Source organism: Dasypus novemcinctus, chromosome 10 (genome assembly GCF_030445035.2).
Source record: "Dasypus novemcinctus isolate mDasNov1 chromosome 10, mDasNov1.1.hap2, whole genome shotgun sequence".
In the NCBI taxonomy this organism is placed as follows: domain Eukaryota; kingdom Metazoa; phylum Chordata; class Mammalia; order Cingulata; family Dasypodidae; genus Dasypus; species Dasypus novemcinctus.
This window is the reverse complement of record NC_080682.1, coordinates 3790601-4848984: the sequence shown is the minus strand read 5'-3', so window position 1 is coordinate 4848984 and position 1058384 is coordinate 3790601. Positions and strand designations below refer to the sequence as shown.

The window sequence follows — 1058384 nt, the reverse complement described above, 5'->3', positions numbered from 1 at the left end:
GCCCACGCCCTGCCCATCCCTGACAGGAGGGTGACCGAGTCGGGGGACCCAGGCCCCCAGCTGGTGGACCTCGTCTAGAGCGAGCCCCGGTGTGCCTGCTTCTGTGGGGCGCTCTCAATGCCGTGAAGCGATTTCTGGACCCCCGGAGCCAGGCTCTGTCCCCCGCAAAGAGCACGTTGTGTCTCGTTTCTCCTGCAATTACGAGTGCTGCCTGCCCTGTAGGACTGTTCCCAGGGGACGCGGGCTGTGGCGCGGAGGTGAAGAAAGCAAGCCTCTGAAGTTATAATTATTGTGTTTCCGTCTTCAAGCACCAGGGTAATAAGAGCTCTTGCTTAAGGAGGCCTGGCGGCTCCACTGGCGCCGGGTTCCTTCTGCAGGTTCCTTCTTGAAAGTACTCGTGCATCACCCCTTGCGCCTTGCCTGCCGGCTGTGGGAACGGCTGCAGGCCACGTCTTGGGGCGTGGAACCCGCAGACCCAGCCTGTCACGCCAGGGGTTTCCCCTCGGACGTCCTTCCCCGAGGCTCGCTCTGGAGCGGATGCAGGTCGCCCCTGTGCCTGAGAAGAGCGGGGCCTGTGCACTCCCCAGCAGTCTGGGGACAGAGCCCCAGGAGGGCCGCTCCCACGGCCAGCCCCCCACGTGGCGGTCTGGGCAGTGGCCCTGGATGCCTGCAGCCTGGGAGCAATGGGATGATGGAAAGTACTGGAGCCAGGTGTCCCACGCCGCCTCCCGGTGGCTCCCGCTCCTTCCACGGCGCCCAGCTCTGTGTCACCTTTCCCACGTGCCCGAGCAAAGGGTCTGGGCCTAAAACAAAGTTTAGAAACCAGTGGCCTCCCAAACTGGGCTCCACCCGCCCTGCTGTGTCTCCCACCAGACGGGATGGGGATGAGGTGAGGACACAGAGGGGTGCTCAGTGTCGGGCCCCCACCCACACTTGCCCGACCCTGGGGGCGAGTGTCCATCCTGCCCACAGACAGGCGCCCCGCTCCTCGCACCCCAGCCCTGATTTAGACCGACGTGAGTGCTTCGACATCCGGGGTTCTGCGTGGCTGGTTCGGGGAAGGTGGAAGCTCACTGTGGAGTTTGGAACCACAGCCAGAGCCCACCTGCGCACTCTTCACACGTGAGGACGCCGGAGAGGGCGGGAGAAGGGACGTCCACCTATCTCACTTGTCCCTGCAAGTCGGCGTTGCCTCTTACGTCTCGGCGAAACTGGAGCCCTGGTGGCTGCCTTCGGACGCGCGGTGGACGGTCAGCTGAGGGTGGTTTATTAGACTCCACTGTTAGGGGTTCTGGACAGAGGAGGGGGGTGAAAGCTGCCCTCGCGTTGTGGGGACTCCGGTCAGGGTGGGGGACAGACGGGTGCAGACCTGGCTCGGTCGTGCAGGTGCTTCTCGAGCTGGGGCAGGGTAGTCCCTTGTCCAGGCGAGGCCCGGAGAGAGGCCGGTCAGCCGGATGAGGGCCTCCCACCGTCAGTGCAGCACAGGGCAGGTGTTGAGTGCCCCGTTCCGGGAAGCATTCAAACTGAGGTTGGAGGGCTCCTTGCTGGGGTGACTGCAGAGTTTAGGGGCCTGTGGGTGCAAGGCCACGAGGCTCGGGGGAAGGTTCCCAGGGCCACACCCTCGCCCTGGTTATTGGTTTCAGGATCAATCTCACCGTCACCGTAGCCGTCGGTCACCAGGCTGGGTGCCCCTTGCCGCTTGCCCTGCCGCACCCCATGGCAGGGGTGTCGCCATTTACAGGAGAGGAGCGAAGGCCTCCACCGGCGGGGCCGGGAACCGAGCCCACGTCTCCCTGAGCTTGCGCCCTTCCCTGCCCTCCCCGCCTCTCGGGACCCCGGGCCCATCTCCCAGACCATCCCCTGTCCCCCGCCCCCCTCCTCCCTGCCCTGGTCCCAGCCCTGCCCCCTTCGGCCTGAGCCTGGCTGCTTCGGGACCCCGCTGCGTCCTGGCTCGAGGTCCAGCGGGGCCGATGCCCTCCCCAGGCTCCGGTGGCGGAGCTCAGCTTGCACGGCTGCCGGCTCCGAGGTTCGGTCCAATTCAGTTCCCTAGCCGGGTCGGCCGTGTGGCAGGACAGTTAGATACAGTCTGAGGACGGACCCCAGAGCTGGTGCCCGAGCCACTCGTCCAAGGCCCAGCGCGGTCACTGGCCAGCCAGACGACCTCAGGAGCATCACTCCCTGCCCTGGCCTCGGTTCCCCATGTGGCAGATGAAGAGAGTAACGGAGCCTGGCCGGGCGGCTGGGAGTGTGGAAGGAGTCCCCACGCGGGCGGCTCGTAGGGCTGGCCCGGCACGTCGGTGCCTGGGGCCAGCGCTCGCAGTGTGCTGGCTGTTACGTCGCGCTAGCGGTTATGTCGTCCTAGCAGTTACGTTGTACTAGTGGTTACCTCGTCCTAGCAGTTAGGTTGTGCTAGCAATTACATCGTCCTAGCACTTAAGGTCGCGCTAGCGATTACATCGTACTAGTGGTTATGCAGTCCTAGCTGTTACATCGCGCTAGCAGTTATGTTGCCCTAGCGATTATGTCGTACTGGTGGTGATGTCGTGCTCGCAGTTACGTCGTGCTGGTGGTTACATTCTGCTAGCTGTTACATCATGCCAACAGTTATGCCACGCTAGAGGGTGCATTGTGGTAGCAGTTAGTCGTGCTAGCAGTTATGTCCTCCTAACCATTACGTTGCACTAGTGGTTACGTCATGCCAGCTGTTACATTGTGCTAACAGTTGTGCTGAGCTAGCTGTTACATTGTGCTAATGCTGTTGTTGTGCTAGCTGTTACATCTGTTCGTTGAGTACTCGCTTTTCCAAATTGTGAAAACACAGCCTAGACTGCAGGTGTGGGGGTGTCAAATGTAACCTCTCACCTTGGGCTTTGGGGGTCTCGGTCACTCATGTTACTTTATCTCCTTCAGAAAAGAATAACGGCTTAAATTGGTTGAGCCCTACTGTGTGCCAAGCACTGTTCTAAGAACCTTCTGTGTAGTAGCTCATCAGTTCCCCCAAGCACTGCCAGGGGTAAGTAATGTTAGTGTCATCCCATGCGGCAGATGAGCAAATCGAGGCAACGTTCCCAAGCTTACACCAGCTGACAGGGCTCGCACCCCAGGACTCTGGCGCCTGAGCCCCAACACCGGCTGTTCTCCTGCCCTCCTGGCTGACCTTGGCCTCCGTCTGTGCTCACCCTGCCTGGATTTCCGTGCCTCTCTTCTCTCCCCCGAAATAGCTTCCCCATTGGTCCCCCAAGACTACATCTCCCTCCCGCAGGTTATCTCAGAAATCCCTGCAGCAGCCCCAGAGGAGGCTCTGCTACCATCCCCACTTTCCTGATGAGGAAACTGAGGCAGACCCAGGAGCTCACAGCTACCCACCCGGCCTGGCTGCACCCTAGGTCCCAGCTGGGGCCACGGCCACGCCTCTCCACCCAAACGGCCCCCAAGCCCCTTCTGTGTGCCCCTGGGCGGGGCAGAAATTTACCCCCCGTCGGTAGGGAGGAGCGAGCCGGCCCCCGCCAGCGCCCACCAGGGACACGGTTCCCTCGGTTCAATTCGGTGCAGCCCGCTCCGGGCAGCAGCTGAGACCGGAGCACCTACTATGCGCACAGCCAGCAGCTGCCTTCACCTCTGGGGGGACAGGGGGAGGGAGGTCCGAGACTGCGGGATGTTTCCACCGTATGTGTGCCCTCCCCACCCCGAAATACAGAGCCAAGTGCAAGTTCCATGTGGAGGGCCAAGCACCTTCCTCCGGAGCACTGCCTGGAAAGAGAAGGAGCTCGTTCTCGATCCCGGCGGAGAAAGCAGCACCTGCCCCGCTGGGCCTGGAGGCTGCAGCCCCCCATCCTGCCCACGGGGTGAGGGAGGAGGCGGGGGAAGCCCCTTTCCACTCTCGCTGTCAGGCATCAGCCGCAGAGGTTTCCCCCCTGAGAGTTTTTTTAATCCCCTATTCAGTTATTTGTTCATCTCGGGCTAAGGGATCATTTTCCCGCCGGTCTTCTCCTGTGGCGCCCTTTCTTGCTCGGGGCTCCAGCTGTGAGCCCTTCTGCCCGCAGTTACGGAGCGCAGCCGCGAGCCTGTTTACTGCCCGGCAGCCGCTGCGCCCGCCAGCGCTGCTCCCAGGGGCCCCCGCCGGTGGGGACACCCCCCTTCCCAGGGGCGGCCGATTTCAGCTCGCTGCCGCCAGCGGTCGGGACATTTCCAAGCCTCGAGTGAGGTGTCGCGTTAAGCCACCCTGAGCACCACTCAGCTCTTTGTTCGGATCAATTTTCTGAAATTAGAGCCTAATAATGGGGTTGCGCAGCTTGTCGGGCTCCCGTGGAACAAAGGAGGTGGTTTGATTTGATCCCAGGTGCAGGAAGCGAGAGGGGGAGGGTCCTGGCTTGGGTGAAATGATCTCGGGGAGGCGAGCGACGCCCCCCTTCGGTGGCTGTGCCGAGACCCCGCCACCGGCCGAGCCACCCAGAGCTAGGCTGGGGTGGACGGAGAGTTAGACACTTGCCCTCCGCGGTCACAGGAAGGCCGGCGGCAGGTTCCCGAGCCAGCGGGCTGCCGCGGCGTGACTCAGTGGGCAAAGGCAGGTGGGAAGCCTCTGCGCCTCGCCCCGTCCCCGGCTTGTGCTCACCTGCAGGCCCGCGGGCCGGGGTGGGGCAGGTGCGAAGGGTTTCCTGGTATCTGGCAGGTTTTGGGGTGTTCTTCGTTTTTTTAATTCAGGTGGCTGTGTCCCCATCCCTTCTCTTGGCGTATTAATCTTTATTGAGATCGTTTGGCATTGTCTTTCTGGGTCATTTAAGTTCAGAAGAGCAGAGCCCTAGAATGAAGTTCAAGTCCATGCCTGCAATTGTCTGTTCTCAGCCTGAACTCGTGAGAAAATCGAGCGGCAGTGAGAGTTTATCCTTCACAGACTCCCTCTCCTCTGCTTGACCCACTCACACCAAGGTCCTTTTTGTTTGTTTGTTTTTCTTTATTTCCTTTTAAATGTTACATTAACAAAATATGAGGACCCCATATACCCCCCACCCCACCCAGGCCACCCCTCCCCCATCAACAAACTCTTCCGTCATTGTGACACATCCACTGCACCCGGCGAATACATTCTGGATACCCACTGCAGCACATGGACAGTGGTCCACATTGTAGTCCACACTCTCCCCCAGTCCAGCCAGTGGGCCACAGCAGGACACACAACGTCCAGCATTTGTCCCTGCAGCACCACCCAGGACAACTCCAGTCCTGAAAATGCCCCCACACCACATCTCTTCTTCCCTCTCCCTACCATCAGCAGCCACTGTGGCCACCCTCTCCACATCACTACTACAATTTCTTCCCTTACTAGTCACAGTAGCTCCCCAGCAGAACACCAGTAAGTCCACTCTAATCCATACTCTATTCCTCCATCCTGTGGACCCTGAGATGGCTATGTCCAGTCCCCCTCTACATCAAGAGGGGCCTTAGATTCCACATGGGTGATGGATGCAATCCTCCTGCTTGCAGCTGTAGGCACTCTCGGCTCCCTGGTGTGGTGGTTGACCCTCTTCACCTCCCTGTCAGCTGGCCGGGGTAAGTCCAAGAAACAAGAGGGTAGAAGCTGCAAGTCTGCTGAGGCCCAAGGCCTGGCCGTCACATGGACAGTTCAGAGATCCAGGTCTCCTGAGCATACACCAACCCAAATGCCAACCACAGGTCCTGTAAAAGTGACAGAAGAGACATGTATAGAAAGGTTATATCTGAGTCCAACTCCATCACACTCAGAAACACAAACTCCAAAGTAGGGCCAACTGACATGGCCCTAAACTCCAGAGCCATCTGCCTTGACCATAGACCCTGTAGGTCGCTGCAGCCCTCAGAACAACCAGCACCTGGGTTTCCATCTACCTTGGCTGTCTCTGGTACCCTGCTGAGGCATGCATAAGCATCACCCTCTGATGACCACCTGACTGTTTTTTGGAGACTCTTAGCCATATAAACTCACTTGTCCTTTCCATTTCCCCCTTTTTATCCAAAGTCAAAATGCATTTTTTAACACCTGCTATTACATGTAGGCTGAGATATTCTGCTGGTCTAAGTTAACCTCTTTGTTCATGGTCTTTTTGTGGTTACATCATCAGCTGGTACTTGGTAGTAATCCCTCGGTGCCAGGGAGGCTCATCCCTGGGAATCATATCCCACGCTGGGGGGAAGGCAATGAATCTATATGGTGAGTTTGGCTTAGAGAGTGGCCACATTTGAGCAACATGGAGGTTCTCAGGAGGTAACTCTTAGGCACCCCACAGCTATAGGCCTAGTTCATATTTCAGGCACACAGACTCAATATCTGGGCCATCAGTATCAAGGGCTCATCATTGGACCATCCATCTTTATTGGTCTTTGCCATTGCACTTGGGGGATTGTTGTTGTTCCATTGGGGAATGTGATAGAGCTCCCCTGGTCAGGAATTCAGCACTGTCTCATCTGTCGTTTCCAACTGAAACCACTATGAAAATATCCAAACCTTTCTATGTACCCTGTATACATGCCCTAGAGAACTCCCTCCCAACTGTGTGCATCCCACCAGTGACACCCCACACAAGTGCTCCTCCCCCGCCATAGTTGAACCTCTCTGTAGTCCAAAACTTCTTCAAAAAGGAAGCCCAATATATTGGCAGGTTCCCTTAATAGAAAAATGGAATATAGTGATGGGTTTAAAGGTTAGATATAGGATACCTAGAAATTTAGAAAAATTAAATAAAGGAAAAATAAATTGGGGTATCAAAGAAATGAAAAAATGAAAAAGCTTTGTTTTTGGCATTTTGCCTTTCATCACTGCTACAGGTGTTGCCCTGTATGTACAGTGGCAAGGCAATTTTTTCCATTTCTTCCTCAGTGTCCACCTCCTTTCTTTTTTTGTCCTGATTATTAAGTATCTCTTTACATAAGTTTTAGGTCACAGTAACTCACATATACAATATTTGGTACTTCCACGTATCCAACATCAAACTCTGTCCCTCCAACAGTGATCTTTTTACATGTTCATATTATATTTGCTACAGCTAATGTACAGATATTGAAACAATAGCTTTCAAACATGGTTCCATTTGGGTTTGCATTATGGTTTATATTTTAGACTATACAATTTTCTAAAATTTTAGTTATCTTATGTTGTATGTTATGGTTTGCATTTTTGGTGTAATTAACATGACCTGTATCCATCATGGCATGATCCTGTGGAACACTTCCATTGCCCCACAGTTACCCTGATTCCATGTATTCAACACCTCTTTCCCCCTCCCCTCAGGGCCTACCATGACAATCAGTCTTCATTATTTGAGGGACCATATTCAGAGATATTGGAAAAATGTTGAGGGCTTCACATACTTGACTTCCCTAACCCATCGGGAGCCACCCATTCAAGAGATACAATTCCCTTTGTTGAGAACATCAGTCCTCCCCAGGATGTGGGTATACCTTCCCTCTCATCGTATGGGTCTCCACCCAATGATATAATCCACTATGGCAAAATGAGCACTCACACACTCCCCAGAAGCTTGCCCTGTGTCAGATGCCCCCACTCCCCCCAAGTATCCCAAACATGCAACCTTCCATATTACATTCTCTAAAGAGTTTTCTCTGCACCACAATTTCAACCACATACCTGACAATCTCCCATGTTCAAATGTTCCCCTCACCCTCTCCCCAATTTCTTGGGCAATCTGACCCATCCTCCCATCCCTAGCACCCCTCAAACCCACACAGCCCCACCCTAAGTTATCCCTATGCTCCCATTTTATCCCTTCCCTGTACAAATACTTACCTCCCTCTTATCATAGATTTCACCCATGTAGCTGTCAGCTCACAACCTTCCTCTACCCTCCAACTACCTTAAAATTTATTATCCACTCTCTAGCTCTCTGAGACAGCTTGGTTTACTTATTTCATATCATTGAGGTCATGTAGTATTTGTCCTTCAATGCCTGGGTTGCTTCACTCAACATAAGGTTCTCAAGATTCATCCATGTTATCAGATGTGTTTGTACTGTATTTGTTCTTACAGCCGAGTAGTATTCCGTTGTATATATATACCACATTTTATTGATCCATTCATCTGTTGATGGGCATTTAGGTTGATTCCAACTTCTGGCAATAGTGAATAGTGCTGCTATGAACATTGGTGTGCATATATCAGTTTGGGTCCTTGTTTTCAGATCTTCTGGGTATATACCCAGCAGTGGAATTGCTGGGTCATATGGCAAATATATAGCTAGTTTTTTGAGAAACCGCCAAACTGTCCTCCAGAATGGCTGGATCCTTCTGCATTCCCACCAGCAGTGGATGAGTGTTCCCATTCCGCCACGTCCTCTCCAGCACTTGCAGTCTTCTGATTTTTTGATAGCTGCCAGTCTTAAGGTCCGTTCTTGTGTCTCCCTTTCTTGTGAGTTTGAAAAGTAATTGACTATGAGCTGGTGAAACTAAAGCTTTAAGTTTTATTTTAAAAAGGGGCTGCCTGTTGGATTTCCTTGACTGTCTCTGCACCTCCCAAGGAAATCCATCGCTGATCTCCAATTTGTGAAAATGTAGCCTGCACAGGGCACATTTCTACCCTGTGGGGAGCCGGTCTGTGTTCTCAGGGTCTCGTTTTAAGGAGGGGGTGCATGGGGACCCCACTTGCATCTTCTAGAGGCATTGTCACCCTGCTGGGATGGACGTGCCAGCGAGGAGCTCAGATGTGGCAGAGGTTTGGGAGACGGGACCCCGTCCGCAGGAGTTTGGCCCCCGCGGTGGGGGATGGGCTGTCCCTGCGCCGCTGCCGAGCAGCGTCTCCGAGACTGACGTGCAGGCGGGAGGTCTGTGACTTTTCAACGTGCGCACGAGGGGAAGGCCACGCCCGAGGAGCCGCTAACGAGGCGTCCAAGACGGTGGTCTCCACGCCCACGTTTCAGGACAGGGAGGGCGCTGAAGGGAACTCAGCAGGTGGTGGGCGAAGCACCCCTGACTTACAGAAATTAGAGTTAGGTCTGAGGAGTAAAGCTCATTTTGATTAAGTCAAGATACAAACCGAGGGAGGTAGGGTCAGATGCAGCCAAGGAGAAGAACAAAGGAAGACATGGGTGGTGGGGAGGGGCAGTGGAGGGGGAGAAGGAAGGAAGGATGGAACAATGGATGGACAGATAGATGGTCCAACAGGCAGAGGGAGGGAGGGGAGATGGGCTATGGATGGATGGATGGATGGGCGGGTGGGTGGATGGATGGGCAATGGTGGATGAGTGGATAGATGGGTGGGTGGATGAGTGGATGGATGGATGGATGGGTCAATGGAAAGGAGTGAAGAAAGAAGAAAGAAAGAGTTGGAAGGAAGGGTGGAAGAGAAGATGGATGAATGGATTTCCTCCACCTGCCTTATCTCCCGCTCTGGGCTGGGCGATGCCTTTGTGACTGGCCCGTGGTCCTCTTGTGCAGAGCTTCCTGCCTTCCAGGAGAGGTCCGCCCGTGCAGGAGCATGCGCTGCCTGGGCCTGCGTCTGTGGCTAAATAAACTGTGAAGCTAGGCGGCGGCCGGGGGCAGCAGGCCAGGCTTGGGAAGTGGGGAGAAGCCTGCTGTTGTGTGTCTAGAAGAGACAAGCTCGGAGACAGGCGAGAGGTGGCCAGGGGCATTTACTGCTTGAAGGTTAAAACTTTTCTGTTTGGGTCGGGGAACATTTTGGTGATGGTGGCGATGGTTGCACATCACTGAGAATGGACTTAACGCCCCAGAATGGTGCACTTAAAGATGGTGAAAACGGGAAATTCTAAGTTATATATATTTTACTAGACTAAATAAGGAGGAAAAGACTAGGCCGTGCCCCGCTGGGAAGGGCTCTCATGCCGGGCAGCAAGCTTGGCCTCAGCCTCAGCCCCTGACTCCAGCCTTCTCCGAGCTTCGTCTCGACACTCCCGGCTTGTGCCTCCCTGCACCTGGGGAGATGGGGTGAAGCCCTGGCTCAGGGGCATGTGGGGGTGAGTCTGTGCGAGGTGCCAGCTCGTCTCCATGGACGTGACCCCAGGCTAGGAAGGCAGGTGTGCACACCTGCAGGTGGGGCCCGCGCAGAGGCCTGCAGGGGAGTGACGGACGGTCCAGCAGGGAGGGCATGCAGGCAAGGACTGGGGTGGGTTGGTTTGAAGACCCCAGTGCCACCCCAGGGGAGAGAGCATGGCTTTCTGGGCAGGCTGAAAAGAGTGGGCACCCTGGATGGGGGATGCCCAGGGCAAGCTTCCTCTAGTGCCCCCTTTACCAGAGGTGCTCGGCCAGCAGGGGGACAGGGGTGACCGGCAGGCTGGAGGTCAGGACAGGGTAACTCCAGCAAGCCAGAGACAGCGCGAGGAGCCAGCGCTTGCAGACTCCTGCTGCGGGCTCGAGAGCGACCTGTGGGCTTGTTCAGAATGCAGATTCCGGGGCCCTGGGTGCCGACTCGGGGCCCTGGAATCTGCATTTGAACCAGCCCCCCAGGGATCCGGAGGCAGCGGCTGCATATCCAGGCCCAGACTCTGAGGCGGGCTGGAGGGAAATGGACAGGTCGTGCCCACCAGAGGCCGCGCCCGGCACGCGGCGGGTGAACGGAAACGCGCGGTGCGGTCTCCCCCCACGCTGGGAGGAGCTTGGCTTCCCGGTGCGGTGAATTTCACGCCACGGGAATCAGCCGATTTTCAGTGACCGTCCTGGGCATTTAGGACATGTGTGGCCGCCACCGCCACCCGGTTCCAAAACCTTTTCATCACCCCAAAGAAAACCCTAAACCCGCTGCCCATCACGCCTCGCTTCCTCCCAGCCCGGACCCCGGCCCTGGCAGCTGCCCCCTCTCTCCGTCCCCGTGGATTTGCGCCTTCTGGATGTTTCTGCGCGGAGGCTGGGGGAGGGCAGACCCCAGGCGGTGGGCTCCGGGGCCGGTGGGAGAAAGGAAGTCTTGGGGCCGCCTGTCTTCCCGCCGCCTCTCACCCCCTCTCACTGCCCACCGGCTGTCCTCGTGGCTCTCGGCGCCGTGATCGCCGCGGTCAAGGCTGTCCCTTCACTTCCTTTGCGCCCTCGTGCTCACGTGGACGGGCACCCACCCCCGGCCAGTCCCGGCGCCGAGGGCCTGGGCAGGCCCGTCCTCCTGCGTCTGCCCACCAGCTGCCTCGCGTCGCCTGTCCGTAAGTGCCGCGCGGTCCCTGCGACAGCGGGGTCGGGGACGGGATGAAAGGAGAGCGGCGGGCGAGCCCCACCTCCGCCCGGGCGGGAGGTGACGCTCCTCATCCCGAAGCGTCTGTGTGGTGTGAGCGACGTGCGGGCACCGAGCACCGCCATCGGGAGCCTCGAGGGCACGGGCTCAGCCCCGCAGGCGCTGCCCAGACTCAGCTGGGGTGGGAAGGGGGCGGGAGAGGACTCCGCTCAGCCCACCAAGCCCGCGTGGGCCGACGCTGCGGGTGGACGCCCCTCCTGAGCCTTCACGTCCTTCTCCTGCTGGACGCGCTAAGCCCCTCCCTTCCGCCCGATTGCACCAAAGCAGGTGTGGCCAGCCCCAGGCCCCAGAGTCCAGGCAACAGGGCATGGTGGGGTCTGTGGCCAAGTGAAGAAGGTGTGCCTGAATTTGGACAAAGCTCCCGCCTCCTGGGGGCAACACTTGTGTGTGTGTTTTCAAGGAGAAGCAAGAAAGTCATTATCTTCATGTAAAATGTCTTTCTTTGTAAGTGTGGCTGAGCCAAACAAGCTACGTCTGTGTGTTATCTCCCCGTCAGCCACCAAGTTGCAGCCTCAGCTCTAGTCTTGATCCTTGTGAACCCACAGATCCCTCTGGGAGAAGGTCCTTTTTATGTACTTGAGGACTTTTTTTTTTTACACTTTTAAAATTCAAGTTAGTAGATCACAAAAAACGTTACATTAAAAAACATTTAAAAACCGTAAGAGGTTCCCATATACCCCACTCCCCATCCCCCATCCCATCATTTTTGTAAATTGTATTTTTTTGAAGATACATACATCAGGAAAAAAAAGGTACGTTAAAAAATATGAGATTCCTGTATACTCCCCAACCCCAACCCCACTCCTCCCACCCCAACAACCTCCTCCATCATTGTAGCACAAATTCTGGAACAAGAATGCCTGGGTTCAAATACCAGCTTTTCTGCTCCCTTGCTGTGTGACCTTGGGCATGTTACTTAACCTCTCTGTTCCTTTGTTTCCTCATGCATAAAAAGGGGATATAAGTTTTGCTATGATAATTAGACTTATTATTATGACTGCTATTATTATTTCCTTCATGAGGATAACTATCTGGGCAGAGAGTGAGTCCCCTGTAGTACTTTAGTGAGACCCTGGAGTCAAGAAGAATTAGGCTCAAACCCCACTTGGGCTGTTAACCTGCAGCTGGCCTTGGGCTTAGCATTCATGCGTCCGGAGCCCCAGTGTCATCGTTTGTGAACGTGTGGCTGAAAACAGCTGCTCCCCCACAGGGTGCTGTGAGGGTGGGGAGGGGGCGTCGAAATGGGGAGCCCGAGTCTGAGAAGCGGCGGGGCCGGGGGAGGCGGGGACAGGGACGGCAGACGAGCAGCTCCACAGACTCATCGCCGCCGCCGCGTGCCGCCCAATGACCGGTCCATGGCAGAAGCGGCGGGGACGCCGCGCATCTCCTTGGGAAGCGCCCCCGCGGCGCTGCCCGGTGGCAGGTGCTGCTTGTTACAGCGGCGCTCCACGAGAACCGGCCGGCGGCCAGCTCTCGAGCAGGTTTGGGGTGTCGTCCGTTCCCTTCCCAGCTCTGGGAACCGGAGCTGCGATTCCCGCGCCCCCCTCTACACCGGGTGCCGGGAACTATGTTTCCCAGAATCCTTCGCTCTCTGGTCGGCTCAGCCGGTGGGAGGCCCTGGTGGGAGAGGGAAGGGTGGGGGCGGGGAAAAGCCAGGGTGTCGCCCCCCATCCCCATGATCCCAGCTTCCTGCTGTTGACGACCCCGGGCTCCGCAGCTCCCGTCGCCTGTGTCAAGCCCCCGTGTTAAAGTTCTCCAGTTGGAAGGCTGGCGAGGTGCGTTTCCTGCTGGGCTGGCACCGCAGCCGCTGCTGCTGGAAGTGCGCGCGTGGTGGGCGCAGAGCCGGGCGCCTCCTCCCCGCCCCTCGGTGGGCGCAGGCCGACGCCCTCTGAGCCAGGAGACGCGGCACGTCCGGACCCGGGGCTCGCCGATCCCTAAGGCCGCACCTTCCCGGAGTCCCCAGCTCCACGTCTCCTCGTGTCGTATTTACGTCTCGGTCCCCCCACTTCCAGATGTGTCGTTTCATCCTCTAGCCTGTTTCCTCCCCCACGAAAGGGAGAGAACGCACTGCCCTCGTAGGACCCCAGGGAGAGTAAATAAGATGAATGTGCCACAGCCCCTAGGACAGCAGGGGGCACTCGCTGCTCGAATCCTCGGCTCGGGGTCGCCTGATGCCCGGCCTCTGTCCCGCGGCCTCTGCGGGTTTCCCTGCTGGGGGGCGTTAGTGAGAAGCGATGGGCCTGGCTGCAGCTCCGTTCTCGGCCGCGGGCGCGTAAAACTCATTCATCCATTCGGGGAGCGCCTCCGGGCGCTTGTCTCTTCTGGGACCGGGCTGTGTGCCGGCGACACCCAAGGGCCTCGAGACGGGACGGGGTCGACTGGGCCACGGTGTGGACGCTGTGACCAGGACAGCCTATTTGGGGCGGGGGTCCCAAAAGGAGCTGGTACGCCCCTGTCGCGGTGGGGGGTGGCCCACGGCTTCTGGAAGGAGCCAGTGTCCGAACGGTCGGAGCGGAGCCGTTCTGAGTGTGGGGCAGGAGGCGGCGGCCGAGAGCGCGGCTCAGGTCAGGCCACATCCTCGGCCGGGGTCGTGAGGGAGTGGCCTGGGCCCGTCCCCGTCCTCTCTGACCTCGGGACCCCCGCCCTGTGACGCAGGGTCCGCCAGGGCCGTGGGGCCCGGCGGTGAGGAGCTCGGGCTCTGAGGCCGACTGCCCGGGGCCACATCCCCATCCCCTCGATGCCTCGACCTCCCTGTGCCTCGGTTTCCTCCTCTCGGGGTGGTTGGAGGCCGAGGGGGTTAGATCCCGGCATGTGCCAGCACGTGGCCTGGGCTGCCCTGCTGCCCTTTGACCTCGCCCCTCTGGGCGTGACCCTCCGGCTTTCCCCCCCCTGCAGCCGCCACCTTCATGGAGCACTGGAAGCGGAAGCAGATGCGGCTCAACTACCGCTGGGACCTCACGGGCTTCGAGGAGGAGGAGGTCAGTGGGTCCAGCGCTGCGCCCCGTGTACCCGCCGGCCCCCCCGCCCTGCTTGCGGGCCGTAGCGTTGGCGGTCCAAAGCCACGGCCAGGCCCATCCCTTCCCGGCCCGCTGCCCCCAGGTGGGGGAGGGGCGCCCTCGGTTGCCAGGGCGACCACGAGGTCGGCCGAGACGCTTTTGAGCTCGGCGCCGACCTCACCCGGGCGGCCTGGCGGGGCCGTCAGGAGGGCGAGTCCCAGACGTGGCCGTGCGCCTTGGCCCTGCGGTGCCAGGACCGCGCTCCCCGGAGCCGGCCGCCGGGCGTGGCAGGAAGTGGGAAACCAGGCGCTGGGCACCCACGCCTTCCAGAGGGGCGAGTCACCAGGGGGCGGCCGCGGCACCTCCCTGACGGCCGGGTCCTCCCCGGGCTCCCCCTCGGAGGAGGGGAAGGGAAAGGGACAGCGGTCGCCAGGAACAGCCACGGGCGGGGCGGGTGTGCGCCCGGATTTGACGAGCCAGCGCGCGGCTTTTCACCTCCACGCTGTACTCTGTACTCGCAGTGTGGGGGTCTCGCCCGCCTTTGTTTTTTTAAACACACCTACTGTATTTTGCCGCAGGACCTGGCCCCTCCCGGGGCGGTGGGTGGGCCGCTTTTCAGCCCAGCGCGTGGCTGAATCGGGACTCCAAGCTGCCGGCTTCCGGCTAGTGACGGTGATAGGACACGAGGGAGCTGGGGGACTCGGGCGGGTGGACGATCCGCTCGGGGCTGACCGCCTGAGTCTGCCCTGGCGCAGTCCTCGCCCGAGAGGGTGTCGGGAGGTGGCTCGGTGGGTTGGTAGCTGCGGGGCGCTTGGCGCTGCACCGGGCACGGCGGTGCCGTGTGGTGGTGTCCGCCCTGCCACAGCAGCTCCTGTCCCCATTTTACAAATGAGGACGCCGCGGCGGATGCCACGTGCCCGCGGACCCTGGCTCTCACAGACTGGGGTGTCCCCTGGCAGGGTCCAGGCTGGCCACCGGCCCGCACGAGTTCTGTCATTGTCAGAAGGGGCTTGAACAGAACGGAACGCACTGTCGTTTGATTTCTTTCAAGGCTGATTTAGAATGTCCCTTCCATACCGAGCAGTTGACGGAAATCGGGGTGGGGCTGGTATCCCTTTGTTCAGCCCCTCGGGGACCTCTCCTGGACCCTGACTCAGGTGCTGGATTTGAGGGTTCACCAATGAGCCTCCCCACCCCACCCACCCTCAGCCCACCGGGGCCTCCCTTTGGGGGTGAGAGCGTAAGATGCCAGGGGCTGCGTCCCCACGTAGTCGGAACCCACGAACTGAGGCAGCAGGAAGCGCCCGTCGTCGGGCCCCCTGTGTGCTCCCCGCCAAGTCGGGGAAATGCCCGTCCCACACTCCCTTGGGAATTCCCAAAATCCTTGGGCTGCAGGAGCGCCGGCCCGGGCTGAGGCCCCCCTGGTTTCCACTGACCCTCGTCCCGGTCCTCGAGAAGTCACCGTTAGAGGACGTAGCCTAGTTCTCAAAAAGCAATGTCAGTAACGGAATCTTTCTGTTTTTGTTTTTACTTTTCTGGTTTGCTGAAGGAGGCTGTCAAGGTTTGGCATTTTTTATGACTATCTCTCCGTAGCCCGTCTCCCCAGGAGAGGGACCTGCTCTGGCACCTACTCCGTCTCTTTTCACTGCGGGGACCTCTGCTTTCTCCCCCACCTCCGGGTCTCTCTCTGACCGCCGCTCTTCTGTTCCAGCGCCCTCCGCTGACCTGCCCTGGGCTCCCGGAGGCCTGGCGCCTCCGGCCTGCCTGCGCTTGCTGACACCCACTGCTGTCTCTTCTGACCCCCTGCGGCATCTCGAGAGAATGTTCTGGTGGCCAGTTCGTGGCTGGGTGTTCGGATGAGGAAGAGGCTGCAGGGGCGGGCGGCGGCTGTCGCCTGGCTCAGGCTATCCACCTCCAGGACTGGAGCCGGGGTTCTGTGTCCTTGGCAGCGGGCTGGGTGCCCGGCCACCGCCCGGAACTGAGCACGGGCGTCCTAAATTGCACAGCCTCCGAGCAGCCAGCTAGGAACTGGCCCCGGCTTCCTGCCACCCAGCGGGCACTTGGGGCAGAGGTCTGGCCTGATTTGAAGATCTGAAACCCTCCTCACGAGGCCTCCGCCCTGACTCGGTTTCTTTTGCAGGACCATCCCCGAGCCGAGTACGAAGCCAGGGTTTTGGAGAAGTCTCTTAGGAAGGAATCAAAAAACAAAGAGGTAAGGTGGCCGTGGGCCCTCTGCTTCCCCGGCGGTGAGCCCCGGGATGCCCCATCGACAGCCGCGGGCCTGGGGGCGGCGCGCTTTGCCTGTTGGGGCCAGGGAATACATGTTGTAGTCGTTGTGAGTCTCCGTCGCAGCTGTCCGACTCTGCTGGGGTAGGGAAAGCAGGCACGGGCGATACGTGACGAGATGGGCGTGGCCGTGTGCCCATCAAGCCGCATTCAGGCCCGTGGGCCATGTGGTCTGGGGAATGCCAGTATAGATTAATCTTCCTGATGTGTCCTGAGCGTGACCTCAAACTGCAGCAAACCGTGTCGCTTGAAGCTTTTTCTCAGGGCACTTGACACCGGTTGTGTCCTCCCCTGAATGATGAGATGGAAGGATTTGCCAAACCAGGGTCCCTGAGCAGTCAGCCCGTATTCACTCGCGAGATGACAAGAATGAGAGAGGCGTGTTGCTTTGGGGACGCCCTCAAGGCTCCCGTCGTTTTATAAGGAATTCCCTTCCTTCTCCAGCGCCTCTCCTTCTTCCGCGCGCCTGACCTCCGTGCTCGCAGACCCCTGGAGGTGCCTGGCTATTTGTTAGTTTCCCGGGATAAGCCCCCCATGTCCCGGTCAGCCTCTTCCAGGGGCCGCGGAAGTTTAGCGCTTCCTTGGAGGGATTCGGGGTGCTTGGAGGAGGCCGGTCCGTGCCCCACCCCTGCCGCTTCAGCCCCGGGCCTGGGCGAGCCCCGCCCTTAGTCTTTCCCGGGTCATCGCGTCACCGCGTCACGCGGCTAGGGTCTGCCCGGTCAGCACTGCCAGGGGTCGCCATCCCGGCCTCCCCGCTGGGGGGTGGCACGGCGCTCCAGGAAACGCGCTCAGGCCCCAGCTCCCGTAGCGCGGGTTAACGGGTGCGCTCGGTCCTTCCTGAGCCCACTCTTAGCACCCGCGCGGGGCTCGAGGATGCGACGGGAGCAACCGCAAAGGCGTGCGCTGTCCCCGCGAAGCAGAGAGTGTCACTTCAACCGAGCCCATCAGAACGTGTTCTGCGCGGTCACCACGGGACCTTGAGCCGGCCGGGTAGCCGGTGTCCTCCCCGGGCGCCGTCGTCTCCGAGGCCGCCCTGGGCGCCCGGGAGACCCATTCTCAGCGCGGCGTCCTCGGCCCCGGGTCCGTATCAGGATGGCTCAGGAATCGACACGTGGCCGCCACGACCGTCGCCGCCTGGCCCTGGGGCTTCCCCCACCCGGAAAGTGAGCGTGCAAGCATAGTCGGAGCCTTCCTGAGCAACGCGGGGCTCCGGCTCGGCCCCCGAAGGCCAGGGCCTTGCCCCGGGCGGGGACGGGGCTAGCAGTTCCCCGCAGAGGCGGCTCTCGGGCTCTCGGCCCTCCGCCTCGTGCTGACCCCAGCAACAGGTCACATCGGGCTGTGATTTCTGCAGGACTGTGACGGTGACACCCTGCCTCATCTCCACCACCACGCCCTTTCACCTGCGCCTCCGTGTCGTTTGGCCCATAGCCCTTGCCCTGGGGTTTTAATTTCGCCCCCGGTGCTGGCACGAAATTAGCCTATTAAAAATAAGGATCCTCCACTTCTCTGGCATGTCCATTTGTGCTTCCAGGTGTATCTTCCTCGATGTCGCCATAAACTGCTTAGGAGCAGACAGGGCTGTGTGATCTGGTTCGTTGAGGCTGCAGCCACTGTCTCAGGAGCTGGGGCCTTTGGGCTCGAATCTCTGTTTCGAAAGCCCCCGTCTTCCATCTCTGTTTTGCCTGCGTGGCAGCTGTTCTAGGTCCAGGGCCCGGCCATCCCTTATCTGTTTAAAATGCCCAGAGTTTGACTCCCGTGGTGGGGGGCCCAGCCCCTTGGGGGGCTCGCCGCCCGGGGACCCTCACCGCACGGTTCTCTCTTGTTCCCTCCACCTGCGTCAGACGCAGCGCCACGCCCCGGAGGAGACGGCAAGCAAGTGGAGGCGGCGGGTTAAGACGGCGATGGCGGGGGTGAAGTTGGTACATGTCCACCTCGGGGCGACTCGCGTCCTGACTGGGTTGCAGGCAAAGGCAACTGCGTTTTGCCTCGTTGTTCTCGGTTTGCTCGTTGTAACACTCACGTGCGCGTTTCTCTGCCTCCCGCGCCTGCGCCCAGGACGCGGGTCGCACCTGCCACGGCTTGGCTACACGGGGCGGGGGGCGGCTCCGGCTTCCCATGGCGCTGGGGAGACACGCCTGTCACCGGTGCCTGCAGGGATTGCTCGGCTCCTCGATAACACGCATGCAACCACCCTGGGACCAGCGCGTCATTCGTCATCAGTGTTCTGTGACCTAAAAGACACGATCTTCCCCTTTCAAAGTCCACCCCGTTCTAGAATCATGCCCGGCTAGCCATCGCTTCTCCCTGACATTTCTCTGGACCAGGCGGTCTTGCGCGAGCCCCACACGCCGCACGGTCCGACGTGGCTGTGCGAAGCGACGTCTTGCCTTGGGGTGCGGGTCGCTCGTTTCCGCTAGCTCTGGGAAGGAAGAACGGCTGACGACCCCGCGGGCGCAGCGGGACGCGCGGCACGTCCAGCCCGGGAGCGAGGCGTGTAGAGCAAATGCTGTCCCGAGAGAGCCCCTCCAAAGGCAGGGTCTTCAGAGGAGGCTTGAGAAGAGCGCGTGGCGCTGTCGGCCCCGGGCACGGGGGTCCCCGTTTCAAACACTTGCTTTGACAGCCGTCACCTAAAAGAAGGCCCCGCCGCGTCTTCGGGCGCTGGGCGTGCGCGGGCCCCCGTCGCCTGCGGTTTTTTCCCCGTGTTTCCGTTTCTGTCGTCCACGCCGTTCACGCACGCCTCTGTCCCATGGTCCCCGTGCGTGACCGGACGTCGTTTTGTGTTGCAGACGGACAAGGTGAAGCTGACCTGGAAGGACCGGTTCCCGGCCTACTTCACCAACCTGGTGTCCATCCTCTTCATGGTAAGGCCCAGAACGAGGCCCCGGGGAGGCCTGCGGGCCCCCGCGCCCAGGCCGGCTGCCAAGATGGCAGCACACGCCCCCATGGGGCGCCGCGGTGACGGGGTGGGGGAGACGGGGGGGGCAGATTTCTCTGCACCCCTCAATCATACAAGGGAGGAGGTCAGGGGTCCAGGGCGTCCCCCCCCCAAGGAGCGCCACACGCCCCGGGGGACGTGAGATGATTCCGGAAGATTCCATGCCTGGAGCGTCACCCATTTCGGTAGGCAGGGGTCCCAGAGGCCGGGCCTTCAGCTGCCGTTGTTTCGAGGTCACTGATGAGAGTAACTCAGACCCGAGGGCCGGGGCTGCCCCTCGGGCTGACGGCGGGTACCTGGGCTCCGCCAGGCGTGGCCCGGCTGACGCCCCACTGCCTTTCCTGGGGGGATTCGATCCCCGAAGGCTCCAGCCGGGCGGTGCCCCCGCGGCGAGGGCGCAGGGCGGGCCGAGCAGGCTCGAAAGCCTCTGGCGAGAGTCTGGTCCCGTCCTTGTGGTTGCCTGTCCTGACACCAGCCCTTCCTGCAGCTGGGGAAACCGAGGCCGCCAGCCAGGGGCGGTGTGCCCGCAGGGCCCGCCGTGGGGGCCGGGAGCTGCCGGGTGGTCCTGGCTCGGCGGGACCTGAGCGGTTGGAAGTGGTGAGGGAGTGGGTCCCACCCATGCCGGCAGGGGGCTCTGGCTGGTGCAGAGGAGCCCAGAGCAGGGCGGTGCCCTCGGTGGGGCCCCCACGTCCCCCGCATCCTGGGGAAGGGGGACGCTCAGCGGGGGCCGGGGCGCTGCCCCGTGTCCGAGCGAGGCGGCGTGTCGGTGGGTCTGGCCTCGTCTTGAGCCTGGCCCCCGCCCCCCAGTGCAGGGGAGGGACCTGTCCCCTCCGTAGGCTCTGGGCCTGGAGCCGGGGGACAAGCTGAGCTCGAGGCCCGCTGGCCTTGGAGGCTCCTCGGCCTCATCCCAAGGACAGACTGCATGGAAGCAGGGGTCGCGGGGGCACGACTTGCGGGGAAGGAGGAGCCGAGAGAAGGACCAGCGGGTGGGGGTGACGCCTGTGCCCTCCTGCGCTGTGGTGAGGGTTTAGATAAGAGGCCTCGGGGAGTTTTACGCTGCTCCTGTAATGAGACGGGGGAGGCTAGGGCTGGTCTGGCGGTTCTGTGATACCGTCAGAGACACAGGCTCCTTCTGAGCTCCTGCTCACCTGCCTGTCCATGGGTCCCCCTCTTGGTCACAACATGGCTGCTGCACCTCCTACATCACACCAGCTTTCCAGGCAAGAGGAAGGAGAAGGGCCTAGGGGAAGGAGATGGGTGCCGATACCTGTTTTTTGTGTTTTTTTTTAAGATTTATTTCATTTCTCTCCCCTTCCTTCCCGTTGTCTGCTCTCTGTGTCCATTTGCTATGTGTTCTGTGTCTGCTTGAATTCTTGTCATGTGGCACTGGGAAACTGTCACTTTTTTTGTTGTGTCATCTGGCTGCATCAGCTCTCCGTGTGTGTGGTGCCACTCCTGGGTGGGCTGTGCTTTTTTTTTTGCATGGGGTGGCTCTCCTCGAGGGGCGCACTCCTTGCACGTGGGGCACTTAGGGGAGACCCCTGCGTGGCATGGCACTCCTTGCACGTGGCAGCACTGTGCGTGGGCCAGCTCACCACACGGGGCAGGAGGCCCTGGTGTCGAACCCCGGGCCCTCCATATGGTAGGCGGACACTCGAGTATCAGTTGAGCCACACCGCTTCCCCCAATATCTCTTGATCACGTCGTGGCTGCTGTACCTCCAACATCACCTCAGCTTTCCAAGCAGGAGGGAGGGGAGGAAGGGCCGAGGAAGGAGATGATGGCAGATGGAGGCAGCCCCTCTTTGAAGGAGCTGTTCTGGAAGCTTCTGCTCGCGTCTAGGATCGCGTGGCCCCTGTCTGCGGGGAGGCTGGGAAATGGGCACGTTGTCCCTCCCGCGAAGGCGGGAGCCTGGGAGTGAGGATGGAGGGACCTGGGTGGGGACAGCAGCCCTCGGCGGCCCAGGCCGGCCCTCGTCTCCCTGCCCTCGAGTCCTGGTGAGCGCTCGTGGGGCGGATGACCCACCCCGGAGCGTCCACTGGACAGACGGCGCCCAAGCGCCCGCGGCTCCTGTTGCTGAAGGTGCTGGCGCGAGCGAGAGGCCAGTGGCGCCCGGGGAGGCAGGGGAGGCCGCCTGGGGGTGCTGGCGTGGGGGCCTCCCCGCTGACCGCAGCCGCACCCCTGCACGCCGGCCCAAGGCCAAGGCAGGGCTGGCCGGGAGGAGGCCGCTTGGCAGGAGCAGGGGATTTTCCAGGACAGCCCTTGTCCTGGGGCGGTTCCCAGGAAGGGCGCCCTGCCCTCGCCCGGCTGCCCTCACCCGGCCCTCACCCTGCCCTCGCCCGGCTGCCCTGTCCTAGGGCCGGCCTGGCCGAGGCCCTCCTTTCGGGCTGGGCTCCCAGGTCTCGGCACAAAGCTCAAATTAAATTTTCCTGGGAGACTCCCAAGGCCGCCGCGGCCGCCCCCTGAGGGTCTCGGGGTTCCCCGCCCTCCCCCGGGGCTGCCTGGGGAGCCAGGCGGGCGATGCCGGTGGGGTCAGGGCCCCCCTCTGCCGCCCTCCACGCACGGAGGGTTACTGCAGAGACCCGTCCCAGGGAGCCACGGCGCCTGCCCAGGGCGGGCGTGGGCCCCGGCTCTGCCAGCGCGGCCTGCGTGGCCGCCTCCCTCCCTCCTTGGTGAGTCCCAGGAGCGGGCGCTGGCAGGCGTTTGGCATCCCGGGTGGGGGCCGGGCGTGAGTGGACTTTCCCAGTCTCGGGCCTTTTACAGACTGTTCCACCTGGAAGAAACTGGTCCTGGCACCGGCCCCCAGCCCAGGTAGCCCCTAGCCTGAGCTGGATGGAAGGTTCCGGGCCACGATAGGACCGGCAAGGTGAGGGGCTCACTCTGAGGACCCCAGGGTAGGTCGGGAGAAGGGACACCCACCGTCCTTCTCTCCCAGCCAGGCCAGCGGCACTGCCCCCCGCCCCCCGGGGTCGGGTCACCCCCTGCCCGCCCTGGACCTCAGCAGGGAGCTGTCCCAAGAGGGGGGTCGCCTCAGCCCCGCCCTCCATCTGGGAGTTTGCTTCCACTCAGGGTCGCCCCAAGGTTGGGGTGAGTCCCCCCTGCCTGGGACAAGCCAGGACAGGCGCTGGGTCGAGGCTCTCCCTGCCCTGTGCTCTGCTCGGGGGTGGACACAGGCGGGCAGAGAGGGTGCGGGTCTGGTTCCCGCCGCGGGCAGCGTAGAAAGGCCCAGAAACTTGGGTGGGCCCATCCCGTAATGCCGGCTCATCAGCTGGGTGACCGAGGCCTGGTTGCCTGCCCTCTCGGAACCTCAGTCTCTTCTGTACAAGAGAAATCAGCACCTAATCTGTCCGTTCTCCACGAGTTAACGTGTTAAAGGACCCGGCCTCTGTGCGTACGCAAGAAAGTCGCGCCTTTGCTCTGGGGGCTTCTGCCCCTGGGGAGGACTGGGCGAGGGCGCAGAAAGGGAAGGCCCCGGGGGGGGGCCCGGCGGCCCGGGTGCTGTTAACGCCCCGCCCCCGCAGGTGGCGGTGACCTTCGCCATTGTCCTGGGCGTCATCATCTACAGAATCTCCACGGCCGCCGCCCTGGCCATGAACTCCAACCCCTCCGTGCGGTCCAACATCCGGGTCACGGTCACAGCCACGGCGGTCATCATCAACCTCGTGGTCATCATCCTGCTGGACGAGGTGTACGGCTGCATCGCGCGCTGGCTCACCAAGATCGGTGGGTGCCGCGGCCCGGGCAGGCGGGCCTGGGGGGCCGTGGGCCTGGGGGAGGGGTCCGCCAGCCATCGAGGGCGCTGATGCAGGACACCAGAAACTGGTGGGTTCTCATAAAGGGTGTTTATTTGGGGTAGGAGCTTACAGATACCAGGTCCTAAAGCATAAGTTCCTTCCCTCACCAAAGTCTCTTTGGAGCAAGGTGGCTGCCGACGTCCGCGAGGCTCAGGCTTCCTGGGCTCCTCCCTTCCAGGGTCTTGCTTTTCTCTGACTTCAAGGTTCCTCTCTTCCTGGGCTGGCTTCTCTTTCCTCTGGGAGCTTACTTCCCAGGCCTCCAGCTTAAAGCTTCAGCATCAAACTCCAACATCAAAACTCCAACATCAGAAACCCTCAACTCTGTCCTCTGCCTTTTATCTGGGAGTCCCCACCCACCAAGGGGCGGGGACTCAACGCCCTACTCACGTGGCCCAATCAAAGCCCCAGTCGTAACTCAGTCACGCCCAGGGACAGACCAGATCGCAGGCATAATCCAATATTTATTTTTGAAATTCATCGCTTATATCAAACTGCCAAAGGGTCTCGGATGGGGCAGTGGTCCCAGGGGTCAGCGGGCCCTGGGTGGAGGGGGTCCCAGCGAGGTGGTGGTCCTGGGGGGAGGGGTCCCACGGGGGAGCAGTGGTCCTGGAGAGGGGAGGGCTCCCAGGAAGAGCAGTGGGCCCAGGGGCTGGTGGTCCTGGGGGGAGGGGTCCCAGTGGCAGTGGCCCCGGGGGGGTTGTCCTGAGGGAGGGGTGGTCCCAGGGGCAGTGGTCCGGGGGTGGGTTGGTCTTCAGAGGAGGGTGGCTCAGGGGTGGGCAGTGGGCCCAGGGGGCTGTGGAGCCAGGGGACAGTGGTCCCCAGAGGGGATCTCGGAGTCAAGGGCCGAGCTCCAGAGCCCGTGGCCCACCGCCGGCGGCCCCGAGCACCCACGTCGCTTGACCTGCCCGAGGACGAGGGCCGTGAGCACCGGCCCCGGCAGCCCTGGGCTGCGCGCGACGCCAGGCGCGGGGTCGCCGGCAGGGCCCGGGGCACCCTCGCGGCCGTGCAGCCGCGTCGGCATCCTCCGTCGCTCGTCTCGCCCCTTCTAGAGGTTCCAAAGACCGAGAAGAGCTTCGAGGAGCGGCTCATCTTCAAGGCCTTCCTGCTCAAGTTCGTCAACTCCTACACGCCCATCTTCTACGTGGCCTTCTTCAAAGGCCGGTAGGCGCCGGCGCGGCCCCGGGGCCAGGGAGGGCGCCTGCCTGCTCTCCCCGGGCTGGGGGCTCCCCCGGGGGGCCAGCTGGGGCCAGAGGGGAGGGCCGCGGGGGCGGAAGCAGCACAGCCGCCGGCCAGCTGGAAGCCGTGGTCAGGGCTCGAGGGGCAGGGCCTGGGGCGCAGAACCCACGGGGCGGTGTTTGCTCGCGCCCCCTCCCCTGCCCCTGCCCGCCCCTCGCCTCGCGATTTCCCTCTGGGGAAGTTACATTTCCTGGGGGTCTGGGAATCCAATGGACCTTCGGCCCTTTGAAAACCACCGACTGGTATTTAGCAGATTAAATCCAGTGGAGAGGAAGGCCCGTGGGCAGGCGCCCCGCGTTCCCGGCTCAGCCCCGGGGGCCTCTCCCAGGCCACAGGCTGGGCCCCCCCGTGACTCCCTGCCTTCCCCTTGATGCAGGTTTGTCGGGCGCCCTGGAGACTACGTGTACATCTTTCGTTCTTTCCGGATGGAAGAGGTAACTGAGCCCCCACCCGTTTCCAGCAGCCCCGTGCGTGGGGCCTCCCCGTTCCGTCCGCACGTGAACTTGGGAGAAGCAGCATGGCGTATCCGTTACGCGCGCGGCGGCCGCTTCTCTCCCCCCTGCATTGGGTCCTGCCCTTAGGCTGGTGCCTGGGACACCCCTTGTCCGTAGTCGCCCTCCAGGGATAAAGCTTCTTAGCGCTAAAGAAAAAAGTTACGCCCAGTTTTGTATTTATTTCCTGCAAGACCCTGGTTCTGCCTTTGGGTGAGATAAATTAGTGAGGAAAAGCAGAAATTGGCCACCCGTTTTTAATCTATTTAGTATGGAAAGGCCGCCTCCTGCCCTCGCAGGCAGCACCGGGTGCGGTCTCCGAGGCGGGAAGGGACGCTGGCTCCGGCTCGGCAGCTCCGGCGTGGACGGGCTGGGTTATCGAGCCAGCCTGCCCCTGCCACTGAGTCGGGCACGTGGACTCGCTCGGCTCTGTCCGCCGCGATCGGCGGCTCCACCAGACCAGGCAGGCGTGTTTTGGAGCGTCGGGGCAGCCGGCGGCTCGGGTCTCAGGGTTTCGGACACACAAGCAGTTCGGCGCATCAGCACCCACGGAGTGGGGCGGGTCTTCCTGACGGGGATCTCGTGAAACGGGTGAGAGGGTCGGGGCGGGCTTCAGGTACAGGGCGCTCTGGCTGCCGGGGTACAGCCTAAGAAGTTCCGCCGCCCGAGCGCGGGCCCCCGGTCATCCCAAGGCAGGGGCCCCCTCCACGGACACAGGTGTCTGCCAAACGCCCGCCAGGCGCCCGTCCATTATGTGGCGCGGTCCTTCGGCAAGGCCGCTGTCACCTCTCGTGCGCTGGAGAACTTGGGGACACGCCTCTGCAGCGCAGGACGCAGCGGAGGGCGGCAGTGCCTCCTGGGGCAGGGCGGCCCGCCGGGGCTGAGTTTCTTGGCCCTTTCCCAAAGGCTTTGCTCGGGCCTCGAGTCTTGGGTCAGCTGGGCCCTGGGGGTCACCCCTGCCCTTGAGCTCCCTTCGCGCAGACGGGTCAAGCTTCTTGGCCTCAAAGGTCTGGACCCACCGCCTGCCTGCCCGGCCCCGGCCTGGGGGGGGCCCAAGCCGTGGGAACGGGGGGGGCATTCGGCCTCGGGGAGGCCCACATGGCCTGTTGCGGGGGCACCGAGGACGCCCCGGGTTCCAGGCCCGTGGCCGCCGGGCCCCTCCCAAGCTGTGCTCCCGCTCCGCGCGCCGGGGAGGGGGCCCGGGCCTGGCGGGGCACGCTGTACCGCGAGGGTGGCCTCCTGACGGCGCCGTCCCCTGCAGTGCGCGCCCGGCGGCTGCCTGATGGAGCTCTGCATCCAGCTCAGCATCATCATGCTGGGCAAACAGCTCATCCAGAACAACCTGTTCGAGATCGGCATCCCGTGAGTGCGGGGCTGGGGGGCCGGGGAACTGGGGGGGCCGGCGGGGGAGCCGGGGTCAGGGGACTGGGGGAGCCGGGGGCGGGGGCATTGGTGGCCAGGGGAACTGGAGGTGAGGGGGGTCGGGGACTGAGGGGAGCTGGGGGGAGGAGGGGAGCCGGGGCGAGGGGGCTGGGGAGCCAGGGTTGGGGGACTGGGGGAGCTGGGGCGAGGGAGTCAGGGGGAGCGGGAGGCGAGGGGGCCGGGGCAGGGAGTGGGGCAGAAGCCACCCCACGCTGGACGAGGGAGACCCCTGGCAGGGATGCCTCCCTCTCTCCACGCTGGCCGACACACAGAGACCCACAGGCGTCCCCCCAAACCCACAAGCCTAGCGCCCCAGGCCTGGCAGCCCTCGGGGGGAGGGGGACGAAGAATTGGGGCTCAGCTTCCTGACCCTGTGCCCTTTGGAAATCGGAGTCCAGTCCCCTCCCCCCCAAAAGGCCCTCTGGAGTCTGGGACATGCTGGCCATTTGGGGCGACCACCCCCACCCCAAGAGCAGAGCTGCCCCCCAGCACCCCGTGCCCGCCCTCCGCTGGGCCCTCTCCGTGGCTTGGAGCGGTCGTGTGCCCTCCTGTGCCTCAGTTTCCTTATGTAGCGCCCAAAGCAACGACCCCGGGCCCCTGCCTCGGGGCCGGGCAGCGCGAGGCTGGACGGAGAACCGCGCGGGCGGGTTCGTTCCCGGTGTAGGAGGCGCCAGGCCGCCGCGGGGGGCGCTGCGCGGAAAGCTGGACACGCGGCTCAGGACTGACCCCCGCGCCCCCCAACCCGCCTGGCGGGTGTCGCGCCGCCCTCAGGAAGATGAAGAAGCTGCTGCGGTACCTGCGGCTGAAGCGGCAGAGCCCCGGCGACGGCGAGGAGCACGTGAAGCGGAAGCAGCGCTACGAGGTGGATTTCAACCTGGAGCCCTTCGCCGGCCTCACCCCCGAGTACATGGAGATGAGTGAGTGGCGGCCCGGGAAGCCAGCGGGGGCGCCCGGGCTCTGCGCCCCGGGCCCCGGGGTCCCCCCGTGTCCCTCCCCTGGACGGAGGCCTCGGCCGCAGGAGGCCGCGGGGCAGCAGCCCGAGCTGACACCTGCTTCTTCTCGCTGTCTTGGTTACGTGTTCGGGGTGAAGCTGCAAACTCGCCAGCACCCCGCAGACGGCTGTGAGCCCCTTGCGTGGCTGGTGCGAGGCTGGGGTCTTCTCAGTAGGCTTCGCTTTTGGTACAGTTTTGGGTCTCCAGGACAATGGCTCAGAAAGTGCAGGGAGCTCCCCTGTGCAGTGTCTCCCCAGCTCCCAGAGACCCCAAACTAAGCCCTGGCACCCGTTCCCACGGTGAACCAGTATCAACACTTGTCCTCAACCAAAGTCTGCAGTTTTCACCCGGTGCCTCTTGGAGTTTGGGGTTCTGACAAACACCTAAGTCGTGTACCTGCCACGTAAGCGTCCTACGGCGCAGTCCCTGACCCCGAAATGCCCAGGACTGCCCCCACCCGCTCCCTTCCCGGAGCCTGGCCCCCGCTGCTGTTTTCACTCGCCACGGTTTTGCCTCTTCCGGAGGCCGTGTGGCTGGACTTCCCGGCCCGGCCCTTTCCGTGCACCTGAGGCTCCCGCTGGCCTTTCTGTAGCCTGAGAGCTCGTTTCCACCGGACAGCGCTCCGCAGTGCACCTGGGCCAGTACCTGTCCCCTCGCCCGTTGCGGGGCGTCGTGGCCGCCTCCAGGTCCAGGAGGCTGTGAACAGGCGGCCGTGGGGCTCTGTGTGCAGCGCCGGCTTCCTGACTCTTCCTTCTTCACCTCCTCCTCACTCCCCCCGCCGGCCAGAGGCCTGGCCCACGAAGCCGCAGGCGCCTCCTCTGACCCCAAGCCAGGCCCCTTGGGGAGCCTCCTTCACGCCCCTGCCTTTTCTCCCTCCCAGGCAGTGGCCCCGACTTCGCCTCCACCTCCCTGTCTCCGGCAGTCCGGAGAAGGCAGCACAGGCTGCACCCGCAGCCCCCGGACCTCCGCGGGCCTCTCAGAGCTTACCCAGGGCTGGTGCCCGCCAAAGCACCCTAGGGTGCCCGCCCATAGCTCCAGGGCCGGCGATTCTCGGGGAGCCCCAGGCCCACCCCACACGCTCCCCAGGCCCCCACTCAGCCCTCCGGGCCCGCGGGGACAGTGCCCGCTTCCTTGCTGACGGCTTGGCTCCGGGCGCCTTTGGCCGGACTCCCGCCTGCAGTTCCTGAACCAGCCTCTGCTGATCCCTGTCGGCCACCTTGTCCCGAGCCCCTGCTCAGAGCCTGGTCCTGGCCGGCCGCAGGGCACGAGGCCGCGGGAGCTGCACCGGGCAGAGGGACAGGTCACCCCAGCCAGGGGGCTCCTGCCCCGCTCCCGGCCGATGGAAGGAAGGGCAGGCCGCCGCCAGCCCCGTACCCACCCCAGGCGCAGGGCAGGCTGCAGGCGGCGCCTCTGAGCTCGTGGGGCTCTCGCCTTCCTATTATGGATCTTTTTTTTAATCTGACATTTGATAAATGCGTACATTCTCGTTATACAAAAGTCAAAGAAGAAAGAGGTGCAGGACAAAGTTCAGAGCTCTCTCTTCACCCCTCCTGGCCTGGGGGCACAGTGGGTCCTCCCCAAGCCCGTTTCTGGGCCCCTGCAGGTGCGCCTGTGCAGGTAGACACACCGAGGCAGGGCGCTGGGGTCGTGGGAAGGCGGGGCGGGGCCGGCGCCTGCCAGCGGCCCTCGCTGTCTCCGCAGTCATCCAGTTCGGCTTCGTCACCCTGTTCGTCGCGTCCTTCCCCCTGGCGCCGCTCTTTGCGCTGCTGAACAACATCATCGAGATCCGCCTGGACGCCAAGAAGTTTGTCACCGAGCTCCGGAGACCGGTGGCCGTGAGAGCCAAGGACATCGGTGAGTGCGGCCCGCGGGGCTGGGCCCGGCACGCGCCGGCTTTGGGAAGGGGCTCCTGCTCTCCGGAAGCTCCAGGCAGAGCGCCGAGGGGTCAGTGCAGGGCTCCCCCAGCGCCGCTCAGCGCCGTCCTTTCCTGGTGGGAGACCCAGGGCCTCTGCAGTCCAGAGGTGGCTTTGGCGCTGCAGAACCCCCCGGAAAGAGGCAGCCTCTGGCGTCTGCAGGTCCCAGCAATCCGCTGCGGTCGGAGGGCCAAGACATACCTTGCCTTGCCGGGGGTCTCAACCCATCTCCCCCACAGCAGCCCTCGGTGCACCCCACAGCACCAGGCTCGACGAATGCAGGAAAGAACGTTAACCGCTCTAACTCTTAGCACTTGCCTTTGAACATACCGTGTCATTTCTTCATTTAATGGTCATTGAAAAAAAAAGGCAGAAAGCAGCCACATTGTACCAAGGAAGGAAAAGCAGCCGAGTCCCCGCGTGGCTAGCCTGTGAGGGTCAGATCCAAAACACAGCCCCGGCTGTTAAACTCCAGAGCCCTGAAGCTGGCGCCGTCCATGTGGGGAGGGGCGTGGGGCCGCGTGTTTAAGGTCTGAGTCAAGAATGGCCTTCCAGTCGTCCCAGGTGTCAAGCACAGAACAGACTTCCTCGGGGGGTAGTGAGCTCCCTGGCCCCAGAGGCATTTAAGCAGAAGGATGACCACCACCAGGAGTGGCCAGGGATGTGGGCAGGCAGGGCTCCAGGCCCCGGCCCGGAGCCGGCCCCCGCGGGCAAGGGCCGCACCCAGGCCTCGCCCGGGATCCACTCTAAACCCTGACCCAGATGTCAGGGCGAGAAACAGAAATAGCTTTTATTGGAACTTCATCCTGAAATGAGACGGGAAATTACCAAATTACGTCCACGACATCTCATACTGGACACAATCCTAGTTAGAGAGCACCCCGTGCTCTTAGAATAAGCCAAGGTTGAATTGCACGTTCAGATCGTCGTGTCCTTTCCCCAAAATAAAGGCTGCAGGCCGTGGGCCAGGGCGCCTTGGGGTGTGACTTCCAAAGCGGCCCAAACACAACATCGCAGCCGTGTCGGGAGCTGCATCAGTCTTTCCAGGGACGGACTCCCTGGCCCCTGGCCTGGCCCCTGCCTGGGGCCAGTCCACCACCGTCGGGCTTCGAGCCCCCGTGGAGCTGAGATGCCTCTTGGAGGTGCCGTGTCCACAGGCGGGCACATGGCGTCGTTTCGTCCGGTCGCCGCCAGCCTCCTCGTCCTCAGTGGTGCGCTGCAGGACGCTGGCTGAGGGGCCAGGAAACCTTGGCACTCCGAAGGGACGACGTCCCAGCAGGGCTCGCTGGTTTCGACAGTTTTCCCCTCCTACCAGCCTGTGCGCCAGGTTTCCTTGGCACACTTGAAAAGTCTTAAAAGCCCCTGAGCTGCAGGACGCTCCGCAGTTCCTTCTAGCCCCGGCGTCCTGGTTCTGCCTCAGCCGTGGCCGCGGGGTGAGCCCCTCGGCCGGCCGCGTGCACCCCCACGTCCCCCGGAAAGCCGGTGGCTGCAGGCCGGGGCGGCTCCGGGTCGTGCCCGCGCCAGGCCCGAGCGTTTCACCCACCGACGCGCTGATCCGCAGGCGATCTCCGCAGAGGGCCAGAGAGTATTTTAGACTTTGTGGAGCAGGAGGCACCGGCCTCAGCTCACAGAGCACCGAGAGACTTACTGTCTTTCATTCATTTTTTTTTCCATTTGGTTTTTTATTAATAGGTCACAAAGAACATTACATTAAAAAACACAAAAACATAGGAGGTTCCCATATACCCCACTCCCCACTCCCCCACCCCATCATTTTTGTAAATTGTATTTTTTTGAAGATACATACATCACACACAAAAAAAGTTACATTAAAAAATATAAGAGGTTCCCGTATGCCCCCCACCCCCTCACTCCTCCCACACCAACAACCTCCCCCATCAGTGCAGCACACTCATCACACTCCATCAATACATTTTGGAGCGCTGCTGTACCACGTGGATAATAGTTTACCCTGTAGTTCAACTCTCTCCCAGTCCATTCAGTGGTTATGGCAGGACATATAATTGTCCAGCATCTGTCCCTGCAATATCATTTAGGACAACTCCAAGTCCTGAAAACACCCCCACGTCACATCTCTTCTTCCCTCTCCCTGCCCTCAGCAACTACTGTGGCCACTTTCTCCGCATCAGTGCTACAGCTTCTTCTATTACTAGTCACAGTAGTTTCATAGTAGAACACCAGCAAGTCCACTCCTGTCCATATTTTATTCCTCCGTCCTGTGGACCCTGGGATGGTGATGTCCACTCCACCTCTAGATCAAGAGGGGGCTTAGATCCCACATGGCCGATGGATGCAGTCCTCCTGCTTGCAGCTGTAGGCCCTCTCGGTTCCCTGGTGTGGTGGTTGACCATCCTCACCTCCCTGTTAGCTGACCTGGGTGAAAGAAGCTATGGTCTTTCATTCATTTTTTAAACTTTTACCCTTAGAAATGTGAAAGCCGCCCTTCGCTCACAGGCCATCCAAGGTCAGGACCGAGCTGGGCTGGCCCCTCCAGGTTCTCGTCCCCGGGGTACCTGCTCAGAAGGCCGCTCCCTGCCAGCTCCGCCTGGCCAATTCCCGGGACGGTCAGCCTGCCGGGCCCCCTCTCCCCCCGTTTCCAGGTGCCCACAGAGCTGGGCCTGAGCCTAGAGCACGTGAGCCCACCGGCCCCTGACCCGCGCCCACCGCCTCGCCCCCGAGGCCCTCCACTGCTCGATAAAGACCCCCAAAGGGGGGGGACAGACAGGGGCAGCTGGCCGGGCGCACCTGGGAAACGCCGGGGCCGTCGGCCACGTGGCAGGAAGGAGGGCGTGTGGCTTCCCGCCCCTCGCGTTGCTCACAAAGGCCCGATTCTCGGGAGGGCTGGGCCCGCGCTGCACCCGCGCCGACCTGGGTGTTTGCTTTGGCATCCTTTGCCTGGCCCGGCTCCGGCTTCCCCGAAGGCAGCCTCCTGTGAGCCCACCAGGGCAAGAAGAGAGCAACAAGGTCGCAGCAGGCGGCTTTGGGCAGGCCTGCGTGGGATCCCCACCCTCCCACCGCCCCGCGAGCGGGGTTTGTCGGGGTGCTTGGGTACCTTGCCCCCTGGCTCCGCGCTTCTCCCAGTTTTTACGGATCAGCTCTTGGCTTCCTGGTTCCTGCCTGGTGTGTCGTAGGCATAATCTGCCCTTTTTCATGGGTTTGTTTATGAACTCCTTAACCATAACCTTTCGCTGAAGAGGCTTTTGTGTTCCACCTGTGATCTGTGCAAGGGCCCCTGAGCGGGCACCCTGAGGAGACAGAGGGCCTCAGTGGCCCCACGACCGGTGCTGCCAGGTCGGCTCTGCCACAGAGCACAGTTGCCTCGATGCCCCAGAGAGGGAGGCGCATGGCGTGTCACTTCAGGGACCCAGCCCCATGTGTGGGAATGCAGCTCCGGCCCGGCTCTGGCTCCCTGCCCTGATCTTTGCCATCAGACAGGCTTGCTTCCCGCCGGTACCCTCGCTCTCCCGGGCAGGCACGTTCGTGGGGAACCGGCTTTTCTTTTTTCTGCTACGCTCTTAGAAATGGGATTTGGAGTCCCCTAGAGTAGTAAAAGCCTTGACTCAGAAGGTAAAAACGAGCCAGTTCCCCCTGTGTGATTTTCAGAAAAGGAGCCCAGTGATTTTTCCCAAAGAGCCTCCTACCCTCTCACTTGGGGCTCTTCCGGGGGGCGAGGCTCACCCTTGAGGGGGCTTCAGGACAACCCTAGGAAGTGTAGGTTCCTGGGCCCCGCCCCGAGAAATGCAGGTTCCCGGGCCGGGGTGGGCTCCAGGGTGGCCTTGCTTTCTAGCAAATCCCCTTGATTCTGTGGGCATGGCAGACCCTTCTCGCCGGCCTGCTTCATCTCCCCCTGCCGCCCCCATTTCCTCGCTTACCCAGCTCCTGCGTTTCCGTCGTGCCAAGCCCAGGCAGGGGCACCCCCGAGCACCCAGCACCCCCACCCAGAGGTCTCAGATCAGGCGCCACGGGGGCCAGGCGGGCGACGAGCACAGAGGAAACCCTGAGCAACGCTGGTTCCTGCTTTTCTTGAAATGTGCGGCCCCCTCTGAATTTTCCGTCTTCCCACTTCAGTTGAGACCTGGGTTTGGACAAGTATTTCTCTCCTCTGAAAGAAGCACAGGGGAAGCGGACGTGGCTCGAGTGGCAAGGCCTCGTCCACCTACCACATGTGAGCACCCCGTTGGCCCCTGGGACCCCCTGGTAGAAAAGAAGAGGAAGTGTGTCTGCGCGGTGGGCCAGTGCCCCTGCAAGTGAGTCACGCAGCAAGGTGATACACAACGAAAGAGACAAGGGGAGAGTCAAGGTGAAGGGCAGCAGAGACCAGGAACTGAGGCGGCACAGCTAACAGGGAACCTCTCTCCACATCAGAGGTCCCCAGGATCAAATCCCGGTGAGTTCTAGAGGAGAAAGACAAGAAGACACAAAGAGAAAGAGATACAGAAGACCACACCGTGAATGGACAGAGCAAAAACAGGAGAGCGGGGGGAGGGGGAAAAAATAAATGAAAATCTTTAATTAAAAAGAAAAGAAAAGAAACAGACGAGCGCCAGGATACGCGGCGCCCCCACCCGCGGTGCAGGGAACAGCTGCAGTGCACGGCACGGCCTGGAGGGGGCGCACTGTCAGCCACAGTCAGCTATTGTCATGGAGACGGGCCCGCCCCCATGTCACCAGAGCTGAGACTCTTTCAGAAGCTACAAGTCAGGATTTCTTTTCCATAAATCAACCGGATTCTCAGGCTTTGGTCACGCCTTTTCAGCTGACTCTCCAGGCAGCCTGCATGTGGCCCGCGGGCCGCCATTTTGCTTGAAGAGCCTGCAGCTCACAGCGTGGCCTCTGGCTGCAAAGGGCTTTCTACACTCATTCAGTCACTCAACAAACGTGTACCCAGTGGCGCCGAGTGCCAGGCACCGTGCTGCACCCAGAAGACGCCAGGCCACGGGGCGCTCAGAGTCTCCAGGCCCAGAGAAGCTGGGCGCGGCATTTGCCTCCCTCGTGGTGACTTAGGCATGTGTGCAAATGTTCTCCTCAGGGAATCGTCCTGAGCGGCGCAGCTCGGCTCGCCTTGCACTGTGCGTTCTCCCGGGCCCAGGCGGGGCGTGTGCGGGGCCCGCGGGGCTGTCCCCTGGCCCGGTCCAGCTGGTAAAGGGACAATGTTGGCTCACGGGGAAGTGCCAGGTCAGCTTCTCGTCCTGGACGGCATGATGGCCCCACCGCACCCCGGGCGCAGGCTGTGGCCCTCACGCAGCGCCCAGCAGAAGCGGGTCAGCCGCTGAGGTGGAGACCGCAGGCTGCGCGCCCCTCCATGCACCCCCGCGGCTGCGATTGAGCCGTGGTTTCTAGTTTGCGGGCCGCAGGGGTTGCCCCTCCTGCTGTCTGTGCAGACCACCAGCTTGCACCCCAAAACAACAAGAGTGAGGGGGCAGTGTTCCTGGGCTGCTGGTGCCGGCGTGGAAGCCCCAGCTTGACTCCCTGGCCTGGCAGCACCCGCTATCTTCTCTAAGAGTAAGGGTCCAGGGCTCGTCCGCCCCCGCCCTGCTGAGAACGGCTGGTTCTGGCTGTCTCAGAGCTGGCCCGGGGGCGAGACAGAGCGAGCCGCAGCCCGCTGTGCAGGTCCTGCTCCTGCTGGCCGGATGGGACGGGCAGGGCACCCTGCACGCCCTCCCAGGAATTCCGGCACGGAGCCCCAACAGGCAGTGCCCGCTGCAGGCCCACAGGCAAGGAGCCCCCTTCCTGCACCTGCCGGCCTGCCCTTGTGGGGAGGTGAACGGCGGCCCTGTGCTCCCCCCAGTGCTGTGCCCTGACCCCCCGTTCATCTGCGCCTCGGGGCCCAGCGGGGTAACAGAAACGAGCAGCCGCAGCCGGAAGTGGTGCCCGCCGGCTGCACGACCGGCCACTGCCACTGCGATGTGCCGCGGGGGCCTGCCACAGCCCTGCCCCCAGCACGATGCCCAGCCTGTCCAGGACCAGTGATTCTAGCGCTGGGACCATTGCAAAGGTCTGGGGCCCCAGGCGCTCGGGGACGTGGCCTCCAGCTTTGCTCGGGCTCTCTAGGGTGGGACCTGTCTGTGCGTAAGCGGGCCACGCAGCCAGTGGCCTGGACCGTGAGGGACGCAGGCTCCAGGTGTCATCTGGACGCTGCAGCTTGCTTGCAAGCAGCCGATGAGTGGGTATGAGCCAGCAGCTCCAGGCCCGGCGCCCCAGGCCACCGCTCCCTGCAGACCCCGCAGCCCAGAGCAAAGCCAGGCCCCCCCCTCCCCCCGCCCCGGCTGGAGGGAGACCCCGGGCCCGGGCAGAACAGGGGCCTTGACGCCTGTGCTTCCCCCCAGGAATCTGGTACAACATCCTGCGGGGCGTCGGGAAGCTGGCGGTCATCATCAACGTAAGTGACGTTGGGGCGCGCCGCTGGGTGGGCGTGCTGGCGCCGCTAAGGAGGGGGCCGGGCCTGGGTCTCCTGCCCCAGCCCAGCGGGACCGTCCCCTCTAGAAGAAACAAGTCCCCGCGACCTCCTCTGCAGCCCCCGCGTCCACTCTCCTGAGTCCTGGGTCCTCGCCGGCCGTCTGTCCTTTCTCAGCCTAACTCCCCCCGTTGCAAAATGCAAGCCTGCGCTTTAGGGCAACGCCGGCCCGGGAGGGGGCGCAGCCTGTCAGGGCCCCGTGGCTCAGCCATGATGCTTCCTTGGGCCTCAGCCTCCCGCCCGGCGCCCTCCACCCCCGCCATACTCGGGCTGCCCCTCCTGCCTCCTCCCTCCCTGCCGTCCAGGTTGGCCCCCCTCATGGCCGGTGGCCTGGAGCCCCCAGACCAGCACGTGCTTCAGAGCCCAGTGCAGCCCCCGCACAGCTCTGGAGCATCTGTGACGCCACAGCCCCAGACCTTGGCACCCTCCACCCGCTGGTCCAAGTGGACCCCTGCACACGGGCAGACAGCATGGGGGGCTCCCTGGAGCAGGTGGTCCCGGGTCTGCATGACCCGGATGCCTGGTCAAGGCCGGGGACGCGGCCCCTGCCCCCACGGTTCAGGGAGGGGTGCTCTGCCCAGGAGAGACCCCCAGGAGCTCCCAAATTAGGGTGCGAATCCCCGGCTTGGAGGGAAGGCAGGGCGTGCACCGGGCCAGCAGGGGCCCTGAGGCAGGAGGGCGCGTTCTGGGGGGGGGTGAGCGCTCACCAAAGGCCTCTGGAGCAAGCTGGGGGCGGACCGGCAGCGGCCGCCCCAACCATAATAGCAGCTGGCCTTTACCGAGCCTCTAGAATGCTCCAGGGCGTTCCAGGCCTTTCCACACTCGGCCCCATGGGACAGGTGAGCCAAGTGAGCACAGAGAGGTTAAGCGACTTGCCCCAGGACACACAACCACAGACAGGGCTTTGTCCCAGCCGTGAGGCCCCACAGCGCCTGCCCTTCCATCTGAGCCACTCAGGGCCGTCCCAGACTCAACGCTGTCGGGGGGAGCTGGGTCGGAACTTCACAGGGTACAAAGTGCCCCCCACTCCCCTGCCTCAGTCTCTCAAGTGAAGCAGCAGCAGCCTCGGTTACAGGAGGAGCACTGAGGCACAGAGAGGTTAGGCGACTCGTCCTCAGCTGCACAGAGTTCGTCCCTGGCCTCCCCGCCCGCCTGGCCCAGGTGCCGTCAGGCCCCCAGGCCCCCTCCTCGGGCTTCCGGGGGGGGGGGGCTGACAGGACCCCCAGGCCTCCGTCGGCTCCGGGAGCCGAGGCCGCGCGGGCCGGGGCTGGCTCGGGAGGGTGGCGGCCGGTCCCCCGCCGGCGCGGCCCTCACCCCGCCGTCCCCGCCAGGCCTTCGTGATCTCCTTCACGTCCGACTTCATCCCGCGCCTGGTGTACCTCTACATGTACAGCCGCAACGGCACCATGCACGGCTTCGTCAGCCACACGCTGTCCTCCTTCAACGTCAGCGACTTCCAGGCGGGCACGGCCCCCAGCGACCCGCTGGAGCTGGGCTACGAGGTGCAGATCTGCAGGTACCGCGCCCGGACCCCCGGGGAGCCCGCGCCTGGGCGGCTCGGGGGAGCCCCGGGCCGGGCGGGGGTCCTTCGGGGCAGGACCGCGGGGGGCGGCGCCCCGGCTCCTCTAACTCAAGCCCCGGGACCGCGTCCCGCTGGCCCGGCTTGGGTCCCAGCCCCGTCCTTGAGCCCGTCGCAGTCACCAGCCGGGGATGGGTGGAGGACGCTCACTGGTTGGTCTGGGTGAGGGGTCGTGCTCAGAGAATGGGGGGTCGGGGGTGTCCGAGGAAACTGGGGCGCTAAGACGCGAAGGAGGGATTGTGGGTGCAGGGCGGGCGAGAGCAGGGAGGGCCGTGCTGCCCGGGCCTGGGCCCCTGGCCTTTCCGGGGCAGCCACTCTTGCCTGGCCGGAGGCTCGGGGGTCCCTGCCCTTCAGGGGGCATCCCGCGAAGGACAGGGACCGGGATTGGCTCAGAGGTGCCGCTGGGGTCGGCCCCTGCAGGTCCGTCCCTGCCATCCAGGGCGCCCCGTGCAGGGGACGGCGGCACACGGTGAAGAGCGGGTGGCCGCGGGAAGCCAGTGGAGGGGGCAGCGGGGGCGGGAGAGGAGGGGGAGGGTGGAGCCCGCGGTGGGCGGCTGCAGCGGGTCCCTCTTCCTGGGGCGCGGGCAGGGCTGGCTGGGGTCAGGAGAAGAGGGGCAGCGTGCGATCGGGCGCCGGCTCTGAGGTGAGGCTGGAGGCAGGGAGGCGACGTGGAGACCAACGGCAGCCCAGTGGGAGGCCCGCCTAGTGACAGGGACACGCCGCAGAGTCCAGTGACAAGGAGCTTCTTAGGGCCTCTGCCCACCTTCCCGCGTGGCCCACGCTCTTGCCGTCCTGGTCACCCCCAGACGCGCAGGAGGGGTGAGGGGACATCAGGCAGGCCCCGCGCCAGGACACCGCCACGTCACGGCCGAGAGCGGGTGTTCCAGCCACCCGAGGGGGCCGAGGCACATGGCACGGTGTCCGGGCGGCCCCTGCCCTGGCTCCCTGTATGGCCAGAGCCACATCCCACGACTCAGATGCACAGGTCGCCGGACATGGTGCCCCTGCGTCCTGTCGCAGCTCCCGCCACCCGGCCCCCGCCCGTTCCCACGGCACCGTTTGTGGGCCCAGAAACGAGAGGGGCGCCCCAGCTGGTCGGCCCCAAACCGCTGCCGCCTCGGGGCAGGGCCGGGGGGGGGGGCTGAAAGCCGCAAGGAGGGGGCTGCGACCCCCCCACACCCCGGCACCTCCCTCCCCGGCTCCCTGTTTCTAACTAAAAATGAACTTCAGGGGAATGATTTTAGGGGAATGATTTTATAAAGAAGGCAGGAAGAGGTTTTATTAAAAACACCCTAAGCATTTCAGCGTTGGCGTCCAGAGGGTCAGCACAGGCGGCCTCGGTCTCCTGATGCCACAAACCGGGCGGCTTAAAGCACCAGAAAGGCCACGTGTCACCCGCCAGAGGCCAGGAGCCCCGAGTCGGGGTGTCGGCAGGCCCCCTCACCTCTAGCGGGGCCCTCCTCGCCTCTCCTGGCTTCAGGTCACCCCGAGAGCCCCTCAACTAGCTGCATCACCCCGTCCCCGCCTCCGGCCCCACATGCCCTTCTCCTGGGCCCGACTGGGCCTGTCCCCCTGCCCCTCCTTCCGAGGACCCCGCGGTCCTGGAGCAGCGCCGCCCCGGCCCAGCACGGCCTCACCTCCCCTAACCGCATCTGCGAACACCCCATTTCCAGATGGGGCGCGTCCCGAGGCTCCAGGCGGGCGTGAGCGTGGGGGGTGCCGTCCCACCCGCACGCAGGCCCCGGCTGTCCCTTCTCCCCTGAGCGTGTCGCGCCGCCGGACCCGGGGCCCCGCAGGCTCGCGCCCCACCGCCGCCGCTGCCCATTGCAGGTACAAAGACTACCGCGAGCCGCCGTGGTCGGAGCACAAGTATGACATCTCCAAGGACTTCTGGGCCGTCCTGGCCGCCCGCCTGGCCTTTGTCATCGTCTTCCAGGTGCGGCATGGCCCCTGCTTGTCCCTGGAAGGTTTGGCGAGTTGGGGCAGGCAGGAAGGGTTCTGCCCGGCACACAGCCGGGAGGGCAGGGGCTGGTCCTTGCCGGGGGGCTAGAGACCCCCTCGGGAGTCACGGGGAGCCCCGGGCCGACCCCAGGCTCTGAACAACGTCGGGTCCCAAAGAACCTCCTGAAGTGAAGCAAGGGCCGAGGAAGGGGCCGGGGGCCCTGGCCGGCGATGTGGACTCATGCCGTCGGGTCGTGGAGGGAGGGGACCCCCGCCTGACCGCCCACTCGCTCCCCCCGTCCCCGCGGGCAGAGCCAGGACAGGCGGGGTGCAGTGGACCCCAACAAGAAAGCCCTCTCTCTGGGAGCAGCTTGGGGTATCCCTGAGGCCAGAGGGGGCGCCGCTGGGGCTGGGGGAGGGGGCGGCTTGCCCCACGGGCGGGCACGCCCCGATGCATCGGCCGTGGGCGCCGCTCCGTTCACAGGGCCTCCAGCCCCTAGTGAGCCCACTCGGGCTCTGCCCTGGGGGTCCCCAGCCCTGGCGCAGATCGTCTCTGCCCCTGACTTCTCCAGGGCCCGGCCTTCTCGTGTGCTGGCCCCTCCTGACGCTTCGCTGTCAGCAAGCGGGTGCCGCGGGGGCTCCCCAGGGCGGGGCTGTGGGGCAGGGGAGGACAGGGCGGGGAGCTCAAAGAGGGGCGGTCCCTGGGGAGCTCAGGGGCACCCCTGCAGGCAGAGGGCGGCCTTCCTGCACCCGCATGGCTTGGTCGTTGGCTGCTGCTGCCCTGGCCAGGGAAAGGGAGGCAGGAGGGGCGGGGCCCTGGAGGAGGGGTGGGGCCTGTGGAAGGGAGGAGCCTAGAGGGGTGGGGCCCTTGGGGGAGGGGCCTGGGGAGGGGAGGAGCAGGGGGGCTGGTGGGTGGGGCCCCTGGGGGAGGGGCCTGTAGGAGGGGCGGGGCCTAGAGAGGTGGGACCTGGGGCAGGGGTGGGGCCTGGATGGGGGAGGAGCCTTGGGGGAGGGGCCTGGACAAGGGGCGGGGCCCTGGGGCAGGGGCAGCTCTGAGCCCTTAGCCAGCACTGGCCACAGCTGGGGTTGGGGCCCCCGCAGTGCCGCTGGCAGAAGACAGCTAACTCAGCAGGAGAGGTCCCTAAATGCGCAGGAGACACAAGTTTAAAAACAACATAGAAAGATTTGGTTTCTTGGTCAAAGCCAACTTATCTCGCGTGTTGTCCACCAGAATTTCTCCAGCCAGGTGGCAAACGTGTCAGGTGGTCCCAGGCGGCCTAGCAGACCCCAGAAGGGGCCGCCAGTCACCAGCGAGCGTTTATGCGCATCGCCTCTGTGCAATTTCTATTCGAGGCTCATCGAATCCCTCGAGCCTCGCAGCCAAGGAATTGAGAATTACCCAGAGGCTTTTCCTCTTACAGAGTTCAGAGTCTTCCCAGAAAGGCCCCGAGCCTCCCAGGTGCTCCCACGCCATGCGTGTGCCTCCTGGGAAGCCCAGGCCCGGAGTGGCAGGGGGGTGACTCATCGGGGGAGTGGCAGGTGGGGCGGCGCCGGCAGGTGGGGCACAGGAGAGGGGAGGGCCGTCCCCACGCCCTGGGCTCTCTCCTTCCAGAATCTGGTGATGTTCATGAGCGACTTTGTGGACTGGGTCATCCCGGACATCCCCAAGGACATCAGCCAGCAGATCCACAAGGAGAAGGTTCTCATGGTGGAGCTCTTCATGCGAGAGGAGCAGGGCAAGCAGCAGCTGCTGGACACGTGGATGGAGAAGGAGCAGCAGGGGGACGAGCCCTGCAACAACCACAGCCCCAGAGCCGGCCCCGACGGCCCCCGGGGCTCGGCCCGCCGCAGCCACGCGCACCCCGGGGGCGCCCTGTAGCGGCCGCCGGGCGGGCTGGGCCGGCCAGCCGGGCGCCCCGAAGGACCGACGGGCGGGCACGCCTCTCCCGGGGCAGGCGGCCCGCGTCCCCGGCCCGGGCCTCGCGGGTCCCGGGTTTTCTGCAGACGTGCGGGCCACTTTCGATAGGACAGCATTCTTCTTTCTTTTTTCTTTGTTTTTGCACAAAGCTGTTATACAGGGAATTGTTCATTAGTGTTGAAGGGTAATCAAAACGAGCGCTGGTGGTGTGGGGATAACGGGGCGAACGCAGATGCTTTGCAGATAAATTCTTGGAAAACTTGAGTCTCCTTTGCATTGAGAGGGCAGAGTCTCTAGAAATCACCCTTGGGAATCCTCCCTAGACCTTAAAATACATGCAAAACGGCGTGCCAAAGCCTCAGGTGCGATTTTCGAGGGAGAATGGAGAAACCGATAAGGAGTAAGTGATGTCGGCACAGGTCCCCGGAAGCGGCTCCTGCCGGGGGTCAGCAGAGTGACGTGCCTTTTTCCTTCCTTGAGGTCAGGTGCTCTGGTGCTCTGGGCAGAGAGGGGGGCCTCGCCCTGTCCACGCTGGGGGGCTTGTGGATGTCAGTGTCTTGTGGATGTCAGCACCCCGGGGTCCCCAGCAGGCCACCCCCTCCCCATCATGCTGAGCAGACGCAGGCTTGTTCATCTTCCTCGTGGGACGAGACCAGCCCGACAGGGACACCGGCCGCCAGGGAGTCCCTCGGAGGCGCTTCTAGAGGTGACTTCAGAGTTGCAGGAAGTCTCGAGGCCTCTAGAGGTGCAGCCGCAGCTTTCGAATCCTTACCGAGGTTTTTTAATCAATTGCCCTGGGGTTTTGAGGGACTTTCTTCCTGTAGCTCAAAGGGTGGAAGGAATTTATTTTATTAGTTAACCAAATACCATTGAAAGGAATTTAAGATACTGTTATTACCAAAGATTTTTATTAATAAAAGCTTCTATTTTGGTAACACTTCTATATTTTTACTCACAAGAATGTCACTGTTGGATAAGTATCATTTCAAAAACTTGTAAAAACAAGTCTCGTAAAGGATGTGAGGGATTTACGTGTGCTGTAGTTATAATAACCAATTATCTGAGTTTCTCAAGCACCAAGAGAAGCATAAAAGGAAAACTTTCACCGAATGGGGGGGAGCGCCACTGGTGTGGGGTCGGCGTTCCCAGACGCCGCCGGCTGTGGCCTCAGTGCAGAGCTGTCGTAGATTTTCATGATTTGCTAAAAGTATGCGATCTGATGCTTCTATTTTCTCTTGTACAGTGAGTAGTTTGAAATGGGGGTTTTGTACATAAATTATTGTATTAAAAATTAGGTGATTACCAAAAACCCTTTTATGGAAACCATTTTTTTTTTAATGCAAATGTACCCAAATCCACGGAGTACTGTGGCTGAACGTTCATCTAAATAAATTTGAATACACGATGCTTTCCTCCCTGGATCACTGTCCGTGCCCTTTGCCCGAAGAAACCCAAGAGGCCGTCCCCAAGGTCCTGGGGTCAGTGCTGCCAGTTCAGGGGTGTCTTGTAAGCGCCTGTGTCTTTTGGTGCCAGACACGTGACTTGCTCTAGAGTCTAGACCTTCATCTCCCTGCAAGTGTGTGTGCCCGAGTGCATCTGTGTTGAGTGGCTTGTGTGTGCACGCACGTGTGTGCATGTGTTCATGTGTGTTTAAAACTGCTTGTGTGCACATACGTGAGTGCACGTGTGTTTGTGCATTGGAATGTGCTTATGTGGGTCTGTGTTTGGGTGAGCTTGTGTGTGCATGCATGTGAATGTGTGTGCACACACCTGTGCATGTGTGTGTGTGTTGGGGCTGGGGATTGTGGTCACTCGTTTTCTTCACAGCCTCCTCCGAGGTCCCCAAACCCACCCCCTGATCCCACCACCCATGCCCGCTGGTGTTGGGGGTTTCACAAACTAAAATTTCCAAAAACCAGTGTTTTCATTCGGGCAGGCAGGGACACGCTTGCTCAACCACTGAACTCGCCCTCGTCTCATCAAAGGGTCTCGAGCACCGAGATGTCAGCAGAGCGGTGGAGTCCTCTGGGCTGTGCGTCCCAGCCAGCCCCAGCCTGGGGTCCCCCCCCACCAGGGCTCCTCCGTCCCCAGGAAGGAGCCGCCGCAGGCGCACGGTGGAGCCCGCTGCTCTGAGCCCCCGGCTACCCCGTGGCGAGAACGTTGTTCTAAAGCTTTGGACCCACTTCCGAGGCCTGTGAGGGACAACGAGGAGACGGTGGCTCCAGGGTCAGCATCACGCATCCCCACCCCTTTACCCTCCTGACTCTGGAACCTTCCAGAAGCTGTAAGAGCACAGCATGAGGGTCTTTAGTCCCAGCTCATCGGTGAGGAATGAGGAAACAGCTTCAGGGCGGGGAAATGACTTTCCCGAGATCTCGGAGCTCAGTGGCATCTAAATCAAGACTGAACCCCAAGCTTCAAAACCTCCTTCATGCGGCATTCGAGAAGCATTTGTTGAGCAAGTATTACATGCCAGGCTCTCAGGAAAGTGGGAACCCGGTGCACACAGCCCCTCCTGGGGGAATGACCTCGTGAGGGAACCCGAGCACTAGATAATCCCAGAGCAGGGAAGGGGCACTGATGAAAACACAGCAGGGGGCCTGGCAGCAGTGACAGGGGTCATCAGGGAGGCCCCTTGAGACCTGGACGAGGAGACAAACACGAAACCCAGGAGGGAGGGGGGCAGGAGGCCCAAGCAGAGGGGGCAGCAGGTGCAAAGGTCCTGGGGCAGCAAAGCACAGGGCAAGTTCTAGGAGCAGCAAGTATGGCTTGGCTGGAGGAGAGGGGTGGGGACAGGAACTGGAGCCAATTGCTCAGCACCTCACAGGCCGCCTGAGGACTTGGGGTTTAGGGAGAAGTGTCCCCGGGGTGGGGGTGGGGGGGGAAGGGGGTGGTGCTGGGTGGTTTTAATTAGGACCTTGCCGGGATCTGAGTTCTGATTTACATTTCAAGAGCACTTCAGCCTCTGGCAGACGCTGTGGGGTGGGAAGCCAGAGCACTGTGTTGCCGAGCCCAGCTCGCTGACGGTAGCTGCAGCAGCCCAGGGCAATTCGGTGTTCTAGAGACTGAGTTAATGTCGTAGATGAAAGTCAGGGAGATTCACCTAGAAGCCCAGCTTCGCCTCTTCTCTTGAGGGACCCCACGACTGCCGGCGCCAGCCCCAACCCCACGTGGCACAGAGGCCCGGTGGGAGCCCGCCGCATCTTCCAGCTCAGCACAGCCCCCACCCCGCCCTCCCAGCGGTGCCCACTGGCCGCTGGGGGCAGCTGAGCCCGCGGCCCCTGCAGGCGCTGGCCTTCACAGACAAGCCTCGGGCCATGGTCCCCGGCGTGGGACCCAGGACCAGCCAGGGGTCTCCCCATCAGGAGCGGCCGGTCCCCACCCCAGGGCCGCCCCCGGGCACCACGGCTCCCGTGCCACACACAAAGGCATCCCTGCAAATGACCCTCCACCGCGGGCGGCATGTGACCCCTGTTTGGTTATTAATAGTTACATGAAAGAACTGATAACACTTGCCCAAGAAAAGGCCAGGAAGGGCCACCTGGCACAGCATCAGGCACAGAGAACACACTGGTAAGTGCTGAGTGAATGAGTAAATGGGCGAGTGATGGGTGCGTGGGTGGATGAGTGGACAGATGGATGGATGTATGAACAGATGGGTGAATGGACAAATGGATGGGTGTTTAGACAGATGTTTGGATGGATGGATGGATGGATGGATGGATGGACGGATGGACAGACATTTAGACAGACATTTGGGTGGGTGGGTGGACAGATGTTTGGATGGATGGATGGATGGACGGATGGACGGGCACATGGATGGATGGATGGACGGGCACATGGATGGATGGATAGATGGACAGGAAGTGTGGACAGATGGACAGACGGATAGATGGATGGACGGGCACATGGATGGATAGATGGGCAGATGGATGGACGAATGGACAGGCAGATGGATAGGTGGACAGATGGATGGATGGATGGATGGATGGATGGATGGATGGGTAGGTGTTGGATGGATGGATGGATGGATGGGTGGGTGGGTGGACGGATGGACGGGCACATGGATGGATGGATGGACGGGCACATGGATGGATGGATAGATGGACAGGAAGTGTGGACAGATGGACAGACGGATAGATGGATGGACGGATGGACGGGCACATGGATGGATAGATGGGCAGATGGATGGACGAATGGACAGGCAGATGGATAGGTGGACAGATGGATGGATGGATGGATGGATGGATGGATGGATGGGTAGGTGTTGGATGGATGGATGGATGGATGGGTGGGTGGGTGGACGGATGGACGGGCACATGGATGGATGGATGGACGGGCACATGGATGGATGGATAGATGGACAGGAAGTGTGGACAGATGGACAGACGGATAGATGGATGGACGGATGGACGGGCACATGGATGGATAGATGGGCAGATGGATGGACGAATGGACAGGCAGATGGATAGGTGGACAGATGGATGGATGGATGGATGGATGGATGGATGGATGGGTAGGTGTTGGATGGATGGATGGATGGATGGGTGGGTGGGTGGATGGACATGGGTAGATAAGTAAGCTAACAACGGGGCCTTTCTGCCTGTGAGTTGAGTGACCTCAGAGTCAAGCTGGCACGGGTGTGGGAGCGGGAGGTTAGGGGGGATGGGAAGGAAGCTCTGATGTCTTCTGGCCCACAGGTGTGCCACAGCAGCAGTCCACCCACTGCTCTCCCACGCAGCATCTGGCAAAGGTACAGCTTATGCCTGGAAACACTAACTTGGGATCAGTGCAAGCATTTTAGCCGCCCCTGAACAAATGGGTAAATGGGCGAGTGATGGATGGGCCCGCAGGGACACACCATGGGAAACGGCGCAGCAACCTGGGGGACGTTCAGTCTGATCTCAGCTCCACCCAGGAATTGTTTACTGCTCCTCCAAGACAACATCTCTCTCTCTCTCTCCACATTTTAATTAAAGTAAACTGCAATATCCTAAGTCTACAAATCGCTACAAAGAAGTCCTCCTGCCTCAGGTGCCCCCTTCCCGCTCCTTCTGACCCACCCCCTTCACCCAAGTACAGCCACTCCCAGACCCACTCCCAGCTTCCAGCAACAGAAATTAGTCTGGGTTTATTGTTTTTTTCTTGTTGGTGGCTGCTGCCCTCTGCTGGCTGCTTCCTGGGGCTGCACCCAGGGAAGGAAAAGACGGCACCCGAAGGCTATAAATTTACACTCAAGTCCCAGCTAAAAAAAAACAGAGGACCAACTCCTGAAAACGCACAAACTACAAAAACTCAGCCAAGGCCAAACAGATCATCTCATTAGACCTAAAACCATTTTTAAAAAGTTTGATTTCATAATTAAATAGCACAAAAAGAAATTTCTAGGCCTAAATAGTTTCCCTGGAGAATTTTACAGACATCTAAAGAATTAACACCAATGTTACACAATCTCTTTCAAAACAGGAAAACATCCCAACATTTTTTTAAGGATGTTTTCGGCTATTCAGGACCTCTTTCCCGTCCAAATAAGTTTGATAACTGACTTTTCTATTTCTGTAAAATAGGCCGTTGGAATTTTTTTTAAATCAGATTTATTTTATTTACCCCCCCCCCCCCATTGTTTTCACTCGCTGTCTGTTCTCTGTCTTCTTTTCAGGAGGCATTGGGAACCAAACCCAGGACCTCCCATGTGCGAGGGAGGTGCCCAGTCACTCGAGCCACATCCGCTCCCTGCTTTTTGTGCTTATTGTGTTTCCTCGCTGTCTCTTCGCTGCGTCATCTTGTTGCATCAGCGCGCCGTCTTGCTGATCTTTAGGAGGCACGGGAACCAATGCCAGGACCTCCCACGTGGTCAGTACGGGCCCAGCTGCCTGAGCCACACCCGCTTCCCCTGCCCCATTTAGGGGGTCAGTGTGAACCTGGAAGCAAAGCAGGCAAAGATGAGACAGAAGAGGGAAACCCCAGGCCCATAAAGCTCATGAGGGTAGACGCAGAAACCGTCAGCAAAATATTAGCAAACCAAACCCAGCGTGTGAAGAGAACCACACCCATAGCCAAGCGGGATTTACTCGGGCGTGTGTGAAGGTAGCGCAACAGTCAGTAACTCAGTGTACTCCACCGTATTAACAAGCTAACGAAGAACAGTGGCATCGCCATGTCGATCCACACAGCAAAGTCCCTTGACAAAATCCAGCACTCATTCCTGATTTTACAGAAACTGTCAGCGAGTTAGGAAGAGAGGGGAATGACAACACACAGCTCAAGGACCCGGCAGGCAGGACAGGCCCATCAGATGGCATGAGAGGGGAGCGGAGGTGGCTCGAGTAGTTAGGCACCCGCCTCCCACATTGGAGGTCCCGGGTTCGGCTCCCCATGCCTCCTAAAGAAGACAAGCAGACGCCACAATGAGCAGATGCTGCAACAAGCAGACGCTGCAACAGGCAGGCAGTGGAAGTGGCTCAAGCAGTTGGGCACTCGCCTCCCACACGGGAGGTCCCAGGTTCGGTTCCCAATGCCTCCTGAGGAAGATGAGCAGACAGACAAGGGCACCCTCTCAGGGAAGGAGGGGGAAGGAATAAAAATAAAAGTTAAAAATTAAAAAAAAGAGATGGAGTGAGAGGCTCCAGGGCTGCCAGCCCCGGCAGATGCTTTGACCAGCAAGAGCTGGCGGAAACATCTTTCTCAGGGCTCCAGAAAGCAGTGAAGGGGCTGCAGTCAGAGGGCAAGCACCAGAGAAGGCACAGGCCACCTGAAGCGCTGGGATCTTGTGGCACCCTGGCTGGCCCCCGCCCCTCACCAGCTGTGCGGAGCCGGCCGTGCCCCCAGTGCAGTCCCTGAGCCGGGCCCTGGAGGGAGCAGAGCCATCCTCAGGGCACGTGCGTCTGGGCCCATCTGCCTGGTGGTGCCTGGGGGGCTCCCTGTCCCAGAGGCTTGGGGGGGGCAGTTGTGCTGCCTGGGGAAGGGGCTGGTGGCTGGACCATGCGGAGACTGTTTCCTAGGGAGGAGGGGCACTCATAGCCCCGTGAGTGGGGGTTCCTGCGGCCACCCCCGCATGCTCAAGACAAGGCGCAGGCACAGAAAGAACAGGGCGAGCCCAGCGCTTTGGCCTGGAGCCATTTTGCAAACTCACTTTATGAGGCGCCCTGACCGCCACTCACACAGGGCGGTCTGCAGCAGGGACTGGGAGAGGCGTGTTTTAAAATTTCGTTGTGGATATTAGCTCCCAGCATTCGAGGAAAGCTCTGCCACAACATTAACCAGAAACAAGCTTAAGGCAGAGATGACTCAGCGTCCAATTCCAGCAAGAGACAACTCAGAGTCCAATTCCAGCAATCAGCTGATCAAAATATCAAAATGTCCAGGTTTCAACCAAAAGGACAAAACGTACCCAGAAGCAGGAAGCAATGGCCCAGGCAAAGGAAAAGGCTAAAGCAGCAGCCACCATCAATTAGGAGAACCAGACCTGGCACACACCAAACACCTTTTATAACGGACCCAGATATGCTCAAAGAGCTGAAGAAAAACACAAACAAAGAACGAAAGGAAATCAGGAAAATGAGAGAGGACCACAAAGAGAATATCAAAAGAGACCGAAATTATGGGAAGAATCAAACAGAGCTCAAGATCATAGTAACAAATTAAAATCTCCCTAGAGGGGCTCAACAGCTGATTGGAGCTGGCCAAAGAAAGAATCCGTGAACTTGAAAATAAGACAAAATTGTACAGTCTGAGGAGCAGAAAGAAGAAAGAATGAAAAGAAGTGAACAGAGCCTGAGGATCCTATGGGACACCATCAGGTGCACAGCTAACAAACTGGAGGAGTCCCAGAAGGAGAAGAGAGAAAGGGGCAGAGGGACTATTGAAAGAAACACTGGCTGAAAACATACCCAATTTAACAAAAGGCATGAATGAACACATCCAAGAGGCTGAAAGGAAAGTTTACTTAGACAACAGGTCGAAGCCACATGAACGTAAGTAAAATTTACCGATGGGTAAATACAGATCCAGTGCTATTGTACTTTCAATTTGTAATTCCACCTTTTACTTCCTTTGTGATGTAAACGGCAAATTCATAAAATACAGTGATAAACAATGGTTTGGGACTCATCATGTATAAACGTACTTTTTTCCCCCACTCTAATCCATATTTTATTCCTCCATCCTGTGGACCCTGGGATGGTGATGTCCACTCCACCTCTAGATCAAGGGGGGTAAATGTATTTTTTATACAATATGACGAGAACAATATAAAGGAGGGGACTGGAGGAGTATAGGAACATAGTTTCCATATGCTATTGAAGTTAATCTGGAATCAAACCAAACAAGATGGTTGTCGATTTAGGACCTTACATTTAAACCCATCGTAACTACAATGAAAATATCGGAGAATATGCAAACCTGTAGGGACGGGAAGGAGAGCACAGGTCCCCGGGGGGGGGGGGGCAGGGGGCAGGGGGAGCTAATGCATAACGGGTGCAGGCTTTCTGTTTGGGGGTGGAAAAGCTGTACTGATGGAAGGTGTTGAAGGGACCACAATACTGTGAACGTGATTAATCCTCCTGAAAGGAATTTTTACAATGAGCAATAAAGAGACAATGACAATTAAATGCAACACATGATTCTGGATGGAATCAAATAACAGAGAAAAGGCTCAAAAGGACATTCTCGGTACATACGGGAAACTTGGATTAAAGACTGGAGCTTGACATCAGTGCTAAATTTCTTGAGTTTGATAACTGCATTTAAGGTTGTTACAGAAGAGAGTATCTTCGTTCGTGGGAAATGTACATGGAAGTCTTATGTGCCCAAGGAACACGACGTCTAAACCTACTATCCAGTGTTCAGTAAATAAGTAAGTAGACGGATGGATAGAACGATACAGCGAAGACGGCAAAACGGTAGGGTCTGGGTATCTGGGGTGGGGGCACGTAGGAGTTCAAATATGGGGTTTGTATTATCTTTACTACCACCCATTACGTTTGAAATTATTTCAAAGTAAAAGGCCTAAAGAAAGAACGGCGTTGACAGTGTCAAGTAAGGGGTGGAAGGAGGCGCTGGAGCCCACAAGGGAGGAGGGCAGGCCTCTGAAGGTTCTAGAAGTGGTCCAGAGCCCCAGGCGCCAGGCGTGACCTCTCAGGTGGCAGCGGAGGGGGGAGCCTTTGCTCCTGGACAGAGGACCCACCACCCTGCAGAGGGCAGGGCAAGGGCAGGGAGAGCTGGCTGCGGGGTGGTTGGGGATTTGGGGTCCAGGCAAGGCCAGCTTCGCGGCGCGTGACATATACGGCCACACGGGGCCCCGCGCCAGAGGACACGCGCTGGTCTCCTGCTCGGCTGTCGCGGTCTTGGAATTCCTGATCGTTTTTAACGAGGGGCCGGCGGTTTCCCTGAGCACGGGGCTCCACTGGCTCTGCAGCCGGCCCTGGTCCCGGCTCATCCAAGCAAGCGAGAGGCGGCCAGGCACGGGCAGGTGGGCCCTGGGGAGGATGCTGCTGGCGTGCGTCGTGGGAGCGAGAGACGCTGCGGCCCGCATCCGCGGTGGCCGCACGGCAGGCCAGGAGTGCCCGGGCAGATCCCCGAGGCCCGCGCTAGGCCGGCACCAGCTGCAGAGTGGGCACGGGAGCCCACGGCCCCGAGGGCAAGGGCCGGCGCTGGGCAGCACCCGGGCTGTGAGCCTGGGCGCGAGGGGAGTGCAGCGTTGGATAATACATATGAATTCCAGACACAGATCCTGCATTTCGTTTGTAAACTGGTCTGCTCCTCTGGGCGTATTAGAGTGTATTCAATTCAGAGGTTTCACTTTTACTTGATTAAATAATGATTAAGGCTTTGATTGGGCCACAACAGGACGTTGAGTGGGCGGGGACTCAGAAAAACACACCGAGGAGGAGTGAGGGGGAGTTTTGATGCTGAAGTCCAGGAAGTGAACACGGAGGAGAAGAAAACACAGAGAAACAGAGACAGCTCCACAGACGCAAGAGAGGCCCGGGAAGACAGCCTGAGAGTCTACACTGCCTTTGTGGAGAGACCAGAGCAGCGGAGCCTGGAGAGAGACAAGATTATCCCAGCCTGACGCTGACAGGGAGGAAGCCGGGACCGCGGAGCCTGCAGAGGAAGAGGAGGCCTGGGCCCTGCGGCCGTCGGCGCCGTCTTGCTCCAACCCCGTGGCAGCAGACTTTGGGGAGGGAAGTAATTTACGCTTTTATGTCTTGGTAACTGTAAGCCTCTACCCCCAATAAATAGCCTTTATAAAAGCCAACAGAGTTCTGGTACTTGGCCTCAGCGCCCCTTTGGCTGACTGGTGTAAGGAGAGGGTGGGGGAAGGCAGTCCGTACCCCAAGACGAGGACACCCCAGGACGCCTGCGGCGGCCCACATGGCCCGGGGCCTCCCCGTGGGGACGCTGACCCTCCAGCAGCTCGGCTCATCCAAGGGCTCCCCAGGGCGGGAGCCGACCGAGCCTGGGTGGGCTCCAGGGTGCAGCTCTGTCCACAGACCTCTAGCCAAGCCTTCCCCCCCGAGGATCGTGGCAACAAAGGGAAACCGAGGCAGGTCCCGACGCTCCCACAAGGCCAGGCAGGAGCAGAATCAGGCCCAGGACACAGGCCTCCCGGCGCACGGGCCCACCTGTCGGTCACCTCTCGGTCACATCACCTGTCCAAGCCTCGCTCATTTCACTCCTACGGTCATGAGCCTGGCCACATCACGTCCTCCTCCAGACCTTTGCCCTCTGTTCCTGGGAGGAAATCAGCCTCCGCCGCCCGGCCTGGCTGCTCTGGCCTCCTCTCGGTCCACAGACACGAACTCGTTCCCTGCCTTTGCACCTCCACCCTCCTTTTCTGGTGTGAACTCCGACTTGGGTCCCAGGTTGGGATTTAATGCCACTTCCTTCAGGAAGCCTTCCCCGACTCACAGTTTCAGCAGCGGGGGGTTGTCTGCTCTCCACCCTCCTGTCCTCCTGTCCCCAGAGGCCTTCTCCGGGCACCCTAGTCACCCAGCCTGGCTCTCCCATCCCTCCTCTGCTTCGATTTCCTCCAAAGCACCCACCACTCCCTAATACCGCAAGTTGGCTCGGTGTTTGTTCATTTATAGTCCACCTGTTCCCCAAGTATAGAGGAAGCCGCTGGTTTTTTTTTTTCCTTTTTTTTGGAGGAACTGGGGAGCCAGGTTTTGAACCTGGGACCTTGTATGTGGGAGGCAGGTGCTCAACTGCTTGAGCCACATCCGCTCCCTAAAGGAAGCTTCTTGAGGACAGGAATTTTTTTTTTTTTGGCCTTGCCACCTGCCATGCCCCCACTGCCTGCAATGCACCCAGAGAGCATGCGCTCAGCAAATACTTGTGAACAGATGGCTTGTGTTTGTTGTCGGCAGAATGACCTGAAAAACCATGGGCAAGGAGTCAGGCTTAGGCACGTCAGAGGTCCAGAGTCCGTCAGATGTCGCAGGACACCGTAGCGTCCTGCTGTGCCATCAAAGAGAACGCAGGTCCAAGGGCTTTGAGCGGGCAGGCCACCAGGCTCCAGGCCAGCAAACCAAGGAGGGAAGGAGGGAGGGAGGGGAGCGAGGAGAGCTCGGTGGGAGTCTGGAAGGGTGGCTCTTCCCTAAATCAAGCCCGTGGGGTAGAGAGTGAGACATGTGGGGTAGGAAGAGTGCCCGGAGCCCACGCCCAGCAGAAGCCCGAGATGCCTCAACCACCTCGGGAGGAAACTGCCTGCGTGGCGAGTGCCTCCTCACCCCAGGGAAGATGGACTATTAAATGTAGTTTAAGAGAATCAAGATAGAGTATTCCTATTTCGCAAACTAAGGGATCAGGGCAACTTGGTTTTTTGGTTCTCGTAACGCTAAGAGGACTTAGCCGGCTGAAGGGCCAGCCTTGGGACGCCCGTGTGAACCATGTCACTGAGTCGTGAGCTAACCTTCCGATTTAGACATTTTACTAGGTTCAAAATAGTATTGACATTTAACAAAAATGCTTTCAGGTTTACCGGGTCAATAAAGTGAGTTTGGGGAAACGGACTTGGCCCAGTGGTTAGGGCGTCCGTCTACCACATGTGAGGTCCGCGGTTCAAGCCCCGGGCCTCCTTGACCCGTGTGCAGCTGGCCCATGCACAGTGCTGATGCGCGCAAGGAGTGCCGTGCCACGCAGGGGTGTCCCCGCGTAGGGGAGCCCCACGCGCAAGGAGTGCGCCCCGTAAGGAGAGCCGCCCAGCGCAAAAAGAAAGTGCAGCCTGCCCAGGAATGGCGCCGCCCACACTTCCCGCGCCGCCGCTGACGACAACAGAAGCGGACAAAGAAACAAGACGCAGCAAATAGACACAGAGAACAGACAACCGGGGGGGGGGGGGGGGGGGATTAAATAAATAAATCTTTTTTAAAAAATAAATAAATAAAATAAAGTGAGTTTGTTAGATTCATAAGAATTGTTGAGTATTAGTATTGGAGAAGGAATCATTTCTTAAGAGACACAATGGAAGGACTCAGGGATAAAATGGCCGAGGTATGTCGTTTACCAACTCTGTCGACGGAATAGAACGTTTTTCAAAGGCTCTTTACCAGGAGCAAGGTGTAACTGCGCCGAGAGGGATACAAATTAACATGCCTTCCGCAAGACTCTTGCATCCCAAAAACGTTCTTGCGTGAAGCTCCAGGCAGGATGCTGGGCTCCTGGGCTCCCTGTCTTCAGAGCTGGGCCAGGGAGACAGACAGCCTGGAGGGAAGAAGCCAAGCCTGCGGGAAGCCAGGCGTCCCACGCAAGGGACAGAAGGAACAGTGCCTGGGACGAGGCTTGGAACCTGGCCCTACCTCCTGGGGCGCCTTCCGGGTCCCCTCCGCAGGCTTCTCCCCCCCCCTTTGCTCTTCTGTTTTCGCTCCCTCCGTGGTGACCCCATTCTAGAGGCGCTTTCAACATCATCCTCTGCAGGGGACCCCCCCATTTCCCACCCAGATCCATTGCCGACAGATTGACGGGCACCCCACCCCCTCGTGTCCCAAATGGGCTCCTGGTCCTCCCCCAACCCCCCCCCCACGCCATCCCAGGACACTGGATGCCCAAGACTCTCCCTCACTCACACCCCTAAGTTTAAAGGAGGGTGCCCCCGCTCATCGCCTCCGCCACCCCTGCTTGTTGGCCCGAGCACCCTCCTCCTGGTCTGGGTTACTGCAGAGCCTCCGGCTTCCACTCAGCACCAGAGGGCTTCCCCAAAACCGCAGCTCAGTGCGCACAGCAGCGCCACTGGTGAAGCCGGGGGGCGGGGGAAACGAGGCGAACGTCCATCGGCCGGGGAATGGGTGAAGAGCAGCCCATCCGAGCCATGGAGCATCCCTGGGCCACAAAAAGGAGTGAGGACCTGGTCTGTGCCACAAGGCACACGGTGTAAGCCAAAGAGGCGAGTCGGAAGACGTCACCTGCTGCAGGAGTCTGTTGATACGAAATGTCCAGAACAGGGAAATCCAGACACAAATGATCAGTGGTGCCAGGGGCGGCCGAGTGACTGCTGGGGGGTTTCTTTCTGGGTGATGAACATGTTCTAAAGTTACACTGAGGTGATGGCTGCAGAACCCCGAACGCACGGAAACCCCTGGATTGTGCACTTTAGGGGGTGGCCCGCGTGCTCTGTGAACTATCTCAAGGCATCCCCACTTGTAGGTACATAAAGTTACAGTAGCAGAGAAGGCGGGTGGACGCGGTATCCAAGGCCAGGACACGAGAACTCTGAGAAGGAAGTGGGTTTTATTTCGACCGGCGGACACCTTTTCTAATAAAAACCAAGCCCCAAATAGAATTTTTGGGTCCCTTTTATACAGAGGAAATAAGCGTGGGGAGACAAATGGTGCTTATATGCAAAAAGACTTTGTTAGTTTCTTCAAGTGTTTTTCCTGAGTACTGGATAGGTTATTCCCCCAGGTGAGCCTGAATTAACGCATAGCCCCCACATTCCAGGTCAGCCTTCAGCATGAGCCCCCACACTCCAGCGTGCATCCTCCCCGAATATCCAAAGCCTATGGAGTTTATATTTCTCAGTTGGCTTTCTAGGCATATTTGGATATAAAATAAGTGTGGATTTGTGCACAGCTATATTAAAGTATTTAAATGTAACTCTCTTCACGCCGCTCCTCTGCAACAGTCTCTCTCCCAGCAAAGCTGGGTCCTCGCCTGGCCCTGAGCCCCTCCTAACCTGCCTCCCCCCCTCCCTCCAGGCACAGCCGCCACCTTGCTGCACAAGACAGCAGCTCTCACCTGGATCACGGCTCTTGCTGTTCCCTGCCCCCCCACCCCCACCCACACATCTGACCCTTTCCCCTTCACCTTTGCACCAAGACCTATTCTTACCTCCCCTTTAAATACACAACCTGCTGCCCCACGCCCCACGCTCCCCACTGCCCCCAACACCTCCTACCTCCTGGGACACTAGGGGATTTTTTTTTATTTGTAGGGTGTAAGCTCCAGGTGGGCAGGGGACCTTCGTTTGCTTTGTCCACTCATTTGTCCCCAGCCCCTGCTGCCTGGCACACAATAGGTGCTCAGTAAATTTTTTAAAATAATTGTAACTTCAAAAATACACGACTACTTAAATTAAACTCTATGCCCAAAATAAGCCTCTGAATAATATTTTCTGCAGAGAAAATATCCATAAGGGCCGTCAAGGGGGCGTTTTTCACATTCGTGCGACGGCAGGTCGTGAGTCCCACGGGGGCTGGGGCCCCCGGCGCAGAAGGGCTCGAGGCCAGGCCGTGGATGGTGCGCACGGACCCAGGGCCCCGCGGGGCACGCGCTGTGCAAACGGGCAAGCTCCGCAGAGATGGGGGCCGCCATCGCCCCCCGGCGCCCCGGCTGGCCAAGAGCTAAGCCCGCGCCCGGGTGTCTCGGGACCCCCAAGGTCGCAGACCCCGAAGGAGGAGGGGGACGGTCCCGGAAGGGTCGGCGCGGGGGCCCCCGGCTCCGGCCGCGCGCTTAGGGGTACCCCGGACGGCCACCGCGGGCCTCCCAGGCGGAGGCGCCTCGGGGCGCATGCGCGAGGCCCGCAGCTCTCGCGGGAAGTGGGGCGAGGGGCCGCTTCCGGCGGCGGCCCGGGGTTACCTGGGACGGGTCGGGGCGCCGGGCGCGGGCGCGGGCGCCGCCATGGACCCGTTCCTGGTGCTGCTGCACTCGATGTCGGCGGGGCTGGCGAGCGCCGAGGTGACCGAGCTCAAGTTCCTGTGCCGCGGGCTGGTGAGCAAGAAGAGGCTGGAGCGCGTGCAGAGCGGCCTCGACCTCTTCTCGGCGCTGCTCGAGCTCAACGAGCTGGACGGCGGGCGCACGGCGCTGCTGCGCGAGCTGCTCACCTCCCTGCGCCGCCACGACCTGCTGCGGCGCCTCGACGACTTCGAGGCGGGCGCCGCGGCGCGCGCCGGGCCCGAGGAGGAAGGTGGGCCCGGGCGGCCGGGGCCGGGGCCGGGGCGGGAGGGCCACCGCCGGGCGCCCGGCCTCTGCGAGGGTGCGTGGGCGTGGGCTCCGTCGGAACCGCCTTGGCAGACGGTGGCACGCCCGCTCGACGGATGGGACAACCCAGAGCAGCAAAGCTAGCTTGCGCGAGCCCACCCCTCGAACCTCAGTTTTCCTTGCCCCACCCACCCCCCTGCTCCCAGGTAAATCCTGGAAGAAACGGGTGCTGCCAGCCTCTGGGTAGGAATAGCCAACCGAGAGGCGGAGCAGACGTCGGCCGAACCTGGCTGCTCTGTTATCTAACTTCTGCCTCTCGGGTCGGCCAGCTAATGCCCCTCCACGTAATAACTCACACCCCGGGCTCCCAGGAAGCCGGTTCCTGTGCTCAGCACCCCTCTTAGGCCCGCCGTGTGCAGGCGAGGACTCGGGTTCCGAGATGGGAGACCGCCTGCCCAAGGCGCTCACCTCCCAACTATCGATTTAAACCGAGGCAGTCTGGCCCCAGGGCCTCTCCGGTCAAGTTCGTTCTAGTTTCTTACCCTGCCACGACCCACTCCCACCTGCAGTCTCCCCGGGGCTTCCGGGAATACAGGGTTTCAGCGCCTTAGCTTTATATTCTGTCATCCGGGCACTGAACATCCTGTCCAGGGCACACTGATGCCTCTGGGACCAGGCATGTCATAAAGCTGTGGACAGAGCTCCTTAGTGACTGGTGCTTATCATGGCAGCTGGACAGCACACCTCTGCTGGGAAGCAGTCACTCAGATTGAAAATAGATCTGTATGGTGCTGGAAAGAGCAAAACAGAACTGTAGAAAAGTTGTGTTTTCAAGGGTATGTAATGATGGGGGAGAAAAACTCTGATCAACTTAAAAAGCAGTCCATGCAGTATATTTATGTATATTATTAGGTAAGTTGTGGGTTTATGAAACAATCATGCATAAGATAAAAGATTCTCATGTACTACCCTACTATTAACACCATCTATTGGTGTGGTACTTTTGTTGTAATTGGATGAAATTGCACTATTGTAATTTTTTATAATTGTACTATTTACTATAGTCCATGGTTTAACTTAGAGTTCACTGTTTGCATTGTGCAGTTCCATGGATTCTTTTTTTCTAACTTTCATTTTGTAATATATATGCAACCTAAAATGTCCCCTTTTAGCCAGTCAAATATATAATCCAGTGCTGCTAATTGCATTCAGTGTTGTGCTAGTGTCACCACCATCTATTACCAAAACTTTTCCATTTTCCCAAATAAAAACTGTACCTTTTAAGCCTTAACTCCCTATTCCCTATCCTGACCCTGACCCCTGATAGCCTCTATACTACGAGTTTGCTTGTTCTCATTATTTCCTGTCAGTGAAATCATGATGGTATTTGTCCTTTTATGTCCAGCTCATTTCACTCAGCATGATGTCTCAAGGTTCACCCATGTTGCCGCATGTATCAGGGCTTCATTTCTTTTTACAGCTGCAGAATACTTCCTTGTGTGTACATACCACATGTTGTTTATTCATGGGTTGATGGACACTTGGGTTCCTTCCGTCCTTGGCCATTTCTGAATATTGCTTTGAACATTGGTGTGCAGGTATCTGTTTGAGTCCCTGCTTTGAATTCTTTGGGGTGTATACTGAGACAATGGATTGCCTGGTCATATGGTAGTTCTTCACTTAGCTTTCTGAGGAACTGCCTGTCTTCCACAGCAGCTGCACCATTTTGCATTCCCACCAGCAGTGGATGAGTGTGCCTGTTTCTCCATGTCCTCTCCCACACTTGTGATTTTCTATTTTTTTTTAAATAGTAGCCATTCTGGCAAATATGAAATGGTAACTTACTGTGGTTTTGATTTGCATTTCCCTGACAGCTAATGACGCTGAGCATCTTTTCCTGTCCCTTTTTGGCCATTTGTGTATCTTCTTTGGAGAAATGTCTATTTGGGTCTTTCATCTGTTTTTTAATTGGGCTGTTTGACTTTTAATTGTTGAGTTGAAGGATTTCTTTATATATTCTGAATATTAAACCTTTCTTGGACATGTGGTTTCAAATATTTTCTCCCATTGTGTAGGATATCATTTTACTTTCATAAAGTCCTCTGAGGCCCAAAAGTTTTTAATTTTGATGAGGTCCCAATTTATGTATTTTTTTTCTTTTGTTTCTTGTGCCTTGGGTGTAGTCTAAGAAACCATTGCCTAACACAAAGACCTGAAGATGCTTCTCTGCCTTTTCTTGTAGGAGGTTTATAGTTCTGGGTCTTATATTTAGGTCTTTGATCCATTTTGAGTTGATTTTTGTGTATGGTGTGAGTTAGGGTCCACCTTCATTCTTTTGCAAATGGATACCCAGTTCTTCGAGCACCATTTATTGAAGAGACTATTCTTTTCCAATTGAGTGGTTTTTGCCCCCTTATCAAAAATTAGTTGGCCATCAGTGTGAGGGTTGATTTCTGAGCTCTCAGTTCAATTCCACCAGTCTGTATGTATATCCTTGCACCACTATCATGCTGTTTAGATTGCTGTGGCTTTGTAATAAGCCTAGGATCAGGAAGTGTAGGTCCTCCAACTTCATTCTTTTTCGATATGGCTTTGGCTATTCTGGTCTCCTTATCCTTCCACATAAAGGGATTGGCTTTTCTATTTTTGCAAAGAAGTTTGGAATTTTGATTGGGATTACATTGAATCTATAAATCACTTTGAGTAGAATTGGCATCTTAACAATATTTAGTCTTCCAATTTATGAACAGTTAATATCTTTCCATTTATTTGGGACTTCTTTTAGCCATGTCTTGTAGTTTTCTGCATGTAAGTCCTTTACATCCTTGGTGAGGTTTATTCCTAGCTATTTGATTCTTTTAGTTGCTATTGTAAATGGTATTTTCTCCTTGGTTTTTTAAGGTACCAGGGCCAGGGATTGAGCTTAGGGCCTCGTGTGTGGAAAGCGGCACTCACCCGCTGTGCCACATTGCTCCCCTCCGTTGGTTTTCCCCTTGATTTGCTGTTTGTTTGTTTGTTTGTTTGTTTGTTTGTTTGTTTGTTTGTTTGTTTTAGAAGGCACTGGGAACCGAACTGGGATCTCCCCTGTGGGAAGCATGCACTTTCAGCTGCTTAAGCCACAACCGCTTCCTCCTTGGTTTCTTCTTATGGATGTTCATTATCAGTGTATAGAAGCTCTACTGATTTGGGGGTGTTGATCTTATACCCCACCACTTGGCTGAATTTATTTATTAGTTCTGAATTCATTTAGGAGCTTTGTTACAGATTTTCCAGGATTTTCCATGTGTAAAGAGTGTGTCACCTGCAACTAAGGAAAGTTTTATCTCTTCCTTTCCCATTTGGATGCTTTTATATCTTTTCTTCCCTAATTCCTCTGGCTAGAACTTCCAGTACAATGTTGAATAACAGTCATAACAGTGGGCATACTTGTCTCGTTCCTGATCTTAGAGGGAAAGCTCTCAGCCTTTCACCATTAAGCACTGCCTTTGCTACATCTCTAACTTTTGGTATGTTGTATTTTCATTTGCATCAAAATATTTCCTGCTTACCCTTGTGAGTTCCTCTTTAACCCAGTGGTGGTTTGGAGTGTGTTGTTTAATTTCCACACACTTGTGGATTTTCCATTTCTCCCTCTGTTATTCATTTCTAGCTTCATCCCATTGTGGCTGGAGAAGAGACATTTCATGATTTCAGTACTTGTGAATTTATTGAGACTTGTTGGTGACGTAAGATAATATCTGTCCTGGAGGATGATCCATGTGCACTTGAGTACAGCGTGTGTTCTGCTGCTGTCAGGTGGAGTGTTCTCTGTCTGGTTGGTTTATAGTCATTCAAGTTTTGTATTTCCTTATTGGTCTTCTCTTTAGATGTTCTATCCCTTACAGAAAGTGCTGTATTAAAATCTTTTACCGTTAATGTCGAGCCATCAATTTCTCCCTTCCAGTCCTTCATATATTTTGGGACTCTACTATTGTGTGCATATATATTTATAATTGTTAGTATCATCTTGTTGAATTGACCCCTTTAACAGTAGACAATGACCATTTTTGTCCCTCATAACCGATTTTGACTTAAAGTCTGTTTTATCTGATATAAAGTCTGATTTTATCTGATAGCTACCCCACCTCTCTTTTGGCTACTACTTACATGGTATGTTTTGTTTTCTACACTTTCACTTTCAGCTACTTATGTCTTTGAATTTAAGGTGAGTCTTTTCTGACAGCTTAATACTGACAAGGGGGAGACGGACTTGGCCCAGTGGATAGGGCGTCCGTCTACCACATGGGAGGTCCACAGTTCAAACCCCGGGCCTCCTCGACCTGTGTGGAGCTGGCCCATGCAGTGTTGATGTGCACAAGAAGTGCCCTGCCACGCAGGGGTGTCCCCGCATAGGGGAGCCCCACGCACAAGGAGTGCACCCCGTAAGGAGAGCCGCCCAGCACGAAAGAAAGTGCAGCCTGCTCAGGAATGGCGCCGCCCACACTTCCTTTGCCGCTGAGGACAACAGAAGCGGACAAAGAAACAAGACGCAGCAAATAGACACAGAGAACAGACAACCGGGGCGGGGGGGGCGATTAAATAAATAAATCTTTAAAAAAAAATGCTGACAAGGCAGGACTTTCTTCTGCTGTTTTGCTATTTATATACTCTTTGTAAGTCTTTTACTATTTTTGTTCCTCAATTCTTCCGTTAATGCCTATTTCCATATTTGATCTTTTTTTTTTTTGTACCATATTGTGTCCCTACTCATTTCTGTCTGGATATTTTTTTTCATATATTTTCCTTATGGTTACCATGGGGTTAAAATTTAATATCAAATATATAATGGTCATATTTGATTTGACACCAGGTTGACCTCAAGACACACACATACACTGTTCCCATATTCGTCCAGCCCCACCACAATTTTTGAAATTATTACAAATTACAGCTTTGTATATTGTATGTCCAAAACCATAAATTATCATTACTTTCTATACATTTGTATTTTACCACCTACAGAAAGTAAGAAGTGGAGTTATGTACTGAAAAATACAGTTCAGTAGGACTGGCATTTATCATTACCCAAATGTTCACCTTTACCAAAGGTAGACTTTCCTTCTTCATGCTGCTCTGAGCCCCTGTCATCTTGCGTCCTTTCCTATCTGTCTGAAGAACTCCCGTTAGCATTGCTTGTAGGGCAGGTCTAGTGGGGAACTCCTCAGCTTTTATCCATCTGAGATTGTCTTAATCCAGCCCTCATTTTTTGAAAGAAAGTCTTACCAGATATAAAATTCCTGGTTGGTAATTGTTTTCTTTCAACATTGTAGTATTTCAACCCACTGCCTTCTTGCCGCCATGGTTTCTGGTAGAGATTGGGACTCCCTTGTACTAACTCATGATTTTCTCTTACAGCTTTCAGAACTGTCTCCTTGTCCTTTGCGTTTGACAGTTTGATCAATATGTGATGGGGTGTGTTCTTCAGGTGTAGCCTGTGGTGTTCTCTGGGCTTCTTGGATGTGCATATTCACATCTCTTTTGCAAAGTTTGGGGAGTTTTGTACCCTTTTCTCTCTTCTCCTTCTGGGACCCTCATAATGTGTATATTGATACAATTAATGATTTCCCAGATATCTCTTAGGCTATCTTTACTTTTTATAATTCTTCCTGCTCCTCAAACTTACTCGTTTCAATTGACTTGTCTTCAAGTTTGCTGATTTCCACCAGCTCCAATCTGCTGTTCAAACACTCCTGGGAATTTTTCATTTCTCTTATGATAGTCTTTTTTTTTTTTTTTTTTTTTTTTTTAGATTTATTTATTTATTTCTCTCCCCTTCCCCCCACCCCCACCCCGGTTGTCTGTTCTCTGTGTCTATTTGCTGCGTCGTCTTCTTTGTCTACTTCCGTTGTTGTCAGCGGCATGGGAATCCGTGTTTCTTTTTGTTGCATCATCTTGCTGCATCAGCTCTCCGTGTGGGCGGCGCCATTCCTGGGCAAGCTGCACTTTTCTTTTGCGCTGGGTGGCTCTCCTTACGGGGGCGCGCTCCTTGCGCATGGGGCTCCCCTACGCGGGGGACACCCCTGCGTGGCACGGCACTCCTTGTGCGCACAAGCACTGCGCATTGGCCAGCTCCACACGGGTCAAGGAGGCCCGGGGTTTGAACCGCAGACCTCCCATGTGGTAGACGGACGCCCTAACCACTGGACCAAGTCTGCCGTCTCTTATGGTGGTCTTGAGTTCCAGTAGTTCTATCTGGTTCTTTTATTTTTTTAGGTATGAGGGCCAGAGATTGAACCCGGGACCTCGTATGTGAGAAGCTGGCACTCAACCACTGAGCCACATCAGCTCCCTTGAATTGTGTTTTTCATCTGTGTGCTTGTTGTCTTTTTATGTTTTGTTTTTTGTTTTCTTTTTAGGAGGCACTGGGAATCAAACCCTGGACCTCTTATGTGGGAGGCAAGTGCTCAACTGCTCAAGCCATATCTGCTCCAGTTCTTTTTTCTTTTTTCTTTTTTTTAATTTTTTTATCCCCCCCACCCTGTGGCTTTTTGCTTGCTGTCTGCTCTCTGTGTCCATTCCCTGCACATTCCTCTGTGTTTTTGCTTGTCTCCCTTTTGTTTGTTTGTTTGTTTTTGTCTCCCATTTTTGTTGTGTCACCTTGCTGAGTCGGCTCTCCAAGGTGCCTGCAGGCAGGCGGCGCTCTGTGGCGCCTCTGGGCCAGGCCCGCGAGTCTGGTTTCACAAGGAGGCCCCAGGATGCGAACCCAGGGCCTCCCACATGGTAGACGGGAGCCCAGCTGATTGAGCCACAGCCGCTTCCCTCCGGTTCCTTTTTAAAATTTCTCTTTATTGAGATTCTCATATTATTCATCCATTATTTTCCTGATACCCAGTAATTCTTTCTCTGTATTTTCCTTCATCTCTTTGAACATATTTTGGAGATTTTTTCTTTTTAAAGTCTTTGTCTGGTATGTCTACAGTTTGGTCTTCTTTGTTGATACTTTCTAGATTTTTATCCTCTTCATTTGGATGAAGAGCACCCCGGTTGCTCTGTCCTAACCAGCTGGACAGGGCCATCGTTTCCTGTTTCTTTGTCTTGTAATCTTTTTTTTGCACACTGTGCATTTTAATATTTCAAATGTTAACTCTGGGATTTATTCCCTGAAATGTCGATTTCTTGAGTTTGTAACCAGCTGGTTATGTATGAGATTTTCTTGAGTATCAACTCTCGTATCAGAAAGGCCTGCGGGGGGAATGCAGAGCACAGGGTCCTCCCGGTCTTCCGTAGCGTGTGGCTTGGCCTGCTCTTAGTCTGGCTGGTGGCCCTCGGAGTCCCCTGTTCACAGGAGTCTGAAGCGCCCTCTGCTTCCCGGGGGTCCCACTGCTGGACTTGAAGCGGGTAAACCTCTGCGCCAGCTCCTCCGCCTCAGTTGTTTCTTACTCTGCTTCCCATTGTCTTCAGCTGCTTGTGCCTGGAGGGCAAATTCTGGGTGTTGGGGCGATTCTGGGGAGGGGTTTTCCAAATCCTTCTTTTCCAGCCCAAACGAGGCCTGGGTCCCACAAAGGGAGCTCCAGCTGGTCCACAGTGCCCTGGAGAGGGGTGGCAGAGGGGCCAGGCAGGGAGCGTCTTCCAGGGCTCCCCAGAGCCGCGCTTCCGTGGCCTGCCCAGCCAGTGCGGCCCTGCAGCTCTGTCCTCTGTGCTGAGGAAGGGCCACGTCTTTAGCCTCCATCGTGATCAGCCATCAGCCTGTGCTCTCCCCGGATTTTAGGGAAGTGGATTTTTATGTTCCTTTCTGGCGCCAGCAAGGTGCACCAGGGGCCAGATGCCGCAGCTGCCTGCCGTGAGGGTGGGGTAGGGCGCCAGTAGCCACCGCACGGGAGAGCAATTTGTTGGTCTTCCCGTCATTTCCCCGCCCCTCCCTGGGTGCTGCACAGTGCCCTGCTGGACTCTGGAGTTTGGAAGGAGCTGATTCCGACGTGCCGCCTGTTGCGCAGTCGTTCTGGTTGGAACTTCCTTGTCCACCATCTTCCCGCCCTCCTCCTCCTCTAAGTAGCCTTTGGAGGTTTGCACGTGTCTGCGAGCATCTGTGTTACGTAGTTGCTGGATGGAAATACACAAGCAGGTTAGCTACGGGTGGGCAGGTTGGTAGGAGTGGTCCTGGATTCTGAATTTCTCTCGACAAAAGGCACTCAGCATAATGGTTAAGAGTGGGCTTCCAGGCTTTCAAATCCCTGCCCTGCTCTTTTCTAGCTGTGTGGCTTCAGGCAGGTCAGCTTCCTGGGCCTCCTGTTTCCCTGTCTGTACAGCTGGTGACAGCAGCAGGGCCTGCCTCAGGGGCCTGCCTTGGGCCTGCCTCGGGCTGGCGTAAGCTGGTGTGTCTGCTGCTGGGCCTCGGGGTTTGGTAAGCAGAGACCCCAACTCCCAGGAGCCATCCAGGCCGCACCTTGTTGTGCCCCTCGTCTCCCCTCCCCCCTCCCAGAAGCAGCCTTTCCGGCCTGCCGTGGCCGCGCCGCTGACCTCGGCAGGACAGTCGAGCATGCAGTTGAGCACCATGCCACCGAGCAGCCTGGCGGCCAGGGGCCAAAGGGGCAGGTGGCAGGCAGCGTCCACGGCGCCCCCAGGACTGCCCTAGCAAAGGGCCACCGGGAGCAGCAGCTGTTCTCACGGCTCCAGAGGTCAGGGTCCTACGTCAGGGTGGCCGGGAGGACCTTCCTCCACCTCTTGCAGGTGCTCCTCGGCTGCGTCACCCCGGGCTGTCACCCCATCTCCGCCCCCGCTCCATGCCCCGCCCCTGCTCTGTGGGGCTCCTACGACCCTTGTCACTGAACTTAGGGCCACCTGGATAGCCCACCGTGAGCTCCTCGTGTCCTTAACTCAATCACATCTGCCAAGACCCTTGTTCTAAATAAGGTCAGTCGCAGGTTCTGGGGCTTCGATGTGGACAGATCTTTTCGGGGCCACCATTCAAGCCACCAGAGTGGAGTGTAGCCCCACCTTCTCCCCTCTGAGGACTCTCCAGCCACCACCCCCCTACCCCACCCCGGTTGCTCTGTCCTGACCAGCTGGACAGGACCACTCGGCACGCAGGTGCTCGGTGGGCTGTCGGTGGGGTGGAACGGAAGCGAGCTTGGCCTTCTCAGCTCCTCTGCAGGAGCCACCGTATGGGCTGCGCGGTGGCTCACCCGCCTACCGGGACGCGCGTGCGCAGAGAAGCCCTCGAGAGGCACCGGGGCGCCTGCCTCCTAAAGAGCGTGCCAAGCCCTCCTAAGTCGTGTGTTGTTTTCTCCCCCAGGTCTTCATGTCGCATTTAACATCATATGTGACAACATGGGCAGAGACTGGAGAAGGCTGGCGCGTCATCTTAGAGTTTCGGACGCCAAGATCGATGTTATCGAGGAGAAATATCCCCGGAACCTGACGGAGCAGGTGAGGGAGTCACTGCGAACCTGGAAGAACATGCGTGGGGAGGAGGCCACCGTGGCGCACCTGGTGGGCGCGCTCAGGGCCTGCAATCTGAACCTGGTGGCCGACCTCGTCACGGAGGCGCAGCAGGCCCTCAAACTCCAGAACGGGGCCGGAGCCGTGGCCTCAATGGAGTGTGACACCGGCGTGGCCACCCCTGGAGCCCCCTGACAAGCACGGCCCCTCTTCCCGAGGGAGGCTGAAGACACCTGCCCCATCTACACCGGGATTCTCTCTACCAAGATGTAGCAAGTGCCTTCTTTGCCCCCGTTGCCAGGCCTGAGCAGTGGCCAGGCAGGCGGGCAAATAAACGCTGTCATTTAAAGCGCTTCCTCTGCCATGTGGGATTGCAAGCACTGTCCACATTTTCATTGCTCTTGACAATCATCCTTTTAAGAGATTCTGTCGTCCCATGAAATGAGTGAATAAAGAGAAAGTTTTGGAACAATCAGGAACATGGAAGGACTCTGTGAAAGCTATCACTAGTATGCTGTAGGCAAGGAACCGAGCTCAGAGGTTCAGAAACTGGAGGGAAGTCACAGAGCAGCAATCTGAGAGCTGGGATTTGGATTCCAGAACCCCGCCTCTGCAAGCACTGCCGTCCTGCCAGCCCCGCAGGAGGCAGAGGGGATGGTCTGAAAGGTTTCCTTAGAAGGCCTCAATCTGGACTTGACTGCCAGGGCCAGGTGGGGGACAGAGCAGGACACACCCTGACCTGGAGCCGGGGGGCTTGGCCTGTCGTCACCCAGCTTCGCCTCCGAGGCTCACAAAAGAGGCAGTGATGGCTGGGGGGTTTCCTGAGACCCTGTCCAACAGTGACTGGACAAATGGCCACTCTGATGACATTCCAGTGATTCTACATTTTACTATTTTGTATCAAAATGAGTCTTTCTGGTAACAGAATTGGCAAGGGAGGTGCATCCTATAATTGAAAATTAAGAATTCCCATTCCCCAGGGATATCCTATTGAAGGAGACACCTTTACCATGGAAATCTCTTTCCAAAGGGTTCTCTGGTTCTGTTGAGAATTCCTTCATTTTAGATCCTACCTCAGAAGTCCCTGTACAGCTCGTTTCCATTATCATCCCTTGCACCTTATTCTGGGCTCCAGCTGTGAGAAGCCGGGGCTCAGGAGGGTTCGCCCTAAGCGAGCCGTGGCAGCCTGCACCAGCCGTGGGACCTGCCTGCCTCCAGGAGGCGGCCCTGCGCCCAGGGGCTCTTTCCCACCCAGGCTCCTGAGCTGCGACCTTGAAGCCACCTCAGGATGCCCGCCGTGCGGCTGTGACCTTGGGCTGCTGAGACATTAGCCAAGGTCCTGGGGAGCCCTCTCCTCGATAAGCCACGGCTCCCGCCTCTCAGCCCCTTCGCGCCTTCGCAGGTGTTTGCCGATGCCAGGCGCTGGGCTGGGGGCTGGGCCCGGCGGTGACAGGAGATGAGGCCCCATCCTGGGAGCCCTGAGAGCCCGCAGGGAGCGCCGCAGGCAGGAGCCCTTGCCCACAGGTTTTGGGGTGCTGCACAGGAGCGAGGCCACTCGCTCTGCAGCCCCGTGCCAGGGGCGGCCCGACCCCCCGTTACTGCCCCCCACCCCGCAGGAGCACCCACCTTTTCAAGCAGCTCAGAGCTAGTTCTGTGTAGCAGACAGCCTGCCGATGAGAGGAGCAGCTCCCGAGCCCGTGCGCTCTGAGTGGAGGCAGGTGTCACCGGGTCTCCATCCCCGTAAGACGACGGCGGGAGCTGTGAGAGGTGGACGTGGCGAGTGACCGACTGCCTCATGCCCGGAAGGCGGGCCAGACCTCCCGTCGCTCGGGGCTTCTGATGGGCGCTGAGTGACAACTGTGCCAGCCCTTGCGTTCCTGGAGCGGATGATGGGACTCGGGCGGGCGCCTCCCCAGCCCTGCAGCCGGCCCCCACCGCTCGGCTTCTGCTTCCCCTGCGCCCGCTCGCCCTGCAAGGACATGTCGCGGAGAGCTGCTCCTCCCAGCCTCCCATGGCTCTTTGTGCACCTTAGGCCTGGTCCTCACCCACAGCGACACGTGGGCTGAGACCCAGGACTCAGAAGGGGATGGGTGCGTCCAGGTGAGAGCCTGCACCCGGCATCCCCGTCCTGCAGCCCCTGGAGGGGCCAGCCATGGACCTGCCCTGGAGAAGCGGGGCTGGGGCGAGCAGGAACGCCCGGGCCCCCCCCACCTCTCAAGAAGGGGTCCTGGAGCGTGGCGGGCTTGGCGGGGTGGTGGCTGGTCGGATCTGTGCCCTTGACCCGTGCAGTTGGCCCTTGCCCAGCGTGCACACTGAAGGGCGAGCTGCTGCGGTCCTGGGACGGAGTCTCCTAGCAGCTGCAGCAAATCCGTGTTCCTTCCTGTGCAATCCCCTAGAATTTCCATTCTGACAAAGGTGCCCATAAATCAGGGGTTGACTAGAAAGCGAGGGCCTCTGGAGGGGCACACGCCCCCTCTTTGGGCCCCCCTCTGAGGCTTTGCCTCAAAGGCGGCGCTGCTCCAGCTCCCCTGTTTGTGCCCTATTCGCCAACCTCCTTGCCAAGCTCATCTCGCCACCTGTCCTCCCCAGCGCCCCCAAGGCCATGCTGCAGTCCCTGCCCGAGCCATCGTCCTTGTCTCTGTCTTGCTCGCCTTCTAGGGCCCTCTTGACCCTTCTCTCCCTGAGCTGCTCCCCTCCCCCCTGGCTCTCCTTCCTCTGGCCCCCCCATGCCCATCTCTGCCCGCTTTCCTGCCAGCCGGCAGCCCCTCTGCCCTCCACCATCCTTAGCCTGGTCCCACCCTCCCGGTATCGCCCCCTGCTGACTGCGCGGCCTGACCGGCCATCGTGAGGCACCCCACGCCCCCCAGCCTGCCCCCAGCGCCCTGCTGCTCACTTCTGTAACTGAGCCCCAAGGCTTGTAGATTCCACCCCACAAACATCCCGCCCCTGCCGCCGCACTCTGCACAGCTGCAGGGACCTCCTAGCGCGTCTCCGCGCCACTGCTCTTGCCCTTCCCCCACCAGCGCCAGGAACCGTCCTGCCACGGGCCCTCCCGCTGCGCCTTGAGGACCCCCAGGCTCTCCACTCGTGATCTCGGGGGGGGTGTATCTCTGTGCCCATGGCAACTCTGCCAGTCAGCTTGCTGACGCGCTTAGCCTAAGCAGTGCCTGTCACCCCGCATCGCCCGTGTGCACATGTGCACGTGACCAGCTCGCTGCCAGAGCGACCCTCTTGAAAGCCTTTTTCACCAAAGCCTTAATTCCTTATTTACTAGGTCGAGACATTGTGAAAGTCAGGGGCCCAGCGGCCAAGGAGCACAGGTGGCCTCCCGGCATGGATGGGCTCTCAGCCACTGAACCAGGGGACGGGACGGCGCACGTCATGGCCCGTGGTCTCATAAGCCAACCAAGCTGCGCCGGGCAGGGCTGGGTGCAATCCTCCCAGACCCCTCGCTCGCCCAGGCGGTCTCAAGCCTGGAGGCTGCACCTGCTACTCTGTGCCAGCAAAATATCATCATACCTCACATTAAATTAACCAGCACTTAATTACCCTCGTCTGATTGTATTTGTTTTGTGGGCTTCTCCCTACAAAAGTAGTTTACAAGGGCTAAGTGAAATGCTCAGGCTTCTCTCTGTTATGTCTGTGTATTAAGTAACGTCATGAGTAAGTTGTTGTCGCTGGGAGTTGGGCCACGGACTCCTCTGACTGGGGTTGGAGACACCCGGCCGCAAAGGGCTCCCTGCCCCTGGGGTGGAACCCTGGCCTGCTGCGCTGTCGAGCACAGCACGCTGCGTCGTGCACAGGCCCTGCCTCTGCGGCCTGTCCCTGTGCTGGCGGTGCTCGCTGCCCCTACCCGCCCACCTTCGCGCACACACTCCCAGCAGCCCCCCACCCCACCTCCTTTCTCGCCTTCCATCCCCAATTCTTGTTCCTGCTGGCCCACCGCTCCCAGCGGTGGGCACCTCTGACCCCCTGCCTCCCCGCCTCCTCCCTAAGGGCAGCTTCGGGATCCCCTTGGCATACGCTTTCCCAGGGCACGTTCGTTAGATGGTTGCAGAAGGAACGAATGAGTGAATGAACTAATGGATGAACCACAGTGTAAAAAGTCAGGCCCACGCGTCTCGGGTTCAGGTTCGGGCTGGGGGGTGGCACATCCCTGGCCAGAGGGCGTTCTCATGGGGGCCAGACGTGCCCTTGGGTTCAGCCCCCGACACTGGAGCCCCTCGCCATTGCTTCCCAGGTGCACCCCAGCCAGGCAGGAGTAGGACAAAGGCTCTGCCCTTTGTTCCGTCCACTCCCAGTGAGGTCTGTCCAGGGACCCCAAGGATGGCAGCCGGCCACCCCGGGAATCCCAGCCCAGACCTGGTAGATGCCCCCCACACACCTCCGGGCTCCTGGCACCTCATCTAGTCATCCATTCGCTCCGTACATTGTTGGCAGCGGGTTGCCCCCAGCCGGGACCTGACCCCACCTCCCCTCCCCTCACCAGGCCAGCCTGCAGGAGAGCTGAGCCCCACAGCTCTGTCCTCCGCGCTGGAAGACCCCCGGAACTTGCATGGGGCTTAATGAGAAGAGGTGTGGCAGCGCCTGGGGGTGGCTGAGTGCCATTACATCTACACAGGCCTGGCCTTCTCCCCGTTTGGCTCGGAATGAAACTCTAGGGTCCCTTTTCCTTCCCCAGGTCTTGGGGAAGCGGGGGCCAGCCGTGCTTGCTGGGGAGCGTGTGGCCCAGGCCTGGCCAGCCCTCGGGTGAGGGCAGCGGGAAGGGCCTCTGTCACCCGGCGCTGCTGAGCCTGTTGGCATCGTCTGCCACCCGCCCCACAAACCAAAGACATCAACGCCACTGCTGGACGAGGCCTGAACTCGCCCTCCCAGCCCAGGTCAAGCTCAAGTGGCAAAAAAAGAGGGAAGAGAGCGCGACCCTGCAGTGGCCAGGAGTAATGAAGAGTGACTGTTAAGGCAGGTGGGGCTGTCTAGGCAGGCGGAGCTGATAGAAGAGGAAGCGTGTCCTGGGAGGCGCCAGCAGCCCCTGGCCGGCCTCCGGACCCGCCTGCACGTCCACGTCCCAGCGCCCACTCAGGATCCGCCGGGGCCTGAATGAACCCGCCCTGCCTCTGGCGCCCTGGCACATGAGCTGCTGCCACCTTTTTTTTTTTAACATCAGTTTTATCGATGCGTATTAATAAAGCATACAATTCATCCAAAGTGTACAAACAGTGGTGTTTGGTGTAATCACGTGGTTGTGCATGGTGCCTGTGCTTTAAGCAGTGAGTGAGTTTTCTGATATTTGCGGTGAAAGGCCAGTACATGTGGGAATTAGGACTTGATAAAGACAGCATTACAGATTAGCGAGGAAAAGCATTCCATAAATGGGGCTGGGACAACTGGGAGAAAATTTTGCACCCTTTCCTCCTTATAGCAAGAAAGATTCCAGATGCCTTAAAATTTGAATGGGGAAAAAAAGTACATGAAGCAAACATGGGAGAATGTCTATTATCTTGAGATTAAAAGACTGAGCAGTTTGACGACTTAAAAAACTCAAAGTAAATACTTGTCAAGAGAAAGTCCTATATGCGAGTTTAAAAGACATCCCGTTTGGGAAATGTTTGTCTCTCCACTTACAGGTGAGAGCCGTGAACTTCAGGCTCAGTCCTGCCCAGAGTCGCTCCAGCAAACCCTGAAGGCCGCGAGGCAGACTCCAGCAGGACTGGGGTGCAGCGCGGGCAAGCCGTGCAGGGCGTAAAGAGCCCCCCGCAAGTGGGTGGCTTAGGATGGGGGGACACAGCGCCATCCTGGAGACGGCTGAGGCTGGAAGAGACAGCTCCACCGAGGAAAAACCCTGGACCTCGGGCCAGGCGGCGGGGCGGGAAAGCCCTTTGCAGAGACCCTGAGGGCAGGCCTCGCTCGAGGAACTCCAGGGCTGTCTGCGGGGGTCCCCGCGCCCCTCACGGGTCTGACTTCACGGCGCGGGGCGAGCAGGGCTGTGCTGGGTGATGGACACGCCTTCCCTCCCGGGGCTGGTACATGCTGCGGGCACAGGCAGGCTGCGGGGACAGCTCCGCAGCGCACCCCCGCTCTGCTCAGAGGCTCGGCGTGCGGGGCCCTGCGGCCGAGGGCAGGGCTGGGTGTGCACGCAGCGTGCAGGACAGCGGTCATGCGACGAGCGTGGGCAGGTGCAGGGGGTCGCCTGGCCTCTGTCCCTAAACTCCCCACGGGAGGGCCAAGGCTGCTGTCCGGCCGCCCCCAGCCCCGGCTCGGCACCTGGCCCAGGACCTGGGCTGGCACCGAGTTGGGAGCTGGTGCCCAGCAGCCGGGGCGAGTGCAGGGCGCAGGCTCGTGGTGGCACCTGGTGACCCTGGAGCCGCCTGCTCCTTCACAAGGACTCGGAGCTCGGCCCAGCAGGCCACCTGCCGCTTCTGCGCGGGGTTTGCAGGCAGAGCCCGCCCGAGTTCACTCGGCACCCCGAGACAGGCCCTGCAGGTGGCAGGAGGCAGTGATGCGAGCTGCCGTGTTCACAGGCCGCTGCGGGTGCAGACTAGGCTGGAGGGAGCAGGAGGGAGCCCAGGCATGGCCCAGGTGGGGCACGGGCCGGGGCCCGGGGCCAGCGGTGGCCGGGCGGGAGGGGGCAGGTGGCCGCAGGGTCCTTTGGGGCTTGGCACGGGTGCGGGCGTGGGAGAGGGCGGTGCCCGGGGCAGGAGGCTGGCTTGTGCCTCAGAGGGTGATGCCAGTCCTGACCAGAGGCTGGATGTGGGGCGGGGACCCACAGGGCGTCCCGCGGAGGTGACCTACGGCCTGGAGATGCATCCCTGCAGCTCCCCAGGGCAGGTGGTGCGGGCGGGGCCAGGCCTCGGCCAGGACAGGAGGCTGAGCCTCCAGGGGGGGGACAGCTGTGGCTGAGGGCAGTGCGGGCCAGTGACAGCCTGCGCCCAGGCCCACGCACATTCCTTTTGAACGTGTGTAAGAATCTTCTGGAAGTTTGTTCAAGCTTCGATATCCAAGCTCCACGCCCAGAGGCTGATGCATTCCGGGGGGGACCCAGAAAATTTCACCACCGCCACCCAGGGCAGCGTGAGCATGCCGTCATCTACCCTGAAGCAATGCCGCTTGTCCTCCGCTCCCAGCCAAGCGCGGCGAGGGCAGCGACTGTCAGGCTCGGACCCCGGTCAGGCCTGGGCACGAGCGGGTCACAGCACAGGCCACCCAGCAGCCGGGCCAGCTGAGGCTGTGCCTCCCGAGGGATCCGGACCCCCGCGGGGCCAGGGCGGCTGCGCGTCCCCAGCGCCCGGGGCCACCTGCTCCCCTCCCCGCCCGGTGGCAGCGCAGGTGGGAGCAGTGGTGGTTTTGGGGGGCAGGGGGGCTAAGATAAACTTGTGAGGCTCTGGCATGCAATTTAAAAATAAGTAAACGTTAAATATTGGGGCCTGTTTCACGGCAACTTTTCCCTGTCCCCGCCGGGACCACGGGCACAGCGTTCGGCCGGTAGGAAAGCTGCTCTTGGGGGGGCGGCGCCTCTCCCCACCTGAGGCGCACCCGGGCTCCCGCCGTACCCGGGCTGCGGCTCCTCGGGACCTGGCCCGGTGCGGGATCTGCGCACGGTCCTGGCCAGTGCGGCAGGAAGGTTCCACACCTCCGCTCCGGGGGCGCTTCTGAGCCCCAGGCCTCAGGCTCCGGTGAGGCTGCAGGGCCGAGGGGCATCTGGCCGGGCGGGGCCGCGGTGGCCGCAGCGCCATCCAGGCTTGTTGCTGATCCGAGTTACTCTCACAGGACAGTCGCCGCTTCACTGCCGCGAGGAAGCAGAGGGCTCGGGTGGATAAAACTTGATCGTCGACTTGGGGCCTTTCAGACCTAAGGGGAGAAACGAACGGGGAAGCTGTTACCAGCAAAGACACTCGAGTCCTGGGAAGGAAATGACCTGTCGGGCCACACCGTGAAGCTGGGACTTACACCCAAGGCTTCCGGCTCCAAGGCCCATACAGTTTCTGTGACTCCAAGGTGCCTTTTTGGGGAAGGGGCCATTTGAAATGGGTTTCATAGGATTAATAAGAGTTCACCAGCAGGAGGGCAATTCAGGCACATGAAATAGCAAGTGCAAAGGTCAGGAGGCATGAAATTGGAGGGAGTTTTCAGGAGACAGCAAGCAGTTGGGTAGAGCTGGTTCTGGGCAGGTTCCTGAGAGAGTTTGGAGCCAGAACGTAAAGAAACATAAAGAATGGGCCTGTATTTTACCTTCTAGACAAAAAAAAAAAGGCAAAAGACTAAGCAGGACAGACATGAGTGAACGTGTGGCTCGTTTTATCAGAGATCAGTGCATGTGTTCATCTGAAAATGCAAAAGACAAAACAACTAGATTCCTAAGGTGGTACGTCAGCTTTCGGGCTGAGTTATGGGAGAAAATTAGGAAGTAAAGCATCTTGTCACGGCGAAAGAACCTGGGGCAGGAAGGTCCTGGAGTACCTCTGATTTTTCTTGAAGAGCTTCGGGGGCTGGAGTCCCCTTTAAGTCTCAAAGGGAAGTGAAATGCGGCCAAGGCAGGTTCTGCTTTTCCCATTTGGTGGGCGAGGAGACGGACCTCCAGAGGAGCTTGGTGATTAGCTCGGGGACCGCCCGGGACCGGGTGGAAGAGAGGCCACCCGTCCCTCTGCCCGGGACCCGGCCTGCCCTGCCGAGCCTCAAAGCCGCCCGGCTCCCCCCAGTCCGGAGCCGCCGCCCGCGGGCCCCCCTCCCCAGCTGCCCCCGCCCGGCCACCCCATCTCCCTGCCTGGCTGCCCACATTCCCCTGCCCGGCCACCCGCGGTCCCCATCTCACCGCAGCCACCGACGAGGAGCGCGTGAGCCCCCCGCAGCTCTGCCCAGCGCATGAGCCACCCAAACTCTAAAATGAGGTTCGCGCGCTCCAAAAATACCCTGCGGAGAGCCTGGGCCTGTGCTGGAAATAAATCTTCTGTTGGCTTCCCGCCCAGAGGAGAGGGTGGAGCGGGAGAGCCGCATTTCCTTTCCCCACACCCTTTTATTTTGGGAAAATCAAACCGTTCCCACCATGAGCCACCTGCCTGAGCGAGGGCAGCCCAGGTCCTCTAGGCTTGAGCTAGAGAAGCAGAAAAGCGGGAGAAGGGCTCCTCCCAACCCCACCCACCCCCAGCACGAGTGCTCTGGGCTGCCAGGCACGGCAGGGTGCGGCTGCGGAAGGCTCTGGCACAGTCTGCAGCTTGAATCCCCTGCTGTGCTGTGGACAAGCCCTGAGGCCTCAGGCAACTTCCTCTCCCTGTGACAGGGCCCCTGTGCAGCGGGTTTATCCTGCGGGGTGAGGCCCTCAGGGGAGGCAGGTCCAGGAAACGCCGCCCTCACCGGTGACCTCAGCCCTCACTGCACCCTTTCCCTGTGGGCTCCGGAGCTCGTGGTCCCCTTGGGTTCGCGTCCCGGGGCCTCCTTGTGAAGGCAGGCTAGCTGGCGCCCGCAGAGAGCTGGCACAGCAAGGTGATGAACAAAGGGAGACGAGCAGACACAGAGGATTGCGCAGCGAATGGACACAAGAGCAGACAGCAAGCAAGCGGCAAGGGGGGAGATAAACCTTTAAAAGAAAAAAAGAATGCAGTGTAAAAGCAGTATTATGGAATGCTTGCTAAATTCTTCTGCCCTTCAAGGCTGTTCATCTGAGGGCTGTCTCGTTGTTTAAAAAGAGAGCTGGGATGCAGATGAGGCCCAAGCCTGTGGGCGCCCGCCTACCGCACCCGAGGTCCCTGGTTCGGTTCCCAGTGCCTCCTAAAGAAGATGAGCAGACAGTGAGCTGAAGTGAGGGGCTGGCGTGGTGAGCGGACACAGCAAGACGACGACGCAACAAGATGACGACGCAACAAGGAAACACAGTGAGAGACAGAGAAAGCAGGGAGCAGAAGTGGCTCAAATGATTGTGTACCTCCTTGCCACATGGGAGGTCCCGGGTTCGGTTCCCGGCGCCTCCTAAAAAAACGAAAAAAATGAAGATGAGCGGACAGTGAGCGCAAAAACGGTGAGGTGGGGAGACGGAAGGAAGGAAGGGGGAAAGGAGGAAGGAAGGAAAGTCTGTTTTAAAAAAAATAGAGCTGAGTCATCCTTAGCCCCACAGGGAATCATCTCGACTTCTTCAGGAGTGACCAGTCATTGAGCAGGGAAGGCCCTTCTCGTGTTCGCGCGTGATTCACCTCGATCTGAAACCAGCTGGCTGCACATACCCCGTGTGTTGAAAGCTCAGCCCTTTGGGGTAAGGTCGGACTCTCTGGTCCTGCCGAGCCTCTCCGTCACCCGCCTCTGCCTCGTCCCCACCCAGGAATGAACCTTCCGGCACGGAGCAGCACGCGGGGTCGTCACCCCTCCCAGCCTTGCGAAACGCGTTCCGCTCTCTGCCTCCTGCTTCCCTCCCCTGCCACCCCCCCTCACCCAGCTTCCGCTCAGACGTGGCATCAGTTCCCCCTGGAGGAGGGGCTCCCCGGCCTCGCTCTTGTGCTGAGAGTGCGGGACCTGCAGCCCGGCCCCCACTGGCCCCCAGGACATGCACCCGTTCCTGCTGCAGGCCAAGCGTGGGGCCACAGCCGGGGTCAGGCAAGAATTCTGCCCGTCTGTAACCGGCCTGTCTTCCTCCTTAGATGGGGGCCCCCAATGGCAGGGGACCCCGTACCCCAGTCGCTTTTTTTTTTTTTAAGATTTATTTTATTTGTTTATTCCGCCCCAACCCTTGTTGTTCGCGCTCGCTGTGTGCTCTCTGAGTCTTCTCTTTAGGAGACACTGGGAACCCAATCTGGGAGCCCCCACGTGGAAGAGAGCACTCAATCACTTGAGTCACCTCCGCTCCCTGCCTTGTTGTGTCTCTCTTTGTGTCCCCTGGGCCCATTTGCGGAGAAGTTTGGGGCAGAGGAAATGCTGGCAGTGTGGCACCCGGACCTTGAAGGCCACAAGCTGGGTTTGGATCCAAATTCCCTGATTTATTTGCAGCAGAATCTTGAACAAATTGACTTCACCTCTCTAAGACTCATTTTCCTCACCTGAGAAATGGGCAGATGTCCTAGTTCTCTATTGCTGCGTAACAAATCACCCCCAAACTCAATGCTTCCAACACCCATTGTGCCCTCTCTCCCGGGGGTTCTGTGGCGCAGAGGTCCTGGGGGGGCTCAGCTGGGTGGCTGTGGCTCAGGGCTGGGGGGCTCTGGCCCAGGGCTGGGCAGTAGCCATCAGATGGGCCATGGCTGGAGTGCCAGGGGTGGGCTGGGCATCTCTTGGCAGATCTCCAAGCAATGCCTGGGCATGGGCTAAACAGGCTTCCTGCAGGGATGGCAGCCCTGGAGCAGCCCGACTGCCTACATGGGGGCTCTGGACGTAAGGAGAGGGGGCTGACGAGCCTGGCCTGCTCCACGGGGAGGGACCCAGGCTCCACTGCCTGGTGGGGGAGGCGCCGGAATCCCGAAGCGCCCTGGGCAGGAGGTGGGTGTTGCAACCCCTTCTTGGAAAATACATTCTGCCCCAGGTGATAACACTGTAGCCAGCTTCGGAGGACTCCTGACAGACTTGATGTGTGCAGAACACAGTAAGCACCTAATAAATGATCGCCTAATGACAGTAGCATTAACGGTGACTCTAGTAACTCTACCCCATAGCTGCCCCTCCTCCTGCCTCCCAGTCCTGTGCAAGGCGCATGGTGTCCACTGCCCACTGGAGTGGACACAGGAGACCGCTAGAAATCTCCAGGTGGTCATAAAGAGGACAGGCCTTCTGAGCCATGGGACAACATGGATCGACCTCGAGTACATCACATGAGGCAAATAAGCCGGGCACAGAAGGACCAACACTGTATGATCCCACCAAATACGAAGTACCCGGAATAGGCCGATTCACAGAGCCAGAGAGGAGAGTCGAGGCTTCAGGGGCTCAGGGGAGGGGGCATGGGGAGTGCCTGCGTGATGGGTGCAGAGCTGCTCTTCAGGGAAAAGCATTGGCAGCTGATGGTGATGGTGATGGCGGTAGCACCATGTGAGTGTGATGAATGCCACTGGACAGTAGACAGGAGAGCGGTCGGCACAGGAAAGCAGGGTCTTACATGCGTTAGCACCATAAGCACCTTGTGTAGTACGTAAAAAATCTAAGGATGGGGAAGTGGACTTGGCCCAGTGGTTAGGGCGTCCGCCTACCACATGGGAGGTCCGTGGTTCAAACCTCAGGCCTCCTTGACCCATGTGGAGCTGGCCCACGTGCAGTGCTGATGCGCACAAGGAGTGCCCTGCCACGCAGGGGTGTCCCCCGCATAGAGGAGCCCCATGCTCAAGGAGTGCGCCCCCTAAGGAGAGCCGCCCAGCAGGAAAGAAAGTGCAGCCTGCCCAGGAATGGCGCTGCACACATGGAGAGCTGACACAACAAGATGATGCAACGAGGGGAGACACAGATTCCTAGTGCTGCTGATAGGGATGGGAGTGGTCACAGAGGAACATGCAGCAAATGGACACAGAGAGCAGACAACTGGGGGGGGAAGGGAGAGAAATTTTTTTTAAAAGTCTAAGGGTGATGGCCACGGCCAGCCACTGGGTGAAGAGCAGGCACCGGTCAGCAGGTGGGACCCAGCTCAGGCTGGTGTTTGTCAGGGTTCTCTAGGGAAACAGAATCAAGAGGAGATACCTGTCAATACTATAAGATTGTATGAAATTCTCCCATGTGACCTTGGGAGATTCCAGATTCCGCAGGCAGCTACAGACCAGGGGCTCCAATGAGGGTCCTTGAGGAGCTCCCAGGAGACGTTGGCTGTCCAAAGACGAGCCGGGAAATTCTCTCTGAAGGCTGCAATCACTTCCCCTTTGAAGGTGTTCCACCGCTTGGCTAAAGCAGCCCTCGTGGCTGACGACAAGCTCCCTGGTTGACTGAGGATGTGCTCGGCCATCCATGCACTAAAGGCCCCGATGACTGAAGTCTATGGATGTCTTTTATTATAATTAGCCCCGGTGCTTGCCTGACCAAATACTGGGCACAATGGCCTGGCCGAGCTGACACATCAGCCTGACCATCACACCCAGTCAGCGGGCAGAGGCAGCGGGGACCAGCAGAGGCTGCCCCAGGGCTGGGCATTCGGGGGGGGTGTCTCCATGAGGCTGGGCGAGCCCACGCGCTGCCACGCTCCCCCAGGTGTGTCGTGTTCGGTGTCCGGCCTCAGCACGGCTCCTCGGGACCCCCGCGGCCTCCCCTCTAGACCCCAACGCGGCCTTGCCGCGTGCCTCCACCCCCACCTCCGGCATCCGCGGCACTTAGCGAAGAATCCTGCTCCAGGGAGGCTGCGGGGCCAGGAGGCGCCGAGAACACATTTACTGGATGGCATTCCAGGCGTCCGGCCGCGAGCGTCACAGGCCACAGGAGCCCGGGCCTCGGCTCTGTGGTCGTAGCCACTAGTGGAGTGGGGGCGCGGGGGCTGAGGCCCAGAAACCACTCCTGCGGGTCAGCGCCCCCTGCGGCGGGCGCCCCGGCGGCACCCCCTGCCCACGGGGCCAGCTGCGCAGGCAGGACGGCATGTTCCCTCCAGGAGCCGGGGTGACTCACGGGCCCTCGTGGGGACAGGCAGGTGGAGCCAGGTCCCGACGTCCCCGCCGAGGCTGAAGGAGCACGTCTGACTGGTTTCTCCCCACGTGGCCTTCGCCCGCTCTGCAGCACGAGCTGCCCAGGGGCTCGCCTGTGCCTTGTGCCTTCTGAGCCCCGAAAGCTCGCGTGTGCCCTCTGCCTGGCCGTGCCCCCGCTTTCAGCTCCGCCCTCCGAGAGCCCGCGGCACCCGCTCCCCAGCCCAGGGGCAAGGCCGCCCGTCAGCTCCTGCGTCATCCCCACGTCCTGACCCCAACCCCCCTCCCAGAAGGCACCTCTTTCCTGCCACCGAGCCTTTTGCCGAGCACCCCTGGCCCAGCAGGCTTGTGGTGCTCCCCCCACTTCACCTCCTGGGTTAGGAGGGCAGGGGTGGAGTCAGAGCAACCTGACTTCATACCTGACTTCTGGAACATTGGGCAAGTCCCAGACCCCTCTCTGAGCTTCAGTTTCTCCACCTGTAAAATGCCGTTCTGTTCAATGAGCCTCTGTTGCGCTCCTGTCGACAACAGTCCGGGACCCAGCAGCGGGGAAATCTCACCTTGACTGTGTGTGTAAGTCATGGTTATCTAGGGAGACAGAATCAACAGGAGCTATCTGTAAGGAGTACGACGCTTTACAAAATTCGCTCGCGTGACCGTGGGGACGCACAGGTTCAGATTCCACTAGCAGGCTGCACACCAAGGGCTCCGATGAAGGTCCAGGGAAGGTCCTTGATGAGTTGCCAGGAGAAGTTGGCTGTCCAAAGAGGAGCTGGGAAATTCTGAAGGCTGAAATCACTTCCCCTTTTAAGGCATTCACTCATCGCTGGATAAAGCATCACTCATCGCTGATGGCAAGCTCCCTGGTTGATCCTAGATGTAATCGGCCATCTGCAGTAAACTCACTGATGACTAATGTCCATAAATGTCCTTGTGTTACAGTAAGCCCAGTGCTTGACTAAACAGCTGGGCTCGATTACCTGGCCGGGTTGACACATCAGCCTAACCATCACAGTCCACCCCTTGTCAACTCGGAAACCATGCACGTCACCTTAAACCATACTTAGTCTCTAAATAAAAACAACAGATGTATGTACTTCCACCTAATAATATTCAACTCTCCTGCATACAACCAGAAACACATTAATTCCCTACAGAATAGGGTGCAAGTCCTTGGATAATATTCACTCTTAAACTTGACATCCTTAAATATTATGACATGACACTAATACAACTTGTTATATGATAAGGGTTTAAGGAAGAAAACAAAAATATTCATTTTATGTACTTACACCATCTTACTCATAACAAAACAAGGAAGAAAGATTCACAACAATTACAGTCCTCGTTTCTGTAACTGGCCACGTGGTCAAAGTTCGTATTTATCGGTACCTTCTTCCACTACCCATTCCATGTTCCCTTTACCCTCAGCAAGCACCTCAGCTGACCGTGGTTCTTTGCCTGGTGGGGTGACCCAAACTTTCATTCCTGATGATTCTGGGCCATTGTTAGTCCTGCTTGGATTGGGTTGTTGCAATTTCCCACTGACTTTAATCACAGCACTAGGAGATGCCATAGAGGATCTCCTGTATTCTGGGCAAACTCTTCTTTATCCCCATTATGTAGGGGCCGTCCTATTTCCCCTTGATAGTCAGGATCAATCACCCCAGCCAGTACAGTAATTCCCTTCTTTGCCTGTTGATTCAGTGACCAGGTGACAGTCTTAACTTCCAGCTCAATGGAATTGTTTTGTGTTCATTGGTGAAATCACTCCTCCTGTTAGAACTAAGACCTGTAGACCAGCAGAGCTTAAAAGGTTGCAGGACAGGAAGCAAACATTTTCCTAGTGGGTCACTAAGGGTAATAGTGAGTGGTGCCACTCCCATTTCCACCCCTTTATTCCTGGACCCATGAATCCTGGCTATGGGAGAAACAGCACCATAGAGTAGACGCTGATTTAGAGCGTACACAGCCTCCTGGAGAACATTGCCCCAGCACTGCAAGGCATTGGCACCTCGTTGGAGCTGTAATTGAGTCTTCAAATTGCCATTTCACCATTCTGTCAATCTAGTTGCTTCAGAATGGTGGGGAACGTGGTAAGACCAGGGAATTCCATGAGCATGTGCCCATTCCCACACAAAATTGTCTGAAATGGATTCTTGGATCAGAAGCAATGCTGGGGAAACGGACTTTGGCCCAGTGGTTAGGGCGTCTGTCTACCACATGGGAGGTCGGCGGTTCAAACCCCGGCCTCCTTGACTCGTGTGGAGCTGGCCATGCGCAGTGCTGATGCGCGCAAGGAGTGCCTTGCCACGCAGGGGTGTCCCCCGCGTGGGGGAGCCCCACGCGCAAGGAGTGCGCCCGTGAGGAGAGCCGCCCAGCGTGAAAGAAAGTGCAGCCTGCCCAGGAATGGCGCCGCCCACACTTCCCGTGCCGCTGACGACAACAGAAGCGGACAAAGAAACAAGACGCAGCAAACAGACACCAAGAACAGACAAACGGGGGGGGGGGGGGGCGCGCGGGGGAAGGAATTAAATAAATAAATAAATCTTTAAAAAAAAAAAAAAAAAAAAAAGAAGCAATGCTGTGTGGAATGCCATGGCAGTGGATAAAACATTCAGTAAGCCCAGAGGGTAGTATTGAAAGAAGCACTGTGTGCAGGGAACACAAATCCATATCCAGAGTATGTGTCTATTCCAGTTAAAAACAAATCACTACCCCTTCCATGGTGGAAGTGGTCCAGTGTAATCAACCTGCCACCAGGTAGCAGGTTGATCACCTTGGGGAACGGTGCCATATCGGGGGCTAAGTGTGGGTCTCTGCTGCTGGCAGATTGGGCACTCAGCAGTGGCTGAGCCAAGCCATTCAGCCTTGGTAAGGGGAAGCCCGTGTTGCTGAGCCCATGCATAACCTCCATCCCCACCTCCATGGCCACTTTGTTCATGAGCCCACTGGGCAATGGCAGGAGTGGCTGGGGAGAGAGGCTGAGCCTTAGCCACAGGGCAGGTCCTCTTATCCACTTGATTATTAAAATCTTCCTCTGCTGAAGTCACCCTCTGGTGAGCATTCACATGGGACACAAATATTTTTGTGTTTTTTGCCCACTCAGAAAGATCTCTCCACATAGCTCTTCCCCAGACCTCTGTATCACCAATTTTCCAATCATGTTCCTTCCAAGTCCCTGGCCATCCAGCCAAACCATTGGCAGCAGCCCATGAATCAGTGTACAAACGCCTCCAGCCATTTCTCCTTCCAAGCTAAACGAACAACCAGGTGCACTGCTCGAAGTTCTGCCCACTGGGAGGATTTGCACTCACCACTGTCCTTCAGGGATGTCCCAGAAAGGGGCTGCAGTGCCACAGCTGTCCACATTCGGGTGGTACCTGAATATCATGCAGAACCATCTGTAAACCAGGCCCGAGTTTTCTCTTCCTCAGTCAACTGATTGTAAGGGATTCCCCAAGAGGCCAAAGCTGCGGGCTGGGAAAGAGAAGGTAACATGGCAGGGTGGTGACCACGGGCATTTCGGCTACTTCCTCATGTCACTTACTCGTGCCTCAGGACCCATTTGAGCCCTATCCTGCTTATACCACTTCCGCTTTATGATGGAGTGCTGCTGTGCACACCCTACTTTATGGTTTTGTGGGTCAGACAATACCCAGCTCATGACAGGCAACTCAGGTCTCAGGGTAACTTGATGGCCCATGTTAAGCACTCAGTCTCCACTAAGGCCCAGGAGCAGGCCAAATGCTGTTTCTCAAGAAGAGAGTAGTTATCTGCAGAGGATGGCAGGGCTTTGCTACAAAATCCTAAGGGTCTGCATTGTGATTCTCCTACAGGGGCCTGCCAAGGGCTCCAGATGGCATCTTTGTTTGCCATTGAAACTTCCAGCACCATTGGATCTGCTGGATCATATGGTGTAAGTGGTAGTGCAGCTTGCACAGCAGCCTGGACCTGTTGCAGAGCCTCCTCTTGTTCTGGTCCCCAATCAAAACTAGCAGCTTTTCTGGTCACCCAGTAAATGGGCTGGAGTAGCACCCAAATGAGGAGTGTGTTGTCTCCAAAATCCAAGGAGACCAACTAAGCATTGTGCCTCTTTTTCAGTCATAGGAGGGGTCAGATGCAACAGCTTATCCTTCACTTTAGAAGGGTATGTCCCATACCACTGGACACCTAGACAAGGCAGAAGGCCCCTGTATTTTTGTTAGATTTATCTCCCATCCTTATGCAAATGCTTTACCAATATGTCTAGAGTAGGTGCTACTTTTTGCTCATTAGCTCCAATCAATATGATTCCATCAATATAATGGACCAATGTCTTGTGGGAGGGAGAGACTATCAAGGTCCCTGCAGACAATATTATGAATAGGGCTGGAGAGTTGATATTCCCCTGAGGCAGGACAGTGAAGGTATGCTGCTGGCCTTGCCCGCTGAAAGCAAACTGTTTCTGGTCCTTACTAATGGCAACTGAGAAAAAAGCATTTGCCAGATCAACAGTTGCATAACAGGTACCAGATTTTGCTCAAATAATACCACTTCGGGGACAACAGCTGCAATTGGAGTCACCACCTGGTTAGGTTTATGATAATCTACTGTCATGCTCCAAAATCCATCTGTTTCTGCACTGGCCAAGTAGGAGAGTGGAATGGGGATGGGGTGGGAATCACCACCCCTGCATCCTTCAAATCCTTGATGGTGGCGCTATCTCTGCAGTCCCTCCAGGAATCCAGTACTGCTTTTGGTTTACTATTTTGCTAGGTAGGGGCAGTTCTAGTGGCTTCCACTTGGCCTTTCCAACCATAATGGCCCTCACTCCACAAGTCAGGGATCCAGTGTGGGGATTCTGCCTGTTACTGAGTGTGTCTATTCCAATTATGCATTCTGGACCTGGGGAAATAACCACAGAATGTGTCTGGGGACCCACTGGACCCACTGTGAGATGGACCTGAGCTAAAACTCCATCAATCACCTGACCTCCATAAGCCCCTACCCTGACTGGTGGACCACAGTGATGTTTTGGGTCTCCTGGAATTAATGTCACTTCTGAATCAGTGTCTAATAATCCCTGAAATGTCTGATCATTTCCTTTTCCCCTGTGCACAGTTACTCTGGTAAAAGGCCGTAGGTCTCCTTGGGGAAAGGTGGGAGGAAGATAACAGAGTGAGTGTTTGGCAGTTAATAGGATCCTTCCCCGAGGAGACCTGGCCTTCTCCTCATTCAAGGGGCTCTGGTCTGTAAACTGTCGCAAGTCTGGGAATTGAATAAGGGGCCATGATTCTCCGTGTCTGTATATAGAGTTATGGTTTTATTCACTTGACCTAGAACTCTTCTGCTTATACAGATCCAGAAGAAATTAGTAGCCTGCCCTTCTATTTCACTTCTATATACCCCGTGATGTGTTAGCCAACACCACAATTCTATGAACTCAGACTGTTTTGAGTGCTGCTTTGAATCTGCCTTTCATTATGATAGACACGCCCACCTCGTCTTTGGTGATTAACTGCCGATACTTGCCTTTTACCAGACGGACATCCAATCATCCCCATAATGTTTAAGGATTCTAATTCCATCACAGCCCTCCCCACAGTAATATCTGGACTAGAGAGAAGAGCAACCACAGAGCTCTTCAGGGAAGATGGAGTTAGTCTTACAAATTTATTCCTCACAGTCCTGGTTAAAGGTGTGTCCTCTGGACATTCCTGGGGTGGGTGGGTCTCAAATGGTAAATCCAATCTAGCATTCCAATCTCCCTAGGACTTTGAATTCTCTCTTCTGCTGTGTACCAGGGCAAATCCGGCCTCTCAACCTCAGACAAGCTGGGCCATCTTTTGGCCCATATTTCAATCAGCCATCTGACCAAACTGTTAGAGCCCTTTCTAACCCCTCAAGCTACAGCATTGAATCCAGAATTTCTGCTTAGTGGGCCCATATCAATAAATTCAGCATGATCCAATGTTATATTCCTTCCACCATTATCCCATACCCTTAGTATCCATTTCCACACATATTCCCCTGATTTCTGTCTATATAAGTTGGAAAACTCATGCAGTTCTTTCTGAGTATACCTTACTTCCTCATGGGTCACACTTCGTATTTCACCTTTGGGGGATTGTTGTGATTTCAGTCTAGTATTGAAGACGAGAAGACAAGAGGGGTGGTGGGTGGGTAAGGAGGAGGATTAGAAATGCCTTGTGAGCTACTGACCTCAGGCATTCCTTTGCATCTTCTTCTGGTGAGACAGGATTAATCTCTTCAGGCAGGGATTGGAAGGTAGATTCCTCAGGGCAGGCTGGAGGCTTGGTAACGCTTGCTGGAGTTTGGCTGGTACCAGCCTCAGGGCTGGGAGGAGGTCTGGACTCGCTGGGGCAGGCCAGAGGCTGGGCGATACAAGGTTGACAAGGTTTCCACAGGCAAGGCCATCAGCAGGTGTATCTGGCAAAGTCCAGCAGAATTTATGGTTCCAGTGTCCCCACCGATATCATCATCATCCCATATGTCTCCATCCCAATTCTCTGGGTTCCACACCTTTCCAAACAATGCCTTCATTTAACAGCAGACGCCCTGCGAGGTTGAGATTTCCTTTGTATTAATAACTCTGCTACTCACACAGTAAGAATCTGAGTCTAGTTTTCAGACATCTCAATTCTGTGGCTACATGAAAAAAGGTTTTCTTTCAGAGCACACACAGAAACTTTTGCAGCATTCATGTGGCATTTAAATTTCAAATTTGAAGCCTTTAGCTTATCCCTTTCTTTTGTAACTGTATCCAGAGTATCGAGGAGGAGCCAGCCATCATCATTATACCTCTTAACTCCACAAAACTGTTAAGGTGTTAAAAACACTCTCACCCAGATCCTTGCTTCTTATAAGCGTGGAAGTAGGGGGATCCAGTGGTGATATTTTGCGTATCTCCATTGCCAGCTCGCGCCATGGACTCTTAGCAACCTCTTCATTATTGTAAAGGGAGTCATTAGTACCATTGAGTCCAAATTGAGTAGAAAGCCAGTTGCAGAACTCCCAGAGCCATCTCTGACATCCCATGTTTGAGACTATGTTCCTCAAGAATCACCCCTGTTCCAAGTTGTATTAGTCAGGGTTCTCTAGGGAAACAGAATCAACAGGAGGTGTCTGTCAATAGTGTGCAATTTTATCAGTCTCTCAAATAACCATGGGGATGCACGAGTCCAGGTTCTGCAGGCAGGCTGCAAACCAGGGGCTCCAATGAAGGTCCAATGAAGGTACTACTGCATTCTATCCAGGTTCTTGGCTATGCTGCAGAAATGAATTTCAAGAGCACACCGGGTGAGTTACGCCAGTCATTTATTCAGGAAGGGAGGGAAGAGAAATGGGAGAAAATAACAGAAAATAACAGAGTAGGGGTCCCAGGTAGTGAGGAAGGGGATGAAAAGGGATGAAGAGGGCTAATTTATAAGCTACAATTGCCCATTATAGATTATAAGTCCCCAGAGTTACTTGCGTGGCCACATGGTAGAGGAAAAATGGCGACAGCGGTGCACAGAGGACAGGACAGGTCCGCAGGCAAAAGAGTAAGGCAAGGGAAAGCCCTTAAGTCTCACGGTTGGCTTTTAAATTGCTAATTATTCCACCCCTTGGCTAATGGAAGGGGAGGGGGTTCCAGCTGTTTGCTGTTGGATTGATTACCCCACCCATCAATCCCTTAGTGAGGACCCAGTGATAAAGTCCCTAGAGAACATCAAGGCTTTTCCTTGTTCCCAGGGAGGAGTCTTTGTTCTGGGTAGCAGAATCCGGGGGGTTGGGGTCCTCCAGCAGCCGTCTTGGAGGTTTCTGATGTCCACATGAACTCCTTGTCAGGTTCCAGATCCGTCTATTAATTCCCTATCTTATTAGCCTCCTTCTTTCCCCCTTCAGAGAGTTCTACACCTTCCATCTTAAAGGGGTGCTGAAGGAAGATGATCTTTCTTCTGTAGCTGCTTCCTGCTGGCTAGGGGCTTGCAGGCCCTGCCTGACAAGGTGTAGAACTCCCTTGCTACTCTATCTTGACTGAAGAAGATGGTCTGGCATCCTGTATGAAGCTGGATGAAGTCCCCATATGATATTGGAAGAAATAAATTCAATTATAATTTTGAGCATACATGGCTCCACTAAGAGGACACTGGCCCACAGGAGTAGAAAAGGCCAGGTGTCTATAAAGGCTGCATTTCCTTAACATCGGTGGGTTCTATTTTGCAGGTTTTGAATACTGTTTAGGACTGTTTTAGAGTAATTTCCATAGAAGACATTTTTCCTTAAGGAAAGGACATACCCTTCCCTGTGCTGCAGTTAGCATGTCAGGTGCCCTGCGATTTTGCAGGACCACAGCAGCAAGAGTCTGCTTGCTGTTTCAGAGCTTCTAAGGCACGGCTGGTTTCATCTATGCTCTTAGTTATTTCTAGGGAGCGATTGAAACAGATAAGGGGCATTAGTATAGATTACCAACCCCAGTTTTTGATGGTGCTGATTATGCTTAAAGCAGCTAAGAGGGGGATGAGAAGGGACATTGCCTTTTTAAAAGAAAACAGGCAAGGGTTTTTCCAAGGGATGTCTGGTTTGCCCTTCCCCTAGCATTAGGCATTTGGGCTAGAGTTAGAGGCAGTCACTGATTTTGACATTACTTAGCCTTGTTTCTTGAAGAGGTATTTCAGGACATTCGATGACTGGCATTTGTACATCCCATCAAGTGCTTTGGTGAGCTGGCACTTTCTTGGGCAGCTGGCTTCATTCAGGATTAGTGCATGAAGTTGGAAATTCCTTTAACTTTAATCAGGGCTAAAAGGGAGACCTGGGCTAAGCACATTCATTAATTACTTAGAAAATGAAGTTTAATGTTTTTTTGTACATGATCTAATAGGAAAGATAATACTATAATCATCAAGCATATATCTAAAATAGGATAAATGTATAGCACTTAATACTAATTAATGTACTACTCAGTGTGTAAGTTTCTTTGAGCTGCAATTAATAGATTCAAGTTTCAGGTTTGCGATATCTTACATGTTTTCTCTCCAAGGGAGCAGGCCATAATGCCAATTTGTATTTAAGTTCCACTTACAGTACTTGGTGATCATGGCTCCAGTTGGTATGTTCTTCACACAGTGAGCAAGCCACAGCATTGTTGATCCTAGAGAGAAGCTAAGAATTTCCAGTATTCCACTGGTCTGGTGCATAGTGCTCTCTGGCACTATGGAACAGTGCCAGTCTGGAGGCGATATCCATTTGGCTGCTGCAGGAGTTTGAAACTGCAACATAGTTTCCATTGACTTCAGGAGCACAACCAGAGACGTGAGGTAGAAATCTTTATTGTTTGAGGGGTCAAACTGGCCAATAACTCACATGGAGAGGCAACCTGTAATGTATTCAAGGCCTGGTTTGAAGGCACAAGAGAGTTTGACCTTTTACCATTATCCAATTTGTTACAGGTGACCCCCAAGTCTGATTTCCTAGGACAAGCAAACTGACACGTTAAACACAGATTTCAAAGCTGAACACAACTTGCAGAGGCCTGGACCCTGTGGGAGGGCAAGCTCTCGGCTCTCCTTTACTGCTGCATTCCAGTTTCCTCTGGAGAGGGCGGGAGAAGGCGGTGGTCGCCAGAGGGTGAAGCCTCCGACTAAACCGCTTGAAGATCAGTGGTGTAGTTAACCCCCATGCCATGCCCCAGCCTTCCGCACTGGGGTTAGAGCCAACAAGGCGGAACGTGCGGCGCAGACACAAAGAATTCCGGAGCCCCTTTCCCCCTGGGATTACAACCTTTGGGGGCTCATACGCAAACCCATTTAAAATAGAGAATCGAAAGAAGGCACTAAGCAGGCTGTAGGCCATAGTTTCACTACCAATAAACTCCTGGCTGGCTCGCCAAATATGCTACCGGATTTCATCTAGGTTCTTGGAGATGCTGCAGAAATGAATTTCAAGAGCACGCCAGGTGAGTTACGCCAGTCATTTATTCAGGTAGGGAGGGAAGAGAAATGGGAGAAAATAACAGAAAATAACGGAATAGGGGTCCCAGGTAGTGAGGAAGGGGATGAAAAGGGTTGAAGAGGGCTAATTTATAAGCTACAATTCCCCATTATAGATTATAAGTCCCCAGAGTTACTTGCATGGCCACATGGCAGAGGAAAAATGGCGACAGCGGTGCACAGAGGACAGGACAGGTCCGCAGGCAAAAGAGTAAGGCAAGGGAAAGCCCTTAAGGTCTCATGGTTGGCTTTTAAATTGCTAATTATTCCACCCCTTGGCTAATGGAAGGGGAGGGGGTTCCAGCTGTTTGCTGTTGGATTGATTACCCCACCCATCAATCCCTTAGTGAGGACCCAGTGATAAAGTCCCTAGAGAACATCAAGGCTTTTCCTTGTTCCCAGGGAGGAGTCTTTGTTCTGGGTAGCAGAATCCGGGGGGTGGGGATCCTCCAGCAGCCATCTTGGGGGTTTCTGATGTCCACATGGACACCCTGTCAGTTTCCAGATCCATTGATTAATTCCCTGCCTTATTAGCCTGCTTCCAAGATTCTTGATGAGTTCCCAGGAGACTTGGGCTGTCCAAAGATGAGCTGGGAAATTCTCTCTGAATGCTGACATCACTTCCCTTTTAAGGCATTCACCTGAGTAGATAAAACATCACTCATTTTGATAGCAATCTCCCTGGTTGATCCTAGATGTAATCAGCCATCTATGCAGTAGACTCACTGATGACTAACGTCCATAAATGTCTTTATATTACAATAAACCCAGTGCTTGCTTGACTAAACAGCTGAGCACAATTACCTGGCCAATGGTTAGCCTAACTATTACACTGTCTATCCTTTTAAATGCTGTACCACATGCAAGTATTACTTATTTAAATTTTTATTAAATAATAATTACTAATGCAATGAGAGTGATGAAAGAGGAAGATATCTAGCTCTAAAGGCTGCCGTTAGGATGAATGGAGATGACACAGGTCAAGTGCCAGGTCTGGTGCCCACCAAAGAGAAAATGCTCACTAAATCACAGCTGTCACCAAAATCCTGCCCTCCTGCCTCCTCTAATAGGGGTCCTCTGGTTAAGCCTGACTCTTTCTTCTCTGGAGTCTCAAAGCACCTCCCTCCCCCCCACCCTGTTTTGCTGTCTGTGTCCATTCTCTGTGTGATCATTTCTGTCTGTTTCTTTTTGTCTTCTCTTCTCATCTTCTCCTCTAGGCTTACCCAGATTCCATCCCAGGGACTTCCAATGTGGGCAAGAGGTTCCCTGTCATACTACCTCAGTTCCTGGATTCTGTAGCATCTCACCTTGCCTCTCCCCTGCATCTCTCTTTTGTCACATCATCATCTTGCTGCATTGCTTACCACACGGGCACACCTTTACCAGGAGGCCCTGGGGATTGAACCCAGGTCCTCCCATATGGTAGACAGAAGCCCAATCACTTGAGCCACATCTGGTTCCTTCACAGAACTTTTTGTACTATTTCATCCAACCAGTCAGCCATTCACCCATCCATCCATCCATTCATTCATCCCTCCACCCATCCATCTCTCCATCCCCCCATCCATTCATCCCTCCACCCAACCATCCATCCTTCCACTCATCTATCCATCCACTTATCCATCCACCCATCCCTCCACCCACCCACCCATCCATCCATCCATCCTTCCACTTATCCATCCAACCATCCCTCCACCCATCCATCCATCCCTCCACCTATCCATCCATCCACCCATCCACCCATCCATCCATCCTTCCACTCATCTGTCCATCCACTTATCCATCCACCCATCCATCCATCTGTCCATCCACCCATTCCATGCACTCATCAATTGTCTGTTGCACACCCACAGTGTGTCAGGACCTCTGCCAGCTGTTGAGGAGATAATGACACTCCTTCCATCATGGAAATCACTGTTATGCAGCAGAGAGACATCATCAGACAGTATTTTCTATGTACGGTACAGGCTTTGGTCGAGTGTATGTGTCCCATAGAGCACATGGTGCAGCTCATGCCTTGGGTTCCATAAGGGGTATCTAACTTGAGACCTGAGGATAGAAAGGCCAGTGAAATTAGGGAAAAGGGCACTCCATGTGAGGCACAGGAGGTCAGAAGGCAAGGGGGGAGAGTGGCTGGAACGTTGTGCTTCAGTTGGAGAGTGAAGGGCTGGAGGAGCAAGGAGGAGTTGGAAGTCAGGTGAAGGAATCCAATCTTTGTCCCAAGAGCTGACTTCAAGCAAAGGAGGGACCTGATAAGATTCTGGTTTGGGAAAGATAACTCTGGCCAAGGTGTGGAGACCAGTGGACAGTAATGGCATGGAAGCCAGCTGGAGCAAGGGTGGCCCAGGCAAGGTGGACCATGGGTGGCAGGGGCATGAGAACGTGAGGACATCATGAGATTTTCCTTCCAACTCTTTATGACAAGAATTGCCACTCTACCAAACGATGGAAAGACGAGCACCAGGGTCACTGTATCTCTCTCTCCATCCAGCAATCATTAACTGTTTCCTTTTGGGCTTTATCTCAATAGATAGTAAGATAGCATTTGTTTTTTCTGAACCATTTGAATGTAAGTCTCAGCCACCATCAGGCATCTCCCCTGAGGACATCAGCTGCTGTCTGAGAAGGACATTCTTCTCCGTGGTCACAAGGAATTTAACAAGAATGCTACCTGAAGTCCAGTCTGTGTTCAAGTGTTCCTGGTTGTCCCAGGAATGTCTCTCCTAATCATGGATTTTTGTTTTAAAAACACATTTCCGATACTGCACATGGTGTTCTCTCTTCTCCAGGAAGGGATGGGGCTGGTTGACTCACAGGGTGCTGGAGAACAAGGCGAGGCCCATGGTGGCCTGGCTCCTGGCAGGGCAGCCTGTGCTGCAGTCCCCCAGGTGAGCTGTTCTGGAGGTGGAGCAGGTCTGTGGGACTCAGAGTTGTTCTGGAAGCACCAAGTGTGAGGAGCTTCTGGCAGGCAGGTGGGGGTGCAGGTGTGAAGTTCAGGAGATGGGTCGAGGTGGGAGCCACAGATTGGGGGCCACCAGCCTCTAGATGGTACCTGACACCATCACCAGGTGAGATTGCCCCGGACTCAGCTGGCGAGTGGAGGAGGGCTTGGGATGGCGCCCAAGGAAACCCAGTCTTGAGGGGCCACCAGACACGAGGGGAAGCCCTAAAAAGAACCAGCCGGGAGGGTACGGAGAGCCCTTGAGGAAGGAGGCCTTGGGGCAGCAGCGTCAAGGGACATCGAGTCAGAGGAGCGCCGAGCCGCTTCCTGGACTTGGGATAAGCTGTCCGGGGACCCGAAACCATGTGAAGTTTTCTTGGAAATTGCAGGCGCCGGCCTCTTAGGCTTCTCAAGGGCAGGAGGAGGAAGTGGCTACTTGTACGTCTTAGTCTTGCCGACGGTATCGGGTCTTCCTGGGGGGCTGGAAGGCTGGCTCTGGGGCCGGCACCTGCGCTCGCTCGCCCTGGCCCGCCCCGCCCAGCACGGCGCCCGCATGTTCAGCGGACGCCTGGGGAGAGAGGCGACGGCTGAGCCGGGCACCGCATCTGCCCTACGTGCCCGCCCGGGGAGCGCACTCTGCCCGCTGTCCCCCCTAGCCAACGACAAGGCCACGTGCGGGAGGGAAAACCTCTTCCTCCACCAACAACCCCTCCTCAGGTGTGTGCAAAGGATGATAGATTCTCTCTTGCTGTATGTATAATAATTATTTTTAATGGCGGGCTTGCTGGGCTCCCAGAAAGCAGGATCCTGGTGCAGAGCAGGGACGGGCTGTGTGATGGCCCCACGTGGGGAGGCCACCCTCTGGGCCTACTGCTGTCACTTGGCTCTTCCGCCTCTGCCTTCGCTTGTCCCCAAAGGCTCTTTTTCATCTTAGTCACCATTGCTGGGCCCAGCTGCCCCCTGACGGCCATCACCCTGCTCAGAGAAAGGAGCCCCTGCTGGGTGGGAAGGGGCCTGCAGGTGTCGTCGAAACCCTACAGCAACCCCTGGGGCTTTGGGGTGCTAATGGTCCTGCAGGGGTGCTCCTGTGACTCCTACGTTACAGATGAGGAGTTCACAGCACAGAGTGGGGATGCTGCCAACCCAAGGTCACACAGCAGGAGGTGGCAGGGACAGGACCCAGGCCTTGGGGGTCCAGCCCGGAGACCTGGTCTTGGCTGGGCCTGAAGATCTGCTTCTGGAGCTCCTCGGCAGCCGTCCCTGGCCCAGCCACGTGCCCAGCTTTGTGCTCTCCGGGACCAAGAGAGGCTGGGGGGACTGAGCGCCAGGGTCGGGACAGCAGGTGCAGCCCTGAGGCGGGGGCTTCGGAGCTCCCCTGGGGGCTCTCGCTCTTGTGTGAAGAAGCGCTCGGTTCCTACCACAGGGCCTTTGCGCTGGTCGCCCTCGCGGGACCGCCCTGGTCCACGGTCAGCGGCTGCCCTGCCCTTCTCTCCCTTTGGCTTCTCAGCCTGGCTTTGCTCACCTGGGAGGCCTGGAGGGGTCACGCCCAGCTCTTCCTGGCCCACCTGCTGCCCACCTGCCGTCCAGGTGGTGAGGTCGGCTGCTGGGTATTTTTGTTTTGATTTTATTAGAGGCCTTTGTTCTCTTTCCCAGGCGAGTCCCTGCCTGGTGGGTGGGTGGGAGAAGCAGGCCTGCGGGCCGTGGGGAGGGGCCAGGGAAGGAGGGGAGCACCCCTCGACCACGCTGAGGGGGCCCACTGTGGGGCCAGCCTGGCTGACCAGGGCCGCCTGCTTGGCTGACCTTGGGTGCCTCAGGGGCCATTGCCAAATTCCTCTCCCCTCAATAGGGCAAATCGGGGCCCCCCGGATCTTGGGGAAGAGGGCAAGAGAAGCAGGAGGGCTCACCATGTGGCCTGCACCTCCTGGCTTTGCGTGCGCTTGTCCCTCTGCCCCGGGCCCCCTCCCCACTCACATGGCTGATTCTCACCTGGCCTTCAATGCTGCTTCTTCCAGGAAGACCGCCCTGCTCTCCTGGCCTGGAGGCGCTGCCTCCCCACTCCCACCATCATTACGGGTGGAACTCAGGTTCCACAAGGGCCGTGCGTCCAGCCTGTGACGGTGGCACCTGCGTCATGTGCCCTTGGGTGGCAGTGAGACACGTGGCCTGGGCTTGTGGAGTGAGACAGGAGCTGGCTGGGGCTCTTTCTCTCCTTCCCCTCCCAGGGCCAAGCTCACTGCTTAACTGCCCGAGGCTCCCAGCTTCGCCTCTTCCCTCTGGGACCCAGGCCAGCCAGGGGGCGGGCAATGAGCACAAGGGGATCCTTCTGTGCGAGAGGAAGAGCCGAGCAAGGAAAGGGACTCCTTGGCAAGGCGGCTTCTCTATGGCCTGAGAAGTCGTGATGGGGAGATGACAGCCAGGCGGAGGGCCAGGCCGGAGGAGCGGCGAGTGCAAAGGCCCTGGGGCAGGAGCCAGCTGGGCCTGTCTGAGGCCATAGAGAGCACCCGTCACGGTGGAGCTGAGCGAGCAATGGGGCAGGGGAGAGCTACGCGGGCAAGGAGTGGGCTTTAGCCCGCCTGTCGGATGCCGGGGAGGAACAGGCCCTGCCTGGGCCAGCGTGGCTGGAGGGCCGGGCGGGCTCGTTGCTGCTCCCAGCTGCCCTTGCTGCTTCACAGAGCTTGGTCACGATTTGGAAACAGTCACGGAAAGTACGACCAGAAAAGCGCCCCGAGTCCAGGGATGGTGGGTCACGTCTCACCTTCTGGTTCTTAGGGTTGATATTAGACCATGAGAAATAGGCCAGTGGCAAAGAGAACCTGTTTTTCAGCCACCGACAGGGATTGCGTCAGTGACACAAGGGGCATTCTAGCCTTTAAGAGCAGAGTGAGGCGGGATTCTCTCTGGGTTAAGGTCTTTACACAAAGGTAGAAATTATATCGTAAAAAGGTACTAAGTGGGCGGGGGAATGTGACTCAACAGTTGAGCATCCGCCTCCCACACGGGAGGTCCCAGGTTTGTTTCCCAGGATCTCCTAAAGAAGACAAACAAACAGCAAGCGGACATCGAACAAAAACAAAGAGCAAGGAGCAAAAAAGCAACCAGCAAACAATAAGCAAAAAAATAGCAATGAGCAAACAATGAACAGACAATGAGCAAACACAAACGAGCAGGGAGTGGATGTGGCTCAAGCACTTGAGCGCCCACTTCCCACAGGGGAGGGCCTGCGTCCAGTTCTTAGTGCCTGCTAAAGGAAAAACGAGCAGACAACGAGCAAAAAGAATGACCAAAAACAGATAAGGGAGACATCCTGGGGGCCGCAGAGGTACCGATACGTTGCTAAAAGAACCGTTCTTTTTCTCTCTTATTGGAGGGAACCCAAAGTGCTCCAGGGACCAGCTGGGTGCCTGGCTGCTGCCCTCCCCACTGGGTCCCACCCCAGGGTCCTTGGGGATTGATAAAGCAGGCCCACCTCCTGCAAGGAGGCACCGTTACTGCCCCCGTGGCCAAGGAGGAAACTGAGGCTCAGAGCGCTTTGGAGAGCTTCCCTAAGGCACAGGCGAGAACGCGCTGGAAAGGAGCTCAGCCCCGCCCCCAGATCCTGTGCCTCTCCCCACCTTTTCTTTTTCTTAAAGGAGGTAGCTGAGGTGCAATTCACATGACATTCAGTTAATCGTTTTGAAGTGCACAAACCAGTAGCATTTCGAACATCCAGAATTTGTGCCACCGCCACCTCCAGCTAGTTCCAAAGCACTGCCATGCGCCACAGCAAGCACCCGCCACCCTTGGCTCGCTCTCTGAGCAGTCACCGATTCTGGGTACTTTATGGACGTGGAGTCACGCACGACGTAGCCTCTTGCGTCCGCTTCCTTCACAGCTAAGGCACTAGAGGCCCCCCCCCGGGCGGTGGCACACACCGGCGCTGCACCCTCCTCTTTGCCGCTCACGGCCCATTGCGTGGGTCGAGCACTCCTTGCTTCTCCACTCCTGGCGGTGGACCAGGCTGCTTCCACCTTCGGGGGATGGTGGCTAGTGCCGCTGGGAGCACGGCTGTGCCAGCTGCTCTTGGTGCTGCGGGGCACGTCCCAGGTGCGGGACCCCGGCCCCAGGGCCCTCCCCCATCAGCCTAGTCAGCTGCTGGCACCCAGCGCTTGTGCTTTGGGGCACGACGCTTGCTGTAATGAAAGCCATCGCGGGATAATGGCTTGCCCAAGGCGCCTCCCCGTCCCGCTGGGCACGGCTTCCCCAGCACCTGGCCCGCACTCGGCCCTGGAGAACCCGGGGCTGAGTGAGCGGGGCCCACGGCAGGCGGCACGGGCACTCCTGGGCCTGGGCAAAGGGGACTGCAGGGTGGGCCGGGCCCTGGCAGGCGTCCAGCCAGCCTGGGAGGACGGAACAGCACGTGGCTTGGTGGCTGGATCTGTCCTACTGTGGCCGAGAGCCCCAGAGGGGGCGGTCACTGCCCCTGGCCTCGTCACCATGGGAGGCGCCGGCGCTAGGGAGGCCGTGCTGAACAGGCCAGGCAGGCAGACGGACGGACGGATGGCTGCCCTGGCGCTGCGGGCCATGAGGGGGGGTGAGCCGGCGAGGCTCCTGCCTCTGGCCCCAGCACAGAGACCCTCCAGCGCCGGGAAGCCGCGAGGACGGTCCCCACCCCACTGTAAGGTTGTGCTGCCAGGAGGGCAAGTGGCTGAGGGCTGGGCAGGCCTGGAACCCGGGCTGGGGGGCGGGTGCCCCTCGGGCGCTGGTTCTTGGAAACGGGGGCGGCAGCACCCACAGCTCACCGTGTCCCTGCTGTGGTCCCCGCCGTGGTCCCCGCCGTGGTCCCTGCCGTGCTGCTTGGCCACGGCGGGGCCTCACTGCTCCAGGCGCAGCTGGGTCCCTCCCCTGCACGGCTCTGCCGCTCGCAGCCGCCACCAACGCCCTTCTCGTTCTCCGGGGCCCTCACGGCCTCGTGGGTGCACAGGCACCGGCTGCCTGCCCTGGCTTAAGAGAAGCATTCCTCAGAACTACGTATTTCCAGCCGAATGTTCAAAAAGGATAATTCCTTCTCCCCTCCCCGGGAAAGAGGCCTTTGCGCTTCTCTTGCCCGCACCGCAGGCGTGGGGTGGGCAGCCTTCTCCACCCGGCCTGGGCACGCCGAGCGCCACCGGCCCGTCACCCCGGGGCAGGAGCAGGTGCCGGCGCGCGGGCCCCCTGGCCAAGGCTTCGGAGGGCTTCCAAGGTGGGGGGTGTGCAGGACAGTAGAGGGGTGCAGGCGTGACACGAGCAGGCCGAGGGGGCTCCGTTCGTGGGAGATCAATTCCCTGGGTGTGTGGGCAGAGTTTGCTTCTCACGTTTGCTCAGAGCCACCCAACGATTCTTAATGTTATGAAGTACATATACTGTCATATTCGCCGTTTGGACCACCTTCAGTGCGCCGTTCAGTGGCATTATGTTGTGCTGCCATCACCACCGGCGGGTGCCAGAGCACTTTCGTCACCCGCCCCCCAGCCCCGGCTAACCTTGGATCGACCTTGTCTCTAGGAGCTTGCCTATTCTAGGTGAGTCATAGAAGTGGAATCATACGATATTTGCCCTTGGGTGTCAGGCTCATTTTGCGCAACCCGACGTCTTCAAGACTTACGCATGCTGCCCCTGTAGCAGAACCCGTTCCTTTTTTTTTAAAGATTTATTTTTTATTTATTTCTCTCCCCTTCCCCCCCCCCCCCGCCCCCCTGCCCCTGTTGTCTGTTCTCTGTGTCCATTTGCTGCGTGTTCTTCTTTGTCCGCTTCTGTTGTTGTCAGCGGCACGGAAATCTGTTTCTTTTTGTTGCATCATCTTGCTGCATCAGCTCTCCGTGTGTGCGGCACCATTCCTGGGCAGGCTGCACTTTCCTTCGCGCTGGGCGACTCTCCTTACGGGGCGCAATCCTTGCGCGTGGGGCTCCCCTATGTGGGGACACCCCTGCGTGGCAGGGCACTCCTTGCGCGCATCAGCACTGCGCGTGGGCCAGCTCCACGCGGGTCAAGGAGGCCAGGGGTTTGAACCGGGAACCTCCCATGTGGTAGACGGACGCCCTGTCCACTGGGTCAAGTCTGCTGCCCCCGTTCCTTTTTATGGCCGACTGATATTCCACTGCTCACCTACTCATCCACAGATGAACCCACCCAACTCCTTCAGCCTTGACTTTCCATTTTCACATGGAAAGTTCTTCCTTCTTTCCCAGGAGATGCTCAGCCTCCCATTCCACTTGAACGTGGTGTGAGCGGGCCAGCTCAAGAAACTGACCCTCTGAGAGCAAGACCCAGAATGTGACAAGGGGGTTGTCAGTTCCTCTGCCCTGAGCTGAGCCCGTCCCCTTCTCTGGGGCCCCGCCCCAGGGGCTCATTTCCTTTCACCTGCGAGGGAGGCACAGCAGGTTAGGGTCCCTCTAGGAAGAATGAGCCGAGACTTGGGGCAACCTCCACTCAGCCGCAGCCTAGCGGGGCCAGGGAACCAGAGCCTGTCGGAGGAGCCGTCCTTGGCCGCAGCACTTTCTATTTTCAAACCGGGTGCAAGGTTTTTGCTTATTCAACTGTTTCTCCACCTAGAAGAGGAATCCTGATGTCTTGATTTATGGGTGTATTTCCAGCACCTGGCCGGGTGCCGGCATAAAGTGGCTCAGCATTGTAATGTTTGTTGAACGAATGAATGAGGACATCTAACGGTGGCCGTAACCTCACCTGTCAAAGTTAGGGACACTCTAAAGAAGTGTCAAGCAGAAGGGAAGAGGCTTTCTGGTTGTACCACGGTCACCTGCTGAAGGTGCCTTAACGACATGCACGTTCTGTGTCCAGGCAGAGGATCGGGTGGAGGCTGGTTCCCCAAACGCAGCCCCTCAGTGGCACCCTCTTTTGTCTGCGTCAGCAATCACTGCTTCCAAATTCCCAACAGATGGTCGTCTTTGAGATTTGGAAACAAGAAATCCCAGAACTTCCAGAACAATCAATTATTCTGTAATTTTCATAACACTGTGTTTACGTGCTTTTAAATAATTATGTGTGACCGTGGTGAGTAGTTTCAGAGGTCTGCTCTTAAAAATCATAGACACTCAGTTTATTATTATAAGCCAATACACTGTGAAAATATCGTATATTTTATTTATTTTAAAAATATTTATTCTAGTCTTATTGTTTTTGGAAATGGTTCTCTCTGACCCCCCACAACATGGTCCCACACACATTTCCTCCTTTCCTGGTATGATTAACGGATTCTTGTTGGCACTGTGGGGTTAATGTTTTTTCATTTCTCCCCCGGCTTTGTTGTCGGTGCTCACTGTCTGCTGTGTCTGCTCACTGTGTGCTATGTCTGCTGGTCGTCTTTTTTTTTTTCAGGAGGCACCGGGAACTGAACCTGGGACCTCCCATGGGGAGGCAGGTGCCAATTGCTTCAGCCACCTCTGCACCCTGCTTTTCTGGTCTCTCATTGTTTTTCCTCATACTGTCACCTCACTGCATCATCTCATTGTGCCCAGCCCATCACGTCAGCGCACTGCCATGCTTGTCTTCCTCAGGAGGCACCAGGAACCGAACCCAGGACCTCCCATGTGGTAGGTGGGTGCCCAAGTGCTTGAGCCACATCCGCTTCCCAATAGCATATATTTTAATGACGTATAAAAATTATCTCTATTGGATATAGGCCTTTGATCACAGAAAACATTAAAAGGCAGGATCAGGGGAGCAGATGTAGCTCAAGTGGTTGAGCGCCTGTTTAACATGTACGAGGTCCTGGGTTCTATCCCTTGTACCTCCTAAAAACAAACAAGTAAAAAAACCAGCTCTCTTGGGGAGCAGATGAAGTTCAGTGGTTGAGCATCTGCTTCCCACGTGTGAGGTCCTAGGTTCAATCCCCAGTTCCTCCAAAAAAAAAAGACAGGATCATTAAGGCTAAATAAAGGCCAAATAAAATTATTTTCAAATTTAAAGGTAATTCCACAAATATTTTTTATTTGATTTTTATGAAAGCAATAGTTGCAGGTTTTCAGAAAAACCATGCAGAAAGTACAGTTCCCATATACATCCTCCCCCCAGTTTTCCCTATTAACATTTTGTGTTAGTGAGGAAACTTTGTTATAACTGAAGAAAAATTATGATTGTAATTACATTATTTACTATAGTCCATAGTTTACATTAGGGTTCACTCATTGTGTTGTACAGTTCTATGCTTGTTTGTTTTTAACTTCTTATTCTAATAACACAAACACAATGTAAAATAAATCCCCATTCTAACTACTTTTGTGTGCGTAATTCAGTGGTGCTAATTACATTCATAGTGTCGTGCTACCATCACCATCATCCATCACCAAAACTCTTCCGACACCCCAAACAGAACCTCTGTACCCACTGAGCATGAACTCCCAGTCCCCACCCCAGCCCCTTGTTGCCTGTATTCTAGTTTCTGACTTTATGAATATGGATATTCTAACTATTTCATATCAGTGAGCTTGACACTGTTCATCCTTTCGTGTCTGGCTTATTTCACTAAACACAATGTCTTCAAGGTTCATCCACATCGTCACGTGCATCAGGGCTTCATTCTTTCTAAATATTGTTTAATATTCCATTTTACCAATAGACCACATTTTGTTTCTCTATTCATCCATTGTTGGATACTTTGACCCCCAAACATTTAATATTTAGAACATTAATTGCTGTATCCAGTTGTTCTGATCTTTGTTTCATGACAAATATTCCAGTCGTAGAAAAAACTTTTTTCATTTGACATTGATGTTGCTCAACGTTTTATTTATTTTTTAATTTTTAAATTTCTCTCTCCTTCCCCGCCCCCCATTGTCTGCTCTCTGTGTCCATTTGCTGTGTGTTCTTCTGTGTCCACCTGCATTCCTGTCAGCGGCACCAGGAATCTGTGTCTCTTTTTGTTGTGTCATCTTGCTGCATCAGCTCTCCGTGTGTGCGGCGCCACTCCTGGTAGGTGGTGCTTTTTTCACCCTGGGCGGCTCTCCTTGCGGGGCGCACTCCTTGCGTGTGGGGCTCCCCTACACAGGGGACACCCCTGCGTGGCAGGGCACTCCTTGCATGCATCAGCACTGCACGTGAGCCAGCTCCACACAGGTCAGGAGGCCCAGGGTTTGAACCCTGGACCTCCTATATGGTAGGTGGATGCTCTATCAGTTGAGCCACATTCGCTTCGCTTGGTCAACGTTTTAGAAGTGTCTCTGAAAGCGTCTTCAACTTTGGCAATAGGGAGGGTACGAGTTACTTTTTTTTTTTTAATGGGTAAAGTGTTCTGGCTGCTTTATTAAAAAATCAAAGCATGTAGTGAACATTCAGATACTGGAATACTCCAGCAAATGTTATGGGTGGTATCTAAATAATGTAACATTGCGCTATCTTAGCAGAGTTCATGGCACCACATAGAACCCCTTGCTGAAACAGCTGATCTGAGGATTTTCTATCAGGGTTTGCATAAAGTATACTATGTGTATAAATGCATGAGAGCGATTTTCTTTCCAAGTGTGACTTGATGTTAGCAGAGACAGGGCTGAGGCCACAGGGCTGGGAGCAGGGCTGAGGCTGCAGGAGGGGCTGCCCGATGAGAGCGCAGCTCTTATCTCCCAGGTGCCCCCGGCCTGGTTGGGGAAATGTTGACCTTAACCTTGGACTCCAGCATTTTCTGCCCCTGCTTTGACTCAGCGTCCGTGGATTCTGTTGAGCCAGTAGTTTCTCTGTGTTGACTGCCAGGTTTAATTCTCACGAGAGAATTAAAACACTTTCCCCCTTTTTTTCCATTTCTGGACTAATTTTTCTCCCTTTACAGGCTTCGGAAAACATGAATTTTCTGAGACATAGCAGGAAGGAATTCCCATGTGGAAATACTAGGGGAGCATTGTGCCTTGTGGGCTCAGCTCTGTTCCTCCCGCTGACGGCAGAGGCCACTGGCTGTCCCCACCCCGTGAGGGCCCTGCCCACCTCCCCTTCCGTCCATTGGTCAGAGCGGGGCCCCGGGCCCACTCCTAGCCCATTGGTGGCCAAGGTGGAGGTGATGCCAGAGTCTGGCTTAGACCAAGCCTGATTCACTTGGGGCAGGAAGGGAGAGGACGGACACACGGCCCCAAATCAAAGGGAGTTCTGCTGGTGACAGCAGGGATGGCTTGCGTAGTGCTCCCGGCTCCCTAACCCTCACAGCAGTCCTAGCAGGTGGTATCATCTTTGCTTTACAAACGGGGGAGTGGAGGTCCAGAGAGGGCAAGCATCTTATCTAAGAGTGCACAGCACTAGCCAAAAGGAGTAGAGTCAAGGTTTGAAACAGGCCACCCAGCTCCAGGGTCCACTTTACAGCCTCTGCGAGGAAGGGACCTTTGAAGAGGGAAGAAGGGAAGAGGGGCCTGGCTGGGAGCGAGCTGGCTCTTATTTTCCAGCCCCGGGAGCCTCACAACATCCCAGTGTGGTGGCTTGTGTGGGCGTTACTAACCCCATGCGACAGATGGGGAGGTGGAGGCTTGGCCTAGGCCAGGGACGTTGCCCGAGGTCAAGGCCGACGTGGGCCCCCTTTGTCTGGCGCTGTGATGAGATGAGCGCAGCGAGGCTGTCAGGAGAGGCAAGCCGCAGGGGCGTAGGAGGGGCCTTGGCACCGTAATTAAGTGGGTGAACGCGGCAAAACCTGTATGCCCGGGCAGGGCAGGGCCCTGAGCGCCCAGGCTGGCACCCTGCCGGGGTAATCCGTACACCCCCTGCCACTGACCCAGGCGCTCCCGCCCTGGCTCTGGGTCCTGGAGGTGGCAGTGTCCTGGGTGCCACCCCACCTCCACCAAGCTAGGAGCTGTGGGTGCTGGACACATGGCCCGTGGCTCTGCGCTCTGGGTTCCCACCCGCAGTGGGCCGCCCTCCCGAGGACCAGGAGAGGCTACGCAGGGAGAGGGGATTTTATGAACCGCGCACTAAGGTGATTTCCTCACCAGTTCACCCGGAGGTGTCCACGCTCCCGGGGACTGATGCGCACTAACCACGCTTATGACGGGCTTGTGGGTGAGACAAAAATTCAATGAGTTGGCTTCTGACGATACATGGACCTGCCAAGGGCACAGAGCACGAGGTCGATGGTCTCCCCTGCCTGGAGGCCGCTGAGAACTTACCTTCCTCTTCTGCGAAACGTTAAGAAGAGAGGAACTGCGGGCAACGGTTTTAAGACTTGGGTGAGGGAAGCGGCCGTGGCTCAGTCAGTTGGGCTCCCGTCTACCACATGGGAGGCCCTGGGTTTGTGTCCCGGGCCCTCTGTGTGAACAAAGCTGGCCCGCGTGCCCCGGAGAGCTGATGGCCCGTGCGCTGCAGGGAGCTGGCAGAGCAAGATGACGCGACAAAGGGAGACAAGCAGATACAGAAAAAATGCGTAGTGAATGGACACAGAGAAGAGACAGCAAAGAGAGGAACAAGCCGCAAGGCGGGGCGTAAATAAATAAATACATCTTAAAAAAAAATTTTAAGAATTGAATGAGATGAGTAGGTAAAATGTTGGGGCTCATTTGTTCCCCTTCTCCTCATTTGGGGCTCTCTGCCTTAGGAGAACACGTGTGGGAAACCCCGACAAGGCTGACGCTAAGAGCTGCCGTGGCCAAGCCGAGGAGGCTCGGGGCGCCCGCCTCCTGCCCTGGAGCCGTGGGCTGCCCTGGGGCCCACTGATCAATGCTTGCTCTTTGGCCATCCTTTTGAGAGACCACTCCGTGGCCATGACAACTTGGCGCCTGGCCTGGATGGGAGCCCAGGTTCTGGTGGCTCCAGCCCCACCTTTGCCCCCAGACTAGTACAGTGCCTGTGGGCAAGTCAGTTTTGCAAACCTGGGCCTAGTTTCCTCATCTTTGAGGGAAGGACGCATCATCCAACAGCTCCCAAACGGGCCTGTCCCAGCTCAGACCTTCCTGCCGCACACTCATCAAACCGTGCTTGAGTATGTCTTCCTGACCTCAGCAGGAGGCTCCTCCTGGCAGCCAGCTCGCTCACTTTTCGAGGAGGGAGAAGGGCTCTGGCTGTGCTCCTGGTCGACAACTAACCACGCTCTCTTGACTGTCATCACCGCTGAGGCATGTTCAGGTTTCCAGGCTGGCGACTGGGCAGCAGAAGCTGAAGCCAAGCAAGCAACTCTGACAAAAATGTCCTCTCCACATTTTTTCAAGCCTTGTATAGAAGAATTGGGGTGAAAACATCATTTTCCATCTTCATGGTTTTGCTGAGCCTTATAAGGATGCTGTGTAATCTCTGAAAGGTTTTCCAGCTAAATAATTCTGGGATATAATTTAGCTGGGTGGGATAGAAATAACTTCATTGAAAAGTCATTTAGCTTCCTAAAAGCGATTCTCCATGTTTCTTTCTGTATTCGGCAGGGTTCTCTAGGGAAACAGAATCAACAAGAGATATCTGTCAACGCATGCAATTCTGTAAGAGTCTCTCATGCAGCTGTGGGGGTGCACAAGTCCAGGTTCGCAGGCAGGCTACAACCAGGGGGTGCAATGAAAGTCCAGTTAAAGTTCTTGACAAGTTCTGGGAGATGTTGGCTGTCCAAAGACGAGCTGGGAAATTCTCTCTCAATGCTGGAATCACTTTCCCTTTTAAGGCATTCAGCTGATTGGGTTAAGGGTCATTCCTTGCTGATGGCAATCTCCCTGAAGGATGTAATTATGACCAGCTATCTATGATTTACCACTGCAGTAAAGTCAATGGTGACTAAAATCCATAAATGCCCTTGTATTACAGTTAGCCCAGTGCTTGCTTGACCAAATAACTGGGTACAATTATCTGATCGAGTTGACACACTTTTTCACCAAGGCTTTATTAAAGTAACATTCATTTTTCCCCTCCTTATGATAAAAATAATGCACATTCATGATAAAATATCTGGAAAATACAGACTATCACAAAGAAAGAAATAAAAACTACCCACAGTAACAAGTGTTACACACCAAGGCAAGGTATTGGTAGTGAGGTGGTGTATGGGAATATTGTATTTTATGTGTGATTGTTCTATAAAACCAAAACTTCTATAATAAAATTTTTTTTTAAAACTACCCATAGTTCCACTCAAAGATAACCACTGCCAACATTCTGATGTATCTATCTCCAGGAAAAAAAATTTTGAATACAATAAAATATGTTCATATGTAGACATATATTTTTCTTTTAGAAATTTGAGACGTTTTAATTTAGCTTTTCTAAACTATTTCATTTAATAAAATAAATTCATTTTATTAACACTTACCACTTATTTAATAACATTCTAGACTTTCAATATACAAAAAATTTTACATAATATATGTTCCACTTACATACTCTCTTTTTCAAATTTGGGATCACACTGCAATTTGCTTAAAATTTTTTCCCATTTAAAATAATTAAAGTAGCATTTACATATTAGTGTATGTCCATTATGTACACAGACACTTATGGTTGTTTAACTTCCACCCCAACCAGGGGATAAATTTTTTGCCTGCCTTACCTTTCTATATTGTTAATGTTACAAAGTACTGTGTCATTTGCAAGTACAGTGGTTTAACCACTCTTTTTTTTTAAGATTTATTTATTCCCCCACTCCCCGCCCCTTTGTCTGCTCTCTGTGTCTGTTCACTGTGCATTCTTCTGTGCCTGCTTGTCTTCTCTTTAGGGGGCACTGGGAACTGATCCTGGGACCTTCCAGAGTGGGAGAGAGGTGCTCAATCTCTTATGCCACCTTAGCTCCCTGGTCTGCTGTGTCTCTTATTCTCTCCTCTCTTTTTTGTTGCATCGTCTTGCTGTGCCAGTTCTCTGCTGGGGCCAGCTTGCCTTCACCAGGAAGCCCCGGGAATTGAACCCTGGACCCCCTATATGGTAGATGGAGCCCAATTGCTTGAGCCACATCTGCTTCCCTAACCAGTCTTTTTCTTGGCCATTTTTCCTCTTCCTGATTTTGTGATTTGGGGACATAAAATGGATGAAAGTGAATGAAAATGGGGATTCTCATTTTCCTGGAGCTAGACCAAGTGAGCTGCTTCCTTCTCTGCTTGAAAAACTCACCCTTCAAGCTCCAGCTCATATGCTCCTCCCTGCAAAGCCTCTGAGATGCTGGCTGGAGGGTTGGTTCCTCCCTTCTCCGTGGCCTCACACCACCAGGTCATACGTAGTTTATAGGACAGGCATTCTCATGGCCCGTGCCGTCAACTTCCCTCCAAGCTGTGGACTTCTTGGGGTGGAGAGGAGTCTTAGGCAGAATTGAGTTCCTAGAGCCTAAGCCACTGCCTGTTTCACTTGTGTTCTATAAACACTCATTGAATGAACGGATGGGCTACCCTGCTGAATCAAAATCTGGTATTGTGCCTCTTTCTTAGGAGACAGGTATTTTATGAGCAAGGGTGTAAATATGGGCTGGATGAATTACGCAGGTACACCTGAGGAGAGCTAGAAAGTGCTCTCTGTTCCAGACCTGGATAGGCGAACTGACCCTGAATTGTAGGTGTGTGGAGGTGGAAATGGTACCTGTAGAACACCTGTGCTGGTTTGGAGTTGTGTGTAGCCCAGAAAAATGTTTTTAAATCTAATTAAGTCCTGTGGTGTAAACTCATTGTAAGTAGGATCTTTTGATGAGACTACTTCAGTAAAGGTATGAGCCACCTCATTCAGGACGGGGCTTAATCCTACTGCTGGTATCCTTTATAAAGAGAATGCCTAGGGAGTGGAGTGGCTCAAGCAATTAGGCACCTCCCTCACACGTGGGAGGCCCCAGGTTTGGTTCTTTTTTTTTTTAAGGTTTATTTTTAAAAAAATTTATTTCTCTCCCCTTCCCCCCCACCCAGTTGTCTGCTCTCTGTGCCCATTCACTGTATGTTCTTCTGTGACCGCTTCTATCCTTATCAAGGGCACCAGGAATCTGTGTTTCTTTTTGTTGCATCATCTTGTTGCATCAGTTCTCCTCGTGTGCAGCGCCATTCTTAGGCAGGCTGCACTTTCTTTTGAGCTGGGTGGCTCTCCTTATGGGGTACACTCCTTGCGCGTGGGACTCTCCTATGTGGGGACACCCCTGCGTGGCAGGGCACTCCTGGCCCACATTAGCGCTGCGCATGGGCCAGCTCCACACGGGTCAAGGAGGGCCCGGGGTTTGAACCGCAGACCTCCTGTGTGGTAGACGGATGCCCTAACCACTGGGCCAAGTTCGCTTCTCCCCAGGTTTGGTTCTGGTGCCTCCTAAAAAAAAAGGGGGAAAAAAAAAGACAAGCAGACAGGAAGTGCAAACAATGAGTGGGGGTGGGGAGTAGTAAATAAGTACATGCATCTTTTAAAAAAGAAAATAAAGACAATGAATATATAGAGAAAAAGAAAACCCAAAGAAGCTGAAAGCAAGGAAACCTGGAAGAGAAAGTAGAGACCAGCAGACACTCCCATGTGCATTGCCATGTGGCAGAGGAGCCAAGAATCACTGGCAGCCGGTCTTCAGGAAGTACTGCCTTGATGATACATTAATTTGCACATTTGCACGGCCTCAAAACGTCAGCTAATAAATACTCATTGTTTAAACTGACTCATTTCACAGTTTCTGCTTTAAACAGCCCAGGAAACTAAAATGACACCCTATAGACTTGTGGTTGTCCTTATCATTACAAAACAGTAAAAAGCGGAGGGCCAGAGGTGAAAATTCACATTCATGTGTAGTTACTCAATAATTGTTTATTGAAAGAAAGAAAAGATGGAGGCAAGGTGTGATACTGGACTCGGAGAAGTTAAGAAAGCCAAAGGGAGCACCTGCTCCTGGTGAGCTCACAGCTGGGAATCACAAGGGACGGGTTCCCTCGCTCCCCTTCCCCCCTTCCCGTGCAGCCTTTCCTCAGAGCTGGATAGTTCAGGGGCTGCCTTCCTCCAGCCTGACAAGTGGTGAGCGGCAATGATGTCCTGACACTTGGTTTGCAAAGCCTGTAATCTGGGGGTCAAATCCTGAGGGGGCAGCATCTGCTTTATTAAAGGTGTACTTATTAATCTCTGAATCCGCAACACCTAGCACTGGCCCTGGCCCCGAGGAGGCCCTTAAAGACGTCTGCAGGAGGAAGGGTGAAAAGGACCACCAGTGACAAGCGCCTCGCGGGTAGGGCCGACTCATTTCCCCACAGGACAGATGGGGGCTGAGTCCCGGGGGGCTGCCCGCAGGGCCGGCGTTGACCCAGTTGTGGCCGGCCCCACCACCCGCTCTCTCCCCGCGGCGCCTCCCCAGGTACAACAGGCAGAGTCAATCAACGGAGTGTTGCGTGGAAACCGCGTCCCTCCGAGCCCGGTAAGGACTAGGTCAGAGGAGGCAATACTCCAGGCCCCGAGCCCGGGTTCGCGCCTCTCCAAAGCGGGAATTAACCGCCTCTCGCTAGAGAGAGGCGAACTCAGAAGTGACGCCCGGAGAACACGGATACGCCGCGGCTGCTCACTGAAGTCCCCCGCTGTCGGGGAGGCTGGGGAGCGAGACCGGGGACAGGCCGAGGCGTCGAGACGCGTTCCCGGCTGAGGAGCTGCGCTCGGAGCGGCGTCCGCACCGCGACCGCTGAGGGGCGGGGCCTGAGGCGGGGCTTCTGTCGCGCCCAGCCAATCAGCGCTCGGAAGGCGCCCGCCCGCCCCCAACCCGAGGAGGCGGCGCTTGCGCACTGGGCCGCGCGTGCCACGAGCCCGCCCCCGGCGCCGACGCTCGCGCCGGCGCGCCCGACGTCGGGCACGTTGACGCCGGTGACGCGCAGGCCGGGCCCGCTCCTCCTCCGCTCCTCCAGTGTCCGGCCGCCGGCCGGCCTTAGTGACTGGGGGCGGCGGGCCCGGGGCTGCGGGCGTCGGCGGGCGGGCGCCGGGCGCGGGCTGCCTTCGTCGGCCCCTGAGCTCGCCCGGAGCGAGCAGCCGCCCGCAGCCGCCGCGGAGCCTCCTCGCCCGCTCCCGCCGGCGCCAAGGTAAGGGAACCGGGAGCCTGAGGCGGCGGGGGGCGCCGCGGGCCGGGGTGGTCCCCGCGCGCCGCCGCGAACCCCCGCACCCCGGACCCCGGCGTGGGCAGCTGCCCCTTCCGCGCCGCCGGGCTGCGCGGCCCTTTAAACGGGAGCCCCGGGGGCAGGGTCGGCGTACGGGGCGCGCCTGGGGCCGGGGGCGAGGCCCGCGGCGAGCGCCCGCGGGACCCTCCGGGGGACGCGCCCGCCGGCCCCGAGGGACCGGGCTCTGGGGCTGACGAGCACCCCCCTTCCCTGAACCCGGCGACCCCGGGGGAGGCGACCTGTGGCTGCGCGGAGCCCGACCCGGGAGGGCTCGCGGTGTCAGTGGCCTTCGGCACCCGGGGTCCGGGGCTGCTGCGGCACCTGACGCGGGAAGTGACTTGAGGGCCTGAGCACCGCCAGGTGCGCCGTCTTGGGCAGCTCCCACGGGGGTCCGTGGCGCCCCGAGACGCAGTCCGGAAACTCGGGAGCGGCCGGCTCCCCTCGCCCCGTCTTTATGTTTGCGACACTTAACAGTCTCTCATAATCTCATCTTTCACTTTTCCTTAACCCCAGCCGTCCGGCGCTATATGACCTGCTATATGCCCATTGTGGAATTTTGCGTGTGTGTGTGTGTGTGCACGCGCGCGTGCTGAAAACTTACGTAAGTTAGGTCGACTGACCGACCATCGCAGCCATTGAACACTACCTCTCCCAGCCCTGCACGAGTCCTGTTCTCTTCCCCGCTCACCACATGCAGCCCCAGACTTCTGGGAGCCGCCAGTCCTTCCCAGGAGCTGACTGCACACATTCCTGTGAGATGCCCAGTGGATTTTGTACTTGTCAGTTTTACTGGCTGTATGCTCCTTCTGTGCTTTCCCTGAAAAAAAAAAAAAATGATAGGGTAGCATGTGTTTTGACTTTCTCTCCCCCACCGGGAAATAGAAAACAAAACACAATCGGTTAAGAAGCACAGTTGTTTTCAACAACAATGAAAATAATAGCCTTGCGGACGAAATGCCGCAGCGTTAGTTCTTTACTCTTTCTTTCTCTGTGTCACTGCACTTAGGACTTGTGCCTTTGTGTTTTAACGACTTGTTTGTGCAGGAAGCCTAACGGGCCTGAGAACTACAAGGTGGTCGCTTCTCATTCGTCAGCTACAGATACCTGTAAGGGAGCAGATGTGGGGTACCTTGTGTGTTGCACCTAGTGACTGACTGCCTTCTGGGGCTTTCTTTTCAAGATGATGTGTGAGGTGATGCCGACCATCAGTGAGGCTGAAGGCCCCCCTGGAGGAGGGGGGAGCCATGGATCTGGTTCTCCTTCACAGCCAGACACAGACTCCCATTTCGAACAGTTGATGGTCTCCATGCTGGAAGAGAGGGATCGCCTTCTGGACACACTGAGGGAGACGCAGGAGACGCTGGCTCTAACCCAGGGGAGGCTGCATGAGGTCGGCCACGAGAGAGATTCTTTGCAGAGACAGCTCAATACTGCACTTCCACAGGTAAGGGTGCTTTCAGCTGGAAACTTCCCATTCTAACCACCACATGCTTCTCTTTTTTTATTTTTTTGATGGTGGCCCTGCTAATACTTTAGATTTATATTTTGTCTAACTAACTGAATGGTGGTTTCTGGTGATTATAAATCAGATGTGGATAGAAGGTTTAGACTAGATAGTTTTAAACTTCTCAGGGAGAACAAACTCTACTGTACTTTCAAGTCATGTGAAAATACCCTGTCGTTCTCATCTTATCCTTGACTCAGTAGAAGGAATTACTTAGATTTGGGAAAGTGCTTCAGAGTTTTTGAAAAAGACCATAAAGTAGTCAAGCTCTGTGGTACCTTCAGGTCTCTTGTCATAAACTTGATTTTTTTTGTTGTTCTTTTTTTTTTAAAGATTTATTTATTTTTTTCTTTGTCTTCCCTTTCCCCTCCTCCCTAGTTGTCTGTTCTCTGTGTCCATTCGTTGCATGTTCTTCTGTGACCGCTCCTATCCCTATTGGGGACCGGGGATCTGTATTTTTTTTTATTGAGTCATCTCGTGTGTCAGCTCTCCGTGTGTGCGGCGCCATTCCTGAGCAGGCTGCACTTTGTTTCACGCTGGGCAGCTCTCCTTACGGGGTGCATTCCTTGCGCGTGGGGCTCCCCTACATGGGGGACAACCCTGCGTGGCACTCCTTGTGCGCATCAGCACTGCGCATGGGCCAGCTCCACACGGGTCAAGGAGGCCGAGGTTTGAACTGCGAACCTCCCATGTGGTAGGCGGATGCCCTGTTCATTGGGCCAAGTCCGCTTCCTTGTTTGTTTTTGTCAAAAGTGTATTTCCAATTTCTAATGAAAGTTATAGGAAGATAAGATTAATTTCACAGAAAAGTGTTTCTAAAGCCTGCATTTACCACAACATCTGTGTCCTGTGAATCCAGTTTGTTTTAGAGGGGTGGAATACTGGAGATTGACTTCTTAGGAACTTTTTCCTTGGCAGATGAGAATTATAAAGCTTAAAATCACCCTGAAGTTCTTACTCCTGAAGTTTATTGCCTTTGGACCAGTGTTTCAAAACCTTTCCTAATGGAATTCATTGAGGACTTAATGATAATAAAAGGAGAAAGTGTTAAAACTAGAAAAGTGTAAGCTCTGGCCCAGCGTGTAGTGAGAGATGAGTGGGTTACTTAGGTGTTTCAGAGACATCTAGGTGCTTAGTCAGAGAATGCACCTTTAAGGTGCTTTTGGGTAGACCTGAATAAACATACATTTATACTTTCATGATGGATCTGCCGTGATAAATTAGTAAATTAATAATTATTGGCCTTAATGCATTTGTTGGCTTTAGTCAGTTCTCTTGAAAGATTGATAAGCCAAATATTTGGATTTCCTTTTTAGCAACAAAAATATGATGTTAGTGTTATATATTCCTTTTTTTTGGATTAGATAGTCACTATGTTTTTTTCTCAGATGCTTATAAATTACTGGGTTTATCAGTTTTTATTACCACAAACTTAAAATAATTGACCAAATTATTATGTTTTACTAGGATTTTATCGTATTTGGAAATCTTTTTTTTTTTTATAATGGTCTTTGCTTTCAGGTAATTTGAGCTGCATATAGCAAAGTGTAGTTTTTTGAAAGAACGGACGCAAAGGACATAATATGGAGTGTGTGTATGTTAGGGGTTGGACAGGTGAGTCTCCTGCAGTGGTGGTCCTCATACTAGTTAGGTGAGGCGGTTGCACAGTCATGTGTCTCTAGCTGCTACTTAGTGAAGTAGCCTGGAAATGCCTTAGTCACTGTATAATGTGATGATGTTAGTGGATCATCATCTGAGCACCTGATTCTAGCATTTCAGAAACATGGTAACCATGAAGTAACCTTTTTTTGGACCTGTCCCTTTCCTGGAATTTGTCTCGTTTTTGTTGGCTAATAGTGTGGCCAGATAGCATATGGATAAAGAAAATGCATTTGTATTCCTGGTACATTATGTAGGCAAGTAACAGCATACTTTAAAAAAAAAAAATTGAAGTATGATGTGTATCAGAAAAGTATACAAATTTAAAAAGTACACCTCAGCAAATTTTTTACAAAGTTAACACACTCATGTAGGAGTGTGTTACACCACTCTCTGTGATTCACCCAAATCGAAAAATAGAAATTACCAGCTTCCCAGAAGCCTTCTCCCACCTACTCCCAGTAAATATCCCCCAAAGATAACCACAGTTTTGGCTTTTCATCTTTGATTACTTTCGTATGTTCTTGACTTTATGGCACATGAAATAAAAAATTTGTATCTTGTTTCTTGATTCTTTCAATGAGCATTATGTTTGTGAGACTTGTCCTTATTTTATGTAGCTTTGTTCATTCTTATTTGCTGTCTAGTAATCCGATATATATGGCTATATCTTAATGCATTTATACTGCTTGTGGGCATTTGGTCTGTTTCCTGTTTTCACAAATGCTGCCCCGAACATTCCTGTTTGTTTTCTTTTGGTGCAAATATGTATAGATTTCTGTTGGGAGTATATGAAGGAGTGAGATTGTAGAGTGATAGAAGGGTAAGCATTGTTTCAACCTTTATGGCTATTGCCAGAAGTGTTGGTTGTACCAGTATATACTACCACCAAGAACATAGGAGAAATCCATTGTTCATCTGCCCTTTGACCTGTGGCATCGTCAGTTATTTTCCTCTTAGCAGTTCTGGTGAGTGTTTGGTGGTAGGTTTGCAACAGGGTTTGATTTGCTGCTTCCTCATGACTAGTGCACAGGTAGAGGTAGAGCTGCTCCACATGTGTTTACTGGCCATTCGGTCATCTTTTGTGAAATGACTGGGTAAGCCTTTTGGTCCATTTGCGGTTGGGTTGTTTTGTTTCTTATTGACTCGAAAGAGGTTTTTATATATTCAGAACTCATATAGATATGGTAGTTTTTTTTAGACTCTATTTTCACTCTCTCAGTGGTGTCTTCTGATAACAGAAATGTAGTCCAATTTATCAGTCTTTTCTATAATGTGTAATGCTGTTTGTATCTTAAGAAATCTGTTAGGCCAAGTCTTTTGCATTTAGACTGTGATCCATCTGAAATTGATTTTTATTTGTGGTATGAGATAGGGTCAAGATGCATTTTTAAACATATGGATTTTGTTGACTGAGCATATGTTGCTGTGCATTACAGTATAACATATTGCATCTCTCTCACAAATCAAGTGACTGTATACACGTGGATATGTTTCTGAACTTTCTGCTCAGTTGGTCTTTTTGTCATCCTTGCACAAGTACTGCACTGTCTAAATTAATGTAGATTTCTAGTCAATCTTGATAGTGGTAGTTTAAGTTCTCTACTGTTGTTTGTTTCCAGGATTATCTTGGCTAATTTTAGCCCTGTGCATTTTCACATAAATTTGAAAATCTGTTCGGCAGTCTTTTCTGAAAAAATGTGCTGAGATTTTAATTGGGATTTCATTTAATCTGTAGCCTAGTATGGGGAAAAACAATATCTTTTTTTTTTTTTGAGGTACCAGAGATTGAACCCAGGACTTTGTACGTGGAAAGCAGGCACTCAACCACTGAGTACATCTGCTCCCCATGATATCTTTTAAATATTGATCTTCTCATCCATGAGCTTGATGTAACCCTCCGTTTATTTAGAGCTTCTTTGATTTGTCTTACTATTTTGTAGTTGTCTGTGTATAGGTATTGCACATTTAAATTATAGGTACTTGATATTTTTTGATGCCATTATAAATTATAGTTTTAAAAAATTAAGTTATATAATTGTTATTGGTAGTATATAGAGATAGAATTGATTTTTGTGTATTCACCCTGCTAATTTAATTCATTTTCAATAATGTCTAGATTCTTTTGTTTTTTTCTATATAGACACAGTTATGTCTGCAGGTAATGAAAATTTATTTTCCCCTTTCCAAATACTATAATCAGTTTTCTTTTCCTGTTTTATCACACCACTAGAAACTCTAGTACAGTGTTGAATAAAATCCATGCTAACAGGTATTCTTGTCTTGGTCCCAATATCAGGTGAAAAGTTTTCAGTATTTCATGATGAAGTATTTGTTGTAGTTTTTTGATAGATATTCTTTTTTTTTTTTTTTTTTTAAAAAGATTTATTTATTTATTTAATTTCCCCCCCTCCCCTGGTTGTCTGTTCTTGGTGTCTATTTGCTGCGTCTTGTTTCTTTGTCCGCTTCTGTTGTCGTCAGCGGCACGGAAAGTGTGGGCGGCGCCATTCCTGGGCAGGCTGCTCTTTCTTTCGCGCTGGGCGGCTCTCCTTACGGGGCGCACTCCTTGCGCATGGGGCTCCCCTACGCGGGGACACCCCTGCGTGGCAGGGCACTCCTTGCGCGCATCAGCGCTGCGCATGGCCAGCTGCACATGGGTCAAGGAGGCCCGGGGTTTGAACCGCGGACCTCCCATATGGTAGACGGACGCCCTAACCACTGGGCCAAAGTCCGTTTCCCTTGATAGATATTCTTTATTAGATTTTGAAAGTTCTCTTTTATTCTTCCTTTACTAAGAGTTTTTTAAAAGTCCCAAATGGGTGTAAAATTTTCTTAAATGACTTTTCTTCAACTTTTGAGATATTATTTAATTTTTCTGTGATGTAGTGGTTTAGCTCTTTTTCTTTTTTTTAAATGTCAAACCAGCCTTTCAATTCTAGAATAAACCCAACCTAACCTGATCACAGTATTTTCTCCTTTCACTGGCTTTTATTTGCCAAAATATCATATAGAATTTTTGCAACCGTATTTATGAGCGAGATTGACCTGTAATTTTACTTTCTAGTATTGTCTTTGTTAGCTTTTGGTATCCAAGTCATGCTGATCTCATAAAACAAGTTGGAAAGTGTTCCTTGCTTTTCTGTTTACTGGAAAAGTTCCTGTAAGATTGTTGTTTTCTTCTTTAAATGTTTGGAGGAGTTCATTGGCAAAACTATCCGGTTTGGGGTAAGGCTTTAAATTTCAGGTTCAGTTTTAAAAGTAGATATAGGATTTTTCTCATTTTATATTTCTGCTTGTGCCTGTAAATTTAGATAACGCATTGTACCTAGGAATTTGCTCAGGGCACCCAAGGTTTTCCATTTGTAAATGTAGAGGGGTTTACAATATCTGATCTGTAGCAATGTCCCCTCTTAAAACTTCTTGATGTTTTTAAAAATTTATGCTTTGTCTCTTTCTTAATTTTGTAGGTTTATAAAATCAGTTTTATTAGCCCCTTTGAAGAAATAGCTTTTGGTTGACTTTCTTCTGCTATTTATATGTACTTTAATAGACATTTTTACCATGTCTCACATGTCTCTCATATTCCTTTCTACTTTTGCTGTACCCTTTTTCCCCCTCTATGCTTCTCCCTATTTTTTTATTGACCTTTCTATGCCAATCCTCTCCTCAGCTGTGTCCAGTCTGCTATTAAGTCCATATACTGTGTTCTTAAGTTCAGTTGTAGTTTTCAGTTCTAGAATTTCCGTTTGGTCCTTTTTTTTTCCCCCAAACATATCAATTTTATTGATACATATCAGTACAGTTTATCCAAAGTGTACAATCAGTGGTATTTGGTATAATCACATAGTTTTGTGTTTATTACTTCAGTCATTATTAGAACATTTTCAGTATTTCAATAATAATAAAAAACACAAACAAAATTCTTCACCTCTCAATCTCTGTTTCCCCTGCTGTACATAGCTGCTATTTCTGGCTTTTCCTGTGCGTTTATTTATTTGTTTATTAAGCAGATTTATTGAGATATATGCACATACTATATGATCTATCCAACGTGTATAATCAATGGCTTTTTTTTAGCTGGTAAAAAGTCCTTTATTGTAAAATTGTAAAGTATATAGAAAAATAGATGTAAAGAAATTAAAAATTTTAAAAGAGTGCAAGACCAGGTTAGAGTAATATAATCAATTATAAGAAATAGCATAGCAACAAACATTTATAAATGTAAATAATAATTCAAATATAGAAATCATAATTCTAATTTTTATATCTCAGATCTAACTATTGGATGTAATAATCTCTAAAAATGAAATAAATCACTGGTTTAGTTATTTAATTTCCATTTAGGTCATAGTTCTTTCTAGATAATCAAACTCCTATTTGGGAATTCTTCACATCTTATTGGAATGAATTACAGCAGATAACAGTTTGTCAACTCATAATTTTATGAGGCAGAAAAATTCAAAATCTTGTTCGACTGGAGTCATTCTAAATCATTATTGATCCAAATAGATTATTTTAATAAAAAATATGCATAAGAATGGGTTGAAGAACAGTGAAGTGTCCAAAAATATCTCTTCTGCAGCCCTCCTCAATTAAAAGCGGTTATTTTATGTAAAAAAAAAATTACAGAATACTGATCACAGAAACAATTTGCCAGCTGTACTAATTATTGCTCATATACTGTAATGTTATTTTACATTTGTCTGGTCTACTTTAGCTCTTTTGGTTACTATGTGTACAGAATACCTTTTTCCCAACCTTTGATTTTTAACCTGGTTGTGTCATTATGTCTGAGGTGGGTCTCTTGTAGACAACATATAGCGGCTCATATTTTTTTATCCTTTCTATCAGTCTATGTCTTTTGAGTGGGGAGTTTAGTCCATTAACATTCAGTGTCACTACTATAAAGGCATTACTTCATTTTGTCCTTCGGCTCTCTCTTGTCATATTGTTCTTTTTCTGCTTATCCTTTAGTTTACCCTCCTTAATTATCTTCATTTATAAACTTCTCCAAATCTCTCACCCTTGGTTTTTCCTTTCAGACTGCAGCACCCCTGGTTAGTAACTCTTGCATATCTTTGCATATCTGGTCTTTTGGTAACATATTCTGTCAGTTTTTGTTTGTCCGTGAAGACTTTGAACTCGTGTTTGAAGGACACCTTGCGGGCTATGGAATTCTTGGCTGGCAGTTTTTCTCTTTCAGTACTTAAATACATCATGCCACTTTCTTCTCGCTTCCATGATTTCTGATGAGAAGTTGGTGCTTAATCTTACTGAGTTTCCTTTGTATGTGATGCTTTGCTTTACTCTTGCTGCTTTTAGGATGCTCTCTTTATCTCTGATATTTGAGATTCTGAATAGTAGGTGTCTCAGGGTAGGTCTGTTTGGATTTATTCTGTTTGGGGTGTGTTGTCCTTCTTGGATATTGATATTTATGTCCTTCATAAGGATCAGGAAGTTTTCATTATTTCCTCAGATATTCTTTCTGCCACTTTTCCATTCTTTTCTCCTTTTGGGACACCAGTAATGCAAATGCTTGTGTGTTCCACTTTGTCATTCAATTCCCTGAGACTCTGTTCCATTTTTCCCATTGTCCTCTTTCTGTTCTCATCTTTTCCAGTTCAAATGTTCTATCTTCGAAATCACTAATTCTGTCTTCAAGCAATTCAAATCTGCTCTTATGTGCCTCTAATGTATTTTTTTTTTTTTTTTTTAGTAGCAGGTTTTTATTTTCTGAAGTTAATAGACATTTAGGTACCAAATAAATCAAGTGGGTCCTGAGCACCCAACCAGTATAGGCAAAATAGTAGGCCTCAACAATAAAGTGGCAGCTCCTCTAGGAATCAGTGCCCTAAGGAAGGATGCCTCGGAGTGGAAGCAAAGTTAGGCCTCAGCCCCCTTTCCCGGCCTGAGGTTTAGCAAAAAATGGAGGAATAAAGCGCTGCATGTTGCGTACCACCAGGAAAAGCCGGTCAAGACAGGAGGTAATGGAAGTTCGGAGTTGCTCAGGGTCTTCGGCGCTCAGTCGGACAGCCAGGATGGTGCTGGTCACTGTGAGCTCCTTCTGAACTGGTCCCTGGAGTTGGGCATTTGGGGTCAGGAACCAGCGGGCGATCTCTGCCTCCATGGGAGATGGGAAAGGCATGGTGAGGGTGAGCTGGAGTAGTCGGCCTCCAGCACCTCCGGCTGTTGGTGCTGGGTCTCCACCCGGTCCTGGTGTGTGTGGGACTCTCTCGACTGGGGGAGTGCCGCTGACTGTGGCTGCCCCTTCTCCCCCAATGCCTGGATTATCAGGGCCATCAAGGCCACCAGGACCACGCTGGCCGCTGGGGGCACTGGGACCCCTCTGGCTGCCCTGGACGTCCTGGGCACCTGCGCTACCCACAGCACCGCCTCCGACTTCATCTTCGTCCTGCATGGCTGTGGCTCCCCTTCCTTCTGCTACTCTAATGTATTTTTTTTTGTTGTTACTGTATGTCAAGCATTTATTGAGCTTCAGAAGGAAGTGCATGCCCAGATCCTGATCACCAGCTCCTCAAAAAGGGAGAAATTCATGTTTCAGTCCTTGGGATCCCCAGGAGTGGGAGGGCCTGGTGAGATTCCGCCCGCAGTCTGCCAGAGCACGGTGCCCCCGGGAGGAGTGTGAGGCAGTGCCGCAGGCAGAGTGGCAGCTCACAGACACGTTTATTTGGGCATACAGCTGGCAGAGCTATGCAAGTGGACACAGGTGGCCGTGCTCCTGTCTGAAGCGCACTCCATGCGGGGCTTGAAGCTTTCAAAGCTTTACTTCTTTTGTCAGCACTCCTGATTTTATAAATGACGAGGCTCATCAAGCCCATTCCTACCCAGATCTCCTGGTAGACTTGGGTATAGTAGGGCTTCATGGGGATCCAGACATTTTTAATAATGCTCTGAAGCATCTCGGCGAAGCATGGGCAGCTCAGGCCAGACCAAGACCCCATTGGCTCTAATGTATTTTTAATCTCAGCCATTGTGTCTTTCATTCCCATAAGGTCTGTTACTTTTCTTTGCAATGTTTCAAATCGTACTTTATGCTCTCCCAGTGTCTTCTTAATATCCTTTCTTTATTTAGTCATGTTTTCTTTAAATTCTTTGAAGTGACTTAGGAGAGTTGTGTGATTATTACTGATAATTTGTATTAAATCCTGTATCTCTTCAGGATATTTGATTTGTTCTTTAGGCTGGGCCATGTCTTCCTGTTTCCTAGTATAGCTTATAATTTTATTGCTTATGTCTAGGTATCCGAATATGTTAGTGTATTTACTCTGGTGGCTAATTTCTCTCTCTTGCTTATTGGTTTGTTTGTTTTTTTTCCCCCATTGCTCTTCTTTGATTTGGGTTCAACTTATTCTCAGTCTTTAAAATTAGCCAGCTTAGGAAGCGGCTGTGGCTCAATCATTTGGGGTCCCGTACCATATGGGAGGCCCTGGTTTGCGTCCTACGGCCTCCTTGTGAAGGCAGTCTCGCCTGCATATGTGGAGAGCCGACCCAGCAAGGTGATGCAACAAAAAAGGGAGACAAGCAAAAAAAAAAAAAAAAAGGAAAACACAGAAAAGCGTGCAGTGAACGGACACAGAGAGCAGGCAGCGTGCAAGTTGCAAGGGGGGAGGGGAAATTAAAAAAAAACAAACAAATACAGACACAGAAGAACACACAGCAGATGGACACAGAGAGCAGACAGCACGCAAAAAGCTACAAGGGGCGGGAAATAACAAAAAAATGGCCAGCTTATGATTTCAAAATCAGGCCAGGGACTCCCTAGTGGGGTACAGATTTTCCCTTAGGGGTTGGATAACAGAGAGTGAGAAGTTTTTGTTCATGCAATTTCCACACTGGCCAGTAGATGGTGATAGTTAGGGGCCCTTTCCACAGAGGTGTTTCAGTCTTGCCTGTCCTGTGTTCCTGTATTCAATCTCCAGATTGGGACTCACAGTAGACTTTGCTGGCCAAAGTCATTGAAGAAAAGCACCCCAACTTCCCCTCCCTTTTCCCTTGAAACAGCTGACAGGAAGGAAGATGTCTGTTCCCCTTAGTTGGCTGTAGCGAGTCAGGGGTTTTACCCCAGCTTAGTATCTTGGTGGGGGAGGGGAGCTCTTCCCAGCTGCCATGGGAGCATGGTAACTCATATTTGTCATTTTGGCTTCTTCGTCTCTCTGTCCCTCACCCTCGTTGGATATGTGTAGCTGTCCTGGTCACCTGACCCCCCAAGCAGGTCCCTCAGACAGCTTTTGGCTCTTCATTGTTTTTGTGAGAGCCTTCAGCTCTGCCTGGTTAGTCTGTTGCCATCTCCCACAGCCATCCTGGTTCTTTTTAATAGACTTTTGTTTTCTAGTGAATTTTTTCCTTCTGGCAAGTATATTTTTGACAATTGAAGTTTGCATTTGGTAACTCCCGCATAGGGGTCACTCTGGGTCTATTTCTTTTTCTTTTAATCTTGGTCCTGTTTGTTGATATGCCTGTATTTGTTTCTTTGCTTGCTTTTTAAATTGAGTACTGGACATTATGTATGGAAAACTGCAGAGGTTCTGTGTCCCCAGAGTTGCCTCTTGTCATCTGACACATGCCCAGTGTAGGGGCAGATTATCTCAGTGCAGTCAGGTGCCGAGTGACATTGAGGCTCTGATGCAGGCTTTGTGCACCTCGGCCTAAGCTGGCTTTGCCCTCCTAGGGCGCAGTGCTGCAGGGTTTCCCTCCGAAAGGTTGGAATGTTTCCCTGAGCTCCTCCTCCTTGGCAGGTCCTGAAGCCCAATTTTTGTCTCCTTAACACTGTGAGAGTACTGAGTGCTCAGCCAGTTTTTACAGAGTGCTGAGCTCTTTTTCTATACCTCTGTTTTCTTTGGGACCTCGGCCCTTTAAGTCCTGGCTGTTCTGTTAGGCCTTTAAAACCAATTTTTTTCTCCCCAGCGCCATGAGACTGTCCAGAGCTCTATTAGCCCCTACTTCCTGCTTGGCTTTCTGCTGTTTTCTTCCCAGGTTATTGGTTTATTGCTACAAATCTCTGAGGAAATCATCAGATGCTCTGAGGGAAAGAACTGGCATTTTGAATATTGGGCTCACCTTAGTGAGCTTCCAGTTTTTGTTTGTTTTGTCTTTTTATTTATTTATTTATTTTTCTCCCCATCCCCCCCCACCCTGGTTGTCTGTTCTCTGTGTCCATTTGCTGTGTCTTCTTTGACTGCTTCTGTTGTCAGTGGCACGGGAATCTGTGTTTCTTTTTGCTATGTCATCTTGTTGTGTCAACTCTCCGTGTGTGCGGCGTCATTCCTGGGCAGGCTGCACTTTTTTTGCGCTGGGCGGCTCTCCTTACAGGGCGCACTCCTTGCGTGTGGGGCTCCCCTATGCGGGGACACCCCTGCGTGGCAGGGCACTCCTTGCGTGCATCAGCACTGCGCGTGGGCCAGCTCCACACGGGTCAAGGAGGCCCGGGGTTTGAACCGCGGACCTCCCATGTGGTAGGCGGACACCCTAACCACTGGGCCAAGCCCGCTGCCTGTTTTGTCTTTTAAATCGTGGTCCCTCTAGGTTTTGGGTGCCTCCATATCTCTTTGATACTTTTAAACAGAATTTTTAAAAAATATATTCATCTTTTCTAGAATTTTTGGTTGGTTGACTGGCTGTAAACTACTGATATATAACTGGAGGTGAGGGGGAAAAATCTGGTGTGCAGTTTTAAACGTCATAGTAATATAGTGATTATCCTTGTTTTGATATGGGAGAAAACAAAATCCACTGACTTTGTGCATTACACATTGTTCTTTTTCTAATCAGACTCTCCACATTGCCTGTGCTCACCCACATCCATGTCTTAATAGTTCCCTATTAAGAACAGAGCCAGTGCCCCAACCCAGCAGACACCCAGGAACTCCCTTTCCCAGCTCTTCTGTTGGCCTCGGCAGGGGTTTTCCAGCCCTGCCCTTCCTCTTCCCCTTGCTCGGTGCCAGCCCAGGAAAGGGCTGTGATGGCAAGCCTGGCAGAGGCCAGGCGGGAGAGGTCAAGTGCTGCTTGTTCTGCATATCCATTGCATATGTGTCTCTTGTTCAGTGTTTTTAAGAAAAACGATTGCTTTCAGGCTTCCCTCCAATTTTATTTTAAAGTTGAAAATGCAGGATTTATTCCGAAAGCCTAGAGCAGTGGTTTTATAGTCTTTGAAAGCAGCAAATAAGATTTTTAAAAGACAGCCTTCTCCAAGAACTCCAATATGTAAAACCGAAAAAAGAATCTGTTCAAGTTGTTGAATTGTGGGTGGAGTCCACAATTGTGCATGTACCTCTCCTGGAGCCTTCTTATCCCTGAGGTGGGGATCCAGAACTTAGAAGGCTCTAAGAGATGAAGTCTTAGAATCACAATTTAGTGAAAGATAAGTCTACCTGTGCAAGGTGTGTTCACTGTCAAAGCAAAGGTTTAGGGTCAACAGCAGTATAGAGTGTGTTGGAGGGAGTAGAAGTGGAGGAAAGTGCAAAGCAAAGGCCAGGAGGTTTTTTTATATTCTAGGCATGAGAAGCCCAGTGCCCAGGTTGGAACACTAGAATGCAAAAAGGGGGAGGATATTAGTAAAGCATAAACAGAGATTGAACACGTAGCAGTGGGGGATGAGACAGGGATGGAGGATAGCTAGGGAGACAAAAGGCAATGTCGAGATATTTTTGGTTACTACGTGGGGTGGGGGCAGGCTGCTACTGGTGTTAGTGGGTAGGGGTCAGGAGTGCTGCTAAACATCCTGCAATGCCTAGGACCCCCCCCACACACACACAGCAAAGAGTTATCTGTCCCCAAATGTCAGTAGTAGTGTCGCGGTGGAGATGTTTTGATCTAATAAGCTTTTTTCAAGTATTCCTATAATTCAAAATTGTGTATAGCACTTTATAGTAATTTAAATAAGTTCTGTTAACAAGGTTTGATCCTGCACTTGCCAGGCTTATATAGTGAATAAGTTTGGAAGACTCAGAATTGGATAAAATTAGCTAATTCTTCACAGTGGGTACTTAGTAGTGGCTAACCCTGAGTCTAGATAGTGCCTCTGATTTGCTTTTCTGTCTGCTTTCAGTAGGAGTTGGCAAAACTCCCTGTAAAATACCACACTTATTTGCATTGTTTTTGGTTTATGAAACCATTAATGGTGATCCTTAAAAATAATATTTGACCATTCACAAATTCTCTGTTTTACACTCAATTTTGCCATCCTTCTGAAAACAGTCCTGCCTTCTTGTCTGCTCTGTTCTAAACCTTTGCTCTTCAGCAAAAAGTCAGAGCCATTCGTTCAGTGTCTGTTCTCTGTTGAGCACTTATATGAATATATACCATTACAGGTCCCAGGGAAACAGTGGTGGAGGCAGACAAGGGGCCTGCCTTCAGAGAGCTTGCGTAACATATCATTTGCCAGGAGCAGTACAGGTGAGACACACCCTGACAATTACGTGGCTTAAAGGAAAGATACTGGTTATGTGGGGCCACTGGCCATCCGGGAAATGAAGGCCTGGGGGCATTGTGACCTGGGGAGGGGTGATTGACACGATTTGGTCCAGGGCTTATATAAAGGTCGGGCTCATGGCTATGTGGAGAATGGCTCGGAGGAAGGGGCAAGGGCACAAGAATGGCTGCCAGGTGGAAACCACGGTTAGAGTAGACTCTCATCTAATGCAGGAGTTGAGCTATTTTGTGCTTTAGGCAAAAATTAAAACGCCCCATCCCCTCAGACAGAATTATATGCATGGTTTTTTATATTATAGACCTGAATGCCTGCCTACCGTTTGTACTGCAGAGTCCACGATGGCTGTGTGTGTGTACCGCAGGCACATGCATGTGTTCACGTATCTGTTGAGTGCCTCAGTGCTGAGTGTGCACTGTGTAATGAGGATCACCTAGCCCAGGTATATTTTTTAGTGTGTTTGATTGTATAAAGAGAAATGGGAGAATGAAATAATCCATCTAGATTGAGTAAATTAAGTGCATGGATGATGCCCTTGTTTTTTCGTATGTGGTTGTTTAGGTAGAACTTGAGGAGGCAGTTTTCCTTGGTAGTTCCAGCTCCCCACTGACCTTTCACTCTCAGCTCTAGTTATGTCTAGACATTTTGCCTGTGTGCCATGTTGTATGCTTCCATTTGCGTGGACCTTTGGCTCCTACAATTCAACATTGGCCCAAACCACCTTTTCCCCAAATCAGTCCCTCCTGCTGTGAATGGTATGGTTTTCCACCCACTCGTGTAGGTCAGAAACTAGGACAGCGCTTCCTCTTTTCTCTGCTTCCCCTGCTCCGAGGACCACTGGTGGATGGGATCTGGCCACTTTCATTTTCATTTGTTTCTTCTGGTAGCCTCTGGCCATCCTCAGCTTCCCTCCTTGCTGTTGTCCAGGGCTCCAAGGGGTTCTTTCTGAGATGCAGATCCGATTGCCTTTCCTTTGCCTTCAGGGTTTCTCCATTTCTCCCTCAGGGTGAAGTCCAGACTCAGTAGAGGTCACTTTGCTGGTGGGTCTGTCATCTTCTCCCCCACCTGCCTGCCCGCATAGGCCTTTCTTACCTTGCCTTTGCTTCCTCCTTTAGTGTAGCTACTGCTAAGTAATTTGGTACTACTCTTTTGGAGAACCATTTTTGGCCTTTGTGCAAAGATCCTCTAAAATGTTCTTATTCTGACATAACTATTTTACTTTTGCTAAGGAAATGATTACTTTAAAAAAAAATTTCATTATGACATATATACAACCTAAAATTTCTTACTTCAGGTATACAGTTCAGTGGTATTATGTTCACCATATTCTTCTGCTATCACCACCATCCATTACCAAAACTGTTCCATCACCCTAAACAGAACCACTGTTCCTATTAGTCCCTCATTCCTCTCCATCCCCTTACCAGCCCCCGGTAATCCTCTAATCTACTTTCTGTTTCTGAATTTGCATATTGTAGTTTTTATAAATGAAATCATAAAATATTTGCCCTTTTGTGCCTGGCTTCTTTCACTGGAAAATGAGTCTTACCGGAGGACAATTTTTGCGTGTAGGTATTCACTTAACCACTTACTGTGTTTACATTTTTATTGGTTAAAGCACTATGGAAGCAGTGCATGCCAGTTAGGAACTCTTTTTAAAGTAGATATGTGTGAAGTAAATTCTCATTCCTCTCGGCTTCCCAGCTTTGCACCCTTAGCCTCTGTTCAGGCACATGGTTTCCTGTGCTGCTGTTCTTGGCAGGGCAGAGCACGGCCACTTGGTGGGGTGGTGACTGCTCAGCCCCCGGACTGACTGACTCTGGCAGTTATTTAGTGATCTGTGGAGCCACGCTGTTCCCCGGTGACCTTCCACTGAGTGGTTTTAGCAGCCTTTGGTACTCCCTGCCCCCCTCAGTCCTCACATTGGAAGTTGAAATTGGTGGTTTTTCCAGCTCTTGTTCCGTTTGCATTTATTAACTGATAATCCTCGGTAAAGAAGAGCTCCCTTTCAGTTCCCCCTGTCTCTTGATTGCTGTGGACACTTGTATTGATCCTCATTCCATGTATTTCAGTCGAGTTCCACCATTATTCCTTAGATGCTCAGATTGTCCCTTCACTTTGGCTCCTGTGCCCTTTTGCTAAGACTCCACCAGTTGTTGAGCGCTTCATTGTTCTCTGCCGCAGACATTTGTCCCAGGCCTACTCTCTGCTTTTCCTGCCTCAGAACTGAAGTCATTCCTCTAAGGAGCCCTGATTCCCTTTAGTTACTTAGAACTCAGTATCCGTGTGCTAGGTGTGCTCGTTCTCTGGGCTTCTCATTGCTTTGAGGTACTTTGGGTGGACAGAGCTAGGAAAGAGTATTTAACAGAAAAAAAAAAAAAAGAGAGAGAGAGAAACCCAGAGTTCATATTGATATTTCCATTTCAAGTTTAAAATTACAGTTTTTAAAAAAGTTATTTCAAATTTATATAATTTTTTCTTACACTGACAATCTTGGTGGTTAATGATGTTAACATTAGTTTCTTTATTCTGTCATATATATTAAATGACTTCACCATTTCAATACCTTATTATTATCGTCATCGGCCTATTGAGTAAAGTTTTAGGATTTCTTTGCATTTCTTTGGGGCCTTAGACTAAATATATTCCACTAAGGATATACATGAGGAATAATGAGTCATTTTAAACTTTTAAAAAATTTCGTATTTTATTCATTATCTTTAAAACGATTATTATATTGTTTTCCTATTTAAAAAAAGAATAATGAGTTTCAAAGTTTAAGTAACCACACAGATGAAATTTATCAGTTTGATATTCAGTAGGTTCATTGTTTCTGTTTATTCTCGATTTTAGGGTTTGCATTTTTTAAAAATAATTTTTGGAAATACATAAAGCATTTCCATGGTTCAAAAGCCAAAACTCTATGAAATGGTCTGCTCAGAGGTCTTACCCCTCCCCATGCACCCACCCCTGTAGAGGAGAGGCCTTGAGTCCCTGTTTGCATGGCCTGGTCCCAGTTTGCCCATTATCCTGGAGTCATTAATAGTGCCCCTTTCACCCTCAAAAATGATGCCTAGCTAAAGCCTTGTTGGCACTTGCTAGTGCTAATTTAGCGTTGTGGACAAAATGTTTCCACTTTGTAGATTTTTTTCTCTGTAGCTAAAAGTAGGCTCTTGGCTGAGTTCTGTAGGCGTTTGGATGGCTGTCCCTTGGCAGGGGCACTGTGTAGTTTGTGCTCTTGGCCCTCACTCAGTCTCATTCTTTTTCAGAGAAGAAATTTTCACTTTACTCTGAAAATAAATGTGGGCCTTGAAGTATATTTTGCATTTCCAAGTTCTTTTGTCTTGCAAATGGGCTAGTTATCCCTGTTGCCTGTGTAGATTTAAACCTTTGCCAATACTCATATAAAAATGGACTTCCTGTAGCAGTGATGTGCTGAAGTTGTTGAGCAATGCATGTGCAAATGAAAGGTTTTCCTTTAGTATTGAGTCCAGTGAATATTTCTGAGCAGTATGCTGAGGTGCTGGTAAGAAGCTAGAGTACTCCCATCCCCCACCGTAAAAATAATTTAGGGGAAAAATGTGAATGACAGGTTAGGTCGTGATAGCCTTTGTACCCTAAAAAAGAAAAAGCACTGGGGCAAGATGATCTTATTTTTTTCTTTTTTAGTCCCCCCACACACACACACACCGTTCCCCCCAGTTGTTGGCCCACTATGTCCATTCGTTGTGTATTCTTTTGTGTCTGCTTGTATTCTCATTAGGTGGCTCTGGGAACCAATCCTGGGACCTTCTGAAATGGGAGAGAGGTAATCACTCTCTTGCACCACCTTAGCTCCCCTGTTCTGAACATCTTCTTATTTTCTTATTTTCCCTCCTCTGTGTCTCTTGTTGTGTCATCTTGCTGCATCAGCTCTCGGTGTCAGCCAGCATTCCTGCATGGGATGGCTTTCCTGCGCAGAGTGACATTCCCACACAGGGTGGCACTCCTGTGCAGGGCCACATTCCCGAGTGGGCTGGCACTCTGTGTGGGCCAGCTCACCACGTGGGCCAACTTGCCCTCACCAGGAGGTCCTGGGCATTGAACCCTGAACTTCCCACATGGTAGACAGGAGCCCAACTGGTTGAGCCACATCCGTTTCCCAAGATGATCTTGTTTTGAATAACCTGAGTATTAACCTGGATAGTCTGATACAGTATTTATTTTCATGCAAATTAAAATATAAAGGACTGCACTTGAGACTGTGAAACTCAGTTGATGCAAAGGGGCTTAAAGAAATTCTGTGTAGATTTACTGTGCCCTTTGGTGAGGTGCACAGCTCCTTGACCCACGCCACAGGCACACACGTGTTCACACTGAAGGGAGACTCAGCAAACCGGCATTCCCTTCTTCCTGCCCTGAAAGGCTTTTACATGAAATAAGTACATTTCCCTCCCACCCTTACTTCTTTTCTGTCTTTAAGTTCTTGCTTGCTTGATGGAGACCAGTTGATTTAATTGAATAGTTTGAAAGCAGTTTCTCCACCATGTGCATCACATCTCTCTTCTCTCTGTCTGTCTCCACAGGTACTCCACTCACCTGGCCCGTCGCATACGGCTCTCCATGGTGGTGCGTCCACTTGCAGGGAGGGCCGTCTGCGGCAGAGCGTGGGTTTGGAGTCAGCTGGGCTTGCTCCCTTTCCCTGTGTTCCCTCTCTCAGGTTACCTAATCTCTGAGCCTTAAGTTTTCTCACCAGTAAATTAGGGAGAATAATCATTTGTTTTTATCCAGAAAGTATTTATTGTCTACCAGGTGTTAGACTGGGTGGACGGCTGTTTGTGAGAGTAAATGAGATAATAGCCTGCGTTTGTTGCCGCTGAGTCTCTATGTGAGTTAGAAGCCTCCGACAATCCTTTAAAGAAGGGTGCTGTCACATACACTCAGAGACACTTTAGAGATGGTGACTGAACCCAGAGGGGTTGGGGCATCCCTTGGCATCTTGTGGCTAGTAGGTGGCAGAGTTGGTGCTTGCACCTGGGCAGCCTGGCTCCAGAGTTCTGAAGCTGCATGAAAGGCGGGTACGGCAGCGTGCCGGTAGAAGCCCTCCGGGGTCCTCTGGGAAAGGCAGGGAGACACCGTCCTCCTGAGCAGGTGTCTGTCTTCTGAGGCTGTTGAGTAGCCTTTCCACACTGCCCAGAGCAGGAACCCATGTCTGAGTCGGGGCCCTCCCTCAGTGCCCCCCTAGGTGGTGTCTGCGCGCGCTGTCCCCGCAGTGCCTGCTGGCTGCCTGGAGTGCTCTTCTGAGTGTGGCACGGGCCCAGCACACAGCCGGCACAGGGAGGCCTGGAAGGCATGACCTGGCTTCCTGACATCCTGGGGGGTTTCTGGCTACAAGGCCTCTGTTCTCATGCTCAGTAGGTTTTATAAGTCACCTGATCTTAGGTGTCTAATTCCATTTGTAGCTATTCTTTCAACTCTTTCACATAATTCAAGACATTTAGAGGTTTTTTTCTCCTTCACTGCTTTTCCCAGAAGTTCTCTTTTTCTCAGTGCAGAGCCAGTGGGCTCAAGTGTGCATCCCATTAGCTCGTAGTATACGTGCTTCACTGTGTTGTTCCTGCCACTCAATTCTTGGCCTGTCATAAAATTCAGAGTCACTAACCTGCAGTTGTGTCCACCTTTAAAATAACTGGACAATCACTGAAACAGTGGCTAGGAAAATAAAAGCTACCGCTTTGGAGTGAAACAGATCAGTCACCAGGGCTTTCTTTGTCTGGCGGTGGCTGGGGCGCCTCTCCCCACGTCCTGCCTTTGACGCAGGTGTGCTGCCTGGACAGCAGATGGTGTGGTGTGGAGGGGGTGGCTTCCTTTCTGGCTCTGTTCCTAATAAGCTCTGTGATTAGTGAAGGCCAGTTAACCCCGTGGAGCCTCACGTTACCTTTTTGTGTAGTAAAGGGGTTGAGTTAGATCCTGTAGTTTAAAACTTAAAAAAAAACAAACCACAAAACCTTTCCTGGGGAAGCTCAGTAGGTGAAGAAGGTAATAGCCGAGCTGCCGTGGTAATCTAGACTTAGCTGCCCTGGAGCCCCATTTGCCCAGACTCCCTGAGCCTCCTGCTTTCTCTGTCCCCTGTAGAGGTCCTAGGAGAGCAGTTTGAAAGTCCTAGGACCTAGATGGTTTTGAAAATGCCCTTCAGCGGTATGATTATATAATAATTCCTTCTCTGGTTCCTATATAATTTTTTTCTGTGTATTGTAGAGAAAGGTCAGAATCTGATTCAAGGTCTAACCTGGAGAGGGTCTGGGTGGGTGACTGGAGCAGGCGAGGTGGTGCAAAAGGTCCAGGACCTCTGGGGACGTCTGCCTTGGTCTGTCACCTGGCACCCTTCTGGTGTGGGACCTGTCCACGAGCTCTAGCCCCTCAGCAGCCACCCTGGACTGTAAGAATGGCAGTTTCACGAGAAGAGCAAGGAGGGAAATGACGGGGGGATTTCGAGGATTTTCTTAATTGAATTTGTTTTTGTGATTTATGGAGGTAACTGCTTTTTAATTCAGTATGATTTGGTGCTCGTGCTCTGCCACTCACTGTGAGAGCTGCCTCCCAGGATTGTTGTGAGGATATGGACTGATTTAAAAGAAACTTAAAAACACCTAGTGTTTAATAAGCACTCAGTTAATGTTAACCTTTACTCTGATCTTCATTTCTGAGGTGAGCAGTGAAGTCTGACTGTGGTGATGAGTGTTTTCTAAAGCCTTACTTTCTGATTCCCAAGGTAGCCAGGAGCAGTGGGAAAAAAGGAGAAAAAGTGCAAACACTATGGTGGTGTGTGGTGTGCACAGTGAGGGACAGTGAGTACAGTGAGGGCCATAGGGCAGTGAGGGCCGTGAGGGCCATGAGGGCCAGTGAGGGCCAGTGAGGGCAGTGAGGGCAGTGAGGGCCAGTGAGGGCAGTGAGGGCCAGTGAGGGCCAGTGAGGGCAGTGAGGACCAGTGAGGGCCATGAGGGCCAGTGAGGGCAGTAAGGACCAGTGAGGGCAGTGAGGGCCAGTGATGGTCAGTAACTGCTGACCCATACCTGCGCACACTATAACAGTCTCTCTAACATTGGCCCACCTCTGCCCAGATGCCCACAGTGTGCAGTGGCCTAGTGAGGCTGATAGTGTTTTTACTGTGTCTTCTGACTCTTTCATTGAGAGTATAGATGAAGTTCTTGGCTGTGGAAATACAAGTAATGAGTAAAATAAGCAGAAGTCAGGAGCTTAGTTGCAGTCAGTAAAGCCACAGGAGTATAAGAAGTGTGAACAGCTCATGGCATCTCTGGAGGGCGGGAGCACCAGGCCTGGCGGTCTCCTAGCCAGAATCATTGTGCGTGAGCTGGCGAGGCCGGCCTTGGGATCCTGCCCTCTGCCCTGCCGGCAGCTCTCTGGGCACTGCAGAAGCCACTGCTTCTGAATGCAGGGCTGACCCTGCTCTCTTCTCAGACCCAGAGTTTTGCATCAGTCTCCAGATGCAAAAAGGTTGGGAGAGCAAATTTTCAGCTTTGGGACTGGGCCACATGCTTTACCGCAAAGGTGGACCATTTCCCACCTGTAGAAAGGGGGCTCAGAGGCTGGGGGGCCAAAGGATATCACACATGGCAATGGTATGAAAATGGACCATTATTATGCCTATAAAACGGAAGAGACAGTTTAGTATTTACTTATACAGCCGGAGGTGATGGCACTTCTCTGCTAGGATTATTAGGATTGTCAGGAAAAGCTGCAGATGAATCTCTAGCCCTTGGCTCTGATTTTCCCCTGGAAAGAAAAATGACCACATATGAAATAAAAATCAAAATAAGGTGTTTGAATTTTCTTCCCCCCCCCAGGCGTTCTATCACTCTGCCCTTTTTTTGTTGTTATTTTTATTTCTGTTTTTGATGATCTTTAGTCCGTTTCAGGGAGAAAGAGTATGAGAAAATTCCACAAGCAGATCACCTTGCCTTTGTGGTGTGTATATAGTGGGAGCCAGACAGTCTGCTGAGTAGATAGACTCTGCCAGGATAAAGTGGTGGAGGGTTCGAATCAAGGTTATAAATTGGAAAGAATATCATTCCAAGGTTGTTTTCTTGTGCAAATGCAGGAATCCTCGTTCCAAAAAAAATTAACGGTGAATTAAGAGATTGCTCAAAAGTTCATTCCTGTTGATAGGTTCTTGGTCCTTCTTGCAAACCCATAGATGTCCTCGTCTCCAAACTGTGCCTTTACTGTAGATGCCTGGTGTTAAAAGGGCTGGGTGCTGTCACAGTGAGACGTTTTCTAGAGGACAGCTGAGAGTGTTACTCCAGTAAACTGTTTACAGAGCACCCGTCCAGGCAGTACACTCCATTGTGCCACTTTAAAGCCACAGGCCTAGAGAAGGGAGTAACGCTTGCTCAGTGACAGCTCGCTGTGGTGCAGAAGGCAAGTTCTCCTGCTCTTTAAACAGTCGGGAGGGAAGCAGATGTGGCTCAAGCGATTGAGCTCCCGCCTACCACATAGCAGATCCTGGTTTCGGTTCTGGGGACCTCCTAAAGAAGATGAGCAAGAAAGCGAACTGGTGCAGTGGGCTGGTATTACAAACTGATGCAACAGGATGATTCAACAAGAGACGTAAGGAGGAAAACATAATGAGAAATGCAACAAAGCAGGGAACGGAGGTGTCTCAAATAATTAGATGCCTCCCTCCCACATGGGAGATCCAGGTTCTGTTCCTGGTGCCTCCTAAAAGGAAGGTGAGCACCCCATGAACAGACACAGCAAACGCAAACAACAAGTGTGTGTGTGTAGAAATAAATAAAGTAAATCTTAAAAATAAACAGACACTGTCAGAATTGCTTCCATCATACACTCACCTGGAATAGCCTCTCACTGGAAGTTTTGCAGTAATACTATTTGGAGAGATGTTGACACTCATAAACTAATTTAAAATAACTTTGAAGATAATTTAGAGGGAGAGTGTATAGATACAGTGATTCCTTTTTCTTTAAAGAATTAATTTTACCATTGTCTTTTCATGTAAAGAAACAGCTTCTGGGTTTTGAGTGCTGGCGCTGCCGCCCATCGCTCTTACACTTTGTGAGATTGCTGTCGCCTGGCAGGCTCTGGGCATTTTCTCACTTTGGGAAAACCTCTGGAAAGAACTAAGGGTAAGGAAGCACTTGCTAGCCAAGTCTATTTGGATAATAATTTTTAATTGAACAAAAGTAATGTGCTAGTGGCAAGGCAGTATATTTGCACCCTGTCCTCTCTTTTCTAGAGGCTTTGTTTACTTCTCTGGCATTGTGCTGTCAGCTGCCACCTTTTGGAAGTCTGATGGCCACATTTATATCTTTGTGATGTTCATTTCGAGTTTCAGCCTTGCTTTCTGTAAGGCTTTTAGACCTGACCCTGTGTGTGTCCTTCTGTGCTCCAGAGTGTGTGTGTCCAGAGTTGTGCTCATCTTTCCTCCTAAGTCAGCACTTTCCAAGCTTTAACCCTGATGTCTCTTTTATCCCTGTCTCGTCCTCCACTACAAGGCTTCAATCACAGTTGGCCTGTTGTTATTTTTTTTTCCTTTTTAATGCTCCTCCCTGCCCCCCCCCTCCATTTGCATTCTAGCATCCCAGCCTGGGCTCTGGGCTCCTCCTGCCTTCATTTTGGAGAGAGTCTCCTGACCAGCTTTGCTTGCACTTTCTCTTTCCTTCCAGTCCTCCTAGCATGCTTCATACTGCTACCAGTTGAACCTAAACCTTTGCTTTGAGAACTTTTTTCTCCAGTGAATAACTCTAGCTAATTGGACAGAATCCAAGCTCTTTTAGTCTGGCAATCAGGACCACATATTCCAACTTTAGTCAGCCTTCCCATGCTCTTTCCCTGGGTAAATACTTCTTCCCTCCAGCCTTTCCTCCTCCCTCACACGATGGCCTGCACAATTCCTGTCTCTGGAAATGCCTTTTCCACTCATGTTTTATCACAGTTCCACCCATCTCTCAAGGGCGGGGACAGGTCCTGGGATGTCGCCTCTGACCATCTCAGAGGGACTCTTTTAAATTCCTGCTGGAGTTCAGGGTCTGCCCTATACCTAGGAGAGGATGGGGTTTGGTGCCTGGGGCTCGTTTTATTCTTTATTCATTTTATTTTTACCTCAATTTTTGAAAATGCCACCCAACTTTAAGAAAAACTTGCATGAAATATTAGAATCAAGAGTACATCATGGTCAGCCCTGGGAGGGTGGGGAGCAAAGGAAATCACAAGGTGTTCTGGGGGCCAGGTGGCCAGCATCTTTCAGTGCAAGAGTGGTGGGTTCTTGCTTGGCTGTGTAACAGCCACTCCCTCCTTTTTCACTAACTGCTGGTAGGGTGTTCTGTTCTTTTCCATCCGGGCCACTGTACTGCTGTTTCAAGTCTTGGGTTGCCTACTTACTACCTTCTGACCTTGTCCAACATAGTTTACCCCTGAGATGGTTTTGTCATAAACCGCATGACTGATTGGACTGGGGTTCATTGCCTGCCTTGTGGGCTGGGTTTGGGTACCTGACATTGTCTATTCCCTTGAGGCAAGACGTGTGTTGGGGTCTGAGTCCCTAGCCACTGAGTGACCCAGTGACCTTGGTACACCTCAGACTCCCCGAGGTGTACTCTAATTTGTAAAATAAGGTCATAATGTGTGCCTTACTGGGTTGTCAAGAAGAAAATGTGATAATATATATGAAAAGACTCTTAAAACCACAAAGCATTAAACAGGAAGTTACTGTAATTAATATTTGTATTTTATGAGTACTTAGAATAGTATTTGAATCAATAGAGCTGCTCATTCCTGAATTGGTGTTTCTATTCACTAAGCACAATAGAGCCCCAAAGGGGAATCCCTATTAAAACACCATTTAGTTATATTTTTATAACTAGACTTTTGATGAATTTTGCAGTCTCTTCTTAAGTGGGAGGGTGTAACTGGACGTAAGATAGGGCTGTTGTCAGCTGGGCTGTAACTGCAAGACATAGCTACACAGAATCTTTTTTTGTAATGAATTTTCTTTTTAAAGATTTATTTACATATTTATTTTTCTCCCCTTCCCCACCCCCGCCCCGGTTGTCTGTTCTCTGTGTCTATTCGCTGCGTCGTTGTCTTTGTCCGTGTCTGTTGTCAGCGGCACGGGAATCTGTTTCTTTGTGTTGCATCATCTTGCTGTGTCAGCTCTCCGTGTGTGTGGTGCCATTCCTAGGCAGGCTGCACTTTTTTCGCGCTGGGCAGCTCTCCTTATGGGACGCACTCCTTGCGCGTGGGGCTCCCCTACAAGGGGGACACCCTTGCGTGGCAGGGCACTCCTTGCGCGCATCAGCACTGCATGTGGGCCAGCTCCACACGGGTCAAGGAGGCCCGGGGTTTGAACCGTGGACCTCCCATGTGGTAGATGGACGCCCTAACCACTGGGCCAAGTCCGCTTCCCTTTTTTTTTTTTAAAGGAATTGCTGGGGATTGAACCTGGGACCTTGTACATGGGAAGCAGGTACTCAACCACTTGAGCTACATCTGCTCCCTACACAGAATCTTGAAAGTTTAAGACTGAAGAGCAGTCACATTGGGTGTCAGATGTAGTAAAAGGAGTATGTTATTGATGGATTAATTCCAAACATAGCCATTTTTTAAACACTATGCTACATTCTGTGCCTGGTTCTGGGGCTTCAACAGTGACAGAAACAGTTCCTTTCCTAAGCAGCCCAGGGTCTATGGAGACTCGTGTAACGTAAGTCCCAGGTTGGCGATGCTGTGCCAGAGGGCCAGAAAAACCTGTCCCAGGTAGGTGGGATGGATGAACTCAGCCTGGAAGGGAGCATTCAGGCCTCAGGAGGTGGTGGGAGGGGGGGACTTGAGAGGACAGGGGAGGCCAGCAGGATGGCTGACAGGTGGACAGTCCAGGCCTTGAAGGCCAGGAGCTCTTGGGAGGGTAGTGGCTATGGACTGGAGCCAGTGACCCAAGAAGGCTCCTGGGCAGAGCAGGAGTTCCTGATGGACGAGCAGCATCTCCACAGGCAGGAGGGCAGCACTGCCCACAGAGGGACGTGGAGCTGGGCGGTCTAGGCATATGGAGAAGTCTCCTTTGCTGACAATAAGCCCCTTTTATCATTTCCATCAGTAGGTGATGCCATTCTTGTTAGGAATCCTGCAGGAGAGAGAATTCAAAGCCTTTTTTAAGTTCAGTTATAATACATTCATCCTCATCTATATGATAGCATTTGTGTTTCTTTGAGTTGTCAAGCAGAATATTAGGAAATGCTGTAATGTAGCCATTTGGCTGACTTTGCTTATTCCTAAGCTTGTGTTTCTATTTAAGTAAGCCTAATAGCGCCACAAGAGGGAATCCCCAATAAGCACCTCACTGGTGGTTCTGTACCTAAACCTTGGCTTCCTCCTGAGGTACTTGTCTCTTGTTCAGTTAGAGGACCTTCCCATCTTTGACCTAAAGTATCTGAAAACCAAGTCATGCTAGAAAGAAAGCCCGTCTACTCAATTTCCCTTGGTCTTCTATGTGCTGAGGCTTGAGCTTTCAGTTGTGGTATCCCCATATCTGCTAAAATACTGGCCAGAATTCTCTGTTGTTTCTTGTATTTTTCAGAATTGCATTGTGGCTCTAGACCACAGTCTGATGCAGTGTTTCATGGTCCTCCGTGCATGTTTCAGTGCTGTTGGAAACTGGGTTGAAATGGTTCCCATTTACAGCATTTTCACTGCTGCAGTGACCTCCTCCCGGCCAGTGTGCTTGAGGATAAAAGAGCCTTAGAAGGTGGTGTCAGAGTGTTCTTACACCTGGCGCGTTTCTGATTTAATAAAATGTTGTGGAAATAGTCACTTCACAAATTGCTTGATCACCTGTTAGAAGAGTTGATCATGGCCTTCTTTGCAGAATTGAGGTGCTAATATGAAATGATGGTAAGCCTGAAAAATGCTGAAATTGTAACTACATCATAGTCAATTGCCCTGAGATTTTTTTCAGGTGAATTGCAACCTCTCAGGCTCTGCCTGTGTAATGTTGATATGCCAGTTTACTTGAGGAGTGGAGACATGGCAGGGGAGCTTGTCCTTACCTCCAGGGGGCTTTGAGTCCTTTTTAAAATATAGGGTGCATGGAACACTGCACCCTTTCAGCACTGCAGGTGTTTGTTCCTCATTTTATTTTTGTTTTTGTTTTTTAATTTTTTAAAAAATTAAAGTTAATAGATCACAAGCAATGTTACATTAAAAAACATAAAAAAGCAAAAAACATAAGAGGTTCCCATATAACCCACTCCCCACCCCCACCACATCATTTTTGTAAATTGTATTTTTTTTGAAGATATATACATCACATATTACACTAAAAAATATAAGAGGTTCCTGTGTACCCCCCACTCCTCCCACCCCACTCCTACACCAACAACCTCCCCCATCATTGTGGCACACTCATTGCACTCGGTGAACACATTTTGGGGCACTGCTGCACTACACAGATAGTATTTACCCTGTAGTTCGCATTCTCCCCCAGTACATTCAGTGGGTTATGGCAGGATATATAGTCTGTTCCTCGTTTTGATCGTCCCACTATTGCCAGCAGTGACCACTGTCAGCATCGAGCTGCAGGGTCCACTGTGTGCTCTGAACACAACAGAGTTAGTGGCAAAGGAGCAGGGATGGAGCGCCCTGGTGGAGCGCAGCTAGACTGGCCTGGCTTTGGTGTGCAGTGTAAAGTACAGGAGTGTGCGTATAATGGTACAATGGTGCCCCATGGTTTCCAGATGGCTCACCATGTGGTGAGCTTCTGTTGTCACCAGCAAGGAAAGGAGAAGACTAGTTTAAGAGTTTTTTGGAGATGTTCTAAATCTATGTGATAATGCTGTAGCTAGTGTGCAACTGCAATGAAAAGTTTATATCAATCTGTTTATTTTAATAAGCATGTAAGGCTGAGTCTGGGTTGGCATTGACTATTTCATTCCCAAAAGGAAAATGGCCAGAAAACTTTCCTGGAAGTTTTCTCACCAGGAAAATAAGGGGATTGCTTCTTACTAGTGTTTGCCTTGTATTGGGGTATGTATAGTATGTATGTAATGTTTGAATGTCAATAATCATACTTATAAATATATTTTTTAAAAGCTTTATTTATTTCTCTCCCTTCCCCCTCCACCCCGGTTGTCTGTTCTCTGTGTCTGCTGCATCTTGTTTCTCTGTCCGCTTCTGTTGTTGTCAGCAGCACTATAAATATTTTTACTGTTATGTAATATGCTAATATTTGAATCTGCCCGTTGCCACAGAGTTTAAAAAATTCAAAAAGAAATTGTTGATATTTGAAGAAAATAAATGCATTTTTCCAAATGTTTTATTTATATATATATATATATATTTTTTTGAGGTACTGGGGCTGAACCTGGGACCTTCCATGTGGGAAGCCAGTGCTCAACCACTGAGCCACATCAGCTTCCCTGAGCTGGGTTTTTTGTTTGTTTTGTTTTTTCCAGGAGGCACTGGGAATCCTACCTGGGAGCTCTCGTGGGAGGTGGGTGCTTAACCACTTGAGCCAATCCACTTCTCAAATGTTTTGTTTTTTAAAAGTAACACGGGCAGTCTTTGCTTTGCACAGTAGTATAGGACTAAAAATGACTATGCAAGCTGAAACCATGCAAAGCTATTGTAATAATCTGCAAAATCACGATTGATCCCTGAAATTTGAAATTGTCAAAACATTAAATATTATCTTAAATATAAATGCATAAATGATAAATAGTAAAACTAGTATTTATTAATACACTGTAGTCTGTAACATTAGAAATGTTGAGAGTTAAGTGTTTTATTTCTTTGTAAAACCTTATCAAGAGTAGTTTGTGTGGGAAGTGGATTTGGCTTAACTGATAGAGTGTCTGCCTACCACATGGAAGGGCCAGGGTTCAAACCCAGGGCACACACAGCAAATGGACACAGCAGATAACAGGGGGTGGGGAGGAAGGGGAGAGAAATAAATTAAAAATAAATCTTAGGGAGAAAAAAAGTAGTTTGTGGAAGTGGATGTGGCTGAAGCAATTGAGCGCTTGCCTACTACATGGGAAGTCCCAGGTTCAGTTCCTGGTGTACCATGGAGAAGACAAGCAAGACAGCAAGCTGGCATGTTGGACAGGTACAAGAAGCTGATGCAACAAGATAACACAACAAGGAGTCACAAAGAAAAGACAGTGAGACACAGCAAAGCAGGGAGCAGAGGTGGCTCAAGTGATTGAGCGCTCTTTTCCACATGGGAGGTCCTAGGTTCGGTTCCTGGTGCTTTTTACAGAGAAGACGAGCACATGGCAAAAGGATACAGCAAGTGCATACGAGAGGGTGGGGATTAAAAAAAAAAGTAATTTGACCACTGCTTGTCTGCTTCTTTGTGTCCTATAATTTAGGATTTAGAGAGAGCATCTTTTGTGTTCTTGGAATCTTGTCAGACTCCTTTCTAAGCTTGGATCAGCTTCCAACATTTATCCTTTGTGCTTTCAATGTTGGGAAATATCTCTCATGCTCTTTAATGTGATGTGTTTTTTGCTGATGTCACTTCCTTTAGGGTTTCATCCTTTGAGTTACAACCTCTTTTCCTCATTTATGCCGATAAGTTGCCTTCACTGAGCTCCTGTAACTATGCCTCTAGAATGGCAGCAGTGCCAGCTTGTCCATGGCCAGCTCTTTCTTCTGTAACTTTATTTACATTCTATTTGAATCTCAATTCCAGCTTAACTACTCTTAGTTTATTTGTTATGCTTTCATCTTTGTTGGCCTGTTCCTTCTTTTGATTATCTGTTTTATAATTGGGAGACAAGGAGGGAACACATTACAATTTTTTAATAGAACATTCCTTGATTTCAGTTTATCTGATATTTTGTTATGATTTGATTGGGATTGTCCATCCTCAGCTGGGTTACTAACTGATGTTGTATCCTCAGGATATCTAATCCTGTGGCATCTGCCTGTTAGTTATGTTCATTTTTATCATCCAGTTAAGGTATTGTCCAGTTTCACCACTATAAGCTTACTGTTTTCTTCTTGCATCTAATGAGCAGTCCGTGGGAGACTTTTTTAGTCTATGTAAGTATCTTCCCCCTCATCACATTTTCTTACTTAGGTTTAACATCTATTGATGATTCTTGCTCCATCCTTTTTTTTTTTTTTGAGGTGTCGAGGCTGGGGATTCAGACTCCCACAGGTTGTATGTGGGAACCTGGCACTTAACCACCTGAGTTTGATTTTTTGTTTGTTTGCTTTTTGTTTTGTTTTTAGGAGGCACTGGGGGTCAAACCCAGGACCACCCATGTTGGGAAGCAGGTGCTCAACTGCTTGAGCCATAGCCGCTTCTCTCCATCCATCTTTATTATGCTTGTTGCACAATAGTCATTTCTCCCTCCCTCCCAATTACTTTTAGTAAGAACTCTCCCTTATTTATCTTTCGTCAGTATGGGCTCGTGGATTCTTGTTTTATTCAGTGTATTATAACTGATTATTGAACTTGTTTATTTTGAGACTCAAACAGTCCTAGATTTGGCCAATGGGAGACTCTTCAAGTTCCTATCATTTCTTCAAACACTTTCTGGCACAAGATGGTTCAGATTTATCTTACTCCTCTCCTGCCCAAGACCTGGAGGCAGCCGTTTTCCAAGGAGCCCTTATTCCTTTCATGTTATTTGGAAACAAAGATCTGGATTCTAGATGAGTTCTTACCTACAGGTGTATCGTCACTTCTAGGCCCTTTCAGGAGTCATGCGTTCCTGTGGGGGATACATCCAATTCCAGTCTGTCCCCGCTGGGTTCTTTCCTACCTTCCCCTAATCCCCAGATGAATTTCCAACCACAGGGAAACCTGGTTCTCCCCCAGATCATACATTTATTCACCTGCTCAGTCCTGCTGTACACATAAAGTAGTTTCACAGTTGCTACCCTGAAATCCAAGGCTGTGTAGTCAAAATACAATGTCAAAGGTTATGTGGACTAGTTGATTATGATTATGTTATTCCTTTGAAATGCAGTGAGTTCATTTGTTTCTGTTTGCATTCAATTTTAGTGTTTTTTCCCCTTGTACTCCTTGTGGATTCCATTTCATTTTGTACATATATGTCTACTCTTGAACTTTCTATTCCAGTCCGCTGGTCACTTGGTCTCTTATGTGCCCCACCATGTTCTTTGTTTTTTGTTTTTTGTTTTTTTAAGGTGTTGGAGCTGGGGATTGAACCTAGGACCTCGTATGTGGGAAGGTGGCTCTTGACCACTGAGCCATATTGGCTCCCCTGAGTTGGTTTTTATGTCTGTTTTTGCTTGTTGCTTGTTTCCTTTTGCCTTAGGAGGCACTGGGAACTGAACCAAACCCAGGACATCCCATGTGGGAAGCAGGCGCTCAACTGCTCGAGCTACATCTGCTCCCCTCCCACTGTGCTCTTCCACCCAAATGCTCCTTGTCTGTTTGCTCATTGTTTTTTTTTTTTAAAGATTTATTTATTTTATTTCTAACTCTTCCCTTTGTTGTTTGCACTCGTTGCCTGCTCTGTGTCTGGTCATTGTGTGCTCTCTGTCTGCTCGTATTTCTTTAGGAGGCACCGGAAACCGAATCTGGGACCTCCTGTGTGGGAGGAGGGCACTCAACTGCTTGAGCCACATCCCTTTCCTGCTTATTTTTGTTTTTCCTCATTTTCTGTTCATTGTTTTTTTCTCATCTGTTCATTGTCTGCTGTTGTTTCTTTGTCTTCTTTAGGAGGTACTGGAAACCAAACCCAGGACATCCCATGTGGGAGGTGGGCACTTAAATGCTTCAGCCACATCCGTACCTACCACTGTGCTCTTTTTTTCCCTCACCATGCTTTTTTTTTTTTTAAGCTTTATTTTTTATATATTTCTCTCCCCTCCTCCCCCCTGTTGTCTGCTCTCTGTGTCCATTTGATGTGTGTTCTTCTGTGTCCACTTGTAATCTTGTCAGCAGAACTGGGAATCTGTGTCTCTTTTTTGTGTTATCTTGCTGCTTCAGCTATCTGTGTGTGTGGTGCCACTCCCGGGCAGGCTGCACTTTTTTCATGTGGGGTGGCTCTCCATATGGGGCACACTCCTTGCACATGGGGCTCCCCTATGTGGGGGATGCCCCAGTGTGGCATGGCACTCCTTGTGCTCATCAGCACTTCGCGTGGGCCAGTTCACCACTTGGGTCAGGAGGCCCTGTGTTTGAACCCTGGACCTCCCATGTGGTAGGTGGATGCTCTGTCAGGTGAGCCAGATCCGTTTCCTTCACCATTCTCTTTTAATTACAGTCTTTGTTGTATGCTTTGATAGCCGATCAGACTAGTCTTTACCCTCATAGCTCACTTTATTAATTTTTTTTTAATTAGAAAAGTTCTAATATTAGAGAAAAGCATGCAGAAAGTACAGAATTCACATGACTGCCACCCTCCACCACCACCACCAGACACACGGTTTTCCCTGTTAATGCTCTGTATGCTACAATTAATGAACATTACTATAATTTTACTATTAACCAGAGACTGTAGTTTACCTTAGGGCTCACTTGTTTATATCATACATATCTATTTTTTTAAAATTCTAGTGACATATATACAACCTAAACTGTCCTCTTATTACAATCAAATATATAGTTTAGTGGTATTAATTACATTCACAATATTGTGCTGCCATTAACCAGCCATTACCAAAACTGTTCTGCCATCCCAATCAATTAAGCATTATCTCCAATTAAGCATTAATTCCCCATTCCCTACCCCCACCCCAGCCCCTGGGAACACATATTCTGATTTCTAACTCAGTTTTCTTATTCTGATTATTTCAAATCAGTGAGATCATACAGTAATTGTCCTTTGGGTCAGCCTTACTTCACTCAGCATGATGCCTTCAGTGTTCATCCACGTCATTGCATGTCTCAGAACTTCATTCCTTTTTGTAGCTGAGTAACCCATCGTATGTGCATACCACACTGTGTGTGTGTCCGTTCTTCTGCTGATGGACATTTGGGTTGCTTTCACCTTTTGGCTGTTGTGAATAATGCTCCTATGAACATCCCTGAGTCCCTGCTTTCAGTCCTTTTGAGTATATACTGAGACTGGGATGCTGATCATATGGTAATTCTATACTTAACTTTTCGATGATTTGATAGACTTTTCAACAGCAGCTGTACCTAACATTTTACAGTCCCACCAACAATGAATGAGTGTTCCTATTTGTTCACATCCTCTCCAGCACGTATTTTCTGTTTTGTTTTTTATTTTTAAAATAATTTTAACTAAGACATTCTGGTGAGTGTGAATGGTATCTCATGGTTTGATTTGTATTTCCCTAATGACTAATTGATGTTGAGTACCTTTTCATGTGCTACAGTTCTTGCAGGGTCCTCTCAGTCTTTTTTGAGCCTGTCTTGCCCTGGGTTTGTGCTTTCTCTTGTTATTAGGAATTCCTCCCCCCCCCCCCCCCCATTTATGTCTTCCCTATGAAATAGACTTTCTTCCCCTTCCATGTGCTCTTTTACACAACTTAAGCAGGTAATCATTTGCCCCAGGCTGCTTTGACTTAATTGTTTCTTACACTGCTTCAGCTGTCTGCAAGTTGCTTATTCCTGTAAGGCAAGTTCTGGGAGGGTGAGACCAGGATGAGTTTCCTGGTTCATTCTTTCAGGCTACTACCTGAAAGACTGGCACCAACATACGGGCACCTCTCTCTGTGCGTAGGGATTACTATGCTTCTGCCAGAATAGAATCAGGGACTCAAAATGGGAGCACAGGCTGGGGTTGGCGGGGGGGGGGAGGGGGGGGGCTGACCAGTAAGGGTTTCTTTTTCTTTATTAAAAAAATCCATTTTATTGAAGGATATTATTTATTCATACATGAACATATGTAAACCGTAAACGCATTGTAAAAGTAGTGAATTTACAAAGTAAGCATGCATATCATCTTGGTACATGGCTCCCATATGTCACCCTAATACCAACACCTTGCATTGTTGTGAAACATTTTTTACTAATTATGAAAGAGCATCACCAAATATTACTAATTATAGCCCATATCTTAAATTTAGTGTGTTTTTCCCCCAACCCACCTGATTACTGACACCTTTTATTAGTATTATATATTTGTTATAGTTCATGAAAGACCATTCTCATAATCTGGTAGCCACAGTCCATTTTCCACCACAGGATTCACTGTGTTACACAGTCCCATACTTTATACAACCCATTCAGTATGTACACTCAGTGACTGTCATTTTCGTCACAGAGTTGTGCGTTATCACCTCAGTCAATTTTAGAACGTTTTCATTACTCCAAAAGGAAAAATCCTGTACCCCTTGATACCTCTGCATTTTTGTCCTTTTGAATTGATATATCTTCCTTACCATTGCTGCAGAAATATTACACTATTACTGTTAACTATTGTCCATGAGTTATACTAGTTGTAATTTTCCCATGTATCACAATATCCTTAACACTTTGTAAAAGAGAACATTCTTATATTTATACTATTAACCATAATTTTCCTCCACCCCTGAAATAACAGTTATAACCCTAGATTAACCTCTAGCTTCCTTTCAAGTGATGTTTATGCCCATAAACTGTCCATTTCAGCCACAGTCGCATTTATAAATCAGCAGTTAGTAATACTGTTACCACCAACTTTATTCATTTCCAAACTTTACAATAAGCTTTATTAAAAATTCTACATGCATTAAGCATCAGCTCCCGTGCTTAACCCACATTCTATCTCGTAGTTACCTGTGCTCTAGAGTTTACCTCTGTGAGTTTTCTCATTGTATGTAGTTCATATTAGTTAGATCATATATTATTTGTCCTTTTGTACCTGACATATTTCACTCAACATAACGTCTCCAAGGTTCATCCATGCTGTCATGTGCATCCCGATTTCATTTCTTCCTATAGCTGAATAATATTCCTTTGTATCTGTAGCAGTTGACATGGTTATAAATTCCAAAAATACATATTGGATTATGTTTGTAAACTGGTCTGTACCTGGGTGTGATTAAGTTATAATTAGGGCTTTGATTGGGCCACATTGTTAGGGTGTTGAGTCCCTATGCCTAAGTGGGTGGGGACTCACAGATAAAAGGCATGGCAAAGGACAGAGTTGAGGGTTTTTGTTTGATGCTGAAGTTTGATGCTGAAGCCTTAAGCTGGAGCCCTGGGAAGTAAGCTCACAGGAAACAGAAGCAACCTCCAGAGTAAAGAGGAACCCTGGACCCTAGAAGGGAGGAACCCAGGAAACCTGAACATTCGCAAACATCGGCAGCCATCTTGCTCCAACACGTGAAAATAGACTTTGGTGAGGGAAGTAACTTATGCTTTATGGCCTCGTATCTGTAAGCTCCTACCCCAGATAAATACCCTTTATAAAAACCAACCAATTTCTGGTATTTTGGATCAGCACCCTTTTGGCTGGCTAATACAGAATTTGATACTGAGGAGTGGGGAAGTGCTTTTGCAATTACCGAAATGCTGGAATGGTTTTATAAATGGGTAAGGGGTATTTTTTGGAGGAATTGTGAAATACTTCATGGAAAAGGCCTAGATTGCTTTGAAGAGACTGTTGATAATAACGTGGATGCTAAAGAGACTTTTTATGATGCCTTAGATGTAAATGGTGAAAGTATTATCAGAAATTGGAGGAAAGGCGATCCATGTTTTAAAGCTGCAGAGAACTTCACAAGATTAACTCCTGGTGTTTTATGCAAGGCAGAACTTGAAAATAGCAAGCCTGGGCATTTAGCTAAAGACATTTCCAAAGTAAACCTGGAGAATGTGACTTGGCTTCTGCTTGCAGCTTACAGCAAAATGCTAGATGAGAGAGATACTGAGGAGTGAACTGTCAGGCACAAAGAAAACGGAAGCTAATTCTGGAAATTTCAAGCCTCTGGAAAGCAAGCTCCCAGAAGAAAGTGCCCCATTGGAGGACTTAACTAAACTTGGAACTTGTAAATCAGGATGGAAGATGCAGGTATGTTGGAAAGACTTGTGGAGAGACTTACTGACTGATGGCTTGGACCTCTGTTTCCTGCATCCTAAACCAACAGACTTTTTATGAGAGCTGTATGAACAAAACCACTGTCAGCCTGGATTAAAAGGACATGGAAAGGAGAGATTGTAGGAGAAACAGCGTTAAGAGGAAAACCCTGGAAGCTGAGATCTGGACATAACCTTGGGCCAAGAGGGGAATCCTACCCATGTGTACAGAAAGGGTGAGTTTGCACCAGCAGTTAAAGAGGGTGGATGTTCTCACCCGATGTTCTGAGAGAGTTTTGCCACCCTAGGGTACAGAGGGGATGGAGCACTTTTCCCAAGGATTATAGCGGTTAAGGTCAGCACCCCACAGGTCTGAGAGGGATGGACCTGTCCCCCATGGATGAGGGACGGCCAGGTGGTCAACTCGTTCCTTTGAGAGGGTTGAACCTGCATGCCAAAGGTTAGGGAAGGTCGGGTGCTCAACTCATTGCTCTGAGTTTGCCAAAGGTTAGGGGGAATGTTGTCTTCACATCACTGTTCTAAGGGGGTTAAGACTCTAACCCAAGATTGGGTGAGGTGTGGCAATCATCCCAGCACGCTTGGGGGGCGAGGTCTGGAGCTTGGTCACACCCAGATGCTTGATGAGGGAAGAACCAAGAAAATGGCCATTGGGCAAGCATGTGGAAAGGGTGGGTTCCCATAAGGCACTAAGGAGAAGAAACCGTCATCTTAATAATGACTCTCAGACTGAAATCGAATGGAGGATGCCCTGTAAGTCTACTGAACTGCAGAGAAACTGTGACTCATGTTTCCCTCCCAGTTTCTCCTTATTGTAATGGAAATAATTATCCTCTTCCTATACATTTGTGTATTGGAAACAGATAAATTGTTTTGTAAGTTTCAGAGGTCTATAGCAGATAGGACTTAGTTTGAAGACAAACTGTATGTCTTTAAATTGACTGTGATATGATTTAGTACTTGCATTGTTACTGATTTAATTTTTTTCGAATATTGTAATGTGTTTTTGGAATTCAGAGGGTGAGTGTAGCAGTTTGACATGGTTATGAATTCCAGTAATAGATAGTGGATTATGTTTGTATCCTGGGCGTGATTAAATTATGATTAGGGCTTTGATTGGGCCACATCATTAGGATGTCAAAAAGCATGGCAAAGGACAGAGTTGAGGGTTTTTAATGTTGGAGTTTTGATTTTAAGTTTGATGGTGAAGCCTTAAACTGGAGCCCTGGGAAGTTAACTCACAGAGGAAAGAGAAGCCAGCCCCAGGAAAAAGAGGAACCCTGAATCCAGAGAGAAGCAAGACCCTAGAAGGGAGGAACCCAGGAAGCCTGAACCCTCACAGACGTCAGCAGCCACCTTGCTCCAACACGTGGAAATAGACTTTGGTGAGGGAAGCTAATTTATGCTTTATGGCCTGGTATCTGTAAGCTCCTACCTCAAATAAATACTCTTTACAAAAACCAACCAATTTATATCAACACCCCTTTGGCTGACTAATACAGTATCTTTATACCACATTTTGTTTATTCATTCATCGGTTGATGGACAGTTGTGCTTTTTCCATATTTTGGCAATTTGAAATAATGCTGCTGTGAACACCAGTGTGCAGTTGTTGGTTTACATCCTTGCTTTCAGTTCTTCTGAATATATTCCTAGTAACGGGATTGCTGGATCATGTGGCAGGTCTCTGTATTCAGCTTCTTTTGAGGTACCACCAAATTGTCTTCCACAGAGGCTAAACCATTCTAAATTCCCAGCTACAGTGAAGGAGTGTTCCTATTTCTCCACATCTTTTCCACCACCTGTAGTTTTCTGCTTATTTTTTTTAAGAATGACTGTTCTGTAAGGTGTGAAATAATATCTCATTGTAGTTTTGATCTGCATTTCCCTAATAACTAGTGATGTTGACTATTTCTTCGTGTGCTTTTTATCCATTTATGTTTCCTCATTGAAAAAATATTCAAGTCTTTTGCCTGTTTTTTAATTGGATGGCTTGTCTTTTTTTTTTTTTAAGATTTATTTTCTTTATTTTCTATCCCCCCTTGTTGTTTGCACTTGCTTTCTGATCGCTGTTCGTTTTTTTTTGTTTTGTTTTTTTTTTTAAGGAGGCACAGGGAACTGAGCCTGGAACCACACCCAATCACTTGAGCCACCTCTGCTCCCTGCTTGTTGATGTCTCTCATTTTGTTTCCTCGCTGTGTCTCTTCGCTGCATCATTCTGTTGCATCATCTTGGCATGCCAGCCTGTTGGTTCAGCTTGCTGTCTTGCTCATCTTCTTTAGGAGGCATCAGGAACTGAACCCAGGACTTCCTATGTGGTAGGTGGGTGCCCAACTGCATGAGCTACATCTTCTTCCTGGTTACTTGCCTTTTTATCGTTGAGTTATATGATCTCTTGCTATAACATGGATATCAAACCCTTATCAGATATGTAGTTTCCAAATATTTTCTCCCATTGAGTAGGCTGCCTTTTTACTTTCTTGACAGAATCTTTTGAAGAACAAAAAGTGTTTAATTTTGAGGAGGTCCCGTTTATCTTTTTTTTTTTTTTTATTGCTCATGCTTTGGACATAAAGTTTAAAAACTATCGCTTACCACAAGATATTGAAGATGTTTCCCTACATTTTCTTCTAGGAGTTTTATGGTTATAGCTTTTATATTTAGGTCCTTGATCCACAGTGAGGTAATTTTTGTATAAGGTGTGAGGTATCCTTCTTTCTTCTGGATATGGATATCCAGTTCTCCCAGTATCATTTGTTGAATAGAGTAGACTGTTCCAGGACAGCTGTGTGAGGTTGACAGCCTTGTCAAAAACCACTTGACCATAGATGTGACGTCTATTTCTGACTTCTCGATTTGATTCCATTGGACAATTGTCTTTATGCCAGTACCATGCTGTTCTTACCACTGTAGCTAACTAATATATTTTATTATTTTTTAATACTTTTTAAAGTTAATTTATTTTTAATGTTACATTAAAAAAAATATGAGGTCCCCATACATATATTTTAAAGTCAGAAAGTGAAAGTCTTCCAACTTGGTTCTTTTTTTAAGACATTTCTGGCTATTCAGGGTCCCTTGCCCTTCTAAATAAATTTGATAATTGGCTTTTCCATTTCTGCCAAAAAAATAAATAAAAAGCTCTTGGGATTTTTATTGGGATTGCTTTGAATCAGTAAATCAGTTTGGGTGAATTGACGTCTTAATGATATTTAGTGTTCCCATCCATGAACACAGAACATCCTTCCATGTATTTAGGTCTTCTTTGGTTTCTTTTAGCAGCATTTTGTAGTTTTCTGAATTCAGGTCCCTTATATTCTTCGTTACATTTCTTCCTAAATATTTGATTCCTTTAGTCGCTATTATAAATGGAATTTTTCCCCTCACTTCCTCCTCACATTGCTCCATCAGTAATCTATAGAAACACTACTGATTTTTGCGTATTAATCCTGTAATCTACCACTTGCTGAACTCATCTTTTAGTTCTAGTAACTTTGCTTTGGATTTTTCAGGGTTTTCTAAGTATAGAATCATATCATCAGCAAATAGTGAAAGTTTTACGTCTTTCCTATTTGGTCATCTTTATTTTTTTTAAGGAGGTACTAGGCATTGAACTTAGGACATTTTACATGGGAAGCAGGCTCTCAACCATTGAACTACATCCACTCTCCAATGAGAGTTGGTTTTTTCATTTGTTTGTTTGTTTTTAGGATGTACTGGGAATCAAACCTGGGACCTCATAAATGGGAAGCAGGCACTAAACCACTTGAGCTACATCCGTTCTCCTTCGTTATCTTTTTTTTTTCCAAGATTTATTTATTTCTTTATGCCCCTGGAAACCGATCCAGGGAACTTTCGGAGTGGGAGAGAGGTGCTCACTCTCTTGTCTCACCTCAGCTGCCTGGTCTGCTGTGTCTTCTTATTGTCTCTCCTCTGTGTCCCTTTTTGTTGTGTCTTCTTGCTGCGCCAGCTTGCTGCACAGGCCAGCACTCCTGCATGGTCCATTACCCTGCTTGTGTCAACTCTCTGGGTGGACTAGCTTGTCTTCACCAGGAGGCCCTGGAAATGAACCCTGAGTCTCCCATATGGTAGATGGGAGCCCAGTTACTTGACCCACATCTGCTTGTCCCTTGGTTATCTTTTGTTTCTTTTTCTTGCCTAATTGCACTAGCTAGAACTTCTAATACAATACTGAATAACACTGGTGACAGTGGGTATCCTTGTCTTGTTCCCCATCTCAGTGGGAAAACTTTCATTCTTTCATTGTTGAGTACAGTGTTAGCTGTGGGTTTTTCATATATGCATTTTACCATGTTGGGAAAGCTTTTGTCTATTCTTATCTTTTGAAGTATTTTTATCAAGACAGGATGCTGTATTTTGTCAAATGTCTTATCTGTGTCAATTGACAGGATCATGTGGTTTTTCTTCTTCAATTTATTAATGTGGGTTTATTACAATAAAAGATTTTCTTCCATCAAATGATCCTTGTATTCATGGGATAAAAACCCACTTGATCATGGGGTATAATTCTTTTAATTTGGTTTGCAGGTATTTTGTCGAGGATATTTGCATCTGTATTCATTAGCGAAATTGGTCTGTAAATTTCCTTTTTTTGTAGAATCTTTATCTGATTTTGGTATTAGGGTAATGTTGGCTTCATAGAATGAGTTTGGTAGCATTCCTTCATGTTCACTGTTTTGGAAGAGTTTGAGCAGGATTGATATTAGATCATCTGAATAATTGGTATACTTCACCTGTGAAGCCATCTGATCCTGGACTTTTCATTTTGGGGAAGTCTTTGATGACTGTTTAAATCTCTTTACTTGTGATTGGTTTGTTATGGTCTTAAATTTCTTTCAGGGTCAGTGTAAGTTGTTCGTGTGTTTCTAAGAATTTATCCATTTCTTCTGTGTTTTCTAGTTTGTTGGTGTACAGTTCTTCATAATATTCTCTTTTTTTTTTAAAGATTTATTTTTATTTCTCTACCCTTCCCCTCCCCCCCAGTTGTCTGTTCTCTGTGTCCATTTGCTGTGTGCTCTTCTTTTTGTCTACTTCTGTTGTTGTCAGCAGCATGGGAATCTGTGTTTCTTTTTGTTGCATCATCTTGCTGCATCAGCTCTCCGTGTGTGTGGTGCCACTCTTGGGCAGGCTGCACTTTATTTCACGTGGGGCGGCTCTCCTTACGGGGCACACTCCTTGCGCTTGGGGCTCCCTTACATGGGGGACTCCCCTGCATGGCAGAGCACTCTTCTTGTGTGCATCAGCACTGCACATGGGCCTGTTCCACACGGGTCAAGGAGGCCCGGTGTTTGAACCACAGACCTCCCATGTGGTAGACAAGACGCCCTATCCACTGGGCCAAGTCCACTTCCCCCATAATATTCTCTTATGATCTCTCTTATTTATGTGGGGTCAGTGATAAAGTTGTTCCCCCCCATTTCTGATTTTATTTATTTGCATCTTCTCTCTTCTTTTCTTTGTCAGTCTAGCTAAGGTTTTGTTGATTTTGTTAATCTTAAAGAACAGTTTTTGGTTGATTCTATTGTTTTTTTGTTGTTCTCGATTTCCTTTATTCTGCTAGGATCTTTACTATTTCTTTACTTCAGCTCGTTTGGAGATTAGTTTGCTATTCTTTTTTTTTTTTTTTTTTAAGGTTTATATATTTATCTTTACCCCTTCCTGTCCTCCCACCCTGCGATGTCTTCTCTTCTCATTTTCTCTCCTCTAGGATTCACCAGGATTCTATCCTGGAGACCTCTGATATGGAGGTTCCCGTCAATTGTGCCACCTCAGTTCCTGGCTTGCTATTCTTTTTCTAATTCTTCCTGGTGTGCAATTACATCTTCAGTTTTAGCTCTTTTTTTTTTTAATGTAAGTGTTGAGGGCAATACTTTTCCCTCTCAGCACTGCCTTTACTGTAGCCCATAGGTTTTGATAGGTTGTGCTCTTGCTTTCATTCATCTTGAGATGTTTACTGATTTCTCTTGAAATAATTTAAGAATATGTTGTTTAATCTCCATATATTTTTCAATTTTTATTTTTTCCATCTGTTACTGATTTCCAGCTTCATTCCATTGTGATCAGAGAAAATGCTTTGTATAATTTCAATCTTTTAAAATTTATCGAGATCTGTCTTGTGACCCAACATATGGTCTGTCTTGGAGAAGGATCCATGAGCACTTGTATCCTGCTCTTTTAGGGTATAATGCTCTATAAATATCTGTTAGATCTAGTTCATTTATCATATTATTCAAGCTCTCTTTTTCCTTATTATCCTCTGTCTAGATGTTCTATGCAGTGCTGAGTGGTGTGTTGAAGTCTCTAACTTTTATCGTAGAGACGCCTATTTCTGCCTTCACTTTTGCCAGTGTGTGCCTCATGTATCTTGGGACACCCAGATTAGATGCATAAATATTTATTATAGTTATTTCATCTTGGTTAATTGCCCCTTTCATTAATATATAATGACCTTCATCTCTTAATAACAGTTTTGCATTTAAAATCTATTTTGTATGGTATTAGTATTGCTACTCTAGATCATTTTTAGTTACTATTTGCATGGGCTATCTTTTTCCAACCTTTAACTTTCAACCTGATTGTGTCCTTACATCTGAGGTGAGTCTCTTATAGACAGCGTATAGATGTCTCATGTTTTTTTATCCATTCTGTCAGTCTCTTTTTTTTTAGGGGGTACCAGGGATGGAACCCAGGACCTTGTCCATGGGAAGCAGGCACTCAACCACTGAGTTATATCTGCTCCGCAATGAGAGTTGTTTTTTTCGTTTGTTTTGTTTTAGGAAGTACTAGGAATTGAACCCAGGACCTTGTCTGTAGGAAGCAGGCAGTCCATCACTTGAGCTATATCCTCTCCCCCAGTCTATATCTCGATAGGGGAATTCATTCCATAATGTTCAGTGTTATTACTGTAAAGGCATTACTTTGTCCATTTTATCCTTTGGCTTTCCTTTGTCATATCTTATAATATATTGTCTGTCTTTTTATCCTTTAAGTTACCCTTACTAATAATCTTTATTTCTTCATTCTTCAAGTTTCTCACCCTTGTCTTTCTTTCAGGCTCTAGCACTCCCTTTAGAATCTTTTGTAAATCTGGTCTTTTGGTGACATAAACTCTCTCAGGATTTTTTCATGAAGACTTTAAATTCACCCTCATTTTTGAAGGACAGTGTTGCTCAATAAAGAATTCTTGGCTGGCAGTTTTTCTCTTTCAGTAGCACCTTCAATACATTATACCACCGTTTCGTGCCTTCATGGTTTCTGACGTGAGAGTGGCACTTAGTCTTAAAAAATCTCACACCTTCATTTTGGCTACTTCGTGTCTCTGTCTCTCTCCCTCCTGGATGATGTGCGGCACTCTCCTGGTCTGCAGATCCCAGAACAGCACCCTTGGACACAGCTTTGCCTCTCCTCGGTTGTTTTTGTGAGAGAGTTGAGCTCTGCCTACTCCGATGGCATCTTCCTGAAATTCCTACCATTTCTAAAGATGCATATTCTTGATTCAGCACTTGCCCAATAATTTCACCCCTTTAACTGTTTTCCAGAGTTTTGAGGAAGATGGCTTTTCTAGTTTTTGCTAGTTGTTCAAAGATTCTCTTGGAGAACAGCATCCTGGAATATCTTACACTACCATCTTGGTCCACCGGACCCTCATAGCTCTTTTTTATGTTTCCTTAGCTATTTTTTTTCTTGTGTATTTTTCTGGTGAACTTCAGTAACCCACTTGCCTCACTCCAGAAAGAAAGGCATTTTTTTTTTTCAGGAGGTACTGGGGAATGAATCTGGGACCTTGTACTTGAGAAGCGGATACTCAAACCACTGAGTTTCACCCGCTTCTCAAGTCTATTGTTTTTGTTGGAATCACAGGCTCTATTAGCACTCTCAAACATGTTTTCTTATAAATTAACTTAGAAGAACTGAATTGATATTTTCTCTTCCATTATAACTTGCCAATTGGTTGTTGTTTTTTGTTTCTTAAAGCTGTTGATTTTTGCATGTCAGTTTTATATCCTACTACCGTGATGAGTTCTCCTGTTGTCAGGTTAAGTTTCAGTTGATTCTATAAGATTTTCTAGGTGTGCTCTCATGTTATCTGCAAAAAGTGTTAGCTTTACTTCTCTTCCAGTTGTTTACCCTCTCATTGTTTTATCTTGTCTAATTAGCTAACTGCATTAGTTAATACCTCCAGTGCAAAGTTAAATAGTGGTGCAAAGATATGGGAATCTTTAGAGGCAATCACAATGGCATACTTACGTATTAAGTTCCTGCTATAATAGCTAAGATTTTGCTTACTTGTCTGCCCACCGTACCTTCTCTCCTCCTGTTTCTGACATTGACTATATCTTTGTAAATATAAACAATATACTTCCTTCTCTAATAAATGCAGGAAATGCATGCAGACAGTAGTGTGATTATAATTGTATTATTGTAAAAGGTACAATCAAGAAGCCAAAAAAGAGATGCATGGGGCGGGGTCTGGGAGGGGATAGTGTCATGTGATTGTTCTGTGCCCTTTTCACGCATCACCTTCCTGGTGCAGTGACATTCAGTATCAGTCATAGAAGTTCCTTTCTTTTCTTTTTTCCTAGAACTTTTATGCTTTTGTTGGATGAGGAATAGTCTGTGTTGACTCTGTTTCTCTCTTCTCTATATTCACTATGTTTGTCTTTTGTTCTACTTTATGGAAGATTTCATCAGTTGTGTTCATCTATTTTGTTTTTTGTTTTAATCTGGCAGCCTTGTTTTCTACTTTCCAAGAGCCCTTCCATGTCCTCTATTGGTCCTTTTCCACAGTATCTGTTATTGTGTTGAGTGTGACATATTGAATGAATCTCTTTTTAAACATTCTTCTCTATTCTCTGAGTACTTGCTTGTTTCAGAGTTATTTTTCTGTTTCTCTTGATCTATTATTTATTTCAGGCTTTCCTTGATGTTTGGTGAGACTGGGTATTTGTTTGTATTTAAGAATGAGACAGTAGAAAAATTAATTTATGCATGGGCAAGGCTGGTTGCCTGACCTGGCCCTAGAGCAGGTGGGTGAGTCCTGGGGCTAATGGGGAATAAGCCATTATTTTTAGCGATCTCCAGTGCCACAGTTCGGAGGTGTTTGCTTGGAGGTGCCATTTCCTGTACTGATTTGTTTCCCTGGGTTTGGGAAATTGTGATTCTGCATCAGAGTTCACTTTTGATTGCCTGTCCCCTTGCCCTCTTTCGTTCACCTTCAGCTGACCTCTTACACTGATGACTTTGTCCTGTCCTCCTCTTCATGGGTTTATACCTTCTGAATCCCTTGTGTCCTAGTAATTGGCCTTTAGAAGGAGAGGAGATGCATTTACATACCAGTGTATCATCTGTGATGCTTTTTGACAGTGTGTATCAGAAAATCCAGCTCAAATGAGTGTATTCCTAATGGATTGAAGACCAGAATGTGGAAGACAACTATAACACTTAGATTATATTGTAGCAGAATGCCATAATGACCTTGAAGAAGGATTTCTGAAGACATAAACTATGAGTGAAGTGGTATTAATTAAATTCAGCTATTTATAGAATTTCTGCTTATGAAAAGACACCACAAAACAAAAAGACAAGCTACAAACTGATGATATTAATATTCAGTACATGTAAAGATTACCTTTGAAAACAAGGATTAAAAATCATGACTGGACTTTAAAATGGTTGAAATGGGGAATTTTGAGTTGTATATATATTACTACAATAAAAAAGTTTTTTAAAAAAGCATGACTGGCCATTTAAATGAAGAGGAGATATAAATACTCCATAAACATGGGATAATATGCTCAACCACAGAAATTGCATATTATACCTTCAATGAAATATCATTGCACACCTACCTGATAGCAAGAAGAAAAGAGCCAGGCAAGATCAAGTTTTGGCAGAGAGGTAGAGTAGTGTGAGCTCATGTTCACTGCTGGGTAGAATTGGACCATTTGTATTAAAAGGGAGTTTAGAATTAGCCTGTAATGTTGAGCATGTGCATGACCAGGTCTGTTCCTTGATGGTAGAGCGATTGAAGGTTTCCTTTTTATAAAGGATTCTGAATCTTTGTTATCCTAAAATACTATTTATGAAAAGTAACCTAACTAGGCACTTAATTTTAGAAAATCAATATAACACCCTAACTGTAATGTAAAAGAAGTGAAAGGAAAAGTAATTTATAGTAAAATATGTATTTTTTAATGTAACTATTTGGACATGACTACACTAGAAGCTTTAATTAAGTTGGATGTTTGTACCTTCTGATACTGAATGTTTGAATTTTTAAAAAAAAGATCAAAAGCCATTCCATACAAAAAATATAGGAAAATATAAAGAAGAGATGGCCATTAAATAAAAATATGTCTTACGATAAGTAGAAGCAGGCTAGCTTTCCTGTATATGAGAAGAGAAAAATAAGTAACTTATTGAAATCAGAATAACATGCCATTGGTATTGCAGATTGTCAGGTGGAGAAAGTAGGGAATCTTGCAAATGATCTGGGCCTCCCTAGAATGTGGGATGTCAGAGTCCCTTTGTTGTGATAGGACCTGACAAATAATGAAGTATCACAGAAGAGTCATTGCCTTTTGAAACCCCACCAAACTTCCAGGCATGCATTGAGTCTTTACTATATTTAAGACTCTGGAGATCACTGTTCTTTAGTAGGCAACAGAGAATTGAAAATGGATCTGAAAAAGAAAAATTAACATTAATATTTTAGCAACACACCAGGTTGGCAAGGCTGTAGGGAAACAGATGTTTTCCTATGTTACTAACCCATGGGAAATATTTTAGCATTATCTATTAAAATTACAAATATGTGTGTGAAACCCAGAAATTCTTATTTTAAGATTTTACCTTACAGATATATTTGCTTATGTTCAAAGTGATGTATATACAAAGTTATTCATGGCCACATTATCAGTAATAGCAAAATATTGGAAACACATAAATGTCCATCCATAGGTGAATACTTAAATTATGGCATTGGTATATTGTGGAATGCTATGCAGCTGCAAAAAAGAATGAGGACATTATGAACTAATGTGTAAAGATCTTCAGGTTATGTCATTAATTAAAGAAAAGCAAGGGGAAAATATATGTGTTTATAGGCTTATATATGCATAAAAATTGTGAAACAAGAATCTAGTAACTTAGTTGCATATTGTGTGGAAGATAAAATAGGGTTAGAAAGCATACTTTTATTTTTTTATTTTTTGTTTATTTTTTTTATCCCTCCTACTCTGAGATAGCTCCCTCATCTGTCTGCTCATTGTCTACTTGTCTTCTTAAGGAGGTACTTGGAAACTGAACTTGGGACTTCCCATGTGTGAGGCGAGTGCCCAGCTGCTTGAGCCACTTCTGCTTCTTGCTCATTGTGGAATCTGCTGGTTGTGGCTTCTGCTCGTTACAGTGTCTGCTCATTGCAGCAGTTGTGGCACCTGATGGTTGTGGTATCTGTGACGTCTACTTGTTGTGGCATCTTTCTGGTTGTGGTGTCTGTTCGTTGTGTTATCTTGCTGGTTGCGGCATCTACTTGTCTTCTTTAGGAGGCACGGAACCTGAACCCAGGACCTACCATGTGGGAGGCAGGCGGGCACCCAATTGCTTGAGCCACATCTGCTCCCCTATACTTTTCTATGTATACCTTTCTTACCAGTTCAAAATAATTAATTTTTTAAAAGATTTGTATATTGAAAAAAAAAAACGCTTCGTCCTAAGTCCCCTTTCATTGCTGTAGCTATTTCTGTTTTTTAACCACTTGATGGGGCCAAAACGTAACTGTGGAAATATGGATTATAAATTGTTCCTAATAATGACTTTAGACTGTGACAAGTTTAAACAGGAAGTTTCTGATCTTATAATGTAAAGATGTTTTCTTTATGATTCATTAATTTCTTGGCAGGTGCATCTATGAACTATTTGAAAACAAATATTTTATATTCCTGTAAGCATTAGCAGTGGCCAAAGTACCATATTTGCATTATTGGGATGTTTGAAGGATAGTATGAATGTAAACTGGGCAATAACGTGCTTCATGTTGTGTTCTTATTCTGTTCTTGTCTAGTATGTTAAATTTGTATGAAATTCTTTTAAGCTTATATTGTAATGTGCTTTTTTAAAAATGTTACCATCATGTTAAATGCATTTAGAAGATATCAAAGTCATTCATTACTATTTGAATCAAGGATTCCTGCCTTTGCTTTTTCATTTCATTGCCTTGACTTTTCTTTCTTGTCTCTGTTCTTAATTTCATTGGAATGCTTTGTCTTTGAATTTTTACTAATATTATGCACTTGAATTCTGAACTATATAAAATATATATGCACACTGTTATTTCAAATTGCTTGGACTGATTCTAAAAAATTGTGTTTGAATACTAAAGTACTAATAACAACCATGAAGAGTTTGATTTGTTCTTTACCAAAAAATAAAATTGTTAAAGAAAAATTTATACTTGACTCCCATAAGGAAATCCCAGTTTTACCTAAGAGTAAATGTCTTCCAAAGAAGGAAGGAGTGATACCTACGATACTACATAATTTAAATTGGAAATTAGAAACAGAAATGGAATACTCGACTCATTTATATTGTAAAGAGAACAGTGTGCCTGCTTCTAGATATATGCCCAAGTGAACTGAAAACATAGGTTCACACAAAAACATGTACATAAATACGGCAGCATTATTCATAATAGCCAAAAAATGGAAACAACCCAAATGTCCATCATTTGATGAATGGATAAATAAAATGTGGTGTTAGCCACACAGTGGAATATTATTCAGCCATGAAAAGGAACGCACTATGGATCCATTCTTCAGTATGCATGAACCTTGAAACTTTGGTCATTTTTCCCAGGTGTGCTTTTGGTTCTCTTTTGGCATTGTCAGATTATGATATAAATAGACACACATGATCTCTTTATGTAAGTTTACATGCATACTTTCAGTCAAAACCCTGGGGTTTCAAAACATGATTTTCTCATTCATTTTAATATACACTTCCAGTTTTTCCTTTATTTAAAATTTGACATGCTTTTTGATTTAAGGCAGAAAGTCTAAATCAGTTCTACGGGTACGTTTTTCAGGTGCTCATTTTCTACTTCTTCATTATGCACCTTGTTTCTAGGCTAAGAAGACATAGACTTTTGTGACTCCAGTGAAGTTTTATTTCTGTTTCAGCACTAGTTTAATGCAAATAACAAAAAGTAACTGGAAAAATAAACAGAGCTGTTGATGGCGATTACAGAGAATAAAAGATGTAGAACTGTAACATGTTATAACCAAGTAAAGAAGAAGGAGAGGAAAAAAGGGAAGCGAGAGTGTGATTCAGGGATCCATTTGAGGGGGGCTGCTTTCTTCCAACCTGGAAAACTGCTGCACTTGATTTAAGCTGTTCGAGTGACCCATAAAGAGAGAGGGCTATCACTTTTGGAAATAAATGTTGCATCTTATTCACAAGACTTAATTTCACACTGGCCTGATAGTGGATTTTGATCAGTAACAAATGGTTTATATAATCTGAACCTTTTACCCAGAAATGATAAATGTCGATATTTTCTAACATTCTTGAACTGATTTTAATTGTTAAATGTTATTTTACCCTTTCTCAACCCTAAATAATGCCAAAGAGAAATGCAAATCTGTATTGTTCAAGCTTATCTTTTAAAATGAAATATCCCAGTGATTATCTTACTTAGTTTCAGAAAATATTTGAAGCTTTAATTATAGTAATTAATTGTAAATAAAATGCCCTTGCCTTAAACTAGTAGTATGTTTGACTTATAGTATTTTTTAAATTAACGCTTTTTAATAAGGACAAAAAACTAGGCACTGACAATTAAATTCTTCTTCTGATGGTGTATTAGTAAGAGTTCTCCAGAAAAACAGAACCGACAGGGTGTGTGTGTGTGTAAATAAGAAATTATTGTAAGAAATGGCTCACACGATGGTGGTATTGGCAAGTCCAAATTCTGTAGGGCAGGCTGCAAGTTGGGGCCATCGATTTAGGGTGATGATAAATTCCCCAGGAGAAGCTGAGTGGCTGGAATAGAGATAAAAAGAATTCTTTCTGACTGCTGAAATTCTCAGTTCTTCCCTTAAGGCATCCAACTGATTGCAGTCTCCTTTTTGATTGTAGATGTGATCAGCTCTAGATGCGATCATCTTACTAATGCTTTAGATCCATCCATGAAATACCCTCACAATAACAATCGAGTCAGTGCTTGCTTGACCAAACAACTGGCAACCATAACTGAGCTGTGTTGACACAGGAAGTTAACATCACATATGGTAATAAAATAGATAATTTATTACACATTATTTAGGATTGTTTTTGGCTGTACTTGTTTTTTTCTGCAATAATAACACAAATACTGTGCACATATGAACATGTTTTTGGAATCTTAAACTTTGGAATTTCCTGTCTAATGTTTATCTGAACTCCTGGGTTTAAATTTGCCTTGATAAATTTTCAGAGTTTTAATTCTTTTGAGCTAAAAGAAAGATATATCTTTAAAGTAGTAACAATGATTGTCAAGTTCTATAAATTTGCTTTCTAAAGTAGCCAAAGGAGTATACTATGGAGTGGGTTTGGCTGCTGAGTTTATTATGAGAAATGCATATATTTAATGAACATTTAACCAAAATGAATAGGAATCAGGATATATTCTCTTCGCTTTTGGCAGGAAAATCTAAAAGCAGTAGGTGGATGAAGATAGTTTGGGGCTGTTACTAGGAAAAAACAACTGTATGAAAAGAACATAGACTTGCCTCTGGTAGTGAAAGAGTTAAAGGAAAAATAAGATGATGGTAATATAAAATGAAGGATTTGTGCATGAGTGAAGGTGGGGTTAGACAATGATCCTTTCTATTTTTAAAATACGCAAGTTCATGAAATAAATTCTATTTAGGCAGTATACAATCTGACTTTTTAAAGCACTCTTCCCGGCCGTGTAGAGCTTCCAGTGCCCTTCTTAGTATACTTTGATTAGGTATTTTGTTTAAAGCAGTAGGATTTGTTCATAATAGCCATATTTAGGGAGCTACAGTCCTGTGATCCCATGGCTTTGTCTTTTACTCTTCTCATGCCTTCCCTTTATTCCTTGGTCATTTCCTACCTGAAATTCATTGGTCGGTCCTTATCATTACAGCCTCGCATCCTTCAGCTCCCTCACCTCGTTTGCACATCATTGTTCTCACCGGGCAGAGACCTGCCCCTGCTACATCCTTTCTGTTCATGTTCAGCCATTGCTCTGAAGTGAACCCTGTGCCTATAGCACTCGGATCCCCGGCCTCCCACGCTCCTCTCTTTAGACGACTGCTCCCTCCCTCTCTTCTCCTCGTTTCCAGTCCCCAACATTCCTCGCCCATCTCACGCTTGCCTGACCACTTTGAGATTGTTTCCTCAGTGAAATTAGACGATAGAAGAGACCTTCCATGAACTCCCACCGGACAGTAGCCTGTTTCTCTGGCTCTGTACCCTTACATTCTGCCCTTTCCTGTGACTGGGGGTGAACTGCCGGTGTTGCCTGTAAAGGCCCTGCTCCCCTCGACCCTGTCTTCTCTCAGCTGCTGCTGCTGCTACATCGGTTTCCCTCCCTGTCCTACGTTCTTGTCCTCAGCATTCAGTCATCTGTCTAAGCCCCCGACCCCTTATCCTCTCCAACTACTGTCCTGTTTCCCTTCTCCGCTTTACTGCAGAGTTCTTGAAAGGGTTCTTCCGTGCTCACTGTCTTTCCTTCCTCTCCTCCTGTTCTTGGCTGAGCCTATCCAGTTAGGCTTTTGCTTGTGCCACTGCACCAGAGATGCTCTTGTCACGGCCACTGCCGACCTCCATATCAACAACTCAAATAATCAGTGATTGCCTTTTATCTGACGATCTGTTGGCATCGCTTGATACACTGGATCGTTCCTCCTGGAAACGCTGGACCTCAAAGCCCCCCTCCTTCCTGGTTTTCCTTATGCCTCAGTGACTACATGTCACCTTCCCTGACCTTTCCGGGCTAGTGTGCCAGGACTTGGGCCTCATCTTTCCTCTGTTTGCACTCACTCTCTTGATGGATTCATTCCATTCCATGGAATAAAGTTATCCTCCACTCCCCCACCCCCCTCCAAGAACTCCAGACCGGAGTTGCAGCTCTTTACTTACTTTCATGGCACCCGGAGAGCTGACCATCACGTCAAATTCAGCATGGCCCAAACTGAACATTTAGGTCGTCCCGCAGGCACTTCCACTGCAATAAATGGTGGCTCTATCTTCACTCACTCCTCTCACACCCTTAGTGTCATCCTTGACCCTGTCTTGCTCTCATATGCTATGTCCCCTGTCAGCCAATCCTGTTGGCTCTGCTTATAAAACCTGCCCAGAATCCATCTACGCCTCGTGATGTGGCCTGAGCCATCTTCATCCCTTGCCTCCATTACTGCAGCATCTTCTTAGCTGGTCTTTCCTCTCCCAGCCTTACCTTCTTAGAGGCTTTTCTGAACCCAGTATTCAGGGAGACCCTTCTAAAGTTGATGAAAGGTAAAACGAGCTGTACACATTAGATACCTTTCCTTGGTCTTGAGAAATTTTTCTTAGTCTCCTCTCTCATACTGATCTGAATTTAAACCTTCATCATTTCTCTTCATAGTCTTGTAGCTCCCTTCTCACTCTCAAGCTCTTCCTCTGGCCCAGCCTCAGCACCACCTCTAGGGATCTCTTTTACTTGCCCAGCAAACCCGTTTTGAATGCATCTGTTGTGCTGGGCACTGACTGGGGCTTTCACAGTTCTGCTCAGTCCCTCTTGAAGGCCCTCAGCTCTGTGGGTAGGACAACTCCCTAAGCCTTCAGGGTGAAATTCAGTTCACAGCCTAGCCTCCACCCCCTCCCAGCCTCACCTCGAACTGCTTCAGACATATTGCTCAATGCCCAGCCCTGCTGAAACCCCTCTCTGTTATCAAAAACCTCCATGCTGGACAGATGCTCTCACTGTTGAGATATGCCTCCAGTGCCGCTGCCTTCAGCAAACCTGGTGTGCAGGCTGCCTTCTGTCATAGATACACCCACTCTGCTCCCGCAGCAGCCGGTGTACCTCTTACTCATAGTACGCACTGGGTGGTGGTGTAGCTGGCTTGTCTGTCTGTCCTATCAGAGCACCCGGGGAGGAGGAGCACGGGGTCTACCTTTCTTGTGTTCCAGGGGCTGGCTTGGACTAGGTGTTAAGCTGAAGAACTGTGACATCTCAAGATGGCTGCACCAACTAGTGCTTTGACATACTTCTCCAAACAGCAATGAAAAGGAAAATTTTTTCATGTAGAAACAAACCAAAAAACATAGCCAGGCTGAAAAACACAATCAGTGCTTCCATAGTACCAGAAACAGAAGAGACAGCTGGCATGGTAGGCATGAGCTGGCTGGAGGCGTTCCATGCTAAAAGCTGGCAGTGGCAGTCTGGTTGAAGGGGGGTTTGTAGCAGTTTGATATAATTGATAAGTTCCAAAAAGAAATATTGGATTATGCTTGTAATCTGATCTGTACCTGGACATGATTGAGTTATTGAGATTAGGGTGTTGCGTCCCCACCCTTTGGTGGGTGGGGACTCACAGATAAAAGGCATGATGAAGAACAGTTGGGAATTCTGATGTTAGAGTTTGATGCTGAAGACCTGGGAAGTCAGCACCAGGAAGGAGGAAACCTTGAACCCAGAGAAAAGCAAGCCCCAGGAAAGTAGGAACCCAGGAACCCTGAGCCCTCGCAGACATTGGCAGCCATCTTGCTCCAAATAGACTCTGGTGAGGGAGGTAACTTATGCCTTATGGCCTGGTATCTATAAGCTCCTATCCCGAATAAAGACCCTTTATAAAAACCAACCAATTTCTGGTATTTTGCATCAGCACCCCTTTGGCTGACTAATACAGAATTGATAAGGTTTCCCACCACAGGCCACTGTCTCCCCTATACATAGGGACTGCCTAGGAAGTTGTAGGAGGCTGGAGAACAAGACCTTAGATGAACGCTGCAACTTGGTGGTTCTCCATCAGGTTCTGCACTATCTCTAGTGTATCCGCACAGCAGGAGCCCTGAAACACCAAGGCCAGACCTGTTCCAGACTGAGGTCTTGGAGGGAGCAGGGGCAGCAACCACAGAGGACTGCGCAGAGAGGAGAGCACCAGGAACATCAAGCTGCCTGGTCAAGATGAACCTGAAGCCCAGATCCCGACATGGGATGATACCTAATGCCGGGACAGCCTTGGACAACTATTAAACTGCACATTTACTCCACCTGAGATGTGTGGACAGTTTTGCAAGAACTGTAAAATTAAGCTGTTTAAGATACATAAAAAGATAAATTAGGATCATTGAAAGCCAACTAGAAATTATAAAACAAAAGTGGGCAGGAGCAGAACAAGAGCAGGAGGGTATGACAAAGGCCGATTTGAAATCTCAGAAATGAGAAAGATATTAGTCAGAGTGATGAACTCTGGACTGGATATAGTCAGAGGCAGAATTAGTGAATTGGCATTTTTTCAAAAAAATTGACCCAGATTGCAGCTCAACGAGGACAACGTGATGAAAGAAACATGCAGGATTGTGAATTCAGGAAACCTGTCAGTACTTGACAGCTATGTGAATAATAAATTGCGATTTTGCTCAAGCTTGTTTGAGTTATGTTTTTTTGTTTTTTTAAGATCTATTTATTTATTTCTCTCCCCTTCCCCCCTCCCGCCCCAGTTGTCTGTTCTCTGTGTCTATTTGCTGCGTGTTCTTCTTTGTCCGCTTCTGTTGTTGTCAGCGGCACAGGAATCTATGTTTCTTTTTGTTGTGTCATCTTTCTGTGTCAGCTTTCCATGTGTGCGTCACCATTCCTGGGCAGGCTGCACTTTCTTTCGCGCTGGGCGGCTCTCCTTACGGGGTGCTCTCGTTGCGCGTGGGGCTCCCCTACGCAGGGCGGCACTCCTTGCGTGCATCAGCACTGCACATGGGCCAGCTCCACACGAGTCAAGGAGGCCTGGGGTTTGAACCGCAGACTTCCTATGTGGTAGGCAGATGCCCTAACCACTGGGCCAAGTCCGCTTCCCTGAGTCATGTTTTCTTTCACCTGAAACAAAAGAATGTTTTCTGATATAAGATCCCAATAATTAGATTAAGAATTCTAATTAACATTAGGCATTATATAATCTGACAGTCAACTAAAGTTAATTGGTTTATTGGACTTAACTCCACTCAGCTAACATGGAGTTGAAGAAGGTCAACCACCACACCATGGAGCCAAGACTGCCTGCAACTGAAAGCAGGAGGATTGCATACAGCATCCATGTGGAATCTAAGCCCCCTCTTGACATAGCTGTGGAGTGGACACAACCATTCCAAGGCCCACAGGATGGAAGAATAGAATCTGCATTAGAGTGGACTTACTGATATTCTATTCATGAACTATTGTGATTAGTAATTGAATAAAAATGTGGCATTGGTGTGGAGAAAGTGGCCATGGTGGCTCTTGGGGGTGGGGAATGGGAGAAAAAGATGAAATGTGGAGGCGTTTTTGGGACTTGGAGTTTTCCTGGGTGGTGCTGCAGGGACAGTTACCGGACATTGTATGTCCTCCCATGGCCCACTGGGTGGAACGTGGGAGAGTGTGGGCTATGATGTGGACCATTGGCCATGATGTGCAGTGGTGCTCAGAGATATATTCACCAAATGCGGTGAATGTCTCATGATGATGGAGGAAATTGTTGCTGTGGGGGAGGGGGGAGGTGAGGGGGGTGGGGGGTATATGGGGACCTCATTTTTTTTAATGTAATATTTTAAAAAATAATAAAGACAAAAAAATAAAGTTAATTATGTGAGATGTAATTCAGGGCATTCAGTATAAATAATATTGGCACATACAAAAAACATCTCTGAGACTAAGTAAAGGACATGCACTTGACAGGAGGATGTGAAAGGAGATATCTCCTTGGCTATCTTCTCCTCTTCCCACTTCTTCCCAGCTGAGAAACCCATTTCTGGATGCTTCCTACTGTGTCTCTGAAGATGATTCAACACTTACACAGAATCTTTATCTGATTTTTTACATTTAAGATGCATGTTGATAATTTGTGTTTAGTGTTCTTGGAATTTCTTTGTGTTTATTGGTCTGCATGGAAATACTAACTTGAATAGCTAATTTTATGCTCTCATGGGCAGGCTTGTCTCCAACTTCATATGATATTTTTTAATCATTGGGTTTTGCCTACTTTCTTAGCAGTCTCCCAGTTCATGAAACATGCAGGAACAACTGGTTTCTACACCTAGTGTGATTGCCTCAAATGTGTAAATTGTTTTTTGTTTTTTTTTTAAAGTATGGAACGCTTCACGAATTTGTGTGTCATCTTTGCACAGGGGCCATGCTAATCTTCTCTGTGTCTTTCCAGTTTTGGTATATGTGCTGCCAAAGGGAGCATTGTAAATTGATTTTTTTTTTAAATTTTCTGAGACCATGTTGGTGAAGTCCCATTTATCTCTTTTTTTCTTTTGTTTGTGCTTTTGATTTAAAGTCTAGGAAACCATTGCCTAATAGAAGGTCCTGAAGATGCTTCCCTATGTTTTCTTCTAGGAGTTTTATAGTTTTAGTTTTTATATTTACGCCTTTGATCCACTTTGAGTAAATTTTTATATATGGTGTGAGGTAGTAGTCTACTGTCATTCTTTTGCATGTAGACATCCAGTTTTCCCAGCACCAGTTTTTGAAGAGACTTCTTTCCCCATTGATTGGATTTGTCACTTTTGTCAAAAATTAACCAGCCATAGATGTGAGTGTCCTGACACCTTTTTTTCCTCTTGGGTTGCCAGGACTGGGGATTGAACCCAGGACCTCATATACGGGAGGCTGGTGCTCATCCACTGAGCAACCTTGGCTCCCCTGAGTTGGCTCCCTTTTCTCTTTGCTCATTTTTTTGTTTTTTTGCTTGTTTGCTTGTTTTTTTTCACTCATTGTTTTTGTTCATTGTCTGCTCAGGGTTTTTTTGCTCATTGCTCATTGCTCTTACTGTTGTTTGCTTGTTGTTTGTTTGTTTTTCAGGAGGACCAAACCCAGGACTTCCCATGTGGGAGGTGGGTGCTCAACTGCTTGAGTCACAGCCACTCCCTAATACTTTTTAGAACAGTGAAACTACTGTTTTGTTTCAAAGTATTTAAGAAAAAATCCAGTGTATAAAGAGTATAGAAAATAACAGAGAAGGCACTGCTGGAATTGAGAGCTGAATAAAATAAATTTGTTTTATCCTCTTTGATAATGAAAAGCAGTCAAGCCTCAAAGTGACCGACCCCAGTGTAAAGACTGGGGTTTGAACAAAGGCTTTTTGACTTTTTCTTTGTACATTGTACATTTGATGCAAACAGTAGTTAAGAACTCCTGATATATATTAGTATTTTCACCCCCTATATCTGGTACTACAAGTGCTGTCTGAATCGTGTATAGGCCAGTGTCTCTTGCTTGTCATTTTTTTGTTGCCTTGAGAAACTCTCAGTTGAGAGCACCCCTGGTGGCTAGTGCAGGAAACTCTTGAACCATGCCTCTTTTCTTTCACCCTTTCTCTGCCTTAGCACTATTACTCGAGCAGTTTCTGTCTTGGATTAGCCACTTTGTTGGTTATTGCTCATTACAAATTACCTGAAAATTTAATGGCTTTCAAGAGCAAGCATTTATCATCTTACAGGAATGGGGAGGTGGCTTAGCTGCGGGGCTCCTGCATTCTCTTGAAGTTGCAGTCCAGGTTCTGTCCAGGGCTGCCCTCATCTGAAGGCTGGGCTAGGAATGCAGGGTTCTTCGGTCTTCCTCGGGTGTCCTTAGGCAGGAAGCTTCAGTTCCAAACTGTGTGGACCTTTCCATTGGGCTATTTCCAGCAAGGCAAGAACATAGGAGGACGCTACCAAGGTGGAAGACACCAGTGTCTTTCATGACCTAATTCTGGAAGCATTCTACCAGCATTTCTGCTGCACTATATTCTTGGTCAACCCAGACCACCAGTGATACAGGATGGGAGGGAATTTCAGAAGGGTCCAAGCAGGAGGACCAAGCACAAGGACCAGTCTGAATCCCTGGGGATTGACCACAGCCCTCAGGGCATCCCCAAAGAGAGTTGGCTGAGACTAGACAAAGAGGTTGGGTAGAGATGGTGGTATCCTTCTAGGTCTTTCTGTTACTTTCCCCAGTTGTTCTAGGTTACATGTCTGAGTCACTTAAAAAATGTGTATCCATTTCAAATCAGGATCCATGTTCTCACTTCCTGGATTGTGAGAAGAAAATTTGACCCCTTCTGTCTAATGCCTTTATCACCTGCCAACCATGTGCTGAGGTTTAAGGTAGAGAGAAGTCAGAGGGCATGAGTTATGGCTCTAATTGCTGGGCTATCTGTGTGGCCTTGGACTTGTAAGTTGGTAGAGTCCCTCTTTCCCCGGGAGATCACAGAGGTCCCTTCTGTCCTATGACTGGGTATTGCTTTTGGGTGGAAGATTTTCTTACAAGAATCTTTTTAACCCCCTATTTTCTAGGAGTTTGCAGCACTTACTAAAGAACTCAATGTATGCAGGGAACAGCTTCTTGAGAGGGAAGAAGAAATCGCTGAACTAAAAGCAGAAAGAAACAACACCAGGGTTAGTAGGTGGATTCTCGCTGTGTGCAAAGTGTGTCAGTATCAGGTCACGTATGCTGACTTGGCACTAGAAGATGATCTGCTCCTTCTGGTTTTAAACTCATAATTTTTCCTAATGCTCTGGTCATGATTGATCAGTTCAGTGTTATCCTACCTTGCTAAAATTTATGATGAGAAATAATGATGTCTCTATATACTTGGGGGAAGTTCTCTAACTAGACTGAGTAGAAGAGATTCAAATTTGTTTTAGCTTGAGATTAAAGAAATTATTTGCCCACATTCAAATGTGAAATTAAAAGTACCCCTTAAACTTTGTATTTTCCGGCCTTTTGTTTCAGCTATTATTAGAACATTTGGAATGCCTTGTCTCTAGGCACGAGAGATCTCTCAGGATGACAGTAGTGAAGAGACAGGCACAGTCCCCAGCAGGCGTATCTAGTGAAGTTGAAGTTCTCAAAGCCCTCAAGTCGTTATTTGAGCACCACAAGGCTCTGGATGAAAAGGTACTGTCAGCTGTTTAGCAGCGTCCTCGTCTGTGCATGTGCTGTGTGCTAGGTAGGCAGTATGTGTGTGTATAATGTCAGCCTAACTTTAGAAGCACCTTGAATTCTTGGAAAGTAGCAGATTTTCTTTTTACGAGACAGGGATCTGTATGGTAAAAAGTACTGGTTGATGTCTTAAAATTGATTTGCTATTAAGAATTGGGTAATACAGTATATGTGGGGGAAGATTTTTCTCAAACTTCAAATTTAGTGGGGAGTGACTGTAGCTTAAGTGGTTGAGTGCCTGCTTCCCATGAACGAGGTCCTGGGCTCAATCCCCAGTACCTCCTTTTAAAAAAATTGAGTCAAATTTAAAGCAAGTTTTCTTGACAGTAATACCAATGAAAGACGTTAAAGGTATTCCATTATGTTACACCATAAAAATGTTATATTAGAAAAACCACTCATTAAGAAAAAAACTTAAATAAATATATACAAATTTGCTCAAACTGTACCCCTTTCATTTTCAGGTGAGAGAGCGATTACGAGTAGCACTTGAAAGGTGTAGTTTATTAGAAGAAGAACTAGGTGCCACACATAAAGAGGTAAGCTTGATAAATCATCATGTGACTTGAATTACAAAGGTTTTTCATTTTTAGAGCTTAATTTTAAAAAGTATAGGAGGGCTAAAGTAGGGGATATCAGGTGTTATCTTTCTTTCTGATTGAGCACCAACCTGTTTGGGTCATTTCAATCAACTAGTAAACCAAGCTTTTATTTCATAATCTCTAAAATACCCATTTGTGCAGCAGAGTAATAAGTGCTATGGAATTTCAACTATCTGGGTGCATTCAGAATGGATAACATTGCCATGTGCTTTATTTTCTTAGTGTGTTTAGCAGTTTACAGTTGTGTTTTTACAAAAGGACATTTGCTATTCTTTATTTCTCTTAAATAAGGTACTTTACTCTCATATTCAAATTTTTGGTTTTAGCTAATGATTCTTAAAGAACAGAATAATCAGAAAAAAGCACTAACAGATGGGCTGCTTGACATAAACCATGAACAAGAAAATACGCCGAGCACGAATGGAAAGGCAAGTCCTTTTATGACTCCCTCTCTGTTCATTCTCCAGTGTAATTTGCCATGGTCCGTGTGGAAGACTGTTGGGAAGCTGTCGGTCAGGCTCCTGCTTGAAGCCTTGGTGGTAGTCCTCAGTGCTGTGTAGCCAGTATAGGTTGCATGAGCCAGTTTTGACTTCACCTTTTTCTCTGAAGTATTTTATTTCACAGCTCACCAAACCAAGCTGTTTAAGGATTTTTTTTTTCTTAACAGAGATCTTCTGACGGCTCTTTAAGCCATGAAGAAGACCTTGCTAAAGTAATTGAGCTCCAAGAAATTATAGATAAGCAGTCCAGAGAGCAGGGCCAAATGAAGGAGCGCCTGGCTGCCCTCTCCAGCCACGTGGCAGAACTGGAAGAAGATCTTGACACCGCCAGAAAAGATCTCATCAAATCTGAGGAAATGAACACAAAACTGCAAAGAGATGTCCGTGAAGTGGGTGTTCAGGAACACTTTCAGTGTTGACGTTAGGCTGAATGTTTGGCTGTTGAAGTGAATTGATGTTTTGCTCCTTTTGTCCCCTCCTCTCCTGATTACTTTCCACCCTTGGATTACTGTATAAATAACAGGGAAACAAAACAGCACCATGAGCCTGCATGGCCCCCCATTGTGGCCACGTCTTCTTTCCTAGAGGTCTTTGAAAGGGGAGGGTACTGATCCAGGTGGCTCAGCAGTGGCAGCAGAGTAGACATGAGGTTCCCCTTCCTTCTGCTGCTGGGAAGTGTTTAATGCACTAGTTTTTGTGGGTTCCTTGTTTTTAAGAGATTTCTCATCTTTATAAACTCTAGGCACTCTCATTTATTCTTCGTTATGTTCAGATTTGTTTCTGATGCAAACTTACTCAGCAAGCAGATGAGGATAACGGTTGGGTGGGTTCACTCCACGTGCTGTGCGTGAGTTCTGTTAGCTGTGCTGAGGCAGGTTGTTGGCTGGCTTGAGGTTCCTGACTCTGCTCTGAGGAATATGTGGGCAAACAAGCAGTAAGTGTGGAATTTGCTCTTAACTTAGGAAAATGCGGTCTAAGTGTGTAGAATTCCTGCAAACATCCCTTCCTTTATAATGATTTATGAGAAACTATCTCATCTTCATTTTAATAACAAATGAGGACTGGATACTCTCTCCTGCCGCTCCTCCTGACAACTTTAATCTGTCCTTGGTACCCTGTGAGGCTCTCTCAGCCTGTTGAAAGTATGTGTAAGCAGGTTTACTTCAGTTTGGTAGCTTAGCGTGAGTAATTTTATGTAAGAATTCAGAACAGAGGCATTCTGTATGTATTATGTAATCCATTAAGTTAAATTAGTGTTTGAGAACAGTATGAGATGATTTGTATGGCAGTTAATATGTACAGAATTTTCAAATTCTTTTGAAAACTGTCATTTTTTATTAAGACTTTATTGACAGTCATTTTGTTAGTAGGGAGGGACCTAAAAACTGAATTTGTATGGTGGGGACAGGAATTGCACTATTGAATAGTTCTGGTCCTAGTCTCAGTGTTTGGTATAGTTGTATAATTTTACTGCCTAGTTAAAACTTTCTGCGTAGCTTCCAGTTATATTACACTTTGACTTCCATTTCTGTTTCTTATTATTCTTGAATTTTGTGGTACTAACATGAGATTTCATCCAGCTTTTTGTGAAGGAAATGAGCCTGTGTATGTCTCACTGAAAAGACACTTTCTGTCCTTTGCCAAGCTCCTGTGTAGGGGGAAGCAGACGAAGACTGTGTCTGCCATGAAGCTTCCTTCACCTCCTTGAATTCTTGCACTACTGGGTCCTTTTATCGTACCTATTCTTTTGTAATATATAGAAAAGGACAAGCTGGGTAAGCTGAGTGGCCAAAGTATTAAGACAGACAGTCCTTTGCTAATCAGGGAGGTGAATATTTATGAAACTTGAAGTAGATACATTTTCATTCATACATTTCATTAATTGAGAAAATTGACATTTCTTTTAGTTTAATTTTGAGGATTTAATTTTATGTCAATTTGAAATTTAAGATTTAGTCAGATTTTTCCTTCTTAAGTATATTAGTGTGCTGTATATTAATTTGGTTTTTTTTCCTCTCTCTCTCTCTGTAATACCTAATTTAGGCCATGGCCCAAAAGGAAGACATGGAAGAAAGAATCACTACTCTTGAAAAACGCTACCTCGCCGCACAGCGTGAAGCTACATCTGTGCACGACCTAAACGATAAACTTGAAAATGAAATCGCAAATAAAGACTCTCTGCATCGACAGGTAATGATTTTTTGGCTTTTATTAATTCATTATTAATAAAGTTAAAGACCTTGTCCTATGACTCTTATGTTGGAAATCATATCTAAGTATATACAAAGTATTTATGGTCTTCGAATATGATGGTTAACAAGTGTGGGTTGCCTCTAATTCTGAGTTTTGGTTATTTAGGATCTGATTTTAAATTTATATCCTAATTTTGTAAGTGGAAATTCTTTTAAAGTAGGAAGGTTTTAAAAAGAGTAATGGTATATTTTTAAAAAGTATCTTGACCAGCATTTTATTAGGCACAGTCTCTTGGTTGTTTTTTTTTTTTTTTTTTAATTTAAAGATTCATTTATTTGTTTAATTCCCCCCCCCCCCCCCATTGTCTATTCTCTGTGTCCATTTGCTGTGTCTTGTTTCTTTGTCCGCTTCTGTTGTCGTCAGCGGCACGGGAAGTGTGGGCGGCGCCATTCCTGGGCAGGCTGCACTTTCTTTCGCGCTGGGCGGCTCTCCTCATGGGCACACTCCTTGCGCGTGGGGCTCCCCTACACGGGGGACACCCCTGCGTGGCAGGGCACTCCTTGCGCGCATCAGCACTGCGCATGGGCCAGCTCCACACGGGTCAAGGAGGCCCGGGGTTTGAACCGCGGACCTCCCATGTGGTAGTTGGACGCCTTAACCACTGGGCCAAGTCCGTTTCCCAGGCACACTTTCTTGGAAGAGCTGTATGAAAAGGAGGTGAAAGCAGTATGTTGGCTTAAATGTACATACTCCGCTTGTAAGTCATATTGCCCTCAAGTAATGTATGTGATTTTTTTTTTAAGGTTACACTGAACCTTTTTACGTTAATTTGTCAATAAGAATGACCGAGCATCAGCAGAAAACTAGGCTTCCGTAGCGTATAGGAACTGTTATTTGTAAAAAGAGGTTCTTTTAAGATACTTAGGAAAAGCGAATACTTTGGCAAAGGCGTTTTGTGCATTGAAATTCAGCTCAAGGAGGTTGGTATGTGTTCCTAGCAGAAAGAAAAGCTTTATCCTAAAGCAGCGACCATAACAGTAATGTTTCCATCATTACTAATTTAATATATAGCTGGATTTAAATTTTGTTTTAATTTATTAAAAACATAAATGGCAAGAAGATGTGCTATGCTTTGATGCTTTACTCTCATTTTGTAGACCGAGGATAAAAACCGCCAGTTACAAGAACGCCTGGAATTGGCAGAGCAAAAGTTGCAGCAGACTCTGAGGAAAGCAGAGACCCTCCCCGAGGTGGAAGCAGAGCTGGCCCAGAGGGTTGCAGCCCTGTCTAAGGTGGTACCTGGGATTTGGCTCGGGTCAGCTTAAGGAGTGGATTCTGATTCTGATTTGTCCCCGCACCTTGTATCATGGCTTTTAGGTCAGTGCACCTAAATCCATGAAGTAGCTCAGATTCATTTTTTTGAGATGCACAGCTTTTTACAAGTCAGATGTTTTCCTCTTTTTTTTTTTTTTTTTCGTCATTCCTAAATTAATTTCCCTCCAATTTTATCAGGTATGTGTTGTTTGTCCACAGTGTGCTTGACCTAAGTCAGCAACCCAAAGATAAGGATAGATGTTTTGTGTAAAATACAGAGTTTTTCTTAGAAATTGGAAAATACTGTCCTTGTGTAAAAAAATCAAAATAAGTTTGTAATAAAGAAAATTTTAAGTAATAATCCATCCATTTGTTTGACAAATACTAGCTAGACATGTACAAGACACAACCTTGCCCTCAGTCCACTGGGGGAAGCAAGCAGGCCGCCAGGCAGTTTCCAGATGAAGGAATGGATCCTCCAACGTGTTGTCCGCACAGCATGCTCTGGAAGCACATAATAGGACAGACAGCCCCGCCTTCCTCAGTGTGGGAGCGACTTCTGCTAAGGTGTTGCTGAGGCCTCGCAGTCCCAGGAAGCATCAGCCAGGCAGGCAGAGCGTGTAGAAGTGTGTTCAGGCACAGGGAGCAGTGGCCCCGAGGTGGGAGAGCATGAGGCATCCGAGCTTCTGAGGCAGTTGGTTTCCCCTGGCTAAAGCCTAGGGAGCGCCTGGTGAGGAGTCGGAGCGTAAGAAAAGGGGCTGGAGGGAGAAGTGGGAGCCTGTGGGTGAAGACTGATATTGGATGCTGGCAAGTGCTGCCCAGGCCTCTTCCTAAGAGCAGCTTCATTGCTCACAGCTGTAACAGAACCTTTTTCTCCCTCCGTGACCTGCCTTTAAAGTCTTGGTTTCTTTCCTCCCCATCATCTTTCCTGTCCCTTGTCGGCTTTGTAGTCTGACCTTTTGTCTTCTGGGAACTCTGCCGCTAAGGAAGCTAAACTGTTCGAACTTACTTCCAAGCTTAGGAAGGTAGAATTTGTACCTTGATCCTTATTTGTGCTTGCTGCTTTCTGCTTTTCATGCTTATTAACCAAAAGCAATCTCAAGGATGGGGAAAAAAACGTGAATCCATTGAGATTTGTCATGGGGCGGGGTAAAATGCACATTTTTCCCTCACAAAGGTAGTCACCAGCCCCAGCCATGCCTCTGAGTCACCATTATGAAAGGACGGATTGCTTCACGGTTTAACACATGAATCCACATGGGGAATGTAGATAGACGGAAGTAAATGCTTTCCATTTAACGTGGTTGAAAAATAGTTCACACAGAGCATGTCATGCTTGCTGCTACTGCAGTAGTCTACAGCATGTTGTCAATAAAGTGGAATCAGTGGTCCAAACTTACTTGGCTTTTGCCAACAGGCTGAAGAGAGACATGGCAACATTGAAGAAAGGTTACGGCAGATGGAGGCGCAGCTGGAGGAAAAGAATCAGGAGCTGCAGCGGGTATGTTCTCAACGTGGGTGGCTGAGAGCACCACGCTCACATGCGCCAAGCACAAAGTGGGGCCTCTTTTTGCTCCCTCCCCATCCCACTTCCTGGCACAGATGGTGGCCCTCCACCTCGAGTTCTATCATGTGCACTTATTTTGTGGCCTTATCTGTCAGTTCTTTGCTTAGAATACGCATACTAAGTATAAGTATGGACAATATAATATCAGTATTGGTGACAGCAGCAGAAATTGGTGCCATGGGTGAAAAGGCCAGGGTACACAGGGTCCCCCAGTCCCAGGACAGTTCTTGCTTACCTCACTAGCTTGTCTGGGAACTGCTCCAGGCTCAGCCTGCCCAGGAGTCCCCTGAAAAGAGTCAGACACATCATCCTTATCGACCAGTCAACCTGCTTAGTATATGGCCCTGAAATCCCCAGTTCAGGTCACGGCTTGACCTCTATCCTAAAACAGCTCATTGTTACCTCTAACCCAAAAGGGTTAGAGATCTTCCTGTCGCTAACTGAGCTGCATTTGCAATAAAGAGCATTTAGAGCAGGCGTTCTTAACCTTTTTTGTTCCATAGACACCTTTGCCAGTCAGGTGGAAACCACTGACCCCTTCCCAGAATGTAATAGCAGAGAGTTTTAAGACACTCAACATCGATATGCCTTTAAATTAAGTTTTAGGATTATTCAAAATTACATTTTACAACTTTCCCGTAATTTCAATACCTGATAACCTAACACGGCTCAACATCTGCTCAAATGGTCATTTTTGGCAAACATTTAGAAATTCTAGTTTTCCTGTGGCATCATAAAACCATCTCCACCATCCTTACCAACCTTTTTGCAGGCAATTATCCACTGCACTCAGAACACATGAAATCAAAATAAAAATCATAATAAGTCCACACCATACTGTGTATTACTTAACAAATATTTCACACCTGCACCGACAACATCCCGAGAATAACGTTTTTAAATGCATTAAAAAAATTACAAAGGAAATCAGTTATATATATTGAAATACAATTACTCAAATTAAAAACATTTGATACAATTCTATATATATTTGCCTTTTAACACATTAAATAATAATCTAATACATCAGAAAGTTAAATTTTATTTTTTACAGACATGTCAATGTGAAGACTTCTTGTTTATCTTGAATAAGAACATTAAACTGTGGTGTAGTATTTGGCAAGGCAACATGCATATTGTGTTGGAGATTAATCGAGTTGTTTTTTTCAATTCAAGCTCATGGACCCCTGGTTAAGAACTCCTGATTTAGAGAGTATCGCCATGGAGGTTTGCGTCAGCTTAATCCTAAGAGAGCTTTCCTTGAAACAGTTGAGCAGAGGTCCATAAGGACCATCCAGGAAACAGATTCAGCTAAAGGCAGTCCCAGGGCCAGCTGGCTCCAGGCTTGGTCTTTTGGGGTGGATTTCTCTTCAAGTGGGTGGAGGGAAGAAGCCGGAAGCATCTCATTGCAGAGCCCTTGCCACCCCCACATTAGTCAATCTTATGACATTAATTCTGTTTTCAACAGAAGTCTATGAAATAGAGAGAATCCATCTCAAGCTTCTGAGAAATGATTGTGACTTCTGTGGAGAGCTTGCACATTGGGCAGTCACTCACCATCCAACACACCACTTACTCTTAGGCAGGGATGCCATTTTCACCTGTCATGGGACCATTGGTCATTACTTTCAGGGCTGGTTTGTAGAGTCTTGAAGGACAGGTGTTACGATAGGGAGAATATTTGTAACTAAGTCCATCAAAAGCAAATTGTAAATTGCTCTGCTTCAATTTAGTCAAATCCTGACAGAAAATTAGCACAGCTTTCTAAAGAAGGTGTGTCAAACACCCCCATCATGTTTGTGGGTCCCTTCAGAGGCACACAGCTACTGGACCTCACGGGGCGGGAGGGGTTGTAGCCATGTTTTATACATGAGAACATTGAACACTGTAGAACGAGTTGCCTGGGGTAACAGGGTTGGTCCGTCTACAAGTGGTGTTTCTTTTGAGGCACTGAAACAGCCTGGCTCCTGTCTACATCTCAGTCACCATGCAGCCGCCCCCCTGCAGGCTGTGGGGATATGGGGGTGCAGAGTCAGGTGCTGGGCCACAGGGCCCATTGCTGTGCTCCTGGGACCCCTCCCCGTCCACTCCAGGAGCTGCTTGAGTCCGTTCAGGACGTGGGGTCACAAAGACTGTTTTCAACTGTGAAATTGATTATGGTCCCATCAAGCATAGCCTTATCAACTTTGTCCTGCATTTTAAAATTACTTATTATGTATACATTTTTTCATGTAAATTTTCATTATAAAAAAAAATGACTTGGAAGTCTCATTACTACTGTTTTTTTTTTAACCTTTTGTTTGTCCATTAACTTTTTTCCATGATTCCAGACCTAGGTTTTTATTTACACAAGGGGAAATTCTGCCACTATACAAATAAGCTGATCCTTTTAAAAAGATGCTGGTTTCTGCATGTAAGCCTACCTTCTCAGTCCATTTAACAGTTAATTACTGGTGCCTTCCTCAGGCTTCCTGAGGCTTTGTTTAACAGAAGCAATGGGATCTTCTAATTATGTGATTTCTGGAAGATTCGTCCCTGCATTTCCCTGCATATATGAGTTGGTTCTGGTATTCCTGCGAAAGGCCACAAAAGACGACTGTGGGAAAGAAAAACCCTGGGAATGATGGCACGTTTGTAAATCACATTGTTAGCCCTCGGTACTTTTAAAATAATGATCATACTTTCCTTGAAGTGCATAAGGTTTTTATTCTCCTACTTTAGGCGAGGCAGAGAGAAAAGATGAATGAAGAACATAATAAACGTTTATCAGACACTGTGGATAAACTTCTTTCAGAATCTAATGAGAGGCTTCAGCTTCATCTTAAAGAGAGAATGGCTGCTTTAGAAGATAAGGTAGGAGACTGTGGCCTTCACTGAGGGCTCCCACCCTCCACAGAAGGACATTCATGTTCTGTTCATGGAGGTAATGCGTAACTGTGGTGAGCAACCACTGCAGAAGGTAAGGATTACTCTTTAAAGAAGAAAAACTCCTAGCTTACCCAGTCACGGAATTAGCTTATCATTTGCCCCATTTGTGGTTATGGGAAATGGCTTATCATTTCTTAGTCTCTAGAATAGGACTCCTCTAACATTCTATAGAAGGCCAGATAGTAAATATTTTAGGCTTCTATTAAATTATGACATGGTAGATAAAGTGGCCATAGATAATACATTAATGAATTGGCATGACTATTTTCCAATAAAGCTTTTATTTACAGAAACAGGTAGCCACACGTGCCTGGAAGATCCTAATTTACCAACCCCTGTACTAGAATCTTTATTTTTTAGCCCTGCTCCTACCCCTTCATTGCTCTTATATTGGAAGTTAAATTTCTACCTCCCTTATAAGTAACACTATAGGAATGTGATATAATAGAAAGGATTTAATGAGCTAAAAACAGATATTTACAGATACAAGCTCCCTACCATCCCCTGCTGCTTTATCTTAAGTTCAGTTTGAGAGAAGTCTAAGCTTGGACTCTTAAGTATTCTAATCATGGAAATAACTTTAACTGTAAGTAGAGTTAAGGACTATTCTAGAATCTGTGTCAGAGAAGCTCTGTTGGGCCACACTTGGATTCAGAGTTGGTAAAGTCTGTCTTAACTGCACCAGTATCCCTAGAGACTCAGACACTCTTGAGATTGGCACTTGGGGCTAAGGTTGGGGTCATGCTCATTTGAGAGACCAGTAATTACTACTAATCGCATGGTACGTTACTTGGAGCACAAAATCCATTACTAAATGCTTTTTTTTTTTCCCGCTAATCATCCTGTCGAGAGGAGACCCAAACTAAATGCATTTTTAGACATCACATGAAGTGCTTACTCTTACTTAGCTCCTTGATCAGTGGTCCAACCCTAAAGTTGAAATTTTTTTTTCTTAGATTTGAATTATACATTTAAAACTTAATTTCAGGTTTCTAGGGACCAATGAATTGCAAAACCTATAAGCTAGTGCAAACCAATTTAACTGATTAAAATAGCTTACATCATGAGCTTCATATTCTTATAATTAGAAAATTCAGTCAATAAAGAAGTACATTTTATATTGGGCAAGAAAAATTTTGTTTTGAAATTGTTATTGCCTCGTTAGCATTTCACTCTGGGTGGGAGTGTGACAGTACTCATTAATAAGTTCATTTAATCTATTCCTTTGTGTGTTTAAACAAAAATGTAGCCAACACTATATTTCAGGTGGCATTTTAAAGAATAGACACTAAGGCATTATCTGTATCTTTTTCAGAATTCTCTATTACGGGAAGTTGAAAATGCAAAGAAGCAATTGGAAGAAACGCAACACGATAAGGTACTTAAATCTTCTCTGGTTCATTCAGAAATCTGTTAAAAACTAAATTTGTGTTTGCTTTAATTACTACAGATGTTTGGCAGAAGTTGAGCTACACTTTCTTTATATCTATCACAGGCCACTGACAGTATATATAGTACTCCTAGATGTGTTCATTGGATTAATTTGTGTTTTAGGTAGCTTTTGAGTCTGTGGCAGTATGTATGGTTCAGAACTCTGAGTCCTTTCTGAGTTAATTTGAACTTAAAACTTTTGGTCTAAGCCTTTCATCTCAAACAGTGCTGTCCAATAGAAATATGAACCACATAACGTAATTTTGAATTTTCTAGTAGTCATATTTTAAAAAGTTAAAAAGGTGACATTAAATTTACTTATTCAGTATATCCAAAATGTTACCATTTTATCCATAATTAATATCAGTAACTGATGGGGTAGGGGAGTGAGTGTGGCTCAGGCAGTTGAGTGGGAGGTCATGGGTTCCTGGTGTCTCCTAAAAAGCAAACAACAAAACCCAACAAGCAAACAAATGAATAAACCAACTCAGGGGAGCCAGTGTAGCTCAGTGGTTGGGCACTGGCTTCCCACATACAAAGTCCCAGGTTTAATCCCCAGCCCCTGTACATCCCAAAAAAAAAAAAGGGGGGGTATTTTTACATTTATTTTTTGTTGTTCATGTTAAATCTTTGAAACCCACTGTGTGTTTTGTTTCTGTGGCCCATCTCTCAGTCTGGGCCGGTCCATTTCTACTACTCAGTGGCCACATGTGGTCAGTGGCTGCTATGTTGGACTGCGTAGGTCTTGAAGTTATTGGTTGACTTAAATAAAAAAAATTCTCATAGGTTTATCTTTCTTCTTTCTCCCCTTTCCTCCCCTAGTTTCTGTTGTAGAGAAATGAGATCAGGCATACAAATGATACATACTTGATATCTTGATATAAGACAATTATATACAGAGAAAAGAATGTTGTTCATCTCCCTTACCAGTGGTTTTACTCCTCTCCACAAAATTAAACATTGTTATCCTCCAACAGTTTTTTTGCAACTAAGATGTAACTTTTTATTCATTAGGGTTTACAAAATTAATTTTGTGGTCTCAGCATTTATGTCTCTTACAAGAATCTTGCAGGAAAGTTTCTCTGAATTAAATGTTTAGTGTTATAGCTGCTAATTTAATTTATGGTTATGTTTATCATTTGATGCAAACGATTTTAAAAGCTGAAAGAGGTGGCTGCAATATATGTCATTTGCTGTTTTCTAGGATCAGCTCGTACTAAACATAGAAGCACTGAGGGCTGAAGTAGACCAAATGAGGCTAAGAGGTGCTTCACTTCATCATGGGTATGACACTAACCAATTTCCTTAACAAGTAGGTTTTTAGTCCTTTTAGTAGATCTGTCCTTGGTCCTTTGGCTATTGTGCCTGGGTATAGCTCATGGTTTATCCACAAGGGACCTGTGGCTTAATAGCAGGCATAAGGGAGGAGTAAAATGATCCACAGATTAGCTCCTGTTAACATAGGAGAGTGATAGTGGCATAAAACAGCTCAAAAGCCCAGGAGGATGTGAAGGTGGTTTAGGAGGTGGGGAACAATCAGTTAATATTGGAATGTGTCCACTGGATAGACAGCAGTCCCCACCGATGACATACAGCTTGGAGTACAGAGCCCAAGATAACAGACGCAGCCCTTGTGAGTGTGACACCCGCAAAGGGGGTACGGCTGCCGTGGGAGTGGCTGTGTGACTGGAGCGGGAGGGACCCGTGGATGTTCCTGATCTAGCACACATTTATAGTTTTTGATATTTGTTAAGAGACTCTGAAGGTTAATGACAAGTAGCCATTTCCATGTCTCTGAGACCTTAGTCTGACCTGGCTGACATAGGAGTGGATCTGTTGTCTGTCTTGTGTGAGGGCCGTGCAGACTCCCATCTCTGAGTCCCAACGTCCTTGTTCATACTCCTTATCATGGACCGTCGTTCTCACTGAGCTATTTAAAATAACAGCAATAACAAGAACAAAAACACTTTCTTTGTAGAAAATGGCAAGAGTTCAACCTGAGCGAAAGTTGTCAACAGGATTAGTGAGTACTGTCACAGGAAACAGATTTCTGCTTGAAACCTGATGGAGGTGAAGGCACAGGGCCTCTATCAACATTTCTGCATTTGCAAATTCAGAGTGTCCTGAGGATCCTGTGGCCTGTCCATATAGAACTTACTTCTAAAAAAACAAGAGAAGAAGAAATCAGTGAAGTTGGATAGTTACAAAGAGGGAGAACTGGGCAATGTCACTGTGTCCAAACTGCTAGAATGTAGATTTTCAAGGAGAGGTTTTATGCTTATAAAGAGGGAGAGGTTGAGGAGGATACGGAAGGAGAAGAATCATTTGATTTGGTAATGAAAATCCTCAATGGTGAAAGATGAGTGTCTTTAATATGGTAAGGGAAGAACTGCTCAAGGAAATAGGTAAGGCGTGCGTTTTGACAGCATCGTGAATAAACAGAGGGAAAGGAGGTAGATGCAGAGAGTTTTAGTAAACAAAGGCAAGGAGAAATGTGCAGGAACTTGGAGGAGGGGTCAAGCTGAGGGAAAAACAGTTTTGAGGTGGAGAAGACTGGCCTTTTTGCCTGCCAGAGATGTTGTAAGAGTGAAAGAGGACACAAGACAGGGACTGTTTGCTCAAGCCACACAGAGGAGGCCTGAGGGGATGGCACCTAGGGTGCATGTGGCTGTGTCAGCCTGACCAGGTGGTGTACTTCTTCCCTAAAAAGTTGTTGGCAGGAGAGGAGGCTAAAAAGTAAGCTCGTTACAGCAAGCTGGGAGGACAAGGTGAAGCAGGGCAGAATCTCCAACTGGGAGGTGTGAGATCACTGCAGTCAGGGGCAAGCTCAGCCTGTTGGTATGACTTAATAGTGAAACCTGGCATCTTGGTTTGTGATCTTTCCAGCAAGAAAAGATAGTCTACACTGAGGAGCAGAAAAGGAATAAGATGATAGATGGAGCTTTCACAAATAGATTAAGAACAAGGGCATACAAAAAAGAACGTTGTAAATGATTGGCTATAGGGTAATGGCTGGGTGAGATAAAAATTAGGAGGCATTTGGGACTTCAGGGTACCCTTGCACCATCCAGAATTACATGCAAGTGTTTGGGTATGCCTAGCTTTCATCCGATTCTGAAATGTGTCATGACCCCAAAGCAGTTAAACTAAAAATTGTGCTGGGAACAAATGAACAGTTTCATTAGGAGTGAGGGAATGGGAGACATGAAAGAGAGATACTTGTGATCTAAGCGAGATTCTAGAGTTTGATCTCTTACAAACTAGTAAAATACCTTACTTGAAACTTCAGAAGGCATTTCTTTAAAATATATCAGGGTATGTGTGTCCTACTTGAACCAGAAGTGGGTGGCTTGGCTTGGCATGATATACTGGCCCTGGGTACAGATGGTACAGAGTGACGAGGGATCCCCATTTAACTTAGATTAATCAGATGAATGGCTTCCATCTCCTGAGATCTTTGCCCTTTGAGGATTTCTGAAAATGAAGGCAACTATTCTTCTTTCCCAGAGAACAAGGAGTTATTAGAGTAAACAAAAATGGTAGAGGAATGAGATTAAAGTGATGAAGTGTGTTGTGTTCATGGTTCAGACTGGGCAGCTCTTTGTTTCACCACTGCTACCAATTCCCCTCCAGGGCCTCCTCTGGTGTGGTCAAGCTCAGCGCCCACTTCTGCCTCTCTCTTTCAGGTGCTCAGAACCAAACCACCTGTTTCTTGGTCTTTCTTTAGCCAAGAGTGTCAATTTCCTATTCATCTGATTGTGCAGATGCCTGTGCTTTTTGATTGAGCAGCATCAAAGCCAGTTCCAATAAACTCCAAGCTGTGCTTCAAAAGGGCTTCTGCAGCTGGTTCCTCTAGGGTGCCTTAGAGTCACAGAGAGGGGGTTTTTGTGAATGATTGATCTCATATCGTGGATCCTGGCATAAAGTAGGAAAATAGAAAAATAGAAGGCTAGAAGTGATGTGCAGGTGTGCTTCCTGGTCAGTCATAGAGAAATAGAGCAGAAATGCAGGCTGGAACAGCTTGACCTGGAAGAAGATTCTGAGGCGGAGCTCTGCTCTAGTGCCAGACAGGACACATCTCTCTGTCACCTTTAGGCTGAGAGCATTCTATATTGGTTCTCTTAGATATTGAAGTTGTCCACCTGGAGGGCTAAAAGAATGTGTTGCTTATATGTTGCTTTTGGAGCAAGCCAGAGACATGTCCTCATTGGAGAACATTTTCTGTATGAAATGACTTATTTTATAAATTAATCAGTTCTGGTTCAGCTAGCAAACTTAGTTTACATTTCTTCTAATAGTGACCATCTTTTGTTTTCCCTTTTCAGCCGACCCCACTTGGGCAGCGTCCCCGATTTCCGGTTCCCTGTGGCAGACAGTCACCCCGATTCCTACAACAGCAGCTCAGTGATGCGGCGCACCCAGAAAGGCCGTTTGGCAGCTCTGCGAGATGAGCCTTCCAAGGCAAGAGCGCCACATGTCAAACCTTTTACTTACGTAAAAGTTTCTCCTATGACTTTGAGATGCTTTGAAATAAAGGTGTTGATAGGTCATCTTCTTTGCTCCTCCCCACCACCCCCCCTCGCCCCCCCCCTCTTTTTTTCTGGCCAAAAGTTTACTGTTAGGGCATGCTATTTAAAAATAAAAACAAAAAAAGAAATTGTGAAAAGATAACCTGCTCTTGACCACAGTGCTAATGAGGAAGACTTTGAAGTAATAACTAAGTATCAATTAATACACATATTCATCATCTTTTTTTAAATTGTTTTTTTTTTTATATCAATGTTACAAGTTACTTGATTAATACAAAATAATAACTACCATAACAATATATCTGCTTTAGTCAGTGGTTACAATCCTCCCTTATTTTCATTCATTCTTCAATCTTGAGGGGTTTGGGACGATGTCTACTCTGAATGCTTCAGGTTGAGAAAGGACGTAGAAGAATGAAACTACTTTTCCTGCAGTTGAAGAAACTCCTTCCTTTGGGATGGGGCTGGTCCATCCTCATAATCTTATTAGTTATCCAGGGCAGGCCCAAGGAACTGGTGAGTAGGAGTTGGCCGCACTAACTGTGGGCTTTCAGGGCTCAACCATCATAGTAACGTTCTGAAAGCTTTAAGTCTTGAGAATTACACTTAACAGGTAAATTGGAAATCACAGGTTCCAATAAAAATAGAAGAATCATGATTAGGGGATTTATAAATGCCTATAACTATGTTATATTGGGGAAATAGCTTTTCATGTATTCCCAGATAGAGCCTACCGAGGGGGTGTTGTGGTGTCCAGACATCCCTAGGGCCCTCGGGAACACTTTTGTTTAAGCCTTTGTTTACTGTGGCAGTTTGTGCAGTCTCGCTGAGACTTGCATAAGTCAAACCTCTGGAATGACCTCCAGGGTGACTGAAATCTCTTAGCCTTAAAAACTCTATTTAGTGTTTCCCCCTTTTGATCAAGGTCTTTCTCCAGATGCATCGCTAGTTAAAGCTTGGAAATAATCCCTTGGTGCCAAGGAGGCTCATCCCTGAGTCATGTCTCATATCAGGGAAGATAGTTTATTTGCAGAGTTTGGTTTAGACTCGAGAGAGGCTGCCTTTGAGTAACGAGGTTTTCAGGAAGTAACTCTTAGGCATTCATTATAATTAGGCTTAGTTTCATTATTACAGTAATAAGGTTCATAAGATACAAGTGTTAAGATCAAGGACTTGGCTTATTAGCCTGTTTTCTTTTATTAGACAAGGCTTACATATCCCAGAGCTTTTGGCCATCTTACTTGAGGAAGTAACAGGACTTCCCCAGGAGGGAAGTTTAATATTTTGCTAACTACTGTGTGGGCCTCTTTCTATCTGGAAAACATACCTGTGGCAATAAGGACACATTTATATCCCAAAGAAGTAAGCAGCTATAGAACATTCAAAACGTTCATAAGAAAAGAAAAAAAAAAGATGTTCAGAAGGCCCTATCTGTTAAGATACCTGACCGTGTCCTATGTTTACCTTCCAACCAGGGTCTGTTAATTGACAGCTAGAACATAATCTATATCGGGTTCTTAACAAGGGGTCCATGAGCTTGAATTGAAATTCAATAAAACATTATCCTTGTTGGTGCAGGTGTGATATATGTATTTAATAATATGTAGTATAGTGTGGACTTAGTAAGGGGTCCGTGGTTTTAACCTGACTGGCAAAGGGGTCCGTGGAACAAAAAAGGTTAAGAACCCTTCCTTGATCTATATACTTGTCTTGCTTCTTATTTAAAGTTCTTATTCTTTTCATTCCTGAAGATGAAGCTTTGGCCTGCAGTTGACTGCATGTAATTTCAGAGAAGCCTCAGCATAAAACACTATAACTGACAAGGAAATTTAGTTGTGTCCGTGACATATAACATTTTTCTAAGAATAAAAAAATGCGACATTCACATACCCCCCCATTACTGACCTATAACATTGTCCATTGAATGGCATATATTTTTATATACATCATATATCTTGAGCAGCCATATATATTAAACAACTAATTTGGGCTAGGCACCATTCTGTACTTACGGATACAGCAGTGAATAAAACAGACAGAATTCCTGCCCATACCCTCCCTTGCCAGAGTGCATGTTTTAGAGAGAAGAAACAAGCTGCAAATAGATCAGGTAAAATATAGTATGTGCGGTATTTATCTCTTGCTGTGTAACAAAGTGCCGCAAAACTTAGTGGCTTGAAATGACCATTTAATAGTTCTCAATTTCTGTGGATACAGAAGCAGCTCCACCAGGTAATTCTGGTCCAGGGTCACGTGAGGTTGCAGTTGTCTGAAGGCTTTTGTCTCAGGCCAGAGGATCTGCTGCCATACTCACCCCACTGTTGGTGAGGGTTCAGGTCCTTGCCGTGCGGACCTCGCTGTAGGGCAGCTTGAGTGGCTCCCAGCATGGCTCCCAGATTCCAGCAGAGCTCAGATCCTAGTGAGAGAACATGGAGGAAGCCCAGTGCCTTTTATGTCCTAGGCTTGGAAGTCCCTTCCACTTTATACTTTTCATTAGAAGTGAGATCCTAAGTCCTGCCAGTACTAAAGGGGAGGACGGTTACCTCTGCCTCTCCAAGGAGGAATGTTGAACTGCGGGCAGTATGTCTTGCGGGAGTTGGGCGGGGTAGGGTATCAGGCATGCCCTGGTATTGTGGTACTGTGAGGAGGAAAGAGAGGGAGCCATTTGGATAGCTGGGGAAAGAGTGTGTACCAGGCCACGGGGACAGCAGGTGGAAAGACCCTGAAGCATGTTTGAGGAAGAGCGAGGTGGCCAGCATGGCTGGGGAACCAGGATTGAGGTGGAAAGTCCTAGGAGATGAGGTTGGAACAGTGAATGACCCAGTCATTTATGCAGACCTTGGCTTTTGCTCTGAAGGGAAGGGAATGCCTAATTTGCATTCTAACGGGATCCTTGTGGCTGCTGTATTCAGTATAGACTTACAAGGAGAGGGTGGGAGTGAGACTCCTATTCATGAGACCATCACAGTCCCCTGGGCCAGAAAGAATGGTGATTGGACTGAAGTGTTGCCTGTGGAGATGTGCGAGGTGATGGTGTGCTGGCTGTGCTGTCGAGTAGAGCCAGCAGGACTTGCTGTTGGGTTGGACATGGTGTGCAAAAGGAGAAATCAAGGAGGGTCCGGGTTTAGGCAGGAGCAGCTGGAAGGATGAAGCTGTCTCCTGAGATGAGGAAGCTGAAGCTGACCGGCAGAGCCTGGGAGTTGAGCCTTGGCCATGCGGAGGTTGACATGCCTGTCAGAGTGGAGGAGTCTTGTGGGCAGTCAGATGTTCTAGTCTGGAACTGAAGAGAGCCAGCTAGGCTACGGTAAACATTTGGGAGTTGTGAGCAAATAGATGGCATTTAAAGTCCTGAGACCAGGTGCAGTTACTAAGTAGATGCCTGTTGATAGAGATGAGGCCCAAGGATGGAGATTGGAGAGTTTGAGAAGAAGCCAACAAAAGAGTAAGGAATGACCAGTGAGGTTGGAGGGAAGCCAAGAGTAGATGAGGTCCTGGGCCCAGCGATGGGACTGCCTCAGGGGAGGGGAGAACAGCCATGCCGGTCCTGCTGATAGGCCTGGCGGTAGAAAGAGTGGGGAACGGCAAGCGACTTAGTGACATGGTGCTCATTGGAGATTTCCATAGGGGAGTTCTGCTGGTGAGGAAGTGCCATCTGCCCACAGCAAGTTCAAGAGAGCTGTAGGAAAGGTGGTGGAGACTAGGTGGAGAAGCAGAATGTAGACAGAATTGGGTGGTGGCAGCAAGAAGTTGTGGTTTTTCAAGGTAGGAGATGGGAGCAAATGTCCTTAACCTCATGGGAGTGATCAGTCCAAAATGGAGAATCGGTTATTCCCAAAAAGAGGGAAAAAGTGATGGCAAGGGATGCCTAGTGCCTGGGAGCTGGGCTGGGCCTTAGAGAGGGGTGCATGCACTTATACACTCAGGAGGGCAGCCAGGGCACGTGCGCACAGGTCCAGGATGTTGGGACATCTAGAAATTCACTTCTGGTAGCTTTGATTTTGTGTCAGTAAACAGGGAGCACAGCTATCAGAGTGAGAGTGGAAAAGAGGGGAAGAGGCTGGGGGCGGTGTGAAATAACCATGCAGAAGGAGGGTTACATGTGTGGTGGGGGGGGGTGAGGGGGATGGGGGGGCGGGGACTTGTTCTTTATTTCAAAAAACAACTTGTCAATTTTCAGTATCAAAGCAGTTGCATTATTGGTTTTTCTTTCTCCCACTTCGTCCCCAAAAGAGACCACACCAAAGGAGAGTACATTCTAAGCCAATCGGCTGCAGAATGCACACCCAACAGACCTCAGAAACGTCACCAGAGAGGGGGCATTGGGTGGGGAAAGGGATTGTAGAAGATCAGCGCTGCCACCCAGACCGTAGAGAGCACTCACCTCCAGAAGGGTTGGCCAGTGCTCCCCAACCCCAAAGAACAAAATTTCAAAATAATATAAAATTTTTTTTAAGTTTTGTCCATAAGCTATTCAAGATTTCCCCAGCACTGACATCCAAAGCATGAGATGACACTTTTAGGAACAGCATCTTCAGCCCCAGAAAAGGGTGATGAGATGTTTCACATGGCTGAATTGGTGGCAAAAATTCTCCTTTTAAAAGGAGACAGGAGAATAAATCAGCGGTCACCCCAACATAAGGGGCACATGATCCATTCTGTGAGCCCTTGGGAAGGGGTAGAGAAAGGACAGGATGAAAGATTTGGTCTCAGAGGTTTCACCATATTAATTTGGTCACTTCTGATGAGAAATTTTAAAAAATAATAATAATACATTTGCTCTAAGATACCTTGAAGTGGAAAACGGTAATAGCCCTTTTTTTGGTAGGGGCTAACTCCTGGAATCACTTTCCTGGTTTGGCTGGTGCTTTGTATAGAGCAGTGAGTTCTCTCCTGGGCTGGGTTGGGCTATCAGTGAGGCAGGCCCATCCCTCTTTCTCTCCTTTCTGGAGAGGGCAATATGTATTAATGTGAAAAATTACCTTCCAAAAGTGAGAAAGGGATTAGTGCTGCTTCAGAACTGTGGACTTATTTGGAATGTTTTACAAATGGTTGCTGCAGCAACAACGAAGAGGGGTAATCACAAAATGTGTACATCCCAACGTGCTTTTAAAGCCACTTGCCTTGTGCTCATGTGCCCTTGAATGTTGTTCCCCAAGGTGCTCAGCCCTAGCCCAGCTGCACTCTCTGGGAGAGGCAGAGACAATTTGATGAAAAAGACACGGGCAGGGCTGGGTGGGTGGCAAGGAGAAAACAGCCTACCAGTTCAAAGGTCAGCTTCTGGCAGGCCTCAGGTGGAGCTGGGGTCAAGGGGAGGTGCAGTGACTGGTGGGCCTGGGATGCTTCATCTCGTTCAGGTCAAGTAGAGTCTGGTCCAGCATTCTTTGGGTACAGAGGTTGGCACCTCTTTGGTGCCTTTCAGTTTATCTTCCAAATCATCAGTTGTCTTTCCCAGCTTGGCTACTCACCCTTCAGCAGTCAGCACAGGTCTCTGCCTCAAGTTCATCAGTAAGAATCTTGTTGATCCCTTCTTCACAATTTGTGTTCTTTTTGAGAGTCCTTTCCTTCAGCAGCACTCAGACACTGCAGTTTCTGGTGCATCAGTCTGACCTGCTCAGCCACTCTCAGCAATGGGCCCCCAACTCCGCTTGTTCCTTAGTACTCTCCAAGTCCCCTGCAGCAATCACCCCCTCACAGCTACCTCCTTGTACTTCCTATCTGCCTCTTCTGCTATGTGCTTAACTTCCTTGACTTGGATTTCCTGGAGTGCCATCTTTTCTTCATCTTTTCAAGAACCTTCATACCTTTCTCACTTTCTCTGCCTCCTTCCACGTCTACAGGGCAGTACCAGGGCTCTTGAGTGCAGTCCAGCTCCTCTTCAACCAGCTGGATGCTATGGTTCAAGGAGGCCACCTTGGCCTCAGCCTGTTCCCGGGCCCCGCTTTCTCCCTCCACTTCCCACAGGAGGTACTCGGCTCTTTCTTCCACATCATCATCTGCTGCCGTAGAACTGGATCTTGCACTTCACAGCCTTAACGGTGGTGGTCCTGGCCAGGGGGCCTGCCCAGCCACTGCTGGCACTGGGGTTCCTGCCGCCTGTGCTTGCTTTGCAGCTGCTTCTTGCACACGGTTTTAAAAAATAAATATTCTGATTACAAATGTTAGTCTTTAATTATGCTGAAGAGTTTTTTTTTTTGGCAAGGGGCTCTCAGTAGAGAGGTGCCTTTTCTGCACGAGCTGCATTTCTCTAGAAACCTCAGGATGCTAATTTATTTGTGGGCGGTGAGAAGTAGCTTATTTGAAGGGCTTGTCTCTTATTTTGCTCCCCTCTTGGCCTTTTTCAGTGCTTGTTTAGTACTAGCCTCAGAAAAGAGAGATTTTGAAACACAGATTAGTTATATGTTAATAACATTGGTGACGTGTTTTGACAACTGAAGTGAACCCAGCTAATGTGGGCTTACTTAGTTGTAAAATTTCCCATTAGCACAGCTAATAGTGGTATAGGTACAGTTTCAGTTTTTGTTTCTGACCCAGTCATTTCACTGTGTCCACATAAAAACATTAGTAAGTCAAGGAGGCCAGATAAGTAACAGATTGTATATACTCCCCCCACCATTTCTTAAATGTTGCTCATTTGACAGATGTTAGTAGCTTATAATCATGCCCTGTTTTTCCAAAATCTTGGGCTTTCATTTACAATTTTTAAAGTTTCTGGTGTATTTCTTGTATGTTCCTGTAACTAACATTGTTATTTCCAGTCTTTGCTAAGATGTGGTTTTTCTGTTCATAGGTACAAACTCTTAATGAGCAGGACTGGGAGCGTGCCCAACAAGCTAGCGTCTTAGCAAATGTAGCACAAGCATTTGAGAGTGATGTGGATGTGTCTGACGGCGAAGATGACAGAGACACTCTGCTTAGCTCCGTCGACCTGTTGTCACCCAGCGGGCAGGCCGATGCCCAGACATTAGCCAGGATGCTTCAGGAACAGCTGGATGCGATCAACAAGGAGATCAGGTGTGTGCGACTGTCTGCAGCCCTCCTGTAAATGGTGAATAACTTATCTTGGCTGAATTCCATTCCTCTGAGAAAAGTCTGGAACAAAACTCTATTAACATTTACTAAATTTCCATGTAATTGCATACGTAAATTCTGTTCTAAGAATTTTAAGTTCTGAGGTGGCCCTTGATTGATAGAATTCAAGTCATCAGCATCTGTCCACAGTCCTGGCCCCTCTGCTTGTGGAGGGTATTGTGGAAGGTGCAAGGTATTAAATCCCTTTCTCCAAAAGCTTATGGCAGCGGTGATGAATGCACAGCTCTGTGAATATACTTAGAGCATCGATTGTACACTTTGGATAGATCATATGGTATGTGAATAAAGCTGCTTAAAAAAAAACTTTCGACACAGCTAGAGCTCTGCAGGGGAGCTCAGCGCCCACACGTGATACTTACCAGAGACCAAACTCCACTTCTGGAGACAGCTGGAGCTGTTGACTCCTGCGATGGTGCAGAGTGCTAGGCCTGGCAGGACTGATAATATGACAGTGCACTGGGAGAGTGGGAGAGGGGAATTGGCGTCTTGCCAGGAGGGCTCCCTCTTCCAAAGTGCAGAGGCAAGACCTGCTGAGGACAGGGTGCTGTGGTACAGGGCAAATATGGGAAGAGGGCAACTGACCCACGGCCTGCTTGCGTCATGAAGAAGCAGGTTTCCTTCCATGGGCAGTGCCGTTTAGTGGTATGACTTTCTAGGAGAAACTTAAAGCTCTGTCCATGGGCAAAACGAAAGCTGGAGCCCGTGGTCTGCAGTGAGAGAGAGCACATCGGATCATCCCCTTCCATCCTCTTGCATCCTCGTGATGAAGAGGGCGACCCTCCCCCACGCTTAGGAGAGTCGCACTTACAGGTGTTGGTCACGTCATTGCCTGAGCCTAAAGGCTCAGCCTGGGAGGTTTTTTGTATCTTCCCACTCACACTTGTATTTTACTGTGTTAAATTAATACCACATGTTAACATATTGTGGCGTGTTCTAGGACAGTGACTAGCCAAAGGGTATATGTTGAATCTTCTTAGGCTCATGAGTATTTTAAAGTACTTTCTGTTGTAACTGCTAGCAGTAATCATGGGAGCCTTATAGAACAGTGGACCAGCTGTGGAATTGGAATCCAAAGAATTCCCCATATAACGTAAGCAGCTTTAACTGATTGTCATGCACTTGGCATGGGTTGGGGGTGCACCGAGAGCTGCTGCATGTGATGGATGGGAAGCTCCCACATGCAGCTTCACGCAGGTCCGGCTGCCTGTTTTGGTTCTTACAAAGATAACACAGGTCAGGTAGGAATGCCCATTCCTTCTGGGGAGAGCACGAGGTAGAGAAGAAAAACTTTGCAGAAGCACCATCAAAAAGAGCCCTGGTTTGGAAGTAAAAAAGGAGGTTCTGCTGCCTGTGTGTTTTAACTTCCTTTTTTTTTTTTAAGATTTATTTATTTATTTCTCCCCCCTCCGCTCCCCCACCCCAGTTTTCTGTTCTCTGTGTGTATTTGCTGCATCTTCTTTGTCCGCTTCTGTTGTTGTCAGCGGCACGGGAATCTGTGTTTCTTTTTGTTGCGTCATCTTGTGTCAGCTCTCCATGTATGCAGCGCCATTCCTGGGCAGGCTGCACTTTCTTTCGTGCTGGGTGACTCTCCTTACAGGGCGCACTCTTTGCGCGTGGGGCTCCCCTACGCGGGGGGTACCCCTGCATGGCAGGGCACTCCTTGCACGCATCAGCACTGCGCATGGGCCAGCTCCACACGGGTCAAGGAGGCCCGGGGTTTGAACCGCGGACCTCCCATGTGGTAGACGGATGCCCTAACCACTGGGCCAAGTCCACCTCCTGTTTTAACTTCTTAAGCTAACCTGCTGGTGAAGTTCTTAGAGAGCGGGTCTCTCCCCGTCACTATTGGAAAGCACTGTTTAATTTTTATTTTTTGCAACATATTGTTAGTTGGAAGACATTTTTCTTTTTACATAAGTTGAACTAATTTGGTAAATTCTCAGTACTGAGTTTTAGAGTTTTTTCTCTTCACAACAAATGAACACTTAGAATATATAAAACAGAACTTTAATCGGGAAGGTTCCTACAGAATTCTTGAAACTGCTGTTTAATCTTTTTTTTTTTTTTTAAGATTTATTTATTTCTTGCCCCTTCCCTGCCCTCTCCCCCAGTTGTCTGCTCTCTGTGTCCATTTGCTGTGTGTTCTTCTGTGTCCACTTGTGTCAGTGGCATCTGGAATCTGTGTCATTTTGTTGCGTCGTCTTGCTGCATCAGCTCTCTGTGTGTACAGTGCCATTCCTGGGCTGGCTGCACTTTTTTTGCCCTGGGTGGCTCTCCTTACGGGTGCACTTCTCGCACGTGGGACTCCCCTACGTGGGGGACACCCCTGTGTGGCACGGCACTCCTTGCACACATCAGCACTGTATGTGGGCCTGCTTACCACATGGGTCAGGAGGCCCTGGGTTTGAACTGTGGACCTCCCGTATGGTAGGCGGACACCCTATCCATTGGGCCAAATCCGCTTCCCTGCTGTTTAATCTTTACCACATGGATGAGCAGCAGTGTTGAACTGCAAGTTAATGCAGCTTAGTTGACATCAATCAGGAAGTTCATAGGCTAGTAGAGATTTCTATCAGATAATACTTTTGTTTGAATTTCAACTTTAAAGAACTTAACATTCTCATTCGGTCTAGAGACCTAAGTGTTTAGAAATTCCTAATTGCTTTGTGGACTAGTCAGAGTTCCTGATTGTCAGTTGAGAAAGTTGATATATGAGTATGAAGCTTTTCTGTGAGAACAGGGGAAGTAAGGATTGAAAATTTTAAAAATCTCATGTTTTTGTAAGGAGATTATTAGTTGCAGCCTTAGAAAGAGTGTCAATAAGGAAAATCAGGGAAGAGGACTTGGCCCAGTGGTTAGGGCGTCCGTCTACCACATGGGAGGTCCGCGGTTCAAACCCCGGGCCTCCTTGACCCGTGTGGAGCTGGCCCACGCGCAGTGCTGATGCGCGCAAGGAGTGCCGTGCCACGCAGGGGTGTCCCCCGCGTAGGGGAGCCCCACACACAAGGAGTGCGCCCCGTAAGGAGAGCCGCCCACCACGAAAGAAAGTGCAGCCTGCCCAAAAATGGCGCCACATACATGGAGAGCTGACACAACAAGAAGACACAACAAAAAGAAACACAGATTCCCGGTGCCGCTGATAAGGATAGAAGCGGTCACAGAAGAACACGCAGCGAATGGACACAGAGAGCAGACAGCTGGGGGTGGGTGGAGGGGAAGGGGAGAGAAATAAAAAAAATCTTTAAAAAAAAAAAAAGAAAAATCAGAATGAATTATATTGGAACCAACTTTACAAGACTCAGTTGAAGATTTACTTTTGGTTGTTCTAAAATTCAGGATACAAGAAAGGTAAGAAGTACAACATTTTTTGCTAAACATTAATCTGTTTGCTAATAAAGAAAGCTGACCTGTCTGTTTCATTTTAGGTTGATACAAGAAGAAAAGGAAAACACAGAGCAGCGGGCAGAGGAGATTGAAAGTAGGGTTGGCAGTGGGACCTTGGACAACCTTGGTCGTTTTAGATCACTGAGCTCCATTCCCCCTTACCCTGCTTCGTCGCTCGCTGGCTCCTCCCCGCCAGGCAGCGGGCGCTCCACCCCCAGGAGGATTCCACACAGCCCAGCCAGAGAGGTGGACAGGCTTGGCATCATGACTCTGGTAAGCATTTGCCTCATCTTCCCCTGCTGCTCCTTCTCCCCACACATAAGTATTTTAACTCTTGGGCATCAGGAGTATGCTTTTTTTTTAATCCAGAAGAAAATCAAGTACATTCATTGTTCTAAGAGGTTTGAGATTTTGAAAACTAGCTTGTGTTCAATCATTCATAAAACAGCACTGTGCCAAATTAATTTTATTGTTAGTGAGTCCTCATTGACTCATCAAACACTTTTATTTGTGGCGCTCTAAGCATGGTGACTGTGTAAGGAACAGCAGCCAGAAAGGGAAATACAGACTCCCTGAGGCAGAAAGCAGAGCATATGGACAGATGTTCTTTACCTTCAGTATGTCCTAAAGGGACATGCTGTGCAGTCTGGGGCAAGCTAAGGAGGTCCTCCAGGACCACGTCACTCAAGCCCTGTAGCTTCCTAGAGAGCACGTGGGCTCTTTGCTGGTCTGCTTGGAGTCATCTCCAGGGGCTGGGAATGTGGTGCCCTTGCGGTGTGCAGGGGCACAGTCTGCAGCCCTGAATGCTTTAGAACTTCCTGGGTATGTAGCTGAGGTTTCATGATTACATCACCTGTTACCACATGAATCATTTATAATGTTCTGCTTTTTAACTGCACTTCTATCCATTATAATTTTTTCTGTTACCACTTGTTTTCATTTTTAGTTGCCTTGTTAGCCAACAGGTAACGAAATCAACTCGGGATCATTTTAGTGGCATATTGAGTGGTATCCAGTCTATTTGGCAGTATTTTGACAATACAATTTTTATAATTTACATTAATAGCTAATACTTTAAGCTTTTGACAACTTCGTTTGTGATTTTGTTTTTTTCCTTCAAAAGAATTTGTAGAAACAATTGTGTATATATATACTTTTCCTGTTTCTGTTATGCCATGTGCTGGCTGGCAGTCTCTATGCTTCTGTCATTGGTTTTGATTTCCTATATCCTTTTGTTGGATTATTTTCGCCATCTCTTGGTCCCTGTTTAATCCATACCTCAGGTCCCCATCGGTCTATAGTTTATTCATCCAGCTCCTCTCCAGTTCCACCCCAATTGTTGACGGTATGCTCCGGTGACAGGGTGGCAGCGCATTGGTTGAGAGTATTGGATTCTGTGACAGATTGTGGTTTATCTTCATTCCCATTAGTGTATGACAGATGTGGATATGGGCAGGTAGAAGCAGTTTTCAGAGTGCTTTACTCAAACATGGCTGATCTCTGTAGTTCATAGATGAGATCTTTCCTTTATAAAGACACAGTCCCCTTATGTGTAGAATTAATGGAAGCTTTACATAAACAATGTGCTTTTTGGTTTTATTGCTTGTGTTCAAGACCATAAATCTCATCAGCTTATTGGAAATGCATTGCTAATGTCTTTGATAGATGAGTTATTTTTTCAAATTAAAATATTTTATAGGAACCATAGGATGTAAAGGTTGATCTACCTGCTGTTGTGCTAGCTTTTGTTCTTGTATATCTTCAGTGGATACTACACTTTAAGCATTAAATTTGTTTCTGAGACATTGTCAATTAAATTTTAAGCATTATAGAACATTAATGTCCCAAAGGTGATTAACTGAAAGTAGGCTTGTTCTATTTCATAACAGATATTATTGTTATTTTCTCATTAAAAGAATATTGTAACATATATGTTTTCTTTCATAAAAATGAAATTATAGTCAAATTTGGCTTCGAATAGACAATTATCTGGGCTCTTTGTTGTATAGAGCACCTGATTTTAATAAATGGTATATGTTGTGATAGGATTTTAACTGTGAACAAATAATAAAAATTGTGTTTCTATAGATCCTGTCGTTTTTATTTTAATATATTTGCCTGTACCAATCTCTGCATTTTTAAACTTCAGAGTGTGCAGTAAATCTGATTTCTCTTCATTTCTTTGCATGCATCTATCAGCCTAGTGATTTAAGGAAGCATCGTAGAAAGGTAAATTATTTAGTAATTTGATGTATCTTTATTTGTCCATAATATAATGAAGAGTTCATATATTTTACATCAGCGTAGCTGGGCAGTTATATAATCATGAAAAATTGAAGCTTTAATTAAAATGCTTAAACTTACCCAACACTTCATGTATGATTTGTTCTGTTGGAAATAGATCATTATTGGTCTTTAGAGAAAATTGAGACAAACTTGTCTTTCTTCCACTTTTTTGCCTTCTAGTCATTGCATGTTTATTTCATAATAGACATTTTTTTTTTTTTAATGAGAAAGTTTTGAAGCAGAGCCAAAGATTTTAGAGTTGGGGGAAAACAACTGTAACAATAATAATGATAGGAAGCATTTATTAAGCTCTTACTAAATGTCAGGTGTTGTGCTGAGTGCTTTGCAAATCTTTGATCTCATTTAATCCTTACAAATGTCCCTATGAGATAAAGGCACAATTGTTGCCCCCATTTGACAGATACGGAGACTGAAGTCTAGAGAGGTCACACAGTGTGTCCAAGGCTACACAGTAAGTGGAGCACTGCGGATCTGGGCTCAGAGCTGTCTGATCTCAAAACAGGCATGCTTAGCCCCTTCACCATCTGGCCTTGCTTTCCTACAGCTGCTCTGAGACCTCTTTAACAGCATCCCCGACAGGGAGGGTGAGGCCAGGGCCTCTTCTGCTCAGAGACTTCTTGGAGGAAGTTGGGTGCATTAAGGAACATGCCTGGTTAGGGATTATTCTTTATGTTTCTGTGGGGTCAGTCATAACTTCCCCCCTTTCATTTCTGGTTTTATTTATTTGCATCTTCTCTTTTCTTTTGTTAATTTAGCTCGGGGTTTGTCAATTTCATTGATCTTCTCAAAGAAACAGCTTATTATTTTATTGATTTTCTCTATCGTTTCTTTGTTCTCATTTTCATTTATTTCTGTCTAATCTTTGTTATTTCTTTCCTTCTGCTTGCATTGGGATTGTTTTGCTCTTCTTTTTCAGTTAAATCTTGGAGTTAGCTCTTCTTATTTTTTTTTTAAGATTTATTTATTTCTCTTCCTGTCCCCCCCGTTGTCTGCTCTCTCTGTCCATTCGTGGTGTGTTCTTCTGTGTCCTCTTGGATTCTATTCATGCAGCACCAGGAAACTGTGTCACTTTTTTTGTTGTGTCATCTTGCTGCGTCATCTCTCCCTGCGTGCGGCGCCACTCCTGGGCAGGCTGCACTTTTTCTGTGCTGGGCGGCTCTCCTTGCATGGTGTACTCCTTGCGCATGGGGCACCCCTACGCAGGGGACACCCCTGCATGGCAACTCCTTGCACATGGCAGCACTGCATGTGGGCCAGCTCACTTCACAGGTCAGGAGGCCCTGGGTATCAAACCCTGGATTCTCCATATGGTAGGTGGATGCTGTATCAGTTGGGTCACAACTGCTTCCCTCTTTCTTCTTTTTTAATATATGTGTTTAGGGCTATAAATTTCCCTCTCAACTGTCTTCGCTGTATCCCACGCATTTTGATAAATTTTGTTCTTTCCGTTCATCCAAGTATATTTACTGACTTCACTTGCACTTTCTTCTTTGATCCAATGATTAGTTAGGAATGTGTTGTTCAGCATCCACACATTTGCAGATGTACCTCTTTCCTGACTATTATTGCTCTCCAGTTTCATTTCATCATGATCTGAGATGGTACTTTGTATAATTTAAATATTTTTATATTTATTGTTTGCTGCATTTTTAAAAAAAAGATTTCTCCCCCCTACCTCCCTTGTCTGGTCTCTGTGTCCATTCACTGTGAGCTCTTCTGGTTTTGCTTGTATTCTCATTAGGTGTCTCCAGGAACTGATCCTGGGATCTTCCAGAGTGGGAGAGAGGCGATCATTCTCTTGGGCCACCTCAGCTCCCTGGTCTCCTAAGTCTCCTATTATCTCTCCTCTGTGTCTCTTTTTGTTGCGTCATCTTGCTGCGTCAGCTGTCTTTGTTGGCTGGCACTCCTGTGCAGGGCGGCACTCCGCATGGGCCAATTTGCTGTGCAGGCCAGCTTGCCTTCACCAGGAGGCCCTGGGTATTGAACCCTGAACCTCCTGTATGGTAGACAGGAGCCCAGTTGCTTGAGCCATATCTGCTTCCCTGTTTGATGCATTTTGACCTAATATTTGGTCTAACCTGGAGAAAGATCCTTGGGTACTAGAAGAATGTATAATCCACTGAGTTTGGGTGCAACATTTTGTATATGTCTGTTAGATCTAACTCTTCTATCATATTGTTCAAGTTCTCTGTTTCCTTGTTGATCTTCTGTCTAGGTGTTCTATCTAATGATGTGATAGATAGATCTAAGTGTGTATTGAAGTCTCCAATAATTATTGCCAGAGTTTGTCTCATGTATTTTGAGGCACCCTGGTTAGGTGCATCGATATTTACAACTATTACATCTTATGATAGGTTGTCCCTTTTATTAATATATAATGGCCTTCTGTATCTCTTAGAACTTTTTTTTGCATTTAAAGTCTATTTTGTCCGATATTAGTATAGCTATTTTGATTACTATTGGTGTGGAATATCTTTTTCCAGCCTTTCACTTTCTGCTGGTTTGTTCCCTGGGCAAGTCTCTTAAAAGCAGCATATGGATGACTCATGTTTTTTAATCCATTCTGTCAGCCTGTATCTTTTGACTGGTGAGCTTAGTTAATCCATTCATATTCAATGATATTACTGTAAATGCATTATTTATTTCCACCATTTTATTCATTGATTTTTGTTTATCATATCTCATTTTCATCTGTCTTTTTACTCTTTTGGTTATCCTTTCTGCTATTCTTTATTCTGTACTCCACACCTCTCTCTCCTGGCTTTTTCTTTCAGTCTCTAAGACTTCCTTAATAGTTCTTGCAAAGGTGGATTCTTTTTAACAAACTCTCTTAGTTTCTGTTTGTTTTTGAATATTTTACACTCTTTCATATTTGAAGGACAGTTTTACTGGATAAAGAGTTCTCAGCTGGCAGTTGTTCTCTTTCATTATCCTAATTGTATCATACAACTCTCGTCTTGCCTCCATGGTTTCTGATGAGAAATCTGCGCTCTTACTGGGTGTCCCTTGTATGTGACGGTTTGCTTCTCCCTTGCTGCTCTCAGAATTTTCTCTTTATCTTTGACATTTGACATTCTGAGTAGTATGTGTCTTGGAGTAGGTCTTTTCACAGTTATTCTTTTTGGGGTATGGTGCACTTCTTGTACACATAAGTTAATTTCTTTCATGAGAGTTGGGAAATTTTCAGCAATTATTTCTTCAGATACTCTTTCTGCCCCTTTTTCCTTTTCTTCTTCTGGAATTCTCATGACCTGTATGTTGTTGTGTTTCATGTTGTCATTCCACTCCCTGAGCTCCTGCTCAATTTTTTCCATTCTTTTTTCTCTTCAATTTCAGCTCTTCTTTCTTCTGTATCACTTATTCTTCTGTCATTTCGAGTCTGCTCTTGTGTGCCTCTAATGTGTTTTTTATCTCACGTGTCATTTTTTTCATTCCCATGAGCTCTGTTACTTTTCTGTTCAGGAGATCAAATTCTTCTTTGTGCTCATTCAATGTCTTGATGTTGTTTATCTCTTTAGCCATATTGTCTTTCAACTCATTAATTTGATTTTAGAAATTTGTATGCATCTCTTTAATTCTGTTAAATCTTGGATCTCTTCTGGGGATTTAATAAATGCCTTTTCTTGGGCCATGTCTTCCATTTTCTTAGTATGGCTTCGATGCTGCGTCTAGCTTGTTGTGGCAGGTGCAGCATCTGCTCATCGTCTTTAGGAGGCACTGGCACCCAAACCTGGAACCTCCCATGTGGTAGGCGTGTACCCACCTCTTTGAACCACATCCACTTCTCTTCTCTAGCTATTTTCCTGGAGGGTAAGAGAGTCCCGTGTCTTTCTAGTCTTCCATCTTCCCAGAAGTCCCCAGGTTATTCTTTATGTTGACCCTAAATCTCTGTCTTATAAGACATTCATGCCCTTGACCATAGTCTCTCCCCCCCATCTAACACCTGTCCCCCCCCCAAAAAAAAATAGAAAATAAGTTAAGTTTAAAAATAATAAAAGATAAAATAAAATAAAACCTGCCCCCTGGTGCCTCCCAGGTCAGCCCTACAGATATCAAAAGGTACCTGGACTCAGCAGGAGCCCCTCAAGTGGCCACAGGCCTGTGCCTGCTGCACAGGACCCAGGACCACAGTGAGAGCTGACCCCAGCAACATGCCAGAAGTGCATCCTTCAGTCTAGCTGACTCGTCTTAGTGTTTCTTATTTTTTTGGTAGCCAGATGTTCTCAAGGAAGTAAATGTAAGGCGTTGACTTACCTCCAGGCACGGTGCACTGGTCTTGTTCACTGGTGGCTTCGCCTTGCTGACAGCTCCCGCGCAGCCTTGTCCTAGGGTAGTTGTGAGGATTCAGGTAGAGCTGGATGCAGTGCCGGGCAGCAGCCTTCGATGTGCACCTACCCCCATGTCTGCATTTTCAGTATGGATGACCTCCGTGCTTTCATGGCCTTATTATTCTAGTAGGGTCTGAAAGGGGATTCAGACAAAAGCATGAGGGTCACCGTGCCAGAGGCCCCTCAGGCAGTGCTCGCTGGCCAAGCAGGGCTTTCAGATGTGAGCAGGGCTTTCTTGTGCCCCTGTCACTGCATGGAGGCATGGGGTTGCTCCCCTATCCTGATCTTTTCTTCTACAGGTGATTATTTTAAACTGAATTTAAAATGTATCTGTGTTAAGTTCCATATTGATCATTTCTAGCCATTCTATAACCTTTTGCTATCTTATGGTTGCAGTTAAAATGTGGGGGAGGACGTGTATCCTTGTATCCAGTGACTGGTTAAGATTGCTCGGAGACAAGCTCTGCCCTGTGACACCACAGGCGGAGCTTCTTCTGGTTTCTCCCTGGGCCACTGAGGGACGGCGCTCATGCCAGTACACTGCACACCCCCGTGGAGATGCAGAAGCAGCCCTTGATAGGTCTGCTGTCTAAAGGACTGCTCACTACGCGTATGGCTTCCCGCACTGGAAGCTCAAATTTACGAAGGCGACCAGCCTGGACCGGGAGAGCGCTCATCTGTCCCTACCACGCTCCTTGCCCAGCACTTTCACACGCTTACCTTCCTTTACGAAAAGAAAACATGCGAGTCTGAAAAAGGATTGTTTTTTGATGATAAAGCTAGGATTATTTTATCTTAGCCATATTGAACAAACTGTTTTTAGACTGTGTTAGTACTTAAGTTCACAACATCCAGTCCAAACAGTACTGGAGAAATACAAGCCAGAGTGTGGAAGGGTTAGGAACATTTTCTTGGTTTTTGTTTAGATTCCAATTATTACATCATTATTTAAAAATGAGATTGTTCTGTACAACTACTGTACTTTTTCATATGGAATAAAGACTGTTTATTTTTTAAATTATGCTGGGTCATGGTTCAAGCCATGCCTTTTTTTTTTCTCCCCCAGACACAGAAGTACTAATGTTTTGCCCAAGAGGTTTATATGTTCCCTAGTGTTTCTTTTAAATGACATCCAGAGAGAAACAAAAATACCCACCCTTGGTTCTTTATCCATGGGGGTTAATGCTGTGCAGACCCTGTGGCAATGCCCTTTTCAGGCATGGTGACATCCTGGCCGACCCCGCCGTGATCATCCTCCTGCTGTGCCTGAACTCCTAGAGAGGGCAGTGCTTGTGCAGTGTGGGGGGCTTCTTGCCAGGGCCCAGCACTCCCTCGTGCGGGGGCAGCTTAGGCTCTGACTCTGCCCTGCGCTTTGCTGCCTGGTCCTGCCTCTCATAACCAAGCGCCTTTGAAGTGGCATCAGACTAAGGCCAGGCTCGCCAGGGAGAGGTACCTAGCAGATCGCATTCTAAGAGATTTTCACGCAAGGTTGTGGTTAAGATTGAAGGCCCGTATGTTAACTGATTTTATGCTTACCTCTCTCCCACAGTTGCCAGCTTCCAGAGAAGAGGTACGAGATGACAAGACGACAATAAAATGTGAAATGTCCCCACCCGCCTCCCCGAAGTCCGCCTGCTTGGACAGACTGCATAAAGGAGCTTTGCACACCGTCAGCCACGAGGATATCAGGGACTTAAGAAAGTAAGGCGCGCACTGTCTGCAGGCCAGCGGCCCTGTTTGGAAACACCCTTGCTTCCTAATTTTCAATTTTAAGAAGCAGGCATCGTTTTTCTTAAAAATAACATCGTTAAAAAAGATGTCAGTTAAAGTCAAGTTCACATAAGTGATATACCTGGGATGCCTATGATGATTGGGCCTGCTGTTTGGGCGAAGTTCATGTGGAAAGACATTTAAATCAGTTACATTTAATGTAATTTTAGAAAAACTTGATTTCGTCAGAGTCTACAAATTGCCTAGTTTGAGAAGTGTCTTCCTGCTCCTAAGGGAGAAGGTTCCCCGCGGACGTTCCTGGGTAGCGCTGCTGCTGCTCGTGCTGCTCAGCAGGATGGCAGGGCCGACCAGGGCGACTTGTAAAGACCCGGTCTTCTCAGCCTTCTCTTAAGTGTTACTCTCCAGCAACCAGTGTGCTGTTTTGTTACTAATACATTTCTTTTCCAAATGGCCATTTCTTAGTTTTTGCTGTGTACCAGGCAGTCTCACTGGAGGGCGTGTGGATTAACGTCTCAGAACCTTGTGGGTAGTTAAGGATGCCTTGTTTTCCAGATGAGGAGCACAGCGCTCAGGGCGGTCAGACCTCCCGAGGCTCTGGAGCTGCCGCAGGGCTTGGGAGCTTGGGCGTCTCTTGCTGCCTGCTGCTGTGCTGGCCTGGCCTGGGAGCTTCTTCCCTGAGAGATGAGCCTGAGGCTGGTGTAGCAGTAGCACTGCCTGTGTGAGGCAGTTTTGAGTCAGGCCTTCTTCTGAAGTGCGACTCCAAATCAGACAGCATCTCAGCTTCCCAGAAACGAGTCTCCAGTGTAATATCATCAGGGGCCTACATTTATTCTGCTTGGTGCATTTTATGCAGAGAATACGTGGAACAGAGACTTGAAATGTTTGTTAGGCAGTTTGAAGAACAAGGAGTAAGAATGTGAAGTATTGTAAGTTAACATGAATGAAATGTTTTGTTGTGTTATGGCACGTGTTAAAGATAAAACCTTCTCTCCTCCAGCTCGACAGGCTCACAGGATGGCCACGTGAGCAACCCCAGCAGTAGCAACAGTAGCCAGGACTCGCTCCACAAAGCTCCAAAGAAGAAGGGGATCAAGTCTTCTATTGGCCGCTTGTTTGGCAAGAAAGAAAAGGGTCGACCTGGACAAGCTGGCAAAGAGTCATTAGGACAAGGTTGGTTGATTCTTGGCACACTTCTTACCAGTCTGCTGCAGGCAGGGAGGGGGCTGTTGTTCACGTGCCTGCTCTGCGCGCTTGGTCAGGTTTCCCCCTGTGGGGTCCAATCCCAGCACCCCTCTCTCCCCCCGGCTCTCTGTTCTCAGACAACACCAACCAGGAAGGCATTTATTTTCTTGATTGAGACATTTGTGAATCAAACGTCAAGGGTTAGTATTCACTTGCCCTGAATAATTTAGCTTCTCGTAAATTGAGAAAGTCTACTATCTCTTAAATATTTTTGTATATTGGTTGTCTGGTTAGAAACTTAGCTTCAGAGATCATTTCACTCTGTACCTGGCATATATCATATTTACTACCTGTTTATTGCTTAAGCACATCTTTGCCATGTTGTCTTGCTCTCATCTTTTGCACTGCTCTTCTTCCTCATAGCAGGTGTTTCCGAGACAGACAACGTATCTCAAGATGCCTTGGGACTTAGCAAATTGGGGGGACAGGCTGAGAAACATCGCAAACTTCAAAAAAAGTAAGCTGCTTTTTGTTATTATTTCTCTACCCTACTGACTGCCGTCTCTCACTTTTAACTCGTTTGTATTTATTAAATATCACACCTAGCTATGTAGGTACTTCCCTTCTGAAAGATTAGCCTAAATCCTTTTTATACTGTACTTTCTGAAGCATTTATGAAATTCTGAAAGATCTCACAGCACAGGTGGACCACCACTCTCTGCCTGAGAGATTGGTTAATTAAGAGGTGGGCGGCAGCGAACTTGGCCCAGTGGTTAGGGCGTCCGTCCGTCTACCACATGGGAGAGCTGACACAACAAGATGACCCAACAAAAAGAAACACAGATTCCAGTGCCGCTGACAACACAGACGCGGACAAAGAAGACACAGCAAAATAGACACAGAGAACAGACAACCGGGGTGTGGGGGGAAGGGGAGAGAAATAAATAAATAAATCTTTTTTAAAAATAAAGAAAGAACATAGTTTTTTTAAAAAAAGAGGTGGGCTCAGTCCTCAGGGTTTTTGAGTCGAGTCCCGGCTCCTGCACAGATCTGCTTTGTGAGTTTGGGTGTGTTACGCTGCATGCTTATGCTTCACGGTTTGCATTTGTAAACCACGATTAATGCCATACAGACCTCTTGGGGCTTTTGTGCGGGTCGAATGGGATAGCACAGATAAACGCAGGTAAAGTGCTTCAGACCACACTGGCCGGTCTCCAGCCAGCTGTAGCTGTCGCTCATCAGTATGGGAATTTAAGTTCATGCTCGGGATCGGTCAGGAAACGTGCACCAGTCAGATTGGATTTTTTCTTCTGGAGATTTTGTACTTTTGTCTTAGACTCTAGGTATCATAGTCTGTTTATTAAATTGTAATTCTATGCTAAGTCCTAATTTTTAAAATAAGTAATAACTGTAGGGACATTTTTCCACAAAGGCACTCAGGTATTGTGGAGCCCCGGGAGAAGGCCGATAGGGAATAGTATGTGCACATTTCTGGCTCTCCTCTGAGCAGAACAGCTGTGCTGGCTGACCCGGTCCTAAACCCTGTTCAAGTAGATGAGCTGGATAGGTTGAGACAGTAGCCCAGTGAACTGACGAAGAAAACTAAATCTCCTTCTTTGGCAAATCAGGTGGTTTGTAGTCTAAAGGTAACAGCTGAACTTGAGAATGGGAAAGAAGATTGAAAGCAGTTGTTAGGATGATAACACATGGCTCTGAGAAGACAGGGTAAAACTTGGTGGAGTCTTTGATTGATCTGACTCTGGGAAAACTCACTTGGCCCCTCCTAGAGCCTAGAGAAACCAGCATGGTCTGGAACACTGGGTGAGAAGGCACCGCCGGCCCCCTGGTCTCTACTCAGGTCGACGGGATCATGCGGTGAGAGCCTAATTGGCCTGTGGGCCCTTGAGTTGCTGGTTGGTTTTTCTGCTTCATAAGATTTGTTGTGAAAATATACCTCATTTTATTTCTCTTCTCAGAAATCATTGAAGATATATACTGATTATATTCCAGGTGAAATGCTCTTATGCAGACAGTACTTTAGGAAAGACTGGAGGCTTTTGCTTCTATGTAAATGGAAATTTATAAAACCCACTTAATAGCAAAATCTGATTAGAAAGTTGCTATCTTTGAGCTATATGAAAATGTTTTAAAATAACCTGGGTATCTGCCATTTGATTATGTGAAACTTAATTCACTGGCTCTAAAATTTTGCCTCCTGGAACCAGATTGGGAAATTTTCGTGCCTTGGACTTGGCATATGTATTATATTTCACATCCTAATACTTACTGTATTAAAAACAGTAAGTTTTGTGGCAGTGCAACTTGTTCTTTGCTTCCCAAGTTTGTGTTTCATGTAGGATAAAAAATAGTGTAAATTGACAAAAATGTGTCACTCTTTTTTAAATTTTACTTTGTAGTTCAAAGGAGTTACACTTCAGTACTTGGATGTAGGAGGACGGCCTTTTCTTGAGTTTGCCCCAGTCTGTGATTAAGGCCAGGCTGACTTGTTTGAGTGTGTGTGTGTGGTGGGGATAGGTAGGGTTCTTTGGAGCAGTGGTATCCACATTGATGGAGCCTGCTCTGAGCTTCTAACCCTGACGTGAGACGAGCTGTAGCTGAGCACCTCAGACTGGGTCATTCTCTTTCCATCACAGGGATAATCGGAGTGCAGCTGCAGGTTCTGGAATGTACTAGGCAAGTATTTAGGAAAATTTCATAGGACAAGGGTTGCTTGTCTGCAGTAGGTAATTTCATTTCTGTTAATGTCATTAGCCTGAGGGAAAATTGATTTAGGAAAATTGCTTTATTTATAAGTGTGAAAAAATGTTTGAGTTATTCAGACAAGATTTGCGATTACAGTTTAGTGTTTCTCATTATGTATGGATTTAAGAAGCAAAATGTGTTTCTCAGAAATATTTTATTTTTATTAAAAACTTCCGATTTAACACAAAAATTTGCTTTTCCTTCCTAAATTTGCACAGCCAAACTGATTTACTTTTGGAGAATTCTCGAGAACCTAATGAATTTTGTGGAGAACTGATTTACAGGTCATATGGAGGATGCATGAGAGGGCTCGATGAACACATTAGGTGCTGGCCACTCTTAGGTGCATGCTGTGTGTGGGGCATGGCTGCCTCGGCGTTAGACGTCCTCGATGCCCAGCGGACTGGGCCGTGGCTCTCCAGGAGCTGAACAAGTTCCCTTGTATCGTTTAAACTCAGCCTCTTTAGGTAGCTTTGTTTAAGTCATCTTTTTCCCACATTTCCTTTCTTGGCTTTCATAGCAGTTTCAGGGTGAGTTGACTTGATCAGTTTGCTCCGGGTGGTTTTGTCAAATGTACAGCATTGGTGTCACCAACCAGAGGCTCTAAATTGAGCTTTCCAAGAACATCTTTGTGATTTTGGGGAGAAGCACCAGCTCAGTGCTCAGGCCATCCCCACCTCGGGGTGAAAGCCCACCATGCCTCCGCTCTTGTAGTGCACTCACTCAGGGGTACATCTGAAGTGTTTTGCCTAAATTGCAAAGTCATGTTTATGAAATAAAACTGAATTAACTCCTTGTCCAAGTAGTCATGATATTTAAAAGTTTCAGTCTCGTAAAAACAAAGCATTATAATTTAGTGTGGATGGTAAAGAGAAAGCACCTCCTTATATCCCTTATATAGTATTAGATCAACAAAAGCTTATGCAAACTTCTTGTTATGAAAGACAATTTTACCCTTAGGCTTGTATTCCAGTTATAAAGTGTTTGTCATTAGTTGTAAATTACACGACCTTTCTTTCTTTCTTTTTTTTTTTTAAAGATTTATTTATTTATTTAATCCCCGCCCCCCCCCCCCCGGTTGTTTGGTTGTTTGTTCTCTGTGTCTGTTTGCTGCGTCTTGTTTCTTTTTTTTTTTTTTTAATATTTATTATTATTATTTTTAATTACAATAAAAAAAAATATATGAGGTCCCATTCAACCCCACCGCCCCCGCCCCCCATTCCCCCCACAGCAACACTCTCTCCCATCATCGTGATACATCCATTGCACCTGGTAAGTTCATCTCTGAGCATCACTGCACCCCATAGTCAATGGTCCACATCATAGCCCAGACTCTCTCACGTTCCATCCAGTGGGCCCTGGGGGGATCTACAGTGTCCCATAATTGTCCGTGAAGCACTATCCAGGACAACTCCACGTCCCGAAAACGCCTCCACATCTCATCTCTTCCTCCCGTTCCCCACACCCAGCAGCCCCCATGGCTACCGTTCCCACACCCATTCCACATTTTCTCTGTGGACATTGGATTGGTTGTGTCCATTGCACACCTATGTCAAGTGAGGGCTTAGATTGCACATGGGTACTGGATGCACTCTTCCTGCTTCTAGTTGTAGACACTCTAGGCTCCATGTTGTGGTGGTTGACCTTCTTCAACTCCATGTTAGCTGAGTGGAGTAAGTCCAATAAGTCAAAGTGTAGGAGCTGAAGTCTATTGAGGCTCTGGGCCTGGGTGTCATATTATCAGTCCAGAGATTCAAATCCCCTACATATATCTTAAACCCAGCACCAACTACAATTCCAATAAAGTAGCATGCAAGTCTTGTGAAAAGAGATCCCCTCTGAGTCCATTTCCATCACGCAGAAACACCAGCTCCAAAGAAGGGCCATCTGTCATGGCAGTGAACCCCTTCTGCCATGACCATAGAACCCGTGGGTCTCTTTATCCCTCAAAAGAACCAATACCTGGGGTTGTATCTACCTTATCTGTCTCTTAGACTCTGTTCAGTTGTACATAGGGGTATTCCTTCTGACAACCTCCAGACTCTTTTTTAGAGACTCACAGCCTTATAATCTCATTTCTCCTTTCCATTTCCCCCTTACATTAGGTCAAACCGCTTCCCGAAGTCATGTTATTATATGTAGACAGGTATATTCTGCTGTTCCGCATTGAATCTTTAATTCAAGGTCATTTTCTAGTTGCTTCTTCAGCTGGTATGTGGTAGTGATCCCTCGGTGCCAGGGAGGCTCATCCCCGGGTGTCGTGTCCCACGCTGGGGGGAATGTATCACATCTACACGCTGAGTTTGGCTGTGAGAGTGGCCACATTTGAGTAACATGAAGGCTGTCAGGAGGAAACCCCCAGGCACAATGCTACTCTAGGCCTTGTTCTTATTGCAGGTGCATAGGCTCAAAAGTGTAGCCATTAGTATCAAGAGCCCACTGTTGGGCCCTCCTTCCTTCCTGGTTCTTGCCGTTGCACCTGGAGGATTGCCGCTGCTCTCCCAGGGCCCACAACAGTGACCCCCCGGCCAGGAGCCCAGTACCCCCCTAGCTGTTGTTATTAATTGTTTCCACTATGCGTATATATAGACATTACCATATACCCTGGGCATATGCCCTGTATAACTCCCTGTCAACCATATATATCCTGTCAATAACATCCCATATCAGTATTCCTCCGCTGCCATTGTTGAACCACTCTGTGATCCAAAACTTCCCGTAAAGTGAATCCCAACATAATGTCAGCTTCAGAAGAGTCTTAGATCACCAAAATTCATATATACAATATACAGTATTTCCCCAGATCCACCATAAAACCTTTTCCCTTCCACAGCAATAATCTTTTAACTTATTCATATCATATTTCCTGAAACTGATGTACAGATTCCGAAACTATAGTTTTCAAACAAGGTAACATTTGTGCTTACTATGTGGTCCATACTTTAGGTTGTACAGTTTTCTAAATTTTTTAGTTATCCTATGTTTTGTCTTATGGTTTTCATTATTAGTCTGTCGTCCCCTATATGTTTTTGGTGTAATATTAGCTGTTTTATATTCATCCTCGTGTACTCTCACATAACTCCTCTTTTGCCCCCTTATTTACCTTTGTTCCATCCATTGCACGTCCATTTTCCCCTCCCCTTAGGGCCCACAACGCCTGCCAATCTAATGCCCTGGGAGCCGTCCTTTCTCACGAGAGATACAGTTCTCTCTATTCGACGGCATTAGTCTTCCCCAGGATATGGGTCCACCCCACCCAATGGTAGAACCCACCTTGGCAAAATGAGCCTTCAGCTATTCCCTCCGGAGTCCGTCCCGCATCAGACCATACCCCCTGAGCGTCCTAACCAGGTAACCCTCCTACTTATACTTTGATACGTTTTACTCAACATTTAGTTCTCAATGAACTTCTGGCACTCTCCCATGTTTGTATGTTGCCCCTCCCTCCCACCTATTTCTTGGACCATATTACCCCTCTTCCCATCCCCAGCCCCCCTCAAACCCAGAAAACCCCACCCGAAGGTAACCCCTTGCCCCCATTTTGTCCCTTCTTTGAGCTCATACTTACCCCCAGCTCATCACAGATTCCACCCCTACAGACATTAACTCACAGCCTTCCTCCACCCGCCGATTTCCAGTAAGCCACTTTTCCAGACTCTAGCTCTCTGAGGCAGTTAACTTATTTCATATCATTGAGGTCATATAGTATTTGTCCTTCAATGCCTGGGTTGCTTCACTCAACATAAGATTCTCAAGGTTCATCCATGTTATCACGTGCGATTGTAGTGTATTGGTTCTTACAGCTGAGTAGTATTCCATTGTGTGTATATACCACATTTTATTGATCACTCATCTGTTGATGGACTTTTGGATTGATTCCAACTTTTGGCGATGGTGAACAATGCTGCTATGAACATTGGTGTACATATATCGGTTTGTGTCCTTGTTTTCAGATCTGATGGGTATATACCCAGCAGTGGTATTGCTGGGTCATATGGCAAATCTATGGATAATTTTTTGAGAAACTGCCAAACTGTCCTCCAGAATGGTTGGATCCTTCTGCATTCCCACCAGCAATGGATGAGTGTTCCCCTTTCTTCACATCCTCTCCAGCATTTGTATTCTACTGTTTTTTTCATGGCTGCCAATCTTATGGGAGTAAGATGGTATTTCATTGTAGTTTTGATTTGCATTTCCCTGATAGCTAGGGATTTGGAGCATTTTTTCATGTGCTTTTTAGCCATTTGTATTTCTTCTTTGGAGAAGTGTCTGTTTAAATCTTTTTCCCATTTTTTAAATGGGTTGTTTATCTTTTTGTTTTCGAGATATATGAGTTCTTTATATATGCAAGTTATAAGTCTCTTATCAGATATATGGTTGCCAAATATTTTCTCCCATTGTGTGGGTTCCCTTTTTACTTTCTTGACAAACTCCTTTGAGGTGCAGAAGGCTTTAATTTTGAGGTAGTCCCATTTATCTATTTGTTCTTTTGCTGCTCGTGCTTTTGGTGTGATATTCATGAAGCCATTTCCTATTACAAGGTCCTGTAGATGTTTCCCTACACTGCTTTCTAAGGTCTTTATGGTCTTGGCTCTTATATTTAGGTCTTTGATCCATCTTGAGTTGATCTTTGTATAAGGTGTGAGATGGTAATCCTCTTTCATTCTTCTACATATAGCTATCCAGTTCTCCAGGCACCATTTGTTGAATAGGCCATTCTCTCCCAGTTGTGAGGGTTTGGTGGCTTTATCAAATATTATATGGCTATATACATGAGGTTCTATATCTGAACTTTCAATTCGATTCCATTGGTCTGTGTGTCTCTCCTTATGCCAGTACCATGCTGTTTTCACTACTGTAGCTTTGTAGTATGTTTTGAAGTCAGGAAGTGTGATTCCTCCTATTTCGTTTTTCTTTTTCAATATGTCTTTGGCTATTCGGGGCCTCTTTTTATTCCAAATAAATTTCATAGTTAGTTTTCTAGTTCCTTAAAGAAGGCTGTGTTGATTTTTATTGGGATTGCGTTGAATGTGTAGATCAGTTTTGGTAGGATAGACATCTTAATAATATTCAGTCTTCCTATCCATGAACAGGGAATATTCTTCCATTTATTTAGGTCTTCTTTGATTTCCTTGAACAATCTTGTATAGTTCTCGATGTATAAGTTTTTTACCTCTTTAGTTAAATTTATTCCTAAGTATTTGATTTTTTTATTTACTATTGTGAATGGTATTTGTTTCTTGATTTCCTCCTGATCTTGCTCATTATTGGTGTATAGAAATGCTACTGATTTTTGCGCATTGATCTTATAACCTGCGACTTTGCTAAACTCATTTATGAGTTCTAGGAGCTTTGTTGTAGATCTCTCAGGGTTTTCTATATATAGGATCATGTCATCTGCAAATAATGAAATTTTGACTTCTTCCCTTCCAATTTGAATGCCTTTTATATCTGGTTCTTGTCTCAGTGCTCGAGCCAGTACTTCCAAGACAATGTTAAATAGGAGCGGAGACAATGGGCATCCTTGTCTTGTTCCTGAGTTTAGAGGGAAGGATTTCAGGATTTCGCCATTGTAAACAATGTTGGCTTTAGGTTTTTCATATATACTCTTTATCATGTTCAAAAAGTTTCCTTGTATTCCGATCTTTTGGAGTGTTTTTATCAGGAAGGGGTGCTGTATTTTGTCAAATGCCTTTTCTGCATCTATAGATATAATCATGTGGTTTTTTTCTCTCAATCTGTTTATATGGTGTATTACATTGATTGATTTTCTTATGTTGAACCATCCTTGCATACCTGGAATAAATCCCACTTGGTCATGGTGTATAATTCGTTTAATGTGTTGTTGAATACGATTAGCAAGTATTTTGTTAAGTATTTTTGCGTCTAGGTTCATTAGAGAAATTGGTCTGTAATTTTCCTTTCTTGTGGTGTCTTTGTTTGGCTTTGGTACTAGGGTAATGTTGGCATCATAGAAGGAATTAGGCAGTGTTCCTTCTGTTTCGATTTTTTGGAATAGTTTCAACAGGATTGGTGTTAGTTCTTTCCGGAATGTTTTGTAGAATTCACCTGTGAAGCCGTCTGGCCCTGGGCTCTTCTTAGTTGGGAGATTTTTAATGACTGATTCTATCTCTTTGCTTGTGATTGGTTTGTTAAGATCATCAATTTCTTCTTTTGTCAGTATGGGCTGCTTATGTATTTCTAGGAATTTGTCCATTTCCTCTAAATTGTCATTTTTGTTGGAATATAGTTTTTCAAAGTATCCTCTTATGATCGTCTTTATTTCTGTGGGGTCAGTGGTGATATCACCTTTCTCATTTCTTATTTTGTGTATTTGCATCTTTTCTCTTTTTTTCTTTGTTAGTCTCGCTAAAGGTTTGTCAATTTTGTTGATCTTCTCAAAAAACCAGCTCTTGGTCTTGTTTATTTTTTCAAGTGCTTTCTTATTTTCTATTTCATTTAGTTCTGCTCTTATCTTTGTTATTTCCTTCCTTCTTCTTCCTGTTGGGTTACTTTGTTGTTGTTTTTCTAATTCCTTCAAATGTGCAGTTAATTCTTCAATTTCTGCTCTTTCTTCTTTTTTGATATATGAATTTATGGCTATAAATTTCCCTCTCAGTACCGCTTTTGCTGCATCCCATAAATTTTGGTATGTTGTGTTATCATTATCATTTGTTTCAAGGTAGTCATTGATTTCTTTTGAGATTTCCTCTTTGACCCACTGTTTTTCTAAGAGTGTGCTGTTTAATTTCCAAATTGTCGTGTGAAGTCTGGGTCTCTGTCCCTTGCAAATTTCCAGCTTGACTCCACTGTGGTCAGAGATATTGTTTTGTATGATTTCGATCTTTCTGAATTCATTAAGCCTTTCTTTGTGGCCTAGCATATGGTCAATCTTGGAGAATGTTCCATGTGCGTTTGAGAAAAATGTATATCCTGCTGTGTTTGGGTGTAATGATCTATATATGTCTATTAGATCCAGCTCTTCTAATATACTGTTCAAATGTTTTGTTTCTTTAGTGATTCTCTTTTGAGATTTTCTGTCCAGAGTTGATAGTGGTGTATTAAAATCCCCCACTATAATTGTAGATGCATCTATTCTTTCACTTAGTTTTTCCAGCGTTTGCCTCACATATTTAGAGGCGCCCTTGTTAGGAGCATAAATATTTATGATTGTTCGATCTTCTTGACAAATTGTCCCTTTCACTAAAATATAGTATCCTTCTTTGTCTCTCACAATTGTTTCGCATTTAAAGTCTATTTTGTCTGATATTAATATAGCTACTCCTGCCTTTTTTTGGTTGTTGTTTGCTTGTATGATTGTTTTCCAGCCATTCACTTTCAACCTCCATGAGTCTCTGGGTCTAAGATGTGTCTCTTGTAGGCAGCATATAGATGGGTCATATTTCCTTATCCAGTGTCCCAGTCTGAATCTTTTGATAGGTGAGTTTAATCCGTTGACATTCAGTGTTATTACGTTTAGAGAGTTATTTATGGTAGCCATATTTTGGTTGGATTTGTGTTTGTTATATTTTGTTTGTATTATTTTATTTTCCCCTTCTATTTTTGTCTTTCTTGTTGCTTTTACACTCTCCTCCATCTCTGACTGTCCTGTTTTTTCATTTCTTCCTGCAGAATTCCCTTAAGAATTTCTTGAAGGGTAGGTTTCTTGTTGATATACTCTTTCAGTTTCTGTTTATCTGTGAATATTTTGAACTCTCCATCATTTTTGAATGCTAGTTTAGCTGGATAGAGTATTCTTGGTTGGAAATTTTTTTCCTTTAGTACCTTGACTATATCATACCACTGCCTTCTTGCCTCCATCGTTTCAGATGAGAAATCAGCACTTAATCTTATGGAGTTTCCCTTGTATGTGATGGTTTTCTTTTCTCTTGCTGCTTTTAGAATTTTTTCTTTGTCTTGAGCATTGGATAATTTGACAAGTATATGTCTTGGGGTGGGCCTGTTGGGGTTTATGACCAGTGGAGTGCGCTGTGCTTCTTGGATATGTACATCTGTCTCTTTCAGTAGATTTGGGAAGTTTTCATTCATTATTTCCTGCAACACTCCTTCTGACCCCTTTCCCTTCTCTTCTCCTTCTGGAATGCCTATAATACGTATGTTTGAGCGTTTTGCGTTATCATTCAGGTCCCTAAGTCCTATCTGGATTTTTTCTACCTTTTTATTGACCACTTCTACTATCTGTTTGATTTCCAATGCACTGTCTTCCACATCACTAATTCTCTGCTCTGCCTCTTCTAGTCTGCTGATATTTGCTGCAAGTGTATTTTTGATTTCTTGAATTGTGGTGTTCATTTCCATCATATCTGTTATTTTTTTGCGCATGTCTGCAATTTCCCCTCCAAGTGTTGTCTTCACGCTGTTAACCTCTTTCATTACATCATCAAATTTGTCGGTGATAAATGTTCTGAGATCTTTCATTGCTTGTGCGAAGTCCTGCCCCCCTTCCTGATTTTCAGTTTGTTGATTGGATTCAGCCATGTTTTCCTGATTACTGGTTTGGTTTGTAGATTTTTGTTGCTGTCTTGTCAACATTTTTTCTTGACGGGTTTAATCAGTTCCTTAGCTTCTTTGTCTAGTCTTGGAGATTAATTAGCTGTTGTTTTTGCGTAAGTGTTATATCTTCTCTTTGTCACTTTGTTCTTCTTATTCCAATTTCTTATTGCTAGTTAAGCTCACTTTAAAGGAAAGTATTAGTGCTGGGGAAAGTCAATTGTGTAAGGAAGGAAAAAGTGTGAAGTAGTATTGGTGATATATGTTTACAAAGCAATAATATGAGTTCTGGGAGGATGGAGGTTAGATCATGTAAATTGTGTAGAGTTATAGTAGTAGGAAAGTACCTATAATGAGGTAGACGACTGAATATGGGAGGAATGTGGTACGTACTAAGAGGCTATTGTTTTCATGAGAGAGGGAAAGAGAAAAGAAAGGTAATAGTTTCAGGGACGAATACCAGATGGAAAACTAAACAAAGGTATTAGAAATTAAGAGTTAGACACTTTATGGATCAAAGAAAGGGAGATGGAATATAGGAGAGATAGCAGATGGTGGAGGATATCAAGTTGTAGGGGAAAGGGGATAGTGTAGATAGGCTAAATCTATTCACAGAGAAATGAGGCAGTGGAGGGTGAGGAAACCCAGCAAATGTGAGGTATTTCCTGTAGGACCTATTGTATTGTTAAGGTAAAATAGTATAAGAAGAATATTGGGGACAAGAAAGAGAGGATTGAAAAAAAAAAAAAAGAACAACAACAACAACAAAAAAAAACAAAGAACAGAAACCCCGCCGCCAGGCTCAGCTGGGCTCAGCTGGGCTCCGGTCCCCCGCCCGCCGCCCGCTGCAGCTCGGCTGGGCTCGGCTTTCCCGCCTGCCGCCCGGCGCAGCGCAGCGCGGCTCGGCTCGGCTGGGCTCGGCCGAGCTCAGCTCGGCTCCGCCCCTCCGCCCGCCGCGGCTCAGCCGGGCTCGGCCGGACTCGGCTACCCTGGCCACCGCCCGCCGGGGCTCCGCGCGGTGCTAGCTGCCTCGGCTCCACCTACCCAAGGAGGGAATCCTCCACACGTAGCTGGGATCTCCGTGTATATTTCACAGATGGATCCTCTCTGTTACCTTCCCTCCAAATCGATGTCCAGACACCTCCGGACCAGGAAAAATCCCGAAACAGCCGGTCCCAAAGAGTCTCCGACGCCTCCCAGCCAGTTCCCCCCAGGAGCTAGTAACCGGGAAGTTCACTCAGCCGCCATCTTGCCTCCCCCTCCTGAAAAGTCTCAATTTATATCTTATAGACCAGTCCTTTCTGTTACCTTCCCACCAAATCGATGTCCAGACACTTCCTGCCCTGAAAAAATCCTGAAAAAGCCTGGTCCCGGAGAACCTCCAGCGGTGCCCAGCTGCCTCTTCCCAGGAGAGACGGCAAGGCAAGCTCACTCAGCCACCATCTTGCTGGAAGTCTCCCCTTTCTTTCTTATATGTGCCCACTCCCTGTAAAATTTAGCATATTTCTAACATACTCCCTCAGCATACTGTTAGAGCAGGGATGTTCACAATTGGTCTTGGGACCAGTGTTTACTCTTCAGGGAGAAGACCGAATCCTCAGATGAAGTGGGGTGGACTGTCTGTAGTGAACCACAGCAGGCATAGACCTGTCCATTTTATGCTAAATTTTAGGAAAGGCAGGACCACCCTTGGGCAGGGTCTCCCTGGTAGTTCTTTGTAGACTGAGGTTACAGGTGGTCGGGACGCTGTGACACACAGCGTTGTCCTACAGCAGAGGAAGGAACAACAGAAATCACACTGGCTCTTCTGTTTGCTTCTGGCACAGTGGTTTAGGGCCAGAGCACTGCAGCAAATCATATAAACTTTAAAAAATATATAGTTTTATTAGAGAAGTTGTGAACTCACGAAATAATCATGTAAATGTGTGGAATTCCCATACAGCATCCCTCCACCAACATGCTACATTGTTTTGTTTTGTTTTTTAAGAAATCAATTTTATTAGTACCTATTAATAAAGCATACATTTCATCCAAAGTGTACAATCAGTGGTTTTTTGTATAATCACATAGTTGTGCATTCATCATTTCAGTCATTATTAGAGCATTTTCATTATTTCAATAAAAATTAAAAACAAACAAGAAAATTCTCCTTCATCATATGGTATGTAAATATATCTCAATAAAACCGCTTAATAAATAAATAATTGTGCATGAATAGCCAGAAATAGCAACTTTGTACAGCAGGGGAAACAGATTGAGAGGGGAAGAACATGCTACATTGTTGAACATTTGTTACAAATTATGAGGTAATGTCATCAGACTAATACCCTCGCATTATTAATAATGCGTCTTTGGCATTGATTCAGGATTATTACAATATTGCTGTTGACTGCAGTCCATAGGTTACATTAATTATGTTTTTCCAATGCTTCTCCACATTCTTACCACCTTGCAGTTGTGATGTACATTTGTTCTAGTTCTTAGAAAGACATTCTTGTATTTGTACTGTTAACCACCATTCTCATCCATCTCTGGGTTCCCTATGTTATTCAGACCCTAGGTTATTCTCTAGCTTTCTTTCATTTGACGTTTACTCACCTTTTTCAGCCACAATCCCATTTGTAAACCAGCTGCATTAGTTTTACTCACTGTAATGTGTTACCATCACCTCTATCCATTTCCACAATTTTTACAAATTATTTAAAACTTCTAAATACAGGGAAATGGATGTGGCTCAAGTGATAGGGCTTCCGCCTACCATATGGGAGGACCTGGGTTTGATCCCTGGGGCCTCCTGGTAAAAAAGAAAAAGAGCAAGTGCCGCACGGAGGTCAGTGCCCGCGTGGTGAGCTGAGTGCCCACACAGTCAGCTGAGTGCCCATGCAGTAAGCCAGTGCCTGCAAAAGTGAGTCACACAGCAAAATGATGATGCAACAAAAGAGAGACGAAGGGGACAGTAAAGGTGAAGTGCAGCAGAAATCAGGAACTGAAGTGGCACAAGTGACAGGGAACCTCTCTCCACATCAGAGGTCTCCAGGATCGAATCCCAGTGAATCCTAGTGGAGAAAAAACAAGAAAAGACAAAAACAGAAATAGATACAGAAGATCAAAAACAGCAGGGGGAGGGAGGGGGAGCTGGGGAAACTCCTATATATATTAAGCATCAGTACCCATTCTCAGCCCTCCTCTTATCTCCTAATTACCTATACTTTAGTTTTTAACCCCATGCATTTATTCTTCATATTTAGTTCATATTAGTGGAAAGCGGACGTGGCTCAACTGATAGAGCGTCCGTCTGCCATATGGAGGGTCCAGGGTTCGATCCCCAGGACCTCCTGACCTGTGTGGTAAGCTGGCCCACGCGCAGTGCTGCCGTGCACAAGGAGTGCCGTGCCACACAGGGGTACCCCTGCTTAGGGGAGCCCCACGCGCAAGGAGTGCGCCCCACAAGGAGAGCCACCCTGCGTGATAAAAGCGCAGCCTGCCCAGGAGTGGCGCCACACACATGAAGAGCTGACACAGCAAGATGACACAACAAAAAAAGAGATGCAATTTCCCATGCTGCCTGATAATGCAAAAAAATGCAGAGGAACACACAGCGAATGGACACAGAGCAGACAACGGAGGGGAAGGAGAGAGAAATAAAATAAATCTTTAATTTAAAAAATTAGTTCATATTAGTGAGACCATGCAATATTTGTCCTTTTGTGTCTGGCTTTTTCACTTAGCATAATGTCTTCAAGGTTCATCCATGTACTATATGTGTCCAATTTCATTCTTCTTACAGCAGTATAGTATTCCATCATATGTATATACCATATTTTGTTATCCATTTATCTGTTGATGGACACTTGGGTTGTTTTCATCTTCTGGCTATTGTGAATAACACCGCTAAGAACATCGGTGTGCAAATGTCTGTGTCACAGTTTTCAGTTCTTCTGGATATATTACTAGTAGAGGAATTGCTGGATCATATGGCAGTACTATGTTTAGCTTCCTGAGGAATGGCCAAACTGTCATCCACAGAGTCTGCACCATTTTACAATCCCACCAAAAGCGAAGGAGTGTTCATCTTTCTCCATATCCTTTCCAGCACTTATTGTTTTGTTTTTTTTAATTGCCATTCTGTGCAGTGTGAGATGATAATTCATTGTTTTGATTTGCATTTTCCTTATACCTAGTGATAATAAACATTTTTTCATGTGCTTTTTGGCCATTTGTATTGCTTCATTGGAGAAATGTCTATTTAAGCCTTTTGCCTATTTTTTAATGTGATGGCTTTTTTATTGTTGAGTTGTATGATCGCTTTGTATAGAATGGAAATCAGACCCTTACCAGTTATGTGATTTCCAAATATTTTCACCCATTGAATGGGCTGCCTTTTCACCTTGACAAAAGAAGTCCTTTGAATCTCAAATTTTTAATTTTGAGGAGGTCCCATATATCTATGTTTTCTTTCGTTGCTCATGCCTTTGGTGTAAGGTTTAAGAATCTACCACCAGGTCTTGAAGATGTTTCCCTACGTTTTCTTCTAGGAGCTTTATGGGTCTAGCTTTTTTAGTTAGGTCTTTGATCAATTTGTTTTTAACTAGAACATTTTCATTAGTTGAATAATAATTTAAAAAACAGACAAACAAGAAAATTCTTCACCTCTCAGTCTCTCTCTGTTTCCCCTGCTGTACATAGCTACTATTTCTGGCTATTTTTGCAGAATTATATATTTATTTATTAAGCAAATTTATTGAAATATACTCAATGCACCATATGTCTTTGATCCATTTTGAGTTAATTTTTGTGTAAAGTGTGAGATAGGGGTGTTCTTCCTTTCTTTTGGATAGGGATAGCCAGTTTTCCCAGCATCATTTGTTGAATAGACTGTACTGCCTCAAATGTGTGGGTTTGACAGGCAAAAATCCCTTGACCATAGATGTGAGGGTCTGTTTTTGAACCTTCCGTTCCATTGGTCTATGTGTCTGTCTTTATGCCAGTACCATGCTGTTTTTATCACTGTAGATAGGTAATACGATTTAAAGTCCGGAAGTGAGAGTCCTTCAACTTCATTTTTCCTTTTCAAGATGTTTCTAGCTATTGGGGGCCCCTTACCCTTCCAAATAAATTTGATAATTGTGTTTTCCATTTCTTTAAAAAATGCTGGTGGAAGTTTTATGAGGATTGCATTGAATCTTTATGTCAATTTGGATAGAATTGACATCTTAACAATAGGCAATCTTCCAGTCCATGAACATGGAATGCTCTTCCATTTAGTTAGGTCTTTTAAATTTCTTTTAGCAATGCATTGTAGTTTTCTGAATAGAAGTGCTTTATGTCCTTGGTTAAGTTTATTCCTAAATATTTGATACTTTTAGTCACTATTGTACATGGAATTTTTTTCCTGTTTTCCTCCTCAGATTGTACATTACTAGGGTATAGAACCACTACTGGTTTTTGTGTATTAATCTTGTATCCAGGGAGTGGAGGTGGCTCAAGCCATTGGGCATCTCCCTCCTACATGGGAGGTCCCAGGTTCGGTTCTGGTACCTCCTTAAAAGAAGAGAAGGCAGACTCACAACGAACAGACACAGAGAGTAGACAGCAAGCCCAAACAATGGGGGTGGAGGAGGGAGAAATCAATAAAATAAATCTTAAAAAGAAAAAAAAAAAGTCTTGTATCCTGCCACTCTGCTGAAGTTGTTTATTAGCTCTAACAACTTTGTTGTAGATTTTTCAGGACTTTCTACGTTATAGGATCATATCATCCATGAATAGCAAAAGTTTTAATTCTTCCCTTCTGATTTGGATGCCTTTAATTTCTTTTTCTTGCCTGATTGCTCTAGCTAGAGCCTCTAGCACTATAATTAACAATGGTGACAGTGGGCATCCTTGTTTTATTCCCCATCTCAACGGGAAAGCATTCATCTTTCACCTTTTTTTTTTTTTTTAAAGATTTATTTATTTTATTTAATTTCCCCCCCTCCCCTGGTTGTCTGTTCTTGGTGTCTATTTGCTGCGTCTTGTTTCTTTGTCCGCTTCTGTTGTCGTCAGCGGCACGGGAAGTGTGGGCGGCGCCATTCCTGGGCAGGCTGCTCTTCCTTTTCACGCTGGGTGGTTTTCCTCACGGGCGCACTCCTTGCGCGTGGGGCTGCCCCACGCGGGGGACACCCTTGCGTGGCACGGCACTCCTTGCGCACATCAGCACTGCACATGGCCAGCTCCACACGGGTCAAGGAGGCCCGGGGTTTGAACCACGGACCTCCCATATGGTAGACGGACACCCTAACCACTGGGCCAAAGTCCGTTTCCCTCTTTCACCTTTGAGTACAGTGTTAGCTGTGGGTTTTTCATATATGACCTTTATCATGTTGAAAAAGTTTCCTTCAATTCCTTTTGTAGTATTTTTATCAAAGGATACTGTGTTTTGTCAAATGCCTTTTCTGCATTAATCGATAAGATCACATGATTTTTCTTCTTTGATTTATTAATATGGTGTATTACACAGATTGATTTTCTTGTGTTGAATAACCCTCACATGCTTGGTATAAAACTGTTTGATCATAATGAATAATTATTTTAATGTGTTGTTGGATTCGATTAGCAAGTATTTTGTTGAGGATTTTTACATCCATATTCATTAGGAAAATGGGTCTCTACTTTTCTTTTTTTGTAATCTTTATCTTGCTTTGGTATTTGGGTGATATTGGCTTCATAGAATGAGTTTAGTAGCATTCCTTCTTCAATTTTTTTTGGAAGAGTTCAAGTAAGATTGGTATTAAATCTTGTTTGATAGAACAAGATTTAATAGAACTCACCAGTGAAACCATCTTGTCCTGGGCTTTTTTTTTTTTTTCATTTTAGGGAGCTGTTTGATGACTATTTCACTCTCTTTACTTGTGATCGGTTTGTTGAGGTCTTCTATTTCTTCAAGGGTCAATGTAGGTTGTTTGTGCTTGCCTAGGAATTTTTCCATTTCATCTACCTTGGTTAATTTGTTGGTGTACAATTGTTCATAGTATCTTATGGTCTCTCTTATTTCTGTGGGGTCAGTAGTAATGTCCCCATTTTCATTTTTTATTTTATTTATTTGCATCTTTTTTTCTTGTCAGTCTAGCTAAGGGTTTGTCAGTTTCGTTAACCTTTTTGAAGAGCCAACTTTTGGTTTTTGTTAATTTTCTCTAATGTTTTATTCTTAATTTCATTTATTTCTGCTCTGATCTTTATTTCATTCCTTCTGTTTGCTGTTCTTTTTCTAGTTCTTCCAGCTGTGTAATTAGGTCTTTGATTCTTTTTTAATGTAAGCATTGAGGTCTATACATTTCTCTCTCAGCACTGCCTTCATTGCTTCCCATAGGTTCTGATAATGTAGGTTCTGATAATGTGTTCTCGTTTTCATTCATCTCGAGATACTGATTTCTTTGACAATGTCTTTTCTGATCCACTGATTATTTAAGAGTGTGTTGTTTAATCTCCATATATTTGCAAATTTTCCCTTTTTCTGCCTCTTCTTGATTTTCAACTTTATTCCATTATGATCAGAGAAAGTGCTTCGTATAATTTCAACCTTGTTGAATTTATTGAGATCTGCTTTGTGACCCAATATATGGTTTCTGTCCTAGAGAAAGATCCATGAGCACTTGAGAAGAATGTATATCCTGATGTTTTTGAGTACAATGTTTCTGTTTATGTCTCTTAAGTTTAGTCTGTTTATCATATTATTCATATGTTTCTTTTTTTTTTAGCACACCTTTTATCTTTTTTTTTAAAGGTAGATAGATCACACAAAGTGTTACATTAAAAAATATGAGGTTCCTTTATACCCCACTCCCCAGACCCCCCACTCCTCCCACATGAACAACCTCTTTCATTAGTGTGGTACATTCATTGCACTTGATTAATACCTTTTGGAGCACTGGTACACAGCATGGATTATAGTTTACATTGTAGTTTACACTCTCTCCCAGTCCATTCAGTGGGTTTTGGCAGGATATATAATGTCCTATATCTGCCCATGCACTATCATTCAGAACAACTCCCAAGTGCTGAAAATGCCCCATATCACACCTCTTTTTCCCTCTCCCTGCCCTCAACAACTCCCTTGGTCACTGTCTCCACTTCAGTGATATAATTTCTTCCATTGCTAGAGTCACAATAATTCTATAATAGAATACTAGTAAGTACTTACTAGAATACCAGTAAGAATACTAGTAGAATACTAGTAAGTCCACTCTCCTCCAACCTGAGGACCTTGGGATGGTGATGCCCACTCCACCACTAAATTGAAAAGGGGGCTTAGATACCACATGGCTGATGGATGGGACTCTTCTGCTTGAAGTTGTAGACGCTCTTCGTTCCCTGGTGTGGTGGTTGACCATTCTCACCTCCCTGTTAAGTTTCCTGGCTCGGTCCAACAAACTGGAGATTAGGTGTTACAACTCTGCTGAGGCTCAGGGCCCAGGTGGCACGTGGAAGGTCCAGAGATTAAGGTCTCCTGAGTGTACACCAACCCAGCATCACCCACAAGTTCAGTAAAAGTGACAGAAGAGGCATGTGTAGAGAAATCGCATCTGATTCCAACTCTCACACTCAGGAGCACAAATTCCAAAGTAGAGCCCACTGGCAAGGCACTGAACTCAGAGCCATCTGTCATGATCTTAGGGCCTGGGTGTCTCCATAGCCCTCAGGAACACCACTACCTGGCGTTATATCTACTTTGGCTGTCTCTGAGATCCTGCTGAGACGTGCATAAGCGTGACCCCACTGATGACCTCCTAACTCAGTTTGAAATCTCTTAGTCATGTAAACTCATTTGTCTTTACCATTTCCACCTTTTGTTCAAGGTCTTTTCTAGCTGCATCACCAACTGGTGCTTGGTAGTAATCCCTCAGCACCAGGGAGGCTCCTTTCCAGGAGTCATGTCCCACTCTGGGGGGAGAAGGTAGTACATTTTACGTGCTGAATTTAGCTTAGAGAGTGGCCACATTTGAGCAACATGGAGGCTCTCAAGAGGTAACTCTTAGGCACCCTGCAGCTCTATGTCTAGTTGAAATTTCAGGCACACAGGCTCATAAGCATAGTCATCAGTATCAAGGACCCATCATTGGACCATACTTCTTCACTGGTCTTTGCCCTTGCACTTGGGGAATTGTTGCTACTCCATTGGGGAATGCAACAGAGCTCCCCAGGATGGGAACTCAGCACTCTCAGTTGTCATGTGAAACTCTACCCATTATGTCAGTACACAACAAACATCAGAACATAACTATATACCCTATATGCATGCCCTGGGGCCCTCCCAGCCATTCATCCCCTAATAGTGAGACCCCACACCAGTGCTCCTCCCCTGCCATAGTTGAACCCTTCTGTGATCCAGAACTTCTTCAAAAAATGAAACCACATATATTGCCAAATGCAATTAATAGGAAAATGAAATAGTAATAATAAGTTTAAAGATTAGATATAAAATACTTAAAAATTTAGAAAAACTAAAATAAAGTAAAAAATAATTGTGGTATTAAAAAATAAAAATATTTAAAAAATTTTTTGGCATTTTGCCTTTCATCACTGTAATAGGTGTTGCTAAAGCAATCTCTTCCATTTCTTCCTCAGTGTCTACATCCTTTATTTTTTTATGTCTTCAAAAACAGTTTTAGATCACAGTAAAGTCACATATAGAATATAGGGAACTTCCATATATCCACATCAAACCCTTTTCCCCCTTCCCCAGCAATGCTCTTCTTAGATGTGAATGTTGTTGCAACTGATGTACAGATATTGAAACATAGCTAGTAACCATGGTTACATTATGGTTTACATTTCAGACTATACACTTTTATAGATTTTTGGTGAAATTTAACGTGGCCTGTATCATTGCATAATCATGCAGAACATTTCCATTGCCCCCCAGCTACCCCCTCTTCCACCTTTTCTGTTCCTCTCCCCCCCTCCCCTCAGAGCCCACGGTGACAACCAAGCTTCACTGCTTGAAAGACAAGATTCATAGATACTTGCAACAATGCTGAGGGCTTGACACACTAGTCTGTCCTCCCCCATTAGGAGCCACCCATGCTCTCAAGAGACACCATCCCTTCTGTTTAGAGAACATCAGGCCTCCCCAGGATGGAGGAATAACACCTTCCCGCCCACTGTATGGGTCTCCACCCACTGGTATAGCACCCTATGATAAGATGAGCACACACACACACTCCCTAGAAGCCTGCCCCAGGTGCACCCGCTGCGAGATGCCCCCCTTCAAACACCTGAGACCATTAACCCTTCCTTATTATATTTTCTAAAGAGTTTTCTCAACATTATAATTTCAGCCATGTACCTGACAATCTCCTGTGTTCATCTGCTCCCCCTCAATCCTTCTCCCAATTCCATGGACCATCTGACCCATCCTCCCAACCCAGGCCCCCCTCAAGCCTGCACATCCCAACCCACTAGTATCGCTGTACCCCTTTATTATCCCTTCACTACACAACTACTTACCTCACTTTATCATAGATTTCACCCGTGTGGGCGTTGGCTCACAACCTTCTCCTCCCCCCCCCATTTCCTGTAAGCCTATTTTCCATTCTCTAGCTCTCTAAGACAGCTTGATTTGCTTAATTCATATCAGAGGGGAGCAGACATGGCTCAACTGACAGAGCGTCCATCTACCATGTGGAGGGTCCAGGGTTCGATCCCCAGGGCCTCCTGACCCATGTGGTAAGCTGGCCCACGAGCAGTGCTGCTGCGCACAAGGAGTGCCGTGCCACATAGGGTTCCCTGGTGTAGGGGTACCCCACGCACAAGGTGTGCGCCCTGCAAAAAGAGCTGCCCCATGTGAAAATAAAAAGCACAGCCCACCCAGGAGTGGAGCTGCACACACAGAGAGCTGACACAGCAAGATGATGCAACAAAAAAGAGATGCAGTTTCCCAGTGCCATAGCATAATGCTAGTAGGCACAGAAGAACACAACAGCAAATAGACACAGCAGACAATGGGGGGGGCGGGAAGGGAGAGGAATAAATTTTTAAAAAATTTTGTATCAGAGAGGTCATGTAGTATTTGTCCTTCAATGCCTGACTTGTTACACTCAACATAAGGTCCTCAAGATTCATCTATGTTATCCCATGTGTTAGTACTGTATTACTTCTTATAGTTGAGTAGTATGCCATTGTATGTATATACCACATTTTGTGTATCCATTCATCTTTTGAAGGGCATTTGAGTTGATTCCAACTCTTGGCAATAGTGTATAATGCCACTGTAAACATTGGTCTGTTTCTTTTTTGCCCAGGTGTTCTGTCCAATGCTGATAGTGATATATTGAAGTCTCCAACTATTACTGTAGAGAGCAGATGATATAAATTTCTCTCCCCCAAGGACACTGGCATATAACTCAGTCTTCAAAAATGTGTTCATTGTTTTTGGTTAATTTAGGAAGTAGAGAAATACTTGGGCATTTTAGCAAGAGACCCCATTGCATTTAGTTACCGTGTTTTAAGCTGTCACAGCTAATGGCAAGAGGAGTTCTTGTTACAAAATTAACCTACTATAGAATACCTCATTCTCTTAGGTGTTGTTGAGGATTAAATGCCTGTCATATTCATTGTATGTCTGTAGGAAAGTAGGGGAAAATGATGGGTCTGTTAATTATTAGAAAGTGAGCATATGGGTAAATGCCACAGTTATTAATTTTACACATTACAAATTAAAGAAATTGGCTTCCTATGTTAGTACATTCTCAATAGCAAGCAAAAGAAATGCAATTCCTTGATCAGATGAAAAAGAAGGCATGTGTTTGTTTACTTCAGAGGACTGCCTGGGGCTGAGGAGTGGGCGCTGCTTCAGAGGTCTGCAGGTGCCAGCCCCAGTACCCTTGCCCGTCCCACTCCCCTCCTCTGCACAGCCTCCAGGTTTGCTTCCCTTTCCTTCTTGCCTACACCAGAGGGGCCTTCCCCACGTGACTGGGAGCACTCACCTCCTTGGTGAAGGCATGGGTCAGGTCCCAGGGCATGGCTGGCCCGAATGGGGAGGGAGCCGGGGCAGACAGCCCTGGACCTGCCGCCCGGTCCCCTGTGCACTGATAGGTGGAAGGCCACCCTTCTAATCCCTGCCTCTCTCAGGTGCAGCCTGACCCATTGGAATCCAAGTGCTCCAGAAGTAGATCCTTACTAGAAAAGATTTTTTTTTTTTAGGCTGAAAGTCATTGCCAGAAGAGAATTCAGCTAAGTCCAGAATAGTATATTTCAAAGTGTTGAGTGGTAATGGAATCAAAGGGATATTTTTAACCCCAAATTCCCTGTTTACCGTGAATATATATTACATTTAAAAAAATGAAGTCTCTGGCCAAGTGCTCTTTAGTTCACGTTGGCGTGAACCAGCTCTGAAGGCCCCATCAGGCCTGGCACAGTGGAATCCTCGGCCATGTCCACAGAGCTCGCTTTGCCTACTGGAGTGGGCCTTGCGGAGGACTTACTTGAGCTACTTGAGTATGACCTACACAGGTTTTTCTATCAGACAGTAGATGAGTTTGTCTTAAGGAAGCTGAAAGTGGCATTGCAGGCAGCCAGAGGGCGGTTCCCCTCCACTGCGCCTGCCTCTGGAGGGCGCGTGCCTCCACCTCACCTCAGGGCCACCTGAGCCAGGGGCCTTGGTGTCCTCTTATTTATGAATGTCTTTGCTTATTTAGTTTAGGAACTATTATCATTCTTTTTCATTCTACTTGAGATACTGAAATAGTTGTGCATTCTTTGGTACAGTTAACCATAACTAGATAATTTTTATTATTCCCCAGAAGCCTAAACCTTACTCAAGAAACACCAATTTGAAATTTGTGTAAAATGTTTCCCATAGCAAGGTGAGCTTTAATTGTACATAGATTTCACAGTCCTGAGAAAAAGTCCATTATTATACATTTATTGAAGACTCTATATTTCTCTTTAGAAATGAAAATTTCTGTATTATATTCAATAGAAATTGTTGCAGAAAAAATAACTGACTAAAATTGACCTAAGAACTTAGGGATGTCCATGCATGCTGACTAAGTGCGCCTGTCCTCTTGGTTCTCATCCCATCTTCTTTCCTAAGGCTTTCATTTTTTAAAAACATTCATTCTCCTTTTGAAAGCCTGAAGGGGAAACACTTTAAAGTGAGACGAGACTTTAAAAATGTATATTGTTGTCTTTTAAAAATTTGTTATTCATAGACCAAACCATTTTTAAAGATGTTAATATGGTAAATGGTGGTTTTGGCATTTAAGATTAAGAATATAGTGTATTTCTGATCACACTAAGGAATGTGCAGCCAGGTGTCATCCGTCCTTGCTCCCCGTGTCAGCTGGTTGCATCAGTTTCTTGGGTTTCGTGTCTCCTCTGTGCACTGATAGAAGTTGTTGACGTTTAAGGATCTGGACAGTGAAGGCTCTGGGTCTAATCAAAGAATGACCAATGACTTAACTGAGTCACTGGATGTCTTCACCTAAATAGCAGTGACCAGTAGAAACTGCCAAATCCAGTTAATAACTTGTTTACTACATTAGATCATTATTAGTGTTAAAAATCTGCCTCTCCATCCCTTGCTCTCTTCTTTACTTCCTCTTTCTGTATGTGTGGCATCCATTCATAAAACACTCAGCATGCTTTAAAGGCTCTCATGAAGATAGGCTTCTTTGTTGAGACCCAGACATGGTCCTACTAAGTTGGTTATTTTTTAGATTGGTCATAATTCTTTAATTCTTTAAGGAGATGGTTCTGAAGAGAATCAGAGAGTCGGTGTTGCATCATTCAGGCATTCTTTGTAGCATGCTCAAAACTAGCATTAAATGGATGCTATTGATAATATTAAAAATAGAGACGAATAAAGAAAATTAACATATACTTTTAAAAAATATTTAAGACTATCACTTATACACAAACATGTAAACAATAGGTGTATGGTAATAGTTGTGAACTTACAAAACAAACATATATAACATCATACAGGGCTCTCATACCTCACCCTACCACCAATACCTTGCATTGTTTTGAAACATTTTTAACTAATGATTAAAGAGCATCCTCAAAATATTACTATTAACCAAAGTATTTTCCTCCAACCCACCCTATTATTATTTTTTATATCATTTATACATGAACATTCATGAATAGTACATAGTAAAAGTTGTGCACTTACAAAGTGAGCATGCATAACGTCATACAGGGGTCCCATACATCAATCCTCCACAGCACTGCATTGTTGTGAGACATTTGTTACAAATTATGAAAGAGTATTGTCAAAATCTTACTACTAATTATAGTTCTTATATTACATTTGGTCTATTTGTCCCCCAACCCACCATATTATTTTTTTAATATATTTTTGTGACAAGTTGTAAATTTCAAAACAATCATACATATGTGCAGAATTCCCAAACAACACCCCTCTATCAACACACCACACCATGGTGGAACATTTGTTACAGATTATGAGATAATATCATCTGATTATTACCAGGTCCATAGTTTATATTTGGCACACATTTTCCATACTTCCCCATTATCAACACACTCTACATATTTGGCATAGATGCAAGAATATTACATTATTACTGTTAACCACAGCCCATAGGTCATTCCAGTTGTATTTTTCCTATGCTTCTTCACATTCCCATCACCCTGCATTATAGATGTACATTTGCTCTAGCTCACAAAGGACACTCTTGAATCTGTACCATCAACCACAGTTCTCATCCACCTCTGGGTTTACTGTGCTTTTCAGGACCTAGATTATACTCTAGCATTCTGTCAATTGGCATTTACATCCCTAGACTACAGTTTTCAGCCACATCACCATTTATAAACGAGCAGTTACTCACTATAATTTGTTACCATCATCCCTGTACATTTCCTTTTACAGTAAAGCTAATTAAAATGTATACATACATTAAACACCTGTAGTCCGTCTCAGTCCTCCTCTTACCTCCTTTAAGAATCCACTACCTACCACCAGGACTTGAAGATATTTTCCTACATTTTCTTCTAGAAGTTTTGTTGTTCTTGCTTTTGTATTTAGGTTTTTTATTCATTTTGAGTTAACTCTTGTATAAGGTATGAGATAGAGTCCTTTTTCCTTCTTTTGGCTATGGATATTCCAGTTTTCTCAGCACCATTTGTTGAATGGACTGTTCTGCCCAAGCTGGATGGGTTTGACAAGGTAGTCAAAAATCACTTGGTCATGCATATGAGGGTCTGTTTCTGAACCATCAGTTTGGTTTCTTTGGTCTTTATGTCTGTCTTTATGCCAGTACCGTGCTTTTTTTACCACTGTAGCTAGGTAATGTGCTTATTAAAGTCCAGAAATGAGAGTCTTCCAACTTTGCTTTTCCTTTTTAAGATGTTTCTGGCTGTTCAGGACCCCTTACCCTTTCAAATAAATTTGACAATCATGTTTCCCATTTATTTAAGAAATGCTGGTTAGTGGAATTTTTATCTGAATTGTATTGAATCTGTATATCAGTGTGTTAGAATTGACATCTTAATGATATTTAGTCTTTCAATCCATAAGCATGGAATGTTCTTCCAATTATTTGGGCCTTTTAAAATTTCTTTTAACTATGAGTTGTAGTTTTCTGGTTACAAGTGACTTACATTGTTGGTTAAGGTTATTCTTCAATATTTCAGTTTTATCTCTCATGTTTTATTTTCACCACTTTTTTGACACTTTTAGTTTTACTGATATAATCTTCATTTCTAGACTGTCTTCCAAGCCTCTCTTCGTGTTCTTTTCAAACTGTAGCACACCCTTTAGTATTTCCTGCAGAGCCCATCTCTTGGTTACAAACTCTCTCAGTTTCTGTTTATCTGTGAATATTCTAAACTCACCCTCGTTTTAGAAAGACAGTCTTGCTGGATTTAAGATTCATGACTGCAAGTTTTTCTCTTGTAGTATCTTAAATATTGAGACCACTGTCTTCTTGCCTCCATGGTTTCTGATGAGAAACCAGCACTTAATCTTATTGGGTATTCCTTATATGTTATGCATTGCTTTTCTCTTGCTGTTCTCAGAATTCTCTGTTTGGCTTTGGCCTTTGACATTCTGATGAGTGTGTGTCTTGGAGTTGATCTATTCAGATTTTTTTTGGATGGGAGTACATTGTGCTTCTTGGACAGGGATATCTGTGTCCAAAATGGGGTTGGGAAATTTTCTACCACTATTTCTTTAAATATTCTTTCTGCCCCTTTTTCCTTTTCTTCTTCTTCTGGGACACCCATGACAAATGTTTACATGTCTCTTGCTGTTGTTAATTCCCTGAGACCTTGTTCAATTTTTTCCATTCTTTTCTTCATCTATTCTCTTATATGTTTACTTCCAGAGGCCATTTCTTCAGGCTCACCAATCCTTCCTTCTGCCTTCTCAAATTTGCTATTATATGATTCCAGTGTATTTTTAATTTCATTTATTGCACCTTCCACTCCCATAAGATCTGCTATTTTTCTATGTATGCTTTCAAATTCTTCTTTGTGCTCAATCAACGTCTTCTTAATATCCTTAATCTCTTTAGCCATCTCATTGAATTTATTAAGATTTGTTTTAACATCTATGATTAGTTGTCTCAACTCCTTAATGTCATCTGGAGGCTTATCTTGTTCCTTTAACTGGACCATGTCTTCCTGTTTCTTAGTGTGGATTGTAATTTTTTGTTGGTTTTTGGCATCTGCCTTGCTAGATGTATTTATTCTGGGTGCAGTTTTTCTCTTTAGGGCTTTCTGCCCTTTCTCCCTTGCTGGTTGTGTAGTAGGAGACAAAGATGTAGTTGGTGCTGTAAACTGTGGAGGCTCAAGCTGCCCTCATTGCCCCAGGGACTGATGAAGCTTGTCCCAACTTTCTTCTTTCCCAGGGGTAGGGGCAGAGCCACAGCTGTGGTCTTAATCCAAGTCGTGCAGGCCTAGCCTGTAGTTGCCCAGAGAGATTGATGAAGCTTCACACCTCTTTATTCCCTTCCTGGGGCAGGGGTGGAGCTGCAGGTGTGGGCATCAGTCTATGCAGTGTGGGTCCAAGATGACCGCACTTGCCCCGGGAGACTTCGATTATTCAGTTAGTGCCAGCCAAAGGTACCTGTAGTTACCTGGAGAAGGTGTACAGGACCTGCTAGCCTCCTCCCTGCCAGAGGTGGGGCTGACGTCTAGACTAGGGCTGCAGGTGATCTGGGTTAAAGAAACCAGTTCCTACCATCACTGAGATTTTCTGTCAGCTAGGCTTCCCCTCATACTGGGGGCGGAGTCAAAACGGCAGCTATTGGCCTCTTTCTGACTTGGACAGGTTCAGACTTTAGCTGTTCTTAGGGTTATACTTGAGCCAGCCAGGTTTACTAATCAGTAGCTGAAGTCGGTAGCCAACCGTCTCTTCCTCCCCTGTTTTTGGGTAAATGGAGCTTCCATCTCCAACCACAGAATAGCTCCTGAGGTGGCTTGCACCCCCAGAGTAGGATGATCACCGGCCTCTGTGGCGTGACCTGTACTTTCCCAGAGAGGCTGGTACAGGTCCCCCCAGCTTCCTGCCTGCTGGAGGTGGGGCTGGGGCTTATGCTAGAGCTGCAATATGACATGGATGGAAAGAAGCCAGTCCCTACCAGCACTGTGATTTTCAGTCTGCCCCGCTTCCCCTCATGCTAGGGATGGAGTTACGATGGCGGCTCCCAGCTTCTTTCTGATTTGGACAGGTTCAAACTTTAACTGTTCTTAGGATTATACTTTAGCCCACAGAATTTACTAATCCGTAGCTGCAGTTGATGCCCAACTGTCTTCTTCCTCCTGTTTTTGGGACGTGGAGTTCCAATTCCAGCAGCAGCATAGCTCCCAAGGCGGCTTGTACCTCCAGTGGAGGATGGGCACCAGCCTCCAGGGCATGGAGGGCTCTACTTAGGAATCTTCTCTGCAGATGGGCCGTGTCCTGCTTCCATTCTTTCAAGAATGTTGCAGGATGCTCCTCTGGTCGCCTGGAGCCCCCAAACAGGTACTTCAGATAGCTCTGGGTGATTACTAGCTGCCCTGAAGCAGGAGCTAACCGTAGGAGCTCCTTACTCTCCCGCCATCTTGCCGGTTGTCAACCACACACGTACTTTTTTCTTTACATCTTACTGGAATGAATTACAGCAGATAACAGTTTGCCAACTCATAATTTTTTGAGGCAAAAAATCTTGTTCAACAGTAGTCATGTTAAATCGTTATTGATCCAGATTATTTTTAAATTTAAGAATATGAATAAGAAAGGGTTAAAGAACGGTGAAGTATCCAAATACAAATCTCTTCTGCAGTCCTCCTCAATTAAAAGCAAGTGTTTATTTTATATGAAAAAATTCACAGAATACCGATCATAGGAACAATTTGCCAGTTGCACTAAGTAATTATTGTTTATATACTATAACGTTGTTATTCTATCATTTATCTGGTCTACTCCAGCTCTTTTTTGGTTACTATGTGCATGGAATAGTTTTTTCCCACCCTTTCACTTTTGACCTGGTTGTGTCGTTATGCCTGAGGTGGATCTTTTGTAGACAACATATAGACAGCTTATATTTTTTTGTCCATTCCATCAGTCTGTGTCTTTTAATTGGGGAGTTCAGTCCATTAACAGTGTTGTTACGTAAAGGCATTCCTTCATCTGTCTTGTCCTTTAACTCCCCATTGTCATATCGTTTTGTTGTCTGTTTTCTTATCCTTTAGTTTACCCTTCCCAATAATCTTCACTTCTAAACTCTTCTCCAAATCTCTCACCCTTGTTTTTTCCTTTCAGGCTGCTGGACTCCCTTTAGTAAGTCTTGCATGTCTAGTCTTTTATTAACATATTCTCAGTTTTTTGTTTATCTTTGAAGACTTTGAACTCATCCTCATGTTTGAAGGCCAGCTTTGCGGGATACAGAACTCTTTGCTGGCAGTTTTTCTCCTTTAGTACTTTAAATACATCATGCCACTTTCTTCTCTTCTCCATGGTTTCTGATGAGAGGTCGGCACTTAATCTCATCGAGGTTCCCTTGTATTTGATTCTTTGCTTTTCTCGTGCTGCTTTCAGAATCTTCTCTTTATCTCTGATATTTGTCTTTCTGAATAGTAGGTGTCTTAGGGTAAGCCTATTCAGATTTATTCTGTTTTTAATCTTATCCATTGTGTCTTTCATTCTCATAAGGTCTGTTACTTTTTTTTTTTTTTAAGATTTATTTTATTTATTCCTCCCCCCTTCCCCCCTTTGTCTGCTGTGACAATTCACTGTGTGTTCTTCTGCATCCACTTGCGTTATCTGGTGGCACTGGGAAACTGTGCCTCTTTTTTGTTGCATCATCTTGCTGTGTCAGCTCTCCATATGTACTGCGCCTCTCCTGGGCGGGCTGTGCTTTTTTTACATGCAGCAACTCTTCTTGCAGGGCACACTTCTTGCACATAGGGGGCCCCTATGTGGGGATACCCCTGAGTGGCATGGTACTACTTGTGCGTGGCAGCAGCACTGCGCATGGGCCAGCTCACCACATGGGTCAGGAGGCCCTGGGAATCAAACCCTGGACTTCCTATATGGTAGGTGGGCGCTCTATCAGTTGAGCCACGTCCACTTCCCTGTTACTTTTCTTTGTAGGCTTTCAAGTTGTTCTTTATGCTCTCCCAGTGTCTTCTGAATAACCTTTATTTAGTCATATTTTCTTTAAATTCTTTGAAGTGATTTAGGAGAGTTATGTGAATATCACTGATGAATTGTACTAAATCCTGTATTTCTTCAGGATATTTGGTTTCTTTAGGCTGGGCCATCTCTTCCTGTTTCCTATTATGGCTTGTAATTTTTTGCTGATACCTGGGCATCTGAATGTGTTGGTGAATTTACTCTGATGGCTAATTTCTCTCTTGACTATTGTTTTTTTTTCCCCCCATAGCTCTTCGTTATTTGGCTCAACTTATTCTCAGTTTTTAAAATTGCCCAGTTTAAGTTTTCAAAATCGGGCTGGGACTCACTAGTGGGGCACAGATTTTCTCCCAGAGGTTGGATACAGAGAGTGTGAACAGTTTTTGTACATGTGATTTCCAGACTAGCCAGCACATGGTACTAATCAGTACACCTTTCCATGTGTTTTATTTACTTATTTTAAATTTTTTTTTCCTTTATTTATTCCCTCTCCCCCAGATGGTTCTTTTTGTCTGTCTGCTCATTGTTTGCTCACTTTCTCCAGGAGGCACCGGGAACTGAACCCGGGACCTCCTTCATGGGAGGTGAGTTTCCAACAGTTTGAACTACATCCACTCCCTCCATGGAGGTGTTTTAGTCTCAGCTTTCTTGTGTTCCTGTGTTGAATCTCCAGATCAGAGATTCAAAGAGGGCAGTGCTGGCCGAATTCACTGAAGAAAAGCCCCCCGACCTCCGCTCCCTTTTCCCTTTGGCTGCAGTGAACCAGGTGTTTTACTTGAGGTTGGGGAAGTGGAGCCCTTCCCAGCCGCCACGTGGGCTTGGTAACTCCCATTTTTGTTTCGGCTTCTTGGTCTCTGTGTCCCTCACCCTCCTGAGTTGTGTATCTGTCCTGGTCTGCTGACCCCCAAAGCAGGTCCCTCAGACGGCTTTAGGCTTTGTCTCCATTGTTTTTGTGAGAGCATTCAGCTCTGCCTGTTAGTCTATCACCATCTTTCCACAATTCTTGAACACATATACTTTTGGAAAAGTATTTCAAGAGAATACTTTTTGTTAACTTGTTTTTCATAATCATATGCAAGTGATTTTTAACTTTTGTATATCTTATTATTTACAGGCATGAATTGCTTGAGGAAGCCAGGAGACAAGGTTTACCTTTTGCACAATGGGATGGACCCACTGTTGTTGTGTGGCTGGAGGTATATCCTTGTCATCTTAAGTCGATTTGAATTTAATAATCCACTTTGTAGACTGTGCATAAACTCTGGCCTCTGCCACTTTCCGTCTCTAGCTCTGGGTTGGGATGCCAGCGTGGTACGTGGCAGCCTGCCGAGCAAACGTGAAAAGTGGGGCCATCATGTCAGCATTGTCGGATACCGAGATACAGCGTGAAATTGGAATCAGCAACCCTCTGCACAGGCTGAAGCTGAGGCTGGCAATTCAGGAAATCATGTCGTTGACCAGTCCTTCGGCCCCTCCTACGTCAAGAACGGTACGTTTAAAGATTAGTTTATTCTTCAGGAAAACTTCTTTGAAAGTACCATCTCCCTGTGTATGTCACTTCTCCAGTTCTTTAAGAATATGTCCAGAAGAGTTCATTTAAAATCTTAGCATTCAAAGACATTAGAACTTTTAAATTGTGAGAATTGGATGGTTAACAGTTACTTTTTTACATACTTTTGTAAAAGCTTGGTTAGAATGTCATTGTAATATTAAAATAGGGGTTTTGGTTTTTTCCTTAAGCCAGCTCAATTAATTTGCAAAATCTGAACGGCCTTATATGGCCAACACCCCCATCAAGAAGTGGGACTTTGCAAGGGCCCTGGGGGCCCCCTCCCACTTCTTCTGGCCATTGCGCCTGCCCTCCAGGGGTGACCACCCAACTTTTAGCACCGTAGACTCATATTGTATGTTTTGTGCTTTCTAGAAATGGGAATCTATAGTATTTGCTCTTTCATGCCTGGCTTCTTTCTCTCAACCGTATGTGTGTTGAGTCATCCATGTTTATGAGGGTACAGGTAGAATTTTAAGGGGTAAGACTTTTGTCCGTTGCAGAGAATGTGCTGTTCCAGGCGCCTTAGAAGCATCCATTTTGAGGCAATTGGCATATTAATAAGAGATGGTTGTTACCCATTCATCAAAACTGGTCCTGAAGAATTTTAATTCTCTCCTCCCTGTAATTCCAATTTGTGTATACTTTTTTAGCAAACACTAAAGGGGAAAAAGAGATTATATGGCAGGTCACATTGAATTGGGGTTTTACTATATTTGACTTGTTTGGCCAATTGAAGCTTTCCAGAGCTGTCAAACCCCCAAGAACGCAGAATTTTAAGCAGTTCTGTAAATCTCCAAGTGTACAGCAAGCATTTTCTCCACATGGGAAGTCCTTGAAAGTCCTTTAAAAGGGACCTACTAGTGTAAAATGTTAAAAACTAATCTAATAATAACGTGAATGGTTGTTGGGTTAGGGGTAGGTTTACACGGAGGCAGACCAGCTTCTCATTTCTGAAGGTCAGACTTTGTACAGTGACCTGATTCCTCTTCTCTGCTCATAGTCCACTCTGGGGCAGAAACGAACTCCTGTTGACGGGAAGGCAGAACCTCGCAGACCAGCTCCCTGAATTCAAGGCACGGCTCATGGCTCACAGTTATTCCACACAAAAAGCCTGAATAGTTTTTGTTTGTGCCATCTATTTTTTTTAGTGAAACAATTAGGGTAATGAACTCTAAGCCTTTTCTTACTGTTCAGAGAGCCCCTCTCTAGTAAGGTGATTTATAAACAGTGTCAGATTTCTCTTCCCCTCCCCCCCTGCCCCCCCAGAGGTTTCATGCTAGAGCAGCCTTTCTAGAAATGAAGGTGCTGGTATGGTTTTTCCAAAGTTTTTTTATAAGCTGTCTTCATAAAGGTGGCTTCTTTTGAATTCAATTTAACAAGCAGTGGTGGGAGCAAGTGTAGCTCAGGGGTTGAGCACCTGCTTTACATTTAAGAGGTCCCAGGTGCAAACCCCAGCACCTCCTTAAAAAAAAAGCAGCAAGCAGGGATGGAGAATAGACACACTCTCAGCCATGCACAAGGACGCACATCTCCCTCGAGTTGCTCTCATGGGCCAGCAAGGTGGCTATTTGTCTCATGTCTGGCTTTCATTGTTGAGTGGAGCCGTTATTTTTGCCGTGTTGTTTGGCATTCATTCTAATTCACTCAGCCCAGCTCTCTGCCTCTGTGACTTCCCCTTACTCTGGCCACCGTGGAACATCTGCTCAGGAGCAGTCTTACTGTAACTCAGAGCAGGACTTTGTCCTGTGTTCATTGTCGTTGGACGTTGTTCGCATAAGAACATTTAAAATATATTGAATTAATAGTTACTTGTGAAATACTTGGAATTTCTAAAGTCAAGAATATACTTTTTTCTTCCAATATGTGCCATACCCCAGGTGGCAAGCACGCCATCTCAAGCCTTAGAAAGCGTGTGCCGTTCTGCTGGGTTCTTGGCCCCACTGCGTTGATGAGGGTGGTCTTGAAAAGGGGTGAACTCAGGTTAACGTCCTGTCGTTTTCTATGTGGGCTTCTAAGCTGAATAACGTAAACAGAAGGCCTCGGCCTCCTGCTCCTCTTCTGCACCGGTTGCTCATGCTGTGCTGCCTTCCCTCTTTGTCACTGCTTCCCTTGCCCTGGATGTGCTGGGTGCTCTGGGGTCACCTTAGACCACAGGAAATGTCTGGTTAACACATGAAGAAATGGAGACCCTTGCAGCCACGCCACAAACGGTTAGTCCTGACACTGCGGCCTCTGCTTCTATCGGTCTCCCACCTCAGAGCCTCTGGTTTCTTTGCCTTTTTGTTGGGGAAAAAAAAAAGTTATTTTACATTAAATTTTCATGATAAGTATTTTCTTTAGGTATTGGTTTAATGTAAAATTGATTTTGTGCTTCATCTTATTTTAGATTTTTTTTTTCCATCTTAAATTTCCTAGACTGCTCTATTTAGAATGGACTCTCTTTTAGGGAGGACTCTGTTTAGCACTAGGTTTTGATGATTTGACCCTAGTTTTTTCCTTTTATGGATATGGTTGGCATGGAAAGAGCCTGCTCCCTGCATGAGAAATGGGAATTGTTGGTTTTGCATGAATTTTGCATGATGCTTTGGTTTTTTTGAACCTTTTCACTCAGTTTAGCCACATACTCACTACACAATTAACTTGCTTGCCTTACTCAGCTCACCAATACTAATAGTTATGTTCTTTTGCATTCCTAACCACGTAACCTCAGGAAGATGAGGAGGGAAGCTGGGCCCAGGTTGGAGACTTTCCATAATATGTTCTTCACTGTATGTGCAACAACAGAAAGCTTTTGGAGAATGAAAACTTGTACTTTACTTTTGTGGACATTTTTAGCATCTTAATTTCCAGAGTATTGTTAAGATTTGAAAACATTAGTCAATGCAAAGCATAGTATTAAAGAGAACGTCTCATGGACAATTTTGAATATTTTTCTTATGGACTCATGGTAGTTATTTTTAATAAATAGAGCTTTCTTTTATACAAAGCCCTGCAACTTGGATAGCCCCTGAGCTTACACGTAGGCTCCCTGTTGGTGGCGAGCATAGTTATAAAACCTGTTGATGGAAGTATTGTATTCTAATAAATTTCCAGATATAAAAATTGCATATAGTAACTTTACCTCTTTGTTATTTTGTTGATATTTTACTAAGTACTGTCCTAATACTCAGTTGATTTCAAGGCTTTCTTACTAATGGAATTCTCAAAATTTAAGCTTCTTCTTCCTTAACATGCATTTGAATTTTCAGCTCCCCAAATATTCAACTCAGAGAAAGCTCTGTCGCCACTGTTTTGCAACCTTTACCTTCAGACCACTTGAATAAATAGCAGTGGCGTCTCTACCTGTGAGGCTGCAGACCGGACTATGTGACATGCTTGGCATTTAGTGACAAATTACAGCTGGAAGGAATGGGTGGGCAGTTTTTTTTTGAGGTGCTCATGAATGGCGGGTGTTCAGGGACTGAAAAATAATAATTGTATATCTGAAAAAAATCAAAATAATTTTAAATCAGAATTTTCCTGGTTAAAGGATGATAGTTGAAATATGTTTCTCTTCTATTTGTACTCCTAAAGAATAGCCTCTATTATATCACCTTTAAAAAAATAAGTGGAGAGGTGCTATAGTATGATTCTGTGGACTCTTCCCCTTTGATTTAGGCTTTCTTCACCTCTCCTGTAGGTATATAACCTGATTATTTTAACCGAATCAGATACCTCTTTTCAGGAACATGTGTGAATTAGACAGGGGTGTACATTTAATAATTAATGTTTTTTGGTACTTCTTTGTTGTTTCTTTGTTCTTGTTTATTGTCTTTTTTGTTTTAATAATTAAATTTTTATACTAAGTAGCAAAACTTCATCAACATTTTAAGATGAAATTCCCTGCACTAAGGATACAAAATGTAAATTAAATAAGTTTAACATTTACACTGTGCAATGAAAACTTATCGCACAATGGACTGTTCTCATTGTATTAGTCAGCCGAAGGGGTGCTGTTGCAAAGTACCAGAAATCTGTTGGCTTTTATAAAGGATACTTATTTGGAGTAGATGCTTACAATTACAAGGCCCTAAAGAGTCCAACTCAAGGTACCACGTGTTGACGCAAGATGGCAGGCAATGTCTGTGAGGGTTCAGCCTTCCTTCTTCCTTTTAAGGCTCTGTGGTCCCCGCTTCTTCTGATCTCAGCTGTAGGCTGGCATAAGTCTCTCTTCCCAGGCTGGTTTCTTTCTAGACTCAGTTAGTCTGTTCTTCTCACAAGGTCAGCTGTAAACTCTCAGGCTCATCTCTCTTCCTGGGGCCTCTCCCATGTCTAATGAGCTGTCTCTTCCTCTGTGTTCTTCTTCTCTGTGTATCTGCTTCCATGTCTGAGTCTGTTTTATCAGCCCACCAAGGGGACAGGGGTTCAACCTTGTATGCCCTGATGGCATGGTCAAATCAAAGCCCTAATCTTGATTTAATAAAGTAAAAGGGGAGCCTATGAATTTTTACAATCAAAGAGGTATCATACCCAGAGGAACAGACCAGTGTACAAACATATCTCTTTTTCATTTTGGAATTCATAAATAATAGAAAACTGCCACACTCATGATGCCAGAATTAGCCAACTTTCCATGTTGTATATATGCACTTACCACTTGCCTACCATCCCCTCTTAGATATATGTGAGGAAAATGAAGAGATTTCCAGGTCTTTGAGACTACCACGAGCTACCACTGGCAGAAGTTGTACAGTACACCTTGCCCATGATATTAAATAGTGGCCATCTCTGAAACCAGAGTAAAATTCAGCCTACCCTTGGGCTCTCAGGAAGAAACCACCTGTACTTTCATGTAGCAGATAGCAATGGCTGAGCAGAGAGAGACTGTTCTGCTTTTAGTTCATAGATGGTTACACAAAACTGAACTGTATTCAGGATGACTTTCATGATGGAAATAGAGTGCATTTTCTAGCTCAGATGTTCTCTGACCACGAGATCCCTGTCGCAGGCTTTTTTCAGAAGGCTATTATATTATGGAAGCCCGGCAGAAGAAAACAAAACCAGATACTCATTGCTGTAAATATCAAGCCTGTGAGTGTAAGGCTTGAAAGTGGGAAAAATCATGGTGATGTTAGTAGGTATCTTGATGATTACTCCAAAATATTTTAAGTCACTCATGGTTATTTAGAGAAAGCAGTGAAATGGTTTTTTCTATTAGAATTTGAGCATTCTCAATTGTTGGAGATTGAGTAGAACAGCATGATTAGATTTAATAATAATTAAATTGGATTGGAACCCATAGTTTAAAGATAAAATGTAGTAGTTAACTATTTCCAAGGATGCCATAAAGTCACTGTAGAATTCCTCTCATTGTAGCTTAGTCTTCCTCAACTGAGGCCATCACATGCCTTTCTCTGATATATATGTGTTGTTTTTATTTCTTTTTCATTGTATAGATCTTCACATATTTTGTTAGATTTATCCTTAAGGATTTTGTGGGTTTTGATGCTGTTGTGAATGGTATTTAATCTTACAAATTTGCTGTTGTTCATTGTTTGGATTTAGAAATATAGTTCATTTTTGTTTGTTGGCCTTATATCCTGCAATTTTACTAAACGTTTACTAGTTCTGAGAACTCTTTTGTAGATTCATTTTCTATATAGGTGATCGTGCCTTCTGCAAAAACATTTTTTTCTTTTCCAAGTCATGTGCCTTTTATTCCTTTTCCTTGCCTTATTACAGTGGTTAAAGCCTCAAATATAGTATTGAATAAAAGTGGTGGGAAGGGAGCCTGTGTGGTTCAGTGGTTGAGTACTTTCTTCCCATATATGAGGTCCTGGTTCAGTCCTCTGCGCTGGTACTTAAAAAAAAAAAAAAGGCGATGGGAGCAAACATCCTTCCCTTGTTCCTGGTCTTAGAGGAAAACTTTCATTCTTTACCATAAAGATGATATCTGCAGGGTTTTTGTAGATGCTGTTTTTCAGGTTGAGGCAATTTTCTGCTATTCCTGGCTTGCTCAGAGTTCCTTAAGTGAATGATAAATTTTGTCAAGTGCTTTTTCTGTATCTTTTGAGATGGTCATATGGATTTCCTTTGCTGGTTTGTTGATCTGATGAATTACTGATATTGAAATATTGAACCAACCTTTGTTCCTAGGATAAACCCCACTTGTTATATCCCTTTTTTAATATATATTGTTGATTTGATGTTCTAATATTTTGTTAAGGATTTTTGCTTCTGTGTCCATGAGGAATTTTGGTCTGTAGTTTCCTTTTCTTGTGAAGTCCTGTTTGGTTTTGGTATCAAGGTAATGCCAGTCTCATTAAATAAATTAGGAAGTTTCTTCCTTTTCTTTCTTTTAATAGTTTGTGTAAAACTGGCATTTTTCTTAAATGTTTGGTATAATTCACCAGCAGGACCATCAGCTGAAGAACTTGTATATGTGTGGAGGGAACATTTATAAATTTAAGTTCCAATAGATATAGCCTTATTTTAGGTTGGTTCTTACTGAGCTTGTCTTTCAAGGAGTTTGTCCATCTAAGTTGCTTGAAGTTCACAATATTTCTTTGTTATACTTTAGATCTCTGTAGGATCTGTACTGATGTCTCCTCTTTCATTCTTGATATCAGCAATCTGTATTTTCTCTTTTTTCTTCATCAGTCTAGGTAGGGGTTTATCAATTCTAATGATATTTATAAAAAAAAAACAGATTTTCTTTTTTTTAAATATTAGTATCCCTTTATATTTCTGTTTATTATTATCTTTTTTTAAAAGATACATAGATCACACAAAAGGTTTATTTTCTGTTGTTTTTCTGTCTTCTGTTTATTTGATTTCTGCTTTTATTCCTTCTACTTGCCTTGGATTTCATTTGCTCTCCTTTTTCTAATTTCCAAAGATAAATCACTGATTTGCAACCTTCATTTCCAATATAAGCATTTAATGCTATATATTTCCTCTGTTCCACAAATTTTGGATATATTCTGCTTTTATTTTCATTCAAGTTCAAAATATTTTCTAATCACCTAGTGATTTCTTCTTTGACATATGGATTTGTTATTTAGAAGTATGCTAATTTCCAAATATTTGAGCTTTTCCAGACATCTTTCCAATACTGATTTCTAACTTAATTCCATGGAGATCAAGGAGTAGTCTCTTTAAATATGTTGACATTTGTCTGTCTTGGCAAATATTTCACATGCACTTGAAAAGAACGGTGTATTCTTCTGTCGTTGCATGGAGTGTTCTCTTAGGTCAGGTTGGGGGTAGAGGTGTTGAGGGCTTCTGGCTCCTTACTAACTTTTTTTCTTTTCTCTTTTCTTTTCACTTACTTGCTCAGTCAGTTACTGGGAGAAGAGTTGAAATCTCCCAATTATAATTGTAGATTTGTCTGTTTTTTTTTTTTCTTTTAGCTGTATCAGTGGCAGTTTTGTTTTATCTTTTTTTAAAAAAGATTTATTTATTTCTCTCCCCTCCCCCTGCCCCAGTTGTCTGTTCTCTGTGTCTATTTGCTGCGTGTTCTTCTTTGTCTGCTTCTGTTGTTGTCAGCGGCACAGGAATCTATTTCTTTCTGTTGCGTTATCTTGTTGTGTCAGCTCTCCGTGTGTGTGGCGCCATTCCTGGGCAGGCTGAACTTTTTTTTTGCGCTGGGCGACTCCCCTTACGGGGCGCACTCCTTGCATGTGGGGTTCCCTGCGTGGCAGGGCACTCTTTGCGCACATCAGCACTGCTCATGGGCCAGCTCCACATGGGTCGAGGAGGCCCAGAGTTGAACCGCAGACCTCCCATGTGGTAGACAGATGCCCTAACCACTGGGCCAAGTCCGCTTCCCGTGTTTTATCTTTTTTTTAACAATTTTTTAATTAGCTTTCTTTTGGATTTTGAAATTAGCACATGTTTTATGTAGGGAATGAGGAAAACAGTGTTAAAAATAAAACAAAAACCATCCAGAGAGTTTTTGTTTGTGTATTTTTTGAGAATGATACTTTAGTCATTTTGGCTTACAGCTGAAACTCTGGAAATTCGAAGTTAATATCCTTGTCAGTGAGTTTCTTATACACACCCGAAAATGTTTCAATCTTGTGTTCTACATTGTTCTGCTTTGTCCAAATGAACTTTTATAAGCCAACTGCCATCCAGTTGTACACAGATTCCTTTGCCCACAGTTTCACTTGAGAAAGCCAAGTCTTCAAGGATTGCCTCGTCATAGTAGAGCTCCTGAGACACTTTTGCTTATTTTTTATATGGCTTTTTCGAGTTGGGTTAGGCAGAATTCTCCTCTGAGCAATAACGACAACATGCTTTCCACTGGACTTTTTCTCCAATTATTGTACCAACCAGACTTGGAAAGACTTCAGCTGAGGAACAGGAACAAAGATTACACTAGCTTTCCGACACCACCACCGTCAGTGTCCTTGGCTGCTGGTGTATTGAGCTCCTTCACTGAGCCTTTAGGTCTGAGCTCATCTCCAGCCCAAGAAGAGCCCAAGAAATGCCAGACTCTTCATCTGGCTCTTTGCCATCAGGGTTCACAGTCTTTGCTCTCCAACTTTTTCTGGTGGAGCGCGGCCTAGGAAGAAGAGAGGTGTTTTTAATGAGTAGAATTGGAGCTGATCCTTCAAACTTGTTCATGAGTCGTGATCATTCTTTCTTGTTATGTGTATGAACTATTTCAGAAATCAAATTTCAGTCACAGTTTTGTGATTTTGTAAATAAGTTAAATTTATAAGCATAAATGAGTCATAGATTTTAGTGATAAAATATATTTAATGAAATAATTAAATGTTACTAACATTTAAAAGGTGGTAAATACAAGATCAGATTATGTTGACTTTAAAAAGAGTGATATTGACATTAGTTACTTTATCCTTCCAGCGTATGTAATAGATTTTAAGTCACATTTAAAGATTATTGAAGGTGCTCTTGTGATTACTTGGTGGATTTTGTTCTAAATTAATCTTCTTTGTTTATTAAAAGCAGACACTCGCATATGGAGACATGAACCACGAGTGGATTGGCAATGAGTGGCTCCCCAGCCTGGGCCTTCCGCAGTACCGCAGCTACTTCATGGAGTGCCTCGTCGATGCGAGGATGCTGGATCACCTGACAAAGAAGGACCTTCGAGGGCAGCTAAAAATGGTCGATAGTTTTCATAGGTAATCTAATGCAAATAAGTTCTCACTCAGTGAATGAGAGTTGTTTTATTATTGCCAACTTTAATCTTTCTAAATAATTTATTTATTTGGTAAATAGGAACAGTTTCCAGTGTGGAATCATGTGCCTACGACGGTTAAATTATGACCGGAAAGAACTGGAAAGAAAAAGAGAAGAAAGCCAGAATGAAATAAAAGGCTAGTATATTATCTTTAATGGATTGGGCATATACCTGCCTCTGAGTGCATTAGCAGCCAGGGTGACTTTCTGTTCTTAAAACATCAGGAAAGACTTTTAAGTGGAGAAAACTACTCTGATGTCGTAATACAGGGGAAGGAGGGGTGGAAGTGAGTGTATTTCAGCTGCAGCAGCAAGAGAACTTGTACCTGTTGTGGGTAGCCTATAGGGTCAGTGTCTCAGGTGAGATGTTTCCCTATGCCTTTAGAAATTTCCTTTTGTTAGGCATGTGTCCCCTTTCATTCGGAAGTGCTCGGATGGCCAGGACCCTGCGTTCGCCCACTTTGTTAAGAGCGATCAGTACAGTTCCAGAGGGTACTAGAGGCTGTGGGAGCCTAGAAGAGAACTGCAGGGTACGGCGGAAGCTCTGCAGTTCACATTTCACCTGGTCCTGGAAGAAGCTGTGGAGGCTTCTTCAGGGGGGTGGCGCCCAGGAATGAAGGGCATTTCGGTTAGAAAACAAAGGCAGGGAGCTCCCAGAGGGTTTTGGGTGCTCAACTGGAAGACATGGGGTTCTCTCCTCTGGAGAATTTGTATCCAGCTCTCTGCTGAGGGTGAGCAATTTCCTGAAATAGCAAGCTCAAGTAAATTCTCCTTGAGTTCCTGGACTGTAAGGAAATCACTAATGAGGGAATTAGTGGGAATGTCAGGTAAGGCATGGGGGGCCATTCCTAGGTGCCAGGCCCCATTCCCAGCACCTCCAAGGCTTGATATAGTTCTTCCTCTCCACAGCCCTTGGTACTGTTTTTATTCCCAGTTTTCCCTAATAAGGAAACTAAAGATAAATAGAGGATTTCTAAGGGGGAAATGGTCCATTTGAAGGGTAGTTACTCATGATTGAATGAATGCAAATTATGAGAAAAATGATGTGTAAATATTTATACATACACATATGACCTTTTATCCAGAAAAGGTCCTTGGAAATGAAAAATGCCAACCCACTTCATTTGCTTTCCGAATATGTTTTTTTGTTTTGTTTTGTTTTTTTAATTTCTCCCCCCCTCCCCATTGTATGCTCTATCTGTCCATTTGCTGCGCATTCTTCTATGTCTGTTGTATTCTCATTACTTGGCTCTGGGAACCCATCCTAGGACCTTCCGGAGCAGGAGAGAGGCGATCATTCTCTTACATCACCTCAGCTCCCTAGTTTGTTGTGTCTCATTTTGTCTCTTTTCTTTGTCTGTTTTGGTTGTGTCATCTTGCTGTGTCAGTTCTCTGTGTGGGCAGCACCACTCCTGGGTGGACTGCACTTTCTGCACGGGGCGGCACTCCTTTCATGGGGGGGAACCCCTTGTGTGGGTGGGGCACTCCTGCACAGGGCGGCACTCCTTGTGTGGCAGCACTGCACACGGGCCAGCTCACCACACAGGATAGGAGGCCCTGGGTATTGAACCCTGGACCTCCTACATGGTAGGTGGGCGCTCTATCCGTTGAGCCGCATCTGCTTCCCCTGAATATGTTTTAAATCTTTTTAGACTTGACCAAAGCTGTCTTTGAAAGTGATTGTTGATTGTCTGGATATGGTTTCACAGTGGCTATTTTTAGATCTCTTAAAGAGCAAATTTAATAACTTATTTACTTGTATAAGATCTTTCCCAAAGTGTCTAACATGCCAGAGTACATCTTTGTTTCTCTATTTTTAAAATGGGAAAACATTAACAAGGGTTTCAAGATTGGGAACAAGAAGTTAGTGCTGAATTGAGCAAGGCATCCAGAGATGGTGCCAACTGCTTTTAAGATGTAAGGGAAGTGTTTCCGAAGTTCTCCCATCATAGGCATTCCAAGTTCTTTCTTGTTCTGGTTTCAGGTTCCTGAGTCCTCATCATTTTCTATTCTCTAGAAATAAAATGAACACAGTAGCTTCATCCCTCTTGGGTTCTTTGACAAATCAGTTGTAATGATGAGTCTCCATTAGGTTGGAGAAGGGCCGATGCAGCAGTGTCTGAGGCAGCACGTGGTGCTCTGTGTTTCGCCGTGTCTCCCAGCACTTGCAGGATCATGCCTTTGTCGGGTACTGAAGGACCATTATCCACGTGGGCGTTTTTCTTCTGCATTAGAGGTCTAAGTGATGAAGACGCTTTCTGAAACCACTTTTACCATTGTTTTTATTCTTCCACAGACGTGCTTGTCTGGAGCAATGAGCGAGTGATTCGCTGGGTCCTGTCAATTGGTCTGAAAGAATATGCAAACAATCTTTCAGAGAGCGGTGTGCACGGCGCGCTTGTGGCCTTAGATGAAACCTTTGATTTCGGTGCGCTGGCTTTGTTGCTGCAGATCCCCACGCAGAACGCGCAGGTGAGTGCCACAGCCTGCTCGAGCCCTGAGAGCCCTGACTGAGCCGGGTGCTCAGTGGAGTCTCCTCCCTCGAGGGCGGTGGTTATTTGTTTGCATGGAAAGAAACTTAAAAGGAAACTCTGACAATTAGTAGCCTCTTTCCACACCTAATCTGTAATAGAATAGTTGGAAATCAGCAACACTCCATTGTTCATTATTTGTATCTGTCTTCTTTCTCTGGCAAGCATGGAAGTCTTGAGATAAAGTAAGGAGAAACTGTTCAGAAGAGTGGTATATATTTAGTTCTTACATAGAAAGAGAAACATTTTTAGCTGTGCCATGGAGAAGTTTCATTAATTTTTGCTTCTATGGTAATTGCCTTACATAATTCTTCTTGAATCATGGGCTCATTTGAGAATCAGGAAATATTTTATTCCTCTACAGAACATTGTGTATCTTTTCCTGAGAACCGCCCCTCACCATCCCCCAGCGCCCACCTGTGCAGCAAGCACAGTTTTGTATATAATTTCCAGGAGGTCATGGGCCCCCTGGACCCCCAAGCCCATCCATGAACATCAAAAACCCCTGCTCTAAAATAGTATTGTGGTTCAGCACATCCGTAGTGTGTATTGAGTTCTTTAAAAACTCTTTAGTTTTGGGGAAAAAAATTGTGATGTGCTCTAATGTGTTTCAAAGTAGACTAACGAAAGTTTGGGGATTTTTGTTTTATTTTCTTATGATTTCAGGCTCGTGCTATCTTGGAAAGAGAGTTTAACAACCTTTTGGTCATGGGTACTGACAGAAGGTTTGATGAAGTAAGTTTTTGGCCTAATGTTTTAACTTTAAATGTAAGCTATCGGGAGCAGATGTGGGTCAGTGGTTGAACGCTGGCCTCCCGCATGTGAGGTCCCGGGTTCAATCTCCAGTCCTGGTACCTCAAAAATAAATAAGTAAATGTAAACTATGAACATGTCTTTTATCATATGTAGGAAAGCCATGTAACCAGGCTATCTCTTCTAGATGTGCAGATAATGTGATGAGTTTTGGGTTCTTAAAAATTTATCATCATATGAGCTGTTAAGAAATTAATATTTTAGGGCAGCGGACTTGGCCCAGTGCTTAGGGCATCTGTCTACCACATGGGAGGTCCGCAGTTCAAACCCCAGCCTCCTTGACCCATGTGGAGCTGGCCCACGTGCAGTGCTGATTTGCGCAAGGAGTGCCCTGCCACACAGGGGTGTCCCCTGTAGGGGAGCCCCATGCGCAAGGAGTGCTCTCCATAAGGAGAGCCGCCCGGTGTGAAAGAAAGTGCAGCCTGCCCAGGAATGGTGCTGCACACACGGAGAGCTGACACACCAAGATGACCCAACAAAAAAGAAACACAGCTTCCCGTGCCGCTCACAACAACAGAAGCAGACAAAGAAGACACAGCAAATAGATACACAGAACAGACAACCGGGGTGGGGGCGGGAAGAGGAGAGCTAAATTAATTAATTAATTAATTAATATTTTCTATAGGATAGGTTTTTTTTTTTCCTATTTACTTTTTGACACCTCATAAAAACAGTTTTCCCATCATAAATCAGTGGTTGCAGCACAAGAACAAGGTCCACAGATTGTATGTTGGGAACATCTGGATATCCTACCCCAATCCAGAGCCCTGATGCTTTTGGGATATGTTTCGGAAATATGTTAAAAACATATAAAAGGTTAATTTCCCCTAATACAAAACTCTGATTCACTTATTCCCACTCTATTATTTATTCTTTTCACTGCACCTCAAGAAAACTTGTTTGATAAGGGGTTTAAGTGGGGAGGACAACTTTAAAAATGAAGCACTTGTTCATTGTACCCTGGTGTAAGACAATCATTTAAAGCTTGAAAACTGTCTTTAAGATTACTTTTTTTTTTTCTTTTGTTATTGGGGGCCTGGGATCTCATATGTAGGAAGCTGACGCTCAACTGCTGAGCCACACATTGGTTTCCTTGAATTGGTTTTCTCGTTTGATTGTTGTTTGTTGTTTCGTTTCGTTTTTTCAGGCAGCACCAGGAACCAAACCTGGGACCTCCTATTTGGGAGGCAGGGGTTCAATTGCCTGAGCCACATCCTCTCCCTAAGAACACTTTTTTAAAATGTTACATAGCAAGAAGGTGATTTCTGTAAGACAACAAGTGAAACATGGCCATAGGTAGAGGGATCATGGCCACTCTCTGGCTCAGGACAGTCCCAGCTCCGGCCCAGCCAAGACCCCTACCTGAGAATTACATACCTCTCCTTTCACTTTCAAAAATGTCCAATTTGGACAACCAGTTACATGGGCGTCAAGAAGGGTTTAAGGCGCCGCACATACGGAGAGCTGACATAACAAGATGACACAGCAACGAAAAAGAAACACCAATTCCCATGCCGCCGACAACAACAGAAGCGGACAAAGAAGAATATGCAGCAAATAGACACAGAGAACAGACAACTGGGGCAGGGGAAGGGGAGATAAATAAATAAATCTTTTTTTAAAAAAGGGTTTAAGTACATGTGAACAAAAAAATGCACAAGTGATTTTCAGCAGTCATTTTAAAGAACAGCCTTACTGTATATTAATGTCCTTTGTTTTAAAATCAATTTAATTTTCTATTCTTTCATTTGCCAGGATGATGATAAAAGCTTTAGGAGAGCGCCTTCTTGGAGAAAAAAGTTTAGACCAAAGGACATTCGTGGCTTAGCTGCTGGATCAGCAGAGACTCTCCCTGCAAACTTCAGGGTCACTTCCTCTATGTCTTCACCCTCTGTGCAGCCAAAGAAGATGCAGATGGATGGTATGTGATGGGGCGGGTTAGCCTGCCACCCCGAGGGCCCCCAGCCAATCAGGATATGCCATCTGGCATTTGAATACTATTGCATGGCCAGATTTGATTGTCTTAAAATTAATCCTAACATTTGTTTATAAAATCTGTAATACAGATTTTTTAAAAATTCTTGTCTGGTGGACGCAGCATATTAGTTCTACCAACTAATAGAGCTAAGCATCCCTCTGTTTCCTTAGAGCATGAGAGTGACATCCTACTTGTAAATCTGTTTATGTGTCAGCTGAAACGAGAAAATGCTTTCATGATGTAGTGGACTAGTACTTTCAGAGCACACAACTTATCCCTTGGACTTTTCCTCACACTGGGAAAGTGAGTGACTTAAAACTCAGGATTTCCAGCATTAGTGAGCCCTGCCTTCCTCGATCTCCTGTTCTCTATCCGTTTAGTATGCGGCAACCTGTTAGAGAAAGATGGGGACGTGACCAGGGGTACACACCTGCCCATTAGAGGAGGATGGGGGCATGACCAGGGGGCCTTGGAGAAGCCTCCCGTGGAGCTCACTCAGGCCTACTCCCTGACCCAGAAGGTGGCATCGCAACTTGTGTTTCACATGAAGTCAGAGCTTTTGCCTTGGGCGATCGCTTTGCTCTTAGAGCACAGCTGGTTAAGAGCTGACCGTGATTTGTGATGGATCTCTCAGCTCTGACATGAGGCTCATCTCCTGAAAGGCAGGGTAGAACAATGGCTGTAGCACAGATTGGTGAGCCTGCATGGTCTGAATCCATGCTCTGCTCCTTAGGAGCTGTATGACCTTGAGCCAGTGGCTTAACTGCACTGTGCCTCAGTTTCCCTGTCTGTAAAATGGTTATCAGAATAGTATGTGTGGCGAAGGGTGGGTGTGAAGGTGAAATGAGGGAGTCACAGAAGCTCTTAGACGGTGTCTAGCCCAGCGTGTGCCTGGGTGGGGGCCGCTAGGGCTCCTCGCCACAGGACCCGCATGCCAGGCTTCCTTCTGGGGTGTGGTGCAGAAGCGTGGGCTGTAGCAGTGTAAGTGGCTTTGTGAAAATTGTGCCAAAGGAAGTTTTTACATGTTTCTCTGTTATTTGCCACTCCCTAGGTAGGTTTATAAATTTTGTGCTCACGTATGTAAAAATCAAGGAAAGTACATGTATAAAGCCCTTGTTGAGCTGCAAACTATTAACAAGGATGGCTCAGTGGGACAGCAATTTCTGTAAAAAGCTGTATTTCTTTGCCAGAGCCCAGTAGTATACTTTGGGTGGGTGGGGGGATTCCCGTATGTCTTTTTTACCAGAAACTTTTAAAAAATTAACATTTTTCTTCCAAAGAGGATGCAGGTAATTTTTCTTAACTTTACCTGTAACTTGGCCTTCAACATAACCTCATTATCAGTTTTTTGAGTGGTCTACATAAATGCTTTCTTACTTTCCTCTCACCTCTAATTTCCATTTACCTCTGTATAAAACATATTTCTCGTTAAATGTTAATAGTGATATTAAGATACAGTTTGGATGAGTTAAAAAATCATCCAAGAGAAATGTATAGGAAAAATCTTATCAGAATAAGACTTTTAGCCCCTTTTTACCCCAGTAATGGAGGTATAAACCTAGTTAGTGGTTCCTGTGTGGCTTGTGAAATAGAGGCCTGTACGGCAGTTAGTTCTGCAGGTCTCCTGGCTCCTGGAGAGCGTCATCCCAGGCTGTGAGGGAAGGCGGCGTGTAGTTCTTGAAGGGCATCTGCGTCGGGTTTGCAGGGTTCCCAGGCAGCAGCTGAGACCGCGTCTAGTCTTCTCTGAGGAATCCGCTGGCTACTCCTTCCCGTGGACAGCAGGGCCGGCCCCTCTCCCCACACAGTGCACTTAGTGTGGGGGCAGGAGGCTCCCCTAGACCAGGCACGGGCCCAGTTCCACTGCCCTCGGCCCTTCAGCTGACCTGGGGCACCTCCTGTTGCCGTGGCTCTTTACCACTCGCCCCTTGCCAGGGCGACATTCAGATCAAAAGAAAAGTGAAAATGGCCAATAAATCTATCTAGAGAGGTGGAAAAGAAGCAACGTTCTCACTTTAACTTGGATGTTTATAGTTGTCATTTATGCAAATTGTATACTTTGAAACTCTTGTTATATGTTTGATGCCCCAAAATGGTTGCTGCTTTAGTGACCCCAGGGCTACTTGAAAGCTGGAGAGAACCACCGTTTGGTGAGATTTAGTCTTTCTCTAGCTCACCTCCTCCCACTCTAGAAGAGTCCACCTCCGACCCCTCTGAAGGTGCTAGTGCAGGTGTCAAAACGTGGGTCTGTACTTGTCCCCGGGTGATGTTCTCAGACTAACCGCACGCTGTGTTTTGCACGCTTCGTCTCGTGGTGGCTGGAACAGGCAGTGTATCAGGAGCACAGAGGCTGGACTCTGCCACAGTCAGGACTTACTCCTGCTAAAGCCTCCTGTTGGTGAGTAGCGGGCAGCAGCTGTCCCTGCAGGCGTGAGAGGGCGTGCCTTGGCAGGCTCGGAGCCCTGATGCTGAGAGTGGTGTTGGCTCTGGGCCACGAGAGCCGATAAACGCAGCACACCCAGCTTGCTGTGCCCATTAAGATGATGTGGGTCTTTTTAATATGCTTAGAGTTTATCATAAAGAACTTAATGTGTTCTTGTCTTGAAGGAAAAAATATTTCCACATTTTCCTTAAACCTGGAAATGTTGACCTATTTAAATCGTCTGCTAGTACCTTTTTTTTTTTTTTCGGGGGTGGGGTGGGGGCAGGGGAAGAGGAGCTGAACACGGCTGAAGAGAGCCCTGCCTGGGCTGCCAGGTGCGGCGCGGGCCACGGGGGCCGCCGTCGCAGGTCATAAGTGCACATTCTTGAATGAAACGAGCCCCGAAGCTTTGTGGCTAACCACACATTAGGTTTCGTGAGACCATATCATCCACAGATGCTATTGGAGAGATTGGATTTAAAATAAAGCTGTGCTGTCCTTAGAGGGCTGCGTTTCCTCAGAGCCTCTCCCCGGTCTCTGGGCGTGGTGGTCCCCGGGGGCCCGGCCCAGGAGCTTGCCGAGGGTCCCTGCTCAGCAGGGGCAGGAGGCCTGAGCTGCCTCCACCTCTTCCGGGGCACAGGGGTTTCTGCTCTGCTCAGTTCTGCTCTGACGTGTGCACTCACATGTTTACTTGGCTGATTCTTCATTTTTTAAAGAATTGATCATTTTTAGACAAATACCAGCCTGAAGTTCATCAGGGAATTCTCTCATTGATACTGGGAGTCCTTGACGTTTCACTGAATGATTTCCAGCAGCTGAACCCTCGGCAGCGGGGGAGGCCGCTGGGGGCTCGTGTGGGTGAGAAGTGGCGGCCCCAGCTCTGGAAGCCCCGGTGCTTATTGGTGAGGCTTGTCTTAGCATGTGCTTTTGTTTGTTTTTATTTTTCAGTTTACCCACACTACTTCTACAGATGATTATGCAGCATTTTGAATCCAGCAGACTACATTTTAGAACTCAGTGGGATCTTGAATCTGTTAATACTTGTTATATGGACCCTGAGATATTTTATTACAGAGTTTTTAATTAGTGAAAAATTCATGAATACATAGAGAAAATATTTTAGAATTTAATGTTTCTTATATTTATGTAAACTTATGACTCTTCATATATAGTTACTTACTTTTTCATGTATATCCAGGCTATAAATATCCTTTCAAATCAATTCATGTTCTTATACCTAATTTTAGTCTTTCAAATGAATGTAATGTAATGCTTGTATGTATAAATCCTATGAACAAATATAGGGCTTTTGTAAATTATGCATTTATTGTAATTATCATTGTTTAATTTTTTAATAATAAACCATGACAGAGAAAAGGATTTTACTATGTTTGTAAATTATCATGACACGAGCAGTGTGCATTATCCTTTGCAAACATAAACTAGCTTGTCAACAATCATTTTGGAATAAGCAGGCTTAATTTCAAGCAATTATTGTCGTATTTTAATGACTGACCTTAACTGTACTTTTTCCAGCAAGAAATGCTTTAATCTGCAGCTTGAACAGTTTTCAAATATCTAGGGAATAAATATCAACTTCTAATAAAATTTGGACTAAAAAGAGGATCAGGAGATTGCGGGAATCTCAGGACGGTTAACTCTTTCCTGACCTGGTCCACTTGGGTGACCTGTCTTCAGTGACGGACCAGAAGCCACGAGCTGAGAGAGGGTCTTGGAGGGTCTTGGCGGGGAGAGAACGCCCCGGCGCGGGGTCGCCTGAGGACAGGACAGCCTGGCCTCTCCCTTCTGCGGCAGCTGGGGCGGAGAGGCGCCGATTCACCTGCTTCAGAGACCAGCGGCGAGCGCCGCGTTCTCACTCACAGGCGTGGGCGCGCACTGGGAGGAAGGCGCAGAAGCCTGGAAACAGCGTAGTACAACCTGAATAAAGGCCTTATTTTTCTTATGTAAATCATCTTTTTACGTTTGTTTGTAAACATGTTCAAAGAATGAATGAATCGAGACATATGTTTTTAGATTTCAATGTTATAGCCATTTTGGACTGTATAAGTAGCAAATGTAACTTTTACTTTTTAAACGGCACATTAAAAAAAGCCAGCAAGAAATATGTTCAGATCATGGTGCATTATTTATTATACAACTGGTATATATATAGGTAGATAGGGCATGTCTTTTCTATTTTGGTTTCTGCTTTTAATTTACCTGTAAAATTCATTGTTACTGTTCTGTTTTTCTATTAATCTTTGTGAACTTCCCAATTATGTAACAAAGTATGTACAGTCTACTTTTGAACTATTTTTATCACAGTATTATTTATTGCTTTCTTTCAATAAAATACTGAAGCATTTTCCACTGCCAATAAAAAATACTGAGAATAAGCTGTAATTATATTGAAAATTGACTGCAGCTGTTTTATCTCATGCTCTAGTTAATTGGAGGCAGTGTCACCCTGTGGAAATCATATTACAGAAATCAGTTAATAGACAAAAACCTGGAAGACAGAAGTATAGGCTAAGGGTGTCACCAAGGGATGAGCAGGTGGTTCTGCCCTCTGTCCTCAAGTCCTAGAGATGCCACCTCACCAGCACCCAGGGGAGCGAGGCGCCGGAGGCCTCCCCCTACCAGGAAGCTCAGGGCGCAGTCGAGCGTCTCAGACGAACACGGAGGTGCACACGTTTGCGGAATGGAGCTTGTAGCTGGGGCAGGTCTTCAGAGCTCAGACGTGACAAGGACTCGGGGGGGTGTGTTTTCCTCCTGCCTTGTCCCCTCTCCTCCTCCTCGGTGCTGGCTTTACTCTGCCCCTCCCCACGTGACCACGTTGTCTCCGGAGCTGCGTCCTTCCAGACTGACATCAACCCAGAATGAAAAGCCCTGTCCCCTGATGCTCCATCCAAGTCCTGAGCCACGTGCCAGTCTAGTGTGGGCAGGGGTGGGGACACCAGCTTGACAAGCAGGCAGATCCCAGCCCTGCAGGTGGAAGTGAGCTCACCCAAACCGAAGGGCCAAAGGTTGATTCTGGAAGGAAAGCCTGGCCCCATTGAGTGGCAGGAAGGGATCCTGGGAGACAGCCCACAAACGGGTGCTCCAAGCAGGAGAGGCCCATGGCTCCACCGCCTCCACGCTGCCCCCAGCCTGACGCAGAGGCCTCCTGCCAGCAGGTCAGGGACGCTCCAAACAAGTGACACAGCCGCCCCGCAGACAGGCCTTGGTTTTGCGGCTTCCAGTTCTCTGCTTCCAGGGCTGGCCACTCCTGGTGGACGTGTTTTCTCACTGTGGATCATTACCTGCCCTCTCGTTTCAGCCAGGGCAGGGCTCTCAGGGAACTTGGTCTTTCTCCAGTTGGAACCTGTGCTTGCTGATCTGAAGATTTAACTCAGTGCAGACCCATTTCCTACTTCTTGGGGTTAATTCCAGTATGAGATTAAAAATGTTCATGTCTTGCCTCCCTGCTGCTTCCGTCTACCTTCCTGTTTAGCCAAGCAGTGCTTGGGTATTTTACAACCTCTGAAAACACCACCACGAAAGGGTTCTGACTGAGTTGCTAATGCTTTTCAACATTTGGTTCATCAACTCCACAGAGTTTTTATACGTTAAGAAAAAAAGTCAACTGAGAAACACTGTGGCAGTGAGGAGATGTTTTTGATACGTCGCGTCTCTGAGAACACTCACTGCCGCACCGGCTCCGCTGTGTACGGATCACAGAATGTTGCGGAGCTTGCCCGCAGGCCGGGGGTTCTGCAGCTCAGTTGTCATGCTCAAGGCAGCCTGACTAGTCCCTCTGTTCACATCTCTTTACTAAGGCTTCTTGTCATCATCTTGGCTTAGTTATGCTAAGATTTCTATTAATTTTTTTTTCATTTTCACAGTGTGCATTTTTAAGGTAAATGTGGGGTGCTGGGGAAGCAGACTTGGCCCAGTGGTTAGGGCGTCCGTCTACCACATGGGAGGTCCGCGGTTCAAACCCCGGGCCTCCTTGACCCGTGTGGAGCTGGCCATGTGCAGTGCTGATGCGCGCAAGGAGTGCCCTGCCACGCAGGGGTGTCCCCCGCGCAGGGGAGCCCTGCACGCAAGTAGTGCACCCCATAAGGAGAGTCGCCCTGGAGACTGCACACACGGGGAGCTGACGCAGCAAGATGACGCAACAAAAAAGAGACGCAGGTTCCCAGTGCCGCTGACAAGAATACAAGCGGACACGGAACACAGCAAATGGACACAGAGCAGAGAATGCACGGGGGGTGGGGAGGGGGAGGCATAAATTTAAAAAAATAGATCTTTGAAAAAAAAAGAAATGGGTGCTGTGTCTCTGCTAGGTAAGGCCTGCCTGTTTTCATTGCCGGACGCGCGTGTGGCTGCGGAGAACCAGCGTGTGGCGTGTGGGTGTGCAGGTGCCGCTGTCGCCGCTGAGTCTCCGTGTGCCACTTAATACGTTGCTAAATTAAGTCTCTCTAACACTTTTGTTTCTCCCCTAGTTGAGAAGGATCCAGTAGTTTGGTTTTCCATTTCCTTCACTGAAAACGGGGCGTGGGGTTTTCGGGGCTGGTGTGGCCGGCCCTGCGCGCCGGCGGCGCCCGCGAGCAGTGGGCCCTGGGCTGGGGTGAAGGTGCCAGCCGCCAGCTGCCTGGCGTGCGCATGCTTGTTCTGTGAGCTCACAACTTCTCCTGAACACTTACTATGTATATTTATATGAGTGGTACACTTCAATAAATGTTTTAAATGAAAAAAGAGATCCCCGAGCATTCCTGAGCTGAGCTTCACCACGCGTTCTTCCCTAATGGAGTCTCTCCAGTGCGGATGTGTGAAGGGCCCTTCCGAGCGCCTGCCTCTGGGGAGGACCTCTGCCTCGCAGGTAGAGAGGTGGGTGAGATGAGTCCCTGCCCCCAGGGCACCCCCTCTGGTGGGAACCCTGAAGGGCAGTGAGCAGGGAGGAAGGTGTCAGCCTGGGTGATGCCGAGGAGGAGAGGGACACGTGGAGAGAGCCTAGAGGCTGTGCTGGGACGCGGAGGACCATGTGGGCTCCTTGGCGATGACTTGGGGGTTGGTGGGTGGGCAGAGCCTGAAGAGGGGGGTCAAGAAGGAAGCAGAGGGAAGCGGATGTGGCTCACCTGACAGAGCGTCTGCCCACCACATGGGAGGTCCAGGGTTCAAACCCAGGGTCTCCTGTGTGGAGCTGGCCCACGCACAGTGCTGCCGCGCGGAAGGAGTGCTGTGCCACACGGGTGTCTCCCGCATAGGGGAGCCCCATGCGCAAGGCGTGCGCCCCGTAAGGAGAGCTTCCTGCGTGATAAAAGCGCAGCCTGCCCGGGAGTGGCGCCGCCCACACGGAGAGCTGACGCAGCAAGCTGACACAACAAAAAAGAGAGGCAGTTTCCCAGTTCTGCTGACAAGAACACAAGCAGACACAGAAGAACACACAGCGAATGGACACAGCAGACAACTGGCAGGGGCCGGGGGGAAGGGGAGAGAAATAAAAAATCTTAAAAAAGCAGAAGAGAGACTTTCAGGAACACAGACTAGAAAGACATGGAAATCCCTTATCTCCCAGGAAAATAGCTAGAGGACAGGCAGAAACAGCCTAGAAAAACATCTAGAGTTAAGGACACCACTTGAAGGTTGGACATCTCTTAGAAGAGAGAGGGACACGGTAAGAATCGCGACGGCAAAACCGAGTTAAAAGTGACAGCTGCACACTATAGACACGAATTCTCGGGCCTCAGGGCCTGTGGTTACAGACAAAGGAGGTTCCAGGGATCCACTTCCCCAGGAAAGGGAAAGAAAGGAACACAGCGTAAGGCTGACAGCTGTTGAGCCACGTATTTGGTGTGTCCCGTGAGCACTTGCCGGCCAGATGGGGCTGTGCCGTTGCTTTGGGAGCCGGCAAGGGACTAAAGATGCACGACCTCCTCAATCTCCCTCTCCACTAACCGGAACAGGTTGCTGCGGACACAGAAGGGCGTGGAATTACTTCCTACCTGGGAAAAGTGAGGGGGCTGCCAGCAAAAGTTGGTGAAATGCCTCTCAAAGTTTGGATTACAAGGCTCAGCCTCCAGCAGGATCCCCTGTCACACTGATCTGGTCCACATTGCAGTGAGCACGTTCCAACCAGGCACTGAGCTGAGAGGTGGCCCGGGAGCCCCATCTCCTGGCAGACCAAGGAAGTGCATGTGAGGAAATCAAAAAGAAATGAGCGGCGCGGGGCGGGGGTGCGGGGCGTGGCGGGGGCGCGGGGCGTGGCGGGGCGCGGGGTGCTCGGCCACCGCCGGGCTCCGGATGGCGCCCTGCGGCCGGCGCCTCCAGCACCCCCCCCCCCCCCCGCTCGCGCCGTCCAGTCCTGCCCCCCGTGTGTGAGCGCGGGCAGGCTGGCAATGCCTTCCTCCGGGTTACGTCCGGGGCGAGTCCCTGCAGGTTAGAGGCCCCTCTGGAGCCATCCTGATGGCTTTGGGGGCCTCGCTTCCATTCTCCATTATGTGGATTCCCGGAGCGACAGCGCAGCCCGAGACCTCGCAGGATGTCTTGCCGCAAGCAAGCGAAACCGAGACCCTCAGAGACCCCGACTGTGAACCTGAAGACAAGACTGAAGGCGGAGAGGCCATCGATCGTAAGCCGAGGCCGGGAGATGGAGAGGAGTTGGGGGACGAAGCCGGGCCCCGCTGCGATAGCTCCCGCGGGCGTCGAGTCGCTGAGGGATGTCACAGGATGCAGGGTTAGTCGGTGTCGGCTGCCGGCTGGGGTGGATGTTGAAGCTGAACCCTCGTGCTCGCGGCCGGCTTCCTCGCCTTCCAGCAAGGACCGGGCCTGCCCGAGCCACGGAGAAGGCTGTGATTTTGAAGAGGAAGAGGGTGGCCCTCGGTTCCGTACCCGAGCCAATCCTGTGACAAGTGTTTAGCCGCCTCTGCTACCTAAAGCACCACGAGCAGAGTCACAGTGACGAACTGCCTTTCAAGAGCGCAGCTGCAGCAGGCTGTTTAAGCACGACCGCCACATAGAACTCCACCCCGGGGACAAGAAGTGCCCCTGCAGCGAGGGTGATGCTGCCTTCTCCAGGAGTGACCACCTCAAGAGCCCCTTAAAAACGCACACGTGCAACAAGCCAGGTAAATGTGCCATTTGTCGCCGGGGCTTCCTCTCCTCCAGTTCCCTCCTCGGCCTTGTGCAGGCTCACGAGCGGACGAGGACGGTTCCCGGGCCGGCTGGAGGACGGCGGGCTGAAGATGAAGGCCGCTCAGAAGGGCGGCAGCGCGGGGAAGGCGGTGACTTCCCCGGAGACCTCCAGAAGCACGTTGCCGAGTGCCACCCCGAATGCTCCCCAAACGAGGCCCGGCGGCCTCCGGCGTGTCTGCTGCCGCGAGCTGTTTGTGGAGGAGACCTCGCTGATGAAGCGCACGGAGCAGGTGCACGGCGGGGAGGAGAACTCGTGCAGCGTCTGCCCTGAGAGCTCCCACACCGTGGAGGAGCCGTCCAGCCACACGGGCGGTCGCCAGCCGCCCGAGTCGTGCAACCACAGCGACAGCCCTTCCCTGGCCACCGTGGGCTGCACCTCCGTGTCCAGCACGACTCCAGATTCCAGCCTCTCCGTGGACAGCTCAACCATGGTGGGAGCTGCCCCGCCGATCCCAAAGAGTCGGCAGATGCCTGACGTGCCCGGCCCCTCGAGTAAGCAAGCAAAAGTTACCTACAGCTTCATGTACTGTGACAAACAGCTATTTTCGAGTCTCGCAGTTCTGCAGATTCATCTGAAAACTATGCATCTGGATAAGCCTGAACAGGCCCACATCTGTCAGTACTGCCTGGAGGGATTGCCCTCCCTCTGTTACCTGGACGAACCCCTGCAGCAAGCGCAGGAAGCTCAGGACGCGGGTTTGCGCGTTTCTGCCCTGCCCGCCATCGTCCCCGGTGCAACTTCTGTTCCGAAGTTGTCAACGACCTCAGCGCCCTTCAGGAGCACCTCCGGTGTTCTCGTGGACTTGCGAACCCCATGGCTGAGGATGGCAACACCTTCTTTTGTCCCCATTGCTACTTGGGGTTTCTCACGGACTCCTCCCTTGAAGAGCATATAAGCAGGTCCATTGCGACCTCAGTGGTTCCCGATTTGGGTCCCAGTGCCGGGGACTCCCAAAGGCCAGCAGTAGAAGGCTGTTCTTGTTCCTACTGTACAAATTCGCCAGTCTTCAACAGCGTTTTTAAGCTGAACAAGCATATTAAAGAGAATCATAAAAACATTCCCTTGGCCCTGAATTACATTCACAGTGGGAAGAAACCCAGGGCCTGGAGCCCCCTTTCTCCCATGACCATGGAGCAGACGTCTCTTAAGATGACGCAGGCTGTAGAAGGTGCCCCTGCACGTCCAGCGGGAGAATGTATCTGCAGTCAGTGTGGTGCTAAGTACACGTCCCTAGGTAGCTTTCAGACTCACCAAAAACTCACCTCGACGCTGTGCATCCAAAACTGACCTGTCCTCAGTGCAACAAGGAATTCCCCAGCCGAGTCCTTGCTGAAGTCTGTCACCACGCATTCGATGGTCACCTCCACGTGTGACGTCTGTGAAAGCTGCGGAAGCAGTCCACCTCAGCGGATGACCTTCAGAACACCTGCTGGACACGCACACCTTTGTCTTCCTACACTGCACCCTCTGCCAACAAGTTTTTGACTTCAAGTCTCCATTCAGCTCTGCTTGGCCGTGAAGCACAGTAATGAAAGTGTACAGGTGAAACACAACCACCTGGAGAACCAAGCGAAAGGGCCAAAGTGCATTTTCTGTGGCGAGTCCTTCGGCACCGAGGTGGAGCTCCGGTGCTACGTCACCACTCTCAGTAAAAAGCACACCCGCAAGTGCTGCAGCAAAGCCGTCCACGTCGTCATTTTGCTGGAGGAACACTTGCGGGAAAAGCATTGCGTGTTTGAAACCAAGACTCCCAGCTGCGGGACCAGTGGCGCTCCTGAGCAGGTGCAGAGGGAGGACGTGGCCCTTGCTGAGCAACAGCAGTCACGACGTGAGTGAGGAGGACGTCGACACCACCAATCTCATGTATGGCTGCGACATTTGGGGGGCGGCCTGCACCACGGAGACACTGCTGCAGAATCGCCAGCTCCGAGACCACAATATCAGACCCAGAGAAAGTGCCACTGTGAAGAAAGCCGAGCCCATTAAAGGGAATTACAGGTGTAACGTGCGCTCTCGAACCTTCTTCTCTGAGAACGGCCTCCGCGAACTCGTGCAGACCCACCTGGGGCCTGTCAAACACTCCATGGGCCCTATTTGCGGAGAGCGGTTTCCCTCCCTTTTAACTCTTAGCAACACAAAGTTACCCACAGTAAGAGCCTCGATACCGGAAACTGCCCAATCTGCAAGGTGCCGCTGCAGAGCGAAGAGAAGTTTCTAGAGCGTTGCCAAATGCACCCTGACTTGAGAAATTCCCTTACAGGATTTCGCTGTGTGGTTTGCCTGCAGACAGTGACCCCCACCTTAGAACTCAGAATCCACGGCACATTCCACATACAAAAGACAGGGAACGGGTCAGCGGTGCAGACCACGGGGCGTGGCCAGCACGTCCAAAAACTGTACAAGAGTGCAAGTTGCCTCAAAGAATTCCGCTCGAAGCAAGGTCTGCTGAGACTTGACATCAACAGTCTGCCGTACAGTCTGTGTGCTGCGTGCGTGAACCTCGGCAAGAGCATGCCCAGGCGTCAACGTCCCTCCCGGCTCGAATAGACTGGATTTGGACCCGAATGAGAACGTGAGTGCCGTCGAGGGGAAGGGAAGGCGGGGGGACTGAAGACTCGCTGCTCTAGCTGCACTGTTAAGTTTGAGTCTGAAAATGAACTCCAGAACCACATCCAAACAGTCCACAGAGAGCTCGGGCCAGGCAGCAGCACGGGCCCGGAACGCCACAAGAATCGCCAGTGCCCAGGGGCAGTCCCTCGCGGTCGGACGAGAAGAAGACCTATCAGTGTGTCACGTGTCAGGTGGTTTTCTACGAGTGGGACATCAGGCTCATGTTGCAAATCACATGATTGGCGACGGACTGAACCATGAGTGCCAACCCTGCAGCCAGACCTTCAACTCCCCTGCTAGACTCCAGTGGCACCTGGTAGAGCACAGCTGCGAAGGCATGGGAGGCACCTGCCATGTCCCGTCTGCTTCACAGTGTTTGTTCAAGCAAACAAGTTACGGCAACGTATCTTCTCTGCCCGTGGACAAGAGGAGAAGATCTATGACTGTACACAGTGTCCACAGAAGTTCTTCCAAACGGAGCTGCTGAACCATACGATGACCCAACACAGCAGTCAGTGCACGGACAAACTCTCAAGAAGAATTACTTTTGTGGCACAAAAAGGGAACGTGTTTTACTCTTTGCACAAAACTTTCATTTGTTAATGTATATTATTCAGAAACGCTGTATTGTACCATAAAACTTGTATTATCAAAACTGTTGGACGTTCATATGTTTGAACTTTTGAGCACCGGATAGACCCCTTGTATATAAAGCGTTGCACATGTATTATGTCGTCTGATACTAAAATGGTCTAAAAGACAAGTGGACTTGGACCCTATTCAGGCAAGAAAAAATGAGCAAAAAGGCTTAAGAGAAAGTATTTTCAAGGAAGACAGATAAACAGTGGTACACATTTGACTACGTTCGGACTTCCTTTTATTTATCCTTAAGCCTAGAATTTGTCTTTTGGTATATCAACAGTTAAATCCAAGACTATTTTTTATTGTTGAAGAGTCTTGCAAATCCACAGCTGAATGAGGCCCGCATATATATTTGTAAGCCTTGCGAAGTGACAGGTAGCACCGTCATATATGCAGTAGTTGTTAAGTAGACTGTCAATGACTTTCTTTTCCTGGATACATTTGAAGCTGTGAGTGTTCAGGGTTTTCCTTGATGATTTCACATGGACAAATTCTTGACTCAGTTGAACTAACCCGCATGTTACTGTTATTAATGTTTACTCTGTGGTCTGAACCTAGAGATTAGTGGGATTGTTTTCCAAGAGGAAATAAATTGTTTACCATTAAAAACAAATAAAATTAAATAAATGAGTGAGAGTTTTTTCCAGCCTTTACAAGGCTCCCTGCCCAAGGACCTAGGAAGCTTGTCTGCAGCCCATTTACTGGGTCCAGGGCCCAGATTTGAGCAACAAACAGGGAAAATCCTAAAGACCCAGTACAGGTTGAACCAAGAATCACAGAACATAGAGCCTCCCACCACCAAAATACTGTGAAAGAGAAACTGAGCATCTGAGTCAACGTACCATCCTATTCAGATGGCTAGCAAATAATTACAAGCCATACTAATAAAATGGAAGGCATGGCCCAAGAAAAGGAATATATCAAAGCCCCAGAAGAGACAAGGTTTGAGACAACTAATTAACAAGATGGACACAAATTTCCAAAATCAAATTGAGTTGAAAGATGATATAGCTACGGTAAACAACATCAAGAATAAATTGAGTGAGCACAAAGAAGGATTTGAAAACCTGAATAGAAAAGTAACAGAGATCACGGGAGTGGAAAAGGCAGTAGGTGAGAGCAGATGTAAATCAAGCAGTTGAGCACCTGCTACCCACATGGGATGTCCCAGGTTCAGTTTCCAGTGCCTTTTGGAAAAAAAAACTATGGAAAAAAACCAACTCAGTGGAGCCGATGTGGCTCAGTGGTTGAGTGTGCAAGAGTTCAACCCCTGGCCCTAGTACCTAAAAAAAAAAAAGGACTACAACAGCAGACTTGAAATGCTAGGACAACAGCTGAAACTGAAGAGATAAAAGAACAAAGTAAAGAACGAAAAAAATTGAGCAGGGGCTCGGGGAGTTGAACGACAACATGAAACACAACAACATCCATGTCATGGGAGTTCCATAAGGAGAAGGGAAGGGAAAATGTGCAGAGAAAGTACTTGAGGACATGCCCAAGAAGTGCATCCAATCAGAATAAATGCAAATAGACCTACTCCAAGACACATACTGCTCAGAATATCAAACATCAAAGATAAAGAGAAAAATCCTGAGAGCAGCAAGGGAGAAGCAAAGCATCATATCAAGGGACACTCAGACAAAGTGAGGACTTCTCATCAGAAACCACGGAGGCAAGGAGACAGTGGTATGATAAAATTAGCATACTGAAAGAGAAAAACTGCCAGCCAAGAATTCTTTATCCACCAAATTTTCCTTCAAGTATGAAGGTGAGTATAAAATATTCACAAACAGAAAGTTTGTGAAAAAGAAACCACCTTTGAAGAAAATATTAAAGGAAATCTTAGAGCCTGAAAGAAAAAGCCAGGAGAAAGAGGCTTAGAGGAGAATATAGAAGAAAGAATAGCAGAAAGAAAACCGAAAGAGTAAAAAGACAAAAATAAGATATGCCATTAAAATCAAAGAATAAAATGGTGGAAGTAAATAATGCATTTACAGTAATATCATTGAATGTGAATGGATTAAACTTTACCAATCAAAAGACATAGGCTGACAGAATGGATTAAAAATCATGAACCATCCATATGCTGGAGGATTACCCAACATTTTATAAAGCCAACATCACCCTAAAATCAAAGCCAGATAAAGATGCAACAAGAAAAGAAAATTACAGACCAATCTCTCTAATAAACATCAAAATACTTGCAGATCAAATCCAACAGCATATCAAAAGACTTACACATCATGACCAAGTGGGATTTATTCCTGGTATGCAAGGCTCATTCAGCATAAGGCAATCAATCACCGTAATACACCACATTATCAGACTGAAGGAAATAAAGCACATGATCATCTCAGTTGATGCAGAAAAGGCATAAAAACCCAGCATTCATTCTTTATAAAAGCACTTCAAAAGATAGGAATAGAGAAATGATGTAGCTCAGGCGATTGGGCTCCCATCTACCACATGGAAGGTTCAGGGTTTGATTCCCAGGGCCTTCTGGTGAGGGTAAGCTGGCCCAAGCAGTGAGCTGGCCACTCAGAGTGCTGGCCCATGTGGAGAGCTGGCACAGCAAGATGATGCAACAAAAAGAAGCACAGAAGAGAGACAATAAGATGCAGCAGATGAGGGAACTAAGGTGGCACAAGAAATTGAGCACCTCTCTCCCAATCTGGAGGGTGCTGGGATCAGTTCCCAGTGCCACCTAAAGAGAAGACCAGCATACGCAGAAGAACACACAGCAGATGGATGCAGAGAGCAGACAGTGGGTGCAAAAACAATGGGGGTGGGGTGGGGAATAAATAAATAAATATTTTTTAAAAAGATAGGAATAGAAGGAAAATTTCTCAATATGATAAAAGGTATATATGAAAAATCCGCAGCCAACATCATACTCAATGGGGAAAGGTTGAAAGCTTTCCCTCTAAGATCGGGAACGAGACAAGGATGCCCACGTCACCACTGTTATTCAACATTGTGCTAGAATTTCTAACTAGAGCAATTGGAGAAGGAGAAACATATATCTTTAATATATATGCCTTTAATCATCCATATAGGAAAAGAAGAAGTAAAACTCTATTTGTTGGTGACATGATCCTATACTTAGATTATTCTGAAATGTCTACAACAAAGATACTTGAGCTAATAAATGAGTTCAGCAAAATAGAAGGAAACAAGATCAACATTTAAAAATCAGTAATGTATCTCTACACAAGTATTGAACAATCTAAGGAGGAAGTCAGGGGAAAACTTCCATTTACAATATCAAAAAAAGACTCAAATACCTAGGAATCAATTTAACCAAAAGAAGTACAGGACCTATATGCAGAAAAATACAAAACAATACAAAAAGAAATCAAAACAAATGGAAAGACATTCTGTGTTCATGGATTGGAAGACTAAGTATCTTGAAGATGTCAATCCTACCCAAAATGTCTTATAGATTCAATGCAATACCAATCAAAATTCCAACAACCTACTTCACAGAAATAAAAAAGGCCATTACCAAATTCATTTGGAAGGGAAAATGCACCCAAATAGCCAAAAGCATCCTAAAAAAGAAGAGCAATGTGGGAGGAATTTCACTGCCAGACCTTGAAACATATTACAAAACTACAGTGGTCAAATCAGCATGGTATTGGCATAAAGATAGGCACATCAGTCAGTGGAATAGAATTGAGGGTCCAGAAATAAACACTTACCTCTACAGGCAACTGGTTTTTGACAGACCTACCAAGTCCATGTTAAAATGGGACAAAACAGTCTCCTCATCAAATGGCGCTTGGAGAACTGGTAATCCGTAACCAAAATAATGAAAGAGGACCCCTATCTCACTCCCTATATAAGAATCAACTCAAAATGGATCAAAGACCTAAATATGAAAGCCAGAACCATGAAACTACTAGAAGAAAATGTAGGGAAGCATGTCGAAGACCTTGTGGAAGGTGGCAGTTTCTTAGACCTTACACCCAAAACATGCACAATAAAAGAATACATAAATAAATGGGACCTCCTCCAAATTAAACACTTTTGCACCTCACAGGACTCTGTCAAAATGGTGAAAAGAAAGCTGAGTGGAAGAAAATATTTGAAAACCACAGGTCTGATAAGGGTTTAATATCCATGATATATAAAGAGATGTTACAATTTAACAATAAAAAGACAAAGGAATTGGATGTGCCTCAAGCACTTAGGTGCCCGCCTACCACAGGGTAGGTCCCAGGTTTGGTTCCCAGTGCCTCCGAGGGAAGACAAGCAAGACAGCGAGCTGACACAATGGGCTGGCACGGCAAGCTGACGCAACAAGATGACGCAACAGAGACACAAACAGGAAAGACAATGAGAGACACAACAGCTAGGGAGCTGAGGAGGCCCAAGTCACTGAGCACCTCTCTCCCACATGGGCGGTCTCACGTTCAGTTCCTAGTGCCTCCTAAAGAGAAGATGAGCAGACACAGAGAGCACACAGCAAATGGACCCAGAGAGCAGACAGCAAGTGCAAACAAGGCGAGTGGAGAATTAAAAAAATAAATCTTAAAAAAAAAAATACTTGAATGGACATTTGTCCAAAGAAGAAATATAAATGGCAAAAAAGCACATGAAAAAATGCTTGACATCATTAATGATTAGGAAAATGAAAATCAAAACTACAATAAGATATTATTTCATACTTTTCAGAATGGCCACTATTAACAAGACAGAACTACAAGTGTTGGAGAGGATGTGAAGAGATAGGAACACATATTCCCTGTTGGTGGGAATGCAGAATGGGACAGCCGCTATGGAGGACTGTGTGGCAGTTCCTAAAGAAGCCAAATATAGATTGTCTACATGACCCTGCAGTGCCACTGCTAGGTATATACACAGAACTGAGAGCAGTGACACAGACAGACATCTGCACACCTATGTTCATAGCGGCGTTATTCATGATTGCCAAAAGTTGGCAACAACCCAGGTGTCCATCAACTGATGAGTGGATAAGCTGTGGTGTGTCCGCGTGATGGAATATTATGCAACCTTAAGAACTGAAGTCATAAAGCCTATGACAACATGGATGAGCCTGGAGGACATTACGTTGAGTGAAGCAAGCCAGGCACAAAAGGGCAAATACTGTATCATTGTGTTACTTTGAACTAAATATATTGTGTAACATTGTATAATTCCATTTATATAAAATGTAAATATAAACCAATTTATAAAGATGAAATTTGATTAGTGGTTATGTAGGGCTAAGGAAGGCATGCTAAGAAGTGTGGAGTTTTTCTTTTTAGGAGTAATGAAATCTAAAATTTTTTGCGATGATGAATGCCCTCCATTGTGCTTATACTAAAAGCCATTGATTATATACTTTAGATAGATCATGGGTATGTAAATATATCTCAGTAAAACTGCTTAATAAATAAATAATTATGCAGGAATAGCCAGAAATAGCGATATATACAGCAGGGGAAACATAGATTAAGAGGTGAAGAATTTTCTTGTTTGCCTGTCTTTTGTTTATTATTATTATTAAAATAGTGAAAATGCTCTAATAATGATTGAAGTGATGAGTGCATAACTATGTGATTATACCACATTCCATTGACTGTACACTTTGGATGAACTGTATGCTCTATTAATAGGTATCCATAAAATTGGTTTGTTAAAAAAAATTACAGGACCTATATGCAGAAAACTACAAAACAATGCTAAATCAATGAAGAACTAAACTAAACAAATGGACATTCTGTGTTCATGACTGGAAGACTAAATATCTTGAAGATGTCAATCCCACCCAAAATGATTTATAGATTCAATGCAATACCAATCAATATTCTAACAGCCTACTTTACAGAATTAGAAAAGGCAATTACCAAATTCATTTGGAAGGGCTAGTGCACCCGAATAGCCAAAAGCATTCTAAAAAAGAATGACATAGGAGGAACTTCACTGCCTGACCTTGAAACATACTAAAAAGCTACAGTGGTCAAAACTGCATGGTATTGGCATAAAAGTAGATACATAGATCAATGCAATAGAATTGGGAGTCCAAAAATAAACCCTTACTTCTACGGCCACCTGGTTTTTGACAAACCTATCAATTCCGTGTTGACAAGACAACACTGTCTCTTCTACAAATGGTACTGGATATCCACAACCAAAAGAATGAAAAAGGACCCCTACCTCACTCCCTATACAAGAATCAACTCAAAATGGATCAAAGGCCAAAATATAAAAGCCAGAACCATAAAACTACTAAGAGAAAATGTAGGGAAACATCTTAAAGACCTTGTGGTAGATGGTAGATTCTTGGACCTTACACCCAAGGCATGTGCAACAAAAGAAAAAATAGATAAATGGAACCTCCTCAAAATTAAACACTTTTGCACCTCACAGGATTTTGTTGAAAGGGTAAAAGGTACCCAACTCAATGGGAGAAAATATTTGGAAATCACATGTCCAATAAGGGCTTAATATTTATAATATATAATGAGATGCTACAATTCAACCTAAAAAAGATTAACAATCCAATTTAAAAATGGACAAAAGACTTAAGTAGACATTTGTCCAAAGAAGAAATACAAAATGACCAAAAAACGCATGAAAAAAATGTTCAGCATCATTTATGATTAGAGAAATGCAAATCAAGACTACAGTAAGATATCGTTTCACACCTATCAGAATGGCCAGTATTAAAAAGACAGAGAACGACAAGTGTTGGAGAGGCTGTGGAGAGATAGGAACACTTATTCACTGTTGGTGGGAATGCAGAATGGGACAGCCACTGTGGAGGACTTTTTGTCAGTTCCTACGGAAGTTGCATATAGATTTGGCACGTGATCCTGTGTCTTAGTTAGCCAAAGGAGTGCTGATGCAAAGTACCAGAAATCTGTGGGCTTTTACAAAGGGTATTTATTTGGACTAGAAGCTTATAGCCACAAGGCCCTAAAGAGTCCATCTCAAGGTACCGTAAGAGGTACTTTCTCACCCAAAGTCACTGGCCACGTGTTGGAGCAAGATGGCGGGCGACGTCTGTGGGGGCTCAGGCTTCCTCTTCCTCTTAAGGCTCCGTGGTCCAGCTTCTTCTGATCTCAGCTGTCGGCTGTGATACATCTTGTCTGTTTCCCGTGGCTCATTTCTCTCCAGGCTCAGCTGCCCAGGGCTCTGTTCTCTGTAGCTCTGGACAATGGCTCATCTCTCTTCCTGGGGCCACAGGATCCTGTCTAATGAACTGTCCCTCTTCCTCTGTGTTCTTCTTCTCTGTGCATTTAATACCTGGGGCTCCAGCATCAAAACTCAAATTCCTCTCCTCGGCTGTGTTGTTTTCTCTGTGAGTCCCCACTCACCAAGGCTACTACTGACATGGCTGAATCAAAGCCCTAATTTTAATTTAATTAAGTAAAAGTGAAACTTCGGAACTTATATACAGTCAAAGGTGAACAGGCCCAGCAGAACGCCAGTTTACAAACATAAGCCAACAGCTATTTTTGGAATTCATAAACAATGCCAAATTGCTATGCTCTGCAATTCCACTGCTGGGTATGTACCCAGAACTGAGGGCAGCGACATGAACAGACATTTGCACCCCAGTGTCCCTCGTGGCATGATTCACGATTGCCAAAAGTTGGCAACAATCCAGGCGTCCATCAGCTGATGAATGGATCAACAAACCGTGGTGTATTCTCATGATGGAGTATCACGCAGCTGTGAGAGGAAATGACATCGTGAGGCGTATGGCACCATGGATGAACCTGGAGTATGTTGTGTTGCGAGAAGCAAGCCAGACACGAAAGGACAAATACCGCATGGTTGTGTTACTATGAGCTAAATACATTGTGTAATCTCATGGAGTTACTAACTTGAATATGGGTTACCAGAAAATTGAATGAGTTTAGAGAATGGAAAGCTGAGGGTTAACTTGTGTAGAATTGGTAAAAAGGATGTGTATTAATCTTTGGAAATGAATAGAAAAGGTGAAAGCCCAATGTACAGTTTGTAACTAGCAGTATTATTACATGGCTATGAAAATGTTTTTAAAAGAAGTCTAAGGTCATGTATATTACTAAAAGGAAAGCTATAAAATGTAACACGGAACTGTAAGCATAGTAAAACCACGTGAACTATGAATATGGGTAAAATTGCATATGTAAGACCATTTTTCTTTGAAGTTGAACAAATGTATGCTAATACTACAAAATGTTAATATCAGACAAAAAAAAAAAACATGCTAAGTGAGTGAAACCAGACACAAAGTACTACATATTGTATGATCCCATTTATATAAAATGTAAATAGAAATCAGTATATAAAGATGAAGTTAGAGTAGGGTTACGTAGAGCTGGGGAAGGGCCGCTAAGGTGTGGAGTGTTTCTTTTTGGAGTAATGAATTGTTCTAAATTGTTTTTGTGGTGATGAATGCATGACAACAATACTGTGATTATACCAAAAGCCACTTACTACATACTTTGGACAGATAATATGGCATGTGAATATATTGCAATAAACTGCTTAATAAATAAATAATTGTGCAAGGATAGCCAGAAATAGCAGGTATATACAGCAGGGGGAAAAACAGAGCGATTGAGAGGCTAAGAATTTTCTTTTTGTTTTTTTGTCTGTTTTTTATTATTATTGAAATAATGAAAAGACTCTAGTAATGACTGAAGTGATGAATGCACAACTATGTATTTATACCGAATACCTTTGATTGTACACTTCGGATGAATTGCATGCTTTATTAATATGTACCAATAAAATTAGTTCGTTTAAAATAAAAAGAGGCAGACCATGTTTTCAGCCATCAAGATGGCCCTCAGCATGTGAACGGGTTGACGTCTAGAGCGGTTAATGCCTTACCTAGGGAGTTAGCTATGAACGTAGATTTGCAGGCCATGAGCCATTAAAAAATAATTCATGGGAAACGGACTTGGCCCAGTGGTTAGGGCGTCCGCCTACCACATGGGAGGTCCGCGGTTCAAACCCCGGGCCTCCTTGACCCGTGTGGAGCTGGCCCACGCGCAGTGCTGATGCGCGCAAGGAGTGCCGTGCCACGCAAGGGTGTCCCCCGCGTGGGGGAGCCCCACGCGCAAGGAGTGCGCCCGTGAGGAAAGCCGCCCAGCGTGAAAAGAAAGTGCAGCCTGCCCAGGAATGGCGCCGCCCACACTTCCCGTGCCGCTGACGACAACAGAAGCGGACAAAGAAACAAGACGCAGCAAATAGACACAGAGAACAGACAACCAGGGGAGGGGAGGGGAGGCGGGGATTAAATAAAATAAAATAAATCTTTAAAAAAAATTCATATTTGTTGAGGGTCTACTGTAGGAAAGGGTTAAGTTTAATTTTCACAAAGGGGAAGCCAGAGCCGGCTCTGCCGCTGGAGGAGGGAGGGAAAGGGGTTCTAGCGGCTCTGGCATGCCAAGAATTTGAAAAGTGGCACCAAAACGAGGGGGCCAATGGTGAGAAGTGGGGGCAGGGCAATAGTGAAAGCAGCGCCAAATTTGAAAAGTGCAGGAGTGAAAGGGGAGCCAAGCTGCTCAGCCCCGGAATGTACGGAACGGGGAACGGGGAACGGCGACCCAGAGCGGGGACCGTGGAACTTACATCTCTCGGATAGGCTGTAACCCCTGAAGTACCCAGTCAGTGGGGACAGGGGAGGGACCTGATGTTGGGTTTGGGGTATAAATGTCAGTGTTTCTTGTTGTTTGGTGCACCAGCCATTTTACCCAGGTCCTGCGACTGTTCTTGCAAGATCATTTAGAAGATTCTTTTCTCCTTCACAATAGGGTGAGCTTTCGTTTTCTTACAGGTGCAGCTTTCTTTTAATAATCCTGGGGGCTCATCTGGAGTCCAAAGCTTTGGAAGCCCAGACAGACTCAGAATGGGAAGAAGAGGCAGTCGGTCGACCGGGGAGGGGTATCAGTAAGACCCCCTGGGGACGTTCCTCCAGATAGTCCATTAGGGAGGATGTTGGAACCCTGAACCAATAATGATCAGACCAAGGGAAAGGAAATGACCACCTGATGTATTCTGGCCAAAATACGGAGATGAGGATTGGCTCCATGCCAACCTTGCTTTCATAATTATTTTTGTGTTTTTCTGTTTGTTCAGTATATGTTTTAATACCCCCAGGTGGCAATATTAAATTGACAATGAAAATTCTTAAAAGAGCTCTATTCAAATGGCTAAAAATATAAAAAAAGCACTTATATTAATAAAGTATGGAAATCTTGGAATGCCTAAATTGAGATGAATAGTTTATTCTTTTTCACAGAACAGAATGAGGGATATGAGACTGAAATAGATATAGAAAGGCGTAAAAGGTTTGTGGGAGTGCTGACTAAAATTTGATAAGTTTGTTTAAAAGAATATGTTTTTTCTTAAGATAAGATAGCTGGTTTTCATAAAATCAGGATGGAAGTATGTAGGACAGAACTTGAATGCACATGGCAAGTGTAGAAGTTATTGGAGAAGGTAGCACTGAGTAAGGGAATGTGTTTTGTGAAGTGGAATTTGTCTTGAGATGAAGTAACTATTGTCTATGTGGTTATGGATAGTTGTAAGAAGTTTGTAGAAGCAATGTTTAAACCAAAACATTTGAATGACTAATTCCAGTAAGTCATTATTAAACAGAAACTGAATTGATTTTAATAACAAAAAGTAGCTTCATAACAGGAAACACTGTCAGAGGCCACCTCAATCTGCAAATTAAAATGGTGGTAAAGGAAGATAATCTTGATTCCACTGGGTATCTGTATTGCTGAAGTAAAATACTTGTTACTTAATGTCGTCATGGTGAAGGTGTAGAGGTAAAAATCTCCATGATGCTGAAGGACACTATGTACCAGGCCGGTGGAGTGCTGGAGCCGACCATCCCAGCTTCTCTCTAGGGTCAGCGGTGCAGCAGCGTGCTGGCTGTGGGAAGGACATGCTAGGTGGAGCAGTGATCACCAGGCTGTGAGTAGACCTTAACCATAATTGGCATTGTGGCTGCTCCCACGCAGAGACAGCTTGTATGGTGTTGCAAACCTGGAGCTTAGATCTATTAATTGCAACTCAAAAGTAAACTTAGGCATTCATTAGTGCATTGACTGGTATTAAGTACTGTAACTCTATCTCTCCTATTCTAGATATATGCTTGATGATTATGGTGATACCTTTGCTAGATCATATGCAGAGGGATACTGAACATGTTAAAAGGTCCTGGTAAACCTCGTTTTCTAAGTAGTTAATGAACGTGCTTAATCCAAGTCTCCCTCTTAGCCCCTAGTCTAAACCCTGTCCCACTCCTGTCCTGGGGAGGACTGGCAAACCCACATGCCATCCTGCCAGGGCTAAGCATTTTCCCACCAGGAAGGAAACAGCAAACGAGGTGGCTGGGATCTGCTTCAGCTTAACCCCATCAAGATAGTCTGTGAGTAACCTTTCCTCACCCAGGGCCTGGAAACCAATTTCTGATGAAAAGCTGCAAAATAAAGCCCATCAGCTTTGAGAAGTTGCAGCCTTTAGGTGCCTGGCCTTTTCTATTTTTGTGACCCAGTGTCCTTTCAGTGATTTCCTGTATCCTCAAATTTCTAATTAAGTTTATTTCTTCCATCTTGTTAGCCATACAGGGATTTCAGCCAGCGTGCCAGAGTCATCTTCCTCCAACCATGATAGACTCACAGGAGGGTTTTTCACCTTGTCAGGTAAGTCTACTGCCCCTAACCAGCAGGAAGCAGTAAGAAAAGAGTGACCATCGTCCTTCAGCACCCCTTTAAGAATGAGGGTGTGAGCTCTCAGGGAGAAAGAGGCTTTAGAGGGACTCAGACGGACACTGGTGCAGGCCTCTGTTCTAGCCCTCCCTTCCTTGAGAAACCTTTCCATCTGTTTGTTACAGTAGATAAAAGGACAGCCTTGGGGGTTCTGACCCAAATCTGGGGAGGTCAAAGGAGACCTGTAGCTTCCTTTCCAAGATTTTGGATCCTGTCTCCAGGGGATGGCCTGGATGCGTCCAAGCTGTGGTGGCAACCGCTCTCCTGGTAGAAGAGAGCAGGAAGCTGACTTTCAGGGGGGCCTTAGCTGTTAGCACCCCTCATCAGGCCAGAACTATTCTGTCTCAGCAAGCGGGAAGGTGGCTAACTGATCCCTGAATTCTGAAGTGTGAGATTATCCTAATGGGAAAAATGACTTGGCATTGACAACAGACCGGAAGGGACCTGACCAAAGGGAGGCTCCTGAGCAGGACTGTTTAGACCTGACTGAGTATCAGACCCGAGTCCGATCTGACCTCAGGGACCTTCCCCTGCACTCGGGGGGAAATTATTCAGAGATGGGTCCTCCAGGGTCCTAGAAGAAAGGAGGCACAATGGCTGTGCAATTGTGGATGAACTAACTTAGGAGGTGAAAGAAGCTGACTGATTGCCCAATGACTGGTCAGCTCAAATTTGTGAGTTGTATGCATTAAATTAAGCCCTCAAATTATTAGAGGAAAAGGATGGTACAGTCTACACTGACTCTAAGTATGCCTTTTGGGTAGCCCGCACCATTGGAAAAATTGGGGAAAAGAGGGGATTAACAGTGAAGAAAAAGGCTAGTCCATGGGGAACAAGTATTGGCCAATCTACTTTTACCCAGGAAATATCAGTGTTGCATGTAAATGGACACCAGAAAGGCAATACGCCTGAGGGAAAGGGCAGTAGGTTAGCAGATGAAGAGGCTAGGAAGCCTCCCTTTGAAGTTCCCCTTTGAAGTTGATGGTCCTGATACCTCCATTCCCGGAGAGTTTGGGATTCCCACATTCTCTGAACAGGAGGTGAAAGAGCTGGAGCAGTTAGGAGTGTCCCTGGATGATCAAGGGAGGTGGCTCCTCCTGGATGGCAGGCAAATGTTGAATAAACAAGTGATGAGAGAGGTAGTAGCAGCTTTACACCAAGGGAGTCATTGGGGAGCACAGGCCATGTGTGATCTGGTTCTTAAGTATTTTGGATGCATGGGCCTATATACTGTAGTTAAATAAGTGAATGATGTATAATTTGCCAAAAGGTCAACAGGAAAGTCTTAAGGAAGCAAGAACAAGAGGGATGGGAGCTGGGCCTCGGGCCATTCCAGAGCATACAGGTTGATTACACTGAAATGCCCCCAATGGGTCGGCTAAAGTATGTTTTTGTTACTATAGATCATTTGCCAGGATGGGTGGAGGCATATTCTCTGGACTCAGCTACAGAATCAGGAACTTCTAAAATTATCCTTGAACAAATCATTCCTTATTATAGATTAGTGGAAAATATAGACCCAGACGATGGAAGCCACTTTACCTCCCGTGTACTCCAGAATATTATGCGAAGCCTGGGTGTCACATGGGCTTCCATACACCTTGTCACTCTCCATTGTGGGAAACAAAGGCACGTTGTTTCCATGGAAGCAAGTTACTTTCTGACCACTGGGTCATGCCGTCCCTAGAGATATACGCACAGGTGGCTAATCTCTCTGGAAAACATAACATTCCAGCAGAACCCAGACTTGATATTTCAAGTAACCTGGGCAACAAGATTAATGAGTATATTTGTTTCAATAATATAATAGAACATTATGAGCTTTGGTAACTATCTTATCCACTGTGCACTGTGTTATTTAGAATGAGGTAATGGGAATAGTTAGCTAGAATAGTTGCTGGTTCTCACGATTGCTTGGGGTATATAAAGAAGCCCCTGAGATTAATAAACTTGTCTGATGAGCTTGAGGCTTCAATGCTCGCAGATCCCCTGAACCCAATCTTTCTTTATCTTTCATTCCCGATACCCTCGGGTCCCTTGACTCTGACAAATGGCGCCCAAACGTGGGGCCCGAGGCAATAACTTCAGCAGAGATTCTTCCACAACAGTATCGGGAATGCAGAAACAGAAAAGCCTTCTTTAAGGTAAGAGCGTCAATCAGCAGTAACCCGGGTTTGGCATTGCCGTGTATAAATATATTTTAATATTGTTTCTGCTAGCATCAGGGTATGGGTAATCAGCCAGGACACTTGGAAGAATATTCACAAGTTTTAAAAATGCTTTTACATACAGTTGGTGTCACAGTAAAAACAGCAGATTTACTTGAGCTTTTTGCCTTAGTTCAGAAACATTGTTACTGGTTTCAGCCTCAGGGCATAATGTTTCAAATTTGAAACAGTGGAAATGTGTAATGAAAGCTTTGGGAATGTATATCAAAGAGGGGAATCCATTCCTTTATCTGTGTGGGCTTTGTGCCAGCAAATTGCTGCGGCCTTAGATCCTTTACAGTCTGAAGAAGGAGAGAAAGATGAAATTACTATATTTTCTAAGCCCATAAGTAAATTTAAAATGAAAGTAAATTGGAACAAAAACAGGAGGTTGAGGCGAATGGGGAACCATCAGGTTTTTCCCCTCCTCCTGAAATTAACCCTTTCATCAATAAAAGCTCAGTGAAGTGTCCTAATGAAATATCTTCTGTGTATCCAGTACAACCCTCTGCACCTACTGAATTGCCTTCTGTTACTAAGCCTAAATTAGAAATGTTTTCAGATGTTGCCGATGCTTTGCCTTATGTTAAACAATTATTATTTGCTTTCTCTGTAACATTACATGTGATACCACCAGATACAAAGAATCTGCAAGGGGGTGTCGAGTTTCATCCTGAGCCAATACCTTTTAAACTATTGAAAGATTTAAAACGGGCAAAGATACTAAATAAAGTCCTTGTTAGTGAAATCAGGCTTGTAAGAAAATTCTCTGTTAAAGTGTTAACTAAGATAAGGAAACTGTTCTGGCAGCAACTCTGCAAACCCCCTGCTGTCTACATGACAATGTAGCTGTGGGCTAGTGGGGTTACCAGAGTTAAGCCACTGGAAAAAGAGAAAAACATGGCAACATTGGTGTTCTGTTTTGTTTCCATGCTAATTCTCATTGGGCTTATTTAACCAAGATATTGAAATTAGTACAAAATTTTTATCAAGGTTTAAAAAGGAATTTTCAGTTTTAAATCAATAGTTTACTCCTGAACTTCAAATCTCAGTATAGTCTTACAGAGTAATAATCCAAAAATGTGTGTTAACGGTCTGTCTCAAATTATCTTAACTGATTGCTGATAACTAATAAAAATGTTTCCAAGTACAAGCTTGCATGTTACAGGCAACATGGATTCCAGAAAAAATCTTAAAAAGGTAAAATTTAAAATGTGGTATAACAGAGAACTTAAAAACAGCTATACTAAGAAAGTAAGAATTAAGAATTAATTGTAAACTGTATGTTTCTGTTAATGTGTTGAGATTGTTCTGTGTTTGTCTGTTCGTTCAATGTCAGTGTATATTTTGATACCTCTGGTGGTAATATAAATTAATAAAAATTTTAAAAAGAGCTCTATTCAAATGGCCAAAAATTAAATAAGCACTTATATTAACACATAAGTCTGTATGTTAATAAGATCTCTACAATGATAAAAATTGTAAGTCTTGATTAACAAAATTAAGTCTTTTTATAAAAAGTTGTTCTTGCCTAGATTGAAAGGAATAGCTTATTTTTCTTCACAGGATAATATGAAAGATGTAAAACTTAAATGAATATTAAAAAGGTTAAAAGTTAGTGAGGGGAAACGGACTTTGGCCCAGTGGTTAGGGCGTCCGTCTACCATATGGGAGGTCCGCGGTTCAAACCCCGGGCCTCCTTGACCCGTGTGGAACTGGCCATGTGCAGTGCTGATGCACGCAAGGAGTGCAGTGCCACGCAAGGGTGTCCCCCGCGTGGGGGAGCCCCACGCGCAAGGAGTGCGCCCGTGAGGAAAAGCCGCCCAGCGTGAAATGAAAGAGCAGCCTGCCCAGGAATGGCGCCGCCCACACTTCCCGTGCCACTGACGACAACAGAAGCGGACAAAGAAACAAGACGCAGCAAATAGACACCAAGAACAGACAACCAGGGGAGGGGGGGAAATTAAATAAATAAATAAATCTTTAAAAAAAAAAAAAATTTAGTGAGAATGCTAACTGAAATTTAATAAGTTTTTGCAAAAAGGTGTGTTTTGTCCTAAAGTAGGATGACTAATTTTCATAAACTCTTGGAACTTAAATGCATGTGGCAAGTTATAGAAAGTATTGTGGTAACTTTAAGTAAAGAAATGTGTTCTGTAAAAGTAAAATTTGTCTTAAAATAATATAATTATAATCTATATGGTTACAAATAATTATAAAAAGTCTTATGAAGCATTGTTTAAATAAAGTGTTTAAGTGGTTAATTCCAAAAGGTCATTATTAAACAAACCTGAATTAATAATAATAATAATAATAAAAGGTAATTTTATAACAGGAAAGCTTGGCTGCAGCCAGCCTCCCTTGACAACTTGCTTCTAGGAAACTGTTTCTGATATTGCATGCTACTAAGTATTTAAAGTAAAGAAAAGTTTATTATTTTAACAAGCTTGTTTAGTGTTGACGGTATTATGTTATAAGAAGTTTGCTTGATAACTTCGTATGTGGGCTATATGAAATGTGTTTTTATTATTAAGGAAACAGGAAATGATTTTGTCCTAAGATAAAATGATTGGTTATTAAGAAAGAGTAAAATATGGAACAAAACGTGAGTGAATACTAAAAGTACAGAAGGTTCATGGAAAAAGAATTTTTATGGTTAAAGTTGAATAAGATTTGATGGGTCTATCTATAAAATTTTAAAGGCTTTAGTATCAAATAATATACTAATGCAAAGTTAAAATTTTGTTCTTTCTCAAAGCCTCTCAAATCATTAATCTGTTTTGGTAAAAGTTTTTATCCTCAATAATCAGTATACAAAGAAAGTCTGTTTTATCAAAATAGCTTCTTGTGCTTTAACCTCATCATTTCCTTGGTGTTCTAAGAAAGAAAAGTCTTATCTCTTTTAAAGGAACATAATGTTGAAAATTGCTTTCTCAAAATCAAATCCTGAAAAGTAGCCTTTTATTTCAAACTAATTATAAGAGATTTGTTCTTTTACCTTGAAAGAAAAATTAAAGTAATAATTAAGTTCATTTAATATGTTATAAGTTGAGTAAAAGGTGTTTTAAAGTGTTATAAAATTAACAAGTTTTTTCTTTCCTTTAACCCTCTATTAATTAAAGTTGTATGAGTAAAAGTTTTCTATAAATGCTTAAGAGTATATAAAGTTACCAATATTTCAGCATAATATTAAAGAAAAGTACAATGTGGTTAATTATGGTTTTAATTATTATAAAAGAGTGTGTGTCACAGAAACAACCTCTTATCATAGATTAAAGTAACAACACTGTAGTATGCAGCAATCCCAAACACTGCTAGTATGTTGCAAAAAGTTAATGTCTGGCTGTATTGCTATCACTTTGTTTTAAAACTTGCTAAGACTTTCTTTAGTGTCTTCTTAGACAAATCAAGCCAGCTGCATTCCTCTATCTGTAAAAAATCCAACAATAAACTTTTGCAGTGCTTTTCAGGGCTATGTGCATAGCCCAACCATCTTGAACAGTATTTACTGATAGTAATAGTAATAAAAAAGCAGCATATGTTACTTCTCAAAAAGAACAGGTTTGGCAAACTCCTTATTAATCTGCTCAATGCACAGAGCTTTCAGCCGTCATCAAGGTTTTACAAATGTTCTGAGAGCCCTTGAACATTGTCTCTGACTCTGAATATGTATGTCTTACTGTCAAGCATATTGAAACAGCTCATATCTTTGCTACTGATGAGTTATCTCAACTTTTCGCTGACTTGCAACATCGCATTAGGTTAAGACCTATTTACATTACTCATATACGCTCTCCTACCTCTTTGCCTGGTCCTATGACAGCAAATAAAGCTCAAGCTGATTTATTAGTAGGGTGTTTACAAAGTGCTCATGATTACCATGCTTTAACTCACATTAATGCTAAAGGCCTGCAAAATAAATATCAAAAGTTAACAAGACTACAGGCACAAGAAATTGTTGCACTTGTCCTACTTGTGGACCACTAACAGCAGTGCCTTTTCAGGCTGGAACTAATCCCAGAGGCCTGACTCCTAATCGATTATGGCAGATGGACGTTACTCACATTCCATCCTTTGGTAAACTACAATATGTTCATGTTTATATAGACACTTATTCTCATTTTATGTGGGCTACTGCTCAAAGTGGGGAACGGTTTCATCATGTTCACTCACATCTCTGGTCTGCTTTTGCTGTAATGGGATGCCCTCTGAAAATTAAAACTGATAATGGACCTTCTTACATTAGTAAATCCTTTGAATCTTTCTGTTTAAAATATGTATTGAACATGTTACCAGCATCCCTTATAATCCTACAGGTCAAGCCATAGTTGAATGCAGCCATCATACCCTAAAAACTATGCTTTTCAAACAAAAAGGGGGAGATGATGGTATTATAACACCAAAAGATCAATTGGCAAAAGCTTTATTTACTTTAAATTTTCTTAATGTTTCTAATTCATTGACACCTGCAGAATGTCACTTTGGAAAATGTCAAACATCTACAGTGGATGCAGGAAATGAAGATCAACCAATATTCTGGAAAGATATTTTAAGCAATGAATGGAAAAAAGGCAGGATTAAAATATGGGGGCGAGGCTATGCTCTTGTCATTTCAGAAAATGGAGAACAAATTTGGTTACCTGCAAAAAGGATTAAACCTCGGAATGAAGAGATAGGGTCTCCTGAAACTTCTGATGATGGTGATCGTAAGCAATGAGGAAGCTGCTGGTAATTACACTTATTGGGCCTACATACCTAACCCCCGTTACTTAGAATGTTAACCTGGAAAGATCCATTCTTTCATATTATCTGAATAAGACCCATATATTCCCTGGACCAATTGATGATCGATTGCCAATTAAACCCTATGAGGAAGGACAAAGAATCGATAATCTCATATTACCATTTGATTATCAACCCTTATGCATTGGTAACCGTCCTTCCTGTATGTATGTTAAAAATCGGGCCATAACTATCTTCAAAAATAATAATACTCAGTTTATTGTGACTTTGTTTCCCTCTTACAATTTAATCATGACCAAAAATCCTATTACGATTGTCCACAAAAAGACAGTAGGGATAAAGAAGGATGGCAAGAGTGCCATATAAGAAGAGGATCTGTCATTTTTAATGATTCCTATGGAACAGTGTGGAAAGTGCCCCTATGGGGAGTCCCATTGAATATAATGACAGATTTATTTGGCATGGTCTAAATAGTAAAGGACAACAAAAAATAATTTTTACTAACAATAATAATATTTGGAAACAGAAAGGGAAATGGGTCCCTTCTCCATGGTGTAATATTACATCTATACATAAACAAAAGAATCTGTGGAGAGTTTTTCTAGGAATAGCTCCTACTATAGAATAGATTGGGAATAATAGTAAGAATGGTCAATATCTGCATTTAAATCAAATTCATCATCTTCAGGCATGCGTAAGAGATCCTTACGTGTTTGTGGTTGGAAAATTGACTATAACTGAGAATGCTCTATTTTATAAAAGTAGGGCCTTGCATATCTGTTTGTCTGAGAACATTTTACAGAATGGAGATTTCATTACAATGGTTCGACGGTGGCGGGGAGTGTGGATTCCAGTGCGACTGAACCGTATTTGTCAATCGTCACCTGAGAGTCAACTGCTGTTCCATATGGCTCGAGAAATCCTGAAGCGCTCGAAGAGATTTGTGGGACTGATAATAGCTGGCATATTAGGACTGATTGGTGTCATTGCAGCTGCTACTACAGCTACAGTGGCCTTGCATGAGACGGTGCAGACTCAACAATATGTGCATGATTGGCATAAGAATGCTAGTGACTTATGGCGTAGTCAAGAACATATTGATGGAGAATTAAACAGTAGAGTTAATGATTTAGAATCAGCTGTTTTGCATATTGGAGATCAATTGTATAATTTAAACTTAAGGGGATTGAAATGTGATTGGAATTAAAGTAACTTTTGTATTACTCCACTTGCTTATAATAATTCTATATTTGATTAGGAAAAGATTAAAAATCATTTGATAGGTCATAAAGGTAATATGTCATTAGAAATAGAAGAATTACAGAAAAAGATATTAGAAATGTATCATAATCAGATTTAAGTAGCTGAAGATAAGGATATCTTTAATGATTTAATTTCTCATTTTAATAAGTTTAATCCAGTAGATTGGTGGAAGTCTCAACATTTTTTATCAGCATTAAAAATAGGACTTTATGTATTAATCTTGTTGCTCATTTTTGTCCCTTGCCTGGGACAAGAAGTATGCCGAAGACTGCATCATGTTGATGCGATGGGACAAGCTAATAATTTGGTACTTGCATAAAATCTGATATAGTTCCCCATGGTCAGAGCACTTGGCTGGTAGTCAGTGATGGGTGACTCTCAGAGGAGGGCAACCTAAGACAGGCACAGCCACCCTGACTAAAACAAAAAGGGGAAAATGTGGGAAACAAAGGCATGTTGTTTCCATGGAAGCAAGTTACTTTCTGACCACTGGGTCATGCTGTCCCTAGAGATATACGTGCAGGTGGCTAATCTCTCTGGGAAACATAACATTCCAGCAGAACCCAGACTTGATATTTCAAGTAACCTGGGCAACAAGATTAATGAGTATATTTGTTTCAATAATATAATAGAACATCATGAGTTTTGGTAACTCTCTTATCCACTGTGCACTGTGTTATTTAGAATGAGGTAATGGGAATAGTTAGCTAGAATAGTTGCTGGTTCTCACAATTGCTTGGGGTATATAAAGAAGCCCCTGAGATTAATAAACTTGTCTGATGAGCTTGAGGCTTCAATGCTCGCAGATCCCCTCAACCCAATCTTTCTTTATCTTTCATTCCCGATACCCTCGGGTCCGTTGACTCCGACACTCCATCTTCAGGGAGAAGGGAGAGAATGAATTAGACTTTAAAGGAGCATGTTTCTAAGTTGGTCTTAGAAACAAAGTTACTCTGGATTAAGTGCTTACCCATAGCCCTATTGAGAATTAGAACCGCCCCTAGGAAACACCTGGAAACCTCCCCTTATGAAATGCTTTGGCTTGCCTTTTCCTAGGAGGACTGGAGACCTCCCTTCCTTAGAGTTAAAGGATCTCTTCCTTAAGAATTATATACTGGTTTTGTCCTCTACTTTGTCATCCCTCAGGCATCATGGTTTGCTGGCCTAGACCCTGCCACTTGAATTCACTGTCCATCAACACCAACCCGGCAGCTGGGTCCTAATCAAGTCATGGAAGGAGTCGAAACTTCAGCCTACCTGGGAAGGACCCTATCAAGCTTTGTTGACAATTGAAACTATAGTCCAGACAGTAGAAAATGGCTGGACCCACTGCTCTCAAGTACAAGGACCAGTACCTGAACTAGACGATAAGTACCCAACAACACCGTCCCAGTCCTGGGAAATAACTCCAACTCCAGATCCCTTAAGGATCACTCTGAGAAGCAGTACTTGGGAGGGTAACAGAAGTGGGAGGGACTGCTCAGACTCTCTATCAGTGAATTTCGTGGGAAGATATCCCTCCACTTAGAGGGCACATTGTCTAGTGCCTTAAGAGACTAGCAGATGAAGGATTTAAAGTTTCTGAAAATGAGAATAATTATACTGACTATGATGTTTCAGATTCAGGTCATGAAAAGCCCCATTAAATTGATAGAAAATATAACTGAAGGCCTAGAGTCTCAGACTGTGCAGTTTGACACCTGCCAAGTGATAAGGTGTGGAGACTTAGGACATCAGTGGTGACTGAGTGGGCGAAATAAATATCTATGCCCTGAGTCACTGGGAGGTTATTTCAGCCTCCACCCCTGTCTTGATTGGAGCCTTGTGTGGTGGACTAGAGAGGACAAGGGGTGGACCACTGGGAACAGAGGAGGCTGTACTCACTTGAAACCGTTGGAGGACAAGATAGCCTTTTAGAAAGGTAATACCCACCAGACTGCACAAACCTCCAGTGTAACCCAGTGCTAAATAACCATTACGAAGGCAGACAGATTCAGCAATAACCATTATTCTTCCCCCGACAGATTCTGTGGGATGGGGGTGGACGTTACAGTAAAGATCCTCTGGGGAGGTTCTGTAGTCGAGTCCTTCCTCCCCCTGTGGATATGACATCAACAACGCCCCCTCCAGCTCACCCTTCAGAGACACCAAGGGAAAACCCACCAAAGGCCAGTTCCCCTATGCAGAAGGAGCCCAAAGCAATCAGAATACTTAAGGCAGAGGATTTAAAGCAGACCATAAAAATAGAGACAGGATATGAGGACACAAATGTCTGGGTAGAATGGGTCAAATATACAGTCCAGAGTCTGAATGAAAGCAACTGTTACGCTTGTGCAATAGGCCGGCCCACAGCTCATATTGTGTCTTTTCCATTAGGTATGGAAGAGCATGAAGGGGAGTTTAAGTGCATGATACTCCTCTTCCAGAATGCTACTCCTGGTGAAAATTGTGGTACTTTGTCCTCTTTCTTCCCTCCTGTCAAAAAGGGAAATACCAAAGCCATACCGGCTTCCCGCCTTGGTCCAGGAAGTCCCTCTGCCTGTCTCTCTAGATGGGGAAAAGGGCTCCAGGACCTTGGGACCGTGGCCCTGTGTACACGAGTATGGAACGTGAGCGAGGATAGTACTGGCAAGTTCTCCAGCCTGGCCATACCCCGAGCAGACCTTTGGTGGTACTGAGGAAAGGGCATCCTCCGACCGGTGTCACCTGAGCAGTGGGGAGGACCCTGTGCTCTGGTTCAGTTGGCCATCCCATTCACCCTGGCATTTGAAAAAGAAGAAGAAACACAAAACCAGGGAAAGAGGAAAGAAGTTTACCTGGTTCCTTTGATGACCAAATTTATCTAGATAGTGTAGGAGTTCCCCGGGGAGTCCCAAATATATTTAAAGCTAGAAATGAGGTAGCTGCAGGATTTGAGTCATTCATGTTCTGGTGGGTCACCGTTAACAAAAATGTGGTTTGGATTAACTATATATATTATAATCAACAAATATTTATCAATGACATGAGGATGCAGTTAAGGGAATAGCAGAACAGTTGGATGCTACTAGCCGAATGACATGGGAAAATAGGATAGCCCTAGACATGATGCTAGCAGAAATGAGGCGTCTGTATTATGACTGGAGGGAGTTGCTGTATCTTTATCCCCAGTAATACGGCCCCAGACAGGACTATCACCAAGGCCTTGCAAGGCTTAACAGCCTTATCTGAAGAGTTAGCAGAAAATTCTGGCACTGACAACCCACTCATGGGATGGTTAGAGAGCTGGTCTGGAAATTAGAAAGGAGTGGCACTGTCTGTCCTGACTTTCCCTTATCATCGTGACTGGGGTACCCAAAGCAGTTGGATGTTGCATCATCCCGTGTGCCCGAGAGTTAACTCAGAAACTCACTGAGGGAAGCAGATTTGGCTTAATGGATAGAGCGTCTGCCTACCCCATGGGAGGTCCAAGGTTCAAACCCAGGGCCTCCTGACCTATGTGGTAAGCTGGCCCACTCACAGTGCTGACATGCGCAAGGAGTGCCATGCCATACAGAGGTGTCCCCTGCATAGGGGAGCCCCACATGCAAGGAGTGAGCCCTGTAAAGAGAGTCACCCCACGCAAAAAAAATGCAGCCCACCCAGGAGTGGCGCCACACGCCTGGAAAGCTGATGCAGCAAGATGATGCAACAAAAAGAGACACAGATTTCCGGTGCCGCTGACAAGAATACAAGCGGACGCAGAAGAACACACAGCAAATGGACACAGAGAACAGACAGCTGGCGGGAGGGGTAGGGAAAGTGGAGAGAAATAAATAAAAAATAAATCTTAAAAAAAAAACAAAACTCATTGAAATGGCCCTAACCAAACAGATGCCCATACAGTACAAGCAAAACAACTTGTACCCCTTAAAGAGGAAGATCTCTATGGTGACGAATGTGAGGGGGCTCTTAGCAGATTTGAGAAACTAAATTGTGAAAACTCAAAGAGTTTAAAAGAAAGAGGGGATTTGTAGAAAAGTGTTAAATTTAATTTTCACAAAGGGGAAGCCAGAACCGAGGAGTGAGGGAAAGGGGTTCTACTGCCTATGGCGTCAAGAATTTGAAAAGTGGACGGCGGACTTGGCCCAGTGGTTAGGGCATCTGCCTACCACATGGGAGGTCCACGGTTCAAACCCCGGGCCTCCTTGACCCGTGTGGAGCTGGCCCATGCGCAGTGCTGATGTGTGCAAGGAGTGCCGCACCATGCAGGGGTGTCTCCCCTGTAGGAGAGCCCCACGTGCAAGGAGTGCACCCGTAAGGAGAGCCGCCCAGCGTGAAAGAAAGCGCAGCCTGCCCAGGAGTGGCACCACACACATGGAGAGCTGACACAGCAAGATGACGCAACAAAAAGGAAACACAGATTCCTGTGCCGCTGACAACAACAGAAGCAGACAAAGAAGACACAGCAAATAGACACAGAGAACAGACAACCGGGGTGGGGGGGAAGGGGAGATAAATAAATAAATCTTTAAAAAAAAAAAAAGAATTTGAAAAGTGGTGCCAAAATACGGGGGGGCCAATGGTGAGAAGTGGGGGCGGGGCCAAAGCGAGAAGGGCCAATGGTGAGAAATGGGGGCGGGGCCAAAGCGAGAAGGGCCAATGGTGAGAAGTGAGGGTGTGGCCAATAGTGAAAGGGGCACCAAACTTGAAAAGTGCGCCAGGAGTGAAAGCAGTGCTGAGCCCACCCAACCTGCGGGAATGTAGCGACTGGGGAACAGGAAGAACCACGGAACCTAGTTAGAGCTCTAGGGCAGGCTGTGAAGTGCCCAAGCAATGGGGAGAGGGGAGGGAACGCGTGTTAAGTTTAGGGCATAAATACCAGTTTCTCCTTGTTTTGCATGCCAGCCATTTTATCCAGGTCATGCACCCGTTTTTGCAAGATCGTTAATAAAATTCTTTTCTCCTCCACAATCAGGTGAGTTTTTGTTCTCTTACAGGTGCATCTTTCTTTCTACCACCTACTATCTACTTTTAAGTCTAGGGAATAGAGTGAAAAGACAGAAAATGACCCTATCATTCTTGTAAGAGGAGACATTTCTAATTCTGTAGGATAATGTAAGGAAAGAGTTAAGTTTAGCTTTCACATAAAAGTGACATGGAATTGGGAAAATCGTGTCTCAGATTCAAAACTAGCTCCTACCAACTCTGCAAGGCTGTAACGGATTTGGCACCAAGTTTGAAAATGGTGCCAACTCTGAAACAAAGGGGATTGGGGGTTGTAATTGGGGGGGGAAGGGGGAAGAGCTCTAACATAAGCAGAAAACCTAGCAACGTGTTTGAAATTGTTGCCAAGTACCAAGCCGCTGTATTGTACGGAACAAGAGCTGCAGTGAAGAGCAGGAACCCGTGTAAGTTAATCAGACCCCTCAGATAGTCTGTAACCCCTGAAGTACCCAATCAATGGGGAACAGGGGAGGGACCGTGTGTTAGGCTTAGGGTATAAATGTTGTTGTTTCCTGTTGTTTGGCGTGCTGGCCATTTTTCCTGTTCTTGCAAGATTGTTAAAAAAATTCTTTTCTCCTCCATAATTGGATGAGCTTTCGTTCTCTTAAATGTGCAGCTTTCTTTCTAACAGATAGGTCACAGAAATTTGAGTTTGTCATGAAGTTGGAGTGGAGGCTAGACTGGAAGGAGGGCAGGGGCAAGGTCAATCCTTAGTTAGGTAAGAGATGCTATATGTGTCACACACATAGTAGAAGTACAACCACTATGCTTTAAAGAAGCCCACAAAATTGGAAGCATGTTAACTTGGTCAGTTTTTTTATCACTGACCTTTGAGATGGTTACACAGTAATAGATTATTGGAGCACCCTTCTATATGAAATGCATTCTTGTATTTTCTATTTTACTATTTCTCTTTTTTTTAATGCTGATTTTGTCCCAGTAAGTTGATTTCAAAACTCACTTGAAGATCCATTATGGTTTTCTGTTTGTTTGTTTGTTTGTTTAGTTTTTAGGAGGTAAGGGAGATCAAACCTGGGACCTCACACATGGGAAGCAGGTGCGCAGCCACTTGAGCTACATCCACTCCCCCGTTATGTTTTGTAACCTGTTACTATGTAACCCACAATCCATGGCAAAACTTAGTTGTGATGAGGAACCACGATTTCTTCTCCCTCACGTGCCTTCAGCCACCTAATTGCTCAACTGGTGCTGTCAGCTCCAGGAGGGCAGCCAGCCTGGCTGCTGACTGTGGCGTCTCAGTGGCCCCTCATTCATGGGCGAGACTGGCCCTCCTCGAGACGGCATGCGCTCAGCCCTCCAAGAGGCAGGAACATAAGCTGCAGTATCTCTTGAGCTCTCAACCCTGAACTTGCCCAATGTCATTTCTCTGGCATTCTGTTCATCAAAGCAAGTCACAAGGTTATCCCAGATTCAAGAGGTTGGAGAAACAGGCTCCAGTTCTTGATGGGAGAACAACTATAGCGCACTGCAAAGGGGGGGGACACAAGGAAGCAGGGTTCACTGGCAGCCATTCTTACAGCCATCTACGGCACACTGAAACCCCGTCCACTGTCAGGTTGGCTCAGCACTGTGAAGATACTACTCCTTGTCTTTTTTTATTTTTTATTTATTTATTTTATTCCTTGTCTTTTTCATCTCTTAGGCTGAGGACAAGTCTACAGTAAGGCTTGATGTTATTCTTTTGCAAATAATCTTTTTGCTCTGGAAACTCTAAGAATTTTCCTCTTTATTCTTGAGAGTAAGTACTTTTAAAATAATGTCTCTAGGTATGTTTTTATTTTTATTTAACATCCTGGGGACTGTAGAGCGCTCTGGTTCTGCATACCATCTTTGGCAGTTTGATATGGTTATAAATTCCAAAAATAGATATTGGATATTTGTAATATGGCCTGTACCTGGGTGTGATTAAGTGATGATGAGGGCTTTGATTGGGCCACATCAGTAGGGCATCGAGTCCCCACTCCTTGGTGGGTGAAGACTCACAGATAAAAGGCATGGCAAAGGACAGAATTGAGGGTTTTTGATGTTAAAGTTTGATGCTGAAGCCATAAGCTGGAGGCCCAGGAAGTAAGCTCACAGAGGAAAGAGAAGCAAGCCCCGGAAAGAGAGGAACCCTGAGCCCAGGAAGAAGCAAGCCCTGGAAACAGAGGAACCCTGAATCCAGAGAGAAGCAAGACCCTGGAAGGGAGGAACCCAGGAGGCCTGAACCCTCGCAGATGTCAGCAGCCACCTTGCTCCAACATGTGGAAATAGACTTTGGTGAGGGGAGTAACTTATGCTTTATGGCCTGGTATCTGTAAGCGCCTACCCCAAATAAATACCCTTTATAAAAACCAACCAATTTCTGGTATTTTGTATGAGCACCCCTTTGGCTGACTAATACACCATCCTTCTTCAATTCTACGAAATTCTCATCAATAATTAATTACTTCTCCACCATTCTGTCTGCCTCTGGCTTTTGCTCTCTACTGTAAAATACATATTGGATTTTCTAAACCTGTCTTCCACATCTCTCATATGCTCTTATTTTTCATTGCCTTGAATCTGTTTTTTTCCCGTTATTCCTCAACAACTTCCAAATCACTGATTTTCTCTTTCATTGTATAAATCTAGAGTTTATCTCATCTACTGAGTTTTTATTATTAATAACCACATTTTCATGGCAAGATTTTAAACTTTTTTAACTGCTTGGCTTTTGTTTCTTAATATTTTACCTTATTCTATAATTGCAATTCCTTGTCTCTTTGACTATCTCATCTTTCAATGCTGAAGGCAATCTCCTTTTTGATTGTAGATGTGATCAGCCATAGGTGCAATCAACTGACTTATGATTTAGAGCCATTAACAATATACCCTCTCTGACAATCAGGCCAATGCTTGCCTGACAAACAACTGGACACCACAACCTAGCCAAGCTGACACATGAGCTTAGCCATCACAGCATCTAAAAGAACAAAATATCTGAAAGACTTGTATTCTGGTAACTACAAAACACTGCTGAAATTAAAGAAGACCTAAGAAAATGGAAAGACATCCCACATCCATGGATTGGAAGAGTTAATATGGCTAATACATCAGTGTTACAGAAGGAATCTACAGATTAAAATTCCAGCAGCTGTTTTTTAATTTTATTTTTAGATTTAAAAAATTTTATTTATTCCCCACCCCCTTGCCATTTACTTGCTGTCTGCTCTCTGTGTCCATTCGCTGTGCATTCTTCTGTGTCTGCTTGTCTCCCTTTGTTGCGTCATCTTGCTGCGCCAGCAATCTGCCGGTGTGGGCCGTCAGCTCTCCGTGGATGCGGGCCAGCTTGCCTTCACAAGGAGGCCCTGGGACGTGAACCCAGGGCCTCCCATATGGTAGACAGGAGCCCAACTGATTGAGTCGCATCTGATTCCCCCAGCAGCTATTTTTACAGAAATGGGAACAAACAAAAACTGATCCTCAAATTCATATGGAACTGCAAAGGGCCCCAAATATTCAAAACAATTTTCAAAAAGAACGAAGTTGGAGGACTCATTCTTCCCAATTTCAAATACTATGAAAAAAAATTATACTACAAAGTTACATTAATCAAAACAAGTATGGTGCTGGCATTAAGATAGACAAATAGACTAGGAGAACAGAATAAAAATCCAGAACCACACATCTGTGGCCAACTGATATTTGACAAGGGCCTATGTTACATATGATGGAGAAAGAATAGACTCTTCAACAAATAGTGCCAGGAAAACTGCATAGTCACATATAGAAGAATAGAGGTAGACCCTGACCTCACACCATATATATAAAAATCAACTCAAAATTAGTTTAAAGACCTAAAATAAGAGCTAAAACTATAAAACTTACAAGGTAACAGGAGGAAATCTTCATGCCCTAGCATCTAGCAATGGATTCTTAGATATGACACCAAAGCATGAACAACAAAATAAATTTGTATTGCATCAAAGTTTAAAACTTTTGCACATCAAAGGAAATTATTAACCATGTGAAGCAATGTGAAGACAACCTACAGAATTGGAGAAAAGAAGTGCAAACCATATAATGGATAGGGACTTAATATCCAAGTATATAAAGAACTTTTGCAGAAAATGGATGTGGCTCAAGCGATGGGGCTGCTGTCTACCATATAGGAGGCCCTAGGTGTGATCCCCGTGGCCTCCTGGTGAAAGGCAAGTTGGCCCACACAGCGGAGAGCTCACGGCCTACACCGCAGAGAGCTGGCGCAGAAAGATGATGCAACAAAGGGAAATGCAGAGGAGAGACAGTGAGAGACACAGCAGACCAGGGAGCTGAGGTGGCTCAAGCAACTGAGCACCTCTCTCCTACACTGAAAGGTCCTGGGATTAATTCCCAGTCCCACCTAAAGAGAAAGACAAGAAGAAGAAGAAGAAAAGCAGATGTAGAACACACAGTGAATGGACACAAAGAGCAGACAGGGAGCGCAAAAAAACAACGGGTGGGGGATAAATAATAAAAAAAAACAACTGCAATGCTATGACAAAAAGACTAACAGAACAATTTTAAAATGGGTCAAGGACTTGAATAGACTTTTCTCTGAAGGAGATACGCAAATGGCCAATAAACACATGAAAAGGTGCTTACCATCATTAGCCATTAGGGAGATGCAAATCAACATCAAGGGGTACCACTTCACACCCAAAAAGGATGGCTATTATTCAAAATATGGAAGATACTACTTGAATACTGGAACTCAAGGGCAATGGTGGGAGAGTGAAGTGGTGCAGCCACTGTGTAAAACAATATGGTGGTTCCGCAAAAGTGAAATAATTACCATACGACCCAGTAATTCCAAAAGAGGGTCTCAAACAGGTACTTGAACACCAATGTTTACAGCAGCATTGTTCACAACACCCAAAGGTGGAAACAACCCAAGATTCTAAGAGCAAATGAATGATAAGCAAACTGTAGTACCTACACACAATGGAGGATTATATGGCCATAAGAAAGAATGAAGTCATGTAACATGCTGCAACACGGAAGAACTTCGAAAACATTATGCTCGTCAAATAAGCAAGGCACATAAGGATAATCTCAAGACACTATGTGTCTCATAAGTGACAATCAGATCACTTATGAGGGACCATTAGAAATAGCAAATTTGAAAAGCTAGTCAATTTAGAGGAACTGGGGTTGAGGGTAAGAGGGAGTGAATTTTAAAAATTCAGCTTTAATTAATTCATGTTTTCATTGTTTATTGGGTTTGCTTTTTTTTTTTTTTTTTTTGTCTTGAGGTACCGGGGCAGGGGATTGAACCCAGGACCTCTTATGTGGGAAGCTGGTGCTCAACCACTGAGCCACATTCGCTCCCCTGAGTTGGTTTGTGTGTGTGTGTGTGTGTCTGGATAAATGAATGTCTCTTTAATCACTGAAAAAAAAATTTCTTCACAACGTGAATAACTTCTCAACCCAGCACAAAATCTTACTTAAGAAATCAGTGGAACACAAATGATAAAAGAGGAAAAAGATGAGGTGTGAGCTGGTTTCTTCATTTGTTTGCTTGTTGTTTTTGTTTTTAGGAGGCTCCAGGGACCTAGCCCATTTGGGAAGCTGGTGCTCAACTGTTGAGCCGCATCCACTCCCCACTTTCTTACTTAGTATTAGTTTTTTTAAATTTAATTTTATTTTTTTGCACCTGGGGTGGGGGTTGAACCTGGGCCTCGTATTGGAAGCCAGCGCTCAACCACTGAGCCACGTCGGCTTTCCTGAGATGGTTTTATCGTTCGTTTGGCTTGTTTTTGTTTTCTCAGGAGGCCCTGGGAACCAGACCCAGGACCCCCCATGTGGGAGGGACGCATTCCACTGCTTGAGCCACAGCTGCCCCCAGTGTTAGGTTTTAGAATTTGTTTTGGAACTTACACTTGTAGGCTCAAGTTTAGGGGAAGTGGCTTTTTTTTTTTGTAAGATTTAAAAAAAGATTTATTTATTTATTTATTTCTCTCCCCTCCCCGCCCCACCCTGGCTGTCTGTTCTCTGTGTCTATTTGCTGCATCTTCCTTTTTATCTGCTTCTGTTGTTGTCAGGGGCACGGGGATCTGTTTCTTTTAGTTGCGTCATCTTGTTGTGTCAGCTCTCCGTGTGGGCAGCGCCATTCCTGGGCAGGCTGCGCTTTCTTTCGCGCTGGGCGGCTCTCCTTACGGGGCGCACTCCTTGCGCATGGGGCTCCCCTATGCAGGGACACCCCTGCGTGGCAGGGCACTCCTTGCGCGCATCAGCACTGCGCATAGGCCAGCTCCACACGGGTCAAGGAGGCCCGGGGTTTGAACCGCGGACCTCCCATGTGGTAGACGGACGCCCTAACCACTGGGCCAAGTCCGCCGCCCGGAAGTGGCTTTTTTGTCTCTTCCTCCTTCTGTCCGTCTTCTGTTCTGCAGTTGTCTCCAACCTCTCTGGATTAGGGTAGGCTAAATATCTGTAACAAATTGATCAAAACAGGTTTTTATTTCTCTTCAGGGTGATATGTTTTCGGTCAGATAAAGGAGGGGGATGGGGATGGAAGGAAAAGCACTCTATTTCACAAAGTTGATCAGGGACAAAGAGTGACTGGGCCACGCTATCTCAAATGTGGCGTCCAAGGTTGTACCCATCACCTGTGGCAGGCTGATTAAGGGCCTCCAGATATGTCCACTCCCTAATCTCTGGAACATGTGAACGAGTTACCTTAGACAGCAAAAGGGATTTTGCAGATGTGATAAAGTTAAGGTTCTTGAAGGGCGAGATCATCTTGGATTATCCAGGGATCCTAAAGGTAATCACAAGTGTCAGAGAGAGGCAGAAGGAGATCTTACTACAGACAAGAAAGAGATGTGATGGCAGAAGCAGAGGTTGGAGGGATGAGAGGAAGGGGCCGTGAAGCAAGGATTGCAGGTGGCTCCCATAAGCTAGTAAAGGCCACGAGCTGAGTATCTTCTGGAGTCTCCAGAAGGAAACAGGCCTGCTGATACCTTGAGTTTAGCCCAGAGAAAATAAATTTGGACTTCTAACCTCCAGAACTAGTAAAAGAATAAAGTTTGTGTTGTTTTAAGCCTCTAATTTGGTGGTAGTTTGTTACAGCAGCAATAAGAAATTGATAAACCTACAACGCCATTTCAGCCCACAGTAAGGGCGCAGAGAAAGAGGAATACACGTGTGAGATTTCGTTGGCCGGGCCCCATAGTGGGGCACAACACCACTCCTTTTTGGTCATTGGGCTGCACTTAAATGCAAGGGAAGGTGGGAAATGGAGTGCTGCTGGGCAGCCACCTGCCTGGTCAGGACAGAGGAAGACTAGAGAGGATTCAGTGGACAGCTGTGGTCTCTGCCAAGCACTCTTCAAATCTGAAAGCCCTGCGTAGTGTCCAGGACACCTCGGATCCCCTCCAGACCTCAAGGCTGGGGCTGGCTTGGCTCAGGTCCAGGTCAGAGGCTACACAGGTGTCTCTGATGGTCTGCATTTTTCTTTCAGCCACCTTTCACAAGCTTGGGCAACATGGGACCAGAAACCAGGCAGGCCCATGGCTCCGTCCCCATTCGCCACTGCATTTCTGCTCACTCTTAGTCCACAGGCAGGTTCTTGTTCTTTAGCATACTAGGTCTTTTGGCTTTTCACATTTTAAACTGTACTTGTAATTACTACATGGACAGCTACAGTCCCTGCCCAGTCTCCTGAGTAGAAAAGGTGCATCGAAAGAGAAATTTACCTCACTTTTTTTGCCTGGATATCACTCTGAAGCACATTCTTTTCACCACATTGCATCCAGAGTCAAACCACAAATACTTATGCTGAAAATTCTCCAGTGAACTTCATTTTCTTCTTACCTGTAAAATGGAAGCACTACTACTACTTCATAGGCAGAATGATTGTTTTAGGGCTCGACAAAAAGCAAGAATGGGAATTGACTGCTCATGACTAGGGTTTCTTTTAGGGGAAAGAAAATGTTCTAAAACTAGGTCGTGGTGAAAGTATATCCAATGAATACACTAAATAGTACTGTATACTTTAGATGGGTGACTTGTATGTGAATTATATCTCAATAAAGCTATTTTTAAAAGTACCTACTTCACAAAGCTGTTTTGAGGGAGGAAATGAAATATCCTACATAAAAAAAATTCAGGGTAGTGCCTGGTAAAGACAGGCTCTCTTCCCATGTGAGTTCCTACTTCTAGTTGACCAGGGTTTTTTGCCTACAAAATCCTCATTCTTTCCAGTCTGTCCAGTCAGTCAAGAAATCGACTTTTTGGGAAGCGGACTTGGCCCAGTGGTTAGGGCGTCCACCTACCACATGGGAGGTCCACGGTTCAAACCTGGGCCTCCTTGACCCGTGTGGAGCTGGCCCATGTGCAGTGCTGATGTGCACAAGGAATGCCCTGCCACGCAGGGGTGTCCCCCGCGTAGGGGAGCCCCACGTGCAAGAAGTGCGCCCCGTAGGGAGAACCGCCCAGCATAAAAGAAAGTGCAGCCTGCCCAGGAATGGTGCCACACACACGGAGAGCGGACACAACAAGATGTCGCAACAGAAAGAAACACAGATTTCTGTGCCACTAACAACAGAAGCGGACAAAGAAACAAGATGCAGCCAATAGGGGTGGGGGGGAATGGGAGAGAAATAAATCTTAAAAAAAAAAAAAAGAAAAGAAATCGCCTTTTGGTGCCCTCTGTAGAGCTGTTTCAATCATCTGGCCTTCAGATTTGGTTTCCCTGTAAGTAGGACCAAATTATGATTTTCGCTGGCCCTAGGCACTTCTGCTCTTTCAGGGCCCCTTCCTATATGTAATCAATTAATTAACACATACAGGTTTGCACATGCATTGGTACGAAGGCAAGTACACTCTATATTAAAGCCTTTTCCTCAACCTGAAAGTCCATGGGGGGTGGGGGGGTGTGAATTTAGAAGAAACTGAAATATTTTCCAGGACCCCTGCAGTGAGCTGAGTGGTGCCCCCCAAAAGACCTCCCCACATCCCAGTTCCCAGCCCCTGGGAAGACTACTTTATATGGCAAACAGCGAATGTGTCTTGAGTGGCAAAAAAATGTGATGAAGTTCGGGCTTTTGAGAGGAGGCCTCCTGGATTACCCAGGGGTCGGTCTTTACAAGACACGGAGAGAGTCAGGGGACTGCACCGAGAGAGAAGTGAGAGAAGATGGAGGCAGCGGCGGGAACAAGGCGGCGGCAAGACCAGGCGGCCTGGAGCGCAGCGGCCGGAGAGGGGCAAGGCGGCGCCCCCCGGCGCCTGCAGGCGCCCGCCCGGGACCCCTGGCTTCCCGCTGCGGCCTCAGGAACCGAGAGGCCCGGGGTGCGGGCGATGGGCCTCGGCCCTGTCGGCCTCGCGCGGGCCAAGCTGACACCAGCCCTGCGAGGCCGCTGGGCTTCGGACTGTGCGGCCAGCGGGGTCGGGGACGCGAGGTCCTCTGACTGGGGAGGAGGGCAGGACGCGGGCCTGGGTCTCTCTACCCCGCGGGCTCTGCTCTCTCTCGCGGCTCCGCCTCACGACCCGCTCACTTGTGGGAGAACGCACCCCCCACCCCGCGCGCTCCCAGGGGCCCGCGCGCTCCCAGGGGCCCGCGCGCTCCCAGGGGCCCGCGCGCTCCCAGGGGCCCGCGCGCTCCCAGGGGCCCGCGCGCTCCCAGGGGCCCGCGCGCTCGGCGTTGGGCGGCCTGCTAGCACTAGCACGTGCGCAGCCCCGAGCCAATCACCGCGAGGGGAAGGCTGGGCGCTGATTGGCCGAGGCCTGGGGGAGGGCGGTCCGCCTTGGCAGCCTCCACGTGGGCCGCCCTGAACGATCAGCCCTGTGGTGAGAGGAGGCGCTCGCAGTCCTGCCCGGGCCCCCGGGGGGGGGGGGGGGACTGGGGCTGAGGCTGAGCCCTAGCCCCCTTCCCGTGCGGCGTGAAGCAGGGAGCCCGCCTCTCCGTGTCCTCGCAGCCCCTGTCCTGCCCGCCTCGTGGGGCTTCTCCTTCCCTTCTTGCCATCGGATGGCCGGCGCTCGCCGGGCGCTTTATGCGAGCCAGGGCCTGGGCCCATCCAGTGACACGCTTTTATCTCATTTGGTCCTCCCTGAACAGTGCCAGGATGCAGGTGCTAGGGTTCTCGGCATCTTCGCCGACCCGCAGACCGAGGCTCAGGAAGGCAGCGACCGGCCCGTCACACAGCTATCAGGCGGGGAGCGCACCCCTCCAGAGCCTTTACTGCCCAAGCCCCTGCTACCTGTGCTCAGGAACACGCCGCAGGAAGCGCTGGTACGAGCTGACAGTTTCTTCTGGAACTTCAGAACTTCCATAGCACATGGTGTAATGAAAGCTTTACGCAGTTATCATGTAGACAGCAGGGGCTTTACACATGGAACAACTTGCTTGATCCTTGCTTGCACATACCGTTGCGTTGATTTTATTGTAATGATGGACTTGGAAACACTGGAGTGCTAATGTCTGTCTGATCTCTATGTTTCCCATACAAACTCCACCCTTTCCCACCACTGTGTCATTGCTTGAACCCCTCCCTGTTCTGGGGACCCCCTTCCTACTCTTTACGTCCTTATCCTGCCTACTATTAAAGCCTTGGCTCAAGCTGTTACTGATCAAAATGGGGTTTCTCTACCAGATGTGCTCAGATGACCAGTTCCTGAGACACCAGGGTTTTACAGGGAGAAAGGGTTTATTGCTAAGCAGCAAAGCAAGGAGATCAGATGGCCTAGGGGCCCAAAAGCTGTCTCTGAAGTCTAAGGAGTTTAGGGTTTTTATGGACCCAAACAAGAGGTGTAGTGGTCACCACTACAGTACCAAGTATAAACAAGGAGTAGAAGATAAAGTAGCCATTACAATAAAAAGTAAAAACAACTATAATACCATGAAAAGGGGTGGCACTAAGCTAGAACTAAGCTAAAATAACCACTGCGACAGCAAGTACAAACACTATAGTCAGCGGTTACAAAGCCATCCCTCCACATCTCACCTCCTCGTGCCAAGGGGACCTCCAAGGTACTATGTTTAAAACTGGACCCTGACTCTGCCCCCTCAATCCTCAGCCCTTACTTTATTTTCCTCATATCAACAGCTACACAGGTGCTAGGAGTCATCTCTGTAAGGAAAAAACTTAAGACTTCAGAATGGGCAAAAGCAATTACTGGAGATTTTTTTTCAATGGAATGCTGCAGTCTCCAGTAATGATCTGCTCCTGTGGGCTGTGTGCCTTTATTTCATTTTTTTTTTAAGATTTATTTTTTATTTCTCTCCCCTTCTTCCCTCCCCCCCACCCCCCAGGAGTCTGCTCTGTGTGTTCATTCCTATGTGTTCTTCTGTGACCGCTTCTATCCTTATCAGCAGCACCGGGAATCTGTGTTTCTTCTTTTTTTTTTTAAAGATTTATTTTATTTCTCTCCCCTTCCCCCCCCACCCTGGTTGTCTGTTCTCTGTGTCCATTTGCTGCGTGTTCTTTGTCCTCTTCTGTTGTTGTCAGCAGCACGGGAATCTGTGTTTCTTTTTGTTGCGTCATCTTGCTGCATCAGCTCTCCATGTGTGCGGTGTCATTCCTGGGCAGGCTGGAATTTCTTTCGCGCTGGGCTCCCCTATGCGGGGGGGGGCACCCCTGCATGGCATGGCACTCCTTGAGTTTGAACCGCGGACCTCCCATGTGGTAGACGGATGCCCTAACCACTGGGCCAAGTCCACTTCCCTGTGTTTCTTCTTGTTGTGTCATCTTGTTGTGTCAGCTCTCTGCGTGTGCGGCGCCATTCTTGGGCAGGCTGCACTTTCTTTTGTGCTGGGCAGCTCTCCTTACGGGGCACACTCCTTGCACGTGGGGCTCCCCTATGTGGGGGACACCCCTTTGTGGCATGGCATTCCTTGTGTGAATCAGCACTGCACATGGGCCAGCTCCACACGGGTCAAGGAGGCCCGGGGTTTGAACCACGGACCTCCCATGTGGTAGGCAGACGCCCTATCCATTGGGCCAAGTCCGCTTCCCTGTGTGCCTTTATTTTTGAGTAGGCTACTGCATCCCTTTGTAAAGATAGAACTTACCTTAAAGAAAACAGACAGCAATGCAAATAATTCTTGTCCTTAGAAATGCAAACTGTGTCCAGTGAAACTCAGCTGACTATGGATAGACCAGTTTTTGAAAATTCCTTTCAGCATTCCTCTGGCTTTTGAACAAGTTGTAACACCTCATTGGTTCCTTCATTATTAATGAGTTGAATAAAATCTTTTACATGTGTTCATTTTATATGAGAATCATTTTACTTTCTTTGACACCTGCCATCTCCTTCCCCACTCCACACACCCAATCCACCCTCAAACCTGACAATTTAACTTTTCAGGTGCCTCTTTGTATCTACCCACTTCTCTCCATCTTACTTGCCACCTCCAATTTGCCTGAACGGGCTGCACTAAGTTCCTACTTGGCTCTCTTCCCATCCATTCTCCACTTAGCAGCTAAAGGGATCTTATTACAACGCAGACTTTAGGATGTGTCTCCCCTACTCAGCCTCTTCCAAGAACTTCCCTTCTTATTTTCAGAATAAAGAGCAAACTCCCTGCTGTGCCCTGACAGCCTCTAGGTGACCTGGCTCATCTCACCCCACTGCCTGCGGCGTGGTCACATCTCCACTACGCTGAGCTTCTGAGCTTCCTTCAGCTCCTCTGCCGGGAGACCTTTCTCCTGCCTCAGGCCCTTTGCACATGCTCCTTTCTCTGCCTGGAAAATTCTTTCCTCCTTAACCCTGGGAACTCCTATTAGGCCTTCAGATCTTGGCACAAACATTAATTGCTCGAAGAAACCTTCCCTGATCTTCCAGAATGGGCTCCAGTTCCCACCTTTTCCACAGTTTCCTGACACCTTTCACTTCTCTCCAGCACTTACCTCATTTCCTAATGATATTTCTATGTGATTAAGGCCTGACCCTCTCCCCCCGGCCCCCCCCCCCCCCCCCCCCCGCAGGTTGGTAAGTCCCTGAGGGTAGGTCCATGCCTGTTTGGCTTACCCTTCTGTCTTTGACGCACATTTGGCCTTTTCTGATGGCTGGCTGGGTGTTGAGGCTTGTTCTGACTGGCCACACCTCAGAGCCCAAGGCCTTGTCCGCCGGCGTGCCTCATTTTCCCTCTCTCACCCCGGCAGTGCCCTGGACCCCGGAGGCGCATTTCGGATCGGCTGCATCTCCGCCGCACTCGACGGCGCTCCTTAACTCTACTCTCTAGAAATATTTTATTTTCGGGCACGCTTTGCAGGCTTGCACCGCAGGGCCCAGCCCGGAATCTTCGCGATGGGTGGGCGCTGCCCGTGCCACGTGGGCGAAGGCGGCGTCAGGGCGCGGCGGGCGCCGGGCGGCCTCGGGGTCCCAGCGCTGCTCGGCGGCCTCGGCCTCGGGTGCCCGGGTCCCCGGAGCCCGGGGACCGGAGGGAGGGGAAGGGGCGGGTCCCGGGCGGGGGGCGTGCCGGGCGAGGTGCGGGGCGCGCGGGGCGTGGCCTCGGCGCCGGAAGCGGCCCCGCCCCCGGCCGCGGAGCCGGAAGCGAATCCCGGGCCCGGGAGAGGCGCGGGGACGGCGGGAAGCGGAGCCGGCGCGGCCGAGCCCGGCGGCGGTGAGCGAGCGCGGCGCGCGGCGGGGAGGGCGGGCGCGGCGGCCCGGGCCCCTCCGCTCCGCGCCCGCAGCGCCCGCAGGCCCCGACACGGGAAGGAAGTGGCGGCCGCGGCGGTCTCGCCGCTCTTCCGCTTGCGGTTGAGGCGCGGGGGGGGGGGGCGGGCGAGGCGTTCCCTGCCGGGGGAGGGTCGGGGCCGAGGGGGGCGATTCGGGGGGGGGAGGTCCAAGGGAGAGGGGCGCAAGGGCTCGGGGCTTGGTGGGGGGAGGGCAGGGCGGGGGGTGGGGGCCGCCGCCGGGGGTCGGAGGGGTCAGGCCCGAGCGGCCGGGGGTCCTCGGGTGCGGGGCCGCGGTCGGGGTGTCGCAGCCGCCGCGAGGCCCGGGGTGGGGCACCCCCCGATCCGGCTCCTGCCCGGGAGGTTTGGCAATCAGGTCAGTGGCAGCGCAGCGGCGGGTCGGGGAGGCTCCCCGCGGCCCCTCCTGTGGGGGTGTGGGAAGTGCCCGTAGAGGTGCCTCGGGGCGTCTGTGGCTTCTATTCCAGGGGTCTCCGGTGAAGCGGGGGTTGGGTTCCGTGGACGTGGCCGGGCCTCTCGGGGCGGGGTCGCGTGGCCGCTGAAGGCAGCTCCGCAGGTCTCGCGGGGCGGCCCCGGCCTTCCGCGGCCGCACCCCTGCCCCTGGGGCTCCGCTGTGCCTTGACCCACAGGTCCAGGTCTCGTGACTCCGGCGAGCAGCCCGGCCGTGCGGGGCGGCGGGCTTGGGAGCCGCAGGGCCCCTCGGGCCCCGGCCCTCATCCCGGATTTGACCGCCTGGTGAGTCACTGGCTCCAGTGCACTGACTCAGTCCTGTTTTTCTCTCCCCTGGTTTGAAAAGTATTCGCAGGGTAGTCCAGGAGCAAGGCAGAGTCTTAAAGCGGACTCGGGGTATTGGAGTAAAGAGCTGGTTGGTTGCCGAGTTGTTGTTCCCTGGAAATTTATCCTCCACCAAGGCCACCTTTTACCTGAAGCATTTTGATGGACTCATCTTTAAACACTTCCCTTTAAATTCCAATGATCAGAGTTGGTGATTCAGGGCTTTGGTCGGAGTGACGCTGGTGTCGCCTTGTGTTGCCTCTGAGAGCCGGGAGCTGTGCACGCCCATTGCGGGTCCTGTCTTTTTGTTTGTTTTATTTCCTCTGGTGAAGGTCAGTCTGAGCTTAGTTTCCACCATTGTTGTCATTCTGTGTAACAGGGGTTCTTACCCTTTTTTGTTCACGGACCCCTTTTGCCAGTCATGTGGAAACCATGGACGACTTCTCAGAATGTAGCAGCAATAGTTTTATGGCAGTCAACATCGGCATGTCTTTAAATTAAATTATAGATTTATTCAAAATTATGTTTTACAACTTTCCCATAATTTCAATACTTGATAACCTAACACAGATCAGCATCTGTTCAAACGGTCGTTTTCGGCAAACATTTAGAAATTTGAGTTCTCCCATGGCATCATAAAACCATCTCTGCCATCCTTACCAACCTTTTTGCAGGCAGTTGTCCACTGCTCTCAGAACATGCTACATCAAAATAAAAATCATACTCTAAGTCCATGTTTTACTGTGTAGTATTTAATAAATATATCACATCCACACCAACATGTCCCCCTAAGAATAATGTTTTTTTGAATTTTCAGTTCACTCTCACGGATCCCCTGAAATCTTTCCATGGACCCACTTAGTTTAAAATCCCTGGTGTAGAGCCAGCCCAGTCTGCTCTGCCGCAGTGTTGCCCTGAGTAACTGAGAAAAGGAAGGGTAGATGTGCTGGAGGAGGCCTGTGAGGAAACTGGGGTAGGGAGTGGTCTTGGGATAACCATTTGATTACGCACATGCCTTTTTGAAAAACTTTTATTACCCACCCCTTGCTGCTTCTCGCTGTCTGCTATCTGTGTCCGTTTGCTCTACATTCTTCTGTGTCTGCTTGTCTCCCTTTTTGTTGCATCATCTTGCTGCACCAGCTCTCCACGGGGGTGTGGGTGGTCAGCTCTCTGCGGGCGTGGACCAGCTGGCCTCCACAAGGAAGCCCTGGGACACGAACCCAGGGCCTCCCATATGGTAGGCGGGAGCCCAGTCGATTGAGCCACAGTTGCTTCCCTCACATGCCTTTTTGTTCTTGATGCCACCAAGGGGGTTCATTTGCCTGATGTGCACAGAAGCTGATACCGAGTCACCAGGATTTTGAGAAAAGGACCAGCAAGGAGACCCCAGGCAAGCCCAGATTAGTCTCACGGAACAAAGTGGGTGCTGGTATTTTATACCATCTGGGGAAGGTGGGCTTAAGGGAGTGGCTGAGGATGGGGTGTGGGCCAGTCCCGGTTAGGGAAAGCTGGTTATGGGGCGTAGTTGAAGATGGAGTGAGGTGACATGGGCCTGTCTGGCTTGGGAAGGTGGGGTTCAGTGGCGCATGCTCCCTTGCGAGTTATGCTTGGTCTTCGAGTGGAAGCCCAGCATGCTCAGGGACGAGTGTGGTGGGAGCTGGTCTTAGCAGGTGCTACACGGGGCAGAAGAAACAGTAACTTAGCTCACGAGGCAGCATGCCCCTATGAATAAACGGGGCGGTAGACCTTTGAATGAAAGGGAAGTAGAAACTTCTAGAAAATCCTACAAACCAGTAAGGGAGGGGCTACTCTGAAAGTGGGTTAGTAAATGGTGGTTTCAAGGGGGTTGGTAAGTGGCGGTTTCAGTCTCCCCCTTTTAGTTGGCACATTCCCCAGTCTTGAGGGATTAGGGGCGATGACCACTCTAGCTAATTCAGGGCGTAGTTTGGGATTCAAGGAATCGAACGCCTTAGCATGCAGGTGGAGGTATTCTGGGTCCTGGACTGAGGAGGTGCTCAGGCACAGGCTAGTAGTCCCCCTGTTCTCTGAGTACAGCGGGAGAGTAGAAGAGCCCAGTGGGCTATAGTTTCCAGATATAAATTTGACAACAAGGTTTAGAACTAAAGGTATGAACAAAAGCACTGCTCGTTCTCTTACCAACTTAAAACGGGTAACAGCTCAGGCAGAGTAGCTTCCAGTTGACTCCCACAAGGTTTGTGTGGATGGGTTATTACTTGTACGTAGCCAGGTGGCCTGATTGTACAGCTTTTGCATATTTAACTCAGTCTGGCTGGAGGTGTTTACCCAAGTGCAGCAGGAAGTGTATGCTACAGCACATACTTGTTGATCTGCTAAAAGATAGTCTAAGGCTGTCCGATTACCTGCGTCAACATTTGCCACAGTCCATAGAGACTCGAATGGCCTCAAGAGCAGTAGCAGTGGAATTGGCAAGTTCCTCAACCGTTGCTGTTAAATTGTATAAAGCCACTTCATGGTAAACAGGAGCTAATAGTTGTGTTGTTAATCCTAATTCAGCTACAGTTATGCTTAGTACCTATTCATGTTGGAAACGGTTGGTCGGTCCAGCTTCAGAAACCCTAGAGTACACTAGCCCCTTATCCAAACATTGGAACTTCTGACCTGGGTGTTGAAGATGCTTTCTTTAAAACCTTTAAAAGGTAAATGGCTCATGTGTTTTCCACACATATTCAATGCTCATGACCTTGGAGACAGTTAAGTTTTCTGTGATCAGAGTGAGGTTAAATGTATAATTACTTTAAGATAACTATAATGGTTAGGCTATTGTGTCAACTCGGCGAGGTAATTGTGCCTATTTGTTTGGTCCAGCAAGCACTGGGCTAACTGCAATACAAGGGCATTTGTGGACTTGAGTCACCATTGACTTTACTGCAGTGGTAAGTCATAGATAGCTGGTTACAGTTCCGTCAGTCAGGGAGACTGCCATCAGCAGTGAGTGACGCTTAACTCACTCAGTTGAATCCCTGTAAAGGGGAGGTGATTCCAGCATTGAGAGAGGATTTCCCAGCTCATCTTTGGACAGCCAGTGTCTCCCAGAACTCGCCAAGGACCTTCATTGGATTTTCCTTGCAGCCCCTGGTTGCGGCCTGGCTACGGAACCTGGACTTGTGCATCCCCACAGCTGCATGAGAGACTCTTGTAGAATCGCATACTATTGACAGATATCTCTTGTTGATTCTGTTTCCCTAGAGAACCCTGACTAATAAAATAGGTTAATTTCCCTACTGGGACTGCAAATCCTATGGTAGGAAGTATACTGGCAACAATTAAGCCTAATTCACGCTTTTGTCAGGGCTCAAGAGACTAGGAGTAGAGTAATAGGAGTTAAAACCCAAATATCTGTAGTGGCAGTGCCTGTGCTATATTCTCTGCTTATCCAAACACAGATAAATATGTACCCTAGTGGGGCTCACACTTGGGCCCATTGTTGATTCCGTGGAATCATGTGGCTGGTTTTTGGTACGGATGTCCTTAGGGTTAACGAGCATTGCTGCTCGAGGCTCTGTACACTGTGGCAGCCTGCAGCATCTGGTTAAGACCCTCATAAGAGCAACCTCCAGAATGACCTTCTGAATCCTTTTGAAATCTCTTAGCCCTAGAAACTCTATTTTGTTTGAACATTTCCCCCTTTTTTACCAGGATCCTTCTTCAAAAGCATCGTTGACCAAAATTCAGTATTTTTTTTAAAGATTTACTTATTTTATTTATTTCTCTCCCCTTCCCCCCACCCCAGTTGTCTGTTGTCTGTGTCTCTTTGCTGTGTGTTCTTCTTTGTCTGCTTCTGTTGTTGTCAGTGGCACAGAAATCTGTGTTTCTTTTTTTGTTGCATCATCTTGTTGTGTCACCTCTCTGTGTGTGCGGCGCCCATTCCTGGGCAGGCTGCACTTTCTTTCGCACTGGGCGGCTCTTCTTACAGGGCGCACTCCTTGCACGTGGGGCTCCCATACATGGGGACACCCCCGTGTAGCAGGGCACTCCTTGTGCGCATCAGCACTTTGCGTGGGCCAGCTCCACTCGGGTCAAGGAGGCTCGGGGTTTGAACCGTAGACCTCCCATGTGGTAGACGGACGCCCTAACCACTAGGCCAAGTCCGCTTCCCAAAATTCAGTATTAATCCCTTGGTGCCAAGGAGGCTTATCCCTGGGAGTCATGTCCCATATAGGGGCAAAGGTAGTGAGTTTATTGGCAGAGTTTGGCTTAGAGAGAGGCCATATTTGAGCATCAAGGAGGTTTCTTGGGGGGGGCGGGGGGCTGTGACTCTTAGGCATCAATTATAATTAAGCTTAGTTTTGTCATTCCAGAAATTTCATAAGTGCAGACTTCAGAGTCAAGAACTTGACCTGTTTGCATAGTTTCTTTTATGAGAAAGGCTTATATATTCGAGTTTATTTTCATAGGTTTCCCTGTTATAAGTTTGAGTGAGGATGATTAATGTTTTCCAGAAAGAAATAGATCTCAGATTTAGACCTTGCAAATACTTTTTTTTTTTTCCTGTTTTTGCAAATACTTTTTATATCCCAAAACACACTAAGTAAACTGACCAGATAGGTTAAATCAGACAGTGTGCAATAAAACTGTCCTCTGTTGGTCACAGAAAATTAAAATCCTTAAAAACAGCCAGTATCACCTTTTAATCTGATTCACCTTAGTCCTAACCAGATCAGCCCCATGCACATCTGAAGTCTGCTTCCTTTTCCAGCTTCTTCCACAATTGCTGTATAGAGGAATGCTGCTCCTTCAGTACCTCCAGAGCTGGAAAACTCTAACTCTGAGCCTCAGGTTTTGCACACCCAGGTTCTAGGGAGCTACCAAGTCAGTCACACTTGTCGGAAAGCACCTCAAAAGTTTAGAAATAACAACCAACTGGGAACAAATGTAACTGCTCTAAGAGCCTACAATCTAGGCCCTAATTCTTTGATTCACATTTTCCAAAGGAAGCTATTTCCAGAAATAAAAACATTTGACAATTAACATACATTGAGATCATCAGCCGTAGATCACAGCAGAAGTTTTGTTGTTCCTCACTGTTGTTTTTTGGTTCTGTCTCACGTTTACACTTTTACCATGGTTGTGTTACTTAGCATGTAGAACATAATTTATATATTTGCCTTCTCTTTTAAAGTCCTTCCTAATTGAAAATGAAGCTCTAACCTATAGCTGACTGCGTGTACTTTTAGAGAAGCATCAGAGTAAAACTGTGTCCCTGACAAGATTTGGTTGTTCTAATAACTAAAATTATGACTAGATCAGGACATATCATTGACAGTGAGAACATTGCCAGATCTCTAGTAGTTCTATATAATTTCTAAATTTTCATATGAGTAACATTTACCCATACAAATTCAATCTGCAGAAAGTTAGAAAGTCCCTTTTGATCTTATAGGACATTCTGTGCAACTTGTAACATATCAAAGGAATTTACCTATTTCTGGTGCCTCTTTTTTTACAAGGTGAAAGAACAAATGCCTTGTGATTTTCAGAGGGCCCACTAGAAAATTAAACCAAAACATTCTAAAGCATTTGGCCTTGAGAAGACAGAGTGTCAAAAGTCATCAGGTTTGAACATTGTTTAACAGGAAAGTGGGTCACTGTGAAACAACATTTGGTTCCTTTTTTAACCAAGATTAGAGAAGAGACTTAGTTCTTTTAAAAGTGAGCAGAGAGAAGAGGACTTGGCCCAATGGATAGGGTGTCCACCTACCACATGGGAGGTCCATGGTTCAAACCCCGGGCCTCCTGACCCGTGTGGAGCTGGCCCATGCGCAGTGCTGATGCGTGCAAGGAGTGTCGTGCCACGCAGGGGTGTCCCCCGCGTAGGGGAGGCCCACGCCCAAGGAGTGTGCCCCGTAAGGAGAGCCGCCCAGCACAAAAGAAAGTGCAGCCTGCCCAGGAATGGTGCCGCACACACGGAGAGCTGACACAAGATGATGCAGCAAAAAGAGACACAGATTCCTGTGCCGCTATTAAGAATAGAAGTGGTCACAGAAGAACACACAGCGAATGGGCACAGAGAGCAGACAACGGGGGCGGGGGGGGGGGGAAGAGGGGGAGAGAAATAAAAAAACAAATCTTAAAAAGTGAGCGGATTTGTTTTCTGAAACAGTAAAGGATGATAAAGTCAATATAAGCATCAACAGGAGCGTTATTCTGATATGACAGAGTTTTTGTCTTGGCAGAATACCCTATGAAAAAAAACCTTTTGTAATTTCTCACCAAGAGCAGTCTACTAATCCAGGGAAACCTCATCATTTTAACAGAGAGGAAACCAAGCTTTAGTGTTTGCGTGAATTTACTGTTTGATATGAAAGCTCTTAAAAATTATATAAAAGCCTAACAAATTAGACAAAATTCATTTCCACAGACTTTCTATAACTTACTATATTCACTTAGATTTTGTCTTACACATTCCCGTTTCTTATTTTGGGAAAACCAGTCATTTTACTGTAGGACAAAACTACATCCCTTTTCCTTAACAAAGCTCATCCTGCCTACTTTTTATACCTCATACCTGCATACCTTGTTACCAAAAGGATCTTTGAATCATCTTCAAACACTCTCCATAATGCAATTATTCTTAAAGTCTGTCAAAGTAATAGCTCAATTTTGTTAAGCACAAATCTACATTTTACATCATTTTAAAGATCTAATAGATAATGTTAGCTATAGTTATTTTATTAGTAAATCTACCAAAATTTAGGGAGAACATACTTAAGTAGAATAAAATTCTAGGTTTTTTTTAAAAAAGATTTATTTATTTATTTATTTCTCTCTCCCCCCCCACCCTGGTTGTCTGTTCTCTGTGTCTATTTGCTGCGTCTATTGTTGTCAGCGGCATGGGAATCTGTGTTTCTTTTGGTTGTGTCATCTTGTTGTGTCAGTTCTCTGTGTGTGCGGCACCATTCCTGGGCAGGCTGCACTTTCTTTCACGCTGGGTGGCTCTCCTTTACGGGGCGCACTCCTTGCGCGTGGGGCTCCCCTACGCGGGGGGCACCCCTGTGTGGCAGGGCACTCCTTGCGCACATCAGCACTGCGCATGGGCCATCTCCACACGGGTCAGGGAGGCCCCGGGTTTGAACCGCGGACCTCCCATGTGGTAGACGGACGCCCTAACCACTGGGCCAAGTCCATCGCATCTAGGTTTTTATTATACTTAACATTGATAGCTCAGAAGACATGGCTGTTTTGGGGGATGTTTTTCAGAAATAATTGTTCTTAGTTTACCATTTTGTCAGTATTCCAGTGAGCTATATTATGAATACTTTGCAAAACAGTTTTCTGGAGCCAGGTAGTGAGGTATGGTTTATTATAGCTAAACTATGATTTAACTGCGGAAAAGCAACCAGCATTTTTTTTCCCACTCTTTTTTCCTCTATTGCACATTAAAACCTCTTTGATTTCATTACATTTTAAGATTGTGGACGACCAACGTTAAAAGCATACCAACTATCAGGCTATGGGAAATATACTACAGTTGTTTAATTTGTCATAAGTGTAATCCAGAAAAATTCTTTAACTCTTGAGGACGTTTTTCTTTACTTTCTGACCTTTTGAAATTCTGCAATTGTATTCAGTTACCCTCTTTGTTACTTGACTGCTGTTGCAAAAGTATTATTAGAGGAAAAGAATTTAAAATTGGAGAATTCCCTTGGAGCTCCATAGTAAGTGAGGAACCCATTTTACAGGACAGATTATGCAAAATATGGCTTATTTTGCAACATTTTCATTGGCTTATCACCTTCAGTCTTCAGGACTAGAAAAAAGAGCTCCCAACCAAGCCCATGGCTCCCCCATAACTGGCCTAGCTGTCTTGGTTCCAACACCGAGAGGAGGGTTAACGAGGCAGGGAGTTGAGTGAAGGGGCCCTATTACCCATTAGAGCCTCTCTGCCTCCCTTTTCTACGTGTTTCCAGTTATCAGATCTGTTTCACCTAAATAGGTGACATGGACAATTGGGAAAGCCTTTGCCATTTCCAGGGTAGCCTTAACAGTCACATTAAAAGGCACTTTTTGTTTTCTTAGAGGGCAGAGAGTGTTGAGGGGTGGCTGTGTTTTTAAAGATTTATTTCTCTCCCCTTCCCCCCTGCCCCAGTTATCTGTTCTCTGTGTCCATTTGCTGCGTGTTCTTTTTGTCCGCTTCTGTTGTTGTCAGCGGCACAGGAATCTGTGTTTCTTTTTGTTGCGTCATCTTGCTGCGTTAGCTCTCTGTGTGTTTGCGGCGCCATTCCTGGGCAGGCTGCACTTTCTTTTTTTTTTTTTTTTAAAGATATATTTATTTCTCTTCCCTTCCCACCCCCCACCCCCCCGCCCAGGTTGTCTGTTCTCTGTGTCCGTTTGCTGCATTTTCTTCTTTGTCTGCTTCTGTTGTTGTCAGTGGCACGGGAATCTGTGTTTCTTTTTGTTGCGTCATCTTGTTGTGTCAGCTCTCCGAGTGTGCGTCACCATTCCTGGGCAGGCTGCGCTTTCTTTCGAGCTGGGCGGCTCTCTTTACGGGGTGCACTCCTTGTGCGTGGGGCTCCTCTGTGCGGGGGACACCCCTGCGTGGCAGGGCACTCCTTGCGCGCATCAGCACTGCGCATGGGCCAGCTCCACACGGGTCAAGAAGGCCTGGGGTTTGAACTGCGGACCTCCCATGTGGTAGACGGACGCCCTAACCACTGGGCCAAGTCTGCTTCCCCTGAACGGCTTTTCATATGCTTACTGGCCGTTTGCATATCTTCTCTGGAGAAATGTCCATCCAAGTCTTTTGTCTATTTTTAATGGGGTTGTCTTTTTTCAAAAATTGAATTGTAAGAGCTTTTTATATATTCTAGATATAAGCCCCATGTCAGATATCACTTCCTTTTTTTTTTTTAAGATTTATTTTACTTTATTTTTATTTATCCCCTCCCCCCTGCCCCGGATGGTTCTCTCGTTTCTCTGCTCATTGTTTGCTCACCTTCTCCAGAGCTACCAGGAACTGAACCTGGGACCTCCCTCTTGAGAGGTGAGTGCCCAACGGCCTGAGCCACATCCACTCCTCACGGGCTGCAGGGCCTCCTGGCTTGTGGCCTCTGCTCACTGCAGTGGGAGGCGGCATCTGCTCCTCTTCTTTTGCAAGGCACTGCCACCCGACACCTGGATCTCCCATGTGGAAGGCAGGTGCCCAAGGAGTTGAGTCACATCCACTTCCCACACTTTCTTGGTGGTGTCCTTTCCAGCACAAAGTTTTAATTTTGATGAAGTCTACTATATCAGGATTTTCTTTTTTTGCTTCTACTTTTGGTGTCATATCCAAGAATTCATTGTCAAATTCAAGGTCACGAAGATTTACATCCATGCTTCCTTCTAAGAGTTTAATAGTTTTGGCTCCTACATTTAGTTCTTTGATCCATTTTGAGTTAGTTTTTGTAGGTAAGAGTCAAGAGGTATATGTTTGGATTAAGAGAAATACCCAAATTTTATTTTTCAATCAGTTATTTTCATAATTTTAGAAATTTAAAATATTGAGGGAATAATAAATTACTGTGAATTCGAGACCATCAGCAGCTGCCCTTGGGGTAGATTATTATCGATGTTGGCTGGCTGCGGTACTAACCGCGGTTGCTCAGATATGCTAAGCTGAAATATGCCAAGCTGTCTTTTCAAGTTAGGAGTTGAAAGAGGACTGGGGGAGGGAGGGAGGGAGCGAGCGGTTGGGGCGGGAGCGGGCAGGACGTTGATGCCGGGCCCTCCTGGGCTCTGGAGCACGAGGAGCTGCTTGCAGGTGGGAGCCGCTGGTGCTGGGCGCCTCGTGGCATGCCCGCGGGGAGGCGTGCAGTGAAGGCGGCTGTGGTGGTGGGGAAGGGGTGTGTGGGTGGCTCCGGCCTTGAGCCAGGTGTGGGATGGCGTGGAGCTCGGGTTCCGTGCAGTGACCGGCTGACCTCGGGGACTCAGACCTCAGCCCCCGGCTTGCTGCGTGTCCGTGCGCCTCAGCCTGACTGTCACGGTGCTCATTTTCCCCCGGCCGCATCATGGTCCCTTGAAGGAGGGCTGTTTTTCTAATACTATTCTTTCGAAAGAGTTTTAGTAGTAGAATTTTATTATTTTTAGCATGTAGTAATCCTGAGTGAACAAAAAGCGGGTCCTTACCAGGATTATAGCAAACAAGGAATTTACGCTCCTCATTGAGACTACCATTTGTTAGGAAGGAACTTTGTAAAGGTATAATCAGTCTTTTCTCTTTTTTTTTTTAGGGGCCTTGTCCATGGGAAGTAGGCACTCAACCAAATGAGCTACACCCAGTCCCCTGTAATTAATCTTTTGAAACTTATTTTAGTTTCTCAGTATGTCTGAAAATAGGCCGAGCATCTTGATTAGTAAAACACAAAATCTTCCCGTTCTCCTTTCCAATTTCGTTACAAAATCTTGTTATGTTTGGGAGGATTCCTGGGGGGTTGTTTTTAAGGAGGCGCTGGGGATTGAACCTAGGACGTGGTACATGGGAAGCAGGCACTCAACCGCTGAGCTGCACATGCACCCCTCCAGGCGTTTTGAAAAGATCTCCACATGTGAGGATTGGCCCACAGTGCCTGCTAACAGGCAGCCTTCTGAGCGTTCTACATTTCATCTTTTTAGAGGCAGAATCATTCTCAAATGCCTGGAAGTCCCTCATTGGATTACTGTGTTTCAGAAAGACTTTTGTGAACTGCCATTCATCTTTAACAGGAAAGAAAGGTTTGTGAATGTTCTAATATTCTTTCCCTTTGGGAAATAAAATTCCTTTTAACAAGAAATAGGAAGGGGTGCTTTCTCAGCGAATTTGCCAGGACCACATGGTGGTTTGTTTGTCTGAAGCCCTTAACGCTCAGGCTGTGCCTTCGCGGTTAGAGACTGCTTGTTGGTGCCAGCAGGTACGGGCTTTCCCTGTAATAGACAAAGTTGTACGGTGGCCACGAAGGACCTCGAGGGCTGCCTAATGACCGAGCAGAGCCGATTCCAGAGAGTGCGTGCTCCCCAAAGAGAGGGCAAAGCACCCCTTAACCAGGGCCTTGAAACTTGCTGAATTGTCAGGGCCTGAGTTAAAGTCTTTGTTAGGTTTCCAGCAAGCACTCGAAACCAAAGCAGGGCCTCTCTCCCTGGGAAGCAGTGCTGTCCCCGGGCTTGGCCACGTAGCCACGGAGTCGAGCGGCCGAGGGCGTGTGGGCAGGACCGGGTTTCCTTCAGAAAATGTCTCCCTTGCACGGAAGCCAGAGAGTATTTCTGGTGTTTCCAGTTGACAACAGCGGGGGTGCTACCAGGAAGTTCCTTTTCCTCCTAAAGTGGTCGCCTGCCCCGCCCCCCGGCCTCCCAGCTCCCAGAGCGTCCCTGTGTGGGTGCTGACCACGGCCTTCCCTTGCAGATGTGGAAAGCCTCAGCGGGCCACGCCGTGTCCATCTCCCAGGATGACGGGGGAGCAGACGACTGGGAGACAGACCCTGACTTTGTGGTACGAGTCCCCCGGCCACCTTCGTTTGTGGTTTCCCTTAACGTGGTTTTCCTCGAAGTTTTCGTTTGTTTTACAGTCTAAGCTGTGAGGCTTACTACTTACTTATTTTTCTTTTCAGAACGATGTAAGTGAAAAAGAACAGAGATGGGGGGCCAAGACCGTGCAAGGATCTGGGCACCAGGAGCACATCAAGTAAGAGCCTCGAGTGTCCTTACAGAAGGTGATGTCTGAGTAGAGGAGGAGGGCGCATTCGACCTCTCATCACCCCACGTGGCACCTGACGTTAGAATCGTTTCCTTTTATCCTGTGGGCCTGACATTTACATCGTAGATGCACATCAGACTCGACAGATGTGTGCGTGTTTGAGAGCCTCACGTATGTGTGTGTGCCCATGTAGGGACATACGTGCGTCGGCAAACAGAACTTAAAAGTAGCCCTTGCGGCCGATCTTTTGTGTTCTGGAGTGTCTATTCCTGAAGACTGTGGTTTTTGTCACGGAACACCATAAGCTAAGCCTGTCTTTCTACAAGTGACCGGTTTCTAAAATATGAGCTGTCTTTGACTAGCTTGGATCTCCTTTATTTACTTACTTAATTTTAGAATTTTTTTTTCATTGAAGTATATCACTCATACATGAACATACATAAACAATAAATGTATAATAATTGTGGTGAACTTAGAAAACAAACATATACAACATCATACAGGACTCTCATATCTCACCCTACCAACTTGCACTGTTGTGGAACCTTTTTAACTAATGATTAAAGAGCATTCTCGGAACATTACTAGTAACCAAAGTATTTTCCCCCAACCCACCCTGTTGTTATTATTTTTAAAGATTTTTTAAATTTCTCTCCCTTCCCCCCCCCCCAGTTGTCTGCTCTCTGTGTCCATTCGCTGTGTTTTTTTCTGTGTCTGCTTCTGTCCTTATCAGCAGCACCAGGAATCTGTGTCTCTTTTTGTTGCAACATCTTGCTGTGTCAGCTCTCTGTGTGTGCAGCGTCATTCCTGGGCAGGCTGTACTTTCTTTCACGCTGGATGGCTCTCCTTACAGGGCGCACTCCTTGCGCGTGGGGCTCCCCTACGCTGGGGACACCCCTTCGTGGCAGGGCACTCCTTGCGTGCATCAGCACTGCACATGGGCCAGCTCCGCACGGGTCGAGGCGGCCTGGGATTTGAACCGCGGACCTCCCATGTGGTAGGCAGACGCCCTATCCACTGGGCCAAGTCCACTTCCCTATTATTTTTATATATAATTTTTACATGAACATTCATAAACAACAAGTGTGTGATAACCTCTCCTTTATTTTTACTATTGTCTGGAAATTACTGGGCGTTGGGAATTTAATATTTGAGTTGACTATGAAGCCTAAGCATTATGTTCTTAAGAAAAGCCGAAATAGCAAAATGGAGTGAAACAAGACATTGCTTCTGATTTGGCACAATTGTAGAACAGTTCTTGGGGTAGTTTTTTCTTGCCAGAAGCACAGATAGAGTTATTATTTTTTTTTAAAGGAGGTACCAGGGATTGAACCCAGGCCCTTGTACATGGGAAGCAGATGCTCAATGACTGAGCTACACCTGCTTCCCTAGAGTTAATTTTTAAAATTTGCTCATACTTTATTATTAATTTATTTATTCCCCGTCCACCCCCACGTGTTGTTTGTGCTTGCTGTTTGCTCTCTGTCCATTTGTTGTGTGCTGTCATACTTACCTGAGGCTGTGCTGGGCTCACAGTTTCCACTCTCTCATTGTTCAGGTGCCGTCACTGGCCAGGTGACTTTCTACTTTGGCCACTGGGGAAGAGCTTGTCTTGCTTGGTCCCAATATCACTGTAGTAAAATGAAGCTGCCCTTGGCTGCCAAAGCCTCAGTAAATCATCCAGAGAAGAAGCCAGCTCTGCCCCATGGTCGTTTCACGCCAGTGTCAGTCCCTCCCTAACTGCCTCAGCCGTGCCCTTTCCCAGAAGCAGGGTGCGTCATCGAGGGCCCGGGTGGAGAGCGGGTGGAGAGCAGCTCGAAACGGGAGCAGCCCCCAGAGCCCCCCAGCCGTGGGTCCTTTGCCGGGGGGTTGGGCGAAGCCCCAGAGTCGTCGGGTCCCCTGTGGTGCCTCTTCTCAGTCTTATGTCCTGTGGTTTTGAAACACGTTGGGAAGGAGGGATGGAGAACAAGCGGAACTCTGGTGCAAACGCCGCAGGAGCCTCTGGGTTGTTGGAGCTGAGGGAGCACGGTGGGGGAGGAGCCGGCCCCTGCCGCCCGGCCGCCCCGGGTCTGAGGAGCAGCGTTCCTCCCTCCCCGCTCCTGAGGCCGGGGGCTTTCTGTGCCCGCTGCGTTTTCACTCACACTCCTGGTCGTTCTGTCCATGGTGGTGTGGACGGCGGCCTCTGGTCCCGGGGAGTCCCCTGGGCAGAAGGCCTTCTGTGGAGGTGACCTTTGTACCACGTGGGTTTGTGGTGAGGGTTGTGGTCACTTCCTCTCCTGCAGGGTTTTGACCTCATCTTGTGGTAGGTGTCACTGTACCTTTGATTGACAATAGAAAATGGCTTTAGATAGTAAGTGCAGACATTTCTTATTTTGGCTATGGATCTATAAAAAGCTGGAGCCTGTCAAGTAAAGAGAGCTGGCCTAAATCTCGTCATCGCTGGGTGCTCAAGTATCCCTGGAGTAATTGCCGTAAGGGCTTTTGACTTGGGCCTCCCCTCTGCCTGGGGGGAAGTTCACAGCGCCAGCTCCCATAGCTCAGGAAGATCGTCAGCTCCTCCCTCTCCCGGGGTACACAGGAGGCTGAGCTTTTAGACGGCCCTGTCTGTGGGGGCTGGGGAGAGCTCTCTGCTTGTTCAGGTGAGTGTCCTTTCTCCCCCTGAGCTGTTGTAGGCCCGTGCGAGCTGCTGGAGGGGATGTGCAGCTGGCAGGGGCGGGAGGAAGGCGTAAGGAAGGCATGGCATTTTGGAAGCACCAAGTAGCCAAACCCTTGCAAATATGTGACGCTGATCCAACCTGTCTGTCCTTACCCAGTTAGAAGGCAAGGGTGCACGTATATTTTAGTGACTTCTTAACATTCTTTCTCTCCCTGTCAAGCATACACAAGCTGAGAGAGAATGTTTTCCAAGAACACCAGACCCTCAAGGAGAAGGAACTGGAGACTGGACCCAAAGCATCCCATGGCTATGGAGGGAAGTTTGGCGTGGAGCGAGACAGGATGGATAAAGTAAGTTGGGGGGCGTTGAGCAGGTGGCCCGGGGACCTTAGCCCTCGAGGGGTTTGCAGTGGCATCACCCAGATTCCCTCCTTAGGTTATGAGTTTTCAGTTGATTCATTAAGGCTCAGGCTGAACTGCACGTTGCGTGCCCCAGCACTTCTAAAATCCTGAGGCACCTGAGGGATCTGGAGGGCAGGCTGGAGGAGAGCCTCGTGATATGGGGGGGGAGCCTGGGAAGGTGCCCCCGTGGCAGCGTGCCAGCTGGCAGCCTGGTTGGAGACCAGACCCCCTTTACACCCTGTGTGAAAAGGCAGCAGAGGCCTTGCTCGTGGCCTTTGGAGAGCGGCCTGGCAGCTGGGGGCAGAGTGGCGCCCACAAGGCTGCACGCACCCTGCCACAAGCACACAGCGAGGCTCTCGAGCAGGCGTCGCAGGACGCGCAGGGAAGTCGCCCCCCGCCACGTCAGCATTTGACAGCACCTCGGCCTTCTCTACCCTAAGAGAAGGGAAACGGGTTTTCCTCCTGGAGAACAGACGGGATCGTGGTGTGTGTGTAGCTCTCCAGTAAAGCGCTTCCTCCTGCACACTGCGCGCGCGTGCCTTCAGGCTGAGCTCCCATCTGGGCCCGGGAGGCTGCGCGGCTCGGCGGGTGTTCGCCTTCATTCCACGCGGGAGGCAGGGCCGAGCTGGTGCAGGGTTCCAGGCTGTAATTTCATCCTTTCTCCCAGTGCTCAGACCAGGTGAAAAGGCTGAGCTGGGCAGAGACGTGCTCGCCTGGGCCACAGCCTGCCGTGCCTGCCTCCACTGCTGCAGGCGAGGGTCTGTGGGCCTGTGGGGCCACCCCGGGCTGTACCCCAGAACAGCACCCGGAGTTGGGTGCAGAACCATCTGCAGGAAAGAACCGTGAATGCTGAGTGTCGCTTGTGTCCCTCCCACAGAGACCTCTTGACACCGAAATAGGAAGGTGGTGAGAATAGTGACTTGGGGACTCTAGAAAAAAAGGCTGGTAGCTTGTAGTGGAGCAAGCAGACAACCAGGCACCCTCTGTTCAGGGCTGCGGAAACGTTGGGCAGGTAGAGCCTTTCCCGCCACAGAGTAGCTTGGCACTCTCTGTCTGTGGGGAGTTACTAAAACCCGACCCTGAACTCTGGGTTGGAAATATAAGTTTGGGAAAATCATTACAATTGATCCAGGAAAAGCTCGATTAAAAGGCTGATAATTCTGGGTTCTTGGCTTCTGCTCAGACTGTTCCTTTTGCCTGAATCTCATCTTTGGTCTCCAGCTCCCGGCTTGAGACCCAGAAGCTTCCCTGAGGCGAGGGCCTGGCCACCTCTCCTTCCTGCTGGCTGCCCTCTGCCCTCTGCCCTCTGCCCTCTGCCGTTGCCAGGGCCGCGTATGCCACACCGCCCTTCGTCGAGGCTCCCCCGGGCCTGACGTGCTTTTCTGCGGGCAGGGAATCATCTCCCCTTGCACTCGGCCCGGCGCAGTGGAGGTGCCCAGGGGACGCCCCGTGGGAGCTGGGGCCACGCTGCCCTGGGCTCCCCCCATGCCGGGCGGCGTTCTGCCCCCTCAGCTGGGTGGCGGTCAGTTCTCCACAAACTGCATCCCGGCCAGGGGCTGCGATGGCGCCCGGTTCCTCCCATTGGCCGGCATTCTGCATTGGGCAAGGCGAGCTGCTGCCTGCGTGGGCGCACCTACACCTGTCAGAGCAACTGGGATTCCAGACCCGGGAGAAGTGGCGGAAGCGCGCTGTAACTTCCTCCAGAGATGGAAAAAACAAAATGGAGGGATCCGTGATGGCGAATTTCAGAATCCACCGCTGCTTTGGGCAAGCGCCTCTTTGCGTATTTGTACCTGTGAGTGGTGCGTGGACTGGGAGGGCGCAGGAGCGCCGCGTGCCACTCGCGTGGTTGTCGGAGCGCCCCGCCCTGCTTCGGGGACCCGGCGGGCCCCGCAGTGGCCTCGACCTAGAGGCTGTGCTTTCAGCAGGGCTGGTCTCCACGCCGTGCTCACCGCTCACCCCACACGGGTCCTGTCCGCGTCAGGCCGGAGGCACGTTTTGGAATCTGTTTCAATCAGAGAACCTGCTGAGCGGCCAGGCTGCCACTCTGGCCACATTTTTAGAAGAGCAGTTTTCTCAAAACTCCTTTCCGGTTAACAGTCCAGCTGGAGAGGCCTCTGGCTCAGCTGCCTCCTGCTATTACTTAGCTGGTGTTTTGGTTAAGCCCTGAGTCGCCTGGCTCTGGTGAGCCCCTGGGGCCCACGCAGCCAGAGAGGCCTCCTGAGGCTCGCCATCTGAGGGGCCTCGCTCCGAGGGCCACGGGCCCCCTGAAATCTCCATGGACCCCCAAGGGATCCCCTGATCGCAGCAGACCCGCTCCAAGGCTCACCGTCAGGTGGACTCAGAGTTGGCTGCAGGCATTAGAGCGAGCAGAGAAGGGAAGTGCCACGGCTCTGGTGTTTAAGCGCCAGCTGCTTTTTTCATTAGGATTTGGAAAGAATTGGCACTCTGAGTTGAGCTGAGCACCTCTGTGCTTGCTTCACACTGCTGAACTTAGTTCCTAAGCCCATGTGTTCCTGGCGTTCTCAGCACCAAGGGCGCCAGGGCCGGGGCTGCACCTTGTGCAGGGTGGCTAGGACGGGTGCACGGAGCAGTGCGTGGTGATTTGCTGGAGCCAGGACCGACATTCCCTCCCTTGGGTGGGTCCTGGCCGTGCCCTGCCTGGGTGGCCCAGGCAGAGCTGGTCCCCCAGTCATGTGTCCTCGTGGTCCCTGGAGAAGTCACTTGACTGCTGTCCACTCTGAAGGCATTGCGGAAATGGGAGCCACGTCGGGGGCCACTCGTTGGGACGGGGTGGGTGAGGGCAGAAGGGCGTCCGTTGGGTGGCACTTGGTTGGGGGTCCGAGTGTGCAGCGTGTCGCAGGCGTTCTGGACACTTGTGGACCTAGCGTGGTCACTGCTGTTGCTTAAGCTGAAACAATCCGGCCACGGCTTCCCAGCACACAGGAAGGTCAGGACCTGACTTGCGCCGCTGTGAGAAGGGACGGGGAATCCCTGCAGAAAGCACTCCTTGAACTCCAGGCACAAGTCGGCTCGGGCTGGGGGCTGGGCTGCCGAGGCATCCCCAGGCCACGTGGGAGTGAGCGGGAGTGTGTCCCCCCGAAACCCATTTACAGAGACAGAGCCTGCGGGCCGCCCCCTGCGGTGGAGAGCCTGGGCTCACCTGGCTCTGCCACCTGATGGGTGTGACTTGAGTGGGTGATCCCCGCGCCCTCCCCCAAGAGGGGGCTGGAGGTTGTCGTGAAGATGGGACGAGCTGGTGGGGGGAGGACCCAGCCCCGCGCCCGTGGGCACGTGCCTGGTGGACCCTGAATCGGGCCGTGTTAGGTTTTTGTTCGCCCTGCGCTTCTCCCTGGCTCTCGCGTCTTGTGGTATGGAAGCACCTCATTTCATCACGGAGTAGCTGCACTGCCAGCACCTCCACAAATGGATTCGGGGCCTGTGTCATGGGGGCCGGGCCCTTCCTTCCCACCCAGTCATGAGATGCCCCCGGAGGAGCCGAGAGTGAGGAGCATGGCGAGACCTTGCCCCGGGCCCGTCACCCCTAGAGCAGGGCATGGGGGTTCTCAGACACCGTTCAGGCAAACCTAGACGTTCCTGTGGAGTGCTCCGCAGTTAGGCAGTGCCCAGACGGTGGAGGGGTGGGCTGTCCCACCCCAGAGCTGGTCGGGGAGAAGTGGAATGTGGCGCTGCTGTCGGGTGGGTAGCAGTTTACTTGTGGAATTGTTCTAGTCGGCTGTCGGCCACGAGTACCAGTCGAAGCTGTCCAAGCACTGCTCGCAGGTGGACTCAGTCCGGGGCTTCGGAGGCAAGTTTGGCGTTCAGGTGGACAGAGTTGACCAGGTGAGTGACCCGTCCCGGGGGGCCGGGGATGGGCGAGCAGGGCCTCCCCTCTGGAGCTGGCCCATGCCACGTTGCTGGCCCATGCCATGTTGGCCCTTTTGGCCGCCCGCGGTGGTGTAGGGATGCACTGCCTCTGGGGTGGGAGTCGCTATGGGAGGGTCCCAGGGCCCTGCGCCCAGGGGTGCTCTCATACCGCTCAGTGGGCGCCACAGTGAGGACCCAGGTGCTCTGCAGCCTCTCGGGGTCGGCCATGGGGATTCCCGCGCTGATGCCCTCTTACCAGACGGGCCCTGGCTCCGCTTCCTCGGGGTGCTCTTAGGCTTGTTCTAAGATCATGCCCCCTTGGACCATTCCACCGTTTGGCCCCCCAAGTCTTGTGCCCCGATGATGTTCAGAGCCAGGACGGTGGGGACGCAGCATGGGCACGTCCATTCCCAGGGCCATGGGTTTTGTGTCCACGTGCTCCTTCCGCAGTTCTGAGCAGAGCCTGGCCTCTGGTCTCTTTGGTCAACTCCTTTGTTTGTAGCTGAGCCATTTAGAGCCTGGAATTTGGGTCTGCATTCTGGCTTTGCCACAGACGCGCCATCGTTGTGTGCATCCCCCTGTCGAGTGGGGGTGGCGGTAAACCCCGCTCAGGCCGTGTGTGTGCCGGGTGCACGGCAGGGCCTGGCCTGGGAAGCTGCTGCTGCTGACCTTGTCGTTGCTCTCCGTACCGTTTACCTGAAAAGCAAGCATTTTATTGTCAGTAGGAGTTGTTCCCAGTCAGCGTTTTGGGGCTAAAGCAAAACAGCCGCGCCCGCTCTGCCGCATGGTGCGGGGAGGGCTTCTTGCCGCAAGGGCACGGGTTCTGGGCGGCTCGCTGGGCTTGACCCGGAAATTCAGAACCCCAGGGATTTTGACTTGCGTTTGACCTGCAGTGGCTTATGAAATCAACGGTAAAAAGATGAGAGGGTCTGGGCTTTTAAGAACATCCTCTGTGTTGTGCTGAATGCAGAGCAGGCGTTGATGACGCATTTCCTTCTTTTAATCCCAGTCTGCTGTAGGCTTCGAGTACCAGGGTAAGACGGAGAAGCACGCCTCACAGAAAGGTAAGAGGCGGGAGACTTACCTGGCGAGAGAGGAGCTGCCCAGAGGGGCCTGGCTGCGGCGAGGGGAGGGGTGTGTCTGCAGCTGTGGGCGTTCTGGGAGCGTGGGCTGTCGCCCGGAGGACTCGGCACTCGCCTCTGAGTTTCCGGGTCACTCGGGCGCTGCGCGGTGAGGGCGTTGCCCACCGTGCAGCACACAGGGCCAGGCCGCCCGGGCGGCACCTGGTGCCTTGAGGCGGGCCCTTCTTACGGCAGCAGCCGCCGCCTCAGCCGCAGGGAGGAAACAAACTTCTCCCCGAAGGTAGAAACCAGGGTGCTTTCCATGTCGGGCTTGAACGTCTGCCTTCTCGGGTGGTGTTTGTCTCATAAAGCCCTTTTCTAAGACAAGGCCCTCACCTGCCGCGAGCACCAGGCGTGTCTGTACATGGGCTCGTCTCTGCCTCGCGCGCGGCCGGTCGGTAAGGACCAACGCACAGCGTGGACACGATGGCGTTAGTTACGGCATTGCCAGCTTGGGAGAGCAGGGGCTCTTCCACAGTGTCTCTGGTGGCTTGGCTTGCTTTACCCTTTGAGCAGCGCTTGAACAGTTAGCGGAGAGCAGGGGAGCGCGGCGGCCTTTTCGCCAGCGCAGAACCCCGCGTCACAGTCGGAAGGTGGCCCTGCCGTAGACGCACGTGCTGCCAGGCGAGCCTCTGCCGGCACAGTGGCGGGGGGTCGCCGTCCTGCGTGCTCCGGTTCTGCGTCGTCGAAGCCGGGTGCCGGCCCAGCGTGCTCAGATCCCGCTGCTCCCCTTCTCCTTAGACTACTCCAGCGGCTTCGGCGGCAAGTATGGCGTGCAGGCTGACCGGGTGGACAAGAGCGCCGTGGGCTTCGACTACCAGGGCAAGACGGAGAAGCACGAGTCACAGAAAGGTCCGTGGGCTCTGGGGCTTTCTCCTCACAGACTTCCGGCACGGAGCTGCTGCGCGTGCTTTGTTTAAAGGTCTCTCCCGTCCGTCCTCTCCTCCCCGAGGCACCCCGTCCCTCTCCGGTCTTCCTCAGGCATCTGCAGACTGGCACGAGGGAATTTCTCCTTCTCTAACACATTGGGGTCCTCTTCTGTGGTATTTTTTGTTTTACTTAACAAAATGTGTGGGCGAGCTTTTCATGTTGCTACTGTTAAATTTGCCCTTTTTAATGGCTGCTTAGCTCTGCCGTGGACATAGTAGAGTTTGTTTGGCCGCTCCTCTTGTGAATGTGGACATTGAGGTTGCTTCCAGTGTTCTGGTGTTAAAAATTGGGTGCTCTTGTTCTTGTAACTTACCTACAGGAGTGATTATTCAAAAGAATAAATTCCTAGAAGTGGAATTGCTGGGTCAGAGGATACTGAGTTTAAAATTCTGGTAGGCAAGGTCACGTTGTCTTAGCAGCTTGTAGTTTTTCCTTTCACCAGTACTTAGCCTGCAGATGAACAACTCAGACAAGTCTTTTGTCCAGGGAGAGGTGTTGAGGGAAGTTTCTGAAAGATTCAGGCCTTTCCGCAGAGGTCACGGATTCTGGGTTCCTTTATATTGTTTTACTTAAAGGTTTATGTATTTTATCTCTTAAAATGGTTGCCAGCATTTAAAAAACGAGCTCTCTCAAGGAAAGAAATCTAGATTTCTTTAAAAACAAGCCACATGCAGTGGGGGGGGCTCTGGCTCTGTGCTTCCTGGTGGGAAGGGGCGGTGGTCAGCGCTGGGCTCCCTGCTTTTAGCCAGGCCACCCCTCTGCCTCCCAAGGCAGGCGCTGGAGGCCCAGGCCTGCTCTGCCCTGGACTGAGTGAGATGCTGCTACGCCCTCTTTCCCTGGAGCAGAACTCTCTGCTCTGCCATTGTCCGTATTGTCAGTCAAACTGTGGGTGGTGCCCTCCCAGAAGAATAAACAACACACGCTTCCAGGGAGGCTGGAGGGAGCCCAGGCTTCACCTTAAGGTGTTGGCTTTTGCTTTCTCTTTGTCAGAATGTCCACTAGGTGCGTGCTTTCCTGTAAAAATAACCTCTGACGTGGCCTAGCTTCTGCTGAGGGGTGTGGCTGCAGGGTAGTATGGAGGGGCTGGTGTCTGTCCTCGGAGGGGCTGCCCTCACACTTCTCTCTGTATGCGAGGCAGCTTAGCCTTTGGAGTGCTTCCTGCTGTGGCCTGCCCTGGTCTTAGAACCTGGTCATAAAGAGAGCATTCCTCCCTGGTGTCCTCTGAGGGAAGGTGCATTAGTCAGCCAAAGGGGCACTGATGCAGAATATCAGAAATCTACTGGCCGTTATAAAGGGTATTTATTGGGGGTAGAGCCTACAGATACCAGGCCATAAAGCAGAAGTTACTTCCTTACCAAAGTCTAGTTGGAGCAAGACGACTGCTGACATCTGTGAGGATTCAGGCTTCCTGGGTTCCTTCCTTCCTGGGGCTTGCTTTCTCTGGGTTCAAGTTTCCTTCCTTCCTGGGGCTGGCTTCTCTTTTCTCTGTGAGCTGACTTCCCGGGGCTCCAGCTTAAGTCTTCAGCATCAAACTCCAATGTCAAAACTTCAACATCAGAAAACCCCAATTCTGTCTTTTGCCTTGCCAGTTATCTGTGAGTTCCCACCCACCAAAGGGTGGGGACGCAACGCCCTAATTATAACTCAGTCCTGCCCAGGGACAGATCAGATTACAAGCATAATCCAGTATTTCTTTTTGGAATTCATCAATTATATCGAACTAGGCATCTAGTACAGAAGGGACGGTGCTCCAGCTGCCAGGCCTGCTGTACTGCCTCCACGGTGGCTCCGCTGCTACCTGCAGGAGCCCCTGGAGCCACCTCCCTGTTCCTCCGCTACCTGGTGACCTACAGCGGACCTAAGAGAGGATTTGCTTGTCTTTTTTTTGCAGTGAGTGATGGAAGTTCTTTCTAGAGACAGCTGCGGTCCACAGCATGCTCACTGGTTTCGTTGCCGGTGTTGAATGTTCCTTTTCTTGCTTCTAGATTACTCCAAAGGTTTTGGTGGCAAATATGGGATTGACAAGGACAACGTGGACAAAAGCGCGGTCGGCTTTGAGTATCAAGGCAAAACGGAGAAGCACGAGTCACAGAAAGGTGTCTTCAATTTTATGTTTTTTTCCTTGCCAACCAGCAGTTATTGATACACTTGGTGCTAACCAAAGAAAAGGAAAAAGGCATCACTGCCAGCCACCCTTAGAGCATGTTTCTCTGTAAGTAACCTCTTCCCCTTAAAACAGCAAGTCCAAAACCACAGCTGTCAAATAAAAAACCCCCATCCTTACGCACTTCTCTGGCTCTGAAACCCCACCAACTCGCACGTCTGTGTTTGTAAGTAAACCTTTCTCCCGAGCACTGTTGGGAGCTGTCTGCCTTCGGGCTCCCTGTACAGGTCCACCTGTGCTTGTCTGACCCGGAATGACACTGAGGTTAGAGATTAGGTTGTGTTTGCACCTCTCCCGGGATTCCTTGTAATGAGCGTTACCTGACGCTTGACCCAAGCCCTGGAGAGAAGGCGATGGAGTTAGAGAAACGTGTATACTTACCTGCTGTCAAAGTCTACTTCTCCCCAGGACCCAGGCTGCCCATTAATACTAGATTTCGGCCTTTGGTTGTTCCTGTAGACTACGTGAAAGGGTTTGGTGGCAAGTTTGGTTTGCAGACGGACAGACAGGACAAGTGCGCCCTGGGCTGGGGCCACCAGGAGAAGCTGCAGCTGCACGAATCCCAAAAAGGTATGTTCGTTTTCACACAAGCCCTGGTGGTCGGTGGAGAAAGTCGGGTTTTGTTTTTCGTTCCTTGCTCGTTTCACGTGTTGGGTTTTCTTTTGCTGGATTCCTGTAAGTGCTGTGGTGTTTTGCTGTGGGAGTTGTCCTGTGCCTTCCTCAGATTTTGAGCAAACCCCCTCTCCTGTGCTGGAGCCGCAGCTCCACAGGGAGCCGGGCTGACACCTCTTTGCCCAGAGCATTTCAAGGATGCTGTTTTGTGCTCAAGTTCCAGCAGGAGCGCAACACGGTTTCTTGTCTTTAAAGTGTGCTGCCATTTCTGCAAGGAGCCTTTGCCTTCTAACCCGAAGCGTTTTCTTCCCCAAACGGGAACTCCTTCCCTGGAGAGAGGAGACTGAGGGGAGGGGCGAGACCTTGCAGTAGGAAAGTCTTCAGCTAGCCCCGACGTGCGGTGTTTCCCCTCGAGGAGCTGGCGGTGAGGCTTGTGGGACGGCCGGGGGTGACGTGACGCTCTCTTCACTGACGCGAGTTGACGCGAGTTGCCGTTCCTTGTCCGCAGTGCGGGAGGGGCCTAGACGGCAGCCTCGAAGCGCAGCGTGGCCCTCCCGAGTTCTGTAGAGCGGTGGTAAAACCTGTGTTAACGCCTCGGCTGCTTCAACATCTTGGCTCCAGTGTTCCGCTTTTAACGTGTTTCTTTGAAGTTTTGAGCCGGTCCTGGACTGTTGAAGAGCCTGAGAGCAGAGGTGACCCCTCGGCTGCAGAGCTCGCCCTTAACCGTGTGTCTGATTGGCACGTGCCCACGTGGTGCTGACGTTTCCTCCCCACTGTCGCATGTGGGTTTTCAGGAGGCAGATTTGGTGTTCGGTCCGAGTAGCAGGACTCCTCCGCTGTGGGGTTGGATTCCAGGGAGCAGCCGGCCGAGCCCGAGCCCGAGCCCGGCAGGGCACAGTGGGCACCAGCCGCCCGCCCCGTCGGGCAGCCCCATCCAGCACGGGCTTCAGCGCGGCCCTCGTACCGGCGGCACAGTCATCACGAGTCCCCAGCGGTCAGCTGCTGGGCCCCGCCTGGGCATTTTAAAGCCAGTTTTATGCCAGAGCAGCGTGGACGTGGAACTGTGCCCCCTGCCCCCATTCACTTTTTTTGTTTTGTTTTTTTTTGTAAAATGGGTCCTGGGCTTTTTCATTTTTAACCCGTAACTAGTCTCATTCTGGGATGGGCCCCTCCGGGCTCCCGGCCACAGCGTGCACCAGCTCTTGCCCTGTTGACCACGAGTGGGCGGCCTCTTGTCTTTGAGATGGGGGAGGCGTGCCCTAGACCAGAGGCCTGGCGGCCAAGCGTGAGAGTGCGCTCGGTGCGGCTTCTTCTTGGCCAGGGCGGGAGATGTCTTCTCTTTTCTGTTTTTTTTTTTTGGATGACACCGTCTCTGCATGGCATCGTCACACAAAACCAAAACAGTGTGTACGAAAGCTCAGAGATGTGCCCGGGTACCGCCAGGGAGTTGGCATGGCAGGTACCTTTGACTTGGGCAGTTTTTTAATTAAAAACCAGATGAGACTATTAGAGCCTGGACACAAGATTGGAGAGGCAGTACCGTCCTAAGCTTACAGGGCTCCCCACCCCACAGTGGTAGTGACAGGGCAGGGAGGCCAGGCCTGGGAGGCGACTGTCCTCTGGGCTTCCTGGCAGAGCCGGGAGCCAGCGGGACCACGTGGCAGTGCTCCTGCCCGAGCTGTGGCTTCCCAGCAGATAGGTGTTGCCGTGGCTTTCACATTTGGCCAGCCGAATGTCCGAGTGGTATCTTACTTCCCTTTGTAAAAGTGAAAATTTGCTATGGATCCTCTTCAGTGCTCAGTGGAGCACAAACAGACCACCGGGTGCTGGCGTGGAAGGCTGTGCGGCTGACGTGGTGTGTTGCCAAGGCCTGCTCCGTGATCGCTGTGCTTGGCCCTTCCCTGCCAGCCTGCAGCCTGTCCCCCTCCCTGTCCCCCAGGAGAATGCTCAGGGCCTCCCCCAGCCTCTCCCCTGCCTGTGGTCAGGAATCTGTGGTTAGAGGTCAGTCACCTTGCACGTAAGGGCTTGTTGTCCTGTCTGCCTCTTGACGCCAGTGTGTTTTTCTCGGGCTGCCTCTGGGCCTGTTGGCACGCGTCTGCCACCAGCACGTGCTTTCCTCCACGTACACCGCTGTCGTGTTGTGTCCCGTTGCAGACTACTCCCGAGGATTCGGAGGCAAGTACGGCATCCAGAAGGACCGGATGGATAAGGTAACAGAGGCCGAGTGTCTCCCGCCAGCAGCCTTGGTGATCGCAGCGCTCTTGGCCGGTCAGCTCGCTGCTCAGTGGACATGCCCAGTGGGCCCGTGGCCCACGTTCCGGAAGCACAGCCATTTAAATCCTGCCTCGTTACGATAGTGGCAGTGGCAGCTAGCCCCTAGTGGCGCGTCTTGTGTGCCAGCCTCGTTTAGCACTTCATGCGTGTTCATTGCTCAGCTCCTCGGCACTGCTGAGGGGCCGGTGCTGTTCCAGTCCAGCCACTTGGTGGCTGAGGCTCAGACAGCGGCAAGTACTGGGCCTCGACAGGAACACAGACATTCAGGCTCGGGGCCGCGTGGCAGCCTCTGGGGGCGAGTGGCCCTTGGGATTTGAATTCATTAAAATAAAACCCACCTGAAAATTCAGCTCCTCGGTCCCTAGCCATATTTGAAGAACGCAGTAGCCACATGTGGACTGGTGGGGCCGGTCCTGGGCAGGGTAGAGCTAGGACGCTCTGTGGTTGCTGAGGGCTGTAGGGCTGAGCTGGTCTGGAGCCTGGGGCCAGCCGGAGGGTGTCTCTGGGGGACACTCCAGGGAAGCTCACCCGGCCTCCCCTCAGGCCAGGGAGCTTTCCGTAGGAAAACACCAGCTCTTGGGAAACTGAGCAACTGAGTGGGGTCAGTGGTTTCTCTTGGGACCATCTGGGTTGAGTCAGACTCTGGAGAGTCAGTCTGTTGCTTTAATTTGATGTCACTGGGTCTCCCACAAAACAATCCTGCTGATTGGGGAGCACGGCCCTGAGGCCCCCGGAGGTGCCGAGCTGTCTGCTTCCTGGGCAGAGCCGACGGCCTCCAGGCCCCTGTACGCTCAGGCCTCCCTGACAGCAGGGGAGGGCGGAGGGCTTAGGAGGACACGTCAGCGGCTGGTGACACACAGGGGCGAGAGGTGGTCTTGACCCCACGCTAATGCGTGTGGTCGCCCGCAAACGCGACTGCCCGGAAGCCTTGGGCTCTCCGATCTCGGGCAGGCTCCAGGCGTCCCCGTGAAGTAGAGCGCGTTGCACGGAAAAGCGCCTTCCTGACCTCCCACTTCCTGTCTTGGTAGAACGCGTCAACCTTTGAAGACGTGGCGCAGGGGTCCTCTGCCTACCAGAAGACTGTCCCTGTCGAAGCCGGTAAGTTCTCATAGCCCTGCGAGCGGCGTGCGGCTTTTCCAGGGAAAGCTGCAGCCATAGAGCTCCCCCAGGAAAGCGCAAGGGGCCAGGGCGCCCTCTGGAACGGAGTCGGGAGCAGGCAGCAGCGCTGGGGGGCATGTCGTCGTCCCTGCCTGTTCACACGAGGGCATTTGATGACCCTCTGACAGATGCTGCTTGTTGCTGCGGCGCTGGAGACCACCACCCTCGCGCCGCCGTGCTGCAGTTCTCTGGGCATGGGGTTGGTTTTGAGGGGTGTGTCCCGAAGCAGGCGGGGTTTAGTTCCACACGCGCCAGCACCAGTGCCCAGGTTTCCCGGGAGCCTGTCGGGAGCAGGCCCCTGGCGGTGGCTCCGCCTGGCCCGGCGTTGTCCAGGCGCCATTTGAGTGGGTCAGCACCGCTGCAGTAGAGGAGGGTGCCGCTCACGTTGGCACGCTTGACCAGCTGCCGGACATCGCCTGTGGAGGCGGCAGGCACGAGGACAGCCCTGTAGTCCAGGCGTGCGCTGGGCATGCAGGGCGAGACGCGGCCGGGCTCTGAGAGGTGCTGTTATTTGGAGAGCTAGGATCTGCCCGTCGACGGCTGTTGGCACAGGGGACAGTGGCATGTGACGGCAGGAAGCAGAGGGACGGGGCGCCCAACAGGGGTGCCCCGCAGTGGCAGCACTCAGACCTGGGGCTCTAAAAATAATTGAGGGTCCCTAAGAGCTTTTGCTTATGAGAATTATATCTGTCGATGTTTGCTGTTGTAGAAATTACAGCAACATTTAAACCTTTTGCCAATTCCCTTAAAAGTAGAAAAACCACGTGTTAATGTAATACATATATTTTTAAATAGAAAGTCACTGCCTTTATTCAAAACAGCACCAGCACAGCAGAGGCTCGGGCTGCTCTGCTTTCTTCCCCCTAAGACAGCGATGCTTACCCAGAAAATCGGGCCTCCCCGGGCGTGTGGGATGGGGCAGGCCCTCTCAGAACCTCCTCAGGTAACTGGCATCCTCGCAGCTCCAGCAGCCACGATTGCGTCTTACGGGCTGCGAAGGCGGCCCACTGGAGCTGCCGGCCCGCCGCGCCATGCTGACCTTCCTGGTGCCATTGCATCTGGGACGAGCACCCTCAAATCACACTCATCGATGTTCCCTCCAGGCTCGGCAGCCAGGCTCGGGAAACTGAGACTTTCTCATGGTCACAGTGGTTGATGGCAGGTTTTATACCATCCTGGTTTCTGTTTGAGAGTTTGATTTTCCCACTGCCAACAAATATGCCAAATGTTTTCCTTGACATGACGGCTCACTTCATTCATATTGGAGGAAACGTCCGCCTGGTCCCCCAGTGCAGGGCCGTTGTCGTCTCCGGGCTTAGTCCAGGCAAATGGGTTCCATGAGGAAGGGACAAAACCGCTGTGCAGTCAGGTGGTGGGCAGGTGTTCTCCGATAGCCGCCCTGCTCCTCGCATGCTGCTCGGGTGCTGCGTGCATGCCTCCCAGCTGGTCTCGCGAAGCGGCACAGAGCCACGGTTTATGCAGAAGGCTGCTGGCTGCCTTGTCAAGGCATCCTCGAGCAGGAGCGGCTTTCTGAGTGTGAGTGTGCACATGAGTGTGCAGAGTCTAGTAGAAGCAGTGCTCCTGGTTCTAACACATCCCTCGTCCAAGGCCAATGAGGCCCTGGCAGGTGCCCAGCACCCCGCCGAGGCGGGGGACCAGCCTGCACCTGCGCGTCCGCCTGGGGCGGTGCTGGGGTCAGGCGGGTTCTCTCCTCCTCCGCAGTGAACAGCAATACCAGTCACATCCGAGCCAACTTCGAAAACCTCGCCAAAGAGAGAGAGCAGGAGGACAGGCGGAGGGCGGAGGCGGAGCGGGCCCAGCGGATGGCGCAGGAGAAGCGGGAGCAGGAAGAGGCCCGGAGGAAGCTGGAAGTGAGTGGAGGGAGAGCAGCGCGCAGGGCCCCTGGGTCCAGCTCGCTCTGCCTTGGCGGTCCAGAGGCTTTCAGGGGAAGCTTCTGGCTCACGTTCAGGGCCGTCTCCCTTGACCTTTTAACCCTCAGCCACACGTCACCAAGTCCTGGGTGCTGCCCGTACTGGCAGCTGGCGTGCTCCCCTCAGACCTGCTGCTTCCGTCCCCGGGGGTCCCCAGCGTGTCGCACCCACTCAAGGGCCAGCAGGTGTCCGTCTGGGTTTGCTGGAGGCCTCTTCTATGGGCTCCCTGAGCTGGGTTAGCTCCAGCCTCCCGCTGCCTTCTGGAACCCGGTCTTTTCTTGGGGAGAAGGCGGGAAGGCCTGTGCGGCGCTGGCTTCTGGACCCTGGTCTGCTGGTTCTCCATGTGATTCTCTGCACTGCTTTCCCTGAGAGGAGGTGGGAGCAGGACACGTGGAAGTCGTGGACCTTCCCGAGGCCTCTCTGGGTGGCCCGGCCGTCCTGTCCCGCAAGCGCGCCTCCACCCTGCCTCAGCTGCCAATGGCCACCCCTATCTGCGCCTCAGCGTTCTCGTCTGTAAAGGGAGGTGGAAGCACTTCCTGGGGCTGCCTGGGCAGCTGTGAAGTCAGATCTGAAGCAAACGCACCAGGCTGCTTCCTAAACCACAAAGCTTGGCACACTCCGGCCTGGGACTCCAAAACCCCACGAGGGCGTGTGGACGGGGAGAAAGTCAACTCGCGATAGGCAGATACAGCCCGGGAAACGTTTTTCTAATCCAGTGAAGTAGGAGTTTTGTGCTATTGCCACTTCCCATTCCTTAAGCACAGGTCTCTGTCCTTCACAGGTTTTCATCAGATGCTTCCAAGTTAGTAGTTTTTTTTTTTTTGCAGAACACAAAACACGCATACTGTAAAGCATTTTTTAAATCGTGTGTCTTGTCCACCTGTCAAATAACAAATGCCTTCCTCATCTTTCAACTTAGAATTGTAATCCCTACCTCTGAGTCCCATTAGCACCAGAAGATGCAAAATAACTCGGATGAGTGAGGGAAAAAGCTGGAGGAAGTCGCTGTTCAGCCGCTTCCCTTAGAAGTGTCTCTGCTTTCTTGTCCTTGCCTGTTTCCAGCCCCCACTCCCCCTTTTTCTGCTTCCCCCGACGACTGACCCTAGCCTGGTAGTGCTGGCCCCGGAGCCCTCTGGAGTGTGGAAAACACTGCCGGGGTCAGACAGAGCCCCCTCGGCCCTGTGCTCGGTGCTCCTCTGGCGCGTGGGGAAGGTGGCACCGTGAGCCCTGTGCTCGAGCTCATGGGACTGGGTCACTGGCCACAGGGCAACCACCTGGAGAGGTGTCTGCAGGCAACTCAGAATCAGGGCTGCGGGGTACAGCCCTGCTCGGGAGTCCGCTGAGCCCGGCCCTCCTGCCCTAACCTGTGGTCTCTGCGACAGCGGAAGGGATTGCTGTCGGCCCCGGCGGTCCTGCTGCTTGAGCGTGTCTGACCAACTCCACGACCTCTTCAAACTTGCCCCTAATGCAGGGGTTCTTAACAAGGCCTTGAACTGAAACTCAAAAAAACCGTTCTTGTGGGGATGTGTTGAGCAGATGTGATAAATTTATAAAATAACACACAGTGTAGTGTGGACTTAGTAAGGGGTCTTTGGTTTTCACCTGACTGGCAAAGGGGTCCGTGGGGCAGAAAAGGTTCAGAGCCCCTACGCTGACGTCTCGGGTTCTCGGCGGGGCGGGCTCCTGCGCTGGTCCTCAGCCTGCTCCTCCAGGCGGATCCTCCAGGCGGTGCTCCCACGGCACCAGGGGCCTCACGACTTCTGATCGTTGCTTGCTTTTCAATTATAGGAGCAAGCCAGAGCCAAAAAGCAGACCCCGCCTGCGTCCCCGCCTCCCCAGCCGGCTGAGGAGCAGCAGCCGTCTAGCCCCATCTACGAGGTTGGTATCTGTTCGTTGGTGGGCACGTGCGGCTCAGACTTCTTCCCAGGCCACATTTCCTTCGTGCAGGAAACCCTGCCTGGGCTCTCCGCAGCAAGGGGACTCTGGAGTCCCCAGGCCCCCTGCCCTGGGGGCCGGGGGCCGCTTCAGCCTCCGCTCCTTCCTAGCATGGTCACCTGTTGGCCCAAATGGACAGACGGACACCTTTCTGTCTGAAGCTCACTGCCACGCTGCCACCGGCCACGCCCCTCCTTGCCTTTGTTGGCTGCTCCTCTTGGCTCTTCCCCGCCCTCACTTCCTGCCCTCTGTCCGCTCTTTTTTTTTTCAGTATTAATATATTTGTTATCATTCATGAGAATACGTTCTCAATATTTGTCCTTTTACTCACAGTCCATTGTCCATCACTGGATTCCCTGTTCCACATCCCCGTGCTTGCACAAGCTGTTAAAAGTGAACACTCATTTCATCACAGAGTAGTCCTGTCATCACCTTGGTAAAGTTTAGAATGTTCTCATTACTCCAAAAGGAAAAAGCCCCATACCCCTTTATACAACCTATTGTTGCCCCCTTTTTTGCATGTGTGGTATATTTATTTTTATTTTTTAATTTTTAAGATTTTTCATTATAATTACTATTTTTTTAATGTTACGTTAAAAAAAATGAAGCCCCCCCACCCCCTCACCCCACTTCTCCCATAACAACGATCTCCAGCATCATGGGACATTCATTGCACTTGGTGAATATATATCTCAGCACTGCTGCACCGCATGGTCACTGGTCCAATTATAGTTTACACTCTTCCCCCAGTCCACCCAGTGGGCCATGGGAGGACATACGGTGTCCAGTAACTGTCCCTGCAGCACCACCCAGGACAACTCCAAGTCCTGAAAATGCCCCCACATCACATCTCTTCTTCCCTCTCCCCACCCTCAGCAGCTACTGTGGCCACTTTCTCCATCTCAATGCTACATTTACTTCCATTACTAATCACATTAGTTCCAGAAGAGAGTATCAGTAAGTCCACTCTAATCCATACTCTCTTCCTCCATCCTGTGAACCCTGGGATGGTTATGTCCTCTCCACCTCTGTATTGAGAGGGTGCTTAAATTCCACTTGGATGATGGATGTAGTTCTCTGGTTTGCAGTTGTAGGCACTCTTGGCTCCCTGGTTAGCTGGCTGGGGTAAGTCCAATAAACCGAGTGTAGAAGTTGCAAGTCTGTTGAGGCTCAGGGCCTGGCTATCACATGGTCAGTCCAGAGATTCAGGTCCCCTGAGTATACACTAAACCCCAGCACCAAAACCACAGGTCCGGTAAAAGTGACAGAAGAGGCTTGTGAACAAAGATCATACCTGAGTCCAACTCCTTCATACTCAGGACCACAAACTCCAAAGTAGGGCCAACTAACATGGCATTGAAGTCCAGCTGCCATGACCATAGAACCTGAGGTTCTAGAACCTCTGTAGCCCTCAGAAGAACCAATACCTGGGGTTGTATCTACTTTATCTGTCTCTGAGACTCTGCTGAGGTGTGCGTAAGGGCAACCCCTCTGATGACTTCCTGGCTCTTTTTTGGAGACTCATAGCCATATAAACTCATTTGTGTTTTCCATTTCCCCTTTTTATTCAAGGTCAAAAAGCATTTTTTAACTCCTGATATTATATGTAGGCTGAGATATTCTGCTGGTCTGAGTTGACCCTTTTATTGAAGGTTGTTCTCCAGCCACATCATCAGCTGGTACTTGGTAGTAATCCCTCGGTGCCAGGGAGGCTCATCCCTGGGAGTCATGTCCCCTGCTGGGGTGGGGAGGCACTCTTCCCACTCTTGAACATCCTGTCGTCCAGGAGCTCTGTCCTTGGCTCTCTCCCCAAGGCCTGCCTGCCTGTGCCCGGGGGTCCCCCGAACCTGCCTCCACCCAGAGTTCTCTCCGCACCTCTGCAGTTCCTGCCTTCCCGGCTGGATGCCTCACCTGCCTTGGGGCTCAGCCACCGGCGCAGGGTCCTGTGCCATGAACTGGCCCTCCGAAGTCAGAGGAACCTTGCCAGAGGAGAGCCTGCCCCGTCACCCCCTGCTATTTCACCCTCTGTGGTTTGGGGCACCCCCTCAACGGGGTGCACACACCAGGTGCTGCCTCCACGGGGCTCCTCCCCATCAGGCGGCCACCTCTGGCCTCTGGCGCTCCTGGAGCCACCTGTGTGTGCAGCCCAGAGCTGCCCACCTTAATTTGTCTGCACGTGGAGGGCACCTCCAGGTGGGCCCGTCTGAGACACAGATAACTGCTGCCACTCACAATAAAAGCTCAGGCCCGCCAGGCTCTGGAAGCCACAGTGGCCGTGTACAGTGGCTTTTGTCCCTGCCGAGTCCCTGTGCACTTGGCTCTGTCCCCACAAGGGTGTGGTCAGAGCACGGCCCCCATTGCAGGGGGGTGGGTGACATGCTGCAGCTCCTCAGAGGCTGCTTGGTCTGCCGCACACTTCAGGGGTCTGCGAGATCTGGGGCCTGCAGAGGAAACCGGCTGATTCTCTCATTGGAAAGCCGGACCTTAATCCAAGGAGAGCTGGGTCCCAGGAGGTGGCATGGACCGTGGTGGCCGCTGGAGCTGGGGATGGGGGGAGGGCCGGCCTGGGAGCAGCCTCGGGCCCTCTCGGACGTTGCTCCCCCGTGATCCACTCCGGCCCCTCCAGAGCCCAGCGGCTGGTGCCTTGTCCCCGCTGTTTCCCGCCCCTGGCTGGGGCAGTGCTGTGCCGCTGCTCAGAGGCCGGCACAGCCACGGAAGCCCTCTGGCCCTCCCCAGGATGCAGCTTCCTTCACGGCAGAGCCGAGCCACGGAGGCCCCAGCGGACCTGCAAGCGCGCTGGAGCCCACCTACAGCATGGAGGCTGTGGGCTACCGAGAGTCCAGTGGGCAGGACCCGGGCTACACTGCGGAGGCCATCTACGAAGCCGCCGACGCCCCGGCCCACTACCCGGCAGGTGCGGAGGGGTCCCAGCTCCCGCGCACTCCCGCTCTTCTGCTCCTGCATCCCGGGCAGCCCTCGGCTTCTCGCGCTGTGCCCTGGCTCCTGCTGGACCGAGCCGCCGAGCCTCCATCCCCATGCCGGGAGGGGCGATGGCGCCTGTCAGGGACCCCGGGAGCCTCCCTGGCCAGTGTGCTGGGACGGGCTCTGCTGTGGCTCCTTGGAGGGGATGCCGAGCTTTCCAAAGAGGAGCCCCTAGGACCTCCTCAGGCCACAGCCAGCCCGGCTCCAGGAAGCAGGGATCTTGAATTCTCCAAGGAGGGGATTCCACGGCTCTCTCAGTTACAGGAACAGCGAGACTGCGCTTGCTTTATTTTTACAACCCAGCTTTCCTTGGTGTGCTTAGGTTCAGGCAAGCCCCCTCGCCACTTGCGCAGGCTGAGGAGGTCAGGGTGAGAGGCCCTGGTTCTGGGGGTGGCGTCCAGGCAAGGCCATCCACGCCCTCCCCGGGCTGGCAGGAGGTGTTGGAAGGGCTCCGTCACCCTCGTGCCATCCGCTTACTGTTAAGCGACTTGCCTAAAGAAGGTCCGTCTCGTCTCCCTTAGACTCCTGCTCCCCCGGGGCCGTGCTCCCTGGGCGGTGTCTGAGTTGGGGTCCTGGACTCGGTAAAAGCAGGGCCATCTCTTCGCTGTGCAGGCGCTTGGCGTCTGCGGCCGCCTGCTGGGTTAGCTCTCCACTCTCCCCACCCCAGACCCAGAAAGCTGAAACCCTGTGGGCGCCGACGGGATGCGGGTCACGGCTCACATGTTTCTTGGTCTGTTTTAGAGGAAAATACGTACGCGGAGTATGAAAATGACCTTGGAGTCACCGCACTCGCCCTCTACGACTATCAGGCCGGTAAGGAGCCTGCGGGCGGCTGTGCAGCGGGGCGGGGGCAGGGTCGACGCCCGCCGCTTAAAAACGCAGCCCTTAATCTGACTTGTGGAGGGTTACAGCAGTTCCTAAATGTAAGTTATCTTGAAGTCAAAGTTTTAGAAAAGTTGCAAGTACAGAGCAGACAACTCCCCTTTCTGTCTTGCCCTCCACCTCCACCCCCAAATCGTCTTGGGTCTTTTCTGGACCCTTTGTGAGCCCCCAGCTGGAGACATGCCCGTCACCCCTCAGCACCCTGGTGTGAGTCCCCAGGACAGGGACACCGTCCAGCAGAGCCACCCTCCGTGTCATGGGCGGGCACCGGCGTCCTCGGGGCATGCGGGGCCTCTGGCCTGGCAGCCTCTCCTGCGGGTGCGCAGCCCTCGGTGGCTCCCCGCGTCTGGCCGCCTCTCGGTCTCCCCGCGCCGGAGCAGCTCCTCAAGCCTTTGCCGGCCCCTCGCACCCCGGCTTTGGGGGTGGCCCCTCGCTGAGGTTGCGCTACTGCGGCAGAGAAGCGCTTCGCCGTGGGGCCTGTGGGGCAGCCGTTGCCCCCTCCCCACCCCCGACTGCTGTCAGCCAGGCCCGCCCCCCAAAAGGGCCTGTCACAGCCGGAGAGGCGCCGGGCGCAGCCTGCGGAGCCCACCTCCGCGTTCCCCCACCCTGCTCGGCCGCTGTGGACACGGCCGCCCTGCTGGGGGTCTTCCCGCGCCCCTCTTCCTTCTGAGCTTGGCTGTCGGCATCCGGCTTCTGCTGAGCCACTTCACGTACAGACACGTGGATTCCGTGGCTTTTCTGTGTCCACGAACCGCGGCGCTCGGGGCTCTTCCCAGGCCTCCAGCCAGTCTAGCCAGCCCACCCCCAGCACCTCCGCCCCTGCTCGCGCCAGGCAAGCCCCCAGGACCTCCCCTGCCGGGGCGTCGGAGGCGCAGAGGGTGCACCTCAGGAGAAACGCGTCTGCTTCGGGCGCTGCGCGTCTGTCTCCGAGGACTCTGGGTCCCGGCCCCCCAGCCCATGGGTGGCAAAGCCGGGGGGCAGGAGGCCGCGCCCTCTGTGGAGCTGCTCCGGGTCTTGGGCCCTGCCCACACGTCATCTTCATTGCTCTCCCCGTGCCCTCTCTGCAGCTGGCGACGACGAGATCTCGTTTGACCCCGACGACATCATTACCAACATCGAGATGATTGACGACGGCTGGTGGCGCGGCGTGTGCCGGGGCCGCTACGGGCTCTTCCCCGCCAATTACGTGGAGCTGCGCCAGTAGGCCGCCGCCGCCGCCGCCTCACCGCCCGGCCTGCCCGCTCCGAGGCTCTGGCCATGCCTTTCGCCTGTCAGGGCGGGAGCTGAGCGTGCACTGCCTCCAGAATCAGCCCTCCGCCGACGCTTCTTGCCACAGAATTCGCTAATATATTGTAATCATGGTCCCTAGAGAGATTTTGGTAATCGTTTTATGCATTTAAGGTCTTTTCTTTATTTTTTTGCCCAGTTGACCGTTGCGTGAGCCCTTTCCAGGCCTTTAGCTCCTGGTAAGCAGTGTGCGCTGGCGTGGGGTCTGGTCGCGGCAGTCGGGGTCTCCAGAGCTCTTTTGCAAGCGCCTGCCTCACCAGGAAGGGCTGAGCAGTGTCCGGTCAGTCGCGGCGTTTGGAGCCTGAGCAGGAGAGGGTCTGCTGGAAAGCCAGACTTGGTGACAGCCGGCAAGGCCTGAGCGCGCCTTTCCTCGCCGGAACCCGCTGTGTGTGTCAGGTTTTGGGTTGCTGTCTCCTGCCCCTCGGCTGGGACCCCCGTCGTTCCGGCGCCTGCCTTCTCAGTGAGTCCTTGGCACTCCACCTGCCCCCTGCCTCCGGGGGGGAGGGGTTCCCTTGAGTTCTTTCAGTTCCCACCTCCCCACTTGGCTCCAGACCCGACCCCACAGTTACGGGCGCTGAGGTGTTGGTGACGATGGCGCAGGCAGCTGGGGTTGGCCGGCTTGCCCAGGGTCGCCGTCCCGGCCGTCATGTCCAGAAGAAACATTCCTGTAAGGGAGTAACGCTATCTTTGCCAAAATAGTTAGATGATGATAAATGTGGTTGACGGGCGAGGCTGACGTCGTGAGGGAGACCAAGCTAGCGTTCCTACCAAAGACGCCTGCCGTGGCAGCCCCTCGTGCTGCCTGATGCCCTGGCGCCGCTGAGCCACTCGCAGCTGAGAAGGCCGAGTTCGCCCAGCCCTCTGTGCGTCCTGAGAGGTGACCAGCGGCCACGCAGCCCTGCCTCGGCCACTCTGACGTCCCGTGACGTGATGGGCTCCTTTCCTCTCCCGAAATGCGTTTCTGCATCATCTCTTGCTTTACCAGAATTAGGTTGGGTTTTATATGCCATTTATTGTATCTAAATTTCTGTAGCACATCTCATGGGTATGATTTTTTAAAATTCAACATTCAAAATAAACTCTTTTGATCCACCTGCTGCTTCACTTGCTCCGCTGGTTGGTCACTGCAGCTGAAGGTGGTGCGCTCACGGTCTGCTCCGCGCCCTGAGGGCAGGGCCAGCCAGGCCCGGCCTTCGTCTTCTGCATCGCGCAGCTTCTGTTCCAGCAGCAGCCGACACGAGAGTCCCTTTTCAAGAGACATGTCTCTAAAAGGCGCGTTTTACAAGGTAAAGTATTTACTCTCCAACCATCAAACATTTTGAACCAGAATTCCAATCAAAATAGAAACGTCTGTGCTTGAAAGTCATCTCTGAATTATGATTCTGAAAATAAGTCCTGAGATGGTTGCTTTGTAGCTAAAAATATTACTTTCTTTTGGATAGAACAAGTGGAAAGTCTGCAGGAAGGCGCGGCTGTGAACAGAGGCGCTGGTGGCTGCTTGTGGCCTGCACAGGGTGGCGGAGGGCACAGCCAGTGTTCCGGAAGGGCGGCGGGCGGGCGGGGGTGGGGAGGCAGCAGGGCCGGGCAGACGAGGACAAAGTCCAGTCCAGAGGACACAAGGAGTGGTGCCGGCCGTCCGGGTCCCTGCGGGGAGCCCCTGTGGCGGGTGCAGAGGGGCGGCCAGGGTCTGGGTCTGTCCACACTCGCCATGGTGAGAGGACAGAGCTGTAGACTGGCAGGTTGAGCTCTCAGAGCTTTCTGGAAGAACCTTCCCTGTAAGAAATGGGGAGGTCAGGCCCGTGCCCGAGGGCAGCCTGCATTGGCTTAGAGACGCCACGCCTGGCCCTGGCTGCTGCCCACCTCCTCTCCCGCCGCCTCTGAGCCTGCCCCAGCCTCTGCACGGCGCTCGTGTGCCAGCTGCCCTCCACAGCGCAGGGCTCCTGGGCCAGCTAGCCTCCTGCCCCGGCCCCGCCCCCACCCCCACCAGCTGCCCCTTGGCGAGTCTGGTTTCTGGCCCTCACAGAATGACCTGTTTCCAGACAGTGCAGGCAGGGGCTGGGGTAGCAGGCCGCCTTCCAAAGCGGGGTGAAGGAAGCCGGTGGTGGGGTGCTCTGTGCCCTGGGCCTGCCTGTGCTCTCCCCTGCCCCTGGTGAGCAGGCCGGCTCAGGGCCCCCCGGAGTGAGGGAGGGGTGGCAGCTGGGGTGGGCTCATCTCTGCCGGCCCCTCCCATGGCGCGCGCTCTGCCCCTGATGGCGGGCTTTCCTGGGGGCAACAGACTACCCCAAGGCCCCATTCCCCCGGGCACTGCCGCACCCTCCCTGCACCCTGACTGCACCCTAGCAAGTAGGTCCTTAACCCCCCATGCTCTCCAAATTGGGTGGTGCTGTGTTTCTGCCCCAGAAGTGCTGGCCCCTGACTCATACCTCAGGTGTGGGGGCCTCAGGGCCTCCCCATTGGAAGCCAGGTGTGCCCAGAACACAATTGTCCACCACCAGGGTTACGGGGGCAGCGGGGGAGGCCCACTGGGAGACTGGTCCTGAGAAGGGCAGCAGGGACCTCTGCGCGGGGAGGGAGGGGCAGGTGGGCTGGCCCGGGGCCCTGGCGTACGTTATGCTGGACGGACAGGCTGCGGGGAGAGGCCCAGGCCTGGCCACAGGAGCTGGTCTGCATTGGCTGACAGCCGGCACACCTGTGCGCCCTGCCTCAGGTGTTGTGCAGGCCTCCCCGTGACGTCAGGTACGACCAGACCGTGAGGACGGCAGCGCAGCCGGTTGCTCTCAGCCTGCCGGAGGCCCGGGGGTGGGCTTGGGCTGCCCACAGGGGGCGCACTCGTGGGCAGCGCCCGGCTGGCTGCGGGAGCCCCGCACAGCTCAGGTGTGTTTGCAGGAGGGAGCACGCTTGGCCCCTGACCGCAGGGCCCACCCGCAGATGCTGCCTCAAGCGCGACGTCCAGAGAGGCTGGTTCTTTCCTGTCATTGAGCACTTGTGCCAGGCACTGGCTTAGGGACAGCACGGGCAGAGAGCTGGCACTGCCCCGGGGAGCCTCCATGGTCAAGTGACGCCACCCGATGGGTGGGGCAGGAAGGCCTGCAACTGACGGGGGTGATCCCAGGGCGCTGGGCCGGGGCTCAGGGGTGTCAGGCTCGCGGGGGCGGCTCGGCTGCATGCCAGCACCCCGACTGGCTGGCTTACCCCAGAGCCACCGCTGTCGCGCTGCTTGGGGCCTAGGCGTCCAGAACCAAGGGTGGGCCTGCCACCTTCCGGGGCCCGCAGCCGGCTGCGTTCGGCCCGCGCAGTCCCGGGGCTCCTGCCCTGCCCGGTCAGCCTCCTCCTGGCTCTGCCAGCTTCGGAGTGCCTGCATCCGAGTTTCTGTGGCTGGCGCAGCCTGCTTCCCTGTGACCCTGCTCGCTAGGGCCCTGGAAAGCCACTTGCCTTAGCTGGGGACAACTCGACACCGGCTCTCGCCCCGGAGCACAGTGAAGACTAGGACGTGGCTTCAGCCCCCCAAAAAGGCTTCTCAGAGGAAAAATCCCTGCAGGCGTGCCGGCGGGGGGGTGAGGTTTTTGAGGCCTGCCACTGCCTGGCCCACCCTAACTGTCAAGCTTCATCTGAAAAATGAGGCTAAATAACATCTCCGTCCAGTGAAAGCTTGCAGGAGTCATTCTACACACGTGAGGTTGAAATGTATTGCCAGGGTACCTCTTGTTTTTTTGCCCTTAATTTTGTATTTATTCAATGAAATTAAAAATAAGTAAGTTAATACTGTCATCTCTTGGTGATGAATAGCCAAGCCCATCTGAAAGCAAAACGAAGTTGCAGGACTTATGCTACCAGATAACAAGAGCTGCTCTAAAAAAAGAGAAAAGAGAAAAAACAGCTGCTCTAAAGCTGCGGTATCAAGGGCTGGGGTATTGGCACAAAGATAGAAAACGAGACCACTGGGAGAGCAGCGCAGACATGGACCCACACTACACGTCACCTCTGCATCAGCTGCCACCCAAGTCCAGTGGGCACAGGGTTTTCCCTCATCGTGCCTGGTTAGTTTGACATCCATTTGGAAAGAGAACCTTGATCCCTACCTCACATCGTACACAAAAATTAAATAGATATTAAGCATTGACCTAAATGTGGAAGTTGAAACCATCCAACTTACAGAAAATGTCATAATTAGCTTAAGACTTTTAAAATAGGACATGAAAACCACTAACCATCAAAAATACTTCATAAATTTTACTCTATTAAAATTCTGTTCCCAAAAGATAGCATCATGAGTGCCAGGATACCTCTTAACAGTGTTTTCTACTTATTTTTCCTGAGACATTAGGATTCCCTAATTTTATAACCTCAACCCTATTTGAATTATTTTTTCTCCCACTGTCCCTTTGATTATTTTTTCTGACCTGCTTGTTCCCCCTAAGAAGACCGTCCAGGAAGAGCAGGCTAGTGAGAAGACCCCTCGATCTGGCCCCGCGAGCCCCCGGCCAGCTGCTCACCGTGGGCCCGTGAGCACAGCGCGTGGTTTCAGGCGACAGCACCCGCGGGAAGGTGTTCCAGCCGCCGGAGGCGCAACCACCCTGCGTCCTCCGCTCGGCGTGCACGGGCGTCTCTGCATTCTGAGCGCGGGGCCCACGTGTCCCCCACCCTGTGCGGTCAATACCGGGCGCCGAGAGGGTGCTTGACTGTTCAGTGGACAGAGGAGGCCCCGAGCCAGCTGGCGAGCTTAATGGCGTAAGTGTTTCTTTTCAAATTGAAGTTCTGTGCCCCTTGTTTCAATCTCCTCGGCTGCCGAAGGCGGGTGCCATGAAATGGGCTGGGCTCAGCAATGGGGAGTCTGGCCTTTAGGTTTGGAGGCTGGAAAACGTCCAAATCAAGGCAGCATCAGCGCGATGCTTTCCTCCCTGGCCCGCGGCCCTGGGCTCCTCTGCCGCGTGGCCGGGCACGTGGCGGCGCCCGCTGCCCCTCCGGTTCCGGTGACTGCAGCACCTTGCTTCTGCTCGCTCGCTCTCTAATGGTTTTATCCAGGACTCCAGTAACGGTGGCCCATCCTGGGTGAGATGGGCCACACCCTGGCTGAAGCAGCCTCCTCGGTAGATCCTACTGACACCGGGACCTCACCCACAGGTCAGGGTCCATACCGCTCCGAGCCAGCACACCCCTCAACTGCCATATCCTCAGAGGCGAGCGCCCTGGCTCCCCTCTGCCTCGGGGTGCGTCTTGGTTGCCTGGGTGGCTGTAACAGGTACCACCACCAGCAGAGGTGCCTTCTTGTGCGGTTCTGGCCGTCGGGAGCCTGGAGTCAGGGTTGGTTCCTTCCGGGGGCTTGGGGGGAGCCTACTGACTCGTCCCTGCTGGTGTCTGCCGGCCGCCCTGGGCTGGCAGCAGCCCCCCTCCCGGCCCCTGCTGCCAGATGGCCCTGGCGAGTCACTGACCAGCAGTGAATCCAGGTCGTGTCCAGTTTGGGCGGTGACAAACCATCAGATCACAGCAGCCCTCTCCCTCTGGCCACGCCTTCTTTGGGGCTTGTACATTTTTCTTTCTTGCTTTCATCATTCGTTTTACATTATTCTCTCTGAATTGTTAACTTTGCACCCAGCTGCCTTACTGCGTTTTCTTACTTTTGTCAGTTTTCCAGTTTATTTTCTTACTGAAAGCTTGCAATGTCTGTTGCGTGCAGATAATGACCTCTTCCAAGCTTCTTTCTGAGTTTTGTGTCTCTGACTTCTTCCTCTTACCTGATTTGTACCTGCAGAGTGGCATTCAGCAGTAAGGGCGAGAGTGCCACTCTTGCCTTGTTCCGGAGTGCCGTGTGAATTCTCCAAGGCGTCGCCGTCCCGCCCGGGGGCAGCTTTTGAGTTGAGCTGGGCATATCATGCTAAGGAAGCATCCTCTGTTCCTTCTTTACTGCAAGTTTTCAAACTCAAGAATGGATGCTTTTACCAGCTGTCTTCTTGGCTTTTATGGAAGTGATTGTATGATTTCCCTTTTGCACATTTATATTCACTGATTTCCTTCTGTCGAGTCACGGCCTGGCCTTCCCAGTGGGCTGCCGTGCTTCTCGGCACCAGCTCCCGGCACCTGAACAAGGACCTGAACAAGAACCCAACCAAGGCTTAGCTCTTTCGGAAGCTCCAAGAACTCAGCTGTGCTCTCCGAGCTCCATGCTGGCAGGGGTCTCCTTGCTGCATCTCTTAAGAGTACACAGGGAAGTGGATTGGCTCAAGCAGTTGGGCACCCACCTACCACATGGGAGGTCTCGGGTTTGGTTCCCAGTGCCTCCTAAAGAAGATGAGCAAGACTGCAAGCTGATGTGACAGGCTGGCGTGACGGGCTGGCACCATGAGCTGACACAATGAGATGACGCAGCAAGGAGAAAGAATGAGGAAACAATGAGAGACACAAGCAGGGAGCAGAGGTGGCCCAAGGGATTGGGTGCCACCCTCCCACATGGGAGGTTTGGATCCCAGTCTTCTAAAGATGAGCAGATACAGAAAGCACACAACAAGCAGACAGCACAAATCGGGAGGAGGAGAAATAAATAAAATAGCTCTTTAAAAAAAAAAGTGCACGTGTCATAAATCCACAGCATGATGGAGTTCCACCGTGGGAAATTTTATTTATTTTTTAGTCTTTATTTATTTTAATGTTACATTAAAAAATGTGAGGTCCCCATATATCCCCCCACCCCCCTCACCCCACTCTTCCCATAAGAGCAACCTCCTCCATCATCATGGGACATTCATTGCACTTGGTGAATACATCTCTGAGCACTGCTGCACCTCATGGTCAATGGTCCACATTATAGTTTACACTCTCCCCCAGTCCACCCAGTGGGGATGGGAAGACATACAATGTCCGGTAACTGTCCCTGCAGCACCACCCAGGACAACTCCAAGTCCTGAAAATTCTCCTATATCACATCTCTTCTTCCCACTCCCCGCCCTCAGCAGCTACCGTGGCCACTTTCTCCACATCAATGCTACATTTACTTCCAATACTAACCACATTAGTTCCAGAAGAGAGTATCAGTCCACTCTAATCCATACTCTATTCCTCCATTCTGTGGACCCTGGGAGGGTGATGTCCACTCCACCTCTGTATCAAGAGGGGGCTTAGATTCCACTTGGATGATGGATGCAGTGCTCTTTTCAGTTGTAGGCACTCTCGGCTCCCTGGTGTGGTGGTTGACCATCTTCACCTCCCTGTTAGCTGGCTGGGGTAAGTCCAATAAACCAGAGGGTAGGAGTTGTAAGTCTGTTGAGGCTCAGGGCCTGGCTATCACATGGACAGTCCAGAGATTCAGGTCCCCTGAGTATACACTAAACCCAGCGCCAACCACAGGTCCGGTAAAAGTGACAGGAGAGGCTTGTGGACAAAGATCACATCTGAGTCCAGCTCCATCATACAGAAACACAAACTGCAAAGTAGGACCAACTGACATGGCCCTGAACTCCATCTGCCATGACCATAGAACCTGTGGGTCTCTGTAGCGCTCACAAGAGCCAACACCTGGGGTTGCATCCAGAAACGCGATGTGCTCGGCACCACCAGGCCACCCCCCGTTCCCCCGCTTCCCAGGGGCCCCCTCTGTCTTGCTTTCCAACAGCGTCGACCCCTGCTCGTTTGTATCCCCCACGCAACAGTCCCCCGGCGCACCTGGCTTTTGCCTGACTGCCTTTGCTCACGGCTAGGTTGGGGGGCTCCTCCTCGTGGGATGGCGTTTCAGCCTCTCGTTCTCTCGGGGGACAGCTGCACCGCGAGGCGACTCGGGTGGAGTCTGCTCTCGGGTGACGATGGCACCGCCCGCCTGGGGCTACGGGATCCGCGGTGCACCCCGTGGTCATACCCGGACCCTTGGACGTGCACCTGGGGGTGGGACGCAGCGCGCGGGCGCCTGTGGCTTGGAGGGAGCCGAGGCCCGCCGCCCGCGAAGATGGTCGGGGCGTCCCCCTGCGCCCCTCCCCCGGCGCTCTCCCCCCCCTCCCCCCCGCGCGCCTCCCCTGGCGTTCCTCCCCCTGGGACCCCTTCTCCCCGGCGCCCCTCCCCCTGGGGCCCCTTCCCCGGACTCCCCACCTCCGCACCCCTACCCTGGCGCCATGCCAGCCGGGGGCTGCGGCCTGTGGCGTGGGGCGCGCAGACGGAGAAGGGGCCACCGCTGGGAGGTGGGCGCTGCGGCCCGGCCCGGTCCCCGGGTGTCGCCTTGGTCGCAGGACGGGGCTCCGCGCCTCGGCCCCCAGGAGACCGGTAGGTCCCCGGGCCCTGGCCTGCGCCCCTTCCGCGGGGGAGCACTCTCTTCCCCCTCGGCCATGGCGCTGGCTCACGCGGCAACTCAGCCACAGGGGACCCCGTCCTTGGGCCCCCGGAGCCGCCGGCCGCGGGCGCTCTCGGGTGCGTCGCCGCCGCGCGCCCAGGGGCTCCGTCTCCACTCCGCGGGGTCTCTCCGCGGCCGGGCTGGGGGGCCTGCCTCGGGCCCCCGCCTGGTCCGCCCGCTGCTTGGACGGCCCCTGCCCGGGACCTGGGGGTCTCGTGGGCGGAGGGTGCGGACCAGGGCGCCGGGGTGGCCCCAGGACCGCCCCCGGGCGGCGCCCGCCTCCTCCAGCTCCGGGTTGGGGCGCGGCGGGGGCCCGCAGGCCTGTACCTGCCTCCGCGTCTCCTCGGCAAAGAGGGGGCCCCGAGGCCTCCCCGAGGTAGCCTGGGCGGAGCTGGCCCCGCGTCTTATCGGGGGGCGGAACTTCTCGGGCTTCTTTCCCCGGGAGGAGCCAGCTCCATTTACGGGGCGCCTGGGCCCCGCGGCGTCCGGGGAGCGCTGACGCCGTTTGCGGGCGGAGGCCGTGCCCCCCTTCGGCCCCTCATCGTTTCTCTTCTCGAGCCCTGCCAGGGCGACGGGTCCCCGCGGCACAGAGGGGCCCCCGCGGCTGGGGAGCGGACGTGGCTTCGGGGCCCCGCGCCCCTTCCCCTGCCCGGAGGCGCCGACCTCACACCGGCTGTGGCCGAGCCGCGGAGGCCAGCGGGCCCCGGCGCTGCGGGGACGGCGCGGGCACGGCGCGGGCGGGGATTTGGGGCGCAGGGCCCGGCTGCTGGGGCCAGGGAGCTCCAGGGGCAGGAGGGGCGAGCGGGGCGGGGCCCGAGGGCCTGGGGAGGCGGCTCCGTGCCGGCAGGAGGGCTCGGGAGCTGCAGACACGGTGACGCCCGGGCACCAGAGAGGGTGGCCAGGGGACGCATCACACCCCCGGCCCGGCTCTCCTCCCGCACCCCCTCCGTCCCTCCACTCCAGCCACCCCGGCCTGGCCGCTGCCCCGCCACCGCGCCGCCAAGTTCCTGCAGCAGGACCTTCGCGCTGGTCGTTCTTTCCACTGGGACCCTTGTCCCCAGATGTCCGCAGAATCCTCCCTCACCTCCTTCCAGGCTTTGCTCAAGGTCTCCCCTGACCCCTACTAGGAATTGCAGGATTCCTCCCCTAGCCCAGCGCCGCAGCCCCCCTCTCATTTTTTCCCCGTTGCCTGCTCGACTTGCTATCATATTCTGAGATTTCCCCTATTTAAAGCCTACAATTCAGTGGCCGAGGACATTGTCAGCACAACCAATGCTAGAACGTTTTCATCACCCCCAGAAGAACCCCCCGTACCAACTGCCGTCTCCCCTCAACCTGCCCGCGGCCCAACACCAAGCAACTGCTGTCTGCTGGCTCTGGGGATTTGCCTCCTCTAGAATCTCTGATTTACTTTTTTTTTTTTTAAAGGAGGTACTAGGGATTGAATCCTGGACCTTGTACATGGGAAGCAGGTGCTCAACCACTGAGCTACATCCACTCTCCAATGAGAGATGATTTTTTCATTTTTAAAAAAAACCTTTTAAGAAGATACATAGATCACAGAAAATGGTACATTAAAAAATATAAGAGGTTCCCATAAACCCCCTCCCCACCCCCCACTCCTCCCACATCAACAGCCTCTTTCATTAGTGTTGCACATACATTACATTTGATGATTACATTTTGGAGCACTGCTGCACAGCATAGATTATAGTTTATGTTGGTAGTTGACACTCTCCCAGTCCATTCAGTGGGTGATGGCAGGATATATAATGTCCTGCATCTGTTCCTGCAATATCATTCAGGACAACTCAAAGTCCCGAAAATGCCCCATATCACAGCTCTTTTTCCCTCTCCCTGCCTTCAGCAACTCCTGTGGCCACTGTCTCCACATCAATGATACAGTTTCTTCCATTGCTAGAGTCACAATAATTCTATAGTAGAATACCAGTAAGTCCACTCTAATCCATATTTTATTCCTCCATCCAGTGGACCCTGAGATGGTGAGGTCCGCTCTACCTCTAAATCCAGAGGGGGCTTAGATCCCACATGTCTGATGGATGCGATTCTCCCGCTTGAAATTGTAGGCACTCCCGGTTCCCCGGTGTGGTTGACCATTCTCACCTCCCTTTCAGCTACCTGGGTACATCCAATGAACCAGAGAGTAGGTGTTGCAACTCTGCTGAGGCTCAGGGCCCAGCTGGCATATGGACAGTCCAGAGATTTTAGTCTCTGAGCATACACAAACCCCAGCACCAATCACAAGTTCAGTATAAGTGACAGAAGAGACATGTGTCGAGAGGCCACATCTGAGTCCAACTCTATCACAATCAGGAGTACAAATTCCAAAGTAGGGTCCGCTGGCAAGGTAATGAACTCCAGAGCCATCTCTCATGACCATAGAACCTGTGTGTCTCCATAGCCCTCAGGAGCACCAATAACTGGGGTTATATCTACTTTGGCTGTCTCTGGAATCTTGCTGAGATGTAAGTGCGACCCCTTTGGTGACCTCCTTACTTATTTTGAAATCTCTTAGCCATATAAACTCATTTTGTCTTTACCATTTCCCCCTTTTATTCAAGGTCTTTTTCTAGTTGCATCACCAGCTAGTGATAGTAGTAATCCCTCGGCGCCAGGGAGGTTCATCCCCAGGAGTCATGTCCCATGCTGGGAGGAAGGTAATATATTTACATGCTGAGTTTGGCTTAGAGAGGCCACATTTGAGCAACATGAGGCTCTCAGGAGGCAACACTTAGGCACCCTGCAGCTCTAGGTGTAGTTGAAATTTCAAGCACACAGGCTCATAAGCATAGTCATCAGTATCAAGGACCCATGATTGGACCATCCTTCTTCACTGGTCTTTGTCCTTGCACTTGGGCTCCACAGGATGGGAACTCAGCTCTCCCTCAGTTGTCATGTATAACTCTATCCACTATGACAATACCCAGTGAACATCTGAACTTATCTATATAACCTATATGCATGCCCTGGAGAACTCCCTCCCAGCCATGCATCCCCCAGCAATGAGACCCCACACCAGTGCTCCTCCCCGCCATAGCTGAACCCCTCTGTGATACAAAACTTCTTCAAAAATGAAGCCTAATACATTGCCAAATTCAATTACTAGAAAAATGGAATAGTATTGACAGATTTAAAGATTAAAATAGAATACATAATAATTTAGAAAAAATTAAGTAAAAAATAAATTGGGGTATTAAAAAATGAAAAATATCATAAAACTTTTGACATTTTGCCTTTCATCACACTAATAGGTTTTGCCCTGCATGTACAGTGGCAAGGCAATCTCCTCCATTCCTTCCTCAGTGTTTACATGCTTTTTTAAAATTTTGTTTTCTAAAAAGTTTTATTTTTAAGATTTATTTATTTATTTATTTCTCTCCCCTCCCCCCCACTCTGGTTGTCTGTTCTGTGTCTATTTTGCTGCATCTTGTTTCTTTGTCTGCTTCTGTTGTTGTCAGTGGCACGGGAATCTGTGTCTCTTTTTGTTGCGTCATCTTGTTGTGTCAGCTCTCCGTGTGTGCAGCGCCATTCCTGGGCAGGCTGCGCTTTCTTTCGCGCTGAGCGGCTCTCTTTATGAGGCGTAGTCCTTGTGCGTGGGGCTCCCCTATGCAGGGGACACCCCTGCGTGGCACGGCACTCCTTGTGCGCATCAGCACTGCGCGTGGGCCAGCTCCACAGGGGTCAAGGAGGCCCGGGGTTTGAACCGCGGGCCTCCCATGTGGTAGATGGACGCCCTAACCACTGGGCCAAGTCCGCGTCCCTCTAAAAAGTTTTAGATCATAGTAAAGTCACATATACAATGTAGGGGACTCCCATATACCCAACATCAAACCCTTTTTCCCCTTCCCCAGCAATGACCTTTTTACATGTGGATGCTACATTTGCTACGGCTGATGTACAGATATTGAAACATAGCTACTAACCATGGTTCCATTATGGCTTCCATTATGGTTTATATTTTAGACTGTACACTTTTATGAATTGTTGGTGAAATTTAACATGGCCTGTATCCATCATTGCATGATCTTGCAGAACACTTCCATTGTCCCCCAGTTTATTCCTCTCTCCCCCTCCCTTTAGGGCCCACAGTGACAGCCAAGCTTCACTGCTTAAAGGACAAGGTTCATAATTACCTGCATCGATGCTGAGGGCTTGACACTCTGGTCTGTCCTCCCCCACTGGGAGCCACCCGTGCTGTCGAGAGACACCTTTCCATCTGTTTGAGATCATCAGGCCTCCCCAGGATGGGGGCATAACACCTTTGCACTCATTGTATGGGTCTCGACCCACTGATATGACACACTCTGACAAAATGAGCACTCACACACTCCCTAGAAGCCTGCCCCAGGGGCGCCCTGTGCCAGATGCCCGCCGTCAAACACCTGAAACCAGTAACTCTTCCTTATTATATTTTCTAAAGAGTTTTCTCAACATTATAGTTCTAGCCACATACCTGACAATCTCCCCTGTTCATCTGCTCCCCCCCAGCCGTCCCCCCAGTTCCTTGGACCATCTGACCCATCCTCCCAACCCAGGCCCCCCTCAAGCCTGCACAGCCCATCCTAATAGGATCCTTACGCCCCCGTCTTATCCCTTCACCGCACCACTCCTTACCTCCACTCTATGATAGAAACAGAAGAGGAAGCAAGAATAGAGAACGGGGAAACGGACTTTGGCCCAGTGGTTAGGGCGTCCGTCTACCACATGGGAGGTCCGCGGTTCAAGCCCCGGGCCTCCTTGACCCGTGTGGAGCTGGCCATGTGCAGCGCTGATGCGCGCAAGGAGTGCCGTGCCACGCAAGGGTGTCCCCCGCGTGGGGGAGCCCCACGCGCAAGGAGTGCGCCCATGAGGAAAGCCGCCCAGCGTGAAAAGAAAGTGCAGCCTGCCCAGGAATGGCGCCGCCCACACTTCCCGTGCCGCTGACGACAACAGAAGCGGACAAAGAAACGAGACGCAGCAAATAGACACCAAGAACAGACAACCAGGGGAGGGGGGGAAATTAAATAAATAAATAAATCTTTAAAAAAAAAAAAAAAAGAATAGAGAACAGAAAGCCAGCCCTGAAGCCCTCACGTCAGCTTTCCAAAACCTGGAGCCAGAGCCTTGGGGTTCAACAGACACAAGGGGGCGGGGGGAGGGAGGCGAGACACGGACAGGTGTGGAGCTGGACCAGAGGCCCTGCCCGCGGCGTGGATCCTCGGCGCTCTTCGCTCAGGGCAAGGGTGGGGTGGTGAAAGCCTGCCCATGCTGGCAGGAGATGCTGACCCTGCTGTCTGGTCCTCGGGTCTGGTTGGGGAAAAGGGGTTGTGTGATATTTGATCAAGGTGTTGCCTAAAGGAGACTGATGGCTGTCGAAAGAGAAAGGAAGGTACATGCTGGCCGGGATCTCTAAGGAGGACGGACGGAACAGAGAAGCCCGAGACTCAGGGAGACACTTCCCCAAACCAGCCACTAGATGGTGCCATTCGCTCGGGACAGTTTGGTTGGGGCCTTTCATTGAGGCACATTGAGCTCCTGACGTATTTCCGCCTCTTTGCTAGAAATTGGCGCAAAAGAGACTGTCTCAGTTCTGAAGTTTGTGTGTAGAGGGACAGACAGAAAGTCTCAATACCACGTGAAAGGCACAGGTGGCAGGGGCACCCAGAGCCGGGACGGGGGCTCAGGGGAAGACTGTTGTACCAGTTCATGTCAAGTCTAGACAGCTGACCCTGGAAGACGTCCCTTACCCGCTCCCTTTGGTAATTATCTTGAGTGACTCCTCTCCTACGTTCCTCCAGAAACTGCACAGTGATGTGGTCATAGGCAGCCTCCAAAAGGGACTCCGAGGACTGTGCCTGTTCTCCCACCCTTGTACCCTCCAGCACAGCTCAGGGCTCACCCACGGAACTCACAGGAGGGTGCAGAAGTGGCTTCCAGGTCTGGGTCCCAATGGACCCTGCAGTCTCTGCCTTGCTCTCTTGGGTCTTTTGCTCTGGGGGACACTGTTTCCCTGTCATGACAATACTCGAGCAGCCCTATGGGAAGGTCCAGTGGCCTGACGCCAGCAGCCGTGTGAGGGGCCACCGAGGAAGCCGGCCCTCCATCCAGTCTGGGTAACTGGAACCCCCTCCTGAGAGAGCCAGATCCAGAGCCTCTTCCAGATTCTTGACCCTCAGAAATTGTGAGATAATAAACGTTCACTGCTTCTCTTTTTAGGCCAAGAAGTTCTGCGTGCTTTACGAGGCAGCAGTGGTAACGTCTAGCGATGTCTGAATTTCTTGTTTGAACCCAGCAGGGAATGGGCATGTGTTCACCCGCAGAAAATGCTCCTTATGCCAATTGCATCCATGAGGCTGAGCTTGCACCATATTTATCCCAGTGTGTTAATTGCCCTTTAGCCCCACAGTTCTCCTTCTAGGGACTTATCCTTGGATATGTGTGTGTGTGTGCATCAAGGAAACAGCCTGTCTTAGTTTGCCTGAGCTTCTGTCACAAACACCACACAATGATTTGGCATAACAACAGGAATTCATTGGCTCAGAAGGTAGAAGTACCATCAAGATACTGGCAAGGTGTGCGCTCACCCCCAAATCTGTAGCATTCTTGTGCTGCGTGCTAGGCCATCTTGGGGTTCCTTGGCTTCCCTCCCAGTTTCCCATCTGTATCAGTCAGCCAAAGGGGTGCTGATGCGAAGAACCAGAACTATGCTGGCTTTTCTAAAGGGTATTTATTTGGGGGTAGACGCTTACAGTCACAAGGCCCTAAAGAGTCCAACTCAAGGTACCACAAGAGGTACTTCCTCACCCAAAGCCACCGGCCACGTGTTGGAACAAGATGGCGGGCGATGGCTGCGAGGGTTCAGCCTTCTTTCTTCCTCTTAAGGCTCTGTGGTCCAGCTTCTTCTGATCTCAGCTGTCAGCTGGCATGTGGCTCCTCTCCCTTCCTGGGGCTCATCTCTTTCTGGGCTCAGCTGCTCTGCTTTCTTCACAAGGTCAGCTGTAGACTGTCAGGCTGTCCCTCTGCCCGGGGCCGCAGGATCTTCTGTGTATCTTCTCTGTGTGTCTACTTCCCGGTGAGAGTCTTTTACCAGCCGACCAAGGGGCGGGGACTCAACCCTGCATGCCCTAATGAGGCAATCGAATCAAACCCCTAATCCTAACATAATTTAATCAGACATCTCAGGGGAATCTAATCCAACCAAAGGGTATCATGCCCAGAGGAAGAGACCAGCTTACAAACATGAGCAAATACCTTTTTTGGAACTCCTGTGTATCAAGCTGCCACACCATCCTGTGGGGTGTCCTGTCTTTCCGTCTCCTGCTTGCCCTGACTTCAGCTTCTCCCTGTGGCTTCTCAGGCCTCCGGGGACCCAGGTGAAGAGCCCCTCGTTCTCTTGGGCCCCAGGTTGACTGGGGTCCTATCCACAGTGGGCTCAGACCCGCAGGGACGTGGGTTAAGGCTGGGAACGGGCATTTGTTGGGGTGCCTGGTCTATCCGTAGGGGCTGCCTCTACACATCGTGGGGCGCCTGGGCAGCTCAGGGGAGCAAGCAGTGCCTGGGACCCCTGCCTGGCTCCGGAGCTAACCGAGACGCCCCATGCCCTGGGACAGCAGTCTGGGGGACATCCAGAGCCCTTGCCCACCCGAGTGTACCCCTGAGGGGCTTTCATTTACAGGCACACAGACGCTCACGGCAGCACGGCTTTTGAAAATTAATAAACTCTGTTTTGGAATAATTCGAGGTTCACAGAAATGTTGCTCATTTAACACAGAGAATTCCCACGTACCCCCCACCTGGGCCTCCCTAAAGTTGGCACCTAACAGGTCCATGGCACATCTACCTGTCCGCGGGGATCAACCTCGGAGCAACACTATTAACAAAACGACAGACTTGCTTTGGGTTTCACCAGTTTTCTCTTCCCAGGGTCCAATCCATGACACCAAATGCCATTTGGAAAAGCCAATTTTATTGAGATAAAATTTCCTACAATGTACCCATTTAAAGCGTACAATTCAATGATCTTAGTATATTCACAGCATTGTGCATCCATCCCCACAATCGATGTCAGAATAATTTTACAAACCTCAAAAGAGATCCCGTCCCCCCTAGCAGTCGCTCCTGCTTCCCCTCCCCCAGCTCCAGGCAGCCTCCAGCCTATTTCCTGTCTCCACGGCTTTGCCTGTTCCAGGCATTTCATATAAATGGAATCAGACAATATGTGGCCTTTTGTGGCCGGCTTGTTCACTCAGCACTGTGTTGGAAAGCATTCTTTTTGATAGCAAAAATAATTGAAAATAATCTAATGACACATCAACAGACAAATGAAATATTTTGATATATTCATATAATGAAATACTATTCAATTGTGAAAAATGAATGACCTAGTGCTACATCTGTCACCTTGGATGAATCTCAAAAATAACGTTGAACAAAATGAACAGGATGCAGAAGGAGTCGCGCTCACTAAAGCATCTATTTTTTTTTAACAAATCAATTTTATCGATATATTTTAATAAAGCATACAATTCATCCAAAGTGTACAATCTATGGTATTTGGTATTAACATATAGTTGTGTACTTATAACTTCAATCATTATTACAGCATTATCATTATTTCCATAGTAATGATAAAAAACAGACAAGCAAGAAAATTCCTCACCTCTCAATCTGTCTGTTTCCCCTGCTGTACCTAGCTGCTATTTCTGGCTATTCTTGCATAGATATTTGTTTATTTATTAAGCAGTTTTATTGAGATATATTCACATACCATATGATCTATCTGAAGTGTATAATCAATGGCTTCTAGTATAATCACAATGTTGTGCATTCATCATCACAAAAATTTTAGAATTATTATTCCAAAAAGGAAAACTCCACACCCCTAGCATGCCCTCCCCAGCCCTACATAACCACTAATCTAATTTCATCTTTATAAATTGATTTATATTTACATTTTATATAAATGGAATCAAACACTATGTTACACAATATATTTAGTTCCTATCGCAATCTTACAGTATTTGCCCTTTTATGTCCAACTTGCTTCTTCGCTCAGCATAATGTCCTTCGGGTTCACCCATGCTGTCATGTGCTTCACAACTTCATTTCTTCTTACAGCTGCAAAATATTCCATCGTGTGTATACACCACATTTTGTTTATCCATTCATCAGTTGATGGACACCTGGGTTTTTGCTAACTTTCATTAAATCTTGATTAATGCCACTATGAACATCAGTGTGCAGCTGTCTGTTTGTGTCCCTGCTCTCAGTTCTTCTGGGTATATACCCAGCACGGGTACTGCAGGGTCAATGGCGACTCTATTCAGTTTACTTAGGAACTGCCAAACAGTCCTCACAGTGGCTGCACCTTCTGCTTTCCCACCAGCAGTGAATAAGTGTTCCTGTCTCTCCACATCGTCTCCAATACTTGTAATTCTCTGTCTTTTCTTTAAAAATAATTTATTTTTAAAAAATATTTTTTACCGAAGTGTATCATTCATACATGGACATACATAAACAGTAAGTGTATAGAGAAAGTTGTCAACTTACTAAATAAACATGCATAATATCACACAGGGGTCCCATATAACACCCCTCCATCAACAGCTTGCATTGTTACAAAACATTTGTTACAAATTATTCAAGAGCATCATCAAAATAATACTAAATATAGTCCACATCTTACATTTGGTGTATTTTCCCCCCAACCCAACCTATCTTTTTTAAAGAAATCAATTTTATTGATACATATTAATAAAACATGCAATTTATCCAAAGTATACAATCAATGGTATTCGTATAATCACATAGTTGTGCATTCATCACTTAATCATTATTAGAGCATTTTCATTATTTTATTTTATTTTTTAAAGATTTATTTATTTTATTTATTTCTCTCCCCTTCCCCCCCCCCCCCCCCCCCGCGTGTTCTTCTTTGTCTGCTTCTGTTGTTGTCAGCCGCACGGGAATCTGTGTTTCTTTTTGTTGCACCATCTTGTTGTGTCAGCTCTCTGTGTGTGCAGTGCCATTCCTGGGCAGGCTACACTTTCTTTCGCGCTGGGCGGCTCTCCCCACGGGGCGCGCTCCTTGCACGTGGGGCTCCCCTACGCGGGAGACACCCCTGAGTGGCAGGGCACTCCTTGCGCGAATCAGCACTGCGCATGGGCCAGCTCCACACGGGTCAAGGAGGCCTGGGGTTTGAACCGCGGACCTCCCATGTGGTAGGCAGACGCCCTAACCATTGGGCCAAGTCCGCTTCCCAATTTTCATTATTTTCTTGCTTGAAAATCCCTCACCTCTCAATCTCTGTTTCCCTTGCTGTACATAGCTGCTACTTCTGACTATTCTTGCACAATTATTTATTTGTTTATAAGCAGTTTTATTGCCAATATATTCACATACCATATGACCTATTGAAAATGTAGAATCAATGGCTTTTTTTAAGCTGTTAAAAAGAACTTTATTCTAAAAGTGTAAAATAAATAGAAAAATAGATGGAAAGAAATCACAAATTTTAAAAAAGAGTACAAGTCCAGGTTAGATTTAATAAATCAATGATAAGAAATAGATAGTATAGCAACAAACATTTATAAATGTAAATAATAATTCTAATATAGTAGAAATTAATTATAGCAGTTCTAATTTTTATATTACAGCTCTAACTATTGGACATAATAATCTCTAAGAATGAAATAAATTATTGGTTTAGCTATTTGAAATAAATTATTGGTGTAGGTATTAGTTTCTGTTTAGGCCATAATTCCTTCTGGATAATCAAATTCCTATTTGAGAATTCTTCACATCTTATTTGGAATGAATTACAGCAAATAACAATACGCCAAATCATAATTTTATGAGGCAGGAAAACTCAAAATCTTTTTCAACTGTAGTCATGCTAAATCATTATCGATCCAGATGGATTATTTTAATTAACAAGTATACATAAGAAGGGTTAAAGAAAAATGCAGTATCCAAATATATATCTCTTCTCCTGTCTTCCCCAATTAAAAGCAAGGGTTTATTTATTTATTTATTTCTCCCCTCACCTTGTGGCTTTTTGCTGGCTGTCTGCTCTCTGTGTCCATTCACCCATTCACTTCGCGCTCTTCTGTGTTTTTGTTTGTTTGTTTGTTTTTCTTTTCTCCTTTTTCTGTCGTGTCACCTTGCTGAGTTGGCTCTCCGCGAGGTCTGCAGGCTGGGCAGTGCTCTGCAGTGTGCAGGTGACCCTGCCTTCACAGGGAGGCCCTGGGCCGCAAACCCAGGGCCTCCCATATGGTAGATGGGAGCCCAACTGATTGAGCCACGGCTGCTTCCTGCAAGGGTTTATTTTGTATGAAGACACTTACAGAATACTGATCACAGGAACAATTTGCTAATTGCATTGACTAATTACTGTTCACATATACAACATTGTTATTTTATATTTATCTGGTCTACCCCAGCTCTTTTTTTTTGGTTACTATTTGAACAGAAGAAACCTTTTCCAACTGTATTAGACAGCCAAAGGGGTGCTGATGCAAAATACTGACAATTGGGTGGTTTTTATAAAGGGTATTTATTTGGGGTAGGAGCTTACAGATACCAGGCCATAAAGCATAAGTTACTTCCCTCACCAATTTCTATTTTCACATGTTGCAGCAAGATGGCTGCTGACATCTATGAGGGTTCAGGCTTCCTGGGTTCCTCCTTTCCAGGGTCGTGCTTCTTCCTGGGCTCAGGGTTCCTCTCTTCCTGGGGCTGGCTTCTCTTTCCTCTGTGTGCTTACTTCCTATGGCTACAGCTTAAGTCTTCAGCATCAAACTCCAATATCAACACTCCAACATCAGAAACCCTCAACTCTGTCCTTTGCCAGCCTTTTATCTGTGAGTCTCCACCCACCAATGAGTGTATTATACCAACCTTTCCCTTTTTTTTTTTTATTTTGTATTATCTTTTTTTTTTAAAAAAAAGATAGGTAGATCACACAAAATCAACCTTTCACTTTTAACCTGGTTGTGTCCTTACATCTGAGGTGGGTCTCTTGTAGACAACATATAATTGGCTCATATATATTTTTTAATCCATTTTATCAGTATATGTCTTTTTTTAAAAAAGGATTTTATTTATCCCCCCCATTTTTTGTTTTGTTTTGTTTTGTGCTGATTGTCTGCTCTCTGTGTCCATTCACTGTGTGTTCTTCTGTGTCTGCTTGTCTTCTCTTTAGGTGGCACCAGGAACTGATCCTGGAACCTTCCAGAGTGGGAGAGAGGCGATCATTCTCTTGTGCCACCTCAGCTCCCTGGTCTGCTATGTCTCTTATTGTCTCTCTTTTTGTCTCTTTTTGTTGTGTCATCTTGCTGCACCAGCTCTCTGCTCGGGCCAGCACCCCTGCGTGGGGAAGCACTCTGTGGGGCAGCACTACACATGGGCCAGCTCGCCTTCACCAGGAGGCCCCAGGAATCAAACTCTGGACCTCCTATATGGTAGACGGGAGTCACATCTGCTTCCCAGTCTGTCTTTTCATTGGGGAGTTCAATCCATTAACATTCAGTGTTAGTACTGTAAAGGCATTGCTTACTTCATCCATTTTGTCCTTTGGTTCTCCATTGTCACATTGTTCTATTGTCTGTCTTCTTATTCTTTAGTTTATCTTCCTAATAATCTTCATTCCTAAACTCTTCTCCAAATCTCCCACCCTTTTTTCCTTTCAGACTGTAGCACTCCCTTTAGTATCTCTGGCATATCTGGTCTTTTGGTAACATATTCTATCAGTTTTTGTTTGTCTGTGAAGATTTTGAACTCCCCTCATGTTTGAAGGACAGTTTTGCCAGATACAGAATTCCTGGCTGGCAGTTTTTCTCTTTCAGTGCCTTAAATATATCATGCCACTTTCTTCTCTCCTCCATGGTTTCTGATGAGAGGTCCACACTTAATCTTATTGTGTTTCTCTTGTATGTGATGCTTTGCTTTTCTCTTGCTGCTTTAAAGAAACCTCTCTTTATGCCTCATACTTGTCATTCTGAATAGTAGGTGTCTTGGGGTAGGTCTATTCAGATTTATTCTGTTTGGGGTGTGTTGTCCTTCTTGGGTATTGATATTTATGTCCTTCATAAGGATTGGGAAGTTTTCAGTCATTATTTCTTCAAATATTCTTTCTGCCCCTTTTCCATTCTTTTCTTCTTCTAGGGAAGTAATAATGTGAACGTTTGTACGTTTCACTTTGTCATTCAATTCCCTGAGACTCTGTTCCATTTTTTCCGTTCTCTTCCCTTTCTGTTCTCCTGTCTTTTCCAATTCATTTGTTCTGTCTTTGAAATCACTAATTCTGTCTTTGAGCAATTCACATCTGCTCCTAGGTGCCTCTAATATATCTTTAATCTCATCCATAGTGACTTTCATTTTCATGAGGTCTGCTACTTCTCTTTGCAGGCTTTCAAATTGCCCCATTGCCCCAGTGCCTTCTTAATGTCCTTTACTTTTTTTTTTAAAAAAGATTTATTTATTTGTTTATTTCTTTCCCCTTCCCGCCCCCCCAGGTTGTCTGTTCTCTGTGTCTATTTGCTGCATCTTCTTTGTCCACTTCTGTTGTTGTCAGCAGCATGGGAATCTGTGTTTTTTTTTTGTTGCATCATCTTGTTGTGTCAGCTCTCCGTGTGGGTGGCTCCATTCCTGGGCAGGCTGCACTTTCTTTCATGCTGGGTGGCTCTCCTTATGGGGCGCACTCCTTGTGTGTGGGGCTCCCCTACATGGGGGACCCCTCTGTGTGGCACGGCACTCCTTGCACGCATCAGCACTGCACGTGGGCCAGCTCCACATGGGTCAAGGAGGCCTGGGGTTTGAACCGTGTACCTCCCATGTGGTAGACGGACACCCTGACCACTGGACCAAGTCCGTTTCCCTCCTTTACTTCTTTAGTCATATTTTCTTTAAATTCTTTGAGTGCTTTAGGAGGGTTGTGTGATTATCACTGATTAGTTGCCTTAAATCGTGTATCTCTTCGGGATATTTGGTTTGTTCTTTAGGCTGGGCCATCTCTTCCTGTTTCCTAGTATAGCTTGCAATTTTTGCTGATGTCTATGCATCTGAATATGTTGGTGAATTTACTTGATGGTCAATTTCTCTCTCTTGCCTGCTGCTTTTTTTCTCCACAGCTTTTCTTTGATATTTGGTTCAACTTATTCTCAGTCTTTAAAATTGCCCACCTTAACATTTCAAAATCAGGCCAGGGACTCAATAGTGGGGTACAGAATTTCTCTCAGGGTTGAATAACAGAGAGCGTGAGCTGTTTTTGTCCATGTAATTTCCATACCGGCCAGCAGATGGTGCTAGTAAGTGCACCTTTCCACAGAGGTGTTTCAGTCTCAGGTTTCCTGTGTTTCTGTGTTGAATCTCCAGAGTGGAGATTCAAAGTGGGCTCTGCTGGTCAAGTTCACTGAAGAAAAGCACCCTGACCTCCTCTCCCTTTTCCTTCGAAACAAATGACAGGAAGGAAGATGTCTGTTCTCTAAGTTGGCTGCAGTGAGCCAGGGGTTCCACCCAGGTTAATATCTTGGGGGTGGGAATGGGAGCCCTTCCTGGCTGCCACAGGGGCTTGGTAACTCATGTTTGTCATCTCAGCTTCTTTGTCTTTCTGTCCCTCACCCTCCTGGGATTTGTGTAGCCCTGTACTGATCTGCTGACCCCCAAATGTTAGAAAGAAAGCTTCACCTGTAACACAACAAAAGCTCACCCGATTGTGGAGGAGAAAAGAATTTTATTAACCATCTTGCAAGAACAGGCACATGACCTGGATAACACAGCTGGTTCATCAAACAGCAGGAAACACTGACATTTATACCCTAAACCTAACACACAGGTCCCTGCCCTCTTCCCCATTGATTGAGTACTTCAGCCTGTCTGAATCATCTAAGTTCCCAGGTTTCTGCTCTAAGTTGGCACTCCCACTTCCCCTACACTCTGGCGGGCTGAGTGCACTTTCTTTCCTGGTGTGCTTTTCAAATTTGGGGCCATTTTCACTATTGGCCCCACCCCCAGCACTCACCATTGGCCCTCCCTTGTTTTGGTGCCATTTTCCAAAATATAGGCATGCCAAAGTTGCTAGAACCCCTACCCTACCTGTTTGAACAGCAGAGCCACTCCAGCTGCCCCTTTGTGAAAATTAAACATAACCCTTTCTCACACAAAGAAAGTCCCTAGGACAGCTTTTGCCTCTTCCTCTGTTGTTTTTTGAGAGCACTCAGCTCTGCCTGTTAGTCTGTCACCATCTTACCATTGTCCTTCTCTCTGTCTTCTTAATAATTGGTCATTCTGATAGGTGTGAAATGAGAGCTCATTGTAGTTTTTTTTTTTTTTTAAGATTTATTTATTTATTTTTCTCCCCTCCACCCCACCCCACCCCACCCCACCCCACCCCAGTTGTCTGTTCTCTGTGTCTATTTGCTGCATCTTCTTTGTCTGCTTCTGTTGTTGTCAGCAGCCCGGGAATCTGTGTTTCTTTTTGTTGCGTCATCTTGCTGTGTCAGCTCTCTGTGTGTGCAGCGCCATTCCTGGGCAGGCTGCACTTTCTTTCGTGCTGAGCGGCTCTCCTTACGGGGTGCACTCCTTGCACGTGGGGCTCCCCTACAGGGGACACACTCCTACATGGCACGGCACTCCTTGCGCGCATCAGCACTGCACATGGGCCAGCTGCACATGGGTCAAGGAGGCCCAGGGTTTGAACCGCGGACCTCCCATGTGGTAGACAAACGCCCTAACCACTGGGCCAAGTCTGCCACCTCATTGTAGTTTTGATTTGCATTTCCCTAATCATTAGTGGTGTTGAACATATTTTCATGTTTTTTTTCTCAATTTGTATTTCTTCTTTGGACAAATGTCTATTCAAATCTTTTGCCCATTTTTTATTTGAGTCATTTATCTTTTTATTGTTGAGTTGTAACATTTCTTTCTATATCATGGATATTAAATCTTTATCAGATATGTGATTTCCAAATATTTTCTCCCATTGTTTTGGCTGCCTTTTCACCCTTTGACAAAGTCCTATATGGTGCAAAAGTGTTTGATTTTGGGGAGGTCCCATTTATCTATTTTTCCTTTTGTTGTTCATGCTTTGGGTGTAAGATCCTAGAAACCATCACTTTCCACAAGGTCTTGAAGATGTTTCCCTACATTTTCTTCTAGTAATTTTATGGTCCTGGCTTTTATATTTAGGTCTTTGATCCATTTTGAGTTGATTCTTGTATAGGGAGTGAGATAGGAATCCTCTTTCCCTTTTTTATTTTTAAAATTTTTATTATTTTTTATTTAGTTCTCTCCCCTTCCCCACCCTCTGTTGTCTGCTCTCTGTGTCCATTCACTGTGTGTTCTTTTGTGTCTGCTTATATTCTTGCCAGTGACATTGGGAATCTGTGTCTCTTTTTGTTGCAACATCTTGCTGCGTCAGCTCTCTGTGTGTGCGGGGCCCCTCCTGGGCAGGCTGTAATTTTTTCGCACTGGGCAGCTCTCCTTATGGGGTGTATTCCTTGAGCTTGGGGCTCCACTACGTGGGGGGACACCCCTGCATGGCACAGCACTCGTTGCGAGCAACAACACTGCACCTGGGCCAACTGATGACATGGGTCAGGAGGCTCTGGGTTGGAACTCTGGACCTCCCATGTGGTAGGTGGATGCTCTATCTGTTGACCCAAATCTGCTTCCTGGGATCCTTTTTCATTCTTTTAGTTATAGATATCCAGTTCTCCCAGTACCATTTGTTGAAGACAGTGTTAACATGGACTTGGTAGTTTGTCAAAAAACAGTTGACCATAGAGGTGAAGATTTATTTCTGGACTTTCAATTCAATTCCACTGATTGATGTGTCTATCTTTATGCCAGTACCATGCTGTTTTTTTTTTTTAAGATTTATTTTATTTATTTCTCCCCCTCCCCTCTGTTGTTTTACATTCACTGTCTGCTCTTTGTGTCTGTTTGTTGTGTGCTTATTTTCTTTTTAAGGAGGTACTGAGAACTGAACCCAGGACCTCCTATGTGGGAGGGAGGTGCCCAATGGCTTGAGCCATTTCAAGCCATTTTGACTACTGTTTTGACCACTGTAGCTTTGTAATATGTTTCAAAGTCAGGCAGTGAAATTCCTCCCATGTCACTCTTCTCTTTTAGAAGGCTTTTGGCTGTTCAGGTGCATTTTCCCTTCCAGATGAATTTGATAATTGCCTTTTCTAGTTCTGTAAAATAGGCTGTTGGAAATTTTATTGGTATTGCATTGAATCTATAAATCAGTTTGGGTAGGATTGACATCTTAATGATATTTAGTCTTCCAATCCATGAACATGGAATGTCTTTCCATTTCTTTCAGTCTTCATTGATTTAGTATTGTTTTGTAGTTTTCTGCATATATGTCCTGTATTTCTTTGGTTAAATTGAGTTCTAGGTATTTGAGTCTTTTTGTTGCTATTGTAAATGGAATTTTCCCCCTGATTTCCTCCTCAGATTGTTCAATACTAGTGTATAAAAACATTAGGACTTTTGCATGTTGATCTATCCCTGCCACTTTGCTGAACAAATTTATTAACTCAAGTAGCTTTGTCGTAGATGTTTCAGAATTTTCTAAATATAGGATCATGTCATCTGCAAATAGTGAGAGTTTTACTTCTTCTTTTCCTATTTGGATGCCTTTAATTTTTTTCCTTGTCTAATTGCTCTAGCTAGAACCTCAAGCACAATGTTAAATAACAATGGTGACAGTGGGCGTCCTTGTCTTGTTCCCTATCTTTGAGGAAAGGCTTTCAACCTTTCCCTATTGAGTACAATGTTGGCTGTGGGTTTTTCATGTATGCCTTTTATCATGTTGAGGAATTTTCCTTCTATTTCTATCTTTTGAGGTGTTTTTACCAAGAAAGGATGCTGGATTTTGCCTAATGACTTTTCTGCATTGATTGAGATGATCATGTGGTTTTTATCCTTCAATTTGTTAATGCGGTGTATTATGTTGATTGATTTTCTTATGTTTAAACAACCTTGCATATCAGGAATAGATTTCACTGGTTTGTGATGTATAAGTCTTTTGATATACTGGTGGATTTGATTTGCAAGTATGTGGTTGAGAATTTTCACATCTATGTTCATTAGTGAGATTTGCCTGTAATTTTCTTTTCTTGTAGTGTCTTTTCTTGCTTTGGTATTAGGGTAATTTTGGCTTTATAAAATGTGTTGGGTAATTTCCCCTCCTCTTCAGTTTTTTGGAAGAGTTTAAAGAGGATTGGTATTAATTCTTTTCAAAATGTTTGGTAGAATTCAGCCATGAAGCCATCTGGTCCTGGACTTTTCCTTGTTGGAAAAATTTTTTCCCTCCCCCTCCCTCTGCCCTGCTGTTTTTTGCTGTCTGTGTCCATTCACTATGTGACCTTCTGTATCTATTTCTCTTTTTGTCCTCTCTTCTCATTTTTCTCTAGGATTCACTAGGATTTGATCCTAGGGACCTCTGATGTGGAGAGAGGTTTCCTCTCACTTGCACCACCTCATTTCCTGGTTTCTGTTGTGCTTCGCCTTGACTCTCCCCTTTATCTCTCTTCCGTTGCGTCATCATCTCATTGCATGACTCACTTGTGTGGGCACTGGGCGCGGTCACTTGGCTTTCTGCGCAGGCACTGGCTTGCTGCACAGGCACTTGGTGCACCATGTGGGCACTCAGCGCGCATGTGGGGACACTTTGTTTTTTACCTGGGGCCCCAGGGATTGAACCTGGGTCGCCCTGTGTGGTAGGTGGACGCCCAATCACTTGAGCCACACTGCATCCTGGGTGGGAAATTTTTGATGACAGAGTCAATTTCTTTATATGGGATTGGTTTGGTAAGTTCTTGTATTTCTTATAGTGTCAGTGTAAGTTTTTTGTGCATTTCTAGGAATTTGTCATTTCATCTCAGTTTTCTAGTTTGTAGGCATACAGTTTCTCAAATATTGTCTCAGGATCCTTTTTATTCCTGTGGGGTCAATCTTAACTTCCCTCCTTTCATTTCTTATTGTATTTATTTGCATCTTCTCTCCTGTTTTCTTTGTTAGTCTAGGGGTTTGTCAATTTTACTGATCTTCTCAAAGAACCAGGTTTTGGTTATGTTGATTTTCTGTTTTTTTTTTTTGTTGTTGTTGTTCTCAATTTCATTTATTTTTTAAAGATTTATTTTATTATTATTATTATTATTATTATTTTCTCTCCCCTTCCCCACCCCCGCAGTTGTCTGTTCTCTGTGTCTATTTGCTGTGTGTTCTTCTCTGTCTGCTTCTGTTGTTGTCAGCCACACGGGAATCTGTGTCTCTCTTTCTTGCGTCATCTTGTTGTGTCAGCTCTCCGTGTGTGTGGCACCATTCCTGGGCAGGCTGCACTTTCTTTCATGCTGGGCACCTCTCCTTATGGGGCACTCTTCTTGTGTGTGGCGCTCCCCTACGCGGGGGGCACCCCTGCGTGGCAGGGCACTCCTTGTGCGCATCAGCACTGCGCATGGGCCAGCTCCACACGGGTCAAGGAGGTCTGGGGTTTGAACCGCGGACCTCCCATGGGTAGACGGATGTCCTAACCACTGGGCCAAGTCCTCTCACCCCCTCTAATCTTTATTAGATCTTTCCTTTGGCTTGCTTTGGGATTGGCTTGCTGTTCATTTTCTAGTTTCTTCAGATGTTCAGTTAAATCTTTGAGTTTAGCTTTCTTCCTCTTTAGTCCGCATTTAGGGCTGTAAGTTTCCTTCTCAAACCGCCTCCTCCGTATTGCATAAGTTTGATAAGTTGTTTTCTCACTTTCCTTTGTCGCAATATATTTACTGATTTCACTTGCAATTTCTTCTTTGACCCAATGATTATTTAGGAGTGTGTTGTTCAGCCTCCACACATTTGTGAATTTACCTCTTTCTTGTCTATTGTTGATTTCCTGTTTCATTCCATTATTCTCTGAGAAGGTGCTTTGTATAATTTCAATCTTTTTATATTTATTGAGAGCTGCATTCTGCCCTAAAAAGTGGTCTATCCAGGAGAAAGATCCATGGGCACTTGAAAAGAACGTATAACCCACTGGGTTTGGATGCAATGTTCTGTATATGTCTATTAGGTCTAAATCATTTATCATATTCTTCAAGTTCTCTGTTTCCTTGTTGATATTCAGTCTAGTTGTGCTATCCAATAATTTAAGTGGTGCGTTGAAATCTCAAACAATTATTGTAAAGATGTCTATTTCTCCCTCCTGTTTTTTTTTTTTTTAAGATTTATTTATTTATTTAATTTCCCCCCCTCCCCTGGTTGTCTGTTCTCTGTGTCTATTTGCTGCGTCTTGTTTCTTTTGTCTGCTTCTGTTGTCGTCAGCGGCAGGCATGGGAAGTGTGGGCAGCGCCATTCCTGGGCAGGCTGCACTTTCTTTCGCGCTGGGCGGCTCTCCTTACGGGTGCACTCCTTGTGCGTGGGGCTCCCCTACGCGGGGGACACCCCTGTGTGGGGGGCACTCCTTGCACGCATCAGCGCTGCGCATAGCCAGCTCCACACGGGTCAAGGAGGCCCGGGGTTTGAACCGTGGACCTCCCATGTGGTAGACGGATGCCCTAACCACTGGGCCAAGTCCGCTTCCCTCTCCCTCCTGTTTTGCCAGAGTTTGTACCTTGTATTTTGGGGCACCCTGATTAGGTGCATAGATATTTATGACTGTTATTTCTTCCTGGTGGATTGTCCCTTTTATTAATACATAATGACCTTCTGTATCTTATAACCTTTTTAAAAAAAGATTTTATTTATTTCTCCCCTCTCCCTCCACTGTCGCTCTCTGTGTCCATTTGCTGTGTGTTCTTCTGTGTCTGCTTGTATTCTCATTGGGCAGCTCTGGGAACTGATCCTGGGACCTTCTGGAGTGGAGAGAGGTGATTACTCTCTTGTGCCACCTCAGTTTCCTGGTCTCCTGCATCTCTTATTGTCTCTTCTCTATGTCTCTTTAGGTTGTGTCATCTTGCTGTGCCAGCACTCCTTGTGGGCCAGCACTCTGTGTGGGCCAGCACTCCTTGTGGGCCAGCACTCTGTGTGGGCCAGCTCACCACATGGGCCAGCTTGCCTTCACCAGGAGGCCTTGGGGATCAAACCCTGGACCTCATATATGGTAGACGGGAGCCCAATTGCTTGAGCCACACCTGCTTCCCAGCCTGTATCTTTTAATTGGGGAGTTTAGTCCATTCACATTCAGTGATATTACTGTAAATGCATTATTTACTTCCATCATTTTATTCTTTGGTTTTCATATGTCATATGTCATATTTCATTTTTTTTTTACTCTTTTGGTTATTCTTTCTGCTAGTCTTTCTTCTATACTCTCCTCTAAGCCTTTCTCTCCTGTTTTTTTCTTTCAGGCTCTAAGGCTTCCTTTATTTTTATTTTTTATTTTAATTATAGTCTTTTCCCCCCCAAGATAAATAGATCACACAAAATGTTACATTATAAAACATAAGAGGGGAAGCGGCTGTGGCTCCATCAGCTGGGCTCCCGTCTACTACACGGGAGGCCCTTGGTCCCCGTCTTGGGGCCTCCTTGTGAAGGCGGGCTCGCCCGCACACTGCGGAGCGTCCCCTGGCCCGCAAGCGCTGCCGAGAGCCGACTCAGCAAGGTGACGCAACAAAAAGAAGGGAGACGAGCGAGAACACAGAAGAGCCTGCAGCGAAAGGACACAGAGAGCAGAGAGCACGCAAAAAGCCACAAAGGGTGGGGGGGAGGCGATAAAAAAACAAAACCAAAACCAAAAAAAACCCAAAACGTAAGAGGTTCCCATACACCCCACTCCCCACCCCCGCTCCTTCCATATCATTCATCAGTGAGGCACATTCATTGCATTTGGTGAATGCACCCTGGAGCACTGTCACCACATGGACCATAGTTTACATTTTAGTTCACACTCTCCCCAGTCCATCCAGTGGGTTTAAGGCTTCCTTTAATATTTCCTGCAAAGGTGGATTCTGTTTTATGAACTCTTAGTTTCTGTTTGTCTGTGAATATTTTATACTCCCTTCATATCTGAAGGACAATTTTGCTGGATAAATAATTCTCGGCTGGCAGTTTTTCTCTTTCAGTATCCTAATGTATCAGACCACTGTCCTCTCATCTCCATGGTTTCTAATGAGAAATCCACTCTAAGTCTTACTGGACTTCCCTTGTATGTGTTGGTTTGCTTTTCCCTTGCTGCTCTTAGAATTTTTTCTTTATCTTACCAAAGAATCTTGATGGCAACAAGAGGTGTCACTCACTGACCCAGTGTGAACCAGGCACTGGGCCCTTTGTAAGCCCCTCAGGTTTCTCAGGCATGAAGTCGACTGACCTTTCAATGTGTGTGATAATCCTGTAGACTCTTTATGGAAGCTTGCATCTGCCTTAAGTGTCTAAAGACCTGCAGAGAAACAGACCAAATGCAGGGCAGCGTTTCCATCTGGGGTGGGAGGAAGGGCTTTGAGTCAGGAACGGTGGGCAAGGGACTTCTCTCCTAAGCGTAATGTTTGACATCTTAAGCTGGGTGGCTTTTAATTTTTAAAAAAATTTCCATCCTTTTGATATGCCCAAAATATTTCATAATAGTTAAAAAAAGAGCAAGAATAGTGCAGACCAGTGTGGAACATATGCTGTATTTGGTTTTTAAAAATGATTCAGAAATATGTGCTGGCAAATGCACAGACCAGTCTGGGAAGACTGATAAGGAATCCTCATTGGCACGGCCTTGGGGGCTGCGGAGAGGCGGGAGGGAGATGTGATTTTTACTGATACCTTTTGAATGTTGTACCAAATGCATACTACCTAATAATTAAAAAATAATCCAGCCCATGCCTGTATATTCCCTTTTACTTTGCCAAACATTTTCCCAACTGTTTTAATTTCCTTGTCTGTTCAAGCAAATACCATGCAATAGGTTGGGTAAAACAATGGGAATTTATTCACTCACGGTTTTGAGGCTGGGAAAATGTCTAAAGTAAGGCGTCATCAAGGCGATGCTTTCTTCCCTGAGGCTGGCGTTCTGGAGGTGGCTTCCTGTCACCCTTGCTCCTTGGCTTTTCGGTCACGTGGCAATGCACGTGGCGGCGTCTCACGGCCTCTCCGTTCCCTTCTGGGTCTTTGATGCTCAGCATCTTGCTTCCCCTGGCGTTCTCTCTGTGCCTGAGCTTCATTCTCTTATGAAGGACTCCAGCAACAGGTTGAAGCTCCATCCTGAATGAGGTGGATCACGCCTTACCTGAGCCCACCTCGTCAGAAGGTCCTGCTTGCAGTGGGTTCAAGCCACAGGACTGGATTAGGTTTACAAACATGCTTCCTGGGGCGCATCCAGCCCCACCCCGGACCCCGTTTGCCCTGCAAAGGTCCTGGCAGCCCGGGGCTCCAGCCATCTCCAGCTCTGAGGAGCAGAGGTCCTCGGTTCTCTAAGTGACCCCCGGCAGCTCGTGATGGGGGCTGGTTGGGGGTGGGCTGAGGGTTCCCACGCTGAGCCCCTCCCCCCAGCCAGGCGATGTGTGTGTGGGAGGGGCTGGGTGGGCTGCCCGGCTGGGGGGTCCGCCCTCAGCGCCACGCGTGTGGCCGCAGGGCTTCCACTGTCCCTCGCGCCGCGTGTCGGGATCGGGGTGGTTGTGCTCTGCAGGATGTCGGGCTGGAGAAGGGGGAGCCTCGGGAGGGGCCTGCTGGGCGCCCTCTGAGCACACAGACGCTGCGCCCCGCACCCAGGGCTTCGAGTCCGCGGGGGTTGGGGCAGAGGGAAGGACTCGCATTTCCAACCTCATCGCCCGGAGGCCCGATGCTGGGCCGGGGGCCCAGCCCCGACAAAGCGCCGCCTTCGAGGCCAGTCGGCAGGTGCAGGGCGCTGCCCGCCAGTCGCCGGGCCCCGGGGGCTGCTCTCAGGGCCCTCCCGGGAGCCGGGTCACCTGCCACTCACCCTGGCCTTAAAGTGAGGCTCACCTGGGAGCTGGTTACCAGCAGCGTCCGACAGCCCAGGTGACCGGATGAGCCCAAAGGGCCACCTACGCACAATGGGATGTTAGCCACAAAAAGGGAGGACGTGCTGACCTGGTAACAGCACGGACAGACCTGCGGGACATCAGGCTCGGTGAAAGAAGCAGACAACAAGGATAAACACTGTATCATTCCACTGATAGGAAAGTTCTAGAATGGGCAAAAACGCACAGGGGCAGAAAGTAGATTCGAGGTTAGCATGGGCGGGGGAAGGGGAGTTATTGCCTAACGGATGCAGAGCTCTGATCGGGGGATGGCTGGCCCTGGTGGTCGCACAGCATTGCCAGTGTGATGAATGCCACCGAATTATACGCTTCAAAGTGGTTAAAAAGGCGCAGTTTGTATCTATAGGTCACTGTAGTAAAAAAGCCCGCAAACAACAACAAAATAATAAAACACAGAATCTTGGGATTCCATCCTAACCTGAAGCCCGCCTGGGCAGAGCCTGGGGAGCTGCGTGTTCCACGGAGGCCCCTGTTCTCTGCAGGGACAGGGCACCCTGACACCTGCAGCGCCCGGCGCCTGCTGGAAGTGCCGTCACTACCCCCGAGCTGTCCCCGCCTGCGATCCACATGCAAGTCCAACAGACAGTTCAGTCCCCTCCAAGCCCCAGTTAGCCCCGCCCCCACCAAGAGAGCAGAAACGAAGAGCTCGGGTTGCCAGGATGGAGGGCGCGTGCGTGGCCGGTGGCGGTGCAGGACGGCTGGGTGGTTCCTCAACAAGCTCGACATGCGTTACCATGGGACCCGCATCCCCACTGCCAGGCACATAGCAAAAGAGTTGAACGGGGGAAACGGACATAGCTCAACTGATAGAGCACCCGCCTGCTATATGGAGGGTCCAGGGTTCGATCCCCAGGGCCTCCTGACCCGTGTGATGAGCTGGCCCACACGCAGAGCTGCCGTGTGCAAGGAGTGCTGTGTCACACACGGGTGCCCCCGCATAGGGGAGCTCCACGTGCAAGGTGTGCACCCCGCAAGGAGAGCCGCCTCACGTGAAAAAAGTGTGGCCCACCCAGGAGTGGTGCTGCCGGAGAGCTGGCACAGCAAGATGATGCAACAACAACAAAAGTGACCCAGTTTCCCAGTGCCGCCAGATAATGCAAGTGGATGCAGAAGAACACAGAGTGAATGGACACAGAGAGCAGACAAAGGGGGGAGGAGCGGAGAGAAATAAATAAATCTTAAATAAAAAAAGAGCTGAACACAGGTGCATGCAGAAACTTTTACATAAATGCTCGCAGCAGCATTGTCACAACAGCCAAAGAGAGGAGAAAACGCAAAGGGTCTCCAGCGGATGAGAGCACAGGTGAAATGCGGTGTGTCTCACGCTGGAATTCCAGTCAGCCCTGAAGAGGAGCGAGTCCTGATTCATGCTGCGATGTGGGTGAGGCTTGAAAACATCACACTGAGTGCAAGCAGCCTGCACAGAAGGCCACTGGCCGCACGAGTCCACCTGCCTGAAACGTCCAAGCTGGGAGGGCAGGTCGATGGTGGTGGCCAGGCCTGGGGAGGGCTGATGGGGGCGGCTTTCCTTCTGGGTGATGAAAATGTCCCAGAACTCGAGAGTGCTGGTGGTTGCACAGTGCTGTGACCATGCTCACTGCCACCGGATTGCACGCTATAAAATGGTCAACATGACGTCAGGTCTGTTTTGCCACACACGCACGCAGGGTTTCCTGGAACCAAGGACGGCGGCGAGTGAGGAGCGACTGGCCCTCCCAGCTCCCGCTGTGCCCCAGGTTCTGCCTCTGGACCTGGGCCTCGAGGTGCCGTTTCACAGATGAGGAGCCCGGAGCCTCAGAGCACAGGACTGGCCCAGCGCCCGCGGCAGGCAGGTGGCAGCGCCCTCCGGCTGGTTGCCCGGCTCACGGGGCCACTTCCCTGCCTCCTGCTGCTTAGCACCCAGGGTGATGAGCCTGATGCGGAGGGCACGCTGCCTGCCGGCGCCCCTCACTGCCCCTCCAGAGGGTCAGGCCCATGCTTGCCTGGGCATCATCAGTCAGGGGTCTGCAGAGACACAGGACCGGCAGGCTTGATCCATCGACCCTCCAACCACCGTCAATCACCTATCTATATGTTAAGAGATTTACCAGGAGGAATTTGGGTCGCATGGCCACGGGGATTGGTAAGTCCAAATGCCATAGGCCAGGCTGCAACTAAAGAAATTGAATTCCCCAGGGGAAGCTGGCTGACTGAAGTTGAGGTAGAAATTCTGATTCTGAAATCCTCAAATGGGAATAAACATGGCTGATATGTTCTTCCCCTTTCTTCTGTGTTGAAAGCGAATGTGACATGTGGAGCAGCAGCAGCCATAATTTGCAATGAGGGGATACGGTTCAGGGAAAGGTGGAGACAATCCGACGACATTGTTGAGCTGTCAGAACAAAGCTGGGGAGCCCCCACCCTCAGCATCTCGGCAGGCACTCGCTCCTCCAGCATGTATTAATTGAGGACATTTTGTCTTAGGTGCTGGGGCAGTGAACAAGACGGACAAAATTCCTGCCCTCACGGAGCTGACATTTTAGTGTCGTATGAAAAGAATAAACCAGTGTTTGCTTCAGTCACTTTCTGTTGGGTTTTCTTATTTGCAGCCAGACATAGTACTAACAGATACTACAGTTATTTAACTCATTAAATCTGTTTCCAGGGCTAAGAAGGATAATGCTTTATGGTTGGGTCATGTAGCCCCCAGCCATGGAGCTACCAGGCCCCTGAGTGGGAATCTGGCCACAAACTCCTGACCCTGGACCCTGTTCTCTATTCCCCACTCAAGTCTTCCTTCTGCCTGCCCCAGCTCCGCACAAAACCTGCCAAAGCTGTGCCTGGTTGTTAGGAAGAAAGCTGGACCTGTAAGAACAAAAGCTCACCCAATTGTAGAGGAGAAAAGAATTTTATGAACGATCTTGCAAGAACGGGTGCATGACCTGGATAACACAGCTGGTGCGTCAACCAGCAAGAAGCACTGACATTTATGCCCTAAACCTAACACGCAGGCCCCTCCCCTGTTTCCCATTAATTGGGTCCTTCAGCGGTTACAGCCTATCCGAATCATCTAAGTTCCAGGTTCGGCTCTCAGACACGGCTCTGTGTTCCCTACACGTTGGCGGGTTGGGCCACTTGTCGCTTTCTTTCCTGGCCCTTGTCAAATTTGGTGCCATTTCACTTTTGGCCTCGCCCGCATTTCTCACCATTGGGCCCCCCTGCCCCCCAATTTTGGCACCACTTTTCAAATTCCTGGCATGCCAAAGCCGATAGAACCCCTTCCCCCACCTCCTTGAACGGCAGGGCTGGCTCTGGCTCCCCCTTTGTGAAAATTAAACTTAACCCTTCCCCACATGGTGGGCGGAGCAGGCATGGTGATGTGAGAGCTGGATGCTTACTGCTGTAGTGGAGAAAGTCGAAAATTACCCTAAATGTCCAACTAAAGGGCTGTCAAGGAAAGTAAGGTGTATCCATCTAGTAGGATCTTGAGCCACCGTGATCCTGAAGGGTTCGAGGGCAGGGCGGCAACATGACAAACGTTTCTCAGGTAACGGAGAGCAACGGAAGCTGGAGGCAGAAGTGCCAAGTGCACCACCCAAGCGGGCAAGAAGGATGCAAGTCAAAAGAGTGGGCAGCTCTACGCACAAGGCAGGAAGCACCACTTTTATTATTAAAATAAGTAAGCCCCTAACGTGTCTGCTCCCGTTTGGGAAAGCGGGGTGTCTGCTCAGCCCTTGGGCTGGCCAAGCACTGAGGGTTTGAAGGCCCGGGAGGCCTATGCCCGTGCGGAGAAGCCCCAAACAGGGGCCCGGGCCCAGGAGGCTGTGCCCACGCCGCGCACGGCTGGGCCCCGGGTCCGCCTCTCCGTCCCTAGACGTCCACGGGTCCACGCGGCCACACGCAGCCCCAAGGCTGGCAGGGCTGGGCGGGGCCGCCGCTGCAGCCGCCCCCCGGGGATTGGCTGAGTGCTGGCCCCGCCCCTGGACTCCGGCTGGACGAATCATGGGACCCGCGCTCCCTCGCCCGCCGTGATTGGGCCCGGCAGGGACACGTGACCCGGGCCCCGGCATCCTCTCGGCGTCCCTCAGGGCTCCGCCTGGGCGCGGCGGCCATGTTGAGCGCCGTTGTCCGGTCCTTGTTCCCCGAGAGCCTGGCTGGGGGCGCCGGGGAGCTGCCCCGGGGGCCCCGGGAGGGCGCGTTCCTTGTGGTCCGTGGCGCCTGCCCTGGAGAGGCCGAGGGCAGCAAGGCCGCACTTCTTCTGGAAGCTTCCAAGTGGGGTAAGTTACCGTCAGCTCCCGGCTCGGGCCTCCCCTCGGGGGCGGCTGCACGTGCGTGGCGCCGCGGCCCCCTGACCAGGACCAGGGCGCCTCCGAGGAGCTGTGGGGCTGGCCCCCGTGTGGAAGCAGGGCCCGCCCGCAAGGTGTCCTCCGCAGGGGCGCAGACCTGCTTGGCAGGGGAGGAAATCGAGGCACGCGGTGGGCGAGAGAGGCCAGGAGGCCTTAGAGCCCAGGACGCAGGCACCTTAGCCGGCTGCCTCTGCTGAGCTTGCGCCACGAGCCCCGCTCCCCGCGGCTCCCCGCGGCTCCCCGCGGCTCCCCGCGGCTCCCCGCGGCTCCCCGCGGCTCCCCGCGGCTCCCCGCGGCTCCCCGCTGCTCCCCGCGGCGGGGAATGGCCCTTCTGCGCCGGCAGCCCCGGCCGAGGCCAGAGGGGCGAGACGTCCGGCTCTCGACAGGGGCAGCAGAGGCGCCTGGGCGCGCCAAGAAGCCGGGGCGGCGGATGGTTAGGGAGAGGCGGTGCGTGAGTGGAGGGGCTGCGGCGAGGACTTCTGGTAGCTCCCCTGGCTCGGGGACCAGGAGGTGCAGCGCTGGGATGGCACGTGCTGGGAGGAGTCGCCGAAGGCCCTAGGGAGTTCCGCTTTGCCAGGTACCTGCGCAGCAGGTGAAACGAGGGCCGGCCTGGGGACCTCTCCAGGAAGACTGGGGAGCTGCCGGTCTTGTCTGTGGCTGGCCTGGGCCCCGCTCCTGCCCTCCTGGGGCCTACCTCCTAGAGGCAGGGAGAGGGATAAGCAGTACGCAAACCAATAAGCTGATGTGACCTGGTAAGAAGAGCCCTGGTGCAGGGAAACGGGGGCGTGAGCGGGTGCTGCTGTAAACCCCGGGGTCCAGGAGGCGGCGGCGGCAGAGACCTCTGGGGGAGCAGGGATGGGGCTGGAGCCAGGGGAGCGAGGAGGAGGTAGAGGGCTTGGAGGGCCTCAGGGGCCAGGTGGTGCACAGCCTGGGGCTTGTCAGTGGCAGAGCTGAGACCGGCGTGGCAGATGATGTCGCTGCTGTGAAGGTGCGGTGACCTGCACCCCACTCTACGCGGCCCTCTGTTTTTATGCTTCCCGTCCCTCCTGCTGGAAGGAGCCACCACACAATGTCTGCTTAGCTCTCCCAGCTGCCGGCGGGGAGGGCTGCCTGGTGGTGGGTGGAGAGGCCGTGCCCTGCTTCCCTGATAAAGCTGCGGTCGCCGGAGGTTCCAGGCTGTGCTTTCCCTCAGGGCCTGAAGGCTTTGCGGGTGCGTTGGTAGTGACATTTTGTCAACTCCTGCTGGAAAGTGGGGCCTTTATTTTTAGCTTGCCCAGATGGCAGGCTCCAAGGCCAAGGAAGGACGCTGCCGCTGCTGCCTCTGGTGCCTCGGGCTCCACGTAGAGCTTCGAAGCTCTGTAATTGGTTTTCCAGCTTGTTCTGCAGCTGTGGGTCTCCTCTCAGCCTTCCTCCCTTTGGCCTTCGTCCTCGAGGGAGGAAGGGGTCGTCCTTGCTCTTACTGGCAGGAGGAGGCTTGAGGGTGGGGGGAAAGCAGTCGGGATCTGTGGGGGCAGCAGCAGTGGGCACCAGCTGGTGTAGGCCGCAGAGGAGCGTGCTGGGAATGTTCTGGGGAGCTTTCAGCCCTGAGGGGAGGGGTCCCCAGCAGGGCTCAGTGAGGCTGCTCTCCCCTCCCTCAAGGCATCTCGTTTCGCTGAGCCTCAGTAAAGGGGCCAGTCGCCTTTGTGCTCCTTCCTGGGGCGCTTGTGAGAATGAAGGCAGGTGCCATCTGTCACTTGATCTTTAAGCTGTGGGGTCTTTGATATGTGTCACACCCTCTGTGAAAACCAAGGACTCTTGGGTCTTGGCTCTCCTGATGCCAGTCGAGGGAAAGGCGACCAAATAACCCTTGAGTTAAATCTTGCTGCCCCACACCGTGGAGGTGATTGAGCTGTGAGAAAGCTCCACCTCACCTGGCCCTGCCCAAATGGCTTTCAGGGTGGCATGTCCTTGTCATCATTGACAGATGCTGACACCAGTGACAGTCTCATGGTGCCCTACAGGGGCTGGACCTACATGTAGGTCTAGCCAGGGAAGTAGCACGGCCAATTCTGACTCTTCACTCGCTGCGCACTTCGGCAAGACTTGGTGTCTGTCCTTAGCTGTCACGTGGGGCTGTTGGGCTTGGTCTCGAGGGCTGTTAGACACTCTGGGTGCCTTGAATGGCATCTGGCACAGGGAAAGTACCGGATTATTGTTTCCAGCTGGCCCTGTTTCTTAGGACCACACCCAGATATCTGCTGACCTCTGCCTTGGCCTCAAAGCATCAAGGCCACACATCTCTCCCCCTCTGTAGGTTCTGGGTTTTGGAGAATGAGTTTAAATCCGTGTTTGCTGTTTTTCTGAGCCGTAGGACTTCAGATGGTCAGGGGCAGGACAGGGTGCCTTCTGGGAGCATTGGGGCAGGCGTGCTGGCCCCTGGGTGCTGGTGAGCAAGCAGTTCTCCCCACACCCACGCTTGCTAGCCCGCTGTACCGAAGTCCAGCCAGCCGCTTCCCTGATCCCCGTCTCATCCAGAACCCAGGCTAGGTGCCTGTCTTGCCCAGCAGCCACTCCAGTGCGCTTAGCCTTTGCGCTCATGGCCACACAGCACAGGGGGTGTCCCTCATCTTCAGCTGTGGCTGTAGCAGCAGCGTCTGGGACTGGAATGGAGGCCTTAGGAAGCCCTGGCCGCCTCTCATGTTCACGTTTTTTTGTATGGAACTAAAATTGAAACTAAAACTTGTGGCTATACAATGGACTTCTTCTGGCCTTGTAACAAGCTGGCAGCACTGATGATAGTCTTTGGAGATGACCAGGCTTGGGACAATTCCAGATCTGCGTTAACTCCTTCATCCTTGAGCTGTGTGTCAGGACAGCTCAGAGACATGCCAGGAGGTACACCAGATGGCCTTTGCCTCTTGCTGAGGGGTCCCTGGAGGAGACTGGGCCACAGCAGTGCTGCCCCAAGCTGGCTGAATGTTCCCTCAGACTCTCACTCCTGCTGGGAGTGCTGGCCTCATGGCAGAGGGGGCTCCTGGGGCTAAGTGTGCCCCACACTTCTCTCCTGAGATGCCAGAGGCTGCTAAGGAGAACTTCAGGTATAAACTTTCATTAAAGGAACATGGCAGTGTTGAGAAGAGAATTTGACTGCTCTTGCTTTTTACATAATTTGTCTTTCAAAAGAAAAGCTGACTGTGTATTGCCACTTAACTTGTGAAAATCTGAAATACTTCTTCTGTGATGAGTAATTTCAGTCACTAAAATGAATATTTTGTGTATTTTTAGCAGAATGTGAAATGATTAATAACGCTGACTTTGATAAGCATTACCGACATAGCGCCACCAGGGGCGGCACCACACAGGGCAGTGGGTCTGAAAGCCCAGGTCTCAGGCAGCGTGGTCTTTGCCCTTTTCCTCGGACATTCTCAGAGTCTCAGACACATTTTATATTTTAACTAAATGAAAAATAAGGAAAGTGATTTAGTAGAGAATACTTTTAAGGGAAAATTAACTGATAACACAATATTATTTCAATTTTCTTTTTATTTTATTTTTTTAACTTAAATGACTGTGTATATTTCACAGTCTTAGGATGAAAAGGCTCCAGAATCAGGTCTAGGTCTTCTCAACATTTCATTTCTCGAATTTTTTTTTTTCTTTACGTTGTGCATTGATATGGGCTTTTCAGTTCAGAAAACAAGGCACTATAACTATTGTATCAGCTACATTAATACATCGAAGATATATTACCCTTTCATTGAATATACAGCATTTGAATACATTATGGTTTTATGCAGATCAGGTTCAAAACACCCAAGGCACACACTTTATTTTTTTCCTTTTTTTCTTTTCTGTATTTATTTGAAGGCTCATATTAAAGTTTCAGAATTGCTATAAACAAGGAGTTCCAGAGTAGAAGCAATGGACAGTGATTGCTGTAATTTTAAACATAAAATGTAAAGACTGTGAAATGTGGAAACATGTTACAAGAACAGTAAGGAAACAAAATCACTGATACAGTGTGGCTTAAAAGTTGAAGTGATCAGATCTGCTGCAGGCTGAGAAACAAGCTTAGAAACCCTGATTCCGCAGGAAGCAGGGGCCACTGTGAGCGTGCAGCTGCGGTAGACCCCACCACCACAGAATTGTTTTCTACCCACTTGCACGTATATGTGGATACAATAAATACAGAAGGACCTTCCTGTTCACTGAGTACTTAAACTGCCTCAAATAAAGTTCAGGGGAAAGAAAATGTTTTCCAATAACTTTTTTTTTTTCCTTACAAGATCAACAAATAGATTAATCTAGGAAAAGCGGTCTAGGAGAAACCATTGGACTGTGAGGCCAGGGGGGATTTAAGGTCTGGGAGAAGCCATTGGACAGAGCAGCAGGAGCTCATAAAGGAGAGCAAACTATGAAAGATATGAGGATTAGACTTTTTATTGAACACAAACATAGTGGCTCTGTTTAAGATGGAGAATGTCCCCAAGATAGGAAAAACTGCTCAGGAACTAAAGACAAGTTTTCATTGATGAAGCCTAAGAAGAGGGTCAATGTTTTAAGTTTAAAATATGCTCCCCAAATCAGAAGGGGCAGCCTGTGTTTTCCTGGCTCAGTTCTTTGCTAAAAGACACAAGGTCTCTTCATCCAAACCTAGTGCATTGCTTGCTTGTCAAAGTGTTGCTAGCCTTTCTCAACGGGAGAGCCTCCCAGTTCTGCAGCTCCTGTGGCCCTTGGGGAAGAAGACAGCTGGTAGGGAACATGGGGGAGACCTCTACCCCCAAGGAAAGGTCAGAATAAGGCTCTCTCTCCACACCACCCCTGTGCCCATTCCCAAGACAGATGCAAGAGCCACCCCTCGGCTACACCCCTACGAGTGGTCACAAAAGCTGATTTTGACATTTTAAACAATTCTAAAATCATATATGTTTCAATTTATACATTGAAAATAAGGAAATGGAACCAAGGCAGATTAGCTCAATGAAAGGAGCATTTTTACTCTTTGAGGAAAGATATTATCTGGTCAATTTTAAAGAGGTAAAGCTGGCTGTGACGTTTCAAAGAACCTTGCATTAGATTGCAAGTTTGGCAACTTTTTTGTTTAATTCAGACAGTTTTCACTGTTTGCAATCAGAACCACAACCTTAGTGCAATAGTATATTTATTATTATTATTTTTTTACAGTAATTTTGGTTGCCATACAAGAGATTTAAGGATTGGGAGAAAGTGCAGATTACAGGAGCTTGTTTTTTTTTTTTTTTTGTTTTTTGTTTGTTTTTTTGTTTTTTGTTTGTTTTGTTTTTTTTTTAGTAAAGTCTAAAAAGAATAAAAGCACAAAAGTAACAGCAACATAGGTAATGCCAACACCTGTTGTTACACAAACTATAGTGGGAAACATATTAGTATCTAAAAAACAAAAATTTTAATGGGAAAAATCAATATTTGTGGCCCCCACATAAAGTCATTGCCAGATCAACTGGGTAATGCTTTTTGTCCAAGGACGCAGGAAAAAAAAAATCACCATTTTATTAACTTAAGTACCACAAAGAATCAGCTTTGTGATATGTAAAGTTCAGCAAATCAACAGCCACACTAAGTCGTTTTTATGTTCCATGAATTACCTTAAAATGTGTACAGACACCCCAGAGGAAGTATCTTGGCAGGTGTACATCATCATACATCTTGAGAGATTTTGGTCTTGGATACACAACAGTACAGAAGCTAGGCATAGAAATGCAATTTGCTTAAATTACAGTATATGACAAAAGTTGATCTTAAAACCTGGAATACTATTAACATGGTCTTTATATGAACAGTTTGACATTTGTTCCAAGAGGGTCATGGAATAGGGCCTGGTCCTAATACGTCCCAAAGGGGGAGTAGAGTGGGTGGCGAGTTGCATGAGGAACTATTGCTTTTGGGAGCAAAATCATCAAATAGAGCTAGAGACCAATTCATCTTGGCCGCATTTGTTTATTTTGCCAGTCATTGCAGGTTCTGATAGACCCTGCTACTTCACCTTCACAGGACAGTGTGAAAACCAACGAGTTCATTAGCGGGTCATTCTTTCCGCCTGCTTCCTCCTGGTTAGCTGCAGGTGGCTTCACGCCACCTTCGGGAAGGGAACAACAGCCAGCTCTCACTGAGTGTTTGCCAGGGTTCAGCAGGCCCTGAGCCACCGAGCTGGGGCCGCCTACAACCTGCCTGTGGTTTCTTGCGTTCACATCTTACCTAGCTTCGCCTGGCACTGAGCACAGAGGTAACGCCAGCCATACACGAAGGAAGGGGAGCCGCGATGATGTGGTTTACTTGCCGGATGTTGTAGTATCACCAAATGGAAGACAAGGGCTGGCTGAGCCACCATTCTCTATGTTACCTGAAATATCGGGCAGCTGTGCCAGGCCTCCTGTGGCAACTAGCCTGGACGTTTCCCTAGAGAGGTGTCTGTTCACCTCACGATGGGGAAATGGAAGGTACGCGGAGGGAAAGAGCCTTAGCGGTCGGCTGATTTCAAGTGGATCAAATGGTTCAACTGCAAGACTGGCCTGCAAACCTTTGGAACAGAAGATGGTGCAAAGCCTTGATTCCCAGAGCAGGGGCCTGTGGCTAGGAGAGCAGTGTGTGTGTGTGTGTGTGCGCGCGCGCGTGCGTGTGTACACGCTTGTGTGTTTTGGTTTTATTTTCAGAGAAACCACTGCATTGTGAATTGTAACCACTTTTGAAGAAATAATTGTCCTTCAATGACGAAATTCTAGCAAAGGTAGAAAATATAACACAGCTCTGCTGGTTCAGATGCATCCAAATAAGGTTGATTTAAAAAGGTCATACTTTTATTATTATTCCACAGAAATAGTATTATTAAATCACAAAAGTTTCTTTTTTCTTTAACTTTCTAGCACTGAAGTGGCACAAAGGCTGCCTAGTAGACCAGCCACTTTTTTTTTCTTAAAATATTGTGCTTATAAACTATCTGTACAACTATTTAAACTTGCAGTAAAGAAAGAGATTTTAAATTGCTAAATTTTACATACTCATTCTAGGGCTGTTCCAGACCTAATCACACACACTTGACCGTGAGCATAGAGGAAAAAAACCCCACATTTTATAATTAGAGATGGGCTAGGCTAGTTCTGAAATCATAATAAAACAACCCTGGCATTCGAGTATCTTCCAAACATGGGAGGCTGTGCTGGGAGCCTGGCGGGCGGGTGGGCCGGCCGGCCGTGAGCAGTTGCTAAGGGATGGAGTGGCTCCAGGGAAGAAGGTGGGGTGGGGCTCAAGAGAGCCTCGCCAGAGCGGCCAGCTGGAGGCCCAGGAGGCCTCCCTGCACTTTCCTTTCTTCATGGATTGGCTTTCAGTCCTCCCCTCTTAGCAACCCCGACTCCTGTCTACACGCGAAGCCTCGAGGAACCACTGGGCCATCGAGACAAGGTGCTGGGATTCCTGAACATCCAGAGAGAGGGAAGCAGCCTCGGAGGGAAGGGAAAAGACCCAACTTTCCTGGGCTTGGACAGCAAGAGGCCTGTCTCGGGAGAGGCACCCCCTGGCAGACTCAGAACTGAGGTCACTGTCCCCCCCAGCTCCCAGAGATACCGCCTCGAGGGCAGCAGCAAGGGCCGTCCTCGTCCTCGGGTCTCCTGTGCGTGTTGTAGCGGATGCTCACCTCCTCTGACCTGCAGAGCTTAGGCTCTGCCAGTAAAACAAATGCTGAAAGGCAGAGAACTGCTGTCTCCCCCTCCTGGCAGACAGACAGACTGCTCTCATTCCTGAGGAGATGTGGCACGCTGGCCGGCTCCCACGGCCAGGTCTCCTTTCCCTCCTAGAATCGTGACTTTGTGCTTTGTCCAACTCCATGTGACATCTGTCTGGCCACCTTGGACTTACACTAATAGAGTTGCAGAAATAAAGAAATAAAGCTAAGCAAAGCTGGACACGATCTCGTTCCAACTCCCCACCCCTGTCTGGACCCTCAAGGCCAAGGAGCCGAGGGTGCACGTCACAGAAGACGGGGTAAAGAACCTCTCCAGAAAAAATGGTTCTCTACCTTTCAGGCCCAAGTCGGGGCAGCAGGTGAACACACCTGGGACGTCTCACTGCCTGCAGAGTGCAGGAAAGAGGAGGCAGCGAGTGAGCATCGACGCCCTCCATGAGGCCTCGCGAGTGAGGAAGGGCCTTGGCTGGGGTGTGGGCCAGTGAGGAGGTCTTGGGAGGTACCCAGAGTGCACTGGGGTCTGCCTCTGAGAGGGAGGGCCCTACGTGGCAAGGACGCAGAGCCTCTCGGACCCGGTGAGGTGAGGTCATGGGCCAGCCGGAAGGCAGCCTGTCTCTACAGGTTACGAAAGCTCCCTCCGCTTGTCTCCCGTTGGACAGATACAGCCCAAGAAACCTGCATGGGAGCTGGGGACTTCTGAGGCCGTGGCTCAGTGACAGCACAGATGCACGTGGCCTCTCTTTGGGAACCAGGAGACAGAGCTGTGGAATGGTGGTGCACAGCCCTGGCTCAGCAGCCCTGTGTACCAGCGTCAGCCCATCTCTACTTATAATAGGAGTCTATGAGGCGCGGAGCAGCCGGCCTTATCTGTCCAGCAGCTGCTTCAGAGCCCTTTCTATGTTCATTCTGTGCCCGACTCGAGTCACCCCGAGGTCTATTAGGTCTTCCTTCTGCAGGTTTGGCAAGTGGCTGCCATCGATTTCATTGTCCATGAAGGTCTCTTTATGCTCGCCCAAGTTGAGGCTCTCCAGCCAGTCTGCCACGTCTGGCTTAGTCCACAGGTGGACAGGTTTAGTTGTAAAAGGCTTATTTGAGATTGGCTGTTGCAGGATTGAGGGCGATGGTGACCTACTGCGTCCTGCTGGGTTCAGGCTGAACAGGTCCCCAGAAGGGGGCTGGCTGGGAAGGCTGAAGACATCCGAGAGGGTGGGGGAGGGAGACACGGTGGCAGCAGACAGAGGGCTGGGTGGGACCTCTTTGCTCATCTCCGTGGGCGAGACCACAGGGCTTGGGGCCCGGCCTGCCCCTGGGGTCCTGCTCTCGTGACCCGGGGGCCGGCTCTGCAGGGTGATGGGCTGGGGGGTGCCGGGGCGAACAGTGAAGGTGACCGTCGTGCTCCGTGTCCCTGAGACAGTACTCGTGACCTCTGGGCTTCTGAAACGGCAACAACAGAGAAAACCGTCACGAGGGCGGGTTGCAGAGCCCCTGTTCAGGGAGGAGGAGGGGGACACCCAGAGCACACCGAGCGGCGCCCGGAGATTCGCTGGCGGTGAGCAAGTTACGTGCCATGCTGGGATGGGGGGCGGGGCAGGAAGGAGCAGGAGACACAGCAGCACTGCATACCAGCCACTCACCTGCACCCGAGAGGACCTGGGTGGCTTGGCCCGTGCTGGGAGGGTGGGAGGGAGGCTCGGGTGCAGGGTGGCCAGGGAGGCCCTTTAAGGACTGACTGGTCAGGGAAGGCATGGAGAAGGGGCCCACGTCCAGGCAGAATGTAGTAGTGACATCACTGTAGCCCCACGCCTCTGTTGCACCGAGGAGGCAGCGGCCCTTCAGGAGGGAACTCTTGCAACCGCCTGGCAGGCCACAGGGCTTTAGGCCCTAGAGGACACGTGCAGGGAAGGCCACGTCCCAGGCCAGGCCTGTTCCGTAAGCATTCTGTGTTACTGGAGGCTCCTGGAGGGCGCTTGGTGGGGAGCAAGTGCCCAGAAGCCCAGGGCCCCTGCCTGACGCGTGCTCACTGGTACAGACCCAGCCTAGACGGGCTGTCTTCACGAGTTGCCACTGTCCAGCACTGCCTGGGGGTTTTGTTGCAGAGGAAATCAGGTACACACAGGTGTTTTCTAGTCCCTCACGAAGGCAGAGCGAGAGGCTGACTCAGAGGGTGTTGAATCCTTAACAGAAAGTGGAAAGGACCCTCATTCTCCTGGTGGCAGTTGTGGGAGTCCCCTGGGCCCTTTCCATTCTGGCTGGGCAGGTGGAACCCTGGGGGCACGGGGCTCAGCCCTTCCAGTGCCAGGGCACCCTGGTCCTCAAGCTCACCCGTGGGGAGGGCTTTGTTGTTTTTTTAAATATATATGGCCACTTGCACCCTCACTCGTTTTGGCTGAGGCCCACTGCAGGCGTCATGGTCACACACAGGACGACTCTAGTTCATGTTCTCTGCTGACACCAAGCTGAAGGCTTGTCTATCCTGCTGCCCCAGAGAAGGCCACCACCCCTGAGGGTGGTCAAAGCAGGGGAGCGTTTCTTGCTTCCCAGGCTCCGTCACGTGTGTGGATAAGCCACCCACTTTCCTCTGGAAGGACCCATCCTTTTACGGACCCCGCCTCAAGACCTGCACTTGAGAGGCGTAGGCCGGAGCCTGCCTTTCCAGATCCCACCCACGGTGATGCTCAAGCCTGCCGGGCTCCACGCCTTCCTCGTGGAACGGGTGTGGGCTGCTCTCCCTCCTGAGAGGGGTGCGCTGTGGCAGGAGGGGAAGTGGCTGCTAAGGTCTGTGGCCGGGGGAAGGTCACGGACAAGAGGGAGAAAGCTTTGACCAGTGTGGGAAGACTCAGCTGGAGGCTGGGAGGCTGAAGCCCTCTGCTCTGCCAGCCAATTTTGTTAACTCACGTGTGGCTATCTGAGAGCTACAGCTGACCGATGGGGCAGCCTTGCTCGACCCTGCATAAACCCCCTGGGAAGTCGGACCTGAGGCCTGTGCATATCCCGGGCCTCCTGAATTGGCGTCTCTGGGGGAGGGGTCTGCAGGAACTCGCCGGGACACCTTCTGCTTGGTGAGCTTCAGGGACCGCTGGGCCCTGGGTTCTCCTCGACAGCATGTCTGGCTGGGGGGTTTGCCAGCACGTATGGAGCTAATGGGCTGGACCTCCACATGGGCCAAGCGGAGGGCGTGAGCAGGGTGGGCCCGTCTGCTGCTCACCGCTGTCTTACATCTTTTCCATTTGCTGCCTTTTCTTATTTTCCTCCTTATTTCAGTTGCCTCTGTGCCCTAAGCCTGTGACACTCCCCGCTTGGTGCCAGTGACTGGTGCTTGAAGGGTGGACACTCCAGTGAGGCAGCAGCAGCTCCGAAGGGTGAGCCTGTGGACCCTGCTCAGTCCTTCTGAGAAGTGCTTCCAGGGTTGTCCAGTCCGCTTCCCAGGGTGGGATTTGTTACAAGTAGGGGCCTGTGAGGAACTTCTGGTGCTATACTGGGGACACTGGCAGAGACACGGAAGCTAGGTGCACTCTGAGGGCACCACCACCTCGAGTCGTAGTTACCCGAGAACCAGGAGCCCTGCAGGTGAGAAGCTGGTCCCCGGTGGTGCCTGAGTGCATGTTCCAGCCAAGGAAGGAGCATGCGCAGTCCCTCCCAGGCTCAGGCAGCCCTGCAAGGCACGTCCAGGGCAACACGGGCGGAGGGCTGTGGGGCCCCTTCGTCTACGCCTGTGCCCACTGCAGCCTCAGCACGGGTCTGTTTTGGGGCAGGCTTATCTGTTCTGCTTTGATGTGCCGGTTAAGCTGGAATTGTTGATGTAGTCGTGAACAAGCATGGGAGCACTTCATTAGTCGTGTAGAAGCGTGCAAGCACTTAGTCATGAACAAGCGTGTGAGCATTTTGTTAGTCATGAACAAGCATGTGAGCATTTTGTTAGTCATGAACAAGCGTGTGAGCACTTTGTTAACAAGCGTGTAAGCACTTGATTAGAGCCATGAATGAGTGTGTGAGCACTTCATTCCAAGGTGTGGGGTTAGGTAGGGCTGGAGAGCTTTGGGGAGGAGGGGAGGCTTTTGTCAAGTGTGGAAACGTGTCTGTCACGCCGGTGAGCCTCACGGCTAGTGAGTAGCACTCAGGTGGCTCTTGTGAAGCTGGCTTCCCCTGCAACTGTGTCTGCACCCTGATTGGGTGGTGGGCCTGGGTGCTCATGGGGCTCTGTCCACTCCCCTGAGGGCCTGTGATGCCTGCGCCCTGGACACAGTGGGGACCTCTGGACGCGAGGATGGTGTCGGCGGTGGAAGGTCTGTGGCAGTGCCCCTGCCGTGGCCAGGGAGGTGGGAGGCTTTTGACTGTTAAAGAAAGGCCTTATCAGGAAGCAAAGAGGCTCTCCAAACAAATCTGGACAGTGAAAGCGAGAGTGGGAGAGGAGCACACGGCAGACACAGGCAGCGTTTTGAAGGTGGCACTTACTTCTGCTCAGCACGACCCTCTTCTGTTAACACACCATGGGAGCACATGCAAATGACAAAACGGAATGGGTGAGACAACGCTGCCAGATCAGCTAAAATGAAAACAAAGGTGCCGCTTGGATGGATGGGAGGAAAGCAGTGGTGCCAACTGGCCAAGCCTCTGTCCACGTTGGTCCCTTCCCAGCACGGGGATGGGTGGAGTGGGCAGCCACATGGTGGCCCAGGTGGAGACTCCATGTGGGCTTCACTTGCCGCTGCAAGTGGGAGCATCACGCCTTGCCTCCTCTACATTCAGGAGCAGGATGTGGAGGAAGGGAAGGGTGACCCTGGAATGGCATGAGCCTCTGCTGGAAGCTCACCAAGAGCCATCGCATGCTAATTCCCTAACTTAGGCACCCGAGCTGTCCTTTAACTCCTGCTTATGAAGGAAAAATCACCAACTTAGTGGGGCCACCCACTGGACTGTGCTCTGCTTCTGGTTGCCAATGGGAGATGGCGCCCAGCTGTAACAGCGGGGCATTGGGTCTGGCGTCCTGCTCGGGGCCTGTCAGCACCCCTGCGGAAAAGAGCAGCTAGAGAGTTGGAAGAGGAGGGAGGACTGGCGCTGGCTGGCCCTCCCTGCCCTCGCAGCGGCTTGGTTTACTCTTGGCTGATCGTGTGGATGCTCTTCACTGGACCTCCTGGGTGCAGAGATCATTATGTTGCTAAGCAACCATTGGGTTCCTGGGTGGAATCCGCGGGATTCTGTTACCCTGATTTAGAACACACACACACACACCCTGTGTGATTATCATTCTCTATCCTGTTTTAAACTTGAATGGAAACATGAAACCTTAAAAAAAATCGAGTTGTTGACCCACTTAGAGAAGCACGTTATTTCATCACTATGGCCAGTTCATTGGGGGTGGGGACAGTAACCATTCCAGTGGCTTCTTCACTCCGTGACAAACGACTTGGCAATAACTGGATGTGGCCAGGGGCTAGAGAGAAGCCCCTCAGGACCGCAAGGGGCTTTCCCTCTGCGCCCCCCATGCTCTGTTTGCTGAGGGTGGGCCCAGCCGGGCACTGGGGCTTAGAGCCCTCGTGGCCTGAGAGCCCCTCCAGCACCCAGGCAGCTCTGTCTTCATTTGCTTTGGAGTTTTCGTGGCAGATCCCTTCCCCTCACTGAGCACCTCCGTCTTCCTGGCACCCCCTAGGTTGCTAACAGAGCTGCCCTGTGCCTAGAGCGGCAGGACCAGGGAGCCCCTCCCCTGTGCCCTGCTCGCCAGTTCCCTGAGCCTGCGAGGGCTCCCTGCTTTCTCCACGCACGCCTCGCAGTTGCCCACCGGCTCTGAGCACTGGGAGGCCCAGAAGTGCTCCGTGAATGATGGATGGTTGATATAGTCAATCCCCGTTTCCCAGACCAAGAGGATGTGTTAGAGCCGGAAGTGGAGGTGTCTTGGGTTCAGCGGCCATTCTGCCTGGAACCTGGGCTTGCTGCTAGAACGTTCACCCCTAGGCAGATCCAGAAGTGCCCAGTTTGGAGGGAGAGGTATTCAGCTGGTGGCGGGGTCTTGCCTGATGGGCCTCGCGCCCAGACTGGGGAGTGACCTGCACATGGCCACGCGGCGAGCAAGGCTGAAACACCCTGGTGGGCAGGAGCAGCCTGTGGGCACACTCACTGAAAGCGACTGCACTGTCCCCTCACTGACGTTCACAGGATGACCTCCAGTTTGACTCCGTGGCATTCCCTGAACGGTTCAGTCAGTGCTGCAGTGGCACCATGGTGATGAACATGCCACTAAGTGGGGCCTGTTGTCAAGTGGGTTTTGAAGCCTGTGCTCTGGGACCGTTTGGGCAGGCGTAATTTTTTAACAACCCAAATTGATTTATTTTCAAATCAAGAGGCTCTCAGGATAATTCTGCAGAGCACTGGCTAGAGCTGGAAGCACTGACTAGGTAAGGTCGGGTACTCATCAGCAAGGTGTGGGGAGGGGGAGCCTGTGAGAGAATTTTCTAGAGAACTGGCTGGAGCTCACAGCCCCAGGCAGCCTGGAGCCCCCTCAGGGCCCCCTGGGACAGGGAGGACCTGGCTAAGCCTGGTGCAGCATGGAGTGTCCTCTGCCAGACTCCTTAGTGCTCCTGAGAGGGCAAGGCCAGTCAGAGAGCCGGGTGCTCTACAGGGGCCCTGCATGGACGCCACGGGGCTCCCACAGGCGTCCCCGCACGCCTCTTCCTCCCAGTGCACAGGCCTGAGAGAGAAGCTGACGTCGTCCAGGGGGAAGTTGCTATTTCTTGCTTTCTGCAGGTTGCCGGGTCACAGCCGAGCCTGTGCCTGCCAACGTGGCTGCCCGAGGCCTTTATCTCTTGGGTCTACCCACTTGTCTCTAGAGTGCGGCCCCCTTGTCTCACACCTGGGCCCCCCACGCTGCTTGCTAATGGGCCTCCCTGTGTCACCATGTGTCCTGGCTGACTAGCAGCCTGGGTCATGTTCCTGAAATAAAGCCAGTCCTGCCAAGCCACTCCTTGGACTTTATGTGGCCACTGCAAGTCAGAATGCGCTTGCCTTCACCACAGCCTGCCAAACCTGATGCCCCTGCCCCTCCCAGCACCACGCTCGCTGTCCAGCATGGAGAGTGCTTTCTGACCCTGGCCTTGGCACTTGCCATTCCCATGCCTTGGCTGCAGCTCCTGGTTCTTGGAACTGTCAGCTCTTTTCTGTAGCTTGGGGCATTTGTCACCTCCTTGAGGGCATTGTGCGGTGTCTCTAACCACTTAGCCCTCTCAGTTCCTTTGCGGCACTTGCCATGCGTTGGGTTTGTCGTCTTTACCATTTATTGCCCACTTCCCCCTCAAGAACGTGAGGGCCACAGGGGCGGGACCTTGACTGCTTCCCTTCAGCTCTAAGTCCCGTTAGTGCAGGCCTGACTCTGGCCACCTGGCCTCCTCACTGGGTCCCTCTTGTTCCTCCACATCACCAGGCCTGGACTGGCTTCGGCTAGAGCCGCGGCTCAGCAAACTGACCAGAGAACCCTGGGGCCAGGGGCTGGGCTGCAGTTCCTAGCCCAGAGCCTGAGGGTTCTGCTGGCCCCCCAGCAGCCTGCACCTGGGACACCTGCATCCCTCTATGTGACTTTAAGGGAAACACCAAAGCGTTCTGCTCCCTGGTCCACCAGGTGAGGAGAATACACTTGGGCTCAATGCCTGCAGTGTGGCGCATGTCACACGCATCAGCTGACAGCCAGACACTGAGAGGTAGTACACGCAACGCAAGGGAAGGGCATCCTTGCCGTCACGGATGCTGCTTTCTCGTGCCCATCCTGGAGCGAGGGCTGTGGTGCTGTCCCTGGCACAGTCAACTGTCTCCTCCCAGCCCTGGGCTTCAAGGGCCAGGCCCCTGGGGAGGGCCCTCCAGCATCTGGGATAGCGGCCACCACTTCGGGGTTCTGCTGTGGCGGAGAAGCAGCTGACTTTTCAGAGCCACCCTCCCCTCAAACTAGAGCCTCTTCTTTGATCCAGTTCCAAGATTTTCCAAAGATGAGCTTGCTTCCTGGAGTAATCAAGCAGGGCAGCCACAGGAGCCCTCTTCCCTAACTGCCTGACAGTTGAGGAGATGCTGCTACCGTTCATTTATTTATTAAAGAAAACTGCTGGATTGTCTTTTTCTCATCCACATACTTGTAACCAAGACATTTTCAAATCCATGTCATCCCTGATTTTGGGGAATAGATAGGAGCAGTAGGGTTCCTTCAAGGCTGAAGTTGTTAGGTGTGCTAAGTAAGGAACTAGTCATTACGTTTTCTGCTTCTGTTCCTGATCTTATCCTGGGTTCTAGCAAGAAGTCAAAAGAAAATAGTCGCACTTCAGAGTTAAGAAAGAACAGAAGGATGAAAGTCACTTTCATCAGGGCTGGTTCAGCTGAGGTTTGTGTGTACTTAACAAATGACCAGTTGGTGGAGCAACTCCACAGCGGCCCTTTCCTGGGCGATCAGAACTTGTCTCCATGGAAAAGGGATTTTTGCACCGCTGCTTGTCTCTGGTTTCAAAAGCATGGCCCATTTTCAGTTTTCCCTTGAAAAATTCTTTTTCCTCAGTGGGAATTCCCTTTATCCAGTTTTGTGCCTCGTTTTGCCCAGGGACATGCACAGCTTTTAATTTGTAGGTGCATTTAAAATGGTGGTGAGGGGGGCAGGTGTAGCTCAGTGGTTGAGTGCCTGCTTCCCATGTACAAGGTCCTGGGTTCAGTCCCCGGTGTCCCCTAAAAAAATTCAATAAAGTGGTGGTGAGAGGGCTAGTCACGGGAGCCTGGCTCAGGGTAGTCCCCAACTGGTGAGGGAAACACTCAGGCCTACGAGTGAAGGCAGTGTCCGGTCGAGCAGGCACCCCTGCCTGTGGGGGATGGCCCCAAGTGCATGCGTGTGGACGCTCATCTGTGTGTGAGTGGAGAAAGGGAGCGGAGGGGCTGCCTCTTCCTCCTCTGTGAAGAAAAGTGTCCATGTCCAGGGCACGGGGTGGGGGGGCAGTTACACCCTGGATGACTGCCCAGGCCCACTGGTGCCGCCCCCACTGGTACTCCTTGTCCTTGTCGGAGGGCCTTGGGTTGCGGCCGCGTCCGAGAGTGGCCATCTGCCTGCTGTGCCCCATGCACTTGGCTTGGTGAGGGTGTCACCCTGGGCCCTCCTGTTCTGGTCCATGTCTGGGTGCAGCCTGTGGTCTCTGGGCACTCAACAGTGCTGGTCACCTCCTGGGGGCTGGCCCTGTCTGCTAGCAGCCACTCAGTGGCCAAAGAGCCCCTGGTGCTCAGCTGGGCCCACTGAGTTCCAAAGGTTGGGAGCAGCCCTACCCCTGGTGGCCGTGGCTGTGGCCTCGCAGGTGCTAGACCACAGGCTCCTCCCTGGTGCCGGCCAGAGCCCACCGTCAAAGTGTGGGGGGCTGGTTCTTGCCTTCCTGCTCAGTGCCTTTGGCTGAGCCGCTTCACCTCTGGCCTCAGTGGCCTCATCTGCATGGCGGGAACGAGTGCAGGTCCTGTCGTGGCAGTGCCCATGGAGCGTGAGGCCTGGCGTTGGCTGACTGCCCTCGCAGTGAGGGAACTGGGCCTTGAGTAACAGGATGACCCAGAGGGGCTGCCCAGAGCAGCCGAGCACTGCTGGGAGGTGGACAGCAGCTGCTGTCCTCTAGAAACCCAGCGGGGCTGCCTGCTCTGGTGTGTGCTGAGGTGCACCTGCCCACGGCCCACCTGAGGCAATGCGGGGCCAGACAGGCTCATGTCGGGCCTGGTTGTCCAGCCTGGAAATGGACACAGGTGGCAAGCTATCCACACGCAGTGCAGAGAGGGACCCTGTGGCTGAGGCCCGCACCACTGGGTGGGCGGGTTCAGGGCTGGGCCGGAAGAGGCATTTCTGGAGCCCCACACCCCCAAACCCCATTTTCCCAATGACAGGACGGCAGCTGGTGACGGATGAGGTGTGGCGGCACTGCTGGGCCTGCTGGCCGTGAGCATGAGGAGCTGCCTGGCTTCCGGGGGCTCTGGCTTGCCCAGAAAATGGGATAATTAGTACTTGTTCCCTCTGCGGGGGTGGTTGTGGGAACGTTCACCTGTGTGAAAACGTCTTGGAGAAAGTGGCCTCCAAGAGGTCTCTCACGTAAGGGAACAGTAAAGCAAGAGGGAACAATTAGCAGGTTTTCAGGGGTTCGTGAGACTTTCTATGACATTTGTCCATATGTTTGTCCAGAAGCAGGCATTTTTAGAGAACCGGTCCTCAGCTGGAGGAGCCCACCCTAGTGTGAGGTCACTGATGAATGGACCTCATGGTTTGACTCAAATGCTGGCACGGCGGGGGCGGGGCAAAGCTTTGGTCAAGGTGATGCCACCTGAGACTACACGGCAGGTGGAGGGAAGAACGCTGCTGCACAGGCAGGCAAAATGGTACGCACCCCGGGGAAGGAAGCAGCACACTGCGAGGAATCTGGTTCTCCCGAGGCCTCCAGACCCCACGGACAGGCCTGGAAGGGCAGTGGGGGCGTGTGGCGCAGCTCAGCGCCTTCTGCTGAGGTTTGGCGTTGGCTCCTCATCTCCCAAGGTCCAGCCTCGGTTTCACTGACAAGAACAGAGCCCTGCGTGAAACCTCAGGTGGCCGCCTTGGGAGAATCAGATGTTCTCCCTCGAGGACTGCCTCGAGCTAGGCTGGCCGCAAGGGGACGTGTTTTCCTTTGAACTTGCTGGCACAGCCACCGCCCAGTCCTCCCGCACCCTCCTGGGTGGGCAGTGGGGGCAGGGACCTGTCAGGCGCTTGAACCCAGGCCGACCCTCCACAGACGCGCGCACCACCGACCCCTATCCCGCGGTGCGCGAGGCGCTCCTCCGCCAGCACGGAGCTCGCACCAGGCTGGGGTGAGCCTCTCAAACGGCCGCGCACGAGCTTGGAGGGCACCGAGGGTGAGAGGACAGAGCTGCTCCTTGGAGTTGCGCTCGCAGTGGCGTGGTGCCAACACACGTCACTGCTGGTCTTTGCGGCGCGCACGTCCTTCCTCCCGGGTGTGCTCTTGCTCTGCTCTGCTGGCGCGAGGAGCAGCACGGTGGGCAGAAGGCCCTCGACGCCCTTCCTGGACTCTGCTGTGGCTGCTCGCCCAGGGGCTTCCTGGGCGACACAGAAGCCCACTGGAGTGGCTGGACTGTGCCAGCCGCAGCACTTACCTGGTGGCGGGGCCGATGACCTTGGCTCCGGGCGCCGAGTCCAGCCCTTCCCCTGGCTTTGCTGATTTCTCTCGGTTCATTTGCTGCAGGATTGAGTTCAACTCGCTAATAACGTTTGCCTTGGGGCCTGAGAGGATCGGGCTCTTGGCCTCTGGGATGTCCCCCCACAGTTTGGAGGTCCTTGGCTGTATGACTTTCACTGCCCCGGGCTGGGCGCTGCCCGGTGGGGGAGGTGGGGCAGGCGGGGGGACAGCCAAGCTATCTGCGTCCTCTTCCATCAGCGCATCTTGGTAAAGCGCGTTGCTTTTGTGAATTATGGGCTTCATTTTTGGCTTGGGAGGCACTGGGGGCTTGTCGACCATAAACGCTTGCCCATCTGCATAGACTGTGCAGGTGTCCACACTCTCCCCGCCCTCCGAAGACAAGGTGGAGATGCTGGACACGGTGGAGACGGTGCTGGTCGTCTCCAGGGGGTGCTCGCTGCTGCTGCGGCTGTCCACCTCCTCGATCCCAGAGTCCGTGACGGTGTCAAAGCTCTCCGGGGGCGGCAGGAAGGGGGTGGGCAGACAGTTGGAAAGGCCAGCTGGCCGCTTCGTGTCTGCAGCGCCGGGCGCTTGGCTGGAGTTCAGTGACGGGGACGGAGGGCCTTCATTCTTTTTCTGCTTGATCAAGTCTGCCAGAGCAGGCACAGAAGCAACGCGGTCATCGGGGATATCAAAACTATTTGCAAATTCCAGGGGAGGAGGCAATGGCTCTGTAAAAATAAAGTCCTCGTCCAGATCCACGGATGCCAGTGGGGGAGGGGGGATGCGGAAGGGCAGGATGACGGCCTCTTCCACGGTGCCGGCCGCCACCATGGCTCTGTCGGGGGTGGCGCAGACCTGGAAAGCACCTTCGGTTTCGAAAATGCCCCCTGGCCCCTCGGGGGGCGAGTCGTCGGCCTTGGCCTCTGCCTCCGCGCCCTCATCCTCCTCCTGCAGGGCGCCGCCCGCCCTGGCGACCACAGTGTGCACCATGAGCAGCCCTGCCGGCTTCTGCCGGGCCGTGTCCATGGCGCCGGCCAGCGTGCTCCTCTTGTCGTCCCCCTTCCCGTCTCTGCCCAGCTCTGTTTCATATTTGTTCTCCGTCTCCTGCCGTCGCAGGGGGCCCCGCGTGTTCTGCCTGGTGACGGTGGGGAAGGCCGCGTCCCCACTGGGCCGCATTTTGGTATCAATATAGAGAGGCTTGTTGAGGTCGGCCTTGGGGCCCTCCCCCTTGGGGCCCTGCTGGGCCTCCTGCATGGCGCGGTCCCTTGCCGACAGCGCCAGGGCCAGTGGCGAGCTGGGGTCGAGCAGCCGCCCTGTGAGCGGGTGAACGTAGTTCTCGGGCCCAGCCGTGCTGCTGCCCCTGCCCTCGGGCCCCTTGGCTTTGGGCGCAGTGCTGGGCGGCCTCCCGGCCTCCCCCTGGGTGCCGGCCTCGCCACCATCACCAGAGTGGTTCTCGGGCTCCCTGGGGGCGGCCCCTGGCGTGGGTGGCGATGGCAGCTCTGCGCCATCCTCGCTGCCGAAGCCTTCCTCCTCGGGGAACTTGGAGGGCCGTGCACTGGGTGCCGGGGGACCCAGGCCCACGTCCTCGTCGCCCAGGTCCGTGGAGAGGAAGGCCGGGGAGTTTCTCCTAGCCTCCAGCCGCTTCTCCCGGTCCCGCACGGCGCCCGCGATGGCGGCCGCGAAGGGGCTACTGACTGTCAGGCCGTCGTCGGGCCGCAGCTGGCCCGGCTGCTCGGACGCTTGCGGGTCGACCTCCATGCTGCTGCCCTGGCTGCTCTTGCCGCTGCTGCTGGTCGAGGGCTCCTTGACGATGATGGTGGGCACGGGGATGGAGCACGCCTTCTCAGGGCTGTCCTCCACGTTGGACTGCTTCACCAGCGTCCCTTTGCGCCTGGCGGGCTTGGCGGGCACGTACACGGCCTTGCTGGCTATCTTCCCCACCTCCGAGTATGGGTTCTCGGGCATCTGGCCCCGCCTGCCGCGGAAGGGGGCCTGGGCGGCGGCGTTGCGGCCGTAGAGGTCGTCCGAGTCCAAGGAGTAGCGGTCGAGCTCCCTCCGGTAGTACATGCCCTTCTCCCGGGCCACGGCGGCCACGGTGTCGGACCGCGTGGCCGGGGGCACCTTTGCCACAGGGTTCTGGTGGAAGGCGGGCTTGACCGTCCCGTAGACTCTTGGGGTTGGGGACTTGGGGCAGTTGTAAGCAATGGGGGACGGTGGAGGCGGAGACGGGGGCACGGACTGTGGCGGGGGTGGGATGTCCTCGGAGGTGTCAGGCATGGACAGGCTCCGGGTGAACTTGAGCATCGGCGGGGCCAGGAACTGCCGCTCCTCCTCGGTTATGCCTGGAAACGGGAGACAGCGTCAGCCGGAGCAGCCACAGCACTTGCCATAACCCCGTCTGCCTAGGACTGCGCAAGACGCCGCGTCACTACCAACACGCGTTACCATGACGTACGCTTTCCCACAAAGCACAGAACAAGCCACGATGCCAAGAGGTCACTTCCTGGCCCGTTCTGAGCCAGAAGAAAACAAAGAGCTAAAGAAAAAGAAAGTCGCTGGGGATGCAGTGAGCGTGTGCTGCTGCCATGTCCTGCCGGCCTCCAGGCTTGCTCTGCGCCGTGGCCTCCTGGGGCCCTGTGTGCGAGCGTGTGCGTGAGCGTGCAAATGGTCGCACGTGCTGGAGTGGGCCTGGGCTGTGCTGGGAAGCTCTTCCGTGCCCCTTTCAGACTGGCCAGGTCCCTGGGGCTGGCTTTAGTGTCTCGGTCCCTGGGGCTGTGTTCATGCTGCCCTCTGAAATGACAGCGATGGTGGAAGGGTGGAGAGGCGGGGGCTGCCACGCCACTTATGTGGTCTGGAGGTGCAGAATGCCGAGGACTGGGCTGCTGTTGGGGAGGCTTTGGGGGTGAGCACTGGCGTGACCCTGTGCATGCTGGGCGGAGCAGGCATTGCCATCCTGTACCCTGCCCCCTGGGGTGGCAGCAACGGGCTGGCCTGTGCTGGGGCTGTGGGGCCCTCAGAGGGTGGGATGCGGGCTGGCTCAGAGGAAGGGCGGTCCTGGCCAGGAGCTGTGCCTGGAGGGCAGGGGGCCCAGATCCCCTCTACCCAAAGACACCCCCCGGCCAGGAGCCAGGTCCTGAGCACACTCTGCGTAGGGGCTTGCAAGTTCCTCTGGTTCTTCCCCTCAAGGCTCCTGGGCTGGGGTGCGGTGCAGCAGTTTGCCCCGTGCCACATCAGCCTCCTCATGGCAGAGCCAGGCCCCAGACTCAGCCTGATCCCAGCCCTGGGTGCTGCCTGCCTGAGAGAAGGGGGCCGGCCTCCTAGACCTGCCTGGAGCAGACCTGCTTCCTTGCCTGAGTGTCCCGTGTGTGGGGCCACGTGTGATGGTGCAGACTCTCTTTCCAACAAAGACACGAAACGTCAACAGAGCACTGAAGAAGGTGAGCAGAAACGTGAAGGCACACGACAACACCAAGTGCTAGTCTCTCGTGTCGGAGCATGCAGGTTTGTCAAAGAGGGAGCAAAATGAATTCCTTGCAATCAAAAGGATTCCTGTGACAGACTACAATCAGTGATTCCAATAAAAATCTCCATTTGATAAGGGTATTCCAAATTCAACATACTCCTTGTGGAAGGCTATGTTAGCATCACACAGGTTAGGCTGCTTTGCTGGCCACGCACTCTGCGCTGGTTGGCCGACAGTCTTATTCCCAAGGAGTAATAATTTAAGAATACGCCTTATGGAGTAAACTGGGTTACATTCAAGGTGCAGAGTTCAAGCTGGAAGGAGTCACTAACCTGATAGAAAGAGTCTGCTGTCTGACAGGAGGAAATAATGGTTATTAACCAGTTACAGAGCCGTCACACACCGTGGCTTAGTGCTACGCTGCCAGCGGCCCTCACAGGCCATGGCGGGTTTGGTAACGGCGATGCTGCCTCCACCATATCCTGCTGGCTAGCTCTTGCGCCCTGCGGGCCACCTCACACTAGTCACAAGCCACCCCCCTGGCCAGCAGTGCCAAGTGTCCCCAGCACATGGGAGCAGAGCCCCCTGGGTGGGGGCTGCCCCTCTGCACGGGCTGGCGGTAGCCTGAGCCATGTGTGCACTATGTGGTGAGAGCAGCGCTGGGTCAGCCCAAAGGGGCTGTGTCAAAGGGCGGCGCTTACCTTTGCCTGCAACAGAGTTAACAGGAACAGTTGTGGCGTTAAGAAGGCCATCAATTTTCAAGAAGTCACGGCATGTTGCTCCACGGGAATTCAAGGACCTGGCCCACCCACCCTGAGAAGCACGTCCCGTGGAGCTCATCTTTCAAAATGTGGCCACAGGGCCAGCGGAGCTGCGTAGGGAGCAGTGGGCCCTCCTAGTTCCAACCTGGACTGGCCTGGCCACGTGCCTGCCTTCCTGCCCCTCGGTCCCTTCACCCCTTGCCTGCTTGCAAGATTAGGGAAACTGCCCCGGATTTTGTATGCATTGGGCCAGAAAGGTTTCGCCCGGCCCAGACACGCAGGTGGCTGCCTGCCCTCAGCAGAGGGCCTGGTGGGGAGCTGCAGGGCAGCAGTATCAAGGCAACCAAGCTGGGCCCCAGGGGCAGCCCCCCAAAGGACTCCGTGGGCTCCACGAGAAAGCAACTTGTGCAGGTGGGGCACGCTTCTTACCTATGGATTTCTGCCTTCGCATCGTACCTCGAGGGATGCCCAGGAACGGGCCCTTCGGGCTCCCCGGAATGGTGGGCGTCATCATGGCAATCCCTTGGCGCTCGTACACAGACTGCAACAAAGAGCCCGCGGTGAGGCTGCCGGCCCCGGGCAGCCCCTCCCTGCGTGGCAGCGGGCACAGGCTGGCACACAGGGCCTGGACGGAGCTGGCACCACCACTGTGCCTTCCCCTGGGCTGCTTGGGGGACGATCTAGATGCCCAGCTGAGGCTGCGATGCCAGCGTGGAAGACCTCAGAGGTCCCGCACTGCCTTCCCATTGGCCCCCCGAGGCACTGCCGCGCACTGGAGCCCTTGTCTGCTGTGACGCAGACATCCATGGCCTGGAGGAGTGGTGCCCAGGACAGATGTCCCGCACGCAAGACTGCAGAGCAGGGGGCAGCGGGTGCGGGGTCTCGTCTGCTCCTCCTAAAATGGAGGCTGGTGCCAGGAGGAAACGAGCTGAAGGGTGGTGCGCTGGCAAGGGGCCATACCCATCAGCCAGGGTGGGTGCGCCGTAGGGTTTCTCAGAGCACAGCGGCTGGATTCACGAGATGGGGTCTTTGCGGGGAAAGGGACTGTCCCGGCTTCCTCCTCCCCCACCTTGGGGACGCAGCCCAGGGTGCTCCTGCGCTCTGCCAGATCTCTGTTCCGCCTCCACCCCATTTCACACGGGTGGAAGGGCGACCTGTGCAGTCAGTCCCAGGTGCCAAGGCTTGGTGAGAGCACGTCTGGGCCAGCTCCTGTCCTCTCAAATTCAGGACCCAAATTGCCCTTGTAGGCGCACCATCCCGCCTGTGCTCTGCCTGCCCCCTTCTTCCACGGGCCTGGGCATAGATGCGACCTTGGCTCTCCATCAAGGGGGGCTTAGCTGGCACAGCAGCGCCAGGGCTGGGGGTTCTTGGGGCCAAGGTGGAGGGAGGAGGCTCCAGGAAGACCCTTGTCAGGGTTGTCAGCGCTTGGCCTTATCGGTATCAGATGAAACCACTGTTCCACCTTTAGGGGTTTTTGAGCATTATCGTTTAAGAATAAGCTAGAAGAACGGAGTCAGACTGAAGCTTAGTCAGAGGAGCTCGCTAAGTACAGTACACTGAAGCTGCCGCTCAGCTGTGGGCATTGGGCATGCTGGCCAGGTTGGGAGAGTGGGGAGAGGAGGCCTCTAGCCCAGTGGAGGTGGTGGGTGCGGGCTGTGCGACGGGAAATCCAGGCCAACTTGGTGCAGCCCGAGGGGCGGGCAACGGCCTCTGGGAGACATGCTTGGTGGAGGACCACCATGTTGATGTTGGGTGGTCTCTGCATAGACAAGGAGCAGAACTCCCTTCTATCTGAGGGGTGTCCCTGTGGCATGTGGGACATCACCCGATGCTCGCCTCGGCTTGCAGGGGCGAGGACGAGACCGAGGGACCAGCTGAGGGGCCAGGCCTGGACTGCAGCCCATGCACACACTGTGGAACCTGCACTGGCCTGGTGCCTGTATCTGGGGAGCAGGAGCTTCATCTGTGCACATGCTGAGACCCGCCCCCCCCCTCCACCCCGGGAGCAAGGCGGGGGCCCTAGGCAGCGCCACTCACGTTCATGTCTGAGACAGAGGGGAAGCACCGGCCGGTGGGCCGCTGTTTGATGGTGGCCACCCTCGACTCCACGGCCACGCTCTCGGCAGCTCTGGAGGGCTTGGGTGCCGTGACTCTTTCATCGGGTTTCTCTGCAATGTAAACGCGATTATCGAAACAAGCTGCAGTGATCAGCGGCCCAGAACACAGTTGGGAGCAGGTTCATGGCGGCGACTGCCCCGGCATCTGTGTTGTGCCAGTGACGCCATCGGGCGCACATGCTCCTCCCTGCCTGTATGTGCTCTTTGTTGACGTGGTGTGGACTGGAACATTCTCCAGACCCCTCCCCCAGTGTGCTGGGTGCTGGAACAGGCAGCAGCATAGCCTGCTTGCCCCAGGAGCCCGGCGGCCGGCGCGTCAGCTCTTGGGGAGGCTAGGGCTCCTCAAAAAGCCGTTTCTCCAGAGGAATCATTTTATTATGACCGATAGGGTTTATTCTTGAGGGTGTCAATGAAAACCAATTTTTAGAAAAAAAATTTGAGAGGCTCCCAGACCTGGTTTGTTGGTACCCAGTGTGGCTGCCATGAGGCCAGAGGCCCCTGAGGGCCTAGGGAGCAGGGCCAGGACACAGCCCCTGCCAGCTCGGGGGCCACAGGACGCTGAGCGCTGGGTGGGAGAGGCCCAGTTCTGTGTTCAGTGATGGGACATTCTTATTTCTTTTTTAAAAAAAGCAAACCAGGGATAATGTAGAAGTGATTCTTAGAAATGAAAAAAATTTTGTGTAAAATACTTAGTTTTTTTTAAACCTGAAAAGCAAAGCTCTGTGCTTCTGCTCCTGAGCCCTTCTTTGTCCCTGTGGGAGGTGGACACAGGGTCCCTTTGGGGCCTGCATCCCTACAGGGGTGCAGCTGGCACCCCCACCACGCATGGCCCGATGCACCTGGGTAAGGACAGAGCTGGTGACTCTTGGTGCACCCCGTTCTGGACCCCACAGCAGGCCACCAGACGTCTGTCCCCAAGTGGCCTAGGCCCATTAAGCGCCCACAGTAGAAAGTGCCTGGCCCTTGGGGCCTTGTTATTGGCAGCTTGGGGAGGGCGCGGTGGGGCCCGGGCCCCCAGCAGGACAGCTGGGGCGGGTGCCGGGCACCTGTCTCCTCTCGCGGAGCAGCCAGCCCTGAGGGCCCTGGCCACAGCCTGTTTGCTGGGGCGCTGAGGGGACAGGGGCTCGCACTTCCACGGGCTGCAGCGGGAGGGGCCTGCGGCAGTCCCTGCCTGGCCCTTCCAGAAACTGCCCACCCAGGTGGCCCTTGACGTGGCGCTTCAAGCACGACACCAAGAAGGTGGGCCCTGGCCCCACCCTGTGGCTCTTCCCCCCTAAACCCCATCTACAGCCAGAGGTGTGGGGGTCACTCAGGAGCTCCCCCTGCATTGTACTCCAGACTCCCTAGGCTCCCCTGCCCTGATTTCTGGGACCACACCCTCCCCTGGCGGCTTTTCCTGTCCCCACTGTGGGGGACTGCCTGCCTAAGGGCCAGTAAGAAACACCCACCTCTCTTCGTGCCTCAGGTGGAGCCGCACCCAGCTGCTCCCCCGGCCCCTCCTCACTGCCCGTCCCCGCCTTCACAGCCCTGCAGAGGCGGCCGTTCCCCTGTCACCCCCAGGCTGCCCTTGGTTGCCACCCTCTCCCGTGCCCTCTTGCTTTCCCTTGCGTGAGCCTGGCCTGTCACCCCTTGCTGCAGCCCCAGCAATTTGCAGACCCTTCACCACATGACACCCTCCAGGAGGCCCTCCCTCAGGAATGGGTCCCCTGCACCCCTGGCTTGTTCTGGCTGGCAGTGACGGTATCTTGGTCACCCACATGTGTCCTGGGGCCTCTGTTGACAGGTGCTGCTGGGGCAGGTGTTCTGGGGGTGGAGCCTGGGGAGCGGGGACATGCAGGCATGTCATCCGGGCTGGCCCTGCTGGGGCCTGGGGCAGATGCGGCGTTAGAGGGCCCAGAGGAGCTGGCGGTCTGTCCAGCAGGGGCCCCGGTGGGGTCCTGGGCTGCTACCTACCCCATCTGCTGTGCACACGTGGGGAAAACCACTGGGTGGGCCCAGGGCCAGCTCGGCCGCCGTGTACACGGGGGGGGGGGTGCCTGGCGCTGAGGCCTAGGAAGCTATTAATGGAGCTCTGCAGCCACTGGGCCTGGCCTTGGGGTGATAGGGGGGTGGGGGGCGGGGGGGCTGGAAGGCCCACGGGCTGGAGGGCTGCACTCCTGGGGAAGGCGTCTGCTCCTCTGGGGTGTGTGGGGCCAAGTGGTCAGGGCCCCATGGCACCGGCACGCCTCCATGCAGGAGTTAAACCAGCCAGCTCGAAGAGGCTCCTGCCTCCAGCTCGGCCCTTCCAGAAGCTACAAATATTTTGGTATCGAAATCCTGACCTGAGGGGAATGGTTCACTGCTCCTGCCCCCACACCCACCTGGACCTAAGAGCCTCGTGTGGAAGCGTCTTGGCAGAGGAGCTCAGTGGAGGCTTTTGAGATGAGACCACCCTGGCGCACCCACGGGGAGGGGTCCTTACAGGAGAGGAGAAGATGGAGGAGGGGCTGGTGTGAAGTGACCACATACCAAGGTACCCTGGGAGCCCCAGAAGTGGGGCACAGCTAGGAGGGCCTTCCCCAAAGCCTGTGAGGGAGCAGCCCTGCCCTCCCCTCGACACAGGGCTGCTGGCCTCCAGCTCCGGGACACCCTTAAGGGCACCTGGTTTGTGGCTTCTTGGCCCAGGGCTCCAGGGCGCCTGTGTGATGGAAAGCTGTCATTGTCAGAGGTGCCAGCAACCCCTGGCACTGGCAGAGGCCTAAAGAGCATTCGCCTCTCCTCTCATCCTGACGAGAAGCTGGGTGTCCTCTTGTACAGAAAGCTTGGGTGGGAGGTGTGCACCAGGACGGAGCGCAGGCCTGGTGGCTGTCCACCACTGCCAGGTGAACCCATATGTGGCAGGAATGAGGGTGACCACCAGGATTACCTGCCCAGGGTAGCCACCTTAAGAGGGGGCAGGAGGTCCCAGCACCACGGTGAGACCACCGCTGCGGTGCGGGAGCAATGCCTGCTTGGGCGTGGGCCCCTTCTCTCCAGCCTTGCCCTTCCTGCTCCCTGCCCGAGAGCGCGAGAAAGCACCTTGGCATGCTGTCCTGAGGCCGGGGCGGGGCTGCTCTTGAACGTGGCGTGGCCTTACTGCTGTTTGGGTCTAGTGAAGAGAAGGTGGTCCTTGTGGCTTCCCCGCAACTGTCTGGGGCCCTCCTGGCCTTGCCACTTGGTGCTGCCACCCCAAAGGGACCAGAGGCCCAACTCGCCTTGGCAGCTCCCAGGAACAGGGAGGCTTTGGGGAGCAGCTGGGGGGGCTGCGGGTCTGAGGGTTATGCCTAAGTGACCGAGGCCCAGTAAATCCAGCTCCCTGCCGTTTACTGTGAGGTTCTTGGTGGAAAACAATCCTGCCGGCAGATCTGAAAATCATCAAAGCTTAAAAAACAATCTTGTGATGAGCGGATGAAAACGCACCACAGAAAACCCTGTTTGAAGCTTCTAGGCAAACTGCTGCTGTTTTAAGATGGATGTGGTGCTCATTGTCTGGAAATCACAGCCCTCCATGGGCTGGGGGTGCACCCCACCTGGGGCAGGCGTCGCACTCACAGTCATGTGGTGCCCCGGGGGACACCCTGGGGAAGGGTGAGGGCAGTCGTGCGCCCTGTTGCTGCATGCTAGGAGAAACCCAGCCGCTCTTCACTCATTCAGGGGTGGGAACATTGCTGCCAGGCCCTCAGTGAGGAAGCAGAGGGACCCCTCCAGATGCGGGGTGCCGAGGGAGCCCGGCCAGGCCTCTCCTGCTGCACCCCTTTTCCCAGGTAGAGAAGGGGAACCCTGTCGCAGAACCCAGTGCTGACGTCTGTGACGTCCGTGGCCTGTGGCTCCGCAGTGAGGCTAGGGATGCAGCCAGGCCGGTGCCTGTGCCAGGCCAGGTGTGCCCTGCCATTTCCCTGTCCACACCCCCGGCCCTCTCAGGGCCTCCAGAAGAGTCCGGGAGCAGCTATCACTGAGCTCGGCTTCGAGCTTTTCGAGTAACCAGGTTCGTGAAGTGCTTCTTCATGTCTGGTGCTCCCAGCTAGAGATTACCCAGGAGTCCTGTCCCTCCTTGGTTGCTGTCCCTCTCCCTGAGAACTTGGACCAGTCCTTGGCTAACCCTCCTCCCAGCTTGGGGTCAGAGCCCACTCAGGGTGCTCCCTACACCACGTGCTCCAGATGGGGAACAACCATCGAGAGTGTCAGATGTGATGGGCAAGACAAGGCCTGGACCCCAAGCAGCCAGCAGCAGTAGGGGAGAGAACGACATTCACGAGTCACTTCAGTACAAAACCAACCCTGGCACGTACCAATAAAAAGATGTCTGACGTGTCCTATGTTTGGACAGACGCGGAGGGAGCAGAGCTGCCCTGGGAGAGGCAGGCTGCTGCTGTCTTGCTTTCGCCTTCCGGAGGCAGTGAAGGGGGGGCTGTGCTTTGACCTGGGAGGCCCGCTCTGGCCACGGGCTCCACTGAGCCCAAGGCCACACGCTTTCTGGGGTGGGGGCCTGGGTGCAGCAGAGGGGCTGTTGGGGTTGGAGCCCTTCCCGGCTACCTCTGCCCTGTGGCTGCCCTCTGACCTGAGCGTTCCCCGCTGGAATCTGGCTGCTGGGGCTGGGAGTGGGCTCCTGAGGCCCAGACCTTGGACTTGGGTGGGTCTGCAGTCAGCACGAGGACTACACCAAGGGGTCTCAGTGCCCAGGAAACAGCTCGCAGGCTGGGCTGGCCGGAGCCTGTGTGTCCGCAGAAGTGAACTCTGCTGTCGCCCATGCGCCCTGCCGGACTCGCCTGGGCCTGTGCCCCTGCACGACGGGGAGTGGCGGCCCTGAGCCACAGGGCCTGCCTGGGTCGGGGAGGGCTCTGGCACTGTGCCCCCTCCGTTCCCTGCAGCCTGCTGGCCGGGCCTTCTGGGCTCCTCTGGCCATGGTGGCACCTCTGGGTCTGGCAGGCAACAGGCGATCTCAGAGTCGCATCTACTTTGCTCCACCCCTCATATGGCGCTGCGCTTCTTCTCTCCAGGGCCTCCTGCCACCGCCTGTGTGGATCCTGCTGGGCCTGGGCCTGGCCAGCTCATGGCTGTCCGCAGCACCCAGGGGAGGGCAGGCAGAGCAGCGGAGCGAGGCGTGTGGCCTGGCCCCCAGCTGCTCTTGACAGGGGCCTTCTCTCTGTGGCAGCCAGTCCCCTGGACCATGGAGGAAGTCCTTTAGGCAGGGGCAGCAGGGCTTTGCCCTGCATTGAGAAGCCTCACAGAAACCTAAATTTGCGAAAGAAAGGTTTCTGGGCCCTAGGTGTCCACCGTGTCCTTGACCCACTGACAGGTCCTAGAAATGGCACTGTAACTTCCAGCAGTGGTTACTCAGGATGGCTCCTGAGGCTGCTTGTGGGAACAAACTGGAGACCTGCGGCCAGGTGCTCCTGGACACTCGGGCTGGTTCTGCCCTGACACAGGGCTTTTCTGTACTCTAAGACTGGCCCCCCAATTTTTTTTCTTAGGAGGCACCGGGGATCAAACCTGGGACCTCATACGTGGGAAGCAGGTGCTTGACCACTGAGCTACACCTGCTCAGCTGCAGGCCCTCTAATTTTAATGACCCTTGGGGTCAGTGCGGGGGGCGGTGCTCTTTTAACAGATGGGGTGGCTGTCCCCAGCATAGGGGAGGCACCCTGATACGGATGCTGCTGAGAGCATAGGCGAGGGCGTCCTGGGGCCCTGCTGTGGGAGGGCATGGGTGGGGCCGGGAGCCAGTGCCTCCCTCAGCCACGGCCTGCCCCCCTCACCCCAGCACCAGTGAGGACAGGTGCCTGGCCCCTCCGGCTTGGGCCAGCCTCTTGGGGAGCCAGTGTCCTGGGCAGGAGGAGGCAGCCCCTGCTCACCCCCAAGGGCCGGAGGACCAGGAGCCCAGCCCCTGCCTGCTGTCCTGGATCCTGGGCCTGGGTTTCTGCTTGCCTGCTCCCCTTGACCGGGAGCTGCTGGGGGCTCAGAGCCCAGTGGCCGATGGCCACCCCTTGCCTGTGGGCCCTGTGGACTGCAGCGCAGGGGCTGCCTGCTTGGCCCAGGGCTTTCAGCCCCTGTGACCCAGATCCCTGGGGCGGGGCATCAGGGAGCACGTGGCCCCAGGCCAAGGAGGAAAGACAAATGTGGTGGGAGGGACAGACAAGAAGCCAAGCAGACGGGACAGACTGGGCTGGGCCGCGTGCTCGGGAGCGGGGCGGCGAGGACAGCACAAGGCTCACGGCACATTCTAGGCTGCATGCCGACGGGCACGGCCCCCCTCCCGGCACTGGTGGGGTGGGTGGGGCGGGGGCCGGCAGGCGCGCAGCGGACCTCTTACCCTTTCTCTTCCGCACGGAAGCTTGCAAACAGAAGGGGGCGCCGTGAGTCACTCAGGGCAGGGCCTCCTAGGGGCCTCTGGGAGTGGGTGGGGGGTATGGGCTGGTGCCGGGCGGACACGGGCCCTGGGTGGCTGCTCACTGCCGTCCCACTACCCTGCTTTTCCAGAACTTTCCTTCCCCTGAGCACCCGGCACCCTAACGGGCGAGAGCGCATGCCGCAGCCCTGGACGAGGTGCTACCAACCTGACCATGGGCTGCGGAGGCCTGAGCAGCACCCTTGCCTCCGCTGTGCTCCGTGGCCTTCGCTGCGCTAACAGAAGGGCTGTGCTTGGGGCTAGCTGGGACCACGGAAGGCCCGGGTGGGCCTGTGAGGCGTGGGCTGCATGGTTCAGAGAGGAGCATGGTGGCCCCGATTCCGCTGCCTCTGAGCTGTGGGTGGAGGCTTTCCTCACGTGCTCGGGCCAGAGGAGGGCTCCTTCCTAGAATGGGCCTTGGCACCCTCTGCGGCCTGCAGAGCCCAGGGCCCTGCCTGAAGCTGGAACTTCCTGAGGGGGCAGTCTCTGCGCCCCGTGCTGGGGCAGCTTGCCCTGGACAGTTCACCAGGAAGACCTCCCCGTGCTGGGGCGGGGGCGCCAACCTCCGGGGGGGGGGCTGTAGGCGGGCTCAAGCCTTTGATGCTGACCACCGTGCCACCTGTGGAGTGAGACCCCATGTAAACTCAGAGCCACGGCGGCTGGGGTGGGTGTTGCCATGCCAGGGCCGTGTGCCAGCCCGTGGCAGGGGGCCTGGCGCTGGGCCCTCCTGGGTCTCGCCCGGGCGTCTCTCCTGGCTGCTGCTTACCTGTGTCCTCGTACTGTGAGCTACAAGACAGCGATATCGGGGCGCCCTGGGGTCGTTCTAGCACTGTTGAACCCGAGGCCTGGTGGGAGCCCCAGAGTTTGTAGCCAGCTAGTCAGAGGTGCGGGAGGCCTGGGGTCAGTGTGGGCACCCCTGGGGGTCGTGCCCTTAGGCTGTGGAGTCTGGCTTGGTGCTGGGTAGCTGGTGTTGGCATCGTCGTGGCCAGCAGCCGGGGAGGCCCCTGGCCTGGGGAGGGTTCTGCCCACTCCCAGGGACTGAGTTTTCTGCCCCCCTCCCAGCAGGAGCACTGCCCCAAGTCTAGGACCGGGAGGGAGGGGGCAGGCAAGTGGGCTGGCAATGTCAATCCAAACCCCCGAGAGCAGGCTCGGGCACAGATCACCCCTGGTGCCCCACGCTGCCCAGAGCCACCCACACACGGGGCCCACCCCTCATGCCAGATGGACCCCGAGGTCACGTGCTGAGCTGCGCAGGCATGTCCACCCTTCCCATGGGGCTCAGGTACCCTCTCCAGAGATGCGGGTCCCATGGGGCTCAGGTACCCTCTCCAGAGATGCGGGTCTCACTGGGGGCTCCCCCGCTGGCTCCAAAGCGGCCCAGCCAGTGCTCCCTCCCTGGCCCATGCGGAGCCTCTGCTCCTTGGTGACCTCTGAAGGTGCCATGGGCTCTCAGCCTGGCTTGCAGCCTGCAGACCCCAGGACCACCTGGTTCTAAACCCCCAGGGCTACAGCTTTCAGTTTATAGCCTCGCCCAGATGTGACAGGGCGGTGGGGGGCCCTGGACAGGAGAGGGAGCTGTTTCAGGGACCCCCGTGGGGTTGCTTACCTTTATCCACTAATGAGAAGCCCAAAAATTCAAAACAAAGCAATGTTAGATACACCGAGAAGATGCAGGCAGAGCTCACAGCCCCCAGCTGGCACAATCCCAGGAGACACGTGTGGGCTGCCAGGCATGCGGGGCCCCCAGATGCACCCCGGGTAGCCGGGGGTAGCTGGGGGTTAGGAGAGGGGCTTGAGCATTCCAGGAGACAAGACGGCATGCAGGAGAGGGCATGTGGGGCCTCCTGGGAGGGGCGGCCTCCTGAGAGGGGTGGCCTCCCAGGGCCCCCGGGGTTGGTGGCTGCGTGGCCGGGCAGGGTGTGCGAGTGTGGACTTACCGAGCTCCTCCAGCTCCGATGTCATGGACTTGGAGCGCAGCGTGAGGGCCGTGGTCGGAGCGCGCTTTGGAGGTGGGGGAGCTTGACAGGCAGACAGAGACGAGTGAAGCCCCGGCCCCGCGCCCGGCCTGCATACCCCACCCCGGCCCCCTCTCCCAGAGCTGCAGGCATAGCCTAGAGGTGGGTGTCTGGAGCCCAAGGCTTTCTGCCAAGGAGGTGGACAAGCGGGGGCCATTGTCCAGGGTGGGAAAGCTGGCAAACGCCCCTGCAGGCCTCGGGGGTCCCGCTGCAGAGTGCTTCCTTCAGCATTTCTGGGCTGTGACGGCTTAAGGAAGGTATGGGGTGGGAGGGGCAAGGTGGGGGCAGGTGGGAGGCACAGGATGGGGGCGCACCTTTCCTCCTGGTGGGGTCATCGGGGTCGGGGCTCCTGGTCACGGTAACCACCTTCAGCAGCAGGCGGCTGCCTCCCTGGCGGATCATGGTCACCACCTGCCTGTGGCCGACCTTCACAACATTGTCATTGTTGACCTGCAAGACAGAAGGAGCCGTGGGGTGAGGCTGGCGGCCCCACCCAGGGGTAGGCGGATGCAGTTTGCTAAGAAGGGCCCAGGCAGGCCGCCAAGTGGTGACAGCTGTGTTTCCGGAAGCAAAGGCGCTTTGGGAAAAAGGGAATGAATGCCATTGTGGCGTGTGTGTCACTTAACAGGGCAGAGGGGGTGGGGAGGCCCAGGGGGCAGGAGAGGGGAGGCTGGGGAGGCTGGAAGGGGCCGGGGAGAGAGGAAAAACCGGGGGGGCCGAGGTTGCCAGGGGGGCAGGGTGTCCTGCAGCCTGGGCTCCTCCCCCCAGGTGTCTCACAGGTCCCCATGTGGCACCGTGCAGCTGCCCAAGCAGGTGGGGGTGTGCTCCTCTGCCCTGTGCGTGGCCAGGTGCCCCGTCAGGCAGGCCCAGGAGCCGTGTGGAAGGCCCGGGGAGCGGCACACTCCTGCGTCTCCTCATCTGTCCCAGAGACCTGAGGAGGCATCCATGCTCGGCTCAGCAAGGTGCTGGCAGGGATGGGTGCGGGCCTGCATGCAGGGACGGTGGCAGGCTGCAGGCTCCGAGCAGGTGCTGCCTCCTTGGCCACTGTGTCTCCATCCCAAGCTCTTTGCTCCCTTCAGAGCTGTCTGCCCTCAGATTCATCTGTTCCCAAAGTGAGGGTGATACCCAGGGGCAAAGCGGGGGCTGGGCCTTGAACCTGCAACCCTCAGCCTGCCACTTCACCCACCTTCTCACGCCAAGCTCGGCCGTGGTCCTACTCTCTCGGCTCCCCCACCAGCATGATTCCCCCCAAATCTAAGTGGTTCAGATGGTAACCAGTGGGGAGGGGGTGGGACAAGGGATACGGTGATTGGGGGAAAAGGACCAAGCATGTGCCCCCTCGGACAGCATCCTCTGGCCTCGGCCCCGCTGGCCCTGGCGTGCCCCACACAGCCCCGCTGTGGCCTGTTCTTTGGCAATGCCCTGGCTCCCTCATGCCCATGGACCTGACCGGGCCCCTCGCCAGCTGCCCGAGCATCTGAGCAGCAGCTGAGTGCACCTCAGACCCAAACCCACACAGCCCCCCATTGCGGCGGAGGAAGGAGCTAGGGGGGGCGAGGGAGAGCACCACGATCCTTATGTCAGGTTATCAAGACCGCCCGCCCCGGAGACCTGCCCGGGAGGCCGTCTTGGGAAGCTCTTCTGCTCGGGGTTTCAGAAGTCTTTTAAACACAGTTTGTGGCCCGTCAGGTGACTGCACGCACGGAAGCAGGCCCAGCTGCCAAGCAGGGATGCCCGGGCCCTGTGCTGGGGCGGCACATGTGGCGCCTGCTTGCCCACCCTGGATACGGCTGAAGGGCTCTTCATGGTGGGGAGTGGGAAGCAGGCCCAGGAATGGGGACACTGGGGCGCAGCCCGTCCTTGCAGCAGCTCCTGCGTCCTCCTGCCTTGGTGCCGGCTGGAAGTTCCTGCTCACTCTGCGAGGGTTCCAGGCCCCGGGGACGCCCTTGGTCCTGGCAGATTGAGTCAGTCTCCCTGCCAGATGGGTGGGACCATGAGGTGCCCTCGGAGCCCCTCAGCAAGAGAAAAGAAAAGTGGCGGGCTGCCTCCTGTTCTCCGACTTTCCAAGTGATTAGAAAATAAGGTTAATTTAGGAAGTGAAAATGGAAGAAGCAGTGATGGAGAGGCCCAGCAGGAGTGGGTGGGAAGGTGCGCTGTGGCCCCACACTTCTGGGGGCAGAAGGTCCCAGCTCGCCCTGACCCTGTCTTGTGGGACCCTCATGGCCCGATTAGGCTGTGGTGGCTCGGGGAAGAAAGATGGGTGGGCCACAGGCTGCAAGCCAAGGTTGGTCATGCTGTGTAGTTTTCCCAGAAGCACTCGGAACACCAACTGCTGTTCGTTAGTTCCTTCATCCTTTCACTCACTTGTTCAACTAATAAGGATGTTTAAGTCTTACTGCAGATAAAAACACATAACACGTACCTTTCCATCTCTAACCATCTCAAGTGTATAATTAATTACATGAATAATGCTGTGCTGCCAGCGCCACCTTCCACTGCCAAAGCTTTGCCATCACCCCAGACAGAAACTGTTGGTGAAGCAGGAACTCCCCTGCCCCCGTCCCCAGTAACCCCGGATCTATTTCCTGTCCCTGTGGCTCTCTGCCTGTCCTGGACGTTTTGAGAGACAGAACCATACAGTGTCAGGCTTGGTGCAGGCCGCCTGCATGTGGCCTCATGTCTGCAGGTTCTTCCATACTGTGGCAATGCAGCCCTTCACTCCTTTTCTTGGCCCAGTAATGGTCTGTCACACTGATGGACGCCGTTCCTCTCAGCCACCTGTTGGCAGCTGCGTGGGCTGCTCTGCCTCTGGGCTTTTGTGCCAGAGCTGCGAGGGTCAGTGCAGCTAGCTGTTGATCCCTGCCTCCGGTGCTTGGGCTGTGCACCCAGGAGTGGCATCTCCAAGGCCCAGTCAACCGGCACCTCTGTCCTGAGCGCTCCTGAAAGCTGTGCCTGCCCTCCTGGAGTGCATCTTCTCATGTGGAGTCACCGATATCGAAGAACACAGCTGGGGGAAGAGCCTTCGGGCAGGTGGCCAGGCCAGGGTGCGGCTGAGGGACAAGCTCGGTGTGATGCAGCCCTGCCACAGAGCCCACTCTGTCTGCGGCACGGCTTTCCGTCCTCTTCCCTCCCAACCTCCCTGCAACCACGCTAGACTTGACTTCTTAACCAGCTTGAGGAAGTACGTGAGCTTTGGATGGAGTTCTTCCCAAAGAGCAGGACACATGCCTAGATCAGAGAGGTGGGCTGTGTGGGCCGTCAGGCTTCCTGGAACAGCTGCAGGTGTGCACTTTAACAGAGGGCCTGGTGCGTCAGCTGGCCTGTGCTACAGCTCAGACACATGCATTATGATGGGGCAAGTGGCGCAAAGGCACCAATGGACAGCAGTGCACTGTAGCCTGGCAACAGCGGAACCAGGACTGTGAGGCAGGTGGGAAAACCCAGATGCATTCTCCTTCCTAATGCAGTGGGGACGGAGGAACAAAAAGCAGAGCAGTGCTTTTGGATTTCCCAGGTTTTAAGCCAACCTAAACCACATCCAACCTGCAGTAGGACTTCGGAATTAGCTACAGCCCTTAAGACAGATGCTGCTCACTGCTCACGGGTGGCAGAGATTTGGGAGCTGGGTGGGTGAAATGCTTGCTGGTTCTTCATCTGCCCATGTTGGCATCCTGAAGCCTCAAAAAAACACACCTGAACCTGCAATTCTGGCACTCGGCCACCAGGTGGAGCGGGGGGCCTCCACCTTGCACCTCATTTACAGGTTTAAAAAAGGGTTTGTGCCAAGTACGTGGAGAATGCAGCCTTGGATAGAGAGAAATGATTCACAAAGCACAGATGCAGTTAGCTGTAGGAGTGCCACGCCTCTCCAGGCAGCATTCTTACATTCAAACATGGAGCTCTGTGCAGAGAATCACAGCCACATCTGGGAGGGGCCAAGGGCCCAAGGGTGGCACCTGGCACGCCTGCCTGTACAGATCGTGCACCTTCCTAAACAATCTTCTTCCACTTCCACTGTTACTTTAAAAATCACAGAGTTTGAGACGGAGACTACAAGGTTTTTACAGAAAGCAATAGGACCCCACCCCCAGCTCTGCTTCCCGCTTCCAAAGCTTTCCGTGTAACCTTGTCATATTTATTCCTGCTCCCCTAAACCTGCTTATATTGTTGGAACTTGATTTTTTAAGTTTTAGATGTTTTCTGTTGACTTGCCCCCACGGATTTCTTAACAGCAGCCCTGTTGCCACTTTGGCCTGGATAATTCCTTGTTGAGGTCATGGGGGGTTGTCCTGGGGCACCTAGTGGCATCCCTGGCCTCCACCTGCTGAATGGACATAGCACACATGCCACTCTCTACCTGAGCACGTCTCCAGACACTGCCAGATGCTCTCTAGGGAGCCAGAGTGCGCTGTGGTTGAGAACTACCAACTGAGCCCCTTTACTTCACGCCCCCCACCCACCACTAGCTCACTTGCCCCCCTCCCCATATTGGTTCAGTAGAGTTATACCCTGTTTCTAATTGGTGCACCCTTGAGGCTTTGCATTAGGACCATGTAAAATCTAGTCATACCTAAGCTGCGTAGTACACTGGGACTACTTCCCTGTATATCATTTTGTTTTCTCTGGAATAAAATAATTTTATTTGGTTTATCAGCTTCGTGTTCTATGTACTTAAGAGCAATTTAAATCCAAACACTTCTCCAATTACATAAATGTCTTTTCAAAATCTTGCAGCAAATGAGATATTGTTTGGTTTGTCTTCTTGAAGCAATGGCTCTTGAAGCTGACTGATAAGCTCTGAGCAATTTGAACCCAGTGCTGCTCTAGGCCTGCTGTCCTCTCAGAGTCTTGTATCAGTCACCAAAGGGGTGCTGCTGCAGAGTACCAGAAATCAGCTGGCTTTTATAAAGGATCTTTATTTGGGGTAGGAGCTTACAGATACCAGGCCATATGCATAAGTTATTTCCCTCACCAGAGTCTGTTGCCATGTGTTGGAGCAAAATGGCTCCAACGTCTGCCAGGGTCCAGGCTTCCTGGGTTCCTCTCTTCCTGGGGCTCTTTCTCTCTGGGCTCAGTTGCTCTGCTCTCTCCACGAGGCCAGCTGTAGACTTTCAGGTGAATGGCTCGTCTCTCTTCCCTGGGCCTCTGCCATGTCTAATGGAGACTTCTCTCCTTCCTCACTATCTGCTTCTCTCTGTTTATGTCCTGGCTCCAGCACCAAAACTCCAACATCTCTTCTCTGTGGTGCAGTCCAAGGGGGCGGGGACTCAACGTCCTACTGATGTGGTCCAATCAAAGCCTTAATCATTATTCAATCAAGTAAGAGTGCTACCTCTGAATCCACTATAATGTTATGCCCAGAGGAGCAGACCAGTTTACAAACATAATCCAATATCTACTTGGAATTTATAATATGAAACTGCACAAGTCTTCCTTGGGATGGGGCTTCAGATCTGTGGACGCCCTCCTTTTGACTTCAACACCTTGTTTCTGGAAGAGCACATTCTCTAGCACCTTCCCAGTAAAGAGAGTTTGTAGTGACTTCTATTTTGAGACACTGCCTTTTCTAAAAGGGCTCCATCCTCACACTTAATTGGTGCTTGGCTGGGTATAAAACGCTTGGCTGGAAGGCAGGATAGGCTGAGCCCGGAAGACTGACAGCCCGTCAGCTTGTCAGCTGATGTTCTCAGCAAGAGTCATTATGAAATCAGGGGTACTTTTAAAAAAACATTTGGCATATTTCAATCAATTATTACTGAGATGACTAATTTTAAACTTTTAATTTTAGATTAGTTTTAGATTTAAGGAGAAAATTACTGATAGCATAGAGAGTTCCTATAAACCCTACACCCAGTTTCCTCTAACATCTCCTATAAGTAGAGTACATTTGTAACAATGGACCAACAGTGACAGATTTCTTTTTTTTGGAGGTACCAGGTATTGACCTCATACTCGGGGAACAGGTGCTAAACCACCAAGCCACATCTCCCCCATAAGAGTTGTTTTTTTTCCCAGTTGTTTTTTAGGAAATACCAGCCATCAAACCCAGAATCTTGTACATAGGAAGCAGGCACTCAACCACTTGAGCTATATCCGCTCTCTGACAGTGACAAGTTATTGTTAACTAAAGTCTAGTCTTTATTCAGATTCCCACAGTTTTCCCTAAGGCCCCTTTTCTGTCTTGGGAGCCCACCCAGTACCCACCTGACATTTCATCGCTGTCCCTCAGGCTCTGCTTAGCTGTGGCAGTTTCTCAGGCTTTCCTTTCTTCTGACTATTGGGCAGGTATTTTGTAGACTATCCTCCAACTGGGATTTTTTTCCTCATGATTGGACTGGGATGTTAGGGGAAGAAGATTCTGCATCAGTATGGTTCATCATTGTCAGTGTTGACCCTAAGCCCCTGGCCGAGGTTGTGCTGGGGACTGGAAGCCCTGTCCTCTTTGGAAAGAAGTTGCCACGCACAGCCCACACGGAAGGGGTAGGAGCCATGCTCCACCTCCGTGAGGGTGGTGTGCTACACACATCTTCAGAATTCTTCTGCCCTGGGGATTTGTCTCTCTTCGTTTATTTATATCACTATGGCCTTGTGGATATTTATTTTGTACTTTGGGTTATAATGCAGTATAACCTTAGTTATTAGTTATTAATATTTTAATGCTTGGTTTCTTCTAGCTTTGGCCTTTAGGCACTCTTTTGGTTGTTACCTGTGTCTCTAAGACATGGCCCTAACCTTTTACTTTTTGACCACTTTCTTACTTTCTGGCACTACAAGATGCTCCAGGATACTTTTTTTTTTTTTTTTTTTTAAATTTTCACAATTATCCCCCCCCTGAGATGGCTCCCTTGTCTGCTTGCTCATTGTTTTTCCTCATTTGTGCTCATTTTTTGCTCATTGTAAGTTTTTCTTTAGGAGGCACCAGGAACTGAACCTGGGACCTCCCATGTGGGAGGGGATGCTCAACTGCTTGAGCCACATCTGCTCCCTGCTCATTTGTTTTTGCCCATTGTCTGCTCGTATTTTTCTTGCTGTCTGCTCGTTGTTTTTGCTCAATGTCTGCTTGTTGTTTGTCTTCTTTAGGAGGCAATGGGACCTCCTGTGTGGGAGGTGGATGCTCAGCTGCTTGAGCTACATCTGCTCCCCTCCAGGGTATATTTTGATGCTCGAGTTGTTTCCCATTTCATCAGTGGGGTTTCTCTGAACTGACCCCTAAGCCCTTTCCATGTGCCTTGAGTTCTTCAATCTGTCCTTGCTTTCTGGTGGGACGATATGATCATTTCAGCTGAAATGCAGGCTGGCAGGGTTTATTTTTTTTATTTTATCTGCATCTCTCTCTTAGCAAAAAATCTGGGTTCCTAATGACATTGAGGTCTGTTTATTGATATCTACCATCTCTATAGCTCTCTCAATTTTCTGTATGTAGTTATTTTTTATATACCTATAGCTATCTACTCTATTTTTCTATATCTGTCTAGCATTAGATAATTAAAGAATGGCAATAGCAACATAATCACTAACAATATGATTATTGAAAACAGCTTAAGATTTCTTTGCAGTTTGCAGTGATAAACAAATTTTCACTTGAAATAATTTGTTTGTTAAACCATTTGTTTGATTTACAGTTATATAACTGTTATGCTAAATAATGCCTCCTGAGTTGGTTTTTAAATTTGTTTGCTTGTTGTTTGCTTTTGTTATTAGGAGGCACTGAGGACTGAACCTGTGACCTCCCATGTGGGAAGCAGGTGCTCAAACTCGAGTCACATCTGCTCCCGTATTTCGCTTTTGATTTGTACAGATTGCTTTTTCATTTTTTAAAATATATTTTTTGTTTTTTTTTAAAGACACGTAGATCACACAAAATGTTACATTAAAAAATATGAGGTTCCCATATACCCCACTCCCCACTCCCACACTTCTCCCACATCAACACCCTCTTTTATCAGTGTGGCACATTCATTGCATTTGATGAAAACATGCTGAGCCACTGCTACACAGCATGGATCATAGTTTACATTGTAATTTACACTCTCCCCCAGTCCGTTCAGTGGGTTATGGCAGAATAATGTCCTGCATCTGTCCCTGCAGTATCACTCAGGACAACTCCATGTCCCAAAAATGCCCCCATATCACATCTCTCCTTCCCTCTCCCTGCCCTCAGCAACTCCTATGGCTTTATTTTACAATTATGTTAAATATTCACCTGGTTCCAAAATATCTGTTAAAAAAAGTTCATGAAAGTCTACTTGCTGTTCCATGGGGTTCCAGAAGGAAGCCAATCTAAATGCACGACTTAGCAAGCCTCCATATTTTATTAGATATCTCTAATTAAACTTCCAAAAATTCACTTATTAGGATAGTGGGAAGATGGAAGAGTAGGAAGCTTCAGGAACCAGTCTCTCTATCAAAACAACTGTTGAACTGGCAGGACCCATCTGATCAACTATTTTAGAATGCTGGAGTCTAGTGGCATACTGTGCAGCATCCAGAGACGAGCTGGAGGATGGCACTGGTAAATTGGGATAAATGTCAGTGAATTTTACCTCTGTGCAGTGGCTACCATCCCCCATCCCCCAGCTACATGGCAGGCAGCAGTGGGGGCTCTGGTGCATCTTGCTAGAGCCACAGTGGGCTATAAGTAACTAGTCCTACAAAATCTGGATGTGTGTCATTTCATTGCTGATCACTGCTTTTGATCAGCTCCTTAAGATTGCTGGGGGCTGGCTCTGAGGTTGCCATTGTTCCACCCTCACTCAGGTAAAAGCAACTGAGGATTCTTCAATAGGCAGTTCTTATTTTTTTCTCTCCTTGATACTTTCCAGTCCCTTGATACTTTCCAGTCCCTTGATACTTTCCAGTCCCTGTTTGGGAGTGAAACTAGTTTGGAAAACTAAAAAATGGACAGCTCCAGTCCTCAACAACAAATCCTTGCAATCCCAGAAAAGCAGGGGAACTAGATATCCAGAGTTACAACATAATACTCACAAAGTCCAATTCTCAACAAAAAATTTACCAAAACATACAAAGAAACAGGAAAGTATGGCCCATTCACAGGAAAAAAGTTTTTTTTTTTTGGTTTTTTTTTTGCCAGAAATCATCCTTGAGGAACTTCATACCTTTAAAGTTGAAGACTTTAAATCAACTGTTCTATATATGTTTGATAAATCAACTGTTCTATATATGTTTGATGAGCTAAAGGAATCCATATACAAAGAATTCAACTGGAATAACATTGAAAAAAAAAAGAGATAGAAATTTTAAAAAGGAACCAAATAAAATTTGGAGCTGCGAAGTACAGTAATTGAAATAAAAAACGCAGTAGACGATTCATCAGCAGATCTGGACAGGCAGAAGAAAGGATCAGTGAACTTGAAGATAAGAAAATTGAAATTATCAGGATCAGATGGGAAAAATAATAAAAATGAACAGAGCCTGAAGGACTTGGGGGACACCATCAAGTGTACCAACATATGCATTATTGGAGTTTCAGAAGGACAGAAGAGAAAGGGGCAGAAAAATTATTTGAAGTAGTAATGGTCAGAAACTTCCCCAGCTGGTAAACTCAGAGAACTCCAAGCACTTGAAGAGATCTCCACCAAGACATATCATAGCAGAATTCTCAGAATCCAAAGACAAAGGGAGGATTTTGACTACAGCAAGAGAGAAGTGACTTGTCACATACAGGGGATCCCCAACGAGATTGACAGTGGATTTCTCATCAGAAATGGTGGAGGCTAGAAGACAGTGGGATGGCCTATCCTAGTCCTTAGAGAAAAACATTATTAACCAAGAATTCTACATCTGACAAAATTATCTGTCAAAAAACTGAAGGAGAAATGAAGACATTTACAGATAAACCAGAGCTGAGAGATTCATTATCAAAAGACCAACCCCACAAGGAATGCTGACGGGAGTCCTGGAGGCTGAACCAGAAGGACACTAAGCAGGAGCCTGGACACTAGAATTAACAAAGAACAGGGGGAAGGCACTTCCTTGGGTAAATTGGAAAGCCTGAGTTCTCGTTCTTTTGGTTTGTAACTGCTCCCCCCCTCCATGACTTAACAAGCAAAAGTGTAAAATAACATTATAAACCTATGTAAATGGGCTTGCAATGTATAAAGATGTAATCTGTGACAATAATATAATGGGGGAGGGACAGAGCTATGTAAGAGTAGAGAGTATGCATCACTGAAACTAGAATGCTACTAGTCAAACTTGGTCATTAGGAGTATGTTAACTGTAATTGCAAAGGTAACAACTAAGAAAATAACTAAAAATATATAGAAAAGGAAAGAAGGAAATAAAAATGGAACCATTTAAAAAGCAACAAAATATTAAAAAAGACAGTCATGGAGAAACTGAGGAAGAAAAAACATACAAAACATACCCAAATTCTTCAGCCTTTCAAAGAAGTGCAGGTACATGCTGCACCAGGGATGAAGCTTGATTTCATGCTGAGTGAAATAAGACGTGAAAGGACAAATATTTATGATTTCTCTTATATGAGCTACCTAGAATCAGCAAATTCACTGAGTTAGAAAGCAGAACAGTGGTGGCCAGGGGAGATGGGAGGAGGAATGGGGAGTTACTGCTAAATGGATTTTGGCTGAGGATGATGAAGAGCCTGGAAATAGATTGTGACGAGAGCTATACAGCTTTGTCAATGTAATTTATGTCCAAGAATTGTCCGCTTAAATTGGAAACAACCCAGGTGTCCATCAACTGATGAACAGATAAGCTGTGGTGTATACACATGATGGAATATTAGGCAGCTGTAAGAAGAAATGAAGTCCTAAAGCATGTGACAACATGGATGAACCTGGAGGACATTATGTTGAATGGAGCAAGTCAGACACAAAAGGACAAATACTGTATGATTGTGTTGCTATGAACCAAATATATTGTGTAATGTATAGTTATGATTAAAATTTTTTAAATATGTATGCAGTACAAAAAAAAAGGTAGATTTGGATATAAAATTGTAAATCAAAGAACAAGAACAAAAATGGTTAAATGATTTGTTATGTATATTTTACCATGATTAAAAATAAGTCATAAAAATTCATTTCTTACTTGAAAAGGTGCACATGGTACATGGTTCCAAAGATACAAAATAGGCAGGTTGCTGCCCTTGCCTCCAGGCCTGTGGCCCCTCCCCAAGGGTAGACCCTGTTAGCAGATTTGGGGGTGTATTCCTGGAATCCTGGTGAAGTTAGGTGTGTGTGTTTCAACGAATTCTCAAGTCATTCCCAATCCTGGTCTGTTCAAACCCTGATCTGAGCTCCTCTGTTGATTTTGAAGCTTCTGATCACATGCCTGTGTCACCTGACATCCCTCCCGGGGACCCAGGTCTCTGCACACATGGCTGTGAGAGCTCAGGCCCCTCCCAGCTGCCAGGACCTGGACCAGCTGAGGCTCAGCCTCCTGCTGATGCTCCTTCAGTTCTTTCAAGGGTGCCGCGTGGGCCCTCGCCACCCACTCAGGGCACTGCTCCTCCAGTGGCTCAGCTGTCCTATTACTACTGTGGTGGTGGGGGGCAGGCTAGAGAAGGGCACTGCCCCCTCCCAGGAGCCACAGCTGCTGCAGAACAGAAGCTCCCGTTGGCCAGTGTGGCCCTAAATGCCATGGCCCCTCGGGGCAGCCTCCCCTGTCCCAGCCTGTGGGCCCACTGGGGGTGGGTTCAGCCCCCTGAGCACGGGGCACGTGGGCAGCATGTGCAGGGTGGGTGTCTGGGCCCTCTTAGGCCAGCACCCCCCTGGGTGCCAGAGGGGCTGCCCGGCTCAGCATCCTGGTTGCCTGCTAGGGTGGCAGGTGCCACCTGCTGCATGGCCCTCCTGGGACGGGGTGCAGCCTCGCAGGGTTGGGATGCCTGCACCGAGCCCCGGCACCCCCGTTTCCCAAGCTTGTGACTGTGGGCCAGGGCTTTATGGCTCAGAAGTGCTTGGGGGGCTCGGGAGCCCCCTCGCAGAGCAGGGCCTACAGCTTCGCCTACACGCGTCCTCACCGTGGCCTCAGGGTGAGACTGGAAATGGCTTACTGTTCCCGCACTGTGCAGGCGCACAGGCTGGCCTCTCCAGCGGGGCCGCTTTCCTTTCCCGCTCTGCGTGGTTCTGCGGAGCGCCTCCAGCTCTCCCTTCTGCCAGCGGCTGTTCTGGGGGGGCAGGCATGCGCACTCGCTGGCGGCCAGGCTTGGGGGCTGGGGCTGAGCTGTGAGTTGGGGGCTTGCCTTCAGGTGAACACGCAGTGGGAAAGGGGCCAAAGGGGCCTGTGCCCAAAAGCCCGTTCCCGCCCCAGCCCCCATGGGGGCCAGGGCCCAGAGGCCAGGGTGATTCCTGGGACACTGCGGAGGGCCTGACGGCTGCGCAGGCACTTACTGAGCTGCTAGGCCTCGCAGGCCCCGCGCTAAGCAGCCGCCCGGTGTGCTGCCACCTTGCGCCCACCAAGGGGGGATGAGGGGTGGCAGCCCGACTGCGAGGCCCCAGGCAGCTCCTCCCTCCCCAGGTGGAAAGCCAGAAGCGCGTCCGCAGCGACAGCACAGAAATGAAGGCCGTAAATCACCCTCAAAGACCGAAAGGACTGGGGGTGGGTGTCACTGTCCCGTCGCCATGGAGCTCATGGGCCTGGCCGGCTTGAAGTTGGGTGCCCCGAGGGGGAAGCTCATAAACGTAACAGGCGGTGGCAATGGCTGCAGCCGCCCAGGCCGCGCCCCTGGAGCCAGCTCTGGCCTGGCCACACGGCGGAGACCCCTGCCGCCAGGAGTGGGGCCCACGGGCCACCCACGCCGCCTCGCTCTGGGCCACAGCAGCTCCGCTTCTGCCACATCCTGGTCTAGAGCAACCCTAGCCCTCTCGATACCCACACGGCGCCTTGGGGGTCCCTGTGTTGACAGGATGACATCCCAGCTCCCCCGCGGAACCTCAGGAGCCAGCCGCTTCCGGGACTCTTCCGGGGCTTCCTCGGTTGGAGCCCGTCCAATCTTCCCTGCGAGGGGGAAGAGAAGCTGCCGCACCTCCCACCCCCGACACACACGGCACGGTGCTCGGTGGATCTTTCTGGAATTCGGAGGTAGCAGATGCCACATTTGAGTGGGCTGGAAGGCTGCCAGCTCCGAGCGGGGACGGCGAGGGGAGGCTCTGCGGCCAGCTCCGCTGCAGCCCGAGCCGCCTCTGCCAGGGTGGAGGGCCAGAGACCGCGTTGACCCCAGGGGCCGCGGCACAGGGCGGCGGGAGCGGCGGCGCGGCCCCCACCCTTCTCCTCGCTGTGAGGCGCTCCTGGCTTTGGGGGACTGAGGCTGCAGGGGTGCGCCTGCCCAAGCTCGCCCTGCAAGGTGGTGGCAGCCCTTTCGCCGCCCTGCCCTCCCTGGCCAGGGGCCCAGAACGGCGCGCCTCCCCCCTAAAGCCCCAGGCCAGCCGTTCTGGGGGTGATAGGAGGCTTCCCCGCACCCCACTTCTGCCTGGAGCATGTGACGTACCAAGACGGGGCTAAGAAAACTCATCTGGAAACGAGCCTTAAGGTGCCGAGGAGGGCAGCGGGCGCAAGCGGATGGGCTGCCAGCGTGGGGGTCCTCGTGGGAGGTGGAGGCCCTGACGCCGGGGCGCCCATGCGGGCCTGGAGCGGCTGAGCGGCCACTTGCTCCCAGGTGGCGGCCAGGGCGTTGGGGGGGCCTCCTCTGCCTCCCCCCCATCTGCCTGCCCATCCGTCTGTCCCTCCTCGCCTCCCCGGGTGTTGCTCCGGCGGCTCTGTGGAGGAGCGGGCCGGACCACCTGCTGCGGAGGCCTCTCTCCGCTCCCCGCTCCTGGACGCCGCGTTCTGCCCCCATTCTGGATGCTCATCATCCGGCTGGCGGGCCTCTCCCAGGCCGGGCCACGGGCAGCCTCCTCGGTCCACCAGCCCATGCCATTCTGGAGGGAGTGCTGTCGCGGCCACTGCGGGCCCCGCTGTACAGGGGAGAGGAAGGACGCTTTGTCCCACTGCCGACTCCAGACGAGTCACCGTCCCAGGCCTGGCTGCCTGTGCGGGGGGCCCGGCCTTGGAGGCTGTGCTGGGTCCCCCAGGAGGTGCAGGTGCAGCGGTGTGGGGGCGCCTGTGGGAGGGGAAGCCAGGCACAGCCCGGGAGCAAGGGGAGGCGCTGCAGTCCCCTCAGGGCCCCACTGCCCCCCCCGTGCCCCCATCTCTGTGACCAGCCTCCCATGTGGCCCCCAGCCCCCATCCCATGGCAGCCCGGCCCTCCTCCTCGCTCTGGCCTCCTCCCCTGCCCCACAGCCCCTGCGCCTGTGCCCACCACCCCGCCAGAGAGAGACTGCCCGGTTCCGGGGCCACAGAGCTTCGGGTGGGATCTGGAGTGGGGGCTTCTTTGGGTAGGTCAGGAGGGGTGAGGGGGCGGGGGCGCTGGGGCAGGACCGCAGGGCTGGGGGCTGCGCTCACCCCCTGCCCCCCATGTCGAGCCTCAGGATCCTCGTCTGCCACGCAGGGGGATGGAACCTAGGGGCTGCGGGAGGCGAGGCCTGTCGCCAGAGCCCTAGAAGTGCTCCCACTGCTCCCAAACAAACGATGGCACCGCTCAGACGCAGCAGGTGGCCCGGACGCGGCCTCGCGGGGGCTTCCGCACAGCCTTGTCCCACCCCCTGGCGGGCAGGTGTCCACGGGTGGGATCGGAGGGCCGTGGGGGAGGGCGTGCCTGGCCACGGGGTGCCTCTGGCTCGAGGAGAGCCTGGACCCTCGCCTGAGAGGCCCCCGTGCTCACTGGCGGGGAGGGGGGGAGCGGGGCAGGAACCCAGCACGGGGCCCTGGGTCTCAGAGTCCACAAGCTTGTGGCCCCACTGGGCACTTGGCAGGGCAGGGCAGGGACCTTCCCTGCGTTTACCATGAGTGGCCAGGCCCCCTCCCCTAGTTCCACCAGCCGGGGAGGGGCTCCTGGAGGACCCAGGCTGCCGCAGGGCGCGGAGCTGGCCGGGGGGCGCAGCGGGGAGGAAGCGGCCTGAGCGCAGGGCATTGGCTCCAGCTTGGCGCCCACCAAGGAAGGGGACGCCTTCGCAGCTCCACGGGGCAGGCCCTTCTGGCCAGGCCCCCTCCCCCTCCTCTCTGCCCCCTGCAGGGACTGGCTCAGCCCCTGACCACTCCCCGGGTTCTCTAGCGCATGCCTTTCCCGGGGGCCTGCCCCACCTGCCTGGGGCGCCGAGGTCAGGCCCAGCCTCTGCTGCCCTGGCACAGACGCCCCGGTACTCGCCCTCTCTGGACCGAGGGGGAAGGACGGAGTCCTGAGAGCCAGGAGCACTTGGCTGAGATGGATGAGGCGTGGCTCCGGAGCCTGGCCCCCAGCGGCCCCCCAGGAAGCCCTCCCCAGGCCCGAGGCTCGCCAGGGACCGAGACCCTGGCTCTTTCTAATCTGGTCCTGGTCCGTCCGGGTGGTCTGCCTCCCTGGCTCTCTGCTGTCTGTCCGTCCCTCGGGTGTGTCCTTGCAGCCTTAATCTGCAGGGTGGCCAGGTAGCTGTGGGCTCCCGGGCAGCTGCGGTCCTGCCCTGGCCCTGAGACCCCTTCTGGGGGCCTGCGTGCATTTGAGGTGCCAGGTCCTCGGCTCTTCCCTGAGGATGGGTCTCTTTGAGGGAGGGTGGAGCTCCCAGATTATTGTCGGCACCTGCTCTACAGGCCATGCCTGCAGATCCCACCTGGGCAGGTGTCCTGCGGGCTGGCATGGACGTGGAGCCACTGTGCCCACCAGGGCAGGCACTCTGCCCTTTCTGTGCCTGTTGGCACCGACATGCCTGAGAACTGCCCTGTGCCCATGGGCCCCCAGGGCCAGCACAGCCCACTCTGGAAGGGTCAGGAGAGGTGGGCCCGCAGGCTACCAGTGCCCGTGGGCAGGTGCACCCACTACTTCCCAGCCCAGCCTCTGCCCGTTTTGAAGGCCCTGTCCCTCTGCACCCTGCATCACCCGTCCAGGGTAGCCCAGAGAGCTCCCTGTATGGCCGGACATGGCGGCTCTCTCAGAGCCGGGGGCTGGGCCAGCTGGAGACAGCAGGGTGTGCTGGTTTGTCACGCCTCTTGCTCTGCTAAAGTTCAAGTCTGTTGGACGGCGCTGAGCATGAGGCTAAAATAAAACCGGAGATGCGTCAGTGTGTGGGCTGCTCTGTAGCTGGGGGCTGGCTCCAGGGGGGGCAGGCAGGGGGTGAGGGGTGGCCGACACCTCAAAGCTGGCCGAGCTAGCCCTGTGCAGCCGAGAAGCCAAAGGGGCCGTGATGCCAGCCTGAGTGCCAGAACCCATGGCCCGGGGCGGAGTCTCCCGCTTGGCCCCCCACGAGCTCTTGGCGTGCCCCAGATTGGGCTCCTGCTTCTTGTGCCAGAAAACCGCACGTCGGCCTGGCTGGGCTTACAGCACCCAGTTATCCCTAGGCACTCACCCAGGTTACTGGGAAGGGGTGCTGCAGGTGAGCCTAACACCTGCAGCCAGGGGCCTCGAAAACAGGAGGGGCGCTCGCCCAAGCACAGGCCGCGAGAGCAAGAGCTGAGGTTTCCGGAGAAGGAATTCAGCCTCAAGACGGCAGCGTCAACTCCCGCTTGGTCTCCAGCCTGCCCTGTGGGTGTCAGACCTGCTACCCCTAAGCCATGTGAGCCCCTTCCTCGAAGTCAGTCTTCACACACGCGCGCACACACACGGACTCCGCTCTGGAGAGCGCTGATACTCAAGGGGTCAGACCAGAGCCCAGGAACCTCTTTTAACCCGCGGAACGGGGCAGTGTTTGAGTCCCTCTGCATGCCCAGTGCTGTGCTGCCCACCAGCCGGAAGGGGAGCTGGCTCGGCTGAAGCTGGGGGCCCAAGCCGTCCCCCTCCCTTAGGGCTCCCGGGCCCTGGGCTCCAGGAGCCTGGAGGGCCGGGCATTGCCAGCCACCCCCGCTGCAATCCTCCCCGCCTTCTGACTGCTCCAATGTCGGTGGTGTTTGGGGCAGAAGAGTCCCAGATCCTAGTAATAATAACAACAACAACAATAATTTCCTGGCCTCTTTTGAAACTGTGGAGACATTACACAGTTCTAGCCCATGAGATGCAGGTGTAAATCTGCTGGGAATCTCTAGGCGAGTTTGACTGTCCTGTTTAGGTGCCTGGAATGTATACACAAAGGCTGAACCCCCAGCAGCCATCTTGTGATGATGAGATGATGACCAAGAGAATTTAAGCCAAAAAAATCCTTGAACCACTGAACCAACGCCGGCAACTGTTTGCCTCCAGAGTGCGAGATAAAATAGCTTCTGTTTTTTTCAGAGGGTCTGTTTACTGAGGTTCTCTTTAAAGCTGAAGCCAATCCCTCGTTGGTAAACTTGGTAAGGCACTGACAAGGCCAGAGCGCCACACCCCTTGGAGTTCTGGGGTTCTGCTGACTCAGCACCACCGCCACAGCCCTGGGGACCCTGTCACTGGTACGTCAGCTCACCAGCAAGGCTGGCCCCACCTCCTCCAGGGCAGCTGTGCAGCGGGCACGAGCCAGGGCAGGCCTGGCCATGTCTCTCACCCCTGGAACGTCTCCCTCCCCCTGCGGCCCCCAAGGATGCGGCCGGCACAGCAGGGCTGGGACCCTGCACCCCAAACACGCGTGCTCAGCCAGTGCCAGCTGGTGCCTGCATGCGGCCTGGCCCAGGGGCACGTGATGGGGCCAGGAAAGGTGGTGAGGACACAGGGGGCTCGAGGGCGGCCCGGGGGAGGGGACGGCAGGTCTCAAGGGGTAGGGAGGTGGGGGCGGGAGGCCGGGGAGCAGAGCCAGGTCACGGGGGCTCGGCGCTGGCAGAGGAGGCGGGCAAGCGAGGAGGGATGACCAGGGCCCATGAGGGACAGCTGTGGGTGAAAGAGGGAAAGGGGATTAGCAGGGCTGCAGTGACCAGGCGGGGAAGGGGCGGGGCTTGACCCCAAACTCTCCACCCTCAGCTGCCCAAGGCCCCCGAGAAGGGGGTCTCCCCAGCAGCCTCTGGAATTGAGGCTGGGTGCCCCGCGGGGACAGGGGTCTCCAGGGCTGGCTTCCTAAAGCCGAAAGGAGCCAAGAAAAGGAAGCTGCGGGGGGGCCCGGCCAGCCCCGAGTGTGGCCCTGGGAGGGTGCGTGGGCCGGGGCCACGGCGGTAGCCCTGCGCCCGGGGAGCGGAGGCCGGGGCGGCTTTCCGGGAGCCCTTCTGTGGGGGCCCCTGCCCCAGGCTGGATTTTAAATCGGGAGGACACGTGGAGGGCCCCAGTGTCCCCCGGAAGTGACTCTTAGAGCTGCTGACTCACTTTCCATCAGCGTGAGCAGCCAAGGCCCACTCGGCCGCCCGCAGGGCGAGGGTGGTGGCCAGCGCGAGGGGAGAGGGCAGGGAACACTGGAGACCAGTGAGGTCACCTGCCCAGAGGACGGGCGTGGGGCCTGGGCTGTGCCCCAGGGACATGGCCCACTGGCCACGCGGAGCCCTCCGCCTCCTTCACGCCGTCACCTGGGATGTCCTCTGGGCAGCCTCACTGCCCGGGCGGCTGCCGGTGGCCACGGCCTCTCCGGGGGGCTGACCCGGGAGAGGTCATGGCAGACAATAGTGCCTGGGGAGCTGGGGGTGCTGCCCTGGCTCAGGAGATGCACCCCCTCCTGCCCCTGGCACCGCCCTGCAAGCTGGTGGGTGTCCTGGACCCCCGTCAGAGAGAGGCGGGAACAGAGGCTGGGGTGACCGGGGAGGAGGTGCCACTGCCACCCTGCTTCCTCTCGGGCTCCCCTGCTGCGGATGGAAGTGGGGCGCCTCGGCCCCACCGTCAGTGCCGCCCCCGGGGAAAGCCTGGCTCCACCACAGGAAGGGGTGGCGCCGGAGCGGGTGCGAGGAGAGCCCATGGTGGCAGCACCCGGCCATCTGCGGGTGGGAGCAGCCCCTGGAGGTTCTCAGGGACGCCCACCCAGCTGCGAGTCGCTGCCCCCCAGCCTCGGGTCCAGTGATCACAGCCAGGGGAGGCTGTCGGCCAGGGGGGGCTCCTGAGCCACTCTGTCACAAAGCGCTCCCGCACCTCCCTGCCGAGCGCTGCCTCCCGTTCTGAGCAAGGTCCTAAGGGCCTGCCGCGGGGGTCCCGCAGGGGAGGGGCGGCCAAGGCCAGCACCCGGGCGCCTGGGGTAGAGCCACTGCTCCTGGGTGCAGCCGGCTGGGACGGGGCCTTGGGAGCTGGTCCTGCAGAAGGGGGTCTCCATGTAAAGGCAGCAGAGCACAGAACAGTGTGGACGCTTTCACCCCACGCGCGGGCGCCGATGCACCCGCCCCGGGAAGCAGCAGCTGCAGCGCCGCCTTGAGAGGTTTAGGGCACGCGTACCGCTCATTCGTAAATGAACGTGGCCGAGTAAACGACACTGGCGATCCCAAAAACTGGGGGCAGTGCTGGCCATTTGCCTACCTGGCTCCTCACCGCTCAGGCCGAGTTCAAAGGCGGTGGGGACCAGGCCATAATGTGAACCATGGACGCAGCTGGCCGGGGTTTCCCTGTTCCCCAGGCCACTGTAACCCCAAGTTCAGAGGTTGGGCCTGCGTCTATCTCAGCAAGGAGGAAACCAGTAAGCGGGGGCCCACGTGGATGCGCTCAGGGCCACGGCTTTGGGCCACGGTCCTGCCAGGTGCCCAAGGGCACTGGCCGCAGGCAAGCTGAGGGCACCTGCCCCACTGCTTCAGACCCAGCGCCGACGCCTTCCTCAGCCTGGGGCTCCTGGCGTCAAGTGGGGGGACGTGGACACTGACTGCACTCGTAGCGCCCTTCTGGGTGGGGCGGCCCAGGTGAGGACGCCACGCGGGAGCCACGTGTGAGCACCTTCACAGCCAGTCGGGCGGCGACCCTGGGCACGCTTCAGACGGCCCCCAGGGAGCCCCTGGGCCAGCTCTAGAGGACACCTCCTCCCCGGTGGCCTGACAGCCTCGGGCTCTCCCGTGTCAGCCATGTGTGGAGGGCGGCACTCAACGTCCACTTGCCCCGACCGTCCGGCTTCCTTGAGAAAAGGGCGCGAGGGCTGCTGTCACTGGCGCCCCGGCCCACCCTCCCGATCCTGGCTGTCTCTGCGCGCAGCGGGGTGGGCCCGTTGGTGTGGGCGGGAGAGCGTGGGGTCAGAGGGTGGACTCTCGGCCACCAGCCTCACGGCTGAGCTGGACACAGGTGTTCTGTCTTATTTATTTATTTATTTATTTTAATTTTTTAAAAAAATATTACATTAAAAAAATTAAGAGGTACCATTCAACCCCACCGCCCCCACCCCCCACTCCCCCCACAGCAGCACTCTCTCCCATCATCTTGACACATCCGTTGCACCTGGTAAGTACATCTCTGTTCTGTCTTTCATGGATTGAACTGGGTCCCCCCCAAAAGACAAGTTCAAGTTCCAGCCCCTGGTACCTGTGTGTGGCAGCTCGCTATTATTCATGAATTCCAAAAAGAGACACAGAGGTTGCTTGTGAGCTGGTCTCTTCCTCCGGACATGAGACCCTTTGACTGCACTAGATCAGCTGAGACGTCTGATTAAACTATGTTAAGAGTAGGGCTTCCCTTCAACCACGTCATTAGGGTGCAGCTCAGCGTTGAGCCCCAGCCCCCTTGGTGGCTGATAAAATAGAGTCACACGGAAGTCAACACAGAGAACACAGAGGAAGAGAGACAGCTCGTTAGACACACAGAGGTCCCGGAAGAGAGAGAGCCTGAGAGTCTGCAGCTGACCTAGTGGAGAGCGCAGAGCAGCTGAGCCCAGAAAGAAGGAGCCACAGGAGACAGGAGACTTAGCCGACAGCTGAGATGGGTAGAAGCTGGGACACGGAGCCTTCAGAGGAAGAGGAGGGCTGGACCCTCGCAGACGTCGCCCGCCATCTTGCTCCAATATGGGGCGACACAGTTTGGTGAGAAGTAACCTTGAGTTGGACTCTTTAGAGCCTTGTGACGTAAGCTTCTACCCCAAATAAACACCCTTCATAAAAACCAGCAGGTTCCGGTACTTCCATCAGTACCCCTTAGGCTGACGGATACACCGTGGAAGGGCCTCGTTTAGAAACAGGGTCTTTGAAGTGCAGCCGACATAAGATGTGGGGCCCTAAACCCAATGCCTGGTGTCCTTGTGAGAAGAGAGGGGAGACCCAGAGACAGAGGGGACGGCCGTGTGACACGGCGGCAGATGCTGGAGCGATGGTGCTGCGCGCTGAGGAGCCGAGCACCTCCGGAAGGGGGTGAGGCCCTGCAGATCCCGTGAATCTGGGCTTCTGGCCTTCAGGACCGCGAGAGGACAGACCGCTGTGGGTTTGTGTCCCCCGGTTTGTGGCCGTTCATTCCAGTGGCTGCGGGAGACTCATGCAGACCACACTTGGGCTGGGTTTGGGACCCCCGGTCAGCGGGCCCTGGCACCTGTACTCGCCCCGGCCTCTGCACTTCTCTCCCCAGATCCCGGAACCCTCCCGGGCCCAGGAAACCCCGCAGACGCACCCAACGTCACTGGGCCGCAGTGCCGCCCACCACGCTACTTCCAAATCAACTGTCTCCTAGGCTGGAGCCCGTTCACGCAGCATTTCTGCCCAAAACGCAGGGACGTTTCTGAGGGGCTCCTCGCTAAGCTCCCTTTGCACCCCTCGGCCTCCCCACTGCCAGGGAGAGGCCACTCGGCCAAGCCCAGCATTTCCAAAAGCCAGCCCAAAAGCCAGCCCTGGCCGCCCACCTGCGCCTCGCCCAGGGCGGTGGGGGACAAATGCTCCCCTGCACCGTCAGTTGAGGGGCCACATTCTATCTGTGCCTCGTTTTCCTTATCTGTAAAATGGGGCAATCACAGCACCTGCCTCAAAGAGTGAGGGTAAAGGGAACCCCCAAAGGTGGAGCCCCCAAAGGTGCCTGCCCAGGGAGAGGCACCGAGCCCGGGCAGGAGGGTGTGTGGCTGGAGGCTCTGCTGTGTGTGCTGGGTGGTGACACCTGTGCCACTGCCCCAGGCCCAGGCCAGCAGGGTGGCCAGGGGCAGCCGAGGAGGCGGGCAGCCCAGCAGCAGGTGGGGCAGCCGTGGAGGGGGGCAGCCCAGGAGCAGGTGGGGCAGCCGTGGAGGGGGGCAGCGTGGCCAGGAGGAGGAGAAGGGGTCTGTGGGTCTGCAGCGGGCCCTGGCTTTTCCTCCAGGAGGAAAGCAGCTGGTGTGGGAGGCCCCATCTCCCGTGCTCTAACCAGGATGGCAGAAGGGAGAATGCATCCATCTTTAGCTGTATCTGGTGACCAAGGAGCAAATGGAACAGGCTCCCCTGAACACTCCTGCTTGGCCTCTCAGTCCAGAAGGAGCCCTGGGAGGTGCAGGAGGCGGGGGGCAGCCGTGGTGCACCGTGGATGCAACACCGCCTTAGCCTCATCGCCTGTCGTGGACGTCCTTGCCCAGGAGCCCATCAGGAAATTCACTTTTCTGAACCGACAGGGAAACCCAGAAGAGAAAGTCCCAGGAGCTGGGGCGGGTGTGGGTAGGGGGATGGTGGGATCCGGGGTGGGCCCCTGGCCAGGGTTTGGAGTTGCCGCTGCTCTTGCCTAGGGGAGAGGGTGGTCCCAGGAGGCAGGGAAATGCCCCATGGCCCTGGGAAGCAGCCTCACCCGCACACCACAGAGCACCTGGCAGAGGAACGGCCGTCCCATGGACGGCTGAGCCTGAGGGGCTGGTGCCACCCACGCCCAGATTCAGTGACACCATCTGGCTTTGCGTCTTGGATCAACCACACGGGTGCCGTGGGCTGGCCACCTCTCCCATCTCCTGGAGCCCTTCTGTCCGTCATTGGGTGGAAGTGGCTGTGAAGTCCCCAGGCACACAGTCTGAACTGCTAATCTGGCAGGCCTCGTACACTGTCTCCCGCTAATCTGCTTCCTTGCGTGTGGCTCCTCATTGAACGAGCTTGCTGTTCCCTTGCCCCAGCCCCGCCTGCAGCCTGCGCTGACCCCAGGGCCTTGGCTACGCTGGAGATGGGGAGGGCTGACAGCAGCCTTGCCCCACCCCAGCTGGTGGCCTACACAGATGCCTCTGCGGAGCCTCAAGTGACCATGCTTTCTCCTGTGACACAGTCTGCCTTGAAGTCCAGTGGAGCTGTGTGCCCTAACCTCCCAGCCTCAGTTTCCCCACCTAAACTTGGCTTAGTGATAATGCCACTCAGGGCTGCTGTGGTGTGTGTGACCCCTCAGCACAGGGCCTGGCACTCGGCCTGTGCTCAGTGAACAGGAGCTCTAGTTATTGTTGGTGTTATGGTTGTCATCTTCCTAGCCACCCAGCCGCACTCTGCACACCCTCCTGCTTCCCTGACCCTCCCGTGGCACACTTTGGGGTCCTCACGCTGACGGACCCTGTCCAAGCCCCCTCCACACCCACAGCCCACCCTGCTGGCTGGGCGTTGTGGATGCTTGCCGGACCGTGTCAGAGATGCGACCACTCCCTGATGGCCTAAGCTCGCGGGCCTCCCCAGTGCCCTTTCTGGGAACCAGACTGTGCACTTCCCCTGCCAGCTCTGGGTCTTGCCGGCATGTCAGCCCCCCAGTGGTCCTCCACCTGGCGTCCCTCCTGGGAGGAGTCCTTCCCAGCCAGCCTTGTGCCTGCCTTGTTCTCACACCGGGCCTGGCAAAGTGCTGGTGCCCTGTAACTCTGGCCAGAGAGCACATCTGAGAATTACACATTTGTCAGCCTTGAAAAGGGAAAAAAGAGAACTTCTTGTCTTCTCTAGTCTGAGTAACACTCAAAGTACTGAGCTCTTGTTCTATGTAATTGTCTTCCAAGTGCTAATTATTACTGGCAAAGGCAATCTCATCCCCATAGCTGTAAAAACAGACAATCACACGAAAGCAGAGCATTTGAAAGCACGTCAAGCCCCTGGAGCTCCAAAGCATTAGTCAAGATAAGCTTGCTATCAGCTCACGCTAGGATGAATTCCTAGGACTGTAAGCGTTGCCATCAGGCATCACTTGTCACCTCCCTGACAGCCTGACAGATGCCTGCAAAGATCCAGGAGCTGCCGGCCACTCGCCTGGCTGGACACCCAGTGTGGACATCCTCGGAGCTGCCCTGGCCCAGCCTCCCTGGGAATCTGCACCCAGGACGCACCTGCTCTCCCTGGACAGACGGTGACTTTCCTGGGATCCTTTCCCATCCTCTCTCCCACTCTCCTTCCAGCTGACGGCCAGTGGGGTTCCCTGGGTCCAGTCACTGGCCACCCCTTCTGTTGCAAGCTGTCCTCCCTTTGCTGCTCTCCCCATCTGAAATGGCTACTCTGGGTTTTCTCATATAAGTTCAATTCTCTGGAAAAAACCCGTAGATGCAGACACACACCTGCCGGCCACGCCTGGCCACTGGCTGGGACCAAAACAACGGTCGGGCTTCAGTCATTTCGCCACGCTCGTAAGCCCTTCTGAGACCAGGATTCCTCTTTGGGGGTGCCCACCCCGTGCTGACTCTGTCCTCCACCCACTTCCCTGCACACACCCAGGCTGCTGTTCTCATGTGGTGTGCTAGGAAACTGCTCAGACCCTGGGCAGCGAGCCCAAGCTTCGGCCCCCTGTCCGGGTGACCCCGGGGCTCTGTGCGTACAGGAGCGGCTGCTGCACCGGAGCTGCTGGGGCCCAGGCACAGCTGTGCACCTGGCATGCCGACGACACCTGCAGGCCTTGGGAGCCGCCACCTGACCCACGAAGCTCTGAGAGGACTTGACCACAGGGAGCCCCGGAGCAGCTGCAGCCCTGAGGCCAGCCAGCAAGCAGACAGCCCCGTGCTGACCCAGCCTGAGGCACCCAGGGGGCGAGCATGTCAGCGTATGTTACACCAAGTCCATGTCAGGCTTGTCCCCTTCCCGTGGGTTTTTAAAAAAAATCTGCTCCCCCTTGTGGCTTTTTGTGTGCTGTCTGCTCTCTGTCTATTCACTGTATGTTCTTCTGTGTATTTATTTTATTCCCCCTGCCTTGTGGCTTGCTTTCTGTCTGCTCTCGGTGTCCATTCGCTGTACGTTCTTCTGTGTCTGTATTTATTTTATTCCCACCCCCCCTCCTTGGGCTTGCTTGCTGTCTGCTCTCAGTGTCCATGTGCTGCAGGCTCCTCTTTGCTTTTTGCTTGTCTCCCTTTCTTGTTGTGTCACCTTGCTGAGTCGGCGCTCTGTAGTGCTTGCGGGCCGGCAGCACTCCATGGGCACGGGAGAGCCTGCCTGCACAAGGAGGCCCCAGGACGCGAACCCAGGCCCTCCCATGTGGCAGGCGGGAGCCCAACTGATTGAGCCACGGCTGCTTCCCCTTCCCATGGGGTTTTGAAGATCCTCCTATTTATTTTGGAAAGGGTGGCCATCTGCCTCCTTAGGTGACCTAAGAGCCAACCAACCGGATGGCCTTTACTGACGTTTGCACTATCGGTGGGGGTTTGCACAAGGTCACTGTGACAGGCAGCGCCGGGGCCATTACTCCCCTCTCGACCCGCCAAGGTCACCCTGTCCAGGGAGGGGGTGTGTGGGATGGGTTCCGGACCCCCAGTGCAGGGCTTTCTCCCCAAATGGTGGGGCTGCTTCAGCAGGGCGGCCTTGCGCATCTTTCAGGGGCCCCTGGAGAAGCACGCCGTTTGAAGGTGACACTTTCCCACTGACAGCACCGATGAGTGTGGGTTATGGAAGCAGCGCTGCGTCGCGGCACTGTCATCACTAGCTTTTAATACGCAGGCTTCCCATCAGGGGAGGCCTTGCAGGGACGGAGAGGCCCCAACTGGTCCCTCTGACGATCCTGAGATAATAGCAAAGCCCGCCACCTCCGAATGGCGCTTGCAAATTATATTCCCAGGACTGTATTGGCAATCTGCCCATGGAACTCCAGGCCACGCTCCAGTGGAACTGCGAATGATCTGAGCCGAGGAGACAGCGGCGTATCTGTCGCCACCCGCTGTCGGAGGAACGACGGCCGCCTGCCTGCCCGCTAACCAGGGCCCGGGGCCCGCGCCCTCTAAGTCCTCCCCGCCCTACTCTCGCCCAGGCTCCCTTCCGGAACCCCCAGCTCCCGAAGCGCCCACGCGTCCCCCGGCAGTAGTCGGGGGTGTGTCGGGCAGGGCAGTGAGCCAGGGGTCAGGGGTCAGGGCCCCCGGCGCCCAGGCATTTCCATAGACGGCCTTGTCACCTTTGGCAAGACACGGCCGCCCTCTGGGACAGAGCGGGCTGAATGCTCAGGACGGAGGCTCCTTCTGCGCCCACCACGCCTGGAGTCCACACGACGGCCTGGGTGACACGAGGTTAGAGTCAGTGTTAGGACCGTCGCCATCCTAGTTAACACCGGCTGCTGAAACAAACACCCCATAAGGCTAAAGGCTGCATCACAGCACGGGCTTATTTCCCGTTGGGTTAAGTCCTAGGAAGGGGCGACTCTCTTCTAAGGGGCAGTTGGGGCCCCAGTACTGCCCTTGTCAACACAGAGTTTTGGGGGCCTGTCTGCACCCAGTGATGGAAGGACGGGGTGGGCAGGTGGGAGTCCACCAGGGGCCACACTCCCGTTTCTTGGCCAGAGCTCAGCCATGGGCAAACTGGTCGCGGGCTACGGGCACCTGGGCGTGGCAAGAGGGGCTGCAGGCCCAGGCAGCAGCGAGCCAGGCTTCAGGAATGGGGCGTCGTAACCCCAAAGCAACTGACCCCTGGGGGGGAGCAGAGCAGAGGGGACCAGCAGCCCGTGGCTCTGCCCTGGCTCATGCCAGCGTCTCCCTGGAGCTGTACAAGGGGCAAGACTGTGGCGCTGCAGCCCACCCGGTGAGGCCCCTGAAATCACATGCACCTGCTGCCTTCCGCTGCCGGTGGCCTCGGCTCTGACGGGACCCCCCGGCCTCAAGGCCCGCGACGTGTTCTAATCGTGACCCACTCCGCAGCTCCGCAGGCTCTTCTGGAGCTCTTCTCTGCCGCCTGTCCTTGGGGGACGGGGATCTGAAGAATCCCACTCTCCACCCCAAGTAAGAACCAGACGGACGCAACTGGTCATCTTCTTACAAAGTCCCAACGAGGCACCAAGATCTAACAGCGCCTGCGTTTCGAGGGCTTGCTACCCACGGGGCACTGTGCTGAGAGCATTCCTCATTCATGCAACATTTATCGATGGGGAGTGGATGTGGCTCAAGCGGTTGAGCGCCTGCTTCCCAAATGGGAGGTCCTGGGCTCGGTTCCAGGTGCCTCCTAAAGACAAATGAAAAAACACCAACGCAGGGGAGCTGATGTGGCTCAGGGGTTGAGTGCCGGCTCCCTAATAGAAGTCTCCCTTCTTTTTGTTGTGTCACCATGCGGAGTTGGCTCTCCGTGGAGCTTGCAGGCTGGTGGCACTCCGCAGCGTCACAAGCCTGCCGTCACAAGGTAGACGGGAGCCCAGCTGACTGAGCCACAGCTGCTTCCCTCCTTTTTCCTTTTTTTCCCTGAGGTACCAGGGCTGGGCATTGAACTGGGACCTCATGTGTGGGAAGCCGGCGCTCAACCACTGAGCCCCGGCGGCTCGCCACCCTGCCTGGCCGGGGTCTGCCCCTTGCCCCCACACCTCGCCGGGAGCCCCGGCTCACAGTGCCCGGTGTCCTCGCTATTCCAAGCCTGGGGACAAGCACCACGGCCTCGCACGAGCATCCTGGGGTGGGAGACACCCGCGTGGGCAAGCAGCTTAGTGCGTCCACCTTGGGCCCTGCGGCCGAGCTTCCTGTGGCCAGGGAGGGAGGACAGGCCCCCAGACACCCCGGGGGAGAGGTGCAGGCCGGCAGGTGCGCTCTGAGTCACTGCTGCTACTTGGACGCTCTCTCCCTTCGGAACGGCAGTTTTTGGCAAGAACGTCAAGGCCACTGCGGACGCGGCGACCTTCATCTCTGAAGCCAGCAAGGCCCCTGGAGCGGGGAAACAGGGCGAGGCCACAGGGCAGGCCCGGGGCTCTCGGTGCCGTGGAGCGGCCTCCAGCAGGCCCGGCCTGGGCTCTCGAGGGCGGCATGCTCACCTGCACACCAGGTGTGGAGCGGGAGCTGCAGACCACGGGCTTGGCTCGGGACCAGGGGAGCGTTGGCTCCCCGGGTGGGCGGGGGTGTCCGTGCCTGTCCTCTGGACAGCAGCACAGGGGCTCCGAGCAGGAAGGGCCTCCTGGTGTCCCCTCAAAGCCAGCATCGGCTCGTCCCATGCAGGCAGCTGATGCCTGGTGTCCCGCTGCAGTGGAGCCACCCTCGAAGACGCGTCCCGGGGCCGGGGCTGAGAGCTCGGGCTCCAGCCGGCCTGCCCGGTTCCATTCCCACTGGGCCATGCCCCTGCTGGGCCACCTCAGACAGGTGATCTAACCTCTCTGTGCCCCGGTGTCCCTATCTGTGACGTGGGGACCATACCATGCCTGGCTCACAGGGGTGCTAGATGGTTCCATGAGACCACGTGGCCAAAGGCTTAGCTCGGGGCCCCACAGCATGACCCCTGAAGAGCAGGGGAGCCAGATTCCACGGTGGGCACGGGGGGGGGGGGGCAAGCCGAGCGAGACAGGCTCTCGGGCAGCCTGGCCCTGAGACAAGGACCCCCGTGGACTTCTCCCGCGGCCCCTGCCCTCTCCTCCGCGGCGCCGTAACATTCTGCGTTTTTCTGAGTGGACTCGGCTGGGTCTGTCTGTGGCACACAGAAGTTGGCCAAGAGATATTTGTAGACTCTTTAGGAAGGAATGAGTCCAGGTTCCCGGGCCCCCGCTCGGCTCAGCTGGGCAGACACGGGAGTAAACGCCGCCCCTCCGCGGGTGCCGGGACGGTGGGTGCGATGCGGAAGGGGCACTCTTCCCCAGAGAGCAGGGGCTGTGGCGAAAACGCTCAGCAGATCAGGAACAGCAGGGATTCCTGGGCTGGTAAAGAGCGCCCGTGGAAGGCCTCTTGTGGGTGTCTGCCAGCTTTCCCTCCACGCAGACTCGACAGCGGCCCAGGACCCCAGCTCCCGGTGCTGCCCCGGGACAGCCCCCCTCCCGGGGTGAGGCAGGGCCAGCACTTGCTCCTAGCAGGATGCGGCAAAGCTGCGTGGGTACGTGAGGTCACGTGACGCAGTGCCGGCCGCCCACCTTGCCGGGAGGGAGGGAGCCGCTCAGACGGGAGGGCCACGCGCTCAGGAGCCCGGGGCGGCCACAGGCCCGAGGTCAGCAGGAAATCAGGGGCCCTGGTCTGCCCACCCAGCAAGCACTCAAAGCTGCCAAGAAGCACGAGAGTTTGAAAGCGGGTCCTTCTCTGGAGGACAGCTGCGCCTCCCCTGCTGTACGGAGCTGCTAGTCTCTCTCTCTGGCTGATTTCTGTTTATATTTAAAAAAACCATCTCATATATGCAATATCACCCATATTCGTATTTCCCATGAGGTTTCACTAGATTATACAGCCTGAGGTTACATTTTTTAACAGGGCTTCGTTCCTAACTTACCCGTCTATGATCAAGCGATCTATCGCTTTACGTCGAGCATAAGAACCGTGCAACAGTACGCTTCCGTTCTCCCATCCTGACTTTTATCATACATATTACCTTTCATGTTATAATCCCCAATCACTGCTATTATTTCTGTTTAAAGTAAATGGTAAGAAATTTTTAAAAATGTATTTACCCACATAGTTACCATTTCTTCATTCCTATGTGTTGATCTGGTATTTTCCATCCACCTGCAAGACATCCTGAACGACTTTTCATAGTGTGAGTCTGATGGTGAAAAACTATTTCAGATCTTGTACTTTGAAAAAGTCTTTATTTCACCTTCGTTTTAGAAATAATTCTGCGTTGACAACTTTATTTTTAAAATCTTTCGGTGCTTTAAAGATGTTGTTCCACCGTCTGCTTGCTTGCATAATTTCCAATAATAAATCTGCTTCTTTACCTTTGTCCCTTGGTATGTGTCGTTCTTCTCTGGCTGCTTCTGCCTTTATCCTTGGTTTTGAGCAGTTTGTTAATGATGTGCCTTGGTGCAGTGTTTTTCATGTGTCTTATGCTTGGGGTTTGTTGAGAGTCTTAGATCTGCCTTTGAGATCGTTGGATCTGTGAGGTTATAGTTCACATCAAATTTGGAAAAGTTTCCATAATTATTTCTACAAAACTCTTTTTTTTCTGCCCTCTATCTTCCTTTCAGGGATTCTAATTACATGTATGTTAGGTTACCTGAAGTCATTCCACAGCTCACTGATGTTCTGTTCTTCTTTCAAAAAATAGTATTCTTTCTGTGTTTCATTTTGGATCATTTCTATTGCTATTCTTCTAGTTGTCTATTCTCTCCTTGTGTAACATTTACCCTTCAAATAATCACACCCAGTGCATTTTTCATTTCAGACATTGTAGTTTTCATCTCTGGAATTTCTCTTTGGGTCTTTTATTATATCTTTCATGTCTACATACTTTTTTGCACATGGAATACAGTTATAATAACTTTTATTGCCCTGTCTGTTAATTCTAGCATCTGTAATTTTTGGTCAGTTTTGAGTAACTGATTTTTCTCCTCATTGTTGGTAGCATTTTCCTACTTCTTTGTATGCCTGGGTGTTTCTGAGTGGAGGTCAGATATCGTGAATTTTACCTTCTAGGGTACTATATATTTTTGTACTCCTACAAATGCTCTTGGGCTCTGATCTGGGAGTGCAGGTAAGCTACCTGGAAACAGTTTGGCTCTTCCATGTCTTGCTTTGAGGACTCTTTAGGTGGGACGAGAGCCTTGTTTAACCTAGAACTAACTCTTCGCCATTGCTGAGGTGAGACCCTCTGACTGGCCTGCCCGGTTTGGCTTGGGAACAGGGGCTCTCGCTGGTTCTGTCGGGGCCAGGTACTGTCCCCCACTGCGCTAGGTGACGCTTGCTCCAGCACTGGGCATTTCTCACCCCCACCTGGATCAACACTCTGATATGGGGGGACTCTCTGCAGGTGTCTGAGTTCTCTCTGTGCAGAGATTTCCTCTTTGAACCACCAGCTGCCCCCTGGCTCGCTCGCTCTCCATCCCTTGACAATCACTGGACTTCGTTACCCAAAGTCCAGTCTTAAAATCTGTTGCTTTACGTAGTCCGTCTGATTTTTCGACGGTTTTATGTGGAGAGGTAAATCCAGTGTGTTACTCGCTTGGCTGCAAGCACATGTTGAAGTAGCCATTATCATTATGATGATCATTATTGTTATTATTTTAGGAGCAGGAGAGCTTAATGTAAAGTGAAAGCACGCGCTCCAGATGGGAGTGCAAGCGTGCTCACACGAGCTGTGCGAGGTGTGCCTGCCGGAGCTGGGGGTACTGTTTTACTCAGTTTCTTTTTTTTCTTACTACAGCAACTATTTTTTAATGGGAAACTGCAAACAAAGCAACTCCAAAGGGAAGAACCGTGATAAACCCATGAACGCTTCCTGAAGCTTCCACCAGCATCCATCCAGCAGCACTTTTTTTTTAAAGATTTATTTTTTAATTATTTCTCTCCCCTTCCCCCCTCCCCCCGCCCCATGGTCTGCTCTCTGTGTCCACTGCAGCACTTTTCTTAATAAGACAAAATCAGGCTTCGCTATCTTTAAACCGTCTCATCTCTTTTCTCACCAGTGCTGCTGGTCACTGCAAGCCCCCCCGGGGACCTGCCTGCGCACACACGCCCAAACCCAAGGCCAAGCCCCCCAGGCTTGCTCCCAGGAAGGAGGCTCCCAGAGCCCGCGGGCCAAGACGTACGCAGAAACCATCCAGGCAGGCTTCTCCTGAGGTCAGCAACCACAGCTGACAGACACACGAGATCGCTGATCTTGAAAAGGAATAAATCAGCGCTGTTTCTGAGAGACCGAAACGGCCCCCTGCTCCCCCCAGGCTGGCGCTCCCCTAGCGGCTCTCCGCTTACACAGGCACTGTGGGATCAGACACGGTGGTTAGCAAGCAATCCATTTAGCCACCCTTGTAACCACTTAGCAATCTGTCCTCCCTCTAGTTCCTGTCCAGAGACCTCCGCGTGTGCCAGTCTGAATAATTGATGGGAGCAGGAAAGCCTCAAGCCTTTGAAGTTGCTCATTAATTACGTGGACAGGAAGAAGGAAGGAGCTGGGTGCAGCCACAAATCTGCCAAACACAATCAAAGAAACCCAGCCTGGCTCGGGCGGAACCACTGGTGTGCCCGACATACCATTCTCCTTCACCCAAGTCAGAGATGCTTCTGGAACTCTCTGAGGGGCCCTATGCGGCGGGGTGCCAGCGTCCAGGGGGGTGACACCTTCTACCTGAGTGAAACACACCTGCTACGACTGATGAAAACGGGGTCTGTCGGGCACTTTTTACCGTCTGCAGGAAGCGGCACGGCAGGGAGGATACAGATGCTGGATGTGTTTTCCACATCAGCTTAAAACTCACTGGGCTGGCGCAACCCAAAGGTGGCGATGAGATGAGCCACGGGGAGTTAACGGTGCGAGTGCAAACGACGGTACAGGTACCTCCGGGCTTCCCCGGGGATGGGAGGTGTACGGTGAGGGGCTGTGGGTCCAGGGGGAGGCGGCGGGGGGAGACCTCGACACCCGGCTGGGGGCGCTCCAGGAGGCTCCTTGAACTCAGGTCCCTCAGGCAAACGTGGACGCTGCTTCTCATGCTTCTGGCGCGGAGCCCTCCATCTGGGCGGCTGGAGATGAAGAGGGTCTCCCGGGTGGGCTCGAGAAGAGGTCAGGGGAAGTGCCGCGGGGAAAGAGCTACGAGGCGGAGCCGAGCTCTTCCTCTCTCTCTCAGCATCCTGAATGCAATGCCCCCCGGTTTCATAGCCCAGAGAAAGCCTGGAAAATGATTCCAAAGAACTCGCTGAGTGGATTCCTGGAGGCTACGGCAATCCTCGGAGCCTGTGAAGTTGGGTGGCTTCCAGTCGTGGCAGGATCTTTGGCAGCAGAGAAAGCTTGAATTCCCCTGCAGCCAGTTCCTGCGTCCCTCCCCGGCGCCACGTGGGCAGCGGACTGCAGCAGGCCTGCCCACTTCTTCCTGGCAGAACGCGGCTTGTTCTCTGCGGCGTGGCAGAGCGGAGAGGGCTCGTTTGGCCAAGCGTGGTCCAGCTGGTGGAGAGGCGGGCTGGAGGCAAGGACGCGGGCCAGGCCGCGGTTCCCGGGGCCACCTGCTTGCTCCCGGATGGGGCCCGGGCAGGAGGGCCCTGTCACCCACCCAGCTGGTGACAGATGGTTCCTGGAGCCCGGCACGTGCGGAGCTGGAGGACGAGGGGACCCAGAATCCACCTCCCGGCGATGGCACGACTCCTCTGAGCAGGCTCTTGGCCTGCCGGGGGGCCCTGAGCGGCCTGCAGGGCACAGCTTTGCGACAGGGTGGGGTCCTCACTGGCCCTGTGGGAGCCCGATGCTGCCTGCTCGTGTGGCCGGCAGTGGCGTGGGGACGCCAGGCCGGGCCCTGCCTGCCACCGAGTTAGCCAATGCCAAGCGCCTTCCCGCTTGCCAGAAGGAGCACCGAGGGAGCCCCTCTCTGGACAGGGTTGGGTGCCCTGGGGAGTCCCTGGATGGGGACTGACCACATCTATCCTGGGCTGGGGCTGCCGGAGGCTGAGTCATCCCAGGAGCTGGCGCCCGCTGACCGCCGGGCCCCCCGTGGACGAGGGCCGGCAGAGAAGCGCTTTGGCATTAGTGCGGTCAGTACACAGACCCTGGCACCCAAGGAAGGTGCTTGTCACACGGCCAAAGGCTCAGGCCCCTTGCCTGGGCTTGCTGGGGGAGGCAGGGCTCTGAGCGCCGGCGTAGTCTATAAATCCCAGGGCTGACACAGCGATGTCGTAGTTTGTGGGCCAAAAGCTTTCATTCGTGAATGTTCATGTATCTGGGCATTTCTTCCTTCTGGAATAGTCCAGGAGACTCAAAAAAATTGATGGTGGCCGGGCCCTGCAGGCAACTCTCCTTGGCTTAATCATGGATTTCCGCCCCCACCTCGAGCCCCACCACTCCCGAGGCCACGGGGTGCCCGCCAGGGCTGAGGCCCAGGGCTCCAGCTGCTCGTGCCCACACTGCCCTCTGGGATGCGTCCAGTGACGCCCTGTGGCCCAGCGCCCCCCGCTCTCCTCATCGCAGGCTCCAAGGACCATTCCTCCCTGTCCTTGTTTGGTGGGTAGGAGACGCCCTCCTGGGTGGTGACGGAGAGGCCCGGAAACAGAAGGCCAGGGACGCGAGCCCAGACCGTCAGACTGGCCGGCCCCTCTGCCCTGTCCCTGGAGAAAGGTGGACGGCCATAATTTCCGGACAGAGAGACAGACAGACAACAGGGGGACAAGGAGGATCCCCATCCCCCATTCCTGACGACTTTCTAGTTTGGGCTTCATCAAAGAAGATCTACGAGTGGCCGATGAGCACGTGAAAAGACGCTCAACCTCAGGCATCACAAAGGGAATACAAATTAAGACAGTCCCGAGCTCTCACCGCACACCCATTAGGAAGCTTAAAAGGAAAAAGACCTCATAAAGCGTTAGCAAGGCTGAGGAGGAACGGGAACGCTCCCTCACTGCTGGTGGGAATGTGAAATGGTGTGCGTACTTTGGAAGGCAGCCCCGAAGCGTCTTAAAAAGGTAAATGCGCCTCTACCACGTGATCCAGGCATTCGTGTCCGAACTTACCCCAGAGACTCGAAAGACTAGGACACAGATGTTCACAGTTGCTTTACCTGTACTTGTCCCAAAGTGGAAACAACTCAAATGTCCATCGACAGGGGAATGGTTGGCCAAGTTGTGGTCTAGCCAAACCATGGGCTGTGACTTGGCCATCCAAGGGGATGAGCTATCAATAAATGCAAATCTCAGAATGAAACCAGACCAAAAATCATGCGTTGGTGTGGCAGTTTGGCATTGTTTATGAATTCCAAAAACAGATATTGGATTATGTTTGTAAGCCGGTCTGCTCCTCTGGGCATGATTACATTACGATTAGAGATTTGACTGGGCCACTTCAACAGGACGTGAGCCCCCGCCCCCTTGCTGGGTGGGGACTGCAGGGAAACTGCACGCAGAGCAGGGAGGTTGGAGTTTTGGAACTGGATCCTGGGGAAGTAAACATGCAGGAGGAGAATAAGAGGAGCTTGGTCGTGAGGCAGAGGCCCTGGGAAGAGAGACGAGCCATTCGCTTGAAAGTCTACAGCTGGCCTTGTGGAGAGAGCAGAGCAGCCGAGCCCCAGGAAGAGAGGAGCCCAGGAAGCCTGAACCCGCGCAGACGTCGGCAGCCATCTTGCTCCACATGTGGCAACAGACTTTGGTGAGGGAAGTAGCTTATGCTTTATGGCCTGGTAACTGTAAGCTTCTGCTCCAAATAGATACCCTTTATAAAAACCAACAGATTTCTGGTATTTTGCATCAGCACCCCTTTGGCTGACTAATACAGCCAAATACAGTGATTCCGTTTATATAAAATCCTAAAAAATGCAAACTGATCTATATATACAGAAAGCCAAGCACTAGCTGCTTAGCGATGGGAAGGGAGTGTGTGTGGGGGGGGGGGGCAGTTTTGAGGGGGCCACGGAAACGTTTGGGGTGAGGATCTGCTCATTATGCCGACTATGGTGCTGGCTTCACTTTGCTATACATATGTCAAGACTTCCTAAGTTGTGCACTTCAAATATGTGCAGTTTACTGTATGTCAATCGTATCTCAGTAAAACTGTTAAAAATAAGCCAGCCACCAGAAAGGGTGGCGGAAATGTGGCATTGATATGGAGGAAATCAAAGTAACTGGGATCAAGGAGAGGAAATGCCCCTCTACCTTTCAGCAGCTCAATGTCAAAATTCTGGGAGACAGTGGTGGCGGCTCTGTCCCCTCCCACCCGTGGCTGTTTTGAGGTAAGGAGAGGAAATACCACTTTTGCATTCTGTCCTAGAGTATGAAAGATGCTTTTCACACCAAGGGCTTGAAAAACTCTGTAACAGAAGCCCCGTGGACCCATCAGAGCCAAAAGAGCCCAGTGCCCTATTTCCTCTTTGAACTCCCTCTTGAATTTGCTCTTTATCTTTTGAAAGTTGAAAGCCCTTCTAAGGCGGCTGACCCAGATAGCCAGTCAGACCCCTACTGCATTATCTTTGAGCCCAAAGCCTGCCCTGAGCCCACCCCTGTAAGATGGACAAACCCTTGTTCCATCAATAGGAGTCAAGCTAACTTCCATTTTAGGTCGATAAAAATCATTTGCCAGCCCTAGAAACTTGACGCTTCTCCCCTTTGGCTTTCTTGCTGCAGCAAAACTGATGGTGTCCTGAATAAAATGCTGTAATCTGCAAACTTGACTCTGATTTTTTTTCATCAGGTTTTCAGGGACACCTGCAACACTGGTGACAGCACTGAATGCTGACAGCAATGCCCCTTCCTGAAGATAAAGAATGGAGAACTAGAGTGAACGAAAAAAAAAAAAAAAAAAAATAGAGGGAGCTAGGAGACAGGACAGCTGAAAACTTAAAGGCAGAAGAACAGATAGAGAAAAGAATGGGAAAATTGAGCAGGGTCTCAGAGATTTGAATGAGTGCACAAAGTGCACAAACATGTGTCATGGGTGTTCTAGAAGGAGAAGGGAAGGGAAAATGGGCAGAAAGAATATTTGCAGAAATAATGGCCCCAAATCTCCCACCTCTTAGGAAGGACATAAATATATATATATTCAAGAAGCACAACACACTCCAAACAGAATAAATCCTAACAGACCTACTCCAAGACAAAATACTAATCAGAATGTCAAATGCCAAAGATGAATAGAGAATCTGAAATAGCAATTCATCACATACAAGGGAACCATAATACTCTTAAGTGCCGATTTCTCATCAGAAACCACAGAGGTGAGAAGGCAGTGGTATGATACATTTAAAGTACTTAAAGAGAAAAAGTGCCAGCCCCAAATTCTTTATCTGGCAAAACTATCCTTCAAAATATGAGAGTTTAAAATTTTCACAGATTAACAGAAACTTAGAGAGTTTGTCAACAAGAGACCTGCCTTACCAGAAATACTAAAGGGAGTCCTGTAGGCTAAAAGGAAAAGACAGGAGAGAAAGGCCTGGAGTGGAGTATAGAAATGAAGACTATCAGAAAGGGTAACTAAAAGGGTAAAAAGAGAGAGACACACACAAAATATGATACATAAAAACCAAAAGATTAAATGGCAGAAGTAAGTACTGCCTACAGTAATAACTTTGAATGTTAATGGATTAAACTCCTCAATCGAAAGGACAGAGATTGGCCAGATCGTAGAAGAATATGATCCACCTATATGTTCTTTACAGGAGATTCATTTTAGACCCAAAGACACAAATAAGTTGAAAATGAAAGGTTGGAAAAAGATACTTCATGGAAATAGTAATCAAAAAGGAGCTGGGGTAGCTATATTAATATCAGAGAAAGTAGACTTTAAATGCAAAAATATTATAAGAGACAAAAAGGACATTATATATTAATAAAGTGGCAATCACAAATAACAACCACAAATATTTATGCACCTAACCATGGTGCCACAAAATACATGAAACAAACACTGGCAAAACTGAAGGGAGAAACAGATATCCTTACAATAATGGTTGGAGACTTCAATACACCCCTATCATCCATAATTAGAACACCTAGGCGGAGGATCAATGAGGAAACAGGGAACCTGAACTATGCAGCAAATGACCTAGACCTAAAAGGAACATACAGAACACTGCACCCCTAAACAGCAGGATATACATTCTTTTCAAGTGCTCAGGGATCATTCTTGCATGGTTGCGTGTTGGGTCACAAAAAAGTCTCAATAAATTTAAAAGATGAAATTATACAAGGTACTTTCTCTGGCCATAATGGAATGAAGCTGGAAATCAATAACAGGAAGAGAATTGGAAAATCCACAAATATATGGAGGGTAAACAACACACTTAACCAATGCATCAAAGAAGAAATTACAAGAGAAACCAGTAAATATCTTAAGGCAAATGAAAACGGGAATAACGCAAACTTTTTTTTTTTTTAAAGATTTATTTATTTCTCTCCCCTACCCCCCCCACCCTGGTTATCTGTTCTCTGTGTCTATTTGCTGCATCTTCTTTGTCCGCTTCTGTTGTTGTCAGCGGCACGGGAATCTGTGTTTCTTTTTGCTGCATCATCTTGCTGCGTCAGCTCTCCGTGTGGGTGGCGCTATTCGTGTGGGTGGTGCCATTCTTGGGCAGGCTGCACTTTCTTTCGTGCTGGGCGGCTCTCCTTACGGGGCGCACTCCTTGTGTGTGGGGCTCCCCTACGCGGGGGCACCCCTGTGTGGCAGGGCACTCCTTGCGCACATCAACACTGCGCCATGGGCCAGCTCCACACGGGTCAAGGAGGCCTGGGGTTTGAACTGCGGACCTCCCATGTGGTAGACTGACACCCTAACCACTGGGCCAAGTCCGCCGCCTCCAACTCCAACTTATAGGACATAGCAAAGGCAGTATTGAGAGGAAAATTTATAGTCCTGAATGCCTACATTAACAAAGAAGAAAGAGATAAAATGAAAGACCTAACCGTACACCTGGAGGAACTAAAAAAAGAACAGCAAACTAATCCCAAAGAAAGCAGAAAGAAATAACAAAGATTAGAGCAGAAATAAATGAAATTGAGAATAGAAAAACAATAGAATTAACAAAACCAAAAGTCGTTTTTTTGAGAGGGTCGAGAAAACTGATAAACTATTAGCTAGACTGACAAAGTAAAAAAGAGAAAAGATGCAAATAAATAAAATCAGAAATGAAAATGAGGATATTACTACTGACCTGCAGAAATAAGAGAGATCATAAGAGGATATTATTAACAACTATATGCCAAAAACTAGACAATTTAGATGAGATAGACAAACTCCTAGAAACATACGAACAACCTACACTGAGCCTAGAAGAAGTAGAAGCCCTCAATAAAACAATAACAAACAAAGAAATTGAAACAGTCATCAAAAACCTCTTGTACTCTGGGGGGAAGGTAATGAATTTATATGCTGAGTTTTGCTTAGAGAGAGGCCACCTTTGAGCAACAGGGAGGCTCCCAGGAGGCAATCCTTAGGCACCCTATAATACTAGGCTAAGTTTCAATTTCAAAGTAAAAGTTCATATGCACAGTCATCAATATCAAGCGTGGGACATGACTCCTGGGGATGGGCCTCCCTGGCACTGAAGGATTACTACCAAGCACCGACTAGCAATGCAACTGGAAAAAGACCTTGACCAAAAGGGGGAAAAGATAAAGAAAAGTGAGATTATATGGCTAACAGACTTCAAAGTGAGGGAAGTCATTCCAGAAGTAATGCTTATGCACATCTCAGCAGGATCTCTTTGACTGCCAAAGTAGATACTACCCCAAATAGTGGGGCTCCTGAGGCCTCTGGAGGCATCCAGACACTGTAGTCAGGGCAGAAAGCATGGTACTGGCATAAAGATAGATATATTGACCAATGGAATCAAATGGAGAGTTCAGAAATACAACCTCACATTTATGGCCAATTGATATTTCATAAGGCTGCCAAGTCCACTCAGCTGGGAAAGAACAGTCCATTCAACAAATGGTGCTGAGAGAACTGGCTATCCATACGCAAAAGAATCAAAGAGGACCCTTATCTCACACTATATACAAAAATTAACCCCAAATGGATCAAAGACCTAAATATAAGAACCAGGACTATAATACGCCTAGAAGAAAGCATAGACAAGCATCTTCAAAATCTGTGGTAGGTAATGTATCCTTAGACTTTATACCCAAAGCACAAGCTGTAACAGAAAAAATTCGACAACTGGTAATTCCTCAAAATTAAAAACCTGTGTCCATCAAAGAACTTTGTCAAGAAAGTGAAAAGACAACCTACTCAATGGGAGAAAATATTTGAAAACTACATATATGATAAGGGTTTAATATCCAGCATGCATAAACAAATCCTACAACTTAACAAGGAGACAATCAACCCAATGGGCAAAAGGGTTGAAGACATTTCTCCAAAGAGGAAATACAAATGCCTAAAAAACACATGTGAAGATGCTCAACATCACTGGCTATTAGGGAAATGCAAATCAAAACCACAATGAGATATCATTTCACCCTATTAGAATGGCTGTTATTTAAAAAAGCAAACAGAAAACTACCAGTGCTGGAGAGGACGTGGAGAAAGAGGAGCACTCGCTTCCTGTTGGTGGGAATGTAAAAGGGTGCAGCCGCGTGGAGGAAGTTCAGCAGGTCTCGTCAGGAAGCAAAGTATAGAATTCCCGTACGCCTGGCAATCCACTTAGAGGCGTATACCCAGAGGAACCGACAGCAGGACCTGAACAGCTATTTGCATATCGATGTTCATCAGGCATCATTCACAATTGGAAAGAGATGGAAACAACCCAACTGTACATCAACTGATGAATGGAGAAACAAAATGTGATCTACGCGATACGATGGGATATGATTCAGCTGGGAAAAGGAATGCAATCCTGATTCATGTGACAACATGGAGGAACCTGAGGGCATCATGATGGGTGAAATAAGCCAGGCACAAAAGGACAAAGATTGTAAGACTTTACTGCTATGAACTAATTCTACACTAAGCAAACTCATGAACTTAGACTCTAGGGCACCAGGAGAGAGACTGGGGTTAGAGAGCGGGGACTTGATGCTTGCTTGTAAGATCATCCGTTTGGGCTGATGGTGAAGGGTTGGAAGTGGTGGTGGAGATGGAGCCGTTACTGTGAATGTGATCAGCAGCACTGACCTGTGACGCTGAATGCGGTTAAAAGAGGAAACGTCAGCACGCATTACTAGGATAAAAATGAAAAGGCAGAATACACGACTGTACAGCACAGAGAGTGCCATGGTAGACAAAGGACTACAGTTCTTCAAGTGTAAGAAAGTTCTTTCGTGAATTATAACAAATGCATGACACTAGTACAAGGTGGTAATCATGGGGGCGTTATACGGGAAAATACACCTGGGGTAAATAATGGAACATTTTTTAAAAAGTTTTACTTATTTATTTTATATTTATCTCTCCCCCCCCAGCCATTGTCTGCTCTCTGTGTCCATTCGCTGTGTGTTCTTCTGTGTCCACTTGCATTCTTGTTCGCAGCACCGGGAATTTTGTGTCTCTTTTTGTTGTGTCATCTTGCTGCGTCAGCTCTCTGTGTGTGCAGCGCTACTCCTGGGCAGGTTGTACTTTTTTCATGTGGGGCGCACTCCTTGCGCATGGGGCTCCCCTACGTGGGGGACACCCCCATGTGGCATGGCACTCTGTACGCACATCAGCACTTCACATGGGCCAGCTCACCACATGGGTCAGGAGGCCCTGGGTTTGAACCCTGGACCTCCCATATGGTAGGCGGACACTATCTGTTGAGCCAAATCCGCTTCCCAATAGTGGAACTATTTTAACAATCTTTCATCAATTGTAACAAAGGTAACAACTGTTAAAAAATTGTACGATTGTAAAGGAAGTGCTATCTCAAGTGTAATGAGCGTTCCACCCAGTGCTGGTTGTTGGGGAACCCCGTATTTTACGCCTGATTGTTTTGTAAACTCACAACATCTCTAAAAAAGAAGAAAATACTGAGGACCCCATTTGCCAAGGCCTGGGTGGACCTCGTAGAAGGCCTTGGGGGGCAGCGCCAGGTCTCTACCCCTCCCCTGCAGCTCACCCTGCACGGCTGGCTCTCCCCCCTACCAGATGTGCCTGTTCCTGCCCCAAGCTCTTGGTCATTCTGACCCAAGCCTGGTCTCTGGCCAGGGCTAGGCCCCTCGGCCCCCACAGCGTGGTGCTGGTGGCAGATTCACCGGCTCCCTCCTCTCTAGGAGCAGCAGCTCCCAGCCTCCCCTGCACAAGCCCTGTTAGACCCTGCCTCAGTTTACTGGCTGGTCCATCTCCGGGTTAGCCCAGGCAGCCCATGCCGTTTGGGCCGTGCTCCTGGGCACTGCCCCCCACCTGTCGACTGCCCTGCCTCCTGCGACCACTCAGTGCTTGGCAGGGGCGGAGAGCAACAGCTCCTGCCGGGGTGCTCGTGGCTGCAGGGGGTGGAATGCCCCTGGCCCGCGGTGGGGGGCCGGAGGCAGGAGACCTGGCCGCCCGTTCCTGCTTCTGCCGCAGCCTTGCGCTGCAGCTCCCGATCCGCCCCCCCTCACTCGCTCCCTCACTCGGCGCCTTCCTCGCGCCTGGCGTGGTGGCGGGTGCTGGGCCGCAGACGCTAGTGGACGTGGCACGGGGCCCAGGGTCCCGGTTTACGCATTTGTGAAGAGGTGGGTAAAAGTACCTCCCCCACAGTTCCAGAGGCCTCTTCCCTAGCACCCCGGGCCCAGGGACCCCCGGGAAAGGGGGGCTGCGCCCACAATTACTATGGCCCACACCTTGTAACTCTCCCCCAACCTCAGGACCCAGCTGTCCCCTCCCCTCCCCTCCTCCTTCTGGCTGGAAAGGGCCCAGGGTCTCCCCTGTCCTGCCAGGCCCTGCTCAACAATCGCCCTATAATGGGGTGAACTTGGTCCCCAAAAGACACACGGAAGCCCTGGCCCCCAGGACTCAGAACGCGAGCTTATTTGGAAATAGACAAGAAAGCGGGGCTCTACCGGGGCAGGGGTCCCCACCCAACAGGAGAGAAGACATGGACAGACGGACGCGGGGCACGGGCAGCCACGGGGGTGGGAGGGGCACGCACCCGTCCCCCCCGGGCCTGAGCGGGCGGCCCTGCCCACACCTGGGGTTCAGGCTCCCCGCCACTGGGGCCGGGAAGGAAGTTCCTGCTCCTTCGGGCGCCCGGCTCTGGGTACCGCGTGCGGCGGCCCCGGCCCTGAGAGCCCCGCTGCGGGCGTTCCCGCAGGGCGGCCCCGCTGCCTCGAGGTTTCACCCAGCCCTCCTCCACGGGGCGCCCGCGATTCCCGCGAGTCAACCTCGCAGCCGCCCCGTCCGGGCTCCCCGCGCTGGGCTCGGGCTCCAGCGGCTGCTGGGGGCAAAAGCGGGGGGCGGGCGGGGCGCGGGCCGAGAGCCGGCTCCAAGCAGGGTACGGAAGGCCGCGACGTGCTTTATCTTTACCCCGTTTCGTATTCCCGTGTGTGTGTTTTGTAACGTGCACGTGCCTTTCAGCGAAAGAGTAAATAAATGAACACACAGGTATCGGGGTGCGAGATCTGGATGAGAAAAGCGTGGAGATCCCCGGGCGGCGCGGTGTTTCCTGACGGGCTCCGAGAACCCCAGTCCCTGGGAGGTGGTGGGTGGTGAGCAGTCTGGGGGTGTGGGCTGGGCAGAGTTACGGAAGAGGGGTCCCCACGGGTCTCCCCAAAGCCCGGCTGGGGTGGGCGGTATTCCATCCGGCCACGGGGGCCCTGGCGCTCTGCCTGAACGTGGTACAATTTGTGGATTTGAGAATGAGCCGCTGTTCTGTGCCTCCCAGCTCAGCCGCTGCAGGGTGCACCGTTTGTGGGGTGTCTCCCGGGGTTGGAGCTCTGAAAACACACTGGGGGGATGTGGGAGTCGTGAGTGGCCCCAACAAGCCGTCCTGGAACTCGGCTGTTCGGGGTGGGACGTGGGTGGGGGTGCTGGGGGGGCAGGGCCGGAGCAGAGGCCAGCCCCGGCGGGAAGGGGGGCCGGCCAGGTCGGGACGCTCGCGCCTCTGGGGGAAGCTGAGGAGCACTGGACTTGGAGTCAAGAACCCGCCCCTCCAGCCCCGACTCTGCCCCTCCCAGCTTGAGTGACAGGTGAGGCCCTCTGAGCCTCGGTTTCCCCATTTATAAAACGGGGATGCCCAGGGCTGCCACGAGGCTCAAATGAGGTTCCCCGAAAAGGCCTCTTGCGAGCCGCCCGTCTCCCTAGCCTCACAACGCGGGGCCAAGGCGCCAGCCCCCCACAACGTGGTGCGCCGAGGACAGCCACACAGCGTGCCCAGCCCGCGAGCGCCGGCCCTTGGGAGCCACGACCAGAGTGCAGCCGGGGGGAGAGCGCATCCTCGCACCCAGGCCCGAGAGGCCCTTGAGGACACTGGTCCCCCGGAGGAGCCACTGCTGAGCTTGGCTCGGGGCCCCTGGATGGAGCACGAGCCGGGGGGACGCAGCCAGCTCCGCCCGAACCCTCGCCGGCCCCCAGCCCCGCGTCGCCCGGAACCCGGGGCAGGGCTGGTTCTCCCCTCCACCCAGAAACCACGTTGCGGCCTGTATGTGGCACAGCCAGACCCATCCGAGGGGACCGTACGGGCCCCTTCCTCGGGAGAAGGCCGCCGACTCAACACGAGGCCTTCGGGCGCAGCGGGCGCTCCGCACCGCGAGGGTTCTCTCAGGCCGGGATTCCGCACTTGGGCCGCAGCCGTGACGATGCCGGCAGGCCCCGGGCCCCGAGGAATGACCTAGAGCCCTGCCATGAGTGGGGATAGTCGTGGCTGTGCCCGAGTCAGGGGCAGGGCAGCTCTCTGGGCTGGATCCTTCCAGAAGGGCTGCGGGTGGGCAGCCGGCCTGCAGGCCGTGAGTTGGACAGGCCCGGCTCAGACCCCGGTACTGCCTCGGTGCGGGGCCGGGCCGGGTCACGGCACACAGCCCCTGCTGAGCGACGCAGCCGTGGTCACACGCGCGACGGGCAATGGCTGCCCTCCAGCCGGAGAGAGACCCTCCCTCGACACGTGTGGCGTGGGCACGCCGGGAGATGCGGGGGCTGCTGGCCCCTCCGGGGAGGCCGAGAGCCGAGGCCATGCAAACGCCATCCTGGGCGCTGCCACGCCCGCAGTCCCCGGGCCCCCTGCCCCGCTCTGGCCTGAACTGCCTTGAGCTGGTGCGCCGTGTGGCCCACCGAGGGCAGGGCGTGCCCTGCGTCTGGCTCCCTTGGCGGCCTGTCGGCCTCCGTGTGTCCCTCCCGCATCAGCCGTCTGTCCCACACACTCCATTTCCCACAGTGCTTCACGGCACAAACCCCAAGGCTCTGCGGACTGCGGCTGTTGCACAGCTGTGCCCCCAGGGTCCGCTCCCCGCCAGGGACACCCCGGGCCAGAGGACGAGGCGGGCCGGGCATGGGCTGTGGTGGTTCCCGGGGTGGGCGGCCGCTGCCCCTGCCTGTGGCCGCGGGTGGCTGTGGGTGGCGCTGGGTCTCGGTGACCCTCCCGCGCAGGCCGCTGACATCCACGCCTGCCCTGAGGAAGAAACGCCATGCTCCGTGGCTGCAACGCATTGGGCGATTCTGCGCCTGGCTCGCCAACGAGGCCTGTGATTCCGTGCCCCGACACGGGGCCAGGCCCGCGGGCGACAGGGAGGCGACAGTGCACAGGTCGACCCTGCCCTGGGGCGTGCAGCGTCAGGCTGGGGACACAAGGAAATGTCTGATGTGCTGTGGCCCAGTGGTGGGGACGCCGCGGAGAGGCGGAGACGGGAGGGGCTGGCCCTCGGGCACCCTGATGCGCAGGCGCGTTCTCCCACCAGGCCCTACCTCGGGGGGCTGCGGCGAGGGCCCCACGGGGCGTGACGTGTTCAACGTGCCCCCAGCGGGCGCGGTATCGGGCCAGCTCTTGTAAGGTGCCTTACGGGGTCATGGTGCTGTCATCGGCAAGATGCTCTCGTGTCCCCTCAAAGCCGCGTCCAAGCCCAAGTCCTGCCCCCGTCCCGCGAATGGGACCTGATTTTGAAATCGGGTTTTGAGGATGCGGCCAGTTGGGTGGGGCCGGAGTGGAGCAGGGGGCCCCGATCCCATGTGGCCGGGGTCCTGGTAGGAAGAGGGGAGACCGGCTCAGGGAGGCGCCCACAAGCCGAGGGCGCCCAGGACGGCTGGGACCACGGAAGCCACAAGAGGCCGGAAGGAGCCTGCCCCAGGCTCCGGAGGCAGCGGCCCCCCCACACCTGGATATGGGACCTCGGCCTCTGCAACCGGGAGACCACCCGCTTCTGTGGATTTACCCCTCCGGTTTGTGGGGCTTTTTAGGGCGGCCCCAGTGGACCCAGGCAGGAGGCTTCCCGCTTCAGGGGCGCAGGGCTGCCGGTGCACCTGTCCGAGGCGCCCCGAGCCCCGGCAGGTGGAAGCCGTGAGCCTGACCCCACACGCTCTGCCCCCTGCCTGCAGGATGCGCCCGCGCGTCCCAGGTTGAGGATGGGCCACGCGCAGTGGACACCCTGCCTCGCAGGGAGCGACGATGGCACCCTCTCAACCGGCCCCTCCGAACCTTCAGTCCAGCCGCAGGCAGGGGGCTTCCCGCTAACCCGGGGACGCAACCTGAGCCCGGGCTCTGGGCAGCCCACGCCATCAGGGGACACGCAGCGTGGCCCCCCCACGTGGCCACGATGGCCCGAGGCCGACGTGCTGCCACGTGCACCCAGCGTGTACACGACAGCATCCCCAGCCGTGAGCCCGAGAAGCCGGTCGCTGTCACGCACAGGCGGGCAGGGCCGAGCGGCCACAGTGGTTGTGGGGGGGCTTCCCTTTGGCCACTGCTCACCTGCCGAGGGGGCGGTCCTGCGCGTGCAGGTAAGTGAAGGGTTAAGAGGCTCCACCTGCGAGGAAGGAAAGCTCCCGGCACTCCCAAAGGCCAAGTGCGGGCACCTCTGCCCGGCTCGGAAGAGATCTCCTTCCAGTGGGAAGCACCGTTCTCCACAAAGACGCGACTCCTCTGTGCTGCTTCAGACTCGCGGTGCCCCCTGTGGCCACTCCCGCCCTCTGCTTGCCTGGGCATAGCGTGGGCAGCACGTCAAGAGAAGTCCAGGCGGGCGGCCGTCACGTCACCCACTTCTCTCCAGCTAGAGACCTGCGACGACACAGGTGAGCGGGACACACGGCCGGGGCGCTCCTCGCTGCTGTGCCCTCGTGTTATTATAGGTCTTTCTCGAGCTCCAGCCCCACCCCGGTGTGTGAGGACTCTGGGGGCACATCGTCCCAGCCTGACCCCCTTCCACATCTCACGCGGTGGAGTCGAGCTTTCAAGAACATTCCCGGCCGTGAACGCTCAAGGGGCAGGACTTAGCCTCTGAAGGAGACACTGAGGTCTGCTAGGAGAGATGGAGGTGGCACTCCTTGAAAATGGACCCAGCGGCCTGGGCCAGGAGCCCCCGAGGTGGCCGGCTGGCTGCCGGGACAGTCCCCGGAGGACGTGCCACACCCCTGCGTGCACGGGGCCGCGGCCGGGATTTAAATGTGCGTGGCATGGTTGTGGCACCTGCCGGGCCCTGCCCTGTTCTGACAGCTTCGTGGACCCTGGGAGAAAAGCCTAGAGGCAGAAAAGGGTTTCACAGGGCACCTGTGGTGCGCGGCGCGGCGCTGGGCGCCAGCCTGCACAGCCAGCGCGATTTGGCCCTTCCCCTCGGCCTGATGCCCAGACGTCTCCTGTGCAGTAGACCTCTGTCGCCAGGCCAGCTGGCCTCGGGGAAGCCCGGCCCTCCCTCGGCGCTGCGTGGCCTGGGTGGAAGGCGGCACCCAGGGCGCCCTCCTGCCCACGGCAAAGGCTTGCCCTCCGCACCGTGGCTCCTGGGCCAACCCTGGCCAGCTCCGGCCGTGCCCACTTGGAGATCGCGGGAGCCACCCCTGCGAGGTCAGAGGCTCTCGAGGCAGGCGCGGCGCCCGGGGTCCGGGACCCTCTCCCACGTCAGCCTGCGTTTATTCAGCATCCCGCACGTTTTCTGCAAGCCCCCCAGCCTTGGGCTTGGTGCTGGGATGTGGCGGAGAGAGGGGCGCGGGGCACAGAGCCAGGATGCCTGCCCCGGGCTGTGGGGGTGGTGTCAGGGGAGGCTTCCCTGTGAAAGTGTCTGAGCCACGTGAGCGAGGCCACGGAGGGCCAGGAGCCCTCCAGGCAGAGGGGACAGTGGGGGCAGGGGCCGGGCGAGGCCCTGGGCCTCTCAAGTGCGGGCACTTGCTGGCGCCAGGCTGGGCCAGTGGCTGCTCCACACAGCTCCTTCCCAGGCAGTGGCCCCTCCGTGGCACCCTTCCCCCTCTTCTCCCCAGGAAGGGGGGCTCGCGGGCCCCTCCCCGCAGCTCCACTCCCTGGGAGGGGACGCGCCGCAATGCCCAGGCCCCGACAACGGCGCAGACTTGAGGCGGCGAAGGCTGAGCTGGGCGCCCGCGGCCCCAGGCCTGTCCTCCGCAGGTCAGCAGCCTCCTGAGACGCCCGATCCCAGGAACCCCTGAAAACAGGTGCTTCCGCGGCAAAGGGCAGGTGTGCGGGCGTGACGGACCTGGAGACCGGCTGGGTCAGCCGGTGGGCTGGAATCAGGGGGCAGGGACGAGAGTCCCAGGAGCGGGCCACGGCCGCGGGGCTCAGGCTGGGCAACCGGAGGCCACGGGCCGAGGCAGGTGGCGGACTCTGGAAGCCCAAGAGCTGAAGGGCCCCCGCTGACCCGCTCTGGACTTCCGCCCTCCCGACTGCCTTGTCTTAGGCCACCAAGGTCACGGCCGTGTGTCACAGCAGCGAGCGTTAACACACACACCGGCTTCCACAAAGGCTAAGAGGGAGCGCAAGCTGCGCCGCTCGCGGCAGAGGGCCGACCGGAGGGTGCCCGCGCAGGCAGCCCCGCCCCTCCGGTCAGGAATCAGCGGGGTGGGGGCTCAGGGTGCCGGCCTGGAGCAGGGTGCCGGCTTACGTTTGCACTTGAATCCCTCGAGCGAGGCACGAGGCGCCCCCCCCACCCCCCAGGAGGACCCGGGTGGCCAGGCAGCTCCCAGCAGCCGCCTTCCCGCCCGCACGCATCTTCGCAGGCCCCGCCGGCCTCCAGAACCTTCCGCCACAGACAGGGCCCACCCCCCAAATGAAACTGAGCAGCCGGACACCTGGGCGAGCCGGGGTGAATTCGTGGTGGACAGAAGAGGGAGGAGGGGGCCTGCTCCTGGGCAAGGCTCAGCGGCCACGGAGCCAAAGCCAGGTCCCCAGCCCTGGGGTGGCCGCCGGCCTCGGTCAGCACCAGCGGCGGCCTGGCCTCCCTGACCGAGACAACGCGGCGAGCAGGACCGCCCCGGAGTGGAGGCCTCAACCTCAGGCCAAGCCGAGGCTGCCGGGCGGTGGGGCAGGCCCGGGAGGCGTGTCTGCACCTCCCCCTGTCCCCTCTGGGGGCCCTCCACCCCACCCACGGCCCCACACGGGGCCACCCTCCATCCTGGTTCCTCTGCAATGCTGCAGACCCCCACTACCCGGTCCGGGGGTGCCCTGGCTTCTCCCCCTCCTCCCCGCCATCGACACTTGCCTGTCCCGGGTTACGTCGGCTCAGGGTAAAAAAACGTCCCCCCAGATTCACGTCCACCCGGAACCCAAGGGCGTGACCCGACGTGGAAACAGTGCAGACGTAATGACGAGGAGGCCCCGCTGGGTCAGGCCTTTCGAGAAGGCCATGCGCACGCAGAGACACAGCACGAGCACGGTGCATGGGGACGGAGGAGGCCGGGCCCGGGCGCTGCGGCGCCAAGCCTGGAGCCCCGGGAGAGGGGGCGGGCACGGGAGGGCCCAGCACGCCCCGGGGTCGGATGCCTGGCCTCCGGCGCTGGAGATTTCTGCTGTGCTAAGCGCCCGGTTTGTGGACCTCTGTGGCCGCAGCCATGGCTGACGGATACACCGTCCACGGAAGGGCCCAGAAGGGGTCTGCTGGACCCGATGTGGACGGGGGGTGGCGGGCTTGGAGGCCAGGCTCCACGGATACGTGAGGCTCCTCGGGCCCCTCTTCCCCTAGACGAGCCCCCTGCGGACCTCGCGGGGGACAGTGCAGAAGTCGCTTTCCATGCAGAGGAGGGAGGAGGAGCGTCCGCAGCCACTGGAGCCTCCGACCTCGAGCCACGACCTCAGTGGCCCCTCCTGGCCTAGGGGGACGCCGACTTTCTACCTGGAGGGAAACTCCACATTTCACTCAGGCTCCCTCGTGCCTCCCTCCTCTTTTTTTTTTATTTAATTTTTTAAATGTTACATTAAAAAAAATGAGGTCCCCATATACCCCCCACCCCTCCCCCCAAAGCAACAACCTCCTCCATCATCATGAGACATTCATTGCACTTGGTGAATATGTCTCTGAGCACCGCTGCACCTCATGGCCAGTGGTCCACGTCATAGCCCACACTCTCCCCCAGTCCACCCAGTGGGCCATGGCAGGACATACAATGTCCAGTAACTGTCCCTGCAGCACCACCCAGGACAACTCCAAGTCCCGAAAACGCCTCCACATCTCATCTCTTCTTCCCATTCCCTTCCCCCAGCAGCCACCATGGCCACTTTCTCCACACCAATGCCACGTTTTCTTTGATTACTAATCACAATAGTTCATGAATAGAATATCAGTAAGTCCACTCTAATCCATACTCTATTCCTCCATCCTGTGGACCTTGGAATGGCCGTGTCCACTCCACATCTATATCAAGAGGGGGCTTAGATTCCACACGGATGCTGGACGCAATCCTCCTGCTTTCAGTTGTAGGCACTCTTGGCTCCCTGGTGTGGTGGTTGACCTTCTTCACCTCCATGTCAGCTGAGTGGGGTAAGTCCAATAAACCAGAGTGTAGGAGCTGAAGTCTGTTGAGGCCCAGGGCCAGGCTATCACATGGTCAGTCTAGAGATTTCCCTCATCTTTTAAACCTCCAGCCAATGCGTGACTCGCCATATTTTTGAGTTGACAGAGGATGGAGACCTGCCTTTCCGCCCAAGGACTCCTGCCCTTCCTCGCTGTGGCACCTCCAAGCTGGGTGACCCCGGCAAGCCACGCGCCCTCTCTGGGCTTGCGTTTTGCTGCTCTCAGCATCACGAAGGCGAGGCTGCAGGGTCAGCACCCGCGCTGCCCCAAGGCTGGTGGCCGCAAAGGGAACCGTTGGCCGATGAGCGGGCGGCCCCTTCACCAGCCCAGCGCCCTGTGCCACACAGAGAGCAGAGAGCATCGGCCGTCAAAACCGCCAGTCCCGATACCCGCCCCAACCCGGCCGGAGCCTGGAAACACGCCGTGCGACAGAAGCCAGGCCCGGCGCGCCCCGCGTGTGAGGCCATTAGCACGAAACGTCCGAACAGCAGGTGCAGGCACGGAGGACGCGTAAGGCAGAGGTCGTGCTGGGTTTGTACGCCCCTCGGCAGCCCCCCGGGATGGGCCCGCCCAGGCTGCAGCCACCCCCTCCCCAGCACCCCGCCTGAGCCAGGGGTGGGCAGCCTCGCCTGGGGCGGTGCATTCACTGGCTGCCCAGGGCCCACCCCGAGACCTGATGCAGAGGGCACTGCCCAGCGGGAACCAGAGGATCCGAGGCCACCGACGGAGAGGCGCGGGGGCAGCAGAGCAGGGCAGGGAGGGCGGGCTCAAAGCCACTCGGGGCCCTGACCCCAAGCCTTGCTCCACCACGACGGCCCCTCCCTAACTTCCTAATTTTTAAAAAGCCAGAACCTGCCCTTGCTCTGTGTTCCTAATAAGGACAGCCTTTCTTCCATCTATGTGTGCATGCACCCATCCTTCCATCCATTCACCTGTTTCTCTCTTTTCTTCCTACAATCCATTCATCCATCACTCCCTCCCTTCTTTCCACTCTTCTTCCCATCCATTTACCATCCATTCATCTATCATTCTCCATCTTTCTCTCCTTCTTTCCTTCCTACAATCCATCCATCATCCATCCATCCACCCACCCATCCACCCACCTATCCCTCCCTCCCTCCCTTCTTTCCACCCTTCTTCCCATCATTCATCTATCATTCATCTCTCTATCCTTTCCTTCCTACCATCCATCCATTCATCCCCCCTCCCTCCCATCCCTCCATCCCTCCATCCCTCCATCCCTCCATCCCTCCATCCCTCCACCCCTCCACCCAGCTACTATTCAAACAGTTTACTGAGCACCTGCCCTAGGAAGGCAGTAGTGAGCAGGACAGACTCAAGCCTGGACAGACTCAAGCCTGGCCTGACTTGCTGAGGAAGGCCCCCCCCCGCAGTGCCCAGGAGCCAGCGGGGCAGAGCCCTGAGGCAAGGGAGCTGGGAGAGGACGCCAGGGCAGAGCAGGAAGCTGGGGATGGAGGGGGAGCTCCTCGCCGGTGGGAGCCTCAGTTTCCCAGGCTGGGGCACAATCCTCCTTGAGTCTCATCACGGATCCCTGCGGGGCCCCGGAGGCCCGGGCGGGCAGGGGGCCTGGCGGGAGGCCCCGAGGGGCGTCCCATTAGGCAGCTGCGTTGTGTGACTGGCTTTCCTGTCTTAAGGCTGAGCCGGAGCTGGCCGCAGAGCGTCCGGGACGTGGTGGCGGGAGGCACGGGGGGGGGGGGGGGGGGGGGGGGGACGACGCGGATTCGCCACACTTGGTGGCTGGGCTTGAGCACCGTCTCCGTGGAAACCAACAGGCAGAACCGATAGCAGAAAATCTAAAAATTTAACAGAAAACTTTGCTCCCCCATTTGTTTCTCTTGACCTTTTCCCCAGGAGAGCGACGAGGGAGGGGCAGCTTGCAGACCGCCGGGAGAGGGAAGGTGGTCGGCCCCGGGCTGAAACCTGGGCCAGGTGGAGCGCGCAGGGCCTCACTTCCAAGGGGGCCGGGCTGAGCGCGCGTCACCCCAGAACGCACCGCTGTGGGGAAGCCTGTGGGGAACGGAGGAAGCGGAGGCCCCCGCCCCCAACCCCGCTCCCCCTCCAGGGGCCCCCACCCGCACCAGGGGCTGCGCAGACAAACCGACGCGCTGGTCGGCTTACACCCCGGGAACTCCCCGCCTCCGTTTTTGAGGCTCAAAGTCCCCAGTCAAGGTCTTCACAGCTGTGCTCCCACTTTGGGTGGAGGCTCAATCTCGGCCTCTGTCTCGGGGCTGCCCGTCTCCCCCGTCTCCTGCCCCCTCCCACGCCCGCTCCCTTTGTGTAAAGGACTCCAGGCACACGGGCCAAGGCACGCCCGGCTCCGGTCTGGCCTCATTTCTGTGGGTTCTGCGAAGGTCCAGTTTACAAAGGGCTCATCCCACCAGCTGGGGCTCCCACCTGACGTGTCTTTGTGGGGCCATGATCCAATCCATAACGACTTGTTTGATGGGCATCATTCTAGACGTTTCTCTGGACATTTACAGGCAGATGGATGGGCCGAGAACCTGTAGGCATTCTATTATTTTTTCCCAACGAAACGGGGCCATCTCCCAGTCTGTCTCCTTCCCCAAACTTGTTTCTCTTCCCTTCTGAAGTGCCCTGGCCGTGCCGATGGGAGCACACGGGTTTACTGTGCCATTTTTCACACAGCCTTGTGGAAGGCCGTGCTGCGTTGATGAGAGCTGTTCTCTCTGATGTCCAGGACGCGGATTTCACACAAGTGGGTGGGAAAATGAAACAACATGCTTCCCAGACCCCACTCTGGATCTTTGTCTATGGCAAACCGGCCACTGTGAATCTTCCCAAGGCAACCACGGTTGCCCGGAAACACGTGGCAGAAGGAGAAGGGTAGGAAACAGTGACACAAGGGGAGAGCTGTCAGCACGGCGCCACTGGGGGGACATCCTCCGTCAGAGCGGGGAAACTGCAATCAGCATTATACACGGTTGTTAAGATCACTGATAACTGCTTACAGGGATGCTCCGCACACGTGCAGGTTACACAAGAGGACATGAGAAAGAGACCCGTTTTCAAGGAGAAAAGGTATGTGTGGAAAAGGTATGCAGAACACAAGACGGGTTAATCAGGGCAGGGCGGCCTCTGTGCTTTGAAGGTTGATTCCTCCTGTAATCATGGTACCCACCCCTAATAGATGATATTTTTCTAAAAGTAAAAGGCAAAGAGATGGAAGGAAAGAGAAGGTCGAGAACTTGGAGGAGATGGAAAAGGAGGTAGAAACAATAGGAAAGCAGAGAGCCCAGATGAACCCAAAGTGGTAGGGCAGATTGGCGCAGGCAGATTAGCACAGCTGCTCAGCTCACTGCCTGGGACTCGGTGCTGTCCTTTCAACTTTCGCAGATAAAATACTTTCTGATCTTTTATTAAAAACTAAAAAATATCCGAACATATTTATATACCCTATATGCACGCCCTGGAGATAAAGTTACATACGACAACTGAAGAAGTGCTGAGTTCCCATCCAGGGAGCTCTGTTGCATTCCCTGATGGAACAGCAACAATCCCCCAAGTGCAAGGACAAAGACCAGTGAAGAAGAATGGTCCAATGATGGGCCCTTGACACTGATGACTATGCTTAGGAGCCTGTGTGCTTGAAATTTCCACTAGACCTAGAGCTGCAGGGAGCCTAAGAGTTAGGCTCCTGAGAGCCTCCATGTTGCTCAAATGTGGCCACTCTCTAAGCCAAACTCAACATGTAAATGCACTACCTTCCCCCCAGCGTGGGACATGACTCTGGGGGATTAGCCTCCCTGGTGCTGAGGGATTACCACCCATCACCAGCTGGTGATGCAACTAGAAAAAGACCTTGAATAAAAGGGGGAAATGGTAAAGACAAATGAGTTTATATGGCTAAGAGACTTCAAAATGAGCCGGGAGGTCATCAGCGGGGTCGCGCTTACACACGTCTCAGCAGGACCCCAGAGACAGCCAAAGTAGATACAACCCCAGGTGCTGGTGCTCCTGAGGGCTACAGAGACGCACAGGTTCTACGGTCATGGTAGATGGCTCTGGAGTCCAGGGCCATGTCAGTTGGCCCTCTTTTGGAATTTGTGTTCCTGAGTGTGATGGAGCTGGACTCAGATGTGACCTTTCTACACATGCCTCTTCTGTCACTTTCACTAAACTTGTGATTGATGCTGGGGTTGGTGTATGCTCAGGAGACTTGAATCTCTGGACTGTCCATGTGCCAGCTGGGCCCTGAGCCTCAGCAGAGTTTCAACACCTACTCTCTGGTTCTTTGGATTTACCCAGGTCAGCTACCAGGGAGGTGAGGATAGTCAATCACCACACCAGGGAACTGAGAGTCTAAAACTGCAAGCAGGAGAATTGCATCCATCAGCCATGTGGGATCTAAGCCCCCTCTCAATTTAGAGGTGGAGTGGGCATCGCCATCCCAGGGTCCACAGGTGGGAGGAATAAAATATGGATTAGAGTGGACTTACTGGTATTCTACTATAGAACTATTGTGACTCTAGCAGTGGAAGAAATTGTATCACTGATGTGAAGACAGTGGCCATGAAGTGGCTGAGGGCAGGGAGGGGGAAGAAGAGGTGTGATGTGGGGCATTTTGGGGACTTGGAGCTGTCCCTAACAATACTGCAGAGACAGATGCAGGACGTTACATATCCTGCCATAACTTACTGAATGGACTGGGGGAGAGTGTAGACTACAATGTAAACCACTCTCCATGTGGTGCAGCAGTGTTCCAAAGTGTATTCACCAAGTGCAATGAATGTCCCACGATGATGAAGGAGGTTGTTGATGTGGGAGGAGTGGGGGGTGGGGTGGGGGGTGAGATATATGGGAACCTCCTATATTTTTTAGCGTAACATTTTGTGTGATCTATGTATCTTTTAATAAAAAGGCCAATAAAAAATTTGTTGAAAAACAAACAAAAACAAGAAAAAGTCAGAGCTTCATTTTTATCTTCCCCAAGGAAGAGTTACATTTCAACGGTTCAGAAAAGGACAATGGAGCTCATGTCAAAACTCCCTGAAACGGAGTTTTCTCTTGGGGGCAGACTGGGCAGCGGCGAGCTCTAGAAATGTAAAGAAAGCAGGCGTGGAGACGCCCTTTCGTGGGGTTGCAGGAGGGCCTGCTCCCGTCAGGGCCCCGCCCTTCTCAGCTGCTTCGGCTTTGGATCTTCTTGCTCAGTTTACCCTGAGCTGCCGCTGACCTCGCGCCCCTCTGACCCAGGCGAGGGACGGGAAGCGCCTTCTCGGGACGCGGGGTGCTCACCTGGCCCCGGGGAGCGGCTGGTGAGGCGGGCTCCCGGGTCGTGCCTGGACGCCCGGCACTTCGGGTCCCTTGGCGGGATCGGGGGCCAGGCGGGCCGGCCTCTGATGTGGCCACGGCAGCGCTGCGCCCACGTGCCGGAGAGGCCCTCCCTGCAGGTCGCTCAGCTCCGCCCCCGGACCCCGCCTCTGCCAGAGGAGGCCACGCTTCGCCCCGTCCACCTGCCTGCGCCCCTGGGCAGACCGAGGCGCCGCCTCCTGCGGCTGCAGAGCTCGGCGCCCTGGTCTCTGAGACAGGGTGTGGGGAGAGGCTCACCTCAGAGGGGGCTCGAGCTGTGAGGGCGAGGGGGGGTTCCTCTCAGGCCTCCAGACCTCCTCCTGCAGGGCTGGGCCCCTGTTCTGAGGGGTGGGGGTTGTCTCGGGGCAGAAACCGACGTTGGGTGGTGGAGGCTGGATCCCGAGTTCGAGGTGCCGGCAGCCAGCCCGCGCCCCTGCTTGCAGCTGTACACTCCCACCCCGGCTTTCCCACGGCCACCCCCTGTGTCCTCCTGTGTCCAGGCCCCCTCTTCTTAAAGGGGCCCCGGGCCTCGTTCTAACCGGGCACCCCTGCAAACATCCTGTGTCCACGCAAGGCCCCGTCATGGGGCAGGGGTCAGGGCTTGGATGTGGCCTTTTGGGGGACACTGGTCAGCCCCCGAGAGGCGGGGTGGTGGCACTCAACCTTGGCGGGGGGCAGGCTCGCCCCTTCCCCTCCGAGCTCCAGAAACCAGGGAGGGTCACCTCGTGCCACTGCGCTGAGTGCCACCTCCCAGCAGGGTCTGTGTCCACTGCTCAGAAAAGGGGACTTGGGCACGCAGCTGGAGCCCGGCAGGGCCGGACCTGCCCTGGGCACCTCCCTGCCCGTCCTCCTGCACCCCAGCCGCTCTCCCAACAGGCCCGCACCCCTGGTCTGGCCTCCGTCCCTCTGCTGGAGAGGTGTGCCATCACCAGGCCCCAGCACGGGCACGAGGCCTGCACTGGGGGACACCGGGGCCGATGCGACCCCCTGTGGCCGGCTGCGCAGGCGCCGCCAAGCGGAGCAGGCCTCGGCGGACGGGCCTGGGCTGGCGGCTAAGAGGAGTGCTGCAGCCCGCTCGCCCTCCAGACATGCGCAGGAGGGCGCGGCCCGGTCCTTGGCCACGGGGCGGACGCCCGGGCCGCTGCGGATCGAGCCTCTCCCGTGGAAGCCGTGGGCACTGTGGCCTGGACAGTTAAGCCGTTTCTTTCCGGCCTGTTACCCCCACCTGTTTCCCCTCCCACCCACCTCCCCTCCCACCGCTTCTGCCCACTCCCTAAGCAAGAGGCGCTGGCATCTTCTGGGCACCTACTTTGGGCCCACCTAGCCCGGCACTGGAGGGCACATGTGCCATGGCACCCAGTCCCGGCCAGCACACCCGTCCTAAGTCCCCAGCTGTAGGTCCACAGAACCAGCCCGACGCCTCAGCCCCAGTGTGGTCCCATGCAGGGTTTCCACTGCCTCCCCCAAGCCTGCACACAGTAGGTGCTCAGCAAATACCCACTGAATCTCGCTGAGTAGGTGCTCAGCAAACACCTGCTGAGTCCTTCGTACAGTAGGTGCTCAGCAAACACCTGCCAAGTAGGTGCTCAGCAAACACCTGCTGAGTCCCGTACACAGCAGGTGCTCAGCAAACACCTGCTGAGTCTTGCAGAGTAGGGGCTCAGCAAACACCCACGGAGTCCTGCACACAGTAGGTGCTCAGCAAACACTTGCCGAGTAGGCGCTCAGCAAACACCCGTGGAGTCCCGCACATAGTAGGTGCTCAGCAAACAGCCACTGAGTCCTGCACATAGTAGGTGCTAAGCAAACGCACAGTAGGTGCTGAGTAAACTGAAAGGAAGAATGACTCACATTGGCGCTGGCAGTGTTCTGGGGCGGTGGGATGAGTGCCAGGCTGGGGTTGTCACCCCTCCATCACCAACTGCACCCGGGACCATGTGCGGGGCCGCCTGTCTCGCCCCCGGCCTGGCGCCTGCACGCCGCCTTCTCAGGGAGCCCCTGAGCACATATGCATCCCAGCAAGGCCATCTCTGGGCTGTGAAGTCCTCTGAAGCATTGTAATTTTGCTTCTGTAATTATTTAGCTGGTTGTGGCTCCTTCAACTTGTGACCAGCTAGGCTGTCCCTGGAGCCCCGTGCAGCCCTGAGAATCCTGCAGAGAGGGAAAATCTAACCTACAAATTGTTTGCAAATGAATGCCGTCCAACAGTGAATGAAGCTGGGCTAAAGGAGCGGCATATTCGCCCATTTACACGGCCCCGTTGTCTTTTCTTATTTGGGGAACTTAAAACGGCTCTTCTCCATCTCACCAGCCCTTGGGAAGCTCACGAGATCTTGGCCCCAAGGGGTGGGGGGACAGTGTCACCAACCTGAGCCCCGTTTCCTCCCCTGGCCACTGACGCCGGTGGTGGCTGCCCCACCTGCTGCCTCTTGGGACTTCAGAGGAGGCACACGAGCAAATTCCAGATTGCCTGGAAGAAACCGCTGGCACCTACAAACGGCCATTGATGTTTGTTGCCGGAGCGAAGAAATGAATGTGCGAATGAGTGAACAGATGTTGAGCGTCAGGAAGCCCGGGGTGGTGGCTGTTGCCCTGACCTCATGGCCGGGGGTGTCCAACTCCTCGAGTGACAGAGGGGCCATCCTTGTCCCCTTTGACCATGTCGATGTGCAGGCGATTCAGTGAGCAGCAGGTGGGGACTGCAGGGCCAGCTCGCCACCTCTTGCACCTCCATTTCATCATGGGCCCCCTTCTCTGCTAAAGACACCCACTGGGCCACGACATGAGTGTGCGCGGCTCCCCGGTTCCCGCTGCGTAAGGAAAGGTGCGAGCATTGATATGTGCCAACGGGCCCTGCCCTGCAGCGGCAGCACAGGGCCGCCTTCGGGACGGCTCGTCCTCCTCCTGGGTGCCCACGGCCGCGCAGCCCAAGGCCTGCTTCTCCGTGGGCCACTGCCACGGCTTTCTCGAGAAGGGGGAGAACAGGGGTGCTGTGAGTATGGGCGGCTGAGCCGCTCTCATCCTTCCTGTTCGCTCCCTCCCACCGCTGCCCGCCACTGCGCTGGGCCCGGTGACGCTTCAGAGAGGCGCACACGTGGGGCTGTGAGTGTCGGAACACGGGATGGGGGAGGCAGGCACAGGAGCCGCTCGCAGGGACGGTCCGCAGGGGGACAGGGTGGGGTAGCCCCGGGGTCCTCTGACTATGTGCCTCCAAACCTGCACGCATGTGCCCTGAGCGGCGCCTCCCTGGGACCCTGCTCGGCCAGCCCCTCCCCAGTGTCCCCAGCCCTGGGCTCGCTGTGACCACATTCCCCGGACGACCGCGGTTCAAGGCCACGCGGGGCTCGAACTCACGGAGGAGAGAGTCCTTTGAGATGTGAACCCGAGCGGAGGGTGCAGGCAGGGCCACCAGCCTGGGCTCCTCTCCGCCAGCCCGCGCCTCCGCCGCCCCTCCACCCCGCGACCCCCCTTTGCCGCTGTCCACGCCCTGGGCTGCTGGGACCCCGCGGCAGCTGGGGTGCGACCGGGAGCCGGGAGGCCTTCCCAGGAGGGGTGCCGTGTCTGGAAGGAGAGGCCGAGCGGAGGACGCCGGCAGCCACAGCTACGGCCCTGCAGCACGCGGCGCCTCCCTCCCCCGTCCTCCCACTCTTGCGCCGTGCGCTTTGCCGAGGCCCCCACAGGAAGCCCGGCCCCCGCCAGGGACCCCCCTCTGGGGGGCCGAGCCCCTGCCCGGCCGCCGCCCACCTCCCGGGAGCCCCCGCAGCTTCTGCTCCTTGCTCTCCCCCGCAGTTAAAAACACACGGCACCACCACCTGCGGCGGCAAGTGACTCAATAAACGCAGTTACCGCGGCGAGGCAGCGAGGCTGGCTTCCCGGGGCGCTCACCTCCGAGGCCAGGCCGCCGGGCCCCGGGAGCACCCCGTCACCTCTCACCCCACAAACGCCGCCTGGCCGCGTCCGCTGGCCCCGAAACCAGAGGAGGGAAGGGAGAGGGGCGGGAGCACAGTGGACGGCAGCCCCTTCCCAGGCCAACCCCCCTCCCCCCCCCCCCCCCCCGCCCCCGCACATAGTAGGTGCTCAGTACACACCTGTGAGGCCTGGGGCACTTGGCCAAACCCCAGACATCACGTGGGCCTCCTGCTCACTTAGATGTCCTCTAACGCACCTGGCACCTGGGACAGATGGGGGAAGCGGTGGGGACACCCGGGTGCGGGCTGGGGTGGGGCGGGCAGAGGCCCAGGACGGCCCCCATGGTCCCTGCCCTGAGATGCAGAGACGTGGCCACACCTGAGCCCACACACCTGAGCCCACACACCTGAGGGGAGCCCCTGCCCCCAGGCCGCGCTCCTGGACGCATCCCCGCACGGCGCCACCTGCCGACGATCTGTGCAGCTGGGACCCTGTGGATGCACCTGCGCGGCTCCCGCCACGTGTCGGCTGCGCGCCTGGCTGGGGCCCTGCGGTGGGCGGGCCCCGGGGCCACCCCGCAGAGCTGGGGCGAGCGGGGGGCCGAGGTCTGGGGGACGGCGGGTAGAGAGCCCGGGCCAGCAGGCGGTGACGGGGCAGCAAGGGGTAACGCAAGAACGGAAAATGACTGGCAAACCTCATTCATGAACTTCCATGGGAAAATCTCAACAGAGTATTAGAGAACGGAATCTATGCAGAGAAACATTTACTGCATCACAAGCTGGACTTTTCCTAGGAAGCTGATTGGTCTAGAAAATCAATGACTATAATTAATTATCAAAGGACAAAAACCATCTGATCTCCTCAACCAGATGCAAAAAAGCACATGAAGGGAATATATATTCCTGGTGAAATGAACACTTCTCAGCACACTAGGAATAGAATGAAATACTTCACCAGGATCAACTGCACGTCCCCCAAAAACCAAATCAAATCACCGGTACACACACATGACACATACACTCACATAACCTGGAATAAACAGAAATTTTGAAAGCATTTCTCTTAAGATCTGGAACAAGACAAGTATGCCCATTACCATTACCTCTCTTCAGCATTTTATTGCAGATCCTGGCCAGTGTAGAGAGAAGAGAAAATGAAATAAAAGATAGAATCAAGAGATAAAAGATTAGAATTAATAAGAGAATCCTGCAAGGTGGCTAGATAAGAAAGCCAGTCTACCCAAGTCAGCAGGATTTCCATACTCCAACAACAATCAGCAAATGTGATTTTGAATACTATCATAAAGCAACAAAAATTAAAGTACCTAGGAATAAATGTAAAAATCGCAGCAGCTCTTTCTAAAGATAGTTATAAAACCTGCTTGAAAGACATTAAGGCAAAGCTAAATAAACGGAGAAACAGATCATGCCCTCTGATGGGAAGACAATATTGCGAAGATGTCAATTCTCTCCAAGTTGGCCTGTGCTGAGTCAGTGCTATTCTAAGCAAAATCGCCAAAGAATTTTTTTTTGTAGAACTTGGTAAGTTGATATTAAATTTACATGGAGGCATAAAGAGCCAAGAGTAGTTACATTAGTTAAGAAAACAATTCTATTTCAACAGCATCCCAAACAACAAAATACCCGGGAATACATTGAACCAAGGGGGTGAATGGTTATATCCGGAAAACTATGAAACTTTACTGAGGGAAAGTTAAGAAGAGCTAAATAAATGGCAAGAAAACACGTGTTCGTGGAATGGAAGACAATGTTGCTAAGATACCAAGACTACCCAAAACGATCTAAGATTCCGGCAGCATTTTAAAAATAGAAATGGAAAAGCAGATCCTCAGATTCATTTGGAATCACAAGGGCCCCCAAACAGCCAAATCAACACAGCAAAAGAAGAACGAAACTGGAGGTCTCCCACCTCCAAATCTTACCTCAAACCTACAATAAGCAGAACAGTGTACCTTTGGCCTGAGGACAGATATATATATAGATGTATCTTTCTATATCTATATCCGTATCCATATCTGTATCTATATATCATTGAAATAGCATTGAGAGGCCAGAGATAAGTCCATTTATTTATGGCCAACTGATATTGGATGAGAGTGCCAAGTACATAAATGGGGAAAGAAGAGTCTCTTTAACAAATGGTGCTGGGAAAACATACAAAAAAATATTGAAGATGAACCCTTACCTCATACCATATACAAAAATTAAATCTAAATGGATTAAGGCTCTCAATATAAGAACTAAACCATAAGACCTTTAGAAGAAAGCATAGGGGAAAGCTTGATGACCTGGGATTTGGCAATAGTTTCTTAGCTATATCTGACACCAAAAGCACGAGCAACAAAAATAAAATAAATGGGACTTCATAAAAATTTTTTGAAAAATTTCTGTGCATCAAAGGGCATTACCAAGAAAGTGAAAAAAGAACTTACAGAGTGGGAGAAAATATTTGAAAACCATATATCTGATAAGAGTTTAATATCCAGAATGGAAAAAAAACTGCAACTCTACTACAAAAAAACAACCCAATTAAAAAATGGGAAAAGGACTTGAAAAGACACTTCTCCAAAGACGATACACAAATGGCCAGTAAGTACGTGAGAAGATGCTCAAATTCATGAGTCACTAGGGAAATGCAAATCAAAAGCACAAGAGATACCCACTTCACACTCACCAGGATGGCTATTGCTTTAGAAAATGGGAATAAGTGTTGGCAAAGATGTGGAGAAATTGGAATCCTTGTGCTGCCTTGCTGGTGGGAGTATAAAATGGTGGAAAACAGGGAATTGTCACATGACCTGGCAATCCCACCCCTGGGTAACTGGAAACAGGGACTTGCACACCAGTCAAAGCACCGCTGTTCACAATGAATGGCCCAAAGCTGGAAGCAGCCAAGTGCCCACCAGCAGAGCAACGAGAAGCAAAATGTGGCCTGTCCATACGAAGGAATCTAGTCAGCCATAAAAAGGAACGTCGTTCCGATACGTGCCACGGCATGGATGCGCCTTGGAGTCACCGTGCTGAGGGAAATATGTAGAAAAGGCAAATTCGTAGAGCCACAACATCGATGAGAGGTTCTGAGGGGCTGGGGAGGGAGGAGTGTTTGGGGGTGCACGGTGCTGTGAGGGGGGAGGATTCTGAGGATAGATGGCGGTGATGGCAGCACAACCCTGCAAAGACAACTCGTACCAATGAACCGCACACTTACAAATAGTGAAAATGGGACGTTTAAATAATAAGAATAAACTAAAGGTAAAACAATCCTGGAAGGAACAAGGTGGATGGGGAAGATCTGTTCAGACAAACCCAGACAGTCCTGGGACAGACGAATGAACTGACGGAGCGAGACCAGCCCCAGCAGCCGTGCCCAGGCGGGCGCTTGGCTTATGGCCAAGCTGGCACATTCCACGAAGGGTGCTGGGACAAGGGGCTGTCTACACAGGGAAAGAGCGAAATCTCACCCTACCTGCATCGACACCCACAAAATCAACTCCTGGGTTGAAGATCTGAGTGTGAGGGGCAAGCTTATTAAGCCCTTAGAAAGTAAGATTGGAAAACATCTTTACGACCTCTGTGTGGAAAATAACTTCTTAAATAAGACACAAAGCATCAACCTTAAAGGAAAAGAATGATGAATTCATTTCCCTTAAATTAAGAACTGTTTGTCATAAGAAGAGTGAAAAGGCTAGCTAAGGATTAGTAAACAGTTTATGAAAAGAACACAAATCAGTGAGAAAAAGAGGATCCGTGTCAGAAAACTGGGCAAAGAGAAGGAAGGGCACTTCTCAGAAAAGAAATTGCCAAAGGTTTACAACCATATGAAAAGATGCTCATATCCAACAGCACTCAGGGAAATGCAAATTAAAACGCCATTGAGAAGCGGTTTCATGATCCGAGATTAGCAAAAACAGCATCATCTGGGCAACAGGAAATGCCACTTGGAGGACAGTACTGCCATCTGTCACCAGGTGCCGGGGGACGGCAAATGGGGTGACCCCCACGGAAAGTGCTTTTTCATTTAGCTCCTGGGGCGAGAGATTGAACCCGGGACCTCGTCTGTGGGAAGCGGCTGCTCCACCACTGAGCCGCATGGGCTCCCCGAGTCAGCTCTCTCATTTATTTCATTTGTTGCTTGACCCCATTTCTGCAGGAGGCACCGGAAACCGAACCCAGGACTGTCCGTGTCAGAGGCGGGTGCTCAACTGCCCGAGCCGCTTCTCCCCCTGGAAAGAGCTTTTGGACCACCTGGCCCCCGACGGTCTAGCAGCTGTTCTGACGTCAGCAGAGGGATGTCCGAAGACACAGGGCTTGTTTAGGATCCAGAGGAGGCCACTGGGATGTCCCTCGACGGCAGAAGGGGGGCATGCGTGGGGGAAATGAGTCACAGCTCTAGACCCCAAATCCCCAGTGCCGGAAAGAAAAACACACTTCTTCTTCTTTTGATAATTTAATTGGTGGCAAAACATGGTCTGAAATGACAAGAAACCCTTTATACAGTATCACCTTAAGGTCAGCGGCATTCTGTATCGCTTCGTATGTATGCACGGACATTGTGACGACGAGAAGTTCCTGCCCCCAGCCCTGGGGGGCTTGCACAAAATACAGAGAACACGCACGACTCCGAAACACACCTGCCCCGGGCTCCCGGATACGACTGGCCCCCGGGGGCGGCACACGACGGAGCCTCCACGGCAGCGACAAGGAAGGCCCGAGCCCCCGGCCAGTGAGGCTAAATCTAGAAAGCACAGCCATGAGCCCGAGAAGCAGGTCGTCAGAGAAGAGAGAAGGCAAAACCGGTTCACACGCGGTCGAAAGGGAGGCGAGAGAGCTTTGTCTAGCGAGCCGGGCCCGGGTGACACGGCCAGGACGCGCGGAGAGGGCGCGACCGGGAGGCGCAAGAGGGCATCGCGGCGGCACTGGAAGGTGCGAGCTCGTCGCTCGACGGTGGGTAGTTGGCACGGACTTTAGAGACTCTCATCTGTGAGCGAGTCCACCGGAAGGAGCGCAAAGCGCGCCACGGGCAGCGAAGCCTTTGGGGTGGGCGCCGGGCCCCGCCGCCTGCGCCACTGGCCACGGTCCGAGCCCTGCGGCCCGAACGCCGGGCAAGAGGCAGCGGGCAGGGGCGGCCCGTGGCACAGCACGGGGCCGTAACCGCGCGCCCTCCCGTGCCAGCGGGACCGCCGGCCAGGAGCCCCTTCCCCGCCGGCTCTGCCCACGGCGGCCGGAGCCGGAAGCGAGGCAGCCCGCAGCGCTGTGCACAGACCCCCCAGGCGGGGAGGCCCCCGCGCCGCCCGCAGGCCCCTCAGAGCCGGCCCCCGACTCCCCACCCTCACCCCGCTCCCACCGACACCTGCCCTCTCCCCTGCCCCTGCCTGCTGCTCCTTTCCTGGAGCTGCTTGGGTCCCAGCCTGCTCAACCATCACCACCTCCTCCAGGAAGCCCTCCCAGACCACCCACTCAATTGGCCCAGGTTCCCCAATTACTGCAGCCCGCCCCGCCTCAATCTGCAAAGGATTTTCTTCACTAATCTATATTCTGCCTCCCGTCCTAGATGATCCGCTCAGGAAATATTTGTTTCCCTCTCGGTTATTACCCCGTAGGGAAGGCAGACGCTCCTTGAGCAAATCAACCGCTGATTTCGATAATGACCGGGGTCACTGAGACATTTAATTGGGTGTCGGTGCCAGACAACTGTGCTGGGAAACCTGCCATGGGTGGACTCGTTTAATCTTTTCCAGAACTTGCCAAGGGGGTTCCACCCCTCCCCACCAAGGAACAGAGAGGTTCAGGAACGTGCTAAAGGTCACCCAGCAAGTCGGGTGCAGAGCTGAGGTCCTGGGGAGGGGGTCTCTTCACTGCCTTGTAACCCCCCTTAGGGGAGACGATGGAGTATTCCTGCTCCCCCGTACCCCAAGCTCTGGGACTTCCACGCAAACCCGAGAGGCACCGGGGCCAGCCCGTGGACGGCTTCCTCTGCCGTCCTCCTCCGCGGCCTAACGGGAGGTGGGAGGCGACCAGGGCACCCACTGCTGGTCGGGAGCACCCCCTGCCGGGGGCCACCCAGCGGCCCCCCTGACCCGGTGGCCATGGTGCCAGGCGGGGCCGATGGTGCCCGGGGCCCAAAGGCGGCTCAGGGGGGGAGAAGGCGCCCGTGGGCACGGCGCAGGCCGCGTGAAGCGTGGGTGCTGCAGCCCCCGCGGCCGCAGGGGGAGCGGGCGGCGAGTCAGCCCGGGGCAGGCGGGGAGGCGCCGAGCCAGAAGGGGGGGCCAGGAGGGGTCCAGTCCACCCCCAGTGGACCCCAGCTCGGCTCCCCCCTCCCGGCACCCACGGCCCCCCACCCACGGGGGTGGAGGTTCTGATGCGGGGAAGAGGGGCTCGCGCAGGCACCTGCCCCTGCAACTGGGCGAGCCGGGGGCCCAGGAGGGGAGGCCTGGGGTCCTGAGGGTCCCCAGGGACAAGAGACCAGGGGTCAGGGGTCTCTTCCAAGCCAGGGACAGGAGGGGCGTCACCCGCCGTTTGCACAAGAGTTGACTGGCTCGATGCAGGAAGGGCTTTCCCAGGGGACCCCGGGGGCGGCAGGCCCCGCAGCCCACCCTGGGGTGACCCCACCCTGGGGTGACCCCCCCCGGAGCCCGGGAACCCCTCCTGCCTGCCTGGCCCCGGTCACACCACCTGCCCCGGCCTCTGTGCCGTGACTGGGGACAGCCAACGTGCTCGGCGTCTTGGGGTCCCTCAGGACGCCCCCCTGAATGGCTGGGGTCCGTCTGGACGGTGAGTCCAGGGGCTATGGGGGTAGTGCTGGGGGATACGGGCCGGGGGTACAGGCTACGCCCACTCCACAGCCTCAGGAGGGGGTGGCCGTGAGCCCTCCCGGCGGGGGGTCCTGGCGTGAGGGTGACGCAGCAACATAGACGCGGCGGAGTGAAGGCCCCCGGGTGGCGGCCCCAGCACACCCGCGAGCCCCCAGGCCGTGGCACACCCCGCAACGCGGCGCGGCCTAGGTGCAGTCGCCCCCGGGAGGTCCCGGCCCGCCCCGAGCCTTGTCCGTCTGGTCTGTGGGGTGGTGGGAGGGGGTGGGGGGCGCGTGTGCAAGTCTGCACACTTGGCTGCTCGTGCCCGCGGGGTGCGCAGGTCACGGGGCCAGCTGGCGGCTTCAGGCCACATCGCGCGACCCCCAGCCATCGGCAGGCGGTAGGGCCTCGCGGGGGCCCAGGGCCCGGGGCAGGGCCGGCCTGGGTGGGGGGGGCGGGGAGGGGGGCTAGGAGGGGGGGAGGGAGGTTAGCGGGGGGCTGGGAAGGGCAGGGAGGGGGGTCTGCAGGCTCCTCCCCGGGAGGCCCCCGTTGCCGTCCTCCTTGGGGGCCCCTCCGCGGGCTCCTGTCCTTGCGCCTTGAACTCACCTGGGGCCCGCGTCCCGGCCGGGTGCCGCCCGCAGGCCGGCCAGGTGCACCCCAGCTGGAGAAGCGGCGCCTCGGCTGCCGCCGGGACAGGCCGGGGGGACCGCGGGGCGCGGGCCGGGGCTGCACGGCAGGACGGGGCCCCGCTCCGTCCCCTTAACTGCTGCTCCCAGGGCACTGCTCGGCCGCTGGCCCCTACCCCAGCCCGTCTCCCGCCCTGAGTGGCCAGCACGTGGGGCCGGAGGGCCGAGCCCGTCGCTCCTGCCACTTGCCGACGCCCGGGGTGGCCTTACTTCTAGCAGGTTCTGCTCCACTTCCCGCTTGGCAGCACTCGGGCTAGGGACGCGCCGGCGACGCCTCCACGGCGCCTCCTTCCAAGGGGACAGACCTAGCCACGGTCCCTCTTGTCACTGCCCCTCATCGAGCCATAGGAGTGAACTGTAGCCACTTCCCTGAGTTTCCCCCCAGGGGCCGGAGCGGAGGAGCCGGGGGTTGCGGCAGCTCTCAGCTGCAAGGCGCCAGCGGGCGGACGGGTGCCGGCCTGTGGCCCCCCACGGGAGCCGAGCCGTGAGTCTGGCATCGGACGGCCTCAGGGTACCCCCGGCTGGGGGCACCAACCAGCAGGGGACATGCTGCATTTCCTGCACCCTGGAAACCGTCTTGTTCTCTCCCTGCCCCAAAGAAATGCCACGGGGCCTCATCAGTGATGGGGGTCCTGCAGACGGCGCGTCAGGGCTGCTTCTGTGAGCCCCACTGCCCCCGTGGTCCCTGGGCCTGGGGTCCCTGGACGAGCATTCCAAGCCACCCCCGTGCCCCCAAGACCCATCGGCACCACCCTGTGCCACATCTGGGCAGCTCTCCTCATGCTCCAGTGGGACCGAGGGTTCCTTCGCAGCAGCTGACGGCGTCGCCCACCCCTGCCCCGGTGCCTCGCGGTGCCCGCCGCCACCTCTTCCACCTCGGGGGCGTCGACTCTTTAGAAACCCTAGAGCCGAGCGCCACGTTGGGTGCCAGGGGCCCCCGAGGGTCTTGCTGGAATTTGGTGTCGGAGTCCGCAGCCCCCGGGGGCAGCCGAGCCCAGGATGACCCTCGTCCTTCCCCCGGCCCACAGCTCAGACGCCCGAGGTCACCGTGATGCCTCAGGCGCTCCTTGGACCCCCTGCCCGGGAGGACCGCGTGTCCTCACCGCCTCTGCCCTCCCAGAAACCAGCCCGGGCGTGGCTCAGGGGGGAAGGCCGCTCTGTGTCCCGCAGCAGCAGGAGGGCGGCGCAGCGACTCCACTCTTGGGACGTGGTCGTTCCTGGGCTGGACGCCATCCCCGTGCGGCCCCGGAGGGCGAGCGCCCCTGGAGCGGCTCCTGCCCGGGGCGGGCGAGGCTGGGTGGGCCCGCAGGAAACCCCACGTCCACGCGTGGATCCGAGCCTCAGGGCCACGCCCCCTGGAACGTCCACGTCCTCCCTGGAGACGGGGGTCCACGTGCCCCCTCCGATCGCCTGGTCCCGGCGATCGCAGGGCACGCGCCTGCGGCGAGCTCACGGAGGACCCAGGCTTGGGGTAAATTGAGGGATCTCAAACTCAGGGAGCCGGCGACCCGGCAGCGAAGGACGCGGGGCTGGGTACGCCGATCGCGTGGCCCCACGTAGCCGCATCCCACCCGCAACCCCGTTCCCGCGGGGCCTCCTGAGGATGCCGTTCATACGTAAGGGGCGGCCCAGGCGGGGTGGAGGCCACGCTACCGGAGCCTGATAAAGAGAAGAATCCAGAAGCCCGCGCCGGGGGCCGCAGGAAGTAGCCCGAGCCAGCAGAGGCTGGGAGGGGAGAGGGAGCGCCACGGCGGGGGGAGATGCGCGCCGGGGCCCCCCGGGACGGCACCCATCTGGAGCAGGAACCCACAGCCTTGGGGCTTTGACGCCGAACGCCAGCCAGCAAATTCCTGCTGCTGAGCCGCTGTGTGGCCCTGGTCACGGCAGCGCTGGTGGACAAGGCGCGGCGCTGCCTCCCGCGTGTGCGCGGCCCCTCGGCCCGAGCCCCCCCACGCTGCCCCAGGACCCGCCAAGGCCACCAGCCTAAGGGCTTCTCAGACGCGGTCCACCCCGGCCAAGCAGGGAAGTGGCACCTGCTGGTCAGCTGCCCTGTGGACACCCCACGGGGGCCCTGGAGCAGCATGGGGCCAGGGTGCCACCCTGACACGGGACGAGGGGCTGCGGCCAAGCTGGGTGGCTGGGAACAGGCTTTAGGCACCTGTGCCCCTTGCGCCTCTCCTTACCCCCTTCTGGAAGACCTTTTCCAGCTCTGCCCTGTGGGGTAGGGGGAGCAGCCACCGGACCCCCACTTCACTCTGACCAGAGAGGTTGAGCCACTTGCCTGGGGTTGCCCAGGAAAGGCAGCTCCTCGGCCGCCGCCCTCCTCCCGCCACGCGTAACTCCGGACTCTTTCCTTAGACCCAAAGGGAAATGCCCTGAGAAGCTCTCATGGCCCCGGTGCCCTCAGTGCGGCGGCTGCTCGCCTCTGTGGAAAGAGCTGGTGTCCAGCCGCTGACTGCGCTAGCTGAGGAACTACTCGGCTGGACACGTGGGGCTGTGCCTGCAGGCTCTGGGGACCCCTGGGGCATGGCCGGATTCTCTCTGGTGCCTCTGCTCCGTGGGGGGCTGGCCAGGCTCTGTCACAGCCCTGCACCCACGGGCCGGGGCACCGGGAGCACGTCACCCAACCTTCCCCTGGGCCTCGGTCTCTTCCCTTGGGAGCTGGGCACGACGCGGGGCTCCCGGGGGGTGGGCGCTGCTCCTGCCACCGCCCGCTTCTGGCCACGTCTCTTCCGGTCCACGGGGCACAGCTTCAGCCTGGGGTGGGAGAGCGGGCCGAGGGCTCACGGGAAGCCCTCTCCGAGGACAGCGGGCCCCACCTGGCCACCCGTTTACAGCGGGTGATGGGACGCGGTCAGGCTCCGAGGTCCCAGCGGAAGGCTGTCCACTACGCAAAACTCCCCGGGGCCGCTATAAATAACCCTGGCAGCGCAGCCCCAGGAAGTCTCTGGAAAGATGCTTCCCTGTTTTGAAGAACGACATGATGGAAACAAAACCGGATGCTAATTAATTCCCCGGCTCAGAGAGCTTATTCCTCACCGGCCAAGGTCAGCGGACTCGACCGAGGGCTTCTCGGGGGAAACGAGCGCCCGCGCACCAGGCGCCTGGAGGGCCCGGCCGTGGGCAAGTGCGCGTGGCTGGTGCTTGCTCAGTAACGGCCGGGTGCCCCCGCGAGGGGCTGGCTCGCCTGTCGCTCCGCAGCCCCCTGCCCGGCTGACGCCTACATCACCCAGCCTCAGGGGTGTTCACCGAACAAAAGAAAAAGAAAGGAAAGAATGCCTCGATTACGTTTAAAGGCAGACGTTTCCCTCCTTAGTGAAAGAAGGAATTAGAAATCTGGGGGCTTCTGCTGCCCAGAGAGGCCAAAGGTCCTGGGAGGCTACTTTACCCAAATCAGAACCCCCGAGAGAGGCGCGCGGCCGCCGCACTGAGGGCGCTGGGGCCCCAAGGGCTTCTCGGGGCATTTCCCTTGGGGTCTAAGGAAAGAGTCCAGGAGTTACGCGTGGCAGGAGGAGGGCGGCGGCCGAGGAGCTGCCTTTCCTGGGCAACCCCGGCAGGTGGCTCAACCTCTCTGGTCAGAGTGACTGAGGGTGTGACAACAGCAGGTCTGGGCCGTGGAGGACAGTTGGGGACTGCTCCACAAGCTGCGTGCGGGGTGTCCCGTGGCCCAGCCCTTCCGCGTCTGGAATGACACCAGGAGAACTGAGAACAGGTGTGCGAACCACAGCAGGCCCGGCGTTCACCGCTCAGTCACCAGAAGGTGGAACAGCTCGGCTGGCGACCAGCTCGACAGCACGTGGTCCCTCACCCGAAGGAGCGGCAGCACGCGGTCCTGGGGCCGGCTAAAGGGCGACGCTCGAAACGCGGCCCTGGGCGAAAGCAGCCAGGCACGCGGGGCTGACTATCGTCTGGTTCCGTTTCAGGGAACCGCCCACGGAAGGCAAATCCGAGAAGCCGAGGGGCTGTCGGGCTGGGAGGCCGGGGAGGGGCTGCCGACGGGGCGGGCTTCCTTCCGGGGCGAGGAGAACGCTCTGGAGCTGTAAGAGGCGGTGGCTGGACAAGCATGAATTGCTAAATGCTACCGAGCTGGACACGTTCACACGGCTAAAACGACAAATTTTAGGTTACGGGTATTTTACCGCATTAAAAAAAACAGTTCTGGGGTAAATGGGGGCCTCCGGCGGGGGCTGTGGAGCCCCCGCGTTTCCCTCCGGGCCCGCCCCCTCTTTGATGTGGACGCTGGACAGCTGCAGGTCTTGCGCTCAAGGCCATGTGAACTCGGCCCCAGGCTGCACAGAGAGTCCATCCAAGCCCGGTCTGGTTTGACGTGTCCCCCGTCCACCCCCAGGGGACCTCTCGGGGTGGCGGGGACATGCCCTGTGACCCTGGGCCGGGCCCTGCCCCTCTCTGTGCCCCGTGACCCCGGGCCGGGCCCTGCCCCTCTCTGTGCCCTGTGACCCTGGGCCGGGCCCTGCCCCTCTCTGTGCCCCGTGACCCCGGGCCGGGCCCTGCCCCTCTCCGAGCCTCAGGCTTCTCCAAGGCAGAAGCAGATGCTGGAAACGGGCCTCCCAGCCCCCTTCCCCGCTTCCCTTCCCGATTCCGAGGGTGGAGGCTGTGGTTCCGCAGACAGACCACGCCTGGGAGCGAATCACCACTTCTCCACTTTCTAGCGCTTGCAGACCAGCGCGTCTTGCAGCCAGAGCTGCTCACCGGGGCCGGTGGACGGAAGACGGTCTGGAGAGTTCCACGGAGCTGCCCACGGGACTGCAGCCCAGCAGGAAACGCGGCGCAGCCCGTGGCGTGCGCTGGGGTGCCCAGGCAACCAGTCCCGCTTCCTTGAGGCTCCTGAATATTGGAAGCAGCTCCCGATCCCAGTGACTACATTTGGGGACCGGCGGGGGTCCCCAAGATTCACGTCAAGAATTACATTTTTCTCAACGTAAAACTCCGATGTTAAAAAAGCAAATGGGGGAAGTGGACTTGGCCCAGTGGTTAGGGCGTCCGCCTACCACATGGGAGGTCCGCAGTTCAAACCCCGGGCCTCCTTGACCCGTGTGGAGCTGGCCCACGCGCAGTGCTGATGCGCGCAAGGAGTGCCCTGCCACGCAGGGGTGTCCCCCTTGTAGGGGAGCCCCACGCGCAAGGAGTGCGCCCCGTAAGGAGAGCCGCCCAGCACGAAAGAAAGTGCAGCCTGCCCAGGAATGGTGCCGCACACACGGAGAGCTGCCACAACAAGATGACGCAACAAAAAGAAACACAGATTCCCGTGCCGCTGACAACAACAGAAGCAGAGAAAAAGAGGAACACACAGCAAATGGACAGAGAGCAGACAACTGGGGAGGGGGGACGGGGTAGAAAGAAATAAAATAAATCTTAAAAAAAAAACTAAAAGCAAATGGCCCTTTCAAGTCGAGCGCCGGTTTGAACCGCCTCTTTGGGGTCCTCGGCAGCAGGGCTCGGGCCCCTCCAAAACCAGCCACGGCGGCCACCAGGTGCTTCCGGCAGCCCCGAGAACGCTGACCCCGTAGCCATGGTGATCAGCAGGCAAATTCAGGGCTTCAGCCCTCGACCCCCGTGACGCGCCTTCCCGCACGCTCCAGGCTCCGGAATTCACCAGAAGCAGCAGCCCCAGGGGAAGAGGCCGCCGCCCCGCTCAAACTCCAGCAGAAACGCCGCCTCCCGGGGCTGGGGCGAAGGCGGCGCAGGAGGGGGTCGTTCCCAGAGGCGCTGCCGGAAAGTTCTCGAATGATCCAGAGGCAGGTTCCCAGGCCCCAGCCGGCACCGGCACCCCCACCCCAGCAGGCCCGAGCCGGGCCCGGGACCACGCCCCCACCTGCCCCTCCCCAGCCTGCCCCACCCCGGGCGGCCCACGGCCCTCACGCCAACCAGCCCGTGCCTCGCGGCTGTTCCCGCACTTATCTTTCCAAGCTTCACGCTGACCCTAAATCGAAAGTTCACCGAGTGCGAGGAGTGTGCCACGATGATGGGGAGGTTGTTGGTGTGGGAGGAGTGTATGGGGGGTATACGGGAACCTCATGTTTTTTAATGTAACATTTTTTGTGATGTCTATATCTTAAAAAAATAATTGACAAAAATGGTGGGGAATGGGTTATATGGGAACCTTTTACGTTTTTTAATGTAATGCTCCATGTGAGCTATTAACTTTAATTAAAAAAAAAAGGTGTAAAAAACATATTTTCAAATTAGAAAAAAAAAAGGCAGCCCAAAGCTCACAAGGGAGTGAGCAACCTGGAAGGGCTCCCTGGAGGAGGTGTCCCCCAAGACTCTGCCTCTCCTGGAGCAGGTTGGGGAGAATGTCCAGGCAGCCGGCACCCAGCGTGGGCCCCCCAGGATGAACAGGGCAGGGGGGGCATTGGAAAATGGTCTTCCCTTCTTCGGAAAATGGAGAGGAAAGCGCCTGCCGGCTCTTCTCTGCGGCACCCTGGAGCCTGAGGCCAGGCTGCTGCCACACGGGAACCAAAAGCCCCGTTCCCGGAACGGGCCCGGCCGCCGCAGCCCGCCGGGGACGTCCAGGCCGCGAGCGCGTCACAGGGGTGAGCGTCCTGCTCGCAGCCGGGCAGGAGCCACCAGCCCGGGACCAGAGCGGGAGGCGGCGGGTGAGAGGGACGCTGTTGACGGCTCCCGCCTGGAGCCCCGGAGCCCAGAGCGCCCGACAGCCTTGCGCGGAGGCCTTGCTGGCCGCAGGACTTCCCGGGCTCGGGTGCGAGGACAGCAGAGGTTGATTAGGAGACTGCGAGGGCAGAGGGAGCCCGGCGAGCCCTGCGCCGCGTCACGGGGTGACCGTCACCTCCCCGCAGTCCCGGCTTTCAGGCCTGCGTTCTTGTCCAGCACCAGCCGAGACCCCGGCAAGGAGAGGCCCGTGGGAGCAGGCCAGGCGTGCCGGGCCCCAGAGGCCGCTCCTGCGGGCAGGCAGGGGTCTTCACTCAGAACCCTGCAGGGGCCTTCTGCGGCCACCAGACTCTTCTTTCTTTCTTTTTTTTTTTTAAAGGTTTATTTATTTTATTTATTTCTCTCCCCTTCCCCACACCTGCCCCAGTTGTCTGTTCTCTGTGTCTATTTGCTGTGTCTTCTTTGTCTGCTTCTGTTGTTGTCAGCGGCACAGGAATCTGTGTTTCTTTTTGTTGCGTCATCTTGTTGTGTCAGCTCTCCGTGTGTGCGGTGCCATTCCTGGGCAGGCTGCACTTTCTTTCGTGCTGGGCGGCTCTCCTTCCGGGGTGCACTCCTTGAACGTGGGGCTCCCCTACGCGGAGGACACCCCTGCATGGCACTCCTTGCGCGCATCAGCACTGTGCGTGGGCCAGCTGCACATGGGTCAAGGAGGCCCGGGGTTTGCACCTTGGACCTCCCATGTGGTAGACGGACGCCCTAACCACTGGGCCAAGTCTGCTTCCCTCTTCTTCCTCTACAGACACACACACGTACAACTTCTTGGAGACCTTCCTTCTTTATACAATTATAAATACATTTAGCTGATGGCACACTGGGAAGGAAGCCCCTTCAGGCGGTGTACATGACACACGCTCGAGGCTTGACGAGAACCCCTGAAGAAACTGAGCCCCAGGACGCGGCTGAAGCCCCCGGGGCCTCTCCCCGGCCACAGCCCCTCCCCAGGGCCCCGGGGCACGCTCATGGTGCTTTGGCCTTTTTTCCCCTAGAGTCGCCGCCTGAACACGGCACTGATCTGCTGTGAACGTCACGTGATCAACTCACCCCACGTGTGTTCCTTGGTGGTGTGGATTCTTCACGCCACGCGCTGCTGGGATTGGTCCCTGCGGGTGTGCGTAGCGTACGCATTCCTTCTGCGCAGACGTCCATGCACGCCCACGTCGCCGCCGCCTGACCCGTGCTCTGGCCAATCGACGCGCATCGTTCCGACATCCCTCCACTCTGAGCCAAGCAGCCGGGAGCCGTGTGCGCCCTGACGCACGCGGGCGCGAGCTTGTCGGGGGGCGCTGCGGGTTGGCAGCCGTGCGCCTTTGGCTGCAGTCGATGACGCTGTTTCCCAAAGACGCTGCGCCGTGGGGCCGACGTCGTGTCTTCGGGATGCAGCGTACAAAGCCGAAACGGCGACGCGCGGTGGCATCTGACGTCCGTCCCTGGCCGGGCCTTTGCCTCGGTGACCAAACTCGGCCCATCGCCACGAGGACAAGGTGGCCAGTGCCCGCACATGCCCGGCTGAGCACCTGAGTCCTTCTCAGCCCCGCGCAGCAGGCCGCCCCTGCCCGCGGGCCGGTAGCCGAGCAGGAGGACGGCGCTCGCGGGCCCTGGCCACAGCCTCCCGTGCCCCGGCCTGCCCGCCGCGGGCCCGCTCCCTGACTCTCGGCCCCCATGTCTCGTCGGGCGGAAGCGTGAGGAGGTTTGTAGGGGGCAGGCGTGCTTAGAACGGTTTAACCCAAGGGACCCCTCAGTCCTGACGACCGGAGGGGAGACTAAGGAAGGGAAACGTCATGGCGTTTCCGCCGCGGAAGCTGTGCTGCGTGGACGGACGCCTGCCATCGCAGGCCGTTAGCGACGCTCGAGTAGCACTGGCGTAGCGCGGGGGTGATTTGGCCTCGGCTTGATGCAGAGAGGAGGCAATTTCACAGGCTGTAAAACACCGAGGCTTAACTGGCACGCACAGCCGCAGCGCTCCAGGAAGCAGGCGCTGGCTCCCGGGCCAGGTCTCCTCGATTCCGAGGAAGGGGCACAGGCCTGCCCGGCGGGCTCAGCGGTGAGGCGTGGCCCCCACGCTGCCTGCTCGGGGGAGCGAGCAGGCCTGAGGCTTCTGAGCCCAGGGGCCACGGAGCAGCTCCCCCCCCCACCCCGCGCTGGGGGCCGCCTCGGCACGCCAGGCACACGGTGTGCAGTGAGGACATGCCTGGGCCCCGAGGCCAGGGCAGGGCCACACTGGGTCCAAAGGCCTGAGGCCGGCCAGGAGCATCCGGGCGGATGACAGCACCTGGGACAAGGAGGGGCTCAGAGGCGCCCCCCCCCCCCCCCGTCGCCGCCCTGCAGGGCCCTGTCTCCTGCTCGGCTGCTGGGGTGCAGGGACCCCGCGGGGCGGCGATGGCACAGCCGGGCCTCTGAGCCCCTGCTCGCCACAGGTCCTCTCATCGGCCCGACGCTCCAGTGCAGAGCTTCAGGCGGCCCCCCGAAAGCGTGGAAACGCCCCTCGATCCCCTGGCCCCCAGGGGACAGCGGGGACCCGGGCCCACGGCAGCTGCCAGAGCCAGCCTAGGGCCAGTGCCCCGAAGGCGGCTCCTCCCCTCCCCCTCCTCTCCCTCCTCCTTCCTCTCCTACCTCTTCTCCCTCCTCCCGCTCCGTCTCCTGAAAGGCACAGCCGCACCTCGGTGGGGTGTGGGAGGGCGGGAAGCATGCGCGGGGATTGCGGCGCCCGCGGTGGAGAGGAGATTCACTGCGATTCCATGTACACGGAGGCGAGACCGTCCCACCCGGCGGGTCCCCAGCTCACAGCCCCTGCGCCCCTGCGCCCGACACGAGCGCCAAGCTCCTGGCTTGCATTGAGGAATCCACCCCACCACGCCCCTCCGTCCATATCCCCACTTTACAGCCAGGGAAACTGAGGCAGGGATTGTCAAGGAATTGCCGGAGGCCACAGGGGAAAGGGCAGGATCTGAACCCAGGCCCTCTGGCTCCAACTCCCAGCTCCCACGTGGGCTGGTACCCATCCTGCAGCACGACGTCCCCCGGATGCGCCAGGCCACGACCGTCAGAGACGCGGGAGACTTTCCTGGAGGCTGTGGACGAGGAGGACTGACAAGGGGACGACGACAATGACGAGGACGGCCGTGACTTCCCAGGGACACCCGTCAAACACTGAGAAACACATGCTTCGTGCCTTAGTGGCAGAGCATGATAAAGCACGGCCGACGCGTCCCTGGTGGAAGGCACGCTCACCACCTGGTACACCCAGCACGCGGGGCCCTCCTGCCCCGTGCGGTCACGGCGGGGAGGCTGCAGGCGCCTCGTGGGCCGGGGGTCACGCCCCTCGAGGGAAGGGTCCAAGGAGAAAATCGTCTTCTGAGCTCTGCTTTCTCAGCTAAAACAAACTCTCTGGTCCTGCCTACATCAGCGCTGAGCCTAGTGCCACACAGAGGGACCCTGGCCCACCTCCCTGGGCACCCCTAAAGTGTCTTGGGGTGAAGACGAGTCAGGGGGTGACGGGTGACCCACAAAAGAACAGCTGACTCACAACCACTGCCTGGCACCTTCCAGCACAAACCAGAGCCCCCTGATGTCTAATGGCCATGGCGGACCCTCCACTGCCAACCTGCGCCCCAACCCGGCCGCGCAGGTTCCCAGGCGAGCCTCCCCGCCGCTGGCCTGTGCGAAGAGCCAGGTACCCACGCCAAGCCCCGGCCCCATCTGCGAGATCTCCCCAAAATGGCCCCCAGTCCCGCCTCTTCTTTCCACCCATGTCAGTTGGAAGTTATTTTATGAATCCCCAAAAGAAAAACATTTTTTTCTTTTTTTCTTTTTTTTGGTCTTTATTTTTTTAATATTACATTAAAAAAATATGAGGTCCCCATATACCCCCACCCCCCTCACTCCCCCCCTCCCCCCATAACAACAACCTCCTCCATCATCATGAGACATTCACCGCATTTGGTGAATACATCTCTTAGCATCGCTGCACCTCATGGTCAATGGTCCACACCATAGCCCACACTCTCCCACAGTCCACCCAGTGGGCCATGGCAGGACACACAATGTCTGGTAACTGTCCCTGCAGCACCACCCAGGACAACTCCAAGTCCTGAAAACACCCCCACATCTCATCTCTTCCTCCCGCTCCCCACCCCCAGCAGCCACCATGGCCACTTTCTCCACACCAATGCCACATTTTCTTTGATTACTAATCACAATAGTTCATGAATAGAATATCAGTAAGTACACTCTAATCCATACTCTATTCCTCCATCCTGTGGACCTTGGATTGGTTGTGTCCACTCCACCTCTGTATCAAGAGGGGGCTTAGATTCCACATGGATGCTGGATGCAATTCTCCTGCTTTCAGTTGTGGGCACTCTTGGCTCCCTGGTGTGGTGGTTGACCTTCTTCACCTCCATGTTAGCTGAGTGGGGTAAGCCCAATAAACCAGAGTGTAGGAGTTGCAAGTCTGTTGAGGCTCAGGGCCTGGCTGTCACATGGTCAGTCCAGAGATTCAGGTCCCCTGGGTATACATTAAACCCCAGCACCAACTACAGTTCTGGTAAAAGTAACAGGAGAGACTCTGATCAATGCACAAAAATCAGTAGCATGTCTGTACACCAACAATGAGCAAGCTCAGGAGGAAATCAAGAAACAAATACCATTTACAGTAGTAAATAAAAAAATCAAATACCTAGGAATAAATTTAACCAAAGATGTAAAAGACCTATACAGAGAAAACTACACAAGACTGTTCAAGGAAATCAAAGAAGACCTAAATAAATGGAAGGATATTCCCTGTTCATGGAGAGGAAGACTAAATATTAATAAGATGTCTGTCCTACGAAAACTGACCTACACATTCAATGCAATCCCAATAAAAATCAACACAGTATTCTTTAAGGAACTAGAAAAACTAGCTATGAAATTTATTTGGAAGGAAAAGAGGCCCCGAATAGCCAAAGACATATTGAAAAAGAAAAACGAAATTGGAGGAATCACACTGCCTGACTTCAAAACATACTACAAAGCTACAGTAGTGAAAACAGCATGGTATTGGCATAAGGAGAGGCACACAGAACAATGGAATCGAATTGAAAGTTCTGATATAGAACCTCATATATATAGCCATATAATATTTGATAAAGCCACCAAACCCTCTCAACTGGGAGAGAATGGCCTCTTCAACAAATGGTGCCTGGAGAACTGGATATCCATATGTAGAAGAATGAAGGAGGATTACCATCTCACACCTTATACAAAGATCAACTCAAGATGGATCAAAAACCTAAATATAAGAGCCAAGACCATAAAGACTTTGGAAAGCAGTGTAGGGAAGCATATACAAGACCTTGTGATAGGAAATGGCTTCATGAACTTCACACCAAAAGCACAAGCAGCAAAAGAACAAATAGATAAATGGCACTTCCTCAAAATTAAAGCCTTCTGCACCTCAAAGGAGTTTGTCAAGAAAGTGAAAAGAGAGCCTACACAATGGGAGAAAATATTTGGTAACCATATATCTGAGAGGAAACTTACAGCATTTTGTTCTTAATCTATTCCTCTGGGAGTGGTACTTTTGATTGCGTCCAGGTCACTGGAAGGGCTTTGATTAGGTTACTCGATACGATCGTGCTAGGGCTTTCAACTGGACAACGTCGGTGGGCGTGACTCGGGCCGAGTCTCCCACCCCCTTGCTAGATCTGATCTAAATGGAGACAGACGCAGAGGACAAGGCAGATGTCATCTTGGACACTGCACATGAGAGAACAGACTCCAGTTTCACACAGCTGAGCTCAAGGAGAGAAGCCCCGAGAGGCTGGAAGAGCTGAGGCGGATGCCCGAGCGCTCACAGCTGAACTCAGGAAGAAACCGGAGCCGCCGAGACCGAGAGGCCGGGAGAGAGAAGCCCTGCGCCCGTCGCCCAGCCCTGACTCTGGGAGACGGGGAGGCTGAAGGGGGATGGTGCAGAGGTAGCCACCACCTCGCTTCACCGCGTGGCAGCAGACTTCAGTGAGAAAGTACCCCTGCCGGTGCCTTGATTTTGGACACGTCGCCACCTCGGAACTGTAAGCTTTCACCCCAAGGAATCCCCTTTATAAGAGCGGTGCTCAGAGATGTATTCACCAAATGCAATGAATGTCCCATGATGATGGAGGAGGTTGTGGTTATGGGGGGAGGAGTGGGGGGAGGGGGGGTGGGGGGTATATGGGGACCTCATATTTTTTGAATGTAACATTAAAAAAATAAATAAAAAAAAATAAAAAATGTTACACACTTATGCTTTGTTTTTCCCGCAAATTCTCATCTTTCAAACAGAAAAGGTGAGCCTAGAGTACACACCTGTATTCCTCTACCTAAAGTCACGAATTAGTATTTTGCTTTATCTAGTTTATCTCTATGTATGTATATTTGTATACGTGCCTCTGTGTGTGTATATGTGGAAACACAATGATACAGAGGAGCTGCTTTTCCCCTGCACCTTCGGAGAATAAGCAATAAAGGATGAAGATTTTTCAGAAAAAAAAAAGAGCCAACCCGTTTCTGGTACTTTGCAGCACAGCCCTTTGCAAATGAAAGCACCAGCCACCCCTGCTTTTGCCACGCCCCGGCCCCCTGGGTCTTCCCAGCCCTCCACTCCTCACCCCAAACCCTCCTGTGTGCCTCGTCACCCTGGAAATGAAATCCAAGCACCCACCATGGCCTGTGGGTGGGGGCTCTCGCGCCCCCCTCCCACACTCACTGCAGCCTGGACTTCTGCCCCAAAGCCCCCGGCGCACCTCTGCCTCTGGGCCTCTGTCCAGCTGTTCTCCCCGTCAGGGCAGCCCCTCTGGCCGGCCAAGGGCTGGCTCCTTTCCATCTCGGGTCCGAGCTCACAGGCTGCCCCCTGGCCTCTGGCCCACCAGCGGTCGCTCTGGCTTATCTTCTTCGCAGCACTTGCCGTTTCGGTGAAAGACAATGTTTATTCATTTGCTGTTTACTGGGCCCCCACCGGACACCCAGGGGCTCCGTGAAGGTGGGACCAGGTGTCGCCAGTCCCCACTGCGTCCTGGGGAAACGTGGGCAGACTGACCGGAAGGCCGGGACCAAGAAGGAGCTGGAAACCCTTCTCAGACCTTTCCATTTCTAAGTGGACGGTGCACTTGAGGCAACTGCGGCCAGGAAAGCAGGTTCTCTGAAACTCCTGCCCACTACGGGAGCCCGAGCCCTCGTGACTATTCAAATTTAAACTAATTACAACGGCGTGATACGAACAATGTGGCTCCTCAGCTGTACTGGCTGCGTTTTAAAGCTCAGTAACCACATGTAGCTGGTGGCAACTAGAGTGGGCGGTGCAGAGGGAACATTTCTGGAAAGTACTAATGGACAGTGTGGTTGCAGGCCAGTGAATAGGAACGAATGAGAGAGGGCCAGTGACCTAGGGGTCTTGGGCTCTGATCCCACCCAGGGTGGCGGGAGTGCAGACCATGGCTGTGGTGGGGTCAGCCCAAAGCCTCCTTTCCATGGGGTAAGAGTGCAGCAGGCCTTGCCTCCCAGTATGGGCAAGGCATCCCCGAAGCGACACACCAGGGCATCCACCCTTGCACAGAGGGGGGCGGTCTCGGGCATGGTCATCTTCAAGCAGGGAGTCCTGGTGGGCCTTGGGGGGGGTGGGCTGGGGCTTGCCTGGATCCTTCTCCAGGGGTCTTCAAATTCTCAGGAGGGGCTGAGGTCGGTGGACCACGTCCCTAGCACTTCCTGTGCACCACCTTATTTCACCTGCATGGCAGTCGCGGTGAGGTGGGAGCGTATCCTGTTAACTCGCTCTCATAATGGGGGAATGGAGGCCACACCCCCAGCCTGAGGACGACATGGCCCCTTGGCCATCCCTTGCGCTGCGGCTCTAGGGCCTGAGATTCAGGGATCTGGGGGAGACACGCTCCTCCTCAGAGAGAGAGCAGTGACGGTTTCCTCCTGCCTTCACCAGGAGCTCGCTCCCACAGCCTCTGACCGATCTCTGCCTTTCTCAGGAAACACTTCCAGGCCACCGAGCCTGCCTGAGTCGCCCTCCACCTCTTAAAAGAAAATAAAAACAACAACAAAAACCAAACCTCCTTCCCAGAATTCAGTGGCTTTCAACTGGGGTGGTTTAGCCTCGTGGGGGGCACTTGGAAACGTCTCCGGAGACTTTTTTTATTTTTTGTACTTTGTTAAATGTATTGTGTCCTTGGTTGTTTAAGAAAAACAAGTGTTTTCACATTTCACAGAATATTATGTTCAAACCTAACAACTTTTTAACACTTTGGTGTCTCAAAGGAAAACCCTCAAAGGTATTGTTTTAATTCCAAGCTATTGCAAAGAAAAAATGTTCTTTCACCTAGAAAAGAGTGACAAATATACCCCTCCCTCGGGCAACTAGCGCAGGTGGAGCTGCGTGCTCCCTGTTCCAAACAGAGGGGGAGGGGGCATTCCCTGGGAGGTACACGGGGGGGACAGGGTGCCACTGGACGTCCCTTTAGCAAGGATCGATGGCACCCTCCATCCACAGCTGCGGAGGAGAGCCGCAGCCTCCCCGCCGCCCACTGTCCAGCAGCCATGGCCCCATTTCTCCGTCCTCTTTCCTAAAGAGCTGCTCTTTAGACTGCTCTCTTTTGTCCTGCCCGGGGACGCCTTTGGGTCGTCTCGGTGGCTGTCACCTCGGCTCTCTGGGCTTCCCCCGGCTCTCCTCCCGCCGTGGTGGACGCTGTGCCTTGGCCGCAGCCATCCTCTTCTCTCTGCGCTCGGCCCTGAGCCAGTTCATCCCTTGCCTGGCTCCCGCATCCTCACCTGGACATCAGGTGCCCCCCCCAAACCAGCCATCCTGCAGCAGAGCCCCTGCTCCCCAACCCCCCAGAGCTCAGGCTCTGTATTCACACTGCGGCGCAAGTCCGCTTGGTCGGAGGCTCCGGCCAGCCAAGCTGCTCCCCTCCAAGCTCCGCCTCCAACCTGCCCTTTCCCCCGGTCCCCTCACCTCCCCGAGTCGGGGGGCTTTCCCGCTGGACCCCCATACCCCGCTCCCCACTCTCAGTCAGGTGATCCTTCCAAGACCCATCAGCCCTCTCCTGGCCGGGCGGCGCCCTGCCCCCCGAGGAAGCCGCGGCCCCTTGCCGGGCTCAGGGCCCGGGTCGTGCCCACTGTCACCATGACGCTCCTGCTGTCCCCGTCCTCTCTCCTAGAACACGCCCAGCCCCTGCCCCGGGGCCTTTGCACTCGCTGCCCCCCCAGGCCTCAGCTGCCCTCTCCCCTGCACGGCCCTCCTGCCCATCCAGAGCGTCTCTACTTGCTGGTGGGCCGTGAGGGGAGGGGCGGGGGAAGGAGGGCGGCGTGGGTCCTGGGCGCAGCGCAGGCTGCTCTCCCCGGGGGTGCTGAGGGGGCAGAGTGGGAAATGGAGCCATTTCGGGAAACCGAGCAGTGGGGGAGGTGGGCCCGGCCGCTCTGCTCTCCCCGCCCCGGGGGCCTCACCCCCCTGGCCCCCACCTCTCTCCAGGGGATGTGCGAGCCTGCACGGGGTGAGCTCAGCCAGCTGCTTGCCAGCCACACCGGAAGCGGAATTCAGACGCGCTGGTGTGAAAACGGCAAAGTGCTTCTGTACCACGCACCAAGGAGGGGCCGGGCAGGGGTGGCACAGCCATCCCCACCAGCGAGTCCCGCGGTGCGCCCCCGCCTTGCTCTCGCTCCCCAGCGGCCTCCCGCCCCAGCCTCCCGCCGGCTCAGCTTGGTACCCCCGTGCGCGCGGTTGCTAGGAGACGGTTGCCGGGAGCCACAACTCGGCTGGCAACAGCAAACACCCCCGGCGGTGGGGCCCGAGTAGGGAGCCGTGTCTTGGTGTCCACTCAGTGCCTGGGCCTCTTTGCCACGTTCCAAATGTCCTCTTGTCCAGGGTCTCCAGGCTCACTCTGCTACGTCAAGCCCCCGAGCGGCTCGGAACACAGCGCCGTGCCTGGCAGCAGGCTCGAGAGGCAGAGAGGCGCCGGGGCGCGCGGGGGTGGCGCCTCTTCTCGGCAGGCTGTCTGGAATTCTGGCCCTAGCGGCTCGTGCTCGGGGTGACGCGGTGAGGGTGGGGCTGGTTGTGACAATTCCTGTTCCCCCCTCCCGGGCACCTGGAGGAATGCAACGCCCCACTGTCGGAAAGCCAGGTGTGGCCGATGGAGTGGAAGCAAAAGGGACGTGTGTCACCTCCTGGCAAAGCTTTCAGGGCCAAGGGGCCGCTCACCGTGTCCCCTTCCCCTATTGACAGGGGAATGGCGATGATGAGGCAGGCAGGTGTCCTCCCACCCGGCTCCTAAATGCAGATGACATGGGGCAGAGCCCAGCAGACCCATTAGGGTCGCAAGAGGAGGCGAGAAGCAGAGCTTCGTGGTTTTAAGCCATTGAGATTTTGGGGCTGTTTGTCATTGCAGCATAACCCAGGCTTTCCTGACTGATACAGGTTAAGTAGGAGTATCACAGCTGTTAGAATGCCAGCCTATCTAGGGAGGAGCAAATTTCTCAAAGCTGAAGATCTTTTGGACTAAACTCAGCTTGGTATGGCAGGGGTCACGGGTTCCACAGGGAGGGCCTGGCAGAGTGGACCGTGGGGTGCTAAGCTCGATGGGGACTGGCGGGGATGGAGGCAGACAACGGTGTCCCTGGAAGGAGGAGGCTCAGGGAGCGCGTGCCCATGGAAAGGGATGGTTTACGCAGGACCTGGGGAGGTGGACTGACAGCAGGGGAGGAGACACCTGGGGTGCTGGTCACGTGATGGAGGGCAGGGAGCCGGGGTGCAGACACGTGTCCCTGACTTCTCCCTTCCACCCCGGCCCATCCCCATCGTGCCGCTTTCCTTTCCCGGGCCTCAGTTTTGTTGTCTGCACAGTGGGCCCCGTCATTCCCGCCCTGCGCGGTGCGAGGGGCCCGTGAGGGGCTGGGAGCTCTTTGTGGCTGCGCAGCCCTGTCTGCACATGCTCTGCGAGGGCCTCCATTTGTAAAGAGCACTTTCCACGGAACACCTGCTGGAGCACGTGGCAGCCCCGAGAGGATCGGGCTCCTGACTTTGCAGACGAGGAAACAGAGGTCAGGTGCCTTCCCCAAGGTCAGGGGAGCTGCCCAAGGTCAGATTACTTGTCCAAGGTCGCCCAGCATGCAGGAGCCTCGCCTTGTCAGCAAACCCCACGCTGCGTCCACGTCCGGGGTCACGTGCTGCTGCCGCCCTCCCACTGCCCCAGCCTCCCAGGTCTGTCGTCTTGGCAGCTGCCGGCGTGGCCTACGGGGGGGGGGGGGCTGCAGCACCATCACCCCCACCCTCCTGGGCAAACTGAGCACCTGGGAAGGAGTCACCTGACGCCAGGGGCTCTGGCTGGGGGGACAGACCCAGCACCGGGGCTCGGGGCTCGAGGCAGGGGGTCCTGCATTGCTGGAGACAGGCGCTCGTGGGAAGGGGCTGCGCGGGCCTCGGACGCAGGAGGGAAGTGAGTTTCATCCTGGAGCCGACCCCAGCCTGGGGGCAGATGCCAACACGAGGACGCATGTGCCTTGGCTCACGGGCCCACGGCTGCCCGACTTCCAGGCCAGCGATGGGCCTGCCCGGCACGGACCACCCCTGCCAGCAGCCAGGCCCACCCCCACGTCCCAGCACCGAGGCCCTGGCCCCTGGCCCCCAGCCCCCCGCCGAGCCACCGCCGCGCACTCTGGAGCCTTCTGCCGCCATCCCTGCCCTGAGACCACCCGGGGCCCCTGCAGCCTCCCAGGGCCCCGCAGCAGCGGGGTGGGGGAGGGGGCATGGGCCATGAACGCCAGGGCCAGGCTGTCTGCCCCTGTCGCTCACGCCGTGCTTAGAGAAGAGGACACCGGGTGATGCGGCTGCCTCCTGCAGAGGGGCAGTGCCTGAGCATGTGTTCTGGAAGGTTCCGGCCTGCTGCGGAGGAAGCTGCACAGATCTGGGTGAGCCTGGCGCCCCCGCTCTTTTCCCGGGGGGCCACAGGCACCATCAGCCCTGAGGGACAACCGCGGTGCGGGCGGCAGGGGGCGAGTTGGCCAAGCCCGGGCCTCCCCACCTGTCCTTTGAGTCATGCCTGCAGGGGCTCGGCCTGGACCGAGGAGAGGGTGGAGGGCATGGGCGAGGCTGTGAGCCGGGCTGTGGGCTCTGCCCCGTCCCCGGAGGCTGCCGGGCCCCTCCCCACGGCCCCTCTCAGAAGTCAGGGGGAAGGGGTCGTCTCCAGGACCCAACCTCTGCTCCCCAATTCCCCCAAGACCCCCAGTTACCACCTAGTTTTCCGTCACCAGAGCACAGCTGGACCCCCAGGGGCCTCTCTGCAAGGCTGGATGGCCACCCCGTCACCTCCAGGCCTCCCCCAATCCCACCTGGCTCTGGCAAGCCCCAGCCCATCTCTGGGCCTCAGTTTCCCCAGGTGTATGAGGGGCCTGACCGTCCAGCCCCGTGGCAGTCCACAGTTGCCCAGTCTATCCCCTTCCCTCCCTCACTGAGGGTCCCCGATTGTGCCTGGGGGGCAATGGGCTCGACCAAAAAGCCCCCTCCCCACCTCCACTGCCAGGGGTGGCCACGCGGTACGGTGCCTGCACACGAGACGTGCTGGAAATCACCGGAGGGTTCCTGAGAAAGCCCTCTGGGGGCTGCCCCAGCCCGCACCCTGCGCTCCCTGTCCTCCCTCCTCCCTGCCACCACCCGGGGCCCAGGGGACCCCACCTTGGGCGGCCGGGCAGAGAGCCGCCGGGGGGCCGGGCCTCGGTGGCTTCATGGAGCGGCTAGGGGCCTGGGCTCTCAGGCCGCAAGAGGATCACAGGGTCCGGCTTCGACGAAGCCCCCAAGGTCAACTCCCGTGGGACGTGCCCGAGGAGGGACAGCGGAGCGGCTGGCTCCACGTTCCTTGCCGGGACGGTCGTGGGAATGGGCGGCGGGCCTCGTTTGTGCTTCTGTCCACCAACCAGGCCGTGGAGGACAAGCAGACGGGTCCGTCTGGGGAGGGGCTCGGGAGGCGTCCTGAGGACACAGGGCAGAGCTCGGGGGAAGAGCCAGCCGTGGAGGCGCGAGGCCCGGGCGCCGAACAGGCCTGTCTGCGCAACGTCCAGAGGCCAGCCGAGAGGCGAGGGGCGGCAGCCGGCGTCCAAAGCCACGCATGCACGCGTGCCAGCGGCCTGGTGGACCCGAGCGCCACAAAAACGCGGTTAAAAAAGGTGGTAGCCAGTTGCTGTACGACCTGGGGCCCGGCCTCTCCCCGCCTGGTGCCCTCACGCTGCTGCTGTCCCCGAGTCGGATCCTGTCGGTCCCCGAGGATGGTTTGGAGACGCTTCTCCGGGGAGCTGGGGGCCCCGGGCACTGCCGCATTGCTTCCCACGGCAGGACTGACTGGCAGGGCCGGGCGCCTTCCTGCCGAGGTCCCTTCCTGGGCCCGAAGGCTCCGGAGTCCTCCACGGGCCAGCAGGGCCTCCCCAGGGGCCACCCTGACCTGGACACGTGGCCCCCGCCCAGTTCACCCCATGTCGCCAGCGCCGCGGGCTGCGGGGCGGAGCTCAGGGCAGGAGAGAGGCCGCACACCTGCACAGGTGCCGGGAGGCCCAGGCCCCAGGAGGCTGGCCGGTCCCCGGACGGGCCAAGGTGGAAGGGAAGTGCCCGCGCCTGCGGCTGCCCGGGCTGGAGACCCAGCGGTGGCTCTGCGAGCAGTAACGTGGAAACCGCGCCCCGGACGCCAGATGTGTCAGAGCCGCCTCGGGGTCGGCGTGGGGACACGGGCTGGTCCTTCTTTGGTGCCTCGGATGGGCAGACGTCCAGGGGATGCACAGCAGAGAGGCTGGCAGCACAGGGAGCCGGGGCTGCCTCTGCTCTGCACATGGATCCGTGAAGGGCTCGGGGCCTGGCGGGGAAGCTGCTAAGGGAGCGCACGCAGGGTGGACCCTGAGACGGGCTGGGAGTGGGTGGGCGTGTGCGGCACCTTCAGAAGAGCTGACTCTTCTAGAACGAGTCAGACCCAGCCGCCTGGGGTGGGGGAGGGCGGCCGAGGCTTTCTCAAATGGAGGCCACTTAGGTCTGACCCTGCGGAAGGAGCCTGCTCAGGGCTGCGCATCCAGAAGTTTCCCGCGGGCTCGTGTGCACCCACGCCAACCTCCCTCCCTGCCTTCCTGCCCGAAGGAAGCCGTGCTCCTGTCCGGCTTTTCTCAGCGTCGACCTTCTCCGTCACAGGAACGGGCAGCTCGGCCCTGTGCGGGTTGCAGGCGGGGGGCCAGCTCCGGGGTCCAGCGGTGGGCGGCGGTGCTGACCGGGTGCGCATCAGGTGCCAGGACCGTGGCGCTGCGCCGTGGCCGGAGCGTCGGGACTAGCCAGGGAAGGGGGCAGGGGGACGGTTCCGGGAAGGAGGCTTTAAAACACACAAGCACATTCTGGAAGGAACGTGTCCGCCAAAGCTATGTGGAAGCTCTACACCCTGGTACCTGAGGATGGGACCTCAGCTGGAACCCGTGCAAGGAATTAGGCAAGTTAAATGCAGCCAAACTGGGCTAGGCTGGGCTTAAGCCATCACACCCGGCGTCCTCAGGAGAGGACACTGCACTAGACAGAGGGCAAAGGCCAGGTGACAACGGGGGGAGAACCCGGGGACCGCCGGTAAGCCTGGGAGTCAGACGGGCACTGGACCAGCGCCGCCCCGAGAAGATGCCCCCAGATGCTGGGAGTGTGGCCGCGGCGTCCAGAGGGAGAGGGCGCCCTGCTGCTGGTGTGGCCCCACCTCTCGGTAGGTTTTCACGGCAGCCCTGGAAATGCAGACACACGTGCACGGTGGGCCCGGAAAGGTGTCCCCTGTCCAACCCACGCGCCTGAAACCCCACGTGGTCTGACCACGCGCGTGCGTCCCGACGGGCCCTGCCTGCGGCGGGCATGGGAGACAGGCCGCCAGGCTGAGGCCATGTTTTATACGCCTCTCAGAATCACACGCGGACAGCGATTAATTAGACTCCCCTTATTTCTGAAAGAAGAGATTTACGACTAAAGCCTTCCTGCTCGCTGCATCCGGAGAAGCGCGCCATCTCCACGCGGACGTGGGAAGCCAACTGGGCGGGGCAGACGTGGTCAGAGCAGGGCGGGGGGAGGGCTCGGTCAGCCAAACGGGCCCAGTGCTGGGCCTCGGGGGGCTGGTGCAGAGCAGCTGACCATGAGCCAAGACGGATGATGACAGTGGGGCACATAGGGGAGGGGGCCCCGGGCCCCGGCTCAGGCATCCGAGAGAGCAAGGTGTGCGGCTGGTTTAGAGGCGCTGATGGGTAAAGACCCTCGAGGCCGTGTGATGATGGGGGGAGGGAGGGAGGCAGAGAAGGGGTGAGGGAGGAGGGGGCCCCGCCTCCAACAAAGCCACCAAACCAACTCACTGACACCAGTGGAGGCCACGCCTCCTCGCGGAGAAAACGATCACGGAAAGGAAGAATTAGGCCTTCCTCTTGGCTCCGGTACAAAGAGCATTTTAGCTTAGCCAGAGTTTTTCTCAATGAAGGAAAGTTCTTCCTGACAGAGGAGACCAACCACTGTCCGTGGAAGGGGCGTCAGCGCCGGGAAGTGACACTGGCCCGAAGGAAAGCCCCAGGGCCGGCGGAGACCAGCGCTGGAGGGACACAGGCCTCGGCTCATGTCCTGCCAGGCGCGGCCAGCTCTCGGCACCTCCTGGGGACGTATAAAGGGTGTGGCCCCTCCTGGGAGGGCCGCTGGCCCCCAGAGCTGGACGGGGCTCTCACGAATCCCTTAGCGCGAGTGTCCACACACGAGAGGCGGATGAGCTCACGGGCTGGCTCCCTGACGCCACTGGGGAGCGGGCGACAGGGCCAGGTCCCGGAGCCGGCCAGGGGCGTGAGGGAGGAAGACGGACACGCGTGGATTACAGGGTATTGGCCGGGGCAGCCGACACACCGCCGGGTCCTGAGAGAAGCCACGCTGGGAAAGGACATTTCTGGGACAATCAGGGAATCAAACCCTGGACTGGTTTTCAGAACCTGCCGAGGACGGCGGCTGAAGGGTGAGGGCGGTGGTGGCAGGACATACCATGCAAAAAACCCCATGATTTGAGAAGTGCAGATGGACGTGGGAAAGGCGAAGCCTGGCATTTGCTGAGGAAAAAAGGGACAGATGGAGCAAAGGTGGGCTGGAATTTCTTGAGAGCCAGCTCTCCACGAGGGTCTTCAAAACCGTCCACCACACCCTGCCCTGGCTCTAGAACCCCCTGTGGCTCCCTATTGCCACCTTCCCCGCTAGGCACTGACCACCTCAAAAATCCTACTCATCGTTTCATCCAACCTAAGAGGCCCTGCAGGCCCTGGGACCCCCACCCCTCTGACCCTGCTGCCCACTTCCGCCCTGGTGCCCCCCTGCCCGACATGCCGTTTCCTGAGCCCTCCCCTTGCCGGCTCCTCTGGGTGTCAGCCTGAATCGCTGCCCTGGGGGGCTCTCACCCAACGGAAAGACCCCTGCCCCCCTTATCTGTCATGGCATCTGTGTGAGTGCATGTGTGCACACGTATGCACGTGGGTGCACACTGTGTGTTCGTGTGTGTATACGCGTGTGCTTCCCGCCACAGCCCCAGCACCCTTTGCTGCCAGGCCCGCTGCGCTGCCTGCAGCCCGTCCCCCCGAGAGCACCATCCTGGGGGGCAGGGCTGCTCCCTCCGGCTCCCTGCCCAGGCCCTGCCAGACACGAGCCCACCACTGTGCCCCTTGCCCAGCAGGACGCGGCTGAACAGCCACTTCCCATAAACAAGAACTCCCACCGTCAGCCCAGGAAAGCAGGGGTCTTAGGGGAAGGCCACAGCCCCCCCCACTGGCCCCGCCCCCACCCTGCGCCCCACCCCCCAGCAGGCCCCGCCTGTCTCCTGCCCACAGGCCCCACCCCACCTACGTAGGCCCCACCCCACCCCTGCCTGCAGGCCCCGCCCCCACGCAAGGCTCCACCCCTGCCCACAGGCCCCGCCTCTCCCCATCTACAGGCCCCACCCCACCCACAGGCCCCACCCACCCTGGCCCTGCCCCTGCCTACAGGCCCCGCCCCTCCATCTGGTCCTGCCCCTGCCCACTTTCACAGCAAGTCCCTGACCATCTGGAAAAGGTTCTCTGGTGTGCAGATTCCTGCAGCAAGCAAAGACAACAAGGAAGAGAGCACGCCCTGCACCTGCCGGGGCTGGGGAGAGAAGCCAGGCCCCGCGGCCCTGCACCCCGGGCCCCACGGCCCCGCACCCACGGCCCTGCACCCCACGCCCTGGGTCCCTGCACCCCATGCCCCGCGGCCCTGTACCCCAGGCCCCACACCTCAGGCCTGGCACCCTAGGACCCCCGGCTCTGCACCCTAGGCCCCCCTGCAATCCTGTAACACAGACCCAGACAGTAGGTCCCCACAGCCCTGCACCCCGAGCTCTTGGCGGCCAGGGAAATGCCAAGGGCCGCTGCCTCGACACCAAGCTGGCCGCGAGTGCCCGAGTGTCAGAAGTTCCAGAAGCCGCACGGGCGGGGCCGGTGCTGCACCTGCTGCCTCAGGCCTGCTGAGGGTGCGCTCAGGGGGAGCCCCTGGCCCGCGCGGGTGCGTCCTGTTGCAAATGGAAGCCGGGGGCCCCCTCGGGACAGCCGGCCGACTGCACCAGGCACGACAACTCTGGGCTCATTTTCCCGGGAAGAAGTTGATCCCATACCCTGGCAAATACACTAATCTCCACATTCCCCTGAGCGGGAGGGATGTGCTTGGGGGTCCAGGCATGGACTTGGCTTAGACGCTGCCCCGGCCTCGCCTCCAAGGAAACGAAGCCCCCCGAGCTGGCGAAGGAGCAAAGGCGGCTCCTGATGGCCGAGGCCGCCCACCCCAGGCTCCGTGCTGGACGTGGCGCTTGTTGTCACCGAATCCGACAGTCGCCCTCCTGCTTGGCCTGACTGTTCCCATTTACCAACGGGGAAACCAAGGCACAGGGTTGGGTGGGGTGGGCTGTGTGGCCCTGCCATTTGGCCATGGAGAAGCGGGGGTCCCCCGGCTGCCTCCTTTATGTTGAGGTAAAACCTGAGCCACGGGTGCCCCTGCCTGCTGGCCAGGAGATGCCCCACTGGATCCCGGGGGCCAAGGGAACCTTGCTCTGTCGGGCATGCTCAGAGCCTCTTGTATAAAGTACTAAAAAAGCCTGCATAATGACCAACATTTGCCATGGGTAGCCTTCTAGAAAAATCCCTATTTCTGGCTTCTCATGCAAGACGGGTATCCGGCTGGCTCTGGCCCTGACTTCCTGCAGTGACCACAGCTGGGGCCCCACAGGGGACGGCGCCCCCAGCTCCCCACCACCCGGGCCGGGCCCACCGAATTCCTCAGCAGCACCTACGGGCCTCTGCGTTTGGGCCCCAGTCCCTCTCCAAGCAGTCTTCCTGGCCTCGCGTTGACTGGGTAAAGTGAGAGCCACGTGGATGGGCACTTTCTGGGCAGTGTGGCGGGGGGGGGGGTGCCGTGAGGAGGGTGCCTGGAGACACCCCTCAGCCGGCCCAGGACCCCGGCCGCCCTGCACGCCTCCCCTGTGGGTGCCATGGGACACACCTGGCCTCAAGGGCCCCTCCAGCCCCGTGGCCTCTCTCCCCTGCACCTGATGTCTCAGGTGGGGAGCTTGGAGAGGCCTGAACGGGAGATGGGAGGAGGGTGCGGGACGGGCCAGGGGATGGGGCTTGGGTGGCAGAGGAAGGACGGATCCATGGGCCACGTGGCCCGACCTGTCACGGAGACTGCCTTGGGATGTCAGGGCCACGACGTGGGGCCGAGATCTGCCTCCAAAGAGCAGGCGGCCAGAGGCCACTGGCCCGAGGGCCCTGGGTTGAGCGGTGGCCTCCCACATCCACGGCCACGCCCTCCTCCTGGAGCCCATGGACATGACTCTGGAGAAGGGCTGTTTGCAGGACTAATCTGGCGAGCCCCGGGCGCTCCTTCCAACGCGAGAAGCGGGAGGCAGTGACGGGAGTGGGGCAGCTGCAGCTGAGGAGCTCCTGGAACCCCGCAAGCTGGGGGAGGCGAGGAGGGGTCACCCCCAGGCCCGGCCGACTCCTTGAATTTGAACTCGTGGCCTCCAGAAGTGTGAGGCAGTAAAGTCTGCTGCACGGGCCATCCAGGCGTGGCAATTTGTAACGGCAGCTGCAGGAACTCATAGTCCCGGGCCCCCGCAGGGCTGCAGGTGGAGGCGTGGCGGAGCTGGGGCTGGGTGTGGGCAGGGCGTGGGGGACAGAGGGGCACACGCCCGGGTCCCGGCCCCTCAGCCGCCTCCGTCTCCAGAGCCATCCTCTCAGCCCTCGCTTCGCCCTCCGCCCCTCTTATCTTGCACACGCAGAGCTGCCCCTCCTCAAGGACCTTGGGGTGAGGGGTCTGAGTGGGCCTAGGGCAGGGTCCCTCTCTCAGAGGCGCAAGTCTGGGCTCCCTCCAGCATGGTTCTGGAATCCTCCATAAGCCAAGCAAACGCCGAAAGCCTCTGTGTCCCCACCTATGAAATGGGGACGAGAACGCTCAGCCACCTTCCAGGGTGCTGGAAAGATGATAGGAAATAATTCAGGTCATAACTCAGGTTGTCTGCCTGGCCCAGGGAGCCACAGTGTGTTATTAGCATCTTTACTGGGAGCAGCTGGGAGTCAGGGGCTGGGCAGCGCTGCTTCGCTCAGCTGGGAAATTCTGGCGGCTATGGTCACACACTGGCCATTGCTTGGCTTTCCACCCCTACTGCAGCAGTGTGATATTACTGATGAATTCCAGAAAGAAATACTGGGTTATGTTTGTAAACGGATCTTTTCCTCTGGGCATATTAAATTATACTGGATTCATAGATTTACTTGATTAAGTGATTATGTCAACCTCTTGTGCCTGTAGAGTGTTGAGTCCTTACCCCTTGGTGGATGGGGACTCACAGAAAGAAGACATGGCAAAGGACAGAGCTGGGGGCTTTTAATGTTGGCGTTTGATGCTGAAGCCGGAGCCCCAGGAAGACAGACAGAGCTGTTCACCTTGTAGGCTACAGCTGACCTTGTGGAGAGAGGCAAAGCCTAGAGAGCCTCGTAGTCTACAGCTGACCTTGTGGGGAAAAAAGAGAAGCTGAGCCCAGAGGAACCCGGGAAGCCTGAACCCTCGCAGACTTCAGCAGCCATCTTGCTCCAACACGTGAAAATAGACTTGGGTGAGGGAAGTAACTTATGCTTTATAGCTTGGTATCTGTAAGCTCCTACCCCAAATAAATACCCTTTTAAAAAATCAACCAATTTCTGGTATTTTGCATCAGCACCCCTTTGGCAGACTAATACAACCTCAGTGAAAAATAAGAGAACGAATGGAAATTTAAAAACTGTAAGCTTTTTGATGACATGTTTTTCTTAAAAGCATTTCAGCAGGTCTCCTAGGATCCAGGGCAAGGCGTGTCTAGAGCAAGGCAGGGAGAAACGTTTTCTTTCTTCCCAGGCGGGCACGCAGTGTGGCAGCATGCCGCAGCCCCCCGCAGCAAGGAGAGGCCAGCAGACTCAGGTCCGGTCAGTGGCGTGAGCGTGGAAGCGGCGTGCCCTTCCTTGTGCTTTGCCCTCTGCTGGCGAGATGAGGCGGGCCCAGCACCCCTGGTTTCATGTTGAGGATGGAAGAGCCAGAAGCTGGAAAGTGACCTGGCCTCCCAATGCCAGCTGGGCCACTGAGAACCCTGTTTGGGACTTTAGAGAGACAAGAGATGAACTTCTGGTGTCTCAGCCATTAGTTACTGGGATTGTTTGTTACAGCATCGAGTGTTAACTGTGATTAGCATGAGGCCTAAGCTTGGCCATGGGCAGCTGGGCAGGTGGGAGCCTCTCAGCTGTGGCTTACAACTTCGCTCTCCCAGAAAGACAAATTTCTCTGGACAAGGTGGGCAGCGTGTGGTAGGTTGGACTCTGCCATGCTCTTAATCCTACTCCGTGCCCTGTGGTGTGCGCCCAGTGTAAGCACGGCCTCTTGGGGATGTTGTTTTTAGCCAAGGCGTGGCCCGGGGGGATCGGGACGGTCTCAGTCAGTATCAAGGAGGCTTAGAGAGAGGAGAGAATCGAAGCCAGGGTCAGAGAACACCCCGCAGGGAGGCTGGAAGTCACCGGGAGGAGGGAGCGCAGGGAGAGACGGCCACGTGACGGAAGCAGCAGTGCCAGCCGAGGCACCCCGGGGACGACGGCGAGCCAGCCCAGGACGCTACGGTCTCTGGGGAGAAAGCCTGCTTGCAGACACTTTGATTTTGGACTGCTAGCCCCTGGAACCTGGAGTCACTACATGCCTGTTGTTAAGCCAACCCATGAGTGGTATTTGTCATGCAGCACTGGCTGACTGAGACAGCGGGCGTGACCCTTCGGGAGACTAAGTCCAGAAGGAGGACCTGGACGTGAGCACGGGGGTGCAGGCAGGGTGGGATTTTCCTTGTCCCAGCGCTCTTCGGCTGGATGGGTTCACAAGCATTTGCCATCGGGATGTCTTTCAAAGCAAACCAAACAAAACTCTCCCAATGCTTCCTCCACCACGCCCTGGCCTCAAACCGTTTGAGGAGCAAAGCAGCAATTAGGCTGGCTCCGAGGCAAATGTTCCTGGCAAAAAAAATGCCCATAAGCCTTCTAACTTTGATTTTCCATTTGATTTAAATTCAAATCCGTAACTGCTGTGCCATGGGGCCCTGTCCAGGATGGAAAGAGCAGCCTGACGAGGAAAGCACCAAGCAAGTGACAAAGAGGGCATTTAGCGGCCTCCGCCTTCTGCGTTAAGGGCCGCGCGGCCGCAGCCCCTCTGAGGCGGTGAGAGGTGTTTCCCACCCTCGGAAACGGGGCCAGGGCTGCCAGCTCCAGCTCTTACCACCCCTGGTCCCTCCCAGCACCTTCGGGGAAATAGCAAGTGACGTAAAGGGGACACCTAATTCCTGGAGATTTTCATTTGGCTCAGAAAGCACGTCCACCGAAGTTGGCTCTAAGTTACGCAAGTTCCCGAAATGACAAGAACCACGCAGCGACAGTCCCTTAGGCTGGAGAGCTGTCATCGCGTTAGCCTATTCATTTTTAATTACACAACTAACACACGGATATATTCTTTCCTTAAAACACTACAGTACAGAAAAACCAAGTCCCCCGTCTCCTCTTCTGAGATGACCTTGTTATCACCTTGGCATGGAATCTTCCAGAACGTTGGCCCTGCCTTTACACACGTGTTCATGTTCCCTGGGAAAATGCAGAGAATGGAGGCCAAATACCATCTTTTTGGAGACTTAGAAAATGCATAACTACTATTGTGCTGCAGAGACTGCCCTTCGACTCGCGTCTGTCGTTTCCATGATGTTTTGGGGCCGCCTCTTGCTTTGGCACTCCCCCACAGTTTCCCTCCCGTTGACAAGTATCTCTCGAGCGTCTCCTAGGTGCCAGGTGCTTTCTGTGGTAGGTGATAAGGGAGGGGAGCGAGAAAGACAAAGCCTTGGCTCTCCCAGAGCTTACCTTCCCCCTGGGGAGACAGGTCCACCACAGAGCCCAAACACAAACTTGGCCTCCATGCAGGGACTGGGGCGGGGAGGGCAGGAGCAGGCCGTCCCTGACACAGCGCGTGGAATGGCCTCCGCTCTGGGGCCTGTTGGAAGAGGAAGACGAGCCACCTGGAGGGACGGCAGCCCCGTGGCTGCACCGACCATCAAGCTCTGCAGTCAGTCTCAGCCTCCCAGAGCTGCTACGACAAACACCCCCCGCTGGTTGCCTTAGCAACAGGAACCCGTGCTCTCGGCGTGGGCAGGGCCAGGCTTTCTCCTGGCCTTGTGTCCTGGCCACGGTCCCTGGGGCTCCCCGACTTGCGCCTCTGCCTGCGCCAAGGTCAGGGTGAGGTCCGTGGTCTCCTCCAGGGAAATTCTTTGACGTCCAGCTTCTGTCCTCTGACTGCTTCTGAATTTCCCCTTCTGTGGCCTCCAGCCATGTGGGAGCGAGCACCCCGATTTAACCTGGCCTCGCCTTAACGCACCGTGACGTTTTACAGACGGCCTTGCACCTTCGGGGGCTGGGACTCAAGGTGAAGAACGCGCCCGTGGTGGAGCTTTAATCTCCAGGAGCCTCTTCCCTGTGTTTTCTCCACTTCAAAGGTCACTGCAGGGCACGCGCCTGCAGGGGACGGGCTCCCGCCCACCAGCGCCCGGCGTCTCGGCTGACCCAGGGACCTGTGCGGCGGGCAGGGTTCCTCCACCCGATGTGGCACCTCTGCTTTCTGTGGCTTCCCAGCCGGACGTTTCTGGGGCAGCAGCAAGAGGTGGGCGCGTCCCCCATCCCCAGCCGGGCAGCTGCGGCTCCCGCTCGGTGCCCAAGGCGGCGAGCCACCCGTCCTGCCGCCGCTGAGAGAGGAAGGTCAGTCTCGATGGCCACCTTTCTAAGGTGTCTTCCCAGAGGACAGCAAAGCAGGGCGAGGGGACGGCACTGAAGCCCAGCCCCGACCGCCTGCCCGAACCCCACCCAGGCGCCATTTAGCCAAGCCCCGCCTTCACGCATTTACCCGCCAACAATACCCAACGCCTCGCGCCAGGACTGGCGCCTGAACCTTGGGACGAAGAAAAACGAGCAAGCCGTGGCTTCCCACGCCAGGTGGACAGGGCCTAGCAGGGACGGTGGACAAGGAAGCACGAACAGACGCCGCCGAGGGCACCACGAGCGGCGGCCAGGGGTTTGGGGCCCGCCCCGCTGCCACGGCACTGCCGGTGCCGGGGGTCGCTGCTGGCGGGCTGAGGCAGGGGGCCGCGTGCGGCGGGACCAGCGGTGGGGACAGACTGGCCCCGGGGGCTGCTGGGCGCGCAGCCGGTTCTCGGGGAGGATACACGCGTCAGGCCATCGGACCAGAGGGCTGGGCACTCCCGGAAGGTTAGCCGACAGAAGCGCCGCCTCTGCTGGACGTGAGAAGCCAGGTGGAACGTGGGAACTAGAACAGACCACCCGAGCGCCTGCCCGCGGGGGAGGCTGAATCCCCATGCCTGTTGCCGAGGTGCTGCCAGGCCTCCAGGCTGGACTGCCCGGCGCTGAGAGCCTGCACGGCCCTGCTTCGCCCCGCCCCAGCCACGTGGTTCCCGCCCTCCGGGGAGAAGGGGCAGGGGAGAGCCGGCCAGGCTGGGGCCCCAGCGCCAAGGTGGCTGGATCCCCGGTGAGTCCCCAGGGCCACCTTTCCCCGCTCTGGCAGGAGTAACGCAGCGTCCAGGAGCTGCAGGCTGGGAGCTGGACGTGGGTTCAAGTCCTGCTCGTCGCTCAGCCTCCCTGGTGACGCCTGTCCAGGTCCTTCTGCTGACCAGGCCGTGGCTGCCTAGTCCCCCGGCAGTGCTCAAGCCTCCTCCCCCACACGGCCAGGGGGCCCGGGGGGGACATGCCGGCACTCGACGACCATGGGAAGAGCGAGTTCGTGACCCCAGGCATGGAGGCCGCCCCTTTCGCAGGCCCCCTCTGCTCTCCCCGTGCTCTGGGGGCAGCAGCGTCTGAGCCAGCCACCCGTCACGCTCACCCTCCGGCCCTAACCGTACTTCCCGACGCCTCCGCGCCCTGGAGCCTGCGCCGCCCCCTCCACCCTCTCCAGTCCTGCCCCTCGAGAGCCCTTGGTGTCCAGGGACGGCCAGATCCGCAGCCCCGGCAGAAGGCCGCGCCTGACCTGTCCTGTCTCGACCACCGCGGATCACGTCGTCACTGCCTCCTCCCCCCGTATCCATGTCCCCTGCATCACGAAGTCCAGGCTTGGCCTCGGCACGGGCCGGGGACACCAGTTGTTGGTGGTTTGTCTTCTCTGGCCCTCATCCCCGCGTGCAGACGGGAAGACTGAGCCGTGCCGGGGGAGGGGCGGGCCCGGCGCCACACAGAGGAGGCCACGCGTGGCTCTCGCAGAAAATCCCGGCCCTTCGGGGCATGGCCCTCGCTCTCCCAGACCACGTGGTCCATGCCGCTGCCTGGGGACCCGCTCCTGCGTCTTCCCCTCCCTCACCCCGCCCCCCTGCGGGAGACTTTCTCATCCGAGGACTATTGGGGTAGCTGCCTGTGCCCGCCAGGACACCTCTTCCTGGGTCCCGGACCCTCGAGCCTCGGCCCTCCCCTGTGCCTGGTGCCCTGGCCGCCAAGCCCCCCCCCCACCCTCTCCAGCCCAGCCTCGGGGTGGACTGTGCGCCGCGCCCTGGGCAAGGTGCTGCAGGCACCCTCTTCTCACTGCATGTCAGCCCCCCTCCAGGGCCCTCCCTGACCCCCAAACCCCCCCTGGGCCCCTCGCTCCTCTGCCTGCTTGAGGAGTTGGGAATGTGGTCAGTGAAGTTGGGAATGCGGGCACACGCGTTGCCTCTCTGTGTGAGGGAAGAGCTGATGGAGTGGCTGCTCCGGAGGGCCACGGTGAGTGCTAAAGAGCCTCTGCACACCAACTCCTGCCACAGTGCCGGCGCAGGGAACGTGCCGTAAACGCGAGCACCGTCTTGCAGTGCCCGCTGTCGCCGGCGGCATTTCTGCTATTACTCAGCCTCTGATGCCAGCAGTGGACGTCCCGGTGGGCTTGGGTTCTGCCTCGCGGGCCGGGGCTGGGCTCCCTCCCCCTCTGGCTCCTTCCGCCCAGGCTGGGCCCGTGAGGGCCACTTACCAGGGCTCCGTGAACACCTGTCGATCCAACCCACGACGTGGGCCCTGGCCTCAGGGGGAGCAGTTTAGACCAGCAGAGTTTCCCCACGACCCAGTAATTCCACCCCTAGGGAGACACCTGAAGAATGACAACGGGTGCTCAAGCACATACTTACAGACCAGGGTTCCCAGCAGCATTTTCACGAGAGCCAAAGGCGCACCCCGCCACGTCCATCGGCGGTGGATGGAGACGCAAACGTGGCTGTCCATTCAAGAGAACATTATTCGGCGATTAAAAGGAATGGGGTGCTGAGCCACGCTATGGCACGGAAGAACCGTGGAAATGATGTTGAGTGAAGGAAGACAGGCTCAAAAGGCCGTCGACAGAAAATGTGCACAACAGGCAAATCCACAGAAACAGCAAGTAGACTGGAGGTGGCCCGGGCGGGGGACGGGGACACCGAGTGACTGCTGTCGGGTACGGGGGTCCCTGGGGTGAGGGAAATATTGTAGCATCACTGGTGACAGGTGTGCAACATTGCAAATGTACTGTCCCTGAAATGTGCACTTTCCATGGTTAAAATGGCCAATTTTTTTGTGTTGTGCATTTTACCACAGACTAGATGTAGAGCCACGGCTCTTTTTATTGCACTTTGCTTTACTGCATTATTGTTTTTTTTAACAAAGGGAAGGTTTGCTGCAATCCTGCATCAAGCAAGTCCGTCAGTGCCATTGTTCCAACAGCATGTGTTCAGTTCGTGCCTGTGTGTCATATTTTAGTTAAGGTGTGTGCGTTTTTAGACATAAAGCTTTTGCACGCTTAATAGTCTACAGGACCTTTTATGTGCACTGGTAAACCAAAAAATTCACGAGGCTCACTTTATTGTGAGGAGTGCTTCATTGCGGCGGTCTGGAACCAAATCTGCAGGATTGCCAAGGTGTGCCTGGACTTGATGACATGCACGCGAAACGTGCACGTGGAAAGAAGAAAATCGGAGCCGTGATGAACGTCCTCCATCGCAGGAGACCCTGCCCCTGCCAGCAGCACTGCCGGACTTTTCCTTTTGGCTTCTCTGCACCCCAGTTTTACCTGTGGCAGATGTGATTTACTCAGATGATAAAGACATATGCACATGTAAAACCCATCGCAAGAATAAGCAGAACAAGATGGCGGTGGAGTAAGGAGCTCCTAGAGTCGGCTCCTGCTGCAGGGCAGTTAGTGAAAGCCCAGCGCTCTCTGGAGCTGCTGAAGCACCTGTTTGGGGCCCCAGGAGGCCAGAAGAGCATCCTGCGACATCCTTGAAGGAGTGGAAGGAGGAGACTGCCCATCTGCAGAGACGACTCGTAAGTAGAGGCTCCACACCCCGGAGGCTGGGGCCCATCCTCCACTGGAGACACAAGCCACCTCGGGGGGTTTCGTGGCTGGAATTGAAAGCTTCATTTCCTGAAGCCAGGGAGGAAGAGATGGTTGGGCACCGACTTCAGCTACTGATGAATAAATTCAGCGGGCTAAAGTATAATCCTGAGAACAGCTAAAGTTTGAGCCTGTCCAAGTCAGAAAGAGGCCAACAGCTGCCATCTTAACTCTGTGCCTGGCACAGGGGGGAAGTGAGGCAGAGTGAAAATCCCAGTGCTGGGGGGCCTGGCTTTCCTTCCAGATCAGATTTCAGGTCTAGCCTAGGCCCCAGTCCCACCTCTGGGAGGGAGGAAGCTGGGGGGACCTGCAGCAGCCTCTCTGGGAAATTACTGGCCAAGCCGTGGAGGATGGTGATTGTCCTGCTTTGGGAGTGCAAGCTGCCCCAGGAGCTATTCTGTGGCTGGAATTGGAAGTTCCATTTCCCCAAAACAGAGGAGGAAGAGAGGGTTGGCCAGCGATTTTGGCTACTGGTTAGTAGACTTGGCTGGTTAAGGTATAACCCAGGGAAAAGCTGGGATGTGAATCTGTCTAAGTCGGAAAGAAGCCAGTAACCACCATTTTGACTCTGCCCCCAGTCTGAGAGGAAGTCAGGACCAAAAATCACAGTGACGGTAGGAACCGGTTTCTTTCACCCAGATGGGCCTGCAGCCCTAGCCTAGCCTTCAGCCCTAAGTCTGGAAGGGAAGAGGCTGGCGGGCCCTGCACCAGCCTATCCAGGTAAATGCAGGTACTTTTGGCTGGCACAGACTGAATAATCAGAAGTCTACTGGGGCAACTGGTCACCTTGGACCCACACTGCATAGATTGCTGCTCACACCTGCGGCTCCATCCCTGCCTCAAGCAGGGGAGAAAGGGGCATGAAGCCTCATCAGTCTCTCTGGGCAACTACAGTCTAGGCTTGCACGACTTGGATTATTCCACACAGTTGTGACTCTGTCTTACCCCTGGCAAAGGAGAAAGTTGGGAGAAGCTTCATCAGTCCTGGGGCAATGAGGGCAGCTTGAGCCTCTACAGCTTATAGCACCAACTACATCCTTGGCTCCTACTGCACAACCAGCAAGGGAGAAAGGGCAGGAAGCCCTAAAATTAAGAGAAAAACTGCACCCAGAATAAATACTCTAAGTAAGCCAGATGCCAAGAAATCAACAAAAAAATTACAATCCACACCAAGAAACAGGAAGCTATGGCCCTGTTAAAGGATCAAGGTAAGCCTCCAGATGACATAAAGGAGTTGAGACAACTAACCATAGATGTTCAAACAAATCTCCTTATATTAAGAAGACTCCAAGTACCAGCTGACGATGTAACTAGAAAATGACCTTGAATAAAAGGGTCAACTCGGACCAGCAGAATATCTCAATCTACATATAACACCAGGAGTTAAAAATGCTTTTTTACTTAAATAAAAGGGGGAAATGGAAAGGACAAATGAGTTTATATGGCTATGAGTCTCCAAAAAGAGCTGGGAGGTTATCAGAGGGGTTGCCCTTATGCACATCTGAGCAGAGTCCCAGAGACAGATAAAGTAGATACAACCCCAGGTATTGGTTCTTCTGAGGGCTACAGAGACCCACAGATTCTATGGTCATGGCAGATGGAGTTCAGTGTCATGTCAGTTGGTCCTACTTCGGAGTTTGTGTTCTGTGCAATGGAGCTGGACTTAGATGTGATCTTTGTCTACAAGTCTCTCCTGTTACTTTTACCAGAACTGTAGTTGGTGCTGGGGTTTAATGTATACCCAGGGGACCTGAATCTCTGGACTGACCATGTGATAGCCAGGTCCTGAGCCTCAACACACTTGCAACCCCTATACTCTGGTTTATGGGACTTACCCACTCAGCTAACATGGAGGCGAAGAAGGTCAATCACCACACCAGGGAGCCAAGAGTGCCTACAACTGAAAGCAGGAGAATTGCATCCAGCATCCATGTGGAATCTAAGCCCCCTCTTGATATAGATGTGGAGTGGAGACCACCATTCTAAGGTCCACAAGATGGAGGAATAGAGTATGGATTAGAGTGTACTTACTGATATTCTATTCATGAACTATTGTGATTAGTAATCAAAGAAAACGTGGCATTGGTGTGGAGAAAGTGGCCATGGTGGCTGCTGGGGGTAGGGAGTGGGAGGAAGAGATGTGATGTGGGGTATTTTTGGGGGTTGGAGTTGTCCTGGGTGGTGCTGCAGGGACAGTTACTGGACATTGTATGTCCTCCCATGGACCACTGGATGGACTATTGGAGAGGGTGGGCTATGATGTGGACCATTGACCATGAGGTGCAGCGGTGCTCAGAGATGTATTCACCAAATGCAATGAATGTCTCATGATGATGGAGGAGGTTGTTGTTATGGGGGGAGGAGTAGGGTGAGGGGGGTGGGGGGTATATGGGGACCTCATATTTTTTGAATGTAACATTAAAAAAATAAAGACAAAAAAAGAGAGAAGACACTGAATGAGCACAAAGAAGAATTTGAAAGCATACATAGAAAAATAGCAGACCTTATGGGAATGAAAGGCACAATAAATGAAATTAAAAAAACATTGGAATCATACCATAGCAGATTTGAGGAGACAGAAGAAAGGACTGGTGAGTTTGAAGAAATGGCCTCTGAAAGTGAACATACAATAGAACAGATGAAGAAAAGAATGGAAAAAACTGAACAAGGTCTCAGGGAAATAAATGACAGCAAAAGACATGCAAACATATGTGTCATGGGTTTCCAGAAGGAGAAGAGAAGGGAAAAGGGGCAGAAAAAATAATTTTAGAAGTAATGGTAGAAAATTTCCCAACCCTATTGAAGGACATACATGTCCTTGTCCAAGAAGCACAACATACTCCCATCTGAAAAAATCCAAATAGACCAACTTTGAGACACATACTCATCAGAATGTCAAATGTCAAAGACAGAGAGAATTCTGAAAACAGCAAGAGAAAAGCAATGCATAACATATATGGGATACTCAGTAAGATTAAGTGCTGATTTCCCACCAGAAGCCATGGAGGCAAGAAGACAGTGGTATGACATATTTAAGATACAAGAGAAAAACGTCCAGCCAAGATTGGTTTCCAAAAATAGGGGCGAGATTAGAATACTCATAGATAAGTAGAAACTGAGAGAATTTCTAAGCAATAGACCAGATTTTCAGGAAATGCTAAAGGGTGTGCTAGAGCCTGAAAAGAAAAACAGGAGAGAAAGGCCTGGAAGAGAGTCTGAAAATGAAGATTATATCAAGAAAAGTAACCAAAAATGTCAGAAGAGTGGGGAAAAGAAAGTATGACAGATAAAACTCAAATAGGAATAAACTTAATGATGTAAAGCATTTATATTCAGAAAACTGCAACTCAATGTTAAAAGAAATCAAAAAAGGTCCAAATAACTGGAAGAACATTCTATGCTCATGGACTGGAAGACTAAATATCATTAAGACGTCAATTCTACTCAAATTTTTAAAAAAGATTTTTTATTTATTTCTTTGCCCTTCCCTCACCCTTCCCCCAGTTGTCTTCTCTGTGTCCATTCGCTGTGTTTTCTTCTGTGTTCACTTGAATTCTTGTCAGTGGCACCGGGAATCTGTGTCTCTTTTTTTTGTGCCATCTTTCTGCATTAGCTCTCCATGTGCGCAGTGCCACTCCTGGGCAGGCTGCACTTTTTTCATGTGGGGCGGCTCTATTACAGGGCGCACTCCATGTGCGTGGGGCTCCCCTACGTGGGGGACACCCCTGCGTGGCATGGTACTCCTTGAGTGCATCAGCACTGCACGTGGGCCAGCTCACCACATGAGTCAGGAGGCCCTGGGTTTGAACCCTGGACCTCCCATGTGGTAGGCGGACGCTCTATTAGTTGAGCCAAATCTGCTTCCCCAGTTCTACTCAAATTGACACACAGATTCAATGCAATCTTGATAAAAACTTTCACCAGCATTTTTAAAAAAAATGGAAAACATGATTATCAAATTTATTTGAAAGGATAAGGGATCCTGAATAGCCAGAAACATCTTAAAAAGGAAAAGTGAACTCTCATCTCTAGACTTTAAATCATATTACCTAGCTACAGTGGGAAAAACAGCATGGTACTGGCATAAAGACCAATGGACCAAACTGATGGTTCAGAAACATGTATGGTCAAGTGATTTTTGACTAGCCTGTCAAACCCACACAGCTCAGGCAGAACAATCCATTCAACAAATGGTGCAGAAAGAACTGGACATCCATAGCTGAAAGAAGGAAAGAGGACCCCTATTTCACATCTTATCCAAAAGTTAACTCAAAATGGATCAAAAACCTAAAAATAAAAGCAAGAACCATAAAGCTTCTAGAAGAAATTGTAGGAAACTATCTTCAAGCCCTGGGGGTAGGTGGTGGATTCTTCAAGGAGATAAGAGGAGGACTGAGATGGACCACTGATGTTTAACATATGTAGAAGTTTTAATTAGCTTTACTGCAAAAGTGTGTAAATTCATTGAGTAGATGATAATAAATAGTGAGTAACAGCTAGTTTATAAATCAGGATGTGGCTGAAAATGGTTGTCAAGGGATGTAGATGCCAACTGACAGAATTCTGGAGAATAATCTAGGAACTGAATAGCACAGTAAACCAAGAGGTGGATGAGAATTGGGCTTGATGGTAAAAGATGCAAGAGTGTCCTTTGCGGGCTAGAGCAAATGTCCATCACTACTGCAGGGTGGTGGGAATGTGCAGAAGCATGGGAAAAGCACAACTGGAGTGACCTATGAACTTTGGTTAGCAGTAATAATTTAAATGCTTGCATCTATGCCAAAGATGGGCTGTGTTGATAACGGGGCAGAATGGAGAATGTGTGCCAATGTACACTATGGGTGTGGTAACAATTAGATATTATTTTATCTGTAACAAATGCTCCACCACAGTGTGGTGTGCTGATAGATGAACGTTGTTTAGGAATTCTACACACGTGCATGATTGTTTTATAAGTTTACAACTTCTGTCATAAAAATATATTAAAAAATAATAGTAGGTTGGGTTGGCTGAAAAATACACCAAATGTACGATAAGGACTATAATTAGTAGTAAGATTTTGACAATATTCTTTCATAATCTATAACAAATATCTGATGAAAATGCAAGGTGTTGGTGGAGGGTTGATATACAGTTTCCCTGTATGATGGTATGCATGTTTGCTCTGTAAGTCCACAACTTTTATTATATACTGATTGTTTACGTATGTTTGTACATAAATGATATAAAGATAATAATAATAGGGTGGGTTGGGGGAAAATACATTGGTTAGTAGTAATATTTTGACAATGCTCTTTAATGATTAGTTCATAATGTTTAACTTAACAACAATGCAAGGTATTGGCGGTAGGGTGAGTTATGGGAGTCCTGTATGATGCTATGATGTTTGTTTTGTAAGTTCACAGCTATTATTATACACTTACTGTTTATGTATGCTCATGTAAGAGTGATACACTTCAAAAAATTCAAAAAAAAGGAAAAACAAAAACTGGCTGCTAGGTGTTCGGCTGCAGAGTTTACTCCAAGTCTCCACAGCTTCCCAAGGGGAGGGCACACTCCCATCGCTCAGGGGGCTCGCTCAGGGGGTCTGTGCCTTCTGGCTGTCCCCCGGTGAGCCGGGCGGCCCCCTCCGCCTCTGCGCGCTCTCCAGGCTCTGGCCCCGACAGAGGAGGCGCATCTCTGCGCCGTGGACAGTTCAAGGGGGTCCTTCCTGTGGCTGGCGGCCTCGGCACCTGGTCCGGAGAGCACCTATTGCTCAGGCATTCACCCGAAACGCGCTGGGACGTTCTCCAGAGGCTGGGGAGACACAGGTTGAGAGGCGAAGGCCCTGCATCCTGGCAGGGGAGACCTCGACAAGTCAAGGTGCTCTACAGTCAGGACCAGGTGGCGCTTCAAGGGACTGCCATGCAGCGAGGGGATGTCATCTGGGGAGGTGTCTGCTGTCTGGGGTCAGGGCGGGCTCGTAGGGGAGGTGGCCTTGAGCAGAGACATGGCGGAAGGGAGCGCGACATGCCCCTTGGGGAGCGCGTCCTGGGCGGAGGCCCAAGGTGGGCTCGGCAAGGCCATCGGGCGGAGCCCAGGCACGAGGGGGGCAGCTGGGCGGGGCCCCCAGGCCCTGTGGGCGCAGGTGAGAGCTGGAGTTTTTCTCCTCGTGATTGCCTACCTAGACTGTAACATTCACCTGTTTGTGCATCTTTTGGGGTGCAATTTGGCGGCATAAATGACTTTCACCATGTTGTGCTGCCATCACCCACATCCTTTCCTGGCCCCACAGGAACTCAGCACCCGTCGCCCAACTCCCCACCCCCCACCCCCAGCCCCGACACTTCTAACCTACTTTCTGCTGCTGGATTTGCCAATTTTAGGTATTTCAAACCTCTGTCTGGGAACCTCACTCAGCACGACCCTCCAGGGCTCCTCCGAGGTGCCGCATGCACAGAACCCCGTTCCTTCAACGGCCGCGTCGCACGCCGCCGCGTGTTTCCACACTTGACATTCCTGCTCAGCGGTTGGTGGACACGGGGGTTGCTTCCCTGTTTTTGGCAACTGTGGATAACGCCGCCCTCATCAGAGGCCAACGCCTGTCCACGTCCCTGCTCTCAGCTCTCCCAGGTGTCCACCCAGAAGGGGGACTGCTGGGCCACGGGGCCGCTCCACGCCGAACTCCCTGAGGAGCGGCCACGCCGTCTTCCACGGCAGCCCGCGGTTCGCATCCACCAGCAGCGCACGGTTCTCTTCACCTGCACTTGCGGCTTTCCGTCACCGCTCTTTAACGAGCCACGCCAGGGGCGAGGGCATCGCATCGTGGCTTCAACTGACGCTTTCCTAACAGGCCATTCAAGTCGCAGGTCTTTTCACGTGCTCAGTGGCCGACACAGAGGGACTGGACCTTACGGCAAGAGGGAAGGGCACCCTTGAATGCCCTCAGGGGTGGACGCGGCACAGCCCAGGGGAGCTGGGACAGTCCTCGGGACAGGGGACTTGGGACAGGCGAGACGGGACACGGCTCTGTGTTCTGGGGAGGATGGCATCCGTGAGAGCGCTTGGCGGTCTGTGGTTGCCGTGGGGAGGCCGATGAGCTAAACAGAGTGGAGTGGGGGAGGGGAGGCCACCCAGGCTAACAACCGAGCTTGGGAGAAGTCCGGGAGCCTGAGTCTGTACTGGGCCAGGCCACCTGGCATGGGCCTGTCGCTGCGTCGCCCAGCTCAGGCCTGGCCACGGAGGGTGGCTGGCTTCCCATCAACTCAAGGCAGATCCCCGCTCTCCCCCTTCCCTCTCTCGCCCTCACTGGACGCCTGCTCTTTGCCAGGCACTGAGGAGCTACCGGCAAGTGGACGCAGGCCGGCTGTACCCTCAAGAAGCTTGCAGTCCATGCGGCCAGCGGGGGTGTGTGCGTGTAGTGGCGCTGAGCCCAGCTCGGGAGGCTCTGCCACCCCGACCACAGCGTCACACCCTGGACAGCTGGTCTGCTAACACTTCACCCGTGCGGCTCTTTCTCGATGTGCTTTCCCTGCGCACACGCATCCCGTCCCCCTGAGACCCTGTGGCACACGTGCTGCTCTTGCTCCCACTTTAGGGCTGAGGGAACTAAGGCCCACAGGGTCCCTGCTTCCAGCGGCTGCACCAACCGCCTCTGCCTGGTCCAGCCTGGCGACAGGCAGCGTGCGTGAGCCCCTGCCATGACGCCAGAGCCGCTGAGGGAAGCCCCGTGACTCGGCCTGGCATTCAAGGCCCCCTGGCCTGCTGGGCCCATTCTTGCCATTCTCCCTGGGCCACCTGCTGTCCCCCAAACATACCTACACGTCCCACCTCCCGCCTTGATGCAGGCTGCGCTCTGCGCCTTATGGGGCTCTCCTCGTGTAACATGTCCTTGGTGGGTGCCTGCCACCTGCTCAGCCCTGGGGTGGGCGCTCAGCCGATACAGCTCCCGGGATGTGCAGTGAGGGGCCAGGTGCTGGAGGGGCAGGTACGAGGTGCCAAGAGTGCATCGTGGCACAGCTGTTGGGGGTGCGGCAGTTTTGTATTATTTACAAACTCCAGAAAGAGACAGAGATCGTGTTTGTAAACTGGTCTGTTCTTCTGGGCATGAGACCCTTTGATTGTACTAGATCCAGCTGAGACGTCTGATTAAACGATGCTAAGATTAGGGCTTTGATTCAACCATGTCATTAGAGTGCGGCTCAGCGTTGAGTCCTAGCCCCCTTGGGCTTTTAAAACAGATGCTCGCATAGAAGTAGACCCCAGAGAAGAAGCCAGAGGAAGAGGAACGAACTCTGACTCTGCGGCCCCGGGAGAGAGAGGAACCTGAGGGTTTGCAGCTGGAGAGAAGAGAGCCGCTGAGCAGGCCTGAGAGAGAGCCCTGTGCCAGCCGACAGCTGAGAGCGCAAGAAGCAGGGCCCACAGAGTCTTGAGAGGGGGAGGAAGGCTGGGCCCTCGCAGACGTCGCCCGCCATCTTGCTTCAACACGTGGCAACGGAGTTTGGTGAGAAGTAACCTTGAGTTGGACTCTTTGGGGCCTTGTGACTGTAGCTTCGACCCCAGATAAATGCCCTTTGTGAAAGCCAGCGGAGTTCTGCTCCTCTGTATCGGCAGCCCTTAGGCTAGCCCAGGGGGCCTCCCTGAGGAGGGGCCACGGAGCGGAACTCTGAAAGGAGAGCAGGAGCCCCTCGGTGGAGGAGGAGAGGGGGCTGGACCACGCTGACACCCCCCAGCACGGAGAGTCCCGCTGGAAGTTCCCACCCTCCCTCCCTGCTCCCACTTTGCAGGGATGGCCTGTTCATCTCCAGGCCCCCGGCCCCGCCAGGGCTGGACACACGGGGGTTTGTTCAACGGAACCGAAGGCCCCCGGTAGAGTGAAGTGGAGAATTTGCCAGTGGGTGATTGTTCCCGTGGGAGCAAGGTCGGGAGATCATTTTCAGGAATCCACAGCACCAGATTTCTCCACCCCCTTCCCCGCCCCCTTCTCATTTCACTCAGCTTGCCGGTGACTTACACACACTCCTTCCCAGGCTGACAAACTCAATCAATTAAAAGATCCTACAGGGCAGTTAGCGCGACGCCTCCCTTTAGTTCGTTTGCCAGCCTAAGCGCTCGTATCGTGACACTCCCCACAAAAGGGCATCGTGGACAGAGACAAATCAATGCTAACGAGAGCCCGCCGCACGCTCGCGGGCTGGGTGGGTGGAGGGAGGGCGGGGAGGGGGCCAGGAGGGCTCCTTCCAGGGAACCAGCGGGCACGTCAGAGGACGCCGTGCCAGAGGCTCCCGCTTCCGAGAGCCCAGCTCACTGCCCCGCTGCAGATGTCACCCCACGTAGAGACGGGCTCTGCGAGGACAGAAGCCTTGGGCACAGGAGGCTCGTCATAAAACTCCACGGGGCTGACTTGGGACTTCACCGGGGGCGAAGAACGCAAGCTTTGCAGGCAGGCTGGATCCCCATCTCCCCACAGGGCCCCTTGTGGGCTACTTAATCTCTCCGAGGCTCAGTTTCAGCCCCTGCAAAACCGGCATAAAATACCTACATCTCAGGAGGGACGGGGACTGTAACGCGGACAGCAGGTCAACCAACCAGTAAACGAGAAATTCCAGGGTGAAGGGACACACGGCTTGAGTGTGAGTTAGGGTGGACCGGGGTGGCCGGGGAAGGCCTCTCACAGAGGGGGACGTGGGGCCCAGCCCTCCATGACGAGACCTAGCCGGGCTGGGGAGGGCAGGGGACCGCCTAACGCTCAGCCATGGGGTCCCCCGGCCCCTCCTCACGGGAGGGATTTCTCAACCAGGCAGACGAGGATGTCACAGAATAACGCGTCTCCACCGGGCACGCCAAGGACACAGAGGGCAGGGAACAGAGGAGGGGAATTTCTGATGCCCCCCGCAGACCGCCTTCCCCTGGGGGAGGCTCCCTCAGCTCAGCCTCGGGTCCAGCACCCCGGACAGCTCCAGCCGCTCTGCGTCCCTCCTTCCCCCGCTCCCTGCTGCTGGCCTTGGCAGCCCCGGCCACACCCAGCTCTCCAGCACCTGACCACTTGGGTAGCTCCCCAAGTCCACCCGAAACGTTGCTGACCTGCTAAGCCTTGGCAGGTCCTCAATCCCGCCATAGAGACCCCACTTCCTTCCTCGCTGAAGCTCGTTGCCAACGCTCTCTCTATTCTGAAGTCTTTTTTCCAATTTATCTTCTCCATAGTCTGCCTTCTGTGCTCGCGTCCAGACTGCACATGGTTCCTGTCTTCTCCCCATAGCACAGGCCAGCCGGAACCCGTGGCCACCCCCATCTGCTGCAAAAGCGGATGAACGAAGTTTCCAGAATGACTTTATCACAGCTGCCGTTTGTTGAGAGCGCACTCTGTGCCAGAACTGGGCTTTAGACATATTTTATTTTGCAGTTTAAGAAACCGAGGCTAGGAGACTAGTGGTCTCCCCAAGTACATGCCATGAGGAAGTGGGGGAGCCTGGGTTCAAACCCGGATCTGGTGCACGGTCTGTGCCCTTGACCGCGGCTCAACCCGGGGCCGCTGCCATCTGCCAGCCCCCCTGGAAACCTGAGCACAGCAGCCGTGGTCCCCTGGTGATTCCTAATTCTTTTTTTAGCCTGGAATTGAAGTCACTGATGCCTCAAATTAGAACCCCAAAATGAACAGGCCAAGAGTTCAGATGTGCAATAGCAGAGCCACCTGCACCCTATGCCTGGGCTGCCCCTTGGCCCGAACCACCTGTTTCCCATCGACAGGATAAGAACATGGCGAACGGCACCGCAGGCGCAGAAGGGCCGGGTGAAGGAAAGGGGTTAGGCTGCCTGGATGTCCAGGGGCTCCCCCAAGAGCAGGGGCTGACCCCTTTCCTTAGAGAGGGGGTGGCTGAGCCTCAGGAGGCAGAGTTCCTGGTGAGAGGAGCTCACCCTGGCCACTGGCCCTGTCGAAAGGCGAACACGGAAAAGCAGGGGAACCTCCCTGCGCCGACGTCTCTTGTGCCACCAAAAGGATGTGCTGGAAGTTTAAGATGTCAGCAAAGGCTGTGCAGGGGGCCAGAGAGACCGGCGAAGAAGGCCACAGCCCCCGGCCCGAGCTGACCCAAGGGCAGGCAATGGGAGTAGAAGCTGGAGGGCAAGATGGGTCGGGCCTTGCCCAGAACCAGCACCGAGAGAAGCCGCAGAGCTCCCGGTACAGAAATGCCCCTGGGGACGCTGGGCGGCCGCAGGGCCCTGCCTGCTTTGACGTGACACCCACAGAGCACTGGCCCTGACACTGTCACCCATTGGCTGGCGTTGGGTCGTTAAGTCAGTTATTGAATTAAAGCCCGGCCATAACGGTTTAAATAAGAGGGTAAAAGAATTTTTTGGGGGGTGCGGTGGATAGAATTCCTTGACTGGCCTTTTGGGCCATGGGCAAGCCACGTGATACAGTGTCCCACTGTCCTGAAAGGGAGGAGCAGCTGAACGCCTGCACCCAAGTGGAAGAGCGCCGGCAGCTTCTAAGGTGGAGGCTCGTGGCGTCCGGCCTCGGTCCTGAGGTCTGCTGCCAGAGGCCGAAGGGGCACCATGTCCGGAAGCTCCGTGGTTGTCTAAAGGCAAGCCCGTGAGAAGCAGACTTGGCCCAGTGGTTAGGGCGTCTGTCTACCACATGGGAGGTCCGCGGTTCAAACCCCGGGCCTCCTTGACCCGTGTGGAGCTGGCCCACGCGCAGTGCCGATGTGCACAAGGAGTGCCGTGCCACTGCAGGGGTGTCCCCCGCATAGGGGAGCCCCACACGCAAGGAGTGCGCCCCGTAAGGAGAGCCGCCCAGCGTGAAAGAAAGTGCAGCCTGCCCAAGAATGGCGCCGCACACACGGAGAGCTGACGCAGCAAGAAGATGCAACAAAAAGAAACACAGATTCCTGTGCCGCTGACAACAACACAAGCGGACAAAAACAAGAACATGCAGCAAATGGACACAGAGGACAGACAACTGGGGGGGGGGGCGGGGAAGGGGAGAGAAATAAATAAAAGAAATCTTTAAAAAAATAAAATAAAATAAAGGCGAGCCCGTGTGGCTCCCGGGGCCAGCGGTCACTGCCAGATCGGGAGGGGCACCTGCCAGGGCTGTCAGGGCTGGGGGGGGAGGCAGGGGGGGCCTTAGGCTGACGCCCCCTCCTCGGAGGGGCCACCAGGGAGCCACGCTGGCCCACCTGGCTGCGGCTCCTGTGCCGTGGGAGCCTGGCCCGTGGCAGGCGTGCTCTGTGACTGCTAAACGCTATGTAAGAGCGGTACCCGGCCGGCCGCCTTGCGACTTATTATTGTTGCTTCAGCTCGTACTCATTGGTTCCCTCTTCTGAGCCAGGCCCCGTTGAGGGGGAGAAGGATGGTCAGTGACAAATTGACCAGTGTGAACCCTAGTCCCGGGCCCCCCGACACACCACCTTCTCAAGCAAAGACAAGTTGAGGCTCAGGGGGCCCATCTGAGAGTCAGGGTGCTGCTGGGGAATCTCGGTGAGCGGATCCCCGCGGCCGCCATTTCTACCCGTGGTGATGCCAAGCCCCGGTGATGCCAAGTCCCCGGCTAACAGGGCGCCTTGGACGGAGCAGGAATAACCTGCGTTTCGTTTCCCTCCCCGTGAAGTCCCTGACTTTGAGGCCGGGGTGGGGGACGGGCGCTGAACAACTGCCACGGGCTTGTAGTATTTCAGTGTGGCGGGAAGGAGTGGTTTTGCAAACCTCATGCGTTCCGAGCCCCGGCCTTGAGCGCCGGCCTAGGAAACGTCTCGTGAGATGCTCAGATGGCCTCCGAGGATAAAGAGGGCTCGCTCCCAGCTGTCCTCGCTTACAACAAGAACTGAGATTATTAAACGGCAGGGCCATCTTCCGTGCACGTATTTAATAGGGGAAAAGTAATTAGCAAACTCAAGCGTCATATTTTTTTCATGAAGGATACTGCTGCCTGCTTTAATTGCAAGAAAAAACCTATTTAGGGAAATTAACACAAAAGTGAGAGCAGCCACTTCAGTGCTAAGAAAACAATCACAAAAGCCACAGGAGTCTCCCAAGGTGGCAAGGGGTGATGGCCCCAGGAAATTAATTAAAGCCTGGGAAACAAGCCTGCCCGGTCCACGGAGACCCCCACCCTCCCCTGTGACAGTCTTTCTTCTAGGAAATCTATTTTCCTCTTTAGAGCATACATATTGGCCAAAAAGTTAATAGTCATCGTTGTAGAAAACCTGGGCAACAGAGAAAAGCATAAAAACCAGAAAACAATCACACACAATCCTGTCCCTGTTTTCCTCTCTCCTTTTTTAAAATGCCTATTTTAGGGGGGATGTTAGTTAGATAATATTGTGCAGATAATTTTGATTCTGCTCTTTTCACTTAAAATAACACAACCCTCTGTCCTGGGTATTAGGAACACGTGCAAGAGTAGTTTTTAACGCCTTCGTCCCACGTACCCTCAGCCGTGTCCCATTGTCGTCCTCCCCCCGTCCGCTCCCCTTTTTGTGATTTCTGCCTGTTTCTTAGATGATTCCCTTAGGATGGATTCCTAGATGGAACATTCCTGGCTCAGCTTTTTGGTTTTTGTTACTTACTGTCACGTGGACGTCTACAAAGTTCACGGCAATTTATTCCTTCACGTGGCGACATCCGAATGCTGTCACCAGTGGCGGGTAGAGTAATTAGAGGCAAAAAGCATTTGCGCATCTGAAAATAAAAACCTCCGAGTCTGACGTTACATTCCACTGTGACTGCTCAGCCCTTCCAGCTCCCATTGGTCACTCCAGAACGTTCTTTGTCCGTCTACACACCCAGGCCGTCTTCCGATCTCTTATGAATCTCCAGGTTATGGTGTTCTGGGGTCCGACAGCCTGGGTGGGATCTCAGCCCCCCCACTTTCTAGTGTGTGACTGTAGGGTCAGACTGTTCTGTGCCTCAGTTTCCTCGTCCGTAAAATGCGGGAAAGACCAGGTGCTATTTTATGGGATTATCATGAGGATTCAATGGGATAACACGGTGCCTGGCAGATCCCACTTCACTGACCATAAACAGGGAGACGGGCCTTTTGCGATCTATGTGCCAAGTGTTGTTTTCCCCGTGGACGGTCACCCTTTAGCCGTGTCATGAGTGGTTCTTGAGCGACGGTGTGAAACTAACTCAAGGAATGAAACGGGCCTCGACGCGGGGAGCTTGCAGCAGAACGGTGACCCTGGCCCTGAGACAAGGACAGCGGCCTTGTACCCGCTTCCCGCGGGCCGAGGCACTTCAGTGAGAACAAAGACGAGGTCAGAAACGCCCAGACGGATGAGGACAGAGGGTTCCCGGGCCACCCGCCTGTGGGAATCCTTCCGTGGCATCGTTTTGGCTTTCTAAAAACCCTGGTGCTGCTGCGCTCCCCTCGTGCCTCTGATTCAGCGGGTGTGGGGTGGAACCAGGCCTCTGAATTCCTAGAAAGGTCTGCAGGTGACCGTGACATCCAGCAGGTTTCCCTGGATGAGACCGACGGGCCAAGCGGCGTGGCGAGAGCCCCCGGGCACCAAGGGCCGTCCCACCCCACGTCTTCTCAATGCTCACCTGCCGCCACGGGCCATCTCCATCCTCTTTGTGATTCATCGTAAATTCCTGGCAGGGACCTCTTCTGCCCCGTCATTCGGAGGCCAAACGAAGAAAACCCGAAGAGATGCCCAGCGAAGCCCTCAGCAGGTGCCCGAAGCCGGGGCCGACTCTAAACTCCGTTTCAGCTCCCTGAGAAATGACTACCCTTTTTTTTTTTTCATTTAAAAAATTATTTATTGATGCCTATCATTCATATGTGAACATAAATAAACAATCGGTGTATAGTAAGAGTTGTGAACTGATAAAGCAAAAATGCATAACATCATGCAGGGCTCCTGTACATCACCCACCACAAACACCTCGCGTTGTTGTGAAACATTCGTAACCAATAAGGAAAAGAATATCATCAAAGAATTCCTACTACCTATAAGCCCTGTTTTACATTTGGTGTATTTTCCCCCAAACCACGCTATTATTTTGTTGTTGTTGTTGTTTATAGACTATAAAATTTACCTAATGTGTACAATCAATTGCATTTGGTGTGGTATCATCACGGAGTTGTGCATTCCTCACTTCAATCAATATTAAAGCATTTTCATTACTCCAAAAAAAGACTTTCCTGTCTTACCCAGCAGGGACGGAGATTTGCTCCTCGCCTCGTTCTCAGACAGAATCTGGCTGCCTGATTCTCTCCCTGGGCTCCTGCTGCCCCCGGGGTCCACTCCGTCCCTCCACGCTCCGCCACGGACGCGTTCAGCTCCCGCTGTCCCCAAAGCTCTCCCAGCTGCTTCTCCCCTGCACCGCCTGACCTCTCACTGGGTCAGCGGCCATCTAGGGGGTCCTGGTGGGACCCCACCCCGAGCTATCTAAGAACAGCCGATGGACCCAGTCGGCGGAGCCACCCTGCTTCGACGTCCCCACCCCAGGACACCCACTGATCCTTCTCACCCACCCTGGGGTGAATTTTCTATGAACACCCAACACTGGCACACTTGCACCCCTATCGCCGCAATTTCTGGTTTCAAGAGCCTGTGGTGTGGAACTTTACCAAATCTTTTTTTTTTTAAAGAGAGAGGGGGTGTGGTTAAGAAAGAAATAATAACAATAACGAAAGGACAAATTCTCCCCAAACGCTTCAGCAGGAGAGAAAATTTCTAGAAGGTAAATACTCAAGAAAATCATGCACTGCAGGAAACCCTTCATTACAGAACCCGACTCGGAGCAAGACGACGATGTCAGGGCGTCTGACACAGTGGAAGGAGGAAAAGCGGTCCTGTCGAGGAGGAAGACTCTGCGCAGTGAGCGTTCACTTCAAACGTCGCCCTTTGCCCCCAAAGTTCAAACGAAAACGTGCTTTTTTAAAAGAGAAAATAAAACCTGACCTAGTTCTGAGTTCCTTTCAAATATCGGGGAGCGAAGAAGGGTTGCTAAGCGCCCTGGGGGGGCACGAGGGTGGCATCCACACTGGGAGCAACTTTTTGCCCGAGACCCTGCCCTGCGCCAGGAGCTCACAGACCTGACCAGGGGGACAAACCTTTGCCAAAACAAATGTTCACCTCGGCCATGCGAGTCCGTTCAAAACAATCCCTCCAAAGTTGAAGGTTTTCAAGCAAAATATAAAAAACGGTTGGGAAAAAAAGGCACCTATCACGCTATCAGTGATTTTAATAATTCCAGTGGAGAAACCCAGGAGGTAGGAAAACCACCCAGTGGGGCTCCTCAGCCTTTGAAACCTGAGCACCCAAAGGAGAACGCCAGCCCCACGAGGTGGCCTTGGAAATGGGAAGAGCCGGAGTCGCCAGCGATGGAAACCCTGTAAGACAAGCGTCTCTTGTCCTGGGCATCGTTGGGGGTCCAGGCTCCTCCGAGCCATGAACACCTGTGACAAAATAATGCTGTCAGGTCCAGCCATTCCCAGAGTCCTTCAACTCAGAGGTCACCCAGAACAGCAGACCTTTTACAAAATGGAATACATGTTTGCCTGTCAGAGGTTAGGAGTGGATTCAGAGGAGGTGCTTTGAAGGTAAAGCTGCAGACAGCCTCAGTCCTCAGGTTTCCGTGGAGGGGCCCTCCTGGCCCCTTCTGTGCCAGCACCACTGGCAGAACGCCCGGACCCGCCACACCTTGGCGCACCGGGAAAGCCACGGGCTGGACGCAAGCTCCCCGGCGGCCCCACGGTTCTTTTATTGACTAGTTTATCAAGGAGACCATCCAAGGAGCCTACCAACAGGGGCTTCTCTTGCATCTGCAGCCCTCATTTATTATTTATAACCAATAACCAGCAGCAACCTATTTCAGCCTCCTGGAGTCTCTCTCTCTCACACACACAGGAAGGGGACTTACATCACAACTGCATCCTACAGAAGATGATTCAACTGTGTCTCTGCGCCTCTACGAGGGCTCCGAGTCTGGTTAACCCACGAAGCCACAGTGGGCTCTTGCCACCAGGCTGGATACGCACCCCACAACTCACACGGACAGAGGAGCGCATTTCCGCCTCCAAACCAGGCTCTGGTCGACAGTGACTTAAGCCCATCTTCCAGCAAGTAAGGCGAGACGGAAGCAAGGCACACGAAGACACCAGAACACCGTTTCCATTTTGCTTGACTTTCTCTCCTCAGAGAGAATCTTTCCTTGCAGATATCCAACATTCTTTAAGAGTCTTGAGAAGCTAAGGAGGTCATGAGCAACATCATAGCTCAAAAATTCATCCCTGTGTATTTTGGTATGACGGAGAGAAACGATTCAAGCGGGCTTCTGCCAGGGCCTGGCGTGTCCCCTCCTTCACGGATGGCTAGTGTCTGGCTGGCCCCGTGGTGGTCACCACCGCATGTGCCCATTCCTTCCACCTGCACGTGGCTCTCCGTCTCAACGTGTCAAAAGTCACGATTAACACCGAGGTGACATGAAGTCCCAGCAAGGGCCTTTCGGGCCTCCTGAACATTTAAACATTATTTTTCTAAGGCGCAACCTCTTCTTTCATTCTTCACTATCCCAAAGAATAACACAAGCCACCGAGAAACATGCCTGGGAACAACAACCAGACACACTGAAAAGCAGACCCTCAGACGTGCCAGAGGCTCGAACGCCTCGTGCAGGCCATGGCGTGCCGACTCCAGGTAGGGTTTGCAAAACATGTGCCCTCGCAACCGCGGGATCCTTTGAAAGACGAGAAAGCACCCTCCTTTTAGGTACCATTGAAAGCTGGTTTCCCAAGGGCCTGAATTCGAGTTTCCTTTTTATGTCAGACTTCACCCCTCTCACCCGCGCTCCTTGGTCTTGGATGCCACCATCCAACCAACAGGCCAGTTTCTGAAACTTGCAAAGCAACAAACTCTTAGCCACCAATGTACCTTCCTCAGGCAACAGAGAGCCAAGCAGAGGGCTTTCCAACTTGCCCCGCGACCCAAGGACAGACCGTGGACCCACGTGGCTTCTGCTTAGGACCACGGCCGACCACCCACGGGTCCACGTGTGCTCCCAAAGCCACGGCAACCGCGTTTCCCTTTCCTTCCATATACATTCTCTTCGAGACCAGTGGCCAAATTCCACACGCCCCCCCTCCTCGAAGAGGAGGCACGCACGACCCCTGGAGGTGGCCTCTGCAGCGGGGGAGACGAGCCGACACCACGCGCCCCCAGCGGCCCACGTCAGGGCCACCGACTTCCGCCCCGCGGCCGTGCCACCGAGGCTGTCCAGCCTCTCCAGGTGAGAGTCGGCGCTCTCCACAAGCAGGACAGAAACAGTGGTGCCCTACCTCAATCAGGAAGTCCCCGGTCCTCAGCCCGGCTTGCCACGCCACCCCGCCTTCATCCACGGACTCCAGGTACTGCAGGGCAGGGAACGCAGGCGTCGGCGTGAACTCCTCAATGGGCGTATCAGCTGAGAAAGCAAGGAACACCTGGTGACAAGTCCGCGAGTCGTTTCCCCAGCTGGCCGTCCCGGGCCTCCCTCCAGGACCCCCGGAGAAAGAAGACCCCGTGTCGCCCGGTGGGAATGGGCGGTCCAGCCAGCGCTGGCTCCCGGAAAGGACCCCCCGCCCACGGGTCAATGCCACCTCAAGTCATGAAGCCAGTGGCATCTTGGTGCCATCCTCGTGTCCCTGGAGATGGGGGGTAACGTGTTCCGCCGCACATCCCTGTATGTCTGTCCTTTCTTTAAAAGCACCCGTGACTAAACATTTTCCATTCTAAATATGGAAAAGTTCCTCCCATGCCACACGGAGCCACAGAAACACCACGCCGAACCGCCTGCCAGATTGACATCTACGTAGACGCGCGACCCAGCAGACCCAGCTGGGAGCGTGGACGGAATGCAGCGCCGACCCCGGGGGTGGCTGCGGCTTTGGGACCTGCTGAGGACTCCTCCACATGGGGAGCTCGATTTCCTCCGACCCCTCGAGGGCAGGCGCCCACGGGGCGCTGGCCGCCTGCTCCCGCAGAGCCAGGTGGCTTCCCACACACCTGCCGCCTGCTACCCTTGGGCGAGAGGAAGACTTCTCTTGGCAGGGAAGGGAGGCGGGTGGGCAGATGAAACCGGCCTCTGCGGGGGGGCAGAGCGCACCCCGCGAGCGGGCGTGCGCGCGCACACACACGCCCACCCCCTCCGGTTCCTCCTCTTTCCACCTGGCCGGATGGTCATCGGGGCTGCCCCGGCCCCTGGCAGGTGGCCTTGCTCCCCGAGGGAAGGGGGCCGCCCCTGGCCGGGGCATGGACCCCCGGCACAGGCCCTGAGATGAAACTTCCCCACGCCCTGCCCACACGCGTGGCGGGTGGACGCTTCCTCTCCCGGGGAGGCGATGCCATTTTGTTTTCCTCCCCAGGGCGAGCCTGCGAGGGGCAGGCGGCCGGCCATCGCCCCCCACGCCAGGCCGCGGGACGCGCGTGCCGCCGGCTCGGTCCCAGGCACGCCGCCACGCTGCCTTTGCAAAGTCACCTTAGAGGTGGCACGCGGCGGCGGCTGCACCTGGAGCCGAATCCCACTCACGCCACGGGGCAGTGCCTGGAGACCCGGAACTCAGGAATTCCAGGCATCCGAGCCCAGGAGCCCCCGATGCCGGCCCCCCCCCCACCGGGCAGACTCAAACCACAAAACAGATATTACCCCCAGGATGAGAAAGCGGGGGAGGGACACAGAGCCCCTTCCGAGCAATAGCGTGTATGGGAAATGGCAAATATTCCTCCAGGAAGCCCGGGCGATGTTTCCCCGAGTACGGCAGAACGTTCAAGGACCCAGTTGTCTAGCAACCGAGTGCCCCCAGGAAAAAGGCTGCTTTCCGAGCCGGGGAGCGTTTTCGCCCAGGCGGGCGCACACACACACACACACGCACACACACTCAGCCGGGCGCCGCCGGCACGGGCGCCGCGGCTCTTACCTTTGGCCCCGCGGAGCACAAATCCGAAGCCCTCATTATCCTTTTTCTGCAGGACCACCGTCTTCTCCTCCACCACGCAGTCACTGTAGAGAGAATTCCGGGGATAGCGACCGTTATCGCAGCCCGTGGTCACGACCGTGGCCGCGGCTCCGCCGGGGGTGCTCATCTTCTGGCCAATTAATCACCCCAGCTCGCCGAGCCCGGGCAGCGCGGAGCCGAGCGGCGCGGGGCGGCGGGGGGAGGGCGGGCGGCTGGGGCGCGCGGGCTGGGCGAGCATGGCACAATGGGCGCGGGGAGGGGGCGGCGCGGGCGGGCGGAGGCGCCGCCCGGCGCGGGGGCCGCCCTGCCGGGGGGCGCCGGGCGCGGGGGGCGCGGGGCGAGCCGGGACCCGGGCGCCGGGCTCGCTCCCGCTCAGGCCCGCCGCCGCCGCCGCCGCTGCCGGGGGGCCGAGCGCGATCTGGCGGCGGGGAGGCGAGGCGGCGTCTGCCCCGGGCGGGGGCCGGGGGGAGCGGGCTGGCGCGGCCCGCGCGCCGGCAGGAGGCCCGGGAGCCGCAGAGCCCGGCGGAGGCCCCGCGCCCCCTCCTCCCGCCGCCGGGGTGGCGTGCGCCAGGGCCCCGGCAGCTGCCAGCCCACACTGCGCCCGCGGCCGCGCGTCATCCCGCACGGAGGAGGCAGGGGCTGCGGTGGCGCCCGGGGGCCGGGGGCGCCGGCGAGGGCTCGGCGCTGCCCGGGAGGCGCTGAGGCCGGCGGCCTGGGCTGGGGGGCGAGGGGGCAGGGGGCTCTCGGGCTCCCCCCCTGAGATGACACTTGGGGGCCAAGTCCCTGCCCCTTTCCAAGAAAGGAACCCCCAAGCGCCAACTTGGCTCGGCTGCCAGCCCTCCCTGGCAGGAACGGGGGCCGGGCCCTGGGACCCCTGCCCCACGAGGCGCCAGTGTGTGCTCCCCGGCCGGGAGAGGGGGGTGCGTGAATCCCCCCAGGCTCGTGCCACTGCACCCCCAAAGTAAGTTGGCGAGTGCAGAAGGCAGCTGCGGGGCGAGGAGGGGGTGGAGGGGCCACGTGGAGACTTTCTCCGGGATCCTGGGGGTTGGCGGCGGGGGCCAGCGAGCACCAGGCAGGGCGGGCTGCAGCCCGTGGGCCCCAGAGGACCCCCGCTGCGGGGGGCGTGGGGGCTGCGGCCGCACAGCGCCGCCCGCGGGTTAGAATCGCTGGCGCCTGCCGCTCCATCTGCCCAGTCCCTGGGCAGGCCTGCAGGGAGCCCCCAGCCTCACAGCCCCCCGCTGGGACGGGTGCTACGAGGCCGTGGGGGCCTGGGGGGTAGGGGCGCAGCTGGCGACGGGCCCAGAGCCACCTGGCCAAGGTGAGCCAAAGCTCGTGTGCCGGGAACGGCGCGTGGGGTTTCGAGGGGTCGAGGGACTCTCTGGGGTCACGCAGCCGAATGCCTGCCTGGATCCCTCCCGTGCCCACCCCTGCCCTCCACGCACCCGGTGACGGACCACCCAGGACAAGGTCAGCCCTGGGAACGGGCTCCGGTGGCGGCTGCTGTCTAGGATGGCCTGTCGTCTGTGGTCTAAGAACGTGGGCTGGGGGTCGGCCCCTGGCTCTGGCTGTGCCCCCCCAGCCCTGAGACACCCTGCTGTGGGGGCCTCGGCACGCCCAGGGACCCCCTGCAGCCCACCCTGCAGAAGTGAGGGCCCCGGGCGAGTGGGGAGGTCGCGGGCTGGCCTGGCGTTCGACGCGTCCCGGGTGCTGGACCCTCAGTGTCTCCGCACACCCAAAGGCGGCGAGGCCCCGCCCACTGGTCTTGGGGGTGGGTCACTTGGGGGGCGGGAGGGGCCAGACCCTGGACCGGGCTGTGACGGACGCCCCTGGGGGCCTGGGCACTGTCCCTTGGCCAGAGGGGTTCACGCCGCGAGGAGGAGGAGGGAGTGGGGGCTGGGAGCAGGTGGGGGTCTCCACCGTGGGTTTAGGGCCCTCAAGGGACCTGGGTGGTCCTCTGGCGAGGCCTTGCCCCCTGGGAGCAGTGTCCACACCTGCCCCCGCCGCCCACTCTCTTCACCCCGATGGTCTCCCGTGAAGCCGGCAGGACCACCCAGCCCCCTCCTGCCGCGGCGCCGGAGAAGGCTCCCCGGAGGCCCCGCCCCAGAGCCCCCGGTCCCGTGGCCCCTCCGGACGGTGATGCCCCACCTCGAGGGGTCCCGAACCCTGCCCCGGGGGCCGCCTGAGGCCACTGGCTCGGAGATGACCCATAAGGCACTCCAGGTCCCGTATCCCTGTGCTGCGGCCCCCACCCCGTGGGACCTCAGGCCCCCAGACCTCCCTCGGGCGACCCGCACACGCCCTCCTGGCTGTCCCCACTGGGGATGTCCTTGGGACAGTGGGCAGTGCCCTGCCTGCGCCATCTCCCCAGGGACCACGTGAGGGGTGGCCAGGGCGCAGGCGAAAGCCAGGCTTTGGGGTCAAGAACTCTGCTGAGTCCCAGCTTTGACCCCAAAGTCATGGCGCTTCTTTGTGGAGTCCTGCCCTGAACGTGGGGACAGTGGCTGTCCACCCTCCTGGGACTCACAAAGTAGAGGTGACGGCCCTCCGGGGTCCTTGAGATGCTCCCTGAGCCAGAGCTCGAGCCGAGTGGCAGCACCTGCGACACGCGGGCGCCACACACGGTCACTCTGTGACACATGGGGACTGCACATGCTCATCCTGTGACATGCAGGCACTGCACACAGTCACTCTGTGACACACAGGCACTGCACACGCTCACCCTGCGACACACGGGCACTGCACATGGTCACTCTGTGACACACAGGCACTGTACACGCTCATCCTGTGACATGCGGGCACTGCACACACTCACCCTGACGTGTGGGCAATGCACACATTCACCCTGTGACATGCGGGCAATGCACACATTCACCCTGTGACATGCGGGCACCGCACACGGTCACTCTGTGACACAGAGGCACTGCACATGCTCATCCTGTGACACGTGGGCATCGCACATGGCCACTCAGTGACACACGGGCACTGCACACGCTTACCCTATGACACACGGGCACCGCACATGGTCACTCTGTGACACACAGGCACTGCACACGCTCACCCTGTGACATGCGGGCACCGCACACGGTCGCTGTGTGACACAGAGGCACTACACACACTCATCCTGTGACACGTGGGCACCGCACACGGCCACTCGGTGACACACGGGCACTGCACACGCTTACCCTGTGACACGCGGGCACTGCAAACGGTCACCCTGACGTGTGGGCAATGCACACATTCACCCTGTGACATGTGGGCACTGCATGTGCTCACCTGTGACACTGCACATGCCAACCCTGACACGTGGGCACATGCCCTCCCTGTGACACACGGGCACTGCACACGCTTACCCTGGCACGTAGGCACTGCACACGTTCACGCTGTGACACTGCACACACCCACCCTGTGACATGTGGGTCACTGCACACGCTCACTGTGACACACGTGCACCACACCCACCCACCCTGTGACACAGGTCACTGCATGTGCTCACCCTGTGAGATGTGGGGTCACATCTACCCCATGATACAGCATGCGCTCACCCCGTGACACCCAGGCACTGCACACACTGACCGTGTGATACACGGGCACTGCACATGCTTACCCTGGCATGCGGGCATCACACACGCTTACCCTGGCACATAGGCACTGCACACCCTGTGACACACGGGTCACTGCACACATTCACCCCATGACACGTGGGCCCTGCACCCGCTCACCCTGTGACACACATGCACCACACATGCCCACCCTGTGACACCACACACGCCCACCCTGTGACACCACACACGCCTACCCTGTGACACAGGTCACTGCATGTGCTCACCCTGTGAGATGCGGGGTCACTGCACACGCCTACCCTGTGACACCGCACACGCTCACCCCGTGTCACCCAGGCACTGCACATGCCAAGCCTGACACGTGGGCACCACCTGCACCCACCCTGTGACACAGTCACTGCACACACCCACCCTGTGACACGGTCACTGCTCACACACACCCTGTGACACGTGGGCACCGCCCATGTCCACTTGGTGACAGTCACCGTACACGCTTACCCAGTGACACGCGGGGTCACTGCACATGCCCCCTGTGATGCGTAGGCACTGCACATGCTTACCCTGTGACACGTGGGCACCGCACACCATTCTGTGACACGCAGGCACCAGGCATGCCCGTCCTCTCCTCCTGACACCACCTGCCCATCGCCCACCACTCAGCCTAAGGCAAGCTGGTCTCCAGCCCCTTTTAACCTTCTCAGAGGCCCTACTCCACCAGCTGACCTCATAATCCACACTTGTCACTGTGCTGCCATCTGCCCCGAAACTCTGTCGGTCCCTCCTGGTTACTGAGTTGGCATCCTTGACGTTAGAAAGGACTGCTTCTCACTTCTCTCTTGGTTACTTTAGAATCTAAACATCTACAGGTGGACCTGGGTGTGAATCTCGACTCTGGGACGATCAGCTTAGCCACTCAGAGCCTCAGTTTCCCCGCCTGCAAAGCGGCCCCCAAATTCGTGTGGAGGCCACGCTGTAGAGCCTGTCAAAAGTTTCCATGTCCCCACTCAGCCCACATGCCCCCGCACAACACACTGAAGAGCCTATAAACCCACTGCCGTCCACTAACAGCCTGGAGCCCGGCAGGGAGGGTCATGGGGAGCCAGCGGCTGCAGCAGTGTCCTCTGCCCCCAGCAGGCCTGAGCACGCCTCCAGAGCCGCTTCTAGAAGACCACAAGTGGCCCGGCTTCAACCTGCTTTCAACAGTGGCCCGAGGCTCGTTTCCTCCCAACAGGGCGCCATGATGTGCCTTCAGCGAGGGCTGCCATTTATGTGGGTCCAGGAGGCAGCAGGTGCCAGCGATGACAGTTGGTGTTCAGGATTTGTCAGTCACTGAACAAGCTCCCTTGGCAGTGGCACCTGATCCTGGAGAAGGCGTAAGTTAGCATGGAGCTGCCAGGCCCGGGCCGGCAGAAATGTGTGAGCCTGGGGACCCTGGGGTGCTGTCTGCCCATCACGCATGAGGACCATCCCTGGCATTTTGAACGCAAGGGTGGCTGGGGGTAGACCAGATGGCTTCACCGGGAGCTGCTGGGGACCCTGTTGGGGTGGTGACTCTCAAGCAAAACAGCTCCATTTCTTCCTTGCTAGACTGGGCCTGGGCTTTGGTGGAGGACTGACGTTCAGAAGTATCTGGGTTCAACGGCGAAGCTCCGGTCTACTTAATAAATTAATTAAGCCGTTACTTGCTGGAAGCTTACTCAAGCGTCAGGGAACGGAGAGGGAATTTGGCACTGATGGGGAAGAAGCCAGACCTGCTCTCTCGGCCCTTCTAGGGATGCCGGGTGCCAGGGGTTGACTGTGTCTTCAAAGGAGATACGACCAGGTCCCAACCCCTGGTGTTCGTAACGGGACCGTGTTTGAAAACAGGGTCTTTGCAGATGTGATCAGTTAAGGATCTCGAGCTGAGGTCATCCTGGATTTCGGGTGGGCCTAGACCCGATGGCTGCTGCCATTGTAAGAGAAGGCAGGGGGAGATGGGAGCCATGGAGGGCCACGGACAGACAGAGGCAGACGCTGGAGCGCCACAGCCACGTGCCGAGGGAGGCTGGGGCCGCCGGGCGGGGGGAGGCCAGGGAGGCTCCTAAGCCTCCAGGGGGAGCGCGGCCCCGTGGCATGTGGATTTTGGGGCTCTGGCCTCCAGAACTGGGGGGAGCCCATTTCTGCTGCGTTTAGCGCCCGTTGGTGGCCTTTTGTTCTGGCTTCCCCAGGAAGCCAGCATCTGGGCACTTGGGGAGGACACACGCCACTCTGACTGTCCTGTGCGTTGCACATAAAGCAACACGGAGGGCTCCGAAGGGAAGGAACGCGGTACTGCGCGATGGAAAGGTGGGCCTGGAGGGCTTCCTGCAGGAGGAGGCCAAAACAGGACTCGGAATGAATGGGTGGAGGGGCTCAGGGGGTGTGAGGGAGAGGAGGCCGTTCCAGGTGGAAGGAACCCCAGGCTTTGAGGGACCCCAGGAAAGACCATGCCTGCGGAGCTAGCCACTCCTGGGCAAGCACCTGCTGTGGTGGGCCCTTCCTGCTGACCACTGCTGCGGGGCGTGGCCGGGCGGGTCTCCGTCCTCCTCCTGGGGCCCTTTATAAATGGCAGGGATACGGAGCGAGACAGAGAGAGACGCGGAAGCCTAAGTCGACGAGCCCGGGGACAGGAGCCTGCCGCGCCTTCCCCGCCGGCGAGGAGCCCAGGCCGCCGGGAGCTGGTCTCGGGGCAGAGTGCGCCTGATGCCCTGGTCCCGACACTTCCGTGGCCTCGGGATCGCAGGGCTGCAACCTAGTGAACCCCGCGGCGAGGGACGCCCGCCCGCGGCCCGGCAGCCGGGAGCGTGTGACGCCGCCGCGAGCGAGGGCACTGAGCCCGTCCACGGGGCCCCAGCGTGGCGAGCCGGGACCCCGCCCCATGGGCCGCCCTGAGCCGCGTGGTGTCTGCGCGCCAGGGCGGGGCCTGGGGACACAGCGGGAGGCGAGAGGCTTGACAGCAGGGCCTGCGACGGCTCGCGCCGCGTCGTCCAAGGAGGCGGGTGGGAACGGGGACTTGCTCCACCTCCAGGCCCAGCCTCTCCCTCTGGGCGGCACCCTGCTGCAACGACCCAAGGGCGACTGGACGGACGTGGCGGGGGCTTCTGTCCAACGATCGCTCTTCCACCCGACCACTCGCCCCTAAAACGCCTGCTCCGGCCGGCGGTTCTCCCCGAGCCGTTGGCCTCCACTCTCCCGTGTTCCCACCTGGAGTGGACGGCGTGACCTCTTTGGAGGTGGCCGGGAGGGGTCTGGGAGGCAGACAGCAGAAACCCCCACTGTCATTCTCCGAGGACGGGGTGGGCGGGCGCTCAGTGGGAATCAAAGTGACGGTGCAGGGGGTCCCGCCTGCCCAGCCCCCATGGCGGGCACCGGCCGCCAGGCCAGGCACCGGGCCCGGGAGAACTGGACACGAGCGGGGCAAGAGGGCCCCTCCGAAGCCAGCGCAGCAGGTCCTGCACGCGGTCTGTCGAGCGCACTAGGAGGCCCCCTTCGGGTTGGGGGCAGGTGGCGGGGGGCTACAGGCCCCTCTGCGGCCCCCCGTGGCCTCAGAGTTTGCAGAGACCCACAGACACACTCGCCACCTAGCAGATAAAACGCCCCCAAATCCAAAGCCAACCCCAACGTCCAAGTCGGGACGCTCTCGGTGGACCAGCCAGGCGACCTCACGGCTGGCGGCCTCGCGCCCCATTAAACTCAGTCGCCGAAACACATTCCGCTTGGGGTGGGATGTTCTCACGCTGGAAGATCCTCGCGTGTGCGTGACGACGGCCAAGACGCCGCGGCTGCCGATGTGGAAGCTGTGAGCGACCGAGGGCCCAGCGGGCTCGAAGGCAACCTCATGAAAATCATTTCCGAATTCTCTTTTTACGGCAAGGAAGTACGCGCAGCATGGGCCGTGGGGTGCGGGGCGCAAGGCCCGAGGCTGCCTGAGCGCGGTGGGGGGAGGGCACTGCCCATGGAGAACCGGGGGGGCCCCGAAACCTCCTTCCCCAGCTCCAGGAACATCCGAGCGGTGTTAGAAAGAGGAGCCTCCAGGGACCGGGAACGGCAGCGGCTGCCCTAGAAATTTCCGGGCTCTGCCCATCAGGAAGGGCAAGGCTGGGTGCCGGGGGAACCCCACAGGCGCCCCGGCTTGGCCGTGATGCCAGCGAGGGCCGTTGGCCACGGCGGGGGGCAGCCCCATGGGCGGGGCGCGGCCGGCCTGGCTGAGTGGGGGGCCCCGTCCCGGTCGCCCGCCGTGCCCCCCGCCGCCCGCTCCCTGGTGGGGTAACGCTCTGTGTGCTCCTCACCCCCTGCCCTTCCTCTACTGGCCAAAGGCTGCCGGCGTCCAGGGGGGCGGTCACCCCCGAGCCCGGTGCCCTCTCATGCCCCCGCGAGGCCAGTCCAGGGGAGCGGACGCCGCTTCACGTGGCGCAGGTGACGTGTGTGGGCGTTCCCCCCAGGGCACACGCACTCCGGCCCCGCGTCGCGTCACACCGGTTCAGGGGACGGCGCCGGGCTCCGGCCGCACGGGCTGCCACGTCCGTTCCACGGAGCGCTTACGAGGCCGTCTCCTCCACCGTCAATCACCAAACCGCCCCCCGGTGCCGACAGCCGCGCCCCTCCCCGCTGCTGACGCGAGGAGGGTGGCAAGGCTTTCCTAATGGAGACAATAACGTGCAGAGACCTTGATTGAAATTAAATTGTCTCCCGCCTTGGTAATAAATCACCCCTCAGCACTTCCTAAGCACCATTAGGCACGTTACCTGCTAAGAACGGCGGCGGAGGAGACAAAATAGTGATGGGAGGCTATCGGGGCGCCACGCCGGGACGGGCGGACGTGTGGTCCAAGAGAGGAAACAGCCCCGCTTGGGGCCCGAGGTGGCCGAGCCTGCTCGGAGGCCCTGGCTGTGGAGCTGAGCCCTGCTGAGCATTGTGCCCTCGCCTGGGAAGTCTGCGCGTTGACCGCCGGCCCGAACGGGCGCAGTGGGGTCAGGAAGGATCTGGAGGGCCCGGCACGGGGCCTGGCGACCCCAGGGGTTCTAAGACCTCAGCTGCTAAGATGCCCCTTGGGCGCACAGAATGCGTTTCACTCCCAATCCGTGGGACCTCGATGGCAATGGTATTACACGCTCACCGCAGCAGCAGCTGCTGGCGAAACGGGCCGGGCTCCCCGGGTTTCGTGCCCTTTCCAGCACGAAACCCTCACCTGGGTCTGCTCGAAGCAGGATGGACATTTGAGCTGGGAGGAGGAAGGCGGCCCTGCCGCACTGTCGCCCACCTGGTGGGGTCTCAGCCACTCGGCCGGTGAGCAGCTGGGACAAGGGACGCGGTCGCTGCGTCAGGCCGGACTCCCCGGCGTTCTGCGATGCCGGCGTCATAATCAGCGGCCGAGGCGCTGTCCATCCCGCCCGTGAGGGGCAGCTGGGGCAGAGGGGTCCCCGCAGCACATGCTGGAAGCAGGTACGCTGAGCTCCAGGCACAGAGATGGGGCCTTGGGGCTCCTGCAAATGGATGCAGCGTGCCCAGGCTGGCCAGGCCCGAGGAGCATCTGGAAGCTTCTCCCTCTCCGCTAAGCTGCCTGCCCTCAAGTGCCAATGGCCGGAGCGCTGAGTCAGAGCTGGCCGTCACCTCTGTCCACCACCTACACCGAGTCCCCGTCATCATTCACGTGTAACCACCAGAGCTGCTGACGACTCTCCCCTGAACTCACTCTTCACTGTAAAAACCTCGCACCAGATCACACCACTCCAACTAGAACCCCACCAAAGCCTCCCGTCATCGTCGGGATAAAAGCCCAGTACCTAACCACAGCTAAGACCCTTTGTGATCTGACCTTCGTGCTGACTTGTCCTAACTCCGCCTGCTCCGGCTGCACCAGTTCTCTCTTCCCTGAGCAGGCAGAGCTCATCTCACCCCGGGGCCTTCGCACTGCTGGTGCTCACCCGGAGTGCTGCTCCGGCCTCCAGGAGCCTCAGCTGGGTTCCGTAACGAGGCGTTTAATTCAGCTCAGCCGTAGCTCGGGTCCCTGAGGTGGCCTTCGCCGAAGGACCTCCCCACGGCCCCAGGAGCCCCCCCCCCCCGCGCCCCAGCTCTCCAGGCTTTACCCCGCGTTACGTCCTTCTCGCTGTGCGCTTGTTTGAAATTGCGCTGCGTGTTCACTTGTTTAATGTCCGACTCCCCTGCGGTAGGGAGGTGACTCGGCCGGGGCCCGGGGCCTCGCCCGGCCCACGTCCCCAGCCTCGGACGGCCCCTGCTACCCGTTGCTATTTCCCAAGGGAGGGCAGGGCGTGCTCTGGAAGTAAGAGGCCGCTTCCTAGGCCTGGCTCTGGCAGTGCTCGCTGGGGCCTGGTGAGACGCCCTGCGTCTGGGGATTCCCAGCCGGAGCATCCGAGCAGGTGCGTGGCTGGTGTTTCCGGCCTTGTCCACAGGCCTGTGACGTGGCCCAGGCGCAGAGCTGTCCCCGTTTTCCCAGGACGAAGGGGTCTCCCAGGGCACGGAGCTGTCAACTTTGAAGCTAGATGTCCTGGGAAAACCGGGATGAAGAGAGGGTCCCTTCCGGGCTCCGGCCCTGAAACCCAGGCCTTCCACGCAGAACGGAACGTTCCTGCAACAAAACCCAGCGAGTGGTACGACGGCCTGGCATTTCAGGAAGGGCGCAGGAGGGGCCGTGCGTGACTCTTCTTCCTCCCTTAATTAAAATGACAGGCCAGGCCTCCCCATCTGTCGGTCCTGACGCTCACTTAAAGAGGCCGCGCCGAGCGGGCCGCGGGACAGGCTGCTGGCGGCTCCTCACGAGGCCCGTCCCCATGTCCCTCTGGGGTGGGGGGTGGCAGACGTCCTCCACGGCTATAAAACCCAAAGCCGTCACCTTTCCACGGGAATCGGGGGCGGCCTGGGAGGGAGCCAGAGCCTTCTGCAGGCTGGGCCGAGGTCAGGAGCACCAGGCCCGGGCACGCGCCTGTCCACCTGCAGCCCAAACGCCCTCCAGCGTCCGTCAGAGGCGCCGAGCCGCTGTTGTGCCGCAAGCGCCCTGCTCGGGGAGGTCGGTGCCCTGGAGGGCAGCCCTAAGTGGGGCCCCATGCAGGAAGGAGGCACATTTCCACAGGGCCACGAACGGGGCTCCGAAAACTTATTCTGGAAAGGGCCAGAAGAACTATCTTGAGATCTGCAAGCCCTATAGGGTCTCGGCTGCAACCATTCAACTCTGCCCTGGGAGCCCCCGAGCAGCCGCGGACGGTATGCAAATGAGTGGGCATGGCTGTGTACCAATAAAACTTTATTTACAAAAACAGGCAATGGGCCAGACTTGGCCCGCGGGGGCCGTTGTTTGCAGACCTCCATTCTGAAGACGTCTGAACAGACACGAACGACACAGACAGGCCGGTGTCTCCAAATAAGCCCCACGTGGCTTCGGGTGGTAAAAGCTCAGAGGCTCTATGCTCCTGCACGCGTGGCCCTGACAGAGCACAGAGGAGCCTGGCTTGAAGACAACTGTGCTCAGAACACACTCGGGGACATGGGATTTGAGAAACGGGGTCACTGGGAGGTGCCCTGGAAGGCACTTGCTCTTTCAGCGATCATCCGGAAAAGCAAAGCACCACCCCGTACGCTTTTCAGGCTGGCTCGGCTCCCCGGGAGGGGGGGCGAGCCCTGAACTCTGGCTGAACTGGCACAAACAAGAATGAACGGGTTATCGTGCTCACCGACTGAGCGTGTCCTGCGGACAAATTTGATCCTCACGTCCACCACGTGGTTAATCTTGCCCCTTCAGGTACGAGGCTGAGAAGCTGCTGGGCAGCCACGGCCATCTGGGGTGCAGCCTTGCGCCCCGAGGACCACGAGACGCTGGGCCGCTTGTCCCACGCCCTGGGCCCGAGGGGGTGGTCCCAGCAGCCCCAATCCCACCCTGGGATGTGTCGAGAAGATGCTGCAGGGAGGCCCTGCCCCCGTCGAAAACTCAAAATGGGATGGTTGGTGGGAGGAGGGGGACGGGAGCGTCACTGAGCAGAGGGCAAAGCAGAGCCAGCACCGGGCAAAGGGTGCAGGAACAGCTCCCGGGGAGGTGACTGGCTTTGTTGCGCCACAGGGGCCCTCGCTTCAGGGAACTGGCCACGCAGGGAAGGGCTCCCCCGTGCACGCTCGACAGCCTTCCCGGACGTGAAGGAAGGGTAAGGGGTGTTGTTCCTTGGCTGATAATTTTACTTCTGCCCAGAGCACTCTCCTTATGCTTACTCTCTCTTGCCCAACTCCTATGCACTCTTCAAAGCCCGATGTGAGAGCTGCCACTCTTGGGAGGCCTTGGTTGCATCCCTCACGTGCCTGTGAGCACCTGGAGGGATGGGACCGCCCGAATTCCTCCGAGGCATCCAGTTCTTGGCCTGGTGCCCGGCCCTTCTCTTGCCCTTTTCCCACTACAGATGCTGTGGATGCTACATATTTGCTTTCTCAGCTCACAGGCGAGGGTGCGGTGTCCTCTGGGAAAAGTTGACTACTCGGAGATAAAGAGAGAGACGGTAGGGACAGCTTCCTGTCACGCCTTCTTCCCGAATCCTCCCGCGTGGGGCTCTGCCTCGAGCGCACGATGCTTGGGGCTCTGGCCGCCATCTGGTGACCACGAGGGGAAGGCAAGGGGATGCAGAGGGCCCCCGGCACAGCCCTGGACGCGCCCTTCTGGGGGCCTGCGGAGGCGGTCTCAGCCGCCGTCAGCGGGCGCTTCTTTTCCTGCAGCCAGAGGCTTCCCAGGAGACGCCAGAGCACCTGGAGCTGGTCAGGGATGGGGTGGAGGAGAACTTAGAGATCCGGGCCAACTACAGGGGAGCAGGAGGTGAAGAAGTTCTGATAAATCAAGAACCACCCCCCAGGTTATATTCTGAGCAGAGGACTTGCCCAGACTCCTCTTCCTCTAAGGCCGTGGTGGCCAGGGAAAAGAAAAGACATCCCAGGGCAGAGGAATTTCTAAAAAGCCAACTGATGTCAGGTGTATGGATTTCGAAAGTAATGGGAATTTTGCAACGGTGTGGGCAAGTCGGGGCCCAAGGCTCAGACCTGACCAAGCGCGGCCCCAAGACTGCGCCTGCCGACGCGGTCCCCACTTGACAAAAAGCGTGTCAGCAGCGACCCGAGCCGGTCTGGAGAAGGGACGCCGTGAAAAGTCTCCGCGGTTCAAGGCCTCCAACCACGCGGCCGACTGCCTCCTCCCGAATCCACGCACGGGGCAGGGGCCCGCCGGCGCGCCCAGCGGTCCTCGGAGGCTTGCGTGACCTTGGAAGTCGGCCCCGCTTAAAAGCAGGTCCTGCGTCCCCTCCGCCCTCCGCTGACATCGCGGCCCTCTGCCCAGACCCCTGGCGGCCCCATCCTCCCGCCAGGGGAAGGGGAGGCCAGCTCCTCGAGGAGAGCCTCACCCATCACCACCCGCCATGGCCCTTCGCGGCTCCTGGAAAAGGCCACGTCCACGTGAGCGTGTCCAGGCAGGTGGGGTGGGCGGGCGCGCCCCGACTCCACTCGATTCCCCCGTGGGCTGGGGCTCTTGCCCAGGGGAGCTGCCCCGACTTGAGCCGGTCCCCTCCAACCCCCGACGTCTGCAGGGGCCCCCTCGGACGTGGCGAGGTGCTCGTTCCCACCTGCCCTTCTCTGTCGCTTCCACCGCCTTGAGCTATCGCTGCCATTTCCCAGGAATCCAGATAGACGTGTCGGTGAGCGTGCTGCTAGCCCTCCGAGGACGGCGCCAGCCGGCTGCCAGGCCCTTCCCTGCCGCAGCCCCAGCAGCCTCCTTCTCTGCACTTTTCCCGGACTCTTCAAGATTTCCTAATTTTCCTCGTTCTTCTTCATTAAAGCCAGAGGCCCACCCGGCCCGAGCCCTCTGCCTGGCCCTCCCCCGTCCTCGGGGCTGCTGCGCCCCCGAGAGCGCGTGCTGGGCTCGCTTCCAGCTGCCCTGGCCAGATCCAGCTGTTCAGTTCCAGGCGCCCGTGGACGAGGGCAGGCCCCGTGGACACCCATCCCCTCCTTCCTTCACCAGTCGGAGGAAAGCCAGCCCGCTGCCCTGCCCGCGATCCCCACTTCACCCGCCAAGCCCCAGACGCTCACTCTCGCTACCCACAGCACTGGGCGGTCCGGGTGGGCCAGGACAGGTTCAGCTGGAGCCCACGCTAGAGCCCGCCCTCCTCTCTTCCACTTCCTTCCCTCCCTCCCCCTCCCTCCCCCCTTCCCACTTCCTTCCCTCCCTCCCTGCCCCCTCCTCCCTCCCTCCCCCTCCCTCCCTGCCCCCTCCTCCCTTCTCACTTCCTTCCCTCCCTCCCTCTTTCTCTCCCTTCCTGTCTCTTCCTGTCTCCTCCCCCCTCCCTCCCCCTGCCCCCTCCTCCCTTTCTCCTCCCTCCCTCCACCTTCCCTCTTTCCTTCCCTCCTCCTCCTCCCTCACCCCCGCACCCCCCACCCCATCTTTGAGAACTCCTGCCTCTGTGAGCTCCCGTCCAGGCCCCCGCCCTACCTCCTGCCCTCCCCAGGACCTGCGCCGTGACCTGGGCGCCCGCTGCCAGCCCCCCCCACCCCCGTGTGACCCTCTCCAGGGGCCCCCAGCCCATGCCGTGCCTTGTGCAAATCAGAAACAGGTGCCCCCCCCCCCCCCGCCTGAGGCCTGGGCTGCTCTCCTTCGGGGGGTGCCTGGCTAGTGCAGCCCCCAGGCCCAGGGCACTGCAGGACCCTGAGGGGAGGAGGCTGGAAAAGTGGGGGCCGTGGGGGCGCCGGCGGCCCGAGCGAAGGCGCAGAGCTAGGGACCTGGGCGCCGTGCTTGCACAGGCACCCACTGAGCACCTCCCTGGGTCGGGTGCCAGGGCCGGAGGGGAGCCCGTGGGGCCAGTGCATGGAGAGCCCCCGGCCTCGTGCACGAGGGCCAGCGCCCCGGGGCTGAGGCCGCCCAGCACAGCGAGACGCTCACAGGGGCCCCAGCGAGTGCCGGCCCTCGGAGCTTCCTGGGGTGACCGGCACCCTGCTCAGTGAGGCCCAGGGCCTCTCAGGGCAGTGGCGAGGTCCCAGGCCGGGCACTGACCGGGTGCTGCCCACGGCCAGGTGGCCTTGCTCCCGGCACCGTCTGGGCTGCCCCCTGTGTGGCTCGTGGGTCCGAGGTCCCGAGCAAGGCTGCGGGGTGTCCAACTCACGCCGCTCCAGGAAACGCCGCGTGGCCAAGGTGCAGGGGCGGCGGGACGCCACGGCCGTCCACTCTCGAATGGAGAGCTCGCTGCCTGCCCTGGAGAGGATGCCCTCGGAGCTGACAGCCATCCCTGCACCGGGCCAGTGCTCCCGGCGCAAGTCTCAGCCCGTGCAAGGCTCGTGGCCGCCCTGCGCAGTTCTGTCGTCACGGAAATGAGCTGATGCCAACCAGGTGGCTCAGAACAGCACCCACTGAGTCTCCCGCTGCACTGGAGATGAGACCCCAGCCCCGGCCCCACGGGTCCCAAGGTGCTGGCAGGGCCCGCGCCCCCAGGGAGACCCCGCTGCCTCCCCCACAGCCCCCTCTTCTGTCCTCGTCACCCATCCCTCCAGGCTCTGTTCCGGGGCCTCCCGTCCCTCCTCCGTCCCCGGCCCTCTGGCGTCCTTCCTGCGATCCCACTGGGCCCCGCAGATGACCTGCCTAAAGCCGGCCGAGCCGCCCCTGACCACGTCACCTCCCTCGCACGCCACGGCCCTGGGACCAGGACCTGGACGGTTTAGGGGGCTGTTCTTCAGATGTTCACACCACCCAACCCTCCCTCCCCTGGTGAGACAGACCAGGCTTGTCATCTGGGGCAGGGGGCGCTCCAGCCAACCCTCCTCATTATGGGGTGACAGGTCAGACCCCATTGCCCCGGGCACGGCACCAGCCAAGAAACATGGGGACTGTGGATGCTTTCATGCACCCCTTCCTCCCACTCCACGTTCCCTTGGGCTCAGAAGTGCTAAGACACCGCAATCTCGCCACACGCCAACTGCCCACTCAAGAGGCACCGGCCTAGGCCCGGGCCCTGCCTCACCCGGCAGGGAGAGGTGGCTTCAGGTGCTCATGAGCCACCTGGCCTCTCTGCACCGGGCCCCCAGGCTCCTGGGGTGTGAGCTGGCACCCCGCTTCTGCTCTGCTCCTCCGTGGGTCTCTCCTGGCAGTGTGTGAGCCTGGGAACCACCGAGTCAACGGTTTCTGCACAAAGGCCTCTGTGCTCCAGGGTCATGGAGGATTCAGAGAATTCAAAAGGAACTTCTTCGTAAGGTACAATCCAAACCTAACATGTGACGCGGACACATTTCAGCTGCGGCCCGAAGGCCACCGAATCTTGCAAGGTCAAAGAGGCCACCGGATCCCCAGCCTGGAAACGAATTAGATGAAGACGGAGAGCGTAGCCCCTGGGGTGCCACCAGGGGACAGCCGAGACGGCTACATTTCTCCATGCTCGGCCGGAAGCCTCAGGTACCTCGACCATAAACGTCCCGGGCAGGGTCCCACCGGAGCCCCCCGGCTCCACCCTGGGGGAGGCCCCACCTCGGTTTCCAGGAGGGGCTTGAGGGGATGCCTGGGGCATGCTCGCCTTCCCAGATCACCCCCGAACTTTCCTGCCTGCTCAGTCCTTTTGGCGTTAAGACGCGGTCTGGGGCAGGTTGAGACTGTTTATGAACCCCCAAAAGAGAGAAGGTGCTTGTAAGCTGGCCTGTTCCTCCGGGGGTACCCTTTGAATGCATTCGCTTCAGCTGACACATCTTGACTGAATTCCCTGCTAAGATGAGGGCTTTGATTCCACCAAGCCAGGAGGGCGTGGCTCAGGGCTTAGCCCGCCCCTTGGTGGGCTGATTTAAATGGACACTAGATCAAGAAGACACACAGGGGAAGCGGATTTGGCTCAACGGATAGAGTGTCCACCTACCACATGGGAGGTCCACGGTTCAAACCCCGGGCCTCCTGACCTGCGTAGTGAGCTGACCCATGTGCAGTGCTGATGCGCAAGGAGTGCCCTGCCATGCAGGGGTGTCCCCTGCATAGGGGAGCCCCATGCGCAAGGAGTGAACCCCGTAAGGAGAGCCACCCTGTGCAAAAAAAGTGCAGTCTGCAGAGGATTGGGGCTGCACACACGGAGAGCTGAGCAGCAAGGTGATGCAACAAAAAGAGACACAGATTCCTGGTGCCGCTGACAAGAATACAAGTGGACATAGAAGAACACACAGTGAATGGACACAGAGAGCAGACAATGGGGGGGGTGGGAGAAGGGGAGAGAAATAAATAAAAAAAATAAATATTAAAAAGAAAAAAAAGAAGACACACAGGAAGAAAGAAATCTCCACAGACAGGGAAGAAGAGAGAACTCAGATCCTGCGGCTGGGAAGTTTACAGCTGACCTTGTGAAGACACTGAGCAGGTGGGCAGCTGAGCAGGCCCGGGAGGAAGCCAGCCCCGTGCCAGCCTGCGGCCAAGAGGAAGTCGCGTCCTCGCCAGGATGGGCAACTGACTCACTGCAACACGTGGCAAATGACTTTGGTGAGAGAGCAACCTGGCGCTGGACTCTTCAGGGCCTTGTATCTGTCAGCTTCTACCCAGGGCAATAAATACCCTTTATCACAGCTGTGGTAGTTTGGTATTTTTTTATGAATTCTAAAAAGAGATACTGATCATGTTTCTAAAGTGGTCAGTTCTGTGTGTGTGACACCCTTAATTGATTTAAATTCAAAGGCTTTATGTTTGCTTGATGAAATCAAGACTAGGGCTCTGATCTGACCACGTCATTAGGGTGTACCAGGTTGAGTCCCTGCCTCCTCAGTGGGCTCTATAAACAGACACTCGCTCAAGGAGAACATGGAGCAGATATGTGAGGCAAGAGAGAGCTCTGTAAACACGGAAGAGGACTTGGGTCCTGCAGCCCTGGGAAGAGAGGCGAGCCACTCGCCTGACGGTTTGCAGCCGAAGAGAACAGAGCAGCTGAGTAGCTGAGCCGAGACACCAGGCAGAGACGCCCGCCATCTTGCTTCAACACATGGCCACTGACTTGGGTGAGAAGTACCTCTCACGGTGCCTTGAGCTGGACTCTTTAGGGCCTTATAACTGTAAGCTCTTACCCCAAATAAACACCCTTCGTAAAAGCCAACAGGGTTCTGGTCCTTTGCATCAGCGCCCCTTGGCTGACTAAGACACCGTTCAAGCCCTGCATGCTAACATCATAGCGCAGGCTGGGCGGAAGGAAAGCCCTGCATGCTAACGTCGTAGCGCGAGCTGGGCGGAAGGAAAGCCCTGCATGCTAACGTCGTAGCGCGAGCTGGGCGGAAGGAAAGCCCTGCATGCTAACATCATAGCGCAGGCTGGGCGGAAGGAAAGCCCTGCATGCTAACGTCGTAGCGCGAGCTGGGCGGAAGGAAAGCCCTGCATGCTAACGTCGTAGCGCGAGCTGGGCGGAAGGAAAGCCCTGCATGCTAACGTCGTAGCGCGAGCTGGGCGGAAGGAAAGCCCTGCATGCTAACGTCGTAGCGCGAGCTGGGCGGAAGGAAAGCCCTGCATGCTAACGTCGTAGCGCGAGCTGGGCGGAAGGAAAGCCCTGCATGCTAACGTCGTAGCGCAGGCTGGGCGGAAGGAAAGCCCTGCATGCTAACGTCGTAGCGCGAGCTGGGCGGAAGGAAAGCCCTGCATGCTAACGTCGTAGCGCAGGCTGGGCGGAAGGAAAGCCCTGCATGCTAACGTCGTAGCGCGAGCTGGGCGGAAGGAAAGCCCTGCATGCTAACGTCGTAGCGCAGGCTGGGCGGAAGGAAAGCCCTGCATGCTAACGTCGTAGCGCGAGCTGGGCGGAAGGAAAGCCCTGCATGCTAACGTCGTAGCGCGAGCTGGGCGGAAGGAAAGCCCTGCATGCTAACGTCGTAGCGCAGGCTGGGCGGAAGGAAAGCCCTGCATGCTAACGTCGTAGCGCAGGCTGGGCGGAAGGAAAGCCCTGCATGCTAACGTCGTAGCGCAGGCTGGGCGGAAGGAAAGCCCTGCATGCTAACGTCGTAGCGCAGGCTGGGCGGAAGGAAGCAAGGGGGTCCTCAGGTTCACCTGACCTTCAGAAAAGGGCTGGTTGGATTATAACCTTTCTTTTTGATTTTTAATGAGCTGAAATTCACATAACATGAAACGAGCCCTTTACAAGAGAACTATTGGCGACATTTAGCGCACTCACGATGCTCTACCGCCATCCCCTAGCTAGTTCCAAAACCTTTTCATCAACCCCCAGAGGAAACCCTGCACCCGTGAAGCGGTCACTCCCAGCGGAATTATTTTTGAGGACCCAAAGGAGGACTGAGAGCCCCAATGAACGGAATACAGCAAAAGTGGTCCCAGTACAGCTCTAAGTTAGACTAGTCCTTCGATGGCTCAGACAACGGAGGTGACCACCTCTGCCCAGCTTAAAATCCCGACCCTCCCTTCCACTTCCCTTCTTGGTGCCTCAGTTTCCTCATCTCACACACCCTCCTCGTTGGGCTGTACGGGGTCGGGCCTGAGAAAGTCTCACGGGCAGGAGGGCAGCCAGAGCCCTGGCCTGGGAAACGCCCTCTGCACACAGTAGGTGCTCACATGTTGGCGTTGGTGATAGAAGAGAGACTCAGGGTGCCCACGTGCCAGGGGGGCCGTGGCAAGTCGGAATCGGGGGGCTGGAGAGGGGGCCAACGCCAACCCCTTCTTTTACAGACATGGAAACCGTGGTGGGCGCGGGGGGCATGGAAAGCGCCAGCCGCTCCTGCAGGCTCACTACGCGCAGGGCCCTCCTCGGTGCCCTGCAAGCAGCGATTCCTTCCCCTAAGGCCCTGCGACAAGTGGAGGTGCTACCGCTGTGCCCATTTCACGGGTGAGGAGCTTGAGGTCCAGGAAGGGAGCGGCTGGCTGGGGTCTCAGCTGTGGGGGGACAGCGGCCCTGGAACCAGGGGGGCCTGGGACTGGCCAGTGGCCCAGGAAGGTTCTGGGGCCAGACCCTCCCCTGGGGACACAATGTCTCCAGGGGCTGCCGTGTAACATGCCAGGCCCCAGTGGGTGGGGGGGCCTATAGAGAATGAGGAGGATTGTCAAGGATGGGGGGACGGGGGTGGGGGTGACAGCCCTGGGAACCAGGGGAGGGGGCATTAGGCCTGAGTGGCCCGAGTGCAGGAAGTGGGGGAGAGGTGCCAGGAGGTCGGCCCAGACTGGCCTAAGGCACAAGGGCAAGTGCCAAGTGAAAGGGGGAGCGGGGGTCCTGAGACCAGAAAGAGCGGGGCGCGGTGGCTCTGCAACCACACACAGGCACTGCACTGTAGTCTATGTTAAGTGCAGGTTGTAAGCCATGAGAAAAATGCACATTTCAGAAATATCACTCAAGTGGGTGGATGGGGAGGGAGGAGAGAGCTCCCGGTAGCTGGGAGACGAGTTGGAGGGCTGAGAACTAGTCCAGGTGAGGTGGAGGATGGGGAGCATCTGAGTATGGCTGTGGTTACAGTGATGGGGAGAAGGGGTGCCCAGGAGAAAGGGCAAGTGGAGGTGATGGGCCTTGGGGATGGACTGCCCACCCTGGAGAGGCCAGGGGGTGGCATCCACTACCTGGCTGCATCTGCTCTGGAAATGCCTGTGATCCACATGAGGGGGCTGGAGGCATGGCTTTCCATCCATCCACCCACCCACCCAACCATCATCCATCCATCCATCCATCCATTCATCCTTCCATCCATCCATCCATCCATCATGCATACAGCCATCCATCAATCCACCTATCCATCCATTCATCATCCACACATACATCCAAACATGCTTCCATCTATCCACTCATCCATCGTCCATCCATCCATCCATCCATCCATCCACCCACCCAACCATCATCTATCCATCCATCCATCCATCCACACATCCATGTTTCCATGTATCCAGCCATCATCCATTATCCATGCATCCATCCATCCATACATGCTTCCGTCCACCCATCCACCCATCCTTCATCCATCAACCATCCATCCATCCACTTGCCTCCATGTATCCATCCATCACCCATTTTCCATACAGCCATCCATCAATCCACCTATCCATCTATCCATCATCCACACATACATTCAAACATGCTTCTGTCCATCTATCCACTCATCCATCATCCATCCATCCATCCATGCATCCATCCATCCCTCCATCCACTCACAGCCCACCAGTAGCTCTCCCCTCCCCATTCTCTGAAAGTTGAGCATTTTCCAGGCTCTATGCCAGATGCTGGCAGGAGGAAAAATCTGAGCCAGACCCTGTTCTGTCCTGTAGGAGACAGAGACTGGAAGGAGCAAAGTCAGAACAACTGTCCCTACCGGCCCAGGTAACACTGGTTAGGAAGGTCTGCTCGCTTCGCTCTCTCCCTCCTCCCTGAGTAGACACCAAAGACCCCCCTGGTTCCTGGAGGACGGTCCAGAGATGGTGAGTCAGTGAGCACATTTCTGAGAGCCTGTTTGGGGCCAGGCACCGCCAGGGGCACGTCTTCTCTTCCCAGGACAGGCTCCCTTTGGCCTTGTGCCCTCATTGGCAGTCCATGCACCAACCCGGGCAGGCAGGCACGCCCCTCTCTGACTCAGAACATTCTCAGCTGGTTTGGGCTGCCTCGTAGCCCCCTCTGTCCACTCTGGCCCAGCCTGCCTCAGGGTCTGCAGTTTTGTCCAAAGCATGTCCATTCACTGGTGAACCGTCGTCTAGTCATCATGGCAATTTCAGGCAGAGTGTATATAGATTTTATAACCAGAAGTGACTTTGGAGCTGATCTAGTTATTTCACAGGTGGGGAAACTGAGGCCCAGGCAGCAAGTGGTGTCAGAACTGGAGTCAGGACCGGGGTACTTGAACTCCGAGGTCCGTGCCTTGTCAAGCTTGAAGCTGGCCCCTGAGAACTTCAGGCTGGTACATTTAATGAAATATTTGAGGGCCAGCCCTGGGCCAGGCCGTGAGCGCAGAGCCTCGGGGGCTAGACAAGGGGCGAGTAGAGAGGCGTGGGCTGGAGCTGGCTCTCCCCCGGGCTCGCAGGGGCCAACTGTGGGTGCCCCTCCCCAGCCCCTCTGGGGAACTCCCACTGGGAGCTTGGAATTGGCCGTGGTGGGAGCCTTCACACCGTGAACATCAGGGCTGACGTGAGACGGGCAGGAGAGAGGCCAGCCTGCGTGTGTGCAGAGGGAGCAGGGCAGAGATTCCTGCAGCCGCCGCTGTCCCTGACAGCCTCAGGGACAGGCAACGCAAGGCTCCTCTCCAGCAGTTGCTGGGAGACCAGGAGCTAAGAGCCTCACACACGGCTCGGGGCGCCCCGGGCTTTGGGTGTACCTGCCCCCTCCTGGTAGGGGATAAGGCCGCAGGGGGGCTCCAGTTGGATCCAGGGCCTGGAGATGCGCCTGAAATCCGGCCTCCCCCAGCTTCTCCTCTGCCGTTTCTCCATCCATCCCCACCCATCCGCCCGTGCTCCTCCACCCACACACCCACTCGCCACCTGGGAAATGTGCTAAGTATGGCCTGAAGATGCTCTGAGCCTGTGGTGAGGAACGGGGCTCCCAGCCCCCAAGGAGAGGCCGCCGGCTCCAGAACAAGGGTGCCAGGTCCCCAGCGTCCCTTTTTGGAGTCTGACCTGAAGGAAAGCAGCCAATTCGGGCCTCGTTTGAGAGCAGCTGTGTGCGGAGACCTGCCCATACATTCTGTCTTTGTTTGTTCCCAAAGATATCTAAAAGCCACTTTTCTCGAGCTTTAGGAGATTATCACATCACTGAAAGAAAAAGCGCTTGGAAAATAACATGATTGCCAAAATAAAACCAACATAGACAGGTTGGAAGTTGAGGACATTTTTCAGAATACAGAGCAAAAAGGCAAAGAGACAGAAAACATAAGGGACAAGTGGGATGATATTAAATGGTCCAGTAGGAAATCCAGAAAGACTGAACTGAGAGAGACGAAGAAGGGGAATCGTTAGGAGAATCATAAAAGGATATTCTTAAAGTTGAGTCTGCTTCCGCCTGAAGGAGCCCCAGGTTAGGGAACACCCAGGCCCATCATCGAGACATTTTAGAACATCATGGAAAATAGATACAAAGAGGTTCCGTTGCACCTCTAGTGAGGAAAATGAAGGGTCAGCTTCAGTAGAATGAGAATCACCACCACAGCTTCTCACTAGCAATGAGCAGAGGCAAGATGGCAATGAAGCGATGCCTTAATGGTTTAAAGGGAAAAAAAACTGTTTTGAACCTAGAATTCCACAACCCTGACACATTTGAAAACAACAGGCTTTTCAGACATGGAAGTTTACACTCCAGATACCTTTTCTGATGTTATTACTGGAGGATGTGTTCCAGCAGAACAAGGGTAAAGACCAAGAAATAATGTGCTTGTCCCATAGTGCAATGAAGAGAAATCACACAATGATAGTTTTGTTCTGGGAAATGGGAACTTAGGCCCAAATTGGAGCAGAGTCAGAAGACTCCAGTAAGAATGGGGTGGATTACAGTGATACCAAGAAACAGGCTGATATTTTAGTGGCATGCTAAAGATATAATTCTTCTCCCACAAGAAAAAAAGAAAGGCAATTGGAAACTCCAGGAAAAACTAATGTGCCAAAAGTCTTGATCTTAATATTAAGCTAAACCATGGTGTTACTTTAACAACTGATGGAGTGGAAGAAAAAAGAACCTGTTGGGTTGTAATATTAGCAACATCCTTCTTTGTTGGGGCCTGTAAAGAACTAGACTCCTAGCTCCATTCTTGGTGCTGCCATGAACAATATTTGTATTATATTAACGTCATGCCTCCCACTGGTTTTTAACTCTAGAATTCAACTTATGGAGAGACCCTAGAAGACTTAGGAGAGATAGATGGTACTGTAGAATACTGATTAAACAAGAGAGAGCAGTTGTAAAATATTTCTTGAAGATGACCAGTAGATTGGCAGTAACTATTCATAACTGGGGGTGGGATGGAATATATAAAAGCCTCATCTTTGACAGCAAAGAGTCAATAATGTTTCACATTTTTAACTCAAAATGAAGGACGTAATCATAGACTTAGGGAAGTAACTGTCAGAAGAATGAAGCAAAGTTAAAAAATGAAATAGCTCCTCTGCCAAGCAGGGCTGCGTGGCTGGGGCTGATGAGGTGTGGTAAGTTAATGAGTTCTTCCCATTCCTCGCTTTACCTGTATGGTTTGTATTTATTTACCTATTTGTTTGTTTGATGTAATACTTGGATCCAAATTTGAGGGAGGAGGAAACGTAAATAAATGGACCAGGGCAGACATCCCTGAGTTAGTCAGACGGAGGTGCTGCGGAGACGGTGTGGACAGGAGTCCAGCAGGACAAGCCGGGCAGCAGCATGTGGGTGGTGGGATGAGTGGACTCACTGGACTCTTGTGAGGGATGGAATGAGGGGCAGGAAGGCAGGAAAGAGGGCTGCAGGGGGATCCAGAGCTTGGTAGAGCAGAGCTCCACCTGAAGGGTTAATCTCTTTTCCTTGCTCTCTTTCTTGGTTTTGAAAATTACAAAAGCATTATACACTTGTTAAAAAAGAAAAATACAGATATGCATGAAGGAAGAAGTGAAATCTCCTCCTTCCCTGTCCCAAAGCGTGCCCCAAAAGGAGCTGCCACGAAAGCTTTGTTATCAATCACGAAGGCAAGCTGTCAATTAAGAGGCAAAACTGGAGTGTGTTTCCTTAAGCTTTGAGCCAGTGAACACAACTCAGAGATTGATCCGCCTTTTGCAAGTCTAAGAAATAACAAAAAAAAAAACCCCAGAAAAATATAAACTAATGATGGAGGAAGAATGGAGAAAATCAATGTTTCTTACCATTCAGTCCTCACTACCTACACACAGAGGCAGGCCCCTAGAACACAGAGTTAGGGATTCAAAGAAAAGCCAGCTACCCACACACGCTGTTCACGTTGAGATCCCTCTGGATTGATACAGCACATTCCTCCAGGAGCTGCAAGCGCTAAACACGTATTTTCTCATTCACCCTTACATCAACACCACCGGGGATCTGGCAGGAGTTGAGAGCTGGGGGTCAGGAGCTGGAGGCCCAGACAGAGGAAGCGAGCTGCCCAAGGTCACACAGGGCATCGGTTGAGAAACTAAATTGGAGAACCTAAGATAGAAAATTGGGACTCCTTATTTTCCAGGGGTTTTAAAAGGCAGCAGATTCTACACACTTGGCGCTGCTATTTGGAGGGTCCATCGCAGGAAACCAGTCGCCGGTTCTCGCTAGGGAGGGAGGCTGGGGGGGCTGGAAGACAAGGATGGGATGGAGATATGTTCACTCACCATTAACTGAACATTTTGAAATCTTTAACCATGTGTATATGTGTCCTATTAGCAGTTAAAGACTAATTAATAGGGCCGTGATGTATGAAAGCTGTAATAATAAGTAGCGGTGGACAGCGGTTAGAGTCAGTAGATGAAAAGGCAGGATTTGCCGTCCCTCTAATTCAATCTCTTGGGAGAAAATTGGTCTTGCTAAGAGGCACACAGAGCACGTGCGCACACCTCCCTGGCTCCAGCCCCGTGTGGCGTCTGTGAACGCTCCTTCCCGGAAGCCTGGGGACTGCCTGCAGAGCTTTGGATGCGAGTGCGAGGTCCAGGGAGGCCCTGGCTGCCACGGGGGGGTCTAGATCTGAAGCCCACTCACTTCCCAGAAGGCGGAGGGCCACGCGCTCCTCGCACTCCACCATCCTGTGCCCAGGGCTGCGGCAGGTCCTGCCCGTTCTCCCTTCACTGACCACCTTGACTCCCCCACCTCTCCAGGCCCAGCTCCTCCACTAGCCCAAACGGCCATCACTGCTGGCCTCCCACTGGCTCCATTTGTCCTTCCAGCTGTTCTCCTCCAGCAAAGTTTACCGGAGTGTATCAGTCTTGGATTAAAGCCCCCCAATGTGTCCCACCACGGGTCCTGTAAAATCTAAACTCCTTCCGGGAAGCCCGATGTCTTTTTCTGACCTCGTCCTGTTTTCTCTCCTCTCGTTTGCTGCTAGTCCTGCCGTGTCAGGTTCTTTTGCATCCCGGTGCCTTTGTACTTCTGGACCCTATTCAGAGGGCTGGTTCTTTCTCAGCCTTCACGTTTCAACTCAGGAGCCCCTTCCTCAGAGCAACCTTCCCTTCCTTCCCTATTAATGGTGGCCTGATCCAATCTGCCAAGGGACTACGCCAGATTCATGTGCTTCCTAGCGTTGGCAACAAAGTGAAGTCCTCTGGTTTAGTGATGCTAACTTCATCGTGTATGGTCCTAATTAGACTGAAACCTACATGAGGTCACAGGCTGTGCTTATCCTATCTTGTTTAACTCTGTATCATCAGCTCCTGGAATAGTCAGATTTCAATAAAGACTGGCTAAATGGATGGGTGGGTGGTTGAAGAGATAGGTGGGTAGGTGAATGAGCAGAATGGAGGGATGGATGGGTAGATGGACACGTGGGTGGGAAGATAGGTGGATTGTTGCATGGAAGGGAAGATGGATGGATGGGTGGATGGGTGGGTGAGTGGATGGAAATGGTGGGTGGGTGGATGGATGGGTGGGTGGGTGGGGGTGGGTGAGTGGATTAGAATGGTGGGTGGGTGAGTCGATAGATGGGTGGGTGGGTGGGTGAGTGGATAGAATGGTGGGTGGGTTGATGGATGGGTGGGTGGATGGGTGAGTGGATAGAATGGTGGGTAGGTGAGTTGATAGATAGGTAGGTGGGTGGATGGATGGATAGATGGATGGGTGGGTGGGTGAGTAGATGGAATGGTGGGTGGGTGAGTGGAAGGATGGGTGGGTAGATGGGTGAGTAGATGGATGGATGGGTGGATAGATGGATGGGTGGATGGATGGGTGGATAGATGGATGGGTGGATGGATGGATGGATGGATGGATGGATGGATGGGTGGATAGATGGATGGGTGGATAGATGGATGGGTGGATAGATGGATGGGTGGGTAGAAAAATAAGTCAATCATTTCTCTCTCCCAGCATCGCTTCTGGAGGGCATAATTCTGTCTCGACAGAATATCTCAGCTCTTTCCTCACTGGTTTCACTCAACCCCAGGTCGGCCATGGGGCCGTGGCATCTTCAACTCCAGAGAGAGGGCGGCAAGTGTGAACTATGTCATGTGGTGGCTGGGGCCTCGGTCTTGGGCTTCCTCCCTCTGCTCCAGCGTCCTCCACATCCAGTGGGGTGACACCTGATTTACAGGGCTGCTGTGGGGTCGGCAGTGCTGGGATGGATGTGCAGTGCAGGGCTCGGAGCAGGATAAATACGTAGTGCTGGCATTATGCTTGTCTACTTCCTGGTAACATGGAGTCACCTGGGGCCCATGGCTTGCCCGATTTCTTCACCGTGGGGAAAGAGCCGACAGCTCCCAGCTGAGACTCTGCGCTCTTTGTGTGGAAGCGGCCGGAGCGTGGCCCTGGCTCCTGGCACAGAGCAGGCATGGTCCACACGTGGACAAAACCCTTCAGATGCGGGGTTGGCAGGGATTTTGGAAGTCAGTTAGTCTGACCTTTTAGAACATTCTGGCAAGAGACTATCTGGCCTTGCTTGATTACCTCCAAAGGTGGGGAGATCATTACCTTCTGATGCAACCCACTGCTTATGGACAGAATTGTGTTCCTCAGAAGTCCTGACCTTGGTCCTCTGAATGTGACCTTGTTTGGAAATCGGGTCTTGAACTATGCTGTCGGGTAAGAGAAGCCAAACTGGAGTTGGGTGGGGGTGCCCTGACTCCAATATGACCGGGGTCCTCAGAAGGAGAGGAAACTGGAACACAGTCAAAGAGACGGCGGGCAGAGGGCCACATGCCAGGCAGACACTGAGTCATGCCACCCCACGGAGAGCCACACCCTGCTGGCACCCTCCTGAGGCGGGGAGAGCCTGGAACGAGGCTCACTCCACGGGCACCTTGGTTTCAGACTTCTGGCCTCCAGAACCACAAAAACAACAGAGCTCTGACATTTAGCCACCTCGTCCTTGGTGTTTGTCACGGCAGCCTTGGAAAACGAAGACATCCTGCCTAGCTGGACAGTTCTGGCAGCTCCAAACGTCTTCCACTGGTTGAGCTTCAGCCTGCGTCCCTGGTGCCTTCTGGTCCTGCTGACGGCCCCCTGGCACGCTTCTGCTAGGTGAACCTAGCCAGCCTCACCCTCAGTCTCTTCTTTCCCTGGCCCCATCAGCACTGTCACCCGCTATCCTGTGCCGCAGCACCGCGAGCGTGGAGCTGTCCACTTCAAATGTGGCGTGTGGGCATACACATCACGAGCACGTGCACCAAGGGTGGCCTGTCACTGCCTTCTGCACTCTGCCCTGGTGACAATGGGCCGTGACGGAGATGGCGCTCAAAAGCCCTGGCCTGGGGGTGGGCTGCCACCTGGGCCCTTCCAGCTTTACAAGCACATTCCCCCAGCCCCCTTCCTGCCCGGCCAGCCCCAGGGTGAGGACGGCGCTCCCGGCTGCCTTGCGCTCTGTGGGCCTCTGGCTTTGCCCTCCGCCCACCGCGGCAGTGCTGGGACTGGAGCCAGGTGGAACGGGCGGCTGACGGCGATGGTACGTCCGGGACCCTGCGGCAGCCCGCCGGCGCGCGCCGCCTCAGCCAGCATGCCTCCTGCCCCTCCCCGCCTCCGGCCCCCTTCTGGGCTGCATGTGCAAAGCCCCTGGGCAGGGGGCCCGGCCCTGCCAGAGGGCAGCGTTCCCATGGTACCTCGAGCCCGGAGGGTGAAACGCACACGTCCTGCTGAAGAGGGCGGCGGCTGGCCTAGGTCCGCGGGGTTCAACCAGCAACCCCACTTCCAGGTATGAACCCCAAAGACGTGAAGGCAGGCGCCCACGCAACCGCACGGTCACTGCAGCACGGCCGGCCGTCGCCCAAAGGCGGGGTGGCCTGAGCGTCCTCGACGGGTGCACGGACAAGCGAGCGCGCAGTGGGAGCTTTCAGGCCTGCAACGGAGCAGAGCGCAGGGCCCGCGGCAGCGCGGATGAGCCTGGAGAGCGCGATGCCACGCGAAAGCAGTGGGACGCAAGGGGCCCGATAGTGCACGATTCCGTTTCCACGAGATGCCCGGAAGTGGCCAGTCCGGCAAGCCAGTACGCTGACTGCTGAGAGCTGCTCGATGGCTTTTATTCTGGGGCAATAAAAATGTTTCAGAACTACACAGAGGCGAGGGTTATGCGCTGCTAACACCCAGCACCACCATGTTCATGAAACGGTCAGTTCTACGTTGGTGAATTTCACCCCAAGGAAACAAACCAGCAGGCTGGTTCTGGAAGAGTCACGAGAAGGGGTCTGAGCTTCCATTGCCGACCCCACTGGATTTCCAGACCCTTCCCCAGCCTGGCCCACCTCCGGCGGGGAGTGGGGCGAGGACCCCCGCCCGGCAGGCGAGTCGCCTGCGTCTGCTCGTTCCTGGCGCTCGCTGTCCAGCAAGCCCCCGCCTGGGTGGAGCGGCCCCGCGCAGAAAGCCTCCACACCCCTGCGGTGCCCAGCGTGGCGTCGGTGCCCGCGTGGCAAGACACGAGGCTTGTTACGGACACAAGGGGATAGAGAAGCCTGGCGCTCGGGGATGAGCAGAGCAGAGAAGCTGAACACTGCTCACACCGCCCGCCCGCCTTGGGGGAGGGCGCACGGAGCCGCGTGGCCTCCGCAGGACCCGGTGCGCAGTGGGGTTTCTGCGAGAAAACTCGAGCCTCACGCTCTGCCCACCACGGAAGGTCCACGGCGGGGAGGAACATGGCCCTCGCGGCAGGGGCAGCTGCTGTGCCCCCCAGGCCCTCCCCGCTCCGTGTGGCCACTGCGGGGGAAGGAGTCTTCCTCCAAAGCCGAAGCGGCCGAGGGACGGGGAAGACGCAGGGGAAGGGGGAGCCAGAGCCGAAGCCCCCGAATCTCGCCTCTGGGGGTGCGGCTGCCTCCATCCCGCCTCACACTCGGGGTCCACCCTGGAGGTCGCCTGGCCCCCTAGGCTTTTTCCTGCCCTCCCCCCAGCAAGGGCAGGCTTCCTCCTTCTGGAGAGACGACCCCTCCTCCCAGGAGCTTGCTCCACCCCGACCCGCAGGCCCCCGCCTCTGAGGCCGGTGGTCCCGTCCGACGAGCGTGCGGCCGGGGTCCCCGGGGGCGCCCGGGGCAGGGAAGCGAGGGCTCGGGTGACCCCACCCCACGGCCCAGCACCTCTGCGGCCGCTCCGCGCCGGACACAGAAACGCTCACCTGGAGGCATCGAAGCTGTCGTAGGAGCCCACCGTGTAGTGCCGGAAGAGCTTCTTGCTACGATCAGCACGGGTTTCTGCGGAGAGGAGACAGACACGGCTCAGCGAGGTTACAGACAGGCGTGCAAGCCACTGAGGCAGCCTCGGCCTTACCCGCCACGGAGCTCGAGGCCCCCTCTCCTGGGGAACGATGGGGGTAAACTGAGGCCTGGTCTGGGGGCCCGGATTCACAAAGCTCAGGCAAGGCTGACGAGCCAGGAGGCGGGCGCTCCGCTCCAAGGCCGAGCTCCTGGGCCCGCCGAGGCCACGCTGTGCTGGCCCCGGCCCACTGGGCCCTGGAACCAGGGCGAACAGCGCCCAGAAGTGGTGCCACTCGGCCTCCTAGCAAGGACAGTGGCCGCCTTGGGGAACATAGAATGTTTATTGTTATTTTCCGGATTATAGTTAACTTTCTCCAAAGGAAAAAAACAAAAACTAAACATGATTAACCTTCCTAATCAGGCCCTCTGCCGCTTCCCTTACTCAGCAGATTCATGGGAAATGATATGCGCGATGAATTAGGTTTACTAGAGTGCCAGGGCCGGGGGGACAAGCCCCGCAGCCGCGCAGGCGGAGGAGAGGCAGCGGCTCACGGTTTACCGTTCAGACATTTTTTTCTCCCAAATAAAATTTCCTGCACAGTCTCCTTCCTAAACCCTGCGGAAAATACAGAGAAATTACGCCACTGGCTTCAGGAAACCGGCCTGAAATCTAATTTCCACTCTTGTGTGCCCTTCGGCTGTCTTCCATGCCCACGTTCCAAATGAGCATGGCTTTACTCAAAACACCCATCACGCATTTGCAATTCAGAAGCGAACACGGGCGACGGTTCTGGCAAGGTCAGCGCTACACCTCCCTGCTCCTTTTGAGCCCAGGGTCTCCGCCCCGAGCAGCTAGTTGCTGCCCACACAGCGGGACTTGCCCTGAGCAGGTGCACGGCCCAGGACTACACTTCCCAGCTACCCCTGCGCCTGGGCGTGGCCACGTGACCAGTTCTCACCAATGGAGAGTGAGCACAAGCCATGGGGTCCCTCCAAGCCCAGGCTTCTGAGGCGCCAGCGGGGTCTCCCACCCTCTCCGCGGCCCCAGAGTAACCCTTCTGCCGCGAAGCCTGTCGGACTTACTTGTTACAGCCGCTAGCGTTGCCTTGAGTGGTGGGCAGGGAGGGGAGGCCCTCTGGGGACCCCCTTCCCATCACTCCTTGCAGAACCTGGGGCTCCAGCAACTCCCTGACAACACCGCCGTCGTCACAGCTCCATGAATTGAGCGCTTACTGTGCACAAGCCCTGACCTGAGCGCCATGCGTGCTCTCGCCCATTTTCCCATCAAGAGGCCCCACGGGGGGTGCACCTGCTGCTCTCAGCCTTTCTTGGGTCCAGCCAGGAGGGGCCCCTCTGCCTTTCCACTGTTTCAGGCCACCCCTCTAGTCCCCGCCACGGAGTCAACCCCCCCACGCTCCGCCTGGCAGCACCTTCCGCATCATCCCCGACGTGGTCATCACTGACCTTCACTGTCTCCCGTGCCATCTGGGCACGCCGAGCTTTGCCGCAGCCTTGTGGTGGACCGCGGGTCCCTCCCGTGGGTGATGGCAGTCGGGGCTGGCGCCTGCTCCCACAGTCCACATGCATCGTTGCCACGCTGCCTAACCCCCGTGGGCGGCTCCAAACCCCAGGACCTCTGAGCTGCTCAGGCCGGGAACCTGGCCTCGCTTCTCTCTGCATCGTCCCCTGGTGTCTAAATCCACAACATAAATGCCTGAGCATCCAAACGACAGGACCCACCGCACAACGCACAGATGGCCACTCGCCGCACACTCAGGGTGGCCTGTGTGCGTGGGGCCCTCGCCAGCCGGGCGCTTGTCCAGCCAGGCTGTGCACGCCTCCCTGCGCTGGCCCCTCCGGGCCAATGTGCCCCGATGTCACGCTGCCCCCTTCCCTTCCTCCCGGACATGCTGTTGCTCCCGCATATTTGGTCTCAGTCACCCAGTCTCCGCTGATCAAGCCCACCCGGCTCCAGTCCCTGGGCCCCAAATGCAGGGCTAAGAGGCCTCAGGGCACAGAGAGGAAGGCCCTTCCGTGGGCTGAGCTAAGGGCTCTGGCACCCAGGTGGTGGGGCCGGGCGGCACAGGGCACCTGCTGGACCAGCGCTGGTGAGTCCCCGTGGGGGCAGCACACATGCCCAGGCCTGCAGGGTAAGTGGGACTTGAACCTCTTCGGGGGGTTAAGCAGAGGATCTCACACAGCCGCTGAAGGGCTGCAGGGACCGGCCACTAATTGTTGTTATTACTCTTGATTGCCTCTGTGCTTAAGCCTCCGTGTGGCAGCTGCGTGCTGGTTGTCATGGGAACCGCCTGGCGCCGAGAGCTGATTGGTGCAGGCTCCGGGCTGAGGTCAGAGGCTCCTGGACCCAGGAGCAGAGAAAGAATGTGAACAGGGAGTGCGTGTGCGTGCGCGTGTGCACGTGTTTGTGTTTACCAAAGGAAGAGGGTTCCAGAAAGGGAACTATTTCTAGGCTAGGTCAGTTACCCAGTGATTCCCAGACTTTGGGATTTTGTTTTTGTTTTTTTAATTTTTAATTTTTGTCTTTATTTCTTTCTTTAATATTACATTAAAAAAATACGAGGTCCCCATATACCCCACAGCCCCTCATCTCACTCCTCCCCCCATAACAACAACCTCCTCCATCATCATGAGGCATTCATTGCATTTGGTGAATACATCTCTGAGCACCGCTGCACCTCATGGTCAATGGTCCACATCATAGCCCACACTCTCCCACAGTCCACCCAGTGGGCCATAGGAGGACATACAATGTCCGGTAACTGTCCCTGCAGCGCCACCCAGGACAACTCCGAGTCCCGAAAATGCCCCCACAACTCATCTCTTCCTCCCACTCCCTACCCCCAGCAGCCACCATGGCCACTTTCTCCACATCAATGCCACATTTTCTTCAAATACTAATCACAATAGTTCATGAATAGAATATCAGTAAGTCCACTCTAATCCATACTCTATTACTCCATCCTGTGGACCTCGGAATGGCTGTGTCCACTCCACATCTATATCAAGAGGGGGCTTAGATTCCACATGGATGCTGGACGCAATCCTCCTGCTTTCAGTTGTAGGCACTCTTGGCTCCATGGTGTGGTGGTTGACCTTCCTCACCTCCATGTTAGCTGAGTGGGGTAAGTCCAATAAACCAGAGTGTAGGAATTGCAAGTCTGTTGAGGCTCAGGGCCTGGCTAACACATGGTCAGTCCAGAGATTCAGGTCCCCTGGGTATACATTAAACCCCAGCACCAACTACAGTGTGGCCAGTCTTGAAGCCAAACTCAGCATGTAAATGTGTTGCCTTCCCCCGAGCGTGGGACATGACTCCTGGGGATGAGCCTCCTTGGAGCTGAGGGATTACTACCAAGTACCAGCTGATGATGTAACTAGAAAATCACCTTGAATAAAAGGGTCAATTCGGACCAGCAGAATATCTCAATCTACATATAATACCAGGAGTTAAAAATGCTTTTTGACTTGAATAAAAGGGGAAAATGGAAAGGACAAATGAGTTTATATGGCTATAAGTCTCCAAAAAGAGCCGGGAAGTTATCAGAGGGGTTGCCCTTATGCACACCTGAGCAGAGTCCCAGAGACAGATAAAGTAGATACAACCCCAGGTGTTGGTTCTTCTGAGGGCTACAGAGACCCACAGGTTCTATGGTCATGGCAGATGGAGTTCAGTGCCATCTCAGTTGGCCCTACTTTGGAGTTTGTGTTTCTGTGTGATGGAGCTGGACTCAGATGTGATCTTTATTCACAAGCTTCTCCTGGTACTTTTACCAGACTTTGGGATTTTAATGATCAGTAAAATTTAAACCACAGTGGGATGTGGATATAGACCACCACAAGGTTCAGGAAGTCCCTATGTGGCTCAGTGAGGGCACGAAGAGCTCTCAAAACTCTTAAAGAAGAGAAAAGGAAGCTTTAGAAGGTGCCATCTCCCACCACTGTATGAAAGCCTCCCACTGCCCTCTAGCTCATTCTGCTCTGGAACATGGCCCCTGAGGGGTGGAGAAGTGGACCTGAGGGACTCATTCATCATCTTCACCATTGTCACTGACGTCGTCATCACCACCATCATTTTCTTTGTCATTATCATCATCTTCATCAATTCACCATCTTCTCCGTCATCATCACCCTTCATGATCATCTCCACCTTTGTCACTGACACCATCACCATCATCTTCTTCACTGTTGACACCATCATCTTCACTGACACCATCACCAGCTTCATCATCTTCGCCATCTTCACTTCACCACTGTCACCGACCTCATCATCACCACCACCACCATCATCTTCACAATCATCATTATCGTTGTCACCTTCATGGACCACATCATCACTAGGTTCATCATCTTGACCATCTTCATCAATATCATCATCATCTTAATCACCTAATCATCCTCCTCATCACTGCAGCAGGAGACACACATTTATGGACTGCCTACTAAGTGTGGGAAGCTTTGCTATATTATCTCCTTATTTCACTTAAAAAGCCCTTTGGGGAACCATCCCTCTCCCAATCCAGCCCTGTGGTTCAGCTGAGGCTGCCCAGCTCCCTGTCCATCTCCAGCCTCCTGGCCCCAGGCCCCAGTGGCTGGCACAGGAGCCAGGCTTGACCACAGTGAGTAAGTGGCTCAGGGGATGGGCAGGTGACCCAAACTGGGCCAGTGGACTTGGGGGAACTACTGGGGAACTGAAACTATCCTGTGGCTGAATTCCTACTTAGGAGGCCACCATAGGCAGAAGGCTGCCTGGAATAAAGCCAGCTCAGAGGAAAGCAGAGGAGCTGAGAGGAGGAGAGGAGGGACACACACACACACACACACACACACACATCCTGACCTCAGGACATGGTTGGAATGCCTGGATACAATCACACCTGGCTTTTCACTTACACGAACCAAGTGTGTTTTCCTCTTGGCTCAAGGCTACTTAGCTTCCCATCATTCAACACCCAGAGGGCCCAGAAAGATGCAGTGATACATTCAATTACGTGACTCACTAGCCAGATGGCCAGGGAATGGCCACCCAAGGTATGGCGTGGACGCTGCTTGTGTGCAGGCCCATCTCCTCCCTGGGGGAAAGACCACTTCCTCCCATGCGTGGTGGACCTGGCAGAGCTGTCCAGTGGTCACCACCCCAGCCATCGTGCTGGACCGTCCTGGATACCGACATCATTACTAAATGACCACGACCCAGGCGGGGTCAAGGGGCCTTGTCGTGAGGTTTCCTGAGGTCTGGATATTGAGGAAGATGATACTGGCCTCCCCTTGGAGCATGGTGGAAGGACATGGGCTGGGAACCCACCACATGGAGAGCCAGCCTGAGGATGCAGCAGCATGCAGGGGACACAGCCGGACACAAAGGGCCTTGGTTCCAGTGCCCCTGGCTCTCGACTCAGGGTAGACAGGAGAGCTACCCGTCAAATAGTTCTGGCTTTCCTCCTCGGGTCGTGGCTGGATTCTACCTCCTAGCTCCCTTATGGCTCTGGAAATTCATTTTGGCTCATGGGTTTTGAAAGGAACTGATTCTGATTTACAGCACTTCCTGGCGGAAGCATTTAATTCCCAAATCAAGCAAAAGCCTCCAGAACATTCTTTTTTTTTTGTGCTCTTCAGCATGATGATCAACACTGTTTGGGGTGGCAGCTGCTCCTTCAACCTGGATCCCCGAGTGGGACCCCCGCTGATACATGATGAACATGTGGCATGAATGAGAAATAAACCTGTTGGTTATAAGCCATCGATATTGGGGGATCTTTGTTACTGCAGCCTTACTGAGCCTAAGCTGACTGATACAGAACACATGTGGCCTTCCCAGTCCCGTGAGCCTAATGCCTATTTCTCTCAAGCCACGCAGACCTAGGTTCTGTCACTCACCACCAAAATAGTCCTGGAAAGCAAAGACCAGGCAAAATCAAGGCAAACACTGAGTTTTGGTCCCTTGCCTGGGAAACTGCCCATACTTCTAGGAGAAAGTGGAAGCCACCTAATATACACGTCCACTGCACAGGACCAGAACGTGGCACAGTAGTCTGTGCCGCTAGGCATCTCAGAGGGGGAGGCCCCTCTGCTTACGCTACAAGGTGGAGATGAGCCAGTCACCCAAGAGGGAACCATCTACTTGTGCTGTTTCCTTTATCATGTAGAAGCTTCCTGAAGGGAAGAACCAAGTTGTTCGCCATCAGGCCCTCCTCCCCTGCCAGTGCCAGGCTCGGTGCTCCACATACAGCAGGCGCTAAGCAGTGTCTGCAGTGATGCCAGCCGTCCCCACCACCCTCGCCTGAACCGCCATTATCTCTTGCCTGGACTATTGCAGTAGCCTCCTTGCCTCCCTGCTTCCACTCTCGGGCCTCCCCTCACCAATCTGCTCTCCACAGAGCAAAGAGAATGAGTTTTTGAAAGTGGGAATCGGGTGCCGTCACTGTGAGGTTTCCCAGTGCATTACACTCACATCCGAGCCTCCCCTGGTGATGTCAGGACGTGACCCTCGCTGTCCACCACTCCAGCCGTCCTAGCTTTCTTTGTGTTCCTTGAATGCAATGAGCTCATTCACACCTCGGGGCCTTTGCACCTGCTAGACCTCTTGGCCCTGCTCAGATCCCTGCCCTGCTATGTGTCCAGCACCAACAACGCAGCCTGGCCCAGTGGCTGTGGAGTAAATGCATGAGCCACACGCCCGTGGACCCTTAGCTTCTGTTCAACGTTGCAGTGTCATCTCCATGGGTCAGACGGGGACAAGTTGAAGGTAAAGCACAGAATACACAATTAGTTCCAACTGTGGACTGCTGGAGTGGTGGAAGCAGCCCCATCCTACGAACCAAAAACTGGAGTTCCTGAAATTGGTAGTGACAGCCTTTGCCCGCAGCCTTGCTGGCCTCTCAAGCCCAGAACCAGAAATGGCCCAGAGGCTCTTTTATTTCTCAGCGTGGTGTATCTCCCCAACTGGAGGCTGGTCTCCTTTCCAGGAGTGGGCGACAAGCCTGGGTGTCCCAACAAGCAACAGGTAAAGCTGTTGTGCCCTGAAAGTGTGACTTAAAAAATCTCCAAACACTAAAACCCTAAATTAGCAGCGAAAAAAAAACCCCTAGGCATTGCGTTTCTCGCACCTCTTGCAACTTTTGAAAGGGAAGGCCAGCTTGCACGGCAAGCTTCGGTTTGTCAGCAATTAAAATAGCCCTTTAAGCAGAGAGGCTTGGAAAAGCGTCCCAGACCAAGACGGGGCGGCAGGGAGAGCCTCGTGGCTTCTTTGATCCTGGACTGACTCTTTTTCTAGAAAAGGGATTAGAAGAGGAATTTATTTTCTCACATGAAAATTTTTAAGACTCTGAAAGGCCACAAGATCAATGCCAAGGGTGGGCTGTGGCTCTGGAGCAGGGTGGGCTGTGAGGCTCGGAGGGGCGGGAGGGGGGACGAGGACCCCGTGAGCGGCCACCGCGTCCAGCTGGGACTGTGTGTGCTCGTGAGACGCTGGTGACTCGAGAGAGGCCGGGAAGGAGGCAGGACAGCCCGGCATTCCGACAGGACGACACCCGAGGGCTGAGGTCCCGTGCTGGCAGTACAACCCAGGCAGGACGCGTGCGCTCCCGGCCTCAGTTTCCACTTTTGTAACACGGGGCGTGCTGCGGAATCTGCCTTACCACGGCACGGGAGGATCGAACCAGGTAACACTTGTAAAGAAAAGCCTTTCAGGGGACATTGATGTGGGAGGCGTGGGGGGAAAGAGGGAAGTGGGGTATATGGGAACCTCTCATGTTTTTTAACGTAACATCATTTTGTGTGATCTATTTACCTCTAAAAAAATAGACAATAAAAAAAGTACAAAAAAAAAAAAAGCCTTTCCTAGGGCCCTCCCGGATGATGGCTCAAGGAATGAGGGCTGCGGCCGATCCCCTGGGCCCCGTCCCCCTGCCCTCAGCCCCCTCTGCCAATGCCCGGCCCCTGCCTCAAGGGCAGGGGAAGAGGTCTGGTCACACCCGCCCCGAAACCTCGCACACTGGGAGGCTGCTCGCACCACGAGACGGCCCCGGAGCCAGGCCGCCAGGCCGCCGGGCACTCCTGTCCTGGGAATTTGGAACCGAGGTGGGGCACGGCCTCCATCCCTGCGCGAGGGGAGGGCTGCGTGGCAGTTTACTATTTAGGAAATCCACTGGTCTGTTCCTCTGGGCGCGATACCCTGTGATTGCTGTAGATTCAGCTGAGATGTTTTTGATTAAATTATGTTAAGATTGGGGCTGGTTGGGGGCATTTTTGGGACTTGGACTTGTCCTAAATGACGTTGCAGGGACAGATGCTGAACATTATATATCCTGCCATAACCCACTGAATGCACTGGGGGAGAGTGTGAACTACAATGTAAACTACCATCCACGCGGTGCAGCAGTGCCCCAAGGTGTAGTCACCGAATGCAATGAATGTGCCACGATGATGAGGGAGGTTGTTGATGTGGGGAGACTGGGGGGTGGGGTATGTGAGAACCTCTTATATTTTTTAATGTAACATTTTGTGTGATCTATGCATCTTTAAAAAAAAGACAATTTAATATTAAAAAAAAAAAAGATTGGGGCTGGGATTCCACCGCGTCAGGTTAAGCCCCTGTGCCCTGGGAGAGCCACAGGAGCAGGCCCTCACTCCAGAAGACGCACAGAAGAAGATCCAGGGAAGAAGGAGAGCTCCGGAGACACGGCCGAGGAGAGGACTTGATCCTACCAGCCCGCGGAGGCGAGCCGTGCGCCGAGGGTTTATGGCCAGAGAGAACAGAGCAGCCGAGCAGCTCAGGCCCGAGAGGCCAGCGGCTGCCGCCCGCCACCTTGCGTCAACACGTGGCCAATGCCGGGGCGAGCAAGCACCTCTTAGGGCACCTGAGCTGCTGTTCAGGGCCCGTGACTGTGCACTTCTACCCCAAGTAAACGCCCTTCACAAAGCCGACGGCGCTCCGGCTCTGGGCCTCGGTGCACCCTGGGCTGCCTGACGCGGCTGTGAACTCGGGCGCTGCGCGTTGGGGAGCGGGCGGGCCTGGCACAGGTGGCAGGGACCTCCCAGGCCGCCGAGGCGGGTCCTGCTCCCAGCGCCTCGGGGGCCGGCCGCATGCTCTGTCACGGCTCCAGGGGAGGCCCCTGCGCCCTCGCGGTGGACGGCGTCTCCTCAACCCCATTGGCGGGGGCTCTGCGCTTCCTACGACCCCAGCGGCCCACCACCCTGGGGAGTCTCCAGGGGATGGCAGCGGAGCTTCCGGAGCCCCTCCTGGACCCTGATGTGGGCTGGACTGCCCTCCGGCAGCTGCGCTGGGCGCCGGGGGACTTCTGGGGTCCTGGCCCTCCAACCCCCAAACACTGGTGGAAACCAGGGACAGCCCACTCGGCTCCTAACCCCCTGGGGAGCAGCCTGCCCCCCAGCCAGGCCCACGGGCCCGGCCACCTGTGGCCACGGCTCCTCCAAACCCTTGCAGAGATCACGTGAAATAGCATTCAGAACTCTGAAATTCTTTCCCTAAATGTGACTGTCCCAAATTTCCTTTTATTTTTTTGCAGTAGGCACAGAAAGCATGAAGAGCTGCAGACGGGGCGGAAAACCCTGGCGGGGAGCGGGCAGGGAAGGTTGCCCGACGGCGCCTGGGGTGTCGGTGCTGAACAGAGAGGGTGAGAGGTGAGCCCGCACGACGAGCCCTCCCGTGTCCGCAGCCCCAGCCCTGAAAGTACGCGGAAGGAGGCTCCGCCGTTTCACGGCCCCGGGGTCTCTGCCTGCTCCTGCGCCCCGTGCCGGCCTCAGTGACCGCTGCCGCGGCAGGACACTGCTCACAGGGGGCTGCTTCTGGCCTAAGTCCGGCCGGGAGGCTCAGGTCCAGGGCAGGCTCCTGCCTGGAGGTCAGGGGTGAGCTGGCCCACGCGGGAAGTCACGCAGGCACGCGCGGTGGTGGGGACGGTCACGTGTGATTTGCAATCTGGAGGCCGATGGGTAGGGCGGTGAGGGGGACGCTGGCACCTGGAGGGGTGCGCCAGGAGCTGCTGGCCAGCCACAAACAGCGCACTCCGCGCCGAGAACGGTGGCTCCCTCTCGGGGCGGAGCGAGAGCCCGGCCCTGCCCTAAAGGCAGCTGCGCACGGACGGGCACCTTTGGGCGGCTCCCCCCACACCTGGGGGCTGTGCCGTCCCCCCAACAGCAGGCACGGCTCTGAATTCACAGGACTTTCTGGACCAAGCTCCGAAGGCAAGCGTGAGCCACGCCCGCAGCCGAGTTTGGAATGAGTTACCCCAGAGGACTGCTTCCCGCTGTGTCCCTCTCCGCCACAGAAGGGAATTCCAGGAAGGGCCTGGGAAAGATCCGGGTGGAAGCGGATGCCGCCAGGGGCACAGGAGGCTGGCGTGCTGGCGGACGCTGCGCTGGCCCCGACCTCTCCCCGGGTATTCTCCTGCGATGATGCGGGGCTCGACGGCCAAAGGGGGAGCACTGGTCGGGTGTCCCCGCATCGCAGGCCTTTAAAAGCCAGCAGTTTTCTCTGGCTGGTGGCAGAAGGGGAAGCCGGAGAGGCCCAAAGCCCGGGAAGGACCGGGGCACTGCCGCTGGGCTGAAGACGGGCTGACTGGGCGGGACGTGGGCGGCTGCGCAGGCCCCGGCCGACGCCCCCAAGGAATGGGGCCCACAGACCTACGCCGCAAGGGGCCCGTCCTGCCAGCAATGCAGAAGCACCTGGAAGTGGACACCTGCCGGAGCCTCCGCACACGAGCCCGGCCCGGCCGGCACCTTGAGCCCGGCCTCTGCTGACCCCGAGCGGAGGACCCGGTCCGGCCTGCCAGGCGGGGGGGTTCTGTGGAGCTGGGAGATGCTATGTGAGCGCTGCGTTAAGCAGCTGAGCTGGTGGTGACGTCGACGTGGCGAGAGGAAACTCCAGAGCTGGGGCTGCAGGCTGCGCTGCTCCGGTTTGTCTAAGACGGAGCTGCAGTCCTGCCGGAGGGAGAGCGTGTGCGGGAGGGAGGCCCGAAACAAGCGGCCCCCTCCCCGAGCTCTGAGCCCCGCCTCCTGCCCCAAGAGGCCAAACCACACGGGGGACCCCACCTCTCGGTCACCACGCTGGCGGCACCTGAGCGCCTGTCAGCCGCCATCGGGCCCCTTCCCGGAGGTGCCCTGCCAGGGCGGGCTCACGGCCACTCAACGGACCAGGAAGCCGGGCTCGGGGCCGCCCGCTGAGCAAGGTGGCGGAGCCGGCCGCCTCCAAGCCAGGCCCGCGCCCTGCACCCACGCGCCTTCCCTCCCGCGGGATCTCCGGCGGGTTTTAAATCAGACGCTGCTCCGGCTGCACCCCGGACGGTGAGCCAAGTCGCAGCGCGGAACCTCGAGGAGGAAGCAAACTGCAGAAGGGGGTGAAAGACAGAAATAGCTGCTCTTTAAAAAGCCAAGACGCCGTGCGGCTCTGGCACGGCGGAGAGGCGCTCGGATGAAGATGCCGGAAGAGGCTGCCGGTGGCCTCGGCGCCCGTGCGGGGGGCCCTGTGTGCCGGCCGAGGCCCCTGGGCCCGCCGCCGCCGCTCGCCCGGGCCTGTCCCCAGTCGGCAAAACGCGGGCGCCAGGGTCTGCGGGGGCGCTGGTGCCAGGGCAGGGCGCCGAGGGGGCAGAGCGCGTGAGAGCGTGGGGGCAGCACACCCGCATTCCACGGCCTGCCCGCCGCGGAGCAGGTGGGGGTCTCGGCGCTGGTGAGCTGGCTGCTGCGCCAATGCCCCCCGAGGACGAGCGGGAAGCGGGTGGGCTCACCTCCCAGGCCCCCTCAGCTGAGGGGCCGTGACCGTCACGAGAAGAGAAGGACTTACCCCGCCTTCGACCAGCGTCGCCACCTGGCTCGGGCCACGCCGCTGGCCACGAGTCAGCCACAGTCATGATCGAGCACCTTCTCGGCGCCCAGTACGGACCACGTGGGGGGACACGTGGACCCCGCTCTCAAAACGCGCAGAGGGACGCCCGTGCGTGCCGACCGAGGACGCAGGGTGGTCGCTCCTCCGGCTGCCGGAACACCTGCCCGCGGGCTCGGGGCCCGGAACCGCACATCGGGCTCACGGGTCGGACCTGCGTCTCGCTGGGCCAGAACCGCGGGGTGTGCAGGGCCGCGCCCTTCGGAGGCTCCGGGGGTGCATCCGCTCGCTCCCTCTTCCGGCGTCTAGAGGCTGCCCGCCACGCTGGGCCCGCGGCCCCGGCCCCACCCCCAAAGCCGCCACGGCGGCTCACGTCCATCCGCGTCGCGGCACTTTGACGCTGGGCTCTTCTGCCCCCTCCACGTCGACAGGACCCTGGTCATTGCCCTGGGCCCAGGTAAGCCGGGACCGCCTCTCAGTCCAGCTGACCAGCACCTTCAGCCCGGGCAGCCCCGCACGCCGCAGGCTCCGGGGGTCCTGGGGGGTGGCATGTGCTCTGCCCACCACGGTGGCAAGAGGCTGTGCCTCCAGGCAGCACGGCTGGGCAAGACCCTCTCAGAAAACGGTTTAAAACCATCAGTTAAGGAACTCAGAACCCAGCAATGGAAGAAACGATCACTGATGTGCAGACAGTGGCCCCGGGAGTTGCTGAGGGCAGGGAGTGGGAAGAAGAGGTGTGATGTGGGGGCATTTTCTGGACTTGGAGTTGTTGTAAATGATATTGCAGGGACAGATGCAGGACATCATATATCCTGCCATAACCCACTGAATGGACTGGGGGAGAGTGTAGACTACAATGTAAACTATAGTCCATGTGGTGCAGCAGTGCTCCAAGATGTACTCTTTTTTTTTCCTCTGAATATCACAATTTTAATGTACAATTTTAAGGTCTAATATCATCCCTAATTTCTAAGCATGTTTGAACATGGATAATGATAAATATAAATATATATATATCATCAAATGCAATGAATGTGCTGAATGGTGAAAGAGGGTGTTGATGTGGGAGGAGTGGGGGAGGGGGGTGTGGGAACCTCCTATATTTTTTCACATAATATTTTGTGTGATCTATGTATCTTAAAAAAAAAAAAGATGAAAAAAAAGGACCTCAGAACCTTGCTTTTGGGTCAGAAACTTCCCAGGTGAAAAAGAAACGGTTTTCCAGGAAGAGGGCTGCCCCGTTGGCAGTTCCAAGGCCAAGCCAAGTTCAGATTCCGACTGCGGCTTTCGGCAGGACGCGGGGCGGGTGCTCTGGCCCCTGGGCCCCCTTCCCTCTGCCGTGCTATGGAGGCTAAAGGGTCCTCGCCCCAGACCCGGGCCGAGCCTGAGACGCCGGGTGGCTCCCTGCAGGGGGGCTCCTTTGGCCGGCACAACGGGGCCCTGCCCAGGCTGCAGCCTCTCTCCTGGAGATGTGCAGCCCCAGCGCCCAGGGACGACGACCCCCCTGGGAAGAGGCTGGTTCCCAGCTGCTGACGCTGCCACCACCACGCGCTGGCGCCGGCCTGCACCCGCCCGCGTCCATGCTCCCGCTCCCGGAGCGCGCGCTGTGCTCCCGGCCTGGTGCCCGCTTGCGAGCGTGCGTGCCACGTGCGCTGCTCTTCCTTCTGGCCCTGCGCTGGGGAAACCAGCCGCGGGCCCTCCCAGGTCGGGAAGGGTCCAGCAGCAGGGCAATGGCACGAGGCACGAGGGGTGGGCGTGCGTGGGGGCCGGCGGTCGCCAGCTCCACAGGGCCCTGACGCCCTGGCACGACAGGACCCCAAAATCCAAATGTGCCGGGAGGCTGGGCTGGTGCCCCTTTCCTGATAAAAGGACAGCATTTCGGGGAGCTGGATGCTCCCAGGATGACTGCTTCTTTCCTAGTCATCCCAGTAAATTGTCGGTTGTGTTGTAAGATGGCAGGAAACATCTTAGAAATGAACCCCAGCCGCCTTCCGGAGTGCCCTGAAAGCTGCTCTGCCGCTGTGCCTTCGCGAAGCCCCTTCCTGCCCTGGGTGGTGGGGGCTGGGCGTGCCGCCAGGCAAGCCAGGAACACCAGGTGCAGGAGGCCTCTGGGGAGAGGACGGGGCCGAGACGGCCAGGGGCGTTGGGGGCACGAACGGTGCCTGGCATCTGTCACCACCGCGGCCACCGTCTCGGTCCATGGAGAGCCATCATCTGTGGCCACCACCACCGCAGACAATATTTGCTCAGCACTGAGCACGAGCCATGCGTCGTTCTAAGCGCAAAACGCAGGAGCTCCATGTAGTTCCCCGGCGACCCTATGAGCCGGGGGTGGGCAATGTCCCCATTTGACAGGCAGGGATGGAGCCCCTTCCCGGGCTGCCCCTCCCACCGGGAGTGGAGAACGCAGCCTCTTCCAGGCACGAGGAGCCCTTTCCCTTCTGGCAGGCACCACGTGGACACTCTGCACAGCCATTTCCAAGCCCCATTTCCCCAGCCTTCCTCCAGGAGTGACCACGTGACGCGGTCTCGGCCAACGGGACGCGAGCAAGACCTGCTGGGCGGGGCTCTCCCAGCAGACGCTTTTGAGCACGCACCCCCCCCTCCCCGTTCTTGTTGGAAGTGGCCCACAGCTACGCCACTGTCACCAAGCGTGCTAAGGGTGGCAGGGTGGGAGAGAGGCACGGGCGCCCCAGGTGGCCCTGCTGAGCTGCCGTCTCCACCCTGCCCCGCGTGGCCCCCGACTTCTTGTCGGCTGAGACGCCTTGAACCTGTGTGCTCGGGCACCGGTTTCCAGAGCTCCGTCCCGGCCGCCAAGCACATGCCTGACTGCAAAGCCACACCCTACCTTGTGTCATCGCCACCGGCCCCGGGAGAGATGCCCGGAGCTGTGGCAGCCCCTTCATACCACGGGCCCGCGAGGGGTCCGGTCGTCAGGCTGTCCTTGTCACTGCTCTAACCCCAGGGGACAGCTTGCTTCCATGGGGGACACCGGAGCTGGGAGCCAAGGCCAAGTGTCCCTGGCTCCAGAGCCTAAGACCACCCCGCTGGACTTGGCCGCCGCGTCCCACGGCGTTATTTAAAGGCTAAATCTCAGAGAGGAGCAGCGCTCAGTAGCTCAGGCTTTGGATGAGGCTGCTATGCTGGAAAAATATCAGGACATGTGGGAAAAGCTCGGAATCACGGGCGCCTGGAGGAAGGCCCTGCACAGATGCTCCTTCATCTGTGAAGAAGCCGGAAGCTGCTCAAGGTCACGGCCGGGACCGGCACGTAGCTCTCCTGCCGCTCGAGTCTCGCAGCTGCCGGGGCTCGCGGAGCTTATGGGGGGAGGCGCGGGGTCTGGCTCGGCCCGCCGCCTTGTGGCCGAGCGAGGCTGGGGGCCTCGGGGCCGAGCGCCTCTCGTCGCCAAGCTTCCCCTTCGCCGCCCTTCCCGAGCGCCCGGGCAGGCAAAGAAGGCTGCGGCTGTCAATGGGCTGCTTTCCACGCTGTAGTAATTAGAATGTTTCCTTTAACGAAAACCAGCCCCAGAGGCTCAACGAAAGCATTTATATAAGCACACCGAGCCAGACTCGCGGTGTCAATGGAAATGACGGTGAACGGATGAATCGGTGCCTGATTTGCATTTCGTGGAGGAGCTCGGTCGGGTACGTGCATGCCAAGGCGTGCCCCGGGCCCCAGGACGGCGAGGCCTGCCTCTGCTGCCTCGCCCACAGACCCCCGGGGGGAGCTTCCCCGACCAGGGGGGCTGGGGGACCCCGCCTGGACCTGGTCTTGGCAGCCCAGGGTGGGAGGCGTAAGAGCAGGGCACGGCGTGCGCCTTCGCCTCTCTGCCCAGCTTGCCGCCGCTGCCCCGCGCCTGCGCCCCTGCAGCCTCGACCAAACCCCAAAGAACACCTCGTCCCAGGTCCTCACGGACGGCCTCCCTCTCTCCCTGGCCAATCCGAGCGCAGCGCATAATTAGACCCTAATTCGGGCTCCTGTTGGGTGCCGCTGAAACGCCCTCTCTTTTCATCGGGCGCCGCTCCTCCCAGCCGGTGCTCTTAAGCCCTGAGAGACGAGGCCCACGGAGATGGAGCGAGACCCCCACGTCCGGGGGGAGAGCCCGAATTGAAGCCTCAGAAAGGACCAGGGGGTGGGGGGGGGTGCAGTGGAGGCTTAGGAAAGAGGGGACCCGGAAAAGACCTGTTGTCCGGGAAGCACTGCCCATGGCAGGGGACGGCCGGGGAATCAGGCCTGAGGGGCGTGGGTGACCCCTGATCACAGTAAAGGAAGAACTGGAAGCCCCCATAATGGGGGGGTTGGGGGAGGGGCTGAAACCGCACACAAAGACCCGCCCTGCCCATGACCTTGGCCAGTTCCTCGGGGACTCCCGCCAACCCACCGGCCCCAGGCCCCTGCCGAGAGGCAGCCGCCCCCCAAAGCCGCCCCCCGCTACGGACAGACCCGGGTCAGCGGGTGGGCGCGCCCTGGGCGGGCGGGGGCGGGGCCGATTCTGGGCAATTTCTCTTTGCCTGGCTCCAGCCACGGCTCCCCTCTGCCGCTGCGAGCGGGAGAAGGTGGGCAAAGCAACGCCACCCGGAGACGCCTTCCCCCACAGGCTCCAGCGCCACGCGGTCCCTCTGACCGAACACATGCGCTCGCTGCGCTTTCCCCGGAGCGGGCAGGCTGGACGGGGCGCACGCCACCCCAGCCCGGTGTGTGGGGGCTTTGGGAAGAGATCTCGGGGTTGGGGAGAAGCCACGGCAGCCCCGAGCGCTCCCCGCCCTTGGTCGCAGCGGCTCACGGCGCGGCCAGGCGGAACACCATCGCCTCCGAGGGGAGGACGCGCAGGCTCGTCCTGGAAGCCCGCCGAGACTCTACGGCAACGGAGATGCCCGCGCCCTCCCGGAGAGTTGAGAAATCCATCTCTTTCCATGCTACATCGGAAGCCCGATGGGAACAATAGTCTCTTGGGGCGAGACACGGCGGCCAGAGAGACGGTCGTTCTGGAAGCCACCGCGGGCAGGGCGAGCTCCTCCACGCCACGGCACGCCACCCCGCCGCCCGCAGCCCCGGCGGGACCACCGCAATTCCACGGCCCCGCTGCTCTTGAAAGAACAAAGACACACACCGGCCCGGCAGCGTCGCCCCTACCTCCAAAATGAACTTTCTTCTTGAACCGTGCGCTCTCTGCCATCATCCCCAGCCTGGGTGTCACCATGTCCCTCGGACTGGCCCCCCGTGGGCAGGTCCACGCAGGTCCCGTGCCCCCGGGGCCGCCTCCATCTACTACTGTCTGTTCTTCCAAGGAGAGAAAAGTTGCAGCCCTCCAGAGTCAGAAGGGAAGAGGACAAGGGAAAAAAAAAAAGGAAGGGAAAAAAAAGAGAAAAAAGGAGCCAGAAGAAGAACGGCTCTGGAATGTTTAATCCGCGGGAAGGTCCGCAAATTTGACTTTGGCTCCTGAGAATCTGTGTCAGCTGAAAATTCCGCTCTTTTACACAAGTTGTAGGCTCCAGATTGGAGCTTGCATCCTTGCAGCCGTGGCTGTACCAGGGGCTTTTTTTTCCCAGTGCTGGTTTCCATGGAAATGCATCAGTCACTAGTCTAAATAAGTGCGGGTGAAGGACGCCTGAAAAACCCCTGCAATTACACATGCCATTAGCGAGCAGAGGAAAATGAATCAGCAGGGCCTAACGCGCGGGCCTGAGGGGCGGCCCGGGGCCCGGGGCCGAGCAGGTGCCCGCTCGTCTTACAAGGCTCGGCTCCGCCGCCAGAGCCGTTTGGCCCCCAGCCCCGGCCCCGCTGGGCCAAGGCCAAGGCTGGCACGCTGCACCACCACACGGGCGGCCTGGACAAAGAGCCCCGCCAGCCCCTGGCTGCTCCGCCTGGGGCAAGGGGCTCCATACGGCACAAAGGGGCCTGGGGGGAGATTCATGGGTGTGCTCTCCACTCCGTTCGAGTCTGGCGAGCCTTCTCCCCCAGGCAGGAGCACGTGGCCGTGGTGGGGGTGCGTCTGAGCTGGTGTCCTTGCCCAGCGCGTCCCCCTTGGGCTAGAAAGGGCCGGAGCTGGCACTTAGGGCGGCTGCCCTGTGCGTGCCACGGCTCGCGGGGTGGCCCAGGCATGCCCTCCCCCCCCCCCCGCCGCTGAGCCGCGGGGTCCCTGAACGGTGAAGGAACGGGTCGGGAGGGATGGGCGATTCTCGGAGAAGCTTCCTCCTGCCCCGGGGAGGCTGCCCGGAGCCAGCCCCGGCTCTGCCCCTCGCTAGCCGGGCCCGGGAGCTTCTTTATTTGTGAGACGGGGCGGAAAAGGACTCATCTGTAAAAGGATATTTGGGTTGTGATGAGAACAAAATGAATTAGAGAAGGGCGCCTGGCGCGCAGCAGGCACGCGGACGGGTTAGTTGTGCTGTTATTATTTTAACTGCTCACGCAACGGAAACAAGCAAGGTTGCTGCCAGCACTTTTGGATAAAGCCGACGAGGAGCGTGAGGAGCTCGTCACCTTGCAGCCACGGCCACTCAACTACCCACATCGGAACAGGCGCCCTGCGATGTCGCAAAGACGGGAAAACTGGGCTCAGGGATGTTGAGTGACCTGCCCAAGGCCACACAGCAGATGAGGACGGAGCCGGCCTCCCCACTTGGCTCTGAGTGGGTCCACCTTCTGGTGCCACCTGCTCCGGGCACCGCCAGGGATGAGGTGTGGTACACGGTCAAGGGCACGTGGCTGACTGTTGGGTTGAAGGTCGAGGCAGGCTGCATGTGCCTACGTGGGTCTCTGCCCCAGAAAATAAAACGGGGGGCTCTTGGTGGGTGGACGGGGTCCCCGGTGGCCTGACCCATCTCCACCCGCTCACGTCCTCTCCGCCGAAGTGCCGCCCCTCCGGTCACGGGGGTGTCCTTGGCCCCGGGGGCCCTTGGCACAGAAAGTCGGGTCTCACTCAGGCTTCTTCGTCCCCCCGGCCCGCGGCTGACACAATCGTGGGCAAATCAGAGGGTCACAAAAATAGCCCGTCTCCGGCACCCAGGAGGCCCAGGGGTGCTGCACGGCCCATCACCGGGGCTGCAGTGGGAGGCAGAAGCCAGCGGGGCGGTAAAAATAGCGAGGGCTCCCCCAGCCCCCCGCCAGCCACGGGACGCAGCGGCACCACCGGCCTCCGTCTGTGTGCAGCCCGTGCTCCCTCCGCGCTGGCGTCTTCCAGCTTCATGTCCTAACCCGGGAGAGTGGGGGCCTGGAGGCGGCACGCGAGGGACACCCCGTCCGCCAGATGCCACGCTGACAGAGCTCGCCAAGGGGACGGGGCCGAGCCGAAGCGAGCCGGCTTGCCCTCCCTGACGAGCGGCCCCGGCGGGTTTCTAGCTCTCTCTGAGCTTCGGCGTCGGTCTCAGGCTGCCCGGCTGCTGTGACAAACAGCACGTGCACGTGGCTTAAAGGACAGGCAGTCACGGCCTCCAGTTCTCGAGGCCACAAGTCCCAAGTTGAGGTCTCGGCGGGGCCCGCTGTCCCCCAGAGTCTGGCCCTCTGGTGCCAGCTCGGCTCTGCCCCCGGGGTCCCCGGCCCGTGTCCCTGCCCCCGTCACGTGGCCACCCGGCTCCTGGGCTCCCGAGTGTCCGCATCCAAATGGACCGAGGCCCACCTGACCCCATCTGGCCGCATCCACATAGGCTCTTCGAAGACCCTCTCCCGAAATGAGTCCCCCCCTTAGCCGGAAGAGCCCCTCGGAAAAGCCATTTCCGACGGGCTCACACCTGCAGGATCGCGGGCTCGGACCTGCGCGCGTCTTTCGTGGGGGACGCAATTCGCTCCCCAACCGCTTCCTTATCAGCAGGCATGAACAAGCGCGACCCCCTCCTTACGGCGGCCGGAAGGACAGGGTGAAAGCAACGCCAGCGCCCGGACGCAGCTTCTCGTGGGCAGGGGACCACGGCCCCGGGGCCCGGCAGCAGGGCCTGGCCCCAAGCCCACGCCCAATAACCCCCCCAGAGTGCGGGGCGCACCTTATAAACTGTAAAGTGCTGTACGAGGTTTGGTACCTGCCCCGCTGATTTATCCCAACGGCGCACGTGCGCCGCGGCGTGGCTGTGTGCGTGGGAAGCCGCTTCCCGCTGGGGCCTCCAGAGCCTGCAGGTCCTGCCAGGGTTTTGCGGCTGCGGTGACCTGGGTTTGAATCCCCGGAGCACCCGCTTTGCGCCCAGTGGGCGGTACCACCTCCCGGGGGGCTGAGTGCAGGCTTGGGGGGTGGGACGTGGGCGGCTTCCGAACATCCCGCCCAGCTTGAGGTAGGGCTCGGGCCTTCTCACGACCGTCTGAGCGCGGGCCCTGCACGCTGGCCACTCCAAGCACGAAGCACTTCCGATCGATGGGTCCTGGCCGGATCGCTCAGAAACGCCAGCGCACTGGCCGTCGGGGCGGAACTACTAGTCAACACTTCACAAACGCGCGCCTCCGCGGCAGGTCCCGCGTGGTGTCTGAGCGTGCCCGCGGGCATCTGCGGAGGCTCCGTGCAGGGGCCTCGGCCACCCGCTTTGTCTCCTGGCCTGGCTGCACCCAAGCAGGGGCCCATGGCAGGCATCCCTGGGCCGTCGGGAGGGCCGTCCACCTTGCCCTGCCCTCGAGAGGGGGCGCAGGCCATCTTCTGGGACACTGCCCCACTCTCACCCTCCGAGACCTCCTCCGAATTTCATGGGGTGGAGGGAAGGGAGCGGCGTTGCCTGGACGCCCTGGGCTCCAGCCAGGTGCTGCTCAGGGGTACAGCTGTGCAAGCCTGGGAGGAGGAGGAGGAAGGGGACGCCGTGGCTCTCGCTGGCTCTGGCAGAGGCAGCGGCTGCCATGGGCGGTGCGCTGGACAGTGCTGACAGGGTGCTCCAGCGGCCACTGCGGCCAGCTTGCACTGCAGCCTCTGGGCATACTGCATTGTTCTCTCGCTCCACTGGCCCTGGAGGCGGTGGCTGCTTCTGCTGTCCCCAGCTGCCAGGGACAATGGCTTCCCTTCTCTGCTTCTCCAGCCTTCCCAGTTTGAAAACCAATTCCCTCTGCTCAATTCCCTCTGTTTGAAACACCTACACAGGGATTTTTTTCCCCGACTCATAATCAACTGGTAAAGGGAATGATACTGATGTTTCGAAATTACGTGTGCTGTGGATTTTTTAATGTAAGAATTTAATTTAACAGGAATAAAACAGTTGTTGCACCTGGTTGATTGAAAATGGATGCGCCGTGTCTACTGGAGTTGAGAACGACAAAGCTACAGTGGGAATGTTGCTTAAAGATTTGAGAATGCTGTGCTAGAAATAAAAGCCCAAACCACCGCCTCATATCCTAAAGCGCTTCTAAGGCTAATGGCTTTCTCTTGGAGGACCATTAAAAGAACCTCTTTGTCAAAAAGCAGGACAGAAGGCTTCTGGGAAGAGGCAGCTCGATGCAGTGTGCCCTGGAAAACGGTGGGCCCCTAAGAAGCTGGGAATGACCGGACGCTTCCCACAGCAAGCTGGGCAGTTCCACAAGGATCTCATCACTAACCTGCGCGCGCCTCCGCTCTCGCTTTCCTAGTACCCGACTTCACAGGGCTTCTCCCAAGCATGCTCAGACCCTATATCGGGTTGAAGTATGCCGATGGCATGTCCCCTGGGTCCCGGCGTTCACGCCCCTGTGCGGTCCCTCCCCTCGCGCGTGGGCCGCGGCCGGGACTTGCTTCTAATTCAGGGCATACGGCAAAGGCGTCGGGAGGACGCGGTTCCCCGTACGTGGTGAAATAAGACGGCGGCCCCTGCCTCACGGAGTCTCGGGTGACGGACGGACGAAGCAAGCGGCCGCGCCGGGGAGCCCCACACGTCCAGCAAGCGGCGGGCTCCTGAGCCCTCCGACCACAAGGCAGCAGGTGCCCCTGACCAGTCTCCAAAGTGGGATTCCCAAGCAGCCAGGACAGGCCCGGGCTCCTCGGGTGCTCGACACACCGGGGACGGAACCAAGAGATGGGGCCCCTTCTCAGGGCTCACCCCGGCTGGGCACGACCGAGGAAAAGCAACACACGCGAAAGCCCGGAGTCCTGGTCACGATGTGTGTCCGCAGGCCCGGGAGCTCGTTCTCAGGCTCGTTCAGCGAAGAAAGAATGTTCCTGAAGCGGGTTTGGTCGTGGGAGAGCGCGGAAGCACAGACTCTGAGTAGCGTGAACGGCCACTGGCGGGTGCATCTCCGCGGCCTTCTTCCTCGGAACCCGCTGGCTCTCTCCTGGGCCGCCTCCTTCTGAGCTCATCGCGCGGCACCCTTCTTGAAATATCAAACGACGCTCAGTTCAGGGGAAGTGAGAGGCCCTGAGCGTCTGAGCTGGGAGGCGCCGAGGCTCCTGCTGGCCAGGCGGCTGAGCCAACGTCCTCCGACAGGCTGTGCTGACGGCCGTGACCAGAGGGCGCAGGTCTGGGTGGGTCTGTGTTCAAATCCCGTCCTGCTGGCCTCTGAGATGGCAGCGTCCAGGGTTGCAAACTCCTCTCAAGATCTAACTCGAGGGAAGCGGACGTGGTTCAATGGATAGAGCATCCGCCTACCATGTGGAGGGCCCAGGGTTCAAACCCAGGGCCTCCTGACCTGTGTGGAGCTGGTCCATGTGCAGTGCTGATGCGCGCAAGGAGTGCCCTGCCACATGGGTGTCCCCCGCGTAGGGGAGCCCCATGCATAAGGAGTGCGCCCCGTAAGGAGAGCCGCCTCGCGTGAAAAAAGCGCAGCCGCCCAGCAGTGGCGCCGCACACACGAGAGCTGACACAGCAAGATGATGCAACAACAACAAAAAGGGACGCAGTTTCCCAGTGCTGCGTGACAAGAAAGCAAGCGGGCACAGAAAAACACACAGCGAATGAACACAGAGAGCAGACAATGGGGGTGGGGGAGTGGGGAGAAGGGGAGAGAAATAAATAAAAAAATAAAAAGAGATCTAACTCGTGGTCAGGTGGCTGACCTCGGTCCGAGGGAGACAGGTGGCGAGTTTAGAAGCACCTAACCTGACGAGAGGGACATCTGCATGGGTGAGTTGACAGATAAAGAAGGGGGCGTCCTCAAGGTAGGAAAAAGAAGACAAAGCCACTCCAGTCCAAAAGGAAGGAAACCGACACTGGCTGAGTGCCTACTACGTGCCATGAGCTTTCACAGGGATGAAATTTTAAAAGTAACCAAAAAACTGCTTCAAAGTTTGACTTTCTGGGGAGAAACACTCCAGCGAGGGCCATCTAAGAGTGTCATTAGCCTAATTAACACAGGCAGAAATAAGTACGCCGAGTGTTCAGAAGGGAGTGATGTTTTCTCTAAGTGGTGGAGCTTCAGTGAGTAAACGTTTTCCTACAATATTCATAAATGCCACGAACACCCCAAACCAGCACAATTTAAATTATTTGCAGCTGGTTCTGTGTCATATTTAAAGTGAATCATTTTGCAACATTTGGGGACTCCTAAAAGCTGAGGGTGGCAGGAGGAATTTTCTTGGATGCCAGGAGAGGGATACACACAGAGCTGAGGGCCTGCCAGCGCCGTGGCCCCGAGCGGTCTCTCTCCAGGGCCTGGGGCCTTGTCTGCCAGACCTTGGGCGGCTCCCAGCGGGCTGGGCGCAGGGCTGCCTGGGTCAGAGCCAGGGCCCGACGCCCCAAGGGGCTGGCTAGGGACCTGGTCACCTGGGCCAGTGGGCCCCAACCCAGGCCGCTGTCCCAAGAGGACGTGGGATGGCGCGGCAGTGAAATCGACAGTATCGGCGACACAGAGAGGAGCTGCGGTGCGGCCATGGCATCGGCAGGGCTGGGCACGCTGCTTCGTGCGAGCAGACCTCAGGTACGTCTCAGGGACGGTATGTACAGGTGAGTCTATTTATAGACCAGAACCACCTCGGACAGCGGGACTCACCTGAACGTAGCATCCCCGGATGTACCTGACGTGCCCTCTGCACGTTCCCGGGCAGCTGTGGACGCCCAGCGAGCATGGACTTTGGGGTCGCGGCAACCTTTAGCAAGGGACGGACTTGCAAGTGTGGGAACCAAGAGCGATGGGGCGCCCGCATCGCCCCCCGTCGTCACGGACTCCCCACGTGCCTTTAGAGGAAAGTAAACCAGGATCCACGACGACAGGGAAACCCAGGCCGGGGAGAGCCGCCGACTCCTGACGCGCGTTCTCTGCGGAGGCCCACGAGCCGCCCTGCACGCCGGGCGCGCGGGCCGTCGATAACCCCGCGTCCAATGGCCACACGCCCGCCTGTGAGTGCGCTTACGAGCATGAGCGTATGCTTGTGTGTGAGCAGGTGTGAGCTGCACGTGTGCATGTGCGTGCATACATGTGAGGGTCTGAGTGTGTATAAAGTGTGTAAATGTGCGCGCGAGTGTGTGGAAGTGTGGGCGTGCAGGTGTGAGAATGTGCACATGAGTGTGAACTGAGTGCAACACGTGAGGATCTGAGGATGTATAAAGTGTGTCAATGTGTGTGCACAAGTGTGGGGTGCATGTGTGAAAATGTGTATGAGTGTGAACGGAATGCATACATGTGAGGGTCTGAGTGTGTATAAAGTGTGTGAATGCGTGCACGAGTGTGCATATGTGTGGGTGTGCATCGGTGAGAATGTATGTACACGAGTGTGAATGCATGAGTGCACACGGGAGAACGTGGACGTGTGCGCGCGGGTGTGCGCTGAGTGTGTGCATGTGAGACCGGCCCTCAGCGGCCCACAGCTTTCCCCGCACTGGGCTGCCTCCCCCGAGTGTCCTCTGCTCCCAGCACGGGCCTTCTGAGACCCTTCCCTCTCCCGGCCGTGATGCCTTTGGGGAGGGGTCCTGCTTTGAACCGGGGGTGAAGAGCGCGCTCCTCGGCGGCGCACTGGGAGCCTGCCGTCCAGCTGCAGGGCTCGAGCCTCGGAAGCCGCACTGAGCCCCGGGGGCTCCCACAGGACCCCGCGTGCCTCGTCCTTGCAGCTCCCCATCTGGCGTAGCCTCAGGCTCCCCAGGGTTGAAGCAAAGGTGTGAAAAGCTGGTGGGAACCAGGGGAGAGAGCAAGTGCCTCTGCCCATGGAGACGAGCGAGGATTTCCAGGGACACGAGCCAGCCCCGGGAAGGCAATGGTTGGCAGGGGGCTGCCATGGCGAGAACAGCGGGCCCTTACTGCCATGGTTGGTGCACAAATAGCTGCAGCCAGTCACGCCCTGGCTCGGGCCCGTTTGCCATGGGCCTCTGCAGCTCCTCCCACCTCTGCCCGGCCCTCGAACCGGGCTCGCCTTGTGACGGAGACCAACAGAACATAGTGCAGATGAGGCTATGCCAGGTCTGAGTCTAAACTTCAGAGGCCTGCGTGCTTCCACTCGCTCTCAGGACCCTGCACGGAGCCAGGTCAATACGCCCTCGCTAGCCTGCTGGATGGCGAGACAGCTCGCCAACGGCCATGGGGACTCCAGCGGGAGGCCAGCTGAGAAGAGCACGTCCAGCTGAGCACTACTAATCGGCCGATCTACAGAATCAGGTGCTGGCATAGTTTGTTATGCAGCAACTGCTAACTAATACACTAGCCACGTGACTTTCGGCAAGCCACTTGATTACTTAACAGTAGTTTTACCCTCTGTAAAATGGGATGGCACCTGGAGGCAGAAGTATTACCCTAAGAAGGACAATCTGGAAACCAGGAGGTGGTAGGTTGGTGGCACAAGAGCTGGTGCGTTCAGCATCTTTCCTTGGAGAACAGCAGTGCTCTCTGGGAGTTCCCTGTGGAGACGACGGTTCTCCACTGACTTTGTGATCTCAGGTCTGCTGTGTGAGTAACGTGTGAGAGGAGACGGTGGCTGCTACTGGCCACTCGGCTCTCAGCTTTGGACCAACTGGTCCAACTCCTCCTGGGACTGCTCTTCGCCAGAACACTGCCTGCCCACTCCCAGGGGCCTGTGTAGGTTTCAGGCCTAACCTGCCCCCACAGGCCTAAGTACCGAGCCTGCTGCTTGCTCACCTCCCTTCCCGAGCCGGGTCCTGTGCCTCCCACGGGGGCTTGAGCCTCCCTTGCTTTGCCCATCCTAGTGCTTTCTGGGTAGTACCCTGGCTTGGGCACAGGCCTTCTGCTGGCACTGGTCACCACTGGGCTTGCTCCTAACCCTGGGCAAAAGGGCTGAGCATCTTCTCTTGGTAGCACTGCTGGAATACGTAGGACTACAGATCACGGGCAGGTGGGTAGAACACGGGTTCCATTTACTGGTAGGAAACTACTCATCCATGCATCCATGCACTTATCCAGGCACCCATTCCTCTATGCACCCATCCATCCATCCACCCATGTATCCGTGTAGCCTCCATCTACCTCTTCATCCATCCATCCACCCATCCACGTATCCATCCATCTACCCATCCATCCATCATCCATGTATCCTCCATCAACCTATTCATCCATCTACCCATCCATCCATCCATCCATCCATCCATCCATCCATCCATGTATCCTCCATCCACCTCTTCATCCATCCATCCACCCATCCACGTATCCATCCATCTACCCATCCATCTACCCATCCATCCATCATCCATGTATCCTCCATCAACCTATTCATCCATCTACCCATCCATCCATCCATCTATCCATCCATGTATCCTCCATCCACCTCTTCATCCATCCATCCACCCATCCATGTATCCATCCATCTACCCATCCATCTACCCATCCATCCATCATCCATGTATCCTCCATCAACCTATTCATTCATCTATCCATCCATGCATCCAATGATCCATCCACCCATCTACTCATCTATCCATCCATCCCTCGATCAACCCCTCCATGCACCCAGTGATCCATCCACCCATCCACTCATCCATGCATGCACCCATCTATCCATCCATCCACCCCTCCACTGTCCATCTACCCAATAGACATTTACTGAGGCCCACCATGTACTAAGCGTTGTGCTAGACGCTGCAAATACAAATATGGAATCCGCAAGTACCTGGCCTCACCGAACTCTTAGTCTGGGCTCTAGAACAGGGGTCGGCAAAGTTGTTCCTCTCAAGTGCTATGTGGTAACGATTTTAGGCTTTGTGGGCCACAGGGCCTTGGCCTTGACTACTGCACCCTGCTGCTGTAGCCCTAAAGCAGCCAAAGGAATGTGTAAATGAACGGGCGTGGCGGTGTGCCAGTAAGACTTTGTGGACAAGAACAGGAGGCGGCAGATCCGGTCTGAGGGCTGTGGGCTGCTGTGCCCTGGTCTAGAGGGGACTCTGGTCTCCAAGGCTTGCTGGTTGCTAAGGCAGCGGTGATGCACATTGGCACGTAAGAGGCACGGGTGACAGCAGCGGGGCATGGAGGTGCTAGAGTCCTTGAGGAGGGCTCAAATTCTGGCTCCACCACTTCACAGTTTATGCCCTTGGGCCAGGCTGCTCCCCTCGATGGGCTCATTTCCCTGCTGGACACTGAACGCAGGAAGCGCCCCTACGAGCCGCGGGAGGCAGGTACAGGCAGACAGGAGAGCCTGTGTCACAGCTCGTACGACCGCAAGGTACTGCTCAGGATTATTTTCTCCCAGGGCTCTAGGGAGATGACGCAGGCGCGCAGACATTCAGGCGGGGGCTGGCAGAAACCCCCCCTTTCCCAGCCCAGCCTCTTACGGGGCCGTGGGCTCGTCTCTACCTTTCTACACGCCATCGCTGACATTCAGAGGAAACCTACAAAGAAAGAGGTGCTTGTCCTCCTGCAGGAGAAGAGGGCAGAGCGGTGCAATGCCCGTTTTGTTGTTTCCAGGACTCGGCGCGGGCATGTGGTGTGTGTGCTGTCCTGTGCGTAAAGGTTTAAGGAGAGGAAACAAAAGCACACAAATTCTGTGCGCGAGCAGGACTGGCGGGTGCACATGGAGCCCGCGCCTTCCGTCCCAGGTCCTGTTTACTGTTGCCATGGAGACCGCACCCCAGGATCCAGCCCCCTTGTGGGGAGAGCTGTGCTTGGGTACAAACGCAGGGCAAGAGGCTTCCCGTTTGGTACCCACCAGTGCCCAGGGCCCCCCGCCAGCCGCTCCGGACGCGGAGTGCCACACGCCTCCGTGGACACCCACGGGGCTTGGCCGGGTCGAGAGGCAGCGCGGAGCCTCTGGGGTGAGCGGGAAGGACCGGGGTCCGCTCTCAGGCCGGCCAGCTGGTCCGAGGGAGGGCGCTTTGGAAAGACGGCGCTCGGGTCACTCGATGGACGCTGGCCCCCCGCTGCCAGCCGGCTCAACCACCCCGCTTGCCCGTTTGCCGCGCAGACCTGGGAAGCGCGTCGGCACCAGCGAGGCCAGGCTGCGTGTGCGAGGAACCCGAGATGGAGGCCAGAGCTCGGGGCTCGCTCGCCGGCGGGGCACAGGGTGTCTAACTTTCCAGGAGGCGACGGGCGAGCCCGAAAGCACGCAGGACAGAGGGGAGGCAGAGCCGCTCTCCTTCCGGGGTGCTGTGTTGGGTTCCTATGTCTGGCCCAGAGGCAGGCTTTCTTTAAAGGAAGCTGAAAAACCGAACAGGCGCCACGCCCTTTTAGCCGCCCACGTGACCCCGCCGCCCTCTCCGATCACGGAAGGCGGCCTGTGGCGGGGACCAGCTGCAAGCGGCGCGAGAAGACGCTCCTCCCGGGCTGGGCTGGGCTGGGGTGCCGGCCCCGGGGGCAGGTGCATGAGGAGCGAAGACGGTGGACGCCGCGGCCCTGGCGCAGCCTGGCGCCATCGTGCCGGGGAGGGGGCCTGGGGCCAGGAGGGCAGAGGGGAGGCCGCCGGGCCGGGAGGGGTGGTGGCAGAACGGCGGGGATGGCCGAGGGGGACGGGTTTTCTTTCGGGGTGATGGAAACGTTCTGGAAGTGAACAGCGGCTGCCGATGCACGGTCCTGTGAAAACACCAAAACCCACCGGAGGGCACGCTGCACGAGCACGCTCTCGCGGAGCGGTGGAGCTCAGGGGTTGAGCGCCTGCTTCGTGCGTCCCGGGTTCAATCCCCGGTAATGCCTCAAAAAAAAAAAAGAGACATGTATGGGGGGGGGAAACCCCGAAAAACAAAAAGAAACAGGAAAAAAGTGAAAAGAAAAAGCAAAAAACCAGACGTGTGGCCTGTGAACTGCACGTGAATCAAGCTGTCATACACAGAAGAACAAGGGCTGTGGGGCACGGGCAGCCTGTGTCCTGGAGCGCCAGCCCAGCTCTGCCACTACGGCCGCGCCGCCCTGGGCGAGCTGCTGGGCCCGCCGTGCCTTGGTTTCCCCATCTGTGACAGCACCCCACAGGCGATGCCGTGGGGACAGTGTGGGGAGGCCGCGGAGCCCATGGAGCCCCGGGCCACTCTTCCTTGCGGCTCTCTCGCCGCTCACGGCACGTGTGTCCCGAGGCCCCGACCTGAGCGGGTGGAAGTCGCTCCCCCGTGATGCCCCCACGCCCCCGCAAAGCACACACGCATCCCCAGGAAATTGCCGCCCCATCCCCTGCCCCGGGACCTCGTCCACACAAGGCGCCCAGGTCTCGTCCCCACGGCCCCCATCCTTGCCCCTCCCTGCCCCCTCCCTGCCCTGCACACCCCCTAATCTGACCCGTCTCCTGGCCCCCCGGGCTTTCCAAACGCTCCCACCAGGCCCCGGAGCTGCCGGCAAGGCCGCTGCCCTCGCACCCTGGATGACCGCGTCCACTGCCATTCCCCAGGCCGGGCCCCTCCTGCCCTTCTCAGCCCGGACCGGAAGCAGACTCTCCCTGACGTCGCCCCTCCTCGGGCTCTGCGCGCCCCCCAGCCCCTGCGGACGGACCACCCGGCCTCCCCCCCGGCGGGCGCCAGCTCCCCGCTCACCTCCCGCCCGCTCACCAGGGGGCCGCTCGCCCGAGCCCTCGAAGTCGACCCCCCCGGGCTCCTCACCTCCTCCCCACCCGCACCCCCATTTCGGCAACCGCCCTCCCAAGAGCGGTCGCTGCTCACTGCCCCACGCTCTCTCCTCGGTCTTCCTCATTTTGTTCTTTTTTTAAAAAAATCAGGGTGAAATCCACATAACTGAAAACTAACCGTCTTCAAGCAGACAATCGGTGGCATTCAGCACAAAGCGTGCACCCACCAAAGTGCTTCTGACACCCCCAAAAGCTAACCCCACGCCCATTAGCGGCCGGCCCCTCCCCTGCCTCTGTCTCCGAGGACGTGTCCTGGGGTGAGGCGCAGGCACGGGGCCTCCTGCGCACGGCTTCTCCCACCGGGCGTGTCCCGGGGCCCGCTGGGCGGCGGCTCACCACCTCGAGGGGCTGCCGCGCCCCTCAACAGCTCCCAGAGCCCGGCTGTGCTCCCAGCCAAGCCTCCAGGACGCAGCTCCCGCCACCCTGCCCGTGGCCTCCCCAGCTCCCCACAAAGCTCCCGCCACGCTGCTCCCGAAACGCCAGCCCAGCCCGGCCGCAGGGCCTTTGCACTCGCTGTCGCGCTCTGCCACGTCCGCCACGGCTCAGGCTCCGTTCCCGCCGGGCCTCTGGTCAGCAATCCCCCACCCATCCCGCCACGCAGGCTCCCGGCTCTACTGACCCCGCCCTCGGCCGCGTCCCCAAAGGCGGCGGCCACCTCCCCGCGCACGGTGGATGCGCTGCTTCCGCGAGGGCAGGGGCGGCGCGGCTCAGCTCTAGACGGCGCCTGGCGCACGCGGCTGTGCCCACCCTGAGCCCCCCGCACCCGCCAGCCACTGTGGACGGGGGCCTGAGACGACTGGACGCGTGAGGGCTCAGGCTGGCAGGGAGACGGGGCTGGACGGGTGGGTGGGGGCGGATGGGGAAGGGGCCGGGATGCCTGGGGAGGAGGGGGAAAGGGGGCGACCCGGGGCAGGCCGCGGCCGGCTCATCTGCCATGAGGTGCCGTGGGCGCTGGAGAGGCCTCTGTGGGGGGCAGGAGGCGGCGCCCCTCGGTGCCTTTGTGGGCCTGGGGGGGGGGGGCGGAAACAATGAGAAGCTGCGCCCCGGCGGGCACACAGGCCCCTGAAGCAAGCTGGAGGAGGCAGGGGCAGGGCAGGCCGGGAGAAGGGGCAGGGTGGGTAGGCTCGGAGGGGGCAGGGAAGGAGCTGGGAGGGGGCTGAGAGGGGCGGGGGGGCTGGGAGGGGGCAGGGAGGGGGCTTGGAGGGGCAGGGAGGGGGCTGGGAGGAGGGGCATGCAGGGCAGGGGCAGGGAGGGGCTCCGGGCGGGCACAGCACCCCGGCAGGCCTGGAGCGGGGAGCCCCGGGACCCCGTGTGCGCGGCGCCAAGTGGGGGCTGCACTAGGCCGTGGGGCTTTCCTCACGGCTCCTGAGCAAGATTTGAAGCCCCGTAACTACCGCCTGAGGGACGCCACGCGCGTGGTGGCCCCAGGTGCCCGCGCTCCCTGCCCAAGTGGACGCCCACGCTGGCGGCTCAGGCCGCGCCTCGGCTGGACTGGCACGATTCGGGCCGGCCTTGCCAGCCCCGGCGGAGTTCCAGGAGCCCCTGGAAGTGGGGTCCCCAAGAGTGCAGGGTGTGCGGGGCGGGGCGGGGTCCGGGGCCCCGGGGGGCCGTCGCCCTGGCGCGCTGGAGCGCCCGGCCCTCCGCCGCCAGCCTGTGGCTGTGCCCGGAGCCAGGGGAGCCACCGGCCCTGCAGGCCGGGCCGGGCGGGGGCCGCAGCCGGCCTGGGGAGGAGCCCCCGCCTGGGACGGGGACCCCTGCTGCCCACCCCCGGGGGAGGCGGCTCTGCCAGGAACGGCGCAGGGTCCGCGGAGGGCATCTGCAGCGGCGCCCGGAGCCCCGTGCCCCTCCCCCAGCAGGGGGTCAGCGTCGGGGGGGACGGCCTGCTCTGGGCTGGAGCCCCCTCCCCATGGGTACTGCGGGTCCCTGCGTGGGAGGCGCACAGCTGAGGCAGGGCAGGGCCAGCGCGGGGTCGCATGGGCCCCGCCCCGGAGGCCCCGCCCCGGGAGGCCCCGCCCCCGGCCTCTGGAGATGTGACACCCACGGGGACCGTGGGGCATGGAACCCAGCACCCGCCTCCCAGTGCCCGCTGGCTCCACCGGCGGCTCCGCACGCGCCCGCATACCCCTTGGGACAGCAAGCTCAGCACTGCCCAGAGCCCAGCCCAGATCCAGCTCCTCCCAGGCCGCGTGCTGGCCTGGCTGTGGCCTCTTGGCTCTCCAGCGAGGCCACCCATCAGATACGTGACTGTCCGCAGGTCCCCAAGGTCAGGAGCAGCGGGCCGCCCGCACCGCGCCCCTCACTGTTCCAAGGCCCCTCCCCTCCCTCTCCCTGGCTGCATGCTCCTTGTGATGTGGCCCCAGTCCCTGCTGCTCCACAGAGCCCCCTGCCAGGCCATCTGCCTGCAGCTGCGGGTGCCCCAGCGGAGCCTCCACCTTCATTAAACCGCGGCCACCGCGTCAGCAGGCACTGCCAGGCCAAGGGCCAGCCCGGCTTAGTGCCAGGGGCGGGGACGGGGCTGGTTGTGCTCCTGCCAGGAGGCGGGCACAGGACAGGCGGGCGCTGGGATCACACGCGTGCACGTCGGCGGCCAGCGGGCGTCTCAGGCCCGCATGGCTGCTCCCTCCCCGGCGGCCGACGGCAGGCTGGCGGCCACGGGGACCTCATGCGGCAGGCGTCCTTGCCCCCGGCCCGTTCGACGCAGACACCGCGGCCTGGGCGGGTGAGCTCAGAGGAGACGTGGAGATGGAAGTGGAGCTGGGGGCGGCTCGGGAGCCTCTCGTCCGGCCAGTGCCTCTGGACAAGGCGTGGGCTTGGCCCTGGGGAAGCGGGTGAGGCTCCAGCATGCAGAGGCGCTGTCGGAGGACCGGGCCAGAGGCGGAAGGAGCCGTCGAGGGGCCCTCTGGGGACGTCACCTTCCGGGGAGGCCAAGGATGGCCCCAACAGAGACACGAAGCAGGCCAGTGAGGAGGGGGGAGCAGTCAGGAAAGGGAGTACCGCAGAGGCAAAGGCCCTGGGGCCAGTGGAGGCGGGGAGGACAGGTGGAGCCTGAGCGGGTGGGCGGGGCCAGACAAGGGGCGGGGCGGGCTGTGGGGGAGCCCCGGCTGTCCCCTGTGCTCTGGCCCTGGCCACCGCCTGGGGTCAGCTCCCCCAGCAGCCTGGGGGCCGGCCCTCACTGGGCTGCAGTCACACTCGCCCCCGGGAGCCCCAGGGTGGGGCTGGACCCTGGCAGCTCTCTGCTGCCTCAATGTCCCCATTCGTCCCCCTGGCCCCTCACTTGTGGGTGCACCTCCTTCCTGGTGCATCCTTCCTGCTGGACCCTGCCCAGCACCACAGGGAGCCCAGGCTCGGCCCTGGACAGCTGGCGGGACACTCTTGCCACTCCCTGGACTGCGTCCTCGTCTGTGAAATGGGTGCGGCCACCGTCCCCAGCAGCCCAGCCTCTGCGCCTTCTGTCCTGGGGCCTCTGGTCCACGGCGAGGCCTGTGGGAGGGCACGATGTGTGGGTGCCCTGCCCTCCGAAAGCTGCCAGGCACTGTCTGTGTCCCAAGACAGGCACCGAGGCCGGAGTGGCTGCCACTGACTCTCATGGGGGAGCGGCCTAGGCCGCTGCCCTGCCTGGCCCTCTGGAGCGGACTGCAGGCGCTACTGTCCTCTCTCAGACCTCAACGGCTCTGGCTACAAAACCAGCCTCAGCCTGACCCCAGAGCCTCAGGTGGGTCCATGCCTGCCTCCCCATCCTTCTTATCTGTGTTGCTTCCCAGATATGCCCACGCTGTTCCTGCTGTTCCTGCTCTGGTCCACGCTACTCCTGCTTTGGCCAATGCTGTTCCCATCTTGCCCATTCTGTTCCTGCCTTGCCCATGCTGTTCCCGCCCTGGCCCATGCTGTTCCCATCCTGTTCCATGCTGTTCCCATCTCATCCATTCTGTTCCTGCTGTTCCCGTCCTGATCCACAATGTTCCTGCCCTGGTCCACACTGTTCCCGCCCTGGTCCACGCTGTTCCTGCTTTGGTCCATGCTGTTGCCATCTCGCCCATTCTGTTCCTGCCTCGCCCATGCTGTTCCCGCCCTGGCCCATGCTGTTCCCATCTCACTCATTCTGTGTGTGCTGGTCCCGTCCTGGTCCTCGCTGTTCCCGTCCCGCCCACGCTGTTCCTGTCTCACCCATTCTGTTTCTGTCTTGCCCACGCTGTTCCCAGTCTGGTTCACGCTGTTCCCACCCTCACCCATTCTATTCCTGTCTTGCCCACACTGTTCCCGCTGCCTGGAAATCTGCTTGTACCTCAGGACTCAGCCCGGGGCGAGGTCCTTGGGGCGTGGTCAGCCCTGCAGGCTCTTCCTGGGCGCACACACCTGCAGCCCCCGCCCTCCACGCTGGTGCCAAGCTCTGCGCAGTCCCCAGACACGGTCCCGCCTGACCGGCACCTGGCCACGAGGGCCGTCAGGGTCCAGGGAGGACGCGTCCTGGAGGCACAACGGCACAGGAGCCAATGGCAGCGGGGGCCAGGAGCCCCAAGACGAGGGGGCCACGTGTGTATGGGGCCCTAGGGGGCCCCAAGACAAGCCCAGCCTGAGCCCGGGGGCGACCCTGTGCTCTCAGGGTCCCCGTAAACGCATGGGGCCTCGACCCGGTACGACCCCAGTCCTTAGAGGCGGGGAGAGCGGGACCCTGGAGGCGGCTGGAGAGGGCTGGGGGGGACGAGGCAGAGCTGGAGGCAGGGCCGCGGGGGCCACCGCCAGGACGCGAGGGGAGCCCCGCCCGCGCTCAGCGCTGGCACATCCGGCTGAACCGCGAGGCAGCGACGCCCGGCGCAGGCCCGAGCCGGCGGCGCGGGTTAGACACGCGGCGTGGACGGGACACGGGGCGTCAGCCCACCCCTGGTGCGGCTCTGGGCTCCTGGGTGGTCCAGGGCCTGGGGGCGACCTGAGCCACGGCCCTGAGCGGAGGGGCCCCCCCAGCCCCAGCGCCGCCCAGCGCCCGGCAGAAGCTCCTCCGGGAGGAGCAGCCCGGCAGGACGGGCTCCGGGTGCAGGGCGCACCCCGTCCACGCTGCGTGGCACCTCCTTCCTCAAAGCCGGAAGAGAGAGATGCTGGGGACGCCGGGGCCACCTCCGCCCGCTCGCCACGAAGATGAACGGGCGGGGCCCTGCGCGGACGCCTCCTGCCGGGGCCCTGGCTTTGTGGGGGCCGAGCCCGCCGCACCTGCTACCGCCCCGGGAGCGCCAGCGCCCCGGGAGAACTAGTGCCCTTGGGAGAGCCAGAGCCCTTAGGGAGAGCCAGCGCCCCGGGGAGAGCCAGCATCCCTGGGAGACCCAGGGACCCCGGGGAGAGCCAGGACTCCGGGAGTGCCAGTGCCCCGGGAGAGCCAGCACCCTCGGGAGTGCCCAGGCAGCCGTGAGAAGCACGGCAGGCGCCCACGGGCCTGGGCCGAGGGCCGCGGCCTTCTCCCTGGCCCACCGGCCCAGCGCCTCCCTGGAGGCCCGCGGGCTGCCCCTTCGCTTTGTGTCCAAACCCGGGGTTTCTTCTCCCGGGGGCCCAGCCTCTTGGACCGTCCTGCCAGAAACTGGGGTGCCACTGGCTCAGAGACACAGGGGGGTGGGGGGCGGTCCCACGTGCTCCACCGTCCGCCCAGTGGGGCCTCCCAGCAGCCCCGGGAGGACGTCGTCCTGGACCCCCTTTTCCCGCCCTGGACCCCCACTGGGGCCCGACGCAGATTCCCACCCTGTATCTCGAGGGGGACCCGAGACCCTGCGCGTGGCCAGCCCGAGCGGCGCCGAGGGGTGCTGAGCGGGGGCTGGTTCTGGAGGCAAGACGCTCTCGCGCCCGCCTTCTGAGGAAGGGTGGGGGCGGGCAGAGCCGCGCTCGGGGCAGCCCCGCTCGCTGGGGGGGGGGGCGCGCTGCCCGCCGGAACCGAGGACCCGGCCCCTTGTGCCCGCGACGCTCGACTGCGTGACCACCAGAGGGTCACGGTCTGGACCTTCCACGTCCACGTGCGCGCCCGCGGCTGACCGCGGCGACTCCGAGGGTCGGGCCGGGGCTCCGGCAAGCCGGGAAACCAAGGCCGTGGGGGAGCCCGCGGTGCGCAGGGAGGGAACGGAGGGCGCCTGGGTGCGACGCGGGCCTCTGCGCCCGCAGCCGCCACGACTCCTGGGACCTGGCGAGGGCCACGGGCCGGCGTGGCGGGAGCCCCAGCAGCCGGCCTCCCGATGGGGCCACGGGGAGAGGACGGCAGCCCGGCCGGGTCCCTGCCTCTTGGGCCGGCCTCGCGCACTGGCAGACGCTGCCGCTCCCCGCGGGCAGGACCGCGCAGGGTCAAGGCTCGGGGGCCCCGGCGCAGGCAGCGCCAAAATAGGCTCCGAGTAACGACTCTGGGGGCCTCAGGAGGAAACGGCGGCGCAGAGGAACGGGTCTGTGAGCCAGGGCTTTGGAACTGAGACGAGACGCTGCCCTGGGCCCTGCGCACATGACCTCCGCTGTGTGGCCGCAGGGGGATGGGGCTGGAAAGGGGGCTCCCCTGGAGTTGGTGTAGCATTGCCGTGACAGCACAGGTGAGCAGGGGCTCGGGGTCTCGGGACCTGGATTCGAATCTCGCCCTAACTGGCACAAGCCCCTGGAGCGGCCTGCTGGCTGCGCAGATCAGACACGGGCTGTGGGGGCAGGAGCTGGGTGCCCAGGGGGCTCTCGGCACGCGCCCGCGCACAGCAGCTGCTTGCGCAGGCCAAGGCGGGGGGCGAGAGGGCCCCAGGTGGGGGCGAGGCGGTGTCACTCCGATGTCACGCAGGGCCCGGCTCCGTGTGGCGCGTGTGGACCTGCACCGGCTCGGGGAGCCTCCCCAGCGCGTCAAGGTGCACCTTGGGGTGCAAAGATGCTTATCGCCATCCCTTCTTCTGGACGGTGACGGAGAGACCGCGCCAGGTGCCGAGAGCAGGCTGGCACCGATCGCCCGCGTCGGGAAAGACTCAGGCTTCCGGGGTTTCCTGGAGGTGCACGGACGTTCTCGGGGATTCGAAAGGGCGTTTCTGCTGTAAAAGGGGGGCGGGAGGTGAGCTGGGAAGAGCGGGGGGTGCCAAGGGCCTGGGGCGCGGCGGAGGGCTGGGCATCCCAGTGGCCAAACCCTGGCCTGCTTGAGGCCGGCGGGGGCTGCGGGTGGCGCGGCCGTCACACGGGGGCTTCCCGATGACCCGGACGCCGTCCTTGCCCTCGTGCTGGGCAGGCCAGCCCCAGGGGGCCGAACGCCGCTCAGGCTCTTTTTTATCTCGGGACGTTTGAAGGATAAACGGCTCCGGGACAGAGGCTCTTTGGGGCGGGTTTCCCTGCGCACAGGTGGCGAGGCGGCCTGTCACTGGCTCGCCAGTAGCAGAAGTTGGCACGTAAGTAAGAAAAGCAGCAAAGACCACGATCATTGGCAAGGCCATTGTAAGCACACCTCGCGGACGCAGGCGGACGGGGGCTGACCCTGTGCCCACCTGCAGATGAGAGGGCGAAGCCCAGGTGAGGGGTCCCACCCCCACGAGGCTATCCCCAGCTTCATCTCATGTCAGTGTCGCAGAATCCCGCGAGCCCATCTGCCTGGTGGGGCGGGGGCCCCGGACCAGAGAGGGCGATTAACCTGCCCAAGGATGCACAGCCGGAAGTGGCCAGCAGGGCAGTGGCTGTCCTAGAAGAGTCCCCGCCTGGCTTCCTTCTGCTCCTGGTGGCCAGGTGTCGGGGGCGAGGTGACCTCAGGCAGGTGGGGCTGGCCAGGCCCAAGGGTTCTGGATGGAAGTGTGTCCCCTGGTTCTACACCCTGTCCGTGACCTTGGAGGAGGATATTTAAAGGTGGGATTAGAAGCCGGACTGGAGGAGGGCGGGGTCTCCTCCTTAGAGGACATCGGGACACACAGACAGATGGCAGGGCCGGCGGCCCTGGGTGGAAGCGGCGGGCGCGTCTCGCCGCCGTGAACCCGAAGATGCCATGCAGGCCGGAAGGGCACAGCCAGACCCCGACGGCCCCCGGAGGGTGCAGCCTGACTGTGACCTCGGGCCTCGGCTTCCGGCTCGGGAGGTGAGCCGCCCCACGTGTGCGCCTTGCACACTCGTCCAGAGGCATCGTCAAGCCGTGTGCCGTTTCGTCACGCAAAACGCAGCCCGCGTCCTCAAGGGAGAGGACAGACGGGCACCTGCGCTCACGACAGCTTAGGTGCAAACATGAAGACGAGTGGGTGGTCGAGCAGCACAGCGGACGTCTGAACCGGGTCTGGGGGCCCCTTCTGGAAGTCTCTCCCCGTGGGGGGACGGAGGGAGGTAAACGCAGGGAAAGCGCTCGAAGCGCGGCGGCCCACGGCTGAGGGCGCAGGGCCGGGCCGCGGGGCCGGGGGTCCGCTCCCGCTGGGGGCTGGATTCCCTTTGTGCGTTGTGTGGCGGGAGGGAAGGACCCCCTTCTGTCATCCAACGTGGGAAACAGCACGGCTGGGCGGGCAGCACCTCGGGGGGCTCGGCAGAGGGGCACGAGGTCCCCAAGTGCAGACCTGAGAGCAGCTGAACCTCTGCGGCCACTGAGGCCCAAAGCCAACGACTTGGGGTGGCGGGGGCGTCCCTTCCCCGGCTGAGCCATCCCTGCAGTGGGCGCGCTGCCCCCCGGCCCACGGCAGCCCTGCCCGGAGGGGAGCGGGCGGCTTTCCCAGGCCGCTCGGGGGGCGGCTGGCCAGCAGCTCAGCCTGGAAGCCCCTGGGGCTGCGTCCCGCCCCCTCCTGCTCTATCCAGGGGTTTAGGCAAAACCGCACCCGACTCCATCCGCAAGCCCTGGCCTGGCGGGGGCGGGCGCCGTGGGCGCTCTTACGAGACCCGCCGCCCTGGACTGTAAACCCAGCCCAGGGTTCCCACTGGCCGTGAAACCGACGAACCCGAGTCCCCGCTTGCCAGAAAACACAATCCCCTTTGGAGGGCAGCAAGGGCAGTGGAATGGCCACCACGCCACCCCCAGGGGCCAAGACCAGCTGGTGGGTGCCCAGAGACCACCCACTGCCCCTCATCTCCTTCACGCCCCCAGGGGCCATCCAGGCTCAAGGGGAAAGCAGGGAAGCGGCCGTGGCTCAGTCAGTTGGGCTCCCGCCTACCATGTGGGAGGCCCTGGGTTTGCATCCCGGGGCCTCCTTGTGAAGGTAGGTTCGCTCGCATGCCGCAGAGCGCCGCCCAGCCCGCAGGCGCCATGGAGCACCGACTCAGCAAAGGTGACGCAACAAAAAGGGAGACAAGTAAAGACAGAAGAGCGCGCAGCGAATGGACACAGAGAGCAGACAGCAAGTGAGCCGCAAGGCAGGAATAAAAAATAAAATTTAGAAAAAAAAAAAAGGAAAAATGAGACAGGGGTCTCCTGGCTCTGCTCCCCAAAGCAGGGAAGGGTCTTGGTGGACGGAAGCTTCAGGACTGCGGGTAGAGACAAACTGTGACCAAGACGCGGCCCCGGGCTGTGGACGGCTGTGCACCTGCAGCAGGGCCGTGTGCTGGCCGCCATCTCGGTCCTGAGGCTCGTCAGCCAATGGCTGGGGGCGGAGGCCGTGGCTGCGTCCTGCGGGGGCCCTGGTGACCAGGGAAGGCGCCTCAGCTAGGGGGGCCCAGGCAGCGTGGGGCAGTGCCGAGACCCCAGACTCTGGCCGAGGACGCGCCCCCTCGCTCCCTCACCTCTCCTTCCACGAGGCGAGGGGCCACGCCGCGCCCCGAGACCGCAGGCGGCACCCAGCAGCCTGGGGTCGCCCTCTTGCCCACGCTTCCTGCAGGACTGTGGCCCTTCGGGAAAAGGCGCCTCCAGCGGCCCCGGGCTGCACCGCCCGCTCTCCGCCCCTCAGGTGCGCTGTGCCCGCGTGGAGGCCCCGGGTCCCTCCCTCCACCCGGGCGGCCCGTGCACTGGGGCTGCGCAGGCCACGTCCATCAGGTCCCGTGGGCTGGGTCAGGGTGGGAAGGTGCTTCCGGAGAAAAACAGCAGCCACCGTGTTGAGGGCCACAGAGCCGCCGGCGTCCCTTCGCAGCCGGCGACGAGCCCCGAGCTCCCCCGAGCGCGGCAGCCGGTGCCGACGTCGGCGTCCCTCTTACCCAGGACGCTGCCCCCCAGGGAACGAGCCTGAAGCGTGGGCTTCCGTGGCAAGGGGGGAGACAGAACCCCAGCCTCTCGCCCCGCGGGAGACCCTGGCAGTGCAGGGTCAGCCGGACGTGCCGCGAGGGAAGGGCGTCTGCCTTGAGCTCGCTGCCCTGTGTCCAGTGCTGACGCGGCGCCGGGCAGGGAGAAGATGCCCAGAGCAACGCGTCACGCGAGCCAAGATCTGGGCACGCATCTCTGAAACCCCCTCCCACGTCCGAGGGAGCACGGCCTCTCCGGGCTCCTGCGATGACCCACGAGAAGGGACCCCACGTGAGGACGGGGACAAGGCAGGGGCTCAGCCGGCGCCTGCTCCATCTTCCTGTGTCTGCTCTAAGACCTGCCCCGGGACCACTGTCCCCAGTGCGGGCCCCGGGGCCTGGTGGCATTTTCGGGTCCTGTGCATCCCACGGTTGTAAGGAGGGGGCAGCAGGGGCGGCCCCAGCCCCGGCGATGGCGTCACGGGACCTGGGATCCGCGCCTCCGTCCTCCCCCTCACCCCTGCCCCGGTGACAGGCTGCAGTAAGCGGCGTCAGCCAGCCCAAGTTTATTTTTAATCACATGATTACCCAGGGTCTTTTGTCACTTAAACAGTTTAATTGGGAGCTGCAGCACTCCCACAGCACTGCCGTGCAGTGACACGTCAGCCGGTACCTCCTGGCGGCAGCTTGTCCCCGGTGCCAGCCGCGTCCCCGGGGGAGCAGGGCATCCAAGCCCGTCTCATCCCGTCAGGCAGATGTGGAAGCCACGCCCCTCCCCGAGGACCTGCAGCCCCGGTCCAGGGCAAGGCCACTGGTGTTGGCCACGGGGACAAGTCACAGCTGGAGGCTGGGGAGGGGCAGCAAGGGGAGGAGAGGAACTAACCCGTGTTCTCCCTGTCCAGTCTGCTCATCCGTTCATCTACCCACTCATCCCGCCCATCCGTCTGTCCATCCATCGGTCCACCCTTCCATCCACCCCATACATTCATGCACTGCTCACTGAGCACCTACCAGGGACTTTTCTTCTATCTTCAAACTCACTTGACTTCCCAGAGGTGGCACCTACTCATCCATACATCCCATCATCCCACCATTCCATGTACTCCATCTATTCCTTCCACCCATCCATCCACCCACCCACCCATCCATCCATCCATCCACCCATCCATCCATCCATCCATCCTGCAAAATGCCTATCCACTTATCCACCCACCCATCCATCCATCCATCCATCCCTCCATCCATCCATCCATCCATCCAAATAGCCACCTATCCAAGTATCCATGGATCCTATTTGTTCATCCATGCATCCATCAATCCACCCAATCACCCCTCTACCATATCCATTTACCTTGTCCATCCACCCACCCATCCCATGCATTCATGCACTGTTCACTGAGAACCTACCAGTTGCTGTACCCCACCTTTAAACTTACACGTCTTTCCAGAGGAGGTGCCTCCTCCTGGCTCCAGCTTCCTGCCAGTCTGTGCTCTCCCGACCCTTTTGCGTCTCCTGTCCTGACCTCGTCTCCGGCCCACTGTTCGTCACAGCGTAACCGGCTGATGTTCACACCCCCGGAGAACAAAGGAAACGAGCAGGGCTACGTGCTGGGCACAGCTGCTTGCTGCAAACACTGACAACATGCCCGAATGGAGGCCACTGCCCCGCCCTAAGCCAGCCGCCCGCGGCCGCCCGGGCCAGGGAAGCAGAGCGCTTGTAGCTCCCCCGCGGCGGAGCACATTCCCCCATTTCCTGCCCTTGGCCACCCCTGACTCGTCCTTCAAACCCCAGTTTAGGTGTCACCTCCTCTGGGAGGCGATGGCCCTCAGGCTCTATTATCTTCTGGGACTCAAAGGGCTGAAGGAAAGGCCAGGAGGCCCCTGTCCCACCAGCCATGCCCCCAGGAGAAGCTTGGGCTGGTTCCCCTAAGGGGGGAAGTCTACCTCTCTGCCCGCATCTAGGCCAGTTCTCTTTTACTGGGAACTACCTGAGACCAACTATTAAGAGGATCTGGAATCCCAGGCTCAGGAAACCTGTCCATTCCAGGTCCCCGGCTGGCTCGCCATCCCACGTCGCAGAACGTCTCGGCACCCCAGGGGCGCAGGCTGGGGGTGGCACTGAGGGCCGGCTCAGGTCCGTTTAGGTCTACGAGGACGCACACCCGGAGCAGGTGGCCACAGCAGCCCACAGGGCTGTGCGGCTGGCGGAGACGCGGGGAGAGGGAAAGGGCCTGGGGGTGCCCCATGCCCAGGGTGCGAGCCGCCGCCTTCCTGAAACTCTGCACAGGTGTGCCCACCTGATAAGGGACACGAGAAGGTTTGCCATGAGCTGGAAGCAAGGAATTCGCACCTCTCATTTCCTCCAGCCATCTCCCATAAACCCTGGTTCCTTGTCTCCTGGCGTCTGCCTTTCTAGAAGCTGCGAACACATTTTGCCTGAATGTGCACATGTGGCCGGGGCATTGACCGGAAGTGGACAAGAAACTGGGAAAGGGGAAGAAGCCCCAGGGACCCGTGCTGAGAGCCGGTGTGGAGCGGCGGTGACCAGGCGGCGCCGCTGGAAGGTGTGACCTGCGGTTGATACCTGATCCACTGAACACTGGGACTTGTGGGCGTCTGGGCGCGCTGCGCAGGCCTCAGGGGCTAGGCCTGTCCCTAAAGCGGACACCAGCACCTGCCCAGCAGGGAGAGGGCGGGGCAGCATGGAGAGCAGCCGGCGGGGGGGCGGGTCGGGCCTCCTCGGCCTCGAGGCTCTGATCCTCTGCCCCCCACCTCACCCCCACTCTCGATTCCTGGGGACCCTAGCTCCACCAAGTCAGCTGCCCACCGGGACGACGGCACTGTCCCCACCACTGCTGCCACCGGGCCCCGCCGCCAAGCCCTGCCGCCCTTGGCGCAATCCAGAACTGCCCCCCCCCACGGTCGCCCCCCGCCCCAGCCCTGGAGCCTTCGCTGGGGGCCCCTCCGGAGCGCCAAGCACGGCCCTGCCGCCACCCCCTGCCCACCCTGTGTGGCGGCACTGCTTTCTCCTCTGATCTGATCTCGGGTCCCTTCCCCGGCCTGTTCTCCGGCCTGGTGACAGGAGGTTGACGGAAACGCCAGGCTCTCTGTGGTCACGGGCCGCTCCTTGGGGAGGAGGAAGTGCAGGGGGCAGGAGCCCCTCCTGGGGGCTGCAGGGCAGTGGGTGGGCCAGGCCGCGCTCGGTCTCGGGGCCTCCGCTCACCCTTTGCTTGCACCAGCACCCCCGCTCACCCCCTCCCCGCCCAGCAAATCCAGCTCGCCCACCAGCCCGCGCTCCACCACCACCTTCTCTGGGACGCCTTGGCCCCCTGACCCCCCGGTGGCACCTCTGTCCCCATGCTCAGTCTCCATCAGCGCCGCCAGGCTGGGCCCCGGGACCCACTCACGGCAATGTGGGTCTCGACCAGGGGCCCTGGGTGGTCCGAGATGCCCCGAGCTGGCCCGGCCCCTGCCCGGCCCAGGACCGGCTCCCGCGGCTTTGGGGGGCGCCCCTCCTTTCCCGGCCGTCGCTGGCAGGGGCTGTGGGCCTGCAGCCCCAGGAGCCCCGGAGGCCCTGTCCAGGGGAGCCTCCTTCCCGACCTGCAGGTCTCAGGCTCAGAGCCAGCGTTTTCCTCTCCTCCCGCCGTCATTTTCCGGCGTTAATAAAGGTCTTAGGTGTGAAGCCATTGGGGTTCACTCACGGAAAGCTCAACTCTCAAACGCGGGAGAACGTGTGTGCGCCAAAGGGCCTCCTTCAGCTTCCTCGTGGCCAGGACGCAGCCCCGGATATCCCCAGCCAGCCGGGGAGGGGCCTCCACGGGGACACAGCGGGACGAGGTCAGCGGCAGCGGGCAAGATGCAGGGTCGGCCGGGTCAGCGTCGCAGGGGAGGCCCCAGAGGCCGCGGGTCGGCGGGCCTGGGGCAGTGCTGGGGTGTGCGCGCAGACACGCACACACACACAACAGCACACACACATATACACACTGGCCTGGTAAGCACAGGCATCTATGCATGCACGCAAGAACACAGACACACCTGTGCATGCCTCGACCTGCACGTGCGTGCACTCACAGCATACCACCTGCAGTCCTGATACACACATGTGCACACAGTGAGCACATGCACACATGCAGCACACAATGAACAAGTGCATGTGCACACAACACGGAACACAGATGTGCATGCACACAACACAGCCCCCGCACGCATGAACACGCGCACGTGTGAACACACCGATGCGCAGCTACGCACACACGTCCATGGCCCACCATGCACACAGGCGCCCCACACACACACTTGCACATATGCACACTCACGCACAGACACGCACACAGACATGCTCACACACCTGTGCACACCCCCCCCCCATTGTCTGCGGGAACCTGCGGACATGGAGGGGGCCAGGCCAGCACCCCAGAGCCCTGTGCCCCGTGCGAGCCAGGCCCTGCTCGGCCGCTCCTTCCCTGACCCCCTAATCCAGGGGCCGCCTCTTTCAGCCGCTCCCCCGTCCCAGCGTCCCACCGAGGCTGGCACAAGGAAGCCCCAGCCCCCGGCTCCACGCGGGCTCCTTAGGGTCTGGAGACGCGACGGCACCGGGCTGTGAAAGGACACGTCGGGGAAAGCGCCTCGTTCCCCGGCAGCCGTCCACCCTGCCGGCGGCCCGCCTCCGTCCTGGGCGCAGGCTCGGCCACCGGGCTCTGCTTCGGGATGTCGCGTGCCCACCAGCCCCTTAGGTCGCCGATGGGGCCCCAGCCAGGGACCTGCCGAGTTGGGGTGCTCCAAGGCAGCCCCCCGTCCCGGACATGGTGGGGCAGGCGAGGAGCGCAGCCCCCGGGGATGGTGGGGCCGGCGAAGTCCCCTCCCTGCCCCGAGACGAGGCGCTGAGCTGGGGGGGCCGAGGGGTCGCGGGGGGGAGGGCGGGGTCAGCACACCAGCCCAGGGGGCCTGGGAGGAGGGCCTGGAAGGTGAGGGCGGTCAGCTGGCCGTGGCGGGGGCGTGTGGGCGCCTGGCGGGGAGGAGAGGCCGGCTGCGGGTGCTGGCGACCCAGTGGGAGACCCGGTGCAGGCGGGGGCGCCCCGTCGCCTCTCCTGCGCTAACCTGGGGGCTGCCCGCAGGGGACGGTCCCGTCCCCTCGCCCCCGGGGCCGGCCATCCTCCTGGACAGCCCCTGGGAGAGAGCCCTGCCTTCCGGTCCCAGCTGCGCCCCCTACTGGACAACGCCGGGCGCGCCGCGCAGCCTCTCGGAGCCCCAGCTCTTCCTCGAGCGAGGGTCCGCCTCTAGACCAGGACTCATGGGGCTGGGGGCTCTCCTCCCCCCAGACTGGGTGCAGGGCCCGCGACTGTGGATTCCTGCAGGGTCTCACCAAGAGGCAGGACCCTGGGCCCGTGCATGGGCATTTCCACGTGGGCAGCTGGAGTGGGGTGCCCTCTCCACTCCCCCCACACCCTGTCCTCCCAGGTCCTGGGCCCACAAAAAGGCGGGATCTTGTGTGAAGGGCTCCTGGGTGCCATGATCCTGCTCGGCAGCCACCTGAGCGCGCCCTCCCACCTGGCACCGCGGGACACACGGAGCTGGCGTCCACCTGAGCGCCCCTCCCACCTGGCGCCGCGGGACACACGGAGCTGGCGTCCACCTGAGCGCCCCCTCCCACCTGGCGCCGCGGGACACACGGAGCTGGCGTCCGCCTGAGCGCCCCTCCCACCTGGCGCCGCGGGACACACGGAGCTGGCGTCCACCTGAGCGCCCCCTCCCACCTGGCGCCGCGGGACACACGGAGCTGGCGTCCGCCTGAGCGCCCCTCCCACCTGGCGCCGCGGGACACACGGAGCTGGCGTCCACCTGAGCGCCCCCTCCCACCTGGCGCCGCGGGACACACGGAGCTGGCGTCCACCTGAGCGCCCCCTCCCACCTGGCACCGCGGGACACAGGGAGCTGGCGTCTGCCTGAGCGCCCCCTCCCACCTGGCACCACGGGACACACGGAGCTGGCAGCCACCTGAGCGCCCCCTCCCACCTGGAGCCACGGGACACACGGAGCTGGAATCCACCTGAGCGCCCCCTCCCACATGGCGCCATGGTACACAGGGAGCTGGCATCCACCTGAGCGCCCCCTCCCACCTGGCGCCACGGGACACATGGAGCTGGCATCCAGCTGAGCGCCCCCTCCCACCTGGAGCCGCACCTTCACCTTCCTACTTCCTGACTGCCACTCTCGGGTGCCGAGGTCCTGGCAGCTTTGGGGGATTGTCACCTGGGAGCACAGGTGTGCCGGGCAGGTGTGCGGTTGTCATGGTTGGGGCTTGTGCCGCCCTCTGCCCTGCTGGCAGGGTGGCAGCTTAGGTGGGCTCGGCCGTGAAGCCCACCACAGACCCACCTTGCGGCTGCGCTTCCTCCCCTGGAAGGGCCTCCCCCCCCGGCCCCCCCCCCCGCCTGGTTGCTCCAATGCCGGCTTCCTGGAGCACCCCCAACGCTCCTGGGCGGGTTGGATCGTGCACCCCAACAAGCACGTGCTCTTAGTCAGCCTCCCTGGCGGTGGGATCCGTGGTGGACGGGGCCCCTTGGGGACGCTGTAGTTAAGGCGCGGCCATCGGGACCAGGGTGGGCTCAGGATGACCGGAACCTCACAAAGGGGAGCTGGAGGTTGCAGGAGAGAGGCGAGAGGGGCCAGTGCCGTGTGACGATGGGCAGAGGAGAGGCCGGCCCTGCACCCGGGATCGCGGGCAGCCGGCACCAGATCCAAGACTTTGGGAAGGACGCATCCCCGTGACTTACTCATTTAAGCCAGTCCGTTGCTCGGTATTTGTCACGGCAGATCAGCAAACTAAGGCCGCTCCTTGCCTTCCCACATTCCACATTGCCCAGCATCCCACAATCACCCTTGCCAGCTCTGCTCTGTAGTCCAGGGCCACGGCGGGCACACAGTAAATATGCAATAAACGTACGAGGAAGAAAGAGGGGAGGGAGGCAGAAATCCCTGTGTAGAATCCTAGCCCTGAAACGGAGCTGTAGCTCATCCTGCTCACGGCCCACTCGGCAGCTGGGAAAACTACGGAGGTTAAATGGCCACACGGCGGGCACAAAGAGCCGGGTCCTGGCCGCCAGCTCAGGAGCAGTCCCTCTGCACCACATCGCACACGAGGCTCATCCATTCAAGGAATTCCGAGCTGCTCCCAGGATGCCCACCTGCAGACATGCCATGCTTGGAGTGGTAAGGAACAGCCCAATAGGGTGACCTCAGCTCAGATAGAAGTCCCCTCGAGACTCCACAGCTCCTAAACGCGCCCCCCCAACACGGATGGAATTTTTGGAGCATCCGGATTCCCAAACACCAAGGAATGGGGAGCAGGAGGTCCTGTTGCCAAAAGTGTGCAAACAAGAGGCAGCGTCCTCTTACTAGAAAGGAGAGGAGAGTGCTCCTTCTCCACCCCCACCATGGATGAGGCTGATCTCAGGTGCCTACCTGGGGAGGGGAAGGTAAGGGACCAGAAGAGAGACACCCTAAAATCAGAAAGGCTAGCGCCAAAGGGGCCTCATCAGCATCCAACCCATCAGTGCCTAATCTCTCAGACGCAACAGAACACTTTTAAAGTAACACCCCATTTAGTTTCTTGAAATGAAACTCAGGTAGTATAATTTGCCTGTATACCCAATTCCTAATGCCCTCTTACTGTTAGATACAGGCAAACTAGAAGAAGTAAGTAGTTCACAAAAAACCTCTGTGTTTTCAATATGGAATGCTCACACCTCCATATAGAGCCAACAGGAATGTGACAGCCACGAATGAGAACGAGCAGGTGACTCCTGTCCCACCACCTGCTGCTGTCGGCACTGAAGTGGAGAACAGCCCTCAGTAAAGCTCCAAATGAAAACCCTGCGCAGGAGAGCTCTGCTCTCGTCGGCAGGTGCAACACCGTTACAGAACAGCCCTCACTCTGATAAGACTGGTAATACTCTGCACAAGAAAACTAAGACCAAAACAACCCCAGCCCTAAAACACCGGCCTGAGGATTCTGAAGAATAAACAAGAGCAGGCAGAAGGGTGCAGCGATGCTCTAAATCCATTTGGAGGGGTGTTGGCCGCGGGCTGCGATCACGGGGAGGTGCAACACAGCGGCTGAAACGCCAGTGGAAACCGAGCAGTCTTTCTGGCTGGAGGAAACCAGAGAAAGGAGAGTGAGGGAAGAATCCTGCAGGAAAGAAAGCCAGAGGAAGGGCACTCCTAATTCTGAGTGTGCATCTGCAAAAGTCTCCAGCTGGTCTTGAATCATGCATGAGTGGGGCACACTCAAAGCAGTGCAGCAAAAGCTCAAATTTCTGAACTAATATTTGAACCACTGTGCACTAACAGTGAGACAGACCTTACAGGTGTAGTCTATCAGAGCAACAGTCATTGCATATAAATATAAACATTCTTCAGAGAAATAAAACAGAACCTGGAGTCTAAACAACATAATATGCTCATGTCACCAAGAAAATGTGGCTCATTCTAAAGGGAAAAGACAACCAATAGATGCCAACCTTGAGATGATGTAGATGCTGAAATTAAGACACAATGAATTTAAAGCAATTGTTACATACTACTTCAGTGAGGCAAAGGAAAATGTGATTGATATGACTGAAAGGACAGCGAATTCTCAGGAGATAAATAGAAAATACAAGAAAGAACTAAATGGAAATTTCAGAACTGAAAAAATGTGTTATCTGAAAATCCAATGCAGTGGCTTAATAAAGTGGACATGACAGTGAAAAGAGATAGCCATCTTGAAGACAGATCAAAAGAATTGATCTATGGAAGCGGACTTGGCGCAGTGGATAGGGCATCTGCCTACCACATGGGAGGTCCACGGTTCAAACCCCAGGCCTCCTTGACCCATGTGGAGTTGGCCCATGCGCAGTGCTGATGTGTGCAAGGAGTGCCATGCCACGCTGGGGTGTCCCCTGCATAGGGGAGCTTCACGTGCAAGGAGTGCGCCCTGTAAGGAGAGCCGTCCAGCGCGAAAGAAAGTGCAGCCTGTCCAAGAATGGTGCTGCACACTTGGAAAGCTGACACAGCAAGATGACGCAACAAAAAGAGACACAGATTCCCAGTACCGCTGATAAGGATAGAAGTGGTCACAGAAGAACACACAGCAAATGGACACAGAGAGCAGACAACTGGGGTGGGGGTGGGGGGAGAGAAATACATAAAAAAATAAATCTTTAAAAAAAAAGAATTATCTGAAGAAGAGCAGGAAAAATGATAAAAAAAAAAAAAAAGTAGTTACCAGGGACCCAAAGAACAACATAAAGAGGTCTAACAATTGGGTAGTGAGTCCCAGAAAGAAAGGAGAGGATGGGGGTGAAGAAACGCTTACAGAAATAGCTGTATACTTCCAAAATACTATGAGAGAAATAAATGAACAAATTTAAGAAACTCAGCAAGGGGTCTTACTGCTGGGAAGATGGGACCCGCACACTCAACTGTATCTCTCTCAATGAATTCTGGTATTAGGTCTGGACTGAATGTAGGAGCAGCAACCTGAGGACTGAAAAATAATCAGTAGCAGACAGGGGAAGGAGACCAGATTCCAAAGTGCCACTAAACCAGATGTGAATTTACCAAAAATAGCTCAGGTATTACTTGGTGGGTCTCAAAGGCACCCTGAAAGCCAGAAGAGCACACCAGCACAGGTAAAAAGGGCTTTGAGATAATCCCTTGCATTTGACCCAAGGAGTGAGAAGAGACTCCTAAGACTCAGAGAGCATGATGGGGCAGGGGATACCTCCCCCTTTACCTTTATTCCAATTTCCCCACCCCTGTCCCCAGGCAACGCCATGGTGGCACAGTGTGGGAAAAGGCAGGACAGACACAAAAACCTGGAGAGAAGGGGAATCCTGCTCTCTGGCCATAGGACCTGAGGCTCCAAGAATGTGAGATGAATTCCCACTTCTCTTTTTCCCTTTCCCTGTCTCTGGCCACTTGGTCCTGGATGAAGACACAGCTTTAGGAAGTTTTCAGCAAGGCAGGAGAATTAAGGCTTTCCACCTAGAGGACTGAGAAAGTGGGCTCCAGGTAACTGGAAGGTGTTGGGAATATCGTAGAAAGAAGGGAGCAAGAGAGGATCCTAGAAAGTGGCACATGACCTTCTGGGCCCTAAACAGCACACTGAAGAGGTTGAGAATAGAAATAAGAGATAAACCACCACTCATGTCCAAACCTGTCCACAGGGTGGGGCACACACGACACAGATGTGAGGCAGATACGAGAGCATGCAGAAGCTTTGAAAACACAGAGGGTCAAAACCACAGCCCACAGAAGCTTGAGAGCAAGGTTTGGCCTGAACCCAACTAAGTCAGTTGCCTAAATTGATCTTTTCTGTAGCATTTAAACAAGACCCAGAGTATCCTAACATAATTGTCAAAGTATCCAGGAAACAATATGAAACTACTCAGCATATGATGAAGGACAAATACCTCAACTCTCAAGAGAAACAATAACCGAAGTTTAAAAAAAAATTTATTGTGTGTGCCCAAAAGCAGAATGTAGAAGACAGAGGAAAGACTCAATGAACTTGAGGATAGATGAATAGAAATGATCCAAGCTTAACAGAGAGAAACATAAACTTACAGATTCAGGAAGCTCATTGTACTCCAAATGGGATTAACTCAAGAAATCCATGTCCAGACACATCAAAATCAAATTGCTAAATCTAAAAACAAAGATAATATCCAAAAATGATGCATTTCATATAGAACAACAATCAAATGACTGCCAATTCTGTATCGGAAAACATTGTAAAACCCATGTAAAAATTATTACATTGTATGTCAGAGTTTTCAACATATGCAGTTGCAATGCACATCACAACAACAACATGAAAGGGGTATGATAAAGGGACCAATATGGAGGCACGGTTTTTACATTCCACTTGAAGTAATAAAATACTAATTTTAAGTAGGCTATGGAAAGTTGTGTGTATATTGCAAACTATAGAGTAACCACTCTTTAAAAAGCTATACAAATAGATATACTAAACATCAATAGATGAATTCAAATCGAGAAGTAAAATTTTCAGGAAAAGGGAAAGAGAAGAACAAAAACCAGAATAAACAAAACAAATAATGAAATGGTAAATGCAAATCCAAATATGCCAAAAATTATAGTAAGCATAAATGATCTAAATACAAGAATTAAAAGAGATTGCCAGAATGGATTTAAAAAACAACATCCAATAATAACATGCAGTCTATAAGAAACCTACTCTGTATAATGATATTGATAGGCTAAAAGTAACAGGATGGAAAAAGATATACCACACAAATGCTATTAAGAAGAAAGCAGGAGTGGTTATATTATTAGACTAAGTAGTCTTCAGAGCATGGAAAATAATCAGGGATAAACAGGGGCATTATATGATGATAGAAAGATCATTTTGCCAAGAAATATTAAGGTCTTTAATGAGTGAGCTTCAAAACACACAAAAAAACGGATATAACTGAAAGGAAAAAAAATGGACAGCAATCAGTAACTAGAAGACAGCAAACCAACAATACTATAATAAAATTGAAATATACTATCAAGTGGATCTAAGTTACATTTAAAGAATATTATACTCAACAAATAACAGAATACAATTCTTTTCAATGCATATGGAATATGCACCAAAATAGACAATATCCTGAGTCATAAAAGTAGGAAAAGAGCAAAATGAATCCAAACCAAGGAGAAAGAAGGAAATAATAAAAATAAGAGGGGAGTGGATATGGCTCAAGGGGTTGAGCGCCTGCTTCCCACATGGGAGGTCCTGAGTTTGGGTCCTGCTGCCTCCTAAAAACAAACAAATGAAAAAAAAACCAACTCAGGGAAACGAATGTGGCTCAGTGTTGAGGGCGGGCTTCCCACATACGAACCACATATGAGATCCAGGGTTCAATCCCCAGCCCTGGTACCTAAAAAAAAAAAACCAAGGAATCGCAAACTAGAAACAGAGAAAAACCAATGAAACTAAAAGACAATTCCCTGAAGAGATCAATAATATCCATAAGATTCTAGTCGAACTGATGAATAAAGAAGACACAAATGACCAACATCAGGAATGAAACAGGGTATATCACTACAGACCCCACAGACACTAAAAGGCTAAGAAAGGAATATTATGAATTCTAGTCTGAGAAATGTAACCATTTATATAAAATGGACTTATTCTTTGACAGCCTCAAACCAACAAAATGTACCCACAAATAAACTGATAATCTAAATAGTCTTATATCTACTAAATAAACTGAATTTGCAGTTAAAAACCTTCAGAAAATGAAAATTTCAGACCTGAATGGTTTTGCTGGTAGATACTACCAAACACTGAAAGAAGAAATAATGCTAATTCTACACAATCTCTTGCAGAAAGAGAGGAGGGGAAACCTGTCAAATTATCCCATGAAGGTAACCTTACGTTGAGATCCAAACCAGAAAAATGGGGAAAATAAAACTACAGATCAAGACTCCTCATGAAAATAGATACAAAAGTCCTCAACAAAATATTAGAAACTTGAATACAGCAACATAGCACCAAGTGGGGATTTTCCAGGGAATGCAAGGCTGGTTCAATATTTGAGAAAAAAAAAAGCTAACTTCCATATTAACAAACTAAAGAAGTAAAACACATGTCCCTATCAAGTGAAGCAGAAAACTCATTTGACAAAATTCAATATCCATGTATGATAAAAATGCTCAGCAACATGGAAATAGACTTCCTTAGCCTAATAATGGCATTTAAAAAACCAAACTGGAGGGGGAGGCAAGATGGCGGCTGAGTGAACTTCCCGGTTACTAGCTCCTGGGGGGAATCAGCTGGGAGGCGTCGGAGACTCTTTGGGACCGGGCTGTTTTGGGATTTTTCCTGGTCCGGAGGTGTCTGGACATCGATTTGGAGGGAAGGTAACAGAGAGGATCCATCTGTGAAATATGCATGGAGATCCCAGCTACGTGTGGAGGACTCCCTCCTTGGGTAGGCGGAGCCGAGGCAGCTAGCACTGCGGCGGGTGGCGGGCGGGAGAACCGAGCCACGCTGCGCCGCGGCGGGCGGCGGGCGAAGGAGACAAGCCCAGCCGAGCCTAGTCGTGCCGCGGCGGGCGGCGGGCGGGAGAGCCGAGCCACGCTGCGCCGCGGCGGCGGGTGGTGGGCGGGGAAGCCGAGTCCGCCGAGCCCGGCTGAGCCGCAGCGGGCGGGGGGGCTGAGCCCAGCCACGCCACGCCGGGCGGCGGGCGGGAAAGCCGAGCTCAGCCGAGCCCAGCCGAGCCGCGGCGGGCGGCGGGCGGGGGACCGGAGCCCAGCTGAACCCAGCCGAGCCTGGTGCCGGGGTTTCTGTTCTTTGGTTTTTTTTTTGTTCTTTTTTTTTTTTTTCCAATCCTCTCTTTCTTGCCCCCAATATTCTTCTTATACTATTTTACCTTAACAATACAATAGGTCGTACAGGAAATACCTCACATTTGCTGGGTTTCCTCACCCTCCACTGCCTCATTTCTCTGTGAATAGATTTAGCCTATCTACACTATCCCCTTTCCCCTACAACTTGATATCCTCCACCATCTGCTATCTCTCCTATATTCCATCTCCCTTTCTTTGATCCACAAAGTGTCTAACTCTTAATTTCTAATACCTTTGTTTAGTTTTCCATCTGGTATTTGTCCCTGAAACTATTACCTTTCTTTTCTCTTTCCCTCTCTCACGAAAACAATAGCCTCTTAGTACGTACTACATTCCTCCCATATTCAGTCGTCTACCTGATTATAGGTACTTTCCTACTACTATAACTCTACACAATTTACATGATCTAACCTCCATCATCCCAGAACTCATATTGTTGCTTTGGAAACATATATCACCAATACTACTTCACACTTTTTCCTCCCTTACACAATTGACTTTCCCCAGCACTAATACTTTCCTTTAAAGTGAGCTTAACTAGCAATAAGAAATTGGAATAAGAAGAACAAAGTGACAAAGAGAAGATATAACACTTATGCAAAAACAACAGCTAATTAATCTCCAAGACTAGACAAAGAAGCTAAGGAACTGATTAAACCCGTCAAGAAAAAATGTTGACAAGACAGCAACAAAAATCTACAAACCAAACCAGTAATCAGGAAAACATGGCTGAATCCAATCAACAAACTGAAAATCAGGAAGGGGGGCAGGACTTCGCACAAGCAATGAAAGATCTCAGAACATTTATCACCAACAAATTTGATGAAGTAATGAAAGAGGTTAACAGCGTGAAGACAACACTTGGAGGGGAAATTGCAGACATGCGCAAAAAAAGAACAGATATGATGGAAATGAACACCACAATTCAAGAAATCAAAAATACACTTGCAGCAAATATCAGCAGACTAGAAGAGGCAGAGCAGAGAATTAGTGATGTGGAAGACAGTGCATTGGAAATCAAACAGATAGTAGAAGTGGTCAATAAAAAGGTAGAAAAAATCCAGATAGGACTTAGGGACCTGAATGATAACGCAAAACGCTCAAACATACGTATTATAGGCATTCCAGAAGGAGAAGAGAAGGGAAAGGGGTCAGAAGGAGTGTTGCAGGAAATAATGAATGAAAACTCCCCAAATCTACTGAAAGAGACAGATGTACATATCCAAGAAGCACAGCACACTCCACTGGTCATAAACCCCAACAGGCCCACCCCAAGACATATACTTGTCAAATTATCCAATGCTCAAGACAAAGAAAAAATTCTAAAAGCAGCAAGAGAAAAGAAAACCATCACATACAAGGGAAACTCCATAAGATTAAGTGCTGATTTCTCATCTGAAACGATGGAGGCAAGAAGGCAGTGGTATGATATAGTCAAGGTACTAAAGGAAAAAAATCTCCAACCAAGAATACTCTATCCAGCTAAACTAGCATTCAAAAATGATGGAGAGTTCAAAATATTCACAGATAAACAGAAGCTGAAAGAGTATATCAACAAGAAACCTCCCCTTCAAGAAATTCTTAAGGGAATTCTGCAGGAAGAAAGGAAAAAACAGGACAGTCAGAGATGGAGGAGAGTGTAAAAGCAACAAGAAAGACAAAAATAGAAGGGGAAAATAAAATAATACAAACAAAATATAACAAACACAAATCCAACCAAAATATGGCTACCATAAATAACTCTCTAAACGTAATAACACTGAATGTCAACGGATTAAACTCACCTATCAAAAGATTCAGACTGGGACACTGGATAAGGAAATATGACCCATCTATATGCTGCCTACAAGAGACACATCTTAGACCCAGAGACTCATGGAGGTTGAAAGTGAATGGCTGGAAAACAATCATACAAGCAAACAACAACCAAAAAAAGGCAGGAGTAGCTATATTAATATCAGACAAAATAGACTTTAAATGCGAAACAATTGTGAGAGACAAAGAAGGATACTATATTTTAGTGAAAGGGACAATTTGTCAAGAAGATCGAACAATCATAAATATTTATGCTCCTAACAAGGGCGCCTCTAAATATGTGAGGCAAACGCTGGAAAAACTAAGTGAAAGAATAGATGCATCTACAATTATAGTGGGGGATTTTAATACACCACTATCAACTCTGGACAGAACATCTCAAAAGAGAATCACTAAAGAAACAAAACATTTGAACAGTATATTAGAAGAGCTGGATCTAATAGACATATATAGATCATTACACCCAAACACAGCAGGATATACATTTTTCTCAAGCGCACATGGAACATTCTCCAAGATTGACCATATGCTAGGCCACAAAGAAAGGCTTAATGAATTCAGAAAGGTCTAAATCATACAAAACAATATCTCTGACCACAGTGGAGTCAAGCTGGAAATTTGCAAGGGACAGAGACCCAGACTTCACACGACAATTTGGAAATTAAATAGCACACTCTTAGAAAAGCAGTGGGTCAAAGAGGAAATCTCAAAAGAAATCAATGACTACCTTGAAACAAATGATAATGATAACACAACATACCAAAATTTATGGGATGCAGCAAAAGCGGTACTGAGAGGGAAATTTATAGCCATAAATTCATATATCAAAAAAGAAGAAAGAGCAGAAATTGAAGAATTAACTGCACATTTGAAGGAATTAGAAAAACAACAACAAAGTAACCCAACAGGAAGAAGAAGGAAGGAAATAACAAAGATAAGAGCAGAACTAAATGAAATAGAAAATAAGAAAGCACTTGAAAAAATAAACAAGACCAAGAGCTGGTTTTTTGAGAAGATCAACAAAATTGACAAACCTTTAGCGAGACTAACAAAGAAAAAAAGAGAAAAGATGCAAATACACAAAATAAGAAATGAGAAAGGTGATATCACCACTGACCCCACAGAAATAAAGACTATCATAAGAGGATACTTTGAAAAACTATATTCCAACAAAAATGACAATTTAGAGGAAATGGACAAATTCCTAGAAATACATAAGCAGCCCATACTGACGAAAGAAGAAATTGATGATCTTAACAAACCAATCACAAGCAAAGAGATAGAATCAGTCATTAAAAATCTCCCAACTAAAAAGAGCCCAGGGCCAGACGGCTTCACAGGTGAATTCTACAAAACATTCCAGAAAGAACTAACACCAATCCTGTTGAAACTATTCCAAAAAATCGAAACAGAAGGAACACTGCCTAATTCCTTCTATGATGCCAACATTACCCTAGTACCAAAGCCAAACAAAGACACCACAAGAAAGGAAAATTACAGGCCAATTTCTCTAATGAACCTAGACGCAAAAATACTTAACAAAATACTTGCTAATCATATTCAACAACACATTAAACGAATTATACACCATGACCAAGTGGGATTTATCCCAGGTATGCAAGGATGGTTCAACATAAGAAAATCAATCAATATAATACACCATATAAACAGATTGAGAGAAAAAAACCACATGATTATATCTATAGATGCAGAAAAGGCATTTGACAAAATACAGCACCCCTTCCTGATGAAAACACTCCAAAAGATCGGAATACAAGGAAACTTTTTGAACATGATAAAGAGTATATATGAAAAACCTAAAGCCAACATTGTTTACAATGGCGAAATCCTGAAACCCTTCCCTCTAAACTCAGGAACAAGACAAGGATGCCCATTGTCTCTGCTCCTATTTAACATTGTCTTGGAAGTACTGGCTCGAGCACTGAGACAAGAACCAGATATAAAAGGCATCCAAATTGGAAGGGAAGAAGTAAAAATTTCATTATTTGCAGATGACATGATCCTATATATAGAAAACCCTGAGAGATCTTCAACAAACTCCTAGAACTCATAAATGAGTTTAGCAAAGTCGCAGGTTATAAGATCAATGCGCAAAAATCAGTAGCATTTCTATACACCAATAATGAGCAAGATCAGGAGGAAATCAAGAAACAAATACCATTCACAATAGTAAATAAAAAAATCAAATACTTAGGAATAAATTTAACTAAAGAGGTAAACAACTTATACATCGAGAACTATACAAGATTGTTCAAGGAAATCAAAGAAGACCTAAATAAATGGAAGAATATTCCTTGTTCATGGATAGGAAGACTGAATATTATTAAGATGTCTATCCACCAGAACTGATCTACACATTCAACGCAATCCCAATAAAAATCAACACAGCCTTCTTTAAGGAACTAGAAAAACTAACTATGAAATTTATTTGGAATAAAAAGAGGCCCCGAATAGCCAAAGACATATTGAAAAAGAAAAACGAAATAGGAGGAATCACACTTCCTGACTTCAAAACATACTACAAAGCTACAGTAGTGAAAACAGCATGGTACTGGCATAAGGAGAGACACACAGACCAATGGAATCGAATTGAAAGTTCAGATATAGAACCTCATGTATATAGCCATATAATATTCGATAAAGCCACCAAACCCTCTCAACTGGGAGAGAATGGCCTATTCAACAAATGGTGCCTGGAGAACTGGATAGCCATAAGTAGAAGAATGAAAGAGGATTACCATCTCACACCTTATACAAAGATCAACTCGAGATGGATCAAAGACCTAAATATAAGAGCCAAGACCATAAAGACCTTAGAAAGCAGTGTAGGGAAACATCTACAGGACCTTGTAATAGGAAATGGCTTCATGAATATCACACCAAAAGCACGAGCAGCAAAAGAACAAATAGATAAATGGGACTACCTCAAAATTAAAGCCTTCTGCACCTCAAAGGAGTTTGTCAAGAAAGTAAAAAGGGAACCCACACAATGGGAGAAAATATTTGGCAACCATATATCTGATAAGAGACTTATAACTTGCATATATAAAGAACTCATAGATCTCGAAAACAAAAAGATAAACAACCCATTTAAAAAATGGGAAAAAGATTTAAACAGACACTTCTCCAAAGAAGAAATACAAATGGCTAAAAAGCACATGAAAAAATGCTCCAAATCCCTAGCTATCAGGGAAATGCAAATCAAAACTACAATGAGATACCATCTTACTCCCATAAGATTGGCAGCCATGAAAAAAACAGTAGAATACAAATGCTGGAGAGGATGTGAAGAAAGGGGAACACTCATCCATTGCTGGTGGGAATGCAGAAGGATCCAACCATTCTGGAGGACAGTTTGGCAGTTTCTCAAAAAATTATCCATAGATTTGCCATATGACCCAGCAATACCACTGCTGGGTATATACCCATCAGATCTGAAAACAAGGACACAAACCGATATATGTACACCAATGTTCATAGCAGCATTGTTCACCATCGCCAAAAGTTGGAATCAATCCAAAAGTCCATCAACAGATGAGTGGATCAATAAAATGTGGTATATACACACAATGGAATACTACTCAGCTGTAAGAACAATACACTACAATCGCACGTGATAACATGGATGAACCTTGAGAATCTTATGTTAAGTGAAGCAACCCAGGCATTGAAGGACAAATACTATATGACCTCAATGATATGAAATAAGTTAACTGCCTCAGAGAGCTAGAGTCTGGAAAAGTGGCTTACTGGAAATCGGGGGGTGGAGGAAGGCTGTGAGTTAATGTCTGTAGGGGTGGAATCTGTGATGAGCTGGGGGTAAGTATGAGCACAAAGAAGGGACAAAATGGGGGCAAGGGGTTACCTTCGGGTGGGGTTTTCTGGGTTTGAGGGGGGCTGGGGATGGGAAGAGGGGTAATATGGTCCAAGAAATAGGTGGGAGGGAGGGGCAACATACAAACATGGGAGAGTGCCAGAAGTTCGTTGAGAACTAAATTTTGAGTAAAACGTATCAAAGTATAAGTAGGAGGGTCACCTGGTTAGGACGCTCAGGGGGTATGGTCTGATGCGGGACGGACTCCGGAGGGAATAGCTGAAGGCTCATTTTGCCAAGGTGGGTTCTACCATAGGGTGGGGTGGACCCATATCCTGGGGAAGACTAATGCCGTCGAATAGAGAGAACTGTATCTCTCGTGAGAAAGGACGGCTCCCAGGGCATTAGATTGGCAGGCGTTGTGGGCCCTAAGGGGAGGGGAAAACGGACGTGCAATGGATAGAACAAAGGTAAATAAGGGGGCAAAAGAGGAGTTATGTGAGAGTACACGAGGATGAATATAAAACAGCTAATATTACACCAAAAACATATAGGGGACGACAGACCAATAATGAAAACCATAAGACAAAACATAGGATAACTAAAAAATTTAGAAAACTGTACAACCTAAAGTATGGACCACATAGTAAGCACAAATGTTACCTTGTTTGAAAACTATAGTTTCGGAATCTGTACATCAGTTTCAGGAAATATGATATGAATAAGTTAAAAGATTATTGCTGTGGAAGGGAAAAGGTTTTATGGTGGATCTGGGGAAATACTGTATATTGTATATATGAATTTTGGTGATCTAAGACTCTTCTGAAGCTGACATTATGTTGGGATTCACTTTACGGGAAGTTTTGGATCACAGAGTGGTTCAACAATGGCAGCGGAGGAATACTGATATGGGATGATATTGACAGGATATATATGGTTGACAGGGAGTTATACAGGGCATATGCCCAGGGTATATGGTAATGTCTATATATACTCATAGTGGAAACAATTAAAAACAACAGCTGGGGGGGTACTGGGCTCCTGGCCGGGGGGTCACTGTTGTGGGCCTGGGAGAGCAGCGGCAATCCTCCAGGTGCAACGGCAAGAACCAGGAAGGAAGGAGGACCCAACAGTGGGCTCTTGATACTAATGGCTACACTTTTGAGCCTATGCACCTGCAATAAGAACAAGGCCTAGAGTAGCATTGTGCCTGGGGGTTTCCTCCTGACAGCCTTCATGTTACTCAAATGTGGCCACTCTCACAGCCAAACTCAGCGTGTAGATGTGATGCATTCCCCCCAGCGTGGGACACGACACCCGGGGATGAGCCTCCCTGGCACCGAGGGATCACTACCACATACCAGCTGAAGAAGCAACTAGAAAATGACCTTGAATTAAAGATTCAATGCGGAACAGCAGAATATACCTGTCTACATATAATAACATGACTTCGGGAAGCGGTTTGACCTAATGTAAGGGGGAAATGGAAAGAAGAAATGAGATTATAAGGCTGTGAGTCTCTAAAAAAGAGTCTGGAGGTTGTCAGAAGGAATACCCCTATGTACAACTGAACAGAGTCTAAGAGACAGATAAGGTAGATACAACCCCAGGTATTGGTTCTTTTGAGGGATAAAGAGACCCACGGGTTCTATGGTCATGGCAGAAGGGGTTCACTGCCATGACAGATGGCCCTTCTTTGGAGCTGGTGTTTCTGATGGAAATGGACTCAGAGGGGATCTCTTTTCACAAGACTTGCATGCTACTTTATTGAAATTGTAGTTGGTGCTGAGTTTAAGATATATGTAGGGGATTTGAATCTCTGGACTGATAATATGACACCCAGGCCCAGAGCCTCAACAGACTTCAGCTCCTACACTTTGACTTATTGGACTTACTCCACTCAGCTAACATGGAGTTGAAGAAGGTCAACCACCACAACATGGAGCCTAGAGTGTCTACAACTAGAAGCAGGAAGAGTGCATCCAGTACCCATGTGCAATCTAAGCCCTCACTTGACATAGGTGTGCAATGGACACAACCAATCCAATGTCCACAGAGAAAATGTGGAATGGGTGTGGGAACGGTAGCCATGGGGGCTGCTGGGTGTGGGGAACGGGAGGAAGAGATGAGATGTGGAGGCGTTTTCGGGACGTGGAGTTGTCCTGGATAGTGCTTCACGGACAATTACGGGACACTGTAGATCCCCCCAGGGCCCACTGGATGGAACGTGAGAGAGTCTGGGCTATGATGTGGACCATTGACTACGGGGTGCAGTGATGCTCAGAGATGAACTTACCAGGTGCAATGGATGTATCACGATGATGGGAGAGAGTGTTGCTGTGGGGGGAGTGGGGGGCGGGGGCGGTGGGGTTGAATGGGACCTCATATATTTTTTTTAATGTAATTAAAAAATAATAATAATAAATAAATATTAAAAAAAAAAAACAAACAACAAACTGTTAACATCACACTTACTAGTGACAGATTTTCTCCCTAACAATCAGAAACAAGGAAAGATGCCCACTGTCACCACTCTCATTCAAAATCATACTGAGGGGGCTGAAGTGGCTCAGTGGTTGAGCGCCGGCTTCCCACATACCAGGTCCCAGGTTCAATCCCCAGCTCCAGTACCTCAAAAAAAAAGTCATACTGACAGTGAACCTTAAGTTAAAGTAGGGACTATTGTTAATAGTACAATTACAAAACCATGCTTTTATCCATTTTAACAAATGTGTCACAACAACTCAAGGTATTAATACAGTGGTATATGGGAATCCTGTATTTTAGGTATGATAAAAATTTTAAAAAAATAGTGGAAGTCCTAGACAGTGCACTAAATCAAGAAGATGACATAAAAGGCACATAGATTAGACAAGAAAAACAAAATTCCTTATTTGCTGATGACTCAAAGTTCTGTTCAGAAAATCCCAGAGAATTCACAAAATGGCTTCTAGAATTAATAAGTGAACTTAGCCAAGATTGTAGGCTACAACAATTAATCTACTTACTAGCAATGAACAAATGGATACAAAAAAATTTTAAAGTGACGTTTACAATAGCTCCAAAATAGGAAATATGTATAAATTTAACAAAACACATGCAGGGCATGAAGGCCGAAATCTACAAAATGCAGATCAAAGCAATCAAAGATATAAGTAAGTGGGAAAACATAATATATTTATGATGGGAAGACACAATACGGTTACAATGTTAATTCTCCCCATGTTGATCTATGGAGGGAATGCAATTCCTATCAAAATCACAGCAGGATTTTTCAGTAGGTACAGACAAGATGATTCTAAAGGCCAGCTGCTTACATTTATGGAACCATTCGGTTCTGAGAACCAAGGGGAGCAAGTGCTATTTTCCTGCTTCTGTTACAGAGAAGGAAACTGAGGCACAAAGGGGACCCATAACCTGCCCCGTGACTCCGCGTGGGGTCTGGACGCAGGCTCTGGGGTTTGCGTGCACGCTCTGATGAAGCAGCGCCAGACGCGCTCTCTGGCTGGTTTGCGCATGCGGCGTGCCCATGGACTTGCTGGGGTGTTCAGGTGGCAACGGGCAGGTGCCGCGGGGGCGCCGGCCCCGGATGCCACCGAGTCTGGAATGAGCTGGATATCCGTGTGTACCCTTCTGTACGCGGCCACCCATCGTCCCACAGGCTCCCGTCCTGAGGGGCTGCGCTGGATGAGGTGTGCGGAGGGGTACCCGCCTGTCCCCCTGCCCGTCTTTTCCCCATGACTGCCCGTCCTGCCAGCCTCCCTGACCCACTGCGAACCTGGCCCCCAGCCCCGCCTGGCCCTGCAGAGCACCTCAACGCGACAGGGCCAAGCAGGTGCTGCCTGGAATATTGAAATTCAGTATTAGGTTTCCCAGCAAAGGGGGGCCCCAGGGACGGGATCCCAGCACAGGGCGCCTCTCCTTGGCGTTTGCTCCCAGCGGCTGCCATCTAGTGGCCAAGAGAGGGAGCACAGGCAGCAGGAATTTCAGTGCCTGAAATCTCCAAGCAACACCCCAAAGGCGGGTCCCGTGGGGTTCAGAGATTCTAGGGGCCCTGGGAGGGGCAGGGGCGGGTCCTTCTGAAGCCCCTGAGTGAGGTGTGGGGGATTCTCCCAGGACAAGCTTTACACGGCATTCCCATTCTTGGAACCTGGAAACTTTCCGTCCCACATGATGGCTTTTGGTTGTTCAGACTTGGGACAAGCAGAAACCCCTTCCGCACCCGTGGGGGACAGAGAGCCCTTGGGCAGCCAGCCTGGAGGACTCCTTCTGTGAGGTGACTCAGTGGGCAGGGGCTGGCCGAGCTCGCTGAGCTCCAGTGTCCGGGGGACTGCGGCAGGACACCAGACCGCCTGGCCCTCTGCTCCTCATCTTCTGAATATCCACGTTCTGACAGCAAAGGCCCTGCCGGAAAATGCCCGAATGGCCGGCGTGGGCAGCACCCGACCGGCTCCACAGGCTCCCTGCCAGGAGCGGGGTGCTGGGGTGAGCAGGCACCCATAAGCAGCCGAAGCAGCGGGCGCGGCGCCGCCGGGGCTCTCCTAAGAGCAGGTGACCCAGGCTCCCGACGACGCGCGGCGCTCGGGCCCGGCCGTGGAGCAGGTGCCTCTCCGCACGCGCCTCCCCTGTGCCCGCTTCGGCCACACGGGGCCCGCCTCGCCCCGCGCTCTGTGGCTGGAAGGGGGCGGGGGGACGGGGCAGTGGACGGGCCCAGGGCACCCGGGTGGCCTCGCCCTGCGCCGGGGGGCTCTGACCTGCACGCGTGCCGGCCTGAGCGCGCGCTGGGCCTCCAGGGCCCCGCTGTGCCGGCTGCGTGGCCCCAGGCGTGTGTTAACAGCGCACGGTCACACGGCTTCCCACCTCCTCTCCCACGCGGCCCAGCGTGACACGCTCACGAGAGGCCCGACGTATAGAGCAGGCCTGGAGCCGGCGCTGCTCGCACGCAGCCGCGAGCCTCCCCCGACAACGGCCTCCACTGCCAGGCCGCGAGCCCTTGGCCGTGAGACCCGGCGCTGGCGAGGCCCCGCCCCCGACACTTGGCGAAGGTCAGGAGCGTTCCTGCAAGGCGGGAGGCGGCAGGTGACAAGGGCTTAATAAACGGGTCTGTCCTGAGTTTTACTCCTCCGTCCACCCTTCATCTGACGAGTATTCACTGAGCTGCTCCAAAAGGGCGGCAGGGGATGCAAGGATTAATAGCCGAGCCGGAGCCCGACTCCCCGGGTTCAAATCCCAGCTCTGCCACTAGAAGCTGTGCGGCCTCACTCTTCCTAGCCTCAGTTTCCCTCTCTGTCAGAAGGGACTAACAATTGTATCTAACCGCACAGGAAAGTGCCCCTGGCAGGTGCACCACCCCCTGCAGGGAGCCCTCCCGGTGGCCAGAGCGGAGGCGCCCTGGCCGGGAGGGGCCTGGAGCTGCTGGGTGGTCTGCGCCACACGCTTACGCCAAACACCTGCTTTCCCTCCGGAGTCGGGGGTCTGGGGGCTGCCAGGCGGTGGGTGTCTGGGCCATGGGCCCCGTGAGCTGCCCGGGGAGTGTCGGAAGCCCGGGCGGGGGTCCCCTAGACCCTCCTCTGGGTCCAGCGGTGTCGCTGTGATCTGCCTCAGCATGTGCTCAAGTCTACGCCGAGGCCCCGGGGGTAGTCGTGGGACCCCGAGCACGTCTCAGGGGCCTGGGTTGGTTGACAGCAACGCACGGGGTGGCTTTAGACGAGGCCGCTCACCCCTGGGGTGCTGGAGGCCGGCGGGGGGCGGGGCGCAATCAAGGTGCTGGGGGGCCTGCAGCGCTCCCACCCCCGCCTTCCCTTCTTTCTCAGGGCCTGGCTGCCGCGTTAGGGCCGCTGCGATCCAGGGGTGCCGCCCCTAACGGTACCTGCAAAGACCCTTCACCCCCAGGTTCTGGGGGTACCCCATCAGCCCGCCAGGCCTTTGGGGGTGCAGCCACGCCCTCCTCCAGACCCTCACGGCCGGCCGTTGGGGGTGACTCAGTGCGGCCCGGCTCACCTGGGCGGGCCGGGCCCGGCGGGTCTGGGCGGCAGCGGAGGCCCCGGCCTGGGCCCTCACCTGAGGGGGGAGGCAGGGAGAACGAGGTGGGCCGACCCCGCACAGCGGCCCCCCGGAACGCGAGCTCTGCTTGCCCGGGCGGGGAGCGAGGGCGACGGGCGGTGGCCGCGTTGGAGAAGCTGGGACGGAGACGGGGGAGCCTGAGCGTCCTGCGAGGCTGCGGCGAGCTGGGGGAGGGGGGCGCCCCCCAGCAACGGGAGCCCCCCAGGGCCAGGCGTGAGGGCCCCAGGCACGCGCCGCCCCAGCTCCACAGGAGCCGTGGACCCCAGCTGGCGAAAGCGGGCGCAATACTCGTCCCCGCCGCGCCCCTGTCCCCGCCGCCCCCTTCCTCGGCCAGGATAAGACAGCAGGCGTGGAGAGACGGGAGCGCCCCACGGCTCTGAAGACCGGCGCTGATTGTGGGCTGAGTGGCATCTCCCCTGATGGTGTGGGGACCCCAATACCGCAGAGCACGCCTTGTTGGGAAACAGGGTCACCGCAGATGGAATTACGCGAGGACAAGGTGGCGGCCCCTCATTCAACAGGGCAGAAGTCATCACGCCAAGGGCAGCGAGACCCTGGGGAGAAGGCACATGACAACGGGGGGGGGGGCGAGGAGTCCATGCGCCCAGGGACATCCAGGGTGGCGGCAACACCAGGAACCGAGGGGGCACCCGTCCCCCCACCCAGGCTTCGGGGGGAGCAGCCTGCCCACACCCAAATCCTGGCCCCCAGGACCGGGAGAGCACCCCCCTAATGCTGCTCCAAGCTGCCCACCGTCAGACACCCTGCCCCCACCCCACCTGCCGCCCCCGCACTCCCCGCTGAGCGCCTGCCCCTCTCTGAGCCTCGGTTTCCCCGGCCAAGATACGCGCCCAGGCCTCAAAGCCCTAAGCCATTACGCTCCAGCTGTTATAAGCCAACCCGCGGCATGGCGTTTGCTTGAGCGGCCGAGGAGACTATAATGGAATTTTGGTACCAAGAGTGGAGTACTGCTATTGAAAATACAAAAAAAAAAAAAAAAAAAAAAATGGGGAAAGGGCTTTGGAACTGGGGAACGGGGAAAGGTGGAAGAACTGTGAGGCCCTGGGTAGGAAAAGCCAGGCTGCGTGCACGAGCCCGTTGGTAGAAACGTGGAGACCAAACATCACGTCGATGACGAGGCAGCGGAAGGAAACGACGAACGGGTTCGTGGAAACTGGAGGGAGGGCGGCCCTTGCTTGAAAGGGGCAGGGAACTGGGCAAAACTGTGTTCTGATGTCGGATGGAAGGCAGAGCTTGGAAAAGGTGAGCTTGGCTAGTGGGCGGAGGAGAGTTCCCGGCTAAGTGGGGCAGGTGCAGCCCGGCTTCTCCTTGCAGCTTACAGTGAAATGCGAGAGGAAAGGGGGAGCTGAGAACTGAGCTCTTAAGCACAAAGAAACCAGAAGGCAATGGTTGGGAGAATTCCAAGATCCCGCTAGTGTGCTCTGAGGCTACAGCCGGAGGTGCCTCTCCCGGGTCCTCCCCGAGCTCCTGGCAAGCGAGTCCCCTTAGAACACGCCCGGGCGAGCGTTTAACTGAACACAGATCCAGCCATGGGGGGAGGTTGGCATTGGGAATGTGGTTACGCAGCAAGGACCTGCGGAGACGTCAGTTGTGTGATGGTTTGGATCCTTGAACTGCATGCACAGCCCACAAGGGTTTTGCAGAGCTTGTATGAGCAGATCCACTGCCGGCCTGGACGGAAAGGGTCAGGGAAGGGACCGATTGAAGAAGGACTTCAAGGGCAGACCATGGAGGCTGAGGGCTGCACCGAAGAGACCTCGGGCCAAGCCTCAGAGGGGACCGGCCTTGCGCCCCACTGTTCAGGGAGCGTGCGGCCACCCCAGTGCTCAGAGACAGGGGTCTGCATCCTAGCACTTGGGAAGAGCCGGCCGCCACCCCAGTGCCTGGAGACCGTCGGAGCCTTCACCCCCGTGTTGGGAGGAGCACGTGGCTGCTGTGCCAGCACCGGGAGGGGTGGGGCTCCGTCAGGCCTGGCGGACAAGCCATCAATGCTTGGACGACTCTCGGACCTTGAGATCGGATGGCATGAGCTGTGTTGCGTTTGGGATGGTGGGGGACCCATGGCCCCTACATCCTCCCACTTTCCCTCTGGAACGGGAATGTCTCTTCCACGCCTGTGCTCCCGTTGCATGCTGTTTTCTGGGTGTCACCGGTCCACAGGCAGGGGCTCTCGGGCCCCCGGGCAGACCACACCCCTAGTGGATCTTGATGAGACTTTCCCCTCAGCCTTCGTTCCAAAGTGACTTACGAGTGTTGGGATGATGGGACGGCATGAACGCGTTTTGCACGGGGGAAGAACGCGTCTTTTTGGGGTCCAGAGCTTGGAGCGTGGTGGTTAAGCTACATACTCCTCAGGAAACGCTCCTGAGCAGAGTCCAGTCCTGTGGGTGTGTCCCCTCGCAGGGGGGCCCTCGAGGAGGCCACCTCAGCTAGGGGGTGGCCCTCTCTGTCACGGCGGGTCTGAACCCCACTCCTGGAAGCACCATTGGAGCACGGACGAGAGGGGGGCCCAGGAGAGGCTGCCACGCGCCTTGCCAGGGGACGGCAAAGCTCAAGGCCAAGGGCGGCTGGCGGCCAGCCCCAGGACACCGGGCTCCAGGGAGGCGGCGCGTCGTGACGCGGGCTCGATTTGGACTTTGGCCTCAGAACTGAGAGTCAGTAAATCCCCACTGTTTAAGCCAATCCGTTACATGGTATTTGCTTGAGCAGCCGAAGACACGAAAGGAAGCAGGTTGCCTGGAATAAAGGTGGCAGCTCCCAGCCTCCCTTGGGAATATGTTATGATCAAGAATGCAGACTTGGAAGAAATGTGGCCAATTAAAAGATCCTTAAGATTTAACTATCCTGTGATTTCCCGCCCCCCCCCCCTTCCTCCTTCCTCTACTGAAATGTGGACACAATGGCTGGAGCTTAAGCAGCCATCTTGAAACCACAAGGCAGCCTATTAAAGATGGCAAGAAAGGAAGAGCTTAGATCCCAATAAGGCTGAAGCCAACTCCTTCTGTCTTTTTCAATATGAAGAGAAATCCGCCTTACTTAAGCTGCGGTTCTTTTATGCCTTTCTGTCAAATACGACTGGGGGATTTGAATCTCTGGACTGATAATATGACACCCAGGCCCAGAACCTCAACAGACTTCAGCTCCTACACTTTGACTTATTGGACTTACTCCACTCAGCTAACATGGAGTTGAAGAAGGTCAACCACCACAACATGGAGCCTAGAGTGTCTACAACTAGAAGCGGGAAGAGTGCATCCAGTACCCATGTGGAATCTAAGCCCTCACTTGACATAGGTGTGCAATGGACACAACCAATCCAATGTCCACAGAGGAAATGTGGAATGGGTGTGGGAACGGTAGCCATGGGGGCTGCTGGGTGTGGGGAACGGGAGGAAGAGATGAGATGTGGAGGCGTTTTCGGGACGTGGAGTTGTCCTGGATAGTGCTTCACGGACAATTACAGGACACTGTAGATCCCCCCAGGGCCCACTGGATGGAACGTGAGAGAGTCTGGGCTATGATGTGGACCATTGACTATGGGGTGCAGTGATGCTCAGAGATGAACTTACCAGGTGCAATGGATGTATCACGATGATGGGAGAGAGTGTTGCTGTGGGGGGAGTGGGGGGCGGGGGCGGTGGGGTTGAATGGGACCTCATATATTTTTTTAAATGTAATTAAAAAATAATAATAATAAATAAATATTTAAAAAAAAAAAAAGAGTCAAGGAAGATCCTGTCCCCTATACTCTTAGGTCTTAAATTTTTAAATAAAGCTTTGTTTTATGTACTAAAAAAAAAAAAAAAAAATACGACTGGGATGAATCTCAGTGGCTGCAGAGACTGGTGGAACAAGCCGCCCATTCGTTCCTTCCAGACAGAAACGCCTGGCTTTTGACTGACTTGAAAGCACCTTGCTTAGCAGTGATTTACGCCAGGTTTTCCTTAAACACCTCAAGCTCTGGTGGAAGTCGCTAAGTAGTGCCCACACCGAAGCAACGTGCTCAGGTCAGGGCTTAGTCAAACAATCCCATGCTGCACGTGGGAAAAAACACCCTTTGGGTGGCCTGGGGCAGGGAGGCGCAGCCCGCTGCCCCAGCGGGGGAGAGCCTTCCTGCCTTGTGAAACGCACCTGTCGATTCTCTTTGTGTTTCATAACAACTCCATTTTGTCACTCTAATTTTAGTGGCAGTGTTTTTGTTCCAATCAGCGATCATTTTGGAAAAGTAGGCTGCTGGAAGAGCTCTTGGCAGACAAAATGACAAGCAATTTTTAAACGGCAGAAGACTGATGGTTTCTAACCATACTGAGTTCTAAATCTGTTCCGGGCTGGGCTGGTTAACGCTCGTCAGGAAATAACTAGCTGTCTGTAAGCCGCGATGGTGGTGGTGCTAGTCCAACGTGCGGGCATCTGTGCCAAGTGCCCTGGGCGCCAGGCCGGACACTGGGCATGGGGCGGGGTCCTGGCCAGGTGGGGGAGGGGGAAGCGGAGGACAGCGCCGCCACAGACGTCCGTGCGGGGTCTGGGTTCGAGCCTCCGATGCTGGCTGCAGAGCAGATGCAGAGGAGGCTCCAGGAGCCCGAAAGGCTGCCCCCGCCCTCCTGCCCGGCCCCAGGAGGCCCTGGCCACACTGCCCTGGCTCAGCCGGGCTCAGGCGCCCGCGCTGCTCCCCGCTGTCCCCCTGCCCGGCCCCAGGAGGCCCTGACCGCATTGCCCTTGATCGGCTGGGCCCAGGAGCCCTTGCCTCCCCCCTGCCCGCACGCCGGGGTCACCAGGTGGGACCGTCCGGCCTTTTCAGGCCCGGCTCCGTGGGAAGTCCTCTCTCGGACCACGGTCCACTGCTCTAGCTGGGGCCTGAGGAAACGTCTCAGCTCTTGGAGCTGCCGTTTCCTTCTTTGTGACGTGGAGCTGGTAACGCATCCTGTGGCAGGTTTTGGGGAGATCAAGAGATGATGCAGGGGGGTTCTGGTGTCAGCGTGAGCCGCCCCCCTGCCTGTCTGCAAGGGCCAGGACCAGCTGCCACTCATTCACTCGCTCGTTCATTCATTCAGCTGGCACTCGCTCAGCAGCAGGCCCTGCCGGGGGCTCGTCGGGGGCGGCTGCCTCCACCCCCAGGAGGCAGCTGGAGCCAAGTCAAATGGACCAGCAACTACGGTCTCTCTTCCAGGCTCGCAGGGGCCGGGTCCAGGGCCCAGCCTCACCCCCGCTGGGCCTAGCACCCCAACAGCCCAGCCCTCTGTGCTCAAGGCCCAGCCCCGAACCCTTCCTGGCTCAGGCCCCCCCGCCCCAACCCACTCTGGGCTCAACCCCCTGTCCCCACCCCATCCAGTTCAGTGCCCAGCCCCCACCCCTCTAGGCTCAGCCCTCAACCCCCACGCCCTCTGGGCTCAGGCACCCCAGCCCCCACCCCCTCTGGGCTCAGGCACCCCAGCCCCCACCCCCTCTGGGCTCAGGCCTCCCAGCCCCCACCCCCTCTGGGCTCAGCCCCAAGCCCCCACCCTGTCTGGCTCAGACCCCTCTGGCCCACCTGTACCTGGAGGCTCTGGGGGCCTCTCCTTCCGTTGCTGTTGGAGTCGCCTGGTGGGGGACACTGGGGCCGACCCCTCCAGAGAGAAAGCCAAGGTTTCCCCTTCCCCCAAACCACTTGGGCATGGGTGGCCCGAGACCCCGGGTGCGGCGTCGGTCAGCAGCCTCAGGGGCCCGCCGAGCTCCCGGTCATGCTGCAACAGCCGTTTCCTGGCCCCTCCATGATCCCCGAGGTGCCCCCCTGGAGGCCAGTGCCCCGCACCCCAGCTGCCCCCCAGCACGAGGCGGCAGGAGAGCGGCCGAGGCAGCGACCGCCCCAGGGCCCCCCGGCCTGAGCGCGCGTCTGCCCGCGGCCTCAGTCCGGCCGTAAGCAGGGCGGCCGGGAGCGGAGCCGCCTGCCAGCCCGTCACGATGACGAACGACGCGGCCACCCGCCAGGGATGGACTCTTTCCAGGACTTGGCACCGCGAACGCCCCAGGCGCAAGGCCGGGTGCTCCAGGAACGAGCAGGAGGCCAGGTCGCCCCAGCGTTCCATTCGCTGCCAGGTCTCCAAGGACATGGCTCGTCCCCAAGCCAGGCTGACACGAGCTGGCAGCAGAGGCACATGCTGGACATCTGGGGGCAGGGCGGGGGCTCCTTGAGCCCCCTGCAGGACTGTGTGTGCAGGCGTGTGCATGTACATGTGTGCAGGCAGGCATGTGGCGGTGTCTGTGTATGTGTGTGTGTAGGCAAGCATGTGTCTGTGTCCATGTGCACGGGGAGGCATGTGTTGGTGTCTGTGTGTGTGCATGTGTGTGCGTGGACAGGCATGTGTTGGTGTCTGTGTGCACACACGTTTGCACACGGACACGTGCTCATGTGTGTGTGCACCTGCGTATGTGCCGCTTTCACTTGGTCCTCAATTTGGACCCCAAAATGCTTCCGCCCCGTGGGTGGTGGGAGCGGCGGCCCCTCCGACGCCAGCCCTGCCCCGTGCCCTGTCCCTCACTGTGGCGCGGCCAGTCACTCTGCTCGGCTCTGCCCCGGCGACCCCCTGGGAGCCGGAGCCGGCCGTCCCGGCTCTGACAGAGGAGACGGGGGAACCCAGGCAGCGCATTCGGCGAGCTGCGCGTCTGCTCTCCCACCCGCCGCGCCCGCCACCCGGGTGGACGCCTGCACCCATCGTGGTTCCTTCGGCATGTCGCAGGTGCTCTGTCTGGCTGAACGGCCACCCAGGCCACGGCTGGCCCAGAGAGGCCCGTCTGGACAGACGTCACGTCACCACGCAGGAGGAGGCTGGAGGGGCCTGGGTCCCCTGTAAGGTGGGGGCCTGGGCGGGACACGGGCCGTTCCCATTGGAAGCATCTCAGCACTTGGGGAGGTCGGCACTGGGCAGTGGAAACGCTCCCCAGGGGGTTCTCTCCTTACAGAGCACCCCACGGCGCCCTCGACCCGAAGTCAACCCTCCCCTGCCCGGCCTGTGGAGGGTTAGCGGGCTTGACCCCGACCTCTGCCCCGGGAGCCCCCGCACGTGCCCGGCAGGTGGCCGGCTGCCAGGGCGGCAGAGAGGCACGAGGGCGCACTCCCTGGATGCTGGTGGGGGCGCCCAGCCCGGGAATGTGGTCTCGAGACGCCCAGCGGTGCTCGTGCTGCGGGAGGGCGCTGGGAGAGCCTCTGGATTCGGGGGAAGGGGCTGGGGTTGAGGGAGCCGCGGGGGGCTGGGGTGAGCACGGCGGTTACTAACGCAGGGGGCAGCTGCCCCAGCGGACGGCGCCCCCGCGGCTTCAGGGCATTCGGCCATGGCTGCGCGAAACACACGCTCTCCTAAACGCCTGGAGGCCCTGGGAGGGCGGCAGGTGCCAGGTGGGGGCGGGCACCCCCGGCCCATCGTAGTGGGTGGCCCCGGGCGCCACGACCTGCCCACCAGGGTCAACCTTAGCCGCCATCTCAGGTCCGGAGGCTCGATGGGTAACGACCGCTTGCAGAGGAGCCTCACAGTTCCCCGGCCCCCTCAGGCGGCTCTTACCCCCCTGGCGCCAAATCCCGCTCCAAGCCGAGCTGCCGCGAGGCCTCCCGGATGCCCGCCCGGCGCGGTCAGGGGCGCGCCACTGGCCCTGGGAGTTTTCACAGTAAAGCCCCTCTCTGAAGACGGCGAAGCTCAAAGGTGTAAAGGTCCAGCTGCTGCCAGCCGCGCTGAATCATCAGCACCCACCAGGGAGGGGTCAGCGGCCGGCGTCTCCCAAGGCAGCGGGGCCGGCTTCGGAATCCCGGGGCGCAGGGCGAGATGAGGAAGAATTCCGAGAGGGCAACGGCCGAGCAGGGAGTCCGATAGGCCCCTCGCCTGCACGCTGACCCGGAGGGTCCACCGTCCGGCTTGTGAGGAAGGACAGCCCATCCCAACTTCCACGCCCGTGCGCAGCTCCAAACTGTGGGGCGCCGCAGAGGGCTGCACCCGGGGCACGCCTGAGTGGGACGGGGCGAGCAGGCAGCCTCCTGCCGCGTGTCACCGCAGATGTGCCGCAGGGGACAGAGAGGAGGCGGCTTCCTGCAGGCCCAGAGCCATGGCACGGTGGCTCGAAGGACACACCCTAAAGAGAAACAGAGAGCTTCTGAGCAGAAGCTCTTCCTCGGTGTTAGCTACTGCAGAAAAACTTGGGAACGACGACATCTCAAAACAGAAGGAATGCCCCTGCCACGGGCCTGTGACAAGCCCGAGAGCTGCCGGCGATGGCGGTTTGGAAGAATATTTCAAATTCACGCCACCGTTTCCTTTCCTTTGTCGCTGGGAACAAAGCTCCCAATGACGCAGGATGAGCTCGGTTCTGCTGAATATATATATTTATGTCCAGAGAAGGACCAGAATTTTGGTGATGACCACCAAAGGGGCAGGGTTATACATTTTTCTTTTCTACATTACCCCTTCCTGTGTTTTCCAAATGCGCCACGGGGCCACGAGTGACTTGCGCACACATTAGTTTAGTAAGTGGGCGCTGTGGCCAAGGTCCCTTGGGTCAAAGAGCGGGGTGAAGCAAGACAGGAAGCTGTTAACCGGCAAGAAGTGAGTCTACAAGCAGTCCTGGGGACCCTCTGGGAAGCTCTGGGGAGTCACGTGCCAGGGATGGGTGCTGACCCGACACCCGTGCCTGTGGGTGGGGCCCAAGCGCCACCTCCTTCCTGCCGGGTCCCCGTGGCTCCCCCACGCCCGGCCCCCTTGACCCTGGCCCCCACTCCGGGCCCGGTGCCCCTAAACCCGCGGACGCCCACTGCTGGGGACGGGATACTGGGAGCGCCGTCCCCGCCACTTTCCCGGCTACGTGACTTCTTGGGGCAGGAGCCTGGCCTCTCCGTCTCTACGTGACATATGCGTGTCTTAAATTTAATCTGCAAATGTGGAGATTTCATCGTCACCAGCATACGGCCCCCGTAAGCCGATGTTTATTCATAAACCCGGGATCTGTTTCCTATCGTCTATTTCAGAGGAGCCAAAAACAACATCTTAATTCAACAGCGGCGTTCCATATGACCGCCTTCCCTTTCCAAAACGAGCCGCGGTGCAAACCCGGGGGGGCCCTGCTCTGCCCCAGCAAGGGGGACTCCTGACCCTGGCTAACCTGCCCCAAACTGGGGGGCCGGGCCCCAAGAACGTGCTCACTCGCTTCCCGCCCGACAGCGGGCCCGGGCCGCCTGCGCGCACGGGGGGCAGTTCATTCACCTACGTCCCCGCGGCTGGCTCGGCAGGGCCTGCCCTCTGGTGGGAGCCGGGCCGTCCTGGTCTGGAGGGAGGGGCAGAGGCTGGCGACTCTCCCATCGGGGAGCCCACACCCCAGTACCATCTCTCTGGCTGTGCGGAGGCGGTGGGCGTGGCCTGCGTGCTGGGGGTGGGGGCAGGGTGGGCACAGTCCGTGCTCGAGGAAACTGGAACAATCTCCAGAGGCCAGAGCCCTAAGGAGACCCTAGCACATGATGCCAATAATTACGGTGCTTTCTCTAATAACCCCGTCCCTACTGCATTCCATGCTGTTTGCCAGCTCCAAGGTTTAAAGGCAGCTCTGCTGAACAGTGCTGGAAAGGTTTAAAATGGGGTGGGGGGCGAGGAGTTGGAATTGGAATGAGCTGTTTGAGAGGTAGAGTGGGTATCTACCACCACCCATCGATCCATCAACCCTTCCATCCACCCACCCATCCGTCCATCCATCGTCCATCCACCCATCCACCCATCCATCCATCTACCCATCCGTCCATCCGTCCACCCACCCACCCACCCATCTATCCATCTATCCATCCATCAACCCTTCCATCAACCCTTCCATCCATCCATCCATCCACCCATCCGTCCATCCATCCACCCACCCATCTCTTCATTCATCCACCCATCCCCAATCCCCCATCCATCCATCCATCCATCCACTCGTCCATCCACCCACCCATCTGTTCATCCATCCATCCATCCACCCATCCGTCCGTCTGTCATCCATCCACCCACCCATCTGTTCATCCACCCACCCATCTACCACTCATCCGTCCGTCCATCCATCCACTCACCTATCTGTTCATCCATCCCCCATCCCCCATCCATCTGTCCATCCGTCTGTCCATCCATCCACCCACCCATCTGTTCACCCATCCACCCATCCACTCATCCATATATGTATCTCCCCCATCCATCCATCCATCCATCCACCCGTCCATCCACCCACCCATCTGTTCATCCATCCATCCATCCACCCATCCGTCCGTCTGTCATCCATCCACCCACCCATCTGTTCATCCACCCACCCATCTACCACTCATCTGTCCGTCCATCCATCCACTCACCTATCTGTTCATCCATCCCCCATCCCCCATCCATCTGTCCATCCGTCTGTCCATCCATCCACCCACCCATCTGTTCACCCATCCACCCATCCACTCATCCATATATGTATCCCACCCATCCATCACCCATCTGTCCGTCCATCCATCCATCCATCTAACCACACACCCAGGGAACAGCTCCCCAACCTACTCTGTGCCAACACGAGGCACCTGCATCCCCGGATTCTTTGCCCGGACAGGAGGCGACCCTCTTGATCAATTCACCTCATGTACATATTCACAAACTAATTTACAGGCCCCCACCCTCAGTCCCCTCGGCTGGCACCACTGGCACAGATTAAATCTGTTCCAGTCCGAGGATCCCCATCACAGACCACCAGGAAAGCAGTTTAAAGTACAGATTCCCAGGTGCCCCCCCAGGCAGGGTGACTGCACCAGCCGGGGTGAGGCCCGGCTCGGGCACTGCCCTCGGGTCGGCCCGGTTCAGGGCTGCGCTCTCCCGTCCTGCCTGCTCCACGCCACGCTGGTGTTGCGAGACGACAGCGGTGCAAGCGCGGACACCCGTGGGCACGCCCATGTGCCAGCCGCACCCAGAGCTCCCCGTGGCCGGGCACGTCCCGGCCTCCCGCAGCCCTGCGGCACACGCGCCTGTCGCCCCGCCTCACAGAGGGGCCTGGGGGCCCAGGCGGGCTGAGAACCAGCCCCGGGTCACGCAGCACGCACGCCGAGGGCCGCAGTGCCCTGCCTCAAGCCAGAAGTCTGCTCTACGGCGGGGGGATCCGGGGCTCCCACGCTGACCCCAAAGAGACTCCCGGGGTCCAGGGGCCGGGCGCGCAGCCTCGGGGCAGAGAGGGCAGATGCGGCCCCAACTCGGACGTCAGACGGTGACCCAGGAAGGACTGTGCTGGGCAAGGCTGACGCAGGGCGGCATGTGTGGACACTGCCAAGCGGCCTTGCGCCCCGCTCTCGGCAACAATGTCCCACCACCTCCGCTGCCAGCGTCCCGGCAGATGTGCCCCCACCCCGAGATACTGGGTGCCCCACTCTGCCCTCCTTCCGGAAACCCTGGCCCAAGGCGACTTCTCCGCAAGGCTGAGCCGAAGGGCCGGGTCCTCTGAGTGGCAGGAGGGGCCGTGGGGACAAAGCACCAAGGGCAGCGGTGGGACCAGCGGTGCCAGGTCGCCATGGCAACCAGGACAGCCACCACCACTGCTGGGGGAAGGGCGGGGAGGGCCTGGGTTCCCGGCGACTCCGGAGACTGCTCCCCCAACCGGCAGCAAGAGCCATTCCTGGTCGAACCCTATTTTGGGGCGAACTTGAGCAGGGAAACTGGTATTTAAAACCATGGCAGCTGCTCAGAAACATCAGCGCACACCCCAACAGCGAGGCTCCAAGCGTGTTTTAATAAAATGGCGTAAGAGGTGGGGGCAGGGAGCGGGAGCGGGGGCCGGGGGGAGAAGTCTGTGCGTTCTGCCACGGTTGTTTAACAACAACATAACCATTAGCAGCCAGGACAACGCGGCCTCATACTTGTTTTATGTTCGGTTGGGGAACAGCTAGTAACTCCTTTGGAAGCCGGCTATTTTGTTGCTTATTAATATTTTAGATTACAATTGTGCTAATATAGTCATTTGCCCGTATTTTTAAGCGCTCTAAACATAACAGAGGCATTCTATTTTGGAAGAACCAGCCACTGCGATTGTGATGTTTTGCAGACGGTTTTGCACGCACCGTGACTAATGGGACTTCTATTGAAGAGCGAGAGGCTCCGGGCGGCCCTGCCCCGAGGCCGCCCCTCCTCCCACCGCCGCAGTGCCCGGCTGACCTTGGCACACCGTCCACGCCCCCAGCCGACCGGCCGCCTCTGCTAGCCGCCCACAGCCCCCAGCCGCGGGGAGCGGATCAGGGAAAGGTGTGCATGCGCGGCACCTCAGGCCCATCGACGTAATCCCACGAGTTTTGCTAAGAAGCCAGGAAAGAGCCTTTTTTTTTTTTTCTGGACTCAGACCAACATGGCAGTTAAGTCCAGGGCTGCTGGGAGCCAAGCCGAGAGGCGAGCCAGGCAGAGAAGAGAGCCGCCACGGAGGAACTGGGGGCTAGAGATGCAGTGGGCGCTCCCCGCGGGTGTCATTTGAGTACCTGGGTCCAGCCATCCCTGAAGTCAGACAACCCTGGGGAATTTCAGTCCTCTAAGCTAACACATTCTTGTCTGGAGGGAAGGTGGAGGGAGCTCTGGGAGTTTTCACTTTTGTGATGGTATCCTTTGAAGCACAACATTTTTTAAAATTTTGATGAAGTCTAATTTTACCTGGTTTTTCTTTGGTCTCAGTTCTAAGAGACTACAACCAATCTTACGTTTTCTTCCAAGAGTTTTATAGTTTAACACTTACTTCTCTGATCCATTTCGAGCTAATTTTTATGTATGGTGGGAGTTGGGGGGGGGGGGGCGGCAATCCCACTTCATTCTTTTGTATGTGGATATCAGGGTTTCACCATTGGTTACTCAATTCTCCATTCTTTTTTTTCTTATATCCACATACACACACCCATGCTAATTTCTGTGGGCAGAGTTTATGTGTTGTACTTGTTGGGTTTTTACTGTCTAGTTCTTTTATTATTCATATTCCAATGATTTTTACAAATACTCCCCATACCTCTCCTACAGTTTTGTAATGTGAAATGACCCTTCATCCATCTACCCCTCTACTCATCCATCCATCCATCTATCCATCCACCCATCCATCAATCCACCCATCCATCTGCATCCACCCACCTGCTCATCCATCCATCCACACACCCATCCCCCATCTATCCACCCACCCACCCAAGATTTCCCTCTTAAAAGTGATCTACACATGCCTAAAGCAGGAGAGATGCGGACCCAGGGGATCACCCCCATTCCTTCTGATTCTCACCTTCTCTCGATGGTGTGATGTGCTGGTTTCCTATTTGTGGGCTCAAGAACCTGAAGATGCCTTTTTTTGGAGGACCCACGTTCAACTCCTCAGGCTGCAACCCTGGGTAAGTTACTGAATTCCTCTGGGTCCTTGATTCTTTTTGGGAAAAACAGGACTTTTTTAAGCTTATAGGATGTTTTTTTTGGGATGAGAGGACAAGTAGGTGAAAAGCCTGGTGCAGGCCTGACACCCAGGGGCACCGGGCCACGGTGGCTGGTGTTTGCACCTGTCTTAGGGTCATGACATGGCTCCCCACGTGTGGACAGAGCCGTCGCCCCAAGATCCTGTGCATGGAGGACCCCGTGAGCCTCAGCCCTCACCACACACACCTGCTGCCCTCCCAATCCAGGCACTCCTGAGAGGCCTGCAGAAGATGTGGGCTTTTTACCTGAGCTCAGGGCCTTGCCCAAGAAAGGGCCATTCCTCCACCATCCCCAAAGCAACAGGTTAGGGTTCTCCCGACTTAGTCATTCCTACACATTCACTTCTGAGAGAAACTCCCCAAATCACCCTTCTATATGGGAAAGCAGCATCACCTGCCGTAGACGGAAGGGGTTCTTGAAATGGAAAGGGGGCCAGGCGCTCACAGGTGAGCTGCCCCTGCTCTCTGCAGGAGGCGGGCCCCCAGCCTGCCTGCTCTGTGTTAAGAAGATCAGCGAGCACGAGAGCTGGGTGGAAGAGCTCCCAGTCCCGAGGGGAAAGACCAGTCGAAGCAGGGGGACAAAGGAGTGCAAAGGTGAGCAACGGACAAAGGGCTTGTTTCTAGATATATGAAGCATGGCTACAATCAACAGCCAGACAACGCTGTAGAAAAAGACCTGACCTGGCACTTGACCAAAGAAACCCAAATGGCCAATACATACCCCAAAGGGTTCAACTTCAGAAGTGAAAATGGAAATGCAAATCCAAATGCAGTGAAACAACTGCTAAACACCCAGGAGACTAGCAGCAGGGAGAGTCTGCCAGTAGCAAGTGTTGGCAAGATTCAGGCACTGCTGGAAGGAGTGTCAACAGTACCACCTCTTTGGACAGGGCTGCAGTGCCCAGAAGTGCTGAGGATATGCACCGCCTGTGGCCACAAATCACTCCTGGGGTACAAGAACTAGACATGCACAGGTTTACGGCAGGAAACAAGGGCGGGGAGGACTACAGCTTGAGACCTCGCCACGGGGCGTCAGTATGCGAGGCACCATACTAAAAACGAGCGCTGCAGATCTATTTACGTGGCCTGGGTAACATGGAAAGAATGTTAAGAAAAGAAGCTGGATATGGCACAATGCATACTGTTTGGTTCTATTTACATACAGCTCAAAAACAGGCAAAACTAAGCCACATTGTTTGGGAATGCAAAATAGGAAAGGAGAAGTATTTCAAAAAAATAAGGAAGTGAGTGGCATACAAGTATGGGGACTATCAGTAGAGAGAAAGGGGTGAAAATTCAGAAGGGGGGGGAGCAGACTTGGCCCAGTGGATAGGGCGTCCGCCTACCACATGGGAGGTCCGTGGTTCAAACCCCGGGCCTCCTTGACCCGTGTGGAGCTGGCCCATGCGCAGCGCTGATGCGCACAAGGAGTGCCCTGCCACGCAGGGGTGTCCCCCGTTTAGGGGAGCCCCACGCGCAAGGAGTGCACCCTGTAAGGAGAGCCACCCAGCGTGAAAGACAGTGCAGCCTGCCCAGGAATGGCGCCACACACACGGGGAGCTGACACAACAAGATGACGCCACAAAAAGAAACACAGATTCCCGGTGCCACTGATAAGGATAGACGTGGTCACAGAAGAACACACAGTGAATGGACACAGAGAGCAGACAACTGGGGATAGGGAAGAGGAGAGAAATTAAAAAAAAAAAAAAATCTTAAAAAAAAAATCCAGAAGGGGCATGCAGGGGTCTTTGAGGGGGAGGGGGGAGGGATACTGGTTATGAGGGAATTTGTTTTACAACCATTCATTAAACTACATATTTGTGTTTCATGAACTCTTCTGTATGTTTGTTACAGTTCATGCTTTCGCTGCTGAATTCTGAGTGGCTCTATGTGCAGCTGCGTCCTGGACGCCCACCCCTTGGAGCCCACTGAGCAAGTCTATGAGGTTAACCTCACACCCTGCGCAGCCCAGGGGACACAGGGCCTGCAGGCTGTGGGCCACAGGGCAGGGATGCCAGATGGGGGCAGGATGGGGGAAACGTCTGGAAGAGGGGGCAGGCTGCTCGGCGAGCACAGCAGAGATGCCACAGAGGGAGCAAGCTGGAGACGTGCACCCCATCCCACCCAGCCAGGCCTTCACGTGGCAATCGGCTGGAGGGGGGGGGCTGGCCCCAGCTCTGGTGGTGACTTTGCTACTGGCGAGCCCTGCGACGTCCCTGCACGCCAGTGTCCTGATCTGAGCGTGAGTTGGACAGCGCCTGTCCACTCGGGAGACTGATCGGGTCCAGCAAGGCCATGACTGCGAGGGTTTCCTCCACCGCGGAGCAGGGGTCCTCCTCGACCCCGCCCCGCCCCGTTGCTGCGAGCTGGGACCCCTTCACATGCAGGTCTGGAGGCGGTGCCCAAGACCTTCCCAGCCCCGCTGCCGAGAGCCCCCCATCAGGGGGGCCAGGAGGAGCCACGGCAGGTGACCTGGGAGGAGGACAGGCTTCTGAGCCTGAGCAAGTATTACCAGAGGGCTCAAGGAGCCTGGACGCGGCTTCCGGTTCTGGCAGCCTGAGCTCCTGCCGATGGCCCTCCTGGGAGGCCAGCACGTGGACAGTCCACAGATTTTCACGGACAGCATTAAGACGGCTGGGCTCGAGTACCCGAGAGCCAGCTGGGACCACGGCTGCCGGGCCAGAGGATGCCTGCCACCCGGCCCCCGAGCCTCCAGGGTGGCAGAGACGGGACGGGAGACTTGAGCGCTGCAGTCCGGCCAGCTGCTGCCAGCAAGGAGGTGTCCGGCCCCTGCGGATGCTGTGCTGGGACCCCTCCCACCCTGGGCCCACAGACCATCCCACCCCCACATCCCGAGGAGCCGTGAGGCTCCCGGCTAAACTGAAGTCACACCTCAGCACAACCCGCCCTTAAACCCCGTGCTCTGAAGTCCCCCGCGCCCTGCCCCGTCCCCTCACCTGTCTCTTCCCCCAAAGCCTCCTCCTGTCTTTCTCTCCAGCCACTGGCCCCTGGGCTCTCAAAACCCCGTCAACCTTCATTGTCTACTCCCCCCACCACAAGTGGCCTCTGATGATCCCCCACCTCCTTGCCTCGCCAGTGCTCCCCTGGGGATGGCAAGGGGCCTCCACGTGCTCAGCTGCGGCACCTGCAGGGGTGGAGGGCGTTTTGGAGGCCCTTGGGATCACGAGCAGAGCCTGGAGAAGTCCCCGACCCCTCTTGGGAGGTGGAAGGGAGCAGACCCTTGGGCCTGGAAGGTTCTAGGTGACAGGGAGAGTCCCCTGAAGCCCCAGCCCCTGGGCAGTGGTGAAACTGACTCAGGGCAGAGGGCCTGGCATTTGCTCCCAGCTGAGCCTAGGATCGGCTCTACGTCCCCTCTGCTGGGGGTAAGGAAAGCCCGTATGAAACCCCTGCCCTTCTGGGGCCTGGCTGGTTTGTGGTGGGGGGCTGGCACAGAGTCCCACTCTCAGCCAATGAGTGCTGATGCGCAAGCGATGAGCGACGCCCTCCCTGCCGCAGCGACGAGGGCCCTGGACTGGAGTTCCAGTGGCGGCACAGGACCCACCAATGCCTGCGCCAGTCAAACGCAGTTACGCCTCTTGGGTCTGCCCTCTGCTGCAGCCCTGCCCTGGCCTGGCCGCACGGTACCCGGAGCTGGCCTATCCTCTGCGGCCACGCTGGGCTGTTCTGGCCCCGTTTTGAAATGCAGGGAGAGAGAGAGCCAGAATGCCCAGTGTAAGATGCACGCTGCGGGTCGGCGGATGGGGGCGTGGTGGGCGCTGTGGACGTCTGCCTCCCCACCACTCCGTGCTGATGAGCACGGGCACCGGCCAGCGGTGGCCCCGGGCCAGGCTGCCCGCAGCAGGCGTGGGCCGCAGAGCAGAGCAGAGCACGCGTCTCGGCCTTGTAACGGCCTTCCTGAGGGCTCCGGGGTGAGCTGCCCGCCCTCGCCGGGAAGGGGGCGTCCACGCGCAAAACGGGGACGGCAAGTCCTGCCCTGCTTGTACGCCACAAGGGTGGGTGAGAGACCTAAAGGGTGAAAACGCTTTAGAAACTGCAAATTGCCGTAATCCTGCACAGGCCTAAGAAATTAGAAGCTAAAGGAAGAACGTCTAGGCTCTTCATGGAGCTGCGACTGTACCGACGAATCTGCCAGTGAACGGGGCCACGATTTCCTTTTGCTATGATTTATCCCTGGCCTCGAGCGTCTGCAGTTGGGTGACAATAAATCAGTTGCTCCTACTCATGGGCACCAAGGCCAAACCCGAGAGGCTGTGGCCGCAGCCTGGGCAACCACTTCCCACCGAGTTGGTCATTCCCTGCGCCCCTTGCTTAGTTCATGTGACGGACATGAACGGGAACTACTGGTGAGACGGGCGTTCTACAAAATGAACTGTGGGACTACACAAAAGAGAAAGGACAGGCGGAAGGCTCAAACCAGGCTGAGTTCCCGTACAGGGAGTTTGCAGGCTAAGAAATATTAAAATATAAATCCTATAAAATCTTCTGGAGTCTATGTCTATTTAAAGTCTGTTAATTGTAAGAATTCTCCACATCAAAAGGAGTGAGGGTATAAAAAGCCTTTTAAAGAATTGGTCAGTTGGACTTCATTTAAAAAATGAAAAAACTCTCTAAACAGAAAATGAAAAGGCAAGTCACAGACTGGAAAAGTATTTGCAAAATATATCTACTAAAGGACTAATGAGCAGAATATATAAAGAACTCCTACAAACTAATAAAAGACAGCCCAATTAAAAAGAAGGAAAAGACTTAAACAGGTATTTTACAAAGCAAGCGATGCATATGGCCAATGAGCATACACAAAGGTACTGAATATCCAGAATCACCTGAAAAATGCAAATTAAAACCACATCCATTAGAGGCTGAAAAGAAAGAGACTGACATTACGAGATGCTGGCGAGGGAGTGGAGCAACTGGAACTTGTGCACACTGCTGGGAGGGGTGTAAAATGGTGCAGCTGCTTTGGAGAACTGTTCGGCAGTTCCTTATAAAACTAAACACACTCCTACAATATGACCCAGCCTTTTTATACCTGGGTATTTTCCCAAGAGAAATGAAAACATATGTCCGCAGAAAGACTTATAAAAACGTCTGTGGCAGCTTCATTAACTTGAGAAACAGTCCAAATGTCCATTACTGGGAGACTGAATAAACAAATGTGGCATAGCTATATAATGCTATACAACCTAGCAATAAAGAATGACAAACTATTGGTATCCACGACAACGGGGCTGAATATCACAGACACTATGCTGGGCAAAAGAAACCATATCCTACAGGAGTATGTAGTACGTGGTTCCAGCTGTGTGAAATGCAGTCACAGGCAAAACGAATCTGTGGTGACAGAAATCAGAATGGCGGAGTGGTGGTAGGAGGAAGGATGGCTGGAAAGCACCTCAAGAGAACTTTCTGGAGTGAAGAAGATGTTTTATATCTTAATCATAACTGAAGACACAGGTATAGACATTTGTCAAAACACAACAAACTACTTTCTTAATCGGGGTGTGTTACTGTGTGTAGATCATGCCTCTCACAGTAGTCAGTAATCACGAGGGAGCTGAGTCACAACCACGAAAGCCCAAGGCTTAGAAAACCCAAAACAAACTGCTCTTGAATCCTCCCAACAGCCCTAGTCGGATCCTGTCTCCCTTGTGCTGGTCCTGCCAGTGAACCCCACATCACCCCAAGTTCCAGGAGGTCCTTTCTCCCAACCCCAGCCTTCTGTGACCCAGCACAGTTCCCATGCTCACAGCTGACGACCTGTGGTTGGCAGGAGAATGGCCCTCAAAAGATGCTAAGCTCACAGATGCCAGCTTTGCCCCTTCCCGGTAAGAGGGGCTGGAGCAGCCTGCTTGTGGGGAAGGGTGGTGGAGACCAGGGGAGATGGACGCTGGAGGGGCCAGGAGGTCCGCCCTGTCCCAGGGACTCGGTATCCCGTCGCCCCTTGTAGGAAAAGATGTCCCGTCTGTTCGCTGACCATCAAGCCACCCAGCTGCCTTGTGCAGAGGAGGAGCAGGCTGGCACTGCGCTTTCCAGGCTTCTCTTCCAAGGGTAAGTTTGGGACGTTCGTTACCTCAACACCCCCACGATATGGCAAGTGGTATGTGTCCCTTCTGGCGTATGAGGCTGAGTAGAGACTTGGCAGCAGGAAAACTCAACACATGCGGATGTCACCTCGAAGTCAATGTCCCTAAAAGGAAAACTACTGTACTTCCCTGAAGACTATGCAGAGCCAGCCAGGTCCAAAGGAGACCTAATGGACAGGGAGACACCACTGCGCTTTCCAGGGCATGCCTTTTCAGAACACCAGATTCTCTGGCCCATGCTAGCCCAGGCTAGCCCAGGCAGGTCAGGGCATGGGTAGTCTACCATGTGAGCATGTAAGGGAGGGACCTCGACAGGGCGAGGGCCACGTCCAAGCAGCCCTCACAGGCCACAGGGTCTGTTTAGGGAGAAGCGACAAAGTCACCAGCCGCGAAGTACACGGATCTGTTCTTTACATGTGCGCCACGAGTCTGAAATTATCCAGAAACTGCTCACATTTGGACCAATTTCTTCTTGTAAGACACTTAGCATGTCACTTTTCCCCAACACCCATACATTTTTCTCTCGATACATTTTTATAGAAGGGGGCTCATCGTCACATTTTAATCAATTCGGTCTTTTGGCAATCAATTTTAAAACAATTTTCGGCAAGTGCTATATTTGGGAGTTCTAAGAGGGATGCTGGAAGGATCTTCCATTGTTCCCGCTGAACTCTCGAGCGGTTTTTGTCGAGGCATTTAAATTATACAGTTCTTAGGGTGGGGGCGGGAGGGTCTGTGCTGTAAAGGCAAAACTGCCTGTTTTATAACATCACTATGAGAGATCAAGCATGTAATCAACCCCAAAAAAGGCTACCCAATTGCTGGAATATGTGATTCAGGTTTTTTGGGACGTGTATCAAGCTGCCTTTCCACTAAAAGCCACCGCACAGTCTCACAAGGCATTTCTGGCTTGGACAAAGCCCAGGGGGATTGAATCAAGCCACCTGTTTTCAGTCATCTAGAGAAGTCCTCGTTATCACACTCAGCCTTCTTCCATAGCGCTTGCCGCACACGACGGCATAAGAGTCGACACCGGCCACAGGGCTGCAAGGTCCACGAGACCGAAGAGGGCTCGCAAAATGGTGCGCGCCTTACCTGCCTGGCTGTCCTTCGGCTTGCACTGCACCTCCTCCACGCACTCGGCTGGAAACCATCCTATGTGGCCGCGGGAGCTGCCTTCCCAGAAGCCCCCTTCGCCGATGCTCAGAACTAGAGACAAGAGAAAAAGAGGGTGTTAGAGGACAGGGATACAGAGGGCCTGATGGCGAGCGGGAGGAGGGAGCCGGGCCCAGGTGTGGGTGCCAGGGTGCTCTCGGCCAGGCCTGGTCCATTTGCCCTCTGACAAGAAGACCCCTGCCTCCGCTGTGGACACAGGGAATACCTGGCATGGTCCCCCAGAGAGAGTGAACTGAGGGAGGAGCCGCTCGGCCACAGACTTGCAGGACAGAGTGTGGAAGGCTATCTGTCCTTATACCTTAAACTGCATGCCGTGACAACTGATGCGCATGGCCATGCGCATGGCCAACTGGACCGCCTCTCCATGTCCCCAGGGAGATGCAAGTGTGGTAGCTGGAGGTCACCACTGTCAATTATTACCGAGGGAGACCCAGACGAGGAGAGAACCAGTCGGAGGAAAGAGAATTCACAGCCGCAGGTGAAAGGCTGCAGGAACGCCATCTGGTGACATCCTGATGCCACCTTGCCTTGCCGTCTGATGACGTCCCGATACCACCTCACCTGCCATCTGATGAAACCACCTCACCTGCCATCTGATGAAACCACCTCACCTGCCATCTGATGACATCCCAATGCCACCTCTCCTCACCACCTAATGACATCCTGATGCCACCTTGCCTGCCACCTGATGATGTCCCAATACCACCTCTCCTTGCCACCTGCTGACGTCCTGATGCCACCTTGCCTGCCATCTGATGACATCCCAATGCCACCTCTCCTTGCCACCTGCTGATGTCCTGATGCCACCTTGCCTGCCATCTGATGACATCCCAGTGCCACTTCTCCTCACCACCTGCTGACGTCCTGATGCCACCTTGCCTGCCACTTGCTGCTGTCCTGATGCCACCTCGCCTTGAAATGGAAAGGGTGCGACTGAAAGCCTCGTGGGGCCCACGGGAGCCCCTTGGCACTCTGGTCCTTCTGCCTGCTGACCTCCAACTAAAGAACCGACTGGCTACGCTCTTGCTCGCGAGGAGCAGGGGCTGCTTCTCTAAATCCTTTAGTGGCGGGCACAATGACCTTGTCCTATGGGGGCCGTACTGTGCAGAAAAAGGAATGGGGACGAGCACGGTTGGGTCCCAAGGTGCCGCCACCTCGTGCCTGCCACGCAGTAAATACGCCATGGGAGGGGGTCAGTTCATTCACAGCGACATCCATCTTTTTAAAAAATTTTTATTTATTTATTTATTTTATTTCTCTCTCCTTCTCCCCGCTCCCAACCCAGTTGTCTGTTCTCTGTGTCTATTTGCTGTGTGTTCTTCTTTGTCCGCTTCTGTTGTTGTCAGCGGCATGGGAATCTGTGTCTCTTTTTGCTGCGCCATCTTGTGTGTCAGCTCTCCGTGTGCAGCGCCATTCCTGGGCAGGCTGCACTTTCTTTCACACTGGGCAGCTCTCCTGTGTACTCTTTGTGAGTGGGGCTCCTCTACGCAGGGACACCCCTGTGTGGCAGGGCACTCCTTGCACACATCAGCACTGCGCATGGACCGGCTCCACACGGGTCAAGGAGGCCCGGGGTTTGAACCGCGAACCTCCCATGTGGTAGACGGACGCCCGAACCACTGGGCCAAGTCCGCTTCCTGACATCCATCTTGATGTCAACTTTTGGACCCGTTTTCAAGGTTGGACAACACTGACAGGAAATGACCTCCATCCCCCACTTTCCCTCAGCCATCCCTGCTGGGGACACTAAGATGAGCTTGCAAGGAGAGGTGCAGACACAGTCGACTCGGCTCAAGGGGAGGGGGGCTGCCGGTCGGGGTCTTAGGCCTTGCCTCCCTGGGCTAAGTGACGGTGCATGGGGGTGCGCTACAAGCCTCAAACCGATGGTTACTTTGCACGACGGCTGTGGTCAGCAGTCTGGAAGACCACTCCAGCTTCAGTGATTTCTAGGACTCACAGAACCCAGCAAAGTCGTTAAGTAAAACTACAGTTTGCTACAGCAAAAGGAGACAGGTTCAAATCAGCCACAGGAAAAGGCACACGGGGTGGAGTCGAGGAGAGACCAGGTGCAAGCTTCCCGATGTCCTCTGCCAGTGGAGCTAAGTGCCTCTCCCAGTGGAGATCAGCGGACAGGGTTCATTGCTCCCAGAAACTATGTGCAGCAACGTGCACCGAGTATTGCCAACTCGGAAAGCTCACCTGAGCCCCGGGGTCCAGGGATTCTCCCGGGAGCTAAGACGCGTGGGCCTGGCTGACCGCTGATGTGGCCGACTGCCCACGAAGCTGGCCTGAGTCCTCTGGCCCCTCCCGAGTCAACCACACCATCAGCACAAGCCACCTGCATGGCCTAAGAGCTCAGGTAAACAGAGACGCTCTCATCAGGGAGGGGGTTCTGCAGGCTTACAGGTGAGCTCCCAGGAGCCAGGTGAGGGCAGGGCGTGGACAGCCCAGGCCTGCTGGCTGACTGTTGGCTGTACAGTGGCTTTTTCCTGTGGGTGGGGCCAGCGCAGAAGGCTCGCTCACCTTCACGGGTGTATCTGTGTATAAACGTGACTGCTGCTGAGCATGGAAGAAGAGCGTGAGCCCAGAGACTTGTGGAACGATGTGGCAAGGACCCAAATGCTCACCCAGGTGCCATTTTGGCAAATCTTCTGGAAGTAAAAGCAGCGCTCTCAGTGGCAAGGCGGGGACAGGGATGCGTCTTTCTCAGGTCTTTGGGGCTTGGCTGGAGACGCCACCTGCCCTCGCTACCCCAGAATGTGGCTGTGCCACATGGTTCAATATACTCTCTAACCGTTTTGATCCTCTTTTAATCTGAAAGCATTGGAACTGCTGAAAGGCGATCCAGGAAAGAGAAGAGCTTTCTCTCACTCCTCCGTAATCTCAAAGGCCAGATAAAGAAGGACTCGACCCACACTTCACGCAGGCCAACGAAAGAGAACACATGAGCTCCATAGCAGAAGAAATGACCTAAGTGAAGCAGACAAGCACGTCCCAGCTGACTCGTATAACTGCACCTGCTCTAAGCAATTTCCTCCAGAAGTCACGCTGGCCCCTTCGACTCTTTGACCGCCCTGGCCAGGCTGAACTGCACCTTTCCCAACAGAACCTGGGCTCTGAGCGGGCTCTACCTGACGGGTGCCGTCCCGGCCAGGTCCCTGGGGAGGAGCCGTTTTGCCTGTTTTCCAAAGGGCCAGGGGAGAAGAGGATTGCACAGGAAGAGGCTGGCACGTCCACGGCCAGGCCCTCTGCCACACGCCATCCAGGAGACACGGGGGAGAGCTGCTCCGTCTCTCTGTGCCTTAGTCCTGCCACTCGTCGTGGCAGAAGGGTGACATTTGGCTCGCGGTGCCATTGTGCGTAAGGCAGTGGCTGGGGTGCCGGCGCGGTCACGCCCGCTTGCCTCCTTCCCAGCTCGGCTCTCTGGGCTGAGGGGTTCCAGCTCCACGTTTCATTGTCACCAAGTGCGCACCTCTGGGTGCGGTACGGTCACCGTGGGACCAGGGGCAGAGACCAAGGGCCCTTTGCAGCTGGCTTGAGAGAGCGGAGAGGAAAATGTGTCGGGGCAGCGCTGGCAGATCGAAAGGACTTACAGAACCCGGGGGGCTCTTCGCCTCCAACTGGCTTCAGCTCCATCCCGGGAGGAGGAAAGGACATGGGGACCGGGAAGCCAGACGAGGGAGGACGCCGGGGTCATGGCCGGGTTCTGGTGGGACGACCGGCCGCTGGTGGCCCTCGCTGTGGGGGTGGAAGGGGGGGCAGTGGGGGCAGGACGGTGGGGTGCCATTTGGAACGGCTCCGTCTAAACCACGGCCCTTCCGCCTGCGCTGCGCACGGCTCCGTGCCAGGCCATGGGGCAGACGTCCAGGCTTGCCCACGCAGGGCTTGGCCTGGCTGAATTCTGGCGTCCTGTCATGCTGCCACTCGGTGCCTCTGAAGGGCTCTGCCCCGGGAGCCCCGGGCTTGGAGGGGAGGCGTGAAGGTTCCCAAACAGCCCTAACGCGCTGCCGCCCCACCGACCTGGAGGGGCACGGGGAAGCTGGCGGGAGCAGGGGGGCCCCGGGAGCCTCGAGGCGTTGTGGGAAGAGGCGGCCCTTTGAACGGCCGGCTAGAGAGCGTGGGGAAAGCACTGCCCCCTGCGTCACTACTGGGAAGGGCACAGCCAGCACGGCCCGGGGTCCCTGGTAGAAGTAAGGACCATCCCTGCCGCTACATCTATTTCAGTTTGGAAAAGGCTTTGCGCATCACTGAGAATGAATGGTGGATCCCCTCACTTTGTACAAGCCCGATGCGCCCCCGAGGCAATGGCTGATGTACATATAAAGGGCCTGCATTCCCTCTCCTGGGCCCCGGCCTGGGCTGCTCTTTCCCAGGACATGCAGCCATCTCCTGTAACCCGGAAAGCCACGGGAACGACCTGCGCCAGGTGAGCGGGCCAAGCCCGGGGCGTGGGTGGTGGCCGTCTCAGCACCAGGCGGCGGGACTCCTCACCCCTTCTGCCAGGCAGTGGCCCCTTCCTCCCGCCCCCACCTGCCTGGGTGCAGGACACCCGCCAGGCCTTTGAGGAAGGACCTACCTGAGCGCAGGTGAGTGATGAACTGGATACACCTTTGGGTCCCTCTTTCCCTGCCCATTCCCCACGGAATCATCTCTTTGGTGCAAATCCTGGGGCGGCTTCGGATCCAAGCCAGCCTGGGCTTTCCCGCACATGCGCATCTCCAGTTTAACCTGACCAGGAACCAGCTCAGGCCCTGCTGGAGACACCAAGATGGCGCAGCCACGGGGGCGGGGCACGCGGGGCCGCCTGCGAGGGGCCCACCTCCCCCCAGCCTCTCCAACACCTGCGCTCCTTTTGCTCGCCCCAGCCAGTCCTTCCTGGGCAAACTCGTTTATTCCTGTGGCTTCCACGGACTCTAACCGCCAAGCACTCAGGGGGGCCCAGCCCTCTCTGCCAAGGTCACAGCCCTGTCCATGGCCTTCTCTGGGCGTCAACTTGTCGGCCCACAAAACGTCCCCCACACCCAGTACGTCATCTGGGCTACCGGCCCTTGCCACCCCTCCACGCTCCGGGGGCCCAGGCTGGAGCTCAGCCCTCTCCACTACCTTGCACAGGCCCACCGCTGTGGCCAGACAGGGCTAGCTCCTAAGGGCCTCCAAATGCAGCGCCTTGCTTCTCGCGCCACGTCCTGTGGGTCACCCTCCCTGCGCGATCACCTGGATGAGGGGGCAGCCCCACCCTGGCCGCCCTGTCTCCAACGTACCACCCTTGGCCAGTCTCCACAGCTGTCCGGGTGCACACCGAGCACCACAACAGGCCCGCCCACTGCTGGGAGTCCGGAAACGGCTGCCTGTAGCAGTTTGATATTGTTTATGAATTCCAAAAATAGACATTGGAGCATGCTTGTAAACTGGCCCAATACTCTGGGGGCAGCAGATTCAGAGGTTTCCCTTTTACCTTATTAAATCAAGACTAGGGCTTTTATTTGACCACGTCATTAGGGCCCGCAGGGTTAGTCCCCACCGCCCTGGTGGGGATAAAACAGATTCTCAAGCGGAATCTATGGAGAAGGAGAACACAGAGAAGAACGCAGAGGAAGAGAGACAGTTCAGCAGCTGGGCTCCTGCAGCCCAGAAGCGGGCCTGACGGTCTACAGCGGACCTTGTGGAGGGACCACGGCAGCTGAGCCCGGAGAGGAACGAGCCCCGGGAAGAGCGAGCCTCATGCCAGCCCACACTGAGACCGGAAGAAGCCACAGGGCCTGAAGGGGAAAGAGGAGGGCCGAGCCCTCGCAGATGTCGCCCGCCATGTTGCAGCAACACGTGGCGACAGACTGCGGGTGAGCAAGTACCTCTTATGGTACCTTCAGTTGGACTCTTCAGGGCCTGGGAACTAAGCTTCTGCCCCACATAAATTCCCTTTATAAAAGCCAACAGAGTTCTGGTCCTTGGCATCAGCACCCCTTTGGCTGACGATTACACTGCCCATCCAAGAGGGTGCCCAGGGAAGCCCGCCCTCAAGGACCGGCTGCACTGGCCTCTGCAGCAGGCTCCCCCCACCTTCCCAGCCTCATGCGCTTGGCAGGCGGCACGGGGCCTCTGCCCGCCCTGCTCGCCCTCAGTCCCTCAGGCCCATGCATTCCAACCCTTTCAGTGGCCCAGTTCTCTTGCACTTTCTAACACTGCACAAAAGTCCCCTCGTTTGGGGGGTTCGTCCACGCCTTCAGAGCGCCTCTGGGCCCTGCCTCCCCAACTGCACGATGCAGCATTTTGGTCTTTTCTTGTCTACCAGAGTGGGGGTGCCCGGCAAGCAGGAAACGACTGCGGCCTCCTCAGCCCCACACGTGGCCTGGTGCCCAAAGGGGCTCAGCATGGCTACGAAATACGTGAACCCCAGAAAATAACCATGGTCCTCTGTGATTTGCTCTGCCTTAGGGGCACGGGCAGCCAGGGGCCAAAGGGTGGAGGGAACATGGTGGTGGTGGGGTAAGAGGGGGCTCAGAGAGAAGGGACAGGCCAGCTGAGACCTGAACGAGGAGCAGATGGGGGCCAGATACGGGGACAGGTGCCAGTGCGAGCAGAGGAAGAGCAGAATGGAGGCATGGAGGTGTGAAAGAGCGTGGGACAAAATTTCACTCTACAGTTTAGAAAGCACATTGTTATTAATTTATCCATGGATTTAATTGGTTTCCCATCCATCCATCCATCCATCCATCCATCCATCCATCCATCCATCCCTCCACTCATCCACCCATCTATCCACCCATCCACCCACCCATCCATCCATATATCCATCCTTCCACTCATCCCTCTACTCATTCCTTCATCACCTCCTCCCTTCCAAACACTGTACCAGATGCTACGGAAACAGATACAATTGACACACGGTCTTAGCGTACATGGGGCCCACAATCTGCAGAAAACAGAAAGTTGCAAAATCACCCAGAAACTTAACTACGCTGATTCCGCAGATCTGGGGGTGGGGGGTGGGCTGGAAATCTCCCCACATGGCTCCGAGGCAGGTATTTCAGGGAGCACAGACTGAGAAAGTGAGCCCCTAGTTACACAGCTGGCGGGAGTCTTGGCCCCAGAGGTCAGCACCTGGCCCTCCATGAATAACTGCAGGAGCTGGGGGGTGGGGGAGCGCCCGAGACAGGAAGGGACCGAGGACCCTTGAGTTCAACGGGAGGGAGAGTCATCTCGTCTCGAGACTCAGGATGTGGGGGCGCGCCGTCCAGGCGCACACGCCTGGCTGGCTGCCGGGTACATCAGCGCCTGCCCCGTGGGGCTGAGCAGAGAAGATAAAATGAAAACCACGACCGAGCTGGGGGGCGCAGGACCGTGGGGGCCGGGGCTGCTCACGGCCCGGGGAAGCTGTCCCCAGGCTCCCACTTCTCCTGGCGGGAGCGCCTCTGGTTTGTCTGGGGGCCCTCCCAGGCCCGCAGCTCCTGCCCACCCGGCAGCCGGACCACTCGCTCTCGGCGCTGGATCCCTTCAAGCCAGGGGGGCAGGACTCCTGCAGAAGCTCTGTGGGCAGAGGGGAAGCACCACCTGCTCGTCTCCAGGATCCGCCGGGCGGGCGGCGGGGATGCTCGGCGGCGCTAATGAGATGAGGCGCCGGCGGCTTGGCAGGAAGGGAAGGAGGCCCCCGGCTGATGGGGTAACGGGGCGAGAAGCCAACTGCGTGCAAATGGCCCGCACGGCCCGCTCCCTTCTCCTCACGGAACAGCAGTCCTTCGCCGTCGGGCCTGCGAGGTGTGAGGTTTTGAACTGAGCGAGCTCCGTCACTTCTGCTCTTGGTGGGAGACAGACACGGCTCGGCATGGGCCCCCGCCCCCACGGCGCGGGCGGCTGGGGCACCGGGATCCGGCCTGGCGCAGCGTCTCCGGTCATGCTGGTTGGAGGTCTGAGGCCAAGAAGGTCCGGGCCGAGGAGGTGTCACACCACCTTCCTTCTGGACCATTCTACTGAACCTCAGGGGGCTGGGGGGGGAACGCTAAAACCCCAAGAGCTGCTGGGGCGCGGGTGAGGCGTGAGATGTAGGTTCTCTCCCGCCGTCCGCCCGGGCATCCTGCACGGCCCCTCTGCTTGGTGGCCTTGACCTGCCTCCTGGACCCTGGCTGCCCTCCCCCGCCGCTGGTTGGGGTACCCATAAGTACTCCCTCACCCCGCGTTCGCATGCTCGGGTGTGGGACTGGCCCTCGGCCTCCTCCTGCCCTTGACCTTCTGCCACCCAGGCGGCACGTCTGGGGCCCCCCTGGAGTCCACGCTCCGCCTCCTCTGCCCACCTGGTCCCTGGTCTTCGAGCTGCACAGCCCTGTCCTCCGGCACACCCTCTTCTCACCCACTCCTCGCGGCTGCGGGGAAGGAGCACGTGTCCCCACGGCCGGCCCCCAAGGTTCCAAGGCGCCGGCCGCCGGCTGGCAGGGCCTCCCTCCTGGGGGTCCGCCGGGCCCCGCCCACCAGGCCCTCGAGGCTTGCTGGAGGAGACCGGCTGGAAGGCCGAGGCCCCTGCCAGCCCCCAGCCAGGCCCGAGGACCCCCGATGCAGGCGCAGCCCACTCACCCCGCGGCGCTGTGGGCCCCAGGCCCTGGGGGTCCCTTCTCTCCAGGCGGCCCCCTGCCTCCTGGACTAAGGCGGGGGGCGGCCCTGGGAGCGGAGACCGGCGGCCAGCGGCGCGCTCAGGCCCAGGGCCCCTGCTCTCCCCTGGGCCTTGCTTCCAGCGCCATGGCGCTGCTCCGAGCGGCCGCCCGACGACCCTGGCGTCAGCGCCCCCGGCAGCTCAGGGCTGGCCCCGTCACAGCTGTCCTCTCAACTGGAGGAAGGGCCCAGGGATGACCGCCCCAGATGGGGGGCGTCCGCCAAGATGGGGCAAGAAGAGGGGTGAGCGCCGGCCCCTGGTGGGCCCAGGCCAGGCACAGTGGTGTGTACAGATGGACACCCACACGGACACACCAGACCCACAAACACACAGGCACACAGACACACACATGGACACAGGAGAATCAGACACACAGGTACACGGACACACAAGACCCACGGACACACAGGTACACAGACACAAGAGACTCACAGACACATGGGCACACAGACACACACACGGACACACAAGACTCATAGACACATGAGACTCAGACACACAGGTACATGGACACACATACATGCACACATGGACATAGCACACAGTCACACCCACACATGGACACACACAGACACACAGTCACACCCACACCCAGTCACCCCCCCACACACACCCAACACACGGACGCGTATACTCACAGACACACACACAGGCACAGTGACACACACACAGACTCATTGACACACACACACAAAATCCAGATATACTCACAGCTACACACGATTCACCCCCCCACGCCTGTGCACACTTAGACACACAGGTACACTCGCCCGGCGAGCCACCTGCCTCTCCTGGCACGTGTGCCGAGGTCCCGCTTCCTTCCCGTGCTGCAGACCCGCCGCCCCCTGACCTCTGCTGGCTCCGGGACGGGAAGGGGCAGTGCAGCCAGCTCGGGAGGCCCTGCCCCGGATGCCGCGCCTGGAAACGCGGGGGTGGCCGTGGGGCGCAGCGCCGGGCCGCCGGGCAAGCCCCCTCCTCTGGGCCTCCCGTCTCCATCGTGGCCCTGATGACTCATGCCCCGTGGCCCACGCGGGGCTCACCCTGGACCATGGAAGCCTCTTGCCCTCTGTCCCTGTCCAGACTCCCCCCACTCACCCCCAAGTGCCATGTCACTGCGCTGCCGACAGCCCTCGATGCTCACCTGTGCTCTTGCAGAGCCCAGAGCAGGGGATGCTGCCCGGGCCCCGCCCAGGCCCCCCCGGACCACGGCCCCAGCTGTCATGGGCTGCCTGAGAACAGGCCATGGCGGAGCCCCCATGGGAGGACCCCCCACGGTGGGGCTGCCCAGCCCAGGAGGGTAGTCTAGCCCCGCAAAGTTGAGGGGGCAAGAGGAGAGCACAAAAGGCGGCCCCTCGCCTCACGGTGGGGGAGACGCTGCCCCGAGATTCGCACCCAAGTCCATGGTGGAGCGCCTCCCCCACCCGCCCTGCTACTCCCGCTCCTTCCCAAGGAGCCCGGGCAGGCTCTTCACCTGGGCCCGAGACAAGACACCCGGTGCTGCCCACTGCCCATGCGGGCCCCCGAGGGCGGTGCCACACTGGCCCTCGCCCTGCTCGCGCTGCCCCGCCCTGCTTTGGAGCCCCCGATTCTCAGTGGTCCCCACTTGGACGGGACACCCTGGCTGCACCAGCATCCACGGAGGAGCAGCCGCATCGAGACTCAGGCACGCCGCCGCGTCTCGTCAGGTAATTTTGAGACCACCAACTGGCACACGGCCAAGTAAAGAAGCCAAGAAAACCTGAGAGCGAGCGAGAGCGCTGACACGGGGGCCGAGAGGGAGAAGCCGTCAGCTGGGGGGCGGGCAGAGCTGGAACCGGAGCCGCGGCCCTGCTGGGGCCAGCTGTGGGCGGTGGGAAGACTTCCCACAGGCGCTATCTCACCTGTGGACGGGGGGTAGCGGGCACCGTGGGCTCTGCCACTGCGGGGACACGAGCGGCCACGTGTGGCCTACCCACACCAGGCCTGCAAACAGCAGGTGCTCACGCACGGCGGTCTCTAGCTCCATCCACTCTTCCCTCATCGTCTCGGGTACCCGGAGAAGGACACACAGTCCCAAGACGTGGAGTGGACGGGCCAGGGCCCCCGGGCCTGTGAGTCTCCAAGGCTCACTCCCAGGACCCGCCCCATTCCTGAAGTGTCACCACGGGGCCCTGGGGGGGTATGTGGCAAGATGGCCCCAGTGGAAAGAAGGCGCCGGGCTGCGTGCAAGAGGCTCAGCTGACCAGGCCAGGGGCTGGACCAGGGAGGGCCTGGCAATGCTTTGGGACTGTGGGGCGGGCTGGGTGCAGGGTCACGGTTCGGGTGTGCTACGTCCTCTCCTGGGACAACCACCCCGTGTGGCCTCCTGGCCCCCAGGGCAGCTGACTCCGCTGATTCATGGGGTTCGACTGACCGGGAAGAGACGCGCTGCTTTCGGAAGAGCTCCTCAGCGCTCTACTTACACAGCGGCTCCTAAACAGCCTGTCCCGCGGGCCTGCCCTCTCCCGCAGCTTTCTCAGAACAGTGTCTGCTCGCAGATGCGGCTCTCACGGGCCAGCCACGTCTGTGTCCACCTCTGCCTAAGAGGAAGGCAGTGAGGGGCAAGGACGGAGAAGACAGGCCTGCTGGGAGAGGGCTCGGGCAGGTCCTTGAAGTCTGGACTCCTCCGGACCCCTGCGCAGCTGGCCTGGCCTCAGCAGCTCTGCTCAAGGCTCAGGGAACAACGCTGAAGCCACAGGGGCCAGTGGCACGAGCAGCCCAGAGAGGCAGGCGGGGGGCCTCCCCGCTCCACTCCCGCGGCTCTGGGCGCCCGTGAAGTCTGGGGAAGTGAGAGAAAGGGCCACAGACGAGGCAGCTGGAACAACACAGGCACCGACTAAAGGGAGAAGGTGGTCTCCCACAGGCCTGGGGGGCTGCTGCGTTCCACGAAAGACTAGAGGAGCCCATTCATAGAGCAAATACATCTTAAACACCTGCTAAGTGTGTGAGCCCAGAAGAGGGAGCAGGGAGCGGCCCCCCGGCTGTGCGTCCCGTGCACCGTTGGTGAGCCTGCTCCACTGCAGGTAACTATTGAAGGACCCGGTGAAAAATAACGTGTAGGGGCATAAAAGTGTTACTACATGAAGGACTGTATTATTGAAATTCAAAAGTTCAGGTAATTAAGTTTCTATTTTTAGGACTTGAACATCTTTAGAAGATAACAAAAATATTCACTTAACAATACAGGATCAATCCAGGGACTTCTGCACAGGTTTGGTGGACTAATAAGACCCTACCAGACAACACGCACTGCAGAAAACAGCTCTAGAGCCTGAATGTAATAGAAAGCAGCCCCTTGAAGGTGCTGGAAAGTGGATGGGAGATGGACTGTGGGCAGCTGTGCGTGCTTGCCTGGAGGAGAGGAGATGTGGAGCGGCTATAAGGAAGTCCACTCTCCATGGCTTTCAGCCTGGGTTGAGTGTTGTCTACACAGCAGGCTAATGGTAAGGGGTACACGGGGGAAAGACCTGGTGTCTTTCTGGCCTGAGGAACCAGAAAGAGGAAGCTAGGAAACCATGAGCCTTGAAGAGCGCTGGAGACGTCAGCCAAACTCAGTTTCTGCACATCTCTGACCAAACAATGCATTTGCATAACAGTCTCAAAGGGGCTCAGCTAAAGTTAAAACATCTGATCTTGGAGCTGCCCCCCAAGCAATAGAATTTTCAGTTCAAGCCCAGACAAGTAAAGTACCTCCCAAAATGAAGAAAAGAAATCTACTGGAGAAAAATAACTAAAGCCAGAATCTCCACAACTTAAGGGTTACAATGTCCAAAATAAAAAAAAAATTACTGAACACGTGAAGAACGTAGAAAATGGAGCACATTCCCAAGAGAAAACGTGCATGAGCCTGAACTATGATGAACTTGATGCTATAACAAAGACTTTAATGCAGTGATTGAATCAATCCACAGTAATATAAAATAAGACATGGTTTCAATACATAAAAATCCCAACATAGTAATCAGAAGCCTCAGCAGATTAAAAGAAATAAAACACGCAGAAATTCTAGAACTGAAAATATAATTTTTGAAATAGAAAGTTCACAGGTTGGATTTCACTGTCAAAGAGATATTTCAGAGGAAAGACTAAGTGAACTTGAAGAGATCAATAGAAATGATCTGATATGAAGAAAAGAAGATTGAGAGAAAAGGGACAGAGCCCCAGGGACCTACTGGATGTTATCAAATGATCAGATAAATGTGTAGCTAGAGTGCAAGAAAAAGTCAAGAAAGAAGATGGGGTCTCACCTGGAGTCTGCCACTAAAAACCTACAACAACCCAGGTAAAGGTAGCCTGATGGGAGCATGCTCGGAAGAAGGAACCAAGTTAACTGCCTGCTAAGGCCAAATGGATAGTAAGTGGGAAGGCAGGATTTGAACCTGCACTGGTGACCGCTAGCGGGCACACCTTCTACCCCTTGACCTCCAGCGGCAGGCCCAGGGCACGGCGGGCTTTCGCTGTGTCCTCTCCTTGCCCCCACGTGCTCCCTCTGGCTCTTCTCTACCTCCCCCGCACCTTGGGCACCGTAGGCTGCCCCCCACCCTGCCATCCTCCCCCGTCACCACTGGCCATCCCTGAGGTTCCTCACCGCCCAGCTGTCCTGTGCCCAGGAAGCATCGCTGGCTCCCCGCGCCCCCTGGCCTGGCATGCACGGCTGCCCTCTCCCGGACACCGGCCTGCTTTTCAACCCCATTTTGCAGGATTCCGCTCTGGGAACCCTTCTCTCCAACCCACCAGAATTCCTTCCTTTGGACTCTGCAGGCCGCCAGGCTTCGGCTCAGGCCGGGTCATCCCCCGGGGCACCCTCCCGGCTCCCACGAACACCACGACGTCCAGACCCACCTGCCGTTCGGGCCGGCCTCAGAGTCGCGCTCTCACAGGCTCGCAGGTGGAAGGACGGATGCCCCGACCGTGGCCCCCCTGCCCCTCTTCCCTTTCCCCTTTCAACAGTGGAATCCCGTTGCTGACTGTGCATTATCTCCCCCACGGGACGCGGCCACAGGGACGCGCAGGGCCTCCGCGAGAACAGGGGCCGGCAAGCAGCGCCCCGGCCCCGTTTCTGTCTTTCCGGGGACCCATCTTTTCTAGAGGTCCTCGTGGAGACAACACCTTAGACTCTGACACCCCGGCAGGCCCGCCGAGGGGGTAAACCGAGGCTGCCCAGAAGCGGGACGCCGGGTGGACACTGACCTTTGACCCTGTCGCCGCGGTGGAGGGGGATCTCGCCGTCGACCTGGGGTTGGTATGGCTTGACGACGACGAAGACCCTCCCGGGCACGGCGCTGTACAGCTTCCTCTTGGGCCCCGGGTGCTCGAAGGTGGAGAGGGGCGGCCTGCTGGCGGCAGGGACGAAGGCGGACCTGGATCAGGCAAAGGGGCGAGAGGGAGCCGGGGTCACGGCCAGGAATGGGGCAGGCTGCGGGCGCCCCGTCACAGCAAACGTCAGAGCTCCCGGCTCCAGAGGGGACCCAAGGGGCGGGGGCAGCGTTTGCGGTCCCCAAACCCAAGTGGAGAGAGCAGGGGGCCTGCTCGGCCTCCCACAGGCCCCGGTTCCGCCGGGAACGCCAGCTTCCCCGGGCGGGGAACCGGCACGGCCTGCGTGGCGCCCATCACGACGGCCCCACGAAGCCGGCCCCCGGGATGCTTCCGCGAGGGCCCTGGATCCACTCTTGCTTTTGTTACTGATGTTGTCAAGAACGTGTGCTTCTGGGCAAACACAGACACCTGACGATGACACTGTAAACTGGTGATAACGAGACCCAACGGCAAGGCCAGGGGGCAGCGGCGAGGCCAGGGGGCAACGCGGTTTCATCGATCAATGGGCCACGAGGTTTTTAATCACGGTACGATACACCGTTTCATTGGGAGACCGACTCTTGCTAAGAGGACATGGGGCCCTTTTTTTTTTCAGCTCATTTTTTTTGTCTTTATTTTTTTAATGTTACATTAAAAAAATATGAGGTCCCCAGATACCCCCGACCCCCCTCCTCCCCCCATAGCAACAACCTCCTCCATCATCATGGGACATTCATTGCACTTGGTGAATACATCTCTGAGCACCGCTGCACCTCATGGTCAATGGTCCACGTCATAGCCCACATTCTCCCACAGTCCACCCAGTGGGCCACGGGAGGACATACAATGTCTGGTAACTGTCCCTGCAGCACCACCCTGGACAACTCCAAGTCGACACAGGGCTCTTTGATCTCTTCTGTCATCAACGGCAAGAGGGAGGTGTCGTCGTCTTCTCTTCCCATGAGGGGAATCCTGGAAACGAACTCATGCGCCCGGACGAAGCAAGCGCGATTTCAGATTTCTTTCTATCTGAACTATAAAGAAAACGTTCGTCTCGGGGTCTTCCCGAGAGCAGGCAGCCGCAGGCGAGCGAGCTGGAATTCCCACGCTCCGCGGGGCGGGCTCCAGATTCCGGCCACATCTGATTCTCAGGGGCCACCAGTTCATGCCCACAGAACCTGGGGTCCCCAAACGGGTCTCCCCTTCTCCCACTCCAAGAAGGCAGCCTCGGGCTTCCCGTGAGGAAGGGGCTTCTTGCGAGACGGGACCGCGGGAAACAGGCCAGCAGGGAAACTTCCGGAAGGAGCTGGATGCCGTCACCCGCTTTCCGAGTGCTTAATGCCACCCTCCCACGGGTCTCTTCTTGGTTTAGCCTCTGTGCACCTGCGATGAGTGACGCTGGCTCGGTCTGTGCTTATTAAATTCACAAAGCTGGGCCGGGCCGGGCTTTGCCCGCACACTCAGGGCCGCACCTGGCCAGGGAATCCCCGGGGATTTGTGTGGTGAGCCCGGGAGACCCCCGTGGAGACGGAGCCCCTGCCGGGGAGGAGGCAGGCTCGGCTCACACCCGGGATTACCCAGCTGGTAAGGAGCAGGCAGGACGGGACGCCGGGTCCGCTTGACCCGCGCCCCGATCTTCCCTTAACTCGCGTGGGGTGCAGACGGCGTGGGGCGCGGCAGAGGGCGTGGGTGCTTGCTCCAGGCACAGACCCCGAGGGGGGGTGCAGCCGGACGGGCGGCTCCTGTCCCATCCCCTGGACTTCCTCCATGTCACAGCCACACAAGTGGGGACACAGGTGCCCTGTCATCATGAAGCAGCCGCGGCCAGGGGTTGAGACCCCAGGGCAGTGCGTCGCCTCCCTCTTGCCTCTTGGGGTACCCCTTCCTTCCAGCAGCCCTGCCAGCTGGAACCAGGGAAAACCCCGAGAGCTGGACACTCACTCTCCAGGGCTGTCACTTATCCCCAAATGCCCCCGAGCTGTTGAGCAGCTGCGACGATGAAGAGGGAGCTTGTCTGATCACCCCTTGACCAAAGCTCTGCTGACACGTGGGGCAGCGCCAGCTGGCAGCACACAAGAGCGGGGGACGCCCCCCAAGGGGGGCCCCCAGGACCCGGCTGTGGAGCTAGTGTAAGCAGCAGGTTGTGCTCCATCCCTTCAGCCCTCCTTACCTCGTCCTGACTCAGGGCTGCTTTGGCCCAGGAACAAGCACAAGAAATGAGAGCGGGGGGAACGGGGGGCTCTCATCGCTGGGTGCTGGCACCACGGGGCTCTCTTCCCCAGCTCCCGGCCATGGGGCAGGTGGCATGGCCCGGGGGGTACATGAGGATGCCCGCTGGACCACAGGGCTTGGAGGAGGCTTGGGGCCAGGAGGAGGAGGGGTCCAGGCGAGCACAGGACTCCTCCCCTGCCCAGACCCCCAGAGACCCCGGACCAGGCGCTCGGACCCCCACGCACCTGCCAGCGTCAGCCCTGAGTGACGGAACCGGCGAGGCCAGGGCGGGCAGGCTGGTGGCCAAATGCAGGGGCTCTGGGGGCTTCCCCCCTGGTCGGAGCTCCCCCAGCTGTGTGGCCTTGGACAAGTCACTTTACCTCTCCAAGCCTCGGTTTCCCCCTCTGTAGCCCGGTGCGGGGAGAGCTCACCCCATGGGGCTGTGGGGAGACCTGATGAAGGACCAAGGGCCAAGGGCCAGCCCCACCAGGCCGTAACGACGGACTCTGGCAGAGGTCGCCTCTGAACCTGACCGTGGCCCGGGGTGCACAGGGGCTGCTGGGATGCTGGCCGGGGTCAGTGACCTCTGCGTCCCGCTCCTGGCTGGGTGCCCGGCAGTGCCCGAGGCACTCGGGTTGGTCCCAGGTGGCAGTGAGGTCAGGGAGGGGCCCAGCGCCACCTGGGCTGCACGCCTCTCCTGGGACAGGTGGGGACAGGTGTGGACAGGTGTGGACAGGTGGTGTGACTGCAGCAGACCCCAGGGCCCAGGGGCAGAGGGGACAGGCTGGCCGAGCCCCACGTCCGTCCCGAGGCACCAGGGAAGGAGATGGCTCGGACGGGAGCAAGCAGAGGCGGGTGGGCTTCTCCCCACGGGGAACGGAGAGGCCAGGTCCAGAGAAGAGGCGGGGGTGTCAGCGGTGAGGGGGCCGGGCCGGGCAGGGGCGGGGCTGGAGGCTGGGCCCTTGGGCTCGGGCTCCAGCCCCGATGGCTGTACGCACAGCTGCCGCGTCCAGAAGCCCGGGGGCCAGGCGAGGAAGCCGCTGTCTGGGACAGCCCGCCCAGCAGGGCTGCGGCAGGGAGGGCTCACCAGCGCCTCAGCAGGGGTCAGCACGGCAGCTTGCCACGTGGCCCCAGAAGAGCTGAGCCATCTGGTCCTCTGTCCATTCACCTCATGCTCCCACGCACCCCGCGTCCACTTATTCACCCATCCACCTGCCACCCACCCACCACCGACCCCCTTTCCTCACCATCTATCCAGCCAGTCAGCCACCCATCCGTCCATGCACTCATCTGTCCGTCCATGTATCTCTCAATTCATCATTCCATGCACCCTCCCATCTACCCATCCATCACCCAGTCACCTGTCCATTCATCCATCCATCTACCCACCCTTCCACCCACTCCATTACTCACCTCTCTGTCTACCCATCTGTAGCAGTTTAATATTATTGATGAATTCCAAAAGGAAATATTGGATTATGTTTGTAATCTGATCTGTACTTGGGCATGACTGAGTTATGATTAGGGCATTAAATTCCCACCCCTTGGTGGATAGAGGGGTGGAGTGGACATAGCCGTCCCAGGGCCCAAAGAATGGAGGAATAGAGTATGGATTAGAGTGGACTTATTGATACTCTTTTCTGGAACTAATGTGATTAGTAGTGGAAGTAAATGTTTAACACTGAGATGGAGAAAGTGGCCATGGTGGCTGCTGAGAGTGGGAATGGGAAGAAGAGATGAGATGTGGGGGCATTTTTAGGACTTGGAGGTGTCCTGGGTGGGACTGCAGGATCAGATGCTGGACAGTGTATGTCCTCCCATGGCCCACTGGGTGGACAGGGGGAGAGTGTAAACTGCAATGTGGACCATTGACCATGTGGTGCAGCAGTGCTCAGAGATGTATTCACCAAGCGCAATGAATGTCCCATGATGATGGAGGAGGTTGTGGTTATGGGCGGAGTGGGGTGAGGCGGGCGGGGGGTATATGGGGACCTCATATTTTTTTAACGTAACATTAAAAATAAATAAGTAAATTAAAAAAAAAAAGGCATGGCAGAGGACAGAGTTGAGGGTTCTTAATGTTGGAGTTTTGATGTTGGAGCTTGATGCTGAAGACTTAAGCTGGAGCCCCGGGAAGTAAGCACACAGAGGAAAGAGAAGCAAGACCTAGGAAGAGAGGAACGCTGAGCCCAGTGAGAAGCAAGACCCTGGAAGGGAGGAACCCAGGAAGCCTGAACCCTGACAGACGTCGGCAGCCATCTTGCCCCAAAGAAGGAAGTATCTTAGGCTTTATGGCCTGGTGTCTGTAAGTTCCTACCCCAGATAAATACCCTTTATAAAAACCAACCAGTTTCTGGCATTTTGCATCAGCACCCCTTTGGTGATTAATACACCATCTATCCCTCCATCCACCCATCTATCCACACATGCCCATCTGTGTATCTCTCTGTCCATCCACTTGTCTTGCCACTTATGAGCATCATCTGTTCACTCATCCATTCAAATTTCAGAGACCCTACCAGACACCCAGCTGACCACTTACTACAAAGTGCTGAGCCAGCCGACCCTCGGCATGTGTTACACAAACACGTGCACCCTTACAACGCTCCTCCTTCGACAGGCGAGCGGGAACAAGATGGGTCTCTGGGTTTGCACGGGCACCAGGGTGTGTGTTCCGGATGCTGGGCAAGGCGTCCAAGCGAGCAGAGCTCGGGTCTGGCAGCCCTTGCCCGGTCAGCTCTGCAGCGCTCAGTGCCCGGCCCGCCTTTCCAAGCACGAGAAGGAGCGGCAGGGCCGTCGCTCGTGCGGGGCAGCACACGCAGCTCGGGGACCGGCAGGAAAATCCAGGAGCGCGCACGCTGCGCGGCCCACGCAAACGCGCGAGCAGCTTCTCACTCGTTAACTGGAGCCTCACGGGGCCCCGAGGAGGTGGCACGCATCGTCCCTCGCCCCCACTCTACAGGTGAGAGGACAGAGGCTCCATAAATAGTGACCACGGATGGGTTTGGAGATACAGGGCTGACCCTCACGTCATCTCGGCCCCCTGGCCTCGGCTCCCTGCCCCAGACTGAGCGTGACAAAGGAGCGTGGCTGAACCCATGAAGGCTCACTGCCCAGGATGCTGCTCGCTGGGCAGTCAGCAGTGATCACCGCCGGGCTCTCCAGTGACGGCCCCTTGGGCACAGCACAGGGGCCTGGGGAAGCCAGCAGGGAAGGGCCGAGGATCCCCCACCCCACTGCCCAGCACATCCCAGCAGCTTTCCAGGCTCTTGATGTCAGAAAACCAGGGCCTGGCAGTGGGGGACAACTGGGGGACCTGCCAAGACCCTCCCCAGCTAGGCGGGGCAGACGGGATTGTGCCCCTATGCGGGGGCATCCATTCACTCATTCACTCACTCATTCATTCATTCATTCAGCAAGCACCCGGAGAGTCTGCTAGGGGCTTGTCGCTGTGCCGAGAGCCGGAGTCTGCTGGAGCTGGGCTGTTGCACAGCCTCCCCCCGGCTGGGGAGAAGAGCAGGTGACATGCTGCCCCCCACGTGTCTGGAGGGCCCCCTAGAGGACACAGGGCAGGGACCTGAGGTCTGGGAGCGGAGGCCGGAGGGCGCGGGGCATGGGCGAGAGCCACAGGAACGTCAGGGGGTGAGCGCGACGTGGCCCGGGCTGGCGACCGGCATCGGCCACTCTGGCTGTAGCACACAGGTGGGCTGGAGCGGACGGAGGCTGGAGGCAGGGAGTCCTGGGAGAGGCCACATGGCCATCGTGGGGTGGGGGGGGGCAGAGCTGGTGCACAGGGCGATGGGGGAGCAACGTCCAGAGGCCACTGAACCCGGGGGGCCCCTAGAAGGGGGGGTGTCTCCAGGGGCCTGGCTGACAGGAGGGGGACGGAGGCTGTGAGCCGAGGGCCAGCCTGGGGCCGGCACAGCCGCACCAAAGACCTGCCCCCGCCGGTGGCTTGACCTCACCACGCCAGGGGCTCTTAACCTTTCTTGCTCCACGGACCCCTGTACCACTGCAATTTATTCATTGCCTACGTTCGTAAGGGAAGGAAATGCTAGATTTCAGCTAGAGGCCAGAGAAAAGAAAGATAAGCTGAATTTTTCAGTTCAAGCTCATGGGCCCCCCGAAATCTTTCCGTGGACCCCTTGGAGGTCCGTGGACCCCTGGTTAAGAAGCCTCGTGCCCCGCATTATCGACGGAGCTGTGAGCCTCCGAGTCAAGCTCAGCCCCAGGGCTGTAAACACCGAGCCCCTCCGTGGCGGGCTGGGACCGCGGGGTAACGCCAAGCCCCCCATCTGCACTCACCCTGCTGCAAAGTGACCCACGGTGGGCTTCAGAGCCCCCCGCCTCGCTCTTCCGGGGTCAGCACCCCACGCCCCACACCCCTGGCCCTGGGGTCCAAGGAGACACGTAGGGACCGTGTCGTCATTCAGCAGGTCCCACCCCCCTGGCCCTGGCCACAGCTCAGGGCCTCGACGCTGGCCAGGGCGGTCGGCTTGCGCCTGCGTCACTGCCAGCACCCCTGACGTGGCAGGAGAACGCCACTGCGCCGCCAAGCACCTGCAGGCCCGGGGTCCGACCCGCCTCTTCGGAGCCCCCCGCTGCGGCTGGGTGTCTGGCCATCTGGCAGCCCAAGGCAGCGCTGGGCGCCCCTGAGCGAGGGGCCAGGGCCCACCCGACGTCCTGCTCAGCTCACCCGGACCTCTGGCCCCTCGTCACCGCTCCAGCCCCTTCTCTAGCACGGAGCACCCTCCCCCAGGCAGGCTCTGGGGGTCCCACCGCCTGATGCCACTGCTCCACAGCCCTGGGCGTCGGCGGGGCTCCTCCCTCTTTTTTGGGGGGCTGCAAACCCTGGGGCGTGGGGCACGGGAGGAGGCAGTGGTTCGCGCACTCTCTCAGCACCTCCTGCAGAGCAGGGAGGGTACAGGTAGAAAAGGTGGCCTGTCCGCAGAAGGCGGAAGGAGGGGCGACACCTCCGCCCCTCCGCAGCCACGGAGGCCCTGCTCCCCAGGGTGGGCCCCTCTCACCCGGCCCCGCCCCCCGACATTAGCCTGGGGAGCCTGGCTTCCCGTCGCCCCTGCTCCAAGCCTCCTGTGGACGTGCCGTTAGGCCCCTGTGCAGGTGGCTGGGGAGGTCCCCAAGGGGAAGGGGCGTCCAGCGCTAGGCTCTGGGCCTGGTGGGCCCCTGGCCGCAGCCCCACCTGCCAGCCGTGCCCTGCTCCCCACCCCCCTCCTTTTCTGGGTCAGGTCAGGGCACAGGGGAGGCAGCGGCGCCAGCGTCCTTGGGTCCATTGAGAGCAGAGCATGTACCTGGTTAAATGTGAGCTGCGGAAACCAGGTCCCTGCTCTGCTTGGGGAGCAGAGCTCCGGCGTCCTGGTCTCCGTGTCCCCAGGGAGGCGGGGAGAGGGGCCGAAGCCGGAGCAGCACCAAGCACGGACAGGAGGGGGCTTTGTCCCCAGGACGGGGTGCACAGGGCGAGCCTGGCTTCCCACTATAATTCCTGGAACCCCAGAATAGCCCAGGAGCCCTGTTTCCACCTCCAAAGGAAGGCGCTAGGGCCCGGGATTTCTGAAGTCCTCGGCTACCTCTAAAGGCTTCTGTTCTCCCTGAGCAAACCTCCTGGTTTGAGGGGCTCTATGGGGCCACCCGACGTGAGTCAGGGTTTGCGGCCTCTGGTCAGGGCAGATGACGCTGACGTCACCTTCAAGGGCGGGGCAAGGTCAAGCACACTGGAAGCAGCATGGTGGCCCCAAACCCCTGGCCTGCTGGACACCAAAGACAAGTATTTCCCCGGGGCTGAGTGGGAGCCACCCAAGGGGCACTTACTTGACAGTGGGTGAAGCTGCGCCGCATAAATAGTGGAGAACTGCTCTGAGCTGCACAAGAAGCAGCCAGCCATCTGGGGGGCTGGGAGGGACCCAGGCAGGACCCCTGTCCCTCCACGTCCCATGGTGGATAATGTGATGGGGTGGGGGCAACGAAACCCCTTCTCAGGTGCATCCTTAGGAACTGGGTCTAGCTATACCTGGGGGCGCCACCAGGGGGCGCCGCCTCCACCAGGTGTGTGCAGGACCCCCCACCTGAGAGGGCCGCAGGTGGCTGCAGGGAGCTTGCTTCCCAATCTCTCTGGACCAGCCCCCAGAGAACAGAATCCCCAGAACGACAGGCAGCGGGGCCGGGAGAGGGTGGGCAGGGGTCCCCTCCTAGCCCCCTCCGCCCCTCCCAGCTGCGACGGCTCAGGGGGGCACTGAGGGGGCTGGGGGTGCCCTGCGACTCTCCTGGGAGCAGTGGGTCCTCCTTCCAGCCGGCACTGACCGTGAGCGCCGCTCCCACCCCCATCCACCAGGACCTCGGGTTAGAGCTCCGGGGTCCCAGCTCCCGGGGGAGCCTGGAGGCCGCCGTCCCTCTTAGGAAGGTGCCGGTCAGTGGGAGGTCGGGTGGGGGCTCGGGCCTGGGCCCCGCCCACCACCCACCACCACCGCGCCTGCCCGGGGGCCGGGCCTGAGGCTGGTCTGGCTGCTTGGACACACCCATCACAGGCCTGGCTCAGGGTTCTGGGGTCCCAAGTCGGGGCTGAGGGGGCAGCGGGCCCAGCGGGAGTGAGGAAGGGCACAGAGCGGGGCCTGGGGCCAGAGGGTGGCCACGCCCCTCGTGACCATGCCTCCTAATGGCCACGCCCCTTGCAGACACGCCCCTCGTGGACACGCCCCCCGCCGTGGCCCTGGCTCCGCCTCCAGAGGACCAGGCACGGCCTCCGCCCCCACATCCCTCTGCTCCTGCTCCCCCAGCGGCCAGAGAGTCTCCGTGAAGGTCGAGGGTGAGGGGTGACGGCAACTGCGAAGAGCAGGGAGCGGTGGCGATGGGAGCGCGGCCGAGGCACTGTCTGCGTCTGCCAGACGCTCGAGGGGTCACGGTCCTCAGCCCCGTCTCACCGACGAGAAAGGCCAGGCACAGAACGGTGAAGCGACTTGCCCAAAGCCACCCAGCAGGGAAGGAACAGAGCTGGGGTTTGGCTGCAGGTGGTAGCTGCCCAGCGGGCAGGCGGGGGTGAGTACAGCCCGGGTATCTCTCCTCCACGGCCTGGGGTGCCCCGACACCCCCTCCCAGGTTCTGAAGGGAACCTGGAAGGGTCTGGGGTCTGCATCTTCCCACCCGTGCCCCTTGGAGGGGGGTGGGCCCTGGACGGGCTGGGTCTTCGGGAGGGGCAGGGTGGGCAGGGGGACTGGGGCTGGGCTGCGAGGACCGAAGATGGGGTTCCACTCGAGACCACCTCCTTGGGCGTCCGAGGCCTGGGGCTGGCCGCCCCCTCCCTGGCCGCGCCGATGGCCATGTCCACCGCGGGTCAAGGCCATGTGCACGCTGGTGGAAGCCGGGCTGTCGGCCCCCAGCTGGGAAGCAGACAGCTCTCCCCATGGGCACCACCGGCCACACACCATCCAGGTGCCCTCAGACCCCGAGTGCCATCCGCGGCGCCCTGTGGCCCACTAGGGCCCCCGGACATCCCTGGCCTGGCCAGCACTGGGCGAGTGCGGGTCACGACGGCCAGCAAAGGCCTCGAGCCTGGCGAGCCCACCGCCCTCTGCCCGGCCCTCGCTGAGCCAGGACCCCTCGCGCCCTGAGTGCGCCCACAGGGGGAGGCCCAGGAGCACCCAGGGCAGCACCCATGCGGCCACCGCCTCCTGCCCAGGACTCAAGCGCAATTGCGGGTGGCCCGGGCGCACGCCGTCACCGCGTCCCGGGGGCTGGGGCTCCCAGCAGCAAGCTGTCAGGAGGAGGGCGTTTGGGGAGGGGTCATCAGCTCCGCAACGCCCACCCGCGGCCCCTCTCGTGGCCGTCACCAATGAGGGCGCGGGGTGCCGAGCCGATGGTCACGGCCAGCAGGGCGCAAAGGGGAGGAGCCGGGCGTCGGCAGGCCGTGGCGTCTGCGCCGCTCGGCGGCCCCCGGGATGGGCAGCGGGCCCCTGGCTGGGCTGACCCCCCGCTTGAGCCTGACACGGCCTGGCGGCCGGCCACCCTCCCCGCGGCCCGGGTGACCAAGGGACCAGGGCCAGCCCGGCGCCGGGGTTAGACGCGATTCCTTCCGAGGCCAGCAAGGACTGCACGCTCGCGACGCGCCAGGCCAAGCCACCAGGGCCACCCGAAGCCCCTGGTGCTTCCACGGTCCCCTGGACAGACAACAGCAGCGGGGCACAGAGTGGTTGGGTGACTTGCCTAAGGCCACACAGCGACTCAGTGGTTGAGCCCAGAAACAGGCAGCCAGGGAGCCGGGGGCTGCTGTGAGCCTTGCACACGCACACGCGCACGCACACGCACACGCACACGCACGGGAAAGCAGGGGCTACTGGAGGCGCCCCAGCTCGGCCTGCGGCTGCCCCGCTCCTCACCAGCACTGCCTGGCACGAGGCCCGCGCGAGGCCGCCTGCGAAATCTCATCAGACGCCGCGTGGGGGACGGGCCGCGCGTGCTAAAATTGTGGCCATAATTCCTGCTAACCCGCCTCCAGGGGATCCTTTAATTTAGCTTTAAATGCTCTTAGCACCTGGATGGCTCCCCGGGGGCTCCTCCAAGCCAGAATCTGGACCAGGGCTGTGGGCTGGCACTCAGGCCGGGTGGCCAAGACGGGGCTGAGTGGCGCGTGGAGGGGGCTTTGGGGTCTGCCCGGCTCCAAGGGGGCTGCCCACCACCGCCGGGGGCAAGCGGACGCTTCCCCCGGGCACGCTCGCGCCACCAGCCCTGCAGCCACCCAGGCTCCCTGCCCACCCTCCTCTCCCCACCCGTGGCCCCCTGCCCTGAACTCTAGAACGGACCCCGGGGTGGGCATGGCCCAGAAGGTGGCGCGCCCTCCCCCTCCGCCCCATCTTGGCCGGGGCTGGGGCTCCACGCGGTCAGGCCTGGCCACCCAAATGCCTCCCGAGGCCATGGGGGGCAGCCGGGAACGAGGCAGGAGAGACCAGGAGGAGTGGGTGACCTGGCTGAGCATGCCGGGCTGCTGGCACGGCGGTCACCACCGGGGGCCCTGAGCCGGCCAGAAAACCACGGGCCACGGCCCCTGCCCGGGCAGTGGCTGCGGGTGAGGACAGAGCCCAGGAGAACGGCCAGCCTGCGTGACCGCCGCGCCCGCAGCCCCCGCGCCTCGGTGCCCGCCTGAGAGGGGGACGGCAGGCGCGCCCGCCCCCGGGGCAAAGGTGCTAACGGGGCACGAGGGGCAGCCTGGCGGCCGAGGCCCCGACAGCCCCCCGCCCCGCAGAAGACTCTGCCCGCTGGAGGAGCGGCTGGGGGGGGGCAGCGGGTCTGGGAGCTGGGCGGGTGCACGTGCGAATCCAGCTCCACGTCTGCTTGGCCGGTGGGAGCTTGGGCTGCGGCCCCAGGACACGGGGTGAGGGGGTGTTCCCCCGGCTGCGCACGCTCGCAAACGTGGCCTCCCAAATGGGCGTGTGGACGCCCTAACTCCGGGTGCCCCGAGTGTGACCTTATCTGGAAATGGCAGCACTGCTGCTGGAAGTGGTAAAACAAGGCCCAGCGGGAGGAGAAGGGCCTTCGCCCAGCACGGCTGCCGTCCTCGCAGCAGAGAACACCAGGACGCAGGGACAGGCTGCCGCGCCCACAAGCCAGGGACGGCCGGGACCACCGGACGGCGGAAGGGGCCGGAAGGAGCCCCCCGGGTTTCGCAGGGAGCATGCCTGGCAGGCACCTTGCTCTTGGACTTCCGGCCTCTGGAATCCCCAGGAAACAAGTCTCTGTTGTTCTACGCCACGAGCGCGCCGTCCTGTGCTCGGGCAGCGCCAGGACGCTCAGGCCCAGCCTGGGAAGAGCGCTCGGCGTGGACGGCCGCCCACCTCACCCTCCTCGCGCCCCGCGTCCGGCGCCTGGGGAAGGGCGAGCCCCAGCGGCGCCCGAGCCGTTGGGGGGCCCAGATGCCCGGGGAGATGACGCGGCCTGCGCCAGGCGAGCTGGCCGACCGCGGCGGGGAGGGGTCGGAACAAACCCGGGACACCCCGGTTCACGGAGAGCCCCCGCCGGCCCCGGCCGCCCCGCTTACCCGAGGTGCCAAGGCTGCTGCTGCCTCTTGCCGCCCTCGGCCGCGCCGCCCAGCCTGTTGAGCGACGGGGAGCGGCTCCGGGGCGCGTAGCTGCCGACGGTCTTGGCGGCGCCGTCGGCGTTGCCGGGCATCTGCTGCAGCAGCTGCGGCGAGAGGCTGCGGTGGGAGGGCGCCGCCGAGCACACGGACCAGTCGGGCGCGCCCGCGTGCAGGTTGTTGTCGCTGTTGGAGCGCAGCAGCACGCGGGGGGTGGCCAGCGTGCTGGGGGGCCGCCGCCTGCGGTTGGAGAACGCCGGGGCCTCTCGGAAGGGCACTGGGGTGGGAGAGAAGGACGGGAGAGGCGTGTGAGCGGGGCAGGGCGACGGGGGCGCCCCCCGAGGAGACCCCCCTCTGCCCCGTGCAAACCCTGCCGAGGAGCGGGCGGTTGTGAATTCTGTGCCGAGCCCGGCGGACTCCGCTAAAATCCAGAACTCGCCCGACGCGAAGCAGACGGACAGGGTGGGGGCCGAGCAGAGCGCCATTGGAGGGGAGCCCGAGCCGAGGCTGGGGATGGACGGGGCGCAGCGTCCGAGCTGCCATGCGGCCGGCATCCGCTCCCGCGGCGGCGCGGGGGTTGCTGGGCTTTGCTTCCACATGGGGCCCGTGGGCCCTCTGGCTCACAAGGCAGGTGGGACCCCGGGGCCGCTGCAGGCCCGTCCCCGGGATGGCCGGACCTTGGCTTCCAAGCCCACAGGTTGGCAGAGCCCGCGCCATCCCCAAGCGCGCGCCGCCCGGGGCTGTGGCTGCAGAACGCAGGAGGCGGCACAGCGTCTTTGGCAAGGCTCTCCCTGCCCCGAGCCCCGCATGCCCAGGGACTGAGCGCGGGGACGGCGGCCGCAGGAGATGACACCGCGCACGGGTTCAGGGGCTGCGGCCACGAGCAGGAAGCGTCCTGCCCGGACAGCCTCTGAAGGAAGGCGGCCTCCAGCCTCTCCTGCAGGCTGTGCGGGCGCCCCGGACGCCCCGGAAGCCCTGGCCGCCTTCCCTTTGCCACAGGCGTGGGGCCCTTTGGACGCGGCTGCTTTGCTCTGACTTCTCCCTGCCCAAGGTCAGGGCTGTGGCTCGACGGGGCAGGAGCCACAAAGCAGCAGCCGGCACTGGCCGTGGAGGAGGATCCTCGAGGTCTCCGAGGAGAACGGCGAAGGGGGCGTGAAGGCGGCGTCTGGGCAAGCTGCGCGCCTGCTGCTGACGGCCAGGAGGCCTTGGTGGAGACCACCAGGACAACCAGCCGCAGCCCCTCGGGGCCTCGGCACATGGCTACACACCAGCCCCCTACAAAACCCGTTCACACACCGGGGGGCAGAGCTCCTGGGGGAGAAGAGGTGCTGGCAGAGCTCCTGGGACAGAGGTGGCCCTGGCAGAGCTTAGGGGACAGAGGTGGCCCTGGCAGAGCTCAAGGACAGAGGTGGCCCTGGCAGAGCTCAGGGGACAGAGGTGACCCTGGTATAGCTCAGGGGACAGAGGTGGCCCTGGAAGAGCTAACAGGACAGAAATGGCTCTGGCAGAGTTTAGGGGACAGAGGTGGCCCTGGCAGAGCTCAGGGCACAGAGCTGGCCCTGGAAGAACAGGGCAGAAATGGCCCTGGCATAGCTAACGGGACAGAGGTGGCCCTAGCAGAGTTTAGGGGACAGAGGTGACCCTGGCAGAGCTAACAGGACAGAGGTGGCCCTGGCAGAGTTTAGAGGACAGAGGTGGCCCTGGCAGAGCTCAGGGGACAGAGGTGACCCTGGCAGAGCTCAGGGCACAGAGCTGGCCCTGGCAGAGCGCAGGGCACAGAGGTGGCCCTGGCAGAGCTCAGGGGACAGAAGTGGCCCTGGCAGAGCTCAGGGGACAGAGGTGGCCCTGGCAGAGCTCAGAGCACAGAGCTGGCCCTGGCAGAGCTCAGGGGACAGAAGTGGCCCTGGCAGAGCTCAGGGGACAGAGGTGACCCTGGCAGAGCTCAGAGCACAGAGCTGGCCCTGGCAGAGCTCAGGGGACAGAAGTGGCCCTGGCAGAGCTCAGGGGACAGAGGTGGCCCTGGTAGAGTGCAGGGGACGGAGGTGGCCCTGGCAGAGCTCACTGGGGATGAAGGTGGCCCTGGCAGAGCTCAGGGCACAGAGCTGGCCCTGGCAGAGCTCAGGGGACAGAGGTGACCCTGGCAGAGCTCAGGGCACAGAGCTGGCCCTGGCAGAGCTCAGGGGACAGAGGTGGCCCTGGCAGAGCTCAGGGCACAGAGCTGGCCCTGGCAGAGCTCACTGGGGATGAAGGTGGCCCTGGCACGGCTCCACTAGGACCGTGCTGATCCAGACCCCCCACCTCCCCCAACCCTCAAGGCTCCAGGGCAGTCCTGGAAATAGGGCAGTGGGGGTCATGCACAGGGACACCAGAGCCACAGCACGTGGCTCCTGAGGAAACGCACTTGGACTCCAAACCGTGGCTAAATACCGTGGGCGAGGCCAGGACGTGGCAGTTCAGGGGGGTGGGAGCCCCCCAGCTGGCAGCCGCCTGCTCTCGCCGGGAACCTGCATCTTCTGAGCCGTTTCCGCCAGAGGAAGCCGCGCGGACGTGGCGGGGGCACCTGCGCTGGGAGCCCGCCCTCCTCTAGGCCAGCGGGGCAGGGGAGCGGGTGGGCTGCCGCAGCTCGGGGGTCCCGTGCCCTCCAGAGGGGCCTGGCTTCGCCTACCAGCTCACCTCATTGTGGGGAAAGGGGCCAACGAGGGACAGCCAAGCCCGCCGGGCTCCCGCCAGGAGGACGAGGCCTTGGAGACCTGAAACCATCCGGTGCTGTAACGCCAGCTTTGGCAAGCGCAGCCGGCAGCGGTTGCTCTGGACGAGCTGCCAACGGGCTGGTGGAGGACGGGCAATGCCACGGCCCTGCAAGGGGCTGGTGAAGCCGCAGCCCTAAGCCATCGCCTGCCAGAGGCCACAGCTGGCACGGGGGGCTAGAAGCCGCAGCTGGCACCGGGGGGCTAAGGCCGCAGATGACACTGGGGGGCTAGAGGCCGCAGCTGGCACTGGGGGGCTAAGGCCGCAGCTGGCACTGGAGGGCTAGAGGCCGCAGCTGGCACCGGGGGGCTAAGGCCGCAGCTGGCACTGGAGGGCTAGAGGCCGCAGCTGGCAACGGGGGGCTAAGGCCGCAGCTGGCACTGGAGGGCTAGAGGCCGCAGCTGGCACCGGGGGGCTAAGGCCACAGCTGGTACGGGGGGCTAGAGGCCGCAGATGACACCGGGGGGCTAAGGCCGCAGCTGGCACCGGGGGGCTAGAGACCATAGATGACACTGGGGGGCTAAGGCTACAGCTGGTACCAGGGGGCTAGAGACCACAGATGACACTGGGGGGCTAGAGGCCACAGCTGGCACCAGGGGGCTAGAGACCATAGATGACACCGGGGGGCTAGAGGCCACAGCTGGCACCGGGGGGCTAGAGACCATAGATGACACCGGGGGGCTAGAGGCCACAGCTGGCACTGGGGGCTAGAGACCATAGAAGACACCGGGGGGCTAGAGGCCGCAGATGACACCGGGGGGCTAAGGCCGCAGCTGGCACCGGGGGGCTAGAGGCCGCAGCAGGCACCAGGGGGCTAGAGGCCGCAGCTGACACCGGGGGGCTAGAGGCCGCAGCTGGCACCGGGGGGCTAAGGCCGCAGCTGGCACCGGGGGGCTAGAGGCCGCAGCAGGCACCGGGGGGCTAGAGGCCGCAGCTGACACCGGGGGGCTAGAGGCCGCAGCTGGCACCGGGGGGCTAGAGGCCGCAGCTGGCACCGGGGGGCTAAGGCCGCAGCTGGCACCGGGGGGCTAGAGGCCGCAGCTGGCACCGGGGGGCTAGAGGCCGCAGGTGACACCGGGGGGCTAGAGGCCGCAGCTGACACCGGGGGGCTAGAGGCCGCAGCTGACACCGGGGGGCTAGAGGCCGCAGCTGGCACCGGGGGGCTAGAGGCCGCAGCTGACACCGGGGGGCTAGAGGCTGCAGCTGACACCGGGGGGCTAAGGCCGCAGCTGGCACTGGGGGGCTAAGGCCGCAGATGACACCGGGGGGCTAGAGGCCGCAGCTGGCACCGGGGGGCTAGAGGCCGCAGGTGACACCGGGGGCTAGAGGCCGCAGCTGACACCGGGGAGCTAGAGGCCGCAGCTGACACCGGGGGGCTAGAGGCCGCAGCTGGCACCGGGGGGCTAAGGCTGCAGCTGACACCGGGGGGCTAGAGGCCGCAGCTGACACCGGGGGGCTAGAGGCCGCAGCTGACACCGGGGGGCTAGAGGCCGCAGCTGGCACCGGGGGGCTAAGGCCGCATATGACACCGGGGGGCTAGAGGCCGCAGCTGACACCGGGGGGCTAGAGGCCGCAGCTGACACCGGGGGGCTAGAGGCCGCAGCTGACACCGGGGGGCTAAGGCTACAGCTGACACCGGGGGGCTAGAGGCCGCAGCTGACACCGGGGTCTAAGGCTACAGCTGGCACCGGGGGGCTAGAGGCCGCAGATGACACCGGGGGGCTAGAGGCCGCAGCTGACACCAGGGGGCTAGAGGCCGCAGCTGACACCGGGGGGCTAAGGCTACAGCTGGCACCGGGGGGCTAAGGCCGCAGCTGGCACCGGGGGGCTAAGGCCACAGCTGACACCGGGGAGCTAGAGGCCGCAGCTGGCACCGGGGGGCTAAGGCCGCAGCTGGCACCGGGGGGCTAAGGCCGCAGCTGGCACCGGGGGGCTAGAGGCTGCAGGTGACACCGGGGGCTAGAGGCCGCAGATGACACCGGGGGGCTAGAGGCCGCAGCTGGCACCGGGGGGCTAAGGCCGCAGCTGGCACCGGGGGGCTAAGGCCGCAGATGGCGCCGGGGGGCTAGAGGCCGCAGCTGGCGCCGGGGGGCTAAGGCCGCAGCTGGCATCGGGGGGCTAAGGCCGCAGCTGGCACCGGGGGGCTAAGGCCGCAGCTGGCACCGGGGGGCTAAGGCCGCAGCTGGCACTGGGGGGCTAGAGGCCGCAGCTGGCGCCGGGGGGCTAAGGCCGTAGCTGTCGCCGGGGGGCTAAGGCCGCAGCTGGCACCGGGGGGCTAGAGGCCGCAGCTGGCACCGGGGGGCTAGAGGCCGCAGCTGACACCGGGGGGCTAGAGGCCACAGCTGGCACCGGGGGGCTAAGGCCGCAGCTGACACCGGGGGGCTAAGGCCGCAGGTGACACCGGGGGGGCTAGAGGCCGCAGCTGGCACTGGGGGGCTAAGGCCGCAGATGGCACCGGGGGGCTAGAGGCCGCAGCTGGCACCGGGGGGCTAGAGGCCGCAGCTGACACCGGGGGGCTAGAGGCCGCAGCTGGCACCGGGGGGCTAAGGCCGCAGCTGACACCGGGGGGCTAAGGCCGCAGGTGACACCGGGGGGGCTAGAGGCCGCAGCTGGCGCCGGGGGGCTAAGGCCGCAGCTGGCACGAGGGGCTAAGGCCGCAGCTGGCACGGGGGGCTAAGGCCGCAGCTGGCACAGCTCCTGGGGGAAACACCCTGGCGTGAGGGAGACACCTGGAATAAGGAACCCTTCGATTCTCAGGAAATCTACTCAAGACGAGACTCCAGGTTTCCCTGGCAATAGAGCAAATTCCCTTTTTCTGTTGTAACTGTAGAAAGAATAAATGTTCTTAACAGGATAGGAAGAGAAAGCGACAGGGTTCTGAGGGGCTCGACCCCCGGCTAAGATGGACTCGAGCACAGAAAGCGCCCACGGGCGCACAGCAGAAGGCGGCTGCCACCATCACCTCCCTCGAAACGTTCACGCTGTCCGTGGAATAAAAAAAAGGGAAGTCCCGGAAGGCGAATTCTGGTTAATAATGCAAAAAAACAAGCACAGGCTGAGGCTGTTTTCCTGGGAATGTGTAAGAAAGCAGGCTGGGGTGGGGGCAGGGGAGAGGTAGGCAGTCACGTGAGGAGCTGCCCGTGGGGGCTCCGACGTGAAATCGCCAGAACATTTCCTAATACATTACCCTGAGCACCAGGCAAGCTCTCACACAGGTGACATTAGGGCGAACATTTTAATGAAAATTACCGTGCCTAATTACCAAGATTCATATTAAATTTAGCTTCCTGTGCAATTAAACAGAATTTTTTCCATGTTTATTTTACCACGGGCTCGGGCCGGGAAGCGCCCCTCCCCACTCATTCTTTTCAAGTAGCATCTTCACCGACCTCCTCGCTGTGCTGACAAACTATCGAATCAGAACCATCCGTGAAAATGGTGATTTTGTGCAAAGGGTTAAAAATAACTCTTTTTTTCCTGTCTAAAAAATGATTAATATTCCACCCAACTGTTTCTTTCTCGCAGGCAATCTGCAAACTCCAAGTGGGTGGATATTTTCTTCGCTGTCTTACGTGCGTTATTTATACATCTTTTCCACAATAGAAATTACACAAGGTATGACAAAAAGCGTATGCAACTTTTAAAGTCTGCCACGCTCCGTCTCCATCCGCCCCACCAAATGCCAACCCCGGGGAGAGCAGAGAGCGCCCGCCGATGCGGGGTGGCTGGCCGTGCTTTCCCGCTTGCCTCATTGGGTGCCAGCTGCCTTTCAGGTAACGGACCGGCTAGCGCCAAACTTCCTTTATTTTTCATACAACTGAGTTTCTAATATGCCATCTGCCAGTCACCATAGATATCCGCTCCAGAAAACAATCCTGCACTGGCCGGGAGACTTAAAAAAAAATACCAGGGCAGCTCCAAACTGTCTTTCTAGGCAAGGCCAGCGAGAAACCCCACCACATCACGCACCAGAAGTAGTGATTTCCTTACGCGAGACGGAAAAACAGGCGGCAGTTTCGGGAGGCGCTGGTGAAGCCCCCGTCTCCACCCCGGCGTCCCTGAGAAACTGCTAATCCCCAGCCAAGGCGCCCCCCGCGCCCCCCGGCTTTTCTTCTTACCTTCTTTCTTGCTGAAGGCATTTAACAAAGACTTCATTTTCCCGGGGACTTGGGCGGCCGTCCGCTCATTATATAACCTTCTCGGAGGGGAGGCGGCAGAGCAGCGCAGCCCCGCTCCCCGGCGCGGGAGCGGCTCGGACCCCGCGGGGGGCGGCGGGCTTCTGGGCGCGATGCGATCCCGAGCAGGGCCGGGGACGCCGGGCCCCGCGTGCGGCCGCCAAAGCCCACCCCATGTTCTGCCCGTCAGCTGCCAGCCGGCCACGCGCAGACCGGAGCCGCCCTGGAGCCGCGCTGCCTCTCCCGGCGCGCGTCATGTGAGTGCCGCTCAACTGCTTTTGTGACGGGCGCGTTTGGGCAGCGGCGCGGCGGCGGGCGGCTCGGGGGGCACCCGCGTCCTCGAGCCGGGCGGCGAGCGAGCGCGCGAGGTCATCGGCGAGCCGAGCCCCAGTCAGCCGAGGAAACGCGGGCCGGGGCAGGGGCACGCCTGCCAGACGTGCCCGCGGCTCAGTGCGATGCCCCGGTGCGTTGCCAATGAAATCTAAAACATCTTTTCTTTAAAGAAAAAGCCAAGTGTTCTTTGGTGCCAGCAGATCCGGTGAGGACATCAAGGGGAGAAAGCACATCCCGGACGGTGGAGTTTCCGAACGTGACCCATTTTTCTGTTCCACGGGATCAGACACAAGCGCACGCTACTTCCCTGGCTGGTCCCCATTTTGGTAGTCACCCTGAGGCACACAGGGGTCCCCCACCCCCTTTCCTAAGAGAGCCAACGGCCGCCCCGCCGTGGCCCCGGGTCCAGGCAGCCGATCAAAATGACGGTCGCCAAGGGCTGCTGTAGGCACGTCTTCGGCGTTTCCACCCAGCGGAAGCCTGGGAGGAACGAGACGCGCTCGCCCCTTGGAGACGCTACATGGAAGAAGTTCTATTTGTGGAGCAAACCCAGAAGGGGGCACGCAGAGGTGCGCTCTGCCGCACGTGGAAAGGTGAGTTGTCCCCACCCCAGGAGGAGGGGCTTTCTGAAAACCGAAAGGCGCATCCCGGGGCGGGGGGCTCTGCCAGCCCCTGCATCTGCCGCTGGGGGCTGTAATTAAGTGCGTGTTTTCTCGGTTGCCAAGAGAACTGCTTCCGAAATTAAAAAAGGAAAAAAAAGGAGAGACGAGACGAGAGGAGGAAGAGCCACGGGCGTGTCTGAGCTGAGTTCCCTCTGGTTGACCTACTGTGTGCTCACGAGCATGGCGGGGGAAAGGAGGAGGCTGGGGCGGCCTTCCCTCGGGCTGCTCAGGACGGGGGACGCCTCGCCCCGCAGCCCCTCCAGCCGAGGGAGGACAGGACGACGCCCCGAGCGGGCACCCTGTGTCAGCTGGGCGTTCGAGCGAAACCCCTCGTGGGCGTCTCTGACATGGTGCCCTTTCCAACCGAGAGCCAAGCGAGGGCGGGCGAGGGTGGACCTCGAGCGTGGCCCCGAATCGCACAGCCCATTGGCCGGGCTTTGCCGCTGCTTGGCGAGACCCTCTGCCTCCCCCAGGCTGCGGGGCAGAGTAATAGGGAGGTGGCAAGTGTTAGGAAAGCACTCGGTTCCTTCTCGGAACCTGCGCTAAGAGACCACCCTGCTGCTGGGTGACTTCTCATCCAAGCCATGCATCTCCTCGGACGTTTTGGGCAAGGTCAAACAGCTTCCGGAACATTCTTCCTCTGATGCAGAGGCTGTCGCCCGCAAGGCTGCGTCTGCTTCTTAACCCACTGGGGTTGCTGGGGAGGCTGGGGTGGGCTCGCTGGGACCCCTGACGACGACGGGGCCGTGTTCCCGGGGGGCATGCTGGCCGACGCCCTGGCCACCCGCCCTGGCCGGCCAGCCCCGGGATCCTGGGAAGCCGCGGCGACGGCGCACAAAGGGAGCCCCTCTCCTGAGGCTGGGGGGCCGGGGGGAATCGCGCGTCGTGCCACGTGGGCCCAGAGCACCCGCCAGAGCCGAGGGAAGCCCCTGGGTGAGTGGGAAGCGCACGATGCTCGATCCTGCTCCATCTGTGTGCGATCGACGCCCTCCCCAAAGCGCAGAGCCGCGCCCCGCGCCAAGTCCCGGCAATTGGCTGTGGGGACGCCGCGCCTTGGCTGCCGTCGGCGAGCGGGAGGAGGGCGCCTGCTCCGCGGCTGGCGAGGGCGAGACCGGCCCCCCTGCCAAAGGAAAGCCCTGCCGTCGCCGGCGCGCCCGTGGCCATGACCTGGAGTGGAGGGCGTGGAGGGTTCTCGGGGAAGGGGCTGCTTCGTGGAGAAAGCAGGGCCCGTACCTTTCTGGCTTCAGGACTGGAAGGGAACAAGGCACGAGGAAGGGCCGAGATGAAAGCAGAGCGCACCCGGAGCGCCCAAACGCGCGTGCGACCAGCACACGTGCGAGCGGCCCAGAGGGGGACACCTGCTGCCTCCATGCCGCTCACCCGTGCACCCGCCAGCCTCCGTGGTCTCCGTCGAGCAGGAGTGGGGCGGGGAGACACCCGAGAAGGAGCCCGAGGAGGGGCCCCCGGGCAGAGGCGCAGAATCGGCTGCCGGGCTGCGGCAGAGGGCCCTCGCGCGCTCCTTCGCCGGCCCCTGCCTCCTGGGACCCCACGCCACAGCGACGCCCCACCGGTCTTGGTGGGCGGGGGCCGGGTGCAGCCCCGAGCAGGGCCCAGAGGCCCCGGCCGAGGCGAGACTCCGGCCCTGACACGGCTGACCCCAGAGACCCTGCCTCCCAGAGCAGTCGGTTTCCAGCCGCCTTCCGTCCTCTCAACAAGCAGGTGCGGGCTCCGAGCCACACCCGGGAGAAACCGGGCGAACTCTCAGAGAGCGAGAGAAGCCGCTGAGTCGGCCTCCTCGGGTGCGGGCCCACTGTGTTTCCCCTGCGGCCCCACTGTGGGCGTGACACGGGGTCTCCTGGTCAACCCACAGGAAGCCTGCCGGGGGCCGGGGGCCAGTCCTCACACTCCCCATGCTGCCCAGCCTAGACAGGCACGAGTGTCTCAAATACATTTAGCGACAGGGAGCTCACTACCTGCGTGCCGAATCTCCCTCTCGGACACCCCTCCCCGTGGGCCCCAATGCATAAGTCCACGTGCTCCTGGCTTCGGACAAGCGTCCTTGCTGGGTGCTGACCACGGGCTGGCGGGAACGGAAAGCGCTGGCGTCAAGCACAGGCTTGAGCTGGACCAGCAGGAAGCCGCTGGCGCCCTCAGGGGCTTTTATTCTGTGCTCCAGTCCATACTTCCCCCCGAGGCAGCAATCCCACCCAGCGCCCACTTCCTGGCCCCCCGCGTTTCCCGGACGCCCCCGCAGCCCGAAGCCAGTCCTGCCTGCCCGAACCAGCGTCCAGTGGGGCCTGTGAGGCTGGACCTCAGCCCCGCTCCAGCTCCCCTCACCCGGGGCTGTGCCGAAGGAAAGAAAGCAGACCTCACGCGCACGGCCCTTCGCGGGCGCCCGCCAGCTTAACCTGCGCTTTGGGCAGGGACGGGCCTCGGGGCCATGGCGCCCCAACCCCAGAGCCCTGGCATTGACCTACGGAGCTTTGGGAAGAGTGGGCGGCCACGGCAGGACCTGCGGCTGCAGAGCTCCAGGAACCGGCTCGTGCGTCTCCGTCCCCGAGACGAGGCGACGGGCCGCTGAGAGACCCGGGGGTCACACGACCAGGGCGAAGGTGGGGGGGCTAAGCTCGAGGATCTGCTTCCCCGAGGCTCCGGGGAGCTTTCCCTCCTAGTAGCTCACCCCAGGGTGGGTTTCTGGTGGCTGCAATCCCCGTGGGGGGCTCCCCGAGACGAGCCCCGGGTGAGCCCAGAGATTGGGCGAGCCACCCAGGGGCGCAGAGCAGTCCACACCCCTGCCTGCTGCCCTAGATTCGATCCCCGCACGCACAGATGGCTCAACTTCCTGCCACCAAACCCAGGCCATTTGCTTCGGCCCCAGGCACCGCGAGATCGTCAAACGGCTCGTGCTGGGCACATGCCTGATGGCAGATGTGTTTTCATTTTAAGTGGGTTTTATTCCTGACGGGAGAGGCTGGAGAGGAAAGCCTTCTGGGGGGGGAGGGGGCAGATGGCACAGGGGGGATCTGGGCGGTGAATTCGACCCACCCACCCGCCACTCCCCTCCCCTCCCAAAGGGCAACCCAGCGTCGAACCAACTCAGGGACTGTGTGGCGTGGAAGAAGCACCCGGAAATATTTGATGGTGACCCCCCCAAGTCAGATATTCCCCAGGAAGGGAGAGGGTCACGCCCAAATAAACTCCAAAATGCCAGCCCCCCAGCCTGGCCCCAAGTCCAGTGCCAGCCGCCCCCTTTGAGGCCCCCTCTCCCGTCCCCGTGTCTGACCCCACCCGGGACAAGGCAGGGCCTCACTTGGGCACCCCGGCGGTTCACCCCGCTACCCCGATCGGCCCCCCGAGAGCTGTCAGTCTCCCTCAGCCCTTTATTTGCCACGTCTTTTGACAACTGCCTGACAACGGGCTGAAAATAATTTCATGTCTTGTATAAAAAAAGGCTCTTCGCACATCAGAACATTTCAAGACACTCCCCGTCCTGGCAGGAGGCTGTGCCAGGTGCTGCGCGCGTGCCTGCGAGACTCGGCTGCACCGGCGGGTCTCGGGCACGCCGTCTGTTCCACTCCTATGATGGCCCACCCACGCGCTGCGGCCCCGGGGCCCCCGAGGGGCAGGGGCCGGCCCAGGGGGCGGGCGACCGGGGTCTGGCCTCCACAGCGCCAGCGGCCCCCCGCTGTGACCAGGGAATAAACGGGGTGTGGGGTCCCCGGAGGGCTCGCTCCCCGGAGCTGGGCCTTCCCGGGCCGACCCCCAGCCCACCCTTTCCGAGCCAAGGCCCTGGGCACGTCACGTGGCCTCTCCGTGCCTCGGTTTCCTCACCTGTGAAATGGGCACATGAAGAGAGCCACCGCGGCGGAGGGGCACAAGGAGGACGGACGTGCACATTCACGACAGCTGCGCCGCGGGCCGGACGCCGTCTCGCAGCAAAGTAATCATAATAAAAACCTGTGAGCGCACGCCCACGTTCGCGGCGACGCACGGAGGCGAAAGCGCCCCAAGCGTGCGTCGAAAGGGGGACGGAGAAACCGATGGGGTCCGCCCAGACCTCAGGAGGTCGTGCAGCCAACACAGCGGAGGAGCTGGGCGGGCTCAGGCTCGGGGGCCCTCGAAGCGCGCGGCGCAGAGCAAAGCAGCCACGCACGAGGCCACGCCCCGCGTGACTCATCCCCGGGGCTCCGCAGAGGTGGCGGCAGCAGCACAACACCCAACTGGACGCCTTACAGGGGCTAATCTGAGGTTGTGTGAATTTTGCCTCGATAAGAGAACATCTGTCCGTGGACAGATGTGCTGAGGATCTCCCAGGCCCTGCTCAGTCCCCACCTCTGCCCGAGATAAACGGAGGCGTGCACGTTATTGCCTTGAGGCCACCTCCTCCAGGAAGTCTCCCTGACTCACACTGCCAGGGGCAGGCCCCTTCTTGGAGCCCCCGGTGCCACAGCCTCGGGGCATTTCCTGCCTTCCAGGAGGATGCCCGCTTGCCCGTCTCCCTACAAACTGTACTCCCTAAAGCTCTGGCCATAAATAAACGGGCGGGAGAAGGGAAGGCAGAGAAGGTGGTGCTGGATTCAGGCTCCTGTTTTCACTGCGCGATCTGAGGCAATTCGCCAGGGTGCCAGCCGGTGCCCTGGACTGCACCGAGGTCACCCGAGCCCAGAGCCACCTCCCCACCTGCCCCCCGCCGCACCCCCCGCTCCAGCCCCCCCGGAACTAGAGGGGGCTGCTCCACAGACACATTAGGGCGCTGCAGGGCACCCGGCGGACCCCAGGCTCGCACCTCGGGCAGGGCTCTCGGTGCCCTTCCGGGGTCTGCGGAGCTGCCCACGGCGGGGTGGGCGTGCTCCTCCGCGGCTGGGGTCCGAGCCGGCCGAACGCCCACCTCAGGCTCTGACTCGGGAGGAGCAGCCCCGGTAGCCCGCGGAGCCGCCGCCGGCAGCAGATCCAGTTCACGCGTGGCCCTGACCGGCGACCGGCGCCTGGGGGGAGCTGGCCAGTGCGGCGAGTGGGCAAGCACGGGGCGGCTGTGGAGGGCCCACGCCAGGCATCCTGACACCCCAGAGTGCCCGCTCGTGACCCACAGGCATCCCGTAGACGCTTCCCTTTCCTGCAGTGAGCCAGCGTGGGCTCTTGCTTCAGTGGAGACCTCGCCTGATGTGGCTGGTGAGAACGGTTCTCGGGCAAGAGTCCTGCCGAGACCCCTCCCCACGGCTGGACCAGACCTCAAGGGGCACCGCCTGGGACGGGGACCCGGCCCGAGGGATCCTGGGAGCTCCAGCAGCGCCTGCAGCCAAACTTTCTGGTGGGGTGACGACTGCACAAGGGTTCCAAAACGTTCCTGGGGCTCCTAAAACAGAAGAAGCATCTTCCAGAGTGGCTCCGGGGTCCGCGGCCCGACGCGGAGCTCATGCTGGGCGAGCTGGCCGCTGGGCGCAGCGTCACCATCGGCCCCGCCGTCAGCGTGGGCTGCGGGCATGAGACTATTCCCACGGCTTTTGGGGTGGGTCCCTGTGCAGCCAGGGGCTTGCGGCAGCAGAAGTCCATCATGTGGCGGGGGGGGGCGTCCTGCTCCAGGTGGAAAACGGGGCGTTCCCCTACCACTTGGGTCGGAGCTCAGAGCCCGAGGCCCCAGAGCCTCCCTAGGAAGGAGCTGCCCACGGCAGAGGACGCACGGGTGAGCCCAGGCAGGGCTGCCTGGGGCCACACGTGCCAAGCTCTGGCTTAAACCCTGGCAGGAAACCTGACTCTGGTGGCAGCCCCAGCAGAAGAGCAGAAATTAGAATGCCGGGAGGCGAGAGGCAGTGCTGGCACATTTCCCAGGATTTGCAGCAGGAGATGCCCAAAGATCCCAGCTCCTGGCCGTTGCCCTCCCTCGTCGAGCCTGCCTGGGGACTGGCTGAAGCACGGCCCCCGGAAACCTGGGGGAGGAGGTGGGATGGAGACAGGGGTTGGGTGAGGGAGGGGGAGGACGCGTGCAATTTCCACCTTAACACAAACTCACCAGAGACGGGAGGCCAAGGAGGAAACAGAGGGTCTCAGTGGCCCACCAGCCCCATCTTCCACTTTATCTTACGGGAGGAAAACCGAGAGCCTAGAAAGGAAGTGCCCAGTGCGAGAGCCTTGGTTGGCGCAGGGAGCAGGGCTCAAGGAGCAGCAGGGTCACGGCAGGCGGGGGCGGGCGCGGGCTTCTTCCTGCACCACCCCCACCCCATCCAAAATAGAGGAACTTGCTTCCTTTCCACGGGGCTTTAGATAACTGCAATTTAAATATTAGTAGGCAACATTTCTCCATCTCACAATAATTGTTGCATGAATCATACCCCTTATAAATAACAGGAGATATAAAAAGGCGTCGCGGCGGTCACGCGGGGTTATCTTTGCGCGGCGACGTGGGTGGCTGCAGTGGTCGTAGCGTCCCGGGATCACTGAGAGGGAAGCTTTGCTCCTGGAGGCGTCATTGAGGCCGGTGGATGGTGGAGGCGGCGCGGGGCAGGTGGTACCAATTCGCTCCGGAATCTTCTGCAGGGTCTCCCTCCCCTGGGTGCGGCAGGGTGCTGGCGGGCGGCTGGAGTGCGAGAGTCCAGAGGAGCTGCCCGCCCCTCTCCTGACCCCGTGAATGGGCTTGGGGTCCAAGACCACGGCCGGGGGGGGGCGGGGCTGACCACGGAGAGGGCTGGGGGCCCGAGACACACCCCCGCTCGCTGACTCAGCTTCGGCCTCCACCGCAGGTGACCCGCGAGCGTCGGACCCCATGGGGACGGTGGCGGGCGTCACGGGTCAAGGGTACCACCGCTGAGGGGCCTTGAGTCAAGCGATGGAAACGCACGTACCCCTGCGGGGGAAACAGGCTCAGCGTGCCGAGACACGTGACCCGGGACCCCCGGCCCAGCTATGCTTGGCCAAGAGAGGAGGCGGGGGGCCCGGAGCCGAGCGGCACCGCCTGCATCTCACCATCGCGCCACGGGGGAAACGGAGGGTCAGGGCTGCCGGGCAGGCGGCTCGGCCCCCCACGTCCTCGTCAAAACCCCTGGCGAAGAGGCCGCGGTGGGCGAGGCGGCAGAGCAGGGGACGCCCCATGCTGCGAGGGGGACTGAGAAACGGTGCAGCTGCGGGGGGCAAGCCCAATGGAGTTACCAAGGACCTGGTCATTCCACTCCTGGGAATGAAGCCCAGAGAATTCTAAGTAGGACTCGGGCAGAGGAGTGAACCCCGAGGCTCCCAGCACCCCAAAGGGGCAGGGCCGGAGAAGCCAGTGGGTCCAGCCGCAACAGAGCCCTGCTCAGCCGCCAAAAGGAGCCGAGACGTGGGCGAGCCTCGAAAATGCCCTCCTGAGTGAGAGAAGCAGCACATTGAGGACCGACACTGGACGATGTCCCCTTAACCCATGGGTGGACTGGGGGAGAGTGTCAACTACAGTGTCAACCATAATCCACGTGGTGCAGCAGTGCTCCAAGACGTGGTCACCCAATGCAGCGAGTGTCCCATGATGACGGAGGTTGCTGATGTGGGAGGAGTGGGGTGGGCTGTGGGGTATGTGGGATCCTCATGTTTTTTAATATAACATTTTTTGTGATCCATATATCTTCAAAAAATGCAACAAAAAAAATGATGGGGGTGGGAGGGTGGGGAGTGGTATATGGGAACCTCTTACGTTTTTTATTATTTATTTGTCTTTTTTTTTTTTAATGTTACATTCAAAAAATATGAGGTCTCCATATACCCCCAATATACCCCATATACCCCATATACCCTCACCCCACTCCTCCCCCCATAACAACCACCTCCTCCATCATCATGAGACTTTCATTGCACTTGGTGGATACATCTCTGAGCACTGCTGCACCTCGTGGTCAATGGTCCACATCGTAGCCCACACTCTTATGTTTTTTTTCCCTTACATTTATTCAATCATTATTTATTTATTTATTATTTATTTCTCTCTCTTTCTCCCCCCACCCTGGTTGTCTGTTCTCTGTGTCTATTTGCTGCATCTTCTTTGTCCTCCTTTGTTGTTGTCAGCGGCACGGGAATCTGTGTTTCTCTTTGTTGCGTCATCTTGCTGTGTCAGCTCTCCGTGTGTGTGGTGCCACTCCTGGGCAGGCTGCACTTTCTTTCACGCTGGGCGGCTCTCCTTACGGGGCGCACTCCTTGCGGTTGGGGCTCCCCTACACGGGGGACACCCCTGCATGGCAGGGCACTCCTTGCGTGCATCAGCACTGCGCATGGGCCAGCTCCACACGGGTCAAGGAGGCCCGGGGTTTGAATCGCAGACCTCCCATGTGGTAGATGGACGCCCTAACCACTGGGCCAAGTCTGCTGCCTCTTATGTTTTTTAATGTAACGATTTGTGTGATCTATTAACTTTAAAAAAAGATAATTAAAAAAGAAAAAAAAACAGGTGGTTGTGGAATAAGATCCGCAGGATCAGAGGATTCCGAGGCAGAAGGGGGTGAGAGGCCGCGGGGGCAGGGCATGTCGCTCAACGGGTAAAGAGATTTTATTGGGGCGGTGAAACACTTTTTGGGACGGATGGTAGCGATGGTTCCACACGATAACATAAATGCCATTAATGCCACTGAATGGTATGCTAAAAAATGACTGAAATGTCAAATTTCCTTATATGTACACCACGACGACAAAACTAAAGCAAAGCAGCGAAATAACAAAACAGAAGATTCCCGCGACCACACGGCCCCCCGCGGCACCGGCTGTGGCTGGAGGGGGAGCCGGAAAGAGGCTCCGGGTGGAATTTCCACGTGTGGACGGTCCACAGGACACCCGGGCCTGAGGTCAAGGTCGTGCGCCAGTGAAGGGCGGCGGGGGGGTGTTCCCACTCCTCGGAGCTGACCGCCAGCCTTGGCGCAGGGAGGGACGCGTCGGCTGCGCAGACGGCCCGGAGCGGGCAGACCCTCCCGGCTCCCAGGGAAGCAGGCGCCCCCCACCGTCCCCTCCCCTGCCAGCCGGGCGGCCAAAACGACCTCCGGAGGCTCGCGAGGGCGTGCGGCCAGCGGGCCCCGGCTGCCTCCATCCACCTCCATCCACGTACTGCCGGCCTCCTCCGAAGACGACGTCACCCCTGCACTGGCCCGACGAGCCGGACGCCGCTCCCTCCCCCTGTGCTCCTCCAGCAGGACGTGACCTCTCAGCAGGGCGCTGCCTGCGAGGGCGCAGTGGTGGGGGCGCCCGCTCGGCCCTGGCCTCCCCCAAGGAGGGGTCCCGACTCCCGCGGCCTCGGGGTTCCGCGGACAGCCCCGGCGTGTGGCCCCCCCCTCCAGCTCTGCCAACGCCTGAACTCTGCCCTCGGCCCGCCGGGTCTGTGGACCACTGCCTCCTGCTGCCGCCCCTGGCTCTTGCCCTGCATGCGCCCGAGGAGGATGCGAGAGGAATTTAGGGCAGGCCGGGGGCGCTCGCAGCCCAGGGCGGCCCCCCTCGAGGTCCGGCACGTGGGCAGCCCTGACGCCGACCCGAGCTCTCGACCCGGCAGGGCTCCGTTCTGTGGGCACAGGACCAGCATGCAGGAGAGCACTGCCAGGTGCGGGGGTCTCTGGGGGCGCCCCTCGAGGGTCCCGGCCTCTACCTCCGTCTTTCGGTGGCTCGCCGACGCCTGCAAGCCGGTGCTGCTGCGCGCACATGTTTCTTGCTCAGAGCTGGTGACTGCCGTCAGCCGGGGCTACACCGACCTGAGCTGCCCTGCCGGGCCAGCCACGCAGCGCCAAGCTCGTAAATACATGTCAAGCAAAGAACCGGAGGAACCCCGAAATGGACTTCAGTCCCTACACGAGAACTGGAGCGATGCGTAAAACCAGCCTGGACCTGGGAACGACGGCAGGTCTCCAGCTGCTCCCTCAGGGACGTGGCTTTGGGGGCGGCCCCGGCTCTTCAGAGGAGCACCTTGGTGGGTCGATGCTCGTGGAGCCGCCAGGATGGACGGCCAGCGCGCGGCACTGCTGGGTTCCATCCACGCGCCCATCAGCGGAGCCCAAGGCAGATTTGCACTCGGGGAATTAATTAAGGCTTGGAATCGGTTTAACCTTCGACTCAACTCCTTCCGGGGCCCAGCTGGGGACACAGTCACCGCCAGGCCCCGTGAGAGCACCACGAAGCCCCGGCGGCCCCAGGGGAAGGGCTGGCATGGAGGGGGCACGGGGCGTCCGGCCGCAGCCACGCAGCCAAGAAGGGGAGGCGGGGGTGGTGGTGGTGGGCAGCCGTGAGCAGTCAGGGGTCAACAGAGGGGGGCCGTGAGGAAGGGGCCCAGGCCGACCATGCGGTCACCGTGGCGACCATGGCGGCTGCCCGTTGGCGGCTGCGGGTGCTGGGTCAGAGCAGAGCTCTTCACAGCCGGGGCCCGTCACTCGGGGCCAGCGTCACCCGAGGGGAAGCAGGTGGGGAGGAGGTGGGCCGCTGGGGCGGGGGTGGGCTCTCCAGAGCTCAGCAGGCCGCACAGCGCTGGGCGGAGGGAGGCACTGGGCGGCCCACAGACCCACCGAGGCGAGCCCCCAGCCTTCCTGTGGCCTCCTGTGGGTCCCAGACACCCCTGGGCCTCAGTTTCCCTGTGTGTCACACAGCAAGTTGAGCGACCTCTGAAAGTCCTTCGGGCGATGAAACCCGAGGACGCTGCCCACTGCAACGAGCCTCCTTGTCAGGGGGGCCAACGGTGCCCACTAGGGAAGGAGGAGACGGAGGGCCGAGCCTCTCCCCCACGCCGCACTGAGCAGCGGGTCCTCGAGGAGGGGCACTGGGCAGCTGCTCCTGAGGCTGGGGGCAGCTCAGGGCCCGGGCTACAGCAGCTGGAGCCCAGAGGCCCCCAGGTGGGGAGGCGCCTGCAAAGCTGGGAGAGCCGGGCAGGCGGGGGGTGCACAGGGCAGGCGGGGGGTGCATGGGGAAGGGGGGTGCAGGGGGAATGGGGTGCACGGGGAAGGAGGGTACATGGGGCAGGTGGGGGTGCACAGGGCAGGCGGGGGGTGCATGGGGAAGGGGAGTGCAGGGGGAAGGGGGTACAGGGAGAAGGGGGTGCACGGGGAAGGAGGGTACATGGGGCAGGTGGGGGTGCATGGGGCAGGCGGGGGTGCACGGGGAAGGTGGGAGGTATGCAGGGAAGGCAGGGGGGTGTATGGGGCAGGGGGGTGCACGGGGCAGGTGGAGGTGCAGGGGGAAAGGGGATGCATGGGGCAGGTGGGGGTGCAGGGGGCAGGGGGGTGCACGGGGCAGGTGGGGGGTACATGGGGAAAGCAGGGATCAAAGGGCAGGCGGGACTGCAAGGAGAAGGCGGGGGGTGCATGGGAAAGGCTGGGGGTGCAAGAGGAAGGTGGGGGTGCATGGGGAAGGTTGGGGGTGCATGGGGAAGGCTGGGGGTACACAGGGAAGGTGGGGGGTCAAGGGGAAGGGAGGGGTGCACAGGGAAGGGGGGGTCAATGGGAAGGTAAGAGGAGAAGAGACACGGACCCCGGAAAAGGCCACGAGGCCAGGGAGGCAGGGACCGCAGTCCTCCAGGCCGAGGCGCGCCAAGCCCTGCAGCAGCCCCGGGCCGGGCAGAGGCGCAGAGGCCCCCCCACGGGCCGCCCAGGGGCGCAGCCCTGCCCCCGCCCCACTTGGGGCTCCAGCCGCCAGCCCCGGGAGGCCACCCGCTTCTGTGGCCCCAGCGCCCCGGACACGGCCCCGCGCCTCCTGCCGCCGCCCCCTGCCCCACTCGCGCGCCTCCCAGGGCCCTTCCCCGTCACGGCGACAGTGCCGACCCGCAGGCCATCCCCGAGCGCGCCCACCCTAATGCCGCAGAGGCGACCACGCGCGTGTGCTCACGGCCTTGTGACCCGCTCGCCATCACCCCGCGGGGCCGCCCTGCCCGGCTGACCCCCCGCGCCGCGCCGTGCGGCCGCTCCGCCGATGCTGCTCAAAGCAGAAGTGGCGACCGCGCTCCTCCCTGCGCAACTCACAAAGCGCTGGCATTACGCGCTGCCTCGTCGGGGTGAGAACGCGCACGCGCCACCTGCTCCTTCCAGTCTAGGCAGGCGGTTGTTTCACATTCACCCGACCTGGGGCCTAAACGCCCACTGGAAAGAGGCTCCGGGGCAGGAAGAGGGCTACCCTGCCTGGGCTGTCCCAGCACAGGTCGTGGGGGGCAGACGCAAGGAGTAGAAGAGGGTTCCTCTTGCCCCAAGCCCATGGTGGTGACGGGTTGAATCTGGGCCAAGGCTTGCTGTGCAACCTTGGGCAAGCTAAATGCCTCTCTGGTCCTCATGGTCTGCACCTGCAAAAGGGGCCCAGGGTGACGTGGCTCCAAGAGCAGGGGACATGGTCGGGCCCCGGTGCGAGCCTGGGCCTGATCCCCCTCAGCCAGGCGTGGGCGCCTGCCCCGCTGGACTGAGCGGGACGCAGCGTTAAGAGACACGTGGGGGCCCCTGCTTCGTGGAACGCGACTCCCACGCGTAGCTCTTGACTCCTGGGAGCGCAGGAAAGACACGGGGCCTGCCCAAGGCCACAGGAAGCACTGCCGGAGGCTTGCACAGGGCACAAGTGGGACTCCTTGGCTGAGGGTTCACCTGGGCCCCTTCTGTCGCCCCTCCCCCCGGGGTGCCAGCCCCTTGTTGGGGAGATCAGACGGGGAGATGGAGGAAGGGCCACGCGGCTAAGGGGCGGCCAGTCCTGGCACCCAGACGCGAGAGGAACCGATTGTGGCGATGTCGTTGACATGAACCTGCCTGGGGCGCCCGTGGGTGGGGAGGACAGGGGGCGGGGCGCAGGCAGGCACCCCTCGGCCTTCCGAGCATGGCGGTGACTCAGGGTGCCAGGACGGCGTGTCCTTCTTAGGGGTCCCCGTCGGCATCTCGCCGTGAATCGGCACCTTTGAGGTCACAGCCACCCCGTGGGGCTCCGGGGGGCTGGGTCGGGGCCCTCTGCCCGCCCTGGTGCCATCTGGGGCCCCAGACGCCCCCTGGGAACTGGACCTGAGCCCAAGGCTGCGGGCTGGATGGAGTGCAATGGGTGTGTGGCCGCGTGTGGGGACGGGCTGGCCGCGGCCCGAGGCGGGTGAGTCGGGAGATTCTGCTCGGGGCACCCAAACGGCGGTGACTCGGGGGCGATGCAGCCTGGGTGGGCCTTTGGGGAGGGGGCGGGGGCGAGGGGTGGTGAGGGAGGAGGACCCTGGAAGGCGGGCAGCAGGGCCCGGAGCGGGCGGGCCGCGGGCTCCAACAGAACAGAGGGCGCCCCCGAGCCCGCTCTGCGGGGTGCACCCACCCAGCTCTGCACGTTGTGCGTCGCCCGGGCCAACACCTGGCGCGCGGCAGGTGCGCGGCGCTTTCTTGGCGGGCGGTGCGGGGCGTCTTAACCAGACCCTGCCGGCTCTCCCCGCCTGGCGGCCCTGGGAACCTTCAGGTCTATAAATGCCGGGACCGTGCCATCGTCACCCGCACCCGGGCTCTGAGACGGGACCTAACTGGTCACCCCCCAGCCCCCGTCTGCCTTCCTTAGCCACCGGACGCCCCAGGCTTTCACCCACCCCGCGCCCGGCACGCTGCCCGCCCCCGTTCGCGCCTGTGGATGGAAGGAACGTTCCAGCATTCTGGAAGGGAGGGGCCCCCAGCAGCGGCAGTTCGGCTCATTAATAATCCACTTTTTAAAAATGTAACAAATGCCCCATTTTCCTAATTGGGTCAGCAGAGCACTCCCTGGACTGAAACTCTCCAAGCTGTTCAGTTTCTACCTGGACGGTCATGTTACCCACTGGCGGGGAGGACAATTCCTCCCCTGAACTCTTAGCCCAGCTGCCCAGAGGCGGCACGGCAACCAGGAGAGCATGCAGTAAGCAACGCCGGTTTATCACACGACCCGAACTCAGCCAGGTCCTCCCGCTCAGAGGCACGTTTGGAAAACCTGGAGAGGTGGCCCAGCTCTGAATGCCCCTTCCCAGGCCTTCCTGGTAGAGCCCGACCCCGCAGCACCCTGAGCAGCCCGTGTCACGTCCCACGACACTGCAGAGCCGCTTGCCGTTGCTTTCGGCGGCAAGTTCCCGAGAGTCGAGCCGAGGTGGTTCTCGGCTTTTCACGCTTATAAACGACGCCCCCATGAACATCTCCATCGGGCACTGCCTTTATTCTCCCCATGACCTTCCCGGGAGTGCACCTGCCAGGTCAAGGGCTCTGAACACTCTGTCGTCTGGAAGCACTTTTGGCAAATCGCTTTCCTTGAGGGTCTATCAACTGATAGGACCAGGCTGTCGGAACAAACTTTAAACCGCTCTGGAGTCAGAAACAGAGAAAATGAGCTTCAGCCAAATAACAAAAAACGCAGAAAAGCGGTTCTACCAAAGCGGTAAGTCGCCGACACGAGGTGGCTTGTCAGAGGCTGGAACTCCAGGCCGCGGGACTCATCAGACGCGGAACAGGGGCCCCTTCCGGCAAGACGCAGACTCTAACTTCCAAAATCCAAAGCCGTGGCTCTGTGGCCCCTGCCTTCCGCCTCCCACGGAGGCAGGTCCTGCCCAGGCCGGTGACGTTGGTCATCCTGCGCCATCTGGGGCCTCGCACTGTCCTGGGATGACCCGGGCTCGGGCGCCCCGACACACGAGGACGAGGGCAGGATGCGGAAAGACGTGGTTGCCAGAGCCCCAAAACATCCAAAAGGGGGTCCCAAAGACCAGATGTGGGGCGTGGGTTGGGGGGCTAATAAAACTAAGATCCCAATCAGGGACAGGGTTTGTGTGATGCCAACAAGAGAAGTCCAGAGAAATTGAGAATCAAATGGACGGCCCGTAGTGAATGAATAAACATTCCCCGTAATTACCCAGAGACGGGAATTGGCGGAGCAGAATAAAGGAGAGAAGACAGGACATTTCCCAGCCGTGTGCGGCAGCGGCTGAAAATAGACCCCGTGGGAGGGGGCGCGGGATAGGACTCCAGCGCGTCCCCAGCTTCCCGCAGTTAAACAACAGGCAGCGGCGGGGGTGGAAGAGGAGGCGCCCGAGGCAGGGGAAACACGGGTCCAAGCGGAAGCGGCTCCAGGAAGGCACAGCAGAGCGCTGGCTCCCTTGGCGGGTCCATCTCTGGGGTGGGAAACACATGTCAGTGTGTTGTCCCGTCACCACAGCCCTACGAGGGAGCAAACATACAGAGGCGGCTGCAGCTCAGAGAGGTTTGGTAACCTGCCTGGGGCAACACAGCTCGGAAGAGGCCGTGTCGGGATGCACAGCGGGACGGTGGATTCTGGGTTCTCGTTTAAACCATCGCACGCGCCTGCTCTGCTCCACGAAAGGGGGGTCGCAGCGGCATCTTTGTCCAGGGGAGGCTGTGAGGATGCCACAGATAAGCCACGCTCAGAGCCTTCGGTGCCGTCCTTGGGACGCACTCGGGGCACAAGCTGTAACTGGGGACCTTGCGTTCACGACAGGACACGCTGCCAAGGGGCCGTCTCCACACTCCCCACACCCTCACCTGGGTGGCTGTGTTCCTGTGCGTGGCAGTTTGAGATTATATTTGTGAGCCCCCAAAAGAGAAAGAGTACGTCTGTAAATACTGGTCTATGCCTCTGGGTGTGACACCCTTTGACTGCATTAAATTCAAACAGGAGGTGAGAGGGTCAACCCCACTCCAGGGAGCCAAGAGCGCCTACGGCTGCAAGCAGGAGAACCGCATCCAGCATCCGGGTGGGATCTAAGCCCCCCCACCCTTTTTATTTTCAAATTTGAATGTCTTTTATTTTTTTTTAAATTCATTTAAAAAAAATTACATTAAAAAAATATGAGGTCCCCATTCATCCCCACCACCCCCACCCCACCACTCCCCCCCACAGCAACACTCTCCCCCATCATCATGACACATCCATTGCATTTGGTGAGTACATCTCTAGGCATCACTGCACCTCATGGTCAATGGTCCACATCATAGCCCACACTCTCCCACGTTCCATCCATGGGAGGACATACAATGTCTGGTAACTGTCCCTGTAGCACCACCCAGGACAATTCCAAGTCCCAAAAATGCCTCCACATCTCATCTCTTCCTCCCATTCCCCGCACCTAGCAGCCACCATGGCCACTTTTTCCACACCAATGCCACATTTTCTCGATTACTAACCACAATAGTTCATGAATAGAATATCAGTAAGTCCACTCTAATCCTTACTGTTTTCCTCCTTCCTGTGGACCTTGGATTGGGTGTGTCCATTCCACATCTATGTCAAGAGGGTAAGCCCCTTTTGATGTGGAGGGGGACTGGACATCACCATCCCAGGGTCACAGGATGAGGAATAGAGTATGGATTAGAGTGGACTTACTGGTGTTCTGCTGGGAACTACTGTGATTAGTAAGGGAAGAAATTGTAGTAGTGATGTGGAGAGGGTGGCCACGGTGGCTGCTGATGGTAGGGAGACGGAAGAAGAGACCTGGAGTTGTCCTGGGTGGTGCTGCAGGGGACAGATGCTGGACGTTGTGTGTCCTGCTGTGGCCCACTGAGTGGACTGGGGGAGAGTGTGGACTGCAATGTGAACTACTGTCTGTGTGGTGCAGCAGCGCTCCAGAATGTATTCGCCAGGTGCAGTGGACGTGCCACAACGATGGAAGAGGTGGTTGATGTGGGAGGGGTGGGGTGGGTAGGGTGGGGGGTATACGGAGACCTCCTATTTTTTGAATGTAACATTTAAAATAAAGAAGAAAAAAAAATTCAAAGGTTTTACACTTACTTAATAACATCAGGTTAGGGCTTTGCTTTGACCGCGTCTCTAGGTCGTGACTCAGACCGAGTCGCCGACGCCTTGGTGGGCTGATCTAAACCGACATTCGCTCACGAAGACACATGGGAAGCGCGAGCTCCAAAGACACAGAGGAGAGCGAGAACTTGGTCACTGTGGTCCTGCCAGGTGGCAGAAAGGAGAAGGCTCAAACAGCCGAAGCCCGGGAAGAGAGAGCGGCCGTGCGCCTGGCGTCTGCGCTGAGCAGCTGGGCGGCCTGGGAGACACGCGCCCTCGCCGGAGGCCGACAGGAGCCACGAGAGGCCGGCAGACGCCGCCCGCCATCCTGCTCCACCACGGGAGCTGACAGCCGAGAAAGCAGCCTCGAGCTGGACTCTGTGGGCCTTGGATCTGTAAGCTTTTACCCCGAGACAAATACCCTTTATTTATTTATTTATTTTTTAAAGATTTATTTATTTATTTAATTCCACCCCCCCCACCCCGGTTGTCTGTTCTCTGTGTCTATTTGCTGCGTCTTGTTTCTTTGTCCGCTTCTGTTGTCAGCGGCATGGGAAGTGTGGGCGGTGCCATTCCTGGGCAGGCTGCACTTTCCTTCGCGCTGGGCAGCTCTCCTTACAGGGCACACTCCTTGCACGTGGGGCTCCCCTACGCAGGGGACACCCCTGCGTGGCAGGGCACTCCTTGCCCGCATCAGCACTGCGCATGGGCCAGCTCCACACGGGTCAAGGAGGCCCGGGGTTTGAACCGCGGACCTCCCATGTGGTAGACGGACGCCCTAACCACTGGGCCAAGTCCGCTTCCCCAAATACCCTTTATAAACGCCAACAGACTGCTGGGGCTTGGCACCTGCACCCCTGCGGCTGACACACTGTGCCTGACAAAGTGCACGGGCACTTGGTCTTGTGCACGCTCGGACGGCGCCCACGCCAGCACGCCAGCAGGCCCCCTCCCAGGACCCTTTATTGCCCGGTGCTCCCACTCCAGTGTGGCTAGGTGGGGGGGGCAGGGTCCTGATCGGGCCCTGGGGAAACTGAGGCACGAGTCTTGGCTCTGGAGCCGGGATGGGCAGCTGTGGTGAGTCGGGGCACCGTTCCTGAACCTGGGTTCTCCTCGCTTCCCATCCATTGAGATTCTGATGAGGTGACGGGGTCCCCCAAACACAGCCCAAGGCTCGGGTCTGGGAAGGGGCCACCTCTGTGCTTAAGCAAGCAAAGTGGGAAGCGCGGCTCTCGGCCACAGACCCTGATAGATGTGTTAAAAAGGGGGGGACGTGCCCGGCTTCCAGATCACCCGCCGACGGGGGGATGGCCACACCCCGTGGCATTTTCAGTTCCTTTTTGATTGCTCTGGAAGGGGCACCAGCAGCCTGCCCCGGGGTGTCTCTCCACCTCGCCCTCGCCTTGGCTGGATGCAGCTGCCCCGCGAGGGTTCCCGTCGGAGCACCCCCAAGTTCCCAGCCACCACCCCCAAGTCCCAATTAATTCAGCTCACAGCACCGGGTTAATAATTGGAATATGTCACCTCCAAACCAGCTTGAAATGACTCAGCGTCCGCCGGGGGGGCAGCCCTCGCAGCCCGGGCCCTCCGACTTGGGGTCTTGGCCTGCGTGTGGGCTCTGGGACCGCCCGCGAGGGCCCCGGACCACAGATGGGCTGGGACAGGACGTGGGGCCTGGCACCAAGGGGTGCTTCGGGGACCCCTCCTCCTGGGCCTGATGCCAGGGGGGCCGTGGGGTGTTGGGGGCAGCCAGCCGGCCCGGGCTACAGCCTCCTCATCATTCCAGAAGGTGCGGCAGGGTCTGGGGGGGAAAGAGTTTGGGGGGACCAGGGGGGACTGGTCTTCATTTGATTGCCAATAACACAGGACGGAGGGTTCCCAGGGTGGAAGCTCCCAGGGAGTCTCTTGGCTCCAGCCACATCACCAGTTTTTAAGAAAAGAAGCTGGAAATCTGAAGTTTGACGTGTGCTCTCCCGACACCCAATGCTGGCGAGTAATCTAACCACAGGCTCTCTCCTGCAGGACGAGCTAAAAGAACCTGCCGCGAGCTGCCAGGCCCTGGCACCGCTGGGGCACACAGCCGTGGGTGACTCCCTGCAGAGGAAAATGGGCCCCACCTACCCACCTCTGGGCACACCAGCCAGGCCCGGCATTCACGTGCCAACCCAGCACCGCTTCCCAAAATGAGTGCCACGGAACCCTGGAGGCCCACAGGGTCGACTGCATTACGGCTCCAGAGCCGAGTTCAGGAAACGCTGGAGCAACTGCAGTTAACTGAAGTTCTCGATGCAGGACTTGCCAGGGCACTTAACGTGCTCATGTGCATTTGGGGGGTCCAAGAAAGGAATAGCAGGCAGGTTTCCAACAGGGTTTGAGTCCACAATTTTTTTTTTTTTTTTGCAGAGCAGCCACAGAACGTGCTAGAATCCAGCACCCACAGCTCCTGCCCCGAGAGGTAAGCCCTGAGCACGCGATTATGGGCACAGCTCCGAGCTCAGACCAATGACCTCTGCACTGGGTGCACCACTGACGCGCCCCCCTTGTCTGCACGACGCTGAGTTCATGCTCTCGTTCGGCCCAGACCTGGCCTCCCCAGTACCGAGTCCGATGCAGCCCGTCGGAGCCCGGAGCCACAGGGGCGGTGACTCCCCTTCCTGGGCCTCGACCCCAAGCACACGGGTCTAAGGAGGAAACGAGCGTGCGTGGGAGCTGGGGTTTGGAGCAGTTAACACCCCGACGGCTCGGACCGCGCTCAGGGCTGGCCTAAGAGCCTGGTGCCTGCTGAGGGGACACCGCGCAGTTGCTGGCGAGACGGAGAGAAGACGCACGCCCCAGCCCGTCCTCCGTGCTCACATCCAGGTGTGACAGGCGACGGGGCCAGCGCCCGGGGCCCTCAGCCGGAGGCTGGGCCGCGCATCGGCGTGGCCTCGGTGGACGCTTGGGCTTGGGCCGCCGGCTGCCACGTGGGGTCCCGGCTCCCTCCTCCTTGAAGCTCGACGTGTGAGGGCAAAACGAGCTAATAAAGAAAGCGGTGACTCAACGTTGGCGGAGAGTACACCTCTCCTCTCGCTCTCCGGATTTTCTTCTTACGGCGTTTATGTAGTAAGGACAGGATCAAAGCAGAAATTATGCCGACAGGAGCGGCGCGTCAAATCCCTTAGACAGCTGCCTCTCGCCGCCGCTCCCGGCCGGCCATCCGGGGTGAAAGCTTTCCTGCGCTGTCTCCTGGAAATCTTCGGCTCCCGGATGATCAGCCGGGCTCCGGGACGCCGGCGGCGCGCGCTCCCACGCGGCCCCGCCCGGGCCCTGCACTAGGGAGGTCTGCTCCCGGAGCCCGGCCCCCGAGCGGCCCCCTGCAGCCCCCTCGACCACGGGGGTCGGGAGAGGTGGTCTTCACGTATTTTCAGGTGAGCGGCCCACTCCCCGGGGGAGAAGCCGACGGCAAGGGGGCGGGGCAGGCGGCTTGCGGGGCCCTCTCGCCCGCCTGTGCACCTGCTCTGACCCCGGTGAGGGAGGGAGGGGCCGCTGAACACTGGCGGGGTCTGCCAGAACAGAGACGTTGCCAAGTCAACAGGGACTGTCCGGGAGGGACGGGACCTGAGTGGCCAACACGGATTCAGCCATCACTTTTGGGTCACTTCAACCAAGACCACTCAGCACCTCCTTGTTCGGAGCAAAATCAGTCCGTCGATCATTTTGGTCGAGAGCAACATCATTTAAGGGAGAGTGGACACCCCAGAACGCTGAGAGGAGCCCTACTGAGGCCACCGGAGAGGAGGCGGCCAGCGTGGGGCCCAGGAACTTCACGGCCGTGTACCCCCTCTTGCCGAGCCTGCCCCTGGCGCACTGAAGGCCAGCAGCTTGGGGGAGGGGGCGCGGGGCGAGCCGAGAGGGTGGCGGCGGCTCAGACCCAGCTTGGGGCCCTGGACGCTGCCCTAGGACTGTAACCCCGGAGGGTGCCCGCCGTGGGCTGACCTGCGTCCCCCTGTGCCTGGGAATGTGACTTGTTTGGAAGCCCGGTCTTCGCAGGGGCCATCAAGGTAAGGCGAGGCTGCCCTGGAGCAAAGTGGGCCCTACAGCTGGCGGCTGGTGTCCCATGTGGAGGAGACGTGGCTGCAGAGCCACAGGGAGGGGCGGCCACGCGGCGGCAGAGACACAGGGGGGGGGCCGCGCCACAGGCCCACGCACGCCCAGGGTGCCCGCCGGCGCCGGGCTCTCGGGCGTCCAGCCTCCAGGCCCGGGAGACCGCCAACCTCTGCGGTATGGAGCCGGTTTCGCGGCCCCAGGCAACCACAGCAGCACCCTACGGCTGGACCAGGACAGGAAGGAAGCGTGAAGGACCGGACACGGCCCAGCGTCAGGCGTGAGCAGGGACAGGCCACGGGGAAGGGGCTGCGAGGGCGGCACCAATGGGGAACGGCGCGAGACCACCCCCCGGCGTCTCCCGGCCTGGCTGAGACCCGCGGACAGGTCACGCTGCAGCACGGCTCAGTTCTCCCAGGAGCCGAGAGGGCGATGCCCACGCGGCGGCTGGCGAGGCTGCCTGGCCCGGGTGGCCTTCCTCCATGCCCGGGAGAGGGCCAGGGCCTCAGGCCCTGCTCCCGTCAGTCCCGTGCCGGCCGCACGGGGGACCCCGCTGCCCCGGGGCCTCGCTCTCGGAGCCCACGCCGGCCAGGCCGCACGTGCGTTTGCCTTCGGGGAAGGGCTGGGTCGCATTCTGCCCGCGGCGATAAACCCCGGCCCTGGACGTCCTACTTAGCACCCGTCGCGCGGGGTGGCCTGGGTTCTGGCTGCGCTGGCCTAGAAATGTGGACGATCTTTGTGCCCGTTAATGAGAATGGACGGCCGTGTGGCCGGGTGCCAACAGGTGCCCCCCGGCCCCGGCTGGCTGCACAGCAGGCGCAGCTGACGGGCCCTCGCTTCATTAGGAGGGATAATTAAAAATGGCTCGCCCTGCTCTCGCCTCCTCCCTAATCCAATTTGGACACATAATGAGAGCTTGGAGGAAACAAACAAGGTTCCAAGCCCCCTGGGTTTTAGTGCCGCCAGAGTAAGTCAGATTTCTGGATGCTTCCGAGACCTGGAGCTTAAAGAGCCCGGCAGTGCCCGGAGCAAGTTCACCGCGACTCCCGCCCGCAGAGCACCGCCCGGCTGGCCTCTCCAGGGTCACCTCAGCTCAGGGGCTTGTGCTCCCGAGCTTGCTCTGGGCGCCTCCCTGGGAGGCTCGGCGCTCCCTGGATGCACCCCGGCGGTGGGCGCCCATCGGCAGCAGGACCTCTTGATGAGGCCCCTGCAGCTGACGGGTGGCCCGCTTGAATCAGGGTGCGTTACTCGAGTCCTTTATAAGCAGAATGAAACTCAGATGCGGAGAGAATAAGAGAGAAGCCACGGGAAGGAGCTGGAAGTCGACGGAACCCAGAGAGCCAGTGCACTGCCACGGGACAGAGGGAGAGCCAAGGACCAAGGACCGCGGGCAGCTGCCCAGAACGCCGCAGCCCTCGGGAAGGAAAGCGTTGCCTTGCCTGATGGTCTCTTGATGACCCTCAAAACGAGCCGTCAGGCCAACCCACTGCACGGCGCTGGTTGTAGCAACCGGAGACGGACGCCCTCGCCTTCCCTGGTCCCTGAGCCACACTGAGGCTGGACAGAGCTCCCCAAAGCGCAGCTCAGCACAAGGCAACCGGCGCCGCTTGAAAGAGCTTCGACAGCCCAGCGTGGCCGCCAAGGCCCTGCCAGGCCCGTCCCCACCCGCCTTTCCAAATCCTGCCCGTGTCCTGTCTTCCACGGAACCTCAACAAGCCCAGGTAATCCCCACCGCCACACGCATCCGTGGGAGCAGGTCTGTGTCCCTCCTCGGGCCAGGGCAAATCCAAGGACCTCTCATGGTGACGATGGCAAGAACGGACACAGACCCTACCGCAAGGGCCAGGCACGCCACTCGGACCCCGGCGCAGCCTGACCCGCTCGCTGTCAAGAGGACCTCGGAGGGTGGGGCTGTGACCAGCCCCATCTCTGGTTGAAGTGACCTGCCCAGGTCACCCGGCTTGTCGTCGGGGAGCCGGAGTCTGTGCCCCTGAGGCCTGGCCCCCGCCACCCCGGGAGGTGGCCCTGGGCACTCGGCACCGGCTCCGGCAGAAGCGACGCCTGTGTGCCCACCACTCACCCCTCTGTGTGCAGGGGCTCGGGGGGCTCACCGGACACCCCAGGAGAATCGGGTGGGGGCTGTGTAAGGCACGTCTGCGCGGCGGGCAGAATGCCCGGCCTGTGGATGGGTCTCAGGACGTGCAGGACTGACAGATAAAACCCTGAGCCCCCTCCTCCGGCTGGCGCCTCTGCCCGCCTCCCCAGGGGGGTCCAGGAAGCGCACACTTGACACACACACTGCGGATCGACTGGTTGGCCGGGAAAGAGGTTTTGCTCACCATGTACATCTCAGGGGCTGGAGAGAGCCTGGAAAGCATGACTTCAACACCTCATCTGTGGGTAAGTGGAAATCCTGGCTAGAGAGGCATGAGGGAGCTCAGTGCATACAGAGAGCAGCGAGTGGGCGCTGGGGAGCTCCAGCCTGGCCAGCCCAGCCTTGGAGCAGCTACAGGACACAGGGCTGGTTATGCCCGTCCTCTGGGTAGGGCACGGTGGTAAGGAAACAGGGGAGGAGGGATTCCTGGGCTCAAGTCCTGGCCTCCAAACTCACAGGAGGTGTGGGGAAGATAAACTAGCAGTGCCTAGGAGCAAGAGAGCTGCCTTCATGAGCACAGTGCTCGCCCAGCACCCAGGAAAGGGCCTGGCACATGGTAAGCTCACAACAAACGAGGGATGGATGGACAGATGGATTGGTGGGTGAGTGGATGGGTGGGTAGATGGATGGGTGAAGTGAGGAAAGGAAGAAGGGATGGATGGAAGAAGGGATGGATGGAAGGATGGATGGGTGGATGGATGTACAGAAAGATGGCTGGGTGGGTGGATGGATGGAGGATGGCTGGGTGGGTAGGTGGATGGATGGAAGGATGGATGGGTGGATGGATGGATGGATGGATGGCTGGGTAGGTGGATGGATGGTTTGAAAACATTACTCTGTCAGACCCTGGGAGAGTTTCTGCAAGAAAGGCTGCAATTAGGTGGGCTATGGGCAAGTCAGACTTTTAAAACTCATCACTAATACATAAAATTGAGAGATTTTATTCCCTACCTATAAGGTAGAAATAATGCAGTATGTTGTCGAGGAATAAGTAGGATAACGGAGGCACGATGCCTAACCCAGGACTTAGCACACAGTAAATGCCCACTATACCACACCCTGCCCCTATCTCCCACCCCTTCTTAGGAGACCAGAAGCACCTGGAGTTCTGCAGAGGTTCCAGCGGATCTTGCTGGAGGTTGGATAAGGGGCGATTGGGCGCTTCTCTGGGCCAGGCACGGCGGTAGCTCCTCCCATCACCACCTCATGCCTCTGAGGCCCAAGGAGCCACAGCTGACTCAGAGTGCACACACGTGACCACCGACCACTGACTCCGAAGCACAGATTCTAAGGACCCACAGCAAGCTACAGGACGCCACGCAGGGGGGGACTTATTCAAATCGTAGCATACCCAGAGGCCTGTGCTTCTCAGCTTTCATCCCGGCTCAAATGTGCAGGAAGCTAAAATCAGGGAGAGGGTTGTACCCAGCCTGCGCTCCTTCTAGAAAGACTGGTGCAACCACGGAGCATCTGCTTTCCCTCCCCAGCTCATAATCTGCTTTGAACGAAGTCATCAAAATTCACTGCCATGTTCATAGGAAACAAAAGCAGGGACTCCGCTACATGCGCACAGAGCCAAGCAGTCAGGCAGCTTCTTCATTAGTCCTGAACGTGACCCAGGTGGATGGCAGTGAGGGTGGGGCAGGCGATGCTAAGTCCACACATGGCACTACACACCTGCAAAGCACTGGACTTCCTCCATGCTTCGCCATCCACTCGACTGGCCACCCAAACCCACGCATCACCCTGCAGGTCCAAACCCAGCAGCACGGCAGACTCCAAACCTCCCATGGCTCTCCAAGTTCCCCGTGGTGGCACCCCTGGACACAGCAGCAGCCTCCTCAGTCACTCTGCTTCTCTTACCTCCCTAGAGTCCACTGTCCATGGAGCAGCCAAAGGACACCCCAAAAAAGCAAAATTCACATGTGTCATTTCACTGAAACCCTCGAGGCAAAATTTTCATCACATTGAGAAGAAAATCCAGACCCATGATTTTGGAGCACTGAAGCGGACCCAGCTCTGGCGCCGGCCCAGCAGTCCCACCTTCCTTCCTGACATGCTCAACCCCACACCTGGAAACCTCTGCAGCCTGGAAAATCCAAGCCAGCTCTTACCCTCGGCAGCAACTGTTTTCGACACCAGATCTGTGCCACCTGCCTGTCTTGACATGGTTCACTCCTTCTCACTGAAAAGCTTCCAGCCTGGACGCTACCTCTCAGCAAAGCCGTCCCTCATCTTTCTTATTGGTAGGTTGGTCCCTCTCACCCTGGGAATGTGACTGCCCCTTACTGACCACAGCACCAGAGCCTAGGGCAGAGGGCTAAAAAACTCAGCACATAACTGCTCTGGATGGACGGGTGGGTGGACGGATGGACAGCTGGGTGGATGGATGGGTAGATGTGTGGATAGACAGATGGGTGGAGAGATGGACGGGTGGGTGAATGGGAAGATAGATGGGTGGGTGGGTGAATGGATGGATAGACAGATGGAATGATTGGTAGATAGAGGAATATCATCATCCCCAATGTAGAAAGGGTTGGACCCAGCCTGGTAAGAAACTGACTGAGGCCACACAGACAGCAAGTGGCAGAACCAGGTCAAGTTCCTGCTTCGATCTTCAAACCTGGTTTGGCCTCTGCAGTAAGAAAACACGCTGGGGGCAGCATCTCCCTGGTAGGGACGTCAGAGGGATGCACACACTGTCGTCTGCCAGGAGGGTCCTGGAGTGCCACAGCCCATGGCACAGACCAGAAGCCATGCTCTGGAGCCCAGGTAGCAGCTGGGGTTGATCAATGGGGCACCAGGGACAATTCCAAATGCCAGCACTGGCTGTGACTCCACACAAGCACAAAGCTTGGTGGACATCTTTGTGGGTTTCCCGAAGACCCCTGCCTCTGTCCTACCCTGCCTAGCAAACATCCCCAGCTCCCCCTCCCACCCACACCTGACCCTGTCCATGCACCTCGGGGGACCTTCTCTAGAGTGCCTCTTGGCCCCAGACCAAGCTGCCCCCCCTCCCTTCTCCCAAGTCCCTGCCGACCCTCTCACACACATTCCTGGCCTCCCCACCCGCCTGGATTCTGAGTTCCTTGTGCGTGGGGGATTTCTATCTTTCTTCGGCTCTGTGCCAGGCACACAGGAGGTCCAGGCACCCCAAACGCAGATCTTCCATGCACATGCTCCCCTCTGTCTTACACTCCATGTTACTGTTGCATGAAGGTGCCATGTGGACTGCTCCCACTGGGACAAAATGTGTTCTATGCATTTTATAAGCCCCAGACAGGAACATTTTGAAGGTGGAAATGGTCTGCGGAATGCACGAAGGAATAAGGGAATGAAAACTGAAACGCTCAATGGAATGATCCAGCAGGAGACTGACACCCCGTGGAATCCACTGTCCAACTCCAAGCCCCGACAGAGCTGAGGCTCGACCTGGGTGCAGAGTCCAATGTGATTAGGTGCCAGGAGATGCAGGTTCAAGTCACGGTCTTTCTATAAACTGGGAAAAGGAACAAAGACAGGACTAAATGTGTGTACCCTCACTTGTTCACCTGAAAAATGGGTGAATGCCTGACCTTTGACTTCTCAATGTTGTTGTGAAAGCAAAAAATAGGAAACAGCAAAATAAAAGCATAACTTATAATTTTAGAAAGATATAAAGGGAATGGCCATTGAGTCAAGATTGTGCTGCTTAATTCAGTTCTGACATTGAACAAGCCCCTACGGTGTGTGATGTGTGCTATGTCTTCTCTTATCTTACTCTTCTCCTTCAACTCATCACATTTGTGGTGGGAGCTGTGTTCCCAGGTAAAGTAATCAACAATCCTCCCTCCCTCCTGTCTGTCATCCCTCCCTCCCTCCCTCCCTTCCTCCTCCCTCCTTTCTTCCTTCATTCCATCCATATATCCATCCATCTACTCACTCCTCCACTCATCAAGAAATTGCTGCACCTACTGTATGCCTGGCCCTGTCCTAGCCACCCAGGATAGAGTCATGAACAAACGGCCTTTGAGGAGCTTGTATTCCAGTGGGGAGGTGAAAGACAATGAAGAAAACGGGTCCATGGATCATACTGTAGATTCCCTTTGTTCAAAACTCCCGTTTCTCCAGAGTCAGGCTCAGTCGACGCTCTCTCCACGGGACACCGGGAATGGCATAATGGCTGCACCTCAACTTGCTGCCCAACAGTGGGCCTGGCAGTGCTGGCCCCCGAGGCTCACTGTGTGAGGAAAGACTGCAGTAAGTCCTCAAGCACAGCAAGTCCAAGGCGGCCAACGCACAGCAAGACCATGGCGGCCAACGCACGGCAAGCTCAGGGCAGTCAACGCACGGCAAGACCATGGCGGCCAACGCACGGCAAGACCATGGCGGCCAACGCACGGCAAGACCATGGCGGCCAACACACGGCAAGCTCAGGGCGGCCAACGCACAGCAAGACCATGGCGGCCAACGCACGGCAAGCTCAGGGCGGTCAACGCACGGCAAGACCATGGCGGCCAACGCACGGCAAGCTCAGGGCGGCCAACGCACGGCAAGGCCAGGGCGGCCAACGCACGGCAAGACCATGGCGGCCAACGCACGGCAAGACCATGGCGGCCAACGGACGGTAAGCCCAGGGTGGCCAACGCACGGCAAGGCCAGGGCGGCCAACGGACGGTAAGCCCAGGGCGGCCAACGCACGGCAAGACCATGGCGGCCAACGCACGGCAAGCTCAGGGCGGCCAACGCACGGCAAGTTCAAGGAGGCCAACACCACCGGGCACTTCCGTCAGGTCCCGGGACAATAAACGCTGCTGCTTACACCCGGGCTTTGACCCCGTCATGTTTAACAGCAAGCCCTGCTATTATGCCTTTGTTCCCACTTGAAAATAAATGAGTCCCAAACCTACTAATGGGCTTGCTCATCTAATCTGTCCTTTTAAAAATGGGTCAGGAAGGACCAATGCTCTTAAAACGCCCTAAAACAAGGTGTGGAACAACTCTGACACCTGAAAAGTGTATTAAGATGGAAATTCATGTTTTCCTACATCACACAGTGTTGAAACACAAGCTCTAGAACAAGAGGTAGAATAATTTTGTTTTGACTGAGCAGAGAAAAAATTCCCAGCCTGACCCGTACCTGAACTTGCATCAAAACATGATTTCAATCAAAATTTCCATTAAAATACTCATGGAAACCAGGTTTTCTTGATTAAAATCGAAGCTTAAAAAATCTGTGCAAATACCTATCCCCAGACTTAATTGCACTGGTTTGGCCTTCAAAAATGCCAGGTAACTCTACGAAGCTTAGCGGGAGGGATTTGTGCTGTTGAATCTTCAGGCTAGATGCACACGGTCCCCCACAGCAGGCTCGGCAAGGAGCTGGGCACGGAGACCCCAGTGGGCAGGAGGGGGTCTCCCCCTTAGCTCTGACCAGCCCCGTGCCTTTACACATGGCCTTCGACATCGACGGCCTCAGTTTCCGCTTCTGTCATATGGGATGGTAGCCCCATCTGAGGGTTCCCAGGCAGCCCCTCAAGTTCAATGGCCCCAGGCTGGAGTCAGCCCCAACCTGCCCCTCCCAGCCACCCTCATCCCAGCAAGGGCCACCAGCAGGACCCGCAACGAGCCCGCTGGCAGCTCGCGCCCCACCCCCGCAGGCCTCCCGCAGTGGCCTGCTCTGCACCCCTCCCCTCCACCCTGCCCACGGCCGCGGCCCTGCTCCCACCCTCCACTGCACTTCCTGCCTCCCTCCAACCCCCCGAAGTTCCCTGTGGGCCGCAGGAGCGGTCTTTCTAAAGTGGAAACGTGAAGGGGCCGCGCACGTCCACCCAGCCCCTCCCCCAGCTCTCCCTCACTCCCATCGACGTGCAGGAGAGCCCAGTGCCTGCACACGGACATGAGGCCTGCTTTGGCCCACCGTCCTCCTGCCCGCTGCTGGCCCTCCTGACCACTGCTGCCCCTCCTGCCCACTGGCTGACCCTTCTGTCCCGATGCCGTCCCTCTGCCATACCTTCACCCTCTGTCTTATTTTCCGTGGTGCCACCCCTCGGCTGTGCCAGTCCAGGTGCTCGGGAAATGCTCACCTGAGAACAGGTGAAGCAGGACCTGCCCCGTGCACTCTACCTTCTGAAGCTTAGCAACACAGGCAGGTCCAAAGAGCCCACATGTGCTGGGGCTCAGTGGGCATCCTGCCCCCCTCGAGTGGGCCCCAGAGCTGCACTCGGCTGGCTGCTCGCGCCCAGGTCCACACAGGGCAGTGCCCGCTCCTCGGCGGCCCCTGGGATTCCAGGAGGCAGCTGGCCGTGCCTCCAATCCGACCGCGAGGCACTGGGGGGCTCCCCGTGCCCGCTCCATGTGTTCTCAGCTCCCAGATGCACCCCGAGCCGCGGTGGCTCGTGGACCGGCTTCCTGGGCCCTACGCCCTGGGTGGCTGTGTCAGTCGTGGCTAATGTCACGCAGGGACAGCTCTGTGTCCTTGAAAGCCACCCATATAGAGCTGAAAAACGTGAGACCAAGAAGGGACTGACCTGCAGGGGCCGAAAATTGCCCTGAGGGTATTAAGGACGCACCCAAGAGGTCCCTACAAAGCGGGGGCAGAGGCACTGCCGGCTGCCTTCGCACCCTCATTGGCTCAGGGGCGCCGACACGGCCAGTGCCCGGCTCGCACTGGGGATGAGCTGCCAAGCTCCAAATACCAATTATTCCACCTACAGGTGGGGAAGGTGCTTCCGTCTGACAATACTATTCCAAAGATTGCGGGAGGGCACGCACGCCGCCCTCAAGCCAGAGCCTGGCGCCTGAAAAACAGTAGAAATGCTCAGGAAGTATTAGCTTTTGGCCTCGCTTTTTCTTCCTTTCTTCATCCCCTCTTTCTCTTTCATCTCATTCTTCTTGTTTCCTTTTTTACTTTTAGGAGGTACTGGGAATTGAACCCAGGACCTCATACGTGGGAAGCAGGTGCTCAGCCACTCGAGCTACACCCACTCCCCTCATTTCCTTTTAATTGAAATTAAACAGGGTCCTAAGCTGGACCCTCACATGGATACAAAGGTTAATGAATAAAAAATTCCTACCAAGGGCCAAAACCCAAATATTAACAAATTTAAAAGAAAAGAAAGCAAAGTTTAAATTCAGACACAATGGAATTAAACAGAGAGATAACTAGAAAATCTCAAAGTATTTGGAGGTTGGACAACACAGTTCTAAATAACACATGGGTCGAAAGTGAAACTGGAAAACATTTATAAGTAAATGAAAATTCAACATATGAAAATTTATGGGATGCAGGAAAAGCAGTGCTTAAAGGGAAATTTATAGCATTGAATGCACATATTTGAAAAGATGACCTAAAATCAATAATCTAAGCTTCCACCTTAGGAAATGAGAAAAAAAAAGAAGAGCAAATTAAATCCAAAGTATGCAGAAGAAAAGAAATAAAAATTAGAGCAAAAATCATGAATATCACACCAAAAGCACGAGCAGCAAAAGAACAAATAGATAAATGGGACTACCTCAAAATTAAAGCCTTCTGCACCTCAAAGGAGTTTGTCAAGAAAGTAAAAAGGGAACCCACACAATGGGAGAAAATATTTGGCAACCATATATCTGATAAGAGACTTATAACTTGCATATATAAAGAACTCATAGATCTCGAAAACAAAAAGATAAACAACCCATTTAAAAAATGGGAAAAAGATTTAAACAGACACTTCTCCAAAGAAGAAATACAAATGGCTAAAAAGCACATGAAAAAATGCTCCAAATCCCTAGCTATCAGGGAAATGCAAATCAAAACTACAATGAGATACCATCTTACTCCCATAAGATTGGCAGCCATGAAAAAAACAGTAGAATACAAATGCTGGAGAGGATGTGAAGAAAGGGGAACACTCATCCATTGCTGGTGGGAATGCAGAAGGATCCAACCATTCTGGAGGACAGTTTGGCAGTTTCTCAAAAAATTATCCATAGATTTGCCATATGACCCAGCAATACCACTGCTGGGTATATACCCATCAGATCTGAAAACAAGGACACAAACCGATATATGTACACCAATGTTCATAGCAGCATTGTTCACCATCGCCAAAAGTTGGAATCAATCCAAAAGTCCATCAACAGATGAGTGGATCAATAAAATGTGGTATATACACACAATGGAATACTACTCAGCTGCAAGAACCAATACACTACAATCGCACATGATAACATGGATGAACCTTGAGAATCTTATGTTGAGTGAAGCAACCCAGGCATTGAAGGACAAATACTATATGACCTCAATGATATGAAATAAGTTAACTGCCTCAGAGAGCTAGAGTCTGGAAAAGTGGCTTACTGGAAATCGGGGGGTGGAGGAAGGCTGTGAGTTAATGTCTGTAGAGGTGGAATCTGTGATGAGCTAGGGGTAAGTATGAGCACAAAGAAGGGACAAAATGGGGGCAAGGGGTTACCTTCGGGTGGGGTTTTCTGGGTTTGAGGGGGGCTGGGGATGGGAAGAGGGGTAATATGGTCCAAGAAATAGGTGGGAGGGAGGGGCAACATACAAACATGGGAGAGTGCCAGAAGTTCATTGAGAACTAAATGTTGAGTAAAACGTATCAAAGTATAAGTAGGAGGGTTACCTGGTTAGGACGCTCAGGGGGTATGGTCTGATGCGGGACGGACTCCGGAGGGAATAGCTGAAGGCTCATTTTGCCAAGGTGGGTTCTACCATTGGGTGGGGTGGACCCATATCCTGGGGAAGACTAATGCCGTCGAATAGAGAGAACTGTATCTCTCGTGAGAAAGGACGGCTCCCAGGGCATTAGATTGGCAGGCGTTGTGGGCCCTAAGGGGAGGGGAAAATGGACGTGCAATGGATGGAACAAAGGTAAATAAGGGGGCAAAAGAGGAGTTATGTGAGAGTACACGAGGATGAATATAAAATAGCTAATATTACACCAAAAACATATAGGGGACGACAGACTAATAATGAAAACCATAAGACAAAACATAGGATAACTAAAAAATTTAGAAAACTGTACAACCTAAAGTATGGACCACATAGTAAGCACAAATGTTACCTTGTTTGAAAACTATAGTTTCGGAATCTGTACATCAGTTTCAGGAAATATGATATGAATAAGTTAAAAGATTATTGCTGTGGAAGGGAAAAGGTTTTATGGTGGATCTGGGGAAATACTGTATATTGTATATATGAATTTTGGTGATCTAAGACTCTTCTGAAGCTGACATTATGTTGGGATTCACTTTACGGGAAGTTTTGGATCACAGAGCGGTTCAACAATGGCAGCGGAGGAATACTGATATGGGATGTTATTGACAGGATATATATGGTTGACAGGGAGTTATACAGGGCATATGCCCAGGGTATATGGTAATGTCTATATATACTCATAGTGGAAACAATTAAAAACAACAGCTGGGGGGGGGGTACTGGGCTCCTGGCCGGGGGGTCACTGTTGTGGGCCCTGGGAGAGCAGCGGCAATCCTCCAGGTGCAACAGCAAGAACCAGGAAGGAAGGCGGGCCCAACAGTGGGCTCTTGATACTAATGGCTACACTTTTGAGCCTATGCACCTGCAATAAGAACAAGGCCTAGAGTAGCATTGTGCCTGGGGGTTTCCTCCTGACAGCCCTCATGTTACTCAAATGTGGCCACTCTCACAGCCAAACTCAGCGTGTAGATGTGATGCATTCCCCCCAGCGTGGGACACGACACCCGGGGATGAGCCTCCCTGGCACCGAGGGATCACTACCACATACCAGCTGAAGAAGCAACTAGAAAATGACCTTGAATTAAAGATTCAATGCGGAACAGCAGAATATACCTGTCTACATATAATAACATGACTTCGGGAAGCGGTTTGACCTAATGTAAGGGGGAAATGGAAAGGAGAAATGAGATTATAAGGCTGTGAGTCTCTAAAAAAGAGTCTGGAGGTTGTCAGAAGGAATACCCCTATGTACAACTGAACAGAGTCTAAGAGACAGATAAGGTAGACACAACCCCAGGTATTGGTTCTTTTGAGGGATAAAGAGACCCACAGGTTCTATGGTCATGGCAGAAGGGGTTCACTGCCATGACAGATGGCCCTTCTTTGGAGCTGGTGTTTCTGCGTGATGGAAATGGACTCAGAGGGGATCTCTTTTCACAAGACTTGCATGCTACTTTATTGGAATTGTAGTTGGTGCTGGGTTTAAGATATATGTAGGGGATTTGAATCTCTGGACTGATAATATGACACCCAGGCCCAGAGCCTCAACAGACTTCAGCTCCTACACTTTGACTTATTGGACTTACTCCACTCAGCTAACATGGAGTTGAAGAAGGTCAACCACCACAACATGGAGCCTAGAGTGTCTACAACTAGAAGCGGGAAGAGTGCATCCAGTATCCATGTGCAATCTAAGCCCTCACTTGACATAGGTGTGCAATGGACACAACCAATCCAATGTCCACAGAGAAAATGTGGAATGGGTGTGGGAACGGTAGCCATGGGGGCTGCTGGGTGTGGGGAACGGGAGGAAGAGATGAGATGTGGAGGCGTTTTCGGGACGTGGAGCTGTCCTGGATAGTGCTTCACGGACAATTACGGGACACTGTAGATCCCCCCAGGGCCCGCTGGATGGAACGTGAGAGAGTCTGGGCTATGATGTGGACCATTGACTATGGGGTGCAGTGATGCTCAGAGATGTACTTACTGGGTGCAATGGATGTCTCACGATGATGGGAGAGAGTGTTGCTGTGGGGGGAGTGGGGGGTGGGGGCGGTGGGGTTGAATGGGACCTCATATTTTTTTTTAATGTAATTAAAAAATAATAATAAATAAATATTTTAAAAAAATCAATGAAATTCAAAAAAATATAATTTACAAAAATGATGGAGGTGGGTTATATGGGAATCTCATTTTTTTAATGGAATGTTCTTTGTGATCTATTAACTTTAATAAAAAAGTATAAGAAAAATCAATGAAATTATACACAAGAAATGAATAGAGAAAATCAATGAAACCAAAGAGCTAGTTGTTCAAAAAGATCAATAAAACTGACAAAACATCTAGCTGGGCTAACCAAGAAGAAAAAAGACAAGACACAAATTACTAATATCAGAAATGAAGGGGCCATCACAACTATTTCCAAGGGAGTTAAAAGGATAATAAAGGAATATTACGAACAAGTATATGCTCACAAATTTGATGCCTTAGATGAAATGGACCAATTCCTTCAGACACAATTTTACCAAAATTCATTCAAGGAGAAATGGACCATCTGAATATGCCTACATCTTTCAAAGAAATTAGATCAACAATGAAAAGGCTAAGAAAACAGCACAGGTCCAGATGATGTCATTGGTGGAGTCTACAAAACATGTAAAGAAATGTACCAATTCTTTTCTTTCTCTTCCAGAAAGGAGAAGCAGAAGGAACACTTGCTAACATCCTACGAGGCCAGCATTACCTAATACCCAAACCAAAACATTAGTGGGAAAGACAACTGTAAACCAACATTTCTCATGAACAGAGACAAGCAAAAAACCTTGACAAAATACTGGCAAATCAAACCCAACAATGTACAAGTAGAAGCACACAGTTATCCCTTCCATATCTCAGGGGCTAGAGTGTCCCTGTGATCTGGAAAATCTGTGTAAAATTTTTTGGCCCTCCCTCTGTATCAGTGAAGTCTGAATTTTTTTTTTTTCTTTTATGGGGTATTTACAGTACCTTATTATAAAATCTGGGTTAAGTATGGAAGACTAAACATATATTTTATGCATTTCTGAGTTTCTAAACTTTTTCTGTGTCATCTGTGGCTTCTGCAAAACTCCACCAAAATTCCCATTTGCTTTCTTATGCTGACCCACGATATATCAAAACAGTGATGGGGAAAGTGGCCATGTGGAAGGGATAACTGTTTACTGCAACCATGTGGGATTTGTTCCAGGTATACAAGGCTGGTTCAACATTTGAAAATCAATTAATGTATTCTATTACATCAACTGGCTAAAGAAAAAAAATCATGATCATTATCAACAGATGCAGAAAAAACAATTGACAAAATCCAATACTCACGAAAAAACCCTCAGCAAACTTGGAATAGAGGGAAACTCCCCTGATTTGGCAAAGAACACCTTCAAAAAACCTACAGCTAATATACTCAATGGTGAGAAAATAGATGCTTTTCCCCAAGGCTGAGAATAAAGATAAGGATCCCCTTCTCACCACTTGTATTCAATATTGTACTAAAGTTCTAACTAATGCAATAAGACAAGAAAAGGAAATATAAACAGCATACAGTTTGGGAAGGAAGAAATAAGTTTTTTTTTGGGGGGGGGGCAAATAACACAGAATCATACAACACAAAGAAAGAGGTCTAATGTAAACCATGGACTTGAGTTAATAATCATGCATTGAGGGGTGGTGGACTTGGCCAAACTTGGTTTAAACCCCAGGCCTCCTTGACCCATGTGGAGCTGGCCCATGCGCAGTGCTGATGCGCACAAGGAGTGCCCTGCCACGCAGGGGTGTCCCCTGCGTAGGGGAGCCCCACGCGCAAGGAGTGCGCCCCATAAGGAGAGCTGCCCAGCGTGAAAGAAAGTGCAGCCTGCCCAGGAACAGCACCGCACACATGGAGAGCTGACACAACAAGATGATGCAACAAAAAGAAACACAGATTCCAGTGCCACTGACAACAACAGAAGCAGACAAAGAAGATGCAACGCAGCACAAAGACACAGAGAACAGACAACTGGGGATGGGGGGAGGGGGGAAGGGAGAGAAATAAATAAATAAATCTTTAAAAAAAAAATCATGCATTGATACTGGTTCATCTACTGTAACAAATGTACCACATCAGTGCAAGATGTTCCTAAGGGAAATTGTGGGGGGAGGTGGAGGTTATGGGAACGCTCTGTGCTTTCAAAAACAGCTCTAAGAAAATAAAGTTTATTATTAAAAAATAAAATAGATGTGGGCACACACAAAACTCACCCCTCGTGTAAGCTCACGAAGCTGGCAGGGCAGGGCTGGGCTCCGGCCCGCGCCGCCTCACCCAGGGCCACTGTCTGTGTTCAACCGTCCTCGGTCCTGTGCCCCACTGCACTTGCCACCAGGCCAAATGCCCCCAGCGCCCCCCGCCTTCTCGGCTGACACAGACCTCCCTCCTGCCTCCACACCCCTGCTGCCCGAGGGAGAGGTCACCCCGGCGTGTTCCCCCAGTGGAGCCCCCTCGCCGACTCAGAACCTGTGACACCAACACCCTGGCAGCGAGCCACATGGCCACGTGGCAGCACCCAGCTCTTTGTCAGCCAAACCTGGGTGCCATCTTCCTGGACCATGGTGAGCCGTGGTCCCCCGCAGCCCTTGCAGGTGGGTGGCCGTGGGAATGTGTTCTGGAGATAAGATATGGCTCGGAGGAAATGGTTTCAGAGATGGCCACTACGGCCTCTGCCCCACCCACTGCTCGGTCCCTGGACATCACCTTTCAAGGTGACCGGGGAAGCCGTGTGATGATGACGGCCGAGCTGCTGTCCGCCTGTGTTCCTGCAGGGCAGTGAGGGGCAGAGCCTGGCCGCCCACTTTACATGAGTGGGAATAAGCCTGCGGGTGGAGCGCCTGAGCTTTGGCATTTGCTTGCCACCGCAGCCATCGTCACCTAACTCAGCAGCCCCACAGCCTCCCACCTGGCCAGGCCACTGCACTCTCTGCCCTTCCCGTCCACCCTGGAATTCTCCTCCACTCCTCCATCCCCCCGCACCCCTGGCCAGCCCTGACCCACCATCGCTCCACGCCATAAGCCTTCTGCCCCACGTCCAATTGCCCATGGCCTGCCCTCGGGAACCACCTAGCCTCAGCTACTGACCCTCGTGGCTCCAAGCAGAGGTGCAACACACCCCAAATCCTACTTGTTCTTCAAGTCTCGAGTTAAGAGTCCTTTCCCCAGGGTGGCCTCTGCTCACCCTTGCTACAGCAGGGCCCTTGTAACTCTCCTCAGCAGCTTCAATCATTGTAAAACGGTCTGTCGTTGCATGCCAACAAACTCTGTAAGGGACTCCTAGCTGGATCAGCTCCTTGTTCACTGACATGTGTCCAGCTCACCATGCAGGTGAGTGGGAGAAAGGACAAGGACAGCCTGCCAATGCTGGTCTGGCTCAGCTCGTTCCTTTGCCAGGAACGGCCCTTCGTTAATCGTGTTCTTGGCCAAATCTTGGCCTCCTGGGCCTCAGGATATGATGCCCAGCAAGAAAGCGGCAGCTGATACATAAAAAAGATTGACTTACCCAGGTCAGCTAACAGGGAGGTGGGGATGGTCAACCACCATACCAGGGAACCGAAAGTCTACAACTGCAAGCAGGAGAACTGCATCCATCAGCCATGTGGGATCTAAGCCCCCTCTTGATGTAGAGGGGGATTGGACATCACCATCCCAGGGTCCACAGGATGGAGGAATAAAATATGGCTTAGAGTGGACTTGCTGGTATTCTACCATAGAATTATCGTGACTCTAGCAATGGAAGAAATTGTATCACTGATGTGGAGACAGTGGCCATGGGAGTTGCTGAGGACAGGGAGAGGGAGGAAGTGGTATGATAGGGGGCATTTTCAGGACTTGGAGTTGTCCTAAATGACATTGCAGGGATAGATGCAGGACATTATATATCCTGCCATAACTCACTGAATGGACTGGAGGATAGAGTAAACTATCATCCAGGTGGTGCAGCAGTGCTCCAAAATGTATTCACCAAATGGAATGAATGTGCCACAATGATGAAAGAGGTTGTTGATGTGGGAGGAGGGTGTGGGGGGTAAAGAGTGGGGCATATGGGAACCTCTTATATATATTTTGATGTAACAGTTTGTGTGATCTATGTCTTCTCATGGCCCACTGGGTGGACTGTGGGAGAGTGTGGGCTATGATGTGGACCATTGACCATGAGGAGCAGCGGCGCTCAGAGATGTATTCACCAAATGCAATGAATGCCTCATGATGATGGAGGAGGTTGTTGTTATGGGGGAAGGAGTGGGGGGAGTAGAGTGGGGGGTATATGGGGACCTCATATTTTTTGAATGTAACATTAAAAAAATAAAGACAAAAAAATAGAGAACAAAAATAAATAATAAATAAAAAAAATTAAAAAACAATAAAAAATTTGCTAAAAAAAAAAAGATTGGTGATTAGAAAACTGAAATTCTGACTGAGGCTGCAGCATGGGCGAACTGAGAACACAGCTGGGTGAAAGAAGTTAGCCATGAAAGACCATGTAGTGTACGGTCCTATTGACGTGACTTGCCCAGAAGAGGCAAATCCATTGTAAGAAAGTCAATTTGTGATGGTCAGAGCCTGGGGGGGAAGGGGTAGTGAGTGACTGCTAATGGGCACACAGTTTCCTTTAGGGGTGATAGAATGTTCTGGAATTAGTGGCGATGGCTGCACAATTCTGTGACCTCACTAAAGACCCCTGAGTTGGTCTCTTAACGGTGGAATTGCATGAAATAGATCTGTTAGGAAAATCTAAGGAACGGTACATGAAGCATTAGAAAGGCTTCCTGGCCTGCAGGTGGAGGATGGTGGAAGGATGCAAGAGCCACCATTCTACCTACACCAGGTGTGCACCACTGCCGGCGCTCAGTGAGGGAGGAGCACCAGGCTGGATGAGGGAGCACTCAGGAGGCCGTCCTCGACCAGCCAGTGAGGTTCCAACACAGGCACTGTAGCCTCGGGCGGGGACCTCAAGCAGCAGCAGCAGATGCTCGGGGCTGCCTCCCGGACGAGTCCCATTGCGTTCACAGCATCCGCTGCTTTTCCATTTCTCCAGAAAATCCCGTGTGCAGACACAGGTGAAGGGTCTGGGGCTGCGGGACAGGGTTTCTCGGCCTCAGGGCTGCTGACGCTGTGGGCCGGGGAATTCCGTGCCGCAGGGGCTGCCCCATGTGCTCGGCGGCTCAGCAGCAGCCCTGGCCACTGGCTCAGCCGAGGGCAATTCTGCCCCAGGGGTCTTTTGACAAAGCCTGGGGACAATGTGGCCATTGGGTGTGGGGGTGGGTTTGTCGCAGCCACTGTTCACTGGGCAGTGGTCAGAGATGCTGCTAAACATCTCGCCATGCACAGGCCTGCCCCTCGTCCCCCAGAGTATCCTGCCCAAATGGCAGCTGTGCCAAGGATGAGATTCCCAGGCTGTACAGGAATTCTGAGCCAGACATTAAACCCCAGTCAGGAGTGGCCTGCACGTGACCCCTGCACGTCCTGTGCGCCAGGTGCAGGGGCCACAGCAGGCAACAAACCAGGCGCGAGCCCTGCCCTCCAGGAGCTTTGGGTCAGATAGAGAGCAGGCACTTGAATAAACAAAAGTGTGCCATCCTGATGAGGCTCTAAGATGGCCGAGAGCGGCAGGCACGAATGGTGGTGGCAGAGCCCCTTATGGACAGGGTGGGCCGGGAATGGGGCACGGGTACAGCTGACAACAGGAGGGTGAGGGAGCACGGCCCGCAGTCATGCTGGCTGGGAAGGGGCAGGTCACGAAGGCTAGGAGCTGCTGGCGTCGCTGCTGAATCTGCAGCAGGGGCCGTGAAGCTTTCCACCTGATCTGTGCTTTGGAAGGATCTGGGGGAGCCTGGCTGGTGGGGGTTCCAGCTGAGAGGCCACCGGTCCTGAAGGGGTGGTGGCCACGGGCCTGGGTGGAGAGCGCGGAAGCAGAGGGACAGGGCTACTTAGGTTGGAATGTGGGGATGGGCCGGGGCTGGCAGGTGGACGGCACGTGGGGTGACAGATGGGACGAGTGCGGGTGACATCTGGGTTTCTGACCTGGGACCCTGGGGGGTGGAGAAGGAGCGAAACTGATGAGCTGGTGCACGGGGTGGGGGTCTGGTTTGGACACGTCGCATCAGAGGCTTGTGGGGCCGCACGTGGTGGGCGGTTCAGTGAACTCGAGATGAGGACTGGGGCACGGCTCTGCACCCCAAGAACAGAGGCCAGCATGGGCAGGCTGGGCTTGGAGACAGGGCCACGGAGCCGGCTCACTGCGACCCCCCGACTCAGGGAGCCCCAGGGCTGCTGCAGGACACCAGCCACCCTGCAGGCGACCGTGGCGCAGCGGATGAGGGCGTGGCCGGCAGGGCAGGGGGGCCGCAGGGGGCAGGCGTCTCGTTCCACGGAGGGAACTCAAGGGGGCTTTCGGGTCCTGAGCTCGCCCCACAAGAACCCTGAATGCTGGCACATTCCAAGGACACCTGCGATGGGGACGTGTGAAGGCGCAGGTGAAAAGCTACTGTCTCAACCGAAACACAAAAGGAGCCGACGGGCCAGGCAGCGAGTGAGCCAAGTGGGGCGCGGGCCAGTCGGAGGGGATGGCTGGGGGCAGCCGCCCACTGGGGCCAGCCCTGGGGGGCTGTCACACTCCGTCAGCTGCCCGCGCCGCTCTTTGGCCCCTGCCGGGGTCTCCGCTGATCACCCCAAGTGGCCGCTTATGCCGGACTCAGCGTGACCACGAGCCTGGCCGAGGAGAATGCCGGAAGCTCCCTCTGCCCGCCCCCTGGGGTCCGCTGACCCCACGGGTGTGCGCCATGTGATGTAAACCACGACTTCCTGGGAGCTTTCCTCTCCAGGACTCCTCTGTCTATCTGCTCTGAGGCCAAATCCTCCTTTTCATCCCAGGATCCCGATGAAGGCATGATTTACAGCAGACAGTAACCCAGGTGCTGGAAATACAGCTCTGGCCGGCTCTGAATTTCCCTTCAGCAGTGCCTGGATGTTCTCCCTCTGGCATCACAGGCTGGAGCCAAGGGGGAGGCCCCGGGCGTCCCCTGCCCCTTGGCACCAGTCCCCGGGAGTGATGGGGGGGCCCCAGGCGTCCCCTGCCCCTTGGCACCAGCCCCCGGGAGCGTTGGGGGGCCGCGAGCGTTCCCTGCCCCTTGGCACCAGCCCCCAGGAGCGTTGGGGGGCCCCGGGCATCCCCTGCCCCTTGGCACCAGCCCCCGGGAGCGATGGGGGGCCCCGGGCGTCCCCTGCCCCTTGGCACCAGCCCCCGGGAGCACTGCCAAGGGCAAGGCCTGGGCTCCTCCCCCACCAGGAATGCTCCCTGTACCCACTGTCTTAGGGTCAAGTCCTAAAGGAGGAAAAGACAAAAGGATGTTTCCAAGGTGCGCGTCACTCAGAAAGTGGAAACCAGCTCTCGTTGCCATAGCAACCCCACTGGGATTCTTCTGCTCCTTGCACGTTTTAAAATTGGTGGGGGGGGGGATGAGAAGGAATAGGGGAGGCAAATGAGGGGCATGGAGCTTCAGGGGCAAAAGGAAAGAAAGGGAAAGAAGTTTTTTTTAAGCTCCAGAACGACGAGCTCGTCTGGACTTTCTGAGTCCAACGACGTGCACGCGACGGCTCGTGTCCATCAACGGTGGCGGCTCAGGCCCGATGCCTGCCCGACCCCTTCAGAGGAGGAACCGAGTCCGAGGAGGAGAAGAGAACTGGGCGAGACCACCCAGCAGCCAGGACGTTCCCACGGAAAGGGCAGAGTGGGAAGCGCCCACTTTCCCTTCGAGGTCCTCGGAGGCCCACCCCAGGGGGCAGCTCACGGCACCCCCAGGCCCCGCGCAGGGCGTCCCCTGCTGGGCTGGTGCTCCCCGAGTCTTCCTGCAGGACCGGCGGTTACACGCAAGGAAAGGATGCTACAGCGACGCCTAAATTTAGCCTGCCAGAGGCCCCAGAGAGCGGGAGCGAAGCTATGCCATCCCAAAGGGACGGGACGAAGAACGCGACGGGCTTTGCAGATGGATTCGCTGTGGGCACACGCTGCGCGCGGTCCTCCTTGAGAAGGTCAGGGGGAGACGCCGCCGCCCGCCGAGCTCCCGTGGGCCTGGAGTCTGGGCAGGGGCAGCTCCGGGCCACCTTGTTCCAGAACAGCCCGCGGAGCTCAGCTCTACACACACCAGGGAGGCTGTGCCCGTGGTTGGCCCCAAGTGCCGGGGACCCCTGGGGACCTCGTCACCCTAAGCCTGCACTTTCCACTACGCCACGTGGGCGCCTCGTCTCTCGACAGAACCGTGAGGCTCTGCCTCAGTTTCCTCATCTCGCAAGGGAGTGGAAAAATAATTTACCTGCTCCCGAGAGTTAGCCGCAAAAGGACTGAAAGGCGGCTTAGAGAGAAGAGGAAATTCCACACGCGGTAACCTTGAAACAAAGAGAACTGCCCGCCCCCAGGGGTTACAGGGACGTGCTTCCTCCCCTGGGGCTTCTCTGCTCCCCGAAACTTTGACCTCTGGGAATTCATCATGTCCCCGCCACTCGGGGACAGTGTCTTGATCGCTCCCGCGCCCTGAGCTGCTGTCGGGGCGACCACGACGCGGCTCCAGGAGGAGGCGTGTCCGAGGTGAGCGCGAGGCAGGCTCAGAGGCAGAGGGTCAGGGAGGGTCCAGGCGTGCTCAGAGTCACCCCCGAAACCCCGGGGAGATGCCCCACGGGCGACATTGACTGGCACCCCCTCTTCTGAGCAGTGCTGAGTCGCCCGGCTTTCGGTAATGTCCCGACGGCCGCCTTCACCTTCCAGCAATGTCAGGCCACTCCTCAGATGAGCCTGGGTCCCTCCAGCCCTCCTCCACCCCAGCCCTCTCTCCCTCCATCCCTTCCTTCTTTCTTCTCTCCCTCCCCTCTCCCTCCCCTCTCCCTCCCTCCCCACCTCTGACCTGCGCCAGCAGCTGTTCCACCCCAAGGGTCCAGCAGGGAGCGAGAGGCTCGGGGCTCGGGCCACTGCCCGCAGGACTTGGGCTACAGGTCAAGGGTCTGGCTTTCCCTGCCCGGCCTGCCCCTCCCCGTGGCCGGTGGCCTCAGGCAGAGCTCCCCTCCTCTTCCCCCCTCCCCTGGAGACCCAGAAGCATCCGCGTCCTCCGGCTCCTCAGTCCGCTGCTGCCCGCCCTTCTGCCTCTGGCCCCCAGGGTGGCTTGACTAGCCCCCTGCCGCAAACACCCTCTGCTCGAAGGGCCTCGGGGGGCTTCCGGGCCTGGATCCCGACTCACACACCACAAGGAGGGTCTGGCCTCCAGGCCCCAGGCCCCCGAGCCTCGAGTCGACACCCCCCAGTGAAACACGGGCGCCAGGCTGCGGTGAGGACAGTTAGGGGTGCTCCGTAAGTGAAGGACAGCACTGCCACGGGCCAGCAATCCCCTCCTGGGCATACACCCACACGCCCCAAAAGGGTGACGGCAGGGCCTCGCCAGGGACGCGCCCCCCAAGGAGGCTCGCGACGGCATTTCCACAGTTGCGCAAGCACGGAAGCCACCAAGGGCCACCAGCAGGACGGAGCCACAAGCTGCAGTGACACCTACAAGGGAACGCCATTCTGCTGTGAAAGGGACGAAGTTCTGAGAACAGCTACCAAGTGGGCGAGCCGCCAAGCCATCATGGGGAGTGAAACAAGCCGGGCACAAAAGGACAAATACCGTGGGGCCTCGCTGATGGGAAACAAGTAGACTAAGCAAATTCAGAGTCGGAAACCAGAAGACAGGTTCCCGGGAAGGGGTGGGGAGGGGAACGGGACTCACGCTGGCCTGGCACGGGGCTTCCGTTTGGGGTGGCGGGAAGGTTCCGGTGATGGTGGTGGGGAAGGCAGCACAACGTCGTGGCTGACATGAACAGCACTGAGTCACATATTTGAGGTGGTTCAAGGGGGAGTTTTAGGTTGTATCAGTGGTACCAGAATAAAGATTAAAACAACCACAACCGCAAAACCCACAGGCCCTGGCCCCGGACACGAAGCCCGAGCCTCTTGCCGGCCCGTCCAGAGCAGGGACAGAAGGAGACGGGGAAACAAAGTGCCTTCACGGCCTCTGGCACCAAGACGGGGCTTTGGAGGGACCAAGGGAAAGGAGAGGAGGCTCCTCGGCAGCCCGGATGGACGTTGGTGACCGAGAAGCACCTGGCAAAAAGGATTTGAGGCTCTGCTGCAAGGAGCAGCGGGACAGACAACCAGGGAGCAGGTAAGAACCAAGGGGCATGGGACACGGCACTTCACCAAGTACGCTTCCAAGAATGCGCTGCGCTGATTTTCTACAAGTCAACACGACGACTCGCTGCCCACGTCACTAACCCCAGCACCAAAGGCCAGCGGCGTCTGCACGGCGGCTCTGAGAAGAGCAGTTCCTAAAGAGCGAGGATAAAAGCAAGAGCTGAACCTCAGCCAAGACGGCCCTCCTCACCAGCCCACAGGAGCTCGAAGCCGACACCACGGCAGGTGAACAGGAGATGGACGCGATACGAGAAGTCCATTGCGCTGGGGTTTTCCTGTGTCTACTTGGCAAATTTCAATCCCGCCTCAACACCAGCTGCAGCTCCAGGGCAGGCTGTTCACCCCGAAAGGGAGTCTTTTCAGCGAAGGGCAGTGCCCCAAGCAGCTCCCACGGGGCGGGTGGGTTTGGGCTGATGGAATAGTCTAGAAAGTGATGCCCAGGACCTCTGGGCAGCCTCTCGCCCTTCTCCCTTCCCCAGGGCCTCCCTTCAGGGGTGGCCTGGGTCCCCTCCTGCTGGTGACACCGACACCCTCCTACCAGATGTACAGGCTCGTGCCCCAAAACCTGAACCGCCAACCTCGGGGGCTCCAGATGAGCTTCCCTGCGAAATGTCTTCTGCAAGCAGTGCCCGGGGAGCCAGAGAAAGCCCCAGCCCTGTTGGACATGGGATGCGCCCCCACAGCCCCAAGGGCAGGGGCCGGGGGAAGAGACCCTGGCCACGGGCGGGCAGGAGGGTACCCGCAGCCCCAGTGGAGCCGCCGCTCGCTCTCGAAGATGCCCCACCCGGGAGCTGCCACTCTGGGAAGCTGGACCCCAAGAGAAAGATGCAGCAATGCCCCGTGTACACTGCTGTGTACCCCGGAAAGGCGGCACCGGGGGTGGGCACAGGGCCTGGCGACGGGCGCCAGAGCAGGGTTCTTCACGAGCAGCGAGGGAGTCCCTGAGGAAAGGGGCCCGACTCTCCCAAGTCCTGGAACGGCGACGCGTCTGCCCTACGCGAGGGTCCCACCTGGGGAGGGGAGAGAAGGAGCTCAGGAAGGGACTCTCACCAGGGTCCTTGGAAGGATCCAGAACGGGCGGGGCATGTCAAGGAGGCCGCAAAGGGTTGACGTCTGCCCAGGCGGCAGGGCCGGGCACTGGAGGCCGAGGGCCGGGGCGGCTGCGGGAGCACAGAGGGGCGGAGGGCAGGGCTGAGCAATGGCCAAGCGCACCGGCTGGGGGCGGAGGGCAGGGCTGCCCGGCCGGCGGGCACAGGCACAGGCCCCAGGACCTAAAACCCGCCGGGGGCCGCTGGCCTGTGACTAATGTGGCCGTGTGGCCTCTGGACACAGCCTGGTGATCTGTGTTAATCACCACCTCGACGCCCACTCCGAGGACAGCGTGGCCTGACTCGCCAGCGGCCCGCAGCCCTGCGCTGCGGGGGTGTCCCAGCGTGCTGACCTTTCTGCCTGAGCCCCCTGCAAAATTTCCAAGAGTGGGTAGATTAACCACCAAGGCCCAGCGAGCGGCAGGTGGGCGTCGGCGGGGGCTCCATCGCTCTGGCCATGCTGGGGCCCCCCCCTCCCTCCCTGTCGTCTCCAGCTTGCCCGCCTCGGTTTGCGTTTAATGTACTGGCAGCGTAGATCTGTCACCGCTTAATTCCACTGCAGGAGGCTGCCTCCCTGCAATTCAATTGGCATCAACGCCAGGCCATCCGTGGGTGGGACCCACGGCCCGCTGCCTGGGAGGTGACACGAGAAACGCCTGCTCATCGCCAGGGCCCACTGGCCCAGGACAAGGTCACAGAGAACACAAATAGCAAGTGTGACAGGGTGCCTTTTCTCAGTGGAGACGCCCTCTTCCTCCGTTCAACCTCGCGGGCAGCCTTCACCTGCTCGGGGCCGGGGGGGCGGCGAGGGACGCGGATGCACAGACAGAGGGACTGCAGTTGAGCAGCTGTTCTCCGTCTGAGAGCCCAGGGCAGGTTGTGTGAGCCCCGGCCTCAGACTCTCCATCCTGGAAATGGGTCCATCCTCATAATAACAAAGTAACGAACCCTGCACCGCTACGGTCAGGTGACCTGTGCGAGGGCCCAGGAGGCAGGGCTGTCATTCGTCTTCACGACACAGGGGACGCCCGGGGAGGCCGAGACTGGCCCAGCGTCCACAGCCTGTATGCCGTTAAGATGCCGGCAAGAAGGTGGCTGCAGAGTGCCCGTTTTAACCCGGGTGGCAGGGCCTGCCGTGTGGACGGGCTCAGCGGCCACCCGCAGGGCAGGCTGCCCAGGCTCCCTGGGGCTGCCGCTGGCCCATTGTGACAAGGGCCTGGGGCAGACGGCCACGGGGGCCTCTTGCCCGGCTTGTCCTCGGGGCTCCCCTGCTTCTGGCTCGCATCTGGAGAGCGCCAGGTGGGCGCTGCCCCCTGGCTGAGGTGGACCCGGATCCTCCTGACCGTCAACAGGGACTCGTGGCCACAGACAGAGGACGTGTGCCATGGGGACCCGACGGCGTCAAATGCGTCGTGCATCTCACACGTGGGACACGCTCATGCCCACGATGGCATGCCCTGCAAGAGGCCGCAGCACTTTGGGGCAAAGCTCTGCCCACCCCGGCCGGCCCTCCCGCCCGCTGCCTCCCCTCACGCGGGCCAGGACGCGGGGGCTCCTGGGGGTGCCTGGGCACCCTCTGCCCTGAGTCCCAGGCTGGGAATCGGCTTGGAGCAGAGCCCTCTCCCTCGGGGCGGTTGCCTGGCCTCACTGACTGCCACGTGGCCTCAGAGGGCCACCGCCACCTGTACGTGCTGCCCTAACCGTGATGCGTGGGTGGAAAGGACGAGTGGCCCTTGAGCTGCTGGAGGTGGCAGGCGCGTCCCCCTGGAAGCCCTCCTGCTGGCGGCTCGAGAAGCGGCTGTGGCTGAGGAATGTGCAGGGCCCTCCCTCTCCCTAAAGTGCCGCAGGGTCCCGGCTGCTGATGAGGCGACTCCCCGGGCCCCGCCAGCCCCCCGCACACACCCCTGCAGCTGGTCCCTCTGGCCGTCCACGCTGCTCGACCCTGGGCCCTGGTCAGCCCCTTCAGCCCCTGAGCTGCGAGGGTGAGGGAGACACAGTGCTTTTGCTCAGCTAGAAAAGGGGGTTCGGCGGAGGGGACTTCAGGGGTGGTGGCCTGCAGAGGCCCTGTGGGCAGGGACCGGCGAGGGCCAAAGGAGGAAAGGTGTCCCCGGGGCCGGGCAGGGGTGGCCCTGGCACCCCTTCCGGAAGCGGCCCGCGCTGACCAGGTGCTGAACGGCAGCCTTCAGCGCTGGCGGGAACGCCGCCCGGGGCCGCCACCCGGCAAGCGGCCGGGCTGTTTCCTACCAAGCTCAACAGACACTAAGTTCCGGGTATTTACCCAAGAGCCACTCGCTGTCCAGACACAAACCCCCCCAGCAAGTGTTCCCCCAGGCTCTACTGTAACTGCCTCAAACTGGAAGCAGCCAAGACACCCTTCCACAGGGCAGTGGCTGAACAAACCGCGCCCGTCCACGGTGGAGCATTGCTCGGTGATGAAACGAGCTCCAAGCTGCAGACAGGCACGGAAGACCATTAACGCCCACTGCAGAAGGGCAGGGGCTGACAGGAAGGCCACCCACTGTGTGCAAGGGCAGGGGCTGATGGGAAGGCCACCCACTGTGTGCAAGGGCAGGGGCTGATGGGAAGGTCACCCACCATGCGGAAGGGTAGGGGCTGATGGGAAGGCCACCCACTGTGTGCAACGGTAGGGGCTGATGGGAAGGCCACCCACTGTGTGCACGGGTAGGGGCTGATGGGAAGGCCACCCACCGTGCGATTCTGACCATGGTTGCCCTGCAGACGGCACAGAGAAGGGTAATGCTAGGAATCTGCAGAGCGCCAGGGACGAATGGGTGGGGCTAGGGGTGACAATACTTGGTGATACTATCACGGTAGATAAACGACTTGGTCGTTGTCATAAACCCACAGAACCCCACGGCATGGAAGCGAAGCCTCACGCAAGGCTATCAACGCGGTTCAACCACGGGCTGAGACACAGCACATGAAATGAAGCCGTTAATAACAGGGGAAACTGGGGGTTCCCGTGTACCTGCATAATGTTCCTGTAATCCTGAAACTGTTCATTAACAGTTGAACAGAACTAAAACAGTTCATTAAAAAGTTACACTGATTGGAAGGACCTGGACACGCACAAAATAATAGAGTAATTCCCAGTGGACGACGTTCTGCCCAATGGCCCACTGATCCGGGTGGGGTGGGGTGACGGGGAAGGAGGCCAGGGCCCACTCTAAGGGATGGAAAAGAGCCTCGGTGTGCCCAAGCGGCCTCACTGAATGTAAATTATACTTCAATTTAAATATCTGCTCACCGTACTATTAAAACAAATGCTTTTTCTTCTCCCCCATTCCAGCTCCCCACTGGCTGCACCTGGCTGTAAGCCAGAGGGCAGGAGAGCTGTGCCTGGGGTCAGCACAGGCTGGGGTGGAGATGGGGAGGCAAGGAGACACCCAGTATTTCCATCCTTCAGCACAGCCTCCTTCAGCAAACCTCCCTGGACGCTTGCCCCAGCTAGCTCTGTCCTGCCACCCCTGGCTGATTCCAAGAGGGCTGCGCCTGGGCCAGGAGCACCTTAAGAGCCCAGCCTGCACAAGTGCTCTCTCCAGCACCCAGCACTGGGCCCCACAGTCCCAAATAAATGGGCAAGCATGTGTGTTATCACAGCAGAAGTGGCTGGAAATTCCCATACAGACCTGGTATGTTAAACCTGAGCGGCCACCAGGCTCCAGCAAGCACCTCCAAGGTCCCCGCGTAGTGCCCGCCACCTCTGCTCACTGCACACACCCGCTCTGGGCTGGTGTGGGCTCACTGGCTCTCCTCACCAGCCTGCACGCCTCCCCTGCACAGAGGTTTCAGGAGGCTCTAAGCCTGAACCGTCGTCCTCTGCACCTCCCCACCGGTCCACTCCCTTGCCTGCTTGTCCTTCTTGGCGCTGACCCTTCCCTGCCTGACGTCATCTGTCCACCTCCTTGTCCCTAGCTGGCTCCTAACCACGGGGCAGGGGGCCTGCATGTCCTGCTCACTGTTGAGCCCCCCAGGCCTGGCACACAGAGGAAGTTGGGTGCCTCTCGGTTGAGTGGAGATAAGGTGACCAAACACACGCCTCTATGTAGCCAATCACACCCTCTGCAAACAAAGGCAGTTTTGCCTCTCCCTTCCTACCTGTTTGTCTCTTATTTCCTTTTCTTGTCTTACTGCATTGGAGCTAGGACTTCATTTGGTGAGTGAGTGCTCAATTCTGGCACTGCGTCAATAGCTGTTTTATTCCTGAGAATCATCCAGGAGGCCAGTGTACTCAGGGCTACGGAGTCCCAAAGCTAGCTGGACTAGGGGCTGAAATCCCACCAGCAGCTCACCTACTCACACTGGATGCATTCACCTTTCCAATATTGTGCACCACAGAAGCAGAGAGAAAATCAGCAGCTGGCAGAGGAGCCGGCCAGGAGGCAAATCCCACAGCTTGACTTGCCCATCTGCTTTCTTCTGCCACGCTCAGCTCCAGACAGGCAGCATGTCAGCTTGGGACAGAGCGGTGGCCACAAATGTCGGAAGGTCAGAGGGTCAGAACAGAGGTCAGGGTGGGAGCGCTGCCAGCTGCCAGCCTGAAGACGGTCCCTGGCGCCAGGGGAGTGGGGAAGGGGACGGCGGGGAGAGTGCTCAGTGAGGCCAGCACAGGCCAGTCACGCTGCCTGGTGGTGACCTGGACAGCCTGGTCACAGCAGTGACCACGGGCACAGCCCTTGTATTGCTTCCATGTCTGTCCCCCACCGAGGCTAGGGGTTTCCAAGGGGGGGGCTGGGGCGTGACTCTCACCCCATCACTCCAGGGCCCCGCAGGTTTGCCATAAACTTTGCTCAGCAAGCCAGGCAGGGAAGCATGGGAAGCACAGTCCCAGATCGCAGGGCACGTGGAAAGAGGAGGAGGCCAGTGTTCACCCTTAGAGACAAGGTGTGGACACACCTGTGCTCCCGCCCTGTGGGCTTTTGCAGCAAGCCCTGGACCTGCGGGCAGGGGTGGGCAGTGCAGGAAGAGGCCAAAAGTCCCCCTGAGAAGTTGGCCAGGAGCTTCTTGGACAGTATCTGTGATTTACATAGATTTCTATTAATATTTAAACTGGAGCCACATCCTGTCTTCCACGACATGCCATCTTGAACGGATCCTTTGAAATACTTAAATGGTAGACCCAGGGTTATTTTTTTTTATTCCTCCCCCACCCCCCACAGCTTGCTTGGTGTCTGCTCTGTGTGTCCACTTGCTGCACGCTCTTCTGTGTTTCTGCTTGTCTCCCTTTTTGTTGCATCATCTTGCAGAGTCGGCTCTCTGTGGCGCATGTGGGCTGCGGCCCTCCGCGGTGTGCGGGCGAGCCTGCCTTCACAAGGAGGACACGGGACGCGAACCCAGGCCTTCCTATATGGTAGAGAGGAGCCCAGCTGATTGAGCCACAGCCACTTCCCCCCAGGGTTATTTTTTAATTAAGAACTCTTATTCATTCAACAAACACAGACCCAAGAACCCTGCGGAAACGGCGGGCCCCAAGGCGTGCTCGTTTTTGAGGAACACCGGGTTTGGGAGGGGTCCTATGGCACAGAAGGCGGGCACCACTGCCACCTGTGGCCTGGGCAGCATCCCACAGTCTGTAGCAAAACATTGCTCAGGGTCGCGCGGGTGATGACACTAAGTAGGATAAATAGAGACTAAGTAACTCAGGTCAGTTCAGGTCAGTCCTACTGCCAATGAGTCAAGGAAGCCTGCCCGCTTTCCCACTTGCTCTGTGGACAAAGGAGTTGTGGATTCCAATCCTCTGTCCACCGGCTGCCCCCAGTGCTGGCTGGTCTGGCATTGAGCCCGCGGTGGAGGATGAGGGAGGGATGTGGACACAAGGGCAGGGCTCCCTGCCTCCACGTCTGCCAAGAAGAGAGGGCGCCGGGGGGACACAGAGAAAAGGGACACGAATGAAGAGAGGAGAGCAGGAGGGGCGGGGGCTGGGCGCAGGAAGAGGAATGGGCGAGGAACTCTTACAGCAGGATGGGGGCCAGGGTGAAATCATGTAAGGGGTTAGACGGCAGAAGAGGGGACCGGCCCAGGCAGCGCCCTCTCCCGGGCATGTGGGGGCCCAAAGCCCCAGGGGGATTTGTGCCTGATCATGCTAATTTCAACTCTGGCTATCTCTTCAGGCCAGGACCCCTGCTGATCCCTTTACGCTCCCAATTTTGGTCAAATAAAACCAGATTTGGAGAAGTGGATTTGGCCCAATGGATAGAGCGTCCACCTACCACATGGGAGGTCCAGGGTTCAAACCCAGGGCCTCCTGACTCGTGTGATGAGCTGGCCCACACACAGTGCTGATGTGTGCAAGGAGTGCCGTGCCACGCAGGGGTGTCCCCCGCAGAGGGGAGCCCCATGTGCAAGAAGTGCACCCCGTAAGGAGAGCCGCCCAGTGCGACAAGAGCACAGCCTGCCCAGGAGTGGCGCTGCACACATGAGGACCTGATGCAGCAAGATGATGCAACAAAAAGAGACACAGATTCCTGGTGCCGCTGACAAGAATACAAGTGGACACAGAAGAACACACAGCAAATGAACACAGAGAGCAGACCACGGGGTGGGGGGGGGTGTAGAAGAGAGATATAAATAAAAAATAAATCTTTAAAACCAGATTTGTAGCACTTCCCATCCCTCGTTGTCTTAAGAGCCGGGGGTTTGCTGTAGGTGAAATTGTGCCCCCCCGAGGTAGGTTCAAGTCCTGCCCCATGAATGGGGCCTTATGCAGGAAAACGGTTTTTGAAGTTGTTGAGACGAGCTGTCAGGTGAGAAGAGGCCAACACGGATGACACGCCTGGCGTCCTTCAGGAGGAGGGCACGTGGAGACAGGGCGAGATGCCCAGGGACAGGCAGAGATGGCCGGGACAGCTGGGAAGCCCCCACTGTGGGAAAGGGTCAAGTTTAATTTTCACAAAGGGAAGCCAGAGCCGGCTCAGCTGTTCCAGGAGGAAGGGTAGGGGATCCAGAGGCGTTGGCGGCCAAGAATTTGAAAAGTGGATCTGAAATGAGGGAGGGCCAATGGTGAGTGCTGGGGGTGGGACTAGAGCAGGCAGAGCCAATGGTGAGTGCTGGGGGCGGGACTAGAGTGGGCAGAGCCAATGGTGAGTGCTGGGGGCGGGACTAGAGCGGGCAGAGCCAATGGTGAGTGCTGGGGGCGGGACTAGAGCAGGCAGAGCCAATGGTGAGTGCTGGGGGCGGGACTAGAGCAGGCAGAGCCAATGGTGAGTGCTGGGGGCGGGACTATGGCCGGCAGAGCCAATGGTGAGTGCTGGGGGGGGGGCGGGGTGAAAGTGGCGCTGAGTCCGCCCAGCAGGCAGGAGTGTAGGGAACGTGAGAGCCGGGATCAGAGCAGGACCCGCGTAGGTTAGCTAGCGCTCTCGGATAGGCTGTAGCCCCTGAAGTCCCCAATCAGTGGAGAACAGGGGAGGGGCCGCGTGTTAGGCTTAGGGTATAAATATCACTCTTGCTGTTTGGCACGCTGGCCATTTTGTCCAGGTTGAGCGCCCGTTCTTGCAGGATGGTTAATAAAATTCTCTTCTCCTCCACAATCAGGTGAGCTTTTGTTTTCTCATAGGTGAGGTGTCGTTCCTAACACCGCCAGCGCCCGCAGACCCCAGAGGGAGCGGGGCCCGGCCACGGCCACGCCCGGGTGCGGGACCGGCGCCGTGGTTTGGGGTGAGGGGCCCGGCTCTGCAGGGGGACGGCTCCCGGCCGCGCCCCCCTCTCGGGCGCTCTCTAATTCCGCACTTCCCCGCCAGGCAGTGAGGCGGCGACGCGGCCACCGGCACCGGCCGAGCGGGGTCCCGGGCCGTCCTGGGGCCTGCCTTGCAGGACGGCGGCCCCGCGAGCGAGGAGCCTGCAGTCCGGGCCTTTCCAGTTTACAGGCTCAAGTTCGAGGTTCCCAAAACAGAAAGCCATTGCCATGGCAACTGAGCCGTCCCGGACCCCAGAGCCTATTCCCGACCCCGAACAAAGGGTCTCGCTTCTAGGATGAACTTGATCCGGTTTGCTGTGAAGGCGCCAACGTTCTCGGACAAAAGCTGCACGCGAAGGAGGGAGGGCGCCCTCGACGGCCGAGGCCCCGACCCTGCAGGGACAGCCTCGAGGACGCGATGGCCACTGACTTCCACGGCGCAACCCAAAGGGGACATGGCGCGGCCAGGGCTCCCATGGGCAGGGGGAAGCGCCGCCGGCCCGTTCGGGTCTACTTCACGGGAGACCCTCGGCCCACCCCGGGCGCTGCTCCGCCAGTCACCGCGCAACCACGGCGCCCGTGGACCCAGCGCCTCGTTTCGTAAAGGGGGACGACGAGGCACGGCAGCAACAGTGAGTGCCCCAAACCGCGCGCCACTTTCACCGTTTTCCCAGCATTTTTGCCAGTTCGTGAAAAACCTGGCTGTGGTTTATGACCAGGCCACGGTGTTAGGATACAAAACGGAGACGCCAAGCAGGAGATAAAACCGGGCGTGTCCATGGCCCCAAAGACCGGCCAGCTGGCAAACCGCCCCCAGGAGCCTGGGGTGAGCGGGAGGGTGGCTGATGTGGGGGCGGACTGGGGGCTCATCTCCCATTTACACACACATACAGGTACAACCTCACCTACCACTTACGCACACACAGTTTTCACGTACCATTTATACACATATGCACAGGTACACAACCTTGCTGACCATTTACACATGTAAGTACATCTGATCTCACCTACCGTTTACACACGCACACACTTCCATATATAATCTCATCTACCACTCATCAAATGCCTTCTCTGCCCCAGGCCCTGCCAGTTCTTTTCTGTTCATCACTTCACTTCCAGCCACGGGCACCCCTTGACAAGCTGACACCCCAAAGCAGATTCCAAAAACAGCCCTTCTTCCATATAACAAAGTTATTTTCAGTAACAGTCATGATGTAATAACCACTATTTCCTTAATGCATGCTTTCATTTTACAACAAATAATTTCAAGAGAATAAATGTCACTTTTAAAGGTATTCAAATCCAATAAAGTACTTTTTTATAGAATTGAATTTCCACTTAAAAAAATCACACCTTGCTTTGCACTAAAACTCCAACATCTCAGGTGACTTCCTAGATAGTGTGGAAGTAGCACACTGTCCCCTCTTTTGTCTTTATAACTCCTGCATTCTTGTGCTTGTCTCCAGGCATCTGCTGAATCGCAGGAAAATGTACAACTGCAGAGACTGGGCGTGAACAGGGCCAGAGGCACCCCAGACTTCCCCAGGAAGTTAATCTTGAAACACACGGCTGTGTCTAACTCTAGGACTGGAATTCTCTGAATTCATGTCCATTTAGAATACAATGTTTACCAAAGGATAAGGTATAACAACGTGCTGATATGAAGCTTAATAAAACATGATTAAAACCCAACAGTAACCATAGTAGTTGTTTAGAACATTGACCAACAAAATGTGTTGGGGACAGGAATATTTCATCATTTACAAAGTGTAGAATTGTGGGCAGATAATGAATATAAAAGCAAATGGACATTTAACAGGTTTTAAAAAAATAATCTGGAGTGGGGCAAGATGGCGTCTGAGTGTACCTTACGGTCTCTCCTGTGAAAAGGCGGCGGAGTGGGGTTGAAGTCTTGCCAGAGTGGGCTGTCTTGGAGGCTTGCAGGGTGGAGGGTGTGTGGACATTGATTTGGAGAGACAGTGGTGGAGGTGATGCTTGCTAAAGGTGGAATTGTGGGTTATAAGTTCAGAGGTCAGAGGCTGTGGGCTGGCGGGACCCTTCCCCCTGGGGCTGGCGGCCGCGGTATTTCCTGAGATCTGTTGGTTGTGTGCTGGTGTTTCCTGGGCCTCGTGGTCCCCGAATGCGTGGTCCCCAGGTCCGTGTCCCCTGAGCCTCTGTAGCCCGTGTTCTATGGACCTATGTGCCCTGGGTCTGCAGAGTCCCGGGCTTCCCTTTCCCAAGCCCTCTGGTTCTGGACTGACTCCATGGGTGGGAGGGATTCGGTGGGGGGGTGTAGTAGGGGGTCCTGGCTAGTGTGGGTTTGATTTTCTGATGTCCCCCCACCTTTTATCTTTTCTTTTTTTCTTTTCTTGCGCTTTGGAGGGGCATACCAGCTGGCTTGGGGAGAGTCTGGGAAGAGAGGAGTGGCAAATCTGCTGAGAAAGCCTGATTCACCTAAATACCCTGGGATAGGAAACTTGGCCTGGGAGAAGGTGGAGTCAGAAAATCAACAAGCCCTCTCATAGCACACCTAAAGGAGAGGGACTGTAGGAGCTGCTTTCCAAGCCTCCAATAGCATACTTGGGGTTCCTGGTGAGGTGTGGGTGCTCTCTCTCTGGAAATTAGGAGTCATTGTTTTCTGTGCAGAGTTGATTCAACAAGGACCCACTTGAATCTCCTACCGGACCTCTCAGGCAGCTTTCCTGCTGCTTGGTAGAGAGGGAAGTGAGAAAGGGAGAAAGGAGGAACATCAGATTCCTAAGCATTTTATTTAACTACAAACAAGATTCCTTGCTTGAAACTTTCCCTAGTATTTGGTTGGTTTTTCCTTGTTTTTCCTTCCTCTTTATCCACCAAGGCCCTTTTTTCTTTCTTTCTCTTTTTCCTGCTTACTTCCCCACTCCCTTTTGTCCCTTTTTTTTTTCTCTCTTTCTTTCTCTGCTTTCTTATTCTTCTTACATTAGGTGCTGCAGGGAGAGCTTCACATTTGCTGTATTTCCTCATCCTCCATTTACTCTTTTCTGTGTGTACTGATTTTGGCCACCAACACTATTTCCTTTCCTCTACATCTTTCTATCCTCCATCATTGATTGTTTCTCTTACATTACACCTCTCTTTGTTAGTTGTTAGCCCCCCTATTTTTTTTTTTACTTTTTATTACTAATACCTTTGTTCTGTTTTCTACCTTATATTCACTCTATATTATTGTCCTCTTTTTTCTCTTTCCCTCTCTCATGAACACACAGGCCTTTTAATTCACACTGTATTCCTCCCCATATTCAGATTTTTACGTACTCTACTTTTCTTATTGTTATAACTCTACATACCTTACATGAGTCTAATATCCATTCTCCTATATCTCACATGGTTCCTCTGTTAATATTTACTATCAATACTACTATTATTCATTTTCTTTTCTTACTCCTTTTGTTTTCTCTGGCCATAATAATTTCCTTCAAGTGAACTTAGCCAGCAAGAAGGAAATAGAATAAGAAGAACAAAGTGACAAAGAGAAGACTTAACATGCACACAAAAACAACAACTAATTAAACTCCAGACTAGACAAAGAAGCTAAGCAACTGACTAAACCTGTCAAGGTAAAATGATGACCAAACAGCAACAAAAAACTACAAACCAAACCAATAATCAGGAAAACATGCCCCAATCCAATGAACAAACTGAAAACCAGGAAGAGGAGCAGAACACTGAACAAGTAATTAAAGACCTCAAAACATATATTAGGGACCAATTTGATGAGGTGAAGGAAGAGATTAAGAATATGAAGAAAACAACTGGAGAGGATACACAAGAAACTGCAATCATACCCAAAAATATAACGGATATGATGGTGATGAACAGCACAATTAAAGAAATCAAAAATACACTGTCAGCAAATAACAGCAGACTTGAAGAGGCAGAGGAGAGATTAAGTGACGTGGAAGACAGTACATCTGAAATCAAACAGATAGTAGAACTGGTCGATAAGAAGATAGAAAAAATCTGGCAGGGGCTTAGGGACCTGAATGACAGTGCAAAATGCACAAACATACATATTACAGGCATCTCAGAAGGAGAAGAGAAAGGAAAGGGGACAGAAGGGTGTTGAAGGAAATAATGGCTGAAAACTTCCAAAACCTATTGAGGGAGATGGATGTACATGTCCAGGAAGCACAATGCACCCCAAACAGCATAAATCCCAAGAGGCCTACCCCAAGATATATTCTTGTCAATATATCCAATGCTCAAGACAAAGACAAAATACTAAAAGCAAGAGAAAAGAGAACCATCACATACAAAGGAGGCTCCATAAGATTAAGTGCTGATTTCTCATCTGAAACCATGGAAGCAAGAAGACAGTGGTAATGACATAGTCAAGGCACTAAAAGAAAAAAAAATTCCAACCGAGAATACTCTATCCAGCAAAGTTAGCATTCGAAAATGATGGAGAGTTCAAACTATTCACAGATAGACAGAAACTAAGAGAGTATGCCAACAAGAAACCTGCCTTTCAAGAAACACTAAAGGGAGTTCTGCAGAAAGAAAGAAAAACACAAGAGAGACAGAGTTGGAGGAGAGTGTAAGAGCAACTAAAAAGACAAAAACAGAAAAAGAAAATCAAACAGAATATGACAAACACAAATCCAAAGAAAATATGGCTACTATAAGTAATTCCTTGAAAGTAATAACACTGAATGTCAATGGATTACACTCACCTATCAAGAAACTCAGACTGGAAGACTGGATAAGGAAATATGACCCATCTATATGTTATCTGCAAGAAACATATCTTAGACCCAGGGATTCAAGGAGGTTAAAAGGGAATGGCTGGAAAACAGTCTTACAAGCAAACAATAACCAAAAAAGGGTAGGAGTAGCTATATTAATATCAGACAAAATAGACTTTAAATGAAAACTATTGTGAGAGGAAAAGATGGCCACTACGTATTATGAAAGGGACAATCTTTCAAGAAAAAGAACAATCATACATGAGGCAAACAATGGAAAATCTAAGTGAAGGAATAGATGCCTCTACAATTATAGTGGGGGACTTTAATACACCACTATCAACTTTGGACAGAACATCTCAAAAAAGAATCAATAAAGAAACAAAGACTTTGAACAATATATTAGAAGAGCTGGACCTAATAGACATATACAGAACATTACACCCAAATATGGCAGGATATACATTCTTCTCAAGTGCACATGGATCATTCTCCAAGATAGACCATATGCTAGGCCACAGAAAAAGTCTCAATGAATTCAGAAAGATAGAAATCATACAAAATAATTTCTCTGACCACAGTGGAATAAAGCTGGAAATCTGCAAGGGCCAGAGACCCAGATTTGGCATCAAGATTTGGAAGTTAAACAACACACTCTTAAAAAAACAGTGGGTCAAGGAGGAAATCTCAAAAGAAATTAATAACTACCTTGAAACTAATGAAAATGATAACACAACATATCCAAACTTACGGGATGCAGCAAAGGCAGTACTGAGAGGGAAATTTATAGCCATAAATTCATATATCAAAAAAGAAGAAAGAATTAAAGTTGAAGAACTAAAGGCACACTTGGAGGAATTAGTTAAAGAACAACAAAGTAACCCCACAGGATGAAGAAAGAAAAGAAATAATAAAGATCAGAGCAGAACTAAATGAAATAGAAAATAAGAAAGCACTTGAAAAAATAAACAAAACCAAGAGCTGGTTCTTTGAGAAAATCAATAAAATTGACAAACCCTCAGCTAGGTTAACAAAGAAAAAAAGAGAGAAGATGCAAATACACAAAATAAGAAAGGAGAAAGGAGATATCATCACTGATTCCACGAAAATAAAGACTCTCATAAGAGGATACTTTGAAAAACTATATTCCAACCAAAACAACAATTTAGAGGAAATGGACAAATTGCTAGAAACACATACACAGCCTACATTGACAAAAGAAGAAGTTGACGATCTCAACAAACCAATCACAAGTAAAGAGATAGGATCAGTCATTAAAAACCTCCCAACTAAAAAGAGCCCTGGGCCAGATGGCTTCAAAGGTGAATTCTACAAAACATTCCAGAAAGATAACACCTATCTTGCTTAAACTCTTCCAAAAAATTGAAACAGAAGGAACATGGCCTAACTCATTCTATGATGCCAACATTACTCTAGTACCAAAGCCAAACAAAGACACCACAAGAAAGGAAAAGTACAGACCAATCTCTCTAATAAACCTTGACGTGAAAATCCTCAACATAATACTTGCTAATTGTATTCAACAACACATTAAAAAATTATACATCATGACCAAGTGGGGTTCGTTCCTGGTAAGCAAGGATGGCTCAACACAAGAAAATCAATTAATGTAATACACCACATAAACAGATTGAAGGAAAAAAATCACATGATCATATCTATAGATGCAGAAAAGCATTTGATAAAATACAGCACACTTTCTTGATAAAAACACTGGAAAAGATTGGAATAGAAGGAAACTTTTTTAACATGTTAAAGAGTATATATGAAAAACCTAGAGCTAACATCATTTACAATGGTGAAATCCTAAAATCTTTCCCTCTAAGATCAGGAGCAAGACAAGGATGCCCACTATCACCTCTCCTATTTAACATAGTCTTAGAAGTACTTGCTTGAGCATTGAGGCAAGAACCAGACATAAAAGGCATCCAAATTGGAAAGGAAGAAGTCAAAATTTCACTATTTGCAGGTGATATGATCCTATACCTAGAAAACCCTGAGAAGTCTACAACAAAGCTTCTAGAACTTATAAATGAGTTCAGTAAAGTCACAGGTTACAAGATAAATGCCCAAAAATCAGTAGTATTTCTGTACACCAGTAACGAGCAATCTGAGGAGGAAATCAGGAACCAAATACCATTCACAATAGTAAATAAAAAAATCAAATACCTAGGAATAAATTTAACTAAAGATGTAAAAGACTTATACACAGAAAACTACATAACACTGTTCAAGGAAATCAAAGAAGACCTAAATAAACAGAAGAATATTCCCTGTTCATGGGTAGGAAGACTAAATATTATTAAGATGTCTATCCTACCAAAACAGATCTACAGATTCAATGCAATTCCCCCAAAAATCAACACATCATTCTTTAATGAACTAGAGAAACTAACTATGAAATTTATTTGGAAAGGAAAGAGGCCCTGAATAGCCAAAGACATATTGAAGAAGAAAAATGAAATTGGAGGAATCACACTACCTGACTTCAAAACATACTACAAAGCTACAGTAGTTAAAACAGAATGGTATTGGCACAAGGATAGACACATTGACCAATGGAACCGAATAGAGAGTTCTGATATAGATCCTCATATATACAGCCATATGGTATTTGCCAAGGCCACCAAACCCTCTCAACTGGGAGAGAATGGCCTCTTCAACAAATGGTGCCTGGAGAACTGGATATCCATATGTAAAAGAATGAAAGAGGATAACCAACTTACACCTTATACAAAAATCAATTCAAGATGGATCAAAGACCTAAACATAAGACCCAAGACCATAAAGACCTTGGAAAGCAAAGTAGGGAAGCATCTACAGAACCTTGTAATAGGAAATGAACTTCACACCAAAAGCACGAGCAGCAAAAGAACAAATACATAAATGGGACTGTCTCAAAATTAAAACCTTCTGCACCTTAAAGGAGTTTGTCAGGAAAGTGAAAAGAGAGCCTACACAATGGGAGAAAATATTTGGTAACCATATATCTGATAGGAAACTTATATCTTGTATATATAAAGAACTCCTATATCTTGAAAATAAAAAGACAAACAGCACATTTAAAAAATGGGAAAAAGATTTGAACAGACGCTTCTCCAAAGATGATATACAAATGGCTAAAAAACACATGAAAAAATGCTCAAAATCCTTAGCTATTAGGGAAATGCAAATCAAAACAACAATGAGATACCATCTTACTCCCATAAGACTGGCAGCTATCAAAAAATGAGAAGACTACAATTGTTGGAGAGGATGTGGAGGAATGGGAACACTCATCCACTGCTGGTGGGAATGCAGAAGGATCCAGCCATTCTGGAGGACAGTTTGGCAGTTTCTCAAAAAACTAACTATAGATTTGCCATATGATCCAGCAATTCCACTGCTGGGTATATACCCAGAAGATCTGAAAACAAGGACCCAAACTGATATATGCACACCAATGTTTATAGCAGCATTGTTCACTATTGCCAAAAGTTGGAATCAACCCAAATGCCCATCAGCAGATGAATGGATCAATAAAATGTGGTATACATACATATACAATGGAATACTCCTCAGCTATAAGAACAAATACAGTACAAACTCATGTGATAACATGGATGAATCTTGAGAACCTTATGTTGAGTAAAGCAACCCAGGCATTGAAGGTCAAATACTACATGACCTCTCTGATATGAAACAAGCAAACCAAGCTGTCTCAGAGAGCTAGAGACTGGATGATAAACTTTAAGGTAGTTGGAGGGTAGAGGAAGGTTGTGAGCTGACAGCTACTTGGGTGAAATCTATGATAAGTGGGAGATAAGTATTTTAAAGGGAAGGGATAAAATGGGGGCATAGAGATAACTTTGGGTGGGGCTGTGTGGGTTTGAGGGGTGCTAGGGATGGGAGGATGGGTCAGATTGCCCAAGAAACTGGGGAGAGGGTGAGGGGAACATTTGATCATGGGAGATTGTCAGGTATGTGGTTGAAATTGTGGTGCAGAGAAAACTCTTTAGAGAATGTAATACGGAAGGTTGCCTGTTTGGGATGCTTGGTGGGGGGGGGGGGCATCTGACACAGGGCAAGCTTCTGGGGAGTGTGTGAGTACTCATTTTGCCATAGTGGATTATATCATTGGGTGGAGACCCATACAATGAGAGGGAAGGTATACCCACATCCTGGGGAGGACTGATGTTCTCAAACAGAGGGAATTGTATCTCTTGAGAGAATCAGTAGCTCCCAATGGGTTAGGGCAGTCAAGTATTTCAAGCCCTCAATATTTTTGCAAGTATCTCTGAATACAGTCCCTCAAGTAATGAAGATTGATTGTCAGGGTGGGCCCTAAGGGGAGGGGGAAAGAGGTGTTGAATACATGGAATCAGGGTAACTGTGGGGCAATGGAAGTGTTCCACAGGATCATGCCATGATGGATACAGGTCACATTAAATTACACCAAAAATGTATAAAAGTCTATAGGCTAAAATGTAAACCATAACGTACAACATAAGATAACTAAAAATTTAGAAAATTGTATAGTCTAAAATATAAACCATGATGTAAACCCAAATGGAACCATGTTTGAAAGCTATCGTTTTAATATCTGTACATTAGCTGCAGCAAATATAATATGAACATGTAAAAAGATCACTGTTGGGGAAAGGACAAAGGGTTTGATGTTGGACATGTGGGAGTACCATATATTGTATATGTGAATTACTGTGACCTAAAACTTATGTCAAGAGAAACTTAATAATCAGGAAAAAAAAAAAAGAGGAGTCGGACTTGGCTCAGTGGTTAGGGCGTCCGTCTTCCACATGGGAGGTCTGCGGTTCAAACCCCAGGCCTCCTTGACCCGTGTGGACCTGGCCCATGCGCAGAGGTGATGCGCGCAAGGAGTGCCGTACCATGCAGGGGTGCCCCCTGCATAAGGGAGCCCCACGCACAAGGAGTGCACCTTGTAAGGAGAGCCGCTCAGCGCGAAAGAAAGTGCAGCCTGCCCAGGAATGGTGCCGCACACATGGAGAGCTGACATCAACAAGATGACACAACAAAAAGAAACACAGATTCCTGTGCCGCTGACAACAACAGAAGCGGATAAAGAAGACGACACAGCAAATAGACACAGAGAACAGACAACCGGGCCGGGGGTGGGGGGGAGGGGAAAAATAAATTAATAAATCTTTTAAAAAAATAAAAATAAAAGAGAGGACTGAGCATTAAAAAAAAAAAAAAGGAAAGAAAGGAGGTAGACACTGAGGAAGAAATGGAAGAAATTTCCTTGCCACTGTACATTCAGGGCAACATCTGTAGCAGTGACGAAAGGCAAAATGTCAAAAACAAAACTTTTCCATTTTTTCATTTCTTTGATACCCCAATTTATGTTTCCTTTATTTAATTTTTCTAAATTTCTATGTATTCTATATCTAACCTTTAAACCCATCACTATATTTCATTTTTCTATTAATGGAACCTGGCAATATATTGGGTTTCCTTTTTGAAGAAGTTTTGGGCTACAGAGAGGTTCAAGTATGGCAGGAGAGGAGCACTTGTGTGGGGTGTCATTACTGGGGGGTAATTGTTTAGGAGGGAGTTCTCCAGGGCATGTATACAGGGTACATAGAAAGGTTTGGAAATTTTCATAGTGGTTTCTGTTGGAAATGACAGATGAGAGAGTACTGAATTCCTGACCAGGGGAGCTCTATTACATTCTGCAATGGAACAACAACAATCCCCCAAGTGCAATGGCAAAGACCAATAAAGATGTATGGTCCAATGATGAGCCCTTGATACTGATGGCTCCGATTATGAGCCTGTGTGCCTGAAATACAAAATAGGCCTATAGCTGTGGGGTGCCTAAGAGGTACCTCCGGAGAGCCTCCATGTTGCTCAAATGTGGCCCCTCTCTAAGCCAAACTCAGCATGTAGATGCATTGCCTTCCCCCCAGCATGGGACATGACTCCCAGGGATGAGCCTCCCTGGCACCGAGGGATTACTACCAAGCGCCAGCTGATGATGTAACTACAAAAAGACCATGAACAAAGCGGTCAGCTCAGACCGGCAGAATATCTCAGCCTACATGTAATATCAGGTGTTTAAAACTGCATTTTGACCTTCAATAAAAGGGGGAAATGGAAAGGACCAATGTGTTTATATGGCTACGAGTCTCCAAAAAAGAGTCGGGAGGTCATCAGGGGGTGATGCTTATGCATGCCTCAGCAGGGTACCAGAGACAGCCAAGGTAGATGGAAACCCAGGTGCTGGTTCTCCTGAGGGCTGCAGCAACCCACAGGTTCTATGGTCAAGGCAGTGGCTTTGGAGTTCAGGGCCATGTCAGTTGGCCCTACTTTGGAGTTTGTGTTCCTGAGTGTGATGAAGTTGGACTCGGATATAGCCTTTCTACACATGCCTCTTCTGTTACTTTTACTGGACCTGTGGTTGGCGTTTGGGTTGGTGTATACTCAGGAGACCTGAATCTCTGAACTGTCCATGTGACAGCCAGGCCCTGGGCCTCAGCAGACTTGCAGCTCCTACCCTCTGGTTTCTTGGACTTACTTACCCTGGCCAGCTGACAGGAAGGTGAAGAGGGTCAACCACCACACCAGGGAGCCAAGAGTGCCTACAGCTGCAAGTAGGAGAATTGCATCCATCATCCATGTGGAATCTAAACCCCCTTTTGATGTAGAGGGGGACTGGACATAGCCATCCTGGGTCCACAAGATGGAGGAATAGAGTATGGATTAGAGTGGACTTACTGGTGTTCTGCTGGGGAACTACTGTGATTAGTAAGGGAAGAAATTGTAGTAGTGATGTGGAGAGGGTGGCCACGGTGGCTGCTGATGGTTGGGAGAGGGAAGAAGAGTTATGGCGTGGGGGCATTTTCAGGATTTGGAGTTGTCCTAGGTGATGCTGTAGGGATGGATGCTGGACGTTGTGTGTCCTGTCATGGCCCACTGACTGGACTCGGGGAGAGTGTGGACTACAATGTGGACCACTGTCCATGTACTGCAGCGGTGCTCCAGAATGTATTCACCGGGTACAGTGGATGTGCCACAATGATGGAAGAGTTTGTTGATGTGGGAGGGGTGCCGTGGGTGGGGTGGGTATATGGGGACCTCATATTTTTTGAATGTAACATTTAAAAGAAAATAAAAAGAAAAAATCTGCATTCCCACCCTGCCTTGGTACAGTACTGCTTTTGATACCCTGATGAGTATTAATATTGAATGTTCATTCATAAATGAGGACACTGGGGTTCAGACAGGGACTGTCAAACCAACAGGCATCTCCTCCAAACCACTCAGTTACAGCAGGTGGCAACACTTCTAGGGGGTTGTGCAGCAGGTGGAAAATAAGGGACCTACCCCAAAGAACAGGTAAGGGTGCCCTACAGCTCTGGGCACTGTGGAAGTTCTCAGGAAATGTGCCGAGACAGTGGGGAGACCCTAGCTGAGATGAGCTGGCTGAGTGGACTTTTCGAGGCCACTCCCACTCCAGCAACATGTGATGCCCTGGCACTGTGATTCCCTCTTAGCCATTGGAAACTCCTGACCCAGGCCCTGGACAATTCCAGAAGGAGCTCAGTCCCTTTCCTACTGGCTCTTGGTGCAAGTAGGGGGTTGTTGGTCTGGACTGTTTCCAAACTGGGGAAACCCAGAACCCAGTGGAACTCCAACAACTGGATCACAAAAACGGCCCCAGGGTGAGTGGGCGAATATCACAGCCTGCCTACGGCAGAGTGGGGTCTGCTCTCTTCCTCGATAGTTCTACTTCTGTTCTGGGCACAAAATTAATATTGAGAATAATGAAAGCAGGGACATCCAATGTTCTTAACTTTTTCCCTCTCTGAAACACAACTACACCTAATTTGTCGACAGCTTGTGAAAACTCAGCAAAAAGGCAGAAAAGGCTTGAACTCCAACCTCACACCAATGAGCAGTTGTGGGGTCTTGGTTAAGTCACTCAACCTTTCTGAGCCCACGTTTCTATTGAACCCACCTGCCCTTCTTGTGGCACTTTCTTTGGCATAATACCATTCCCCTGTGCTGCTGGCACAGAACTGGGTGTGGGCACACTGAACACCTCTGGCACTGCAATCAGTTTTGGGGGTAGGCAGAAGCCATCCCACCAGTGGAATCCTGACACCCTGGCTTAGCTGACAAGGGCCAATGGGCTCTCTCTCTATGTGAAGCCAACCAGGGTCATGTCAATTCAGAAATGGAGAGACCAGTGCTTGTGGGAAATGGTCACTGAGGAGCAAGGTGGATCTTTCTCTCATGGACTAGTAAACTAACTGGTCTGAACCATCACATGCTTACTCAACAAATATTTATTGGAAACCTACTATGCATCAGGCACCATCTTGGTTGTGGTGTGCTGGTGAATAGAGTGGAGAGAACCCTGTGCTTGTGGGACTGAGAATTTAGTGGAGGAAGCAGAAAACCAACAACACTAATTAACCACAACAGCCCAACCAACAACATTCAACCAACAAGAACATGTCAACGAACAGCCCAACACACAACAGCCCAATGAACAACAGCCCAATCAACATTCTAACCAAAAAACAGCCCAACCAACAAGAACATTCCAACCAATAGCCCAATGCACAACATTCCAACCAAGTCCAACAAGCAGCCCAACCCACAGTCTAATGAACAATAGCCCAACCAACAACATCCCAGTCAAGAGCCCAACCAGCAATGATCCAACTAATAACAACAGCCCAACCACCACCACCAACCCAACCAACAACAGCCCAACCGGTATGAGCATGACTCAGCAGGCATTGGGGATGGGGGCACCTTACCCCAGGCACAGAAGAAGCGACATTGGCCTGGATGTAACTGCACTCATCCTCCATCTCAACTGACAAACAAAGCAGGCTATTTAGCCAAGTTTCAGAAGCCAGTGAAAGTGCAGCTGCCCCACTTAGCTGGAATGCAGACAGGGAACTGGGGCTAGGTAGCTGGATGACCGAATTGTTTCAAAGGTTGGATTCTGGAAAGGACTTTGGCAGTGTCTAGATCCCAACAGTGGGCCATGCCCCTGGATATGACCCCAACTTGCCCTTCAAACTGAACAGAGAGGAATCAGGGCAGGGATAAAGGGCATCATATTTAAGCTCCCAGTTCCCAACATGTTTCCTGGAAAAATTTACCATACTTATAGGACAGGGCTGATGCTCAGGAAAAGATGAGAAGCTGCATGCCAACACAGGAGGACTGGGTACCTCCCATGGGCTAGGGGGTTTGACTGACCCTAACCGAATGAATGAATCATTTCAACTGTCCTAAGACGCCACCATTCTTGCCTGTGCCAGTGGCATCAGGTGATCTTCAATGGGAAGAAGGAGGAAAGTAAGTGGGTCTAATTTTTTCCTTTTTCTTTTTTAAATTAGAGACATTGTAGGTTTAAAGAAAAGTCATGTAGAAACCCAGAGTTCCCATATGCCCTCCCACACATACCATTTAACCTGCTACTAACATTTTGCATTAGGGTTGTACCTTTGCCATAAGTGATGAAACAATATTATTAGTCCATAATTTCTATTATGGGCTCTTTGTGTTGTACACCCTGATTATTATGTTTATTCTAACAACATATATATACAAACCTAAAATACCCCCTTTTAACCACATTCAAATATATAATTCGGTGGAGTTAATCACACTCACAATGTTGTGCTATCATCACCACCACCCAACACCAAAACTTTTCCATCACCCCAAAAAGAAACTCTGCACCAAAAGTAAAACTAATTCTCTACCCTCATCCTGAACCTCAGTAACCTGTAGTTTTTACTGATTCTATGAATGTGTTCACGCAAATTATTTATTATCAGTGAGATCATACAATATTCGCCCTTTTGTGTCTATCTTATTTCACTCAATATGATGTCTACAAGGTTCATGCAGTTATTGCATGGACCAGAACGTCATTCTTTTTTATGGCTGAATAATATTCCTTTGTATGTATAAACCACATTTCTAATCTATTCTTCAGCTGATGGACACTTGGGTTGCTTCCATATTTTGGCAATTGTGAATAATGCCACTATGAACATGGGTGTGCAAATATCTCTCTGAGTCCTTGCTTTCAGTTTTTGGGGGGTACATACCTAAAAATAGGATTGCAAGGTTATGTGGCAATTCTATTCTTTACTTTTTAAGGAACTGCCAAACCGTTTTCTACAGCAGCTGCACCATTTTATATTCGCAACAATGAATGAGTATTTCTATTTCTCTGCATCCTCTCCAACATTTAAAAAAAAATAGTAGCCATTCTAGTAGATGTGAAATTGTATATCATTGTGGTTTTTACTTGCAATTCCATAATGGCAAATGATGTTGAGCATCTTTTCATTCTTATTGGCCATCTTTGGAAAAATATCTATTCAAGTTTTTTGTCTATTTTTAAATTGGACTGTTGGTTTCTTTTGGTTCCTGAGTTGTGGGATTTCTCTATATATTCTGGATATTAAACCCTTATCAAATATGTGGTTTCCAAATATCTTCTCCCATTCTGTAAGTTGTCTTTTTACTTCATGATAAAATCCTTTGATGCACAAAAGTTTTTACTTTTGATAGTCCCATTTATCAATTTTTTTTTCTTTTGATCCTTCGACTTGGGTGGTAAAGTCTAAGAAATCATTGTCTAATATAAGGTCCTCAAGTTTTCCTTGGGAGTTTTCTTGGGGAGTCCAAAGTTTTCTTCTAGGAGTTTTATATTTAGGTTGTTATTATTTAGGTCTTTGGTTCATTTTGAATTAATTTTTGTATATGGTGTGAGGTAGGGTCTACCTTCATTTGCTTGCATATGGATATCCAATTTTTCCCAGCACCATTTGTTAAAAAGACTATTCTTTCCCCATTGAGTAGACTGGGCAGCCTTGCCAAAACTCAATTGGCCATAGATGTAAGGGTTTATTTCTGAATTATAATCCAGATTCCATTGTTTTATTTGTCTGTCCTTGTGCTGGTACCATGCTTTTTTTTTTTCTTTCTTTTTTCTTTTTTCCTTTATTTGCATTTTTTTCAAGGTGCAAAAGGCTTTTATTTCATTTTTTTTACACGTTTTAAACTAAAGTTAATAGATCACAAAGAACGTTACATTAAAAAAACGTAAAAAAAAGTAAGAGGTTCCCATATTACCCCATTCCTCCCCCATCATTTTTGTAAACTGTATCTTTCTGAAGATATATACATCACACAAAAAAGTTACATTAAAAAATATAAGATGTTACCATATAGCCCCCATCCCCTGACCCTACTCCTCCCAAACCAACAACCTCCCCCATCACTGTGGCACACTCATCGCACTCGGTGAACACATTTTGGAGCACTGCTGCACCACATAGATAATAGTTTATCCTGTAGTTCACACTCTCCCCCAGTACATTTAGTGGGTTATGGCAGGGTATATAAAGTCCAGCATCTGTCCCTGCAATATCATTTAGGACAACTCAAAGTCCCGAAAATGCCTCCACATCATATCTCTTCTTCCCTCTCCCTGCCCTCAGCAACTACTGGGCCCACTTTCTCCACCTTGATGCTAAAATTTCTTCTATTACTCATCACAATAGTTTTATAGTAGAATATCAGTAAGTCCACTCTAGTCCATATATATTTTTTTAAAGATTTATTTATTTTACTTTATTTCTCCCCACCTCCCCCCACCAGTTGTCCGTTCTCTGTGTCTATTTGCTGCATGTTCTTCTTTGTCCACTTCTGTTATTGTCAGCGGCATGGGAATCTGTGTTTCTTTTTGTTGCGTCATCTTGTTATGTCAGCTCTCTGTATGGCGCCATTCTTGGGCAGGCTGCACTTTCTTTCACACTGGGTGGCTCTCCTTACAGGGTGCACTCTTTGCGCGTGGGGCTCCCCTACGCGGGGGACACCCCTGCGTGGCAGGGCACTCCTTGCGCGCATCAGCAGTGCGCATGGGCCAGCTCCACACGGTAAAGGAGGCCTGGGGTTTGAACCGCAGACCTCCCAATGTGGTAGATGGACGCCCTAACCACTGGGCCAAGTCCACTTCCCTCTAGTCCATATTTTATTCCTGCATTCTGTGGACCCTGGGATGATGATATTTACCATGCTGTTTTGATTGCTATAACTTTGAACTAAATTTCAAAATTGAGAAGTGTGAGTTCTCCAGTTGCATTCTTTTTTCAGGACAGTTTTGGCTATTTTGGGCCCCTTACCATTCCATATAAACTGGTTGATTGGCTTTTTAATTGGGATTGCATTGAATCTATAAATTGCTTTGGGTAGAACTGACATCTTGCCAATATTTAGTCTTCTATTCCATGAACACAGAATGCCCTTCATTTATTTTTGACTTCTTTGATTTCTTTTAGCAATGTTCTGTAATTTTCCACGTACACGTCCTTTTCATTCCCAGTTACATTTATTCATAGATATTTGAGTCTTCTGGATTATCTGCTATTTTAAGTGGATTTTTTCCCTCGAGTTTCTCTTGAGATTGTTCAGCTCTAGAGTATAGAAACACTACTGATTTCTGCATATTATCTTTTACCCTGAAACTCTGCTGAATTCACTTATTAGTTCTGGTAGTTTGCTGAGGGTTTTTCAGGATTTTCAACGTATAGGGGCATGTCGTTGGCAAATAGGGCACGTTTTACTTCTTACTTTCTAATTTGGATGCCTTTTATTTCTTTCTCTTGCCTTCGCCAATTGCTCTGGCTAGAACTTCCAGCACAATGTTGGGTAACATGTAACAGTGGGTGTCCCTTGCCTCGCTCCTCATCTTAGAGGGAAGCTTTCAGTCTTTCACTATGGAGTATGCTGTTAGCTGTGAGTTTTCCATACATGCCCTTTATCATGTTGGGAAATTTCCTTCTGTTCTTTATTTTATGTATTTTTTTATCAAGAAGGGTACTGGATTTTTTCAAATGCCTGTTCTGAGTCAGTTGAGATAATCATGTGTTTTTTTCCTTTATTCCATTAACGTGGTGTATTACATTAATTGATTTTCTTATGTTGAACCACCCTTGCACACCTAGGATAAATCCCACTTAATCATTCTTTTAATATGCTGTTGGATTCGGTTGGCTATTATTTTGTTGAAGAGTTTTGCAGCTATATTCATAAAGGTGTGTTGAGATCTTCTATTTCCTCTTGAATTGGTGTAGGAGTTCGTGCATTTCTATGAATTTGTCCATTTTTTCTAGGTTATCTAGTTTGCTAGCACACTGTTCATGGAATCCTCTTATAGTCCTTTTTATTTGTGTGGTAAATAGTAATATCCCTCTTTTCATTTCTGGTTTTAGTCATTTGTATTCTTTCTCCTTTTACTTTGTCAGTCTAACTAAAGATTTGTTGATTTTATTGATCTTTTCAAAGAACACATTTTTGGTTTTGTTGATTTCCTCCCTTAGAGTTTTTCCTTTTTATCCTTTGTTTCATTCTTCTCCATTCTAATCTTTATTTCCTTACTTATGGGGAAGTAAGGTTTAGTTTGCTTTTCTTCTTTTATATCCTCCAATTGTGAGGTTAAATTTCTGATCTGAGATCGTCTTCTTTTTTCTTTTTTCTTTTTTATTTATTTTTTTATTAAAATTATTTATTTTTACAAATTACATTAAAAAAATACGAGGTCCCAATCAACCCCACCGCCCCCACCCCCCACTCCCCCCACAGCAACACTCTCTCCCATCATCGTGAGACATCCATTGCACCCAGTAAGTACATCTCTGAACATCACTGCACCCCGTAGTCAATGGTCCACATCATAGCCCACACTCTCCTCCGTTCCATCCAGTGGGCCCTGGGGGGATCTACAATGTCCTGTAATTGTCTGTGAAGCCCCACCCAGGACAACTCCACGTCCCGAAAACGCCTCCACATCTCATCTCTTCCTCCCGTTCCCCACACCCAGCAGCCACCATGGCTACCGTTCCCACACCCATTCCACATTTTCTCTGTGGACATTGGATTGGTTGTGTCCATTGCACATCTATGGCAAGTGGGGGCTTAGATTCCACATGGACACTGGATGCACTCCTCCTGCTTTCAGTTGTAGGCACTCTAGGCTCCATGGTGTGGTGGTTGACCTTCTTCAATTCCATGTTAGCTGAGTGGGGTCAGTCCAATAAATCAGAGTGTAGGAGCTGAAGTCTGTTGAGGCTCTGGGCCTGGGTGTCTTATTATCAGTCCAGAGATTCAAATCCCCTAAATATATCTTAAACCAAATGTAAGCATTTGGAGCTATAAATTTCCTGCTCAGCACTGCTTTTGATATACCCCATAAGTTTTGGTATGTTGGGTGTTCAATTGTCATTCACCTCAAAGTATTTCCTAATTTTCCTTGTGTTTTCTTCTTTGACCCACTGGTTGTTTGAGTGTGTTTTCTAATTTCCAAGAATTTGTGAATTTTTCAGTTCTTTCTGTTAATGATTATAACCAGAGAAGATACATTGTATGACTTCAATATTTTTGAATTTACCAAGACTTGTTTGTGACCCAAAATACAGTCTTTCCTGGAGAAGGACCCACGTGTGCTACAGAAGAACGTGTGTCCTGCTGCTGTGGGTAAAGGGATCTACTGCGTCTGTTAGGTCTAGCTGGTTTGGTTGGTCTAGAGCAGCGCTCAGATCTTCCATTTTCCTCTTGCTTTCCTGCCGAGGTGTTCAGCCTCTGCTGATGGTTGACTTCCACGAGTCTGCTGGAAGAGGTGGCCTTCTTTGCTCTATCCGAGGTTTACCGGGGGCTACTCTGGGACTGGACGTGGGCCCCCTTTCCACAGGTGCCCACAAGCTTTGTCCAGGAGTGAGGTCCCCACTGCCCTCATCATCTTCAGCAGAACCCCCTGGTCCTCCACTCACGTGATGTATCCTTCTTTCCGTTTCAGCTCCAGCTGTGCATTTCTGAGATCCCATCACCCTCCCGAGGGTCTGGCATTAGGGAAGGAAATGCCTTTCCCTGGAGTCACCCCTTTCTTGGTGGCCTCCTTGGTCAGGGCAGCCCCTGGGGCCGATGCCTCCAGGTAGGCTTGTCCAGGTGTGCACTGTGTACCTGGCCCAGGCCAGCTGAGAACACGAGGCCCATCGCCTCAGCAGCAGGACTGGATGATTTAGCTCTTCTCCTCTTTTTCTGACAACTGCTTCCGCTTCATTCGCTCCTCAATTTGTCCCTCCGGCTTGGCTAAAACCAGCACCACTTACGTGCACACATGTATAAATTCCTCTTTCCCTGACAAAAGCCTCCTGAAAGTCTTTCCACTTATGCTTATTAGAAACGAGAATAGAAACCTTTTCTGCCTTCAGTTTAATTCTACCCCACATATTCTTCCAGTCCCTCAGCCCTTTTCATGAGGCTCAAACACTTGAAATGCTGTGAAGGGCTTCAAGAAAGAACTTTTAGGTTTCCTCGTTTGAACTTAGACTAAGCCCTGATCAAAAGAGCATCCGAGGAGGCGGACTCGGCCCAGTGGTTAGGGCGTCTGCCTACCACATCGGAGGTCTGTGGTTCAAACCCCGGGCCTCCTTGACCCGTGTGGAGCTGGCCCACATGCAGTGCTGATGCGCGCAAGGAGTGCCCTGCCACGCAAGGGTATCCCCTGCGTAGGGGAGCCCCACGCGCAAGGCGTGCGCCCCACAGGGAGGGCCGCCCAGCGCGAAACAGGGTGCAGCCTGCCCAGGAATGGCGCCACACACACGGAGAGCTGACACAACAAGATGATGCAACAAAAAGAAACACAGATTGCCATGCTGCTGACAACAACAGAAGCGGACAAAGACGACGCAGCAAATAGACACAGAGAACAGACAACTGGGGCGGGGCGGGGCGAGGGGGAAGGGGAGAGAAATAATAAATCTTTTTTAAAAAAAAAGAGCATCCGCAAATGGGGACCGAGAGACGAGATGACCGACACGGCTGCTGGGCCCTAAGACGTCTGCGACCGGCCCGCGATCCGTGGAAAAGCCCGGACGGAACCCAGCTCTCCTTGTCCTGTGCCCAGTCCCTCGCCTCGGCTCCGCCACCCAGCTGCCTCTGCGCGTTCCTGAAAGCGAAGATTGCCGCAGCTCTTTCCCAGCCTCAGCGTGCCTGCTGCAGCTGCTTCTATGCAAGTCTGGAAGTCCCTGGGTCCAGGTCCTTTCCCCAAAGGCCAGGCGGGGCTCTAAGAGGCTCGCCAAGGGTGAACGGTCCCCTCGGCAGTCCTGCCTGTGGCCCTGCAGTCAGTCGCTTCCGGACCTCACGAGTTGGGGACATCAGACAGAAGGGTCATGGGTCGAGCCCAGTGAACCTCAGCCATTTCTCCTGAAAGGCAAAGGAACTTTCTGGCTTTTGAGGGACAGGCAGATATTTGCAAAACCGCCGACCCCATGTTTCACAGCCCTGGCATTTCATCTGTTCTCGGCTTCATCTGATGATTATTTGCTGAGTGGCTCTCTCCTGCGCAAAGTCCAGGAGTTGGGAGGGGGGACAGGGAACGGTCCATACACTGGCCCCAGCTTGCCACGAGGCCCAGCAGAGGAGCTGTGCACCTCTGTCAGGGCTGGGGGGTGGCTGTGGGCTGCTCGGGGAGGGCAGAGGGCAATGGAAGCTTCTGGAAATATCCCACTGGCCTCCAAAGAAAGGGGGGGTTGAACAATGGGGAGACAGAGATGCTGCTACGAGAAAAGGGTGCAGCTTCAGCACCAGCCCAGCAGGTGGGCAGGGAGGCGCAGCCGTGTCTGAGCTGCGTGGAAGGGGCTGGAAACAGAGGAGTCTGGACGAGAAGAAGCCCATTGGAACAGAGGGGCTTCCGAGACCTCCACCCAAGCCTCTCAGACGCCACTGCTGGCGCTGCGTGAGCGCAGCGGGTAATTCCAACCCAGGTCTTGTTCCATCATCACCCCCACCCCGAGGGGGCCGTCCAAGCTGCAGCACAAAGGCCTGGGGGCTGTGGGGGGTCACGGTGCCCGGGGCCACCGAGATGGAATAATGTCACGGAGCTCCTGGCCCATCTGAACCGCAGGTTTTCATCCCCAAAACGAAGGGGACGCCCAGATGGGGGTCCCGGCTGCTTCCTCATTACGCAGCAATCCTGCTAAGAATGCAGCTGCCTGGGCCACCTACCCCTGGCACAGCCCCTCCAAGGGGGGCGGCCTAGAGGTCCGATGTGCCAACCCAGCCGAGCCACCAGTCGCGGAGCACTGGGCAAGGGGAGGGGCCTATGGCAATTCCCTGACTCCACATGCTGGGCCTCGGTTTCCCCGGTGTCGCCAACCATTGCTCTAAAAAGGTAAGCCCTTCTGAAAACACCGTGAGATTATTTCTGCAGTTTTGACATGAAGACTTGGAGACAGAGCTTACCATGGTGGCTGATCTCCAGGGAGCCCGGATTGCTTTTTCCATAGATCCCTGTGTTATTAGTCACCGAAGGGGCGCCGATGCCAAATACCAGAAGGTGGCTGGTTCTTATAAAGGGTATTTATTTGGGGTAGGGGCTTACAGATACCAGGCCCTAAAGCATAAGTTACTTCCCTCACCTAAGCCTATTTGGAGCAAGGTGGCTGCCGACTTCTGCCTGTGTTCAGGCTTCCTGGGTTCCTCCCTTCCAGGGTCTTGCTTCTCTCTGGGCTCAGGGTTCCTCTCTTCCGGGGCTGGCTTCTCTTTCCTCTCTGAGCTTACTTCCCGGGGCTCCAGCTTAAGGTTTTATCAAACTCCAACATCAAAACCCCTCAACTCTGCTCTCTGCCATGCCTTTTATCTGTGTCCCCACCCACCAAGCGTGGGGACTCAACACCCAAATCATAACTCAGTCATGCCCAGGTACAGATCAGATTACAAGCACAATCCAACATTTTTTTGGAATTCATCAATGATACCAAACTGCTACAGCCTCGCTCCCCAGAGGCAGGAATGAAAGGGACAGGCGAGGGCCGAGCTAGAACGTCAGGCCTCCTTGCAGCAATGCGAGGCCCTGTGTCCACTATAAAAGCTGGCTTAATTCACCTGCACCAAGGGCTCCATTTTAAAGAGAAGCTAAAGGACCCAACTGGGGCAATGGACCTCATTCATCACTCGCGCTCCACACCTAGAAGCAAGGAGCACACGTGCCTTGGAGCTGCAGGGAAACTGGTCTTCCTTGACAAGGCGGCCAAGGAAAGAGACCATGGGGACACGGCCGAGGGCACCCCTTCCTGGATGTCCTGGCCACCACTGCAGGCTCTAAGTCGTGGGCCAGTGACCTGGTCATCCACGGGAGGCAGGCCGTGGGAGGCAGCTGGGGGCTGCTGGGTCGGTCTGTGCCCGAGACAGGTTTTGGCCAGGCGGGGGCATAACCGAAAAGCTGCTCATGACAAGAGCCAGGTGCTGAGTGCACGGAGTGAGTGGGTGGGGGGGCATCGTCAGAGGTTAAGAGACCGTGGTGCAAACCCAGCCCCCCAGTGTCCAGCTGAGGGCCTTGACCAGTCCCCCAGCTCTAGATGTCTCGCTCTTCAGATGCGTAAAACAGGGACAGTGACAGCACTGGACTAGCAGGGCCGCTGCTGGGATGGTCTAGAAAGTACTGTGTGTGGCCCTGGCACTCAGCAGCCTGTGGAACATAAAAGCCTGCTGTTAAAAGCAAGACGACCTGTGCCGCCTCCTCCAGGAAGCCGCCCTGACTCCACTCCGCACTCGGATGTGGTGCTGCCCTAGACCCCAACGTCAGTCCCCACTGCCTGTCACAGGCACAAATGCTGGGCTGGGGTGACGGCCGCAAGCTCAGAACCCGCCAAGCCCCCGGAGCCTGGCCTGCTCCCCGAGGGAGCAGCAAGGTCTCAGAGGGCCACGAAGGGGTGGAAAGAGGGCACGGGCAGGGCCAAGAGAACAGAGGGGGGGAGGAGGGAGGCTGGCAGCCCACCCGGAGTGGCACAAGCCCCCCTGGCGGTGCCCGTGGTGTGGGCAGCAGGGCAGTGGTGAAGCTGGAGGCAGCTGCAGGGGGGCCCCAGGGCGAGGGAAGGCGGGGGAGAGGGTGAGGGCGATGGAGCTGGTGCCAAGCCCACACGACACGGCGAGCTTGGGGGTCTGGGGGGCCGCGGGTAAGAGGAGGGTGGGTGAGGCCAGCCCTGCGGGAGGGCACTGCTCAGAGGGACCCCGGTCTTCACCCACTGCCCGGGGCACGTGAGACCGCACCTTGACCTTGGGGTCAAAGTGAGCTCCAGGTGGGAACTCCAGGATCCTGGGGGGTGAGGGTGCAGCCCTGCCGAGGGGGCGGGGTGGCGGGCCGGGGCGAGCGTGGAGGGTGCCACGGGCACAGACCAGGGGGCTTTCCACCAGCCGGGGGGGCCTGCGCTGTCACAGTCACTGGGGGGGCTGGCGTGCTCGCCACACGTGGTGGGCAGTGGCCAGACCGGCCAGTGTCCAGCAGGACGGGGCAGACCGGGGGAAACCCAAGGGCCCACCGGACGCGCAGGTAGGGCCCGCTCCTCTGAGCCCGCCGCCCACTCTGGCTTCCTTACGAACAGCCCAATTGCCGCACAGGTTTGACAGGCACGGCGTTTTCCAAAAATGCAATTACCATGTGAATGAAACAACGAGCATGCTCACTTGGTCCAGAACTTGACCACGGGCTGCTCGCCATTGCCCAAAACCCCAGGGCCACCCGCCGGCTGGCCCCCTGGGGCTCCTGGCTGCGGGGAAGGCCTGGAATCTGGGGGGTTTTGCACAGAGGGACCGGGCCCCCAGAGGTCCAGCAGTGCAGCCACGCCCTCCCAGGGGCGCCTCCTCTCGCTGTCACATCCTGTTCAGGACAGTTAGGACACAGTGCTGAAGTCTAAAACTGATGGGTGGACGTTGGTCCGTGTCCTTGATGGGTTTCAGCTGAGGTTGGTAAAGGCAGGCTGCACGGAATCGGTTATCAAGGGCGCCGTGGGCCTGCTGTGGGGGGGGAGCCACGGGACGGGCGCCCGCGTAATCACAGAAGTGGGCAGACAATGGTGGTGAGGGTCCCGGTGGAAGGCAGGTCTCCCAAGCTCTTGCCCTTCCTCGGGGGATGGAGTGAGCCCCAAACGTCCAGGGCTGGGACGCAAAAGGTTCCAGCCTGGGGTGGGCGGGAGCAGACGCCTGTGTGCCCGGCTGGAGGTCTGCCGCACACCCCTCACGGGCCACGGCTCCCAGGGCCATGCCTGTGTTGCACGGGCGCCAGCGCTGCCAGGGGCACCCCCAGGAGAAGGGGCCCGCCCAGGCCCTCCCTCGAGCAGCGTTCCATCTGGCGGAAGACCAGAGAAGGCCACGTGGCAAACCTGAGCCAGGGACGCGCCTGCTCGGGTGGCCCGGGGGGCGTGGACAGGGCTGGCACGGCATGAGCCACGGGGACCGAACGTGGCGGCGCAGGCAAAGCACGTGGAAAGACACACACAAGAGCGGCTCGAGGCAGCCACATTGCAGCTGCTCCACGGCGGCACAAGGGCGACAAGAGCCCTCGGTGGGGGGGAGGTGTACACAGGACCAAAGAGTGACAGGGGTCCATGAAACAGCCAAACGTAGGAGCAGCCTCTGAACACAGCACCGTGGCCCCTCTGCAGAGGTCCCTGTGTGCCTTTCTGGCACGACGATTATCTTTATGATTCGGGAATAAAACTTCTAGACTGATCTAGAAAATAGGCGGGGGATAGTTTTAAAAACAAAAACTAGAACCACAGAGGCAAGCACGTGGCCAAAGCCTTCAGCACACGCGGACGAGCGCGGCGACCCCAGTGCAGGGGCGGAGCTGCCGGCGCACACGCGTGGAGCCCTGCACGCATCGACCGCGGCAGCACACGCCTAGCCAGCTCCGGCGTGGCGAGACCTGGTAACCGGCCGTGGGGTCCCAGCGAGGTGGTTTCTCCCACTTAGGGCCATGCGCCTCTGGAGGGTGAGAACCTCTCAGCACCTTGGATCGAAAAAGTCCTATGGGATTCCAGCCTGGTTGTTACTGGGGGAAACGCGGTGCCATTGCCTCGCGAAGGCTCGTTTTTAAAGCTCTATCAAGGGGGGCTAGACGGTGGTGACCCCTTCGGTCCAACCTAAGGGAATGAAATAGGGTGGAACTTTGGGTTTCCCCGGGGAGGTCTAGCTCCTCGGCGACCTCAAAGGACGCCGCGTTTATTTAGGGCCATCGTCCAGACTCCGCTTTACAGCCCCCAAATGCCAGGAACACAGAATACGCCTTTAAAATCAGATCTAGTTTATTTCACAGCAGGCGGGATCTGCCAGACAGGTATATTTTTAAAGAACCCTCTCTCAACGTCGGCACGGGTTTTTACACTCACACGCACACACACCCCCCCCAAAATATTACACGGAGAAATCTGTTTGAAATCACCACCCTCTCTCCATCATCTATACATCTCAAAAGCATAATTACACAGGCACTCTCTCTTGAAACCTAGCAACAGTATCCAAGCACTCGAGTCGGCTAATCAGACACCCAGACTCACACATCGGCTCAATGTGCTTCCTTCAGAAAAAACAAAAACCTCTTGCTCCTCTCTCCACAGCTGCGAAGGACAAGATGTACAAAAACAAACCTTGTTCGGTGGAGGAAGAACAACCCATGTCATTTAATCCATCTGAAGCGCATCTCCCCACAAAGCCGGGCAAAAACAAAAATAACAAAGACTGCCAGAAAGAGCTAGCCCCGGCCAGAGCGGATCAGCTGGCGCCGTGCTGCGCGCCCGCACGGCGGCTTCGGAGGCGCGTTCTCCGGCTCTCCCGCAGCCCTGCTTTCGGGGAGCTCCATCCTGGAGAAGCCATCGCAGACGCTCTATGGCAGCAGCTTTTCCGAGCGCCTGTGCTCATTGACTCAGGCACAGCCGAGCTGGAGGGGAGTGACGGCGGGATTCACGGCTGCTTTTCACCCGTTAGCAAATAAAACAACCCAACGGCTCTCACGTTTAATATTTTAAAGAGGACGGGGGTGACAAGCAAGGCACAGAATCGATTAGCAGCAGCAAGACGTGCCACCAGGATGGGGAGAACAGAGTGTTTCACGACAAGATGTCATTTCTCTTTTAAAGAGATAGCTGGAGCCCCTTGGCATTCCAGTGCTGCTGCCAGGTCCCGCTGTTTGCCCATCACCCCCGGGGGGCCACACGCCGGTGGGTTCCCCCCCCCAGATCCACAGCCTGGCGCCCCAAGCCTGTCCTCAGCAAGCTGAGTTCCTGGCAGGACACACCCGGGGCTGGGAAACAAAGGACCCGTTCACTCTGCAGTGGAGGGTATGTCATTTTTTAGGGGACTTTCATTTTTTAGGGGACTTTTTTCTCTTCAGGAAAGGCGTCCCAGTAATTCAGTTTTATGTGGACAGTCAGGACTATTTTTGATATTACAATTTACTGCTGGAAGCATCAAAACCGCCCCCACCCCCTGCTGGAACCCCCTTCATCCTACAGCCAAAGGGGACTCTCACCTCCACTTCCCCTGAGCTCGGCATCTGATGAATAAACGGAATCTGCCAGTGAGCATGGACGGCTCGTCCTGACCCAGGGGTGGGTCCAACGGCCCCGATTTTGGGGTCCACCCCCCACCCCATCCCTCCAGATGTCTCCTTAGCCTTGGTGTAGTTTAGGGTCAGGCCTTGCTGAACTAAGGTAGGAACTCCACGCGGCCCTCTCGACCACCCCGCCCTGACGCTCGAGGCTGCCCACGCTGGCCCACAGCAGGTGGAGAATGAGCTGAGGGTCACACAACACACGCCCCCCACCCGGGAGGCCACAGGGCAAGCAAAGGGGCAGCCCTCACCACGACACGATGGCAGGGTCCCCGCAGGCCACGGAGGGGGCCGGGGTCGGGGGGTAGCGGAGCCGCAGAGGCTGACACTGGGAAGCCCTGGGGCCAGGAGCCTCACGCCTGGCAGAGGAGAACCCTGCCAACCTGTGCTCAGGACGGATGGGAGACCTACTGTGTCAGTGAGCCACAGGGGACTGAGGCAAAGGAGCAGAACGCTGTGGGCTGTTAGAAAGGGGATTTATTTGGGGTGAAGATTACATTCACAAGGCCCTAAAGAGTCCAACGCAAGGTACTGTAAGAGGTACTTCCTCACCCGAACTCTCTTGCCTTGCATTGAATGGCGGCCAACGTCTGCGAGGGTCCAGCCTTCCTCTTCCTCGTCAGGCTCTGAGGTCCCAGCTTCTTCGATCTCAGCTGTCGGCTAAGTCTCCTGTCTCCTGTGGCTCCTTCTTTCTGGGCTCAGCTGCTCTGCGCTCTCCACTAGGTCAGCTGCAGACTCTCAGGCTCTCTCTCTTCCAGGACCTCTGTGTGTCTAACGAGCTGTCTCTCTTCCTCTGTGTTCTTCTCTGTGCATCTACTTCCACGGGAGAGTCTGTTTTATCAGCCACCAAGGGCGTGGGGACCCAATGTTGAGTCTCACTCTAATATGTGGTTGAAATCAAAGTCCTAATCTTAACATAATTTAATCAAAGACATCTCAGATGATTCTAATACAAACCAAGGGTTATCACTCCCAGAGAAACAGACCAATTTATGAACATAATCAGTATCTCTTTTTGGAATTCATTAATAATACTAATATCAAACTGCCACACCCACCTTCTAAACTGAGCTCATGGTGGATGGGAACCCACCTCTAACCTGTGCTCACAACTGATGGGGGGCCCAAGTCTAACGTGTGCTCATGATGGATGGGGGACCCACCTCTAACCTGTGCCACGATGGATGGAACCCACCTTCTAACCTGTGCTCAGGGCCAGGCACTCTGCCCCCGAGACAAGAGCAGCTGGGAACGGCTGGGGTGGGGATGGGTTGCTACAAGGACCCACTGCCCCCAAGTGCTTTCTCCCTAGAGCCTCAATGCGCCCCCGCCCTGCACTCTCCCCAAGGATGTGTGGGAGGGATAAAACATTGCACCCAGCAAACAAATTCCAGCTAGGAGCTCACTTGTCAATAATGACACCCCAGACCGAGAAGCAGGAGGGGCTTTTCCTGGAGAAGCATGGGGTGGGGAAGGCCAGCCCTGGGGCTTGAATGCTCGTTGGCGGAGGGGCTCGGGGCATCTCCAGGGCCTGGTCTGTGCCAGGCAGTGTGGGGGCAGCCGGATGCTGCCATGTAGATGAGCGGTCAGAAAGCCACGGGCATGTCCCAGCTCGTGTTAGGGGAGCCCTGGGGGAACGGGGAAGGGACAGGAGCCCGGGAGGGACCCGGGAAGCCGGAGGGGGGCGGGAATCGGATCCATGAAGGGCTGGAAAGGACCCGAGAACCCCCCTCCTGACCTCCCAAGCCAGACTCCCTGGGCCTTGGCCTCTGCCTGCTACACAAGCTCTCCAGGGGGCACCCCCAAATCTGACTTGCCTGCTGGGCACGGGGAGCCTTGGGGACTCTATGCAGGCCAGCGGGAGGAGAACGGACGCCTGCGCTCTCATGGGGTTCAACAGCGGGAAAACCGAAGGCTGGGGAAGGAGACGAAGAGCAGCCAGAGCTCCTGGGCCCAGGGCACGGGGTGGGCCGAGGGCAGGAAACAGCCGCGTGCTCTTCTCCCATTCAAGGGCGATTTCTTAGCCGCGCACCCGGTCGGAAGGGTCCGAGGGGCCTGTGCCCTTGCAACGTCCCCTCTAAAGCCGGGGTCGCGGGGACACCCCTCCCTGGGGCCTCTGTCTGGCAAACGTTTCCGAATCCGAGCCCAGCAGAGAAGAGTCTCCACGTGGAGGCGGTGGAGCAGGCAGGGCGGCGGGCGGCGGGCGCCTCATGCGTTCGCGGATTGTGTGGTGGGTCGACACGGAGGGGGAAGGCGGTCACCAGAGCAGGGAGCGGCTGCTTTCCTCAGGGGGCTGGGACGTTCGTGCAAGCCCAGAAGGTTCCGGGGGCAGTGCTTGGAGCTGGGGGCGGCCGGAAGGTTCCGGGGCAGTGCTAGGAGCTGGGGGTGGCAGAGCTCAGGCCGGGCCTTCAGGGCCTCCTCCACGACTCCCTCGAGGGGACTCTTTGCCCTGAAAGCCCCCTCACCCCAAAAGCAACAGGGGGCCGCACGCAGCTCCTTCATCGCTGGGGTCTGCTGGACGAGGCCACCGACACTCAAAGCGAGTGAGAAACGCCAAGGCGGACATGGCTCTTTGAAATGTTAAGTCCCAACACGGACGTCCGCGTCTATGGGGCCATGCACCCACCCGGAGGGGGCGGCTCTGGACGGTGGGCCTGGACCCCCTGAGCAAAAGGAAGACAGAGCAGCCGGCCTTGCCTGCCGTGCGCCTGTTGCCTGTGGCCACAAGGGAGCACAGGTGGCCACGCAAGCGGCAGCGCGGGTCAGAACAGAGCGGTTCTGTTACTGCGGCGTTGACACCAGCACTTCCGATCAGTCCATTTACACGCCCGTCAACCCATGGCCCCGAAGACGCCGGGACCCGCGGCATCCACGGCCCCGCCCCGGCTGTCGCTCACTCGGGGGAAAGTCAGAACAGTCGCCCTCCACGCACAGCCGACACCGCGTGCCATCCACAACCACGAGCGCCCCGACGGCTCAGGTGAGCAGGGGTTTTTTTATTTCTGGAGAGGCAGAAGGATCTGCAAGTTTCCTCAACCACCCTTCCCCACGGGGCCTGGGGCAGCCCAGAAGCAGCACCCAGAGGGTGGTGGGCACGCTCCTGGGCGGCCTGGCGTGGCCGTCCACCTGTCTGGTCAGCCGGCTCTGGCCCGACCGCCACCGTGAGGGCGTTCTGTGGGTTTACATCATCAGTCGCCCGACGGCATCTGTGGCATCACAGCCACCGTCAACAGGAGACGGCCTTGAGCGAGGAGCAGCGTCTCGGCCACCGGCCGAAGGCCCCGAAGGGAGGGCTGAGGACCCCGCGGGCAGAGGGGAGAGAGTCCCCCTGGACCTCAGCCGGCGGCGTCTCCTGGGAGTCCACTGACGCTGGCAGCGGAGCTCCCCCCCGAGGCATGCTGGGAATTCAGACCTGCCACCCCCGCCCTCGCGCGCACCCCTTCCTGCGCTCGGCCCCTTTACGGATAAACCCCGTGGGGTGTGTTTCTCTGGCTTCCTACGTCAGGGGGGCATGCCGGCCCTCCCTCTCCGCCGGGGACCCGAGGTGGCTTACGAGGGTGCAGGAGGCAGCGACAGACCTCCGGCCAGACACCACGGACAGCGGCCGCTGGACAAGCGGCGGCAGGTGTCCTCCTCTCTCTACAGGGAAGTTGTTCACGTGGGTCAGAACGGGGCACGGTAATGAGGATGGACCCCCTTAAGGACAAGGTGTGACTGTGATCATCATCGCCGCTGTCATCACCGCCACCTGCTTGGAAAGAGGAGGTCGCCCCGCAGATGGGGCGTGGACGGTGCCTGATAAGTGACGGGACGAGCCACGTGCCTCCCCAACCCGGGTTACGACATCAGCTCCAGGGCTGCAGGGACTTGGCCAGGAGCTGGGTCTTAGCGTCATGGAGGGGGCTGGATGGGGATGAGGCTCTGGGGGGTGGGCCGAGGGCAGGGGTTAGGCACCCCAAGCACCTGGGCTCCATCAGCGGGCTGGGGCCACGAAGTCACGCCTCCCCCTGCGCCATGCAGGCCACGAGGGCGGCACTCAGAACCGACGACGAGGGCCAGGCAGAGCCTGTTACCGTCACGGACCAGCCCGAGAGCCACACGGCCCACGGGCACACCGTGCCCAGGAGCGCCACAGCAGTCCCCGCGACTCGCGGACCTTCCTGCGCTCACACTTGCCCCGATTCTTTGCTTTGTGTCCCTGCTTAGAGCCCCGATTCCCGTCGCAGCAACTGGGGTCTTCAGGCCCTAAGCCAAGCCTCCCCACTGCGCTGCACCCCTGCATCGGGATGGAGAGCGCCGCTGGAGTCTGAGCGCTCAGCTCCTTTTCGAAGTCACTCGTCCATCTCTACGAAGCACTCTAGGAGGGGGCATGCGGCCAGAACGCAGCCCTGCACCCCGGAGCAAGAAGCGATTCGGTTTGCCCTGGCTCACGGGAGGGGCAGCATCGGGCTCGGCATCTGGGAGCCCCCCGGCGTGCGGCACGGGGCGTCCGATGATGCCAGCAAAGCACGCGGCTCCGCATCCGAAGGCAGGCTGGGGACGGGCCAGGCGCGCGTTCAACACGGGGGCGACTCGGCAGCAAAGCACGTGGTTTTGCTCGCCCTCCATTGCCAAGGTGGGGGTGACAGGCACAGAGCAAGGGGAGGCCATCCGGCCACTTCTCAGGCACCCTGGAGCCCGCCTCCCACCATCTTGGTGGGAGGACACCACCTTCGGAAGCTCACCGCTGCTGGTCCAAGGGGGCTGCTCCCCACCGGTCCTCAGTAAGCCGGCAGCTGGAGCCAGGAGGCCGGGGGGCTCTTCCAAGATGCAAGACTGCGCCCAGCCGACAGGGCGACGGGAGAGGGGAGGAGCCCCCGAGACGGTCCTCCGGTTTGGCGCAAGGGGTACTAGAAGGGGGAATGAGCATCAGCGCAACCGTGAGGGCATCGAGCAGAGCCCATGGGACGGGGGAGAGATGCCACTGGCTTTCTCACTCGTCTCATTTATCACCATCTCTTCGTTTAAGAGACACTGTGTAGGGCACGTCTCAACTAGCTGCAAATTAACTTGATTCGCCAGCGGAGCATATTACCTGCTCCGTTTGTGCCTAATTGCTAAGGCTTTCTTTAGCCCCACCCGGCCACAAGTTAAGAAAACTTAGGAACAGAGGGGGGAGAGATGCCGCTGCTACTCTCTGTTAAGTGTGCGGCAAGGGGGCTCCAAACCAGTCTTATCCCGAGTACAGAAAGGCTGGCGAGTCCCGCCACGATTGTTTGGCCCGCCTTACCAACATCTGTCTCCTTGTGGTTCTTGATGTATTCTGCCAGCTCAAAGTTGCCCGCTATGATCGCCACCTGGAAGGGGAGAAATCACACTTAATTAAATGCCAACGACACCCAATTCTCGTTATTCGCGGTAGCTATGCTCCATAAAGCCGCTGTAAATACCGAATCAGCCAACGCGAGCCTTAGCACCGAGGGCCACCGCAGCGCTAGGTTCCTGCGAGCCTCTGGCCGCACATTTTCATCAACCAAGCGATACATCGCCTTAAGTGTGTTTCAGCTTAAAGACCTCTTATTTAATATATATGGCTGATTTGTTGACACTGGACTCAAAGCCAACAGCACAAGGACACATGCCCAGACGACGCTGCTCTAACACACTCCAAAAGGCACGTCCGTGTCTTCCTGCACTAAGCAACACTAGACGACACTTCGGCACTACGCGTCGGGACCACTTTAAATGGCAAGGTCATCCATCAAAAGCACAAGTACATGCAAAATGTGGCCCCAGATGCCCTGCGGGAAGGACACCCGTAAAGGGCCTCACTGGACCTCTGCTGGCTACGTGCGTGCCAGGAGACAGGTTTTTTGCCGCTCAGAGCATTATGCAAGTGACTGTGAAAGTGCTGCAAATATTAATTTGGGGGCTGCAAATAAATTTTAACAAGTAAGCAAATATGCAAATATCGATGCACAAATAACAAGGTCAGCTGTGCTTTTACTCTATTTTTTTTAAAGATGATGGAATTTTTATTGGGATTGCATTGAATCTGTATATCAATTTGGGTAGAACTGACATCTTTTTAATTTTTTTTAAAGATTTTATTTCTTTTCCCCTTCCCCCAACTCCGCCCCCCCAGTTGTCTGCTCTGTGTCCATTTGCTGTGTATTCTTCTGTGTCCGCTTGCATTCTCAGCAGCGCCATTTATCTGTGTCTCTTTTTGTTGTGTCGTCTTGCTGCGTCAGCTCTCCGTGTGTGCGGTGCTACTCCTGGGATGGTTGTGCTTTTTTCATGCTGGACGGCTCTCCTTATGGGGGGCGCTCCTTGTGCATGGCGCTCCCCTACGTGGGGGAAGCCCCTGCATGGCACGGCACTCCTTGCATGCATCAGCACTGCGTGTGGGCCAGCTCACCACAGGTCAGGAGCCCTGGGTTTGAACCCTGGACCTCCTACATGGTAGACGGACGCTCTATCCGTTGAGCCACATCTGCTTCCCTCTATTTTATTTTTCTATCACTGACAGAAGTCCCATCAAACCTCAAGCGGCAGCACCCACACGGCTTGACCTCAGGTCCACGTGGACCCGCGTCTTCCCACGATCCCTGACACCACGTGCCCTCTCTCAAAGCACCTGGCCACGTGGTGACGGGGAGCCTAGGCTCCATGAGACTGAGCTGAACGCGTGCCTCAGTCCAGCAGGGCTTTGGAGGACATGGCGTGACTGCAGCCCGGAGTTCAGCGAGGCCAGCGCCTGGGAAGCACCCCGTTCCCTGCGATCTGAGCTCCCCGCTGGCACAGGGGTTCCATCCTGCACACCCTGAGGTTGGTTTTTCTGATTGGTCCTAAGCAGCCCCCAAAGCTGGAGGGAGGGCCCTGGAACAAGCATTCAAAGCTCCGCACCAGATTCCAGCTCAGGGAAAACCTTCCGCCTGCTAAAGTGAGCACAGCCAGGTGTGGCCACGAAACAGCGCCCACGGGAGCCTGCAGGAGCCTAGAGGAAAAGGTTTCGACTCAGGCCCGCGGAGGGGTTGAATAATGGGACAAACGCCCTTGATCCTTGGGGGCGCTGAGATGGCCAGGCCGAGAGGCCGCATCCCCAGGGACAGCCCTGGAAGTCCCCCAGGGGGACCAGAACAGACCCCCAGGGGCAGGGCTCCCTGGCCTGTCCTTGGACATCACAGATGCCCCACACATCTACATGCTGATCCGTCTCCCTGGTTTACTGGTGACGGGCGGAAGGAGCCCAAACAGCCCCGTGTACACCAGCTGGCGTTTCCTACCTGGGGGCAGAAGGAAGGGCCCCACGGCTAAATGTATCATTAACCTCACGTCATGTAGGAGACAGCGGCTCCGGGTCATTGTCTGTCTTTCACCCAAACCATAAAAGGAAAAACTCGAGCTGGGTGGACCAGAGGGAAAAGAGGATCCAATGGTCTGGCAGGCTTTAGGAGATGCCTGAGCTTTGGAGAGACCGGCCTCTCGACAGGGCACGAGGGTGCAAAGATGGCTCGACCCTAACGAGGGCGAGGGAGAAGGGAGGCCCTGGACGGGGCATGAGGGAGAAGGGCGGCCGGTCTTCTTAGGGGCCCCACCCCCTGGAGCGCCCACCCTCGTGGCTACTCACAGGGCTGTAGGATTGCTTCGTGGTCTCAGGGGTTGGCGGGGAACTGTCAGCGGCGGCACTCCAAAAGTCTCCAGGGTATTTTTTTTTTTAATCACCACCCCCACGACTTTTTTTTTTGCATGCCATCTGCTCTCTGTGTCCATTTCGCTGTATGTTCTTTTGTGTCTGTATTTATTTATTTTCCCCTCCCCCCTTGCAGCTTGCTTGCTGTCTGCTCTCTGTGTTCATTCGCTGCCGGCTCTTCTGTGTTCTTGCTTGTTTCCCTTCTTTTGTTGTGTCACCTTTGCTGAGTCAGCTCTCTGCGGCGTCTTCAGGTCGGGCGGCTCTCTGCGGTGTGTGGGCGAGCCTGCCTTCACAAGAAGGCCCCGGGACACAAAACCAGGGCCTCCCATATGGTAGACGGGAGCCCAAATGATTGAGCCACAGCCGCTTCCCTCCAGGACAGTTTTGCTGGGAGAAAGGACACTTAGGTGCCCTCCAACTGGGAGAGGCCTGCCCCACTTAGTCTCCAGGACTCGACTTCCTCAACTGTGGATGGAGCAAAACATCTCTGACCTGTACACCTACTTGGTCTGGCCGAGTTGACCGCTACATTTTTGAACCCCAGAAGTGTGCACTGCCTCCATTCCAGCTCCAGGCCCCCTCTCCACGAGGGTGGGCACTCGGTCCCACCCACTTGTGAAGGTGGCAGACGGATGGGGCGACAGTTTTTCCCTTGGGCATGGGCACGGCTGGGACTCAGGCCGCCCATGTGCGAGTTCCAGCCCCGTGCTCAGTGGCATTGAGCAAGACCGCCCGAGCCTCGTTCTTCTCATCTGCAAAGTGGGTTTGGTGGAGGGGTCCGATGAGACCACACAAGCAAAGGCTCAGAGCTGGGCCTGGCACCTGGTGGGCCCCAAACACGCCAGCTGCTACCAGTTATGTCGGCCAGCAGGCCGGCCACTGTGAGGGCCTCTCTCCTGCACACATGCATAAACGTGCCGTCAGCCACAGCACGTATGCGCTCAGCCACCAACAGCACCTGCAGTCCCTTTAGAATGGACCGTCCAGCAGCCTTGAGAGCAGGGACCTCGTGATGAACGCAGCATCTGAGCCTCGTGCGTGGCTCCCGTCCAAGTACATCAGCCCACGATGCAGAGCCGGACGAAGCCGACGTTTCCTTAGGAAGGAGAGGTTAAGGTGGTCAAGGCTGGTGAGCCCTCTCTGGCAGGAAGTGGCTGGCAGGCCTGCTCTCGCCCATCGCCGCAGCACGGCCGCTGGCCCGTGGGGACATGCCACACCTCCCCAGTAAATATTTTGAGGGCTGAAGTGCAGCCCTGGGCTTGGCGAGGCATCTCAGGGCCGTCCAGCGGGTGTCGTTGGCTGCTGATTTGGAAGCACAAGAGGGAGAACGGTGGGGTCACGTCTCTTTGGTTTGAAGCCGGCATCCTGGTACGACTACTAATAATGCCAGCCAAGCCACAGCAAGGGCTTGTTACATCCACACCCTGCTCTGCAGGCCACACCCGTGCCAATCCCCTTCATCGTAACAACTCTATAAAGCGGGTACCATCATCTCTACCTGACAGGAGGGGAAACTGAGGCACAGGGAGGCTACGTAACTTGCCCAGTGTCACACAGTGAGTCTGTCCAGAAGTCAAGGCGTTTCCCTAAGCTGTCTAGCTCCAGAATCTTCTTCTCATCACCACTGCAAAGAAAGGTCCAGAAGGAGTTTTCATTGACTTGGACATTTAAAAAGGTTACATTGTAGCAGACTCACAGGTCAAACACCTTACTAGAGAACAGCAGCTGGAGGCAAAATTACCAGGAGGGTTTATGCCGCGCTGCAGGCAGCAGGCTGGCTTGGGTGGGGGAGAATTTTCCGTACTCTCAAGTATAAGGGCGAACGATCGCATACTGACTTTGCAGAGCGCTAAAAGGTCGGCGGGGAGAGGCTGCAGTGAGAACTCAGCTCTTGGCCGCTTGCCTCTTCTCTTGGGTCCGCCGAAACACAACGCATGTCTTCAACTCCAAGGAAAAACGCTGGGAATGAGAAAAGCCCTGGGGGGGAAGGGTCCCAGAAAAGACCCATCCGCCCCCCACCTGCAGGGCAGGGGGCTCTGTCCGCCCCCTCCTTCTTGACCACCACCCGGCCGGGCAGTGATCACATAAGGAGAACTCTCTGGGCCGTGGGCAGAGCACCTGGAGTAGGCAGGGCTGACGAATGGGCAAAGGTGGGAGGAAGGGGCAGGACATGGCGAAGGTGCAGATTCGCCCCTGGGGCAGGCAGGATGGGTGTGGCGGGGGGTGAGAGGGGAGTTTGGGTCCAGGGGGACGGAGTGGGGACGCCGGCAAGCAGGTCACTTGAAGAATCCAGACACACAGCGGGGCAGGCTTCCGCAGAGAAGGGCAGAGGAGAACGCCGTGGAACCGGGAGGCCTCCAGGGAAGGATGGTACGAGGGCAGGGCTAGGGGCTAATAGCGCCCCGAGAAAGGCTGAGGGCGCCCCAAGAAAGGCTAAGGGTGCCCGAGAAGGATGTGTCTGCGTCCTGCCCCCGCCCCCCTTATTTGGAAACAGGGTCTTTGAAGATGTGGTCAGGTGAGATGGGGCTGAACTGGTCAGGTGGGCCCCAATCCAGTGGGGCTGGGGTCCTCAGAAGAGGGGGTCTGGACACGGAGGCAGACACGGGGGACGGACGTGGAGACAGAAGCAGATGGGGTGACGTGCCTCCAGCCAAGGCGGCCGGCAGGAACGTGGCCTGCCTCGATTCTGGCCTCCAGAACTGGGAGGGGGTCTGTGTTCTAAGCCACCCCCACCTCAAGTTTGTGGTATTTGTCACAGCAGGTCCAGGACACGACCAGAGAAGGAGCAACACGGAGGATCTGACGGGGTGTTCAGAGCAGCCAGGACGCTGGGTGTGCGGGGGGGACTTGGGTCAGGGGCAGTGCTTGGCCACGGTAAACGCAGAGAGCAGCTAGTGGTCACCTGCCATGTGCCATGCTGACTCACACGGGTCACTTAGATCAGCCGTGTGTCAACGTACAGGATCACGTATCAGTCACATGTCATACCATGTCATGTATCAGCCACACGTCACACAGCACTATATATCATCCAAGTGCCATGGTACAGCATATCAACCACATGCCATTACACAGGGTCATATGCCAGCCATGTGTCACACAATCATATACCTGCCACATGTCATACAGCATCATATAACAGCCACGAGTCAATGCACACTGTCCTATATCAGCCATGTGTCAATGAACAGCATTATAAATCAGCAACATGTTATACAGCATCACAAGCAGCCACATGTCATACAGTGTCACCTATCAGCCACATGTCACTGCACAGCATCATATACCAGTCACATGTCATTGCACAGCATCATGTCAGCCACGTGGCATTGCACAGCATCACCTATCAGCTCTGTGTCATACAGTATCTTACATCAGCCACGTATCATACAGTGTCACACATCAGCTATGTGTCATTGTACATCATATGCCAGCTACATGTCATTGCACGGTGTCATCTATCAGCAGGTGTCACTGCACAGCACCATTATTCTCTATTTCTCAACTGTCAAGTCCCTGTGACTGGCTTGGAAGGCATAAAGGCTTTGGTGGACTTTCTAACCAAGGGTAACGTACCACAAAGCAACCCAGTCTTTGTTTCTCTCCTTCTCGACATCTCAAAGGGAAAGGAGTGGCCTCGGCCTTCTGCATGAAGCACCCCCGCTTGTGTCAAGTTCCTGGAATGGGGAGCTGGCACATCCCAACCCCCCACCTGTGCTCCTGCCCTCGGGGGCTGCTGTGCCCAGAAGTCCCCTTGATACTTGCACCAAGGTGACATCAGAATCATTTTATCATGCCTTGATATTGACATTGTGAGTTTTAAAGGTTACTGACTCTTCAGTTGTTATATCGACGGATCAAGTTTTGCGTGATGAGGGCATGGCGTCTGTGCTGGTTTGACGCTGCATGGATCCAAGAAAATCATGTTCTTATTAGCCCTTTCCCGGGGTGCGAACCCGTTATAGGCAGGACCTCGGATTAGGTCACTTCAGGAAGGCGTGGCCCAGAGTGGGTCTTGATCCTCTTCCTTTTATCAACAGGATGAAGAAGAGGAAAAAAGACACAGGAACAGGGAAGAACCCGCAGAAGCTGGGAGAGAATGCGAGACGGAGCAGCCAGAAGCTGAAAGCAACGGCGCCCAGAGGAGAAGGCAGCGATGGGAAGACAGCACCAAGTGCCGAGGGGGCCAGGATCACCCGCGGCCATCTTCAGGGGAAGAGCGCCGCCTGGTGATGCCTTGGTTTGGACACTTGGCGGCCTCAGAACTGTAAGCTTATAGGGTAATAAATCCCCACCGTAAAGGCAGCCCTTTTCTGGTATATTGCCTGGAGAGCCTTTAGCAAACTGAAACAGCTTCGCTAGTTCTTGTGGCAGTAGCTTCCTGCTCTTGGTGCCCTGTGCCGTGAACTGAGTATTCCTGGGATGAAGCCGGGGTGTCAGAGTGCTGGAAACTTTGTTGACACTGGCACCACCACCTGAGAGATGGACGTTGTGACCAAGGCGGGAGAATGAGTGAGATGAGCTCACTGCCCGGCACCCCCAGGGCCGCTGTGTCCTTGTCCATGGGGCCCAGGAACATTAAGTCAGGGGAACCCGCGCCTTCTGCTCCAACAGGCAAAGGTGCATGTGGCTGCAGAGCATCTCCCACGCCGTGCACACCGCAGGCAGTGCAATCAGCAAAATCTTGGGGGGAGCCTGGCTCCCTCCTCACTGGGGTGCCCGGCTGGGTGGGGGGGCTCTAACTCCTTGGTAGAAACTGACCCCGATGTTCTCTTGGACACTCTGCAAATGCTCGCCCCAGCTCTTGTGTAGCCTCATGCCCTCTGAAGCACGTTTTAGACGTCTGGGCTGTGACAGCCACTCCGCATTTTGGGTGCAGGAAGGGAGGGCTTAGGGACCCCACCAGGCTCACCGATGGAAGCGCCACGGCGGTGAGAATGCAGCACCGCTGGGCACTGTTGCCTCCCGGCGCTGCGGGGACAGCGCCACAAAGCAGGTGGCTTCCAACAACTGGAATTTATTCTCTCGCAGCTCCAGATGCCCCAGATCACGGCGTGGGTGGGGCCGCCCTCTATCGGGCGCTCCTTCCTGGCCTCTCCCAGCTTCTGGACTTGTTGGCAGTCCTTGGCGCCCCTGCCCCTCTTCTGCCTCAGCTGTCAGGTGGCCCCCCCTGTGTGTGCCTGGTCCATCTCCCCTTCTTACAAGGACACCATTCACCCTGGGTTTGGGGCCTGCCCTACTCCAGGACAACTGCTTCTTATCCAGCGACACCTCCAAAGACCCTATTTCCAAACAAGGCCCTATGCTAAGGACGGGGGTTAGGAGGTCAACGGGACCGAATGACCCCAAATCACGAGGCTGGGAGGATGCTTCATAGATGAGAAGCTGGGGCTCACGGGCTCAGCAGCCCACCCGGACCCTCGTGCCCCCACCAGCTCCTGAAACTTCCCTCTGCCCAGGCCTGCACCTCGCCACCACCATGTGCCAGATCCCCGCACCTGCTCCCAGCGCACAGCCTCGGGGGGGTTTGCACACATGTCTGAATCTACATATGGGTTTTGCCAAACCCAAGGTCCTCTTCCCAGCTCCAAAGGCAGCCATTCTAGCACGCGGGCATGTGAAAAAGAAGTACCCAAAGAAGCGCCGGTGAGGATATGGAGAAACAGGAGCCCTCTTGCATTGTTGGTGGGAATGGACAATGGCCAGCTGCTGCGGAGGACCGTTTGGTAGTCTCCTTAGAAAGTGAAACACAGAATAACCATATGACCTGGTGTAAGGAAAGGGTTAAGTTTAGTTTTCACAAAGTGGAAGCCGTCTCTGCAGTTGGAGGGGGGAGGGAAAGGGGTTCTAGCGGCTTTGGCGCCAAGAATTTGAAAAGTGGCGCTGAAACAAGAGTGGCGCCAAAGCAAGGGCAGGACCAATGGTGAGAAGTGATGGCGGGGCCAAAGTGAGGGTGGGGCCAATGGTCAAAAACGGCGCCGACTTCGAAAAGCATCACCAGGAGTGAAAGAGGCGCCAAGCGCTGAAATGTAGGGAACGGGAGAGCCGACTCAGAGCGGGACCTCGGATAGGCTGTAACCCCTGATGTACCCAATGAGTGGGGAGCAGGGGAGGGCGTGTGTTAGGCTTAGGGTTAGGTTAGGTTTAGGGTATAAATGTCAGGGTTTCCTGCCGTTTGGTGCACACCCATTCCTGCAAGATGGTTAATGAAATTCTTTTCTCCTCCACAATCTGTGAGTTTTTGTTCTCTTACAGGTGCAGCTTTCTTTCTAACACTTGGCAATTCCACTCCTAGTATATGCCCAAGAAAACTGAAAACAGGAATTCAAACAGGTATTTGCACGCCAATGTTCACAGCACTAGTTGTGACAGTTAAAAGGTGCAAACAACCCAACTGTCCACCAACAGATGAACAAATTGTGGTCTACCTGTACAATAGAATATTATTCAGCCATAAAAAGGAATGAAGTTCCGACAAATGCTCTGACATGGATAAACTCTGAAAACACTACACTGAGTGAAGTAAGCCAGATATAAAAGGGCAAATATTACATTACTCCGCTTACATGAAATTTCTAGAATAAGCAAATACATGGAGTCAGTAGTTTAGAGGTTATCAGGATGAGAGGCAGAAGTTAATGCTTAGGGGATGCAGCAATTTCTGTTTTGGGTGATGAAAAAGTATTAGTGATGGACGGTGGTAATGGTTGTAAAACAGTGTCAATGCAATTAATGTCACTGAATTACATATGTAAAAATGGCTAAAATGGCAAAGTTTAAGTTATGAATATTTCACCATAATAAAAAAATAATAAAAAGGCAGCTGGTGAAAGAAAAAAGATACATTCCATCTTCTTCATGCTGCCCCTCACTTCTGATACTTTTTCTGTTCTCTTATCTATATTTCAATAAGTAATGTCTTTTTTTTAAAAATCCTCTCAATTCCTGGACCAACCTTATCAATGAGCTCTTGAGTTTCTTATGGGCAGATGTTGGACCCTGCTCATCTTTTCCATGCCGATTGCCCACAGTGGCGTTTACCCCACAAAAACACGGGAACAAAATGTGCAATGAAGAAATGGAGACAGGGATTGAGGAGCTACCATCATGGGCACCTGAAAACACCGAAGTCTTGTGCTAAAGGGGTGTACTAGGCATATACAGAGAGATCAGCACCTTGAAGGCGAGGTGGGGAGCTGAGTGCACAGCTGGTGGGCTCTCGGACGTGCCACCCCAATCCACGTGGGCTCCTGCCCGCTGTCCTTCCTAAAGTCAACAAATGAAACAGACCCTCACTGCATCCCTATTGTGTGCCAGGCTTTGTGCTAGACCCAGGAGACACTGGTGAAAGCTCCAAGTCCTCCCTCCAGGGTTCTCCACAACCCAGCAAGTGCAAATTCCACTCAGTCTCCCATGGCGTGCACCCCAGCCTTCGAGGAACTTAAAAGCCAACACAGGAAAATGGAAATGACAGAATGAGTGCTCTCAAAATGAGTGTTCCCATGAGATGGTGGGAATGGGGAAGATTCGGGGACCAGGAGCATGGAGTCCCCAGAGGGTTTCAGACTGGACAAATTTGATGATGGAACATTAACCTGGCAGACAGGAAGGAAAGAAGGATGTGAGACTATGGGTGAACCTCTGTGCCAATTTAGATTCCACCCCTTCTACATCAGGCAGCTCCTTCCAAGAGGTCTTCTTGGACTACGCAAACACTGTGTCCAAAATCTGCTCTTTGGGATCAAGCCATCCATCCACTCATCTATCTTCTTATCCACCCACCCACTCATCCATCCACCCACCCACTTATCCATCCATCCATCCATCCATCCATCCACCCACCCATCCATCCACCCACCCACTCATCCATTCATCCACACATCCATCCATCCATCCTTCCATCCATCCATCCACCCGCCCATCCATCCATATATACATATATACATCCACCCACCGCCCACCCATCTACCTATCCATCCATTCACCCACCCATCCAACTTACATACATACATCTTCCCATACATAGATTCAGACATATTTGCACAAATACATGCATCCAAACATCCATCCACACATCATGTATCCATACAGCCACCCATCCATCCTTGCATTCGCCCACCATAAACCAAGCCCGTTATGTAACTACCCCATACCGCCTAGCACTAAATTGGGCCTGTCTGAAGCTGTCCTGGTTTGTGTCAGCCAGCCTGCATTCTGGAGGAAGAAATAACACTCGTTGAGCTCGGGTGTCATGTAGACTTCCATGCTAGTCCACCTGTCACCTGCTCCAATGTTGGACTCAAAACAGGTGCCATCAAACCCCCGCCTATCTGTTCAGTGCCGGTGAGAGCCGGTGTATGCAGATGTTCTTTAGAGAACCAAGAGGCTGAGGACCCGGACCAAGCCCTGTGGACCTTCCTCTTGTTTCTCTGGCTCCAGGGTGCCATCTATGACTTACGGAGCTGTGGCCACACTGCTGGGGTGCCCGTGGCATGGCCCACGCAGCGGGCACTGCGAGCTGGAACCAAGGCAAAAGGGAGAAGCTGCCGCTCCTCTCCTGACTCACTAAGCAATCTTCCCTCGGGATCTGCAGCCAGAATGCGGAGGACACCCACTCCCCCGCCCCGAGCCGCAGCAGCCTTCTCTCGCCAAAACGCAGTGTGCCTCCCGACGGAGGGAGCTATTTATAGGCAGCTCTGGGATCCTGACACCTCGTCACCATAATTGGAAAATGGCTTCTCACAAGCACAGCGAGGGAAACCGAGGGCTCAGTGCATCCCAATCTTTTGTTTCCCTTCCGGATGATACCACGTCGTCTACTTCAGACTCACAGGGCAATTTGGGAAGCCGCTGGCACCCAGAGACCTGGGAGTCTGGAAAAGATGTTTTAATTACAAGCATCCTCCAAGCACGGCGGGAGGAAGTCTGGGCACCCAGACTCAGTGGGGTCGGGATCAGCCGGGGGAGCGCGGCCCAGAGGCCCGGAGGTAGCGGGAAGTGCTGCAGATTCTAGAGAGAACGGCTCTCGGAGGCCCCGGAGCTCCAAGGCTGTGCCAAGAGCCTGAGCAGGCCCAAGGGTCGCTGCCCGTCTCCGTGCACTGCCTGGGGCTGCTGGGTTTGCTCCGGGATCCCCGCACCAACCTTGATGGGGGCCAGCTGGATAGAGCCCCCACTGAGCGAGGCAGGCCAGAGGCATCTACAGGCCGGGCGCTGTGCCAGCGGGAAGCAGCGAGTCGATGGCCAGCTCCAAGCTGGGCCTCCGCAGGTCCAGGGGACTCAGAGCATTTGCGGGGTGCCTTACCCCGGCCAGGCCTCTCCTCCACTAGCTCCCCGAGTCTGGGGCTGAGAGGCAGGGAGCGGTGGGAAGCCAGGCGGACCAGCTCCTGGATCCCTCCTCTGCCCAAGGAGTGAGGGGCATGGCCTGGGCTGGGGGCAGCCTCGAATGAGCTGTGCTGGGGCAGTTAAGGACACAGGCTCACAAGCCAGACCAGCTGGCACTGGGGCCACAGGCAAGCTACGTTCCCCCTGTACTTCCATCTTCTTTCTGTAAACAGTGATAATGACAAAAGGTATCATCCTTTCATGGCTATTGTGAGGATTAAAACAGTAAATACTGCTAAGTGGCTTAAAATTGCACCTAAATTGCCACAGAGAGCCCCAAGTCCAGGCGGCTTCCGAGATGAATTCTCCCAAACACTTAGGGAAGAAAGAAGAGCCTTCTCGCCCAAATCCTGCTGGAAAATAAAGAGATCATCCCCAGACACACGGTGTGATGTCAGCATAACCTCGACAGCAGAACTTTCTAAGGACACAGGTGCCCAAATATGAAACTGGTATTTCCAAATCGAATGCAGAGGTTGACAGATAAAGGAGAATGCATCATGGCCAGGTGGGGCTTCTTAGAGGAATTTTAAAAAATCAATCAATATAATTCAAGACATTAACAGAAAACGGGGGCATCTATACAATCATCTCAATGGTTGCAGCAGGATGGCAATTTTGATAAAGGCTTTACCAAAAAGCTGTTGATAAAACTTAAGACTGGCTCACAATAAAAATAACCTAGGAATATCAATTAAACATATTGTGCTGCACGAGCCGCGCCCCCCAACCCGCAGTGGCATATGACTCTAGAGTTGCCAACTGGGGCTCCTCTGTGCCACGGGCTGTGGGTGGAGTCGGCTACACTGGACGGTCCACGACAGCCCCGCTTACGGGCCTGGCTGGGGCTGTTGACTGGGGCATGTCTGTTTTCCTCCGAGGCCTCTCATCTCCCAGTGGACCAGACCTGCTTCCCTACCTGGCAGCCTCAGGGCAGTGTCCCCAAAGGGCCAAGGCAGAAGCTGCCAGGCCTCCAGAGGCGACGTTCTGGAACCCGCGCAATACCGCTTCCAGCATGCTCTGCTGGTCAGAGCAAGTTACAAGACCAAATTCCAGGCATTAGGGGAAATATACTCCTATATGGCAGGAGCTGGAAAATATCGCGGCTAGGCTTTCCAACGCACCACAGCTACGATCGCACCCGTGGGACGGCTGCATGGGTATCGTGGTGTGACTGACCCCGTCCGTTCTTACCTGGGATCAAGAGGAAGCCTCAAAGGCCGCACAGCAATTGGGGACTTGAGGCCAGCCCCGAGGGCTCAGCGCCTGCGCGCCTGGCCGCCAGCTGGGGCTTTCGGGTAAGACAGTTTCAAAACAGGGCACTGACATTTACAAGCTCCTTCCCAGGGAGCCTTGCCCCCAACGCCAAGGTTACGCCTTGATTACAAAGGAAACTTCTTAGATTTGAGGAGAAAAAAAAACATCTTCAATGTTTGGAGAGTTCCTGACCTAATCAAGAGGCAAATTTCAGCTAGGACCCAGCTGGTCCACCTGCCAGTCGTGGGCCCCTCTGCTCCCTGGAAGAGGGCCACCCCCAGCCCCTCAAGTAGAAGAGACCCTCTGCGCAATCTTGCCTGGATCTGTTACGTAGCTAAGGGACAAAAGCCGTGCAAACCAGCAGAGAGCGGCATAAAAGCTTAGCACAGACACACACCCAAGGAGAGGGAGCGACTGCCTTATAATGATGAACTGCATCTTCCTCTCCAGGTGGACTTGAAATATCAATGTAAACATTTCCGCTGAAAATAGCGAAGGCTTATGAAGGACACCGTTTGATCCCTGAATCTCGACAGTGAACAAGACCTTCGGTGTCTGCAGAGAAACAGTCTTCAAGAGGGCCCCTCGGGCCGGATGAGCGGATGGGAAAAGACGAGCCCCCGTGGCGGTCAGCTTTCTCTGCATGGCCTCACGCTCCCCGCGGCCGAGACCTGAGTCATGGGGCAGAAGGAATGGGGCCACTGGGAGGTGAGAAATGGGGATTTCCCAGGATGGCAGGTGGCCTTAGAGTGGCTTCTACCCTGCTTTAATGATGATGATGACAAGGCTCGAGCTAAAATAAGGATAACGGCTCGTGCTGACTTGACACAGGCTCTGCAGGCACCAAATACTGTATCGGAGTTAATCCTGAGGGCCTCCTGGGGCTCCTGGGAAGGAGTGCCTCGAGATCCCTGTCGCGAGGCTGAGGAATCAGGCTGCACGAGGAGAGGGAACTTAGATATCCGGCCTCATAAAGGCAGACCGTGCCTGACTGATTCCAAAGCCAGGAGCCACGTCCGTGGTCTCTAACCACAGACAGTTCTCAAGCACCGTGGTTTAGGCAGCACCTCCCTGCCAGAGCGTGTGCACCTGCCCGGCACACGAGTAGAGAGAATCCTCCCACACACTTAACGTTCTCCCGGCAAGCATCACGACAGCATGAGAATCTCAGGGACCGTGGGGATGCGCGAAGACGACGGTGAACCTAACTGCCATGGATGGAATCAGCAGGGCAGGGCTCTTCTTTTCCTCCTCCTCCTTGTTCTTCTTCATCATCATCATCTTCACCTTCATCTTCATCATCATCTTCTTCACCATCTTCATTATCACAGCCTCATCATCACCTTCAACTTCTTCGTCATCTTCTTCATCAACCTCACCATCACAACAAAGCCCCTACTCTATGCCAGGTGCTGTACTGAGAGCCTTACACATTGGACCCATTTGAACTCATCTGCCCTCAAAATAGCCCTATCATGTTGCAGATGAGGAAACGGAGGCTCAGAGAAATGAAGTCACTTCCCCAACCTGAGGCCAAGAGTAAGTGGCCAAAGCCCCACCTGAACCCAGGAGGCTGGCAGGAGAACCCATGCTTTGAGCCTCTAAAACCTCCTACGACACCCACCTCTGGGTCTACTACAGGCAACTTCCTGCAGCTAATACCTCATCAGGATCCATGATGCACATGCCCAGGATCAGTGGGTGGCATCCACTGTGGCTGGAGACCCTCAAGGCACAGCTGCCCTTCCTGGTTAGGATACTACCTAGTGGTCCTCTCCCCACAGCTCTATCCCAGCACCTGGCCTGGATGTCCAGTGGGCTGGTGTGTGGAGCAGTCAGTCCAGATGTGGGAAACTCAGAGCATGAGAAGCATCCCCTCCAAGTGGACGTGATACCCACCTGCCCAAACGCACCCAGTGCCTTACGAGTTGACGGGTCTTCCACCTGCTGTTGAACGTGTCACCTGGTGCCTGGAGAGTGTTCTGGTAACAGCCAGTGCAGCAGCCCTCACCAAATGCTAAAGGAAATTTAAATAGTTTCTTCTCTTGGAATGAGGGTAAAGTTTTCACTAAGGATTTAAAAAAACATTGAACTACAGTACAAGTTCCAAAGGCCATCTGAAAACCTTTTGCAGGGCTAAAGTAAAATTGAGATTGCCTGATTAAAGCATCATTGGGAAGGTGTAGTTTGCATAAATACTGGTGTGTACAAGTGTAGACAATTTGTCCAGTAAGCTAAACCTCAGCAGCCATCTAAGAATGCCCTTCCTTCTGTTCAGACTCAAAGGTTCCCACTGCCATTCGCACGCATGAAGGAGCTACACGATTACATCTAACACCCTTCTTCGTAAGGTCTGAGTGGTACGGATAGAATTCGCTGGCAAACTTTTCCAAAATCAAGATGTCTGGGAGAGATCCTTGTGTGTGTGGAAAGCACTAGATATCCGCCCAATGTTTCTAACTTAAAGACTGAACCTTTGCCTCAAAACCTTTCCAGGAGTAACCTCTTCTCCCTGGACCCAAAGGGGATTTGAGAGATCAAACAGTGGGAGGAGGCAGGTGGTGTTGGCATCAAACTTTACTTTGTTGTTTAAAAGCATTAAAACATAACAAACGCATGGTCACTGTAGACAAAAGATAGAGGATACAGATGTAGAATGAAAAGATAAATTACCCACCATCTCAACACCCAGAAAGAACGCCTGTAAACGTTTGGGGGTGTCAGCGCCCAGACGTGATGAGCGACCTTAGCTTCACACAGACTCTTCAGTTCTTCCCACCCCAGCACTGTGTTACGTATAATGTCAAACACTCCCAAAGAGTTGAAAGAACAGAGCAAGGAAAATCAACATGCCGCCCACCTAGACTCCAAAACTGCTTGTGAGTTCCCGTATTTGCTGTGAGCATGTGCACATACTTGTTTTTTTCAGCTAAACCAGGTGACCCTTGCCCTCTATATCAGCATCTGCAGATACCAAGGACATTCTTCTACTTTCTAATGTTACAATCAGCCCTGAGAAAAATCAGCATTCATTCCCAAACACCACTTTATACCCATTCCATACGGTTCCCCTGTTAAATTTACACTAATTTGTTATTTTAATTTAGGTAAATTTAATTTTAATTTTATTTTTAAAATTTTCTTTCCAATTTTTTAATTGTTTTAAAGTACAGTGATACGCACAGATCTTAAGTGTTTGACTTGAGTTTTAATAAATGTACATGCATCCACACACCAAACCCCAGACAAGACACAGATTTCCATCACTCGAGGCTTCCTCTCAGCCCCTTCCTGTCGGTTTCTCTCACGACAAATTAATTATGCCTGTATTTTGAACAACTGTGTGTGAAATCACATATTACATATTCTTTTGTTATCTGGCTTCCTTTGCTCAACATAATGATTTTGAGAGTCGTCCATGTCGTTGCAGCTTTGGTAGTTACTTTTTATTGCTTTGTCATGTCCCACTGTAGGAAGATCCCACATTTGCTTTATCTACTCACCTGCCATCTGGGTTGTTTGTCATTTTAGGCTACCAGAATAGAGCTGCTTTCAACATTCTTGGACAAGCATTTTTGTGGACATGTTTTTGTTTCTCCTGGGGCACTACCTAACAGTAGATTGATTGGGTATCAGAGAAGTGTATATTAAACTTTTTTAAATAAAGTGCCATCTTTTCATAGTGGAGGTACCATATTATGCTCCCACCAGCAGTGCAGAGCGTTCTAATTACTCCACGTTCTACCCAACATTTGATGTTATCTGTGTTTATTTTAGCCATTCTGGATGGTAGGCAACAGGTGGTTGTAAGTTTCATACTGTCTTAGTTTGCCAATGCACAGTACCAGAAATCGGTTAACTTTTATACGGGGGATTTATCTGGGGTAAAAGCTTACAGTTTTTAGGCTATGGAAAGTCCAGCTCAAGGTACCACAAAGGTGCTTTCTCACCCAAGTCAGCTGCCATGTGTTGAAGCAAGATGGCAGATGATCTCTGCCTGGGCTCTGCCTTCCCCTCCAGACTTCCTCTCTCAGGCTCACCTGCTCCGCTTTCTTCCTGCTTTTAGCTGCCGCTGGCATAGGCCTTGGCTCTTTCCAGGCCTCCTGTATCAGTCTCAGCTGCTCGTGCTCCTCCCAAGCTCAGATGTGAGTTCTCAGGCAAATGGCTCATCGCCCCCTGCGTCTCAGCTGTCCGAGCCTTGTCACATGGCAGAACTGAAGCTGGCAGAGCTCTCTCTTCTGTGTCTGAGTGCCCATTGATCTCAGACCCAGCAAGGGGGCAGTGACACAAACTGAGCCCCACCTCCCTGATGCAGTCCCATCAAAAGCCCTAAGGCAATCTGATCAAGTAATCTAATCCAAGTCCTCTCAACTGATTTTAATACAACCAAAGGGTATCACACCCCAAGGGACAGATTAGTTTACAAACATAACCGTTTTCTTTTTGGGAGTCATAAAATCACACATACATTCCCTTTTTGAATCTCATCATTGCTAGCATGCAAATAAAATGAGGTTTAACCTTCCGGTTTTCCCAGGATTTTGAAGAAGCCGTGATTGCAAACTAAAGAGCAAGAACTGCCTGTACAGGGCCACATACTGTGGAAACAAGAGCAGCCACTTCTTTTTGCTCAGAAACATCATTGCCTGACCCCAAACGACAGGCGTGAGGATGGCAGTAGTACCTGCCAGTTTACCTGCTTAGAGAATACACGTTTACTTCATTCAGTGCCATGAAGTCAATTCAACAAACTAAACATGCTAATTTCACCCACGTGTGTAATATAACACTAAGTAAAAAAGCGAGCTACTTTGTGTCTACTGTGGATTTTGATTACCTCCTTCAAGAATCCAAATGAGCAACTTTATTAAAATCACTGTCCTGTGTCCAATTGGGAAACGATTCCTGAGACAGAAACCAAAGTTGCCTGATGTCACAAAAACAAAGATCGCCTGCTGAAATGGTCCTGCTCCTTTCCATTTTGCTCCCCTACTGCTGAAGTACAATCACCATCAGCTAACTAGAGGCTTAGGAGCCGAAGCCAAATCCTACGAGGACGCGCATTTCCTCGGTCACTTCGCCAGCGAGGAAAAGGAAAAAGAAAAGGAAAAGGAAATGAGCGCTCTGCTTTGCCTCCTTTCACCCTCCATTCTGCCACACTCCTAGTATGTTTATAAATAAGTTCAGGCTACGACCTGTCCACTTAAAAAAAAAAAAAAAGACATCAAACAGAAGAAATTTACCCTATGAAGAGATTTTTATTTTTTTCTTAGTTCTCCTAAATTACAGATCCCATTATAACAGCTTTGACCACTTAGGGAACATACCCAGTGGATTCTAACTGCTAAACTGTACAGGGTATATGTGAATTAAATTCAACACAGTTAAATAACATAAAATTGCATTTCGATACCTTTAGGAATAGAAACTAAATCAAAAGTCCTTTATTCAGGAAAACCTGTGGATAGTGATTTAAATTATTTGCAAACAACAGGTAAAGTTTGGGAGAAAGAAAGAAACAGAGGAAGGAGAAAAGCGAGTGAGGGAGAGCATAAAGCAAAGCAGAGGGGGCTTGTTTCCTTAAGTGGGTTCTTCAGGTGCTTGGAAAGCATTTAAAACCAGTAAAAGCAGATCTCAAGGGTTCCAAGTCCCTGCCTTGGGATCTGGGGCTAAAAGACAGGACTCTGTGTTTCCTGAGTGAGAAGGCGGCTTTTAAAATCAGCCGCAGAAATGCCCGAGCAGACGTCTCTGGGGAGAGAGGCTCTCAGGACGCGGGTCCCTGCTGGTGGCCCGCTCAGCTCTGTCGGGCTCGATCCCAGCACTCCTTTCCACGCTCACTCTGAAAGCACAGCTCAGTTTTAACTACTCCATCATTTAATTGTTCAGGTAATGCTTATCACGCTCCATTAGGGAAAACAGCTGGCACCGGGACATTATCATTACCGTGTTGCCGAGAATGTTGATTGCTTTAAATTAATCCACTTTTTGATTTAGCGCATTTACACTGGCACACCAAACAGAGGAAACTGCGGCAGCTGAGGACGGGTGCTCCGGGCTGTCTTGTCCCCAGAGCGAGGTCAGAACCCGATCTGAACCACGCGGTCGCGGCGTCTTTATCTCGGAGGCTGGGACCCCGAGAGCCGCACTGCGGCGGCAGGCCTGGGAGGGCGGCGCTGGGCCGCGGCCTTGCTCTGGGCAGTGGCACCTGCCGCCTCTCGGTCTCTCCGTCTCTCTTCTGGGCGTGCTCCAATGAGCCAACAGAAAGCAGCTCCACCAGGTCCGCATGGGCTGACTGGCCCCCAGGCCAGGCGGCCGGCCTCCGCCCTCCAGGAAACCAAGAGGAAGCCTGCAAGCCCTGGGCTGGCACGGAGAGGCCGCGCGCAAAACCCCCAGCCTGTACGCAAACTCCAGAGGCCGAAACCACCAAAAGGAAGCGAATTCCCTCGCTGAAGCAATTAACTGCAGACATCAGGAGCCTTCTGGATGTCGGCTCCAGTCACCTTGAAATGCCCTCTGCTCACTAAGGGCTGTCTCTGGCTCCCGCGTCCTTAGTCTCAAACATGAATTAGTGGAAGGGGGGGCGGGGGGTGAAGGCGACAGTCCTCAGCTCCAGCTGACGGTCATTCTCTCGGATGATTCCTGTGTACTGCTCGCTTGCATGACAAGCATGTGCTAGGGTCCTGAAGCGACCGAGCGAAAGAGCGACGTCTTCTTTTCAACACAGCCCCTGCTCCCTCGGAGGTGCTTCACTGCCGCGGGGACCTCGTTTCAGAACGGGCACTGCTGCCGCTGTGCCAAATGTGCCAGCACATGTCAGCAGACTGTGCGCAGCCCCCAAAGTCCCTTAGCAACTCCACCCCGGAGCCTAACATTTTAATGCTTTCAGTTATGATTCACGGTGCCATCTGTGGACAGATAATGAGAGGCAATAATCCGAGAATAGCTACCAGGCACTTGTTGGGCGGAATTTCAGCGCTGGCACACCCAAATTAGGGGCAGGGGCCGGGGTGCGCCAGGGATGCCACCCTGGCGGGCCCCTCGCACCCTCCTGGGGCTTGAAGGGGACCCAGCGTGGCCCTGACCCTTCAGCCTTCCTGCTGAAGGGTGCCTGCAGACATGCTGAGACTGGAACCTGCAGGACCTTGGAATGTGGCCTTTTTGGCAATGGTCACTTCAGGCGGAATCTGATTAAGAAGAGGGCGTGATGGAGCAGGTCACCTTTGTCCAGTGACCGGTCCTTCTAAGCAGAGGACGAGAGACAGACGAGTGAGAAGGCCATGGGCCTGGAGGGAAGGGTCTACCAGGCGAGGATGCCACGGAACGCTGGAGTCACCAGAAGCCGGGGGAGTGTGGAAGAGTCCTCCCTGCAGGCTGCAGGCCCCAGAAGCTGAGCCGATAACTGTCTGGTGTTTGTGGTCATGGGTCTTGCGGCCGAGGACAGGGACAGACGCCTGGGCTTGGACTCAGCCCATCCCACGGCCCGAGGCCACTGGGGCCTGGCAGCGGCGCCCAGGAAGGACACAGGGGAAATAAGTAAAGAAGGCACGGGAGATGCTCACCCAGAGAAGGGCTGTCTGCCCCCCTGGGCTGGCCTGAGTGGGCTGGCGGGCGGGGTCTTTGAGAAGGGGGACCCCTGAGGCTTTCTTAAGCCTGACAGAGAGAAAGGTCCCATTCTTCAGCTGTAAAATCAAGGTCATGCTTTAGAGACTCCTGGAGCGTTGGCCAAGTAACAGTCAAGCAGACGCGGCTGTGGCGTTCTGATAAACTCCAGCACTGTTTGCTTGCACCTCCTCTTGTTTCGGGATGCACACCCCGGCCTGCAGACGCAGGTGTGAATCTACACGTGCGTGCCCCCACAGCCGCCTGGACTCCTACACCCTCTGCCAACCGGAAGAGGTCTTCACTTCTTCTCGGGGGCCAGGAATGGCTAGGGAGGGCTTCCGGTTTTCTGCAGAACTAGTGGAGACTGGTACCGTCCTTCGTGGGCTGCCGGAAGCGCCCGCCAGCGGGGTAAGGCGCCTGCCTCTGGATCCTGCGAGGCACGTGATCCTGGATGGGGGACCACCCAGGATCCAAACCAGCCCAGCTCATGGCACGCCGAATGCCCACCAGCACTGTCCTGGGGAAAGGCCAGGGGGCGTGGGGCAAGCCTTTGCCACTGGAGTTGGAGCCCCTCCATGCCACTCCTCCCTGCCTTGCCACGTGGGCACCAAGCGGAAGGAGGCATGCAAACCCTCCCGAGCTTCCCAGATGCAAAGCTCAGCGCCCAGGACCGCTAGACACCCACACCGCCACCCCTCCCCTCTGCTCACAGGGCAGCACGGCAAGCCTCGGAGATTATTTCCAGAATTCCGACGGCGCATGCTTCGCTGGGATGCAGACCATGATAGAACATTCCACCTGTGTCGTTGAAACGGCAAAAGGTCTCCCCCGTTCCCTTCAGCTGGCACTGCACGAGGCAGAGGCAACGGAGATTTTAATTTTTTTTATTTTTATTTTTTTTAAAAGGTAACATCTTTTTTTTTCTCTCTCCCCTTCCCCCCGCCCCCAGTTGTCTGTCTGTGTCTATTTGCTGTATCTTCTTTCTTTGTCTGCTTCTATTGTTGTCAGCGGCATGGGAATCTGTGTTTCTTTTTGTTACGTCATCTTGCTGTGTCAGCTCTCCGTGTGTGCAGTGCCATTCCTGGGCAGGCTGCACTTTCTTTTGCGCTGGGCAGCTCTCCTTACGGGGTGCACTCCTTGCGCATGGGGCTCCACTACGCAAGGGACACCCCTGCGTGGCACGGCACTCCTTGTGCGCATCAGCGCTGCACATGGGCCAGCTCCACACGGGTCAAGGAGGCCCGGGGTTTGAACCGTGGACCTCCCGTGTGGTAGGCAGACGCCCTAACCACTGGACCAAGTCCACTTCCCTGAATGGAGATTTTAAATGCTAGGACTCTGGCAGGGCTCAGCAGCCTGGTACACTAAGCCAGGGCCGACCGGAGCCTGAGAATAAATCAAGCACCACAGCTTGGGTGCACAAATCCTGCCGACAGCAAGCAAGCACATCCTTCCTACATATCCACGCTACCTGGCGCCCAACGCAGGGCATCTGCATGCGCGTGGATACTCAGGGGGCAGGAGACAGGAGCTCAGGACGCCATGCTGCCACTTTGGGTTGCTTTGTTTACGTTTTAGAAAAGCACAGGAAATGGAAAAGTAAGGCAATGAGAGTGAGCATCCAACTGTACGTGGCAGCAGCGAGCTCCTCCAGCAGAAGGAGGGCAGGTGGCCTCCGGCAGTCCTGTGGAGGGTCCCCAGGCCGGCCTGTTTCAAACGCAGTGCACTCTTATGGGTTCATCTGCGTGTCCAAAAGCCACCAGGTGAACATCTCAAGTCAAGCCACATTTTCGATTGTTTTACTGTGACCAGGAGAGGAAGGCAATTACTCGAGTGCAAACGTCCACTCATCTGCCACGATGAGGTCCAACCAATCAAGAGAGTGTCATTTCCAACCAGCGAGGCTCAGCAGCTGCTCCACGAGGGCGGGGGCTTTGGGCACAAAGGTCCCTGGAATCTCCTAACAGGCGCTCCTGTCTCAGCTCTCAGGACACGGAGGCAGGTCGTTTCCCTACTAACCAGTTTGTGTCTCTCTGTGCAGAGTAGCTGGTGAGTGCTGACCAATCCCGTTGGTACGACTGTGCACCAGAACCACGAGGCCACCCACCCACTCCCATTACCGTCACCTGTGCCAGGAACAGCCGAGGTGCTGCCTGAAGAGCAGGCCACTGGGGGAGTGGCACCAGTCTCTGGGTATTTTAAAGATCAGTAAGAGCACCAACCAAAACCTGGTAACGGATTGTCTTGGAGACCACGGCATGGCAGTCAGCAGAGCTCCCGCAGTCAAGATCTTGCTACGTGTCCCAGGTTCAATGCACAAGCTGTATGGCTTGGGCTGTGTTAATTAATACCTTGTAGCCTCAGTTTCCTCATCTGTAAATGGGGGTGGATAATAACAGAACCTACCTCACAGGGTATCTTGTAAAGTGATACGATGCAAGTAAAGAAATCAACACCACTTGAGAGTATAAGCACTCAACAAAGGGTACCTATTATTATAGAAACATTGCATTGTGAAAAACCCTCTTTAAACAGTAGAACAATACATTTAGAAAAAATTGTTACTTAAAGGGAAAATAAGAGAATGGAGTAGAAGGGAGAAGGATAAATACTGGACTTCTTTGAATACACCTTTGTTTTGGATTCTTGACTTTAGAATGATGTAAATATTTTATATAACTATAAAATGAAATTAAAATTTAAAATCACAATAATTATAATAAATGAAATAAACACAGGAACATAAGTGTGTAAATAGCTGCTGGCATAAACAAATAGAGAAAAAGCATTTTGAATGACTTTAAAATGCTGCCATTTGATTGTACATCTCTGATAGGATCTATTCCAGAAACGCAAAATAACTACAAAAGAAAATATTAAGCCATTTCAGGATCATACTGTTTGTGGAAGTATTGGCATTATTATTCTCAGAATTTTTGGTGTGTGGTGAGATAAACCATGAGAAGAATCCTGTTGCTTGAAAAATTGAGATTTTTAATATGGCTGAAAGGAGATAACAGATATAAGAGCCAAGGGGGTTTAAAGTAAAGACTCTGATGTCATGAATTAACATAGGAAATGCATATTACCTTGAAATAAGCACCCCCATACCTAGATTGTGGACTTAAATATTGGTTCCTACTAAAAGGAAACAGACCTCTGTGGAAAATGGCTGATTCCCTGCCTGAGCCAAGAAATTTATTAGAGGAACATGGAACATCTTGCCAGGCCAGAAAATTAGGAAGCTGTCAATGACAATTAGTTGATGTCAAAGGACCCAGAAGTCTGAATAAACCCTTACTGGCCACAGACAAGAAAGATGAAATACCTAGAGGCAGATAAATGTTGTGACAGAGAAAAGGAGAAAAACAAACTTCAACAGACATCTCTTCAATGGCATCAGTGAGCCACTGAAGTCACTAAGGCCAGAGAGCCCGGATTCTGAGAACAGAGAATCGCGAAGATGGGAGTTGACAGCTAGGGCCTGTTCTCTGGGGGACGATTTGTACATCTCAGACCGAGGAAAGGGCATAGAATCCTGGCTTGTGCTGGACAGAGGGCCCATCCCTGCTGGGTATGGAGAAATCAGCAGAGATTTTAGCAACCAAGTAAGGCAAAGAATTGAAGATTTGAAGGACCAAAGCCTGACAGAGAAGGGAGGAGATGAGAAACACACAAGATGTTCAATTTCCTGTCAAGACATTTGCCAGATCCTGAAACTGGAGAGGCAGAAGGCTAACGAGCTTGAGGAAAGCATTAGAATGCAGGACTCACCAGGGAGAGGAGCACTGCTAAGCACACCAGGTTCTCAGTTGCAGGATTTTACGGCTCTACTCTAGGAGAAACAGTGAATTGGAGGTAGAATGAGATTTCTCAAAACTGCAACTCAGCCTTGACTCAGCTCAGCCTTTCACTCAATTAAGGAATAAGCCCCCACTCTATCTACCTAACAGAAGAAAGGGCCATCCTCTCTAAAGAAGACATTATCTGGAGCCACTGAAATTTCTTTCAAATATCTCTATAATGTTTGCTATTCTATAAACAATTATGAGTCATACTAAGGAACAATACCAAGTGATGGGAAACTAAGAGAAAAGCAATCAATAGAAACAGACCCACAAATGATCCAGACGTTCAGTTAGCCAACAAAATATTAATGCAATTAACATATTCAAGAAAATGAAAGAAAAAATGGAGAGGGTAGCTGAAGAGGAGAATTCTGGAGAAATTCACCAGAGAATTAGAATGTATGAAAAATAATCAATCGTAAACACCAGACCTGAAAATAAAATATCTAAAATTAAGAAGTCAAAAGTTGGGTTTAAGATCAAATAGAATATAGATGAGGAACTTGGAAAATGATCAATAGGAAATGTACAAACTGAAGCACAGAAGAAAAAGAATGGAAACCAAGAAAGAGATCTGTAAGACACATAAGTGTAATTAAAATCCAACAAGGAGGGTGGTGGACTTGGCCCAGTGGTTAGGGCATCCGTCTACCACATGGGAGGTCCGCGGTTCAAATCCCGGGCCTCCTTGACCTGTGTGGAGCTGGCCCATGCGCAGTGCTGATACGCGCAAGGAGTGCCGTGTCATGCAGAGGTGTCCCCTGCATAGGGGAGCCCCATGCACAAGAAGTGCGCCCCGTAAGGAGAGCCGCCCAGAGTGAAAGAAAGTCAGCCTGCCCAGGAATGGAGCCATACACACAGAGAGCTGACACAGCAAGATGACGCAACAAAAAGAGACACAGATTTCCATGTCACTCACAACAACAGCAGCGGACAAAGAAGATGCAGCAAACAGACACACACAACCGGGGTGGGGGGGAAAGGGAAGATAAATAAATAAATTAATAAATAAATCTTTAAAAAAAATCCAACAAGGAGAAAAGGGAAAAGTATTATTTTCTATTAAGCTCAAAGTGATGAAACATAAATCCACAGATTCAAAAAGTTCTAGGCAAATCAAGCAAGATAAATACAGGGAAAACTACACTTAGACACATAAGTGCTGAAAACTAAGGACAAACTGAACATTTTTAAAGCAGCTAGAGTAAATGGCCAATATCTTTAATTTCACAGACAGAAAGCTTTTCAAAAGAAACTAGGTAAATCCAATGACAAGGAAATGTGGAAAGAAAATAATTGTCAATCTAGAATCTCAACCTAACAAAGATATCCTAACAATAAACCTAAATAAAGACATTTTCAGAAAAATCAAAACAGAATTCACTATCAGCGTGAATTATAAAAGGGAGTTTTCTAGCTGAAGAAAATTATCCCATAAAAAACATGGGAATTCAGGAAGGAATGAAAATCAAATGGAAAGTAAATGATCAAATGATAAAGTGTATTGAAAACATGAGTGGTAACTTTTGAAATATGTCAACAAAGTCAAGGACCAGAGGAATAAATGACCTGGTAACATAAAAATAAAGAAAATGCAATAAAGTTTTCTATATTTAAAAAAAAAACACTAAAAACAAAGTTAAAAGAATGGAGATTAATTTGAAAAGCATCTGCCAGATATGGTGGATAAGAATTTAAAAATATATTATACCAGGGAACAGATATAGCTCAGTGGTTAAGCACCTGCTTCCCATGTACAAGATCCTATATATATATATCATTATAAATTCACAACAAAGAGAACCAAACCCAAACCCCAAAAGATGCAAAATCCAACAGCCCATTTTCATACCCTAGATGTCAATGGGTATAAATGAACAAATGGAGGAAGAAGAATTTGCAGTTGCGTGGCCAGGAAGGAGCTGAGAGAATGGACAAAGGTAGGAAAAATGTCAGGGCACAGGACAACAGCTGTGACCTAGCCCTTGGGAGACGTGCTTTCCCTCCACACATGGCTGCTCCGATCCTCAGCGTTTGCCTGCATCCTTGAGCTCTGGCATCATTTTGTTTTCACCCCGACGAGTTTAATTCGGCAGCTTTTCTCGCCCCCAGCTTTGGAACCTGTAGCACGTATCGATGAGCCCACTGTCTCCCCACAGTGGGCCAGGAGAGGCGAGGCTGGCTACCTCCCCAGATGCCAACCCTCATCACAGGCAACCAAGAGCCAAGTTAAGGTGTGGCTGTGAAATGCCTGCTTTCAAAACATGTCAGGCTCATTATTCCTGCCCTCCCACTGCCCGCACTGTTCCCAGATTCATCAAGGATCCTGCCTCAGTGGACAGCCCCGGGCTCTTGAGAACGATGGGTCCAACCTGCTGGCAAGCAGGTGCACCAGAGCAGGTTTCTCTGAGGGTAAGAACCTATAAACTGAGCCTCCTGGTCTCACCTGTGCTCAGGTGACAGGGCAGGGTGGAAGGCAAGGAGAGCTCGTGAGTCACGCCCAGTGGCTCTGTCTGCTGAGGGCCAGTTAGAAGGTCACAAAGGAGTGAAGACTCACCCTCACCTTGTACCTGTAAGGGCCTTTTACACTGTGTTTCACCTGAGCACCACAAAACCTCTGAAGACAAACAGGGCTTGTTTTATTTATTTATTTATTTTGGTTTTTATGAAGGGTATTTATTTGGGGTAGCAGCTTACAGATACCAGGCCATAAAGCATAAATTACTTCCCTCACCAGTCTATTTTCACGTGTTGGAGCAAGATGGCTGCCGACGTCTGCGAGGGCTCAGGCTTCCTGGGTGCCTCTGGGCTCAGCTCCTCTGTTTCCTTCACAAGGTCAGCTGTAGACTATCAGGTGAATGGCTCTGTCTCTTTCTCCCTGGGGTTTCTGCTGTGTCTAAGGAGCTCTCTCTATTCCTCTGTGTTCTTCTCCTGGCTCAGGTCCTTTCTTCCTGGTGCCTGCTTCTCTTTCCTCTGTGAGCTGACTTTCAGGGCCTCCAGCTTAAGACTTCAGCATCAAACTCCAACATCAAAAACCCCCAAATCTGTCCTTTGCCATCCCTTCTGTCAGTCCCCATCCATGCCCTAATGACATGGCCCAATCAAAGCCCTGATTATAATTTAATCACACCCAGGTACAGACCAGATTATAAACATAATCCAATATCTGTATTTGGAATCCATAACCATATCAAATTGCTATAATACTAAATTAGAGATGAATAAAAAAGCCATTTCAAGGAAGCCCAGATGAGAAGGAAATATTTTGAAAGTAGCACCTCTATTAAATTTGCATTCAGATTGTCTTTTCCCACTTTAAATTCTTTTTAGAGATAAGCCAGGGCCAGCCATACCTGGAATGGCAGGGCTGAGATGCCAGGCTTCAGACCTCAGGTGTTTTCTGTTAAGTGGCTCAAGAGGACAACCAAACCAGAATATTCCATCCAAGCAGACCCCATAATAGCTCACCAGGGGCATTGGGCAGCTACACCAGAATGTTCCATCCATCAGGTCCCATGACAGACAGCTCGTGACTCTGGAAGTCCACCAGGGACAGATTGGACCATGTCCCCCCAAAGGCATGTTCAAGGCCTACCCTAGCCCTGTGGGCGTGGACTCATTTATAAACGAGGTCCCAAAGATTCTCATTAGATGAGGCCAGACTGGATGGGGGTGGGTCTTAGTCCAGTACAACCGGAGTCCCCGTGAACAAAGGAAATGTGGACCCAGAACTAGATTCCACAGGAGAGATCAAAGGAGACACTGCCAGTGACTGAGGCAGAAATGGAGCGACAGCAAGATACCACCAGAAAGCGACCAACGTAGAGAAGGCACGGCCTGCTGAACCCTGGACTTTGGGCTTCTGCCTCCAAATTGTGAGCCAATAAACTGCTGTCCTTCAAGCCAGTCTGTGGGTTTTGTCACAGCAGCTCTGGCAAACCGAGGCACCCACCTTTTCCTCACTTGAGATTCGGGCCTGAGTATGTTGGAATCACCTCGCTCCTTCATGTGCTTTTTTCCACCCCCTTCTCGGATAGAGCCTGGTGCATGACTACTGCAGCAAGGCTGCCATCTGCAAACACACCCCTCAGAAGCAGCACTAGGTCCATGCTCCACCTCCCCCAAAATGCAATGCCTTGAGGGCATGGGCAGCATCTTCCGGGATTTGTGTTCTCTGCCTGTCGCCCACCCCAATCCCACAAGCTGCACTGGACACTCCCTTCCACCTCTGTCTAGCTCCCCAGGAAGGCAGATCCTCAGGGAATACAGTTTAAGACACTTGCCCAGTAGAAACTGTTCCTCTAAGCTTCCTTCCGCCAACTGAGAAGGAAAGAACACAAAAGCAGCTACAACCCTCCAGGCCTGTTTGCAACAGAGGGGTGGGGGTGGGGGGTTCCGCAGTGGGCCCCTATTTATATCTGCATGAATCAGCAGCCTCGAGCTCTTTCTGAAAGCCTCAGCTCTTTCTGTGTGTTTAAGAAAGCAATGTTTAATAGATGCCCCATTTCATCAGTGAATTTGGGGAATAAATATTTCAGTGATCCCCTGCTATGTTGACTTTGGCTTAAAAACATCTTGCATTTTGTTAAAGACTATCCACCCAAAATGAACAAGAAAGCCTGTTAATACTTTAATGAAATGAGGTCCCCAAGAGCTGTAGTTACCGCCTAGAAACCTCCTGGAAATTGCATGTTCACAAATCATGTCTTTTCAGTCTCTTCCGATACCTGCTGGTAATCTGCAATCTTTGCAAAGCTGCTATCTTGACATGTATCTGTGCAAAAACCAGGTGCGTTGGAGCTGATTCATAAAACTTCTGAGCTGGACTGTTCCTAGCTCAGAGCCACCTGCCCATGTTACAGTTTAAATATAAAAAACAAACCCACCAGCAAAACGACCAGCTGGTCTACCCGAGGAATTCTACTCTCCCAAGGGATGCTTCCTGGCTATTTCGTGGACACGGGGTTTGGGGGCAAATGGCTTCCTCTGCTGGTCTAGCCATGTGCAGACAACTCCTGAGGCACCCTCAGATGCTCCCTGGGTCCCGTGGCCTGGCCCATTCTAGGAAAGGAAGCATCTCATCTTTACCTTTCTCCATCAATCACTCATCTCTCTTCTCTCTCCCAGCCAGTCCCTCCCTGCCTACCCAAAACAGAAAGGCGCAACCCAGCCCCCATGTTAGAAGCCCTGCTCTACCACGTGGCAGGGTGACGAGAAGCCCAGGTCCGCAGGTATCGTGCGCTCCTCTGTGCAGCTCAATGTGTGAGCTCCTCGGTTTTAGAAACATCAGAGCCAGCAATAAGGAACAGACTCTAAAAGAACACATGGAGACTAGAGACTCTCTGTATCTATAAACAATAATACTTCCCCTCGTTTTAAAATAAAAAAATCTTTGAGTGCTAACTGAATTCCACTGGAATATTCATGAAGATTCTGAACAATATCCCCGGGAAAGATGTCACGAGTAAGTGCTCTGTTTATGCCGTCTCTCTTGCTAAGTTACCCAGGTCATTTCACTGCCTGGTGTGGATGATTCAGATGCAGTTGGAAGTATGGAGGAGGGGACTGGTTCTGGTGGCCAGCAAATTTGGGGCCAGGCGGGATTGACGGCACCAGGTGGGACTGATGGGGGGAGGTGATAGAGGAATCATGCAGGATGAGGCAAGATAGTGGCTCGCGAGGGAGGTCATGAGCTCCCTGTCTCTAAAGGGGTTCAAGTGAAGGAAGGGCGAGGTCTAGAGGATATGATGTCTGCCGTAAGAGACACCCAGGGCAGATGATCTCCAAGGCCCTTTGAGTCCGTGGATGGCAGGTGCAGGGACATAGCTGGGTGGGGTGTTAAAACTGTTCCCAGCGGCAGAGAGGGCCCAGATTCCATGATCCCTTAGGAGAAACTTAGGAAGCCAGGGTGCTGGCCCCTCTTCCCGTGTGCACTGGAGAGGTCTGGAAGGAAAGGTTCTGTTTGAAGACGGAGCGGTTGAAGCCAGGGGGCTGGCCCGGGTGTGAGACCAGGTGGGAGCTAATCCAGGGAGGCACTGGCTTGTGTGCTCAAGGCTCGTGCCAGGGTGGTCCTGAGGTGTGCTTGCTGCGGACAGAAGCAGATTGCGGCTGCCAGGATAACTGCCCACCCGAGAGGGCCCTCCCGGGAGCCCAGGCTGCAGGGGTCTCCTGCTGGCTTTTACCAGGGACACGAGAGAGACTGGATCGCAGGGCCTTGGATGGAGAAAACTGCATATGGCGGAGGGTGAAGCCACTTCTCTTGGCGCTAATGCTGCTGGGAGAGGAGCCACCAGGGTGCACTTCCCCGGGGGAGGAACCTGCTCCCTCTAAGAAGAAGATGCCAGAGGTTGACAAGACAGACAAGGGCAAAGGGAGGGCGGGCTGGCCGTCAGCGTCCACCTGTCACCCTAGAACTGGAGGGGCAGCGATTCCACTATCAACCCCCAGGGCCAAGCCCGGGCCAGACAAAGGAGTGGGCAAAACACACACACTGGTAAATAAAGGTGTAGGGAGACCCTGCAGGGACGCCCGGTCTCCCTGGGTGCAGGGGGCTGGGCGGAAGCAGGGAGCAGCCCACCCTAGCGGAGAAGCTGGGGGAGAAGCACACCTGCAGAGCTCACAGGTGGACAGTGGAAGAGCAGGCGCGGAGGGAGCGTCACTTCAACCAATGAAGAAAGGACACCCGCAGGGGTGACTCTCCAAGGGCTTGCTGTTTCTCTCCTCTTCTCTACAGTGACTTCCAGAAGCGGTATACACAGTCACCATTCAGTCACCCTGTTCTCCCTTAGTAAGGAGGCACGCTTCTGCAGAAGAGAGTAATGTCATGATGGAGAGAATCACAGAAGGTGGGTCTGCGTTCCCTCTGTGTGCCGTGTTCTCACTGTGAAGTGGGGACAATGACAGGACCTGGCTTGCAGGGTCCTGCCAAGAGGCAAGTTTCTGGACAGGATGAGTTTCCTGTTGCTGCTGTAACAAGTGACCACAAACTTGGCAGCTCAAAACGATGCAAGGTGATCGTCTTACTGTTCCGGAGTCAGAGGTCCTCAGATGAAGGGGCTGGCAGGGCTCCATCCTTCCAGAAGCCTTTTCTAGAGGTCTTCTGCATTCCTTGGCTTATGGCCTCTTCCTCCACCTTCACAGCTAGTGGCAGAGCACCTTCCAGCTGCCTTCACCTGTGCTCCATCTTCACTGCTCCTTCTTGAATCTGACCCTCCTGCCTTCCTCTTTCAAGGCCCCTTGGATCCCACTGGGCCCACCTGGATAATCCACGGGAAACTCCCCATGTAAAGATGTTGAACTTGATCACATCAGCAAAGCTCCTGTTGCCAGGTGAGGTCACCTGTTCACAGGTTTGGGGTGGGAGTGAGGGCATCTCCATGGTGTCATTACCTTGCCTAAAGCAGTCAGATCCTGGCTGGCTACAGAAGTGCGCATGTACCCCATAATGGCCCTCTGTGATGACATGCAGGCAAGGATGCCAGTGAGGATGGAGAGCAGGGGTTGGCCAACTTCTGTACAGGGCCAGAGAGCAAATGCTTTTGGCTTTGGATGCTGCAGGTCTCTGTTGCAACTACTCAACCCCTCCATTGAGTTGTAAACAAATGAGTGCGACTGTTGTTCAATAAAATTGTTATTTACACGGGAAGTAGACTTGGCCCAGTGGTTAGGGCATCCATCTTCCACATGGGAGGTCCGCGGTTCAAACCCCGGGCCTCCTTGACCCATGTGGAGCTGGCGCATGCGCAGTGCTGATGCGCGCGAGGAGTGCTGTACCATGCAGGGGTGTCCCCCGTGTAAGGGAGCCCCATGCACAAGGAGTGCGCCCCGTAGGGAGAGCCGCCCAGTGCGAAAGAGAGTGCAGCCTGCCCAGGAATGGCGCCGCACACACGGAGAGCTGACATAACAAGACAATGCAACAAAAAGAAACACAGATTCCAGTGCCGTTGACAACAACAGAAGCAGACAAAGACGACGCAGCAAATAGACACAGAGAACAGACAACAGGGGGGGGAGGGGAGAGAAATAAATAAATCTTTTTAAAAAGCAAACAAACAAAAAAACCTGTATTTACAAAGATAGGCAGTAGGCCAAATGCAAGGTCTAGATATTGCCAACCCCTGATGTAGTGTTTCCTCGGTCCAGTCATCCAGTGATCCCCCAAGAGAATCAGACAGCCCTGCCACTGGCTTGTGATGAGTGGGACCTCCCTGCAGGAAGAAGGCGTGGACCTCTCCGCCCCACTGAGGAAAGCCTGCCTGTGCTCTGCTTCCTCTGCCCAGAGAATGGTGACCTCTTAGTTACAGGTGCCCCTTCAGCCCTGATTCAGGGACAAAGACAAAACTGGGCAGACTCCTGGCCTACATTTAGGTGTCGTCACCAAGTGGTTGGAAGCCACCAAGAGCGCGGTTGTTTGTTATCGCGGCAGAACCTAGTCTAAGCTGACCAATGCAAACATCAATCATTATCACATGTATTGTTTTTACGTTATCCTGGCTCTTTCTCAATTACCCAGCCTGGCTAAGGAGAGCAATAATAATGGGCCTTTTATAACAGCAAGAAAGCACAAGTGCTGGGAAGCCACGGGGAGGTGCCATCCCTCTCCTCTCTCACGCAGCCCTTGGAGGGTGGAGGCTCAAGGGCATCTTTTTAAGAGTTGGCTTGGTCACAGCAAGCCAGGACATGGGGACAGTGAAGGTGCTGAGTAATCACCTGGTTTCCTGCCCCCTTTCCCGGTACTGGCCTTGTCAACCTGTCCCCAGGGTCCTTTTTTGGATCATCTTTAAGGCCTCACTTACTCTGTTCAAAGGAAGAAGATGCGGTGTCTCGATGTCAAAGGCACAGCTAGAAATGGAAGACCGTTTTCTGGACCACAGGGTGATGGCAAGGTGCAGGGGGCTGCCAACATCCCATCTCCGAAATGACTTCTTGTATTTTGAAATCCTTTGTTGGATGGGCCCACGTCATTTGCACAGAAGCCCAACCTTGGGTCCTTTTATTATGTTCCCAAAGTGAGAACCACCCTCCTAACGTTTTATAGAAGGAATGAAAAATACCATCCATTTTCAAGCCTGAAGAAATCCTCGCAATTCAAAATTAGCATAACAAATAATTTTTAAACTGTGAAAGAGTCTCTCCCCTTTATGCAATATTTATTACCAATTTCCATAAGCCCACTCTAAACTTCTTAGCATTACCACAATCCCTATGACAGCAGAGAGTCTATTGGCAATGGGTGGAAATGTCTTTTTCAAGCTGAAATGGTGATGTCCTTGGAAGAAAAGAAAACATTCTACAAACATCTGCTCTTGACAAAAGCGTTGCTTCTGCCTTGGCGACGGATATCCACCGCGAGGCCATCCTAACGACCACACCAAAGTTTCTTTGAGGAAGCGAGTCTCTAAGAAGAGGCACGTGGAATATTAATTTCTCGTTTTTATCTTGCAACCCCAGCCTCCATAAAGAGAGGCCTCGCTCAGGCACCCCAGGACCAGGACGAGTCAGCGGGCGTCACGCCCCCGTTGGAGGGGCACGTGTCGGGGCTCGGGGTGCGGCTGCCTGTGCCGCCCCAGCCCGAGGCCCACGTCACGAGGACCGCAACTCAGTCCAAGGAAACGGCCGGTTCAAAGGCTTGGAGCCGCGTTGCTGGCGCAGGCCGCCGGCCGCCCTGTCTACGGTGGTAGCAGGGCTCCAGCCACAAGCTGTCGCAGCTTCCCATGGCTACTGTGCCGGGGACCACAAACCGGGCGGCTGTACGACGGAACGGGCTGTGCCTGGCGCCAGAGGCCAGCAGGCAGCAACTCTGCAGGAGGGTCCCCCGGCCTCCCCCAGCTCCTGGGGACGGCCGGCCGCCCTCGGCGCCCTTGGCTGGCCCCTGTGCTCCGTGGCCTCTGCCTCTGGCCCCTCTTCCTCTGCGGACGCTGTCCGGCTGGGCGGTTTGACATTATTGATGAATTCCACAAGGAAAGATTGGCTTATGTGTGTAAACTGATCTTCTCCTCTGGGCATGTTAGACTGTATTGGATTCACAGGTTTACCTGATTCAGTACCCATGTAAAGCTCTTGGTCATTAGTGTGCTGAGTGTCCACCCATTTGCGTGGAGTGGACTCACAGGTAAAAGGCCTGGCCAAGGACAGAGTTGAGGGGTTCTTAATGTTGGAGTTTTGATGTTAGAGTTTGATGCTGAAGCCTTAAGCTGGAGCTCCAGGAAGTAAGCACACAGAGGAGAGAGAAGCAAGACCCTGGAAGGGAGGAACCCAGGAAGCCTGAGCCCTCGCAGACGTCGGCAGCCATCTGGCTCCAATACGTGGAAACAGACTTGGGGGAGGGAAGTCACTTACGCTTTATGGCCTGGTATCTGTAAGCTCCTTCCCCAGATAAATACCCTTCATAAAACCCACCCGTTTCTGGCGCTTTGCACCAGCGCCCTTTGGTGGCTAACGCAGCCTTCCTCTCGGCGTGACGCTTCTGCACATCCTGTGCCTGAAGTCGGCCACATCCACGGCTCCGTCATCCCATTTGGGGGACACAGCTCGACCCGCAACACGAGTGCTCTGCCTCCCCCAAGTGCTGAGCAAAAAAAGGTGCAGAGCACCCCGATGGGGTCCAGGGGCCCCTAACTCCAGCCCCTGCCCGGGCTCCCTTTACAGAACTGCCTGAGGCTGCCACAGCGACAAATAGTATTTAAAACACAGCCCCCGAAAGCCACACGGCCACTCCTTGCCCCCCTTGGTGACCTGGACCCCGTGGCCAGCCCCCCCCCCATTCTGACTCACCCCTGCTGCCTGCAGACAAGCCCGGCACAGCCAAGTGCAGGACCCGTGAGCACGTGGCCCCTGGGGGAGACCCAACGCACCACCTGGCCACCTCCGCCGGCGGGCGTCAAGTGAAATGCCACCCCTCGGGGTGGCCTGCCGGGGTCTCAGACTACATTTCCCCCAAAGAGCCTGTCCTGCATTTATCACGATTGGAACGATTGTTCCATCAATCTAAGACCCCATCCATCACATGACGCTGCATTACCTTATGTGGCCAAGTGTAGAAAAGACGGTGCCGGCAAAACTAACAAACGCCACTGATTATAAGAGCACGGGAAATAGAATAAACAGAACAGGATGGAATAGGAGTGAAAAGAAAAGGATGGAATAGAATCGAATAGGACAGGACAGGATAAAATAGGAAAGGGATGGCTGCAGCTTGCCAATAAGTGGTGAGCAGCAGGGTGGGAGCCCCGTGAGAGCAGGTGCCCTGCCATCGGGGAATCTCCCTCCCCTGAGCCCCCTGGCACCCTGAATTTCCAGTAAATTTATGTTGAACAATGAACAAACTTGGAACGCCAGGCTGGAGACCAGCAGGCAGGAGCTAGAAACCGGGATCCACGTAACGGGCCAGCTGCAGGACCAAGAATCTCAAAGCAGGTCCCCCTGGCAAGCAACGGGGCCAAGGACCCAGGGACACACCTTGTCTGCTGGGGGGTCTGGCCTGGGATTTCCAGTCCACCTTTGGGGGCCCTGTGATGGCTGTGAAGTCGAGAAGCGGGGAGCTGCACGGGGGCCGAACTGCTCACCAGCACACACGGGCTGAGCCCATGGCTCCACCAGCTCACCCCGAAGGCTCTGGGTGCGACAAGCTGTGCCCCCCAAATGGGATGACACACCTGAGGGCACGAGGCACCCTGAGGCAGGAGACCGGACCGTCTGAGACTCGGAGAGGAGGACTGAGGAGATGAGCTGGTCCAGCCACCTGAACACTGTGCTAACTGCGCCCGCTGCCTCCTCCGGAGCTGCCCACCTAGTGCCCGGGGCTGAGACCCAAGCCAAGACGGTGGCGCTCTGGGGTGCACGCAGGGCAGGACAGGAGGCAGGCACTCGGCCCGGGGAGCCCATCAGGGGAGCAGCCCTGCGCTGGCCGCCCCCTCGTCACTTAGCCCGTCCATCCTCAACGGCCGGGCTTTGGAGAGAGAAGAACTGACCCTTACAGTATCCAGCCCCGAGCATGTGGTTAGCTGGGGCAAAAGCCGGAGTCGCAGCCAGGCCTGTGCCCAGGGCCGCTGCCCTCTCCTGCACCGCCCCAGGAGGCCCTTTGGCCAGGCCGGACTTCCCGGCACCCACGGCTGATCCCGGGCCGTGAGTGTGGAGCCTCTCTGGGCCTGCAGGCACGCCCACTTCTCATTCACTTATTTAATCCACGCGGCAGGCTCTGAGCTGGCCCTGGGGCTTCAGAGATGGAAAAAACCCAGACCGTGTCGTCCAGCGTGATTCTCCGAGACTCAGAAGGGGGCGAGAGGATGTTTTTTAACCTCCTCCAAGTTCAGTAGAGCAGAACAAATCTCTGGGCGGAGTTCTTTGTGATGTTCTGGGCATTTTAAGCCAGATCCTGCGTGGCGAAGTGTTCCAAATAAAGCTCGTACTGGGAAGTCTCCAGTGTAAGCGGCTTGGGGCCCATTTCCATTAGGGGCTGACTCACCCCCACCCCAGAGGCTCCACTCACATAATTGAGACCAACTGGGCCTTTCAAACTGCACAGCCGGCCGAGATTTCTCCCTCAGTCTCAGATGAACACCAGTCCTCAAATGTCACCTCTCTGGAGTCTCTCCCGGAAACGTTACAAAAATTACCTAGAAAAACAATGCTACTAAAACCAACGCGAGAAAAAATAATTGCCTCTAAAACAACAGGCAAGAGAAGCGGGGCCACGAGTTTGTCCCTGAGCTCTATTTCTGCTTTGTGGGCACCGTGGGGGTGTCTGAAAACCACACGAGCAGCTAAAAGCCGCCACGGCAGACACGCCCGGGGCTGTCCACCAAGGCCGAGCGGGCAGGCGCGCGCCGGGAGGGCGCCCCCGTGGCTGCAGGCTCCTGGCCTCCCCAGGTACAGCCCCGCAGCCTTCTCTAGGGCAGAGAAGTCAGAGCCTGGGAGCGAGCGAACACACTTGAATGCCCCGCCCCGCGGGGACGTTAAGTCGGCAGCCCCCACGGGTCAGTCCTCAGCCGGCCTCGGTCAGCACCCGATGCCCGGGCAGAAGCAGATGCCTCCCTGGAGATACCGCAACGGCTCAGTCCTTCCCGGAGATTCTTGAGTGGCACTTTTTATGAAATATTGCATGGCACGGCTCCACATCGGATTCACAGGTGCAGACACGCACCTCGATCCCACCCACGCTTGGTGTGGAGTGAGACCCGGTCACTTGCCATTCCCGGACGAGCTAAGATGCTGTGTGGAGGTAGGCTGGGATCGGAATAGAGGTCCGGGCCAGCAGCTCTCAAATCTGGAAGACGAGCTGAAGAGCTCCTGAACTGCAGGTGCCTGACCTGCTCGAGGCTTTCAACTCTGACAGTGTCCCTTGAGAACATGCGATGGGGAGCCTGCACAAGTCCCAGTGTCACGCGGCCATAAGGAAAGCGTCCCCAGGACAAACTGCTGCCTCGGCCTCAGGACCTGCCCAGGCTGGCCTTGCCCGACCCCTAGTGCCTCAATGCCCCTGGGAGACCCTCTACTGAGATATGCTTCGGATGAGGGGGTCACTGCCAGCCCCCTGGTGTCCACTTAAGGCCCTGCAATGAGCTCAGGACCTGGGGGGCGGGGGACACCACCTGCCATGCTGACCTGTGTGCCCAGGTACACTCTTTGGGGAGCCGCTGGGGGTGGGAGAGGTGCAGAGCTAAGCCAGCCAGGTGACCCAACCTGGGGTACGGGAAATCGGGGACGGTGTCTGCCCTTGGCGGACTGGGGACAAAGCGCAAACCCAAAGGGCGACTCTCGTGATTATGGACAAGAAAACAGAAAGAGCACAGAACCCAGAGACAGGAAGCCCGGGCCGATTCCGGCTTTGTCGCCATGGAAACCAGGATTCATCTACTTTCCCAAAACCTGCCCGAGCCGGCTCGAATAAGAAGGGCAGCGTTTTGAGGGGAGGCGCATGAAAACCTGGATGCACGGGCCGTGCTCTCGGGGGCCAGGGGGCCTCCGGGAGCGCCTGTCTCCAGGTCCCTGTGTCTGCCTGCGTCGCTGAGTCTCCCTCTCTGACCCTTGCCCTCTTCTCCCCGATGCCCCCCCAGGGTTTCCTTTAGGGGCTCTTTCCGGCCCTGACCTCTGGGCACCTGCGGCCTCAGCCCCACCCCAGGGCGCGAGGGGAGAAAACCGGGCCCAGAACGCGCCAACTGGTCAGGGAACCCTCTGCAGGCCTTGGGGGCTCGGCGTCCCTGCAGGGCCTCGAATGTGCCTTAACCCCTCCTGGCCTGGGTGTTGAGATGGTGAATCCGCAGGGAGCGAGCCCCCAAGGGCAGACGGGCCCTGCACGCTCCCGCTCAGCTCCTCCGCCGGACATGGGACTCTGCAGGAGGAAGGCGGCGGGACAGCCTGAAGCTGGTTGTGGATCCCAGGAAAGATCATGCTCTCAGAGCTAATCCCCTCCCGTGGCTGCGGAACCCGCTGACGGGGCGGGGCTCGGTTAGGGGGGCCTTCGGACGCAGGACTTCGGGGAGGCGTGACCTGGGTGGGGCCTGGTCCTTTGTAACTGGAGAGCCACGTAGAGCAGTGCTGAGAGCCCGAGAGGGGTCCCGGACAGGGGCCCCCGAGAGGCGCGGGGGAGAGGGAGGGGTGAGCCACGTGCCCGGTCACCCACGGCTGAGTGCGGGGAGAAGGCACCTTTAGATGACGCTGCCATGCACGGGGTGGCCAGCGCCGACCTTCGGGGAGACGGCACCTCTGATGATGCCTCGATCGGGACGTCGTCACAGCCCCAGAACCAACCATGTGCTTTTAACCCAACAAATTCCCTTTGTAAAAGCCACCCCATTCCTGGTACATTGCTCCCAGCAGCCTTTGGCAACCTAAGACAGGTTCTTAAAAACTTCAGTGAACTCAAGGGTTACTGGACCAAAAGGCTTAGGGAGACAAAGGCCATTAGAGAAGGCAGAAATACCCCTAAGTGTCCTGCTCCCTAAAATTCAATAGACGTATCGATAGGTATTTACTGACCATCACGAAGAATCAGATGCTGGGGGTGTCGGCGAAGCAGCCGAGGACCCCACCTTGGAAAGGCAGGCAGCGAGAGCGCGGGCGCACACGGGAGGGGCTGCGAGCTACCTCGAGAGAAATGAAGGAAGGTCCCGTGGGGTGGGGGTGGGGCGGGAGAGGGGAGGGGGTTCCAGGCGGAGGGAACCGCACGTGCGAAGCCCTCACGGTCCGAGTCGGGGCGGCAGGCTGCAATTCCACGCAGCCGGGGCGTCGCGTGCCCGGAGCGGAACAGAGAGATGCGAATGGACGTGAGCCTGGCCCACGCGGGGAGGGCCCGGGGGCTTCAGCACATCCATAGTCCAGGAGGCTGCGCCGGCCGCTGGAGGGGAAGGGGTGGGGACAGGGAGCTGGGGACAAGCTGGGCGGCTGCTCCGTCGGCCGGGGCGCTGGTGGAGGCCGTGGAGGCTGGAGAACACATGACAGGACCCGGAGGCAGTTCTCATGACCCCAACAGAATGAGGAGCACGAGGCCGTCCTCTTCACTGCCCACCCCGGCTTGCCGGAACCTTCTCAGGCTCTGCTGCTTGTCAGTTTAGAGGCTCGCCCAGTGCTGAGTGCATGCAAGGCCTGCTCCTGCACAGAGTTCTCCCTCCGGCTGCCCGGTGCCCTCCCGTTTTCTGGCGCTGGTCTCCCTGTCCACCCCAATCCTGCAGACCGTCTCGTGCCTCAGTTTCCCTCCCCATCGTTAAGGAAGGCATTCCGAGGCTCGGGTCCCTCTGGCCCAAGTCTCTCTCCAGAACCTTCTACTGCTACTCGGCTACTCATTTTACCCCTGGTGCTCAGCTGAATAACGATCCCCCCCCCCCAAAAAAAAGAGATATGTGGTCTTACTTCTGCAACCGGCATTTATATACCTTATTTGACAAAAAATTTTGCAGACTTGCTGTGACTAAATTAAGGCCCTTGAGATGGATTATCCTGGATCGTCAGGGAGGCAGAGGGAGGTGGGACGCACAGAGGAGGTGGTGTGGCCACAGAGGCGAGCCCAGAGGGACGCAGCCTCAGCGCCGGAAGAGGCCGGGAGCAGATTCTCCCCGGAGCTTCTGGAGGGCGCAGTGCTGCCGACACCGATCCCGGCCAGAGGAACGGGTCAGGACCGCGGCCTCCAGAACCATGAGAGCGCACCTGTGCTGTTCGAAGACCCCGGGTCTGCGGCACGGTTACAGCAGCTCCAGGAAGCTGCTAGCTGATACGCTTCCTTATTCTGGCCCAGTGCTCCACTGCCTTCTTTCCCCTCTGATGATCCCCCAAAGAAGTGACTCAATGATACCCAAACTAGAATTCTCCCCGAAGCAGAAGAGGAGTGCACAGGTCACTCTGTGCAACCAAGGTCTGTGAAACAGATTTTGCGACGACAGGAACCTCACGTGCCTTAACCCAACTCAAAGAGGGGTGGGTACCACCCCCAAGTGGGAGGGCAAGGGTACGTAAAGGGACCCAAAAACTCACCGTTTTTACAGATAAAGCACAGATCTATACACACAACACAGACACAGGCTGTGGAGGGTGAGTAGGAACAAAACACTGGAAAACCCCCTTCAACAAGCTAGCTCCAAGCAGCAGCGGAGCCTTTCATTCATGACCTATCTACTGAGGACCTGCACGTGCTACCTGGTGGGGACACAGGATGACAGGGGAGTTTGGCACCTGTCCTTGGGGCACTTACATTGTTCTGACGAAACAAGTAGGTGTTACCAGTTTGAATCCCACGGGCAGAGGGGCCCACTACACCTGGGGAGGCCGAGGGGGAAAGAAACAAGTTCAGAGTCAGGTGGCCCCAAACTTCCATTCTGCCGACTCGCCGGTCTGTAACGCCGGCTCACGGGAGGTAAATCTGCAGAGCTCAAGGGTGGCCCTGCCTCAGTGAGGCGCTGAGCCCCCCGAACACCCTGAGTGGAGAGTGGACGCCGGGTCTCCCCCTCCTCCTGGCTCCAAGCGCTGCACGAGCTCTTCCCGTGAAGCCGACAGGCCTGACCACACGGGTGTGCAAGCAGAAGCCCAGGTGTGGCTCCTCCCGGGACCGTTTCTCAAGCACGAGGGCAGCTTCCACAAGGAGAGCTGGACAGAAGCTGGACAGCAAATGGGACCACAACAAGCCGCCTGCACGTGCTGCAGAGTCATTTCTACTTCACTTCTAACTGGTGAACAGTCAGAAGATGTGCAGATTGAAGTTCAGGGACAGATACTGGGGATAGAAGAGCTGATCCAGGGAAGCAGACTTGGCCCAGTGGTTAGGGCGTCCGTCTACCACATGGGAGGTCTGCGGTTCAAACCCCGGGCCTCCTTGACCTGAGTGCAGCTGGCCCATGCACAGTGCTGATACGTGCAAGCAGTGCCCTGCCACGCAGGGAGCCCCACGCGCAAGGAGTGCGCCCCATAAGGAGAACTGCCCAGCGCAAAAGAAAGTGCAGCCTGCCCAGGAATGGTGCTGCACAGAGAGCTGACACAAGCAACAAAAGGAAACACAGATTACCGGTGCCACTGATAAGGACAGAAGTGGTCACAGACCTTGTAACAGGAAATGGCTTCATGAATATCACACCAAAAGCACGAGCAGCAAAAGAACAAATAGATAAATGGGACTACCTCAAAACTAAAGCCTTCTGCACCTCAAAGGAGTTTGTCAAGAAAGTAAAAAGGGAACCCACACAATGGGAGAAAATATTTGGCAACCATATATCTGATAAGAGACTTATAACTTGCATATATAAAGAACTCATATATCTTGAAAACAAAAAGATAAACAACCCATTTAAAAAATGGGAAAAAGACTTAAACAGACACTTCTCCAAAGAAGAAATACAAATGGCTAGAAAGCACATGAAAAAATGCTCCAAATCTCTAGCAATCAGGGAAATGCAAATCAAAACTACAATGAGATACCATCTTACTCCCATAAGATTGGCAGCCATGAAAAAAACAGTAGAATACAAATGCTGGAGAGGATGTGAAGAAAGGGGAACACTCATCCATTGCTGGTGGGAATGCAGAAGGATCCAACCATTCTGGAGGACAGTTTGGCGGTTTCTCAAAAAATTATCCATAGATTTGCCATATGACCCAGCAATACCACTGCTGGGTATATACCCATCAGATCTGAAAACAAGGACACAAACCGATATATGTACACCAATGTTCATAGCAGCATTGTTCACTATTGCCAAAAGTTGGAATCAATCCAAATGTCCATCAACAGATGAGTGGATCAATAAAATGTGGTATATACACACAATGGAATACTACTCAGCTGTAAGAACCAATACACTACAATCGCACGTGATAACATGGATGAACCTTGAGAATCTTATGTTGAGTGAAGCAACTCAGGCATTGAAGGACAAATACTATATGACCTCAATGATATGAAATAAGTTAACTGCCTCAGAGAGCTAGAGTCTGGAAAAGTGGCTTACAGGAAATCGGGGGGTGGAGGAAGGATGTGAGTTAATGTCTGCAGGGGTGGAATCTGTGATGAGCTGGCGGTAAGTATGAGCACAAAGAAGGGACAAAATGGGGGCAAGGGGGTACCTTCGGGTGGGGTTTTCTGGGTTTGAGGGGGGCTGGGGATGGGAAGAGGGGTAATATTGTCCAAGAAATAGGTGGGAGGGAGGGGCAACATACGAATATGGGAGAGTGTCAGAAGTTCGTTGAGAACTAAATGTTGAGTAAAACGTATCAAAGTATAAGTAGGAGGGTTACCTGGTTAGGACGCTCAGGGGGTATGGTCTGATGCGTGACGGACTCCGGAGGGAACAGCTGAAGGCTCATTTTGCCAAGGTGGGTTCTACCATTGGGTGGGGTGGACCCATATCCTGGGGAAGACTAATGCCGTTGAATAGAGAGAACTGTATCTCTCGTGAGAAAGGACGGCTCCCAGGGTATTAGATTGGCAGGCGTTGTGGGCCCTAAGGGGAGGGGAAAATGGATGTGGAATGGATGGAACAAAGGTAAATAAGGGGGAAAAAGAGGAGTTATGTGAGAGTACACGAGGATGAATATAAAACAGCTAATATTACACCAAAAACATATAGGGGACGACAGACTAATAATGAAAACCATAAGACAAAACATAGGATAACTAAAAAATTTAGAAAACTGTACAGCCTAAAATATGGAGTAAGCACAAATGTCACCTTGTTTGAAAACTATAGTGTTGGAATCTGTACATCAGTTTCAGGAAATATGATATGAATAAGTTAAAAGATTATCGCTGTGCAAGGGAAAAGGTTTTATGGTGGATCTGGGGAAATACTGTATATTGTATATATGAATTTCGGTGATCTAAGACTCTTCTGAAGCTGACATTATGTTGGGATTCACTTTATGGGAAGTTTTGGATCACAGAGTGGTTCAACAATGGCAGCGGAGGAATACTGATATGGGATGTTATTGACAGGATATATATGGTTGACAGGGAGTTATATAGGGCATATGCCCAGGGTATATGGTAATGTCTATATATACTCATAGTGGAAACAAAAACAACAGCTGGGGGGGTACTGGGCTCCTGGCCGGGGGGTCACTGTTGTGGGCCCTGGGAGAGCAGCGGCAATCCTCCAGGTGCAACGGCAAGAACCAGGAAGGAAGGAGGGCCCAACAGTGGGCTCGTGATACTAATGGTTACACTTTTGAGCCTATACACCTGCAATAAGAACAAGGCCTAGAGTAGCATTGTGCCTGGGGGTTTCCTCCTGACAGCCTGCATGTTACTCAAATGTGGCCACTCTCACAGCCAAACTCAGCATGTAGATGCGATGCATTCCCCCCAGCGTGGGACATGACACCCGGGGATGAGCCTCCCTGGCACCGAGGGATCACTACCACATACCAGCTGAAGAAGCAACTAGAAAATGACCTTGAATTAAAGATTCAATGCGGAACAGCAGAATATACCTGTCTACATATAATGACATGACTTCAGGAAGCTGTTTGACCTAATGTAAGGGGGAAATGGAAAGGAGAAATGAGATTATAAGGCTGTGAGTCTCTAAAAAAGAGTCTGGAGGTTGTCAGAAGGAATACCCCTATGTACAACTGAACAGAGTCTAAGAGACAGATAAGGTAGATACAAACCCAGGTATTGGTTCTTTTGAGGGATAAAGAGACCCACGGGTTCTATGGTCATGGCAGAAGGGGTTCACTGCCATGACAGATAGCCCTTCTTTGGAGCTGGTGTTTCTGCGTGATGGAATTGGACTCAGAGGGGATCTCTTTTCACAAGACTTGCATGCTACTTTATTGGAATTGTAGTCGGTGCTGGGTTTAAGATATATGTAGGTGATTCGAATCTCTGGACTGATAATATGACACCCAGGCCCAGAGCCTCAACAGACTTCAGCTCCTACACTTTGATTTATTGGACTTACTCCACTCAGCTAACATGGAGTTGAAGAAGGTCAACCACCACAACATGGAGCCTAGAGTGTCTACAACTGGAAGCGGGAGGAGTGCATCCAGTACCCATGTGGAATCTAAGCCCTCACTTGACATAGATGTGCAATGGACACAACCAATCCAATGTCCACAGAGAAAATGTGGAATGGGTGTGGGAACGGTAGCCATGGGGGCTGCTGGGTGTGGGGAACGGGAGGAAGAGATGAGATGTGGAGGCGTTTTCGGGACATGGAGTTGTCCTGGGTGGTGCTTCACGGACAATTACAGGACACTGTAGATCCCCCCAGGGCCCACTGGATGGAACGTGAGAGAGTCTGGGCTATGATGTGGACCATTGACTATGGGGTGCAGTGATGCTCAGAGATGAACTTACCAGGTGCAATGGATGTGTCATGATGATGGGAGAGAGTGTTGCTGTGGGGGGAGTGGGGGGCGGGGGCGGTGGGGTTGAATGGGACCTCATATTTTTCATAATGTAATTTAAAAAAATAAATAAATAAATAATTAAAAAAAAAAAAAACTGTGAACCCAGAAACTTGTCTTTCCTCACTTAATTGGTGAGACTTATTCTGTGTTGAACTTGAAATAAAAGAAACCTTATCTGAAAAAAAAAAAAAAAAGAAGTGGTCACAGAAGAACATACGGTGAACGGACACAGAGAACAGACAACTGGGGGGAGAGAGAAGAAAGATAAATAATAAAAATATTAATCTTACAGAAGAGCTGATCGGGAAATTTCTTCCATCGACCATCAGTCACACTTGGGCTTTCCAAACGCAATGCCCAGAACCACCAACTGTTCCCTTATCTGGAAAGAGAGTCTTCTCAGGCCTAATTAGTAGGGACCGCGAGATGAAATCAACCCTCAATCCATACTGGCATCCTTGTAAGAAGGGGAAACACAGAAGACACCACATGAAGACGGAGGCAGAGATTGGAGCGATGTGTCTTTGAGCCGAGGATGGTCAGAAGCCACCAGAAGCTGGAAGAGGGCAGGAGGCCCCCTCGCCTGAGCCTCTGGAGGGGCACGGGCCCTGCTGACACTTTGATTCCAGAGTCTGGCTTCCAGAACCAAGAAGGAATACACTTCTGGGGTTTTTCTGTGTTCTTGTTTTGTTTTTAGAAAAGCAGAGTTTATTATGTTACCTTAGGTAAAATACTTAATTTAAAAAGAAATTAAAGAAAAATTTCTCTAAGATGTCATTTTGTTCACAAATAAAATGGAAGAAAGAATTTTAGACTTCTGCTGTCAAGCCAGCACGTTGGTTGAACAGCCCTAGGATGCCGATAGGCTCTCCTCGTGCATTTCACACCTCCCCCCTCAGCACACCTGGACCAAGCCGTCCAGGTGGACACCAGCGCACAGGCCATTACAAGGACTACACGGCAAACACTTTCTGCCCCGCCACAGCTGACTTAAACTCCAGGTATCAAGCGCTCCAGATCACTGGGAATTAGGGACGCAAAGATGGGAGAGAGAGTGCAGCCCTTTCTCCAAATACCTTCACAGCATGGCTGTGAGACTTCTTCACAAGCTGTTTGCTATGACACGATACACAAAAAGTGTGTACCTAGGACTGTGGGAACCAAGGGAAAGCGCTGTGAGGAACGCCCGAGTGTTGTCAGGAAAGCACCAGACGAAGGCCATCAGCCTCGAAGGGCAAGAGGCGTCCCCCAAGCAAAGGCAGGGAGGGCAGGGGGGCCCCGGGGGTGGACAGTCCAGTGTGCCCAAAGGCTCTGTGTTTAAGCGGGTCATGCCGACTTCAGGGTGGAGGGAGATCTGAGGACGAGGCGGGCAGCCGATGGCTCCTTGGATGAACCAGCCCAGTGGAACGCAGCGGGGCTGGGAGGGCAGGGGCCACGGGGGCCGCTGTGTCCACTCCAACACGCTCATGTGGGAGAAAGAACTCAGCCAACTCCTGGGCTCAGAGCTTGAGCGCCAGATTTCTGGAGACCGGGCAGCAGCCACAAGGAGGGCCAGACTGGGGAGTGGAGACCATGAGTTCAGAGCCGGCTCCCAGGAGGCACTTGGGGACGCACGGGTGGAAATGCCCTGCTGGCGGCTGGGACCAGGGGCTGAGGGGCGGGGCAGCCGTCCGGGCCAGCAGGACATGGGATCCGTCAGGGCTCTCCAGAGAAACTGCCAGGAGCTGAAGATGTGCACAGCCCAATTTATTATGTTACTGTTGAGTCCGAATTCCTCTTCTGACCTCTGAAGTCCCCAGCTTTTCAGACCTCCAAATGACTGGATCAAGGGATGCCTCACACAGCTGAGGGCAATCTCCTTTGTTGACTGTAGATGCAATAGACAGAAAATAGATGCACGTCCCACCTACAAAATACCCTCATGGTTGCAAGCAGCCCAGTGCTTGACCAAACCAAGAAACATCACAACCCAGCCAAGCTGAGTCATGAAATTAACCATCAGGGACTCACAGACATCAGGCCCTGCCAACTGTGGAGTTATGCCCTTAAAAAAGCACTCTGATTCTCAACACTGCAGTTAGTGAGGGTAGCTAACTTCGTTAAAACATGAAATCAAATGTTAGTTTTTATCAATGGCATATACATGAATGGGTGCTGTCAAAAGCCAAATAGTTCTACAGAGGGTATAAGCCTGCCTCACACCTGTCCACTCCACCCCCAGCTCAACTATTTTCAAAACTTTTAGCTGCTTTTTTAGGTGTTTACCTCCTATTTCTAGAAAGCACGTGTCTCATGATCTTCCTTGGTTTCTTTCCATTTAAATATCCGTTACAGACTTCCCAATAGGAAGATGCGGGCAAAGCTCACTTACCTGAGCCCAGTAGAGCTGCATTCCAGACTGGTTAAACTGTCATTCCGTGTTTAGAGTATGAAAGCGCTCTAAATCTTACCCGCAATTGAGACAAGCAGTCAACTACAATTCTATTTCCCTTGAGTAACAGTCATGGTTTTTGTTTGCTTTCCTATTTACCTGTAATTGATTTATCACCAAGCTCTGACAGGAGTAAACTGTACAGCGTAAATCTCTCGTTATGTATGACGCAGCAGGCAACCTCTGCTTCCCTTGCTTCTGGGCACCCTCCTGCTCCCATCTGGGCTGGCTATACTGCAGTCTCCCTGGCCCCCACCCCCGGCCTCTGTCCAGGGCCAGCTCTTCTCCCCCAGCCCTGCCTCCCTGTTTCCTGGCAGGCTCCCTTGACCAGGTGAAGCTCATCAAATATATAGCAGCTTCCTGAGAAAGGGTGCACTGGATGCCATATTTTGAGGATTTGCAAAACTGACAATGATTTTTTGGAATACGCTCACATTTATTTATTATGCATCTGGCTTAATGTTTTTTTTTCAGAGTTCTGAAGAAATTATTGAATCTATAGACACTGAGCTTCCAGTATTGCTACTGAAATGTTCAACCGCCACTCCAGTTCTCTGGATGAAACTCCATCTTTTTCTCTCAAAACTTTTAGGAGTTTCTTTTTCTTCTCCTTCCCAACATTCTAAGTGCTCGCAATGGTCATCCTTGCTGGAGGCCTTTTCCCACTAAGTGTGCCCTTTCCTCTTGGAATCTTGTGTCCTTCTGGTGAGTGGCATGCCTTGAATTATATCTTTGTTTATTTCTTCCCCATCTTCTTTTCTTCTGTTACCCTTGGAAATGCTCTTATTCAGATGTTCTTGATGATTCCTTCAATTTTCTTAGCATTCCATTTCTCTTTTCCATCCTTTATGTTCATCCTCATTACTGCTATCCTATTTTTTACAAAACATCAATTTTCAAGCCCCTGACTTCTCCCAGTTTCACAGAGGCTGTTTACTGTCTTATCACCCTGAGGATATTAGGTATACATTCTTGAGGTTCCCCTTCTGGTCCCTGAATCCTCTCAGTTTCCACCAAGTCTCTTTTTAAAAATTATTTTATTTTTTACTTATTATTAAATTGTCTTTTTTATAAGGTACATAGATCACAAAAAATGTTACGTTAAAAAATATAAGAGGTTCCCACATACCCCATCACCCATCCCCCCACTCCTCCCACATCAACAACCGCCTTCATCATTGTGGCACATTCATTGCATTTGGTGAATACATTTTCGAGTTCCCTGGTATGGTGGTTGACCATCTTCACCTCCCAGTTAGCCGACCTATGCAAGTCCAACAAACCAGAGAGTAGGAGCTACAACTCTCCTGAGGCTCAGGGCCCAGCTGGCACATGGACAGTCCAGAGATTCAAGTCTCCTGGGTATAGCATCAACCACTTTTCAGTAAAAGTGACAGAAGAGGCATGTGTAGAAAATTCACATCTGAGTTCAACTCCATCACACTCAGGAGCACAAACTCCAAAGTAAGGCCCACTGACAAGGCACTGAACTCCAGAGCCAACTGCCATGATCGTAGAACCTGGGTGTCTCTGTAGCCCTCAGGAGCACCACTATCTGGGGTTGTATCTACCTTGGCTGTCTCTGGGATCGTGCTGAGGAGTGCATAAGAGTGACCCCTCTGATGATCTCCTGTCTCTTTTGAAGACTCTTAGCCATATATACTCATTTGTCTTTAGCATTTCCCCCTTTTATTCAAGGTCTTTTTCTAGTTGCATCACCAGCTGGTGCTTAGTAGTAATCCCTTGGCACCTGGGAGGCTCATCCCCGGGAGTCATGTCCCATGCTGGAGGGAAAGTAATGCATTTACATGCTGAGTTTGGCTTAGAGAGTGGCCACATTTGAGCAATTTGGAGGCTCTCAGGAGGTAACTCTTAGGAAACCTGAAGCTGTCTGCCTTTCGCTTTGGGAGTATTCTTTTAATGACTAGTGATCTCAGCTGCCCGTTTCCATTTTTTTATATGCCACACCTACACACTGGAAGAAGCTGTGTGTGTAGATAGGTTTGCCAACAAGAGGACTTCCCTTGGGGTGATTGAATTGGAGGAGTGAGCCATAGGACATTTGGAAGAAGTGGTCTATTCAGAGGTGATGGCAAGTTCAAAGTCCTTGGGGGCAAAAACGCTTTTCCGTGACTGAGAAAAAGCAGGAGCCAAGGGAAGAGAGTTGGGGGGTGAGAGGCCATCGCATGGTCCCAAGCCTGGCCGGACACCGTGCTGGGGGTCACAGTGCGACCAACTGGTGCTGCTCCTGTTTTCAGCCATATCTACATCCTCAGGCAGAGGCACCTGGGTTTCCAGGGCCAGCTCTCCAGGCTCCTGCCACTAGGCCGGCTGCCAGTGCTTCCGCAGCAGATGGGGAGCTTCCCACAGGGTGCCCAGGCAGCCCACACTTGCCCTCCTGCCTGCTGGTTTCCTAATTTCCTTGACCTTTCGTCCCTGTTTCCTGGCCTTTTGGATCACCCATCTTTTGTGTTTCAGAATGTTGCAGAATGCTTCTTTGTTCTGGGGGCCTGCCCGGCTTGGCATGTTTCCCACTGTCGTGGAGGGCAGCAGCGGGTAAACGGATTTCTCTGGCACCAAGTCACAGCTTCACACGTGGCTTGGGGGGTCGGCAAGGCTGGCTGCACATTCCTTTACTTAGGGGGACGAGTGAGTAACCCCTAGACTTTGGTTTACTGCCTGTGCTGAGGATGCCGGCACCTCGGCATTGGGAACTGGCAGCCCACAGACTGGAGCTCCCACAGGGTGGGGGGCATGGGAGGGGGCACCGAGAGGACTCTTGCTCTTCCTGCCAAAAGGCTCCCACACAGTGGGCTCCTACCTTCTTGGGACTTAGACCTTGTGGCTCCCATCTCAGCCCACCTCCTTCAGTCTCACTTGGCCTGTAGCAGTTTGATATAATTGATGAATTCCAAAAAGAAATATTGGATTATGCTTGTAATCTGATCTGTACATGGACATGATTGAGTTATGATCATGGCATTGAGTCCCCACCCACCATGAGTCCCCACCCCTTGGTGGGTGGGGACTCAACAGATAAAAGGCATGGCAAAGGACAGAGTTGAGGGCTTTCAATGTTGGAGTTTGATGCTAAAGACTTAAGCTGGAACCCCAGGAAGTCAGCACACAGAGGAAAGAGAAGCCAGCCCCAGGAAGGAAGGAACTTCAAAGCCAGAGAAAAGCAAGCCCCAGGAACATAGGAACCCAGGAAGCCTGAACCCTTGCAGACGTCAGCAGCCATCTTGCGCCAAGACAGGAAAATAGACTTTGGTGAGGGAAGTAACTTATACTTTATGGTCTGGTATCTGTAAGCTCCTACCCCAACTAAATACCCTTTATAAAAACTAACTGATTTCTGGTATTTCACATCAGCACCCCTTTGGCTGACTAATACACAGCCATTCGCCTTCTTTATCTAACTCTTGCTCAATTAACTCAGAAAAGCTCCTGACCTGGGCCCTGTCTGGTTCTGTTCATGAGACAGCTCTGCCCAACACACACACACACACACACGTATATGCCACTTACAGACTAAACAGCAGTTAAATGCCCAAGGGAACACAGGTACAGTGGAAAAACGCCAACATTCTGAGCTGAGGAACCATCACCTTCTAGAACAGTGCTGCCCAACATGGCGGCTCGTGGGCACTCGAGATGGGGCTGGTGGAACTGAGGAGCTGACTTACATTTTACTTACTTAAATTTAAGTAGCCGCACGTGGCCAGTGCCTTCTGTGTTAGACAACGTGGCTCTGGGATGCTTGCTGAATCCTGGGACTCTTCCCAGCCTCCAGGACACTTCCCCCATATAGCTCACTTCCATGATTATGTCCACTTTTCACATGGGATCATGAGCTCCATTTCAGAGTTTTCACCCAATCCCTTGATACTGCTTCACATCTTGCTCAGAGTAAACTCCAGACTCCTGGCAAATCTGGGCCTCTGTGGGCCTCTTCTCCTCCGACTGGTGTTGGCCTCCTCCCACCCCAGTTCCCCAGCTCTGCCATTCCTGGAGCACAGCAGGCATGCCTGAACCCCAGGGCCTTTGCACGTGCCAGCTCTCCTCCCTGGAATGCTCTTCCCCCAGATAGCCACACGGTTCTCTCCCCCCCTCTCTTCCTTCTCATCTCTACACAAATATCACCAGTCAGAGAGGCTGTCCTGGACACCTAGGCATAAAACAGCCTTCTTTCCCCAGTACCACCCCCATTTTTCTCTGTTTCCTCTCCTGCTTTAGGGGCTCTCATGTTACACAGCAGCCCCCAACATGTTATACGTCTGTTTACTTGTTAATTATCTTACAAATGTACACTTAACAAGGGCAGGGACATTGTTTTTGTTCATGGACGTCTTTCCCCAGCACCTGGAAGTTGGCTTTTACTGGAAACACAGTATGTATTGGATGAAACAGTGGCTTTGACTCCCAATTCCTTTTTATGAGAGAAACACATGATATTTCAGCCAGATTTTCAGTTTCACAGGCTTCTATGCCTGAATCTAGAAATACAACTTCAATGAATTCCAAATATGACATACAGAAGAATTTATAAAATAAACAATTTATAAACGATGGACATGCCACGCTGCATGCCATGAGCTGAAATGCTCTGAGGGGCCAGCCAGGCTAGAAAACTGAAGGAGCAGGAACGGGGGACGCCTGTCCCTTCGGCAGGTCGGCCGTCACCCGCTGCGGAGCCGGGGATTCGTAGCTTTGCTCATGCAGCCCCATCTTCCCGGCACCGCCCAGCACAGTGGCAGCTCCACCTCCCAGCAGGCCCAGGGGACACGGCGTCTTCCCCATGCCCACGTCCTCGTGTGACCCTGCTTTATTCTTGTCACTCACCATGTTTGCCCTTCTTTCTTACTTGCTGACAAGCTTACCGTCCACTGTCCGAGAAAACAGGGCACAGGGACGTGTCTTCTTGCTTGCCCCTGGATGTAGGACCAGGCCAGGCCAGAGGAGCTGGCGTGTGGTCAGTTCTCGAATGGCTGGAATTCCACCCTCTTCTTCTCCTGCTGACGTCACGAAGCGTCCACTCTGGTGTGCTCCCCCGTCCCACCCACCGCCCCTGGCCACCGCCCACTGGCAGTCCCCGCTTCTCTCTTCAGCTGACCCGTCCACGGAGATGTAGAGCAACAGGTCACCTCGAGCTCCCCAGGGCCAGGGGAGAAGATGGTGGAGGCGGGATCCCCGTTTGGGCCAAGGACACAGCCACAGTCCAGGGGCGGGTGGGAGTCAGAGCGACCGGGAGGGCCGAGACCTGCTCCTGGGGCTGGGGGTGGCAGTCTCCCCGGGCAGGAGGTGCCAAGGGGAGGGACCCCACGATGACGATGAGGCGAAGACGCCCACCATGCCGGCGGGTGGGGTGACACTGAGCCAACTCCTCTCCAGGGCGGATTCACGGAGGCGCCATCACAGCCACGTCCCTACGGAAGACCTGCTTCCCTACAAGAGCAGCGTGCGTCTGTCTGGTTCGTGTTCTGCCTATGTCAATTTTGGAATTTTCCAATTTCAACTCATACCATTGGAGACACAGGCAGCCCCCACGCCCCCAAGGGAGGAGCTGTGATCCCGGGTGAAGTGTAAGGTCATGGCAGGAAGTCAAGTCACCCTACCCTCGCCCTGAAGTCCATGTGGACTTTAACAGTTGAAGGCCAACCCAATGGCTTTGTTCTGGAAGCACTGAACAAAGGAAAAGACTCAGAAAGGCACCGGGAGGAAGCACGGACAGATGGGCCGCTGAGTGGATTCCATCGGTTTCCCCAAAAAGTTCAACTTCCAGTGCCGCAAGGCCACCCAAAATGAAAGACCGCCTTCCTCGCTGTCTGTCCGCCGATGAGGCAGCTTCTTCAACAACAACATTAAAAGGACGCTGGGGCCTCTGGCCACTTTCCAGCTGCCGCGGCATCTATTAAACGCGCGACGTGAGAAGCATCGCTCACCCCTCTCTGGCTAAATGACTAAATGTGCAAACTCGATTTGGAGCTCAAAGCAAAAGTAAACGAGACGCTCACAGGATCTGAATGGCACAAGCCAGAAGAGGGCACCTCAGGGGACACAGAAGGTCACTGTCACGGCTGAGACCTCCCCCACGCGTCCTCCCCCAGACAGGGCTGCTGCGGCGAGGCTGAGCGAGCCAGGCTGGGAGTCGTCGAGGCAAACAGGAGATTGGCAGTGTGTTTCTACCCCCAAGCAAGCCTCCAAAAGGAAGGCTAGAACTAACCATGCAGCGGTCCACGTAATGACAATACACAACTCAGACGAGCAGTCCAGGCTGGACAGCAGCTACAAGCACAGCACAAAGCTCTTGCAATGCCCACTCCCCAAATACAGGGGAAGGGAGGTCCCAGGGAGATGACTGGGGCTCTCGGGGGTCTGGCTCAGATCAAGGGACTGGAGCAGCTCTCATGGATAGAGCTTGAGGGCACAACACACCTGACCGTATTTACTGAGCATCTGTGAATGCCCAGCTCCAAGCAAGAGTGATCTTGGGAGTATTCGCTTAATTCCCAAGGAATTTGACCTTCTTTTCCCTATTTTGTGCTTCGAATTTTCTGCACCTTTAATGTACACTGTAATGGCTGAGAAAGGTCACAGCGCTTAGCGTCTGGCTGGCCGTGCACAAACTGCGCTGCCCCCTGACCAGCTGTGTGGCCCACATGGTTTCTTCAACCTCATCGTAAACTGGGGACAACTGGAGAACCTGCTTCCCAGGCACACATGAAATGGGACTGGGCAGAGTGCAACCAACCACTCCCAAGCACAACCCCACCTGCAGGCCCCAGCGTCTTCTTAGCACTCAACACCAAGGTCACACACTCACACACACGCCCCGACCTGAACAGACACTGCACCTTAGACAATTCTGAGTGTCACTCACTGCCACTTGTCTCTGCTCCTGGAACTCTGATAGGCACCTGCCGAATACAGCCTGGGTGTATCATGCAACAGTGACACCCAGGGAGAAGGACCGCCCTCTCCAAACACGCCAGGCCAAGATGCCTCCCAAACACAAGCCCCATCAGGCTGGAGGAGCAGGGAGGCGCTTCTCCCAACACCCGTTTCTACCCCTCTCCCTTGCCCTACTCCCTGCTTTCCTTGGTCCTTCTATTTCTTGAGACTTGTTTCTATTTTGTTTCTTTTTGATTTCAGATTCAGGATTTGTTTGCAGCATTGGATGGGGGGACTCAAAAATACAAAGGATCACTGATGTGCACCCCAGGCCAGGATGCAAGATAAGCTGAATGCCAGAAAGAAGCAGCCTACCGGCTCCAGAGCCCAGGGAACTGAACTCAGAGCGTGGAGACGTGGGGAATGCTGACCCAGCCACTGATTTCAGAAACTTGTGCATGTATCTCTTCAGGTCTCCATTTCTTCCATAAAATGCCTCTTTTACTGATTTGTTGATTATTAAGTAGGAGCTCAAGGAAGAGCTTCTCACAAGCTTTAAAATTTTGTGCAAACAGAAATATTCACCATCATCATCGCAATCATCAACATCCTCATCTCCAGCATCGCAACACCAGCATCACCTCCATCACCACCATCATCACAGCCATCGCCATCATGGCTATTGTCACCATCACCACCAACACAGCCATCACTGTCACGCTATCATCACCATCATCACCACCATCATCACCTCCATCATCACCACCATCACAACCAACACCATCACAGCCATCATCACCATCACCACCACCATCATCACCTCCATCACCACCACCATGACAGCCAACACCATCACAGCCATCATCACCATCACCACCATCATCATCATCATCACCTCCATCACCACCACCATCACAACCAACACCATCACAGCCATCGTCACCATCACCACCATCATCATCACCTCTATCACCACCACCATGACAGCCAACACCATCACAGCCATCATCACCATCACCACCATCATCATCACCTCTATCACCACCACCATGACAGCCAACACCATCACAGCCATCATCACCATCACCACCATCATCATCACCTCTATCACCACCACCATGACAGCCAACACCATCACAGCCATCATCACCATCACCATCATCACCTCCATCATCACCACCATCACAACCAACACCATCACAGCCATCATCACCATCACCACCACCATCATCACCTCCATCACCACCACCATGACAGCCAACACCATCACAGCCATCATCACCATCACCACCATCATCATCATCACCATCACCACCATCATCACAGCCATCACCGTCATGGCCATCATCACCATTATCACTGTCATCACCACCATCATTGTCATCACCTCCACAGCCATTATATCAGCATCATCTGCCATCATCATCATTGTTCAAGAGAAGCCAAAGTTATAAGTGTTTCTCCTTTTCTTTTTCTTCCCTTAAAAATAAATCACTGTCCGTCTTTTGATTCTTAAATATAAGCAGGAATCAGAATCCCCAGAGAGCATTTCCAAAACTTAAATCATTTAGCTGAAGAAATTTTTTTCACTCTAAACCATCTGGCCAGCTACATCTAGCATAGCCAAGGACTCTGGCTTTTGTGCCCCACCATGGAAGCCCATGGCCCAAGCAGGGTTTGTGGGGCTCTTTCTCCACCTGGCACAGCATATCCAGCAGAATTTACAGGTGGACAACAAGCCACCTCCCCATGAGGTTCTCATTGAGCTTCCCCTGTTCATAGGGCAGGCGGTGAGGCAAGCGTTTTCCAGCAGCTGCACAATTAAAAGCCTCTACACTGTCACTGCTTTTGCAGAGCTGCAATCTTGAATACTCCACAGACAAATCCTGCATTATTCATTCTGCTTGGTCTAATAGGAAGTAAGCCAGAGCTGAACAGGCAAAGAGAAATGCAGCCGCTGCTTCTGCACTAAGGGATGGAGCTAGTGGGGCAGCTTCCACACACACCACACACCCACCACGGCACGAGCCAAGCTCATGTGAGACACACAAATAGGATGTGTGGACACTCCCATGTGTGGACACTCAGCAGTTTCCCACAATTGACCCGCAGACAGGTGGCATCCTGCTTTTAAGGACTCTCTTTACCTGGAATGGAGTCTGGCTGTTGTAGTTTTTTAATTCTTTATTTCCACCTCGAAACAGCAGCACTCTTGCACAGCTGTCCTGCAAATTGGAAAGAAGAAATCTCCATGTAAAATGACAACATAGATATTTTCCAAAGAAATCCATCCAGCGGCTCAAGCTCACAAGCCATCAGGAAAATGTACATGCAAAGTTGTGCACGAGGCTGGCGAGGGTGAGGAGACGGGGCCCCATAAGCTCCGTGCCAAGACATGGCTGGTGCAAACATTTTGGACAGCAACTTGGCAGAATCAATAAAAACGTCAAACGCACACGCCCCGTGACCAAACGATTCATTTATAATGTATTCTACAGAAACATTTGTGCATCTGCACAAAGATATATAAAAAGTGAAATACAGCAAGTAAAATGCAGAAAGAAATAAAAAACAGAAAACCCAGAGACAGTATAAATGTTTTAAAATAGGGAAAAGTGGGAATGACTTCGAGGGCAGCCTTCACCGGGGGAGTCATAGGAACAAACGAGACATCGACAGCAACCAACAGGAAGCCCGTCCGAGAACTGCTAAGTAGAAAAGGGCAAGTTTAAGAACAATAATAAGGTTTATTTGCATCCACTTTTTAAATGAAGAGTCCATAATATTAAAAAGCAAAGAAAAAATATGGAAGGATGTTCACCAGCTCAAAGTATTTATTTTCCAGGACAGAAAACAGGAAAAGAACAATAGGAATCTCTCTTTTTAAATAGGCACACTTAAGTTTCTAGATGTTTTTAAAAAGCAGATAATACTCATTACTTATGTATTTTTTAATGATAATAAGTCTATTCCTGTCAATTTATTAGCATCTACTACTTGTCCATAGGAGCCAAGAGAGAACTTCCTGCTAGCTCTCAATGAGGAAGGGCATGGACAGAAAACAAAACGGCAGACTGCAGATCGGTGAGAAGCACTGCCTTCACTTGGACTCGGAGGGGCCGCGGTGTGCGTGGCCATGAGAACTCCCCGCACTAGCACCCCCGAGGGGGGACTTGGACACCCCGACTTGTTCAGACAGGAGCCCTGCCCCTCTGCCCCTGCAAGCCCTTCCAGGCGCTCCTACGTCCTACCCGGGGCGTGCTGGAAGCCCTATCTTACAGGATGTTTCTTTCCCACAAACGAGTAAGAGCAAATTGCCTCCAGGTGGGCCATTCCCACCACGGGGCCAAGGTCGGGAAAAGCCGGCACTCATCTACCAGGGATTACTTCGAGTCAACGTTAACCAACCCCCTGGGCACACGATCAATCACACGAATATTTGCAGACTTGAAAGTGAGATCAGATCCCAGAGGGCTAGTTCAAAATTAAAGGGCAAATGATTCGCTCGCCTAGTAATTACACCTCGTGCGTGTGCAGCGCCGTTCAGAAAGCGGATCCGCCTGCTCCTTCTGATTTGGCCTCCCCGCAGCCTGCCGGGGATAACGTGCGGCCCATTTCAGAGAGAAGGAAGCAGAGGCCGCGCGGCTTTAGGTGAGAATCGACACCAGCGTTCAGCTTTGGAGAGGAAAATGTGGGCGAGCGGCAGCCGAGGAGCTGCTAAATGAGGAGTGAAATCGGCCTTGCCCGGCCGTGAGCAGCCCCAGGTCCCTCCCCAAGGGCTTCTGCCATGCCAGGTCCCGTCGTGTGGCGTGGATGTAGAAAGGATGTGCATTTCAGCGTGAGGAACAAAGCCGAAGGAGAAGATTGTTTTCCTTGAACCTTGAAATCGTTAGCTGAGTGAAATGAGCCAGACACAAAAGGACAATATTTTGTGATTCCACTTATGTGAGATATCTAGAAAGAAGAAATTCAGAGAGCCGGAAAGCAGAAGAGAGGCTGGCGGGGGCCGGGGAGGGGTGCCCCCTTAGTGGGAGCACGGCTCCTGTTGGAGTGATGGAAAAGTGGTGGTGGTGGACGGTGATGGTGGAAGCACAAAACTGGGAACGGACTGAAGGCCATCGACGAGCACACTTAAAAATGGTGACGGCGGCAAATGTTGCATTTCATATATGTCTGTGTGTATGTGTGCGTGTTAGCACAATAAAAAACAGATTTAAAAGAGAGCATCATTTTCTTTGGTATGAACTTGGGGACACACGTCCCTTAACGAGCGCACCCCAGTGGCCCGCCAGGCCGCCATCGGGCAAGGGCACCGTCTCAGGGGTTTCTGCCTCCTTCGGAAAGCCCAAGTGAGATCGAGTCATTGTGCAGCTGAAGGGACACCCCAGAGCCTGCGCTGGCTCTTTTACGGGGCGCCTGCCTCGCCTGGTCCCGTCCCAGCCCTGGGAGCCAAGGTCTCTGCCAGACAAAGTCACGCAGTATAAGTGACTCCAAAGGCGCAGGGAGGAGGGGAGGGCGCTGGGTAGGGGGGTCCCTCTGGGGAGGGAGGAGGAAGGGGTCATGCCAGGGAGCCAGACAGCGGGCCGGAAGGCAGGGCCGGGAGGGCAGGGGCTGGGCCACACAGGCCTTGGGGTTTTCTAGAGGGGGCTGTCGGTGGAGAGGGACGCCAGCCCAGCTGCGTTTGGAAATGCTCTGGCGTTCTGCGGGAAGTGGACTGTGGGAAGGAAGACTGGAAGGAAGGAGAGCATGCAGGGGAGAGGTGTTGTCACCGGGGTGGGGATGGGGGCAGCAGGGGCGGAGGAGGTGGTTTCAGGGGTTGACAGGAGGGGTCACCGCAGCCTAGGGGGGCAAGAAGCACAGAGATGTGACCTCAGACGGCAGGGGGAGGCAGGCGCAGGCTCCTGAGCTGTTATCACGGGTGGAATTGCATCCCCAAAAACACCTGTGCTGGCGTCCCGACCCCGGGCTCCTAAGAGTGGACCTTACTGGGAAATAGGGTCTTTGAAGATGAAACCAGGTAGGCAAGATGAGGCCAACTGGAGCATCCGATGGGGCTGGGTCCTTGTGAAAGGGGAAAGGGACACGCGGGCACACATGGGCAGACCGAGGCAGAGGCCGAGCGACACGTCCACTGCTCAAGGACGGCCTTGAGCACCCAGAGCTGGAGGAGGCAGGAAGGAGCCTCCCCGTGGGCTTCAGGAGGGGCTGGGCCCTGCCCACACGCGGAATTGGGGCTTCTGGCCTCCGGCACTGGAGAGAACCCATTTCCGTGGTTCGGAGCCCCCCAGTAGGCGGTGCTTTGTTGCAGCAGCCCTGGAGGCTGCGGCACCTGCCCCAGGGTGATGACAACGGCCAGCACCCACCAGTCTCACTGCAGGGAGGGGGTTGAGGAGGGAGAGCACCCAGATGCCACCAGCTGAGCGGACCGAGGAGGAGCCCAGGCTGCCACGGCCTCCACGGAGGCAGCCACGGGGCCGACAGGCGCTCGTGGGACCCAGGAAGGCACAGAGACACAAAGAGGAAACGGCCCGTCCCTTTTCACCTAGACATGCGTTAGAATCTAAAGACCTGCTCTCCAAGAGGCAGGATTGGCTTTTTACCTTCGAGGCAAAGTGCCCTGGCCTAGTAACCTCTGATATTTAAAACTCCTTTCGCTTCATTCATTATCCAGAAAACAAACACCAGGCTGCTTTCCTCCCCCGGAGGCTCTCGGAAAGCCGGCGTGAGGTTGAGGGAGTCGGCAGATTAGACATAATTTGCTGCTTACAATCAAAGCCCTAATTAGTTGATTTCATAAGAGAAGAAGAGAGAATATTCTGATCATGGGGTATTTTATTAGAAGCACAGAGCTAAGGCCTGCCTGAAATGGATAAAACACATACGTCAACCTATAAACGTAGATGCTCTTAGATTTAACAAGAGAGAGAGGTTTGCAAAAGCCAATCACCAGTAGCATCTCCATCCTCACCATAGATATGACATCAGCATCACCATCATCCTCATCACCCTCTTCATCGCCATCATCCTCATCACCAGCAACATGACATCAGCATCTCCATCATCCTCATCGCCACCCTCAACCTCACCATCGATATGACCTTATCAGCATCCTTATTATCTTCATCACTATCTTTACCATCACCATCATCCTCATCGCCATCTTCACCATCATCCTCATCACCATCAATATGACATCAGCATCTCCATCATCCTCATCACCACCCCCAACCTCACCATCGCTATATCATCAGCATCTCCATCATCCTCATCACCCTCTTCATCACCATCATCCTCATCACCAGCAACATGACATCAGCATCTCCATCATCCTCATCGCCACCCTCAACCTCACCACTGATGTGACCTCATCAGCATCTCCATGATCTTCATGCCTATCTTCACCATCTCCATCTTCAGCATCAGCATCACCCTCATCACCATCTTCACCGTGACCATCACTATGACATCATCAGCATCTCCATCATCCTCATCCTCATCTTCACCATCATTCTTAGCTCATCCTCCTCATCACCATCTTCATCACCTGGGAATCTTAAGCCCATGAGAAATGAAACATGTTGTGTACTTAAGTGATCTGATGAACTATAAGTGATACATAAATGTACCTTGTTGAATGTATATGTAAATCTCTTGTTTTAAGTTTGAACAATCCTGGGGCTGAATATATTGAGAAAAAATGTAATGAGTATTATTCAAACGTGAAGTGAAAATGTCATGCAGGATAATCAGTGAAACGTCATTTGTGTAGACTTTGCAAAAACAAAAAGACAGAAATGTTGTGGGAAACTGGCTTACCTGGTCCTTATTGTAAATGTTACACCTGTTCTATTGCAGATGTTGCAGTTGTTCCCTATTATAGATGTTGCAGTTCTAATAGCAAACAGCTGCTTGGTAGTTTCCAATAAATGCAATGTGGAAACTAGGGTTGAGGCTCTCAGTTCCAGAAGCTGTGAGTCTCCTGGTCCCATCTTTATCTCCTCTCTTGTGTCTTTCTCTCTGTCCCTTTATTTTGTAAAGCTCTGCGTTGCCTTCCCTCTGAGCAAACCTCCTGCTGAGCTGGCTCTCAGCAATCACCACTCTCACCATCACCGTCAACCTCATCACCAGCAACATGACCTCATCAGCATCTTCATCATCCTCATCGCCATCAACGTGACATCAGAGTATCACCATCCTCCTCCTCCTCATCTTCATCATCACCACCCTCACCCTCACCAGCAACACGACATCAGCATCTCCATCACCACTAGGCCAACGACTAACTGTACAGATGGGAAGAGGAAGGGGCAGTGTGTGCAGGTGTTCTTGATGATTCAGGGACTGGGGGACACTCCTGGAGCTTGGTGTCCAGAGGCTGGTGTCCTCAATGTCCTGCATGTCAGGAAGAGTTCTGGACAACAGAAGACCATCCCTACTATATCCATGCTTAGCAAATCCCGAGTGCTGGAAGACTCATCCAAAGAGACAGGAGATACAGAAATGGGACAGAAAATGACTTTATTCAGCCAACTGTGCAGCTCCACAGGGAAACATTTCTATCAGTGAGGCCCATACAATTACCAGTAGACTCAGTGGTAAAATGGTGGCTGCCCAGATTATGAAGATTTATGTGACTCTGCACTCACTCCATCAGAGCCATCTACTTAATTAACAAGGAGTCCAGCACACTGGTCCAAGCCCGAGGGCAAAGCAGCTCCCTCACAGCAGGTTGCTCAGCCTCACTTGGATTCTGAGGTTCCTGAATTGCAGCTAGTCATCTCTATTGTCAATAGACTCTCTGGGTATTAATATGGGGCTATAACTTAACTAAGTATCTCACTCACTCTCCTGTTGCATTATCATCATCATCACCACCATCACCATCATCATCACCACTATATCATCACCACTATCATCATCATCACCACTATACCACCACCCCCATCACCACATCATTCTGGCCACTATTTACTGAGCATCTACTTTATACCAGACCACCATGTATTTTCTACATTAAGCCTATTAACAAGCCCATGAGTTAGATACAGTTCTCCCCACATTACAGAAGAGGAAATTCAAGGACCAACAGAGCCGGCAGGTGGCCAAAGCAGTCCGGTCACTGTCTCCAACTTCCCTGGGCTGCGTCTTAGCCTTCCCACTGCCTCCCCACCTCAGGCAGCCTGTGTCTCAACACTCACCGCCTTCCAGGGCTTCCTGCCTTCCTGTTTAAAATTGCTGCTGTGGCGTCTGGTACCCGCCCCCGTGCCTGGCCTGATGCAGCCACGTGCAGCTCTGGGGACAGTGAGGTCTCAGCATGCTGGTAATGCCAGGAGGTCAGGAGTGCTGGGTGGTGCGTGCTGGGCCAGGGCTGGAGGACACATTCGTTCCTCCAGGTGCTTTGCTCTGTTGCCGGAGGATGTGCGTTCTCTGGGACACACGGCAATGTAGCAGCTTCACCCACCATATCACAGGACACCCTGCCATGTCCCGCTTCGGAGAGGGCCCGAGGGAGGGGATGCAAGATGAGGACAGTGGCCCAGGAAGGGGCAGGAGGGATGCCCAGGGCTGGACTCTGGAATGCTCGTGCCACTCTACTTGGACGTGGTGTCAGGGCCCTGGGGCCAACAGACCAGAGCCAGTGAGCCGATACAGGGCAGCCCCATGGGGAAATGCCAGGCGAGGAGTCAAAAGCAGGCAGTGCCGCCTGGCGCGCTTCCACCCCGCTGAAGAGGATGGACACGCAGGCTGGAGCTGGACAGGAGCAGGCTGCCCTTGCCCTGGGGAGCAGACAGCTGTCTGCCTACATGCAGAGGCTTCCAGGCATTCCCTGTCCCTAACTCAGGTGGGGGACAGCAGTAGATGCAGCCTTCTAGCCCAAGGGTGAGCAAGCTACAGCAGGCAGGCCATACTGGCCCACCGCCTGCTTTGTAAATAAAGTTTTATTGCCACAGAACCATCCCCATCATTCATTTAAAATTTGCCCGTGTTTGCTTTTGGCTAAAATGGCAGCACGGAGTAGCGTGGGCGCGTCCATGTGGCCTGAGAGGCTGAAGTAGTTACTAACTGGCCCTTTACAGAAAAGGTCTATCGACCTCCTCTAACTTTGGGGGCTTGGGAGGCAGGTTCCTGGGAGCCCTGGCCAGCTCGAGCCCCCTGGAGACCAGCCGGGAGGCCGTGGAGAACACAGGGAGACCGTCGAGCTCAGCCCCACGTGGATGCGGACTCCAGGCCACCAAACGTGTTTTCACCTGTCCTAATAAAAAATGCATCCACCCTTTCAAAGACCATCCTGTTCACAATTATTTCAAGTGACAAAAAACATACTTTTCCTATTTTTTTTCTTTTCATGATAAAATAGGCTTGAAATCTACTGGGGAAAATTAAGGACTGTTTTTCCCCGTCGAAGGCAGTAATTAAGAAGCAGATGCTGCTACAGATGTCTGCACAGCAGAGCCAAATCTCACGATGGGAGTCTTTCTAATGCGACAGAGCAACTACCCACAGGCGCGCGAAGACCTTTCCCCTCCGCGCGCGGGACGGGGAGGGGTCACGGAAGGGGCCCCAGATGCCTGCAAATCGCCTCGGTGTCATTCTGTTAGGGAGGATGCCAGCTCCCCCACAAAACGCTCCTTGAAGCCCAGCTGAAATGCCACCCCAACCTCACCTGGCCAAGCGGCTCCCATGCCGGGCACAGCACGACAGCGAACAACGGTGGTATACGACCCCGAGAAACGGGGCCAAAGGGGGAAGGGCTGCCAGCAGGGAAAGCAGGGGAAGCAGAATAACCCCGTCCCCCCCAGCTCTGTCTAGCAAAGAGCTGCAGAAGCAAAGTAAAAACCAACTCTGTCAGGGGTCAAGGGAAGGCATCTGAGTTGGTCCTTGAAGGATGAATAGGAGTTTTCCAGGGCAAAGAATCTAGGAAAGTGTAATAGCTGAAAGGAAACTGGGGAAACTTCAGCATGGCTGAGAAGCGGCAGTAAAGGGGGATGGAACAGGACTTGGGCATAGGCTCAGATTTCACCCTAGAGGATGCAGCAAAAACGCCAGGATGATTTCCTGCATTGGGTCGAGGGGATAATGCTGACGGCAGGGGGCTGAAGGCACAGGGTGTGCAGAGGCCCTCTTCCACGACTCCCCCGTTCCTCCATGCGAGGAAGCCCCCTCCCACTCCACCCTCACGCTTGGGGTCGCTCCAAGTTCCCTGAAAGCAGAGAAAGAAGAATGAAAGAGGGGGGAGAGGATGGACGCACGCGGCCCGGGATTATCGCGTGAGCTGTGGAATCCTCCAGACCTGCACCCAGGAAACAGGTGCCCCCAGACCCCCCGGAAGCAGGGCCCACAGCACCCACCGTCTCCCTCTCCCGGGGAACCAGCGGCCGTCCCAGTCTGTCCCTCCAGGCCAGCAGCTCGGGACGCGCCGCTCAGGGTGCTGACCCATCGTCCCGCTCACGCCGCCCAAGGACAGGGGCCGAGCCCACACCCCTCAGCACTGCCCACACCTTCGCCTCCCAGCTCTCCGGCGTCCACAGTCCGCCTTCCGCAGGAGCGTTTGACCTGGTTTGTTCACACATGCGAGCCGTGTCTCCCGCAAAGGTGCGGCGTGACGGAGAAGGCCGTGGCCTCCTTGTTACGTGTGGTCGTGGGAGACCCGCTACGGGAGGGCGCCACTGGAGCTGGCGGGACCCGCACTCTCCTGCCCTGAGGCCCCGCTGCCCCGTCCTGATCCGCCAAAGGCAGACAAGGGTCAGGCCGTCCCGCCTGCCCGGCACGAGGTGCCCAGCACACAGGGCTCAGGGCCGGAAGGAGCTGCCGGGGGGGGGGGGGGGGGGGCGGGCTAGGGCGCGGCCGGCACTCACCTGGTTGTAGAGGGCGCAGATGTGCAGGGCGGTGTTCCCCGAGGCGTTCTGGGCCCCCATGTCTGCCCCATAGAAGAGCAGGTGCTCCAGGTGCTGCACGTGCCCGTAGCGGCAGGCCTGAAACAGAGACACGCCTGAGCCACGCTCACCGCCAGCACCCGCTGCCACGGGGCCGCCGCCCCCCCCCCGAGGCCCCAAGACCACGGTCAGGGCCTGGGCAGGTCTCACCCACCTGCCTCCCCGGACCAGGGCCCTGGCCACGTCGGCACCCAGGGGCTGGGGGAGGGGAGCAGGGACGGCGGGGCGGGCTGGGGGTCTCGCAGGGCCCGGGGAGGCGCTGGCCAGCCCAGCGGTGCTCACCGGGACAGCTGTCCCCGCTCGGGGACCCAGGCTCCACCGTCCAGGGCGGGGGCAGGACACGGCCGGGGAGGCCTGTGCGCCCTCCGCGGGTGCCAGGGGAGCGTGCCCTGCCAGCCTGGCTGAGCCGTGCTACGAGCTTCTTCCCTTCCAAACCGGCAGCTCTGGGCTTGAGCACATCTGGGCCTGAGTGTGGCTCCTCCATTTTCCAGAACTTTCCCCTTTGGAAGCCACTCCCCATCCGTGACGTGGGGATGACACCACCCCAGCTGGGTCTCGTGAGAAGGGCACGGTGCTCCCCCGGGCTCACAGGGAGGAGAGTGGCTCCTCGAGCGGCGAGGCGGGCATGGCTGCCCGGCTTGGGCCGCGGCTCCAGGGCCCTGGCGGGCAGCTCTGGACCCGGGTGGCATGTCCCATTTGGTCAGCCCCACCCCGGCCACCAGCACGTCCCGGCACCTTAGGAAACGCAGACACACAAAGGCAGCCAGGCCGATGGCCCCCAGGGACGGCCACGTGGATGGGACATAGCCGGGCCTGCCCCACAGCCCACCCACGCCCCGAGCGGCGTCAGGGACGGCCGAGCGCGGGCAGCTGTGCGCAGTGACAGAACACAAAACCCCGGGAGCCAGGAGGACTTGCTGGTGATCGAGACCACGGGAGCAGCGCTCAGCTCCGCACCATCGTGAGCGAGCTGCCCTCGCCGTTAGCAGTGGGGAAAGGTGGCCAGGAAGGGAACGTCCGCGATTAACTGGATGAGCTTCAAAGAAACAATGAGCGGGAAACATCCAGTGACAATTGCTCCGCCTCCTCTAAAATAGCCTCCTTAACTTACAAAGCACGAGGTCCTCCCGTGGCTGTCAGTGCTCTATAGTTTAATATTGTTTATGACTTCCCAAAAGGGCTATTGATTATGTTTGTGAACTGGCCTGTTCCTCTGGGCGTGATACTCTGTGACTGATGTAAATGCAAAGGCTCTCCATTTACGTGATTAAGTCAAGATTAGGGCTTTGATCTGAGCACGTCATTAGGGCAGAGATGCTCACACAGAAGTAGACACAGGAGGACACGGAGGTCGATACACAGATCAGTGAGAGGAGGGGGCATTTCTGGGACTTGGAGTTGTCCTGAATGATACTGCAGGGACAGATGCTGGACATGATACATCCTGCCATAACCCACTGAACGGACTGGGGGAGAGTGTGAACTACAGGGTCAACTATTATGCACGTGGTGCAGCAGTGCTCCAAGATGTATTCACCTAATGCAATGAACGTGCCACGAGATGAGGGGGGTTGCTGATGTGGGAGGAGTGGGGGTGGGGTATATGGGAACCTCTGTATTTTTTAATGTAACATTTTTTGTGATCTATGTACCTTCTAAAAAAAACAATTTTATAAATAAAAATAAAAATAAATAAATGTTCTCTGAAAGGAAAAAAAAAAGAAGCCGATACACAGAAGCAGATACGCAAGGGGAGAGTGAGCTCCACAGACACGGAAGAGGATCCGACGGCCTGGGTACAGCGATGAGCCCTTCCCCTCGTAGTCCACACCTGACCTTGCAGAGCAGCTGAGCCGGGAAGAAACGAGCCCTCCAGCCTCCAGCTGAGGTGAGAAGCCTTAAGAGGAAGAGGAGGGCTGGACCCTCGCAGACGTCGCCCGCCATCTTGCTCCAACACGTGGCAACAGACTTGGGTGAGGAACTGACCTTGGGCTGGCCTCTTCAGGGCCCTGGGGCTGTAGCTTCTACCCCAAATAAGCACTCTTTGTAAAAGCCACAGATGCTGGCCCGCCGCGTCAGCCCCCCTGGGCTGACCAAGACAGTGCCTGGCTCTGGTAACAGCCCCTGCCTTTTCCTTCGGGGGCCACCCCTACCCCACACTCGGGCGCGGGGAGGGGAGGAGCTGCAGGGAGCTGGCTTCCGTCCTCCGGCCACAGGTGTGGGGTAGGGGTGCCCCATGGCCCCAGGGGACCGGGAAAGACCCGGGGACCCCGGGACAGAGAAGCTCGCGCCGTCCTCTTGGAGCTGCGAGAACCCGCCCACCCAGAAGGGGCGCGTAGGACGACAGTGGACAAGGCGGGCCGGCGGATGCACACGCCCACCCACACGGGCCTGCGAGGACCCCCGGTTGGAGCTCCGGGGCCGGCTCCTCAGAGCCACGGGCCTGCCTGGGCTCTTCAGGGCCATGGAGACCAAAGGTCGTGTTTCCCACAGTCCAGGGGGGAGTCCCGTTCTTGCAGGTGAAGATGCTCCGGCAGATCTCCACGTCGTTAGCTGGAACTGAGCTGCTCTTTAACGAACGAGGAGGCCTGCCTCGCCAGAAAGGCGGGGAACGGGGGAGCCCCCACCCCGTCCCCGGGAATCTGAATTTGGGAGGTTTTAAGTGACACCCCTGGATGACGTGACGGCATCGCTCCCTGACCCTGCGGACGGCGTGTCTTCGGCCTGAAGGACTTGAAGACCCAATTCTCGGGACCGACGTCCAACAGGGAAACTGAGGACGGGGGAGAAGAAAGGCTCAATCCCTGAGATTAAATCAAGAGGTCAGCACAGGCCCCGCGGCGGAGCTGACCCGGCGCTGAGGAGCCAGGGAGGACCTTGACGTCAGGTCCACGGGACGAGAAGTGGCTTGAGGTTCCGGTTGGAGCGGAGCCCTCGCTGGTGAGGGGAGCCGCTCGGCCTCCTGACAGCCAGGCAGCTGCTTCTGCCACCACCTCCCCGCGTCCCCGGAGCCGCCCGTGTCGAGGCACGTCGCCTCCCGTCTTCACTTTCAGGCTGCCGTCAGAGTTTTCTGCTCGCTCGTGGCCATTTTCTTCTACCTTGAAGAACACTGGTTTATTCCTACGGCCAAACCGCCCGGGACCCTGGAGCCACGTCTCCTCTGCGGCGACCTCGGCGCGGCGCGCTGGGGCCAGACCACGGCGGCCTGCTCACCCCCCGCGGGGTGGGGACCCCGGCCAGGAGCAGCTTCTTCTCATTCTTGAAAGCTCTTGGGCAGCTTTTTAACGGTCTTCCAAGTGGGTGATGACCAGAGATGGCTGGGGAGCACGGCTGGGACACGCCGGAGCTACGGGCCTGTCCGCGCCCCGTGAGGCGCGTGCGAGCGCCCCCTTCTGCGCGGGCGCAGGGCCCGAGCCACTGGTTAAGGATCAAAACCGCCCGGCTCCGTTCTGTGCTATGAGAGCAAGTGGCACAAAATAAATACAAGCTCATCCTCTGAATAGTAAAAAATAAAAAGGAGCCCAATGCTGCTCGACTAGACGCAACGCTGAGCGGAGAATCAGGAACGGACAGACTCGGCCTCCTCCTCCTCCTCCTTCCTCCAGCTCTTCTTCCTTTTCGTCTTCTCCCTCTTCTCCTTTTCTTCTTTCTCTCTCTTCTTTTCCCTCCCTCTCTTCTCCCTCCTTCTCCTTCTCTTCTCCCTCCTTCTCTTCTTCTTTTCCCTCTTTTTCATCTTCCTCCTTCTCCTTCTCCCTCTGTCTCTTCTTCCTGTTCGTCATCTTCTCCCTCCTTCTCCTCTTCTCCCTTCTCTTCCTCTTCTCCTCCTTCTCCTTTTCTTCTCTCTCCCTCTCTTCCTCTTTTCCCTCCCTCTCTTCTTCTCCCTGCTTCTCTTCTTCTCTCATGCCTGCGCTTCAGAACCCAACCAGAGAAGTACAGAAAGGGCTCACACACAACCCAACGAGAACCATCCAGAATGCCACAATCTTAACCCTACGGCTCACTTTTCACTTTCGAGTGCCTTCTTTTCCAATCCCTGGCTGTTGAACTCCAGAGGCGGTACCTGCTGAGGAGGGCAGCCCTGTGGGGCCAGAGGAGGGCCGGGGGTCAGGGGCTGCACAAACAGGTTAACGAGGGACGGGAAGCGGGAGCAGGGCTCTGGGGAGGAGGGGTCGCATGCAGCAGGGAGAAGAGCAGAGGAGCCCCGGGGAGCAGGGGTTGGAGGTGGGGGCATCAGCGTGAACTCGGGGTTTTCAACGGAGGAAGTAGAGAAGAGCACATGCACATGCGTAACACGCGCTGCGAGAGGGTCCACGGCAGCCCGGCGCAGGCACAGGGGCCCGCTCGCTCCCGTGTGCTGGTTTCCAAGGGCCATCCCAGGCTGAGATGAACCTGAGCCCCTGGGAGCAAGGGCTGCTTCCACGGATGAGGCCGGAAACAACCAGGTCTGGATTATCTTGTCGTGGCAGGAAGAAAGGAAATGCTCAAAAACTGGAGGTGCCCCTGGCCCAGAGTGGGACCCGAGGAAAGCTACAGGGCCAGGAGGCCCATGTCCACGCTCCAGACACAAACGCGGGAGTGAGGAAGCGAGAAGAGAAAGCGCTTCCTATACCGCGAGGCCAAACGGAGAAGCAGCAATGGGATTAGGAACTCCGAGCAGCGGCCACCGCAGTCACGGCCGACTCGGGCGCGAGATGCCGATGGCTCCTGAAGCCTCCGGGCAAGGGGGCGAGGAAGGGGCTCTGCACGTCTCGAGAGCCCCACGGGCTTCTTGCTGCTGGAAGCAGGAAAGGAGGCCCTGCCGGGGGGAGCTCGAGGCCCCACCTCGAGGCAGGGAGGGGGCCTCCTGGGAACGGGGCAAAGCCTGCCCCCTGCCACCGACCGGACGCAAGGCCGGAAGGCAGTACCACCTCGGTGGTGTACCCGCCAGAAAGGCGGAAGCTGGCTCTCGCCAACAGGGAACGCTGAGCAGACCCCAACGAGAGCCGTCCTACAAGTGACCACCTCGGAGTCTTCAAAAGGCCCCACCACGACCAGCAAGGGGAGACCGAGGGGCTCTCCCAGGACATGTATGAGCCCAGGCGGGGACAAGTGGCCAGTCTCGAACACCGCCTCTGGGTGTTCTTTACGCTAGCCCAGCAACTCTAACTGTGAAATCGAAATAAGTAAGTCATGTATAATTTCCTTAAAGTAGCACTTGCGTGACATGAAGACTCAAAGGCCACCAAAGTGTCCAAGGAAGAAATCCTTCCCCAGCATCAGCACTGCCAGCTTTGTGGCTTTTTCTGGAAAGGGCGTTGTGTTGCTGGCCCTCTGGAGAGAAGGCCGGCGAATGGCTGAAGGCGTTAGTAAACACGGCCCCCGAAGAGGGTGTGGCTCACTCATTTTCCTGAGGTGGTTTTTGAGATTGCATGTGCACGGGGCTCCACGGTACTATCCTCAAATCTCCGGGGGAGGCCCAGGCAGGAACTTTATGGGGAAAGCACCCACAGATTCTGGGGTCACCCAGCTCTGCCTAGCGCCAGGCCCGCCACTCACCAACCCCACAATTTTGTGTGATTTAGGAAAAGGGGCCTCCTTCCTTCAAACCCTCTCCTGCCACCTGCTGGACACCGGAGAAGGCCTGGAAAGCTAAAACGACAGCCAGGGGTACAGCGCCCCCCAGAGTTGTGTGACTTTGACGTGCGTGGCCGGGGAAGCGCAGTGTTTGCTGCATCGCGGCTGAGAGCGGACGTCTGCTGAGATGGACCCCTACAGCCCCTGCCTGGTTCTGTGCCCCAAACGCCACCACGTCTAAACCACGCAGAGGCCACCCCTGGATTCCTCAGGTGACCATCTGGAGACTGACAATGACCGGTCAGAGGGGCTGCCCGTCGGTCCGGAGGAAACTACCCAGACACAGGCACCCCTCGCAGGCCTGAGCCAGCGCGGCCCTGGGCCCCCCGCTCCTTTGTTTTCCGAGGCCAGATGGGATCTGTCAGTAGCTCAAGGAGAGCCGGGGCCAGGGCCCACGGGGGAGCGGGGGCACCGCGGGGGGAGCGCGGCACACACCGGAAGGGGCCCCGGGCTGCCCGGGTCCCACTGTCGACTGCCGCACGCCGCGCCGGAGGGTTCTCAAGCTCAAGTTCCAAAAGGAAAACGCTTGTCTTCCGACTCCTGCCCAAAGCCCCCCGCCGCCGGCCCCTGAGCCGCTGCCTGGACCCTGGGAGGCTCGGCTTTGCGGGGCCTCACTTAAAGCACGACGGCAGAGCGGAGGCTCCGACCCCAGGCCTGGGCCGGCGCCCGAGTCGTCCCCTGCGTCCTGCCCCGCAGCTCCCTGTCCCCAGGGGCCCGCTGTCCCCCCACAGCCCCAGAGCAGGGGCCGACGGGAGCAAGAGCCGCCGGGCACGTGGATCCGCCGGTGCGCTCCGGGGAAAGTGAGCAGAGGCGTGTGCGAGATGCGCTCTGGAACCTCACGCCCCCAGCACGGAGGGCATCTCCTGGACTTGAGGTCAACCGGCGGTGATGCCAGCCATCCAGGAAGCCGGTGGCCAGCACAGCTGGACTCGGGCACTGCCGCCAGCCAGGAGGCCACCTGGCGCCGCCTGCTGTGGCAGCTTTGCCCCCGGGGAAGGGCAGCTCTCTTCCTTCTCCAGAGGGAGCCCCGGGAAGGCAGGGGGGCTCAGGGCCACAGAGCCCTGCCCCTAAAAGCAGGGGTGGCTCATTCCTGCAGTCCAGGAGCCAGGGCCGCGGAGGCCTGGCTGCACAATCTGGGCAGGGGCGGCCCGAGCCCTGGCCCTCCCGCCGAAGGGGCCTTGGTGTCCTCCCGCTGTGAGGATGCACTGACCGCGGCCCCCCGCCCAGCGCGAGGCTGGCCGTGGTTCTGAGGTGATGCCGGCGGCCGCGTGGCCTGGGACGTGCCAGGCCCGTGATGGTGCTGCGGGAACCCCGTGTCCTCCAGCAGGGCGGGGTCCCCACCTTGCCCGTCCCTCTGCAGCTGGCCGGGGGCCCCTCTGTGCCCCCCAGAACGAGCCACTCCCCGCTGGGCCTCCGGAGCTGCCTGCTGGGCCCCGTCCCGGGCTGAGCTCACGAGGACTCTCCCCCGCTCCCCACCCTCGTGCGCCAAGGAGCCCCCCGGCGCCTGGAGACGGAGCCCGGCGCAGCCCCCGCCCCGGAACCCCAGCAACGTACAGGGAGCAGCGGGCCCCGCACAGCCCCCGCCCCAGAACCCCAGCAACGTACAGGGAGCAGGCGGGCCCCGCGCAGCCCCGGCACAGGCCGGACGTCGACCCCACAACGAACGTCCCGACCAGACGCGATGTGCAGGCCACCAGGCACAGGGCCCCCTCCTCACTGGGCGCAGGCCCCCTCCTCACCGGGCGCGGGGCCCCCTCCTCACCGGGCGCGGGGCCCCCTCCTTGCCGGGCGTGGGGCCCTCGGGGGACAGGGTAGCTCAGCTCAGCCCTGGCGCTGTCACTGCTTTACGGTGGAAACTGGTCACTTAAAACGATCACTCATGAGCAGCAACCAGAAACAAGACGAGGATGAAACAAGGAAACAGCCATCAAGAACTGCGTGGAAGTCCAGTGAGACGAGCCAGGACGGCTCTGAGCAAACACCTCCCGCACATCTAACTGCAAATGACCGCTTCCTAGTGACAGTATCCAGCACGGCCGGGGGACGAGGACGATGACTGTGGGGACAGCTGGGACTGAGCCCCTCCCAGGGGCCGGACATGGCCGCCCGTGCTTCACGTGAACTGTGAGTCCTTTCACTGATGTGTCTCATGAGCTCTACAAGTAAACCCATTCCAGGGACTCGCCATCAAGCTCAGAGAGGCTGTGTGACTTGCAGAGGCGGCCCAGGAAGGTGAAGGATGCACAGTCCACTGCCTAAGAGGAGACCTGGCCTGGCCCGAGGACACAGAGTAGATGATTCTGGGGGGGACACACAGGGAGCCAGCCTTGCACAGGCCAGGCCAGGAGAAGGCACCTGGGCGACGGGACCCGAGCCCTTTGCCACGCCGCTGCCCCCTCACTGCCCCACGTGGGGCCCGAGGCCCCCTCGTAGCACGCCTTGGGGTCCCGAGGCAGCCCACAAAGCACCTCTGCTCAGGCCAGCGCTGGGTGCTGGGGCGGTAAGCGACCCCGGGACGTGCAGTCCTCTGCCACGAGAAACAAAGAAGGCAGTGACCCCAGCTGTGACCCATGCTACTCGGGACGTGGCGTTTTCACTTTCTTCTTCACATGTCTTTGTATTTTCCACAATGTCCATTGTGAGCAGGTAATCAGGGGGAAAAAAACACAGGGTAATTAAAATTACAACTTTTATTAACTTTTTTAAAAATTAAAATTAATAGATCACATAGAATATTACATTAAAAAAAAAACACCACACCAGGGAGCCACGAGTGCCTACAACTGCGAGCAGGAGAATTGCATCCAGCATCCATGTGGAATCTAAGCCCCCTCTTGACATAGATGTGGAGTGGACACAACCATTCCAGGGTCCACACGATGGAGGAATAGAGTATGGATTAGAGTGGACTTACTGATATTCTCCTATGGAACTATTGTGACTAGTAATGGAAGAAATTGTAGCATTGATGTGGAGAAAGTGTCCACGGTAGCTGCTGAGGGTAGGGAGAGGGAGAAGAGATATGAGGTGGGGGCATTTTCAGGACTTGGAGTTGTCCTGGGTGGTGCTGCAGGGACAGATGCTGAACATTGTTTGTCCTCCCATGGCCCACTGGGTGGACTGGGGGAGAGTGTAAACTACAACGTAAACCACTGTCCATGTGGTGCAGCAGTGCTCCAAGATGTATTCACCAAATGCAATGAATGTGCCACGATGATGAAAGCAGTTGTTGATGTGGGAGGAGTATGGGGGGGGTGGAGGGGTACATGGGGATCTCTTATATTTTTTGAATATAATATTTTTAAAAAATAAAGAAAAAAAAAGTAAGAGGTTCCCATATAACCCACTCCCCACCCCCACACCCCAATCATTTTTGTAAACTGTATTTTTTTGAAGATACACAAATCACAAAAAAGGTTACATTATAAAAAACCTAAGAGCTTCCTTCCCCTATCCCCCCATCCCCCACAGGCAGCCCAAGTTCAAGGTACGTGCACTTCCGAAGTCGGCCTGCAGAGGGCAGGGCGCCCCCGCCTGCTGCCTGCGGGGCTGCCCTGGAGATGCCTGGGGAGCCCCTGAACACCTGGCCCCACGCGGGGCCGGACAAGAGGTGGCCAGAGGGCGCGGGTCACAGGCCCGGGCGGGAGCAGACCTGCTGGCGGCCCCGGGCCCAGGTGACACCGCCAGGGGCTGGCTGGACGGCGGTACTGCCAGCAGACAGACTGGGGAGAACGGCTAGGCCCAGGAGCCACGTCCACCAGCGCTGTGCGCTCATCCTCCCCCCATGTTCTTCTGCCACCGCGAGGCGGGAGGAGCCCAGCCGGCCCCAGGCCCCTGGTGGACGCCAGCTCCGCCGCTCTCCCTGCGCAGGTCGTTTCTCTGAGTGCTGCTAGCTCATCTGGTGGACGGGTCGAGCAGATGCAAAGAGCGGCCGCGACACTGCTGGGCCTGGGAGGACGGCGCCGCGGGCCCTGCCTGACCTTGCCCCGTGCACCCCCGGGGCAGGCCCGCAGGGACGAGGGAGGGCTCGGGGCCAGGTGCGCGGTCACCCTCCTCCCACACCGACCTGAGGGGGCTGTGCTGTGACTGTCGGGTCAGGTGCTTTAGACGGGGGAAAGTAGGAGGGGCGGAGGTGACCGATCTCGGGAGAGGAAAGCAGTGGGGGTGGGGGGCACGGGCCAGCGGAGACCTGGGCTCTGAGAACGATACGGGGGCTGCTCGGCCTCAGACCCCGCGCTGGACACAGGGCCAAGGAGCCGGAGCCTCGGGTGTGGACACAGAAACACGGCGTCCCGCAGCGAGCTTCCCAGAATGCACCTGTACAACACGCACCTGCCCAGGTGAAGGCCGAGCACCATCATCTGCCCCACGTGGCGGGGACAAGCGCCTCTGCCCGCATCCCTCTCAGGCTCCGCGTTAAGGGCGTTGTATCAGTCAGCCACAGGGGTGCTGATGCAAAATACCAGAAACTGGTGGGTTTCTATAAAGGGTATTTATTTGGGGGAGGAGCTTACAGATACCAGGCCATAAAGCATAAGTTACTTCCTTCACTCAAGTCTGTCTGGAGCAAGATGGCTGCCGACGTCTGCGAGGGCTCAGGCTTCCTGGGTTCCTACATTCCTGGGGCTTGCTTTTCTCTGGCTTCAAGGTTCTCTTCCCTCTGTGAGCTGACTTCCCAGGGCTCCAGCTTAAGGCTTCAGCATCAAACTCCAACATTAAAAGCCCTCACCTCTGTCCTCTGCCACGCCTCTTACCTGTGGGTCCCCACCCACCAAAGGTGGGGACTCAATGCCCTACTCATAACTTAATAACGCCCAGGTACAGATCCGATTACAAGCATAATCCAATATTTCTTTATGGAATTCATCAGTTATATCAAACTGCTATAGGCTTTTTCATCTAAATCCTTCCATTTCGAGAGTTCACAAGAAAAGCGCCACAAAACCACGGCAATGTCGAAAGGGCAGATGAATATCGAAAAACAATCCACCTGGATATTTTCACCAAAGATGATCTGATTCCTGCGGCATTATAGAAACTTTTGACTGTCTTCTTGTGCTTATTTTTAAATTTTATTTTGGTAAAACACACGTAAGACATAAAACACGCCACTTTAACCATTTTCAAGTGTTCAATTCAGAGGCGTCCATCGGCTTCACGACGTCGTGGAACTACCACCGCTGTCTATTCCAAGCGTTCCGCATCACCCCACGCAGAAACTCTGCACCCCCTGAGCGGGGACTGCCGCCCCCTCTCCGGGAGCCTCTAACCTCCTCTTGCCTCCGTGGGCTTGAGCTTCCAGACAGTTCACGTATGTGGGTTGATGCAGCTCTCCTTACGTGTCGACACACGGAGGACTTCTCGGCTGCCTGCAGCCTGTGCCAAGGACACGGCATTCAAGGAGTGGAGAGCGAGGCAGGCGAGGCCAGAGGCGGCCGGAAAATGGGCAGCGTCCCTCCTGGCTCAGGCCAAGCACTCTCGGGGAGGGGGTCGCGTGTGCGCGGCGTACACCGCAGAACCGGGTGGAGCCTGGATCCCAGCACAGCCTGCGCTGGCGAGCGCGGTCATCGGGCAGCCTGGCCTCGGGGCCAGCTACGGGCGACAAGGAAGGGGCCGGAGCCTATGGCTCAGGTGCAGAAGGGCTTGGGGGGCACGAGCCGCTGGGGCTGGCGAGGAGGCCGCCGGCCCCGCTGTGACGCACCGCCCCGGCCAGGCAGGGAGCCAGGAGGGGCCGCGGCCGCCTGGAGGGCGGGGACTTGCTGCAGGCGGGAAGGAGACAGGCTGCACTGAGGGCAGTCAGAGGCCAGCCGCCCCCCGCCCGGCGAGGAGACAGCACCTGCCCTGTGGAAGGGCGCAGAAGGACGAGGCCCGAGTGTGAGAACAGGGACGGGGGGACACGGGGACAGCAGGAGACACGGGGACGGCGGGAGCACAGGGACAGCGGGTGGCCAGGCCAGGGCGAGGAGGAAGCAGGGGTGGGACAGGGGCTGGCCTGGGAACCAAAGCGAGGAAGGGGCAGGAGAGCAGCACGGGCTGGAGGGCTGGTGTGGAGGGCCACACCAGACGGCCGCCCCCGTTCTCCGCTTATTCAGGGGAAGACCTTCTTTCCACCTTTTCCAGGAGGGAAAAGCGGTGATGGAAACGCAGCTCAGGAAATGCAGGGATGGGCATTTCCAAAGCCGCCCTGGGCACGGGCTGGGGGCTCCCTCGGGAGGGCCCCGGTGCGCCTCCAGCCTGCAGGGACGCGGGTGAACCGGGGCTGACCGAGCAGGAGCCAGGGCGGGAGGGCCTGCGGGCACCCCCACTGCCCACCCCGCTGCACCCCGCGCCCGAGAGCCGAGGCTCGGTCAGCAACCTAAGGAGGCCACAGCCCGGGAACGGCCAGAGGAGCTGAGAAGCTGACAGCCCGCTACTCCAAGGCTCAGGGCACCACCCAGTTCAGGACAGTCCCCTCCCCCTCCACAGCCCCCTCCCCTTCCACCTGTGCCCGGAGGCTGGCCTGGAGGCCTACTGTGCCGGGCTTCCTGATTGGCCGGCTCTGGCAGGGCTCGGCCAATGAGAAGGCAGGACGGAGGGCGGGGGTCATCAGGTCCCGCTAACACAATGTCCTCTCCTTGCCCTTCAGCCCTGAGCATGGCTGACCACCTACTGCAACTCGTCCCTGGGGCCACAGCCTTTAATCCTGCAGGGACCTGTACGTGGCTATCACAGACTTTCCGTGGGTGCCATTTGGGTGGCTCCTGAGTCCCTGCAAGGCTGCAGCTGTACACCCCAGCCCATGGCTGCACAGGTCGATCCTGCAAAACATGCAGCTGGCGCTCGGGAAGCAAGCACTGCAGTGGATCCCCTGTGTTCTCAAAGCACCTGGCGCCTCCTTGGTTAGTGGTACTTAGGATGGAGGGAACCTGGAGAGCTCATGGGCGCCCACAACTCCAGGCAAGTGCCACCAAGCAGAAATGCATTTCTCATTTCTCCAGAGGAGTCAGACATGTCTATTTTAAGCAAATACCCCTATTTTGAAATGCTGGTGATTAATTCAAATTCTTGAGGAACTCTGTGCAGGTCCAACAAAATAACAGGAGGATAGCTCTGCCTGTGGGCTGCCAGGCCCCACCCAAGGGGAGGCCTGCTTACAGGTCAAGTGGGGTGTACCTGGTGGATTTCGTGCCAGCCGTTCTCATCCTTGCAGCAGACCGTGGCATGTTCATGGAGGAGAAGCTCGCAGCAGTAGGGGTCGCCCCCAACGATTGCTGTGTGATACAGGGGGGTAAGGCCATAGCTGTCTTTATAATCTGGAGATGCTCCCAGTTCCAAAAGGGTCTAGGAAAAAAATAAGTGACGTTCATCAGTCTCATGAACCACTTGCAACAAACCAAAAAGAATCCTCAGGGTCACCCTAGCAGGCCAGGACTGACCCAAACCCTAGGTTCCTCAGTCTTTCCTAGGCTTTCCAGAGTTAGGGAGGTTTTACCTTTAGACAATAAAGTTTCTGGCCCTGAAATCACAAATGGTGCCCGGGCTACAATGGATAGGCATATGACAAGGAGATGAGGAGACATTCTGCTGAGAGGGAGTGTGGCTTTCAGTATACCCACGGTGCAGCACTGGAACCCAAAAAAGTGAAGGCTGCCTTTTGCAGAAGAGAGACATAGCATTATGCAACCTAAATGCACAGCATAAAGCTATCTCAGTTGCATTCTGAGGACAGCGCACCTAGCAAGTGCTGTTGATTTCCGAGAAGGCCAACTGAAAAAGTTGCAGCTGAAATGCAGTTGAGAAATCCATGGGGTTCGCCTGCCCCATGTGTTCTCTCTCCCTCCTTGCTAGAGCACTAGTGATAAAGGAACGTAGGACATACACAGTTCCACACAGATGCTTCAAAACACAGTGTAGGGCAGATAAAGAAAGCACAAGGAACGGTGTCAGGAGGCAGCAGCAAGGCTGGCCCAGTTCCCTGCAGGCCGAGCGGGCAGCACCCTTCAGGGGATGGAGTCAGGCTTCAGCTCTGCTCTCACTGGCTGGAAATACAACTGACTAAGGCGTAAGGAGAAAGCTGACTTTGTGTGACCAGCAAATTCCGCAAACAACACAACCAAGGAGAGAGGGCAGGAAAGAGAGCCTCGATGAGCTCGAGTCAGAACACATTTCCCAAGCAACGCCAGGTGGTCCCTGCGGGGAGGCGGATGGGATTGGGATTGGAAGGGAGTCAGCCAGGTACGGCCAGGTGCTGGGCTTTACCTTCAGGGCCAGCTGGTTCCTCACTCGGGCAGCTTTGTGCAGGGCCGTCATCCCATCTTTGGCGCGGAAGTCCAGATGCGCGCCGCCATTTTTGAGGGCTTTGATCAGCTCCACAGAGTCGTCCAGCTGAGCCGCTAAGGTCAGGGGCGTCTCTAAAGAACCCCAAGCACACACGTTAGAAACAACACTTGCAGAAAGCCACCGAATCTCATCCCTTCCTCAGCCAAATTCAAACATCTGAAATGAGCTTGAAGAACTGACTCCGCAGGGTATCGTCGGCCCCTGCCCATCTGGCAGCCCCCTCGGCAGCCCGCCGGGCCAGGCGGCTTGTACAGTCCCAGGGGAGTGGAAGTGACACCCGGGGTCACCAGCAAATCAAAAGGGTGGCAGAGGCAGGGTTTCGACACTACAGCTTTGTAGGCTACCGGTCAAAGAAGCTTCACCCTGCTCCCTTTGCAGTCAGTACCCGGACCTGCGCAGCCATCTGCGTGCTTCCCCAATACGAGGCATGATCAGCACCCAGCGTGGAACAGGAGCTCAGACCCTGGAAGGGTCTCAGTAGGGATCAGAGCTGAGGAGGGACCTCCTGTACAGTGGGCAAGTCCGTGGCTGGCTGTGGTTGAGAACGGTGGGCGTTTGATAGAATACACATCGTTCCTTTTACTCTCCACCTACTTCACCTGCCCCACATCACCAATGCCGAGCAAGGTGTGTTATTTTGTTGTGGTCAACCTAAGAGACGTTCACATGAGAGAAAAGTGCCAAGAGTAGTAAGAGAACGTGCCAGTTCTGATGGCCCACGAATTCTCATCGTCCATATTTAGTCTGTCTTCAAGCACATCTTGATAATAAAAGAAGTGGGACATTTTCCGTGAGGTTGAATTCCCTCCGGAACATCCATCTCGGTCACATCATCCCCATCCCCAGAAGAGGCAACTTCATCAGGAATTTAGATTGAATACCTCCAGCCGCCTATTTTTAATAACTTCATTAATTTATCCGTAATTTGGCATGGTTTTGAGTGCTTTTTAAACTCACACATTTATACTGCTGTGAGAACCACGGCAACTTGAGCTTCTGTGCTGAGCTGCCCAGGCTTAACCCACTTGCGGTAGGCGGGGTTTTGTCCCCAGCAGAAGGCCTCTCCTTCACCTTGACCGCACCCTGTGGAGAGAGCCCCCCGAGATGGATGAGCAGCTAAGGCCGGGGGTCTTCCGTGAGTAGGGGCTTCTAAGGACCTATTTAGCTGTGTCCCTCCTGAGCCAGGGTAGATCTTAATACGTATTACCAGAGGCCTTAAAAAGAGAAAGTCATGGAGAAAACGGAGGACACTGCCATAGGACAGGGCCAGACATGCAGGGCAAGGAACCCCAAAACCGGGCAAGCCATCACCGGAGCGCCACCGGCTCCAATGAAAGCACGGCCTTGCCGATGCCTCGCCTCGGCCTCCTGGCCTGTAAGTCCGGGAGCCAGGTATCCCCGGTGGTTGGAGCTGACCCCTGGTGTGGCAGCTGTCCCAGCAGCCCTGGCTGGCCGAGTGTGTCGTCACAAGTAGGTCTGGGACCCCAACCGCCCACGCCTTCTCTGGGCTCCCGTTCTCCCTGGTTGTGGACGGTGCCCCGTGGACGCCCGTCTCTGTTGCAAATTCCTGGAGGCCCTTCTCGAGGGGAGATTGTAAAGAAGAGCGGGCATTTTCCTGGACAGCCCAGGACTGCGCTGGCAGCGGGGGGCCTGACGCCGAGCGGGGTGCGTGGGAAACAGGGGGAGCCTGGAAGACGGCCGGAGCTTGACGTGGGGACGGCGATGGGGCCCGACGTGGAAACGGGGGTGCCGCGCTCCCGGTGGCTTCCTCGTCGAGGCACAAGGGCCCAAAGGCTGCTCGGGGTCCCCTCCTGGGCTTGGGCAGCAGACGCGGGCAGAGTGCAGCAACACGAGTCCGTGCAAAGGGCCAGCCCTCCAGGGCCCCCGGCGCCTGCCCTCGCCATCCCGCACGGCGGCCTCAGGGACGCGGCACCTCACGTCCAGATGCCACGCGCCGGCGCGTGCTCGGGGCAAGGCCAGCCTTCCCAACGACGAGGGTTTTTCTTTTTAATATGGCTTAGCCAATATGCTAAGCAGCCCACTGGCGCTGGTTTTAAATGTTCACACTGTAGCTGACAACCTCGGCTTGTACCGTTTTATAACGACAACAGTGTCTTAGAGAGGTACAGGGTCAGCCGGGGAAACCAGAACCGCCGCTCCCTCTTCACTTCTGACGCCTTCGGCCGCGCCCCCTGATGCCCTGCAGTGGGCACGTGAGCACCGCTGGGTAAATACGTGGGGAGAGAACCGTGCCAGGGCTACCTGGCTGCGTGTGTGATGGACGGGACAGGAACCTGCAGCTCCCGGACGAGTGCCAGACCCACCTCACGGCCTGCAGCAGGCTGTCCGCGGGGTTCCGGGGGCCCCCTTCAAATGACATCCTAGACTTACCAGGAACCCAGCCACAAGGTTCTGCTGGGGGACCCAGGAGAGCCCCCCGCTTAGAGGATACATCCACGAAGGCGACGCCCAAAGGTGGGGCCAACAGCACCCCTGGAGGAAGACGTCTGTCCACCGACTGTAAACCCGCGGCCACGCGGGGCTGCGCAAACAGTCAGGATCAGCGAGCCCGGGAACGGCAGTTACCCGGCGCCATCGTTCTGCGTGTGTGGTCCTCAGCGTTCGCTTGTGGAATTTCTTCCCTTTTAAAATACACTGGGAAAATGAGCACGTAGACCTCAGCAGTGTTCCCAGAGCCCTCGGCTTGAACGGCTGATGAGAGTGGGTCTTTCTAGAATACTGGTGGGGAAGGGGTAGACATGCCCTCCACCCTAGAAATTACCATTCGCACTTGGCTCTGGCGAACACCCACGATCTGCTTCCAAAGACGCCATTTTAGTTTCCCAGGCTCCTCAAATCCAACTATGGAATGGGTTGGCTTCTAACAGTGGGAATTTATTAGCTTATGGTTTGAGACTGTGACAATTCCACATTGAGGCATCATCAAGGCGATGCTTTCATCTCAAAGACTGGCAGCCAGCAATCCTGGGCGCCCCGTGACATGGCAAGGCATGTGGTGGCACCTGCTGGTCTCTGCCTTCTCTTCCAGGTTTCGTGCTTTCAGCTTCTTGCTGTGGCTTTCTCTCTTTCTCTATTCATCACATTTATAGAGGACTCCAGGAAGAGGATTTAGACCCATCCTGACAGGGCTGGGCCTCGCCGTACCTGCAGTGGCCTCACCCAAAGGTCCCACTTACCACGGGTACCCACCACAGGAATGGCTTAACTGTAAGAACATGTATTTTGGGGTCCATCCAGCTTTCAACTGTTGTGGGCGATTAAGGCAGCATGCATAGAATCTACCTTTCAGCAATGCCAGTAACATGGCCGCCAGAGCGGATACAACAATAGCTTAGGTCACCCTCCCCCTGCTTTACAGAGCCAGTTCCCGCCAAAAGTTCTTACCTCGAATCTGCCTCCCGCCCTAGCAACAGCAGCGGCCAATCCCAGACCGCCACCTATCCTTACCCACCACCCCCCTCCTCCCTAGAGTATATATGCTCAGTCCCCTCAATAAAGTTTTGCAGCTTGATCAGAATACTGTCTTGCTGTCGTTCCTTGTGTCTCTCTTGTCCCATACCATTCTTCCCTCCTAGGATCCGGAGCCCCCGTTGATCGTCCCGCTGGCCGGGACATCCAACCACCACAGCCACCTAAAGGTTTTCAGGTGTGAAAAGTGGGGGGCATCTGGCTGCACACCAGGGGATCACTTCCAGCCTGCCCAGATGCTGGGATGTGACTCAGCCCCCGAGAAGTGAGGGGGCAGGAGAAGGGTGACAGCCTAAAGCAGTGGGCACAGAACGGGGGGCACAGTGGGGCTGCAAGGTGGAGTGCGAGAGTGTCTGTGTGCATGTGTGTGTGCACGGCACTGAAGAACGATGGTGGGCTGTGAAATCCTATGAGCTCCATTGAGCTCCAGTGTTTCAAAGAGTGGGGGCCTGGGTGAGCAGAGGGGTGGGGGGCTGGCTGGAGACACACACAGTGCACAGGCAGTTAAAATGAATCCAAGATTAATGCCTGAGCTCAGGGTTGAAAGGGGGTATAAGCTGTGTGCTCGGTTTGCCTTAGGAAAGAATTATTCTTCTAATATCACATCCTATTACTGATCATGGGCATCCTGTCCCCTGTGCCCCAAATTCCTTACATGAAATTGCATGGATGTGGGGAAAGTCTGGGCCTTGGATCTGGAGCCTGTGAATTCCGGTCGGACTCAGCTGTGTGGCCTGACAGAGGCCTTGAACCCCAGGCCTGGTGCAAAGAGCACCCTGCCCGCCGCGGTGAAGGACCTGGCGAGGTCACGGCCTTGGAAGTTCTTCATGACCAAGACGCCCCAGCCAGCCTGTGCTCAAGACACAGGTAAGGGCCGCCGCGCCCAGCTTAAAGGGAAGACGTCCACCACCAGGCACGGGGCACCCCTGCAGGGGAATCGCCCTTCTACCTTTCCTCGCTCTAACACCATATCGCTTTCCTAGCACAACCCATTTTACAAAAATATGACATGGCACATCCCTTCTAAGTCACCGTGAGGTTTCCCAACCCAAACACAAAACTGTATGGCCCTGACCCAGCAAACCTCCCTGACCAGAAGTTTCAGGAAAAGCCTCCTGTGCCTGTGGTCGCTCCATCTCTAGAGGGAGCAATGTCCTCCAGCCAGAATATTCCAAACACCACAAGACGGGGATGTTTCCTTGCAAGAGGCACAAGCAAAACCAGAGAAGGGGGTCCTGTACGTCCTGTATGTCCTCCACGTGAACAGAAATCTAACATGTCCCCAAACGCCAGGGCCTTGACAGCCAGAAATGGAGCTGCAGCCCAAACATGTGTGTGTCCACGTTTTCTGTGACAAATGCAGTGACCTTGACCCGACCTCAAAATTTCCCAGGACCAGGAAAAGGAAATGCAGATTCTGAGAGTCCCTGCTTCTTATGCAGACAGTGGCCTCAAGCTTTGGCATAAGGACCACAGGAAGAGCTGCGTAACAAAAAACTCCAGGCCCTTTCCCACACCTGTTGATACAGAGGCTGCGGCCTGAGAATCTGCATGGCAACACACTCCCAGGTATACTGGCGGTACGAGGAGCATGTTTTCCTAGAGGCCACAGATTCACAAATTCGACTGCACAGTGAAATCGCAGGGGGCCCACCCCAGATTTAAATTTTTGTTGTTGTTGTTGCTTTTATTTTTTATAATTTTTAAATTAAAGTTAACAGATCACAAAGAACGTTATGTTAAACAACATTTAGAAAAAATAAGAGGTTCTCATATACCCCACTCCCCACCCCATCATTTTTATAGATTGCATTTTTTTTGAAGATACATACATCACACAAAAAATGTTACATTAAAAAATACAAGAGGTTCCCCTATACCCCCAGCCCCCACCCCACTCCATCGGCATTCGTGTTTCAGTGTTAATATTTCAGTATCAGATAATCATGTGTAATCACAAAATTCTCTATTAGGTTAAAATAGGGACTCCCTACAAGTAGAAGAGCTGATGAATGCCCCATGCCCCGACCACAAGGGGCAATGAGGTTTCTTTACATTTTCACAGCCCTTGATGCGGCAGGTGATTTCTCATGAAGTCCCCTGGCCTTTGACTCTATAAGCGAGCACCGACGGGGACGCAGGTTTTTTCCAGTGTCCGGGCACCCGCTTCCCACGCCAGCCCACGAGCGAATGAGACCCCCTTGCCTTGCCCCCATGGGGATCCTGAGCAAGACCAGGGGCCAGATCTCACGCAGACCTTTGGTCACAGCCGGAACAAACACGCCACCTGCCCTTGGCTTTGGCTGGCAAACGTGCTGGAGAAGAGACAGTCCCAAATGGGTTCTGGCAGCACAGCCCAGGTTTGTGATCAGAGCCCGACACAAGGAAATAGGCACACGTCGCTTTTCTGCAAGGAAATACTTTGACAACAAGGTAACAAAAAGGATCGAGGCAGGATGAAGAGGGTTTCGTGAAAGGAACAGGGACCTCACATTCAGATAAAAATTCCCATTACCAAAGAAGGTTTGGGTCATTTCACAAAGCATTTTCAGATCTGGCCTTGCTGGAGCCACACGGGCCCAATTCCCAACAGCAGCAGCTAAAATCACGCATCGTGCAGGCCACGCTTCCCCTGACAGAGCCGTGCCACTCACAGGGACCTCCAGGGGCGGGGAGCACCTGGGAAGAGCTCCCAAGCCAAATCATTTAAGAGCAGATGGTCCCTGCTCCCATGCAGGCTCCGGGGGGCTGGGGTTCCCACGAGGGCAGAGGTTAAAGGAGCCCTGGGGGGAAGGCAGAGGTGAGTCTGCTGGCTTCTGCTTTACCAATACAAAATCAAGCAGGACACGCTCTGAGGGGTGGACTGTGGGCGCACAGGGAAGATTCACCTGCCCAAGACAGGATCAGCCGGAAAGAAGGGCAAGCAGTGCCGTTCAGCCAAAGAAGGGGCAAGCTCCCTTGTAGTTCAATGTTGTCGGGGCAGGATGAATGCCCATTGGCCACCATTGCCCTGTAGCATGTTAGGGTGCTTTTCTTTTAGTTCCTCACTGTGTTTTATGACTTTGGGACTCCTACCTCCTCCCCCCACAACCTGTGACATTTGGTTCTTGTCTCTACACAGCTTAGCGATCCCTGCACCCTGTTATAGCAGAGGCACCCCAAGGAAGGCTCACTTTTCCTGTGCAAGACGGCAACTGCGAGGCTGCAGAGACGGCTGCAACTGAAGCACCAACCCAGCAACCAGGGAAAAGGCAGGTGAGCGGGACCTCATCAAAAGTAAAGGCGTGTGCGCAGCCGAGTACCTCATTAGGAAAGTGAGAAGGCAGCCCAGAGAATGAGAAACGATATTTGCTACTCATATCTGAAAAGGGACTTGTATCCAGAATTTATAAAGCACTCAACGTTCAAAGAAAAGACAAACAACCCAATTAAAGATGGACAAAGGATCTGAAGAAACATTTCTCTAAAGACATAGAAATAGCCAACAAGCACATGAAAAGATGATACACATTATTAGCCATTCGGGAGATGAGAGTAACACTACCATGAGCTACCACTTCACACCCTCAAGGATGACTGTAATTTAAAAGAGGATGGTAAATGTTGGAAAGAACGACAAAGACCCTATTATCTCAGGACTATGGGCTTGGGCAGTTAAAACACACACACACACACACACACACACACACCATCCTACTGTGTTTGTAACAGACAGATAGGACCTATCAGACCAGGAATTTGGAAATTATAGGACATTTGAAAATCAAAACTCAAGCCTAAGAATAACAACGATGTCCCTCTGCACACCTATTTGAATGGATAAAATGCAAAGCACTGACAATATCAAGTGCTGGCAACAGTGTGGAACAAGAGAAACTCTTGTTCACTGCCAGGGGAAATGCAAAATGACAGAGCCGCTTTGGAATAGAGTCTGGCAGTTTCTTACAAAACTAAAAAACGCCCTAACATATGATCCAGCAATTGCAATCCTAGCTATTTTGCTCAACTGATCTGAAAATTTAGGTCCATAAGATAAGCTGAATGCAAATGTTTATAGCAGCTTTATTCATAATTGTCCAAAACTGGAAGCAACCAAAATGCCCCTCAAAAGGTGGATATTAAACAGACTGAGGTACATCCATACAATAGAATAGTACTCAGCAATAAAAATAAGTGACCTGTTAAACCACGAAAAGATATGGATGGATCTGAACCCATATAGCTAAGCGAAAGAAGCCAATCAGAAAAAGCTACAAACTGTATGATTCCAATTACACGACCTTCTAGAAAGGGCAAAACTGTGGAGCTGGTAAGTAGATCAGCACTTTCCAGGGGCTCCAGTTGGGGGTGGGTGGTTAAATAAGTGAAAAGTACAGGCAATTTTTTAGGGCACCGTAACTATTGCGTGATAATGTAATGGTGAATACAAGATTTAAACCTCTGTCAAAGCCCATAGAACTTCATAGCACAAAGGGTGACTCTAATGTTGGAACATTTAAAAAATCACTGAGGAGGCTGGGGATCCCTGGGTGGAAGGCAGCATGTAACAAAAACATAGGAAAGAACCTCGCTGAAGGGGGTGGGGGAGAAAGGTGTGGCCTAAGGAACGATGGAAGTGCGTGGAGTTTATAAGACTGATGGCAAACTGCACACAAGCACTGCACGCTACTTGATAAGGTTGTTTCCCACAGGGATACAGGGTAACAATTCTGAAACCATCAAGCATGTACACTAGACGTGAACAATTAAATACATGGATGGGAGATGGTGGGAGCCAGGTTTATCACTGTTTAAAAGTGTCTGGTTCCAAGGGGGGTGGGGGTATACGGGGACCTCTTATATTTTTTGAATGTAACATTTAAAAAAAAAAAGAAAAAGGAAAAAAAAAACAATTTGTCTGGGGAGTAGATGTGGCTCAAGTAGTCGAGCAACTGCTCCCCATGTGGGAGGTCCAGGGTTCCATTCCCAGTGTCTCTCCTACAAACACACACACACACACACACACACACACACAAAGTGTCTGGTTCCAGAAAAGCAAGGCAAGGAGCCTAGAATGACCCATGTGAGAACTGATTACAGTTGGAGACTTTGGTTTGAAGTCCTGTTTAGCTTGGTATAGATACGGATGCTTACACAGAGAAATATTGGTAGAGTATACACCAGTTGGTATAACATGTATTTTCCTTGCTCATTCGAGCTGAGGAAGCTAGAAACAATGACACCCCAGTGGCAACGAGCGCACCTAGTGCCCACTTCTTGGTTTCTAACACCGTTCTCCAATAAAAAAGAACCAGGGCCCTTGCCTTGCCCAGTGGCTGTCTCTACAACTGGGACAGGAAACATACAAGAGGAGCCTGGAGTATCCTGTAGTGCCAGAAAATAAGAAAGTACTCCTCAAACAAGCAAACAGAGAAAAATATGCATGTCAAAAGGACACAGGAGCCAAATGAAAGAGCTTCCAATGGCCACAGCTGGAAAAATTTAAGCAACAAAATAAACTAAGTAGTGCTGGATTATAATTCGAAGTTAAAAAAAAAAAACACAGTCCGCACTGTGATATAAACAAATGATTAAATAAGTAACCGGGGGAGAAACAACACATCTCCTGCACGAAAGAGACAAATCTCCTGGGCAGAAAAATTTCAGGTAATTCATGTGGATTTTCTGCCACTACAGAGGCAGAGCAGAGCTCCCCTCCTTACGGGGCTGCTGCACCTAGGGTATCGCCCAAGGGTACAACATGGGAAGGGGAAAAAGAGCTACTTGACCGTGGAGAAAAAACCTGACTGGCGTGACCGCAGCCAGGAGGCCGAGCCACGCTGACAGAAGGTGCCCCTGACGTGACGTGAGGAGAAAGGGTCCCCACCTCTGTGGATTTCCCTAAAATCCATGACCCCAGGCTGAGAAAATCATCCGGCAAGTCCCCCTGGAAGGATATTCTACAAAATACCTGCCCAGACCTCAAAAGTATCAAGTTCATCAAAAACAACAAAAGTCTGAGGAACTGTCACAGCTGAGGAGCCTGAGGAGACGACTCAATGTCACGGGAACAGAAATCGGGAAACCTGAGGGAAACCCTGAGGAAAGCTGAATAAAAGGTGGACTTTACTTCGCAAGAATGAGGGAGCAGTGGTTCCCGATTGTGACAAGCGTTCCATTCTAAATTTGAGACATTTACCATGGGGAAACCGTGTGAGGAGAAGGGCAGCTCCCTGGACCACCTTAACGGCAAGTCTGTAAATCTTAAAACTGCTCTAAAATAATAAAAAGTTAATTATTGAGAAACAAAAACTCAATGAAAACTTTCACAGGCTCGCGTCTTGGGTAGCGGGTGGGAGGGAAACGCGCGGCTGCCCCTCCAGTGGGCCTCTGGGAAATCCGCTCTCAGCTTCACGTCAGGAGCAGAAATTGGGGTGCGCGTCGGGACCACAGGCCCCTCGTCCGTGACCTCACTTCAAGGTTAGGGGTCACGGCAAGGCCTTCTCAGGTGGACCCCAGTTCTGGCAGACAAACTGGCGGCTGGACGCGCACTGGGGTCCCGGTGCTGGCCTCCAGCCACCCCCACCCTCGTTCTTACTCCTGGTTTTGTTTTCTTTCTTTTCTTGCTCCGTCACATGCACCTTTACGTGGCACCTATAAGCCTTTTGGGAACACGGTGGAGGCAAAAATAATGAAAACTCTCAAGCAACCGGATATTCGATCTGCGTTCTCCCTTCAAAACTGGTCCCCTTTCGTAAAGAATCGCGGTGACAGGCCAAACGCACCTAGACACCGTCAGCGGGGGAAGGAGGGATTCATTCGCAGTCCCGCAGCCGCGGTCACGAGCATGAGGTGACTTGGGAGCCTCTACTCCTCTGCAGTCTCAGGTCCAGGAGGTCCGAGAGCCGGTGCCCTGCGATCGCCCACACTCCCAGGGGCAGATACTCGGCTGCCGCACGCATCCACGCCCCGTCCGTTCTCTCTGAGTGAGGAGCTGAGCATCCAGGGCTCCGGAACATCTGGGAATCCTTCTAACTGGCCCATGGGGGAGGCTGGCAGAGCCTCCGGGAGCCTGCCGCGGGCAGCCCCGGGCCAGTGGAAGGAGGCTCGGGGGCGGCCACGAGCAGTTTGGACCCCGCAGGCTGATGAACCCATCCGCGTCCCGGAAGAGGGGGCGTGGGGGGTCTTCCCAGCGAAATCCAGGGGCAGCAGCGGCCTCTGCAAGACCCTGCTCCAGCAGTGGGTCCTAATTTCCATTTCCCATCAACAGGTGGAAAGACGTTTATTCTCCTCATGCCTGGCTTTGCTAACAAGCCTTCCTTTGTTGTGCTGAGACGTCTTTCAAGTTTGCAAAGACCGTGCCACACCGAAGCCTCTGACGGCACTCCTGGCACGTCTTGGTTTTCCCTCCCCTTCAGGGCATGACCCACCCATCACCTCGTTCCAGAGGCCCCAAGCAGGGCACACTGCTGAAGGCCTCTGGGAGGCGTCTCTAAGCTTCCACACTGTTCCCCGTGACATAATAAAATGGACGTTGATGGGAAGAGGACGTGGCCCAGTGGTTAGGGCGTACGCCTACCACATGGGAGGTCCAAGGTTCAAACCCCGGGCCTCCTTGGCCCGTGTGCAGCTGGCCCATGTGCAGTGCTGATGCGCACAAGGAGTGCCGTGCCACACAGGGGTGTCCCCGCGTAGGGGAGCCCCACACGCAGGGAGTGCACCCCATAAGGAGAGCCACCCAGCGTGAAAGAAAGAAAGTGCAGCCTGCCCAGGAATGGCGCCGCACACACGGAGAGCTGCCGCAACAAGAGGATGCAACAAAAAAGAGACACAGATCCCGTGCCGCTGACAACAACAGAAACGGACAAAAAGAAGAACATGCAGCAAATGGACACAGAGAGCAGACAACTTGGGCTGGGGGGAAAGGAAAGAGAAATAAATTAAAAAAAAGAATCAATTGAAAAAATTAGTAAATAAATGAAATGGACGGTGAGAACAGGCATCAATGCCCCGGCTCTTTCCACGGGCAGGCTACCCTACTGGGACTGACTGGTCTCTCAGGAGGGAAGAGCTGCTTCCCGCTCTGAACCCCCACAGCCCGTGGACCCCTCGGGCCTGGCAGTGCTTCCTGGTCCGCAGGCAGGCCCTGCTGCTGGCCTGGTAGCTCTGAGAGTCCCCACACTCCGGGCAGGGCTCTAAGCCGCGGGAAGGAGCCATCGTGGAGGCGGCGGCCGTGACCAGGCTCTCCACCCTCCAGAAGTGCCCGGGGCTTCCAGAATGCAAACTGCACCCCACGACTGTGAGCTCCAGGCCCTCGACGCCACGGACCACGGCCAGGGCCACGCACAGGCACGCACGGCCTGGGAGGAGAGAGGCCACTGAGGCCCCAGCTGCCCCTCCAAGACAAACAGCTGCCCAGCAGGGAAGAGCAGGGACCTGGGGGGTCCCAGCTCTGACCCTCTCGTTCCGGGACATGGCACCCAGCCTCGACTCTCCTGGGGGCTGACAGTAAGGGGGTCCCGGCTCTGACCCTCCCGTGCTGGGACACGGCACCCAGCCTCGACTCTCCGAGCTGCAGGCTCCTCTGAGGAGAACGGCACTCGGAGAACTAGTGCAGGGGTGCACAGGGGCCCAGGAGATGAGGCTGGTAAACGCCTGCCACCTAACTGCAGGTACTGCTCTCAGGTGGCCCTTCCACCCTCGGTGACCCATCAAGCCAGCGTGCCTGGGACCCAGGGGCTTCCCGGGACATGAAGTGCAGGGATAAGCTGGTCGGCCTAGCTGCCGCTTGGAGGACGCCCGCCGAAGCCAGCCCCTTGCTCCCCCGCTCTGGGAGGTGCCAGGCTCCAAGCTTCCAAACCCAGGAGGACACACATGTACTGAGCTCCCCTCGTGTCAGGCACTGTGGGCGACACGACGAGGATAGGAACATTCTGGAGACCCTCCAATGGCTGATGTGTGCCCCGTTTGAACCACTCGGCACATCTGTTCACATTTTCTTAACCCTGTAGCTTTAGGAGCTGAGGAAATGGAAGTCTAGAAGGTTCATTCATCTGCCCTTCCCACAGCTAGCTGCGGAGAAGCCAGGGGTGAAACCTGTGCCGTGGACTCCCCGAGGCCTGTCCCTCCCCGGGCCACAGGCTGGACACCCAGGGAGGCGAGCTGGGCAGTCGCAGGGCTCACCACCTGAGGCTCCGCAACTTGGGGTCACTGAGCCTCACTGCCCAATGTCCCGTTTCTTGAACACTGCGCCTCGTCTCTTCTGGTTTTGGGGTTAGCACGTCTCAGGCGGAGGGCCCACGGGTCTGTGACCCTCCAACGTGGTCGGAAGCAAACGCACAGCTGTGCATCTTTGCAGCGCCTGCCTCTGGCCCCTCAGCTGAGCTGGGGTTCAATATTCTCGTGCGCTGTTGGCTCCAAGAGAGTTTGAGGAGGGGGTGGTACTCTGGGCCCTTCCCGTGGGAATTACCCACAATGGGGTTCCAAGAACGTCCCCACCGTTGTTGGATTTTTCCATTTCACTCATCTTTCTAGACCCCATTTTTCTTACTCCTCAATCAGAACAGAAAAATACACAGAGAAGCGCTCAGCCTGCTCTGCTCCTGATTTGGGATTGTGAGTGAATCTCCGGCCACGCTGGCATCCAAGCCGCGGGGGGGGGGGGGGGGCGAGGCCCAGGTGTGTTGTCTGTGCAGAATGGCAGATATGTCCCCGGTCCCTGGTTTCATAACATTCTGCCTAATTACACCCTGACTTCTTTTTGATCGCAGTAATTTCTGTGTGTGTGTTAAGCGAAACATTATGTTTGGTCACTGTTAATTGTTGGGTGAGATAAGGAAGAACCCTGAACAGAAGCTCCCATCTACACCCACAGTTGTGGAAACATTCTCGAACCACAGGCAGGTGAGGTCCCATCCCGGGGTCTGTGCCTTGCTGTCCCCCTGCCTTCCTTAGCTGTTCGTGGTCAGGAGCCAACCGAGATGGCTCTGATGAGGTTTCCCATTTCCGCTCTTTCCATGGGTAAATTAGCCCAGAGGCCGTCCTCGTGGGAAGAGTTGCGATACTACGGCAGACGAGCCTGACCCATTCCGCACCGATCCCTGCTTCTGGCTCACTTCCACTCACTAACTGGGAACCCGTCGTAGGGACGTGCTGGTCGCAGGCACGCTTTCAGAAACCTGGTGCCAACTCAGTACATAATTACGAAGTCGCTTCCTAAGTCCAGGCAGGCACGAGGGACATTGCTTGCAGCTCTATTTCAGAATCATTCAGTCTCTGTTCGCAGGTCTTTAGGAGTTAACGGAGGGTGTTTTCTGGAAGAACAGCCATTTCAAAACATTTGACATCAAGACGACACCGATGCCAGGGGGAGGCCCAGCTCACACCGGGGGTAGTCAATTAGAGGGGGTCGTTGGGGACCAAGAGGGCAGCCCGGAGGGGACCCCCACCTCTATCTCCTGCCTGAGCCGGCCCAGCCCCCCATGGAATCATCCAGAAAGTCCTGGAAGAGGCCAGCATAATGGTGCAAGTAGCCAAACCAAGTCCAAAGCCTCGAGCATCGGGTCAAGGCCCCCGGCCGCGGGAGTCCAGGCCTGGCCCAAAGCCTGCCGGGCGCGGGCTCGCGTCTGCGCTCAGGGACGGTGGGCTTGTGATCCTGAGTGCGCAGGGTGGGGGCGCTGGGTCACCTGGGGCGGCCGGGACAGGAGGGGCCACCCCGCTTTGGGTCGGGAGCGACGGGAGGCCAGGCCCTTCCCGAGGCCCGGGGCACCCCCCAGGCGCGCACTTGACGGCGCGCGTCCTGCCGAGCTTGGTCTCGGCCTCTCTCTGAGCGGCTACCCCGCGCCCCCGCCCGGGCTTGGCCCCGTCAGCCAGGCCTGCACCCCGCGGGGTCTGGGACGGTGAGAGCGGCCCCCCACTTGGCGCACGGCCCCTGGTGCCTCTGCTGCACCCCTCAGGGGCAGCCAGGCGTCTCCAGGGGGCTCGGGTACTAAGAAGCTGCCCGCGGCTCCCTCCTGCCCAGGGGTCATGCTGGGTCTGGGCCCTGGCCGTTTCCGTTAGGTCTGCAAGCGTGTTCTCGCCATCTCCCCCTCCAAGCGTGTTCTCGTCACTCCCCTCCTTCAAGTGTTTTCTCCTCCTTCCCCCTAAGTGTATTCTCTCCACCCCCTCCTCCAAGCATGTTCTCTCCACCCCCTCCCCCAAGCGTGTTCTCTCTACCCCCTCCTCCAAGCGTGTTCTCTCCACCCCCCTCCCCCAAGCGTGTTCTCTCCACCCCCTCCTCCACGCGTGTTTTCCCCTCCTCCCTCCCCCAAGCGTGTTCTCTCCATCCCCCTCCTCCAAGCGTGTTCTCTCCACCCCCTCCCCCAAGCGTGTTCTCTCCACCCCCTCCTCCACGCGTGTTTTCCCCTCCTCCCTCCCCCAAGCGTGTTCTCTCCATCCCCCTCCTCCAAGCGTGTTCGCTCCATCTACTCCCCTCCACGCATGCTCTCCAATTCCCTCCCTCTGAGCACGTGCACTCAGTCTCCCCCTCTGAACCTGTACTCTCCCCTCTCCTCCCCAAGCATGTTCCTGCCACACCTCCCCCTCCCAGCATGCCCTCTGCCTTCCCCTCTCCTGGCATCGCAGGGGATTTCAGGCTGCAATCAGAAATCAGCCCAGCATCTCTGCTTGGAAGCTGCTGCCAATTAAATTTAAGAGAGACGACAAAGAGAGGTGTGCCACATGGTAACCACATAGGAGGGGGGAGTGCCTGGCAGCATGAGCACAAGGAGGGGTCACTCACACCCCCAAACTTCAAGGGACAGAAGAGCACCCCACAAATGAGGACCGAGTGCCGCCGTATCCAGTGTGATGCACCCCTTAGTACCCCCAAGCCCTGTGACCAAAGCCGACGGAAAACGCCAACAGCCCAACCCAGGAAGGACCAACAAAGGCGGAATCTTCAAGAATGAAGGTTTGGGTCACCCCACCTGGCGAAGACCCACGGCCAGCTGAGGTGCTCGTTGAGGGTCAAGGGAACACGGAACGGGCAGTGGAAGGAGGGGGTGAAAATCCAAACTACGAGCACAAGACCAGTTCCCGAAACGAGGACTGAATAGTCGTGAGTCCCTCCTCCCTGCTTTGTTAGGAGCAGGACATAAAACAAATACCTTTCTTCTCTTCCCTAACCTTCCCGCTCATCATACGGCAGAAGTTGTATTGGTTTTATGTCATAGTATCTAAGGATGTCAAGTTTAAGCGTGAAAATTACCCAAGGACTCGTCCCCTATTCTTGAGGGGTTTGGTGTATTTCTGGTCGTATGCAGGACAGTTGAGTATTGTTAGAAAATAGGCATACATATATATTTCTGTTATTGTTTTCATTTAGGGTCTGAGTACGGTTTAAGGCTGCCACTTTGACACGGGGTGGACTGCCAGGCTCGTGTGTAAAAGCAGCCGTGTACCGGTGCCCAGCTGTCAAGTCAAGCAAGCCCTGGGCTGACTGTAATGCGCAGGCGTTTCGTGGACTTTACTCAGCAGGGAGTTGATTGCACGGCTGGCGACATCTACAGCCAACTGAGGAGCTGCCCGCGGCAGTGAGCGACGTCCCGTCCATGAGCTGAAGGGAAGTGATTTCAGCACCAGGGAGAGGACCCGTCTCTACTTCAGATCTCCAGGTCTCCCGGGGAACTCAGCCAGGACCTTCACCGCAGCCAGCGTACAGCCTGCCCCGTGTGCCTCCCCACGGTTGTGGGGACAATGGGATGAAACCCCACCTCCTGCCATTCTGTTTCGCTAGTCCTGTGAGCTCGAGGACGTTTCCCTCCGGCCACCCCACCAATGGCCCCGCGGCCAGTCCTGCAGCCCTCACTCCTTCCCCCACACCCCTACCTGAAGCCCTCTTGCCGGGGCGGCGCTAAGCTCTGGACACAAGAGTGAACAAGATGTCCTGGCAGGATGAGCCTGTGAAAGCTGACAGGTGAGGGGCAGAGATGACGGGGCTGCCGGAGACAGGGGCTGGAGATGCGGTTTGAGTGAGACCCAGGTGTGCTCCCACGCCAGTTTCCAGGGAGAAGGATGTTCCGGAAGATGGGGGAGAGAGCAAAGGACTGGGGGGACATGCACTCTGGGGGCCTAGAAGGAACAGCCTGGACGCCAGAGTGGCCGGAGTGAGGGGCGAGGGTCAGCGGTTAGCGCCGAGCTCGGGGGGGCGGGGAAGCTTGGACCCCTGGGACTCACAGCTGTGGCTTTTAACCTGAGTTTGACGGCAAGTCAGTCTCTGCTGAAGCAGGTGGCGCAAGCTCTGAGTCACACCTTTGAAGGAATTCTTGGGCTTGTGTGTGAAGGAGAGCACGGGGCGGGGGGTTGGGGGGCCGTGACCTAGAGTGGGGGCAGCAGCCAGACCCGCCACGGGGTCAGCACGCAGTCTGGGGAGAGGACAGTGGCGCCGACCGGGTGGAAGTGCTGCTGGTGAGCTTGGATTCCGGCTATTTTGAAAAGGAAAGCCAGGGGCACTGGCTGAGGGCAGCAGGGCATGCAGTGGCAGAGACCCGAGGGTCCCTCCAAGCTCCTCGGCCGGACAGCCGGTCTGGCCGACCTGAACCGCAGGAACTTATCGGCTCACAGCTTCGGAGGCTGGAGGCCAAAATCAAGGTGTTGCAGGCCACACCCTCCGCAGAGTCAGCCGTGAGCCAGGGGAGGTTCAGTGTCCACCCACCACCTGTCACATGGCTCAGCATCCTCCTGTCACATGGCTCAGCATTTCCTGTCACATGGCTTAGCATCCACCCATTACATGGCTCAGCATCCGCCTGTCACATGGCTCAGCATTTCCCCTGTCATGTGGTTCAGCATTTCCTCTGTCACATAGCTCAGTGTCCACCCATTACATGGCTCAGTGTCTGCCATCATGTGGCTCAGAGTCCACCCATTACCTGGCTTAGTGTCTGCCCGTCACATGGCTCATTGTCCATCTGTCACGTCTCAGCACATCCTCTGTCACATGGCTTAGCATTTGCCCACCATGTGGCTCAGCATCTGCCTGTCACATGGCTCAGCATTTCCTCTGTCACGTGGCTCAGCATCTGCCCACCACATGGCTCAGCGCCCACCATCACGTGGCTCAGTCGTTGCCTGTCATGTGACTTGGCATCTACCCATCACAGGGCTCAGTGTTCACCTGTCTATGGCTCAGCATCCGCTCGTCATGTGACTCAGTGTTCACCTCTGTTACGTGGCTCAGATCCACCTGTCACGTGGCCATTTGTCTCCTCCTGTGTCCTGCCCTCTCCAACCTCTGTGTGTACACTTCCTCTACTCCCAAGGCCCCAGGTGTGTTGGAGAAAGGCCCACCTGCTTCACTTTGACCTCATCTTAACAATCCCACTTATAAATGAGTCCACACCCCCAGGGCCCGGGAAGGACGCAGGCATGAACTTGGGGGACCACGATCCAATCCACACCGATGGGGGCAGACACAAGCTTGGAGGGAGAGAGTCAAGAACCCCACTTTCGACAGGCTAAGTTTGTGGTGCTGGTCAGCAGGCGTGGATGTGGATGGAGTGGCTGAAGAGGCAAGTCTGCTGGTCAGGGGAGGAGCGGGCAGGCCCCTCATGACCTGGCAGCACCGGTCATGGCCTGCGGTCAATGCTTCGGCCCCTCTGACATGCAGGTGCCTCACTGGCACACTGACAGGGACGCGGTGGCATGCGCTGACCCACGCTGGCACCCGAGAGGAGAGGGAATGGGGTTGGCCATGCATCTGACCAAAGGGAATGCTCTCAAGCCTGGACATCCCCAAGCCTGGAGCACCCCCAAGCCTGGAGCGTCCCCAAGCCTAGAATGTCCCCAAGTCTAGAGTACCCCCAAGCCTAGTGTCCCCAAACCCAGAGTGTCCCCAAGCCCAGAGTGTCCCCAAGCCTAGAGCTCCCCAAGCCTAGAACTCCCCAAGCCTGGAGCATTCCCAAGCCTAGAATGTCCCCAAGTCTAGAGTGCCCCCAAGCATGGAGCACGCCCAAGCCTAGTGCCCCCAAACCCAGAGCGTCCCCAAGTCTAGAATGTCCTCAAGTCTAGGGCACCCCCAAGCCTAGAGCGTCCCCAAGCCTAGAGCGTCCCTGAGCCCAGAGCTCCCCAAGCCTAGAGCTCCCCAAGCCTAGAGCTCCCCAAGCCTAGAGCGTCCCCAAGCCTAGAGCTCCCCAAGCCTAGAGCTCCCCAAGCCTAGAGCGTCCCCAAGCCTAGAGCTCCCCAAGCCTAGAGCGTCCCCAAGCCTAGAGCTCCCCAAGCCTAGAGCTCCCCAAGCCTAGAGCTCCCCAAGCCTAGAGCGTCCCCAAGCCTAGAGCGTCCCCAAGCCTAGAGCGTCCCCAAGCCTAGAGCTCCCCAAGCCCAGAGCGCCCACCTTCCTGGCCGAACCCACTGAGCTGGCACCTGGACTCTCCCAGAGCTGCACACAGCTCCCCCCAGGTCTTGGCCTTCTGCCTGCCAACGTCAGCTGCTGTCCCTCCCCTCAGTCCCCTCCCAGGGGACACTGAGCAACGTCCACAGACACTGCCAACCGTCCCACGCCCCAACAGCCCCCAGCACCGGCTCGTGCAGCCCCACCTTTGCGCCGTCGGGAAACCCCAAATGCCTGGAGCTCCAGGGCCATTTTTCTCCAAGGAATGGCAGGAGGCCCCGTGCCCAGGGGCCTGGCTTCCAGCACGGGAGCAAGGTGCTCGCCTGGAGTTGTGCGTCCACCTGGGTGTCCCTGCCCGGGCAGAGGCCAGGCGCCCATCGCGACGTTTATAAAAACGTGCAGCCTGAGAATGAGGCTTTAGGAGGCCACGTGCCCAGGCGCAAACCAGCTGGGCCCAACATCTCCATATGCAGAAGCCAGTCATTCATTCATTCGTTCACTCTACAAATACGTATTCAGCACCTACTACGCGGCGGGAGGCCGCGCTGAGCCAGTACCACTCTGGCCTTTCGGATGCAGAGCTCACCCGAGGGAGGAAGCAGTTTGAAAAGCCAAATCAACGTACAGGTTACGGGGCTCACGGCTAACGCGCGTGGCGACCACCTTGTCCAGCTGAACTTCTACAAATACACACCTCCCGTCTCCAGGTCGTGGAAGTTGGGATCCAGGCCACGGTCGAGCATCTTGACCACTTTCTCCACCGCGCGGTGCTGAATGTGATCCATGCATTTTTTCAGGTTGGTCTAAAGAGGAAAACAGTAACAGAGAAACGTCTTCAAAGGAGTGTCCCCACAGGCTATGGGAAGGGACCCGTGGGGTGCATCCCAGCCTCTCCACGCAGGGGAGCCACCCCTCGATGCAGGGCTCCGTGGCCACCCTGGGGTGCTGAGCAGTGGCACCCCAGGACCACGCAGAGTCCAGCACATGGCAGGGGTAGCCGGCCTGCCCTGGCCGTGCTTAGAAAACTGCCCCCGCTCGCCGTCCCTGCCAAGAGCTGCCAGGATGTCCCTTCGTTCCCGAAAGCCACCCAGAGCGCTTTGAGGAAGGGTGGCGTCCGGGGCCCATCCGAGGCCTCCGGGGTCCACCTGTGCAGAGCAAAGCCAAGGCGTGGGTCTTTCAAAGAGGCAGCTGCGATGGAAGACAAATAGGCAGCTGCACATGCAGCTGAGTCCACTTTATGGCTAACCCCGGGACCTCGCGGGCAGGCTCAGGGATGCCTGGTCAGCTAGTGGGTCAAGGCCCAGGGAGGAACTCATTTCTGATGAGGCCAAGATGACCAGGAGCTCAGCCTTGGCTGGGAGGCCCCCTCCCAGCTTTGCCCAGCCTCATCTGAAAGAAAAATTAAAAGATCTGCTGCCCATCGAGCTGACGGCCCGGGCCCTCGGACACGGGTACCTGCTCTGCCTCCGCCTGCTGAGCCTGTGTGCTCTTAGTCGGTCCACTTCTCTGCCCCCGCTCCCCTTCTCTCCTGAACACACTGGAGGAGAGAAACTGTGGTTCCTAACACACACCACCGGCCCTGCGGCATCCCACGAGGCTGGACCGGCCCTGCCCGTTCCTCATGGGAACCAGAAATTAACAAATACCCCAGGAATGGAGAGACAACTTGGTTTCACTTAAAAATGGCCACTGCTCTTTACTAATCAATGCTTTTTTTTAGTTCGCAAACTCGATTTTATCTACACATTGGAGGAAATAAAAAAAAAACAAAGAGAGAGGCCCAGATCTTGGGGTCTTAAAATTCCGTTGCCTGGGCTGATTCCAGGCTGGGGTGGGTAAAGTATGAGATAAGCCTGGAAGAAATTGTGCAGGAAATAAGTCAGGAAGGGCCACCACTGGCCACATCTGGGGCCATCTGAATAAAAATAGATCATGATATTAATAGATTATACCCTATAAGCAAAACCCACGTGTCCAAGCTCAAGTCAACAGGGAAATACGGAGCAGGGGAAGCCTGCTGCGTGCAGGTGAGCTCACCTGGGCACGGCCTCTCGGGGGCCCGTCGGCAGCTTCCCTGGGGGATGCTGTCAAGTTCCCCTTGATAACCCCGGGTGGGGCGGATGGGGAGGGGGAGATGGCAGGATGCAGCCCTTGGGGTCACCGCATCCTCCTTCACACATGCAGCATCCCAGAGATAGAGAGCAAGAGCCGATGCCAAGGACCAGGAGGCTGTCGGCTTTTGTAAGGGTGCTGACTGGGGTAAAAGCTTACAAGGCCAGGGAAAGGCCAACTCAAGGCGCCGTCAGAGGTACTTTCTCACAAAGCCAGCTGCCATGTGCCAAGCAAGATGGTGGGCGAGGGCGGCCGGTTTCAGCCTCTTCCCCCGAGGCCCCGTGGGCCCAGCGTCTTCGCAGGCTCAGCAGCAGCTGGCACAGTCTCTCAGTGCTTCCTCTCTCTCCCGGCACGGGGCTCGCTTCTCTCCAGGCCTTCTCTATCAATCTCAGCTCTTCTAGTCTCTTCCCAAGGTCAGCAGCAAACCAGCAGGCCAATGGCTCGTCTTCCCCAGGGCCCGGGATCAAAAGCGACAGAGCTCTCTCTTCCCGTGGGTCTATCTCGAGTGAGGGCCCCCTTTATATCAGACCCACCAAGGGAGTGAGGACGCAACCTGAGTCACATCCTAGTGACGTCGTCGAGTCAAAGGGAGCCCTCACGGTGATCTTACAGGGAATCCAATCAAGGACCCCTCAGCGGAGTCCAGTACGACCAAAGGGTACCACACCCAGAGGAAAAGATTAGTATACAGCCATGACCTTTCTCTTTTTGGGGATTCATAAAATAATCTCAAACTGTCATGTTACAACGTAGCAATGGCTCAGCCAGGGTGGCCACCCCTTCCCGAGAACGCCCAGAAGGAGACAATTACAAACACAGGTCCACTCCAGGGAGGGACAGTGTTTCATCCCCACGTGGTCATCAGAGGTGCCTCTTTTCCACAGGAGGCGCCGGTGCTGAGGTGTAAGGGGCAATTCTGGCCGACACCCTGCTCGGCTCAGAGGAGTGCATCCCGTGCTCCAGCCAGGTCCACGGGGGCCATGCCCGCAGACCGCCTGCTGTGCCCGGGCCCCCCGGGAACTGGCCGCCTCCCTCCCCCCTTGCCCACAGCAGGTGTCCACAGCCTTCTTCAAAGCCCAGCTCAGAGCCACAGCCTCCAAGGCGCCTTCCTGGGGTAACAGTGGGATGTGCCCCCCTCTACCTGCACAGAGGGTGGGTCTCCTGCCAGGCGTGGCCCCCCCACCGCGGGTATCCCAGCCCCGCCCCGCGCCAGGCCCCAGCAGGTAGGGCAGGCTGCTTCGAGGAGGGCCCTCTGACCTGACACAGGCCGGAGGGCTGGTGAAAGAACCTCAGAGAAAAGACAGTGGCCCGGGGAAGCCCCAAGGTCACGCCCACACACCTTTGCGTGTAGCTTGGCCAGCTGCTTCTCGTCCAGGTTGGGTTGTTTATACACACGCTTCTTGTATCGAAACTGGCCGGACACAGAAAAAAGAGAGAAAGAAAACAGGTTAACGCTTTCACACGGCTGTTCAGAAAAAAACGTGGGCCTTTTCCTCGGCGAAGCTGCTCTGAGCAAACTCCCCAAGTTTTAAGTAAACGACCTCAATTCTCGCCACGCAGCCCATGGCATCATCAGCGCTTTTGCCAGCCCTGCAGCAGCTTGGCTAAAAAGCCACAAACAAAGCACAAGCGGGGACATTCTGGCTCCTCGGGTGACCTTGTGTCCTTCCAGGAGAACTTGCCTGCCTTTACCGCGGCGCCTCAGCAGCTCTGCTCTCTGTCCTCAGCCTTGCTACGTGTGAAATTAAGCAGCGCGTTAGATGCCCAGGCGTGCTGGAGCTGCCTCGCCCCCCAGCCTTTGCCTCAGTTGCCTCCACGCTGCAGCGTCTCCTGTGAACTGAAGAGGACGTTGCGTGGACCGAGGAGAGCACCTTTTACTTGCTGGGATGTAGTAAGAAAGCCAGAGTGGAAAGCCAAGCGCCACAGTCGGCCCTGCAGCTCTCTATCGCTTTCCCCACACCTCCCCTGTCCCCCAGGGGCCGCCAGCTCCTTTGGGGGTCACACAGAAGCGAGCTAAGCCTTCCAGAGGGTGGAGGCCTGTGAGCAGGGCTTGGAATCGGGGACGGTCACTGGGACTTTGAATCCAGCCGGGCCCTGGGCCTCGGCAGACTTGCAGCTCCTGCCCTCTGGTTTATTGGACTCACCCTGGCCAGCTAGCAGGGAGGTGAAGAAGGTCAACCACCACACCAGGGGGCCAAGAGTGCCTACAGCTGCAAGCAGGAGGATTGCATCCAGCATCCATGTGGAATCTAAGCCCCCTCTTGATATAGAGGTGGAGTGGACATCACCACCCCAGGGTCCACAGGATGGCGGAATAGAGTATGGATTAGAGTGGACTTGCTGGTATTCTACTATGGAACTACTATGACTAGTAATAGAAGAAATTGTAGCATTGATGTGGAGAAAGTAGCCAAAGTAGCTGCTGAGAGTAGGAAGAGGGAAGAAGAGATGTGATGTGGGGGCATTTTCAGGACTTGGAGTTGTCCTGGGTGGTGCTGCAGGGACAGATGCTGGACACTGTGTGTCCTGCCATGGCCCACTGGGTGGACTGGGGGAGAGTGTAGACTACAATGTAAACCACTATCCATGCGGTGCAGCAGTGCTCCAAGATGTATTCACCAAATGCAATGAATGTGCCACGATGATGAAGGACATTGTTGATGTGGGAGGAGTGGCGGGGGGGGGGCGGTATATGGGAACTTCATATATATTTTAATGTAACATCTAAAAAGAGAATTAAAAGAGAAAAAAAAAAATCTCTCTTCTATTGCCAGGCTGATGAGCTGAGTAGTGATGAGCCAGACCCCTTCCCCATCCCGGCCTCAGTTTCCTTCCCTGTCACCCGGGGATGATGGACACTTCCCAGGGCGGCCCTGGGGGCTGAAGGCGAGCTCCTGGGCACAGAGCCTGCACCCAACACGTGTTACTTGATCCCTCCCTCTTCCACCTCCCTTGATATCTTCACACTCCAAGGGTTTTAAACATGAGCACAGAAAGAGCAAAAATGCAGCTGGATAAAAAAAGATGTTGCAGGGAAGTGAGTAAGCTGATCCCAAAACTTAAATTCTAATCCACTATAAAGTTTCCAAGAAGACCAACAAAAGGGCAATTCAACAGAGAGACGAAATTCCATTTTTGCACAGATTGAAACTAGATTTTTTTTTTGAAAGTGCCAGAATCAGCCAGCTTGAAAATCAGCAAGTTGAGTGTAACTCGAGCTGCAGGGGGCCCTGGATAAGGCGTGTTGAGCTGCCCACGTCGAGCATCTGGAATTGCAAGGGGGAGAGACCCAGGCCCCTTGCGGGATCTCCCCCTCTCAAATCTAGACTCAGTCAGTTCCGCCACGCCCTGCCCTGCCCAGGGTGGCTCCCAAACTCTCCCATCCCTCGGGCCCCATCTTTGACAACTACGGCTCTCCCCATCAGGAGAGACTGAGAGCGGCCACAGAAAACGGACGAGGGTTCCTAAGAGGTCAACTCGGTGGGCACTTGTTCCGGGTATAAAAATACACCCCAGGAGCTACGACAGGTCCCTCTAGAGCCATAACATTCACAGCTCACACCTCTCTGCACACCTTGTCCTGTTTTACCACAACTGTCCAATGAAAGAGTTAATCCCATGCCTGCTCCTAAGTGTCCCTCTCCAGGTCCACCTCAGGGGTCCAGAGCAGACCGGCTGGCGGGAGGACGGGCCAAGGACTCGAATAAACGCAGCAACGAGGACCAAGCGGCAGCCGCGGCTCCCCGTCCAGGTGCTCGCCAGCCCTCGAGCTGAACGCTTGTCTCGGAGAATTGGGGTCACCCGTGAGGTTGGTGCTGACGCCACCCCAACCTGAGGGCTTGGGAGCCCGGGCTCTCCCAGCGTCTCCCTCGGGGAGACGCTCGTGGCTGCGCAGCTCAAGGCCGGCCCTAGCAGACGCCTGCGCTCCCAGGGCCCGAGGAGCACGCTGCGTGGGGCAGCTCACGCGCAGACCCCTCGCCCTCGGCTCAGAGGGCTCTCCGGCAGGACTTTCGGAAGGGGGGCACGGCCTTCTCGGGTAGCCCCCACTTTCCTGCACCTCCTCCTGCTCACCCCTCAGGGGCTGGAGTGTACAGGTGACTGAGAGGGGCCCTCAGTTCAGCCCACCTACTCAAGAGTCTTCCCAACCCAGAGCAGAGCCTGCTAGAGGGGACCTACTGGCATTCGGCGTGGACTTACTGCAATTCTAGCAACGGAAGAAATGACATCCCCGATGTGGAGACAGTGGTCACTGGAGGTGCGGAAGGCAGGGGAGGGAAAAAGAGCTGCAATATGGGGGCATTTTGAGGACTTGGGATTGTCCTGAGTGCCACAGCAAACACAGATTTAGGACATTACATATCCTGCCATAACCTGCAGAACGGAGCGGGAGAGAGGGTGAACTACAGTGTGAACTGTAGTCCACGCTGGGTGAAAATGCTCCAAAACGTGTTCAACAATTGCGATGAACGTACCATGCTAATGAAGGAAGTTGCTGGTGTGGGGAAAGGTGGGAGGTGTGGGGAGTGGGTCCTGTGGGAATCTTGTGTTTATTTGTGCAGTATTTTATGTAGTTGGAGTATCTTTTTTTTTTTTTAACTTTAAATATTACTTTTATTTCAATGGAAAATAGTTTCTGCACTGTAAAGAATTCTTTTTTTTTTCCCCAACTATTTATTTTTTTTTTACTTTTTTTAAAAAATTACATTAAAAAAAAATGAGGTCCCATTCAACCCCACCGCCCCTGCCCCCCACTCCCCCCACAGCAACACTCTCTTCCATCATCATGACACATCCATTGCACCTGGTAAGTTCATCTCTGAGCATCACTGCACCCCATAGTCAATGGTCCACATCATAGCCCAGACTCTCTCACGTTCCATCCAGTGGGCCCTGGGGGGATCTACAGCGTCCCGTAATTGTTCGTGAAGCACTATCCAGGACAACTCCACGTCCCGAAAACGCCTCCACATCTCATCTCTTCCTCCCGTTCCCCACACCCAGCAGCCCCCATGGCTACCGTTCCCACACCCATTCCACATTTTCTCTGTGGACATTGGATTGGTTGTGTCCACTGCACACCTATGTCAAGTGAGGGCTTAGATTCCACATGGGTACTGGATGCACTCTTCCCGCTTCTAGTTGTAGACACTCTAGGCTCCATGTTGTGGTGGTTGACCTTCTTCAACTCCATGTTAGCTGAGTGGAGTAAGTCCAATAAATCAAAGTGTAGGAGCTGAAGTCTATTGAGGCTCTGGGCCTGGGTGTCATATTATCAGTCCAGAGATTGGGAAGTGGACGTGGCTCAATTGATAGAGCGTCCGTCTTCCATGTGGAGGGTCCAGGGTTCGATCCCCAGGGCCTCTTGACCTGTGTGGTGAGCTGGCCCACAGGCAGTGCTGCCACGTGCTCAAGGAGTGCCGTGCCACACAGGGGCACCCCTGCATAGGGGTGTCCCATGCACAAGGAGTGCGCCCGCAAGGAAAGCCGCCCCACTTGAAAAAAGCGCAGCCTGCCCAGAAGTGGTGCCTCACACATGGACAGCTGATGCGGCAAGATGATGCAACAAAAAGAGATGCAGTTTCCCAGCACTGCCAGATACTGCAAGCGGACACAGAAGAACACATAGCAAATGGACACAGAGAGCAGTTATCGGGGGGAAGGGGAGAAAAATAAATAAAATAATCTTTAAAAAAAAATACATATATATATATACAAATATTAAAAAAAAAAAAAAGAGTAGAGCCTGGCCACCGTCCCCTCACCCAGATCTTCCACCAGTACAGAAGTTCGAAGTCCCTGAGCATGTGGCACTGCTAGACCGTCGTGCTCAGTTCTCCCCCATGGAAGCGTGGGCGCTGAGAGCCGGGGGCTGGCCGTCGGTACCTGCTGGACATGGCTGGGAAGCGTCTGGGACCCGCAGGCCGCGACAAGGGATGCACCCATGGACACCGTGATGTAGTGAACCGCGGTCTCCGAAAAGGTAAGTTCACGGCCCACCTCAGTCCCACGAGGCTGACCCTGTCTGAACTGGGATCTCTGACGATGCGATTATTTAAGGTGAAGTGAACTGGACTCCGGGGGCTTAATCAAGAAGAGGATGCTTCTCTTTCAGGACCCAGAGAGAGAGAGACCATGTGACGGAGGGGGGGGCGAGTCCCAGGCGTCCTGCCACACCAGGACATGTGGACCCCAGGGGGGCGCAGCCCTGCCGACGCCTTAACTTCCAACTTCGGATCTCCAGGAGCGTGAGATAAATTGCTATTGCTCGAGTCAGTGAGACGGGTAGGGCAGCCCCAGAGAAGACAGACAGACGCCCACTTGATAGACACACCACCGAGGCCAGGAGGGCCGAGTGACATGCCCTGAGCTGTGCAGCTTCCGGGCGGCACCCGTCTTCTCCTGCTGAGAAGCTCCTCCCCTGGTTCCACATGCGGTCCTCGGCTGCGGGGATTCCAATAGCCTCGGCCCGGCAGTCGTTGGAGAAGCCGGGGACGGGCCGATGAGGTGGCGGCACCTTCTGAAACATGTCCATGACATCAGCGTCGTATCTGGCAGCATCACAGAACCTAGCAGGTGGCCCGGATGCCAGCTACGATTCCACACGTGCAGACTCGCCTCGTTTGACCAAGAAGTCATGTAATAACTCTTCCTATATTAACAATTTTGTGTGTGCATATTTGTACATTTATAAATACATAAACTCAGTAAATATACACTGATCTATATAATTAGGTGTCCATGGGTTCATGATTGTTTAACCACTTATGGGTTTGCCATTTTTCTGGATTATCTCTTTTTAACCCCCACCTAATACAAACTTACTTTAAACCTTTCTGTGTTGTTTGGTTTTGTTTTTGTTTTTTAAAGATACATAGATCATAAGAAATGATATCTTAAAAAATATAAGAGGTTTTTCCCATATACCCCACACGCCCCCCACCCCACTCTTCCCACATCAACAACCTCTTTCATCATCGTGGCACATTCATTGCACTTGGTGAATACATCTTGGAGCACTGCTGCACCACGTGGATTATAGTTTACATTGTAGTTTACACTCTCCCCCAGCCCATTCAGTGAAATATGGCAGGATATATGATGTCCAGGATCTGTCCCTGTAATATCATTTAGGACAACTCCAAGTCCAGAAAATGCCCCCACAACACCTCGTCTTCCCTCTCCCTGCCCTCAGTGATTGCTGAGGGCAGGGAAGTAGATGTGGCTCAACTGATAGAGCATCCACCTACCATATAGGAGGTCCAGGGTTCGAACCCAAGGCCTCCTGACCCGTGTGATGAGCTAGCCCATGCACGGTGCTGATGTGCACAAGGAGTGCCGTGCCATACAGGGGTGTCCCCCACATAGGGGAGCCCCACGCATAAGGAGTGCGCCCTGAAGGAGAGTCATCCCGTGTGAAAAAAGCACAGCCCGCCCAGGAGTGGCGCCACCCACACGGAGCGCTGGCGCAGCAAAATGACACAACAAAAAGAGACACACATTCCCAGTGCCACCGAGAATGCAAGCAGACACAGAAGAACACACAGCGAATGGACACAGAGAGCAGACAATGGGGGGGCGGGGAAGGGGAGAGAAATAAATAAAAAATAAATCTTTTAAAAAAAGAAGTTAAAAATAAATTAATTAATTTAAAAAATAATTATTGGGTGCAAATACATTAATTACATAATTTACTAATTACACTAAAATGTTAATTAGTTATCCTAATGACAATAGCAACTTATTTGAACTATCTGATTAGGCTGAAATTGGTATGCTCAATAATCAGTATTGATTATATTGATTAAATTGCACTAATAATAATGACAGCCTGTGTGTCCTGCCACACCAGGCACACGCTGTTGGAAGCTGTGTGTGCAGGCATGGGGGGCAGCAAGGCAGGGCGGGGGCTCAGCCTGCACTGCCCCTTCCTACATCTCAGCCACCAGAGGAGGACGTCTGAAGGGCACAAGACTGCCCAGGGCGGCCGAAGGACAGGAGAGGAAGCTGGGCGCTGGAGCCCGCTGGCGCCCGAAGGGAAGGCAAGCCCCTGCTGCATGCCAGAGCTCGCCCGTCCTGGCAGAGCAGCTCAAGTCGGACCCATGGCTTGGTCATACCAAGACTTCTCTCCAATGAGTTCGTGAATTCTAAGGCTAAAAATTTGCACGACAGTCTGTAACCCCCAGGGAACAAAATGAGGTGCAGCCTCAAGACCCCCAAATCCAAACGCAACCCGGAGTCACGCTCCGGCTCTCCCCTCCACCACGCCCGGGCCGTGACGCCGTCCCCTCCAGCCCGCGCCCAGCAGTACCTCCAGGGAGGGGATGCCCTGGTCGGCGGGCTGCGGGTACTCCCGCAGGAGCCGCTCCTCGTCCAGGAACTTGCCGTCGCGCCCGTTGCGGGCCGGCTGGAAGAGCCCGTAGTTGAGCACGTCTCTCAGGCTCTGGTTCAGGGAGCACAGGACCCGCTGCTTCGCCACCCACACCGTGGCGCTGGGGTCGAACCGAATGCACTTCTGTGGGGGGGAAGAGAGACGTGGCGTTAGCGCGCCGGCGCCCGGCTCGGACGCGGCGACGGCCCCGCCACTTCTGGGGGTGTCACGAGCTGCATTCACCGATACATTGACAGAGGCATCTGGTGGAGCTCGGGCCAGCGGCTGCTCCGCTCCCCAGGCTGACCACATCTCCAGAATCAGTCCCTGCTGGTCTCGGGCGGGTCGCCCTCCCCGGGGGTGCACTGCCTCCCCACCCCCGGAGCGCCTGATTCGGCAAGCGGGGGCCGGGAACCTGCATTTCCACAAACCTCCAGGTGAGCTGGAGAACCCCGGCTTGAGTACCCAGTGCGTCTCAATCTTTAATCCTCCTGGACATTTCAGATCCACCTGTGTGCCTGGGCTCGTGGCCTTGCTCGTGGAGAGTCCCCAGGCCCGAGCACTTTCACCCCAGCCACTGACCCGGGTAAGAGCTTTAACGTCCCGGACAGCACCCCTGCCTGGGGACCAAGGAAGGCCACTCCAAAATGGGACGTGACAGGCTCGACTGCCCCAGGAGCTAATGTTTCTAAGAGTTCAACACTGGCGGCTGGGCCCAGAAACCGCTCACAAACGCTTTCCAAAACCACGGTGAGATCCGGCAGGACAGCGTGCCGGCCACGTTTGCAAGCCCCGCATCCCTTCCGTGGGACTCCCCGGCAAGCCTGGAAAAGCAGACGCCGCGCCAGATCAGCTTCCAGGCGTGCGGTCTGATCTTTCTTGAATTAAAATTCTATTGCACTGTAGGGCTCCAGAATCTGCTTTATCACATTAAAAGCCGTCAGAAAAAACGAGGTTTGGCCGAATCATCTCAAACCAATTTTCTACCTGGGGATTCGCGCACCAGAGGACACCAAAGGCCCTGCTATAACCGCAAGCCTGGGGACGAGTTCCTCTGTGTCGGGTGAAATGACCGCGCAGCTCCCGGCTCTGAACTCTGCTTCCACACGCAGCCCGGCACTCCCCCGTCTGGGAATCCGACACCGTGTGCCCAAAGGCCCGTGTCTGTCCCTCTCCAATGTCCAAGGCAGAATTCAAGGGTCACTCTCAGAGCTGCTCTGGCGGGGGGAAGCCAGTTGCTCCTTTGGGTGACCTATTTCCAGTCGCACCCCTCCTCCATCCCTAGCTGAGCGAGAAGATATCTGGGAGAAAATAAAGAAAGAGTATCTGGAAACAGAATACAACAAACACCCATGCTGGATGCGGTCAGGGTGATGTCACCGATAACGAGCCAAGTCCCATTTCAGGAATCACTGTTGGCCTCTGGTTCCAACCACCGGGAACCCCAACTCGAGTTCCCTGAGATACAGCCAACCAGTGCCTCAGGCACCCCCCTGCCCTCCGCAAAAGGGTGCCCCAGTGGGTGGGACCTAGAGGAGCAGGTGGCCCTGAGCCACCACCCAGGGAACTGCCATCACCGGTGCCCATCCACTTAGTGGGCAGGGCCAGGGACGCCGAGCTGGGCAACACCCGGGTCAGCCCTGTCCAACGAAGACCATCCTGACCCCCAAAATGCCACGAGTGCCCCCGCGAGAGGAGGAAGCAGGGGCCTGGAGGTCGGACAGACTTGGGCGACTCGCTCTGGGGCTTACCAAGCGCTCACCGTCGGGCACACCCCAGCTCCGGGGCCAACCCCTGGCCTGCACAGGTGATCAACAGACACTGGCTGAATGAATGAACGACTGATGGGGGCACCGCCCGGGCCGCTCTCCAAGTGATGGAAGAAGTAGAGCTCCCTGCTGTGGATATGGACAGAGCGACAGCGAAGGCCAGCACAAGGTCCCCGTGGAGACCCACCGGAAGGCATGAGTACTTCCACCTGGTAGGACGGGCACGGCTTGCACACACAGCTGCAGAGAGAGACGCGGGAGCTGGGGGGGTGGGATTCCAGGTCGAGGACCCCACAGAGGGAGACCAGAGAGGGAAACCTGAAGACCAGGACAAGCCTGGCAAGCGCAGGACCAAGACGGACAGCTGGGGCCTGGCTCGGCCCCTCCTCTTCGCCCTCTTCCCCGTGTGATGCCCAGTACTGCAAAATCCCCCGAGGACTCTGCGAGCCCATGCTGTGCCGTCTTCTAAGCCCCGTGGACTGGGAGCTCCCTTACCAGATGGTCTAAAAGGTGGGCGAGCTGCCGGAAGGCACAGGGGCAGCATGGGCAGGGGCGCAGTGAAGGAGTCCTGGAGTGGCGTCCTCGAGCTGCGGCCGCCTATGGCCCGTGAGCGAGGTCCCGCGCCAGGCACTGCGGTGGGAGGAACCATGGAGGCGGCCGAGACCCGCTCGCGTCCGTCAGAGGCGCTCAGGAACCCGGGAGGTGGAGGGTGGCGATGGCGCTGCTGACCAGGCCGTGACCCGAACGACGACAACGATGTATCGAATCCAAAACCACGGTCAGTGGCACACACAGGCGGGTGCGCTCATTAAGCCCATTTCCCAGGCGAGGCAGCCGAGGCGCGAGACCCCAGGACCCGCCCCGACTTCACGCGTCTAGAACGTCAAGTCTGCCTGTCCCCAAGGCCACGGGGTCCACTGCCACTTTCTGTACCTCTCGCACGCCTCCGTGGCCGCCCTCGTGGCAGGCCAAATATAAATCATGGACCGTCGCTGAGAAAACCGAAGACGACACCTGTGCTCAGGTCATCTGTGTATGGGGGGCAATGACACCTGGGCTGTAAATATGCCCCCCACGTCAGACATCTACAATTAGAGGAGAGGAACACTTCAGCCCCCATAAGAAGGGACAAAGCTGGGGAGACTCTAAATTTTTTTCCCCAAAGTAAGGAAAGCCAAGCCTCTGATGTGCCAAAGTCTCTTAAAAATGAACAGGAGTTAAAACCTCAAAGCAGCTGCCGCGGGTGCTCGGCGGTGGGGGGTACACCGTGAGTGTTAAACACGCTGCAGATTTCCGGGAAAAAGTGCACACGGAGAGCTAACAAACAGGTGTCCTTTAATCTTGTAATTGGGCTTCGGGGAGTATGTACAAAAGAAAACCCTCGCAAGAGCAAAGCACTTTGAACAAAGATTTTCATCCCAGTATAATGTCCATGACAACAAAAACATGGAGCCAGCTCTTGAGCCTGACAAGAGCTGCGAGTGCCTCTAACAGGGCCATGACAACACAAAGGAACAGGCTGACCGAAACCCTAAGCACACGGAGCAGGTAAACAAACGGGAAAACAAGCGCCAGCCAAGGAGCAACGAGGGCCAGCTGTTTGCTGCTGACACCCCAATCTAAGCGCTCCGTCCATCCCAGCCGGCCACCCTCCCAGCGGGCCACCTCCACCACCACCGCCTCCCCAGGCCTCCACTCCTCGTTCCCAGGGCCAACGGCAGGGCCACCGCCCACTCCGGAAACCCAAGAGGAGCCCTTGGCTGCTCCCCGCCCTGGACCTCCGCTGCTCGAGGCTGGTCTACACTCGGGAGCCCTGGGGCCTTTGTCTTCCCACCTGGGCCGCCCGGGGCCGCCAGCCGTTCCCACCTCCGCCGCTCCCCCTGCCGGCGTGCTGAGCTCACCCGCAGGGCTCCTGCGCCCACGGGACTCCCTGCCACCAGCGGCACCCCAGGCCCGTCGCTTCTCTGCTAAGCGCTCAGGGCCCTCGCCCCCACCCAGCGGGCAGGCGAAGGGCTGACGTGGCCCACCCCCGCCCCTCCAGGCCCGCCCTGCCTGTGGATGGCCCCTCCCCGCTCTTACACACACACCCCCGCACCCGCCTTCCAGTAACACCAAACACCACACACACACACCCGCGCCCGCCTTCCAGTAACACCAAACACCACACACACACACACACACACGCACTGGCACATGCACATGTATTCCAGTAACACCAAACACCACACACACACCCGCATTCCAGTAATGCCAAACACCACACACCCGCATTCCAGTAACGCCAAACACACACACACACAGACACACATGCACCCGCACACGCACATGTATTCCAGTAACACCAAACACCACACACACACCCGCATTCCAGTAACACCAAACACACCTACACACACACACACCTTGCACCCGCGTTCTAGTAACACCAAACACACCTACATACGCACGTACCTGTATTCCAGTAACACCAAACAGCACACACACACACCTGCATTCCAGTAATACCAAACACACACACACAATTCCAGTAACACCAAACACCACACCTACACACACACACACATGCACACACCTGCATTCCAGTAACATCAACCACACACGCGCGCACACCCATATTCCAGTAACACCGACCACCACACCCACACCCGGACCTGCATTCCAGTAACACCAAACACCACACACACACACACTCGCAATCCAGTAACACCAAGTACCACACACACGCACCCGCATTCCTGTAATACCAAACCGCTCCCTGGCAATTCCGTGAAAATTCCAGGCTGCGTCTGTGCGCGTGAGCCTCCAGCTGAACACTCCCACCTCGTCAGCTGGCTGAAATCACATGCACCCTTCATACCTGGGTCCCGCGTTGGCCCCCTTGACGAAGCCTCCCTGGCTGCCCACGGGGTGTGCTGACCACGGAGCCCCCTCGGTCAGAGCCCAGGAGCAGTGTGCCTGCCCGCGCGGCCCAGCGAGGCCTCAGCGCACCCTGCCCGCTGCGTCTCCAGGAGGAGGTGCCAGAGCTATGCTGCGGGAGATCAGCTCTCCCTCCCCATTCTCCTTCTCCAGGTAGGAGCCTTACTTCTGTTAGTCATCTGAGCTACTCACATGACACCCTGACCGCTGAGACGGCCAGACTCCTCTGAGCGCCCCTGGGGTGTCCGGGCTGGGACTGGGCGGCTTAAAATACGGAAGACTTGCCCCTGGGTGTAATCTCATCTCCAAGGCCAAAATCAGAGCGAGTCTCCTGAGCAGCAAAGGATTCCTCCTGGGATCTGAGTGGTCTGGGAATTAGAAGAGGGGCTGGAAGGGTAGGAACCGAACATCTAACGGGGGACAAGGGGTCTGTGTCCAGCATCAGCCTTGGTTTAATGACGGACATGGCAAACCAACATCAGGGAAGACTCCCAGCATTTCTTCAGCAGCTTTTTTTTTTGTCTTTATTTATTTTTTTAATGTTACATTAAAAAAATATGAGGTCCCCATATACCCCCCACCCCCCTCACCCCACTCCTCCCCCTATAGCAAAGATCTCCTCCATCATCATGAGACATTCATTGCATTTGGTGAATACATTTCTGAGCACCACTGCACCTCATGGTCAATGGTCCACATCATAGCCCTCACTCTCCCATGTTCCACCCAGTGGGCCATGGCAGGACATACAATGTCTGGTAACTGTCCCTGCAGCACCACCCAGGACAACTCCAAGTCCTGAAAATGTCCCCACATCACATCTCTTCCTCCCACTCCCTATCTCTAGCAGCCACCATGGCCACTTTCTCCACACCAATGCCACATTTTCTTTGATTACTAATCACAATAATTCATGAATAGAACTTCACACCAAAAGCACGAACAGCGAAAGAACAAATTGATAAATGGGACTTGCTCAAAATTAAAGCCTTCTGCACCTCAAAGGAGTTTGTCAAGAAAGTGAAAAGAGAACCTACACAATGGGAGAAAATATTTGGTAACCATATATCGCATAGGAGACTTATAACTTGCATATATAAAGAACTCCTATATCTTGAAAATAAAAAGATAACCTATTTAAAAAATGGGAAAAAGATTTAAATAGACACTTCTCCAAAGAAAAAATACAAATGGCTAAAAAGCACATGAAAAAATGCCCCAAATCTCTAGCTATCAGGGAAATGCAAATCAAAACTACAATGAGATACCATCTTACTCCCATAAGATTGACTGCTATGAAAAAAACAGAAGACTACAAGTGCTGGAAAGGATGTGAAGAAAGGGGAACACTCATCCACTGCTGGTGGGAATGCAGAAGGATCCAGCCATTCTGGAGGACAGTTGGCGGTTTCTCAAAAAACTAGCCATAGATTTGCCATATGACCCAGCAATTCCACCGCTGGGTATATACCCAGTAGAACTGAAAACAAGGACACAAACCGATATATGCATACCAATGTTCATAGCAGCATTGTTCACTATCGCCAAAAGTTGGAATCAACCCAAATGCCCATCAACACATGAATGGATAAATAAAATGTGGTATACACATACAATGGAATGCTACTCAGCTTTAAGAATGAATACACTACAAACGCACGTGATAACATGGATGACTTGAGAACGGTATGCTGAGTGAAGCAGCCCAGGCATTGAAGGACAAATACTACATGACCTCAATGATATGAAATAAGAAAACCAAGCTGCCTCTTCAGCAGCTTTTGTTCTAAGCTTCCCCAGCACCCAAGGCCCTGATCGCCAAAGGGAGGTTTGTCTGGCCCAGGTAAGCCACCCCTTCTTCGAGAGCATCGCTCCATCACACACGTGCTCTCTCATGGACTACCGCGTATTCGGCAGATTACAGCGTCTCGCTACTCCAGGCTATGGGCTGCTTGAGGACAAGGGTTACGTACCCTTCCGGCACAGTCAAACCGAAACTCAATGTATGCTGCTAGGAGTGAACTGCAGTGGATAAAAAGGCTGCACAAATGGAACAATCAGATGCTAGAGAAAGGCCTGCACTCTCAGTAACGACGCTGATGGTGGCAGCGACCGTGCGCCGAGGACCTGGTTTGTGCCAAGTGCATTGTAAATACGTCACCTCGTGTTCCTAAGAGGAGGCTCTATGTTAGCCAAGTCTGCAGAGCAACAGAGAGGGGGAAGGCCACATCATTAACCAATAGGAAACACGAGTTCTTCCTTTAGAAAAGCTTGCGGTCAAGCTCCACTCTAAAGGAAGAGAGCCAAGATGCTGTCATCCCGGGTCAACGTAAGTTATAGTTAACTCAGCAAGGTGTGAGGCTGAAAACCGAAAATACCCAGACACGCCGGGAAGACCACAGGTGGTGGAGGCAGGCACCCAGCCCGACCTGCCCCTCACGGGCTGCGCGACCACGGCAGGTCTCGTCAACGGGCCAAGCGCCATGCAGCCGAGGCACGACTTGCCTCGTCGATGACTCATACACGTGATCAATGGGGCATCGCAGAACCTTGCAGCTCTGGTGCCGGGTGCCCTCCGGCAATGGTTGGCATGCATTTTACCAAAGCTGAAAAGTGTCTGCCCTGCCAGGGCAGCACGCCCGTCTTGGATGGGGCTGTTTTGACTTGCACCAAGATGGCAAAAGAATTTCATCCTGGTTAGTAGCTATCTTTCCAGATCTGTTTTGGGGCTTATAAAACAGAGCTGACAACCATGGCTGTTTCGTAAGATTTTAATGAGAGTAAGAGAGTGTCTAGACAAAGCCTGAAAGGTCAGTAAATATTAGGCCCTATAAAATATGTATAATTAAGCCGCTTGTCTGAAGACTCTGCAAAAAATCTTCAACGACGCAAGGCTAGAGTTGCACAGACGTATTCAGGCACCACCTTCTCTACCAAGTTTGTTAATCCACACCCTCGCGGTGAGCGTCACTCCAACTTGCCTTGACGTCCCCCGGCAGCTCAGCAGACCCAAGACGGGGAGACAACAGCCCAGGCGTTGGGGGGCAGTGGCCCAAACGGGGCCCTCCTGCCTCGCCGTGGGCAGGGCCCAGGCCTGGAGGCGCAGGCTCTAACGAGGACCAAGAGGCCACCTGTGTGCACCTGTGAGCAGCCTTCAGCGAGAACCCCGGAAAGGCTGATGGAAAGCCAGGGTTCCGAGCACCTACGTCACCACAGAGACGTGCACTGCACATCTAAAACGTCCTCCTACCAGAACTGTAGCTGGTGCTGGGGTTTAGTGTATACCCAGGGGACCTGAATCTCTGGACTGCCCATGTGATAGCCAGGCCCTGAGCCTCAACAGACTTCAGCTCCTACACTCTGGTTTATTGGCCTTACCCCACTCAGCTGACATGGAGGTGAAGAAGGTCAACCACCACACCACGGAGCCTAGAGTGCCTACAACTGCAAGCAGGAGGATTGCACCCAGCATCCGTGTGGAATCTAAGCCCCCTCTTGATATAGATGTGGAGTGGACACAGCCATTCTAAGGTCCACAGGATGGAGGAATAGAGTATGGATTAGAGTGGACTTACTGATATTCTATTCATGAACTATTGTGATTAGTAATCGAAGAAAATGTGGCATTGGTGTGGAGAAAGTGGCCATGGTGGCTGCTGGCGGTAGGGAATGGGAGGAAGAGATGTGATGTGGAGGCGTTTTCGGGACGTGGAGTTGTCCTGGGTGGTGCTGCAGGGACAGTTACCGGACATTGTATGTCCTCCCATGGCCCACTGGAGGGAACGTGGGAGAGTGTGGGCTATGATGTGGACCATTGACCATGAGGTGCAGCGGTGCTCAGAGATGTATTCACCAAATGCAATGAATGTCTCATGATGATGGAGGAGATTGTTGCTATGGGGGGAGTGGTGGGGTGAGGGGAGTGGGACCTCATATTTTTTGAATGTAATATTTTAAAAAATGAATTAAAAAATAAAAGAAAATAAAAAAGAAAATGAAATAATAATGATAGTTTTAAAAATAAGAAATAAAATTCAGAAAATTAAAAAAATTAAAAACAATAAAAAATTGGGATAAAAATAAAACAAATTAAAAATTAAAATAAAACATCCTCTGCAATTACGGTTTATGTCCCCACCGATTTCTTGATGATACATTTTGGAAGACCCACAGTGAACCCAAGCTCGGCAGGAGGCATTTAAAGGCGCACTGAGGAGAGCTCTGGCCTTCAGGAGATGCTCATCTCTCATCTGCGGATCGCACGCCTCTGAAATAGCACCAAGGTCGACCTGACTGTAATTGGGTAATTTCTAAATGCAACTGTTCAAATGAAATAAAATTTCTTGCTGCAGATAAAGACCCATCAGCCTGGCACTTCTGGTAACAAACACTGAAGCGCTGGCATGGGAGCATGTGCAGCTTAAAACTAAGGACATCTACGGAATGGGGAAAACACTGGGTGATCTTGACCTGAAAGGACAGCCTGCCCTAAAGATGCTCAAGTTCAAGTGTCCAGCTACTGTTCCTAAATGTTTAAACAGTATCGGGGGGAAAGGGGCCATGGATTAATTTTTCCATTCAGAACAGCATTTTCAAAAAATGAAGGCGTAATAGCAGCCCCGCTGTGGGACGCTGTGCTGCATTCCTGGTGTTTCCTGCGGGGAAGCAGAGCTCTCCTCTGCCGCTGTCAACTGAGAGACGCTGGCTTGGGGTCTGCCGGCAATTCGTGTCTCCTTGGAGGAGAGCTAATTTTCCTCTTTTAATAGCTCTAGTTTCAGGTGGGTCAGTCGAAAGCACAGCATCTGGTGCTGACCATTCAGAAGCAGCCAAACGACGTGGAAGTAAAAAAAGGTGAAAAATGGTGGATAGGAGGGCGATTAAGAAATCCTGACTGCAAACATGAAGCACTAGCTGTATGCCAGCCAGTCGGGCCAAGTGAGGGCATTAAATGCACCATCTCCTCATGACATTCTCCTAGAGACAGATGCTAGGACCCCAATCGCCAAAGAGGCAACACTTCAAAAGCTTTAGAGGTGTTTCCGGAATCCCCGAGCCGCAAGAGGCCAACAGGAGCTCAGGGGCAGCCCCGACGGCCAAGCCAGCAAGCTTCACCCCCACCCGGCTCTGGGCACACAGGTGGGGCGATGAACCACGAAGACGCGAGCGCCAGGTGGGTGTGAGCCGAGCAGCCAGGGGCGCAGTGGAGGCAGGTGCTCTAGCCAGACGGCAACACATGCTGCTCCCCACACTCCTGTCCAGCAGAGGAGAGCAGTCACCCCTGGGTGGTCAGCAGAGCCAGAGCCGGGCTTCAGGAGTCAGGAAGGTCCAATCCCAGAGCAAGGGTGCTGGAAACCGAGCCTCACACTCGGGCTGAGTGCAGTAAATTAAGGATCGAGGATCTGGGTATTGCCACTTTCGGGATAACTCCTGTCTGCTCAGGACACCGGTGGGGTTTCACCAGCACAGCCTTCTAAACACAGCACTCTCGCCACAGCGTGGGATTGACAAAGCTTTTTCTACAGAAGGCGCAATAATTCCTGACCACAGCCACCTTTTCCAAACATAATTTTCTTGGAGAAATTTAAGCAGGTATTAACTCTAAGCTCAAGCATCAAGTAAGGCACTGTGTGAGACCCTGGCGAGCTGGGCCAATCTCATCCATGAAAAATATTAACCTAGTATCTAACAGAGAAAGGTACAAACAATCCTTACAACACGTACAAATTACCCGGGTTAAGCCATTTTTCAGGAAGAAATGATATTTATGAAAATAAAGCCCCTCTTGGGCCATCTGTTGGTGTGCCAGGTGAAATGAATAATAAGCAACAAAGCCCATTATTCTCCGTTACCTTTGTTTTAAGCAATTTCAGCTTAGCGCTTTCCTGACTAAAGCTGTCAAATGTAATCCACTCCACTTAAGGACAATGAGGCCCATTATCATCACCACTTCTTAAGAGAAAATAGAGGCAGAGGGAAATCCCGGGGGGCTCGCTGGCCTTAGCAACCACAACAAAACCTTCTACCCCCAATGGGGTGATCCAAGTATATTCTGCAAAGGACACAGCGGTCTGACCCGAAGCAGGGAATAAAAGTCCAAACCATACATGGTTGCAATGTAAAAGGAATGGGATGGATGAATGGATAGGTGATAGATGGAGGGATGGGTATAAAGATGATGGATGGAGAGATGGATGGATGGATGGAGGGATGGATGGATGGATGGAGGGAAAGATGGATGGATGGATGGAGGGATGGATGGATGGATGGAGGGAAAGATGGATGGATGGATGGGTGGATGGATGGATGGATGGATGGATGGATGGAGGGAGGGAGGGAGGGAGGGAGGAAAGGAGGGAGGGAGGGAGGGAGGGAGAGATGTGTAGCAGTTTGAGATTATGAATCCCAAAAAGAGAAAGATTATGTTTGAAAACTAATCTATTCCTCTGGGTGTGACACCCTTTGGCTGCATTAAATTCAGCTGAGGTGTCTCTGATTAGACCACCTACTAAGACTGCTTTGAGGGCTTTTTGAGTCAGTAAGGCATGACTCAGATTGAGTCCCTGTCCACTTGGTGGGTCCCATATAAACGGACACTCACACAGACAGACCGACACACAGGAAGTGGGAGCTGTTATTTTTGATCTGGCCATGTGACAGAAAGAAGGCAGCTCAAACAGTTGACACCCGGGGAGAAAGTCATTTTGCCTGACAGCTTACAGATGAGATTGGAGGGGACAGCCGAGACTGATACAGGAAGCCTTATGCCAGCCTGCAGCTGGAATGGTGAAGGAGGTGGGCCACAGAGCCTCAAGAGGAGGGGGAAGTCCAGAGGGGAAGGCTGAAACCACACAGCTACTGCCAGCCACCTTGCTTCAACACAGGGACGATAACTTTGGTGAGAAAGCAACCTTGAGTTGGACTTGTTATGGCATTATAATTGTAAGCTTTTGCTCCAAACATACACCCTTTAAAAATGTCAATAGACTTCTGGTCCTTTGAATCAGCAGCCTTTTGGCAAACTAATACAAGATGGATGGATGGATTGATGGATGGAGGATGGTGGATGGGTAGATGGTGGATGCATGGATGGTGGATGGAGAGATGGACAACTAGAGCTGGAGGCATCTCTGAGCCTTCTTCAACTGTGAAGATGTCAGAGAGAGAAACAGGGTCCAGCCTCAGACCTGAGCTCCAAGCTGACAATGTTGCAGGAAGGTCTAGGCTGTAGAAAGAGCCAGAGCAGACCAGCCAGAGGGTCACAGAAGCACCCCCTGAGCTGTGTTAGGAAGATGAGTACAAGGTGGGGAGATGGGAGGGTCAGGGCAGGGATGCCAGGGAAAGGAACGGCGCCTGAATGCCAGCTAAGCTGCAGGCAGGGCCAGGGACTGGCAGGGGCGGGGTTCTGGCTGCAGGGAGCGAGACACCCCCAAACCGAGCTTCTTCCTGGGCCTCAAGCCTCCCTGGGACTCACTTACCCAGAGCCCAGAAGGTGGTAAAGAGAACCTGGCAGAGGCAGAGTGCAACCGAGCCAGGTGACAGCTTCCCACCTGGACAAACACATTCGAGGGAATCAGGTACAAGCATGAAGTGGAAGGAGGAGGCAGCCACCCAAGACAACTCTCCACGGCCACCCGGCAGCTCTCCACGGCCACCTGGCAGCTCTCCACGGCCACCTGGCAGCTCAGCTCTCCACGGCCTCCCGGGTAGCTCTCTATGGCCACCCAAGACAGCTCTCCACGGCCACCCCAGTCCTAATTCCCTACAAGTGTGGCCTCGGCTAGCTCCTGAGAAAAGACGCGCAGCTCCCACCTCTCAGGGACCAGGAGGAATTAATTTGACGCATGCATAACCATACATCAAATGGATCTTTTCTAGGCAGCAAACAATGCCCCCACAAGCCTTCCAGAACCTTCTCTCACAGTGGATGGCCGCCTCATGGACTTGGCAGGATGAGAAGCAGCCATCATGGCCGGCTTCTCAGCTACTGCAGATTTGGTCTCAACACTTGTCAAGACAGATGAATTCCTCCTAACGTTGCAAAACACAGGAAAACAAATGTAAAAAGTTAATACAACGACAACGCGTCCATAGGGTGTGACCTGAGACAGAAAGAAAAAGAGGAGGCCAAACACGAGGTGCGCAAGGTGAAACCTCCCTGCTCTGTGCGTTCTATTTTGATCCTCAACGATAAGGAGAAGCACCAAGGACACTTTGAAATCAGGCCTATCTGACAGTCCATTTGGAAACAAGTGACAGATGAGGGAGCGTCCCCCTCGGCCGATGTGGCGGGGGCGGGCGCGGGGGGACGGGGCGGCCAGGGCCCTCCTGGCCACGGCGAATCTAGAGCTGCTGCTTCGGGGAGGAATTGAAGAGCGAGAGAAAGAGCAATTGGGAGCGACTGGAAGGGCAATTAATTGTCTCTGAGGGCATCAGCACAGCAGCTGAAAGGCTTTTTCCTAAATGAAATATTAAATGCGAAGACGCATTTGTTTAATAAATGGAAGCACTGACTGAAGCTGAAAAAGGGAGACTCGTTTTCCTGGCGCAGCTTCCAGCGGGTGGAAGGTCCATGCGTCTCCATTAACTCGCTAAGCCGGTCCTGCGGCTTAAAACCAGGGCCGACAGCTTTAGCAGAGACCTGGGTGCCAGTCCTTGGGTGGGGGAGGGCTGGGGTGGCCAGTGGAGACCCTGGAATGTCACATTCGGTCCCCTCACCTTTTTTCCTGTGCTCTGCTTACGCCGCGATCCTCAGCATGGCTTCAGACCCGTGTGCCTTCGTGCCAGCTTTGTTCTCACATCCACATTCACCGCCCCCAAAAATGGCAGTGACAAAACCATAGTTTCTACTGATTTTGGCAGATACAAGGCCAAGGCCAGTTTAACAACTTTGGCCAGGAGTCACCCCACAATAAGCCCACTGAGCGTTTGAGATGGTTCAGAGACCAGAAGGAGCGGACGCCGTCCCCGACGCCGGAGCCCGCCAGGCGGCCAGTCCTTACAGGGCCCATGAGCCCACGGGCTTCGAGTGTCCTGGGGGGCACTGGGGAAGTGCTCAGGTGGACTGTGAGCCCCGAGGGTTTAAAACTGTAGTCCCACCTGGCGGTGGATCTGGAAACACCCATCACCCTGTGGGGAGACAGCAGGAGCCGCACATCTGGACGGAAGAGGGAACAACGCCAAGAGTGTCTCTGGACACCCCGCCTCCCAACGGGCGGATGCCACAATGACAACCTGCTGGGCTGCTCCCCTCGGGGCCTTTGTGCCAGATTCCAGGGACGTCACGGGTCCCCAGCTACAAAAGTCGACCTGGCGAGGGGCGTGGCGCAGGAATGACAGCCCTGTCGTGGCTGCGCATCCACGCCCACGGGATCTCCGGGCCCAACCTGCAGGGCCTCAGATGTCTTGGACAAGGTGAGGAGAGATGGTTTTCGGGAGGTTCTGAAAACAGTTACACTCCTGAGAGGGGAGCCTCAGCCCCTGGGAGGACGTGCCTTCCATGGAGAACACCTGCTACTCTAGGACTGCAGAGCAGGTGGCCCTCGGTCCCCATGTCCCCACAGAGGACAACATGCCCACTGAAGAAGCGAGCTGCGAGGAGCCGTGGCTGTGGGCCACAGAATGACTGTGGGCATCCACACCCCCATGCACTTGTCAACAGCTCCTCTTTCCCAAGACCCTCCCCGAGAGGCCCACGAGGCACCCCGGCAGCTAAGAGGACAGGACGGAAGTCCTGGCAGGACCGGCAGTCCAAACGAGCGGGCTCCTCCTCAGGAGAGCAAGGTAAGGGCCACTCCCCAGGCCGACCGCTGGGCCCGAGGCCAGCCCACATGGCCTGGCAGAGGCTCCTCACCAAGCGGCAGTCCTGGCAGAATCGCGGCCCCCCAAGAGACACGGCCACATCCTGCCCCTGGTTCCACAAAGGGGACCTTTTTGGGGTTTTCGAGGGTGGGATTAGAATAAGGCAAGGCCAGCTGGACTGTGCCCTGATCCAGTACAACCAGTGCCCCCGGAGAAGGGAACTGGACCCAGAGCCAGGAGAAGAGCACAGAGGAATAGAGACGGCTCCTTAGACACGGCAAAGCTCCGGGGACAGACAGAGCCGTTCACCTGAGAGTCTACAATGACCTTGTGCAAGAGCAGAGCAGCTGTGCCCGGAGAGGAACGAGCCCAGGAGAAAGACGAGACTTATCCCAGCCTCCAGCTGAGAAAGGAAGGAGCTGGGACCATGGAGCCTTAGGAGGAAGAGGACGCCTGAGCCCTGGCAGACATGGGCAGCCGTCTCGCCCCAACACATGACCACAGACTTAGGTGAGGGGAGCAACCTACACTTTAGGGTCTTGTGACTGTAAGCGTTGACCCCAAATAAATACTCTTCCTAAAAGCCAACAGAGCTCTGGAACTTTGCCTCAGTTGGGTACTCTGCACCCAGCTCCTGGGCGAGCACGCTGCTCTCTGCAGCACGGCGGCCTCTCTTAGCGATCGCCACCCGACTTGGGCCTGCCCGTGGGACGGCGAGGGACAAGGCCGTGTTCCGCCCACGATGCTGATTTACCTCCCCAAGCTCCAGAGAGCTCCACAGGGTGTTCAGAAATGAGGAGGGCGAAGTCTCACCCTGCTCTGCGCGTGCAGGGGACTCCAAAGCCACCTTCAGACCTGTCACAGCAAGGCCGCAGCCCGCCCTCGCCACCTGGCGACAGAAACCGCCCAGGAAGAGGCGGCAGGCGTCCCGTGCGGGGATTGCCCGGGGGCAGGAGACTCTGCCGTGCCCACAGCAGCCCCTCGGGGTGACTGGGATGAAAAGCCACAGCAGGGGCATGCTGGGCGCGGGCCGGCAGGGACGGAGGCAGGGGGTCCTCGAGCAAGAGGGGACCGTGGGGGCGGACAGCCTGGACAAGAGCAGGTGCTAAGCTCATCTGCGTTTCCACAGCTGCCGGAACAAATGACCACACACGGGGTGTGGCTGAGGACAGCACGCGAGTGCTCTGGGATCTGGGACTTCCGAGTCCAAACTCCGCTTCTCTGACTGAAACCGAGGTGTCGGCAGGACCACGCTGCTCCCTCCAGGACTCCGGGGGGAAAGCCCAGTTCATCGCCTTTGCCAGAGTCGAGAGCTGCGTTCCGCGGCTCGGGGCCCCTCCCCACATTCGCCGAGGCCGGCGGCGTGGCCCCCGGCTCTGGTGGCCGCCCGGCCTTCCTCCTCTGTGTCAAATCCTCCTCGTGTGGCCACGAGCCATTGTGTTTGGGGATCACGCAGATAACCCAGGTAACCTCCCCACCTGACGGAACCCACCTGCGATGAGGCGCAAGGCGGGCCATGGTCCAGGGAGGAGGCCTGGGCGGCGTCAGCCTACCAAAGCCGCAGGGGAAGGCACCCCACCCCATCGCGCCTCTCCTCCGTCTTCTCATCCCGCCTCAGCTCATTACCCCTGGGTTACTTTCACAGCCTTCTCCCACAGACACTCTTATTTGCTATTTGCCTACATTCTGGCCCTGGCGCTTAGGACAGCTCCTGGAGTGTCTCGGAATTCGGATGCTGGCTGAACAGGTGACTCTGCAGAAGGACCAGGGGCCACCGCATTGAGCTCCTTGAGGAGTGCCCACCACCCCAGGCCAGTAGAGCCACCTCCAAGGAGCACTGCAGGAGCTCCTCGAGGAGTGAGCCTTCTCTTGGGCGCTGGAGAAGTAAGACTTGGAACATTTGTCTCTGTTTCAAGCAGCTTCCAGTTTCATCAGAAAGCCCCCGTGGGCACATGGAAAGAAAAGCCAATCAGGGAAGGAGGAATGTGGGTGCTTTCTCAGGGAATTCCGTCTAAAAGAGCCTCAGGAAGGGCAAGGGGGTGCAATCACGGACACTTGCTTCCCGTCACCCGGAGAAGCACTCAGGGCACCGATGGCATGCCTGCCCCGCGTATCCAGCAGGCCCTGCAGCTGGAACCCTGCCTCTGCCCCACCCGTGTCCCCGTGAGCTGCCATCAGGGCAGGTGCACCTGCCAACAGAAACAGGACACCCTGTGGCTACTGGCGAGTGGCATGGGGAGTGAGGGGGGCTCGGGCCTGGAAGCACCAACAGGAGTGCACCATGCAGAGAAGGGGTGCACCGTGCAGAGAAGGGGTACACTGTGCAGAGAAGGGATGCACCATGCAGAGAACGGGTACACCGTGCAGAGAAGGGGTGCACCATGCAGAGAAGGGGTACACTGTGCAGAGAAGGGATGCACCATGCAGAGAACGGGTACACCGTGCAGAGAAGGGGTGCACCATGCAGAGAAGGGTACACCGTGCAGAGAAGGGGTGCACCGTGCAGAGAAGGGGTACACTGTGCAGAGAAGGGGTACACTGTGCAGAGAAGGGGTGCACCATGCAGAGAACAGGTACACCGTGCAGAGAAGGGGTGCACCATGCAGAGAAGGGGTACACTGTGCAGAGAAGGGGTGCACTGTGCAGAGAAGGGGTACACTGTGCAGAGAAGGGATACACTGTGCAGAGAAGGGGTGCACTGTGCAGAGAAGGGGTGCACCATGCAGAGAACGGGTATACCGTGCAGAGAAGGGGTACACCATGCAGAGAAGGGGTGCACCGTGCAGAGAAGGGGTGCACCATGCAGAGAAGGGGTACACTGTGCAGAGAAGGGGTACACTGTGCAGAGAAGGGGTGCACTGTACAGAGAAGGGGTACACTGTGCAGAGAAGGGATACACTGTGTAGAGAAGGGGTGCACTGTGCAGAGAAGGGGGTGCCAATTATGGCCTCTCCCCTCTGACTCTGAGCCACTCCTTCTCTTCTCATAAGGACACTAGCCAGGTTGGATTTAGGGGCCCCCTCTCCCCAAGAATGGCCTCTTTTTAACGAATCACACCTGCAAAGAGCCTATTTCCAAAGAAGGACCACCACGGGTACCAGGTCAGGAGTCCGAGTTAACCCCACTCCTCTTTATCTCCACGCCCCACAGCTGGCAACAGGCCTGGCACACAGTAGGCACTCAATAAATGTCTGTGGATGGCAGCCGTCACGTGCATCCTGAGAGGCAGGTAGAGGGGCAGCAGCGGGGGCCGGGCGTAGTGGAGGGTGAGTCCGCGTCCCGAGGGCGAGCACGGCCCACCCGGCGGCGCAGGCCCCTTCCTGCGTCCAGGCTGCACGTGACGCTGACGAGAACCGGACAAGAGGGCAGGAGCAGGGGCGCGACGTGGGCGCGCCGGGCTCACCGTCTGCTGCAGGTCCTGGATGACGATGCGGATGACCAGTGTGTTGGCCTGGCCCTCCTCCGGCCTGGCGCCGCCGGGCTTCTCCGCTGTGGCCCGGATGGTGTCATAGATGGTCTCCTCCCTGGCGCTGTCCGACTCCGACCCCACCGAGTAGTCGGAGCAGCTCTGCGCCATCTCGTCCTCGCTGGACGTCGGGCTCCGCGGCATGGCGGCCTGCCCTCAGCGGCCGCCGGCCCTGTAAGGAGCGGACGGAGGGAAAGAAACTGTGAGAAACGTGGGAAACACGTGTCCACACAAAAATCTGTAAAAAAAAAAAAAAAAGAAATAAAATAATATATCTTTCCTTATTTAAAAAAGCAAAAACAAATATATGTCCCCACAAAAATTTGTAAAAAATAAATAAACTATCTTTCCTTATCAAAAAAAAAAAAAAGGGGGGGAGAACTGTCCAGGGCCAGCGGAGGCTGGCACTTGGATGGGGGCTCGGTACCCTGACTGCCCGAGAGCCACCTGCCTGCGTGGAATGAGAGTTCTCTAAAGGTGGCGACATCCAGATGTCAGTCTTTAGAACGTTACAGGTTTCAGCCCCCCAAGCCCGTCCCTGGCTGGCACTGGGGGGGGGGGGCTGCCCTTCCAGGTGGGGCGGGGCTCCAGGGTTGGTTCTTGTCACCCCCGTCCACGAGGCGGCCTCCGTCGGGCACTGCCCGGGGGCACCAGGACTTGCTCACCTGTGCCACCTGCCCCGGCCACTGCCCTCGTGATTCAAGACGTTGGGAACAGGTCCACCTGGGGCCCCACCAGTGCTCAGAAAGGTCCCAGGTAGGACACAGGTCACCAAGTCTCAGCACCTGCCAGGGACAGGAGAGGCCCCCCGTCCACGCAACGGCCAGAGCTTCCTGACGACAAACGCCCCGGGAAGCACGGACGGCTGGGCCTGTCACCCCTGCTCAACTGTGGAGCCGGTCCTGGGGCAAAGCCACAGGACAGCCGCCGCCCTCCTGGGACCTCAGACACACCGGCGCCAAGTGGACCGCAGGGAGCGGTGGCGCGACCGCCAGCAACGCGAGCCCCGAGGGGCGGCGAGACGCACGGGTCCGGTCAGCGCCGAGGAAACCAGCCGAACCAGTGGAGAGCACCGCGGGGCTGCTTGGTGGGACCCACCCCTGGTGTACACACCTGGAGAGTTCACATGAAAATAAAAAGCAACCGCAGCCCCCTCTCCATCCACTCCCCACCTTGGTTTCTTTTCCTCAAAAGCCCTACCTGCCCGACACTGCCCCTCGCACACGCCCCACTTGCTAATTTCTGTCTTCTGCTCTGACACGGGGGGCCCCTGGGGGCAGGGAGTTCTGTGGGTGCACCTCCAGCACATGGCACACAGTGGCCTGCGACAAGTATGTACCTCCAGCACGTGGCACATAGTAGGCTTGCAATAAATATGTACCTCAAGCACCTGGCACATAGTGGGCCTGCAACAAATATGCACATAGTGGGCCTGTGAAAAATATGTGCCTCCAGCACTTGGCACATAGTGGGCTTGCAATAAATATGTATCTCAAGCACTTGGCACATAGTGAGCCTGTGATAAACACACGCTGAATAAGGACCAGGGCTCCTGGATACAGCTGCCCACAAGAGCCGCTGGACACGGAAAGGGGAGGCGTGGACAGAGCGAGGGAGCCGAAGCCAACGGGGCGGCCAGGCCCCAGCTGACCAGGCACGGCTCCCAAGCTCCAACTCCTGCTGGCATGCAGGAACACAAGCCCCCCATTACCAGACTTTCCAACATTTTTAGATAAGTCAACTTTTAGGTAAACACGTGCAATCTGCTGTATTTTTGCAATCAATTTGCAGGCCAAACAGAACGGCAGAAGGTATGGGCGCCCGGGCGGCCAGGTCCATGGGTCCATGAAGGGTCACGAACACACACGCCCAGATCGTAATGTGTGGGAACCCCAGGGTCTTCTTTCAGGAAAGAAAACAGCAGGGTGCTTCCGCCAGGCAAGACCCGAACCAGGCCTGGAGACAGAGCTGACGACCGGGTGGGCGGGTCGCGAAGGGCTGCGGTCACCCCGGCTCCCGGGGGCACCGACAGACGACCTCCTCGGACGAGCTGCCCGTCCCCCTGGCATTGGCTTTGGACGTCACCGTCCCAAATGGAACCTTGGCTTCGCAGCCTCTGGTGACAGAGGCCACCCTGGAGCATCTGTAGAGGCGCAGCGAGTGTGAGCAGATGGGAGCCGGGCTGGGCGATGACGCACCCACCGTCCAGGGCAGGCCTGGGGGCTCGGGCCTGGGGCCGCCCACCATCAGGAATTCGGGCGCACAGTCAGCAGTTCTGGGAAAACATTCAGTTATTAGCTTCTGGGTAGGGTGCCAGATAAAACCAGGGCATTTCAGGTAAACTGTGAAAATCCCTTGTTTTAAGTGTGTCCTGCTACTGGATGGGACACACTTGTAATAAAAAAGCACCCGTTGTTCATCTGAAATCCAAATGTACTTGGGCACTGGCATCCTGGATTTCATCTGGCAGCCTCCAAATCTGAAAACTAGAGGAGTCAGGGTCAGGTTGGGTGAGGGAAAGGGTTAATTACCCACCCCCCGCCCCGGCAACCATTCTCAGTATAACTAATCTCTCAGGGGGAAAATACCAAGCTCTAAAAACCCGGGTCGTGACGTTCAATGACTTCTAGTATGTGTTTCTTTCATCAGCCCTACTGCAATACCTATTAATAAAAAATTTTAAAAACCCAACCACCTAAAAACAGTTTTAACAAATGGGTGGTATTTAACTGCCAGATTGCTCCAAGAAAACATAAGACCTTAGAGTAGCTCTTCAGTTCCCTAATACCTCGGACAGGCAAAGAGATTTTCCTACTCGCTACTTTTTTCAGAAAGCAACAGCGAAAATATGAAAGTTGAAAGGACAGAAGATTTTTTAAAAGCCTCACACATTCCGCATCAGCTGGACGTTCAAGAAAGTGGACTGTAAATGTGTGGAAACGGGTAGAGCTGACGGCAGCACATTATAGTGAGTCAAATGGGGTGCTCTAGGGAGGTTAATGTCAACTGAAAGGAAGCTAGAGGACAGCCAGGGACTGCAAAACACGGTGATTTCAGTGGTGGATGATGACTGTGGTTAACAGCACAAATATAAAAATGTCTCTACTACAAGGTATTAAGAATATGGAGATACAGGGGAAAATACAACTAATGTAACATATAGACTATGGTGATACAGGGGAAAATACAACTAATGTAAAAATACAGGGGAAAATACAACTAATGTAACATATAGACTATGGTGATAGAGGGGAAAATACAACTAATGTAATGTATAGACTATGGTGAACTGTAACATTGCAATATTTTTACAGCAATGGCAAGAAGGTGCCAGCCCCTACACTGAGGGTCAGTGACGGGGGCTTCCAGGGGTGTGGGGGTTTTTCCTTTTAGGGTAGAGGAAACGTTCTGAAATGGACTGAGACGACGACAGCACAACTCTGTGATGAAACCGAGCGTGCTCTCTGGATGGACTACAAGGCAGGGGGCCTTAGAACATGGGGTTCCCTTGGTGAATGCTGGACTGTGGTTAACGGTACAAACATGAGAACGTTCGCTCATGAACGGTAACACGGTGTTACATTGTGGCAAAAACACACCACATATAAGCCATGGACTGTATCAGCAGTAACACTGTGACATTGTTCTTTCATCACTTTAACAAAGGTGTCACAGCAGCGTAAGGTGTTGGTGGCTGGGGCGATGCATGCGGATCCTGTACGGCATGCGTAGCTGTTCTTTAAAAACCTGAAATTTAAAAAAGAGGGAAAACAACAACAACAAAACACCTCATAGCTGATGCAGACTCTTTATCGAGGTTAGAGTTACAAAGACCTTGGAAATCACCTCCATAAAGGCAGAAGGTCATCAGCTGACCTCTAGTTCACAGCATTCTTTCAACAATGAAAAAGGCTTTACTTCAAATGGAATTGTAGGGAAGCGGACTTGGCCCAGTGGATAGAGCATCTGCCTACCACATGGGAGGTCCGCAGTTCAAACCCCGGGCCTCCTTGACCCATGTGCAGCTGGCCCACGTGCAGTGCTGATGCGCGCAAGGAGTGCCCTGCCACGCAGGGGTGTCCCCCACGTAGGGGAGCCCCACGTGCAAGGAGTGCACCCCGTAAGGAGAGCCGCCCAGCGTGAAAGAAAGTGCAGCCTGCCCAGGAATGGTGCCGCACACACGGAGAGCTGACACAACAAGATGACGCAACCAAAAGAACCACAGATTCTTGTGCCGCTGACAACAACTGAGGCAGACAAAGAAGATGCAGCAAACAGACACAGAGAACAGACAACGGGGGGGCGGGGAGGGCCGGGAGGAAGGGGAGAGAAATAAATAATAAAATATATCTTTTTAAAAAAACAACAAAAAAATGGAATTATAAACAGACACCCTATAACTTAAACACATTAAAAGCAAGATTTGATGACTATTCATCATAAAAGGAGTGGGAACCCCAAGGCTGACCTGGCGCTCTTAGCAAACATTTAGCCTCAGGCTCAAGGTCAGAGCTGCAGGAGAGCCTGCACAGCCTCCGTCAGAACCTGGAATGCCTGAATGAATAGCGGAGGAACCCTTGGTTCCACCCATGGTTTGAAGATCGTTCTTCAAAAAGATGACAGCAAACAGGCATCTGGGGTGCAGGAGGTGTGGGGTTCAGTGAAGAGTGGGCATCCTGCAATTCCAGAGTGGACCAGGTGTAGAGATGCGGGCAGCCTTCGGAAAGTAAAAGAAGGGTGCATTTCTGCTTTCTGCTCATTTAATCTCTCTCTCTCCTTCCATCAGTTGAGAAGGGCCTGGAATTCATCACAGCCCAGGCGGTGGGCTGCTGTACCTGTTTCCGTAACAGTGGATCTTCTGGCATGGCCCCCCTAACACTTGGAGGATGGACCTGCCCATTCAGGCTCCCATATGGTAAGACCTAACCTCACGGGCTGCCTGGACATTTGGAGCCCCAAGGCTCTCCCCACCCGGCTAGTTCCCCTATCAAGCCAAACAGCTGTGCCCCACCCCGCCCTTAACCTAAGAGGGCTTCCCTTACCTGCCGATTATTCAAACAAGCCAACCACCTCTTCCTGTAGGAACTGGGGGCATCTCACCCTTTCGCTACTACAAAGCCTGCCTCCCCCAGTTCCCTCTGCTCCCAGGAGCAGCCCCCCGTGGCCCTGTGTGGCGAGGGGTCTACTTGGCCCCCGGGTTGTGGGTGTCTGTGATTAAACACAGCCGCTGTCCACCTTGTCTACCAGGTATCAGGTGTTGCGTGATCGGCCACCCCCAAAACGCAGCTGCTGCAGCATCACCTGTCCATGGAGTCCCAGTCCCTGGGGGGGGAGGCCTGGGGCTCGGACCGCACCTCCGTAGCATGGGGAGCTGCCCCATCTGGGTCAGACACCACCTACTCCAGGGACCCTTGCCTGGAAGCCCCCCACGGCCGCACCCCAACCCACTGCCCCTTGAGGGAGGTGGCCCACCGGGCACACTCGCTGACCGCGACTGGATGTGTCCGTCTGGGCCTCCCAGCCCTGTGTTAGGGCTCGGTCCTCGTCAGCATTTCACGTACCGTGCGCCCAGCCCCCAGGGGGTCCCAGCCCTCCCCCACCCGACGTGCTCGGTTAACAGGTGCGGGGGCCATGTTGATGAAGGGCTCTCCACTTACCCCGGTTTTCTTGGAACTTCCCCACCTGCTGCCTCGAATAAAACCTCCATTACCATTATCTTTGGTTAACTCGGGAAACAAGCTCTCGTGATGTATTTTTCGCCACCACTTCACGGCATTTTCTTCCACCCTGGATTTCTCTCCTCCGTCCCCCTCAGGGCTCAGCTCCCTCTACCTGTCAGATCCGACTGCCCGTGGCAGCACTAACTCTCCTTCCTCTCACTTCCGAGGACCCAGAGTCCATCCCCAGCTGGTAGCATCAAATTATAGCCTAGGCCGCCATCTTCGGACCAGTGGCCTGAGATCGAATTCCACCTCTCCCTGGCTCTCTGTCTGCCATTCCCCCCAAACACTCCTATTTCCTGGGCAAATAAGTCTGGGAAAGGTAACCAGATTAAACAAAGGTACACAGGTGACTGCTGCAGAATTATCAGAGTTGTTTACATGGTCATCTCTAAGACGTGGTGGCAGCACTTCCAAATGCACTAGCCCCAGACACACATTTCCAGTGGAGATGGCAGGTATCGCCTCCCACAATGGATACTGCCCGCCCATTTCCCACAGAGTCTTGCGGAATGCTCCGCTCGAGCCCAGGTCTGGGGCGGCAGCGGCGTCGCGCACTTATCGTGCACGTCCCGCCGACGCCAGCGCTTTGCCAAGCACGATCACCTTAAATATCTGCGTGACCTGCTGGCGCAAAGATGCTGACCGCAGGAAACCCGTGTCCACCAAGTGATCTGAGCCCAGAAGAAAAGGACTCCAGGGATATCACGGCCCATCAATATCTTCTCCTTCGTGCCAAAATCAATATCCCTGAATAAAAAATGAGCGGCTGACAAACCCGGTGCCTTAATTAAAGCAAGACAAATCCTGATGCAAAGATGCGTCACAGCCTTGCTGCTACCTTCTATGAAGACGTGGAGCATCAGGGTCGTGAGAAAGGTCCAGGCTTCAAGGGGAAAAGACGATGGTGAGACGGAAGGTTCCCGCGGTCTGTCTGTTTCTCCCCACGCTGCAGAACTGCCCTGGGAGGTGCCGCTCCCGCCGTGGAGGGGAGACGCGAGTCGGTCATCACCCCCTCAAGGCCCAAGGCAGGTCCAGCAGCCGCCTCCCCCCAGGCTTTGCAAAGAGCAGCTGGGTTCCCGTGCAGCCCCAGCGAGCCTCTCTGTCTGGGCTCTCGCTGCGCGCAGTTTCTCAAGAAGTCCTGGTTTTCTGCTGGGGTACGCGGAGTCTTCCGGGCAGAGCCCCTAAGGTTCTGCCAGCCAGCCTGAGCCTCCCTCGACTACTCCTGACACGCCCAGCCCCTTCATCTTCTGGTTTACGCAGAAACCACACACCGGAGACAAAAGGAGTGGCTCAAGATAAAAGGAGTTGACGTGTGGAAACACAAATGAGACGAGGGCCAAAAGCTCAAGATTTCCTCTCCTGGGATCCGCAGGAGGAAATCAAGGGGCGATGATGTGGACCTCCCAAACCACGATCAAAACACTTGGCAAACTGGGAATGAAAGAGCGTTTCCTTAACTTGATAAGAGCATTCACCCAAATCCCGTATGAAAATAAACATAACACATAAAGATGCAAACAGGTACATGAATGAATCAGTTAAGGAATAAAAGGAAGGGAAAGGTCATTTTTCAGAGGATATGCTTCTCAACATGGAAAATCCAAGAGAACCTAGGGACAAATTATTTATTTCAGCAAAGATGCTAGATAAACAATTAATATACAAAAGTTAACTGAATTCTATCACATTAGCAATTAACAATTTCTTTAAAGTTTAAATATTATAACACCATCAATAACCAAAGGTATCTAAAATATTTAATAAAATATGTGCAAGATCTTGTAGAGAAAAATGAACAAATAAAATGAAGGAAGACCCAAAAAGTAGAGAGAGAGCGCATGGCCATGCACGGTAAGCTTGACTATCTTAAAGGTGCAAGTTCTCTGCCACATAATCTATGAATTTGAAGTCATTTCTAATGAAAACTCTGGTAGGATTTTTCAGAGAACTTGCCACTCTGATCTTAAAGTCTACAGAAGAGGGGAAGGGCCAACCAGAGCCAAGGTAGCTTCAGGGACAAAGAGAATTGCTCTGTCAGATGTCAGGGCTTACTGAAATGTGTAAAGCGCAAACTGTGGGGTATGGACACAGGAACAGACAAACGGATGCGCTGAAAATGCAGAGAACGCCGGTGCAGGATTGGGAAGCATGGGTTCTCACAGGTCACAGGAAATAGAAGAATAAATACATGATGCTGAAACATACGGAAAACTAAATAGATGCCTCCCTCGATAAATAGTAAGCTAACCTGGATGATTTAGAGACTTAAATTGAAAAGCAAAACTGCAAACAAAAAAGCAAAAATGGGAAACAGATTTGGCCCAACGGATAGGGCATCCGTCTACCACATGGGAGGTCCACGGTTCAAACCCAGGGCCTCCTTGACCCGTGTGGAGCTGGCCCATGCGCAGTGCTGATGCGCACAAGGAGTGCCCTGCCATGCAGGGGTGTCCCCCGTGTAGGGGAGCCCCACGTGCAAGGAGTGTGCCCCGTAAGGAGAGCCGCCCATTCGAAAAAAACGCAGCCTGCCCAGAAGTGGCGCCGCACACACGGAGAGCCGACACAGCAAGATGACGCAACAAAAAGAGACACGGATTCCGGGTGCTGCTGACAAGAATACAAGCGGACACAGAAGAACACACAGCGAATGGACACAGAGAGCAGACAACTGGGGTGGGGGGGGGAGGAAGGGGGAGAGAAATAAAAAAAAAATAAATCTTAAAAAAAAAAAAAGGAAAACATGAGACCATGTCTTCATACAGTGGCCGTTAGGGCAGGGAGTGTTTTGGATACTCAGTAAACGTTGCATTAGTTCCTGTGGCTTCTCTAACCAGTGACCTCCAAGTCAGTGGTGAAAAGAACACACCTCCGCTGCCTTCCAGCTCGGGGTCACAAGTCCAGAACCGGTGTCATGGGCCAGTTCCTCCAGGGCTTGGGGAGCCTCCGTGGCCTGGCCTTCTCCGTGGCCAGTGGCCCGCAGCCCGTGGCCCATGGCCCTCCCTGCCTCTCCCGAGGGCCTCCCTCCCACCGCTCCCGCCATCACTCGACACCTCCTCCTCCTGTGTAAACCCCGCCCCTCCCTCGTCAAAGGACCCTGTGACTACACTTGGGGCCCACTCGACAGTCAAGGCCACCTCTCACCCCAGGTGGCTGACCCGGTCACATCTGCAAGGCCCCTCTCGCCGTACAAGACCACACTCAGGCTCCCGGGATTAGGGCGGGCACTCGGGGGGCCCCTCTCCAGCCGCCCACAAAGGCATTAACTTAGAATTTGGTGAATGAATCACAGGAAGAGGGCACAGGCTGACACATTCCACTCTGCCACAACTACAGTTCCTATCACACGGATCCCGCGGACGGCGCCCCAGAGTTCTCCAGCTGACGGAGGGGAAGCACGTCGAGAACACAGAAGAGTCCTACAGGGTTCGAAGGAAATGGCCCAAACGCAAACGGCCAGAGCCAGGACACGCCACCCGACGCGGGCGGGCAGGAGCAGGGACCAGCGAGGCAGGAAAACACCTGCCCAGGGCACCGGGAACCCAGGGGCTGCACGTCCTCCTGGGAAAGGCGGGTGGGGGGGCTCCAAGGGGCAGGGGCTTGGCCTCCCCTCGGAAGCGTCCCCTCTGAGAACGTCACGGTGAAATTTAACGGGGCTAATGGGACCAACAGGGGTCGGGATGTGCCACGTAAACCCTACGCAGCGTCGTCCCCTGCCCTGGCATTGGCGCTGAAAATCCCCGCATGCCTCGGCAGCCCCAGCGCCCGGGCTCCCACGTCCTCCCGGGATAGGTCCCTCCCCAAAGACGTTTGCTTCCAAAAGACACCAGTTTCCCCCAAATTAAAAATGGCCTCTGCAGATGACAGCTACTGAGTTTCCTTTTCTTCGAGTCCACCTGAGTCACAGCTGAGCGCGGCGGGAGGCGTGGCTGTCCCCGAAGGCTCTAAAACCACCTCCCCTTACACCCAAGGGGGTGCCTCCCAAGGACCTTCCGTGCTTTCCTCTTCCGACGTCCACGCGTGTCCATGGCTCGCTCTCCGGTTGGAGGAGGCGTGGCCGAGAGTGCGTCGACCTATTGCCACCCCGGGTGTACTGGCCTCCTGTGGCTGCGCTAACAAAACATTATATTCAGAGCACAGCTGGGTGGCTGAGAAGAGCTGAACCGGAGGCCTCGGTTCCGAAGGCAGATGTCCAAAGTCAAGGTGCCGGGCAGGCCACGCCCCTCCAGAGGCCCTGGGCGCTCAGCTCCTGGCCTCCTCGAGCCCTGGAGGGCATCGCGTCCTTTCCTGGCGGCTGCAGCTCCCCCCGCTCCGCTGGCTGGCCATCCCGTGTGTCTGTGTCCTCTTCCTATAAGGTCACTGGGGATGGCATTTAGCATCCACCCAGAGAGCCCAAGGGCTGTGTCCTGATTCCAGACCCTTCGCTTGATCCCATCTGCAGACAAGCGGTGCTCAGGGCCCCGGGGTTGTGCTGCGGGGTCCCCTTTGGAGACCACCGGTCTGCGTCCAGGCCGCGGCAATGCCCGCCCCATCCTCAAGCACATGGGCTCCAGACGAGGAGCGCGACGCTGTGCTTGCACGCCGGACGGGCCAGCCGGCACCTTACGCTGGAGGGAGCATCTACTAAAGGGCAAGGGGAGGGAAGGGGACGTGGCTCAACGGATCGAGTGTCCACCTACCATATGGAGGGTCCAGGGTCTCCTGGCCCGTGTGATGAGCTGGCCCATGCATAGTGTTGATGTGTGCAAGGAGTGCCGTGCCACGCAGAGGTGTCCCCCGCATAGGGGAGCCCCATGCACAAGGAGTGCGCCCCGCAAGGAGAGCCACCTCATGTGAAAAAAGCGCAGCCTGCCCAGGAGTGGCACCGCACACACGGATAGCTGATGCTGCAAGATGATACAACAAAAAAAGGGACTCAGTTTCCCAGTGCCCCCGGAAAATGCAAGGGAACACAAAACACACAGCGAATGGACACAGAGAGCAGACAACAGGGGTGAAGGGGAGAAAAGTATATAAAATAAGTCTTTTTTTGACATTGTATGTCCTCCCATGGCCCACTGGGTGGACTGTGGGAGAGTGTGGGCTATGGTGTGGACCATTGACCATGAGGTGCAGTGGTGCTCAGAGATGTATTCACCAAGTGCAATGAATGTCTCATGATGATGGAGGAAAATGTTGCTATGGGGGGAGAAGTGGGGTGAGGGGGGTGGGAGGTATATGGGGACCTCATATTTTTTTAATGTAATATTTGAAAACTGAATAAAGACAAAAAAAAAAGGACAAGGTGAGCCCCGCACCCACCCCCTCTCCCCTTCCAGGCACAGCCTGGAGAGCACCCAGCAGGGCACCTTCTCCTGATGGGAGAGAGGTGCAGCAGCTCCTGCCATCTCCAGACTTCTGCGCCGGCTGCTCTCCCCGCGAGTGACCTGTGAGGACAGGTCCCTGCTTGCCCTCTGCGGCCCACCCAGTACTCGTCACACCCCACCCAGCCTTGGCCGTTCTCCTTTGTGCTCTCAATGTCTGACAAAAGGTATCTTTTCCTTCTTTCTCTGTTAACGGCTGTACCTCCCGACTTCCAAGGAAGACCGCTTCATGACGGACAGCGTCTGTGCCTATGTTGTTCACTGCTGTAGCCCCAGGTCCCGACACGGCACCCTCTTACCACTGAAAATGGCTTAAATGTCACCAAGAGGAAACAAAACCAAAGACGGCATACTCAGATCAAGTCATCTTCAAGAGGAGTGAGGACGCATCAACTCAAGCTACACACGTCAACACGGAAAATCTCCAAAACCACCAGGTGGGGAAAAAGCCGACACCACCTTTATAAAAATGAACTCGTGACCGCACAGACATGCGACTTAGGACTCTGCGGATCCGAATAACCCGCGTTCAGAAGAGCAGATGGGGAGGCAAGGCTAGGGTGCAGCTTCAGGCATCTCAAAACGAACAAAGCAGAGCAGAAGAGTCCTGAAGCAAATGAGCAAAAACAGAAAAAAATCTTTAAATACTTTACCTGGCGGTGGGTCCACAGTTGTCACACGGTTTTCTACATTTATGTTTACAATGTTTTTAGTTAAAAATAGAAACTTGAAAAACACCAGGCTGCACGAGCTGCCTCCAACGGCCTTTCCAACGCAAGCCCGAGTTCTAGAAGGAGATGGGCAGCTGTGGGTGAGGGGCTCCAGGCGCCCGCGCTGCCCGCCGTCTTCCCTGGCAATGCTGGGATGTGGTGTCTCCGCCCATCTCAGGAGAACGAGACGGGCCGGCCCCTGTCTCCCAGGTGAGCACGAGGCACTCAGGCCCTCGGCCAGCAGGAGAAGGGGCCGACGCTGAGGTCCGGGTGATCCACCTGGGACCCGTCGCCAACTTCTACATGGCCCGGAGGGAGAAGCCCGGGCAGCGGGGCCAGAGGGCGGGAACTGGCAGCACTGGCTGGAGAATGTTTCCTTTGACCCTCTACTAGTCAGCCAAAGGGGGGCTGATGTAAAATGCCAGAAACGTGGGTTTTTGCGGGTAGGAGCTTACAGATACCAGGCCATAAAGCATAAGTTACTTCTCTCGCCAAAGTCTATGTGGAGCAAATGGCTGCCGATGTCTGCCAGGGTTCTGGGTCCCTACGTTCCTGGGGCTTGCTTTTCTCTGGCTTCAAGGTTCCTTCCTTCCTGGGGCTGGCTTCTCTCTCCTCTGCATGCTGACTTCCTGGGTCTTCAGCATCAAACTCTTTAACATCAGAAATCGCCAACTCTGTCCTTTGCCATGCCTTTTATCTGTGAGTCCCCACCCACTAATGCCCTAGTCGTAACTCAGTCATGCCCAGGTACAGATCAGATTACAAGCATAATCCAATATTTCTTTTTGGAATTTATCAGTTACATCAAACTGCTACACCCTCCCAGAAAACTGCCCAAGACAACGTGCTTCAGTGTAATGAGGAGTGAGAACCGAAGCCACCCCAGGAGAAGGAAGCAGGTCCCGTCACGGGATGAGAAATACAGGTGAATTTGTTTGCAGCAAGAAGCACGGCCTTCTCCGGCAGGCAGGCTGGAGGGGGCCAAAGCAGAAAACACAGACAAACATTGCCTAACTCCTCGACCGTTTCCTTCGGCTAGCCTGTGCACACTGCCTCTTTGGGACTGTGGCCTACAGGACAAAAAGATCTCTCGGCTGCGCAGCCTGCTCTGACCAGCTGGCTGCATTTATGATCTAAAACGAAAAGTAACATCAGAGTAGGACCCTGCAGCCCAGACTCTTGGGGCTCTCAGAATATTCCAGAGCCCCACATGTCCCTGCCTGCCTACGGTCAGTTTGGGGCCACACGGTGAATTCCAGCCAAGGAGCTGAGCGTCCAGTGAGGCAGTTGAGGGCCCTGGCACCGCCGTGCCGGCATCCCCTGCTAAACCCCAGGGGAAGCAAAGCTGCCGCGTGGCAAGAGCTTCCTGGGGCCTGGTGGGGGCAACGCTCCCCAAGACCGACATAAACCTCAGAGCAGCTGAGGTCCGGGGGCCCACCAACCACAAATGCCACACAATGCTCTCCACGCGCTTAAAACCCAGGGCCCGGTGGTGGAGGGCGTGGGGTTACCCAACTCCTCCTTCTAACAGGAAACCCCAGCTGCCCGGTTCCAGCAGGCCGGCTCGGCCCACGGCTCTGTGTTAACTGGACCCAGCAACCTGTAAAGAGACTCAGCTGCAGAGCAGGAAGGGGCACGACGCCTGCCCCAGACCCCACCTCCCAGAGTCACAGAATAAGCCGTCCGAGCGGTCTCTACGCAAGGCACTGGCAGAAGGACGCCGGCGCATGTCCAGCCGGACGCCGCAGTCCTCGGGAGGCTCGAGTGGTGCAGGCTCACCTTCCAAGTGCAGCCTACCAGAAGCCGAGTCAAATTACCGAGTCTGGGAACTGGGTGCATCAAACAATAAAATTACAGAGCTCTGGAACCTCGAGGAAGGTGCAAAAGACCACTGAGATCTTAAAAGGAACAAGCTGCGCCTGTTACGAAAACACGTTTAAAAATTCTACTCCAACGCCAGCTTTCTGTGCCAGACCTGGTCCCACCAAAAGCCTCTGGCACCTGCCGTGGGCCGACGTGGGGCCCAATGTGGAGCCCCAAGTCCCGAGGAGGCTGTCCCGGCCCTCACCTGGGACGGGCTCAGCTTTGGGCGCCGGGCAGCCGCGACCTCACCGCCGCCACCCGAAATTACGGCGTTTAAGCTTGGGTGGGTCTACTTTAATGCCTATTATCGTGACGCTTGTGCGAATCTGGAATTGTCTGCAACCCTAACCTTGACTTTCCTCTTGTTTTCTTAAGGAAGGACCTTAAAGGAAAAGCTTTCATTTTCAGAAAGCTGAAGATGACCGAGCTCACCTCACAGTGGAGAAATCCCTTGCAGGCTCCCTGGGGGACGCACAGTTTTTGTCTTTCTGTTTCATGTTCCTAGAATTCCATGCTGCCCAGAAAGTTTTAATGCTCCCCAAGGTGTGGAGAAGAAATCCAAATACCAAACGTGGCAGACAGTTTGGACCAACCCCTGAGCAGCCTAGCTAAGCGCCCCCACCACAGTCCAAAGGAGCGGCAGCGCCTCCTCCCCAGGAAGCCCTCCCAGATCACCGGCGCTCATCCCCTGCCTTAAAGCTCGTCCAGGCTCTCCATCCTGGGGTCCACGGCCCCACCCGAGCCTCAGAGGCCCCGAAATTTCAAAGCAGGGGCCTCTGCTCCGGAATCGAGGATTTGCTCCCTTGCAAGTGCCCACATCCCTCCACCAGTTAACACGGATGCTCGGTCGGGGTGACAGTGAGCTGGTGACATTTCTTACATTGTCACCTAACTTTTCCTTGGGGCAGAGACCAGTCTTGTCCTCAGTGCCCCCATTCTAGCAATCCCACCCCCCTCTTAGGCCCCAGCCTAAATGTGTCTCCGAATGTGTCTCACGGACATTCCAACAGCAAGTCAACTCTCCTTCCTCTCCTGAACTCGGCTGGACGTGCAGACACACCTGCCTACACCATGCTGTACGGACAGATGGACAGACAGGTGAGCGTGTCCATACGTCCCTGGGAACTGGAACGACCGTGACAAATGACACCACGGTCAGCCCGGTAGGAACCCTTTCTTCAAAGCGGGCTTCTGTTGGGGGGGGAGAGACACCCCACAAAGCAGGGCTGCATTGCTCAGCAGGTGGGCACTGCATTCTCGAACTCAGTCCTCCTTAGCCTCTCTGGTCTACACCCGAGGAAACGGGCTCAAAAGCGGGTGCTGCCCAAGGTGCCAGAACCAGTGAGGCAGGAGGTGGGACTGAGCCAGCCTGCCTGGCTCCTCAGACTTGGCCACCGTGCCTGGGACACAAGGGAAACAAAAAGGCAGGTTCCAGAGACCGGCCCGGCTCAGTGACATCCGCCAGCACCGCAAGGGTTCCCCACCTCGGGAGTGGGGGACGAATTCCAGCTCCTTGGAAGGGGCAGGAGGTGCACGTTCATAAGAGGCAGGTGGAAGGGAGAGGAGAAGGAGGAAGGAGAGGAGAAGCCACAAGGGGTCTTGGCAAGCGGCAGGAGTATGACGTCCTCAGAGATGGAGCTGCGATGCAGCCGGGAGCCGAGAAGCTTCTGGAAGGCCCGACATTCCCTGTAACTGACCTGGGTTCAAAGGGAGGAGGATATGAAACACACGCTTATTCAGCACCGGAAATAAAATATTACAGAACAAAGGGCCTACGGGGACCTCAGGGCTCAGTATTTCCCCAAATGCCGCACCCGGCAGGGGCGACGTCTGTGTGGATGTAAGTCCAGGCCGAGCGTGGGACCTGGGAGACCGTCACACTGACCACCAGAGGATGGGGTTTGTTTTATGTTCCAAAAAATACTTAATGAGTTAAATCTTCAGAAAAGTACAGTTAAAATTTTCAGTTTCAGTCGAATCATTCTGATTTAAAATTACACTATTATAATTTGTATCTCGTCCTGTAGCGGATAACTTGGAATAGTTTAGAAGATGTCTTTTTTGAAACCTTGAAAAAAAATTTAATTTTTAAATTTATTTTACTTCATATTTGAATGGAAATGCATTAAAATTGTATATACTTTGAATATGAAAGTTTTAATCCTTCAGATGATTACATTCAATGGCAAATGGAGATCTTATCAAAATAAGTAGTCATTTTGCTAAACCAAAGGCAAGGCAAATTTTATGAAATGTATAATAACGTATGCATTATTTTTATCTTCATTTTGTTATCCACCTAAACACTGCCAAGCACTGATACAAGGGTACATAATAGAAAAGTCGGGTCTTTTGATACACCGCCAACTTTCAGTCATATGAAACTGTAGGTTTCCACACTTTTTTTTTTTAAGATTTATTTATTTACTTCTCTCCCCTCCCCCTGCCCCAGCTGTCTGTTCTCTATGTCTGTTCGCTGCATCTTCTTCTTTGTCCGCTTCTGTTGTCAGCAGCACAGGAATCTGTGTTTCTTTTTGTTGCGTCATCTTGTTGCGTCAGCTCTCCGTGTGGACGGCGCCATTCCTGGGCAGGCTGCACTTTCTTTCGCGCTGGGTGGCTCTCCTTACGGGGCACACTCCTTGCGCGTGGGGCTCCCCTATGTGAGGGGCACCCCTGCCTGGCATGGCACTCCTGGCGTGCATCAGCCCTGCACGTGGGCCAGCTCCACGCGGGTCAAGGAGGCCCGGTGTTTGAACCGTGGACCTCCCATGTGGTAGATGGACGCCCTAACCACTGGACAAAACCCGCTGTCTCCACACATTTTTTAATTTGGCCTTTACGAAGGTGCACGTTTCCTCTATGTTACTCACAGTCCGTGGGCTTGGTTTACAGGCTAGAGTAGGAAGCCCATTTGCACTCTGCCCCGGCGCCCAGGTGGGCAGGCCGTTTGCCCCGTAGGGACACAGACAGCTACAGCTCAAGGAATCTTCTACGGAAGCTCAAGAGCCTGGAGATGCCCACGGGTCCCAGGACCACTCAGCTGCTTCCTCCAGGACGAGGGTCCCGGCCTCCACTGTGCATTAAAATCCCTGGAGCTTTAAGAACTGCAGATGCCCAGCGCACACACGAAGATTCCTGTAACTGGCCTGGGACGGGCTGGGGAAGCCGGCAGAAGGGCCTCCCTGGGGCCCGGGGCTGGGAGCTCTGTCCCGGGCTGCAGCAATGGGAAGGTGGGAGCATCCTCCCACAGGTGCCCGACAAGCACCACACGCTCAGCACTGCCGAGGACGCAGGAACGAGTCGCCAACAGGAGCTCCCAGGAGCATTTCCAGCTGACCCAAAGGAAGCTCTCAAAACCCGCCGGCAGCCGCTATCGCCGTGGTCGTCGTGCCCGCCATCCTGACCACGAGGAAGGAGACGGGCAAAGAAAGGCCAGGAGAGCACGAGAGCGGCCATGTGAAGGCTGCTTCCTGGAGTCTTTAATTTAAAAGGACCGGCCTTAATGGGCATCTTTCTCAGTCTTCACACACAGAAATATAAAAGGTATATATTCCCATAAGCATGAAATGGAACTCGGATTCCCAGCCTGCAGCAAGCAGTCCAGGGAGCCCAACAGCAAAGCCCGACAGTAACTGGCCCAAAAGGCCAGAGCCTGATCAATAACCAGCTGCTTCCCTAATTTTTATTCCCACTTGGGATCAACCAGAGAAAGCCAAATGTACTCTCTTAAGCGACAAAACAGAACGCTCTGCTAAACCGCCCTCAATCAAGGTGCACGCCTGCCCGCCCTCCCCACAAAGCTCCCCACCGCCTGCCTGAGTCTCCCCCTCCACCGCCTGCCAGAGTCTCTGCCAAATGCACGTGCTGGCGGGTGACTCCTGGAGACTGAGGGTTCTGAAGCAATCGCCCCTGCGTGTTCTCATCCAGGTGGTCTTCGTTAGCTCCCACCGCTTCCTTAGGGACGTCCTAGGATCGGGACAGCCGCGTGGGTTGGCTGCACTCCCTAATGGCACGCAAGAGAACGCCGCCAATTCCCCTGCAGCAAGGCCCCACCGGTTTACACCGGAGCAGCACACACCCTCCCGGTCCTGCCCACGGAACACACCAGGCCCGTGCCAGCCGGGAGCAGATCACCGCACCTCCGCACATCCCCTGGAGTCCCACGACCTGCCAAAAGGGAGAAAACCAGAAAAAAAGAAAAACTACATGCGCACCACGAACGCAGAATCCCTCATAGACACGCCCTAGGGGCTGCAGCGCCTCGGGTAACGGGGCTGACCAAGGCTGGGAAGTGGGCATCCTCTTTAACCACCCAGACCCCAAACCTGGCATTCCCTGGTGCAGGGAGGTACAAGGACCGGCTTGGCAGGGCGTTTATAAAGCTGTCACATTTAATTTTCAAGCAACTGGGCTTCCGTCGACTTCAACAAAATAAAGGCTCAACTGTCATCAAAGACAAGATGAAAGAGAGGAAATCGCTTCCGGAACGGGCTCTCCGGGAGCAGGGACCCACGGCTGGCAAGCGTGCTGGTATCCGCTCTGCGCAGATGTGAAAGATGGGGCTCCCCTGCCTCGGCCTCGGCGTGTGCACCACTTCCTGGGTGCTAGCTTGAGCTCACCCTCTTGCACTGCTCAGGCTTCCAGGCACAGCGGGCTGGTGAGGATGTTCGTCCTGTGCCTTGGCCCATTAGGCAAGTGTCCCCAGAGAGGCACGCTTCTCAGACACAGGTGTGCAGGGGCCCGCAGCCTTACTGCTCCAGAGAAGTAGTCCATCCCAAACGCGGAAGTGGTTCCTCTACAACACCGCCCAGGATGTACACTTCAGGGAGGATGGCCATTAAACATTGTTCTTAACGCATTTCTCTTTGGGCAACAGGCACATTTCAAGCCCATTCCAGTTTTTTTCCAGTGTAAGGCAAACATTGCAGCAATAGAGCCTGCCCATTGGCACCTGTCCACAGGCCAAGAAAGCCCCGGCTGGCGAGGCAGCCGGATACAGGCAGAAAGCAGTCGGGCTTTGAGCTCACACAGGGTTGGATTTCAGGGCTGGTTCTCCCAGGCGCTTGTGCCAGCTTTTGCCCTCACTGTCCCTCTGTTTGGAAGTCTCTCTCCCTTCCCCCTTTGTGTCTCAGCAGTTCATATATCATCCTTCACCAAAGCCCTCTCTCCCTGACTTCCCGTTCTTAAACAAAAAACACACGCATGCAAAATATATTTACCAACATGTGGATTTTTTGTTAAATGTGCATATTGTTTATTTTTTTTAGGTCATGTCCAATGGAACATAAGCCTCACGAGATCAGGGAGAAAGTCAGTTGAGTTTACTGCTGTTTCCTGAGCACCAAGTCCTGCTTGGTGTAGGTTTGAAGAATGAATAAATGAAGAGTCATCAATTATTGGAACATGGGTGGACACATGAACAGAAGGGGGTTAGACAGGCTCTCCAGGAAATGAAAAACTGGCTGTGGGCTTGAACCGCAGAGGTGGTGTGATGGGGAAGCCAGTGCTTCCACGGAGGGGACACACAGACACTGCAAGAGTCCGCAAGGAGAGCCAGGAGGGAGGCGAGAGGAAGAGGAGAAGGTAGAGAGAGAATCAAGGATGGAGAGAGAGAGAGGTGGAGACAAAGCTCAGGGGCAGAAACAGAGAGAATGAGTCATTAACTAAGGGCGAGTGGACAGACTTTTGCTTCCACCCAAGATGGAGTAACAGATACAGCATTTAATCTCCTGCTGGAATCCACCAAAAATATTCAAAAAATATTTTAAAGAAATATTTTCATTATGCAGGCCAGGAAATGCATTGAGTCTTAGCGTTACCCCCAGCTTACTTCTTAAGGGAGTTTCCAGGTTGTGGTGCAAAAAAGACCACCTGATAAATCCAGACTCCCAGAGCACAGGCGACGAGGCTCAGACTGCAGGTGTACTCTGCATGGCGGAAAAATGAGAGAAGAGAATGGAACAGATAGAGACCATGAAGATCTGCAGAAGGTTCCCTGGAATACTCTACAGAGTATTAACCCTACCCAAGGTCGGGGAAGAAAATGCCAAAAAGATGAGAGGTCATGGTACATGGCACTCACACAGGGGTGGGGGCAAAGTGCCCACGAGCCAGACGGGAAAACCTCATAGTTTATGGGGCACTGAGTACACAGGAAGGTTTCGTTTCAGTAGTGGGAAATAATTAAGCCTGGGATAAATGCTGCTATGGTCCCACAGATCAAACATTAAAAGCAAGCCTGAGAGAATCAAACTGTGTACAAGTTACTTAACCAAATCACAGAACAAAATTCAAGAATATTTATACAAATACAAAAATGTCACACCCAGCAAGATAAAATTCACGTCAGATATGCAATAAAAAATTACCAGGCAAGCAAAGAAGCAGAAAAAGATGACCCGAAGTGAGAAGACTAATCAATTGAAACCAACCAAGAAATGATACACACAATTATAACAATTATAATAAATGTAGTCCATATGTTCAAAAATACAAGTACAGCCACAAAGGGTATAAAAACAACCTAAAAGAAAACTTCCAAACATGAAAGCTATATCTTCTGAGATGAAAAAAACATGATATGATTAATGACATATCAGACTTTAAAGGTGAAAAGATGAGTGAATTTGAGGACACAGCAACAGAAACTGTCCAAAATAAAACACAGAGGAGAAATTGTAACAATAATAAAAGAAATGAACATCATTAAGCTGTGAGACAACCTAATATATGTGTAACTAGAGTCCCTGAATAAAGAGGAGAGGAAAAAAAATTATTAAAAAAAATAATGTCCAACTTTACACAAATTTGATGAAAACTACAAACCCACAGATTGAAGAAGCCCAATGAAATCTATCAGGCATATCATAACAAATAACTCAAAACAGAAATATTTAAAAAATTTAAAAGCAGACAGAGGAAAAAAAGACATGGTACAACCTGAAAGCAAAATTAAAGATAACATCAGATTTCTTGTCAGAAGCAATGAAAACGGGAAGACAGTAGAACAACATCTTTAAAGTACTGAAAGAAAAATTGATCAAGCAAGAATTATATGACCTATAAAAACAAGGGTAGGATAAAAACTTTTCAGACATACAGTAGCTGAAAGAATTCATGATCATCAGACATGCTCTACAATAAGAAATGTCTAAAGAAAAGGCTTTAGGCAGAAGGATAAAAATATTAATCGACACCAAAGAATGATGACAATTGGAACTTATCTGAGTGAACATGTAAGATTTTTCTTATCATTTATACCTATTTAAAAGGCAATTAAACCTTTGTTGTTTAAATGTGGTGTATTACATTTATTGACTACCTTATGTTAAACCACCCTTGCATACTTGTAATGAATTGAATTTGATCACAATGTGTAATTCTTTTTATGTGCTGTTGGATTTGGTTTGCTAGTATTTTGAGGATTTTTTAGTTATAGTCATAAGGTGTATTAATTTATGTTTTTTTTAATATCTTTATCTGGTATTGGTATAAGGAATGTAAATGTATGCATGGTAATAAATATGATATCTTATGTAATACTGATATCTAGTACCTAAAAAATAATCATGGGGAATATGAGTGTATGCTTTGTACCCTGGTATGAAGCTATTGAGCTGGCAAATGATTTTTCTCAATACCTACTAATAAAGACCAATAGAAACAGAAAAAAAAATAAAATAAAATAAAAGGCAAGTAATGGTTTAAACAAAAACAATGCAGTAAGTGATTTATAACATATAAGAAGAAAAATATATTACAATAATAATACAAAGATTGGGAAAGGAAAATGGAAGTATATTATTGTTAGGTTCTTATACTATAAATGAACTACTGTAATAGTACCTGAAGAAATAAGTTAGAGATGTGTACTATAAGCCCAAAAGCAACTCAAATAACAAACCTAGTCAACTAGACAATAAAGGTGATAAATGAAAGCATAAAATATATTAATTTAAAAGAAGGCAAAAAAGAGGGAAAGGGGTAAAAAGTATAGACAGACAAATAGTAAAATGATTGAGCTCAAATTGCATTAATAAATGTGACCTGACACTCTTAAAAATGCACTTTAAAAATAAAGACAAGCATGGGACATGACTCCTAGGGATGAGCCTCCCTGGTGCCGAGGGATTACTACCAAGCACCAACTGGTGAGGTAACTAGAAAAATACCTTGAATAAAAGGGTCAACGCAGACCAGCAGAAAATCTCAGCCTACATGTAGGATCATGTGTTAAAAACTGCTTTTTTTTTTTTGCCTTTATTTTTTTAATATTACACTCAAAAAATATGAGGTCCCCATATACCACCCACCCCCCTCACCCCACTCCTCCCCCCCATAACAACAACCTCCTCCATCATCGTGAGACATTCATTGCTCTTGGTGAATACATCTCTGAGCACTGCTGCACCTCACAGTCAATGGTCCACATCATAGCCCACACTCTCCCATGTTCCACCCAGTGGGCCATGGCAGGACATACAATGTCCGGTAACTGTCCCTGCAGCACCACCCAGGACAACTCTGAGTCCCCAAAACACCCCCACATCTCATCCCTTCCTCCCATTCCCTAATGCCAGCAGCCACCATGGCCACTTTCTCCACACCAATGCCACATTTTCTTCTATTACTAATCACAATAATTCATGAATAGAATATCAGTAAGTCCACTCTAATCCATACTCTATTCCTCCATCCTGTGGACCTTGGAATGGTTGTGTCCACTCCACATCTATGTCAAGAGGGGGCTTAGATTCCACATGGATGATGGATGCAATCCTCCTGCTTTCAGTTGTTGGCACTCTTGGCTCCCTGGTGTGGTGGTTGACCTTCTTCGCCTCCATGTTAGCTAAGTGGGTAATTTTTGACCTTGAATAAAAGGGGGAAATGGCAAAGACAAATGTGTTTTCATGGCTAAGAGTCTTCAAAAAAGAGTCGGGAGGTAATCAGACCTTATGCAAACCTCAGCAGGACCACAGGACAGCCAAAGGAGATACAACCCCAGGTACTGGTTCTCCTGAGGGCTACCCACAGGTTCTATGGTCATGGCAGATGGCCCTGGAGTTCAGTGCTGTGTCAGTTGGCCCTACGTTGGAATTTGTTTCCCTGAGTTTGATGGAGTTGGACTCATATGTGACCTTTCTACACATGATTCTTTTTTTTTTTATGATTTTTTTCTCTCCTTTTCCTCCCCCCCAGTTGTCTGTTCTCTGTGTCCATTTTGCTGCATGTTCTTCTTTTTCCGCTTCTGTTGTTGTCAGTGGCACAGGAATCTGTGTCTCTTTTTGTTGCGTCATCTTGCGTCAGTTCTCTGTGTGTGTGGCACCGTTCCTGGGCAGGCTGCACTTTCTTTCACGCTGAGCGGCTCTCCTTATGGGGCGCACTCCTTGCGCATGGGGCTCCCCCATGCGGGGGACAGCCCTGCGTGGCAACGCAGGGGACACTCCTGCATGGCACAGCACTCCTTATGCACATCAGTGCTGCGCATGGGCCAGCTCCACACAGGTCAAGGAGGCCCGGGGTTTGAACCACAGATCTCCCATGTGGTAGACAGATGCCCTAACCACTGGGCCAAGGCCGCTTCCCCACATGCTTCTTCTGTCACTTTTACTGAACCTGTGGTTGGCGCTAGGGTTGGTGTATACTCAGGAGACTTGAATTTCTAGACTGTCCATGTGCTGGGTGGGCCCTGAGTCTCAGCAAAGTTGTAACTCCTACCCTCTGGTTCATTGGACTTACCCAGGTCAGCTAACAGGGAGGTGAGGATGGTCAGCCACCACACCAGGGAAACAAGAGTGCCTACAACTGCAAGCAGGAGAATTCCATCTATCAGCCATGTGGGATCTAAGCCCCTCTCGATTTAGAGGTAGAGTGGACATCACCATCCCCAGGTCCACAGGATGGAGGAATAAAATATGGATTAGAGTGGACTTACTGGTATTCTACTATGGAACTATTGTGACTAGTAATGGCAGAAATTGTAGCATTGATGTGGAGAAAGTGGCCATGGTAGTTGCTGAGGGCAGGGAGAGGGAAGAAGAGATATGAGGAGAGGGCACTTTCAGGGCTTGGAGTTGTCCTAAATGATACTGCAGGGACAGATGCTGGAAATTATATATCCTGCCATAATCCACTGAATGGACTGGGGGAGAGTTTACATTGTAAACCACAATGTAAACTATTATACATGTGGTGCAGTGCGTATTTACCAAATGCAATGAAAGTGCCACACTGATGAGAGAGGTTGTTGATGTGGGAGGAGTGGGGTGGGGTGGGGGAAGTGTGGGGTGTATGGGAAACCTCTTATATTTTTCAATGTAACATTTTTTGTGATCTATGTATCTTCAAAAAAATACAATAAAAAAATGGGGGTGGGGGTGGGGAGTGGGGTATATGGGAACCTCTTATATTTTTTGAATGTAACATTTTTTGTGATCTACGTATCTTCAAAAAAATACAATAAAAAAAGAACTAAAAATAAAAATAAAGAAAAAGACAAAAATAGGTTAAAAGTAAAAGAATACCAAAAGGCATACCAGGTTAACATTAATCCAAAGAAAACCAAAGTTTTAATATTATTTTTTTCCAGAAAACTGAAGAGAGGAAAGCTTCCCATCTCATTCTACACGGCCAGCATTACCCAGATACAAAGACAAAGCAAACAAAATCATAGACTGAATCCCTCATGAATATAGATGCAAACATTCTAAATCAAAAATTAGCAAATCGAATCTAGCAGTATATAAAAAGGAAAATATATCATGACCAAACGTGATTCACATAAGGAATATAAGAGCAACTGAACATTTAGAAATCAATCAATGTAATCAGTATGCTAACAATGTAAAAACGAAAAGCATAGACCTCAATAGGCACACAAAAAAAGCATATGACAAAATCAAACACCAATTCATAATAAAAACTCTCAGCAAAGTAGGAATAAAAGAGAACTTCTTCAACCTGATAAAGGGCATCTCTGAACAATCTATAGCAAACATTATACTGACTGGTAAAGGACTGAACGCTTTCCCACTAAAATCAGGAATAAGCCGAGGATGTCCACTCTCATGACTTCTATTTAATGGGGGAAGAAAAATAAACAAAAAGGCGTTCAGACTGGAAAGAAAGAAACAAAACTGTTATTGTTTGCAAATTACCTGATCTTGCATTTAGAAAATTCATTGGATTCCTGAAAATGGCTACTAGACTATCGAAAGATACAAGGTGAGTATAAAACCATCAATTTATTTCCATATAATTTAAGAATTTTAAACAGATAATTAAAAACAATATCATGTACAAAATCGTCAACATTTCAATATGCTTAGGGTAAAGTGACAAAAAAGACATACATGCTAAAACCTATGACATATGCTAGAAAAACTAAAAGACCTCAATAAATGGCGATCTATAGCTTACAGCTTGATGAAGGGCTGGAAGACTCAGTATTGTTAAGATTCTCTCCAAATTGACCTACAGATCCAATAGGATCCCAATCAAATTCTAGGCAGGTTTGTTGTTGTTATTCTTTTGTTTTAGAAATTGACAAACTGATTCTAAAATTAATATGGAAATGTAAAGAACCTACAGCAGCCAAAACAATTCTAAAAAGAACCAAGCTGGAGAACGACTGCTACCGGGTTTCAAGCTTAACATATTTTACATGAAGCAAGAGTAATCAAGACAGCATGTTATTTCTGTAAAGATAGATGACTAGAGCCACAGGACAGAAATGAAACCACACATATGCAGACGACTGACTTTGACATAGATGCAAAAGCAATTCAGTAGAGAAAGAAAAGTCTTTCTATAAATGGTGCTTGAACAAATGGATATCTAACCTCACACAATACACAAGAAACTAACTTAAACGCAATGTGAAACTTAAAAATATAATAATCGTGTTCAGGGAAACCTAGGAGAAAACATCTTGGGTTAGATTAATATTTCTTAGCCATAGCACAAAAAGCACAATCCACAACAGAACAAATTGATATACTATAATTCAACAAAATGAAAAAGATCTACTCTTCCAAAGATTAAGTTACCAGACTAAAAAAAATCCACCACAGGGAGGAAATACTTGAAAAGCCTATATCAGGTAAAGGACTTTTATATGTTCAAAACTCAATAATAAGAAAGCAAACAACCCAGTTTTAAAAACAGGCAAAAACAAAACAAAACAAACCACCCAGATATTTCACCAAAGAAGATACACAAATGGTGACTAGGCACACGGAAAGCTGCTCTGTTGAGCATCATTAGTCATTAAGGATATGTAATATAAAATCACCATGAAATACCACTACATACCAACTAGAATGACTAAAATTAAAAAGACCGACATATCAGGTGTTGGCAAGAACGTGGAGGATCTGGAACTCTCCTACATGGCTGGTGGGAATGCAAAATGATACAGTTTGATGGTTTCTTAAATACTTAAGCATATACTTAGCCAAATGATCCGGTTATTTTGTTCCAAAAGAAAAATGCCCATATAAAGACATATATTCAAATGTTCACAGCAGCTTTATTTGAGATAGAAAACAACTGGAGGAATCTAAATCCATCAACAAGTGAATGGACAACCAAACTGTAGCACAGCCATATGATGGAATACTACTCAGCAATAAAAAAAGAACAAGTTCTTGATACAAGCAACAACATGGGAGAATCTCAAAATAATGATGCTGAGTGAAGGAACACAGATGAAGAGCTCAAACTGAATGACTCCACTTTTACATAAAATTGTAGAAAAGGCAAACTAATCTATAGTGCCAGAGAACTCCTGGAAGTTTGCGTAAAGGGGAGAAGGGGAGGAGAGGGGAGAAAAGGTTGGAAAAGGGCACAAAAACGTTTTTGGGGTGCTAGTTAACATGGATCATCTTGGAGGGATGGTTTCACAGGTACACACACGCATATGTCCAAATTTATCAAACTGTACACGTTAAACAGGTGCAGCTCATTGCCTATCATTATGTTTTTAGAGAGGGAGTGAAAACAGAAGCACTGAGGAGAAAAAATGGGCTAAGAATAAGAAATATGGCTGTTTGGGAGAGGGCAAGAGAGAATGAAGCCTAAAATCAGAGACAAGAGCCAGGCAGCCTGACTTCCTCCCTGCGCGGTGAGGCCCCACTTCCGCTGAGTGCCCTTCACCAGTGACTTCCCTTCCATCTCCAGGGGCTCTCTATTGCCTGCAGCCAGGGGCTAATGCCAGAAAGAATCCATCCTGCTAAGAACTGCACCTCTATCACCTGAAGTGTGCAAGTTTAGTCTTTGAGGAAATGGCAGCCTAGAGCCAAGAAATGACCACGCTGAACAGGATGTGTCTTGGCCATTCTGTACAGATCCGAGGCCTTCCGAGCATCTCTCCACCCACCAGATGACAGGGTGGCCCTGGGGAGGTACTCCATCCTCCACGACAGAACAGCCTGGGTGACCCCCCCGGAGCTCCAGAGATGAAAGCCCCAAGTTCAATTTCATGGAAACCCTTGCCGGACAGTGAGGAACCCACCACAGGCTTGCCCGGAGCCGACCATGGTCACCGTGACCTGCCCCCTGGGCAGGACAAAGCATTTTGCTGAATTTTCAGGCCCAAATGTCATTGTTTTATTTTGCACTTGCAGAAAAATATTACCCAGCAGCCAAAGCCTCTGAATATCCTTATTCCAGACGTACCTTATCTCCCCCTCCTCACCTTGTTAGCTGCGAGAAGGAGCCACAGGGCACAGGCTTCTGCTTCTGTTGAAATGGACCCTACCTGCTGGGGCTCTTTATCAGTGGGTGTCAGATGGAAGTGAAGAGAACAGAAGCGGTTTCCTGGAGGAGAGGACAAGCATTGGTCTGAGCAGTTAAAACAGGTTTTCCTACCAGGGCAGGGGCAGAAGAAAAGCAGGGGAACCCAAAGATCCTTACCTACCCCAAAGCCAAGGCCACAGGTGATGAGGTTCCAGATTCCTAATTAAAATACATACAGGCTTCCAGAAGATCCCTCCATATGTCAGGTTTGAATAAAACTTATAAATCCACACAAATAAAACTCATCACACAAGCCAACATGCCAGCAAGGATCAAATTAACTTCAGCCCAGGGACTCAAGCCTCTGGAAAGCACTGGAACAAAACCCAATGGGGTTGATGCTGTCACCAGCTGCCATCTATGGCTCTTAAGGAGACCATTAGAAAGGAAGCAAAAAGTTGCGAGGCCAGGACAGATGACTAAACAGCCCCCCCACCCCATTAGTACCCTCCTAGGACAGCCTCAGCGGCTCTTGCTAATGCATTTCCAGCTATAACAGCCATCTTCTGATGCCACGTGGCAGATTGTTCATGTCCCTGCTTCTTGAAATCCCACCAAAGTGGCAGCTAAGGGACTTAACTTTTAATACACAAGGGCAAATAGCAAAGGAGAGGATAAAAAAAAGCAAGGTCGAATTTGGGGGAAAGGATAAAAGATTAGAGTATCTAAGTCCTCCCCATCCTGCAAGGAAAAGCCACCGGAGGCAGGGAGCACGGAAGCCAGTCAGCTCATAGCTCAGAATTCAAGGAAGGAGTAGGAAATGAATTTCAGGATGGACCTGGAAGCAGGAAGATGGAGCCAAAGTGTGTAGAGGTAGCAGCTGGATCCCCAGCTCTGGTCCTCCAAGGTGGCCCTTCCCTCAACTTGGGGGTAGGGGGCCTGGTCGAGGGCAGGGCTGAGGCAAGACATAGGTACAAGGAGACTGGGTAAAATCCATGCACTAAAGGGGGAGATTCCCGCCCCCTGCCTCTGCCCCCTTCCCCTCACCTGCATCTCAGCACTCTGCAGGCTGATGTCCTCCCCAGCAGGTGGGAGAGTCCTCTCTAGGGACCTTGACAAACCTAAAAGAAAAGACGTGCAGACATGTGCAGCCTGCGCCCCCAGGGAGACTGCCAAAGCCCCTCTGTCCCCTAAGGGATACCCTGACCTTGCAAGCCCTGACTGCCCACAGCTCTTCCAATCATGTTTCCAATGGCCCGTCTTGATAAAAACAGAGCTAAGGATCTCCCCACACTGAACAAAGTAAAAGTGTGACCGCAGAAAGCTAAGGCAGTAGGCTGGCGGATGGTCCCCCCAAGACACAGCCACTTCCTCATCTCTAGAACCTGTGACTGTTTCCTGCATGGTGACAGGGCATGTCTATGGGACACACTCCCATAGATGGCGAAGAACCCTGAGAATGTCCTCCTAGATTAGCTGGGTGGGTCTGGAATGCCGTCACAAGCATCCCTATAAAGCAGCTGAGGGAGAGTAGATCCGTCAACTCCCTGGCAAAGAGGCCACGTGGAGACAGCGGCCATGGCTGGGTGACGCTGCCACGAGCTGCCAGGGGGTGAAGAGGCAAGGAAGACTCTCTCTGCCCCAGAGATGGCATGGCCCCACCGCGGACTCATTTCTGGCCAAGTGATACTGATTTCGGACTTCTGGCCTCGAGAACTGGGAGCAAATCAACTCCTGTCGTTTTAAGCCACCAAGTTGAGATTTGTTACAGCACCACAGGAAGCTGACGGAGCTACGGAGAGAAAATGAAGGAAATCCTACAGAAATCACAGCAAAGGAGGCAAAGAGATGGAAAACAGGAGGGAAAAGATAACAAAATAACAGAATTAATCCAAGGTACCCAAAATAGAAACTGAAATACGTGCCAGAAAGGGAGAGAAGAAATTGGGAGGGAGAGATTAATAAATATCTTTAAATGTAATAATAGGAAGAAAGCAAGTTAAATAGCGAAATATGACTTTTGCCTAAATATTAGCAAAGATTCAAAAATGTATCTCAAACATGAGGTTGATATTTTTCCAAATGCGGAAAAATGACCTGCTAGGGAGAAGGAAAGTCTTCCTAAAAATAAAGCCTGCCAGGTGGCACCTCCAAACCCAACTCTCCTTGGGAGTTCTTTCAAGATCCGTCTCAGCTGCTGAGGGAGGGAGAAGTAGGTGTGCACGGCTTCCACCGCTGTCTTGTTCACCGAGACATGGCAGCAGCCGGGAAAACGCAGTTCTTCCACAGGGGAGTAAATCTCCACCCGCTCTGCCTTCAGGGGAAATTTCCTGTGTTTGGCTCGCTGGGCTGAGTTCTTAGAAAGTCAGCTCCTGGAGGGCAGGAAGCTCACCCTGCAAAAGAGCCGGCTTCCCGCACCTAATGGGATCACGGGCAAAGGAACCCTGTAGCGAGCCACGGGTGGGCTTTGAGAACGGCCACGACCACACAGACTCTCAGAAAAACATCCCAAGGTCGGCGCGCCACCCTGGCCAAACGAGGGCTGCGGGTGGAAATGCCTGGATTCCGCTGGTGGAGAGTCAAGCAAAGGGCTCCGGTCGAGACGTCCACTCAAGGTGACACGACGGGACCTTCTACGTCTAGAGCAACTTCTGCTTCCTGAGCAGCTAATAGCAGTGCACCGAGAGGCAATGGTGCACACCTGCGCTTCTCAAACCTGGAAGCCACGGGACCTGCCTGGGGAGGTTAAAAATCTCAGATGCTGTGGTCCCACCAGAGTCAGATCTCTTGAATCAGAATCTCTGGTGGGGCGTAGGTGAATAAGAATTTTAAAAAGAAATCTATGGTGGAGATGGTAGCACAACACTGTGGACGTAATTAACAGCACCGAATTATATACTTGAATGTGGTCAAAGGGGAAATGTTAGGTTGTATATATGTCACTAGTATAAATTTTTTTTTTAATCCACAAGACTGTAAACCCTAAGGTAAACCACAGACTATAGTGAATAATCCAATTATAAAAATGTGCTTTCATCAATTGTAACAAACGTACTACCACGCTAATGCAAGCTGTTAATAATAAGGTGGTATATGGGAACCCTGTATTTTACTTTATTTATTTATTTTTTAATTGATTTTGTAAAAATGTTACATTAAAAAAAATATATATATATATATGAGGTCCCATTCAGCCCCACCAGCCCCACCCCACCATTCCCCCCCCAGCAACACTCACTCCCCTCATCATGACACATCCATTGCACCCGGCAAGTACATCTCTGGGCATCTCTGCACCTCATGGTCAATGGTCCACATCATGGCCCACACCCTCCCACAGTCCATCCAGTGGGCCCTGGGAGGATTTACCATGTTTTTTCCATAAACCCATAACTTCTCTATTAAAATAAAGAAGAAGATAAAAAAGAAATCTACCGCCGTGGTTCTGACATGCTGCCTGGGCTAAACGTCAGGGATGTGGTCCAGCCTCAGGCTGGGGCAGAGAGCCCCCTGCCTTTGCCAGCAGCTTCTCCCTCCCCATTACAGAATGGGCCATCATACCCAGGTGATGCCTGAGTTGGAAAGAAGTTTATGGGGAAAGAGAAAAACTGCTTTCCTAGAAATTCCAGATGGAGATGGTGGTTCTACATCTTAGCTAGGAGACTGAAGCCTTTTTCTCTCATAAGACAGCACTTCCTTCAGGTACATAGAGACATGACAGGTCCCTTATAAATCTGGTCCCAGTACAGGTCCCCACACTCGAAGCAATGCCACCATCCACTGGAAAACAATTCTCCTTGTTCCAGCCTCTTTTCTTGTTCCAGACTCTTTTCAAGGATGTTTGTCAAGCTTTGGAAGATAAAGAATCTCCCTCTGGAGCAAAGGGCAGTCATGCTTAGGGTTCATTATAAAAGATTCGGTTTCCCGAAGCTCAAGTGTTTTTCAACCCACTGAGTATGCAATATCATCTGGCCTTCTTTGCATTCTACTACAGGAATTGGAGCATGAAGAACCAGCACAAAAACTGCTGACGCTTTGCTGATGCTCTGGTCATGCGTAATAACGGTCTTTTGTCTCTGTCCCAGGAGTCTTGTGTCTTCTACCAGCATTCACAGAGCTAACTTGTTAGCTCACAAGTAGAGTGCAATCTCAGACCCTGCAGAGTTCTTGACAATTTGGGGAAACTCAGAGACATGGTCTTCTGGAAGAGGAAGGAGAAGGGACCCAGGAGCTGGGTTAGGGGATGTGAAGAGATTCCCTAAGGTCAGGTGGCGAGTGCTTTGTCCACATGGTGTGCCAGGGCAGGGAGAGGGCATGAGGGTTTCCAGTCCTGTGAGCTGACGTTCAGAGGCTGAGCAGGCGTGAAACGAGCTGCCAGGATGGTGCTGAGGGTGACGCTCTCTCCTCCAGGTGAGCAGAGGAAGGGGCCCTGCCAAGGCAACGGGGCAGTGAGGCCCGCAGTCGCAGGCAGAGGAGATGCGGCCGAGGCTGCTGAGCCAAGGGGTCTTGAAGGTGGAAATAACCAGTGGCAGCAATGAGGAGCTCGCTATTTGATACCAAGCTTTGGGAGAGAGAAGCAGAGACTTGAGATGTTTGTTGGGTTGAGCCCTCAGCAGAAACTGAAAGCAAAGGCACCTGCCGGGTTAGCACCGAGCGTCTCCTCTGCTCCTGTTGAGAGATGACTAGGGGGACAGGTCTCTCTCTGTCTGAGGACCAAAGGCCATACAGGCCCATCCAGGTAAGCAGGGGAACTGCAATTTTTAGGGCTCTCTTGGACACAGGTGTCCAAGTTAAGCCCCCACCTGAGCTCATGGTGGAAGAGGGTGCCCAGATATGGCTAAAGAGGCATAGGCAGAGTTCACAGTGGGGATGGGGGGTTATTACGACCTTGTACGGGGGAGCCCCTTTGGGCCAAATCAACATATGCTTTTTTGTGTGTATACTTTTTTTTTTTTTGTATTTTTTTGAAGATACATAGATCACAAAAAATGTTACATTAAAAAATACAAGAATGGGAAGTGGACATGGCTCAACTGATAGAGCATCCACCTACCATATAGGAGGTCCAGGGTTCGATCCCCAGGGCCTCCTGGCCCGTGAGGAGCTGGCCCACGCACAGTGCTGCTGTGCGCAAGGAGTGCCGTGCCACACAGGGGTGTCCCCGGGTAGGGGTGCCCCACGCGCAAGAAGTGCACCCCGCGAGGTGACCCACCCCGTGGGAAAAGCGCAGGCCGCTCAGGAGTGGCACTGCACACACATGGAGAGCTGAGGCATCAAGATAACACAACAAAAAGAGACACAGATTCCTGCTGCTGCTGACAAGAATATAAGTGGACACAGAAGAACACACAGCAAATGGACACAGAGAGAGAGCAGACAACGGGGCGGGGGGGAGGAAGAGCGGGGAGAGAAAAAAAATCTTTAAAAAATACATATATAAGAGGACCCAGGGCGGCGGACTTTTCCACAGTTCAAACCCTGGGCCTCTTTGACCCGTGTACAGCTGGCCCACATGCAGTGCTGATGTGCACAAGGAGTGCCGTGCCACGCAGGGGTGTCCCCCGCATAGGGGAGCCCCACACGCAAGGAGTGCGCCCCGTAAGGAGAGCCGCCCAGCGCGAAAGAAAGTGCAGCCTGCCCAGGAATGGTGCCACACACATGGAGAGCTGACACAGCAAGATGACGCAACAAAAAGAAACACAGATTCCCAGTGCCGCTGACAACAACAGAAGCGGACAAAGAAGATGCAGCAAATAGACACAGAGAACAGACAACCGGGATGTGGGGGGAAGGGGAGAGAAATAAATAAAATAAATCTTTAAAAAAAAAAAAAAAGGACCCGATATACCCACACCCACCCCCCTCCTCCCACATCAACAACGTCTTTCATCATTGCGGTACATCTATTGCATTTGGTGGATACATTTTGGAGCACTGCTGCGCCACGTAGATTATAGTTTACATTGTAGTTTACATTCTCCCCCAGTCCATTCAGTGGGTTATGGCACGATATATGATGTCCAGCATCTGTCCCTGCAGTATCATTCAGGACAACTCTAATTTGCCCTAAATCAACATGCTTTTGCGATGAATGCGTCTGACATTGAAGTAGGAACCGAGAGGTCGTGTGCTTCCACCTCCCCCTCCACACGTGCCACCAAGGACTCTCTGGATTAGTGAGAGCTGATCGGCACCTTTGGGACCCACAGCCCCAGTGGCCCCATTGAGCTACAGGTCTCTGTGACTGTCGAGTTCCCTGACTGGAGATTATGACCAAGGGAGACGGCCCCCCTCCAGAGGCACCTGCACTTGTCACCTGCTGACACTGCCCCCAGCGGCACCCCCGACATGCAGGCGTTATCCTGCTACTACAACCTTTTCAAAAGGGAACTCCTGGCCCTCGGAGACCCTGTGACTCTCAGCCCCGATGCTGCCATTTGGGGGGGGTCAGCTCTGACCCAATAACAAGGCAGGGCGGGCCCGACGAGCTGCGCTTGCCAAATGAAAATGCTCTAGACGAGAGCGCATCTTGGCTTGAGAAGGTGCAGCGATGCCTGGCACAAAACTCTGTCCCCCCAATCATTGCTTAAAGCAGAGCCTCCAGCTTAACTGGACCCTCGGTTTGTGAAGTCTCCCCTAAATGCCTGGGCCTAGTTCTCTGATGAACCCAGTTCTGAAGGAACCTTGTTCTCTGATGCACTGGGCTACGGGGCTATTCTCTCGGCACCAGCTATGCAGAATGGACGCTGCTCGGCAGACAGAACTCAAGGCCATTCTCGTAGCTCCGGCCAACATCGCCCTCGATGACCTTTGTTAAATTTTTACCAACTCATGGGCAACTGCTGGCTGTTTGGTCTGCTGCTTGGCCTGACCAATTAAAGACCTCTCCCTTGGGGACGGCAAACCAGGGGAACAAATCCCAGCTGTGGACTGACCAGCCGGGACACCCGCTGTCTGATGAGACTGACCCGAATCAAGCTGCTGATGGTGCTGCAGCCCCAGCCTTGCCACCGCTGCTACGTGGAGCCGTCGTGGTGCCAGACATGGCAGCACGGCCCCGTTACAGACCAAGCACAAGGTACGGTGCCCTGCCCCCGGTGCGGAGGCCACCCCTGCATGCCAGACCTGTCCGTCTTGCCCAGAGTTGGCTGGTTGGTCCCTCTGGAGGGAAAACCCACAGCCCCCGCCCCACCTATGGCAGAACGACTGTATCAGACCCTTGACCCCTCCTTGGCACTATCGGTGGTGCTTCACCACGGCTGACACATCTCAGGTGGTGGCACTGCTATTCCAGGGCCATCAACGGACTCAGCCACACAACTGCGGTGCTTTCGGCCAGTCTGTGCCATAGTTTCAGCTTTCCAGAGCACTCTTGGTGAAGGAACATTTTATCACAAAAGCTGCTTGGCTGTGGGCTGAGTCGAGGTTAGCATCCACAGGTACTCGACACGGCTGAGGGTCAAGGTTATCATGCATGGGTACTCGACATGGCTGAGCGTCAAGGTTATCATGCACAGGTACTCGACAGGGCTGAGGGTCAAGGTTATCATGCACGGGTACTCGACAGGGCTGAGCGTCAAGGTTATCATGCACGGGTACTCGACACGGCTGAGGGTCAAGGTTATCATGCACGGGTACCTGACACAGCTGAGGGTCAAGGTTATCATGCACGGGTACTCGACACGGCTGAGGGTCAAGGTTATCATGCACGGGTACTCGACACGGCTGAGGGTCAAGGTTATCATGCACGGGTACTCGACATGGCTGAGCGTCAAGGTTATCATGCACGGGTACTCGACACGGCTGAGGGTCAAGGTTATCATGCACGGGTACTCGACATGGCTGAGGGTCAAGGTTATCATGCACGGGTACTCGACATGGCTGAGGGTCAAGGTTATCATGCACGGGTACTCGACATGGCTGAGCGTCAAGGTTATCATGCACGGGTACTCGACACGGCTGAGCGTCAAGGTTATCATGCACGGGTACTCGACATGGCTGAGCGTCAAGGTTATCATGCACGGGTACTCGACATGGCTGAGCGTCAAGGTTATCATGCACGGGTACTCGACATGGCTGAGCGTCAAGGTTATCATGCACGGGTACTCGACATGGCTGAGCGTCAAGGTTATCATGCACGGGTACTCGACACGGCTGAGGGTCAAGGTTATCATGCACGGGTACTCGACACGGCTGAGCGTCAAGGTTATCATGTACGGGTACTCGACATGGCTGAGCGTCAAGGTTATCATGCACGGGTACTCGACACGGCTGAGGGTCAAGGTTATCATGCACAGGTACCTGACACAGCTGAGGGTCAAGGTTATCATGCACGGGTACTCGACACGGCTGAGGGTCAAGGTTATCATGCATGGGTACTCGACACGGCTGAGCGTCAAGGTTATCATGCACGGGTACTCGACATGGCTGAGCGTCAAGGTTATCATGCACGGGTACTCGACATGGCTGAGCATCAAGGTTATCATGCACGGGTACTCGACACAGCTGAGCGTCAAGGTTATCATGCACGGGTACTCGACACGGCTGAGGGTCAAGGTTATCATGCACGGGTACTCGACACGGCTGAGGGTCAAGGTTATCATGCACGGGTACTCGACATGGCTGAGGGTCAAGGTTATCATGCACGGGTACTCGACAGGGCTGAGCGTCAAGGTTATCATGCACGGGTACTCGACATGGCTGAGCGTCAAGGTTATCATGCACGGGTACTCGACAGGGCTGAGGGTCAAGGTTATCATGCACGGGTACTCGACAGGGCTGAGGGTCAAGGTTATCATGCACGGGTACTCGACATGGCTGAGCGTCAAGGTTATCATGCACGGGTACTCGACACGGCTGAGCGTCAAGGTTATCATGCACGGGTACTCGACAGGGCTGAGGGTCAAGGTTATCATGCACGGGTACTCGACATGGCTGAGCGTCAAGGTTATCATGCACGGGTACTCGACACGGCTGAGGGTCAAGGTTATCATGCACGGGTACTCGACACGGCTGAGGGTCAAGGTTATCATGCACGGGTACTCGACACGGCTGAGGGTCAAGGTTATCATGCACGGGTACTCGACAGGGCTGAGCGTCAAGGTTATCATGCACGGGTACTCGACACGGCTGAGCGTCAAGGTTATCATGCACGGGTACTCGACACGGCTGAGGGTCAAGGTTATCATGCACGGGTACTCGACACGGCTGAGCGTCAAGGTTATCATGCACGGGTGCTCGACAGGGATGAGGGTCAAGGTTATCATGCACGGGTACTCGACATGGCTGAGCGTCAAGGTTATCATGCACGGGTACTCGACACGGCTGAGCGTCAAGGTTATCATGCACGGGTACTCGACACGGCTGAGGGTCAAGGTTATCATGCACGGGTACTCGACATGGCTGAGCGTCAAGGTTATCATGCACGGGTACTCGACATGGCTGAGCGTCAAGGTTATCATGCACGGGTACTCGACACGGCTGAGCGTCAAGGTTATCATGCACTGGTACTCGACATGGCTGAGCGTCAAGGTTATCATGCACGGGTACTCGACAGGGCTGAGGGTCAAGGTTATCATGCACGGGTACTCGACACGGCTGAGCGTCAAGGTTATCATGCACGGGTACTCGACATGGCTGAGGGTCAAGGTTATCATGCACGGGTACTCGACAGGGCTGAGGGTCAAGGTTATCATGCACGGGTAATCAACACGGCTGAGGGTCAAGGTTATCATGCACGGGTACTCGACATGGCTGAGCGTCAAGGTTATCATGCACGGGTACTCGACATGGCTGAGCGTCAAGGTTATCATGCACGGGTACTCGACACGGCTGAGGGTCAAGGTTATCATGCACGGGTACTCGACAGGGCTGAGGGTCAAGGTTATCATGCACGGGTACTCGACAGGGCTGAGGGTCAAGGTTATCATGCACGGGTACTCGACATGGCTGAGCGTCAAGGTTATCATGCACAGGTACTCGACAGGGCTGAGGGTCAAGGTTATCATGCACAGGTATTCAACACAGCTGGGCGGAGGACCACAAGGCTATGGCCTGGGGCTTCTCTGCCAACCCGATTTCACAGCAGAAAGGCCCGGCCTGGGGCTGGGATAACGAGGGTTGTGGGGGACAGGAAGCGGTGCAGTCAGAACCACTGGGGATCCTCCCTCCCAGCCAAGCGCAGCCCTCATCTGAAAAGACGGCAGGCGTGGCTAAGGAAGTGGAATGGCATCAGGCGCAGCCAGGCGTGCCCAGCTGGGGGGCCGCGCGCCCACGGCTGAAGAGAAGGCACCCAGCAGAGCAGAGCCGCCGTCACCCGGACGGCTTCGGCCCCAGGCCCGGCTGCCGCTGCCGCACCCTTGTGCACACACCTGGTGGGTCCCCAGGAACCCGGGAGAGCCGCAAGCGAAGGCACTGTTGACTGCAGCTGCACAAGGCCAGAGGGTCCCTGTGTATTTATTTATTTGACCACCGGGGCCCTAAGGCTGGTGGCGGTAAGTGAGCAGTGAGACCGGTAGAGGATTTCCAAGGTCTAGAAACAGGTCCAGACACCCAGCGTAAACCCCTAGGAGCGCCTCCAGTGCATGCCCAAACCACACCCTGGGAGCGGCGATGACACGCAGACTTCTGTGCCACTTCTCAGGGGCAGAGACGGCTGGGAGCCTGCTGTCCGGAGCTGGACGGGGCATCACCTCCTGCCCTAGAAGAGGGCTTCTGCAGGGAACAGGACGGGGACCCTCCCCGCCCCGGCCTCCCACGGCATCTCCTTCTCAGAGAATGCAAGTCCATAAGTGCCAGGCCTTCCCACAGGACAGGTCAGGAGGCCCGGGGACGGGGGGACGGTGTAACACCGCCGTGAGAGGGGCAGTCCCAACGCCAGGACCCCCACCGTCTTCCTCAGCCTCGCTTTCCTCATCTGTAAAGTGGGAGCAATCCTAGCCCCTAACGGCACTGGACGGGGCAGTCGGGACAACTGAACGAAACATACGCAACGCACACGTTAGACGCGCTCAACGCTCACTAGCGTGGAACGTCCACGTGCATTAGCCGCCAGGGCGGTGGGAAGCCGCTCGACTTCCTAGTCAGCTTTTCACAAGACGCTTCGGTGTCCCTGGAAGTCCACTGGGCTGCACGTGTGAGAGCCTGATCGCTGACACGTCAAACAAAATGGCTTTCTAGATGTCATGAAATAAAGTCACACACAAAAGGCTTTCCACCCCAAGCCCCAGCTGGAATCCAGGCTCCCCAGATGGATGCTGTGACCCCCGCCCCGGTTGTCCCCTCTATAAGCAAGCAAGACCAAAATCGAGGCCCTCGCCGAGATATTTTCAATGAAAAGAAGGCCAAGGAACGGGGCTCTCCCTGAACGAGAGTCTAGCCTTGATCAGGAAATTACTTCATCAATCTAACATCACACTTTCTGCTTCCAGCCATCCCTAGAATGTCTACTTAGCAATGTAAATTGCAAAGAAATCCATATTCATTAAGGATTCCTTTTTCTAGAGATTTTATCAGGCTATCAGGTTGCTATCAGCTCCAAAGGAGACAGAAGAGGGCAAGAACCACAGAACTCAATCAAGCCTGCTTAATTAAATTCCACCAATGGTGCCCCAGGAAACAACCAAGCGCTCCTAGAAAACATCACAGCGTTCGCAGGTAGACACTCCTGTGAGAGGCACAAATTCCACGCAAGCCAGAGCAGGCATAACGCAGGCTAGTAAGACGGGGAGTTAACAGACCGATCTGGAACGTGGCAGAGTCCCCGTGGACATCAGTAACCCCCAAGATGGCTGCTGGGGGACCCCGCCCCCCAAGATTTGGCTATCCAGAGCACAAACTTCTCCTGGAAACAAAGAAAAGCCCCGGAAACTCCCCAAGGACTTTATCATTGGGTCCACACTGGGGCATTGATGGGTGGGGTAATCAATCAAAACAGCAAACAGCCAGAACCCCTCCCCTGCCATTAGCAAAAGGGTGAAATAATTAACAGTTTATAAAGCAGACTTCCAGATCTGAGCGCGCTCTCTGGACCTCTGGACCTGTTCCTGCCCTCTGCGTGCCACTCTCGCCATTTTTCCTCTGCCACATGGCCACGCAAGTAAAACCTGGGCATTTATAATCTATAACGGGGAATTGTAGCCTGTAAATCAGCCCTCGTCATCCCTTTTCAGCCCCTTCCTCTCTACCTGGGACCACTGCTCTGTTACTTTCTCCCATTTCGCTTCCCTCCCTACCTGAACAAATTGCTGACCTAACTCACCCGGCGTGCTCTTGAAATTCATTCCCGCAGCATAGCCAAGAACCTAAGTAAAATCCGATAACAGGTATACATACATCCTCACTACCTTAAAAAAGCCTGGAGAACAGAACCTGGCGCTCTGGAGGGCGCAAGGAATATCGAGACCTTCTCCCGTGGCCTTCGTAGGTGTACGGGGAGAGAGGCCCGCGCCGGGGGTGCTGAGACCCACGAGCCGAGCTGGGAGTTGGCGCTCACTGTCTCCCGGGTTCGGAGGTGAGAAGTCCAAACTCAGGATGGAGGTTCCTGCCGGGTGGCGTGCTGGTGGCAGCTGTCCCCCGCCCCGGGGAGAGCTCTTGCTCCTTGTGTCTGCTCCTCGGGCTTCTCCTCGCTGCTCGCCCTGACTCCCTGCAGCCTCGTCTACATAAGATCCTTGGAGGTCTACTCCCAGGTGAGTCCTCGGTTCAATCGAGAGCACCTCGAAAGGCCCTATTTAAAATGGGTTCATACTACAGAACTCTTGTGACTAGTAATGGAAGATATTGCTGTGGAGGCAGTGGCCACGGTAGATGCTGAGGGCAGGGGGAGGGAAGAAGAGGTGAGACGTGGGGACATTGTCCAGACTTGGAGTTGTCCTGAGTGATGTTTCAGGGACAGATGCAGGACATGATATATCCTGCCATAACCACCGAATGGACTGGGGGAGAGTGTGAACTACAATGTAAACTATAGTCCATGCGGTGCAGCAGTGCTCCAAGATGTATACACCAAATGCAGTGAATGTGCCATGATGATGGAAGAGGGTGTTGATGTGGCAGGAGTGGGGTGGGAGGGTGGGGGGTTATGCGGGAACCTCTTATATTTTTTAATGTAACATATTTTGTGATCTATTGATCTTCAAAAAATACAACTAAAAAAATGATGGGGGTTGGGAGGTGGGGAGCGGGGTATATGGGAACCTCTTATGTTTTTTAATGCAACATTTTGTGTGATCTATTAACTTTAAAAAAACATAATTAAAAAAATAAAATAAAATAATGGTTCACAACCACAGGGACGTGGATTAAGAGTTGAGCAGGACTTCTGCGGGGGCTATGGCTCAATCCCCAACCCCGTGCCAAGCCAGATTCCCCCGTCAAATCCCAAGCAAGTCACGCAAGATGGAGGCTCTGCGGGGCCCATCCAGGAGGCCGCGTGGGCCTGCCTGGACTCCAGCCACCGGCTTCCGAGGCCCCTCCCGCAGCGGCGCAGTAAACCCAAGTCAAAAGGTTATTTTTTTTTTTTCATTTCTGGGGATCACCTGCTGTGACCCAGAGATGCCCCGAATTCCAGACGTGGCCTTCAGCACGGTGACCCCATGGCAGCAGAGGCGCTGGGCACCGTCTGGAGAAGTCTGATATTGTTAATGAATTCCAAAAAGAAATATTGGATTATGTGTGTAAACTGATCTTCTCCTCTGGGCATATTAGATTATACTGGATTCATAAGGTTAAATTAAGGAATTATGTAAACCTCTTATGCCAGTAGGGTGTTGAGTCCCCGCCCCTTGGTGGGTGGGGACTCACAGGTAAAAGGCGTGGCAGAGGACAGAGTTGAGGGTTTCTGATGTTGGAGTTTTGATGCTGGAGTTTGATGCTGAAGCCTTAAGCTGGAGCCCTGGGAAGTAAGCTCCCAGAGGAAAGAGAAGCCAGCCCAGGAAGAGAGGAACCCTGAGCCCAGGGAGAAGGAAGACCCTGGAAGGGAGGAAACCAGGAAGCCTGAGCCCTCGCAGACGTCAGCAGCCATCTGGCTCCAAATAGACTTTGGTGAGGAAGTAACTTCTGCTTTATGGTCTGGTGTCTGTAAGCTCCTACCTCAATAAATACCCTTTATAAGAACTAACCACCTTCCGGTATTTGGCATCAGCACCCCTTTGGTGAAGATACACCGTCCAACATCTTCAGGTGGATGCCACAGCTCTCTGCCATTCAGGACGGCTCCACCTCCTCCGGACCCCAGAGCTGCCTACGGCCGGGGCGGGCCGGGGGGTCTCAGTCCTCTTTCTGACCAACGGGGCACCGAGGGACCCAAAAGCCAAGCCAACGCCACGTGAGCATCGCAACTGCAGCTGAGCGGGCGGGCAGCCAGACGGGAGACTGCTTTGCCCGGCGGCCGCCCAGGCCGCACCCGGGACGCTCCCCTGCAGGTGGCTGGTCCCACAGGACGGCAGTTACACTCCGCCATGGCAGAGCCGCAGGGCCACGGCATCCGCACCAAGGTGGAGACAACGGGCGGCAGGGAGCTGCAGGAAGGCGAGCGCGACGCCCCTGCAGGCAAGCGCTCTCGACCCTCCTCACCTGCCCGGCGTTACTCACTCGTTATTTTTCTTTAGACTGCCTCCTTTTTTAGCTTAAATTTAAATTAGCAAGGAAAATAAACACAAGCCGAGAGCCCATGAGTTAACAGCTGTCTCCAAAGGGCAGGCCAGGGAGGGTGAGGCTGATTTCAAGGCGGGGAGATGGGGCAGAGGGCAACCCGGACAGTCCAGAGAAAGGACCCCTGGCAGGGCGCCGGCCGGAGGGAGCTGCAGGCCGGCCACAAAGGGTCTGCAGAGCCCACGCGCAAGTCATTAAAGCGTCAGGGTCTCCACCTCGATGCTACAACGTCTTCCCTTACTAATCACAGTAGTTCCATAGTAGAGTATCAGTAAGTCCACTCTAATCCATACTCTATTCCTCCAGATGTGGACAAAGAGGCCACGGGAGCTGCTGAGGGCAGGGAGAGGGAAGAAGAGATGTGATGTGGGGGCATTTTGGGGACTTGGAGTTGTCCTAAATGATGTTGCAGGGACAGAGGCTGGACATTATATATCCTGCCATAACTTATTGAATGGACTGGGGGAGAGTGTAGACTACAATGTAAACCATAATCCATGTGGTGCAGCAGTGCTCCAAAATGTATTCACCAAATGCAATGAATGTCCCACGATGATGAAAGAGGTTGTTGATGTGGGAGGAGTGGGGTGAAGGGGGTGGAGGGTATATGGGGACCTCTTATATTTTTTGAATGTAACAATTTTTTTAAAGTAGAGAAAAAAATAAAAACTAAAATAAAATGTCAAAGTCAAGGAAATGCAAGCTAGAGCCAAGCAATTAAGGAAGTTAGCTGACAACCTGGGTGATGGGGCAGGGGCAGGGTGGGCTGCAGAGCCCTGGCTCGTGCATCTGAGCAGGTTGCTTTGGGAGGGGGACTGGAACCCCAGGAAAGAGGAAGGCCTGCCAAGACAGACCCCTCACCGCGGGAGACCTGGAAAGAAGCCCACTCTGCGCAAGCCCGCCCCGACATGGGAATTCCAAAGGGCCTGGGCAGGTCTAACTGCTCCCCGCGTGCACCAAAAGCTTGTGATCCCAGGAGGGCGGAAACCTAAAGTAAGACGTGCAGGGAGAAGCCTGCTAACTGCACTGTGTGTGAAATCCAGAAGGGAGGCTTCCTGACGGCTCATCAGGCAGCCTGTCTGTACTTACATTACAATGGGGCGAAGCCAACCAAGTCATCCTGTCATCCCAGTTCAAGTAGCAAGCGGGTGATCGATATAGACCTAGCTTTTCACGTTGGAAAGCAAAAGATAATTTTAATACATTTGAGAGCATGCCTAGAATGTGTCAGAGAGTCTGATTCCCCTATTTTTGTTTTTGGAAAATAAGATTAATAAGAATTAAATTCTTGAATGAGAGGCTCTTGTTAGAATTTAAGGAAATTCAAGTTTGTAGGTGAGATCGCACTTTCATCAAGGGCCCATTCTTAGGGGATTGTAAAATTAACTCCATTCGTAAATAGAATAGCACTTGTGAATCAAATTCACAAGCTTTAAGGAAATTCAGTTTTCAAATTGGTAACTCTTAAAAAATTAAATATTAATTCTAAAAACACAAGGAACCAAAAATAGCCTTTTCTGCATCAGAAAACTTGCCTCGAGGGACAACAAGAGACTCACAACGATACACTGCTTGCTGTAAATAAAAGGCAGCCGGGACAATAAACACGACGGTGACTGACGTCTAGCCCACTCCTCCTCAGCCTCTGCTTTTAAAGATGATGCCCGCGTGGAAGGCTCCCGGGCAGGCAGCCCACGGCGCTGCCGCCGAGCCCTCCGCAGAAGCCACACCTGCTGGACGCCGCCGGTGCCCAGCTCTCTTGCTAGCGCTGGGACACAGCAGCAAACAAAGCCAAGGGCGGCCCTCCCTCCGCGAGCTCAGAGCCGACGGGAACTGGAGCCGAAGGGAAACTGAGCGACCTCAGGGACGGGGCCGAGGGTTACGCAGCGCGAGGTCTTGCGCCCACACAACCAGCCCATCGTGTCATCATGTTGCAGCTGGGGAGAGGGGCCCCGCACCCCACTGCACCCCATGTTGTTGACTTCCAGCCCCAGCACCCCCCATTAGCAGGTCACGTTCCATTTTGGAGCTGCCCCCAGGGCTGGAGCTGTTCCATTCTCAGTAAATCTAAGAGGGGCCTGATGGGTTACACTGTGTCCCTCAGAGTGCCACGTTCAAGTCCCAACTCCCAAGACCTGTGAGTGTAGCCTGTTTGCAAACGGTCTTTGCAGACGTCTTCAAGTCGCGTCTAGGATGGATCCTAACCTGCCATGACCAGTGTCCTAAGAGGAGAAGATGCCGACACACAAGGTGACGGCCACACAAGAAAGAGGCAGAGACCAGCACGACGCAGCCACGAGCCAAGGAGTGCCAAGCGTGTGGCAGGAGGCGAGGGGGGCCTCCCCCTGGGGCTGCAGGAGGGGGCCGGCTGCCGACAGCTAACTTCCAGAGTCCTGGGCCCCACACCCGGCAAAGAGTAAAGTTCTCTTATTTTGAGTCGCTCCGTCGAGGTTCTTTGATGGGGCCACCACGGGAGATGCTACAGGCCGGCTCCAAGCCGCCCGCTCTCCCTGACCACAGCCCCATGCCCTGCCTTCGCCGGGCCACCAAGAGAAGCCTGGCGCTGCCCCACGTTAGACGCCATTCTCTCCTTCTCCCCTGCGAGTCGTGCCTGTTTGGTCGGATGCACGACCCCAAGGAGAAACGCCCTGTCCAGCTGTGACTCTGCAGCCCCTGCGGCGAAAAGTAGGTGTTTTGTAAGTAACTGCTGAAGAACTGGAAGGGGACTTGTGAGTCCCAGCTCCCACTCGTGCTCAGCCCCCAGGAAAGGGCACTGAACCCGGGGTACTCCACCACCAGCCCAGGCAGGCGGGAGCCGGGCACACCGGCTGTGACCCACGGGCACACACAGGGACAACCGCCGACGGGCCGGCGAGGTGCAGCCGCACGAGCACCCGTCCATCCCCGATCTAATTTCACCTTCACCACACGCCCTCAGGAAGGTAAGTTTGAGTTTGCGTTTTTGCCTTTTATGTTATAAGCTTCGTGGCCGTCCAAGGCAAGTGGCCACTGGGGGCTGCCTGCCCAGGACCCTTGCCAACTGGGTGGCAACCCCGGGCAGGCCCCCACCTCGCTGCTTGGCGCGGGGGACCCGCAGCTCCCAGGGCTTGCCCGTCCTTCCACTGGTGACGGCTGAGGAAGGCGCGTGCGGCTTCGGCGGTCTCTTAAGGGGCTTGTGGGAGAGGCTTCTGACTCTCAAGGTCACCGCAAACCTCAAGGTCACAGGGAACAGGCTCTCCTTTAAGGCTCCATCAGAACCTCCCACCCTACGCTACAGTCTGCAAGACTCGCGAGGGAAGGGACCGTGGCCCACGCCGCAGACGCCACCCCAGCCCGATCCGTGGCTCACGCCACGCCAGAGCCGAGCGCCAAGGCCCCCACAGCCAGCCCCTGCCTCTGCCCCGTTCTGCCGAGCAGATGTCGCCGCGCGAAACTGAGAATGCAGAGCAGAAATTATCGTCGGCGCCCGCGGGCAGGCGATCCGCCAGGGCGAAGGCTCTGCCCGGCAGAGGTGGCTCTCGGGGCCGCCCTGGGGCCCTGCCGTTTGTGACCCGGCTCAGCGCCCACGGGTCCACCGCTCTGGCGATGCGTGAACGCCCGCTTCCTGGTATCCCGCCCTTTCTGCTCAGCCAGCTGGAGGAGGCTCTGCCCCACGCCACACCGTGCCGGACCCGGGGCCTCGCCCGACCAGAGCCCGTGACATGAGCGAGGCAGAGACGGGAGGAAGCACCCAAGGTAGGTACTTGTGGCCGGAGGGCAAGTAACCAGGTACCAGGCATGCCCACAGGAAGCGAGTCACATCTCGGCTCTGCTGCTTGCTGTGTGATTTTGAAACGCCACAAGCCCTCTCTGAGCGTGTAAAATGGGGACTTTAACACTCACCCTATGAGCAAATCAGTGTCTCTGCGCGCACTTGGTAACCTGCAGCTATTAGACAAATTCTATATCTCATTAAAACACGAACAACAGAAGTCCTACTCGTGGAAATGTAAAATCATTGATGCATATTAAAATTCAAAAGACTCAGCAACAAACTGCTGTCGCCTGGTGAAAGAAGCCAGCCCTGCAGTTCCCGGCCCTGGCAGGAGCCCAGACGCTGACGCAGGAGCGGGGAGCACGGCCTGCGGGTGAGAACGCTGCAGCGCAGAGGCCTTGCAGCTGCAGGCGGCCATGCGGTCAAGGCGGAGGGCGCTGCATGCAGTCACAGTCACGCGCAGCGAGGAAGTCCTTCACAGAAGGAAGGAGGTCGCTGGGTGGTCAGGTGTGACCCGGCGCTCAGAGCCTTCTCCAAAAACTTCCGTTTCCCCAGAGCAGCCTGCGCACGGCGGCTGCAGCCTGGAGGGTGGAGGGCGGGAGGCGCGAGCGGCCGGGGGGCTGTGCCTGGCGCCGGCGCCTGGCAGGAAGGACGCCTCGCCCTGCGGAGCCTCCGCCTGCAGCTGGAAGGGGCAGCAGGTGACCTCAGCCCCGGGACAGCCCCGAGGCCGTGGACTGCAGAGCTCCCAGTTGCTGGGGACAGAGGCAGAGGCAGAAAGAGGCGAGCAGAGGGCAAAACGCGACAGGGAGCCTCTGGCAGAGAGAACAGTGTTTTACTTGAAAATACAGATAAGTCTTCCTCAGCACAGTCATGTTTTGGGCTGGTGGTTTTCTTGTTGTAGTTTTTTTTTGTAGTTTCATTTTAGCTACTATTTTTGAGATAAAATGCACACATTGTAAAATTCACCATTATGAGGTGACAGTTCAGTCCTGGGCTTCTGACATCGTCACTATGTTGCACACCCATCACCACTACCTAATTCCAGAACACTTCCACCACCCCCCAAAGACAGCCTGGACCTGCCGGCAGTCGCGCCCCACTTGCCCGACCCCTTCCCCAGGCCCTGGCAACCACTAAGTTACCTCCTGTCTCTACGGATTGACTTATTCTGGACTTTTCATACAACTGGAATCATATACTCTTTGTCCTATCTCATCTGGCTTCTTTCACTTGCTGTGATGTTTGCAAGGTTCATCCGTGTTGTAGCGTGTGTCAGTACTGCATTTCTTTTTATGGCTGAATGACGTCCCATTACATGGATCGATCACGTTTTGTCTGTCCACTCAGCAGCTGACTGACATGTGGGTTGTTTCCACCTTTTGGCTAGTGTGGATAATGCAATATGAACATTTTCGCATGCGTATGTTTTAGGAGTAGAAATGTTGGGTCTCACGGTAACTCCTTAACTTTCTGAAGATCCACAATGCTGTTTCCAGCGGGCAGGCATGTTTTAACCCGTATCATCCATACGGCTAATACAGTTATTTTCTTTCAATGGTTGCCATTTTGCCTCAGGGCTCTTTTTATCTGGGCACTGTTCAGAAACTTCTACACCGTGGTCAGACGTAGTCATTCACAGTCACTTGGAGATGTGTCTCGCCTCAATTACTGTACGCTCTTTTTATTGTTGTTTTTGTTTGTTTTAGTGATTGGAATAGAGACCAAAAAACCTAATTAAAAAACCTAAATAGGGGAAACGGACTTTGGCCCAGTGGTTAGGGTGTCCGTCTACCATATGGGAGGTCGGCGGTTCAAACCCCGGCCTCCTTGACCCGTGTGGAGCTGGCCATGCGCAGTGCTGATGCGCGCAAGGAGTGCCGTGCCACGCAAGGGTGTCCCCCGCGTGGGGGAGCCCCACGCGCAAGGAGTGCGCCCGTGAGGAGAGCCGCCCAGCTCGAAAAGAAAGAGCAGCCTGCCCGGGAATGGCGCCGCCCACACTTCCCGTGCCGCTGACGACAACAGAAGCGGACAAAGAAACAAGACGCAGCAAACAGACACCAAGAACAGACAAACGGGGGGGAGGGGGGGGGAAGGAATTAAATAAATAAATAAATCTTTAAAAAAAAAAAAAAAAAAAAAAAAACCTAAATAAATATGTACGCCTCAATTACTGTATGCTCTTTTTATTGTTGCTGAGATCTTTGTTTTAGTGATTCGAATAGAGACAAAAAACCTATTTATAAATAAATATGTACGCCTCAATTACTATATGCACTTGTTGTTGTTGAGATCTTTGTTTCAGTGATTGTGGGAAAGGGAGAGAAACAAATAAATTAAATAAATCTTAAAAAAAAAAGAGTCGGAGGGTGTCCAACCCGTGTGGCATCGTTGCACTCGCCCGTCATCACACCGCCCCGCCCTCTCCTGGGGCCTGCGGCCGGGCAGCCCTGCACAGGTGTCCAGCCGGCCAGCGCCACCCGCCTGGAGGGACCCAGCTCTCAGCACCACCAAGCACGGCCTTGGGAAGCTCCCGGAGCCCGCGGGCTGGCCGGAGCAAACCCAGACAACGGTCAGGACTCGCCTGCTCCCCACCCGGTAGCCCTGACCAGGAGGCTCGCTGGCCCCACGAGGCTACCTGGCCGGCCAGCTCCGAGGCTCACAAGGAGGACAGAATACGGACTCAAGCCCAGTGGTGACCCGCGGGTCTGACCCGCGTCAGGGGTCCTGCCAGAAGCAATCGGCCAAACGTCAGCAGGACCGGGATCAGGCGCCTTTGTCCCTGGTTCTCTACATTTCCTAAGGGCGGCAAAATCAAAGGTGAACGGACACACGGAAAACACCGTGCCCCGTGGGCCTGCACTGGCGAGCCACGACACAGGTGACTCTCACCCACGCCTGCCGGGACGAGGACTCACAGCCTCGCTCGGCGTCCCCTGACCACAGGGCCTTGGGCAAGGCGGGGAGTATCGCTGACCCTGACCTAGAAAGAGGCAGTGCATGGAGGGGGTCTGGAAGGAGGCAAGCTCAGGGCGGCACACCGTGAGTGCTCAGTAGGTGCTAGGGGCATCAGACAGGCTGCGCCGCCTGGTCTCAGGGGCCCATGGCCTGAGCTCTGTCCACCATCGAGATCGCCCCCAGTCTGGCCAGCTGACTCCTGGTCCTCACAGGCCCGAGGGGGCGGGCACTCGTGGCGTCTGGGCTCTCTGTCCAGGAGAGTAGGGGCTGCCCACAGGGAGATGGCCAAGCTGAACCCGGCTTTCTCTGCTCATGGCATGTCTCAGTGGAGCCAGAGGCAACAGCGTCTGCCCCAGAAATAAGCCATGCGCCCAGCGACGAGTCACGCACCCAGCCACGAGTCACGCACCCAGCAATGAGCCACGCACCCAGCGACAAGCCATGCACCCAGCAATGAGCCACGCACCCAGCGACGAGCCACGCACCCAGCAACGAGCCACGTACCCAGCGACGAGCCACGCACCCAGCCACAAGCCACGCACCCAGCAATGAGCCACGCACCCAGCGACGAGCCACGCACCCAGCAACGAGCCACGTACCCAGCGACGAGCCACGCACCCAGCCACGAGTCACGCACCCAGCAATGAGCCACGCACCCAGCGACGAGCCATGCACCCAGCAACGAGCCACGTACCCAGCGACGAGCCACGCACCCAGCGATAAGCCATGCACCCAGCAATGAGCCACATACCCAGTGACGAGCCACGCACCCAGCGACGAGCCACGCACCAGTGACAAGCCACACACCCAGCGACGAGCCACGCACCCAGCAACGAGCCACGTACCCAGTGACGAGCCACACACCCAGCGACGAGCCACGTACCCAGCGACGAGCCACACACCCAGCCACAAGCCACGCACCCAGCAATGAGCCACGCACCCAGCAACGAGCCACGTACCCAGCGACGAGCCACGCACCCAGCCACGAGTCACGCACCCAGCAATGAGCCACGCACCCAGCGACGAGCCATGCACCCAGCAATGAGCCACGTACCCAGCGATAAGCCATGCACCCAGCAATGAGCCACATACCCAGTGACGAGCCACGCACCCAGCGACGAGCCACGCACCAGTGACAAGCCACACACCCAGCGACGAGCCACGCACCCAGCAACGAGCCACGTACCCAGTGACGAGCCACGCACCAGTGACAAGCCACACACCCAGCGACGAGCCACGCACCCAGCGATAAGCCATGCACCCAGCAACGAGCCACGTACCCAGTGACGAGCCACGCACCCAGTGACGAGCCACGCACCCAGCGATGAGCCATGCACCCAGCAATGAGCCACATACCCAGTGACGAGCCACGCACCCAGCGACGAGCCACGCACCAGCGACAAGCCACACACCCAGCGACGAGCCACGCACCCAGCAACGAGCCACGCACCCAGCAATGAGCCACGCACCCAGCGACGAGCCACGCACCCAGCAACGAGCCACGTACCCAGCGACGAGCCACGCACCCAGCGATAAGCCATGCACCCAGCAATGAGCCACATACCCAGTGACGAGCCACGCACCCAGTGACGAGCCACGCACCAGTGACAAGCCACACACCCAGCGACGAGCCACACACCCAGCAACGAGCCACGCACCCAGCGACGAGCCACGCACCCAGCGACGAGCCACGCACCCAGTGACGAGCCACGCACCCAGCGATGAGCCATGCACCCAGCAACGAGCCACGTACCCAGTGACGAGCCACGCACCCAGCGACGAACCACGTACCCAGTGACGAGCCACGCACCCAGCGACGAGCCACGCACCCAGTGACGAGCCACGCACCCAGCGATGAGCCATGCACCCAGCAACGAGCCACGTACCCAGTGACGAGCCACGCACCCAGCGACGAACCACGTACCCAGTGACGAGCCACGCACCCAGCGACGAGCCACGCACCCAGTGACGAGCCACGCACCCAGCGATGAGCCATGCACCCAGCAATGAGCCACATACCCAGTGACGAGCCACGCACCCAGCGACGAGCCACGCACCAGCGACAAGCCACACACCCAGCGACGAGCCACGCACCCAGCAACGAGCCACGTACCCAACAATAAGCCATGCACCCAGTGACGAGCCATGCACCCTCAGCTCGGACTCCAAAGGTCAGAACCAGGTTCAGCTTTTAGGAACAAATCACGGCCCTCTGGGTTAAACCAAGCACTGGTGTCAAAGAGAACAGGGTTAGAATCCCAGCTCCTGTAGTCACAAGGGATGTGACTTTGGGCAAGGTGTTTTCTTTTACCATGCCTCAGTTTCCTCGTCTGTAAAAACAGGCCTAACCGTGAGTGCTCGGCTCTGGTTTTTGCTCAATCCCACCACCACCACCATCACCACCACCCCCATAATATCCTCTGACCCCAGGGAAACACAGGAACCCCGATTAGCCATCTTCACGCTCCCATGATCACAATACAAATTTATCTTTTTACATAAGATGGGATGTTACACATTTCTCTGCATCTTGATTTTCTCAATCTTGACAATTGGTCCAAATCAACCGACAGGGTTCAAATTCATACTTTGTCATAGGTGTATGATATTCTATTTGCCACAGCACCTGTATTAGTCAGCCAAAGGGGTGCTGATGAAAAACAACAGAAATTGCCTGGTTTTTATAAAGGGTCTTTATTTGGGGTAGGAGCTTACAGATACCAGGCCATATGCATAAGTTACTTCCTCACCAAAGTCTATTGCCATGTGTTGGAGCAAAATGGCTGCCGACGTCTGCGAGGGTTCAGGCTTCCTGGGTTCCTCTCTTCCAGGGTCTTGCTTCTCTCTGGCTTCAAGGATCCTTCCTTCCCAGGGCTTGCTTCTTCCTGGGCTCAGGATTCCTCTCGTCCTGGGGTTTCCTTCTCTCTCCTCTGTGAGCTGACTTCCTGGGGCTCCAGCTTAAGGCTTCAGTATCGAATTCCAACATCAAAACTCCAACACCAAAAGCCCCCAACTCTGTCCACCAAGGGGTGGGGACTCAACGCCCTAATGACAAATCAAAGCCTAATCATAACTCAATCACGCCCAGGTACAGACCAGATTACAAACATAACCCAATATCTATTTTTGGAATTCATAACCATATCAAACCACTGCAGTACCTTTAACCGATCCCTATTATATTGATGGAATCTCACTGTATATAATGAATTTTCTTCAACAAATAACGCAGACAGGACTGGAGAGTTTGGAATGATTTCTTCCGTGATGCTGCCAGACTTTGCCCCCAAACGCCCTGACAGTTCACACTGACACTAGCAACACACGAAAGGGCCTTTGCCCCCACGTCGCTCCCGGCAGTTGTGATCTTGCTCTAAGTTCTGAAGATGCTTCAGCCTCCATCTTCAGACAAAGTCTGCGGTTCAGCTTTGCCACGGGCCGAGGACGCCGTTGGCATCTCGGACCTGGGCCCACCAGGGCTGGAAGCGTTTCTGTCACGTACGAAGGTCGTGTGGTTGCGCAGGCCCCACCGCCTACACTGTCACACCGACAAGTGTCAGGAGAAAGCGCTCGGCGCACTGTTGAGATGTACGGTGACATCTGAAAGCACACGTGCCAACACAAAAAAACGTTCTAGCTGTAGCTTCCCTTGAAAACCTCATGACATCAGACATAACTGAATTTTCACTCCTGAATGAGTAAAATGCTGTAGTAATTAGCATTTGTGAAAACTGTTGACTTCTATGTATAATGAGTTTAAGAACCTTCAAAGTTCTAAATAGGAACACATATTCACACTTAAGACAAATATGAAGAAAATGCCTGAGGATAGATAATTTTAGCAAAAAAATTATATTTAGGTCAACAAGTGTTTAAGAACTTAAATATTTATACAAGGTCAATATAAGGATTAGATTATGTCAAAATATTTGTTTTTTTAGTAAACCAGCTTCCATAACATTAAACAACAGAATCTTTAAAACTAAGTTTGTTTTTTATTTAATTCCATTTAGGCCGTCAGTCTCAATCAAAGGCGCACTTGGGAATTCTTCACATCTTGGAAATGAAATTAAAATAGATTATCAACTGTGCCACCTCAAAATTTGGGAAGGATGAAAAAAAGACTCTGTCACATACAACCCACATTAAAAAAAAATCAACTTCGATCTAGAATTCAGAGAAATGAGGTACACAAAAATCCGAGGAAATGCACTCCAACAGAAACAAGGAGCTCACAGGATATGTTGCTCCCAGCGCAGGGGCTGACGGTAAGCATTTCCCACCCAGGAAACGAGCAGAGCAGTATCGGACAGTCCAACAGGCGGTGGCTGTGAGAAATCTGCGTCCACTCGCTCACGTCTAACGCCTACAGTTTTGGCTTCTGAATTTAACAACGCTGCAACGGCCAACGTGTCATGCTACCATTTCAGAGCTCGTCTTCTCTTCAAGTGCGTTCCAGGGATGGGCTCAGCCTGCCCAGACCCCCCATCTCCTCACGACGCACGCCACATTAGGCCCCGCTGAGTCGAGTGTCGGCCCCCTCTGTCATGAAAAGCCGTATCTTGTTGTTACTTGAAGCGTGTCCCTTGATGCAGGTGGATTTATTTGTTCACAGGTCCACTGGACTTTTGCTTCCATGGGGCTCTTCATTTTCTTGCCTGTTTTTCTTTGGGCTATTGTAGCCATCTCGCCAAACTGAATATCATAGGTGCTACACTCCTGCTCTCTGCATTACAAACACTCTTGACCCATCAATTGCTTGTCGAACCAACATTATTTTAGGTATCTTTTGCCACAGAAACATTTTCCATTTTTATTTCATGAACTACGTTGAAACCCAACCTATCCAAAACCGGCAGCCCTCCCCCACCTCAGAGGGGGCTCGTCCACCCTTCCCGGGACTCAGGCGAAGTCTCGGGTCAGCCTTGACCGCCGTCAGCTCCTGACGCGGCAGCAGGAGGTCTCAGCTCCGTGTACAAACACATCCGTGGGCGCCAGCTGGGCCACGCGCCACCACGGCCGCCCGCTCGGCCTCCGTCCCTCCTGGCCCGACCCTGGGCACCGGGCTCGGAGCCGGCCCCTGGCTCTCACCCAGAGCCGTTCCGTCCCGAGACACTCGGCATTCCGGCACCGAGCGGGCAGAGGTGGGGTGCTGCACCACCTCCATCACTCCCCAGCTATCTGCGCTCGCACTCAGCTGTGCCCTTGCCACCCCTGGGCCGCCTGGCACGCAGCCAGCCTCGTCTAGTGACCGGTGCTGCCGAGAGCCAAAGTGTCCTCCCACTTGTCAGACGATTAGCAAATGTCCCAACAGCCCCGGCGCGGGCAGGCGCGCAGGGCCATTTCACAAAGGCTCGGGCACGTCCGAAACGCAGCCCCAGAGCTAGCCCGTGGTCAAGCGGGGCTGGGGCTGGGCCGGCTCCAGGACCGGTGCCCCTGGCACACACGGGCTCGGGGCCTGGCACCGGGAGGGGCATCAGCCAGCGACGGCAGTTGTCCCTTCCCCCCAAAGCATGCACACAAGGCCTGCGCTGGGCCCAAACGCGGACGCCACTGGGGCGGGAGGCTGCCTCCTCTGCAGGCGTGTCAGTTCTGGGGTGCCCCCTCGGGCTGCTCTGATGATGCCCCCAGCCCGCCATGTCTGGGGTGAGAACGAAGGTCAGAGGGAAACGTCTCCAAACAGGCACGCTTCCAAAGACATCCTCGCCACCCGGGCGGCCCGTGCACGCCCTGGGCCGAGCGGGGAAGGAGGCACCCTGACCATCACGCCCGCCCTGGGTGCTGACGTCGGCAGGGGCACACGAACCGGGGGCTGGGGCTGGGATGGGCAAGTTTTAAGATGACCCCAGGGACCTGGTCACTCATCAGTGGACTTGGAGTTAACCAAAAGCATTAGTATACACCTGATCTAAGCCCTTTCAAAGCAGGGCTTTCTAGAAGTCAAAGAGACACAAAGCAGGATTCGCTGCAACATCATTTCTTAGGAGAGGGAGTGGACGCATGCCAGGACCTGAGAGCAGCTGCTACAAGCTGACGAAGGGTCCGCGGGGACAGTCAGCAAGGACACAGCGGCCTCAGGGCCACGGCCCCAGAGCCCTGGGTTCTGCCAGCAAACCGACGGGCTGTGACGGACCCCAAGCGCCTCAGGTTACGAGCCCAGCCCCGCGGCCACCTGGATTCTGGCCTTGTGGGCAGCAGTCAGAGAACCCGGCTGGACCTGTGACCCACGGAACCGTGAGACGATAAACAAGAGGCCCTTCGAGCTGCTGATCTTGCAGCGGTGCAGTTCGCAGCAGTAGAAAACTAGCCCTCCAGCAGGAGCGGCTCGGGCATCCCCGCGCCAGGAGCTGCCACGGGCTCTGTGCCCGAGGCTTCTCGGCAGCCCCTGGGGGAGAGGCACGCGTGCCCCTAGCTGCTCGTCCCCGCGCACCCATGCCTGAGGAGTGGGGGACTCGCCCGTGCCTGGGGTGCTGGGGCGAGGGGCTCCGTGTCTCCCCCACGTGTTGTGTCATCTCTGGACCACCCTCCTCCCCATGCACAGCCCGCCGCCCGCGGCGGCACAGGGGCCCTCCCTGCAAACCATCCCGGGCAGGGCTTCAGGCAGCTGCACGATACACGAGGCCCTGCTGACGGCCCTCTCGGGGTCCCGCTCGTGGCCGCTATAAACACGGAGGTTCATGGACGAGCATTTCCGTGTTTATGGACAAGACTCCCAGGCGTAGGATGGCTGGATCTAAGAGGAGAAGCACTTGCATCTCAACAGCGCAGGGGAGGGTCTGGTTTTGCAGTCACCTCCCACTAGACCACCAGCCCCGTGGAGTCAACACCCCTGCGTATCTTCACACCGGGGACGGCGCCCGGCGCACAGCGGACACCATGCCGCGGCGGGACAGGCAGATCCCATTCCAAAAGGGGCGGGGGGGAGTGCACACACCGTGCCCACCACCCGCAGCAGCAGGCATGGGCACTGTCCCTTGGCTGAGCTGGCTGGCGGCTGCACGACATGAACCCTCAGGCCAGCTGTGCCCTTCCTAGAAAGCAGGATTCAAACCGGGACAACTGGTCAACCCACGCGAAGCCTGAGGACACAGACTGCTGCACCCCTGCTCACATGAACCCATGCTGTTCCGCAGGACTTCCACCCTGTCCTCCCGAAGGCAGCACCCTGACGCCAGCACCGAAAACTCACACTCACCTGAGGTTATGAGCGTGACAGACGGACAAACATCAGCAAACCCCATCAGAGGCACTGAGCCTGGAGGTCATGTGGCACGGCACGAGAAGCAAGGCCCAGGCTGAGGGTCCCGTGCCCCCCCGGCCAGGCCACGTCCCTCACTGACACCGGGAGGGGCACCGCCCAAGGGTGCAGCTTGTGCGAGCCGCAGCGGTCTGCAAGGTGCTTTCAGATGCTCGGCACCCACCCCTAGAGGGCTGGCACCCGTCATTAGAAGTGGCTAGAAGGACAGACGCTGGCCCTGCTCCCTGGAGAGAGGTGCTGTCATCTCCAGGAAGGGGGAGCTGGCTTCGCCATCCAGGGAGATGCGGGAACACACCAGGAAACAGAGAGGAGAGCGGGGCGTGCAAATCAGCCAATGCCCCCTCACCGGGGGAAGTCAAGGGACCCCAGCAGGAAGCAACCAGAGACGTGCACCCCCATTTAAAAAGGGCTGACCCAGTGTTAACAAAAAGTTTCAGGTTTTTCAAGAGAAATGGGAACTCTGGATTTTACGCCGCATCATTAAATTTATAAATACTGGCATCTGCTTTGGTTAGGATGCTTTCCAGTGCAATAACTGAAGCACCAGTGCAAATAATTGGTATCTAAAGAGAACCTACTTCACATGATAGCAAGTCCAGAAACTGAGTGGTTTTTGAATCTGACTTACTCAGTGGTTTGACGGATGCCATCATGAACACCGGTGCTTCCTAACACTCCTCTCTGCCATCTTAGGGTGTTGGCTTCGCGCTCAACCAGCTTCCCCCATTGACGCAAAATGGCTGCAGCAGTTCCAGGCATCACATGCAGACACAGCAAGTCCAGAAGGAGAAAGGGCTCATGTCTCCCTTGGGTCTCTTTCTCAGGAACAAGGAACCTTTCCAAGAAGCTCCCTACCTCGGAAGCGCATGCCAGCCTAGGGAGACTGGATGCCTGGATTACTTTATACGAATGTGCATTGCTTATATAAAATTTTAAAATGTAAATCCAGTTAAAATAAAATGCACGAGACTTGCATGCTACTTTATTGGAATTGTAGTTGGTGCTGGGTTTAAGATATATGTAGGGGATTTGAATCTCTGGACTGATAATATGACACCCAGGCCCAGAGCCTCAACAGACTTCAGCTCCTACACTTTGATTTATTGGACTTACTCCACTCAGCTAACATGGAGTTGAAGAAGGTCAACCACCACAACATGGAGCCTAGAGTGTCTACAACTGGAAGCGGGAGGAGTGCATCCAGTACCCATGTGGAATCTAAGCCCTCACTTGACATAGGTGTGCAATGGACACAACCAATCCAATGTCCACAGAGAAAATGTGGAATGGGTGTGGGAACGGTAGCCATGGGGGCTGCTGGGTGTGGGGAACGGGAGGAAGAGATGAGATGTGGAGGCGTTTTCGGGACGTGGAGTTGTCCTGGATAGTGCTTCATGGACAATTACGGGACACTGTAGATCCCCCCAGAGCCCACTGGATGGAACGTGAGAGAGTCTGGGCTATGATGTGGACCATTGACTATGGGGTGCAGTGATGCTCAGAGATGAACTTACCAGGTGCAATGGATGTGTCATGATGATGGGAGAGAGTGTTGCTGTGGGGGGAGTGGGGGGCGGGGGCGGTGGGGTTGAATGGGACCTCATATTTTTCATAATGTAATTTTAAAAAATAAATAAATAATTTAAAAATAAAATAAAATAAAATAAAATGCACGGAGGCGATATGGAGAGAGCCTTCAACACGGGTCACCAGGGGACGAGGCCAGACTTCCTTGGCTCTGGGGCCAGGAGCTCTTTTCCTCGGCTCACGGTGGCCTGGCCCTGCCAGGAGGGAGCCCAGGCATTTCCACCAGACAGCACCGGGGTGCCGCCGAGGAGAGCCAGGAAGGGGAGCTGTGCACCCCGCAGGCAGGCTCTCAGGAGACAGGCTCCCAACGGGAAGGTGCCTCACAGGCGCTCCTCCTGCCCGGGCGAAGGCCGTGGCACCACGACCAGAGCCGCAGGTGTCAATTGCCACAGACACGCCGGGAGGTGCTATCTCAAGGGGGTCAGCGTAACCAGGGCCGAGCTCCACTCCTGACGCAAGCAGGGCCACTCGTTCTTCGTCAACGTGAAAGTACCAGACCCAGCTCTTGTCCAGGTACCACGGCTCCCTGGGTCGCAGCTTTAAGCTTTGAAAATCAGCAATTAGAGAGGCAACGGGGTCAGGGTTGAAGGGACCAAGAGCCCAGAGCCCAGAGACACGCAGAGGGCTGGGGATGCCCCGACCCCACCTGTGGGCACCCCTTCCCTCCTCCTCTCCCAAGGGGGCCAGGGAAGGGCAAGGGAAAGAGTCTGCGGAGGGAGCGCCCTGCGTCCCAGGGGCCCCGCGCACCCAAGCCCTTGGCGTCCCCAGACCCCGGAGCCTACGCGCGCCGCGTGGCCTGTGCTGTGTGGCCGAGCCCCGGGCCGTGAAGGCGCCCCAGGCCGACCGCTGGTGGGTGTGGCTTCTGCTCGGGCCGCCACTGCCACCAGCTTTGGGTCCTCCCACATCAGAGCCCAGCTGACCGGGGCCGCCCTCGGGGCCGCGCCGCCACCTTCCACGCCACGCGCCCAGCCTCGTCCGGAAGCCCTGGCTCGGGGCTCGCTGAGGCTTCGCGGCCCCCGGGGGAGCAGCGCCGAGAGACCAGCTCGGCGGAGCGCCCGCGGCAGGCCCGCCTGCCCCTGCAGCCAGACCCTCGAGGGTCCAAGCCTGGAATTCCAGGCCAGTCCTGGGCCAGCTGGGACCCTCCACGGGGGAGTCCTCCTCGGGGTCCTCTGACACTGGCTGTTGGAATTGAGGTTAAGGACAGCCAAGTGTTTGCCCAATGGTCTCCGGAGGGCAGGGACAGCACCTTATCTCCAAAGTCCTCAGGAAGAACGTTCCAGAAAAGGGCAGTTCTGACAATGCTCCCAACCCCTCAGACCTATGCCTACGTTTACTCAGGCATCTCGGGTGTGGGTGTGTGGGTGTTATCCAGGCCGCTCGGGTGTGTGTGCATGTGTGCTAATTACCCAGGTGTCAACCTGTGCATGTGTTATGTATCCAGGCATCTCAGGGTGTGTGTGTGTGTGTGCGTGTGTGACTTACCCAGGCATCTGTGTGTGTGTGTGTTATCCAGGCATCTCAGGGTGTGTGTGTGTCTGTGTTATATACCCAGGCATCAATCTGTGTGTGTGTGTGTGTGTTATATCCAAGCATCTTGGGGTGTGTGTGTGTGTGTGTGTGTTCCTCACCCAGGTGTCAATCTCAGTATCTGTGTGTTCCTTCCTGAAACTTTTGTTTCAGGCCCCCGAGTTCCCTGTTCCTACAGCTAATCAATTCCTGGCCACGTAAACCTATCACAGGTGAGGACTTTTGATTAAATTACTACAGTTACGGCCTCTGATTAGATTGCATGGCCCAGGGCGAGTCTTAATCCTTTTACTGGAGTCCTTTCCAGACAGAGAAATAAAGAGCTGCAGAAACGGAAAAGAGCTGCAGAGACAGAGAAGAGCCCAGAGGCGCAATCAACAGAAAACTGGTGGGGAGAAGTTCCTTTAGCCAGAGGCTGAGAACAAGGCCTGGAGGGGAGGGACAGCGGGCACTGCCACGTGCCTGGACACTGTCATGCACTGCCCGCCCACAGCTGCAGGGAGGGGAGGGATGAGTGGGCACTGCCACGCGCCTGGACACTGCCATACGCTGCCCGCCCACAGACGCAGGGAGGGAAGGGACAGCGGGCACTGCCACGTGCCTGGACACTGCCATGCGCTGCCCGCCCACAGCCGCAGGGAGGGGAGGGACAGCGGGCACTGCCACGCGCCTGGACACTGCCATGCACTGCCCGCCCACAGCCGCAGGGAGGGGAGGGACAGCGGGCACTGCCACGCGCCTGGACACTGCCATGCACTGCCCGCCCACAGCCGCAGGGAGGGGAGGGACGAGCGGGCACTGCCACGTGCCTGGACACTGTCATGCACTGCCCGCCCACAGCTGCAGGGAGGGGAGGGATGAGTGGGCACTGCCACGCGCCTGGACACTGCCATGCGCTGCCCGCCCACAGCGCAGGGAGGGGAGGGACGAGCGGGCACTGCCACCTGCTTGCCTGCCCACCCACAGCCGCGGCACAGGGAGAAGGGATCCCGGGGACGCCTTGATTCGGGCACTTCACGGTCTCAGAACTGAGCTCTGGGGTTAAGAAAGCCCCTCTGAAAGGCCCCCTCGCCTCGGCGTGTTGCTCTGGCAGCCTTTAGCCAATTAAAACTCGTACCCAGGCACTGACCTCGGAGGGGGGGTGACTCACCCTGGCATCTCGGGGGGGGGGTGTGTATGTGCATGTGTGTGTGTGACTTGTTTGTCACAGGGTCACTCTGGGGGGCGAGGACCGAGGTTCACATCAAGAGTTATTTACAAGGGATTTATCGGCTGAGAATTGGGTAAGAGGAGAAAGGCTGCCCCAGCCCTGCGGGACCTGAGCCTCCCAGGCTGCGGGGGCTGCGGAGGCTGGGGTCCCCTGGGACGCGCTGCGTTCTGCTGCCCCCCCCTTCGGGGGGGCCATGCCCGACCTCTCCCCGCGTGCCCAGTGCCCAGCACAGTGCCCGGTCCCCAGTGTTCACTGCAGTGACCACACGGTGACCACAAGGGGCAAAGCCAGGCAACGGACCTCGCCAAACCAGCAGCAAGAGGGCCGGCCTGGGCCGCAATTCATTGCTTGGACTGAAGTAAAGGGCGTGATGTTAACCCAAAGCTTTATTTTCCCCTTCACACCCTTGCTGGAACACTCTTAGAGCTTCCGTCACGACCTTGGGGAACATCTTTAGAAAACACCCCTCCAGACAGCCAATCCCCCAAGACACTGCGACGGGTCCTACCCAGGTTTCGTCGTGTACAACTGCATCTGCATCGGCTGGACTTCCCTCTGCGCTCTTAATTAAGTATTACTTAGAATCTATTTCATGACCATTAAACAGCTTTTATTTATTGAACTGCTCCCTTTGAAAACATCCAGGGAGACTTAACACTGGGAGGTGAATGCAAAATTACCATTTGAGTGTGAAAGGAATAAATCTAAAGGAGTCACGGAAGCATTAATATTTAGAGATTGCGGCGAATTGGCAGCCCATCCCCTCATCCCTGCCTACCGTTTGACAGAAAGGAAAATTAGATTATCTTCATATTCACAGCTACAGAACTACGGAAAAAATTACATAGCTTTTCTTCCAAAGCACCTGCTCACTACCTAAGAAAACAGCTGACAATCTGTAACATAATAAAAACACCAACGGGGAAGAAAAAAAAAAAGGCAGGACAATTTGGATTCAACCGAACCCCATGAACTATATTTCCATCGGCCTGAGATGGGCAAAACCCCACAAGTTAAAGGTTTATTTGTCTGTTTTGGTGAATTACATTCTCTCACATTTCTCCCTTGTTCTTTCTGAGAAAACATGAAATCAGCAGGTTTCTAACCTGCTTTCAATGAGTTGCTGAAATGTGGGTAAAAGTTTTATCCACAAAGAACAGATGAATCCACATTAAAAGGCCCCAGTTTCCTTCTCTCACCCACATCATCTATTCCTTTTTTCCCAAATCTGAGCAGCTCTGACTAAAGCTCGAGGCAGCCTTTTTCCCACAAAGCCAGGGCTTTCTGGAAAGTAAACCATTAGTGCTAGCCTTGTTTTGTCTCCAGAGCCCAACAGCTGAACGACAAATTAAGAATTCCTCTGTCCATTCCCAGCTACCTTTGAGTTCTGCTTTCTTGATTTCAAGGGATTCCATTTAAACAACAGCAAAGATGAGAGTCCCGGGCCTTCTGAGAAAGACTTAAAAAGCCTAAAACCCCAAATGTAAAGAATGAGCTATGTAAATCAGCCGTTGGAATGTCACTGTATCAAATGTAGGAGGGCTACAGAAAGCAAATGTGAACAGCAGGCAGTGCTCAGAGAGGCAGCTGCAGGGCTGGCCTTGGTGGGAGGGGTCCTGGACGGAGGGGAGCATTGGCGGGGGGTCAGTTGGCCAGGGCAGGGAGCAGCCATGCCAGGAGAGAGGGTAACCCCAGCAGAGGTGTGAGAGAAGAGGGCACAGACGGGGAAATGGGTGGCAGCACCCAGCATGTAAACAGGAGGCCAGCAGCACGAACTGGGCAAACCCCAGAATCCCACGCATACACATCTGATGATGCTTTCCAAACTCCCAAGAGCTCCAGGGATGTTGATTAAGCTGCCACTTCAGAACCACACACAAGCCTTTCTGCACCCTTGACGGGTTATGAGCCAGGTGCTATGGCTATCGCAGATGGCTATAAAACCGCCCCACTCTGAGGATGCTCATGGAGAGGGCACCAGGAAACAGGGGCCACGGGGCAGTCCCTGGGATGAAAAGGGCCGAGCTGGCATCCTTCCTCTGTGCCTCCCTAGGTGGAACCGTCAGCAAGTCCTTTAAGCTCTTTGGGCCTCAGTCTCCTTATCTGTCCAGTGGGTGTGATGCCACCCACAGCGATAAGGAGGCTAGTAAGAGGCCAGTACACACCAAAGAACTAAGTGCTGAAAAACTTGCCTATATAACAATAAACATAAAAATCTAAAAAGCCCGAGCACAAGGTACGTGCACACGCACATAACACACATGTGTGCTCACACACGTGTGCAAATACCGCTTGTATTAATCTGCCAGAAGGGGTGCCGATGCAGGTACCAAAAGGCTGTTGGCTTTCATAAAGGGTATTTATTTGGGGCAGAAGCGTGCAGTCACCAGGCCCTAAAGGGTCCAGCTCAAGGCTGCTTTCTCACCCTCTGCAAGGACCCAGCTCGCCCTTTGGGCTTCCTCTCAGCTGCAGCTGGCTCAGGGCTGGTCTCTCAGGGTTTCCTCTCTCTCCTGGCATAAGGCTCATATTTTCTGGGCCTTTCATATCAGTCTTGGCTCTCTTCCCAAGGTCAGCTGCAAACTATCAGGCGCATGGCTCAGCTCTCCCCAGGGCCTTCGTTGCTTGAGGTTCTCCTTTCTGTCACATGGCAGGATCAAAATGACAAAGTTCTGTCATCTGTGTGTCTTCTTGTGTCTCCTGAGTGAGGGTCCATTCATACTGGACCACAGAGAGGGGGTGGAGATCCAACCTGAGTTACGCCTTACTGACCTAGCCCTATCGGAAGCCCTAAATTGATTTTATCAAGTAAACCTAACCAGAGGCCCCTCACCGAATTTAAGACTAGAGGGCATCACGCCCAGAGGAACATATTACTTTACAAACATAATTTTTCTCTTTGTGGGATTCATGAATAATCTCAAAGTGTCAGACCGCTTAAGGTTTAGACCAGAGGTCACTAAACTTTGGGATCTCACAGACCAGGAAAATAAACATAAATAATTCCTGTGATACGATCATTTCATTTTCCCAGGTAAAGGCATTTTTCAGAGTGAGTTGTGTGGAAAAGTGTGGGAGGGGGAAGGGTGGGGCATATGAGAATCCCTTATATTTTTTTATGTATCATTCATGTAATCTAAAACTTCTTGGAAAACCAATTTTTTAGAAGTGAGTGGTATTATCACTATTTCATTAAAGAAAGGACACTAACCTCCCAGAGAGGGGGGAAATCACCTTCAAACAAAGTCCAGTCCTTTCCATTGAATTCATCATGCCTTGTGAGGCGCTCCCCTGCCCCTGAGGTCCTGGTCGTTCTCATTTTCCCACCGTGTGGGGTAGGTCAGCCTGGGGCAGCCGGTCAGCTGGTCAGCCGGCGGCAGGTGGAGGCCAAGCCCGGAAGCGGGCGGCCATGCCCACCGAATTCCCTCAGTGCGAGAAACGTCTTCACAAGCTACTGGCAAGGTGATAAGGTGCAGAGTGTGGACTGGAACGGCTTTTTCTAACCGAGGAATCACGCTGGAGGTTTTCGGGGCAGAGCCTTCAGGACAAGGCCAGCTGCGACGCGCCCACCTCGCCCTGCCACAAGAACCCCAGTGGGCACCGACGCCCTAAGGTGTGAGTGGGAGCGACCGAAAGGCCCTGTTCTGCCCCATTGGCTGTGACAGCTGGAAGCTTCCTGTGGATTCCAGAAAAGATCCTGTTCCTGAAGCTAATCCATTCCTATGGCGTGGGCCCTCGGACTGGAGATGCCTGGATTCGGGTCGGGGGCCTTTGAGTGGACCGCTCTGGTGAGGCGTGGCCCAGGGTGGGTCGTGGTCCTCTCGCTGGAGCCCTTTATAAACAGAGGCCTGAAAGCAGGGACAGAGAAAGGCCGCAAAGACAGAAGGAGAGGTCCCAGAGGCCGGAACCTGCGGGGCGCAGAGGCCTGAGAAGAGGCCCCTGGGAGGCCGGGCCCTCGGAGCAGCTCGAGGCTGAAGAGACGAGGCCCGGAGGAGAGGGGAGAGCCGAGCAGTCCGGCACGTGTCCTGCCAGGGACCAGGTCACTCACAGCTGCGACCTGGTGAGCCAGCATCTCGAGGCTGCCTCGACTTGGACACCTTCACCTCTCAGAACCGTAAGCTTTGAACCGAACCGACGTCCGTTATAAAGCCAACCTAGCTCTGGCATGTGGCTTGGACAGCATTCAGCGAACAAAAACATTGACCTGGAGGAAGGAACGGATGTTTCAGAGCAAAGGGACGCAGCCAAGTGCCCGGCTTCTCATGCCTGAGCATGACCTTGGCCGGGCCCAGCCTCCTGCCTTAGGAGCCAGGGGTGCTGGAACGACGCTCCGCACACAAGTCGGCTTACACGGCAGAAATGCTCTTCGCTCGGTCCTGGAGGCCACGGGTCTGAAACGCAGGTGTCGGCAGGGCCGGGGCCCCTTGAAGGAGAGTGCCCTTCCATGCCCCTCCCTGGGTTCTGGTGGGCAGGTGGTGACCCGTGTCGTTCCTTGGCTGTGGAAGCCAAGGTCAGTGTCTTCCCCGGCCCGTGGCTGCCTCCCTCCTCCTGTCTCCTACTGAAGGTGACAAAACCTCCTCCTCTACAAGGAGTCAGGTTTGGTCTCATCTTAACTAATCACCTCTTCAAAGACCCTATTTCCAGGTGAGTCACATTCATGAGACCAGGGGGTAGGTATGAGCATGTACTTTGGGGGGTGCACAGTTAAACCCATAACAGTCCCCCCTAGAATCGGGTAACAGCCACGGAGCTTTCTCCCCAAGAAAGTGTACACATGGAAGCAGCGTGTGTGTGTGAGCACACACACCGTCACACACGTTCTCACACACACTGGTCTCTTCCACCTGCATGCAGATTCTGGGAACTCGTAAACCTCTTATTGGTCCAAAGAGACCAACGGAATCTGACCGAGAATTCAGAAACCAACCCTCACATCTAAGGTCAGCTGACTTCTGACAAGGCTGCCACGTCCACTCAATGCGGAAAGAAGAGTCTCTTCAACAAATGGTGCTGGGAAAACTGGATCTCCAGGTGCAAAAGAAGGAACGTGGGTCCTTCCCTCACGCCACACACAAAATTCAACTCCAAATGGGTCAAAGACCTAAACATAAGAACAAAAACTATAAAACTCTTAGAATGAAATAGAAAACAACTTTGGGACCTTCTGCTAGACAATGGTTTCTTGGACTTTACACCAAAAGCACAAGGCACAAATGGAAAAAAAAATAGATAAATAGGAATTCATCAAAATTAAAAACTTTTGTGCATCAAAGGACTTTATCATGAAAGTAAAAAGACAACCTCAGAATGGGAGAAAAGGTTTGGAAATCATGTATGTGATAAGGGTTTAATGCCAAGAATGAATGAAAGGAATCCTACAACTGAACAACAAAAGACAAACAATACAATTTAAAGATGGGCAAAGATTTGAATAGACAGTTCTCTAAAGAAGCTACACATACAGCCAATAAACCCATAAAAAATGCTCAGTATCATCAGCCATTAAGGAATTGCATGTCAAAACCACAATGAGATACCATTTCAGACCTATTAGAATCCAGGCTACTGTTAAAAAGAACAGAAAATACCAAGTGCTGGAGAGGAGCTGGGGGAAGACGAGCGCTCATTCGTTGCTGGTAGGAAGGTAAAATGGTTCAGCCTGTGCGGAAAACAGCTTGGCAGTTCCTCAGGAAGTCAAGTATAGAACGACCACATGACCTGGTAATTCCACCTCTAGGTATATACCCAAATATTTGCACACCATTGTCCACAGCAGCATTATTCACAATTGCCAAAAGATGGAAGCAACCCAAGTGTCCATCAACCAATCAATGGATGAACCACTTGTGGTCTATGCACACAATGGAACAGCCGGTCATAAAAGGAGTGACATCCTGACGCAGGCTACAATGTGGATGAACCTTGAAGACATTACGCTGAGTGAAATAAGCCAGACACAAAAGGACAAATACTCTACGATATCACTTGTACAAAATAATTAGAATACACTAAATCACAGTCAGAAACTGGAATAGAGGTTACCAGGGGCCAGAGCGTGGGTAGAGAAAGGGGAGTTAATGCTTAATGGATAGATTTTCTGTTTGGGGTGATGGAAAAATTTTGGTGATGGATGGCGATGCTGGTAGCCCAACTCTGTGAATGTGATTAATACCACTGAATTAACTAGTTGAACCTGATTAAAATGGGAAACTTCATGTTGTATATATTTTACCTGAATAACAACATTAAAAACCACAATCCGTGAACCATAATGTAAACTATGGGCTATAGTTTAATAATGACATAACTATAGTTTCATCAACTGTAACAGAGATACCACTCTAATGCAAATTGCTAGTAATAGGGAAAATGGTGCATAGGGCAGTGTGCAGGATTTCTGCTTTCTGCACGATTTTTTTGTAAACCTACAACATCTCTAATTAAAAAAAAAAAAAGGAAAGTGAAACACTCCACAAGCAGAGGAAAGTCCTGACTCCCTGCCATGAATTTGTTTTCCTAATCATCACTGGCGCCTTGTGGGCATCAGACCTAAATAGTGCATCTCAAATAGAACCAAGTCTCCGCTCTCCTAGATGCTGCCCACACGCGGAATCCGATTCAAAGTGGGAGGCAGCTGGCGGCTGCACCTGAGCCGCCCATCTGTCCATCCTTACACCAAATTTGCCATCTTCTCTACCTGTATTTTTGCGAATTTCCCACCTGCCATCGAAACACGGGAGCAGCTTTTCAAATAAACAAATTCAGCAAAGAGACAACCGTTTCCACCTTGACAATGAGCGTCCCATCACCTGCCTTCAAATGGCTGAGATGGGGGCTCCCTGGCCCCAGCCGAGAGCATCCCATGCGGGAAGGACCACGACCCTCAAGACAATGCAATTCAACGCCACCTCAAGTGCAGGCAAGAGAACCAGAAGGCCCTGGTTCTTCTCACTGCTTGACCCCCAGCAAGACCCAGACTCCCCAGGCCTCGGCATCTAAGAGCGTCCAACGAGGGGCAGGGCCCCTGGACCAGGAGCCACCCCGGTTCTAACCGCTGTGCTTCCGGAGCCTTCCAGGAGGGCTCTCCTCCCCTGCTGTGCTTGCGTCTCCTTTAGCAGGTTCTGCCCAGACACCCCTGGCTCTCCAGATGGCTGAGGTCGTGCACCTGGAGACACCAAGGAGGCTAAGGCCGCGGCCCTCGGCGTGGGTGAGCCAAGAGCCAGCCAGGCCTGTCTCGGGTTCCCCAGCACACCAGGAAGACTTCCCCAGGAGGCACCCCTTTTCCTGGCATGGGGGGGGCACATAAGGAAGCATCTTCCCGACTGGAGGCTGCCCTGAGCAATAGCTGGCAGGGGGCTCCCAAGCAGCTGAGGTCACCTGTCCACACTCTTTGGGTGTCCTGCTGACGCCCGGCCAACCCCATTTCCCTGCACGCGCCTCGGCGCGACCAGCTCCTGAATCCCAATCGCTCGAAATATGATTCTTCAGCAGAAAGCACACTCAGCGTTCCACAAGCTGCAACCTCCAGGGCTCCCCAGAAGGCCAGCACTTCAAGAGCAAGGCGGCCCGAGGGCCAGGTCCCCAGGGCACCCGAAACCACCGCTGGTGCTCAAACCTCAATCTGTCAAAGCCACTCCACCCGAAGCAAGATGCCCGTCATCAAGAACCCGGGAAGTATGAGAAGCAGACTTGGCCCACTGGTTAGGGCATCCGTCTACCACATGGGAGGTCCGCGGTTCAAACCCCGGGCATCCTTGACCCATGTGCAGTGCTGATGCGCGCAAGGAGTGCCATGCCACATAGGGGTGTCCCCCATGTAGGGGAGCCCCACGCGCAAAGAGTGCACCTCGTAAGGAGAGCCACCCAGCGCGAAAGGAAGCACAGCCTGCCCAGGAATGGTGCCGCACACACGGAGAGCTGACACAACAAGATGACGCAACAAAAAGAAACACAGATTCCCGTGCCGCTGACAACAACAGAAGTGGACAAAGACAACGACGCAGCAAATAGACACAGAAAAGACAACCGGGGCAGGGGAGAAATAAATAAATAAATAAATCTTTTAAAAAAAAAAAGAACCCGGGAAGTAGTAAGTGCTGGGGAGGGTGTGGAGACAGGAGCCCTCACACCCTGCTGGTGGGAACGGAAGGTGCCGATGCTGGGTGGTCTGGCCGTTACCGGGTGTTCTGCTTTCCCAAGTGGCTACGACAGCCACCAAACAGTGTTGCCTTCAACGACAGGGGTTTACGGGCTCACGGTTTTCAGGCTAAGGAAAGCCCAAGATCAAGGTGCCCAAGAGGGGCGTACTGGGGCCCGCTGCTGGAGATCCTTGGGGTTCCTTGACTTGTACCCCTTCCTTGCATCACATGGTGATGGCCTCTCCTTTCTCTTCTGAGTTCCCACTGACTTCTGGCTTCCAGCACCTCCCGTGGCCTTTGCTTACTAATCTGAATTTCTTCTGCTTATAAAGCACCCCAGTGACCCCGATTAAGGCCCCCCTCATTCACCTGGGCCACGCCTTCATTTGAAATAGCCTCTGCAAGAGGTCCCATCCCCACCGGTTCACACCCACACGGATGTGGGCGAAGATCGAGAACGTGCCTCAACTGGGGTGCATAATCCACTCTGCTGCACCGTAACACCCAACAATCCCGCTCCCAGATACAAACCCAAAGCGCTGAAAACAGACATCCATGCAAAGGCATGCCACGACACCCACGCGAAGGTGTGCCACGACGGCCACGGGAGCAGTATTCTCGATAGAAAAAGGATGGAAACAACTGCACGGTCACCCATGAATGAGAGAACGAACGCACAAACACCTGTGGTACACCCACACGGGAATATCCTTCAGCCAAAGGAGGGAATGGTCTAGGTGATCACACAGACGACACCTGGAAACATGGTGCCGAGTGCGAGAATCCTGACACAAGAGTGCATGCTACGATTCCTTTCAAAGGAAATGTCCACACCAGGGAAACCCAGAGAAGGAGAGCAGACTCGTGGCCACCCGGGGCTGGAGGCAGGATGGGGGTGACGGAAATGTTTTTCCCAGAGGGGGTGATGGAAATGTTCTAAAATCGAAGGTGGCAATAGATGCATGACTTGGGGAATATGCTAAAAACCACTGAATCGAAACAGGTAAATTGCACGGTAGGGACACGAGACTTCTACAGAGTTGTTACTGAAAACAATAAAATCAAACTTCTAGGGCCAGAGATGAGCTAGTGCAGGAGCAGGAGCCCTTACCTGCCGCCTCCTCTCCAACCACCAACATGGGGTCCAGAGGTCCCCACCATCCAGACCTCCCAACTGATGGGAAAGGACCCGTAACTCGCCTGTGACCCCAACCAGGCTTAAGCCATGGCGCAGGTGTGGCCAGAGAAGTGGACAGTTAAACGTGAAGAAAGCCCCAAATCGGCTCGGTTCTACAGGCACCCGCCCACACTACCTCACCATGTGCCTCACGCTGGCTCGTCACCAGATGAGGCGCCCACACGCCTCTCTCTCCTGTGCCCCCCACTCAGGAGAAAGCTCCTGAAGGTGTCCTCCCCTGCAGGCACCCAGCGAGGACGGCACCCTGGGCAGATCGCAAGGGAGAGCCACGGGACGTGTCATGCCCTGGGATTTGTGGGGTCCAGGAGGGTGGGCACAGCCGTAAGGATCAGCAGAGAAGAGCCGCCCAGCTCTGCGTGCGGGCAGGCGCGGAGTGTTTCTGGAGGTTCTGAGATGATCTAGACAGGCCAGCGAACTTTTGTTGTAAAGGACTAGACAGGAGGCATTTTAGGCTCTGAGGGCCACTGGGGTCTCTGTCGCAGCCATGCCAGTCCGTTGCTCTAGCACGAAAGCGGCCCGAGAGACGGGTGTGGCTGTGTGCCAGTAAAACTTTATTGACAAAAACAGGCCATAGGCAGGTTTGGCCCATAAACGTACTTTGCCAAACTCTGATGGTGCCTGGAATAAACGAGAATAAAGTAGCTACTTGAGGTTTCACCCACGCTCTCCAAATCCCAGCTGGCGTCCCATTCGCCACCCAGGAGTGCAGCCAGCCTTCACAGCCTCGCAGCCACCGCTCCATCACAAGGGCTGTCGTTTGCAGCTGCAAGTGGATCCTGACAAGTGGATCATCACCAAGAACACTGCAGGAAGCCCAGTCCCTGGGATTCATGCCATCAGATGCCTCGGATCATCAACGAGAATTTGCTACATTTTAAATTAATTTCATTACTCCAAAGTGGACTCCTTCTGCCACTAATCACCATCATTCTGGCCTCTAAGTAAATTACGACTCAAGTAATGTCTCCCTTCTTTCCCAGTGGTAGCAGGAGGCAAATGCTATAAAAAGGTTTGCAGCCAGGCACCCTTCTAAAGTGAACGGCGCTGCAGCCAGGTCACGGGGACATGGGGGAGCCACGGACAGGCTCCCATCTGGGCTCCCACTGCGGGGGTCCAGCCCACCAAGGATGCAGGGAGCCACTGGGCGTTAGGTGAGAGAGTCCAGGCAAGCCCTGGACCGGGCATCTGCTTGGCCACAGCTCTCGCTCTACCCCAGGCCCCGGCATTGCCTTCGGCTCACAGAGGGTCAATGCCCAGGAGATGAGATGCCCCCGGCCCCCGGCACAAGAGCCACCTCCATCCTGCAGCTGGAGGCCCAAAGCTTCCCTGGAGCCCACCTTCCCCATGAGCAGCCCCTCGGGCCTCTCCCAAAGCTCTGCCACGGCCGGGGCTGAAGGAGCCCCTCAGAAGTAACTCACCCCTGGCCCTTGGGGGCTGCCGAGCACCCAGCTGGCCCCCCTCCCCCTGCAGCACCAGCCATCGCCTTCCCAGGGACCGCGGCTCTGAGGTCGTGTGCCCACCCCAGCAGGCCCGAGGTTGGCCGTGACCGAGGACTTCGGGAGCCGCGGGGGGCGCACGGTGACGGTTCTGACCAATGACCCGCAACGGTGATGAGCAAGGGCTCAAATCCGCGGGTCCTGCCTCAAGGTTCCCCTTCGCGGGGAGAGTCCCGGGGGGGCTGAGAGGGGCCCGGGGTAAAACCAAGGCTCACGGGGCGCCACCGGGCCGGGAACCGTCTATGTGCGGCCGACTCCATGCAGGTGCCTCCACACGCAGAGCCACAGGGGGCACCCAGGCTGGAGCTCCGCCACGCCCCAGGCATGTCGGGGCAGCGACCCCCAGCCGCATCCTGGGGTTCGACCCCACACTGGGCCCTGGCTGACCCCCCTCCTGGGCAGACGTGGACAAGTCGCCTTCCCCTGCCCTGGAATACGGGCGGACCACGTCCTCCACCAACCGTGCTCACCCCCACGTGCTAGTCTGCGCCTCTCCGCTGAACGTCAGGAACGCCAGGCCACGTTTCAGGCCACGGTTCAAAGCTAAGGGGCTCCACACGAGGGAGTGGCATCCACGAAGCCCTGCGGACGGGACAGGGCGTGAGGCCCAGCTCTGCCCGGCTCAGCCAGGCCGGCGGGACCCAGCACTCCAGAGGGCCCAGGGACCCGGCCCTCCATGGGGCCCAGCGCTCCACAAGGCCCAGCCCACCACGGGGCCCAGCGCTCCACGGGGCCCGGCGCTCCACAGGGCCCAGCACACCACGGGGCCCAGTACTCCATGGGGCCCAGGGGTCCAGCGCTCCACAGGGCCCAGCCCTTCACGGGGCCCGGCCCGCCACGGGGCCCAGTGCTCCATGGGGCCTGGCGCTCCGCAGGGCCTAGCCCCCCACGGGACCCAGCCCTCCACGGGGTCCAGCGCTCCACGGGGCCCAGCCCCCCACAGGGCTCAGCCCTCCATGGGGCCCAGCGCTCCACGGGGCCCAGCCCCCCACAGGGCTCAGCCCTCCACGGGGCCCAGCGCTCCACGGGGCCCAGCCCCCCATGGGGCCCAGCCCTCCATGGGGCCTGGCACTCCATGGGGCCCAGGGGTCCAGCGCTCCACGGGGTCCAGCCCTCCATGGGGCCCGGCGCTCCACTGGGCCCAGTCCTCCACGGGGCCGGCAACCCCTCCCCTGCGTGCACAGAAGGGTTAGAACGGGGGAAGCGATCAACTCTGAGCCTGATTTCAAGGAGGACGGCAGGAGATGGAGACAGGAAACACAGGCCCCACAGGCTGAGGGTGGCCAGACCAGAGCGGAGCAGGGGGTGGACCTCCTCTTCCCTGCTGTGCTTACCCCCCACCCTGGGTTCCTGGAGGGTGACACACAGTTCACCCTTTTAACGTAAAAGGACAGATAACATCCAGGTATGTTATCCGGTACCTCCAGGCTATTAAAATTTGGGGGAAAAATGTCTAAAAATGCGCCTTAGGTGGACAACAATAGAGCAGTCAGGAAGCTCTGCATGCCGGGGTTCCGGAACGCACATGGAGCGTTCTGGAATTAACATGGAGCGTTCTGGAACGCACATGGGGCTTGTTCAAGGCCCTGCCAGGAGGCTAGGGTGCCCTGGAAAGAGCCCGACGTGGGTCAGCCACGCCTGGGCCCGGCCAGGACGTCCGCAGACCTCGAGGAAGACACGTGAGTGCGGGAGCCCGTCCCCCCACCTGAGAAGGGTGACCATTTCCCTCTCTTCACGGAGCCGGTGGTGGCGAGGATCGAGCAGCAAATGCAGGTTTTAAGCGCACACGGCAGGTGAAACGCCAGGGGGGCACAGGCGCTCAACTGAAAGGGGCGCCGGACACGTGGGCGGGGAGCTGGGGGCGCGCCTCGACTCTGGAACAGGCAGGCCACGGCGTGGCTGCATCCTCCTCCGCGCCCGGCACACGGGTGAGCCCCGGTCCAGGCGAAGATGACGGAGGAGTCCCTGAAGCCCCTCCGCCCGCTGCTGCCCTGGTGAGCTGGACATGGGCGGAGGGGACAGAGCCAGGGCCTCAGGCCATGCTCCCACCCGTCACGCCCCCTCAAGGTCCCGCCCGTCCAGGCAGGTTCGCTTCTCCAGCACGGAGGACGATCCCTCTGCCCTCTCCCCTCGCCCAGGCAAGCACACAGGACGCGGCTGTCTTCTGGCCGTGGTACGAGGGAAGGAAGGACAACCAAACCACGGCAACGGCAAGCGGCTTACGGGGCCACGACAGGGAGAAAGCACAGCGACTCACCAGGGGGGTGGCAGACTGTGCCCACGGAAGGCTTCCTAGGACGGGAGCTGCCTGTGCTCTGGCTGGCCGAGGCAGGGAGACAGTGGAAGTTTCCAGAACTGCAAAGAGACGAGACCAAGGCACAGTCAGACACAGGCTGTTGACAGGCAGAGTGCTAAGGCGGATCCTAAGAAGCTGTTTCTGCACTCGGCTCCCGGGAAGGTGGCGCACGCATCCCTCTCGCTCCTCCTCCAAGCACGGCGAACCCGGTGCTCGGAAAACACGCGGGAGGAGACAACGAAGAAGAACGCGGGAGGAGGCAGAAGGCGGCGCGCACGGGGCCTCGGAACGAGGAACGACACGCTGCTGCGTTCTCTGGTTTTCTTCTCACCTCAACTCCCAGCCTTAGAGATGAAGATGCTGGCACCCCAGAAACACCAATGGGAGTGCCAGAAAGAGGCAACAAAATCTGCTCTTTCTAGGCAAGGGACCGGGGAAGGGGCAGCCTGGCAAAACCAACCTTTTAGACTATAAGGCACCCTACTGAGGTCAAACACGACGGACAGGCTGTGGTCCACCCCCACCCATGGGGTAAAGCCCAGCGGAGAGCCTCGACTTCCACAGTCCCAAGACCACAACGAGGCGCCCCAAACCCCCACCAGGGTGGGGCCAAACAAGACAAAGTGGGACGTCGATACTTCCATGCCCATCAAGCAGTAAGGATGTACCTTCCGGGGCGGGGCCGGTCAGGACGTACCCCAATGCCCAACGATAACGAGGCCACCCCACGATGGCGTCAGTGGAGGCCCCGTGGGAAGCCAGAACTCCCATCCCTGCCAGAAGGACTGAGGGGTGCCCCCATTTGGGTATCAACAGAGGCTGGGTGGAAAATCTGGATTTACCTCCACCTAGCAGTAACAGTGCTGCAGTATATGAGGTGTACAAGAAAGTCACCTCGATATAATGACACAGGCATGCTGAAAGTAAAAGGATGGAAAAAGATACCTTATAAACACATTAATCAAAGGGAAGCAGGCATGACAAGATCAGATAAAGTAATAATACCAGATAAAGCAGACTTCAGAGCAAAGGAAATTGCAAGAGACAGAGAGGGGCATTCTGTAGCGGTAAAGGAGCAGTCCACCAAGAAGTTCCCGCAATCAGAGAAGAGAGCGCAAAATGTGGAAGGACTGCAAAGAGAACTAGACAAACCCATGACTGTGGTTGGAGCCTTCACACCCATCCCTCTACCACCGAGAGACAAAACATCAGCGCATGCACAGAAGAACTCACCATCAGCCAACAGGCTCCAAGTGACACAGACGGAGCATTCCACCCAGCCGCAGAGAAGACTCAGTCTTCTTGAGTGGCCATGAAAAACATTCTAAGATAGACCATAGCCAAGGCCATGGAAAAAACTCAACAAATGTCAAGAGGTGAAAGCACACAGAGAGTTGTCCTCTGATCACAATGGAATCAAGTTAGAAGTCAGTAAAGGAAGGTAACAGGAAAATCTTCAAACTCTTGGAAAATAAGTGACATATTTCTAAATAAGCTAGATCAAGAGAAATTTTTTAAATGCATGGAATTGAATAAAAATTTAAAAATCAAAATCTGTGGGAGACAGCCAAAGCATGAAATGAGGAAAATGTATAGCACTAAAGGCATATACATTAGAAGAGTCTCTAAACAAATATATTTTTTTAAAATTTTATTCCCCCCACCTTGCAGCTTGCTTTTTGTCTGCTCTCTATGTCCATTTGCTGTGTGCTCTTCTGTGTTTTTTTTTTCTGGCTTGTCTCCCTTTTTTATTTGTTGTGTCACCTTGCTGAGTCAGCTCTCCACAGCAAGCAGGCGAGCCTGCCTTCACAAGGAGGCCCCGGGATGCAAATCCAGGGCCTCCCATATGGTAGACAGGAGCCCAACTGATTGAGCCACAGCCGCTTCCCTCAAAATAAACTCTAAGCTCCCCTTTCAAGAAATCAGGAAAAGAAGAGCAAAATGGACTCAAAGCAAGCAAAAGGAAGGAAATAATAAACAGAAGAAATCAATGAAATTAAAAAGAGAAAATAGAGAAAACCAATGAAACAATAAGTTGGTTCACTGAAAACGTCAATAAAATTAACAAAATCCTAACAAGACTGACAAAGAGAAACGAGAAAAGGCACAAATTATGAACATCATGAAGGGAGCAGGAGAATATCACAACAGACGCTGCAGACATCGAATGGCCAACAAGCGAATACCACAAACAATTCAATATATGCAGATTTGACAACCCAGGCAACACAGACCAATGCCTCAAAAACACAAACCACCACAATTCAGCCAATATAAAATAATGTCATTAGTCCTATACCTATTTAAAAAACTAAATTTGCAATTTAAAACCTCGCAAAAAAGGAATCTCCAGGCCCAAATGCTTTCATTAGAGACTTCTATGAAATGTTTAAAGAATTAATACTGATTCTCCACAATCTCTTTCAGAAAACAGAATAGGAGGCAACGCTTCTCAGTCAATTTTATGGCGCTACTATTACCCTGGTACCAAAAAAGGAAAACCACAGGGCAGGATCCCTCATGAATATAGACATAAAAATCCTTAAAATATTAACAAGCAGAATTTGGCAATACCTAAAAAGAACTACACACCACAGTCAAGCAGGTTCATTGCGGGGATGGAAGGCCTGTTCAGTATTCAAAATTCATTCAGTGTAATCAATATTAGCAAAAGGCTAGAAGAGAAAATCACATGATCATATCCATCAAAGCAGAAAAAGGATTTGACAAAACTCAACTCCATTCATGATAAAACCTCTCTCAAAAATAGGAAGAGGGAAACTTTTTCAGCTTGAAAAAGAACACCTACAAGAAACCTTCAGCTAACATCTTACTTAACGGTGAAAGACAATTTTGTTCCCCTAAAGTTCGGAACAACACAAGGATGCCCACTCTCACCCCCTTACTTGGCACAGTGCTAGAAGTTCTAGCCAAAGCAATGAGGCAAGAAAAGACTGACAGATTGGAAAGGAAGGCATAAAACCACCCCTATCTGAGGATGGCATGATTGTAAAAAACGCCAAGGAATCTACAACAAAACTCCTAAAACAAATACGTGAATTCATCAAGGCCACAGGATACAAGATCAATGTGTAAAAATCAATTCCATGTACCAGCAATGAACGTGCAGACACCAAAATTAAAAATACCACATACAACTGCTCCCCCGAAAAGAAAATACTTAACTGCAAATCTAACAAAACATGTATAAGACCTGCATGCTGAAATCTACAGTATTGATGAAAGACAGCAAAGAAGAAAGAATTCAAAGAGTAAATGGAGAGACACAAATACAGACTGTTAAAATCAATAAGGTAAATATGTTGATTCTCCCCTAATTGATGCACAGGCTTAACTAACTCCAAAACCCCAGCTAGATTTTTTGTAAATATGGTTATTCTAAAATGTATATGTAAAAGCCATAAAAAAAAAGAAAAAACTAGAACAGCTACAACAATTTTGAAAAAGGAGAATAAAACGGGAGGAGCTTATTAAGCCCTACCAAATTTCAGTGCTTGCTGTACAGCCACAGCCATCAAGATAGTGTGGTACTGGTGGAGGACAGACAGCAGCACAACACATACTACAGAGAACCCACTGAGTTTCGACAAAGGTGCAAAAGAAATTCAGCGAGGAGGGGAAGCCTACTCAACCAATGGTGCAGCAATGGGACAACCACAGGGGGAGAAAAAGAACTTTGACCTAAGTCTCATACCTCTCACAAAATTAACAGATTTATAAGTAAAATGTAAAACTATTAAACTTTTAGGGGAAAAATAGAAAATCCTAGGATCTCAAGGCTAGACAAAGAATTCTTAGACTTGATACCAAAAGCAAGATCCATAAAAGAAAACTTGGTATAATGGACATCATCAAATTAAAAACTTTTGCTCCATGAAAGATGCTGTCAGGAGGATAAAAAAAAAAAACAAGCTAAAACTGGGTGTAAATGTTTGCAAACCACAAATCTAACAAAAGTCTAATGCTTAAAATATATAAAGAACTCTCAAAACTCAACAGTAAAAATAACGACCCCAATTCGAAAATGGACAAAATACATGAAAAGCTATTTTAATGAAAAAGACAGATGACAAATAAGCACAAGAAAAGATATTCAGCATCATTAGCTATTGGGGAAATGTGCATTAAAACTACAATGGGATCTTAGTACACCCCTATAAGATTAGTTAAAAGAAAAAAATAATTAAAAAAAAAAAAAAAAAAAAAAACCAGACAACACCAAATCCTGGTGAGGATGGTAAGAAACTGGGTCTTAGGGAACCAAGAGTGCCTACAGCTGCAGGCAGGAGAATTGCATCCAACAGCCATGTGAGATCTAAGCCCCCTTTCAATATAGAGGTGGAGTGGACATCACCATCCCAGGGTCCAGAGGATGGAGGAATAAAATATGGATTATGTTGTAGGAAACTTGGCTTACCTGTTTCCTATTTGTTGCACTTGTCCCCAATTATTGTAAACGTTGCTGTGCTGATGAGGAACAGCTGCTTTGGAGTTCCTAATAAATATGTGGAAACTACGATCGAGGCTCTCAGTTCCAGAAGCTGTGAGCTCCCTGGTTCCATCCTAGATTACTCTCTTGTGTTTCCCTCTGTCCTTTATTTCTGTAAGTTCTGCATCGCCTTCGCTTTGAGGCACCCGATTGCTGACTTAGTGTAGCAACCAGTGCCCAGCGTGGGGTGCAAAGGGAAGAAGGTTCACAGCAGATTAGAGTGGACTTACTGGTGTTCTACCATGGAACTATTGTGACTAGTAATGGAAGAAAGTGTAGCACTGATGTGGAAAAAGTGGCCACGGTAGTTGCTGAGGGCAGGGAGAGGGATGAAGAGAGGAGATGTGGGGGCATTTCCGGGATTTGGAGTTGTCCTAAATGATTTTTTACATGGACAGATGCTTGACATTATATATCCTGCCATAACCCACCGAATGGACTGGGGGAGAGTGTAAACTACAATGTAAACTATAATCCATGTGGTACAGCAGTGCTCCAAAATGTATTCACCAAATGCAATGAATGTGCCACAGTGATGAGGGAGGTTGTTGATGTGGGAGGAGTGGGGTGGGAGAGTGGGGTATATGGGAACCTCTTATATATTTTTTTTCTATTAATATGAATTTATTTTGTAAGTTAACAATCATTACATTTGTGTATTATATAATCAATCAACGAGGAAAATGAGGCTTTTGAGAAACACAAAAATCTGAAATCAAGGTTTAGGGAACTGCATTCTTAACATCCAATTTATTTCTGTTATTTTTTAAATTTTGGTTGTACAGTATTGAGGAAATTCTAGCTCACACAGATAAGTAGTTGCAAATGCTAAAAGTTTTAATAGCTCATCTTGCAAGATATTCTATTGACACAAAGGAAGCAAAAGCAATTTTAGCATAAGGTCTGCACAAAAATAAGTCAAGCGGTAGCATAGATTAGTTTAATGCCTCTGATTAATACACAGTTAATTTCTGTGTACTACATACTTAAATAGGTATTTTATTACAGTTTTTAAAAATACATATTTTTATATATTTTTTTGTCTTTTTTTAAAATATTACAGTAAAAAAATATGAGGTCCCATATACCCCCCACCCCCCTCACCCCCTCTTCTCATATCAACAATCATGGGACATTCATTGCACTTGGTGACTACACCTTGGAGCACTGCTGCACCACATGGATAATGGTTTACATTATAGTTTACACTCTCATTTTTACATTATAGTTTACACTCATTTTTACATTATAGTTTACACTCATGGCCCACCCAGTGGGCCATGGCAGGAAATACAATGTCCAGCAACTGTCCTAATGTAACATTTTTTATGATATATGTATCTTCAAAAAAATACAATTAAAAAAAGATAGGGTCGGGGAGGGACTGGGGTATATGGGAACGTCTTCTGTTTTTTAATGTAACGTTTTGTGTGATCTATTAACTTTAAAAAAAGATAATTAAAAAATAAAAGAAAAAAAAAAGAAACTGGGTCTATTACATTGCAGTGGGAATAGAGAATGGCACAGCTCCTCTGTAACACATTTAAGTGGTTTCTTAAAAAACTAAACATGCAGTTACCATGCAACCCAAGCATTTGCTCTCCTGGGCAATTACTCAAAAAAGAAGACTTGTGTTCACACACAATAACTTGTACACAAATCTTTATAGCAACTTTATTTATAACAGCCAAAAAACTGGAATCAGCTGAGCTGTCCTTCAACAGGCAAATACTTCCACTGTGGTTTAGCAATATACAATACTACTCAGCAATTAAAAATGGAGAGGTTACTGATACATGGGACAACCAGGATGCATCCAGAGTCATGCTGAAAGGAAAAAAGCCAATCCCAAGAGGGCACTTCCTGTATGGTTCATTGCTATAAAATTCTTGCAGTGAGAACAGAAATGGGAAGCAGGTAAGTGAAGGAGGAGGAGAGGGTGGAAGGGAAGTGGGTGTGGCAGCACAGGGGGTCCTGTGGGGAGTGCAAAGAACTGTGTTTTGAATGTATCACTGTTGACATCCTGGTTGTAAAACTGCACTAATTTGTCAGGAGTTATCACCCAGCGAAACCGGTAAAGGGCATGCGGATTTATTTCTCTGTTATTACTTCTTACCATTATCTGTGAATCTACAAATAACAATAATAAGGTTATATTTTTAAGTACATTGCAGAAAACAAAACAAAACACTGAGAGTTTCCATATGGCCCAGCAATTCCACTCCTATGTATCTACCAAAAGAAATGAAGCCATAGCCCCACAAAAACCTGCACAAATGCTCAGAGCAGTTTGACTCACGAGAGCCACCCAAATGTCTACCAACTAATGAAAGGATCCACAAACCGTGGTCTCCCCACACAATGGAACATGACTCGGCCATAAAAAGGAACAGAGTCCACACATGCGACAACATGGATAAAGATTATGGTCAGTGAAAGAAGACAGTCACAAAAGAACACAGAGTGTATGATTCCACTTAGGTGAGAAAAGCAAATCCAGAGACAGAAAGTAGAGTGGTGGTTGGCAGGAGTGAGGAGGGGAGCAGGGAGTGACCAGGGCGTGGGTACAGGGTTTATTTGAGGGAAAAACACAAACTTTCAAAGCAACTGTTCTAAAACTAGACTCTGGTGCTGGCTGCACAACCCTGTGAATGTAGTAAAAAGAAAAAATGGAGTTGCACAACTTTAAATGGTCCGTTGTATGGTGGGTGAATTAAAGCTCAACACACTTTTAAAAAGCAACTAGGCCCCCTCTTGACTGGGCTGCCCAACGGGAGCGACCTCATGGGACAGTGAGGGGCTGGGAGAAGCCCACCGCCACTGCAGGAGGAGCTGTGCCCTGGCCCCACAGTGTCCAGAGCCCAACCCCTGCCGCTGGTGGCCCCAGAGGCCAGTGGCGGGAGTTAGTGGGAGCCAGAGGGCGAGGAGCCACTGCCCAACTCATGACATATCCACTCTTCAGCTGGTAGCCACGCTGCTGAGATCATCACCTCCACTAGGTGGTGGAAGATGGCCCGCCAAGAGGAGCTCCGTTGCCTGGCCAAAGTCATCTTTTGCCAATAAAAGGGGCAATTCACCAGGAGGAAATAACAATCATAAACATATGTGCATCTAACCAAGATGCCCCAAATTATAAGGCAAACACTGGCAAAACTGAAGGTAGAAATAGATGTCTCTATAGTTGAAGATTTCATACACTACTCTGATTAGATAGATGATCTAAGCAAAGGATCAATAAAAAAGTGGAGAACTTGAATAATATGATAAACAAATTAACCTAACAGACATATACAAGCATTACACCCCAAAACATCAGGATATACATTCTTCTTAAGTGTTCATGGATCTTTCTCCAGGATAGACCATACAATGGGTCATAAAGCAGATCTCAATAAATTTAAAAAGATCAAAATTATACAAAGCACTTTCTGTGACTGAAATGGGATAAAGATGGGAATTAACAGGCACAATGAGGGAAAATTCACAGATATATGGTAATTAACCAACACTAAATAATCAGTGGTTGAAAGAAGAAATTGCAAGAGAAATCAATAAGTATCTCAAGATGAATGAAAACAAGAATACAACATATCAGAACCTAGGGGATGCAGTGAAAGCAGTGCTGAGAAGGAAATTTATAGCCCTCGATGTTCACATTAAAAAAGAAGAAAGAGCTAAAATCAACGACCTAACTACACAGCTGGAGGAACTAGAAAAAGAACAGCAAACTACGCCTAAAGCAAGAAGAAGGAATAAAATAACATACAGCAGAACAGAAATAAATGAAACTGTGAACAGCAAAAATAGAGAATCAACAAAACCTAAAGTTGGTTCTTCAAGGTGATCAACTGACAAACCCTTAGATTAAGAAAGAAGACGCACATAAATAAAATCAGAAATGAAAATGGGGACATTACTACTGTCCCCACAGAAACAAAAGAGATACAAGAGGATACTATGAATAACTGTACATCAACAAACTAGACAACACAGGTGAAATGGAAAAATTCCTAGGAACATATGAACAACCTGCACTGACCCTAGAAAAAATAGAAGAAATAGAAGACCTCAACAAACCAATCAGAAACAAAGACACTGAAAAAGTCATCAAACAACTCCCCAAAATGAAAGCCCAGGACCAGATGGCTTCAAAATGAATTCTACCAAGTATTCAATGAAAATTTAATACCAATCTTACTCAAACTCTTCAAAAAAATTGAACAGGAAGGAACACTATCAAGCCAGTATCACCTTAATACCAAAGCCAAAGGGAGTTATTACAAAAAAGAGAAAATTACAGACCCATTTCCCTAATGAATATGGATACAAAATTCCTCAACAAAATACTTGCTAACCAAATCCAACAACACATTAAAATAATTATTCATCATGATCAAGTGGGTTTTATCACAGGCATGCAAGAGTAGTTCAACGAAAGAAAATCAATCAGCGAAATACACAACCTTAAAAGAAGGAAAAAATCACACAATCCTCTTAACTGACACAGAAAAGGCATTTAACATGGCAGCAGACTTGGCCCAGTGGTTAGGGCGTCCGTCTACCACATGGGAGGTCCACAGTTCAAACCCCAGGCCTCCTTGACCCGTGTGGAGCTGGCCCATGTGCAGTGCTGATGCTCCCACGTAGGGGAGCCCCATGTGCAAGGAGTGTGCCCCATAAGGAGAGCTGCCCAGTCCAAAAAAAGTGCAGCCTGCCCAGGAATGGTGCTGCACACACGGAGAGCTGACACAACAAGATGATGCAACAAAAAGAAACACAGATTCCTGTGCTGCTGACAACAACAGAAGCGGACAAAGAAGATGACACAGCAAATAGACACAGAGAACAGACAACTGGGGGGAGGGGGGGAGAGAAATAAATAAATAAATCTTAAAAAAAAAAAAAAGAAAGAAAAGGCATTTAACAAAACCCAGCATTCTTTCTAGATAAAAACACTCTAAAAGAGTGGACTTACTGGTATTCTTCCATAAAATTATTGTGACTCTAGCAATAGAAAAAATTATATCACTGATGTGCAGACAGTGGCCACAGGAGTTGCTGAAAGCAGGGAGAGGGAAAAAGAGGTGTGATATGGGGGCATTTTCAGGACTTGGAGTTGTACTCAAAGATATTGCAGGGACAGATGCAGAACATTATATATCCTGTCGTAACCCACTGAATGGGCTGGGAGAGAGTGTAAACTACAACATGAACTATAATCCATTCTGTGTAGCAGTGCTCCAAAATGTACTCATCAAATGCAATGAATGTACCACAATAATGAAAGAAGCTGTCGATGTGGGAGAAGTGGGGGGTCTGGGAAGTGGGGTTTATGGGAACCTCTTATGCTTTTTAATGTAACATTTTGTGTGATCTATGTATCTTTTTTAAAAAAAAGATAAAAAATACAACAAAAAAACCACAACACTCTAAAAGATAGGAATCAAAGGAGTCTTTCTCAACATGATAAAAGGCATATATGAAAAAACACAGCTAGCATTGCACTCAATGGTGAAAAACTGAAAGCTTTCCAGTTGAAACTCGGAACAAGACAAGGATGCCCACTGTCACCATTCTTGTTCAATATAGTGCTAGAGGGTCTAGCTAGGCAATCAGGCAAGAAAAAGAAATAAAAGGTATCTAAATTAGAAAAGAAGAAGTAAAATTTACACTATTCACAGATCATGTGATCCTATAACTAGAAAATCCTGAACAATCTACAACAAAGCTACAATAGCTAATAAGTGAATTCAGCAGAGTGGCAGGATAAAAGATTAATACACAAAATTCAGTAGTATTTCTATATACTAGTAATGAGCAATCTGAGGAGGAAGTCAGGGAAAAAAATCCATTTACAACAGAAACAAAAAGAACTAAATTCTTAGGAATAAACTTAACTAAGGATGTAAAGCACTTGTATTCAGAAAGCTACAATGCATTGCTAAAGAAATCAAAGAGTACCTAAAAAAATGGAAGACCATTCCATGTTCACAGATGGGAAGACTAAATATCATTATGATGTCTATTCTACCCAAAGTGATATACAAATTCAATGCAATCCCGATAAAAAGTCCAACAGCCTTTATTAAAGAAATTGAAAACCCTATTATCAAATTTATTTGGAAGGGTAAGGGGCCCCAAATAGCCAGAAACATCTTAAAAAGGAAGAACGAAGTTGGAGTACTCTTGTTTCCGGACTTTAAATCATATTACCCAGCTACAGTGGTAAAAACAGCATGGTGCTAGCATAAAGACACACACAGAGACCAATGGAACCGAACTGATGGTTCAGAAACAGACCCTCATATCTATTGTCAAGTGATTTTTGACCAGCCTGTCCAACCCACACAGCTGGGGCAGAACAGTTTATTCAACAAATGGTGCTGAGGACCTGGATAGCATATCCAAAAGAAAGAAAGAGGACCCCTACCTCACACCTTACACAAAAATTAACTCAAAATGCTTCAAAAGTCCTAAATATAAAAGCAAGAACCATAAAACGCCCAGAAGAAAATGTAGAAAAACATCATCAAGACCTGGTGGTAGGTGGTGGTTTCTTAAACCTTATACTGAAAGCATAAGCAAAAAAAGAAAACAATGGATAAATGGGACCTCCTCACACAGAATAACTAAATAATTGTACTATCTGAAAATATTAGCGTTCAGGTGGTGAATGTCTCTAATGTTTGTAAAATTTTTTATGGAAACTGAAATCATCACTGGAAGGGGTACTGAAATGCCTCAGTAACATGAAGAAATGTCCTGGACTCAGGGAGCCCCCAGCAGAGGCGGGGTGGGCCCTGGCAGCGGGCGCTTGGCTGTGAGCCCCAACAGACAGCACCCCCAGCATGGGGCATGATTTGAATCCTGCTCTGCTGCTCCCCTGCTGTCTGCGTTCCAGTTAATTCCATGGCCTTCTCTGTATTGGGACTGCCGGATGATGCCCACCTCTAGACTGCTGGGAGGTTAACTGAGCAGGCGGGTGGGCTCCGGGGCCCCCCACAGGCCCCCCACAAGCAGGAGAGCCGTCAGCACCGGCTCCTCATCCAGAAAAGCAGCAGGAGGAGGCCCACGGGGCAGGGGTCTTGGGCGCTCAGAACTCCCAGTGCTTAGCAGCTCACGAAGGCGCAGGAGCCACTCGAGGAGCGAGAGGGAAGAGGACAGCGCGCAGGCGAGGGGGAGAGAGGAAAACAAACTTTGAACTTGGGTGTTTGCCAAAAGCAACCTCCGGGGGGCCCCTTGGCACTGCCTGCTGGGGACTGGCCAGTGTGGCCAGGGGGACGTTTGCAGCCACGTGCACACCCTCTCCGCCATGCTCTCTGCACCGCCGCTCAACGCCAGTGTCGCCACCAACGGGGCTGGATCGGACGGGCTCGTTCTGCCAGCCGGGAACCCGAGGCCCCGGGGCCCAAGGTGAGGCGTCCATTCCAACCTCCTCTGCTTCCTCCACCAGAAATCTGTTGTCAGAAAGTCAGGGACGTGCCAGAAGGTCACCACGGGAAGAGAGGGAGCAGGTCTGACTTGGGGGGGGGCGGTCCTTCAAGCGCCATAAACACGGGTAATTCTCCTCGACCCCAGTCAGCGCAGGTTCAAATGACCTTGGGAACAGGTGCCCTGTGGAGCAGGTTGATTTTTTTTTCCTTTTTTTTTTAAATGTTACATTCAAAAAATATAAGAGGTCCCATATACCTTGCACCCCCCTCACCCCACTCCTCCCACATCAACTACCTCCTTCATCATCGTGGCACATTCATTGCATTTGGTGAATACATTTTGCAGCACTGCTGCACCACATGGATTATGGTCTACACTGTAGTCCACACTCTCCCACAGTCCACCCAGTGGGCCGTGGCAGAACATACAATGTCCAGCATCTGTCCCTGCAGCACCACCCAGGACAACTCCAACCCCTGAAAACGCCCCCACATCACATCTCTTCTTCCCTCTCCCTACCCTCAGAAGCTACCATGGCCACTTTCTCCACATCAGTGCTATAATTTCTCTCATTATTAATCACAGTAGTTCCATAGAAGATATCAGTAAGTCCACTCTAATCCATACTCTATTCCTCCATCCTGTGGACCCTGGGATGGTGATGTCCACTCTACCTCTGTATCTAGAGGGGGCTTAGATTCCACATGGATGATGGAGGCGATTCTCCTGCTTGTAGTTGTAAGCACTCTTGGCTCCCTGGTGTGGTGGTTGACCTTCTTCACCTCCCTGTTAGCTGGCCAGAGTAGGTCCAATAAACCAGAGAGTAGGAGTTGCAAATCTGCTGAGGCTCAGAGCCTGGCTGTCACATGGAGAGTCCAGAGATTCAGGTCTCCTGAGTATACACCATTATTTATGGATTCCAAAAATAGTACTGGATTATGTTTGTAAATGTTCCTCTGGGTATATTAGATTGGACTAGACTCAGAGGTTTCACCCTTACTTGATTAAATTATGATTAAGGCTTTCATTGGGCCATGTCAGTAGGACAGAGAAAAGGACAAGGCAGAAGAGTTAGTTGGAGTTTTGGGCTGGAGCCCAGGAGGTAAACACACAGGAGAGAGCAAAGCAGCTGAGCCTGGAGAGAATCAAGGCCCGGTAGAGAGGATGAGACTTATCCCAGCCGTCTTGCTCCAACACGTGGCAGCAGATTTTGGTGAGGGAAGTAACTTATGCTTTATGGCCTGGAAACTGTAAGTTCCTTCCCCAAATAAATACCCTCTATAAAAGCCAACTGATTTCTGGTATTTTCATCAGCACCCCTTTGGCTAATACACCCTGTAAAATTATTCTGATTAAAATTAAAAAATTAATTACACTTGCAGGCCTAACCAGGAAACATGGACCATGACCAAGAGCCAAAGCCCTGAAACCCAAACTGGCACTTCCACCGCCACACGTGCAGGAGCCAGTCTGTGCTCCAAGATAATGGGAGCAGCAGCTGCCCAGAGGGGCTGCACCAGGAGGAGGCTCTGCCTGTGCGGCGCTGGTGCTCCTGGGAGACGGCTGGGGCGCCGGCGCCACGCTCCACCACCACCTCCCATCTCCCGGGCCAGCTCTGCACGTGGTCACTCGACGTGCTTGGGACACGCCGACAGCAGCAGAGGGGCTAGCGAGCGAGGGGCCGGCATCCTGGGGCTCACTCTTTCCCGCTGTTCATGGGAAACCCGTGGCCCCCAGCTGACCAAGTCAGGGCTGGCCTGCCACGGGAAGACGGCCAGATGCCCCGGTTACCCCATTGCCCCAGCCACCAGCCACCCCACCCGCTGGCCCCGGGCGAGCCCAGCTGAGGGCAGCAATGTCCAGCCGAGCCCCCCGCAAAAGGCCAACCTGTGGAACTACAAGCTCAAGAAATCAGGGGTCTGGCGACCTACAGCCCGAGAGCCAAATCTGGCCCGCTGCCTGTTTCTGCGAATAAAGTTTTATTGGAAGACGGCCACGCACATCCATTAACATATCGTCTTTGTTTCCGTGCTGCAATGGCAGAGTTGGGCAGAGGCTGTGTGGCCTGCGAGCCTAAAATTTTTACTATCGGGCCTTGAAATAAAAAGCTGTTGTTTCATCCTAAGGTTTGGGATGTTTATCAGGCAGCAAAGTTTACTGCCACCATCCTCAGCATAACACAGGCTTATTAAGTGGTCGCATCCTCTCCAGTTTCGGGAAATGGAGGGTCACAGAAGAGGGCCGAACAGGTGATACGTGGGTAGCATATGGCAACCAAGATTTAACCTGGTCTGTCTACCGTGGAGGCCCTAACCAAGCCCCCACCACAGCACAGCCTTTACAGAAAGGAAAGCTTACTGAATTACTCACGTCAGTGACTATTCCATCCCCGCTTCCCAGCCGCCCCTCTTCTCCCCTGTTCAGTGAGATGGCAGGATAAAATTTCAAATGAACGTGTCAGGAAAACCCATCCATGTCAGGAAAACCCATCTGAGAGCCAAGAAGGACCACGGAAAATAACACACCCACTCTGAGCCCCCACCCCAGCCCTGCCTAGAGCCCGGAAGGGCCGTCCCAGCCCCCTGGAGCTCCCGGGGGGCCATCCCTGCCCCCGATGCCCCTGATGCCAGCTGCAAGGATGATGGATGGGCCACCAGGGCCTCCCCCCTCGTGCTGAGTCCTCAGCGACTCCCAGCCCAGCCCAGGGGCTCTGCAGAAAGCAGGTGGAGGCCCGAAGTCTCAGCCTGTCCCCAGCCCCCCGCGCCGTCAACAGGGCCTGCGAGAGAATCTGAGACCCCAGAGGGCCAGCGGAAGGCAGCTGGACGGGACCTCGCGCATCTGTGGCCTGAGTCTTTCAGCTGCCAATGATCAGCGCGGCAGTCGGCGTGCACGCATGCCTGCTGGAGGCTGGACTTGACCTACACGCACTCACTCACCTTTCACAGCCACCTGTGGGGCTGCCGGACCCCATCTCAAGGATAGGACGCGGAAGCCCATGGAGGTCGCCTGGCTCGCTCAAGGTCACGCAGCTGCTCAAGTGCAGTGCTCCTGGACACACCCCGCACCTCCAACTCAGGAGCCGTGACAGCACCCGGGAAGAGCCTGGACACCCCCCAAAGCCCCATCCCTGCGGGGACCACGCGCTCCACGTGGCGAGTCCCAGGGCCTGGGGACGAGGCCCTGAGAGCGCACGCGTCATCTGTGCCAGGACCAATGTGCCTCTCGGTTTGTTGCAAGTCAATGCGGGGAGCCCCATCCACTGGAGCCCTCCCCAGGAACCCCTCTGCTGCTCAGCGTACCCCAGGGGTCTGGGAGAGTGACTCTCCAGAGCCACAGGGAACAGGTCTCATTAGTAAGGGAAGAGGAGACTAAAGGTCCGCACGTCCTGCTGCAGAGGCGGGGGCTCCAGGAGGCCTGGGTGTCAGCGGGGGCTCGCGGATGCTCGTGAGGAAGGCGCAGGCTGTGCTCTGGGCCGCTTCCATAAAATGGGGGTAAAAATACCTCTTCCCGGGGAAGGGCCTACAGGGGCCAGGAGATCACCTGTGAGTAAGTGGCCAGTGCCCAGGATGGCCCGAAATGGATTCTGACAGGCTGCAGGTAGTACGCAAAATCAAGTGAAACAATGGAGCCCCTTAAGACGACGGGTACTACCTTCCATGAAACTGTTGGTGTGACAGCGTTAAGTGGAAAGCTCATTTACCACGGGCTTCTTGATTACGCAGTGACTAAGTCAGCCTGGGAAAGGAGCGACTTTGCCTCGGAACGGGCAGCGGCGTTTGGAGTTGCTGCGGTGGCACTTTTCAGGTGCTTCCCCTCTTCAGGGAAAGGTCAGCCCCAGCCCAGACCGTTGAGCCCTGGTCATGTCTTACCTGAGAAGAGGGGGAGCTCCGAACAGCCTTCGGGCTGGGGGAACACCCCACAGAGGCCAGGAGGCCGTTGGTCTGTCTGTCCATCTGTCCGGCTGTCCAGGGGCAGCAGTGAGGGCTGGCACCATGCAGGTGGTTTTTAATAATAACAGGACAATTCCCAGGCCCTCCAGGTAAAACCTTATCCCTCAGAAGGGTAAGCCCCGAAGCTGTTTCAACCTGGGGGATACTGGGGAAGTCCCTCGGTACTGGGGGGCCTGGGGTCCAGCGTGAAACCTGAACACACCCACCACGGGACCCGGACAGGACCTCCCCTTCCAGCGCCAGTGCTCTCTGAGACGGCCAGAGCTGGGCCTTCCGCTGCTGGCCTTCCAGAACTCTGAGCAATCCTGAAGGAGCTCCAGAGTCCCTGCCCAGGGCAGCTGAGTCAGGGCCCGAGCCCGACCTTGGACAGAGTGCTGGGTGGCACCGCTCACCTGCTCCTCCCACTAAGAGTCTTTGGCACCTACAGTTTGACAACAAAAAGGCAAAAGAGCAATTTTTAAAAATGGGCAAAGGACTTGAATAGCAATTTCTCCAAAGAAGATACACAAATGGTCAATAAGCATGTGAAAAGATGGGCAGCCTCACTAGCTGTCAGGGAAAGGCAGGTCAAACCACAAGGAAAGACCACTTCACATCCATGGCTATCATGTAACGAAAAACAGAAAGTATCAAATGTTGACAAGGATGTGGAGGAACTGGAAGCCTCATGCATTGCCGGTGGGACTGTGAAATGGTGCCCAACACTCTGACGGTTCCTGAGAAGGGTATACACAGAATTACCATCTGACCTAGCAATTCCAATCCCCAAAAGAACTGGAAGCAAGGCCTGCAGAAACATGTCCACTGAAGTCTGAAGCAGCATTAGACACAACAGTCAAAGGCAGATGATACAGCCCAAGAGTCCATCAGCGATGAATGGATAAACAAAATGTGGTCTCTGCATGCAATGGAGAAGATTATTCAGCTGTAAAAAGGAATGAAGGTCTGATACATGCTACGGCAAGGATGAACCTAGAAAACATCATGTTGAATGAAATAAGCCAGACCCCAAAGGGCAAATATTATATGGTTTCACTTATACGAAATACCTAGACAAAGCAAATTCATTGACAGGTAGATTAGAAGTTACCAGTCACAGAGGAGAGAGAGGAATGGGAAGTTATGTGGAATGGGTACAGAGTTTCTGTTTGGGGTGATGAAAAAGTTTTGTAATAGATGGTGGTTATAGAACTGGAAATGTAATACACATCACCAAATTGTACACTTAAAGAGGGTTAAAATGGCAACATTTATGTAACATATATAACACACATTTTATAAAATCGAAATATAAAAGAAAGCAAAACATAAACAGTTTATTAATCTTCATACTGTCTTTTATTTAAGCAAACACATGCAAAATAGGAGTGTCTTGGCACATGGCAATAGCCTCATTTCCAGGGCTTGACAGCCACCTGTAGCTGTTGCTGCCATATTGACAGAACAGTGACAGAACTGCGCAGCATTGACAGGGTGCCCTTGCCAGGGGACGTGTCGCTCCCACAGGCTGGAAAAGACCCGCCCCTCTGAACACCCTGGACTGGGCTGGGTCCTCACAGCTGCAGACCTGAGGGAGCACGGGGGCCCACCACGCCTGAGGCAGAGCCCCAGTGTGCCATGCCCCGGTGTAAGCCCTGGGCTAGCCAAGGCTGGGCTAGCCTGCCTAGGCTGGCTCCTTCACGCACCATGAAGTGGGGTAACTGGCCACGTGGCTATGTGGGGCTTCAGGGTGATAATACCTCCAGGTAGCAAAGCTTATTTGAAGGCTACTATAAAAGAAACGATGTGGATTTAGAGCTGGGATCAACAGACCAATGGAAGAGAAGAGAGAACCCAAAAACCAATCCCAAATGAGCCTTGGAGCTGGACTTACAATGAAGATGGTAGGACAACGCAGTTGAAGACTATGGCAAGTCACTCTGCAGAAAAGATCAGCTAGGTCCCTGCCTTACACTAGACACAAACACTAACTCCAGGTGGACTGAAAAATGAAGAGTACAACATTAAAATGATTGGAATAGAATATAGGAAAGTATCAAGACAATGGGTAGGAGTGTTTTGGGAAAAGAAAGATTCATTTGACCAAATGAAAACAAGCTCTGCAGGAAGGCCACTTGTGTAAAATAAAAAGATAAACCAGATCAAGTCAAAGTTGTATCCAGAATATGTAAAGAGCTTCTACAAAGTCAATAAGAAGCAGACAAATGATTCAACATAAAGATGGGCAAATTCAAAAAGGGTACCACAAGTGGCCGATAAACCTGAAGACGCAAGCTATGAATCAGAGAAAACGCAAGTTAAAATGAGAGACCCTTGCACAACCGTCAAGTCAGCAAAAACAGCAATTCCAACAACCCAGATGCTGAGGAGGGTGGGGGACACAGGAAGTTCTCGCTCTGGGTGGGTGGGATTATAACTTGGTAGCAACCCTTGGAGAGTAGTTTGGGAATATCTGTGAAAGCTTGTGCATACTCTTGCCACAGGCTCAGCCACTTCACAGGTTATAGACTATCCAAGGAAGCTCTAGCACTGGGCAAACGTGCTCACTGTGGCATAGTCTGAAAGTGCAGAACTCTGCAAAGAAGCTACATGTCATCAGTAGAAAAATGGGGTTAACCGTTCCATAACACACTATTCAGAGGTTAAAAAAGGTTATAAACTAGGGCTACTATGGCAAGTGGAATTTTTTTTTTAGAGAAATATATTTGTTTGTGTGGGAAAGACTTCAAAATCACAGACTTCACACATTCTTCTATGCCCAAACCTGTAACATTTCCACAGCCGATAGTATAAAATCAGCCATCAGCTAGCCAATCACTTGCCCAAGCCCCTCAAACAGCATCCTCAGAGTAACACAACCACTGATGCGCAAGGGGATTCTTTTTTTTTTTTTTCTCACTGCTATTTATTTTTATTTTTATTTTTTTTAATTATTTATTTATTTATTTATTTTAATTACATTATGAAAAATATGAGGTCCCATTCAACCCTACCGCCCCCGCCCCCCACTCCCCCAACAGCAACACTCTCTCCCATCATCATGACACATCCATTGCACCTGGTAAGTTCATCTCTGAGCATCACTGCACCCCATAGTCAATGGTCCACATCATAGCCCAGACTCTCTCACGTTCCATCCGGTGGGCCCTGGGGGGATCTACAGTGTCCCGTAATTGTCCGTGAAGCACTATCCAGGACAACTCCACGTCCCGAAAATGCCTCCACATCTCATCTCTTCCTCCCGTTCCCCACACCCAGCAGCCCCCATGGCTACCGTTCCCACACCCATTCCACATTTTCTCTGTGGACATTGGATTGGTTGTGTCCATTGCACTTCTATGTCAAGTGAGGGCTTAGATTCCACATGGGTACTGGATGCACTCCTCCCGCTTCCAGTTGTAGACACTCTAGGCTCCATGTTGTGGTGGTTGACCTTCTTCAACTCCATGTTAGCTGAGTGGAGTAAGTCCAATAAATCAAAGTGTAGGAGCTGAAGTCTGTTGAGGCTCTGGGCCTGGGTGTCATATTATCAGTCCAGAGATTCAAATCCCCTACATGTATCTTAAACCCAGCACCGACTACAATTCCAATAAAGTAGCATGCAAGTCTTGTGAAAAGAGATCCCCTCTGAGTCCATTTCCATCACGCAGAAACACCAGCTCCAAAGAAGGGCCATCTGTCATGGCAGTGAACCCCCGCAAGGGGATTCTTAAAGTAGTTATAATCAAGGTGCCTCAAGACAAACCGTCATGGTTCAGGAAGCCTCCCAGCTCCGCCCACCCCACACGGCCCACCCAGCGTCCCACCGCACCAGTGAATACACTCCCACAAAGTAGGCGGACGACAAAGTACACAGCCACCCACGCTTACAGGCATGAGACGAGCGGGAAACACCCGACTGGCCAAGGTGCCCCATTCTGCAGGAGACACCCTCTCCAGCTGCCCTCGCTGGCCGTCACCCTCCTCAGTCCAAGGCCAGGCCTGGCCGGACCCCACAGAGGTGGGACGCTGCTCGGGTCTGAGGACACAAACAGTGAGCACGGGGGAAGCCATGCCCACAATTTCTCCAACGCACGGGGTTACCCTTAATTTATCCCGAGACCCAGGAAGAAAGGTGGGGTCTCTCTCCAGGGCAAGCAGCCGAGGGTGAGACGAGCAGGTGGGAAGAACCTCAGCATGGCACCCCAAGACCAGGGTTTGATGGGCTTGGAGGGACCCTTGCTTTAGAGTTTAAAAGTGCCTCCCCGTCACTTCCTCGCTCGTCACCTCCTTCACAGGCCTCAAGCCTTGCTCGAGGGCCACCTGCTCCCTGACGGCCCCGACGACCACCCTGTAAAAACCGCCCACACCCCAATCTCCCTCGCCAAGCTCTCCTGCCCCCTGTACTGCGTGCACGCTTGGCGGTCAGCTCCCGTCCTCTACCCGCTGGTCGGTCGCCCCGGGTTACAAAGTCAGCACCATCTGTCCGGCTCACTGTTGGATGCCGAGAGTCCAGACATCTGTCACGCACCACCCAATGACAACACAGTGCCACCCTTGTCACGGACCCGTGGGTTGTTCTCCAGGATAGAGAGTCTGTGCTTTAGTTTCCTAGGCTGCTTTAAGCAAATATCATGAAAAGGATCAGCTTAAACAAAGGGAATTGATTAGCTTCAAGTTTTGGGGCAGAGAAAATGTCCAGATCGAGGAAACATCAAGGTGATGCTTTCTTCCCGGAGGCCGGCTGCAGGCGATCCCGGGCTGCTCCGTCACGCCGCACAGCACACGGCGGCGGCCAGGCTTTCCTTTCTTCTGCGTTTTGTCATTTTCAGCTTTTTGTTTCTGTGGTGCGTGCACTTTCTCTCTCTCTGAATTTCATTCTCTTATAAAGGACTCCAGTAATAGGATTGAGACCCGTCCTGATTGAGGTCGCCACACCTCACCCAAGTAGCCTCACCAGAAGTCCTGCTTACACTGGGTCCATGTCCACAGGAATGGAAGAGGCTTGATGTCCTGTTTTTCTGAGGTACATACCACCTCAAACCACCACCCTTCACCCTCTGGACCCCCAAAAGTCATGTTCTTTCTATATGCAAAATACATTCATTCTGTCACAATACCCCAATAGTCTTGAGTCATTTGAATAACAATGCTAAGACATGAAGTATCATCAAAATCGTGCACAGGCGTGGCCTGTCCCGGAGCACAATTCCCCTCTGTCTGTGGCCACGTGAAACCCAGAGAGCAAGTTCCCCGCTTCCAACGCACAAAGGAAAGACAGGCACAGGATAAACACGCCCATTCCCGCAGGGAGAAATCAGCAGGAAAACAGGGGCCACAGGTCCCAAACAATTCCAAGACCCTGCAGGGCAAACCCCCTCAGATTTCAAGGTCTGAGAGTGATCGATGGAAGCATGGTTTGTCCTCGGGACCTGGTGGAGTGGTAGCCCCACCCTTTCCCATGTGCTCACCCAACACTGGGTGAAGACTCCACACTCTTCCAGAGTCTGGTGACCGCAGACCCTCTCCAATCCCTGGGGACCCTGCCACACCCTCTGAAGCCTGCGGCGGCGCACGCTTCCTGAACAACGAAGGGGAATGCCCGCCCTCTCCAAGCACCAGGGCAGATTCACCCTTTCCACACTCTGGGCGGGACCCCTCTCTTGGCCCAAGAAGATGTCTTCAGTCCAGACCTCAGCTTTCATGCTCGTGCCTTTTTCCTTCAATCTGTCCCTTTTTGTCCCTTTAAGTCCAGAGGCTGGCAGGGGCTCTGTTGTACAGCGCTCACAAAAAATCTTGCCGGTTTCGCATGCAGTATACATGGGTCCAAACCATCAGCTCCTTCCTCAATAACCGCATTTCCAATCTTGACTTGCCCTGAAACGACTGGTTCCACGTTCACTTAAACCCTCACATGGAGCACTATCATCTCAGGATTTGCTTTCCAGAAGCTCAAAATTTTCCAAACCATCAATTTCTACTTTCTTTGAGCTCAGGAACTCAGTTCTCAGGTTATCCTTTCCCTCTCCCCTCTTACCAAGAGCTGCAAGGAGAAATCAGGCTTTACTCTCCACATTCAGCTTGGCAACCTCCTCAGCTGAATATCCAAGGGCATCGCTCTCAAATTCTGCCTTCCACCCAACATCAGAACTCAATTTCCCCAAGTTCTCTGCCACTTTAAAGCAAGGTCACCTCTCCTCCAGTTACCAATGACACATTCCTCCTTTTCATCTAAGGCCTCATCAGAAACACCTTTGCATCCCTAGTTCTACAAACTTGCTCTTCAAGACAAGCTAGGCCTTTTCAATCAAGCTCCTCACAATTTTTCCAGCCTCCGCCCTTTGGAATGACCCAGTGCCAAAGTCATTTCTACATTTTTGGTATTTGCAAAAACAGCACCCTGTTCACCTGGTATCAAAACCTGTTTTAGTTTCCTAGGCTGCTTAAAATAAATGTCATGAAATAGGTTGGCTTATACCATGGGAATTTATTAGCTTACAGTTTTGAAGCCAAGAAAATGTCCAAATCAAGGTATTATCAAGGCAAAGTTTTCTTCTCAAACTGCCAATGATCAGTACCTAATCTTCCAACTTAAGACAATGGAAAAAGACCAAAGTAGATCTAAAACAAAAGAAGACCTGAAAGAAGCAGAAGATGGGAAATAATAAAGATTAGAGTAGAAATTACTAAAGAATAGAAAAACAAAAGAAAAAAAAATCAATGAAACCAAAAGTTGATTCTTTGAATGATGAGCAAAGTTGATTAATGTTTTGCTAGACTGAGAGAACAAGAAGACTCAAATTACCAAAATCAAGAATAAAAGAGGGAATTCTATTACCAAACAAATAGGAGTAAGAAGGATTATGAGGAATATGATAAAAAACTGTATGCCATCAAATTAGATAACATTAATGAAATGCACAAATTCCTAGAAAGACCCAAACTACCAAAAGCTGACTCAAGAAAAAACAGAAAATATGAATACATCTATAACAAGTATAGGTTGACTTAGTAATTTTTAAAATTCCCATGAAGAAAAGCTGAGGTTCAGATTACGTCAATGGCAAATTTCACGAAATATTTAAAGCATTAATAAGAATCCTTCACACACTTTTAAATAACATAGAAGAGAAAGAGACACTTGCCAACTCATTTTATGAGGCCAATATTACTCTGTGACCAGAACCAAAGATATTTCAAGAAAAGAAAGCTACAGACAAGTATTTCTTATAAATCTTCAACAAAATACTATTATATTATAATAGCAATCTGAATCCAACAACACATAAAAGACTTATATACCATAACCAAGTGGGCGTTATCCCATAAATGCTGTTGGTTTAAGATCCAAAATTCAATTAATGTAATACACCATTTCAACAGAATAAAGGGGGGAGGGGGGAACCATGATCTTCTCAATAGATGAAGGAAAAAATCATTTAACAAAATTCAACACTCCTCATGATAAAATACACTCAAGAAACTAGGAAAAGAAGGAAACTTCCTTAACCTGATAACAGGCATCTACGAAAATCCCACAGTTAACATCATACTTAATGGTGAAACACTTCCAGCCTTCCTCAAAGAGCAGGAACAAGACAAGGAGGCCTCTCTCCACCATTCCTATTCAGTATTGTACCCGAAGTTCTAACCAGTGCAGTTATATAGAAAATTCTAAGAAATCCACCAAAAAAAACTCTTCGAACTAATAAACGAGTTCAGTAAAGTTACAGGATATAATAATCAGTATATTTCCATACATTAATAATGAACCACCCAAAAATGAAATTAACAAGCAATTATATTTACATCAGCATCAAAAAAAAAAAGGAATATATAACAAAAGAAGTATAAAACTTATTCTCTGAAAAGGACAAAACATTATGGAAAGAAATAAAAAATGATATAAACAGAAGAGTATCCCATGTTCATGGACTTAAAGATTTAATATTATTAATATGGAAACATTCCCCAAACTCAACACACTTCAGAATTTCAGCTGTCTCCTTTGCGTAAATTGACAAGCTAGTCCTAAAATGCATACAGAAATTCAGGGGCCCTGAGTAGCCAAAACTACCTTGAAAAAGAACAAATTTGAAGGACTCACACTGCCCAACTTCAAAACTTACCATAAAGCTACTATAACTAAACAGTGTGGTACTGCAATAAGAGTGGGCAGATCTTAAGAGTCTAGAAATAAATTCTCACACTTACGGTCAACCAATCTTTGTCAGAGGTGCCAAGATCATTCCATGGGGAAAACACAACCTTTCCTACAAATAGTGCTGGGATAAGTGGAGATCCATATGCAAAAGAATGAGGTTGGACCCTGTATTAGTCCCCCAAGGGCTACTGATACAAAGTACCAGAAATCTGTTGGCTTTTATAAAGGGTATTTACTTGGTTAAAAGTTTACAGTTACAAGGCCATGAAAAGTCCCGCTCAGGGTTGCTTTCTCACCAACGTCAGTTGCCACCTGTTGAAGCAAGATGGTCGCCAGTCTCCAACTGGTCTCTGCCTTCTCGGGGCTTCCTCTTTCTCGAGGCTCCGTGGGCACTGCCTCGGAGGCTTCATGCTTAACTGAAGTCCTCTCTTGGCATAGGGCCCCCTATATCGGTCTTGGCTCTCTTCCCAAGGCCAGCTGTAAACTGTCAGGCAAATGGCTCGTGTGTCCCCAGGGCTTTAGCTTTTGAGCCTTCTCCTTTCCGTCTCATGGCAGCGTCAAAACCTGGCAGAGTTCTCTCTTCCTGTGTGTTCTTTAGTGTCATTTATATCAGACCCAGCAAGGAGGCAGGGACTCAAGTGGAGTCATGCCCTCTGACACAGCCCAATCAAAAACCCTACATTGGGCTTATCAAGAAATCTTAATCAAAGACCCCCCAATCAAATTCAAGACGATCAAAAGGTATCACACCCAGAGGAACAGATTAGTTTACAAACATAATCTTTCTCTTTTGGGGACTCATAATCTCAAACTGCCACCAACCCCTTTTTCACACAGTAGTAAAATGCACCTACATGTAAGAGCTAAAACTATCAAACTCTGAGAAGAAGAAAACATAAGAGCAAATCTTCCTAACCTGGGGGTAAGCAAAGATTTCGTAGCTTTGACACCAAAAGCACAAGCAGTGATATAAAGAAAGAAAATACCCAAACTGGACTTCATGCAAATTAAAGACATTTGTGTGTGAGAGGATACCATCAAGAAGGCAAAAAAGACAATCGCAGACAGGGGGAAAAGATTTGCAAGTCACACATCTGATAAGGCACCTTGAGCTGGAACATATCTCATAAAGCTCAATAGTGAAAAGACCACCCAATTGAGAGGCAGTAAAGGACTTGAATAGACGTTTCTCCAAAGAAATACAAAGTGACGACAATCAACGAGCACATGAAAAGATGCGCACCATCACTAGCCATCAGGGAAAAGCAAGTCAAGCCAGCTGGACCATCCACTCCCACAAGCAGGGGCAGAATAGAAAGGACAGACAGTAAGCGCAGGCCAGGACGTGGCAAACCGGACCCTCACCCCCTGCTGGGGGAAGGGAGACTGGCGCAGCCTCTTTGGAAGACAGCTTGGCGGTTCCTCAAAGGTGAAACATAAAGTCGCCACGTGACACGCGACCCAGGAATTACCCTCAGGCTTACGCCCCGCATAGCAGGAACACGTTCACACAGAAACAAGCAGTCACGCAGCATTATTCCTCACAGCCAAAAAGCGGAGGCAAGCCAGACGCCACCGATTCCTGCGTGGATAACTACACTGCAGTCTGTCCACACAGGGGAGTAGCATGTGGCCCTGAAAAGGAATGAAGTTCTGCTAATGCCACAAGGTGGATGAACCTTGAAACGTCCTGCTGGAAGAAGCCAACACCGCAGTGACACGAAGTGGGCAGAAGAGGCGAATCCGTGGGGACAGAGACTAGAGAGGGAATGGGAGGAGGGGAGAGGGAGGAGGAGTAGAGGGAAGAGGGAGAATGGGAGGAGGGAAATGGGAGGTGACTGCTAACGGGCACGGCTTTCTTTTGGGGGTGGAGGCTGCGGATATGCTAAACACCCCTTGGCATGGGAGGAGCAGGATGAGGTGTGAACTGCATTCGCTAAAGCAGTTATATATATTTGCACTTTTCCCAGTGGGGATATACTGAGGTCCACTCTGAACACGGTCCCATCCTCAGGGGCCTTGCAGAGGGAGGGTGAACCAGCTACAGGTCAGAGGAGCTGGGGTCTAAAGGTCGTGAGGGAAGTGGCACTGCCGAGGAGGGGCCTCTCTTCTGACGTCCGCCCTCCCCTACTTTCCAGCCCTGAGTCCCATCCCCCAAGTGACCACTGGGGACAGAGGCCGGAGGGGGCTCACCAGGCATCATGTCCCGCCCCGAAAAGGCGTGTGCTCTGGCCAGGCCTGCTGGGGGATCCACATGCGCTGGCTGAGGACGAGGGCCGGGCGGGGGGCAGGGGGCCGGGGCCTGCACCTGGTGTCACCCCCGCTGGCCGAGTGAGTGCTCACCCCCTCGCCAGGGAGCCCCTCCGGCCGCCCCGCCCGTCTCCTGGGCCTGGGCTCCACGGGGAGGAAGGGGTGCCCGTTCAGCGCCTCCCTGCTGTGAAGGCGCCCCTGAAGCCGCCACGATCTCAGCCAAAAACACCGGCCCCTCGTCTACACCCCAGACAAGGCACTGTGTCTATACCCCAGACAAGGCACTGAGCGTGGAAAGAAGGTGTAAAGGAAAGAGCTCGCCTGCAGCGAAAGCACACCCGCGAGGCGCAGCCCCGTTTGGCCTCCGCATCCCCACACCGCCGCACCCCACACCGCCAAGCCGCCCCGCGGGCGCCTCTGCTTTCCCGAGCACCGCAGCTCCCCTACACTCCGGGAGCCTAGTTCTCCTACCTGTAAAACAGGGACAAAAACACCCCCGGGGCAGGGCACAACTCAACAACAAAATAGCCACAAAGGCCGGGAGGCGCCACGGGCCGCAGCTGCAGCAGGGGCCTTCAGGAGGCCTGTGAGCCTGGACCCAACGCCCAGAAGAGCACGATTCCCGCGGGGCCGCGGGGCGCGGGTGTGGCAGCGTTACTGAACAGTACGCGCAGCGCGGGCTTAGGGGGGCGGCCGTGGTTGTCCCCTGACGGGCAGCGGGGTCCGTGGAGCAGAAAAGGTTCAGAGCCCCTGCCCTGGAGCCTTCGGACGGGACCTGGCGCTGCCACCCCTGGGCTGTGGACGTCCGGCCTCGTGGGCCTCGGTTCCTGCGGCCGGGGAGGCCGAGTTGCCCCCGGCAGGCGCCCGGGACGCGCATGAGGCCAGGGTGTGCGTTTCCAGGGCTGCCGTTAGTATTTACCGGGCGAGGGCCAGGGGGCCGGTCCCTGTCCCGGCGTGGCCGGGGCGTGCCGCCTCACCCCCCGCAGGCCTCTGGCTGGTCATCGTATGGGCACGAAGAGAAAGGCCAGTTGTCCTCTCTGCATGACCCACGGCCCCACGGCGAGGCTGCCTGCCCACGGACCCCCCTTTCCACCCCGTGGCCTCCCTGTGCACGGGCGCCCCCTGCTTCACCGCTTCAAGAGCCGCGGCAGGTTCTCTCGCAGGTCAGCCAAGCCTCAGCCCCCCGGGGACTGTCCCCCGTCCCTCGGCCTGTGACCTCGGGAACCTTCTACATGACACCTTGCGGATTCCTGCATCCAGCTGCTCGCCTTTCCCATGCTGTCTGGGGACGGGAGGGCCCCTGCGCGGTCAAGGCCACACGACTCAGCTTTGGGCAGATCAGAATGCACAGTTCAAGTTACGCCTGCGCTGCCCCTTCGGAACTCAACCCTGCGTCAAACCAACGGCTGCCCGGAGCCCGCAGGCAGGCGGCAAGGGACGCCCAGGAAACCGGGCAGCGCGGGGCGGCCCCGGGGCGTGGTCTCCGGCACCAGCTCCGCGGCCCCCGCCCCGCAGCCCCCCAGCCCCGGCTGGATCTGCTTTCCCCTCTCTCCACCCGGGGCGACAAAGGCAAGCCCGCGCCACCGCCAAAGCACGACGCTCACTCCCGCTCGCCCCAGCTGGCCAGAAGCTCCGTAATATTTGCCACCGCAACATCCTGCGCGCCCAGGTGAGAATCCAGCTCTCCTGCCGTTAGCCGACGTCAGCGCTTCCGCAGAAAGGTAAAGCACTGCGCTCTCCTCCTTCGCTGTCTGCTCATTTTGGAAAAGAGTTATTTTTCAAAACCCATAGTATTTATAGCAACATGTAATCAGTTTATCCCTGTCCTTTTAAGAGAAGTAATAATTAAATATTCTTAAATTCTTCCATTTAATATCTAACAGGATAAAACAGCAATAGACATAACACACGTCAACAGTTCTCTGGAGTCCAGAAGAATTCTTAAACCAAAAGTTTGAGAACCCCTGTGCTACCCCATCCTGCTTTCCCTGAAAGCAGACAGAAAAAAGAAGCCAGCGTCTCCCAAGTGGTGACGTGGGGGGCGTGGAAGGTTCTGGCACATCTCAGAGATGATGTGGGCGGCTGCCTGTTTGTGCATCTTGGCGCAGCGTCAGCAAACTGACTTAAACTTCCCTGCCTCGATTTACTCACCTGTAAAACGGGGACGGTGTCAGTACCCACTCCCCAGGGCTCTCGTGAGGACGAGATGGGTGTGAATTTCTAAAGCATCAAAGAATCGGGCGGCCCACAGTTTTGCCATCACCATGATTGTCACAGATTCCTAGGTGGCCCACTGAAGTAGCCCCGTAAGGAAGAGAGATGGAGCAAAAACGAGCCTGGGGCCACAGTGGCCCTGCCCCCTCTAAGGACACCTTTCAGCAGCAGGGGCTGGACAGGGCCCCATAACTGGGCACTTCTGGAACGCCACGGCCCCAGCTACCCCTGACCTGCCCGGCTGGACTCTGAGGATGACACAACCACTGGGAGAAGCTGACGTCCACAACTGTTGTTGCCTTGGCCAGGAGCCCGAGGGTTTTGAAACAGCCTCGTGCGTAAACAGAGACCACCAATCTGAGGAGAGAAAGAACCAAGGGTGGGTGCAGGAAAATGTCACCGAGGAGCCCCTGTGCTCAGGACAGAAAGCAGGAGAAACGGAGAGGCTTGGGTCCTCGTGGCTCCGGGCCCAGCTCTGCTCCCACACGGGCCCCGCAGCACGTGTCTTCTCCCCTAACCTCGTGTGATGCGGGTGTCCCTCACCTTCAACCCAGAAAACCTTGTCGGGGGCCAGCAGACTCCAACGAGCAGAGCCCTGAGAGCGAATCCTGCCCAGACTCAGCACAAAACCCAAATGCCACGCCCGATCCACTTACACTTGGCCTGGGACACTCCCAAAGAAGAAAGGAAAGAAACAACAGCCGAGGTGCCTTCCCGCTCCTTCCACAATGACGATGCTTTCCTAAATTCCAAATCCCGGGCCCACAGGATGCCACAGGGCAACGGGCCCTCTTGGAAGTTTTCTAAGTGCCACGGCGCTGACGTGCCGTGGCTGGGGAATGATTATCGCCACCACGCCCCACGTGACGGTCGGCAGGAATTCCATCTCGGCTTCATCTGGACTCTGTGTTCAGTGGGAAAAAATCCCTGTTTAACCGCGGCTGTTGACCCGCACACGCGGCCGAGTTCAGCATTCCAGGCGCCCAGAGGCCCTGTCCAGGCGTGCGGTGCCCAGAGGCCTCGGACACCGAGCTGGCCAGGACACACCCTCGGGGTCCACCCCCACAGGGGACCAGGCGGCCGGACCGGCTCCGTCACTTCTTGGAGCTCAAAGACACACGCAGGCGGGAGGCCATGGGGAGCCTTGCCAATCAAATATTCACTCGGCAAACATCCCTGGGCCCACTCCGCGCAGGGTGCCCCTCGCGTGCGCTCAGGTGGAGAGGAGCGCGTGCCGGGCCCTCTCCTCGCAGGCCCGGACCGGACGGCGCCAGCCCGAAGGAAGCTCGACGGCCTGGGCTGGCCGCGGGGCAGAGGGCCTCGGGGGCACGGCGCCGTCTTCGCAGCGAGGAGCAGGAGCACCGGGAGGCAGGAAACCGCCGGCACGCAGGTGCCTCTTCCCCAGGACGGGCCCTCATGCCGAGCTACCGGCAGCGTGGGGGTTCCAAGGCTCATCCCCTCCTCCCGGGCGGACGGGGCAATCGGCTCGGCCTGCACTCAACCCCCCAGGACGGCGCAGCGGGAGTCCGCTCTGCACAAGGGACCCTGGCCCCTCACCGTCTCAGGCCACGGCGCCCGCCCCCAGCACCCACTCCCTGGCCCCTCACCATCTCAGGCCACGGCCCGTGCCTCCAGCCCACTCCCTGGCCCCTCACCGTCTCAGGCCACGGCCCGTGCCTCCAGCCCACTCCCTGGCCCCTCACCGTCTCAGGCCACAATGCCTGCCCCCAGCACCCGCCCCTGGCCCCTCACTGTCTCAGGCCACGGCGCCTGCCCCCAGCACCCACCCCTGGTTCCTCACCGTCTCAGGCCACGGCGCCTGCCCCCAGGTCTCTGGCTGGCCCCTCTGGGGAGGCCTCAGCGGGTAGTCCAGGGTAGTCCAGGCCCTGGGGGAGGGAGGGTCAGGTGGCCCGCCGCCCAAGCTCTCAGCCACTCCCCACCCCTCCCCCAGGAATCCAGAAGACTGGATTCTCTGGACAGCCAGGGGCAGGGGGGGAGGGGGAGGAGGGAAGGGACCCCAAGGGAGAAGTCTGGGGGATCAGCACATGTGGAGCAGGGTCTGGGGGTGGCACACCCACCTGCCTCTGCCATGCTCCTGGGGGCTGGGTGGGAGCCACTGCAGCCCCTCTCAGACTCATTTCTCCCCCCAGCAGGGGACTGCAGATGGGCGGGGGGTGTGCAGCACAGGTTAAAGGGGCTGGTCAGGGAAGTGGACATGGCTCAACGGATAGAGTGTCTGCCTACCACATAGGAGGTCCAGGGTTCAAACCCCGGGCCTCCTGACCCGTGTGGAGCTGGCCCATGTGCAGTGCTGATGCGCGCAAAGAGTGCCGTGCCACGCAGGGGTGTCCCCGCGTGGGGGAGCCCCACACGCAAGGAGCACGCCCCGTAAGAAGAGCCGCCCAGCGCCAAAGAAAGTGCAGCCTGCCCAGGAATGGCGCCGCACACACGGAGAGCTGACACAACAAGGTGACGCAGCAAAAAGAAACACAGATTCCCGGTGCCACTGACAAGAATGCAAGTGGACACAGAAGAACACACAGGGAATGGACAGAGAGAGTGGACAATGGTGGGGGGAAAATAAAATAAATCTTTAAAAAAAATTAAAAAGGGGCTGGTCAGTCATTCCTGAAACAGCTCAGTGGGAGGAGGAGTCTGGGGTCCCCCATTCCCCCTCCCCTCTTCCTTTTACAGATGAGTGGCACCCCTCCAGTGAGAAACCTGGGGGCCACACTCCATGGACGGGTGGCCTGGCCTGCCCCGGGTGACCAGCTCTCCAGGACACCAGCCCAGCAGCCCCTGGACAGTGGCCTTACTCCAAGCACCCCCGAGAGCCACCCCCCACCCCAGGGGCGCCCCTGCTGTCGTTCTACTTTGTCCACCTCTCAGTCTCCGTGACACACACGTGGCGCCGTGAGCCACGGGCCGAGCCTGGCCGCGCTGTTTCCTCAGTCCACTCGGAGCGTTTAAAACTCCCAATGTGTTTCCAAAAAGACCAAATATAACTCTTGTATTTCCTTCTTGCAGAGAAGTATACTAGACTGATTAACGAAAGACTTAGCAGAAAAAAGCCCGTGACAGGAGGATAAAATTCTCTGGGGAAGAGGAGAGGCAATGCAAGTTGTCATAAAAATGAATAAACCCCCCTAACGTTCGGGGGTATTTGTCACGTGGGGTATCAGCTCAGAGGCACTTGCAGCGCAGCAGATACATTTAAAGAGTTATGTAACCGTTCTTTTAAATGTCAATTAAAATGTCAATATTTGTCTGGCAGAAGAGGTTATCCAGCCTTTTCAAATATTTAAACCTAAGAAGAAAAATTTTAGAGCAGAAGTGACTGACAGAATCTGGGGGTGGGCACCCGGGAGTTCCCGGTTTAATTCCTTCCATTTTGCCAAATATTTGAATTTTTCATAAGAAAATGTTGTAGGAAATGTGTGAGAGGACGCCCACTTTTTAAAAACCACGCCTCCAGGCGCCGGGAGGCAAACAGAGCTGTGGAGAGAATGGCTCCAGCCGGATTCCACATGGTGGCTGTGCAATGATTACCCACCTAGTGGATACGTCCCAAATGAGGCCTTTCAGGTGCAACAGCTCAGGGCAGTCCAGGTATCCTTCTTAGTAAAACCTCCCGCATTTCCCAAAGGAGGTGCTAGGGCTCCCCAAAAGCTGGGCCTACCTGAATCTTCAGCCTCAATCAGAACTTCTGGGGGTGCACCCGTGCCTCGGGGCCCTCCCCCTTCCCAGCTTAGGAGCTCCCTCCTGCCCCTCTCCAAGCTGTCCCTGGGAATCCCCAATCTTGCAAAGGCCAGAGCCCTCGGACAAAGGCGCACGGACACATGTCCCGCGTGCCCCTGCTCTGACGTCACCTGCCCCAGTCAGAGGTGACACGCAGGAGTGGGGTGGGAGACGGCGAGATTACCCCTTACCGCTGCTCCCCACCAATCGTAGCAGCTGGGACAGCTCTCAAAGGCGTCATCTATCTCCCAGGAAGTGACAGGTGCGCCCACCCACCCAGCTCCAGGGCTGCTGCTCCAGAGGGACCCAAGTGGTCAGCCCCGGGCCCCCAGCCCTGGGCAGGCCCTCCACCCTGCTGCTGGGGTGGGGGCATCTTCCCCACCCTGTGAAGACGGGAGCCTTCGGGTGGGGTGGGGAGCACGTAAAGATTCACCCTCGCCCCCCAAAAAGGGAACCTCAATGTGATCACAAGAGCCACTGAGATTAACATTCATTAGCCAATGGGAACCATTCCTCAAGTCTGCTCTCCCAGGAAGTATGAATCTCATCCACGGACAGCGGCCCTTTCTCCCCCACAGACACAGAAAGAATACTTTCCCAGCCCTCTGCGTGCATGTTCCCGCTGTGGCGTGCGGTGGGGGAACCCAGCTCCGCAGGAAAGTACCCTGTGACGCGGGGTACCCCGAGCTTCCAGACCTGCTCTGTAAAATGGAAGTAACAGCACCTGCACCCCAGAGGTTCATGAGAAGAAACTAGGCAACGGACACCAGCGCAGAAGGAGGGCGTGCAGGAGGCGAGGGCGGCGTGGTCGTGGACATGCCCCGCAGCCTCTGGGGGCCGCCCCCTCCCTCTGAACGAGGACTGCACCGTGTCTGGCCACGGGGTCCTGCTTAGGACCCAGGCAAGGCCTCTTCCAGAGGTTTCCCCTTCTCCCCTCCCCCTTCTCAGCCAGTCTGGGGGCCCTTCAGCACCCAAGGGGCACCCCAGTAGAGGGTTCTCCTCCTCCCACCAGCCTGGAAGGTGGGCGGGGGGGGGGGGTGACAATGACCTCTGGCCCCTGCAGGCCCTCCAGTGACTATCTCTGCAGCTCCTTTTTCTGCAGCACAGGGAGAATTCCCAAGACAGCCGGGCACACCTCTGTGCCGCACAGACCGGCAGGCCCCTCGTTTTGGGGGGCAGGTTGGATGCAGTGTCCAAGGACAAGCAGGGTGACCAGCCAGCCCAGGGCTCCAGGCCCACCCGTCCACTTTCTTCCAGCAGGTAATTCATTCGCTGAGCAGCGGGGGAACAACGGGGGGCGGGGGGGGCCACACCGGAATAAGACCTGCCTCCTTTGGGGTGCTGAACTGCCCCCGCCCCTTGCCCCGCTCTCTGCTGCCCAGTCAAGGCAGAGGGGTTCAGTACATTGCCCCAGATCACTAGGATGAAGAAAAACCCCAACTTCTCCTCCAGCTGGCTCCCAATGGGAAGCGCCTTAAAAGGCAGCAAGCGGGAATTCCTCGGGGCTTTTCCCAGCTCCCCCCTCCAGCAGGCTCCCGGGATCCAGATCCAACTGCCTCCCGCAAAGCCCAGCCTTAAGTTTACAAAGGCGAAGGCTGGAATTCCAGGAAACTGGGAATTCAGGCGTCGGTTGCCAGGCACCGAGCCCAGCTTCACCCCAAGGATTTGCTGTGGCACGGAGCACACCCTGGAAGGCCCGCTCTCCACTCCAACCTGAACCCCGCGTGAGGCAAAGGCCAATTGCTCTCTTGAGCCGGGAGGGACGCCAGAAGTCGATGGTTTGGGACTATAGGGCTTACATGGAAAAAAAGCATGACAAAGAATTTTCTTTCATAAAAAACAGGTTTTACTAGTGTTTTTCTGTATATTAGACTGCTCCTGCCATGTTTTACTCAGTTCCTACCTTCTTCCACATCACTGATGAAATATAAAACGGGGTGCTATCTCTCACCTCCTGGTGGTACCCGACTCTCTATGGTCACAGCTTCCTACTAGATAGGGACCCCCAAAACTAGGGCTGAGAAACGCCCCGGAGTGCCCAGCAGAGGGCGCGGCACACAATCCACAAGCTCTTGCTGAATGAATGAATGAAAACCTCTTGGAAAACGGGAAAAGCTTTCAAAAGCAAACTATTGGGAGACAGGAGGCAGAAGATCCCCAGCAGGCCCTAATCTGTTAAAAGCAGCCAAGTAACGTCCATGGGCCCTCTGGACCAGGCTTCACAGGCAGAAGCACCGTTTCCACACAGATGCAAGAGAAGTTACAGCCCCCCTCTAGGGGCCCGAGGAAACACCCGGCTTTCCACCCAATTCTTCCTTTTTTGAAAAAGATGAGATTCCTGAGCATAATGGAACCCCTTTCTTTCGGAACGTGCTCCCAGGAGCTTTAGCTCCCAGCCACTATGAGGGCAAGGGTCTCCCTCACACCTCCTGTAAGAGTCACGTGACTTAGGGGGCAGAAACCCACAGCTACCGCCCCCCCAGCACCCCCCCCCCCGCCCCGCAGTTACCACTGAACCCCAGCCAGCACCAGCTCCCTCCTTCTCGCTCCACTCCGCTGCAGGCAAACAATAATGAGTGGGCCCTTCTGTCAAGTCCCCCTTGCTAGCCTCCGAGGGGCTTCTGAGGTCTCCAACAGGAGTGCCTGCCGGTGGGCTGGGACAAACGGCAACCCCAGAGGGCGAGCAGGGCAACCCCAGAGGGCGAGCAGGGAGCCTGGCGCTTAAACGGGCAGCACTAACTATGCCTTAAATCCCATTCTGGATGCCCTGAATCCAGGAGGAATCTGCCCCCCCTATTTCCAGCGGGGGAACCTCCCTGCCTCCAGGTCAGCCAGGTCCACACAAGGGCCCCACCCCCAGAGGGTCACTGCTGAAATTACGTCTTAGGATTCTGAAGTTTAATATAATTAGCTGATTGACCCCATTCACATTCCATCTTGAGCTTCAAACCACAAAAAGAGGTCACAGAACCATCCAATTTACCGCCCTGCATTTCCACGCGGAAAGCTCTTTATTTTCGGATGGCCTCTGAGGACCACCGCGCACCTGCCAGCCCGGAGAACCCCAAGTTCCGTGGCCGGAGCCTCCACCCGCCGGGCCTGTGGCCGCTTTCAAAGCCAGGCGGCGGGGGCCCACGGTCGCCCCCACCAGCTTCGCCCCCCACCCCCGGAAACCCCCAGTTCCACCGAAACGCGACCCTCGCCCGCCCACCCAGCGCGGGGGGTCGACGCGCCCTGGGACCCCCGCATGCACCGAGCCCAGACTGCGAGGTCCGCCCGGGCCCCAGCGCCCTCCGAACGCGGGCGGCGACCTGTCCCGGGAGTAGAGCGAGTCGCACCTGCTCGCGAAGTCTCGGCGACCCCAGCGCGGGTGGCGAGGGCGCGGTCGGAGTCCCGGGGCGCGCTCCGCTCTCGGGCGCCGCCGGGCAGGGGCGCCCGGCTGCGCGGGCGGAGGCTGCAGGGCCCCGGGAGGAGGGATGCCCGCGCGAAAGTTGCCAGGGAAACTTGAGCGACTCGGCGCGCCAGGGCCAGCCTCCTGCATAATTCACGCGCGGCGGCGCGCGGCGCGGGGGCCGCTCACCTGGCGCCCCCGCCCCGCCCGGGCCAGCGAGGACGCCGGGCAGGGGCCGGGCGCGGGGCGGGGGCTGCGAGCCACCCCGGGGCCCGACCCGTGCCCCCCGGCTCGCACGGGGTGCGCACCCCCCCGGCCTCCCAGCACCCGCCGCGCCTGGGGCTCGCGCCTGGGTGGTGGCGCCGGGAGGCGGGTGCAGGTGCGGGGGGCCCGCGGCGGGGGTCTCGGGGGAGCGGGCGGCGGCGGCGCGGGTCCCCGCCCCCCGCGCGCCCCCTGGAGGCCCCCGCCGCGGCTCCACCCCCGGGATCGCGGACTTGGGTCCCGGGGCCGGCGGCGGCAACCGCCCCGCGAGGAGCCCCGGGCCGGGCGGCGGGCGGCCCCCCGCACTGGCCCCAGTGGGCGGGGCGGGGCGCGCCGGCGGGGGCCCAGGCGTCCCGGGGGCCTGGGGGTGCGCATGACCGCGTCCGCGCCGCCTCCACCGCGCTGTGGGCCGGCCCGGAGAGGAGGCCTGGGGAGGGGGCGCTGCGGAGAAGAGCCCGGGCCGGCGCCCGCAGCCCCCCCGCCCCCGCCCAGTCCCGTCGACGCTTCCTCGGTAGTTGGCGCTCCCGAAAGCCAGACGCACCGGCGATGCGGCGGGCCCGCAGGACCCGGCGCCCGGGAACCACGGAGGGCCCCGCCCCGCCCGCTCGGGGCGCCCCCGCCGCCCCCTTACCTGGCTCGGGCAGCCGCTGGCGAGTCGGGGCGCGGATCCACACCCCCGGGGGCGCTGGGGCCGGCGCGCACCTGGCTCGGCCGCGGGGACCCGAGCGGCGCCGCGCCCAGCCCGGCTCGCGCGCAGGAGCCGCCGCCGCTCAGGTGTTCCGGGGCCGGGGGGTGGGGGGCGGCGCGGCCCCGCCCCGAGCTGCGGCCCGGCGGGGGGGGGGGGGAGCTGCTCGGGGCGACGCGGGGCGGGCGCTCCCGTGGCCGGGCCGGGTGGGCGCCGTGGGCACCAGCGCGGGGGGGAGGGGTCGCCTCGCCGCCCCAAGGTCGCGCGTGGCCCGGGACCCGCGCGGGCGGCCCGCCCCGGCTCGCCCCGCCCCGGCTCGCGCCCCCGGCCCACCTGCCCCGGCCCGGCTCCGGCCCCCGGCGGCGACTGCCGCGCGGCGTGCGGGGTCTGTTGTGGCAACGCGGGAGCCCGCGGGGCGCCCTCGACCGCCTCCGCCCGCCGCCCCGCCCCGGGCTGCGTGGCTCCCCACCCCCTCCCCGCGCGCTGAAGCCCGGCGGAGGAGAAAAGTCCCCGGGTTGTGTCAAGCCGGGCGCGTCGCGCACGGTGACCCCCGGGGCGAGCGCCCCAGAGTATCTTACATTAATGGGAGTCGGAAATGCGGAGGCAGCCCGCAGCCAAACGCGCGCCGCGCGAATGAAAACTTTGTACCAGGGTGAAGCCGCCTCTGTCCCGGGCCTCGGCTCTGGACGCCTTCCCCCGAGGGCCTGCGAAGCTGCGCCCCGCAGATGCCCCCGGCTCAGGAAAGGGGAAGGGGGGGTGCGGTGGGGGAAATAAAAGCCGACTGCCCTGGGGAGACCCAGGGGCGAAAGGTCATCCCGGAGACACCCGAATCCTATCACTGTCCGGGCCCCGCAATGGCTGGGGCTGCCGGAGCCCCAAGGGGCCCCAGTGCCGCGCGGGACGTGGCCGCTCTTCCCCTCCCACCTCTCGAGGGACCGATCAGCTAACACACAAGTCACTGGTGACCGCACACGGGCCTAGCGGTGTGCCTCTGAGCAAGTTCTCGCGGCCTCTGTGGCCTGGCTTTTTCCAGCACTCCGGGAGGGGACGCGTCCTACCCCCGAGCTCTGCCGTCTTGGGCTGTAGAGCCGCCCTCTTCCCAGTGTAGCGCAGCCTTCCATTTTGGGAAACCCCAAGCCGTGTCCCCCGGAAAATATATAGATTTAAGTCAGTCTTGGAGGGCATGCCTGAGAGATTTCCATGGGCCGGTGACTTCAACATACCAAAGGCAAAGTTAAATATTTGCTCTAGATACTTTTTTTCCCCTGCTTGCATAATTGCTCCACATTTCAAAGAAATCTTTAAAAGCTCTTGGATCCAACAACAACAACGAAAAAAAAGGTCGTGTTTGCAGCCCCAGTCTGTCCCGGCCTGAGTCTGTCCAGGCCTGCTTGGAGTAAACACTGTAAGTCCCTGAGGGCAGCTCCGGGTTGCAGACTTCTTCCCATCCGGCCTTCCTTGAGCATGAGGCCTAGGAAAATATTTGTTGAGTGAATAAAGGAGACAAACAAAATAATGCGCCAGCAGGCTCTTGCAGATGGAATTGCTTGGGCGGCGAGGCTGGGGGTTCCTGGTGAGTGTGGGAGGTGGGGGCTGCTCTGTGGGTTGGACAGCACGGCTCCCAGGTGTGGTTTGCAGGGGGGAGGGAGGAGAGGAAGGGCTTTACCTTCCTATGACAAATCAGTTCCCCCCACCTAGAGCCCCAGAAAGCACGGAATCGAAGGTAAAGTCATGCATTTGCCCTACAGACACCATGATCTAAGATAAAAGCCCCAAGAGATCACACGCCCAGACCAGACCCCCAACCCACCTGCACCCTGACACCCTCCCTCCCAGAACGCTGGGCCCAGCCCTGCAGCCAGCCAAGGGGGCGGCTGGCCGGAGCTGGCCTTGAGCACAGGACAAACCCATTCTGCTCTCTCAGGAAACAGGGCCCTGTGCGCCCAGCGCCCGCCCGCCGGGTCCCCAGGCAGGACCCGCCCAGGCCACCTCTTCAGATCCCTTGGAAGCGTTTCTTGCCCAACAGCCGTGCTCCGTGAGAGCCCAGTGTCTTGGCATTTTAAGGACAGGATCCTGCTTTTGTCCCAGTTTCTTTGTGTCTGCTAGGAGCTATCCAGTGCAGCCTCACACTCAGAGAAAGCCGCGGCCTTCCAGGCTTTAGACGCCCCGATGAAAGGGCCCCGCGTCAGAAAACCTTTCCACACTTGACACGCTGAGGACGGGTTTCAGGTTGGGGGGACACCTTTGTCCCCCGACAGTCAGCAGGCCCCAGCCAAGGGCGAGCCTTCCAAGTGCCCCTCGGCAGCTGGCGATGGGAAGCAGGACTGGCTTCCGCAGCCTCGTTTCCGGGGGACCTCGTAGCAGGACTGTCCCCGAGCACCTCACTGTCGTTTCAGTTTAGAAGAGAGATACTCCTTTTGCTTCTTGGACTCCAGAGCTCTGCTGTTACCACTTCTGGAAGTTTCCCTTTTCCGGGTTCCCGGACCTGTCCGATGATGCAAAAGGAGAGGGTGTGCGAGCTTGCCGAGAGAGCCTGTGTTTAATGCCGGATCGTCTTTTCTTTTTCCTGCAGAACCTGAGGCCTTCAGCAGAGGCCCCTGAGCGGTCGGCCCCAGGACTTACGGGTCACCCACTGTACCTGGAGCACCTGGGGCTGTCCAGGGAAGGGCAGCTCTTTTGCTGAGGTCTAGAAACTGAGACAGCGTACCCTTAAAGGATACACAAGAGAACCAGCTTCTCTGTCCTGGGGAAAAACAACGTCATCAATATTTTGTGGCTGGGATGACCCCAGATGCTCGCAGCCTTTCAGCTCCAGGGCCCTCGTTTCTCTCTCCCGTGGGGGAAGCTCGCATGTGCTGGGCACCGGGCTTGGAGGCCAAGCGTGTCCTCAGAGAAGATTCCTTAGGCTGCCTGCGAAGGCAGGGACCTCATTTTACTGGTGGGAAACTGAGTCCAGGGAGGGATGTGACTTGCCCAAGGACTTGTGCTCAGGACCAGGTAAAGACAGGTATGCACAGGTGAAGGCAGGTAAAAGCAGGTGCCACGGGAGAGCTTGCCTCCAGCCGGCAAGTCTACCCTCAACCCTGGCAGATCCCCCAATGCTTGTGCAACTTTTTTCCACTTCACCAGGGGCCCACTGCTCTCGTGTTCCCCCACCCATCAAATTTGGGACTATTCACTCCTTTCTCCATAATCTCATGGTGACATCTAGCTCAGGCACATAAATCTGATATGACAAAATCTTCCCAACTCTTACACCCCTCTGTCCAACTCCCCCTGGCAGATCCTCCCGTGTCCCTAACACTTAGGTTGACTGTATTTTAATAGGGCTTTTCTTAAACTCCATGAGCATTCCATGAATTTATTTTCCATGGATTTGTTTTGAGATGCCCCCTGAAACTCCTATACAGGAGAGTCAGAGTTGGGGCTGCTTATCCGTGGGGGGGAAGGGGGGCAGGGCTGGAGAGAGCATTTGTCCCCCAGGATCTGAGATGATGATCTGAAAGCTGGGGGGGGGGCAGGGAGTAGGGAGTGGGCCGCTGGGCCCCCGGCAGGCTGCGGGCTCTTCCCAGCACTGGGTGCACAGAAGCCGGTCCTCTGGGAAGCTTGCTGGCCGCTGGTCTTGGGAGGCCCAGGGAAGGCGGTTGTCTGAGTGTGAGGAGGCCATGGGTCATTCAGCTGAGGGGCGTGACTCCGAGAAGGCCCAGCCAGGCCGCCCGACCCACCTCTGACCGCAGACGGGGCCCGGGGGCAGTCGCACCCACCTTGGGGCTGTGTCCCCAGCTCTTGCTTCAGGGTCTTCTCCTGTGCCTCCTGCACCTCCTGGGGCTGGAGCAAGTGCAGAGGGGAGTCTGGGGGAGTTAGCAGCCCCCGGGGCAACTCTCAATCAATGCGGGAGCAGAGCCGGGGTTGGCAGGAGACGCCGAGGGGCGCTGCGTAGCTCCTAAGAGGTCCGGGTGGAGCCTCTGCTGCTTCTGGCCGAGACCTTGACAAAGGGCCCTCGTGTGGGCTTCCCTCTCTCTGTGCCCCGCTTTCCCGGTCACCCCTGCTTCCTGCCGCCAAGTCCTTGTTTCAGACAAAGCTTTCAGGGAACTCAAAGTGAAAAATCGTCCTGGGACTCCGTGTGGTGCCGATTAAGTGGAAGCCATGGATCAGGATAATTGAGGGTGCCCTGGGGACGGTGTGAATTGAGGCCGCGGTGGAGGAACTTGAAGGCGCAGGAGGGGTTCACAGCCGCACAGCCTGGGCAGCTGGATGCTATTGTTGGGAAATGAAGCACATCCGAAGACCTGATTATAACCAACTCATAGGCTCTTGGGGTTGTTTGGCTAGCAAACAAATAAACCTTTAAAATTATCAAAGGGGAAGCGGACTTGGCCCAACGGTAGGGCGTCCGTCTGCCACATGGGACGGTTCAAACCCAGAACCTCCTTGACCCGTGTGGAGCTGGGCCACACTCAGGGCTGATGCACGCAAGGAGTGCCCTGCCACGCAAGGGCGTCCCCCGCATAGGGGAGCCCCACAGGCAAGGAGTGCGCCCCGCAAGGAGAGCTGCCCAGGAGCGGCGCCGCACACACGGGGAGCTGGCACAAGATGACGCAACAAAAAGAAACAGATTCCCGGTGCCGCTGATAAGAATAGAAGCAGTCACAGAACACACAGCGAGTGGACACGGAGAGCAGACAACTGGGGGGAGGAGGGGAGAGCAAAAATAAAAAATAAATAAATTAAAAAAAATAAAATTATCAATGGACAGAATATATAGCAAGGTATTAAAAAAAAGAAATACACCGTGGCTACGTGATGTTTATTCTAATAGCACTAGAATGTATAAATGCTAACAAATCTATTTTGGATGGATTTGGTAAACAAAATTTCTTGATAAAAATAAAAAGGAATAGTTTCAGAATATTTCAATATTATTCAATTTTCTGTACCAAACCAAAGCCAGCATTATTTTTAATTATGAATCACTATAATCACTCTCATTAGAGTCAAGAACAAGATATGTGAGTCTACTAACATTTCCAGTATTTAACATTTCTCTGGAACACTAACTAATGCAACCAAATAAGAAAATTAAGTGAAGAATGTAAGTATTAGAAAGGAGAAGGCAAACAACATTTCAGGCAGCGCTCTGGTTTCTATATGAAAAATATCAGGAAATAAACTGAGAGCTCATGAAAGTGTATAAGGAGACTACACAAATCAATAGCTTTTATTTTTACCAACAATAACCAGTTGGAAATATAGTGGGAAAATATATACCATTCTCAGTGGCACCAAGACAAACGAGAAAAATTGCTTAGAAAAATGTAATGAGAACCTTGCTAGACCTATAGTGAGAAATACCCAAAACTTAAAAGCTCAATAGAGGAAAAGAAAATACTAGAATGGATTAGGCCAGTGTACCGTTGTGTTAAGAACATCATCTGCTAAGCTAGACTGCTTGGTTTCCCAATCCCGGCTCCACCAGTTACTACTAGTTGAATGTAGACAGTTTGTCTTTTTTTTTTTTTTTTCAGGAGGTACCAGGGCACTCGCTCTAGAAGATAATGCAGAGACGAAGATACATGGAGGAAGAGAGAAAGGACTTTGTCAGTTTTGATCCTGGGGCTCCAAAGAGAGAGCTGAGCCATTTGCCTGATAGTTTGCAGCTGAGAAGACCTGGAAAGAAACGAGCCCTCCACCCTACAGCTGAGATGGGAAAAAGCTGGGCCCATGGAGCCTTAGAGGAGAAGGAAGGCCGAACCCTCGCAGAGATCAGCAACCACCTCACTGCAACACGTGGCAGCAACTTTGGGTGAGAGAGTACCTCTTATGGTACCTTGAGTTGGACTTTTTACAGCCTTGTGACCATAAGCTTCTACCCAAATAAATCCCCTTTATAAAGCCAACAGAGTTCTGGTCCTTTGCATCTGTACCCCTTTGGCTAACTAACACAGATGGGACACCCGATATTCAGGAGGGCCCCCCCAAAAAAGGTCATCAAACCCAGTGCTATCCCCAACACAGCCATGATAGGATTTTTGTTTTGAACTTGACACGTAGTTTATCTGAAAGAATAAACAGCAAAAAAAAAAAAAAAAAAGTAAAGATATTTATACCTAGAATATATAAGAGTAAAACAAAGAGACTAAGACAAACCAAGGTAGGAATGGGCAAAGGCTTGGACAGACACATCACAGGAGAGGACAACCCAATGGCCAGTAGGCACACGAAGAGGCCCAATTTTATTAGTCACCAGAGACATGCAAAGAAAAACCACAGGCGACCCCGCTCTTCCCACCAGATTGGCTGAAATGAAAAAGGGAGGTAGGAACGAGTGCTGGAGAAGTTGTGCACCCTGGCCCGCGCACACCCACCGGCGGGAGCGGAGAGAGGGTCAACCGCTTTGGAAACCTGCTAGTCATTCTCTACCACGACCATGTCGACTCCCCAGCCGCTCCTTCTGAGGTGCATGCTTTCTGCAATATTCCAGCTGCTGAACAAATGCTGTGCAGGGGCTTGGCTTAAACAAGGGACTGCCGCGGCTCCCGGCTTGGAGGCTAGGAGAAGCCCCAAGCTGAGGCATCGTCCCCAAGGACTGTGGCGTTCCAGGCCTAGCTGCCGGCCATCCCTTGTCCTCGGCTTTTCCATTGCACAATGGTGCGCACAGTAGCATCTTCTCCTTTCTCTTCCGGGTTCTCTTGATGTCCAGGTTCTGCTGCTCCCCAGCCTTCTCCAGGGTCCTCTGCTTCTAAGGGCTCCACCACATTGGAGCCCAGCCTTGCTCAGTTTGGGCCATACCTTCACTCATCATGTGTTTTATTTTTCCTCTCCCTCCACCCGACTCTGCTGTTTTGCTGTCTGGGTCCATTCACTGTGTGGTATTCTGTGTCTGTTTCTTTTTGTCTTCTCTTCTTGTTTTCTCCTCTAGGCTTCACAGGGATTTGGTCCCAGGGACCCAGGTTCCCTGTCGCTTGTGCCACCTCAGTTCATCACATCTTGAATGGCCCTGCTCACAGGTGGACTCACAGCCCCCAGACCCGAACCTGCCTTTTGTGGGGGCGTGATTCAATCCCAACAACATTCCAGAGGCATAAGTGCACGTGTGCTCCAAAAGACATGTCAAGAGTGTTCAGAGCCATCAGGAAGGCACAAAACTGGAAGCCACCCGAAGGTCCATCAGTGGAGATGTGCATGAACTAGTTGTGCCTGGTTTCCATTGCGTCTCGCCGTGGCTGTCCCCATGTCTCTCTTTTGTTGCATCATCGTCTTGCTGCATCACTTGCCGTGCTGACACGCCTTTACCAGGAGGCCCCAGGGATCAAACCCAGGTCCTCCCATATGGTAGCTGGAAGCCCAATCACTTGAGCCACATCAACTTCCCGACTCATCACATCCTAAGTGGCCCTGCTCACAAGTGGGCCCACAGCCCCCACACCCAAACCTGCCTTTTGTGGGGGCGTGATTCAATCCCAACAACACTCCAGCGGAGTCAGTGCATGTGTGCCCCAAAAGACATGTCAAGAATGTTCAGAGCCATCAGGATGGCACAAAACTGGAAGCCACCCGAAGGTCCATCAACGGAGATTTGGATGAATTGATTGTGCCATGTTCATGCAACGGAATACTGGTCAGCAATGAAAACGAATGCTCTCGCTACATGCAGCAGCATGCCCTGACCTCACAATTACCGTGAAAACGAAAGAAAACAGGCAGCAGAGCACATCCTGTGTGACTCCATTTATATAAGGTGGCATGACGGCAAATTGAGCTCCCGGTATGTAGGGCTCGGAGCGGGGCGCGGGGCTTCCAGAGGCCGGGAGCGTCTGCTTCTTGATCTGGGGACTGGCTGCTTGGGTCGTTCACTTTGGGAAAAATCACCAAACTGTACATTACGGTTGATGCATTTTCTGTAGCTACGTTAGACTTCATTTAAAAATTGACTTTAAAATAGCAAGGAACTCCTTAAAAAGGAAAGATAGTGAAGAGCTCCTGTCCTGCCCGGGTTTAACTCCACTGAAAAGCTGTGATGATTTCCATGACTGTAACTGGCATAGGGACAAGAAGTAAAGCCCATCCAGTGATAAGGCCTGGCGAGCGCCTGCACGCTGCCTCCATCGCAGGGCCCTGCAGCTTTCCTGACGCGCTAGCGCTCTCCTTCCTCCCCATTTTCCCATCCCACCGCACCTCTGACTGTTACCCGTTTACATCGAAGCTAAAATGTGACTCCTTGCCCTTCCTGAGCCTGCATCACGGCAGGGGACGTCTAGAGGCCCCGCGTCTCCCCCTCCAGTGACTGTGTTTTAACTCGCTCTTGCTCACCTTGATCCACAGCCCTTAGCACAGAACCTTGCCCACGGCACCTGCTCAGGGTACTTTTTTTCCCCATTTAATTTTTTAATATATTTTTATTACAGAAGTTACAAACTTACAAAACCGTCATGCACATGTGTGGAATTCCCATCCAACACCCCTTCACCAACACTCCACACTGTAGTGGAACGTTTGTTACAGATTGTGAGACAGTATCATCTGACGATTACCACTAAGTACGGTCCATAGCATACATTTGGCATATTTTTTCCAGATCACTCTATTATTAACACAGCACATCTCTGGCATTGATGCAAGAATGTTAAAGTATTTTTGTTAACAAAAGTCCATGGGTTACATTAATTATATTTTCCCATGGTTTTCCACCTTCCCACCTCCCTGCAATAGTAACGTACATCCATTCTAGCTCACAGAAGGACATTCCTGCATTTGTACTATGAAACACAATTTTCATCCACCTCTGGTTCACTGTGTTATTCAGTCCCTAGATTATTCTCTAGCTGTCTTTCAACTGATATTTATATCCCTAGACTACCCTTTTCAGCTACAATCCCATTATAAACAAGCTGCTACTCACTATCCATTTCAACACTTTTACAGTCAAGTTAATTAAAATTTCTCCATACGTTAAGCATCAGTACTCCTTTACAACCCTCCTCTTATCTCCTAATGACCTATACTCTAAGTTTTAACTTCACATGTTTATTCTTCGTATTTAGTTCATATTAGGGAGTCCATGCAATGTTTGTCCTTTTATGTCTGGCTTATTTCACTTAACATCTTCAAGATTCATCTGTGTTATCATATGTGTCCCAATTTCATTTCTTTTTACTGCAGCATAGTATTTCATCGTATGTATATCAATATGCTTTTACCAAATGCATGAATAAATGAATGAATGAACGAATGAGTAGACAAATGACGAATGAATGAATGAGTGGACAAATGAATGAATGAATGAATGAACAAATGAATGGATGAATGAACCTGTGAACAAATGAATGAAAATGTGAACAGAGTGAATGAATGAAGGAACCCTAGCAGGGAATTAGACTACTATAAATGTCTTTAAGATGAATGAAAAAGAGAAAAACTGTTCAATAAATGGTGTTGTAACACATGCCTGGCACTTTTGAAAAATGCAGCTGAATCTCTATCCTCTCCTCACACCAAAATAAAACAGATGGATTAAAAAAAAAGTTTTAAAGATTTGTTTATTTATTTATTTATTTCCCCACCCCCACCCCAGTTGTCTGTTCTCTGTGTCTATTTGCTGCATCTTCTTTGTCCGCTTCTGTTGTTGTCAGCGGCACTGGGAATCTGTGTTTTTTCTTGTTGCGTCATCTTGTTGTGTCAGCTCTCCATGTGTGCGGCTCCATTCCTGGGCAGGCTGCACTTTCTTTTGCACTGGGCGGCTCTTCTTATGGGGCACACTCCCTGTGCGTGGGGCTCCCCTACGCAGGGGACACCCCTGCGTGGCAGGGCACTCCTTGTGCACATCAGCACTGCACATGGCCAGCTCCACATGGGTAAGGGGGCCCGGGGTTTGAGCCATGGACCTCCCATGTGGTAGGCGGATGCCCTAAACACTGGGCCAAGTTAAAAATTTAACCATTTAAAATAAAATAATAAGCCTATCTCCTGTAAACCTGTCTTCTAGTCTCTAGCTCTCTGGGACAGCTTGATTTGCTTAATTCATCTTAGAAAGGTCATGTAGTATTTGTCCTTCAGTGCCAGGCTTGCTTCACTCAACATGAGATCCTTGCTTACAGGAAATAGAGGGGGAGAGGAAGGTTGTGAGCCAATGCCCATATGGGTAAAATCTATGATAAAGTGGACGTAAGCAGTTGTGCAGTGAAGGGATAAGACAGGGGCATAGGGATACGACTGGGTTGGGTGTTGCAGGCTTGAGGGGGGCTAGGGTTGGGAGGATGGGTCAGATGGTCCATGGCATTGCTGGGAGGGTTGTGGGGGGAAGCAGGCAAACACAGGAGATTGCCCAGATATCTCCTATATAGATATAGATTGCCAACTATAATGTTGGGAAAACTCTTTAGGTAATATAATAAGGAAGGGTTACTGGTTTAAGGTGTTGGATGGGGGCATCTGGCACAGGGTGCACCTGGGGCAGGCTTCTAGGGAGTGAGTGAGTGCTCATCTTGTCAAAGGGTCTTATACCAGTGGGTGGAGACCCATACGATGAGCAGGAAGGTGTTGTACCCCCATCCTGGGGAGGCCTGATGTTCTCAAAGGAGAGGGTGTCTCTCAAGAGCATGGGTGGCTCCCAGTGGGGAAGGACAGACTAGTGTGCAAGCCCTCAGCATTGTTGCAAGTGTCTATGAATCTTGTCCTTCAAGCAGTGAAGCTTGGGTGTCCCTGTGGGCCTCGAGGGGAGGGGGAGGGTGGACTAGAGTAGATGGAAGAGGGGGTAACTGGGGGGCAATGGAAGTGTTCTGCATGATGATGCAATGATGGATACAGGCCATCTTAAATTTCACCAAAAATGTATAAAAGCGTATAGTGTAAAATGTAAATCATAATGTAAACCATAATGTAACCAAAAATTTATAAAAGTCTAAATGTAACCCATAATGTAACCCATAATGTAACCATGGTTAGTAGCTATGTTTTAATCATTGTAAATCAGCTGTAGCAAATGTAGCATCCACACGTAAAAAGATCACTGCTGGGGAAGGGGGAAAAGGCAGAGGATGTTGGGTATACTATATTCTATATGTAACTTTTCTGTGTCCTAAAACTTTTTCGAAGACATAATCAAAAAAAAAAAAAGATGTAAGACACTGAGGATAAAATAAAGGAGATTGCCTTGCCACTTAACATACACGACAACACCTATTACAGTGATGGAAGGCAAAATATCAAAAAACATTTTTATGACATTTTTCATTTTTTTAATAGCCCAACTTATCTTTATTTTATTTTAGTTATTCTAAATCATTATGTATTTTATTTCTAATCTTTAAACCTATCATTGCTATTTCATTTTCCTATTAATTGAATTTGGCAATATATTAGGTTCATTGTTGAAGAAGTTTTGGATCACAGAGGAGTTCAACTATGGCAGGAAAGGAGCATTGGTGTGGGGTGTCATTGATGGGTGATGCATTGGTGGGAGGGAGGTTGCCAGGGTATGCACATAGGATATATTTATATGTTTGGGTGCTCATTGGGTATTGACATAGTGGGTAGAGTTTCAAGTGACAACTGAGGGAGTGCTGAGTTCCCATCCTGGGGAGCTCTGTTGCATTCCCCAGTGGAACAACAACAATCCCCCAAGTGCAAGGGCAAAGACTAGTGAAGAAGGATGGTCCAATGATGGGCCCTTGATAGTGATGACTATGATTATGAGCCTGTGTGCTTGAAATTTCAACGTGGCCTAGAGCTGCAGGGTGCCTGAGTTACCTCCTGAAAGCTCTCAAATGTGACCACTCTCTAAGCCAAACTCAGCATGTAAATGCATTGCCTCCCCTACCTAGTATGGGACATGACCCCCGAGGATGAGCCTTCCTGGCACCAAGGGGTTACTACCAAGCTCTGGCTAGTGATGCAACTAGAAAAAGACCTTGAATAAAAGGGGGAAATGGTAAAGACAAATGAGTTTATATGGCTAAGTGACTTCAAAATGAGTCAGGAGATCATGAGGGGTTGTGCTTACGCACATCTCAGCAGGATCTCAGAGACAGCCAAAGTAGATACAACCCCAGGTAGAGGTACTTCTGAGGGCTACAGAGACACACAGGTTCTACGGTCATGGCACATGGCCCTGGAGTTCAGTGCCTTGCCAGCAGGCCCTACTTTGGAATTTGTGCTCCTGAGTATGATGGAGTTGGACTCAGATGTGACTTCTCTCCACATCCCTCTTCTGTCACTTTTATTGAACCTGTGGTTGGTGCTGGGGTGGGTATTTGCCCAGGAGACTTGAATCTCTGGACTACCCATGTGCCAGCTGGGCCCTGAACCTCAGCAGAGTTGCGATACCTACTCTCCAGTTCGTTGGACTTATCCAGGTCAGCTAACAGGGAGGTAAGGATGGTCAGCCACCACACCAAGGAACCGAGAGAGTCTACAACTGCAAGCAGGAGAATTGTATCCATCAGCCATGTGAGATCTAAGCTCTCTCTCAATTTAGAGGTGGAGTGGGCATCGCCATCCCAGGATCCTCAGGATGGAGGAATAAAATATGGATTAGAGTGGACTTACTGGTTTCCTACTATAGAATTATTGTGACTCTAGCAATGAAAGAAATTATATCATTGATGTGGAGACTGTGGCCACGGGAGTTGCTGAGAGCAGAGAGATGGAAGAAGAGGTGTGAAATGGGGGCATTTTTGGGACTTGGAGTTGTCTTGAATGATGTTGCAGTGACAGATGCTGGACGTTATATATCCTGCCATAACCCACTGAATGGACTGGGGGAGAGTGTAAACTACAATGTAAACTATAATCCATGCAGTGTAGCCGAGCTCCAAAATGTATTCATCAAAAGCAATGAATGTACCACACTAAAAATAAATAAAATAAAATAAAATAAAATAAAATAAAATAAAATAAAATATTAGAGAAAAACCACAGTTGATCATTCTTATAATCATTGGGTGGTAAAGGCTGGAAGCCCTTTCTAACTATGTCAGAAACAAGGCTGACCGCATATCAATTGAGAACTCTTAAATGGACAAACAAAAACTAAATTCAAGCTGAATGAAGAGTCAAAGAGAGGCTGGAGACCATCTTTAAACCTACATGTTAAAGAGAGACTAAGTATGCTAGAATAGAAAAAATCAATACAAAGTAATAGAAACCATCAAAAAAATCTTAATAGAAAAATGATAAATGGTAGAGGAAAAGGCTGTTTTTCAAAGTTTAAGTGTGAAGTTTTCAACAAATGGATATCCATACAGGAAATCATTGAACCTCAACCTATGCCTCTCACCTTATACAAAATTTACCTCCAAATGGATTGTAAAAAAATGTAGAAGTTGAAACTATGTAGCTTAAATAAGAATATGTAGAAGAAAATCGTTTTGCCCTGGAGTAAGGCATGAGTTCTTAGTTATGCAAACAAAAGCATGATCCATAAAAGAAAAACATTAATAATTGGACTCAAATCAAAATGTAAACTTGCCTTTTGAAAGACATTATAAAGAGAATGAACTGTCAAAAGACTGGGAGAAAGTAGTTGCAAATCACGTATGAGACAAAGCGCTGGTATCCAGACTATTCAAAACAGAAGTCTCAAAACTCAGCACTAAGAAAACAAGCTCACTAAGTGCGTCAAAGATTTGGACAGACTTAATGGAAAAAGAACTATGGATGGCAAATGAGCACACGAAAAACGCCGGCACCATTACTGGTCTTTAGGGAAATGCACATTGAAACAATGAGACCCTTCCATGGGCACTAGGATTGGGGTGGGGAGGACGGTGCTGGGAAGATGCAGAGGGCCGGGAACGCTCAGGTGCTCCTGGTGGGAAGGGAAGTGGCACGGCCACTTTGGAAACTAGTTGGGCATTGTATTAGTCAGCCAAAAGGGCTGCTGATGCAAAATACCAGGTATCTGTTGGCTTTTAGAAAGAGTACTTATTTGGGGTAGAAGCTTACAGGTACCAGGCTGTAAAGCATAAGATGCTTCCCTCACCAAAGTCTATTCCCACGTGTTGGAGTAAGATGATGCCGACATCTGCTAAGAGTTCAGGTTCCTCTCTTTCCTGGCCTCTGTTTTTCTCCAGGCTCAGCTGCTCTACTTTCTCCACAAGGCCAGCTGTAAACTATCAGGCAAACAGCTCTGTCTCTCTCCCCAGGGCTTCTGCTGTGTTTAAGGAGCTGTCTCTATTCCCCTGTGTTCTTCTTCTTTGTGTTCGCTTCCCGAGCTCCAGCTCAAAACTCCAGCATCAAAACTCCAACATCAAAATGCCAACTAACTCTGCTGCTCTGCTGTGTAGTTTTATCTGTGAGTCCCCACCCACCAAGGGGCAGGGACTCAACATCCTACTGACATGGCCCAGTCAAAGCCCTAATCATAATTTAATCACATCCAGGTATATTCCAATTTGCAAACATAATCCAGTGTCTATTTTTGGAATTCATAAGCCATATGAAACTGCTACAGGCATTTCCTCATGAATGTAAACATAGTCTTAATGTTTGAGGCAGGCATTTACCCAAAAGAAATGAAAAACTTACGCTCACACAAAAACCTGTATGTGAATGCTTATTCACATATGAGCTTTATTCATAATGTCAAAACCAAATAGCCCAAATGAGGGTCCATCAACTGGCAAATGGACTGAAAAACCAGTGGCACATCCATACAATGAATTCTGTCCAGTAATAAAAAGGAACAAATTACTGATGCAGGCAATAACATGGGTGAATCTTAACTGTGCATGCTAAGTGAAAGAAGCCAGATTCTGGAGGCCATTTATTGCTTGAGTTCATTTATGTGATAGTCTAGAAAAGGTAAAAACCATGTGGTTGGAGAAGAGATCATTCGAATACAAGGGAAACACTCAAAGGAATTTGGGGGGTGATGGAGTTGTTTGTATCTTGGTGTGGTGTTTACACAGCTCCATGCATTTGCCACGTTTTGTAGACCTGTACACCAAAAAGAGGGAATTTCACCACATATAAATAGAAAAAAATATTTTAACTCATTGAACTGTAGAAAAAAAATCAATGAATCCGTTCTAAACAAAAACAATTGCCAAGTAAGCACATTAAAATATTTTTATTCACTAGTAATCCAAGAAACTGATATAAAATCAATGCCACATACTTTCTTTCCCCAAAAAGATTCAAAAGACACATCCCAGTGTTGTCCAGGTTGTGGGAAATGGCGGGTCCTCTAGGGTTGGGTGACGGTGTAAAGAGCTGTAACCAAGCTGTCTGCAGTATGGCAATATGTATCTAAGTGAAGAATGTATACATTCAAGAAACAGACTACTAGTAATTTGTTCTAAGGACATGTAGTGGTTTGCCATTATTTATGAATTCCAAAAATATATTGGATTATGTTTGTAAATTGGTCTGTCTCTCTGGGCATATTAGATTATATTGGATTCAGAGGTTTCACTTTTACTTGATTAAATGATTGAGGTTTTGATTGGGCCACGTCAGTAGGAAGTTGAGTCCCCACCCTGAGAAACTGCACCACAGAGAAGGGAGGTTGGAGTTTTTCAGCAGGAGCCTGAGTAGTCAACACATGGGAGAGAGCAGAGCAGCTAAGCCTGGAGAGAAGTGAACCCTGGGTAGAGACACGGAGCTGGTCACCTGAAAGTCTACAGGTGGCCTTCTAGAGAGAGCAGAGCAGATGAGCCAGGAGAGAAACAAGCCCCAGGAAGAGAAGAACCCAGGAAGCCTGAACCTTTGCAGATGTCGGCAGCCATCTTGCACCAACATGTGGCAACAGAGTTTGGTGAGGGAAGTAGCTTATGTTTTATGGCCTGTAACTGTAAGCTTCTACCCCAGATAAATACCCTTCATAAAAGCCAACGGATTTTTGGTATTGTGCATCAGTACTCCTTTGGCTAACACAGGACATAATTACAGAGTAGAACATATGCAGAAACATGTGCACTTGTACTGTTTTATAATCATCCCAAACTAGAAAATACCCAAAGACCCACCAACTGTGGTATGAATAAATAAATCATGCCCTATTTAAGCAATGGAATCCCACACAGCAACAAGAATGAAGGAGCTATGCTACACTCAACATATGAATTAATCTTACAAATCAAAATACTCATCACAAACTAATTTTAGCACAAACATAGACTGGAATACTATGCAGCAGATACAAATAAGCATTTGGTCTATATTGCACAAAAAGGTGCTTACAATACAGTGTTGATTAGAAAAATTAAGATTCAGACATCATGTAAAGTAACATTTCACTTATGAAAAAGGGTCCTTGAACAAGCTTTCACATATGTACATGTATGTAGAGAGCTATTGTTCTAGTGTGATAGGCTGAAAAAGCAAGATGCCAGAAATGGGTTGACTTTCAACAGTGGGAATGTATTAGCTTGCAAGTTTACAGTTCTGAGGCCATGAAAATGTCCAAATCAATGTGTCAACAAGATACCTTCTCCCCAAGACTGGCTGCTGGTGATCCTGAGCTCCTCTGTCACATGGCAAGGCACATGGTGGCATCTGCTGGTCTTGCCCTTCTCTTCCAGGTCTTGTTGCTTCCAGCTTCTTGCTTCCATGGTGTTCTCTCTATCCGAATCTCATTCTCTCTTAAAGGACGCCAGTGAGAGGACTAAGACCCACCCTGGACCACGCCGTAACTGAAACAACCTCGTCAAGGTCTTACTTACAACAGGCTCACACCCACAGTAATGGACTAGCTTTAGGAACATACTTTTCTGAGGTCCATACAACTTCAAACCATCACAGCTGCACGGGAGATGCCCTTTACCCAAATATTTCTATAAGGTGTGCAATCCTAAAGTTGCCTCACATAAAAGGGCAAGAAATTGAGGTATGAATTTCACAGAATACTTTCGCTGTGCCTGGTGCAGGGGCATTTGTGTTGTCTCATGTCATGTAGCAGCTTCCTGGGGTTGCCGGGACAGAGTCCCACAAACTGGGGGCTCAAGACAGCAGAAGAGTGTGCCCCACCCCAGTTCTGGAGGGCGGATGTCCAAAATCAAGGTGCCAGCCAGGTCGTGCTCCCTCTGAGGCTCTAGGGGAGAACATGTCCCCTGCCTCTTTTCTGGGTTCTGGGGGCATCCAGCAATCCTCGGCTTGTGGCTGCACCACTCCACCCCCTGCCTCCAGACCCTTCAATGTCTGTCTGTCCATCCACATTTCTCTCTTCTTACAAGGACAGGTCATATTGGGTGCAGCAGGCACCCTAATGCAATATGACCACACACTGGTCACATCTGCAAAAGCTGTATTTCCATTTGTGGATTCGGGGTGGACATGACCTGGGGGAGGGCAATATTCGATTGAGAACATGCACTGTTGTTTTCCATCAGTCGTGTCATCCGTGGACTCCCCCACCCCACCAAACACTCAGGCATGCTCTTCTCCTTCCAGGAATCTTCAAATGCGTCCTGGGCTTCCCACTGTCCAACACCTCCAGGGGGCCACCCTGAAACCCTGGGGTCCCCTCTGCCCTGAACCTGACTCTCTTGCTTTCTCACGCCACCCACTTTTCCTGGGTGATCTTGTCCATCACGCCTTAACTCCTCACTCCTGTCCATCAGCCTCTGCTGACAATGCCACCTTGATGTCATCTGGAGAGCCACGGGGACTTCAAACTCAGCATGTCCAAAGGGAACTCAGCACCCTTCCCTTGGGCTTACTGGAGTCCTTTACAAGAGAATGAAATTCAGATAGAGAGAACACCATGGAAGCGAGAAGCTGGAAGCAACAAGACCTGGAAGAGAAGGGAAAGACCAGCAGATGCCACCATGTCATCCAGGCTGGGTCACTCCAGACCCCTGCCCCCTCAGCCCCTACGTCCAGTTCATCACCAAGTCCAGTAGAGAGACATCCTTCACTGTCTTTGGTCTTAGCATGTCGCTCCATCCCCACTGCTGGCGTGTTACTCCACCCCCTCCGCCCACCCCCTCCGTCCATCCCCTCCGTCCACCCCCTCTACCCACCCCCTCTGCCCACCCCCCCATCTACTCTGTCCATCCATCCACTCCTTCCACCCCCTCTGTCCACCCCTTCGACCCACTCCCTTCACCCCTCCATCCACCCCCTGCAGCCTCAAACCCCTGGACGGCCTCCTTCCCCTCCAGCCTGGATGGCATCTCTCCCCTGCTCGAGCTCTCGGATGCGTCCACTCCAGGGCCAGGTCCAAAACCCTGCTTGGGGTGGCGGAGGCCTCGGAGGCCCCTGCCCCCTCCCTTCACCTCCCTTCAGAGAATTCTCTAGTTCAGCTCCAGCTTCCCGCCCTCCTCCTACTCCCCCAGAGACTGGCCTGAGCCCCTGCTGGATCCCCGCTGGATCCCTGCTGGATCCCGTTGGCCCATGCACCCCTCGGCGGAAGGGACTCTGTTTTACCTGGCTTGGCTTCCTCTACCCAGCGCACCCTGTGGTTTGCCAAGTGCAGTGGATGAGGGTTGGCTCTCAGGCCCAGTTTCCCATCTAAGTAACGCAGCGGTGCGGTCGAGCTGCTCCTGGGGACCACTGTGTCCCCGCACTGTGGAAGATACAGGGGACAATAAGGCGCACATTCGGCTCCCGCAGAGCCCGAACCAAGTACAACAGGGAGAAGCATCATCTGGCACTTCCCAAAAGAGAAGATAGCGTTAAGTGCCGCGTGTGGGACAAGGCAACGTGGCGCCAGAGGCGACGAGGTTCTCACTGATGACACACCTGCAAGGTAATAACGGGCTATGCTTAAAATCTCTTACGAAGCATGACAATTTAATTCGTATGCAGATGCAAAGTCAATTTTGCTACCTTTATACTGTGCATCCCCGTCTCTGAAGGCAATTTGAGATTTTTTTTAAAAGGAAATGATTACTTCAGCAATGATTCTGATCTATTACCACGTCTGGGAAATGGATGGCGCCATCTGGTAAGTTTCCCACTTTTAAAAATGCTTCTTCCTTTGCCCTTCCTTAGGTCAGAGTTAAGAAATTAATTCTAGAAGGAGCAGGTATCATAAAAGTCGAAAGAAAATGGCAAATGGTAAATTATCTGACATTCGTGGACAAGAGACTGAGTGCTTTTCCTGCGTCAGGCTTGAGTTAGAGCCGACGTTGTTCTGAGTCCCCGCGTGTGCTCATCTCAGAAGACCGCATACCCTTGGGCCACGCGCAGAGCGACAAGGAAGACGTTGTGTTCAACGATTTACCTTTCCTGTCTTTGCATGACAGAATGCACACATCCACAGGCTGGAGAGCAGAGGCGCCCTGTTTTAAGACAAAAAGGGCTGTCCCTGTTCAAAGCCCCATCTCACCCCCCGGGCTGGGCTGGGTTTGGGGACATAAGATGGGGGGTCTTGTGGGGCTGGGTCCCCACCTGCCCAGCTTCCCGCCTGGTTCTGGTCTAGGATGCTCTCCTGCACGTGCCTGTCTCCCCCGGGGCCTGTCACCATACCCAGGGCTCGCTTCCGGGCTAAACCAGGGCCAGGGAAATGTGCACCGTTGGTGCGGGGCAGGGTGGCGTTTTGAAAATCACCCGAGCTTGGCCACCAGGCAGTCCTGCCTCTCAGCAGCTTGGCAAAGCCAGGCAGGTCTCTGGACAGCGTCTTCCAGGCGACCCGTCATGCAGGACCGTCTACACCCTGCTAGTACCTGGGGGTGGGGGCTCCCCTCTGGGAAGTGCAGCTCCATCTCTCCGAGATTCTTTTCCTTCCCTGTTCAGATTGCGCCCGTTTGGGCCCCTGAGGTAGGAAGGAACCATTAGTTGTTTCAACGGCTTCAAAGCTTGGAACCTGGAGGGGAGTTGAGAAGGCACCTGGGCTCCCCTGTCCATCTGTGTCCACTTCGTCGTCCTACGTCATCATCCCAACGTCATTCATTTGTTTGGGGGTGGGAGGAATTAAGTGTAAATGTTAGAAATACTATAAGGCTGTGAATACAATGCTATACGGCAACACTTTCAAATGTTATTTATTATTACCTAAGAAATAGTGTAATAGGAAAATGAGTACTTGTCAGAGCAGACTCTAAAACAGAGAGCACCAGCAGCGTTGCCTTGTCACATGGAGAGAATGACTGTCCTGTGTCGGCCTGCAGCCCCAGCGAATTTTATTCCAGGCACCTCTCTGGGGCGGGGGTAGGGCCCAGGCCAGGTTTGGGAGGAGGGGGCTGGAGGATGAGGGAGAGAGGGGCGCCGAGCCAAGCTTCCTTGATTCCAGAATTTTTCCCATTGCCGTTACGGACAATGTCAGTCGATGCTAACTGGACCCCTGCAAGTTCTTGGAACCTAAAACCATCCTCCTCACACACCCGTCCCCCAACGAAACAAGCATGAGCTTTGCCTTCTCCTCCTATCTTTGGCAAGTCAGGCCAGTGGAAGCATCCATTTCAAAATCTGGGACAACGAGGACGGGAACCACCCTAAAAGAGGTGGGAAAATGGATGTAGCTTGAGCTTCCCACATGGGAGGTCCCGGGTTTGATCCCCTGTGCCTCCTAAAAACAAAACCAAACAATAGGCAAACAGACAAAGAACCCATCGCAGGGCAGCTGATGTGGCTCAGCGGCTGAGCGCCGGCTTCATGTGTGCCAAGTCCAGGGTTCAATGCCTGGCCCCGGAACCTCACGCACACATGCAAAGAGGCGGGCGAGCCCAGTGGGCAGGGCGCGGCTCTGGCTCCTACGGCGTGGCTGGCACGTCCTCGCCTGAGCTCCCTCCCTGTCGCCTGCGCCAGCGTCCTCGCCGGCTTTCCAGTGTGGATGGGGGTTTACTTTGGTACTTGAGCCCCAGGTTCCTTGTCTGTGGAGAGGGATGTGACTAGGATACATATCACTCTGTTTTATGAGGGTGTATGAAATCATCCGTAGAGAGTGCTTAGACTGAGCCTGGCGCCTAATACCTGCTCGGTGAACGTTAGCTCTTGTCAGTATGAAGAACCGTTGAGAGAACTGGAGATATTTAATGTAGAAATAGAAGGCTTTTGGGGGGCGATTAAGGCAAGACTACAACCGATGGAGCCTCAAGGGGCGGCTTTGGGTTCAAAAGAAAGAGCTCCCCGTGACATCGGTTCAGTGGGTACTCTTTCAAATTCAAGAATTCGGGGTAGCACCTAGGAAAGGCTTAAAATGTTTTAGACTCATTTTAAAGCAAGTTTCAGAAATCTGAGAACAACAGTAAAGAAGCCCCCTACGCATCGCGCGCCGCTGTCTGTGTCGAATGAGCCGCTAGCTGCCCTGGCTGCACTCTCGTAGGGACTCAGGAAGCCACCGCGCTCCTGCTCTGGCACCGAGGTCTCCCTCGGACACCTGCTGTCGTGGCTGCTGTCTGCTTCCCTCATAGCCACGGCGAGCTGCACCTGCTCTCCTCCCCATGGCACAAGACGACTTCCATCCGAAAGAGAGCACACCATGGCCACATCCATGGTTGTAGCAAAAGCCCCTTTTACTCTTGGTTGGACAAAAGACAAAAAGACGGTGGCGTCCTCCGTGGCGGTGTGCGGTCCGCCCGTGGGCCACCACCTGCGCCCCGGGGAGCCCCCCGCTGCGTGCTGCAGCAGCGCACTGGGTTGTCAAGGGGAGCGCACTCGGCCCATTGGCAGGTCCGGGCAGAGGTGGCATGTGAGGAGTGGAGGTTCTGGGGGGACCCCTGGGTGTCTGCAGCCGTGAACGAGGTGGCAGGTGAGGGACTTCCTAACTCTACGAGTCTAAGCACAAAAACACAAAAAGAGATTTCAGCACCACCCGTGGACAACCCAGAAATCCAATTAATCCGGGCTAGCCCTTCTTCATTAGCAGTGATTAACACTCTTATTAAGCGAGTCTTCACGAAATAGCCTTGGCATTAAAGGTTAACTGGCCCAGGAATAACTTAATTACGGAATGCACTTTAGAAAGAATTATAACCGGTGTCTTTTGCTTAACGACTTGTCCTCAGCATCTTTCCACGTGTTTCCTACGTGCCTTGGAACGCAAAAGCTGCGGAGAGTTTACAAAAAGAATATGACTGGGCCAAGAGAGGACTGTATTTGTTGCTGTAAAAGGCATAAAGTGAGAAAAAAGGAGAATCGGGGCTTAGTAACGACAGAATAAGGATGGAAAAACAGTTGTTGAATATGAATCGATAGTTTCAGTAGCAACTAAATATAGATTACTTCCACACCTGAACAGGTTTTTTTTTGTTGTTTTATTTTTAATTCTATAATTAGAGCTTGGATAGCTTCAAAGTCTTGTGTGGTATGAGTTTTTTGTTTCTGCCTGTGTTCTTAAAAACAACAAATTAAATTAAAGGCTTGGATTAAAAAATGAAAGCAGCTCAATGGAGTTGGATTGGGGTGTGGTTTAAGCAGTTTCACACCCGAGCCTGGAGAAGGACTTGAGATGGATGCTCGTTCACGAGTGGGGTAATTCCTCTGGGTACACAGGGAGGCGGCGGCCTGAGGTCAGGCTGAAACACTGTTCCCCTGGAGACTTGACTTGCTTCAGAGTCTTAATTTCTGCACGTTGGTTGCCTTCCTTCTAACAGGACCGCGCTCTGGCCTGGGATTAATAACTACTGAAATTGCTGCCGAGCCGGCTGCAAAGCCTTTCGGGGGAGAAGTGCTGGTGATAATTGGCCGGGGTAGGCTGGGCAGCTAATTGGTTTGCAGCGGCTTGACAGCCTGTCCAATGTCAGCCCAATCGAGCCCGGGGCACTGTCACACAAATTCAAGTGCAGGGCTGGAAAGGTGAGCATGAAACATGTTAGCTGCACCAAGGGAGCTGCCCGCTGGGCCCCGGCCACCTTTGGGTGGCCTGCAGTCTAGAGACAGCCACCCTCTCAGGGAGTTCCAGGGTACTTCTGGCAGTGGAGACTCCACCCTGGGCCGGGAAAGGAGGGCACCAGAGGCCCCAACGGTGAGCGAGCTGGTCAGAGAGCAGAGAGGGACGACTTTTGCAGCCAGGCTCGTGTTTGTATGTTCGTGTTTTTTCATAACAAACTAAGTAAAGAAATGGTCTTCTTTTAAAAGTCCTGCCTGGGGAGGAAACGTTTAGAAAGGGAGTGAGGAATAGAGCCCAGAGCCAGTCAGATGTATCAGTCAGCGCAGGCCATGCCATATTGTGATAACAAACATCTCCAATTCCAGGTGGCTTAAACCCAGAAGGGTTTATTTCTCACCCACAGGAGACTTTATTTCTCATTCACCCTGTGGGTCTGAGGACTCTCTAGGCTTGGGTCCTCCACATGCCTCCAGAATTGCTGTGGCAAAAGCAGAATGTGCAAGGCGAGGCTCGCACCAGCTCTTAAGTGTCTCCCCCTGGAAGGACACATGTCATTCTATGCAGGCTTTCATCCGCCAAGGCAAGGCATGTGACCACGCCTCACCTCAAGGGGGCGGGGAAAAGTAATCTTCCTTCTGGGTTCAGGAAGGAGAGGTGAATGGCAAATAGGATCGGCTAGCCAGCTTAGGGCAGGACGCCGCCACAGGCCAGGAGCGTGGGACTGGCAGGAGCCGCATGCCTGGGCACCTCCCTGTCAGGTTCTGCCCTCAGGGGGACCAGCCGACAGCGCGTATTTCCTCCCCCGAAGGGCGCGCGGTCTAGTTCTTCCCTCACTGGCGAGGAGGAGAACGTGAAAAGCACGTGTGCACCCGCCCCGCCGGCTCCCGCCCCGCCAGGCCCGGCATCTGCGTCCACAGCGATGAAGAGCTTGGGCGAAGAGTTAAACAGACCGACCTGCACGTGAGCCCCGCCCCGACCCCTCAGCTTTGGCTGTGACTTTGGGCATGTGATTTTTATTCTTCTGTGCCTCAGTTTCCTCATCTTTCAAGTGGGGTTAACAATGATAGGATAGGTAAATTTTTAGGCTATTGTGAGAATTAAATAATCTAAATAAAATGCTCCTTATAACTACTCAAAAAAGTTATTATTACCTTGTAACATTGGTATTTTTAATAATAGAAATTATTTTCTAGTCACTAAAATACACAATAGGGGAGTGGGTGTGGGTCGAGGGGTTGAGCTCCTGCCTCCCACACGGGAAGTCCCGGGTTCAGTTCCTGGTGCCTCCTAAAAAAACAAACAAACAAAATGGACAACAAACAAAATGAAAAAACCAACTCAGGGAAGCCAGTGTGGCTCTGTGGCTAAGCACTGGCTTCCCACATATGAGGTCCCAGTTTCAATCCCCAGACCCAGTACCTAAGAAACAAACAAACTAACTAAACGTGCAATAATTCAAGTCCAAAGAACAAGATGAACAAGGGGCAAGGAACTCCTATACCAACAAGAAAATATCAATTCAAATGGTGGGTTTCTGACGTTTTTGTTAATCACTTAATCAGCAGAACCCCGACTGCCAGGTTGTATTGTGGTGTGGCAAATACCTACCCTCCTGCCCCACTCAGCCCCACTGACCCCCGTGGGACAAGAGCATGTCCCCACCGCGTTGGTGTTGGCTTGGTCATGTGGCTTGCTTTGGCCAAAGGACTCTGGATGGAAAGGACCACTCTGAACTGAAGCTGAGGACTGGGGCTCACCAGGGCCATGCGCTGTGAGAAGAGCAGACCCCAGATTCCGCTGCTCCTCCAGCCTCAGTCGCAGAATGAGAAGCACACAGAGTAGTGCTTACCTGAGCCTGACGCGACATGTAGCCTGCGTCCAAGCTCAGTGGAGTCCAGTGGAGCCCAGTAGAGCCCCATGGAGCCCAGCAGAGCCGTGGCAGAGCCCAGTGGAGCCCAGCAGAGCCCAGTGGAGCCCAGCAGAGCCACGGCAGAGCCCAACGGAGCCCAGCAGAGCCGTGGCAGAGCCCAGTGGAGCCCAGCAGAGCCACGGCAGAGCAGACCATGGCAAACCCCAGTGGAGCCCAGCAGAGCCACGGCAGAGCAGACCATGGCAAACCCCAGTGGAGCCCAGCAGAGCCACGGCAGAGCAGACCATGGCAAACCGCAGTGGAGCCCAGCAGAGCCACGGCAGAGCCCAACAGAGCCCAGCAGAGCCGTGGCAGAGCCCAACAGAGACTGGCAGAGCCCAGTGGTGACCAGCAGAGCCGCAGCAGAGCCCAACGGAGCCCAGCAGAGCCACGGCAGAGCCCAACGGAGCCCAGCAGAGCCGTGGCAGAGCCCAGTGGAGACCAGCAGAGCCCAGTGGAGACCAGCAGAGCCACGGCAGAGCCCAGTGGAGACCAGAAGAGCCACGGCAGAGCCCAGTGGAGCCCAGTAGAGCCCCATGGAGCCCAGTAGAGCCGTGGCAGAGCCCAGTGGTGACCAGCAGAGCCACAGCAGAGCCCAACGGAGCCCAGCAGAGCCATGGCAGAGCCCAGTGGAGTCCAGCAGAGCCACCGTAGAGCACAGCCTTGGCAGAGCCCCATGGAACCTGGCAGAGCCACGGCCGACCTGCAGTCGTGTGAGGAAAAAGAAATGCTTGTTGTTGGAAGCCACTAAGATTTGAGAGTTATTTGTTACAACCACAAAAGCTACTAGTACACCTAGAATGTGAGAAAAACTTGAGCCCCTCGCCTAATCACAGACTCTCTGCAAACTACTTTCAACCTGAGCACTAAATAAAATACATTTGTTAATGCAGAAAGATGCACCTGATACATTACAAATTGAAAAACTGGCCAGCTGGAAACAATGTTTTGCTATTTTATATTTGTTTATATCTTTATATGCATATGTAAATACATACTTATATAAAACCTAATCTGTGATAATACGTAGTAAAAGCTTAACAGTATTTGCCCCTTAGCATTAGGAATTATGGGTATTTTTCAAAAGTCATATTTTACATTCTTTTTTAAAATTTAAGGTTCTTAGATGGTTAAAAAATCTAAACACCATTAAAGGAATATTTAATGGGAAAAAAAGTAAGTCTTTTTCTCTCTTTCTCTGACCCCTAGTCACTTATCAGACATAATAGTTTCTTGCTTTCCTTTCCGATTCACCAGCTATTTAAAAAAATAAAGTTTAACCAGTCTCTGAGTGAAAGGGTATAATGATCTAAAATAATATTATATCTAGGATTAATTGTAAATGTATTACACAGAACTCACTAATCTGTTTCTCATTAAAATTATGGATTAAATTTTAATCCCCATACTTCTAGAAATCAGCAAAATTAAGTCTCGGTACTCTTCTTTGTGTTCCTATTTGAAAGGTTTATATTTAGCTTTGAAAAAAATCTCATTTAATGCAATAATTCAGGATTATAGATTACATCTTTAGATCCATTTCGAAAATCTTTATTAGAGGGTTTTAAAGAAAGGAAAAAATTCCACAAAGATTCTAGTCAGTTCTGTAGCACTTCCCAACCTAGTAGGTGGATTCAAAATTCTTCCGTCTTCGTGGAGTTTGTAGGTAGGAAGCCCGACCTCTCATGAATGCGAGTCACAGGAACAGAAAGAAACCAGCTGGTGTTCCATGTTTACAGAAGCTTTTTGTGGTTTAGTTTCTATGCTCCAAATATGTTACTGATGGAGGCACCAAGGAGGAAAAACTAGAGTTCGACACTGAGGTAGTCGACGTGTGAAAACCGATGTGCGAGACGTAGGTCCCACAAGGAGATGAAAGTTCTTTCTAGTGGGGCGTCTCCCCTGACTCGAGAGAACCGCAGCGTCCTGATGGACGTTCCGCGGGCTGTGCCCCATCCGGGGTCCAGGCAAGGAAATCACGCCTGGGGTCCCAAGCCCCAGGAGCCCCTTTTTACCAGCTCTCTGCCATCTAGGCTGGAAGAGGTGAGGCACCCAAACGAGGCGTGGGGCCCAGGGGGGCAGCGGAGCCCTGCTCGGGCACCTCTGCCCTCCTTTTCTACATGACCCGCTGACTCCCCTCACCCGGGCACCTCTCCCACCCAGTCCGCCTTCCTGCCTCCTGGGACAGGGCTCGTCTCTGCACCTGCGAAGCCAGCAGGAGGGGAAGAAGGAGAGCTGAGTGGAGCCGGGAGTTGTTGCCGCTTTGGGAAACAACTTGGCGGCTTCTTAGAAGGCTCAACGCCCACCTGAAATGACCCGCCGTTCCACTCCTGGGTGGAAGGAAGGGAAAGGAGAGCACACATCCTCCCGAGGACTCGTGCGTGAAAGTCCAAAGAGACAAGCCGGATGTCCGTCATGAACAGACAAGCAGAGTGGCTCGTCCACAGCGCGGAATACGACGCAGCCACGAAAAGGACCGAGCGGGCGCTACGTGAACACTGGAGAGTCATCTCAGTACCTTGCCGTGGGATGGAAGCCACCCCATCCCCACCCTCCAAATAGAAGTATGTACTGTATGATCCCATTTACATAAAAGTCTAAAAAAAACAGTCAACACTACCGGACCTGAAGTCAGGTCCGTAGCTGCCTGGGGATGAGGTGAGTGGGAGACGGATCACCAAGGAGCCCGAGGAAGCCCCTGGGCTGCCGGACGTTTGTGCTCAAGTGGAGGCCAGTCGTTTCGGGTCAGGAGTGGTCTTGTCCCTCCAGGGACATTTGACAATATCTGGAGACACTTGGCTTGCACGCCTCGGGGTCTGTTACTGGCACCGAGGGATGCTGGGTAGCATCCTTCAAGGCACGGGGAACCCCACGGCCAAGAACCCTCAGCCCCCAAAGCCAGCCGAGCTGAGGCTGAGAAACCCTGGTGCAGACATACGTCGCTTTTCCACCCGCACGCTTGAAGTACCGGCAGTTGACCGCACGTCCGTTGTGCAGCAGTAAGGCCAAAAAGAAAAGAAAACCCCAGCCCTGCCCCTGGCTAGGCGTGTGGCCTTGGGTAGCTCCCGTCACCTCCCTGAGCCTGTTTCCACTTTGGAAACCAGGGGAAGAAGAGCATCTAGTTCCCAGAGTCATTTAGCCTTAAACGAGGTCCAGGATGGAGCCAGACTCGACGTAGATGAAAGGATCATGGCGTAACTCACAGACCTGCTTCCTCTAAACTCCCGGCTGCTCCGGCTCTCCTCGGTGTGGTACGCCTGGCTCCCAGCTGAAGCACTTGATAGAGTCACCCACGGACAAGGTGTTTTAACTGGGCTGAAGTCCTCAGAAATCCAAAGGAACAAGGGAAAACGAACCCTGGATTTTCAGGTGATGGAGCCAGCCCCGTGGGTCAGGGGGAGATGGCACGGGGGAACGTGGGAAGAAACGCTGGGCAGACCGGCTACAGGGCACCGTCCCTCAGGGAGCAAGGACCTTGGGATGACCTTGAGGCCAGACTTTTAGCCTGACCCCATCAGGAAATATAACTCAGATATGATTTATTTAAAAATCCCCCCCTGCTTCACGGACAACTACGGGACATTGTAGAACCCCCCAGGGCCCACTGGATGGAACATGGGAGAGTGTGGGCTATGAAGTGGACCATTGACTATGGGGTGCAGCGATGCTCAGAGATGTACTTACCAGGTGTAATGGATGTGTCATGATGATGGGAGAGAGTGTTGCTGTGGGGGGAGTGGGGGGTGGGGGCGGTGGGGTTGAATGGTACCTCATATTTTTTTAATGTAATTTAAAAAAAATAAATAAATAAAATAAAATAAAAAAAGAGAAAAATAAAAAATAAAAATAAATAAAAATCCTCCCCAAAAAAGTCCAAGCCCACATTCTTTTTTCCTCCTTTTTTTTTTTTTTGGCCAAGGGCAGCGTTCACGGGGTGTCAGCTCAGAACACTGAAGACCCTTGCCATTCCTAAAGAGCAGCCCACCTCTCCCAGGCCACCCTCGGGCGAGCGGCACGCCTGGAAAAGCTGTTTTGAGAATTACTAACGGTGCGCATTCTTGCAATTTAGCTCACGACCTAGTAATCTTGGCATTATCCCTGCTGGGCGCCTCTCGCTTTGATTCACTTGCACCGTGGGGGAGATAAACGTGAGAGCGGCTTAGGAAACAGGAATTAAGAATCCTCAATCAGCTCTTTGTTCACCTGCGGCCACTGGTGAGAAGGAGAGAATCACCTGGGCAGCCAGAACACACCACCTCTGTGGACGCCGAGTTCCAGGAACTTCTGGAATCCTGTCCCTGGGAAAGGCCGGGCTGGCTCCTGAGCCCTCACGACAGCCAGCTCAAGGCCGCCGACCCGGGTCCTGGCAGCTGCAGCCGCGGCAGAGCCAAGGGAGAGGCAGCTTCCGGGCTCCCGGATTCCAACTCTTTCCCCTCGTGTTGGCGGTGCCCCGGCCCATCTCGGAGCAGACGGCCAGGGAGGGGGCGGACGCCAGAGGGCTCTGGGATTCCCCCAGCACAGTGGTCCACTAGGAACATGGGGTCGTTTCCCTCACCTCTCACCACACCTTGTGGACTTGAGGACCCTTCACTGTCTGCAGAACAGAACCCAAGTTTCTCACGGGGGCGTAACTCAGTGCTGCCTCTGTGCTCTCGCCTCCCGCTCACGGCGCTCCTTGCGCTCTGTGTTCTGGGGGAACAATGCGTCCCAGTGCCCCTGACCTCGCCTCTGGTGTGCCCTTGCTGAGAAAACTGTTCCCTTCCTCTCTGGGCGCCTCCAGCCCAGTGGGTGCTCAGAGGTCTTCTTGGACAGTGTCCCCTCCGGGTGGGCTCCATCAGTGCTGCAAGGCTGGGTTCCACCCGGTCCCTGGGGCTCGATGGCACCCAGCCTTCCTCCCACCCCAGCAGACCGTGCTGCGTGGCCCTGAGCACTGCGAGGGGAGCCCTTCCTTGGTCATTTTTGTATCCTCCGTGCCAAGGTCACTGCCTGGCCCACGGGACGTCCTCGACTGGTGCCAGCCGAGTAAACCTGCTCAGTGAAGGCTGGACGGAACGGCGTCCTTAAGCAATTTTCTGCCGCCGGCATGCAGGCTGAGCCGCCAGCCGCCGGGGGCACGGGCGGTGGCGGCTTCTGGGTGCCTCCCTTGGTCTGTGAGCAGCGAAGAAGCCCCCGTTTGGGGGGAGGCGCCCCTGGGGCGGACGGGCGCCGGCTTCCCGAGCTGCGAACAGGCCCGGCTGGTTGGGTCGGTTGCCGGGGCTGGGGGTGGGTAAGAACGAGGAAGAGGAAGGTGCGTCCCGGAGGCTGGCTTGCTTATCTGGCGATACAACAGAGGGCAGGATTGTTCCCGAGGCCGGGCGGCATCCGTGAGAAGGACCCCACCGGACGCGGCCTCCGCTCAGGAATGCCCGGAGCCTGGGAGCGGAGAGAGGAAGGAGGCCGGGCCGTGGGAACCCGGGGAGGGCGCCCGGGCTGCGACGCGTGGGGGGCGCCTGGCACCAGCCGGGGGTGCCAGCCGCGTGTGCGTCCTCCCTCGTCCACGCGCAGGGCGGTGGCCCTGACAACCGGAAAATGCCCGAGGGAGGAGTGTTTACACCACGGCAAGCGGCAGAGGCTGCCGAGCAGACGTCCTCCTCCCACGGCAGCCCGTCCCAGACCCCAGAGGTCCCCACGCCCTGGGGGCTTTCTGGGGTCTGCCCAGCAAGAGCACCTGCCTCCGCCCCAGCTCCCACCTGTGACCCCCCCCCACCCGGCTGCGTGCACCGCAGCCCGGGCCTGGAGCCACGCCCCCTCCCCTGCACCCCTCGGCCCTGTCCTTGTTGACCCACTGCGCGGGGGACCCTCGTGGCAGGACCACGTCTTGCTCCTCTCTCTGTCCCCAGCGCCCGGGCCAGGCTGGACAGGTGGCCGGCAGCCAGGCCCTGCTCCTCCCTGGAACCGGCAGGGCCAGTAAATGTCTTCAACGTCCTCTTCCAAATAAAGTGGAAATCTCCACGGCTCCACGCAGGGGCTGTGCCTCGCTGCGGGGGAAAGAGCTGTGGACCCTTTCATGACACGGGACCGTTTGGGTTCCTGCAAAGAGACCACACCTCGATTGACTTGACACAAAAAAGAATAACGTATTGACTCCTGAGTCTGGGAAATTCAAAGAGGGATGAGGCACAGCCAGACCACGGCGTTTGGACTGTGTCAAAAGGCCTCGGCCCTCTTGCCCTCTCTAGCTTCTGCTTCTGTCTGATGGGCTCACATGACGAAGGCTTCCTCCCGTAATGTCAGTTTATGCAAATAGATGAGGTTCTTGTCAAAATCTCGGCTGCCCGCTCCACTCGCCTCTCTGCTGGAAGCTTTCATTGCCCCAGCCCACGGGCACCAGGCTTGGCCACTGACTGGTTTGGGTCAAGGAAATACTAGTGACGTGACGTGCGCGATTTCTCAGCAGGAGCTTTAGGAGCTGCTGTGCAGTCCCGCCATCGCTCTTTCCTCGGCCATGAGCTCCGTGTGTCCCAAGATCCACGGAGAAGGAGGGAACTGCCCCTCCAGAAATGAAGATGGCGTGGAGCTGAGCTACAGCCCATCTGCCGTGGACAGGAGTGTGAGTAAGAAATGTACCTTTGTAAACCACCGAGATGCTGGGGCTATTAGTTACGCAGCACAGCTTGATGCAGGCTGGCTGATACAGCCCCCTTGGGAACCCGGGGGAAGGAGCACCTCTCTTGGCCAGTCCTTTCAGCAAGAGTCCTGTGCTTGAGGCTCACTGGACTGGCCTGGAACCATTCCCAGCTGAGGTGTTAGGATGTTCAGTTAGGCCCAGCTGGGAAAGGTCAGCTCCACCAGAATGTTGTATACGGAGAGTGGGGTCGTGTGATTTTCTAGGAAGATCTGGGGTGCTGGTGAAGGGGTTCTAGGTAGGCACAGGTGGCAGGTGCCTCCCTCACACTTACACATTATGAGTCCAGGGCTCCTGAGAAGAGTAAGATATAGGTCCTGCCCCCTCCTTCAGGAGCCCTGAAGGTAGCTCCGGAAATAAACAGAGACAAAGTAGTAAACTGGTGACACTGATAGATACTGAGAGGAACTGCTGGGAGCCAATAGATATTGAGTCCTGCGATAGGAACTGCTGGGAACTGATTGCTATTGATAGATACTGAGAGGAACAGAAAGCTGTTGATAGATACTGATTACTGATAGGAACTGATCTTGACAGGCACTGATAGGAACTGAAACTGATAGATATGATAGATACTGACTGGAACTGCTGGGAGCTGATGGGAACTGATAGATATGATAGATACTGATAGGAACTGACGGAGCTGATAGATAGAGGCCTCGTGACTGCCCAGGGAAGAGATGCTCTGCCTGGATGGGTCCACACCCCCAGGCCTTGAGCAGTCCCCCCCCATCGTTGGACCCCGCGGGTTGCCTCTGGAATGTTCTTGTGTCCTGGGGGCCTGGTTGTGCAGTGAGCCTCCCCCTACTCATCCACAGCCCTGGGCACAGCCCTGTTAGCTCCCCTCTTCCCACTGGCATCTCCTGAAAGCATGCACCTGAGTTGCATGTGTCCTTGCAAAACACAGTGTGACTTTGTGGTGAGTAGTGCTTCAGATTGACGCAAATTCTGTTGTGCGGTGGCTCACATTCTCTTTCTTATTTTTTCACCAAAGGCTGTTTCCAGACTCCCCCCACATGGCCTCTGATTTGTTGAGTGAGTCTGCGTGAGTTTGCATGCGCGGTTTCTTGATGTTTTACTAACCCAGACACTGGCTGCAGGATGCCCGGGCTGCCGCGCCTCCTGCTTCCCCCGGCAGGGCTGGGGGGACCTTTCCTCCCGGGGCGGATGCTGTGCATCTGCGTGCCCACCACACCACGCTGCAGGGCTCCTGCCTCTCCAGCATCTCGCCAGCACCTGGCACCGGGCAGCTCTCTAACCGGCGCAGACCCGATGGACTTGCAGGGCCTCTCCGTGCTCGATTTGGCATCTCCTGACTCCTAGTGGGTCTGAGCGGCTCTTCACTGATGTGCTTGTCCTTTGCATTTTCTCTAGTGTGAGTTGCCTGTTTGGGTTGACTTTTTCCTTTGTGGGTTTGCCTTAAAGAACTGTCACTTCAACGGGAGTAAATCCAATTGGTTGCTTTTAACCACAAGCACACACAAAGCAAAAGGAGCATTTGAGCGGTGAAGGCAGGTCCCAGGAACCACCGTCTTCCCAAATAGCCATTTTCTGTCCCTGCTGAGCCGCCCTGTGAGTTTGGCATTTAGCCCTCGGAAAGCAGCCAAGGAAGGGAGCTCGGGGGCTGGGGCGCTCTGGCAAGGGGACTTGGCCCTCTCTGACCCCACCCCCAGTTTCCTGGTGTTACTTTTATTATTTTGGTAGAGCCGCAAGGCTGAGACTCCAAGTGCTCTTCAAATGCTCGTCTCAGCCCGGTTGTTCCTTCAACTGAAAAGCGTTGGCTGGTGTTCAGCATCCAGGGACAGCAGCGGGGACTGCTAGTCACGGTGGACGATAGCCCAGTGGATCTGATTGCAGTCTCCCGGACAAACAGAGGCATGGAGAAACAACACTCCTTTTGCTAATTACCTGCTAAATATTTTCAAGACTGGGAACCATTTCCCTGGACATAAATGCTAAGTTACCATGTGTAATGGTTGGTCCCATGGGTCAACACGACTGGGCTATCATACCCAGTCATTCACTCAAACACAGATCCAAGGGTTGGGAAGGTTTTTTATAGATGTGGTTAACATCTCCAGTCAGTTGACTTTATTGACATTATCTTCAATAATGTGGGTGGGCCTCATCCAATCAGGTGAAAGTCTATAACAGCAAACTGAGGTTTCCTGGAAGAGAAGAAGAAATTATGCCTAAGAGTGCAGCGGCAGCACCAGTCTGAGCTTCCAGGCTGCCAGTCTGCCCTACAGATTTCAGCTTGCCAATCCTCACAACTGTGTGAGCCAATTCCTTAAAATAAATCTTCTTCATCTATCCATCCATCCCTTCCTCCCTCCCTCCCTCCATCCATCCATCCACCCATCCATTCACTCACCCATCCATCCATTCATCCATCCCATCCACCCATCCACCTTTTACCATCCCTCCATCCTCTTGATTCTGTTTTCTGTGTAGGAGGACACACCACCCCAGCATCAACATGGGTAGTACCAAGATTTCTTGCATGTAGACATGTGTGGCTGGCTGTACCTGCCTTTGACACATATTTTAATCACAACTGTGATGTACTTCCAAGATCCTAATCTAGGGAGAGAGGACACAATACGAGAAGAAAGAGTTGCCCTCACCATGGGAAGGGCCATGATGTAGGACAACTGCCTTGGACTCAGCCATCCAATGCGCTCATCCTGAGAGCGTAGTAGTTCTCTCCAGCTCCTGTATCAAACCAATGTCTTACAGTTCTAATGAGCCAAAAGCCTGCACAGGTCTCGCTGGGCTAAAATCACAGTGTCACCGGGGCCACACTTCTGCAGGCTCCAGGGTAAGGTCTGTTTCCTTGCCTTTCCAAGTGTCCAGCATCTGTCTGCATCCCTCAGCTCACGGGCCCTCCTCCATGCTTCAGCTGCTTGGAAGCATCTCCCTGGCCCTGCTTTTGTTGTCACTTCTCTCTCTGACCCCATCTGGGAAAGCTTCTCTGATTATAAGGACTCCTGTGATTAAGTTGGCTCCTCTGGATAACCCAGGCTCATCTCCCCTTCTCAAGATCCTTAACTTAATCATATCTGTGAAGTCCCTTTTGCCGTGTATGGCCACATATGCACAGGTTCTGGGGATCGGGCTACGGATGTCTTTTGGGGAGGATGACATTATTCCACCTGCCACACAGGCCCATTGGAATGATCTATTGTCTAAAGACAAAATCATGGAGTTTATTGTTAACAAAAAGTGTTTCAATTATGAGAAGAGAAAGAAAGAAAATATAATCCTGCACATATGACTATATAAGTATTTGCCTTAATCAGGGTTCTCCAGAGAAACGGAACCTACTGGAGATATGTATGTTTGTGTATATAGATATATATACATATCTGCAACATATTATATACACATATATATGTATATGTAGACATAAGCCTATACATGCAACTATTAAGAGATTTATTATAGCAATTGGCTCATGTGATCAGGGGGATGGGCAAGTCTGAATTCCTTAGGGCAGGACGTAGTTTGGAAGCTCGAAGAAGTTGACATTGAAGTCCTGAAGTAGAGAGAGAAATTCTTTCTGACTGCTTACATCCTCAGTTCTCCCTTTAAGGCCTCCCTTGCTGGAGACAAACTCCTTTGTTGATTGTAAACGTGATAAACCATAGACGTAACCGGCTGACTAAGGCTAGGTCCATCCATGAAATACCCTCCAGTAAGTCAGGCCAGTGCTTGCTTGACCAAACAACTGGACACCATCTAGCCCAGCGGACACCTGAAATTGACCGTCACAACAGGCACATTTGCACATGACAATAACAAGCAAAGAAGAAAATCAGCGTCTCTCCCACAGTCCTTGTTTCTGTAGCTCCTGCAGCTGGTCACGAGGGCCACTTCCACTGCCCATTTCATGTTTTCTTTGACCTCCGCTGTTGGGGTGCTTTATTTTGTGAGGTGACCCAAAATTCCATCCCCAAAAGTCTGACTTCTCAACAGCCTGTACTATTGGTTATGGAGGAACCGTGAGGCATACCACAAAACCCTTTGGGTTCTGGAAATAGTCTGCCCTGCCTAGCAGCACCCAAATCTCCCTGCTCATCTGGTCAGTGCTCCATCCGGTGCAGTGGCCACTCCTCTGCCTGTGGTTTGGTGGCCTGCGGAGCCCAAAGCAGCCAGGCGGCGGCTCGTCTTCCAATTCAGCGGAAACTTTGGTGGTCCCCGGGGGACACCTCTTCACCTTGGGGACCAAGACCTCCCAGCCAGCACCACTCAAAGCCGTAGGCACAAGAAGCCAAAACTCCTCAAGCTGGCTATGAGGAGGGGTCCTGGGAGCAGCCATGCACCCTGGCCTTGTCGGAGTTTCAGAGGACACAGTGGCCCCGGGAAGCCTGGAAGGGCTTTGGGACAGGGCCTGGCTTAATTCTTTTCCAAACCCTCAAGCTCTTGCCCCTAGTCGGACACAGTAAGATGCTCAGTAAATGCAGCACAGTGGGCTCTAACTCCTGCGGTCGTGCACGCTTCTCTCTTTCACAAAAGTCTGAGTGTGCAGAGAAGCAAGGCTGTGCCCGCAGCCGCTACAGGGCGGCCTCGATAAAATCCAAACCTAAGGTTTGTGGGCCGGGAAACCGGAATGCACAAGATGAGCTGACATTCTAGAAATGGACTGAATTCCTTTGATAAAGCAGTTAAAATGTGAACCTCTCTTTGTTAAACGATAATCAAGAACCCACCCCTTAGTATGAATTCTTGCATAAATTCAAAAAGCGGGCGGGGAAGCGGGCGGGGCGGCGGAAATGCACGCAGCGCGCAGCAGGGGCTGGACTGTGTCCTTGTCCATCGGGGAGACTGCCCCCCGCCCCGGGCCCGTGGAACTGCTCTTAGCTGAAAACAGGGCCATCGCGGGCATAACTAAGGCTCCCAAGACACCCTGCATTCGAAGAGGACACTGAGCCACGCGGAGAGAGTCATGTGATGGCGGGGACAGAGCTTGGCATGATGCAGCTACTAGCCAGGCAGGTTCTGGGATGGCCGGAAAACACCAGAAGCCCCGAGAGGGGCAGGAAAAGGCGTGTCCCAAGGGCTTCCCGGAGGCGCCAACCCCCAGCATCTTGATCTCAGACGTCGGTTCTCCAGGGCTCCAGACGCTGGAGTTCTGTAGCTCTGTACCGCCGGCGTGTGGTCCCTGGACGCCACTCGGGGTCAGACGAGGCCACCTCCCGGGTGAGGGACCTGCAGGCCACTGTGGACAGCCAAGGGGCACCTTGAGGGGGAGGCTGGCTTTTCTCCCTGCAGGGCTGACCCCAGCATGCACTAACCCGCAGCCTCAAGCAGGAGCGCGGCCCGAGGCTCAGCCAGAAATTCTTCCCTCACTGAGAGCAGGAGGCGAAGGACAGCACAGCGACAGGAAAGGGGGCCCAGAAGCGCCGTCCCAGGGCTCGGCTTCGCTCCTCGGGATCTGAAACGACGCAGAGCGCCGCCCTGAGAGTCTGAAGCCGTCCAGGGAGAAGGGAAGGGGGGCCTGGGCTGGCAGGACCCCCCCGGAAGGAGACAGCCAAACAGCCTCTCCCCACGGCTCCCGGGAAGTGAGGAGCCGGGCGGCTCTTAGTAACCCGAACTTTTGTACAGAGCCTGTGCAGCTTTACGCGCTGACGCTTGGAAAAAAGACCTTGCCGTGGCTTTTATGTGCAGAAGGAAAAACAGCCAAGAGGGTGGCGGTGCTGGAAGGAGGCCTGTTCTGGCAGAGACCCCTCCCACGGGCCGGCATGGCTTGGCCGGTGACCACAGGCTTTTATTTTTTTAATGTGACTCCTTTTCAAGTCCTTTGAAGGTCTCCTTTGAAGGTCACATGTTGGCGCGATGCTTAGGAAGAGACACTGTGGGGTAAGTGTGAAAGCAGAAGGCAGCCCCCTCAGCACTCACCAGCAACCACGCAGTAAGAGATACGGGGCCCCCTCCTGCCATGCACCTGCCCTCCCCACCCCAAGGCTGCAGCTGGGCCCCCCGGGTCGCGCACTTCACCTTGGAACCCTGTCCTTGCTCCAGGAATTGTTGCTCGGTTACAAACCAGCCCAGATCCGAGTATTTCTTTTCCTCGTTCATGCTTCCGGGCCGGCGGGGCTCAGCAGGGGCCCCTCTCGTGGGTGACGTCCGATGGAGGGCAGCTGGTGGGCGACGTCTGCTGGCGGCGACCTCAGCTGGCGCTCGTCTTGGCTTGCCAGGGCTGCCGTGACAGACGCCACCCAGTGGGCGGCCCAAACGCCTGGAAGTCACTGCCTCTCAGCTTTGGAGGCCGGAAGTCCAAGCTCAGGGCGTCGGCAGGTCGTGCTGCCTGGGAACGCTGTGGCGCCCTGCAGCTGCCCCTTGCTTGCTGCCTCCTGCTCCGTGTCTCGGGCACGGTGTCCTCTGCTTTGAGAATCCACGCGCCCTCTTTCCCTTCGGCCTCATCTAACCAGGCTCTTCGAAGATTCCGTTCACAAATGATCCACAGCCCTGGGACCAGGGGCACAGGTCAACCCACCCCCGGACCCATGGCCAGACCCCATGGTGGTCTTCTCCACGTGGCCTGGGCTTCTTCCCAAAAACGAGCAAGAGGAGGAGCCAGCCCAAGGTCCAGTGGCCTTCCCGTTCCAGCCTCGGCAGCCAAGCAGCGCCACGTCCACCGCCTTCTACTGCCTGGGCGGTCTCCAAGACCAGCTGTTCCTCAAGAGAATGGAAATTAGACTCCAAGTTTTGATGGGAAGGCGTGTTGCAAACATTACAGACATGTTTTGAAGCCACCGTCGGTTCCTTCTGGATGTGGTCGAGGGAGTGATTGGGTGGGCTCGGGGTTTGCAGCCCGACAGTACTCAGAAGACACCCTCAGGGGGGTGGCACCCACAAGGCAGTGAGACGGGACCCCTGCAACCCATGACCCGTCCCCAAGCCCAGGTCCTCCTCTGTGGGGTTTCTCTACCCCAGATTCCACGTTTGTACCCACCCTGCCACCCCACTAGAATCTTCTGCAGATTTATGGTGGCCTCGTGTTTAAACAGACCAGAGTTTAATTCACAAGTACAGCTTTTAGGGGTTTTTTTTTAAGATTTAGTTTATTTCTTTATTCCTGCCCCCCTCATTGTTTTGTGCTTGCTGCTGTCTATGTCCATTTGCTGTGTGCTGATCTTCTCTTTAGGAGGCTCCAGGAACGGAACCTGGGACCTTCCATGTGGGAGAGAGGAGCTCAATCGCTTGAGTCACCTCAGCTCCCTGCTTTGTTGTGTCTCTCGTTGTCTTTATTCTTTGTGTCTCTTCGTTGCATCATCTTGTTTTGCCAGCTCACCGTGCCTGCCTGTCCCACCAGCTCCGTGTCTTGCTCGTCTTCTCCAGGAGGCACCGGGAACAGAACCCGAACCTCCCATGTGGTAGGCGGAGCTCAGTCACTCGAGCCACGTCCACGACCCTCACACGTACAGTTTTCATATAACCAGTGCCCAGTGCCTGGTCATCGGCTTTAGTGGCAGAGCAGCTGGAAGACCTTTGACCTTGTGGTCAGTGGCCTTGGGACATCTTTGCAGGGCTCCGTGCTGAGTGGGGGAGCACAGAGGTCAGACCCTGCCCTACCTGTCCAGGGTGCCATAGCCCCAAAGCAGCCCACCCGGAGCGGGAGGGGCGGGGCCTCTTCCTCCCTCTGCCCACCTGGGGCTGCAGAGCCTCTCGTGATGCACCTGCACCATAATCCGGGCTGGGACTCACATGGGAACTACTCCCCCACCTCTCGCTCTGGTTAATGAACTATTTGCTGGAAATCAGCCCTCTTCTGCCTTTGCGCTGGCCCATTTTAGTTGGCAAAGGAGTAATTTTTGATCATCATTGGCTAATTTCAGAAGCAGCATTATTCCGGTGTTTAATTATTTGGTGTTTACCAAACATATTGGCCTTTATTCAACAACAGCCTTGGGGTGCCTTTCTGCCACAGAGTCGATTTTAGTAGGGTTCAATGCATCTCCCGGGGGAATCCAAGCTTTGTATACTTCCTCCCAACACCAACCCATCCCCAAGTCAGATAAATTGACATCGTTGAAATGGAGACCCGGGACACTTATTTGGGAGCAAGAATAAGACTATTGGTAGAAGCATCTAGAAGGAAAACCCATGGTTGAATACAGACCCATGATCAGGCCACACTCTGCCATCAAGTCCATTACTGTGAGTCAGCTGTGCCCCTGTCGACAGAAAGAGGCCAAGTAACTCTGAAGGCCAAGGGGAGAGTAGGGCTTGGAGGTTCCATTGCAGCTGAAGCCCAGTGCCCGTTGAGGGAAGCGGGGTCACAAAGAAATCACACTGGGTGCTCATCGGAAGACCTGGGTCAGCCCTCAGTGGGACGGCCTACCAGTGTCTTACCCTCTCTTGGTCTTTCCATGTTCAGTAAGTAGAGAAGGAATGCTTCCTGCTCACCAGGTGCCCCGCCCCGCCCCATGGACCCTGCCCTGAGCAGCACACGCTCATCCCTGCCTTCCCAGAGCTGAAAGCCTTGCCGGCGAGATGGGGAGCAAGAAAATAATTACACGTATATCTAATTTAAATCATGCTCCATTCTCAAAGGCAGCACACGTGCTAGGAGAGGCGCCCAGTGGCTCTTGGCTGGCGGTCCACCCAGCTCCCGTTCTCATCTGCCCTCTTTCTAACTGCAGCCAGGTGTTCTCAGGGAAAGCAAGGGAGACCCCCAAGGGATGGCCCTGCTGGGGACTGCCACTGTGGTTGGTCAGGGATGGGCATGTGACTTGGGCCTAAGCCAATCAGCACACTGGCATCCCCTCTCTTGTAGCATTGGTCTGGTGGAGACCCAATCAGAGTGGACCCAGGTGTCGCTAGTGGGTGGGGAGAAGGCTGCGGCTTCGTGATTGGCTCCTCCCACTGGCCGGTAAAAAGCGGAAGTGTGGAGCCTGTTGTTCCAAGACAAGGAAGAAGGTGCCACTAAAGTGCTAACGCTAATGGATAAAGCTTTTCCTTGTTTTTCCTGGTCTCTCTTGACATGTCATGATGTTCTCCACTTGCTGCTTAAGCCTGTTCTAAGCAACGAAGAATTAAAAGTTTCAACTACTCATGTGCCTTTTTTGCTGTTCATCTTTATATTGCACAGTGCCAGTTTTAAATGCAAATTTAACTCGTGTGTGCAATCACCGAAATGACAGAGTTGGTATTTTGTTGCTCACACGTGCATGTGAATCCTGTTCTTTCCAGAACAGGGGAAAGGCTGCTTAAAACAAAGGCCCCCGTTTTCATGTCACTTCCTGACAGACACATTTCCCACTGCTCTGTCCCTCAGCTCACTGATGAGTCAGGAACGAAGGTCAGAGGCAGACACTGGGGCTGCCCTCTCTTTTCCTTTCCTGCTATGCCATAATTTTTAAAAAATCTTTTGAAATTTATTTCTTTCTTTCCCCTTCCCCCCTAGTCATCCGTGCTCTGTGTCCATTCACTGTGTGTTCTTCTGTGTCCACTTGTATTCTTGTCAGTGGCACTGGGAATCTGTGTCTCTTTTTGCTGCATCATCTTGCTGTGTCAGCGCTCTGTGTGTGCAGCACCACTCCTGGGCAGGCTGCACTTTTTTCGCCCTGGGTGGCTCTCCTTACAGGGTGCACTCCTTGTGCGTGGGGCTCCCCTGCGTGGCAGTCACCCCTGCGTGGCATGGCACTCTCTGCACACATCAGCACGACACATGGGCCAGCTCATCACACGGGTCAGGAGGCCCTGGGCTTGAACCCTGGACCTCCCATGTGGTGGGCAGACACCATATTCATTGGGCCAAGTCCGCTTCCCTCTGTGCTGTAATTTTTAACTTGAGTGCTCTGCTCATGCAAGGAAGAAAGGACCCAACAGGTCCCTCGGGGGTTTGTCCTTCTCAGAACAGCGTCTTCTTTCTGTGACAGAAGCAAGCTCTGGATCTAACAGCAGGCGCAGCCTCTTAGGGCCGCCTGCACTTGGCTTACTCAGTTTTAGAAGTAACATGCTTACTGGTACTCACCTTGAGTTTTGCTGAGCTCGGAGGCGCTGTGGGTCCCCTGGAACCCTGTGCTCATGGGGCATCGCCAACGCTATCCCAGAAAAGGAGAGCACAGCACGGGGACACGCGGCGCGCTCTCGCCTCTGCTCACAGGCACACCCATCGTCCCAACCGACTCCACTTACTACACACAAGCTCAAGGACGAACGAGGAAGCGTTCTAAGATGTGGTGGCCGAGCATCAGGCCAGGCGGAAGCCCTGGGCGACTGGACATAAGGGACAGCACGGAAGCCCCGGCTGCTGTCTTGTGCCCAGGCGGGAAGGTCGTGGCTCAAGGACAAAGCTGAGAAGCAGGGCAGGGCAGGGCCCAGGGAATCCCAGAGAAGCAGACAGAGCGCAGGTGACGCCGCTGCCCTGGCCCGCGCCTCCGGCCCCAGAACCAGTTTGTTTGGAGCAGTGCGCGTGGAGGTCTGTGCCTCTTGCCACACAAAGGTGCCCAGAGTCTGCTCTGGTCCCCAGGCCTCAGTCTGCTTGTCTGTGGGATGGGACACTGGTCTGCCAGCTTTAGGTGGAAGCTGGTGCTTGGTGAAAAGCCAAGGTGAGACGAGTGTTAGGGTTTAGTGTGCACGTGTTTAAAACAGGAACCCATCTGCATCAGGTCACATTTAGGATCGTTGTCCAAATTTGCAGAGAAGGTTCCACCATAAAACAACTCTTTTCTTCCTGCTGTAACAATGTTTTGACTCCACAGTCAATACCAGTGTTAACTGATATTAACTGTTAATACCTGTAGGAGACGCGGATGTGGCTCAACTGCTAGAGCGTCCGCCTACCATGTGGAGGGTCCAGGGTTCAATCCCCAGGGCCTCCTGACCCGTGTGGAGCTGGCCCATGTGCAGTGCTGATGTGAGCAGAGAGTGCCGTGCCAGGCAGGGGTGCCCCCCGCGTAGGGAAGCTCCACGCACAAGGAGTGCGCCCCACAAGGAGAGCCGCCCTGAGTGAAAAAAATGCACCCTGCCCTGGAGTGGCGCCGCACACACGGAGAGCTGACTGAGCAAGACAACACAACAAAAAGAGACGCAATTTCTTGGTGCTGCCTGATAATGCAAGTGGACTCAGAAGAACACACAGTGAATGGACACAGAGACCAGACAACAGGGAGGGAAGGGGAGAGAAATAAAATAAATCTTTTAAAAAAAGTTAATACCAGTGGTGGCTAATTTTGGAAATCGCTTGCCCTTCTTGGTGTAGTGGGGACCCCGGGCTCCTTCCAGACACCGCCGGGGCTCTCCTGGGGGAACTGCTCCTACCACCAGCAAGGCCGGAAAGCTGGGCCCTGGATCACAGAGGGCGGCTTCCCTGGGCAAGGTCGGGCATGGCCGCTCCAGATCCCCCTGGCTGCAGGTAGCCGGGCGAGAGTGCCCGTGCCGCGCTTGCCAAGCCCCGCTGCCCGCCCTTGGAAAGCCTTGCTCCTTGTTCAGCGCTAACCACCAGGCCTCAGGCCTCTAAAGGAGGCTACCAAACAGGGCTGCGTCGTCATGAGCTCCAGCGGGGGCTGCCAGCCGCGGGGCCCTTCTCCTGCGCGATGGCCAGCGGCCTCCCGGCCTCTCCTCGTTAGCTGAAATCAGCACCCCCGGTCGTGACACTCAATAGTGACCCCAAGTTCCCCCGGGGCCATGCCACCCCTCCCCACCCTAAGCACCCCCGCTGACGGCAGGATCTGCGCTCCCCACCGAGGGCACTTGGGCACATCCTGGAGACCGCCCGAACCCCAGATGTCCCCCGTGGGCCGACTGTGGTGTGGCCAGCACCGCGTGGAGACGGCTGCCCCGAGAAAGGCCGCCGTGCGGTACCCGGCGCTGCGTGTTTGGTTTTCACCTTTGCTTTCCAAAGCAGGGGGCGTGCCACCCGGGCGCATCCTGTCCCCAACACGGCACTCGGCACAAGGGAGGGCTCCCTGGGTGGCCGGAGCCCTGGATAAAGACTGGCCACGCTCGTGCCCCGGCTGCTTGGGTCTGACGGCACGCTCCACCCCCAGGGTGCCACCCCACCTTCCAGCCGTTGGGGGGGCCGACCCCTTCCTCCACGCGGTGGGACACGAAGCCTGAGACCCCCGCGGGGTTGGGGACTCGGGTCCTTGTAGCCCGCGGGCTGCCCGGGCGCCCCTCCCTAGGATGCTCTCCATGCCCGGAGGCGATGCCAGCGGAATGCTGAGGGCCGGCTGGAGACCTCCTCGAGGGTGTAAATAACCACCGTCGTCCTGGGAACTGGCCTCTGCCCAGGCAGCGCCCGGACGGGGAGAAGCCGCCCGAGCAGGCCATTCACTGCGACGCTGGCCTCCAGCCAGGCGTGCCCCGGGTGCAAAACGTTCTCACGCCACTCCACCGCCCCGGGACTCAGGGCACCTGCGCTCCGGTCCTTTGCCCTGCGGCTGCTCACAAGGAGAATGTAGAATTGTGCGGGATTTGAGAACTGCTTTTTAAAGTAAAATAAAAACCACTGCGTTATTACGTGATGGGTATTTTCTTTATTTTCCTCTTTTCTTTGTTTTCTTCTTTACGTTTTGTTTTCCTATTTTCTTTATAGGATGAATGGGTCTAACTTTTATAACCAGAAAACCTTTAACTTTTTCCGTAAAAAAATCCCACTTTTTTTTGCCTTTCCTTGGCCCCCGAGTCCAGCTTGGCCTCTTCTCCCAGCAGGAAGCTCAGTGCCTTGCGTCGTTTCCCAAGGTGGCAGCAGGGTTTGCCTGCACCCCCCATGCAGCCTCCTGGGCAAGGGGTACCCTGGGACCTTGGGAGAGGGTGCCCCCAAGGCTGGCAGCCAGGCCAGTGCTTACAGAATAGTCTGACCACAAGAACAGACACCCTGCACGTCACCCGGACGGCCCTCCCCTCTCCCTAACTCCTGGCAAGCACGGATGGCTCACCACTTTTGTCGTTTGCCTTTTCCAGAATTTTATACAAATGGAATTACACGTGACGTCATCTTTTCAGAAAGGCATCTTTGGCTTAGCAGCGTGCGTTTAAGGTTCTTCCAGGCTTGCATGACTCGATAGTTCTTTCCATCGGGCGCGTGGGCCAAGTTTGAGTATCCACTTGCCTGTTGAAGGGCATCTTGGTTACCCCCAGGTTTTGGCACTTATGAATGAGGCTGCTGTAAACACCCACAGGCAGGGCTTTGTGAGGACGTAGTTTTTTAAAAATCATTTGGGCAAATACCTAGGGGCACGATTGGTAAACCACAGGGTAGGACAAAAGTTAGCTTTGTAAGAATCTGCCAGTGTCTTCTCTGGTGGCTGGACAATTTTGCATTCCCACTTGCAGAAGTGAGAGTTCAGTTGCTCTGTGTTTTCACCAGCGAACGGTAGTGTCCGCTTTTTGGATTTTAGCCATTGGGGTAGGTGGGTTGTGATATCTCGCTGGGTTTTTTTTTGTTTGTTTGTTTTTTGTTTTTGCATTTCCCTAGTGCTTATTTTCCATTTGTTTATCTTCTTTGTGGAGGTGTCTGTTCAGATGGTATTGGTTTGTCTTTTTTTCTTATTGTTGTGCTTTTAGAATTCTTTGCATATTTGGGATATACATTTTTTTCATCAGGTATGTGTTTTGCAAATGTTTTCTACCGGACTGTGACTTGTCTTTTCATTCTTTGGCAGAGACATTTTTAAAAGTTTTCATAAAATTCAAGGTCTCTTTTTTTTCATGGATCTTGCTTTCGGTGTTATATCTAAAAACTCATCTCTAAACCCAAGGTCGTGTAGATTTATACTGTGTTTTTTCTAGAATTTTTATAGTTTCATTTTACTTACATAGATCATAGACTTACATTTAAGTCTATGATCCAGTTTGAATTAATTTTTGTGTGAAGATTGTGTCCAGATTCTTTTTGTGTGTGTGTGCTTATGGACATCCAATTGTTCCAGCACGATTTTTTGAAAAGACTGTCCTTTCTCCATTGTATTATCTTTATGCCATTGTCAAAAATCAGCTGATTATATTTTTGTGGGCCTATATTTCTGGGCTCTCTGTTTTGTTTGTTGATCTATGTGCCTCTTTTCTTTCAGCAATACCTTACTGCTTTATTTACTGCAGCTTTTAGTAAGTTTTGAAATTGGATGGTGTGAGTCCTCCAACTTCGTACTTCAGTATTGTTATTGGTTGTTGTAGGGTTTTGCCAATCTGTATATACTTTAGAATTAGTTTATCAATATCTACAAAATTTCTAGCTGTGATTTTGATTGAGATTATGTTGAATCTGTATATCAAATTGGGAATAACTGAAATCTTAAGATATGATTTCACATTTTACAAAATGTAACCCTGTTAATTGGTGGAAATCACAGCATTTCCTGTCAGCTTTAGAAATAGGGCTAGCGAATCCATTTGACGTCGGCAGGGGTGGAATCTATGATGAGCTGGCGGTAAGTATGAGCACAAAGAAGAGATAAAATGGGGGCAAGGGGTTGCCTTTGGGTGGGGCTTTGCGGGTTTGAGGGGGGCTGGGGATGGGCGGATGGGTAATATTGCCCAAAAATTGGGGGGAGGGAGGGGCAACATATGAACATAGGAGAGTGTCAGGTGTTGGTTGAGAGTAAAATGCTGAGAAAACAGTGCCAAAATATAATTAAGAGGATTATCTGTTTAGGATGCTCGGAGGGGATGGTCTGACATGGGACGGACTCCTGGGGAATGTCTGAATGCTAATTTTGCCAGGGTGGGTTGTACCATTGGGTAGAGACCCAAGTAGTGAGAGTGGGGGTGGACCCACATCCTGGGGAGGACTAATGCGATCAAAAAAGAGGGAACTGTATCTCTCGAGAGAAAGGGTGGCTCCCAGGGCATTAGGGCACTTGAGCAAGTCAGGCCCTGAACACTGTTGCAAATATCTCTGGATGTGGCTCCTCGGGAAATGGAGATTGGCTGTCGCTGTGGGCCCCAAGGGGAGGCGAAAATGGATGTGGAATGGATGGAACCAAGGTAAATGTGGGGGTAAGAGAGGATTTTCGTGAGAGTACACAAGGATGGATATAAAACATGTAATATTACACCAAAAACATATAGGGGACGACAGACTAGTAATGTAAACCATAATGTAAAGCATAGGATAACTAAAAATTTAGAAAACTGTATATCCTAAAGTATGGACCACAATGTAAGCACAGATGTCACCTTGTTTGAAAGCTATTGTCTCAGAGTCTGTACATCAGTTTAAGTAAATATGATATGAATAAGTTATAAGAATATCGCTGTGGAAGGGAAAAGGTTTTATGGTGGATGTGTGGGAGTACTGCATATTGTATATATGAATTACTGTGATCTAAGGCTCTTGTGAAGAGAAGCTCAATAATTAGGAAAAAAGAAAAGAAAAAGATAGGATGTAGAATTTTCCCAAATCAATACGTATTCTATATCTAACCTTTAAACCCATCGCTATATTCCATTTTACTAGTAAGGGATCCTGACATTATATTGGGCTTCACTTTTCAGGAAGTTTTGGATCACAGAGTGGTTCAACAATGGCAGCGGAGGAATACTGGTATAGGATGTTATTGACAGGTGATATATGGTTGACAGGCAGTTATACAGGGCATATGTCCAGGGTGCATGGTAATGTTTGGATATACTCATAGTGGCAACAATTAAAAACAACAGCTGGTGGGGTACTGGGTTCCTGGCCGGCGGTGCTCTGTCATGGTCCCTAGGGGAGCAGCGGCAGTCCCCCAGGTGCAACGGTAAGGACCAGGAAGGAATGAGGGTCCAACAGTGAGCCCCTGATACTAATGATTATGCTTGTGAGCCTATATGCCTGAAATAAGAACAAGGCCTAGAGCAGCACTGTGCCTAGGAGTTTCCTCCTGACAGCCTTCATGTTACTCAAATGTGGCCAGTCTCGAAGCCAAACTCAGCATGTAAATGCAATGCATTCCCCCCAGCATGGGACATGACAGCCAGGGATGAGCCTCCCTGGCACCGAGGGATCACTACCAAGTACCAGCTGATGATGCAACTAGAAAATGACCTTGAATTAAAGGTTCAACGCGGACCAGCAGAATATCCCTGTCTACATATAATAACAGGAGTTTAAAATGCTGTTTGACCTAATGTAAGGGGGAAATGGAAAGGAGAAATGAGTTTATATGGCTATGAGTCTCTAAAAAAGAATCTGGAGGGTGTCAGAAGGATTGCCCTTATACACACCTGAGCAGAGTCTCAGAGACAGATAAAGTAGATACAACCCCAGGTATTGGTTCTTTTGAGGGCTAAAGAGACCCACAGGTTCTATGGTCATGGCAGATGGGGTTCACTGCCATGTCAGTTGGCCCTTCTTTGGAGCTGGTGTTTCTGCGTGATGGAGCTGGACACAGATGGGATGTCTTTTCACAAGACTTTCATGCTACTTTACTGGAATTGTAGTTGGTGCTGGGGTTTAAGATATATCTAGGGGATTTGAATCTCTGGACTGACAATATGATAACCAGGCCCTGAGCCTCAACAGACTTCAACTCCTACACTCTGATTTATTTATTGGACTTACTCCACTCAGCTAACATGGAGTTGAAGAATGTTAACGACCACACCGTGGAGCCTAGAGAGCCTACAACTGAAAGCATGAGGACTGCATCCAGTATCCATGTGGAATCTAAGCCTCCTCTTGACATAGATGTGCAATGGACACAACCAATCCCATGTCCACAGAGAAAATGTGGCATTGGTGTGGAAAAAGTGGCCATGGTGGCTGCTGGGTGCAGGGAATGGGAGGAAGAGATGAGATGTGGAGGCGTTTTCAGGACCTTGAGTTGTCCTGGGTGGTGCTTCAGGGACAATTACCGGATATTGTAGATCCTCCCAGGGCCCACTGGATGGAACATGGGAGAGTAAGGGCTATGATGTGGACCATTGACCATGAGGTGCAGTGATGCCCAGAGATATACTTACCAAATGCAATGGATGTGTTATGATGATGGGAGAGAGTGTTGCTGAGGGGGGAGTGGTGGGGTGGGGGGCGGTGGGCTTGAATGGGACCTCATATTTTTTGAATGTAATATTTTAAAAAAATGAATAAAAAAATTTAAAAAAAAAAGAAAGAAATAGGGCTAGCCACTGTGCCTCAATCTTAACCATAGTAAGTCTTTCAATCAATGAAGACTAATTGTCTTTCCCTTTATTTAGGTTGTCGTTAATTCCTTTCATCAAAGGTTTGTAATTTTCTGCATGTAGATTCTGTACACAAAAGTATAACTACATAAAGTCTGGGATGCTACTGTTTATGGTATTGCTTTTTTTATTATTATATATTTTTAAAGATTTCTTTCTTTCTTTCTTCCCCCTCCCCCCCTTGTCTGCTCTCTGTGTCCATTTGCTGTTCTTCTGTGTCTGCTTATCTTCTCTTTAGACAGCACCAGGAACTGATCCTGGGACCTTCCAGAGTGGGAGAGAGGGCCTCAATCTCTTGCACTATCTCAGCGCCCTGGTTTGCTGTGTCTCTTATTGTCTCTACTCTGTCTCTCTTTTTGTTGCATCATCTTGCTGCACCAGCTCTCCGCTTGGGCCAGCTTGCTGCACAGGCCAGCACTCCTGTGCAGGCCAGCACTCTTGTGCGGGCCAGTCCTCCACTCAGGCCAGCTCACCACGTGGGCCAGCACTTGCATGAGCCAGCTCTCCACTCGGGCCAGCTCGCCTTCACCAGGAGGCCCTGGGAATCAAGCCCTGGACCTCCCATATGGTAGTCGGGAGCCCAGACTCTTGAGCCACATCTGCTTCCTGGTATTGCTTTTTAAATTTCAAATTCCAATTGTTCTTTACTGGTATACAGTAAATCCACTGATTTATGTATATTGTATTTGTTTCCTGTGATTTTGATATACTCCCGTATTAGTTTGAGGAGTTTTGTTTTTTTAAAATTCTTTGGAGTTTTCTATATAGACAATCATGTCATCTGCAAATAAACAGTTTTATTTTTCTTTCCAATCCATGTACCTTTTTATTTCTTTTCTTGTCTTGTTTCACTAGCTAGTACTTCTACTACAATGTTGAATAGGAGTGATAAGAGGACATCCTTGCTTTGTTTCCAGTTTTAGGGGAAAGCATTAAGCCTTTCACCACTGAATGTGATATTAGCTGTAGGTTTTCTGCTCTATTTTCTCTTTACTATGTTAAGGATATTTTCTTCTGTTCTTAGCCTTTTGAAAATTTTTTTAAAAATCAAGAATGGGTGTTGAATTTTGGTAAATGCATTCTTGGCATCTTTTGATATGATCATACCATTTTTCTTATTTGATCTGTTAATGTAATAAATTTTTATTGTTTGATTTATGAATGTTGAACCAGCCTTATATTCTGGGAGTGATCCCTGCTTAGTTGTTGTTTATTATCCTTTTTATACATTGCTATAATGTATTTGCTATTTTGTCAAGGATTTTTGCATCTATATTCATGAGAGATATTGTTTCTAGATCTACTGCTATAGCTGTCACCTCTGTGTACCCCCAATGAGTCCCGTTACCTATACAGGATCCCATTTTATCTTCCCTCTTGGAATATCAATTATACTCCTTTTAATAAAGTTTAGAGGTTGCCCTAGAGTTGAAAATAGGTATTTTTAAATAATCTAAGCCCACCTTCAAATATGCTTTATCACTTCCTGTGTGGGGTACGTGACTTGTAGCTGAGTATTCCCAACTTGTCCCTCCCAACCTGTCATTTGTCTCACTTATCCACAGGCTAAAATCAACCAATACATTTGCATATTGCTTTAAATGCACGATTACCTTTTAGCTCAATTAAGAATAAGAAAACTTACTTTATTTTCATTTATTCCTTTTCTGATACTCTTCCTTTCTATGTAGATCCAAATTTCTGACCTTTATCATTTTCTTTCTGCTTGAAGAATTTCTTTGAACATTTCTTGCAGGCAAGTCTGCTGACAATGAATTCTCTCTGTTTTCCTTTCTTTCTTTTTCTTGGAAAAGTCTTTATTTCTCTTTCATTATTGAAAAATATTTTTTTCTAGATATCAACTTCTAGTTTGATAGTTTTGACACTTTAGGTATTTCACTCCACTCTCTTCTTGATGGAATGGTTTCTGAGGAAAATGCTGAAATTATTATCCATAATCCTCTATAACAGAGGTAAGTTGTTTTTCCCACCTCTTGCTTCCATCTCAGTTTTGTCTTTGGTTTTCTCCAGTTTGGCTGTGCTATTGTTAAGTGTTTCCTTTGTATTTTTTTTTGTGTGTGTGTGTGTGTGTTTTCTATTTATCCACCTTGGTATTCTCTGAGTTTTCTGAATCTGTGCTTGGTGTCTACCATTCATTTTGGAAAGTTCTTGGCTATTATTACTTCAAATATTCCAATTAAAGTTCCAGACCTTTAAGCTTTAAGGACAAGGAGGCTTGACTCCAAGTTCCCTGTGTTGTTTGTTTTCTTCATGTTGTTTCACCAGTTCCTCCCTCTCTTACTCTATGAGAAGTTGATCAAAAAAGCAAAATAAATTAGGAAAACCATGAAATCATCAGCTATCCTTAGACTGTTTTTGGAAATGGTAATGCTGGGAACATAATTCCAGAAGGCAAGATTCGGGAAGCTGGGGATGCTTTAGAAACTTCCAGTTCAATATGGCGAAGTGTGCCAGGCTAAGGTGCTCTTCCTGAACGGCACCCTCCCTCCCCCACTCGGAGGCACCCTGACTGTAGCACGTCCCCGGCCTCTCTTAGCCAGGACGTCCTCTTCTGAAAAGCGGGTCCAGTACTCGCTTGCTTCCGGGGATTATGAGTAAGGATGGGAGTGTAAAAGTCCTGAAGCAGTCTGGACACGGCGGCTCTTGGGCAGGGGTTGAGGTCCCCTGCTGGGAGGAGGGGTCCTGGCCCTGCAGAAGGTTTAAGTGCTGGGTAACAGGAGGCATGCGGGCGTTGCAGTCAGGTTCCACCACTTTCCACCTGACCTTGGGAAAGTCACTTAGGCCCGTGCCTCAGTTTCTCCATCTTCCTACCAGAGATTATACTGTTTCCTGGCAATGGAACATGCTCTATCCTCAGCGCTCTTGATGAGCGGTTCTCCTGACACGCGCTGATGCCCCCTCATGGGTCATCACGAGAACCAGAACTAACGCTGGCTGGCGGCCAGCACGTCCCCGGGAGCCAGGGCAAGGCAGTGCTCCCTTTCATCAAGGGGGAGATGTGGGCCACCTCTCAGCTCTTGGTGTGGGCAATTTCTGGTGTGACTTTGGCCCCAGTGCCCTCTGGAAGGCCATTTCTCTCCCTTCTCGTCTGCATATTGACTCGTAGCAAAGTACAACGGCTCTGGAAGAGCTTGCATAGTCAATATTCAAACATATCACGGCGACCGAGCCCGAAGAAAAGCAGTGGCCTTGGGTTATTAAGCTTTTCGTCAGTGGTCATTTGAGCCCAGTCACACGGACTGGGCATGCCTGATGCTGGTGACCGCGTGGAATGAAACCCTGGACTGCTCAGCGAGGAGGCGTGCGTTTGCTTCTGGGTGTGATGAGCAGTTTTGCTCAGCCTGCCCGGCTCTCACCTGTCTGAGGAACATCACCGGCTGGCTGTGAAGAGGGGCCCTGAGGGTGTAGGTGCAAGCGGTACCTTTCCCAGGGGTGTACTGGTCAGGGTTGTAAGAAAGAAATCTTCTTCTGGAAGAAAATAAGGCTCATCTGATTGTGGAGAAGAAAAGAATTTATTCTATATCTTGCAAGAAGGGGTGCACAACCAGAAAACGTGGCTGGCGCCCCGAGCAAAGAAGAATGACACAATTTATACCCTGAAGCCTAGCAGGCGAGCCCTTCCTCTGTTTCTCCATAGACTGGATACTTCAGAGGCTACAACCTATCCGAGAAGATCTAAGCTTGTGATTAACCGCTTTCCCCGTCACATTCCAACCATTTTAGTTTTTACCTGCTCCCCTTCGCTAAATAATGAATGGAATCTAGTACTGAACTGGTATTGACTTAGCTCTTTCTTGGGCATCTTTTTTACTGCTTATGGGACTGGCTTAAGCTGGTTTCCTTCATTCCTGCTTAACCCAGGAGTGGGAGACTGAGGCAGTAGGCTGCCAGGTTACATTAATTAATATTTTCTTCCTTTATGTGAAAACTAAAGTAATCTTTGCTTCTTACAGGGTCCTTCAGGGAAACAGGACCAACAGGATATACAGAATGTAAATAGTATGAGGTTTATTACAGGAACTGCTCACATGACGCTGGAGATGGGCAAGTCTGAGCTCTGTAGGGCAGGCTGCAGGCCAGGAGCACTGATGACAGTTTTCAAGGACCCCCCAGGAGCAGCTGTGTGGCTGAAGCAGGGATGGACCCTTCCTTCTGACTGCCGAAATCCTCAGTCCTCCCTTGACAGCCTTCACCTGGTTGGCCGAGACTCTCATTGTCGCAGGCAATCTCCTTTGTCCATTGTAGATGCAATCATCTTATTGATGATTTAAATTCATGACATAGCCTCACGATAACAATCATGCCAGTGCTAGCTTGACCAACCGGCCACTGGGACCTGGCCAAGTCGACCCATGCACTTAACCATCGTAAAGGGCTAGACTCTGGGGCATTCTCAGAATTCCTACAATGCCCCCATGGAAGGTGTCATGGGGACACTGTGCCTCCCAGGCAGGTATGCTGAAACCTGGCCCCCAGGACCTCAGGCGGTGGCCTTATTTGGATATAGAGTCATTGCCGATGGAATTGGGTAAGCTAACACGAGATCACTCTGGGGAAGGGCGGTCCCTCCTCCAGGACAGCCGGTGTCCTTACAAGAAGGGGAGGATTAGACAGGCACCGGCAGACAGGGGATCACCAAGTGGCGCCTGAGGCAGACAAGCCAGGGACGGCTGTCCAGGCGGCGCCAGGGGTGAGGCAGGGGACAGAGGCTCCCCCACCCATTGCCGAGGGAGCAGGCCTGCAGGCGCCTTGATTCCTGAATTCTAGTCTCCAGAACCACGAGACCGTCAGGTGCTGTTTCTGAGCCTCCCGCGTTGGCGCTGTGTTACAGTGACTCCAGCAAACCGAGGCCGCCGCCCCCAGCCAGGCCCGGGAGGCCGGGGTCCCCAAACAGGGTCTCCTGGTGGCGGAGTCGGCCAGGCCAGCTGCCCCGGGAGCGAGCACCGGCTTGATTGGTCTACTGAGTGTTTTAAAGAACGTCCTTCGGGGCCCAGGTCTGCCTTGGTCGGCAGCCCGCTGGGCACGCTGAGGTCTGCGTTATTGGCCAGCGCGGCTACGAGGAGGCCACGAGCCGGCTGGCTTAGCGGCCAGGATTTACTGTCTCCAGATTTGGAGGCTTCAAGTCCGGCAGGGGGTCCCGGCGGGCCCCACGTTGCTTCCTGGGCGCGTGGGGGCTGTGGCCGCACCGGCTCAGGCCCGCCCTGACGGACGTCTTCAGAGGGCCAATCTGCACGCGGGCTCCCACCCACAGGGAGGGGGTCAGGGCTTGAAATGTCTTCTGTGGGGGCCGTACTCCACCCCCAGCCCCAGCCCCATCTGTTCCCTGAAGGTCTGAGTCGGAAGCACGGGGAAAGCGCGCTGCTTTACCTTCCATCAGCCTTCTCGCCGAGGTGCGGGCAGGCGCTGCTGCCCCAGGCGCTGTGGAGGCACCTCCTCCTTCTTCCCTCCATCGTCCCCACCGCCCCCTGGTCCTGGAGCCTCGAGGACCCCACTGCTGGGTGGGGCCCGGGAGCTCTCTGGGCTTTGGGAAGACTCAGAATCAAGGCTCTGGCCCCACTCAATGCCCCAGGCCGACCCCCACTTCCTCCTAGCACGGGTATGGAGTCCTCCCCCCTCTTACAGCCCTCAAAGGCTCTCGCCCCCTCCCTGCAGGGACACCTCGCGTTCTCTCATTACCTGAAAACCACCTGCCCGTTGACACCAAGCACACCTGAGTGGACCCCAGGGGCCCGGCAGCTCTTGTCGAGGAGAAGGGAGGGGAACTGGTGACCAACGCCAGCCCCCACGAATCATCCCGCCTCACGCCCCCTGGCCCCACAGCCGGGCCCTTGTCCAATGTCTGTCCATCCTTCTGACGGTCAAGGTTCTGGGAATTCTCTCGCCCCTGCCGATTCCCGCGGTCGTGACTTGTGCGTCCACGTGGGCCTGAAAGGGGGATGGTCCCTGGCACCAAAGCAGATACGGAGAGCAGAGTCCAGGCCCCCGGAGGGGCCCTGGGGACTCCAGGGGCCAGTTCTGGGAGGACGTGGGACATGGGCCAGATCTGCCCAGCAGTGGCCCTGTGCAAGGGCCAAGGCCAGGGCTGCTGGCTGCAGCCGGGGACCCAGGCGCAGGTGTCCTCCCGTCAACCTGGGCCCTGACCGCCACCCTGTCTGCCAGGGGCAGACGATACCACAACGCACAGGGGCCAGTGGTAGGGAAGGGTCTTAGCGGGGATGGGCTGCTCTGCCAGGACCATGGACTCTGTCTCCCCTGGCCCAGAAGGATCCCATGGGAGAGATTTGCAGAACAGAGCGCGAACACGGCGCACGAGGCGCAGAACAGCCTCCGCCAGGTCTGGGGGACGCGAACACCCGCCGCGGGCTGCCGAGGCTGGCGGCCATCGTCACGTGCGCCCAGCGCGGGGCCCCAGGAGCCGGGCAGCAGCGAGCGGCCACGAATGCCCTGCAGCGCAGGAGGGGCGCTCGCTCTCTAAGAGGGCCCCTGGGGGGGCTTCCAGCTGACACGGAGGAGGGAGCACCCAGGGGCCGCTGCAGGCGGCCACGTCAGTGGGGGCCGGCGCCGGGGTCCCGGGGCCTCTGTAACCAAGTGCCTCAAATGGGGGGCGCAAAGCCACGCCTGTGTCCTCTTCCAGCCCCGGCGGCCGCAAGCCTGGCGTGACCGCAGCAGGCCGGCTCCCCGTGAAGAGGCGCACGGGGCCCCCGCCTGCCGGCTCCTGGGCTCTCGCCGCCCCTCGGTCCCTGCCTCAGGGGCACGCGGCTGTCTTCCCTCCTAGGTCTGGGCTTTGGGGGCAGGTAGTCCAAAATCAAAGTGTTGAAAGGCCACTCTCTCTCCAAGATCCCTTGTCACACCGCACTCCTTTGTCCCGCGGCGCCCTCGCTCTGGCCCCTCGCACCCATCTCCTTCCTCGCCCAAGTTCCTGGCGTTCTGGGACGTCAGCCCTGTTGGATCAAGGGCTCCTCGTTCCGTTTGGCCACCCCTAGCTGACAACAGCGTCTGCATAGGTGTTACTGCCAGCGCGTCCGCACTCACAGCGCAGGGGTCGGGGCTCGGATACGCCTTCGTGGGGGCGCGCCTCGGTTCCCCACGGCCACCCTGACTCGTCGGCCTGGGTCCCCGGAGACCCCAGGACTTTCCTTCCTACTCAAGGAGCTGACACCTGGAGGCTTCTTCTTGTCCCCAGGACTCGTCCACACCGGCCCATGCCAGGCAGGAACTGGGCCTGCACTGGGCCGTCTGGCCTCATCGGCATCACCCCCTGCACCATTCGTTAATCCGTGTGTCCATTCGTGCACACGGAGTGCCCACCACGTTGCCTCGCGGGGTGACACACTGCAAAGACATCGACAAACACCCCCGCACCCTTGAATGAGTGCCAGGCAGGACACAAGCAGCGAGGTTCTTGGAGATTTTAAGAAGGGAGAGAACCATCTAATGTCTACATTAAAAATGCTATGCTGGGGAAGAGGATTTGGCTCAATGGATAGAGCGTCCACCTACTACATGGGAGGTCCAGGGTTCAAACCCAGGGCCTCCTGACCCTTGTGGAGCTGGCCCATGGGCAGTGTTGATGTGTGCAAGGAGTGCCCTGCCATGCCGGGGTGTCCCACACATAGGGGAACCCCACGTGCAAGGAGTGCACCCCGTAAGGAGAGCCGCCCCGTGTGAAAGAAAGTGCAGCCTGCCCAGGAATGGCGCCGCCCACACACAGAGCTGACATACAAGATGACGCAACAAAGAGAAACACAGATTCCCTGTGCCACTGACAAAGAAATGCAAGTGGACACAGAAGAACACACAGAGAATGGGCACAGAGAGCAGACAACTGGGGGTGGGGGTGGGGAGAGAAATAAATAAAATAAATCTTGAAGAAAAAATCCTATGTTCATTGTTTGGCAGAGAGTCGACTGTGAGGGAGCAGGAATGAGGCTGGAAGCTCTGGTGGGGGCTCTGGTGAAGGAGAGATGGTGGCCGAGCAGGGAGGAGACCTGGATCCCCTGGTGGGGTGGTTTGGAGGTTTGGTGGAGGGAGAGGGGGAAGGAAGAAAGCAGAGTGACTGAAGGTAGCTGAGAAGCCCAGAGTCCCTCTTCCCCAGAGAGAGGTCTGGCTTTGCCCGCACACCGGGGGGTGGTCTCTGGGCCCCCGGGACGCCCTGCCTCATAGGAGTATCTCGGCTTGCCAAGGGGCTGGCACCGCGGGACAGGCCAATGCTGTCATTGACGATGGGCTCTGGGCCATGCCGGGTCAGCTCCCACA

General features: G+C 53.5%; 5 protein-coding genes, 3 long non-coding RNA genes, 1 other non-coding gene and 2 pseudogenes across 24 annotated transcripts in view; 5 read left to right on the top strand and 6 right to left on the bottom strand.

Annotated features, from left to right (window-relative positions):
• Positions 1 to 42598, top strand: part of ANO1 (anoctamin 1) — a 92020-nt gene extending 49422 nt beyond the window's left edge. Inside the window, 15 exon segments of the mRNA XM_058305006.1 lie at positions 14111 to 14193; positions 15761 to 15772; positions 16352 to 16423; positions 18339 to 18416; positions 19284 to 19358; positions 22954 to 23155; positions 24276 to 24387; positions 24839 to 24896; positions 26215 to 26315; positions 27147 to 27292; positions 29069 to 29221; positions 35628 to 35680; positions 37087 to 37271; positions 39165 to 39270; positions 40888 to 42598. Of these exon segments, the coding sequence (XP_058160989.1) occupies positions 14111 to 14193; positions 15761 to 15772; positions 16352 to 16423; positions 18339 to 18416; positions 19284 to 19358; positions 22954 to 23155; positions 24276 to 24387; positions 24839 to 24896; positions 26215 to 26315; positions 27147 to 27292; positions 29069 to 29221; positions 35628 to 35680; positions 37087 to 37271; positions 39165 to 39270; positions 40888 to 41154 (1703 nt within the window). The 3' untranslated portion in view covers positions 41155 to 42598.
• On the bottom strand, positions 30081 to 56368 carry LOC131279957 (uncharacterized). 4 transcript variants are annotated; one of them, XR_011649847.1, is made up of 4 exons: positions 56269 to 56352; positions 33174 to 33403; positions 32047 to 32230; positions 30081 to 31674 (listed from the first exon to the last, which is right to left on the bottom strand). It is a non-coding gene; the product is annotated as an uncharacterized lncRNA (long non-coding RNA). The 4 variants fall into 4 exon arrangements; XR_009187474.2 differs by lacking the exon at positions 56269 to 56352 and having other exon boundaries at positions 30082 to 31674; positions 32354 to 35633; XR_011649848.1 differs by lacking the exon at positions 33174 to 33403 and having other exon boundaries at positions 30083 to 31674; positions 56269 to 56368.
• Positions 56185 to 69572, top strand: FADD (Fas associated via death domain). The gene is made up of 3 exons (XM_071217920.1): positions 56185 to 56596; positions 65882 to 68127; positions 69302 to 69572. Exons 1-2 carry the CDS (start codon positions 56200 to 56202, stop codon positions 66220 to 66222), a joined length of 738 nt encoding a protein of 245 aa, XP_071074021.1. The 5' UTR covers positions 56185 to 56199; the 3' UTR covers positions 66223 to 68127; positions 69302 to 69572.
• Positions 69573 to 97006: 27434 nt separating this feature from the next.
• On the top strand, positions 97007 to 256133 carry PPFIA1 (PTPRF interacting protein alpha 1). Of its 10 annotated transcripts, none has more exons than XM_058305001.2 (31): positions 97141 to 97158; positions 110664 to 110927; positions 168602 to 168703; positions 169041 to 169205; positions 169715 to 169789; positions 170179 to 170280; positions 170520 to 170741; positions 172396 to 172542; positions 173703 to 173837; positions 175277 to 175360; positions 178148 to 178279; positions 179670 to 179732; positions 180990 to 181069; positions 184111 to 184246; positions 191102 to 191325; positions 194829 to 195060; positions 196987 to 197016; positions 202972 to 203123; positions 204151 to 204323; positions 204759 to 204852; positions 236348 to 236429; positions 236522 to 236722; positions 238933 to 238995; positions 239496 to 239522; positions 245741 to 245919; positions 246017 to 246114; positions 248274 to 248449; positions 249175 to 249243; positions 251077 to 251242; positions 253624 to 253694; positions 254667 to 256133. In XM_058305001.2, the coding sequence occupies exons 2-30, from the start codon at positions 110664 to 110666 to the stop codon at positions 253680 to 253682; spliced, it is 3732 nt and encodes a 1243-aa protein (XP_058160984.1). In that variant the 5' UTR covers positions 97141 to 97158; the 3' UTR covers positions 253683 to 253694; positions 254667 to 256133. The 10 variants fall into 10 exon arrangements, with proteins under 10 accessions (XP_071074020.1, XP_058160984.1, XP_071074016.1 ...); XM_071217915.1 differs by lacking the exon at positions 97141 to 97158 and adding an exon at positions 109175 to 109408 and having other exon boundaries at positions 245744 to 245919; XM_058305002.2 differs by lacking the exons at positions 97141 to 97158; positions 196987 to 197016 and adding an exon at positions 109181 to 109408.
• LOC111764356 (U6 spliceosomal RNA) lies at positions 166406 to 166512 on the bottom strand. Its single transcript, XR_002796984.1, has one exon. It is a non-coding gene; the product is annotated as a U6 spliceosomal RNA (small nuclear RNA).
• LOC139439718 (small ribosomal subunit protein eS7-like) lies at positions 244765 to 245395 on the bottom strand (annotated as a pseudogene).
• Positions 256134 to 260241: 4108 nt separating the features above from the next.
• On the top strand, positions 260242 to 264121 carry LOC101423291 (zinc finger protein 521 pseudogene; annotated as a pseudogene).
• A 28054-nt stretch (positions 264122 to 292175) lies between these two features.
• Positions 292176 to 302515, bottom strand: LOC139439782 (uncharacterized). Its single transcript, XR_011649844.1, has 2 exons — positions 302048 to 302515; positions 292176 to 295508 (listed from the first exon to the last, which is right to left on the bottom strand). It is a non-coding gene; the product is annotated as an uncharacterized lncRNA (long non-coding RNA).
• A 28-nt stretch (positions 302516 to 302543) lies between these two features.
• CTTN (cortactin) lies at positions 302544 to 340464 on the top strand. 2 transcript variants are annotated; one of them, XM_058305000.2, is made up of 18 exons: positions 302578 to 302642; positions 313737 to 313791; positions 314119 to 314217; positions 314882 to 314968; positions 315087 to 315160; positions 318049 to 318178; positions 321962 to 322072; positions 323106 to 323160; positions 323959 to 324069; positions 326133 to 326243; positions 326771 to 326881; positions 329078 to 329133; positions 330226 to 330295; positions 332078 to 332226; positions 334075 to 334164; positions 336958 to 337135; positions 337945 to 338016; positions 339153 to 340464. In XM_058305000.2, exons 4-18 carry the CDS (start codon positions 314882 to 314884, stop codon positions 339287 to 339289), a joined length of 1542 nt encoding a protein of 513 aa, XP_058160983.1. In that variant the 5' UTR covers positions 302578 to 302642; positions 313737 to 313791; positions 314119 to 314217; the 3' UTR covers positions 339290 to 340464. The 2 variants fall into 2 exon arrangements, with proteins under 2 accessions (XP_058160982.1, XP_058160983.1); XM_058304999.2 differs by lacking the exon at positions 313737 to 313791 and having other exon boundaries at positions 302544 to 302642.
• A 42298-nt stretch (positions 340465 to 382762) lies between these two features.
• SHANK2 (SH3 and multiple ankyrin repeat domains 2) lies at positions 382763 to 1001784 on the bottom strand. 3 transcript variants are annotated; one of them, XM_071217913.1, is made up of 26 exons: positions 994290 to 994652; positions 965094 to 965191; positions 919027 to 919148; positions 891612 to 891846; positions 873666 to 873869; positions 866697 to 866768; positions 863940 to 864048; positions 844330 to 844481; positions 843244 to 843411; positions 830401 to 830517; positions 821692 to 821769; positions 764897 to 764963; positions 764352 to 764516; positions 671810 to 672122; positions 659455 to 659624; positions 645528 to 645641; positions 559901 to 559976; positions 530148 to 530230; positions 528531 to 528655; positions 409894 to 410029; positions 409502 to 409582; positions 401082 to 401212; positions 399474 to 399585; positions 398616 to 398636; positions 394795 to 397162; positions 382763 to 385104 (listed from the first exon to the last, which is right to left on the bottom strand). In XM_071217913.1, exons 4-26 carry the CDS (start codon positions 891816 to 891818, stop codon positions 384534 to 384536), a joined length of 5640 nt encoding a protein of 1879 aa, XP_071074014.1. In that variant the 5' UTR covers positions 891819 to 891846; positions 919027 to 919148; positions 965094 to 965191; positions 994290 to 994652; the 3' UTR covers positions 382763 to 384533. The 3 variants fall into 3 exon arrangements, with proteins under 3 accessions (XP_071074014.1, XP_071074015.1, XP_058160981.1); XM_071217914.1 differs by lacking the exons at positions 398616 to 398636; positions 919027 to 919148; positions 994290 to 994652 and adding an exon at positions 1001655 to 1001784; XM_058304998.2 differs by lacking the exons at positions 398616 to 398636; positions 764352 to 764516; positions 919027 to 919148; positions 994290 to 994652 and adding an exon at positions 1001655 to 1001784.
• A 33245-nt stretch (positions 1001785 to 1035029) lies between these two features.
• LOC139439781 (uncharacterized) lies at positions 1035030 to 1039920 on the bottom strand. Its single transcript, XR_011649843.1, has 2 exons — positions 1038993 to 1039920; positions 1035030 to 1035160 (listed from the first exon to the last, which is right to left on the bottom strand). It is a non-coding gene; the product is annotated as an uncharacterized lncRNA (long non-coding RNA).
• Between the last annotated feature and the right edge of the window lie 18464 nt (positions 1039921 to 1058384).

Excerpts from the sequence above, each read along its gene's own strand:
- FADD (XM_071217920.1), top strand. The coding sequence starts at position 56,200 with ATGCGCGAGGCCCGCAGCTCTCGCGGGAAGTGGGGCGAGGGGCCGCTT. Across the intron at positions 56,597-65,881 it reads CGCCGGGCCCGAGGAGGAAG|GTCTTCATGTCGCATTTAAC; the intron begins GTGGGCCCGGGC and ends TTTCTCCCCCAG.
- CTTN (XM_058304999.2), top strand. The coding sequence starts at position 314,882 with ATGTGGAAAGCCTCAGCGGGCCACGCCGTGTCCATCTCCCAGGATGAC. Across the intron at positions 323,161-323,958 it reads GAAGCACGCCTCACAGAAAG|ACTACTCCAGCGGCTTCGGC; the intron begins GTAAGAGGCGGG and ends CCTTCTCCTTAG. Across the intron at positions 338,017-339,152 it reads CCTCTACGACTATCAGGCCG|CTGGCGACGACGAGATCTCG; the intron begins GTAAGGAGCCTG and ends CCCTCTCTGCAG.
- SHANK2 (XM_071217913.1), bottom strand. The coding sequence starts at position 891,818 with ATGCCGCGGAGCCCGACGTCCAGCGAGGACGAGATGGCGCAGAGCTGC. Across the intron at positions 873,870-891,611 it reads TCCAGGACCTGCAGCAGACG|AAGTGCATTCGGTTCGACCC; the intron begins GTGAGCCCGGCG and ends TCCCCCCCACAG. Across the intron at positions 843,412-844,329 it reads GGAACCAGCTGGCCCTGAAG|ACCCTTTTGGAACTGGGAGC; the intron begins GTAAAGCCCAGC and ends TTTTTTTCCTAG.
- PPFIA1 (XM_058305001.2), top strand. The coding sequence starts at position 110,664 with ATGATGTGTGAGGTGATGCCGACCATCAGTGAGGCTGAAGGCCCCCCT. Across the intron at positions 168,704-169,040 it reads CAGAAAGAAACAACACCAGG|CTATTATTAGAACATTTGGA; the intron begins GTTAGTAGGTGG and ends CTTTTGTTTCAG. Across the intron at positions 249,244-251,076 it reads CTGACAGAAGGTTTGATGAA|GATGATGATAAAAGCTTTAG; the intron begins GTAAGTTTTTGG and ends TTCATTTGCCAG.